This window comes from Sus scrofa, chromosome 13 (assembly GCF_054392235.1).
Source record: "Sus scrofa isolate SSC_HxYL_T2T_F1_AM1 chromosome 13, Sscrofa_HxYL_maternal_Yorkshire_Landrace_v2.0, whole genome shotgun sequence".
Classification (NCBI taxonomy): domain Eukaryota; kingdom Metazoa; phylum Chordata; class Mammalia; order Artiodactyla; family Suidae; genus Sus; species Sus scrofa.
Genome location: NC_139395.1, coordinates 218,754,153 through 219,907,585, shown reverse-complemented (window position 1 = coordinate 219,907,585; position 1,153,433 = coordinate 218,754,153). Strand labels below are relative to the sequence as shown.

Here is a 1,153,433-nt window from a genome sequence, read left to right as displayed (position 1 = left end):
AAACCAGGCTGGTTTCTGTCTTTGCTGGTTTGCAGCAGCAAAGCCAGACACGGAAAGGGGTTTTCTGGTCTTCACTTTTCCGGCTTCCAAATCATATGTAAATTATCTCCTATGCATTTCCAAAGAGTGGCAAGATTAGATTTTGTGATGGTTCCAGGGACCTTATGTCCCATAGATGTTATATATCTGTAGTAAATGTTGACCAGTTGACAATAGGCACATGAAAGGCACCCAACATTGCTAGTTCTTAAAGAAAGGCAAATCAAAGCTGCAGTGAGGTACCACTTCAAATGGGTCAGAATGGTCTTCATTTAAAAATTTACAAATAAGACATGATGGAGAGGGTGTGGAGGAAAGGGAACGCTCCTACGCTGCTGGTGAGAATGTAAATTGGCGCAGCAATTACGGAGAACAGTACGGAGGTCCCCCCCCCCAAAAAAAAAGGCCAGAGTTGCCATATGATCCGGCAATCCCACTCCGGGGCATATATCTGGACAAAACCATTCGAAAAGATACATGCACCTCAGTGTTCATACACCACCATTCACAATAGTCAAGACATGGAAACAACCTAAATACCCATGAACAGACTGATGGATAAAGAAGATGAGTTACATATATACCATGGAATATTACTCAGCCATAGAAAAGAGTGAAATAATGCCATTTGCAGCACCTAGAGATTATCATACTAAGTGAAGTAAGTTAGTTAAAGACAAATATCATGTACTATCACATGTGGTACCTAAAATATGGCATAAACGAACCTATCTACAGAACTGAAACAGACTCATAGACATGGAGAACAGTCTTGTGGCCACCGAGGGGGTGGATGGTGGGGGAGGGATGGATTGGGAGTTTAGGGTTAGCAGATGCAAACTAGTATAAACAGAATGGATAAACAGCAAAGCCCTGCCGTGTAGCACAGGGAACTATATTCAATATCTTGAGACAAACCATAATAGAAAAGAACATAAAAACGTGTATCTATATATGTATAACCAAATCACTTTGCTATTCAGCAGAAATTAGCACACCATTGTAAATCAACTAAACTTCAATAAAAATAAAGAAAAAACGTTGGCTAGTTAACAGCATTCACTGGCTCTGGTCATAAGAAACAGCATTTTAATGACGCGGAAGTCATTTAGTTATCTGGTGGCTGGTCTAGTTGATGACAGGAGTATTACTTTGTAAAAAGGCATACCTTTGAGTTCTTCCAAGTCATGATTTTTGTTGTCATACAGAATGTCTGGAAGTTTCATGTGAAGGCAAAACAATGGAACATCAGCAGAGAAAGAGAAAGACACCAGGGGATTTATCTGACAGTTAGTCTCAAGAGGTTTCCACCCCTTTCCATGCCACAAGCATGTCTTCTGGCTCCCACAGAGCTAACAGGGTCCTTGTCTATCACAGCGGGGGTGGCTGAGGGGTCCAGATGCTGTGTGTGTTGTGCCTGCAGATGTGGGTGCAGAAGGACCAGAAGTACCAGCCTCCTCCGAGGAGGTGGAGGTGGAGGTGATGGCGGAGGGCTGCCCTCCAGGTGAGGACAAGCAGCAGTCCTACAAAGCCAGGGGCTCGCCTACCACTCATGGGGCCCCTGCTGAGTCCCGACAGCGGCTGCAGCCTCCCTCGTCCCCCTCTGCTCCTCTGGCACGACACAGAACTGCATTGCCTCCTGCCTTCCATGGGCTGCAAAGCTTTTCTCCTGAAAATGAAGTAAGCGTTTTAACTAGAGGACCCCCCTGCCCCACGGAGGAGGCAGCTACCTGCCTGAGAGCATCTCTGCTGACCCCATACCACCCACCACTCTTGTCATCCTGTAGCAACTATGTGCCTTATGTCCTTGCTAGCAGCTCTGCTAGCCCTGCTCCAAGCAGTGCTTATCCGTTTCATTCTTGTAACCTTGTTTACTCAGCTTCCTAGGCAAGAACACTGTCTGCTGGGGAAGGGGGAGGGCGGGATCCTTGCTCGGGAAAAACAAGACCCGGAAGTCTGTGTTGTGTAAAAGCTACCCAGAACAAAGACCTGGTGCTCAGCCTCTGGGGGCAACTCCTCTGAGCCAGCACCAGTGCTGAATAAATCTGGCTATTCCGCATCTCTGAGTGCCACTGGTCTCTTGGCTGCCACGTTTTCTGCAGCAGAGACACCTTCCACACCTTGAACACTTGACCAGATCTGAGCTCCAGTTCATAAGATGTTCCAGGGTCACCTGTCCCCTTCGCCCAGCCTCCTGTGAGTTGCCACACATATATGTGGTCCCGAAGTGTCCTGCGCATACCCCCACCACAGCTTCTCATCCTGTCTAAGGCTTGATTTTCTCTACCCCAGGGTAGAGGCTTTTGTAGGCATTGCTATACTTTTAGCTGCCAGTGCAGTAATTCACACAGAGAAGGGAACTGATGTTTGTTTCAAGGATGGCTGGAGGAATGAATAGCCCCAGAGCCCCCACTGATACTCATCTCTTCTACCTTGACTTGGAGAATGAACACTGTAACAGAACTGCCAGGTGTCTGTGGCTGCTGGATGCAGGGATGCAACCAGAAGATTGCATTTGGAATACATATATTCAGGCATGTATATGTATATATGTATATATATATATATATATACACACACACACACATATACATATATATAGTATGGTAATATATTGACTATTGCAATATGCAGACTCTCTCTTAAGCCTCATAAATGGTACTCATTAAATAGAAGAATCCTTATACATTTGTCCTGATATTGGAGAGAGTCGGTGTGAACAGAGAACAGGGGCCCTTAAAGAAAACCTTTAGAAAAGTCTCCACTGCACTCCCTCCAGGGAAAGAAACTCAGCAAGACCTGCAGATGGGGAAAGATGGTGTGGACACATCTGGGACTACTTATTAAGAATCATGTCACAAAGACCCCTAAGTGAACAAAGGAGCTTTCTAGCCACAGGAGAAAAACCTGTGACAAAGTCACTGAGGGACCCTCCAGGTCAGAAAGTGGAAGAGAAGACACACTTCTGAGTCTTAGGGTATGAACTCTATTAATGTTGGGATTTTAGGGCAACGGAAGGGCCTTTCTCTGGAAGCTCCCAAGAGGAAAGCTTGAATTCTATGTTATTCTTGTTAGGATTTCACCACTCTTTCTGCAAGTTTTGGGTAGCCACCGGCCTTACTTGGGGAGGGCACTGGGCTAGCATTTGAAACAAGTGTCGGATTTCCTACTTGCGGCAGCAGAATGTGGGGAGCTGGGAGAAATGGGTGAATGAGGTGGGAAATCAGCGAGCAGGCTGAGTCCAACCATGCCTGTGAATGTCTGCCTAGCATCCCTGACTTGGAGAAAGTTTTTCCCCAATGATTAATTGTTATAGTTTATATCATATTATATAACATTATATTATACTATGCTGTATTAAACTATGCTCTATTATGTCATATTCTATTATACTATATTATATTGTATTATTTTTTTATGTGATATGATATGCACCTGCTGAGCTGTCATTCATGGTGCATCACACCCTTTGGCCACAAGAGGGCATCTTGCCCAAACCAAGTCAATCACCAGCTGCCATCTCCTGGATACAGGGATTATTTCAAGGGTGGAGGCTCTTTATCAAAGATAAGACAACTGGAGTCTTTCCTTGGAATTTTCTAGACTAGAGATTGAAGGTAGAGTAGGCTTGAATAACTTTTCCTCCTTTTGCTTCATGAGCTGGAAGGATATTGGTCTGGTGTTATGGCAACAACTTTCTTGCTGTGGGAAGAAAGTTCCATGGCAGACAGAGGAGAGCAGCAGATGTGACAAAGGAAAGAGCTTTCTGGCAGTGTTGAGTCCTGATTTAGCTCCTAGAAATGCAAGCTGAGTAACAAGAGTGTCTTCCTTACTCTGCTTTGGTCAAAGGTAGCCATGTAACCGTCGGACTTAGGATGCTCTGCAGACCGGTTGAGTGGAATTGGTGCACGTGCTCATGGAGGCTGAAAAGTCTGCAGATGGGCAGCTGGCAAGCTGGAGAGGCCGGAGGTTTGATGGTGTCGTTTCAGCCTGTAGACAGGCAGTTTGAGACTCAGAAAAAGCCAGTGTGAGTCTGAAGGCAGGAAAAAAAACCCATGTTCCAGACTGAGGATAGTCAGGCAGGAAGAGTTGGCTCTTCTTCAGCCTTGTTGTTCTATTTAGAGCTTCAGCAGACTGGATGAGGCCCGTGCATGTGGGCAGCAATGCAGGAGAATTCTCATTCAGGGCAAGGTCAAGCTTTGTGCTAGCCAGCCCTTCAACGGATTGGGCGAGGCCCACCCACACTGGGGTGGGCAGACTGCTTTACTCAGTCTCTCTGTTCAGATGTTCATCTCATCCAGGAACCCCTGCATAGACACACCCCGAATAATGTTTGAGCCAGTATCTAGGCACCCCATGGCTCAGCCAAACGGACATGTCAAATTAACCTTCAGACGTGCACTCTTTGTCACCCTGGCATCGTATACAGCTCCGCATGTCACACTTCATCTCCAAATAGATGAGGAAATACACACATACATGGCTTCACAGCCAAATACGGGGGACACAGTATGACAGTTACAGTTGTCACCCCGTAACTGGTGGCAGGGTATCTGTGACCACCTTCCTCCTCGGCCCAAACCATTACCCCCTTTGCCTTCCGCAAACACCTCATCTGATTGTGGTTCTCTGCTTTCACTCCTGATGGGTCTGGGACGTGAGTCGTCCTGCCTGGACGGGGTGTGGTAGCTTTCCACTGCCCTTCCTCTTAGGGCATGGGACTACTAAGATGCCCCAAGGGATCTTCTGTTTGGCGCCTACACTTCTCTCTCTCCACTGGGGAGCAGCGGACCGTGCTCACCTAGGTCAGGACCAGTGTCTCAGGAGCACAATAACTTCCTTCTTTGTCTGTTGATTCAGAGGCCCAAGAGGCCAGGGGACAGTCTTAATGTCCACTTTCATGGACTCATTGCTGCGTCTCCTGGTGGAAGGGATGAAAATTTGGATCAGGTTGGATTTACTAACATGGGTTCACCAAGCAGAGCATCTGCATTTTGGTTGCAGCTCATGGAGTTAGAAAGCTCCCTGTCTTTCAAGCCAAAACTTTGTTGCACTGGTTGGCAGAATCATGGGCCCAAAGAGGAGCCACAGTGGGTAAGTCAAGACTGCTTCATCTGCGTCAGTTTAACTTATAAGAAGGGATTCAAAGCTAGTCCAAGCCATTAATTTGCAAATGACCTTTGTGGACTTTTAATTTCTCTTTACTATTCCCAGTTTTTAAAGTTTATTCTTTTGATTGTTCTAGGTATAAAATTATATTTCATGATAATTATAATTATGCCCCCTCCTTTGCAAATGGGCCTTTTTTTTCCTCTCTAATTGCATTGATCAGCGTTTCTAGACCAAGCGTACATAACAGTTGTTATGGGGAGTATCACTGCATATCTCTGACTTTAAAGGAAGTACCCCCAGGGGTCCCCCGGCTTTCTCTAAATATATAATTGTGGTTGAAATACACATAACAAACCATCTTAACCATTTAAGGGTCCAGTTCAGAGGCATTGAGAATATTCACATTGTTGCACAGCCGTCAGCACATCCATCCCCAGAAGGTTTGTTATCTTGCAAACTGAAACTCTGTACCCATTAAACAATAACTCTCCCTGCCCTTCCCACCCTCCTGCTCCCAGCCCCTGGCAACCACCACACTACTTTCTGTCTCTCTGAGTTTGGCTCTTCCGAGGGGCCTCATGTAAGCAGAAGCATACAATACTTACCTTTCTGCGACTGGCTTATTTCATCATACCATAATGTCCTCAGGGTTCACCCATGTTACAGCAAGTGTTAGAATTTCCATATCTCTTTTTTTTTTTTCTTTCCTTTTAGGGCCATATCGAAGAGCCCTGGCTAGGGGTTGAATCAGAGCTTAGCTGCTGGCCACAGCCACAGCCACAGCCATGGCATCACTGGATCGGAGTTGCATCCGTCACCTATTCTGAAGCTTGTGGCAATGCTGGATCCTTGCCCCGCGGGTGAGGCCAGGAGTCGAACCCACATCCTCACAGACACTATGTTGGGTTCTTAACCTGCTATGCTGCAGTGGGAACTCCCTCCATCTTTTTTTAAAGACTGAACGCTCTCTCGCTCTGTACGTACTCAACGCTGTATTCATCCATCCCCTTGTTAACGGACACCGGGGCTCTTTCTGCTTTTTGGCTGCTGTGAATGGGGCTGCTCTGAACATGAGGGTGCAAAGGTTCCCCACTTTTAAATTTGTGATCTCCATGGTCGGGGGCGGGGCTGGGGCTGCACGGAATGAATCAAGACTTTGGGGTGGACCAGATTCAGGACTCGGTTTCCAAACTGGAGACGAAGGAAGCATCTGAGGCTGGAACTTAAGTGAAATATCCGCCTGGGGCCGAGGCCATCCTAGTGACGTGGCATAAAAACTCTTCGACAAGTTAAAACTCAGCAGAGTGGACACAGGGGACGCATAAGGGTAGTGGTGGGGACCGCCTGGATGACAGTCAGGAGCCTCGAGTGATGGAGACAAGCCAGATGCCGCATGGAGACCTAACACCAGCCAAGACTTAAACAGTAACTTCTCGGGACTTTGTAACGTGTCTCTTCCGCAGGAACAAGGCCGTGGGGAAGGGGGGGACAGCAAAGGTCCCGCAATGAAGATCAGGTAATTACTAGAGTTCCCTTTGTGGCCCAGCAGTTACAAACCCAACTGGTATCCGTGAGGATGTGAGTTTAATCCCTGGCCTCTCAAAGTGAGTTAAGGATCTGGTGTTGCTGTGGCTGTGGTGTAGGCCGGCAGCTGCAACTCCAATTCGACCCCTAGCCTGGGACCTCCCATGTGCCACAGGTGCAGTCCTAAAAGTAAAACCACAACAACAACAAAATCAAGTGATTACTATTTCGCAGCTATGGATGGTAATAGCTACCGTTTATTGAACCCCTCTGCTGCAGGAAGTGAGAAACGCTTTCCAGCCCTTGTCTCATTTAACGATCTGGGAGGTTCAGGCACAGAGAAGAGAGTTAAGAAAGTAGCTTTTGGTTGGGAGACGGCTCGATTCAAGCCCAGGCGTTTGACCCCTGAGCTGGACTCATTCTTTTTTTTTTTTTTTAATTTTATAGCCACACGCCCAGGGCATATAGAAATTCCGCAGGCCAGGGATTGCATCTGAGTGACGGCTGTGACCTAGGCCATAGCCGTGACAACACCTGGTTCTTTAACCTGCTGTGCCGGGCTGGGGATCAGTCCTGTTCCTCCACCGTCACATGAGCCACTGCAGTCCGATTCTTAACCCACTGAGCTTTGGTGGGAACTCTATGCAGGGCTTGTCCCTAACCACTGTGCTGTCCTGCCTCTCTTACTGACTTGTAGCCATAGATCGGTCATTGGACATAAGCTTAGTCACCTGGGGTCATTCAGACTGCAAATCAAGGGCCATAAGATACATGTGGCCATATATATACATATATATATATATATATATATATATGAAAGTAACATTGGATGAGACCACTGGTTTTTAAGCCTGGCTGCATATCAGTATTGCTTGGCTGCTCTTCAAAACTCCATAGGCCTGGGTTTCACCTTAAAACAATTTTGAGCCCCATGGGTTTGTAGCCTGTTCTTATGGACAGATGGGAACTATTTTTTAATAACGCATTGTCAGTTACAAAATGGAATCTGTTCTCCCACCGACAGATGTCATGGTTTTGTGCTGGGTCTTTGTGTACTTTAGAGGTAAACACAGGGTGACCATGAGTCAGCAGCAGCCAGTGTTGGGGACTGGGGCTGTGTCTGCTGGAAAGATGGTTCCTGAGAGGTACACACAGGACGACCGTGAGTCAGCAACAGCCAGTGTTGTGCAAGGGGGTTCACTTCAGATTAGTCAGAACCAGAACTTTAATTACACACACACACACACACACACACACACATACACGTTATATTATGTAATGTATAGGTAGTATATGTAATGTATATATAACCTAAAGCAGTTTTGTGATTACATGGAGCTTTTTTTTTTTTTTGGTCTTCTGTCTTTTTAGGGCCTCACTGGAGGCATATGGAGGTTCCCAGGCTAGGGGTCAAGTGGAGCTGCAGCTGCCAGCCTACACCACAGCCAGAGCAACTCGGGGTCTGAGCCGCATCTGTGACCTACACTATAGCTTACGGCAACGCCAGATCCTTAACCCATTGAGCAAGGCCAGGGATCAAATCCCTGTCCTCATGGATACTAGTTGGATTCATTAACCACTGAGCCACGATGGGAACTCCTACATGGAGCTTTAAAACCAGGAGATAAACACAGAGACCTCATCCATCTGCCTCAGTTTTGGGGAGGAAACTCCTCTCCTGGACTCTAGACTCAGCCACCTCCTGGAAACTATCACGAAGAGCCACAGAACACCAATAGGAAAGCCCCTTTCTATCGACTGCCTCTCGTCTTCTTCTCTTCCAAGGAAGGAGCCAACACATTAGGCCTTTGCTTTTTAAAATTCTGTGGAAGAAATGACTTATCTGTTGGTGCATCAGGAAAAAGAATAACATTGGCAATAGACTTTATCCCCCAAGACAAAAGTCAGAGTGGAATTCCCTGAGCTCAAAAGAGCCATGGGTATGTGCTGCGTGGATTCCAGCCTGTGCCTTTACCGACTCAGGTTGTGTCCAGCAGCGTGGAGACAGGGACCCTCCGTGGGGAAGAAAATGGCTAATGTTTCGTTTACCTCCATTTCCTCCGTGAAAAAGCGAAACATGCTTCCATCTTGTCCAATTTAAACGCTGCTCTGCCCTTCTGGCCAGAGTGCTCATTTGCTAAGACAGTGGCCAAGTGGGTAATTCCTGGCTTAGGGCTTTGAACATCTGGTGGCCTTTCAATCTGATGGTGTGTAATTACAGTGGGGGCGGCGGGACAATTGGGGATTAAAGGGATGGCATTCCATCTCCCACCATGTGTTTCCACTTACCTCTCTCCTCTGCCCGACACCCACGCACACAGGAAGCTGCTTATAGCTGCTCAAGAAGCCCGGCCGTGAAGGCTGCCTTCCTTGTAGCATCACGGGGCTTCCCCAATGACCTCTGTGAAAACAGGTCCTCTCCTGTCTCTCAGGACCCACCTGGTTCTTAGTTACCCTCTGACGACCCCCTGTATCTTCATGCCTTGCTCAGATGTGCGGTACTCTAATCAGTGTGATGGAGCCCCGGAAAGCAAAGAGTCTTACAATTCGCTAAGTTCCACTGAGAAAACACCAGGTCCTCTGTCCTTATCGTGACTGCAGCCAGACCTGGTTCCATTCTATGGACATGGAGAGGGTGGATGGGCTCTTGGAGGTTCTCAGAGCCAGACACAAGCCATATTTTCTTGGGCTGAAGCGGCTAGAGGTACCTTGTTGGAGACAGCAGTGTTCCTGCCAGGGGGAAAGCTGGGGAAACCTGTAAGCTATTAGGCACAAAATGCTCAGGATTTCCCAAGCATCCGAGTCATCTTCATAGTCATTTTGGCACATGGTGGGTGCTTAAAAATGGTGGCTCTTGTAGATGTATGAAGAGCATGAAATGGCCAAGATGTAAACAGCTGGTTAGGAGGTAAAAAAGGATTAGGGCATATTTGTCAGCAAAGCCAAGACTCAAACCCACGTCGTCTGATCTTTTTTTCCTATTTCACCATGTGCCCTTAGCACTGAATATTCTACTAACCAAAAGCTTGTCATATTTTCCCTCCAAAAGTACAGACTGATGATAGATAATTCTCATCTTTCTAAAATTTTATTTTATTGGAGTGTAGTTGCTTTATAATAGCTTGTTAGTTTCAGGTGTATAGCGCAGTGATTCTGTTACACATTTTTTTCATATTTTTCCATTATAGATTATTATAAAATATTGGATGTAATTCCCTGTGATATATTGTAAATTCTTGTTGTTTATCTATTTTATATATAGTTGTGCATATTTGTTAATCCCTAACTCCTAATTTATCCTTCCCCCCACTTTTCTCTTTGGTAACCACAAATTTGTTTTTGAGGTCTGTGAGTCTATTTCTCTTTTGTAAATAAGTTTATTTTTTCTAAGATTCCACATATAAGTGGTATCATATGATATCTGTCTTTCTCTGTTTGTGTTACTTCACTTAGTATAATAATCTCTAAGTCCATCTATGTTGCTGCAAATGGCATTATTTTGTTCTTTTTTACGGCTGAGTAATATTCCATAGTATATATGTACCATATCTTTTTAATGCATTCCTCTTTCGATGGACATTTAGGTTGCTTCCATATCTTGGCTACTGTGAGTAATTTCGCAATGAACATTGGGTTGCCTGTATCTTTTCGGAGTTATCTTTTCCAGATATATGCTCAGGAGCAGGATTGCTAGATTATATAGTAACTCCATTTTTAGTTTTTTAAGGAGCCTCCATACTGTTCTCCATAGGGCTGCACCAATTCACATTCCCCCCAACAGTGTAGGAGGATTCCCTTTTCTCCACACCCTCTCCAGCATTTGTTAATTGTGTGTTTATTAATGATGGCCGTTCTGACCAGTGTGAGGTGATTGGCACTTTGCAGAAGTGTTGAGTATCTTTTCCTGTGCCTATTCGTCATCTCTGTCTTTTTTGGAGAAATGTCTACTTAGGTTTGGAGCAGGTTACTTTTTTTAAAGTGGACACAGCAATTTTCTGATTTTGTCTGTTCTCTTTTAATATGACTTTGACACTCTTCCTGCCAAGGGTTGGGGTGTCTCTCCTCTTTTGAAGATGGGTGGACTGTGACTATGAGGAAATGACACCGCATGTCTTCCAAAGCTAGGTCATCAAGGGCAATGCACCTGCCACGTGGCTCTCTTAGACACTCACCTTTGGAGACCTCAGCCAACACGCCAGAAGTCTGAGGCTGCCTTGCTCTGAGGAAGCCCAAGCCACAAGGAGCAGCCACAGGTAGATTTTGTGGCCAGCATCTCCATGTGAAGTTCAGTTGGCCATCAGACATGTGAGTGAAGATGCCTCCAGAGAGTCATGCCCTCAGATGCCAACTCCCACCTGATCTCCAGGTCCCACCAGCTGAGACCCAGACATTCTGCACCATGAGCATCCCATCCATGCCACATCCCTTCTTACTTCCTGACCCAAGGCTCGATAAGCCTAACACAGTGGTTCCATTAAGATAGCTTGGGGAAAAAAAAAAAAAAAAAGGAGTTCCCGTCGTGGCGCAGTGGTTAACGAATCCGACTAGGAACCATGAGGTTGCGGGTTCGGTCCCTGCCCTTGCTCAGTGGGTTAACGATCCGGCGTTGCCGTGAGCTGTGGTGTAGGTTGCAGACGCGGCTTGGATCCCGCGTTGCTGTGGCTCTGGCGTAGGCCGGTGGCTCTAGCTCCGATTCGACCCCTAGCCTGGGAACCTCCATATGCTGCAGGAGTGGCCCAAGAAATAGCAACAACAACAACAACAAAAGACAAAAAAAAAAAAAAAAAAAAGATAGCTTGGGGATAATTTGTGATGCAGTGGTAGATAACCGGAGAGCTTGTTTTCTCCTCTGAAACAAGGAAGCACGTCCACCTCACTGTTTTATGTTCAATTAGAAGGGAGAAAGTGAGAACATAAACGTCCAGGAAAATCTTTTCTTTTTTTTCCCCAGGGCTGCAGGTGCAGCCTATGGAAGTTCCCCTGCTAGGGGTGAATCTGAGCTGCAGCTGCCGGCCTACTCCACAGCCATAGCAACATCGGATCCAAGCCATGCCAGTGACCTACACCACAGCAATGCAGGATCCTTAACCTGCTGAGTGAGGCCAGGGATTGAACCCGCATCCTCATGGATACTAGCCAGGTTCTTAACCCACGGAGCCACATTGGGAACTCCCAGGGGAATCTTGACCCACACTGTCTTGGTTTTCCTGTCTTTGGCATCAAAGATCTTACAGTGTAAGGAATGAGATCGAAGTGTGCACAGCTGTCCTAGGTGAGAGGCAGTGTGAGGTCATGGGAAAGCTGAGCAGCAGTGACTGAGATGTCCCCAAATACAGTGGATCCGGGAAGATGGAAGTTAACTCCTCTCTCCCGGAACCGCCCTAAGGGACAGAGGCGCTTCCTTCCACGTACTTCTTCCTGGGAGGGGCTGGGTTTCCGCCATCCTGTTTTCCATCCACTCCAAGGGCCTTGGGCTCATCTGCAAATTGGTCCATGTTCCAGCTCAAGTGGAGGGAGAGAGAAAGGAGTTTAGAATAGCCGATTCTTCTCAACTAACTGAGGCAGGAGTCACACACTGGGTCTGCTCGCGGATGCGTATAGCTACACTGAGGCAGCTTGGACCTGCACAGCCTCTGGCTTGGCCTCCGTGGCCTCCTTGCCCTATAACTCCAGTTCTGTGGACAAGGGGGAGGATAGATTCTGATGGACGGAGGCAGTTTTTGACGCAGATAAATAAAAGGGTCTGTCTTGAAATGCAAAGCAACTATGACAGGACAGGACTTGTCACAGTTTGGGCTGGAAATCATGGCTTAGGCTTGAAGGAATTTAAAGGAAGAGCAGGATTTCAGTGGCAGACGAACCTTTAGTATTGGCAGGATGGGTGAGGGCCACATGCCTCTGACTCTTTTGGCCTTGTTTTCATCATGATAATTTTTTTTTTTTATGGCTGCACCTGTAGCATATGGACGTTCCAGGCTAGGTGTCAAATCAGAGCCACAGCCACCAGCCTATGCCACAACCATAGCAATATTGTATCTGAGCTGCATCCGTGGCCTTTGCCACACCTCACAGCAATGCTGGATCCTTAACCCACTGAGCGAGGCCAGGGACAGAACCTGCATCCTCACAGAGGCTATGCAGGGTCCTTAACCCGCTGAGCCATGGCAGGAACTTCCATGATGGTTTTTAGGCAACAGATCAGTTACTGAAAGGCTCATCTGCTCTGGTTTGTGATTCTTCGAGGCTCAACGTTCATTTGACATCGCTCTGAAAGTGATCTCTGGAGGCAAAGGCACCACAATTCTGCCTCCTTCTGAGCCATACACATCCTGAGAGGTCGTGGTACCCTGGTGACTCAATGGCCGTGATGGCATTTGCCATCTTCCACAATTTCAGCGTCCAAATTTACAGTTTCACCATCCTTTCCAGAGAGGCTAACTGTGGTGCCAGAAGAGACCACCTCATGATCTAGATAGGGAGCAAATAAAGACATAACTATAATCTGCATGGCTCTGACAATAATACGCAAGGAAAACTCTTGAAGCTACAGGACATGTAAGAGACGTTTTCTCATAACATGTAACTTTCCACAAGGAGTTGGTTGTTTGCGAACATTTGAGCGGATAAAGAAGGTGTGGTCCATATACACAACGGAATATTACTCAGACATCAAACAGAATGAAAGCATGCCACTTGCAGCAACAGGGATGGACCTAGAAATTATCATAGTACGTGAAGTCAGTCCATGAAAGGCAAGCATCATATAATATCATCTATATGTGGAATCTAAAAAAAAAAGGGGTACAAATGAACTTATTTACAGAACAGAAACAGACTCAGAGACTTTGAAGACAAACTTGGGATTATCAAAGGGGACAGGTGGTAGGGGAGAGGGATGGACTGGGGGTCTGGGATTGGTGTATGCACCCTGCGATACGTGCAGTGAGTGGCCAAAGGAAACCTGCTGTCTAGCACAGAGAACTCTACCCAATATTCTGTGATCATCTATGTGAGAAAAGAATCTGAAAGAGAGTGGATGCCTGTACATGCATAACCGAGTCACTTTGTAACTCGGAAATTATCACAACATTGTAAATCAGCTATTCTTCAATACGATTTAAAAAAATAAAACAATGCACAGTAACATGAAGAGAACTGCTCTAGGAGGGGAGGTAAGCGTCCCTTTCTAGGGGAGACCTGTGTTTGTTGGGACAAGTCTGTGTGTGTCCCTCAGGTTGGAAGCTGACTCACCTGCAGTCTAGGATTAAGTAGCCAGAGCTGCTCCTCCGAGGAGGAGCATGGGGATGCTTGCTGGGACTCCTCCCTCTGCTGTTTCTTTGGCTGGTCTGCTTTGGTGAAAACTTTAGGATTGTGAGATAAATTGCTAAGGAAGACTCGTTTGGCAAACACTTCTGTGTTGCATTCAGCCTTAGAGGCATGGATCCTTAAATAAGGACTTCTGACATCCTAGATTGTTGCCATGGAGTGAAGAAAGCAAGTTATTTCCTAGGAATTATTTCCTAAGAATCACAATGCTGCTTTCTCTGACCGCATCACCTCTGCACCTGAGTCTCATAATTTCCACCTTACCTAGTGCTTGGCAAGCATGTGTGCGTTATTTCTTTTCAGTGGAGATGCTCAGGCTTGGTTTGATAGAATACTCTTCTCGTCTGGGTAGGCTGAAACGGACAACCCCCCAAATCCCAGTAGCTTAACCCACGCATATTTCTTGCTCACATGAGTTCGTTGGGGTTAGGTGGCTTCCCTGAGGGCTTCTCCTCCCGATGCTAATGGAAGAATCCAGGTTTCCATCAGGCAGCTATGCCATCTTAGATGCTTTTACATCTGGGGTCGAGGCTGGGAGAGAAGGAGCATGGACGTTCCCACGAGATGCTTCAGGGGCCAGAAGGAAGGGACATTGCACCTGCATTCACTGGCCAGAGACCAGTCAGATGGTCCCAACCAAACAGGAAAGGAGCTTGGAGATGGAGCTTGTCCACGTGCCAGAAAGGCACGCAGCTGCTAGACTCCGACACCAATAATCGAGGAAAGTTTTATGTCATTGGTGGTGATCGGTCATGCATATAAAACCCACAGGGAAACCTACCTGTTCTTTTGTTGCTCTAAGGTAGAGCTGGGGTCATGACGGCATGGGGTCACGGCGTGGGGTCAACACTGCTGTGTGAGAGGCTCGTCTCCACTTACCCCACCGCCTCCTAGTGGCTCCTCCCTCTCCCTCCCTCTCTCATCACGTGTTCTTGGATATTCATATACCTTGTGGAACAAGCCATGTAGGACAGGACGTTTCTCTCTCCCCACATCTTTTCCAATGATTGATACTATTTTTTTTTTGGTCTTTTTGTCTTTTTTGTCTTTTGTTGTTGTTGTTGTTGTTGCTATTTCTTGGGCCGCTCCCAAGGCATATGGAGGTTCCCAGGCTAGGGGTTGAATCGGAGCTGTAGCCACCGGCCTACGCTAGAGCCACAGCAACGTGGGATCCGAGCCGCGTCTGCAACCTACACCACAGCTCATGGCAACGCCGGATCCTTAACCCTCTGAGCAAGGGCAGGGACCGAACCCGCAACCTCATGGTTCCTAGTCGGATTCGTTAACCACTGTGCCACGACGGGAACTCCCGATGATTGATACTATTCACCATGTAGGTAAAGTGGTCTCTCACTGTGCTTTTATTCGTGCTATTTTTTTTTTTCTGCGCCCACTGAGAATTTGTGGAAGTTCCCCGGCGCCAGAGATCAAATCCCCATCACAGTACTGACTACGCCGGATCCTTAAGCTGCTCTTCCGCAAGAGAATGCCCGTTTGTGCTATTTTAATGCCCATTTGCACATATCCTTCTGTCTTTACTTAGTCACATTTTTTAAAAATAGAGTGTCGATTTTCTATAGGATTTTCTTTTTCAAGATTTGCAAGAGTCCTTGTATGTTCTAGATAGTAATATCCTGGTGATTTTGATGGGGCAAACATCTTCGCATTTCATCTTTTTGTACCTTTGTGGTGTTCCTTACTGAACAGAAAAGTGTAATTTTGATGTAGTTAAATTGGTCCCCTAACAAACTACTTCCTGGTTTATTCCTTCTTGGTTCTTGTTTTAAAAGCCTCGTGCTATTGTTTTGTTAATATGTATAATGATTTTTTTCCATCATAGCTGGTTTACAGTGTCCTGTCAATTTTCTGCTTGTATAGCGTGGTGACCCAATTAGACATGCCTTATGCTAATTTGGAGTCATGAAGATATAGTCCTATATCTTTGCAATTGTCTTTAATTTTTAGGGTTTTAAGCTGTCTGGAGTTCACATTTTTATATGGCATTAGCTTTATTTTCTCTATAGTAATTCAGCTTCTGGAGTTCCTATAGTGGCTCAGCAGAAACAAACCTAACTAGCATCTATGAGGTTGCAGGTTTGATCCCTGGCTTTGCTCAGTGCGTTAAGGATCTGGCATTGCCGTGAGCTGAGGTGTAGGTCACAGACACTGCTCGGATTCTGCATTGCTGTGGCCGTGGTGTAGACCAGCAGCTGCAGCTCCGATTTGACCCCTAGCCTGGGAACCTCCATATGCCGCAGGTGGGGCCCTAAAAAGACAAAAAAAGAAAAAAAAAGTAGTTTAGCTTCTTGCATGTCATTTACTAAACAATTCCTTCTTTCCCCGTTGCTTTGCGGTGCTGCTTTTATCACACAAAGAAATTTGGGCTGGAACTATCTCTAAGCTTCTTCAGGTGGTTCATTGGTCTATTTGTCTAAATCTGTACCAGAATCATATTGCTTCCATTACTAGAGTTTTTTCAAGTCAAGTCGTCCTGAACCTTATCTTTGTTTTTCATTTCCAAGATCAACTGAGTTCTTCAAGGATCTTTATTCCTTCATATAAGTTTTAGCATTAGTATATCGAGATCATAAAAAAAATCCCACTGGAATGTTGATTAGGATGGCATTGAATAAACAGATTAATTTAGGAACCATTGGCGTATCTACTATAATAAGCTAGTTAATTGGTACAGTTACTATATTAGGCTTACCGTGTTATATGAATTCATACCAGGAATGTGGCGTAAATCTCCATTTACTCAGATTATTAATATCTATTAATAATTGAAACATTTTCAGGTATCCTATAGTCAAGGAAGCTAATTTTTAAAAAGCATGGGTATTCATTGTAACAAAATTTAATTGGGCATGCATTCTTACGAGGGGCTTCTGTCACAGTCCATCACAAAGGTCTGTAGAAATGTGTTCCTCTCAGCCCCGGTGATCCTGCTCAACGTCCATCTCCAGCCTCCCTCTTAGATGGAGCCCTTCAGAAAAATTTAAAAGCCCCAATCAATTAAAATGAATTAACTGCCCCCTGGGGATATGATTTCAGGCATGCACTTTGCCTGAGGAGAAAAATTTCAGCATGTTTCTAGCCCAACAAGCCTTCCGCAGCCTTCGCACACCAGGGAGCTCTACAGCCTTTGTTTTGCTTATCAAAATAACATGCATTAGGAAATGAGGAAGCTGGTAATGAGGGCTTTTTCAGAGGAAGACTTAGGGCTCCACACGCTTGTCCACTAGCATGATTTTGCACCAGGGAAAGGAAAATTTATACCACTAGTGGGTCTAAGAATCTAGCACAGGCTGGTCTGAGGCCAATACAAATTTTGAAGCCTTGTGTTATTTATTTTTTTATTTCAAAAATTTTATTGGAGTATAGTTGATTTAAAATGTGTGAGTTTCAGGTGTACAGCAAAGTGACTCAATTGTATGTAAACACACATCCATTATTTTTCAGATTCTTTTCCCACACAGGTTTGTTTTTTTTTTTTTTTCAGGGCCCCACCTGCAGCATATGGAGATTCCCAGGCTAGAGGTCGAATCAGAGCTGCAGCTGCCAGCCTACACCACAGCCACAGCAACGCGGGATCTGAGCCGAGCCTACGACCTACACCACAGCTCACGGCAATGCCAGAATAACCCACTGAGTGAGGCCAGGGATCGAACCCGCGTCCTCATGGATGCTAGTCAGGTTCGTTTCCGCTGAGCCACAGTGGGAACTCCACCCATACAGGTTATTACAGAATAATGAGTATAGCTCCCCGTGCTGTGCAGTAGGTCCTTGTTGGTTATTTACTTGCGTTTAGCAGTGTGTGTCTGTTAATTCCAAACCCGCAATTTATCTTCCCCTGAATGTCTCCCCTGTGGCAGCCGAACGTTTGATCTCAAGATCTGTGAGTCTGTTTCTGTAAATAAGCCCCTTTGTATCATCTTTAATAAGATTCCCCACATAGGTGATATCGTCTGATATTTGTCTTTCTCCGTCTATGAAGTCCTGTGTTTTCGTAGTAAACTTTTATTTAAAATTTTAATTCTCCAAAAGGTACTATGTGTGTGTGTGTGTGTGTGTGTGTGTGTGTGTATATATATATATATATATTTTTTTTTTTTTTTTCCCCTAAGCATAACATAGTGTGAAGTAAGATGGATTCTGGGAAGTCGGGCTACATTGCATTTGTGACTTTGTCTGCTCCCAGTCTCACTGGCTGGGGGGCCCAGTGTGAAGAGAATGGGACTACAGATTTTCATTACAGTTTGCTTAGGAGCTGCTATGGGCTGAACTGACCCTCAGTTCCCTCAAATTCATATGTTGCCACTCTGACTCCCAGAATGTGATCTTATTAGGAGATGGAGCCTTCAAAGAGGTAATTCAGTGAACATGAGGTCATCGGAAGGGGCCCGAAGCCAAACTGACCAAGGTCCTTATGAGAAGAGACTGGGGAGTTCCTGGGGTGGCTCAGGGTTGGGAACCCAACACAGTATCCATGAGGATGAGGGTTTGTCCCTGGCCTCACTCGGTGAGTTAAGAACCCAGTGCTGCTGTGAGCTGCAGTGGAGGTCACAGGTGTGGCTTGAATCCCATGGTGCTGAGGCTGTGGCCAGCCCTTCAGCTCTGATTCGACCCCTCGCCCAGGACTTTCTATATGCTATAGGTATGGCCCTAAAAACAAACAAAAAAGCAAATGAAAAAGGAAGAAGAGAGTAGAACGCAAACGCTCACAGAAGGTTGGCTACGTAGAGACATGGGGAAAAGACAGCCATCTCTAAGCCAACGCGAGGGCCTCAGGAGAAACTAACCCTGCCGGCACCTTCCCCGTGGACTTCTAGCCTCTAGGACTGAGAAAAGGAGATTTGTTGTTGAAGCCCCCCAGCCCATGCTGTTTTGTCATGGCAGCCTGAGCAGACTGGTCGTCTAGACTCCTGGTCAGCTCTCTCCGTGTCGTCTAGACTCCTGGTCAGCTCTCTCCGTGTCGTCTAGACTCCTGGTCAGCTCTCTCCGTGTCGTCTAGACTCCTGGTCAGCTCTCTCTGCGATCTCGTCGTCCTCTCTCCTTCACTGGTCCTTCTACAAAGGAACGGGTTCTAAGTGGGAGGGAAGACCAGAGAGCAGGGAGCACTGGCCAGCGGGAAGAAGAGGGGGCCTGGGGGGCCTGGCTGGTTCAGGGTGCACTGCAGTTATGGGGGGCCAGGAACTCTGTCTAGAGGTGGAGTGGTGACTTTGAAGAGAATTCTGTGGAAAGAGGACATGCTGGCCACACACGGTCACAAGGCAGGGCTCAGACTCTTGTTCTGTAAATGTTTGCTCTGTCCTGGCAGGGGTCTGGGTGGTGGACAGGACTTGGAGGCAACATCAGTCCCAGGGGAGGGGCTGGGGAGGAGCAGAGTTTGGGTCATGGGTGAGCGCGTTTACTCCGAGGGCCCCTGGTGAGTCAGAAGGGCTGTCAGATAAGGAGGAAAGACGGATTGAATGAGCAAAGCAAGAACCCGAGAAGACTCTGCGTACAGATTACTGAGAGCTTGCCCAGGGCAGGGGCTGTGCTCTGGGGGTGGGAGACCCACCTGAGCCTGTGGCTGGGCTCCAAGGCCAAGGAAGCTGGGCTCAAGGTGGGCCTGGTTGCAGGAACCTGATAAGGCCCAGAGCAGAGCAAAGCAGGGGCTCACGGGCTGATGCTGATTCACCAAGAGGGAGGAGGCCCATTCTGACTCAGGCACTGGGGAAACTGCCGGGAGATGAGCTGGCTTGTTTCCAGTCACATCAGCCACGGAACGGAAACTCTTCCTTTCCCTGGACACAGAGCAGGCCTAGGAGCTGGGGCGAGGCCCGGCCTTCGGGGGGCAGGAAGAAGCTACAGCCTTTGGAAGTGGGAAGGTTAGGGAAAAAGCAATGGCAGATCATTCCAAAAACTTCGTGGTTTGGGGGCGATTCTGTGCTGAGAGCAAGGATTATGGGAATGTTCCATAAATGTGGACCCTGAGACCTAATGTGAAATCTGTTCACAAGTGGATGGGGTTGGATGGAGATACTGATATTGCAAACCCCAAAGCTCTGCGATTTGAAAACAAACAATTAGTCTAGCAGAAAATGAGAGATCAGCTTCAAGTTTTCCTGCTCAAGACTTGTTTCTAAACAGCTGAATAATTACTGTCGTCTATTTAAGATTTCCAGATGGTTTCTAAATTCTTCTGCTTTCTTCAAAATTTCTCAGTCTTTTTACACTTGTCTCAAAGATTGCTATAACATTTCTAATTGGATCATTGCATTTACAACAAACATTCCTGGAAGGCCCACTCAGCTAAACGCTGGGGAGTGAGATGCATAAAAACTTCCACTTGTATTTTATGATGGGATGGAGAGGGTGGTTGGATGATTCGATGTTCTTAGGACTTTTTTCAGTAAAGTGAATATTGACCAATCAACAGCTGATTTGACAAGTTGCCTCATTCTGGATAAAATAGCACGGTTCTTAAGGGTTTTTTTTTTTGTTTGTTTTTTGTTTTTTTTCACAAAAGGGGTATTTTAAGTTGTCTTTAAAACACAGAATGGTAACAATTTGTGCTTTATTATTCTGTATAAGTACTATGGCTTTCTCTATTCTTCTGCAGGACAATTAAAGTTTTTTGAGTTTTCTCTAGTTTTTCACTCAGGAAATTAAGCAAACACATCTCAAGTTCTCATAGTGGCCACTGTTGTTCTGATGTTGTCTGTACAATTATTTGTCATTAATGTTGTGTTTTGGGTTCAATGTAGGACAGAGGGGCCCAGGGCTGAAATCCCTACTCCTCCTCCCACCGCAGCCTCACCTCAGTCTGTTCTGGCATCTTACTCCCCAGGCCTGTGCTTGGGGCCACTGGAGCATCCTGCTTTTTCCGAGAAGTCTTCCCGTTCCCATATTTTTTAATTCCATTTTATTAACTCTTTCCTGAGAGTTTTCACTGAGTGTATACTTTCCTCCCTTGGGGTGCCTCTTGCATTTTTTTCTTCTCTCTTGGGGGGCTGTATTTCTGTTTTATTTATTTTTTCATTTTTAGCCATGCCCACAACATGTGGAAGTTCCCCGGGCCAGGGCTCGAACTCACGCCACAGCAGTGACCCCAGCCACTGCCATGACAACGCTGGATCCTTAACCTGATGCACCACCAGGGATTTCCTTCTGTTTTACAGTGCAGATATGCACTTGGATAGATATATTCCTACTCCTGCAAATAAATTATAATCCTTGAAGGCTATGGCTGTTCAGATAGATAAATAGATGGATAGATGAGGAGATGGGTAGATATGCAACTACTGAAACGGATACGGAAATAGATGTGGGTGTGGATACAGCTATTTCCTGTTTAGTAGAATGTGAGCCCCTTGAGGACAGGGGGTTTTTTGTCTGCTTTGATCACGGCAGCAGTTTCTGGTTAGACGCCCACCTGTGCTCACCTGGTACCCGGAGACGACTAGCAGGTAGCTGTACCCTCCTGTTGAGCTCCCATCTCCTATTTTCTGTCTCTCTTCTCTATGGCTCCTCAAGATCCTTGAAGGCAGGAGGGGACACCTCTGATTTTACAGCATCCTGATTCTTTCCTCCTGTGATAAATTATATGCACGTAAAACATAGATGTGTACGGAACATCGCCGAAGACCTGAAGTCTAGAAGCAAAGGAAGGTCAGCTGTACCTCTCGTGACTGTCTCTCCACATCTCATGTCCTTGCATAAATGTCACCTGAGAAGTGAGGCTTTTCTGGATGTGCCATTTAAAACGTCAGACTAGCCTTCTTCCCCACCCAGCATGCTTTCCTCCTTTATTTTTTTTCCAAAATATTTATGACTGAGCCACATACTTACTTGCTTACTTTTTTCTGCCCGTCCCCGTGAGGTCAGGGTCTCTGTACCTCTTATTCGTAACCTTTCTTTATGGCACCTGCAAGATGCAGAAAAATGGTTGTTGAATGAATGGCAGACTACAATATGGTAAACCAAGATACATCTGAGGAATCAAACTTTCATGATTTTTAAACAAATGTTTAAAAATATATAAATAGAAGTTCCCATTATGGCTCAGTGGTAACAAATCCGACTAGTACCAATGAGGATGTGAGTTTGATTCCTGGCCTCGTTCCGTGGGTTAAGGATCTGGCGTTGCCATGAGCCATGGTGTAGGTCGTAGACACAGCTCGCATCTGGCATTGCTGGGGCTGTGGCTGTGGCGTAGACTGGCAGCTGCAGCTCTGATTTGATCCCTAGCCTGGGAGCTTCCATATGCCATGGCTGTGGACCTTAAAAAAATAAGTAAAAATAAATTAAAATATTTAAAAATAATTTTAAAAAACAATTAAACAGTGAAAGTTTAATACTAGCTTTACATCAATGCTTTCTGTGTCCCTCTGTCTGTAGATGGCGCTGAGCTGGCGAAATGTGTTATTCCGCGAGGGGTCCCCGGCAGTGGACCTTCCCCTTACTCAGACGGAGATGCTGACAGTGGTCACCCCACCCTGAGAACCGTCTAGAACAAGGGCTGATGGGAAGCTGGATCAAGCTGGATCACGAAGACGGGCCTTTCTTTCCCAGGACTGACTTGCAATAATCGTTCCAGCACCATGGACAGGTGGCTACCTCAGCGTGTGGGCCTGGCCCAGGCTCAATAATATTGTCTGAATGAGGCAGTCTCAGTAAGAATATTGTCCTTCAATGCTCCCCAGAAGCATGGATCTTACGGATTAACTTTGAGGTTTATTTATATGGCGTGCATTCTTCTAAACTAAATGCAGACAGCATGGTGGTGAGCATGCTGTTGCAGGAGCAGCTTCTCTCTGTTACTGCAAAGTTTGCAAAGGTGTGGAGCTTGTGGGACTGGAGTTCCAGTGGAATATGAAGAAACAGCACTCATGTTTGAGGCAGCGTCTCTCTTAGCAAACCGGTTTGGTTGGATTTGCCAATGTCCACACGAAAGGCTCAGGGTACCCCCACTGTCTCCAGGAGGTGAGAGAAATCCAGTTTCCAGGCAGCCCACTCATAGGTGAGCCCAAAGCGGCTCTGCCTTCTGGAGGCACGTTCTGAACTCGTAGCTCATCCGCGTCCCGCAGGACCCAGAGCTGCTGGTTAATGCAAGCCTTTAGCCTAATTTTTAAGGATGCTCCCAGCTGGGGAGTTGAAAGATCACAAGCATGAGTTTCCATGTAAAAGGAGAATTCATCAAAGCCCTTCCAATTGTCTCAGGATCTTCTATTTTCTCTTGGTTTAACAAAAAGGATAACCCCTCTATCTTTAAAAAAAATAACAATACCATATGTGGAGTTACACGTTAAATTTGGAGTTTGTGATAAGGGCTGCAGTGAGTGAAGGAATAAACTCAAGGTTTGATAGTTTATTTTTTCCTTTGCTATGTAATATCCACTAAAACCCACAATGGCTGTGAGGTGCACATGCGCACACGTGTCTCACACGCACACACACATACATGTGCCCTTTCAACAGCCTAAGACCGGCGTCCTCGCTGACTCGGTAACCCAGCCTCACCTCCTGCATCAGCAAGGACAAGGTGGGCTGGGGGCCTCCACCTCACCTTGAGCCGCGCGGGGCGGCCTGGTTCAGTGCAGGGTTCCGGGTAGACCAGCAGTCTCTCTTGCCCGTTACCTGTTCGCGCCGGTGTTTCCTCCGCTCACAGCCCGCGGGGCCCGTTTCTCCCCGCCCCCGTTTGGAACGCGGCCTCTTGGGGTCTGAGATCTTCCCTGTCTGAACGATCTTCTTTGGGTGACTGTGCGGGTCATAGGCACCCTCCAGACCTCTCCCGTCCAGAGCGTCTCTGTCCTTCTTTCAGTCCTTTTTCGAATTCTTTCCGCCCCCGAACCTTTGAAATAATGTTTGGACACATGGGTTCTTCAAAATCTCTTGCAGCTCCATTTCCAGGGTCACCATGAGTCTCTGTTTTGCCCCCTGGGGAGAGTGAGGAGGCCAACCGGGAGGAGGGGGGCTTCCTGGTATGATCTTGACCAGCAAGGTCCCCTCCGAGGGCTGGCTCTTCTTTGCTCTGCCTCATCACCGTCCCCACACAGGGACCATCCCTGGGTACTGACTGGGACCCCTCAGTGGTCCTGGGCATGCGGCTCCCTCGCCAAACACTCAGTTCAAGGGCTACAAGCACGTTAGATTCGGAAGCATAATTCACCCTTCATTTTACCTGTTCTCAACAGCACCATTTTCCCCCCTCTGTGTATGACATTTTTTTTTATTGTGGTAAAATACAGATAACATAAAATGCACCTTTTTGTCTATTTTTAGTGGCCTTGAATAGATACGCATGGTGACGCCATCGCACCATCCCGTGTGAGTTATTTTTCACGGGTACACTATTTCCTGCTCCCTGTCAGTCACTGAGGACATTTCTGGGCAGTGATGGGCATTCAACATAAATGAGAAGTTTAAGTAAAACGATGCTACAGGAAAAAGCTGAAACTCAGGTTTCAAGTGGCTGATCCAACTGGACCGTTACTCTGTAAGGCCAGCAGAGGGAGCCAAGGCGCCAAGCCTTGCGGAACTGCTGACTCCAGGGAGGACCAGCCAGGCAGATGCAGGAGGCAAATTAGCATCCCCGAACAAGCACCGTGTTATAAAAGCAATGCTGGGGCCCAACCACAGTTGAGTTGGTTCATGATCATTTAAAAAATTATTTAAAATGATGTTCCATCATGTTCTATCACAAGCGATTGGTTATAGTTCCCTACGCTATGCAGCAGGACCTCATTCCTTATGAGTTAGAATGTGTTTTTATTGATTTATTTTTAAAGTTTTATTAAAGTATAGTTAATTTAGTATGTTGTGATGATTTATGCTGTACGACAAAGTGACTCAGTTATATGTAGACACACGTCCATTCTTTTTCAGAGTCTTTTCCTATAGAGGTCATCACAGAATAGTTTACGGGCATTTTTTCCACCCGTTTTCATTGGTGAGAGAAGTCATCAAGGAAGAGGGGTGTGGACAGATCTTGGGGTGACTCAAATCAGAGAGAGAGAGAAACACGTGGTGTGTTGCCAATGTTGGTGTGGAATTTGATTTGATTTAGAAAATATAAAGAAGTGGGCAGGGGTGAGTGGGGAGGTTTTCTTGTACTGGGAACAGTGTGGGGCCAATCTATGAGCCCTGGAATCGTCACTGCTAAATATTTCTCCATAGCACCTGCAGTTACGCATCACGTTTCCTGGAGAGAACACGGAAGTTGAGCTCGCAGCCAGGTTCCCAATGTGGGTCCAGCAGGCTATGAAGAAGACACCAGTCCATTTGTAGAGACAGTTATTTATTTTAAAAAATGTTTCTTACAGTTGATTTACCATGTTCTGTCAATTTCTGCTGTACAGCAAAGTGACTCGGTTTTATACACACACACATATACACATACACACATTCTTTTTCTCATATTATCTTCCATCATGTTCTATCACAAGAGATTGCATAGCGTTGCCTGTGCTGTACAGCAGGACCTCATTCCTTATCCATTCTACATGTAATAGTTTGTATCTACAACCCTAAACTCCCAGTCCCTCCCCCTCCCCCTTGGCAACCTCAAGTCTGTTCTCTATGTCCACGAGATGGTTTCTATTGTGTAGATAGGTTCATTTGTGCCATATTTTAGATTCCACATAGAAGCGATATCATATGGTATCTGTCTCTCTCTTTCTGACTTATTTCACTTCATATGAGAATCTCTGGTTCCAGCCATGTTGCTGCAAATGGCATTATTTTGTTCCTTTTTAATGGCTGAGTAGTATTCCGTTGTGCATATGTACCACATCTTCTTAATCCATTCATCTACTGATGGACATTTAGGGTTTTTTCCCCCCACATCCTGGCTATTGTGAAGAGTGTTGCAATGAATAAAGAGGTGCATGTATCTTTTTGAATGCAAGCTTCGTCTGGATATCTGCGCAGGATTGGGATTGCTGGATCATATGGTAGTTCTATATTTAGTTTTCTGAGGAACCTCCAAACTCTTCTCCATAGTGGTTGTACCGTTTACATTCCCACCAACAATGTAGGAGGGCTCCCTTTTCTCCACACCCTCTGCAGGGAGAGATTATATGGACCAGCCATGTTCGCTTGTCTACAGACAGCGAGAACATTTTTAGCAAATTACCCAGAGTACAGGGAGTGATGCTTTAGAAAATAAAACCCTGGCAATTAGAACCACAGATCGTCAGATCAGAACGGATGGGTATTGTCAACAAAGAAAGTAAAGAAGACAACTCAATTATTTTAAAACCTGATAACCTAGAATTAGCTGAGGAGAACACTCAAGTTAAACACAAAGAGACAAAAAAACAAAATATGAGCCAAGAAACCCCATGATCCTTTGCAAACCTTTACTAGAAAACAATTCCTTTTCTAACCAACGAAGGGCTTTTCGCCCTTGACCATTCATGACTCCTCGACTAAGGACAATTTCAGAAGCTAGAGACAGAAACGAAAGAAAACAAAAGAAAACAAGCAAAAACACCCCGCAAACACCAACACCCTTTTCTGGGCTGCTTTTTATCATCCTTTTGCTGAAGTGTGTTTTGTTCTCCAGATTTTCTCGCTTCAGGATTAGCCAAAAGGCACTGAACTTCAGAATTCTCTTTCTTTCCTGTATCTCTCTGGAAAATGAAGTTCTTTATGCAAATGATTGCCTGACGTCTGACTGTCTTGGGTCTATGTAATGGGGTTGCTGACATTTCTTTGACCTCCTAGTGGAATAATTAGGTGCTCTAGTTACCAAGCAACAGAAAGTCGGGCGACCCAGGAGCAGAGTCCTGGGCGGGCTCCGGGGAAGGATGGAGTTTGCATCTCAAGTGCCTCCACCACGTGGGGGAGGGGAGCTCCTGCCCCAGGGGCTGACCCTGCGAGGTGGCCAGTCCATTCCCACTGTCCCAGGACAGCACACCAACAGGACAGCAGCCCGCCCATCCCTGGGAGCCTATGTGCCGAATCCAGTAAAATGCTTTGTATTTTCAGTTATTTTTTTTTTTTTTTTTTTGTGGCTAAAAAAACCACACATCATATGACCTCTACCACCTAAAAATAGTTAAATGTCTGGTGCAGCTTTCTTTTTCTTTTTTCTTTTTATGGCTGAACCCGCGGAATATGGAAGTTCCCAGGCTAGGGGTTGAATCAGAGTCACAGCTGCCAGCCTACCCCACAGCCACAGCCAGAGCAACACAGGATCCAAGCCGCATCTGTGACCTACACCACAGCTCACAGCAATGCCGGATCTTTAATCCACTGAGTGAGGCCAGGGACTGAAACTACATCCTCACGGATACTAGTCTGATTCGCTGCCACTGAGCCAAGCCGGGAACTCTTATCTGGTGCAGTGTTGTTACTATAAGCTCATTGTTGTAGAGAGATCTCCAGAACTTTCTCATATTGTGCAACTGAAACTTTATACCCCCTGACCAGCAGCTCCCTCTCTCTCCACCCCAGCCCCCAGAAACCACCACTCTCCTCTCTGCTTCTGTGACCACCTAGTGACCTTCCAGAAGGGAGCTATGCTGTTTCTGTCCTTCTGGGACTGGCTTATTTCATGCAGCATTAGAGCTTCCAGGAGGGTGGGGTCCTGGGAGGAGACACCACCTGTTTACTTCCTTGTATTAAAACTTCAACACACGCACGCGCATGTTCATTGCAGCACTCTTGACAATAGCCAAGACATGGAAACAACCCAAATGTCCATCTATAGGTGTGTAGATGTGTATATATGTGTATGTATGTGTGTATAATGTCCAGAGCCTTGAAAAAGTGAGTTACTACCACATAAATCGACTTATTTTTCCAAGGAGAGAAAGAAAACAATTCACTTGTTTTTTTTTTTTTTGGTCTTTTTACCATTGCTTGGGCCACTCCCATGGCATATGGAGGTTCCCAAGCTAGGGGTCGAATCGGAGCTGTAGCCGCCAGCCTACACCACAGCCCCAGCAACACCAGATCCAAGCTGCATCTGCGACCTACACCACAGCTCATGGCAATGCCGGATCCTTAACCCACTGAGAAAGGCCAGGGATCAAACCCGCAACCTCATAATGGTTTCTAGTCAGATTCGTTAACCTCTGAGCCACGACGGGAACTCCAACAATTCACTTCTTTAATAAAATTATTGGAGTATAGTTGACTTGCAATGTTGTGTTAGTTTCAGGTGCACAGCAAAGTGAATCAGTTATACATATATGCATGCTCATTCCTTTTTCCCATGTAGTGTATTACAGAATATTGAGTAGACTGTCCTGTGCTATACAGTAGGTGCTTGTTAGTTACATACTTTATATACCGTAGTGTGTATCTGTTAATCCCTTCCTCCTAATTTACCCCTCCCTCCCATGGTTTCCCCTTTGGTGACCATAAATTAGATTGCAAAATCTGTGAGTTTGTTTCTATGGCTCTAGCTGGCCCGGCTGTGCCAGAGCTGAACACGAATAAGGCTTAAACTATGGGCAATTAGAAAATGCCCTTTTCCCTCTTGGTCTGGTTTTGCTGATCTCTAATCTCATTTCTTACTCTCCTGCCCATCATCTAGCCTGGCAGCAACTTAGCCGAACAGTGTCTGTAAAATTAAATTCACGAAGGCCTTGGCGGCTCATCCTGAATCCAGCCCCTGTGTCGTGCTGACCCTGGGCTGTGGCCATCTGGTAGACCTAAGTAGTGCGAGCAGGGGGCAGGTGAGCCTCTGCAGGCTGGCCTTTGGAACCCTGTCTGATGGGGGAGGGGGTGGCAGGGGGCCAGCTGATGGACAGAGAAACTCTGGGGTTGGTTGGAGACCTTCAACTTGCTGCTCCTGGAACCCTGATCCCAAGCCTTAGGTAAAGACGACGGGGCAAGAGAGCCTTGACCTTCTGAATAAAGGCGGGTCCGAAGCACAGTAAGTTGCTTCTAAACACCTGGTGCTAAGAACCCAGGATTCTAAGGACTTCATTTCTATGGTCTTTTCACTTTGCCAGTTTCCTTAGGGCTTCAAGACCCCATCATTCATCGACCCCCCCCCTTTTTCTTTCTCCAGCTGAATAATTTGGGTTGTGTAAAAGAGAGTTACAAAAGGGGATTGTTTTGAGCCTTTTGGTGGATTGGCTACATAACAGGCCATTTAATTCCCAAGAAAATTGCTTGTTCTGTGCAAAATATACTGTACCATTCACTTCTCGACATAGCCATTTCTGTTCTGACACAGCTTCCTTTCACAGGCAACACACAGTATGTAAATGGGAGCCAAGAGCCAAAAACTCCTTTCTAAAATTGAGACTGCTAATATTTTTCTTTGAAGAGCGTCACCTCTTTTCGACAGGAAATTACTGTCAACGTGCTTGCTGCCTGGCAGTAGTGAACGGAGCTATTCCTCCCATTTTTTGAAAGGAAAATATTGTGCCAGGGGCCATTTCTAGAAATACGTCTATATTTAAAAATCATTATCTTCAAAAATTGGCATCAAAAGTCATTGATGGTGCTGCATTCACAGCAAGGAGCTGGAGTGCAGGTTAAACATCTTTCCATTGTATGTGAACTTGGTAACTCTTGATCTATTTTAGAGCACTTTAGTTCAGTGTAATTACTATGGTTTCTAAAGGAGTTTCTGTGTAATTACCACGTAGTTTATTTCATGGTAACTGTGCAATTAACTTGTCCAACTTCTCTAAATGGAAAATACTATAATTCTAATACAAATGGTTTGGGTGCTAGTTTTCTCAACCACCCTTTAAAAATATCTGTATTTTAAGTGCTTTTTTTTTCATTTTCAAGCTTCTTCTTCAAATAACAGATTTGGTTTAGTTAATTATTTTTTGCTTTTTTAGATGACAGAAAAGCAGGATTGCTGAGGTTTTATTGGGCAGCACCCTATTATCAAGAAATCTTTGGGGACCTAAAAAAATAACAATGGGAGTAAAATTACCCACACACATGAATGAGGGGTGAGGGTCTTTAAAGAAACTGTTGAGAGTGGACAGAAATCAGGTCTTGAGCCTGGATGAGAACGGATACACTTGTCATTGCCTCTCGCTATCTTAGAGTTAGCTGTGGGGGCGGGGTTGCTCGATCTGGGCCCTTTGTGTTTTCTGCTGTGAAGGAGGTGAGACCAGGTTGGAAGATGGACCTCAGCAGTAAGATGCTTTAAAAAGCAGAAGCAACCCCCGTGCTAGTTACAACCTGGATGAAGACAGGAAGTGTTGAACCACAGATCTTTGGGAAAAATCACTTTGCTTGCACCTGTCTGTAGGACCAGCTTGGGTGGCATTTATTTGCCCTTTGAGATGACTTATGCATTAATGTCTAAAGGCAAGTCAACTTACCTGCCACACTGTGGACCCCTTGGAGAGCTCTGGGCATACGTCTTACTCATCTAATTTCGGAAATCCATCTGCCCATCCATCTCTCCCAAATCCAATGTGTATGGACTGCTCACACACTGGGAATAAAGAGTTATGGTCCCTGCCCTTGAGGACCTAGAAGGCAGAGGTAATTTTGATTAGGAGACAGCACCCTCTTGGCAGAAGCAGATATGCTATGAGAAGAACTCACTCATTCTATGAATATTCCACTAACATCCTGAGCATCTCCTATGGGCTGGGCATAGTCTTGGTCCTGGAGATGCAACAGAGAATGAGACCCATAAGCTCTCGGTCCTCATGGCGCTTCCATTCTACCAGGAAAACAGAAATTCTACCAGGAAGACAGAAATTCTACCGGGAAACAGGCTGTCCATAGACGTGTGCATCCGTTGCAGGCAGTGATGTTTTCTGCAAGGTGTAGGGGGAGGAACGAGGAAGGGAGGCCTGTGCTGGATAAGATGGGAGGGAAGACATCTCTGAGAAAGTGTCATGGGGACAGGGACATGACAGTCAGGGCATGAAACTTGGGACGGTCCAAAGGAAACACAGTCTCCAAGGTGGTATTGGCAAGAGCAAGAGTGTGGAGGAAGATTTTGGTTCAAGAATGAGGATCCTGGAGGGAAGTGAGCCAGGGTGAGAGCCAGTGGGAATGAGACTGGAGAGAGATTGAGTGGGTACATGTGTTGGGGCCACGTGAATATTGCAGGTAGCTTGGGTTTTACAATTTATTTGTTTGTTTTTGTGTGGGGCAGGGAGTCATGAGAACATGTGCAGGAGAAAAACAAGATCTGTTGTTTTTTTAAAGAAAAGTGTGACTCTTTGGTTCTTATGTCTGAAGGAGATGATGGGGCGGGGAGGTTGGGGCAAGAGAGGAATCCAGTGACAGCCTATCAGGATCCTGGGTGAGGGATGATGGAGGCTGATGTGGGCGTTCCTGGTGGAGGGACCACAAAGTACCAAGAGGCTCCTGGGTGTGTTTGGAATATGTGGGCAACAGGTCTTGCTTCTGAGTTGGAGGTATGGGGCAGAGAATGAGAGGAGGCCAAGGAGGATCGGAATTTGGCTTGAACACTCAAAAGAATAGATTTGCCACAGGAACGAAAACCCTGGGTGTAGCAGGGTTGGAGCTGAAGAGCCCAGGTTCATCCTTGGACATGCTGTGTTCCAGATGTACTTTGACATCTAAGTGGAAATACCAAACAGGCACTTGGATACGGGAATCCGAGAGCTGGGGAGAGAGACTGAGCTGGGAATATAAACTAGGGCATCGTTAGCATGCAGGATGCTTCAGAGCAGCGAGAGTGGATAAGCTCATTGAAAGAATAAGTGTGGACTAGAACAGGTCTGGGGACTGAGCCTGGGGCACCTGGCATCGACGCGCTGGCAGGAGAGGGAAGGCAAGGCTCAGCCAAGGAGGCTGAGAAGATGCAGATAGGGAGATGGAAGAAAGACTAGAAGGACTTGAAGTCGAGGAAGGAAGTGTTTAAGGGGGAAGAGATGATCCCTCATGGCCAATTCACAGAGCTCTCAAGGAGGGCGAGAGAACAGCCCACTAGGCTTGGCAAGGCGGATGCCACTGTCTTTCCTGACAATCGTGGACCTAAATAGAGTGGTTCAGTGGAGTGAGAGGTGAGGAGGTGGAGACGGCCAGGGTAGACCACTATCTGGGGATTTTGCTAGAAAGAGGTGGTAGAGGAAGTTGTGTGTGTGAGGCTAAAGGAGACGTTTGAAAGAAAGGAGATACCACAGCTCGTGCACAGGTGAAGGGGGTGATTCCATAGAGAGGAAGGGGCTTGGTGATGTCCAGGGGTGGGGAGATGGCTTTGACGCAGAGGTGAGAGGGAGGGGGCAGAGGCCAAAGACCCAGCTCTACCAGGAGGGAAGGCGGCGTTTGTGGGTGTAGATGCACAGAGGGTGGGGGCTGGGCTGGAGAAGAGTGAAGAAAGCTGGGAAAGGCAAGTGCCGGGAGCCTCAGGCGTCCGTGCCTGAGCTGTGCTATGACAGGGCTCTCCTGACTCCCCTCAAGTCCTAGCTGCAGTGCCCTCCACCTCCTCATCCGGCAACGTCTGCCTTTCTCCTTCTCCTGGCCCCGGGGCCTTCGCTGAACCTCCATCCCCAAGTGGCTGCTTTGGGGATGACAGGCAGTATTTCACTCTGGATTTGCCCTTGCCTTTTTGGTGGCAGACAGAACACTGGCTGCCCCCCGCGCCCCCCCACCCCCCAGTGTCTGCATCCTGGTTTCTAAAACCTGTAGATGGGTTATTGTCTATGACTGAAGGGCTTGGACAGATTCGATTAAGGATTTTAAGACGAGGGATTATCCTGGATTTCCTGGGTGAGCCGACACAGGGTCCTCATGAGAGGGAGGCAGGAGGGTCAGAGTCAGAAAAGGACACGTGACATGTGACCATGGAAATGAGGTTGGACTGTTGCACTTCGAAGACAGAGGGAGGTGGCTGCCCAAGCAAGAAATGGGGGCGGATTTTAGAAGCTGGAAAAGGCCAGGCCGTGGAGTCTCCCTTAGAGAATTCCAGAAGGATTGTTGCCTTGCTGAAAACTTGACTTTAGTCTTAGAAGGCTCCTTTCAGATTTCTCAGCTTCAGGACAACTTAGATAATTAGTTTTAAGCCACTACGTTTGTGGTCATTTGTTACAACAGCAACCTAACCGACACATCTTCTGTGAGAATTTGCCAGATCTGGGATCCATCTTTAGACGGATTCCCATTCACACAGCACACTGTGTGAAATCCTTGTCACATCTTTGTGAGCGTGCTGGCTGCACACTGTTAGTCCTTTTTCTGGAGCTGAGGACAGGCTGGTAAGAGCAGTGGTGAGCAGACAGTGCCTCGAAGGCTAGTCATCCCCCAGGCGTTGATACCCAAGCCCCAACTGTGGCTGTGGCTTTGCCGATGCTCAGTAAAATGAGTCATTTCAGCCAGCACTGTGGCCAAGGCCAGGGGGAGGAAAGCCTCAGCTCTGCTCTGACCTGTGCCCCAGCGGCCACGGCACCAACCCCCATGTTGCTGCCCCTTTTGCCAAATGGAAGGCCGGTGGGATCCATGGGGCTGCCCTCAGGCAGGACAAGTCAAAGGCCTTCCACGTCATCTCATTAGGATTCACAGCATTTTCTCCATTTATAAAGTTGGGGCTTGTCCAAGGGAATTCCAAGAAGGCTGCCATCGTGTGTCTTTGTCTCACGGCCATTGTTCTTAAGCTAGCTCAAGCCCTTAATTGCCAACCTTCCCAAATGCTTTCGGTTAGTAAAATTAGCATGTTAATTTTCTCCGTGTGCACCCTTGGATGGTTTCGTGATGGGTGAAATTTCAGAAATAAGAGATAGGTGTCTACTGCCATAATAATAGGACATTGACTGCCTGGACCGTGGAGGCAATGGAATATTTCCCATAATACTCCAGGAGTGGGGGTTTTCACCGTCTTCCCCGCGAAGTCTCAACTTCCGATGCTACTATTCTTTGTGGTTAGAAACGGAGGAAAACAATAGCATGTCATATTCTCTCACTGCTAATTCAAATGTGAGGCTATCGTCCTAGCATAAGAATTTTAGAATCCTAGCTCTGCAGTCGAAAGATCAGCCCACCACCAGGCTTCGGTAAATAGTCTGAGACGACGAATATGTGCCTCCTGCATCAGATCTCTAAAGCGAGTCCATACATTAAAAACAAACAAACAAAACACAAAACATGAATCCAATAGGCAGAACTTGCATAAAACCTCTGCAGTGAGGTCTATAGCCATAAAGGAACAAGGCAAAGGACTCGGATCAGTGAGATCCACGTCCTTCTGTTTGGTAGGGTGAGGGGGTCATGGCATCTGGTCCCAGCTGTTGAGCATGAGGCATTTCAGAACTACAGCTTGCTTCCTTCCTTCCTTCCTTCCTTCCTTCCTTCCTTCCTTCCTTCCTTCCTTCCTTCCTTTCTTTCTTTCTTTCTTTCTTTCTTTCTTTCTTTCTTTCTTTCTTTCTTTCCTTCCTTCTTCTTTCTTTCTTTCTATGGCCACACCTGGGGCATATGGAAGTCCCTGGGCCAGGGGTCAAATCGGAGCTACAGCTGCCAGCCTCTGCCACAGCCACAACAACACCAGATCTGAGCTGCCTCTGTGACCTACGCCGCAGCTTGTGGCAATGCAGGATCCTTAACCTGCTGAGCGAGGCCAGGGACCAAACCTGCATCCTCATGTCGGGTTCTTAACCCACTGAGCCGCAACAGGAGCTTCATAATCGCATCTTCTTTTGTCTACAAGCGCAGGGATGGGTAACCTCTGAATATGGCCATGACAGGAAGCCCCAGCTAGAGGGAGACAGACAGTTTCTTCCAGCACATGGGCGGGGCATAGACATCGGCGCTGCTGCAACAAACACTGTCTCTAACAGTGGGCCAGCAGCTCCTGGCACCTCTTTAGTGAAGCCACCACTCTCACTTCCGGTAGGGGGTTGCTCACCACCAGATGCCTCTCATCCTTTCCCGGACCTGTTGCTGGCAAAGCACTGTCCTCCTTGAGTTGCAAGCTTCTTAGGAGCTGGGACAGTGTATCATTTACCCTGTTTGCCCAGGGTGCCTCCCAGCGCCTGGCTCACAGAGTTGATGCTCTGTAAATGCTGACTGAATGAACAAGGGGCTCTTTTAAGTCAGAGCTTGACAGAGTATGGACTTCCGACCAAGTCTGGCCCCTAGCTTGCTTTTGTAAATACATTTTTGGGGTTCCCACTGGGGTTCAGTGGGCTAAGGACCCACGGCGTTGTCTCTCTGAGGATGTGTGTTCCATCCCTGGCCTCACACAGTGGGTTAAGGATCTGGCGATGCTGCAAGCTGCTGCGTGGGTCTCAGATGCAGCTCGGTTCTGGTGTTGCCATGGCTGTGGCCTCGGCCAGCTGCTCCAGCTCTGATAGGACCCCTAGCCTGGGAACTTCCATGTGCAGCTGGTGCGGCCGTTAAAAAAAATAAATAAATTGTTATAGGAACAAGGGCACTCATTCATTTGCCTTTGGTTTATGGCACTGTACAGAGCTGCTGGCTACTCTATCACCACAAAGCCTAAAATATTCCCACTCTGACCCTTTACGTGAAATATTTGGGCCACATGCACTATGGTGATTGCATCTGCTTTTGGTAATTGGAAAGCAAATTATAATGGTGCAATGAGAATCTTTCGGAAGTTGCCCGATTTTTCTCCAGAAATGATCATAGGCTGCCCAAGCCAAATACAGGCAGGGTTGAGAATTCATACCCGTTTTTCCCTTTGTTTAGGATGGGACTGTCCTTGGGAACTGAAGGATTTCTTGCCCCCCCAAGGTCTGGGGAGGGCTCGGGAGAGCTACACACAGGCAGGAAAACTGCTTTCCGAGCCTCAGTTATTACTGGTTCACTCGTGCCGAACACGTTGTCAAATACCCCTGTGTGTATGAAGATGCCTGTTTTTATATTTTATTTTTCTTTTTAAATTTTTTATGAAGATATAGTTGATTTACAATATTGTGCCAATTTCTGCTGTACAGCAAAGTGACCCACTCATACAGTTACACACTTTTTTTTTTCCTCTTTTTAGGGCTGCACCTGCGGCACATAGAGGTTCCGAAGCTATGGGTCAAATTGATCTGTAGCTGTCGGCCTGCACCACAGACATAGCAACGCGGGATCCTAGCCGATTCTGCCATCTACACTACAGCTCACAGCAATGCCAATCCTTAACCCCCTGAGACAGGCCAGGTATCAAACCCACATCTTCATGAATCCTAGTCAGGTTTGTTAACTGCTGAGCCACCAAGGGTGCTGAGATCAGCTTAGCAGGTGAGGCAGAGGAATGGGGGCTGTGAAACTTAAGGAAAAGGTGACATAAAATAAGACACAGAGACATTTATCTTAGTCAAAGGTGGGAACCGGGGGCCTCAAGGTCTCAGGGACCAAGACCGCTGCCTTAAGAAACCACACTGCTTTTATTGTACACTTTAGGATTATGTCAAGAGAGGAGGGGGCTGTAGGTGCAAAATTTTTTTAAAAAATCATGTAGCTGGTAGCTGGTTAAGCTTTTACTCTGACCTTTAGGCATTTAACAATCATTAGCATTGAGGAAGCCTGGTGTCAGCTGTCTGTGCCTTGCATCTAGAGAACCACCGCTGTGCTTCCCAGACGGCGTGCCTAGGTTTGCACCTCAATCTCCTTGCTGATGCATACCCTGCTAATGACCCCTCAAACCCCCCCTGGGGCCTTGAGGCTCATCTTCCTCTTATTCTTAAGAGGACATATCATGGTGTGCAAACGCGTGCCCATCTGCACAAGTCTGGCACGCCTAGACCAACGCATTATGTCCTCATTAGCTGACCCCATGACTAACTTATGCCTTTAGGTCTTTGTGCTTAAGCTTAAGTTACTTACCAGCACTGAGACTATTTTTCAAGCAGGAATATAGGGTAAAGGTAAAGCAGGACGAGATGGAGTTTTCAGCACAGAAAATAGAAACAGAGGCAGAGAAAAGATTGTAGACACAGGTCTCCCAACTGCAGGGAACTCCCATTCTTCTTCTTCTTTTTTTTAGTACTCTCTTCCCTCATGTTCTAAGCCAAGAGCCTGGACTTGTGGAAACAAGCTGGCAGGACCAGAGCATAGACAACCGCATCTGAGGTGTAAGCAGAGGAAGCCCGGGTCGGGCTCAGAGGCTGGGTGCTGCTGTTTGGGGGGCTGGAGAGAAGGGGCGGGCCCCACCGCTGCAGCCTCGTGCCCTGCGCGCTCTCTCAGGCTCAGGACGATCTATTTTTCAATCAGAATGCCTCCCTCCTCTCTCTGGTCTGAGAGCAGCGACAGTGATGCAGGGGGTGTTTTGAGAAGGCGCACGTGTGTGGTGCTGGAGGTGGTGAGGGGGGTGGGAGAAAACCGGGAAGGCAGCGGAGTTGGGACCCCGTGGAGGAGGGAGGAGGGCCTGGGTGGCCTCTTAGAGTTGGAACTTGAAGATTTGGGAGGGTGGCAGGAGCTGCACCCCTGGAGATGTGGGAAGAGGCACACAGGGAAGGTTAGTGTGTGTGTGTGTCTCGGTGGGGGGGGGGGGTCACAAGACTGATCTCCCCATTCCAGCATGCGCCCTGGGTCACCTGCTGTAAACAGGATCTTCACCCCAACTGGGCAAATACACCTCATCCTGTGGCTCCCCAAGGGGGGCAGTTTGCCTCCTAGGGCACATCTGGGTGGGCGTGGGTGCCGAGGTCAAGGGGGTATTGCTAAATGCCCTAGGAAGCCCAGGCTGGCCCCTCCCCCACAGCCCCGCCGCACACAACAGCCCAGCATCATCTGGCGCCGTAGGTAGGTCGGCGGAGCGGAGGGTGAGAAACCCAGATCCAACCCCTGGCATCCACATGCACTTCCTTTGACGTGATGAAGGATGTTGGGAGAGACGCTGTGTGCGGAAAGGTACCTGCTTGGCTGAGGCCCGGTGTACCGTTTAGCCTGGGAGACTGCGAAGTAATGAGATGGGGCATCTACATTCTGTTTGGGAAAAATAGGAAGAATTATCTTGTCATCACAGGCCAATTATCCGCTAGTATTTTGGCAGCACATTATGTTTTGCTCTGTAATTGCAATTAACACGTAAGTGATCTAGTGCTTCTGTGTGTGTGTGTGTGTGTGTGTGTGTGTGTGTGTGTGTGTGTGTGTGTGTGTGTGTGATTCCTTCTTGGAAAAATGGATGAGTCAGGCTAAGGTGACAGCCGCACACGTGTGACCTGTGCGTAAGAAGAGGCAGCACAGCCATCAGCCTCACCGGTGGCTCCTTACCTGGCTCCCAAGCCCTCAGTTAGTTATGTTTTTAGATGAATTTTAGGTAAAAATGTACAAGGGGGCTTAAAAAGCAATGGTAAGCTGTCCACGTAGAGAGCAGTTTTTTTTCCTCATAGACACACTTAAGGTCTGACCCTGGTTCTCCCCCCACCCCACCCCCGCCATGGCCACACCTGTGGAATATGGAGGTACCCCGGTCAAGGGTACCAGAGCTGCAGCTGAGGCCATGCCTCTGGATCCGAGTCAGATCTGTGACCTATGCTGAGCTTGTGGCAATGCCGGATCCTTAACCCACCGAGTGAGGCTGGGGATTGATCCTGTGTCCTCACGGAGACCCGCTGAGCCATGACGGGAAATCTCTCCAACACTGATTCTTTTGAAAGGCCAGCACCGTCTTGGCGGTAGGCAGTACAGAGAGAATACAATTTCTCTTCCCATACTTTTATTTTTATTTATTTAGAAAGATGAGTCTATTCTGTACTACACTGTAATGACGAATACACAACCTTCTGCATCGGTCAAACCAGTGGAACTTTGCAGCACAAAAAGCAAAGTCTTCCCATACCTTTAAATGTTCCAATCTAAAAAAACAAAAAAGTTCCAATCTGTGTTATTATTGCCATTATTTATTATTTTTTAATAAATGTAAATGTCATTTTTCCAGTACTTCTTAGGGATGTAGATTTTTCTGTAATGCTTAGCTCTGATAGAGTTCCCATCAGTGTCTGCATTTGAGTGCCTACCAAAACAATAATTTGTACTCTGAATTTTCTTTTTGTAAAATTTAATTTATTTTTTATAATTAACATATAGTATTATATGTTACAGGTGTACAATATAGTGAGTCATCATTTTTAAAGGTTATACTCCATTTGTAATGACTATAAAACATTGGCTTTTTTTTGGATTTTTTCATTTTCTTTTTTCTTTATTTTATTAAGTTATAGTTGATTTACAGCGTTGTGCCAATTTCTGCTGTACAGCCAGTTTATTCAGTTATACATAGATATCCCAAGAGAACACTCCTATACTGTTGACAGGGATATAAATTGGTAAAGCTATTATGGAAAACAGTATGGAGGTTCCTCAGAAAACCAAACACAGAATTATCATATGATCCAGAAATTTCACTCCTGGGCATGCATCCGGACAAAACTAAAATTCAAAAAGATTCATGCACCCCTGTGTGAATTCATGGCAGCACTATTCACAATGCCAAGACATGAAAACAACCTAAATGCCCATCAACACATAAATGGATCAAGAAGATGTGATACATATGTAAAAAGAGTCATATATATGTATATATATACATACACACACACACTTTTTTTTGTTTTTTATAAAACATTGGCTTTATTCCCCATGTTGTGCAATACACACAACATACACCTACAGCTTATTTTATATATTTTAGTTCATCCTTCTGAATCCCCTACGCTGCCTTGCCCCCCTCCCTTCCCCCCCACTGGTAACCACTAGTTTGTTCTCTATATCTGTGAGTCTACCTCTTTTTCATAATATTCACTCATTGGTTGTGTTTTTTATATTCCACATATAAATACCATGCAGGATTTGTTTTCCTCTGTCTGACTTATTATTTCATTTGGCAAAATATCTTCCAGGTTCATCCATGTTGCTGTAAATGGCAAAATTCCACTCTTTTTTATGGCCAAGTAGTATTCCTGTGTGTGTGTGTGTGTGTACACAAAAATATATGTGTGTATAATATACACGTGTGTATATATTAAAAAAACAGGAGTTTTCTATAATGATGTGCTAATTTTCCTCAATGAGTGGATTTTCTGAAACTGTCTTACTTTGAATTGCATTCCTTTTCTCCTCTGTACTCATTTGTAGGAGCAAAATAGGGAAGTTACAGAGTGTGTTTGAGTGTCAAAGGTGGCTTTGGCCCACCCCTGGCGTGCTGCGGAATCTAAGCAGATTGTCCTGGAGTGGTGGGCGCGCCCAGCTCCCTGGGGACAGCTGGCTGTAACTCACCTGGTTCCCTTACCTTGCACATAGTTGAAGATGCAGGCTGGTGGGAATATCCCAGCTCTGCTGTCCATCCTTCTGGATCTAGGACCTTGTTTCATCAGAGCCTGTGGGGATCCCCAGGCTTCAATTTTACTCACATTTGATAAACTTGCACAAGCTCACTGTGTAGACCCTTGGGTGAAGATGCTGGCTGCAGCCGTTCCAGCACTCGGCTGGTCCAAGGATGAATCAGTGAAGGTCCCCTGTCCTACCATCCGCATAGCCCACCCTGGTTTCCCCCACCCCACCCAGCAGCATCTCTGGTCGCTCAGGCTCTCTCAAGTGGGTTTCCGGTGCCACAGCTCTTTCCCAGTCGTAGGCCATCAGCCACCAGATTGTGTGATTGTTTTCATTATTTCTTTTTTTATCACTTTTTAAAGTTTTACTGAGATATAGTTGACTTACAGTCTTGTGGTAATTACTTCTGTACCACCAAGTGATGCAGTTATACCAATATACACAGGTCCATTCTTTTTCAGATCCTTTTCCCATACAGTTTATCTGGGAACATTGGGTAGAGTTCCCTGCGCCATATGGCAGGTCCCCGTTGGCCGTTCACTCCATATACAATAGTGTGCATATGCCCCTCCCAAACCCCAAATCCATCCCTCCCCACCACCTGTCTCCTTGGTACCTATAGGTTTGTTTTTGTAGCGTGTGAGTCTGTTTCTGTTTTGTAAATAAGTTTCATTTGTATCACGGCTTTTTTCGATCCCATGCAAGTGAGATCAGATGATTGTCTTTCTCTGACTCACTTCACTTAGTTTGATCATCTCTAGGTCCAACCATGTTGCTGCAAGGGGCATTATTTGGTTCTTTTTATAGCTGAGTAACATTGCATTGCATGTATGTACCACATCTTTTTTATGCATTCCTCTGTTGATGGACATTTAGGTTGCTTCCACATCTGAACAGTGCTGCTGTGAACTTTGGGGTGCATGTATCTTTTCAAATGATGGTTTTCTCCACATAGATGCCCAGAAGTGGGATTGCTGGATCATATGGTAGATAAAGAAATCTTTTCACAATTTCTTTATCATGCTTTCTGCATCTTTGCATTTTCAGCTGCTTCCCAGAGCCTCATAACCTAAGTTAGATCTGGGTCGCTGCAATAAACTCATTTCCAGGCCACCACATCCTGGCTATTAGCAGCCAGATTCATCTTCTAAAGCACGGACCCAACAAAACCCAAGGGAAAAGCATTGTTTTACATGGGGATTCTGTGTTTCCAAAAGAGATAATCATTATTTATTTACTGTCATTACAATTTTACATATTGAGTTTTTTAAATTTTATTTTTATGGAAATATAGTTGATTTACAGTGTTGTGTCAATACACTGAGTTTTAAAAGGCAAATCTAAACCATGGCCGTTCCCTCTGTGGCTCAGGGGCAACCAACCTGACTAGTATCCATGAAGATGCAGGTTTGATCCCTGGCCTTGCTCAGTGTGTTTAAGATCCCTAGTTGCTGTGAGCTGTGGTGTAGGTTGCAGACACGGGTTGGATATGGCTTTGCTGTGCTGTGGTGCAGGCCGGCAGCTGCAGCTCTGATTCATTCCCTATCCTGGGAACTTCTGTATGCCTCAGGTGCGGTCCTAAAAATACAAGAGACAAAAAAACAAACAAAAAAGCAAAGAAGGGGGGGGTGGTGGTCATGCAGATCATCTGTGCAGACTCCGCTGTTGCTAATCCCTGATCTTTTTGTGTTTTCAAACATTTCAAGACACCCATCTATGCATTCTCTGCCTTGGCACACTTAAAGGATAATTTGCTTGGCCCCAAAGAATTATTGGCACACACTTTTTCGACAATGTCCAGAAAATACATATAAAGGGATGTTTGTGCATTGCATGAGAATTTGAAAATACGGTCTTTGTTATACACCCACACATGGTCAAGCGCAGGACCAAAAATAAGGCCTCACTCTGAATCACACCCCTTCCCTAGAGCCACCTGTTGGTCTGCCACCCAGCAGGTTTTCTGTATCCTAATTAAGCTCCAATCCTGCAATGCCCCTTCTGTGCAATCATTTCATAACGCTTGCATCTAAGCTGCTAGTTTAATAATCTAGATAATAACACACTTTGTGCAGAATCGCTGAAAATAGCTGCATTTTTGTAATCCACGCTGTGAATATTTTCATCGTTAGACACACAATAATGTATTTCTCATACCAATTTTGAGTCCAGCACACGATAGCATTTTCTGCTCAAGGATGGATTTTTTTCTTCTTGCTGTTCTTGCTGTCATCATCTGTCAACATGTCGCTGGGGAAACGACTCTGGTTTACCGCCCACGTGTTTGGGATATTTTGCTTGTGTCCCCTGCCTATATCTCCTCAGGTCTCACTCACCCCATTCAGCACTGATTGCATCCGGAGACATAGCCAAATACCTCGGGGTTTATCTTGCACACTCTAATTCTCAGAATTGAAATACCACATTCGGCTTTCTGCTTATGAGTGCTTGCTTGTTTCCAGTTTTTGTAGGATGCCCTCTGCTTTTCCTTAGCTCTGAGGAGGGAACACTCCTGCTCATGGTAAGGGCTCTCTGGTGGTCCTGCTGGTTTAGGCTGATGTAGCCACACTCCGATTACCCTCGGCCCTGTCCAAGGGAGAAGTGGGGTCATGGCTGGCTGGCTGGCTCACAGGGGATGGAGCAGCTAGCCGTGCCCAACTCTCACAACTGGCTGATCTGACCAGTCACACCTTGAGTTATTTATAAGCAAACAAACAAACAAAACAAACAGCAACGGAAAAAAAACCAGAGTTCCCATTGTGGCTGAGTGGATTAACAACTTGACATAGTGTCCATGAGGATGTGGGTTCAATCCCTGGCCTCTCTCAGTAGGTTAAGGATCCAGCATTGTGCAAGTTTTGGCGAAGGTCATAGATGCAGCTCAGACCTGGCGTTGCTGTGCCTGTGGTGTAGGCTGGCAGCTGCAGCTCCGATTCGACCCTGGCCTGGGAACTTCCATATGCCACAGGTGCAGCTGTACAAAGAAAAAAAAATTACATCTGGTTAACTATATTGTTCCCCCAAAAGTTGGTGTAAAATGTTTATGACTCTAAAATTTTGGTACCCTTGAGAAAAGCACAGAAGATTTGATCAGGCTACTGTGAGCAGATAATAGATCAAAGATCTGGGTTGAGCTAAAACTACTTTTTTTGAAGCTAATTAGCCATTAATTGGTAAACTAAGAATTTATAGAAGAGATGGCTAACAGGTGGTTTGTAAATGCGTTGGAAAAGAGTATCCATCCCCAAGAGCCAATTGGAACTTGCTACAGACAAACGAGGTCAAGCAGACTAGATGCCTCCCCTGAAAGCCAGGCACTGCTACAAACTTTCTCTGAGCCCATGCCCATTTTGGTTAAACACACACACACACACACACACACACACACACACACACACACACACATATAAATCTACATACTATGTATCTATAATATCTCTTTATATATAGTCAAATGGTATTGTTTTTTGGAACTTTAATAGAAATACATCATAAAACCAGGTCAGTTTTACAGACCAAATCCTGCTCTGTGCTTCAGAACATATCAACTTAGCACATTCATCAGTGACATGGGTCTGGAGGGCGGCAAAGAGCCTGGGGGGCAGGATTGAAGCATCTGCTTTACATGTGCTTATCTTTTTGTTTCATAGAAAGGCACACTCACTGAAGAACATTGCAAGCGTGGAAAAAGTGTGACGGGGTAGAAGAAATCACCCAAAGCTCACCACCTTGGAACAACTTTGGTTGACATGTTGCCTACTTTCACCCAGACTTTTTTCTCACACATCTTTCCCCCCCTTTTTTTTAACATAGTTAAGAAGAAACACATGTAATCTTGATGGGAAAAAACAGTGGAAAATAAATTCAAATAAGGATGAATGGAAATGCTGATATTTTGTTCAATAAGCCTTTTTACAGACACAAGTTTAAAGAAGCCTGGCTTAACACACACATACATATGTATTTATCACATAAATATATTTTGGCTGCATCTGTGGCATATGGAAGTTCCCAAGCCAGGGGTCAAATCTGAACCACAGCTGTGACCTAAGCTACATCTGTGGCAATTCTGGATCCTTAACCTGCTGCTCCAATCAGCTCCAATCCTGCTGCTCTTGACCATATCCTTAAATGAAGAATGTCTTGCTTTTCCCTTGACTGAAAACTAAATGGGGAAATAGTGAAAACACAGTCTTAAAATTAATTGAGGCAAAATGCCGTGTCCGGAGGGAGGTGATCTGGAACAGTTTTGATTGTACACACCATTTGGAAAAAAGGTTTGAGTATGTGCTCAATTTACATTTATTTATGTATATATTTACTAATCATACAGTGTAAGTATAGTAATATATTTTACTTTTATGTATTATCATAACCATTATGTATACATATATATCTAATTATATACATGTAACTATTAGTAATACATTTTATATTTAAGTATATAAAATATACACGATAACGTATAAAATATATTACTGTAGTTACATGTACACATTAATAGATATATATATATCTATTAATATATATGTACGTATATATGCACACACACATATATTTTTGGGAGGATGAGAAGGATAATGCATACATGTTGTCATATGCATTTTTCCCATTCTGCTTAATCATCTGTCTCATGCCTGGGATGTTCGCGTTGGGAATCACTGATCTGAAATAGCGTGTTTGCTCCGGGCCACCCATGTAACCCCTAGAGACTATTGCCTAGGATGGGATAAGTCTGGGAAACAGTCACTCGGGTGTAGCTGGGAGTCTGTATCTGCTTAGCAACTCTGTCGGAGACCTGGGATCCCATGGTCAGTAAAAGCCCCTGTGTTCTGGTACCAAACAAAGAGTCGGATTTATCCCCCCCTCCCCCTTGGCTTTTTACCTCTTCTGGGACCATTCCCTGCTTGTGTCATGGGAAATTTATGACCGTATCCTAGCATCGCCAAAAGTGAGGAGGGCTGGTTACATATTCTTGATGCTGAAAAGACCGAGTGGGGACATTGTCTAATTGTGAAAGTGAAGCAGAGCCAGACCCTATGGTCTTTCCCTCCCATATCCTCCACATGCCTTTTGTCTGTAAGAAAACTTCAAAGAATCAGAAAAATGAGAAAAGGCAGAAACAAAGGAAAGCAGTCAAACGAGACCAAATAATAATAATAAAGTCATCAAGCAAAGTCAAGGATGTTTAGTTCCTCCTCAAGGGCTGTGGGTCATATTCTGAGCCGTGTCCTGTGCGCTGTCTTGTCAGCCCTGAAACCCCACCCGGTGGAAGACGTTAACGGCGTGATGACCAGACTATCATGCCCTGACCTCACTGCCACCATTCCAAGAACTGGCCTCAAGGACATGGGGACAGACTGACCCTGGAACTGAAGACAAACTGTGCTTGACACAGTCAGGCTGCTGCTGCTCAGCCCACCGGGACCAACTGCAAGATGACGTCAGAGCTGACGGTGCTGTTTCTGCACGAAGCCCCCTCTTCTGCCTATAAAAGCTCTTGCCCCTGATTGTCCGGGGTCAGCCTTTGGATAGGAGGTGCCAGGCTCCAAAATAAAGCAAAATTTCGTTTCCATCAACCTTGCCGCTTTATTGGCTTTAGAGAAATGAACAGGCGGACCCCACTTTCAATAACACGAGTGGTCCCAATTAGCCAACCAGCCATGTTACATGTTAACGCACTAGTCATATCATAGCCACATGTGATATTTCAAAAAAATCACATTCTCATTTCAGGCAATTTTAGGTCTAATAAAGATGGGGGAATTGCTGGTAAGGACCTTTGATATTCTTGAAAGTTATGTCTCGACAACTTAATACATACCCCAGTTCTCTAATGCAATGGTAGCACATAATTTCAGCCACAGAAGAGCGTATGGTGGGCTCGCTAGAGATCCACGCACGGCTGCACTATCACCCCACTCTTGAGAAAGAACTCCTGCGTCCTCTGCAGCTCTGTCACCAGCACTAGCCAGGGGCTTGCTTTTGTGGCCATTTATTTCTCCAGGAAGAGGAAGGGTTCAATCAGCTCCTGAGTGCTACTCACTCTGACAGGGAGCAGAGAACCACTGGGGTTTCTGCAAATGGAGATGCTGGGTGGTCAGCAGGCTCATTCCCCAGCCAAATGATCTGCTCCCACATGCCAGCTTCCTAGCTGGCCTCCAAACACAGGCCTCAGCAAAGTCACAGATTATCGTATGTCGTGGACACTGAGGACTGGGAAGAATGGTAAACTTCACTCTTTTTTTTTTTTTTTTTTTTTTTTTTTTTTTTGGTCTTTTTAGGGCTGAACCCTGGAGGTTCCCAGGCTAGGGGTCAAATTGGATCTACAGCTGCTGGCCTATACCACAGCCACAGCAATGTTGGGTCCTTAACCCACTGAGCAAGGCCAGGAATCGAACCCGTGTCCTCATGGATGCCGGTCAGATTTGGTTCTGCTGAGCCATGACGGGAACTCCTAAACTTCACTCTTGAATGTTGGAGAGCCCGCCTGATCCCTACTCCTCTTCCTTCATTATCTGGCATCCTGCGGATGTGCCCAGCCACCCTGAGAGGTAGTCATACAGTAGCAGAGACTTAAGGTATCTTAAATAGGATCTCATTACCCAGCTCCTTTGGCAGAAGAGGAGTTTGGGGCTGGAGGTTGTCATAGCTCATTGGTGGGGGAACCCAACCCCACCATTCTCTAATCCTCTTCTTCCTTTTCTGCACAATGGCGCCGTGGGGAGAAAATTAGAGGCAATCTGCATAACATGCCCAGATTAATAAAACAATCTATGGAGAGATGATCCTACTAAACCAGGACTATAATCCAAAATTCCAAAGTCATGGTCTGTCCAAGGCTCTAGGCTTGACCCATGGCCTGGGAAATGCTGCTCACAATTCGTAATGACGCAGGGCACTATCTTCCTAAAAATCACATTTTTCCATTTCATTTCTTTCTGCACAGTCATTTGTAAGATCCTGAATTCAGAGACAATAATGCCATGTGTGAGTTATATAAGTCAGTACAAAATTTCCCATCAGTGAGATATGAACGAACGGTCTCTCTGTAATAAACAAAAAGTATTGTGTATAATTTCCCACTGGTCTTTTTTGTTAATTGGGCTCTTACTGTTGAAGCCTTTAATGTAGAGAATAAATGAATAACTGACTTTTATGCACAGCCTCCTTTCATTATGTTCAAGGGCTCAAAATTGAAAATGAACTATTTTTAGATCTTACATGATGATATAAAAGATTGTTTATTGCTGGTAATGCAGGAAGCAAATTGCATTGCTACTTGCCTGATTTTTCTGTGGAGGCTTGAACAAGCTCCCATTCTTGCTGATTCATTAATTACAGCCCCAAGTGACTTGAGTAAAGTCTGATAATTTTTAAACATGGAATGCAGTTCTCCAGCATGTCTGGTACAATTCAAGTTCAAATCCTGCTTTGGTGGATCAGCATGGTGATCCTTGGATGAAGCAAATTAAAATGTTCTGAGCCCTCTCCGAGTAAACATAGGAAGTGGGATTAGGTACAAAGCAAAGAGCGAAAGCCTCATGATGGTTTTTGCCCCAAAGCTTGGTTCTCTGCACCCTCTTTGGCCTCCTCCCCCTCCTTCAAATCCCATCTCCCTCTTCAGCTTTTCTTTTCTCTTTTCTGTCTCCTTCTTCTGATTCATGTTCTAATGTTCCGACTCTTTTTTAAAAAAAGATTTTTTTTTTTTAAATTGAGGTCCAGTTGATCTACAATGTAAGGTTAGTTTCAGGGGTACAGCAAAATGATTCATGGACATAGAAAATGACTCTCTCTCTCTCTCTTTTTTTTTAATGTGACACAGTGTCATAGAACCTCACCCAGTGGTATTTGTGGTTCTAGTATCCCATGCGTAAGGAATAGAAACAGCACCCAGAAAACAACTATGAACTCCACAACCTCGTACAACAAATTTTATTTAATTGATCACAATGGCTTTACAAACAGTTTTAAAAAATTACACATGACCATGCGAAGGACTATTTTTTCCATTTATGGGTCAATACAGGCCCAAGGACATCTCACAGCACAGCTGCAGCTAGTTGCTCATTGGTTGGAAACCGATGAACTCACGATCTCTTAAGTTTTCATTTATTTATCCATTAACTGTTTGCTGGCTGCCACTGATGTACTGGAACCTTGTGGCTAAACAGATGGACAAGAGGCGATTCTTGCCTGGAGGTGGATACACGTGGACTGACGTGCGGGAGGTGCGGGGTCCGGGTTGGCGTCCTCTCCCAGCGCTCAGCAGCTTTGGGATAGCAACCTCTTTGTGTGCTGGTTTTCTCACCTATAAAATGGTGAAAACAGCCTCCTTCGTGGGATTGCAGCAAGAGTGAAGTGAGTGACAGCACATGAGCCTTTCGAAGTGCGGGTGCACGGACCGATGTCATCCCTTCAGCGGGGAGCAGGGAAGGGTGTGGCCACGGGGACCAGCCCACCGGCCTGCGCGTGCGCACTAGGACCTTACTGTGGATGCGAGTCTGCTCTCCACCCCCTCGCCTTGGCAGGGTGGCTTCTTTCCCGTGTTCCGGGGAGCGGTTGCAAAGGGGCAACCATAAGTGCAGAGATGTGGGGGGACGTGGAGGAGAAGCAGAGTGGGTGAGGACATCAGAATGTGATGCCGAGCGACACCTGTGAAGGCCGGGAGGCAGCAAGGAGGAAGGGTGGGAAGGACCTCGGAGTCCTTGGAGGCACCAAGGAGGAAGGGCTGTGGGGACCCCAGAGCAGAGATGGCCTGTGGGGGCGTCCTGGTCATCGGCGGCAAGGCCCGGCCCTGATGGTCCCTCAAAGCTCAGCGTTGCCAGGGCAGCGCAGAGAGCTTGGCACCAGGTGATGGCGGCGGTGGTCCTGAGGGTGGAGCCCCTGGAGGCCAGAGGCTCACGGGCTCCTCCTGGGTGGTCCTCCCAGCGGGGAGGCCTGAGCCGCACGTCTACAAGGTGTCTCCCGGGACCCTCAGCCTTTCCTGGAACCTCCAGGAACTTTCCTAGGAAGCTCGGGGTGTATGTCGGGAAGGAAAGTCAGCCCAGCGCTCCTGTCCCAGCCCCTAGCTTGCCTGGGGGCCCCAGGGGGCTGCCTCTGCCCGCTGCCCGCTTGCCTCTCACATGGTGCAGGATGCAGCTACCCATCCCTTCCTCTTCTCCATCCTCAGTACCGCCCCCCGCCCCCCCACCGCTGCAGGAAGCAAGCGAGCGGCCCTGCTGCTCTCTCCTTTTCCTCCTGACCCCTGCGCCGTGCACGCCAGCTCAGCAGGGCTGATGGGACACCGGCTCTGAGACAGCCACCCCATGGAGCTCAGCGAGGATGTCCCCACCATCGAGGGACTCCGGGCTCCTCAGGGGAGGCTCCCCCATGTAGGCAGCCCCTTCCGAAGGACCGGTGGGGGCAGCAGAGGGAGGCAGGTGCACTTCAGGAGATGGCCGGCAGGGGCCATGTAAGGAACTCCCTCCTAACCCTTTGCTGCCCCTCCTGTGGAGCACCTTGGCCAGCCCAGCCTGGGTTTCTAGGGAACAAGAAGGCGTGTCTACAGCTGGGATGAAGCCACTAGTTAGAATTTCTTCAGACAAAGGCTTACACCTCCAAGAACACAAAGGCGGTTTCTGCCGCACCCTCGCAGGCAGGTTTTGGTACCGCGCAGTGGCAACAGCAGGAAAGCCCAGCAGCTGTTCTTCTCCAAACTAGCAGTGGCTAGGAGGCCAGTGGTCAGACTTGAGGTCCCTCCCAGTCACCTGGCCTGCTTGTTGAGACACAGGTGGGCGGGCCCCATCCAGAACTTCTCCTTCAGGGAGTTACCATCGTGGCTCAGTGGTTAACGAATCCAACTAGGAACCATGAGGTTGTGGGTTTGATCCCTGGCCTTGCTCAGTGGGTTAAGGATCTGGCGTTGCTGTGAGCTGTGGTGTAGGTCGCAGAGTCGGCTTGAATCTGGCGTTGCTGTGGCTCTGGCATAGGCCAGGGGCTACAGCTCCGATTAGACTTCTAGCCTGGGAACCTCCATATGCAGCAGGAGTGGCTCCAGAAAAAGGCAAAAAGACCAAAAAAAAAAAAAAAAAAAAAAAAAAAGAACTTCTCCTTCAGTAGGTCTGGTGTGAGGACTAACCATTGCCTTCTTACCAGGTTCCCAGGTGAGGCTGCTGCTGGTCCAGGGACCACACTTTGAGAAGTACTGTGTACCCCATGCCTTGGGCCCCTGTGTGCAGGTTGGGTGTTCCCACATATGCCTCTCTGAGAATACTGCTTCCCTGATGACACCAACTGTCACTGCCTCTTTGACAAGGGCTGCCAGGCTCTGGATGTAGAAAGAGCCTCTGGCTGTTTGGTGAAGATACCACTTTCTAACCCAACTATTGTTTTCCTGGTCAGTGTAGGCAATTTAACTTTCTACTTGTTTGACTATCACAGGGAAGGTCTCTATTCTCTCTCTCTCTCTTTTTTTTAGGACCGCACGCGTGGCATATGGAGGTTCCCAGGCTAGGAGTCTAATCAGAACTACAGCTGCCGGCCTGCGTTACGGCCACAGCAACGCAGGATCTGAGCCGCATGGGAACTCCTCCATTCTCTTTTGACTTCCCATTTTGTCTTTGTTTGTTTGTTTGTTTGTTTGTTTGCTTGCTTGCTTTTAAAGGCAGCTCCTGTGGCATATGGAAGTTCCCAGGCTAGGAGTCAAACCAGAGCTGCAGCTGCCGGCCTACACCACAGCCACAGCAATGCCAGATCCAAGCCACATCTGTGACCTACACCACAGCTCATGGCAACACCTGATCCTTAACCCACTGAGCGAGGCCAGGGATGGAACCCACATCCTCATGGATAGTAGTCAGGTTTGTTACTGCTGAGCCACAACGGGAACTCCCATTCTGTCTAATGTTATTTGCCTCTTTAAGTAACCTGGATTTAAGGTGCTGACTGATGGATTCGAGTCAGTCAGTCCTTCCCAGTTCCCCCCTCTTTGGAGCCCCCACATGCCTTCCTCCTCCAAACAGCTACGTCCATCAAGGTGCTGGCCAAGACACAGGAAACCAGATCAGTCAAGTACGCGTTGGCCTGGATAAGATTCAAAGCCTCGTTTTTCTGGTCTGGGAGTCCACCCGTGTGTTTAAGAAAGTGCAGGCCACGTTCCCGTCTCTCCTTTTTGCATCTCCAGTCCTGGAGCCTGTTGCTAGAAGGCAGAGCAGCTCACCTGAAGGGCTAGAATTGTGATGAGAGGGCTATTCTTTGGCTAAAACCCTTCAAGCGAAAAGAACACCCTCCCAGTGTCTGACAACTGTGAGCTCTTCAGATATCCACACCCCACCCCCCAAAACAGCAATAGGACTCTTTCTGTCATTTCTAGGGAGAAAACGAGGTTATTTCCGGAACTGGGTGGAAGATATTCAAATTTCCTGCTGAGTTGACGTCATGAGATATTTACCATCCAGTCCATCGCTTTCTGTCCTTGTGTACAACTCAGAACTTCCCGGAGAGACGCGGGTCCATTTCGAGAGAGACGCATGTGCTGGGAATCACTGAGCCCGCCCGGGAGCCCTTTCTGTGCCAGGTTTTTGGTTTCCAGATGAGAGGAAGTAAAGTGGAATTTGGGCATCAAGGAAGCCCTGCTGATGGCCAGGTGCGCCCTGCATTTCAGGAAACTGCCAGCAGGTGGGAGAGGAGTCCTGTAGCTCCCTCCCTCCTCCAATTGGAAGACGGCAAACAGGACCTAGCAGAGCATCGGGCTGCCCCCCGCTGGAGCAAGCTGCTGTAGGATGCAGTGAATTATTGCAACACGTAAGAGCAGCGAGCAAGCTGAATTCACACGAGGCTCTTCCCCCGCAGGCCCCCACCGTGCCGGGCAGCTGGGTGCTTGAAGCCATCTTGGGGCACTGACTGCCAACCTCTGGCCATCAGCATCATAGGTACCGTCCATCTGTCCACAGGCAGGTCTAGCCTTATCCTCTCACTGTCTCCTGAGCCTCCCCTTCTTCCACTCAACTGTTTATTCCAGAACAAGTTCTCTTCTGCTCCTGTGTGCTTCTGTGCACATCCCATCCTTGTTCTGCCTTCATTAAAATGTAAATATCAAATATCTGGTATAATAATACAACTGCCTTTAGAAGAGAAGATGGAGTGGCTAGATTTTTATTTGTACCTGATTTGTGGTCACAAAGCATGGTTATAAAAAGGATGCTGAGCCAGACCAAAGACATCAAATAAATGCCAGCAGAAGCAATTAAAATGCACTGTGTAGCAGAGGCACCCGGCAGCGCTGCCCTAGTTAGGGGTCTGACCAGGGCTCAATTATAAGGGCCCCTTTCAAGAGGCTGAGACTGTCAGCTGGTTGTCACTCACTCTGGGCTGCAGCATAATTGGCCACAGTCTCCCATACGTGGAATTTATTTCATGCTGTAAATGCTGGTATTTGTCTTCTAGAAGCCTGTGGTTAAAGGTAGTTGTGTGTTCTGTTATAAGGGCACAAAATGATGAAAAAATTGCTGCAAAGAGCTGCGTCTCATTCCTCATGCTCACAACCCTTGCCTCTCCCTGCATCCCTGCCCCATCCTGCTCCCTCCACCTGCCCCTCCTCCCATGAGTCTTTGAAAGCAAACCATGAACTAGACATTGCACCATTAGGATTATGCAATTGCTTGACGATACCTGCAAAAATTTATTTTTAAAAAATTTTTTGTGTGAAGTTAAGTTTCATTACCATATTCCTTTATGTGGAGGACCCACGTTAGGGATTTGCAATATTCTTGACTGTTAAACAGAGGATCAGTAAGGCGATGTGGACAAATTTTCAGCCTGTGACAAGAACCACATACTCTGCAGATGTGAATGCTTCCTTCTCCCCACACGATTTCTGGAGAAATGCAGTAGGGAAGTCCTGGTCTGTGTGTGCCTCTGCTGCTGTCGCATGAGCGTGGGCTTTGTAGGCATCAGATTTCTGTGTGTCTCCATCTGCTGGGGCTCTGCCTTGTGCCTTCTCTATCTGATTTCCTAACCCCTGCACACCTGGTTGTGAAATTCTAGACCCCCGTGTTCATCTTCCGGCAGGCCTCTCTCTGCGCATTATTTTCACCTTTGTTTTCTGATTTTTTTCTGCTCCCCATCCATTCTCCAGGTCTTTTCTCTAACTCCTCCTGTTTCCTCTTCATTTTCTCCCTTTGATGAACTCCTACTTGAAGGTGTAGAGCAAAAGTCAGCTCCTCCGTGAAGCTTCCTCCTACCCCTACAGAGTGGAGCTAGTGGCAAATTCTCTATGGGGGCATTTACTTATTATAACTACCCATGTCTTCCTTTCTTGAGAAAGTGTGAGCTCCTTGGGCCAGTGAGATCTATGCCTCATGGAAATGCCATAGAGTACAGGTGGGATGATTTTAATTAAAAAGAAAAATTTTTTAAAGGAATGGGGTGAAAAAAGAAATTTCCACAGCTATGTGAAAGAAAAGAGAGTGGCCCCAAAGAAAACAGGTAATTAGGAGTTCCCGTCGTGGCGCAGTGGTTAACGAATCCGACTAGGAACCATGAGGTTGCGGGTTCGGTCCCTGCCCTTGCTCAGTGGGTTAACGATCCGGCGTTGCCGTGAGCTGTGGTGTAGGTTGCAGATGCGGCTCGGATCCCGCATTGCTGTGGCTCTGGCGTAAGCTGGTGGCTACAGCTCCGATTCAACCCCTAGCCTGGGAACCTCCATATGTCGCGGGAGTGGCCCAAGAAACAGCAACAACAACAACAACAACAAAAAGACAAAAGACAAAAAAAAAAAGAAAAGAAAAGAAAACAGGTAATTAACAAGTGTCATGATCTCTGCACATGGGTTGGAAAAAAGAACTTTCCAGCATAGGGAGGTGAAGGGAAAGAAGAGTATATTGAGATAAGAGACACTACTAGTGCAGTGGGATGACTTCTTGATACTTAGGAATAGCTGACCCCAGGCATATGGTCATGTCTTTTTTTATAGCCCAGGGAGAGGTGAGGTCTCCTGTTACACCTGCTGACCTGCTGATTTGTTGGGGGAAAGAGGGTTCTTATTATACACATGCTTGTTAGTTGGGGGCATATAAGGCCCTACCGGGGAGGGGTAAGGAGGGCTACATTCCTTTCCTAGTAGGAGGAAGGAAGGAATAGGTTAGGTTCCTCAAGGTGAGGGAAGGGGCATTACAATGAGACAGGCGGGGCAATGATGAGGGTCTGGTCATTCTTGTCTTTGCCAAAGGCTTTGCATTCTATCTCCTTGAAGGGGCCTTGAAGTCCCACAGCAAGGACTGAGGTCACAGAGCATGAAGGTGCCTTAGACATGTGGCAGTGAGGTCCCAGCTTCTCTTTTGCAGGTGAAAGGAGTGGATCAGCAGAGCTTCATGGGCACCATGGTCATTGGCGTACATCTCATCCAGACCCTGCAGCTGGGGGTTTTTGGCCATTTCTCTTTCCACTGAGCCCCTTTGGGGTGATTGTCATCATCTTGGAGGCCATGGTCTGTATCCTCAAGGATGTCACTACTGTGCTGTGAGGACAAGCCTGGCATGCATGGGGGCATGTGCTGACCCAGTAGGAGAAAGGAGAGGGCTGGGTTGCTGGTGTGCAGCCATCAGGGAGAGCAATCAGAAGGTGTATCTCAGATACCCAGACCCAAGTGGTTGGGAGAGGCACCACAGGCGCTAGTACTTCGGAAAAGCAGTACAGATGGGTCTTTTGTGCAGCCATGGTTGAAAAACACTGGATTGGGTAAATGAATGAAACTGAAGCTCAGGATGGATGTTGAGGATGATGATTTGGTTAAAACTCAGTGAGAGTGGGTGGAGGGAGAAAAGGAGTGCCTGCTGACTAAAGAGTGGGAAGAACTCACCCTCGAGGGTAGAAAGAGGAAGAGGGGCCATTTTTGGGGAAGAGCAAGAGGAAACAAACCCGTAGAGAGGGAGAGAACTGGGGGAGATGGCAGGATGGTGAGTGAGGGGTCTGGAAACCTAGGGCTTCCATGGTAGTTGGTGCTGTGGCATGTGTGCAAAAACCTATTGTGTCAAGTGAACACCTCCTGGTCCAAAAAAACCATCAACCTTTCCCCATATGACTCTGCTGCCCCCGTGCCAGGGGGAAACACAGTCCTGAGTTGTTTGCAAGGAATGACCAGTCTATCTGATTGATCATATGCCATTGATGAACCAAAGGACCCTCCTGCAAAATGATGAACTTCATTTGATGAAAAATGGATGTATCAAGTGAAGTGGCAAGCCAAATATTTAAATTCTGGGTGCTACAGTGAAGAAAAGAATGTGGCAGAAGACAATGTTTAGTAGAGAAAAATACTCTGCCTGTAGTTAGATAGGCTGGATAGTTACTATTTTTAAGACTATAAGAATGTTAGGTGGAATAGATTTCTTAATTGTACCATTTCTTTCATTCATTGTGATTCTAGAATCATGACTCCTTGGGTTTGGGAAGTCATAAGTTTGTCTTTCCCTACCTGCCTAGATGTGTAACTTTTAATTTGAATAAGACAAAATCCGTAAGAGAGGGCCTTCTTTCCTTTCACTGTCTGATGTGGTCTCATTACCCAAATCCCGTCCTTAGATGAAGTCTTGAACAGCTCAGTAACTCCTTAAATCCCTGTTGGATGATGAAAGGAGTTCCAGACAATTTTAGACCCACAAAAGTCCAATAGAGTTTGGTAGTCAAAATTCCAAACTGTAGCCAAAGTTGGAAGGTTCTCCTGCCATTGATGCCTTAAGAAGGGAAGACTTTAGGGGATGGAGGGGTTCTGAAATCTTTCCTATTCCCCTACCGCCCCCCCCCCAGCCTTGCTGTTGCCTTGCTGGTCCCACCTCAGTGGCCCCTCCAGGGCTAGAGCTGAGACAGTGGGGGAGGAGTTCTGGCAGGAGGGCCAATGGCTGCCATGGTTGAGATGTGGTTTTGTTGGCCCCCAGGATTCACACGTGGCCAAGGTTCACACCTTTCCTTGGAGGGCTCCTTGGACTTCCTACTGGGAACCTCTATGAGTGGATCCTACAATGTGGGTACTGCTTGTCACTCATTCTGCATCCCAAGGGGCCCTCCTCCCTCTTTCTGCTGAGCTTGTCGAACCCCTGACCAGAGGCCCTTTGGGGCGGGTCACTTAAAAAGATGCTGCAGCTGGTGCTCAGTGCCCTGACTCCACACCTGGACCCTCACCACCTTGTTAATACCTGTGACCCTGTCCCATGGGGACCAGATAATAAATACCCACCTTTATCCATCCTCAGCTGGGCAGTCTGTCTGAGATTCCCCAGCAGGTGTGAGCCCCGGATGCTTACAGAAGTAAGCTGTTTGGTACGCCCTGCTCATTGGCTGCCTTCCCTTTTCCTCACTAACTTCCTCGCTTTCTTATGGGAACCCCCTGCAATCATCTGTACAAATATCCCTGCTTTCAGATTTGGGCCCAGCCCTTCAGGGGAAACTACCTAAGCAGGGACCCGAGAGGAAGCAGCTCTCTACCCACTGTGATGGAATTATCCATGTAACTTTGTATCTATCTATGTAATTGGCTCCCACTGCTATTTGTTTGGCCACCACGCTTCCCACTTCCCAGACCCTGGGCCTTCTGATCCCTCAGTTCCAAGGACATCTGATACGATTTCTGAGAGGTCCACTGGGAACCCTCCGCTGGACTCTGAACTGCGTGGTGGCACGGTCCCCCACCCTTTCTTCATGGGGCTGAGGTAGAAAAAATGCCACAGTCTCACAAAACCTCTCCCCAAGAAGCTGTTGGAGCAGAGTTGTGCTAAAGGGAGCAAGATGCACTCGGCAGCCTCCTTCTCAAGGCCCCGTAGGTCCTGGCCCCTCACTTTAGAATAGTGAGGTGATGGCTTCCTCCAGTTTTAACCTGCTGCTACTGATGAAAGTGCTCAGGGCTGTAGAGGGGCTCTGGGATGCAGAAAGGGGCCTTGACCTGTTCACACGTGTCTCCTGGTGCCCCCGTCATAGCAGGTGCTCCATAAGTGACGTTGACAGAAAGTGCAAAGGTGTGCTCAGATTTCAGGGCTTAGCCCATCGGGGGTCTGCAGAAAAACAGACCAGCAGGTGATGTATCTCTCTATATCTGTAGTTCTGCATCTGTTTATCTACCTATGTATCTATATGTATGTATGTATCTGTTACTTATCTACCTACATATCCATCTATATCTGTGTATCTATGTATCTATATACCTATGTCTGTATCTATGTATTTGTCTATCTGACATATGCATTTATCTATGTATCTATACAGCTATGTATCTATGTATGCATGTACATATGTAAATATCTATGTTATCTATGTATCTATCTACTTATGTATCTATCATTCTGTCTATATGCCTATATCTATGTATCTGTGTATCTATGTATCTATCTATATATCCTTCATAGAGAAATTTGTTATAAGAAATTGGCTCATGCGATTGTGGAGTTCGGCAAGTCCAAAATCTGTAGAACCGATGTCGCTGTTTGAGACCGAAGGCCAGAAGCAGCTGTAGAACCAGGACGAGGCCAGGAGTCAGGCAGGAGGACTCCCTTGCTCAGGGGAGGGTCAGGCCTTATTGTAGTCATGCCTCCGACAGATGGGTAAGGCAGAGCCAAGCGCTGTCTGCTTTACTCTGTCTACTGATTTGAATGTTGGTCTCATCCAGAAATATCTTCACAGACACACTCAGTATATTGTTGTGTCAAACTCCTGGGCTCGCTATGATCCAGTCTCACTGACACATAGAATTAACCATCACACCCACCATGTTAAAAAAAAAAAACAAAAAAACAAAACAAAAAAAAACAACCCATCAAATTCTAGAATGACTGGCAAATATTTAAAATCCTGGAGTTCCCATCATGGCTCAGTGGTTAACAAACCCAACTAGCATCAATGAGGATGCAGGTTCAATCCCTGGCCTCGCTCAGTGGGTTAAGGGTCCGGCGTTGCTGTGAGCTGTGGTGTCGGTCACAGGCGTGTCTCAGACCTGGCATTGCTGTGGCTGGGCGTAGGCTGGCGGCTATAGCTCTGATTGGACCCCTGGCCTGGGAACCTCTGTGTGCTACAGGTGTGGCCATATAAAGAGAAAAAAAAAAAAATCCTGATGACAATTTTATGAAGGATTCAGGGATGAGGAGGAGACACAGTCTGCTACATCCAGAACTTTCTTCCATCTTCTCACTGAATGCTGCCAACCAACCTGTGCCATGAGGATTGTTATTTCCAGTGTATCGAGGGGGAAACCAAGACCCGGAGAGGCGTGGGCACTTGCCCGAGCCCATGTGGACAGTGATCGGGGAGAGGACAGGATGAGGTAGGTGGTGCTGCAGACTTACTACCAGACATTAAGACTTTGAGAAAAAGGAGTTCCCGTCGTGGTGCAGGGGAAACAAATCCAACTGGGAACCACGGGGTTGTGGGTTCAATCCTGGGAATAAGGCCTTGTCATCTTGACAGAATAAATGCCACTTGCCACTCTATTATGCTCTTTATATTTAGGTTCCTAGGGCTGGCATAACAATTTACCATGAACTGGACTCCGGGAAATAACAAGTATTTATTCTCTGATGGTTCAGACCAGAAGTCCAACATCCAGGTGTCAGCAGGGCTGTACTCTCTCTGGAGGCCCCAGGGGAAGCCTTCTGTACCTCTTCCTACCTCGAGGCCCATGGCAAGCTGGCATTGCAGGTGCATCACCTCTACCGCATGGCATTCCCCACGTCACATCATCCTCCCTCTGCATCTGTGTCCAAAGTTGTCTCTTCTTATAAGGACACCTGTCGCTGGATTTAGGACTCATCCTAAGCCAGAATGAGCTCCTACATCGGCAGAGACCCTCATTCCAAGTCACACTCACAGGTACGAGTGGCGGGGCAGGGGCTAGGACTTCAACTCTTTGGGGGAGATGCAATGCTACCCACTATACGCATTAATGGGCACTTTCTCCCTGAGCTTAGGATTTGCTGCTGGGGGAGATGGGGCAGAAGGAAAGGTGGGGGAGCAGGAAATGGTGAGGATGCCAGCGTGGCTAGAAGTCAAGGGGCCGGGGAGTCCCTGAACCAGATTTTGGGGAAAAGGCCTGGAGATGCAGGTACCTTTTCTGTTTCCCGGGACACTCCTGGGATTGCTTCTGCAGTCACACACTACTATATACACAGTGACAGCTTAGCAAAGCCTCACCTGCCATTTTGTCTTTGTTTTGCAGTTTTCTTCAGATGCAGCCCTGAACAAAATAGCACCCCACCCCACCCCTGCCCCGGGTGATACTGAAATTCATGCCTATACACCCACTATTGCAAAACCTGTTTCACCATGAGATCTGGGGCTGTTTAAAAAGGACAATTTAGTGGTTTAAGTGAGAATTCTCCAAAAGAGCAAGTCAGGATTTTCTGAATAGTCTGAGCATCAAGGAATGGGGCTTGTGTTTGGTGTGGATCCCATCAGGCCTGTCTTGACGTGGACTCTGTCCTTCCGTGTCAACCCATCCTAACAAGATAGGCTGTGTCTCGCAGGACCTGTTCGCTGTTCTCAAGTCGTTTCCTGTCCCTCAGCAGCTGCAGTGAACAAGCACATGCTGGAGAGAGAAGGAGGAATTATGAGGAATGAGAACCGAGCTCACCTCTTCGGCACAGAGACCCCCAGAGGTGTCCATGATCTGGGGGGACTGGGTGAAGAATCAGATGGGGTTGGAGCACCCTTCATCAACTATTTCTTATCTAAATTTTCTTGGGAAACGTTTTCTTGAGGATAAGTACCAGATTTTAAAAATTTATCATCTAAAGGTAAATGCGTTGGAAGGTTTTCAATAATTCAGAATGGGGGCTTATGATGGAATCGGGTCTGAAAACTGCACAACTTCCATTTGGCAGCACCTGCCGCATTCTGCATGCTGACGGCAGGTGTTCAGGATAAAAATAACCAGGATGACCAAGCTTCTCCGTGCTTCCAGGGGGAGAGACGTACAAAGTAGTTTACCTGTGACCCTGTAAGAGATTATTTTATTTTATTTCTTTTACAGAAAACAAAATAGTTATGTGGCCTTTATTTATTTTTCATTTTTAAAATTTAATTTTTATGGGCAAATAGTTGATTTACAACATTGTATTCGTTTCTGGTGTACAGTCAAGTGAATCAGCCATAACGTAGAAATATATCCATTCTTTTTTTCTCATGTAGGTTATTACAAACTATTGAGTAGATTTTCCTGCACTGTACAGTAGATTCTTGGCAATCATCTATTTCCGACAGTCGTGTGTGTATGTTATTCCCACTCCCCAAATTCTTCCCTTCCCCGCCACTGGTTTCCTCTAGGGTAACCGTAACATTTGAAATCTGTGAGTTTGTTTCTATTTTTAAATAAATCCTTTTGTACATTTTTAGGTGTTTTTTTTTTTTTTGAATAAGGGTAGTGCCTATGAATGTGATATTGCTTTTCTTCACTTTAGCAAAATATGAAAGCTGCTCTTATGACGCGAGTGTCCATGGTATCCCAGGAAGGATGTTTCTTCCTTCGTGGCCTGTGTTCCTTGTTTTACTTGTCAGTCCTCCTCCTCCCTTTTGTCATATCATTTTGACATGTTCAGTAAAGGTACATGGTCAGCCCTTCCTTCCTCTGTATCCCCGGCTGCGGCATCTGCAGATGGGACCAAACTCGGGTTGAAAATTATGGGGAGAAACTGTCCAAAAAGCAAAACTTGAACTTGCTGCTCCCTGGCAACTCTTTTCATGGCATTTGCATTGTATGTACAGTTATTTTCTCAGCATTGACATTGTATTAGGGATTAAAAGTGATCTAGGCTTCGTTTAAAGTGTACAGGAGGATTTGCATCAGTTATATGCAAATATGATACTATTTTAGGAAAGGGACTTGAGCATCTGTGGATCTTGGCCTCCCAAGGGTCCTGGAATCAAGTCCCTGTGGATACGAGAGATGACTATACAAACAGGAGACTCTCAGATGCTTAGAGCTCTTCTTTATCACGCAGTTTATTGAATTTCAACCTACGTGGGGGATTTTGGTTGGCTGTTGGTCACTCTGGGGACAGAATGAGGACCCAGATTATAATAGTTCCCAGGATGAAGTCACAGATCCTTTTTAGTACAAGGATGACCTTGGAAAGCACGCAGCTCTGTGCTTGAGAGGTTCCTCCTTACCTGTGATGGAGGTGGTTGGAAAAGAGAAATACTGGAGTTCCTGTCATGGCTCAGTGGTAAACAAATCTGACTAGCATCCATGAGGATGCAGGTTCAATACCTGGCCTTGCTCAGTGGGTTAAGGATCCTGCATTGCTGTGGCTGTGGTCCTGTGGCTGGCAACTGTAGCTCTGATTTGACCCCTAGCCTTGGAACCTAGGGTGCGGCCCTAAAAAAAAAAAGTAAAAAGAAAAGAGAAATACTGAAATGTGAGGCTCTTTACTTCAACTCGAGTCCTGAGACTTTCCAGAGAACAGGTCCAAGGCCCTCACACCAACCCGCATCCGCCCACCCGGTGCTGTCTTCAGGCTGTGGTGTGGACATTTCCTGCTGTATTTTCCCTCCTAGGTTTCATCCGCAGGTGTAGAAATTAGCTATGACCAGTCAGGAATGAAGAGGTGCAAGGATGTGGAGTGGGTCAGCCAGGGGCATTGTGGGCTTTTCCCCGGGGTGGGAAAGATGTGGAAAGGACTGCCCTCTCAGACGCCCTGTGGAGACTCAGGGGCGTGGGCAGAGGTCTCAGGTCTGTACTCCCTACGCTCTGAGGTGTAGCAGCAGTGCAATGTGGGGTGAATCACAGTTGTTCTCTGAGGCTCAGCTCTCTCATTTGCAAAATAAGGAATCTGGGGAGGGGAAAACCCATCCAACATGTCCTCACAGGAGCCACATGGAGGAGTTGAAAGAAGGTATAAATCCATGAGAAAGTGCAATCTCGTTCATCCAGAAAATTCCCTGGTAGGTAGGGGGTGCTTTAAAAAAGATTGTGGAATTAATTCACAATGAATAAATGAAAAGAATAAGTTTGTTCTGCCCAAGATTTGGTTCCAGGGAGGCGATTGGGGACCAGGTGGGGAGGAGGGTAGTTCCAGGTTCTAGGTTTGCTATTGAAGCAGAACAGGATACAGGATGTGATTTAGCAAGTGCTTATAAGGCACCTGCTATGTTTGGGGCCCTTTGCTGGACGGACTGGGAGAGAGGTGAGCTTTGTAAAACGTGGAAACTGCATTTCAGCTTAGCTCTCCTTGGGCACCGCCAAGAAAAGGACGTGAAAATAGCACAGGTCGACCTTGGATGGGTGTATGTGTGGGACTGTTTTCTTCTGGCCTATGTGTTTCTCTTTGAGCCAATACCAAAATGCCCCCATTAATGGGTTTTTTGCAGTAAGTCTTGAAATCTGGTACTGTAGGTCTTCCGTTTTGTTCTTCCATAGGGTCCTGTTTGAGGTCCTTCCCTTTCCCAGCTGCCTTTTGGAATCACCTCGTCAATTTCCACTAGGAAGAAAAAACAAAACAAAATACCTAGGGGTGTGTTCCTGTTGTGTCTCAGCAGGTTAAGAACCCAACATAGTATGAGGGTTCAATCCCTGGCCTCCATCAGTGGGTTAGGGATCTGGTCTTGCCCCAAGCTGCAGGGTACGTTGCAGACGTGGCTCTGATCTGGAGTTGCTATGGCTGTGGCGCCGTCCAGCAGCTGCAGCTCTACTCAGCTCCTAGCCTGGGAACCAAGAATAGGCAGACTTCTTCCAGCCACTTGGCAGGGTCTCTTGCAGTTTAAAGATCTGACACTTTGTTTCCGCTCAGCCTGGAGGGGAACTCCGAGTCTGCGTTCTTAGCTGAAGCCTGATACTTTGGAAGGGGAGAGTATGTTTCTTGATTTTGAATTTTTGCAATTCCTAGCAAGGGCAACGTACTAAGGGCTCAACAGAGTCCTTTGGCTGGAGCCTTCTGCCTCATGACCACCACTTAGGACATGTTTAGTGCCCAAATGAACTGAGCAGATGTTCTGCATGAGTTATTTTTCTAAAGAGACAGTTTCCTTTTGATCACAGTAATTGACAGTCCAACCCCCTTAAGGAGACTGGAAAGTGTTCGTTGGGTGGACAGTCGCTCATGGAGCAGGGAAATTATCTGAGAGGCTGTGATTTCTGGTGGATGGTTGATTTCGAAAACAGGCTTCCTGCAAATAGATTCGTCAGTGCAGCTGGCCACGTGGATCCCCCACTGCCTGTGTTTTTGTCCAAGTCCGGTGGAGTCTCTGCTTCTCCCTCCACTTTCTCTGCCGTGTCCTTTGGGCTTTGACTCCTCTATGTGCGATTTGGGCTACTCAGCCCATGAAGGGGCTCACGTACTAAAACCCACCTTTCCTTTTTCCAGAAAGGTCCTTATCCTGTCCATACTTAGACCTGTTTTGCAGCTGGGGAAACCCTACCCACAAATTTCTCACCCTTACAACCCGCCCTGCGGAGGCAGCCTGGCACATCAGGATCCGCGTTGCCATCGGGGGGCTTGGCCCCTGGTCCCCCCATTCCTTCTCTCCCATCCTCGTCTCTCTTCTCCACACCACTTAATGGCTCTCCAGCTCCTAAATGAAGAATCAGAATCTTCCCCCACCCATTTCTTTCATCCAAGCTCACACACACACCTTTTTATTAAAACCATTCTAGGAGCTCCCATTGTGTCTCAGCAGGTTAAGAACCCCACTAGGATCCATGAGGATGCAGGTTTGATCCCTGGCCTCGCTGTGGTATAGGTCACAGGTGCAGCTCGGATCCTTCGTTGCTGTGGCTGTGATGGAGGTTCCAATTTGACCCCTAGCCTGGGCACTTGCTCATGCAGCGAGCGGGTGCAGCCCTAAAAAGAAAGGAAAAGAAAAATTCTAGCTCTAAATACAGTCTTCCATGTCTAAATAGACAAAAACCAAGTTACTCAAATTTGAAGTTCAACAGCTAAGAACTACAACCATCCATCACATTATGGTGTACCTCCCTTAGAGAAGAGAAACGTTTAGGAAAGGCTCCTGATTGTTTTAAGGACCTGGCCCCGTCCAGGTTCCAGGGCTGCTCCTCACACCAGATGCCTGGGAATGTGGGGGCTGCTTAGGAGGGAGGAGGCTTCCCCAGGTGTTTCCAGCCTGGAACTTAAAGGCACTTCTCAACAGTGTTTTGGGAGTCCTTCCTGACAAAGGCGATCGTGACAGGCAGACAGGAGACCCACACGCAGGGACCCAGTATGTTGAGGACCACAGACGGAGGACAGGGGCCTGGATGTGTCCCACCCATAGATCCCAAGCAGATGTCACTTGTTTCCACTGCTGTGGATGCCATGGCCTATCTGCCTTGGCTGACAAGTAGCTCTGATTTTCCTCCCGAAGTAGGAATATTTGGTGGGAAGAGGAGGACGGCGCCTCTGGCCATAGAAAGCTCCACAGGAAAGCAAGGGATCTGCCTTCTTTCAAGGCACCTCTGAGCAGGAGCTCTGGGCCTGAGTCTTCAGTCTTAGGGTACCAGGGTGCCCTGAGAAACTTAGCCTTCTCTGGGCACAGAAAGACCTTATTTGTCTTAAATTCCCATCATGTGGTTGGCTTTCAGTAAATGATAGTGAAGTAAGTTCCCATACAGTGGAGCTGATTGGAGATCTTTGAAGAGAACTTTCTCACTCCCCTGAGTTTCTAAAGACCATGAGTCCCAGACGGGTTACCTGGTTGCCTAGCAACTCGATGGTGGCAGCTGGGCCCTGGCCTTCTGCCCGTGTTCCTCCTTTCCCAGGGGGCCACAGGGCCTCCTCGGGTTCTGGACAGAGGGGAGCCACTGGATGGAGTGACTAAACCTGAGCCTCAGCTCTTCCGTGCCTTTTGTGCTCACGCGCTTGGGTGAAGAGCAGGGAGTGTGGGCTGGCGCAAGCCCTGGGGTGGCGGGAACTCCACTGTCGGCAGAGAGTTAGGCCAAAGGGTTTGTAGCAACATCCACAGGATTGTGTGTGTCCAGGGGTGTCTTCTCTCTCTCTTGGTTTTTTCCCTTTTTTTTTCTTTTGCTTTTGAGGGCTGCACCTGTGACATATGGAAGTTCCCAGGCTAGGGGTGGAATCGGAGCTACAGCTGCCAGCCTACATCAGAGCCACAGCAACTCAGGATCTGAGTCGTGTCTGTGACCTACACCACAGCTCACAGCAACGCCAGATCCTCAACCCACTGAGTGAGGCCGGGGATGGAACTCAAGTCCTTATGGATAGTAGCCGGGTTCGTTTCGGCTGCTGCACCACAAAGGGAACCCCCCAGGGGCCTCTTCTCAGTCAATGCGGGTGTGGTAGCTCCCTGAGGAATATTTCCTCGTCTTACTCTAGCCTCTGCTTCTTCATCTGTGACGTGGGTGACAGTGACATCTTGCTCCCTGAGTTTTGTAAAGATGTTTGCACTGTCACCTGTGGCTGTATTTATTATCGTTATTATTATTATTGCTTTTTAGGGCTGCACCTGCGGCATATGGAGGTTCCCAGGCTAGGGGTGAGAACTAGAGCCTACGCCACAGCCACAGTAACTCAGGATCTGAGCCGTGCCTGTGACCTACACCACAACTCATGACAACACGGGATCCTTAACCCACTGAGTGAGCCCAGGGATCAAACCCAAATCCTCATGGATGCTATTCAAGTTTGTAACTTTTTAAGCAACAGCAGAAACTCCCTGTTTATTATTATTCTTTCTAGAACAACTTGGTCAGCAAATAGCAGGATGGTGGAAACAGGTTGGTCCTCGGATGATCAGAGAGTTGGGAGTTCTCTTTGTCAAGGTCACCTAGAGGACATTCCATACCTAAGTGCTTGCAGACAGACTGGGTCACCTCTCTGGGTACCTCTGGGTCTCTCTGTTTAAAATAATCTGTAAAACATTTTAAAGAAAGAGGGCTTATATTTCCAGGTTTTTTCCCTCTGTATTTTAACTAGATACTATGTGACAAATAAATGAGCTGTTCTCTTCTCTCTATTGGGGATGTGTTGAAAGCTAAAATAATTTCAACTTCTGCTTTCTTTCTTTTTTTTTTTTTTTTAAAAAAGCAAATGAAAAAAGCCTTCGTCTCAGTTTATCCTCTCCTCCTTTGCTAAATTTTAAACCATGGAGTCAGATTATCAACGTTCACCCAGAGGATTGGAGCAGAGTCATTAAATCTTATTACAAAGCCAAGTGCAGAAAGTAATTGCACATATTTGTAAGTAGCTTAGAATTGATTAAAAATGCATAAAGAAAAGCTGCAAAATTCTCCGCAGGCCCAAAGATGCTACCCCCTTGGGGAGACCATTACAGCTGCTCATTCTCTGAGTAACCTTCCCTGTTTCCCTGTGAACGGGCACGGGAGTGGGAGGCAGGGGGCCTGCTCCTGCCTCGCCAGCCCTTCAGAGCAGCGCCGGTGGCCTGGAGAGGTTGCTGTGGCTGGGCGGGCCCAGGAGGCGTGGAGTCATATTCATTTTCGGACACATGGAGGAAAGCTCATCATGGTACCGAACCGAGCAGGTCTCACCCAGCTCCTGTCCCTACTTCCGGATGCATCTCTGCAACGTAGCCCGTGTTACAGGGTGGGTTGGACGAAGAAAAAAGGAGTTTCTGGGAGCTTTCACCCATAGGGAGATGGCGAACACAGGCGAGCTGATCGCAGCAAATTTCCAGGAAAATCCACTGGGGTTCGTCTCCCTGTTTGCCTGCCTTCTCTTGGCCATCACTTCCAGTAGCTCGATCAACCAGTACGTGGGTTCAGGGTCAGCCATACACTATTGTGATTGGCACAGGAGGGGGAAAGGTAGATGCATTCAACATTTTTTTTTTCCTGAAAAAAATCTGTTTTTCTTTTTACGGCTGCAGCTGTGGCACACGGATGTTCCCAGGCTAGGGGTTGAATCAGAGCTGCAGCTGCCGGCCGACACCACAGCCACAGCAATGTGGGATCCAAGCCTCATCTGCAATCTACACAGCAGCTTGTGACAACACCAGATCCTTAACCCACTGAGCAAGGCTGGGGATCAAACTCATCCTCCTGGACACTATGTTGGGTTCTTAGCCCACTGAACCACAGCAGGAACTCCTCCTGAATTTTTTTTAGAATTAAAGGATAGTCGATTCATAATGTTGTGCCAATTTCTGCTGTCATTTTGCATATATATATACACACATACACACACCTATGTATACATATCTTTATATATATATACACACATACACACATATATATACATACACACATACACCCATGTATACATATCTTTATATATATACACACATACACACACCCATGTATACATATCTTTATATATATATATACACACACACATATTCACTTTTGTGTATGTGTTTTTATATATATATAATAATCTATATTATATATATTTGGGTCATTTTATATATATATGCATACATACACCCATGTGTGTCCCTTTCTTTCTTATCTTCCATCACGATCTATGCTAGGAGATTGGATAGATTTCCCTGTGCTGTACAGCAGGACCTCATGGCTTATCCACTCTGAATGGAATAGTTTGCATCTACTGACCCCGACTCTCCCCCTTGGCAACCACAAGTCTGCTCTGTGTCCGTCATTCAGCCTACTTTTGATGAACACCTATTACGGGTCAAGAACAGTTCAGAGTGTGAAGAAGCTCCCCTCCCTACGAAGCTCACAGTACAGAGGAGGGGGAGGTGTCGTCTATTAAAGACGTGAGCAGATAGTCCTGAGGAAGCTCCTGGGAAGAGTATTAGTGAGGTTAGTGCTATGGCGACGAAAAAAGCAAAACAAACAACAACCCGGAGCTCTGTGGCTGAGCACACAAAGGTTCCTTCCCTCCTTCGGCCCTCCCTTTCCCTCCCTTTCTTTCTTCCTCTCTCACTCTCATTGTTTTTCTTTTCTGCAAACACATATTTAGTGTCTAGCACCGGCAGGCATTATGCTAGGTGCTGGAAGGACAACGGTGGACAATGTCTGTTTCCAAGGGCTCCACGGCCTGGACTCTAGATTTCTCTCGTGGCATCTATCCTAAAGAGAAGGATATTGCTCAGTGGGTAAAGGATCCGGTATTGCCATGAACTGTGGTGTAGGTCACAGACGTGGCTTGGATCTCATATTGCTGTGGCTGTGGTGTAGGGCGGCAGCTGTAGCTCTGATTCGACCCCTAGCCTGGGAACTTCCATATGCTGCAGGTGCAGCCCTAAAAAGCAAAAGAAAAAAGAAAAGAGCCAGTCAAGTGAGAGTGACCAGGAAGTCAAGAGAGGGAGGTGCAGAGGGGACTCTAACTAGGAGAGACCCCAACTGCACAACCAACTGAGTCCCATGGAGCCTTTGAACTCAGAGACCCCTTCTTTTGCTTTTGTTTTTGTTTTCTTAGAGATGTACTGTGGCATATGGAGGTTCCCAGGCTAGGGGTCAAATGGAGCCATAGCTACTATCCTACACCACAGCTCACAGCAACGCCAGATCCTTAACCTGCTGAGCGAGGCCAGGGTTGAACCTGCATCCTCATGGATGCTGGTCGGGTTCGTGACTGCTGAGCCACAACGGGGACTCCCTCAGAAACAGGTCTGAGGGTGGGAATGACGTCAGAGGTAGATGGGCTCCAGGACAGGCATTTGCTACTAGCCTCTTGTTTTCACTTCCTGAGGCAGGAGACAGGTGGCCTCTGGGATAGACATTTCCAACCAGCCACCTATTTATACTTTAAGATAGAAATAACAACAGGCACAAGGCAAATAACTGGTACTTGTCTTCTGAGAACTAGTTACACAATGGTAACGACAGGATTGAAAGGGGGCTGAACCCTGCTTGGGCAGAAGAACAAAGAGGTCACATCCACCCCATCCTCAGATTCAGGCACACCCCAAATATGCATGTGCAGAGACCCTTCCGGGTCAGAAAGGGACGGGGTGCCAGGTTTATAGGAAGTCTGGACAACCTTCCCTCCATGCTCTGCTCTGGACTCCATCTTGGCTAAAAGATGTGCACGCAGATCAGGGGAGGGTCCTGGGTCTGGTCCGGTGTGAAAGATAAAACAAGATAATTGGCCAAAGGAAGAAAAAGACCCAGAAGAACTGTCCCACATGAGTGCTGTAAGTCACCTCCCTGGCAGGCTCCTCATTCAGGGGGATGCCCGCATCCTCACTCCTCCTTTGGGTGTGTATTGCTGCTTTGCTTCTGCCTTAGATAAACAGACTACTCCTCTGTGTGCTCCCCCACATGTTGTACTGTGTTTCTAACAATAAAATTTGTACTGTTTTCACAGTCTTTGTCTCCTAGAAACCATCTTGCTTTCAACAGGGGGCACCAATCAGGGCTATTCTGCTTTTAGCCTCTAGCTAGTCTAGTGGCCGGGAGTCCTGGTTTTCATCCAGGCTGCCCAGGTTCAATTCCTGAGCAGAGAATGAAGATCTCTTGCTTGAAGCCTTCGCCCACTGCTGCCTCTCCGAGATCAGAAAGACCAACCTATTGCTGAGCCCTGGCAAAACCCTTCCCACTCTCGGAGGACAGAATAGTCAGTAGGCAGATGTCTTCCCCTCAAGCAAAAAAGCAAAGGATTCTTCACTAAGGAAACAACAACAGAGAAAAGGCTGGGCAGCCAGTGAGTGCTGGTGCCCCAAAGTGGTACATCCTGGGCCCCAGCAGTATGACTTGTTCCCATCCTGCTCTAGCTGGAGTGAAACCTTCCAGAGGAGGGAACTCATTTACAGACCAGAGCTCAGAGCTCTGCCAGTACAGAATTTCAGAATATGAAGGGTCGTCTGGGGAGGGTCTGCAATGCAAGGAAGAAAAGCAAAGATAAGTGAGCTGAACAAAATGACCCAGAAGAAAACACATAATTCAGGAGTTCCTGCTGTGGCTCAGTGGGTTAAAAACCTGCATAGTGTCCATGAGGATGCGGGTTCAATCCATGGCCTCACTCAGTGGGTTAAGGATCTGGCATTGCCACAAGCTGTGGCTCAGGTTGCAGAGGCAGCTTGGATCTGGTGTGGCCATGGCTGTGTCATAGGCCTCAGCTGCAGCTCCAATTTGATCCCTGGCTTTGGAACTTCCATATGTTGCAGGCTCAGCCATAAAAAAAAAAAAAAAAAAATCCAAAGAATAAGGAGGAGTGCCATCTAACTTCTGAGATTAGTAATTTATTGCCTAGAATTCTACATGCAATAAAATTATCAATTTAGTGTGAAGATAGATTATGCAAGAACCTATAACTTATATTTCCAAGGCAATCTTTGTGAAAAAGCTCTTTGAGGATATGCTCCAGCAAAACAAACAAACAAAACAAAAAAAGAAGACTTACGGTCCAGGAAGGACAGATTTTATCCAGGATGATAGCTTTGCAGCAGAACTAGAGAGAGATTAGAACAAAAAGGTTCAATAATAATATATGGATGGAAGAGAAAGGATTTCATATACTTGAAAATTTCCTTGAAACGTGAAATGCTGGTAAAGATCTGATAAAAACAGCCATTACAAGATAAATAGATAGATGATAGATATAACTCAGTGCTATAGGAAAAATAAAGTGCATACAAAAGGAGAAATTACCTATAATATTATTTTGATATCATAGATTTGTATCTTTTAGAACTAATCTAGAGACTAATTACAATAACTTACATAACAAAATGTATATACTATTAACTTTGGCAATGAAAAAGCAAAAATTTAACCATCTGAAAAGGATTTAAACCCAGATTTAAAATCAACCTCCTGTTGTTTTGGCTTTCCTCCTTACTCTTGAAGATAAGTGTGTTCTGCCCACTGCATTTTCAGGCATGTTCCCACTGAGTACCAATAAATGTTCCACAGTAAGTGGATATGCACCTGCAGTTATAAAGCGTTCTAGACTGTCCCCATTTCTCCCCAGCAGCTGCAGTTCCTGCTGTGAATTAATGGCTAGTTTGACATATCTCCTTCCCTCTTACCGAAGGATCAAGTTCAAGATGACTGTCTTCAGGTGTCTGTCTGTCTAGGATTATCTCCTTCTTTCTCATTTTTTTTTTTTTTTTTTGTATTTTTAGGGCAACACCCAAGCCATAAGGAGACGCCCAGGCTAGAGACTGAATCGGAGCCACAGTCACTGGCCTATACCACAGCCATAGCAACTCCAGAACCAAGCTGTGTCCTCGACCTACACCACAGCTTACGGCAACACTGGATCCTTAACCTGCTGAATGAGGCTGGGGATTGAACCTGCGTCCTCTCGGATGCTAGTCAGATTCATTTCCACTGAGCCACAATGGGAACTCCACCTTCTTTCTTATTTTAGCCATTTTCTACCCATGCACCCTTCTTGCTTGTGGCTGTGCTTCTTATAAAGGCTGCATATTCCCCACACACCTGTCTGTGACAGTTGCAGATTCCAAAGTGCAGAGCTGCCCCCTCGCACAGAGGAGAGGTTGTGGGTGGAAAAAGTACCTAATCGCTACATTAAACCTCCACTTTAGCATTAGAGCATCATATTTTTTTCATTTTTTAGAGTTTTATTGACGTAGATTTGATTTACAGTATTAAGATAGTTTCTGCTGTACGGCAAAGTGACTCAGTTATACCTGTACGCACATCCATTCTCTTTCTGATTCTTCTCCCACATGGACCATCCCAGAATATTGGGTAGAGTTCCCTGTGCTATACAGCAGGTCCCCATTGGCCAGTCATGCCACAGACCTCAGTGTGCGTATGCCAGTCCCAACCCCCCAGTCTGTCCCTCCCCCGCCCTCACCAGGCCCCTTTGGCAACTATACGTTTTTCAAAGTCTGTGTGTCTGTTTGCATTAGGGTGTCATTCATGGCAACCTGCCTTTCTCTTCAGAAAATGTCACATTCAAAGTGGAAGACAGGAGTGCCTGTCGTGGCTCCGCAGAAACAGCTCTGACTAGCATTCAGGAAGACACAGTTTCGATCCCTGGCCTCGCTCTGTGGGTTAAGGCCTATCTGGCATTGCCGTGAGCTGTGGTGTAGTTTGCAGACGTAGCTCAGACCTGGTGTGGCTGTGGCTGTGATGTAGGCCAGCAGCTGTAGCTCAGATTTGACCCCTAGCCTGGGAACCTCCATATGCCTCAGGTGCTGCCCCAAAAAGACTAAAAAAAAAAAAAAAGAAGAAGAAGAAGATGGAAGCCAAAAGAGGTGATTATCCAGGTGTGTTTGCTCATGAGGATAACCATATTCCTGAGGTCAGGTCATGGAATGAGTGGAGGTTCCTGGACTCTACGGCCCCCCTGTTTTCCTCATCTGCCTTATTAAATACAGCTTCTTGGTTTGGAGACTGCCTTTTGCTAGGCTGAGCCAGTATCAATGCCCACAACATAAGGCACCATGCCAGCAGTTTCTGCGTTCCTGGGCATCTCTAAATTCACCCCCCAGGCCCCTTAGTGAGGACCTGGCTTAGCTTGTTCAGTCTCAGGCACTACAGGACATGGTAACAGTGAGACTGCGGGGGAGACGGAGGGTCAGAAATCTGATGGGAAGGGGCACGTTGATCTTTGGGAGGAAGCGCTGCCTCTGTACACCGATGCCAAACAGAAATGCGGAGACAGAGTTGGAAGCAACAGGAAAAGTAGCTTTAATTGCCAGGCAAAGAGGGAACACAGCAGTTTAATGCCTCAAGGACGGTGCCCCCCCCCCATGGGGGGGTACTGAATAGTTTTAAGAATGTTCAAGGGGCAGAGTGTGGTCAGCTCCTCGTGGACACTTTCCCGATTGGCAGGTGGCGAGGTCACTGGGAGTCAGCATCCCCAGCCGTCTGGTTCCAACCTGTCTGGGGTCTACATGTTTGTGTGCAGGATGCAGCTGACTTCTTCCTCCTGGTGGGACTTCAGCACCTGCCGAACAGCTCCAAGGTCGCAGCTCAGACTATTGTCTATACTACCTACGGTCCTTGGGGAAGAATGTCCATGACTTCGTTGTCTAAACTACGATTATTTTGTCTTGCTTGACTGTTTCCCTTTTTCTGTGCATTTTCTCCCTTCTCAGATTAAATTGATTCTTTGATTAAAGGTTTTCTGTGGACAAAAAGCCAGGTGGAGGACAAGAGGCGGGGGCACTCTGGGGGGGCCTCCTGTGGTTACAAAAGGGCTGTCTGCTGAGTGAAGCGGGCCTCTCCCAACCTTCCCCTCGTGCTGTGGCTGGGTCAGCCTGGCTAGTTCTCCAGAGAAGGGGGCCTCAGAAATGGGAGTAGCCCCCTCCCTTTCTCTCCCTGGCTTCTGGGCACAAGCACCAGCGTGGAGGTGGGGAAGGGTTGGGGATGCCAAGAAGAAGAGATGAGATGGAGGGGGAGGTGGCGCAGAGGGGGGCCTGTGCCCCAGAACATGCCCGCATAAAGCATTGCCTTCTATGTGGTTGTCCTTCTTTCAGGAAATATTTATTTTTTTATCTTAAAAGGTTAGGTTTTATTTTCCTTTTTTTTCCTTTTTATTTTTCAATGTTATTGAAGTCTAGCTGATTTACAGACTTCATTTCTGCTGCAGGGCACAATGATTCAGTTATACCTAAACACATATCTGTTCCCATATAGGTCATCAGAGGACATTGGGTGAAGTTCCCAGTGCCATACAGAAGCTCCCCCATTGACCATCCTTCTACAGACAATAATGTGCATGTGCCAATCCCAAACCCCCATCCATCCCTTTCCCCTGCACCTGTCCCCTTTGATAACCATGAGACATATTTATTGATCCATGAGAGATTCAAAGATGACTCAGACACAGGCCCTGCCCCCGGAGAGCCGACCGTCCAGCAGAGGAGATGGGGCTTCCGCATGGATCCTGGGTCAGAGCTGTATTTCCCACAGGTCCATCAATTGCTGGGTGTAAAGCAGCCCGGGTTTAGGGGGAGGCGAAGGAAGCTGAGAGGCCTCTGAAGTGGTCCGGATGAGGAGGGAGGAGATGCGAGACTGAGGCAAAACTGAGGGGACTCCCCTGGGGACAGGATGTAGGGTCAGGGCAAGTGGAGCAGGGGCGCAGGTGCATAATGGGCCATGATACAAACGGAAAGAACAGGGGAGGTTTGCAAAAAGAAAACAGGCACATGAAATTCTTCTGCATGTATTTTTTTTTTACAACTAATTTGCAAAATCTGCATGTTCATTGTAGAAAGAGCAAACCTCTCAGAAGTGCAGCCAAATGCCCTGCACACAGGCAGCTGTCCTTCTGAGCTGGGTGCGTGCCCTCCACCCCCCATCCCGGGGCGTCTTCCTCTTGCTCTGAACCTTCCTTTCTCCCTGCAGCCTTCCTGCCCTTGGCAGCATAACCGCATCTATGCTGATGCGTAGGGAGGCGGGGCTGCTCCTTGTGTTCTCTGTTGTGCTGGCTTACGATGCCTCTGCCCTCCTCTCAGACATCTTGGCCAGCAACCTGCTTGGATCCTTGGGGCTTGATCCCGAAGCTCTTGGGGTCTGGCTGGCATCCTGACAATTCACCAAGATCATTAGCCTGCAGGGTTACACCCAGAGGGGACATCTGGTCACCTTGCTCTGGGCACTACGGCTCCCTCATTGTCCTGTTGCCAGAAGTCAAAACACACTGAGTGATTTGCTTGCATCAGCTTTCTTTTCTTTTTCTTTTTTCTTTTATTTTGTCTTTTGTCTTTTTAGGGCGGCACCTGCAGCATATGGAGGTTCCCAGGCTAGGGGTCAAATCAGAGATGTAGCTGCAGGCCTATGCCACAGCTACAGCACTGCGGGATCCGAGCCACATCTGCGACCTACACCACAGCTCACAGCAACTTTGGATCCCTGACCCACTGAGCGAGACTGGGGATCGAACCTGCATCCTCATGGATACTAGTCAGACTCGTTAACCACTGAGCTACGACGGGAACTTCTGCATCAGCTTTCTCAAAGGAAGACAGCTGTGGTGCATATGTGTTTATGCCTGTGTGTGTGTGTGTGTGTGTGTGTTTATATGATGAGTTTGGAAACATTTAAAATAGTCTCAGAATCACACACACAGACACACATGCACACACACACAGGTCGACAAGCATCACACAAGTGCCCAAGGAAAGGCTTCAGCTCCTTAAGTGCTGAGATCTCAGATGAGGCTTTGGGGGGTGCAAATATTCTCCAACATACTCAAGCCAAATGCTTTGATTTCCTAAACACACTGCTCCTTCCTGGAATTCCTGTGTTCGATCCCTCGTCCTCACTTATTTTCAGTGGGCTGATGATGTCTGTCTCATGATCTATGTGGAGCTCTTATTTTTATACATTCTCCCGTTTCCCACAATAAACAGGAGAGAAATAAGGACAAATACATTGGGTTTCTCATCTTCTTGGCAGTAGAGCAGGGCTGGGCAAAACAACACGATCGATCGGATTGTTGTGATCATTATACAACTACAGAAGTGGTAAATTCATTTGAGTAATAAAAAAATAAAAATAAATAAAAAAATTTAAAAAAAACCATGATTTTGACCAGCTTCTGGGCAAAGCTTCTTTTCTCCAGCTCATGGGATTTGATCCTCGGGATGTCAGCTGCGGGCTTTTCTGGACACGGGGCGTACCCAGCAGAGTGTTGGCGCTCGGGGCGTGCCATTATGAAGAGGCTGGATTGTGGTGGGCTGGAGGTCACGTGGTGAGGACAGTGTGACGATAATGATGGCAATACCCAGCTGGCACTGGAAGAACGGAGTCAAGGACCCAGGCCTCTCTGAGTCTGTGGGGAACACTGTTCTCTCTCGATTCCGGCAGTGAGTATCTGCCACTTTTCTCTTGCCTGTTGTAGTTTACCAGGCTTGCTATTGTAAACAGGCTTATTAGAGTCAATACATTTTCTTGAACATTAAAGAACTGGAATTTTTCCTTTTCACAAAGGCAATGCTCTTTTTTTTTTAAGAAAAAAAATCAGAAAATAAATACAAAGAGAAAAACACCACAACTCATCACCTCCCCCAAATCTTAGACCCTCTTCTTTATGTAATTCTTGGCTTTTATTTGTTTGTTTGTTTATTTTAAATTTTAATTTTTTTTCCATGGCAAGTGGAAATTCCTGGGCTGGGGATCAAACCCACACCACAGCAGTGATCCGAGCCACAGCAGTGACAATGCTGGGTCCTTAATTGTCTTTGCCACCAGGGAACTCCCGGTTCTCTGCTTTTATACACACACACAAATCACTAAAACTTGCGTCATGTTGTATAATTTTGTCAAGCGCTTTTTTCCCCTATTTTAAACAATTTTATTGAAGTAGAGTTAATTTACAAGCAGTGATCATTTCTGCTGTACGCCAAAGGGATTCAGTCACACAGAGACACATCCATTCTTTTTCAGATTCTTTTCCCACACAGATGATCACAGAATATTGACTGGGTGGAGTTCCCTGTGCTGTACAGCAGGTCCCCACTGGCCAGTCATTCAATACACAGTGTGCATGTGCCAATCTCAAATCCTCACTTCATCCTTCCCCCCACCCCACCTGTTTCCTCTGGTGACTGTAGGTTTGTTTACAAAGTCCATGAGTCTGCCTCTGTTCTGCAATAAGTTCATTTGTATCTTTTTTTAAGATTCCACATATAAGTGATATCATAGGATGTTTGTTTTTCACTGCCTGACTTCACTTAGTATCTCTAGGTCTATTCATGTTACTGCAAATGGCATTATTTTATCCCTTTTTATGGCTGAGTAATATTCCAGTGTGTGTGTGTGTGTGTGCGTGTATGTGTGTGTGTGTGTGTGTGTGTGTACCACATCTTCTTTATACAGCATATATATGGGTCTTGTTTTTGTATCCATTCTGTCAGCTGCTTTTTCACTTAACATTGGAACACTGATGTCCCTGAATTGTTGGTGTCTGCCCTCATCCTAGGGATATTCTGTAATTTGTGTTCATCAGGTCCCTGGTTTGATATTTAGCTTTTCAATGTGAGAAAAGAATCTGATAAGTATTATTGCAAACAGCAATAAACCTATGAATGATCCAGCCCCACCTTCTGCTTTGACTTAATGAGACAAAAACAAGACACTTGGGGAGTTCCCGTCATGCCGCAGTGGTTAACGAATCCAACTAGGAACCATGAGGTTGCGGGTTCGGTCCCTGCCCTTGCTCAGTGGGTTAACGATCCGGCGTTGCCGTGAGCTGTGGTGTAGGTTGCAGACACAGCTCGGATCCCGCGTTGCTGTGGCTTTGGCATAGGCCGGTGGCTACAGCTCCGATTCGACTCCTAGCCTGGGAACCTCCATATGCTGCAAAAGCGGCCCAAGAAAATAGCAAAAGAGACAAAAAAATAAAATAAAATAAAATAAAAATAAGACACTTGGGTGCAGTGTGTGAGCAAGTTCTAGGGTGCAGTCTGCTTTTGCCGGTGAGTCATTTAGTTTCTCCTTTCTGTATCACCAGATCTAATTGCCAGTTCCCCGGCTGCCTGTGTTCTCTGGGACCTGGAGGGGGCACCACCCAGGGGGTACCTTTCAGACTGCATTGTGATGATCACAACCGAGAAACCTGTAATCAGGTTTTCCTCTACATGAGATGCTGTTAAATCCATGCTCTGCCCTTCAGCCAAAATCCCAGCGCATGCCTACTTAGAATGAAGCAAACATGCCTTCGTGAAAAATTAGGACCTCAGTGGAGACTCTGAGCTCTGGGTGCTGATGGACCACAGTTGTGCGGTGGAGCTCACTAAAACCCTAATGATATCCCTAGATGAGGCTGGAGGTTTCCATGGCAACTGAAGTGATACGCCAGCCCTCAGAACAGGGTGTCACGCAGGCCTGTGGACCGGAGAGAAGGATGGATGCGGTCAGGAGGTGAGTGGGAAACCCCTCCCCCTTTCCCTGCACTATGGGGGGAGGAGCTGGCCCTAGGCCATGGTTGTTCAGCACCTTCCTGCCTCTCCTTTCTCTTCCCTTCTCTTTATTTCCCAGCTCTGCCTTGTTGGGACGTCTCAGGAAATCCACCTGACCTCCCGAGCTAGGGAGCATCCATGGCTCGTGCCTGCACGTTCCTCTTTCCTGTTACAGGTGTTTTCTCTGCCCTCTTTAAGGATCAATGATGACCTGGAAGTACTACCATATCAAAGGTCATGGAGGGGAAATAACCATTGACGAAATATTCTTGACCATATTGTGCATTAGTAGGTGATTTCCATAGATAGGCTGCTTCATCCAGGATTAGCAAATGACTGAACGTCCTTGGGAGTTCTGACTGAGCCTTGATCCTTAGAGACTAGATTGGGAAAGATAAGCCTGCCTCCAGGCTGAGATGGATGGCACTGTGATCAACTAGTGATGTCTGCCAGGTGAGTGGGAAGGAAGCAGGTGATGGCCAGCCACAGCTTCTTTCCCACCCGCCTTTCAAGCTTCCTTTAAGCCAACTGTGAAACATCAGATAGTAGGAAGGCTGGGGAGAGAAATCTAAAAAAACAACCGAGACCTGTTTGCAGACCAGTTGGGATGGACTGGGGCTTTGGGTTTGGCATATGTACACTATTGTCTGTGGAATGGATGGTCAGTGGGGGACCCTCTGTACAACAGAGGGAACTCAGTCTTCTGTGATAGCCTGTCTATAAAAAATCTGAAAAAGAATGGTTATGTGTATGTGTATAATTGAATCACTTTGTTGTATAGCAGAAACTATCACATTTTATTTTATGTTATTTATTTATTTTGTCTTTCGTTTTTTTTTTTAGGTCCGCACCTACGGCATATGGAGGTTCCCAGGCTAGGGGTTGAATCGGAGCTGTTGCCGCCAGCCTACTCCGCAGCCACAGCAACACCAGGTCCAAGCCATGTCTGCGACCTACACCACAGCTCACGGCAACCCCAGATCTTTAACACGCTGAGCGAGGCCAGGGATCGAACCCGCAACCTCATGGTTCCTAGTCAGAGTTGTTTCCACTGCACCACCACAGGAACTCCTCCCTTATTACACATTTTTATGTCATCAAAGTCCTGGGGAAGATTGAAAAATCAGACAGTAAAGGAAAAAGATCAGGAGTTCCCATTGTGGCTCAGTGGGTTAAGAACCTGAGTAGTATCCATGAGGAGGCAGATTTGATTCCTGGCCTCGCTCAGCAGGTTAAAGGATCCGGTGTGGTCGTGAGCTGTGGTGTAGTTTGCAGAAGATGCTCAGATCCAGCATTGCTGTGGCTGGGGTGTAGGACGGCAGCTGCAGCTCTGATTCGACCCCTAGCCTGGGATCTTCCTTATGCCCCAGGTGTGGCTCTAAAAAGAAAACACATACCAAAAAAAAAAAAAAAAAAAAAGAAAAAAAGAAAAAAGAAAAAAGATCAAACAGCTTGGGTCTACATAGAAACTTGGGCTTGAAAAGATGGGTTCTTCCTATTTCTAGTCATCTTGATTATTCCCTGAAGTCTTACTTAAGAAAGTACCTTCTAACAGCAGGAATTGACAGAACATTGTAAATCAACTATAATAAAAAAAAAATCTTTAAAAATAAAGGAAGCTAAAATATTCGGGGGGGGGGAATATTCTAGAACTTGAGGAAAAAGAAGTCTCCTCTTGCTTTGGAGGAATGCTTGGCTTCACGAGCATGGTTTATTTTTTCTTCCAAGTTTGATTCTCATTTGCACAGACATTTGGAAGTTAGGCCACAGAGCTGCCCCCCATCAGACTCACCGGTGATTTCTAGAATACGGTCTGTGAGGAGCTGAAAACCATCCTCAAATTCAGTTTCTATTTAGTTACACTTCCGTCAAAAATGGAGCATGGGCCTGATGAGAACTAACTGCATTTCAAAATATTGTTTGGAGTTCCCATCTTGGCGCCGCAGAAATCCGACTAGGAACCCTGAGGTGCGGGTTTGATCCCTGGCCTTGCTCAGTGGGCTGAGGATCCAGTGTTGCCATGAGCTGTGGTGTAGGTCGCCGATGTGGCTCAGGTCCCACATTGCTGTGGCTGTGGTGTAGGACGGCAGCAACAGCTCCGATTAGACCCCTAGCCTGGGAACCTCCATATGCTGCAGGTGCCGCCCAAAAAAGACAAAAGACAAAAAAAAAAAAAAAAGTGATATTGCTTGGGATGAAAAACTCAAAGTCTGGGGAGTATGATGGGCCCTGAAGGTGGGCAGGGAAAGCTACTTTCTTCTGTCTCTAAGGGGGGTGGCCGTGAGCCCCTGTGAAGGAGGCAGCTGATGCGGTGCCCAGGGAAGGCTCTTCGTACCTCTCCGCTGGGATCCCCAGGTTGCTGGTTTCCTCTTGCCGTCGTGAAACAAACAATGACAATCCTAGAGGCTTCAAACAACATGCACTTGCTATCTTAGGGTTTTGGAGGTCAGAAGGCATGCTGGTAGGGCTGATTGTGTTACCGCAGGCAGTTAGGTGTGAGCAGGGAAGGGAGCATGCGGCCAGATGGCAGGAAATCATGCATCAGGCAAACAGCGGGCTCCATGGGCGAAGAAAAGCAGGAGCCTCCAGACAGGCAGGAAAGCACATTTTGGGGTGATAAGTGCCCTGGAGGCAGACAAAGAAAGGTAGAAAAAGGCCCGAATCTCAAGTGTCTGAATGTAAGCTGTTACTCATTATGCCCTCATTATAATAGAATTATAATAACTTTAGACATGCAGATGAGAAGTACCCACCATGCACCAACACCATGGCACTTCCAATAAAAGCTACATGAGGAAAAAAATCCCTCCTCCCTTCGGGAAGGTGGAGTTGGAATGAAAGTTGGAATGAGAATCAGGGAATATGATCCCCAAATCCTTCCTTTTTTTTTTTTTTTTTTTGCTTTTTAGGGCCAAATGCAAGGCATATGGAAGTTCCCAGGCTAGGAGTCAAATCGGAGCTGCAGCTGCCAGCCTATACCACAGCCACAGCAACATGGGCTGCCACCTACACTGCAGCTCACAGCAACACTGGATCCTTAACCCACTGATCGAGGCCAGGGATCAAACCTGCATCCTCATGGATATTCGTTGGGTTCGCTGCCACTGAGCCACAGCAGGAACTCTCCCCGATCCCTCCTTCCCAGTAAAGATTCCGCCCATGAAGTTGGATGTCCCTTATAACCTGCGTGCCAAAGAAGCGTAGCTCCCCTCTGCCTGCTTCTCTTTAAGAGGTGTATTTCTCACTTAAACAAATCTTCACTTTTTCTTCCCCATTTCCATCTCATTTCTGATTTTCTTCTGCCATGAGACAAACACCTGGCCTTTGGGAGCGGTTCCTTCTGAAGTCAATGAAGCAGACTTGGCTTCCTTGCCTTTTCCAGCTTCTGGAAGCCATCGGGGTTGCTGACCTCTTCTCAGCTTTCTCCATCCCTAAAGCCAGCAGTGCAGCATCTTTCAGGCTCTCTCCTTTCTCTGACTTGACCTCTGTGTCTACGGTCCCATCTCTTTGTGTCTCTGACACTCCTGCCTCCCCTCGTAACCATCCTTGTGATTAGATTGGACCCACTCAGGTGATCCAGAAGTTTCCCCGGCTCAAGATTCCTAGCACATCTGCAGATTCCCTTTGGCTTGTAAGGTTACACGTTCGCAAGTCCCAGAGACTAGGACTGGGCATCTTTTGGGGACCACTACTCTGCCACCACACTAAGGGCTGGGAGTTGTCCCCTGCCCTCTGTTCCCAGCAGGGTTGGCAACCCAGCCGAGAGGCTTCCAGTTCTGTGTCCTTAGGGACTGAGCTACTGGCTGAAATCCTGCTCCAATGACCCACCTTCACCTTGAAGCCAACAACAGCAAAACCCTTCCATGTTTTAAAAAGAGAAAAAGCATCAATCCTGCAATTAAACTGTACATGATTTCTAGCTGTACATGATTTCTGCAATTAAACTGTACATGATATTAGCTGTGGTTCTTCCCGAGTTAAGGCAGCTAGATCTTAGGAAACAAAATCAGCATTCTCAAGACAGCAGGTTCACACAGGTGGGTTTTCCAAAATTACAGTCCTAGGTAATATTTGCATGACCTGCTGGCTGTCCTGCTTCAAATGGAGCTGTGTGATGCTTTTTTTTTTTTTTTCTCTTCCAGAATTCCTCCTCCAATAGCAAGAGGTCTAATCTGAAAGTTCCGTGTGAACCGGTCAGAGCAGAGGGCAGGGCTGTTGATTGTGGGCTCTGTCTGCTGTTTCCTCTTTCAGCGCTTAAGTTCCTTACAACAAAACAGCGAGGGGGGTTTGATTACCTGGGGATCCGGAGGGCTCAGGGACGTAACCGGAGTTAATTGGAAATGCCCAGGGCGGAGTCTGGCCCTCAGATGTGTGCCCTCCCTCCAGGAGGAAGGGTGGGTGCAGGCTGCTTAGTGGGGCCTCTCGAATCCCCTCCATGCTAAGTCCTAGGAGCGGAAGCTTTTCTGCGTGAGCTTGTCCAGGTAATCAACACATCCGTTCCGGCTGCAGTACACAGTTTCAACCAACTCTCAGTGAATGCTCTTTAAAATGTACTGAGGGAGGAGTTCCTGTGGTGGCTCAGCGGTAATGAACCCAACTCGTGTCCATGAGGACGCAGGTTCAATCCCTGGCCATGCTTCATGGGTTAACGATCCAGTGTTGCCCTGATCTATGGCGTAGACCTCAGCTGCAGCCCTGATTCAACTCCTAGCCTGAGAATTTTCATATGCAGTGGGTGCGGCCCTAGAAAGACAAAAGAGAGAGAGAGAGAGCGATTTCCTTCTGAATCTCCTCCCCCAAGCTGTCAGCACGGGTATGTGAGCTGGAGATGGACCAACCCACCCGGCTGTGGGCCCAGAGGCCCAGCATAAGCCACAGACAGGTGTGCACGAGATGGCATATCCACGCTGCCTTCAGTTGGCACTACTTTTTTTCCTGGTGTCCCCCCTCCAGGGCTGGGTGGGGGCCTGGGGAGGCTCGTATTCAACCCCTAGCCTGGGATCTTCCATATGCCTCAGGTCTGGCCCTAAAAAGACCAAAAAAAAAAAAAAAAGAGAGAGAGAGACTGTTTTCCGACTGAGATGGAGAGAATATTCCGAGATTGGTCACCTTCCTGAACCAAGGGAAGGAGGAAGAGTCTACCTTCGCGCTGCAAGTGGTTCTGCTCCAACAGGAAGCAGACAGGCTGGTGGGTGTGTCAGAGGTAGCCTGTGACTTGTAGTGGCCCAGGAGGGCAGCCTCAGTCCTGGTGGATGGGGAGAACAGGGTGGGGTAGGGAGGAGAGAGAGAGGAGCCAGGACCAGCTGTCAGGACCAGGTGCTTGGTGACCACAGGGTAGAGGACTTGAGTTCCGAGGGGGTGGATTAGGAGGAGGTGGGACTCTGGTCCCAGGAAGTCAAGTCCAGCCATGACTGTGCTCGCTAAGACCTAGACTCTGGACCTGGGACACAGGAGGGGGACTTGCTCAGAAGGCCTTAGCCACCAGGATGGGAGTATGGAGTCTATGCAGAACAGCAGATGGCCAGCGGTGCGGAGAGACCTCTGTGAGCTCCTTAGATCCCCAGTGAGAAGGGCCTTGGCCCCAGAGCCAGGGGCAGGGCAGGGGCCCTTCACACATCTGCTGAAGGCTCCCTCTGATGCCCTGCCTGCCCAGGTTCCGGCAGGTTTTCCATCTCCAACCTCCTGGGCATCAGCTTGCTCAAGGGGGTCTCAGGGTGCTGGCACACTGAATCGGCAGCCCTCAGCCCTCTGCCTTCCTCCCACTTGCCTGGCCCAGCCGGGCAGGGAGCCCTTCCCCTCGGTCCAGCCCTTTTCCACCACTGGGCTGGCTCTGAACACGAACAGCCACATCCTGATGGATCCCGGGCTCATCCCTCAAATGTTCTGCTGAAATGCCACCCAACTTCGGAGGCCCAGACAGCATCAGTCCTTTCATAGTTCTCTCCATGGCTGTCTGCTGTATTCGTTTCCAAATTCCTAGCAGATATCCATCTTTGAGATTCAAGGAAGCAACATCTCAATTTCTGGGAATTCCCAGGGTGCCCACAGCACAGGTGATTCTTGAAACACTTCCCATGTTCTTTATCCTCTTTGCTCACTGTTATGCATACCTTAAAAAGTTCAGAAATAAGAAACATTAGGAGTTCCCGTCGTGGCGCAGTGGTTAATGAATCCGACTAGGAACCATGAGGTTGTGGGTTCGGTCCCTGCCCTTGCTCAGTGGGTTAAAGATCCGGCGTTGCCGTGAGCTGTGGTGTAGGTTGCAGACGCGCCTCGGATCCCACGTTGCTGTGGCCCTGGCGTAGGCTGGTGGCTACAGCTCCGATTCGACCCCTACCCTGGGAACCTCCATATGCCGCGGGAGCGGCCCAAGAAATAGCAAAAAGACAAAAAAAAAAAAAAAAAAAAAAAGAAACATTAAATTCAGCAGCGTTTTCAAAGTATGGCAACCCATAACAAATACTCAAACACTAGGTGATACTGGGTGATGGTGGGCAAAAATTAAAATTTCCACCTTCTATTCAGGTTGATGGCATGCTGCAAAATGGCCAACTGGGGGACTTATTTTGCATTCCCAGTGTATTGTCTCTTGGCACACCACTCATAATATTTATGGAAAGTAAATACGTGTTATCCTTATTCGTAGTGATTTTATTTTCAAGAATGCCTCTCTGTCAGCTGCCAGGAACACACGGAGCTTCAAAATGACCCCCGATGCGGGCACGAGGAACAATCAGAACTTGATGGTTTATCTCCTAAGGGTTCCCGCCCAGTAACTGGAAATCTTCAGCTTAGCCTCCGATTCCAGCGTCAGCATTTCCTGTTCCCGCCTTCGGCTGGAGGTCAAGGGCTTCCTCCAAAAGTCACACCTGTATGTGGACGGTGAAGCTGTTTTCAAAGGAGAATTCTTTTTTTTTTATTTTTATTTTTTTTAATTTTTTTTTTTTTATTTTCCCACTGTACAGCAAGGGGGTCAGGTTATCCTTACATGTATACATTGCAATTACAGTTTTTTCCCCCACCCTTTCTTCTGTTGCAACATGAGTATCTAGACATAGTTCTCAATGCTATTCAGCAGGATCTCCTTGTAAATCTATTCTAGGTTGTGTCTGATAAACCCAAGCTCCCGATCCCTCCCACTCCCTCCCCCTCCCATCAGGCAGCCACAAGTCTCTTCTCCAAGTCTGTGATTTTCTTTTCTGAGGAGATGTTCATTTGTGCTGGATTTTAGATTCCAGTTATAAGTGATATCATATGGTATTTGCCTTTGTCTTTCTGGCTCATTTCACTCAGTATGAGATTCTCTAGTTCCATCCATGTTGCTGCAAATGGCATTATGTCATCCTTTTTTATGGTTGAGTAGTATTCCATTGTGTATATATACCACATCTTCCGAATCCAATCATCTGTCGATGGACATTTGGCTTGTTTCCATGTCCTGGCTATTGTGAATAGTGCTGCAATGAACATGCAGGTGCATGTGTCTCTCAAAGGAGAATTCTAAGAGTGTTCTGTTTCCCTGATTTCTTGACCTTTTTTTTTTTTTCCCTCAAACTTGAAGGCCTGTGAAAATGTAAATGTCCAAAGAAGCCTCAGGAAAGAATCCCTGGTTTGCCCAACTCGTTACATGTATCTGTGTCATAATACGAGACACATCTTTCCTGCCACTGTTTGTGAAGTCCTTAAGGCAAACCAGTGTCTGAAGGGTAGAAACAGCAACTTTGCTATTATGTTACTCGGTTGGTCAGATTTTTGTTAAATAAATATTTGTTAAGGAAATTAAACAATAATGACTTCCTCTTTTTCTTCTCTCCTACGTTCCCTCCCCTCATCCTGCTCCTTATTCCTACACTGTCTTAAGCATTCGCTACATGGCAAACACAGGCTCAGTGCTTTACGTGTGTCTTAAAAATCAACTTTATTGAGGTATAATTTATATGCAATAAAAGACACCCTTTGAAACACCCATTTCAAGACTTTTGATGAAGTTACCACAATCATGTCATAGAACATTTTCATCACTCCAAAAATTTCCTATTTGCCTATGTGCAACACAGGCAGCCAATGATCTGGTTTTTGCCACTATATATTCGTTTTGCTTTGCTAGAACTTCATGTGTATGGAGTCACCAGTATGCATTCTTTTGCGTTTGACTCCTTTAGCTTAGAATGTTTCTGCGATTCATCCAAGAGTTGCATCGTCCATTCCTCTCCTCTCCTTTCTTCTTTTTCTTTTCTCTTTTTTCTTTCTTTTCTCCTTCCTTCCTTCCTCTTTCTTTTTCTTTCTTTCACTCTCTTTCTTTCTTTCTCTCTCTCTCTCTCTCTCTTTCTTTCTTTCTTTCTTTCTTCCTTCCTTCCTTCCTTCCTTCCTTCCTTCCTTCCTTCCTTCCTTCCTTTCTTTCTTTCTTTCTTTCTTTCTTTCTTTCTTTCTTTCTTTCTTTCTCTTTCTTTCTTCCTTTCTCTCCTCCCTCTCTTTCTTTCCTTCTTTCTGAGTTGTATCCATTATGTGAATATATTATAATTGGTCTATCTCTTCACCTATTTTGAACAGCTGGGTTGTTTCCAGGTTTTGACTATGATGAATAAACCTACTATGAACATCCATGTATAAGCTTTTATGTGGACATACATTCTCATTGGGATAAACAGAACTGGAAGTGCGGCTTGCATGATAAGTGTATGTCTAGCTTTGTAAGAAATAGCAAAACTGTTTCCCAAAGTGACAGAACAATTTTAATTTACCATTAGCAATACATGAGATTTTCAAATGCTCCACATCCTTGCCAACATTTTGGTATTATCTGATTTTTAGTTTTAGACATTCTGCTTGATTTGCAATGGTATTGCATTATGGCTTTAATTTGAATTTTCCTAATGACTAGTGATATTGAATATCTCTTAAAACGTTTGTTGAACTTTCGTATATCTTTTGTAACATATCGGCTAAAGTCCTGTGCTCATGTGTTAATTGGTTGTCTGTCTTATTATTGGTTTGGAAGAGTTCTTTATATATTCTGGATACAAGTGCTTTGTCAAATATATGTGTTATAAATATTTACTCCCAAACTATGCTGTACCTTTTCATTTTATGAATAATATCTTTACAAGAACAGAAGTTTTAAATTTTTATTAAGTCCAATTTATAATTTTTTTTCCTTTTGTTTGTGGTTTTTCTCCTTGGTTAAAAAATCATTGCCAGAAGATCCTGTTGTGCAGCAGAAACAAATCCGACTAGTATCCATGAGGATGCGAGTTCAATCCCTGGCCTTCTCAGGGGGTTAGGGATCTGGCATTGCCGTGAGCTATGCTGTAGGTTGCAGACGTGGCTTGGATCCTGCATTGCTGTAGCTGTGGTGCAGACTGGCAGCTGTAGCTCTGATTCAACCCCTAGCCTGGGAAACTCCATATGCCTCGGGTGTGACCCTAAAAAACTGAAGAAAAAAAAAACATTGCCTATTCCAAGAATACGAATATTGTATTTATACTCTTCAACAAGATTTTAAATTTTAGTTTATAGGTCAATTTCAAATACATTCTTGGAATGTTTTAGATAAAGGGTAAATATTCCACACACACCCCAATTTGGATACCAGTTGTTCTAATAGCAATTGTAGTTAGACTCTTCTTTTCTGCAATAATTGCTTTGATGCCTTTTGGAAAGGCAGTTGACCATATATATACTGAGGTTTATTTCTTAACTCTTCTCTATTTATATAGGTGTCTATTTTGTCAATATCACATTGTCTTTTGATTATTGCAGATTTACCACAAGTCTTAAAATCAGCTTAGAACCTTTAGAATCACTTAATCAGTTTCTACAGAATAGCCAGCTGCAATTTTGATTTGGATTGTGTTAGATCTACAGATTTATTTTGGGAGCACTGATATCCTAATAAAATTGTCTTCGTGTTCACAAACATATCTACATTTATTTAGGCTTTCTTTAATTCTCTCATCACTGTTTTGTAGCTTAATTGTGTAGAACTTGCTTGGTTTGCTAAATTATCTCTAATTATTGTACGCTTTGGGATGCTATTGAAAACAATGCAGTGGCTTTAATTTTTTCCCCCAATTCTTCTTTGTTAGTATAAAATCAAACTTAATTTTCAGTGTTGATATTACATTATACTATTCGAGTAAACTTATTCATTCATTAGTTCTAACAGTATTTTTGTAATTTCTTTAGGCTTTTATATGTATATGATTATGTTATCTGAAAGTAAAGGTATTTCGACCTCTTCCTCTTTATGCTTCCATATATATGTATAAAAGGAAGAAGTAAAAAATTTTTCTTTTCTTTCTTTCTTTCTTGCTTGCTTGCTTTTTCTTTCTTTCTGAGGTATTCTTATATTTGTTCCTCAATACATACTGTGTTTTTTTCCTCCAAATGCTTTTAAGATTTTCTCATTGTCATTGGTTTTCAGCAATTTATTTATGATATAACTTGATGTAGTTTTTTCATGTTTATCCTAATTTAGATCTTTTCCAGCTTCTTAGATATTTGAGTTTCTCGTTTTCTTCAAATTTTGGAGAAAAAAAATAGCCATTATTTCTTCAATATTGTACTGTCCCTTTTATTATTAATTATTATATTTCTGGTCTCTTATTTTTCTAGGACTCCAATTATCTCTGTGTTAGACTGTGTGATATTACTTCACACCTTACTGAAGCTTTTTCAATTTTTTTTTCCCTCTGTGGTTTGAGTGGATTGCATTGCTGTGCCTTCAAGTTCATGAGCCTTGTCTTCTACAGTGTCTAATCTTCTGTTGATCTCATCTAGTCAGTGAAATTTTAATTTCAGATACTCTATTTGTAAATTTCTGAACGTTCCACTTGGAGTTCCCATCGTGGCACAGTGGTTAACGAATCCGACTAGGAACCATGAGGTTGCAGGTTCGATTCCTGGCACCACTCAGTGGGTTAAGGATTCTGCGTTGCCGTTGCTGTGAGCTGTGATTCAGCTTGGATCCTGCGTTGCTGTGGCTGTGGCATAGGCTGGTGGCTACAGCTCCGATTAGACCCCTAGCCTGGGAACCTCAACATGCCGTGGATGTGGCCCTAGAAAAGGCAAAAAAATAAATAAAAAATAAAAGTTCCACTTGGTCTGTAATTTACATCTTTGTTTTCACTCCTAATATTCATGTCTTCCTTTAACTCCTTCAACATATTGAATTTTCATAATAAGTTTTTAATGTCTTTTTCTGTTCATTCTGTTATTTCTGGATCTGCTTCTATTGATAGATATTTTATCTTGGTTCTTGGTTGCATTTTTTAGCGTGTACATATATCTAGCAATTTTTTTTTTTTTTGTCTTTTGTCTTTTTGTCTTTTGTTGTTGTTGTTGTTGTTGTTGCTATTTCTTGGGCCGCTCCCGCGGCATATGGAGGTTCCCAGGCTAGGGGTCCAATCGGAGCTGCAGCCACTGGCCTACGCCAGAGCCACAGCAACACAGGATCCGAGGTGCGTCTGCAACCTACACCACAGCTCACGGCAACGCCGGATCTTTAACCCACTGAGCAAGGGCAGGGACCGAACCCGCAACCTCATGGTTCCTAGTCGGATTCGTTAACCACTGCGCCACGACGGGAACTCCAATCTAGCAATTTTTAAAATTGTGTGTTATGCTAGTGAGGGCTGGGTTTTACTGATTTTTAAAAAAAAATTTAAAGAGCATATTGGATTTTGTTCTAGTAAGCAGGTAAGTTACTTGTAAATCTGCTTGATCTTTTCCAGCTCTTTAAAACAAATTATGGCGTGAGTCTAACATAGCCTATTTTTAGGACTTTTTTCTTCCCTCTATTAAGATGCAGCCCTTTTCATGTCTGTAATGAATCCCCATGTGCTCAAGGAACAATTGCTGCCTGGCGGGTACTTGAAAATATTCCCAGTTCCCAGGGCTCTGGGAATATCTTAGCCCATGGTTAAAATGAGTTTTCTTTACTTAGTAACTATTCTTTGCCCAGCCTTGTGGATTTTCATCCTAGATAGGTGCAGATTCATATTCAAGGGACTCCTGATGCAGACTTTTGGAGCTCTTTCTCTGGGTAGCTTTCTCCTCCCTGGTGTCCTGCTCCGCACATTTTAGCTGCTGTATGCTTCACGAACTATCATCTTTCCCTCTGCTTAGCAGATGGACCTGATTGGGGTTATCCATTCTCTGTCTCATAGTCTGAAAATTGCCACCAGGCCCGAGAGCCTGGATAGCCACAGTGCTTAACTCATGTCTCTCCTTTTAATGAAGAATCACAGTTCTCCAGACTTGTGGTTGCCAAGACGAAGGGGGAGGGAGCGGGATGCACTGGGAAGCCGGGGTTAATAGATGCAAACTATTGCCTTTGAAATGGATAGGCAATGAAGTCCTGCTGTATAGCACTGGGGACTCTATCTAGTCACTTGTGATGGAGCCTGATAATGTGAGAAAAAGAATGTGTATGTGTGTGTATGTGTTTGTGTGTGTGACTGGGTCACGTTGCTGTACAGGAGAAAATTGACAAAACGTTGTAAACCAACCATAATAGAAAAAGTACAAATCATTATTTTAAACAAATCCCAGTTCTCTGCAGTGTGCTGTTCAGTGTCTGAAAATATTTCTTTCACACGTTTTGTCTGGTTTTTCTTTTTCTTTTTACAGCTGTAGCTGTGGCAGATTGAATTGGAGCTGCAGCTGGGGCCTATGCCACAGCCACAACCACACCGAATCTGAGCCGCATCTGCGATCTACACCACGGTGGCAGCAATGCTGGGTCCTTAACCCACTGGGCGAGGCCAGGGATGGAACCTGCATCCTCACAGAGACAACATCACAGTCTTAGCCCACTGAGCCACAGTGGGAACTCCTAGTTTTTTCTAGTTCTTTTTAAAGGCAGAAATTGCACACATTACCTTTGTTACTCTTCCGTGGGTTCAAAAAAAAAAAAAAAAGGCATTTATATTTATAAGTTCAACTCTTATACCCTGAGAGGTTAGTAGTATTATTCATCCCATTTTACAATTAGGGAAATTTGGGCATCGAGGGTTCAGCAAATTGATTACACCACTTAGCTAATAATTATTTAGCTTTGTACCAATCATTCAGTCATTCGACAAATACAGAACGTTTACTTTATTGCAAGCCATAAAGCATACGTGGTCTTTGTGCTTATTCACCATGAAATTTCATGGTTATACCCAACAGAGGACTTGCTATATTGTAGAAGATAAACAAAGACTGGCCAAATGGATATTAATGTATGCAATTGACGTCATAAGGGCCTTGTCTTATGTGTGGTTGGGGGACCTCAGCCTTGCATCCCCACTCAGCGTACTTCCTCCGTGTTCCTGGCTCATGGGGTGCAGTGGCTTGGTTGTTTCCCGTGACAGGAAGCCTGTTATCACACAAAGCCCATTTTGGAACGCTAACTGCAAACGTCCCCAGCCAGGAAATTACATAGGTACCAGGCTGATGACAAAATATAGAGATTTTTCTGCAAAGGAGAAAGGGCATTAAGCAGCTACTTGGGAGCCATGAAGATAGATTTCATTTATCATTTCCCCAGTGCTCAAGGGTTCTTTGTCTTCACGTTTTCGAGGTCCCTCCCTCTGTGTCCTTACTCAGCAGCTGGGTGGCCGCGTGTCAGAGATGCTGTGCAAAGAATTCACGTATATGCTGACTGAGTCGTGAGCTGGGCAGGGCTGGGCTGGGTGACCTCTCAGATTCTTCTGACTTCTGGAAGATTTTTTCCGCTTCTCTTTAGAAGCTTTATTTACAGCCACACCTAAAAAGTATAAAAGGCGTTGCCTGCAAAGATAGCTTCCTGTATATTTTTTGGCCAGAGTATATGAAGGGTTTATTTAAAGTCTCTTCAATATTGTCCTCTGCATTATAGGATCTAATTTCTTTTGGGTCTGTTGCTACAGTTCTCCTCTCATATTTCTGAATCTGTGCTTCCACCCCTGCACTCCATTGTATGCAGGTGATCTCAAATCTCAGAGGCAACAGACTATTTATTTTCTAGCGACATCCCTAGAAATCCATGTCTCTATGTCTCTACTCAGGACGTAGAGTAGCCAGGAATTCTAGGTCTACCTGTGTTTGTAGGCACCGTGTTTGTAAACGGAGACGTTTCTTAAGAAAGTTTTATTTATTTTGATAAAGCATTTTCATTTACTTTGGAAAAAATAAACAAACCAAAAAAGTCTAATTGAAAATTAAGGGATAAAATTACCCTATGTATACCATTCCTCTATCATAGCGATTTCGGGCTTTGAATAACCTCGTTAATTCAATTCAGCGATGTGCCTGGGCTGGCTGAGCTGATGCTTAATCCGAGGAGACAATGGAGTAAATTGGATTGCGAGGAGCTAAAGCACACTTCCTGTCCTGCTGGCCTGCTTCTCTCAAAGCACAGCAGATGAGGCAAGCCCTTCGGCTTTCGCCATGAATAGACCACCTGCTCCACGGATAGAGAAATATATTTTAACCGTGGCTAGCAACCTTCAGAATAAAAAAAAAAAAAATGATGGTAGATTATTTTTCAGGTACCTGTTTCAAATGAAACGTATGAGACAAAAATATTGATTGTCAAGATGATGAGTATTGAAAGTCAAATGAGTCTTTGCCTCACCTAATGGACAAGCTTAATTCGATCATCCGGCTGGACTCATCCCGGGGCCTGATTTGCAAGTCTCCAGTCAAGGATTTGCAGGTCTATCAGCAATTCTGGTAGAAAGTCCACATTTCTGACTTTGAAAATGGGCTGTGACCTGACACTTAAAATGCATGACCTCCAGAAAACACACACCGTCTCCCCACTCTTATTCTTTCTGCTTAATTGAACGACTTTGGCTGTTTGCACCTCTCATTAGCCATACATGCTTCCTAGCTCTCCAAATCAAGAAATTGATTCTGTAAGAAATTCTCTTGACATGGCCTTGCATGAATAGTACTAATTATTTTTGCTTTATATTCTTCCCCTCAAGCCACATCCTGACCTTTAATCTTTTCTTTCTTTCTTTTTTTTTTTTCCTGAGAGACTGCGCCCTGTACGTGCAAACACATTTACTTTTTGAGGGAAAAAAAGATGATTTTGAAGATCATCCAGTCTGTTGTTTTCTACTTTTTTTTTTCCAACTTAAAATCTTACTGCAAAATGTAGGAAATCCAGAAAACCACATAAAATGCATGCATTGATCCGTCACCATAATGTGGACACATTTGTAACCAACACTCCAGTCAAAAACGGCACCTGCCACCCACCCAGAAGCCTTTCCATGTGCCCCTTTCCATCACACTCAATCCCCCAAAAGTAACCACTATTCTGATTTTATAGTGATAACGCCCTTGTATCTTTTTTATGGATCGTCCTTCAGATTTATTATTACATGAGGAAAACATTAAGCCCCTAACTACACATTTATATGTCTACATCTATAGTTTTAGATTTTATTTTTTATTTATTTATTTTTAATGCTTATTTCCCCAATACAATTTTTTTTTCCCCTACGGTACAGCCTAGTGACCCAGTTACACATCCATGTACACATTCTATTTTGCACATCATCATGCTCCATTCTAAGTGACCAGACATAGCTCCCAGGGCTACCCAGAGGATCTCATGGCTCATCCATCCCAAAGGCAGTAGTCTGCATCTATAGATTTTATTTTTTAGAACAGCTGTTTGGGGTTCACTACGATTTCCCCTACATCCCCTCACTCTACACATGCAGAGCCTTCCCCCGGATCAACAAAGTGGTCCATTTGTTACAACGGAACTGACCCTGACACATTGAGTTGTACATTCTAGGAGGTATTAACACACACACACAGTGGTATGTATCCAAAAAAATTATAAGAAGAAGGAAGGAAGGGATTTAGGAATTGACCCCCCAAATCTGTGTAAGTAGAGAGGAAATAAGTGTGGGGGTTGATGGAAAGGAGGTTTAAGAAAAGAGTTCTGGGACTTGACGCGGAGATTTCAGAGAGAGAGATTATTGTCATGATGAGAATGATAACTCCTTCTATTTCTTTAAAGTTTAACCTCCAGCTCTGGATCCCTTAATGATATTGTTTAGCCTCATCTATTTTTTTCTTTCTTTTTTTTGGGGGGAGGGGTTGTCTTTTTGCCTGTTTAGAGCCGCACTCTTGGCATAGGGAGGTTCCCAGGCTAGGGGGCTGATGGGAGCTGTAGCCACCAGCCTACACCACAGCCACAGCAACATGGGATCTGAGCAGCGTCAGCGACCTACACTGCAGCCCTAGCAACACAGGATCCTTAACCCACTGAGCAATGCCAGGGATGGAACCTGCATCCTCATGGATGCTAGTGGGGTTTGCTAACCACTGAGCCACGACGGGAACGCCTACTTTTTTCTAATTGAACAGTTTAAATCTCTTTTAATTTACAGGATCCCCTTCCATCCCATCCATTTCCTTATTGTCCTTGCAGTTTACCTGCTGAGGCACCTGAGTGGTTTGAACTGCAAAGTTCTCCCATCTAGACTTTGCTGAATGCACCCTCACAGTCCAGTCCAGTGGGCTGTCCTTCCTTTACGTGCCCTGAAGACCGGGACTAGATCCTGAGGTTGCATCAGACTCAGATTTTCGGTCTGGTCCCTTTGGCCAGCCTGCAGGCAGCGGTGGAGTGCTTTTTCATCAGGAGTCATATAATATCTGGTTGTTTCTTTTTTTGTAATGTTTGTAGTCATTGGCACTCATTGCCTCAATCTGTTAATTCCTGTGTTTGTTTTGTTTGGGGGGGGTTGCATATTAGTGATTCCCCTTTTCATTGGTTAACTGGGATACTTTTACCAAGAGATGTTTCCTCACATCTGCTATCTGGTTATCAGTAGTTCCATGCATATATAAGCAGCAATAAATGCTGAATTTGTTTACCAGCTATCAAGATTTGCTGTAGTTTTCCTCCTTATGTTCCAGTTTTTGAAATAATTGGCTTCTTACCATTGTCCAAAGGTGACCAGTAGCTTTTTGAAAAATACATCATTATATGAAAAATGGACTTAGATATATTTGATAGGTTTCATCCAACATAATTGTTATCCACGTTGAAGCTCAAATTGTCCCATGTTTGGCTAGTGGGGGCTTCTTCAAGTCACCCTTCATTTGATACTGTTATTGTAATTTTTATAGACCCCCTCATTCTTTATGATATGAAAGATATTTCAGGCTCATCTTGTGCATTTCTTTGTCCTGAACTTGAAATTTTTCTTTAAGAGAGGTTTTATTTTAATGGAAAATAGAATTTATTTCTAATCACAGCACAATAATCTGGCCTGAAGGGTACTGATGTACTATGGTTGGCCCATCTTTCTAAGACTCCAAGCATTTTTAGTGGAAACATATACGCCATATGCATACACAGACACACATATAGATTCTCATGGGTGCATACCGATACTTCCAACGGAAAACAAAGCTACTGCACACTCTACCAGATGATCCAGTAATCACCTCCTTGGTATTGACCCAACAGAGGTGAGAACTTCCTCCATACAAAGACATGCACGTGGATGTTTATTGCAACTTAATTCCTAAGCACCAAAACCTGGAGTCAACCAAGTCGTCCTCCAGCAGGTGAATGGATAAACAAACCATGGGCCATAATACTATGGAATATTAGTCAGCACTAAAAAGAAATGAGCCGTCAAGCCATGAAAAGACATGGAGGAAACTTAAATCTTAAAAGCGAGAGAAGTCAATCTGAAAAGGCTACATCCTGTATGATTACAGCTAAATGAAACTCCGGAAGGGCAAATACTATGGAGACAGTAAAAAGATCCCTGGTGGCCAGGGGCTGGAGCAGAGAGGGGTGAAAAGGCAGAGCTCTGAGGATTTTTAGGGCAGCAAAACTTCTGTGTGTGGTACACATCATTACACACTTGTCAAAACCCACGGATTACACAACACCAAGCATTAACCATGATGGAAACCGGGGACTCTGCGCGATAACGATTCGAGTTCATTGACTGTAACAAACATCTCACGTGGTGAGGCGGGGGGATGATGATGGTGATCACTGTGTGGGGCAGGGCGGGTACTTTTTGCTCAATTATTCCATGAGCCCCAAACTGCGGTAAAAAAGTAAAATCTTAATAAACATATAAATAAACCATAAACAAAGTCTAGGGAGATGCCCTCACCTCTCCCATAATCTGTGTCTTGTTCCTTCCAAACTTAGAATCCTAGTTCTCCAGGACAGGGAGGATGGGAGCCTTGGGGCACCCATAGTTGCCTGTTTCTTGACCCCCCTTTTCACACCCCAAATTCTCGGCATAGCAATTCTAATACCATCACCACCGATATGACTACTGGACAATTGAAACGTCTTGTTTTCACAGTGCTTCCCCTGTTTTTCCTGCAATATTAGGTCTGTGTGGTCAGCCCATAGAGCCAATTCATTCCACACTCTCTCCTTTTCACCCACATTGAGAATTATGGTTACCAAAGGGGAAAGGGGGCAGGGGAGAGGGATGAATTAGGAGTTTGGGATTAACTTATGCACACCACCATATATAAACAGACACCCACCAGGACCTACTGCACAGCACAGGGAACTATACTCAGTGTTCTGCAGTAACCTATAAAGGAATAGAATCTGAAAAAGAATCCTTTTATAACTGAATCCCTGTGCTGTATGCCTGCACCCAACACACTATTGTAACTCAATTATGCTTAATAGAAAAAGATGGGAAAAAGTCTACTGATTAAGTCCGAGAAATACATATATGTGAAATTGAAATCTAATTAAATTTTCACATGAGAAAAAGACTTAGTTCTAGAAGTAACTGTATACCTAACGTGAGCGCCACCGGTGCTCATACCAACGTCTCACAATCATTTTGGTTTTCTGAGGCTGCTGCCTTCGCAAGTACCTCAAGATGGGACCATGCATGTTGGCCCCAGTTTTTCTGTACCTTTCCTGCATGAAAGTCAGTTTGTTAGAGAAAAGCCATTTTGTTTGACTATACACCTTTGGCTCACATTTTCTGTTTTTAAATGTTACTCAATTTCCTGGCAGTATAAGCCACTGCTGTCTAAAAGCCTGTTAATAATCTCGATTTTTTTAAATCCTTATCATGCACTGGCTCTTTTTGCTTCGATGCCCCTGTAATTTTTTTTTTTTTTTTATGTTCAGCAGTTTTACTAGTGTGTATCTTGGTCATTCTGGGTCAGTATTGTCAGGTACGTGGTGTCTTTTCCACTGTGTAGCTTCCAGGTGCAGTGTGTGTAACTGTTCACAGAGACAGTACTTTTATGTGCATAATTAACTATTAGCATTTCAGTGGGGCAGTAGAATGGATTCTGGAATTCCATAACTAAGTTTGAAGAAGGTTCTAGAGCAAGGCTCATCAAACCACAGCCCGTGGACCACATCCAGAAAGCTACCTGTTTCCTTGTGGCTCACAAGCTAAGGACGGTTTTGGCATTTTTTAAAAATAGTTAAACTCGAAATTGTTGCCTAAGATCCTCCGTGACATCCTCCATCCTGCTCCGTGTCCCTCAGAGGCTAAAGTGTTTACTGTCTGACCTTTTAAGGAAAAGTGTGTTGACTCCTGTTCTGAAAGAACCGTGGCAGTAACGGAGGAGACGTTTCTAGCCGAAAAGACGGGACCCACCAAATCGTGCCGTGCACCCAGCGGGCCCCGACACTACAGGCCTGGCCTGCTGGTCTTCGCGCCGTAGACATGCTCTTGCAGAACCGCCTGTAGGATCCCTGAGTCCTTGCTGCTTGTCTCTCTCTCCACCTAGGGTGCTCCTCTCACGGCGGGGGAGCGCGACTTCACTCATTTTAACAAGCCCCCCGGGAACTGGTACTCATTCAGGTAATTTGTCATCTTCATAGTCTGTAATAGCTTTAAGACTGAGGAAAGGGTATCTGATGTTTTCATTCCACGATTCAGCCTGTGTGTGTGTGTGTGTGTGTGTGTGTGTGTACACAGTGTGTGTGCACTTGTGTGTGTAAACAGCGTATGTGTGCATGAGTGAAAGAGAGAGAATGTATGTTTGCATGTGTGTGTACAGTGTGTATGTGTGTACACTGTATGTATGCTGTGTGTATGTGCCTACACTGTGTGTGTACAGTGTGTGCATGTGTGTGTGTAATAGAGAAAGAAAATGTGTGTGTACAGTGTGTGTGTGTGTACAGTGTGTGTGTAAGAGACAGAATGTGTGTACTGTGTGTGTGTGTAGTGGGTTTTCAGTGTGTGTGTATATGTGGTGTATGTGTGTACTTTGTGTGTGTGTGTGTGTGTGGTGTGTGTGTGTGTGTGGTGGTGATGGTGTGGCAGACTGGACTTTCCTGAGCCTCTCAAGTGCATGGTGGCTTCTCCTCGGACTCAGCACAGAATCTGGTCCATGGCCCTTGTGAGTGATTCCAGACCTTGTCCAAAGACCCCTTGAAAGACGGGCACTGGGTGGCAGGTATTCTGGAAGGAAGGGAAGGCACCAGCTCCCTCCCACTCCCACTTGTCACTCACTTCCATCTCCCAACCCAGGCTGGGGGCTGTCGGGCCCTAGGGTGCAGGGCTCAGGCTCTGTCAGGATTTTACTGAATAAGCCTTAAGTGAAAAGATGGATCATGTTTTTCGATAGAAAGACACAATCTTATAAAAATACTACTTCTCTTGAAACTGCAATCTCAAGAGGGTGAAGGCGGGGTGGAATTAAATAATTACATACAAAAAAAAAAAAGAAGCCTGAAAATTACCTGGAGAATAATTAGAACCCTAGGGAGAGGAATTTACATTTTACAGTCATCAAATCAGCATTGTTTTAGCACTGGAACAGAGGAATGATGTAATAGAACAGAGGGTCTGGAAGTCAATTCTAATACTATATAGGGAAATTCAACTGATGATAAGGGTGGAATTGACATTGATTTGGAAAAGCTGACTTCTTCAAAAAGTGATGCTGGCACAACATACGGATGGTTCACCTGGAAAAAAAATAATGTTGGGCTCCTATGTTAGCGCATATCCAAAACTAAAGTGCAGCTAGGTTAAGGAAATATGTTTTCAAAAACATTGTAAAAATCATGAAAACAATTCTAAGGATAAAGTGACTTTACTGACAAAGAAAATGGAAAAATCTATGGAGTAAGATATATATAAATTATTCAATGTGGTCACATAAATTATTCTATGTGGCAGGAAGATGCCACGGACAAAACAAAACAAAAAAAATGAGTCATGGTTTTGGAAAATATGTTGGTAATGGAGATGATAAATAAAATCAATAATATCATATAAAAATGATGAGAAAAAAGGGAGCAAAAGCAGGTGAAGGGTGAACAAGCAGACTGAAGATCCTGGAAGGTCCCCAAAGCCCCGCACCTCCCGCCTGCCCTCTGCATCCTCCATCCTCCACCCTTCCCTCGGCTGTTCCTGAGTTGCATCCTTTTACAACAAACCAGCGATCTTTGAAGTAAAACGTTTTCCGAGTTCTGTGAGCAGCTCTAATAAATTGATGGAACCCAAGGAGGGGTTGTGGGAAGCCCCCCATCTGTAGCCTGTCAGTCAGAAGCACAAGTGACAACCTGGACTTGTGACGGGCCTCAGAAGTAGGGGGTGGTCTCCTGGGACTGAACTGGGTAGATGGTTTCAGAACGGAGTTGAATTAAATTGTAGGGCACTCAGCTGGTGTCAGAAAATTGCTTCTTGCAGTGTGGGTTCCCCACTGGAATTGGTGTCAGAAGCTATTTTCTCTTCCTTCCTTCCTTTCCTTCTTTCTTTATTCCTTTCCTTCTTCCTTCCTTCCTTCCTTCCTTCCTTCCTTTCCTTCTTTCTTCCTTTCCTTTGTCTTTCCTTCCTTCCTTTCTTTCCTTCCTTCCTTCCTTTCCTCCCTTCCTTCCTTCCCTCCCTCCTCTCTCTCTTCCTTTCTTTTCTACCTCTCACCTATCTACCTGTCTATAATTGATCTATTTCCACACATACACATACACACGATACACATGGATTTGTCTATCTGCAAATGAATATGCATTTGTATACAAGTGCATACATATACACATGGGGCACATATATTTTTTCATGTAATGCCTATGTGCCCAGTCTCTCTCTCACATATTTATCTATGGATGTTTATGCCTCTAGCTGTATCATAGTTTGAGGTTGTTTCCCTCTCCAGAACTGAAACTGGGTTTTCCTGTGACCAGGTGGAAGGCAGGGATGATGGAGAGGGGGCCTCTCCTGTTGTTTATTTGGGAAGGCATTCAAACCTCCGCCAGGCCCTCTGTGACCTGGGGTCTGCCCTCCAGAGCAGTGGCCGGAAGCCCAGGTAGAAGCAGAGCTCTGGAGGCCCCACCTTCCAAGGGTCTCCAGGTTAACTGGCTCCTATGGAAAAAGCAAAAACAAAAAATGCACACTTGGGTTCATATCGAAACAAAAACCAAAAAACTTCTTTCCCTTATGATAAATCACCCCTCATGCTATACTTCATTTTCCTTATCTACAGAAAAAGAAAGAAAGAAAGAAAATCTTGTGAGGTAAAACATTTAAAATATACATTTTTTTTTTTGTCTTTTTAGGGCCACACCCACAGCATATGGAGGTTCCCAGGGTAGGGGTCCAATCAGAGCTGTAGCCTCTGGCCTACACCACAGCCACAGCAATGCCAGATCTGAGCCGCATCTGTGACCTCCACCAAAGCTCAGGGCAACGCTGGAGCCTTAACCCACTGAGCGAGGCCAGGGATCGAACCTGTGTCCTCATGAATGCTAGTCAGATTTGTTTCTACCGAGCCACGATGGGAACTCCTACGGATTTATTTTTTAATTAAAACGTTTTCATCAAGCTTCCGAGTCTCTTGTCTAGACGAGTGTGACTTGTCATGCTGGGCTTAAGATTTCATCAGAAATGAGCTGCTGGTAACACAGGCTCTGCATCGCGCCCCTCGGACCCGACATCTGGGTTCTAGCTGGCCTTTGGGTCCATCTCCCCCTGGCAGGGAAGGGAGGGGAGGCCTGACACCTTAGTTGCTAATCATTCTCTTTGGAGAGGGGGTTCAATGGGGCAATTTTCTATATTTTTAGCCAGCCTGATGACCTGCTCCCCTGAGTCTTTCTAGATTCTTCTGTCACTTGATTGGAGATGTCATTTCCAGCCTTGGATTGAGAAAGGGAGCTAGCTATTACCTCCAATTTGCTCTTTTTGAAAGGCTCCTAGAGACTGGTTTTAATCATCTCAAACCAGCTGCTGGGCTTGGTGGCTCCCTTTATCCCTCTTCGAAGAGTCTCATAGCAACGAGGCTCCTGATGGCAGGATTCCCGGGAAAGCCGGCCGATTCATCCCAGGCTGCAGGTGAACAGGAAGCCTTGGGGGCCCTCACCGCAGCATCCTAGCTCAGGAGGTGGAGGCTTCAGCTTCGGAGGTGGAGGCTTCGGCTGCGGAGAACCGCGCAGGTCGGCCCCGCCCAGGCAGAGGTGGTCCATCCAACACTTTCTTTGTTCCCGAAGTTTCATTGCTAGGCTCCGCCCCGGCAATTTGAGCCCCGCCTGTGTTGTTGCCACTGTTCTCCCAGAGAGTGGCCGTGAGGGTGAGGAAGGTACAGCTCAGAGTCTCACCTTGAGCGAGAACGACCGCTTTGACTCGGGTCACGATGCCCTTCTCACCACACGTGACAGCTGGGCACATGGAGTCTCTGAGCATTTCGAGTAACCAAGTAGGGCAGGGCCAAGCTTGTTCCCTCCACTGCCCACGGCCGAACCACGTGGCCTCTCCTTAGCAGGGAGCACCCCCGACTTCCCGGGGTGAAAACAGGGCTTTCCATTCCTGGCTGGGTGACTTACCTGCCAGCATCTGTTTCCTTTTCTATGGAACATGGATGGTGCGTGCCTCTGCATATGATTGGAGGGAGCAGTGATGAATTAAAACATCTCAGCTCTTGGAGTTCCCCTCATGGCACAGTGGAAAGGAATCCAACTAGGAATCCAACTAGGGACCATGAGGTTGCGGCTTCGATCCCTGGCCTCGCTCAGTGGGTTAAGGATCCGGCATTGCCATGAGCTGTGGTGTAGGTCCCAGACACGGTTGGGATCCCTTGTTGCTGTGGCTGTGGTGTAGGCCAGCAGCTGCAGCTTCGATTCGACCCCTCACCTGGGAACCTCCATGTGCCACCAGTGCAGCCATAAAAAGACAAAACAAAAACATCTCAGCTCTTAGGTGGGCATCCAACAAGTCAGTGCCATGTAAGAACTAGATGTGGCCATTGTTCTGACACCTCAGGCAGGAGGGAACATTTCTTAGGAAGAAATGGAGCTGATTTTTTTTTTCTTTCAATGGCCACACCTGTGGCAAATGGAAGTTCCCTGGCCAGGGGTCAAATGGGAGCTGCAATTGCTGGCTGGCACCACAGCCACAGCAACACTGGATCCCAGCCACATCTGTAACCTAGGCTGCAGCTTATGACAGTGTGGATTCTTAACCCACTGAGCGAGGCTTGAACCCTCTCCTCACAGACACAGTGTTGGATCCTTAACCCACTGAGCTGCAATGGGAATTCCATCCCTGATAAGTTTTTTAAGGGTTTGTCTCATGTGTTTATTGTATTCTATATTCCCCCCCCCTTTATTTTTTACTGCACTTTAGTATTCTTTTTCTTTTCTTTTCTTCCTTCCTTCCTTTCTTTTCTTTTCTTTTCTTTTCTTTTCTTTTCTTCTCTTCTCTTTTTTGGTCTTTTCAGGCATGGCATATGGAAGTTCCTGGGCTAGGGGTTGAATCAGAGCCGTAGCCACCAGGCTATGCCACAGCCACAGCAATGCGGGGATCACAGCCTCATCTTTGACCTAGTCCTCAGCTTGCAGCAACACCAACTCCTTAACCCACTGAGGCCAGGGATTGAACCCACATCCTCATGGAGACTAGTTGGGTTCCCAGAGTCACAACGGGGAGACTCCTCTTCTGCCTTTTATTCGCCTAAGCTCTTGGGAACGTTGGTCCTCCCAGGCCACCCCCTGGGGCAGTGTCAACACGCCTCCACTCTTACTGGGCATTGTTATGGGCTGAATTGTGTTTTTGGAGATGGGATCTTAAAAGAGGTAATTAAGGTAAATGGGGTCATTTAGGGTGGATCCTAATCTGAAATTATTAAAAATATCTACAGGCGTTCCAGTCATGGCTCAGTGGAAACAGATCTGACTAGTATCCATGAGGATGCACGTTTGATCCCTGGCCTCACTCAATGGGTTAAGGATCCAGCGTTACCTGCAGCTGTGGTGTAGGTCACAGACAAGGCTCAGATCCTGCACTGCTGTGGCTGTGGTGTGGGCTCTGATTTGACCCCTAGCCCGGGAACCTCCATATGCTGTGGGTGCAGCCCTAAAAAGAAGAAAAAAAATAATAATAATCTACAAAACAGAAACAGACTCACAGACATAGGGAACAGGCTTGTGGTTGCCAAAGGGGAGGAGGGAGGGAGTGGGATGGACCGGGAGTTGGGGGTTGGTAGATACAAACTATCACACTGAGAATGGATAAGCAAGGAGATCAGCATGGGGAAGCATATCCAGCCTCTTGGGATAGACCGTGATGGAAGACTGTACGAGAAAAAGAGTGTATGTATGTGTATGACTGGGTCACTATGCTGTGCAGCAGACATTGGCACAACATTGCAACTCAACTCTAATAAAAATATATCTTATAAGAAGATGTTAGGACACTGATGCACACAGAGGAAAGAATGTATGAAAACACAGGGAAAGGACAGCCCCCTGCAAAGGCAGAGGGCGGCTTCAGGAGAAACCCACCTGACAAGATACCTGGAGCTCAGACTTCTGGTTGCCAGGGGACGCAACACATTTCTGCTGTTTATGCAGCCCTTGCAAACCCACCTGGCCTGAAGTACAAGGTCCCGGAAGTCCGATCTGAGTCTCTGCTGCCCTGCAGGAGCAGATGGAGGCAGAGCAGTTAGCAAGCATCTTCTCTGCTCCCTGGTTGCATCGTGCACTTCGAGGGACAAAAGATACAGTCCGTTGTCTCAGAATATTTTTTCTGTGGAGTGCTTCCCCTCCATTTGCTCCAAATTAAATAACTGCCTTTACATTTACATGGATGATGTGTACCTTTACCTAAGAAAAAGAGTGTTTTGTTCTTAATTAGGCATTTTTGCTCTTTCATTTTGGAGAAACAGGAGGGTGATATTCAGGGTTCTGCCAATACATTGTAAGAATCCCCGTTGAATTAAAAAAGAATGGCTCTTTAGTTGACACCTTGGTGCCTTCTGTCCTGTCTTTTGAGAATGAATACAGCAGGGGAAGGATGTGTACAGAGAGTAATTGAAATAAGAAGAGACGTTTATTCTGACATCTCGTAGTTGTTTTAAGGAACCACGTAGCATCATATTAATTCATTTTATCTGAGAAAGAAAATAGCTTTCTGTAAAATATCACACTGGGTTCTCCTGAAACCTTAAATACTGTATCTTTATGCTGCATATATGTTCAAACATCACTCCATGACTTTACTTCTATGGCTTGGTGAGGACGGGCAGCAGACCACACCCCACTCTTGACCCTTTTGTAGTGACACTTCGGTCCTGCATGTGTGGTATGGGTCCTTAACACATGTCCTCACTTCTGGTTGGTGCACAGACACATTTAGGAGACGTTCATTTGCTTTCTGAATATGCCAGATGACAGGGAAACTGTAGCACAAAGAAACTAGTGGTTTAAGCCTTGTTGCATATATGATGAACCAGCACTGAATATAGTGGTCCTTAGAAACCCAGCTCCAGGACTGATGCCTGCCCTCTGCTTATCCTTCCTTAAACTATAAACCATAGCCCAATGCTGAAACCATGTACAAGCCCCTGCCTGTGTCCTTGTGTTTTGAAGGAAAAGGCTTTTCCTTTAGCCTCCCAGGCCTCCCCCAGTCTCAAAAGGCTGACTCAAGAATTAACGATTAGGAAACGGTGTTACAGCTAAAAACTAGTTAAAAGAGTCTCCATTATGTTATGCCCTGCCTTGGCCCACTGACATACTCTAACTGGCTTTTCACAAACGATTTCTTCTTTGCTTAATTGCTTTCTTTCACTAATGATTACTTTCTGGGTAGAGTTATGTTGTGTGCCTGGTGTTTTCTTTTCCCTCGAAACCCTCCCCAATACCCCTTGCTTTTGCGAGCCATCTTCACTGCAGAGAGAAAGTCAAGGCACAATAAACCCAAAGACCACCAGACACCATCCCCGGACCACCCGACTCTGGCCACAATGATTTTGAAATGATCTATGGAGGGAGAAGAGTAGAGGCACCCTAATCCTTATCAATAGCCCTGTTTTTTTCAAGCTAAACCTATCAGACCCCTTGCTGTCCCCTTTCGAGGGAGGACACAGTTTTGAGGCATTAGCCTGCTATAGTCCCCTTTGCCTGGAAAAGCAATAAATCTGTTCTTTCTGTTTTACCCAGAACTCTGTCTCCGAGACTTAATTATTGCCCGTGTACAGAGGCTGGGTTTCGGCTACATGTATGTGGTCCCAAAGATCATTGTTGTGTTTTAACAGTATTCCAAGCCCTTCCCAGCTTCAGATTTGTCCCATCAACAGAGAGGGCAGAGGGGTACCCCAACTCCCAGCCTGAACTGTGAGTCCTGTTCACCAGCCTCACAGCACCCTCCTCTACTCCTTTATGGCTCCTATCTAGTTATGAAAATACTCTCAACTAAAAAAAATATATGCAAACATAAAAGTTGAAGGTTAAGTTTTATCTGGGACAAAGTGAGGACTTAATCCTGTGAGGCAGCATCTCAAGTAACCCTGAGTAGGTGAGGGGGGAGCTAGGATATGTTAGATTTCAAGGCCCCTTCTAGGAGATTGAACTCAAAGCCTCTGGCCAAGACAAGAATTGCCAGACCCTTATCATGCCCCCACTCATTTCATTGTAATGCCCCCTCCCTCAGCTTGAGCAACCAGGCCTACTCCTTCCTGCCCCTGCTAGGAAAGTTATGTGGTCCACTCCTCACCCCTTCCCTATAGGACCTTATATGCCCCCAAAGAACCAACAAGTGCATCCTAAGACCCCCTCTTTCCCCAAACAATCAGCAGGTCAGCAGGGGTATCTTGAGCCCTCGCCTCTCCCTGGGCTATAAAAACAGAGACGACCATGAGTCCATGGTTGGCTCTCCCTGATTATCAGGAAGTTGTCCTGCTGCGCTAGCAGAGTCTCTTATCTCAATAAACTCTTCTTTCTCCTCACCTTGACATACCTGAAAATTCTTCTTTCTGACCCGCATACACAGACCACCACAAGATATATAGGATTTTGCAACACTAGGCAGGTAGTTGGAACGAAAGATTACCTCTAATAACAGAAAACTAGAAATCTCAAATTAAGGAATTTAGCTCTTTTTTATATATGGGAAGATGCAAGGTCTTAGCTCACTGGAATCCTTCTTTTGATACGCACCACATCGATTTGGGACCAATATCCTGCGTTTTGACACCCTGAGTTTGGGAGTGGTTGCAGTCTGATGGCTGCTGATGGCAGGTATTCTTTGTTTCCTTTCTGAGTTCCCTCCGGGCTCACCAGCTCACCCTTGGAGGTGGCTGCAATTGCTGAAGACTTACCATCTTTCGTTTATGATATGACAGGCAATACTTTATTTCTCAGTACTTTCATGCAATCAAGCAGTGTCTATCTCCCCATCTAAACTCGCAGTTCCGCGAGGTAGGGCTCTTGCCACTTTGGTTCACTGTTTTCCTTCTAACTAATATCCATCCTTACACACTCACTAGTTGTTGCAAAAAATGAGTTGACGAGGTGCAGAACTATTACCTGATACCTATTGCGGTTTTAATGCAAGTGTACACAGGTTTCCTGAGCTTTTCTCCTTTTGGAAGAGAATGCTATCTTTGGATAGCCCATATTTTGCCAGCTGATATTCATTAGCAGCTGGAAATGAATTTTGAAGCAGTTTGAACTAGAGGACATGTTCATCACCAGAGGAGAGGAAATTACTCCTTCTTAGTCTTAAATGAGGTCTCCTAAGAGTGATTGGGTCTTAGGCAGTTCCCTTGACCTTGGGCAACTGTGAATTTTCCTTATATGCAAATGAGGTAACTTAAATACCCTTTTCCTGGCCCGGATATTAACATTTGATAAGACCATAAACAACAGCAGTAGAAAGCCTTATGTTTGGGAGTATTTAATAGGTTACAAAGTGTCCATTTTTACTGGTGCATCTATTGGAGAGAAGAAAGCCTTCTCCTGCATATGCTTCCTTATATTTACCCCTCATCTTAGAGTCTTTCAGCCAGACTGCCCACTGCTGGCCATGAGCTCCTTCTTGGCTTACTTCAGGGTCTATATCTGGTCTGCTATCTGTAGCCTGTGGGCTAAAAATGTTTTTTACATTTTTAATTTAAAAAAATCATAAATGAACGTATTCGCACAACAGAAATAAACACACTGACATAACAAACTTATGATAACCAAGGGGGAAGGGAGAGGATAAATTAAGAATTTGAGATGAACAGATACACACTTCTATATACATAATAGATAACAAGGACCTACTGTATAGCACAGGGAAGTATATTCAATAGCTTGTAATGACCCATAATGAAAAAGAAGCTGAAAAAGAATTTATATGCGTATAACTGAATCACTTTGCTGTATACTTGAAACATGGAAATCAAAGATTTCATTCATTCATTCATTCAATTCATTCCTTCATTCTTCATTCTTGATGTTACCATCACCCCTCTTTTTATCCAAGATAATAGATGTCAATGGCGTCCAGTTACATACAACTTGCTCTTTTCTAGTCTGGGGTCTTAAGATCTATTCTTCAATTTAAAAAGCATCAAAAGAAGGCTATGTTGTGACACATGAAAATGATATGAAATTCAAATTTCAGTGTCTATAAATAAAGCTCCATTGGAACACGGCCACCATGTGTTTCCTTCTTGTTTGTGGCTTGTCTGTAATGGCAGAGTTGAGTGGTGATGACAGATGGGGTGTGCACGGCTGAAAATATTTTCGAGCTGGTCCTTTGCAGAAGAAGTTTGCCAACACCTTGCTTCCATCACAGCACCATCCATGTTTGCATCTTGCCTGGCGGTCAGCCAGGCTTCTCTCTCATCCCTCAGCATCTCAGGGTCAATGTAACTTCTGGGAAGCCTCCCTGACCCCCAGCTTATGGGGTCTTTATTCTCCGTGTTCTTTTTTTTTTATTTTTTGGCTTTTTACAGCCCCACCTGCAACATATGGAGGCACCCAGGCTAGGCGTAGAATCCAAGCTACAGCTGCTGGCCTACACCAAAGCCACAGCAATATCCGATCCCTAACCTACTGAGAAGATCTAGGGATCGAACACATGTCCTCATGGATAGTAAGTGGGTTCGTCACTGCTGAACCACAGTGGAAACTCCACGTTCCCCGTGTTCTTGCCATTCCTTGTCCCCCCCTGCCCATGCTGGGTTTTCCTCTCCTAACTCTTGCTCCAGTTAATACTGGTGGGATTAGGGGGTTAAAATGCATCCTCCTCTGTAGACCCTAAGCTTTGGGAGAGCAGGTCTCTGCCTGTTTTATTCACCATTATATCAGTAGCATTCAGTGTAGCACAGAACTATTGACTGAGGTTTTGAATGACATCTCATGCAGAGAAGAAAAACTTCATATAAAAGACAAGTGAAACTGACAGCGCTTAGGACTTGAACCCAGTCAGAACACAGATTGGGACTTGAACCCCTGGTTTTTAAATTAGAATCACTCACCTGGTGTCTGGACTTACTGAGGTTCAGGTTCTTTTTGCCTCCATGCAGAAGGAATTCAGCGAGAGACAAAGTGATAGGCAAGGAATAGATTTATTAAGATAGAACACTTGTGAGAGATGCAAGCAGGCAGACAAGGAGGCGCTGAGGATTAGGCGGGTTACAATTTTATAATCCAAGGGGAGTGGGGGTGGGAAAAAACCCACTTTTTTCTCTTTCTTCCAGTAAAAGTTCCTCCTTCATATCCAATAAGAGAGTATTTGACCCTGTGAGGTCAAACTAGGACTGTCACACTGCTTATTCAAATCAGCAGAAGGGTGGTCCTTAAACCCCTGCCCTTGGTCTGAACTTGATTGCAGGCCTCACCCCATCCCCCACCCAATGACCTGAGGCATATGCTGTGCATCCACTAGTCAAGCGAGCCTGCCTCATTCTGAGGGTTTTCTTGAGCAACTATTAACTTACAGTGATCTCCCAAAGTTCCCTCGGTTTCCCTCTCTATGTGTGGTCCTTTATTGGGACTTCCGCAACTACCTGTGCAATTATCCTACTCCACCCCTATCAGCATGAGGGTAAGAAACTCCTGTGAGCAGCAGTCTTTGGGGAATCCCACACATTTGTGGGTTTACTTCCAGGAACACCATTACCTTCTCACACTGAAGATCAGAGAAGGAGCTTCTTGTGTCTCTTGCAAGAGGACAAGCAAAGTAACAAATGTGAAATATGACCAGGACATTCTCCTCAACAAAGGTCTACCCATCAAGGGAAAAGGCTGTACCAGGGCCTTATCCAGGAAACATCCCACCTGGGCTCCTTTAGCCTTCTAGTCTTATATAACTGATTGAAAAGAAAAAAAAAAGAATCCTAAGAAACACTTGCGAAGATCACAGCCCAGGGGTCCAGCCCACAACAATACTAAGATTTAATCATAGTATTTTAGAATGCTTCTGCATTTTACCAGCACATCCACGGGATGCTTCTTATTAAGAACAGTTTAGAGCTGAAAAAATTGCAAGACACAGACTGTATTTAATGAAAAGCTCTTAGGGAAGCATGAACACAGCAGGAAAGACCCTGCAGGAATTTGAAGTCGCTGATCACAATAACATCCCCACCCTGAAGGAAGAGAAGAAGAAGAAGAAAGAAAAAAGAAATACTATGGTATAAATCTAACAAAAACACGTGCAGAATCTAAACGTGGAGAACTGCAAATCTCTGATGAAAAAAAATCAAAGCAACATTACATATTCTGGATTGGAAGAAAATGGTTAAGGCTTAATATTGTTAAGATGCCAATTCTTCCAATGTGATCTGTAGACTCTTACTAGAATGAAAAAAGACATACTCTGTGGGAAACTATTTGCAAAACTCCCTACCTGCCAAAGCACTTGAGTATAAAATATACAAAGAGCTCTTTAAATTCAACAATAAGAAAATAAACAATCTGATTTAAAAATTGGACAGGGCATTCCCAATGTGGCTTAGTGATTAACAAACCCAAGTAATATCCATGAGGACATGGGGTTCGATCCCGGCCTTGCTCAGTGGGTTAAGGATCCAGCATTGCCGAGAGCTGTGGGGTAGGTCACAGATGCAGCTCTGATCTGGCATTGCTATGACTGTGGCATAGGCTGGGAACTGTAGCTCTGATTTGACCCCTGGCTGGGAGGAGTGGCCCCCAAAAGACAAAAGACAAAATAAATAATAATAAAAAAAATTGGTCAGAAATCTGAACAGACAGCCCTTCAAAGATACAGGTGGATGGATATGGGTATAAAAGATGCTCATTGTCATTTGTCACTGGAGAAAAGCAAATTAAAACACGCACACGTGTGTGCATGTGTGTGTGTGCGTGTGTGTAAAATCTACCTTCTCTACTAGAATGCCCTCCCAAAATATAAGGCCCATTGGGTCAAGCATTTTGCCTTCATAACCCATGGAATCCCCATTACAATATGTAGGTATACTGCCTTCCATAAAGAGTTACAGAGGTCATTTTTCAGCATTCATTCAACAGCAGGGTATAGTATCACAGGTATAAAATTTTTATATTACATTGGCTTCAGAAAGAGAGCAGTGGGTAATGGCTTGAAGCGAGATCTTCTCTGCTTAGGAATTGAACCTGAGCAGCCTGGATGAAAACCAGGAGTCCTAGCCGCTAGACTAGCTAGATGCTGAAAGCAGAATTGCCTTGATTCTTGCCCCCTGTTGAAGGCAAGAAGGTTTCAAGGAGGCAAAGACTGTAAGGTCCAAAGTTTATGGTTAGAAACACAGTACAACATGTGGGCGAGCACAGACATACAGAGAAGTAGTCTACTTATCTAAGGCAGAAGCAAAGCAGTAACACACACCCAAAGGAGGAGTGAGGATGCGGGCATCCCCCTGAATGAGGAGCCTGCCAGGGAGGTGACTTACAGCACTCATATGGGACAGTTCTTCTGGGTCTTTTTCTTCCTTTGGCCAATTATCTTGTTTTATCTTTCACACCGGACCAGACCCAGGACCCTCCCCCGATCTGCGTGCACATCTTTTAGCCAAGATGGATTCCAGAGCAGAGCATGGAGGGAAGGTTGTCCAGACTTATTATGGCCTGGCACCCCGTCCCTTTCTGACCCGGAAGGGTCTCTGCACATGCATATTTGGGGTGTGCCTGAACCTGAGGATGGGGTGGATGTGACCTCTTTGTTCTTCTGCCCAAGCAGGGTTCGGCCCCCTTTCAATCCTGTCGTTACCATTGTGTAACTAGTTCTCAGAAGACAAGTACCAGTTATTTGCCTTGTGCCTGTTGTTATTTCTATCTTAAAGTATAAATAGGTGGCTGGTTGGAAATGTCTATCCCAGAGCCCACCTGTCTCCTGCCTCAAGAAGTGAAAACAAGAGGCTAGTTGCAAATGTCTATCTTGGAGACCATCTACCTCCTGCCTCAACATAGTGCATCCGGATCTATTTCTACCCCCTTTACGGGTCTTATAAATAATATGACGGTGATAGTCATAGGACTGTCACGAACGTTGGGTAACACAATATAATATGTGCCTGCCTTAGAGAAGCTTATCAGTAAATCTTAGTTTCTGCCTTTAAAAATTCTGTATTTGGCTGTTTGACTCATACTCGATTTTTGACATCACTTTTTAAAATAGTTAACTTTGTATTACTTTCCACTCAGCATTATTAGGTTTAACTGGATCCCTGAGAAGCTCTTCCATCTGGATCCTCTGCTTTCTATCTTGTGAAGATGTCTTTCTTGTTCTTTAGACTGTGACATCATCGACTAGGTGAGGCCACCAGGACGACATTTGTCAAAACAATGCAAAGAACACATGATGTGTCAGACGGTCAGCACTCCTAACAAAATGCACTCTTCTTTCCAGATCCTTTGTAGTAAACAACTGTGACCATAGTATTTCCTTTGAACTGTCAAGACAATATATTTCAGAACTTGGAGAAAGAGAAGAAAATAGCCACTCTTCCTCCACATTCATGAAACATTTAAAAAAAATTCTTCCTTCATCCATTTCAGTCAGTGCCTTGATGCATCCATGTAAAATAACACTATCATGCAGTAGAAAGGAAATGTTTTCATTTAATTCATATGTTCCCGTAAGCAGCCTCATTTTCTTTAGGCTGATGAGGCTCAGAAGGCAAAAAAGATGAGCAGCAGCGTGTATTTGACATTTTTTCCCCAAGGAAAGCAGAAATCCTAGGATTTTCCTAGTGTAACTCTTTTCAGAGAGAAAATTAATTTCTTCAAGGATATCTGGAAAAGCGAAACCTTCTGAGATGCACATGCATCTTGTAATATATTGCACAATTTGGAATAATTCTCTTGCAAACATATGTTTTTCTCACAAAAATGTCCCTAGGGGACACACAACATGAATATTTAGGAAATGCCTGAATGTGTGGTCCATGACAAACAGAGGAAGAAGCTCTTACCTAGAAAAGGGGGCCCTGGGGACTCTGACAGAGCTGGGATGCAATCACTGAAGTTCTTCCTAAAAAAGCAACGAAGGCTAAAAGAATCAGTTCTTGCCCCTTCCCACACACTCTCCCTCCTCTCCACTGCAGTAGACCTGGTGGTCTTGCGCAGACCCCGCTGGCTGGACCTCACGTGTGTGCTTGGGGCAGAAAGAAGAGGCTGATTTTATTTGCATTGATCTGCAGTTGATCTATCCTCAGAATATTCTGGCTCCCAAAAGGCCATGCAAACATTAAATTATTGGAGCTTGTTTTTAATAAATTCTTTGTCTTTTAATTGGATTATTTAGTCCATTTATAGGTAATGTAATCAATAATATATTAGAACTTAATTTTATTATCTTCTTATTTTCTACTTATTCAGCCTCTTTTTGGTTCTCTTATTCATCCTTTCCAGAATTCTTTTGAATTAGATATAGTTTCACCTTTTTCCCACTCTTAGATTTTTGTCTACATGTTCTTATTATTTTTATAGTGGTACTTTCAGAATTTAATGTTCATACTCATAAATATTTACTTTTCCCACTTCCAAAATTATGGAAGACTCTTACCTAAGTGTAACGATTCATTCTGAACATCTGTGCTATTATTGTCATGTGTTTTTACTTCTGCATTTATGATAAACCTCACTCACAAGGCTGGACAGGTCAAATGTTGTCAGGTGCATATATGTTTAAGATATGTTATTAGAGAATTGACCCTTTATCATAATGTCATGTTTCTCCTGATCTCTGAAAATTGTCTTCACTTGAGGAACAGTTTTTCCTGTCTAAAGTTAATATGGCAACGCCCAGCTTTATCATTGTTATTGTTTTGATTTTGATTTTTAGTGCCACACCTATGGTATATAGAAGTTCCTAGGCTAAGGGGTCAAATCGGAGCCACAGCTGCTGGCCTACAGCACAGCTCACAGCAATGCCTGATCCTTAACCCCCTGAGCAAGGCCAGGGATCGAACCTGCATCCTCCTGCATACTAGCGGATTTGTAACCTGCTGCACCACAATGGGAAATCCCCCAACTATCTTTTAATTAACGTTAGAGTGTTAAATCTACCTCCATCCCTTTACTTTTCATCTGTCAACCTAAAGTTGGACCTTTCTTGGTTCTCCACGTTGATAATTTTTCTTTAAATTGATGTATTTAGCTTATTCATATTTAAAATTAATATTGATATGATTGGATTAATATCTGTCATGTCTATAACTATTTTGTAAGCATTGTCAATTTTTTGCTTCTTTTTCCTCTTTTTCTGGCTTGAATTATTTTATTTCATATTTTCCCTTTTCTTACTGTATCAATATTATTTCTTCAAAAATTGTTTTAGGTGGTTGGTCTAGCGTTTACAGGGTATATTTATTACTAATTTACACCTGCTTTTAAACATCACATGTCATGGAAGAACCTTAAACTCAGACCTCAGTACTGTCCTTTGTTCTCTTGTATCATTACTGCCATTCACTTGACTTATCTGCATGTTAGGCTCACTCAACAAATTGTTCTAACATTGCTTTATTTATTTATTGTCTTTGTAAGGCCATGCCCAATCATATGGAGGTTCCCAGGCTAGGTAGGGGTCAAATTGGAGCTGTAGCTGCCAGCCTACACCACAGCCACAGCAAGGCGGGATCTGAGCCGCATCTGTAATCTAAACCACCACTCATGGCAAATGCCGGATCCTTAATCGGCGAGGCTAAGGTATGGAACCCAAGTTGGGTTTGTTGCTCCTGAGCCACAACAGGAACTCCTAATATTGCTTTAGACAAACAGGTATCTTCTAGAATCAAGAAAAACACGTGACTTTATTTTTCCTGTATTTTATTTTTTTTTTACAACATTTATTCTTTGTTTAAGTAGATTCCAGTTTTTGACTTGCATCATTTTTCTCCTTTCTGAAGAACTTATTTTACTATTTCTTATAGGGTAGATCTATGAATTCACTCAGTCATTGCTGATTTGAGAAATTTTTTGTTTATGCTTCACTTATAAAAAGGCCTAGAACTTTATGCAGTTCACTTTATTATTAACCGAATACATTCATTGGAAAAACTATTAATCAATAAAGACAATATCTTTAATCATCTAAAGGAATAATTCTATAGGCTACAGTTAAAAAAAAAAAAAAACAGTTTAAAAAACTGGAATCCAGGAGTTCCTGTCATGGCTCAGCGGAAATGAACCCATCTAGTATCCATGAGGATGCCGGCAGGTTCGATCCTTGGCCTCGCTCATTGGGTTAAAGATCCGGCGTTGCCGTGAGCTGTGGTGTAGGTCGCAGATGCAGCCTGGTCTGGCATTGCTGTGGCTGTCGCGTAGGCTGGTGGTGACAGCTCTAATTCGACTCCCAGCCTGGGAGCCTCCATATGCTGCAGGTGCGGCCCTAAAAAGACCAAACAAACAAAAAAACTGGAATCCAGTAAGACTGAAAAATATCAACATTGTAAAAAAATCTATTCAAACAGAAACATGGAAACATACATACACATGATACACACAATCTTAAATAATAAAAACAGCATTTAATAATGAGGCTAATGAATGTCAACATGTGATACAACCAAAGCTGCACTGGAGGAAAGCTTTCGTGATTAAATACAGAAGCATTAAGGCGAACTTATTTCACATGTAACTTGAGAAGTTAGAGAACACAAAAATAAACGTAAGAAAAACTGGTGAAATTAATTCAAATCATGAAAAGGAAAAAAATGCTTAGAAAAAAATTAGAAAAGCATATTAGCAAGGAAGCCTTTAGTCACACGTAAACTCTGATCTAATTGACTCAATGCAAGAGAATGTATATTATTTTACAGGGTTTGTCATCCAAATATAGGGCTATTCCTTCCCTGGAGTCAGGACTGCAGGGATCCCTTGGCTCTACCTTTCTTTACTTACGTATTTATTTATATTTTTTATTTGTTTATATTTTTTGTCTTTTTAGGGCCGCACACATGGCATATGGAAGTTCCCAGGCTAGGGGTCGAATAGAAACTGCAGTTGCCAGCCTACACGACAGCCCCAGCCACGTGGGATCCAAGTCACCTCTGCACCCTACACCACAGCTCCCCCCAACGCCAGATCTTTAACCCACTGAGCGAGGCCAGGGATCGAACCCGCATCCTCATGGATACTAGTCAGATTCGTTTCTGCTGCGCTGCCACAGGAAGTCTGGCTCTACCCTTCTTGATGTGTTGGAATTACTAAGGTCGTTTCTCCTTACGTGCAAAATAGCTGTCACTTTCTTTCCTAGGTGCCCCTTCCAGGCATGGCAACGTCTTCACATATTTTATCTTTCGTGTCTTTTTTTTAAGCGTATAAAATATCCTATCTTATCCATCTCTTTTAAAGAATAATTTGCTCATATAGATTCTAAGTTGATTCTTTTTATTTTTCAAAATATTTCCCTTCACGCTCTTTCGCTTGCATTGCTCCTGATGAGAAATCTGGGTAATTCTTGTAATTCTGCAATTCTTATCCTTGGCTGTAATTTTATCCTTTGGTTTAAAAATCGTACTCTTTGCTCCCGTAATAAATGCTGTAATTCCCATCCTCGTTCCTCAAAGGACAAGTGACGTTCCCCCCCTGGTGATTTTTCCCCCACTCTAACATTTCCGGAGATTTTTTCTTCATCTTTGGTTTTCTCTAGTTTGAACCCGGTATATCTTGGTATATTATCATCATCATCATTATTATTATTATTATTATTATTATTATTATTACTGGCGAGGGTGGGTATTTATCCCACTTGGTGTCCTCTGACTTTCCCAGATCTGTGGTTTAGTGTTTGTTTTTATTTTCAAAAATTCTTGCCTTTAGTATTCAAATGTTTCCTTTGCAGAGTTCTGTATTTCTTTTTCTGGTATATCAATGGAACATATGTTACACTTTTGAAATCGTCTCACAGCTTTGGGATATTCTGCTTCTAGTCTCTTTCTGTTTTCCCTTCCCTGTTCTTTTTCTCTCTGTATTTCAGTTTGGGAAGATTTTACTGACCTATCTTCCCTAGCAACTTGGCTCTCCTGCATCAGTGGATGAGCCCGTCAAAAGAACCTTAATTTCTCTTACAGAGTTCTTAATTTCCTACACGTTTCTCTTTATTCTTCTTAGAGTTTCCCACGCTCTGCTTACCGTACCCATCTTTTCTTGCATACTGTCTTTTTCTCATAGAGACATTAATGCAGAACTGTACTTATTTTAAATTCCTGGTCTGACAATTCCAACATCTCTGCCATACATACTTGTCCCTTGGTATCCACAGGAGATTGGTTCCAAGAGACCCCACAGATTCCAAAATCCATGGCTGCTCAGTCTCTTGTATAAAATGGGGCAAGTACAGCGATTACAGTTGGTTCTTGATGTCTGCAGGTTTGGCATCTGCAGATACCCAGGACTGACTATATACCTCTGGTTCCGATGCTTGTCTTTTTTTCAGAACTTGCTTTTCCTTGCCTTTTGTATGCCTCATAATCTGTCGTTGAAGGCTAGATGTTACTTTAACATGAACTAAAGTCAACAGGGCTATGCTGCTAGGTTTTGTGTTCATCCGGCCAGGAGTTAGGCTGTGTGTGATATTTGCTGTAGGTGTCGGAGCCAGAGACTTTCTCTTCCTTCAGCACCGTTGCTTTCCTCTCCTGTTGGCTCCGGGCTTCTCTGGGTACCCGCACCCCCACGACACACACACGTAAAGTCTGCCCTCTGCAGCTGCTTTGGCTGTAACCCATCGTTTGTACCAGAGCCCTGCTGGTGTGGTGGTCATGAGTCTGGGCTGTGGCCTTCACAAATGTTTTGCCATTCACTTGGCTTTTTAGTTTTCTCTTGCTTCCTGCTCCCTTCCTCGGATGTAGCATTTCCAGCCTATTTCCTTGAAGCTTTGACCACCTGATGAGTTTCTCTCCCCCACAGGTGAGACAGGAGGTGCACATGGGGGTGACCGGACGGAATGCCCTTCCCACCCTGGGGACAGGGTTCTGGCAAACTCTTTTCCACTGGAGAGTCGTCCCCTGCTGTGAAGAAGATGCTTACTGTATTTTACAATGATTACCTTTCCTCTCGCCAGAGCAAAGGGACCCCTTCCTCAAATCTTCACCACAAGCACCTGATGTGGCTCCTGAAAGCAGAGCCCACAGATGTGTGGGGGTCTCCTAGGGCTGTGGCCCCCCCAGGAGTTTCCCACTCTTGCACTAGATTCTACTCCCGCTTCTAGTAATTTATCAAAATTGCCATTTACACGTTCTTACCAGTTTAGGGTTCTGGAGGCATCGGACCCCGACAAGCGGATGTTGGCTAAGATTCTCTGTGGGTGCCTGTCTCTCCAAATTTTGCAGTGACGACCTACCCTGTGACCTCAGTTTTCTGAGGCGTTCCAGGAAAGCCATTAATTTTCAGTTTGTACAGATTTTTTTCTTGTTTTAAGTATAGGGTGATGACTTGCAAGCTCCTTACATGTCAGAGACGAAATCAAAGGTCAAATAACGTTCTTGGCAGGGTTGGGTAGGGAGGGAGTGGAAGGCCAGGAGGAAGAGGTGTTGACCCAGAACCCAGGGCTTCCAGGGGGTGAGAATCCTGGCCACTTCCTCCTCGACAAGGCCACTGTACAGAGAGACTGAGAATGTGACTCACTTTGGCTTTGGCGGCTGAGGACTTTTCCTCCCTCTATTTTTAGCCTTTGGCCCAGGCATGATTGGGCTTGCTAAGTGGCCGGCCTCTTAATTAAATTCACTGATGAAGAGGACATTCTGTGCTTCGTCGAACAGTGGATAAGGACAGGGTCTGGAAGCACACGGGCAAGACAGAGCAAACTTACTTTTCATGCGGTCAGAAAAGAATTCCAAGGAGAAGCGAGAAGAAATTAGAGTGGATGAGAGAAGGGTTGCCCAGAGGTCCTGGAACAAACACACACAAGTGTCAAGCAAAGGGCTTTGGGTCCTGCTCAGGGATGGAAAAGGAGGAAATCGGTGTGATCCTGGGTTTCCTGCCAGGAAACAGCCACCAAATTTTGTCAATTTACAACTCAGAGTTTTAATTCAGGGTTTCTGAAGTGGTTGGATTTTCTTCCCCCTTCCCCCGCCAATGAACTTGGGCTGGGGGGTAGATCAAAGTCATGATGCTGGGATCTCATGCTCTCCTGCCCAGAGAACTACTGCAGTGCCACATGCTGTGTGGAAAAGCGGAGAGCTGGCCTGCAGTGCACGTCTTTCCATAGCTTTTCCTCTCCGGTGAGGAACCGGAATGCTGCAAAGTGATGGTAATACCCTCCCTTGGGAACAGCTGCAGGGAAGCTGTGTGGGGGGAATGCTACACTTCCTTCCTATTTGATTCTCTCCTGTGGTGGACAGATTCTCAGGGGACCCTCAGGGATCCCTGCCCCGTGGGGTTCGTGAGATCCCCTCCTGCTGCGTTTGGTCGAGATCTAACGCGTCAGCTTGCTGTTCATCAAAAGAACATGGCCAAGGCGGTGGGATGTCTATCCTGGGATTGCGCTAATGTATCAGGCTACGTTTCACTAACGAATTGGCCCTTGCTTTTCCACAGGGCTTGGAGCAGCAATATACCACGTTGTGGACAGGTTATGTGGCGAGGAGATGGAGGGGCCATGTGGCAGAGGATTGAGGGCATGTGTAGAAGCTGTGGACCTTCAACAGCCAACAGCCATCAGGAATTCTGGACAAGCTCGGAAGCGAATTCCTCACCAGTCTAGTGTCCAGGCGAGAACACAGCCCAGCCAACTCCTTGGTGGCAGCCTTGTGAGACCTCTGAGCAGAGAACCCAAGTAAGTTGTACTGGAAATCCCGAGCCACAGAAACTGAGATAACAAATGGTGTTGTTTTGAGCTACTAAGGTTGTAGTAATTTGCATGCAACACAGAAAACTAACAGACGTCCCCAGACCATATTCCACATGCGGATTTTGATGCCTTTGGGACTGTGGGTGATGGCGTGATGGTACCCAGCTCTCCGTCTTGTTGGCTGCCCACAGTGGCGGGGGAGAGATGCTATCCATGATGATCGGATGACCTCCTTCTGAAATACATCTTTAATCTTTTTTTTTTTTTTTTTTTTTTTTTTGTCTTTTGTACTTTTAGGGCCGCATCCATGGCATATGGAGGTTCCCAGGCTAGGGGGTCAATCGGAGCTGTTGCTGCCAGCCTATGCCACAGCCACAGCAGTGCCAGATCCGAGCTGCGTCTGCAACCTACACCACAGCTCACGGCCACACCAGATCCTTAACCCACTGCGCGAGGCCAGGGATCAAACCCGCGACCTCATGGTTCCTAGTTGGATTCGTTTCTGCTGCACCATGACGGGAACTCCATGAAACACATCTTTAATCTTGAAGCACTGCTACAAACAGTGGCAATACTCTGATAAAGCTTAATGAACACAACGCTTCCTTGTGGCATGGATTCATCTCTGATCATTCTGGTGTGTCAGATCCTGCGCTAGGCACCCCAGCAGAAATATTAATGGTCAAGATGAGAAACTCCCCCACCAAACTCTAGAATCCAGTAGCAGAAAGGTGTATTTAGATAAAGGACCTCAAAAAAACTAAAGATAGAACTACCATATGACCCAGCAATCCCACTCCTGGGCATCTATTCAGAGAAAACCATAATTCTAAAATATATATGCACCTCAATGTTCATTGAAGCCCTATTTACAATAGTCAAGACATGAAAGCAACCTAAATGTGTATCAACAGATGCATGGATAAAGAAGATGTGGTATATATATATAAATGGAATATTACTCAGCAATAAAAAAGAATGAAATAATGCCATTTGCAGCAACATGGGTGGACTTAGAAACAATAATACTAAGTGGGGTTTAACAGTGAAAGACAAACATCATATGATGTCACTTATATGTGGAATCTAAAAAAAAAAATGAACTTATTTGCAGAACAGAGACAGACTCACAGACTTTGAAAAACTTATGGTTACCAAAGGGGACAGATTGGGGGGTGGGAAGGATGGACTGGGAGTTTAAGATTGGCATATGTACACTGAGGTATACAGAACGATTGGCCAATGGGGACCTGCTATATAGCACAGAAAACTCTACTCAGAATTCTGTGATAGTCTATGTGAGCAAAGAATATGAAAGAGAGTGGAATCACTGAATCACTTTGTTATGCAGCAGAAGTTATCACAAGCTTGTAAATCAACTGTACTTCAATAAAACTTAAAAACAATAAAAAGATAAAGGACCTCAATTTCAAGCACCTCTTTGGTCCAGAAATGAGGCAAACCTAGAAAACGATAAGCCAGGTAAATGTACTTCTGTATTTGTTCTTCTCTGGGTATCTTCTTCCCAGTTTTGACCCACTTTCTAGGGATCTGGATGTCCTGCCCTTCCGTATCGTCATGTCCTCACTGGAACCTGATATTCTAAAGCAGGGGTTGCAGGAGTTTTCTAGTGGCACGGCAGGTTAAGGATCTGGTATTGTCACTGCTGTGGCTTGGGTTGCAGCTGTGGCTTGGACTCCATCCCTGGCCTGGGAGCTTCCTCATGCCCTGGGTGTGGCCAAAAAACCAATAACAAAAAAATAAATCAGGGGGTGCAAAGGGGCCTTATTTCCCATGTCAGAACTGGCTGGCTTTTATGACATTCTCAAGTGCCATGCATTCTGTTTTCTAAACGTGGCAATACTGAACGGCGAACATTCTTTGTTACACTTTGTATTAAGCGAATCTGGTCTTTGACATCTCTGGTCCTTGATTTTTGAGGCAGAATAGTAACTCAGGTCATCAGTGTGGAGCAAGGGCTTGGATGCGTTCTTCGATGTGGCCATGGATGAACATTTGTGGCTTGAGGGCTCCAGGGAGTAACATCCCCACAGGCCTTGTTTACTGTAGGGAGTGGACCTACGCCCAGATGGACATTAATCCCTAATCCCCTGTGGCTCAGTTTAAGGGATGAAAAGGACAAAGAAACTATGAGATTTACGGGACATTTCCACCCCTAAGACCCTATTGGACAAGGACTGATATGGGTAATTGCACAAGGCCAATGGCAGAAAACCACATCTCTCTGGACCCCACGTTGGTACCCTCCCCCCAGCTTTAAGGAATAAAACCCCCTATAGAACAATAGAGAAAGGGGGGCTCTTCTCCCCACTCCCAGCAACCCTGGGCGCTATCTGCTTTCCTTTAATAAAAGCTTTGCTTGCTTGCTGCCTGTGTGTTCACGAGGTTCATTCTTTGAACCCAGATTCAGTATCATCTTTCTGGTATCAATTTCTGCAACCTCTTCCTATCGCATTAGTCTCCCTTGTCCCCTCGGGAATCAGATGCCTTCCGCTCTAGCAAATGCTGAGCTCAAGGAAAGCAATGGCATGTTAGCCGTCTAGTCTGATGTGCTCTTTCAGGTGGACTCTATGGCTAGGACACCTTTCCCAGGGGTATTTGCAGATGAAGGTTTGTCATGTAGGTTGAAAGGTTTGGTTACATCGAAATGGGTTAACATATGGGAGTGTCCAGGAAGACCTCTTCAGACAAGAAGAAAATGATCTGATTTGCCACTTGCACAAGACTAGCTCCTCCAATCTTACCCATGACTACTCCGTGAAATGCATAGATGTACATGCAACAGGTGCATGGAAGACAGTGGTTGTCAACTGGAAGGATCTGTGCCCCCTACTGGGCATTTGACAACGTTTTTGGTAGGGTGTTTCCGCTGGTATTTGTACTACCCTGCACAAGACCGTCCCCCAGGGAAGAATTACCCAGCCTCAACTGTTAGCAGGGCTGAGGTTGAGAATCTCCAATTTGAAAGACTCAAATTCAACCCCAAAGAAAACAGCAGCAACAACAAAAATAGATGAAGTAAGGATTCCCTCCACTTACCCCCTTCTTTTCCTTCCGGCTATGTCCCCCTACCCCCAACGCCCACTCCCCCGACTGGCCACTTGTGAATCACAAAGAGAAGTGAAATAGGCTGTTTTACTTTCCCCTTTGAATCGCTGTGAGGTTTTAGCATTCGCCTCGAATACTTTCATCCTGAGTGTTCACACAAGTAAGTGGATTACTGATGTGGCTAAAACCCGCCCTCTGTCCACCGGTGCTGAGTAGAAACTCAGAGGCAGAGTTCTGGGTGAAGGAGACAAAGAATAGCTTTATTGCTTTGCCAGGCAAAGGAGGCTACAGCAGGCTCATGCCTTCCAGACTGTGTCTTCCCTTGGGAGAGACTAGGAGATGGTCTTATCTTTTGGGGGTGGACAACACGGCTGCAGATGAGGATCAGGGTAGAGGCCAGCTTGCATTCCTCAAAGCTGGTGTTTAGTGGCCCTGGGACTGGTTCTGGTGGTCCTCCCTCTTTCTGGAATGAAGATGCTTCATCAAGTAATTAAAGTCTTTCCTTTGTTGGGGGTTTTTTTCTGCAGAAGAGATCAAAGATACTGTTGTGTATCACTTGAGGGCGAACCAGGACCCTGCCCCGAGGCTGCACTCTTGTCTCTGGACAGCTCCTCCCTGGTCTCTGCATCCCCTCCCTTCCCTGATGAGCAACTGTCTGAACCTGCCCTTTGGCACTCAGGGAAGGTTTTTGAGGCTGAAGCTTATTCCCTAAAAATTAGAAATGGGGGACACAAAGGTTTGTGTGTCCAGGAGCCCCACTGGGCCCTGCTCTGGCTCAAAGACCAAGAATCAGGTCATTATTCAGTAGCAAATAATGACCACACTCGTATTCTTAGACCCCCAACCCACCCTGGGCCAGGGGAGGGGGGGCGGCGGTGTGTGGTTGTGATGGGAACGAGGCTGAAAGTCCTACACAGACGCATCTCTAAGTCTGCATTTAAGTGAGGAGTGAATTTCCTCTTCTCACAGATGGGAGAAGAAGGAAGCCGCCTCCCCTTCCCTCCCAAAAGGAAGAAAGGAAAACCTTTGCTCCTCGAGACCTAAGGAAAAGGATCTTGGGTTCTGGTGTCAGCTTTTAGAATGTAAACACCTCCTCTCACGGGCCAGGTGAGCCCTCGTGGAGGTCCAGCTTTTACCACCCAGAGTGGTTTCCAAGTCCCCAGGCTTCATTTCCCCTTGAAATGCAAACATCCTTTCAGAGTTCCCAAATCTCTCCGAATTCTCTCACCCTCCTTCCAATTGTGAATTAACTTCCCAACAATTGCTCTGAGCCCAGGATCCCCAGTTTGCAGGCAAATTGGTACAGAAAGCCCCGATGCTGCTGAAACATACATATTTTCTTTACCCCCAACCGCTTCTGGGGGCTCCGGGCACTTAGGGATGATTCGAGGATCTCGAGCACCCACTCTCCTCCAGGGTCTACCCCACGTAAGGTGGTTTTCCGGCCACGTAGAAGACCAGCAAGGACACTAGTCTGGAAATCATCCTTGGGTCAGGTCCGAGGACACGTCTTCCCACAGATCTGATCAATTACAGCTATCAATTCCCATTGTTGGCTTAAAAATATGCACAACTTAAAGTTGAGAGTTAAGTTTTATTTGGGGCAAAATGAGGACTAGAGCCCAGGAGGCAGCATTTCAGAGAGCCCTGAAAAACCACTCCAAAGAGGCAGGGGGAAAGTCAGTATCTTAGATGGGAATCAGACAGGACTTGCTAGGCACCACCCAAACTCTACTCGGACTTACAATCTAGAAGGCTGACCCCTCCCCCAACCATGAGCTGCCATGGGTTAAATTTAAACGGTCATTGCCATGGGCTGTTCCTTTACAACCTCCCTCTACCCACTACCCCAACCATTACCCATATTCCAAGGGAGATTGCCTCCCCCAACCCTTGAATACTGACTTAGCCCAAGAACAAACCTGTGCTAACAATAGGAACTACCCCCTTTCCGATATAATTAACTGTTCCCTAAGCGGCAGCGGGAAGCCAGAGTTCTCCCTCCATGCTTCTGGCCAGTCTTTTGGTCAATAAAACCCGCTCGAAGTCTCAGCGCTCTAGCCACCTACCCCTTCTTTAATTTTCCTCGCAGACACAGTACAGATGTGATTTTGGCGAAGCACGCATTTTACAGAAGCTCGCTGAGGGCCTTGTGAAGGTTACTTCCAGTCACAAGGAGCAGCCATCACCACAAAGGAGTTTAGTGCTTTTCTACATATGAGGAGATGCAAGAATCAGGCTCATCAAAATGTTCTCCTCAAAATATCTGAGAGGAAGACCTGTTCTGCGGGTTTTCCCAGAGCACAGAGGGCCTCGCTCCTGGTCTCCACCTTGAGCTCTTTTAGGGGGTGTTAAGGGTTAGCAGGTGCAGCAGCTCATGAGTCAACCCATGTAGAGGCAGATGGCAGGTGCCAGGCTCCAGTCTAGGTGGAGCCTGGAGTCAGTACCCGTACCCAAAGGATCACGTCAGGGTGGGAATTTGGTCCAGAGATGGACGGGTGGTGGGTGCACTTCCAAGTTACCCTGAAATCATTCTCAAGGGAGTTGCCCCTTGTCCCCAAATGGCTGGCAGCTCTGTGTCCTCATGACGGCAGCCCCAACCAGGGAGGGCATCTTCCGTTTCTGGATTCTTTGTGCCACTGCTGAATGCACCACCCACACCGTCAGCTGTCCTGTTCTCCTTGTCAGTAAAGGACAGTCCTTCACATTTGGGGATTATTAAAAACAGTGCTCAAAATTAAGGGCAAATCTTTCTCTGAGTCCTTTAAATCTCACTCTTTGGGGGTCAGTGGGCTATGAATTATTTTGGAGGGAAAAAATAGTGCTGTGAGTTGCTGCTAAATCCCTAGGATAGAGGCGACATACTGGCAAATACTAGGAAGCAGGTGTTTGTAATTTATGAACTATACCTTGAAGGTGAAACATATTAAATCTATCACTCACACTCTGTTTTGGAGGCTTAGGGATTTGCTGGGGAGAATTGATGATGAGAAACCAGGAGCTGAGCTTGGTTTCTGCCATCCGTGCTGAATATCCCAACTGAGCAGGGCCCTTCCGTCCACGTCCATGTTTCAGGACGTTGGTGACAAAGCAGACTGTCACACTCTAACTGCAACGCCGAGCCCCGCAATGGCAGTAACCTTTATATGAGCTCTCAAGCACTGCTTCCTGTGATTTTGTCACCTGACAAGAAACTTGTTCTGGATTTTTTCAAGTTATAAGTAGATATTTTCAAAGAGGATCCAGTTTGCCCTGGAGCTCAGGGGAAGCAAACACCAGTTGTCACTCAAAGGTGTCCAATGAGCATTTTTAAAATTTTTATTTATCTTCTTATTTATTTTTTGTATTTTCTAGGGCTGCGCCCGTGGCATATAGAAGTTCCCAAGCTAGGGGTCTAACCGGGGCTGTAGCCGCCAGCCTTCACCACAGCCACAGCAACACGGGATCCGAGCCACGTCTGCAACCTACACCACAGCTCTCAGCAATGCTGGATCCTTAAGCCACTGACAGAACCCGCAACCTCATGGTTCCCAGTCGGATTCATTTCCGCTGCGCCACGACGGGAACTCCCTATTTCTTCTTTAGTCCTTCCTTCCTTCTTTCCTTTCTTCCTCACCCTATTTTCTATCTTTGTTTCTTTCTCTTGTAGAAAATATCAGCGTAACTCATTTCCACCCGTCAAGACGGATCCCTCTGGACTTTCAACACCTGTTCAGAACTGTTCGACCCCTGGACTTCCTGTGGGAGAACCAAGGTTGGGGAAGTAAAGAGACTGAGCGTTTGTCACTTAGGGAGGAAGCCTACACTGGAGTGAGGGATTGACAGCTACCACCAGAAACAAACTCCGGTTGTTCGTGTAGTCTATGGCATTTAGAAGCTCTTGGTCAACCATTTTAGTTATGACCCTTGATTTTCTTTCGGCTCTTTGCTAATGCGTCTGCTCTGTCTTTATAAAGCCTAATGACCCAGGCCTTTCCGGTTCATGAAGGACGAGATCTGGAACCATGCCGAGAGAGGAGCCGTTGGTCTGGCATCCAGGGAACCATAACAGCCCCTATTACAAAATGGACCCTCCGAGTCCACTTTGCTTCCCATTATGTGCTCCCGGCACTGGGAGGAGAGACTGGTTCATGAGACTGGAGCTTTGCCAGCCTGGGTGCTCCCCTGGACATAAAGGAGGAAGATCCTGCAGCCCCTGCAGTGACAGCAGGATGTCTCTGGAGGTGCTCACAGCACAGTGAGGGTCAGGTGAAGCTGGGCATGACCCATCATCCCATTTTACAGTGACTTGCCGCCAATTAAGGGGTGAAAAACAGGTCACATTGCCATTTCAAAATACAGTGACTTGGGAGTTCCTATTGTAGCTCAGTGGGTTAAAAACCTGACTAGGATCTATGACAGATGCAGGTTCGATCCCTGGCCTCACTCAGTGGGTTAAGGATCCAGCATTGTCGAGAGCTACCATGTAGTTTGCAGAGGTAGCTTGGATCCAGCCTTGCTGAGACTGTGGCATAGGCCAGCAGCTGCAGCTCTGATTCGACCCCTAGTCTGGGAACTTCCATATGACGCCGGTGTGGCACTTTAAAAAATGTATACATACATTTTTTATTTTATTTAAATACATAAATATATATAGTGACTTATAGAGATTCAATAACATACAAATCAGAATTTTGAGCTAGAAACAGTATCTTTTTATGTAAGTTTGGTGTGCTTATCTAGACAGCTGGTGTAACATCAATGCTATTAGTGAGCACAGCCTTTGAGCCCTGGGTATATCTTAATGGTCCCAGGAACCACAATTTCAATCAGTAATTTTGGAAGTCTTTTTTTTTTTTTTTTTTTTTTTTTTTTTTTTTGAGAAAGGTAAATGTGGACCCTTATTCCTGTGGCTCTGCATTAATGCTGGCATGCTTTGCAAGAAATCTCATTACATTATTTATTTCAGAGTCAAAGTGCTTACTTTATAGAGAAGGTAAAATTTCACCTGTAGGAAAATTGGCACCATTTCTTATTTTACCATCCTCAGGGCCAAGCATAAAAAAGGCATTTTTTGTTTGGGTAATTTTGCACAGCTGGAACTTTAAATTATTTACAGCTTTCCTTATCTGGAACCAGCGGAAACACACCATTTTCTATGCCACAATTTACACTGGGAAATGTCCTTAGAAAAAAAATGAGAGTAAATTACGGGTGTGTGCAAGAATCGGACAGAACAAAGGAAAAAGCAAGGGTGTCTTTCTCTTGCTGTAGCCAGGCTGTGTCTACGGGACCCTACCAGAGCAGCAAACATCAAGATGAGTAGAAATTGCCTTGATCTTGGGGGCTTCTGCAAAAATGGTTTCGAAACAAGCAGCAGCAAGTGACCAAAAGCTGGAATAAAATGAATAAAACCTGAGTGTGAAATTGGAAGCAGCTCCAGGCAGAGGCCAGAGCTGGTGGCTAAGGTGATGGAATAAGATTGGTCCATGTCTTGTGGGAAATGCCAGCCCAGGACAACGGGCAGAGCATTTTCCTGCCTGGAGAAGCCAAAGGCTTCTGTTCGCAGATGAGACAATTCCTTCAATATCAGGAAATTTTTGAGTAATAATTCATTATATTAATAGAGCAAAAGAGAAAGAAGTTTATAACCTTGGATGCTAAGACAGTTGATAATTTCCACATATAAATTATTAATAAGAAAAGAATAACTACATCGTTTCAATCTGAAATATATCCAACTCAAGATACAACAACCAAATGTAATTCCTGATCACTGATTTTTTTTTCTTGCCATAAATGCCATTTGGGGGATCAATTGGACATATTTGAAAATGAGGTAGATATTATAATAATTAATTTTTATGTTTGATAATGACATGTCTATATAAAGGAATCTTTATTTTGGGGGGAGCCATGATTTCTGTAATTTGCTTTTTTTTTATTTTATTTTTTTTTTACCATGCCTGTGGCACATATGGAAGTCCCCGGGCTGGGGATCGAACCTGTGCCAGTGCAGCTACCCAAACCACTGCAGTGACAATGCCAGATCCCCTGTGGCACAAGAAAGCCTCTCTATAATTTACTTTAAATAATTCAGGTATAGTGATACATATAGACAATGTGTGTGTGTGAAGCAGTTCAGATAAGGTGTTAACTGTTGAACTGAGATTATTTGGTTTATGATCTTTATTGTACTATACTTTCTAATTTTCTGCGTGTTTTAAAATGTTCCTGATAAAATCTCTTTAAACTATTTCAATCCAAAACCCACTCTAATGCTTCATCAGGAAACACTGAAAGCCCCACCATGGAGTCAGAAATGAGAAAGAAGAATGTCAAATATTACTGCTCTTACTTATTTTAATCTGGAGCTAATGGTCAATGCAATTAGAAGGGAGAAAGAAATAAGGGGTGGATGAAGTAACATTTTTATTGTGAAAAAAGTGGAAAACCAAGAGGAAATACTGGAAAAGCAAGTATACACAGTACGAGAAACTAGAAAGCGTCAGAATAGAACTGATAACATACAGGCATCAATTGTCGCCTTAAACACAGCAGAGGGAGTTTATAACGGAAGGAAAAAGCCATTTATGACATCAACAAACACATGACGTAAGTGGGGATAGACATACTAACAAATGGTGACGGTCACGGTGGAGAAAATGCTAAACAAGGAGCGACTGTGACGGCTCCTTAAACGGAAAAGACTGCTCTCTGCAGAGACAGAATGCAGCTTTACAGAGCTGTCAGCTGCCCCTTAGTCAACCTACACATTTAACATCATCAAAATAAAAACCTAACAGCACTTTCTTTGAAGGGAGGAATGAACAAGCTTTCTGAAGAAGAATTTTTAAATAAAATGATGATAATTCGATCAGTGTTATGCTGGTGTTAGAAAGTCAGAAAACTGGAAAAAGCCTCATATGTAGACCAAACTGATATAAGAATTTAAGGATGATATTTTAGATTAGAGAGGAAAATGTTAATTATTGAGTAAGGACCGTGGAAATCACTGCATGGTATTTGGAAAAAATAAGTTGCAGAACATTTTTTCAACAGCTCAAACTATATATACAAAAAGGAAACAATGAAAACACTAAAAGAAAATATAGTACAACCACTACAGAAAAACGGAAAAACGTATGGAGGTTCCTCTGAAAACTAAAAATGGAATTACCATATGATCCAGCAGTTGCACTCCTAGGCAAATATATATGAACACAACTATAATTCAAAAAGACACACGCACCCCTATGTTTATTGCACGCACCCCTATGTTTATCACAATAGCCAAGACATGGAAACAACCTAAATATCCATCAACAGATGAATGGATTAAGATGTGGTATATATACACAATGGAATGCTATGCAGGCACAAAAAAATAATGAAATAATGCCATTTGCAGCAACATGGATGCAACTAGAGATTCTCATACAAGTGAAGTAATTCAGAAAGAGAAAGACAAATACCATATGATATCACTTCTATGCGGAATCTAAAATATGGCACAAACAACCTATCTACAGAACAGAAGCAGACTCACAGACCTAGAGAACAGACTTGTGGTTGCCAAGGGGGATGGGGAGGGAGTGGGATGGACGGGGGGTTTGGGGTTAGTAGATGCAAACTATTCCATTTAGAATGGATAAGCAATGAGGTCCTGCTGTATAGCACGGGGAACTTTATCCAATCTCTTGGGATAGATAGAAAATAATGTAAAAAAGAATGTATATGTAGAGACTAATTCACTTTGCTATAAAGGAAAAATTGGCAAAACATTATAAGTCAACTATAATAAAAATAAAAAGAAAGAAAATACAAAAATGAGGAATTTCCCTATAAGTATTACCAAAAAACCTAGCTTGATAAATTGACTATATATATATAAAGCCCTGTATTGGGAACAAAAGCTTCATCAGAAACAAATTCAGGAGTTGCCGTCGTGGTGCAGTGGAAACAAATCCGACTAGGAACCATGAGGTTTCGGGTTTGATGCCTGGCGTTGATCAGTGGGTTAAGGATCTGGTGGTGCAGTGAGCTGTGGTGTAGGTTGCAGACAAGCCTAGGATCATTGCTGTGGCTGTAGCTGCGGCTGGCAGCTGGAGCTCCAGTTGGACCCCTTGTGCGGCCCTAAAAACACAAAACAAACAAACAAACAAAAAAACAAATTCAAAACACAAGTGAAAATCTTGCAAGAAATTTTGCGATTTCTATCATGATCAAAGGGTTAATTTTTCTACCGAACTCATGAAAAATACAATAAAATAGAAAATTGAGTAAAAAATATATTTAGAGACAGTTTCCCCATCCCTACCAACACAAATAAAAAGGCTAACTTCTAGACACATGGAAATGTGTTCTTTCTCACTCATTTAACAATTATGCAAATTGAGGCAGTTCCAGTTGTGGCTCAGAGGTAAAGAATCCAGCTAGTATCCATGAGGTTTCGGGTTCGGTCCCCGGCCTCGCTCAGGGGGCTAAGGATCTGGCGTTCCTGTTTCCAGGAGCTGTGGTGTAGGTTGCAGACACAGCTTGGGTCTGGCATGGCTGTGGCTGTGGCCCAGGCCCCCAGCCTGGGAATATGCTGCATGTGTGGCCCTAAAAAGCAAAAATAAAAAATAAAAAAGATTTATGCAAATCGAGACTATGTCCAGTTCTGTTGCTCACCAGTCCAGCTGACATGGATCAGAGACACCACGTGTTGGGGAAAAGAGGGGGGAAAAAAGACAGGGTCTTGTACTGAGGCTGAGACTGATCATCTGGTGATACAGCTTCTGAAGGCAATTTTGACAATATTTATTATATTTTTAAATTATGCTTAATTAAATTATATGTAGGTACGATCGTGTATTTACATACTTAATACACGGTATCAAAAATATTACTAATATGCTAATATTAGATATTTAGAATATTTAATTATAAATATTATAAAATTAAATGAATATTTAATTATAAAATGAAAATACAGATTTCCTTTGACTAGGAAATTCCTCTCCTGGTCATTTATCCGCAAACATATCCATATACAAACATACTCACATACACACAAATTCCCATCTGTATAGGGCCTTGCAGGATTTTGTTTTTAAATAATAGAAAGCCTAGAAAAAAAAGAAACACACCAACCCTGAATATGTTTTTCTTTCCTTTTAATGATTTTTATTTTTTCCATTAGAGTTGGTTTACCGAGGTCTGTCAATTTTCTCCTGCACAGCAAGGTGACCCAGTCACACATACACGTGTGTATTCTTTTTTCTCACATTATCTTCCATCGTGTTCCCTCACAAGTGACTAGATACAGTTCCCAGTGCTACACAGCAGGACCTCACTGCTTACCCACTCCAAAGGCAAGCCTGTGCATTTATTAACCCCAGACTCCCAGTCCATCCCGCTCCCTCTCCCTCGGCCCTCGGCAACCACAAGTGTGTTGTCTTTATCAGGAAGTGGGTAAACCAGTACAACACCTTCATTTAGTGGCATCACTTAAAAAGGATGAGGTACGTCTTTGGTTCCGACATTGAAACACCTCTAAACTGAAAGGCTGGCAACAGGGCGAGCCTCTGGGTTAAGGCTGTGAAAGTGATGGAGTGAAACTTCCATCCCACTGTGTAACATTTTTACCTTAAGCTTTGTATCATTTGCATATGTTACGCATTCAAATGGTAAACACAGCATTGAAGATGATACCTTTAGTAGCAAACACGAGACTTTCTGAGCACTTAGGGTACGCCCAGCTCTGCTCAGGGTGCTTTAGCTTCATCAGCTCACACCATTGCACCCCAGGTCGGGAAGTGGGGACGCGACAGGTGATGGAGCCAAGAGCAAGGTGCACAGCTCGCTAAGTAAGCAGTGCAACTAGAATTCTGCCAGCCCCCTGCCTCTGAGTGTCTGCTGTATGGAGTGTTTGTGCAGAAAGGGAATCTTTCTATGGTCGATGAGACTAGAACACACCCTCACACCATGCACAAATGAACATCTCAGAAAAGAAAATCATGGACTTGGAGAAGAGACTTGTGGCTGCCTGATGGGAGGGGGAGGGAGTGGGAGGGATCGGGAGCTTGGGCTTATCAGACACAACTTAGAATAGATGTACAAGGAGATCCTGCTGAGTAGCATTGAGAACTATGTCTAGATACTCATGTTGCAACAGAACAAAGGGTGAGGGAAAAATGTAATTGTAATGTATACATGTAAGGATAACCTGACCCCCTTGCTGTACAGTGGGAAAATTAAAAAATTAAAAAAAAAATAAGGAGTTCCCATCGTGGCGCAGTGGTTAACGAATCCGACTAGGAACCATGAGGTTGCGGGTTCGGTCCCTGCCCTTGCTCAGTGGGTTAACGATCCGGCGTTGCCGTGAGCTGTGGTGGAGGTTGCAGACGCGGCTCGGATCCCGCGTTGCTGTGGCTCTGGTGTAGGCCGGTGGCTACAGCTCCGATTGGACCCCTAGCCTGGGAACCTCCATATGCCGCGGGAGCGGCCCAAGAAATAGCAAAAAGACAAAAAAAAAAAAAAAAAAAAAAAAAAAAAAAAAAGATAAGGAAGAGGAAACGAAGGAGGAAGAGGAAGTGGCGAGAAGATGTGAGGAGGTGAGGTCTGGGACTCAAGGCTGGGAAGGACCTAGTTTAGGAGAAAGACTCCCCTCCGCTGCTTGTTTGAGAAGAGGAGGGTCTGGGAAAGACTGGTGCTGTCAGCCTGTGATTTGCATGGATGACATCAGATGTTTCAATGTCAGTACCGAAGACTTACCTCATCCTCTTTAACTGTCGCTGCTGAATAAATGTGTCTTAATGGATTTACTTTTTTTTTTGGTTTGGATTTTTAGGCCTGCACCCGCAGCATATGGAAGTTCCCAGGCTAGGGGTCAAATCAGAGGTGTAGCTGCCAGCCTACACCACAGCCACAGCGACAGAAACACCAGATCTGAGAAGTGTCTGAGACCTACACCACAACTCACAGCAGTGCCAGATCCTTAACCTGCTGAGCAAGTCCAGGGATCAAATCCTCGTCCTCATAAATACTAGTCAAGTTCGCTACCGCTGAGCCACGATGGGAACTCCTACCTGGTTTTTTTTGTTTTTTTTTTTTGGCTTTTTGGCTTTTTGCCATTTCTTGGGCCACTCCAGCTGCATATGGAGGTTCCCAGGCTAGGGGTCCAATTGGAGCTCTAGCCACCGGCCTACACCACAGCCACAGCAACACGGGATCTAAGCCATGTCTGCAACCCACACCACAGTTCACGGCAATGCCAATCGTTAACACACTGAGCAAGGCCAGGGAACGAACCTGCAACCTCATGGATCTTGGATTCATTAACCACTGTGCCACGACAGGAACTTCCTCCCTGTTTTTAATACAGACCAACAGCAGGTGTTGGTCCGGACATGGAGAAATGAGAACCCTCATCTACTGCAGGTGGGGATGGAAGGGGTGCAGCCACTCTGGAAAACAACCTGGGCAATTCATCAAGTGGGTAAGTGTACCATCACTGTATGACCCAGCTATTCCACTCCTAAGCGTCTACCCAAGATAAATCAAAACATATGTCCACACAAGGATGCTTATAGCAGCTTCCCCCACCCCATGATAGCCAAAAAGTAAAAACAAGGCAAATATTTGTCACCTGATAGATGGATAAATAAAATGTGGTCTATTCAGGAGTTCCTGTGGTGGCTCAGTGGTTTAGAACCCAACTAGTATCCATAAGGACGAAAGTTTTATCCCTGGCCTCGCTCCATGGGTTAAGGATCCAGCATTGTCACAAGCTGCAGTGCAGGTCACAGATGTGGCTCGGATCGGTTGTTGCTGTGGCTGTGGCACAGGCTGGCAGCTGTACCTCTGATTCGAGCCTTAACCTGGAAACTTCCATATGGCAAGGTGTGGTTCTAAAAAGAAAAAAAGAAAAAAGAAAAAGCAATGAAAATAAAATAAAATATGGTTTTTATACAGTGCAATATTTTTCTGCCATAGAAGAAAGTGCCGACACATGGGACAACATAGATGAGTCTTGAATACATTCTGCTGAGTGAAAAAGCCAGTCACAAAGGTAACGCTATTGCTGAAACTGCCTCTGTCCACAGATGCCAAATGTAAACGCAGAGACAGAATTTTGGGTGAAGGAGAAAGAAATAGCTTTCATTGCTTTGGCTGGCAAGGGAGGCCACAGCAGGCTAATGCCTTAATGAACCCGTGCCCCCTTTGGGAAAGTTAGGAGGTGGTTTTATAGTTCGGGCAGTGGAAAATAGGGCTGCAGATAAGGATCAGGATGGGGCAATCTTGTGTTGTTTTTCAAAGCCGGAGCTTCGTGGCGCCAGGATGGGTTCTGGTGGTCTTCTCTGTTTCTGCGAGGAGGAATGTGCCATCAAGTAGTTAACAGCTTCCAAATTTGTTGGGGGTTTCAGTTCTGCAGAAGGGCTCAAAGATACTGCTAGGTATGTTCCTTGAGGAGGCACCAGGACCTGCCCCAGGCTGCACTGTTGTCTCTGGGCTGCTCCTTCCTGGTCTCTGCATCCCCTCCCTTCCTTGATGAGTTGCTGTCTGAACCTGCTCTTTGGAACTTAGTGGAAGGTCACGGAGGCTGAAGCTTACTCCCTAAAAACAAGCAATGGGGGACAGAGAAAGGCCGTGTGTCCGGGAGCCCCATAGGGCCTGCTGGGTTACATGACCCCACTTTTATGAAGTGTCCAGAAGAGAAAAATATAGAAATACATCCAGTAGGTTAGTGGTGGCCTAGGCTGGGAATGGCATACAGGGTGGGGGGGGGGTGAGCGCTTCACAGGTATGAGGTTTCACCTCTGTGATTGAGGTGACGGGTACACAGTTCTAGAAATCTTCTAAAACCCCTGAATCGTACACTGCAAATGGACACGTTGTATACATACCTCCATGGGCAACTTCTGATTCCTCTGTGAAATAGACGGGGAGCTTGTCTCCTGAGAACTGAGGCTAGGCAATGGGGAGCAGCCGTAAAGAAGGAGACAAAGATTTGAAATGCTGTGGTGGGGATGCGAGGGGCCTCTCACCAGGGGCCTGAGAAGGACAGTGGGACCACTGGTTAAGGGCTCAGACCAAATGAGCATCCTAGACCTCGTAGCCTAAGCCATCCCCCAGCTATGTGATTTCTCCAACAGCCCTCAGCAGACAAGGTATGAGTGTATCCTCCTAATTTCAGACACGAGCTCCAACTTCCAGGTGGAGCCCTGCCTGAGGTCACCATGCCCTCAGAACACAGTCACTGCCACCCCAACGTGGCAGGGCACGCCCCCCAACTCTGCCCATCAGCCCAAATTCTTTCCCAGTTGTAATCACCATTGTTGAAAAAAAAACTTACTGTGCCCTGATTTTGTTCCTGGATCTGTGTAACCACCTGTGCACAAATAGCTTTTCATTTCCACGGGAGAAGAGTGTTGTTACTGGCACTTGATGGACGAGGGACCAAGACTCAGGGCACTGGGGGGTCTTGGAGCCCTGGGCCTGCCGTCTGAGATGGGGTCTGAGGCAGTTCTGGCCGCCAGTTGGTAGACCTTCCACCATGCCATGCCCCCTCCTCCTGCATTCAGTAGGTGCTTATTACCTGCTCACATGTGCCAGGCACTCAGCTTGGTGACAAGAACATAGATGTGGCCTCAAGGAACTTGCAGGCTAGGGCAGAAGACCCGGCCACCCCCCAAGGCAGCAATCATGGCTGGCCGTTGGCGCAGGAAGCAGGACCCGTTCATGTGGCTGTTTGACTTGGAGAACGTTTTGACACAGGCGTTTGGATGCCACTGTGTGACATGCGTTGGGTCACCATGACCCCGTCAACGTGTAAAATCACTGTTCTTCAAATTCTAAAAACGGCTTGCAACAGGCACTCCTAGACCTGACTTCGTCCTGACTCCCCAATTCGCCCCACCTTGCTAAAAGGCATTTCCATTTTCTACAATAATAATTTCTATAGCCTTTCTTTTTGCCCTGAGAGGGTATCACTTTTATGCTCAGAAAAGCAATAAGGGTTTTTAAAAAGTTTATTAGAACTAGACGCACTTCTGAGGCATGTCAGCCTAGTAGCCCCAAATCATACTTTTTAAAAGGGATTTTATGTTATTAAAGACATTACCTAGAGTATAGAAAGGACATTCAGTGATTGAATTGAGGATTTGCTGCCATATCTAAACTTAAAGAATAATTTTGTGGCCACAAATTTTCTTTCCTTCTTATTCTCCAGGCCCAGTGGCTAATGTCTATCTGTCAGTTAAAAAATGGTGAGCAAGGAGTTCCTGTCGTGGCTCAGTGGTTAATGAACCCAACTAGTATCCATGAGGATGCAGGTTCGATCCCTGGCTTTGCTCAGTGGACTAAGGATCCGGTGTTGCTGTGAGCTGTGGTGTAGGCCAGAGCTACAGCTCTGGTTCAGCTCCTAGCCTGGGAACCTCCCTATGCCACAGGCTCAGGCTAAAAAAAAGACAAAAGACGAAAGGCAAAGAGCAAAACAAAACAAAAATGTGAGCAAAATTGTAGAGCCAAGCCAAAGCCAGGTTTTCAGTATGGATGATGGATTTCTTTCTGTATTTTTTTTGTCTTTTTTTTGTCTTTCTAGGGCCACACCCACAGCATATGGAGGTTCCCAGGCTAGGGGTCATATTGGAGCTGCATCTGCCGGCCTGCACCACAGCCACAGCAACATGGGGTCTGAGCTGCGTCTGCAACCTACACCACAGCTCATGGCAAAGCCGGATCCCCAACCCACTGAGTGAAGCCAGGGATCAAACCCACATCCTCATGGATACTAGTCAGACTCATTTCTGCTGCGCCACAACAGGAAATCCCTTCATTCTCTCCTGAATCTTGTATCTTTCTGCCAGATTCTATCCATCGGCTTTTGGATTGAATAAGGTCTTCTATCTTCCATAAAATAAACCCTCTCTCAACTTTACATCAGCCTCCACTTGAGTCTATCCTATTCCACCTTTTTATCGCCAAGCTTCTAGAAAGAGAAAATACATACTTTTTGTCTCTATTTCCTGGCTTTTGGTTGACAACTCAGTTCTCTGCAACCTGGATCCCACCCAAAACTGCATTGAAACTGTTCTTATTAAAGTCATCAATAACCTCAAGATCTCATCTTACTTAAACCTTTTGGAAGCTTCGAAATCTCTTTTAAGGCTGTTGGCTTCATGCAACAGCCTCTGCTCTCAGCCTCTGGAGTATAACCTCTGGGTTTCCTCTAATCCCCTGGATGGGCCATTCTCCATTTGCAGGCTTAGCCTTATCCAGCCATTGAATGCAGTTTTTCAAGGCTTGGACCTGGTTCCACTCCTTTGACTTGTTACTCTCTCCCCAGGGAGCCTCTCCCATGGCCACAGCTTCGTTTCATCTGCAAAACGATGACTCACTCCTTTGTTTCTCCCTCCATCTTCCTCTGAGCTCTGGATGTGTGCCTCCAGTTGGTAACTAGGCTTCTCCACTTAGAAATGGCTGACATGTCAAACTTGACGTGTCTGCTTCTCATTGCATGACCCCAACCGCATACCCTGTCCACACTGGAGTGATTCACCACTCTGCTTCCTCTCGGAGGGAGTGACAGACCATCCATCTAGTTGTGCAAGCCAAGCTTCTAGCACCATCCCAGGAACCTCTCTTTCTGTGCTACTTGTGGGCTGGTGTTGGCTTGTACTGACTCGTGGCAGCTGATGGTTAAATTTTCCAGAATTTTGTGAGCTGGTTGGTCAACATCAAATTATAAAAAATTAAGTATTAACAATTAAATGATATTAACTTACAAGTAAATACATTACACTAAAGCCAAAGTCATAGATACACAAATCTATCATTTACTAACTATTTTACTACGCTTTACAATTACCTGTGCTCTTGAGATTATTTTCATCTGTGCCACCTGCATGGTGGGCATCCTATCTGGCTTATATCCCTTCCCAACCCTGCCCTCAGCGATGTCACATTGGCAGCTTGAAATCTCTCACGGTGAGGATATTTTCACCATGGAAACTGGCAAAAGTTACCAATTGGAGCTTGATTTATTGCTTCGCGAGTTGTCTCCAATTAAGAAAGAGTTGGAGAAAATGAATTAACATTTAAACTTGAAGTGCGTCATGCCTGTAGCCATTACAGTAAGAATAATTTAAAAATTGGGGGAAATAGTCTTTCAATGTTCAAAAATTATTAACCTATTCAGCAAGGAAATAGATCAAGTCATTGACCAATGAGGGGAGTTAGTTCTAACATACATCTCATCTCACTTTTACTTCTCCAATTAACAAAAATATTGGAGTTCCCATTGTGGCACTGCAGATTAAGAACCCGACATAGTCTCTGCGAAGATGCAGTTTCAATCCTTGGCCTCACTCAGTGGGTTAAGTATCCAGCATCGCCTCAAGCTCTGGTGTAGGTCATAGATGCAGCTCGGATCTGGTGTTGCCATGGCTGTGGGGTAGGCCTGCAGCAGCAGCTTCAATTTGACCCCTAGCCTGGAAACTTCCATATGCCACAGGTGTGGCCCTAAAAAGAAAAACAAAACAAAAACAAAAATATCAACCAGTATTCATGTCAGAAATTTCATCCATTGAAACACAATTTCTCTATAGATATAAGAGTTCTGCCAAACTTGCTAGGTGGGATTTAGAATCCCGTTGCTATATGGGATCAATAATAAAGACTACTATATATGTTATCATTATGTATAAATTCCATGAGAATAAAATTCACTACTTTAGCGATTACATCCCTCAAATGAGTTACTGTGTTAGATTAAGATCCACTGACACCCCCCCCCCCATCTTTCAAAAGTCCAAATGTGGGGAGTTCCTGTTGTGGCTCAGCGGAAATGAATCTGACTAGCATCCATGAGGACAGAGGTTTGAGCCCTGGCCTTAGCTCAGTGGGTTAAGGATCCAGCATTGCCATGAGCTGTGGTGTAGACGTGGCTTGGATCTGGTGTTGCTGTGACTTGTGGCATAGGCCAGGGGCTACAGCTCTGATTCGACCCCTAGCCTCCACATGCCATGGGTGCAGCCCTAAATAAAAGACAAAAATAAATAAATAAATAAGGTGCAAATGTGATAACTCACCTTTTTTAATTAATATTTTATTGAGGACCTACTATGTGTGCTACTCTAGCAGCAGTGGATAAAGCATAGAATTTATTCATGGAGTTTACACACCTGATAATTAGAAATTAGTAAGGTCTCTAAAGAAAAATAGAGCAGAGGTAGGGACTGGATAGGGCAGGTAGGTCTGCAGTGAAAATAATAAAAATCACAAAACAATACAGCTGTGAACCATTGCCCCAGGAAACAGCTCTCCCCTTGGTGTGACCTCTCAACCCAGTAGTTCCATCCTACTTGACCTTGGTTGCAGGTCTCTCCCAACCCTTATCGTATACTTCACATGGTTCAAGTCTCTCTGCCTTCCTTGTCTGTCTTTCTGAAGGGCTCGTGTGATTACACTGGACGCACAGGATAACCTTTCCGTCTTCAGGTTGCTTTATTAATAGCCTTAATTACATCTGAAAAGTCCCTGTTGCTACCTTATGTAACAGACAGTCATAACACCAGGGGTCAAAGTCATGGGGACCAGAATTCTGCCAACCACAGTCTTCCCTCTGGTCCCCAAGATCCACACCCATCTCTATATATTTCCTAACATTCTCAAAGACTTCACCCCGTCATAGCATCAACTCAAAGTTCCCAATCGCATTCATCTAAGTCTCATCAATTCTCATCTTCCAAAGCAGGCACAGATCTCATCTTCCAAAGCAGGGGCACAGACATATAATCCATTAGGTACACCTCCTGGGTACAATTCCTCCTAACTCCTGACCTGTTTCCTGTTCCCAAGATATAGGTGGGACAGGCATAGGTTAACAGCTATAGACATTTTGTTCCGATGGTGGGAAATGGGGGTTAGAAGACAGCAAAAATCCAAAGCAGTTTTACAATCTAGACAGGCGAACGCCCCCTAAATTTGAAAGCCTGGGAATAATCTTCCAGGGCCCTGAGCTCTGCCTCTGGGCTCTCAGATTTGTCCTGAGTCACCTCTTGTTTCCCATAAAAGGTAGCACCACTTTCGGCTGAACAGTTTTATTAATTTGCCTCCTGCCAATAGAATTTGGGTTGGGGGAGGGGGCAGGACAGTTGGGGCTGCCCCAAAGCCTTCTTTTATCTTATCTTTTGTCCCGTTTGGTCCACATCGATGTGAAATTCTTAAGAACCTTGTGGGTCTCCTGGGACTGTCACAAGGATTCACTCTTTGGGACAAAAGGCCAGATCACTGATCCCTCAGCCTAAAATGCTGTTACCATCCTAAAATTATTATCCTTGAAACCCCCACTTAGAATGTTTTCCTTTCTTTCGAAAAGTTTTAGTCCATGCATCAGGGAGTAAAATGGGAGCACAGGTGTTCATGTGTCCTGAGTGAACTTGATCTCTGGAACTCTGATGTAAGGAAAATCACAGGAAGGGAAGCCCCTTGCTTCTCTTTAGTCTCATGGTTACAGAATTTGCACACCACTGCAGCCACAAGCTCCTGCCATGGTTTTGCTATTTGTTTTCCATGACTGGGGATCATTTCATATGATGAATGAGAATACCACAAACTATGGCTCACAATTCCACTTTGAGAACCGCTGGTCAGAGATGAATGAAAACATAGCACAGACGTAAATTAGATTGAGAGGAAATAGATGTATTCATGATTGGCCCTTGAATGGATATTCTGAAATTTGAATTGAGTAACCACTGAGCCATTCTTTCAAACACAGAAGATCATAAACCACAAACAGTAAGTTGAGAACCACCTAGTCTCAAGAAAACGCATTGCTATCGTTAAGAATAAAGCCATAAAAATTTAATAGAGGAATTAATAGGAAAGCAAGAAGTTTAACAGGACAACAGGGAATAATTTTAGAAGCGTCTCGGAGGGAGATGAGCACAGGAGCATCATTGTTACAAGTGATATTTTAGAAATAGCCTAAATTCCTCTCTTTGATCTTTAATCGGAATTCTTTGAGAGTGAGGAAGATCAGAGAAGAAGATAATTGGAAGATTAATAAAATATAAGCCAAACATAGGAACATTGCAAGAATAAGTGTTAGGATTTTAACTGCATGTATATGTGAGTTCGTGTATCTTTGCACATGTATGTATGTGCATATACACACATGTACACACATATGTATACAAGCATGCACACAACCTCCATGTGTTTGATTCTGCTATTTTCCTAGTGTACTTGAACTAAAATTGGAACGTGGACACAAAATAATAGGAAAAGTCCATTGTTTATGAACTTGGATGTTTATCATTACATTTCAAGAACCAGCAAAGGCTTTCAAATTAAAGCCCTAGGACCATCCCAAAGATTATAATTCCTGAGATTCTGATATTTACATTTAGAGGGTCCTAGCCTTCATGAGAGGTGACCTTGGAAAGTACTGTGTCAACTAGGCTAGAGAGTGAATGTTTCTTGTCATCAGCATGAAGAAAAAAATACTCTTCTGAATTACTCATTATTGGTTTATGTGGGAAAAATGGCTGTCAACACAGTGAAATGAGTTTCCACCACCTTTTCTTTCCCAGCCCACTCAGGAGATCTTCTTCTTCCTCTTCCTATTCTCCTCCTTCTCCTTCTTCTTCTTCTTTTTTTTTTTTTTTTTTTTAACAGCTGCACCTGCAGCATACAGAAGTTCCCAGGCTGGGGGTCAAACTGGAGCTACAGCTTCCAGCCTACACCACAGGCACAGCCATGCAGGATCTGAGCCATGTCTGTGACCTACACCGCAGCTCACACGACACTGGATCCTTAACCCACTGAGCAAGGCCAGAGATTGAACCCACATCTTCATGGATACTAGCCAGGTTCTTAACCTGCTGAGCCACAGTGGGAACTCCAAGAGACTTCTTTTTCTGTCTGCTGGGGAGGTGGAGCCGTTGTCAGATGTTTCACATAGGACAGAGAAAGGAATTAGGTGGGGAAGAGGATGAGGAGAGAGAGAGCCAGTGTGGCCAGTGTCAGGAAGATCTGGGGGAGCTGATGGGGACAAATCAGAGATATGGGGCTGCTAAATATCTGAGAGGTACCAGATGTGGGGATGCACGGTGACCTCCCAAAAATATGTCCAACAGGAACCTGTGGATGTGAATGTATTTGGAAAAAGGGTCTTTGATGATGTAATTGAGAATCTCAGATGAGATCATGCTGGTCTAGGGTGAGTCCTTGATGAAAGACAAGTATCCTAATCAGAGAAGAGAAGGCGAGAAAACAGATGGGGAGAGGATGATGGCAAAGATGGTGGGAAGAAGGGGCAGCTCGTGGGGTGATTCAGCTACAAATCAAAGCTCACCAAAGCTACAATCATGAGCGGCAGCCACCAGGAACCAGGAGACGGGGAAGCAATGATGTCTCCATCAGAAGCCCCTGAAGGACCAGCTCTGAGACACCTTGATTTCAGACTTCTGACCTCCAGAGGATAAATGTCACCGGTTGTAAGCCACTGAGTTTGTGATGCACTGTTGGGGTGACCCCAGGGAAGAATACATCATGGAGTATGGGGGTGGGGGAGGGGAGGGTAAGAGAGAAGGAAAGACGAGGGGAGAAGAAACAGAGAATTGGGAAAGAGTCTTTCTCCTTTCAAAGGATTTTAGTAAATATGCTCACTGTCAATCATCTTTTTAATTCATTCAATACAAATTTAAGTTCCTACTCTACACCTGGGACTCTTCCAGGCTCTTGGGATTCAATCCTTGGGAGAACAGTTACAAAAACCCTTGGTCTCATTTTAGTTGAATGTCACATTGTCCTAAAATGAGGACCAAAATGTGCAACTTCATACAAGTTACATTTGGGAGGCGCACCTGTGATTTTGGCTTAGACACAGTCCTGCCCTGCCGTCTCTCTGAGTTATTATCAGCCTAGAGCCAGCTATGACCCTGCTTGTGGGCAATGCTCCAAGACTCCCTTAAAGATGCAAATTGCATATGGCGACTCCATTTTTAGTTTTTTAAGGAACCACCATATTCCTCTTCTTAAAAAACTAAAAGCAGAGTTAGCACATGATCCTGCAATCCCATGCTTAGGCATATATCCAGAAAAGAAGAAAATTCTAGTTCTAAAATGTACATGCACCTCAATGTTCACAGCAGCACTATTTACAGTCGCCAGGTCATGGAAGCAACTAGGTATCCATTAACAGAGGAATGGATAAAAAGGATGTGGTACGTGTATACAACAGAATACTACTCAGCCATAAAAAAGGATGAAATCATGCCATTTGCAGCAACATGGATAGACCTAGAGATTATCATACCAAGTGAACTAAGTCAGAAAGAGAAAGACAAATATCATATGAGATCACTAACATGTGAAATCTAATTTAAGAAATGGTATGAAAGAACTTATTCACAAAACTGAAATAGACTCAAAGATTGTGAAATCAAATTTGTGGTTATCAAAGGGGAAATATGGCAGGGAGGGAGAAATTAGGAGGTTGGGATTAACATGTACACACTACTATATGTAAAAGAGATAAACAATTAAGGGCCTACTGTATAGCACAGGGAACTACATTCAGTATCCTATAATAACCTATAATGGGAAAGAATCAGAAAAAGAAGTTATCATATATATGTGTGTGTATATATATATGATAACTTCTTCACATACACATATATATGAATCACTCTGCTGTAAACCTAAAATATTTTAAATAAACTATACTTAAAAAAAAATTTTTTTAGGAGTTCCCATTGCAGCTCAGTGGGTTAAAGATCTAAGCTGTGCCAGATGTTGCAGATGTTCCTGGGATCCTGTGTGGCTATGGCTGTGGTGTAGGCCAGCAGCTGCAGCTCCGATTTGACCCCTAGCCCCAGAACTTCCATATGCCACAGGTGTGGTCATAAAAAGAAAAGAAATTTTTTTAAAAAATGTAAACTGCATTCCAATAATTATCTGGTAGCCAGCCTAGAGATTCTTGGACATTGTCACCACATGGAGATGGTTCTTAAGTCAACAAGGAAAGTGCCCAGGATATATATATATTTTTTCCAATGGCCACACTTGTAGCATATGGCAGTTCCTGGGCCAGGGACTGAATCTGAGCCACAGCTGTGACCTACCCCACAGCTTCAGCAATGCTAGATCCTTTAACCCAGCTAGATCCTTGCTAGCCTGGGATCAAACCCATACCTCTCAGGCAACCCAAGCCACTGCAGTCAAATTCTATTTTTTCGGTTTATCTTTTAGGGCCACACCTACAGCATATGGAAGTTCCCAGGCTAGGGGCTGAATTAGAGCTTCAGCTGCCAACCTACACCATAGCCACAGCAACACCTGTTGCTTTTGAGCAACACCAGATCCTTAATCCCCTGAGTGAGGCCAGGGATTGAACCAGCAACCGCGTGGATACTAGTTGGGTTGATTACCACTGAGCCACAGTGGGAACTCTTACAGTCTAATTCTTTTTTTTTTTTTTTTTTTTTTTTTTGTCTTTTTGCCCTTTCTTCGGCCACTCTCACAGCATGTGGAGGTTCCCAGGCTAGGGGTCGAATCGGAGCCATAGCCGCCAGGCTATGCCAGAGCCACAACGCAGGATCCAAGCCGCATCTGCAACCTACACCACAGCTCATGGCAACACCGGATCCTTAACCCACTGAAGAAGGCCAGGGACCGAACCCTCAACCTCATGGTTCCTAGTCGGATTCGTTAACCACTGAGCCACGACAGGAACTCCCCTTACAGTCTGATTCTTAAACCCACTGGTCCACAGCTGGAATTCCCAGTTTTATGAGTGGTAGATCCAGCTATTGCAGACCTCAAGCCACTTGCCTTCCACACAGGCTAGTATTCAATAAACTTTGTGTTAATCTATGTGTATTTCCCCTACAGGTCAGAAAGAGTTCAAGAGACTCAAAAGGCATTGCCGCATCACCTGGAGAAGCTTAATCTTAACAACGGGGCTCTTAGGATAAGATGCTGATGCCATGTCCTTTATCCCTGCCTCTCAGCACTAGTTGCTGGGTATCCTACCTACTGGTCTCTCTTCATTCGTAGAAACAAAGTTTTGTAAGAACCAAGCTTGGAGTTCCCTTTGTGGCTCAGTGGGTTAAGGCCCCGACATAGTCTCTGTGAGGATGCGGGTTCAGGAAGGTAGGATGCATAGTCTCCCTCACTTCGCTCAGTGGCTTAAGGATCCGGGGTTGCACACTTTGTGGGTAGGTCATAGATGTGGCTCGGATCTGGTGTTACCCTGGCTGTGGCTCAGATCCAGTGTTACCCTGGTGTAGGCCTCAGTTGCCGTTCTGTTTCCATCCCTAGCCTGGGAACTTCCACGTGCCACAGGTGTTGCCGTAAAAACAATCATGCTTGTGGTTCTCTGCTTTCCTCTGACGGACACTTGTGTTTGGTGGACCCTGGTTCTCTTCTGGAAACTCTCTCCAGGAAACTTGGTTCGTTTCAGAGCAGAGAGACACCTGCCTGTCCCATGGAGCTGTGACTCGCCTGGCAGAGAGAAGAGCCACTTCTTAGAGGTATCAGCTACATCAAAGGTAGCATACTCCCGGTAGAGGCAGTGAACGCAACACTACACGTTGTATAGAGCTGGAATATGACCACAGTTTATTGGGGTACATTTGTTTTATATTTTTTCTCTGTAAAAGCAGATATTGATGGAAGGATATTAATTAAAATTTTATACCATGGGTAAGTGATCCCTTGTAGCTCCCAATTTTAATTGAGTTCATTTTCATTCATTCATTCGGCAAATATTTCATGAATTCCTATTCTGGGCCAGGCTTGGCTGAGCTGGTTGGCTGAGCGCTGCTTTGTGGGGCTTAGTTTGTGGGCCAGAACTACTTGGTTCTCTTTTTCTGTTTCTGTAAAACCTCAGTAGTTTTTCTGCTTATTGAGGAGGATATTGTTAAAATCTGAATTCACCTCTTCTCCTTTTCTAAAGCAATAGCAGTCATGACTACAAACCTAAGAGGTCGAGCTGATTTAATACATTAAAACAATGACTTGCTTGCCAATTTTAATGCCAGTGGATGGGAAGAGGGTTAAGTGTGACAAGGAAAATAGAAAACTCAGGCATATTGTACCATCAAGGACCTTAGGAACCTCTTATAACATCTAAATATTGAAAAGATGAAATAAATGATTGGAGAGAGACAGTTAAAAAACATCATATTCAGTTGTAACAATCCACTCAGCCAACTAATTGGGGCCTGTTTGCAGCAAGGATGCAACCTGACGTCTGTCCCCAGTGCATCCGTCGGCATTAGCAACGGCGACATTGTGTGCCCAGGGGACGTGCGAGGTTCTGATGGGAAAATTATCCTTCGTTCACCTCCTTCCACCTCGATTCCAAATTGAACCCTTAGAGAAATATTTGCTTTAAGCTGCGCTTTCAAAATATAGCAAATGGACTTTTTAAAAAGTTGAAATAGGTTGGAGACAGTGGCTTGATCTGGATCACGTTGATTAGGTAGCATTAGCTGTAATTTTAGACAAAGCAAGGTAAGTTTCAAGACAGTCTCCAATAGGAGTTTTTAAAAGTTCAGCAAAATGCACCAAGACAATGGAATTCCATGCTGGCTGGCCGGTGGAGACATGAAGGCATAGCCTCTGGGAGGACCAGCTCGGAGCACTAATAAATGGCTTATTAAGACCAAGGGAAATAAAAAGATCAGAGTACACCTACATCTTTTAAAGGAGGCTGACAGGTTTTGGCCAAAATTACCCAATCTCAGTAGAAAGAACTGAATTTGCATAAGGTCTTCTAGTGGAAAATGAAGTTCAAGTGCTGGACAAGGTAGGAGGAACCGCTCTCTGAAGTAAAAACAAAATAAATTTACCTACAGGAGAAATGCCTGTGTAGGCCTTTTACCCATTTTTGATTGGGTTATTTTTTGTTTGTTTGTTTGTGTTGATATTGAGCTGTAGGAGCTATTTGCATATTTTGGAGATTAAATCCCTTGCCAGTCTCATTGTTTGCAAAATATTTTCTCCCATTCTGTAGGTTGCTTTTTCACACTTTTTTTTATGGTTTCCTTTGCTGTGTGAAATTAATTTAAGTTTAATTAGGTAGGTTTGTTTGGTTTTGGTTTTATTTTCATTATTCTATCTGCCAAAAAGGTAATGCTGAGATTTATGTCAAAGACTGTCCTGCCTGTGTCTTCTAGGAGTTTTACAGTATCTGGTCTTACTTTTAGGAGTTTAATCCACTTGGAGTTTATTTTTGTATATGGTGTTAGGAAGTGTTCTGAGTTCATTCTTTTACCAGTTGCTGTCCAGTTTTCCCAGCACCACTTATTGAAGAGACTATCTTTCTCCAGTGTAGATTCTTGCCTCCTTTGTCTTAGGTTAATTGACCAAAGGTGTGTGGCTTTTCTCTTCTGGGCCATTGGTCTGTATTTTTGTTTTTGTGCCAGTGCCATCCTGTTTTGAATACTATAGCTTTGATAGGAAGCAAAAACGGGGGTCATTTTTCCCAAGGTATTGAGGATAACTAGATGTACCAGCATCCCCAGGTACGTCCTCATCCTACACAACAGCCCACTGGATGTTTACGACATGGCCAGATTGCTACCACAAGTGCAGGCTGATGATTTAAGATTTTCCTAACAGCCATGTAAAAGCCATGCTCTTTAGCCAGGGGTTCCGAGGCTCTCTGATCCAGCTTCACGTTACCCAAGATCTTTGATTCTTCCAGCACACGGGCTACTGGTAGGTGCTCCCTTCCTGTCTCTTTCCTTTCCTTCCTTTTCTCCTACTGTCTTTTCTCTCCACCCAGCACCCGCCGCAGTCATTAAGACCATGAGCTCCTGGCTTGTATTAAACCTGGAAGCCCCTCTTCTCTCTTTATGGGTCTGACCTCCCTTTTGTTAAGGGCCTCTGTTAGTTTCCTGTGGCTGCTGTGACAAAATTCATGGTTCGATAGCATAGGGAACTCTATCCAATCTCTTGGGATAGGAAATTATGGAAGATAATATGAGAAAAAAGAATATATATATATATATATATATATATATATATATATACATACATATGTCTGGGTCACTTTGCTGTACAGCAGAAATTGACACAACATTGTAAATCAACTATAGTTTAATTTTTTTAAGAAAAGGGCAAGAAGGCATTCTGAAATTCTGGAGCTCCGAAGTCCAAAATGGATGTCAAGGGCCTAAAATCAAGGTGTCACCAGGGCTGATTCCCTTTGGAGACTCCAGGGAAGAATCTACTTCTTTGCTTTATGGGCTGATTGTTGGTGTCTCCCCCAAAATCCATATATTGAAATAGTAAACCCCAGTGTGATGATGTTTGGAGGTGGGGCCTTTAGGGGTAATTAGGTTCCAAAGACGGAGCTCTCATGAATGGGATCCATTCCTAGCAGTTCTCTCTGCCACTCGAGGACCCAAGGGGGTCCCCTCTCTGCGGCTTGGACACAAGGAGGTCCACTATCTGTGGCTTGGATGCCAGGAAGTCTGCTATCTGCAGCTTGGACACAAGGAGGTCCACTATCTATGGTTTGGATGCAAGGAGGTCCCCTCCCTGCAGCTTGGACCCAAGGACATCCACTATCTATAGCTTGGACACAAGGATGTCCTCTATCAGTAGCTTGGATGCAAGGAGGTCCACTATCTGCAGCTTGGAAGAGGCCCCATCCCCCTGAACGAGACCAAGCTGGTACCCTGGTTTCAGACTTCAGAGCTGTGAGAAACAAATGTCTGCTGTTTCAGCCACAAGGTCTGTGCTGGCCTGTTATAGAAGCCCTGACTGACTAAGACCCTTGCCTTTCTCTAGAACTTGCTCACATTCTTTGGCTGGCAGCCCCTTCTCGGGAACACCCTGACCTCTGCTTCCACCATCACATCTTCTACGCTCCCCCCCCCCAGCCCTTGTGTCCTGCCTCCCCTTCCTAACAACCCTTGTGATTGCACTGGACTGGCCCTGATAGTTCAGGATAATCTCCCCATCAGGAGACCCTTAACGACAACTGCAAACTCTTGCACTGCGTAAGGAAACCGACTGACCAGTCCTGGGGATTGGGAGGTGCGTGTGTTGGGAGCCATTCTTCTGCCCACCACAGGGCTCACCAAATTCTCCATCACAAGGTGGGTGCTGTCTCCTGTCACCTGCCCCCTTCTCCTCACTGACCTGCTCCTCCAGCTGCTGTGATCTGATGCTTCCGGTCATTCACTCATTTGACATTCCCAGCCCTCGATATGGCTGCTGGACAGCTGTCTACTCGCAGGTCCCTACCTTGGGCTTTCTGAGCACTGCTCCTTAACAAGGCAGGGCTGACTCCATTACCAGGCTCCGCAGACCTGGTTTCAGGGTGGGTTTTCAGGAAAGAGGAAGGAGAAGCCACCCACTTCTCACCTCCTCCCGGGGTTGGGGGAGCTGAGGGCACCGTCTGTGGTTTCCCTCCCACTGGTGACCCCACCTCCTCCTTTGATCCCCCCCTGGTCCCTCAGACCCTGGGGGTTGTTGTGCTTCCTTGCGTTGCTAATTTCTGATTTGCCTCACTTCTCCTCCCTTCTTTCAATTTTCTAAACATCTTCATATTTAATTCAACAGGTTATATTCTCTCTGTTAATGATCTGAGAGGGACTGTGTTTTCCTGGGGAGACCGTTTCACCAGCGTGGGGGAGGTGGAGATGAACAGCAGCTGAATCTGTGCCCAGTGGCTGTTGTGGGGCTGAGGACCCAGGGGAACAAGAAGGTCCTGCCATCCAGGATGACGTACGGCCACCGTCCTGCATCCGCAAGGTGCCGGTGGACACAGGGATGGGATTCTGCTAGAAGCTTCAAGCTCACCATAGATTTGATTTTGAAGGATGGGGAGAATTCTCAAGTAATAGGAGGGAGAAAGGACATTTCAGCAGGGGGCGAGGAATGAGCAGGACCGGGCAGGGGCTTCTGGGGGCACACAGGAACCTGGTGTGGCTGTGAGCATGGCGCACGCCCTAGGAGGGAGGGGAGGGGATGGGGCAGTGGAAGGGAGGGGGGCTGGGCATCAGTTTCTACAAACCCAGCAACTTAAAAAACAGGAATGTATTGGGTCTCATTTCTGAAGCCAGAAGCCCACTGTGGAGGTATCTGCAGGGCTGGCTCTCTCTGCAAGTGCTTCCAGTTTCTGTGTTTGCTGACAATCCTGTCCCTTGGCTGGTCGGGGCGTTATTCCTGTCTCTGCTTCTGTTGCCACATGGCATTGTCCAGCCAGTGCATGCGTGTCTCTGTGTCTTTGCCCCAAGTGTCCTCTTCTTATAGGGACCCTGGTCTTTGGATTTAGGGCCTACCCTGATCCACTTTGACCTCATCTCGATGACATCTGCAGAGACCCCATTTCCAAATAATGTCGTGATCTCAGTAGAGGGGTTAGGGCTTCAATGTGCCTGTTGGGGGACTTGACTCAGCCCAGCACAGGCTGGTTTCTGGAGAGCCCCAAGGCCATGCTGAGAGCTGTGATAATGTGCTGGGGTTTCGGCAGGTGAGTGACACAAGGGGACTTTTGTTAATGGTACAGTTTCATGAGCATTTAAACCAAATGCACTCTCTCCCTTATCAACAAAACCAAAACAAAACAGCAACTTTCCCAACTCCGAGTTTCCACGTGTCTCGCTCTTCCTCTTAGGAGACAAGTGAGCCACGCATGCTGCCCCCATGTTCACGCCGCCATCTGCTCTGACCCATTGAAATCTAGGCTCTGTTCTCACGCCCCCGTCAGCTCCCTGTGCCACCCACCACCTTCCCATTGATTCGCTGATGGCACACACGCTGTAAATAGTGCCACTCACCTGTCCTACTCCACCTGCATCTCAGCATCTCCACGACGGAACTATTTGCATCTTCAGCCTGTTTCATGTCCAGAGTCCTCTCCACAAAGAATGGCCCCCTAATTCCCCAGCTTTCAAGCCAGCTCAGGAGTCACCCTCCCACCTTCCTCTCACTCATACACTATCCCCACATCCCCCAAATGCCACCATCCCTCCCGGGATGGCCACACCTGCCTTCTACCTGATTCCCAGACTCTCGAATGCTCAGAGCAGCCAACAGAGAACTTTCCTGAATGCGAATCTGTCAGGTGACTCTCCTGTCTAAACCTCTCCATGCCACCAAATTGCCTGCAAGATACACACCTTCTCCCAGCGCAGGTGACACTGTGTACCTGCCCCCAGGTCCTTGTGTTTTGAAGGAAAAGGCTTTTCCTTTAGCCTCCCAGGCCTCCTCTCAGTCTCAAAAGGCCGACTCAGAGTTAATGATTAGGCAATTTTGTTACAGCTGAAAAATGAAACTCGTTAAAACAGGCTCCATGATGTCATGTCCCGCCTTGGCCCACTAACGTATTACTAATGTTAACTTTCTAGTTGGAGTTCTATCACACCGGGTGGTTTTCTTTTGTAATTGAAACTCTCACCAACAGCCCTTCCCTGCAAGCAATCTTCATGCCAGAGAGAAGGTCAAGGACCGATAACCCTGAAGACACCCAGAAACCATCACGGGACCGACGGACCCCAGACTTGAGGACTCTGAAACGATCTATGGAGGGAGAATAATTCAGACACCTTCATCAGCAACCCCGTTTCTGAGCTAAGCCTATAAGGCCCCTTGCTGTCTCCTTGCAAGGCAGGACACAGTTTTGAGGCACCAGCCTGCTGTAGCCTCCTTTGCCTGGCAAAGCCGTAAAGCTGTTCTTTCTGCTTCTCCCAAATCTCTGTCTCTGAGACCTAATTGGTGCCGGTGTACAGAGGTCAGGTTTCAGCTCTGCAGGTGACCCAACCTGGCAGGGGCTGGGTCCCATTAATTCCCTTCTCACCAGGTAGGACATAAGCTCACTCAAGTATTACACTATGCATATTTCTACCCCCTAAATATGCTGCTTCCCTTCTCTTCCTGCAAGGTCTTTGTTGGACAGAAAACTCTCTCCGCCCCCCTTCACCCAGCCAATCGCTGCTCATTCCATTTCAATGAGGCACTGAGCAGAGACAGCGCGTGACACGCAGACGGTGGCAATTATCTTTCCATAACTGTCAATCCCCCTCCCTCCAGGTCCTTTCACTTAGGACCAAGCCCAGGTGGTCCCTCTCTCAGCATCATAGGACCGAGTCTCACCAGAATGCAGACCCAGCAGCCAGCCCGCCGCCGGCATCATGCACACCGAGAGGCAATTTCCACAATGATGGGAGCATTTCAAATACTTGTCAGATCCCAAATGGAGGGGGTAGAATTGGCAGTTCAAACAACTCTTTGATTTTTCAAGCCAAGAAGACATCATTTACATAAATGACAGAAAATGCGTTGCTCCTTTCCGTCAAAGCCCTGAGCTGTTCGGCATGGACCTGACCACCTGCGGAGGTTAACAGAGTCCACTCCTGAAACCACCCCCTGGTGGAATTCACCAGTGTACACTTTGGAGGAGGCCAACACTATCAGTGCTGAGAAGGGCCCTGGTCCTCACCTGGCCCAACCCTTCTGCTCTCTGTAGACAAGGACGGGCGGGAGCAGAGAGCAGATGGCTCACTCCAGGTGGTCCAGCTCCTTAAGGGATGACAGACACAACAGGACACCTTGAGCCCCATTCCAGTGTTTCTCCCACAGGCACCTGCTCTTTCGGATGGCACTTCCCACTCCTAGTCCAGCCTCGTGAAGAAAAAGTCAAAAGAGCTGTTGGCCAGCTCCGGGATCCTGGGAAAGTGGCTCATCTAAGAAGGTGGGTTCCCTGTCTGTACCTCCTTCCTGACACCCTCAAGGGCTCCGCTCATTCAGTCCTTCTTCCTCTATCCCAAAGTTTATTCATCATCTTGCTGTGCTGGGTACCATGCCGTGTGCTGAGATCCTCAGCCCAATAAAAATGAGGTCTCAACGTGAGTCCCCAGAAAGAGCTGCTCTGGCTTTGCCCCCGCCCCCCAGCTCTGTGAAACCTCCAGTTCCTCTTGACACTCGTAGGAAGCGCTGTCTCAGGTGCTCTTTGTGGGGAGAGTCCAGCTTGAGGCTTTGGCATCAGGCCGGGGCTGCACGGCTTTCCAGATGCCTCGAGCCCATGCTGCTGTGATGCCGGGGATCCTGGTCTGCTGGGGCTGCGTGTTGGAGTACCACGGACGGGCTTCAGCAGCGGGCACTGAGTTTATGAGCGAGCTGGAGGCTAGAAGTCCAAGATCAAGGTGCCGGCCAGCCGACTAGGTTTCTGGTTTGCCAGCAGCCACCCTCTCCCCATTTGCTCACCTGGCCTTCCCTCCATTCCCCTGAGCACCCGGGTGTCTCTCCTCAGGTGGACACTCATCCTGTCGCGCAGAGCTCACCCCACAACCCCATTTATCCTTAACTGCTTTCTTTGAGGCCCATCTCCAAATAGAGCCACCTTCGGGGTTAGGGCTTCAATGTATGCATTTGGGGCACAATCCATAAACCGGAGGCAGCTCCTCTATTTGCTGTTGTAAATCTTCGGCCGCCCAGTCTGTTCTGTGATGCACATCCTGTCCTTTCGGCATTCCCAGAAAAATAAATGGCTCTTCTGGCTCCATGCTTTATGTGTTCAGATGAGCAGGAAAGCAAACTTGAGGATTTTTTATTTCCAGGATGAAGTTATTGTTCTTCCATTAACTGAATCGACATGGTCGGGGTTGTGCCCACATTGCTGGTTGTCTCTTGATGTCTGCCTCTTCCTCTAAGCTGAAGGAACCTCAGGTTTAGGTGGGCCCATCATGCCCTGAAGAAAGACTGTACTTCTCAGTTTTCCTGGCAGAGTAAACATGCCATCTCCCACCGCAGATCCCTGCTGAAAGGCCAATTACAAAATATACTTCAGCAAATAGGAGTTCCCGCCGTGGCTTAGCAGTTAATGAATCTGACTAGTATCCATGAGGATGCAGGTTTGATCTCTGGCCTCACTCCGTAGGTTAAGGGTCCGGCGTTGCCGTGAGCTGTGGTGTAGGTCACAGACGTGGCTCAGATCCCGAGTTGCTGTGGCGGTGGTATAAGCCAGTAGCTGTAGCTCCCATTCGACCCCTGGCCTGGGAACCTCCATGTGCCGCAGGGGTGGCCCTAAAAAGCAAAAAAAAAAACAAGCAAACAAAACAAAATATACATTGGGAAAAAAATGGACTGGGATGCAAGGAAAAAAAAGATGATAAGCACAGATGGTGATCAAACGTCCTTATATCAATATCGCTGATTATTAGAGAAATGCAAATTAAAACCACAATGAGGTACCACATCACATCCATCAGAAGAGCCATCTTTAAAGAAGTCCGCAAACAATAAATGCTGGAGAGCGCGTGGAGAGAAGAGAACCCTCCCACGCAGTTGGTGGGAATGTACATTGGTGCAGCCACTGTGGAGAACAGTATGGAGGTTCCTCAAAAAACAAAACAGTAGAGTTGCCATGTGATCCAGCGGTCCCACTCCTGCGTGTAGAGCTGGAGAAAACTATAGTTTAAAATATACCTGCACCCCTATGTTTATAGCAGAAAGAGAAAGACAAATATCTCATGATACCACTCATACAAGGAATCTTTAAAAAACGGTACAAGTGAATTGATTTATAAAACAGAAAGAGACCTACGGACAGAGAGAAAAGATGTGTGGTTGCCGGGGGGCGGGGAAGGGGGAGGGAAAAATTGAGACTTTGGGATTAGCAGACGCAAATTAACACATAGAGAATGGAAAGACAATGAGGTCCTAGTTTACAGCACAGGGAACTGGAGTCAGTATCCTGTGATAGACCACGATGGAGACGAATCTGAAAAAGAATATATACATACACACATATATGTATATAAACACATGTATGTGTAGCCGAGTCACTTTGCTGTGCAGCAGAAGTTAGCACAACATTGTAAATCAACTATACTTTGATAAAATAAATTAAAAATAGCACACTTAAGGAGTTCCCATCGTGGCTCAGAGGAAATGAATCTGACTAGTATCCATGAGGATGCAGGTTTGGTCCCTGGCCTCGCTCCATGGGTTAAGGATCCCACTTTGCTGTGGCTGTGGCGTAGGTCAGCAGCTACCGCTCTGATTCCACCCCCTAGCCTGGGAACCTCCATATGCCCTGCGGCACAGCCCCTAAAACAAACAAACAGAAAACTTACTGTATAGAATATAGGCTTGATGGAACGGTGGCCCTGGAAGACCCTGGCAGGCAGGCTGTCCCAGAAGTGACGCAGTAGAAGGGAACGCAGACCACATTAAGATGTTTGTGGAGGGAGGGATGGACACGGGTGTGGGGGTGGCATGGGTACAGTGAGGTGAGTGGAGTGACTGGCCAATGGGGACCTGCTGTCCAGCAGGGAGAACTCTATCCAGGTTCTGTGATCATCTGTACAGGAAAAGAATCTTAGAGCGAGTGGATGCGTGTACACGTATAACTGAGTCACTCTGCTGTACAGCAGAAATGATCGCAGTCTTGTCAGTCGACTCCCCTTCAATAAAACTTACAAAAAAAAAGATGCTTGAACCCCCGCAGTTCATTACATCAGCCCGAGTCATGCAGAGGAAGCTAATGGAGAGAGGGTACCAGTGGGGAGCTCACTGCCGTCTGGGCTCCATGATGCTCCTGGGCCCCGTCTCTGTTCCCACCAGCTTGGCCTCCCCAAGGGTGTGCCAGGAAGGCTGGAATGGAGGTTTGAGCAAGGGCCCCCCGCTGCCAGATCTTCAGTAAGTACTATCTCTGAGGCATCTGGATTATCACCTTTAAAGCACTCAGGTTTGGGGCTGGATACGGATTCATGGGACAGAATCACCGCTTGTAGAAACACACACACACACAGACTCAATATACCAAAGGGGGAAAGAAAGTGACATTGGGAGGAGTTCCTGTCGTGGCTCAGTGGTTAACGAATCCGACAAAGAACCATGAGGTTGCGGGTTCGATCCCTGACCTTGCTCAGTGGGTTAAGAATCCGGCATTGCTGTGAGTTGTGGTGTAGGTCGAAGATACGGCTTGGATCCTGCATTGCTGTGGCCCTGGTGTAGGCCGGTGGCTATAGCTCTGATTAGACCCCTAGCCTGGGAACCTCCATATGCCATGGGAGCAGCCCCAGAAAAGAAAAAAAGACAAAAAAAAAGAAAGTGACATTGGGCAATTTAGATAGTCACTCTGCGCCATTACACATCACGATTTTTGCTCTGAGGAGGTAACCGGTAACCATCTGAGTATGGGGGAGACCTAGGCCAGTCCCATTCTGTTAAGAGTTGAGGTTTACTCACCAAGTGAGTCCCACTGGAGCAGTGATTGGAGTATGAAAATCAAGCATTGTATTTTAAAATCGTACTTCTATTTTTTATCAAGGTTTACATAACGTTAGTTTTACCATTTCATATCATCATATTGATTAAATATCACAAGTATCCTGGGCCTCTGTCTTGCTCTGATTTTAATGACAGAGGCCCAGGATACTGTCTTTATGTTTTAAATTTTTAAGTTTTTTGGAGTTCCCATCGCGGTTCAGCAGAGTCGAATCTGACTGGCATCCATGAGATTCGATCCCTGGCCTCACTCAGTGGGTTAAGGATGTGGCGTTGCTGTGAGCTGTGGTGTGGATCACAGGGGAAGCTCAGCTCCCACGCTGCTGTGGCTGTGGTGTAGGCCAGCAGCTGCAGCTCCAATTAGACCCCTAGCCTGGGAACTTCCATCTGCAGCAGGTGCGGCCCTATAAAAAGATGAAAAAAAAAAAAAAAAAAGAATAAAACCTGTTTAAATCAAGAACTCAGACCTTGAAATGGAGAGAGATTGAATCTTCATAGCCCTTTGCCCCCAAATCATATGGTCATCTTTTTATAGGTGGAGCATCTGGGATTTTCAATAATTAAAAGACAGCTTGAGAGTTCCCATCATGGCGCAGTGGAAACGAATCCGACTAGGAACCATGAGGTTGCGGGTTCGATCCCTGACCTTGCTTAGTGGATTAAGGATCCAGTGTTGCCGTGAGCTGTGGTGTAGGTCACAGATGCGGCTCAGATCCTGCATTGCTGTGGCCCTAGTGTAGGCCGGTGGCTACAGCTCTGATTAGACCCCTAGCCTGGGAACCTCCATATGCCACAAGTGCAACCCTAAAAAGACAAAAACAAACAAACAAGCAAAAAAAGACAGCTTGGAGCCAGACATTTCCTTGGGGAGACTGGTGAGATTTAGGCTCTGGGCTCTGTGTAACCCCGTGGCCCTGAGTAACACTTCCAACTTACTGATTTAAATTGGGTGGTTTAGATTTATTCATTGGTGATGAGTGGCAATGTTAGCGCTGCAGGAATAAATAAAGACAGAGGTGAGGGGGAGGGGCCGGCTGGTCTCAGGTACCCTCCAGGTGAGGGGACTCGAGGTTATGTACATAAACTCTGAGTGGTGGGGCAGGTCAAGCGTCCAACAGCACTTCCGCTGCTGCCCCTCTCCGGCTCCTGCTGTGTCCCTCTCATGAAAGCTTGTCCCACGCAGGACCACAGCCCTGAGCCTCGGCCGCCCCTCCTCCCTGCCTTCGGGACTGAACCGGCCCCGTGTCTCCCAGCCTTCCTGTTTCTCTCTCTGCTCCCCACTAGCAGCTGCAGCCAGGGTTCGTGATCCCTGCTGGGGTGCTCCTTGGATTCCTGTCATGCCGGGCCACTTAGGCAGAAAGGTTGGGGCAGGAGACAAGCAGCCCCCTCCAACGCATGGCAATTACACCTCTTCTCCCATGAAACCCACAAGGCCAGCCATCACCAAGCGCTGGTCAGAATTCACAGGTCGGATCAGACACAACTTAGAATAGATTTACAAGGAGATCCTGCTGAATAGCATTGAGAACTATGTCTAGATACTCATGTTGCAACAGAAGAAAGGGTGGGGGAAAAATGTAATTGTAATGTATACATGTAAGGATAACCTGACCCCCTTGCTGTACAGTGGGAAAATAAAAAAAAATATTAAAAAAACAAAAACAAACAAAAAAACCCAACAAAACAAACAACTCAATCGAAAAATAGGCAGAAAAAAAAAAAAAAAAGAATTCACAGGTCGGGAGCCCCTAGCAAGAGCAGCCGCAGACCCGCTGCTCAGGTCCCCCTGGCAGTTTAAACCTTTACTTCCCAGTGAAGGCAGGTCAGTCCCCTCCTCACAGCAAAACCAGGCGGTTGATCTCATTCATGCTTTGATGCAACGGATGCTAAGGGGAGATTAAGGCAAAGAGGGAAAAGCCTGGGGATGGGGAAGGCGCTTCAGGGCCCCGGAGCAAGAAGCGTATTTATTGTTTGCATTTTTTAGAGACATTCAAAACCGCGCCTCAAGGAGAAAAAAATGTGCACCCATTTGGAATAACTGAAACTGAGAATCAAGGGCCTCAGGTTTCACTCATCCAGTTGCAACGGTATTTATTGCTTCTCAGAGCCACCTGCCCGTTGGGCTGCCGGATTTAAGAACTTGAACAGTAAAGCTTCCCTGGGCAAGGAGACTATTTTGCCACCAACAGTGGAATTTTTTCCCGCTTTCCCTTTTTTTCCTGAGGTGGCCTTGGCTGCGGTCTAGACCCTCCCGAGATCTCAGCCGACCGGAGGAGCCCCTGCTCCGCCTCCTCCCGGAAGAGTCCGCGTCACCGAGTCTGGAGGAGACAAAGCGCCTCGAGGACTTGTCCAGCTTTGTTCCGGTGCCGCGAAGGCTCCATTTCTCACCATCCGTAGGAGTGATGCATGCGCAGCTGTTACCCCTGGTCGAGCAGGACCAGGAATCCTTCGATCTTGGTTCACGATGGGAATCATCGGGAAAAGCTCTGAACCCAGAGCCCCTCGGGGTGGGGTGGGGTGTGATGGGGGGGAATGGTGTCAGGAAAATGGGGGCGGGGAAGTGTGTCTAGACTGCTCCAGGCTGGGGGAGGAGTGCCGCCCCCAGGAGCCAAAGAACCTGGGGCCTCACAGCGGAGCCCTGCTGCCTTCCCAGCCTGGAGGCTTCTGCTGCCAACCAGGTTTAATGCATATCCATTTACCTGCCTGGTCTTGTAGGTTTGGGGTCCGTAGGATGTCAAGAGGAAAAGAGTTGGGACAGCTGTTGCAGGTGCAGGCAGTGGACCCCTGGGAATGTTGAGGTCCGAAGAGCTTTCACCAAACCATCCAAAGGATTTCCTTAGTAGCCTGTGAAGATGACCTTTGCCTTTTTCACTGAGTGGATGTTTGCACTGATGATGCGGAACCAATGGTGGGTATATTAGTCAGAGTTCTCAGAGGAAAGGAACCAGTAGGACGTGTGAGAGAGAGAGAGAGTGAGTGTGTACAGAGAGAGAAATGGTGCTGTTTAGGGGGAGAGCACATAGGTACGTAATGTAAGCATAGATTAGGTGGATAGATGATAGATAGAAAGATAGATAGATAGATAATAGAATACACATGTAAGGGAGATTAGATATTAAGGAGGAATTGGCTCATGTGATTGCAGGGACAGGCATGTTCAAAATCTGGGGGGCAGCCTGGCAGATTGGAGTGGAGACCCAGGGAGGAGTTGACGTTGCAGCTCAAGTTCAAAGGCCGCCTGGAGGCCGCCTCTTCTTCGAGGACCCTGTCTTTTCTCCTAAGGTCTTCAACTGACTGATTGGGGCCCAACGCTACTATTTCATGGGGCCTGCCTTACTCAAAGTCTACTGATTACATGTTAATCAAATCTAAAAATAACCCAGGTATCTCTCAATGGGTGTTTGATGGGCACGCTAGCCCAGCCACGCTGACACACAAAACCAACCCTCACAGTGGGTAAAACGGCTGTTGCCTTAGCCCGGGGGACGCCAGAGCATCAAACACTAATGGTAGATGCTGAACTCTTCACCGCCGTGCAGCACAGGGAAACAAACCAAAAAACAAACACAGCGTCACTTAAGAATATCCTTGAGCAGATAATAAACAATAATACATTGTACGGCTTGAGTTCATGTCTCATAGCACTCTGTGTGATGAGCAGTAAATATTTTTACTGGGTGCTGAAGTATGAGACACCGGGAAAAACTCTTGTGAGAATGTTCGAGTTTCGAGCTAAACTAACCACGTTTGTGTTTTCATGGAATAACCACTTTTACCTGGAAAGACAAACTCCGAATACTTACTTAGCCTTGGGCGGTTGGCAGACCTGGTCATGACAGTAAACGTATCAGGCCTCTCACTTCTAAGAAAACATTGGACAGTATTGTTCTCCTTGATAAATCTTGAACTTCTGAGTAAAAATTAGAATAAAAATTGAGTTTGATATTTTCCCAATACTTAAAGACTTTTCTGATGCTATATGAACAACTTTGATTTTTTTTTCTGGTATTGTATAATACATAATTTTATGAACTGATATCTCCCAAAGACCAGTGTATAATATTCCAAAAGCACATGTGAATAAGAGACCGTTTCTGAGTGACAGGAGCCCAGCGGATTTATTTTGATTTTTAGGGCTGAACCCGCAGCATATGGAAGTTCCCAGGCTAGGGGTCAAATCGGGGCCACCACTTCAGGCCTATGCCACAACCACGGCAACCCAGGATCGGAGATGCATCTGTGACCTACACCATAGCTCACAGCAACACTGAATCCTTAGCCCACTGAGTGAGGTCAGGGATTGAACCCACATCCTCATGGATACTAGCCAGGTTCTTAATCCACTGAGCCACAGTGGGAACTGGATTTAATGAAATTCCTGCCCACTGGATTTAATGAAATAGGGCACGGAAAGGCCATGGCTTCTGATCTCATCATGTCCCTTCAGGGCAGGGTCAGCACTCTGGGGGTGTAGGATTTCTAGTATGGGGCTCCAGGGTGAAGGGCTCATGACAAGGAGGAGCAAACTAGGGAGGAGTAATATTATCCAGAATTGCTGAAAGGACCAGAAAACTAACTAGACCGAGTTTGAGCAAGGCAGGACATTTTCTGAGATGATGCTGGGTTATCCTTTTCCCAAATCTCAGGAAAGGCAAGAGAGGATCCGAGTCCCCAAAAGAACTAGAAGTGCAGCTGAGATGCTCGTTGGTGTGTTTCCTCTGCATCTCCCTGAGTACAGCATCTTCCTACCCATCCTCCTTTCCTGCTGGCTTTTTCCACATGGTACCCACATGACTGACAACAGCTCATTCATCACCATACCAGAGAACACATCCATAGTTTCACTTTGAAAAGCTCTAGAGAAAAATCTCTTGTGCCCTGTTTGGGTCCGATGCCAGTCCCGGAATCCCTTAAAGGCAATGGTGTAAGGTGGACAGATGATGGGGTACAGACAGGGCCATTGATGGCACGTCTGTGTCTAAGCATCCTTTCCAGAGATCAGAGACAGAGGAAACTGGGTGCCACCTCTTTGCTGCAGGTACAGACAGGAGAGGGTCTCTGAGCCTGAGGGAACCGGTCTTTCTCATGAGACAGATTTGGCCTCACATTGCTCTCGGCCACGGCCCCTTTGTGTTATCTCTGGCTGTCAAGTTTCAGCTTGCAGTCAACTGAGCAACGTGGAAGCAAGAGGAAGACTCTTGGCACAGGGGTGGCGGTGGTGGCCAGAGAGACACCCCCTGAAAGATCAAGGACAAGAGCCCCCCACCCCTGGGGGCATCTGTCTCCACTGCCCATCTCATTTTCCTAAGAAAGACTGAGGAAAGAGGAAGAATTACTTCACCTGGGCTGGGGTGGGAGCAGGGAGGGAGACCCTTCAGGGTAGAAGCTGGGGCCTGACTGAAACTGGATGTCAGTGGGAAGTGTGTCTGAGATGAGGGTGAGATATCTGCACTGAGTCACTGGGCAATGGGAGGCTCTGGTCCATGGAAGGAAAATAGAGGAGAAGAAGTGTTTCAGGAGGAAAAAGAAGTCAAACCTAGATGGGCCTGGGTGCCGTCTAGGCAGGGATATGCCATATTCAGCTGGACTTTTTTTAAGATTCCTTTTTTTTACTATTAAAATATAGTTGATTTACAGTGTTGTGCCAATTTCCGCTATACAGCAAAGTGACCCAGTCATAATACATATACATTCTTTTTCTTATCTTCCATCATGGTCTATCCCAAGAGACTGGATTGAGTTCCCCGTGCTGTACAGCAGGACCTCATTGCTTATCCATCCTAAATGGAATAGTTTGCATCTACTAACCCCAAACTCCCCATCCATCCCACTCCCTTTCCTCTCCCCCCTTGGAAACCACAAGTCTGTGATCTAGGTCTGTGAGTCTATTTCTGTTCTGCAGATAGATTGTTTGTGCCATATTTTAGATTCCACGTAGAACTGATATCATACGGTATTTGTCTTTCTCTTTCTGAATTATTTCACTTCATATGAGAATCTCTAGTTTGCATCCATGTTGCTGCAAATGACATTAATTCATTCTTTTTTATGGCCAAGGAGTATTCCATTATGTATATGTACCTCATCTTCTAAATCCATTCATTTGTCGATGGACATTTAGGTTGTTTCCATGTCTTGACTATTGTGAATAGCGTTCAGCTGGAAATTTGATGGGCGTCTCAAGAGCAAACTCTTCCCTGGAGACAGGGTGGAGGCAGAAGCACCTGCTGGATGCTGAAGCTACTGAGGTGGAGAAAATATTTTCCATGGTTCTCGATAGTGCTCATCAACCCCAAAAGCTGATGGGAGAGCAGGCAGAGTCCAGAATCTTCTCTGCTCTTGCCATCGAGCCCCATCGGCCAGACAAAGCACTGTCACTTTTTTTTTTTAATGTCTTTTTAGGGCTGCCCCTGTGGCATATGGAAGTTCCCAGGCTAGGGGGAACATACATATACATATATACATACACATCCCTTTCTTATGTTATCTTCCGTCGTGTTCTGTCCCAAGATACTGGATCTAGCTCCCTGTGCTGTACAGCAGGACCTCCCTGCTTATCCTAAATATCGTTTAAAATACGACCTTGTGATTCTGCGGCACTTAGGTCTGTGGCTGTATCACAGCCGATTTGCCCAGCTCCGATTCCTGACAGTGAGCTTGCTCGTGATTTTCACCATCAGGCGAACCTCCATTCACGGCCCCCATGGGAAAGTCGCAATGACGGCTGATCCTCTTTAACCTCTACAGACACTTTGACCTCTGCTGCCCTGGTTCTGTAAGACTGTCGTGAGCTGAACGGGGCTCTGACTGGCATCTCTGATAGCCTCTGTGTAGTTCCTATTTCTGTGACATTATTACATCTGAGTCCACGTATGAACCTCCATCATCCTCCAGCAGCAGTGAGGTCGGAATAAGCCGCTCACTGGACATTCGTGAAAAAACCCTCAGGGCTTGTCCCCTCCATGCCTGACCATCCCCGCCAGTGGGGTGGGGAGGGGACAATCTTCACAGGAGGACAGGGATGTGGTTTCCAGCCCCTGCCCCACTCCCAACCTTTCTGTCTTCACATGCCAAGTGTCATCGCATTTGTGGAGCTTCTTTCAGGAAAGACGCTTAAGTGCATTTTCCTGGTAACGGAAGCTCACCACTGGGGTGCCATCCCCTGGAGCCCTCGAACCACTTTGGGGGGAAACACTGCTTCAATCAACTTCTCTAGAGCAGGGGTTTGGTTGTCACGACAACCCCAGGGTCTAGAAGAATACCTGCCGTGTGATCAGGCTCTACCAAGTAGCACTTGTTCTTTGTTCTTTTTTCTTTTTACGTCCGTAGTTGCCGTATATGGAGGTTCCCAGGCTAGGGGTCAAATCAGAGCTGCAGCTGCCAGCCTACACCACAGCCACAGCAACACCCGATCTGAGCCACGTCTGCAACCTATGCTATAGCTTGTGCCAATGCTGGATCCTTAACACACTGAGCAAGTCCAGGATCAAACCCGCATCTTCACAGAGACAACATTGGGTCCTTAACCAGCTGAGCTGCAATGGGAACTCCAGCACTTGTTAATTTAATGAGTACATGAAAAAGGAGGGATTCGCTCTAGTCTTCTGCCGCGTGAATTTGCCTGAAGCTTTTCTTGGTGACAGTGACCCAGGATGGGGCTTCTCTGCTCTTACTTTCCACCACCTCCTGGTCAGCACAAACTTCTGCTCCTGCAGGACGAAGCCTCCTGCTTCCTCAGCCCTGTGCTTGCTGTCTGTGACTCTCTCTCCGCCCCACAACTGCTGTCGGCTGTCTTGTCACGGCTGGTCACGTCTGGTCCCTGGTGCTGCTTCTGATCTGATGTGAGCTAAGAATGACCCATAAACTTTGGTGACTAGTAGAGTTGGCAAAGGGCTTCCTACCTATACAGTGTTTTTGTTTGTTTGTTTGTTTGTTAAAAAAAAAAAAAGACCAGGAAGCTTATTGGCATGTTAAGGTGTTTCCTATCATCTTGGGAGGGCTTTGGGCCATTGATGACAAACCTCAGACCTGCAGAGCAATCGTAAGGGGACGGCAAAGACACAGGGGCCACAAGGATTGTCCGAGGACCATGTGTTTGGCACCGTTTTCACTGCTGTGGTTCAGATATGCACAGATGTTTGCTGCAACTCCTAATCCAACGGTAACGTGAGTGAGGGTATTAGCACTTCTTCTTTTTTTTTTTTTCCATCTTTTAAAGTTTTAGTGGAGAACAGTTGATGACAATGTTGTGTTAATTTCTGCTGTACAGCAAAGTGATTCAGTTATACACATGCACACATCCATTCTTTTTCAGATTCTTTTCCCATTTAGGTTATTGCAGAATATTGGGTAGAGTTCCTGGTGCTAGACAGCAGGTCCCTGTTGACCCTCCATTCCGTAGATGGTAGTGAGCATATTAGCACTTGTAAAGAGAGTATTTATCAAAACTGGAGCGGGAGGGAGGAGAGAGGGTTTCAAAGAAGCCCACAAAGAAGAGGCTGGGGGAGGGGATGGTGTCTGGAAGCCTGATGCACAAACAGAGAGAAGGGACCCTCTTTATTTTGACGCGGGGTGGGGGGGTCCCTCCTGCTGGATACGTGGCCCAACTTGATGCCCCAAAGCTTCCAGCCCTCTTTGGTCTTCCTCCTCCAGGAAGCTATGCCGAGCAGGATTAGGCAGGGGTGAGCTTTCAAGGGGATGCCTGGGAAGGATACAGGCCAGGGTCTTCAGGATCCGATGCAGTTCTGACACCTGGGTGAGTAGAGCAGGAGGAGGGAGTGCTAGGTGTGAGGAGCCTCTAATTGAGATGTGGCTCCTGGAAAGCCTTGGCCAGGCTGATGGGGTGCCCCGAGCAGAGCCGGCCTTAGGGGTGCCCTGCGTTGTCAGAAATGGCCAGGTTCTTATACGACCCCCTATCCCAACCCTGCTCCAGAGCTGCCTTGGGGTCAAGACTGCAGAGTACCTTAAAGGCATAGCAGCCAGGCCAAGCACACCCCTCACTGAAGCTTCCCATGGACAGTGAGTGGAGCTCCCTTGTGGCTGAGGGGGTTAAGAACCCACATAGTGTCTGTGATGATGCAGGTTCAATCTCTGGCCTCACTCAGTGGGTTAAGGATCCGGTGTTGCCATGAGCTGTGGTGTAGGTCGCAGATGCGGCTCGGATGTGGTGTAGCTGTGGCTGTGGTGAAGGCTGGCAGCTGCAGCTCCAATTCCACCCCTAGCCTGGGAGCTTCCAAGTGCCGCAGGTGCGACCCTAAAAAGAAAAAGAAAAAAAATGTATTTATACAAAGTTAATGAAATAGATTCAAAATATGAAATAAAATACAGTCATGATATGTCATATACACGGCCAATCCTGTCAGCAAACTTTTCCCATATGTTTTGTTGGTATAATTTATTTATTATAATTTATTTATTATAATTTTTGTAAATAAATTGGTCAATCCGAATTGTTTTAAATTCTGGGTTTTTATTTGAATCTGTTAGTTAGTTCTATTGAGGTGATGGCTTCAAGTTCCCTTTATGCAAACCTTTTCAGTTTTTTCCCTTTTCAGTTTTGTTTTCACTGAACCTCAAATAGTGCATATCCAAAACCAAAACAAACACGAAGTGGAAACTCCCCAACGCCTTCTCTCAATGTGGCCTTGCTTTCGAATCCATCTGAACTGAAAGCTTATCAGCGCAAATATGTCACAGCACAGCAAGAAGTGAGACGCACTGTCCTTTGGCTTTTAGCCCTTGTGCTAAATAGAATTTATATAAGAAACCTTATTCTCTCAGTTATAACAACCTTTTAAAAACACTTTATTGCAGTAAAAGACACATAATAAAACATACCACTTTAACCATTTTTAGGTGAACAGTTCCGTGACCTTAAGAACTTTCCCCATCCATCTCCAGAACTTTTTTCAGTTCCCCAACTGAAACCACGTACCCCATGTAACAACATTTGTGAAGGCAGATTCTGCCCTTGGTGTGGCGTGGCCTTTAACAGCCAGGGTCCCATGAGCTGTTGATGGCATGTGGTCCTCAACCAACTTGTTGATAAAATATGAACACCAGAAACCAAGATCATGGCCCTTTAAGGTGTCCGTAGAGAAACCATTGCTCTCTGCAACAAACTGTCCATCCGCACTCTGGACAGGGTGGTCCTACCAGGGACAGTCCTTCTAATTATTCAAAACATCTCCTCCCAGCTCTCCGCTGAAGTCACAAGAGTGTCACATCGTGGTCAGAGGACTTGCTGGCATCACCCTAACATCCCCCTGTGATCTTGGTCCCTGACATCTAACAGATACTACCCTGATCTAACAGGTAGTAATCTTGCTTTTTAAAAAAAGGATGCTTTCGGCAGGACTTTGTCTGCATGATTCCAAGCTGACTCTCAATGATCATCTTTTGCTCATAAGCACCTGCAATACCTGTGTGTGTCTAGTGTGTTCTGCTGTTTCGGTCAAGAGAAAATCAGTTCAAAGGTCTACCTGTCCAGGTTGTAAAAACGGCAGGTGCATGTCATCCTCACCTCCAGAGAAAATGTCCTAGCAGGTGCCACCTCCTCCAGCACTGCCAACTGCCTGACATGGCCTACCCATGTAGTATCAGTACCCTGCACCATCTGCTCCAACCCCCCCACCACGGCTGCCCAACACCTCCCCCACACACTGGCACTGGCTGGCACCTCCTGGCTGCCTATCAGACCCTCGGTACCTCCAGACCCTCCCAGGTGCCACCATTCACTGCAAGTCCTCTGTGACAGCATTCCTTCTGAATTTTCCTATTAGCTCACATTCATCTTTTCTAAAGCAGATTTGCATGACTTCGTTTCATAAAACCAGCAAACTTGCCAGACATTGTTCTAAACTCTTAATCCTCACAACAGTCTTTTGTGTGAAGTACTATTTATTACCTCCATCTGCAGATGAGCAACTGAGTAGGAAAATGGGAAGGAACATACCCAAGAAGTGGGATCCGAGGAGGCTGTCCTGCTCCTAGTCTTGTGCGTTGCTGGGACTCCTGAACACACCCCTTCTTTCTTGGCCTTGGTATGAAACAGCCCTCGTCTTACGTCTTCTGAAATACAATCCTAACATCACGGCTAAGCCGGCAATGGGTTGGATGTTCTCATCTGGATGACTGAGAATCCCATCAGATGCGCACACAAGGGAACGCCCTACACTGGGGTTGCAACATGATGTGGCGGGTCCTCTCCTGCGGCCAGTTACGGGAGAGCCCCTTGTCTTTCTCACCCACGTGTCCTTTGCTGTAAAAATCACACTCATTTTACAGACGTTGAAAGTCTTCCTATCTTTCAAAGAAAGAGTATTCCTAAATTTGATCTAAAATTGTAAGTGTTCCTGATGTAACAGGCACAGTGTGGCACCTCCCTGCCTTGCGGTTCCATCTTTGAAACACGGTACTAGAGCAGCTGCGTCATGGGATTGTTGCATAAGTAATCGATACACATCAACTAATGTGCAAAGCGGTATTAAAGCTGAGGCGTAATTATAGCTCCCTATCGTCCTCACTGACATTTCCCCCCAGAAATTCTTCCAAAGACAGTTTCAACTAAATACATCAGGGATATCTTCTTAAGCATGTATTTGTCCCCTTAAATAAGATCATACAGCTCCTTGATTCCAATAAGCACTAGAATCCAGCTTCCATTTGAGAAGCCCCAATTGAAATTCCCATTGTGTCTCAGCATGTTAAGAACCCAGCATAGGGTCCATGAAGATGCGGGTTCCATCCCTGGCCTTGCTCAGTGGGTAAAGTCTTAAAAAAAAAAAAAAAAAAAAAAAAGCCTTAATCCCAGTTTTAAAAGGATGATGTCAGTACTTACTGTATAAATATTGTAATCCAGAGAAAATTTTCATTAAGTTCAAAAAAGTAATGAACTTTTAAAAATCTCTGAATCTTATAGTTTGGGCTCTCAGAAACCATGGACAAAACTCAAAGCTTCTGGTAACCACAAACACTTCTTTTTTCTTTTCTTTTCTTTTCTTTTTTTTTTTTGTCTTTTGAGGGCCCAACCCGCAGCATATGGAAGTTCCCAGGCTAGCGGTCTAATCGGAGCTGTAGCTGCCAGCCTATGTCAGAGCCACAGCAACGCCAGATCCGAGCCGCATCTGCAACCTACACCACAGCTCATGGCAACTCGGATCCTTAACCCACTGAGGGAGGCCAGGGATCGAACCCACAACCTCGTCGTTCCTAGTCGGATTTGTTTCTGCTGCACCACGATGGGAACTCTGTCAGACACCTCCTGATGATAAGGTATTTCCTATATTTGTAGCATCAATCGCTTAAAGCATTTTTTTTTTTTGGTATTTTTGTCTTTTTAGGGCCGCAGCCTCAGCATATGGAGGTTCCCAGGCTAGGGGTTCAATTGGAACTATAGCCTCCAGCCTACACCACAGGCACAGCAACCCTGGATCTGAGCCACGTCTGGACTTACACCACAGCTCACGGCAATTCCGAATCCTTAACCTGCTGGAGGCCAGGGATCGAACCTGAGTCCTCATGGATGCTAGTCGGGTTCACTAACCATTGAGCCATGACGGACACTCTGCTTAAAGCTTTTTATTCATCATGTTGGTGCACCCAGAAGTCCCCACTAGAAATGATGTCGCCCTTCTGATGTATTTTTTTCTGGCATTTGTAATAAATGGATGCTTCCTGAGGGATGATAATGTGCCAAGACTCTTCCCTCACCATCGAATTCCTGGGACAGAATAGGCTAGCTTTATGACTTGTGAAATTGCTACCTGCATGGCCTCACTGAATCGTCACAGCAGCCCCGAGAGGTAGTGGTATTATGCCCATTTCACAGACTCAGAAGCTGAGGCTGTAGATCCTCACCCACCTGCCGGGTTCATGCCAAAGCGGACTTTTTAGAAGGCTGGGGCCTTCACGGAGTGATGCGGATGGGATTCCACTTGAGGTAAATCATGTTGTCTCCAGCGGACTTGGTTTCTTTATGCTACGAATGGTTTTAATTCATCATCTATAAGCTGACTTCTTGGATCAATGGTCTGCGATTTTAAGCTGCCAGAATGAAAAACATCCATATGTATGATATGGATCAGCCTCTTTGTCATTTCTGGCTTAAGTGTGTTTAATTCAGGTTGTCCCTGAAAATTTAGGTTTGGTTTGAGGCTTTTCAGAAGCAAAGGGTCTCACAATTCCTTGGTGGTTTGATTCACAGCTGATACATTTCCCCCACCTCCCTTTTGAGTACTTTTGTACTCACAGCCAAATGGAGAAGTACAGAGTCCCATATGCCCCCTTTCCCTGCACAGACACAGCCTCCCCCATAATCAACATCACCCACCACCTGGGCAGATTTTTCACAATCTACAAAGTTCATAACGTCCATCGGGGTTCACGCTCCGTGTTGCACTGCCTATGGGTTTCGACAAATGTCCAAAGACAGGTCCCCACCCTCGTGATAGCCTACAGAGTGGTTCACGGCCCTAAAATCCTCTGTGCACCCCCTGTTCAGCCCTCCCTTCCCCCTTAGCCCCTGGCAACCACGGATTTTTTTTTTTTTTTTTGTATCCATAGTTTTTTTTTGTATCCAATTCTAGAAAAGAAATTTCCGGGTTGGAATTATGCAGTATACAGCCTTTTCAGATTGGCTTCTCTCACCTAATAACATGCATTTAAATTTCCTCCGTGTTTTCTTCGTGGCTTTATAGATCATTTCTTTTTAGTGCTGAATAATATTCTGTGGTCTGGATGTACCAGAGTGTATCTATCCTTACCTATGAAAGGGCGTCCCGGTTACTTCCAAGTTCTGAGGATTACAAATTAAGCTGCTGTAAACGCTGGCGTGCGGGTCTTTGTGTAGACATAGGTTTCAGCTCCTTTGAGTAAATACCAAGGAGCAGGTCATGCATTTTTTTTTTTCAACAGCTAGTGGCAAAGGAGCAATGGGCCATTGGTTTCTTCATTGGACAGAGCGTCCCTTGAGAAGCAGAGTTTGTCAGTATTTTACCTTCTTTACCATTATCTTATATCCCAGGCCAGGCTACAGGGCAGGTGGTTTCAAAATGAGCCTCTGCCAGGGGGTCATTGCTGTATTTGGTGCTGTGGGAGAAAGGAGAGATGCCACACAGAAGCACGGATGGACCTAGAGATTCTCCTACTAAGTGGAGTAAATCAGACAGAGAAAGACAAATACCACGTAATATCACTTATACGTGCAATAGAAAATATGACACACAGGAACTTAGCTATGAATCAGAGACAGACTCACAGATGTGGTAAACAGGCTTGTAGTTGCCAAGGCAGTGGGGAAGGGATGGGTTGGGAGTTTGGGATCAGCAGATGCGACCTAGTTATAAGGTCCTACTGTATCCCGAGATAAACCAGTATCCCGAGACAAACTATAATGGAAAAGAATATAAAAAAGGATATCCATATCACTGAATCGCTTTGTTGCACAGCAGAAATTAACCTAACATTGTAACCTACTATACTAAATTAAAAAGATAAAAGAGCTGTACACTTAAACATAAAAATAAAAAGATATTGCAGGAGTTCCTGCGGTGGCTCAGTGGTTAATGAATCTGACTAGGAACCATGAGATTTCGGGTTCGATCCCTGGTCTCACTCAGTAGATTAAGGATCCGGTGTTGTTGTGAGCTGTGGTGTAGGGTTGCAGATGCGGCTTGGATCCTGCGTTGCTGTGGCTCTGGTATAGGCTGGCGGCTATGGCTCTGATTCGACCCCTAGCCTGGGAACCTCCATAGGTGCGGCCCTAGAAAAGGCAAAAAGACAACAACAACAACAAAAAAGACATTGCATGTGGAGCTGCATTTAAGGACCTCAAAGTGTGGACGAGGAGACAAGGCATGAATTCATTCAGGTTGGAGGCATGGATTCCACACGAGGGGTAAGACCAAGAGGGCCCTGCAGCTGTGATGGGAGCTGTGGTCTAGGCTGGGGGTGGCTGCAGGGGCGCTGGGAATGGCTGCTGTGCCCCTGGGCCCTGGAGGGTGGGAGAAACAAGCCTTCCTCATGGATGTTGGGGCTCATAGCGGACATGTGTCAGGGCTGTGACCTTCAGCACAATAGGAACCTGACAAGGGGCTGCCAGCTTTTCTTTAGTAAAAAGCAAGGCTGCTTTCCTCCTGGGGAGAAGAGAGAAGGGAAACCCAGGGACCAGACCCTGTCAGGGTGGCGTTGTGCCAACCTGCTGCAAAGGGAGGCACGACGAGAGATGCCAGCAAGAGAGCGGTGGCCAGAGTGGGGAAAGTACTGGGGAAGGGAGCAAAATGATCAGGAATGAGGCAGAAGCCGAGGAGGTAAGACAGCTCTCAAAATCACGTGCACGGCTTAACACCAAGCACTCGGCCATCAATATGGATTAATCAGCAGCATCCTCCCGCACTCCTCCCTCACCATTTTGCCTTTTTTGGGTAATAAACATGTTCTTTCTTGTCCCACGCATGCACCAAAGCTAGTGTACAGTCCTACATGGCCCGGGTACCATGAACACGATTGGAAAACTCCATTTTGCCGTATCACTCACAACCCCGCACGGAGGCCACGACCTCCCTGTGGCACTTGGCAGGACTTAGGGCGGGGCTGACTTCGCCTTCTTGTTTCTCAACGTAGTGGATAAAGAAGGGTTTATTGCTACTGATCTTGGCAGTGCCCACGGGCCTTGGCGAGGTTCACCGCTAGCCCCATTGGCGGTAAGAGATCAATAAGCCACGTCCCTGGAGGGCAATGCACAAGGTAGGCGCCAACCTGTATCGCACCCTCGCTGTCTTCATAAGCATCCTTGGAAACACCATCTCCAATCCCTTTGGTAAATGTACCATGAAAGACTCATATTTGCATAAAACCACAAAGCCTCGAGGGGACCACCGCTCAGGCGATTTGACTGGAGGGATGGAGCTGTCAGGACAGCAGCCCTGGAACCACAGGGGCTCCCCCCTGCAGTGTGGACAAATCAGTGTCATCAGAGGCTAGTATTTGGCAGGTAGAACTTCTGGCAGTGGGGGAATTGGGGGCCAGCACAGTGTCAACATTTTTTTTTTATTTGAACCCTGCTTTTGGTCACGTAGTGACTTCAATGGTTGATCTCTGTCCCCCACCGCTCTGTCTGTCCTACCTCCTACCCTTCCCAAGGTCATGCTTCCTACCTGGTCTGCAGTGGCCAACTCCCTCCTGTCCCCATTACACAGGCTCCGCAGCCTGGAACCTTCCTCAGGGACCATATCACAGAGTTATATGAGTCATACTGGTCTGTTTCCTTGTGTCTTCTCCACTAGCAAGCAAAAGCCATCAAGGCAGAAACCAGTCTCTGGTTTTCTGTTGCCTGCCCGGGATCCAGTAAGGCTTCAGACGTATTTGTTGAAAGATGCTGAAATTGCAGCGAAACACTTGACGTCTCTGAAAGAACACAGGACTGGCTGTCACCCCATCAACATTTACGGGAAAATTCACAGACAAACCATTACAAGTCTTCATTCCTGGTGCGGGTCTGTCTTTGGTCCAGCCCTCAGACTTGAGAGGTCGGAGTTTGGATCTTTTACCTCTACTCTGGGCTTGTCTTTCTTCTTGGTTTCCATTCTTCTTCTAATGGCCACATCTGAGGCACATGGACACTCCTCGGCCAGGGATTGAATCAGCGGCAGTGTCGATCTACGCCACAGCTGCAGCCAGGCTGGGTCCTTTAACCCACTGCACCAGGCCTGGGATTGAACCCCTACTTCCTCAGTGACCCCGGTCACGGCAGTCCATTTCTTTAACCCACTGCACCAGCAGGAACTCCAGTTCCCCACACTTTGAATGCAGTTTGGTTACACAGCAGAATGGGAATCCCCTTCACATGTTTCTCTTACTTTTCTTAAGCATCCAAAGAATGAACCTGTTTCTTTTGTATCTTGCCACAAAAAAAACGAGCAATAGAGGGAGGGGGGAGTAGACTGCTACCAAAGATGTCATGACCCTCAGGGAGAATTTCAGGGGCTGCTGCTCCAGAGGTCAATGTCCAATGTCCAGGGTCCTGAGGTACTGCTATTACCTCTATGATCCAGAGAGGAAACTGAGGCAGAGCCAGGTCAACTCACTTGTGATTTGTGCGAAGTTGCTCAGTTAGTAAGCGGTAAGTTTGGACCCCAAACCCAGGTCATCACCTTTGTGGTTCAAGATGCTCAACCCCTTGGCTGAGCTGCCTTTCTGCTCAGTGCCCCGTGAGCCAGCTACCATGGCAAAGGCTTCAGAGGGCACCCAAATTCATCTTCGGGGTAGCTGATGAGGGAGACAGCAGGGGGAGAGGCTGTGACTGTCCCCCTCATGGAAGCCAGGAACAGTGATCAGAGTGACACAGAGGGAGGTGCTGGACCATGTCTGTCCTTCGTCTCTCTGGGCTGACTCTGCAGAAGGAGGCTGGGCCAAGGTTGTCAAGAAAGGGCATCTGCAGTCAGAAAGATGCGATGCCTGGATGAGCTGGCACAGCAGCTGAGGCGACCACTGCTGTGTCCATCAGGGAGATCGCGTGGCCGGTGGAAGTGGCAAATGGTGTGGGGTAAGTCCTTGAGAAACCCATGAAAGAAGCTGGAAGAGGGCTGGCATTGGGCATCTGCTGAGATGAAGGACCTCAGGCAGCACCTCATGTCTCCAGCTCATCCTCTTCCCTCCCTCTCAATCCTGGAGGCTTCAGCAAGGAAGCAGCAAGAAGATGATCAAAGAATGAAGGGATGTCCTGTCGTCCATGTAATTTTCAAACCTATGTCATGGCTGAACTGTGGGGAAATCAATGGATACGAAATTCAGGAGCTAGATAGAACCGACTTTTTGAGACCCAAAACTGAAGGCTTGCAAATACCTGAAGTTGATGAGCAAAGCTGTGGTTTTCCTGAAGACACTACCCAGCTTTGTAATGAAGAGTTGAAAGCAGGCTTGGTGATCATGGGGGGTTAAAAATAAAACCATCTCCTGAAGACACCCCCAGCCAAGTTCAGCCTCTTCCATCAGCTGACATCATCACACAGACATCATCAACCTTGATCCTCTCAAAACACTCTCAGGTGAGGCCATTAGGCCCATTTGACAGACAACAAAACTGTGGCTTAAAGCACTAGCTGATAAACCTAATGCAGGGACACAAAGCTCAGAAACAAAACTGGGCAAACACAATGGGTTAATAAAGTTGAGTTGGACGCAGAAAGGCTGCCTGAACTTGTATGTACGGTTGCTTTCTTCTTAGCCAGTTCATTTCTGTCTGAAGTTGGACTCTTGGCTCTGGTATTGTAATAAAATCTTATGGAAACAATTATATCTGTACTTAATGAGAAGTGAGCGTGTAGCTGATGAATCGTTAATAGTCTGGGGAAGCAGCTGCTAAGAGTGATATTTGGTAAAGAAGCCAAGTCTAAGGAGCTATGAATGTTTGAACCTGGCATTGATTTATTCAGAAGGGCGTTCAGGTGGTATTTTATTACTTGTCATGAGAAGGGACCAGGCTGAAGTGACAGAAATGGGAGATCAATAATCCCTTGGGATCCACGATCAGTCAGAAATAAAGAGAGATTGTGAAAATGACAATAGTGGAAAGACAGTTACTCCAGACTCAGTCCCACCCTGGAGGGTGGCAAAGTCAGAACCCACTGCACCTGCACCCTGATCCTTGGCGTCTGAGAAAGGAGACTGAGTTTCTTTGCAGCCACTGAGAGTGAAAACGTTTCCTTCGCTTCATAACATCTGAAGGTTGACCAACACTAGCGCCGTTGGAGAGCCAGACCCAGCAGCTGCAATGATTTGGTGCTGACACCATTGAGACGTTTGCCCCTAGCTCCTGGCTAGTCCATGCTTTTTGCTTTCACGGTCTTCAGGATTCGACCTATTTGCATATGTGTTGTCTTTAAACACCACTTACGTCATCATCATCACCTCACCTCCATAATTCTCATCTCCACCGCTGCCACCATCACCACCATCACGTCACCGTAAGCCCCCCCCGAAATATTTATCCTTCTTTTCTAATCAGATTAAATTAACTCTAGAAGTCATATAATTGTGTCCTGTGGAACACGCCTACAACCCATAAGTACAGCTGCTGCGAAAAAATTCTGAAAAGGCTACAAATGAAATGTATGAGAAAATACGATATGGTTTGCTAAAATTGCAAGGATTGGGACTTTTTCAAAATGAGCTATGGGGAAGATAGTATGGCATGGTAGAGCCGAAAACGGAATAATAGCTTCAAGACACTACCGTGTTCCTTTTTTATCTAGCCTTGCGTATTTCAATTTATCCGCCTGCTAACAAGACAAAACAAAAGGCTCCTCACTTTGGGCAAAACTTCCTAACTTGGAGTAAAATCTATCAAATTATTATGAAATCAAAAAAAGCATCCCAACAATTCATAATTCTGCACCTCAGGCCATTAGCGAAGTTTTAAGGCAACGACAAAACCGTGTCTCCTATGCTTCTGACCACAGCATCAGGGTGCGGTCATAAGGCATCAGTCACAGTCGGCCCAGGATGGGTGTGTGGTACCTCTTGGCCTGAGTCCCTGGAGAGTTCTGGCCAGTTATGCCGCTGGAAGGTGGCGCCTGATTAAATTTTCTTTACCCTTTGACATAAAATTCCAAGCAGAAATGGCCGCTTAGAAGTTATTTTCCAAGGTAAAACAGAAAGATTTGTTAGAAAACCAGGAGTGCAAGAGACGTATTTCAGAACAATAGCGACGTCGCTAGAAGAAGCGCAGAGAGTGGAATGGGATAGAAACCAGCCCACTCCACACTCGACATTTGCTGTTCGATAGAACCGTTGTTTTGCGGCTTATGGGTTTTCGTGCACTTTGCCTCCAAATCAAATAGAAGCTGTTTGCAATTCTTCACACAACCTTTTAGAGCTTTACAGAGACTAGACCTCCCGGAGATGGCGCGTCATGCGGAAGGTGTGTGATGATGATTCTGGAGTTTTAATCAGGACAGTAAAAGGCTAAAGCACACTATTTTCAGGGCATATTTAAGATGGTAATTACTTGGCAATATAAGTTATAAGATGATTTTCATGCTCGACGTAGATGGGGACAGGGTGAAAAACGTTGATGTTAGTATTACATCATCCAGGAGCCTAAAATATCTCGTTAAATTATTTAAAATAAAACTAAATAATCCTAATTATATGTTCACATGTTAATACTTGGAACTAAATGTTTTTCAGTGTGAAAATCATTTATAATGAATTCACCCCTTCAAATAATTTAGACAGGGTTTTAAATTTTAGTTATGACAAACCAAAATCTTCAACCTCGGCTTCATAAAGCATTGGTATTTGACTTATTTATTTTTTTTTTTTTTCAGGCCACACCCGCAGCATACAGAGGTTCCCAGGCTAGGGATCCAATCGGAGCTGTAGCCTCCGGCCTACGCCACAGCCACAGCAACACAGGATCCGAGCCTCGGCCTGTGACCTATACCACAGCTCACGGCAATGCTGGATCCTTAACTCACTGATGGAGGCTAGGGATTGAACCTGCGTCCTCATGGATACTAGTCGGGTTCGTTAACCACTGAGACACGTACAGGAACTCCAAGCATTGTTATTTTAATTTATTTTTTAAAATTTTTTATTAAAGTTTAGTTGATTTATAGTGTAGTGCCAATTTTTGCTGTAAAGTATGGTGACCTTTATATTATATCAGTGACCCTTTTTAATATTATTTTCCATCATAGTCTATCCCTAGAGACTGGATATAGTTCCCTGTGCTGTACAGTAGGACTTCATTGCTTATCCATTCTAAATGGAATAGTTTGCATCTACCAAACCCAAACTCCACATCCATCCCACTCCCTCTCCCCACCACCTTGGCAGCCATGATTCTCTTCTCTATGTCTGTGAGTCTGTTTCTGTGCTGTAGACAGGTCCATTCGTGCTATATTTTAGATTCCTATACATATAAGTGATATATAGTGTTTGTCTCTCACTTTCTGACTTACTTCACTTGGTGTGAGAGTTTCCAGTTCCATCTATGTTGCTGCAAATGGCATTGTTTTGTCTTTTTAATGGCTGAATAGTATTCCACTGTGTGTGTGTGTGTGTGTGTGTGTGTGTGTGTGTGTGTGTGTGTGTACCACATCTTCTTAATCCATTCATCTGTTGATGGACATTTATGTTGTTTTCATGTCTTGCTTATAGTGAATAGCATTGCAAAGAACATAGAGGTACATGTATCTTTTTGAATTGTATTTTGTCCAGACAGATGCCCATGAGTGGAATTGCTGGATCATGTGGTAGTTCTATACTGAGTTTTCTGAGGAGCCTCCATACTGTTTTCCATAGAGGTTGTACCAATGTACCTTCCCACCAACAGTGTGAGAGGGGTCGCTTTTCTCCACACCCTCGCCAGCATGTTATTTGTTGACCTGTTAATGATGGCCATCCTGACCAATGTGAGGTGGCACCTCATCATAGCTTTGATTTGCATTTCTCTAATAACTAGTTATGTTGAGCATCTTTTCATGTGCTTACTGGCTTTCCATATGTCTTCTTTGGAAAAATGTCTATTTAGGTCTTCTGCCCATTTTTCAATTGGGTTGACTTTTTTTTGTCATTGAGCTGTACGAGTTGCAAGCAGAAGTTCACATCCCACAGTGAAATAACAGTGAAGACATTCTAGCTACCACTGAATTGTTGAGAAAGTGTCTGGGGGGAGACAAGAATGGGATCTTGCATCCTGGAAGCCATGTGACAGAAACTGCTGTCCCATGCTGAAAATGCCCTAGGAATCATAAAGATTGACTTGCATTCAAATGGTTTGGATGTAGAGTGCGTTAGTGCTATCTCTTGCATTTAAAAAAATCACAGTCAACTATATCCAGTCTTTTGGGATAGCCCATGATGGAAGATAATATAAGAAGGAGAATGTATATATATATGTATGTATGTATGACTGAGTCACTTTGCTAAAATTGGCACAGCATTGTCAATCTACTATACTTTAATTTAAAGAAAACCCTAAAAAATGATCCAGTCATATAGGATAATAATGTTCTAAAATTCTGTGTGCCAAGCATTGTGCTAAATCTTTTCACATTTGTTGTCTCATTTAAGCAAACTCCTGAGCGTGCTCAGATGCTGCCGCCCTGCCCCCTGCCCGCAACTCTTTCTGAATCCACTCAAGTCCTTGCCTGTCAGTAACTCCTTCCAAAACCTCTCCTGCCCCAGTGATTCTCAACTTTTTTGTGTGTGCTTGTTTTCTGCTTTTTAGGGTGGCATATGGAAGTTCCCAGGCTAGGGGTCCAATCAGAGCTGTAGCTGCCAGCCTACACCACAGCCACAGCAATACCTGATCTGAGCCACATCTGCCACCTACACCACAAGTCATGGCAATGCCGGATCCTAAATCTACTGAGTAAGGCCAGGGGTCGAACCTGCGTCCTCATGGATGCTAGTCGGGTTCATTAACTGCTGAGCCATGACGGGTTCCTCAACCCTTTTAAATAGAATTAATTTTGCGGGTCAGCAAACCACGGCTGGTTTAACATTTTTAAGTGGTTGAAAAAAGCCAAAGAGGAGTATCTGTGACACGTGAGAATTATGTGAGATTGAGATTTGTGTCCATAAGTAAGGATTTTTTGGAACACTTACACCCAATCATTTCTGCGCCATCTGTGGATGCTTTTGTGTTAACTGAGGCAGGGTTGGGTGGTTGAGTCTGTGATCATAAAACCAAAAACATTTACCACCTGATCCTTTCAGACCCCCGCTCCAGGTCACCGCTCTTCTGCGGCCTCATCATCTCAGTTCACGCCTTGAATTATAATCATGGACACCTCACTTACTGCGAAGCGTCAAGAGAGTATGGGCTTTAGTCTGGGTTGCTGTGAAGCATGAGGAGTGATTCCCGAGGGAAAGGGATGGTTGATTCACAGAGTGGATAATCGAAGAGTTCGTCCAAGCAGTAAATAGAACCAATGTCATATATTTTGTGCTCCTTATGATATCAATCTGTACAAGTATCTCATTTAGTTGTCACTTCAGTCCTGTGTGGGAGGCGTTTTCACTCCCATTTTACAGATGAGAAAACTCAGGCACAAATTAGTTAGGGATTTCTGAAGTTCAGCTTGTCAGTGGAGGAAACAGATTTTTGAAAGAAACCGATCTGATGCCACAGACCACGGTCTTAGCCACTTGGGTCTGCTCTCTTAAGACTTTTGGTGGAAAGCTGGACTGGGTTCAAATCCTAGAGGCCCCAGTGATAAGCTGTGCAACCTTGGACAAGTCCTTAACCTCTCTGGGGGCCTGATAAATGTTTCCACACAGGCTTGTGAGGCCAAAAAGAGACATAGGAAAACATACTTATGGTTACCAAAGAGGGAAGGGGACAGGGAGATAAATTAGGAGTTTGGGATTAGCAGATACACACTATATAAAACAGATAACAAACAAAGAAGAAGCTACTGTATAACACAGGGAACTATACTCAATATCCTGTAATAACCTGTAATGGAAAAGAATCTGAAAAATAATATACAGTTTTTATAATAATAATAATAATAATATATATATGTATCTGAATCACTTTGCTATACACCCTGAAACTAACACAACTTTTAAGTATACTATATTTTAATTTTCAAAAAATTGTAAATAAATACATAAATAAAAGAAGGTAGTGTCAGTGGACATGCCTGGCAGATCTCATACAAAACATACTGGTCAAATCTCAATGTGTCACAGGCTTTATAAAATTCCCAAGTGTTCAACAAACCATGATTTTTGATTTAAAATGAACTATTTCCATTACTCACAGTATTTTGTGTATTGCATGCTTTTCAAAATTGTGTATCCAGTAGCTTTGATGTCACACTGCATTGTTGGGACCCCAAGGGTCCCAAGCCTTCCGTCTCCCACGGGCATCCATGAAACAGCACTGGCTGACTTGCTAGCCTGTCGGCAGGGTGGGATCTCATTCCACTCACAGTCGTTGATATGTACGTGGTGCTGATTGACCAGGATGTGGGCAGCATGAAGGTATGTGGCCCTTCCATGAACTGGTTGTACTCAGGAAACAGTTCTGGGGGGCACGATGTCAGGGTTGGGTGGATAATAACGACGGTGATAATGATGACATTTACTGAGTTGAGCACCGGTCAACGTGCATCAGCGGTTTCTCAGTTTTTACTAAAGGTCCCTCCAGGAGCTGGTGCATCCTTCTGTAGATGCGGAAACCGAGACACTGAGAAGTTGAGTCATGCGCCGGAGGTCATGGCTCTTGCATAGCAGAAGTGGGATTCCAACCCGATCTCCAGCCCCCATGCCCGGCTCCTGCTTCCTGAGCAGCACTGGTTATGTCAGGTAATAAGAACACTGGTTGGAGAGACATGGGCAGAAAGCTAGGAGGGGTGCGGCTGGCTTTGAGCTAAATGGGTCAGCCTCTGAGCAAGCTCTGGATATGCCGGTTTCCAATGACTTGAGGGTCCTCGAAGTCTGGCTCTGAGTCACATGGCTTCCAGAAAACTGGGACAAATAAAGTGCTTTACATATTGAATAAGAGCTTACAAAGAAATGGAAGAAGTGGTCTATAGCTATTGGGGAAAAAAAAAAAGGAAAAAAGCCTGAGATCAAAATATTGATTTTTCCCAACAATGAAACAAAACACTGGGCTACTGCTGTGTCTGCCTACATAAGAGGATTTGGTCCATTTCAATAAAAATAAATAAATAAAATAGACTTAAAGAGTGGGGGGGAGGCGTTCCTGCTGTGACCCAGTGGAATTCGCGTGGTCTCTGCAGCACCGGGACTCAGGTTCCATTCCCGGCCCAGCACAGTGGGTGAAAGGATACAGGGCACCGCCGCTGCGGTATAGGTCGTGTCTGTAGCTTGGATCTGATTCCCAGCCCCGGGGACTCCCTGTGCTGCAGGGGGGCCAAAGAGAAAACAGTAAAACCAAGCTGGTGGGGCAGGGGGGTGATTTGATGCACCTAAGGGAAAAATTAAATTTGGTAACGTGGTTTGACCCAGTTTGGTTACATTTTTATTTTTGCCGGTTGGGACTGTAGCGGCAACATGAGAAAGGGCCAAGCAGGAGAGGAGGCCCCTGACGATTGTCTGCCTGTGACCTTGCAAAGGGGCACTTTCTGCTCACAGGGAAGCCTGCAGGGTGCGCGTCCACTGCAAGGACATGCCTTCCTTCCCAACAGCGGGCAGACGTTTCCCAGGCCACGCTGGGGTTGACAGACCAAAAGGGCAAGAGGAGGCCTCGGAGAGAAGTCACACAAGTGCCTAAAATCTGAGAGGAAAGGCAGATGAACTGTATTACTCAAGATATGACTTTCAAACCATCCCCCAGATTCTCCGAGTTCCCACTGTGGCTCAGCGATTGCAAACCTGACTAGTATCCATAAGGAAGCAGGTTCCATCCCTGGCCTCGCTCAGCTCAGTGGGTTAAGGATCTGATGTTGCCATGAGCTGCAGTGTAGGTCACAGATGTGGCTTGGATCTGGCATTGCTGCGGCTGTGACGCAGGCCAGCTGCGATTCAACCCCTAGCTGGGGAACTTCCATATGCCGTGGGTGATGCCCTAAAAAAAAGAAAAGAAAAAAAAAACTATCTCTAAGATGCTCAAAGGCATTTTATGGACAAAGATGCCTAGTCTAGAATTCCACTGAATACAGGAATGCAAATTGTGACCACAATGAGCCAGGGGAAGAGGAAAGGACAAAACATTTTTTTGTTGTTGTTCTGTAAGAAAAGATTTGTGAAGGACTGAATTGATCGCCCATAAAGAAGGCATTCAATTTGCCTCGAGCCGGCGAAAAACTATATCATCAACTTAAAAAAATAAGAGAGAGAGAGAGTGAGACAATGTAGCTGAAATCTGCCAGAAAGTGTGAAAGGGAACCAGCAAATAATTCAGGGAAGGTGATGCTTGGGAGGTCTTATGTTTATTCTACCCTCGCATGTCAGCTTAATGGTTGGGTTGAGTGAGTTAGATTAGAGATTCTTCTTCTTCAGATAGTCATTGGTACTGGCTGAGACCATGCTTGCCCCTTAACTGTGTTATTATTTTTATTATTAAGAAAGTAATATGGGTACTAAGAGTACGTGAAAGTTCAAAACGGTAATCCGCCTATTATGTGTCAGCAGTAAAAAGTGATTTAGAAAATAGTAGTCAGCCCTGATTCTCCCCAGGCCAGGAACACCTCAGAAGGAAGGTTGAAACCAAAAGGACCAACGGCAGAGCTCAGTGCATTGAACGGGAGGATGAAGAATGACTTTCCTGTTCCCCGTACCTCTCTCGGTGCACCCTGCTCAGATCGCAAACGCCATCAATTGGTGTCCAGTCCCCAGGAGGATTCAGAAATTGCTGCCCCCTTCCTGGGGGTCCAAGGCAACCCCAGGTCCCAAACCATCCCTGTCAATAGTCATGTCTGTGCCGACTCTGGCCACCAGGTGGTGCCCAACAGCACAGAGGACCAATGTGGCAGGTGCCCAGGACAGGCAAGTGCACCCTCATCACCCATTAGCCTCCAAAGAAGGCCATGTTGCATTGACACGATTTATTTTAAACACTGCTTTTTTTTCAATGCCATTTTACTCTAGTATTTCTGGACTACTATAAATATACTAATATTTTACATATATATACACATGAACATATGTACCTATATGTATGTATGTGTTATTTTACCTCTCCCCACCCCAACTTGCACTCTCCAGAAGCTACTTACAATTTTAAAGGTTTTTTAAAAATGTTCTGGTATTTATCTCTGTGTTTTAGACACAATAAACCTAATGTTATTGCAATCTCTTCATGTTGTTTTGTTGAAAATGTTATCTATTGACTTCCTACATAGATGATGGAGTTTTAGTTCTGTTACCCCTCCTCCTCCTGGCACCTAAAAAGGCACTTCTCCTCCATACCCTCCCAATATACTTAGTAGTGTAGTGAGTTTGGGTTAATTCAGTTTTAGTATTTCCGTGATCACTGTGTAAATAGTCATCACAGTTGGCCAATGGAGTCATGCCATTTCATTTCCTTTCTTGTTCAAATGCTGTTATTCCTGAATAATATGTAATACACAATATGCGCTTCATTTCTTCCCCTTGCTTTGTTTTCTACCAAACTGTCATTTTTAGTCCTACTTAATGCAAAGAAAACTCTCAATCTCTACGTTCATTCAGAAACATCAAATAATCTGTTAGCATCTAATTTTTTTTTTCCCTCAGGAGCCTTATTCTTTTTTTTAAATTTTATTAAAGTATAGTTGATTTACAAAGTTCCTTCAAATTCTGCTGTACAGCAAATGACACAGCCACCCACCCACGCCCCTCACCCCTTTTCATTTTCCATCAGGATTTTACCCAAGAGACCAGATACAGTTCCCTGTGCTGCACAGCAAGACCCCATCACCCATCCATTCCAAATGTAACAGTCTCCAACCAACAACCCCACACTACCCCTCAGTACCCTTCTTTCCCCCCCGCCCCTGGCAAACACAAGTCTGCCCTCCATGTCCATGATCTGTTTGTTCTGTAGATAGATCATTTGTGCCATATTTTAGACTCCACATATAAGTGATATCAGTGGTGTTTGTCTTTCTCTTTCTGAATTACTTCACTTAGTATGAAAGTATCTAGTTCCATCCATATTGCTGCAAATGGCATTACTGTGTCCTTTTCGTGGCTGAATAGTATTCCATTGTATATATGTACCACATCTTTTTAATCTGTTCACCTGCGAATGGACATTTAGGTTGTTTCCATATCTTGGCTACGGAATAGTGCTGCTGTGAACATCAGGGGGCATGTATCTTTTTGAACTAGAGTTTTCTCTGGATAAATGCCTAGGATTGGGATTGCTAGATCATACAGTAGTTTTATTTAGTTTTCTGAGGAACCGCCATACTGTTTTCCATAGTGGTTGTACCAATGTACATTCCCACCAACAGTGAAGAAGGGCTCCCTTTTCTCCACTTCCTCTCCAGTACTTGTTTTTTGTTGACTTATTAATGATGGCCACTCTAATTGGTGTGAAGTGGGACCTCATTATAGTTTTGATTTGCTTTTCTCTAATAATTAGTGATGTTGAGTATTTTTTCATGTGTCTGCTGGCCATTTGTATGTCTTCTTTGGAGAAATGTCTAATTCACACTTCCGCAGAAGCCTCATTCTTGATGTTGTCTCTGCCTTGCTCCCAGGTGGACTGGCTGCACTGAAGAATGATTGACAGCTCTCATCTAGGGACCTCCCTTTTCAATCCCTCTGCCTCTCTCTCCTATGGATCCATGCATCCTGGGCTGGGGGGCGGGCATGGGGAATGTCCTTCTTTTTCATGCCTCACTCCCTTTTGGGGTGAAGTACGTCCCCTGGTAGCTTTGTGAGAAAGGATTTGTGGAAGGTACCATTTTGGAGATGCTTATCTTTATTCTGCTCTGAGTTGTAAGGGTGATAGATAGGCCAGGGTAGACGAGCCACCGTTGCCTTCTTCCTCTTGATTTTAGACATCACTCCTCTATGTCCTAGCATTGCTACTGAGAAGTATGATGCATTTATGGATATGCCCATTCACTGTGAAAGGTTTTAGGAAACTTTTAGGATAATCTCTTTATTCCTAGGGGGTCATAAATTTCATAATGAAGGGCTTTAGAATCCTTCCTTCCTTCATTATTTTTGTCCTGGGTACTCAATGTGCCTTTTCATTTCAAAAGGTCATATCCCTCAGCACTGGGAAAAGTTCTTGAGTCATTTTCTTGGTAATATTTTTCTCTCCATAATCTTTATTCTCTTTTTTTAAGGAGCTCTCCTAATTCAGATATTGGATCCCCTTGACTCATTTCCTAGTTATTTTTTTTCCTTCTCCATTCCATCCTTTTTCTTTTTGTTTCCCTTACTGGGGAACTTCCTGACATTCTATGGATTTTTAAAATTTATGCTCTCATATTTTCACTTTGCAAGAACTCATTTTTATGTAAGGAATCCTATTCATATCATGATATTCCTGTTTCCTGGTTGAAAATGTGTTGGTTATTTCTCAGGGGTCATTAATTACAAGATTTTTTTTTTTTTAGATCCCTTGGGTGGGGCTTTTCCTAACATGTCTATCAATCCCTGAAGGTATATTTGTATTTCATAAAGAACCAAAGTTGTTAATAGGAAGCCCTACATGCAATGCAAATGGGGTTGGGGATGAGGGATTGTTAATTGGTGGGCTTCTCTCCGGACTTTTCTACTGGGGAGTTCCCCAAATGCCAGTCTCTATGGGTCTTTTCTCCTGTGAAAATCACTTCCCCAAAGAGCAAGCTGTAATCTCACGGAGAGAGCAGAGAGTGCAGGAGGGGTGGGGTAAGTTTGGCCAACTGCATCCTGGAACCTGAGCAAGGGGAAGGGAGGCACTCAGCTTAGCGGTGTGGATTTCAACTGAATTCCTTTTATTTTTTTCTGACAATCTACGCCCATTCACAGGGTTCCCAGGGTACTGCTACCGAGTCCAGATGCTCTCTGGATGTTTGTCCAGGTCTCCTGCCAGGATCTTCTGGGAGACACCTATGGGGAAGGTACCTGGGATCAGGCACCACTGCTCCTTGAAGAGCACTTGGTTCCTCCAGGTCCCTCAGTCTTTCCAGGTTCCTAAAACCCAAGCCTCTCATCCCCTCCCCACAGACAAAGGTTCCAGCTTCTCTCCCTGTCAAGTCAGCACACAGACTCCCCTTCCATGGCTTTTCAAGTTATAACAGCATCTTCTGCCCATGGTCATCCTCTCCCCCTGCCCATTCTCTCTGCCCATTTTGGGCTCAATTATTTTCCTGTCATTAGCCAGCTTCTTGAGGAGCCTTGGGTCCAGTCCTCCATGGTTAACTGGAGACCCTTAGTATCTACAGACATTGTCTATTTTTAGGCCTTCGTGAATGAGCCACAAAGAATTTGCAAAGCGATTCCTCCAAAAGTTAGGGAATGCGAGGATAGTCAGTGCAGCCACAGAGTATAACAGCAGCCTCAGATTATCGACCTGCAGCTGGAAAGACTGCGCCTTGCTCCTCAAGCACTTGTTTATTAGTGGACAGGTCCCAGTTCTCCAAGCCTGTTTCCTCCTCTGGAAAAGGAACCTAATCTGCTTATTCCTTCATCATACAGTTATCACGAGGAAAAGGAGTAACGCTGTATGCTAAGGCTCTCTGAAAAGAGGAAAGTGTCATGGTCAAGACAGCCCATTTTGATCACCTGTCTTGAAATTGGCATGTTTATGAGTGAAATATACAATTTCTTTAGATTTAAACAACAACAACAACAAAACCCCAAATGCTATCAACAATGACATAAGGCTGGGGGTTCCTGCTGTGGCTCAGAGGTACAGAAGCCTACTAGTATCCATGAAAGTGAGGTTCCCTGGCCTTGCTCAGTGGGTTAAGGATCCTGCGCTGCCCTAAGCTGGGGTGTAGATAGCGGAGGTGACTGGGATCCCGCATTGTTGTGGCTGTGGTGTAGGCTGGCAGCTGTAGCTCCAATTCTAATCCCGAGCCTGGGAGCTTCCGTATTCCTTGGGTGTGGCTCCGAAAAAAAGGGAAGAAAATGACATAAGCCTGGATTTCGATAAAGAACTTGAAATCCAGGTAGGCAAACGAGTCTGCTGGTTCATTTTCAGGAATGAATGTACTCCATCTCCTGCTGTTCCTGCCTCCCTCGCTCTCCCGGATGCTCTGCTGCTGCTTTAAAACTGCAGAGCGTCCGCTTGCTCCTCGCCCGCCCGCTTCCCAGGGAGGGAAGGTTAGCGAGGGATCAATGTGATTCGGGCTACAGAAGAAAAAAGATGAGCCTATCCGCCTGCCTGCTGCCTGGATGTGGCGGCTGAGGGCCGCTTGCTGCGCAGTCTGGGCGCCCGGCGCCTGGGACGAGCTCAGACCCGCGTCTGTGTCGGCCACCTACCGACTGCCCCCGGAACTGACAGCGGAGCATCTGGGCTGCAGCCCTGCCGGCCCGCTCTGGCTGCAGCGTTGGGTGCGGCGCCCGAGGGCAGGTGTGCAGAAGCGCAGCGCCCGGCGAACGCAGCCCTCGCCCCGAACCCGGCCCCGCAGCGATGGGTGAGCAGCGGACCTCGGGCAGGCGGCAAGCAAATGAAGCTGGGCGGAGAGCCGGGGTCGAGGCCTCGGAGCAGCAGAGCTTCGCCCAGGTCAGTAGCTAGTGTACTGCTGCTGCTGCTCCTTTTAAATCTCTGCTGATTAAAAGTATCAAATGCAAACTGTTATACAGAGAATGGATAAACAGCAAGGTCCCACTGTACAGCAGAGGGAACTATATTCAATATCCTGTGATAAACCATAATGGAAATGAAGATTTTTTAAAATTTAATATAACACTGAATCACTTTGCAGTACAGCAGAAATTAACATACCGCTGTAAATCAATTACACTGGAAAAGTATACTAATTATTAGAGAATTGCAAATCAAAACTACAATGAGGTACCACCTCACACCAGTCAGAATGGCCATCCTTAATAAGTCTACAAATAGCAACTGCTGGAGGGTTTGGAAAAAAGGGAGCCCTCCTACACTGTTGGTGGGAGTGTAAACTGGTACAACCACTATGGAAAACAGTATGGAGGCTCCTCAGAAAACCAAATACAGAACTACCGTTTGATCCAGCAATCCCACTCCTGGGCATCTATCCAGAGAAAACTCCAATTCAAAGAAATACATGCACCCCTGTGTTTGCAGCACCATTCACAATAGCCAAGACATGGAAACAATCTAAATGTCCACTGACAGATGAATGGATTAAGAAGATGTGGTACATGTATACAATGGAATACTACTCAGCCATAAAAAAGAATGAAATAATGCCATTTGCAGCAACATGGATGCAAACCAGAGATTCTCATATAAAGTGAAGTCAGAAAGAGAAAGTCAAATACCACATGATTATATGTGGAATCTGAAATATGGCACAAACGAACCTATCTATAGAACAGAAACAGACTCACAGACATAGAGAACAGACTTGTGGTTGCCAAGGGGGAGATGAGAGGGAGTGGAATGGATGGGGAGTTTGGGGTTGGTAGATGCAAACTATTCCATTTAGGATGGATAATCAATGAGGTCCTGTTGTACAGCACGGGGAACTCTATCCAGTCTCTTGGGATAGACCGTGATGGGGGATGATATGAGAAAAAGAATGTATATATATATATATGTGTGTGTGTGTGTGTGTGTGTGTGTGTGTGTGTACACACACACATACACACATATGTATAGCAGAAATTGTCACATTGTAAAATCAACTATAATTTGAAAAATTTAAAAAGTATCAAAAAATAGATGTTGAGCATCTATACAGGATTTCAGTGATTAACCCTCTTCTGTGTTGCCAGTTGTTAAACTGCAAACAATTCTTGCCCTCATTCAAGACAGATTCACTCGGAAAGCAATAACTTAATCTAGCTTCTGCTAATTGGGTCTTCTACATTCTCAAGAGTCCCCACCCCTCAGCGCATCATTCACTCTTCCGGAACATTTCAGAAGAGTCGCGATTGTCCTCCTCAAGGTGGTTCATAGCGATGGATTCAGGGGCTGCGCTAAGCAGAGGTGCCCGATTGTATTTTGTTGAAAAAGCTTAGGGTAGAGTCTGTAAGGGGCCATATGGTGATGTCTATGCTCCACACTGGGCTTAAGTTAGGGCTAACACCCACCCTTGGCTGTTTTAACACACTTTCTGGTTTTACCCTTGCAGTTGGTTTGAAGAGCTCCAGGGTTGGGTTTCTGTCATTCTTGTCTAAGGTTGATCTTTCATGGAACAGGTGATGTCAGAGGCTTCAGCGCGTCTATTTTAATGTTGGGAAAAGTCATCGAGATGAACCTGTTATTTCAAGGTCGGGCAGGACACCACCAACCACGTCACTCTGCCCAACTGGCCTGCGTCTCCTCTGTGGACAGTCTTTTTTCATGCTCTTTCCCAGATAATATCTGGTTACAATCCTGCTCTTCCTACATGGCTCACACTGTTCCCTGCCTGTGCCTGGGGCAGAGAAGAGAGGCAGGGGTTCATTGCCATCCAAAAACTGATTCCTGCCTGAGCCCTGTCCTGCCCAACTTGTCCTCCTCCAGTGGACCTACTCTGTTTGGAGACAGATGATGAGGGTGGTTTTGTAATTCATATGCTTTTGTCGCTGTTGTTTTTCCTACTGACAAGCAGCCATGGCAGACCTCCAGCCCTGCCTGAGCACCTGCCCTAGGCAGCTACCCTGCAGCTTATTTGATCCATTCATGGGCCTTTAGAGGCAGATAATCGTCTCCCCAAGGGACAGGTCCACTGCTGTTATTGGTACCCAACATAGTCAGGGTCTTCCAGCAACAGATCTGAACACTCATCGTCTAAGAGAGAAAATAAACAGATTAAGCTTCAAAAATCATCCCTGACCCTTTTCCATTACTCATAGGAGGGTAAAATTGTGCAGTCACCTTGGAAAACAGTCTTGGAGTTCCTCAAAAAGTGAAAAATAGAGTTCCCATGTGACCTAGCAATTCTGTTCCTAGATATATGCCCAAGAGAATGTGCACATGAATATTCATTGCAGATGTACTCGCAGTGTAGAATAACGCTAAAAGGAAAAACAGCCCTGATGGCCGTCAATGACGATTAGATAAAGTGAATGTGGAATGTCGATACAATGGAATATTACTCATCCACAGGAAGGAATGATGGGCGTTCCCGTCATGGAGCAGCGGGAATGAACCCGTGAACCCGACTATCCATGAGGTTATAGGTTCAATCCCTGGTCTTGCTCAGTGCGTCAGGGATCTGGTGTTGCCGGGAGCTGTGGTGTAGGTCACAGATGCGGCTCAGATTGCCCGTTGATGCGACTGTGGCGTAGGCCTGCAGCTACAGCTCCGATTTGACCCCTAGCCTGGGAACTTGCCTGTGCCGTGGGTACTGCCCTAAAAAACAGGAAAAAAAAAAAAAAAGGAATGATGTACAACACACATTACAACGTGGATGGCTCTTGAAAGCACTGTGCTAAGTGAAAGAAGCCAATCACAAATGGCCACATACTGAATGATTCCATTTATATAAATGTCCGGAGCAGGCACATCCATGGAGAAAGCAGGCAGAGGGCTCTTGTTTAGGGCTGGGGGCAAGGACAGGGGTAGTGGAGGGAAATGTACATGAGGCTTCTTTCTGGGTTGACAAGTATCTTCTAAATTAGATTTGATGATGGTAGTTCAACTCCGTGAATATTACCAAACCATTGATCTGTGTACAGTGTAAATGGGTCAAATATAGGATATGTAAATTATCTCTTGATGATGCTATTCTAAAAAAATCACCTCTGTAGGTCACAGATTGAGAGCTGAGGAAAAAAATCCATCCTTAGAAAGGAGGAGCAGAAAGACTTGCCCTTTTGGAAGCTCAGAGCTGTTGTTATTTGTATAGATTTATTTTATTTTATTTTATTTTATTTTATTTTATTTTATTTTAATTTTTTATTTTATTTTAATTTTTAATTTTTTATTTTTTTTGCTTTACAGGGCCACACTTGCAGCATACAGAAGTTCCCAGGCTAGGGATGTAATCAGAGCTGTAGCTGCCAGCCTGCACCACAGCCACGGTAACGCCAGATCCAAGCCGCATCTGTGACCTACACCACAACTCACAGCAACACTGGATCCCTAACCCAGTGAGCAAGGCCAGGGATCGATCCTGTATCCTCATGGATACTAGTTGGGCTCGTTACCACTGAGCCACAACAGGAATTTCTTGTATAGAGTTACTGATACACAGGAATGTGGACTTCAAAAATTATAACCATTTTTTCCTGAGTAAAATATTCATTTGTACTTACAGAAACAGATGGGCAATATTCAATCCATACTATTTGTCTTTAATATGGGTCAATGAAGAAACAAATAAATAATTGCTTTCTGGAGAGGCATGGAATAAAAATCGTCATGATATGGAAAAATTTGGCGTTCAGAATTTAAACATGAACATGCAAAGCAGATTTCTTCCTTCCATTTCTTAATTCATAATAATAAAAGTAGAGAATAATAATCAGCTGATATTCTTATAGACTTTTATATTCTTTGAAATGTTCTATCTTTTCTACATATTTTTAATAATATGTTTTCAAGACTAGCACATGCAGTGTTATTCCCATTTCATACATACTCAATATCAAGAATTAGTGAGATTAAGTGATTTATGCCGGATTGTATAATTTGCTATGGTTAAGACTAAAATCTGGGTCCCACTTTATCATACTGGGATGCCCCATTTTATATTATTTTGTTTTATTTTATTCTTTTCAAGGCCATGTCTATGGCATATGGAAGTCTCTGAGCTAGGGGTCCAATTGGAGCTGCAGCTGGGGCCTACCCTGCAGTTTATGGCAACACCAGAAACTTAACCCACTGAGTGAGGTCAGGGATTGAACCTGCATCTTCTTGGATGATATGTTGGGTTCTTAACCCACTGAGCCACAAAGAGAACTCCAGGGCTGCTCCATTTTATTTATTTATTTAGCTTTTTAGGGCCACAGCCGCGGCATATGAAATTACCCAGGCTAGGGATCTAATCGGAGCTACAGCTGCCAGCCTACACCACAGCCACAGCAACACCGGATCCTTAACCCACTAAGTGAGGCCAGAGATTGAAACCACAACCTCATGCTTCCTAGTTGGATTTGTTTCCTCCTTGCCATGATGGGAACTCCCAGAGCTGTTCCATTTTAATTGCAAGAAATTATTTTGTTCCCTCATCTTCATGCCTAATGGAGACATGTATGAAGCTTATTTTATATTAAAACCCTCTCTCTAATCTTCATCCTCAATTTATATATGCTTTCATACTCTCAAAAATCTAGTGGAAGATTTTTTTGGGTTTTATTTTGTTTTGTTTTGTTTTTTGCTTAGTTTTTTAGGTATGTACCTGTGGCATATGGAAGTTCCCAGGCTAGAAAGGCTGAATCAGAGCTGCAGCTGCTGGCCTACGCCACAGCCACAGGAATGCAGTATTCAATCTGCAGCTGTGACCTACACCACAATTCACAGCAACACCCGATCCTTAACCCACTGAGAGAGGCCTGAGGTCGAACGTGCATCTTCATGGATACAAGTTGGATTCATTTCTGCTGTGCCGCAACAGGAACTACTAGTGGAAGAGTTTGAAGGAAAACTTTGACATTCGCTTGGACAAAATTTTCCCTATGGAATCCCCTCACTGTGGCCCAAGTCTGAGCCTGGAGAGCAGATGGGAGTGGAAGCACATGTCACCTCCTCCAGGAGACAAAGGCTCTCGGATGACAAAGCAGGGAGCTTTTCTTGGAGGCCCACCTTACAGCCTTTTACATTTCTTTACCTGGTTTTTGGACTGAGACGTGGAGCATAAAGGGGAAACAAGCAAATTCAGACCATGTCTCGTGCAAGTCATCCAGGTCTGGAGATGGAAAACACATCCAGCGGTGGTGTGTAGAGAGACGGAGATCAAGACTGGGGTCAAGAGACTCAGCATTGATCAGGGTTGATCTTCAACTCTGCGGTGCCCCTGGCTATCATCTCAAAGACTGAACCCTTTTGAGTTCTGCTTATCATCTATGAACAAGAGCTGGGGTATTGGGGATTTTATTTGAGACAGTGCAATCATGAAGGCACTTTGGTAATTCCAAAGCAAAATGCCATTGTGCACAGTGGACATTTTAAAAATAAATTTTTGTGTGAGGGGGGTGGCTGCAGCATGCAGCAGCTTGATATGGGATCTCAGTTCCTAGACCAGGGATTGAACCCTGGCCTCTGCAGTAAAAGCACCAAATTCCTAACCACTGGACCACCAGGGGACTCGCCCGAAGTGGACATTTGGTGAGTGATGTCAGAGCAGATACTTCCCTTGATTTTAACTGCATGCATAGGCTGGCACTGATGGAGGTGGTGGGATGGTGAGGAGTTAGCTGTGATGTCCTTGGCATCACTGAATCTGTGTCCTCTGGGGACACTCTGATGCTCTCCAACTTCACAGTCCAACCTCTGAGCTTCTTGCTTTAGCAGAAAGAAGGCATTTGCTGAGTCTACTGAGGAGTTTCAGGCACTGAATCAGCAATGTTTCTATGGGGTCCCCCTGCTCAGGTGTTGATAACAGAGGCTCTATCTGGTCATTTGTGAAGGGATTAAGATGGGGCAGGGCCCAGAAGTAATACTGTTTTAATAGCGAGATGTTAATAGGAACCAAAGGAACACAAACAGATCCTTTATTCGTTTAGCCATCATTTATTAAATATCCACCAAGTGGAATCCTTCCAGCTCCTGAGGTAACAAAGTTAAGAGGCTCACACTGGCAGCTCATAGTTCAGTGTCAGGCTCCAAGGTTAAGTGTGGACTTGGCACATTGGCTACACCAGTGCCACTAGCCATGTAACTTGTAACTTTTCCAAATTGGGAGGCTCCTGGTTGGTAAAATGGGGAAAGAACCTTCTCTACCTCCTAGGCAGTTGGGAAAATGCTTGTAAAGAGCTTCACGTGGGAGGGGCAAAAGGTGCTCAGTGAAGACCTGATATTCTTCTTTTTTTTTTTTAATCAAGTAAAAGTTTTATTTACTCCTTATGCATTTGTTTCTTTAAAATTTAATTTTATTGGCATATAGTTGATTTACAAGGCTGTGTTAGTTTCAGGGGTATAGCAAAGTGAATCAGATATTTGTCTTTGTCTGATTTACTTTACTCGGTCTGATAATCTACAGTTGCATGCATGTTGCTGCAAATGGCATTATTTCATTCCTTTTTATGGCTGAGTAATATTCTATTGTATACACCACATCTTCTTAATCCTTTCCCCTGTTGATGGACATTTAGGTTGCTTCCATGTTTTGGCTATGATAAATAGTGCTGGAAGATATTGCAGTGCAGGTATCTTTTCAAATTAGAGTTTTCTCTGGATATATGCCCAGAAGTGGGATTGCTGGATCATATGGTAGTTCTACATTTAGTTTTTTGAAGAACCTCTGTACTAATTTCCACAGTGGATGCACCAATTTACATTCCCACCAACAGTGTAGGAGGGTTCCTTTTCTTCTACACCCTCTCCAGCATTAATTGTGTGTAGACATTCTGATGAAGCCCATTCTGACTAGTGTAAGGTGACACCTCATCGTAGTTTTGACTTGCATTTCTCTAAGAATTAGTGAGGTTGAGCATCTTTCATGTGTTTTTTGGCCATCTGTATTTCTTCTTTGAAGAAATATCTGTTTAGATCTTCTGCCCGTTTTTTGATTGTTTTTTCTTTGCCTTTTTTTTTTTAAATATATAAAGCTCCATGAGCTGCTTGTATATATTGGAGATTAATCCCTTGTTAGTTGCCTTGTTTGCAAAAATTTTCTCACATTCTGTGTGTTGTCTTTTATGCTTAACTTTCTAAAGAAACTTACTAGCTATTTTCCAAAGTGACTCTACCGTTATACATTTCCAGCAACGGTGAATGAGGGTTTCAATTTCTTCAAATTCTTTTGGACATTTGTTATTATTTCTTTCTGATACTTAGTGAAGCAGTTTCTCATTGAGGTTTTAAGTCTTATTTCCCTGATGACTAATGATGTTGAGTTTTTTTCCTATATTATTTCCCATTTGCATATCTTATTTGGAAGAATGTCTAATTAGATCCCATTATTTTAATTGGAATATTTATTTTTTAAATCATTGTGCTGAAAGAGTTCTTTATATGTGCTGGATATAAGTGCCTTATCAGATATATGATTTGAAAACATTCTCTCATTCTGTGGGTTGTGATTTCACTTTGACTTTTTCGCATCATAAAAACTATAAATTTTGATGCCGTCTGATTTATGCACTTTTATTTTGTTACTTGTGCTTTTGATGATGAATCTAATAAGATTTTGCCTAATGCAAGTTTACAAGGATTTACCCATATCCTTTCTTCCAAGAGTTTTATAGTCGTGGTTCTTACATTTAGGTCTATGATTCTTTTTGAGTTAATATTATTATTATTTGTCTTTTTGCCATTTCTTGGGCCGCTTCCGCGGCATATGGAGGTTCCCAGGCTAGGGGTTGAATCAGAGCTGTAGCCGCCGGCCTATGCCAGAGCCACAGTAACACGGGATCCAAACCGCGTCTGCGACCTACACCACAGCTCATGGCAACGCCGGATCCTTAACCCACTGAGCAAGACCAGGGATCGAACCTGAAACCTCATGGTTCCTAGTTGGATTCGTTAACCACTGAGCCATGAAGGGAACTCCTTGTCTTAATTTTTGTGATTAATGTGAGGAAGAACTTCAATTTCAATCTTTTGCATGTGGACGTACAGTTGTCTCAGCACCACTTATTGATAATATTAGTCTTCTCCACTTGAATTATCTTAAGACACGTTGAAAATCAACTGACTCCAAATTAAAGGATTTATTTCTGGACTCTTAAGTCTGTTTCACTGATTTCCAGACCACACTATCTTGATAACTGTAGCATTGCAGTAAGACCCCCCTCTCAGTTTTATTGAGGTATAATTGGCATAGAATCTTATCTGAGTTTAAAGTGTACAACAGAACGAGTTCACATCTGTATGTATTGCAAAATGATTACCATACTAAGATAAGTTAAAATCTCTCAATCTTACATTGTTTAAATGTGTGTGTGTGTGTGTGTGTGTGTGTGTGTGTGTGTGGACATATGGATATATTCTTTTGATGAGAACTTTTAAAATCTATTCTTTTTTGTAGTAAGTTATGGAATTAAGAAGCATGAATCCTCCAACAACTTTATTCTTTCTTTTCAATAATGTTTTGACTATTTTTTTTGTATTTACTTATGAATTTAGGGTTAATCTCTCAATTTCTGCAAGAAAATCATCTAGTCTTTTGTTAGGGATGGCCCTGAATCTGTAGATCAGTTTGGGGAGTATTGTTGTCTTAATAACATACATTGAGGAAAAGACAGCCTCTTTGATAAGCAGTGTTGGGAAAACTGGACAGCTACATGAAAAAAACTCCATCTGGGAAGCTCCTGTCTGGGGTAGCGGGCTAAGGATCTGGCGTTGCTGCTACTGCAGCGCAGATTTGATCCTTGGCCAGGGAACTTCCACAGGCTGCAGGTGTGGCCCAAAAACCCCACCAAAAAACCAAACCAAAACAAAAAGACTCAGACTGGACTGCTTTCTCACATCATACAAAAATAAACTCAAAATAGATAAAAGACTTAAATGTAAGACCTGAAATCACAAAACTTCTAAGTGAAAACATAGGCAGTACACTTTTTGACATTAGTCTCAGCAGTATTCTTTTGGATCTATTTCCTTAGGCAATGGGGAAAAAAGCAGAAATGAACAAATGGGACTATACCAAATTAAATAGCTTTTGCACAGCAAAGGAAACTATCAAGAAGCTGAAGAGGTTACTTGCTGAATGGGAGAAGATATTTGCAGATGGTTAATATACAAAATATACAAAGAACTTATACAACTCAACATCAAAACACACACAAAACACTGATTGAAACACAAGCAGTGGATCTGAATCAACATTTTTCCAAAGACATGCAGATGGTCAATAGGCACATGAAAAGGTGCTCAGCATCACTAATCATCAGGGGAATGTAAATAAAAATCACAATGAGACATCACCTCACACTTGTCAGAATGGCTATTACCAAAGAGACAAGAAATAAAAAGTGTTGGCCAAGGAGTTCCCCTTGTGGCTCAGCGATAACAAACCTGTCTAGTAACCATGAGGATATGGGTTCCATCCCTGGCCCTGTTCAGTGGGTTAAGGATCTGACACTGCCTCAAGTTGTAGTGTAATTTGAAGACGTGGTTGGGATCTGGCAGTGCTGTGGCTGTGGCGTCGGTCAGCATCTGCAGCTCCAACCCAGTCCCTAGCCTGGGAAATTTCATATGCTGCAGGTGTGGCCTAAAAAATAAGGTGGAAATATAAACTGGTGCAGCCACTATGGAAAAGAGTATGGTGATTCCTCAGAAAATTAGAAATAGAACTAACTATGCAATCCAGCAATCCACTCCTGGTTATTTATATGAAGTAAACAAAAACACTAGTCTGAAAAAATATATACACCCCAGTGTTCACTGCAGCACTATTTACAATAGCCAAGACATGAAAGTAACCTAAGTATCCATAAATACATGAATGAATAAATAACATGTGGTATATCTGTACATTGGCATATTACTCAGCCATTAAAAAGAATGAAATCTTGCCATTTATGACAACAGTGATGGACCTAGAGGGTATTATGCTACGTGAAACAAATGAGACAGAGGAAGACAAATACTGTGTGATTTCACTTACATGTGACATCTTAAAAGCTAAACAAATGAACAAATATAATAAAACAGAAAAAGAGTTCGAGATACAGAAAACATACAGGTAGTTGTCAGAAAGAGAGGGGAGATGAGGAAAATAGGGGAGGAAGATGAAGGGGTCCAAACTTCCAGCTACAAAACGAGTCATGGGTATGAAATTACAGCATGGGGAATATAGTCAATGATAATTATTACCTTTATATGATGACAGGTGGTAACTAGACTCATCATAGAGACCTTTTAAAAATGTAAAGAAATATTGAGTCACTATGCTGTGCACCAGGAACTAATATGTGGTTGTAGGCGAACTATATGTCAAAAACAAACAAACATAGAAAAAGAGGTTAGATTTATAGTTACCAGAGAAGGGAGTCGGGAGAAGGGGAATTGGATGAATGTGGTTGAAAGGCACGAACTTCAGGTTATAAGATAAATAAGCATTAGAGAATATATAGTGTACAGCGTGCTTGATATAATTAATCCTGCTGTATGTCATGTATTAAAATTGTTCAGAGAGAAAATTCTTAAAGTTCTTACCACAAGGAAAATGTCTTCTTTTTCTTTTATTTTGTGTAACATCCACGATGATGGATAGTCACTAAATGTGTCGTAATCAATTCATGATGCAGGTCGAATCATGTGCTCGTACAAAGTTGTATGTCATTTACATTTGATCACCACTGGAAGGAAAACCACAAAACTATTGAGTAAAATTCATAAAAATTTCTTTAGCTCATGTGTCACTCATAAAAATGTGTCATTAAAGAAATATTCTGTAATTTTTCTCCCAAAAAAAAAAAGTCAATATTGTCTTCTGATTTATAAACTTGGGGTTTTTAAATTGACTTTTCTTCTTTACTTTTTCAAATGATGATTCATGGTTTCCCAAATGCACATTTTTCATTTCTTTGGTTAAATGTATTTACAATTTTATTCTTTTTGATGTTATTATAAATAGAATTGTTTTCTTAATTTCATGTCCAGGTTGTTTATGGAAATTGTGTAGAATTAAGATGGATTTTTGTACACTGATCCTGTGCCCTGCACCCTTGCTCAAATTATCCATTTGTCCTAATACTTTTGCGGTAAATGCCTCAGGATTTTATATGTATGAGAAATACATAGATTAAAAATTAGATACAAAATAGAAATACAATATACAAATGTATGAGAAATACATAGATACAAAATAGAAATACAAAATAGAAATCGTTCTGCTTCTTCCCTTCCAGGCTGGATGCCTTTCATTTCTTTCCTTGCCCAGTTGCCTGGATAGAAGAACTTGTGGTACAACATTGAATAGAAGTGTTGAGAGCAAGCATCCTTGCCACGTTCTCGATCTTGGGAGGAAGGTATTCAGCCCTTTGAACCATTAACTACAATGTTAGCTGTTGGTTTTCTGTAGATGCCCTTTATCAGACTGAGAAAGTTTCCTTCTGCTCCTAATTTGCTAAGTGCTTTTATTACAGAAGCATGCTGAATTCTGTCAAATGTTTTCTCTGCATTTATTGAGATGATCCTGTGGGGTTTTGTTCTTTATTCTATTGACATGTGTTACATTAATGGATTTTCAGATGTTAAACCAGTCTTGCATCCTGGCATAAGTGCTATTTGTTCATGATGTACAATCCTTTTTATGGGTCACTAGATTCATTTTCTAGCATGTTCATGAGGATTTTTCATCTATATCTTTGGTTGGTTTTAGTATCAGGTTAATATTGGCCTAATTAATGAACTGGGAGATGTTCTTTCCACTTCTATTTTTTGGAAGATCTTATTAAAAATTAGTATTAATTATTTTTTAGACATTTGGTAGAATTCACTAATGAAGCCATCTGGGCCTGAACGTGTGTGTGTGTGTGTGTGTGTGTGTGTGTGTGTGTGTGTGTGTTTTCTTTTTCTTTTCTTTTTAGGGACTCACTTGCCTATGGAAGTTCCCAGGCTAGGGGTCAAATCAGAGCCGCAGCTGCCAGCTTACATTACAGCCACAGCAACGCAGGATCCAAGTCACACCTTTGACTTACTCCACAGCTCATGGAAATGCCGGAATCCTTAACCCACTGAGTGAGTTCAGGGATAGAACCCAAATCTTCATGAATACTAGTCAGTTTCGTGACCCAGTGAGCCTCAATGGGAACTCCCCACACACTAATTTTTTAATTTTAGTCATTGGAATCTTCTTTTTTCCAGGTAAATCTAGATAAAAGATTGTTAACTCTGTTAATCTTCTCAAAGAAGTTATTTTATTGATTTTTTTCTATGGCTTTTCTATTTTTAATATGATTTTTATTTTTTATTACAGCTGACTTACAGTGTTCTGTCCATTTCTACTGTACAGCAAAGTGACCCAGCCATACATATACATATACATACACACATGCATATATATGTATATACACGCATATATATACACACATATATATATATGTTCTTTTTCTCACATCATCCTCAATCACGTTCCATCACAAGTGACTAGATATATTGTCTGGATCTCATTGCTCATCCACTCCAAATGCAATAGTTTGCATCTATTAACCCCAAACTCCTGGTTATCAATTTCTACTCTACTCTTTATTTTCTCCTTCCATATTCTGGCTTTAGGTTTACTTTGCTTTTTTTTTTTTTCTTCCCCAATGTCTTAATGTAGAAATCAACGCTAGGTCACTGATTTGAGATCTGTCTTGTTTTTTAATATAGGCATATGCAGCTATAAAATTTCCTCTAAGCCCCAATCACTTAATCTGCATTTCAAAAACTTTGTCTTTCATTTTCATTTGTCTTAAAATATTTTCTGATTTCCCTTTTGATTTCTTTTTTATCTAGTGATAATTCAGGATCATGGAATTTCCAATTATTTGTGAGTTTCCCAAATTTCTCGCTGTTATTGGTTATTAATTTTTTTTCATGGTGGTTAGAGAGAACACAATTTGCAGGATTTCAATCCTTTTAAATTTGTTTAGACTTGTTTTGTGGCCCAATATTTGGTCTATGCAAAGAATGTTCAACCTGCACTTTAAAAGAATATGTAATCTGTTCTTGATGGGTGAAGTGCCTTGTAGATGTCTATTAGGTCCAGCTGATTAGGGTGTTGTGCAAATCCTCTTCACTGGCCTTCAGCCTGGTTGCTATATATTATTGAAAATGAGGTGTAAATACTATTTCTGTATTATTTACTCCTTTTTTCCATTCTGTCATGTCTTTGGTCAGAACTGCCTGGCATAGAGTTATCACTCTGAGGTAGGGTGAGGTGAAGAAGGAGCATGTTATGGCTCAGATGTTATAAACACCCATTCTTTTTTTTCTTTTTTGTCTTTTTAGGGCTGCACCTGCAGCATATGGAGGTTCCCAGGCTAGGGATCGAATCCAAGGTGTAGCTTCTGGCCTAAGCCACAGCCACAGCAATGTAGGATCTGAGCCATGTCTGTGACCTACACCACAGCTCATGGCAACTCCGGATCCTTAACCCATTGAGTGAGGCCAAGAATCGAACCTGTGTCTTCATGGATGCCAGTCAAATTCGTTTCCACTGAGCCATGATGGGAACTCCTCAGACACCCATTTTTCTTACTAAGACTTAGTGTATTTTCCAGAATTAATGTTTCTCAATTCTCTGTATGCCTTTAGGACAATTTCCAGAGACTCAATTAAAAAGCAATAATTTTCAACAATTGTTTCACAGGAGAGCAGATCCTTGTAGCTTGACATGCTGCCCTTTCATAAGTGTTTCCTTATATGCTATTATGTGTTTGTTTTTGCTTAAATTTTAGATATTTCTGTTTGAAATTTTTTCTCTGATTTAGACACATACATAATGTGAAGAGTCATATAGTTTTTACCAGATTTGCTACAAAAACAGCATCACATCCTCTCTTTCCTTTGCCCTAGAGAAAATCACTTTCAACCTTTCTAACTAACTTAAAAGTGGTCACTTTATTTAGAAATAAGGTGCTTGCATAACAGCATGTTTTTAAGTTCCAGTTTTAGGCATAATCTATACCTTTCCCATGATAGTAGATGAACCTTGGTCACCGTTTCACTCTAACGTTCCCACTTACCTGTGTTCTTCCATCATGCCCCTTTCGAGATAGTTGTCATGTTGATTAGACCAATATCCCATGTTTTATTTGCCCCGCCTTGGCCTTCTTCTCCCCTCCTTGTGCAAGCAGGGCCAGGGCTGTGCCTGACTTATGCGCTAACATACCCCATGCGTGTAGCACCAGGCTTGGAACATGGAAACCTAGTACTGGCTGAAGGAATGAGTTTGTCTTGGTGCTTCTTCTCTGCCTCCCCTTGTGAGTGGGGTTGTCTGTGGATTTTTTAAGCAGTCTGTGACCTTGACTCTTTGACTGGACAGGAGGTCCTGAGCCTCCCTACCACTACCCTTATGGCAGCTTGGTCACTACTCTGCTTCCTGGACCATCACAGAGAATGAGGAAACTGACCTTGACCGCGAGGGTTACTGACCACCTGCCTGCGGGATCATTTAGGCAACATAAAAAATGTCAAAGGCTTGACCCCACTCCAGCTCAAACTCCCAAGGATTCTAACATGAGAATCACTAACTTTAGCCCATTTACACTTGTCTTTAGCAGACTAGTCACCAGTTTGGTCACCTGAATTCCTGGCTCTCAGCAGACTGACATCAATGAGTGAATATTGGAGGGAGAGATGGACCAGAAACTGGTCCCAGACACCAAACAATAGGGTTCTCCAAGTGCAACAAGACCCCTAAGTACAGGGACAAACAGGCCTCGGACCTACACCATGATGGTCGTAACTATGGGCTTTGGTCATCAGGAAAACTTCTTTTATGCTCCACATGTATCCCCTAAGAAGGTGGGATATAATAAATCATGGGCTTTGAGCAGTGCTGATGGACTTGGCCCAGTTCTGAGCAGAGATGCTGCTTTGTTAAGACCTCACCAGAACCTTACAAGCAATGATCTATTAATATTCCCATCTTGCAGATGAGGAAACAGACCTTGAGAGAGAGAGTGAGCTGCTCAAGATCTGATTGCTAGTAAGTGGAGGGATGGACTCTAGCCCTCATCTCTCCAACTCCCAAGTGAAAATCTTAATCTTTATTTAAGTTCCTCTTTGTTGGAAAAATTCATTTATGAAGAGCACACCATTACCTATCAGTGATATCATGTTAGGGAACCGTTTTTATGTCTACTTAAAAATTACCCTTAGGAATGGGTTGGATAGTGGTTAACAAATGTAAATTTTTCAATACTTATTTAATTTGTATTCAAAGCACTTTGGTGGATAAGGAGGAAAATAAAACTGATTCTATCATGTTTAACTATTTTCAGCTTCTGTTGTTTATTTCTTTTCTTTTCTTTCCTTTTTTTTTTTTGGTCTTTTTAGGGCTGCACCTGCAGCATATGGAAGTTCCCAGTCTAGGGATTGAATCGGGTCTGCAGCTGCCAGCCTATGGCACAGCCCCAGCAATGACGGATCCAATCTGCATCTGCGACCTACACCACAGCTCACGGCAACATTGGACCCTTTAACCCACTGAGTGAGGCCAGGGATCAAAGCCACGTCCTCATGGATACTAGTTGGGTTCATTACTGCTGAGCCACAACGGGTACTCCAGTGGATTTGCACCTTCTAAATTAAAGCAGATCCATACAAGATGGTATTTGCTGGTTTTTTTGAGTCTGAGGAAGAGTGAATAGCAGAAATTGGCTGTTTTACCTTCCTTCTCTTTTCTGGCCTGTTTTGAGGCTATCCCAGTACATGGCTGGCCTGAGACAGGATGTTCTTTGTGAGCTGGACTGGGCCCCATTTTTGCCTCGCTTTCCCACATGGTGCATTCAGATCAGGTTGCTATTATAAGCCAGCTCTCATAAGGTTCTGTGAATAAAAAAGGGAGAGCCTGCAGTGATGGGACATTTATTTATCCTCCTTTCCTGGAAGCAAGAAAGTCATTCTGAATATCCGCTTGCAGGTAAATACAAAGCTTTGTACTTTCCCTCTGTAGGTCCTAAGTTTTCTCCTCTAAGACGGGTCATTGCAATTTCTTCTGAAAAGTCCAAAGACAGAAAGAAGTGATCGAGGGAGAGAGCATTTTATATTCATTCAGCGTTCTTCCAGAGGTTGATGTTAGAAACCCCCACCTAACGGATGGCTCTGTGTCAAAGATACTATTATTAACAAAGTGTCCTCCACAGAGAGGTCTCAGGAGGACAAGTCTTCAGCCAGGTGATGCTCTGATATCCTATTAGCTGGTGCTAATATGGCTCCATGCATGGAGGAGAGAATTTTAGAATAAGCTGTTTTTCCTTTGAAGGGCAAGGGCAAGAACTAATTTTGCATTTACCTTTCACTCACTGGAAAAAGAAGACTCACTAATTCTTTTTTTTTTTTAATTTTTAGGGCTGTGCCTATGGCATATAGATGTTCCCAGACTAGGGATCAAATCAGAGCTGCAGCTGCCGGCCTACACCACAGCCACAGCAACACAGGATCTGAGCCGCATCTGTGATCTATACCACAGCTCACAGCAATGCTGGATCCTTAACCTACTGAGTGAGGCCAGGGATCGAGCCCCTGTCTTCATGGATACTAGTCAAGTTCGTTACCACTGCGCCATGACGGGAGCTGCCAGGACTCCATACATCTTAAAGCTGACTTCCTGGTCATGCGGCTGACCAGGACCCCAGCTGGAGTGCTGGAGAGGACTGTGAATGACGCTGGACTGACCAGTGGAAACGTCAGGGAACGGAGGATGGGGACTCCCTGACTGATTTGTTGGTTCATTGCAGTTTATTGAACTAAAAACTCTGCTCACAGCTCTTAGGGATCCATAGCTACCTAAGCTTCACTCTGCTGGGACGAATGCTGTGGCTTCTCAGAGCGGGGAGGGACCTCAGAAACCCAAACAAGCTAGACAAAGAGGGATCTGAACCTGTGAGGGGCAACCCATATTTACACAGTAATGAGAAGATCAGGTGACTTTGGCTCCTTACTTATTTTTAAAATTACTTTACACTTTCAAATAGCATCCTAATGGGGCAAAAGTACTGACATTGTAATACTTAAAATACATGCAAAATAACTTAGAGCCTAGAGCCATGACCCTGCAAAAGGTTGAAAGGACGAGTTTCTCCCTTTGCTTCCGGTTAGGGGTTAGGGAGGAATGAGAGAGGGAGAGACTTACATTAAATTTAAGGAAAGGGGAGTTCCCATTATGGTACAGCGGAAACAAATCCGACTAGTATCCATGAAGATGTGGGTTCAGTCCCTGGTGGTGCTCAGTGGGCTGAGGATCCAGTGTTACCATGAGTTGTGCTGTAGGTTGCAGACGAGGCAGCTCAGATCCTGTGTTGCTGTGGCAGTGGCCCCCATTCTACCCCTACCCTGGGAACTTCCACAGGCTGCGGGTACGGCCCTAAAAAGCAAATAACTAACTAAATAAATAAATAGGAATTCCCATCGTGGCACAGCGAAAACAAATCCAACTAGGAACCATGAAGTGGCGGGTTCGATCCCTGGCCTGGCTCAGTGGGTTAAGGATCTGGCATTGCGGTGAGCTGTGGTGTAGGTCACAGACGCGGCTTGGATCCCGAATTGCTGTGGCCATGGCATAGGCCAGCTGCTACAGCTCTGATTGGACCCCTAGCCTGGGAACCTCCATATGCAGTGGGTATGGTCCTGAAAAGCCAAAAAAAAAAGGCCAATAAATAAATAAATAAATAAATAAGTTTAAGGAAACACCTGTCTTGTGTGGTAATGCAAAATCTGTTCTGTGCTGGGTTTTGGCTTTTGTTTTGTTTTTGCATCAACTCTACTGTGCAGAGTGAAGGCTTAGATATTTCAAGAAAAATTCTCAGGTTCTAGGTTCATGAAGCGTATCCAACACTGTGCAAAGTAACTTCCGCCATGATGGAAATACTCCTTTCAACTCACCTCTGGGAGTTCCTGCCGTGGCGCAGTGGGTTAAGGATCTGACTGCAGCGGCTCTGGTCACTGTGGGGGTGCAGGTTTGATGCCTTACTGTTGCAGTGGGTGAAAGGATCTGGTGTTGCCACAACTGTGGCATAGGTCTCAGCTGTGGCTCAGAGTTGACCCCTGGTCTGGGAACTTCATATGCCATGGGTGCAGGCATATAATCAAAAATTTTAAAAAACTAAAAAAAAAAAAAAATCAACCCGCCTTTGAATATAAATAGCCACATGTGGCCAGTGGCAGAAATACTGGTTCTGACAAATTGGTTCATTGAGTCCTGACACATTGGGCCGAACTATAGACAATGATTTCTTAAAGCTCATTGGTATTTCTTAGTGATAATGAATTTTCATTGCAAAAGTACACCTATGCATAGTAAAATGAAATAAAGGTAATAAGAAAACACCTGTTTGATAAGAAAGACGATTTCATGAAATTCTATACCCTTCCCATGTCCTACTCTAATCCTCCTTCTGAGATGCAGGCTTGATAATGGCCTCTTATTGCTTCCACTAGTTGTCTATGCGGGTATTCACGTGTAAATGTATACACTTTTCATAATGTGAGTGGGCACATACAGTACCCATGAATTTCCCCCTCCCTACTTCTTCTATTTCAAACCATGCTGAGGATCTTGTCCTGTGAACGCTAAAACTCCACCATCTTTTTAAAGGCTGCATAGTACTCTACTATCTGGGAGCACAATTATTTATGTAATTGGCCCCCATAGCGGAGCGTTTGGTTTTTTACCCCCGGTTTGCTACTGCTAACATCACTTTGGTAATCGTCTATCCACTTGCATCTTTGCATCTGTGTTTGTGGCTGGTATTTTCCATGACACTAAACTGTATAAGCAGAGCCCTCTCAAAGGCAGAACCTGGGAAGAGATCAGTTAGGAGAGGATGACTTCTCTTCGTTGAGCTGGTCTCCGAAACAAACCGGCATGAGTAGTTTCCATCTGGTGGCTGTAACGCCGATTGCAAGCACAAAGGAGGAGCATTTCTACCTAATTTGTTCACCAAAGTATCTCATATGCCCACAGTCCTAGCCCTTAGCAAGAGCTCAATAAATATTTGCTAAATGAATGAGTAAATGTCCTAGTTTAGGTCACATTCTGGGGTTTTTTTCATCTACTTTGGAAAAAGTCTGCTGAAGACTGAATGGGTTACCTCTGTCGTGGATAGCAAAGGCTGTTGATAACTCTGGCAATCAAATACTATTTATTTTTTGAATCGCTTCATACTCTTTCCTAGAGTACTATCCATTACTGTACTTACAGAAGGGACAATGAAGAAGTGAAAATTTGATAAAATCGCACAGAGATTGGTATGGATAAAGATGGCAGAGTCCATGTTGTGGCCTGCGTTTTGCTAGATTGCACCCTTGGGCTTTGCTTGGCTGAGAGGACTCAGTCCTCAGCCGCCCTCGTGCGTGTGACGTTTCTGCAAGGCAGTGAGCTGAGCTGTGGCACAGAAGAGGAAGCCAAGTTTGCACGATTGATCTCGGGCAAGGTTTCCAAGTGGGCTTTGAGTCTGGCCTCCTCTTTCTTCTCATCCATCTTCTCCCACCCCCAGACCTTCAGGAACGCTCTCTGCCCGATCTCCTATAACCCCCCAATCTCCCTCCCCTTCCGTTAACCCTTCACCTTGCACCAGGTCAGCCTCGGGCACAGATCCCTTTTAGCGGTCACCACCTCTGGGGGTGACCTTTGACCTTTCCCCTAGCCTGAGGCTCACTCCTCCTCAGGAGAGTGCAGAATTAAACAAGGGGAGGCAGAATACTTCTTCAGGGATTTTTTTTTTTTTTTTTAATGTCTGCACCCACAGCGTATGGACATTCCCAGGCCAGGGATTGAATCTGAGCCACAGCTGAGACCTATGCCTCAGCTGAAGCAATGCTGGATCTTTTAACCCACTGCGCCAGGCTGCGGATCGACCCCTCGTCTCCACAGCGACAGGAGCCACTGCAGTCGGATACTTAACCCACGGCACCACAGCAAGAACTCCTTCTTTAGGGACTTTTGTGATGAGAAAAGGTCAAAATGGGCTCCTATCCAATACATTTTAGTGTAACGGGAGTCTCATGTCCACGGGGCTCTCAGAGAAATTGGACAGCAAGAAGGAGAAGTAACCAAACATATGGCAGAACAGGCTCTTGAGTCCACAGTTGCAGAGGAAAGTGGGTTCCCAACGAGGTTTCAGCGAGGCAGGACCAGGAAGGTCAGGCGAGGAGCCAGATGTTGTGGCCCCAGCATCAGCACCCGCACAGCCGGCTCTCCCTGGTCCCCTGGTGTATGGACCTTGTCAGGCTTCCTTGTGTCCTTTATTTCGCTATTCCTTTAAATTCCATTTTGGATATTCTTATCAAGAAAATAAAAAGATCAGGCAACCCAGAAAAGGATAATAAACAAGTAAAAAGCAGAAGCGTTCACTACCTGGATCACTGCCATTTTCATTTTGACATGACATGTATATTTTACGTACATGAGCTCATGTCACCTGTGCTATTGTATCCCCCCAATCAACACTTTCTGATTTTCTTTATGGTCTCCCTTCTTTCTCCCACTCTCCCCACCTCAGCACAATCAGTTAAACATATCTGCATTTGTGGCAACATTTTTTCACACTTAGGAGATTGCTCACACGTACATATTTGCAAAGCGCACGTGCACACGCACACACATACACACACACACAGAGGGTTTCTGTTATTGTTTGCTTTACAGAATGGGATATACTATACAGTCGTCTGCATCTTGCTTTTCTCATTTAATTAGATGCCGTGGAAATGTCCTCCCATCACTGATTTTTTTTGAACCTTAATGCTGCAATAGTTTCATGTCCCAAAATGTATTTAATATCTCTCATTGATGGGTATCCAGGTGATTTTCTTCCTTTTTCTTTTTTCTTTTTTTTTCTTTCTCTTGTTCTTTTATCTTTCTTTCGGCTCAGCAAACAATGCTGCCGTGGATGGCATTGTACAAATAGCTTTAAGGACTGGTTATTTTTTTTACCTCCATGGGATAGATTCCCAAGAGTAGATTGCTAAGGTGAAGGGTAAGTGTATTTTTCCGTTTTGTTTTTTTTTAAACATACAGTGCCAGAATCTGTTACAAATTAAAAAAAAAAAAAAAAAAAAAAAAAAGCTACAAAACATCACACTTCCACCAGCCATGTCTGAAAGTGCCTTTCTCCTTGCATCCTGCCCATGTTAGAATTTCCCCTTCTTTTCATTTCTTTAGATTTGGTGCTGAGAAGCAATGTCTAGTTGATATTGAACCTTGCATTCTGTTGTCTATTACGGTGGTCGAGCAAACTCTCGGGTTAACTGGCCGCCTTCTGTTCTTCTGTAACTGTTCAATTCAACTCCCGAGCCCATTTTCCTATTGGCTTGATTGTCTTTTTTGTTATCAATTGTAAGTTTTGTGTGTGCGTTTTGTTTTGCTGGGCTGTGCCAGTGGCCATGGGGAAGTTTCTGGGCCAGGGATCCAATCCACAGTACAGCTGTAACCAGAGCTACAGAAGGGACAACGCTGGATCGTCTACCCGCTGAGCCAGGGGGGAACTCTTTCCCTCTCTCTCTCTTCGCTTCAGCTGTGTTTATTGACATACAGGTAGGCTCTCTAACAACAGCCTTGTCTTGATATTAGGCCTTCACCTGACCTGCCTGTGTCCCCCACCTTGGGCCTCACGGGTCTTCCACATTGTTTTCTGATGTTTTGTTGCTCAGCGTGTGCACTGTTCCGGGCACTCTACAAGGTGTGGCTCATCTAAGGATCGCCATCACCCTGTGGCACAGGCAGGGTTCACACAGCTCAGTGGCTGTGCCAGGGCCTGATTCCACTGTCCCCGCCTTGACCACAGTGCTCTGGACCCACATCCACCCGGGAACCCAGACACGACCCCCTGGCCCTTCCCACGAGTGTTTTGGTTGCTGTTGCGGCCTGTCCATGATCCCCCGGGAATGATGGCTCCCCTCGGGAGTTTCATCTCCTTCCAGTGGTGTCTGATGTGCAGCCCATGAGGCCACAGGGTCACTCGAACGAACTGGGCTGCTCTCAGGGCCACACAGGGCCATGTCCCATGATGCCAAGGATCCTGCTAGACCCAGAAGGATTATTCTCCACGTTCAGAGCTGAGGCACCTCCTGTAACGAGGTCCAAAGTCACATCTCTGGGAATATTGTGTGAACACAAATCTTTCAAAAAGGAGTTCCCATCATGGCTCAGTGGTAATGAACCCAACTAGTATCCATGAGGACACAGGTTCGATCCCTGACCTTGCTCAGTGAGTTAAGGATCTGGCATTGCCGGGAGCTGTTGTGTAGGCTGCAGACGCAGCTTGGATCCTGAGTTGCTGTGGCTGAGGTGTAGACCTGCAGCTATAGCTCTGATTCGACCCCTAGCTTGGGAACTTCCATATGCCATGGGTGAGAGCCTAAAAAGACAAAAAAGAAGAAGAGGAGGAAGAAGAAGGAGAAGAAGAAGAAGGAGCCCTTTGCCCTCTCTGCTTTTAGGCCCCCTGGGCAGAATTCAGGGGGCAGGCCTGGATTCCATCCTGCTCGCCCTGCTCCCCTCTCCTGCCAGCCCCTCCCTGGCTGCCCCTCTTCCCAGCATTCTAGTCCCAATGGGCTGTGTGATCAGTGTTCTCCACACAGGCTTATGTTTCCCTTTGAAGTGTTCCCTGCTTCTAAAACGTATTTGATGCAGGCCCCGCCTCGACCTTCTCTTACAATGCAAATCCCTAGGCTCCCTAACTGTCTTCATTTGGAAAATAACTGGTTAGCATGCCTATTAGCAAGCTGCCTGCCCAGTGGGGAGTAAGGAAATATTTATTTTGATGAAATGTTTATGCACGTTGAGATTATTTGACAGGTAAGAAGGTTGCTTCCCTCTGTCTGGGTGTTTTTTTTTTTTGGCTCTTCCAGTTCTACGGTCTCCCAGGAAGTGGAATAGACCAGGTACACCTGAGCCCGAGGGTTGGTGAGGTTTTGCCTCATACGAAGTTTCTCTGGAAAACCTAGTCTTTCTATTTCTTCATTCGGTAGATATTCGTCGAGCACTTACTACGTGCTAGGCATTGTTGTGGATGTGGGGAGAGCAACAGTCCCTGCTTGCATAGAGCTGGAACAGCCAGTTAGGGAATACACATATTTATAGACAAATGTAAGAAGTAAAGCTCAGGGGACAAATAGTGACGGGGGTGGGGGGAGAGAAGAAATGCTTGTGTGTGGGGGGGCTTGTTGTCAGGAAAGTAGCAGGTGACCCACCCTACAGAGAGGTGGTGAGAGCACAGGTTGTGAAAGAGCAGAAGGCAATGGAGAGTGCTGAACAGGGCTTCCCGTGTGTGTGTGTGTGTGTGTGTGTGTGTGTGTGTGTGTGTGTGTGTGTGTAGCTGCTTCATACAGAACGGCCTGTGGGTGTGAGGGTAGAAGACGGCAGGAAAATGAAAAGCCTCTGAGAGGTGATGGTGCCCCTGTTTTTGGTCAGTGGCTCCTGTGTCCACACAAGGATCCCAGGTGGATCTTTCTACTGCTCACCACTTCCTGTCTCATTACTTCCTCTCTCTCTCCACTTCCTTTCTCTCACCATTCCTTATCACTCTCATCACCTCCTTTCTCCACTTCCTGCCTGTCTCTCACCACTTCCTACCACTCTCAGCACTTCCTATCTCTCATCGCCTCTTCCCCCCACCACGTCCTGTCTCCCTCCACTTCCTGTGTATCTCTCATCATCTCCCCACCACCACCACGCCCGGTCTGTCTCCCACCTTTTTCTATATCTTACCACTTCCTATCACTCCTGGCACTTCCGTCTCTCTCATCACTTCCCCCCCCACACTTCCTGCCTGTCTCCCTCCACTTCCTGTCTATCACTCTCAGCACTTCCTGTCCCTCTCTCATCATCTCCCCCTCTCCATGTCCTGCCTGTCTCCCTCCACTTCCTGTCTATCACTCTCAGCACTTCCTGTCCCTCTCTCATCATCTCCCCGTCTCCACGTCCTGCCTGTCTCCCTCCACTTCCTGGCTATCACTCTCAGCACTTCCTGTCCCTCTCTCATCATCTCCCCGTCTCCAGTCCTGCCTGTCTCCCTCCACTTCCTGTCTATCACTCTCAGCACTTCCTGTCCCTCTCTCATCATCTCCCCGTCTCCATGTCCTGCCTGTCTCCCTCCACTTCCTGTCTATCACTCTCAGCACTTCCTGTCCCTCTCTCATCATCTCCCCGTCTCCACGTCCTGCCTGTCTCCCTCCACTTCCTGTCTATCACTCTCAGCACTTCCTGTCCCTCTCTCATCATCTCCCCGTCTCCACGTCCTGCCTGTCTCCCTCCACTTCCTGTCTATCACTCTCAGCACTTCCTGTCCCTCTCTCATCATCTCCCCGTCTCCAGTCCTGCCTGTCTCCCTCCACTTCCTGTCTATCACTCTCAGCACTTCCTGTCCCTCTCTCATCATCTCCCCGTCTCCATGTCCTGCCTGTCTCCCTCCACTTCCTGTCTATCACTCTCAGCACTTCCTGTCCCTCTCTCATCATCTCCCCGTCTCCACCTCCTGCCTGTCTCCCTCCACGTCCTGTCGTCTCTCCCCTCCCTGCCCCACCTCACCCAGTTCAGAGGAGACACATCCTTCCCAGACCTACGTGTTGTGCTTGGGCCCAGGCCAAGCTCTGCCTCTAACCGGCTGGGCTGCAGGGAAGTTTCTGGGCCTTTCCGGGCTGAGGCCTCCCCACCTGAAGAAGGGGAAGGACAGTAACAGTGGATGCCTCAGTCAGCATGTACAGCACCTGGGGTGGAACTGGGCACACCAGCGCTGATGAGCTAAAGAACACAACCTTGATAGGGACAGCAACTGCCATGACTGCTCGTGGTGCTTCCGAGTCTGATTATCTCACCTCTTAAATATCTCCCCAAAGGACAAGACACAAGTGTCTTCATCCCAGAACCATGGTGTTCCCCAGGTCTAAATCATTTCCCCTCTGGACTCAGGCTAATTTTCTAACAGTCTCCCTGGGTCCTTCTTGAAACCCTTGAGTCACTCTCCACTGTGTCCCTAATCGGGGAATGTTTCTGATAAACATAAATCTGATAGTGTCGCTTTCTGCTTACCCACATCACCACTTCCTCTTGCCTTCAGGAAAAGTCCCAGGGCTTCACTGCAGCAGTCCTTACATTACCACCCCACTTCCTGACATGCCTGCTCCTCCACACACACACACTCGTCAGCTAGCTGAGTCACATGTGTCAATTATAACTTCCCAATCACAGAACTTATCAAATGATGTAACTATGATCTGAATCCCCCACTATGACAGGATCATAGTCATTTTTTTTTAACATGGTCAAGTGTGTAGAGTGTACTAATCTTAAGTGTACAGCTTGATAAATTTTTATGTTTATGTATTCTTTTAACTTCCATTCAGACAGAACCAGACAGAACATTTCAAGCAGCCCAGAGACTCCCTACTGCCCATCTCAGCCCATGCTTGCTCATCTTTAAGCTCCCAGGAATTATGAGAGCCACTTGGAGGTAGCAGGCATGCTCCAAATATTTGTCGAAGGTCTCCACCCATTCCCTGGAGGAAGAAATGGATGAGCCGATGCTGACACTTCCCAAGTATCTCTGTCCTTTGCAGTTCTGAGACCAGACGTGTAATAGTGCCTGATTTCAATTTAATCAAAGCACCGGTGGCCAGTGTGAGGCTTTATCAAGTGATAAATTTACTCAAAATGTTTCTGCAGGTCCAGCTATAGACAGTAATGGTTCCATGTCTGTGCGCCCTTATCTAAGCCAATTCCTATATCTCATCTGATCATCTCAACAAGCCTTTAAGATAAGAGGAGCAGGCCTGATTATTTCAGTTTCCAAGGGGAGAAACTTGACTCCAGGATGAAGTCTGAACTCCCTCTCCGGGCACATACGCCACAAATGGGCCTGGGGTGCACATGCTGAAAGTGAGAGGGGGAGCAAGACCCAGGGGGTCCCTCTAAATCTGTGTTCCTTTCTCTCAGGAAACCCTTCGCATGTCTCTTGTCTTTTGATTTCAGGTATCTTGGGTCCTGTTACAGGTTGAATTCTGTCTCCTCCAAGAGATATTGAAATCCTAACCCCCGGAATCTCAGAGGTGACCTTATTTGGCAGTAGGCTCACTGCAAGTTGCAGGTATAATCAGTTAAGGTGAGGTCACAGGGGATGAGATAAGTCCTATGATTACTGTCCTTTTAAGAAGAATGGAAGAGACATCGAAGTCCTGCCATCACCTTGATTTGGGGCTTCTGTCCTCCAGAACTGAGACAGGACTTTTCTGTTGATTTTGGTTATTATTTATTTATTTATTTTTGCCTTTTAGGGCTGCACCTACAGCCTTTGGAAGTTCCCCGGCTAGGAGTTGAATTGCAGCTATAACTGCCAGCCTACACCACAGCCACAGGAATGCCAGCTCTAAGCTGCACATGTGACCTACACCATGGCTCACAGCAAGGCCAGGGATTGAACCCACATTCTCATGGATGCTAGTTGGATTCTTAACCTGCTGAGCCACAACAGGAACGCCCCCTCCTGTTGTTTTAAGGCATCTGTTTGTGATACTCATTTCAGCAGCCTGAGAACACTAACACAGTTCCCATTTGGGCAACTACATATCCTCTTGATCAGAATGAACTCCATGCATCAGAAAGGAGTGAGCTTTTCCTGTTTGGCCACTGGAGACCTTTCCACCGGAAATGCCTTCCATCCTCATCCCCATTGAGGGGCAACCCAGAACTTTCCTCTAGGACATGGCTCAAAGCCTCCACTTGTAGGCTTTTCTAGATCCTCTAACAGAAAAGAGAGGGGTAACATACCATATAATTTGCATGATGACTCTCCCCAAACACGTGTTGGTTCTTTTCTGGTATCATTCGAGTGGTGCCAAAATAACCTCTTTGACCTCTATCTTTCTTCTGCCAGGAAGGCTGACCCAGAGAAGCAGTAGGACCAAGTGTGTGTGTGTGTGTGGGAGGGTGGAGGGCTGGGGTGAGGGGGTTAATTCCATGTGTCATAGTTTGAGGTCAAAAGTTGATCTTCAGGGAGTTCCTGTTGCGGCAGGTTTGACCCCTGGCCTTGCTCAGTGGGTTATGCTGCAGATCGATCCCGCATTGCTGTGGCTGTGGCCTAGCCTGGGAACCTCCGTATGCTGTGGGTTTGGCCCTAAAAAAAAGCAAAGAAAAAAAAAAAGGTTTACCTTTAGGAGGCCAGGAATTACATTAACTAGGGATGCCCAAAGAAGAGTCACATTGTTGGATGAGGTCATCAAGAGGATCCCACTGCTGGTTAACCCTCAGGCTGGACCCAGGCGATCAGAGGCTCCTTCCCTCCAGCCCTCCCATCTCATACCCTTTCCACTCTGGGAGCTGCTTCAAGGGTGCAGCTGTGAAAGAGCAAGGTGTTGAGACCATCAGGACTGGATACACGGCTGAACTTCTCCAGGGTCAGCCTTCCTGGCAGAAGGCCCTCTCTTGTTACAAACGTTTAAAATTCTAGGGGATGGATGCAAAGATCTACCCAAGACAAGCCTCGGAAAGGATGTAAGTTTCCTTATTTATTACGCTGGCCACTTACCTTCTGGTGTGGCTGCCTCTGTCTGCAGTCTCTCAGTGTGGAATTTCACCCAGGGAACTCCCACGGTTTCTGACCAACACACCTCAAACCTCAGTATATTTGATACAGTTGGATTTTCCTGATGTCTGCCTGATTAGGGTAGAATGCCCCCTTTCCTTGACTCAGTTTTTCATGTTGACATCTTAACTTCACTTGAAGGCTCAGCTAAATCACCATTTCTTCTGAAAGATCTCTCCGAGGGTGAGCATGAAGCGCTTATATGTATGTATCACAGAGGCGGCTTAGCCTTCTACCTGCATTCGAGCTCTGCATCCCATTCCACAGACACCCCCTGAGCGTGTGCATGTGCTGGGCACGGTGGACCGCCTTCGGGACAGCTTCTGGAACAGGAGAAAAGCCGTGTCTGAGCTCACGGAGTTCACAATTTCGTGGGCTAGGCATATGCTTTTATATTGAGGTATAGTCTAAAAATATTCACGAAAAGAAAGCTAGGCGCTCCGTTAGGCACTTTCTAGATTGCTAAGCAATTCAGTCTGTGGCAGATGCGGGAGATGGACAGCGGCATTGGGCTGGCTGGCTGCAGGGAGTTGAGACCAGTGTGTTATAGACCTGGGTCCCAACAAGGGGCCTTCTGCCTGGCGTCCTTCACAAGGGAATGAAGGGGAGGAACTGGGTTCAGGAGCAGAGGTATGTTTTCTCCTTCAATCAGAGAACGGAGGGGTTGGCGCGCGCTCTAGAACACACACCCTCCCCGCAGGCTGTGGGCGTGGGCGGGGCTCCGTTGCGGGGTCCTGGTCCGCGGGGGGCGGAGCCAGTGCGGCTGGGGGCGCATGCGTGTTGCGCAGGGGCCGGCGCCTCTGCGCAGGACCCCCGCCGCCATCTTGCATTGAGCTTCGGACCTGAGCTGCTCCACGCGGCCCTGAGGCGGGATGCGAGGGGCGCTTTGTGCCGGGAGCTGGAACCTGACCTATGAGGCACAAGGCCTCTCACTCGGCACCTTCTTCCAAGTGAACCTGGACTAAAAATAAAGGAAGGGGTGGGCCTTATCGCCTCAATTCCACCTTACTTCTCCCCTCCCCCTCCCGGAACGCCCGTGGGCCTTGCTGGTGACAAAGCCAGTTGCCCCGGGGTCCCACTTCCCTGAAAGGCCCGCCCTTGGGGTTAAGTGCGCTGTTGCTGCGGCCGTAAAATCCTTATTCATTTTTAAAATTAATTTCATTCCTGCACTTGCGGCTCCCACGCCATCCTGCTGCCTGTCACCTCCTGGCAGGGGCTCATGGCTGCCCACCCCGCAGGTCCATGGTGCCCCAGGCCTTGCCCGGCCTCCACCTCCCAACTCATCCTGCGGTCAGTCGCTCCTGCTTTCTGATAGGGGCCACCGGGTCATGGTGGCAGAGCAGGCTTGGCTTCTGCCATTGCCCTCAGTCGGCGGGTGGGGCTTGGTTCCAAGCAGGGGGTGTTGGAAGTTGGGCATTTGAATGGGATGGTGTTTTAGGGTCCAGCCTGGCAGCGACTGCCCTCCCCTGCGCCTGCTCTTGCCGTGGCATATTACACAAGAGACCCTACCTGGCCCACCTGGGATCCAGGTAAAAGTGCCACCCAGCATTACGGAGCTTGCTGTCTCTTGGGGATCTCCTGTCCACCACCCACGGGAGCGGCGGGAAAGGGAGATTGACTCCTCCTCCCAACTCTAGTGGGGGCACAGCCCTTGGTCCAGTGGAGGGTGGTGGATGTGGCCACTGTGCTTCCCCGAGAGTCGCATGCACTCACCCCGGACTATTCCAGTGTCCGAGGAGCCTGGCGTTAAATAGTGAATGCAAAAACACCATGCCGGGTTGGAAGAGACGGGGAAAGAAAGGGGAAAGCTTCATTTGAGCACCTTAAATGGTGCTTTCTTTCCTTTCTGCAAAATGAGAGCCTTCCCTCATTTTCATTCTGCACTGACCCCGAATATTATGTAATCAGCTCTGCTCCCAAACTCAGTAGTAACCATAGCCATCATTTACCCAGTGACCACGTGCCGGACTGTGTCATCAGATCTTCACAGCCCCATGAGTTAAGAACCTTGATGATTTCCATTCTGCAGATGAGGATGAGGCACACGTGACATGCACAGGCCACGCATCGGGTAAGTGGCCAAGCAGTGCCCTGTCCCTCCAGTGCGGGAGCGCCTAAGGATGAAGGCCAAGTGGGGCCTCACACATGGCTGGTATGCAGTTAAGAATTTGGGAATCGAATGAATGGGTGGAGGAGATGGATGCAGGAACAGAAATCACGCCATCACCTCCCTTCCTGGCCTGCATTTAGGAAAGATCAGAGCGTCAGCACCCCCAGGCATGCAAAGCCAGAGGACACTGGGGTGTGCGGTAGGGCAGGGCTGGGCTGTGGTCCTGAGTGGGCAGCAGCACGTGACCACCTGCAGCTGCAGAGCGATGGCGAGCTCGCAGCATCACTGGCTCAGCTGGCCCTTCCTCTTACACAGGGCCTGGCCATCTTGTGCCCAACTCTGGTAAAACACCATTTTGTTTCTGCCTCACCACTTGCTTTTCCTGGTATTTTGTGAGTTGTTGTAGGTGTGCTTGACTCCCCGTTTGTATTTGGAGGGGTACATGGAGCTTGAGCACAAGATACCCAGTGCGGGTGAAATCCACTCATTTCCCATGAGACCGCCCTCCCACTCAAAAGCTTCCCCTCAGCCTTTCCTGCCTTGTCCCTAAAATTCCACCTTGGGTCCTCGATTGGGGTGCATTCCAGCCCTGTGGGTTGTTATTTTGCAAAGTGATGTAATATGGATGCCTGACCTTTTTCAAGGTTTTAAATATTACTCTGACTTCAAGGACCATAGAGAACATTCAGGAAATGTTGTCACATTGGCTTTCACAGTTATGTGTAAAGAGCTGTATGTTTGGAATTTTGCAGATTACCTGCAATTTTAATCATTTTTTTTTGCACCATTCAGAGAGCAAAATTAGAATTGCCTGTGTTTGTAGTCTGTGATGTATTTGAGATAATTAAAAATTAGCCCGTGAAACCATAGGGATCTTTATAGGAGCAGCAGGATTTGGAAGCTGCGTTTCCCTCTGGGCAAATGAACCGGACTTTTATGACAGTAAATGCAAAACCTAAATCCAGCTGCACATTGTATGAAAACTGCTAACGTTTCATGGTCACCTCTGCTTCTCTGGCAGCCTTGTGGAATAGTCACCTCTGGCTGTATCTTATTAGAAACCGGCAAGAAAATAACTAAAAATAATCGGCTGTTGAAATGATTATTTAAGCCGCCAAGAAATGCATCCTGATGACTGTGCGTGACTGCGCGGTGGCTGCGCTCTCGCCGGTCCTGCCTCCAGTTCGGTTCCACTTCTCCGCTGCTGCTTTAAGACTGCAGAGCGCCCCAGCGGCCAGAGGCAGGGGAGGGGGTCCCCGCTCGCCTCCGCTCCTCTCGCTCCTCGCCCGCCCGCCCGCCCGCCTCCCAGGCAGGGAAGGTTAGCGAGGGATCAATGTGATTCGGGCCGCAGGAGAGGAAAGATGAGCCTGCCCGCCCGCCTGCTGCCTGGATGTGGAGGCTGAGGGCCGGCGCACCGGAGGCCGCTTGCTGCGCAGTCTGGGCGCCCGGCGCCCGGGATGAGCTCACGCCCGCGTCTGCGGCTCGGTCCACCTGCCGACCTGCCGGCGGCCCCCTGAGCTGACGGCGCACCTGGGCTGCAGCCCCGCCGGCCCGCTCTGGCCGCAGCGTTGGGCGCGGCGCCCGGGAGCAGGTGTGCAGGAGCGCAGCGCGCGGCGAGCGCAGCCCTCGCCCCGGAGCCCGGCCGCGCCGCGTGCCCGGGCGGCTCGGCAGCAGCGGCGGCGGCGGGCGGGCGGCGGCCCCCGGGCAGGTGGCGAGCGAGCGGAGCCGGGCGGAGCGCGGGGGGCGAGGCCGGCGCGGCGCTCGCGGGAGGCCGGGGGGCAGCAGGGGCATGTGGATACTGGCTCTCTCCTTGTTCCAGAGCTTCGCGAATGGTGAGCCTTTGGGTTTGTGATGAATTTCATTCCTTGCATTGACCGGAGTGTGGGGGGATTGGATGCATGGCTGAAGTCCTTCCCTTTTCCTCCCCAGTCTGTGTTGAAATTGTCATGCTTTTATTTTTTAAAATATGATTTCTCTTTCTTTGGGAAGGAGAGGAGGCAATGGAGAGAGGCCGGGGAAAATTGCTCTGTAATCATTTCAGGGCGCTTACCTAGCAAAGTGACAGCTCCGAGCTAACTCAGTACTAGATAGCTCCCTCATTCAGAATAAACCAGGTCTGGTGAGACCATCGCCACTTGGACATATCACAGCCTGCAGGGGACATGGCATTCCAAGTGCAGGCAGGCGGAGGGGTCAGCTTAAGAGCATCTACCTTCAGAGTCAAAGCTTTTTGAGCTTTTAAAAATATGTGCTTTAATTCTGCTGCAGTTCATCGCCAGCAACAAGAAAGCCTTTAAGAAAGATCTGTCCTTCTACCTGCCTCCCCCCCCACCCCCACCTTCTTGCTACTACAGAGTCCCCAGAGTCATTTCTGTAAAAATATGCACTGATAAGCATTACATCATCCGAAATGTTGACAAATTCTTTAAAGCACCTGTATAGTTGTAAAAATGAAATCAGGGAATATTGCAAATAGCATTCCTTTCCTCATGCCCATCCAGTATTCTAGCTTAAAATGCTTTCTTCTTAGGTATTTGAAAAGCTATTGCTCTTGACTGAGTCAGATCCAATTAGTAAGTGTGACTGCACCTTCGCTTGCCTGTCACCTCGTAAATATGAACTTGCATGTATGAATGGCTTCCCCTCATTTGGGAATGAGAGGAAATTGTCATCATTTGGCATTGCCTGGGAGTAGCTACAGCTTAAATTCCCATTTCAAATTTCCGAACACAGATCTGCATAAAATGTATGACTTGCTGACAGTCAAAATTAAACCATTAGGCAGAATCCCCTGGGGGGGGGGGGGGAGAAAGAGAGAGGGGGAGGGGAGAGAGAGGGAGAGAGAGGGAGAGAGAGGAAATCTCGCCCTTGTGAGAAAATACCAGAAGCCAAGGGGAGGCCATAAGATTTTCCTGGAAGATGTGCATGGGGAAGCTCTGAGTATAAGCTGCATAGAGGTGACTTCTCTTTGCCTACCAAGGTAGTCCTTAAAGAATCAACATACCCACAGCCCAGATGAAACACAGAAACTTTGTAAAAATTAAAAAAAAAATGACTAAGGAAAGGTCACATTGCAAGAAGGAACTCCTGAAATTAACATGAAAACGATACTTTGCTTTCTAATATAACCTAAAGCAAAGTGTTCAAAACTTTCATTTTGAGATTTCCTAGCAGGAAAGAACTGCAACAAGTTCTGACATGACACCCATCTTTCCCAGAGGGCACTCTGCCTCTTCTGCAGCCTCACGGGAATTACCTGGGGGGATAGAGCTGCTTTAGCTAATGTGTGGTGATGCATGGGGAAAGTCAGCCCTTTATGCTGCTCTGCTAATGTGACCTCAGAGACAGCGTGAAAATGCTCGCATCCCTGTTCCAGTGCCACAAGGCATTGCCGGCCTGGCTCACCTGTACAACATCTCCACACCTCCGGGCTCCTCAGAAAGGCCTGGGCTGCGGGGTGAAACAGTTTCCGCCCTGCCGGGAAGTAAGTGTTTCAGGATGAGGAAGGACATTGTGGATTGTCAGTCAGTCGGTATCTGTTTTACAGTTTCACATTTATGTCTGACAGAAATAGTATAGAATGGTATTTCTGGTTCAGCCTCTGAAACAGATGCTAAAATGTGTGACTTGTTTTTTTTTTGGAGTCAGTTTTACTAAAATAATCATTATAGAATCATATGTAGTGAGAAAATTATATAAACCCTCAAATCATCTACTCCATGGACACTATTGCAAAGGCCATGTATGTGCATTTATACCGAGTTTTATGAATATTATCTTGTTAACACCTTTTTCAGGACCCTTAGAATTGATTGATAATAACCGTTATTGATACTGTAATGAATGCAGGTAGATTTCACAATTTGAGATATAGAGTATACATTGCAAATGAGTATTTTACTTTGCTGTATTACATGTTCTAATCCTCTCTACCAGAAGGCTCTGGAACTCTCATATAAAAATGGCCCTCTCTTTATACGATCAAGCTTTAAAAAAAAAAAAAAAAGGTCGTACTGTATAGCTTTGGACGCTTTCATTTGTGGGGGAAACTAGCTTTAAAGAGTTATGAAGGAGTAATGTTTAGTGCATACTGTGGAAAGGAGCATAAAATATATAGTCATATCAAAATAAAATAAGAGTCCAGTTTGGAATGATGCCTGTTCATAGGACCATATTTCAAAAATGTGAAATTAAATGGTTCTTACCTATCTGAATAGAGAAGTTTTTTTTTTTTTTTCAATAGCTGTTATATTTTGGTCTACTTTGAATATGAAAAATTCCTGAATTTGTGTGATCAAATATCTATGAATCGTAATACCTAAATTGATTACTAAACTGATTACTGCTAAACTGATTACTGCTAGGCCTCAAACATCAAAATGTCTGACATGATAAAAAAAAATCTAATTGTAAAAGATTATGCAGTTTGATATTTTGGGGCACTAATAAAATAAGCCCACGATATATTTGCATTTAAACTGTAGACAACAGCGTTTTTCCTACTGATGTAATGGGAAGTACATTTATTTCTCAGTGAACGCCTGATTGCTGGACAGGCTGCAGACAGTATTTGGACTGAAAAATAGAAGCTGGAGAGCAGTCCCTTCATGGGTTAAAGCTTTGAATGAATTATCTCACCTGATCAGGTGCAGTCATCACGATTTGAAGCAGTCAACTTGTCCTGCAACGTTCTGAAAATACTCTCAGGAGAGCTTCAGCTCCACTGCCAGGGAAAGGGGGTCAGTCCATCTACGTGGGTCCACATACGTGCAGCTACCTCCCACAGCCTTTCCCTGGGATGGGAAAAACACTGCATTGTGTTTAATCATAATTTCTCCTGGCTTTCACCCCAAAGAGAACATTCTGGTTTACAGTTCTTATTAAAACTATAGTTGGGCCTTTAGACAAGCAGAATTATGACTAATGAGCAGATTTATTCTGTATAATAGGTTTTTGCTAATATCCTTGCATCTCTGTCGTTACATACACATATGTCCCTGACATCGTCTTTTCCTGAGCCATGCAATTCTGGGCTTTGCCGCTTTGCCATTTTTTTTCAGGGAGCTTGTGGAGCTTGGAGAGGGTGGGTGTTGGGAGAGAGAAGGGTGCCCGGCACCGAGAAAGTGGGCTGTGCCGCACCCTTTGACATCATCTGTCATCTCCACAGGAATTGCATACTGCAAACTTATATTTTATTTAAATTGAGGAGCAGGCGTTTGTGAGTGCAAATGCACCTTGGGAGCTGTAGGGTGGTTTTTATCTAACTCATGTAATATGTGGAAGTGAAAAAAAAAATGAAATCAGGTGAATAATTCCAGGGCTTCTTCCCCTTTTCTTCTTCTATTTTTATTGAACAGAGTAAAATTCTTTCCCAGAATTACAGGGTTCATCTAAAATTTCTAGGTCCCTTAAGCAGCGTGCCCTTACAAGATGCCCTCTGTAGGAAAGCAAAATGCCATGCAGACCTTTTAATAAATGCCAGCGGATCCTTCTGACCCTCCTCTGCTCCTGACTTTCTCCTGGATGCCCCTTTGGCGTGACCATAGTTTGCTTGCTGCCTTGGGAAAGCAGTGACTCACTGGGCAGAGCTGGTACAATAGAGCACACTGAGAGGGGAAATAATTTTGATCAAGAGAAAAAAAAAAGCCCATCTAAATCCCCAATTCCTGGACCTCCATGTAGCTCTCAGAGCGTTTTATCAAGGCTATGTCTGGGAGGAGGTGCAATGAGTGTTTTGTAGAAAGACTCAATGCCATGGTCAGGGAAACTCCATGTAAAGGGGAGAGAGAGGGAGTGAGAAAAACAGCAACAACAGGGAAGGTCATTTTATAAAGAGAAACCTAAGAGCCCTGCAGGAGACTGGAAATTTATATTTGAAAAATAAAACGATGTATTTCTCAGTGGGTGCATTTACAAAATCTGTGGCATCCAAATTCCACAAAATTAGCTGAATTCCACGGCTGAGATCACGGCTGTGCCTCATAAATAATTAATGGACGGTGAAAATCATAGCGTTGGCATTAGGCTGGGCACAGCAGTCAGTGGCAGTTTCGGGGGCGCGCACTGCCGGGGTCCGGGGTTCCCTGCGCGTCTGGCCGGGAGGCCCCCCGGGCGTTCGCAGGAGGACGCCGCGTCTGGGCATTTTCTTGGCTCTGCGCTGCCGCGCCCGCTGGCTCTCGATGACCGGCTCCATCGGCGGCCTGGGAGACAGCGAGGTGGTGCTACCTGCATGTCAATTGTGTCCCTGCCACAGGACACTAGTGGGCGGCAAACCGCGCAAGACTGGCGCAGCCAGCCTTCCGCCGAGCCGCAGGCAAGCGCCGCCGCCGAGGAGCGCTGCTCCGCGCTCTGCTCCCCGCGGCTCCTCAAGTTCGCCGGGCCCAGGCTCCTCGGGCCTGGAGGTCAGTCCCACGGGAGCAGCGGAGGCAAAGGCCAGGGCAGGCGAGACTGGGTCCGCCGTCTTTGTTTCCAGGTTTATCCCGGAGGCCCGCGTTCACAGCAGTATATGAAGCCTAGAAGGTGCGAGAAAGGAAAAGGCGGCGTCAGGGTGGTGGGCCGCGGAGGGCGCCTTTGCACCCCCCTTCCCACTGGCCGGGGAGCCAGCCCGGCGCGCGCCTCCTCTCGGCGGAGGTGGCAGCTCGGGAGCAGCCCCGCGCCTGATTGGCTGACCTTCCAATGTCATTCCAGAAGGCGCAGCTCGCTTATCCCGCGGCTGGGGACCGGGGTGAGGCTGACGCGCCCGCCCCTCTGCAGTCCGTCCCTCTCCGCCGCTGCCTGCCGAGCAGGGGCTCCGCGGCCCAGGACCCCTCCCCGCTCCCCCAAATTGGGCACCTTGGGCAGCACCTGTTTGCCTGAGCCAGGTGTTAACGCTTCACGTTCCAGAGAGCTGAGCAGAGACATTCTCATCCTAAATTCTCATCTTATCGCTCCTGCCCCTCCCCCATATTAGGTTCTTTAATGTCTTGAAAATATGAAAACATTAGAAGTTGCATTTCTCTTGCTGAATTTATGGGTTCAGATAAGACAGGGGAAATGGAAGATTCCAGCAAACCGACTTGTACCCATTCTGCAGTTCTGCATTCCTTCTGTCCCTGGCATGCCATCCACCCGGGGAGCAGGAGGGCAGTTGCCTGGCAGATGCACATAACCGGTTTTGTGTTCAGAGGTTAGACAGCTTCTGATCAGGATGTTCGGAAGGGCAGGATTCAGAGACCTGCTCTCCCTACACTCAATTCCTGCATTATCCTCTTTCGTAAAACCTTGGGCATTGCCTTAAGAGTGTCTAGAATAATCTGTAGCTCTATTTGGTGCTTGTGTAGTTACTGCCTCCCTCACTCAGTGGCAAAGTCCAACCTTGAGGCTTCTGCAATACCAGAGCGTGTCCTTAACACAGAGCAAAGCGCATGCAGAAGAGGTGTGCTACATGGAAAGAGATGTTCCCTGGCGGAAGAAGAAGGGACACGTGGATGGGCAGAGCCTTGCCCCCCACCCCAGTTGGTCCCCTCCTCTCTCCCATCTGCCTCCCTCTTTTGCCTCTGGCTTATCCTTACTCCCCAGGTTGCTTTTCCTCTGCTCCATCTCTGTTCTGCTGTGTAAACCATTGTGAGAAGTGCACCCGAGCAAGAGAGTGGTTTCTTGGCTTCTGCCATCTTGTCTGACACACTCACTGGATGGCTGTAGAAATGTTTATTTTCTAGAAGGGTTTCTGGGGGCATTTCCTTCTCTTTCCCAAAATGGATTCGTACCTGAAACATGTGATGAGACTTCATCACAGTGACATAATAATGATACGATGACCTCAGATGCTCTTTGTGACTTGGATTGGGTCAAATGTCACAGAAGATAAGTTAATAAATGCATTAGACCCCTTGCTGTCATGTGTAAGGTAAGTGGCACCACTCAAGGATCCTACATCAGGTTTAATGCCCTGTTTCATTCTGAAAGCCAGTCAAAAACATCAAACCGACACATAAGCTTCCCTAGGGGTTCCTGGGAATTCATTTCTTCATCAAAGAGCCACCCAGGACATTAAAACAAAGCTCAGTTTCGCAGGACTTAATCATCTTAAAAAATCCCATTACTAATTGCATAAGCATTCTATTTATGGGTGTCTGTGTCATCATTATCTTTTTTTCTTGTTTTTTGCAGCAGAACCTGGTCAAAGTAACATGAAAGGAATATGTTTTACTCGTACAAATTGTGATTGGTTTCAAATGCAAGAATCAAATTAGGTGTCTTGGCGCTTACACTATTTCTCATCGTTTAACTTTTGAAGATCTGTCTTTATTCTCTATTGATCAGTACTTATGATTTTCACAGATCATTCAGTTGGATTAATTTGTGGTCTTGAAGCCCCTGGGTTATGTAAATACAGATCATGGTGTAACAGAGGGATGAATGGAGTTGACAAGACAGATGATGAGATCAGAAGAAGGAAAGAGACTACTACCCAGAGAGACAGAATGACAGGGATTAATGAATCTCGCCTGCATCCCTATTTAAGTTATTTTTACGCAGAAGACAGTGAGTAAGATTTAAGAGTGAGCAAGCAGTCCTATTCATAGAAAGCTGTTCTTAAATGCAGTGGCTGAGAAAGTGAGAGAATTGAAAACGTGAGCTCACTTCCATACGAAATGCCGGCTTCCCCTACCTTCCCAGCATGGTAGAGATTTTTTTTTTGGAGGCGAGAAAAAGCATACCAGCCCTTGCTGAAATATTGAGAGATCACTTTGGACTCTGCAGAATATTCTTGAATGCTCTTCGGGTTTAAGTCTGTGTGGGACTTGGCAAGTGAGGTGGGAAGCCAGTGTATGTCTTATTTGGGAACCAGGCTTAGGTAGGTCTGAACAGAGGACTAAAAGTGAAGGGAGCATGTGGAACTTGCAGTTCTGCTACAGATACTTCCTTGGCAGTAAGCACTGTCTTTCCTGAAGGTGTGAAACAGCAGAGAGTAGGAGGGCGGATCTGCATGCATGCTTATAGCACAGCGATTACTAAGACAATGCTTTAAATTTAGGATCTTGTGATTAGCACAGGTTCCTCCATGTTAATCAGGTATTAAGTTCTGGAGATTTAAATTGCAGTATATCCTCTTCTAATTGCTCAGTCCAGGCGGGGTACGTGGTGTCACCACAGGCTTCTTGATTGACATAAATGTTCCTGGACAAAGAATAAAAAAGGCACTGCTCTTAGGCGTGGAGTAGTCTTCCTTTTTAGGACTGCATTTATTCCATGTGACATTTTGGTTTTACCAGCCCCAAGTGGACCTTTTTCAGGGTAGAGTTCTTGAATTTGTATGTAAATACTGCTGGTGTACAGGTTGGACATCTACACGAAAGCCCCATCTTTTGAAATGGCTGAAGGCATGGGGATGCTTATCATTAACTCCTTTCCCTAATGTTGAGTAAAATATCGATTGTTCTCAAGAGACTGGTGTTTTTCACTCATTGCATGGACTTCAGCGTGATGGGAAAATTTTTATAGTTACAAGAGAAAGGCAAAGTATGAAAATAATTAGAACCACTGCAATTCGATATGTTTTTGAATTGTCCTCTTTTTTTTCTTCACACATAAAGACCTGAACTCTATTGTGGAAGCCTTTGAATAAACATGTTTTCTCATTAGAGAAACAAGGTTCATTTCTTTTCTCCCCAGTAACCCCACTGTGGCATGATTTGATCTTGGGTTCCCATAGGATACGCCAAACCCCAAGTCCCAGTCTGCTTAATTACAGTGTTTATTTCTTAATATTGGCTGCAGAGCATTTTTAATAACTGATTTATAGCTGCCAGGGTAGAAATAACAATGCTTTGTAGTATTACATGCAAAACTTCAAGAATGAGCTGAAGACCCCAACAGCAATGACAGCAACCCCAGCTGACTTTACTCGGGAATCAGGCAACTTGACACCATAGAGAGGGCTCCATAGTGATTTTTATCACCTCTTCCGGACAGAGTCAGAGCTGATTGTTGCAAAGGGTAGCCATTCGTCTAGTTCCTTGGCCAGTGAAAAGGAAATGTAGGTGCCCCTGAAGGAAGAGAATTCTTTCGTAAGTTATTCAAGCTGCTGGGGCCCAAGTTCGCCGTGTCCATCTGGTACCTTGGTGTGATAGCGGCAAATGAGTAGACAATTAATTGCCAGATGTGTACGTACATATTATGACTCACCAGAATCAATAACCATTAAATCTTTGTTGGCTACTGTTTTACAGTAGGCTTGATGGATATTTATATATAGAAAAATTTTGACCTGGAGGTGATCTTGGTGTTTGTTTTGGGTAATTACTTTGATCACTGCTCGGTTCATCAGCATCTCATGGGACTTCACATCACCAGCCACAGTCCCCTCTGATTCTTAGTCACAGGAAACCCCTCATTGTTCCCCAGCCTCTATCACCCTGTTGCTCTAGACTCGTGTATCAGGTGCATGGAGGCCATGGAAGCTAAGGTTTATGGGAAAATTAAGCATGTGGCAGAAAGGGCTGCCTGGTGTCAGGACAGCAGGAGTATGGTGGGGGGGTGGGGGAGGAATGCTGTGAGATGCCTGGAGGCCACATTCTGTTGACGCCTTGAACCATGTTCCAGTCGGATGTGCTTCTGTCTGGACCTTCTAGGCAAAGATCAGGGCCACTGGGTCTCAAGGCTCAGGTGCGCCAGGTCATGGAGGAAGGAGGTTGGGCATTTCTTGGAAGGCTTCTCTTCTCATGAGCTTCCCGCTAGAGATTTCTGCGACAGTGCCATTTTGGGGATGGTCTGGAGGTCTAATTCTGATATGTACCTTTGCCATCTTTCCCCCTCATGGACAGGACCTTCGACTTGATTATGCCTAAGGCTCACGTGATCTTTTGTATCGTTGGTTCAGTAGTTTCTCAGCTCTGACCACCAGAGGGTCTGGTTCTGCAGCCCTGGGGTCTGCGCGGCTGAGGAAGTCTGTGTTATTGTTCTGATCCAGCTGGCACAATCCACCTCTGGAAAAACACACTCTTGGAAAGGGTCTCCTTAGCTCCTGATTGAGGTAGAGGGTCCTACAGTAGTTGGAATGTCCACCCAGTAGAATTTCCAGTCGACCCCAGTGCCCTGTTGGGGAATTCTGTGCTTGGGAGTGATTTGTTGGGGGAGGTTTTTGTGCATAGGGTTCGGTTAAGCCTTCATAGACTGCCAGAAGGATTTGGGCAGATCTGGGAGCGTTGGTGGTGGGAGCTGGTAGCAGGGAAGACCCTGAGTAGAGGGAGGTGGGATCCATACCAGGGAATTGTAATTTGGACGCCTCAGAATCATCTGTACGCAACCCAGTATCTGCACATTTGTATCCACGTGTACATATGTGGGTGTGTCTATACACATACATACATACACATGTTTTTTATTGTTTCAGCGTATTTGATATCCAGGTTTATTACTAGCATGTGCTTTGCTATTTGTCTTTTCTCAAATTGACCCCTTCTTGGCTAGCAAGCTGCAATCCTAGCAGAGAAAGCCTTTGAACTTCAGTGTAACCATGTTGTTCCAGCAAGAAACCGTTTGGGTTACTATATTGAAAACACTTAAGAGAAGCTCTGTGGTAGAATAAACAGGGCAGGAACACGGATCTGTTTGCAGCTTGGAAGCATTATCTGTGTCTTCCTTCCTATATCAGTGCACAAGCTCCTCCTCCCAAAGCCAGGGGTAAGTGGCCTGGGTTTGGGTTTTCTTGGCCTCAACTCCCTTCTTTAAGTAAATGACCGCCAGTTTGAAGTGTGTTTATCGTACGGAGTATTGTCAAATGCTAGGTTGTCATGAAAAGAGAAAATGGAGTATAAGGACATATATGCATTTAATTAATTTATTGATTGATTGCTTTTTAGGGCTGCACCTGTGGCATATGGAAGTTCCTAGCCTCGGGGTTGAATCAGAGTTGCAGCTGTGGGCCTATGCCACAGCTACAGCCATGCCAGATATGAGCTGTGTCTGTGACCTATACCACATTTCGTGGCAACGCTGGATCCTTAACCCACTGAGCAAGGCCAGGGATCGGACCCACATCCTCATGGATACTAGTTGTGTTCGCTACCTCTGAGCCACAATGAGAACTCCCATATATGCATTTTAGACCTTGTCGCATGTATGATGAAATTGAGGACAGTTATCAGTGGCAGAATAATCTTTTCAAAACACTGTGTCCTTGATTTTTAAACTAAAATAGATACGAACTGTGCTGGAGAGAGGCCTAAATTCAGAACCTTAAAAATAACTTTGCGTGTCCTGAGATCTTATTTTAGATAATATTAAAAATAACTTTCCCTCTTAGGCATCTTAAACAAGTTGGATATTATAATCCTTGGGCGATTTTATTGTGATTCACTATAGAAATTATCTTTCAGAGCGGCTGTTTTGATTTTTAGCGTTGGAAGAAGATGGTATGAAAGACATTGTGGTTGAAGAAATGTAATTTCTGCTTACTCATAAGTCCCCGAATTAGGGGAGATGCTCTTTCTGTGCAACAAAAGGCTCCTGTACCTTTGTTCCTTTAAAAAGCGGAGAGGGCATTGTGTTCAGAAGTCACAAGCTCTGCCAAGGGAGTTTGTAGAAGATGCCCATTTAAAATAGCTCAGTGCTCCTCTCCGATTTGGAGTTTTCACAGCCTGCACCACTGGGCTTGGATGGACTAACTCTCTCCTCAGTTTTGTAGCAGAGGAGGTCAACCTTTTCTCACCTCTCCTCCGTGTAGAGGTCACAGGTATTTCCACCATCCAGTTTAATATTCCTCCGAGAGACCTGCAAGTCCTTGTAAACGGTTAAATACCTTCCTTAGAACAAATGAAAACAAGAAACTGTGTGACTCGGAATTGTTGTTGGAGCAGATCACCTCAACCCACAGAAAATACTGCACTTTAATGGGAAGTGGGCGTCTCTCCCTCAGGTTTCTGACATCTCTCAATGAGAGTGAACGTTACTCGGTACCATCTGACCGACGGCCAAGGCCGTTTAAGGCAGTGCAGTGGATCTATTGTAGTGGAGATGCATTTGCAAGAATCAGAAGGGCTTTCTGTGTTTAGTCTCTCGTCATCATTTTCACCTTTCTCTCTCCCTCCTTGGAAACTAGGAGCAAATATCAGTGCTTACGTGCATGTGATGAGCATGTAGGGAAAAAGTGCTGTTTGCCTGGAGTCTGGAGACCTTCGCTGCCTCTGTTCAGTTCCTAAGTCACAGGTGGTCTGCCCGACATGGGCATGTGGAGGGGTCCGCTCTGACCCCTGAGTTGCTCAGGACACACCGGCGTCTGAAAGCTGGGGTGGTGTTCTTGCAGCCTGTAAGGGTTCAGTCCCTCAGGGCTTGCCCCTGGAAGTCTGCTATGTCTTTCTAGAAACCTCTGAATGGGGAGAGGCTGGTATTTGTAATTATTTTTTTATCAAGTGCACAAGCATAAGCATTATGGGTTATTATAAAGCTCTGAACAGGACCATCAGGAATAAATAAACTCCATGGAATCTCATGGAAGTATTATTTTAGGCTCATTATTTTTGGCAGATGGGGATAACGAACTCCTTCCCTCCTTTATGAGTTCATCGTTTTTAATGCACTTGACAAATTGTGTTCTTCAGCTAGACCAGGGCAGGTTCACCCCCTAAGGGATGTTGGGCAAAATGTCTGGAATCATTTTTAGCTGTCACAGTCCTGGGGAGAAGGGGGTGCTGCTGGTGTGTGGGGAGCGGAGGCCGGGGCTGCTGCTCAGCATCCTACAAGGTCGTCCCCCCGCCCATGACAAATAATGATCTGGTCCAAAGTATCAATAGTGCTGAGGTTGAGACACGCTAAGTAAGTAGTTTAGAGCCTCATTGCTACAGTATCAGAGCAGTTTTGTGCTTTCCTGTAGGTGTGGTGCTGGAGAGAACCTTGTGCTAGGAAGGTTCTGAATCTCAGTCCTAATTCCTCCTGCTGCAAAAACCAGAGCTGACAGTGCTTGTCATTGATTAAGCTTTATTTGCTCTTTTCTTTTGTTTTCATGAGCAAAAGGAAAAAAAAAAAAAAAATCCCAAATCCCTGTGTCCCCCTTTCCATCAATCCCCAAGAACCCAGGATGCTCCTGGGCTCCTCCAGCCGTTTCCCCTCAAGTGATTATGCTAATTAGTGCTTGATCAGATGATTAGATTGTAATTCGATTAATCCCCTGTGCTAACCGCGCGGAATACACGTTCTCTCGCCTGGTGAGCCTGGTCGCTGCATGCCGGAAGCACCCTCTTTTGCAGGCGGGCTGCCGGAGGCCTGCTCTTCCTGCGGATGAGCATTTCTGCTTTCAAAGCAGCGCAGATCCTCTCTGTTGCCTGGTAAAGGGAGAGGGGATATTTTGTCACTTGCTCTCCCAGGCAAAGGCCGGACCGCAGAGGCCTCTGGGAAATGGGAGTTCTGGTTAGAAAGCAGCCGCAGCCTTTATTCCGAGGTGTTCGGTGCAGAGAGAGGAAGGAGGAAGCTGTGCGGCTGCAAAGGCTGCCAGCCCTCTTCCCTGGGAGCGAGAGCGTCTCCCCTGTTTGTACTTCTCTCTCTTTCCTGCGTTTCCCCCTGAACACGAGCTTCTTGTGTGTGGTGGTCCGGGAGGGGCGTTCTCCGGGTTTATCTCAAGCGTGTATTTCCTGAAAAAAGGAGTCCACCATTTTGTTTTTGTTTGTTTTGCGTTTTAACAACACAGCTTAGGGTGTTGCTGTTCGGCACCGAGTTGACGGCGCGGGTTTGCTCTAGTTTGGGCGGCTTTGAGGTTTGTTAAGTGCTTAGGCAGTGCTTTCTGATGGAAGAACATTTTGCGTGTGTAGGAAGGAACGCGCGTGAAAAACACGGATGGCAGCGTCGTTGTTCATGGGTTCCTGCTCTGCAGCCGGAGGTTCCCGGGGCTCATTTTGTAGCTCAGTGAGTTTAGCAGTGCTTGGATTTTTCTTTATACCCCATTGCTTTTTTTACCCCTGACACTGGCATAAGGGGATCGTCTGGTCATCAGAAACGTGAACATTTAGACTATGTAGAGTTAGTTTTTTTCCTATCAAAATGTGCATGTGTTTTGATCTCGCTGGCATCTTTCATTTAAGAATGGGCCACCCGATGATAGCATCTATCAGTGGTTCCCCGTACCTCCTCCTAAGAAGTGCTAGGCCGTAAGAACTAATGACAATTTAGGGAGTAAATATCTGCTTCAGTTTTCACATGCCCCTGCTGCAAAACTTGTACAGTGTCATTTGAGAGATTAAAACCTCTTGGTTTTCTTGGAAGAAATTCTTCTTGTAGTTCTTGCCATTTAAAAAAAAAGGGGGTGAGCGTAAAAGGAAACTCACATTTATTGAGCATCTAAAGTGTGCAGGCACTTGGCTTATTCTATTCTGTGCACCTGTTTATTAGTGACAATAGTGACAATAACGTCAGCTGTAATAGCGATGTTATTGCTGGATGGATGGGAGGTACCACTTTTAAGGGTTCATGGTATTTCTTAGAACGCTCGAAGCTTTATAGGAATGTCGGTATTGTTGTTATCACCTTTGTAAAGAAGGGGGGATTCAGCGAGTGCTGGAGTCCTACAGCTGTTTAAAGGCAGATCGAGGCCTTTAGTCCACAGCTGTTTACAAACTCACACCACTGTGTGGCCTGTGTTCATCCCCAGTCGAATGAGTAAGTACATTTCATCTCAGTTTTGCAGAATTTGAGGCCAGGGTTTGGAGATATCAAGGGATCTGTGATGGAGGCAGTCCTTTGAGCCCACGTTGCCTGAAGTCAGAGCTTGTTGGCGCCACATCACGGGTCTCCCCAGATCTTCCCAGCAAAGCCACGTTCATTCCCTTGATTTTTTTTAAACTTTGAAAATGATGACATTACATTTGTTTTCAGCAATAAAGAGTTGTTTTGGTAAAGTGAAATATCAGCTTTTAGGCATCAGTGTATAAGTGGGGAAACTTCATTTACTTTTCCTTGTCAGCCCCTGTTCACTTATATGAGTTAAGTAAATAAGACACAGGTTAATTAACTTTTGTCCATTTCAGTGATGGGACTATTTTATGGTATTCTCTTCTATTGTTGGTGAGCTTGAGAGTGAAAAAGGAGGTGGGGAGACATTTCTATAACATTCGCCTACGTGGTAGGGCCTCCCCTCCGCCCCCAAGTTTAAATTCTGTGTCTGTCTTAAAGTCGTATTTCACTTGTCCTCAACCGACCATGCTTTTCTTGATGCAAAACATTAGAATAAATTTTTTTCCCTGAAATTGGTAATTGGCGACTGAAACGGAATGTGAGTTGTCTCAGCTGAGGCTCTTATGAACAAAGACACACACCAGTTTTGTGTACACACATTTAAATCTTATTACTGCAGTGAAACTATTTCACTAAAGCATCTGCTGGACATGTGTCTTGAAGAATTGAGGAAACACTTGGGTATTCTTACTGACTGAGCTTGAATGGAAGCTGTTATAAAATGTAAGAGTAATAAGTGTGTGTGCACACACATGTGCCATGAGGTGGTGACATTCTAATTGTCCGCTGAGAGTTCACGTGCAGACCAGTTATGCACACATGACACATGTAACGTCTCTGGGGTGTAGGAACCCTTTGTTGTCCAGAAGTGAGAATAGCCCTGCTCCGTCGGTGCTCAGACCTTGGATGGCCCAAGCCTCCCTCACGCGGGGGTTGCAAGGCAGTGGAGTCCTGATCATCGTCTGGGGGCTCCTTGCACAGCACACCCTGCCTGGGGTTCAGTAGCACGAGGCTCTAGCAGGGTCATGGCCTGGGTCCCCCAGTTAGATCCCGGTCTTGGTGTTTCCCTTCAGTCCTATCCAGTTAGCCGTGCCCTAAACCTTGGGTTGTAGTCCCCAGGAGGGCTGGCTGGAGACAGATGAGAAGATATTTGGCATCTCGTCTCGTGGCTAAGGAACCTGCAGTGTGTGCTCTGCTGAGGCCCACCGCGTCACTTTGGTATGGGGTGCTGAGTGAGCGTTTCCATGACCACTGCTAACGCCCACTGAGCTCTTTCCGTGTGCCAGGAACTGGGCTGAGCGCTTTAGTGTACCGTCTCCTTGTTTGCCAGGTGTGTCTTTGAGGTGCTTATTCACACGCTCTTCATTGTACACTTGGGGGACGTCAAGGCTCACGAAGGCGAAGTGCGTTGGGTCCAGTCAGTGATCCAGTGTGTGGTGAAGGCAGGATCTGGACCTGGACCATCGAATTCCAGATGCCCGCACTGGCCAACCATGCCGCACCCTCCATTGACAAGCTTCCGACATGGGAGCAGGCTCTTGAGCCCACACACTGTTTTAAGTGGCAGCGGTTGTGTGGGGAGCTAGAAACAGGAGTTATCCAGAAAGCAGACCGTGCTTTCCTGGCTGGTTTTGAAGGAAGATGCTGGGGAGTGTGGCGGTGCAGGCACAGCTTTGAAAGTCTCAGGTTGGTTTGTTTTAATCACAACATGTCGAGACAGGACACTTGGTCACCAAGGTATCACCAAGCCCACGCTGCCCACCTGTGTCCCCAAGCACTGATTGCCCCTTCTCCCAGTGTGTGTCCCGTTTCGCACGTCTACTGCTGTGGCGTCCGCGTTAGAAACCCAGCCTTGCATTTCAGTGGACAGTCACGGGGCTAGGACCTGCAGTGATGTCAGGACCCTGTCTGGGGCACCGCCGTGTGGGCCTTCTCTCCCTCTGACCCCCTTCACACATGGGGCATGTCTACCCCAAGTTCCCCTTGTGTCTGAGATGTTCAGCCAGATCCCCCTGAGTAAACCTGAGCCAGGCTGCCCCGAGCAGCTGAGCACACCTGCAGAAACTGCACACTGCCCTTCTGAGTGGCCTCCTTTTAAGGTGTGGCCACACACTTCAGGTGGCCCTTCACTCTGCCCTCCGTCCCGCCCGAGCACCCTGTTGCTTCCCGCTCCTGCGGGGTGAGGACGCCTCACCCTCCCCTTCCTCTGCAAACCTCAGCCTCCCCATCCCTGCCCTCATTTCTCTTTGCAGGGGGTCAGAGGACCCCAGCCAACTACTCGGGCTCTCCTTCTCCGCCCCGCACTGCATGTGTCTATACCATTGGGATCGCTCCCTTTTTACCCCCTTGGTGAGGGTCGGGTTCAGTTGTGGGAATGATTGAGCACAGACCCCTGGCCTGGACAGGTGGGAGTGACAGCCATGTTTTAGTGACATACATGCATAGCCCAGGTGGGGACATCCATGCCACATGTGGCTCCTGGGGGGCGGGGTGGTGTGCACCTGGGAACAGAGCAAACAACTTTGCAGCATCACAAGGGTTCTGCAGGAGGGCATGATTGGCCTGTTTGACTAGTTCTGCAGGCTGGCAGGGAACTAATACCTGCTCTGCAGGAAGAAGCAGACACTGTGCCTGGTCCCTTGATACGGAGGGTCACTTAGCAAGGGGACTTTGTGGGGGCAGGGGGTGAGAGAAGAGCTCCTGGTTGAGCCATTTGAGGCCTTTCCCATTTTGCAGGATGTCCAGACAGCACTTCGCGTTGCACCTTAATTGCAGGGAGCACTGATACCTGTATGCACTGCCTTCCTCCCTGACAGTGAAGCACTGGCCTCTCTCCGTAGACGGCTCCGACCTCCGCCCACGTGCAGAATCCCATCATCTCAGCCACTGAAGGAGTTTTTGCCCTCATGGTTACAAGCTGCTCTTCAAGTGTCTCCTGGTTCTCGTCTCTTCCGGGTGACCTGCCAGCACCAGGCTGTCTCTCCTGTGACCCCGCTGGCATGTAGCAAATACTAACATACAAACCCTGACTCTTGTCACCACTTCCTTCGCCTTCCTCAGTCTCTTACACCCTTTGTAGCAAAGTCCCTTGAAAGAGTTGCATAGAGTGTTTCTCCGATTAACTGAGGTGAGGGGTTGGCTCTTCAGCCTCCAGTCTGTTGTAGATGGACAGGAAGTCCTGCTGCATGGGCCTCGCACCCAGGTGTTCCACCTGCTGCTCGCCAGGGCCTTCGCCAGTAGGCGACGTTGTCTCTACCCAACTCGCTGTGAAGCGAGGGTGCAGACCACACCCTTGCAAGTTGCGGCAGCGTCTCAGTTTCTGCATTTGTCTGATTGCAGGCAGGAAACAGGCAGCTGGTCTGTGCGCCCGTGGACTGGGGCTGTCTGAATCCACTTCACCCCTTCATCTCTCAGTCTTCCTCACACACACGCTCATCAGCGTCCTCTGCACAGCGCCCCCAAAGCTGCTTCTGACAAGGTCACCTTTGACCTTCTGACAAGGTCACCTTTGACTAGAAGCGAGCTGTTTGTAGTCTTCAGCTCGTTGAGCTTCGCAGCAGCTTTTGACACACATTTTCCTTGAAACACCTTTCCTTGGGTCCTGGGTAGCTCCTGCCATAGGTGTCCCTTCTGCCTCGCCAGCTTCTCCTCCTTCTTTTTCTCCTCCTTGTCTTTGCTGTCTTTCCCCTCTAGTCCAAGGCTAAATGATGCGACGGCCCAGGGCTCCGTCCCCGGTCCTCTTCTCCCCTCCTTGCCCCATCTCGCCTCTCCCTTTGCTTTCCCAGCGACACTCACCTTCTCTGTGGCTTTATTTAGGCTGAGGCGTTTAAATGCCACGGACGTGTGGATGACAGCCACGCTCCTCCCTTTATCCGCAGTTTCCTCCCTGAACTCAAATCCAGGCCGTAAAATCCAGCTGTGTGCTCACCCTGTTCCCTTAGAGACTTGTAGGGCTCTCTGGCGCTCACCTGCTTGGACCAGAACTCGCAGATGCGTCTCCCCATGCCTGCTCCTGTCTCCTGAGGTTGTCATCCAAGTTGAGCATCGCTGGAGATCCTCGGCTCAGGATGAAAGCCTTGGAGCTGTCCTTGAGTCTTCGCTTTGTTTCTCACCTCTGATTCGCACCCGCAGTGCGTCCTGTTGACTCTGCTCTCAGACGATGACCATTTCCGCTTCAATTCAAACTAGTCTCCTCCTGGGCCAGTCTTTGCTGTGACCGGCCAGCTGGTCTCTCTGCTTCCACTCTTGCTCTCAACAGCTGGAGGTCCACCCAGCAGCCAGAGGGACCTCTTCAAATGATGAATCAGGTTATGTAACTCTTCTTCTCAAAGCCCATAGGGGTGTTCCGCCATCCCTAAAACAAACCAGGTATTCCTTCCTCTACTCTAAGAAGCCCTCTGTGACTGGCTCAGGCTGACCGCACCACACTTCCCCAACTTTAGCCACACTGGCCCTTCTGGGTGTTTCTCCAGCAGGCTGAGATTGTTCCTAGGTCAACAGTTTTCACTCACTTTTTTTTTTTTTTCTGGCATGCTCTACCCTAGGCCTTTTCATGCTCTGTTTTCTCCCTTCCAAATATTACCTCCTGAGAGAGACCTCCCACTTGATCTGAAATAGAGTGGCCTCCTTGCTGTGCTTTGTGTTTCGTCACAGTAGCTGTGAGTATTGGAATCATACAGTTATTTGTTTATCTTGTCTGTTGTGCTCACCTCTGCATTATGGACCCTGCGAGAGTTACGAAAGACTTCAGGGCCCCAGTGAGTGTTTACGGAATAAATTATTAAAAAGTGAATGCTGTTTAGAGGGGTTATAATTCTTATGGGCTGAAGTCACTGCTCTCTGTACGCCGTGATCTCTTCATGTAGAAGGTCTGAATGTACACAGTGATCGGAAGGTTAACAAGCCTGTGCCCTAGAGTGTTCACTCTGACCTATTCCTAGAGGCATCAACAATAAAAATACCTTCATTGGATAGCTATATAATTATAGAGATATCACATGTATTTTCAGAAATACAAAGATATTTAGTTCAACAACTTTCTAGCAAATGTTTACTAAGTACCTATTATGTGCACTAAATTGCAAGCTCCCAGAAGTCAGGGATTTTGTGTTGCACGTCAGACTATCTCCATATCCTAGAAAAGGGCTTGGCATGTATATTGCTCCATAAACATTTGCTGAGTGAGTACATGATGGAAAAGCATTATACCTAGGATTGTGCAAGAAATGAGTCCATTCCCTGTTTTAGAGGTCATGGCAAAGTCCAAGGAAGATAGGATAGACTCACCAGTATAAAAGGGCTGGACTTGATAATGGTTGCCATGCTGGCCATACAGAGAAAGTTCTGTAGTGTTTATGGAATTAGAAACAACTTCTGATTGTTTGTAAAGGGCCTCGAGGAGGAGGAAATTTCAAAACTGGACTTTTAAGGGTGGGTCGCAGAGAGATTGACCAGGTCAAGGTGAGGAGAGGCAGGAAGGAGAGGTGCAGAGTAGCTCCCGTAAGTTTCTGTGCCTGTCACTGTGGAAGATCCCTCTAAACTAGGGTAGCGGAGTTCTGTGGCTCAGCAGGTTAAGGATGTGGTGTTGTCACTGCTGTGGCTTGGGTCACTGTTGTAGAGTATTTTGATCCCTGGCCTGGGAACTTCCACATGCTTCAGGCACAGGCAATGATTTTTTAAAAAAATTAAAATGGGGTAGGAAGCAGAATATGAAGGCATTTAAATTCAAATACACATCATTTGAATGTAAGTGTTAAAATCAAAATCTTGATGTCATGTGAGCAATTGATGCTGTGCTTTTGGCTGTGATACACAGGAAGGTGTGCAGAGTAGAGAGACTTGGTGGACGTGTGGACAAACAAGGGCTACTCCAGTGGCGCAGGATGGTGGTAGGTGACTGGATACCAACCGAGGGGGAGGGATGGGCTAAGAGGGGGATGGGTGGGATTATCCAAGCTTGACTATGAATAAAGTCAGGTCCAGGTTAGCCCCATGGGTGGGTCGCACTACCTGAACTTACTGGAGAACTGAAGGCGTGAATAGGTTTATAGCCATGTGTGCTTAACTAGGTTTATAGCCACATATGCTTAACTAATGCCCATATTACTTCACGTCAGTCCTTTCTTCTTGAGACCCTATGAAATTTGCCTGACTGCAAACTGCCAGAATGGAATCACTGACAGGATTTTATGGCACCTGCTAAAAGCCTTTCTGTAGCTTAGTCATCACAGGCATAACCCGAGAGATGCTGAAAACTGGACCACAATCAGAGGGCACACTCTGAAAGATTAACTAATCAGCTTATTAAATCAACAAATAACTAACAGTTTCCCTTTCTTCTAGTTTTTTGTGTCTCTTTGGAATGCAAAGCATAGAAGAATTTAAAAGTAACAGTGAATTTGGGTTAAAGTTCCACTGTAACACTGTCTATTATTTTTATAGATAATTGAGCTAAGCTTGGGTTCTCTGTAGTGTGAACCTGTTTGGGATCTAAAGCCAGCAGAAAAGGAAGGGGTCACCACAGCAAGGAAGAGTCGTAATTTTTTTAGGCAATGTAATTAAATTAACCTTAGGATGCACCTGTTTAAAATGTTATCACTTGAATATCCATTTTCTCCTATTTACATACCTTGCTCCATAGAAATCTGCAGTAGAGTTAAGGAAAATGTAAGTTAAAATTTTTATTCCATGTTTTGAGTTTTCAGAATCTTTCTGTTTTTAAACTAGTCAAATTTAGATTTAGCAGAATCCACCTTAGCATAACTTAAACCTCAAAATAATCTACATTCAGTTCATATTACATATTCTCGGTCTCATTTTGTGTGTGTGTGTGTATGTGTGCGTGTTTGTGTGTGGGTGTGCGTGCGTACAAGTTACAGGGTTTGTTTTGTGATTTATCTCTTTTATCCTCTCCCTTTTCTTGCTTTCTCTCCTCACCATCCACACAGGTCATGCACACACTTGATCTGTGTGTCCTTGCATTCGGCATTCTTTTCATAGTAAGTTTATTAAAGCCTCCTTAGCTTTTGTACTTACTGATAAAAGAGTTGTGTTTTCAAAACTGAAAATTGAGGTGGAGGAGTAAGAAGTAAAGGGTTGTGATTGTTTGTCAAAGTCTGTATCCACATGGTGCAGATTATGGGCCGTTATCTACGGAGGCTGGTCATTAGAGACAGAAAGTTCCTAGTGTTACCAAGGCCTGAGCGTAAGCTTAGCGCAAACTCACAGTGGGCTTTTTTAGAGAGTTTCTTAATTAACCTGGAAATATTTGCTATGCTTTTTTGGTGTTCCCTTGAAAATATGGAAATAAGAAAAGTGTAAAGATTTCTGTCCTTAAAGAGTTGGCCATTTAATTAGGAAATCATGACATACACAAGGAAACAAGATCCTTTTAAATTCGAGGTATTATAGACTAATAAAGAGATAAAGTAGGTAATCTAGTTAAATTAAAAAACAGGTTGCTAATAGTTCAGAAAAGACATTTAATTTAAAAGTAGAAGAAGGAGGCGCTCCCATTGTGGTTCATTGGGTTAGGGACCCAGTGTTGCCTCTGTGAGGTCGGGGATTTGATCCCTGGCCTGGCTCAGTGGGTTAAGGATCCAGCATTGCCGCAAACTGTGGCGTAGGTCGAAGGTATGGCTCAGATCTGGTGTTGCTGTGGCTGTGGTGTAGAATGCAGCTGCAACTCCAATTCAGCCCCTGACCTGGGAACTTCCATATGCTGCAGGTGTGGCCCTAAAAAATTCAAGCTTTGTTAACTGAAACTAAAGACGGCTTTCTGAACGAGAAGTGGCTTCAGTAGTGGATCAGTGCTGGAGAGCACTTTTGAGGAATGGGAGTGGGTGTCCATGCAGCTTGCAGGTTTGGAATTACGGGTGAATACTGTAAATTTGGAGACTGATCCATGGGTCTGCAGGAGGCCGAGGAGCAAAATTCAGGCTGCAGCAAGAAGCTTTCAAAGACTTTCAGAGCAAGGTTGAGTGGGGAAAATTCAGTTTCACATTATAGTGAGGCATTTAGAAACAGAAGTGCTTCTCTGAGATTCACGCTTGTGGCAAACAGCTGTGGTCGGGAGGCAGCAGAATTGGCACTAAGTTTTTACAGCATGTAAAGTAAAGGGTTTTTGTTTAAGGTGGGACAGGAGACAGTGAGTTTCCTACCTGTTAGAAATGAGTGACATGAAGAGACGTACGAAAAGTAAAATTTATGGCCCCTGGGGTGCTGGCATCAGCTGTGTTTTGCGATTCCCATAGTCACCTCAAATGTGTGTCATAGACCTTGATTCGGAGGTTTGTTTTCACTGCAAATGCCATGAGTAACGGCAAAATCTGTGCTCAGTAGGAGCAGAGGAAGGCACTTATCAACCCACGTGAGCAGTTTTAGGAGAAAAATGATCTTTAATTATTAATCAAAGTTAGAACCTAGTCAAATTTAGTGTTACCTAAGCCTTCACAGTGACCCTTTTAGTGAAAAAATGAGATTCACATTTTCGTCCTGAATACACCTCTTCTGTTAGCCTTCCTAGCAACGCATCTGAATGTCCAAGCGATTTGCTGCCGTTTTCCCTTACAGGAGACTCATCTCCTAAAGACACACTGACGTTTCTTACTCCACATTGTCCCTTCTTAAAGAGAGTGATTCTGTTTTAAAAATTTCTACTGTGGTAACTTGCTGAATGGGGTTTTTGGCAAGATGGTCTGGCAGTGGCACGAAGGAACGATTGGGAGGTGGGAAGGCTGGAAGGTGGAAATGCAGCCAGGCTCCCGCTGTCATGACCAGTGGCCTGAGGAGATGAGGGCTTGCTCTGAGTTGGGATCATGCAAGGGAGAGAAAAGGATAAAACTGACCATGTCCTGACTGGTAGGATGTAAAGAGTCCAAAAATGACACCTTGACAAAATCTGAACAGTGAGGATGATGGAAGAAGTTGGAGGAAACACGTTTGTGATGTTGGGCTAAAGCCACTTGCCATCCTAGATTATTGATAGGAGAGTTCGAAGCCGTTTACTAAGGTAAAGGCATGATAAAGTGTGCTCTGTTATTGTGCTATAGAGAAGCTATTGCTTAACTGGGGTTAATGCCCGTTTTCACCCCCTTTCCTCTGAGGTCACCGGGTTTAAGCTGGCGGAAACCCTGGATGGACCTGGCTCTGCCATGGTTGTACCTTCCCAGAGCCCCCACTCCTGATTTTCCTTTCTCCTCTTTGCTCAGGCTTCTGTGGTTTAGCAGGATGTTTTGTTTTTTTCTCAGTATACATTATAACTGCCATCTTCTCTCCACGTTTCTGTTATATTTCTGTTGCAGGCAGCAGGCCTTCGTTTATCTGTCCCGGCCCCCGTTACCTTCCTCCACAGATTTTTTACCTTCACATCTCAGCGTATTCCTGACAGTGAGCCCCTACTTTGGTGGATCCAGGTCTCAGATCCTTGGGACGATGGGCAGATAGCAGCCAAAAGGACTCTGACACCACCTGTCAAACGATCGTGTGAAGAGAGGGTCAAAGATGTAAACGGACCTCTTTCACAGGACAGTAGGATTGGGCCAGTGCTAGGCTTCAGACCAGGCTGACCTGCCTGCAGGCTTCAAACAGTTTCCATCATGCCAGATGTGTGGATGGGGAGCAGAGGAGAAGACACTGAAAAGGAATCTGTAGGTCGAACAGATCAGTGTGCACGCGTGGTCTTGTGTGATCTATCCTGACAGCCTGGCCCACGCTGATCTCCTTGGTTGATTGCAGTGGGTTCGCTCCATTAGAAGTTTGTGAGAAATAGCAGTTACGTGGCATTAGCTCTGTGCTTTAAGATTCTTGGCTTAATGAATGCTAAATACGGCTGCAGCTGGAAATGCATACGAAGTTATTACCTTGTTGAGTCCTTGCGTATTTCTCCCAGGTCTTTTTGGAGGTTCAGGGAGATGTTCTACTGACCAGAATGTCCCTGTTGTTGGGAGGGATTAACAGAGCCAGAAAATATCCCTTCCTTGGTGCATCCCAGCACAGAGCCCTGGCTCCAGGCGATCTGTGTTCAATTATGGTTAAAATGTTAAATTAGCTGAAAGAGAGTTTTTCTGGTTACTTGAGTCTGCCTTTTGGACTCCATTAATTGTTTGCTCATTAAGTCATTTACAGTAACCCTTTCCAGCCAGTCCTGATAATCAGCTTTTAGGCACCTTTCTGCTCTGTGATATTCCTCATTCAGGCTTTCTCAGACGGGCAGCCCTGGTAAAGAATCCACACACATCAGGGGCTCAGTAGGGAATGAAGGGGGGATGGAAGGAGATGTTTGTGCCTTATTTGATGGCAAATCCTGTTTTCCTTTCCTGCCGCAACGGGGAACATTGCATTTGTACTTCAGATCTAAATTTTATTGTACACCCAGAAAAAGCTCTTTCTTTTAAAATAATTGTCGTTTTAAAATAGCAATGTCTCCTTCCAAAGAAGATCTATTTTTTTTTTTTTTGGTTCAGCAGGATTTTTGTTTTTATATAAATTTAGTGTTATCTTAGATTTTATATTTTCTAAAAGCGATGTTTTAGAACAAAGAATGTTTTGAATGCAGTGTCACCCTCAACCCAAGTCTTGGTGAACTGGAGAAATGCATGCGACGTTGGGAGTTTATTTCCACATCTTCAGTTAACTTTGGGCTATTCCAAGACTAAATCCTCTGCTCGTCCCTGTGAGCATGGGATGGACCCGTTACGTAGCCTTCTTGTGTTTTTAAAGGAGAAGCAGTGTGTGGCATGGGGAAGGATCTGTCTGCACGCACGGCATCGCACAGGGACAGTCTGCTGCTTTCTTGCAAGGCGAGCCTGGGAGCTTTCGTCACCAGGAGGTTGGTGAAGTGATGAACTGTGCGGCATTCTGTTCCTTTTACCTCCTTCCCTCTCATATAAATGATGACAAATTGCCTGGCTGTAAATTTGAAAGTCCCTAAATGGCATTTTTGTCAAAGCCTTTAGAACGAAATGCTTACTCGGAGAGATTTTTAAGTCTTGGGAGACGGGGTGGCGGGGAGCAGGCCTAATTATTATGCATCATGACACAATGCATTATGCATCACGCTTGCTTTTCTGCTTTTTAAACACTTGTTATGGATGATGAAACTAATTTGCATGGACAAACAGGGCACTCTCCTGCACATTTTCCCTGTGATGTCATATTCCTGCTTCCAGGGGGTTTCGTCGCCGCCTCCCATGGAAACCCCTCAAACACGCACATTTTCATATGACACTTTAATAATTAGCTTAGAGATAATTGTCAGTCAAGGGAAGATAACCTTTTATCAAAGGTGCCTTGAAAGTGGTGTGTTCACAGAAGAAACGAGCGATCTGATTTGCATTTGCGCTTGCTTCTCTTTCCTCCTGGCATTTACGGAATAAAATACTGCGTACGAGGGGGGAGGGTGTGAAAGAGGAAAAGTGTGGGTGTGGAGGGGAAGCCGGAGCTGTCAAATTGTTAAGACAAATGGGGCTTAGAGAATCCTAATTAAACCTGAAATTGCTTAGAAACAGGAAGTATGTATTCCTAATTGTTGGCACCAGGAAGAAAAAAAATCTAATTTACTGCATATCTTTAAATAAAGATAACCCATTATTTGGCCTACGAGATTTCAATCCTTACCTCTTACAGAAGTGAGTGTAGTGATTTTAAGTGCTGTGAAATTCACCTCCATGGTTGAGCAGAAGATATCATAAAGAAGAGAAAGGAAGCCGTGCCGGAAAGTATGTGTAGATTTTTGGTCTTTGTTTTCTTCTCTTGGAGGTATTCTAGTTACATTCTGGGAAATTTTTAGTGTGTTGGAGCCCTCAGAAATATTGAGTATCTGAAAACTAAAATGAATACAAGTGTATATTTTCCAGACTCAAGGTATATCTTCTCAAGAAGTATGTGTGTTCTGAAGACAGCCCCTGCCATGTTGCTTTCAGAATAACAAAGTACTGTCTGCTGGGCTAGGACTCTTGCTCCCAGGGAGATGCTGAGCGTGTCTGATGCAGGCCGTGGCCACGTTCTCTCCTCTCATTGCACCTCTTGATGTCGATGACAAGTGCCCCCTCCGTTAAAAAAAAATAGTTTTTATTTGGGAAGCAGAAAGAGCTTCCAGCATTGTGGCTTCTTGAATTCATCCTCACGTGGCTAGGGGCCAAGCTGAGGACAATCCTCTATCATTTTTTCCGCCTCTGCCCAAGCTTCAAACCACTGTGTCCCTCTCTCTGTTGGACTTTGGCTTCCACTCATTTAAAATGCACTTTTAACACAAGAGCCTTTAATAAAACTTCTTTTGGCTGTTTTTTTTTTTTTAAACATTGGTTCAACACTAGGTTGGAAGATGGGGTGGGCTGGGGGTCAGGGGCTGCACCCCGTATTTCTGGTTGGGTCTTAGGGCGTTTCCACCGGGTTGCTGCATTGGTGATGATAATAATGAGGGCAGATAGAATAATGACAGCTACAGTCTGTTGAGGGCTTTCGTTCTGTGGGCACTGTAGTTCCATCTTTGCTGATCACATTTAAGTCTCATAGAAATCCTTTATTTCACAGCTCGCTGCCCTTTGCCGATGAGAAAGTAGAGTCACAGGGAGCTGGGGAGATTGCCCGAGATCATTCGAGGTGGGCGTTCAGTTTGAACTGAGATCGCCTGACTCAGAGTCAGTATTATTAACCCAAATCCCTAAAATCTGGCTCCTCCTGCTTCGCATGTCCACCTCATGCAGTAACTGTAAACCTCAAATCCAGTGGTCTTAAAGCAAGCGAGAAAATACCTTGAAAAAGGAAGCCTAGCTCAGTGTCTGTCACACTGCCCTTTTTGCCGCTTTCTGAGGATTTCATTTGTGAAACAGACATCATCACAGCTGCCCTGGAAGACACTGGTGCTCATTAAGTGGAAGAGATTTGATTATCGTTGGAAAATTTTTCCTTTTAATTTTTCCAGCAGAGGTTGGTGCCAGCTTTATCCTGGAGATAAAGGGTCCTCCGTTTGTTCCTATTCATTGCATGGGTTCCTGTGTCTCCGTGAGGGAGCAGCCTGCCTCTGCAGCATTATCTGTGTCAGCCCAGGTTGTGGGCTCCAGGCGTGGAGCCTGCTGATTAAAACAAATGAGCTTGGTTGAGGGGGAAAATAGCCTTATCTGGTGATAGCCTGTCCATTCCTATTTGTCCTGAGAAAACTACTGTACCCCTCTTGGTATCCACACTCGGTTTAGATTGAACTTGCTTTAAGATTGCTGTTTTTTTTCCAACTAGAAATCAACCAAATGGCAACAGCCTGAAGGTTGAGGTTGGTGACGATAGGTTTCTTTTCTCTGCTCAGCCCCTAAACTGTCGGTTTGGACTGCCCGCCCCCATCGCAGGGCTGTGTAGCATTTGAGCATTTTCCTTCAGAAGCAGATCAAGTCATGTCTGGAAGATTTGAAATGTATCCTCTCAAGTACTTTATTTACGTTTATTTTGAACTTGTAAATTTTTAATCATTGCAATTGCCTTACACATTGCTGTTTTCCATTAATAAGAATATGAGATCAGTAGGCCTTCACCATATTTGCTGTTGCCATAAAATAGTTCAAGGTCATTATGCAAAGCCTGGACATTTCCGTTATCTGGTCTACCCTTGTTAGCTGGATTGCCTCAGTGCCTCTTGTGGAGGTCCTAGTGCTTTTGTTTCTGCTTGTGTGACTGCAAAGATGTGGTTCCAGGCCAGTCACATCTGCAGGTCAACATCTCACCTTATTCTTCCGTTATATCCTCCTCCCCCAAGATTAACTAAAATCTCTCAACATCAGTGAACTTTTATTTGCAAGTGTTGCTTCTGAGCCTTTAGAACCAACACAGTAAAGATAAACAGCTCATTTCTCATCAGTGCTCATCTTTATGTGAGCCTTTAAAATAGCTATTAGATGTAACTAAGAAAAAGCAGTCTTTCTTTATTCAAAGCACGTCTTCTCAGGAGCGATTTCAGCACTTGGTCCTTTCCCTCCTACACTGAGAGGTGGGCTCCCATACTGACTGTTCTTAGGATTTCACCTGTCCAGCTTGAAGCATTTTCGCTTGAAGCTGAACACTGAAAAGTTTTAAAAAGGGTTCTGAAGCGTGCAGCTGGAAGTGTACACAGCTGGAGAGGCTTCATGTTTCCATGGTTCTTCACATGTAGGAAAACCGCACGGCTGGAAAGCCCAGGCCCTAGTCTGAGGGCACAGATAAAGCTGTTTGTCAGTGCACTCTAGTTGCATTCTGTTCGCAGATGCTTCTTGGGGCTTTTCCTCTCTGCTTCCTCTTGGGTATTATGGTTGCTTGGTGGCAGCAGTGAGTCTCGCCTGTGTTCGTGTGACTCAGAAAATCTCGAATGTCCGAAATACTCGATGAATCATACTTGTCCCACACTCGTGTCTTCATGGGCCACAGTTGTTTAGGTCAATGACCTTATGTTTGGTCTCATGGACTTCTCACCTCTTGCCTACCCATGGTCTTTAGGTCAAAGAGATGTGGGCTCAACTTCAGTCCACTCATCCTCTAGCTGTTTATGGAACGAAATGGTTTCCTTTCTGCTGTTTCAAACATCGTCTCTGCCATACTCTTTAGTATATATTTGGCTGCATTTTCACGGAGATTTGCTCTTGTTGATCTCACTTTCTACCGTCCTCCTCTCTCTCTTTTACACTATGAAGTCGGACTTCTCTAAGGACATGTCTGCACTTTACTGACGCCGTGTTCTTACCTTGTACTCACTCAACGCCCAGTGTGTCTGCACCAGTCAGCCCTTTCCCTGCACTCAAACAGTTTACTCCAAGGTCACCGGAGACTTCCATATGCCAAATTCAGGGGCCAGTTTTCCATCTCACAGTCGTGGTCAGCACTGCTGACCGCTCCTTCCTCACTGAAACGCTGTCTTCCTTAGGTTCCCCATTTCTCTCACTTCTCTGGTTTCTCCTGTTTTTCAAGTGTCTATCTCAGTCTGCTTTGCCAGCTCATGCATGGCCTTTCAGTGTTAGAATTACAATCTCTCAAACCCGGTCTCTCGTTTGTTTTTATTCTCTACTCTTTTCCTGAATGGTAAAGTGCATGCCCATAGCTTACGGTTTCCGGTTCTAACTTGAGTTTCAATTGTCTAGACATATCCACTTGTCTAGAACTCAGAGTCACTTCTAAAGCTAATATTTCAAACCAGATTCCATCTGCTCCCTCTGTTCTCCACAAAAAGCCATGCCGGAAGGGTGTGGGTAAGGATCATTCAGACTTGAAATTTACCATAATTACACTAAATCAATTAATAAATAAATAAAAACTATGAAAGATTTAAAAAAGAGAGCGAGAGAGCATGGGAGATGGGAGGGAATCCAGGTGCTACAGGAACCCTGGGGGTGATTGTTTGTTGAGGGTTGTGACAGCGAGGGTGGTTGCCTGGGTGTTGGGGCATTCAGGGTGCAGCACGTAGGCACTTGATCTGAAGACATGAGCAGTGGGAAGTTATGTGGGAAGACTGGGTGGGTCATCACCATCTTCCACACGCTCTGGTATAATGGTTTTGGACCTGAGCACCTGCAGTGAAAGGGAAAAGATTCCCTTTTTGTTAAGAGTGGCTCTTTGGGGTAAGGCAGTTTGTGAGGTCAAATGCTAAGGATTTCTGGCTCTTATAACACTCTGGTATTGCTTCTTGCCTCTTGGTTATTTTTACCCATCTAAAGAAAACTTTAGATCCAATGGCGCCACTCCTGGGCATATATCCAGAAAAGAAAAAGTACTTGTCCCCCGTCCACCATGTTCATAACAGTGCTAGTCACACCAGCCAAGATATGTAATCAACCTAAATGTCCATCCACAAATGAATAGGTAGAGAAGATGTACATATATACAATGGAATATTACTCAGCCACGAAAAAATGAAATAATGCCATTTGTAGCAACATGGTTGGACCTAGAGATGATCATACTAAGTGAAGTGAGTCAGACAGAGAAAGACAAATAGTATATGGCATCACCTACATGTGACATCTAAAAAATTATTCAAATCGACTTATTTAGGACATAAAAGGAGACTTATAGGAAACAAACTTATGGTTAGCAAAGGGGGAAGGTGAGGAGGAGGGATAAATTAGGAGTATGAGTACACTATTGCATATGAAATAGACAAATGAGGATTTCCTATATAGCACAGGGAACTTTTTTTTTTTTTGTCTTTTCTTTTTTTAGGGCCGCACTCATGGCATATGGAGGCTCTCGGGCTAGGAGTCGAATCGGAGCTGTAGCTGCCAGCCTACGCCACAGCCACAGCAATGCAGGATCTGAGCTGTGTCTGTGACCTGCACCACAGCTCATGGCAATGTCGGATCCTTAACCCACTGAATGAGGCCAGGGATCAAACCTGTGTCCTCATGGATGCTAGTCAGACTCACTTCTGCTGAGCCACGATGGGAACTCCTAGCACGGGGAACTTGATTCAATTAACTTTTAATAGCCTGTAATGGAATAAAAGAAGCTGTGCACCTGAAATGAATACAGTATTGTAAATCAACTATAGTTAGAATAATTAAAAAACAAAACTTCTCTTCCCATTTAGTCAATGGTATTTTCCCTGTGGAGCCTTTTTCTGACCTATGGTCCTTCTTACAAGCCGGTTCCTCCCAGTACAAGGAATCTGGGAGATGGGGACGGAATACTCTTTTCACTGGAGCACCGATGCTTCAAATGGGGAACATAAGGATTGTGAATTACATCCAGGACTAGGTGGTCTGACAGTGGTCCCAGGTGCCTGACCTGTGTGCGATACCGTGGGAGTCATCAAGAAACCTACCATGTGGCTCAGTGTGAAGGGAGGCTATGTGGAAGATACAGATTTCTCAAGATGAGGAAGTGATGCCAGACCTGGGGAGTGCCCCCAGGCGGAGCTGGCTGCTCTATGGTCTGCAGGCTCAGTGTTTCACCCTGTTTCTCTCGAGGGCGCTGGCTGCATTCTCTCTTGGCTTCTCTAGCTTGAGCCACTGGCTCTACAGTTCTAAGGACCCCTTCCCAGTTCCTGGAGAAAACACTGTCCCTGTTTTAGCCCCTTGTGGGGTGAAATTTTAAGTCTTCTTATAATTTACATTTTTCTCATGATTCATTTTGGTGCACTTGTAGGAACAATTAAGTCAATTAAAATTCAGCAAGCATGATTAAACATTTGGTAGGTATCAGACACTTGACAGAGTCCAGTCAGGATTTATTCCTGAAGAGGAAAAGTTTTAAAAAAGAAGTGCTCACTTGAGGTGATGGCTGTCTGAAATGCAGAGCTGCAGATACTAAGTTTGGGATTCAGGCTGATGTATAAGGTTATGGAACGAAACTTAGGTCTGCTCACCCACTATGCACTGAAGCCAGTTTCCTGACATCCGGTTGTGGTGAAAGAGTTTACTGCAAGGCCGAGCAGGGAGAATGGGCCGTTCATGCTCAGAGGACCTGAGCGCCCTGACGGCTTTCACAGAGGGTTTTAAAGGCACCACTGGGGGGAGGGTTATAGGTACCCGGTCAGCTCACGGACATTCTTCTGATCAGTTGGTGGTGAGATAAGCAGGGTGGTATTTAGGGAGTCTCCCTTCTGGTTTCAGCTGGTCTCGGGTCTTTGTGCTTGTGGTCAGTATGCAGTTCACTTCTTCCACCTGTTGGAGGTTTCAGTATCTGCAAAACAACTCAAGGGTATGGCTCAGGAGGTTCCTTGGCTTTGTTTTATGGATAAAACTAATATTATTTTGTCTTGTTGGACTGTTTCCCTTTGGTTTTGTACTTAAGAAAAATTCTCTAATTAAATTTGCTCTTTGGAACTTGTGAAAGGCCTAGAGGGTAAAACTTTTTACAAACAAGAGGAGGGGAGTGTGTGTTGCGGGTCAGAGGTCTGTCCCGGGAAAACCCCACAGGGTCCTGATCAGTTTCAATAATACCTTCAAAAAGCCAGTCTAAAAACGTCACACGGGGGCCTTTTTCTTCCTCCTTGAGCCTGCATCTCGAAGGAAAGTAATGAAATCAGACCTCTTCCTCTTTGATGTTTACTGGAAAGGACTTTTGAACCCAGACCAAGGGCTTTCCAGTTTTATACGAGTCCCCCTTCCCTGGGACTCCATGGCACCTGAGTATTTCATACACAACAGTACGGTCAGGGGACAGCCTCTCATCTCAAACCTGCAAGAACCCTGAGGAGAAGATTTTATTATTTTTCTAGTTGCTCAGGTGAGAAAACTGGAGTCCAGAGAGATTAGAGCTGGGAAGATACTAACGGATGGGGCCAGGATTCAAATTCAAGTCTTCAGACTCTGAAGCCTAAACACTGCCCGTCCACCCACATTCCTGGTTCAAAAAGCTACCTGTCAGGAGAAGCCTGGACCTCCTGGGCTAGGGAGTTTCCAGGGAGTCCTTCTCTTTTGACCAACCTTCCAAGCCCTAGTTCAGTGGACCTCCAGAGGAAAAAACTTACACTCCTCCAAGAGACACCCCCCCATTACTGTGCCATCTCTCCTGGGTGCCGTCTTGGGGTGCAGCATCCTGATCGACCCAGCGACAAGTTTATCAGGATGGAGGCTGCGTTCATCACTGTCTCCCGAGGAGATGCACAGTAACATTGAGACCGAAGTGAAAAGCTGCTTCAGCTGTCGTCTTTGTCTGCGAGTTCAGCCATAATTTGACAGTTCCAGTGGAGGAGCCAGCAGCCTCTGGCATTGTGGAGTGGCGGACGGATGGCTGCCCTTCTGGAGGGCCACTGTCATTGGTCGGGAATCGGGAGACAACGCACACTCACTGCTGATGAATCTTTCCCCACAAAGACAGACTTGCCGGGTCTTTAACTAATGTCATATCTGCTGTTCACACCACGTCATCACCTTCCCTAGACGTGGTCCCCCCACGTCACTTACACGGGGATATTTGGGGGGAAGCGTTTTGTGAAACCTTTTTTATTTTAAGCGTTATTTGGGTGTCCATAAGAATGTGTCTTTCCCCTCCACTAGAGTTCGGTTCAACAGATAATTATTGAAAGGTCACGATCGTCAGGAGACCCTGCTGCGAATATGACAAAGATGCATGTGTCCATTGAGAGGAAGCATTGGTGTTTCTGGGGAGACAGACCCATATCAAGAAACTGCAGTCAAGGCAGGGTAGAGTCCTGCTGGGGGATCACAAGGCTCAGTTTATCAGCCTTGTATCCACCTTTTAATTGTGTTTTCCTATTTGTAACCTCTTTATTGAGGTATAATTTCCATAGCAGAGGATTCACTTGTGTTAAGTAAAACTAGTAAGTTTACAGAATGGTACAAAGATCACCGCAATCCAATGTTAGAACCACTCAAAAATATTTCTCAGGAAATAATTTAAAAAAATTAAATAAATAAAATAAAACGAAACAAAACAGAAAAATATTTCTCTGCTGCCCCCAAAACATTCCTCATGCTTGTTCGCAGTCACTCTCCATTCCCACCCCTGATCCGTAGTCTTGGGCAGCAACCTCTATTCCCCTTTATTTTTTACTAAAAAATTTAAAGATTGGGAGTTCCTGTCGTGGCGCAGTGGTTAACGAATCCGACTAGGAACCATGAGGTTGCGGGTTCGATCCCTGCCCTTGCTCAGTGGGTTAATGATCCGGCGTTGCCGTGAGCTGTGGTGTAGGTTGCAGACGCGGCTCGGATCCCGAGTTGCTGTGGCTCTGGCGTAGGCTGGTGGCTACAGCTCCGATTCAACCCCTAGCCTGGGAACCTCCATATGCTGCGGGAGCGGCCCAAGAAATAGCAACAACAACAACAACAAAAAAAAAAGAAACACAAAAAAAGACAAAAAAAAAAATTTAAAGATTGAAGTAGGGTTGATGTACAGTGCTATGTTGGTTTCACGTGTTCAGCACAGTTACACACACACACACACACACACGTGCGTTCTTTTTCAGAATCTTTTCCATTGCAAGAAAATGGATGCTTTCACGAGATCGACTGCTGTTCCCTGTGCTGCACAGCAGCCTCCTGTCGTTTATCTCTGGTGCATTTCGTAGCACACACCTGCTAAGCCCAGGCTCCTGGTTTATCCTCCCTCCCTCCCCGGGACGACCAGAAGGTGGAGGTCTGTGTCTGAGTTGTACGCTCCTTTATCTGCGGACCGTCCCTTTCTCGCGTTTAATGTAAATGGAGCCACGTGCCTGTGGTCTGGGTTAGGACTGGGTTATTTCACTTCCTGTGATGTTTCCGAGGTCCCCCATGCTGTGGCAGGTATCGGTTGCTGAATAACACCCCATCGTTTGGATGGACCCCGTTTTGTTCACCCATCCTCCAGGTGATAGCATTTGGCTGTCAGTAGTGCCGCTGTGAAATTTGTGTACACGTTTTTGTGTGGAAATACATTTTCATTTCTTTGGGGTTTATACCTGGGAGTAGAAATGCTAGGTCATGTGGTTTAACTTTTAACTTTTAAGAAACCAGCGGATGGTTTCCAAAATGGACGCACTGTTTTACATTTCCGCCAGCTGGGGGTGAGGATTCCAGTGTCACCACGTCTTTGTCAGCACTGGTGTTGTGGGTCTTTTTTATTACAGCCATTCTACTGGGTGTGGATGGTATCTCAGGCTGGTTTTAATTCTCATTTCTCTAAAGACACACTGGTGAGTATCTTTTCAGGTGCTTGCTTACTAGCTATTTTTATGTGTTTTTAGTGGAAATGTCCCTTCAAATCTTTTGTTTATTTTTCTCCTATTTTTTTAAAAAATTTTTTTATTTTATTTTATTTTTTATTGTATTTTCCCACTGTACAGGAAGGGGGTCAGGTTATCCTTAGATGTATACATTGCAATTACAGTTTTTTCCCCCACCCTTTCTTCTGTTGCAACATGAGTATCTAGACATAGTTCTCAATGCTATTCAGCAGGATCTCCTTGTAAATCTATTCTAGGTTGTGTCTGAGAAGCCCAAGCTCCCGATCCCTCCCACTCCCTCCCCCTCCCATCCTATTTTTTTTTTAATAAATCTAGAAAGGAGGTAGAACAACATGGAAATCTCCAGGTGTGGGTGATCAGATTAGAAATCAGCACCAACACAACCCACTTGTGTTCTGGCTTGTTCTCAACCTGGTTGTTGAAATCCATTATAGTAACTACATACCCAACAACCACAGTAAGGGGTGAGACTAAATCCATCTGTACAGCGGGAGAGGGGAGGCAGTGGGTGAGATGCGGGCATGTTGGCCATCTATGTGCTACCTGCCCCTAGCAGATACTGTTGGTGCCCATCCGGGTGCCCGGTCCTTCCTGTATCGGTGAGGCCTGAAGATTGCCAACTGCCGGCTTCTGGTCCCAGTACCTGTGAGCTTCCCCATGAGGCTGGTCTGTCCGTAGAGGGCAGACTGCAGTACCCGAGAATTAGCAGCCCCCAGAGCAGCCTTCAACTGCTGATTGATTGTCGTAGGTGTCTTAGTTTGAATTCCTGTAACAGATTACCATGGATTGGAGTTCCCATTGTGGCTCAGGGGGTTAAGAACCTGACATAGTCTCCGTGAGGATGTGGGTTTGACCCCTGGCTTCACTCAGTGGGTTTTGGATCTGGCATTGCTAAAGCTGTGGTGTACCTCGCAGGTGCTGCTCAGATCCTGTGTTGCTGTGGCTGTGACATAGGCTGGCAGCTGCAGCTCCAATTCGACCCCTAACCTGGAAACTTCCATATGCTGCAGGTGCAGCCGTAAAAAGAAAAAAAAAAATTATGGACATAGTGGTTATCAACAATACACACTTATTTCTCACACTCTGGAGACTAGAAGTCTCTAACCAGGATGGCAGCATGCTTGGGTTCTGGCGAGGTCCTCTTCTGGGTTGCAGACTGCTGTCTTCTTTTTTGGTCTTCTTGTGGCAGAAAAAGAGTGGGGGAGCTCTCTGGGATCCTTTTTAGAGGCACTAATCCCATTCATGGGGCTCCACCCTCATGACTTATTCACCCCAAATTCCCCACCTCCTACCACCTCACATTTGGAGGTTAGGATTTCAGCATACACGTTCTAGGGATGTGAACATTGAGGCCATTGCAGTGGTTGTGCAAATAACATGGGAAAGCCTACTGAGAGGTATGCTTGGCACTAGCTCCCAGAGTTTCCCAGGAGGAAGAAGCTTCTCTGGTAGCAGAGTTTATAACATACCATCTCCTGATGGCAGGGGCAGTAGATATCCTGCCCTTGAATTTGTGAATTTGGGTCTGTCTTTGAAGAGCCCACACCAAGACACTGGCCCTTGTCCGGACTTGCGGGTCCTGCCCTGGAACATTGTGACAGCCACCGCCCCTTGCTTCCACTGTGATGCAGTTTGTGGTGCCCTGGACATCTTGGTGTGGATCCCAGCAGACTAGAGCTGGGTATATGCCAGCTGACTCGGGGTGTGGCAAGGGTCCACAGAGCAGAGGTCGTCAAAGTCTCCTCAAGAGCGGCCCGGTCATGGGCGCTGGGGGTATAGTGGTGAGCAGAGCTGCCTCCCCAGAACGGTCAGGTTGACCCTGGTCGCTGGAGGGGTGCAGGACAGTCTCTGTGGTGCAAGTTAGGGGTAAGCGCAGGTTGAGAAGGCTGGACTTGCTGGCCTGGGGGTCACACTATGGCACAAGGCAGGGAGGGGTGCTGTCTGTGGATTACATGCACTCTGGGGATGATTCTGACCCACCCTGAGCAGCAGGTGGACGTGGGACCCTAAGGTGTTTTCACCTTGACGATTATAACAGTGCTTGTTTAAAGTCCAGGGCTGTCTGGATCTCAAGGTCAAAGGTCACCAGGGGGCATATTTGTACCTGCCGACATCCCTGAGACGTTGCCGATGGAAGGCCAGTGAGGAGGGAGCCTCTGTTGTTCCATATTTCCGTGGGGATGGTTGATGTCCTAGGTCAGTTCCTGGGCGGATTTGCTGGCAGGAGATTGGGGGGGGTGCCCCCAGGAATGACGCCCATGAGGGGGTGAAGCCCTGAGGACTGGGCTCAGAGGAGCTGCCCTGAGGTGTACACAGAGCCTCAGCTGACTGTTCTGGGGTTGGACTACCACTGAGTTGTCCCTGACGGAGCTGGGCCCCTGTCGTCCCCACTGACCTTGCTTTGGATAAGAGGAGGCTTCTGATCAGGGCGGATTCCTTGGAGGGCTCAGCTGTGAGTTCTCTGCGGGCTCTGCAACTGGGACGTGTGGGGCTGGGCACCTGAGTCCTAAGGTGGGGACCTGGGCAGCAGATTGCAGCATCCTCTACAGACAACAAACATGGAAGAGAGTTGCCCAGGAGAGTGCAGCCCGAGGGCACCGGTGGCTCGAGGTGTCCCGTAATGTAGATGTTCCCAGAGGATGATGGGAGGAGGTGGACAGGATTCCGGCTTTTGGGTGCCGGCTTTGGCAGCACATGTACTAGGAATTCAGGCTTTTGTGTCCTCCTCAGCACTGCCTCTGTCCTCCTCCTGCCCGACCTGGTGTCTTCACTTCTCTCCCTTCTGTCATCTCCTGCTAGAGGCGGTCACTCTGCTCTCTGGCTTTGCTGTCATGACTTCTCTGTCTGCTTGCAGGATGCCCCTCTTTTGTCTGGGCACTTCTGGGTCTCTGTGTGTTCAGGCGCTGTGGGCAAGCCAGGGTTTCCCCCTTTTTGGTGTGCTGGCAGAGAGCGAGGAGAGTGTGGCCACTTAGCAGGAAACTTCCTAAGGGGCGTGGACAGGGGACTGTCCCCCGGAGGGCTGTGAGGGCCGGAAGACCAGGAATCCGCAGTTTGGTTGGTCGCGCAACTGAGTCACAGCTGCGACTTATGCCACAGCTGGGGCAACACCGGATTGTTAACCCACTGTGTCACAGCAGGAACTCCACATTTACACACACACACACACACACACACACACACACACACACACACACAAACAGTGGGAACTCCAGGCATAAATGTATACACACACAAACACACATGTACCTGCACGCACGCACGCATGCAGCGGGAGCTCCAGATTTACATGTATGTCCATACAAATTTGGACACCATATGGTTAAGTGGTCAACCAGCAACGGAGTTCAGTAAGAATAAGCCACTATGAAATATTTATCACTGTATGTTACCTTGGGTCTGCCATGTAAAACGAATTTCTTACGAGGAGAAAACTGGTGAGAATCCCCTGTGCGTATTGTAGCGTTCATGAGTTTCGGACTTCGCGACTGTCGAAGTGAAGGGGGCGTTTTGAATACCTCTGGGATCTGGAAATAATGGTACCACTTTTCCCCCAAGGTTACCCGCATCTGCTCGTGCTGCAGCTCTGCATGTATAATACACAAGCAGTATACTTGTGCAGTATAATACACAAGCTAGACGGAACTCAAGCCATCCTGAGGCGGCCACCGGGCCAGCTCAGGAGAAATGGGTCTGTTGGTCAACATGTTTTTATGGAGAACCTGCTGGGCACCAAGCACGGAGGGACTGAGTGTCGCCAGCATGGTCCCTGCCTTCCTGGACCGGACGTTAAAGCCGTTCGTCAGTAAGGGCAGTGTTTCGGCCTGTGCCGGTGGCAAAGGAGACCGCGTGTTAGGAGCACAAACTGGGGCACTTAGTCCAGCTGGTGGGCCAGGCAGAGCAGAAGGACCCGCCTCCGTAGTAACAAGGCCTCTGTGGCTCCTCAGCTGTAGGAGCTGGGAGAAGGTCAGCAGGGCTGGAGCCCAGAGGATGAGATTATAGCAGGTAGGATCTTGGCAGCAAGAGGATGGCACTCTCAGATGCAGAAACCCCAGGGGTGTTGAATAACGGCGCCTTATGAAAGTGTGGGCTGGGCGTCAAGAGGGCACGAGGGACAGGAGGTGCCCTGAGCCCTGTGATGGCTGAGGTGTCACGTCCATCCGCCTGGCAGAGTCGGGAAGATACAGTGGGTCCCAGAACCTAGATGGAGAGGGCCACGTACAGGAGGAAAGACCTTTGGTTGACAAGTGTAGCAGGCCTCAGAGACCCACTGGGAAGAGAGCCGGGGGCTTGTGACTCTCCACCTCTGATCTCCTGTGGCTGCTCCCAGGGCCCTCTACCCACAGGAAGGCAGAGCACATAGGCAGCTCGTTGGTGTGGTCAGTATTGGTCAGCCTCATGGGCTAGAGGGCAGGCTGGAGAGGGGATGAGGGTGACCAAACAGGAGGGGTCTTCCTGGAGGAAGAAGAAGGACACAGAGAGGACCAGAGAAGTGGCCAGTGGCCAGATTGTAGAGATGGTTGGCTGGAATTAAGGGTTAAGTTTTATTTAAAAGCCATTGGGGCAGAACAGAAACAGCCTCACAGGCTTTACAAAGAAATTCACGGTTACCGAAGGGGACAGGTGAGGTGCAGCGGGATGGACGGGGGATCGGGGTTGGCCAGCGCGCACTGTGGTGTATGGCGTGACTGGCCAACGGGACCTGCGTAGAGCTCAGGGACTCCACCCCCTATTCCGTGATCATCTCTGTGGGAGAGACTCTGAAAGAGAGTGGGTGTGTGGCCATGGACAACTGAGTCAGGACTTTGTTGTTCGTCAGACCTTATAACAATTGTTGTGAATCTATTAAACTTCAATAAAACCTTAAACCATGAAAAATAACCTAATCACACACAGAAGAGATGGAAGAGAGGGAGAAGGAGACGCGAAAAAAGAAGAAAAAGAACTTGATCATGAAAAGGTCATGGTGTTCACAGGATTAGATTCATGGCCAATCCCCCTCCAAAATGAGTATGAGAAGTGGGGAAACAGAAAGCTGTGCTCTGTGGAAATGGTGTCCAGCTCTCTAAACCCTGTTATCCCGAAAGGCGAAAGAACATCCAAAAATAGAATGTCCGAGGGAAAAAAGCCGCCGGGCAGTTATTAGCGTCCTTAAACAGGGGAGTCATGTGATCATATTCTTATAGGCAGGTCACGAGGCAGCAGACTGGCAGGTGGGTGTGAGAGGAGCAAGCGTGGATTCTGGAAGACCACTCACAGCTCATTGGGGCAGGCAGTGGGAGCTTGGACTAGGGCCCAGCACGGCAGCTGGGGAAGAGCGAGCCAGCCAGAGATGTGTCGAGGAGAGTCCCAGCCTGGAAAGCTGGGTGGATGTGCTTTCCCTGACGCAAGGGACACTGGAGTTGGAGCAGTTTGGGGGTGACAAAGAAGAAAGTGTGAGCTCAGGCGTGGCCCTGGTCAGTTGGCCGTGCTCGGAATGCATTTGAGTGGAATATCAGCTAGCAGTTGCCATGTAGGTCTGGAGCTGAGGAGGCAGGCTTGGGGAGGACAGAGGGCTGGCTGATCGATGCTCATCTAGGCAGTAGTGTAGCTGCCATCTCTAAAGAGCAAGCTCAGGAGTTCCCGTCATGGATCAGCAGTAATGAACCCAACTAGTATCCATGAGGATGCGGGTTCGATCCCTGGCCTTGCTCAGTGGGTTAAGGACCCAGCATGGCCGTGAGCTGTGGGGTAGGTCGCAGATTCAGCTCAGATCCTGCATTGCTGTGGCTGTGGCGTAGGCTGGCAGCTACAGCTCCGATTCAACCCCTAGCCTGGGAATCTCCATATGCTGCGGGTGCAGCCCTAAAAAAACAAACAAACAAAAAAAAATTAAAAAAAAAATAAAAAAAGAGCAAGTGCAGAGTGAGATGAAAAGAGGCCTGGGTGAGAATCCCCCAAAACATCAAGACTGTGGAATTGAGCCTGGGATGTTTCACTGGGAATGGGGTGAAATAGATCAGGAATGGGAGATGACGGGGTCGAGGGAGAGCTACTCAGAGATGGGTCTGAGCTCAGGTAACTGACGAGAGTCGGTGGAGAATTGGTGGCGCTTAAGAGGACGGGGATCCAGGAGGAGCTGGGTATCAGGAGAAAGGCTGGAATGAGGACGGGGCCCTGCTCCCCTGCAGAGCATTCCTCCGAAGCTGCATCACCCTGTGGAAGAACCACCTCTGTGCAGAAGGTCTCAGACTTGGGGCTCTTCTGATTCTCAGCCAAACTCAGCATCAGCAAGGCCACCTGCACACTGAGAACTGCAGGAGGCCTGCCTCCCTGCCTGCCTGGGGACACACAGCTGGGGGAGTGCCTTGTAGAGAACAGGTCCTTGTCTCCACTGCAGCCCATGTGAGGGAGGAGGGGGCTGATCCTGCGTGTTTGTAGGTTGGTGGTGGCAGTGAGATGGGTAAAGGCATTAACACTGTTTCCGCCTTCTCTTTATGAAGAGGGGCAGGGGCAGACTGGCTCCCGAGAGTGAATCTGAGGCCTGGGAAGGTTGGGGAAGGAGAAAAGGGACCTTTCCCAGGAGACACGGAGGGACCTGTAGTTTAGTGACCCCGTGTTTGTGTGACACGAATCCTCCCAGTTGTGTGGAAGGTCCAGCCACCCCGAAGGGTCCAGATACGTGGGCATGCAGGTGGCTTCCCCCCACCTCCCCCTTTCTTCCAAATCCGTCCAAGTAAGAGCTGAGTATTTGTCTTATTTTTAGGTTTAGTTAGGAATCATTCTGGTGATTACTAACTCACCAGACGGCTCAGTGGTCAGTCATCATAGAAGCACAAATTCGTCACCGCGGCCAGTGATGAACTCAAAAGGAGAAGGAGGGTAAGGCTGGCGGCCTGGATGCCATATCGGCCGATCAGCGCTGTCTCGTGGGAGCACAGCCTCTCTATCTGTCTTTAGTGGATTTTCCGTCACCTTACTGACGGCTGCAGTCACCCTCTGCTGTTTTCTCAGGCTGGGGGTGGGTGACAGAGGTCACGCACGTGGCAGGGAGGGGTTCTCCTGCCTTCTTGGCAGAGAGGCCACGCCAAGACAGAGGCATCATTTGCGTTTGTCAGGCAAGAGCTGAGAATCACAGCTGTGTCTACCAGATGGCAGATGTTGCTGTCATTGTTTGAAAAACACGTGTGTTCTCAGCTGCGCAGCCCTCATCAGAGACTTGGGGAAAGAACAGGAAATTTAAGAACAAGTCTTCCTTTTCCTCTCAGAAACCCTCTTATCTGACTTACTTTCAATTTTGTTCCTCTAAAGAGAATCTTACTTTCAATTTAGTTCTTCTTAAGAGAATGTGAAATAACAATAAAAATGGCCCAAATGGCAGTGCTCAGAATAGGGATCGTGTGTCCTGGCTGAGTGGCAGGTGTGACGAATGCTGCCACCCCCACAAAGTCCACAGCCTTGCCCCCAGAGCTGGTGGATGTTTCCGATATGGCCAAAGAGATTTTGCAAATGTGTTTAAATTAAGACTCTGGACAGGGAGAGTGTCTTGGATTGTCTGTTAGGTTTGATGTTGTCAAGGGATCCTTCTCAGGGGCGGGGGGATCAGAGAGCCAGTAGGAGATGTGACGGTGGAACGAGAGAGGGAGTGATGTGAGCCGAGGAGCAGGGATGGCCTCACTGGAGAAGGCAAGGAAGCAGATTTCCCCCAGAGCCTCCGGAAGAAACAGGTCTGCTGAAACCTTGACATGAGTCCCCCGAAAGGGAACTTGGGCTTCTGGTCTCCAGAACTGTAAGAGAACCAATGCATTTGTGTTAAGTCACCTGCATTAGGTCAGGACAGCAATAACAAGAATCTCAACTTGTAGGATAATTTGTTTTGAGTAATTTTTCCCCTTGTGTTGCACTCATCAGTCACCCTGCTGAATTTATGTGGTTGGTGTTCATGTGACGGGAGAGGAGAGGGGATGCAGGCAATGACCTTGAGTTGACGTGTTAGCTCCTCCTTCCTCAGCCTGTTGACAGGGTAGAATCATAGTTAGTGGGGAGGTGCCACCCAACCTAATGCCTAGCAGTCCGGTCCCATCAACTCAGCTCACTCCAGAGCACGGCAGGTGTTCTGGCAACAGAGTCCCAGGCGTAGCCAACACAGACTCTGAGTTAAGCACAAAGAATTTTCTCTTTGGTCCAGGCTTTCTCCTTACATATGTGACTCAACATTGTCCTTTGCCTACAAACATAGTGGCTGATACCGGAAAATGTCAGCCTAGGATAATGACATTTATCTAAATACTACCTACGTTTACCCTTGAAAGTAAGATATTTCAATGGCTTAGGCTATAATTTTATAAGATTGTGGAGAATGTCTCTATCATTTATGCTGAAGTTTTTCCTCTAAATTGTTCTAAGCCCTTTTAAATTTTTTATGAGATTTATTACTTTTTTCAAATTAAGAAACAACATGTACTGAATATGTAAAATTTGTAAAATGTGTGTGCACAAGCCAAAAAGACAAGAAAACACTCATAGTTGAGCAGTGTAGAGATAGATACTGTCAACATTTTGGGGTATCTTTTGTCAAATGTTTGTACTTGTCTTTTTTTTAACTGCTTTAAGAACATTTCCCTTCTATCTGGGTATCTACCTCTCTCTCCATCCGTCTGTCCTTCTGCAATAAACTTTATGATGGCAGCGTTCTGTCTTAGTGTATGTGTCTTCTACACTGTACTCAGCCAGTCCTGTTGTTGTTGGGCACTTAGGTTGTCCGTGGAATTTTACTGTTGCCTATTCATGTGCTTTGCCCATTTCTCTTTTGGTATGTGATTTGAAAACTAGGTGTGTAAGCTTTTTGCTGTCCTTGTATGTTTGCGTTATTAATTTTTTTGGACAGATACATACATTGTTGAAGCTCATTGTTTACATTTTAATTTTGTTTATGGTAAGCTACTTTGACATATAAATATCATTAGATATTATGTACCCTAACCTAATTGGCTTTTCCTTTTTGGATGTGTCTTTTGTGACTTCTAGGCTCTATTATTACCCATTAATTCTGTTAGACTCTGATGGCATACCAAATTTTAACCAGCTTCTCCTTTTAACAAATATACCTTTTCTCCTTCGTGGGGCATCAGTGGTGTTTCTAATCCTTAATCAACCACTTAGCTCATTCTGCGTTAAGAATAGTTTTATTTTTCTTAGCATATGTATTTTATTTTATTTTATTTTATTTTATTTTTATTTATTTATTTATTTATTTTGTCTTTTTGCCGTTTCTTGGGCCGCTCCTGCGGCATATGGAGGTTCCCGGGCTAGAGGTCGAATCGGAGCTGTAGCTGCCAGCCTACGCCAGAGCCACAGCAACGCAGGATCCGAGCCGTGTCTGTGACCTACACCACAGCTCACGGCAACGCTGGAACCTTGACCCACTGAGCAAGGGCAGGGATCGAACCCGCAACCTCATGGTTCCTAGTCGGATTCGTTAACCACTGCGCCACGACGGGAACTCCTATTTTATTTTATTTTATTTTATTTTATTTATGTTTTATTACTCAGTGAGCCTATTACATTTATAGTTGCACAGTGATCATATTTTTGACCTAAATCTCCTGCGTTGGTTAACTTGATTGTTTGACTGAATAATTTCATCTTTTAGCAGCTCCAGGCTGAATCCGTAACACGTAAGGATCAGTGTAATGTTGGTCTCTGAAGTTGCACATACTTATATTGTGAATAAGATACCTGTGAAAAATCATTTGCCCTTAATAAAGGGTCTTTTTTATCAGCCCACATAACAGAAGAGGAAATCTCTAGGACATGGCTTCCCTTTCCCACATTAACGTGATGCCCATGCTCTTAACACTATAAAATAATACGTGAGAAAAATCAGATTCTTCCAACTGCATCAAAAGTTGAAGAAAAAGAGGTGATTTCTTTCTAACAAGGCAGGAGAAAAACAGGCTGAATAAGCTCCGGGCTTCTGGAATTTCCCATTCAGCTCTTTCCTTGCTCATGTTCCAAACAATTGCATAAAAGCAATCCTAAACAAATGTTTATAGAGGCTGCACTCGAGATACTGATAATGAATTCTACATGACAAGCTCACTCTTTCCCCCGGCTGCTTGAATTTAAAGTATACATATTGCAGTAATTTTGATGACTTCATTTTGAAACGGTTCTTAACAGACATGTTGGCAATGTGTCATGTCATGAATTTATTCATAAACCAGCCTGTCAAAACCTTTACCTTTCCTGGGCGGAAAGTATCTCAGGTGTATGGGTCATTGTTCCACCTGTGTTGTCCGCCATCTTGAGAGACCCTTACTCGTCTCTGTCATCTTTGGACGCTCCGCCTCGCTGCCCCTGGGCTTTAGGACCGTGTGGAGAAGAGGCCATGCCCTTGAGTTCTCAGCTGTGCAGCACTGGGTAAGGGCTCTGTTCCACTTCTGATTATGGGGATAGCTTGTGCTTGCTGTTGTGGTTAATGGTCACTGTCACTCATCAAAAGGGTGATAAACCAATAACAGGCTCTTAGAACAGGAGAGTAAAGAGAAGTGCAGTGTGTCATCTTTTTCCCATGCTAACAGCCCCTAATGAGGACTAATAGGCCCCGATACTTATTTGTTCAATAAACAGGCCCTTGGGTTGTGAACAAGAGGTCAGCATAGCCAGCAGTGAGGTGTGCGCTGCTCCATCAAAGGACGTTATTTGGCGGCTGGAGCAAGTCCTAGGAAGTCTTACAGCAGTGTCATGGTAGTGCAGCAAATGGGTTCTCCCCCTCCGATGTCTGAGAGGTGAGGAAAATAAGTGGATGCTTGTGTCTTTCCAGTTCTAGTTCATGTCCCTTTGATCTTACCCTTTTATGAATCAAGAGCTTCATGCAGATGTGTTAAACCAGCACTTCTCATACTCAGTGTGAAGATGCATCACTTGGGGATTTTGTTAAGATGCAGATTCTGGAGTCTCGGGCTGAGATTCTGCATATCTAACCAACTTCCAGGTGAGGCTCACACTGTTTTGGGTCTGTGGACCTGCCCTGAGTAGCATGCTGATTCCAGCCTGTCAGGAGGAGGGAAGAGAGCCCAAAGGAAGCGGACTTAGGGGCGTGTGCCTAAGGGGGCGTGGATGAACATGCAGACTCTGGCTGTGAATCCTTGCTGTGCCATTGCTAAGTTCGGGGTAGTAACCACCAACCCCCAAGTCTCTTTGGCCAACAACAACACAGATTTGTTTTTTGCTGGCATGATGTGTCAGGCTGAGTGTGGCTACCGCACTGCCCCTTTAAGACCCACCCGAAGGCAGCCCTGTTGGGGCATGCTGATTTCCCCAGATCTGCTGGGCGCCTGCCTTGGCTCCTGAAACTTCTGCATGGATTTGCATGCCTCATGTCTGCTCACTTGCTGTTGGCCAGATGTCAGCGGTCCAGGAAGCTGACTCCTCCCACAAGGTGGCAGGCAGGAGCGTACCGCCCCCTGCAGGACAGAAAGTGAAGCCATGGGGCAAGAACACAGTCTCTCAGAACCTCCTCAGCGCTGAGTACGTTGTTTCTTTCCCAGGGTTGATTTCAGGACTGAATGAGCTCAAGCGGATGGCACAGGGCACCTGACCCATAGGAGGAGCTTGGTCAATGGTTGTCATCATAACTGCTGTCGTTTTTGTCCCTATACCTCACCTTGACCTTTGCTTCAAGTCGCTGCCTCCTCCAGGCTGAGCAAAGTCCCTGTCCCTGCCTGCCGGGGTGCCAGAAGGTGGGGCCCACTATGGACTGAGCCATCGGATCTCTTGAGGCACTTGGTCAGCTAGGTGTTTGCCTGCAGTTCTGGGCTGGGTCATCACACAGTCAAGTTACTGCCCGTGTTTCGGCAGCGGCTTCACCTTCCGGCTCATCACATTTTCTGAGTTTGGCTTGAGTTTCTGATCACTTGGTTATTCTATTCTCAGTATTTTGGCTTATGACGCACTCTTTGGCCATTTATTCCACAGGTATTTATTGAATTACTGGGTGTGCCAGATGTTGTGTGAGCAGCAGAGTTACATAAAAAGTATGGTTACTGTTGAAAGAGAGCTTATGAGCATCTGTTACATGTAAACCCTCGATCATTACTGTCCGACTGCCAAGTGGCAGTGGGTGAGGCTGCAGAGATGGGATCCAGCCTGAATACATGGGAGTCTGGGAAGCTTGGGCCTATCCATTGAGCCAAAGGGTATCCTTATAGGTGTGTGATCAGAACAGGTACATACCTGGGCTTTAGGGGGAAAAAGTGGTAGTATGTAAGTGCATAGGCTGTAGGCGTGTCTGGTGATTGGGAACTTGGGGCAGGGAGAGATTCTAAGGGAGGATTATGTAGAGCAGAAGTGGAGTGAACAGGGCTGGGGTGTAGGTGTAGGTGGGAGAAGAGGGAACTCTGAAGGCGATCCTGATGCCGTGATCAGACGGAGGAACTGAGGGCAGGCAGGTGGTGCAGGTGAGGGAGGAAGTGATGCACTCGATTTGGTCATGAGTTTGTGTTGCAAATGGATAACCAGATAGAGACGTTGGAAAATATGGTTTCAGATACTCTTCACACCAGTTAACTAGATCAGCTAGTTGAGGACCCATTGTATAATACATGTCAAAGCTGTATCAGTTTTCATCTGACCATCCTTAACTCAGGGCGGTGTACAGACCAGAGCACATATAGTCCTTAAAAGCTGAGGACTGAGATCTTGGAGAATGCAATGGCTCCTCTCACCAGATGGGTAAATTTTTTTTTTTTTTTCCAATTTGACTAAGAATAGGCATGACCTATTTGTGAATTTCTGTTTTTGGAGCAGTGTGTTGTAAGACAAAGTTAATGTGTTCAATTTAACGGTGATTTAAATTGGTATTGCCCGAGTCCCCAGGGACCAGTGAAACACACGAAGTGGGGAAAAAAACAGCCACTTCTGTTGTTGCCTAGTGATAGAAAAGATTTGAAACTCAAACACATCGAGTTAGCCTCATTGTGCAGCAAGGAACAAAATGAAATTAATTATAAATAAGATGAATAAATAATTTAAACATATCACTTATTGCCTCTTTATTGCTCAACACTTGAAAAATTATTTCAATTAGAAACTTAAACTCGGTTTGATAGATGACGAAGAGTGTGCAGCCCAAGATAAATGGAAATCCCTTTGTGATATAAAAATTTGATTTTGCAGTATGAGGTCTATTAAAAAGAAATTAATAATCTCCAGAAAAAAGAGGCAGTGCCAAGAATGTTTGGCCTTTTCCCACAGAACATGGCTTATTTTAAGAAGAAAAAAATCAATATGCGTATTACAGAGATAATTAAGAAAAAGCAAAACCATAAAATACTAACTACCAACCTCCCAAACCAAAAAAAACCCAAAACCAGAAAACTGATAAACATTTGTTTCTTTGGATTTCATATTAAAATCATAGAATGAGTGTTACTTCAGTTTCATGCGATCTTAATTTTGTTCTGTGCCTGAAGAAATAATTCATTCTCTTTCTGTGCTTGTTGCCCCCTGAAACACAGCAGGGTACTCCCCGCTTTGTGGCACCTGCAAAGCGAGGGGTGGATCTGGCTAAAGCCACACGGGATTCCATCCAGGATGAGAGTGTCCTAGAAAGCTGGTTGGCTCCTGTGCATTCCCGCTCGGGTGCTGCCGTGCCCTCTCTCTGCCATGCCTGACGGATGCAGCAGATGGATGAGAGCAGCAGCTTTTGTCGGTTCAGTCTGAACCTCAGAATCCTTCTCATCACAGGACTCCGGTAGCCCCTGCTAGCTGATCAGAATAGGCAGGTGACATGAAGCATACTTGCCACTCGACGGAGCATCTGGGGAGCGAAGAATTTGGTAACATCTCTTTGGCATATTAACCATTCGCCTGACATGCGACCTCCCTGCAGACGTCTACCAGCTGATGTTTTTGTTTGTCTGTAGAAGCGGGTGCTCGCTACTCTGTGGAAATTAAAGGCCAGAGGTAGATGCTTAAGGAAGTCAAGTGACACATGTATCTTACCTTTCGTACCCACACATGCGTCTGAGGGAGCTAACTGTGTGTTATCAAGGAGCCTCCCTCCGCCCTCTGTCCCAAATGGAATTCTCATCACCCAGCAGAAGGCACACCTCCAACGAGTGAGAACCCGGGGCGGGGCGGGGTGTCTCTGGTACCAGTCCAAGCAGCTTGCAGTTGCTTTTGAAAGTTTCCAGAGAGTCAACAACAGAGACTGAAAACAGTGATTTTGTTTGACCTGCAGGGTGTCTGTTTAGTCTGCCCGTTTTGGGTCCCCTGCTCTCCGGATGTCCCAGGCTCCTCCAGGGACATCCTGGAGGCAGCTGATTTTGTGACACCAGCAGCAGGCTCCTGACCTTCCTCTCCTCACTCCCATAGTCCTTCTCCTGTCCTGCCATGGGCTGAGATGCACACTCCCCAAATTCACCATTTGACGTTCTAACCCCCCCATGTGGCCATGTCCAAGGTCAGGCATTTAGGGAGGTAAGGAAGGCTAAGTGAGGTCATAAGGGTGGGACCCAATCCCATAGACCCCGTGTCCTTGTAAGAGGAAGAGACACCGGGAATATGCTGCACGGAGAAGAGGCCATGTGAAGCTAAGGACAGCGGCCGTCCACAAGGCAAGCAGCCCTGCTGGCACCTTGACCTCGAACGCCCAGCCTCCAGAAACGTGAGAAGGAACCATCTGTCTGAGCCCCCTCATCTGTGGTGTTGGTTTAGGCTGCTGAGCAGACCAAGACACCTTTCCTCCTCCTAAAACTGTGGGTGCAGGGGCATCACCTCTGCCCAGAGCTGGGTGGGGGACCCACACCCGGCTTCTCTGCCCCAATACCCTCAGACTTCTCCCCATTTCTCATCTTTTCTGAGCATGTAAGGAAACAGCTTGATACCTGAACATGCAGGGTCACACCTGAGAGTCTCAAAGACCTGGGGGTTTCTGGCAGGATATCTGATTATTTTGAAAGGGTGGCAAGTATGCTTCATGTCACCTGCCTATTCTGATCAGCTAGCAGGGGCTGCCGGAGTCCTGTGATGAGAAGGATTCTGAGGTTCAGACTGAACCGACAAAAGCTGCTGCTCTCATCCATCTGAATGTTTGCTGAAGCAAAAGGAAAAGAGAGGGCATTGAAAGTAATTGCTGTCAGGAATTCTCATTATGGCTCAGTGGGTTAAGACCCTGGAGTTCCTGTCGTGGCTCAGTGGAAATGAATCTGACTAGTATCCGTGAGGATGAAGGTTTGATCCCTGGCCTTTCTCAGTGGGTTAAGGATCCGATGTTGCTGTGAGCTGTGGTGTAGGTGGCAGACGTGGCTTGGATCTCGTGTTGCTGTGGCTGTATTGGTCAGTGGCTCCAGCTCCAAATCAACCCCTAGCCTGGGAACCTCCATATGCTGTGGGCGTGGCCATAAAAAAGACAAAAAAGACAAAAAAAAAAAAAAAAAGAGAGAGAACCTGACTAGTATCCATGAGGATGTGGGTTCAATCTCTGGCCTTGATCAGAAAGTTAAGGATTTAGCATTGCCACAAGCTGCAGCGTAGGTCACAGATGCAGCTTGGATCTGGGGTTGCTGTAGCTGTGGTGTAGGTTGGCGGCTGCAGCCATGATTTGATGCCTAATCTGGGAACTTCCATATGTTGTCCAAGTGGCCCTAAAAAGAAAAAAAAAGTAATTGCTTTCTGGAGTTCCTCGATGGCTTAGCAGGATGAGGAACTGGCACTATCACTGCTGTGGCTAGGGTCATTGCTGCTGCACAGGTTCGATCCCTGGCCTGGGAACTTCTACATGCCACGGGTATGGCCAGGAAAAGAAAAAGTAATTCCCTTCTTTTCCAATGCTGCTGCTCACCTCCTCCATTCTCCCCCTGCTAAGGAGTCCCCTGTGTTAGGAGGGGGATCAGCGGCCCTGTGTGTGCATGTGCGTGAGTGTGCGTGTGCGTTGGGGGGCTGTGATGGAGAATGAGAAATCTACATTTTTCGGACTTTGTATGACAAGCAGGATCACCCTTTGGCAGGCTCCCAGAGACCTCCGTAAAGCCTTAGTTTTACTTAATTTATTTTTGCCTGTCATGCTCGGTTCTGCCTGATGTCATGGGCGAGAGCATCTTAGAGGCTCTGCACAAACACACAAGAGTGTGTATGTATTTGGATTAATGTATATACACACATACAGACATATGTATGCATTTTTGCGTCTGAATATAAGATACGAACCCTAACCCTTAGTACTAACCCTAACCCTTAGTTTAGAGTGGGCTTAATAATAAATAGGATTTGACCAATATTATATCAGCCAAGAACCAAAGAAGTGGCTTCCATATTTGTAATTTTAGATGCGTTCGTTCTTTCGTCAAGGTTCTCCTCCTCAAGGAGTTTGGACTCCAAGCAAATTTCGGTCTTGTGTCAGCAGACCACCATTTCTTTGCAGGAGGAGATGCTCGTCTTTGCAGGGTCCCTGTGCTACACCAACTTCACTGATGTAAAGAGCCTGTTTTATCCACCGCGACAATATCCTGTTGCTCCTAAACTTACCAGGAAGAGAGGGCAAGCCGGTTGAAGACGGTTGTTCTATTACAGTCAGGTCAACCGAGAGCACACGTGCTGTGTGTTTCCTAGGGCGTCCACAGCGGAGCACCGCAGACGGGACTGTAAGCCACAGAAACCTAGTCTCTCGCAGTCTGGAGGCCAGAGGTCAAGAGGAAGGTGTTGGCAGGGCTGGCTCCTTCCAAGCCTGCGAGGGAGCATCTGTCCCAGGCTCTCCCCAGGCTTTTGGGAATTTGCTGGCCATCTTAGTGACCCCTGGCTTACAGAGCTCTGCTTCCTCCTTACATGGTGTACTTCCTGTTTGCATGTTTCCATAGGCAAATTTCCACTTTTTACAAGGACACCAATCCTCTTGGTTTGGGGGCTCGCCCTACTCTAGTCTGACCTCCTCTCAACCAGTTACCTGTGCAACAATCTAGTTTCCAATCCAAGTCATGTGTGGAGTGCCGGGTTAGGACTTCCACACAGGAATGTTGGAGGACACAATTCAGCCCCAAACAGAGGCTAACCTGTGTACCTAACAGCTATTGAATAAGAATCCTCTATAAATCTCACAAGATCACCAAAATCAAATAGGCCTCAAATGAAATGGGTACTTATTTCCCCTTTCTGACGTGTGTCCTTGAAGGAGGCGCTGTTTAGTTCCTTTAGTGGCTGCTGTGAGGGTTGGGGCAGAGCAGCCCAGGGAGCCTGGATAAAGGTCAAGCCAGGCCACATCCAGAGCTGGGGACACGCCTGCGGTGCTGTGCTTCATGGCCCTGGTGCCTGGGGTTGCGATTAAGACTGTGAAGAGCAGCGCCTTTATTTATAGCTCAAACGATTACGTGGCCTCTTAGAACAGGGAACCATTTCACCATAACCTGACTCTAAGAACAAAAATGACATATTTAGATGTTTCTCTCTTCTGTTTATTGCGCAAATAGCTATTGATGCTGTAACTAAAAAGGATGCTGTCAGAGTATTGCAGGTTCTCTCTCTCCAGCTTCTGTTTATTAGAGTCTCTTGGAAGACAGGTACAAACGCAGCCCACTCTCCGTCCCTCAGGGTGTCATTCGCAAAGGCCTCCGCTTCCATCTGGCAGTAACTGCAGAGTGTGTTTCTGTAAGGACGTTCTCCCAGTTACGTGAGGCATAGAGTGTGAGTTCTGAGCGGGTAACAAATATGAAGAGAGTGTGTACTATTTATTTGTTATTTGATCCCTAGAAATTTTTATAAATTCTTAAGTTATGTTCTATCCTGTAGCATCCCAGACATCTTTAGTGTTTTATTGCAGAAGACAGAGCATTCTCACATGTGCACGTGTACACACACACACACACACCATCATTCTCTCTAAGAGTTAATGAACCCCAATTTCCTATTCAAGTGATTCTGCATAACAGGATGATGGGTATAGTGCATCAGAAAGCCTCAGTGGAAATCATTTACACAAATTTATTCCATACAGTGTTCTTTAAATGTCAGGCACATAGAAGGATGATGAATTCGGAAGGCAATTCCTTTGTAGAGAGCAAATAAGCCATCAGGACCAGTATGGGTTCTGTTGTGTGTAAGATAGATTGAGCTTTAATCAGAGTCTATAAGAAAAGTCACCTGCAGTAAGCTCAATAAAGGTCACATGTCCAACCTGGAGGCTTTTATCTAAGAGGGTTGAGGCTCCTATGAGTTCTGGTGAGTGGCTTGTGAACCTTTGCTGGTGGGAAGGAATAAGAACTGTCCATTCCTCTACTGGACATTCAAGGTGAAGGCTCAGCCTTGTTGGGAAGTAGGCACAAAACCTGCCTATGGGAAAGTGACCCAGGCACTGATCGGAGCCGTGTAGACAGTGTGTGCTTGGTGAGGCTTCCCCCACTGTGAGGCTGACAGTGAACATCTGACTTTAAGAAGTAGAGCAGAAAAATCAATCCTCTCTTCTGCATCATGTGTGATATTTTAATTACCTAGGAGCTTATCAGGACATAACGAAGCAGCTGCTATGATTATGGAATTTTGTCCCGATTATTTACAAAGCTGCACAGCTACTAAAATACTGTCCCTGTCACATCTAGCCTGCCTGGGTTCTAGAGCAGGTGCTAGGCCTAATTTATTGTCTAACTCAGTCACTCTGTCGCTGTTACTTTTTCTTTGGAGCCAAAGGATGAAGATTTGAGTTAGCCTCAATTGTGGTTCATTTTTATTTAAGTTGTCCTCTTCAGCCGTTAGTGTTCTTTCCTCATGTTGATCATTTCTCTGGTTTCATTTTGTCTTAAGGTATGATCAAACCCACCTGTTCTACCAGATTTCCTTCAACAGATGAATATGGAATATTCTCTAGGTATTTCAAAGTATAAGATGAAGTATTTTTAGTAAAAAAAAGTTTCCCTGGTCCTTAGTAATATGACAGTTTCAACTTTCATGACTGCCAACTGTGTATGAGGCAGTGACATTAAAACATGAATATTTTCTTCTAGTAGACATTCTAGACTTGGACTGATTGCAGTAGAAAACAATTCTTTTAATGGTTAAATTTAAAACCATGGCACTGTCAAATTGTTACATCATAAAGTAGTGTAAAAAAGATAAATTGCTAAATTAATCTTTTGATTATTACATGTCCTTCTAATAACATGGTTTAAATTAAAAGTTTGATTATGGCTTTAGATTTATTTATTTTTTTTTGGCTTTTTGCCTTTTCTAGGGTCGCTCCTGCGGCATATGGAGGTTCCCAGGCTAGGGGTCGAATCGGAGCTGTAGCCGCCGGCCTGCACCACAGCCACAGCAACGCGGGATCTGAGCTGAGTCTGCAACCTACACCACAGCTCATGGCAACGCCGGGTCCTTAACCCACTGAGCAAGGCCAGGGATCAAACCCGCAACCTCATGGTTCCTAGTCAGATTCGTTAGCCACTGAGCCATGACGGGAACTCCTGGCTTTAGATTTAAATCATTGTGGAATACCTTCTATATGTTTTTACAGTGAAGAGATCCTGCTATTAAAGCAAAATCTACGTATGATACTCTCCAAGGAGTTATAGATAGAGTGTGCCCAAATTACTGAATGTATAGGACCCTGGATTTTGGAAAAAGTGGTTAAAAATAGCTATCAATGCCAGAAGTTACTTAATGTTACTAGCTCTATGGCAGGGAAGTTGGAGACAAGAACCAGTGATTCCAGCTCAAAATGAGGTAGAAGAAACAGACCCATATGGTACAAGACGTTCTAGGTTCTAGATTCTAGGAGGCTGTGGTTATGCTTCCGTTTTGCTTGGATGGCCAAGGTCAGTATCTCCCCCAGTGAAGCTATAAGATGAAAGCTCCTTGTGTCACAAATCAGAGTTATACTTTAACCCAAAGGGGAACCAGATTTATTTGCAAACAAAACAAATTAGGATAAGCAGGGTCATGTCCCTATTGAGTTTTCCCAATGTCGTCCTTCTAGATGGAAAAGAAATACGTGCTGGTTAGACATTTATTTTCACTCAGGACATAGAAATACAGACTTAGCAAAACAAATTGAGGCGTGTTTGTGTAACAGTGTTTTCTTAGTGGATAGCATGTGTTTATTTCAGAACTAAACACATCGAGTTAATTGTGAATGTTTAAGGAATTCTTGGAAGAGAGGTGAGGGAAGTGAACGGCATTTTCGGTTCTGGTGTTAATTTGCTTGGGTGTCACACACAGAGATCATCAGAGCTTTTCGTAGAGCACAACAAATCCTTCACTCTGGGTCGCCTTTGCCAGCCAGCTGAGGGATCTTCAGCCTGCTTACGTACCATAATGATCATTTTTCTATGGCTTCTTTCCCAGCTACAAGTTTGCACTTAATGATTATTTTGAACTGATCTCCTCAGCATAAAATTGTGGAAGGAGTGGAGAAGATGAATATTATAGTGTAATTTTCTCCTGTAAATTCTGGGTCTGACCTTGAATTCTGACCCTTCCGTTCCTCCACATTTCTCCGTGGATATAATGTGTCAGAAGAGCTTGAATGGCTGCCACTCTTGCGTGTATAGCAGTTCGGGGCTGAGTAGATCCTAACTGTAAATGAGAAGAGCCTTGTGTCACACTGACCTGCTTCTCGACACGTAGTCGTAGGAGCTTAATAGGTTCGGGAGTTCCTCTTGTGGCTCAGCGTGTTAAGATCCCAACTGGTACCCATGAGGGTAGAGGCTTGATCCCTGGCTTTGCTCAGTGGGTTAAGGATCTGGCATTGCCACAGCTGTGGTGTAGGTTGCAGATGTGGCTTGGATTCCACATTGCTGGGGCTGTGGCATTGGCCAGCAGCTGCAGCTCTGATTTGACCTCTAGTCTGGGAACTTCTATATGCCACAGGTGCAGCTCTTAAAAAAAAAAAAAGATTCAGATGGATGGATAAGACTAAATGCATATGACTAAGCCAAGACTGAATGGATCCTCAGATGGGCTACCATTCAGTGTTAAACAATGTGAGATAACCTGAGCGCTTCAACGTTATAAAGGGCTTGAGTCTTTACTTGACAAATGGTGTAGGGTATAAGCCCCCAGCCTGATGGGAGCAAAATCAGGTCCAGTGTACCAGCTATTTAGCAATAATGGGAGAGGAGTCCAGAATCCACTGTGTCTGGACTAGGCCACATGTGATTATCATGTTTATATGATAGTGGCATGTCAATATAGACAAGGACAATTTGAAAGGGTGTAACTGATGTCCCAGGTCCGAAGGAAACCCTAAAATTGTCTTGTGACCTGATGAGTGGCTGGAATACAAGCCTCCCATTTAAAATTGACGTCCCATTTGACGGTACCCTGACCCCACCCCACCGGGTGTTTTCTGCACAGTCTGGGTCTGACACGCTGTGGCGAATCTGGGTTTCTATGAAAGACTTTCCCAGCCATTTGTGGACTGGTCCCATGTGATCGTCACCAAACAGAGGACGCTGTGTTCCTGTTGGGGCAGTTCGGTGACTGAACATGTTTAGAAAACTGCTGTAAGTTTTCAATTGAGCCCCTGGGCTTTGAATTCAGGCAGGGCTGGATTCTCATCCCAGCTGGTAAACTGTTAGCTGTGTCATGTTGGGAAAATCACTTAGCCTCTCTGAGCTTCATTTTCCCAATCTGAACAATGAGAGCAATGATACCTAATTTTAGGTTTGTCTGAGGAGTAGGTATGGTTCCTGATTATACATACATCTATCTGTCTGTCTATAAAACTCATAAGTAGCGGGTAGCCCACACATAGTAGTTGTTACTATCCTTACTACTACAGTTACCATTGATTTCTTCCTCTTGAGTATTTACAATGAACATCAAAGACTTGCAAACACGCCACGGTGAAGAAATCACTGACTTGCTTTAACCAATAGCTTGCCACACCATTTGAGCAAAGGTTTTGTGTTGTCATACGGCACCCAGGTGCAGTGTCCTTGGAGTGTGCTTTGGGACAAGCATCTGGAGCTGTACTGCTCAAAGTCTGATGTGCACAGAGGCCTCCCGGGGCTCTCCTTAAAGTGCAGATGCTGGTCTGGGGAGGCTCCAGGCTGTGTCTGCGGAGCTTCCACACGATGCTGCTGCGGCCAGCTCATGGGTCTCCTTGTAGGGAGCAAGGGCCCAGAGCCCGGGGATATTGTAACTTGATTTATGCAATTTTTATTTAGGGGATTTTCTTTTCTTTTCTTTTTTTTTTTTGCAGGGGAGGGGGCACACCTGCAGCAGATGGAAATTCCCAGGCTAGGGGTTGAATCAGAGCTGCAGCTGCCGGCCAGCACCACAGTCACAGCCACGTGGGATCCTTAACCCACTGAATGAGGCCAGGGATCGAATCTGCATCCTTATGAATACTAGTTGGACTTGTAACCTGTTGAGTCACAATGGCAACTCCTATCTAAGGGATTTTTGTAGATGAAACTCCCTTTTGTCATCTTCATGGAGACCCAGAGAGGAAAGTGTGGAGAGGAGAGACACACCCGGGACAGTTTTCTCTGAGGCTTTGATTATGTATTACTGTCTCCACCCCTCCCCTTGAGGCTCTGCTCTCTGAAAAGAGAGACGTGGTAGTTTTCTTGGCATTGTGGCCGGAAACCCAATGCTTTGCCTCACGTCACAGGGCAGATCAGTACATAGTTAATGACGGGATGCGCAAGTGAATGAATGAACGAGTGGAAGGACTCCAAGTGTTTGTTCCTGGGTGTCTCATCAAATGCCACACCGCAGAGGTTGGGGGAAAGCCAGACCATAGTAACCGAAATTGTATAAAATTAGGATTGAGGATTACTTCGATGTATCATTTACTGACAGTGTTTTCTGTTTTCTACCAGTTGAAAGTCTTTATTGGAGTTCCTGTTGTGGCTCAGTGGGTTAAGGACCTAACATCGTCTCTGTGAGGATGTGGGTTCGATCCCTGGCCTCACTCATTTGGTTAAGGATTTGGCATTGCTGCAGGCTGTGCTGTAGGTTGCAGGTGTGGCTTGGACCCCTCATTGCTGTGGCTGTGGTGTATGCCAATAGCTGCAGCTCCAGTTTGATTCCTAGCTGGGAACCTCCATGTGCCACAGGTGTGGCCCTAAAAAAAAAAAAAGTCTTTACTAATATTCTTCTAAAAGGGGTACTGGGCTGCAGAGGCCATTCCTGTGTTTTATTTTATTTACGCAGGAGCACCAGGAACAAGTGGGGACAGTGCAGGCAGTTCTCCATAAGAGTAATTGCACAGTGAGCTCATGGAAAGATGGGTCCAATTATTGCTTCCCTCACAGGGCCTCAGGATGTCTGCATGAGAGCATTTTTTATTCGTATGTTATCACAGCTGTCACAGCTCCTGAGGCACAGTACACAGTCACTCGGGGAGGTCCTTAAAGGGAGATTTCCTATAGACTTCTCCATAGGTGTGGGGTGCATTCCCATTTATACCTGTGAACTTGATCAAAAATAGTTAAAGTTTATGTCTCAACGGGTTGCTTTGCCCAAATGTAAGATTATTTCCACTGTAATTGTACCGACCTCTACTTCCAAAAAAAAATTTAGTGCAGAATCATTTTGTTTGTTTGGAAACTGTCTCTCTGTGCATTGAGACTTTATGAACCAGGGGACTAAATGCTGTATTTTAAGTAAGTAATCAAATCGTCCAGTTAATAAAATATGCCAGGAGTTCCCACTGTGGTGCAGTGGGTTAAGAATCTGACTGCAGTGGCCTGAGCTGCTGTGGAGGTGCAGGTTTGATCCCTGGCCTGGTGCATCTGGCATTGCTGCAGCTGTGGCATAGGTGACAACTGCAGCTGATTCGATCCGTGGCCTAGGGATTCGATCTTTGGCCAGGGAACTTCCAAATGCTGCAAGTGTGGCCATAAAAAATTAGTAAGTAAGTAAAATATGCCATAATATGGCCTTGTCTAGAATGAATATGATTATGCAAAAATTATTCCAATAAATGTTGACTTCTAGAAATTAATCCAAAGCATGTTTTATATGTCCTCTAATGAAATGAGGCACATGAATTTTTTTTTAAAGAGAAACTTTGTCATCCCTTCTCTTCTCTCTTTTCTCACCATAACTTGGTTGCACTGTTTTTCTGGAGGGTCGAGAACAGTCCCAATAACCACCACCGAGCTACCTCCCTAAGGGGTTCAGGCCATGATCTGAACTTTTTATGTGTGTTCCATGAAGGCAGGTGACTTTATGCCTGGCTCAGGGCAGTAACATTAGCACATGACCCATACTGACACATACCGTCTGAGCCTCTTCTGTTTATCAGTTGGCTAGGGTTGCCATAGCAAAGCACCACAGATCTGGTGACTTAAACAACAGGAATTTACTTACAGCTCTGGAGGCTGGAAGACTGAGATGAAAGTGTCAGCAGGGTTGGTTTCCCTGGGAGGCCTCTGTCCCCGGCTTACAGGTGGTCATTTTCTCCCTGTGTCCATGCTTGGTCATTCCTCTGTGTGTTTGTGTCCTTATCTCTTCTTGTAAGGACACCAGTCATATGAGATGAAGGCCTGGCCAGTGACCTCATTTCACCTGAATTATCTCTTTAAAAAGGTTTTATCTCCAAATACAGTTACATTCTAAGGTGCTGGGGAGTTAGGACTTCACACATTGGTCCATCACGTTATACGTAGTTGGGCTTTTAGTGCCCCAAAAGTTGCCTTTAAAAGACAGAAAAATGAATTGTTGCTATGAGACATGATGAGATTAGTGGATCTTAAGTGGTGTCCCTTTGGACTGTGACTGTCAAATTCAAAGCAGTCACTTTTGGGAAAAGTCTTATCTGAATATGGCCTCTGGAACTCATCCTTTTTTTAGTTTTTTAATTTTTAATTTTTTTCCTTTGTGCGGCTGCACCTGTGACATATGGGAGTTCCTGGGCTCGGGGTTGAAATGGAGCTTCGGCTTCAGGTCTACACCACAGCCATGGCCACACTACATCCAAGCCTCATTTGCCACCTATACTTGCCGCTTGTGGCAACATTAGATCCTTAATCCATTGAGTGAAGCCAGGGATCAAACCTGTATCCTCTTGGACACTATGTCAGGTTCTTAACCCACTGAGCTACAGTTGAAACTCCTGGAATGCATTCTTTAAGGAAACATATTTGCTCCGTCTTTGGGATCATGGAACTAATCCCTTTACTGGTTGACTGTTATTTCCTCCTCTGGGTGGAACTCTTAAAGGGCTCCGTGGTGCTTCAAATGGGTTACCTGGCTTGCTGTTCCAACCAGAGCTTCCAGGCCCTGATCCTCCCTCTCCACACTGCTTTGGACATAAAAGTTGGGTGATGCTTGACTGCTCTCCGCTCTCTCCCATGGTTCCCTCTGGGAAGGGGGTCCCATATTGAAGAGGTTTCTGTGAACACACAGGGAAGCCAAATTGTTGTAAACTCAAGTCAGGTGTTGGGATTTTTCTTCATTCTCCTTTTCTTCCCTCCCCTCAGCTCTTTAATCTCCCTTCAAAGAGAAAATGAGATCTACTGCGCTTCTCTTGTTTCAGCCTGTGACATTGACTTTTGAAGATGGAAGCCAGCATTTCATTTTTGCAAACCTAAAGCACATTTTCTAAGCAGTCTTTCCAAGTAAGGGAAGCTATCAACCCCAAAGAGTATAAAACAGACTCTTCTGTTCTTTGGTGCCTTTTTCCTCCAGACAGCCCACACGGTGGCTAAGGAAAGATGAATCGCTTGCCCACACCCACACAGGTGGTTGGTAGCCAATCTGTCCATTTGATGTTTTCCCACTCCGGTATTTCTGCAGCTCTTATCAGGTTAATGTGGGCATTTGGCATAAATCGAGCATGATGCAAATTTGAGCTGAGGCCTCTGACTTCTTACGTAAGAAAGGCAGATGGATGACAGAAAACAATGGGAAGTCCTCCCAGGCTGATTCTGGGGTAAAATAGACAATATTCCATAATTATGTAATGAATGGGCCCAAGTAAGACTTGTGGTGAGGACAAGTGGCAGCTTGATCTGAGATGCTTTAGGTGGTTTTGGGTACAAATGTCAGACCACCCGACTTACTGAGGACACATCGTGGAGTACTTAGAGAGCAGGGGCCCTGGAGTCAACATGCCTGGCTTCAAATCCTGGTTGTATCACTGAGAGGCAACTTGGGCAAGTTACTGAATCTCTCTGTGCCTCAGGCCCCCTCTCTGTCCAAGAAGGTTGATGATAATGTTATCTTAAAGGACCGCTTTGACAATTAAATGAGTACATGTGTAAAATACTTAGACTAGTACCTGGCACATAGGAAGGGCTAGATAAATGCTGGCCCTTTGACAGTTATCTGTTGGCATAATGCCTCACCTTGATGCTTCAGACTTTTCGGAACATTCTAGTGCTGTATAAGGAGTATGTGACACGTCCTGTGAGAAGGGGGGGTTCTTATCAATGTTTCTTGACTTGCTGGCATCACTTGTTAGGAGTTTACACCCTACAGCTAGTGAATCTTGGTCACCAGCTCCTCAGCTGAGTCTGTGCACTCAGGAGTTGACATTCCTATCCCTTCCCAGGATAAACATGACCGGGGATATTTTTTAAAAATCACACATTAAAATAATGCAACCAGGGGAGTTCCTGTTGTGGCTCAGCAGGTTATGAACCTGACTGATATCCATGAGGATGTGGGTTTGATCTCTGGCCTCAGTGGGTTAAGGATCTGGTGTTTCCATGAGCTGTGGTATAGGTCGCAGATGTGACTCAGATCTGGTGTTGCTGTGGCTCTGGTGCAGGCCTGCAGCTGCAGCTTCGATTCAACCCCTAGCCAGAACTTCCGTATGTCACATGTGTGGCCCTAAAAAGAAAAAAAAAAAAAGAAAGAAAAGAAACCAGAACTCAGCTCCAACTTTGAATGAATATGCATGCATTTCTTTCATTTCACCAACACTGCACAGAAATTGCATTGGAGAGTAGATCTGGGGTGAGATGGTGATGCAAGGCTGGGTCTGGAAGCTTGTGCCCCTGAGAATTCACGCACCAAGTACAGCCACGTTACAGGGAGAGAAACTAACACTGGGGAAGGAGAGGATGGATGCGTCCTCAAAAGTGGTTCCTCTTCAGGTACGGAGAGGCAGGCCATCTCAAGACATAACCTGACCTCACCCTTCACCCCTGCCCCAGGGACACTGAATGGGCAAAGTTTTGGAAAAGCTCGAGAACAGTCTTCCGCTCTATTTGGGGAGAAGGAGACTGATACAAGGTTGGGAGGCCTAATAAAGCTGATGAAAGTGCAGGATACCCAGGTAGATTTGGATTCCAGATGAACAGTGAGTAGTCTTTTCATGTAAGAATTTCCCAAATACTACATGGGACATGCTGTTACAGAGTACCACAGACTGTGTAGCTTAGATGTCAGAGATTAGCCTCTCTTGGTTCTGGAGGCTGGGAGTCAGAGACCAAAGTGTCATCAGGAGCTGTTCCTTCTGAGGGCTATGAGGGAGGGACCTGTTTCATGCTTCTTTCCTGGCTTTGGGAGCCCCAGATGATCCTTGTCTTGTAGGTGCATTCTTCCAGTCTTCCATACTGTGCTTCCTGTGTGTGTGTGTCTGTGTCCAAATTTCCTCTGTTATAAGGACACCAGTCATGTTGGGGTAGGAGTCCACCCTTCTCCAATATGGGCTCATCTTAATTAAAGATATCTACAGCAATCCTATTTTCCGGTAAGGCTACATTCTGAGGTACTGAGGGTTAGGATACAACATAGGAATTTGGGGTGACCCAAGTCAATGCATAATAGGCATATTTATATTTTATTTTATTTTTAAAATTTTATTTATTTATTTATTTTAGGGTTGCCCCTACAACATGTGGAAGTTCCCAGGCTAGGGGTTGAATTGGAGCTGCAGCTGCCAGCCTACACAACAGCCACAGCAGTGCCGGATCTGAGCTGCATATGTGAGCTACACCACAGCTCACAGCAGGCCGGATCCTTAACCCACTGAGTGAGGCCAGGGATCAAACCCGCATCCTCATCGATACTCGTTGGGTTATTAACATGCTGAACCACAACGGGAACTCTAGGCATACTTGTATTTTAAACATATGTGTTGTTTATCTGAAATTCACCATTTTATACAGATGAGTTGTTTGAAGTGATGGAAAATCCTACTGCTGAAGATGTCAAAGGAAATCATAGTCCTTGGCCAGAAAACAAAGTTTGGATAAATCATTTCTTTAAATATATTTAAAGAATCAAATATAATGGGGCCATGTATTTTCATTTGCTCATCCTGGCAGTCCTAGTGGGGGATTTGATTATTAGAGGACATTGGGAATCTGGAACCTTTCCACCACCTCAAAAATGCTGAGGGAAGAACTACTGGAGATTACCATCTTTATAGGCTTGTGGGAGAGAGAAAAGGGAGGTGGATAGATGGTAATTGTCCATAATTAATTCCATCCTGTGATAAATAAGCATTCAGCAGAAGGCACTGGCAGGAGGCCTATTGCTCAGGGGCAAAGGGCCACAGAAAATCCATCTGAAACCCTCTTCTCTCCACTGCAGGCTAACGGGGCTCAAATTTGTAACTTTCTCTTCTTTTTTCCCCATGCCTAGAAGTAAAGATGTGGTGGCAATAAGGGGCTTATCATTTCTGGCACAGAGTTTCCCAGACCCATGTTGGGGAGAATGGTCTGAATCTCATACTCACCCTTCTCCAACACAAACGAGTTATCCCTGACTAAATGGAGTGAATCTGGGGCCAGATTGCAAATAAAAAGCAGAGACTGGTACTTCCAATCCTAGGTTCTTATAGCCACATCTGGAGTCCAGCACCCAAAAGAGCCTCTCTCCCACAGGTACAAAATGTGATCCCTCAGCTACATGGAAATATCTGGAATGCAAACCATGTAGACGACAAATCAGATTTTCTGAAAGGAAGGGGGACATGTTTCACTTAGAGTGGGAAGAGAATCATGAAAAATTTACCTACATTGCATGAAGGGTGAATAGAGTTATAGCTTGAGCTGCCCAAGTTAAATGTGATTAGTGTACAAAGAGTTATACACAAATAGTGCATAGAAAGAAAAGCAAAGTAATATAACATGTATATGAGAAACAGATATATGAAAAATCCATTTGGGAAGAATGGTCTGAAAGTGAAGAAAAAACAATGTTTTGTTTGTAATGGGACTTTAATATGAAATAAACTGAAAGAGAAAGAAAAAAGTTGATAAAAAGCAGAAATTATTTTTTTAATAAAAAGGTATTTATAGTTACAGAAATAGGATGAGAACTAAATATCTTTCCAAACTAATAAATAAATTAGACCTAGGAAGAAAGAGGAAAATATATCCATGAAAACTGAGTTATTTGGGTGGCACATAATAGGTATATTATTTGTTGTATGAATAGAACAAATACCTAAGATAATCACAAAAATAAATCAATTAAAGATAAGTATAGAGACATAGGGGACATAAAACAATGCTATGAGGTTAACTGGGAAAGTAGCAAATGGCCACAGGAAGAGGACATAAAGGCATAAATGAAAAAAAGTTGTGAAATGAAGGAAGGTCTGAATGCAGCCTAGAATAGTGCTCGGCTATAGTATTTAGTCAATAAATATATGATGAATTAAGTAGTAAAGATATAGATCAGAAAGTCACTCTGGGAGTTCCCATAATGGCTCAGTGATTAACGAACCTGACCAGTATTCATGAGAATCAGATTCGATCCCTGGTCTTGCTCAGTGGGTTAAGGATCCAGTGTTGCCATGAGCTGTGGTGTAGTTCGCAGACATGGCTTGGATCCTGTCTTGCTGTGGCTGTGGCATAGGGCAGTAGCTACAGCTCCAATTCAGTCTCTAGCCTGGGAACCTCCATATGCTGTGGGTGTGCCCCCCCCAAAAAAAAGACAAAAAAAAAAAATCTCTCTGTGCCCTGCAGAAACTTGATACAGAAAAAGCAAACTGAGGTATTACAGTGAGTGAACTTAACCAAAATTCAGGGATCGGAAAGAGATACTTCAAATATCTAAGCCAAAGAGCAGCAAACCAAGGTGAAGTGTCAGCTTGTTCTAAGGCATCTCCATAAAAATACTGAAAGCCAGGAGACAGTTGAAGCAGTGTTTAAAGAAAATTTAGCTCAAGAATTTTATACCCAGCTCAGTTGTCACTCATACAAAAGCAGCATACATTTCAATTATGCAAGAAGTCAGAAAATATAGAACCCTTAGCTACTTGTTGGGAAAACAAAACAAAAAACAGTCTGACAGTGTATCAGATTCCTTAGGCTGCCACAACAGAGTCCCACAGGCTGGGCAGCTTAAACAACAGAAATTTATTTCCTTATAGTTTTGGAGGCTGGAAACCTGAGATCAAGGTGTCAGCAGAGTTTGTTTCTTATGAGGCCACTTTCTCGCCTATACTCCCATGGGCAGCCCACAGTCTGTATGTTAGCATTCCAGTCTCATTTTCTTATCAGGACACCAGTCAAATTAGATTAAGCCCCAGCCAGTTAACCTCATTTTGCTTTAATTGTTTTTTTAAAGACCAGTTCCCAAATGCACCCCCATTCTGAGGTCCTGGAGTTCAATATTGGAATTTGAAGGGACACAATTTAGCTTAGAACATGTGGTGAAATCCAGTCAAGCATGATAGAATCCCAAAGAATTCAGCAATGGAGGAGCTGGGGTAAAAGGGGTGCTCGTGAGCTTTTAACTTCAGAGTTAAGGTTATAGAATTTAAATGTGGCTAAATGTTACTAATATATATTATTTGTGGAATAATTTATATTTATATATATATAAATATTATGTTGGATAGTATAGATTAAACTGGGATAGCAGGGATGTGGGCCAGTAGATAAATGAAAACTATAGTGGTGCTCAAAATCACTAAAGAAAGTAATGACATTTTAATATTAAATGTAATTATAATCACTAGAAGGACTAAAACTAAAGTTTCAAAATTATTTTTGAAAAATGCACACAACAAAGCACCATCAATCTGCAGACAAAGGAATAATAATGACAACAGCGGTGAGCACTAATCAGGTGCTTGTCATGCCTGCTGTGTTCCAGTTGCCTTCAATGGTTCGCTCTTCAGAAGTATTTTACGTAGCCTGTTCTATTCGTATGAACATTTTATACATGAGAACACCAAGTAACGGAGGCTTACGTGGTGGCAGTGCAGCAAATGGAAGTGGTGGGATCTGAACCAGAGTCCAGTCCTTTTGGGGAAAGGCAGGAAGTTTTTGTGAAAGAAGAGTTATGAAGTGGTGACTAGCTGCTTTGGAGCTATTATTCAGCTTGTCTTAGATACAGAACCAGTTAAATGGAATAGAAATAAATTCTGAAATAGGTCCAAAGGTATGTGGGTGCCAATTATACAACAAATGCAGCTCAGATCAGCAGAGGAAAGATGAGTCTTCAGTGAATAAAACTGGAGTAATTACATAGTTATTATTCAGGAGAAAAATAAGATGGAATCCATACCTTACATCTTAGACCAAAATGACTTATAAGTGAAATAAGTATTTATTTTAAAAAATGTGAACCCAGAAGGTGCTAGAAGAATATGTTTCTGTCAAAAAAAATATATTATAGTTGGGAAAACTCTCTAGACATGGCAGAACACTCAAAGACTACCTGTAATGTAATAAATATTACAAATATACACATGGAATTCTGGTAAAGTATTTGTAGTAATAACATGGAAGACAGAGAACAAAGAACTGATTTTCTTCTTTTATAAAGAATGTTTACACATTAGTAAGACCAAGATGAATAACCCAGTAGAAAAGTGAGCAAAAGCATATGGGACAGATAGACCCTCAGAACACAATCGGAATGTCCAGTAAAGACATGAAAATGAGCTTGGCTCCTCTTAGAGTTAAAGAACAGAAATCAAAACAATAGTGCCATGCCCTGTTTTACCTACCTAATGGGCAAAAAATGGAAATTTACCAGCGCATCAACAAGGCTATGGGGACAGGCTCTCTAGCTGCCCACTTCTGCTGGGAGTGCTGATCGCAGCCACCTTGCAGGAGGCAGTATCTTCGAAAATCCAAAATGAGAGTACCCACTTGAGCTTATTTTTATGTAGGGTGTTAGGGGATGTTCTAATTTCATTATTTTACGTGTTACTGTCCAGTTTTCCCAGCATTACCTATTGAAGGGACTGCCTTTTCTCTCCTGTATATTTTTGCCTCCTTTTCCATAGATTAATTGAGCTTAAGTGTGTGGGTTTATTTCTGGGCTGTGTCCTGTTCATGAACTCAAAATGGATTAAAGACCTAAACGTAAGACTGGATACTATATAAAACTCCTAGAGGAAGACATTGACAGAACACTCTTTGACATAATTTGCAGCAGTGTTTTTTTTTTTTTTTAATCTGTCTCCAAACATAAGGAAATAAAAGCAAAAATAAATAAATAGGACTTATTAAACTTAAAAACTTTGCACATCAAAGGAAACCATTGACAGAACCAAAAGACTGAATGGGAGAAAATATTTGCAATTATATCACTGATAAGGGATTAATATTCAACATATATCAACAGCTTATACACCTCAACATTGAAAACAAAACAAAGAAAACCTTATTAAAACTGGGTAGAAGAACTGAATAGACATTTTTCTAAAGAGAAAATTCAGGTGGCCAATAGGCACATGAAAAGATGCCCAGCATTGCTAATCATCAGGGAAATGCAAATCAAACCCACAAGGAGACGTCACTTCACATCTATCAGAATGGCTGTCATCAAAAAGAACACAAATAACAAATGTTGGTGGGATGTGGAGGAAAGTAAACCCTTGTTCACTCTTGGTGGGAATGCAAATTAGTGCAGACACTGTGGAAAACAGTGTGGACACTTTCAAAAAACAAAACAAATACCATATGACCCAGCAATTCCGCTTCTGGATGCATATTTGAAAAAAACAAAAACACTAATTCAAAAAGATACATGCACCCCAGTGTTCATAGCAATATTATCTACAATAGCCCAGATATGAAAACAACCTAAATATCCATTGATGGATGAATGGATAAAGAAAATGTGATATGCACATGCGCACGCGCGCACACACACACACGAATACTATTCAGCCATAAAAAAGAGTGAAAATTTTTGCCATTTGCAGGAACATGGATGGACTTCGAGGGAGTTAACCTGAGTGAAATAAGTCAGACAGAGAAAGGCATGTACTGTATGATATCACTTATATGTGGAATCTAAAAAGTGCAACAAACTAGTGTTGTACTTCTTTTTTTTTTTTTGTCTTTTTGTCTTTTTTTTTGTTGTTGTTGTTGTTGTTGTTGTTGCTATTTCTTGGGCCGCTCCTGCGGCATATGGAGGTTCCCAGGCTAGGGGTTGAATCGGAGCTGTAGCCACCGGCCTGCGCCAGAGCCACAGCAACGCGGGATCCGAGCCGCGTCTGCAACCTACACCACAGCTCACAGCAATGCCGGATCGTTAACCCACTGAGCAAGGGCAGGGACCGAACCCGCAACCTCGTGGTTCCTAGTCGGATTCGTTAACCACCGCGCCACGACGGGAACTCCTAGTGTTGTACTTCTTAGTACAAACTAGTGACAACAAGGAGGCAGACTCCCAGATATAGAGAACAAAGCAGTGTTACCAGTGGGTGGGGGCCATATACAAGCGTGGGAGGGGGAGGTAAAAATTACTGGATGTAAGACAGGTCCAAGGCTGTATTGTACAACATGGGGAATATAGCCAATATTTTGTACTAACTGTAAATGGAATGTAACCTTTAAAAATTGTATTTTTAAAAATAAGCAGTTTTTGTTAAATGGAAGCACTTAACAGATTCTCTGTGTGGAGTTTAGTCTGTGATATTCTCACATAAGAAACATAAATACCAAGGTTCATGCAGCAATATTGGTAGCAAAGAAATAGGAAACAGCCAGATGATAAAATAAAATGTCATGCTGCCACTGAAATGAATGAGGTCGGTCTGTATGCATGGACATAAAACAATAGGTTATCAAATGACAGAAATGAGTTGCACACTGTCATGATGTTTTACTCTTATTTGTGTATTTCAAAAGGACATACTTACTTTGTCCTTTTACATTCTGTGTACTTTTGATCCAAAACAGTTCATGCGAAACTACTATCTACGGTTTCTTCCTTTTGTACTTGAGGTTGGGAGTGTGTAGGTGCATTTTTGCTCTTAATTTACATCTTTCTGTGCTTTAAAAATGTAAGCCACCAGTTGAAAAGGCTGAATAGATGAATTGTATTGGCTGCTTCTAAGAGGTGTTGAGTTCATTTGTGCAAGTTGAGGACGCACAAATACAGCCCCTGGGAATTTAATGTAATTTAATTAATTAATTAATTTTTTGCTTTTTAGGGCCACACCCAGGGCATATGGAGGTTTCCCAGGCAAGAGGTCCAATTGGAGCTACAGCTGCCAGCCTACACCACAGCCACAGCAAGGCCAGATCTGAGCCTCGTCTGCGACCTATACCACAGCTCACGGGAACCCCGGATCCTTAACCCGCTGAGCGAGACCAGGGGTGGAACCTGCAGCCTCATGGTTCCTCATCAGATTTGTTTCTGCTGTGCCCCAATGGCAACTCCACTCCTGGGAATTTTACCACGTGTATTTAAACTAGCAAAATTCTTCAGTTAAATAATAACCTCTCCACCTTTCCTTACGGGGAAGCAGGGAACCCGTAACAAAACAGGTGCTGTAGGTTTAATGCTTATGTCCACTTTAAACTCATATGCTGAAACCTCACACCCAGTGTGATGATATTAGGAAGCGGGGCCTTGGGGAGGTAATTACGTCAGGAGAGTGGAGCCCTCATGCATGGAATCGGTACCCCGATAGCATGGGCCCCAGAGAGCACCCTCACTCTTCCACGTGTGCAGACACACCTAGAAGTTACCTTCCGTGAGCCAGGAAGTGGGCCCTTGCCATGTGCTAAATCTGCTGGCGCCTTGATCTTGGACTTGCAGCCCCCAGCACTGTGAGAAATAAATTGCCAGTCTCAAGACGTACATGCCCTTGTTTGGTGAATTTTTGCGTCTTGTTTTTTAACCCAGAAGTGAGGCGTTGCTTTATTAGCACCTTACTCAGGTGCTGTTTGTTTGGATTGACCTAGAGTGTTGCCGTTTCATTTGTGCATTCCTGCCTGGATCTCAGACCATCCTTGTGGGATTATGTTCCTTTTTCTTTGCAGTGTCTTCTTTAGATTTTCCTTTATTTCTGGTCTCTTTGTAGAGTATCCTCTTAGTTTCTTTATCTCTATCTGTCCTTATTTCATCCTTTTCATGAAAGAGTGCATTGCTGAATACGTATTTCCACCATGACTCTTATTTTCTCTCTGTTCTTTGAAGGTATTGTGTCACCGTCTCTGAAGTTCATTGGTGTAGCTGGGCTGTCAGCTGTCATTTACATTGTCTTCCCTTCTGTAGATCCTGTGTCCTTTTTCTCTGGCTGCACTGGGAGATCTTCTCTTGTCTTTGAAGTCCTGTAATTTTCACCCAAGTGTACTTAGACATGGTTTATTTTTTATGTATTTAACTTGGTCTCTTGTGCTTTGGGGGTTTTTGGTCCGTGTTTTCTGTCAGTCCAGACAATTTTACCATTACTTCCTTTTGATTAGTTCTTCATATTCATTTCTGTGCTCCTGAGTTTCCAGTTACACGTGTATTTGGCCTTTTCATTAAGTTCTTCATTTCTGTTCACATCTCCCACATTCTCCATCACTGTTCGATTCCTGGCTTACAACTAAATTATCTTCTAGAATTCCTTGCTGGATGTTTATTAGAAATGATGCCAATGATGAAGATGTGTTTTCTCTCATTTTCTGAATTATGTCTCACCCAAGATTTGTGCGTTCAAATTTATTTATCTTGGTCTCGCTCTTATGGTGTGAGTGTTTCTCGAACATCTGATGGCCATTGGTTGTATATTTATATTCAAGGGTAAACACACACAAAGGGAAGCTGGAAGCATTGTGGAAGTGGTCAGGGCTTAGGGAGTAGCCACCTTTGCTTTGTGGCGAGAGGGGAATGCACTTCAGAATCTGCTGAAATCTCTTGATTGCTCATTGCTCCATTTCATTTGCCACAATGACACATTTTCCCTTTTCCTCAGCCTATAACTCTTATTTGAAGTAAGCTTTGGGAGAGAAGAGGGAACATAAATAGTCTTATTCTGACATCTTGGATTAGAAGCCTAGTGTGTGTGTGTTTTTTTTTAAGAATAATCTCATCATATTAATCTCTTGTTTAAAGTATATTAATTGCCCATAGAACAAAGACCGGGATCCTTACCTTGATTCCCCAGGGCTCTGAAAAGCTCTCTCCTCAGATGAATTTTCATGCTGCGTCTTGATTTCAGTGCTTATTTTTGCCTTCTTTAGTGTTTCTGAAAGACCTTATCCTCCTTCTGGTCCTTTTAATCCCTGACCCCAGAATAGATAAAATTACCATCATAAATAGCCTCATTTCATCATGTATCCTTTGTAGCACATATCAAGAGATGTGATTTTACTTTTTTTCTATGATCCTGTGATTAAATCTGTCTCATCCACAAATATAAGCACCGTGATAATTATATCAGACTTTGCTTACTATTTCATTGTCTGGTCTCCACTGAGGGAACAAATGCATAAATGAACGGTCAGTGAGTCGTAGCAGAAAAGGTCCTTGGATGGTCTATGTCAGCCTGCCTTTTTTTTTTTTTTGAGGCTATTTAAAAAATCTGCATTGAGCTTATTGAGCGATTATATAAGATGTTTCACTAAACTGAATCTCAAACTCATCTGAGACACAAGACTAAGTAATGATTAATGTGGCTTTCAGCATAAAGATGCTTTATAGTTCACGTTCTTAATGTAGTGTCGCACATATTTGGACTCGTTTTGTCCTCATAACTTTATGGGAAATTCTTTTGGCTTGTTTTAATGCACTAGAATAAGAGTGACTCATGTCACTGCAAGTAATGAGAACTTACTATAAGAATATCACCGTGGAGTGAGAATCCTGGGCTCCTCAGCTACGTGACTGGGTATCAAGGAAGAAAAGGGACTGCTCTCCAGGTGGACCTTCTGGAAACTCGACCTGGAGCTCTGCAATGGCTCTGGGGTCCGTGTCATCTTGCTGACCCCTCCTGTGCAGTTCACGGACCTTCTCTCTGGTTCCCATTGTTCAGTCACTTAGGCTCTGGGCATGGCTGCTTTTCCCCACACTCCTCTGATTTCTCTGCCCAGTATGAGCTATGCCTGTTCTTTCTCTTTATCACCGTGATGCTCTTTGACTCTGTGTTTTATATTGGAATCTAGAGAGAAAGGGAAGATGGACTCATGGCAGAGCTTGCACAGTCTCCAGGTCCCAGGCCGCCTGCTCTGCACGGTGTGGTGTAATGAGTACAGCTGTCTGAAGGCGCTCTGGGCGCTCTCTCCTGCCTGCTGGACAGTGTCTCAGCTGGCACTTCTCCCAGAGTGTGTATGAGGGGAGCCCAGTTTCAGCGTCCTGTGGGAACAATGGCTTCCTTCTTCCTGGGGATGCACCTGAACCCAGCTTCCAGTGGCTCCCTAGGGCTCCGAGGTGCTGGGCATCCAATTTCCCCAAGCAACTGCTGCAAACAGCTGCCATTCAAACCCCTACCCCCTTGGGCCCCAGTAGTCTGACCATTTCCTTTCCTGCAAGATTGCTCTTACACTTGCCTTATAAGAAGGGACTTCATAGCCACACTGCATGTCCATCATAGCATCCTGGCCCAGAGTGCCTTTCCATGGGGTCAGAGTGAAGGTTGAGGGGGCCTGTGCCTTCTCTTGCTAACCCTGGCATGTATGGATTTTGTTCAGTTGTCTTAACTTTATGCAGTGGGTTGAAGTGTCTCCCTAAATCTGTTTACCTGGAATCTCGGGATATTCGACCGTATTTGAAAATAGAGTCTCCAGATCTGGAAGGCTCTGGAGATGCAGTCGTCATGGATTTAAGGTGGGGTTTAAATCCAGTAACTGGAGTCCTTGTGAGAAAATAGAGGGGGCTTGGACCCGGAGACATAGAGAGAGGAAGCCATGTGAGATGGAGGCAGGTTTTGCCAAGAGGCATCTACATGCCGAGGTATGCCAAGCGTCGGGCAACTCCAGGGACCAGGAACGGCATGGATGCTTCCGTCCTTGGAGCCTCCAGGGAAAGCAGCCCTGCCTACAGCCTAATTTCTGACTTCCGGGCCCCAGACTGTGAGAGGATACATTCCTGTTGTTTTAAGCCCCTCAATTTGTGGTCGTTTGTCCTAGCAGCCCCCGGAACCCGCTAGAATTGTTCCCTAGAAGCAGAACCTGCGAAAGGGATTCCGGTGCCAGTGCTGGAAGGATTGGTTGGAGAAGGGCTGGGTGAGGAGCCGGTGAGCCAGCCAGTGGACTGCTCCGGCCCTCGCAGGAGAGCCGTGGGGCACGGTGTCCTGCAGGACTTGTGCCACTGGGGTGGGGGCGTGCCCCTTTGAACCCTGGGCCAGCCAGTTCCTGCCTGTGGGCTGCACAGGAGGAGTAGGGCGAGCTGGTTCTCATCTGGCAGAGAATTCTCTGGGGTGGGGGTGGGGGTGCCACTGAGCGGCTCGAGCTGCTGACACTCACTGTGGCTAGGAGACGGGTACCCCAGTGTGGAAAAGGGGTACCATGTTGGGTCTCCACAGCTTCCTCTGTGCCAGCAATCATTTCTCATCCAAATCCGGTGGAGCTGTGGAGCTTGTTGCAGGTCCTGATGTGCAATGAGTGGCAGCCACTTTACATGACGGGAGACACCCACAAATGCTGCCATGTTGCCTGACGCCCACTGTTCCTCCTGCTGTCTGGAGTTGGGGAGGGGAGCCTCCAGAGAGGCACAGGGAATCTACTGGGGAGGGCTCACAGACCGGTGCGGGCAGGACTAAGGTGGGTCCTGAGACTGGCTGAGCTCCAGACAAAACTGACCAGAGAAAGGAAGAGGAGGCAGATCTGAAATACTTTTAACTGAGAAGCAGGAGATCGGTGATAAGCACCAAATTGCCTTTTCATCCATTACTCACAAAGCATTTAATAATAAAAATGATGGATTGAATTTGCATTGACATGGCAGGACATAGTATCAGTCCTTATTACAAAAATTCTGTATCAGTTCCTGTCCATCTTATTTTGCGATTACCAGCATGTGTAGCAAAAAATAAATATTTTCCATGGCCTCTTTCCCATTAGCATGGTCACTTTTTATGAAATAATAAACAGTCACATAAAGATGACATCATGAACTCCAATCTCTGATATTTTTTTCCTCTCCATTGTATGCAACATAAGCATTTTCCTTGGAAATAAAACATGCACGTGAAATTCAATTACCTGGCTGTTTCGGGTTGCGTTCCCTGGTGTACCTACTTGGAATGCCTTTCCAAATCGAAACAGTTTTTGAGGCAAGTTAACAATAGCATCACAGATCAAACAAATTGGTTTCAGAATTTTACCCAAAGTAATTGAGAATAAAAAGATACTGTTCAGGGTCCCCCATTATATCTTCATACTTGGTTTAGCTTGTTTTTAACTTAGAAGCACAGTTCAGGTGTCAATGAGCCAGGCACTGAGGGGCAGAGACAGCAGATGCTGGTGTAGCATCCCTCCACCATAGGTGGAGGGCGCCTGGCAGAAACGGGGCAAGAGGGTGCCCTGTCTCCCCCTGTGTCCGTGCCAGGAGGGAACTTCTTTACGGTCCAAGAGAGCAGCATGGTACCTATCTTCAAGGAGTTCTGTTTTCAAAACTCCATCTTTCAGATGAACTGCAAAAGGCACGCGTTCTTGGAGATGACCTTCCCTCCTTCTCTCTCGGTACTACCCCTCCACTAGTTATCTCCATCTCAGTTCATGACCTTGTCATGACAACAGCTGAGCAAGCACTGAGGTCCCTGCAGGACACCCAGACCTGCACCTGCTCAAAGAACACCTGGACAAATGAGCATGTGGTCCTTGAGCTGAAGAAGGCTCCCGTCCTGACGTAGCCCCTCCGTACCCCGCACACCTCATTGGCCCATCACCAGCGCTAAATGTGCGCTGGCCTGAGTGTCTCCTGCCGCCCGCCCACCCTGTTACCTGGCAGACTCCGTGGCCACCCAGCCTGGGAGCTTTGTCACCTCCACCCCCACCCCCACCCCCATGCAGTCTTATGTTTAGTCTATTCCCTTGCCTTCAGTGGCTGATTTTTTCCCCCTAAATCTTTCTGGGAGTTTCCAGAAGGAAAGACTGTCCAGGTCCTCACGTGCGTCTCACCTTGGCAGCTTTTAACCTCTTTTTTTATTTTTTACACTGTAATTGTGCCTGCAACGTGCTTAGCATGCTTTGCCTGCTTCTTAATAAACGTGAAAAAGGCTTCCTGGTTAGGCCGTCCATGTTTCAGGGTTTGGAGCTCTGTTCTGTCCAGCTGCCGGGCTTGGGCAGCTTCCTAACTGTTCTGTGCCTCGGTTTTCTCATCTGGAGAGTGGGGATGATGATGAGTTCCGCCCCCTGTGGGCTGCTGTGAGAACTAAGTGACTTGCCAAAGAACAGGCAGTATTTCTCCTTCTCCATCTGCATCTCCACACCCCCAGGGTGCGTCCCGGCTGGGCGCCCCACTTCATTCCTGGTGACTGCTGGCTGCACTCGGATTAGAGCAACACGTTCCTTGGAAAGCCTGCATTTACCTTGAAACACTTCCTGTCTGGTGGTTGAAGGGCCTCAGTGGTCCTAGTGGCAGATGGATTTCTACACTGACTAGGAAGAGATCTTCCTGTGGTGTTGGCTGCACCTAGTAAACACTGGGAGATGGAAATTGTGCTTGATGAGAATAAACTCAGGTCAGGTTTGTTTATTAAGCCCAAGATGCTGGCTGAGCACGAGTCTCGCCCTCACTGGTTCTGCCTTGTGGCAAGTGCCAGGGGGGTTAGAGAATCACCATTTCTGTGGGGGGAAGACAAGATGGAGGTGATGGTGGCAGGCGTTTGACCAAACAGTGCCCATAAGGTCGCTTGGAAATTTGCATAAAAATACAGGACAAGTATATATTCAGATGTTATGCTCAGAATGGTCACCTTGCAGCCCCCACTGGAAGTGTCACCAGAAAGTAATGGGGCGGGTGGAGAGGTCCCCTTTAGAGGCCCCAGCTCTAATCTGGGTGCAGAGTGGCCCGAGGTGACCTCGTTTCATTTCGTGAAGTCACAGCCTCTGTGTTAAAAGCCCGGATGAATTTATAAAGTCACTTTTACATTATTAGTCAACATTGGAGTGTTTTATAATCACTTGTCCACTGAACCACACTCTATTCTTGATTTTTTTCTTTTTGTCCCTGCTACCAAACCTCTGCGTAGGTAGGCAAAATAAAATGTGATAGATCTCTCAGTGAAACCGCAGAAACTCACACGTCCACAAAGGGAGAGGGAGGGGAGAGAGAGAGAGTGGCAGGTGAGGTACCAAAGATTGTAATTGGCAAACCGGCAGCATCCAGTGACTGTGGGTTCTAGCGCTCAGAAGAGCCCAAATGTCACCTGGGCCGTCATTGGCGGAACTGGCAGTTCATCCTGCCAATTAGCTGTGATGCCCAGGATCAAATATTAGCAAGGCTGGAATTAGTACCAAGGGAACATTTGCATCTGAAATTCAGTCGGGGGCCTTTGTGAGATTTCCAGCCCTGAGCTCTGCTGTTCTGAATGTCAGGCCGATACTTTTAAAGCAGTGTTTATTTTCCCCAACATAAATAGGGCACCAGTCCTTCTTTGCATTTTCCTCCTGTGCTAGCTGCGGAAGCTTATTTATATATGTCATCCTAAAGGTCAGCCTTCTCAGGCTGAAAAAGAAAGCAGGCTGCAGGTGAAATAGACCGCCCCTGGGCGGGGCAGGGAGGGGGTTGGTCAGGCATGTGGTGGGTGGGAGCAGGGGGCAGTGATAACCCCAGTCCAGCAGCTGCTCATTGTCCAGTACCTGCTTTGTGCCTGACCGGGCGCTTGGCTCAAAGGGATTTGGACCCCGAGTTACTGGCAGGCTTGTCAGTGCCCTAGATTTTGCCCTGTTCCTATTCACATGTCCAATTCTATCCCCGGATTTCAGGCTGACTCGTTATTGTATGAGAAGCACCTGCAGGCTGAAGGCAGCCGCGATTACTCACTGGTGCTGCTTTTGCTTTGGAGTAAAATTCTTTAAAATTGTGTCTTTTATTTTTCTGAACTCACTCCTCCCGCCGGGTTGCTGACATGTTCTCTGGCTGCATCTCTGTGAATTAGGTTCCATTCTCTTTCCCCTCCAGCGTCCCGTCTGCCCATCATGCATGCACATCCCCACTTGAGTATCTTCCTCTTAAAACAGAGAGCACAAGAGTGGAGAGAGTTTGATTGTTGTTGTTACTTTTAAACAATCGGTGATCAAGACTTGGAAATTGTCATTTCAGGGAGGTTTTCGAGGCTGTGTCTTTCTCCATTGGATGTCTCACTAGCAGTAATTTTTCTTGCAATGAAAATCATAGAGGAAAAGAATTTGAAATGACCTATTTATAAATGATATCAAGTCTTAATGTTCATGTTTAGTGTTGGTACATAATCTCTCAGTATTTTACTTTATTACATGTCACCTTTGACCCAGCTTAAGAATGTCATATTCTGTTCTGATACATATTTAGTTCTTTGATATATGTCCATATACCCGATAGAGATGCAATTTGAAGAATATGTTTTGAATTTTTCTGTGGGGGAAATGGGGAGAGTTTCACCCTACTTTGTAAATTGGTCCTTACAGTTCATTATTTTTAACAGGAAGCAATCTTAGCCGTAGCACTTCCCCACTGTAGGTTTAATTAGTCTTTTTCCCCTCCCTTTCGCTAGTTGGCAGAGCTGAGTGAGAGGAGGGAAACGGCGGCAATTTGAAACCTTGTTAGAAATTTATGAAGTGCTAAAATGTTTTATTCCCAGAGGCTGGCTTGCCAGCTGTCACCGGAACGCACCCCCCTCTGCCTTCCCACGGATCTGGGAAGGCAGAGGGGAGGTGGGCGGCCGCGTGCCTGCACGAGCTTGCGTACGCGATGCTCTCCACAGTCAGCACTGGCCAGAGGGAAGCACCTTACTGCCCCCACCACTGACCAGTAAGCAGTTCCCCACAGACTGGTGGGGAAGATGAGAAATGAGGGGCCCTCCAGAGATGACCCTTCGCTGGCTTTCCTGCGCACACTGGCAGCCCAGTAAGAGGGGTCGGTTTCAGGCGTGGGCATTGAGACAAAGCAGCTCCCATCCCGTTGGTGGCCTCCAGCAGGTCCTTGGCCTATTTCTAGCACAGTGACACTGAACGAATTTCTTCTGGAGGAGACCCTTCCCAAACATCTCACACATCAAGGATGGTGTCACGAGGGGACACAGTGCACCTGCCAGGACTTGATGCCGCCACGTTCTTTACCCCACCACTCGTCCAGTGCTTCTGAGCTCCTGCTCAGGGGACACTTTTTCGGTCGTTGCCCTCCCTCCCTCCCTCCCTCTCTCCTTCCCTTTCTTCCTTTTTTTTTGCTTTTTAGGACCTCAGTTGAGGCATATGGAAGTTCCCAGGCTAGGGGTCCAGTTGGAGCTGCAGCTGCTGGCCACAGCCATGGCAGTGTGGCATCCAAGCCACGTTTGTGACCTACATCACAGCTCATGGCAACACCGGATCTCCAGCCCACTTGAGCGAGGCCAGGGATCAAACGCACATCCCCATGGATACAAGTCGGGTTTGTTACCACTGAGCCACAAGGGGAACTCCTTGGTTGTTGCTCTTGATTGGAGATGTTGCTGTGGCCACAGACACCCTGGAGGATAAAGCACGCATAGTTAGGGTGCGGATGCTCACGCAGGGCACTGGGCTTGTGGGGAGAGTTACACCTGACAGCAGACATGAGGTGTGGAGAGGCTGAGGGGATGGGTGAAGGGCGGGGGCTGAGGAGGTCCCGCAGAGGAAGCAGGGGCACCAGCAGGGCTGGAGGGGCCTGGCAGCTCCTTCCAAGTTTGCCTCCAGGCTGGCTTTGCTCTGTGCAGGGAGGAGCCCAGGGGTCCTTCAGTGGCACCTTTGCTGGTGCCAGATTGCCCCCTGGGAGAGGGGCAGAGCCCTGGCTGTCTTTGCTTTAATCTCCGTGCACCCAGAGACTGTAACAACACTGATGAGGAAATAAGGTCCTCAGCCCCGCCCCTCACCCGTTCCCTCTGCCTCTCCAAACTAACAACTGGTATGAAATATTTCTGGTGGCACAGAACTTTCCGACAAGTTTTTTGTTTTTTTTTTTTTTTTAATCTCAATGTACCGAGACACTCTCTAATCAGGAGCTTTACTGTCTGCGCTCATTTGCTAGGGCTGTTGTAACAAGCACCACAAGCCTGGTGAGTTAAACAGTAGACATTCCAGGTGTTGGATTCTTCTGAGGGCTGTGGATGGAGAGTAAGTTCCATGCCCCCTTCGTTTACAGCCTGGTGTCCTAACTTTTACCAAACTCAAGAAACAGAATCAGCCGTCCCTGTTGTGGCTCAGCAGTAACAAACCTGACAAGTATCCATGAAGTTGGGGGTTGGATCCCTGGCCTTGGTCAGTGGGTTAAGGCTCTGGCGTTGCCATGATCTGCAGTGTAGGCCGCAGTCACAGCTCGGATCCCAGGTTGCTATGGCTGTGGCGTAGATCTGCTGCTGCATCTCCAATTTGACCCCTATCCTGGGAACTTCCGTATGCTGCAGGTGCGGCCCTAAAAGAAGGGGGAAAAAAAAAAAAGAAAGAAAAGCAGAAATTCAGAGCTGGGTCATGACCCTTATTCTGGAAGGATCTGTCGTCTCTGACGCAGTGGCTGCCATCTACTCTGTGTGAGGGAGTCCCGGGACAGTTAATAGATGAAGATGCCAGTTTTGCAGCAGGTGCAGTGGGTGGCTGCCCTGAACCCCCCAGTCCTTAGCATTCCTGGCAGGCGGCTGCGGTGGCCACGCTGTCCCCGAGGGTTCTCTGTCCACAGCCTGCAGTGCCTGGGGACTGACTCAGTGGCTCCGGGGCTACTGATGCATACCCGGGCCTCCCAAGCAGGCTGGCTGAGGCGTGCCTCTGTGCTGGCACTCAGTGTACTGAAGATTAAGCTGTGGTTGCTCTTAGCGATGACTTGCCGGATAACAGCCTTCCACGGCCATCCTCCCACTCCTGTCTCTCTTGCCCCCGTTCCCTGCCTTTATTTCCTGAAAGTACTTCCCACCTAAACTACCTTCACTTGCATACCTGCCTCAGCGTCTTCCGAGCCAGTCTGGAGGGAGACCGATGGCCTCTATCGAAAGTGTCCTTCCCATTGCAAGTGTTTTGGGAAATGCCCTGGCACCGTGGAAGCTGGCTTGGAGAAGTGATGGGGAGGGAGGCCGCAGTGGTCCCGGTGGAGGGTCCCCTGCAGGCAGGCATGGCGATGCAGTCAGGAGGACAGGATTGTGGCCCAGCTGGCGGAAGGCTGGCGCCTCGGTCCAGGGCTACTGGGAAGATGCTGGAGCCTCCACCTGAGCTGAGTGTGGGAGGAGCTGATCTGCTGATGAGAAAGGCTCGGCCCCTCTTCCTTCGCATGTCTGTCACCGCCATGGGCATACGTCACCTGTAGACGTAAAGGAATGTTAAACACTGGCACAGCACTGTTCGGTGTGCAGATGGCAGTGTGACGGACAGGGAGGCTCGGTGGCAAGGTCAGGGCCACAGGGCTCACAGATGCAGGACCATGAATGCGAAGGGTGACCAGGCCCGCTCTGCTCCAAGGGCGGTGCAGTTGTCTGTTTTATGGCTCCGCCCATGGCATATGGAAGCTCCCGGGCCAGGGACAGAATCCAACTGCCCCTATGACCTATGCTGCAGCTGTGGCAATGCTGGATCATTTAACCCATTGAGCCGGCTCAGGGATCGAACCTGCACCTCCACAGAGACCTGAGCTGCTGCCGTCAGACTCTTAACCCACTGCACTACGGTGGGAATACCAGTTTTTGTTTGTTTTAATTTGTCCTCCAGGTGTCATTTTTTAATTTTTTACTTTTTGAGTCTTTAGTTGTCCTTGTATGCATGTTAGGTAGGCGTCCCATTAGGCTGATCTGTGGCATCATTTCTGCACAAGAAGAGGGAGTTAAATGGGACAGTTGAGGTGACTGCTCATCTTAAGGTTATTTAACAGCAATTACTGTCATTAGGTGGAAGTGCTACCTCAGGCTACTGATAGTAATGCGAACCTAACAATCCAATTAGTTTGTAAATGGATTAGTTTGTTTCCCGACCAATGCATTTGCTTTCGATCCCGGGTGACAGAGGCCTGAAGAGTGTCAGTTATATCCATTTACACTTGGTGCAAACGTGACCTTTCATTTTAAGTAGAGGTTTTCGTCATCTCCTTCCCCTACTGAATGTTACGTCATTTATGTTTTTGCTTCCTCAGCTATAATTCATGTCCTTTTTTGGGTCCCATAATCCTTACCCGATCATTTTAGCTCTCTGTAGTGTAAGGGTTTCCAGCTGGTTTATCCTGTGCTTCCACGAAGTGCAGCGGCAGGCCCAGGGGATGCCGTGACAACAGATCACACCCCAGCCCAGCCCTCGCTGATGCCACTGGCTGCGACGAAAAAATGATCTAGAACATCAAGGCAGCTAGTGGCTGGCAGCCACCGGGGTCACAGATGTGACTGTGGAACGCTTGACAAGTCGTTAGAGTGCCTCAGGAATGGGTTATTAGGGTTATTTAAATTTGATGAGCTGGTGGCTTCCGTGTTGGATGGCACGGTTCTGGAGGACAAATACTGACCTGTGGAAGGTTTTGTCCTGTCCAGGTCCAGAAATAGGGGTCTTCATGTCACCACAGTGGACTCACCAGGTACAACCAGGTTTTCCCTGGAGTAAGGTCATTTTCTGGTACCCAAGAGACCAAGGAAAACCTCGTGATAGACTAAATTGGACGGACTCGTATACTCTCCGCACATATCTGTGATTGAGTAAAAGTTTGTTCATCAAGCACCTGCCCCGTAGCAGGAACACAGGGACAGACGGGCTGGCTTCCAGAAGGCCTGGTTCTCAGGAGAAGGAAGCAAAATGTATCTTTACCTGAGCTTTGCCGCATAGCAGAGGCCAAAGGATTGATTGTGTGTGTTGAGGAGTAGGATGCCTGGCAAGGTGTTGGGAAATGTGTACCATGTTTTATCCTGTTGTCTGACATCCAGTGTGTCATTCATTCATTCAGTGGGTGTTCATCGAGTGTCTCATGTACTAATTGCTGGGGGTAACTAGTGAACCAAATAGGCTCCCTTCTCCTCCTCTGTTAACTTGTTGGCTTATCTATGTATAGTTACCCCTCTATCTATCTGTCTGTCTGTCTGTCTATCTCTCTATCTAATTTGTTCATTTCCTTGAGCTTTATTCTCTGGACTTCATTTGAACATGTGAATTTTTATCCAGGGTTACAACAGTATTTTGAAAATAACTGTGTGCTTTCTCACATATTGCCCCAAATATTCTTGGTGTTCATGCCAATTGTCAGATGTCCGTGGAGCCACAGGTCATTTTCCTGAGGAGGAACATCTCGTGGGGTCTCTGCCCCACGAAGCAGTTTCAGCTGTGACAGCCATGAGGACCTGTGGGGGGGGGCGCTTGCAGGCAGGAGGGAGCCCCGAGCTGGCTTTGGAGAAAAGGAGGGGGTGCAGCAGAAAGGAAGCACCCGCTTTTGACAAAGTCTTGGGAGGTCCATTCTCCTTTCTTGGTGTAGAGCCTCATGCTGGTGGGTAAAGTCCTGTGGTTTGTGTAAGTCATCAGTCGGTAATTGTTTTATCATTACTGTGTACAGAGTGCCGTCGGGGATCCACAGCAGAGATATAACCTTCACCCGCTTCTTGCCTTCACTGTTCTTAGCCGTCAGACGCGTGGAGGAGGTTTTGCCGTCTTGGGCTGCAGGGCTAAGAATACATAAACTGGTTTTGCAGCGCAGTGAGTTTGTGAGATGCCCGAGGAAGCAGAACAGAGCCTTTCATCAGTGCTGGGGCCACATTTGGAATCCAACACTGCGAATACTGGGTTCCAGGGAGGTGATGGGGCCCCGTGTGCTCTGAATGATTTTCCTTGTCTTTTTAGAAGACGCCTTAAAAATTCATCCCACCAGAGTTCCTGCTGCGGCACAGTAGGATTGGTGGTGTCTCTGCGGTGCTGGGACACAGGTTTGATCCCCGGCCCAGCACAGTGGGTTTAGGATGCAGTGTCACCCCAGCTGTGGCACAGGTATCAACTTTGGCTCGGAACGGATCCCTGGTCCAGGATCTCAGCATGCCATGAGGCAGCCAAAAAAGTAAAAAGAAATAAAGAAATAAATTCATTATACCAACAACACATACGCATGGGTAGAACTCTTGCCGAAGAAACAGAAACGTTTCTTTGAAAAGTCCCCTGTGCATGCCTCTCTGACCCCCTGCCCCCAACCGAGGGAACCTCTTTCCCGAATGTGATGTTAGTTAATCCTTGCTTTTCTTGGTCGTTGTGCCACCTGTGCTTGTAGCCCTAAGTAATATCTTGCCGAGATATGCATGCTCTTGAACTTCATGTAATTAGAATAACAGAGGACGTGTTCTTCTGGGACTGGCTTTGTTCTCAACATTATTGCTTTGAGATTTATCCATGGCGATGTGTGTAGTTCGTTCATCCATCCAACAAGTAATTATTTGTGCAATTGCTGTGCAAATTGGTTCTGGGTCTGGAGATAGCAAGCAAAACAGGTCACCCCATGTCTTAAGGGAGCTTCATTCTGGTGGGTGAAGGGGTGGCGGCAGTAAACAAGATACATAGAATATGTAGCCTATTAGATTGTACTTGATGTAAAGGGAAAAACGGATGCAGCGAAGAGTAATTTTAGAGGAGATTGAGGCTAGGGCTAAGGAGGGACATTTGAGTGAAAGCTTGGGGAAGGTGAGGAAGAGGGTCGTGAGATGTGGCGGGGGGACTTTCCGGGGAGGGCAGCGGGCAGAGCACCGAAGCCCAGCAGCAGCTCTGCGCCAGGTGTGCTTCAGGTAGTGTCACGAGGACACTGTGATGCGAGCAGGGGCGGCAAGGCCTGTGGGAGGGGAGCTGAGGCCAGAGAGGGGGGGAGATGGGAGCCCCGAGGCCTCTGAGCAGAATGACACTCCTTGCCTGACTAACGAGCCGCTTCTAACCAGCTCCCTCTGTGCATCGCGTGCAGCCTGCAGACCAGGCGGGGGTCACTGCACTGGTGTGAAGGAGACAGGGTGGACGTGGGAAAAGGGGGTTGAGCGTTAGCATTTCCTGACAAGTTGGATGTGCAGAGAGAGGAAGGACGGTTGCTGTCGGAGGCCAGCTCCGGCGGCCAGGGAGTGTACACTTTTTCCCGGTTGGAGAGGGACACGCGTCGGCGAATGTACACACGGAGACAGCCTCTGTCCCTTCTTTCAGGGCGCTGGACTGCTCACATTTTATTGGCATAAGTGGTTGATTATATAGACAGCTTTTCACTACAGATTACATCACAGTGTTAAAAGTACATTCGTTAACTGTTACATGGTATAGCAGCTATACATCATGTTTTAAGATCTTTGTTTTAACTAAACTTAGTGGGTACAATTTAAGGGCAATTAGGTACAATACATCGTGTGGAAAGGAGGAGACTCAGTACAAATCATCCCATGGCCAGCCAGTCTTTACAATTTGAAGAGGTCACAGACACAAGAATTTGGCATTCACAAATCTTGTTTTTAGGCTGGTGCTTATTTTTAAAGCATATGGCAGGGAGACAGTGTAAGAAAATATAAACCAACTTAACTAAACTAGCTATCACTTAAAAGCTTTTAAAATCAAGGACAAAACTCACAGCTAGGTTTCTTGGATAATATGTCTAACTTTTTTGAACCTCATTAAAATCCTAACTCTAAAGTTTACTCTATAACTAGTTCATAGATAAATACTATTTATTTTATTTTTTTTGTCTTTTTGCCTTTTCTAGGGCCGCTTCCACCCTAGATTCCCAGGCTAGGGGTCGAATTGGAGCTGTAGCTGCCGGCCTACGCCAGAGCCACAGCAACGCAGGATCCGAGCCGCGTCTGCAACCTACACCACAGCTCACGGCAACGCCAGATCCTTAACCCACTGAGCAAGCCCAGGGATCGAACCTGCAACTTCATGATTCCTAGTCGGATTCGTTAACCACTGCGCCACAACGGGAACTCCTAAACACTATGTTTTTAATTAAGTTGGATTTAAATAGGGGAAAGTCCTTTAGAATGAAATTCTTATTATATTATTGTTGTAATTTTGTTAAATCACAAATCACCACAGGAAAATAAGAATAATGAGCAAATAATCAGGAAAGACTGAGGAAAACTGAATAACAAATAAAACAACAGGAAACACTAGGTCACCTGAGAAACAATCCATGTTCTCTGACGCAAACATGGAAATTGTTTTTCCAGGAAAACCCCAGTTCTTCCCCATCAGCATCAACATGAGAGCCGGGTAACCTGAGGCCTGCCCTCGGCTTTTCACCGCACAGGCAGGCTTTCTTCCTGACCAGAAGCCCACCTTCAGGTGGGCTCCCTTCCTTGGTCAGGACCCTGCCTTCAGGTTTTTCTGCCGTCAGGCAAGGTCCTTTTCTTGAGTCCCCGCATCTTCTCGGCTCCCCGCAGGTTGCTTTCTAAATTTCATTCTCATTGCTGTAAGCAGAGCCACGGGGATGGCGGAGGTGCCGCTTGGGGCGTCGAGGCCCTGGAGAGAGGAGAGAACGGAGGGCTGCGGGGAGAGACAGGCCTCAGGCAGAGCCTGTTCAGGTTGTGGGGCAAATTCAGCATCCAGTGGAGATGGGAGGGCGTGGTTGGACATAGCCGGTTGTAGCCCCCGTACGACGTCTGGACTGGAAATAGACGGGAGATGCCAGCCTAGAGATGGTACCAAGAACCTTCGGAATGGGTGGTCATCCTGGAAGTGAGGTTAAACAGGGAAAAGGCCCCAGACTGAGTGAGGAGACGCCTTCAGCTGCAGGCAATGAGAGGGAGTCTGCAAAGCAGGCTGAGAAGGAGCAGCACCAAGCTCCAGATGGGAGGGAAACCAGGCATAATCAGTAGTGTCAGATGTCACCTGCGGAGGTGACATTCGAGCCACGGAGAGGGTGACGTCCATACGAGCTGTTTTGGTGGTGTGCTGGGGACAAAAACCTGCTTCGAATGCGAGAATAAGGGGCTGAAGGGAAAAATGGAGCCAAGGAAGGATTTGAGACTAGAGGGTAAGACGGGAAAAATAACCTTCGGGGATTTATATGCTCTTAAGAATGAAATAGTAGAGAAAGAATCTTCAATAATTTTTTTATAAAGGGAAATTTTTAGTTGTGTGAAATATCTGCTAATGCCTTTAGCCTGTTTGTTATTGGATTGATCATCTTCCTCTCTCCCTTTGGAGTTTATTAATTATTCTTTACACAAATTCTTTGTTAGTTATAGAATTATGGGTATTTTCCAGTAAATGCTTTGCAGTCTATGCTTTCTATTTGAACTTTTTTTTTTTTTGATAAATTGGTGAGCTTGGATTAATTTTACAATTTTCGATTAGTGTTCTGTGTCTTAAAAAATGTGTTCCTACTACACGTTTTCCTATTTTTTTTTCTAGAAGAGTTTGTATTGACTTTCATTAAGTTCATAATTCATCTGGAATTGATTTTTATATGGTGAGAGATAGGGATTAAATTTCATTTAGTTCCTTATGGATAACAAATAGTCCCAGAATCATTTGCTAAGTGTTTCATTTCTTTTCCATAACACATACCTCGGTTCTGCATCTCTGCAGGTCTCTGCTGGCCTCTTGCTGGTTCCAGAAATGCGCTGAGCCGTCCATCCTGTACCAGGTTCACAGCAGCTCAGTGGCCATGGTTATAATTAGTCTTGTTATCGGGTAGAGTGAATCCTTGCTGTTCTTGGCTGGTTAGACTTTTGTGTAAATTTCAAAGATATTCAAGCTTCTCTGAAAGTCCTTTTAGAACTTTGATGAGACATTAAAACAGTGTGTGTGAGAAGACTCTGGTGCCAGTATGCTTAGCATAGAATTCTGGCTTCGCCCTTTACCAGCTCTTCCCGTTTCCTCATCTGCCGAAGAGGGGTGATAGCAGTGTTTCCTCGTGATGGGAAGTTACTGGCTGTGAAGCTCAGGAACTCTTTCTGGTGCAGGAAGTCACTGAGGGAGTGTAAGTGTCATAATTCTGGTTACTTGTTTATTGGGCTTTGAAACTGTTGATTGATTTGCGAAATGTTGACCTCTGTGTATCGTGAAGACAACTTTTTTTTTTTTGCTTTTTAGGGCTGTATCTGCGGCATTTGGAGGTTCCCAAACTAGGAGTTGAATCGGAGCTGTAGCTGCCGGCCTACGCCACGGCCACAGCAATGCCAGATCTGAGCCGAGTCTGTGACCTACACCACAGCTCACGGCAACGCCGGATCCTTAACCCACTGAGCGAGGCCAGGGATGGAACCCGAAACCTAATGGATACTAGTCAGATTCGTTTCCCCTGTGCCATGGCGGGAACGCCCACAAATACAAGTTTTTGAGGGCTGTTAGGAAGAGTTCTTCGGACCCAGGACTTGTGAGAGACCCTGAGATGTTCTGACCACGTAGAACCATGGTGTCTGAGTGACTCTCTGTGCCGTGAAAAGATTTTACTGACAAAATGGTAGATGAGAAAATGAAATTTGTAAACTTTTATTTGTAATAAATAAAACTGGTTTATGTGTTGATTATTTTTATTTTAGAAGAGTTTTTCTTCATCTCAGATTTTACTTTTTCTTACAAACTGGATTTTTCCCTTCCAATGTGAACTGAAGAACTCATTTTCCTGCATTCTGGGGAAATGTGAATTAGACCTCTCTGGTAGGTTAACCCCTGGTATTATGTCAGGGTAGGGAGTAAGCAAAAAATTCTCTCATTTTCTGGGGCTTGTCAAGACCTTATTTGTTCCATGTGGCAGGGGTCGAAGTGGAGCTGTAGCTGCCAGCCTGCACCACAGCCATGGCAACAATGGATCTGAGCCACATCTGCGACCTACACCACAGCTCATGGCAATGCTAGGTCCTTAACCCACTGAGCAAGGCCTGGGATCGAACCTGCATCCTCATGGATACTATTTGGGTTCATTACCACTGAGCCACAATGGGAACTCCAGTTTGCTCATATTTAAAACTGACATGGGAGTTCCTGCTGTGGTGCAGTGGGTTGAGAATCTGAGTGAAGTGGCTTAGGTCTCTGCAGAGTTGTGGGTTCGATCCCAAGCCCAGTGCAGTGGGTTAAAGATCTGGCATTGCCACAGCTGTGGTGTAGGTTGCAGCTTTGGCTGGGATACAGTTCTTAGCCTGCGAACTTCCATATGCCACATGCGTGGCCATACAAAGTAAATAAATAAATACAAATAAATAAAATTTCCATATACCACAGGTGTGGTCACAAAAATGTAATAATAAAATAGTAAAAAATAAAATAACATAATAAAAAATAAAACTTGATGTGATGCTGGGACGATGAAACATTATTTGACGGTGACGACAGTGACGATGAGGACAGCTGTTATGATGACGGCCGTGGTGACAGTGACACCCTCTCTCTCACAGGATCACTGCGGGGTTGAGACCTAATCCATGCAGCGTACCCAGTGCAGAGCCTGGCCTGTTAAGTTTCAGATGCCCATACCTTCTCTCCCAGACCTTCTGCTCTTTTCTTTTGGATTGTCTTTATTTGGGTATTCATACATATATCAGTTTTATGTTTCTGCTGTGCCAAATAGTTACAACGCTGATGATTTAAAACAGTGCATCTTTATTCTCATATGGTCTGAAGGTGAGAGGTCTAAAATCAGGTTCATGGGCTGACATCGGTGTGTCGGAAGAAATGTGTTCCCTCCAGAGCCTGTGGGAGAGCGGCGGTGCCCTTGTCTGGACTTGCTTTGGAGCTCCCTCCTTGTTCCTAGGGTGGGCTCGTTTAGCTGTAAACATCCCTCTCACAGCTGCGTTTGCTGCATCCCGAAGGTTTTGGATTGTTGTGTTTTTGTTTACATTTGTCTCTAGGAATTTTTCGATTTCTTCAGTGAGCCATTGGTGGTCTAATAACATATTGTTTAACCTCCATGTGTTTGTGTTTTTTACCCCTTTTTTTTTTCTTGTAGTGGATTTCTAATCTCATAGCAACTTGGTCAGAAAACTTACTTAATATGATTTCAGTTTTCTTAAATAACTGAGACTTGGTTTGTGGCCCATCATGTAATCTGTCCTGGAGAAGTTTCCATGTGTGCTTTCGAAGAATGTGTATTCTGCTGCTTCTAGAGGAAATGCTATATAAGTATCAATTAAGTCCATCTGTTCTAATGTGTCATTTAAGACCTGCGTTTTCTTATTGATTTTCTGTCTCGATGATCTGTCCATTTATGTAAGTGGGGTGTTAAAGTCCCCCTGCTATTATTGTGTTACTGTCTATTTCCCCTTTTATGTCTGTTAGCATTTGTCTTATATGTTGAGGTGCTTCTGTGTTGGGTGCATACATATTTACAATTGTTACATTTTTTGGATTGATTCCTTGATCATTCTGTAATGTCCTTCTTTTTCTCTTACAATGGTCTTTATTTTAAAGTCTGTATCATTTGCTATGAGTATGCTATTCCAGATTTCTTTTGATTTCCATTTACCTGGAATACCTTTTTCCATCTCTTCACTTTCAGTCTGTATATGTCCCCAGATCTGAAGTGGGGAGACAGCATATCTATGGATCTTATTTTTGTATCCATTCATCCAGTCTCTGTCTTTTGGCTGGAGCATTTAATCCATATACATTTAAGCAGTTATTGATACGTACGTTTTTATTGCCATCTTGTTAATTGCTTTGGATGTGTTTTTATAGGACTTGTTTCTTCCCTTCCTCTTTTGTTCTCTTGTGATTTATTGACTATCTTTAGTGCTGAGTTTGGACTTTCTTTTTTGTGTGTGTATCTGTTGTAGACTTTTGGTTTGCACTTGCCACAGGGTTTTGACAGACTGTATACATAACCTTTGTTTTAAATTACTGGTCTCTTAGTTTCAGATCCATTTCCAATATCCCGTATTTGTACCCTCCTTTTCTCATGCTTGCTGGTTTTGATATTGGCTCCTAGCTCCTACCTCTACCTTTAAAGCCTGCAGGTAGCATCTTTTTTCATTGGTCTCCTTGTTTTCCTCTTCTATCTCAAATCTCCATCTGCCCCTCTCTCGTAAGGACATTTGTGATTGCATTTACGGCTGACCAAGGTAATCCAGGAGAGCTTCCCCATCTCAAGGTCTTTAACATCATCCCATCTGCACAGTTCTTGTGGCCGTGTGAGAAGATGTTCACTGGCTCCAGGGGTTAAGACCTATGTATCTTTGGGGGCCTGTTAAACAGCCTACCGCCATAAGAATAGAGTACGTTGAAAATGCAAACACTTTATAATGGCACCAGTTCAGTCCAAAATAAAACCATCATGCTCAGCAAAGTCGTATTTCACATAATGTCCCTCACTAACTTAAAAATGTAATGATTATACAGAATAGAGTGATGTGAAATCACTTCCCTGGGCTTGGTCTGCTGGAACTTCCTTGGAAGCCACTAGTAGTGCCAGTAGTAGAGGCTCAAGCTGGTTGGAAGTTATATATTCTACATCCTTAGATTACCTTGGGCTTCAACTCCAGATGCTGTGTGGGGTTTACAGGTGTATAGAAAGATGTGAAGAGCACACTGGAGTTACGCGGCGCACAGCATGCGTGGCCGTGAATGGTGGGCTCTTTGTGATGCCCACCAGACCATACACTCCAGAAACACGTGGCCCCATCTCGTATCCCCATTACCCACTGCAGTGCCAGGCACAGGACAGGCATTTTTATTTATGTAAACAAAGGAATGAAAAGATGGCTATTCAGTCAGTTACCACCAAGTAGCTTCCCATCTGTGGTACCCAGAAGGGTAGTTTTCTCAGCATTGGCTGCGCATTAGAATTACCTGAGAAATATATTTAAAAAGAAAGTTCTGGTCCTGGACTGTGTTCAGAGAGGTTCTTATTTATTTGGTCTGGGAGGGGCCATGTTACTATTTTTTTTTTTAATATCCGTGGTGACTTTATTATGCATGTAGGTAGCTAACCATCAGTCTAGAAAGTAGTTCTCAAACTTCAGTTTCCATTAGAATCACCTGGAGGGCTCATTAAAACACAGATTTTCTGCTTCCATAGGCTGGGATTGGGGGCTATGATATATATTCCTAAGAAGCTCCCAGGTCAGGCTGATGCTGTTGTTATGGGGACCATACTTTGAGAACCACTGCTCTGGAGGGTAGTAGGTAAGTCCCTTCAATGTACACTGGGCCAAATAGTTGGGGAGCACTTCTGGAAAAGGGGTGTGTGTGTGGGTGTGCGTGCGCGTGCGCACACGTGTGCGTGCAGATTCAGAGGATGTGAATCACCCACTCTGCATTTTAAATCTCTAATCTTATTCCTTCTATCCAGCAGCCTTTCAAGGTAGGCATGTTTCACTTTCAATGTTTTTAGGTGGCAAACTGGAAAATCAGGGATATGAGTTTTGCTTGAATCCTGCTTCATCTTTTCAGTCCGTCACAAAGTCACACTCTTGAGAAGGCTAGAGAAAGTTTCACTATTTTGTGTTCCTCTTCTTTCTCCATTTCTGGTCACGTCTCTGCCCTGAGCTTGGGCGAGTGCCGGGAGGGGCCCTTGGAGCTGACCCTCGTCCCCACTAAGTCTGTGTAAGGGGCAGAGCCCCTGTCCTCCCTGCAGGACACAGGGTGGCTGCTTGGCTAAGATGCCTCGAATTGAATCGATTTGACTAGAGATTGACACGCTGAGTAAACTAGACTTGGGAAAGGACAGAAATTTGAGATTGGCTAAGCTTATCATCATCCTCAACCTGTGATTTTGACTAGGACCTTGTAAATTACCGAAGATATTTTCAGGACCATACCACCCATCTCAAAGCCTCAAGGCAAAACTTCCCAGCAGTTACTCCCTGCTGGCTGCCCTCCCTATTCTTCCGAACCCTCCTCTCCCCACACCTCCCAGCGTCCCTGCCGCCCAGAAGTCTGTGGTTCCCATTCTGCCTTGTTTGGGTCTCAAACCTCGAGTCCATCCAGATGGATCCCAAGCCTCCCTTCCATCCACTTTACCCAAACTGAAACTGCAGCAGCATTCAGCTGGGGCAGGTGATTTGGTTAAAGTCATTTGCACTCTGATGTAAATGGGGCTTGATGCCGGTGGAAGTCTTGACTTTTAAAGAGGAGCTTGTAATGACTCGTCTCTCTGGGGCTCTTTTGCGTTAGGGGACACACCTGTGGAGAGCAAGTGCTGTGGAAAATTTCCTGACCTCCTGGCCTGGGCTGTCCTTTGTTTGGTGTCGGCTAAACACAGAGTTTTAAAAAGGCTTCTGACCAAAACCGTCCATCCTCTCTGCTCCTTTTAGCTTTGCAAGGAGGTGGCAGTGAGACTTGTGCTACGTGGGCCGGCGTGGCTCAGAGAAAACTGTGAATGTTTGAGACTTCACATCCCAAATCTGGAAGAGGCCTTCCGTGTCAGTTTTCTTCTCCTTGCAAGGACTTTACAGGGCAGAATTTCAGGTATTTGAAGCTGTCGTTTTAAAGGGTCGTTGGCTCCAGGGGTTTCCTCTGCTCACATCCCAGGATCCTCACCATTCTCGGGACAGAGACTAGTAAAGGATAAAGGTTTGCTGTGGCTCTTGATCGAAAGGTTGGTGGGAAGACGCCTTGCCGCCCCATCTCCCAGAGATGGTCTTTCCACCTGCGACAAGCGGCTGCCCACTGAAAATCATGTCTGAGGACCGTAGGTGAGAGTGAGCCCAGCAGTGGAGACTAAACTGCCTACCAGGTGCAGGAGGTTTTCTTTGCTGGAGGAAACTGTAACCTACACAGTTTAAGCGATGCCGTGACTGCGGGAAATAAAAGGGACCTTTTGTCCTCAGCATTTCAGACCCAGTTGAGTCTCCCAGCCCCCACCAGATTCTTACAAAGAGGCTCTAATCACCAGTATCTCAGGATGTGACTGGATTTGGAGATAGGCCTTTAAAGAGATAATTGGGTTAAAGTGACGTCATTACACTGGACCCAGATCCAGTGTGATGGGTGTCCTTATAGAATGAGGAGCCTGCGGGTTTGGGATTGGCATATGCGTGCTGAGGTACCTGGAATGATGGGCCAGTGGGTCCTGCTGTACAGCACAGAGAACTCTACCTAATACTATGTGATAATCTATGAGAGAAAAAGAATTTGAAAGAGAAGGATGCATGTGCATGTGTAACAGTCACTTAGTTGTCCAGCAGAAATGATCTCAACCTTGTTAATCAACTCTACTTCAGTAAAGCTTTGAATTAGTGAGCTGGACGGGGAGTTCGGGCTGGGAGAGGCAAACTATTGCATTCGGAGTGCAGAGTGCGTAAGCAGTGAGATCCTGCTGTGTGGCACAGGGAGCTATATCTAGTCACTTGTGGTGGAGCAGGATGGAGGATAATGGGAGAAAAAGAGTGGATATAAATGTGTAACTGGGTCACGTTGCACTGTAGCAGAAATTGACAGAACACTGTAAATCAATTATAGTAGAAATTATTTAGAGGGTAAAAATAAATACATAAGCATTTTAAAAAGGTAAAAAAATAAAGTGAGGAGGAAAGGACAGAGGCACACACAGACGGAAGACCACGTGAGGCCACAGGGAGGCGGTGCCCATCTGCAAGCCCAGGAGAGGGTCTCAGAAAGAATCTCCCAAGCTGATACCTTGACTTTGGCCATTTAGCCTCTAGGACTGTGAGAAAATAAATCTCCATTCTTTAAGCCCGGCCCGTGTACTGTGTTAGGGCTGCCCGAGCCAACCAGGTCATGCAGACTAAATTAACAAGGAATGGAGGCGCTGTTGGTGCACACACCCCTTTCCTGTCCGGAGGAGTCCCTCTCAGCCACTGCCCCCCACGAGGTCCCCCGACATAGGGAGCCCACTCCCCTTCCCGTGGTGCTGCAGACCTGCTCCTCCCTCTGCCCTCTTGTCACCTGTCTGGTTGGGTTGTACTCCTCTTTTACCTTCATCAACAGCTTAGATCAACAGCTTAGATCAAGAGAGGTGATGAGAGGGTGCAAGGGAGCCAGTTCCTCGTGGGGTGGATGCTGCAGGGCAGGCCACTCCCCACCAGGACGCCTGGCTCTTCTGTCCTGTAGAGTGGATGCTGGGAAACAGCGGCCCAGCCATAGACCACGTTTCCCACCTGCTCACCCCTGGGTGGATTTGGGAGGGTCCCTGTGACTGGCCCCTGCTGCAGGGCAGTGAACTGAAGTGATGCCTTTCCGGATCTTGAATGCAAAACAGCTGTCCTGCTTCTTTGCAGCTGGATGAGGGCAGTATCTCCATGCTGTCTCCCACCTTCAACATCAGCATCCCCCAGGGGCCCAGCACCCACTCCTGACCCACCGAGGCAGACACTCGGGGTGGGGCTCAGCAGTCTGTTTTTTTACCAAGTCCCTCCTGGGCATTCTGATCATCCTCCAGTTTGAGAGCCTCTGGGCTAAGGGACAAGGGGCCATGAGAAGGCTCTGGAGAGCCTGAAGAGAGTGAGACACTGCTTCTGCCCTCAAGGGGCTAATCTTCCAGGAAGTGTAGGAGGGGAAGCCTGCAAGCCCAGGAGTAAGCCTGCAGGATCCAACAAGAGCCCACCTGTTCTTTGTAAGGCGAGCTGGCTTTGAGTTTTTGTGTTAGTCAGGTTCATGTAAAGAAATAGAACCAACAGGGTGTGTGTGTGTGTGTGTGTGTGTGTGTGTAGATAGATAGATAGGGATTTGTTCTAAGGAATTGGTTTACGTGGGTGGGGAACCTTGATAAGTACGTCTGCAGAGTAGGTTGGCAGACTGGTGACCCAGGAAAAAGTTACAGTTCAAGTTCAAAGGTCATCTGCTGGCAGAATTTCTTCTTGCTTGAGGAGGATCAGCCTTTTTGTCCTTTAAGACCTTCACCTGATTGGATGAGGCCCACCTACATTACGGAGGGCAGCCTTCTTGAGTCCCTGTGCACTGGTTTAAATGTTACCCTCGTCCAAAAAACACATTAACAGTAGCATCCAGTATAATATTTAACTACATGTCTGAGTATTGTGGCCCAGCCAAGTTGACATATAAAATTAAGCATCACAGCCTTCTTAGATTCTTTTTATTTCTGTTTCTTTTTTGTTGTCAAAAGAGATTAAGTGAAACCTTTTTAATAGCTATAGGCTGCCTCTCTCTAGTAACAATCAGCATCTTTTTGTAAACCATTTTTTTTTTTCTTTTTAGGGCTGCCCTTATGGCATATGGAAGTTCCTGGGCTAGGACTCTAATCAGAGCCACAGCTGAGACCTACACCACAGCCACAGCAACATCAGATCTGAGCTACATATGTGATCTACACTGCAGCTTGTGGCAATGCCTGATCTTTAATCCACTGAGTGAGGCCAGGGATGGAACTGCATCCTGACAAAACTATGTCAGGTTCTTAACCTGCTGAGCCGTAATGAGAACTCCTAAACCGTTGTTTAAAATTGAAGTATAGTTAATTTACAATGTGATTGTAAAGTGCTCAGTTTTATATGTGTATATATATATATATATATATATATATATATATATATATATACACTTTTCCAGTGTAGGTTATTACAAGATTTTGGATATCCTTCCCTGTGCTATACAGTAGATCCTTGTTGTTTATATATTTTATTTATTTATTTATTTATTTATTTTGTCTTTTTTGCCATTTCTTTGGGCTGCTCCTGCGGCATATTGAGGTTCCCAGGCTAGGGGTCTAATCAGAGCTGTAGCCGCCGGCCTACACCAGAGCCACAGCAACGCAGGATCCGAGCCGCGTCTGTGGCCTACACCACAGCTCACGGCAACGCCAGATCATTAACCCACTGAGCAAGGGCAGGGATCGAACCTGCAACCTCATGGTTCCTAGTCAGATTCGTTAACCACTGCGCCACGACGGGAACTCCCTGTATATTTTATATATAGTTATATGTATGTTAATCCCACTCCTGATTTATCTCTCTCCCTTTTTGGCAATCCTGAATTTGTTTTCTGTGTCTGTGAGTCTCTCTTGGATTGTAAACAAGTTCATTTGTATCATTTTTTTTGGATTCCATGTGTAAGTGATATCTTATGATATTTGTCTCTGTCTGACTTACGCACTTAGTATGAGAATCTCCAGGTCCGTCCATGTTGCTGCAGACAGCACTATTGCATTCTTTTTTCTGGCTGAATAGCATGTTATTGTATGTATGTACCACATTATCCATTCCTCTGTCAGGGGACAGAGGTTTTACTTTCATGTCCTGGCTGTTGTTTGCTGTGGACATTAGGGCGCATGTGTCTTTAACAGTCACAATCTTGATGAAGCTACAGGAGCACGTGGACTGAGCATGTGTTCCATGCCCACCCTGCTCTGAAAGCTCCCCCATGCAGGCCCACTTCATGGTTATAACAACCTTGTGAAGCCAGTCCTGTCATTATCTTAATCTTCAAAATGTGGTGAGAAGCACCCAGAAGGTCGTTACCTTGTCCCCGGTCATGTGGTTGGCATGTGGTAGGGCCAAGATGCAGACTGCGCCGTCGGGTCTAGTTCTGGAGTGTTCGTACCCACCGTTGTCTGAGGGATGGAAGGAGGAACCAGGGTGTGTGTGTATTTGGGTGGCCAAAGATATGAGCAGATGGGTAGAAAGAGTCCCGGCGCTTCAAGTAGAGAGAGGGAGGGATGGAGGAAGAGCTAGAAATAGACTCCTGCTGGAAAAGGACGTCCCTCCATAGCACTGGGCCCACGAGAGTGTGCTGATTTGTAATCAGGTAGCTGTACTATGATGAACATTATTTTCTTTTATTATTGCTACTGTTTTAACCCTAATAATAGTAACTATCCTTCACTGAATATTTATTGGCCAGAAGTAACCCTAAATACGTACACACATATTTATATATCTCAGTTATTTTCCGTCCCATTTTAGTGATAAATACATTGAAATTTGGACAAGTTATTTTCCCTTAAGTCTTATTGCTTGTTAGGCTCAACAGAGATGCAGCAGAACAGCCCAGCAAATAGAACGGTCCCAAGAAATTTCAGCAAGAGGTTGGGGAGTCCAATAATGTCAGGGAAAGCAAACACACAATCAGGAAGAGGCTGCCCAGGCTCCTTCCTCCTGAGGCCCAGGCTTTAGGGTCCTCAGAAGAGGAGACTGAGGCGGGACACACCCACGACTACGCTCATCCCCATGACTTAGTGCCACCAGCCCTGTAACTAGTTGTTGACCCAAGAAGGAGAGGTTGCTGAGCTTGTAAATGCAGACTTCTCCTGCGCCTGGATAAAGTGTTCATTTTATAATAAACATCATTTCAGCCTTCAAGTGAAATCAAGCCTGCCTTTCTAACCAACAGTCAGAATTCAAGAAATCCATTAGTAAAACCCTCCGCTAGTAACAACGAGACATTAGCATAAGGGAAAAATATCTTTTATAGTCCTAACTCCCATAATGCTAGAAAACTCTTCTTAGCCTTTTTTTTTCTACATATAAACTTGTTTTTCTAGTTGAAACCATAGTGCAGTCACAATTGTATGTTCTGCTTAACAGTGTGTCTTAAACATTTTCTACAGTATTTCATAATATGATTTTTAAATGTAACTTTTCATCTGTAAACTCTGTATCTAGTAAACTAATGCTCCACCATGAGTTATTTTCTTTTTTTTGTTTTATTTAGATAATTTCCAACTTTGTAGGGTTTTAAATAAGATTGAGAAGAATAACGTGGTGTAGAAACATCTATGCTATTTAAGCTTATAACCTCAGAATACATCGTAGATGAAAACGCTCAGGCTTGGAAATTCTGCAGATCTGATTGGAATCACAGCTCTGCATCCACCTGGCCTTCATGGCCTCTTTATTTTAGCCAACATCCGGGAGGCATCATGGTGTTCAGGTCTGTTTCTCATTCTTAAAACGGAACCACTACCTACCCTGTAAGATTGCTGTTATTGTCTTTTGAGGATTAAAGGATAGAGTGACATTCAGAGCTTCTCAGGATGATGTGGTTAGCTACTTCACCAATAGCGCATGCACACGCACACACATGTATGTTTCAGTGTTAGAGTATGTTCAAGTAGGTTCCTTAGTGCGAAAGAGTTTAGCGTTGTCCGGCATCTTGGTACCTATAACCAAGTTGCTTTCTAAAATGTGCAAACACTTTGATTTCCAATGAATGCAAGTGCATTTGTATACACCGTGGCGTTTCTTTAATTGCTATAAATTCTACATATTCCTTAACTGGTTGTTTTTCTTCTTTGGTGGCTTGACTGCTCATATATCCTTTGAATTGAATTCAATTCAATAAACAACTATGGACTTTCTCGTTTGTGTCCTTACTGGGCGAGGTGTTCATATACCCTTTGTGTTGCATTAATGCTGGTAAACAATTAGGGAGTATTTCATTTGTCAGTACTGGGCGAGGTGTTAGGAACCCTTGGATAAATGGGTTATAGTCTTTGCCTCTGAAACTTCCAGGCCAGAGGGAGAGAAAAACCAGCCCAGAATCAATCTAACTCAGTGCTAGACATGCAATTACAGGCATGCAGACAAAGAAAGAGGAAAGAGTGATTAATTCCTTTGCCAGTTTATCTCAGGATGCCTTGGCAGTTTTCAAAATTGATTTGCGAATAGTGGACCCATTTAAATCTCAAACCAATGAGCATTTCTGTTTTGTGTCATGGATGCAAATGAAGGTAATGAGTCAGCTCCCCGATTTTCTTACTTTATCTACTCTCTTCTCTTCCACCAGCACGCTGCTTTTCCTCTGCGTGCATGTATGAGCTGGTGTCTCACCCTCGGGAATCCTAGAAGGTGGAGTTGGCAAAGCTCGAGGTGGGGGGTAGGGTTAGCGTGACTTAGGCAGGCGGAGAAACCACCTCTGTAGTCTGCCTTTTCATGTGGCATTCTTGAGGAGATAAGGTAGTGACTGAAGAGAGGGTCCTGGAAAATCACGTGGGAACCGACCATATTCAAGCTCTCACTGCCAAAGTGGGGTGGAGGGCTTCATTGAATTTTTAGAGACACTGCAGCGGCTGGTACACGACGTGCAGACTTTGCAAACAATTCTGTTTATATTCACAGAGGCAGACCAGGCTCACACTGCAATAAGGTGCAAAGAAAGGGCATCAATTTACAGATGTGCAGCCCCCGCTCCTCCATTCTCTCCCCCCTCCTCCCCTCCCTCCTCTATTCTGTTCTCCTCCTCCTCCCCCTCCTCAAAGCAGAGAAGGGGGAAGGGCTCTTTGTTATGTTGTGACTGTGGGCTCTGGCCATGGTCTCTTAAAGAGGCCTTTTCCAAGGTGGTGATTGATTATGTGAAAAATACCACTTTAAAATTAAAGTTCTCATTGAGATAGAATGTACATACAGCATGGTGTTAGTTTTATATGTATAACTTAATGATTTGGTATGTGTATCTATTTGGAAATGATCACCACAGTAAATCTAGTTCACAGCCATCACCACGCAGAGGTACACTGTTTTCTTTTTGCTTTCTTTTTTTTAGGGTCGCACTTGTGCCATATGGACGCTCTCAGGCTAGGGGTCGAACTGGAGCTGCAGCTGCCAGCCTGTAGCACAGCCAGGGCAACTCTGGATCCGAGCCTTGTCTGCGACCCACACCAGAGCTCACGGCAATGCTAGATCCTTAACCCACTGAGCAAGGCCAAGGATCGAACCTGTGTCCTCATGGATGCTAGCCGGGTTTGTTACCACTGAGCCACAACAGGAACGCCCCACTTTTTTTTTTTTTTTTAATTAAAAAGGTATTTTAAAGGCTCTTCTAGAATAGCCTTACAGTCTGATCTCTTTAGAGGCTATTAATAATGAGAGCCTCTAAATTGGGTTTCTTTGGATTTGAGGCCCTCAATTTGGTCTTCAGGCCACTTTCAGAATGGCTTAGGGCAATGGGGATCTCAAGATGACCCCAAGTCAATGGACGTCTAATTCAACACTCGTCCAGTTTAGTCTACTCATCCTTTATTAAGCTCCGACATTTGGAAAATTTAGTTAAGGCCTGTCATGTATTTTAGATTCGAGTGTGAGTGATGTTGGGATTTTAAAGAAGTTAATGAGACATCCTGGTTTTCCTTCCACACCTGGAACAAATGGGGGAGAGGGAGGGAGGGAGGGAGAGAGAGAGAGAGGAGGGAGAGGTCCTATGGAGATCACCATATCATCCTTTTATGACGACGTCAGTTCGAACCCCACAACCAGGCCAAGCTGCACCCTGCTCGGTTTACCGCGTGGACGGCAGCAGACCAAAGGGCATCCTTCCTGCAGGCAGGCAGGTGCCCTTAAGAGAAGGAAAAAAAGAGAGGCTGTGCCACTTTCTTCTTCCAGACTCCCTCTGGTCTGAGACGATGGCGGGAGGACAGAGTCTGTGAGGCACACTCCATTGAGGGTTTCTCAGCTGCGCGACTGCTGATGCTTGGGGCTGGAGAGCTCCTATTATGGGGCTTGTCCTGTGCAGTGCAGGCTGTTTCGCAGCACCCCTGGCTTCTGCTCCATAGATACCACTCCTCCATCCAACCCCCCAGTGGGGACTTTGGGTGACAATACCTCTAGGTACTGTCACATATTTCCTGGGAGAAAAATTTTCCCCAGGAGAGAACATTTCTCCTATATAAGGACCTTCCAAATGAAAGAGCTCGGGGGGGGGGGCAGTTAAAGCTACGAAATACTGCTTCAGGCAGCATCCTTACAACGCCCCCTCTGACTCCAGCAGGCGGGCCCACCGCCCTCCTCTGCTCCATCCCAGCTCCCTGTTTATGCTGCCTGCTCCCCTTCCCGGCCTTGCTCTCACCTGTGGATTGTTGGGAGGACAGCTGCCACCTGGCTTGGTGTTTCTTGAGCACATTCTTGTACCTTTTTACACCTCCCAGTATCTGACGCAGCCCCTGGCAGAGAAAGGCCGTGTGTGTGGTGATACTGGTTTTAAAGAATTTTTTCAGATATTGGGGAAAAAAATGGATGTGAACATTTTCTCAGAGAAATATTTAGCTGTCAGTGATGTCCCCTCAGTCACTCTGTGCATCATCTGACTTGCCCAAATGCGTAGATCTGACCCAGCACGAAAAGCAGGGCCTCTCGAAATAGAGGACAGACTAGCCAGGGATCATCCTCCCTGTGGAGCTGCCCCAAGCCCGTCCTAGTCCAGCGCGTCACTGGGTAGTGAGGAGAGTCGTACACCTTGCCTTCGTCCTTTTGATTCCTCTCAAAAGGTGTTTTGTACGTCATTCTTCCGCTTTTCACCTCAGATTCAAGCTGTGACCTTCCAGGTACATGATGTATGTAGTTAATTAGGACTAGTTTAGGAGCAAAACGTATTTTGCAGAGCATGAACACTTGAAATTGTATCCGTAATTCTGTAAGTTATTTTAGGAATTAGAGCTAGTAAGTAATTAATTATAAGACCCATATTCACATCACTTAGAAAATGAGCTTCCAAGCAGATGGAGTTGTAAAAATTAATGTGTCTGTTCCACGGCTGAGAACTACGCATCCCTGCTGTTATTCTGTGCTTCTTAGTAAAAAGGTATAAGAACCTAGACGTTGTCCAGTCGGTCCTCAAGGCCCTTGGCTGCTTCCATAAGTCATTCCTCCCTGAAACAGCCCAACACTGTCCTCAGTGTTAGGCAGGTTTTTTTTCCTTTTTTGGTTTTTGTTTTTGTCTTTTGTCCTTTTAGGGCCTCATCCGTGGCATATGGAGGTTCCCAGGCTAGGGGTCTAATCGGAACTGCAGCTGCCGGCCGGCATCACAGCCACAGCAATGCCAGATTCCACCTGCGTCTCCAACCTACACCACAGCTCACGGCAATGCCGGATTCTTAACCCACTGAGCAAGGCCAGGGATCGAACCTGCAGCCTCATCGTTCCTAGTTGGAACCATGACGGGAACTCTGAGTGTTCAGCAGTTCTAATTGTCAGGATATTCTACCCTATGTGGAGTCAAAATCTGCCTCCTTGAAATTCTTCTTGAGGGCCTGGGGCCTAGGGCATATTTCATCTTTTTCTCCCAGCAGTCATTGCAGAATCTTCAGAATTCTTTTATCAGCATTGTTTTAAGTTGTCTTTTTCTCATGCTTCCACCGTCTTTGCTTCCTTCTCCTGTGGGCTGAGTTGAGTCCTCCCAGAACTCATATGTCGAAGCCCTGACCTCTGGTTTCTCAGAATGTGACCGTGTCGGAGATGCAGGCTGGAAGGAAGTGGTTCAGTCAAAGGAGGCCCTTAGTGTGAGGCTCCACCCCAGTCCGGCTGGTGTCCTTATAAGAAGAGGAAAGCTGGCCACAAAGAGAGATGGCAGGGGCGTGCCCGCACAGAGGGACGACCCGTGAAGACACGATGAGAAGACGGTCCCCTGCCGGCTCAGGGGAAAACAACCCTGTGGAAACCTTGCTCTTGGGCTTCTAGCCCCCAGAGCGGTCAGAAAATGAAATTGTTGACGCCGCCCAAGTCTGTGGAATTTTGTGACAGCAGCCCGAGCGGACGAATCCATCCTCTCCTCACACCCCTGCCCCATGAGTGGAACTTGTCAGTGTCCTGCCTCCACCTCTCTCTGTGTAGACACAGCACCTGCCCCGTGGGCAGAGGGGGTCCCAGGAGGTAATGGATGGTCTCAGGCAAGGTCCTGAGTGAATGCTCCTCTTGTTAATAGGATTCTCATTCTCATTCCTACCACTGTGTTATCCTTGTTTAACTAGCAAATGAATTGTTAGATAAGACAAGGTTAGGGCCAGTCTAATGCTGCTTCAGCATCTTTGTAAGATTGGCTTTGATCCACTCCCAAACCTCTCTTCAGAGACTGGGCCTCCGTTATTGGGTCCCCACACTCCTGGTTGAAATTCAGATGTGTTCCCTCTGGCGTTCTTCTGGTTTACTGGCCTATTATATTTTATTTTATTTTATTTTTTGTCTTTTGTCTTTTTAGGGCCACACCTGCAGCATATGGAAGTTCCCAGGCTAGGGGTCCAATCAGAACTGTAGCTGCCAGCCTATACCACAGCCACAGCAACGCAGGATCTGAGCTGCATCTGCAACCTATACCACAGCTCACGGCAATGCTGGATCCTTAACCCACTGAGAAAGGCCAGGGATCAAACCCGCAACCTCATGGTTCCTAGTCGGATTCGTTCCCCCTGTGCCAAAACGGGACCTCTCTGGCTTATTATATTTTAAATAAATGACTCAAAAATAGTTAAATTACTTTGGATTTTAAGTGTGTTGAGTTGGCGGTGGTTACTTGGGATTGATTGTCCGTTTACTTCCTGTTGGCTAAAATTTGTCTAATTGTAATAGAATTGCTTGGTACTGTTTCCTCATGGTGTCTCTGTTGGGCTTCAGTAGTCGTGTGGGAGTTTCATGCCCCCTGTTGTCAGTATGATACTGTAGCCTTCCCAAAATAGGCAAACGAAGGCACCCCGGTTTAGCAGCTGGGGTTGAGTGTGGCGTTTGCCTCCTGTCCGGTCCTCACCTGCCTTCACTTGCTGGCATCTCACACCAGGTTCTTCTGCGTGTAGAGACGGTCATAAGGGGGTCAAGAGCTTGCGGTGTCCTTTGACGGGCTGCGAGGCCATCATTCCCTCCCTCCTTATGATCCATTTAAGGTTAGAACGATTTTGTCTTTACAAATAAGATTTGATTTTTTTGGTGGTGGTGTTGTTGCATATGTTGCTGTTTGACATTTTAAAATAGGCAAGTGAATTGCTATAGTGTGGCTGATTTTTTTTTTTTTTTTGTCTTTTTTCTTTTTTTTTCGTCTTCTTAGGGCCGCACCTATGGCATATGGAGGTTCCCAGGCTGGGGGTCTAATCAGAGTTGTAGCTGCCAGCCTACACCACAGCCACAGCAACACAGGATCCGAGCTGCATCTGCAACCTACACCACAGCTCACAGCAACGCTGGACCCTTAACCCACTGAGCAAGGCCAGGAATCGAACCCGCGTCCTCATGGATGGTAGTCGGGTTCATTAACCACTGAGCCATGATGGGAACTCCAAGATTTGATTTTTTTTTTTTTTGTCTTTTTTTTGTTGTTGTTGTTGTTGTTGTTGCTATTTCTTGGGCCGCTCTCGCGGCATATGGAGGTTCCCAGGCTAGGGGTTGAATCGGAGCTGTAGCCACCGGCCTATGCCAGAGCCACAGCAACGTGGGATCCAAGCCGTGTCTGCAACCTACACCACAGCTCACGGCAACGCCGGATCGTTAACCCACTGAGCAAGGGCAGGGATCGAACCCGCAACCTCATGGTTCCTAGTCGGATTCGTTAACCACTGCGCCACGACGGGAACTCCCAAGATTTGATTTTTTAAGTCAAGCACCGGGATACGCTCTGACTGGCACTGTCTTCACGCTCCGTCCTGGAAGTGAGCGATGCCACGCTGGTTTAATTTAAAACGTTTCAGTGATAACGTTCAGACTCTACAACTCAATTTGATTTTCATAAGTCGTCATGAAGGGAATATTTAAAAGGTCTTACTCCTTTAAGTTGAAAAGTATTTTGTGGAATTAATTTGGCCACAGCCAGCCATCCACTCCAACCTCAGCTTTCTAGAAGGGGTATGCCTCCAGGACATTTCTCCAAATGAAGTGTCAAATCCGAACCACGTCAAATTTCCAGCGTGGGATAATGGACTCTATTTTATGACCTTCTTTTGAGCCCCAGGGGGTGTGTGGGCCCATTACACAGCTGGCTGGGGTATATTAGGTTTATTATGAGAGGGACTGGCGTGGCGGTGGGGTTGCTGCTGGGTGAAGCCACAAGATATGTTTCATGGGTTCTGGGGTGATTAATGGTGTGTCTGGTTGCCTTGAGAATGTTCAAACTCCACTCTGTTATGAATCCCTAACAGCAAGGAGAATGTGATTCTTCCCTTTTTAGAGAAGTTCCTGTGACTCAGCAGATCCATTCTGTGATAGGCAAACTGTCAAAATTAATGAATTCCAACTGAGATTTGGTCCCTTAAGGGAAAAACCTCATGCAGTTGTAAATTAACATTAATGCAGCAACGTATTACATGCTATATTTTCACACCAGATTGGGCCTCGAGGAAGGAGGTCTTCAGAGGAAACCCTTCTGGTTTGGTTATTTCATTTCTTAATCACAGCTTTAATTTTTGGCTGAAGTGCTCTATGGACCTTCTATAACAGAAAAAAAAGAAAAGAAAAGAAAAGCAAGAGAAAATAAGAGCTATAATCAAAGGCATTTCAGTGGCAGAGTTTGGGTTTTTTTTTTCATACTTTGTGCAGTTCTAGTCTAAGAATATCATCTCTGAACCTCTATCTAAAGGCAAAAGATTACAAAGATGAAAGATGAAAAGACCCGAGAAACACAGTCTGTCTAGCCAAGCACATCTTATGACGAGTACCGCAAACGTTCTTCAGTGATGATGTGTAGATCAGAGGTGGCTAACTTGGGGATTTTGACCCTTAAGGAATAGAACTCAGGATTGTAGATGCCTTTGGCTCCCTTCAGAGGAGTGAGAGCCCAGGACAAGCCTCTCGTTCTCAGAGGAATCTGAGCCCAAACACAGTCCCTGCTTAAATGGCTCCTGAACCAAATCCCATGTCTCTTCCTCACTACAGAGTTCAGAGTTCATGTTGGTTCTCATCGAGGATGTGCCAGCAGTATTCATAACTGCCTGGGAGTTCCCGTCATGGCTCAGCAGGTTAAGAACCCGACTACTATCCATGAGGATGTGGGCTCCATCCCTGGCTTCATTCTGGAGGTTAAGGATCTGGCGTTGCCATGAGCTGTGGTGTAGGTCCCAGACACGGCTTGGATTCAGCACTGCTGTGGCTGTGGCATAGGCCAACAGCTACAGCTCTGATTTGGCCCCTAGGCCAGGAACTTTTTTTTAAGGTGTCCCCCCCCCCCAAAAAAAAAGCTGCCTGTAAGATTTAAGGATTTGTGAAAATCTTTTTTTTTTTTTTTAAAGTCAAGGCAATAGTTTGCATCTATTAACCCCAAGCTCCCATTCCATCCCACTCCCTCGATTTGTGAAATATTGTATTAAACTACTTAGTATAGTCCTAACACATAATACATATTCAGTAAGTGTTAGCTATTCAGTTGCACCCCAAATGAAAACAATAATAATAGCTCTAAAGGAAATTTAAAGTTTAAATGCACTTGGGGACACTGTCTTGCTAGAAATGAGGCTAGCACTTAAGGAGAGATTACAGTAATGTGTGTACATAGATGCACCCACCAGGTAGAGGGAACACACTCCTCTCTGTGCCCAGAGCATCTGGCGTGAGATGCTGGATAACCAGCTCCCTTCCCTCGCGGCCTCTGTCTTCTCCCCTCAGACAGGGAGTAAGAACAAACACTTGGGTGACTTCATAAGGCCGTGGTGGGAGAAAATGCTTCGGAGCAAAAGCACGTTGGATCAAGTGCTCTACACATGTGCAGGTGGAGTCCTAAATCATTTTCAGTGAAACATTTGTTTTAAGACATCACATTTCCCTGAGATTGATTTATTAATATTTAATTGAATTTAATGTATTCAAGAAATGTGTATTGAGATTATACTACATGCTAGAAAGTAGTATTTCTAGGCATTGGAAGTATATCGGGGAGTAAAACCAATCAACTACCCTTTAGGAACTAAAGTTTTAAAAGGAAGGAGAGACAAACAATAAAAAATAATATAAGTCAGTCAATGATGCAGGGTACTCAAAGGGGTAAGCGCACCTGAGGACAGCTGGGAGTGTGAACTGCGGTGGAGGCCCTGCAATGAAAGAGGGCAGTCAGAGCCTCACTGAGGGGGAGGTGGCCCAGCAAAGCCTGCAGAGGCGAGGGCATGAGCCAGGTGGTTTTGGTGGGAAGAGCATCCCAGGTAGAGGGAGAGGGATGTATAAAGGCCCAGAGATTGGAGCCTGTGGGGATGCTCTAGGGGTGACAAGAAGGCCATGTGACTGAAGTAGACGGGCAAGGGGTCCCATCAGAGAGGAACAGTGACCATGGATCATAGAGAACAGTTGGCTTTTTTAGTGAGAGAGTGGGGGCCTGGGAAGGTTTTTTTTTTTTTTTTTTTTTTTTTGCCTTTTGTCTTTTTAGGGCTGCACCCGTGGCATATGGAGGTTCCCAGGCTAGGGGTCTGATCGCAGCTGTTGCTGCCGGCCTACACCACAGCCACAGTAACGCAGGATCCGAGCTGTGGAGCTGTGTCTGCGACCTACACCACAGCTCACGGCAACGCCAGATCCAACCACTGAGCGAGGTGAGGGATCGAACCCGCAACCTCATGGTTCCCACTTGGATTCGTTTCCACTGAGCCACGGTGGGAACTTCCCGGGAAGGTTCTGAGCAGAGGAGAGAGACAGAGGACTGGATCACTCTGGCTGACGGATTAGAGTGGAGGGAGCGGTAGAGGGCGGAGGGAGAGCAGAGAGATCCCTGGGGCACCATCGTGATAATCCAGGGGCAAGAGGAAGGTGGCTTGGACCAGGGAGGTGGCTGAAGACGGCAAGTGGCTGACCTGAGTCTGTTTTGAGGGTGCAGCTAATGGGCTTCCTGATGCATAAGAAAAAGAGGGGTGAAGAGGAGCCCCCGGAACATTTGCTCTGAGCAGATGTAAGAATGGATGATCATTGGCTCTTTTATTGGAAAACTGGTATTTTATGGATAGAATATTTTTGTATGTACGTTGTGTGGTTCTAATGTATCACTTTCTGAGATCTTAACAAATGTGAAGAAGAATCCCATGGAAGAGGAAGGTAAGAGAACTTCTTGATACATTAAGAAAATGAATATGTACATTTATATATATACATTAAGAATGCTGGATTCCAGAATATGGTTGTAACTGAGTGGACCAGGAGATTAGGGCAAAACTTACCAGGGTCCCAACCTTCAGATTTTTCTTCTAAAGTCTTAGGTGTTTGAGACTTGCAAATAAAGCTGGGTAGGTGGGCTTTCTGCATCCTGCGTTCCATCAGTGGGAGCCTGTGGGGTGTCATGGGGCTCTGTGTTGGCTGATTTACGTAGATGTGTCGTGATCTGTGTACATGGAAGGCACTGTCGAATGCAGGGGTGGGTCAGGGCCGCCTCTGGGTGTGATCAGAGTGAAACCCTGTCTCTAGAAACATGTTCACCTACAGAGTTTGCTTGCCAAGGGTTTTTCCTTTCTGAGCTCTCCCCCCTAGTGTTCAGATCTGCATTTTCAAATTCTCTGTTGACATTGAAATATTTAATTTTTCAGGCTTAGCTATCTGTTTAACCTAATTGTTTGGACTAATTCTGCTATTTTTTTCAATATAATGATATTACCATTGCAGGGTTAAATCAATATTTGGGGTCTGCATTATTATAACTACGTAAATATTTATACATAGCTCAGCTACAGCTGAACCACATAGCATATTATAAACACTTTCCTTTCTCCTATAGCTTTGTGTGTTCCTTAGGATTCACCATTACTTACTGTTTTGTTTATTTAGTTTTCACTGCATGTGTACCCAATTCATCCCCCAAATTCTCCACTAGTACAAAGTACTCCCTTTAAAACATTTAGATACACCAGAGTCTTTGGATGCTTATTTTTTTCTTCAAAACATCTCTCTGGGAGCCTTCTTTCTGTACCAGTATGGACTAGTTTCCACTATGCAGTTATTATCTTGAAATCTTTCAGAGTCACTCTGAAAATTCCTTTTGTTTCTCATCACCTGTATTTGAGCCTCTGTTTCCTGTATGTCATATATTCCTCTTTCTTGGTTTGCTGCCTTTTTAATTCACCTTTCAGAAGCCATTTGAATAGGGTGCATGAGAGGTAACACTTTTAACTTCACAATATCTAAAAATGCCTTCGTTGATTTGCTTGATACTCTGGGCTTAGAATTCTAGGTCAGACCCACTTCTTTTTCTATATATGGCACACTGAGGTCCAGGGAGGTGAAAGAGCTGGCCCTTGGCCTCCATGCGGTCATAGATCAGAACATGACAGCAGGTTTCAACTATGGAGAATCCCCAGGAGGATGGCACTTTTTGTCCCAAAGAAATGCCCTTTCTACTTCAAGGGAGACCTGACTTGAGTTATATTTCAGCGTTCATTGCATTGTCTATGTACTCAGTGCTGTGTAAGCAGATGGTGTACAGGGATGATAATGTTCTCTTTGCTGCCTCCAAGGTACTAGTGTTTTAGCAAAGAACAATGCCACGTACATGAGCAACCTTTTGATGAAGGAAGAGCAGAAAGTGCAAGAATGGATTAGCTGGTTTTAAAGCACAGATAGTAATGAAGTCCATTGGGTTCTATGCAGTGCTCCCCAGTGTTATGGGGGAAGATAGAGGGGTCTGTTATTCCTGGAACCCAGACAAAGGCTTTTCCCATCTGTGCTTTGGAAAGAGTAGGCATTGCTGCTAAGGCAAAACAACTGAACATCCATCGCTGTTCACCCACCCTGCCCCTGAAATTCCGTGACAGTGATGGTGAAGGATTCACACATCGTCTGAGGACAAAGAGGAGGAGGGGTAAGATAATGACAGCCATGAGACGACAACAGTGGTAGATGAGTGATCCCTGACGTAACACACTGGAGAACACTCAAGGAGGTCACCCAAGGAGAAGGAGCCCGTGGCCGGCTCTCTGACTCAGCCAGGTGAGTTGGAGGGACCAGGCTAGACTAGAGCCAGTCCTCCATGAGTCCCTCTGATTCACAGGATTGCTGCCCCCTACCGCTTAGAGTGTGTTTGCTGTGATGAGAATAGCCATTCATTTTACTGCTGAAACATGAAGTAAAACTGTGCCCGCCCTGATAAAATTAATTACCCTAAAAATTAGACTGGTGTAAGTCCTTGGGCCGGAGCAAAATGGAACATTCCATCCCCTGAACATGGCGAAGTTCTAGCGAAAGGGTGTGATGCTGAACACTGTCGTGGTCAGTGAGGGAACGAAGAAGGCACGTGCCCTCACTCAGCACCACGCTAAGGGCCTCATTGCTGGACGTAGACGTCACATTCTTGTCTTGAGGTACCGTTGTGCTCTCTGGGTTTAATTCATTTTGTTCTTTAATCATAGGATAGGTGACTCAGTTGGCTTCAGTAAATCTCCATCTTTCCTTCCCGTTGATAGTCCGATTTATGTAGTTCCTGGTGTGGCACAATGGGTTAAAGATTTGGCACTGTCTCTGTGATGCCCTGGGTTCAATCCCGGGCCCAGTGCAGTGGGTTAAAGATCCGGCGTTGCTGCTGCTGTGTGAGGTCACAGCTGTGACTTGGATTCCATCACTGGCCGGGAAATTTCCATATGCTGTCCCCCCCCCCCCAAAAAAAAAACCCATAGTGTGGCTTTAATGCTGCCTTGCTATTTTGTTTCTAGTTCATATTGCTATGTTTTAGGACTCTTTTTTTTTTTTTTTTTTTTTTTTTTTTAATATCTGCCCCCTCTTTCTGAGCCTTTTAATCTGCAAAAAGCAATTCTGGCAACATCATTACAATGTCAGATCCAGTTCTCATTATCTTTTTCTGATAATTGTCCTAATTTATAATTCCTTGTGTGAATCTGCACTCATTCCTCATTCTTCATCAGTTTGCTTCATTTTTCTTCCCACATTTTTGTGTTCCTTGATCCTCAGGAGTCGTTTACATCATTTTGGTTTATTCATGTGCTTTGCTGCTTGTGATCATAATTCCCAGAGTGTCTTCTGCTTCTTCACTAGCCACTTTCATGCCTTTTGAAACTTTCGAGCTTTAAATGTAAATACTGAAATGTAGCAAGGTACATACATATTATTCATTACAGAGTCTGTATTCTTCTCTGAAACTGTGCGCTTAACCGCCAGCAGTGTTACTGAGGGTAACTTTCATCCATCCAAAGGGACAGAGAGATTTCAACTCTAAAATGAATTCCCTAGACACACTTGGAAATAATTTTCTAGAAAGATATTGCCAACAATATTTAGACATTTTATATATAAAATATTAACATTTTTCTTATTTTTTTCCTCCAGAGATTTGTAAAACACATAGCAAAATCGAGGGGTCTTTTCTTCCTTGTTGCAATATCAGCGCACATATTGCATATTGGATAAAAGAACATTCTTAAACAGAGTGGCTAAAGTCTTATAAATATTTATTTTTATGTAATAATTAGTTTTATTTTCTTTCTCATCACTAGGTAACTTTAATATTGCTGTAGGAATTAGTTTTTTTTTAATTTATTTTTTATTGTTATTTCCCCCAACACTCTTTTTTTTCCACTGTACAGCATGTGGACCCAGTTACACATACATGTATACGTAATTTTTCCTCCCATTGTCCTGATGTGTTGGTAAGTATCTAGACATAGTTCTCAGTGCTGCATAGCAGGATCTCATTGCTAATCCATTCCAAAAGCAATAGTTTGCATCCATTAACCTCAAGCTCCCAATCCCTCCCACTCCCTCCCCCTCCCCCTGGGCAACCACAAGTCTATTCTCCAAGTCCATGATTTTCTTTTCTGTGGAAAGGTTCATTTGTGCTGTATATTAGATACCAGATATGAATGATATCATGTAGTATTTGTCTTTCTCTTTCTGACTTAACTTTGCTCAGTGGGAGAGTCTCTAGTTCCATCCATGTTGCTGCAAATGGCATTATTTCGTTCTTTTTTATGGCTGAGTAGTATTCCATTGTGTATATATACCACATCTTCCTAATCCAATCATCTGTTAATGGACAATATTGGAGAAATTCTTTTTTCTTCAGCCACTTTTCTTGTCGTCCCTTGATGTCTGCGTGATGGAATTTAGATTATAGTAGGTGATGCATATGAAATAAAGATTAAATATTGTTCTTTAAAAGGAATCTTTTAGCTATATGTCATATGAAAGCCATAATATTTTTATGTGACACAAATGAACCTACCTACAAAACAGAAACAGACACACATGGAGAACAGACTTGTGGTTGCCACCAGAGAGGGGAGAAGGAGTGAGATGGACTGGGAGTCTGGGGTTAGTAGATGCAAACTATTACATTTAGAATGGATAAGCAGGAGTTCCTGTCGTGGCTCAGTAGTAACAAATCTGACTGGTATCTGTGAGGATGCAGGTTCGATCCCTGGCCTCCCTCAGTGGGTTAAGGATCTGGCATTGCCATGAGCTGTGATGTAGGTCTTGGGTGCAGCTCACATCTGGCGTTGCTGTGGCTGTGGTATAGGATGGCAGCTATAGCTCCAGTTTGACCCCTAGCCTGGGAACTTCCATATACCCCAAGTACAGCCCTAAAAAGACCAAAAGAAACAAACAAACAAAAAGATAAGCAATGAGGTCCTACTGTACAGCACAGGGAGCTATAGCCAGTCTCTTGGGATAGACCATGATGGAAGATAATATAAGAAAGTAACATGTATATATGACTGGGTCACTTTGCTCTACTGCAGAAATTGACACAACATTATAAATCAACTTTTATTGAAAAGAAAGAAAACCATTATATATATATATATATATATATATATATTTTTTTTTTTTTTTTTGGTCTTTGTTCCAGGGCCTCACCCATGGCACATGGAGATTCTTGGGCTAGGGGTCTAATTGGAGCTGTTGCTGCTGGCCTACGCCAGAGCCACGGCAATGCCAGATCCGAGCCACGTCTGCGACCTACACCACAGCTCATAGCAACGCTGGATCCTTAACCCACTGAGCAAGGCCAGGGAATGAACCCCCAACCTCATGGTTCCTAGTTGGATTCTTTAACCACTGAACCATGAAGGGAACTCCAGAAACCATAATATTTTTAAACATTTATTTATTCATTCAATAAAAATTTGAGGGCTTCTATAGGTACTAGTTGGTGCTCTAAGTACGAGGAATAAGGTTGCATCGTCTGTATACAGCCACCCTCTTGTCGATTTCAGTAGAGCTGGGGACACACAGCAAACAATGAGATGAGACTGATGGAACGAAACAGGCAGCTGAGAGGTAGAACCTGGGGTGCCGTCTGGGAGATGGAAGGCCGGGAACAAACCCCTGAGGGTAGATTGAGCTGAGAGTCGGAGAATGAGTAGCAGTGAATTGGGTGGAGGATGGTGAAGAAGTCCAGCGGGGTCTGGGGCCCGAGACCCTGAGGACTGGTGGGGCTGGACCCTGGTAAGCCATCAACATGAGGCCAGATTGCATGTTTTCTATGTGCAACTTATTAACGTCAAAGTACAAGGAGGCAGATAAAATCTCAACCGAAAACATTGATGTATCAACCCAGTGGCAGTCAGCGCTAAGAAAAGAAAGAAGCCCAGTTCTCAGTCCTCCTTTTGGATTTGATGCTCCTCCCTCTAATCCCAGCAGAATTGCTTTATGTGCTTTGAAGTTTTTATTAGCTAAATAGACATTTAGGAGTGGTATGTATTCTTGATGAATTGACCATTTTATCATTTGGAAATACCCATTTTAGTAATATTCCTTATCCGAAATCTGTTTTGATGTTAATATAGCCATTCCAGCTTTCTTTTCAGTAGTGTTAGCATGGTATATTTTTCTATTCCTTTAAAAAATTACTGGAATATGGTTGATTTATAATATTGTATTAGTTTCAGGTACAGCAGGAGTGAGTCAGTTATACATATATCCATTCTTTTTTCCCATATATTATACAAACTATTGAATAGATCTCTTTACTTTTATTTTTTTAAACTTATTATTTTACTCTTTTTATGGCAACGACACAGCATATGGAAGTTTCTGGGCCAGGGTTTGAATCCTAACTTAAGCTGCAACCTGAGCCTCAGCTGCAGCAATGCTGGATCCTTTAACCTGCTGCTCTGTGTCAGGAATTGAAGCTGAACTGCTGCAGCGACCTGATATGCAGCACTTGGTTCTTAGCCTACTGCACCACAGCAGGAACTCTGATCCCTTTACTTTTTTTTTTATCTTTTTAATGATTTTTATTTTTTCCGTTACAGTTCATGTACAGTGTTCTGTTGATTTCTGCTGTGTAGCAAAGTGACACAGTCATACATACACACACACATACACACACACACATATATGTGTGTATATATATATATATACCCGCACATTCTTTTTCTCACATTATCCTCCACCATGTTCCATCATAAGTGATCAGATATAGTTCCCTGTGCTGTACAGCAGGACCTCATTGCTTGTCCACTCCAAATGCAGTGGTTTGCGTCTGTTAACCCAAACTCCATGATCCCTTTACTTTTAATCTGCTTGTTTCTTTGTATTTAAAATGGGTTTCTCCTGGATTATATATAGTTAAATCTTGGCTTTTTTTCATCCAGCCTGACAATTTCTACCTTATAATTGGACTGTTTAAGCCACTTATATTTAATGTGAGCATCAGTTTGTCTAGGTTTAAATCTACTATCTTGGTAGTTGCTTCCTATTTGTTTCATCTACTCTGTTCTTTTTTTTCTTGTCTCCTTTTAGATCAATGAAATTTTTAAAAGATCAATTATATCCAAATAATGGTTTAATATGTACGTTTGGGGGGTTTTGCTTTTGTTTTTTATGTGTTTGCTTTAGGGTTTACAATATACATCTTTAAACTAACATGGTGTACTCTCAGATAATATTATAATACAATGTGCAGTAGAAGAAACTGACAGTGACATTCTGGTATTTCCCTCCCCCCACCTGCCTTTGTGCCAATACTGTCATTAATTTTATTCTGTTATTTTTTTCTTTTGTTAGGCCCACACCCACACCAAATGGAATTTCCCAGGCCAAGGGCTGAATTGGAGCTGTAGCTGCCGGCCTACACCACAGCCACAGCCACAGCAACACCAGATCTGAGCCGCGTCTGAGACCTAAACCATAGCTCACGGCAAAGCTGGATCCTTAACTTCCTGAGCAGGGCCAGGGATTGAATCTGCGTCCTCATGGATGCTAGTCAGGTTCATGACTGCTGAGCCACATCAGGAACTCCAGTTTTAACTCTCTGTATATGTTATAGCCCTCCCATACACTATTATCTATTTTGCTTTCAACTGTAAATTGTCCTCTGATGATTTTTTAAAATGAAGAAATATATTTTTTATATTCACCCACATATTTATCATTTTCACTGCATTGAAAGCTTTCCTTATTTTCTTTTGAGAAGTCAAAAATGTCTGTCTGGTATCATTTTCCTTTATCCTGAAAGACGTCCTTTAGCAGTTCTTGTACTGCTGGTCCACTCTAAGTGAATTCTCTTAACTTTCGAATGTCTGAAGAGTCGTTACTGTTTTGTTTGCATTTGGTTTTTTTCCTGAGTATAGAATTTTAGATTAGAAAGTTTGTTTTTCTTTTAAAATAATACCTTTTTTCCCCCTCCACTGCCTTCTGGCTTGCATTGTTTCTGATAAGCCTGACATCCTTCATACCTTTGTTTTTCTACATGCAGTGTAAGATTTTTTTTAATAGCTTCCTTTGATATTTTTTCTCTTTATTATTAGCTTTTGGCAATTTAATTGTGATGTGTCATGGTGTGATTTTCTTTGTGTTTCTTCCGTTTGGTATTCATTGAATTTGGGGGTTATTTGGGCTGTTAGCATTACTTACATTTTGAAAATGTTGCATATTAACATATTTTTAACATATGTTTGCACCTAAATATAACATTAGTGGATACATACTAGTTCTTTCCTCTCTGGCGGGAGCATGAATTAGCTCCTCCCCCATGTGAGCTTCAGGGATTTTCCACCTGCTCCTTTCTGAAGTTTCGTATCCTGCATCGGTAGTTTCCTTACACACGTGTGTATGTCAGTCCATAGCTGAAGACTTATCCCAGGGAAACCTCTTGAGATCTCTGGAGTTCCTTCCCCGTGCAGCTTCCTTCTCTTTGCTTTGTGAATCCAGTGGCTTTGGTCTCCCCAAGCCTCAATGCAGAGACTCCACTAAATTATATTTAGGTTTCCTCCTTCAGAGATTATTTGGGAACTTTCTCCAGGCACTTAGCTGGGCACTAGAGGGGCCAGTCTCATCTGTCTCCTTCTTTGACAGCTTTTGCTATTTTGTATTGCCTGAGTGTTTACTTCCAGAGGGTGAATCCAGGCTCTGTTTTGTTTTATCTCAGCAGCAGAATTTCATATTTTAAATTCTATGTCATTGTGAAGTTCTATCCAATTCTTATTCATGAGGACAGTTACACAGTGGCTTCAGGACTGGGAATAGATAGAATGATTGAAATATATTAGAGTTAAATATACAATTGCTAGAACATATGAGCATATTTTTATAACCTAACTTGGAATTATTTCATAGATGTTAGGCATGCTTTCCAAGTCATTGTGAGACCATCCATTTACCTGCTTTCAGATTGTCTGATCAAGATGACACTAAGTTTCAAAGCATTTGTTCTAATATGAAAATATTTTGGAGCCTCAGAATCAGCTGCTGGTTATGCTTTCTAGGTAATACTTATCTAAGGCTTAGGTATATTCCTTTTCATTTTGGAAGACTTTTATAGGAGCACTTCATTTTACTAAGCATATTCACTCTCCTATTTCTCTGAAATAAAAGCATTTTGGTCCCGAGTGGCATTGTCATTCAAAATAAATATACCCAATATTTTTGCCAATCTAAGAGTCTGTTTTAGTTTTCATGTTTTCTGATCTCTGTGAAGCAGTTGACACTGTTGAAAACTTTGACTTTTTAAAATGCTATCCTTTTGTTTCTAAGGCTGGGATTTGGGCTGCTGATCTCATGCTTTGTCTTCACGGTGGTTCTGTATTTTCCTGCTTCTTTAAAATATTTCTTGTTTTAACTGAAGCATAGAATACATACATAGTAGTGTGCATAACACAGAGCACAGCTTGATGGCATTTTCATCAGCTGAACACACTAATGTACCCAGTCCCCAGGTCAAGAAAATGAACGCAGCCTGAAGTCCCCTCATGCCCTTTCTATTGTCTGGGTCCACCTCCATCCTACGAATAACCGCCTGAACATCACAGATGAGTTTCTTCTGTTTTATGCTTGACATAAATGGAATCACAGGAGATGCTCTCTTGTTGTCTCTGTTTTCTCTCCTTCAACATGATGATTGTGAGAGTCCTACCACTTTCGTCTATCATTTTAGATTGTTCAGCATGTTTATATAGTGGTTCAGTGTGTAAATATATCACAATGTGTTTATCTGTTGTTTTACGATCGATGGATATTTGAGTGGTCTCCAGTTTGGGATTCACAAATAACACTGCTGTGAATATTCCAGTGTGTGTTTTTTATGAGCCTTTTCCTGCATTTCTGTTGGGTAAATACCCATGAATTGAATTGTTGAGTCAGAGAGCGTGCGTAGAGTTAGCTGTCGTAGATACCGATGAGCAGTTTTCCACTACGATGTTACTGGCTTACGTTCTCATCTGCAGTCTTTGTGTTTCATGTTCCTCCATATCCTTGAGACATTCAGCGTGGTCAGGCTTTTCCATTTTAGTCATTCAGATGGGGCGTAGTGATAGCTCTTTGTGCTTTTAGTTTGCATTTCCCTGTTGACTGGTGACAGTGCTTATTTTTTTTTTCATGTATTTATTGGCCATTTATATATTGAAGTAATCACCCAAGTCTTTTGCCCATTTTTTATTAGATTTTTTTTTCTTTTTATGGCTGCACTTGCAGCACATGGAAGTTCCCAGGCTGGGGGTTGAATTGGAGCTGCAGGTACAGACCTATACCCCAGTCACGGAAACACTGGGTTCAAGCTGCTTCTGTGAACTGCACCACAGCTTGCGGAAATGCCAAGTCCTTGACTCACTGATCGAGGCCAGGGATTGAACCCACATCCTCATGGATACTAGTCAGGTCCTTAACCCACCAAGCCAGAATGGGAACTCCTATTAGATTATTTTTTCTTATTGACTTGTAGGCGTTCCTTGTGTATTTTGAGTGCAAGTCCATGGTCAGATGTCTTTTACGCACCTTTCATTTGTTATGTACCCCTTGGGTATCTGTCTCCGGTTTGTGTCTCCTCTTGTTCTTCACTCTCTCCTTGGTCTGTCTCACCCATGGACTTCAGTTTCCCTGACTGTGGAATCTCTTTCTGAGTTCTTGCCTTCTAGTCCCAACTTCCTAGTGGGGGACCCAAGGACAGTGCCCCCTTAACCTCAGTAAAACTGACATTGCTGTTTCCTCTACCCAGCAGGCTCTCCTTTGTATGTTCTTTATCTGTGTTCACAGCCTAACTATGCAGCCAGGCATACAAACTGTTAAATTGGGATCATATCAACTTTTTTTTTTTTTTTTTGCTTTTTAAGGCCGCATCTGCGGCATATGGAGAGTCCCAGGCTAGGTGTCAAATCAGAGCTATAGCTGCTGGCCCAGCAACATAGGATCCAAGCCGTATCTGTAATCTACACCACAGCTCATGGCAGTGTTGGATCCTTAACCCACTGAGCGAGGCCCCTGCAACCTCATGGTTCCTGATCAAATCGTTTCTGCTGCGCCACGACCAGAACTCCCATCTTGAGTTCTTAACTTCTCATCCTCACGCATTACTTCCATGCCCTGCCCACAAGCTCTGGTGGGGTCATATCAGACACAGCTGCATAGTTAGGCTTTCTCTTCCCTTCCCACCACCAGTGCCCAGGAGGGTGAGGGCACCCTGATCAGACCTCCTGCCTCTAGTCTTCACTCCTTCTTTACTACCCCGTGTTCGTTTTATAAATTTGCAGTCTGCAAATGTGCTTGTTCAATGTCAAAGCTTTCATGGACTCTTTTTTGTGTGTCTTTTTTTTTTTTGTGGGGGGGGGGGCACGCCCACAGCATATGGAAGTTCCCAGGCTAGGGGTTGACTCAGAGCTACAGCTGGCAGCCTACACCACAGCCACAGCAACGCAGGATTCACACTGCGTCTGTGACGTACACCACAGCTCACCGCAATGCCAGACCCTTAACCCACTGAGCAGGGCCAGTGATCAAACCCGAATCCTCATGGATACTTCATTACACTGAGCCACAACTGGAACTCCTTGACTCATTTTTTAAGCATCTTTATTGAGATACAATTTACATGTAATAATAGTCACCCATTTGTACAATTTAGTGTGCTTTTTTTTTTTAGTGAATTCACAGATATGTAAAACCTTTGCCATAATCAACTTTAGACCATTGATCACCTTAACAAGACATTCTAGATCCCTTAGCTGCCACCCTCCTGCCCGACTGCACTCCACCCCTAAGTAAACCACCCCTCCACTTCCTGTCTCTGTGGAGTTCCCTGTTCTGGACATTTCGTGTGAATGTAATTACTTAGGATGTGCTCTTCCATGAGTCTTGCGTAACTCACTCTCGTCGTGAGCACACCGGCATTGAGTCCTCCATGTCTGTAACTTGCACCAGTGTTTCATTTGTCTTTATTGCTGAGAGCAGCTCCGCCGCATGGGTATACCAGGTTTTGTTTATCCATCCTGCCGTCGATGGACACTTGATTTGTTTCCATATTTGGCTGTTATAACACTGTTTTAAACATGTGTGTACGAGCTTTTGCTTGGACATATGTGTGCAGTTCTCTTGGCTACATGCCTGGGAAAGGGGCTCCCGCCCGCCAGCAGAATTGAGCACATATTTCTTAGCTTGAGATCTGGCCCTCCTTAGGATCTGACTTGATAATAAGCTTCCGAGATGAAAGCTCCTAGGCATCACCCTCCAAATCTTGGTCCTTTGCATGTCTTGAGGCCTTAACAAGCACCGGGTCCTTACTAGGTGCTGAGTGATTATGGGATAAGTGAATCTAAAGACCCTCAAGCTTCCGTGCCCAAATTCAGTGTCACTGTTGGTTCTGCCCTGAAGCTGCTGGTATCCAGTATCCCCCCACCTCTCTCCTGTCTCAGCGTCCTAACATGTTTGTGCCTGATGCCCGGAATCGGACTTCCCTTCTCCTTTGGGAAGCTTTCCTCATCTCCCCCAGCTCGGGTTAGTTTCTCTATCACATATGCGTCTGTAGCAGTCTGTACGTCGTCCTGTCACAGCACTCAGCAAAGCAGTCCTCACTGATCTCCTTCCATGACCGTGGCACTCTGTGGACCCCAAATTCCTTGAGAGCAGTAGCGTGATTCCTGCGAATTCGTGCAACTGGGACCTTGCATGGGGCCTGGTACCTAGCAGTTGCTCAGCAGATACTGTTGCTTGAATGAATGGTTGTGTCGTCACTTCCTGTTAAGTTTCTTCCACGTTTCTTCTTTTCTCTTTGCGCTGTTTGAATTTGAAAGAAAGCAGTATTGACTTATTTTTCTTTTTAGTGTAACAGTCTCCTTTATGTTTGTCACTGGAGCCTAGGTTATACCATCTGTTATAACAATATAAAATATGGAGAAATCTGCAAATGAAGAAACAATTCTCCAGAGCCCCTTCCTTGTGTGCTCTTAGTGTTCATACCCCCGGTTTTTATATCCTGAATCTTAGAACAAGATTCTGCCAGATGTTTTGTTTAGCTTTCTGTTAATAAACTGAAATTATTTTCAAGGAACTTGCACACACGCATAATTTACAGTAAGATTATCTCTGCCATTATAGGAGGGAGCAAAAGGTACTATATTTAAAGTGCATGCAGCCCTCCATAAAAAGAAATACTATTATTTAAGCAGATGGATGGTCCCTTTGATGGAAGAAATAAAAGCTGTTGGAATACAGTTTGTTTTCTTTTGCCTGTGGCCATATGATGTGTATCTTAGACAGTGAGTCTGTGTTACATTATTAAACCCAGTGGCGTGAAATAGAAAGACTCATGTTAAATACCTGGAAAATGTAAGGAGAAGTGGCAGTAATCCCCCATAGGTCACTTATCTCTTTAGTAGGATTAAACATTAATTTCGCATTTGTCTCATAGTCATTTGAATAATTTCATAAGCTGGCTCTTGGAATGTGGCAAACAGTAGAAGGCTATACATTTAATTAAGAAATATTTCTTGTGTACATTCACATTTTCAAAGACTGCTATTCTTAACAAGGCCACTTTTATGACACAAGGGAATAAATTCCAATTTGACTCAATTTTATTTGGCTTGAATTGCCCACCATTCAGTTGGCAGAAGAGGAATGTGGTGGTGGGGGAGAATCTGGGTGGAATTAATTAGCCTCAAGAGCGACAGTTCCTGTGTTCCTATTGATATGTTTGTGATGATGTAAGTTTCCTAGAAAGCTCAAAATCACTGTGCTACTCTTAACATTTTTATTGGAGTTGAAGGCTTCAGTGTTTAGCTCTTAACTGTGCTTCTGGTCTGAATCAGTTTCTTAGTTCACAGTAATTTTTATGTATTGATTATGGAGCATTGCTAAAGGCTTTAGTTACGGTCGGGAGGAGAAAACCATCGAATGGTTACTGCTTGAGGCCCACCGCTGGCTGCTTCTCTTTGCGAAGATAGCTTTTACAAAGTGAATTTGTCTCTGCCATCTTTCGACTAGTGGCATTCAGTCTGCTGCTGACTCAGAGGTAGCCACCTCTGGGCGTGGGCAAGTTCATGCTCACTGTTAGTGACAGAGACCAAGAGAGCAGGTGGACATTCAAGTAAGATTTCTGCAGGATGGCCAATCTCATGGACCCAGCTCCCCATATCTGGCTTGGAACGGCAGTCTTCTTCAGGGACACTGAATCCCGGTTCTGCCACCTCCTAGGCCTGACTCCTCGCTCAGCCGACAGCCTCCTGCGTCTCTACCTCTTCTGTGGCGCAGAGACTGGGCTCACCTGACAAGAGTGCTCTGTATGCAAAAGAGTAACTCAAGTAACACCTTGAGTCTGATAGCCTTGCCTGGTTCAGCACAGGCGCTCCATAAGATGTTATTTCTCCTCTGCCCAGTGAGATGAATCCCAGATATCTAGGGCTTTTTTTCTCTCTCTTGCGAATATGTGACTGGGTAAGCATTTGTTTTTAGAAAACCGTATATATGCACGGATGTCTGAGAAGTAGGTCTTCTTGGCATTTAAACATCTTTTGTTTAATTCGCAGATTCTAAAAGTTGAGTTTCTTTGGTTCACATAAAGGACACTCCACAGTCATAAATGAGTGCCATGCAGGCAGCTTAGTAAATGCATGAAAAAGCCAAATGTGTGTGAACAGGTTTGCAGACATTTTATTTGTAGTAATTACAACAGAAAGTAGCCCCCCATCCGGGAACTAGTTTAGCAAATCACATTATATAAAACGTTCATATGCCGATACCTTACAGTTGACCCTCTGTATCCACGGTTCCTCCGCATCTGAAGATTCACCCCCTGTGGCTGGTGTAATACTATTGAAAACAGCTTGTGTAATAGTGGACCCACGCACTTCAAACAGTGTTGTTTAGGGTCAGCTGTACTTGTGAAGTCTGTGAAACATGGCATTATGGATAGGAAATAATGTTCGGAGAATGAAGCAGAGTCTGTAACAACTGCATGTTTTATGTGTGCACATCACGACATAGTCAGACTCTGTAGGCACGTAGGCAGATGGACCAGAAAGAAAAATCCAAACAGGATCCATCATACACTGGTGGAACTGAGTGATATTTTTGTCAAAGTTCTCTTTATTATTGCTATGTATTTTCTACTAAAAAATGCATTGTTGCTTGGCTTTGATTTTTCAGAAGACCAATTGTTCTTTTTAAAATACCTCATATATGATCTTCAATTTTAATGTAAACTCTTTGTGACTAGTTGCTCTCAACATACCTTTCAAGCAGAGCAATTTGATCTCAGAGACTGGATCTAGTCATTCCATCACATGGCTTCTCCTTATTAAGCCCCCACTGAATGTTCTGCTGTGTGTCCTCGGTAGTAGCATGAGCAATGGATCTCACCTTCTACCACTGGACTTAGACCATAAATGAATAAAAACAGTATCAGTTCCAGCAGTGGTCAGTACCATGGGGACGGAAGAGAGCGTGGGACCCAGGGCTGAAGAGCAGTCTCTTCCAAGTTAAGATCCGGGGTCACTTAGTTTGTGGACTGAGTATGCGGTGCTGCCTTGCTTTCCAGTACCAGCCTCTCCGTCCACAGGAGGGTGAGCAACTTTGAATCATTCAGCTTTAGCTGAGCCTTGCGACCATTTCTTGAAAGTACCTCCCGAGGCCAGGCTGACCCGGGGGGGGGGAGGTGGGGGGGGGAAGGGGGGGGACACGGACGCCTCCCGGAGGGCCCTTGACTGACGCCTCCCTGTGTTGTCTTCTTCTAGTTTTCGGTGAGGACCTTCACTCCAGCCTCTACTTTGTCAATGCATCTCTGCAAGAGGTAGTGTTTGCGAGCACCACGGGGACCCTGGTGCCCTGCCCGGCTGCAGGCATCCCTCCTGTGTCTCTCAGATGGTACCTGGCGACGGGCGAGGAGATCTACGATGTCCCCGGGATCCGCCACGTCCACCCCAACGGCACTCTCCAGATTTTCCCCTTCCCTCCTTCGAGCTTTAGTACCTTAATCCATGACAATACTTACTATTGCACAGCTGAAAATCCTTCAGGGAAAATTAGAAGTCAGGATGTCCACATCAAGGCTGGTAAGTTCAGTTCCTCCGCCTGGTTCCTTCTGTGCCTGCGGGGCTGCGGGGCGAGGGCGAGCATGAAGAATGCCGTCAGCCGAGAGCCAGTGGCAGCTCTCCCCTTAGCTCACTCTTACTGGTTTTGTGTTTTTGTTCTTGTTTTTGCTCTTTAGGGCCGTACCCTCAGCACGCAGAAGCTCCCAGGCTAGGGGTCGAATTGGAGGTACAGCTGCCAGCCTGCACCACAGCCACGGCAATGCGGGATCCGAGCTGCGTCTGCCACCTACACCTACACCTTAATGCTGGGTCCTTAACCCACTGAGTGAGGCCGCATCCTCATGGGTACTAGTCGGGTTCATTACCGCTGAGCCACAAAAGGGACCCCCTCAGGTCACTCTTCTGATAGCTGCTTGGAAGTGTCAGAGCAGCTCCTGGCTGAATTTCAGAGTGCCGTATGTTGTTGGCACTAAACCTCAAAATCAGTCGTTCTCATCCTCAGTGAAACAAATCCATACATGCCTGTAAAAAGCACCTTTCATTTTTTTCCTTACTGAGGCAATTCTTTTTTTGTGCAAACTATTCCATTTAGAATGGATACACAGTGAGGTCCTGCTGTACAGCACAGGGAACTGTAGCCAATTTCTTGGGATAGACCAGGAGGGAAGATAATAGGAGAAAAAGAATGTGTATATATTCTGGGTCACTGTGCTGTATAGCAGAAATTTACAAAATGCTGTAAATCAACTATAATAAAAGTAAAAGAAAAAGGTATTTTATGTCAGTTTGCATTAATTGTTGAGAATATGGACTGGTTTTATTTGGATACAATTCTTACACTTACCAACTAGTCATTAAAATATAGAAGCGAAATATTAATAAAAAAGATCAAATACTTCAAAACATCATGCTCTGATAAAAGTAGGAAATACAAAATTTTATTATAGCTCAGTTTTTATTACTAGAAAGAATAATTAACATGTTCATTAATTTTATGTTAATTCAATTTTTTCTTTTTTAATAATTCATTGAATTTTATTATATTTATAGTTGCACAACCATCATCACAACCTAATTACGAAGGTATTTCTATTTCATTTCAACATGTTTGCTATTTGAATGAAGCCATCTCAAAAAAACATGCAGTACCTTGTAGACCCTTACAGCTCTGTTTCTGTAAATCACCGAGACTGCAAAAATGGGGAAAATCCTTCTGTGGAACTGACATTAGGTTTGCAGCACAATTCTTGGATCATTTTTAATATAGTCACTCAACAAATGTTCCTTGAGCTTGGTTCGGGCCCTGCCCCAGGTTCAGGGAGGAGGTGGCGTAGGAAGGTCCACGTGTGTCCTCTTAATCCTAACAGGGAGTCAGAAACGGACGGTGGAGAAAGCCGGGTCGGAGTTTGTTGTGGAAAGTTGACCTCTGTTCCAGGCAATAGGATATTTGCTGAGTACGTTGTAAAAAAAAAAAATGGGAAGAGTAAAAAAAAAAAAAAAAAAGCGTCAGCTAGGAGTCCATGAAAGCCCTCTTACCAGTTTAGTCTAATACCGACAGCCGCTTTGAGTTGTCAGAGCAACTTTCAGCTGGATTTTGGAGTGCCTTACATTGCTGCAACTGAAACTTGAAATTAGCAGTATCAGGTTGGTGAGGTCTAAGCTATATCCCAGACTTATTGTATTTTGACTAATTGATATAGGGACTGAAACTTTGTCTCAAACTCATCCTGTCTCCTCTCTTCTGTTCCTTGTCCCCACACTCTTGTCCCAGAGGCGGCAGTAGCATTAGGAGGACAAAGGGAGAACAGAGGGCAAGGAATTTAATTGGAATAATAAACTAGAGCATCAGTGTTCATGATCTGGAAAACAGTATTGGTTAACACTCTTGTATTCCTTGTGAGATAAGAAAGGCTCTTTTCACATTTTTGACTGTGTCACTTGTTTTTGGCATGTTGCCAATAAATAAGTCCTGATGGAGTTCCTGCTGTGGTGCAGAGGGATTGTAGGTGTCTTGGGAGTGTGGAGACACAGGTTCTATCCCCAGCCAGGCACAGTGGGTTAAGGATCTGGCGTCGCCACAGCTGCGGCTTAGGTTGAAACTGTGGCTCGGATGTGATCCTGGTCTGAGACCCCATATACTGTGGGACGGCCAAGAAAAAAAAAAAAAAGAAAAGAAAGAAAGGAAAACCCCGAATCTGTTATGGTCCTTTTAACATCATAGTGTGTGTTTTTTATTTGTCATTGCTACAAGCCAAACCCAGAATACAGTTTGAGTTTCACAGACATCAGATATTGTACACACGGGACACATCGTGTCCCTAAAACTACACCCAGCTAGACTCCAGTTAGCAAACCGTGTTTTCATTTTTTTTTTTAAGCCTAGCCTTTCAAGTACTATGGTGGACTGACATAATCTAATGACAGGTGGGGAGGATGTGACTTTGATTATTGTTTTCGGCACCAGGTAGCCGAGGGAGCTCTATAATAATTTCTGCAGCAAGTGTGGAGGTGCTCCCTTAATACATCGCAACAGGAGCAAAATCTGAAATGTTTCCGAATTCCCGCCTGTGATCTCTTTGATGTAAGCAGTCGAACACCAGACTGTGACTCATCCGCTAGCTCCTCGTCGCCCAGCTCTATTTTGATCTCTGTGACATGCTCGTGAATTCCACGACATGCACAAAAAATGCACCTAAGCAAGGAAGAAAAAGATAGGCTTTAATCAAGAGATATGAAAAGTTGATGCCCCAAATAATTAAAATTAAGCAAATGCAATTTGTAAGGAACTTCTAAACCTGACAAACAAGGAGACATAGTGAATGCCTTTTACCTGGCAGGCTGACAAGTTTAATGATGCCTTATAAAAACATATCTATAAACTACAAAGTACCCCTTCTCGTAAAACCCGCAGCTTCAAATAGCTGTACTTGTACGTGTTAATCGCTATTTTTGTCTTGGGTTTCCTGTCATATAAAAGAATTAATTACTGACTTCTATTTTAACTGCTATTTTCTAAATTTGTCATAGAATTGTTGTTTTTGCACAGCCACGTGAGTTGTAAAGAAATTCCATCATCTTGTCTGGCATCTCCCCTGCCCCCTTCCACAGAGTTCTCTGGGGGTCTCTGTGTGCCGGTGTCTTTGACAACCTCAGCCCATTCTACACCGGATGCTGTCTCAGTTTCAGCTTATAAGATGGAGAGTCATGTGGCTCTAATGAAATTTCTGTTCTCATTTAATGTCACTTCTTATGATGAACACATTATGGTTGTAAGAGTCTTTTAGATTAGTTACTGGGTGCTTGAAAGTCTGCTTTTATCATTTTTATGTAGATGCTGGTATAAAATGGGATGGCTGTTGCCAGGGGCAGGTGGGCCAGTGACGGCTGTAGTGCAGGTTTGAGAAGCACGAACACAAACTCAGGGCTATCCTCCTGTGTTTGAGGTCTTCTTAAGTGTCTACATGTCCCGCTAGATTGGCATTGGGGTTTCCTTGGAATAATCCATTAGGTAAAATAGCCTCATAATCTCCCCTTTGGAAGCACGGGGAATTCTTCCGAACAGTTTTCACTTTTGACTTAGGACTGGCTGTGAGCAAGACAGGGAAGTTTCATTCATCGTGCCTCCTTAATTAGCAATCCTAGTTCTCCTTCACACAAAATGCTTTCCTGCCGTTTTTGTTCTAAGGACAGAAATGCAGATGGACCACTTGAAACAGCACAGCCCTGCCCACGCTGTATATCCACCTAGAAAACGGTAATCAGCTCTGTGACCTGGGGCAGATCAAAGTATTTCTGGTGGTTGTTTGCTCCATGGTAAACTGTGGGTTATTGCGTTTGGCTGGGGCTTCTGCTTATGGCCAAGATTCAGTAGCAGAGACCAAATTTATCCTTTTACTCGAAACAACAGCTCACAGACAAAATATCAGATAATCAAATCATCAATCAAATCAATCTAAGTAAAAGAAGATATCAAAAGAAAGTTGGATTAAGTTTGTTAATATCAAAGCATATTTCAAAGTATATTTCAGAGCAAAGAATATTACCAGGGCTAAAGAAGGTCATTATGTTTTTAAAAAGGTCAATTAAGAGGGGATGACTATGATAAACTTTTTGCAAGAGAACTTTAAAATACGTGAAGTAAAAACTGATAGAACTGCAAGAAGAAACAGACAAATCAAAATTTATAGTTGGAGATTTCAGTAAGTCTTTCTTAATAACCAGCAGAAGTAGCCAGAAAATGAGCAAGAGTAAAGGATGCTTGAATGGCACTGTAAATCAACAGATTGACATTTATTTATTTAAAAAAAATTTTATTATAGTTGGTTTACAGTGTTCTGTCAGTTTCTGCTGTGTAGCAAAGTGACCCAGTCATACACATATATATCCATTCTTTTTTCACATCATCCTCCATCCTGCTCCATCACAAGTGACTAGGTATAGTTCCCTGTGCTACACAGCAGGATCTCACTGCTCATCCACTCCAAATGCAAGAGTTTGCATCTACTAGCCCCAAACTCCCCATCCATCCAACCCTCCCCCTGACCTCGGCAACCACAAGCCTGTTTTCCATGTCCATGAGTTTGTTTTTTTTTCTGTAGATAGGTTCATTTGTGCTATATATTAGATTCCAGAACACTCCCAAAGACATGCTGTGAAGCCACCATCACCCTAATCCCAAAACCAGAGAAAGATACTACTAAAAAAGAAAATATAGGCCAACATCTTTGATGAATGTAGATGCAAAATTTCTCAAAAAAATTTTAGCCAACCGAGTCCCACAACATATAAAAAAGATCATACACCATGACCAAGTGGGATTCATCCCATGTTCACAGGGATGGTTCAACATATGCAAATCAGTCAATGTCATACACCACATTAACTAAATAAGTCAAAAACCACGTGATCATCTCAATAGATGCAGAAAAAGCATTTGACGTTTACATACAAACACTTCAGTCAGTGAAAGCACAATACACACTCTCTTCAAGAACACAGTTGTTTACCATAATTAATCATATTATGAAGTCTCAGATGAAGTTTTAAAAAACTAAGTCATATAAAATATGTTCTTTTCTTTTTTTTTCCTTTTTACAGATGCACCTACAGCATATGGCAGTTCCTGGCCTCGAGGTCAGATTGGAGCTGTAGCTACCAGCCTATGCCACAGTCACAGCGACACCAGATCTGAGCCACATCTGTGACCTCTGCTGCAACTTCCGGCAGTGCTGGATCCTTAGCCACTACCTGAGGCCAGGGATCGAACCTGAATCCTTATGGACACTATGTCAGGTTCTTCACCTGCTGAGCCACAATAGGACCTCCTAAGGTATGTTTTTTGACCACAATAGAATTAAATTAGAAACACTAACAATAAGATATCTGTGAAATCCCCCAAAATTTGGATACTAAATAACACATTTCTAAATAATCTGTGTCAAAGAAAAAGCTGAAGATAAATGAGAAAGTATTTTGAAAAGAATACAACTACAATATCTGAGAATTTGGGGAATAGCACTAAAGTAGTGCTTAGGGGGAGAAATTTGTGGTTCTAAAAACTGACATTAGAAATGAAAAGTGGAGTTCCCATCGTGGCTCAGTGGTTAACGAACACGACTAGGATCCATGAGGATGCGGGTTCAATCCCTGGCCTTGCTCATTGGGTTAAGGATCTGGCGTTGCTGTGAGCTGTGGTGAAGGTCACAGACATGGCTCGGATCTGGTGTTGCTGTGGCTCTGGTGCAGGCTGGCGGCAACAGCTCCGATTTGACCCCTCGCCTGGGAACCTCCATGTGCTGTGCCCAAAAATGACCAAAAAAAAAAGGAAGAAGAAGAAAAAAAGACAAAAAAAAAAAAGAAATGAAAAATTGTCTCAAATAGTGATCTTAACTGCATAAAAAAAGAGCAAATTAAAATAAAAATAGCAAGAAGGAAATAATAAAAATCAGAGTGGAAATCATTATGTTATAAAACAGGAAGTTATAAAGTCAAAAATTGTTTCTTTGAAAAAACTCAATAAAATAAATAAAATTGATAAAATGGCCATACCTAAGAGGAAAATAAGAGAGAAGACAAAGTATAAATGTCAAGAATGAAAGAGGCTGCACTACTATCCTACAGCTATAATCAGTTACAACCATCAATATTCTACTGTAGTCATTCTACAGATACTTAAATTATAATAAGAGAATATTAAAAATATATGTATGTCAATAAATCCAACAATTTAGATGAAATGAGACATAAAATGCCAAAACTCATTGAGGAAGAAATAAACAGAATCGCCTCATATCTATTAAAAGAATTTGAATTAGCTCAGAAAGTTTTTTAAAAATGGGTATGATTTAGAGAGATATTGCAATAAAAACATATGCCATGGCTAGTTAGCACATAAAAAGATGCTTAGCATCATTAATCGCAAGGAAATGCAAATTAAAACCACCATGATGTAGACACCTCAACATGCTTAATTTAAAAGCAGTGACCAGAGCAGGTGTTTGTGAGAGTGTGCAACACCTGGGACTCTCGTAAACTGATGGGAATGGGAATGGGAAGCAGTGTGGCAGTTTCTTAAAAAGAGAAACACCTGCCATGGGTTCCATCCATTCTCTTCTTAGGTACTTATCCAAAGTGTGTGTCGCTACGGCGTTGTACAAGAATGCTCGTAGCAGCTTTCATTGTAATAGCCGAAAGGGGGTCAAAGCCCATCAGCAGATAAACGAGTAAACAAATTGTTAGTTATTCACACAAGTGGATGAAAAGGAATGGGTTATTGATAAAACAATAGCAGAGAGGAATCTCAAAATAGTCATGCTGGGTAGAAGAAGCCAGGTAAGAACATATGTGATCTAAGACCCCATTTACATAAACTCTAAGACATGCAAACTAATCCATAATGATGGAAAGCCCATGAGTGGGTGCCTGTGAAGGGAGTGGGAAGGATTACACAGGAGAATACGGAAACTTCTGGATGACGGATCTGCTTTTATCTTGACTATGGTGGTGGCTTCGTGGGTGTGGATATATGATAAAACATCAGTAAATGTGCAGAGTCTATTGAATGCCAATTTTATCTTATAAAGAAAAAGTAAGAGATAGCACATGTCTGACCTAAGGAGCAGTCTTGACGTCCATGTAATAACAGTAGCTAATGCTAGCTGCTCATATGCTGGGCTTCTCTGTACCTCTCTGGCCAGCCCACAACAGCCTCCTTAATTGTCTCCACAGTTTCATACACATCTTGCAAAATGGGCTTGAATTCCATTCACAGTGACAATGGTCTCAGGTGATTGTAGTAGGGATGGCAGTTAACCAAGCTAGTCTCTCCAGTCCTGTGCCCTCTGAATTTGAAACTGAAATCTGGAGAGAGAAATTTTGGAAACTCTGGGCCAGGCACCATCCATCCTCCAAGCAGCCCAGAAAAGCAGAGGAGGCTGTCTGGGAGAGAAGAGAAGGATGAATCCAGAATGAGAGAGACGGGCTGTGGTCCTCTTCCCCAGACCCCTTGCTCTTTCAGAGCCCCCCTGTCTTCAGAGGACGTCTCCTGTTTCAGCTTATGGTGACTCAGGGAGGCTCCTCTGGCCAAAGTCAGAGACACTCCGTGAATAAAGAGATCTCGTGCTAGATGCTGTGCCAGGTCCATAAAGATGTTCTCTCTTTTTTTAAATTTATTTTTTATTGTTATTTCCCCCAACACACACTTTTTTGTCCCACTGTACAGCATGGGGACCCAGTTATACATACATGTATACATAATTTTTTTCTTCCATTGTCGTGCTGCGTTGTAAGTATCTAGACATAGTTCTCAGTGCTACACAGCAGGATCTCCATGTTAGTCCATTCCAAAGGCAATAGTTTGCATCCATTAACCCCAAGCTCCCAGTCCCTCCCAGTCCCTCCCCCTCCCCCTGGGCAACCAGAAGCCTATTCTCCAAGTCCATGATTTTCCTTTCTGTGGAAAGGTTCATTTGTGCTGTATATTAGATACCAGATATGAGTGATACCATAGGGTGTTTGTCTCTCTTTCTGACTTACTTCACTCAGTGGGAGAGTCTCTAGTTCCATCCATGTTGCTGCAAATGGCGTTATTTCATTCTTTTTTATGGCTGAGTAGTATTCCATTGTGTATATATACCCCATCTTCTGAATCCAATCATCTGTCAATGGACATTTGGGTTGTTGTTTCCATGTCTTGGCTATTGTGAATAGAGTTGTAATGAACATGCGGGTGCATGTGTCTTTTCTATGATGTTCTCTGCTTGAACTGCATGGCTGTGTGAAGTAGTTATTATTCCCATTTTCAGATGAAGGAAGTAGAGGCCCTTTTGAGCCTGGTGTTGGCTGTTCACAGGAGTTGGGGTTGGGAGGCCCGTTGAGCTCAACAGTACTGGGCCTGTGTCTCATTGTTTTTGGAGTATTCTGTGCTCCTTTTCACCTTTGCTCTTTTCCCTTTTTCCTTTCTGCCTGCTGGGTCCCTCCTGTCCTTCAGGATGAGCTCAAATGCCTCCTTCCCTGAAAGGCACCCAAGTTCCATCCTTCCCCAAATGCCCATTACCTCCAGCTCCTTTCAGTCTTGGGCACTTTAGTCTTTGTTTTCTTCTAGTTGTTCTGCCATGTGAATTTCCTTTCCTTCTGCAGCTAATTATTTCATAAAGTGTGAGGATGTCTTTAGTCCCTGAGACAGGGCTTGGCATGAGGATATGGTCAAGATGTAACTGATTATTTAAGAAAATTCCCAATTTATTAAGTCATCAGTAACAAAATAAAAAAGCAAAAACCCCCCCAAAATGAGCAGATTTCTATACAAGTGACGCTGTGCGTGGGGTCACATTTTTCCTCAGATAACCATTTCTCCAACAGGAAAGGGATCAGGCATCAGCCTCCTACCTGCCCAGAGCCCCCTGGTGTTCCCGAGGAATCCAGCACATGGACGTTTGTTTACGCTTCATCACTTGGAACTTGGGGTCCAAGGGGATTAGGGACCATCTGAATCCAGCCTGTCAGAAGAGGACCTGCCTTCTTGGCAATGCCCCATCCTCCAGGCTTCTCCTTAACCCTCCCTCCCATCCCCCTCACCCTCTTACTGCTGCACAGACACAATTGGGATCAGGGCTGACTTCATGGAATGGCGCCCTGTGCCGAGGGCCCTGTGCTCAGACTTCAAGCTCCCACTGCCGTCTTGAAATGTGCTTTTATCTGTCATTTGTGTGAGTGAAGTGTAATGGGACATGCTCTCGGAGGCCCAGCGCTTCAGCTCCTGTAGGGTCCTGAGGCATGCCACCCCTGGCCGGTGGAAGGGGGTCCTCTGCTCCCCCTTCCCAGGCTCTAGGTGCCCCAAGTCTCATTTTTACCTCCAGCTTCCTAACCCTACCCAGTGACTACTAGCTGCCTCTGCCACCCAGGGCCCAGAGCCCTTCCCAATCCCCTCCTCCTTGACCGTCAGTGAATGCTGGCACTCTCTGCATCTGGATGGAGGCCTGGGCAGGGGCAGGGTGGAGTGGGTGCACACACTCTGAAATGGGCATGGTGGAGGCTGCCCCAAGCCAGCAGCAGCTCAGTGCATTAGCAAGAAACTTGGTATGGATAAGCTCCTTGCCCACCTCCCATCCAGAGACCATGGATGTCCAGGCATGGAGGTTACACCCCCCCTTTGGGGTCCCTTGTCCATCGTGGGTTGTGGCAACGTGCGTGTGGGAAGGGGAGACTGCTTTTCCCATCCCTGGTCAAGGGCGTGGCACACCAGCACAGCAACTGACAGGAAGCAGGCCAGGCAGCTGGGGGACTGTGTCACCAAGGCCTGAAGTGGGGTCCTGGGAACCTGGGAGGGTCTGCATTATCCCTATGTCTCAAGGAGTACAGTGTTAAGTGGAAAAAAAAAAGTGTTCAAAGGCCACAGAAGAAAGACATTTTATTTTCAATATGTTTTATTTTATTTTATTAATTAATTAATTTTTTTATGTATTGTCTTTTTGCCTTTTCTAGGGCCACTTTCGGTGGCATATAGAGATTCCCAGGCTAGGGGTTGAATTGGAGCTGTAGCTACTGGCCTACGCCAGAGCCACGGCAACGCCAGATCCAAGCCGCGTCTGCGACCTACACCACAGCTCATGGCAATGCCAGATCCTTAACCCTCTGAGCAAGGTCTGGGATTGAACCCACAACCTCATGGTTCCTAGTTGGATTCGTTAACCACTGCGCCACGACGGGAACTCCTATTTTCAGGATGTTTAGTGATACTTTTCCTCCTTTTCAAATAAGGGCCCTGGATTTTCATTTTGCTCTGGGCCCCACAAATTATGCAGTTGACCCTGTGTGGTTAAATTAATCTTCACAGCAAAATATGAAATAGACTATTCCTTATTTACTAATACTTACGTTGTAAAGGTTCTTCCACTTCAAAGGATGAAGTTTAAGGAGAGGGTGGGTATTGGCAGTGCAGATGGGCTGCACGGTCCCTTGCTCAGTATGTATGCCTGACTTTCCCCCAAAGTCCCGTCGCTGTAGTTCCCCTCTTCCGGTCCTCTTGGCACTTTCGATCTTAAGAAGGAGCTCTCGGCTTGTAGACTTGACGGAGGGCACTGACATGACTATGGTGGTCACTGTTGACAGCCCTTGAGTCAGGCTCCCCCAAGTCTGTGGGCTGGTGCTAAGAACTCAGATTTGCAGCCTTCAGAGGATTGCATGTCCCTGGAGCTGCTGCTTGCAGAGAGTTGGGGATGCCTGGGAATGCCGTGCCCCTGGGACCAGCCCCAGGCTAGTGACAAGCTATCAGAATACAGAATTCCAGAAATTCCCACTGTGGCACAGTAGGTTAAGAATCCCACCGCAGTGGCTTGGGTTGCTGCGGAGGGGCAGGTTCAGTCCCTGACCTGGTGCCGTGTTGTCCTGGGAATTTCCGTATGTCACCAGTGCGGCCATAAAAAAAGAATACAGAGTCCCAGTTCCTGGCATGGAGGGGGCGCCCTGTGGTTTAACATGTTCAGAGCCCCGTCGGGATCAGGCTGGGGCTTCCTCTGAAGTGCTCCCTGGCTCCCCTGCTTTTCCTGCCTGCCTTGCCTCCCCCAGCCTCTCACCGCCTCCCCTGGGAGCATGTCCTCAGCCCCTCCCTTTGCCCCTGCTCCTCATCTCAGTGTCTGCTCCTGGGCGGCCCCCAGCTTAGGGCACAGAGCGCAATGCCTCAGTAACACTGGCTTGTAAAGAAATGCCAAACACACTTCCAACAGTGATTCGTTCTGGCCTGATTTGGGTTTCTGTTCCATGCAGTCGGTCCTCAGTGTCCCCAGGCCCAGATCTGTGGATGAGGAGGGCTGAGTGTACTACCCCAGGCTCTGCAAGGGACCGGAGCATCCATCGAATTTGGTATCTGCGGAGGCTGGGGGAGCCTGCAGCCCATCTTCCATAGTCACTGAGGGAACGACCGTAATTAGTATTTGGATGTAGATCGAAGACTAAATCTACACAAGTCTCTTGCAAGGCTTACGATGACCCTAGAGATGTAGGTTATGCTGTGAAAGTCACATCCCAATAGTTAGAGGCGTCGACTTCTTAAATTATGGGCACCTCAGATATAACATATTAATTTCCCAGTAATAAGAAGGAAATCACTAATGGGGACCCAAATTGCTTTTTTGGAAAAATAGATAATGGCTGTAAATTCAAATGCTGATGAAACATTCACCTATAGTCAGGTTAGAAATACTTTCAAAATAGAAACTCTCCCAGAGTTCCCATTGTGGCTCAGCGGTTAGCGAACCCGACTAGCATCCACGAGGACACGGGTTCAACCCCTGGCCTTGCTCAGTGGGTTAAGGATCCAGCATCGCCATGAACTGTGGTGTAGGTCATAGACGTGGCTTGGATCCTGCGTTGCTGTGGCTGGTAGCTACAGCTCCAATTCGACCCCTAGCCTGGGAACCTCCATATGCCGAAAGTGCAACTCTAAAAAGACAAAAAAAGGTGGGGGGGAAGTTCTGTGTTTTCGCACATTCATTCATCAAATGGTGATTGAGTACCTTAATATGTGCCAAGCGTTGGGAGACGTTGTAAGGTAAGTTTTTCAAGGGCTGGGTGCATGGTCTCTCATTGCGGAGTGAAGGATCTAGGGAGCGGAGTGGAGAACCTCCATCCCCATCCCATCCTCTCTGAGCTGGATGGGGTTCAGGTGCCATGGTTGTAGCCCTGCTTGCACAAGGTCCGGCTGGGGCTGGCTTGGAGGATGGGGAGGAGGCAGAGTCACAGAGACGGTCACCTGCGATTGCTGCAGTGGTCCCCGTGCTGAAGAGGAGAGGACGTGCCGGAATGTTGCAGGTCCCCAGGCCTGATGGTTCTCAGGATGTGGGATTTGGGGTCTGAACAGGGAAGGTCCCCAAACCCAGGTTTGTGAGTCCAGTGACGAGTCCCGGTGCATGACGGCATCCTGGCGGGAAGGCCCTTCCTCCATCGCTCCTGGGCATTCTCGCTCTTCTCTGCCCTTTCCTGGCTGAGACAGAGAACTTGGCTCCTTTCCCTTTCCGTTAAAAATCCCCTGCCATCTGTGGCATTTGTTTACTGAAGGTTTGGGAAAACGGAGCGGTTTATAGCTTAGAAACAAACATCATGCAGACAAGCACACTTAAATTGGACGCGTACACCTGCTTAGGTGGCCCAGACCCCGGATATGGGCTCCTTGAGGCAGGCCTTCCCTGTGTGGTCCTGTCCCTGCTTTCTTCTCTTCTCTGCCCCCTTTCCTGTTGTCCGTCTTCCACTCTCCACTGGGACCAAATTCTCATTCATGGGTGAGTTTGATCAAATTCTCACTCATGGATGAGTTTGATCAGTTGCTCTGGTTCTTTGTTGCTTCTTTCCAACTTAGGACCACAGACCTCCTCTCCCCCCAAAGGGCTGTGTTTTCCTGTGCAATCAGTTTTCCCTTCTGTGCGTAATGATGATGCTTCTGGGGTCAGGCTCCCGAGTTCCCTGGGGACCTCGTGCAGATGGAATTGCCACCCGGACATCACATAGTACAGAGATGAGGGTCTCAGACGATTCCTAAGCTTCTGAGTCTCCCTGGCTTGAGATAGGAATGAAGACAATTCTCCAAATTGGGAAGTCGTTAAAGAACTAATATTAAGTATTGAGACAGTTCTCTTACTGATGCTCTTGCTAAATAACACATTCTGCTAGGAAAACGTTTAGCACAGAGCTTGCAACCTGTCTTGGAAGTGCTTCTTCTAGAGCATTATTTACTCTGGAAGAAGCCTGTTATAATGGAGATTTCCCTTTAGAAACTCACTCTTATCTCTGTTGGTATATTAATTCCTTTTGAAATTAATTTCATGGCCAGTTTTCTTGACACATATTTGTTCAAAAACTGACTGAAACGTTAAGAGAGCTGATTAGATGGGAAGATAATTTGTCTCTGTGGCTATCTTGGGAAATCGCAGACACACAGAATTCAGACTTCGAAGACCTTCCTGGAGTTCCCATCGTGGCTCATTGGTTAACAAATCCGACTAGGAACCATGAGGTTGCGGGTTCGGTCCCTGGCCTTGCTCAGTGGGTTAAGGATGCAGCTGTGAGCTGTGGTGTAGGTTGCAGACGTGGCTTGGATCCCGAGTTGTTGTGGCTGTGGTGTAGGCCAGCGGCTACAGCTCCAATTAGACCTCTAGCCTGGGAACCTCTATGTGCCTTGGGAGCAGCCCTAGAAAAGGCAAAAAAAAAAAAAAAAAAAAAAAAAAAAAAAAAAAACCACCAAAAACCTTCCTATCCCAACCATTTCATTTCAGATAAAACTGGAAAAATCAGGCTCACAGCCGTATTTATAGAGCAGTAGAGCTGGAGGGAAACATAAACTGGATGAGACAGCCCAAGGTCTCCTTATCCTGGAGGCAGGGGTCTTCCACACGCCGGGAGAAGGGCTCCACCATCTCCAAGTAGCTTTATCCAACTGGGCATGCAGGCATGGCTCTGGGTGCTCTGTCCTCATGAACTGATTAAGTCGGCACGGCCACTTGCTTGGTAGACACTTTAATTGAAATCTCCACGATACAGTAGCAAGAGCACTTGCTCACTGTCTAAGCAGTAGGGTCTGGATTTGCACCCCAGCAGCTGGGCTTGCTGGATGGGCCCTGGACCTCAGCACCCCCTGCCTCGAGCCCAGACATGGGTTTGTGGAAGTGCCCTCTGAGCACTTCCTGGGCCATGCCTGTTGGTGGGAGGGTTGGGCAGCCTTTCTTCTCAGCATCCTTTCCTCAGTGATGGGGAGCAAAGGATTGTTTTCAAAACAGCTTTACTACTGTTGTAAAAGAAAGTTCACTTTCTGGAGTTCCCATTGTGGCTCAGGGACTGGTATCCATGAGGATGTGAGTTTGATCCCTGGCCTCGCTCAGTGGCTTAAGGATCCAGTGTTGCTGTGAGCTGTGGTGTAGGTTGCGGACATGGCTCGGATCCCTTGTTGCTTGGCTGTGGTATAGGCTGGCAGCTGTGGCTCTGATTCGACCCCTAGCCTGGGAATTTCCATATGCAGGTGCAGCACTGAAAAAAAAAAAGACAAAACAAAATCACTTTCTTAGAGTTATTTTATTTTTATTTTATTTTTTTTTTGTCTTTTTTGCTATTTCTTGGGCCGCTCCCCCGGCATACGGAGGTTCCCAGGCTAGGGGTCGAATCGGAGCTGTAGCCACCGGCCTACGCCAGAGCCACAGCAACGTGGGATCCGAGCCACGTCTGCAACCTACACCACAGCTCACAGCAACGCCGGACCCTTAACCCACTGAGCAAGGCCAGGGACTGAACCCGCAACCTCATGGTTCCTAGTCGGATTCGTTAACCACTCCACCACGATGGGAACTCCCACTTTCTTAGAGTTATTTTAATTGTCACATCATTTCAGGGATTCCCAGGAGAGGTTGCCTTTCTCGATTTTTAAATTCCTTTTTTTTTTCCCCCCAGCCTTGGAGACATGTTTATTTTACCAACTTATAGGAGCACTTATATTCTGAGAATAGCTAAATGGTTTCAGAAAAAAGCCACTGAAAATGAATTCCCCTGAAGGGAGCCGGAATTCCAGAGTAAATGGTGGTGGTAGGGATTTGGGGTATTGAGAGCTTTGTTTGTATTTATTTATTTATTTTGATTTAATTTTATTTTTATTGTAGTTGGTCTACAGTGTTGTGTCAATTTCTGCTGTACAGCACAGTGACCCAGTCATGCATATCTATACACTTTTTCTCATACTACCTTCCACCATGGTCTGTCCCAAGAGACTGGACTGTGTTCCTGGTGCTGTACAGTAGGCCCTCATGGCTTATCCATTTTAAATGGATGGTTTGCATCTACTTGCCCCAAGGTCCCCATCATCCCACTCCCTTCTCCTCCCCCTTGGCAACCACACGTCTGCTCTCTATGTCTGTGAGTCCGTTTCTGTTCTTGTAGAGAGGTTCATGATTCCCATACCAAGTGAAGTAAATCCGAAAGAGAAAGACAAATGCCATACGTGGTCACTCGTGTGGAATCTAAAATATGGCACAGATGAATCTATTTAAATTCCTGTTCTTGATAGTCTGAAATATTCCCCTTGATCATCTGAGGACACAGAGGGACGATTCCCATTATTGTAGCTTCTGTTTGGGAAACTGCTTCCAGGTGCAGATGCATTTGGTGGTAGATGAGCTGGGTATCGGTGTACACGTGCCCTGTAGTTCTTGGTGTATTTATTGTTAACAGGATGAAAGTCTTCAAGACGTGAAATGGAGGCTTCATATTTTTTTCCAACATATATGCTGGGTGTCGTTACTCTGTGTCAGATACACTGTGTCTTTGGATGAACTGCTCTGAGAATGCGCCCAGGTGTGTCACCAGGGCCCTCTTCTCTGCCTTCCAGTTTTACGGGAGCCCTATACAGTCCGTGTGGAGGACCAGAAAACCATGAGAGGCAATGTCGCGGTCTTCAAGTGCATTATCCCCTCGTCGGTGGAGGCGTACGTCAGCGTCGTCTCGTGGGAGAAAGACACCGTCTCACTCATCTCAGGTAAGCGGCCTCGAGTCGGGTCTCCAGCTCCGCGCATCGCAGTGTGAATGAGTCTGCCTCAGTTGGTGCGGTTTTCTCATTGAACGTGGTATCAGCGTTTTCTGCTGGTTTGTGTGGCTCCGCTCACTCTTCCGTGAATCCAGCGATGGATAGCGATGGACAGTGGCACTGCGTGTGGAAGCATCGCGTTACTCTTTGAAGGAAGTTTTGGTTTTATTTCTGCTCCTGGAAATAGGGACGTAGGATTATTGCGTCTCTAGAAACCTCAGGACTGCTTTTCTGCTATTCTCTATAATCTGGAACCTGGAAACCCTGATTTCTTACTGTTCTCACCCTTTCAAATGTCTCTAGAGTCATGTGGTATCTCTAGTCTCTTTGCTTGAAGATTCTATTTGGGGTGTGTATTCAGCACTGAAATACATATATTTGTATATGTAAATATTCATACATAAAAATTTTCCTGGTTTCTTTTTGGTAGCTAGGAATGATACGACTTATCTTCCAGTTTCTAAGAAGCTGCGGTGGCTCTTCTCGTGGTTTTTAAGCTGGGTCCTTGCTCCTTACCTGGAAAGGCCCGCCGGCTTATTTTTCCCGCTTTGGATAGCGACCTTTGGATGCTGGAGGCAAAGAGTCGTGATGTGCAAGGAGGTGGCACAATGCGTTATAAACAACTGATTTCCTTTACATGTCCTTGTGCACTTCAATGTAGCTCTTGAATACACCAACCTGTGTCAGTTTAGAGAGATAAGAAATTGGAGCTGGAGTTCCCTGGTGGCTCAGTGGGTTAAGCGTCTGGCATTGTCAGTGCTGTGGCGTGGGTTCCATCCCTGGCTGGGGAACTTTGTAGGCTGAGGGCAAGGCTAAAAAGAAAAAAAAAGAAATTGGGGCATTCCCATTGTGGCTCAGCGGTTAACCAACCCTACTAGCATCCCTGAGAATGCGGGTTCAATCCCTGGCCTTGCTCAGTGGGTTAAGGATCTGGTGTTGCCATGAGCTGTGGTGTAGGTCGAAGACATGGCTCAGATCCCTTGTTGCTGTGGCTGTGATGTAGCCTGGCGGCTACAGCTCTGATTAGACCCCCTAGTCTGGAAACCTCCATATGCCGCCAGTGAGGCCCTAAAAAAACAAAAAGACAAAAAAAAAAAAAAAAAAAAAGGAAAGAAAAAGAAATTGGAACTAACTCTCATGGTGACAGAGCATTTTTGGCTTTTGGCTTATTGGTTTGCTAGACAGTAGGTTGTCTAGGTTACTATTGCAACAAGGACCATTAAAAAATCATTAAACCATTAAAAAGTTCAAGTCAAAGATTAAATCTTTGGTCCTTAAAGCACATTACAGTAAAGTAGGATGTGATAGATGTTTTCAGCTTTCCTTAATATCATCTTCACAGTGAATTTGAAGTTCCTCACACATCACTGAACAATAAATTCCTTGCTGTTACATTGATTAATCATAGTAATTTGTTAACTTAGAGTATTGGAAAAATACTAAGCTTAAGACCTGAAATGTGAGCGCAGTGATCAGAATAGAAATTCACCTGTGCCATTTTATTTGTCACTTTTGATTGTTTAGCAGCCTTAATTGCTTTCTTTAGAGGGTCATTTTAGTTTCCTGACAGCAGGTGGAGAGGTTGGATGACATGTCAGTCTGTCCGAACCCAGAATCAGAGTTGAGAGCATGTGAATATACAGGGCAAGGGCTTGTGGGTTCGGAGAAGGAGAGAAATTGGGGCGATGTTTGCAAATTTCCCACACGCAGGGGCCTGGGCTCATGGAGCCTCTACCCTCTTATCACAACATCCAAGATGCGACCTCCTCGTCTGCCCTGGAAGGGGAAGAGAGCCAGGGAAATGACAGACTGCCTCTAAGTGCGTCTGTGTGGAGGTGACACCTGTCACTTCTGTTCATATTTAATCAGCGAAGCAAGTCACATGGCCATGTCTGACTTTAGTGGAGCATGTGCCTGAAAGGAGAGATGGGACATCTGGGTGAGAAATAGAAATACCCACCAGAGGTTATCTATTTGTATACGTACCTCTATCCTTGTGTTTCCCAGGTATCTCTAAGGCGATGTGCTTCCATGCACGTTTTACCATTTTGTAATCTATGCGAATTTGTTTCTCCTTCTGACATGGACCTAATTAAAATGAGAGGCGTTTTATATCTGGTAAGTGGAGAAGATGCTGACGTGTAAATGGACAGTTGGTATCTTGCTGATAACTGCTGACCCCACGTTCTCTCATCAGTCGCGCCGTAGAGCTTTTACCCTTGGGCAAAATGTTTAAAGCAACGCAGCATGGATGGTGGCTAAGCACTGGGCTTTTCTTTTTTCACAGGAGTATCAGAAAACTAATATTGTGCATGCTTTCCCTCATTAAAGAATACGAATCTAGTAAGTTTCATTTGTTTGTAAGTAAGCCATTTAAACGAACACACGTTATTCCCAAGATGCTCCACAGGGGAGAGAGAGAGAGAGGGAGAAAGAGAAGGAGGGAGGGAGGGAGAGAAGAGAGAGGAAGAGAGAGAGGGAGAAAGAGGGAGAAAGACAGGGAGAGACGGAGGGGAAGAAAGGGAGGAGAGAGAGAAGGAAGCTGGGGTGGAGGGGGGGATTGAGCCATATGGTAGTGGCCGACTTGAGAAAGCGCTGAGCAGTTCCTGTCGTGGCTCAGCAGAAATGAATCCAAGTAGCATCCATGAGGTTTCGGGTTTGATCCCTGGCCTCACTCAGTGGGTTAAGGACCACAAGTTGCCGTGAGCTTCCGTGAAGGTCACAGATGCAGCTTGGATTCCGAATTCCTGTGGCCGTGATGGAGGCCAGCAGATGCAGCTCGGATTCGACCCCTAGCCTGGGAGCTTCCGTAAGGTCAGGAGAGGGCCCGGCTGGGGTCCCTGCTCCAGGGCTCGCGCAGGCAGTGGCCTGTGTAGATGAGGCCTGTCCCGGATGATGTCTGGGTGCTACTGCTCAGCCTCACGGGGCCAGAGCACACCTGGGGGTTCAGAGAAGCCAAAGCTTGCTTTTAACAGGTGAGTCTTGAGACTCAAGGCCAGGGCTCTTGCAAATCTTGGCTAAGATAAGTGAGTATCTGCTGTCTAGGCTTTCCTTTCCAGTGGAAAAAAAAGGCTGGCATGCTCCTGTAAAAAGAAGCAAGATTTCTATTGGCACAGTGTACTGATGTTGCCGCTTATCTGGGTTCAGAGAGTGAAGGGCTGGGTGGGTTCCTGCAGGGGTGAGCACCCCAGGCAGGGTCTGTCTTGTCCAGAGGAGCAGGTGGTGTCACTGGCTACCCGGACCAATGAGCACGCAGTAGCTTAGTGCATGAATTAGGCATTAGATCCAGCACTGATTTCTTCCCAGGGCGGTTTGAGTTGGCCTGATGTGGACTCGGGAATCAAGTTGTGCCTCTTTGTCCTATGAAGTCATTAGATCACTGATGTTAAGAAAGTGAATGAGTTCATTCATCTTGAACAATCTTTGGAAGGAACACTTGGCTGGTTTTGCCACAGGCTGAATGTCTGCTTCCCTTTAAAATTCATGCTGGGGAGCTCCCGTTGTGGCTCAGTGGATTAAGAACCTGACTCGTATCCATGAAGATGCAGGTTCAATCCCTGGCCTCACTCAGGTTAAGGATCCAGTGTTGCCGTGAGCTGCAGTGTAGGTCACAGATGTGGCTTGGCTCTCGCATTGCTGTGGCTGTGGTATAGGCTGGCAGCTGCAGCTCTGATTCCACCCTTAGCTCGGAACTTCCATATGCCGTGGGTGCGGCCATAAAAAGAAAAAACTTCACGTGAAACCCTAACCCCCAAGGGATGGTATTTGGAGGTGGTGCTTTGAGGGGTGATTTGGATTAGGTGAGGTCATGAGGGTGGGTCCCCCGTGATGGGATTAGTGTCCTGGTCAGAGGAGATGGGCGCTCTCTGTCCAGCAAGGGAGGACACAGTGAGCAGGTGGCAGAGTGCAACCCCAACTCCGAAAGCTCTCACCACCCCCACTGTGCGGCCACCCTGACCCTGGACTCCCGCCTCTGAACCATCAGATGCAAATGTCTGTTGTTTAAGCCATGGCTTCTGTGGTATGAAGCTAAGAGAGGCCTAAGGGAAGGCCTCTGTGATCCCCCAGGGGCAGGAAAGGCTCGTCGTGTGGGATGCCGCGCGGCCCTCCTGGGCTCCTCACCACCCCACCTGGGCTCCTCATCTGGGCTCCTCACCGGGGCCACAGGACACCTCGTGGTTGACCTTCACTCTCAGCCTCTGACACAGGGGATGGCTGATGGATAGGAGGCTCTTGAACGTGTGGGGAGAAGATGCCTCGGGCACAGTCGCACACCGTGCATGTAGTGTCCTCACTTTATAGGCTGGCTCCTGACTGCTGCTTCTTACTGACTGAAAGGAGCCGGGAAGAACAAGCAGAGGGGGTCTGAAAGCATTTTTAAAGCACCTTTATCATTCTCTTCCACTAAGCGAAAAAGGAGAGCCTTTTGCATATCAGATGTTAATGTGGCCCCTTAAACATGTCCTTGTTTGGGTCGGATGTGAGCTGGCATCGTAGGACCCCATTCTGGAAAAGAACAATATCAACAGCTTTGCATTCAGATCTCTCTCCGTGGCTCCTTGTGAATTTCTTCCCCATGGAGGGGCCAGCAAGGAGAGAGCCCCATGTTGGGTGTCTGTTTCCCCTGATAAAGTCCTGAGACCCTCCCTGGGGGTTCAGCTCCATTTACATCAAAGACTCAGCCCCAGGGTAACCGGATTTGGAAAATGGAAGAGGCAAACATTTTACATTCCCAGAGGATCTGCCTCCTCTCTAGCTAGCACTGGCCGTTTTCTGTGATAGTATTTCCCATCTGAACGCTTCTATTAGTGACTCCAGGAGAATTTATCTCTCAGGGTCCATGAGTTTGAGTCCAAGGATGATTTTCTTCTTCCTGCATTTTGAGTATAAGTGAACAATTTTCTGCCCACATTAAATATCACTTGATCTTAGCCAAAAGGCCGAGAAGCGATGCCCACATTAAATATCAAAGGAGACCAACTTGTCACTTCCCGGGAAACATTGGTTGTGGTTTGGGATACAGTCTTGGGGTCTGTCATCACAGATAAGGCGGGGCTGGTGCCCTAAGAAGCACCCCCTCCCCAGGCCCCTGGCAACGCTTCTGCCTTTAGGAAGAGATGGCTGTGCTGTGCGGGGCAGGAGTGCCATGCGCCTTGCAGTGGTTCTGCCCATGGAGGAAGGGAGCGTTTCACAAAAGACGTGATTGTTGAAGAAAGTTTTTGCATTTTAGGGTGGAGAAAATAATCACCTAGTAGGTATGAAGCAAGGTTTTCCTTAAGCACGTTTCAGCAGACTTAAAACTAGAAGCAGATTTGCTGAGATGTGTTGCCTTTGGAAGGACAGAGGAGCCCAGCTGTCGGGGGGCTGGGAGGGAGAAGCTGGGGGTGACACGGTATCTGCGGGCACACAGACTGCTGTGTGCCCATCTTCCCTCTTTTTCAGACCCTTCCATTTTAATTTTACTTTTAGTCACTGAACATTTGCCAGGCAATCTCCTACATAGCTGCTCAGGTTGCCGGGGCAGCAAGACCCCGTTCTGCCCTCAAGGTGCTTATGAGCAAAAGGAAAGAGATTTAAGGAGCTGACCTACTGTCTCACCTGAAAGCTCCACCTTTGATTTTTAAGGCACCGGAGAGTTGCAGAATTAAGGAAGCATCTCTTTAACAAATTCACTAAAAATAAATTTACGGGACCAAATGGAAACTGTAGGAGAAATTACCTGCCTATCTACCTATCTATCCATCCATCCATCCACCCATCCTTCCATCTCCCTATCTGTCAATCAATCTATACTGATTTTCAGCAAATGGAAGCCTCATTTCAAACACTGGAAATTATTCTTAGCACAGAAGGTGTGTGGCAGACTGGCATGCAGAAGGTGGAGAGGTGTAATATTGTCACTCTGCTACAGTTTGGGGAGTGGAATAACTGGAAAACACATTCCATGTGCAAGTTTATGGGAAGGGAGGGTCCTGCTCTCTTTCTTTATAAAAACCATTAATTGATTGTAATTTTGCCATTTAAGTGCATGCTCACTAAATAGGTTTTTACAGGTCACTCTACCGCCCCCTGAAAGTCATTAAAATTACAGCGTTGTTTGCGGATCTAGAGGAAGCTCACAGGACGGTGAGAAGGCTCCTGTGAGATGATGAGCCAAACCCAGAATTCCAGAAAGGACCACTCAAGACCTGGGAAGACTTAGAGCAAGCAGAAAGCTGACTCTCAGCCTTCAGGAAGAAGACAAAGTCCCACTCTCCGAATCAGAAACTGCATTGTAGATTCTAGCCTGAAACAGACAAAAGTAGGCTTCTGATTTCTGAACTCCTGAGCCAGGGAGATCAGCCCCCAGCGATTGACATGTTAACGCAGTAGTTAGGCAAGGAAGCAGCCAAGACAGTGTGGTGGCAAAGCTTAGCTTGGAGCCTCTCTAGAGTAGAATGGATGTGTGTCAGGAAGGTGCTGGATCCTTAGGTCAGCCTGAAATGGCCCTGTTTCCCACCCCAGGACAGCAGGACACACATTAGTGGGGTGATGTAGGGGAAAGTGTCTCCTTTTCATTTTGCCATGGCTTCCTCATGGGAAAAAGTTTGTTCCCCTCCCAATAAAATAGCAGGATATTAAAATCACAGATTGAATATTCCACTTGGCAAGCCAACTACTGTCCAAGTTATCATCTTTCTTCTTAATCTCATAGAATGCTTGATGGTGTGTGTGGGTGGGTGTGTGTGTGTGTGTGTGTGTGTGTGTGTGTGTGTGTGTGTTAGGGTCTGCCATGCACAGGACTTCCAGACCTCTGCACGCAGTTGTGCTGTACTCACCCCTGGGGGTATCACAGCATAAAAGGAGGCAGCGAGATCACCGCAGGGAGGCGCACATGGGGAGGAGTCTGGAGGAAGTCAGGAGCAAGCTCCAAGAGTGCTTTCTGCATCGAGTCCCGGGGATGCCCTTAATCCCCCAGCAAAGAAGCGACTGCAGATGGACACAAAACACCATCTACCAGGGAGCTCATTACAGACTGGGTGCTCAAAATTTGTCCTGAGGCTGATCATGTAGTCGTGTGCCTGTGGTGTTCTCAAAATCCCAGACTCCTGGAAGAAAGCAGGTGTTCAGCACACAGTGTTGCTCATAGAGTTCAGCATGGTGAGCTTCTTATCCATTGCAGGGGGGACATTCCCAGAATTCCAGTTCCCAGTCACCAGCCAAGGGTCATCTTCACACCAGGCCTTTCTAAGGGCAGCAATCTCAGACCTACGAGTCAGCTCGTTTCTGTACAATGTAACTTCTTCCATGCTGATTTTCCTGATTTTCACTCCTTTTTTCACTCACTTAACAATCAGTTTTTGACTATGCCCAGCACCGAATGTTGGAAAAATCAAGTGAATATGGCAGCCTGTGCTTGGAGGACCTCAGCATCTAATATCCGCATACCCACAGCCTCAGGCAGAGCTCACCTCAGCCTCTCTAGTGCCCCAAATACGCTGATCCAGATTCTTTCCTGGCTCCACTTGAATGTCAGGATGGTTTCATTTTATGGTCATTTTACATCCACCTCTTAGGGGTCTTCTGCCCATTCTCCTCTTTGTGTTCAGTTCCTTCTGGACGTTGAGAAACAGATGCTGAGCCGATCAGGTGTCATCTGGACCCAAGTGCATTTTCTGGGCTCTTGCTCGTCTGTGAGATTCATTTCAGGAAAGTTAAAAGAAATGAGAGGATCATTCACAAAATATTATCAGGCAGTGATGGCAGTCGTGCTGATAATATTATCATTATCATCAAGCCAGAATCAGATGTCATGGATAGAAATTTGCTCAGGCAACGTGCCCTGGTAAAGAAAGTTAGGATTCAAAATCTCCAAAGTGTAGTTTTTGACATGGAATCAGAGGTCAGCGTGAAATCAGGGTTAAGACCTGAGATAAACATGGATTCTGTGGGCTTCTTGGTCCTGCCTCCTAGGGACCAGGTGGGCAAGACCAGGTGGAAGAAAGTCCCTCACCGGGCAGGTGTGTGTCAGGAGCTCCAGGAACCTCCGGACAGAGGCACTGCAGTTGTCTGCCCTTTGTGGCGTCCCTTCCAGGCGGCGGGGAAGGACATGTAAACTTGTAGCGCCCTAGGCTTCCTCCTGGGAGAATCCTGGTCCATGTAGTTGCTGCCATTATCTTCTCCCTGCTGAGCCCACTCGAGTCCGTGTCCGCTGAGCATTCACGCTAACTCGTTTTGACTGCCCTTCATGGCTTCTCCAGATTGTTGGACGTTCCTGCCAACCTTTTTGTGTTGTTGAAACTGGCTTTCCCAAGCTTTTCCTTGACGTTCTGAAGCCCCCAATCCCAGCCCCTCGTGGGTCTGCCCTGTAATGTTCAAAAGATGACGTCTGTTTAGTTCATGGAGTCTGAGACCTGCTCTCTCCCAGGAGCCCTCCTTCCTCAAACATCACGTCCCCTGTCTTTCCTCTCGCGGGAAGAGATGCTCCTGTCTTCCTCTGGGTGGGATGAGGACTCTCGAGAGGACACCAGGCGAGTGAATTAAGGGCCCACCCTACTCCAGTATGATCTCATCTTGACTAAGTACAGTGACCTATTTCCCAGCGAGATGACATGCTGAGGTCCTGGGAAGGACACGGATTTGGGAGAGCACTCTTCAGCCCACTGCCTTAACAAATGTCTTCCGTTCCTTTTTGACCTTTCCTCACACATCTTTCACATCTTTCCATCTCCTGCTTGACGCATGGTAGACCGCCGATAGATGTGTATTAAAGGAGATCCTTACAGCCGTTTTTAACGGGAGGAAACAAAAATCTGCAAGCCTCAGGAGAGTGGCCAGAAGTGCCAGTGCCCGTCTGTTCCTGTGCTGTCCCCCAGCCCCGCCCCAGCGGTGTTAGAACGCCAGCTGGCAGCCACCCCATCAGCTGCTCCCCTTCAGCTGTGTGGCGCTCACACGTGTGTCACACTGGGCTGGGGGCCAGGATGGGACAGAATCAAGATGGTCTGGGGCCAAGACCCAGGGGCTGTAGGCACAGTGCTTGACTTGCATTTTCTGACCCTGCCAGGGACTGAATTGGGTGTCCCTTCCTCACGCTGCATAGGGTCTGACCCCCAATGTGGCTGTATCTGGAGATGGGTCTCACGTGGTAATTACGGTTAGGTGAGGTCATAAGGGGTGGGCCCTGGTCAGGAGGACTGCGGCCTTCTGAGAGGAAGACAGACATGTGAGCACACAGCAAGAAGGAAAGTGGTCTCACTGGACCCTGACCGTGCTGGCGCCCTAGACCCCGACGTCCGGCTTCCAGGGCTGTGGAAATAAATGCCTGCTGTTGAAGCCACTGAGTCTGTGGTATTCTGTAATGACAGCCCAAGCTGACTGACATGGGTAGCAGACATATTCAACTCACGTCTTCTTTTTTTTAAGGCTGTGCCTGTGGCATATGGAGGGTCCCAGGCCAGGGGTCAAATCCGAGCTGCAGCTGCTGGCCTACACCACAGCCACAGCAACACCAGATCTGAGCTGCATCTGCGACCTACGCTGCAGCTCACGGCAACTCCAGATCCTTAACCCACTGAGCGAGGCCAGGGATTGAACCCGCATCCTCATGGATACTAGTCTTGGTCTTAACCTACCAAGCCACAATGGGAACTCCATCAACTCACTTTCTGAATCTAGTTTTGCAGTTTCCGAACTCCGCATGTTAGAAACTTCCCCACTCAACTTTCTGGGTCGCATCATGTGCAGTGAAGCAATCTGATGACAACGAGCACTCGTGGTTTTGACAAATGATGCTGTTTTCAGGTGCAGTGGATTCTTTGGCATCTCAGGGTCCTGTGTTTCCCTTCTTCAAAGGGAGGGTGGTTATTTATTAATGGAGAAATGAATAATGCAGTGACCCCCCCTTATCCATGTAGGATACATTCCAAGACCTCCCGGGAGGCCTGAACCTGCAGAGGGCACCAAATCCTGTATATACTGTTTTCTCCTGTGCCTACATACCTATGGTAAGGGTTAATTGATAAACGAGACAGAGTCAGAGAATATGCGACTTGCCAGAATCACTACTCTTGCACTTTGGGGTTGTTATTAAGTAAAATAAGGATTACTAGAAGCAAGAGGACCCCTCAGTGACTGATGGGTGGGTAGCTTGTTTGGTGTAGATGCTCCAGACAGAGGGATAATTCACCTACCCTGTGGGGTGGACCGGGACGGCACAAAGTTTCATCATGCTACTCAGAACAGTGCACAATTTAAAAGTTACGAATTATTTATTTCTGGAATTGTCCATCTAATACTTTTGGATAGCAGTTAACGGTAGATAACTCAAACCTGGAAAGCAAACCTGCGGATATGGGGGAATTATTATAAATTTCCCAAATGACTAGCAGTCTAACAACTCACATGCAATAAAAATTTTCCCCCACACACCCCATATTCCAAAATCATTTCCAAGGTAACTGAGTTTTTATTGCATAAGCAGTCACTTAGTACGGAAACATCTACAACTAAGCCATATGTGGAAATCTGAATGTGCTGTGTCCATTTACAGAGTATTTCATTGTGTTTAGCTTCTGGAATAGTGTGGTGATGGCCAGTAGTAACTGTGCAGAATTGGGCCGTAAGAGGATTGAAAATCTCCAGCACACATCGCCATGCGGGTGGGGGGAGGGGGCAGCTGAGATGTTCTGCAGAGAAGCTGATGAGCAGATGCAGTGATTAAGGAAACATAGACTCACACGACTCTCCCATTGTGTCCTGTGCTCTTGCAGGGAAGGTTTTAGGTTTCTGCCCATCTTCCACTTTGCTGGGTCTGCATGAGGCCTTGAGTTTGAACGCCAAGAAACCTGACGTTGGGGCCCCAGTTCCACAGCTGTGAGAACAGCAAGTAACTGCCTCTCTGTGGAACTGGACAGAGTGTTTTTATAAAGGTTAGAGGGGCCTAGAAAAGTGCCCCACACGTCGCACGTCTTCATCCAGTGCTGGGCTCACACTCCGCTACATCATCAGAAGGCACGAGGATGGCGTCTGAAGCCATTGTCTGGGTCCCAATTCCACAGACCAAGCCGTGACCTTGGGATAACCACAGCATCTTTCCAGCCCTCAGTTTCCTCAGCCTAACATGCATGGAGCTTAATAAATATTTGTTGAATGAACATTGAATGAGCAAATTTACCATCAAAATGGTGGTGCTGTCTTCTTTCAAATTATTCTTAAGCCTTTATGGAGAGATTTTACTTTCTCATACATTTTTTTTTTTCCTACTCCCACCAAGTGCAATTTCCCATCAACCTCTCCTCCCAAGGCAAGAGGGTCTGAGCAGGCAAATCAGACGTAAAATGGGATTTCACAGCTGGTTTTCACTTGTAGATATCCAAATCCCTAATACTTAGTGGTCCCAAAGCAAAAGCTGTCCCCTTTTATTTTCATAAAATGTTTTTATTTTTGTAGCTGCCTTACTGTTTTATGCTGCGGTATCTGTTAAAATATAGTACTAAGTCAGTGAAAATCCCTATATACCAAGGCATTTAGAGACACTTTATAGATCCACAGTCAAGCCATTGTTCCTGAGACATTACTTTTCTTGTTTATCTAAAGGAAGATACACCTACAGGCACATGCATTGGGTAAACACAGTGTCAGCTGTGTGTGTGGCTGCTGTGTGTGGGTGTGTCTATTTCAGATATGGGTCAGTGTGCTGCAGCTGTTTATGATGTTGCATCTGAAGATTGTAGAATTTCTGTGGGGAAGAGCTTAGAGTATCCTTAGGACCTGCAGGGCGGAGCCCTGGCAAGGTCACAGGTTGAGCAGCAGGAAGGGCCGCTGCCCAGCAGGCGGGTTCACCCACGTGGGCCTGGATGAGGATGGGGGTGCTGCCTGGACCATCCTTCCTGCTCTAGCAAGAATCAGATTTTGCATTGGATCATTATTTCTTGGAGGAAGAAAGAGTCACTGGGGTAGTGAGTGGCAAAGTGGGGACTCAAACCTGGGATTTTGTGTCGCTGTTTTTGAACAAGTAATTTTTAGCGCCTTCATTACTCTCATTTAAATATTTCCTATATGCCTAAGGCATTGTTTTCAGAGGTGACATTTTTAAAATTACATGACCCACTTAAAAAGGCACAGGTGAGGAAAAGGCACACAGATGTAGCATTTAAATACAGGTTTACTGTATTGAAGGTTGGGCAGAGATTAATGGGGTACTTTTAATTATTGATTTAAAATAAGTTTGTTGAAAACTGTATGTCTCAAAATGAACCATTTTGAAATAGATTTAAAATTCTAAGTTTCTTAGTTTTATTTCAGTACTAAATAATTCAAATGCATTTGATGCAAACAACATGTTGTGTATCTGGGAATGTTAATTAATGGTTTCTGAGAAGAAAACTATGAAAGAATATATACATATTCCTTTATGGATATAAATGTCCTTAGGTCAGTGTTTTTGACTTTTTTTTAGATCAGGGTTGTGCTGAGGAAGGGATGAACACCATGGACCAGGCGATCCTCAGAAGAGCGCATAGCGCCCAAACCCACATTGATTCCAGGCTTTCCTCCTTCCCTTCACCCTCACCACCCATCTGCACTCTCCCAACCCCAATCTCTCTTCCCTAACTCAGCTTAACAGGCTAAGCCCTGTGACGGATGTTGGACAGCCCCATTCGCGCTCTCAGTTTTATATTGAAACTTGCAGCCTCTGTCTTTCTCTGGTCTCTTCTTTGACCTTGCTCCCTTTGTTCCATCTCTTTTACATGCATTTTTTCCTCCCTCTGGGCCCATTCCATTGTACTAGTAACTTTTACCCCAACTTTTCTTGTACTGGGAAAAGCAAAGAGTTTTTACAAAAAGTCCTTCATCAAGTCATTTCAAACTACAGATGATTTTAAGAAAGAAAAGCCATACTGAGATTCCCCCCTCCCTAATTAGATGGTGAAATTTTTTAGTTCTTGGCATTGTTAGCTGTTTGAATTGAAACCCTATCATTGAAAAACCCAAAGGAGCTCAAAACAGAGGGAGGCCATTTCCCAAAAGGGAGAGCAGCCAGGCCCAGCCCTCCACGGAAAGCCAAGGCACACACATTCTGGGTGCACGTGACGCATGTGCAGCAACAGCTCTGATGTCCAAGTTCAGGAATTTGTTCAAAAATTATTCTAGGACTCAGGATCTTTTAAAAAAATGTCTATACTACACGTCACTACCATGAATACCCAAATGTTGAAGAAAAGTATATTTTAGCCTTGCAGATCATTTTTAAGCGATCCACAGAATAGATTCAGGGCCCACAAACTTTGCATTGTTATTTTCTGTCCGTCTATGTCCCAATCTGTGTCCCGGTTTTTCCCTTTTCTGCTGAATTCTACTGCATCACTTGCCATTTAATAAGGGGAAAAACATGCCAATGTATGTTTTAATCATGTCGTCTTCTGCTGAATTATGCTGCATCTCTTGCCATTGAATAAGGAAAAGATATACCAATGTACGTTTCAATCATTTCCTCCCCTGTTGAGTTCTGCACTCTCCCATCACTAAATGAAGAAAATCTAAACGTCTTATTGCTGGCCTTGCCTTTAATGATTCTGCAGTGAAAGGTTTCCATGGAACTCTGAAGTCGATTTTAGATGTGAGACACACAGAACCTCTGGTTTCTTTGCTGTATTAATGTCGTGACCACATGACTTCAGGTTTATTTCTCTGAATCTCTCACTCTCGTTTAATGGGTTTGGATTGTTGAAAAAAAGACAAATACACACACACACACACATATAAGATCTTCCTTTATCAAAATTATCAGAATGTTTATTTTAAATACCTTTAACTTTACATTGAAATTTTAAAAAATATTGTGGATAGTAAGTTCTTACATAGTTATTAATCTTTAAAGAAAAATAATGAAGTTGGGAAACTAATTTCACATATTTTAAATATGTATCCATTGCACATTTATCACTGATAATCTCAAACCTTATACCTGTTTGCTGTGCATGGGAAAAATACACCCAAAGTTGCTTTTATTTTAGATTCAGTATCTAAGATTAAGCTACTTTTCACTAATGGTGGCTATTAATTTGTAGATATTTTATATGTACCTGTGTGAAATAGTTATTCAGGAGTAGAAGGGGAAGGCCTCTGGACGTGTGATTTAGGATATTTCTGTTTTGGAGGGTGTATTGAAGCAGAATGAATGTCAGACATTTTAAACCCCCTGTGTAGCAACAGCGGTGCTAAAGGGGATGAGATTCAGCGTACGTAAAGCCTCTGTAGAAGTCTTTGTATCAGGAGTTCCTGTCATGGTTCAGAGGAGATGAATTTGACTAGCATCCATGAGGACGCAGGTTCAATCCCCTGGCCTTGCTCAGTAGGTTAAGGATCTGGCATTGCATCATTGCCGTGAGTTGTGGTGTAGGTCAGAGATGTGGCTTGGATCTGGCGTTGCTTTAGCTGTGGTGTAGGCTGGCGGCTGTAGCTCCAATTTATCCCTAGTCTGGGAACCCCTGTATGCCTCAGGTGCAGCCCTAAAAAGACAGAAAAAAAAAATTCTTTGTATCAGGTTGTTACATAGTATGCAAATTCCAGTTTTACAGAGAAGTTTATTTGTTAATAACTATCTTTTGAGACCAAAATCTAAGACTGGTGGGGAAAAAAAGAGCAATTTAGAATGCTCTTTTTCCCTTAACTTAAATCTGGGGTATTTACCCTTAGCATGAAGTCCTTTTTTAAAAGGTTCAGGTGAGACAGAAACTGTAAATTAGGGAAGGTTATTTGAGGTCAGTTACAGAAGTGCAGCTACGGAAGTGGAGGTCCCGTAAGGGGCTGCACATCAGACGGAAATGAAAGCAAACCAGAGGAAGAAAGCAAGAGCAGGGGGTCACCTGGATACGCTTCACTCTGGGCACCCTGTGCTCTCTGACGGCTGCGTGGTTGATTTCCTTCCCCGCGCCAGCCTGCTGACCTGCTTTGCGGACGGGTTTGTGTGGATCTCACCCATCTGGCCGTCCTAAGCGTGCTGCCATTTCAGCCCCGTGGTCGGGAACAAGTATTCTCTTCCTCGTCCTTATCAACAGTAACTGGACACAGCAGAGGCCCATTTGCACACCTTCCTGCCATGCAGTGGAGTCAGAGATGCAGCCTGCTGGAATTATGCTTTAATGAATGCAGACGTGTGTGTGTGTCTTTATGCATGTATGAGTGTTGGCGTGGAAGTCATGACTTTTTTACTCTTCGTAGCAGACATTAACCAACATCTAGTTCTTTAAAAAGCCCTTATGGTATCTGTGATTTGCTTCAAATTCATCCGTTCCGTGGGGGTGGACTGCAGCACGATGTGCCCGTTGTTAAAATGGATGACGGATGCGTGGAGGTTCATTAGACCCATTTTTGTTTTCTGTGTGTGTTTAAAATATCCTATAATGAACGCCTGGGAAAGCATACCTGTGTAACCGTAATACTTTTATTTGAACCTTCCAAATACACAGTTAAACATGAGCAATTGGCACATCATCAAGCCAGGAATAGGCAGATTATGAATGTCATAGTTTAAAAATTAATGATACATTAAGTGAAGTGTTGTTTTCCCGCTGGTTATGAGCTCTGAAATTCTGGGACAAGACTAGAACCATAAAAATGTCCTTTAAATTAGTGGTGCTTTTCCAAGTTGAGAGTGTTCCCTCTCAGTTAATAAAATGAGATGTTTTCGGCCAGCATTTCTCAAGCTGTGTCCATGGTAAGGCTGAGAGGATGGGGAGAAGGTCACGTGGATTCTGGGTTCAAAGTTTCTTAGGAAATAATGTGTTATATCAACACAGTTCTTTCCTGTGGAATCCTGCACCATACATCCTAATCAATCATGGCATTAAACAATTTTTATTTACTTTTATTTTCTTAGATAACCCATGATCCCGCTTAGAATGCAATTTGGGAAACACTGCTTTAGAATCGAAGGCAGCTAAAGACGCTTTCTGTAACAGTAGTGTTATTTTAAGCCTTAGGATCCGTGATTAAAGATCAAGTATGAGGTGGACACTTTGATGGGAACAAACTTCACTCACGGGTGGAACAAATCTGAAAATTCTGCTTTTCTAGACTCCAGTTTATAGATGTTTCCGACATTGTATTGGAGTCAGACTCGGTTTTGCGTCTTTCTGGGCATCATTTTTACTCTTCCACTGTAAAGCAGACACCGCCCTGGCCACCTCCAGCATGGCCAGGTCTAGTGCAGAGCGAAGCATCGCTGATTATTGGGTGACAGCAAATGGGAACCGGCCATGCGTGGTCCTCATTGGGGGCAAGGACCCCTACGAGGGACAGGCCTGGAGAGGGAGGGCTGAGAAATGGGTGGGGCCAGTGAAACTGTTGAGATCTGGGCAGGGGGACAGTGGGACCCTGGCTACTCTGCTAGAGGCCTGAGGTGAGAGGGCAAGTGCACCACTGAGTGAATAATTACAAGCCACACAGGAGACTTGATTGGAGGAGTGGATATTTGGACAGAGGAAAAAGGACAGGTTTAGAAAATGTCTGTGGAAGATTTGATACACTGGCTGGTAGGCTGACTCTGAGCAGTGAGAGGAAGACCCTCATTGGGGATGATTTTTACTGTAGGGATTTTAGGGGATGGTGGTACTGTTAACTGGTGGCAAAACATTATTATTTAATTAAATATAAATTATTTAATTTCATTAATCAGAAATGGATCAGGGGAGTTCCTGTGGTGGCTCAGCAGTAACGAACCTAATATTCGTGAGGACGCAGGTTCGATCGGTGGTTAAGGATCTGGCACTGCAGTGAGCTGTGGTGCAGGTCACAGATGCGCCTTGGATCCTGTGTTGCTGTGGCTGTGGTGTAGGCTGGACGCTGAAGCTCCAATTCGATCCCTAGCCTGGGAACCTCCATATGCCACAGGTGCAGCCCTAAAAAGAAAAAAAAAAATGCTGAGAAATAGCTTTAATGATAGGCTGATAGGCAAAGCCCTTTAGGAAGTCTCTTCCCAGCGGGGGTGGGAGGAGTCCTTGAGCTCACGGAAAATGTCCCTCCAAAGCTGGCTTTGCGTGGGCTTTCACAGGACCCGTGACCCTGCCTCCCGCCTCCTTCGGCATTTCCTCTGTTCTGTTCGCCCTGGGCTTGCCCTGACTCCCTCTGGCTCTGCCTCGTCCCTGACCTCCGTACCTGCTCTTGATCATTTCAGGTTAGTCCAAACAAAGGAAAGCGATGGAGTTCCCCTTGCGGCTTAGCAGATGTGGGTTCAATCCCTGGCCTTGCTCTGTGGGTTAAGGATTCAGCTTTGCCGTGTAGGTGTAGGTCTTAGAGGCGGCTCGGATCCCATGTTGCTGTGGCTGTGGTGTATGTCGCAGACATGGCTCAGATCTGGTGTTGCTGTGGCTGTGGTGTAGGCTGGCAGCTGCAGCTCTGATTCGACCCCTAGCCTGGGAACCTCCATATGGTGTGGTTTAGGCATTTAGTTCAAAAAGGGAGGTGGTGGCCTCTCAGTCCCCCTACTCAGAAAACTCTGGATACGACAGTTTACAGCAGATGTTAATTCAATGTTTCATTGGCTTAATTTATTTAAGTGAAATGCAAAAACACTGAGAACTTTCTGCTTTTTTGTCTGGATATGGTTCCTTGAAAGGGCTGTCTTCCATTCTTCTCACTCTTCTGGGTTCAGTTTCCATGGAGCTTCCAAGTGGTCTAACGAATTCAGCTTTCTAAGTTTAAACTATTTTTCTACTTTGCCCATAGTCATCACGCTCCTTATTCTTGTTTAGTGTGTGGAGACTTCTTCTTTTTAATCCTCCAGGCTACTCTCTTAGCCTTTTCTTTAGAAGAAATTCTTTTAACTTCTTCTTATACGTTTCACAATTTCCAACCTTTGAGTCATATTCTAAGCTCACTTTGATCTTTCTCCAAATAGTCCTTCATTAAAAACAGTGCATAAATTTCCTTCTTCCATCATGCAGGGAGGAAAATAAATTTTATATCTCTTCAAGAAAGCAAATGTGGTCAAAGACTGCAATTGAGTTTCTTTGGGGACACTTTATGTGATCATGTTTCTAATTAGAACATGGATAGGGATCCTATCCTTTTCAACTTGTTTCACACCTCTGTACAGCCGAGTGACATGCTTAAGTTCCTCTTAGCTCTACCTGCAAATCAGGATGTGCCTTCTCATAATGGAAAGGCATGTTTGATGAAGACTGCCTAATCTTTTGTGCAAGTAACATGAGAAATATACATTTGACTTGTCTTCCCTTTGTGTTTTGAGAAGGAATGCTAAGTCACCTTTGTAAAAGGAACTGGAGACAGTTTTTGAAAATAAATTGTTGAGGTATCTATACACCCCATGTTCATAGATGCCTCCTTCAAAGGAGCCAAATGGTGGAAGCAACCCAGTAACAGAGAGCTGAATAAACAGAATGCGGCATATACATGCAAGAGAATATTATTCACGCTTAAAAGGAAAGAAAATTCTGACACATGCAACCTGAGTGAGCCAGTCACGAAAAGATAAATACTGTATGATTCCACTTACATGAGCTCGCTCATGTAGTCAGATACCTAGACACACAAGGTGGAATGGTGGGTGCTGGGGAATGGAGGAATTGGGATGCCAAATGGGGAATTGTTGCTTAATGGGTTGAGAGCTTCACTTTTTCAAGGTGAAACAGTTCTTGAGATTGGGCTGAACCATACTCTTAAACGTGGTTAAGACGGTTGAGTTTTATATTAAATGTTTTTAAGCACAAATAAACATTAAAAAATAAATTATTATACCTCTTCCCTTTAAATAACTGCATGGGAAAATTGATTTTGTTCATAGATAAGGGCCTGGATGAATTGACTTTAAGTAATATTGCATGTGTAACATCATATTTTACAAATAGCTTCAAAAATCACAGTAAGAATTACTTTTCCATAGTATTTTTAAAAATGAATGTGATTGGTGACAATGAAATTGGATTTTTAAAAAATTATAGCCATATATAGACTTGGAAATCATAATACTGCTTGGGGAACAGTATGATAGTAATTTTTTAGTCTTCGTTTTTTCTAAGCCTGTGGTCGGCTGCATGGTATATGACAGATACACAAACCACAAGAACGCAAGGATTTGGATCTGTTTTGTTAATGTCTAAAACAGCGGCTGCTCACAGAATAATCTCAGTGCGTATTTTCATCTTTTCTGTGTCACGGATGCCTAGTTGATTTACAAGGTTGTGTGAATTTCTTCTGGGCAGCTGAGTGATTCAGTTCCACGTGTACACATCTCTGTTCTTTCTCAAATGCGTTTCCCGTGTAGACCATTACGGAATATTGAGTAGAGGTCCCTGTGCTGTGCAGTAGGTCCTTGTTACCTGTCTGTACAGTCGTGCGTAGAAGTTAATCGCAAACTCCTAATTTGCCCTCCCCTCCCTGTCCCCCTTTGGTAATCATGTGTTTGATTTTGAAGTCTGTGAGTGTGTATTTGTTTTGTACGTATTCTTTTGTGTCATTTTATTAGATTCCACATCAAGAAACCATGCCGTTTGTAGCAACATGGGTGGACATAGAGATGATCCTGTTAGTGAGAGTTTGCTTAAGGCGCGCACACGGAAGGCTGCTTCTGTGTGCCCAGCACCACTCGCCTGTGGTCTGCAGAGAAGCGGACTCCTCAGCGGGGCACACGATGCTTCCAGACGTCAGGAACTTCCCTTTGGTTTGTTTATCACCTAAGTACTTACAGTGAGTTTTCAGCTGCAAAGTATTTTGCAACTAAGAGCAACTAATTCGAACAGATCATATAGATAAAAACGCTGAAAAATGGAGGGTTGGAGAAATTGGTCCCTTGTCTGAAAACAAATGAGTAGCAGAGCTGTCCTGTGTTTCAGATACTAAATTAGGCTCTACGCACACAGTGAGCACCTACTGTATGCAAATCTGTGTGCCACATGCCTCATCTCAGCCCCAGGTTTTGTACTTTTATTTTATTTTCCAATCACAGCCTTTTGGTGGGATTATCCTAAAAAAAGAAAGTAAGTCCTTTGGCATCTATGAGCGGTTAGAGGGATCTTACATTCAGGTTGTCCCACAGGTGTTAGTTTCTGAAACGGATGTGTCAGGCAGCCTGTCATACAGCCTATTAATTCAGCAAGTAAAGTTTTATCTTCACACCTCCTAGAACAGTGTTTCTCAAAGTGTGTGCACATGAATCACCCATTGCGGGGGAGGGGTCTTGTTAAAACTGATTCTGATTCCGCAGTTCAGGGCACGGCCTGAGACTCAGCTTTATTTATTTATTTACTTATTTTTAAAGGCCGCACATCTGTGGCATATGGAAGTTCCCAGGCTAGGGGTCAAATCGGAGCTGCGGTTGCCAGCCTACCCCACAGCCACAGCAATGCCGGATCCTTAACCCACAGAGCAGGGCCAGGGATTGAACCTTCATTTTCATGGATACTAGTTAGGTTCATGTCCATGAGACTCAGCTTTTCTGATGAGCACCCAGTGTTACTAAATCTGCCCCTCCAAGGCTGCACTGTGGGTGCAAGGCTGTAGGTTCTCAGCCCTGGTTGTACCTGGGAACACCTGGGTGGCTTTTTATAGACACCAATGCCCTGTTCTTAGAGGCTCACTCTAACCGGTCTGGGCACCCCTATTTTTAAAAGCTCTTAAACGAGTTTCATGTGCTTCAGGGGCTGAGGAGCACTGCTCTGGACAAGCATGACTGGCACTTGTTTGTCTCCATGTAACTGAATCCATTGATGGAATTTGGTGCATTCTGGTGTCTTTTAGGGGTTCAAGGAAGGCTAGAGAAATTACTCATTTTTTTTTTGTCTTTTTAGGGCCGCACCCATGGCATATGGAGGTTTCCAGGCCAGGGGTATAATCAGAGCTGTTGCAGCCAGCCTATGCCAGAACAACAGCAACATTAGATCTGAGTTGTGTCTCTGATGTACACTACAGCTCACAGCAACCTAGATCCTTAACCCACTGAGCAAGGCCAGGGATCGAATCTACAACCTCATGGTTCCTAGTTGGATTCATTTCCATTGCGCCACAACAAGAACTCCATGGAGAAATTATTCTAAGACAGCGCAGGGACTAGTGTTCAGAAGTACGTTGGCTGGGCAAGTGAATGATCATTTCCAGACATTGTGGATTATGGCCAGTGACTTGATCCCATGGCAGTGATCTAGTGCTTTACCTCAGTATCTTTAAATGTGCTGGCCATGGGGGGTGGTGGCAAAGGAGGGAGAAAGGGACCTTGCACTCCCAGATGAAAATTGGGAGAGGCACTGGAAAGAAAGTGGTGGGAAAATAAGTTTTATCTACAGTGGATGTATGGATGACGGATGTATGGATAATGGATGGATGGGTGATGGATGGATGGATGGATGGATGGATGATGGATGGATGATGGGTGAGTGGATGGATGGATGGATGGATGAGTGAATGGATGGATGATGGATGGATGGATGGATGAGTGGATGGATGAATGAGTGGATGGATGGATGAGTGGATGGATGGATGAGTGGATGTATGGATGATGGATGTATGGGTAATGGATGGATGGGTGATGGATGGATGAATGGATGGATGATGGATGGATGATGGGTGAGTGGATGGATGGATGATGGATGGATGAGTGAATGGATGGATGATGGATGGATGATGGATGGATGAATGAGTGGATGGATGGATGAGTGGATGGATGGATGGATGATGGATGGATGAATGAGTGGATGGATGGATGGATGATGGATGGATGGATGAGTGGTTGGATGGGTGGATGAGTGGATGGATGGATGATGGATGGATGAATGAGTGGATGGATGGATGAGTGGATGGATGGATGGATGATGGATGGATGAATGAGTGGATGGATGGATGGATGATGGATGGATGAGTGAATGGATGGATGATGGATGGATGATGGATGAGTGGATGGATGAATGAGTGGATGGATGAATGAGTGGATGGATGGGTGAGTGGATGGATGAATGAGTGAAAGGATGGATGGATGATGGATGGATGGATGAGTGGTTGGATGGGTGGATGAGTGGATGGATGGATGAGTGAATGGATGGATGAGTGGATGGATGGGTGGATGGATGATAGATGGATGGATGGAAAGATAGACAAATAGAGAGAAGACAGGAAAGAACTAAAAGAAGGATGTACAATTCAGAATGGAGAAGCATAAATCAGCAGTAGCCTTTGAGGGACCGAGGTTGGAAAGCCACAGGTAGGTGCTATGGGCAGCAAGTTTCAACACAAATGCTTAGCAAAACAAACCAGCATTTATTTTGTGGTAGTATGTTTAAAGAAAACTAGAAATGAAGGTTTAAAAATTGCTTCTGGATAGAAGTATCTTTATTTGGCTAAGGGCAGCTTTTCAGCCCCTGTCCATGCCCTCCTTGGCCAAGATGGACACTCAGAGAAGTGTGACCACACTGTCCAGGTGGGGACAGTTACATGCACTTTTCCATTTGAGCAGAAATGCTTTCTGGCTTTTTTCTTGTTACTGCACTGGAAGACCCACACAGGAGGCGCCTGTCACATGACTTTAACTTTCTGAGCACGTTCCTCGTGTCTGTGTTGAGAAGCACTTTCCTGGGTGGGCCTTCTTCAGGAGGCGCGGGGTCAGCAGGAGAATCCACTGCCCATGTGGCCGTGGGGGCGACCATGTGAAGTGGCCTCTGAAGCCATCAAGGCCACCCCAGGAGCTCTGCAGGGCTGTGTGGGGCCCCTCCTGCAAAGCACCCCCATTCATTCCTGGCCAACAAGGAAACCCACTCATAGGAAAAATTACATTAGGAAGAAGAGAATTGACCACAGTGGGCTTTGGCAACTCTGGTCCTGAGGCACATCACTGAGTAATAACCTGTGGGAGTTCCTGTTGTGGCTCAGTGGGTTAAGAACCCGACATAGTGTCCATGAGGACATGGGTTCGATCCCTGGCCTTGCTCAGTGGGTTAAGGATCTGGCGTTGTCGTGAGCTGTGGTGTAGGTCGCAGACATGTCTCGGGTCTGGTGTTGCTGTGGCTGCGACATTGGCTGGCAGCTGTAGCTCCAGTTTGACCCCTTGTCTGGGAAAATTTTCATGTGCCTCAGGATGAACCTAAAAAAAGAAAGAAGGAACCTGTGGAGACCTTGCTTTTGACTCTTGGAATGTTTGGTTAGTGTTGAGTCTCTGTGGTTTCATCTTGGTGACATCTGGCCCTGTGGAGTTGCAGTAGACTGTGTAGCAGAGGGACAGAGCAATGCCCTGGGCGTGAGTGCTGAGGGCCTCCATGCAGCGAGGACCAAGGGACAGGGAGACACTCACCAAGGACTGTCCTGTTCCCCTAAAAATGAACCATCCCACCTGGAGGTGTGGGGCCACCGAACCTGCAGGGAGGAGGGGGCGGCTGACCGTGGACCAGGGCAGGTCCAGGTCACCGCAAAGCAGGGTGGCACAGGCATAGAGAACAGCCCCATCTGCAGCGCCACTGCCTGGCATCAGGCAGTATCACGTCCTTGCTGTGTGGTCCTGGGCAGGTGACTTCATCCCCCCTGCCCTTCGGTGTTCTCTTTTGGAACGTGGTGATGGTACCACGCTTTGATAGGGTTGTTTTCAGGATGAAATGAGATCTCCCACAGGAAGTGCCCACCTCAAGGTGTGGTGCACGTGGCGTGCATGGCGTACAAGTATCTCCATCCTCAGATCCGGAAGCTTCCCTGTGGCCGTCCTCGGTCAGTGTGTGTGTGAAGGGACAAGACTTGCTCTCTTACCTGGCGTTTTCCAGGTGTACTTGGTCTCTTCAGGTCACTGTTAGAAGACTGAAGGTCTCCCCTGAGAAGACGTGGCCAGCTGCACAAGCGCCTGTGGTCCCAGGCTGGTCCTCAGGCAGGTGTGAGCAGAAGAGGAACTGGGCAGACACTGCACCTGCGTCATCTTTGGGCCAGAGTGCCAGGAGGCACGAGATGCTCAGGGAAGGTGGTGGCAGGTGTCTGTCTGACCACCACCCTGAAGTCTCCCACAAGCCTTCACAACCAGTGTCATGGCCACCAAGGTTCTCCATCTTTCTGAGAACGAGTGCAGGTATCTGTTGGTATTTGTGCGGCATTTTACTGAATGAGTGTTTATTGGGCAGCATCGGCACCAGTCCTGGAGTGGGTGGTCCGCGGGTGTGGAAGGGGGGCAGTGGTGGCGAGGCTCCTGTACTCACTGGCCTGTGGTCCTGGGGGGCCGCAGATAATCATGCAAAGTACCCTCTGGTCCTAATAGTGAGACGGGCTGGAGATGGAAGAGGTAGGGCTGGTGAGAGGGAGCGCGGGACCTGGCCTCAGGGAGTTCGGGATGCTTCCATGATGGGCAGTTCGTTGCGTCCCTTAGATCCACTGCTTAGAGGTGTGGTGAGAACACAGGTGAGGACCCCGAGTCGGGAGATGCGGAGGCCAAGAGCCGGCGCTGGCCTGTGTGAGGAGGGCCGGCCATTCTTGTTCTGAGTCAGTCCTGTCCCCTTGTTTCTGCTTTGGGGCTTTTTCTCAGGCAGTGTCCCACCGGGATATTCTGTCCCCAGGTATTTACAGGGCCTGGCTGGTCCCTTCTTGCCATCAAACCATGATCCAGAAGACACCTTCCCAGAGGGTGCCCCTGACGCCTCCCTGCGGATCTGCCCCTCGCCCCGCCCGTGGTGGCCTCCGCCGTCTGAGGTTCCAGAGCGGCCTCTGACATCTGGGGTTCCATGGCTCACCTTGAGCACGTGAGCTGGGTGGGTGAGCTTGCCCACCACCTGCTCCTCCTCCTTGCACTGAAAGCCCCTGAAAGCAGGTCCTTTGCTGAGCCTGGTGCCAGGCCCGTCTTGAGAGCAGTGCCTGGCCCGTGGCAGGCCTGGCTGCTAGTCATGGAGCATCAGAGAGCAGTTTCCGGTTCGGCCCAAGTTCGCTCAGACAGCATGAACGCCGCCTCCACTCACAGGTCAAACACAGGAAGAGTTTGCAGCTGGATTCTGAGCCCGGCTGACTTGCTGTGGCTGGTTTGCTGGTTTAGGTCCCCCGTTTGGGGTCCTCGAGCGTGCACAGCAGCGGGGACAGGTGGGCAAGGGTTGGGAGGCACGAGGAGCAATGTGCTGTGTCAGCTTGTTCGCAGTCTCCATGGTTTTCTCAAAGGACTGGTCACCCCTCGGAGCCTTTCATGGGCGTCCAGCCCTCCATGCCTGGGGGACCGCTACCCTAGTGACAGTGACAAGAGCCTCTCTCCAGAGGGCGTGTGTGGTCAGGGACACAGCCTCCTCTCCAGAAGGCCACTCCCCTGTCCCCTGCCAGGCTAAGAAGGCCGATTTCCACCATTTCTCTGGAAGCCGGACGACAGTGCCGGTAATCAGCACCTTCCTCTGCAGGGAAACAGGCAGTGCCCACTTCCTCAGTGCCCGCTTCCTCGGTGTCTACTTCCTCAGTGCCCGCTTCCTCAGTGCCTGCTTCCTCAGTGCCCGCTTCCTCGGTGCCCGCTTCCTCGGTGCCTGCTTCCTCAGTGCCTGCTTCCTCAGTGCCCGCTTCCTCAGTGCCTGCTTCCTCAGTGCCCACTTCCTCAGTATGCTCTACCTCAGTACCCAATTCCCCAGTGCCCTCTTCCTCAGTGCCCGCTTCCCCAGTGCCCGCTTCCTCAGTACCCTCTTCCTCAGTGCCCACTTCCCCAGTACCTGCTTCCTTGGTGCCTCTTCCTTGGTACCAGCTTTCTCAGTACCCTCTTTCTCAATACCCACTTCCTCAGTACCCTCTTCCTCAGTACCAGCTTCCTCAGTACCCTCTTTCTCAGTACCTGCTTCCTCAGTGCCCTCTTCTTCAGTACCCTCTACCTAAGTATCCACTTCCTCGGTGTCCTCTTCCTTAGTACCCTCTTTCTCAGTACCTGCTTCCTTAGTACCCTCTACCTCAGTACCCACTTCCTCAGTGCCCACTTCCTCAGTACCCTCTACCTCAGTACTTACTTCCTCAGTACCTGCTTCCTCCGTGCCCTCTCCCTCAGTGCCCGCTTCCTCAGTACCCTCTTCCTCAGTACCTGCTTCCTCAGTGCCCAGTACCTCAGTACCCACTTGCTCAGAGCCCTCTACCTCAGTACCCGCTTCCTTAGTGCCCTCTTCCTCAGTGCCCACTTCCTCAGGACCTGCTTCTCTCAGTGGCTCATGGTGCGAAGAAGCAGATGCATGTGGGAAACCCACCTTGATGGCCATGACCGCACACATGGAGAGTGATGAGAGCTTTACACATACGGCGAGCCATCCTGGGAGTCCTGGTGGGAGGACAGCCCTCCTTACCCCTCCTGAGAAAGCACAGGTTTCCTAGACCTCACAGCCCTTCTGTGTGAATGGGATGGGGTACAGAGAGGTTTCTCAGCCGGTGAGAAGGCTCCACTTCTGTTGTCTCAGGCTGTGGACAACAGGGCGTCTGCAGGTGGAGACAGACACTTAAAGGAGGGGATGCAGGCAGTGTGAGTATGAGTATGTGATTCGTGCATGCATCGAAGCCTGCCAGTATTTGGGCAGATTGACATCTGAATATGCATTTATAAGCATGTCATAAACTGGTCCTTCAGAAGTAGTGTATTTTGGAGTTCCTGTCATGGCTCAGTGGTTAGAGAATCCAAATAGGAACCATGAGGTTGCGGGTTCAATCCCTGGCCTCACTCAGTGGGTTAAGGATCCAGCATTGCCATGAATTTGTGGTGTGGGTTGCAGACGTGGCTCGGATCCCACATTGCTGTGGCTGTGGTGTAGGCTGGTGGCTACAGCTCTGATTAGACCCCTAGCCTGGGAACCTCCATATGCCACAGGTGAGGCCCTAGAAAAAGACAAAAAAAAAAAAGAACTAGTGAATTGTATTTTGCAGCAATAAGCTGAGTTTCAGATTGGGACAGTCATTTGTAGTAGTAAGGACTCTTTGATGACCAGTGATAAGCAAGAACCAAAAAAGATGCTTTTGGCTCACATCACTAAAAATTCCAGGAATAACATCTTCAGGCATGGCTGTATCAAGGTATTCAAACAATCTCTGGCAGGAGCACATCCCATTCTTGCTGTCAGCCTCACTGTACTGGGATTTCCTCCAGGTTAGACTGGCCCCTCTGCAGGCCAGGTGCAGCAGGCTGCTCACTGTCCCTAGCAGCTCAGCACCAGGGGAAGAGTTCTCTTTCTCCATAGTCATTGATGTGGGCTCATGTCACTTACTCATCTAAGACCTACTCTCGCTGTCTGTTGATGTAGTGATGGTGACCTTGGCATTACTTTAAAAATGAAGGTCTTCTCCAAGGAAAGCCCGGGTGCTCTTACCTTAAGAGGGGAAGTGGATGCTGTGAGACAAAATGACAAATGTCCATTAGCCAGTGTTTAAGGGACGCAAAGAGAGTGTCAGCCATGTGGGCTATTCCATGTTGTGTGGTACTGACCTGTGCTTGGCAGGGTAGCCTTAGGCACTCAGGCCAACAGGAGAGCGCGCGTGCGCACACGCACACACACACACACCCACACACATCATTGACAACTAAAGAAAGCCCCTGCAGATTTCCAGAGCGCCCTAAAGTTGGGCTTCTGATGAGCATCTCAGCACTCACCCTTTTCTATTTGTTTTCTGTTTACTTCCGTTTTCACTAAGTGCCTTGCAGGGGAGCTAACCAGTCCCAGTGGTATATTTTGAAGTAAAGCAGAGCCTGTAGAGGCCTATACCTGACGTCTGATTTCCAGACATGCACTGGGAGGTAAGGTTGGGAGCTGGAACTCACTTTGGGTCAAAGAGCGCCTCTCACATGTCTGCTTTCAAATTCAAATATACCACGTTCAAGATAAAGTATGGAACTCACTATTTTTTTAAAAAGCACATATTTAGATGGACATATCTCTTAAGATAATAATTTTGATAGCTTATAAATAGAAGAAAGAAAATCTGTAGAACTGAAGGCTAAAAGGTAGCCAGGATTATACTTTTCAAGGAAGAAATATTAACAGCAAACTTCCTTTAGACATTTGTTTCTTATACAATTGTGGATGCTCATATATTTAATGCTTTTTACTGTTACAAATATTTAACCATCTAATGCCCTCAGTCCTTTTGCTTTCAGGGTGTCTTTGTAACACTTACCATGTGCTAATCCCTGTGGTTATGTAGTTTTTATCCTGTAATCAACTCCATGAACAGAACAAGTCGTTTGGAAAACAAATTTTTTTTTTTTTTTTTTTTTTGTCTTTTTGCCATTTCTTGGGCTGCTCCAGCGGCATATGGAGGTTCCCAGGCTAGGGGTCTAATCAGAGCTGTAGCCACCGGCCTATGCCAGAGCCACAGCAACGCAGGATCCGAGCCACATCTGCAACCTACACCACAGCTCACGGCAACGCTGGATCCTTAACCCACTGAGCAAGGGCAGGGACCAAACCCATAACCTCATGCTTCCTGGTCGGTTTCGTTAACCCCTGTGCCACGACGGGAACTCTGAAAAACAAATATCTTGATAGGAATATTCTAAGTATGAAAAAACTCAATTTTATAGTTTTATTTCTTCAAATATTAATTTACTGTCTTGTTTACATTTATTTACCAAGGAAGGAACTTGTGCTCAGAGAAACAGGCCTAGTTTTGGAAAACGGAATTAAGCATCTCTCTGTTTTCATTGCCTTGGTCCCTTTGGACCTGAAACTGCCCTGATATTTTTGTGTAGTTTGAAAATAAATTCATTTTGTTAGGGAAATCTGTTATTATTAATTATTTTATCAGTCTAACATCCACTAAAAGCAAATAAATAAATCAACACAATTCTCATCTATACAAAGAAAAATCAGTTTATTTTCTAGTTCTAAAAAAGGCACAGCCCAAGAAATAGCAACAACAACAACAACAACAAAAAAAAAAAAAAGGCACAAAGATAATATATTTTAAAATACGACTTATGAAATCTTTCAAACAGGGATTCTTGTCTGTTTTCTCCCTCATCTTATTCTGTGTCTGGCACAGAGTAGATATTCAGTGAGGATTATTTTTGTCGAAGTGTATGTTGAATGAATACGTGCATTTTAAATAAACTGAAAAGGACAGAGAATAATAAAACGGGCACTGAAACCTAACACAGAAACAGATGTTTATACTTTTCCATATTTTATTGATTTTTTTCATAAATAATAATGTTAGGAAAAAACTAAAGTCCCACTCATATTTTCTGTGCACATTTTGATACCTTTGCAACCTATTTATGAATCCATAAAACAGAGAAGCTATTACTTGGTGGATTTTAAAATGTATATAGGTGATAGCATGCATGTTAAGGTTCGTCTTTAAAGAATTTCTCCAAATTCTCCCTGTATTTTACAGACAAGGTGCACCAAAATATTCTCCTTCCTGAAACCTCAGGTCAGGGGTTGATGAGCCCGGGGGTTGCGCATGTGATCAGGTCCTGCCGTGGGTGTCCTGGGCTCAGACTAAACTGGGTGATGCAATTAGCCTGGAGGGCGAGAGGATGATGTCAGATCTTAATGCCGTAACACTGCCGTAGGTTCTCCTTGCGACGGAGCAGGCTGCTTTTTTCCATCAGTTATTGAGACGCCCATTTCCTCTCTTAGTAAGGCCTGTCGTTGCTGGTTCAGCTTTGACCACGGGTTGTTTTCTGGTTGCTTTGATTGTCAAGGACTTCCATGGCAGAGGGTGCCCTGGGCCAGTGAACACTGCGCGCTTTCCGCCTTTATCCAGCCCTTGGGCCACGTGTTTCGAATTCCTCAGGCTTTACACAGGCAACACTGTGCACCTTCTGAATGTCCCCTACACCCTCCCTGGAGCCTGGGGCAGGAGTGCTTCAGTATTACTGCAGCAGACCTTGGAATTTTCATTCTGAGTGGGATAAACAAGGACTCAATAGCGTCCCCTGTCCATTTGGATCAGGTTTTTGCAGCAAGTGAATCATGAATACACTTTTTCAGTTTTCAAGTATTTTTCAGTTTTTGGAACTGCAGATCAGAGTTTCTGGATCATTATTATAAATCCACACGCTTTCCCGCCAGCTGACGGCATCACCCCCTGCTTTTCAGCGCTGACTCAGAGCCTTCCTCTCTTCCCTCCAGCCCTCCTCCCTTCCTTCTGTTCTTTCTCTCTTCCTCTCTGGGGGTTCATGAGGATTGGGAGAGAAGCAGCACTGGCTGCTCTTTAAGGACCCAGGTGTTCCAGTCAAGTCTGTGGTCGCATTCTGTTTCTGCTGCTCACTGCCTGCTTGGCCATTGTTCCGTGTCACTCGTAGGGCTTGTTTCCTGACACAGTCATCGCGTCTGCCTCCTGAGGTGTTGCGAAGACACACAGGTGGTGGGTGTAAACACCCTTGATGGGACTCCCGGCACATAACTAGGCCTCGGTGAACGACACCTGCTCTTAGCGCCGCTGTTGTTTTCATGTCATTTGGTATCACAATACACTTGCTATTCTCTTTTACATGGTGAGTGTATTCACGTGTGTGTGTGTGTGTGTGTGTGTGTGTGTGTGTGTGAGATACATTTGGTCTTTGCTTACACGTAAGTTGCTTGGCTGCACCTGCCGGAAAGTATCGTCCATTGCAGTCGTCCTCATCAGCCTTAAAGCTTTAAGTGTTATCTGAGGTTAGACTGCGTACTTGGGGTGCAAGACTGCTGTCTCCTGAGAGCTATGGATCAGTAGACGGATAGATAGATGAGCAGAGAGAGAGGGGTAATATATAGATTAGTGGATGGATGGTAGGTAGGTAGGTGGATGGGTAGATATTCCTCTGAACCTCACATTGTGGGCAGGATGATCAAGGACCACCGTGGGATTCTGAATTTACTGTGGCCCCGAGCACACCAGAGAATCTTTCCATTAGGGTGAAAAGAATTCAGTCAGAGGTTATTTCTTTGCTAGGAAACCCTAGCCCTGCCAGAGTTTACTTGCTCCCATTTTTATTAAACAGTTAGACACGTGTATCTCTGGTCCTGGAGGCCACGTTGGCCGATCTCTGTGGGCAGATTGATGCTTAGCACGGTTCCTCTCTTTCATCGCTGGAGCCCCTCAATCCTGGTTATTTCGAGATGCTTCTCCTCCTCTCCAGAGGCGCTCTAGGATTTCAAGTTGATTACCTCAGGGGCTTAAAGACAGAGCCTCATTTGGCCTTTTGTGCGACAGATGGGATGGGATATGCATGCAGCCCTTGCAACTTCCTATTCAACTGGGCAACTAAAATGCCAATTGTCTTTAGGACTGATAGCGTAAATTTGTGATTGTATTTGATTCTTTAGTCACCAGTTTGAATGTTATGGTTGATTACAAGTACATAATAAGACCCTTTCTGTGACTGGCGTTTTCATCTTTCTGGGTAAATAGAGTGCCTCTTGATCTGTTTTTTTTTTTTTTTTTTTCTTCTTCCTCTTCTTCTTTTTTCTTCCTAATTCCCTTTCACTTGTGTTTCTCTGCACATCCTGCAGGGGTGTCTCTAGGGGACTCTTGGTCTCCTCGTTCATGTTTCAGAGTTGAAAGTAGTATTCAAATGCAGCTGTATTTTACAGATTGGCCATTTTGATAAAATTAAGCCTCATGAATATGAAGATTTTCATAGAATTCCCACGGCAGCCCATGGTGAGGATTTGCAGTAAAATCCCTTCTCAACTTACGTGACCTGTGAGAGTGTCCCCCGGGCTCAACTGCAGCGTTGTTTACTCATATGAAGTGCACAGCACATATTAGTTCATTCTTAAGCCTCGGCAGCAGCAGTCTGAGAAGCACATTTGTCCAGAGGGCTCCCCACAGAAAACCCTAGAAGGTCATTGTCTTCACAGATCCTGGGACATGCGGGAATTAAATGCTCACACTGTGAACTCCAGAAAAGGTGGCACTGGTGGAATTGCTTTTGTTATGTTTTCTTGAGCTGTGAATGGCTTTGTCCCACAGAATCTTAGAAAAAGCCACCTTCTCTGTGACTGAACCAGGCTTCTGGTGTCTCGACAGGTCTTTGGTAATAGCTCTGGGAGGAAAGCTTTACCTGACCCATTTGTCCCCCGCACGAAGCCTCTTCTAAGTTGGAGACTACTGTTACTTATTCGCTGTATTTTATTGACTTTTGTAAACGGATAATACAGTCATGATTCGAAACTCAAAAAGTGTACAAGATGTGTGTAGAGAGGAAATTCTAATTGCACCCCAAGCCCCTCACCCTCTGTTTTCAGGTCTGCCTACCCTGCATACATCTCAAATAGGTACCTATTGCGATTTGCTTGTTATCCAGCCTTCCAGAAATGCTCTGTGCCTGAACAAAGCTGCAAAAATATATCACTTTGTGCCAGAGCGGACTTACCACATCTGCCTGGCATTGGTTCTCTAGCTAAGCTCTCCCTAATCTAACTGCCACATTCTAGAAGGTATGTTTCTGCCTGTCTATGTGGTTTTCAGGAAACTGGGGCCATGTTGCTTTAGGGTAAGTCCTCAGAGCATGCCATTACTCCTGCTCCTGTGCAGGTCTCTCTCTCATTCTCTTATTTATTTTTATTTTTATTAGAGTATAGTTGATTTACATTGTTGTGTCAATTTCTGCTATGTGGCATAGTGACCCAGTCGTACATCTCTCTACCTTCTTTTTCTCCTATTATCTTCCATCATGGTCTTTCCCAAGAGACTGGTTATATATAGTTCCCTGCTCTGTACAGCAGGACCTCTTGCTTATCCATTCTGCATGGAATAGTTTGCATCTCCCAACCCCAAACTGCCTGTCATCCATCCCACTTTTCTGGCTCTCTGGTTCCCTGGTGAAAATGAAACCTTGGATTTTGGTCCATTTCACTTTTTTTTTTTTTTTCCTGTTTGAAAGGCACTTTAAGTAGTCCCTTGATGTTGCTTTTAATTCCTTTTACATTTTAAAAAGAGTTCTACTCTCATCTCTTTACTTGTATTGCCTGTGAAAATGGCCTGAATAATGAGGCCAACAGAGAATCCCATCTTGAGGGCTAATTATTGATGTATTCCTCCTGTCAGCCAGCATGTAACCTCCAGGAATGGAAGGTTAGGCAAAGTATCCTGGCCCCAGAAGGAACCCTGCTCATGACACTAAGCTTCAGTCCCCCAAGGTCACGGGAAGGTGATTTTCTATGCTGTGTCATGGGCCAGAAAGAGATACCAGATCAGCCTGCTCCTGCACAACACGTTCTTATGAGAAAGATTTGGCTGAAATAGGCATTTGAAAATGTTTAGAAAGCTTTATTAAATGTATATTTTAATTAAAAATTTTTTTTCATTAATAAATCCATAAATAACAAGTGCTGGAGGGAGTGTGGAGAAAAGGGAACCCTCTTGCACTGCTGGTGGGAATGTAAACTGGTACAGCCACTATGGAGAACAGTTTGGAGATACCTTAGAAATCTATCCATAGAACTTCCATATGACCCCGCAATCCCACTCTTGGGCATCTATCTGGACAAAACTCTACTTAAAAGAGATGCATGCACCCATATGTTCACTGCAGCATTATTCACAATAGCCAGGATATGGAAACAACCCACATGTCCATCAACAGATGATTGGATTCGGAAGATGTGGTGTATATACACAATGGAATACTACTCAGCTGTAAAAAAGAATGACATAATGCCGTTTGCAGCAACATGGATGGAACTAGAGACTCTCTTACTGAGAGAATGAGTCAGAAAGACAAAGACAAATACCATAGGAATCTAATATGCAGCACAAATGAACCTTTCCACGGAAAAGACAGTCATGGACTTGGAGAATAGACTTGTGGCCGCCTGGGGGGAGAGGGAGGGAGTGGGAGGAATCGGGAGCTTGGGGTTGTCGGATACAACTTGGAATAGATTTACAAGGAGATCCTGCTGAGAACTATGTCTTGATACTTATATTGTAACAGAGCAAAGGGCGGGGGGGGAAATGTATACATGTAAGAGGAACTTGGTCCCCATGCTGTACAGCGGAAAAATATTAAATAATAAAACAAAAAAAATTTTTTCATGTAACTGTCTTTTTAAAAACTTTTTATTCGAGTATAGTTGATTTACAGTGTTGCATCGATTTCTGCTATACAGCGTGCTGACCCAGTCACATATATATAGATAGATACATATATATATATATATATATATATATGACTTTCTCGTGAAAGAGTTGCTTTTTATATGGCTAGATGTAAAAACGTTTGGGGTGCCCTACTTGTGTCAAGGGGTTCATGTAGGATAGTGCTTTGTGTGGCGTTGGCCTTAACATTCTTTGTCCAATGAACAAATTGGTCCGGTCTCCACTCTGGTCTGTTTCAGTTGAGAGAAGGTGAAACAGGAGACCTTCCACCATCACACCCTTAACTTAAGCCGCGCCGATGGGACTCTCCGGCCTTCTCTTTTCGGCGTTCCTCACTGTGGGCCTGAGATCAGTAGGCCTGGCCATCGCGCCCACACCTCATGTGTAGTTAAACTCCAGCCTCTACATTGCCGCCGTCCCGACAGCCAGGAAGAGAAGTTCTGGTATTGCCGCTCCTCGTCCTGAGGCGGCGGCCGCAGCGGATGTGATGCCGCAGCGTGATGTGGAACCGCCCCACCTGTTCTTCTCACGGAGAACAAGGTACGGGCTTGTGCCGGCAGACGCTTTTATATCGAAGCCGAAGCCTCTCCCCATGCACTGCAGCTTTTCCCTGTCGACTTGTGGCCCGAGTGAAGAACTGACTAGCTCCGCTGTGCCAGTGCAGTTCCTAACGGAGCCAGTGAGGATGGCACTGGCTCTTCACAGCAGGGCTGGGCTGCGAGGTTTACGAACAAAGATGAAAATTCTCCCTGTTAGGATTTCGAAGGGGTTCATGAGGAACCTAGAGGTCATTAGCCTTTGTGTGTGAAAATAAAATAGAATGATCTAGAAAAAATGTAGCCTTTAAATGGGGAAAATAGGGTGAGCTTTGGGAAGTGGGGACTAAGAGAGAGGCACGATCCTTAAACATCTGGTTTCTAGCAGGATGTCCGCATGTGTGCTGTGTGCCTGTGCACTGCAAGAGGCTGGAGCCAGGGGCTCTCGCCTCTTCTGGCTCCTTCAAAACCTGCTTCACCTGCAAGTTCCATTGTGGCGCAGCAGGTTAAGGATCAGGATCCGGCGTTGTCACTGCAGCTGCTCGGGTCGCTGCTGTGGCACAGGTTTAGCCCATGGCCCCAGGAACTTCCGCATGCCTTGGATGTGGCCCCCCAAGAAAACCTCTGCTTAAACCAAGGATCACATGGGATAGACAGGCATTTCCATGTTTCTCTCCCTGTCTAGACTCAGAGCCCCTTGATGGCAGGGAGAATGCTTTAATTCACATCTACCTCCTAACCTCTGGACCAGAGGCTGGTACTTACAAGTGTGATCAAAGGAATGACTGGTCCCAAGGATGCCCACATTGTCATTTCCAGGACCTGTGACCGTGGTAGCTTACAGAGCAAAATGGACTTTGCAGGTGTGATTAAGGCCCTTGAGATGGGGAAAGCACCCTGGATTATATGGATGGGCCTGATGGAATCCCAAGGATCCCTACAAGGAAAAGAGGGGACAGGAGGGTCGGGCTCTGGAGATGCAAGGTGAGAAGTGCTCAGCCCACCATGGCTGGCCTTGAAGATGGACAAAAAGCCTACAAGCCAAGGAAGGCAGGCCGCTTCTTAAAGCTGGAAAAGGCAGGGGGCTGACTTTCCCTTGGAGCCTCTGGCTGGAGCACAGCCCTGCTCACACCGTGTTTTAGTCCAGTGGCATTCTTTAGGATTCTGATTTCTAAATCCATAAAATGCTAAACTTGTGTTGTTTTAAGCCATGAGGTTGTGGCGATTTGCTCCAGTAGCAACAGGAAATAAATGCAGTAAGCAGTCCACATGGAATGGATGTCCTTGCTACGCAGAACCCGTGCCGAGATCACAGCAGCGCCAGGAACACTGCTGCAGCTCCTGCTCCAACACTGGGAAGTAGAAACACTTCTAGAAACTCAGCCTAGAGACCCCCTTTTAGTTTGGTTGCCAAGCGGGATGTGGGCTTGCGCAGCTGAAATTGTGTTCATCCGCTGATGGTCATTAGGTTTGTAACAAAAACAAAAAGGCTTTACCTTAGGTTTATTGCGTAGGTGATGGGGTTCAAAAGCGAACATCCGTTTGCGTGTGTAATAGGTGTGAATCTTAAGTCGCAGACACATCGTGTGTTAGACTTGCTTTTTTATTTGCGTATAGCTCGGCTTAATTTGTAATAGACACTGGATGACTTCGCTGGATGGTGGAATCTTCCTGTATGTGGTTCACGCTGACCACAGTCAAGTCAGGAACTGCTCAGTCAGTCGGGGGTCTCCTCCAGCCACCATCTGGGGGGCTTCCACTTGTTCAGAGTCTGACCTGAAACTGATGCATTAGTGCAGGGAGGCTGGAGGGGATGTGGCCCTCACTCCATCACTGATGGCAGTCCTGGTCAATGTCAGCAGCCACCGAAGCTCCCACGCTCCCATCAGTCTAAGCAGAGTGCCTGTGGCCCCCTGTGGTCTTAACCGTTCATTTAAAGCCTCCCAGAGGGGGTTCTCTCACAGCCTCTGTGGCCCTCTTGGGGTACCCTGAAAATGCTCGGTTGCTGACCACACCCCCTGGAGGTAGGCACTCTGAGCCTGTCCCGACTGGACACACCAAAGCTGTGTCTTTTCTCTACTGCTCCCAGGCCACGCTGTCAGCGGGGACCCACAGAGCAAAGGCAGGCTGTGTTAAGGGCCCTCGAAATCACTTCCAAGTGTGGCGATTCACTAGAAGGACCCCTCGAGCTCTGAAAAGGGATTTTTCTTGTGACTGTAGTTTTTGTTTTACAGCGAGGGGCTACAGACTGAAATAGCAGAGGACAAGACACACAACAGAACAGGAAGAATGGTACTTAGGAAAAGGGGAAGTGTTGCAGGAGGTGGTGGCCAGGTCAGGTGGTGAGGACAGCTCTCTCCTCTGTGCTCGTCCCTTTTTGAGGAGACCAGGCACCGTCTTCCAGCTGTCCTCCGTCAGCGGAGTCCTAGAAACAGGGTCTAATCCTACCAGCAGTGATGTGCATGACTACAAGGACACATCCCTGCCAACCCAGTGCTGCGGGGTTCCGGGGTATTCTGAGGGTCCATCCTGTGAGGTGGGAGTGCTCACAGCCCGACCTGAACCACACAGTCTCTGTCCCTACCCTGGGCTCAGCGTTCAAGCCGGTCCAGCGAGGCCCCGGGGCCAGAGCATTCTCCATACATTGCATCGTTCTCAAAAGCATCCCCAGGGACACAAGGTGCTTCGTCAGTCGGGATATTGCAAGAGCTTAGAGGTTATCTCCCAGGACCCAGGCCAAGGCCAGTCTTTATTTTGAGATGTGCAGATCCTGTGGTGTAACTCTTTACGGGGCTCTCAGCCAACCCTAAACCCGTGTGTGGTCGTTACTGTCCTCTCTTCACTCGCCACACGGGGCTCCTCTTCCCGGGATTCTCCATAGAGGCCCCTGCTCCCAGTCCATAGGCTTGTCACTCAGTTTGGGGGCAGAGAAGACTGGTTATGACTTGTCATACAGCCTTCAGCATCTGAGGCTCAGGCTCATGGCATCGACTTAATGTCCAGAAGGGTGCAGGACTTTAGTTTTTGAAGCTTAAAGCCTGATACTAATGACTAAAAGTAATTTGACCCTATCATTCCTCCATCATTTGCTGTAAGTGTCCCCCAGAGGAAAGAATGCCACCAGCCAAAAGGGGAAATGTGAGTCCAGAGGACAGTGACCAGATCAGGCCGGGAGGGGGCTCTGTCCCTGGTGCCTGTTCTTCCTAAGGAGGACCATTTTCCTGCAAAGCACCAGAAGATTTCCTCCTTCTATCTCATTGGCCAGAATTGGGTCACATGCCCAGCCCTAGGCCAACGACTAGCAGAGGGAATTAGTTTTACTGTGTTTGACTTAAACCTAATTCATCCCCTAAAACTGAGTATATTTCATTCAGAACAAAATCAAGAAACCATTAAAAAAAAAAGAAAAAAAAAAGGCAGCGAAAAGACAACCCACAGAGTGGAGAAAATATTTGCAAATGATGCAACTGAAAAAGGCCTAAGCTCCAAAATATACAAACAACTCAACAACAAAAAAATAAACAACCCAATCAAAAAAATGAGCAGAAGACCCAAACAGACATTTCTCCAAAGAAGATATATGGATGACTAGCTTTCACACGAAAAGATGCTCCACATCACTCATTGTTAGAGGAATTCAAATCAAAACTACAATGAGGTACCACCTCACACTGGTCAGAATGACCATCACTAACAAGTCCACAAAGAACAAATACTAGAGAGGGTGTGGAGAAAAGGGAACCCTTCTGCACTGTTTGTAGGAATGTAAATTGTACAAACACAGTGGAAAACAGTATGGAGGTTCCCCAGAAAACTAAAAATAGGACTACCATATGATCCAGCAATCCCCCTTTTGGGCATATATCTGGACAAGATTATAATTCAAAAAGATACATACACTACTATGTTCATTGCCACTATTCACAATAGCCAAGACATGGAAACAACCTAAATGTCCAGGAGCAGGTGAATGGATTAAGAAGATGTGGTACATACACCCAATGGAATATTACTCAGCCACAAAAAAGAACGAAATAATGCCATTTGCAGCAACATGGATGCAACGAGGAATTCTTATACTAAGTGAAGTATGGCAGAAAGAAAAAGACAAATACTGTATGATATTACTTATATGTGGAATCTAAAATATGGCACTAATGAATCTATCTACAAAACAGAAACAGACCCATTAACATAGGAAAAAAAAAAAGACTCATGGTTTCCAAGGGGCAGGGGGAGGGAGTGGGATGGACAGGGAGGTTGGGGTTTGTAGAAGCGAACTATTCCATTTAGAATGGATAAGCAGTGAGATGCTACTGTACAGCACGGGGAACTCTATCCAGTCTCTTGGGATAGACCATGAGGGAAGATAATAGGAGAAAAAGACTGTATGTGTATGTGTGACTGGGTCACTATGCTGTACAGCAGAAATAGGCACAACACTGTAAATCAACTGTACTTTAATAATTTTTTTGAAAAAAAACTTGTGAAGAAAAAGATACCTCTTGGGTCAGTCAACCAACAACTGCTGTAGAGGAGATGAGTGGCGTAGTACACAGTGGCCCTGGTCAGGCTGCAGTAAAAGAAAGTTTCAGTAGATACGCAGACTTAATACTTTAAATGACCAAGTAACTTTATTCCCACTTTACAGCATTCTTCAGATTGGAAGAAGCAAGGGGGATCCTTTTGCAAAAGTGCAAATCGGAGTGGGAAATTGTGATGGAATGATACAGGCAAGACATGAGCAAATATTCAGGATTGATCTGCTTTTCAGATGAGAGCCAAGACCTGTCGGTCCTGAGAACAGTTCATGGCCGGATGTCAAAGCCCAGGCAAGGATGTGTGAACTTAGGAACCGAATAGGAGGCTCAAAAGAAATGTATTCATAAACTTCTGCTGCTATTTTGTTTGTTTGTTTGTTTGTCTTTTTATAGCTGCACCGCAGCATATGGAAGTTCCTGGGCTAGGCGTCAAATCAGAGCTGCAGCTGAGGCCTACGCCACAGCCACAGCAACGCCGGATCCGAATTGCATCTGCCACCTACACCACAGCTTGTAGAATGCCAGATCCTTAACCCACTAAGTGAGGCCAGGGATGGAACCCGCATCCTCATGGATATTGGTTGTGTTCTTAACCCTCTGAGCAACAATAGGAACTCCATCTGTTACTGTTTTTAGAGGACCCACTGGTTCCTGCCATCCATTTTACTGAAGACCCCCAGCCGTGCACGTTTTGATTCAAAATTGAACTGAGCCAGGGCTGTCTGTGCAGGTGCTGCTTCTCCCAGGAGAGAGGCAGGAATGGGTCTCTGTGCCCAGAACTCAGGAGCCGGAGATCGGTGCTGCAGATCCTGGAGCTTGTGCAGCCGAGGCTGTCCCACCGTCTCAGCCATGATGTTCTAGGGGAGCTGGGCTCTTCCTCCAGGCAGGGGTTGTGCTCTGTCCCACTCCTGAGCTAGCCAGCTGGTCCACATGGAGACCCCTTCCCCAATATCCTGCCTCACTGGCTCCCCAGCCACCCACTTCCCTCTGTGTCCCCACGAGTGACATTCTGGCACAGCTGAGGCTTCCTCCTTGGGGCAAGGCATGATGACATAGGTAAAAATGGCCTAGGTACCTCTGCCCCTGACAAGCCGAGCACGTTGATAGTAAGTGGAAACGTTGTCTCAGGCGGTGTGCACAACGTGATGGGCACGTGATAAATGCTTAAGCAGCCTGGCTGAAAATGAATCCTTCCTCCAAAGGAAAAGGCTTGTGCTTTTGGTCTATGACCTCTGGAAGCAGTTAAATTCACAAGGTCACAAGGCAAGTCCCTGTCCACGATTCTGTGGCACCGAATACAGTGGTCTGTGATCGTCCCTCTTCACCCCTCCTCCGTCCCTCAGTGAGCTGGCTGCTATCCTGTTAGAGCCCTGTCATCCCCTGGGGCTTCTCACCTCTGCTGCTGGAGCTCGGAGCACCTCGGGAGCGGCAAGAACGGCCATCACAGCGGCTGCGCCTCCAGGCGTGCACCCAGAGCCACGCCACTCCCCTCTCCACCGCTCCTTCCGGAGGCCATGCCCACGGTAGAGCAGGGGAGGCACAGTGAGTGCAAAATGGACCTGGTACCAACCAACCCAGAGAGGGGCCAGCCTGGCCTGCGGGGCACGCAGGCTCAACCTTTCCTGCACAACTTCTTTCTCTGGCGACCTCATGGGGCACAGTCACCTCCCAAACATCTTCCTAGCCCATCTCTAACGTAGGACCGCCAGGTGACCCGGGGTCCTCCCGCTCTGTGCCGTTGTTCTCTTTGTCAGGTCATGATATGGAGGTTTCATTGCCAGGGCAGAAGAGGCCAGGTATTCAGAGCAGGTTTTCAGCTCATCTATGATGGTGTAACGTTGCCTGTGGTTAAATACTCTTCAAAACATTCTTCTGTGTCATTTGCTGAGCAGAATAGTCTACTTACTGAAACTACGAAGGGTCTAAGGACGCTGCCCTGTGGAGGCCATAGGGGTGGTGAGGACCTGGGGTGGTGGCCATAGGGGTGGGGACAGAGAGGCAGGTATGCAGGGCATGTGCGATGCCCCTGCCACCCTGGGGTGGTCCACAGGTGGCAGAGACAGCAGAACAGGTGAGTGTCCAAAGGTAAGACGGGGAATTGAGGTTAAGGCAAGACACCAGTTCCTTGAGTCCAGGTGACATGGAGAGGGCTGTCATCAGGGGCCCCCCAGCCCAAACCCCCCTCTGCAGCCAGGGCAGGGCCTAATGACGAGCACCTGAGGGGAGGTGATGAACGTGTGTGATGCCCAGTGTGGCTCGGGGCACTGTGGGCAAAGGAACCATCACACCAGCAGTTTCCAGAGGCAGAAGCAGAGTACTTTGGTGAACAATCAGTGCTGCTGTAGCTTCGGGCACCTGATGAAAAGTGTATGAGTGTGTGTGTGTGTGTGTGTGTGTGTGTGTGTGCGCGCGCACGTGCATGCATGTGTGTGTGCAGATATATATACACATGTACACACAGAGAAAGGAAAGGTTGGAGAAAATATTTTAATTACAGATTTAATTAATGATTTATATAATTGTACAAGTAGCCGAATATTTTAATATCATCCCTGGGGACAAGTGCAGTGTGGTAGGTACAGAACTGTTTATTCTACGTTTTCAGAATCCTAATTTGTCATTATTGCAGGAATGCAGGAAGTTCCCGTCGTAGCTCAGTGGTAGTGAGCCCAACTAGTATCCATGTGGATGCAGGTTTGACCCCTGGCCTTGCTCAGTGGATTAAGGATCCAGCGTTGTCCTGAGCTGTGGCGTAGGTCCCAGACTTGGCTCAGATCCCACGGTGCTGTGGCTGTGGTGTAGGGTGGCGGCTGCAGCTCCTATTCAACTCCTATTCTGGGAACTTCCATATGCTGCAGGTGCATCCCTAAAAAAAGCAAACAAAACAAAAACAAAAACAAAAACCCAAAGTATTCGGGTTTTGCCATCTTTGCTTGTCCATTTGTTTTCCTTATCACCCTGCACGTGTTCTCGTGCATGCACCAGAACCACTCACTTGATTCCTCTGGCAAACGTTAAACGCCTTTCCCTCCACCGCGTGGTGCCTTACCGCCCCTCCACCCTGTGCAGCGCTTCCAGTGTGCAGGGCACTCGGGAGCGTCGGTCTGGAGCATCTGGACATTGGCAAACAGCTGGGTGATGTCCAGTGTCTTAGTTTTCATGCAGGAGAGTGGGATCGTATAAACCATCCACATTTGCTTAGTGTTGAAAGTCTTATTTTCTGAGTCATGAAATGATAAATGGCTGTTGCTTACTATAATCTGATGAGTTTTGAAGGTGAACAGTTGCCAGAGAAATATTTTGAAAGGCATGATTTCTCAAGCGATGTGTAGTTTATATTCTAACTGTACCAAAGGTTCTGTCTTATAACTACACCGGCATCATTAAATCTTTGGTCGTGTCCGTAGAAATGTTGCCATGTTAGACAGAAGAACCAGGCCTTGGACTGTGGTTTAGGTGGTGGCATTTCTTGGACAAAGTCAGTCAAAATTTTATTTAGTAAAAATAAAAATTTACATAAAATTCACCATAATACATCAAATGTTGCTTTTTATCATCAATTGAAAACATGCTTAATCAGATTTTTGTAAGTATTAGATTTGATACATTTGATAGGCTATTTCTATAGTGTTCTGAAATATATCTAACAGAGAAACATTATAGAAGATGCCAAAACACTTTTTTTTTTTGTAGTTTTGTATTTTGTATTTTCTAGGGCCGCTTCCCGCAGCACATGGAGGTTCCCAGGCTAGGGGTCTAATTGGAGCTGTAGCCGCTGCCACAGCAATGCTGGATCCTTACCCCACTGAGCAAGGCCAGGGATCAAACCCACAACCTCATGGTTCCTAGTCAGATTTGTTAACCACTGCGCCATGACGGGAACTCCGTAGAAGATGCCAAAATACTTTGTAGAGATGAGGATATGAATATAATTACCAGAGAAACAGTACTTACACACATAGGAACTAAGCAAAAATAATTTCATTTATAATTTAGGAGCAAATTGATTGACATTTCTAAGCTGGAATTGCAGTATATTCTTTTTTTTTTTTTTCTTTTTAGGGCCACACCCACGGCATATGGAGGTTCCCAGAGTAGGGGTTGAATCAGAGCTACAGCTGCCAGAGTACACCACAGCCACAGCAACTCCAGATCCGAGACACGTCTGCGACCTACACCACAGTTTGTGGCAACACTGGATCCTTTAACCCACTGAGCGAGGCCAGGGATCAAACCTGCAACCTCATGGTTCCTAGTTGGATTCTTTTCTGCTGCGCCATGACGGGAACTCCCAGTATATACATCTTTATAGTCATATTTGGCTGACGTTAAGTTTCTTGTGAATTTTAACAACGCTTACCAGGTAGACACAGATAACCTGATGGTTAAAGGATCAGAAACATCCTCACAACAATTAATTAGCATAACCCAGAGAGTGTTCATAGCTCGAGTTTTTCCTCCTCTGAAAACCCAGAGCAAAGTTCAACCAACCTTGTATCTTTACGGTGTGACAGATTCTCAGCAGGAATGAAGGCACAGGGTCATGGCTAAGAGCCAAGAGGACTTTAGGGAAGACCTGGGGGCTGTAGCAGAGCCTGGCTTCCCACCCTGTGTGGGTGCTCAGGAACCTGGGGCACAGGCCGGCTCCTGGGGAGGCTGCAAGAGCCTGAAAAGAAGACTGCTGTGCTCCCCAGCCTCAGAGCTAGGGGTGTCAGCCCCGCTGAAATTCAGCCGCACGTTTTTATTTTGAGCTCCACTTCCTCCTGTAATCCTTTCTGCCTTTGAGTGTTCCTTTCGGTTTCTTTCTCCTGGAGGTTGATACTTCTGTTATCTCTAAGTATCTCATCCAAGGAAGAAAAACTAGGTAAACTCGGAGTCCCCGTTGTGGCTCAGCAGGTGAAGAACCTGACACAGTGTCCATGAGGCTGTGCTTTCGATCCCTGGCCTTGCTCAGTGGGCTCAGGATCTGGCCTTGTCACAAACTGTTACAGATGCGGCTCAGGTCCTGTGCTGCTGAGACTGTGTCGTAGGCTGGCAGCTGCAGCTCAATCCGACCCGAAGCCTGAGAACTTCCGTATGTTGCAGGTACAGCCACAAAAAGGAGGTGAAGAAAAGAAAAGGAAAAACTAAACTCAGAGAAGAGAAATTGTTGATGCAGTTTTCAGTGGGTGCAGTCCTGACTGGTCGGAGGCAAGCCTCAGTATGGCTCTTCAGAGCTCAGAGCAGGTGAACACCTGCTTCTTTCAGTGACTTTTGGGACGATTCAGTTCTGAGCCTTTTGGTCCACCTATAACGTCTCTTCCCAGCTGACTGCCTTCACTGAGCTGGGACGGTCCTGCGCCCCCTTCTCCCCAGCCTCCTCCCTAATAAGCATGTCTCTTTAGCCCGAAGCCCACAGGGTTGCGATGGATGTAGTTTCCATCATGCATTAACCCCTCCACACCCATTTACTTTACGGAGGAAAGGCCTTTAGTGCTATGGGTTCTTTAAATAATCCACTGACTGTGGGATGTTCCGTGAACAACAGAAAATATTTTTTAGTGTAAATGGCATCTTCTTCCCTCCATCCCCCCCTTCCCTTTCCCAGGAATTGCCTTTAGTTTACCAAGAAACCATGACAAATACGCTTGCATGTTAAAGGTTCCATTTCTCCCCTTTGCTAAATTGAGCTGGGTTTAAAAGTGAATGGGATTTAAAAAAAAAAAAAAAAAAAAAGCACCTGATAAAAAGCGTATGATATCCAGGCTCTCCACCCACCACCACCCAATGTGTCTTGCGTGTTGTGAGACGGTTTGCCCCGGCCGTGGGAAAGGCATGCTTGATTATCATGTCAAACAGGAAGGCAGGCACTTAGTGATCTTGGTGACTGGCCATGGGGTGTGGGGACTCTTCTTACGACTCGTTCGCCTGATACCAGTGCACTAAGTAGTGGAGGCCCTACAAAGAACAGGATGGCAGTGTCGTGGTCTGTGCACGCAGTGCGAGAGGAGGATTTTCCAGATTCCAAGCCAGGTGACGAGAAGACAAGTTTACTGAGGCAAGAGATGCTGTTGACACAGAGGGACGACTTCCTGATCATCAGGGGGAGTCGACCCTGGTGAGGGGTTGTGTCCCGTTTTACAGCTCAGGGAGAGGAGCGGTCTCGAGATACACCTGCCGGCCTGCTGATTGGTTGGGGAAAGAGGGGTCTTATGGTACACTTGCTGGTGGGTTGGGGGCGTCTAAGGCCTCTGTAGGGAAGGGGTGAGGAGTGGACCACATACCTTTCCTAGTAGGGGCAGAAAGGGGCAGGCCAGGTTGCTGAAGGTGGGGGAGGGGCACTGCAGTGAGACAGGTGGGGCCATGGTAAGGGTCTGGTCATTCTTGTCGTGGGCAGAGGCTTGGAGTTCTATCTCCTTGAAGTCCCACAGGCGCACCTCGTTATTCTCCAGCCGTGCTTCAGTTGGTAGCCTTCTACACGCCAGCTAAAGCCTCTGCTCCTGGTTTGTGATTTACATCACCCTCTATCAGCAGCTTTACATTTGGGGCTGGCATCTTGGAGGCTTCGAATGCCCATGTAGCCCGTTGCATCAACCACACCCTGGGAAAGGGCCCTGATTGCTGTTCCCGGGGCCAGGAACGTTTTCCTTAACTGCCGAATCTTCCAGGACATCAGACAGCCGCCGTGAAGGGAAGAAAGGGGGAAATGTGGGGAGAAAAGATGCAGAAGGGCGTATACAGTCTTCATGAAAGAGTCCATTACATTGTTATTCTGCGAAGGTGTCACTGATTTGACAGCCCCAGTGTGGGCACCTGTGGCCAAACCTGACACTGGAACGGAATGAAGCTTTTCTTTCTTTTGCTCACGTACCCTTATTTGTATAAGGAGTAAAAGAGGCTAAGCGTCTGGCTTCTACTTACTTCAAAAGTAATTTTTAAAATCTTGCTGCTTTATTTTTTAATCTATTTTTAAGAGAAAAAAATAACACAAATCCTCTTAGATGTTGAATTGTGCATCCCATTCTTTGATGTCCCAAGCTTTCCATGTTTGTATGTAGGCTAACGAGGGGCCTAACTGCAGGTAAATCGCCTCAATCTCTCCCAAAACACTGCTTACTAAAGTGAAAGCAGTGAGTTAGGCTTTACACTCTTATCAGAAAGGGTTTGTTCATGCATCCACTTCGAAAGTATGGGGAGCCCACAGCCTCTGCAGAGCAGACGTGGACGAAGTGGAGCAGAACAGGTGGTAGGTAGTCAGCTCAGGCTGTCACAGCAAAGCAGCACAGGCCAGCAGTCTACGCAGAAATGTATTGGGAGTTCCTGCTGTGGCGCCGCAGTAACGAATCCAACTAGTATCCATGGGGATGCAGATTTGATCCCTGGCCTTGCTCCGTGGGTTAAGAATCCAGTGATCTAGCATTGCTGTGGCTGTGGCATCGTAGGCTGACAGCTGTAGCTCCAGTCCGACCCCTAGCCTGGAGACTTCCATATGCTGGGGGTGTGCCCTAAAAAAAAAAGAAAAGAAAATATTACCTCTCAGTTCTGGAGGCTGGAAGCCCAAGATCAAGGTGTCCACAGGACCGGTTTCCTCCGGAGGCCTCTCTCCTTGACTTACAGATGGCCCCTTCCCTCTGCGTCACCGTCGCCATCGCCATCACCGTGTGGTCTTTCCCCTGCACACACCTCCCGTCTCTCCCTGTGTGCGTATGTCCCCTTCTAAGCACACCAGTCGGGCTGTATCCGGCCCGCCCTCACCGCCTCATTGTAACTTCATTGTCTTTTCTGTCTCCAGATACGGTCACGTTCTGAGCTGCTGGGTGGGGGACTATGAATTGGGGGTGGGCACAAGACAGCGCCCACGTTGGGAACCTGGATCCGTGAGGTTAAACTCTCCTTTCCAATGTACTTTGCAGCACATCCTTTATTGATGCCTCATGGTGTGTTGGCATCTTTGAAGCTGATATCATGACTTGCAGCTCTCAAGGATCGAAATAGTGATTCAACTAAACTAGGATCGTTTTTTGCTACTTAACATCTTGGAAGCACATATCAACCTGGCTTTTACCAACCTGTATGGGTCTCCTTTTCAGAGAACATAAATCCACTGAATGGGAACCAAATACGATCTCATCTTAGAATTAGGGTATTCTAGAACTTCCCTTCTAGATATTTCAGTTGCATCAAATCTTTTGTAGTACGCAGTTGACGGAAGGGGAAAGGAAAGCTTCTTTGAAAGCCGGTGGCCTCTAGTTACCAAAATGAGACAACCGAGGTGAGAAGCAAAGCCTTTGGTTGGTTTTCATGCAAATGACTGTCTGCTCTGCTGAAGTGTCATCTGTCAATTGGGTGAAGAGAGCAAACCGTGAGCCCCTGCGTGTCTAGAGGAAGAGGGAGCACATCCTGAGCACTTAATCAGGACACCTTTCCCTGCAGTCTGTTCCACGACTTTTCTCGCCCCTTTTCCACCGAGCACCCACGTGGTCTCAGTGACGTGATTTTAAATGTCCACCACGTAGGCCACACACTGATGCTGCCACCGAGGCAGTGACAGGGAGGGATGGATGCGTCTTTCTCACAAGCTCTGTTCATCTCAGGAAACCCCTTTCTCGCTGAATGAAGGCGGGGGAGAGTGCGCGCTGGCTGGCACACATGCAGGCCACGCACTGTTACCAGGATCTCAGGTGAGGCCTGGCCCCTCCTGTGCAGGATGTGGGCTTTAAAGCAGCTCTTCTCTCCTGACCTGAGCACAGGGGAGCGGGCAGTATGTCTGTTGGCCTTTCTTTCGGAAATGCTTTCCTAAGTTTCCTTTCATATGTTGTTAACAAACGTAGAAGTTGTTAGCAGTTTATCTAATATTTTCATCTCTCCTGGAGAGTGTATGTGTGTGTGTGTTTGTGTGTGTGCGTGTGCTTGTGTGTGGGTGGCGTGTATGGTGTGGTGTGTATGCTGTGTGTGTGGTGTGTGGGTTGTGTGTGTGGTGTGTATGGTGTGGTGTGTATATGGTATGTACATTGTATGTGCATGTGGTGTGTGCATGTGTGTATGCTGTGTGTGTGGGGCGTGTGTGGGGTGTGGGTTGTATGTGTGGTGTATGATTGTGTGTATGGTATGTGGGTTGTGTGTGTGTGGTGTGGGATGTGTGGTGTGGTGTGTGTGTGTGGATGTGTGTGTGTGGTATGGGATGTGTGGTGTGGTGTGGCATGTGTGTGGGGGGGTGTATATGGTGTATGATTGTGTGGGGGGTGTGTGTGTGTGTGGTGTGGGGTGTGTGTGTGGAGGGTGTGTGTGTGTGTGGTATATGGTGTGTGTGGGGGTGTGGTGTATGATTGTGTGTGTGTGGGGGGGGTGTGGCGTGTGGTATGTGATTGTGTGTGGGGGGAGTGTGTGGTGTGGGGGTCTTGTGTGTGTGTGGTGTGTGGTGTATGATTGTGTGTGTGTGGTGTGTGGTGTATGATTGTGTGTGGTGTATGGTGTGTGTGTGTGGTGTGTGTATGGTGTGTGGTGTATGGTGTGTGTGTGGTGTGTGTGTGTGGTGTGTGGTGTATGAGTGTGTGTGTGTGGTGTGTGGTATATGATTGTGTATATGTGGTGTGGGGTGTGTGTGTGTGGTGGGGTGTATGATTGTGTGTGTGTGGTGTGTGGTGTATGATTGTGTGTGTGTGATGTGTGTATGGTGTATGGTGTGTGTGTGTGTGTGTGTGGTGTGTGGTGTATGATTGTGTGTGTGTGTGTGTGTGTGTGTGGTGTATGATTGTGTGTGTGTGATGTATGATTGTGTGTGTGTGGTGTGTGATGTATGATTGTGTGTGTGTGGTGTGTGGTGTATGATTGTGTGTGTGTGGTGTGTGTGTGGTGTGTGTATGGTGTGTGGTGTATGGTGTGTGTGTGTGGTGTGTGTGTGTGTGGTGTATGATTGTGTGTGTGATGTATGATTGTGTGTGTGTGGTGTGTGGTGTATGATTGTGTGTGTGTATGTGTGGTGTATGATTGTGTGTGTGTGGTGTATGGTGTGTGTGGGGGGCGTGTGGGGTGTGTGTGTGTCGGGAAGGGGAGGGGAGGCCAGAGACAAGGGACGCCCTTTGGTTCTGCTCGTCCTTCTCCGGGACCCCGGGGCGCAGCGGGCTGAGGGCGGCTGGGCCCGGCCCCAGTGGCGCGTGTCCAGGGCGGCTCTGCCATCAGCCCGCGTCTCCTTCCTGCGCCCCCTTGGCCTTGGCAGCTGCCCCCCCCGCTCCCGTTCACACACTCATCACCCTGGCTGTCCAGGAGCTGGACTGACTCTCTTAATAGCGTTACAGGACCTGATTTCTCTGATCACTTCTGGCGAAAATGGTATGGCCTGGTTTACACACAGATGCAGGCAAGGCCGGCTGCATCCCCGCCTCTTTCCCTCGTTCCCAGGAAGCTGTGGACCAAGGAGGGGGTAGGGTTCCACAGGGGGAAGGCGGGAAGGGGCAGAGGCAGGGGTGCCCCTCTGACCTGCCGTCAGCCATCCTGGGAGCTGCCTGTGGTTACTGGTGCCCAGTGGGGTCTGAGCGTCACCCTGGCCCGGGGTGGGGCGTGAGGGGGAGAGCCCGGGATGCAGAAGCTGCCACAGCTCCACGAGAGAAAGGCCTCCTTGCCCCCAGGGCTCGCCCCGAGCGCCACCCCTCCTGCAATTTCTGCCCCTGGGCTGCCCTCTCCGTGGCCGCCGCCTCTGGAGGGGGCTCCCTCCAGCTGCACCCTCGGCCTGCTCTGCGTTCTGCGTCCTGGGAGCAGGCTCATTAAGGGAGCTAATCAATTGCATGCGTTGCGTGAGCGCAGCAGATCACCGCGCGGGCAGGGCCATTAGCGAGCCGGTGCAGTAACACACGGCGTTTCCATGAATCAATACGGAGCCTTGTAGAACAGAGCATGGGTTTTTTTCTTCCATTAAGAAAAACTGATGCCAAAAACAACTTTTCAGGGGTTTTCAGGTATGCCTTTTAGGAAGGGGGAAAGCTTTTTGTTTTTTTTAATCCCCCTGAAAAAGTATGCTTTGGTGTAGGCCAGTTGTAGGCCTCGATGGCTTTCATTTCTCCTGGGACCGCGTCATCCAAGGCGGGAATCTGGATGTGCATCCTCAGTCACCACGATGCACACTTTTTCTAAGGCATCGCAAAGGATCACAGGAAAGGAGAACATGTCCTTTTATATGCAGGGACCTACTCCGAAATAGCTTCCATGTTTAATATTAGCTGAGATCTAAGTTCAGTGAACGACAAGACTGTACGTGCCCTTTTGTCATAAACATTTTTTAAAAAATAGTGCAGTGTTCTAGCCCACATAAATTAAAAATGAGCAACACCAGCTAGGAACTCGGCTGCTGAAAATAAATTCAAGGGTATTTTCCCCACTCGTGTTATCAATGCTGCCTATACCTTATCTGCAACTAAAATGTAAATATAATGCGATCTTACAATTTTTGGCACTTATAGTACAGGGCTTCAGAGGGCAGTTTGAGTATGAAACTCTTATAGCCTTTGTTTCCTGGACAGTGTATATTAAATAATTTTTCCGAAGGTAGGAGGGAAATAGACTTCTCTTCCTAAATGCCAGGAAAACAGGAGCAACATATTCTTTCTTCATTAATTGTTTTATTCTGGATATAAGAAAATTTCTGCTTTACTCGATCACTGAGCAAAAAGAAATGTGTGAGGGGCAAGGAGGCTGTGCAAGAAACAGACGCATTAACAGGGCCTATGACGAGCCAAAGAAGCAGTAAACATGGCCCTTCCCTGCTGCAGAGCCATCGCAGAAACGAAGGCTGCCGCAAATACCTTGAGGACGCTGGTATCATTTCAACAGGATCTGAAATGAGAGCTCCTCCAACACGGGTGCAGAAGAAGGGCCTCCGTCTATTTTTGAAAAATACCCAGTGTTCATGTTTTTCATATTTTCCCAGCCTATAATTACTCTTAATCAAAGTACAACAAATAGTAAACAGTAAAAATGAAATAAATGTGGTGACAGTTTGCCAATAACGAGAAGAAAATGTTCCATCTGTCTAGCCGCGAGTAAAATGGGTGTAATTACTGCTCATTTTTCTCGTAATTGCTGAGTTATTAGTTTAAAGCTTACACCCAACTGGTGAACAGTAAGTACTGCCCATTCCCTAATTATAGCCCCGCTTTGCTGAGCTTGAAATCAGGGAAGACAGAGCTGAGAAAGCGATCCGAATTAACCCTGACTGCTTGCTCAGAACGGTGACGGGCTATTTAATTTGAATTTTATAAACTCCGGGTTCCCTTGCCACCCAAATATCAAACCACAGAGCTTGTCATTCTGTTTGTGAATTACAGTTTATTTTCAAACTAATTGTCTTGACTCCATTTCCCGTGATGAACTCAGGAGGCGCTTTTTGCTAGAAACAATCCAAGCCGACCACCACCCTTGAAATCGTGTTTGTTGACGTTCTGCCTAGTTTATTTCTGTCCAGGGCTCTTGGGGTAGTTATGCTCCCACCTCGGGATCAAGGCGATTGCATTTGGAAGTTCGGGATCACACATGGGTTCTTAGCACCCGACAGTACCGGAAAGACAGAGGGAAGGACACCCTCCTTGACCGTTTCTGTTCAGTACACGTCAACACATTCAGGCACGTGGAGCTGCGATTTTTTTGATTTCTCTACCCTGTCATCTTATTTCTGAGGTTTGCGTAAGAAAGACTACGTTCAGTGATGTTCTCAGAAGGATGGAGGCGGTGGGTACCTGGCTCTCGACTGTTTTAGCAAGGGAAGGTACTTCTGGGTTAATTCTGTTTGAATCCTTTTCTTTGGTCTAAGCAGGGAACTATAACTCTCTTCAGACAAAGACAGTGTGGACAAAGGTGGGCTCGGTTCTGTACCAAACCCGGTGCTGGGGGCGTTCCTAATGACCCTTGAACTTGCAGTGTGTGCCATCTGGGAGCCCTGGTAACAGGAATGCTTCTCAGAAAGGCATATTCTGATGGGGTATTTGTTGGGTGAGATGGGGTGAAAAGAAGTCATGGGAATCTCTGATTAAAACACCCTGGAGGGCGTTTTTTTCCCAAGTGAGTCACGTCACTGGAGTTGCAGAAGAGGAGGTAATGAAAATATCGCCTATCATGTACGTTTGATTCCTCCTAGCCTCAGTGATAGGAAGGCATGTTTATCTATTTTAGAGCCAGTATCCTTAAAAAATAATGATGAAAGTTTGGTGTGGAAGATTCACTGGCAAAAACCTTACACTTTCAGAAAGAAGGGAGAAGAGGCAGGTCTTAATGGCTTTGGCCAACCTAGAATCAAAGAAGCAAAGCCATTTCCATCCCTACCTGCAGAAGCAGCAAATTCCTCTCCCTCTCTCTCCCTTCTCTTTCTCTTCCCTCTCTCTCTCTCTCCTTCTCTTCCTCTCTCAGAAAGAGCAAGGTGCAGAAGAGAGAATATTTAACCTCCTGGTTGAGATAAGCTGGTGAAAATCATGGAACTGTATTTTAAAAATCTTCTCCTGAGCCCCCGAGAACTGCAGGATCCCCCGTTCTTTTGAGCTCCTCCGCATAAATGTCTCTGCTGCCGGGGGATCAGGCGCGCATTATGCATAATCCTTTGGTTGTGCTCACCAGCTGGGGAGCAGAGATAGGGAGCGCTGGGGTGTTCAGCTTTAAACATGGGGCCGAGACTTCACCCAAAAGCGAAGAAATGGAAGGAGCATTTGCATAATCTATCCAGAGTTACTCAGGTTTCTTTCCGTCTTCTTATCATGTTTTTAAAAAAATCTATTAAGGGAATATTAGAACAAAATGCATTTTCCTCTTCAGAGAATTCGTTTTGCCTCTGTCTTCAGGCCCTGCTGGGCTTTTTATTTGTTCTATTTATTTATTTATTTTTAATGCAGGGCTTGGGTTTTGTGTGTATATCTCTCTCTCCCACCTCGATTTTTTTTTTTTCTTTGTTCCATTTTCTGTTTGCATCAGCAATACACGTTTCAGGTCGGTTCTTTTGACTTGGAAACTGAGTTTTATTATATTTATTTTTTATATATTTATTTTTATTATAAAATTTTTATCTAAAACGATCTAAATAAATTGAGGTGTGAACACTGCAACTTCTTATGCCTTGGAATTGAAATAGAGAAAGTAGAAATCACAGGGTCCATGGTTTTTTAATTCTGTGTTAATTCTCCCCTTTACTTGTAAACAAAACTTGGTGAGGTGGGTTCTCGTGTACTTGAAAGGACTACTCTTGGGTCATCCAGCACCTCTGCAACCTCCACAAACACTCAGACACTCACAGAGACACACACTCAACCTCCCACACTCACACTGAGACACACACACTCACATATGCACTGGTGCACCGCCCCTAAAGAAATAAGCCTTCTTTTCGGAGGCTGTGCCACCGAGACCCACTGCCCAGTCCGCCTCCCTCAGCCCTCCTTTCTTTTGCAATTGGATGCTTTTCTTTAGGTCTATTTTCTAAACCTGTTTCTCTCCTTATCAGTTTTCCGACTGGACCATCTACTGCAACTGTTTTCTTGGGAGTCACCCACACCTGTTGAAAATGCCGTGGCTGTCGCCATCCTGGCCCTCCCCTGGCTTTGGCATTACTGTTTCCTCCTTCCAGCCCCCCTCGTGCATCTGTTTCTTTGTCTTCTCTGTTTCCCCCGATCTTTCCTGCTGAGGGGATTCCTCTTGCTTCTCCAGCCCTGACTGCTGCCTTTCTCTCTGCCCCTTCTTCCTTAAACTGTGACCTTACAAGCTGTCCGCAAATGCATCCATCCTGTCCACACATCCTAAGACCTTCCTAGGTGCTGGGTGCTGTTCTGGGGTTGGGGGGATTTGACAGAGAATAAAACAGATTAAAAACTCCCATCTTTGTGGCGACTTCACTCCAGTGGGGGAAGAAGACAGGCACCTCTGAAGATAAATACATGAAATACGGTATGTTTGCTGCCATGCGCCTTGGAGAAGAGGAGACCGGGGAAAGTGAGGGGTTGAGGCTGTTGATCACTTGAAGTTGGGTGGTCGGCGAAGGCGTCCTGAAGCATGGATACCAGAGCAGGGACCTGGGGGCAAAGATGTGAGCACAGTCAGAGGGCAGAACCCTGTGTGCCAATGTGGAAACGCAGCACTACTGCCTTTCAGGAGAAGAAGCCACACCACGCCCTGGGCTGGGCATGAGGACCCCGGAGCCCGAGTTCAAGCTGCCCCCAGGAAGTCCCACCATCCACGTGGCATCAGGCTCTGCCACACAAAGCGAACACCCCGGTCCTGGGCAGACCAAGCGGGATGGCCATTCTCCAGTGACCGCTGAAGAGAGACGCTTATAGCATCTTTGAGACCCTCCTTAAAAGAGTATGTCCTGATGTACTCAAACCAAAATCGCTGCTAAGGGTTTCTTTCCTTTTAAAAAAACAAATAGTGTGTGTTCCTGGGTCAAGAAAAAGAAAAGGCAGATCTGTCATGTTCTTCCTTTGAGGGATAGAAGCGTGTGTTTTCTGGATGCCACTCTCCCCGAGTCACCCACACCCAAACACCTTATACTGCTGAGCACGCTCGCCCACACGCATCCAGATCCTGTGGTCTTACTCTGTTTCTCAAATCGTCCCCAGATTACTCTCATGTGCTGGTCCTAACTGATGCCCTGTGAGAGTTGTGCTCTTACCCCCGATTTCTAGCCAGCTCCCTCCTTTCTTCCCAGTCAGTTCACTGCCTCAGTAGCAAAATCGACATGTGCATATGCTAAGGAAATAATGGAGAATGTACAGGCTTTCAACGAATACATGGAAATTAACCCGTTTCTGTAACCTGGTAGTTTTCCAAATAATTGCTTTCATTTTATTGATTGCTAATTTGATTCATTCGAATGCTCTTTGCTAAAAATAGGAGTTTCCAGGACATTGTGAGTGTGACGAGTGAGGCAAGATGTTGGGATCTGAGACTGCACTGTTGTGCCAGCTGTGGTGAGGGTGCGGGCAGCATTGACACCGAACACCTCGGACTGGAACTCGAACCCACGGGCCAGGACTCAGACCCAGCCAAAACCCAGACTGGGACCTGAACCCACTGTTTTTTGATTAAAATCACACACCTGGTCCAGGACTTACTGCAGTTCAGGCTCTTTATGTCTCAGCACAGAAGGAATTCGGCGAGAGGCAAAGAGATAGGTAAGAAATAGATTTCCTGAGAGAGAGACAGAGTGGGGGCCTTCTCAGAAGGTGAGAAAGCGGTCCTGGGAGAAACTCCACAGACAGAGTGTGGGCCATCTCAGAAGGTGAGAGGCCCCCAAAATATGGGGTGTGAGTTTTTATGGGCTGGGCGATTTCGTAAGCTAGTGAGTGGGAGGAATGCTGTAACCATTTCCAGGAAGGGGCAGGGATTTTCAGGAATTGGGCCACTGCTCACTTTTTGACCTTTTATGCTCGGCGTCAGAACTGCCATGTCACCTATGGGCATGTAAGTGAGATGCTAACGTGCTGCAGTGAGCACATGATGAAGCTCAAGGTCAGCCGGAGGTCAGATCATTTACCATCTTGGACCTATTTGGTTCTAACCAGTTTTTGTCATCTCCTCAAGGACTATGTCATTCTTTTAAGGGTTGTGTCTGGCCCCTAGCCCTCCAGTTTCAATATCCATGTGTCAACCACCACAAGACTGAAAGCCGGTCTTGCTGTCTGATTTTGCGGAGGCATTGTCTGCCTCCCAGGACCGCGCCCACTGGGTTCTGTGGGGTGTGGTTCCTCCATAATCATATAACAGATGCTACAGAAAAAAACCACTTCAGACTGTAGCTCCCCACTTGTGAAACTCAAGTACCACATCCAGAGTTGGAATCCATTAGCAGAGTTACTATTGGCCTTCCCAGTGTGGTGCTTCGGGTGAAGGATCTGGCGTTGTCTCTGTGGCAGGCACTCGGTCCCCTCCCCAGACCCCAAACCCTCTGCATCTCGCCCAGGTCAGGGCTTTGGGGATTTCTTCACCTCCCCAGAGAGCTCTGTGGCCTTTCCCTGGTTAGTAGTCGCAGTCTCAGACTGTCATTCATCATGTTTTTGTGATATAGTCAGTACGCTAGGTGGGACTTAGAAGAAATGATATTTAATGTGATTTTTCTGATTAATCCAAAAATAGCTCTGAGCTCTCCTGACCTTACTTACCGGGTCCCCTCCATTCATCTGGGCAAACATTCACTGAATGCCTAGTACGGCACAGGCTGTGCCAGTGCCCAGAGACAGGGTCCTCGTGGCTTTTACAGTCCAGGAGATACATAAATGGCTGCCAGCCACACAGTGATAGATGTCACAGTGCCGTGGACATGGCCATTTGTGGCTGGGAGCCCAGCTCTGACAGATGAAGAGGCACCCAGCAGGGAGGACAGAGAGGGAGGGACTTGGGAGTGTCAGAGCCATGCCTTCCACAGACTCATGGGATGGCAAGTGTGTGCAGTGTACGCAGAGTGACTTATTTATCCATGCTTGGTTTCAAAGTGAGTTTTGAGCATTCACGTTATACAGCAAGGCACTGTGTAAAGCTTCATTTGGCAACAAAGTTGAATACAGCTTATCCCCTGTTTTTAAGGAGATGGGAGTTAGGTGGGTGGGAAAACAGATGTGCTCACTAACTGTAAGATCAAGTACTAAGTCACATGCCAGCGGGGGGCAGCGGGTGGAGGGAATGAAACCACCCGGGAAGTTCAGGTGCTTCCACTGGGGGCGGCAGGGAAGATGTTGGAAGATGCTGCTTTGCCCCGGGGCCTTGCATCTCTGCCGCCGCCATCCTGCTCCCAGATGCGGGCATCTCAGCTCTTGCTACGTTTCCAACAGTCCTGGGCGCTCGTGCTCCCCTGCCCCCCGCCCCTTCCCCCCACCCCTCACTTTTTGGGCCCTAGTCTCATTGCTGAGTGAGTCTTTCCATATAAATTAATCCCATTGCCTCATACATTTTACAAATTGTTTCCAAGTTAGGGCTGGGGCATTTAGGAATCTCTAAAGTGTGCAAAGGGCACTCTTTGGGGAAAGAACGCTGGTTCAGACCGGCCTCAGCACGCCCTTGCATCCTTTCTTCCCTTTCCTTTCTTCGTGAAGTGCTGAGCGGAGGGTGGGGGTGGCATTTCGCAGAGACCTCACCCCTCTGGAGTGTTCAGAAGCAGGCCGTTGCCCTCGCTTCCTCACTGAGAGGTCAGGCAGCGGGAGGATGCTGCTGCGCCTGCGCTGGGTGTGAGGATGGGTGGAAGCTGGGTGGCCAGTATTCCTGGGACTTGCTTCCGAAAGAACGAGGCCACTGAGAAGCATCCTGCTTTTTTTTTTTTTTTTTTTTAAATTAGAGTATGGTTGACAAGATAGGGTGCTGAGTTCTGTTGTAGAGTGAAGTGATTTAGGTTATACGCATGTGGACATACTTTTTGAATATTCCCTCCATTATCCCCGGACATTCAGTCGAGCTCCCTGTGCTGGACATTAGGACCTTCTTGTCTATCCATTCTAAAGTAATAGCTTGCAAAAAAAAATTTTTAAAAATGGTTTGGACCTGCTATCCCCAAACTCCCAGTCCATCCTGCTTTTGAAGCTGAAACACCAAGTTTCAAAGCCAATGACGAGTGGAGGAGAGTGGAGTGCATGAAAGGGTCCCTGGTGTGTCCACAGCCATCAGTGCTCTCAGGCGGCCCAGAATGGCCACAAGTGGACGGGGCAGTACCCACCCATCCTACCTCCTCCTGTGGGCTTGTAGGCAGCTTTTGAGGTGAAAGGGTGCCCCCAGGGCACATCTGGATGGGCCTCCACTCAGTTGGTGGCAGAAAGTCCTTCCTGGCCAGTGGACACCTGCTGGGAGGGATGCTGCCAGGTGGAACCTCCCTGAGTGCTGGAGGCTCTGCTGGGCCCTGTGCTGGCCATGGGAGGAGCATCAGCGGGTCCCTAGGACGGGGAAACACAGGACACCTGGACATTGGGACCAAGGCCTTCCAGGGGTGGGCCATTTGCCAAGTCTGCCCATTCAGCTGCTCCTGGCTTGCACCCCTTCTTGGACGAGCCCCCTGGGGAGCTCAGCATCAGTGCCTCACTCCCTCTGATGATCTCTCTGCCTCCTTCCCTCTCTCCCTTTCTTTTCCTTCCCCTCCTTCCTCACTCTCTCTCCTGCTCTCACCTTCCTTTGAATCTTATGAACTGCTTTTTCTACATCTTCATTTATTTATAGAAGGATAAATATTAACATAGGCAGGCATAGGCAAATCCTATCAGGGGGCTCAGATAGCTGGAATGGTTTTGGGGGTGATTGTATCTATTATTTTTGCCCTCCTATGTCCACAGTGCGTGCAAAGCCTGGTTATTGCAGCCACAGTGTCTGGCCCAAGAGCGCTTCCATCAGCAGTGGTGTCAGCAGTTCTGGATGCTAGCACAGCTCCTTGGAGGCACTGTGCATGACCAGGGAGCTACCCTTGCAAACTCAAGCCTGTAAAGGGATGCCCATTTCCACTGCACTTATGCGTGCTTCTGAGCGCGTGCTCTTTCAGAACCTTCCAGAGCACAGAGTGATGGGCGTGGCCAGCATCCTTGGGTCATAAGAAAGCGCCAAGATACGGAGAGTCTGATGAACTTGCCCCTGGTTGCAGGGGTCATGTCAGAACCTGGTCTCCAGCCCAGGGGCTTCTGTCAAGTCACCCTTAGCCCTTTATTGTTCCTTCTGCACCATAAGCCAGCATCTCACATTCAACTGGGAAACCTCCTGGAGAGTGAGGTGCAGACAGAGGCTGGATGGTCACATGTTGCTGCATTAATTTCTAGTTTGGAACAGAGGTAATAATCACTGATGATTCCCTGAATCATCTGAAATTCCCTCCTGCCTCTGAAATTCTGTCTTCCAGACTAATCCTGCTAAACATGGAAAACCACCTAAATCACACCCAAGTAAACAGAGTAGTTCTCCATTTAAATGACCGATTCCTGTGTCGTAACTCTTGCTTACCAATCATGGGGCACAAGAGAGAGAACAAAGGAAGCAACAGTCCTGGGAAGTGATATTGGGGTCGCAAAGGTGCTTGAACAGTTGGAGGAAAACCACAAGTCACCCCCATGAGCCGTCTGCCTACCGCCTTGAGGCCCCATGCCACCCGCCAGCCGTGCCCTGGAAGATGACATGTTTTATTTGGAAGAAATCACAGATTTTGTGGATGAGTGCGATGTGGGGATACTTTACTTGAGCAAATCTGAAAGTCGGAGAAGGGAGCCGAGCTGGTTAGTAGGGAGGTTAAGTAACTGGTTTACTCATCGAGTGGGGTGATTTTCCAGGAAGAGTCACACAAGGACCCAGCAGACCGAGGACGTGGTGCGGGAGCTCAGAGGGCAGTGGAGCGAGTGACACCAAGGGGCGCAGCTATAAAATAATTAATCATAAAATGATTACACATTGGCAGAAATGTGTACGTCCAGAATGGTCGATACTGGCATGCACAGTTTCTGCTTAGTGACAGAAACAGGGTGTGTTTAGTGGCCAGAACTGCTGAAGGAAGTGGGGGAAAGTTCTTTTGTCTGATTTGGAGAAAGGACAGTACATTAACTCTCTAGATTTACTGCAGAGATGCCCCAACTCCAGGGTCTTTCTTTTGTCAGCCACTTGACCGGGGTTCTCTGTGGGGCTCCTCTCCCGGCGAGCCTCTAAAACCTTTTCTCCTTATCTGATTTCCCAGGCGTCCAGCCCCCCCCCCCCCAGGGTACCTTAGCTCTGGTCCCTCTTCTTCCTTCCCAGATGGTCAGACGCCAAAGACTGTGCCTTCCACGTTTCTCACCTGACTGTGCTCTAAGAGCCCTGGTTCAAAATCAAGTTCCGTTGCAATTATCTGCCCGCTTCCAGGTCACACTCCACCCCATCACTGGCTAACACAAGTCGCGGCTCCAAGCCTGACATCAGTAGACTTTGAGTGTGGAACCTTCCCCGGAGGAGTGTGACGGGGTAGCTGGATAGTTAGCGGGATATGCTGTCCACACGCCAAAGATACACGATTACCCATTTTCACAAGACTCAATCCTTCTGAAGAAAAGTCTATTAATTTTACTTCAGTTTAATTTTTACTTCCCCAGAATCAAGGACTCAAATAAATTTATACGGATAATCTCTTTTAATTCCAGGAATGTTTGACCCATGGTTCCCAACCTCTGGATGTTTGCATGGAGGTAGAGACTGAACTGTTTCAAACAGCAAGCAGTGCCATGCATATCCTAGGATCCCACAGACGAAGTAATGAGACACAAACACACACACAAAGGTAGAGAGGGAGGGGGGGAGATAGAGTACTTCCTGTGTGCCATGGACTGTTCTAGGTGTTCTCTGCATGTTTACTCAAGGGTCAGCACACAAGCATCGGTAAAGGGACAGATGCCACATACGTTGGGCTTTGTGGGCCATGAAATCTGTGTCGTAACTACTTGATTCTGCCATTCTAGTGCAAAGGCAGCTCCAGACAACCCGTAAGCAAATGAGTGTGGCTGGATGTGCTTTAATACAGATGAATTTACAAAAGCGAGCTGTCTTGACTCATGGGCTGCAGTCTGCCGACCCCCGTATTACCTTATTTTTTTTCCTTTTGAGAATGCTGGTTTTCCTCATTTTACAGATAAAGAAGCCAAGGCTCACAGAAGCACCATGACTAGTAACAGGTCACTCAGCTGCTGGGGGAGCCAGGATTGGAACAGAGCGGGCTGTCTTTAGAGTCCATGTCCCGAAAAGGATGCATGGCTTCTCTGGCGATGTGCTTCTGAAGAATGCAGATAGACTCTTGAAATGGGAATCAGAAAAAAGAGGGATGGGCTCCCCAGATGTGTCATAGCTTGGCCATTTTATGGGTGATCTCTTTTGCCATCTAAACTAAGACACACGTTTTTCCAGTTTCCGATGTGCTGGGGCCGTGTGCCCTGTTAAACCACACTAGATACATTCCGGGTGATATACAAAGGGCTAAAAATCACCTCATGGTTTCTAGCATCCACTTCCACACAGCGTGGGGAATGTTCAGGTTTCTTTCTGGTGCCTCCCTACCCAGGAAGAAGAAACGGCAAAAAACACAGCACAGGGACTGTCCCAGGGTGAGGCAGCGTCATCGCCTGCGGCGAGGGGAGCTGGAAGCAGCGCCGCTGGGTTAGCAGGTCGAGTCCCAGAGGTGTCCACTTCCCTCGCCCTGTGACAGGCACACAGCGCTGTTCTTCCTCCTCTACGTCGTCTGCTTTTTCTCCTCTGGAAAACAGAGATAAGAGGTCTGCTTCTAGATGCGCCGTGAATAACGGGGGTTTACGTGAATGCAAGTTGGGAGAGGTGTAAGGGGAGCCACCGCCACTGCTGTTGGCAGGCAGGGTGTTACTTCGGCTGCGCTGCTGAGTGACCGAAGTGTGGTTGATGGCCTGTGAAAAAAGAGGGCTCTCAACATGTGCTACCCACAACTGAGAGTCTTTTAATTACAAGGTGCTCATACTTATTTAAAGAAAGCAACCAGCTCTAAATCACAGGTGATTTTCTGGAAGACTCAGAATTGCTCAGGGTCTCCCCAGCATCCTGACTCATCAAGAAGAGCCATCAGCCTCGCTGCTGTAGCTCCTATAGCTCGTCTTGTGAGGACAACTTTCTTTACCTTTCTGCTTGTTGTAATGCTGCCAATTGTTAAGACTTGGCTCACTCAGTCATTGTAACGATCTCCCAAGCTGCCCTTGTCACCTGCTCCTCTGTCCTTCCCCGTCCTTTGTACTGACCTGTGTTTGCCAGAGGTTACTAGAGTTCGTTGGCTGGTTCATTCATTCAAGCAATACATAGCCGTCCACGACTGGACAGGCCGTGGACTAGCTGCGAGAAGCAGAGCTGGTGAAAAAGGCACAGACACGGCTCCCGTCCTTCCTTAGCGCATCTCTTCTCAGTTGCAAGGGAAACAATTTGGGGCCCCAAGACCTCTTCTTTCTTTCCTGCTTTGCTGAAGATCTGGAAACCAGATGTCCAGTCTGTTTGAGTTATGGTTTTTCCTGGGATCTAGAGAAAGAATCTTAAGAACTCCAGTTTTATGGCATTGGCTTTGTGCTGCCTGCTGTGACCTCACTGAGAACTTTTATTTCTTCGAGCCTGCTCATTCTGTGCCTTCCTAGCCACACGTATCTATTGAGCATCTACTGCGTGACGAGCTCTCTGGGGATACAACGGAAGACTCCATCACCATGCACCCCTGTCTTCAAGGAGCTTGCCGTCCAGCTAGGGAGACAGAAACAGAAATAAAAAGCAAGACATGAAACATATAATATATTGAAATAATTACAGTTTGTTATAAATGGTCCCCAAAAAGCAAGAGGAAGAGACTGCTGGGACAAGGTGAGACAGCACCTATTTCGATTCAGGGAAGCATAGAGGTTTCTCTGTGTCCTGCAGGGTGAGAGAGAATAAGAGCCGAGGGTGCCATCCATCCGTGAGGAATGCAGGAGGGCGGTGTGGGTGACCTGAAAGGGAGCAAAGTCACAGAGGAGTGGTTCAGATTCGACAGGCTGGGAGGCCATGGGAAGAGTTTTGATTTTGTTCTACGTCCAGTGGAAAGTCCATGAAGGATTTTAACCAGCAGCGTGACTTGATGTGATGTTGGGTAAAGTGGTCCCTCACACGACATGAAGGAACGGAGGATTGCGTTGGGCAGGGGACATGCGGATGCAGAGGGACCCGTTAAGGGGCTCTTTAAAGGGTCCGTCTAGGAGAGGGCGGTCACGTCGACTGGAGGTAGAGGTCAATGGACAGATGGGAGACAGAGTTTGGTGACAGGAGGACTGGGGCCTGCAGAAGGCTGTGTTGAGGTAGGATGAGGTGGGGGAGGAGCTGGGAGGCAGGAGGATGGTGAGATCAAGTCTGGTCCCTGGGTTGAGGAAGTGTGTGAATAGTGCTCCCAATTCCTGAGAGGAAGAAGGATTTCTAACCAGGTGAAGTTTTAAATTTAATAGACCTGCATGTTGAAGAGCCAAGTTGGCAGGTGGCTACATGGATTCATCTAGCTACTAAATCTGTGAGTTGTCAGCTGTGTAATTGTGTCTAAAGGAATCGGGTGAATGAGTTGCTCTGTGGAGAGAAGAAAAGAGTCTGGGGTGAATTCCTGAAAACACTGAGATCAGGCAAAGCAGGAGGAAGCATCAGTGGAGCGCCCAGTAGACTAGGAGGAAAGGTGGGATGTGGGAGGGGTGGACGTCAAGAGAAGAGTGGCCGTCACTGTCTCGCTGCTTCTGAGAGGGCAAGATGAGATCTGCGCAGGGTTCCCCGGGTTTGGCAGCATCGCAGTTGTCAGAGGGCGGGACCAGGCATTCGCCTGCAGAGTGGTGGGGCTGAAGCCACACGGAAGAGGTTGAATGGCCGATGAGGCTGCGAAGATGCGTATGTGATATACTGCTTTGACAAAAACGTGGTTGTGCGTGAGAAGCAAAATATGGGACAGCAGTCAAGGAGAATGTTTAGTAAAGGGAATTCGGGTTTATTACTGTTATTTGTTTTTGTGTTATTTGGGGGCTTTTGGGGTGAAGATGAGACGTAGCGAAGCACGTTTCATGGTGGGCACAGGGATCCAACCGAGAATAAGATGGTGAGAAGGATAGAAGGAAAGAGAAGAGGAAAGTCACAGGGTGGGGTCTCAGAGCTCCCGGGGAGTCGAGGGGGCAGGAGGGTGTCTCTGCCTAGGAGGTGACTGGGGAAGGGTGCCGAGCCGAGAGATTTTAAACCAGGAAGTGTAAGATGAAGTGTCTGCTTAGGCAAAGGGTGGGGAGGGCCTTGCGGAGCTTTGAGGAGAGAAGACAGAGATGAGAAACTTAGAAGGTCCCAGGAAGATGGGAAGAAGCCTGCAGGGCACGAGATGATGTCTCTTGGTTGGGTGGCTGTTCCGTGTGAGGAAGGCTCATGGGGAGCTGGTTTCTGGAGAATTTACGAATGGCAGTGCTCTGCATTGTGGTACATATTTCTGTAAGATGTTTCTCTTGTTCCCCAAGATTTTTTATTTTCCTTTGGGGGACCTGGACAAAGTCGGACTCTGTATATATCTCTGTGGTTTTTTATTCCTGTGTTAATTTTATTTGGGGGTTTGTATCTACTGGATTTCATAAACATCTCTCATTTTTCTGGGTTACTCATTCCTCCTTTAAAAATTGTTCATTTGTCAGTTTGGAACACCTGAAAAATAACGAGTTAAATTTTTAACCTCAGGATTTATATATTATTTGCATATTTCATAGCAACACTATACTTTTATAATATATATCAAAACAGCAACAAGTAATATAATGAACATAATCTTAGATTATAAAAGCTCACTTTAATATACAATCAACAATGCAAATATTAAATCACCTTAAGGAGTTCCCGTTGTGGCTTAGTGGTTAACGAACCTGACTAGCACTCGTTAGGATTCGAGTTCCAACCCTGGCCTTGCTTAGTGGGTTAAGGATCCTACGTTGCCGTGAGCTGTGGTGTAGGTCACAGATGCAGCTCTGATCCTGCGTTGCTGTGGCTGTGGTGTAGGTCACAGATGCAGCTCTGATCCTGCGTTGCTGTGGCTGTGGTGTAGGTCAGCAGCTGCAGCTCTGATTCAGCCCCTAGCCTGGGAACCTCCATGTGCTGTGAGTGTGGCCCTAAATAGACAAAAACAAACCAACAAAAAAACCACTTTAATATACAATCAATATCTTTTTCCTATGTTGCTTATAAAATGATTGGGGAAATTGTGTAAATAAGTTCTTGGGAAAATTATTTAATTAATTATGCCTTTTGATCTTTTTCAAAATATATTTGAGATATTTCTCAATTTGTACTTGCATAGAAGTTTGGCATGCATGAATGTGTGTGTGTGTCTTTGTGTGTACACAGGTTTCTTCTTTCCTAATCTGGCGTTTCCTTGGTATATCTCACTGTTAGCATCAGTAATGTTATTGAATCAAACTTGGGTCTGCTCCCACTGGCAGTAAAGCCAACCACTGGCACTGGCTTGAGGTGGAGGAAAATGCAGCGTTTGGAAGCGGGGAGGGAGTAGGAGGGATGGGGAATCCGGGGTTAATAGATGCAAACTCTTGCCTTTGGAGTGGATAGGCAATGAGATCCTGCTGGAGCACAGGGAACTATATCCAGTCACTTGTGATGGAACATGACAGAGGATAATGTGAGAAAAAGAATATATATATATATACATGTATATATATATATATGTATGTATGACTGGGTCACTTTGCTGTAGAGCAGAAATGGACAGAACACTGTAAATCAACTATAATGGAAAAAATAAAAATCGTAAAAAAGGAAAATGCAGTGTTGATTGGTAAAGGCACCAATATAAGGAGAACGGGTGGTTACTACTGGACAAAACCAGACTCCCAAGGGGCTTCAGAGACACATTTCCGAAGCCCAGGTGAGGGAGGGCATCCCAGGGCGTATGGTCCGCCCTCAGCTCAGACACGGGTCCCCGATGGTTCATGGTGATGTGACAGGGCCGTGTCCGGAGTCCTCAGGCACCCGTAGGTCCAGAGGCTCCTGATGATCAAGTCATTAATTTCTTCCACGTGGTGGTGGTTTCAGCATCTGAACCGCAACTCAGGAAGAATGCATGGGCTGCTATTGTCTGGGTGCCTCCTGAGAGGAGCCACAGCAGAGGATGTGGGGCGGGGTCTGTCCTGGGAAGGCCCCAGAGGGTCCTGCTCAGTTACAGTAAGAGCCAATAGGAGGTAAACTATAGCCAAGAGGAAAGCAAACTGAGGGCTTCCTCACCTACCCCTCCCCTCTGGGCCCCAGGCCCCTGCACAGCCACCTTAGCCCTCCTGGTGGGCCAGTGTTTAGGGACGCAAAAGCGCTGGTATTGACTTTCGTCTTTCTCCAGGCTTCCTCCTTTTCTTTGGAAGAATGTTCTGCCTTCCAAGAGGCCGTGATTCCAAGCATCTTCCGTGGGTCCTGTGCTCCAGGTGTCCACTACCCCATCTGGAGATGCGGCTGTTCTCTTTCCCTACTTTGTAATCCTTAGCCTCCTTCCTAAGGGCGTGGAAGGAAAAAGAAAAAAAAAGCATTTTTTTTTTCTCCTGTGTGGTTATCTTGCAGCATTGCTGGGGACATATCATTTGAGGTAGATGTTCAGAAAAGACAGGTCTGAAGAAGGATTCTCTCTCTCCGAGCCTTCTTCATCTATTTCCTCCTTGTGTTGTGTTGCCAGGAGCTAATGGAGAGTCAGTTCTGTTTTATTTCATTGTAGCCCAATGATAGGAGCAAGGACGATTTTCCCTGCTAGTGAAATGGAAGATGAGGTGTGGAGAGGCTGAGGGACCAGGCGGGGGCCCGGCAGGGAAGGGCGCAGCCCAGTGTCCTGTTAGGACGCCGCGTTGCTGTGCTGGGCGGGCCTGGGGGGATGGTAATGGGATGGGCGGGTGTGTTCAGAAAGCCAGAAAGCTCCATGGCACACGGGGAGACGAGAAAGCCTTCTGCGCGTGAACTCACTGGAAAAATCCTGTCCTTTATCAAGTTCTAAGAGAAGAGCACCCTTGGGCTGTGGGTTGAGTGGTGGGCGTCGTCCGATCAGATCCAGGCGAGCTTTGGGGGGGGACATGATTTCCAGTGTTTTTACCTTCAGCAACAAAACAAAACAAAAACACCCACTCTCCCGGCAAGTGTTTTCTCTTGACCACATATTTACATATTAAAGTCAGAATATTCTGGGGGAGGAGGAAGATGCGAAAAATGATTGCAAATCCCCAGCTGCTTTCAAGGGGCCTCTCCCCTGTTGCAAAGGTGAGTACTCTGCACCTTTCTGTTTGCAGAGCCTCACAGAGGTGCTGTATTTATTTAGTCTCTTGTTTGAAAAGAAGCTTTCCTCCTGCCTTAGAAGAAGCTCATTACAGATAGACTTCACCTTTCTGTTGCAAAAGATGTTTCCTTGAAATGAAAATGTAATGAATGTTAGATCCCTGGCATGTAGCTGCCAGGCTATCCCTTTGATCCAGTTCAGAATGCATTTGTTAGAAAGCCTCTTTCTTGATTTCTGTAGCTGCTTTTTGCTGTGTTTGGATCATTTGTACATATGCACATCACAATTTTTGCTACATCAAAGCTCTTAATAAGTTCACTGCACTCGCGGAATAGCATGCAAAACAAAGGGACTTTTCTCTATAAAGATTTCTGCCACTTAACCTCCGGTATGGAAGTTGTTTTTAATGTGTTCCCTCTAAATAGCTTCAAAATATTTTATGCAGTCTTCAGTGAAAAAGGCAGCCCAGGTCCACCTGCAGATCTCCTTCTCAGAAAATGGTGTGCTGGGGAAAGGGGACTTGACAGAGCCAGCACAGGCTCTGCTAGCCATTCGGTCGGGTGGAAGTCATTTTACTTCCATTATTTATTTAATTGGTTGTATTTGTGGGTGGTACTAGCTTCTGACAGGCTGTGTCGAAAGTGCCGACAATGTTTGATGTACATGAGGATAACTATTAATTTAGTAACGAATTGAAATTTACTTAGGGAACTAATGTGCTGTTTCTTCATTAGGTCCAATTACAGTACAAGGAGTAAGCACATTGTAACCCTTAATAGGGCTTTTTTGGGGGGGGCATTGGATACATAGAAATCAGTGCTACATGCTTTTTACTCTAGACAAATATTCCCTGAGGGTAGGCTCTGAGCCAGCTCAGTCAAAAGCGCTACCTGAAAGCTGGAGCTGGGCTTGGTCTAGTCCTGACCTCAAGCCACAAAGAGCCCAGAGGCATCCAGCGTGGGCTGCCCCAGAACCCTTCAAATCTTACCTCCAAACTGGACCCCTCCCCTTGGTGTTCGGGAGGGGCAGCTCTCACCGACCTTAAAAGACACTTCATGCAGATCAGAAAAATGAACGTGCATTGAACATTTATGTAACTTGTTTGGTTGGGGGAGCTGGGAAAATGTGAAGACCAATTCAGAAGAGAAACATTTGAAACAGAAACACATGTTCATCAGGAAGCGTGAGATACATATGCAAATGAAGGCAGCGCTGTTTTTTCCGAGGGGACGGATCGGGTGGGGCGGGGCGGAAAGAAATTAAATCCCTGCCAGATGGGGCGGAATGTGTGTGACTCTCAGTTAGGTCCAAGCTACAGAACCCTGGCAGAGATGAAGAAACCCAGGGTCGGAGACCCTCTGCTGGTCTTCTCGCTTTCCCCTGGAGCGCACCTTTTCCTGCACCTCCGCCAGCGAGGCTGACATGCAGATCTTTGTTTAGTTTTGTTTCGCTTCGGCTTTAGAGTTAGGAAAGTGTCTGACCGAGGGCGCCAGGCGAAGGTCGAGGGATGAGAAGAGAGAAGGACGATGATCACTATGGGTTCCCAGCAGTGTTCCAGGGGCCTGTCGACTGGGAAAAAAATACAACCAAAATGTAGAGAGCCATGTCTTATTTGGTGAGCAGAACTGAGGACCTGAACGTGGGGCATAGCCTGTCGGATGGCTCTGAGGGACAGCTCTGAGGAGGTCAGGGAGGAGCTTGAGAGAGAGGGGCTTTTGCAACAAAGGCTAGATAGTTGGAGCATCCAAAGAGGACAGACAGCTGACTGAAGAGAGCCGACTATGCATGGGAAGGTGCAAGAGCCTGGGCTCATTGCAGTCACGCCTTTCATGTTCCCTCAGCCCGCTGGGACCCGGACCCTATGCTTTCCCAGCCTGCGTCCCCTCAGGGCTCCTCACTGGGTCCCCTGTGCTGGGATGGCCTGATGCCTGCGACATCCTTTGTTTCCTGATTAGGCAGGAGGCGATTTTCACTCACGGAACATACACGAACTTGAGCCTCAACTAAGCCACGGGTCAACTGAGTATTTACAAATCTTTCGTCTGTTTTAGAGATGGTTCTCACGGTGGGGGTAATTGGTACAAAAAGGTGACTTTCCTCCTTTCTTAACCCGATGCCTTCCGTGTTCTATTTATGTGGCTGGTCCAGGGCTCCGTTCCGCACCAGCCCTCACTTCCTCCCTGATCACTCTCTCGGTGCAGCAGAGAGGAAAGCCAGGGGCTGCAGCATCTAGGTCACGTCTTACTTGACTGTGGCCATGCTTATCTCACGCCACGCTTTTGTCAAAATTTTGCAGAAGTACACGTTAAAAAGAGTGAATGCTATTGTATGTAAATTATACCTTCATCCAAAGAAGAAAATTAGAGTGAGTTATATTTTGTTGAAAAACATTACCCCTAAAATATTGATTTTTTTCTTTGAGTCTTTCAACCCGGAGGAATGTCGTTAACTTGATGTAATTTACTCACCTCCACTATTCAAATTAAGTCAGTCCGAATATATCAAGTGCTCTGCAGAGTGGACCTGCCAGGAAAACTTAGGCAGCAGAAACCCGGAGGTCCAGGATGTAGGTTTGTGGTCCTTCCGACACTGTTCCGGTGTGGAGGTGACAGTGACACAGGCTGTGAGGAGCAGCAGGATGGGACAGCCCCCCAGCCCGTCCTGCACCCGCCTCCCTCAGCCCGTGCCAAGGACGAGTTCCACAGGTCACAGGCCACAGAGAGCTCGCCTGTGGATTTCATCAGGGGACTCTTAAAAAAAACATTTATTCATAGATTTTATGAATAAGGGGGCCCCCATCTTGAGAGACACCCAGAAGCCTATTGATTTTCTCTGCACTAACCAGCAGTTGCCTTCTTCTCAGAGATGAATCACCAGGCTCTACCTTCTTAAGGCAATGCTGTATTTTAATCAGCCCCACACAGCCATTAATTCAGGAGCCGGAACACAGGTCAGGAAGACTCCCTGGGGAAGCAGACTCGGGCTTGCTCTTACCTTGACCCCTCCCTCAGCACAGGCAGCTGCAGGGATGGATGAAGGCCCCGCAGTGCTGCCCTGTGCCCGGTGCCTCGAGTCTGCTCGTCCTTCCTGTCTGGGGACTCATCCGCCACGTGAGTTTGGGCGGGAGGAGGACACAGGAGAAGTGGGGGCAGTAGAGTCTCCGTTTCCAGGTGTGACCAAAGCTAGCCAGGGTGGCTTTGCCCCCCCTCCAGCATCCTGTGGCTGTGTTGGCAGGCACGTCTGACGGTCATGATCAGAGGGCGCCGTCGACACCCATGTGTTGAGGACAGGGGTGCTGTTAGTAAACTTCCTGCAATGCACAGAATGTCCACAGCAAAGAATTATCTGGCCCAGAATATCGACCGCACCGGAGTCTAGAGACGTTCTACTCCGTTACAATACCTGGGAGCCCGCAAGATCAAGAAGCAGGGAATTGGAGCTCCTACAGTGGCTCAGCACGTGGAGAACCCATCATGGTGTCCATCAGGATGCAGGTTCCATCCCTGACCTCACTCTCTGGGGTGAGGAGCTGGCATGGCTGCAAGCCGCAGCCTAAGTCACAGACTCAGCTCAGATCCCGTGTTGCTGTGGCTGTGACATAGGCTGGCAGCTGCAGCTCCTATTCAGCCTCTAACCCGGGAACTTCCATATGCTGCAGGTGCGGCCTTAAAAAGAAAAGGAAAGAAGTGGGGGCCTTGTTTCCCTTCTGGTGGGAGGCCATTGGCTGTCCAGGGCAGTGATGGAATCAGGGCCAGTGGGTCTCCAGTGTCTGGTGCCAGTGTTACTAGGGGCTGGGAGTGGACAGGCAGTGGCCTCGTGTTCAGGGATCCGAGCAGCAGCATCCCCTCTGTGACTTGCTTTTGTCCTGATTTCTTTGTTTGTTTTTGGTATCCTGTGAGCACTCTCAAGTTCAGTGGCTCAGGACTCAGGGCTCCAAGGCAGTTTATTCCAGTGAAAGGATGTATAGCTGTGTCACCGCAGGGAGAAGATGCATCAGGCAAATCCTGGAGGGTCTTGGCACCGGCTGCCACAGTCTTCCCCATGAGATGACAGGACACACTTGTTCCTCTACCATGACCTGTGTGCCACGTGCCATGCGTCCCAGGCCAGTGCAGCCCACTCGAGTCTTGGAGTCCAGGACCTTTGGGCGTCTGGTCCCCCAGGCAGTACTACCAGAAGGAATTGGGTGACCACCAGGAGTCAGAATGGTGGTGCAAATGAACTGGTGGTGAGGTCAGGGGCTGGCCAGCCTTCTCTCACATGCCCTGTGAATTTCGGGGGACGCCAGTCGGTGGGGGAGCTTGTCTCCTTGGGCAGGACTCAGACTTCTTCATGTGCAGGAGAAGTAATTTGTCCCCCAATTCTGATGATGTCACGCTTATTCCTTTTCTAATTATCCCTTATTTGTTCAATAGAAGATAATAAATTCTGACAAACAGTCAGTGAAAGGGCATCAGACGGTGTGCTTCATTCTAATTGGTTTGCCTTTTTTTTTTCTCTCTCTGCTAAATTATAGCCCATCAGCATGAGGCTCCCTGTGGTGAGCAGCTAATAATATGCCCAGGTGCAGTCAATTTTACTTCCTAAATAAGAAATAATAGCTGCAGAACCCCTGAATGTGAAGTGGAAAATGGGCCGTAATGTCTCTTCTCAGCGGTACTGCGTGCTAGGGCAAGTCTTCTATCCTGATCTTCATTCTAATAATTTTCCTTTAAAATATGATTGCAATTAATTACACGAATGAATTAAAAACTGTGGCCTTCATTGATGCACAGAAGTTTTCTTAGAAACTTTGGAAAAATCTCTTGTTAATTTAGCATTACATTTCACAGACACACACTCAAAAATCTTCTTTAAGAATTAGGAATAGGAGTTTGCTTTGTGGCCCAGTGGAAATGAACCTGACTAGTATCCATGAGGACACAGGCTCAATCCCTGGCCTTGCTCAGTGGGTTAAGGATCCAGCATTGCCACAAGCTGCAGCATAGGTTGCAGATGTGGCTTGGATCTAGTGTGGCTGTGGCTGTGGCTGTGGCCAGTAGCTGTAGCTCCAATTCATCCCCTGTCCTGGAACCTTCATGTGCTGCATGTGTGGCCCTAAAAAGCAAAAAAAAAAAAAAAAAGAAGAAGAATTAATAATATAAAATCACTGTGGATAGGCGTTCCCACTGTGGTACAGTGCATTAAAAATTTGACTCTAGTGGTTTAGGTTGCTGCGGAGTTGTGGGTTTGATCCCTGGCCCAGCGCAGTGGGTTAAAGGATCTGGCATTGCCGAAGTAGGTCACAGCTCTGGCAGGGACTCAGTCCCTGTCTCGGGAACGTCCATACGCCATGGGTGTGGCCATTAAAAAACAAAAAGCATTATAGATAGACACAAACAAAAATATCACTGTTAAGTAACCCAATTAAACAAAATTCTGTTACATTGATTTTCCAAAATTGTGTTAGGAGTCGGCTTTGCCTTGGTGCATCCAGTGGAAAGTCAGTTGCTGGGAACTCTTTTTTCCTCTTACTGAAATGGGGTAGGACCCTATGGTCCTTCCTCCCCATGTCCCCTGTCTGCCTTTTGTCTGTAGAAAAACTTTAATCAGAAAAGTGAGAAAACGCAGAAACAAAGGAGAGCAGTCAAACGAGACCAGATAATAAGTGTTTAGTCATCACGTAAATCAAGAACCTTTAGTTCCTCCTCAGGGGCTGTGGGTCACATTCTGAGCCATGTCCTGTGAGCTGTCTTGTCGACACAGAAACCCCACCAGGGGGCCCCGACATCACCGCCGCAGTTCCCAGAAGTGGCCTCAAGGAAATGGGAACAGACTGACCCTGGAACTGAAGACGAAAACTGTGCTTGACACAGTCAAGGGGACGCCGGCCAGCCCACCAGCACCATCTTCAAGATGACGTCAGAGCTGACCCTGCTGCTTCTGCACGCAGCCCCTCCTCTGCCTGTAAAACCTGGAGCTGACCTCCCGTCAGCATCTGATTCCAGCAAAAGCTTCCATTTTAAGTTCTCTGTCCCCTCCAGTCAGCGTCTCTGATGTCGTTTTTGTCACCTTCTTCCACAAAGCTCTCCTCTTCTGAAATCTTCTCCCTCCCTCCCTAAGTGGTTAGAAAGGACACTGCATCGTGCCCTTCTCTAGAGAGCAGAGAGGCAAACCATTTCCTTTGAGCATAAATCTTAATTGGCGAGTTCTCATGGTGGCTTTGCAGTTAACGAATCTGACGAGCATCCATGAGGACGCAGGTTCCATCCCTGGCCTCGTTCAGTGGGTTAAGGATCCAGTGTTGCCATGAGCTGTGGTGTAGGCCAGCGGCTACAACTCCGATTCACCCTCTAGTGTGGGAACCTCCATATGCCGCAGGTGTGGCCCTAAATAAAAATAATAAATCTTAACTGCCATCCTTGGAATAAATCATAGACAACCCTAGCCCCAGTATCATCGCACATAAGAAGGAAGAAAGCCAGGCAGAACATAATAGAAAGGTATTAACTGATAACAAACCAGGTGTTCTAGCTTGCTGCAGTATAAATTTCACAATAGTCTTGCTTAATTTCTTCTTCTGGCATTGAAGAATTCCATATCATGTGTGTATTTTAACTCTTTCTAGGCCCATTTGGAAAGAAAACTCTGCCATAGAAATCTGAAATGATTCATTATATTCAAAATATTTTATACAGAAAGAATAGGAGAATTTCACTGTGAACCAGTGGTAGCTCTTAGAACTAATAACCTGAATTTAAGGAAGAAGAGAAAAAAAAAAGGTGGCCTGGTCCCCTTATAACCAAAAAATGCTGCATCATTTTAAAAAATTCCAAATTTAACTTCTTTTTTTAATTGAAGTATGGTCAATTTACAATCTTATGTTAGTTTCAAGTCTGTAGAAAAGTGATTCGGTTGTGTGTGTGTGTGTGTGTGTGTGTGTATGTGTGTGTATCTATATCTATATCTATTCTTTTCCATTATAGGTTATAAAAGCCATTGAATATGTCTCCCTGTGCTATATAGTAGAATCTTGTTGGTAACCAAATATAACTTCTTAATAGGTGAAGTTATTATTTGTTTGCCAACAAATGAAAAAAACGAGTATTTCCCAAATGAAGTTCCACTGAACACTTCTCTGGGAGAATTTGGAATTTGTGCATTTGAATAAGGGCTTTGATGGTCAATGGATTTGAAAATTACTTCAGAGCGGAGATCTCCTATTGAGAGTGCAGCATAAACACCAGGAAATTGCTGAGAAGTCTTCCAGTAAAAACACCCGTTTATTTGATCTAACTGGCGTTTCCAAAACCTGTTTGGGCGTTGACAACAATTTTTATTTTGAGCCACATTTTTTATTGTTCTTCAGAATACCCTTCTGGAAATGCTGAATTGTAGACGGATCCCCAGTGTGAGATGGGATGGCTCTTTGCTGTCACTCTGTGGGGAGACTCAGTCCTTTCTCCCTAATTTTATTAAATACAATTTAAGTGCAGAATTTTTTTTTTTTCTTTTTAGGGCCACACTCGTGGCATATGGAGGTTCCCAGGCTAGGGGTCCAATCAGAGCTGTAGCTGCCAGCCTACACCACAGCCACAGCAATGTGGGATCCAAGCCTCATCTGTGACCAGCACCACAGCTCACGGCAACACCTGATCCTTAACCCACTGAGCAAGGCCAGGGATTGAAGCTGCATCCTCATGGATGCTAGTCAGGTTTGTTTCTGCTGAGCCACAAGGGGAACTCCTAATTGCAGAATATTTATTGTCCATTCTAGCTTAAAAGACATATTTGAAATATCAGTCTTCATACCTAACTCCATCAGAATGTACTTCTGTGGAATTCTGAAATTATAGCAGTGATACGTAACGTGTCTTCACCAGGTTTTAGGATGACTCTTGTGCTGTCTGTGTGAACGTATTTCAGGTAAGTTCATTGCAGTGGGGTCTAGTTCATTGTCAGTATCTCACTACCGCCTGTGGTGCTTTGTAGAGCTGACACCTCTCTCTTTCGAAGGACTCTGAGTCAAAGGATCTACCCCACCCCCACTTTTCTCACTGTCCCTCCGCTACCAGCTCCATCACATCCTGCTGGTCCTCCCCTTTGCACCACTTCCTGCTACTCTGGGGTCGTGCTCAGGGAGAGACACCTGCCAGAGTTAGATTGTTATAACCATTCACTTGTTTTCATTTTGCCCTAAAAGACTGCATGTTGCTTTCTTGCGAGCTGAAGTCCCTGGAAAGATGAAATATTTTCTAGACGGAACTGAGAATTAGGCAGGATTACATTTGCCTAGGAAAGTCACATATGAATAACTCAAAATACATTTTTTTGGAATAAGATATTCTTTGCAGACTTCCCGTAATGGATTGAAACTGTTATTTTCCTGTGATTTTTGCAGCACAGGCGTAATTGTGATTGTTGTATTAGTTTTTTGATGATTAAGTGAAATATAATTGTGCTCTTAGGAAAAAAATTTTTTTTCAAATTATGAAGTTAGTTAAGCCACCTAGGAATATAAAGCTGAGCATTACCGATACCAGTGGAAGCATATGACACGGCATCAAGGACTAGCTTCAGAGCAAGGAGACTTTAATTCCATGGAGCGAAAGGTGCATTTGATGGGAGCTGTGAGCTGACCTAGAGAAGGGGTCTACTCAGTAGCCATAACACACATCACACTTGGCCACCCCTGGCTGAGTGGCCTTTGGCCAGCTCTTTACATCTCAGGCTTTTTTTTTTTTTTTCCTTCAGTAAAACTAGGGGTAGGCCTAGACTGGAGGACGAGTTCAGCCAAGAGCCAGGTGCAGCAGCTGGAATATTGGTGTTCTGATCTACACAGGGTTGGCTTGCATGATGCTTGCAAGATGAGTCACCATTACTTAAAACTGGAAGGGTACCGTACAGCCTAGACGTCCAGTTCCTTCTGAAAACCTGTACATCTGTGATACAGACGCTTTCTCCCCCGGCGGGTAGCCGGCCGGGCTCCAGGGGTCTCCTCTGCAGCTCATCCGGGTCCCCACCAGCCCTGGGTGCCCCTGACACTCAGCCAAAGGGGCAGTCACCTTTTACCATCCCAGCGTGGCGCCACTTCCCTCTGATAAGTTAGAGGCATTACATCTTCTGCAGTACCCACATTTCTATGCAAAGGGAAATATTTATTTCAAGAGAAATGAGATATAGCATATGCTTTGTGGACATAAAGAATACGTGTTTAATATATAACTCAGGAGTCTCTATTTTTTACTTAAAGCCCATCCAGTTTTGCTTCTGTTTGCTCTCATACGTCCTCTGCTGGCATTTCAGTTTGTGGCCTTTAATCTGGAGCAGGGGCTGGCAAACAGTGGCCCACAGGCCAAATTCAGTCCACCACCTGCTTTTATAAATACGTGTTTATTGGGATGCAGCCATGCCCCCCGCCCCCGCTTTTTTTTTTTTTGCATATTGTCTGTGGTTGTTTTCACATTCCAAATGCAGACTTTAGTAGCAGCAACAAAGCCTGTGTATCTTGCAAAGCCAAAATTCTTGATTATTTGACCCTTTATAGAAAAAGTTTGCTGATTCTCACACTCAGCTCTTGCATGTATAAAGCTGAAAGTTATCATTTCTGCCCTCACAATAAGAAAAAAGCTGACAAACTGAAAACCAATGACTTTTCTTCGCTCCGTCAGAGAAGTGGGGTCACAGGGCAAACCACCCCTCTGAAATCTGGAGAAATAGGCCGAGAGAACAGAACTAGCAGGAGCATTTAAATGTTATGTTTGACAAATTGCTAGCCTCGCAGTGCTGATGGCTTAAGAGCTAAAGTTTCCTAGGAGCCCCAAACTCTCCTGGGTTTTACCTCCAGCCGCTTAGTCATGTTCACACAGTAAGACCAGAGAAAAAACCCTTCCATTTTGTTTTGAGCAAATGCAAAGTCATCATTTGAAATAAGCCCGGTGAATTCTGCATCACAAAGCTCTATCTCCTGAGGGAAATTACTTTACCAGAGGCTTATCTGACCCGGGAAGCAGCAACTTCCAACTGCAGCCCTCTCTAGCTTTCCTGTTGTCTCACGTAAAAGGAGGTAAATGTTTAAACATTTAAAGAAAGAACTTCTGAAGTCATCTAGGGCCTCCGGGACATTAAAAAACAAGGCTTGGAGTTCCCGTCGTGGCGCAGCAGAAACGAATCCGTCGAGGAACCCCGAGGTTGAGGGTTCGATCCCTGACCTCACTCGGTGGGTTAAGGGCCTGGCGTTGCTGTGAGCTGTGGTGTAGGCCGGTGCTGTAGCTCTGATTAGACCCCTAGCCTTCATATGCCATGGGTGTGGCCCTTAAAGAAAAAAAAGAAAGAAAGAATCCGAGGTTTAACCATCAGATCAAAGAAAGCTTCCCCTTCCTTTATGCCTTCCCCCCATCAAGAGGGCTCCCCATCAACAGGGCTCTGAATAGTCACAGTATATTACAACTGAGAATGCTGTGGGACACAGATCCCATTTAAGAAGGAATTCTTAGGGAAACACAAGGGATAGGAGAAAGAGAGAGAAATACCAGAATGGAATTTAAAATAACTCTGATTAGTAGGAGGAGGGTGCTTGTGGAAAGAAGCAGATGACATTCCAGAACAGAGGGTAATGTAAGCTGGGCGAAGAAAACTCCAAGGAGGAGTCAGAAGGAGCTGTTGGAACTCAACACCAATGCCTCAGAAGTAAGGAGTGTGTTTGGTGAGCTCGCGCATAGATCGGAGAGAGACGAGAATGAATCAGTGAGTTAAAAGTTCCTCAGTGGAAACTCTACACACTAAAAACAGAAGAAGAGAACATCTAAGACATGTGAGAAACTTGCACAAGGTGTAACATAGGCATAACGTGAATACCAGAAGGAAAAGAAGGAGAAAAAGGAGCAGGAGACTTAAACCCGAAGAAATGATAGCTGAGAATTTGCCAAAATTAAGAGCAGACACCGAGTCACAGATCTAAGAGCCTCAGAGAACATCAGGCAGGATAAACACTTAAAAATTCTACACCTGAGCCTATCACACTTAAACTTCGGAAAACAAAAGAAAAGGGGAAAGTATTCAAAGAAGCCACAGAGGAACAGATCTAACCTTGGAAGGGGGACTGGGTAAGAACTGCCGTGGACTTTCCGTCACAGACTGTATAAGCAAGCGTGTGTGGTGAAATATGCAATGTACGGAAAGAAAAAGAAGAGAAAGAAACTACCAACATTGTATTCTATACCCACTGTAGGGATTTTCCAAAAATAAAGGAGAACTGTTTTCTTAGACAAAGAAAAGGTGAAGGACTTCGCCCTCAGGAAGCCCGTGTCTTCGAGAGAATACTAAAGTGAGTTGTTTGGCAAGAAGGAAAATGACATTGGTCAGAAACTTGGTTCTGCTTAGAGAATGGAGAAGCATCACGGAAGGGTAAATGAAGCCAAAATAGTGTTTTCAAGTAGGAATAGACAAATCCATTATCATAGGGGCTTCCAGTGACGGCCAGAGCCAGCAGGCAGCACATCGGTGAGGACATGGTGGATCTGAACAGTATCTTCAGTCACCTGAATCTAGTTGACGTGTGTAGACGTTTCATCACCAACAGCAAGGTGCATATTCTTTGCAAATGAATTATTCACCAAGACCACCGTCTGGCCATCAAACACACCACAGCAAATTTAAAATAATAGAAATCATACAAAACAGGACCTCACACTGCATAGAAGTAAACTATAATGGAACTAAATGTAATACAGTGAAAGAAAAACAGCTAGAAAATTGTTATTTCTAAACATCTGAGGAGTAAAGCTATACTTGTAAATAATACATGAATCACAGACAATATCTTAATTGAAATTTAGAAATATTTTAAACTAAATGAGAATGAGACAAACTTATCAAATGCATGGGATGAGATGAAAGCACTGCTTTGACATCAATTTGTAGCATTGAATGTGTATATTTGAAAAGAAAAAAATCTAAAATCAGTCATAAAAAATTTCACCTTATGAAAATAGAAAAGTGCAACGTAAACCTAAAGGAAGCAAAAGAAAAAACAAAAAGAAAGATGGAGTTCTCTCTGTGGCTCAGAGGGTTAAGAATCTGACTGCAGCTGCTCAGATTGCTGCAGAGGTGTGGGTTCCATCCCCAGCCTGGTGCAGTGGCTTAAAGGATCTGGTGTTGCCGTAGCTGCAGTGTAGGTGGAAGCTAAGGCTTGGATTCATTCCCTGGCCCAGGTACTTCAGTATGTCATTGGTGCAGCCATGAAAAAATAAAATAAAATAAAATAGGAGTTCCTATTGTGGCTTAGGGGGTTAAGAATCTGCTAGTGTCCATGAGGATGCAGGTTCAATCCCTGGCTTCACTCAGTGGGTTAAGGATCCAGCATTGCTGTGAGCTGAGACATGGGTCACCGATGAGGTGTTGCTGTGGCTGTGGTGTAGGCCTGCAGCTGCAGCTCTGATTCAACCCCTAGCCTGGGAACTTCCTTATGCCACAAGTGTGTTCCTAAAAAAACCTAAAATCTAGTTATTTGAAAAGATCAGTGAAATTGGTATACTTCTTCTTTTTTTGCTTTTTAGGGCTGCATCCAGGGCGTATGGAAGTTCCAGGCTAGGGGTCCAATCAGAGCTGTTGCTGACAGCCGACACCACAGCCACATCAATGCCAAATCCAAGCCACGTCTGCGACCTACACCACAGCTCACGGCAATGCCGGATCCTTAACCCACTGAGTCAGGCCCGGGATCGAATCCTCATCCTCATGAATGCTGGTCAGGTGCGTCACCACTGGGCCATGACGGGAACCCCTTAGTATACTTCTTACTAGGTTACCAAGGAAAAGAGCAGACACAAATTACTGTTATTAGGAATAAAAGAGGAATTGTCACTAATGATCCCATGAACATGAAAATGATAATAAAGGAATACTATGAAAAATTCAATGCCCACAAATTTGGTTAACTTAGAGTAAATCGTCTAATTCTTGGAGGAGACAAAATGCCAAAATTCATGCAAGGAGAAATAGGTCATCTGAATAGAGCTCTATCAAAGAAATAGAGTCAAAAATTAATAGCTTTCCAAAAAAGACAACAGTGGGTCCAAAGAGTTTCGCTGGTGAATTTTACTAACTATTTAAAAAAGAAATGATACCAGTTATCTGCACTCTCTTCCAAAAAAGCAAACCAGAGGATATGCTTCTTAATGCCTTCTATGAGAGTAGTATTACCCTGATACCATCACATTACAGGAAACTACAGAAGAAACTACAGATAAAAACATTATAGGAAAACTACAGAACAGCTGCTTGAAGAATGGATTCAAAAGTTCCCCAAGGAAATACGAGTATATCTGATGTAATAATGTAAAACTATGACCAAGGTGTTTATTCCAGGTGTGGAAGGCTGGCTCAGCATTTGAAAATCAATAGCTATAACCCATCACACTGATAAGCTAAAGAAAAAAAATCACATGCTCGTAACAGCAATGCAGAGAAAACATCTGATAAAACCAACATCCATTGATGATTAAAAAAAAAAATTAGGAATGCCAGAGAACTTTCTCATCATGGAAAATAATACAGATGTTTGTCCCAGACCTAACAGTGTTTCAGTTTACAATGTTTTGACTTTACGATGCTGTGAAAGAGATACACCCTCAGTAGAAACTGTCCTTTAAAGTTTGGAGTCTGAAAAGTCGGGCTAGTGATCTGTAGCACGATGCTCTCCTGTGGTGCTGGACAGTGGCAGTGAACTACAGATTCTGGTCAGCTGTGGGGTCAGGAGGGGAACAACTGATACAACTATTTTGTACCCATACAGCCATTCTGTTTTTCAGTTCAGGATTCAATAGATTACATAAGATGTTCAATACTTTATTTTAAAGTAGCCTTTGTGTTAGATAATTTTGGCCAACTATAGCTTAACAGAAGTGTTCTGAGCATGTTTAACGTCGGCCGGGCTAAGCTATATATGTTCAGTGGGTTAGGTGTATTACATACCTTTTTGACTGACGGTGTTTTCAACTTACCATGGATTCATTGGAACATAACCTCAATGTAATTCGAGGAAGATCTACACCTACACAATACCCACAGTAAACACCAGACTTCATGGTGAGAAACTACGTGCTTTCTCTCTAAGATTGGAACAAGGTAAGGGTGTCCTCTGTCATCACTCCTACTCACCATCGTACTGAAATCCAAGCCAATGCAGTGAGACAAGGCAAGGAACTGAAAGATACGGAGATTGGGAAGGAAGAGAGAAAACTGTCTTTGTTCACAGATGACATCTTTGTCAATTTAGAAAATCCCAAAGAATAAACAATTGAACTCCTGAAACTAATAATCCGTTCTAGCAAGTTTTTAGGACACCAGTCAATATATAAATTCAGTTGCTTTCTCATATACTGGCGATAAACTATTGGAATTTAAAATTAAAGACCCCATACAATTTCTATTAGCACCAAAAAAGAGAGAAATATTTAGATATTAATCCAACAAAATAGGTGCAGAATCTATAGGAGGAGAACTACAAAGTCAGAACAAAGAAAAAATCAACATAATTGAAGAGATATTCCATATTCATGAATAGGAAATTCAATCTTGCTAAGATATCAGTTCTTTTCAACTTGATCTATAGATTTAGTGCAATTCCAGTAAAAAAAAATCCCACCAAGTCAATTTTTGCATATCAATAAATTGATTCTAAAGTTTATGTAGAAATTCAAAAGGCCCAGAGTAGCCAGCTCAATATAATAGAAGAGCAAAGTTAGCATAGCACCAGTACCTGGCTTTAAGGTCTACCATGATTGTGAAAGTTTGGGATTGGCAAAAGAAGATTCAGATAGATGAATGGAACAGAATGGGGACCCCAGAAATAGCTCCACACAAATTTCAACTGGTTCTTGATAATGATGCCAAATTTGACATAAATTTTACATAATTTATTTTTACAAAAATTAACTCAAAATAGATTATAGGCTTAAACTGTAAGACTTTTAGAAGATATTATAGCAGTAAACCTAGGTGACCTTGGATTTGACTCAGTTTTGAGTTTTAGATGTAATCACAAGAGTATGATCCATGAAAGAAAAATTGATGTCTGGATTTCATTAAAAAGTTCTGCTCTGCAAGAAACATTGTTAGGACTATAAGAAGACGAACCACATCCTGGAAGACAATCTTTGCCAAATGATTTTCTTAAAAAGATTTGTATCAAAAATAAACTAAGAACTTGGAGTTCCCATCGTGACTCAGTGATTAATGAATCCGACTAGGAACCACGAGGTTGCGGGTTCGATCCCTGGCCTCACTCAGTGGGTTAAGGATCCAGCGTTGCCCTGAGCTGTGGTGTAGGTCGCAGACGCTGCTCAAATCCTGAGTTGCTGTGGCTCTGGCAGAGTCTGGTGGCTGCGGCTCTTATTGGACCCCTAGCCTGGGAACCTCCATATGCCGCGGGTGGGGCCCTAGAAAAGATAAAAAGACAAAGAAATAAAAATAAACTAAGAACTTGTGAAAACAATCCAATTTTAAAAAGGCAAAGGATAGGAAGAGTCACTACAACACCAAAGAAAAGGTACCTGTAGGTGGCAAATATGCGTATGAAAAGATGCTCACCATCTTATGTCATAAGGCAATTGCACTCTAACGTGGCAAGGAGGTCTGTCTACATTACCTATCAAAATGGCTAAAATCCAAGAAGCTGGCAGTGCAAGTGCTGATGAGGATGTGGAGCAAGAGGAAACTTCCATTGCTGGGAAGAATGCAAACTAGGAGGGCTGCTTTCCTGAAAAAGGTGGCAGTTTGAAGCTAAAGGAGGTCTCACCACACAGCCTGTCAGTCATGCCCGAGGTCATCATCCTAGGAATTTACACAAATGAGTTGAAAACTTAACGTTCACACAAAGGCATGCACACAAATCTGTGTAGACATTTTATTTATAACTGCTTCAAACTGGAAGCAACCCAGATATTCTTCAATAAATAAATGGATGCGCAAACTCGTGCATCCATACACTGGACTGTCACTCAGTGATAAAAAGAAGTGGGCTCTCAAACTACAAAAAGACATAAAAGCACCTTCCATGCGTAAAACCAAATGAAGGTGGCCAGTCTGCAAAAGTGACCTACTGTATGATTCCAACTCTGTGACAGTCTGGAAAGGCTGAACCTACAGACAGTAAAAAGATCGGAGGTTTGAGGTAGGAAACAGAGAAAATAAATATGCTAAACCTTGAGGATTTCTAGGACAGTAAAGCTATTCTCTATGCTACTGTAATGGTGAATACATAACTATGAATTTGTCAAAACCCATGGGTGTACAAGACAAAGAGCAAAGCTTAACATAAACCATGTGCTTTCTTTTCTTTTTTTGTCTTCTTAGGGCCTCACCCTTGGGTTTTGGAAGTTCCCAGGTCAAGGGTGGAATCAGAGCTGCAACCCACAGCCACAGCAATGCCAGATCCAAGCCTCGTCTGTGACCTACACTGCAGCTCAGGGCAATGCCAGATCCTTAACACACTGAGCAAGGCCGGGGATTGAACCCACATCTTCATGGTTACTAGTTGGGTTCATTCCCACTGAGCCACAACAGAAACTCCTAAACTATGTACTTTAGTTAATAATGTATCCATAGAGGTTTTATCAGTTGTAACAAGCACTTCATAGAGGTTTTGTTTTTGCAAAACAATTGGAAAACATTTATTATACTGAAATGTGTACATCATACTATTAAAAAAACAAAGTGGCAAATTTGCTGGTACCATGGAGTTTCCTCATCAGCATGGAGAAAAGTTCTTGGCCCCAGACCAGTGTTGGCAAATCTTTTTTTGACCTATCTTCTTCAAATTAATAGAATTTACAATAATAGATTTATAGGAAAAATGAGTGCGTAATCCAGATTCCCCATATACTGTTCCATATCTCTTCTTATAATTTCCCTATAAACAATCATTACTGATATGGTAAATTTTCATTTGTTTGAAGAGAATGTTTTTCCGAGAAATTAAGCTCCAAGGTAAAACATCCAAGGCCACTTGCCACCGAGAAAATAGATTATTTTGATTTGCCCTGTATACTGTTTACACCTGAGACCTAACAGTGACATCTAATCAGGCAGACGCTAGTCTCAGCCAACAAAAGCCAAACTAGCTTAGAAATGACTGCATAAATATATTCCATGTGTTGTCAGTGCTTACTGCTTATGAAAGGGGCACTGTGTGATGGGATTGCGAGTTCTTAAAATATGTCAGATTATTGGGATTGGTAAGAAAAGAAAACTAATCGATGGGTGTGTGTGTGTGTGTGTGTGTGTGTGTGTGTGTCTGGAAGAGCCTTGGTTATAATTATAAAGTGTTTTAAGGGCCAGGCAAATACAGAAGACAGTATGATTTACTTTAATGTAGAATCCCATTGACTGATCTGTTTTCTGGTGACGGGTTCTGGAACACTGAGGAACAGGAATAGCTATGTATGTGTTTGTATGGTATAGTCAAGAAACGAGGCACACATGAACTGCTTTATTTTTCCGGAAGAGTGACTTTCAGCTCTGAAACTAAAGTGAGCCAGACCTTCCATCACACTGTACTTCCTTTCAAATTGGCCTGAATAGAGCTCAGTAGTTTTTCTTAATGTGTAAGTTTAGTAACACCTGGATTGTTTTGGGGGATTAATGTTCAAGAATATTTTCTTGCTGCAAGAAATTACCACAATTATGTATTCTTTTTTCTTCTGTTACTATTGTTTTTTCCCTTCAGGTGTGTCCCTGTAAAGCATACAGCATATTTACTCTGTCCAACCTCTCCAATAAAGACCCTTGGTTCCTGGTGTCATAGAACTCTGAACAGACAAGGCGTTTCTTCTTGTCATCTGAATAGAGTAAATTTATGGCTGAAAAAAGCAAGAAACTCTTTGACTGAGAATTAGCATCCAGGGCCTGTGAGTGGCCTCAAATGCATTGACTTCCACCTGTCAGTTAAATCAAAATACTAGCCCTTATATACTTTAAAATCAGAACTTTCTTAAGAGGCCTACATGAACTGCTTTTCTTAAAAGGCTGCCATTCAGGGGAAGCAATCTTACATTTGAAAGTAAATATCAGGAAATTTGATCATTTAACCAATCCTGTGGCTGTAAAATGGTTGTCTAAAGCACCCACTTTTCTGGGTAGTAGCTGTATATGCTTGTGGAACCAGCAAGTTGGCGATGCTGATGTGTCCGTATTAGGGTATTTCTTTCTCACACTCAGGGGCCATGCCAAGCTGTGTCCCCAGTCCAGGGTTCAGGAAACTGCAGTGGGGACAGTGGGTGGCTCAGACGGCCCCAGGTCCTTAGTCTTTGTCCAAAGTAAAACCGGAGGCCAGCTGGAAATAAGGAAAAGGGCACCCCCCCCCCAACAACACACCGAAGAGGCCACGATTTGCTGCAGCACATACCTGTTAGCAGTAGCGATGACACCAGATACAGAACTCTCCATCTCACCCACATCATCCATTTTACTTTGCCTAAAGAATTTATCTTCAGAGATTCTTGTATCCTAGGACTATGCGATGCTGCAGCCTGCTTGCTTCCTTTGTTTTCTTGTTTTCTTCCTTTTAAAAATGTTGTGTGTCGTATGTACAGTGGAATGGTATTCATCCATGAAAGAGAATGAAATAATGCCGACTGCAGCAACATGAAGGGACCTAGAGGTGACCACACTAAATGAAGTAAGTCAGAGAAAGGCAAGTACCATGTGATATCACTTGGATGTGGAATCTAATAAAGAAGGACACAGAAGAGCTTATTTATAAAACAGAAGCCAGTGCACAGATTTCAAAACCAACTTTATGGTTCCCGTGGGTGAAACCAATGAGGGTGGGAGGAATTGGGAGGGTGGAATCACACACACACACACACACACACTACTGTATAATATAGATGATTAGTGAGAACCTGCTGTACAGCACAGGGAAGTCTACTCAATAGTTTGCAATAACCTACGTGGGCAAAAATAATGGATATCTCCGTATGTATGACTGATTCACTTTGACATACACTTGAAACTAATACAACATTGTAAGTCAACTCTACTCCATTAAAGTTAATTTTTAAAAATATCCATTAAAAATAAAATTTTCAGAACTGTCAGAACTTTCCCTTCAACATAGCATTAAACAGAACTTGGATCTGGTCCCCTTCTAAACCAGAATGTGTGGTTGATACTTGTTCTTTCCTTAAAGAGATGGCAGGAGAAGCAAGGCATTAAACAGGAGCTAAACTGATAAGCAAAAGATTGAAAGCTGTCCTCTCAAAGAAAGAAGCCATTTCCCTTCAGAAGTACCTATAAAATTTCCAGTTTGTATGGATTAAGTGGACGTAAACAAATCAAAGGTGAACCTTCTTCTGGGTCAAAAAAGTTTTTTAACTATTATTCCAAAACACACACACACACACACACACACACACACACACACACACACACACACACGAACGATAAGTGTAGCAACTCAATCAAACTTTCTAACAGCTCAATCTGTTTTGCACAAGCCTTGTTACAAATGTATCAGCACAACACCGTGCTCCTGTTTGGAAATGATGTTCAGTGGGAGTCAGGGGTCTTTCACAGCAAGGAGGAAACTTCCCACACGTTCATCCATGCATTCAGAGCACCTCCACCTGCCAGATTCCCACTCTAGTTGTGTGGAGTGAGAATAATTTATGAGGAGGGGTCATCTGTGTGTGTGTTTGTGAGGGGAGCGTGGTTCTGAAGAATTTATTGACGTCCAGATAGGAAGGCGCATTTATACCCCTGACCAAGCAGGACCTGCAGGCTCTGTGCTTCATGGGGAGCCTGGCGGTGCTCTCAGCAGCCGAGCCGACAGCAGGCCTTTAGATGGAGATGGTTCTTTAAAACCCCAGTATGTGCCTTTATTAATACAGAGAAGGCAAATATAATTATCCATCCCCTGTTCGCCCGTCGTGACATTCCTACCAGGGCCAGGTGTCTCAGGTGAAATTTTGAAAAGAGGCAACTTCCGGCACATCCAGGCAGATGGATGGGATGGGAAGAAATGAATAAGGGTGACAAGTAAAAAGTGAGCAAAAAGGAATCCACGAGTGATGCTGCCTAGGACTGGGGGGCTTTAGGAGGTGCTGAGGGGGCAGGGGCACCCGGTGAACATAGGTTCCCTCGTCTAATCTGGTTCCTGCTGCCCTTCCTTCAGAAAGAAGGAGTGCTTGAAACATTCTCGGTTCACCATCAGAAGTTCCCTCCGGAAGGACTGTGGCTGCCTCCTTGGCATCAGCCCCGTACACGGCACCCTCATCACAGTCATGTGCTCCCGCTCCGTGGTTTCCGTCACCGTGTCACCGTGTCCCGCTGAGAGGCTGCATCTCTGTGGTGCAGCCTGGTTATGACGTGCGTGATGCTCACAGAGTTAGCTTAAGGAAGAGGAGTCGGGGGCATGAGAGAACTAGAAAGGGGGATTTAGAGGTACAAACCTCCAGTTATCAAATAAATTAGTCGGCGGTATAAAATGTGCAGAGCAGGGAATCATCTCAACAGTAATGTTGTATCTTTGTGTGATGACAGCTGGAAACTAGACTTACCATGGTGGTCACTCTGGTTTTTTTGTTTTCTTTTTAGGGCCACACCCGCGGCATATGGAGGTTCCCAGGCTAGGGGTTGAATTGGAGCTGCAGCTGCCAGCCTCCACCACAGCCACAGCCACGCCAGGTCCAAGCCGCACCTGAGACCTGCACCGCAGCTCACAGCAACACTGGATCTTTAACCCACTGGGCGAGGCCAGGGATCGACCCTGCGTCCTCATGGACACTAGTCAGATTCCTTTTCCACTGAGCCACGACGGGAACTCCCACGGCGATCACCTGGAAGTGCACAGAAACGTCGGGTCACCGGGTCCCGCACAGGGACCAACGTAGGATCGTAGGTCAGCTGAACTCCAACAAACAAAGGAGCTCACAGAGAAAGAGATCAGATTCGTTGTTATCGTAGGCAGGGGAGTGGGGGGAGGTGGAATGGGACGAAAGTGGTCAAAAGGTATAAAGTTCCAGTTATAAAACAATAAGTGCTGGGGACGGCGTGTATGACACGATTACTGTAATTAATACCCTGTGCATTAGACATGAAAGTTGTTAGGAGAGTAAATCCTTAGAGTTCTTATCACAAGAGAAACTTTTAATTTGGATTTCTTGGTATTTATATGAAATTATGAACGTTCACTAAACTTATTGGGATTGTTTGTGATGTATTTAAGTGGAATCATTATGCTCTGCACTTTAAACTTAATAGAGTGCTGTGGGTCAAGTCTGTCTCAGGAAAATGGGAGGAAAATTCAAGTACTCTGAGAATTTAAGAAAGGGAAGACCCCAGGTTCGCTGTCTTGGTAGTTTCCCAGTAACTCCGCCTTGGAGGCATGTTGTTCGGAATAACGTCCTGCGGTATCATTGCTGCTCTGAGTCACCACGCGAGCTGTTGGCGGGGTATCGTCCCAGCATTATGCTGAGGGTTTAAATACTCCGTTATCTCAGTTCCTCTTCTCGGTGATTCTGTGAGGTCTGGGCTGTTATTCTCACCAGTTTGTGTAGGAGAAACCTGAGGGTGTAGGTAGCTCCGCCAGTGCTCGCTTAGTCAGCCGAGCGGTGGCCTCGGGATGGGCTCCTGACCTCAGTGTCCGGAGTGGAAGCCCTGCAGGGATGGGAGCGTCAGAAATGCGCCCACCTGGGAGGGAAGAGGCCCCAAGGTGCAGCATCACACAGGGGATGTCGGAGACTCACGTTCTCCAGAGCATCCTTGGCCAGCACTCTCTTGGGGTCTGTTGGTACATATGCCGAAGAAGGGTGGGAATCCAGGCCTTTGACTCCAGGCGTGGTCTTTCCTTTGGGAATGGGAACTGTTTCGTACTGGGTCCATTGCTTAGGAGCACTGAAGCTTCAGGTCAAGCCTGTGGGCTGCCTTACAGAATGCCAGCCCCCAGCAGTGCAGTTCTGGGAAGAGCAAGTTGCATGTTTAGATTTATTTTTGTGTCCTAAAAAAAAAAAACCCAAAACAAAATTGGTGGATAGAGGGAAAGAAACACTTCTTTTTATTTATATAAATGAATTTATAATGGATTTAAAAAATAGACCAGTCCATTTGTACAGAAATTTTGGTTACATTATCCAAATATAAGTCACCAGAGAACAAAAGAATATAATGTGCCAGTGCTTCTTTTTTAAAGTATTGGCGTAGAGTTGATTTACAGTATTGTATTCGTTTCATGTGTACAGCAAAATGAATCCATTCTACATACACATGCAACTATTCTTTTTTCCCACATAGGCTATTACAGAACCTTGAGTAGATCTCTGCTGTGCAGTAGGTCCCTGTCAGTTACCTAGTTTATATGTTTTAGTGTGCAAGTGTGAACGGTTCGGCGGGCTAAGCATTTGATGTTGCCCCTGCTGTGGCTCTGATCGTTGCTTGGCTTGGTTTCGATCCCTGGCCTGGAAACTGCCAAAACCAAACCAAACCAAACTCTGCTGGAGACTCTTGCTTTTAAAGTGGTTTGTATTGAGAAGTTCGTGATGAGAATGGTGCTGTGATGTGTCTAAGTGCTAGGTTGCAGGCTCTGTACTTCATCATTTGTATGCTTGATAACGTCGTATTCATTTTTGCAGATGACTTCCAAAATTACAAGCTTTTTTTTTTTTTTTTTACTTGTCTTGGGTGTGATACTTTATGTCTTAAAGAGATGGTGATTCATTATTTTTATTTTTTATTTTCATTTCCTTTGGTGAGGAAGCATGAATAAAACATTAATTGTACTGTATTGATTGCCAAAGTATAGAAATCAGATTTGGGAGGTGAGAGCTGCAGGGCAGATGGCTGTTTTTTTTCACTGATTATTCCCTTAGAAAAAGTGACTTGTTGATAGATTGCAATTCCATTGTGAATAATCTTTATTTTCATGGTCTTTGAAAAATGATGCAGAGAAGTGAGAAGGCTGCAGTGACAGGGCTGTGATGGGTCTCATGAAATAACTTGCTGGCTTCCTTCTTCCTTATAAATATAGTCTTGAGTTCCTAATTATTAAGATGGAAAATTTGGCTCTTGAAAATAAGGCTACAGAATAATGATACTTGTCTTCGATTTCTTTTTCTTCACATAAATGGTTTCATTTTCTTTCTTATGAGAATGAAGTTTTTCATCTTCACCCTTAGTCAAAATACTTTCCTTTGCTCTGATGCAGTTATTTTTCTTTTTAAACATTTTCCACATGCAGAATAGAATAAATTGAATCATTCGTCTGGAAAAAAGATCTATTTTTTTTTCTTTTGTCTGGGTCATGGGTGAATGAGAGACTAGACAGTTTATGCACATTCTATACTGTACATATACACATTAAACGACCATTTATTACTTTGCTGATCAACCATTTTTATCAATCATTTTAAATGAGTCTGTAGCAAAGCTGAAGTAGAGTCCCTGTGATTACAGCAAGGAGAGTCGGTTGCTCTAAAAATGGCCATTTTGCTACTGTTTTCCCCATCGCCACCTGCTGAAATGTGCGGCATCCATCAGTGCTGATAAAACCTTTTCTCATCCTGGTCCATGTTTGAGATTAATTACAAGCACATCCTTCCTGTTTAAAGATGTTCTGACCAATGTTGGTATCAGGCAGCGTTCAGGGAGGAAACTTTTCCGAACAGGTGTCCACATGTAACATCACGCGGCCACGAGAGGCAGTTGAAGGGAGTGGACTTTGAAGTCCGGAGGCCCCTGCCCTCCCTGCTGTAAACCTGGGGGGTTGGAGCCGGTGGGATGCAGGTCCTGGCCTGATAGGGCTGCCCCGTGTCACTCGTTCACTGGGCAGGAAGAGAGGGGAAAGGCTTTCCTTGATATTTCCCGCCGCCCAATTCTGAGCAGAAGTCTGCATTTTCCATTGTCCCTGTGTCCATCCCGCCAAACCTTCCGTCCCTGGAACCGTGCATCCCATTGAATGGAAGGAGGTGGAAACCCGCCCTGTGAAGTCACAGCTGTGCGAGCAGCACGGTGCCAGGCGTGGCTCTTTGTACTCTGGAATCAGATGATTGACGGCTGGCAGGGATGAGGACGTGCTCGCTGAGCCTGGGGGCTTTGATCTTCACCACGTCCACCGAGGCAGCGGAAATTTCCTGGGAAGGTGACAGGGATTTCCTAAACCAAATGCAAATAGATGTTTAACCTTTACCTCCAGCTCACTCCCAGAGGCTATGCAAGTGCATGCAAAGAAAACACTGGTTTGTAAATTAGAAAATGTTGATTTTTACAGAGTATTCCTATTTGAATAGGCTTACACTTACATTGCAGCATCTTACTTTTTTTTTTTTTTTAGTTATTACATAGCTGATGATTCTTCTGAATTTTCAATAACAGATATGTGTTATATAGAGATAATGTAACTTGAAGGCCTTGCTAGGATTGGGGAAGGACTTAGCAGATGGCAGGTTTTATCTTTTGTGACAAAAGATTCTCACTCTTTTGCCAATCCTGCCAGTTATGGGCTATATATACGTCATCCTTTTTCTTTAATTAACCGATGCTAATAAAATACTGTATAAAATTTAGTAAACATAGAAAACATTTTCCAACATGAATACATGCTATAATTAACCTGTACTTGTGAATGCCTCATGAAAAAATAAGTGTGTAGCTTAGCATTTATATGTTAGGAAAAATATGGAGTTATATGAGTTACAGTCCAGATTTTGTCATGAAAGTTATGTACTTTAGGCTCAGATATGACCCTAGTTTTCTGGTCAGGAAAAAAGGTGTTGATGAAATCAGATGATCTCAAGGTAATTTTCAGTTAAAAGCCTGTGATCTGCGATCTTTCCTGTATTCTCTCCACTGTTTCCTGTCTCATCGATGTGGTTATTACAGGTGTTTTTATTATTAATTTCCTCCCAAAGATATTATTCTCTTTGTGTGTGTGTGTGTGTGTGTGTTAGTTTTTTTAAGTAAAATGATTTTACTATATTTTTAATTTTTGGAAAATATTATGTCTTTGCATGGACATTTTGGACCACTTGTCTGCTCTTTAAAATTTCTTTGTAATGGAGTCAGTGCCTCGTTTCTCTCTGCCGATGCCCCAGATGTCACCTTTGCTTCCATTTGGAGCCCTTCCTTCCCCTATACGTTTGATTTTATGATTGGAAAATGGGATTATTCGCTACAGAACTTTGCTTCAGAAACAAATTGAGGACTGTGTGGATATTGAGAGAAGACCTTTCTTCAGGGGCAGTGGCAGTGGTTAGTGGGTTCCCATGAAGGGGCTTCCAAGCACAGATCTCTGTCCACACGCTCGGCCTTCCAGAAGACAGGTACCACTGTGTCGCCAGGACATCTCACCCCGGGGGGGGTGTGTGTGTCTTTCTGCAACACCTGAAAACTGATCAGCAGTGCAGCCTCTCAGGCCCTGCCCCAGATCTCCTGACTCAGAATCCGCATTTTAACATCCTCAGGTGGTTCTTAACACACACGCAGGTGTGGGAAGCTGCTCGAGAACCTCCTCATCCTTTGGATCAACTTTGGGCCGGGAGTTTGGGAACGTTTCCTCCTGGGGCAGCTCTGTCCTTCCCCTTAGCCAGCTCTGCCTCTGGGACAACAAGGAGCAGGCAGGACCCTCTGATTTCACGTGTCACTACTGATAAGAGGGGCATGGTAATTGTCACTTGAGCGTTAAACAGAGGAGAATCAACCCTCTTTGAATTCATTCATGTTTCCTTGCTGTTGCATTGGCATACTGGAAAAATGTGTAGACATATTAATTCTTTTAATAACAATAGTGTTTGAACCCAGGTCTTCGTAAGCATTTTTCTTTAATGTTTGATGGACTTTCCTCATGGATCTAATGGGCTCCAATACTTCCCGTCTCTGTCCGCTTGTGTCCCCTCATACCTGTTGGTTATCAGAGTCACCAAGGTGGGTTTTGATGGTTCTAGATTCCGCGTTCCCACCTCCCGAGCTTCCTGGGGACCACAGGGCCCCCAGACACTGGTGCTTGTGAAAACCTTCTCGGGGGTTTCTGGGGACGTGGCCTGTTGGGGGCCCGTTGACCTGACTTTGCAGAGCCCCCGTCTCATCTCTTCTTTGAGTGATGGAGGTGGAATGAGAGCAGTTACGCCGAGGGCCGAAAGCACTTCCCAGACGGCCCAAGGGTCCTCACCCTGCCACGAGCTCCCTTTGCTTTTTCCTTCCATTTGGTGCCTCTTGCCAATTTCTTAGCTCCACACACAGCCCTCCGGGGCCACTGCCAACACTTCTGAGACGGAGTTGATTTGGGTTCCTGTCATTGTAGCACTCCAGCTTCTGGGGTGTTATAATTGTCTTCCGTTTGACTTGCAGACATAGTCGCAAAATGTATGTCATTTGTTTATTCTCCAGGCCCCACCCATGACCTCCACCACCAGGTAGCTCCCTCTGAGGGCTTCGCGCTGGGCTCCTGGTCCTTCCGCCGTAAGCTCCGACCTCACATCCAGGAAGGCAACCGACTGGAAGGTTCACGGGATGATCCCTGGGCGCCTTTTCTTACAGACCTCGACTCGACACACTCTCTCCCCTCTGTGGGGGTGGCGGTGGGGGGCGGCGAGTGGCAGATCTTTCGCTGACTGACGCAGAACCGATTTTCCCTTCTGTTTTCTCAAGGCTCAGTTCCAGCGACACCAGTAATTTTGCCTTTCGAAACACAGAAACTCCCGCCACAAAATTCCTTCGATCCCTCGCTGCCCTTTTTGCCAAGCGCAGAATGATGCCTAATGGTCAAATGCTGAGATGCCGATCACTCAGTTTGAAGTGAATCCTCAAACTCGGTGACCTGGCCTTGGAGGTGAGCCCCGAATGCTGCTGCACTGCAGAGGGTCCCTTGGGCCTCCAGACCCCTTCGAGAATGGAATGGAGGGGAACAGTGAAGTGATAAGAACACTGGGGGGGTCTTCTGGTGTTGGGGTCGGTGGTTTGCCTTCACAAATGGAATGAGTTTCTTTGATTTAAAGAAGGCTTTTGCTTCATCTTCGACCATGTTCACGGGCTCGGCGACGTCACCCCAAGTACGCAGGTGGAGACCGCCTCCGCCCGCATTTCTGGAATTCAGCACCGTCGTCTGTAACTCAAGGTGACACATCCAGAATACTCTGAATTATGCCTTCCATGGCCTGTAGGAGAAGTCTTCGTTCAGGCCCAGGGGCGTAGTTCTTCCGCATTTTTCTGAGATGATCAATTATTATGTTAGTTTCATTGAAAATCTGAGAAAGACTCAAGGAATTCCCCTTATAAACCGGTTGGCCAACCAAAAGGAAATTCTCATTAAAGCAAAACAAAAAGAATATTCTCTCCCTCTTTGCACTTTCCTCTTTTCTCCTGCCTGTCCTCCTGGTTGGCCTGAGCACCCTCAGAGTTGCGGTGATGTTGGGAGAGGACCGCGGGCACACCTGTGGCAGGTATTCGATGTAGCAGAAGAAAGAAAGGCAGAGGGAGTGGCTGTTGCCTTCACTGCTCATGTCCAGAAGCATCTTTGGGGCTTCATTTGTGGCCTTCAGTTCCAAAAGCTGATGTGCCCCAGATGGGAGGCGAATGGCCAAGCATTGAATCAGTGGAAATCAAAGCCAGTCTTTGAATTGTTAGTGTGATCTGTTCTCAACCTAGAAACCAGCGAGCCCTTAGACAGTACAATGTATATTTGCCCCAATAGGCTTTTGTCTCACTGGCTGGCCCCATTACCTGCTTGGCTTCCCATTGCAGAGTGGGTCTCTTGGAAGAGACAGTACTGGTTTCACAGGCCTCCTTTTGTGATTCCATCTTGTACGTTCCGGAATTCTTAAGTGGATTTTCTTCAGTAGGTTGTATGTTGTCAGTTTTCCTTGGTCTTGTCTTGTCCTATTTTCTAGAATTTTGGGGTGCATTTGATGAAATGATCTCATCTCTTCCTGCCTCTCAGCGGCTGTGGCGTTGCTCGGATGTCGGTGAAAAGTTTATACGAGGTCATCCCTTTGTTTACTCGAGGACCATCCCACTGACACACCTGTTGTTCCCTCTGGCGCAGGGTTCTGCTCCCTTGTGTGTTTTTCCAAATCTGGGGTACTTTGTTCTAAACACCGACATTTTGCTTTCACCATCTCAGCTTCTAGCAAGTATTTCTGAGTAAGGCCTCATGTTATCTAACCAGAGTTTCATTTTCTCCGGATCTTATCTTTACGGGTGTGAGATATGTGCAGAATCCCAATGCCTGGAAATCCCTCAACTATTTATTATGTGTGTCCGTATCTGTTTCTCTGCATTCCTATCTCTCCTCCTGTGCTAAACGGTGCATTTTAAAAACACTTTCTGGGTATTGTTATCAAGGTTATATGTTTATGTTTTGTTCTTGCTCCTTCTTGCTGAGAATATTATCTTGGTTTCTGAATCTGGAGTGTATGTGAATGAAAGTATGTGATTTTTTGTGTGTTTTATCCCCTTTCAGTGCTAAAAAAAATACCTACAAACTGAAAGTCACGGTGAACACATTTGTTATAAATACATAGGTGCTTTTTGATGTGAGGCTTTTGAATAACATTCTCCTTATTTAATCACAACTGCCTGTGCTGCTGCTTCTCTTCTTGCTGGTATCTGACATAAAAATTTGGATTTAGACACGAACTCAGCCATGGGGATAGACACATCAGAACTGGCTTATGAATGAGTTATTTTGTGGGGTTTTATTACAGATAGTCCCCTATCGAGGCAAATCCGAAGAGGGCTTAATCAGGTGCCATTAAAGACTGGACTTAGGGCCGTAATCCTAAGCCACAGAGTGACACTTATCTAAAGTAATCATCTTGCCTCTCAAGCACATTTCAGTAGTGTTTGCTAATCTCGCAAGCATATGGGATCAGGGAGTTAAAAATAAGAAGCAGGTCAAATAAATGTGACTCTGGAAGGGAAAATCTATTTGACTGAGTTACTTGTTTATATTTTTAAAGGGAAACAAAGGAGTACGTTTTACTACTATGAAGAGATTATTGTTAACCTCTAGAAGAGAGCAAAACTAAATTAGTACTAGCGTTGAGTTACCAATCCGAATGCCTTTCCATCTGTGTCAGGGTGAGACGTCCGGCTCAGGTTCGTGTACCCTGGAAGGCCTCAGGCCAAGGGGGCCCTCCTAACAGTGGGAAAATATCCCTTGCCGGGCTGACAAGATTACAAAGTCAAAAAAAAAAAAAAAAAAGGTGTTCCCGTCGTGGCACAGTGGTTAACGAATCCAAGTAGGAACCATGAGGTTGCGGGTTCGATCCCTGCCCTTGCTCAGTGGGTTAAGGATCCTGCGTTGCTGTGGCTGTGGTGTAGGCTAGCGGCTACAGCTCCGATTAGACCCCTAGCCTGGGAACCGCCATATGCCGCAGGAGTGGCCCAAGAAATGGCAAAAAGACAAAGAAAAAAAAAAAGATTACAAAGTCACATTTTGCAAAGAGTGAAGGAAAGCTTAGAGGCCGGCCTGACCCTACGTTGTATTTCTTCCCCCATTCCAGCTCCCCTACACTCACACCTGGGAGGAACTGTGAAGGTTGCTGTGATTTTAGGATTGTACGTTTTGAATGGAGACAAACCAGAGTTGGAAACGCTGTTTCTCCACTAACTGGCTGAGCCCCCGGGGCGTGCTGTTCGACCCCCGGGGCTCTTTCCCCACCTGTAAACAAAGATGATGTCCTCAGCCCCGGTGCTGGCGGTGATGTGAACAGGACTGCGTGGGCTCGGCTCAGAGCGCGACACAAAGCCCCGCCACCCAGAATGCCTTTCAGGCAGTAGCTGTGCCCTTGTCTGGCAGAAGGTGGCCTCTGGGTGCTCCGACCAACACTAGGCTGCCTGCCACGCCCCGAGGTGCTGGGCACCCACTGAGCTGTGAGAGAAGACCGAAGTGCTGCCTGCTTCACCTAAGGGTCGCTTACACTTTAAAGGGCTTGGTTTGGCTGCAGTGCTGTCCCCTGCCTCCTTTTTATTTGCTGTCCGTGCTTGTTGAAATTTTTGTGTAGTATTAATCTTTCTAAAAATATAACTTTTGTTTTATTTTAATTGCTTGTTTTGTATGTTATATCTTCCTTCTTTAAGTTTACTTCATTCTTGTAGTTTATGGAATTGAAGTTTTGGCTGATTTGTGTCCTGTCTTTCTCTCTTTTAGAAGGAAATACATTGCAAGGTATAAATTTCTCCATCATGAACACTATACCTACACCGCACAACGTCCTTTTTTATTAGTACTTTATTTTACTTTAATGGCCGCACCCACACATGGAAATTCCCAGGCCAGGGGTCAAATCAGAGCTGCAGCTGCCGGCCTGCACCACAGCCACACCTACGCGGGATCTGAGCCGCGTCTGCAACCTACACCATGGCTCATGGCAACACCAAATCCTTAACCCATCGAGCAAAGCCAGGGATCAAACCCGCACCCTCATGAATACTGTGTTTGGTTCTTAACCTGCGAGCTCCAAAGGGAACTCCTGCCACAAGATATTTTTTAAAAATGCATTGTTGTTCATTTTTAGTTTAAGCCTGTTTATGTTTCCTTGAATTTCTGGTGAATTTGGTATTTTCCGTTTATCAATATTGTCGATTCTCCTGCTCCCCTATGGAATTTCCCTGGCAGTTGTTAGATTGCTAGAGTTCTCTTTTTCTCCTATTGATGTGGAAGTTACAAATGCTATTTCTGTTCTTTGTTGCCAACCTATGACTTTGACATGTACCCCCCACGTACAAAGCATGAAGTTAATGAGTTTGTCTGCCTTCTCCTGAATTAGACTTCTTTAATTCTGATCTCTTTCTCCTACTTACCAAGTTGTTTTATTGAGAATTTTAATTATACCCGTTTTTTTTAAATCCCTATTAGTCCTTTTTTTTTTTTTTTTTTAAAGTTAATATTCCTTTGGATTTACCAATGAAGGCACAGAGTTCTTTACTTATGGTTGTTTCTGGTGGGAAGGTCTGGGTAATTACCCCAGCCCATGACCAGAGGGCAAGGGCATGGCCAAGGATGCTGAGCACACTGGATGAAGACCCACCTGCTTCTGTAGGGCTCTTTTCCATCCTGATGGAGTATGATCTTCCGTAATTTCTTCAGTAAGGGTCTAGGAAGTAGTAAGTCCTCTCATTCTCTTTATGTCTCAAACTTCATCGTCCTGCTTCATGACTAGTATCATAGCTGGGTATAGGATTCTATACTGACATGTACTTCAGAATTTTTATAATATCTTCTTATGAGTTTCTTACATAATTTATTATTAGTGGTAGTCTGATATCAATTTATTTGTCCTACTTTGCTAGCAATCTTTTTTCTCTATTAGGTTTTAATATTTTTCTCTATCTTGGTGATGGTCTATAGTTTCATCTTTCTAAGATTTTTTTTAATATGTATTCTGCTTGGGTTATCTTTCTGGAATCTGAAGATTCGTGTTGTTCATCAATTCTGGAATTTCCTTTAGGTTTTATCTCCTCAAATATTGTCTCTCTCATTGTATTCTTCCATGATTCATATTAAAAATGCATTGGGATTTTTCTTTTTCCTATTTCTTTTTTTTTCCTTTATTTTTTATTTTCCCACTGTACAGCAAGGGGATCAAGTTATCCTTACATGTATACATTACAATTACATTTTTTCTCCCACCCTTTGTTCTGTTGCAACATGAGTATCTAGACAAAGTTCTCAATGCTACTCAGCAGGATCTCCTTGTAAATCTATTCTAAGTTGTGTCTGATAAGCCCAAGCTCCTGATCCCTCCCACTCCCTCCCCCTCCCATCAGGCAGCCACAAGTCTTTTCTCCAAGTCCATGATTTTCTTTTCTGAGGAGATGTTCATTTGTGCTGGATATTAGATTCCAGTTATAAGTGATAAACCAATCAGAATGGCCATCATTAATAAATCCACAAATAACAAGTGCTGGAGGGGCTGTGGAGGAAAGGGAACCCTCCTGCACTGCTGGTGGGAATGTAAACTGGTACAGCCACTATGGAGAACAGTTTGGAGATACCTTAGAACCCTATACATAGAACTTCCATATGACCCTGCAATCCCACTCTTGGGCATCTATCCGGACAAAACTCTACCTAAAAGAGACACATGCACCCATATGTTCATTGCAGCACTATTCACAATAGCCAGGACATGGAAACAACACACATGTCCATCAACAGATGATTGGATTCGGAAGATGGGGTATATATACACAATGGAATACTACTCAGCCATAAAAAAGAATGACGTAATGCCATTTGCAGCAACATGGTTGGAGCTAGAGAATCTCATACTGAGTGAAATGAGCCAGAAAGACAAAGACAAATACCATATGATATCACTTATAACTGGAATCTAATATTCCTATTTCTTTTAATGTCTCATCCACATTGTCTAACTCTTTACTTCTCTGCTGCACTTCTTTTTTTTTTTTTTTTTTTTTTTTGCTTTTTATAGGGCCACTCCCATGGCACATGGAAGTTCCCAGGCTAGCGGTTAGATTGGAGCTATAGCTGCTGGCCTATGCCACAGCCACAGCAAGGCAGGCTCCAAGCTGTGTCTTCTACCTACACCACAGCTTACAGTAACGCCAGATCCTTAACCCACTGAAAAAGGCTAGAAATGGAACCTCTGTCCTCATGGATGCTAGTCAGATTCCTAACCACTGAGCCACGGCGGGGACTCCCTCTGTTGCACTTTGGGTGGGTCATCATATCAACATTTCTCCTCACTTTTCCTTTTTCGTCTATGTCTGGCCTGAAGTTTGTTGACTTTTTGTTTGTTTGGGGTCTGATTTCAGAGGATTCTTGCACTCTGCTCTCCCTCTGTGACACACAGTGGTCACTGGCCTTACAGAGATTCTTTCCTTTTGTTCTGTATGTATTTTTTTATTCCTATTGTCTGCTCCGTCTAGGATGCCCCCATTTGAAATGTGGTAATGTGTTGAATGTGCATTTTTGAAGGTGTTTTCACACCCTGTGTATCTTGTTTTATGAAAATGTTGGTTTTAATTTACATGATCAAATGGCATAATACATCTTTTAATTTTCATGACCACCATTTGTCTGGAATTCTTCCACATTGCTGTGTGTAAATTGGATCCTTGTACTGATTCGTATACACCACGTTTTATTAAGCCACTTCCTCAGAGATGGACGTGCAGATTATCTTCAAGATCCTACCACCACAAAAATTACTGCAGTGAATATCCTTGTATTTGTGCCTTTCTGGACTGTGTTAGAGTTTCTTTGAGAGATGTATACAGAATGATTTGATTAGGTGTTATATTGCTCAGCACCAGTGCCGCATTAGCCTGCACTCTTTTTTATAATGCATAACGGTTCTTATATTACTGTATTCTTGCTAACTCTTGCACATGTCTGATTTTCTAATTTTTGATTTTCACTGCCCTAAAAATCATCAGTGCTCTGGTTATTCATCCCTCCCTCATCCCAACCTCTTGTATTTTTATTAGCTTCAGTTTTGCCTTTTCCAGAACCTCATGTGTTTTGTAATCATGCAGTTTGTTTCATTAAAATAATCTCATTATTTTAATTATTTTTTGATTACTACAGAAATTCAAGGATTATTTATATTTGATCCTTATCTCTTCTAAAAATTGCCCATTTATATCCTTTGTTATGTTACTGGTGAGCTTTCTACCCCCTCCCCCCATATTTTTTTCATTTTCAGGAGTTTTAGGTTTAGTCTAAATATTGTTTTGTTGATTTTAGACATTAAAAAATATCTTCTCCCATCTTATCACTATTTTAACTTTGTCCGTGGTCTCTTGCCTTAAACAGAAACCCATAGTTTTTCTTAGTTTATTTTTGGGTGTAATTTATTATAATAAAATGCCCCGATGACCGTCTTTCAGCTTGATGTGTTTTATCATTTGAATGCACTCATATTAACATCACCCAAAACAAGATGTAGAAGGTTTCAATCAAAAATCAGCAGAGAAAGTTCCCTTGTTCTCATTGCCAATTATGTCCCACCTTCTAAACCCCTTTCCTATTTCTGTCAACACAGAGTAGTTTTGTATAAACAGAATTCAGCTTTATTATTCTTTGGTATCTGGTTTCTTTTCCTCAATATAATACTTATGAAATTCATACATGTTGTTACCAACTTCAGAAGTTTGTACTTTTATTAAAAAAAACAGAAAGCAAAAAACTCCCATTCCCTTGATGTCAGATTTTTGGGCGATTTGCAGACTTTGACTAATGTAAAAAAGGTTCATGTGAATATTTTTGTAGAAGTCTCTTTGTCGACATATGTTAGCATTTCTCTTGGGTAAATACTAGGAGTGGAATTGTATATTTAACTTTATGAGAAACTTCCAAGAGGTAATATTTAAACTCTTGTCAGAAACGTCTGGTAGTTGTTAATGCTGCACATTCTAGCCAGCTTTTCCTATGATAGCATTGATAATGTCACCATTCCAGTGTGTATGAAATGGTGTTTTATTATGGCTTTAATCTGCATTTACGCAATTACTGATGACACTGTCGTACATGTTTATTGGCCAGAGTATATCGTATATCTTCTTTTGTGAAGTAACTAACCAGGTATTCTGCCTAATTTTTATCAGGCTGTTTGTCTTACTACTAACTTTTAAGAGTTCTGGATTTCTTTTGAGAAGAATCGTTTGTCAGATATATTTTTTTCTATATGTAACCTGACTAAATATGTACTTGGGGAGAGGGGGGTTTCAGGTGACCTGTGTATTTTATTAATTTGCTTTTCAGTTAGCAGATTTTAAAAAGTGACAAACTAATTCTTTGATTGCTTTTCTTATGATTAGTACCGTTTGGTCTGTCTCACAAAACCTCTTGCTTATCCCAAGATTGTAAGGCTGTTCTTCTAGGATTTGTTTTAGAAATGTATGGTTCCAGCTTTTACATTTAGGTCTTATTTAAATAATTTTTCATAAAAAAAGTAGAATTCAGGATTCATTTTCCTCTTGTCTATTTATTTGATTGTTAGAGACTTATTTGTGAAAAAGACTTTCCTCTCCCCCATCCATTTAAACAGCTTTACAGCCTGGTTAAAAAAATAATAATCAGGAGTTCCCACTGTGACTCAGTGGGTTAAGAACCAGACATAGTGTCCTTGAGGATTCTGGCTCAGTCGCTGGCCTTGCTCAGTGGGTTAAGGATTCAGCGTTGCCGCAAGCTGCGTTGTAGGTCACAGATGTGACTTGGATCTGGTATTGCTGTGAATGTGGCGTAGGCTCCTTCTGCAGCTCCAATTCAACCTCTAGCCCAGGAACTTCGATATGCGGCAGGTGCGGCCCCAAAAAGACAAAATTGTAATAATCCTGTATGCGTGGGCCCTTACTTGTTCCACTGATTTACTTGTCTCTCCTCATGTCACTTTCACAGTTTAAATTGTATGTGGTTGGTCTAAACATCAAATCATGTAATGTTGTTTTTGTGATGGTTTGCCTATATTGTCTTGATAGGTAAAGCTTAAATCTTAAAAATCCAATGCTATAAAGTGATTTTTTTTTTGAGATTGTTTTGACTTTTAAATTTTGTTTGCTTGTTTTATTACATTGGCTAGGACTTCTAGTACAATGTTGAATTTAATTCGAAGTAAATAAAACTGATGAATGAACAACTTTGCCTTGTTCCCAATCCTGAGGATAAAGTGCTCAATATTTCATCATTAGATATAAAATTATTTGCATGTTTTCTGTAGATGCCCTTTACCAGATCATGGAAGATTCCTTCTAGTCTTGGTTTTCTGAGAGTTTTATAATTGTGTTAAACCTTGTCACATACTGGTATATATTGAGCAATTATATACATCTTGTCTTTTATTCTGTTGATATAATTCTTTTGATTGTTTTTCAATATTAAGCTAATTTTATATTTCTGGGATAAACTATAATTGGTTTTGATGTATTTTCCTTTTTTTTTTTTTGTTTATAGCATTTAATTTCTAATATTTTAATGGGTTTTTGTGTATATGTTCATGGTGTATGTTATTCAATATTTTTATCTTATAATGTCTCTGTTATCTTTTCATATCAGGGTTATGACATAAGCCTCAGAAAACTACTTGGGACATATTTCTTCCTTTTATGGAAAGACTTCTGATGATAAAGACCTTCTTTAGTAGGTGTTAGGCTATTAATGTATTTTTCTTCTTGCAACAGTTGTAAAATTTGATTTTTAGGGAACCTGTCCCTCTTAAGTCATATTTGTTGCCATAAAGCTGTTTAGAATATCCTTTGATTATCTTTTAAATACTTGTAGGGTATGGAGAAATGTTATCTTCTTTATTCCTAATATCAATAATTTTCTTATTTCTCTTTTTTTCTTAAACAGTTTTGCTAGAGCCTTATCAAGTTTTATTAATCTTTTCAGAAAACCAACTTTTCACATTATTGATTTTCTGTATTTTTTCAGCAGTTTTTATTTTATTAACTTCTCTATTTTTCATTTCTTTTATTCTATTTTAGCTGGCTAAGCTAGAATACTTAATTTTTTATTTTACAACTTATTCTTTTCCCCTTTTTGAATAGGCAGTTAAAGCTATACACCACCTTCTACCAACTCCTTTCACTGAATTCCACACATTTTGATGTGGTGCGTTTCCATTATCATTCAATCCAAAATACTTAACATTTTTCTCATGGATTTTCTTTAGGCTGTCTGCTATTTAGAAATGTGTTATTTGATTTCCAACTAATTGAGTATTTATAAAGCTATCTTATTACTATTAATTTCAATGTTAATATTTTCAGAGCACATACTTTGAATTATTATAATTTGAGTAATTGAGGTCTTTAAAAAATGTCCCAGAATATGATTTATGTTGGTTAATGTATTACACAGTTGATGAGTGGGGTGTTCTTTAAATGTCAATTATGTTAAATTGGTTGATAGTGTTAATCAAATATTCTGGGTTTTTTTGTTTTTTTTTCAATTTTTAGCATACTTGTTTTATCAGTCCTAAGGAGAAGCATGTTAAAATCTCCCGTTGTGAATTTGAGCTTATTTTATATATAAAAAAATCTTTTGTCAGTGTCGGCATTGTATGTTTTGAAGCTGTTTTGTTAGGTGCATACAAAGTTAGCTTCGTTACTCATTCTTGATGGAGGGACTCTTAACATTATGAAATACTCCTCTTGTTCTTTGACATTACTCTTCTTCATGAATTATGCTAGGTCTAGTCCGAAAAGCCATCTAAATTTATGATACACAATGGTTAGATAGTGTGTTGTTTCTCAACATTTATTTTCAGCCATCTGTTTCTTTTTATTTTAAGTGTATTTTTTGTGAAATGCATACATTTAGATCTTGCTTTTTTATCTAGTCTTTAAGTGGTGTTTAGTCTATTCATATTTAATGTAATTATCAACATAATTTGTGTTTTGATTTTTCATCTTGGTATATATTTCTTTTCTAAAATTTCCTGCCTTATTTTGAATGATCAAATAATTTTTTAATTCTATTAACTTTTTATTTTTTTAATTTGTTTATTTTGGGGGGGGGATCTTTTTAGGGCTGTTCTTGGGGTATATGGAAGTTCCCAGGCTAGGGGTCAAATTGGAGCTTCAGCCGCCAGCCTGCGCCACAGCCACAGCAACGCCAGATCTCAGATGCATCTGTGACCTACATGTAGCTCACAGCAATGCCATATCCTTAACCCACTGAGCGAGGCCAAGGATTGAACCCTCGTCCTCAAGGATACTAGTTGGGTTTGTTACCGCTGAGCCACAATGGGAATTTCTTAACTTTTTAAATACACATTTTAAATTATTTTTAGGGTTTACTGAAAATTACAATATATACCTTTGACTTACTATAGTTCAATTTCCAATTCTATAGAACTCTACAAAATGTGGGAGCATCATGAGTATATAGAGCAGTACATTTATCCTCCTCCCATGCCTTGTGCCACTTTATTCCTCTTTATACGTGAGCCGCACAACACGTTATTACTGTTTTTGCTTTGAACACTTGTAACTTAAATCTTTGTGTGTTACATATATATTACACAGTCATAAATATGTATCTGTGCACACACATATTAAACACAGATAGAAAAAAACAGCTAGGCCATATGTAGAGAAAACATGAAAAAAGTGATAACTGAATTTCTCAGAGTGGAAAAAAGTTTTCAAAGGGTCAAAATTAAAAAAAAAAAAACAAAGGCTGCCCATATAAAACGCTACATCTAACCAAAGTTTACATCAAAAATGAAAGCTAAATTTCAGCCAGACAAATTCAGCCAGACAATTTCAGCCAGAGAAAAAATTAGATTTTTGTGGCCAGAAAACCTGTGCTACAAGCAACATTAAAATAACTTCTTCACAGTGAAGGATAATATGATCACAGGTAGAAGCTCAAGTCTACAGAAAGAAGGAAGAAAAGAAACCCATATAAAGTGCAAAATAGAAGTTAAAATCAGGGACCCAATTGCTATTTTTAAGATTTTCTTTCCACTTTCGGTTTTCAATCGTTTACCTCTGAAGTAATAGGTGTGATTTATAAATTATTTTTAACGGTGTAACATCTTCATGGTTTGCTGAACTTCTTGGATATGTATATTGATATATTTCATCAATTTCAAATTTAGTGATATTGTGTCTTAAAATATTTTTTTTTCTTCTGTATCTCTCTTCTCTCCTGAGACTCCAGTTATTCACATTGCTTGATAGTATAGTACATGTGTTGGCTTCTTTGTTTTATTTTATTTTGGGTTTTTTTACTTTTTATTTTCTTTACTTTTTAACTTTTTATTGTCTATCTATAGTCTAGATAGTGTCTATTGGCCTGCCTCTGATTTCACTGATTCTTTTCTCTGCTGCATCCAGTCTGCTGTGAGTGCATCAGCTGTGTTCTTCCTCTCTGGCGTCGCATAATTCCATTCAGATAGTTCCATTTGATTTTTTTGTTTGTTTGTTTTGCTGTGTGCAGAAATTCAGCTGCTCACACCTGTTGTCAGCATCTTGCTCTGGGCCCTTCATCAGAGGTCCTTTAGAATTCCTGCATGATATCCTAACATCCAAGTCGTTGCTGTTTGTTTCTATGAACTGTCTCCTCTTTTAATTGCAGGCCCATTTTTCTCACCTCTTTGGGTATCTTGTGGTGGGTTTTAATTTTTTTATTTTTTGCTGAACGTTGTGTGGGGGTAAAGCACAATCACCTCCTGAGAAGGACATGTCTCCTGTGAGGCCGAGTCCATCTGGTGTGGAGCTGAGCAGTCCCTGGACTGTTGCCGAGTTGGAATCTTAAGTTCGATTCAGTTCACCACAAACTACACATGGTGTGAAGGTGGGTTGAAAGCTTTGCCGTCAGAGGGCTTGGTATCTGAGCACCAGCCAGACTCTGGAGATCCCTTTGTGCTTTGCAAGGCCAGCCACCAGCTTTCCAAACCACGGGAAGGCTCTTGCTGCTCTGCAGTCGGCCTGCTAGCCTCTGGAGTTTCTGATGAGTTCTCTTTGCTCTCTAGACCCATTCCTGGCTGTCTGCACCTGGGGGTATCTCTTTCTGCCTTAGGGCCCCACCCTCAGCCTTTTTACTTGGTGACTGTCCAGGCATCTTTGTAGAGATTCATCTCCGTTCTCCTCGCTTTGGGCATTTATTTGGTTTTTGCTAAATACACTCTTGCCTCCTTACTTTCCTGTGAGAAACATCCTTTTGCTCTTGGTTCATTCTGCACTAACAAACGTTCTGTGTATTATTGTTGTATCTAAATGTATGCTCTCATGTCATAGTGAGCTCTTAAAGCCAATTTGAGGAAAATAAGGGAGGTGTAAAAAATGAAGATGCAGATGCAAGTGGGAAAAAGCCCCACGTTTCATAAACCTAAATAGGTCATTTCTCACTTATCCAGGCAGAGCTTAAGTTTATGAAGAAAGTTATAGCTCTGGTGCAAGATCAGTGTATCCGTCAGGGTCCAGTGAGAAACGGAGCCAGTAGGTGGTAGGTAGAAGATGGAGGTGTCTGTCCAGGAATTAGCTCCCATGATTATGCCGTTGGGGTGAGTGAGTCTGGAATTCGTAAGGCAGGCAGCAGAGCAGGCTGGAAACCCTGGTGGGAGCTGACCCTGCAGACCCCAGGCAGCATTTCTCAGGGAAAGCAGCCTTCTGCTTTAAGGTCTTTCAGCTGATGAGATGGTACTGACCCCAGTTATATACAGCAGGGGCATGGACCCACCCCTGTGCCCACCCTCCTTGTGTGCCATAAAGAGATGCCTTTAGAGGAGCAGGGAGGCCAAACTTGTCACTTTCCACAGTGCCCAGTGTTAGGTAGCACTGTGATGTGTCTCTCTTGTATGAGTGGATGCAGGAATAGACGCTTGAGTGGAGGAATGAACGGATGCCTTTCTTGTCATTGGTGGTGGTGGTATTCGCGCACGCCGCCTTGAGCTAGAAGAGTTAAAAATAATCCGATACTCGGTTAAGGAAAATTTGCTAAATCTAGTCCATGATAAATTCACATTACTTTGGAGCAGTGAGGAATGTGTTGTCTGGTGAGCAGCTAGGCTGGAAAGTCAGACCGTCATGAACTCAGGCCCTGACATCAGTGATTCCTAGAGAGCTTTAAACCACATGGGTGCGGCTGAGGGCCGCAGGTTCAGCCTTGGCTGTCTTTTTCTATAGAGCAGGGTCCGCGGGACTCCCTGGATGGTGTGAGGAAGGTTCCATCGCGTTACTCTTCACCGATTCCCTGCTCTGTGAGAGGAAGTGCTGAGCGTATGTTGGGCTGTGGCATCTTGCCACCATCTCAGGAAATTTTCCCAGACAGGACTGGCTCCTCCAGAGCAGCAGTTGCCTAAGCGACAACCGTGCCAAATGCTCCTGCGCTGTCTCCTGAAGCACGTGCTTACGGCAGGCTAATTGGAAACCCCTGAACCGTGAAATTTAGGACAATGATAACATATGTGAAAATGGGAAAATGAGGAAAAAGCTAAATGATCCATTTAGCGGGAAGAGAACTGGGTTGCACACGGGACTTTGGTGTCTGCCCTTTGGATCTGAGCTGGTGTGCAAGGTTTACACGGAAGGATGTTGTAAGTGTGTGTCGGGGTGGGGAATGTGTGTGTGTGAAAGTGGCAGGAGGTGTGATGGTTTTCTGGTGTGGGGTTGGAGCCTAGAGTTTGGAGGGAGACCTCGATGGGTCCCTAAATGGGACTGAAATTGATTCACGAGGGGGTGTGTCCCCTCTGTTAATGGTGAATCATGCCTGTTTATATAATGTGTAAGAAGAGTGTGGACTGGAACCATGAGCCTTCCACAGATGAGGGCATCTGGCTGCTGATTTTGTTTGTCTTGAAGGTTTCAGGACACTGATCGCAAACATACAGTAGTTGATGGTAATTCAGAAGCCGTTTACAAGGCAGGGACAGCGAGTAAGTTCAGCGGAAATAAATTCCAATTTAAATCTGATGTGGTATTTATGGCGGGCGTTCCTCCTGTGGGACTTATCTCTATGGCAACAGTGTCGTGAGGCTTCTCCATAACGCAGTAGCATCTGAGCCTTCTTTTGTTGGGATTGACATCAGTCAGAAGGCTGAAATCCTGGATAGTCTGGAGCCAGCTCAAAGACCAAGACACCGCTCTGACCACTGAGGGTTTATCGCATAGCTGCAGGCAGCTTCTTCGCCTCTTCATAGTTCTCCCTTTGGTCTGCTCTCCAAGTTACAGTGTCTTCTCATCCAACTGCCCCCGGATGCTGGGAAATTATCAGGTGATAATTCAGACATGGATGCCCAGCATCCCAGGGGCATGAGAACAGGTCTGGCCCAAGAGGAGAGGCTGGTACCCGGTACCTGGCAGAAGAAGGCATGCATACAAAGGCGACATTCCTTTGCACGTGTGTCTTCATTTGCAGTCTTAGCAGCATTATGATCTAAAGGATTCTTGAAGAGACCACCCCGGGCTAATGTGCCTGGGGGAAGCAGCCTCTTCCTGTGCTCTGCCCCTGCCTCCCTCCCCTCCAGCTTCCAGAGACCCCCCCCTTCCGAAGACACGGAAAGGAGCTTGGTCAGTATGGTGCCCCTTGCAGGCCCACCCGTTTCCCCAAAGCCAGGTAATTTCTCACGCTGATTCTCTATGAGAATAAGCTTGCATATGTAGTGGATAAAGTGTTGTTTCACACACTTTTAAGTCAGACACAAAACTTCCAGGAATGTGGTGCCCATGAGAGGACACTGGAGGCTCTGTTGGTCAGGTTCCCGCCCTGATTTCAGAGCTGCGCGTCTCTTCTGGGGCCTTAGCCTTTTTATGCCTCTCTCTCTCCTCTTCCTGCCACAGCCAACCCCTTTCTCCCCACGTCAGGGTTTCTAGGACTTCAGACCTCCGTCCGCTCGCCTTTCAGCTTCTGCCTGCCCCATGTCTGCTAGGAATATTTGTAGGTCAGCCACGGAGACGCCCCAGGGAGAGGGTCTGCTGCTCATAGTCCACACCGGGCGCAGTCCTCCCCCCCGGCCAGCCTCGGGCCCAGACAGCTGTGGCCGAGGAGGTCGGTCTTGTAGGACAAGGGAGAGACTGCTGGGGGTTGGGGGAGCACATGGCCTCTTTCTGAGTTTCTCAGAGGGGCAGAGGGGTTGGGGGGCTCTGGGCCCCACTGTGTAGTCTGGCCATTGCAGGCAGCTCTCCCTCTCCTCCTCGGGGCCTGTTCTCTCTCTCTGTTCTTTGCAGTTTCTCCTCTCAACCCTCCTTTCTGCTGCTGCCAGGGTGGGCCATGGATCCACCCTCAAACAGCCCTTGAGAGCCAGATGGTTTTGTTCAGCAGGAAAAGCAGCAGTCACATGCTTTAGGAGACAGGAGAGCTTCCTTGAGTGGGAGGCCAAGTGCAGCCTCGTGTTCAGGAGCCTGGCCTTGGCCTTGGGACACGATAAACCAGGATAAACCAGGAATGGGCTGGAGTCTGCTCTGCTCCACAGGCCTGAGCTTGGGTAATTTATTCAACCCCCTGAGGCTAATTCTAAAATAGAGACAAGAATGCCTGCAGTGATTAAAGAAATAAGACCAAGCGAGTCGCGGCGCTATCCAGTCCAGCTTCCCTTTTGATAACAAATACTTTGGAAAAACTCTTCATTTCCTGAGTGAAACGTATAAGCAATATCACACACCTGTCCCACACCTGGTCTGCGTTCCCTGGCATCCCATTTGCGTGATTCAACGCAGAGGCGCAAACCTGCAGCCTCTGTGCTGGGGCATGTGTGTCAAAACCACAAGGAGGTTTCACCTCACATGGTCAGCATGGTGGGAAGGTGAATTGGTACAACCACTATGGAGAACAGTAAGAAGCTTCCTTAAAAAAACTAAATATAGAACTACCATGTGATCTAGCAGTCCCAATCCCGGCACCTATCCAGAGAAAACCACAATTTCTAAAGATGCATGACCCCGGTGTTCATAGCAGCACTATACACAGTAGCCAAGACACGGAAACAACCTAGATGTCCACCGACAGAGGAGTGGATCCAGAAGGTGTGGACCGTATATTCAGTGGGATGTTACTCAGCCATAAAAAGCGTGAAATAAGGCCATTTGCAGCCACATGGATGGACCTAGAGATGATCATACTGAGTGAAGTCCATCAACAGAGAAAGACAAATGTCACGTGATAGCACTTATATGTGGAATCAAATAAAAATGATTCAAATGAACTTAGGAAAAAACACTATATTCTCCTTTATTGTTAAATAATATTCCTCTCTGTGGATATAGCTTATTTTGTTGAGTTATAAATGCTGATGCTGTGAATACCTGGATACAAGTCTTTTACACGTGCTTAAACATCATGTGTGTAGGAACGTGATATTATTTATTATTGTCAAGCATACCATTGGTGTCTTTAAAAGGGTGGAAGACTTTTAGTGAAATTTTGACCTAGAAACATACAATCTTCCTTTAGTTTACAGAGCTTTTGCCTTCTTGAAAAGTTCCAGTACTCGTTAGGACTGGATGCAAAATACTCATATTTATAAGCCAGATAGAATTTGTTTGGGTTCTGGTAATGATAAACAGGTTTCCCATCTATGTGAACGTGCAAAAGACCTGTGAAACCTGACGGGGTTACTCACTGTGTGGGCGTGGCCTGCACATTTAAGACATCAAGAATCTCTGCTTCTCTCTCGCCTCTGCAGCCCCAGAGGCTCCAGGCTTCACGGAAACACAGAGGCTCCGTGGGTTTTTCAGAGGGGTCCCAGGGTGGAACCTTCCCATTGAAACTGTGCAGACAAAACCCATGCAATCAGACATTGTTCATTCAATCTGTTCATTGACTGTTCCTGTGAGCAGGCACCTCCCTCACTTTGGCCTGCTCCCTCCATGTAGCCTTGACAGATGTCCCAGGAAGGCTTAGAACTGGGGAGCAAAGAGGCTCCGCCACCCCTCTGTACCCCACCTCCCTGTAGGGCTCGGGTCTGGTGCAATTCTAGGAAGGTACTCTGTCCTGTTCCCAAGGTGCCCCCAGACAGGACAAAGGGAAGCCAGAGATGCTGATAGGAAAGTCACAGGACGAAGTGGGTGGTGGGAGGTGCCCTGAATAAATAAAACAGCCCTGCCTGTTCACGCCAGCTTATTTCTGTGCAAAATCGGAACTGTTTTCCCAGATTTACTCCGAAGATTGATTACTCAGCCTTCGTGAGGAACTTGGAGGAGATAAGCTTACCATTATTTTCATTTCTGTTCCTTTTGGGGAAGTGCATGCTTGATTTCTTTTTTTTTTTTTTTTTTCCTTGCAGATGGTCTGTTTTTACTCTAAAGCCCTTTGTTTTCCATAGGGTATCTGTGTGGTTCCCTCCGACCCAAGGCTTCAAGAGGGAAAAACTGCCAAAAATATTTGATGGCAATTTCTTTTTTTGCATATTTGGGAAGCCTGACCAAATACATGTCTTGTGGTCCTCGTTACACATTTAAAACAGGGAAGACAGTGGGTGTTGCATTGACAGATGGGAGGGCTGAGGCTCAGGAAATTCTGATCCTGGTCTAAAACAGTGACCGAGCCTTAAAATCGTACCTTCGGCTTTGATTCCCATTAGATTCCCTATCTCTCCATCAGAACACGCTCTTTTACGGGAGGCTCTTTTTGGTTTGGTTTTCCTGTTTTCATGGCTTTACTTCTAAACAGGCACCTGAAAACTATGCGGGTGTTCATTCACTAAGACATTTTATAATACATGTATAGTATATATTTTTTCTTTCGAAAACGAGGTACTATCAATTGAGCTGGTAGAAGGGGCCAACTTCTGGATTGGGTTTTCTTTGCGTCTCTGTCCTGTGTTTGCAGATATCCTGGACTCAGGTGGCTCACCGTCCTGGTCACCAGCTACAGAGGAGGTAATCAAGACGCATGGCTTCCACTGTAAAGGCCTGGACAGTCCTGGGCAAACCAGGCTGCTTAGTCACCTCTGCGAGCTTCCAGGTGGCAGGAATACCCGGGCGGGCGGTGTTGCCCTTTTGAGATGCAGCAGCCCTCCCTGGCCATGGGCTCCCCCACTCTGTGGGAGCTTTGCTTGGGCAGAAGTCATCCTGCCTGGAGCCCCTCAGCCACTGCCTCCATCAGCCACACACCGGACACACTTTGTGCAGCATCCTCTCCTGTCTGGTGGTTTTCTGCGTGTGGACTGTAGATGGCCCACTGCCGTCACCTCCGTGGTCCTTTTTCTAGGTCAGGGTGCCGTCGAGACGAAGGTTCTGTGTGTGTGACAGTGAGGGGTCACTTCCCTTTACCCTTTCAGACTATCGAGGTGACCTCCAGCAGCACCAGGCAGTAAAAACACATGGCTTCGATTTCCCACACGCAGACACAGACTGGAGTGCGGGTTTTGGATCTGTGTAATTTTCTGTAATTATATTCAATTGCTCACTCAATCTCTGATGACTTTCTAATGAGCTGTTATTTTCAGAGGTGGTAGAAAAATCAGTTCAGGAAGAGATGATGATGGGAGGGAAATAAAGAGGGAAGTGACTGGTGAGGAGGAATGAGAGGTAAACAGGACAATCTGGGCAGGTGCCGTGTCTGGGGAGGGGTCTAGGGAAGCAAAAGATTATGTTACAGGACTCGAACACCTGCCTCATAAAGAGAGGCTAGTGCATGGGGCAGGTCAGTAAAGTGGAGGGATGGCTAGGTTCATTGGGTCTTTGAAGAAGTCTTTAAATTCTAGAGCAATTTTGGTTTCTCTCAAAAGGGAAGGCGCAGTGAATTTCCATATACTCTCTGCTCGTACGCATACACCCCCCCCCCAAAAAAAAAAACAGCAGTGTCAGCGTCCTCACCAGAGTGATCCATTCCTTGCATCAGTGATGCTACAGCAACTCATCATCGTCACTCGGAGTCCAGCGTTTACACTGGCGTTCACTCTCGGTGTCGTCCATTCTGTGTGTTACAGGAAAATTGTACAGTGACATGTCTCTGCCTTCGTAGTACCTTAAGGAGTAGTTTCAGTGCCCTGAAATGCTTTCTCTTCCCCATTTCATCCCTTACCCACCATCCCTGCTGCTGGCAACCACGAATCTTTTCACCCTCTCCAGAGTTTTGCCTGTTCCAGAATGTCACGGAGTTGGAAACACACAGTGCCTCATCTTTTCAGATTGGTTTCTTTCATGTCATAATAAGACGTCTCACCTATGTCTTTTCATGGCTTGATAGTTTCCTTTTTATCAGTAAATAAGAGTCCATTGCCTGGATGCACCAGGGTTTCTTTATCCCTTCCTCTGAAGCCTGGCTTGATTGCTTCCAAGTTTTGGCGATTATGATCGAAGTTACTTTTAAAATGAAAATAAATAAATAAATAAATAAATTGGACAGTGCAGGAAGTGAAGTATGCTGGGATGTGAGTTAAAAATAGGAAATACACACAAGCCCCAAATACAGGTTTCTTTACAACGTCTGCTACTAGTTCTCAGAATTCCTGGGGCAATTTCGGCAACTACCTGTGCATGTCTTCTCATTTCCAAAACCAGAAATGACTGCTTTGTTTGCTTTTGTCCTTAATGTTTCATGAAAGAGTGTCATTGTGAGATCTGGGACTGAACTAAGATAAGAAAAGAGAGAGAGAGAGAGGAAGAAGACAACCGTGTCTCTGAAAAACCTTCACAAATCCCATGTTTTTTAAAGGTATAAACCATCTGAAGACAAGCCAGAGGAAATAGAGGAAACGAGGTGTCAGTTTCACCAGGCAAAGGTTGAAGGGCGACCGTATGAATTGTCTCAAGCGGCAGCCCTGAGAGCAGGGACCTGTCACTGTGTTTGGAGCTCGCTAAGACAGACGTCAGTTAAAAACAAGGTGGTTTACGTTCCTTCTATGAGCCTTCGGCTGGTGAGAAAACAACGCAACGACACATATTCAGCAAACATGAACACATTTTTTGTCGGCTATATTTTCAAAGGACTTGTGTGCTCCTGGAAAGAACTGTTGTGTATGCGATGTGCTATCTCAAGGGGGCGCTGGGTGCTTCTGTGTTTAGTCTGGGCGACTGGGTTTTTGGTGTTGACTGGTTACCATCACCTTTAGCTTAGGTCATTAGACAGGTGCGGAAGTGAGGGGTCACACCACCTAGGCTGTAAGCCAGATCCTTCGTAATCCAAAACCTGCGTCTTTAACTGTTTGGCCAGCCCGTCCACTCTGCTCTTGGCCATGTCAGAGTTTTCTTTCTTCCGCACGGGAGTGCTGGTCATGTTTGCTAACCCACGACTCCTCGTGTAATGCCTGCAGACAACGGGGACTTAGTATAGTATTACCCACGCGCACTGACGGGTATGGGATGACTGGCCCGGGGCACCTGCTGCAGGCCCAGTGTTCTGTGATCATCTGTGTGGGAGAAGGATCTGAAAAAGAATGCATGTGTGCATATGTGTAACTGGATCACTTTGGTGTACAGCAGCAATGCTCACTGCATTCTAAGTCAGCTGTACTTGAACTAAACTTAAAAAAATGAAAACACGCACACACAGCAACAGCAGAAACCCCCCAAACAATGGATAGAGTGAAAACACCCCTGTCTTCGTCTGGTTCAGCTTGGGTTAGAGGCCAGCCTCAAGGCCTTGTGGATCTCCTCAGGGCTGAGGGAGCACGGCATCTGGAGCACTCTCGCCCCCTCCCCACCCAGCGCAGGATCTTCTGCACCACCGCCGCTTTGCCTACCTGACTGCTGCTCTTCCAGTTTTGCTCTGGGGTTTTCTAGGTTCCTTCTTCTTCACAGGCAATTCATTCCATCCATGGACACAAGATCCTTCCTGGTACCAAAGCAATGTGTGTGGACTCAGGGTGAATTCTGCAGCTTGAGTCGGATGTACTCTCTTCTTACTGTTCTAGGAGCAGTGATGGAGGAGCTGCAATGTGCTGAAGTATCTTCGGGCTGTTCCATTACAGTAGATAAAGGAATGAGACTTTTCTGTGACTGTGTGTCCTGAATCACTGGCATTTTATCCTTGCAAATTTTTGTCTGTTTGTAAATGAGACCACCCAGCTCCAGAACTACAGCGTGAACTCCTCAGCGTTCTGTTTCCGCACCCTCGCGGGGGCATTTTCACCATTTGCCTTTATGCTCACTTCGTACTGATAACCACAGAGAAAAAGGTATCCACTTACGGGGCCATCTCTGCTTTCCAGCAGAATGGAAGGGACAAAACCAGCAGTTTCAGGTGAATTCTGATATATACAGTGGCCCCTGGAACAACCCGGGTTTCAACTCTGTGGGCCCACTTGTTCGTGGATTTTTTTCAAGAGTAAATGCTGCAGTACTACACAATCCAAGGTCGGTTGAACCTGCTGACCCTGAACCGCAGATCCAGAGGGTTGACCATAAATTAGGCTCGCATTTTAGATTACACAGAGGGTCAAGGTCCCTCATCCCCACATTGGTCAAGGGTCAACGGTCCATTCTTCTCGTTCTCTTAGCAGTGATCTCAGTTGTCAGATGGGCCACGGGAGAAATAAATGAAAGTAGACGTCATTAAAAAGAATGTTTTAGTGTGGTTTTCAAAAGCTGCTAGTTCAGACAGTTCTAATTTGTTTTGGTGGTGTGAGGTAGCAGATAAATATCTTTCATTTTTTGACCATATACTGATGTTGAAGAGACAAGAGTAACAGATTGTCAGTTGGTGGCCTTTATTAAAAGGAAACAATGGATGGACCTAGAGATTATCACACGAAGTGAAGTAAGTCAGGGAAAGACCAATATGTAAGATCACTTATATCTGCAATCTAAAAATGATACAAATGAACTAATTTACAAACCAGGAACCGATTCACAGGCATAGTAACGACACGTGTAGTTTCCAAAGGGGGAGGGATAAGTTGAGAATATGGGATCAACAGATACACGTGATTATGTAGAAGATAGATCAATGACAAGGATTTACTGCATAGCGCAGCAAACTCCAGTCGATGTCTTGTAATAACTTATAATGGAAAATCATCTGAAAAAAAAGTATGTATCTATAACTGAGTTACTTTGTACATGAAACTAACACAATGTTGTAAATCAACTACAGTTCAATTAAAAAAAAAAGGGGGAAGGAGAAAGTGACACGGATGCCAACACTCACATTTGGGTTAGTTTAAGTGACAGAGAAGTAGGGAAGGGTGTTCCTTACAACGCGCTGTTTCGAATCCCACTGGGAAAAACGCCCACGGAGAAACAAGGCAATGGGAATCCTCAAAATTAGCCAGTGGGGAAGTCAGAAACCAGGTCATTCTGCAGACATGCTGGAGGGGAAATTGGGGAGGCCTGGGGGTGGAGCTAAGCCCTGAGCTCCACAGCCCCCCACCCCAACCACTGAGCGGACCGCTCTCAGCAGCCGAAATCCCCAGGCTCACGTCGGCCCAGAGGACAGCCTGTCTCACTCTCTCCATGTGGGTAACCCTCTCCAGCATCTCTCGCGGGGGTCGCCTTACCAGGAAGTCACGGTCGGGGAGGGCAGCAGTTGTCACTGGGAGGTAGGAGAAGGCCGTTGGAGGGGGTGTCTGGAGGAAAGCTTCCCCCACCACCGGGTGCCCTGGCCTGCCTTGAGGCTGGGGGGCTTTGTGCTTTCAAAGGGAAAGTGCTGGGGCATAAGTCTTAGCCAAAGTCAGATTGAACTTTGACATCTTTGAAATACTGGTTTTTCAGAGTGTTAATACTCACCCAGAGAAATCTGAAAATCCAAAGCCTAGATTCCCTCTCCTCCCAGCATGCACGCAGACACACACCCGCACACCCACACACATACACACACAGAGTCTTAGGAAAAGGACCAGGAATGTGAAGTCAGGCTCCACGGATGAAACTTTGAGACCCTCTGCTTTTGATACTGTCTGCTGGTTAGGACTTGATTTCTTTTTTAGGGATTATTTTATCTTACTAACCACTTAAAACACACACATGTATATGTGTTTTAAAAAATATAACTCCTACATCTTTTAAAAAAGATGTACTGTAGATGGGATTTTTTGGTATGGAAGTAGTGAGAGAGTAGTACTTTAAAAATGTTATTTTAGGAGTTTCCATTGTAGCTCACAGGTCAACAACCCCGACGAGTGTCCATGAAGACAAGGGTTCAATCCCTGGCCTTGCTCAGAGGATTAAGGATTCAGCATTGCCATGGGCTGCAGTGTAGGTCTCAGAGGAGGCTCGGATCTAGCCTTGCTGTGGTTGTGGTATGACCTACAGCTATAGCTCCAATTTGCCCTCTAGCCTGGGAACCCCCATATGCTGTGATGTCAGCCCTAAAAAGATAATAAATAAATAAATATTTTTTTAAACCTGCAATTAATATCCTCAATTTGTTGCTGTTACCATTTGAATAAATCACTTTTTCTCATCTTCTGCCATGTAGTCATTCAAAAACCAAGTTTTTTTTTTCTCTTTTTCTTGCTAATTGTTGGTTTTAAAATAGCTTCTTCTATTAATGTTTTCTTAATTCCTGTAAGAAATGAAACAGTGTAACATTTATCTCATTCTTCTTTTTTCTTTTCTCCTCCATCAGTAAAATAGACTGATCAGGCATCCATCTTGGCCATCTCCAGTGAAACAGGGTCTTATTTAGTTATCTGTTTATAATTATGACATGTCTCAAATTCTAAACATGACTTTGGAGTCCAGACCTACCCAGGTTCTTCTTCACTTAGGAAGGTATGAATTTGCTCTTAAAGGTTGACAAGACTGTGGATCCTGTGAGCTGCTCCAGATATAAGGACGTTTCTCTTAGCTTCTTATTCTGCTTATAGTCATTTTTGGTCACTTCTACTGTCTGTAACTAGCAGAGTTTATTCTCCAAATATTGCCAAAGAGTTGTGACTTCTTTTCTTTGCTTAATCACATATCTCACCTTTATGTTTTTAAGGGTTTCCATTTTAAACTTTACGTTTCTCATAGGGTTGCCTTGAAAAAGAAAGCCTGTTTTCTGGAGAGACGTAGACAGGTGATCAGGGAAGGCTGTGTCTCTCCTTTAATCGGGCACTGTTTTATGTACATCATAAAAATGATTTCTCCCTGCTCATCAGATCTATGTATGGGCTCATAAATTCCCTTTATCCTGTGCATCCCTAGTGAAGGACATTTCTCCATGTGCTGTCAAGAGCAATCCAGGCTTACATTTCCAAAGGTGACAAAAGAGCCAAGACAGGTTTTGAAACGGGATGAGAACGTGCTTAAAAATAGCATCAAAAGTGTCTCACAATTTAAGGACAGAAGGAGACCCATGCCTTTGAAAATAAGCGTAAAGAAGAAATCTTCCAGTGTTTGTTTTTATTGATTATTCCACTGTGAAGACAGCTGTCAGGGTTTCTCTCGTGCTCTCGATAAGATTTGTCTGGTTGGACCCCGATCCCATGGTCATCAATTTGTGGGCTAGCTTGTCTTTACTTGGGAGCAGATCTCATCCTTTGCTGCAAATTAACCCACTGGATAGAGCCAGCACACAATAAATGCAATTCCCTTAGATTATTTTAATGACAACTGATAAAGGAACAAGCAGATGCTGACATCTTTTTCTCGGTGAGAGAAATACATGATGGGAAGTTTCTGAGACTGAAGGAGAGGTGGGCGTTCATTTATCTACTGGTCCTTAGATACTGGTCATTTAGGTAGACTTGTGTCATCTAGACAAAGACACAAGATTTGTTTAAAATGTTGTCCTTGGGTATACACCCAAAAGCACACACGTAAAATGAAGCATGCACATTTTTACTGTTGAATCATGAAGCATGAATACATAATACTTAGAGCCAAATACTGTTGCACTCCTAAAACTAATACAAGGACATACGTCGATTATGCCTCAATAATATATACAGAGAGATATGTTATATTGTGTGTATATAGAGAGACGTAAAGATATGTGTGTGTATATATATCTATGTTAAGATATGAATATATATATATATATATATATATATATATATATATATATATATCTCCTTGCCATTGGTCTTGGTGATGACCTTTTTTGAAGAAAAAAAAAAAAAGATTTGCTTTCTCAAGTAATCTCACATCATGGCTGTAGAAACCTGAGCTCATCACTCAGCCTCCTCAAGTTATTCTGATAAGTGGGGATAGAAATGCCTGAGTATTGAATTTTAAAATGTACCCACTAATAATTTAAAAACTATAAAGTGTTTTGGAATATAAGATATTTCTTATTTTCATTCACTACCCCGATTGATGGATTCCATCACTTACCAAACATTTATCAGATGCTTTTCAAGTCATAGGATGTGGGCATGGTGCTGGGTACTGAAAGGTAAATCAGACACTGACTGTCCTTAGGGCGCTTATGGTGTAAATAGAGGAGACAGGAAAGTAAATACTTAATCCCAGCACAGTGTGTTAAGCTGTAAACTCCCGGACGGTATTTAATGGTCATGATGAAAAGCCATGAGGTCGCCGTTGGGGCTGAGAGGTCGCCCTTAGTACCTGAAGGAGGGCTACCAACACACACGTTTTATTTTCACATACAGTTTGGTCTACCGTCTTCCAGGTACACCTAGAAGAGAAGTAACCTCTGTAATTCCTAAACACGGAGTCCAGTGCAGTGTTTGGAGGAGAGCGTGTGTCTAGAATGGGAACGGGGTAAGCAACGCTGTGTGGTTTTCGAGGGAGGGTTGCTTGGATCTCCTCTACACCACACCACTTTCAGCACACAGTGGGATCCGAGTGTACTCTTGACCAGATGATGGTCCCAGTGGGCCTTAGTTCCCCAGCACTGTCCACACAGTGAGGGCTGGGGTTCACGCAGGGGGCTGGGTTCACACAGAACCGCCCCCACGGCACTGGCCAGGAGCAAAATTCCTGCAGTCAGTGACGGACTCACAGGTGCGCGTGGTCCTGTTGTTTCACTTGGGTGAGAATGATAGCTGCCCTTTCCAGTGGATCTTCTACCCTAATGAGGTTTCACCACAGAAGGAGCCAGTTGTGTGCAGCTCGAAATTATGTTCTAAAACTTTAAAACTTAGTTCACAGTGTGTAGTAGCATAAAAAAACAAGCTAGCGATCAAATTTTAAAAATTAAAAAATAAACTTCTGTAAATGACAAGAAGACAAGCATCCTGCTGAGGGATTCGGGGCGTCTTTGGCTTCCTCCTGGCTCGGCTCTGCTCCTGATCGTGGTCCAGATGCGTCCAGTGACCCCCTGGCCCTGTTTTGTCCTACGTTAAATGAGGACGTTGAACTAAGTGGTCTCTTAGAATTTTTCATTTCTTAATAGTCTTGTTTCAGTGATACTAAGCCTCTGCCTTAGAATGTTTAAAAAAAAAAATTCAGGAGTTGCTGTCGTGGTACAGCGGAAACAAATCTGACTAGGAAGGATGAGGTTTTGGGTTTGATCCTTGGCCTTGCTCAGTGGGTTGAGGATCCATTGTTGCCATGAGCTGTGGTGTAGGTCACAGACAAGGCTCAGATCTGGTGTGGCTGTGGCTGTGGTGGAGGCCAGCAGTGGTAGCTCTGATTAGACCCCTAGCCTGGGAACCTCTATATGCCGCAGGTGCGGCCCTAAAAAAGCAAAAAAAAAGCAATTCATAAGAAAAAAAAATGACAGGTTGAAGAGGATTTGAGAATTGAAAGAGACATTGCTGGCAAGTGTTTGCTGTATCCTCTTGGATGAAAATGGGTTCCTGGGGTCCCTGTCTTAAGAATGGGAGTGTTTCAATATCTTACCACAAGACTTGGTTAGAGAAGAGCTGAATATCCATCTGGTTTAATAATACGAAAATATATCTTACGTGTTTGCCAAGAGTTAAGAAAAGCACGTGTTTTCCTAGGTTACAATGCGGGGCCCTCCCTCCTCACACGGAGACCTCACAGAAGCCACAGCAGCTGTGTCACCATCAGCCCTTCCATGGGAAGCGCTGCCCTCAGTGAGATGCCGCTATTGGCTGGGTCTCTAGAATTAACTCGAAATTCTGAGAAGTGCAAAACTACCGATGTTCTCTGAGGTGTAAATGATAAGCCCTCCAGTCCTTTCATCAGCACCACTCGTGTTTATCAATAGACACTCTTGGTGGAGTTTTAAAATCTAGGAAGAAATGTTGGGATGCCTGCCGTTTCTTCTTTTATTTTTAAACGCCACCAATAGAGACTGTTCTAAGAGGCTTTGTTCTTTAATCCCAGCTGATTGTTGAAAGATTTGTTGTCTTACAATTAAGTGCAGATGGTTTTGAGCAGTAATCAGATAAACAACGGTGCAATTTAGGGACGGTTCAACGTCTGGGTTGGATTTGCATCCTAATCCTAGACTAAAAAAAAAAAAAGGAAAAATTAGAAAACTGTTTCCAGATGATCTGTAATGTTCTTTTATGACAATCACTGCGGTACTTTGGGAATCCTTAAGCACAGGCAATAATGCCGATTATTTGCTCGGGGAAGAGGAAGCTTTTTAAGAACATTGCATATCCTCGTAGCCTCCGGACTGGTTATGTGGTACAAATCATACTGAAATGAGTTGACAAAGGTAAAAAGATGAAAAGGCATAAAGACTGTATAAGTGCAATTTCCCTAAATAAAAAAGGAATGAAAGAATTTTCTCGCAGGTCAGCCCTATTCGATTTAGATACAATTTGAGGCCTGGTTCAGAAAGTAGACGGAGCAGCGTGCTTTGGCAGCAACAGGAGAGGAGGTGGCAGAGACAGAGGAGTCGGTCGGTGGAAGGAGAGGGACAGGTTTCTAACGCAGAGGACGGCAGGACAAGGGACACACCCTGGAGTCACCACACTAGGAGGGGTGGATGCCCGTGAGCTCCTCATGAAGCTCGGTTTCCTGGAGACGTGGGTTTTGGTTGCAGCAGAGCTGAGAAACGCCCTGCGCTGAAGCCCGCCTCTGCCCGCTCTCCCTGCAGATCTGAAGGATTCTTCTCCGCCGTGGGTGGGCCTGGGGGGTGGGGTGGGAAGGGCTGGTGTGATCCCTCTGGCTTTGTTGGAACCCCCCCTTTCCAGTTGTTTCTCGTTCTGCATTTGGAGCCCTGGTGCTTCCCTGGTGACAGGAGCTTCCTGGAGGGCGTAGCGCGGGTCCCATCTTTGCAGCCGTGCCTCTCTGTCCTGCAGAACAGCTAAATAGGAAGCCACATCCTTAGCTCCCTGACCCGAGGCCAGCTTGCAGCGTGCGGCTTTCACAGGCAGGGAAGACCGAGGCGTGGCAGGCTCAGCTCCCATCCATAGGTGACATCCTACTTGTGCATGGTGGCCTCTGGTGGGGTGACCGGGAGGCTGCGAGATATGGCTATGGGCCTCCCCTGGCCCCACAATTTAATTTCTTATTTAAAAGATTTGAAGTCGTTAGTTTTGATCTGAGTGTGTTTCTTCTGAGTATCTAGCTTTACCTTTTACCAGAACCTAACCTGGGCCTACCTGGCATGTCTTGTAAAATTCACTGTGAATTCTCAGTCTTTAAATTCAGAACACAAGGGGCTTCCTGCACGCTGGTTGCGCCTGGCAGAATGGAAGGTGACCTTGAAAGACCCTGGTGTGATCTCCTCCCGGGGGGAGGAGCCTCCGTGGATGGGGAGATGTGCCCTGTGATCAGATGGCGCTCTCTGGCAGCGGGGATTTTGCCCATGCGCTTAAGGCCCCCAGTGAGCCAACCTTAAGTCGGGAGATTATCAGGGTGAGCCTGACCTTTAAATTCGCACTAGAGGTCAGAGCCTGAGAAGAAGGGGAGGGGAGGGGCCCCGTGACCAGAGATGTGGGCCACCTCTGATGCTGAGAAGAGCCTTCAGCTGACAGCCAGCAAGAACTTAGAGGCCTCTGTCCCCAGATCTTAAGAGGCTATATAGTTCTGCCCACGGGAATGAGCTTGGGAATGGAGTTTTCCCCGGAGCCCTCCATGAGAAGCCAGCCTGGCTGTTCCCTTGATTTTAGCCTGTGACATCCAGAGCTGGGACCCGGGCCACGGCAGGGAAGACCCTGACGGCGGGACACTGAGCTCTTGGTGGGCGGGTGTGACTGTAAAGCTGCTAGGCTCGTGGAGATGTGTCCTCAGCGAGAGAAAAGCAATAGACACAGCAAGAGGCAGTTGGACTATTTTATGTCTCTGCTGAGGTGTTTCGTCTGCGTCCTCTCCGTGCTGCACTGGGCTGCCGAGGTTGGGGCTTTGCAGCCCCCCGCCCCCCACCAGATGCTCTGTGGGGCCCTGCAGTTCGGATCCACTTGGGTTGTCAGAAAGCCTGGCTGAGAGGCGAGGGGTGGAGCGCCCCCATTCGTTCCTGTTTGTGTCAGGAGAACCTGAACATTGCCCAGCAGTGCGGGCTTTTCCTGGAGCCACACCCAATTTCAGTCTGCAGCACATCCCTCAGCACCTGCAAAAGCACCCTCTTGGAGATGCAAATGCCAGCCCACAGCCTCTTGGTTTAGAGGTCTGATTTACCAGGATTCCCCTCAGAGCTTGCTGAGGTTTGGGATCTGCCAGCCACCAAGGTGTCACCTCGTAGGTCCAGCTCTGGGTTCCAGTTACCCAGCGTCTTTCCCTTCATGCTCTCCACCCTGCAGTGACCAACTCTCTGAGGCTGCAGGGTCTCCCTTGTGCCTTTTCTGTCCCCCAGTATCTGAGTAACAACTCTCTGTACAAAATCCTCTCTGTTAGGATAACAGAAGGAGCTTCTGCTGTCCTGAGCACCCTAATTGATGCAGTCTTCATTGGCTTATTGGGTCTCCTTTGGGGTGGACAGGAAGAGGAGGCCACACCGCTTCAGGGTACCCACACCAGCTTCCTTGTGGAGAGAGGGGCTTAGGTATTTCTGGATCTCACTCCTACAGCTGCTACCCTTGCACAGAATATTTCCTTAACCCTGTGGCAATTGTAGGGAGTTCCCTTTGTGGCTCAGCGGTTAATGAAACCACCTAGGATTCGTGAGGATGCGGGTTCGACCCCTGGCTTTGCTCAGTGGGTTAAGGATCCAGTGTTGCCATGCACTGTGGTGTAGGTTGCAGACTTGACTGGGATCCCGAGTTGCTGTGGCTGTGGTGTAGGCTGGTGGCTGCAGCTGCAATTCGACCCCTAGCCTGGGAACCTCCATGTGCCGTGGGTTCGGCCCTAAAAAGACCAAAAAAACAATGAACACAAAGGACCAGGCATAATGCTTGATAGTTCGTAGACATTCAGTAAAGCCAGGGTCTTTACCTACTTTTCATTTTGTTTCAGTTTATCATTTCATCCATTAACTTGCTCTGTCGATCAGCTGGGCTTTAATGTATGACTGAGCTGGTCCCCTTCGTGGCTGTGGGACCATCCCTGGCAGCAGTGTCCTGCATGGGATGCCTGCGTGGTTTGTTCTCTCTCCACTGCCCCCAGCCCTTCTCTCCAACAGCTCAGCTCAAGTTTCCAAACCCAGTGTCACAGATAGAGTCTTTTGTTTAAAAAGAGGGGACGTGAGGCTAGTGTAGGACAAATTTCACACCTTAGACATAGGAGATGCCGGACTGGAACCTGGGTCTTCCCGCCCCCAGGGTGAGCCCCTCACCCTGCCTCACCACCTAGCTTTAACAAATGGCTCATTTGACTCGGGGCCACAAATAGCAATTTCAGGGCGTTTGATTTAACTTGCTTGGTTACATGAATGTGGAGAGACAGTCACGTAAGACCACCACTTACCTGGCCTAGCCACTCTCTGCTCTCTTCATCAGCACAGCTAAGCAGCCTTGGGGGCAGTTTTAATCTCAGAGCGGGTGGCCATAGAATGTTCTGGGATGAAAATTTAATGCCTTGGCCTATATGGAGTGCAGTCAACACCTTGGGACTGTTCTGCCCAGCTCAGCCTAGTTAAAAATTGAATTGATGCCTTGGTTCCTCTTTGGGGTTTTTTGTTTGTTTGTTTTTGTTTGTTGTTTGTACTTTTGAAAAATAAGATACAAGGCATTCCTTATGTCTTACCCCATTTCAACACTTGAATGGCCTTTACTACCTTTTTAACTCTCTGGACCACTTTCAAATAAAATTTCACTGTGTATTATTCTTGACATGTCAGTTTGTCCTCTCAAAGACAGCTACTTATCCCAAACCCATGCCTACTTAACGGTGGTTTAGAAGAAAGGGCTAGTTTAGTGACTGCTAGGTAGGAAGCAAAGAAGCTGGGACCAAGCCGTTCAAATCTGCTTCCTTCAAGTCAGTGCATGAAGAGAGGATTTTAAGAGGAGAAGGCCCTCTTTTGGTGTTGGAGTTAAATGACCGCGTTAATAAAATGGGAAGTAGTTTCCCATCCTTGCTTCTACCACTGAATTCTTTCTCTGGTTAATTCAGGAGAGGAAATAAAAAATGAACATATACTTCAACATATATGTAATAATAGGTGCATCTGTTGTATAAAACATGTGCGCGACTCGTGTATCATGTGTGTATGTTCTGCTGGCCTTCCTTTTTTTCCAGCGGGAAATTAGTGACCCCCCCCCCCCCCGCCCCGATTCTGACTCGCGCGTGGCTCATTACCAGTCATCCTCAGCCTCCCAGCCGAGCAGGAAATCAGACGCGGGCACTTTAAGCACAGCCTGTTTGGCATTTCCTTACTTAGTTAAAGATCACCAGCCAGCAGAAGCCCCTTGGGAGGAGTCGCTGGCTCATTGGGCCCCATGGGGAGGGCGGTAATTAAACTCTGAAGGCAGCCCTGATGTTCGGCTAAAAGCTTGTCTTTAAATAGTAATACACTCCCGTTGTAAAGTGGTAGGCCCTCGGGTGGCTGTTGACACAGTGTGAGGAGCTGGCACTTTTTTATAGAAAAGCCAAATTGAAGAAACTGTTATGAGCTCATCTGCATAAAGCAATACGATTCCGCCTGAGGGTGCAGCAACGGGAGCCATTAGCCAACCGGCTCGCTCCGCGGCTCTGCTCACATGCCACTTGTCACTAAAAAATTGGAGACACCATATGCCAGGCTGCCTCTGCCGGGTGCCCCATGCTGATGACAGGCGAGGAATCCTCGCCCACTGGGGGTCGCCGGCGCCCAGCACGTCTGCAGGGGAGCGGGGTGGGCCTCCTCCTCCCGCTGCCTTTCCCGAGCTGCCCCTTGTTCCCAGGGACTGTGGCTCAGACACTGCGTCCGCTTACAGGGTTCGATGATGCTCTGTGAAGGACAGTGGAAGCTTTGCTCTGGACACGGGCCGGCCGGCCCTCTGCTGCCTAGCACCTTCCCTGGCCTGCTGCTGGGGCAGCCGCCTCCCGGAGGAGGTCCCTGGAGCTGGGCCACCGCGCTTTAGACGTGGACAGGCACTGCCAGCTGGTCCCCCGGAGTCGTTGTAGTTGTGCAGGACCGGTCAGGAGGGTATGCCTTCCTCCTTCGCAGCCTGATTTTTTTTTCTTTTTTCTTTTAAAACCTACTTTGTGTTGTGTCTCTCAATTTTCTGTGCTCTATTAATTATGCAAACCTCTTTTGCTTCAATGTGTAAACAGCGCATTAAACTTTTAACCTTGAGGAGAATGGTTTTCATGTGGCCTGACAGCTGAATCCCAGGGCTTGGCAAAGGAGATGGCTGCGCTGGGCTTTTGAGGAATTAGCTCTCAGGTGCCTCCAGGTGATGGGTTTGGGTACAGAGTGGCTTCTGGGCTGACTTGATTCCGTGTCTGCCTGAGTCACCGATTAAGACCTTTCTGACAGCAGGAGCTCGAGGAAGAAGGACGAAGGACGCCGTGGCGGGGCGGGGGCCGGGGCCGGGGGGCATGCAGCCGGGGGACTGCAGAGATGGCGAGGGCGAGGGCGTGGAGGCTGCTTCCTGCTGGGCTGGGCCCTCATCCAGGGACTAGGCCGTCACGTCCTCCTGGGAGGGGTGGGGTTGGGGACAGAGAGGATGGCCGAGATCCCTTCCTGACCAGGCGTCGGCTGCTCGTGGCACCACATTGGATGCTGCTCCTGGCACCACATTGGTTGCTTTGCTTGGTTTCACAGGGGAGTTTGGTCGGAGCTGACTTAGGTCTCAAGCAGAAATGCTCTCCAGTCACAACCCCCACCCCAACCGGATGCCATCCTCCGTGTCCTCCAGACTTACCCCCAGGACACAGCCGCCTCCTTACCAGTCCTCTCTGCAGAGAACTGAGGGAAGGTACCAGGCTGGACTTGCCTGGAAAGACCTGCACCTCTCTGTTTTCTAGATGGGGTTTGAGGCGAGGCTGACAGTGACTTGGTCACAATAATTTTTTTTTTTAATACCCACACCTGCAGCATATGGAAGTCCCCAGACGAGGGGTTGGATCCAAGGCGCAGATGCGGGCCGACGCCACAGCCGCGCTGGATCCGAGCCGCATCTGTGACCTACACTACAGCTCGTGGCAGCGCCAGATCCTTTAACCCTGAGCAAGGCCGGGGATTGAACCTGCATCCTCATGGATACTAGTCAGGTTCTTAACCCTCTGAGCCACAATGGGAACTCCCCAGTAAACATTAAAGGAGTCACAAATGCAACTTCAGGAAATGCCATCGGCAGACGGTAGGTTGTAGCAATGTCACTTACTTTTTGCTTCTTGAAAACATACATACACCTTTTCTTTCCGTAACATGTAGAAAACGCCCATGAACAAAAATCAAGGCCAGGGTAGCCTGTAAAGATGGTGGCGTTGACGGACACCTCGAGGCCCAGAGAGACCTGCCCGAGTGGAGATCACAGCACGTGCAGCTGCATTGCCTTCCCGCGCCGGCAGGGCCTCCCTGTTAGCCAGTCATCCTACGTGCATCGTTTCTTTTAATGAACTGTCTTCTCTCCGTAGTGAGGGGGTTGGCTCAATGTGACTCCTTGCTGGAGTGATGGGCCTGAAACCGGACCGGAGTACCTCCAGGAAGGAGCAGGAGCCCTTTTAGGGCCTTTTAACCTGAAACGAAGGAGCCCAAACAGGGCCCTAGATGGAAGGGTAGACCGTTTCTTTTTGCAACTCTTTATGATCCGTCCTTTTTGTGATTTCTTTTTTTTTTTCCTTTAAGCTTTTGTATCCTAGAAAGTTTTATTCGTTGTCTCCTTTACCAAGCTCGATACACTTTGGAAGGATTAAGGCCGACGTGGCGAGAGTAGACCCCACAAAGGAAGTGGGGCGAGCCCTGGGGGCGTGCTCTGCAGAAGGCCCCGGCCGGGGGTGGGGGGCGGGGGACGGGGATGGGGGGTGGGTCGTTTACAGGGAGGGGAGGAGGATCCTGCTCCTGCGGAAGAAGGAGCTCTCGGTCCTCCCGCGGGAGTGGGAGAGAGAAGCCACTTCTCTCTGGAAAATCGGTGGTGGCTCCTGAAGGGATTGTTGTCTGATCAGTGTTACACTCTTGAGAATCCAAAAGACCCTTCATTAACGTTTCGCGAATGAACCGGTGAATAGAGAGTGTTCTGTTTTCCTGTTTCGCGGTGGTGGTGCATGTGAAGGGGAGGTGAGCAGGCATCAGGTGTAAAAGGAACAGCCCGTCAGCTGGACAGCGGATGATTCGTCAATATTTGTTAAGAATTTGTAAATTCTAATGAGGATATTGAAGATGGGACCTGCATGAAAATGAAGCATCTTTAAATGTACAAGCCACTCAATATAAAAACCTCTATGCTAAAATTATAGCTACTCTGCCCATGAGGTCAGTATCTTTCTTATATTTTCCTCATAGTATCTAAGAAAAATGGAAACAAAACTACTTGTGAATATTTGTGAAAAACTGCACCAGGACTGCTCCAGATTATGTCCAAATACAGGGCATCTACCTTCATCTAAATGTAGATACGTGTGTGTGTGCGCCGTGTTTTCCTTTTTCAAAAAATTCAGGAATTTTTTAAATGACTTATCACAACCTTTCCCTCCATCCTGTGGGAAGCAGGGATACAAAGGAAAGAAAAGGCAGCTCTTGCTCCAGCTCTGAGACTCATGTTAGGTGATTTTTGCTGTATTCTGTCTTGCTGTGATTCTGTTTATTTCCCAGTGGTCGTAGGCTAGCAGACTTGTTTCAAACAATAAAACCCTTTCTCAAATGACATCTCGTTTGAAATCCCACTCCGTCTAAAATAATCTTGGAGACGCTCCAGTTGACCCTGTGGACATCTGCAGATGTCCCCGCCACGTCCCCACCAGAGATTCCCTAAGGCATCTCTGAAAGGTGTGGGGGGGTCCCGAGGGGGCTCCCTGAACAACCACGGGACTGTGATCCTGAGGTTCCCAAGTCCCTGATCCAGATCTTTAAAACATGTTTCTGGATTCCTTTCAATCCTGTAAAGCGCTAGTCTTTCTCTTTCGTATATAAACAAATTTACCCAAATACCATCTCCGTCCTCTACTACTTTACTTTGGGTTAGAAAAATGGAACCTAGAGACACAGAGCTCCACCTTTATAACCGGAGGAAGAGTTCATTAAAATGCAGAGTGCTGTTCAGGTTCTCGCTCTGCGCCTGTGCCCTGCTTCCCAGGCTCACTGAGCACGTCTGTCTGAGGGGCTGTTGGCTCTGATTTGAAAACAACATCCCTGATGATTTTAATAGCAGGTAGTCCAAAGAGAACACTTTGGAGGAAAAAAAAAACAGAAAAATAAAATAAAATGATTGCTCTAAAATTCCTAGGATGGCAGACACAGAAATTAAGCACAGCGTTAAAGCAAATTTTCATTGGCGACTTAGGAGTTGCTCGCTGTTAGGTCTGGGCCAAATTCTGCTTCGCAGCAAAATGGAGGCTTCTTTATTCGGATGGATTCTTTTCCAGGAATGATTTAAAACCTGGACAAGTTACAGTTTGGGGTTGTTACAATATGTAATGCGATCAGGGAAGCTGCACATGTAGGATTAGCCATCAGCTTGTGTTCCTTTAAGATAGCGCTGGACTGATGGAACTGACCCAGCCGTCTTTCATGCCCTACTGTTTTTGCCATTCTTTGGGATTTGTTTGGGATTAAATAAGATCTCATCATCTCTCTCAAATGGAGATGAAGGGGCACTAGACCTGGTCTCATTATTAACCCTAGAGCTGTTCAGTGGAGAAAACGGGGGGCCTCTGAGAGGTGCCTCCGAATTACTTGTCACGCAGACCCTTCTCTAACCAGAGGTGCAGCCCCCGCTCAGTCTCCGTGGTAGCCAAACCCTCCGTCTGCCCCTCTGTCATCCCCTTGCTCACCAGCTCCCTCCCTCATCTGCTATTTGGTGTTTATCCAGCACCCTCTCTGAGGTCCAAAGATGAGTGTTCCTGGGGCCCCACCTCAAGGCCCTCTAAAGCCAGGGGGAGGACAGGGCAGGAAGTTGTACAGGGCAGAGGGTGCTTGGGAAGTACTGTAGGTGCCTAAGGCCGCTGTCACCAGGCACCAGCAGCTGGACCGACGGCTTAAACCACAGAGACGCGTGCTGCCAAGATGCTGGATGTCCAAGACCAGGTGTCCCCAGGGCTGGGCCCTTCCGAGGGCTGGGAGGGAGAATCTGCCCCTGCTTTTCTGGAAGCCTCTGGGTTCCTTCGCTTGTGGAAACGTCACTCCATCTCTGCCTCCATCTTCACGTGGAGTAAGTAAGGTCCTCGCACCTCCAGTGGGACCTCATCTTACCGAATTGCATTTTCAACGATCTTATTTCTAAATAAGGCTCTGAAGTACTGGGGAGTAGAATACTGTATCTCCTGGGCAGGATTTGGTCCATATGTGGATAAAACAGAAGGGAGGTGGGGGCAGAGGGAGACGGAGAGGGATGGGAGGAAAGAAGGGAGACACGGAGAACCAGAGAGGGGGCGGGAGAGAGAGACAAGTCAACTTAGGCATAGATCACCACTGCTGCCATCCCTGCAGATACTTCCAGAAATGGTCAGTACTTTCAAATAACCGAGAAAACTTAAACTGTTCTTTCACTTGTGGCAAATCTAATGGCATAAGAACAAAGCGACTGCCGGAGGGAAATGCCACCTGTTGGGGACTGCATTGTGCACTCCTTCCACCCCCCCCCCCCCCCACTGAGAGTAATTCCTCTTTCTGTCCCCTCCTCCCTCTGGGCACTTTGTTCACTGATGGAGGGATGGATGGAGTGGTTTTATTTTTTTAGAAAATAGAAGTAAGAGACTTCCCATCGTGGCTCAGCAGTTAATGAACCCGACTAGCATCCATGAGGACGTGGGTTAAGGCTCATTGCTGTGGTGTAGGTCGCAGACGCAGCTCAGATCCCGTGGCTGTGGCTGTGGTGTAGGCCAGTGGCCATGTCTCTGATTCGACCCGAAGCCTGGGAACCTCCATATGCCATGGGTACAGACCTGATAAAGACAGAAAAAGACAAAAAAAAGGGAAAAAGAAAATATAAGTAAGATCATACTGTCTGCTTATAGCCCTCTGATGGCTTTCTCTCTCTTTAGAGGAAAAGAGAAAGTTCTCAGCAGTTCTTTCTTTAGTGCCCTGGGATAAATTGAAGCCTGCCTCCCTGCTTCTGACTTGGGGTAAACCTTTTTTTTTTTTTTTTGTCTTTTGTCTTTTCAGGGCCACACCCATGGCATATGGAGGTTCCCAGGCTACGGGTCGAATCTGGCCTATGCCAGAGCCACAGCAACGCCAGATCCAAGCTGTATCTGTGACTTACACCACAGCTCAGGGCAACACCGGATCCTTAACCCACTGAGCGAGGCCAGGGATCAAACCCGCAACCTCATGGTTCCTAGCTGGATCTGTTTCCGCTGCTCCAAGACGGGAATTTCGTGACTTCTGGTAAACCTTAATGCCATCTGGCACATCATGCATCTTTGTTTGTCACCTGCCTCCCAACCCTGGGCCGTCTGGTCGGCCGCTCTGCCTGCAGCGTGCGAGGCAGCTCCTGCACGGGGTCCTTTCTCCAAGGCAGCTGCACAAGTCAGTGGACAGAACAGAGGTGTTTGAATCGGGAAGAGTGTGTATCAGCAGATGGCCTGTAAGCCCCTGGGTCCCGGTGGTACCAGGAAGGTTTCACATGTGTCATTAGAATTGCAGTGCACACGTCTGGCCTGCGTGATGGGAACATGAATGAATTTCTCTGGGCTTCAGCGTCTTCATCTGAAAAATGGGGACAGTGACTGGACCAGCCTCCTGGGGTGATTGCGGTGTTCAGCCGTTCATGCGGAAAGCTCTGTGTCGGGGCCTGTGCTTCGTGAGAAGACCCAGCATCATGGATTTTACCATTTTTTTCCTGTTTCTTTTGAGGTTTTCTATCATGGGCATGAGTTATCTTTGTGATCAGAGTTGTAAAAAGCAACATTAAAAAAAACAAAGAAGGGAATAAGATCATATGGTAGCTCATTTAAAGGAGGATGCCTCAGAGATTTGTTCTGGGGTTGGTCTGCACCAGGGGACTTTGTCACCGAAGGTACAACACGCGGTGGACAAGGCAGAGCCCCTGAGACCACTCCGGCTTCCTCTGGGAGAGGGGGCGGGTGCCTCCCAGCAGCCGGCCACCATCATGTTCACGCGGCCTCCTTAGACGTCATTATAGCTCCCAGTGATACGTTTCCACACAGCATGTACCTTTTGGTCATCAAAGCAGCCCTGTAGGAATGCTGTACTTTTGGGGGGAGAGGTTAAGAATGTGAAATCTGAGCCTCATAATTTTGCCCCAAATCCTGTCACTGGAAGGTGGCTGAAATAAATGCCAAGGGATCCAAGTTCGAGTCTGGTATTCCTGCTCAAGGCTGCCTCCTTTTAACCACAATTCCTTTTTCTGATAAATCTCTCTAGACCCATGTCCAGGCCTGTCAAAGTGGGATTCTGTTCTAGACCAGTCTTGGAGGAGAGGAGAATTCGTTTTGTGCCCTGTCGAAGTTTCCTGTTCAGCCCATGTCTCTCCCCGCCTCTCCATCTGGCTCCCACCAGCCTTAGATGTATTGCGTGTTTATCGGCCTGTCAGTCCCACGAGACCTTGAGCTTCTCAAGGACGGGAACTGGCTTGTACACAACCCTGTATCCTGCGGACCCTGCCCAGCACCTTGTACAGAGTAGATGCTCAATGAAAGTGTGTTTTGAATTGAAATGTATGCATCTGTGAAAAGTGTATTCTCATACCTAAAGTTAATTGAATTCCCACAGTAATTATGATGCTAAGAATTTGGTCTTTGACCCCATCAGATGTCATATGATGGGCCTGATGAGCAAATGCAGAATGAGGGTAAGAAGGAAGCTAATGATTGCCGTGCTGCCATATCGGCAGGTACTCGCCGCCAGGAACTCGGCGCGTCACCACCGTCCACCCCCACCCTGACTCTGTCCTACTTGGCCTGACTTTGGGGTGACGACGTAAGTCTAGGAAAAGTCCCCGCCCAGGTTCCTGCATGTTGCTGTGAGAGGACTAAACGCTGTTCAGTGCTTACTCTTCGAGAAACACTGTTCTAAGCCTTGTGATACGGGTTCTCTCGTTTAGTTCTCCCGTGCGCCTTTAGGAGGGGGAATATCATTCTGTCCGTTGTACAAATAAGAGAAATTAGGCACAGAGAATGGAGGTAGGAATAAACGGCGGAACGAGATCAAGACCCAGTGAGTTGGTATGAGAGGCACACTCTTAACCCTGACCCCTCCTGGGGCCCGGCTCAAACCCGGGTGGATCTGTCACAAACGTCTGTCCTCTTCCCCCAACTGGAACTCCCTTTCTCCTGTCCTCTGTGAGGTGGCGTCGCATCAGTTCAGAGACTCAGCGGACCTGCTCTGATGTCTCCGGGGTAATACCGGGAAAGACCCGCCGCGTTCAGGCATTATGTGACACCACCCTATGCATTACCTCCACATCAGAAGATAATACATAGTAAACAAAGCAAGGCAGAAAGCGACATGAGTTACCTTGTACAGAACTATTGAGTAAAATGACGAATACATTTAAAACATACATATCGCTCCTAAATAATTGTCCTGGATAATAAACAAGATGAATGCTCTCGAATGCTGGTCAGGGCAGCCCGGCTTGAAATTCTTCCTAAAAACCAGCACCTGATGGTACGTGGCATCACCTGAGGACTGAAATGAGCAGGCTGGGGCAGGCCTGCCGGAGCCCAGGTTAGCATCTCCCAGCTGGGCCGCACACGGCATGTGACCCCCTTGGATCTTCCCACGCGCCCCAAGGGAGGCCCCTCAGCTGTATCTGAGATGCGTGCATTTTTTAGTGGATCTTCCTATTTTTTTCTTTTTTCGTATAAACTAGAGAAGGTAAAACCTTGACGTTCTTCTGAACTGTCACATATGACATTTACTTTTTTCCCTGTGGAAACTACTCGAAATAATTAATATCCAAGAATATAATCTTTATACAGCTACTTTGCTCCTAGAGAAATTTGAAGGTTAGGAAACGTCAAAAGGAGTCTGAATTGATTTTGCCACCTGGGGTCAAATTTTGTATTCTCGTCATAAAAGTCAATTTTCATGAAAACATTCATCTACCATAGCCTGGGAATATCCTAATTTCAGTGGATATAAAACACCTCTGGTTGCCTGTTTAAATTTTTATTTTAATACAGAGCATTGACATTAGGGGGTTATCCTCTATTTTATAAACTTTTGATCTTCCATAGGAATAAAGTAAAAGCAAAGTCACACAAGTACATTTTAACACATCGAGCCACTTGAAATTCAGACTCTACTTATAATGCACCAGGTACGGATAAGAGATTTATCAAAGACAACCAGAAGGACTCGTCTTAGGGAACCTGCTTCAAAAAGTTAACTTCTGAGCAGCCAGAGTATTGTAAATGATGTTAGAATCACCTAAATAGGTTTTAGGATCCAGTTTTTGAACTTTGGTGGAGGGAGTGAGAGATGGGCAGTCAGATGGACGGATGGGCGGGTGAATGGGTGGCTGGATGGGGTGGGTCCAGGGATGGGTGCATGGCCAGGTGGGTGAATGAACGGATAGGAAGATGGATGGATGGGTGGATTCATTTCTTTGAACAGTGCTTATATGTTGGGTAAGTTTCATGCTTCAAGTCTTTATTTAGGAAAATGAAAAAGTAATTAATTTTTTGTTTTTATTGAAGTAGAGTTATTCACAGTGTCCTGTTTGTTCTAGGTGTATAGTACAATGACTCACTTATATACACATATATGTAGTTATATATATATTATACATATATTCTTTTTCAGATTCTGTTTCCTTATAGGCTGTTACCACATATCGAGTGCAGTTACCTGTGCCATAGAGTAGGTCCTTGTTGGTTGTCTGTTTTATATACAGTAGTGTGTCTGTGTTAATCCAAACCTCCTCATTTATCCCTCTCTCCTCCAATTTTTTTTTTTTTTTTTTTTTTTTTTTTTTTTTGTCTTTTTAAGGCCGCTCCCATGGCCTATGGAGGTTCCCAGGCTACGGGTGGAATTGGAGCTGTAGCCAATGGCCTACACCACAGCCACAGCAATGCCCCTCCAATTTCTAAATAGGTGTAGAATACGTAAAATATGGTATGTCTGTGTATTATAGCACAACACAGAGAAGGTGGTTTTTCCATGGATCGAATCAGGCACCCAGGCACGAGGGCAATTTTGATCATCATGAAGGGCTAATGATTTACTGGGTTTACCTGTTCATTCACCCACCTCGCCATGCACTCATCTCCCATCCAGCCACTACCCATCCACCCACCCGCTCACCCACTCAGCAGGTTCCCTAAGACGAGCCCTCCTGATTGTCTTTGCTAAATCTCTTCTCCGCACCTTGTCCTGAAACAGCCTCGACATCCGCAGTGTCTCTGGTTCCTCAGCTCCCTTGCTTCCAGCCCTTGCTGTCCAGACAGCGCCCAGGAGGTGGGGAGCAGCCTGGGGACGGGGGCAGATTAGGGGCAGAGGGTGAGGCTGCCGAGGCAGGTGCTTAACCTGTGATGTTTCGGGAGCCACAACAATGGTCCTATTAGTACAGAAGAGACACAGAGAGAGCGCAGCTGGGGAGAGAGACAAGCACACCGGTAATGCGACCTTTCACTCTGCCCGGGGAGAGAGACAAGCACACCGGTAATGCGACCTTTCACTCTGCCCGAGGCGAGCAAACGGCGGGGGGGGGTCGGGCTGTCTTGCTCCAGAAGGAGGGTGATCAGATCATAATCGTGTGAAAGGTGTCCTGATCCGGGGAGAATGGGGGGAGCTTGAACTACTGGGCGGTGAGGATGAGCACGAGCGTGGAGCTGAGAGATGCGGTGGCAGAGCCCCACGTGCGTTTGGTGACAAGCTGGGTGGTGAGAGAGAAGGAAAAACAGGGAGGGTGACTTCCTTACCACTCCACGGGGTGGCCCACAAGGTGGGAACTGGTTAGAGGGAGTTCAAAGTGGAGATGGGGAGTTCCCGTTGTGGCTCCGCAGGTTAAGAACATGACTAGTATCCTTGAGGATGTGGGTTCGATCCCTGGCCTCGCTCAGTGGGTTAAGGATCCAGCATGGCTGCAAGCTTCTGCTGGGTCACAGACAAGGCTCGGGTCCCATGTTGCTATGGCTGTGGTCTAGGTCGGCAGCTGCAGCTCTGATTTAATGCCTCACCCAGGAGCGTCTATATGCCGCAAGTGTGGCCCTAGAAAGCAAAAATAATAAAAAACTAACTAAATACATTAAATAAAGTGCAGAAGGAAGAGTTCAGTGTTGAATGGGGTGCTCTCAGAGGGCCCCTGTGATTTCCTGGTGGAAGGGAGACTGTAGTTGCATGTGAGGAAACGCATCCCCTCTGGAACGCGTTTTTTCCTCGAACTTTATTCAGATGTATCCGGTACACAGCTCTGTACAAGTTCCAGGCGTGGAGCATACTGATCTGACTTTCAGACCTCATGAAATAACGCGCACAAGTCTAGTGGGCATCATCTCATAGTGATAAAAAAGGTTGTAAATAGACAACTTTTTATTTTGGGGAGGCAATTGCTTAGGTTTTGCTCTCAACAGCTTTTGTAAGTAACACACAGCCGGGTAACTGCAGCTGCCACGTCGTACGTCACATCCCTCGGACTTGTTTGTCTTCTCCCTGGGAGTCTGTACCTTCCAACCCCCTTCATCCAGGGCCCTCTCCTCTGGGAACCACAGTAGGATCTCTTAAATCTGTGAGCTCGAGTGTTTGTTTTTCAAGTATAATTGACCTACAAGACGATGCTAGTTCCTGTTACACAACCTGGCGATTCCGTTATTTCTGTGCATTTCACAATGGTCACCACAATAAGTCTAATTCTAATCTTTCACCAAAGATATTGTACAGGTCTTGACTCTGTTCCCCATACTGTGTGTTTCAATACCCACAACTCACTTATTTTGCAACTGGAAGTACGTCTTAATCGCCTGCACGCATTTCTCTCCTCCCCTAATGTTCTCTGGGAACATTTTAATGTCAAGAAGAAACTGTTTTGGGTTATTTGCAGGTTTAAATTAGTTCGGCACTTTCATAGGGAGGGATGGAATAATTCAGAATGTTCTTACCGTGACATAGAATGGGGCTGAGGAATTGCATTCACTGTAAAGCAACTACAGGGATCGCATGACATCAGAGCCGTCGGTAGATAAATTGCAGACACCTGGTCAGCGCAAGGGCTAAGGATCTTTTCTCTTCTGGACCCTAAAAATCATTCCTCATTGGCTCACAGAGGTCAGGTGAAGAAGAGAGAGCTTGTATGTGACCCCGAAAAGAAGGGCGGGGTGGGGGTCAATTCCAGCCTAAGGACAATCATTCTAGAAAGATACACGTGCCAGGAAGAGCCAGTGGGGGCGTGGGTTCTGTCTGCTCACGCCTCGCTGGGCGGCGTGTGGGCCGAACGGAGACACGGAGAGGCCGCCTGAGGAGACGGTGAAGGAAGGTCTGGTTCTTCGTATTTCATCCTCGTGTGAAGCATCTCGTGAAAATATCCAGCACCTTCAGAACAAACGCAGTATATCTGTAATACAGACATTGTTTCTTCAAGGTGTTGCTGGGCCACTGGGAAAAGAAAATGGGCAGCCTGCTTCCACAGCTGCTCTTGCCCCTGTCACTGTGTTTTCTAGGTAAGTCGAGGTTCTTAGCTTTGTTCTCTCGGCATAAAGGGAAGGAAGAGAGGGGAAGGAAGGTCCAGCGCCCAAGGGCCACCCTAACTCTGATATTTCAGAGTAAGAGAAGGCTTGTCTCGACGAAGAGAGGGAGGCTCTGAAGGCAGTGAGTTCTATCCCCACACAACGCTCTCAACGCCCTTTCATGTCGAAAGGCTACACAGCTCAGAGATGGACCTTAAACCGTTCCTGTTCAATCCGATTATGGCCCAGGTAGACACTGATGGCAGGGAGACAGTTGTGAAATATCCGTGGACAGAGAGAAGTGGCCACCAGTCTCCCAGGGGCAGAATGCAGACCTTTGCTCATACAAACATTTAGTAATAAGAAGGTCCCTGTGCCTTTGAAAGGTTCGGAAAGGATCCAAGACTTTTAAGATAAGGCTGTTCCTTATCTTAACACAAGCAAATGTTAGAACTTAAAGGGAAATCTTTGCCAGCGTAATTCATATTCCAGAGTAACAGCCTCCAAGAACCTCCACAATGCCCTGTAACAGCAACATGAGAAATCCCTGACTTGGTGTCTCTGAGGATCTGGGTTTGATTCCTGGCCTCGCTCAGTGGGTTAAGGATCTGGCGTTGCCACAAGCTGCGGTGTAGGTCACAGATGCGGCTCAGATCTGGCGATGCTGTGGCTGTGGTGTACGCTGGCAGCTGCATCTTGGATTCGACCCCTGGCCTGGGAACTTCCATATACTGCAGATGTAGCCTTAAAAAGAAAAAATAAAATAATTTAAGAAATTAAAGAAAAAAGAACCACGCAACACTCCTGACAGATGCACGTGAGGGCCTTGGCATGTTGGCAGGTCTGGGGCCAGCTTCCAGGTGGCTCCCTTGAGAGCCTTTCCCTCGCTGAGCATCATGAATGCTTTGAGAAAGAGACTAAAGATGGAAATGTCGTTGCCAAGGGCAAAATAGGTCTCCCGTCACACCGACGAAGAGTCTACGCCTGCTGCTTACCCAACTGCTTATGGCTACACCCTCCGTCTTCCAGGATTCCGAAACCAGAGCCCCTGATGAGAAAGGGGATTTGTTAAGGCCAACTCTGCAAAGGCAGACTCACCCTAATATCCTTCCACAAGGAGGGGGCACTACCAGGGCATCTCCCAAGCCCCGTGACCGTCAGGAATGGCCCCTTTGTTAGAAAAGCTGAAGCGGGAGCACACAGTCCCTCCCTTATACAAAACCACAGCACCCACGGCATCAGGACTTGAAGATTATAGAGGAGAAGACGCTTTGTTTTGGTTCAAGGAAGAACACCATCCAGTGTGCATGGGAGAAGATGTTTTAAATCAGGGATATCGTACAAAATCCAGGGCAAAAATGTATGCATATTCTACCTGTAAAACACCTCAATGTTTTTTTAATCGTGATCTATGTATAATAAAGTGGCAGGGGCCCGGAATTAATATAACAGAACAATTCCATGATATTCTTAGATGGGCTGCCTTAGTCCGTAAGTTAATGTGGAGTCTGGCTGTGTGTCTCTTGCATCTTTTTTGAGCCACAGGGAGGTAAGAGGAAACTTCCAACCTATAATGGATGGAATTCTGGAATTTTACCTTCAAGTATCGCCCAGGACTTGAGGCTGTGGCTGGGCTGATATTAGACCTTTGCGAAGTTAAGTCAATGGTTGATCAAATCGTCATCAGCCTGGGTGGGAATAATGCAGTGATCTTTGGGCGGAAAGAGCCCAGTGCTAAAGGGCTGCTTTGGAGCTTAGAAGTGTCAAATGGGGCGGGAGATTTTGGGACCCAGAGGTGGAGGCTGGCTGCTGTGTGTGTCACCTTACACGGTGGAAATCTCCAAAGTGACTGGGGAGGTCACTCTCCGGTGGCTGTGTCCCACCTGGAACCCTGGGACCTGGCTGCGCAACTCCAGGGTGCTGGGGCCTGCGGGACGAGGACCTGTCCTGTCTGGGTGGAGGGCTGCTTGTAGGGGCTCTGACCCCCAGCTCTCCTGCCCTGTTTGCTGGCTGCAGGAGGTGCTCAGGGGAGTCCCCAGGAGTTTGCCGTAGGAGGCCTCTTGGCTGGAACTGGAAAGGGGGTGCCTTGGAGCCTCAGAAACGGAATCCAGCTGACTCCAGAGTCCCCGTCCTTTATCCCTGGATGAAGCACCATTTTGGGCAGTGCCCCCCAAAGGGGAAAAAGAGCGCTGGGCAAGGGCAGAGAGCCTGCAAGGACTAGCTGGACACTGCAGACACGGATGGCAAGGCAGCAACAGGAAAAAGAGCCGGAGAGAAGGGGAAATGGTGATAAACCCACAGGTGGAATGTTCCGATCCAAGACGCTGAGCTTCCTCTGTGCACAGAAAGCCCAGCGAAGAAAACCACACTCACTCTGCAAAGTTATTGTTTTAATATCTTCGCGAACCGCTAATAGCATCCAGGGAAGCACTAGCAGCAATGGCTAATTGCTCTTCTTTCCCAAATATGGTTTGTTTCATGCTGGTTCGGGGCCTGTAGGACAAAGCCCCACATTCCAGGATGGACGGTGACAGTGCTGTGCCCATTGCCCTCCTCTGAGACCACTGGTCCCCAGTGGCATCTGTGTTGATCTGTTCTGACCGCACCGCTGCCCACTGCTGGACGGAGAAGCGGAGCTGTGCTCTGTCCCCCAAACACTGCAGGCATGGCCTCACACTGCAGTCTAATGCTTTGTTCCCAAGTATATCTGTTTGATGCTCAATTATATGTGTACGTTTGTGTGAGATAGTTACATCACAAATAAAGATCCACTGAAGCACAGCCGTTCCAAACCCAAGTAAAAGGAATATAATCGTGTGAAGAGTTACGATGGACTTTTCTGAGATCTCTCTAGCGTATTACTGGTATCGACGTCATGTGAATTAAACAGAATGTACTTGAATTTCACAGGTATCTATGATTTTTTTTTTTATAATGCATTTCTTTTTAAAGAGAGTGCCTTTCTGGAGTTCCCTGATGGCTCAGCAGGTTAAGGATCCAGCATAGTCATTGCTGTGGCTCAGCTCGATGCTTGTGGCTCGAGCTCGATCCCTGGCTCTGGAATTTCCTCCTACCTCAGGTGCGGCCAAAAAAAAAGCGTCTTTCCATTTTGCTGTCCAGTTTTATAAAAAGCTTTCCCTGAGCCTAAGTCAACTATTGCCAGAAAATTCAGCCCAAAAAAAAAAAAAATTAGTTTACCAGTTCAGATTCTGTGTTTAGCTGACATATTATATACCAAGAATCTGCACTGATTATCAGTCACAGACATAGACACACACAAACACACACAGTGATGAAAAATATTAACTCTAGGTAAAATGTTTCCACATGTATATAAACCCTTAAAACTACGTGTAATACTACTTTTTCCATCATGCAAACTTTGAAAAAATATCTAATGTTTTTTGAGTTCCTTTATTAATCAAAGCCAAAAAAAAAAAAGGAGACTGCATCACCCTATAAATTACTAGCTATGTTATTTTTGTGAATTAGTGAATCTTCATTAGTACAATCGGTGGAAATTTTTAGAAATAAAAACTCAGAAAAGGAAAGGAAAAAAGATCCTCATGTGTAGTATTTTCCTGTAACCATAGAAACAATAAAGTTTTTAAATAATTACTTCGTTAATTTTCCCATTTAAATTTTTTTGAGAAATAATATTGGAAAATAGAAAATAAAAAATAAAGCTTCATTTTGAAGAATTTGTTCATGAGAATTCTGACTTGAGGTTGCTCATGATCTAAATTTTCTTAGGGACCAGAACTTCCATTAGCAGTTTTTTTAAGGTGCATGCTAGCATTTTCTTATGAGCTAAATTTCTCTCATCAGATCAAGCTCTCAAACATTCATTCGAGTAGCTCTTGAGACACTTCATCCTAGATTAATTAGAAATACTGTATTTTTGAAAGTTGAAAATTATGTGTCTGCAAGTGTTAAATCATCAGGAAACTTGAAGAGAGGGCTGGAGTTACCTCTCCAAGGTCAATAAAATTCATAAATATAAATGCTTCATCAGGGTCTTGGTCCCTTGATGCCTGGTGGAAGGCTGTTTTGTGCTCTGCATAATCTAAACTTAAAACCACCTCACCCGCCAGGGTCCGTTGTTCCTCCCGTGTTATTGTGTTACTGATTTACTGATCTCACGATGAGGTGTCAGATGATGTGACAACGACATGTGGCCTCTGCCTCCCAACCCTGAATCCAGGCTGCCCTCAGGTCCAGCGGCCGAGGTGGCCGTGTTGGATGGAGGATGGACAGAGGCAGGAGAGGACGTTTCTTCACTGCCAGCTTCCGGCACCTGAGTCCTCAGAACTTTGGCCAAACACACCCCTCGGTATAGAGATTTAACAGCTTCCTGGATTGAAATGCGTTTTACTCCTGACCCACCGTAGACGGCAGCTGTCTCCTTTGTGAGGGGACATGTGCGTCCTGCACCAGCAAGGGTTCCTCCCGTTTGAAAAGACTTTCCAAGTGGAACTCCCCACTTTTAAAACTGACGAGCTGAAACCCAAAGCGATACTGTGGCTTAGATTTAGTTGTCGATATTTGTTGTTTTAAAGGGGAGAAATCAGATTCGCGACGGCATTGGAAACGACCTTGCATTCTTATTAACCATGCTCTGTAGCATCGGTGCACGTCAGATCGGACTTCCCTGTTGGGCAGAATGAACTGTAATCAGGTGGAGCAAACGGCATTGCCATCACCCCCTTCCTGTTGGTGTGAGTCAGCACATGGTACCAGGGCTGCGGGGGGCTTTGTTCGCCCAGCTCTCTCTGAGGACGGCAGGCCTCCCCGCACGTGGAGTGAACCAGCTTTCCATCTGCTCACTGCCTAGGATGGTCCTCGCTTTACTCCAGAGTCCCAGCTCCTCTCTACTTCCCTGCAACACCTCCTGGCGGAAAGAGCACACTTGAGGCCTAGTTTTGTTCTAGATCAACCTCAGCAGTGTCCATGTTTTGGGCCAGACATTCCCCTGTTCTGCAGAGAGGGGCTGTCCCGTGCATTTTCGGACACTGCACGACCCCTGGCCTCTTCCCAGTTGATGTCAGTATCCTCCACCCTCCCACTCCCAGCGGCGACCAGAGGTACCCCCACATATTTACCAAATATCCTCCGAAGGGAGTTGAAACCCCCTCTAGATACAGTGGGGGTTGTAGGATTCTTGTAAAACCACACGGAGAGGAAGTGCTTCCAGACTCTCTTGCAACCCAACTTGGTCAGAATCTCTCAGAAGCTGAGCAAGCAAAGCCGTTTTCAGCTCAGGGATCATGTGCAAACTCAAATGTCACGCTTTGTGATGCTGTATACACACATTATGTACTTTTTCACCCGTTCTCAGTTTAGTGTTTTGGTGTTTTTCCCCCCTTCACGAGCCTATAAAAGCCTAAACATACACAAGGCATTTAAACTCTTGACGGCAATCTTTGTGTTTGAAACACGTTCATAGAAAGCGTGTTTGCTGGAACAGAGCGCCGTCCACTTAGGCTTCCCCTCCTGGTTGACTTGCTGTGATGGTGATAATGGAGGACCGCTTTATCTTGGAGAAGAAAGGTGTTTCAAGTAAGGTGGCGCTGCTGTCACATGTGCCTTCTGCACGTGGGCACTGAAGCGACCCAGTGAGACTCAACTTGGAGTTGGAAGGTTTGCGGCTGACAGAATTCCTGCCAGAACTCAATCCCTGTGCTGCAAGCTAATCTGTGTCCTGCTTCTTGTAGGGCAGTGAGTAATGTCACTCCAGAAGCATTGGTTTAGGAGTTCACATTGTGGCTCAGTGGATTAAAACCTGACTAGTATCCATGAGACTGTGGGTTGGATCCCTGACCTCCCTCAGTGGGTTAAGGATCCAGCATTGTCACAAGCTGTATGCAGGTCACAGATGTGGCTCAGATCCAGCATTGCTGTGGCTGTGGCGTAGGCCTACAGCTGCAGCTCTGATCTGACCCCTAACCTGACAAATTCCCTCCACATGCCACAAGTGTGGCCCTAAAAAGTAAAAAAAAAAAAAAGAAAGAAAGAAGGAAATTGTTTCCGAGTAGTTACATGCTTTCCAATAGATGGAGCTTGGAAATAATGTAAATATGCGCTTACATTAGGCGGCAGGGGCCACATATGTTGGGGTCTAGGATGCTGCAAGGAGGATAGTCACGTGTTTTGTGACTTAGTTTCAAAGGGGCCTATTTTTTGTCTGTTTGCTTTCAAACACTCGGCAAAGATAGAGTATATGAGGGCTCTTCAGAGAAATAGAACCAATAGGACAAGTACCTACACGCATACATATGTTAGAGAGAGAGATTGATCATAAGAATTGGCTCACATGATGCTAAGATGACAATGCAGAAAGGATTTCTATGCTACGGTCTTAAGTAAGAATTTTTTCTCCAGGTAACCGTTTGCTCTTAAGGCCTCCAACACTCCAGAGGAGGCCCACCTGCATCATTAAGGATGATCTCCTTTCAATAAAGTCAGCCGATTGTGACTGTCAACCGTATCTACGCACTACCTTCAAGCAGCATCTAGATTAGTATTTGATGGCATAGCTGGGTTCTATAGTCTGGCCACGTTTACGTGAAACTAACCACCACTGGCACACGCATGTCTAGGAGGATGAAATAGAGGCTGCTTAAACATTGTCTTGAATCATCAGACTTGTAAATGTCGGTGATGCACGGATGTTCCTAAAAGTCAGTGTCGGGTAAGTCCATCGGTGCTTCAGGTGGTGGCGATATGGGCAAGGCTCATTGACAACACACGTGAGAGGGTCTGCAGGGCTGTTTACGACAGGCTGCCCCCGGTCAGCTGATGACTGGGTTTGTGCCTCATTCAAATAGTCAAGCAGGGCACGTGTTGGGCCTTTGGGGTCTCTTGCATATGATCAGACACCAGGGTGACATCCTCTATGCTGTGAGTCTGCTGGGATGCACACACAGACGCCTGCGAAATCGGGGTACTTTGCTGTTCACGTCATATCCAGCCACGTCGTATCCAGCAACACCACTGTCAAGGTTCTGGACCGCCCTCCTCAGATCCCTGCCTCTGCAGGAAGGGCCAGTGTCTCTACGAAGCACCAGTTTGTCAGTCCAGGGCTGGGCCAGCAGGCAGTGAAGTCCGGAGACTGGGCCGGGGGGCAGTGAGACCCAGCAGGTGATTCAGGGTGAGACCAGTGGACTGGATCCAGGCCAAAAGCAGGACCAGGCTGCAGCTACAGATTCCCAGCCACAGGGATTGCAGGCCTGGGCCCTGCCGCATGGAGAGTGTGCCTCTGCACTGCCTCCTGCTCTCAAGAGCTTGGCCTTGGGCTGGCACAACAGGCCAGGAGAGGCAACAGAATGCAAGCCACAGGCACACAGGAGTCACCTTGATGCCTCTCAAGCCTCCTATTTATTCGCTGTTCTTACATGCCGGGCCCTGTTTTCTTGTGCTTAAATTGTGACATTTTTGTTCAAGTTTTGGGCAGAACGGCCTAATTAAGGCCTGTTAAGACTGAAGACAGAGCATCATAGACCTGTCCTAGTTGGAGGGCTCATCTGGGTCACATGACAGCGGAGGAAATGGGAAGCTCATAGACGTTACTGCTGCAGCCTTGTGAAGGCTGGCTGGAGGCTGTAAGACAAAAGAAAGGCACTTCGATCAGCTCCTGTCTAATGAAAGGGAAAAGGGGCAGATTTGGATTCTAAGCACAGGGTGTGTGTGAATCTGTTAGTGGAGAAAGCCAAGTGGGCTTCTCCAACGCTGTGGGGCGCGGCCAAGCCCCTCCTGTCTCTGTTTCCTCCCTGGAGCTGGAGCTTCTTTCCTTTCTGACCCCTGCCTTGTCGCAGAGAGAGATGGATTCTGACAGAACCCGGAAGAGTTGTTGTATTTCCATGGCAACGTCAATTCACATTCTGCAGGTGTGTCGGCGGCCACTGACTAAATGAAGGCTCCTGAAGGTGGTGTGTGGTCTGGTGCCTGGCCGAGAATAGCTTGGCACACGGCGTTCCTCCCAGCCCCATGGAGAGAGGTATTATTACTCTGGCTGGGTGCCAGCTGTCAGCCTCATTCCTGTCTTCCTGCTAAAGCGGAGAGGCAGGAACTGCAAATGATGGGGGAGGGGTGCCCCCCGGGGTAGGGATGGGGGTGGGGGTGGGGGCGGGCCGACGTTGTTTCCTGGTCTCAGAAATCACCGGATACAATCTGAAATGTATTCTAACTTGTTCACCCCAGGGCCACCAGACAATTTGTATTTCAGCAGAAGTATTATAATTACATAGTTTAGAGTCAGAATTAATTAGCATTTGGGGAAGTAGTGATAAAATCCAGCAGTTATTAAAAAATTAATTTTAATGGAAGTCAGTTTGGAAAGTCTTTTCTTTTGGAAGTTTAAAAAAATTTTTTTTTAGATGGTGAGGGGAGATCAAAGGATAACAAAATTTGGTGTTCCTATTGCAGCTCAGCTGTAATGAACCCTACTGGTATCCGTGAGGATGTGGCCTTGCTTAGTGGGTTAGGATCCGGCATTGCCTTGAATTGTGTTATAGGTCCCAGATGTGGCTTGGATGTAGCGTTGCTGTGGCTGCAGTGTGGGCAAGCAGCTGCAGCTCCAATTCGACCCCTAGCCTGGGAACTTCCAAAAACAAAAAATAAAAAATAAAAAAAAATTTTTTTAAAAGATAACATAATTCAACCATTCCATAATCAACCTAAAGTAATAACCTCCCTCACCATTGGGTGTTTCCACCGGATGTTAAAAATCCGAATCAATGGCATAAATGCCAAGCGCTTTTCAAAATAAATCAAGAGTTAGGATCATGTTTGAGGGTTGTCTGTGGGGGGGAAATGTTCACGTTCAAATACACGTTTAAAAAAAATGACCATGCTGCTAAATACATAGGTCGTGTCGGCCTTAATCGCCGCTAAACATAGTTGAGAACCACTTCATATATTGCTGTAGACACGAGACACTTAACAGTCGTTAAATACAATTGGAAGAATAGTTTTTGAAGTCAGCAAACACTGTCTACGTGTCCTCATTGTGAGGCTCTCCTGGGAGCTCCTGGCATCTGGGAGTAAGAAAGACAAATCTTTGCCCTCCTGAAGCTTTTACTCTGTTTAATTAATATTTAACTTCTCGTTTCAAGAGTGACTCCTCTTTGGGGTGAGGTGTCAGAAAAGACTTCATGTAATTAAGGAAAAGTATTTGAACCTGCAATTGGAGTTGTATGACACTACCGTTTATAAGTTATTAAATTCAAAGGCATTCACGGTTGAGTCTTAATTTTCTAAAAATAGCCAGTATTCCAAAAGCCTGTCCTTATTCTTAGAAGGTAATGTTGACATATTTAGGGGCAAAGGAGGGTCACATATGCGATTTACTTTTAAACTGCGGAACAGCGGCAAGAACAATGGTTTTTGTTATTAGAAATAGAAAAAGAAAGTGATGGAGAGAAAGTGACAAATTGTTATCCAGTGGCTGTTGAGCCTCAGTGAAAGCTATGCTGCAGGTGAAACGGTCATGTTTGCATGTCTCAATTTGTATTTTTTCAAAATAAGGTGAAAATTAATGGAGTGTCTAGCTTTGCAAAATGATCATTTTCAAAGTTTCAGAAACAACGTTACATTCTTTCTTTAGGAATGGCCCTCCTTCCAAGCATTTGGCACATTCAGAAAAGGTTGTTTCCTATTTCCGAATAGCTGTAGAACAGCTTCGGCTCCATTCTGAGACTAGGGAAGTGATGCGCTTGTAAAAATTGAGGTGGTGTGCAGCATCTACTTTTATTTTCCCTTGAAGAATGCGTTCCCAGCCTTTGTTAAAATCTAGAACCTGGGTCCACTGTTGCATGCTCTTTTTGCACTTCCTTCCCAGACCTCACGGGTGCCGCTGTTCTGGGCTCAGGTGATTAGATGACCCTCTGGATGTCTTTCTATCCGATCATGGGAGAAGACGACCTGGGGTTTGATGAGCTCTGTCTTTAAACTCATATCAGGGATAGTCTGATAACCTCTACTTTTAGTACCTATCACACGTTGAGATCACCTTTACTAGTACAAGAACGTAAAGGAGGAACGGAAGCAAATCGCCTAAGTCCCTTGGTGCATGCTATAGACTGTGCCCTGAAAAGGAAAAAAAAATCTGTTTTCATATTTAAGTGAAGGTGTGTGTTTTTGTCATCTTCTTTACACTGTCAGACATTGCCACGGAGCATTGGAAACTATACGGATGCAACCTCAGTTGGCTGACGGTTGTTTATGGAAATCTCCACTGGTTTTAGGCAAAGTCAAGAAGTAAAACAAAGATCCAGAGGGGCTGGGCTGTATTTTGAGGAAGGAGATGAGCTCTGATTTTCTGATGTGTTAGGTTGGGGCCTCGGGCATTTTCTTACTAATCCAGAGTTCTCGCAGAGAGCTGTGTTTTAAGAGGCATGAGTGGGATGCAGTGCAATTGGTAAGACACCCTTGTCCATTCTCCCTGGCATGACAAAGCCTCGCACAGCTGCCTGGCTCCGTCACGTGGCCGGATGAGAGATGGGTGATTCGGGAGCCGTTTGTAGAGCATGTGGGCTGGGGGCCAAGGCTGCTCTGAGACAGCCCTTTGGGAACAAGGAGTGTGGTTTTTCCATATTGATTGGGTTTCTTTGTACCTGCCACTGTTTCTCCAGTTATTTCAGGAGGTTGCTTGTGTTTTTTCAAAGGTACACACATCTTTTTAAGAAAAACGTGTGCCTGCTGGTTCATGCCGGCCTGTCTCCGCTTGCACACATGGCCTCAGATTTCCATGTGGATTCTGTCCACCGTCTCTCATGTGTGTTTACCTACCAGTTTTGAGACCAACGCCTCCAAAATCTGTGGCGTGCCTCTCGGTTTCCTCGTCTAATCTGCGATCTGGAGAACAGCATGCATATTTTGGACTGCACTTAGGTTTCTTCATTATCCCGTACATTTTATGATTTTTAAATTCTACTTTTAAATATGTTATTTTTCTTATATTATCTCCATTTATTCAACACCCATATGCCTGTTTTTGTTCTTAGACTTTTGTTTGTTCTCAAGGCAGATTTTCTTCTCTGAGCCACCGTGGCGCCTGCACTCTGATGTAAATCGCACGTGCTGGGACTGGGGCAGTACTTCCACTCCTGTCTTGACCAGATGTCCTGAGGCACCCGCCTCTTTTTGTCCAGGGGCAAAGTACATCTTCTAGATGGTGAGCGATCTGAGTGAGAAGCCGTCGCTGGTTCCTGCTCTCCTGCAAGGGTTTGTTGTTGAGAAGGACACCTCTTGGCACCGGGTGAAACTGAGCAGTGCTAATGGCAGAGAGAAGAGAAAGTGAGCTGAGTAGAAAAGGATGCCAGGAAGACAGGCAGGAGTGAGTGATGAGGGAAAGAGGCGGTAAGATAAGGTAGACGGGGGTGGGGGGGCACGAGAGCCCCATTGCTGCTTCCTGATAGAAGGTTTGGAAGAAACGGTTAAGCACCGAGGAAGCTGGAAGTACCTGGTCCCTTCCCTGACGTCTGAGTGCTGCCACCCAGAAGCAGTGGAGCTGTGAATGGCTCTGGGGGCGAGATGCCGCCCAGGCGTGATCAGGGGGTTAAAGCACCATTACTCCTAAAACATGTCATTATAAAATGGCATAAATTTACCAGCCAAAGATGAAATATGCAGTGAGATTTAAAGATGATGCACAGCGATGCAAATTAACAAGTTGATAACTATTTCCGTTACTGATTAGCCAGGTAGGTAGAAGCCGATGCTTTTCTAAGAATGCCCAGTTAGGGGAAACCTGGCATCCACTTGCTCTTGGCAATAGACAGACATGGAAGAATGCAACTTGAAGAAAGTCCCCCCCCCCACCCCCCTCCCCCTTCTCCTACAGGCCTTGAAGATCACTAAATTTCACTGTCGCTCACAGTGTAGACTGCACAGTATCACGAGATGCCTGTATTTCCAACAGCACTGTGGATCTAAGACCTAGAGGGCCAGTGCCTATGCCTGTGTGCCTGCTTGTCTCCAGTGGGCAGCCAGCGGGTGACTGCACTGAGCAGGTGTTAAATTAACATCTGTGAGTGAGAGGGAGCAGGATTCATCCGAGGTAGAATAGACAAATGAATCCTTCTCATTGGCCATCACTGAATCAGGTTTAATTGGGAGGAGAATACGGTTGAGTCTCTTGTCCAAACACACACACACCCTCTTACTGCAGTACTCTGCCGCCTGCCTGCCTCCCTTCCATCCTCATTCCAGAGAACGCCTTTTCTGCAGAACCCAGACCTCAAGTGTGGTACCTTTCAGGTTGGTGAAGGTTGCTTTATGGTCGGAGGTGCGAGTGGCTTGTTTTGTGAAAATGCAGGATCATAATTTTATTCAGTGAAGAACCATAAAACACATAGATGTGTGTGGAACATTCATTAGCGATGTGATTCTGGTTCAATCTTTTCCATCTTTTTAGTTGAAGAACTCTTTTCTATGGTAAAGTTCCTCCACCAAAATCAAGTTCCTTTGGATTGTTTTTGTTAATAATTTAACATACGTTAAATTCATAATGGTTCTTTTTCAGCAGGAACTCTCATATGTTACTCTAACAAAGGAATTCATGGGATAATGTACATTAAACTTAATTCTTTGCATTTAATTGTATAGGTATGCGCATATGTTTTAAACATGACTTTCCTGGGGGATGTTAGGAGATTTCTCTTTGTTTCTTTATTTGTGAAATGGGTGTATGGTCAGATTGGTTCCTCTCTCTTCTCCTTACTCAGGAACATGTGGAAGCACTTTATGAACTGGAAAGCAATAGTCCACAAATCGATTTAAACACATTAATAGAATTGTGTTATTCTCCCCAAGAAATGTAACCTTTACTGTTAATACATACACGCACAGAGCAAAGAAATTCTGACATAATTTTTATTTATTTATTTGCTTTTTTTTTTTTTTTTAAGGGCTGCACCTGCGACATATGGACATTCCCAGGCTAGGGGTCCAGTGGAGCTGTAGCTGCCAGCCACCACAGCCACAGCAATGAGGGATCTGAGCCGAATCTGTGACCTACATCACAGCTTATGGCAACGCTGGATCCTTAACCCACTGAGCGAGGCCTGGGATTGAAGCTGCATCCTCATGGATACTAGTCAGATTCGTTTCCACTGAGCCACAAGGGGAACTCCCTGATACAATGTTTTTAATAGTTATTTCCCAACGCAATTTTTTTTTCTACTCTACAGCATGATGACCCAGTTATACATACATGTATACATTCTTTTTTCTCACATTATCATGCTCCATCATAAGTGACTAGACATAGTTTCCAGTGCTACACAGCAGGATCTCATTGCTCATCCATTCCAAAGGCAATAGTTTGCCTCTGTTAACCCCAAGCTCCCAATCCATCCCACTCCCTTCCCCTCTCCCTTGGCAACCACAAGTCTATTCTCCAAGTCCATGATTTTCCTTTCTGTGGAAAGATTCGTTTGTGCTGTATATTAGATACCAGATATGAGTGATATATATCATAGGGTGTTTGTCTTTTTCTGACTTACTTCGCTCAGTGGGAGAGTCTCTAGTTCCATCCATGTTGCTGCAAATGGCATTATTTCGTTCTTTTTTATGGCTGAGTAGTATTCCATTGTGTATATATACCCCATCTTCCTAATCCAATCATCTGTCAATGGACATTTGGGTTGTTGTTTCCATGTCTTGGCTATTGTGAATAGTGCTGCAATGAACATGTGGGTGCATGTGTCTTTTTTTAAGGAAAGTTTTATCCAGATAATATGCCCAAGAGTGGGATTGCTGGGTCATATGGTAGTTCTATGTATAGATTTCTAGGGTATCTCCATACTGATCTCCATAGTGGCTGTGCCAGCTTACATTCCCACCAACAGTGCGGGAAGGTTCCCTTTTCTCCACACCCCCTCCAGCATTTGTTATTTGTGGACTTTTTAATGATGGCCATTCTCACTGGTGTGAGGTGGTACCTCATGGTAGTTTTGATTTGCATTTCTCTAATAATCAGGGATATTGAGCATTTTTTCATGAGCTTGTTGGCCACCTGATACAACTTTTAAAGGCAAGAATTTCATGAACTTTTTGAACTGTAAACATGACATGATTTTCTTAAATTTCTTGCTTTTATTCTAATGTGTAAATAAGCACAATACTATTATCTTGAACAACTTATTTAAAAATAGCATATCCTGGAGTTTCCATCGTGTTGCAGTGGTTAACAAATCTGACTAGGAACCACAAGATTGCGTGTTCAATCCCTGGCCTTGCTCAGTGGGTTAAGGATCTGGCGTTGTTGTCAGCTATGGTGTAGGTCACAGACGAGGCTCAGATCCCGTGTTGCTGTGGCTCCGGTGTAGGCTGGCAGCTACAGCTCCAATTAGACCCCTAGGCCTGGGAACCTCCACATGCCGCAGGAAGCGGCCCTAGAAAAGGTAAAATAAATAAATAAATAAATAAATAAATACATAAATAAACAGCGTATCCTAATTCCTAAAAGAATTTACTAGAAAGCAATGGCTACTGTAATCTGATAATGCAACAATATATTAGTGATTAAATACTAGCTCTGACATTCATAGCTTCATTCCTAAATTTGATTGCCTTTTATTGAGGTATAACCAATGCAGAGTTTATTTCTATATTAAATTTAGCTATAATTATAACATTTTATAACTTTAATTTTTTTGCTATTTATTTTGGAATGTTTGGGGGGTGCAGTTGTGGGGTCTCTCAGAAAAAAGATTTCCAAGCATTTCTTATGAAATTTGCTTTGTAGTCTAGTTTTGTTTTGCTTCACAATATGCACATAGTGTGTTTTTAGAACTTCACCAAGTGTGGAGAAGTTGGACTTGGACCTTATTCTTGCTTTGTGATGTGATTCGAGTGATTCTGTCATGGACCTTCCTTCCTTCCTTCCTTTCTTTCTCTTTCTTCCTTCCTTCCTTCCTTCCTTTCTTTCTTTCTCTTTCTTTCTTATTTATTTATTTATTTTTTGCTTTCTAGGGCCGCACCTGTGGCAGATAGAGATTTCCAAGCCAGGGGTTGAATCGGAGCGACAGCTGCCACAGCCAGAGCCATGCAGGATCCGAGCCGCATCTTTGACCTACACCACAGCTCATGGCAACCCAGGATCCTTAACCCACTGATCTCGGACAGCCTGCATCCTCATGGCTACTAGTCAGATTTGTTTCTGCTGCACCACAATGGGAACGCCTCTCATGGAATTTTCACGATCTAGCCACTGTGTTTAAAGTGCCGCCTGTGGCCAGGCTCCACGTCTGTGTCTTGTGTTTCACATTAGGCTGAACCCGCTGCATTAGGGGCATTGGCCTTGGGGTGACCGAGCATAGGCCTCCTGGGAAATCAGGGACAGGCTCCTGCCTCTGAGTGAGATGCACAAAGGGAGCTCTCACCCCCCTGGAGCCCTCCCAGTGAGAAATAGAAACCAGATCTCCTTAGGCCGCTGCACATTGGCAAGGATCTGCCAGCAATTTTTCTACCCTTTGGTATTAAGGGGAAGCAGCCTTGATCAAAGACCCTTTGCTAATGAGGAGAGCACTAAGGATGGTGGAGGGGCCGAGCCCCTCTGGGGCCTTCGGGTTTCATGATCCACATCCTTTAAAGCTCTGCTTGCTGTTTTATCTCCTTGGAATCTATGGCTGCAAATGACTGTGCTTTAGGAAACTGGGAATCCAGTAAAAGCTTTTCTCTTTCCTCTTTGACACACCACTCTGCTAGAGTTACATCAGCATCCAAAAACAGGCAGCAGTGAGGGAACGGAAGTGAGAAGTTTCTCAATGAGGACGCTGCAATTCCAAGAGAAGTCCTGAGAACTTTGGGTTTCAGATGTTAGACAGCCTACCTGCATCAGCCATGGTTCTGTTTTTACCATATTCTTAATTCTCAATAACCACTCATGCAGCTCTATATCAACCCCCCCCCCCAAACGACCCAATCCAGAAATGGGCAGAAGATCTAAGTAGACATTTCTCCAAATAAGACATAGAGATGGCCAAAAACCATATGAAGAGTGGCCCTACATCACTAATTATTACAGGAATGCAAATCAAAACTACTGTGAGGTACCTACCACCTTACTCCAGCAAAATGGCCATCATCCAAAAAATCTAGAAATAATAAATGCTAGAGAGGGTATGGAGAAGAGGGGGCCCAGGCCCTCTTACACTGTTGGTGGGAATGTAAAGTGGTAGAACCACTATGGAAAACAGTATGGAGGCTTCTCAGAAAACTAAAAATACAACCACCGTATGATGGAGCAGTCCCACTCTTGGGCATCTGTCTGGAGAAAACCATAATTTGAAAAGTTAGATGCACCCCAGTGTTCACTGCTGAACTGTTTACAACAGTCAAGATGTGGCAGCAACCTACATGTCCACCAGCAAAGGAATGGATAAAGAAGATGTGATACATATATACACTGTAATATTACTCAGCGATAAAACATGAAATTATGCCATTTTCAGCAACATGGATGGACCTAGAGATTATTATACCAAATGAAGTAAGACAGAGAAAGACAAGTATCATATGATATCACTAATATACGGGATCTAATTTTTAAAATGATATGAGTGAACTTATTTACAAAACTGAAACAGACTCACAGATTTTGAAAACAAACTGAGCTTTATCAAAGGAGAAACGCTGGGAAGCGGGATAAATTAGGAGTTCGGAATTGACATGCACACACTACTATGTATATAAATAAGGTCTGTAACCAAGGAGGACATACTGCGTAGCTTGGGGACCTCGACTCAAGATTCTGTGGTAACTCACATGAGGAAATAATCTGAAAAAGAACGGATATACCGTATGTATAAATGAATGACCTTGCTGTACACCTAAAACTACCACAACATTGTAAAGCAACTGCGTACTTGAGTAAAGTTTAAAGAGTAAAAAGAACTCTGAAAAACAATCCTCCGTAACGAGGCTTTATTTCAGAAATGCACATTTTGCCATCATTCTTTCTATCAAAGTGATCTTCTGCACATTTAAGTGCCCAACTATTTGGTTAGCATGTTTTACTTTGATTTAAATTAACTTGTGCTTAGAATCTTCTTATCATCTACTTTTAACAATTTTTTTTTTTTTTTGTCTTTTTGTCTTTTTGCCTTTTCTAGGGCAGTTCCCGTGGCACATGGAGGTTCCCAGGCTAGGGGTCTAATCAGAGCTATAGCCGCTGGCCTACGCCAGAGCCACAGCAACGCCAGATCCGAACCACGTCTGCGACCTACACCGCAGTTTGTGGCAACGCCAGATCCTTAACCCACTGAGCAAGGCCAGGGATTGAACCCACAACCTCATGGTTCCTGGTCGGATTCGTTAAGCACTGAGCCATGACGGGAACTCCATAAAATTGAGTTTATCGTAATAATAAAAAATGGACTTTGGGGATACTTAACCTTCTTTTGAGTTATAAATAGCATGTTAATTTCTCATGTGAACGAAGTGTAAATCTCAACATGTTCCACTTGATCAACTTCATTATTGATTTATTTAATTTTTTTTCAAAAGTTACACCATCAATGCTTGTTTAGTTTCACCAGTTGAATGATTTGGTAAATGCCCAATGCTAACAATCTTTTCCCCCACTGGCTCCTGTGACGTGTGTCTTGTCACACCCTTCCTACACCCAGATTAAATTCAGTCTCTGGATTTAGAATTGTTCCACTTTAGCAAACAGAACAAAACATATGAGTCTACCCATTTTTTCACAACTGTGCTTACAAATACCTGTGGATTTTTGTCCATAAGGGTCCAGGGATTGGTGCTTTTGTAGATCAGCTACTGTTAAGGAGGCATCCATTGGAAAGTGTAGAAGTTCCTTGCTGTGTCAAAAACAGGATCGGCAGCGTCTCTGCAGCGCCAGGATGTAGGTTCGATCCCTGGCCCAGCACATTGGGTTAAAGGATCCAGTGTTGCTACAGGTGTGGTGTAGGTCGCAGCTGTGGCCAGGATCTGATCCTTGGCCAGGGAATGCCATACGGCGTGGGGAGGCCAAAAAAGGGGGAAAAAAAACTGAAGAAAGAAGCCAAGTGTCAGGAAGAGGTGGGGTGGAGGATACTGAGGCTGTGGCCATGTAACACTGTGCCGAAGACAGGTCTAACCAGCTCCTGTACGTGCAAGTTCTTCTTAAAAATGGGAAGGGACATCAGAAGCGCGAGCGCTAGTTGCGTTTGTCAGTGTGAGAATACTGTTTGTCAGTCATAGGCCCACAGAGGAGCTGCCTGTTTTAAAGACGTATGGGCCTATTTTCGGAAGTCAGTCCCTGTCTTTCGTAATGTTATTTTAGCAAAGAAAGTGTTTTCAAATCAAAGTATACCTTCTCTAATAATATGCTTATATTTGTAGTTAATGGTTTGGGGACAGGAGGGAAAATATTTTTTTTCCCTCCTTCCATTACCTCCAGATCAACATTTTCCATGTTGTATTTGGGGTTACTATTTTACTAACACAACAGGGCAAGAAATATCTTTTTTTTTCTCCTCGTGGACAACCCCCGTTTTCTTTAGCCACATCAACAAACGTCACATTTTGGTGAGCACCCGTGGCGTCAGGGTGTAAAAGGGCCGTGGACTCTTCCTAACCCACTGCTTTCAGTAGGTGTCTGCGTCTCAAAGACCCTTGGGCACGTCACTCGTGAATGAAGTGGCCTCTTTGTCTGAGCCACTTGGCTTCTCCGACTGCGTGCGGCAGAGCAAAGACATGGCCAGACCACCTTCGATCCTTTGTCCTTCCTCTGTCAGGTCAGTGAGGCAGCAGGTTTATCAGGGGAGCCCAGGCCACCAGTGGGCTTTTGACAGTGGCATTCCGCTTCGCACAGAGGATCTAATTCTTTGGACTATGCCTTCTCTAGCGCTGCTCTGAAAACCAGATGCGCTAGGTGTGGTCACCGTCCCAGCACGTGTGGCCTTGGCTGCTAAGACCAGCTGTGGGGGAGAGAGCTTTGACAGGGCTCCTTGGTTTTGCAGGGTAACAGAGAAGCTTAGCAGATGGGTTGCATATTTTAGAAATGCAGGCGGGCAGGGCATTCATTACAAAGTTTCCCAGTAAACCTTTGAAGAGTCTCAAAAGACGCACCAAGTAAAGTGTTATATTCAGTTTGTACATTACAGTGGATGATTTTGTATATTGTTGTTTTAATGGCTCTTTGCATCACAGTAAATATTCTCCTGAATGAAAAAGGGCCAACCAGAGCTACTTGGCTCATTTCACAGAGAGATGCTTCGATTAATAGAGTTATTGGCGACGTGTGAAGAGTCAAGAATGCTGTCGTCGCCACGCGCACGGGGACTGGATGTGGGAAGCACGTTGGGATTTTAAGCAAGTGGCCCCGCATGTCACAGTCATTAGCGACTCCCCCAGGGATGCCGCGTGCCGGGCTGAGATCCCCAAAGAGCAATTTAATGGGCAGGTTGGAAGCTAGAAGTTTCTGACAGCCACCTCATACCTTAGCAACAGCCTGTTCCCTTGGCAACGTAAGGGCTCCTGTAAACAGGTGGGGAAATTCAGGGATTCTGGGTTTTCATCCAGTAAGGGGAGCTTGTTACAGCATTTGCCGTTTAGAGGTGTTCTCTCGAATTCCGTGCGTCCGAATTGAGGGAAGCAACAGGCAATTGTGAATGGATTGAGAAAGGTCTGAGATACAGAATTTTTCTTAGAATGTACCAGACCTTTTCTCGGATTGTTGTGAGTGAATTGCAAGTATCGCTAGATTTTTCTCTTCTACTCCAATAGTCAATAAACCAGTTAAAAACGACTGGGAGGGAGTTTTAGCACGAGAGAATACTTCCCTCCATGGAAATGATCTCTCCCTCCACTTTGCTGGATGCAGCCACATTAGAACTTTAAAGCAGTGCTGCATTTCTGAGGTTCTGGACTCCACCGCCCTCAGTTTGGGCCTAGCGGTCATCTGTGACTGGTGGGCCACGTGGTTCCCACGGCTGCCGCCAGCTCTTGCCCGTCAGGGCTGTCCCCAAGCTCCCCTGTCCTGTCGACCACCTAGGAAATGCGGACGCTGGTGGCAGGAGGCGGTCGCAGCCACGGGACCGAATCACGAACAGTGCCTGACCTTCCAGCTGGCAGAAGCCTCCGTCTTAACGGGAATTTTCGGAGTCACAGGGCACCAGGGGACTGCATAACCACCCCGCGTGTCTCCTTCAGAGGACGACGTGGAAGCCAGTGTGAAATTCCATTTCCACTAGGTGCTGACTTTAAATGATGGGAATTCTTTTCCTGACAGTAAAATAAAACGTGTTTCATTTGGGTAGTTTAAAACTACAGAGGATTTCTGAGGAGAGAATGCAAAGCACTTCTAGTTTCACACCCACCCCAGACCAGAGATGATTCATCAGTGACTCCGCATTGCCCCTGTCCAAGGGCGGATCCAAATTCCTGTAGAACATGTGGAGGCTGGTCCTGAACGCGGGCAGCGCGGGTCTGGATCTCCACCCCACCCCTGACGGTGTGTGTTATCTGAGTCCTTTCTGTAGCCTCCCCAGGGCTTCTTTTTCTTTACAAAATTGGTGTCCAGCGGTATTGCCAGTTGAGAGCTTGCTTTTATTCTGTGTATCTTAATGCAGTACCTGCTGCCCAAGGCGTTCCCCAGCAAGACCTCTGTTGGCTCAGAGAGGTGGACTGTTCTCCTGCGGCAGAGCTGAGGCAGGAGCTGTGCTGGGAATCGGAGGGGAGCCATGAAGCCGAGAAGAAGGAGGCAGGGCTGGAGGCTTCGGTCCAGCGCTGCATCCTCGTGGCCATGGCCTTGGTCATGACCCAAGTCCTGGTGTTCACCTGGCCTAGGAGTCCGCCTCCGACCCTGGAGGTGCTGGGTGATGAGCCGTGCCTCTTTCCTATTCGCTCCCTCCGCCCCTTCCTCTCCTCTCTTCCTCTTCCAGGCCTGGGTCACCCGAGCTTCTAAGGCTGACGGGACAGGAGTGAGGGCGAGATGTCTGTGTCCTGTGGTTGCTCCCACCAGACACGGCGAAGAGCTGCTGAGGAGAAACGCTGGAGCTTCGACAAGATATGCAACAGCAGCACCTTCCCTTCGAAAGCTTAGGAGAGAAGTGCCCCTAGTCAGAGGCCCAGTAGCAGAGACAGCCTGCACTAACACGCAGTGATAAGCAGTCCTCGGTAGCGCAACCGCCCCCTTCAGTTCGGAGCTGTGCGCGTGTGTGTGTCCGAGAGGGCTCCGTTGCAGAGTGTAGATGCTCTCCCGATTTTACACACCAAAGAAGCAGAACTAGATCTGTCTTTGTGACCCGAAACAGCTGGAGGCAATAGAATCCTGATTAACAGTTCAATTAAAGAGACCTAAAGATTCAGAGTACAGCGCTTCAGTGTGCTTTCGTTTCAGTGAGTTCCTGTAGCTTCCTGGGGAAGGTAACAGACGGAAAAAGCAGCAGGTGTGCTTCGTAGTCGGTATCCGACAGCTACTGGAGAGTGTTGGCACCTGCTGGCTGGCTTACCCTGGCTGCAGCAAGAGAAGCATGCCGCTTTGCCATAAATGCCCATTAGTGAGGTCCTGGAGGATGCGAGGAAGCTGGCGACAGAGGTCACTGAAGTTTATTTTTCAAAAATGTTTTGGACTCTGATGAGACAAATTAGATTCATAAGAGGGAAAAACATTGTGAACACAGTAAGACTAATTTTTTCTTAGTCTGAGCCCATCAGGCAGTAGGTGGACACATTACGGTGTAAAATGCCCTGAAGCAGGGGGGTCCTCCCAGGTCAGGGGGCAGTGGGGTGCTCTTCGCATTCAGCTCTGCGATTCATCTCTGACCTTTGGCACGTCACTCTCCAGGCCGTAGTTTCCACATCTGTAAAAATAACCTCGTAGGTCCTATTGTTGGGGAAGGTGGTTGGGAAATAAAGAATTAAAGAGATGCCAGTGCCTCTGTGCTTGAGGCTTCATTCAAGGAAGCTCGGTGGCAGTAGTTAGTGACAGTAACAGTTAGTAACTGTTAGTAACAGTAGTTAGTAGTAGTAGCCGAAGTAGTTGGCAGCCTCACCGTCTGGAATCAGGGGCTGTTAACCTGTTGAGTGCCATGGAGCTCTTGGGCAATCTGATGAGGTTAGTGGAACCCTCCTCGAGACAGTGCTTCTCCGTGTGTAAAACAAAATACCTGGTGCTATAAAGCGAGTTGTTTATCGCATGTCTATTAGCATATGTGCTAGACAGTGTCGTGTCGGCCAGAGGTCCTATCCTGGTCCCCAGGGCCTGTGACTGTTTTACGTGGCATGGCAAGAGCGAGTGAGCTTGCTCGTCAGCTGCGCTTGACAGAAGGAGATTATCCTGGGTACCTATGAATATTGCAGTTTTGCTGAATCAAAGGATCGCTTTTACTGTGAGGGATGGTCACTGTCGAGTCTTTGTTAATTTAAATACTCCAGTGTGACATGAAAATGTATTTTAAGAGATGATTTTTCAAAGTCTCATTTGCTGGAACTACAGAAACATAACGGAGCTGCCGTCTGATGGGTATACGAAACTGCTTTGAAATTACAACCCTTATTTCTCGGTGGCATGTTTATTGAGTGAGCAAATGTGCTCAGATGCAGAAGTAGCATTTTTCACATTCTGCTCATTGTTGTAAACCTCTACTTTCACTAAAAGGAGAATCATTTCATGAAAGATTCAAAAGTTGCCATTGCTAGGTACCTCTCATGACTCTGGTGCCGGAGGCAGGCCATGGGGAGGCCAGTGCCATCAGCACACGTGCACATGGGCAGAGGCTGAAATATCACTGAGGCCAGAGCACAGCCCCGTCCCTAAATGCTTCTTCCAGACCAGGTCTTGAGTCTTCAGTTATGTGAATTCCCCGACTTTGTCAATAAAAATGCAGGAATACACCGTCAGTGACACTAAATCTAAGGCTTGACCCGAAAATAAAAAAGGGGTTAACTCAAGAGTAACGTAGATTTTTCTGCCTCTTGCTTATCACTTCATGAATACTCAGGCATCTCAAAAAAGCCTCCTTTGATAATGCAGTGCAAGCAAATGGATTTCTGTTCTCTTACGAGCAGCTAGCTCAAACTCCTGTTGCCTTTTTTCCTGTACATCTTAACCTAAGACCAACAAAATTCACCAATTACAGACTCTGTAGGATGGTACCGGCAAGATGTCAAGTTGAAAATCTTAGACTGTGCGGTTGCAGTGAATTTTGAAAACAAGGTCAGTTGTTCGTTTCGAACTTAAGGAAGCCTGATTGGTGGGCCAGGGAGACTTTGAGCCTGGCTACCGTTTCTCAGGACCACCTGGTTCATTGAGTCTGGGCCAAAATGGGCTCGACCTGCGTGAAGGGTCAACTTATGTCTGCTCACCTACTCAAATGTGAAGTCCTAAGCCCCAGGACCTCAGAATGTGAACTTTCTGGGAAGTAGGATTATTGCAAATGTAATTGGTTATATGAAGATGAGATCATCCTGGGGTGTGGTGGGACCTAATCCAGAGTGACGGGGAAATTGGGGTACACACACACGCACACAGAGAATGCAGTATCTCAACTGCAGTTATGCTGCTACCAGCCAAGGAACTGCCAGAACTTAGGAGAAAAGCCTGGCACAGGTCCTGTCCTAAAACCTTCAGAGGGAGCATGGCCTTTCTGACGCCTCGGTCTCTGACTTGCATCCGCTAAAACTGCTGTTTACGCCACTTAGTTTGCAGTGCATTTGTAGGGCATTTCTCGCAGACTAGCATCAGTCCTTCAGCGTGCTCCAGCCGAATTCAACCCGCACGTGCTCAGCCAGTGCAGACACTAGACGTGGCATCCTGTGAAAAGCAGGAGAGTCTTGACATCTTGTGCAATCGTGAACTCTAACCTCTTTATTCATCAGGTTGCTTGTCTGGATCTCAAGTTTTATTCGGCTTCTGTTTGACAAGGTTTAGTTCTTCTGAAATCTTTCCATTTGCCTACCCCTAAGGCAACATAACATAAAATCCCAGAGGGTTTGGAATTTGCCCAGAGCAGCCTGCTATTAGCTTAAACCATCTGTGAAGTCTGTATTAAGTCTTGAAAATTCATGTAGATTTTTATTCTTTGTCACATTGTATGGTTTGGTTCAGTATTAAATAATATTTGAAGTTGCTTTTTATTATGTGACATTGAAGCATGAGTGTTATGAATGTGCTTATAGCTTGGATTCATATTCCTGGACACATCTTCAAGGATCCTAATTACTGGGACTTCTGTTTGAGATTGGCGAGGCTGTGTTGCCTATGGTCCCTTCCAGCCCTGAAACCCTGGGCTCCAAGGAGGGCTGTTTGTAGATGTGCCCCATACAGCTTTGCCTCTGTTGATGTGCTCATGTACCCTTCCAGAAGGAGTTAAGGTAAACTTAAAACGCCTCTCATTGGAACTGTTACACTTGATTGTGTGAAAAAGTCATGTCATATGGTATATGTGTCTGCTGGCCCGCTCCCCACTAAGGTGCTTTGATCGTGGCCCATTGCTTAAGGGGCCCTTTTATTTTGTGCATAAGAACTGCTGATAGTCAGGAAAAATGCCTCAAGTTAGATTCTGTAATGGTAGGCCACTGCCTCTCCTCCCTCCCTGCCCGAAGTCACTTGTGACCGAGTCACTTAAGAGCAGAGTCATTCTGCCCAGCGCACGACTGCCGAGAGGGGAGAGCTCCTTGAGTGCGGAGCGTCGCCACTGGCTCTGCTTATCGCTTGGCCTTTACCTCTCAACCTGGCGAGCTCCCTACTCGGGGAAATCGGGGAAAGAGGCCCTCACGGATCTATTGTGAAGACTGAATGAGATAATACATGTCTAATATTTGTTACAAGGTCAAGAAGTCTGTAGGGGTGTGAGGAGTTACTACTGTTGCTTTTCTAAATAAAACCCAAGGACAGTGTTGGCACACAAGGAGGGCTGATGATGCGCCTTTTGCTCAGAGCCAGTGTAATGCATGTGGATCTTAAGCCAGGAGAATGGGACACGGAGGACAAGATTCTTGAGGCGTCAGTTCACGGAAGCATTTTCTGGGAAAACAGGAGTAACTGGACGCTAAGGCTGCAGCGGTGTCATGGCCTATAGCTAGAGGGGTCAGCCGGTGTCAAGTACATTTTTCAATGTAGGCGGGGTGACCAGTCATCTTCCAGAGACTACGGTGGGTTTGTGCTGTTGAGGAACCAGCCACATCATCAACATGACACAAAAGGGGTAAAATGATGTGTTAAAGGGCGGAATCAAGTGAACAACAACAAAACAGGTGGTCTGGTCATTGGTCAGTACAGTTAGATACTAGGCTTTGATGATGAGGCCACCCGGCTCCAACCCGATTAGATTTTAGCAATGGTTAAAAAGATTAGAAAGAAGGAAAAGGTCTAGTTTCTGTAGGTTCATGTCTTTCTTGGGAAGTTCCCACTGTGGCTCAGTGGAAATAAACCCGGCTAGTATCCACGAGGATGCAGGTTTGATCCCTGGCCTCGCTCGGTGGGTTAAGGATCCAGTGTTGCCTTGAGCTGTGGTGTAGGTCGCAGACGAGGCTCGGATCTGGCATGGCTGTGGCTGTGGCGGAGGCCAGCAGCTCTAGCTCCAGTTGGATCCCTAGCCTGGGACCCTCCGTATGCCATGGGTGTGGCCCTAAAAAGCCAAAAGAAAAAAAGATTCATATGTTTCTTATGTTTAGAAGTATACCGAAGATTCTTAAATGATGATTTCTCCTTAAAATCCTTCTTTCCCATTTGCGCATGGAAGAGAAGTATCCAAACTTCATTGCCTTGCAACAGAACACCAAGCTTAATGCCCTTCTAAAAAATGTATTCTCCTGAGAAAAGAGGCAATTCAGGAATGACCTCAATGAAAGTAGAATCAGTACATTCTCAATGGAGAGAGTCTTTATATATTACAATGAATAAAAATAGCATATTTTTTTTAAAAAAGGGAAGACTCAATAATTAAATTGGAAAGGAGAAGTAAAATTATGAGCCCAGGATTAATACGAAATATAATAACATACTTGTGGAAACATTGTTTGCCTTTATCCTCTGGGACAGAAGCAATAATATTGTACAATTGGAAAATTTTGTCAGGTTAAATATAGGACACCAAGTTAAATTTGAACTTCTGATAAACAGTAGATGTTAGCTTAAGTGTATCCCAACTATTGCATGGGATATACTTAGACTAAAAATTGCCCGTTGTTTATCAGAAGTTCAGATTTAGGAGTTTCTTCTGTGGTGGCAATAGGTGGCATATCTGCAGTGCCAGGATGCAGGTTTGATCCCCTGGACAGCACAGTGGGTTAAAGGACCCAGCATTGCTCTAGCTGCAGCTGAGGCGTCGGTCACAACTGTAGCTTGGATCTGATCCCTGGCCCGGGAACTCCATATGCCACAGAGTGGCCAAAAAAGAAAAAAAAGAAAAGGTTCAGATTTAACTGGCCTCCTGTATTTTTGTTAGCTAACGCTCCCCGAAAAGAGGGCACTCTTGACCGTTATCTCTAGGCTACGGGAAGGGAGTGATTTCTGCAGGAGCAGAGAGAGAGGTTGTGCTGGGTGGCCCTGCAGCCGCCACCGTCTTTGACCTTGCCCTGCTTATGAGGGGCAGCCTCGGTGGCATGCCTTCCGCATGCTTCCCCAGGTGCACTCTTTCACCTGTCCCCACCCTGCACTGGGCCCAGGAGGCAGGGTGCATCGGTGGGCTTCCCTAATGGGAGGCACCAGCAGGAGCCTGGAGGGCAGGAGAGGAGGGTACCCACCTTACTTCACCGGCCCCTCCCCTGCCACATGGTCGTGGAACCTGTCAGCCTCCCATTAACTTTGGTCCTGGAAAAAGTGATGGGTGGTGTCAACTGAAAAAAAGGGGGCACAACTTGAAGAAGGGGAGTTAGGTCTTACGTGGGGCAAAATGAGGAGTGTGGCCTGGAAGACAGTCTCTCCGAGAGCTCTGCGGAGCTGCTCCGAAGGCGGGCCGTGTGTCCACGAGATATTGCGAAGGGGGGACACGTGCAGTCAGACACACATTTTGCAGTGGTTGCTGCTAATAATCTTGTGCAGGCTGCTACTCGTCACCAAGAACAGATGCCGTGAATGATTTTAGTGCTTTTCTAGATACGAGGAAATGCAAGAATTGGCCTCATCCATCTTCTCCTGAAGATGCCAAACTGTCTGAAGGCCTATTCTGCCAGCTTTTCCAGAGCACAGAGGGCCTCGCTCCTGATCTCCCTCCTGAGCTCCTTTCAGGGGAGCTGAAGCTCAGCAGACGCAGTGGCTGGCGACATCCTCCTTGTCGAAGCAGGTGGCAGATGCCAAATTTTCGTCGGCAGCTTCGTTTAGCCCCTGGACACTGCACTCACTTTGTATATAGTCCTGTATTCATATTCTTCTCGAGGTTCTGGGCTTGAGGAGCTGTCTCTTGCCTGCTGGAAGCCTACCCCAGTTGTAAGGGTCTGGGGTGGATATCTGATATCAAGGGTATGAGCTGTGAGTATGAAAGTGTGAATTAGGAAAAGAAAAAAGATTTGAAAAGAAAATGGCAGAATTGCCATTCTGGCTGTGCCATTCAGATGGTGAGGTTTTGATGGGCATCGAATTTTCCTTGCAAGGTGGATGTCTACTCCTAAAGGGTTCCTGGGAGAATGAATAAAAATAGGAGTCTTAGCTGAATTTAAAAAAAAGAAAAAAAGAAAAAAAGAGAGAAAAAGAAAGTAGCCTCTGGGTAAGTAAATAGTTTATCACTAGAACACCAATGTGTCCCCCCCCCCCCCGCAAATAAGTATTTAAATAGGTATTTGCATAGGTATTTAAAGAGATGTCTTGAGAAACTTTTGAAATCACAGTATTTAGTGAGGAAAAAGGAAACGTGAACAAGTCACATCTCCTAACACGCTCTCCTGCCACCTCCGCTCCCTCCTCCGCAGGGCTGTTGGAGGCCTCTTCTCAAAGAATGGAGCTCTGCTTTACACCTCCAGCTCAGAAACGGGGGCAACTCCTTTTTGTGCATCTAGTAGGTTTTCAAGAAATACTTGCTAAATTTAACTGCATTTCTACTCCTTTGATGCAATCATGTGAAATGTGATTGGGATACAAGCAACAGAGAAGTAAAATTAAATTCTGTACTTATTTCCCTAAACTTTCCCAGAGATGTAGCAGGTACACTGACCATGGGCTGTCCCACACGATGAAGACAAACCCCTTGCCAGTGGGTGGATTCTTAATTAAGAGCTGGGATCTTTCCTTGAGAGTTGGCCCAGATGCAAAGGTTCTAGCGACTATCATCCTATAGGCAGCAGAGTTTAGGTTTTTTGCTTGTTTCGAGTATTGGAGCAAGGTGGTAGAAGGCAGGAGAGAAGAGGAAGACTCAGAGAAGAGATTGGCTATTTTGTCGAAGCTCTTCGACGCTGGTAAAGGTGGAGACTGGCGTTACTTGTCTGGCTGGGTTAGGATCCCTCAGCAATTCTTCCACGTTACATACTTGTTTCACGCCCTTACGCTGTGTGACCTCACTCAAACAGGTGTATTCATTTCTTCTCAGTCTTTTACAGCTTGTAAGTATCCATAGGTTTGTTTCAATGCAGTTTGTTTTCTAGCTTAGGCAAATTTAGGTGATTTTGTTTAATACTGAATGAGCGATCTGTTTATTCCCAGCTAATTTTCTCTAGGAGTTATTACCCATTCTACATGATGTTACGTAAAGCTCCAACTTTCTTACTTGTTAGGGAAGAGATGCTTAGGAGATTGTTAATAGTGAGAAATTCTCTGGTATTCTAATTAATCTCCCCTTTTAGATAGAAGCTTTGGACATTCTTTGGATTCTAAAAATTCTGTTTGAGAATTACAGAGATGTTTATTTTCTTTTTTAATATTTGCTACCTTTTCTCATATATATAACATATATATATTTTCTCATGTATATTGACTTATATAGAGAGGGGTATACTGAGATATATTTATTGGTGATGGGCACATGTATAAAATATGCATTATAATGTAAGTACACATAATTTTAAAGTGTAATTTCTTATAGATCTGCTTATAAATTCTGAACAGGAGTAGATACTTGTTTATTGGTAATCTCACTGATTTATGTACTATTTTTCATCCAATCTTACAGAAAATGTGTCTAAGACACCCTTCTGTAAAGAAAAGGGAAGTTAAGACCCTCTGTCTCTGGGCCCCATACTGTGGGCCAGTCACTGTGCTTAGTTCTTTACATGCATTATTTTGTTTAGTCTTCACAGCAGTCTTGCAGAGTAGGTGGTGTTATTGCCAATTTTCGATGAGCAAACTAGGCAAGGTTCACTGAAAGAGAGTGAGCTTTCCAAAGTCACTGCGCTGGATAGGGTTGGTTCAGAACAGGCATGTAAAAATGGTCATTGGGCCCCTTGTGATGCTATCAGCTGGTATTTCCTGAACATTCACTGTGAGGTAGGTGCTGTTCTGAGCCTTTAGGCAGCTGATAATGATTAAATGTTGTTGTTAATCCCATTTTATAAGTGAATAAACTGAGGCTAAGCAGGGTTAAGTCCCATCCAGGATTTAAACCCAGCTCTGATGCCAGAGCCCACGTTCTCAACCTTTATTGTGCGGCCTTCCCTGTGTTCAGCTTTTTATGAGTGCACTCATTGTGTGACACTATGGTCACTCTCCTTTGGAAATCTAGCACTTTGTATCTCACGACTGTGATGATTTGAAAGTTCATGGCACTTCGACGGATCAGTTGAGAGCCTTTCTCAGTGGTAGCTGGAAATACAAGTTAGAAATAAGCTTCTATTTGGTGACACAATTCTGTGCAAAGGCAATGGGGTATACCTAATTTTTATGGAAAGCAATTGTCCTAATTATCTTTAAATCCACGTTTCTTGGAGCATTGAGTGCAATGTTGAATTTTTGTCGTGAGAAGAGTGACACGTATAATAAAGGCTAATTGTAGCAAATTTTGAAAGCATGGTTTGGATGGTTTAAATGTATTCGGTCACGGAGAATAAATCAGCTGAATGCTTGCTGGAGAGTGGCCAGCTGGAAGGACAGGATGGAAAGCACGTCGGGGCTGCTCCATGCGAAGGGAAGGATCGCCTTCTAAGGAAAACGGGGTGCTGCCCAGTCTAGGTTTTGCTGTTGTGATGCTCTCATTTATGCGTCCTTGATGTTTTTTTGTGATGATTTCATAGCATTACGTTCTTATGAAAGCAGAGCTCTAGAGCCGAAAGCCCCATGGTTTTTGACTATCAGTTACACGTGAGTATAGCCTAGTGCGGTAGCTCTCATGTAATATTTTCTGCACGTAGCCGGTGGACCTCTGTGAACTTTGTTTCAAATCTGTGAACTCTCCTGAATGTGTCTTTGTTTCCTTTTGGTGGGCAAATATCTGGACTATAAATTGTGTCTGCTGAGGGTGATTCTGGAAATGCAACCAAGGGAGAATAAGCCATTTTATTAATCTGTGGATGAGCACAGGAGTTGGAGCAGAGAATACTAAAATGGAAGTTTTCCTTCACACTCTCCAGAACACACTCTTCTTTACAATCAGGATAATTCTTCCTTCCTGGTTAGAGGTGCCCAGCTGTCATCCTTGAAGAGGACTCCGATCAGATGGCCTCCAACTGGGATACGTGAACTTCCTTCCTTCTCCTTTGGGTGGGTGGTTTTCTCCTTCTCACGTGCTGATGTGCTTGTGTTGTTTGGTGTCCTCGAGGCCAGAAGAGGATAAAAAGCTTATTCCTCCCCTTCAGATGCAGAACAGAGTCAGACTTCAGACGGAGGCTTGCATTCAAACGATCAGACAGTCTGATGCTCAAAGAGAACCCTGGACATGCTGAATCTTCAAATGGAAGGCGGTGGAGACCAAAGCCCCAGGGTGGGAGGAGCCGACATCTCCATGGAGGCTTCTCAGACCCTTTGGCTCCCCTTCAGCCGCATCACCTCTCCTTGTGGAAGCAGGAGGAGGGCCGGGAGCGAGGGCAGGCTTTGCTGTGGGGGCTGGAACTGCCAAGGCGTCCGTGGGTACCCACCATGGCCAGTCAAGCCACTGCTGCTGTTCTAGGTGCAGACAATGGAGAGGTGCATGCTCCGGTGGGGTTTGTAATAAATTCGTGGAGGACTGAAGCACGAAGGAGAAAAGTTTTGGTGAATCTAGAAGCTTCATTCACAGTCTGGTCCCTGGACCAGCAGCAGCATCCCCTGGGAGCTTGCTGGAAAAGGTAGACCCCCTGCCGCAGCCCAGACCTCAGTGTGTTTCACGAGGTGCCCAGGGATGCCAGTGGAATCTGCGTTGGAGTTTGAGGAGCGTGGGTCCAGACCATATGTGAACAGGAACATACATGCTGTGTGCTGGCAGTGTAGCCTCTGCACTCACCGCTCTTCTGCCCACATCCCCGGCTCCTTACCCCAGTGCACAGGCAGCAAACCATCTATGCAGGGCCAGCACTGAAAGCCTAGCCGGCTCCCCGGAAACCCCTCACAGCTGCTCTGCAGTCTCCAGCAGAGAAGCTGGTTCTTCCTCTGAGATGACCAGCCTTCTCACCGCTCTCTGGCTTCCTTGCTTCCGCCAGGCTCCTGTCGGGTGGCTCTTACCCTGCAGTCCTGCTAATTTTGCTACAGTTCCAATCTGGTCCTGTCATCTCCCTGCTGAAAAGGCTTGAGTGGCTCCCCACTGCTCTGGGGCTGAGTGCCCACTGCAGGTGGGTGTGGCTTCCAAGCCCCAAGGCTGGTCCTCCCAGTTGACCCCTCCAGCCTTATCTGGACAACACCCAGCATGCTTTGCTGGGGAAGCGGGCCAACAGCTGGCACGCTCTCCTTCTGCCTGCAAATGGAGAGAGAAAGAGGGAAGGAAGGAGAGGGAGGGAGAGAGAGGTGGACAGAGGCCGTCCTCCCCAAGGATTACTCAGCTCAGCCCACGGACAGTTCAGAACCAGGAATTAATACAACCCATGGGAAAGCGTCTAAAGAGCCTGCACTTCCGGCTGGGGAGCTTCCTCAGGGTCTCATCCTCGTCTGTGCTTATGTGTCCTACCTCCTGCCTACCTGGTGCTCCCAGCCTGCAGGAGACAGAAGACAAGGATGAGCCCAGTTGCTAAAGGCCTGCACTCAGGCCACCACACCAGGGGCCAGGGGCCGGGGCTGAGGACGGAGAGAAACCCTGTAAGGAGCCAAATGGGAGCTCAAAGACGCTCACAAGGGAGCCGCTGCCCCACAGTCAGCCTGATGCTCGCTCACCTCCAGCGCGGTGTGCTGCTAGCGTGGGTCACGGCACTGCACGCTGTGTCCTTCAGGGGACATAGGAAGCCAGTGGGAGGCGCTGCCCGGCTTCCTGGACTAGCAGTGTACTCCACCGAAATGCAAAGTGTTAGATTTAATGCTAAAATGCTGCTATATTCTGGGCTAGAACGCGGGGTGTGTGTACATTTCAAGGCTACCACATCAAGTTTAAAACATCGCCTTGCACAATTGTGAGTCCCTTTGTGCTATACTCCTAGGCCGCAAAGTAAAGCCAGGGAAGCACAGCAACCTTGTATCAGTGGTGTTCCAGGGAATTTGCGTGTCACGCTTGGTATCACACTAGGTATCACACTGGGTGGAAAAAAGGGCAACAGCCACAAGAGGTGACACAGCCAGCAGGAAACCAGAGCCACGAGCAAAAAGCCACCAGCCAAAGCTATTAAAGGACCTTCTTTAAGGAAGTAAAATCATACTTCCCGTGCACATGTAAAATGAAGTCAAAGATTTTATGCACCTCTCCACTAATGAGGGAGCAGGTAAGAGGTGCAGCTGGTTCCGTTGAGCTCTTGACGTACAGGTTTTGTATTCGCTGCAGGCCCCAGTCTCTGTGCATCGCCACAGACAGGAATCCTTGGTGTTATCACAGTTGGGCAGCGCTTGTGTTGCTCTTTGTTTTCTCTAAGTTAATGTCCTTCTCCGTGGAGTCATGAGCAGCCTAGATAAAGACAAGCACAAGTGAAACCAGCCAGGACGGCAGGACTGGATACGGCCCCTCGAGCCCACTGAATCGTGTGCTGCCCGTCTCGGCCTCCATAATGTTTCCTGACAACACACTCGACGGGGTGAAATATTGGGCTTAACACAGCTCATGATCTTTCTTTAGATCTGGACGTTGCAGGCGGGAGACTGCTGAGGGTTAGAAGCACGGTTGTGGAGCTGGGACGTTCTTGAAAGCAAGAACTCTACCTAATTTTCATCTGTTAGGACCCCACCTACTCCTTGGAATTGACTCTTGTAACTGTTGGCCAATAGCAGGAATGTTGAGATTAAAATAGTTTAGCTCCTAAAAAAATTAAAAGCGCTCACTCTGTGCCTTCCTAGGGAACAAAATGGTCAAATACCTGATGCGAAACTTCCCATTTGCATTTTAAAAGAACCGCAGTCACGGAAGGAACTCCTTTTCCCAGAAAGCTTTACTGATTCTCAGGGGCGTCTGTGTACTGGGGCAATCACGGTGTGTTTTTGTTCTACTGTTATCATGATAAGGAAAACAAGGTCTCGTTTCTGCACAACCCAGAGGTGAGACTCTTTCAATGGAAAAATAGTGGTCGAGGTTTATTCGTAGGGATTCATAGTTGTTAAATGAATTATATAAAACATGTGTCTGATAAACAGCTTCCAGAGTTTTATTGTGTAGATTCGATTATAGTATGCCTCTGTTATATAGGAAAATAGCAAAGAGAAATTTGGGGGGAGTTCCGGTTGTGGTGCATCAGAAAGGAACCTGGCTCGTATCCATGAGGATGTGGGCACGATTCCTGCACTTGCTCAGTGGGTTAAGGATTAAGGATCTGGCGTTGCCGTGAACTGTGGTATAGGTCGCATATGTGGCTCAGATCCTGCGTTGCTGTGGCTGTGGCGTAGGCCAGCAGGTGCAGCTCCAATTTGACCCCTAGCCTGGGAACCTCCATATGCCACAGGTGTGGCCCTGAAAAGCAAAACAAACAAGCAAAATTAATAGTTATTTAACTGGACTAAGATGTCATGACTTGTCATTCCACACTCTAAAATTGCTAAGAAAAATACCTAATGAAGATAGAAATTACACTGTAATTTCTTTTTTTTTTTTTTTTTTTTGTCTTTGCATCTGTGACCTACACCACAGCTCACAGCAATGCTGGGTCCTTAACCCACTGAGCGAGGCCAGGGATCAAACCTGCAACCTCACAGTTCCCAGTTGGATTCGTTTCCGCTGCGCCACAACGGAAACTCCTGTAACTTCTTGTCAGAGTAGGCCAATAACACTAAAGTCAAGCCAACCTAACCCTTAATGATTTAATGATTCATTGTCCATTTAGCTTGATTGTCTCTTTAAATTAAAAAAAACTATAATGATATTTTAAGTGACCCAAACCACATTTATCCGTAACAGTTTCTCAATATATGTTTATGCTTCCCTGTTACTTTGCAAATAGAATCAAAATTACATCAAAATAAAACCTCAGATTGATAAAACGCTTTAGGAAATGTGTAGATATTTGCGATTTTCCAGGTAACACAACATCGTTAGGAATTTGTGCTTTGTGATTCTAGATATAGAGACAAATAGATTAAGACAGATGTCACATTTGCTTTTCCACAAACTGCATTTCATTGTGTGCTTCTCATCTTCCAGAAATTAGGAAGACTCATGTATGCTTTTAAAAAATGAGTCACAATAAATTTGTTGGTTCCTTGACGCAGTCGATCAACATATACCAAGCAGGTCAGATGTATTTTTGAAAATAATTAAGTCTGCCTTACAGCCACGCTGCCTTAAGTACATTTTCACAGTCAGAAAGGCTGCGTGTCACGAACCTCCCTGACAGCATTCTGCATGTTATCACCTCGTTTTCAAGCACACATCTGCTGGGAGTGAGCCACTCTGCATCTCCCTCGCCTTTATTTTACAGCTAGAAGAGTGCTGAGGCAGCGCGCTAAGAGCTACACAATTGTCTTGCCGAACTTCTTTGGGGGAAAATACATAGAAAACCAAAAAAGGGAATAAAACATTCTAGAATCAACGCCTTTATCACCCTCTCCTGATAGGGACCCACCTCTGGGAATATTTTTGCCTTTTGCATTGATGCTTTTTGCAATGGCTCTAGAAAATGAGAGGGGTACTGGTTTCTCTGGGCTTGATTCTCAAAACCAAAGAAATTTTCTTTCAGTTCAATTTCAATAACATGAAATTGGTTCAAAGGATGCCTGTATCACAGTGAGGGAAAAAAATCTGAGAAATTCTCTACTTTTAACTGTTCTTTTCTTTTTATCTATTTATTTATCTATCTATCTATTTATTTTTTTGCCACACCCACAGTATCTGGAAGGTCCCAGGTCAGGGATGGAATCCAAGCTGCAGCTGTGACCTACACCACAGCCGTGGCAGCAGTGGATCCTTCACCTGCTGCACCACCACGGGACCTCCTCTTCTTTTAAATTAAAAAAAAAAAAATTGAGCCCAGAGAAGACAAGAGAGAAAAGTGAGATTTGAAGTATCTACATGTGGCAAAAACAATCATTCGTTTTACATCTTTGCGGGCTAAGTGTGTGTTTTACTTGTGTTCAAAGAAGACATGTCCAATTTAGTTACGTTACTCCTTTGGCATAAGTATCTACTAGAGAAGCTGTTTCATGGCAGAGGTGAGTATATATGGTCATTAGCTTTGGAAGGCTGGTTAGCAGGACCACGTTACCTCATCATGAAATACAGGGAAGAAAGTCCTCTGGTGAAGAAAGAGGCCAGGAAGGGACTTCGTTTCTGTGCAGGAATGCCCCACAGAGGCACTGCTGGGTCCTCCCATGTATGAATGCGTGAGAGACCAGCTCCTTCTCCCCAGGGCCTGTGTCGCTCTCAGTCATCACGGTGACTGCAGCATCTTCTGGAATGTCTTGTTTGACGCTCTCCTGGGGACCGTCGGTGGACTTGGTGGGGTGAGGGGACGGTCGTGTATCAGTGGCGCTGTGGTGGCTTCCTGTCCTGCCTTTGCCAGGGGCCTCATGATGTTGTTCTGCCCTCCCTCGGCCTCCTCCTTCCTTCAAGGCGCCTGGTACCGACCCTGTGGGCCTCTTGGAGGGAATAGTTAATTATGGGGACCTAACATAGGTCCCCAGATTCTAACAAAGTGCCTGGGCTCCACTACATCTGAGGTAGGACAGGGCTTTTTTTTTGGGGGGGGGTCATAATTTACTGCATACACCATTGACTGTGGTTCTAGCTTTACTGTATGTTTTTTAAAAAATAGAAAAACATGATGCTTTTGTAGCTGTGTTGAATTATTTCTTGGCCTTTCCACCTGTACATTTCGAACTCCCAAGCAAGGCTTTCCTTCCCTCCCAAACTTTCTATAGTTAAGTGGCTTCTGCTGCAGAAGCTGCTGTGGGAGGAGCTAAAAATGAATTTAACAGCTCTACAATAGTTTTTTCTCCTAGATGAATAGACATTGTTCATTCTTTTCCAAAACAACACATTTGGTGGATGGACTACAAGGTTTTTGAATTGCATCAGAGAGAAAATAAGTAAATGTTAATATCTAGACTGTCTTTTGTCCTTGACCCAGTATTATCCCCAAGGGCCAGGCATGCAGGGTCTTAGTGGGGGTTAGAAACGGGCTCCCTAGGGTACACACTTGCATATGCTGTTGCTGGAACATTCTGCACTCCGTGTCGGCACATCATCCTGGAGTAGTAACGCTCTCCACCTCTGGGAACGTAGATTTTTAAAGGGGGGGATTCTGGGAGAGGAGGATCATTAACCTCCAAAAGCCTCTTGGAGATGCTTTGTCTCCTGCTGTAATATTATTTTTCCTTTATGAAGCTCTGTCTGGTTTAAGAGACCAATCCCTTCTTCTAAACACGAACCTGAGCCCAGGCACAAGAAAAGGCCTTGGGCCATGAGGCTGGCACAGCCCCTAAATATGGGCTCACAGTTCCCAGCCCTTCCTTTTGACCCACACCCCACCTTCTTCCTCCTCTGTAATCTGTGCAGCAGATTCTGCCTCAGCTGACTGAGTTTAGGAGGGGAGAATATTATTGCACAGCTTTCTGTTTTGGCCAGCTGAACAAACAGCCTGGTAAAGGGAGTCAGTTTTCTGTATTTTTGTTATGGCTCACACGGGTTGCTGTCGTTGTCCATTAGATCTGTGTCTGTGTGTGTGTGGGCATGGATATGAAGATAAAACATAAAATATTTGCAACCTACTTCTCTTCACTGCTAGAATACAAAGTTTTACCCTGAAAGGAAAATGTATTTATGAGAGCCCATGCAGAGAATCCCACGAGAGGTGTTTCTAAAAGGACTAAGGCATTAGCCGCATTGGGAAGCCCGGATGAGCGACCTAGCCCCCTGCCTCCCTCTGTATGCTGAGAGCACCCCTGTGTTTCCCGGAGCCTGAACGGGCGTGTGGGGTTCAGAGAGCAGGAAGAGCTGGAATTGGAATCCAGCAGACCTGGGTGTGCAGCTTTGTGACCTGGGTCAAATTGCTCATAGTGTGTGTGTCTCTCTGGCTTCCTCGCGGATAACTGAGGACAGTAATAGAATCTGCAGAGTTACCAAGAAGGTGAAATGTGTCGTTGGAGTAAAGCTCTTAGCACTGAGCACAGAGCAGGGGTTGGTGTTATTTCTTATGTTGTTAGATGCTGCATTAGTGCTCGTGGTAGCCAGGCTCATCATTATCCACAGATTTATCACTTTTTGTGCATCGGAAACTGCACATCTTCCTAGTTTCCCGCAGTTGATTTGGTAGGATGTTGCATAAGTTTCGAAGGTCATAGGTAACCAGGAAATGGCCATGATTTTGGTATAACATGCACTTTTATAATTTACTGCTTTATTTGGCAGATAGTAAGGGGCATGCAGCCACTGTAGAAGGCTATGACTATCTTACAAAGCTGATCACACACCTGCCCTGTGGCAAAACCATTCCACGCCCAGGTACGTCCTCAACAGAAACATTCCCCTTTGTTCACAATGCACAGGTACTAGAATGTTCTCAGCTGCAATTCAGAAGAGCCCCACACAGGAAGCTGCCCAAATACCCAAACAGCTAACTGGAGAGATAAGTTGAAGTATGTTCACCCAGTGTTTAACACTGCCGAGAAACGCAGAGACATGTCCGAGAGCCACACGCAGCAGGACGAACCACACAGCGGCCATGCTGGGCGAAGGGATCCAGGCAGGAAAGTATCTGTGCTGTGTGGTTCTATGTATAAAAAGTTCAGACACAAGCCAAACGAACCTTCACTGTTCGGGTCGTACGAGAGCGGAGGACTTTGGAGGTCAGGGCGCGGAGGACTTTGGAGGTCAGGGCGCGGGGGGCGCGGAGGGGCGCTTACGGTGCTCATCGTTTACTGTTTAGTGTTTCCTGTTGCTTCCACAAGTGGGGTGAAAGTTCAGTTGAACAGTTCACTTAAATGCACTCTTCTCTAAGTACATGACACTTATATAGTATATATAAGTATATTACACTTCAATATAATGTATATTATAAGCACCTTCTAAAAAAAGTAATGCTGGAAAAAAGTCCATGCTGAAATGCTTCACTTTTATCTTTCAAAATGCTGAACACAATTTCAACAATTTAAACGGAAATGGATGTTTGGATTTGAAATTGAATATGTAATTTTAATAACATTCTAAAATAATTATAAATGTGTGCTCAAAGGAAAAGCATGCCTACGTTTCCATGTCGATAGACACTACGTGTAACTGAGCACGTGAGGTTCTGTGGTTATCGCTGCCTTCCGAAACAGAAGACGTGAAATAGAGCGTTCAGAATGTTCTTTGTAATGGGTGGGTTCACTGGAGAGGATGTAAGTACATATGGTGGAAATAATTACAGGTGATTCATGAGCATCAGTGGAAATTAAATATTCCTTTGGAACTTCAGTGCTGAGCGCCAGAGAAATTACAAAATTCTGCTGTTAGGGAGGACTAGGCGGTAAATACCATATAAGCCATTATTCTTTCTATTAACTTACTTTTTAAGGATGGGATTTGTTTTTTTTCCCCATTCAATTTTTTTTGTTGTTGTTGTTCTTATCTTCATTAGGTCAAGGTTGAGTTTTCTATGGCAGACAGAGAACTGGTTTTCTATTTCTAGGCTATTCAGTGAAAAGGAATTATTCTCATATTCCTCTTAATTTGCATTGTGTGAATGAGGTTTGAACCAATATATTTTAGTCATTTATTTCTAAATTAAAATACATTTTGTACCTTTTTGCATTGAGACCATAAATGCAAATAGACTGGCTTCAGTCCTTATCAAAACACTTTTAAAGAAGCTTTAGATCTTTTATTCTCTTCTTTGACTTTTCCGCATATTCTGATTTTATGCAATGAAAATAGGATACTTTGCAGTTTAAACTTAAAGATAAATGCATTTACAAGTAAATCAGTATGATCTTTATGAGGTCTAGGGTTGTGAAGGTCGTGGTCACTGGACCAAGGCGAGGGAATAAACCCCACTGCTCTGTCTGAGCTTCCCCTCGAGTGTGCTTTCGGGTTTATGGTTAATCGCATTGGTCATATTGACTTGCCCTCCACAAACACACTCAAAACCTCTTTGGTTGGTTAGTTAAGACTACAAATACTTTAGCTGACGACGTTGTTGGCAAACTATTTTAAGTCTGTGTTTTGTAAATATTCGTGATCAGTGCTGTCATCAATATGATCACTGTAAATTCATTACAGTGTGCCAGGCACTGGGCTGTGCATTTTGCATGCATTAGCTAAATAGTTAAACCTCATAAAAAACCAGTGGATGATACTAGCCCCAACTAGCCGAGGAGGAAACGGAGCCTTGGGAAAGTTAAAGTTAAGAAACCATTCAAGTACACATCAGGGATGGTTGGCTAAGCTCAAGGTCAAAGTCAGAGCTGACCGGCCTTCCCCATGCAGTCTTGCGTCCATAAAACTATCAGTATTATCTTGACCAAGTGCCTTCAAATGGAGACACTTTGAGTGAAATACAAGGATGTTTCAGATAAAGTTCCTTCTCCTGGAGCTTTCCGGTCTAGCTGGTGAGTGAAGCAGCATTTACACATGGATGAAACACGAGATGGAATAAAGTAGCCTCGAGTACTGGACAATTCATAACGTACACAGTGGGAATCCCCTGCAAAATCAGCAAGGGGATGAAAAGCCAAGGAAACTTGAAGCTACCCAAACTGAACAGGCTGCCGCTTTTGCATGCAAAGGTAGGCACATTTATTAAGGAATGCATTGATTCCTTGATTCCGTGACTGAGGATAACACGATTCAAAAAATATCTAGACTAGGGTGAGGGCGACAGAAAGAGCCTGACTCTAATCTACCATCTCAAGAAGGGGGGCCAACCCCATTTCAGAAGCCTTGCTGCCATGTCTGATAATCGTCCTCCAGGAGAAGGCACCAGTTGGCCCCCAAAGATGGCATATGCCACCCTGTGTCCTTCTGCAGGGCCCTGATCTGAATGTTGAGACCTAAGTCAAAGAGTTTGAAGCTAAAACACGGAATAAATGCGGGAGCGCCCCGAATGGCAGACGGCAGTGCTGCTGGCCTAGGACATGAAAGCACGTCATTAACTGCGCATGGCCGCCCGGTGCAGCGTGGGCGCCTCGCTGCTGGAGAAGCTTCTGAGTTTCAGTTGCTCTTCAGAATCCAGGATTAAGGATAGGGGAGGGGACAGCAGCCTTGTTATTGTCCAGGAGGATGGGCTTTTGTTTTGTGCAGAGAGGCAGATCTTCAGATGCCCTCGAGAGCTTGCAGGACATGGAAGGTCGCTGGGCCAGACACTGTTGACTCACCTGCTCTGCGTGTTTCCAGGTGCTGGGCTTCCTGGGCAGGGACCTGAGAGGACGTGTCAAGAACAAGGCTTCCTTTTGTCTCTAATGGACTCAGACCCCACGTCTCATGTACACACATGCATGTATGCACACACACGCACACGCACACTCTGCCTGCACAAGCCTTAAGGTCATCATTATTTATTATGTCTGGGGAATGCTGCCATCCCCCCTGACAGCTGTGATTAATGATAATGTGCAAACCTGAGGTAATTTGCTGACATATTAGATCTTTGTGAGGCACCAGAATGGAAGCAGCATTTTTCAAACCCTGCTCGGCGGAGCCCCAGGGGCTGTGCCGGCTCCGCATGGGGGTGAGCGGCAGCTCCCATGGCTGCTGCTCCATTTTAGCTATTTTATGTGTTTGTGTATCATTCCTGTTAATATTGTGGACGAAGAAAAGTAAGTGTTGTCTATTTCGAAAAGTTAGAGAGCAGTGGGATGGAAGAGCAGGTGCTGAAAAGAGCAAGCCCAGAGGTTCTTGGACCATCTTCCGGAAACTTCTAGACCGTATTGTGTGTTTTATATGGAGGATCCTCTGTATTTCTTTCCTAGGGCTGCCATACTAACTAACTCAGGCAGCAGACACTTATTTTTTCGCTGTTCCGGAGACCAGAAGTCCAAGCTCAAGGCGTCGGCAGGAACGATCTCCTGCAGACGTTTCTCCTTGGCTTGCCCTTGGCCGTCTTCTCTTTGCATCCTCACATCGTCGTCCCTCCGTGTGTGTCTGTGTCCTGATCTCCTCTTATAAGGACACCTGCCAGTAGATGAGGGCCCTTGCCCATGGCTTTAAACTCTTTAAAGACCTTACATCCGAATTCAGTCACATTCTGAAGCGCTGGGGGTTCAGAATTCAGCGTATGATTTGGGAGGACGGAATTCAGTCCATCCTCTAGGAAGGTTGTGTGTGCGTGTCCTAGAGCACAGAGTCAGCACCATCTACACTGTTGGCGGCCGCAGCCCCGGTCATGTTTCACTTCCAGTGTGTCGGGAAGCCTGGCTGCCTTTAGACTGGCCCGTTTTACCGTCAGTGGCTTTGCACTCGCCCTCCTCTTTATTTATAGTTACAGCTTTTCCCAGGGATGGATCCTCAGTGGGCCTCATAAGGAATCCAGTATTTGTCTCCTTCATGTTGCCCATGTAGTACAACCTTAATTGTCTGTAGGTCCAAAAAGGATGTGTCCTGCATCCACGGATGCTTTCCGTCTTTCTATTTCGCTGTGGCTGATCAGTGCCCAGCCATAGCTGAGCCTCGCTGGCTCTTCGCCAGCCTGTAAACCGAGTTATGATGGCTGCTTTTTAGCAAAGTCTCTGCCAGGTTGGTGAACTGCCCCTTGACTTCCCCGAAACGACATTGACGCTTCTGCTCAAATAAATGTGTGCTCCACTCGGGCTGCCTTGTTTGCTGGGAAATAGGTCCACGGACCCACCAGGAGGGCCGACCCGAGTGGCCCTGGCATCATAAATATCAAGGGCACTCTGTGGTCCTGCTCATGAGCCTGGGAGCTGTGCTTTCTCCTCACTTCCCGCTTCAGGGCAATGCACGCTCTCCTGCTCCCCGTTTCTGCAGTGAGAGCACAGATCCGGGAGAGAGGCTATTTTAGGAGGGGTAGGAGAGCAGACACATCGTGAAATTGTTTTGAGAAATGAGTCCTAACGATTCTTGGCTAAAAAACACATTCACACAAAATTAAAAATAAACTGCCCCCTCCAAAACAACCCCACAAAGGAAACCAACCAAACCAGCTCTTCTTGTGCCTGATGCTGAACTTTCCACAATGTTGTCTCGAGTCTCCATGTCCCATATAGCTGTAATGAAAAAATCCAAGATAAAATTATTTCGAAATGAAGTTTTACCCCCTCTCTATTTTTTTTTTCCTTTTAGGGAACATTGTGGCCAATACAACACGATGCATATGTATCTTCAGTTCACTAAACAAATCTGTGAAAGCAGAACTGGCACATGGGTAGATTAAAAGATGACTATTTCCCCAAAGTTTTCTTTGGTTTAAAAAAATGAAATACTTCAGGATAACTCTAAATAGCTCTTCGTGAATTTAAAATATGATTTTATATATATATATATATATATATATATATATATAAAAAACACTTCACAGCCATCTCCTCAGGAACATATGTTTTGAGATGTGATGTAATCTTAGGTTCTAAATTTAAAAATTGAAGGGTAAAGTGTCCCAATTCCCCATATTTATGCACAGACATGCCATTTCTTTGACATGCCAAAATGACATAATAGACCTAAAAGCTGCCACCATGAGACAGGGGTCAGAAAAGTGAGTTCCAGCCAGCTTTATCGCTGGACAAGTGACGAGGTGTTTGGACAGTGTCTCTGCTCCTCTGAGCTTTCCCTCCTGGTACAAGGATGGGGCAGGACGCCTTCCTCCAGGTCCAGATCCCATGTGATCACAGCGTCATGGGCAGCGGAGCTGGGTCCGCTGGAGTGAGGCCCGGCTCCCCAACATCTCAGCCCCGTGCCCTTGGGCAGGTGGTACACATTCTCCATCAATAAAGCAAGGGGAAAATAGAGACCCCCTGTCAGGCTGCTGTGGAGGGTTCAGGGATTTCATCCCTGTGCACAAAGCCTTAGAGCAGAATCAGGGACCCTAGGCATTCCATGAGTGTTAGTGGATACTGTTGGTTTAAAAGCGCTGGGTTACAAATCACTGTAGGTCTGTTGCCTTCTCTGCCGCTACCTAGCCAGTAGCTGAAGGGATAGACTCTCGTCGGCTGTGAAACTCAGGGTCCAAAGTGAAACCGTGAAACTGAGGGAGGGTCCAAAAGGGCCCTGACCTCGTGGGTCAGCTGCTCGCTGCCGCTGTGAAGCGCTTGGGGTGAGTCATTTCCCTGGCTTGGGAACAGATGGATTTTTCCTGCCTGTGAGGTCAGAACTTTGGAGCAAGGAACGTCAATGGATGGGATAGTTTGCTGACTGGTCAGAGGTCATGTTGATTATGCTAAACGCCTGAAAAGAAAGTTGCAAGTATGGATCTTAGCCAGCTACGTTTCATTCCCTCTGATGCATTAACGGGCAAAAACATCAGGAAAGAAATGGCTAGATACAAATCAAATATGACACCTAGAGTCTAGGTGAGGAAAGCCATAAAATGTAAAGTTGCTAAACCATCGCAAACATAAAGTTGCTAAGAGTCAAACCAAAATAGCTCATAATACTTTTTCTTATGTATTTGGCATTTCCTGGCTGCCGACTTAAGAGCGTGACTTCTGTTAGCCTTGAATTAATCACATTAATTTAAAAAAACAGAGCACGCGAAGCTTCTTGACTGTGAGTGACATTAGTACTGGGTTCAAAATGTGAGAAGTCTGATAAGACGGAGGGATGGGAGGTTGAGCTGTGGGGTTGCTTTGTAGTTGATCCCATTGGAGCCAGTGTTGTATAAAGCTCTTGAGCCAACTTCAAGCCAGGCTCGCCCAGGCGAGTGAAGCACTGAACCACACAAGTGGCTTTGCTGGGGCACTATTATAAGCCTACCCCTGGCATAAATTGCAAGGTTCAAGGCACTTGGATATTCTGTTCCCATGATTTTTTCTGGAAGGCAGAAACAGGAAATTAAAGGCCTAATAGAATTCTTGCTTTTAGTCACATTTACTGGAAGTTCATTGGTTGAAAAACTGTCTGTACTATGTCAACTTACAAAATGTTTCCTTCTGCGGCCAAACCTGAAATAAATAAACGAAATATATAATTTCATCATTTTATATTAATGATCGCATTTATGTCATTTGCTGGTAAAAGACAAAAGGTAGGTGCACTGTAAAATATTCAGAAGACGGAACTGGATGTGAAAAAATGAGAGAGCCCTGCAAGCCTGTGCCTCAGAGATGGACGTTTTAAAGTCGTTCGTAGATTCATCTACATTTTCTGTGCTGACATACGCAGTTGCACCTTTTCCCCTACAGAGCCTGATAAGACCCTTCTGCACAGAGAACATTTGCTTCTTGGCATTTTTGATCAAACATTAGGTGTAAATAAGTTTAATGTCTTACCATTGTGAAGAATTTAGGACATTCGCCCATTTCCCTCCATAAAGTCAGTCCGTATTATTTTTCACCAGTCCTTTTGGTATTTCATTTTCCTAAATCCTACTCACGTGTCTGTTGACTTCAAGTCATGATAGGGGAGGAGTTTAGTCCCGTAGCCCGTATCCTCGTGCTCCTGCTGGCTCTTGGTTTTCAGTCGCATCCGCTAAACCATGTCAGTAGGACTAACTGCTGAGGCAGGTGCTGTACTAGGGTCGCGTTTCCCCTTTCTGCTTTAAACAGCCCAGCTGCTCGGCTTCCACAGCACAGAACAGTTTCCCCATGGTGGAGTGTGTCAGGCAATTTATCATTTCTAGTTTGTTTTCTCAGCAGAGGGAGCTCTCCTGTCCCCCCGTCGCCCATCGCCTGCCGCCACCCCCCGACACTGACTGCCAGTCTGAGTGGCTGCTCCCCCCAGGGCCTCAGCCCCCTTGTGTGACCCTCAGGAGTCCTTACACTTCCCTCAGGCGTGAGCTTGCCCAGGTTCTGTATCTTCCTCTGGGTTCTCTTTCTCTTTTTTAATTTTTAAAAATTAAAAAAAAAAAATTTTTATGGCCACATCCATGGAATCTGGAAGTTCCTGGACTGGGGATTGAACCCACGCCTCCACAGCAACCCGAGACACTGCAGTTAGATTCTTAACCCACTGCACTGCAGTAGGAACTCCTGTATTCTCTTTCTTTCTCCTCCATCCGGTCACTTCTGAGACAGGGTGCATGAGAAGTACATTTTTAAGTACATTTTAAATTTGAAAATAACTTTTCTCTTAGGAGCTTAAAATGATTTCGTAAGAAATCGTTTCTCCATTGGCTTTAGCCTCCAAGGTTGTTGCCGTTCTGATTCTTGATTTTGGGTGTACACATTTTATTTTTTCTCTTAACCTCTGACACCTCATCATGCTATGAGGGCGTGTCTGGCTATAGCTCTTGCTTCACTCGCTGCACTGGCCATTGAGTAGCTGTCACCATGCCCTCGTGGTACAACTTGTGGGACAGTTCTGTCCTGTCACACACTTTCCGTCCTCCTTCCACGCGGGGACTCCTGTTGTTTGGGTGTTGGACCTCCCCGATTGAGGTGACTTTTTTTTTTTTTTTTTTTGGTCTTTTTGCCTTTTTTTTCTAGGGCCGCTTCGCACGGCATATGGAGATTCCCAGGCTAGGGGTCTAATCGGAGCTGTAGATGCCAGCCTCATGCCACAGCCAAGCAACGAGGCATCCAAGCCGCGTCTGCAACCTACACCACAGCTCACGGCAATGCCGGATCCCCAGCCCCCTGAGCAAGGCCAGGGATCGAACCCGCAACCTCATGGTTCCTAGCCGGTTCATTAACCACTGTGCCGCAACGGGAACTCTGGGATGATGTTTTAAATCTCTATTCTTTTATTCTCCAAATCTTGGCTTTTTTGCTGACATTCCAGAAACTGTCTTCAGCTTTTTCTTCTTGTCATAGTAACTTTCTGAATATTCTAAAATATTAAAATAGTAAACTATTTTTATTTATTAAAATATCAAAATATTATTTATTACATATTTAAAAAATAATATTCTCTACTTACGTTCTAAACACCCCAAGCTCTGTTTCCATGCAGCCCTGAGAGGGTGCAAGGGGGCCGGTCGTGGGAATGTGCAGGGCAGCGCTGAGGACCTGGGGGTTTTCAGGAGCTTCTGCTTGTTCAGCGCCTCCTCCCCCCCAAACTTCACAAAGCTGCTCCAGGCCTCTGTGTGTGCGCGAGAAAAGACGTTATCCTCGCTTACCCATCCTCGCGTGTACGCACCTGCTATTGTCGCATCTGCTTCCTGGCTTCAGAGAGTGAAGCTTGGGTTTGTGGACATTTCACAGTCGCTCTGAAGTGCGATGAGTCCCCCAAAGGGTGTTTATTTCTTCTTCTTTACTGTCTGTATTCATTGTCTCTCACTCTCTCTCTCCTTTTCCTCTCCCCTCCCCTTCTCTCGCCCTCCCCCTCTGTCTCTCTGTCTCTGTCTGTCTCTCTCTCCCTCCTCTCTCTGTCTCTCTGCCTTGGAACTCTCTTTTAATCTAGTTTCTTACCAATCAAGCTTTAGTCTCCTCCCTTCATTTTCATTATCATAAACACCGCTGATCAAAAATCCAACATTCGTGCATATCTCTTGTATCAATTTCTAGGTGAGTTACTCCAATAAAAATGCCTGCACATATTACAAAATGCCAAAGATTCCAAATTACCCCCCAAAATACAGAAACTTCATTTCTAACTAGTTTGTGTAAGAGTGATGACTCTTCTCAAACCCTTCCCAACACAAAGCTTTATCTATTCTTTTATTATTTTCAATGTGATAGGCAAATTAATTTTGTGTCATCTTTCATAGTTTGGACTATATGCCTTTGGAAAGCTATTTATTTCAAAAAGTAGAGCATTCATTATTTCACATAAATAGTCATTTGACAGTTTCTACAGATATATACAAATGATAATTTAAACGAATTTGTGGATAAAGATCAATTAAATGCTTAAGTAATAACTTTATAGATTAAACGTGTGCGTAGGTATATGTGTGCAAAGAGATAGTGTGTTGAGGTGACGAAGCAAAGACAAATCAAGTAAAAAGCCTGTTGTATCTTTTTTCGGCAACAATTTATAGATAAACTTGATTTTGCTGTTTCGCCGTATCTCCTTCATTTTCTTTAATTGTTTAAAGGCAGGTAACGTACTAATGACCAAAATGTGGGAGCCCCCTGGTGGTGCAGGTTGGTGAAAATACCTTTCAATACAGACCAGTATATGCATCCTTCAGCGTAAATGCTACAATGATAAGGTCCAATTATTTTAAAGTTATGGAACGTATAGGAAAAATGACTGAAAATATTTAAAAGGTAACTGAAATGGTTGAAACTTTCACATGTAACTGCATGAGGGAGAATTATAATTTGGGGAGCTGATGAGCACTAAGTTTGATCAAGTTCGTGTGAGTGTCCCTGGAAACCGCAGAAATCAGGTCTCCACATTAGGTCACAGAGGAGTCTCAACACCCTCGGGGTCTTGCTGTCCGCTCTCGGCAGTTCCAAAGCTCTTTAAGACGGTTCCAGAAACATCGCTAGCATTTTGCCTTGGAGAAAGCCAAGGTGGGCAAGCTGGAGAAGAGACGGGGTGTGTTAGTTACCTGCAAGGGTGGGAAGAACCAGTTTGTGCTACGGGTTCCTCTCCTCACCTGGACAGTGAAGCCGGAACTGGGAGCAGGGGAAAAAGTAGCTTCCGGTCCATAGAAGGAAGACGTTCCCATTAAAAACAATGTTTCAAAAAAAATATGGAGTGGGTGCCTGGCAGATAGAGAGCTCCCCATCTCTTTGAACGTTCAAGCAGAGGTGGAGACCTGTTTGTCAGAATTGCTGCCAGGGGGACTCAGGCTCTCAAAAAATGGCCTGGACCACATGCCTTCTCAGCCTCCAAGCCTGGGGCCCTGTGGTTACGAATCGGCAGTCATGTAGGAGCTGCCAAGGGCATGGGATGCTGTGGGCTTAAGTCAGAGACTTTGAGAAATAGAAGGCGGTATGGGGGCGGAGGTGGGTCTGAGCAGGCTGACTGTGGTCTGGCTCCAGTCCCAGGAGGGTGGATGTGCCTAGGCTGCATGCTGCCTCATTTCCTTCTGAAAGGATGGGCGCGCAGACCGCTTCGGATCCCCAGCACATCTCTAGTCGTTCACGAGCAATGAATTTAGACTCACAGATGGACGGTGCATCTGTCTGTGGGCTGTTGGCATTTCTTTCTGAGCAACAGTTCCATTTATATCGCACCCTTGTGACCACATCTGCATATTTCACAGTCTTTTTGAGATTTTTGCAGGCATGATTCTGTCACCCAAAACAGCAAGGATGTGCTCCTCTTTTATTTTTATGCTTTAAAAAACAAACAGACCTGAGAATTTGACAATCTTGCAGAAAAAAAAATATATATGTATGTATTTTTACCAAACATGCTTATAATCAAACAAGTTGCAGAAGGAGGGGTCACTGTTCCTTCCTTAAATATCTGAGGGCTTAGTTGTGATGCCCTTTGAAGAGAGAACATACTTTTATTCTGTGAGTGAATGAGTCAATTCAGCTCCTTATTTTTAAACAGTTTTGAGTATTGATCTATACCAATTTGAACGGGTTATTTTTCTGAAACCCACGTCTCATTCTGGAACATTCTAATTTAATTGATCTGAAGTGCAGCCAGGGAACTGGATTTTTTTTTTAAAGCCCCAAGTGGAGTTCCCATCATGGCTCAGCGGTAGTAACCCCAACTAATATCCGTGAGGATGCGGATTCTATCCCTGGCCTCCCTCTGTGGGTTAAGGATCTGACATTGCTGTGAGCTGTGGTGTAGGTCACAGACATGGCTCGGACCCCAAGTTGCTGTGGCTGTGGTGTAGGCTGGCAGCTGTAACTCCCTAACCTGGGAACTTAAGGCCCTAAAAAGACAAAATAAAAAAAAAATAAAAATAAAAAAGCCCCAAGTGATCTCAGCATGTTGTAAGGTTTGGGACAGGCATCATTTCGGAATTTCTGCAAGGCTTGTTAAACCAGACTGGCCACCACTCCCAGAGGTTCTGATTCTAGATGCCTAAAGAGGAGTCCAAGAAGGTGCTTTTGCGTTCAGTTCTCAGGGGACACCTCCGCTGCTGGTGTGGGGACCACGTGTGAGAACCACTGTGCTCGGCGGAGAGAAGCATGTGGGTTGAGTTGCAGGACGACTGGCTGGAATGTCGTGAGCAATGGTCTTGCTCGGTGGTTAAGGATCCGGCGGTGTCATGACCTGTGGTGTAGATCACAGACACGGCTTGGATCTGGCGTGGCTGTGGTGAAGGATGGCAGCTGCAGCTCCTATTCGACCCCTAGCCTGGGAACTTTCATATGCCACAGGTGTGGCCATAAAAAAAAAAAAAATAGTACAAATTTAGTAGTTTCAGACAACACAAGGTTATTATCTTATAGCTGTAGATACCGGAAATCCAGCAGGATAACGAGTCTCACTGGGCCAAAATCGAGGACCTGGCAGGGCTGTGTTTCCTTCTGGAAGCTCCAGAGGCGGGTGGCGGGGGGAGATGTCTTGGCTTTTTCTGGGCCAGGGTGGAGCTCCACCACAGCAGCAACCCAGGCCTCTGCAGTGACACTGCCAGATCCTTCACTTGCTCTTTTGCAGCTGCTGTGGAAGGCTTGCTTGCCGTGGCTCAGCGCCCCTTCCGTCTTCAGAGCCCCCAGTGGCTGGCCAGGTCTTTCTGACATCACTCTGACTTTGGTTTCTCAGTCCCCCTCTAAGGACCCTCATCCTTGTATTGGGCCCACCTGAATAATCCAGGACAATTGTCCTACTTTAAGATCAGCTGATATATCCACAAATTCTGGACACTGGGATGTGAACGTCTTTGGGACAGTATTCTGCTTGTCACACTTGCCTTCTGGACTCCCAACTCCAGGGGCGGAATGCTCGAGTGTGAAGCCAGCTCTACAGCTCTAGAGTGGGGTGGGGTGACCTGGGTCACATTTCGATCTCCCCTAGATTGCTGGAAATCAAGGACTTAATAAACCTACCTCACACTGTAAAGACCGGAGTAAAAATGTGTGTATTTAATTAGATAGATGACAGGTAGATAGGTAGATAGATAGGTAGATAGATGGATGGATGGATGGATGGATGGATGGATGGAGAGATGGAGAGATAGAGAGATAGAGAGATATAGGTAGAGCCAGATTCTGGCCAAGAGGTCTTAGAAGATCTCAGCTGTCATTGTTGTGTACTTATTGTGTTCATTTTTATTAGGAGCCATATGTCTTTGCCTGTAGTCACCAAGTTTCCCACTTAATAGGCAAACACTCTTACCAGTTCTTTCAAAGAGGTTCTGTGCATTTACAAACATATGCAAATATATAATTTATTTGAACAGTGGTAGATGACAACTCATACTTTTCTAAATAATAATTTAATTCATGTCAGATTCCTCATTCTGCTAAATGGTTGTACAGTTTCTATTTCATGAATGAACTTGGCTTAGCCAGACTTTTATTGATGAACATTATGAGTTCAGTTCTTTCATAATTACAAGCAGGGCGACACTAATATTCTTATAAATTAATAAGTTTGCAGGGGCCCTCTGTATCTGTTATATCAATTCCAAGAAGTGAACCTTTTGAGTCAAAGGTTAGAATTTGATTATGTATTGCTAAATTATGTCTCTTGAGATATTTTATCCATTCTCATAGCCATCAATGCTGTATGTGTGCATCCACACATTCTCAGCTGGCTCGTGTCATCAGCAGTTTAATTTCTGTGGCTGTGATAGTGAAAGCACTTTTGCATATATTTCTTTAGCATCTCTCGTGAGTGAATCAAGTGTCTTTCATATATTCCTTTGCAATCATATTTGCTTTTCTTTTTTTTTTTTTTTGTACAACAGGAACTCCCATATTCACTTTTCAATTAATCATTAATTTATGTTCCTCATCTATGTTCCTTTTGAGTGGTTGAGTTTTTTCTTTAATGATTAATTTGTAGGAGTTCATTACACTTTAAAGAACTCTTTTCTGTGTAATGAATTACAAATCTTTTTTTACTTTATTTTTTATTTTACCTTACAGAAATAATTTATTTCTATGTGACTGAATTTATTAATTTGTTTTATGATGTCACAGTTTTGCATACTTAGAAAGACATTCCCTGGGAGTTCCCATTGTGGGTCAGCAGTAATGGACCCAACTAGTATCCATGAGGATGCAGGTTCGATTCTTAGCCTCACTCAATGGGTTCAAGATCTGGCATTGCCGTATGATGTAGGTTGAGATGCATCTCGGATCTGGCATTGTTGTGGCTGTGGTGTAGGCCAGCAGCTGCAGCTCCAGTTCAATCCCTAGCCTGGGAACCTCCATGTGCCGTGGGTGCGGCCCTGAGAAGAAAGAAAGAAAAAGAAGGTATTCCCCATCTTAGATTATATAATTCCATATTTTGTCTAATAACTACATTATTTTGTGTTTTTTAAACCCCTGGAACATATTTTAATTTGATGAGTTGAGTAGATAATGCAATTTCAGTTTTTTCCCTGGAAGTTCCAGTTACCATAACACCATTTATTGAAGAATTGGTTTTCTTTCTACTGATAATCAATACTGGTTTCATCATACACTAAACAAATTTATATTTCTTTGTCTTTCCTTCCTCTCCTTTCTATTCTATTCTTCTGTCTATTCATGCACCCTGCTACAGTCTTAAAATATATTTAAATATCTGGTAGATCGATTTCTGTCTTATTTACTCATTTTTGAAGTTTTTTTTTTCTGGTTGATTTTGTGTATTTGCTTTAAAATTAGATTATCTATTGGGAAAAAATCTGTTTGGTATTTCATTATTGTGTTCTGAAATGTATAGATTAATTCAAGAATTGCTCTTCTTAGAAGATTGTTTTTATCTTAACAAAGAGTGTGTCATTTCACCTATTCAGATCTCCTTTTGTATATCTGAGAGGCATCTCAACTGTTGTTCATATGATTTGTACACGTTAATTACATTTATTCCTCTGTTCCTATTGTGAATAGGACCTTGGTTTCAAAAGGGTGGTTGTGGGAGTTCCCCTGCGGCACAGTAGATTAAGCATCCAACTGTAATAGCTTCATTTTTGCAAAGGTGCATATTTGATCCCCAAGCCAGCTCAGTGGGTTAAAGGATCTCATGTTGCACCAGCTGTGGCTCAGATTCAATTCCTGGCCTGGGAACTTACATATGCTGTGAGTACAGCCAAAAAAAAAAAAAAAAAAAAGCTGGTTGTTTACGTACTCCTAGGCAAAGGATTTATTTTAACCTGTAATTTTTTTTTTACCTGTTATTTTTTTTTTACTTAGTCACCTCACAGAATTATCTTTGCCATTCGTAATAATTTTTCAGTTGATTCTCATGAACTTTTCAGTTTTGCAATTATACTGTGTGAAAATAATGATTTATCTCTTCTTTTTTTAGTGCGCATAGTTCTAATTTTCTTTTTTTCATCAAGTTGTATGTTATTGCATTTGATTTTATCACTATCTGTGATTTGTTCCCCATTTTCGTTTCTAATTTTGTGAGTTTTGTTCTTTTCTTGGTTAGTTTAATCAACCATTTATTATTTTGGTAATTATTTTTTATTTTTTTAAGAATATCTGATTTGTATTATTTGCTTTTTTATACAATGATTTTTATTTTTTTCCTTTATAGCTGGTTTACAGTGTTCTGTCAGTTTTCTACTGTGCAGCATGGTGACCCAGTCACACACACATGTATACATTCTTTTTTTCTCACATTCTCATGCTCCATCATAAGTGACCTGACATAGTTCCCAGGGCTACACAGCAGGATCTTATTGCTAATCCATTCCAAAGGCAATAGTCTGCATCTGTTAACCCCAAGCTCCCAGTCCATCCCACTTCCTCCCCTAATTATTTTAAAACTTTAGGTCTATTTAATAGTTGTATAGTTGGCTTCCTCATGCATTGATTCTTGCACTTATTTTTTTAAATGAATTTCCACCTTTTGTTTTACTTGTATATATTTTATTGATTTTTCTCTAAATATTTAAATTGGATACTTATTTGTTTTCATCCTTTCTTGTTACTTAATATGAGTGGGCAAGGCTGTAAACTTTCCTCCAAGTATTGCTTTTGGCATATTACTAAGTTCCGATATGAACTGTACTCATCAGCCTTATTTTCTAGATGTTCCCCAGTCTCTCTTATGGTTTCTTTTGTGACTCAAGGGGAAATTCCATGTGGGAAATCCTGTTGAATTGTAGCGTCATCACAATGAGTTCAGAGAAAGTTCTGTCTTGTATCATTTCTACTTGCAAAAATTTAATAAAATTTTCTTTGTGGGAGTTCTCGTCATGGCTCAGTGGTCAGCGAATCTGACTTAGGAACCATGAGGTTACGGGTTCCATCCCTGGCCTTGCTCAGTGGGTTAAGGATCCGGCATTGCCGTGAGTGGTGGTGTAGGTCGGCGGCTGTAGCTCCTATTCAACCCCCAGCCTGGGAACCTCCATATGTCGCGGGGTTGGCCGTAAAAAAAAAAAAAAAAAAGACCAAAAAAAAAAATTGCTTTGTGGCCCCCAGATTGGCAATGTCCTCTAGACTGGCCTTTTTTTTTTCCTTGGACACTGAAGTAAGTCAATTTTGTGTAGCTCTCACGGATTAACTGTGTGGTTTAAACCTTCATTTTCTTCACTGTTTCTGTGTTTGACCCGTCATGGGCTGAGAGAGGGAAAGTCTCCGGCTACTAACGTATTTTTTGCTACTTGTCTTTTATTTCTTGTGCGTTTTGCTTTGTGAATCTTGATGTGATTTTTTTTTTTTTTTTTTTTTTTTTTTTTTTTTTTTTTTGCTATTTTCTTTGGGCCGCTTCTGCGGCATATGGAGGTTCCCAGGCTAGGGGTCGAATCGGAGCTGTAGCCACCAGCCTACGCCAGAGCCACAGCAACGCGGGATCCGAGCTGCGTCTGCAACCTACTACACCACAGCTCACGGCAACGCCGGATCGTTAACCCACTGAGCAAGGGCAGGGACCGAACCCGCAACCTCATGGTTCCTAGTTGGATTCGTTAACCACTGCGCCACGACGGGAACTCCTTGACGTGATGTTTGCCTGATGTGTGGATATTGACACCTCTGAGATCTTTGCTGCAGATCATGCGCATTTGCCATCATACAGGGCCACTCCTTGTCATGCAGAGGCTGTCCAGCCGACTTTTAACCTTGTCTGCGATAGTAGCCAGTGCGCTCTCTCTGTTTGCATCTGCCTGATGTGCCCATCTACATTCTTAATATTCAGTCCCTTTGGTCACCTTAAAACGCAGCAGAGCAGCCTGTGGGCTGTGAGCCAGTCCGGGAGAGAGGTGAGCACACGGCGCTCTGCCAGGTCACATTCTATGTGGGCTTTCTCCTCACATGACTGCTCTTGTTCATCCTTCCCCTGCCTCCTCTTTTTGGCGCTTGTTTGTGTTACGGAATGTTGATGGGCTGTTTTTACTTCTTACAATGGCTAACCTGTACTTACAGATTTACATTTTCTAAGGAGAGAATCAAGCCTTCACAATGGCCTGGGACGGAATTATGCCAGTGTCCACCCTCAGCCTTACCTGATTGTATTATGTCAGTTCCTCTGGAATTTACATTTAGATCTCAATTAACTGATTTATCTCCATCAGAGGATCTGTATTTTATCCCTGGTTATAAACATTATCTGCTGTCTCCCTTCTCTTAGGAATTTTTGTTAGAGTAGTTCTAAATTGCCATCATGTAAAGCAACTGATTTCTGTTTGTAATTCCCACAGTTGTTTTACTTCTGATCCAACAGTAAAATAGAATTGATGCAGAGCGCCAGTCCTTTTGCTATGATTTCCTGATTCATTTGCCCATCGTTTTTTTAACACATTTTTAAGCACTTAGGAAAATGAAAATAAACTGTACCGTGAACACCGTTACGGTTACCTAGGTTCTACAGCTGACGCTTACTGTATTTGCTTTATCAACTATTGATTCATTTATTGATCCCTCTGACAGTCAGTCCGTCTTATTCCTTGATGCATTTCAAAATAATCTGCACTTCGGCATACACATCATTAAATTAGAGTTTAATATTAATAATCTTCGTTCCGTTTTTCCACTAGCTGTTTTTCTCTAATTGTCAGGATGATTTCACAGCAGCTGTAATTCCTGACTCTATTTCCACTTGAGCGTGTGCTCCGAAGTCTTCATAATTGAATGCTATTTTGCCTGAGTATAACATTTTATTTCCGTGAATATATTACATTGCCCCACTATCTTCAAATGTGGAATGGTATTGTGATAAAAAGATGAGTGTAATTACGATTTATTTTCTTCTCTTAAGTGACTTCATTTTTTTCTTTATCACCCCATAGATAAAATGTTTATCTTCGAAAGTCTTGTGAAATAAATCCTAGTGGAGATAGGCTCTTGTTGACTTTGCTATTTTAAAAATTCTTAGACCGTCATGACTACTTGAATGTGTTCAATTGTTCTTATCCTGATATTTCACGTTACTTCATAAATGACATTTTTAATCCTTTTTAGTTCATTCATATGCCTCTTAGCCAGGAACACCAGTGATAAAGCTTTTGGATCTCCTTCTACCCTTCCTGAGTGCTATCTATTATATGATACCCATGTATCATCCACCTAGGCTGTTTTGTCAATTAGTCCTACTATTTTGGACCCTGTCTGCTTTGGGCTGATCACAACATGGCAGTCAGTTTGTGAATTTGAAAAAGAATTCCCCCCCTTTCTTTCCTGTGCTCAGTTTATACCCTGTCTCTTTGTCTGCAATCCGCCTTTTACCTCTTCTTTGAACTCGCGGATTGTTCCGTCAATTTTGTCTTCACCCATGGCTATGTATTTTGTTTAAACAATTAATTGGCTCAGTAACTACCTTTTCTGGTTGAGTGTTTATAGTTCATTTGTTTTTCCAGTGCTTTTCCTACCTTTGTCCTATATTATATTTATACAAACTGCATGCTGGGAACATTTTGATTTATTTCATACCTTTTGATGAAATCCTTCTTAGATCAGGTTCTTGTAAAAGTCCCTGATTGGTTCAGCGATGGAACTGTAACAGATTAAGAAGAATTATTTCCGATTTATAATGAAGCGACCTCTGATACAGAGTTTACTAATGTGCGAGGTATTTTGCCTTCGTTTCTCTCTAGCCAACGGAAGTCAGCAGGTCCTGGGCTGCTCTTACTGAGTATCTTTTCACCCATTTCCTGTGGCGATGGGGACATCAACGATTCAGTCCCACTTATCCTGCTTTATATGGTAACAGACCAGCTCTGAAAAAATTCTCATCACCAGCCTGAATTCTGTTACCGAAGCCTGTGATTAATTAAGCCACAGGTAGCTATCCCTCTCAATATAATTCCCTCTTTTGAGAAGAATGCTTTGTTGGCTGTGCCTGAATGGTTACAGGGATCTTTTCATGGTCACTTTTAAGACAAATTACATATGGGATGAGACTTTTGATGAATTTCTTCCATTTGAAGGAACCTTTCTCCATGTGTCTTGTGTGTGTGTGTGGCATCCTTCTTCTTATTTCTAGAAGAGCCTCTCCTCCTCCCTCCTTCCCTTCCTCCCTTCCTTCCTTCCTTCTTTCCTCTCTCCCTCCCTCCCTTCCTTCTTTCTTTCTTTCCTTCTTAGGGCTGCACTTGCGGCAACATATGAAAGTTCCCAGGCTAGGGGTTAAACGGAACTGCAGCTGCCAGCCTATACGACAGCCACAACACCACCAAATCCGAGCCGCATCTGCAGCCTATACCACAACTCATGGCAATGCCAGATCTTTAACCCACTAAGTGGTCCAGGGATGGAACCTGCATCCTCATGGTTACTAGTTGGGTTTGTTTCTGCTGAGCTCCCTAGAAGAGCTTCTTTCTGTTCCATGCAGATGCTACATGGAACACAAGAGAACACAAGTTGTTTCTTGTTTCATTCCTACCTTTTTTTTTTTTTTTTTGTCTTCTGTCTTTTTAGTGCCATACCTGTGGCATGTGGAGGTTCCCAGGCTAGGGGTTGAATCGGAGCTGTTGCTGCCAGCCTACACCAGAGCCACAGCAACTTGGGATCTGGCCGCATCTGCGACCTACACCACAGCTTACAGCAACACCAGATCCTTAACCCACTGAGCAAGGCCAGGGATTGAACCCGAAACCTCATGGTTCCTAGTCGGATTCATTTCTGCTGCGCCATGACAGAAACTCCATTCCTACCTTTTTAAAGGTGAGAAATTTGGATGCTTGAACATTGGGCGTTTCGTTCAGAGTAGTCTTGACGGAAGACTTTCACATACAGAGTTGCATCTCATCCTCTTGACAGTTCTTCACGGTGAGCATAGGTATCTTCATTTTGTAGATGAGCAGAGATAGGTAAGTCCCATGCCATGGCCAAGGTCACCCGGCTGGTACATGGCAGAGCAGAGTCCTGGCACCATCTGCCACTTCAGTGAGCTCCTCTTAGAACTGGGAACGGAACCCGAACACAAGAAGAGGAACAGCCCTCAGAACATGGCGAGAGCTTTGACACGGGAAATGGATTAAACAGAGGACTTCCTTATTTATCATGAGCAGCCTCCCCATGGTCCCAGACGGTCTCATTAGCTCACATACCTCTCTTCGTTTCAGTGTTTGATTCTGCTCATTAATACCCACTGGTCTTCATCCCACCTGCACTGAGATTCGGGGCCACGTAGGGACCTGGGTGCCCCATCGGGGCCCTGCTGGAGAGTGGCTTTCCTGTGACATGAACAGTCCCGTCCCGCGACGCGTCCCTTCCCCGTGACTGTCCTTAGAGGCGATGAATGTCTTTGCTCCTTTGAACCAAGGCTTGTACCTCTTCTTCTGTCTTCTGGGCACGTAATCAGCTCGTCTCCTGATCTCCTCAGTTAGGGGGATTTTACACGGCTGCTTGCTCTTTGTACAGCCTCGGTGCCTCCGGCAGCTGAAGGTGCTGTATAAATGTTTCCTAATTGAATGTGATCCTCCTCCCAGAATTGTCACATTTTTGATATTCTCCTTCTCCGCGTCTCCCATCATCGTTGGCACCAGCAGCTATTTACTGACGTTGCATGAACCAATACTCAGATGGATCGTACATTTCACCTGCTAACGTACTGGATCAGGAGGCGAGCAGAGATCCCCAAGGACGGCTGAATGAAGGCGGGGGCAAATGCAGCTTTCTGAAGTAATGGTGAAAAGGCAAAGGAGAACATACATTTTGTTGTCTCAGGCAGTTTGTGCAGTAAGGACAGAAAGTCATTTGCCGTCACACTACAAAATGCACCAGAATTGCGGCCGTCAGCTTGTCAGCATGACCTTTTCTAGTGTCAGATGCCGTGGCATTTTATGTCACACGGAGACAATATGACAGAACTGTACACTGCTTTTCCAGGATATTGCCTCATCCTCCTCCTCTTTTCAAGAAAGGGTGTATCTGAAAGAGCGTGTGTATTTTTCACACATCAGTCCCATGGGCCCAGAAAATGGCTGGAAGGCTTACACATTAATTAAGATTTATTTTATGCAGTTATATACATGATTGTGTGATAAAACGTGCGTGAGTGTATGTACACTGTGTGTGCACACACGCCCACACTCTCCCACAGCCCTTAACATGCAGAACCAGGGGCAGCCATCTTTCTGTCTCCTAGTAGAAAAGGCTGGAAGTAGCAGAACTCATTATAAATATCATTCTGAATTCATCAGGAATTAGCTAATTATATCTAATTGAACAACTGAGACATAACTGCTAATTTCAGCCCCAGCCAGAATTTTGCAGATTTATTCTATTTTCCTGTATAGAGTATAACATTTGGCACAAATCCTAGATCAGATGTCTTTTGCAGCTGTATTATGAACTGTTAGCTTGGATAGAGAATTGTTTGCATCTTATATCAAAAAAAAAAAAATCCTGAATATTCATTTTCTTCTTTTCTGCTGGAGAACTCGCACATACATTGGTAGCCACATAACCTGCAAGCATCCTACCCTTTACCAGCATGAATGCCACATGGTGTGCTTTATGGAGACAAAATATAAAATTTTGCTCTATCTATATGGCCAGATAGGATAGTTCATACTTTGTATAATACTCAGAGACTATTAGAGTAACTATTGAAACTCATTTTTAATATAAAATATGTTTACACAGTAAAATAAGAACTGCAGGTAATATCACTAATTTCTAAACTCCATGAAAACATCTTAGACTTATTCATGTCTATGTGCATACATGTCCCAAACCAGCTTGTATAAGATAATAATTGTTCAGAAGTCTGGGGTTTTTTTTGTATTTTTGTTTGTGGTTCTTTTCGGTTTCTGTTTTGCTTTGTTTTATTAAAGTATAGTTGATTTACAGTGTTGTGTCAATTCTACTCTACAGCATAAAAGCCCAGATATGTGTGTGTGTGTGTGTGTGTGTGTGTGTGTAGTCTTTTTCTCCTATTATCTTCCATCCCAGTCTATCCCAAGAGACTGGATATAGTTCCCTGTGCCATACAGTAGGATCTCATTGCTTATCCATTCTAAAGAAATCTGTTTTGAATATTGAATTTTTATTTCACAAGTTATATTGATGCATTTCTAGCACATTTTCCTGGTTTACTCTCTTTCTTAGTATATATATATATTTAGTGCTCTGTATCTACATCTCTCGTGCATTTTTCTCCATATTTTCATCATCTTGATTTTGTGTAGATGGACAAAAAAATACATCTCATGTTGAAGTTCCTCTGGTTGAGGGGCCTCTCAGTACTGCATTCTTGGGGTAATATAGTTGGTATCTTTCAGCAGTAACAGTGGCCCTTGAGGGACCTGGCGGTCATAACCGGTATCCACGGTGATGCAGTGATTCCTCGTTAAGTGTTGCATCTGCATCATCCATCCACATGGCGTCAGAGGCCATGCGTCTTGTTGCTGTCCTTAAATTCTAACCATCCTGATCTGGTTTATTTCTGCGCCCAATGCAGTCAACACGTGTGTCCTCCTGGAAACAGTTGTGGCTCCATCATCCTTGTGCTTTACTACACTGAGGTTTGATGCCATCGAGAAAGTGATTTCAGTTTTTTCTGACAACTAGATATGTACTTGGCACTGACAGTATGATACAAGCTGAGCGTGTACGCGTGCGTGTGATTCTTAGGAATACGATACACAAACATGGAACCAAGAGATACTCAGTGGTCTCACGGTTTTCACATGGAAATTATCTCCCTCTTGGAGTTTCCGCCATGGTACAACAGGTTCAGTGGTGTTTCTGGAGCCCTAGAACACAGGTTCGGTTCCCAGGTGGGCACAGTGGGTTAAGGATCCCGCATGGCCGCAATGTGGTGTAGGTGCAACTGCAGCTCGGATCTGATCCTTGGCTGGGAACTGAAGAAAAAAAAAAAGAAATTCTCTCACTACCCCAAGTCTGCTGGCTTGCACAGGCCATTAAAGCAGCCCCACTAATCTTTTATAAAGATTTATGCTTCTTTCAAAGAGAAGCGATGATATAAGGAACCATAAGGGGTGCTAGACTGTAATAGTTAAATACTCTTTGATTAAAATTCCACATGCTTTCTTTGATAAGCCCTGGAGCCTGCCTTCCTCTTGCATTAAGGTCCTTTGGAGTCTGGACGATTTATCCTCAGCCTCGGTGGAGACCCGGATTCCAGCTGGGCAGAATCTCCAGATGATAAGGCTGAATGCCTGGAGCTGACTTGCTGAGCATCTCAGAAAGCATCCATCCCCCTACCCATACCCCCACTCCAGGGCACAGCATGAAAACTGGAGGGCTGTTTATAGATCTGGACTTGAAGAACAAGACTTTTATGTATGCTGGAATTGCTCAGCTTAGCCAAGTGGCCAGAATACCAACCACTGGGGCAGATTTTTGGGCAGCAGGCAGGTGAACCACAAGAGGCTCACACATTTATAGAATACACTTGGAATCCTAAGATGCAAAGGAAGAACTTTTCATATGAATTTTATATGAATTAAGCAGCTTCCTAAGCCTTTCCTTTCAGAACTAAAATGATGTCCTTAATTAAAACACAGCAGCAGCAACAAAATATACTGTCAGTAAAGTCTCAATGTGCTTTATAAAAGCCATACATAACCTGAATTTGTGAGCCCTGATAGCTTAGATAAACTTAATACATATGAAAGACAAAAATCTCAAATATTTGCAAACCAACTTCATTTCTAAATTAAAACTGAGGTAAAAACGTGGGCAGTAGAGTCAAATGTTTGGAAGTTACTGTCCATGAAAGCCACGTGGACTCTTAATGCCCAGAGCTTTATTCCTGTAAATTTTCTTTTCAAAGCCATCAAAACTGCATTTACGGGCGCAGGACATTTAGTGCGTTACCAAAAGCAAGGTACTGATATCATCCCTAGTTGGGAATGAATGAATAATAGTCTGGCTGGAGTTGGAAGCAGACAAGGGTATATCTTAGATGCTTGCTGTCCATTTTCAAGTGCTAGTCTGGGTCCAGGACATTGAAAATATCCAGACCTCACAGGCATTTCGGCAAACCAAGCTGAGTGTTCCTGCTGGTTTTCTCAGTATTCAAACCAAGGAGGAATCCTGACACATACTTTTTGTGAAGTTGTTTGCTCCAGTGTGGTTTATAAAGGTGCCCTAGTCCCATAGTGTACCCCTCTCCCCAAACAATACCAAAAAAGAATATCAGGGTGCCTAGATAACTGGTTCATGTCCAGCATTCTAGGACTATGCAGTGTGTATTGATGTCGTGTTGATGTACATTAGCCATTTTGTTGTTTCATTTGCTGCATTATTGACTTGTTATTCTAGCAACCCAGTCAGAACTTATTTAAAAAGAAAAACAAAAATCAAATAATGTATTTGATTTTATTTCTTCGTTAAGGGATGATTCTAATTGCTTTAGGTAGTGTAGATATAGCCATTTTATTTAATTATTTGTTTATTTTATTTTTTATAATGATTTTTATTTTTTTCATTATAGCTGGTTTACAGTGTTCTGTCAGTTTTCTTCTGTACAGCGTGGTGACCCAGTTACATATACATGTATAGATTCTTTTTTCTCACATTATCGTGTTCCATCATAAGTGACTAGATGTAGTTCCCAGGGCTACACAGCAGGACCTCATTGCTTATCCACTCCAAAGGCAATACTCTGCATATATTAACCCCAAGTTCCCAGTCCATCCCGCTCCGCCCCCTTCCCCCTTGGCAACCACAAGTCTCTTCTCCAAGTCCATGATTTTCTTTTTTTTTTTTTTTTTTTGTCTTTTGTCTTTTTGTTGTTGTTGTTGTTGTTATTGTTGCTATTTCTTGGGCCGCTCCCGCGGCATATGGAGGTTCCCAGGCTAGGGGTCGAATCGGAGCTGTAGCCACCGGCCTACGCCAGAGCCACAGCAACGCGGGATCCGAGCCGCGTCTGCAACCTACACCACAGCTCACGGCAACGCCGGATCGTTAACCCACTGAGCAAGGGCAGGGACCGAACCCGCAACCTCATGGTCCCTAGTCGGATTCGTTAACCACTGCGCCACGACGGGAACTCCATGATTTTCTTTTCTGTGGAAAGGTTCATTTGTGCCGTATACTAGATTCCAGATAAAAGTGACGTCATATGGTATTTATCTTTCTCTTTCTGACTTACTTCACTTAAATTATAGTCGATTTATAATGTTGTGCCAATTTATGCTCTGTAGCAAAATGATCTAGTCATATATACACACACACACACACACACACACATTCTTTTTCTCATATTATCTTCCATTAAGGTCTATCCTAAGAGATTGGATGTGGTTCCCTGTGCTGTACAGTGGGACCTCATTGCTTATCCATTCTAAATTTAATAGTTTGCATCTACTAACCCCAAACTCCCCATCCATCCCACTCCCCGTTACCTTGGCAACCATGAGTCTATTTTCTATGTCTGTGAAGTCTGTTTCTGTTTTGTAGATAGGTTCCTTTGTACCATGTTTTAGAGTCCACATGTAAGTGATATCATATGGTATTTATCTTTCTCTTACTTCACTTAGTATGATAATCTCTAGTTGCATCCATGTTGCTCTTTAAATGGCACTATTTCATTCTTTTTTATGCTGAGTAATATTCCATTGTATATATGTATCACATCTTCTTAATCCATTCATCTGTCAGTGGACATTAAAACTATGGTGATTTAGGGAGTTCCTGTTGTGGCTCAAAGAAAGTGAATCCCACTAGTATCCATGAGGATGCATGTTCGGTCCCTGGCCCTGCTCAGTGGGTCGGGGATCTGGTGTTGCCATGAGCTGTGGTATAGGTCTCAGACGCAGCTCAGATCTGGCATTGCTGTGGCTGTGGCGAAGGCTGGCAGTTGCAGCTCCGATTCACCCCTAGCCTGAAAACTTGCATATGCTGTGGGTGCAGCCCTAAAAAGCAAAACAAAACAAAACAAAACCACAGGAAAGACAGATACCATATGATATCCCTTATATCTGAAATCTAATATATAGCACCAAGGAAACTTTCCAAAGAAAAGAAAATCATGGACTTGGAGAACAGACTTGTGGTTGCCAAGAGGGAAGGGGAGGGACTGGGAGGGATTGGGAGCTTGGGGTAAATAGATGCAGAATGTCGCCTTCGGGATGGGTTCACAATGGGATCCTGCTGTGTAGCACTAGTCACTTATTATGGAACACTTAATGTGAGAAAAAAGAATGTGTATGTGTATGTGCAACTGGGCCACCATGCTGTACAGTAGATAAAAAATATATAAATAAATGATTTAAAAAAACCACCACCAACAAAAAAGAAAACTATTGTGATTTAGGGAGTTAATAAAATAGGCTTAAATCAAATATATAATTGTGAGAATTCCTATCAGAGAGGTAAGCGTAATCTTTACTTCAAAATTTCAAACCTTTTTTTTCAAAATCAAAGAACTTTAATCAAGGTTGGGTAGGAAGGAAGATAGGTTAGATTTTTAGCTCTTCTGACTACTTTAATTTAAAGGTTTTCTTGTCTTTGTGTCTTCAACAAAAAACTACTAACAGAAGAATATAGGCGTAAGCTTATGTATTTTGATAAAACCGTCTCTGAAAACAATCTGTTCAATTACTATTTAGTATCTAGCGTTAGAGAAGACATCCCTGCTAGGTTGTGAGATCACTTTTGGCCACACCTGAACATCAGCAGCAGAGGAGACTGTAGTTTGATTCCAAAAAAAGGGAACGTGATACTTGATGTTTTCTTCTTCCAGATGTTTTCACCTCTGATTTATGAGACTATGAGGGTACAAATTAGTGTCATGAGTCTATGTCTGCCCTTGTGGGATACATGATTTTCACAGGTGGGGCAGTGTTTTGGAAAGGCAATCACTTTCCAAAAATGTGTAAAGATACTGTGGTGGACCAGACAGTGGCCTCTCAGAGATACCCAAATCCTAATTCACAAATCCTGGGACTATGTTATAGCACTTGGCAAAGAGAAATTGAAGTTACATTAGATGCAGTTACGTGCTCTTGAGATGGGAGGTTATCCTAGATGATCCAGATGGGCCCATTTAATCACACACGTCCTTCCAAGCAGAAAGCCCTTCCCAGTTGTGGTCACAGAGAGATGGGGCCCCAGATTTGTCAGAAAGAAGTGTTGGTGCTGCATTCAAAGATGAAGGAAAGCCCACACACTATGAAAGCCAGGCGGCCTCTAGGAGCTAAAAAAGGCAGACAAGCAAACAAAATAGTCTGTGGTTAGTAGATGCAAACGATTCCATTTAGGCTGGATAAGCAATGAGGTCCTGCTGTACAGCACAGGGAGCTCCAGCCTGTCTCTTATGATGGAACATGAGGGAAGGTCCCATGATGGCACAGCAGAAGCGAATCCGACTAGCATCCATGAGGATGCGTGTTCAGTCCCTGGCCTTGCTCAGTGGGTCAGGGACCCGGTGTTGCTGTGGCTGTGGTGTAGGCCGGCAGCTGTAGCTCCAATTCAACCCCTAGCTTGGGTCCTTCCATGTGCCGTGGGTGTGGCCCTAAAAAGCAAAACAACAACAACAAATGTATATATGTACGTATAGCTGGGTCACGTTGCTGTGTGGCAGTAATTGACAGAACACTGTGAATCAACAGTAACAAACACATTTTAAAACTCCCCCATTTCTCCTTCGGAGACTTCAGAACGACACAGCCCTCCTCAGCTGGTTCCTAGCTTCCCAGGGAGACTCGTGTTCGACTCCTGACGTCCCTAAGACCATAAACTTGTGCAGCTTTAAGCTAGCCTGAGGTAAGGCCTCAGAGGAGCCATAGGAAGCCCAGGCAGAAGGGGCACAGAGACAGAACGGGGAGACCTGCACTTTAGAATCCTTGCCGGAGCACAGCCCTCCGAGGAGAGAAGCAGGCTTTATGTTTGCAGAATAAACAGACACCGTTGATGTCTGTGTGGATAGAATGAAGGCGCTTGGCCCTCGTACTCTGTTCTGCTTGAGATTTTCAAGAAACTTGCCAGTGTATGGTGCCAGTATTCCAGTAGCTGCAGGGCTGAATGTCTCTGGGATCGAAAATGCCCTTTGGTGAAGCAAATGAAATTTCAAGATGAAAGCAACCCCAGAAAAATATACACTTTTGACTTTTTTTTCCTCTCAAAAATTCCAAGTCTGTTTGTGGTGGGTTGAGACAAGCAGCACACATCTGCCTGAGAAGCAGCTCTGCTCCGTGGGAACGGACCTCTTCACAAGTAGGTTGTCTGATGGGGGCGGGGGGGACGTGAACACCAGCAAAAACGTGGGGACGCTTTCAAAGAGGATTATTTCTTCTGAAAGCACCAGCTATTGCGTTCAAGTGAGAAACGCAGTGACGAGATACGTTACATGACGGACTGTGGTTTTTACTAGAAAGACAAAGAAAGGGGAACCCGCCGTGGCCTTTGGGATGAACCTATGGGAGAACCAGTCTTCCCAGGTAGTTGCTCTGACATGTCTCAAATATGTTTCTCAGTTTGAGCAGCTTTTTTCCCCTCACAGGTTACTTTTTGTTTACTGCAGCCTTGGGGGGGGGGGGGGTCATGATCTTCTCTTCTTTTGCCTTGCTTTTTAGAGCTGCCCTGCAGCAGGTGGAAGCTCCCAGGCTAGGGGTCCAATCGGAGCTGTAGTTGCCGGCCTGCGCCACAGCCACGGCCACGCCAGATCCGAGCTGCATCTGTGACCTACAGCACAGCTCAAGGCAGTGCCGGATCCTTAACCCACTGAACGAGGCCGGGGATCAAAACCCGCGTCGGCATGGATAGTAGTCGGTTTGTTACTGCTGAGCCATGACGGGAACCCTGGTGGTTCGTGATCTTTACGTTTAAAATACGTGGAGCAGTGTTTGTGCCCAGCAAGTCAAGAACGGGGATCCCACAGGCTGTGGAACGTACTGTAAACATATCTTATATTGTTCTGGTCTTTACTTGTCCTAGACCATTAGAAACAAAAATAGGAAATAAGGATTTTGGAAAGAGACGGCAGGTCTTAGATTCGGCACTGGCAGTGCTAAGATCTCTTGTGCCATCCACAATGGGCCCCTCTCAGGTGTGAGACCCCCCTCATTGAGAGAGTGGGGCTTCATTTACCTACCTGTCCAGCCTTCACCAGATTCCTCCAGCCCAGGGAAGAAGGGTCACACCGGGTCTCTTAAGTGTCTGCCGAGACTGCTTTAGAATAGGATCCCATCAGCGTACTGCGCCCCTGCCTGAGCACAAAGGACTAAGTGTAACACTGGAGCACAAGGGCTGACAGAAAAGGAGGAGCCCCTGCCAGGCAGCTGTCCAGCTCACAGAGGAGGAGACACCGGGAGGTGCCTCTAACTGCCTAGGCACCGTGTCATCCCTGCTGCATGGGGAGCCAGCAACACTGGGCTCTGCTAAGGCCATGGCATGGGATCCGACAAAGAGGGTTTGCTCCTCAGGGCACCCAGGCCAAGGAATGCTGGCCAATCTCTGATGCTGTGGGTGGAAATCCTTAGCACACACAGGGCTTCCCTGGCTGTCACACCCAACTCCCGGATCCTCTCTTGAGCACCCTGGGCCCCTTGGCAATATAGTGGATGGTGGGTTGCAATAACCAGTAGCCATTCCCTTCAGTGCTGCCCTTGAGAAAAAGTACACCTGGCCCAAGAAAAGCAAATGAGTGCGGTGCATGGTTTACAATGGCCGGAATAAATTTTGACCACGTTACAAGTTGAATCTCATTTTTGACAAAGATGCAAAAGCAATTCAGTGGAGGAAAGATCGGCTTTTTTTTTTTTTTTTCTTTTCGGTCATTGGTACTAGAGCAATTGGACATCCATAGGGGGGAAAACATGGACCTTGACCTAAACCTTGTATCTCCCACAAAAATTAACTCAAAAGGGATCACAGCCTTAAATGTAAAATTGTAAAATTTGCTGTTTGGTTTGATGCATAGTCCCAATTAAAGCAAACAAAAACCATGCACTGTGAAAGCCTGAAAGGAGTTTATCATCTAGCAACTAGCTTGTGCTCCAAACCCAGCGTCTCTGAACAGGAAACAGCTGGTTCATGGGGCGTCCTTCCAGCCAGGGTTGTATGGCGAGACTCAGGACGCCTCTCACCGCATACCTCAGCCACTGTGTCTCAGAACTGGAAAAGGCCAATTCTATGGTTTTCTGCCCAAAGGAGATGACACTGCTGACTACCACAGAAGGAATACGTTTGGTTCCATCACGAGGTAGGCATCTGTACGATCCTTAAGAAACCTGGAAGTCTTACCTTGGATATTGTATTTAGGAGTGAAAATACAAATTCCTAAGACTTTCAAAGTCCTGTTGAAGAAACTGGGTGCTGAGAACTTCAGTATGGAGCATGCCAGTCAGGAAGAGCCTGCTCAGTTGAGGCTGGCATCTCAAGGAAGCTGCCTACGCTGCGTGCTTTCTAAGACAGTTCCAAAGTAGACAGGTGGGGAGATTGTGCCAGAAAGACACCATTCATAATGAGCAAATTCAAGAGCGTGTTGCATCCTGATCACTTTTTGAAAATATAGCACTATTCGAGGACACCCTATCTTGCATCCTGTTATCTCTAATAATTTTCAGATAGTGCCGTGACATTTGTGTGCCCATTTATTGGGAGGCACCCGATGTTCGAGAAATTTCCCAAGACTCCCTTGCTGTTACAGAAAAGGACTTTCCACCCTCTCCATTTGGCTCCTGAACTAATAATATTGTAAATCTGAAGGCTACTGATGGAAAACTAAACCTAGTCACGTCAATGTTTAGTGCGGTGTATGCTGTCTTTATTTGGGAGATGCTTCAAGTTGAAAGTGGGATTTGGGACACTCATCAAAAAATAGAAAGGAAAGAATCCATGCACAGAACAAAGAGATGGGCCGGAGGTGAGTGTGGAGTCCTGAGCCGATGAGATAGTGGGATGAACCTGCTGAGGGTCAGCGCACCTGGGTTGGTCAAAATCAGGAGCGGGAGCTGGTCCCAGGGAGCAGCGGACGCTGCGGCTTTGGTTCAGGCACAGGTCAGAAGAGCTCCCAGAAGGCATTTTAGGAGGTGGGACATCATGTGCAGAGTAAAACTTGAGCTGCACTGAGTATGTTTTTAAGAGAAGTGGCACTTATTTGGAGGAGCCTTGAGGAGATTCTTAAAGGTCCTGACCGTAAGCTCCAGCCCTACAGAGAGTAATGAATTGATCAGGGCGAATCTGGGCAGGAGATGGGAAAGTGTGCAAGGATGGCATTTTCAAAGCAGTGGGGAAAGAAGCGGCTGTGGTGTCGAGGACTTTCACTACCACTGTACGTAACAAAAGGAAAATCTGTTTGTGTTAGGCTTTTACCAACGTGGAGCCACTTTGCTTCAAGCTTCAGACGTATTGAGAACTCTCCCCCTCCTCTAGGGAGTTCCTGCTGTGGCTCAGTGGTAACAAAATCAACTAGAATCCACGAGGAGGTGGGTTCGATCCCTGGCCCCTCTCAGTGGGTTAAGGATCCAGTGTTGCCGTGAGCAGCAGTGTAGGTTGCAGATGTGGCTTGGGTCTCAAGTTGATGTGTCTGTGGTGTAGGCTGGCAGCCGCAGCTCCAATTTGATACCTAGCCTGGTGCAGCAGGTGTGGCCCTAAAAAGAAAGAAAGAAAGAATTCTCCTTCTCCTTTAAAATCCACTCAAGATAAACTGGGGTGAAGTAACCTCACGACCCCATAGAGCTATGAATGTCTGGGGTCCTAGGAATTAAGTGTGAGATTTGGAAAGTGATTTTGGGAATAACGAAACAAACCAGAATCCGACTTGCTAAAATCACCAATCTTAGAACAGACCTCCTCGTGTAACCCCAGAGTGAGCTGAGCTTCCTCACAAGGGCTGAAGGGGTTACTGAGTAGAAATCACAGCACACTCTGAGAACAAGTATAGAGGATGATGGAGAAGCAGGGAGGGAGGGCGGGAGGAGAGTGGACAGAGGGGCGTGCACTTAAATCGGGGAGCTGGACAGTACAACCCAGGGCTCGTAACGAAGACCCATGCTAATCCAGAATCTGCCTTTGCTCAGTCAGGAAAGGCACCGGGGATCAGGAGACCTGAGCCCATTCTCCTCTTGTGTACCTTGGAGCAAGTTAGAGATTTTGAGCTTCAATAGTGTCATCTACCAAATGAGAGCATCAGTGGCAGACGACTGCTTCAATTCCTGTTCAGTCTTTGAGCGTATGCTGCTATAACTCGGTATGTTTTAGTAAGATTGTGTAGTAGTCAGCTACATTTGTGATAATGCAGTGTAACAGATAGTTCCTGAAATTTAAAAACCATTTATCTCTCTTGCTCTTGAGTTTCCTGGCTGGCTGGATATTGGCTGACCTCAGCCATGTTGGGCTGGACCGGGTTTGTCTCTGGGTACCCGATTGGGCCAGGTGGGCTCCACTGATCCTCCTCCCCCTTGGACCAGCAGGTATGTGGGGTGGGTTTTCTGGGGTAGCTCACAGCTGCATCAGAAGCGTGCCAAGCCAGGCGAGCACAGTGAAAGCCTCTGCTCACATGTTCTTGGCTGAGGGTCACCTGCTGAAGTCCAGCATTGGTGGCACTGAGAAAAGTGTCCTTTAGTCAATGCAAGGCTGGTGAAGGGAGGGGACAGTGATCGGTTGACCACAATCTAGTATCCCGAGTCCCCACTTTAATTACTGGTCCTCCCAGTAATTAATGTTTTAGCATATTTTAAAGTTGAGGGGGAAAAAAGGGGTGGTCTCTGTTGATATTGCAAAGGCAAGATGGGAAAAAAAAGAAAAGAAGCAGCAGTAGTTTTTCTCTTGTAAAGCACATTATTTCTTATCTTAAGGAAATCCTCAATTGCCCAAATCAAGTTATTTAAGTGTTTTTCCTCCTCCTACTTCTTCTAAATTCTCAAGGCAAATGTTAGGCATAATACAAATGCCTGTTTGTCAACTTTGTAAAGGGAATAGGAATGTAAGTATGAGGTAGGGCCACTGTAAAGCCTATAGAATGATTAGACCTGGAACGTGTTCCATGCTGTCGTCACCTGTAAACCCTGCACTGGTAGGGCTGACGGAAGACCAGAGGAAGGCATACCCATCCTCCGTCCGTGAGGGTTTGTTATTGCGACAGTGCACTTATTTCCTTGTTCTTAAGTTTGCCAGTGGAAGTATATTGGCTCAAAGTCATAGATGGCTAATGGGATTTTACGTTTCAGAAATAATGGTGAATTCCATTTGGCCATCAGGCCATGACATAAAGCTGGGTTTTATGGTGGTCGTGGAAGCACTGAGCAGTGAGGAGTGGACCCCGGGCAGCTGGCTTCCCCAGCAGGACCCCGATGCAGACACAAGCCCCAGAGCGGAGCCTCGTGACCATCTGCAGTTCCACTCTCTCCCTTACACGAAGGCCGTGGGAACCTTCTCCTTAACCAGGAGATGCTACAGTGTCGCTGGATTTGAAATGTTGCTGGAATCAAGAAAGGATTTTCAGCAGCTTTACGGTGTACATCCGTAGACCAAGCAAGGAACAGTATATGGATTCATGCCCAGAGCAATACAAGTTTTCATTAAGACCCTGTTCAAAATTTTTGTTGGGGAATGAACTAGCATTTTATGCTGGTCTAGTACGTTGATTAAGTGAAGTACCTAAGTTGGCCAGTACTCAGAAGATCTGCAGTCTTCCTGTGGTTGACACGGATTCCTATAGTCAGCAGCACCGCACAGCCTGCGGGTGGTGAGCAGATGAAAAGAAAAGAGAAAAACTAAGAAATTGGCAGTGCTGATTCAGCTCAGCATTTCACTGTCTATGAGATTACAGGAGAAGGAATTATGCTCCGCCTGCTATTTTATGTGCGTTTGCTTCATACACACACACACACGCACACTCCCTCTCTCTCTCTCTCTCTTACACACAGATACACACACACACACACACAGAGTGGTGGGAAAAGTAAGGATTCATAGATCGTGTCTGGTTTCTTCCGTGAAAGAGTATGTATGTCACTGGGGGAGTCTAGGCCTTAATCAAAAATAACTCAGCTTCTAAATCACATTTTACTTGTTGACAGATATTTAATACATAAGTAGTACCTGCCCTGCTTGGAAAAACTAGCAGGTGCAAGATTAGTAAAGTACAAAGTGAAAGAAAATCCTTCTGATGCCCCCAGGCTGAGACGGCCATTTTGGTCTCTCTGTCTGGACCTGTTTTTTCACCTTCGCGTGTAAATGTGTGTAAAAGTTCTGCACGTGGACATCTTCATACATGTGCTTGGAGGAGTTACACAGTATCTACCATTTTACAGTCGACTTTTTAACCCAACAATGTGTTAGGAATCACCTTTCTCTATTTAAAGAGAAAGCAGTTCACTCCATAAAATCCTTTTGGTGCCTCTCAGTGTGTCCTTCCTGTGGCGATGAGATTATTCAGTTGTGTCCACAGCCTGTAGCCTCTGGACCTACCGTCTGGAGAAGACAGCAGTCACTGAGAAGTAAACTCTCTTAACAATAGGAATAGCTAATATCATATCTGCCAGGTGTTGTTCAAAACCGACTTCACCCGTCAACTCACTGTCTTCCTTCCAGGTTTATGTGGCAGTTCCTGTTTCATAGGGTGCCATTGAGGCTCAGAGAGGTTAAGTCGGTTGCTCAGTGTCACACAGCCAGGACTCAAACCCAGGTCTTTTGGACTCCAGAGCCTTTAACAGTTGCTGTAACCCCTGGCTTATACTCCATGGAGAGCTCCATGTGTGAGAACAGTCACTGGGCTGAACAATGAATCAGAGTTTCAAAAGACTGGGATTTGGGCTGCCAGTCACATCCTGGCCTCTCAGGTCATGGGTGTGGCAGCCACCTGCCCCAACAACTTAGCTTTTCAGACTTCCACCCTGCAGCCCAGTTACCTTAGAGTCAAACAGAGCTTCTTTTTTGATATTTAATATGGTTTTCCTTAAACTGGACATCCATTTTACCATCGCCATCTTAGCCGGCATTCCTAAGCTTTGAGCTTGTCAAGGAGGTGGCCTGCTGGGCACTCACATGGTCACAGGGAGCAAGTGTGTGTATCAAAGGCTGGTGCTGGGCGAGGGCCCTCCTGGATCACGGGTGTAAAGAGGGCAGGGGTCCTTGCTGACAACAGGGGTGGGGCCTCCCCCCTCTCACCTCCTCCTGCCTGTTCATCAGAGGAGACCTTGAAAGGCTGGGGTATTAAGACCCCTTCTCCCAGGACTCAGCAACAGCAGGACGCGAATTGCTCCAGCCTCTGGCCTGCCTGATGCCTGCGTGGGACAGGCTGCAGAAAGAGAGGCTGTGCTTGAGGAGGTCCAGGGGCTCCGGACTCAGCCAGCATGTGTCTGCGGTTCCCCACACCTGTGTATGAAGGACTCAGGACTGAACCCTTTCTGTCCAGACCCCTGAAGTTTCACTGGTCCTGCTTTCATCTCGACAGCCTCTGCTTAATGTGTCCTACTTTTTTTTTTGGCCTTTTAGGGCCACACCTGAAGCATATGAAAGTCCACATGCTAGGGGTCGAATCAGAGCTGCACCTGCCAGCCTACACCATAGCCATGGCAAAGCGGGATCCAAGCTGCATCTGCGACCTACACCTCAGCTCATGCCAGCACCAGATACTTAACCCACTGGGTGAGGTCAGGGATCGAATGTGTCCTCATGGATACCGGTCGGTTTCCTTACCTCTGAGCCATGACGGGAACTCCAGCGTGTGCCACCTCCAGCTGAACCTTTCTGACCGAGCACGCGTCCATCTGCGTGGTGAGCGCACAGTCTGATCCAGGCCTGGTCTGGACTGGCAGTCTCTTCTCACATGGCCCTTTGACAAGGAGTCTGCTGCGTTCTGACCCCACACTGCTGGTGTGTGTGCGGGTGAAGCTAATAATAACCTCATCACGAGTTACTGGGGCACTTGCTGTCTGCGTGGACCTGATGGGTGCTTTCGTGCCTGTGTTCTCACTTGATTTTCACAGCCTCTCCGTGATGCGGGTATAATATCCCAGCTCCATCTTTGAAATTTACAAATTGATGCCCAGGGAGTTTAAGCAATTTGCCTAAATACAGCTAATGCATGGGAAACAGGGCTGGTGCTTGTCCACATGGTGACTGTGAAAGAGAAAAGCTATTTCAGGATACCTCCCTTTCAGCTGGTAAAGCGTTATCAGAACATACTGGTTTTATTAGAGCATGCTGTTCTGTTGCCACCTTCTAGGAGAAAAAGTCACAGACATGTGTGAATTAGGGCGTCGGTTTCTGCCGTGTGCAGGGTTAAAGCCGTGAAGAGCCACTCCACCAGGCTGCCTTTCCACCGACATCTAGTGCCTCATGAAATGTCGTCTGCTTACTATCAAAAGGGGCCAGAAGATGCACATTTTTCCTAAGTTTGAATTTGATCATTTTCAGGAATTCTGAAAATAAATACCTAGATTTTTAGTCAAATGTAATTCATCTGTTATGTCTTTAGGTACTACCTGTTATAGGTACACAGTCTATCTGAAATGGTTGTAAGAGTATTTTGCAAAGTACAGTCACAACACACACACACACACACACACACACACACACACACAGAGTCAAATCCACTTGAAAAACAGTACAGCCCCTTCCTGGAAGCTTACATTTTACCATCGCTTGTGAAAATCTCTAGGAAGTACTGGCAGCTGCATTCCACAACTTACCTGAGCAAGAAGAGCACCCGGGGCCGCTTCCTGGCCACACGCACGGAAGGACCGAGTGTTTGGCTTAATGCTGTGCAGTTGCCGTCTCGGGAGTCTCAGTGACTTTCAAGCAAGGGGTTGTGAGTTCTTGCGTCCACTGCGTCCCGCAAGTTGTACCCCTCGTCCCGCCTCCCGGGCACAGCTCACAGAACCGGCCCCTCTCTTTGGGGCCCACCTGGTCCCCAGGTGTGCTCAGCTTCCTGTCGTCTGGGTGAATGAGAGCCAAGTTCAGCGTAGCGTCAGGAATCCATCTTTTTTTATTATTCTTCTATTTCCTTTTAGGATTTATTACGATTTTTAGCTTCTTTTGTATTTCTTTTTCTTCTAACACTGGAAATATTGGTCCTTAATGATATCAACATAATTAATAATTATATATTGCACAATATCTTGATAATTGAATTGAAATAACATTTATATTTATACTAAAAACAAAGGTCACAAATGTAGTTGAAGGTTTCCTTGCCGTTCCTAGATTATAACCCACCAGAATATATTGACACAATAGCATGGTTTAAATCACTTTAATTATATTCTATTCATTATGTAAACATCCTGTACAAACTTAGGATAATTTGTTTCATTTTATTTTAAAATGTAGTGTTTGCTTTTTTTCCTGATTCAATCATGATTTCAATCATATAGCATATTTACATGGTCCCGAAGAAAAATTACACAAGGTTTATTCACTTTGTTTTTTACTGTCTTATAAAAGCATCATTTTTATTATGTATGGTTTAACCATGCTATTCTTTCCTTTTTAATAAACAATGTTTCATTTCTTGTTTTTTTTGGTCACATAACCTAAATATCATTCTATAGCCATATATGGAGATCTATAAAAGGGCAAATAAAAGAAAATCTATTTTAATTGTTAAAAATATGCACCAAATTTCCAAATATAAAATGTATATATACACACCCCTACATGCCAGCAGGAAGCGAGGCTGCAGAATACCTGGCCAGATAGAATTCAGTGCAGCCTTGTTTTGAGAATCAGAGTTCTGGGTTCTTCCCCCAAAGGCCTATACCTGGGCACTTAGGCCAGAAAAATACACTTTAAGTGTAATTTGTGTAAGCTACACATTTCAAGGGGGGCATTTTCCCAATTCATCTTTATGGATTTCTGAATTGTAAGACTATTTTTAGATACATTGCCTATAATCGATGAGGCTTTGAATTGGCACAAAGATGAGTTTAAAAACTATAGTTTTTGTGGAGGGATAAGTACATAGATCAGTGGAGCATCGCAGAGAACCCAGAAATAGACCCACACGCTTCTGCCCAAAGGTGTTTTGACAAAGATGCAAAAGCAATTCAGTGGAACTCCGCCTCGTCTTCCGGCACTTGGGGAGGCCGTGATGCATGCAGGCATGGCATCTCCAACAGGAACCTGGCCCCATCTCCTCTCTGTTGGAGTTGGAGATGCTACCTCATTTCACGCCTTTGTCATGAATGCCCTGGGACTGCCCAGTCACGTGGTCGTTCCACTGTTCATTTAGTGGAAAAACCTGCCTCCCGTTTGCCCTTCGGGAACCTCCCTGCCCGGCCCAGCGCCGGCTCCTGATGCGTGCCCACTGGCAGGCATGCACCCACCCCTTCCCCACACCTCTCCCCCCCCCACCCTTTCTCTCTAGGGTTTTGAGGATGTTGTTTTTTGTTTTATGGGTTTTGTTTATTTCTTTGTTTGTTTAGTAAAAAAGAAAAGCAATTCAGTAGAAGAAAGATCAGATTTTTTTCCCCTTTCAGTAAATGGTATTAGACTATTGAACATCCATAGGCAAAAAAAAAAAAAAAAAAAAAAAAAAAAAAGGACCTTGACGTAAACCTCATGCAAAAACTAATTCAAAAAGGATCAAAGATGACAATGTAAAATACCAAAACTTGCTGTTTGGCTTGATGCATAATCCCAGAGAATGGGAAAGCCTTTAGGAGTTTACAGATCGTTTAGCAACGAGCTTGTGCTCCCAGCCCAGCAGCTCTGAAGAGGACACCGCGGACTCATGGGGCATCCTTCCAGCCAGGGTTGTACAGGCTCCAGGATGCATCTCACCTTATACCTCAGCCATTAAATCTAAGAACTGGAAAATGCCAGTTCTGGAGGAACCTTACCCAACCTCCTGCCTAATAAGCTCTCCTCTCTGTGCTTGGTAGTCCATTATTGCTGATCCGTCCCGTCATCAGAAAGCTCTCTAGAGCATTGGTGGGGAAACGTGACTCTCTGGAGACAGGTAACCCCAGGGTCAAACCCTTCGTCATCTTGTACGAGGCCCAGTCTACACGTGGGCATAACTGTGGCTAATTTTCAACATTATGAGAAAATCTAAGAATTGGTAGCTGGAATAGGTCTTGTAGATAATTTCGGTACTGGTACGCTCTCCAGACGGTCTTGGTGTGCTGTCTAATCAGGTATTTCGTGTGACATCCAGTGTACTGCTGAAAATCAATATAAGTTTATTGAGAATAATAAATAATTATGCAAATCCCAAAGTCCTCTCACTCCGCATACACAGGGCATGTTGGAATCGCTTTTTGTAATTACGGTTGAGATGCTGCCGAGTTATTTTGCTTAATTATTTCCACTCGATGGCCTGATTAGGAAAATTGCTCACATTGTTTTCCCTGCATAATGTGCCATTAGGAGGAGCAATTACTGAGGAGGCTGTGACCCCAGCCTCCAGCTGAGCTTTCATCCCAAAGGGAGCATGGCCTTGCCAGTGTCCGGCCTTGCCGGAAGGATGTTGAGTCCAGCCACTTGATTTCAAGCCTCTGAATTCAAACGACCTGTTCTCAAGACAGACATTTTGGTTAACCCCAAGGCACCGGAAGCCATTCTTGTTTTACTCCATTTAATTTCCTGCAGGAAGGGAATCGTGTGATGTGGGGTGTGTCTGTGTGTGCGCGAGTGTGCGTGTGTGCATATGTGCAGGAGTGTGCACATATGTGCGTGAATTGGGCCATTTCATGAAAGGGGAAGTGTTAGGCTATTCTGACGCTCAACAGCAATATTTGCCTTGGAGGGAATTTTATGTTTCCACATCCCATTTAGAGGTAGTTTTGTCTCCCTATTTAGTCCTGAGTTGTCTGAGATGCTATAAAAAGACCCACAACAGCAGTCTACGAATCAGTCATAAAGTAGACCCTGCCCTCGTTGTTCACACAGCTGAGGGCCAGCACCTCTGCAGAGAACGGAGAGCAACTGTATCTGCGGTCCGGTGTTTACTTGAGGGCAAGACAGAGGAGGAGCACGCCCAGCCCGCCTCACGACGGGGCCTCAGAGCTCAAGCGGATTTCAGGCATTGAGGAGGCAGATTTGCCTTTGTCGCGGATCAAATGGGACAGAACTCAGATGGCAGAGGAGGAAGATGGGCGAAGCATCTCCTCTGGATGGGCAAGGCAGTGCAGTTCGAAGCATAATTGGGAGGGAGCTAGAACTGCCCAGAAGCAAAATCCGCCTGACTCATCCATCACTGAGCGAGTTCCTTTGGGAAGTCGGGGCTGTCTGCCTAGAGCGCTACATCCTCCTGGAACTCAAGGCGCGACCCACCAAATTCAGTCGTGTCTCCCACCGCATCTCACAGAGGGAAGGACTAGCCCAGCAGGCAGCCCGGAGCCTGGGAGCTTTCTTTTTGTTTCATCTGAAAGGCTCCCTGGGGTGAGACGCTGGGACATCCTTGCAGGATGGAGCCGTTTTGGGGGAAAGTGGATCTTCCCCTGCCTGCTTTCCCTGCGTCTCCAGCACTGTGGAGATTTCAAATCCGAGGCTGCAAGCCGGCGGCCGTGGGGACCAGGAGCCGCAGTCCCCGGGCAGGGCTGCAGGATCCCGACGGTCACATCAAAGGGCCACCGTGTTTGGCACATCTCTTCACCTGAGACCTGACCTTGGCCTTCTAGGGACATGGAAGTGATCCTGATCCTGCCCCAGATGTGATGGGGTGTAGGAACTCTGGCTCCTGTTAACCCAGCCGGCAGGAGCCTCTGCGTGCTCCGGGAGCCGGCGCAGCCGTTGGTGGGAAGAGACGGGCCCTGTCCCCCGCTGCTCCTCTCACTGCAGGAATCCTTGAGCCTGGACTGAACACGAGGGCTGCTGGTTACCTCCAGTGACTTACAGCCTCAGGCCCCAGGGCTGACAGCCAGGGGGGCTCAGTGAGGCTTCCTGCCACTGGCACCTTCTTAATGAACAGCCCTGCAGTGGGGTCACGTGCCCTTCACAGTGGGTTCCTTCCAAAATGTTAGCCATATGCCAGTGAAGAAGGATCCGAGATGTGGGCTGAGATGGCCATCTGGGTCAGACGGAGGAGGATGGTGACATTTCCCTTTTGGGCGGCCTTGGGCCCCACAGCAGTGCCTTTCAGGTTGTCACATTTACTGTGGTGACACACTGCTGCTCCCAGGAGCAGAGAAGGCCTTCTTTTTGACTCCCTGTTGCCCCATCCCTTTGAGTGTATGCCTCGGGAACCACATGTGTGTGGGTCTTCTATGCTTGATCCTTATGCCGTGGTTTCTAGAACCATCCCCCTCAGTGACATCCGCAGTTAAAAGCAAAATTGTGAAACTCAACTTTAAGGACGCTGTTTCCATTGTTATCCTTGAAGTATTTATAAGGTATTAAAAATGCCACATTCCCTAAATATCTTAGAAAGTAGTAATAAGGACAGAAATAACCGGATCTGTTTCCCATCTGTGAAAGCACACACAGGGACCACTAGCCAGGTAGATGAATGGCCAGTGCAGGAGCCAATAGGTAGAGGAAAAAGAGGTGACAGAAGATCTAGAAAACTGTCTGTCAGTCTCATGAGGTTAGACCGCACGTGGCTGCTGTAGATGGACTTGTCCGTGCAACTTGAATTAACCGTGCGTGCAGCCGTGACCCTTGAGGAATCAGCCCCAGACAAGAGCCTGTCCTCTGTGGGGCTCTGCTGGACCTGCTTCTGGACACATCTTCCCTTCCAGGGTTGCCCCTGGAGTACACTTGGTCTTGCCCCACTCTAGCACCTGTGCCCACAGGTGTCCACAAAGGTAAAAACCAACCACAAGGGCTAGAGAAGCTGTTTTTGACCAGCAGGCAAAGTGATCTTTCTGAAGACCTTAAATTTATTTGAAAAGTTTGGCTTCCTTATCCTCCCCTTTATCAAAAGACATATAGGAGTGCTTGTTGGGGCTCAGTGAGTTAACCCATCGTAGTGTTGGTGAGGATGCGGGTTCAGTCCTTAGCCTCACTTATTGGGTTAAGGATCCCGTGTTGCCACATGCTGTGATGTAAGTTGCAGATGTGGCTTGGAGCCCACGTTGCTGTGGCTGTGGTGTAGGCCTTAGCTGCAGCTCCGTTTTGACCCCTAGGCTGGAAACTTTCATATGCTGCAGGTACATCCCTAAAAAGAAAAAAAAAAAAACAGACATGTATACACATGTACCAAAATATATACACCGATGTACATGCATACATAGTATAGCTGATACACATTCATAACACATACATTTAACATATATGCATACAACATATGTACACATATATTGTTCACGTATCTATATATATAGATTTGTGTACAAGATTTGAAGTACACAAATATTTTAGAATTTAGTAAAACAAAAAAAATTGCTGTAATCTGATTTTGAGTTTATGAAATTTAAGGACAAGAGAATTTTCATTCCAGTTTTTTCTTAGCTTTACCCTCGTGTTCATTGGAAGTGACCCACTGTCATCTACTACATGGTAGGAAGGCATCAACGTGGAGTCTTAACTGGCATTATATTCTGGAAATAGATGTGTTATCTTTAGTCAAAGGCCATTTGTACTAGTTTCCTGTGGCTGCCTAAACAAATTACCCGAAACTACAGGGTTTAAGACAACAGAAATGTATTCACTCACAGTCTAGAGTCTGGAAGTCTTAAACCACGGTGTTGGCAGGGCCATACCCTCCCTGATAACTGCAGGGGAGGGTCCTTCCCCGCCTCTTCCAGCGACCGGTGTCTGCCAGTGTCCTTGCGTCCTCAGGCCCGTCTGCCTTCTCCCCGTGTCTTCGCATCACGGCCCCTGCATGTCTGACCTCTGTGTCCGCATTTCCCCTTTTTGTGATGACACCGGACGTACTGGATCCAGGACCGACCTAGTGACCTCGTCCTAACTTTGCACCTCCGTAAAGACCCTGTCTCCAAATAGGGTCACATTCTGAGGTTCTGAGGCTAGGACTTCAACATACTTTTAGGGAGAAGGGACACAACTGAAACTACAACAATTTCTACGTGGAGAAATAAAAGAAATGCACTTTAAATGATGAATCATGTCATTCTGCACATGAACAATATTCCAAGTTTGGTTATCCATGTCTACAGATTTTTTTATAGGGAATAATTACATTTTAATGTCACATTTTTGGGAATATATTATTCATATCTTATTAATGTGGAAAACTGATGTTTGCTATTTATGAAAGCAATGGGAAACAAATGAAATAAAAGACTTTGCAATATTTCTCTACATTTTTATCCCAGTGTCACCCCAACCTGTTCCCACAACCCTTCACTCTCAGCTTGTTGCCAAATAATATTGCTAATAGAAACATTTATAAAGTAGCATTATTAATTTAACTTTGTCACTGATTGAGGCCCAAATGGAGGCCTTCAAAATGAGTGTATGTGTTTTCAGGTATGATTCTGTCTAGTAACTGAGGTCCAGCTGATTCTGAGGCTGAAGGGGGTTTTTCTGTAACACAGCAGCCCTGGGACCTTTGCACAGGCTGGGGTCTCCTAGTAAACCCTGCCATTGCAAGCTTAGCTGCAAATTCGCCACCATGGAGTACTCTGCTACACAGATGCTCTTATTTGAGACATGGGCTATAACCACCACATCATTAAAATTGCTTAACTTTCGTAGAACAAGTAGCATTTCTTAAGGCTATTTATTCTTGTACATTTCTGAAATGGAGAAATCTGTATTCTGTTTACATACGTTCTCTCTCTCTTTCCCTCTTGCCTTATGGCTAATGAATCAACTAAATATTAGTGTTTTTCCTTGTTCATAAAAAACTTGTGTACAATATTTCCATTTAAAATATTCATCCACAGAGTCAAAATGGGGAGCAGATACCCATCTGATATAAAATGCTTCCAGAATCTCACATGTGCCACTGCCTGACCAAGTCAGAAAAGGGTAAATAAATTACCCAGGCAGTACCTTCTATGCCCTCTGGACTTTTATGCCTTGTTAGTGTCTAAGGTTACAGAAAAAAGAAATGGAACACTGGGGTTGCCACGGAGACATCCAAGTCCTGTCAACACCTCTTGCTCTTATAGTGACAAATGGTACTTATTACAGCAGGACTAATTTGATCAGATTCTACTCAGATAAAGATACTTAACCTTTAATGATAAAATTGTGTCATTATAATTACTTAGTAAAAGACCTCTTAAACAGCAGTATCCTGTGTCTACAGATGCACATTTTTATCGAGGCTTCTTACATATTATATTGATGGGGTATCAAATGAAACTTTGCTTTTTCTGTAAGTTCTTTAGCTACTGGAAAAAATAATGCAGGGACATTTTGGGTTTTGTAGCTGTCTTGTTTAGAAAAAAAGTGTGATTTTTGCAAGTTGTTCCTTAAAATTCTAAATGACATATATCAAGTTTTAAAAATTAAGCTTTGCATTAAGCCTTTTAAAAGAAGGCTTTCTATCCATGAACATGAAATTAAAATAGCCAAATAGCTCATGTACCTTGTGGGTTTTTAGGCATGTACCCTCTAGGCCAGTCAGCTTGGACTACGGCTCACCTTAGTGACCTCATCTCAATGTAATTAATTATATCTGTAAAAACCTTCTGTCTAAATAAGGTCACATTCACAGGTACCCTGGGTTAGGGCTTCAACATAAGGAATTTTGAGGGAACAATTCAACCCCTGAACTAAGATTCAAGGCTTTGATTTTCTCTGTTCTTCCAACTCTGCAGATTTCTGATGTTCCTACCTGTTTCATAAAATTCAATTTCACTCCTTCAGTTCCTCAGGATTTAAGTTTTTTCTTGGAGTTCCCGTCGTGGCGCAGTGGTTAACGAATCCGACTAGGAACCATAAGGTTGCGGGTTCGGTCCCTGCCCTTGCTCAGTGGGTTAACGATCCGGCGTTGTCGTGAGCTGTGGTGTAGGTTGCAGACACAGCTCGGATCCCGCGTTGCTGTGGCTCTGGTGTAGGCCAGTGGCTACAGCTCCGATTCAACCCCTAGCCTGGGAACCTCCATAAGCCGCGGGAGCGGCCCAAGAAATAGCAACAATAACAACAACAACAACAACAAAAAAAAAAAGGATTTAAGTTTTTTCTATCTTTAAAAAAATTGAAGTATAGTTAACTTACAATATTATAATAGTTTATGTGTAGAGCATAGTGAATCAATATTTTTATAGATTATGCTGCATTTAAAGTTATTGTAAAATAATGCCTGTATTTCCCTTTGCTGCACAATATATCCTTGTTGCTTTCCATCTTTAAAAACATAACCTATTAATTTTCTCAATTATGAATATAATACATTCTCGCTTTAGCAAATTTAGAAGCATTTGAAAAGGACAAAGTAAACAAAATCACAGACCTTTAATCACAGATCTTGAGACACAATCAAGCCCATACGCATGGTTGCCTGTTTCTTTTTAGCTCTTCATATACATACAGACTTATTTTAAAATGAGAATGGGAATTTTTTACATATAATTTCTGACCCAACTTTTTCACTAATTACTGTATTGTGATTATTTCATCAAATTATTCGGTATTTTTGAAAACCTGAGTTTCATTGAGTGATGAAGTCATTACAGTTGGTCTCCTCTTGTTTTGTACTTAATGTTTTTGTTGTGTTCTCCTTTCATTCCTTCTGTCCTTTTTTTCTTAACTTTTTATATATGACTTTGTTTGCCCTCTTTTTAAACGATTTTAATTTTTTCCATTATAGCTGGTTTACAGTGTTCTGTCAATTTTCTACCGTACAGCAAGGAGACCCAGTCACACATACATGTATACATTCTTTTTTCTCACATTCTCATGTTCCATCATAAGTGACCAGACATAGTTCCCAGTGCTACACAGCAGGATCTTATTGCTAATCCATTCCAAAGGCAATAGTCTGCATCTATTAACCCCAAGCTCCCAGTCCCTCCCACTCCATCCCCCTCTCCCTCGGCAACCACAAGTCTGTTCTCCAAGTCCATGAGTTTTTTTCCTGTGGAAAGGTTCATTTGTGCCTTATATTAAATTCCAGATATAAATGATATCATTTGGTAATTGTCTTTCTCTTTCTGACTTCACTTAGTATGAGAGTCTCTAGTTCCATTCATGTTGCAGCAAATGGCATTATTTTGTTCTTTTTTATGGCTGAGTAGTATTCCATTGTGTATATATACACCACATCTTCTTAATCCATTCATCTGTCAATGGACACTTAGGCTGTTTCCATCTAGGACTTGGTTTTCTTACCCACTTTTTCTCTAGGGATTTGAAAGGCATGCGTTCAGTACTTATTCTACTAATGATTACTCCCAATCTATATAGCTATATATAAATGTATGTTTTTAGTTATAAATGCCAAGAATGGAAAGTATTTACATGTTTCTTAGGTGTAGAGTTAGTAACTTGTATGTTTTTAATGTTCTTCTCTTCCTGCTGGTTTCAGTAGCAACAATCTGGCACTTTACACAATGATGCTGATGATGACAGAATTATTTAATCATTTTATTGTCTTTGATTATATCAATAACACATATTTGACCTAATTTCTATTTAAATGAGCTTATTATAAGTCATGCAATGTGTTACTGCGTCTGCTGGGTATAGAAATGTTCTCTGAGAGCTGTATATTTTGCTGCATTTACAGATAACTTGTTTGTAATCAGCCTGTACAATTAGAAGACAGGTTAAAATGGCTTTAATGTATGTTTGAGAATTCTTCTGTTTTCAGTAAAATTGCCTGATACCTGATATCTGAAAGCACAGGCTTTGTGAGCTGCTTTTTGTTTGTTTTTATTCCCTCCCTTTTTAAAATTATTTTTTCATTTTTTGTTTTTTAGGGCTGCACCTGCAGCATATGGGAGTTCCCAGGCTAGGGGTCAAATTGGAGCTGCAGCTGCTAGCCTACGCCACAGTCAAAGCAACACCAGATCTGAGCCATGTCTGTGACCTACACCACAGCTCACGGCAGTGCTGGATCCTTAACCCACTAAGCAGGGCCAGGGATCGAACCCACATCTTCATAGGTACTAGTTAGGTTCGTAACCCACTGAGCCACAATGAGAACTCCCTTGCTTCCCTTTTTAATTCTTATTTACTGAGATTCATGGCTGCAGTAGTTAGATATCCATGCCCACCTCTCAGTGTTTAATTTGCCTCAGTATTTTAATTTTCACTCTTAAGGGTCAATGAAGTTTTTTCAAGTTTTTCTTTTGTCCTCATTTAGTTTTCTGCAATATTTTATCTTCTATTCACAAATTTTAGTTTTATAATTATATTTTCACCCCCACCCAATCAGTTCTGCCTCATCTCAGCTTGTCCCTTCATTTCAGCAGGTGGTTCTAGTTTTGTAAATACAATGCCGTCTCTATTTAGGTTGGAATACTTAATTAGACGTTATCTAAAACTACGTTTTGTCTCTTTTCTAAAACATCCACGTTCTTGCCCTCTGGGCCTGGAGGTCGTGAGCAAGAGAGGGTTTGTCTTCATTGGAAAGAAATTCCACGTTCTTGTGGCTGTGGTCACACTTTGCCGTCGCTAGGATGTTACAGAATTCTAGGCTGGCTGGAGAACTATGACAAGAACTGGATTCACAGACACCGTGGTTGATCTGAGCATCTTCATCTTTAATTTGAACTTCTTCACAACTGACTTTGCTGAAAACATGATCCCTTTAAAACATGATCCCTTTAAACAGGGTGTTTCACTCAGGTTGTATGGACAGCTTAGAGTCATTTCATTGAATCCTCTGCTGTAGCCAATCTTATTTTTCCTGTCTTCTAAACGGGACAGTTTGCCAGAATCCAAGATGCCTGGCATTGAAATCTGCCCAGGGAGTTCCCGTTGTGGCTCAGTGGTAACGAACCCGACTCGTATCCATGAGGATGCCGATTGGGTCCCTGGCCTTGCTCAGTAGATTAAGTATCCGGCGTTGCTGTGAGCTGTGGTGTAGGTGGCAGACCCGGCTCGGATCCCGCATTGCTGTGGCTGTGGTGAGGGCCGGCAGCTGTAGCTGCTTTGACCCCTAGCCTGCAAACTTCCACATGCTGCAGGTCCGGCCCCAAAAAGGAAAAAGAAAAAAAGAAAGGAAAAAAACCCCCGAAATCTGCTCAAGCGATTCCGTGGTCTCCTCGGACCCTTCCTTCTCACGGAGATCACTCACGCTCTTCTCTGCCCCTGCGTCCTGTGAGTGGTTTCTCCAAAGGGAGTTCTCCTACCTTCGCCAAGAAGCCTTTGTGTAGAAGAAAGAGCCGGAATAATTGAGCAGAAGGTCTCGGTTTGATGTGCACATCAGCCCTTGATTCGCTGAGTGATTCTGGGCAAAGCTGTAATCACTGGAAGCCTCCCTTTCTCCCTTTTCACACTTGGGGGTCAGGACAGACGGCAGGCGTTTTTCTTGAGAATGAATGAGACGACTTGGGATATAACAAAGCATGCTGCGTTTTATTATCGTGGCCATCCATGTGCATTACAGAGGGTGACTTCAGGTCTCGAGGGGATTTTTCTTCAGGACTCTGTGTGTTCTTTTGGGGATGATCATTTATTAAGCACAGTGATTACGGCTTTTGCCGAGTCAAACTGAACTACACATTCTTACATCAAAAACCATGCCAGAAACAGCTGGCCGGCTCCTGTAGCTAAGTTTCACCCTACGGTGGTAAGATAAAATTGTAGTGATGTATTGTCCCATACGGACATGTACATGGCTCTCTGTGTCTCTTCGCTTTACTTGTCCCCATCAAATATAAAACCCACTGTGGTGCTGACACGGTAATTAACTCGTGATCATGTTCCTGAAGTGAACTGTGCTGCGTTTTCTGTTGTGCTCAGGAGCTCACTGTTTCTTTGTAAAATCTTTACGATGATCAAAAACCATTTATTTCTTCTGTCTTCTGTCTCAGAAATTTTTTTTTTGTCTTTTTGTTCTTTTTAGGGCCGCACCCGCAGCATATGGACGTTCCCAGGCTTAGGGGTCTCATCAGAGCTGTTGCCACTGGCCTATGCCACAGCCACAGCAACGCAGGATCTGAGTCTGCAACCCCCACTACAGCTCACGGCAATGCCGGATCCTTAACCCACTGAGCGAAGCCAGGGATCGAACCCACAACCTCATGGTTCCTAGTCAGATTCGTTTCTGCTGCACCACGACGGGAACTCCAGAAATGGTTTTTGATCACAAGAAACTAAATCTACATGAACTATTTTATATTGGCAGTGAACAATAAAACAAAGATGGAAATTAGATATTCAATCAAGTCTTGCAACTTTGCAGTCCTTTTAAAAGAGTAATTTGAGGAAATTTCCTACTCAGTTGGGAGTGGTCAGCTAGGAAAGCATGTATTGGACAGCAGAGTTATGTGAGGTGACACACCTGACACAGGTGCCATATCACACCCATGTCACCCTTCCAGATGATAGAGTTTTAGGTTGAAAAATCCTGAAGGAGCATAATGCCTGCAGGGTCCTTTGATTAGCTAATTATGTCAGACGTTCCTGAATTTTTTAATAATACACATTTTCTCCACAAAACGCTCGTTAAATGATGACATCTTTTTTTTTTTTTTTTTAGTGCAACACATAGGCTTTATTTGGAGCATAATTCAAGCAAACCAAAATAAAACATGAATAAACAGAGGAAATTTAAAACCTAATAGATATTGTATATTAAGATATATTTACTATGTAGAGGTGGTGATGATATTCCTATTGTTTTTCTTTTTCTTTTTCAGCCTCTCCGAGGCATATGGAATTCCCAGGCCAGGGATCAGATCCGAGCTGCAGTTGAACTGCAACCTACGTTGCAGCTGCAACAATGCCGGATCCTTAACCCAGTGTGCAGGTAGGAGATTGAACCTGTGCCCCGGAGCTGGAGAGATGCCACTGGTCCCCTTGGGCCACAGCAGGAACTCCTACTCCTACTTTTTTTTAATTTATTTTTTATTGTTATTTCCCCCAGCACACTTTTTTTTTCCTACTGTACAGCATGGGGACCCAGTTACACATACATGTATACTTAATTTTTTCTCCCACTGTCCTGCTGCATTGTAAGTATCTAGACATAGTTCTCAGTGCTGCACAGCAGGATCTCTTTGTAATCCATTCCAAAAGCAATAGTTTGCATCCGATAACCCCAAGCTCCCAATCCCTCCCACTCCCTCGGCCTCCCCCCAGGCAACCACAAGTCTATTCTCCAAGTCCATGAATTTCTTTTCTGTGGAAAGGTTCATTTGTGCTGTAAATAATGACACCTTCAATGGTATATGCCTTACCCTTTCTAAAAATATCCTGAATTTAAGGTAAAAGCATCTTGCTCTATAATCCGGCCACTAGAGAGTACTGTAATACCATACTTAGACTTATTCAGTCTTGAAAAATTATTGTAATTTTTCAAGATAGTATCTTTAGTATTTTCTTTTATTTTACTAATTCAGTCAGCTCAATTGACCATAAGATAAACCCCTATAATTTTCTTTGACGATAACCAAATATGATTTTCCCTCCAAAACCTGAAAGAGGCTGCAAAACTATTCTTTTTCGTTTTAATCTTACCTTGTCTTGAAATAGGAAGCATACGTTTCAGTCCTATCTGCACACTGTAGGTCTGCTTAGTTTAGCAAAACAACTGCATTTAAGCAAGAAATGAACAGGGGCATGTGTTTTTGTGGATGAGATGTAAATTCAACAGGCAGCAGTGAAACACCAAGACCCTGCTAGGAATAGGGCAACACTTTGTGTCTCTATAAATAATTGCAAGGCTCTCATTGTTAATCCATTCCAAGAGCAATGGTTTGCATCCGTTAACCCCAAGCTCCCAGTGGATTAACAGTGAGATCCTGCTGTGTAGAGCTGAGATCTATGTCTAGATGCTTACAACGCAGCAGGAAAATGGGAGAAAAAAATTGATGTATGCATGTATGTGTAACTGGGTTCCCATGCTGTCCAGTGGGGGAAAAAAAAGTGTGTTGGGGGAAATGATAATAAAAAATAAATTAAAAAAATAATAATTGCAAGGCTGTTCCCTCCTTCTTGATAAAGCACACACAGACAGATGAAGACATAACCTTGGGCTCAGCGTGGCGTGGCGCGGAAGGCTCCAGGTAGGAACAGGAACGTGGAAGGAAACCCATCCTTAAGGACAGGTCGGAAGTGAAGGGTTATATCAAAGACGTAAGCACAGATATTACCAATGTTTAGCCAAGGCAGGACTTGTCAAGTTATATATGAAATAGGGTGTGTGGGTCACCTTGTTGCAAGAATATGTTTGCCTGCCAGAGAGATTGGTGGCGGTGTCTGGACTGTGAATGCCAGTTTCAGGAATTTGAATACAACCCTTTGTGCAAAAGGTCTCAAACTTTTTCCTACCTAAAAAAAAAAAAAAAAAATCTAAGTTATAAAACGCTTATATTTTATTCATAAAAGTGGGTAGTATCATATAACTTCAATACACATGTACACAATTTTTGTCAATTATACCTCAATAGGAGTTTGCTGGTGGCCTAGTGGATAAGGATTCAGCATTGTCACCACTGGGGTTGAGGTTTGACCCCTGGCCTGGGAACTTCCACATGCCGAGAGTGTGCCAGAAAAGTAAAGAAAATAATTATACCTCAGTAAAGGTGGGGGGAACATGGATAATATGTCGGGGTGTATGACATGGCCGTGGGGGTGGCGGTGGGGGCGTGTGTAGGATTCGTGGTGGGGTGTGCAGAGAGAGGAAGTGGCCTAGACGGTGTGAGAAGCCTCCTAAGCACCCCTCACTTGCCCACGGGGAGCATCCGTGAAGGGTGCCCCTGGGTGAGCTTCTCGCCGTGGGCTGTTCCGCAGATCAGAGCTCATTTTCTTCTCTGGGTCCTGGGCTATGTCCCTGTCCAGGCCTGGGCCAGTCCCTTCAGGCCTCTGGACCTCTGCTCCAGTCGCCACCACCTCCCAGTCCACACAGCCCACTACACCCCACTACATTGAGCTCCTTGCAAACTTCTGGTCTGTCTCCCCAGCACCTTGCACAGTGACCACCCAGCCCTGGACAGTTCTTTGGTTTCTCCACTACTTCTTCATTTCCTTGCCAATTATACCTAGAACTGAGTATATCCACCCCATTTGCAGTGTGAACAGTCTAATCACGGTGCTGCTATCCTTGGAGAGTTCTATTAAGACCATAGATGGCAACACCTTTGCACAGGCATGTTACACTGCTCTTTTGTACTAGAATCAAATACCATCTGTCTTTTTTATAGTAACTATTATGAAATCATGCCTACTTCATTAAATTTTAATTGCAAAGCCTTTGATTTAAAAATTAATTACTTTCAGGGAGTTCCCGTTGTGGCTCAGCGGTAACAAACCCGACCGGTGTTGATGAGGTTGTAGGTTTGCTCCCTGGCCTTGCTCAGTGGGTTAAGGATCCAGTGTTGCTGTGGCTGTGGTGTAGGCCAGCAGCTACAGCTGCAATTTGACCCCTAGCTTGGGAACTTCCATGTGCTGCGGGTGCAACCCTAAAAAGACACAGAAAAATTATTTTTTGAAGATAATCCTTAGTATTCATAGTAATAAATAAGTTTTATTGAGTGCCTAACATGTGCCGAACATGTCCCAGTCAGATTCTAGGTGATGGATTCTTTTTCTTCTGAGTAGTTTCTTCCTTTGCTTCCACTAATCATACGTCATGTCTCCAGATTTGTTTCCAGAAAAAGTTTCAAATGTATATCACAAATCCTGCTCTGTGGAACTGTGGATACATTTTCATTTTATTTTATTGTATTATTTTATTTTTTTATCTTTTTAGGGCCACACTTGTGGCATATGGAGGTTCCCAGGCTAGGGGTCCAATCAGAGCTGCAGCCACCCGCCTACACCAACAGCAATGAGGGATCTGAGCCACGTCTGCGACCTACACCACAGCTCACGGCCACGCCAGATCCTCAACCCACTGAGCGAGGCCAGGGATCAACCCGGCGTCCTCACAGATGCTAGTCAGGTTCGTTAACTGCTGAGCCACGATGGGAACTCCTGGTGGATACATTTTATTGAGGCTGAGAAACTGCCCCCTCAGCTACTCGTGATGACTTTGGTGCCAAGTCAAGCCAGAACCATTAAGTATCTCTTCCTTCTTTTCTCCTAGGCCCCAACACGTCTCTAGCTTTGAGGCCTGAGGATTTGCCCGGTGCTTTATCAGAACATTTTGTAAACTCTCTGTTAAAGGTTTCTTGGGGCTTCTCCATCTGTGTCTCCATTCTTCTTTGGAGAACCCGGATCATCCTACTGTGATTACTCTGAATTCTTTTTCAGGTCGATTGCCAAACTCCTCTATACACTCGACTGTATAAAATAGACGATTAACAAGAACCGATTGAATAGCGCAGGGAAGTCTACTCAGTGGTTTGTAATAACCTACCTGGGAAAAAATGAATGGATCTATTTATATGTATGACCGCTCCACTTGGCTGTACACCTGAAACCAATACAACATTGTAAATCAACTCTACTTCGATAAAATTAAATTGTTAAAAAGATTTAAAAATGCGTAAATAAAAAGGAGGAAATTGTGGAGAAATTAAAAAGGATACTTGCTGCCTTAGGCAGGTGTGTGCTGGCAGCTTGAGCCACTTCGAGATCTTCTCCACACTTTGATGGTAACAGTTTGTGATTCTCAAGGCATGTGTGTGTTGCTCACCGGATCACTCTGTTTCGAACGGCAGGTTGCAACCCGTTGTTGGGTATGAAATAAATTTAATATTTCAAAACAAGCATTAAAGGAGTTCCCGTCCTGATGCAGTGGTTAACATAGCCGACTAGGGACCATGAGGTTGTAGGTTCAATCCCTGGCCTTGCTCAGTGGGTTAAGGATCTGGCGTTGCCATGAGCTGTGGTGTAGGTCGCAGACGCGGCTCGGCTGGGATCCCTCATTGCTATGACTCTGGCGTAGGCCGGTGGTGACAGCTCTGATTAGACCGACCCCTAGCCTGGGCACCTCCATATGCCACGGGAATGGCCCTAGAAAAGGCAAAAAGACAAAAAAAAAAAAAACAAAAAAAACCAAAAAAACAAGCATTACATAATACAGAAAAGGGTGGGCTGGAAGTCCCAGGGTGTATTTCACGTAGAAAGAGTAAGTTATTTGTGAGAGTCTCCTTATGGGTAACAAACGAAAGGTCCAGCTTCCTCACTCCTCACTGACACATTTTAATTTTTTGCTATCGTAGAACCTCTGTAGCGATGTCTAATTATGACTCCTTTCGTGTTTCCCTGATAATGATATCAGTCACCTTTTACTATGCGCACTTCATATATCGTCTTTGATGAAGTGTCTTTAAATATTTTGGATATTTTCCTTGGGACATCTTTCTTCTTCCTAATGAATTCTAATAATTCTTTATATATTCTGGATGCAAGTCTTTTATCAGAAATGTGCTTTCTAAATATTTTTTCTTAATCTGCAGTTAAACTTTTTTATCTTTTAATGATGATTTTGGAAGAGCAAAGGTATTTACTTGTGAAGAACTTTGTTTTATCATTTTTTATTTATAGTTTATTTTGCGTCCTTTCTTAAACATCTTTGGAGTACCTTTTGTGGCTCAATAGTAACGAACCCGACGAGTATCCATGAGGATTCGGGTTTGATCCCTGGCCTTGCTCAGTGGGTAAAAGATCTGGTGTTGCCATGAGCTGTGGTGTAGGTCACAGACGCAGTGTAGATATGGTGTTGCTGTGGCTGTGGGGTAGGCCTGCAGCTGCAGCTCCGATTCCGTTTCTAGCCTGGAAACTTCCATATGCTGTACATGCGGCCCTAAAAACAAAAACAAAAAAAGCTTTGCCTAAGTCACTTTAATTATCTTCAGTGTTTTCTTTTTCAAGTTGTAAAGTTTCAGCTCTTCCATTTAGGTCTGTGATCCAGTTTGCTAAGTTCTGTGTATGATCTGAAGTAATAATTAGGGCCCATTTTTGACACACAGATCTAACTTACCTTGCATATGGATAGCCGCATCTCCCAGCACTCTTCTCTGAAAGAAACTTTTTCTTCCCCATTGACTTTCCCAGGCACATCAGTCAAAAGCCAACTGACCACACGTGTCAGTGACTCTGGACTCAGTTCACTTCCAATGACCTGTATGTTTTCTTACGCTGATAGTATAGTGTCTTGATCACATAGCTCTGTAATTAGTCTGAAACCAACAAGTAGGCTAACTCCTTCAGCTTTATTCTTATTAAAAGTCGTTTCAATTAGTCTCCATCTTTTGAATTTCTCTGCAAATTCTAAAATTTGTCCGCAGTCTTCAGGGGTTATAATTGGGATTATGTTGAATCTAAAGATAAATTTAAGAAGAATTGACACCTCACGGTACTGAGTCTTCTGTCTATGGTCGTGCTTTCTCCCTCCACTTATTCGAGTCTGCTTTCATTTCTCTCATCAGAATTTTATAGATCTTAGTGTATAGATCTTATGTATTTAAAATATTTTAGTTAAGAATGTCACATTATTTATTCTAAGTGGTCTTGTTTTTAATTTTTAACTTATAATCATTGCTGGTGTATAGAAATATAATTTTTATTTTTTTAGTATATTGATTTTGTAAACTTGTTAAACTCACTTTTTAGTTCTAGTATCTCCTCTGATAAATTACTTAAGATTTTTTTATGCAATCATGTTGCCTATGAACATAGTTTTGCTTCTTGTTTTCCAATCTGGGTGCATTTTGTTTGTTTGTCTTTATTTCATCTTCTTCTCTAGGATTTTTTTTAATATCAGGTAGAAAATTCTACACTGACATTTTTCTTTCAGAACTTTACAATGTCTCTCAGTTGTCTGTCTTGCATATTAGTAAGTCTGTAGTCATTCTCAGACTCATCTGTATGTTGTATTAACTCTGGCGCTTTTAAATGTTTTTTATTAATGCTCAACATGGCAAATTTCTCATGTTTTGTATATTTTAGTACAGTGCAGTGTGTGAACTTAGGATCCTGTCTTGAAAAATAAATTGTAAAGACATTTTATATATGTAAAATACAGACTGAATATTTACTTTAAAAATTGTATTGCTAAATTTCATCAATTAGGCAACCACGTGTCTTGGTATTATTTTCTTCTTGTGTCCTTGTCTTAAGGTTCATTTCACTTAAATCTATGGCTTTATCAGCTCATGAAATTTTGAGCTATTTAACATTTCCTTTGAATATTCTTTCTTCAGATATTTCCCTGTCTCATCTCTGTCTTTCTTCTCTTTCTAGGTCTCTAATTACACATATTCTATACTGCTTGATATTGTCCCAAAGATCATTGATGCTTTATTCATTTTTTTCAGTCTTTTTTAAAAATGTATTATTCAATTTGGATAGGGTCTATTTCAGTTTGAGTAGACTTCACTGATTTGTCGCAGGACTTACATACAGAGAGATGGGCTCATTTCCAGGAAGCAGTGTTTATTTGTGCTAGTGCTGGCTCAGCAGATTCCTATCCAGAGGCTAAGCCTCAGACGCCGTGGGGTGCTGTCTTATGTACCCTCCGTTATTTTTTTCTTTTACTCTTTGGTCCCTTTGTGCCCCTTATAAGGTAATATACATTCTGCAAATTCTGGTTGGATGGTCTGTGCTACAAAGGTGCACATTGCTGCGGATTATGTCATGATGCCCACAGATGCTGATTATGCATGTTCCCTTCCCTGTGTTCTGGGAGGGCCCCTACCACAGATTGATGGTTTATTCTGCATTGTCTGATGTGTTATTCATTCCCATCCAGCGAAACATTTTTTTTTTCTTTACTTTCTTTTTTTTTTTTTTTTGGTCTTTTTAGGACCGCACCTGCAGCATATGGATGTTCCCGGACTAGGGGTTGAATTGGAGCTGCAGCTGCCAGCCTACGCCACAGCCACAACAGTGCCAGTTCCTTAATCCACTGAGCGAGGCCAGGGATCAAACCCATGTCCTCATGGATACTAGTTGGATTCATTACCATTAACCACAATGGGAGCTCCAAAAACTTTTTCATTTCAGATATTCTATTTCTCACCCTCTGAAGTTTTGCTTACACCTTAATTATGTATTTTATTTCTTTCCTCATTTTTCCCCTCTACCTTCTTGAGCAAATGGCATGTATTGATAATTATTTTAATTTCCTTGGCTATCAATTCCATCATGGATAGCATTTCTTGGACTGTTAATATTCCTAATTTCGGCCTGTTTAGTAATTTTTTACTGGATGCCAGACATTTTGAGTTTTATGCTATTGGCTCTGGATTGTTTAGTTTTCTTTAATTATCATTGGACTTCTTTTCTGGTATGCATTTGAGTTCTTGTCATGGCTATGCTCTTGTTACACACTGGTTTTAAGACTTGGCTGCATCATTCCAGTCTAGAGCTGACTTATCTCCTTGACTAAGGCATGCAGGTGCACTCCTGCGGTTGCTACCTGACCCCCTGTGGAGGCAGGTATCAGCTCACTCTGGACAGTGGACACACATTATTCCCAGCCCTGTGTGATTTCCAGTGATTGGTCTGCCTACAGATTGATGGTTCTTCCCCAACCTCAGGTAATTTTCTCACCTAAGCAAGGAGATCCTGCTGCAGAGCACAGGGAACTATATTCGGTCACTTTTGATGGAACACGATGGAGGATAATGTGAGAAAAAGAATATATACATATTATACATATATGTGTAATTGGGTCACTGCTGTACAGTAGAAATTGACAGAACACTGTAAATCAACTGTAATAGAAACAAAAAAAATCATAAAATAAAAAAAGTGGTCAGCCAAAGACTTGGAGGGCTCCTCTGCAGAACTGGGCATCTGTCTCCTTCTCACCTGTTTTGTCTTGGTCTCGGCCTGTAGGTAGTGATGCTTTCACCTTGGAGTGGCCAGGGGCTCTCCCCAGGGTCTGTGTCACTTGAGGTGAGTCCCCACAGGCATAACCTTGACCAGAGTTGGTGCCATGGCCAGACCAGCCCCTGTGGCTCTTTCTATGATTTCAAGAAGTGCCTCAGCATCACCCGTCAGGGAACAATGAAGAAACAAGGTTTATTACCCATGGTTCTGAATGGGGCATGCTAGGTGCAGGGCCGTGCAGCAGGGTGACAGGTGGAGGGAGAGATGGAAAGAGAGGATGGACCTGGGATTCAGCCTTTATTGGGATCAAAGGTGGTGTGCCCAGAATTTTGTGGGTTCACTGTTTATTGACGAATTTAGAGCATAAGAGCAGGAATGAAATCACAGGAAGGGACACACCGATTCACCCCCATGTGACCAACCGAGAGAGGCAACTAACTCACTTAGGACTTTCTTTTTTGCTTTTTAGGGCTGTACCTGTGGCATATGGAGGTTCCCAGGCTAGGGGTCGAATCGGAGCTGCAGCTGCCAGCCTATACTACAGCCATAGCAACACCAGATCTGAGCCACGTCTGCAACATATATCACAGCTCACGGCAACGCTGGATCCTTAACCCACTGAGTGAGGCCAGGTATCAAACCCACAACCTCATGGTTCCTAGTCAGATTCATTTCTGCTGTGCCAAGGCAGGAACTCCTCACTTGGGACTTTCTTGAAGAGCAACTTCGTGGGGGAGCAGCCTGGCACTCTGTCCAGTTGTGTAGCTGGCACTGTGTTGAGATGAATATCTTTGAATTGGAGGCCTTGGCAATCAGAAGGTTAAAGACAGGCACTTCCATGACAATAAAAAGAAAACAACTCATCGTCAGGCACTTACTTAACACTGCCTCACTGCAGCATCCTCCTTTTGTAGATTCAGGCTGCCTTGGCCCCCTCAAACTGGGAAGGATGTGCTCTCAACTCGGAGGGGAGACCCTCAGGTTGCTGGTTCAATCTCTGTCCTCGCTCAGTGGGTTCAGGATCTGGCGTTGCCATGAGCTGTGGTGTAGGTCGCAGACATGGCTCAGATCTGGTGTTGCTGTGGCTGTGGTGTAGGCCGGCAGCTGCAGCTCTGATTCAACCTCTAGCCTGGGAACCTCCATATGCCGTGGGTGCAGCCCTAAAAAAAAAAAAAGAACAGAAACAAACTCACAGATTTCAAAACCAATCTCATGGTTACCCTAGAGGAAACTGTGTGTGTGTGTCAGGGGGTGGATTAGAAGGGTGTGAATAACATATATACTTTGCTGTATAAAATAGATAATCAGTAGGGACCTACGGTATAGTACAGGGAAATCTTTATAATAACCTATATGGGAGAAAAAGAATGGACCCACACACACACGTATATACAGATTTATTTTGCTGCACACCTGAAACTAATACAACATTGTAAGTCAGCTGTACTCTAATAACATAAAAAGCATTTAAAAAGTCCAAATAGGAGTTCCCATCGTGGCTCAGTGGTTATTGAACCTGGCTAGCATCCATGAGGATGTGGGTTCAATCTGTGGCCCCCTCAGTGTGTTAAGGATCCGGCATTGCCATGAGCTGTGGTGTAGGCCGGAGGCCGGAGGCTATAATTCCAATTGGACCCATAGCCTGGGAACCTCCATATGCCACAGGTACAGCCTTAAAAAGGCCAAAAAAAAAAAAAAGTCCAAATAACTCTCTAATGAGAAGTTTTAACACTAAAGCTCTCCCTATCCAGGGACTAAAAACTAAAAGTATTGCCAAAAATTACTGCAGAATCTTTATCTGAATGGACATTTGAAAGTACTATTTAAATATATGCTCAAGTATTTCAATTACTCTTTATGGTTATCATTTTCTTCCATACATATTCACAGTGGGCCATCACATTGTTATTTGAAGAAATACTAAGTGACTTTTCAGTGAAAAATAAAAAAATAACCATAAATCATCTAAAGACCTAGACAGGTCTGATGGTCATATTCCAGTCCCTTTCATAACTCAGCGAAAATGGGTTCTTTTAAGTGCCTACCTGATAAAGAACAAATGCCTCATTAATCAAAACCGCATCAGCCCAGCAGCTCTAGCTGTGTCATTTAAAACCGGGACTGGCGTCACAGGGAGCTAGGCAGGCTGCGCTGCGTGCATGAGCGGACACCTCTGTTAGCCGTCGTTCTGCTTGTGTGACAGCAGGATCCTGCACGCATCCTCCTGGATGAATCAACAGGCTCAGGGAAGGCAAAAGCAGAGCAGACTAATGGGCAAAGCCAAGCCTGCTCAGACCCATCTTCATACATGGCTTTACTGAGTCCTAGGAGAAAAGAAAGCTTCCAGAAGAACTAGAGGACAGACTTGTGGTTGCCGGGGGAGGAGGGAGGGAATGGGATGGATGGGGAGTCTGGGGTCAGTGGATGCAAACTATTCCATTTAGGATGGATAAGCAATGAGGTCCTGCTGTTCAGCACAGGAAACTCTATCCAGTCTCTTGGGATGGACCATGAAGGAAGATAACATAAGAAAGGGAATGTATATACGTATGTATATTCATAATTAAAACAATATATATATTGTTTTTAATTCTGAGTCCAATCCAGTTTGCTAAGTTTGCCATCCACACAGCCTGTCAAGCACCTCCAGACGTAATACCCTTTCTTTCTCTCTTACCATCCACCCCACTGATGAAGCTTGTCGGTGCTAGCCTGGAGTCTCATGTTATTTCTCTTATTTAATACATTCTTGATTAACATTTCTTTGTGTTTTCATTATTTAGTCTCATGTTGGGCAGTCAAATATCTCAGAGTTCAAACAGCCCTGGGTCCCTTAGTAACAGTGCGAGCCTACTCTTGGGCAAAGGTAGACAGCATTTTTTGTTGCTGCTGCTGTTGTTGCTGACACCCCGCCCCCTCCCCAGATAGCCAGAGAGCCTTGTAAAGACCTGGGTTCCTTTATTGGGATCCTTGAATGAGAGTGTGGTACCCGAGTGTGGTTCATTTGGATTTGCTTCACACCCAGACAGGCTGTGTCAGGTATTAGAAGATGCTAAGCACATGACCCTGAAACAGGGCCTAAGAGAAACATCACTTTGTAGCTCACGGTCCTTTGAGACAGGACACTGAGCAGGGCCAGGGAGGGCTGCTTGTCCGTGCTCTTCCCAGGGTCCACCAGACTCTGGTTGAAGCAGCAGAGCAGCCTTCCTACCTGTCTAGAGCCTCGGCTGAGATAACCCAGACATCCAGGTGCACTGATGTTTGGGACCTGCTTCTCCTTCATGTGATCTTTCTCTTTATATGGAGTGTCTCATGCTCCAGAGTCTCCCCTCCACGTGGCCCCTTTTCACCAGGGTGACCTCTTTGCACCTTCATATGATTGCCGGACTCTACCAGAGCCAGTGTGAAGGCTGCAAGACCTCTCAAGGGATGGCCTTGAACTCCCCTGATAGCACCTGCATGTCATTCTGTTGGTCACAGTAAGTCACGGGACCACCCCAGATTCATGGGGTTGGTGGAGGCATAGACTCTGGGACTCGAGGCAAAGTCGCATCTCTAAAGAGAGGTTGACACAGAGAACCCTCTGTGGGTTCACTGGGGACCCTTTCTAACACATATTGATAGTCCTTATCCCAAGACTGCACGAGGGATTATAATTCTAGGTCACGATAAATAGCACAGCTCCTAAATTTAAATGTAACCATTATACACGTGTGGTCTCAGAAGGTTAGCATGAGAGGCAGCTCCTCTGATCCCACTCAGATGGGCTAAGAGCCCCTGAACGCTTCCCAGAGCCACTGTGCTCAACGTCCTCCAAATACCAGTGTCACCCAGCGGAAAAGTTGCTCTTTATTATACAGGGTGTTCTATGTCACGTATATCTCAATAAAAATTTACATCTGACTAGAAAAAAAGTTAAATTAATTACATTTGTGAAGCCACATTTGGAGTTTCCCCTAGGAAACTGCCCTGTCTCTCAGAAATATTAACGCCCTCACCAGGGAAGTCTCCATCAGCTAAATAAAAAAGGAAATTTGCTCTCTACTTGGCTGTCTCCCCACTGGACTCTCAGTCCCGGGGGCTCTTCTCCTTCATGTCTCTCACACTTGACGTGACCCCTGTATCACAGGGACTGTATGTTCAGTGAATGAAAAACATAGCTTAAGAGTCCTCTTGTGGCTCGGCAGGTTAAGGATCCAGCATTGTCACTACAGCAGCTCGGGTCACTACTGTGGTGCTGGTTCAATCCCTGGCCCAGGAACTTCCACGTGCCACGGGTATGGCAAAAGACCCCAAACTCTAATAATACTCATTTTGTGTGAAACCAAATGAAAATTCTTACTGGCCCCAGATTAGACTTTTTTCATAGCTCCAAATTTTCTACGTTTAGTTGTCTAATGTGTGAATAAAAAATTAATGTTTGAAAGGCATTAAGATTTTGTTCTGTGTCCTCCATATCCCATACAAAGCTTCTTGTCCCCTCCTGTGACTCGGGTTTTTGCAAGGCTCCTCTTGATCTGAATGACATTCAGAGCTAAAATAGCATTCCATTCACCGATGTTATTCTGCCACATAGAGTAAGTGTGATGGTGTGCACTGGGTGTGCGGCACACCTCACAGGTGTCAGTCATTCTGGGAAAGAGGGCACAGTCACTGAATCACAGCAGAGATTAATCCGAAGGAAACAGTGTCAGGAGAACACACTAAGGAGCCTTTCTTTTTCTTTTTTTTATTAAAAAAATTTATTATAGTTGATTTACAGAGTTCTGTCTATTTCTGCTGTTCAGCAAAGTAACCCAGTTATGCACATGTGCACGCGCACGTACACACACACACACACACACGCTTTTTCTCATGTTATCTTCCATCACAAGAGATTGGATAGGGTTCCCTGTGCTGTACAGTAGGACCTCCTTGCTTGTCCATTCTGAATGGAATAGTTTGCATCCACTAACCCCAAACTCCCCGTCTATCCCATTCCCTTCTTCTCCCCCTTGGCAACCACACATCTGTTCCCTATGTCCATGAGTCTGTTTATGTTCTGTAGATAGGTTCATTTGTGCCATATTTTAGATTCCACATAGAAGTGATATCATGTGGTATTTGTCTTTGTCTGACTTACATAGTTTGAGAATCTCTAGTTCCATCCATGTTGCTGCAAATGACATTACTGTGTTCTTTTTATGGCTGAGTAGTATTCCATCACACATATGTACCACATCTTCTTGGTCCACTCATATGTCGATGAACATTTAGGTTGTTTCCATGTGCTGGTTATTGTGAATAGTGCTGCAATGAACATGTGGGTGCATGTGTCTTTTTGAGTTATAGTTTTACCCAGATATAAGCCAGAGCGGGATTGTGGGATCATATGGTGGCTCTGTGTTGCGTTTTCTGAGGAGCCTCCATACTGATCTCCATAGTGACTGTTTCAGTGTACATTGCCACCAACAGTGCAGGAGGGTTCCCTTTTCTCCACACCCTCTCCAGCCCTTGTTATTTGTAGACTTATTAATGATAGCCATTCATTTTTTTGATTTTTCATTTCTCTAATAATTAGCAATGTTGAGCGTTTTTTTTCATGTGCCTGTTGGCCATCCGTATGTCTTTTTTGGAGAAATGTCTGTTTAGGTCCTCTGTCCATTTTTCAGTTGGATTGTTTTTTTTTGCCATTGAGTCGTATGAGTTGTTTGTATATTTTAGAGACTGAGCCCTTGTTAGTTGCATCATTTACAACTATTTTCTTCCATTCCACATGTTGTCTTTTTTGTTTTGTTAATGGTTTCCTTCACTGTGCAAAAGCTTGTAAGTTTGATTAGGTCCCATTGGTTTATTTTTGTCTTTATGTCTGTTGGCCTTGGGAGACTGACTTAAGAAAAACATTTGTAAGGTTGATGTCAGAGAATGTTTTGCCTGTGTTCTCTTCTAGGAGTTTTACGGGGTCTTGTTTTATGTTTAAGTCTTTAAGACATTTTGAGTCCATTTTTGTGCATGGCATGAGGGTGTGTTTCAGTTTCATTGATTTACATGCAGCTGTCTGATTTTCCCAGTACCACATGCTGAAGAGACCGTCTTTTTCCCATTTTATATTCTTGCCTCCTTTGCCAAAGATGAATTGGCCAAAGGTGTCTGGGTTTATTTCTGGGCTCTCTTTTCTGTTCCATTGGTCTGTATGTTTGTCTTTGTACCAGTACCACATGTCTTGATACTGTAGCTTTGTAATATTGTCTGAAGTCTGGGAGAGTTATGACTCCTCCTTTTTTTTTTTTTTTTTTTTTTTTTCCCCGTCAGGATTGCTTTGGCAATTCTGTGTTGTTTATGGCTCCATATATGTTTTTGGATTGTTTGTTCTAGTTTTGTGAAAAATGTCATGGGTAATTTGATAGGGATTACATTGAATCTGTAGATTTCTTTGGGTAGTATGATCATTTTAACGATATTAATTCTTCCAATCCAGGAGCGTGGAGTATCTTTCCATTTCTTTGAATCCTCTTTAACTTCCTTGATTAATGTTTTATAGTTCTCAGCATATACATCTTTCACTTCCTTGCTCAGGTTTATTCTTAGGCATTTGATTCCTTTGGGTGCTATTGTAAGAAGTATTTTTTTTTTGCATTCCTTTTCTAATATTTTATTTCATTGTTAGTATATAGAAATTCAACTGATTTCTGATTGATGATCAGATTGAGTTGTTTTTGTGTGAGTCCTTAGGGTTTTCTGTATATCATATCATGTCATCGGCATATAGTGACAATTTTACCTCTTCTTGAAGAGCCTTTCTTAGGCAGTGACAAAATGATAAGCTCCCATCAAGGAGCGACCACATCTTTCTCCATCACCCTACTCCCAACCTCTGGCATAGAGCCTGGTGCATAAGAGACCCTATTTGTTGAACAGAGTTTAAGCATCATTAGAACTTTCTGAAGAAAATGCCTTAAAGTTGAGTTTTTCCTCACATTTATTGGTTTAAATAAGTAAAATTCATTGAGCAGACCTCTAGACACACAGCAGGCTCTTAGAAAACACATGCAGTCTGCAGGGACAGTTCCTATGTTAAAGAGGCACCTCGTTTCCAAGGAAACACTCTTAGCCTTGTGCTCAACCTTGCGTCTTGTCCTCGAGAGGCCACGTGAGCGCATAAGTGTCCCTACCTAGGCAAGAGGCCTGGTCGGAGGAGCTCATATGCAACATTTTATCCAATGTCACCAACTTCCGCTAAAATATTTGATTTAACAGATCTCCAACCTTCTCTTTATTCCCAGAATCCAAAAGATTGTGCTTAATGTGGTGTCTAAATTCTTTCCCTTTTGCTATTCCTATGTAATTCTGGAGCACTCTGCAAACATAAAGTGTTTTGCAGTGGCATTTTGTTTATGCCAGAGATGAATCCCTTTGAAATCCACCCTCAGTGAAACAGTCTTTAAGGGATGTGCTGTTAACCTGTAGTCACAGAAATCAGGGAAGGTATAAGAAGAGGGCTGAGATAATAGGAAAATCACAGCGAGAAACTGAAGTCTGTCTCAAAGCTTTCTCATAGACTGAAGGTTTGTGCTCCCGCCCCCCCCAAATTCAAACCCTAAACCCCAAACCCAAAGTGATGGAATTAGAGGTGGAGGCCTTGGGGAGGTGGTTAAGTCATGAGGGTGGGGTCCTTAGGAAAGGGATCCGTGCCCTCATACAAGAGATTCTGGAGAGCTCGCCATTCTTTCCACCCCACGAGGACACAGCGAGAAGACAAGTGTCTCAGAACCAAAAATCAGGCCCTCCCCAGACATCAGATCTGCAGGCACCTTAATCTTGGATGCCACACCCCTAGAATAGTGAGAAATAAGTTATGTTGTTGATAAGCTACCCAGTCTGTGACATTTTGTGACAGCAGCCTGAACGGGCAAGACATTAGGGAATTAAGTCAGATCATCTGTGCACTTGGCACAGGACGTATCAGATAGTTCAAAAAATGGAGTCCTGATAATGATTATAGTTAATATTATAAAAAGAGAAATGCCTGAATGTCATGTTACTTATTTCCTAAAATATTTTATTCGTCAAATTTTCTGAGTCCGTAAAACTGTCGCAGCTCTGCCCTTGAGAAGTGTTCGAGAGAACATCCAATACTCAGGCTTTATTAAACAGCACAGTGTTCTCAACAGCTTTGAAGTCTAGGGCACCCCGGTAACATTATAGATGCCAGTGACTTTGGCGTGATTTTGTGGTTGGTGTCCTTGGGACAAAATCTGGATGCATAGAGGTGTGTGTACGTGCATGCCTGTGTGTGTGTGTGTCTGTGTGTGCATGTGTGTACATTGATGACAGTGATGACCAGTGTCGTGGCATGTACATGTGTGTGTGCATGTGTGTGTGTGTGTGTGTGTACATTGATGACAGTGATGACCAGTGTCATGGCATGAAGCACATGTCCCCGGGGAGGCAGATACCGGCAGTGCTTCCGTGTTGTGTGGCAGGCAGTCCTCTCTTAGCTACAGCTGCCTGGGTACTAAGTACAGCAGACGGGCAAACCGGCCATGGGGGAACCAGGATGTAGAGGGCACAGGTGGGTAAATTACAGACCTGATTTTGAAGGAATTTACTTCGTGAAAACTGAAGTGAGCATAGTCTTTAATTTATGCTTTGGAAAATATGTAGATGTACTACTCACATAGAGAAGTCATTATTAGAAGTTGCTCTGACTTTATAAAGGTCCAGGTGCACATTCTCGGCTAGAGCATGCTGGTTGACTGGTGCCGTTTCCTTTTTGGTGTTTTAAAGGACCCCTGGGACTATCTAGTGGTAGCTTTATCGTTGCTTGCATTCTGATCTCTTTGGTGTTGACATGCATCGTGCATCAGGTGTGGGCTTGACGGAGATGACGCAGTGGTGGGCAAGTAGTTGGAAGTGCTGTTTTCAGAGGCTGTTGGGGGGCTGGACAGAAAATTAAATGGGACATGATAGGAAAGTACTATGGCGGGCAAGAGAGGCATACTGTATCTTCTGAATTTTCTCAAATTTGTTAACTCACTTTTTTCTAAACTCATCTCTCAGGGCTGTGAAAGATCATTTATTGCTGGCTGCTGTGTTGCTCTGAGTTTTAGCATGTCGTTAAAGTCAAGCCTTAAAATTTTGCGTTTCAAAGGCAAAAAGAAAGTTAATATAGTAAGTATCTGTGTTCCTAAAATTAAAATTCAGTTATAGATATTAGAGTCCATTGAACTTAGAACTTTCCCCTTAAGAAATAGTTATGAAAAATAAATGCATAGGGGTTCTCATCGTGGCTCAGCAGAAATGAATATGGCTAGTATACATGAGGACGCAAGTTCGATCCTTGGCCTTGCTCAGTAAGTTAAGGATCCGGCGTTGCCATGAGCTGTGGTGTAGGTTGCAGATGTGGCTCGTATCCCGCGTTGCTGTGGTTGTAGCCTAGGCTGGTGGCTGCAGCTCCTATTCTATCCCTAGCCTGAACCTTCATGTGCCACGGGTGGGGCACTAAAAAGACAAAAAACTAAAAATAAAAAAGAAAGAAATGCATAAAGACAGTGCTAATTGTGAGGCAGCTCCATTTCTTTTGTCTTGTTTACCTGCAGGAGCTGTAGTCTGCCTAACTTCAGGTAGAGAAAAACAATAGCACTTGGAAATCTACAGATATTTAACTCTCTTTGGAAGAATAGTCTTTCCTCCATTTAAAATTTTTTTCATACTCAAGTTCTTTAAAAGTTTTCCTCTTTTCAAAGCTCAGATACTTTTTATCATAATCCGAGATACTTAAAACCACTTCTCAGGAATCACATAGCATCTCTCCTATAAAGAAGAGAATTTACATGACCATTTAAAATGATAATGGTTCGCTGCCAACCACACTGGGAGTTTACAAAGATGGACAGTGTCTCTGTTCTGTGTAAGACACTGCCAGCAAGGCTTGATGGCTCTGTAGAAAGAACCAGGAGAACTAGCAAGGCTAGATCCTGGATCAGTCACCAGGTCAGCATCCTCCTGAGATGCTAAAGTCTGGGAGGCAGAGTCTAGGAGGGGCTTTACCTCACTCTCAGCCCATAACCCTGAGGGACCATGGCTAGGACAGTGCCATCATGGCTCCCCTTATATTTTACCTAAACATGATACAATCCCACAACAGGCTTCGGATCCTAATGCCAAAAAGCAGCAGTTCTCAGTCTGTGGCCATGGACCCCCAGGGGTCTCCAAGACACTTGTTGGGATCTGCAACAAGGATTTTGAAAATAATGCTCACTTGTTATTTTCCGTCTTCACTCTTTTGGTATTTGCTGTGATGACTTAGACTGCAAGACCTGGGATCCAGTTGCACCCAAATTGCACAAGTATTGTACTATCTTCGTCTCCGCATACACCCACAGGAAAAGAATTAAGAACATCCCTTAGCAGCCATAAAAGTATTCATTTTATTTTATCTCAACCCGGAAGTACATGCCCTTTAATATTCTGTGTGAAGAATTGGGAAGTTAGCATAAAGTGTTGCACCGGTAGGATGCTTCTGTCAAGGAGAAGCAAGCTGAGTTATCCGGGGTTTCTTTTTTTTTCGTGGAACACTACTTTTACTTAAAAGCACAATGGTGGAAAACTATGATTATTCAGACTGTAGATATTTAGAAGACATTTTCTTAAAAACGAACAAAGGTGAGCTTGTCACTTCAAGGGAAATAACTGACAGTATTGGTTCAATGGTAGAATTTGAAAATTCAATCAAAAATTAAAAGTTTGAAAAACGTTTATCCACCATTGTGTGCTTGACAGCTTCCTGTTATCAAAGCTCTTTCTGATGAGATCAGTTGTGATGATATTCATGATTATTATTTTCATATTGCATATTAAATGTGTCAACATTTAGAAGATCTGCATAATTCAGTGAACCAGTGCTCTGTAAATGACTAATGCGCGATGTTAGAGAAGTCAGGCATCTGTAACAGATCTTTTCAAAGCATAAGCAGCGCTTTGAGCAATGGCTTGCAATGTAACAGAGTAGGAAAAGACCATTGCAACTCGCCTTAAATAAACTACCAAAGAAGGAGTTCCTTCTGTGGCCCAACAGGATCAGCAGCTTCTCTGCAACGCTAGGACACACGTTTGACCCCTGGCCTGGCACAGTGGACAGAAGGATCTGGCATTGTGTGCGTAGGCATCGGTCATAACTGATCCCTGGGCTAGGAAGTCCATATGGCACCTGGCACCCCAAAATTTTTAAAAATAAATTTTAAAAAAGAAACTACCAGAGAAGAATATCCATAATTATCTGCCAAGGCTATTACAACACCCCTTCTTTTTGCCACTACGGATGTGTGAAGTTTGCCTTCATGTACTTGCACCCAAACAACATTTCACAGGAGCCGGCACAGGGCAGCAGGCAGAAGAATTTCACCGCCTTCTGTGTTAAGGTAGGGGTGACAGAGATGTGTGCAAATGGAAACACTGTCGCTCTTCTCACCACGTTTTTGGTTTTTAAAAAAACATTATTTTTCATCAAAAATGTTTATTTATATTAACATGTAATAGGTTACTATTTTGTCTTTAAAATAATAAATATTTCAAAATCTTTTAAAATTTCTGCCCTACTAAGTATCAGAAGTTAGAAATCACATAACCATTCACATAACTTTGAGTTCCTCAATAATCCATAAGAGTGTAAAAAGGGGTCCTGAGATTTAACATTTTGAGACCTGCTGCAGGAAGGCATTGGAGGAAGGTGGCTCTGAAATGGGGGGAGAAGACTGGGCGTGGGGGCCACTCAGCCCCCGTGCCTCTTCCATCCCAGCGGGTTTACTGGCGATGCTTTCGTCTGGGATTCTGTGTCGGATCCCGTTGGAAGAAAGTATTCAACATCAGTGTAAAATTGAGAGATATGTTCCTTGGAGCAGAGAAATTCAGAGCTAGGAAAAAAAATCAGTTTTTCATTTCACTTGCCATGTCAGACAAAAAACATGAGTGTAAATATTTTAAAACTCTTTGTTTCTTAAGCGTAGTATGAGGTTTTCATGAGTCAGTGTTTGTAATACACTTAAGAACATTCTTGTCGCTACTAAGTTTATATAAATGCTCGTTAAATAAAAATAAGTGAACCCACACCACAAGTGCTGACATATCTGCAGATCACATTTTTTGGCAGGTAGCGAGGTTGACATGACTCCTTTTTTTATTTATTTGAAGGGCCGCACCTGTGGCATATGGAAGTTCCCAAGCTAGGGGTTCAATCAGAGCTGCAGCTGCCGGTCTACACCACAGCCACAGCAACACTGGATCTGAGCCATGTCTGCTATGTACAGCACAGCTCATGGCAATACTGGATCCTTAACCCACTGAGCGAGGCCAAGGATGGAACCCGCACCCTCACGGATCTAGTGGGGTTTCTTACCACAGAGCCACAGCGGGAACTCTATGTGACTCTTGACCCTAGAGATTGAGGAACTTTGTCCAACTCAGGTTCAGGGAGGACGCCTTTAGATTTCTGAGTTACCATGGGCCTTCTCTCTAAATGTCCATTTCCCAGACACCGTGGAATGAAAAGACATGAAAGGCCAAGCTCATCAACTAGAGACACATGAAGCGGGTAGGCTGACTCTCCAGTTTAAGTGGGTGGATTCCCTCAAGAGCCCTCGCCTGTTGGAAATGAAAGTGACTCAGCTTCTGAGACAAAACCCCCATTCCATCCACACCTCCAAAAGCCGTGTGCAATACCTATTTGTCCGCTGGAGCTTTGACTGAGTCCTTCATTCCCTAAACAATGAGTGTTTAGTATGGAGACACAAAGACAACAACACTGCCTTTCCTTATAAGTAACTCCCAGTCTCGTGCTACAATCCCGGTCGGTGTGCGTAATTCCAAAATAAACGCGGGAGGCAGGCCGTGGGCGTTGGAGCCCTAGGGACTTACCGGAAATCCAGCTCTAACAGCCTCTCTAGCTGCGTGACCTTGACTGTGCTCTTTACCATTTCAACGTGGAGAAGTGGCGGTGTGCTGACGTTTCGGGAAGAAGGAAGGCAGAGTGAGAACAAAAGCTTAGGAGAGAAAAGAGCGTCGAGGAGCCATTCAGAGTCAACTGCAAAAGGGGTACAGGTTGTAGATTAGGAATTGGGATAAGGTCAAGTTTAAGGTAAGCTTGAACTTTGGGATAACTGTCTGTGCTTTGTTCAGAGGTACTGAGTGACCATAACAATAGAGTCATTTCTGGAGTTCCCATCATGGTTCAGAGGTAACGAACCAGACTAGGATTCCACGAGGATGCAGGTTTCAGCCTTGGCCTCACTCAGTGGGTTAAGGATCTGGCATTGCCATGAGCTGTGTTGTAGGTCACAGATGTGGCTCAGATCCTGCATGGCTGTGGCTGTGGCACAGGACGGCAGCTAAAGCACCTGTTAGACCCCTAGCCTGGAAACATCCATATGCTGCAGGTGTGGCCCTAAAAGGAAAAAAAAAGAAGTCACCTTTTAAAATGTCTGAATAAAAGGGACACAGGGAGCAAGAATAGTAGGCTGCTGATAGCCCCAGTGCCAGGGAGGCAGAGAGGTGTTTTTGGCAACAGCCACCTGAATACAAACATCCTCGTAAGCTGAACTTGTTATAAAAATATTAAGTTGCCAGTACTACTGCTGTTCTTACGGCAGCAGGCACATCGCTAGGCTAGTAGCGGTGGTACTGGGCCCTCACAGTGGCGTGGTGTGTGAAGAATCCAAATGCAGGAGTTCCCATCTTGGCTTAGCAGAAACAAATCTGACTAGTATCCATGAGGACGCAGGTTCGATCCCTGGCCTTGCTCAGTGGGTTAAGGATCCGGTGTTGCTATGAGCTGTGCTATAGGTTGCAGACTCAGCTTGGATCCCTTGCTGCTGTGGCTGTGGTGTAGGCCAGTGGCTGTGGCTCCAGTTAGACCCCTAGCCTGGGAACCTCCATGTGCTGTGGGTGCTGCCCTTAAAAATAAATAAAAATAAAAAGAATCCGACTGCACTCGGGTCACTGCAGGGGCTCAAGTTCGATTCCTGGTCTGGTGCAGTGGGTTAAAGTTGCCAGGCCTGGGAACTTCCATATACCAGTGTGGCCATAAAGAGAAAAAAATTAAATTAAATTAAAATAGGGGTCGTCGTTGACCCGTACACTGCTCACATGAACATCTGGGGCTCACAGGACTGGCGGACACAGGATCGAAGTCCCTCCTCACCAGCCCCTTCCACCTGACAGCCTCCTCCTCAATCCAAACCACCGCCACAAACCCACGCCATCCTTGTTTTTGGGAATCCCTCTTGCTTTAATGAATTAATGAGTGCTCCATCTGATCTCTCTAAAGTTAGCGAATTCCCAAGCGTGGAATTTGTTTGGAAAGTTGGCACAATTGCGAAGAATCCCTCTTTTCTGGTCCCTTGTTATATTCAGAGACAAATGGCATTCAGTTCTCTTGACATTCAGTGGAATTTTCCTACACGCTTGTTTGCCGTAAACATCCTTGTAACACATTTTTGGGAACTAAATATTTTAGGATTTGAATGAAAATCAGTTTGGGGTAAATATTTTAGAATTTGGATGAAAATTGGTTTGGGGTAGCAAGGAAGACCGAAATAAACAAAACCCCTCAGAGAAGCTGAAATTTAAAATTGTCAGTGTCCCCTTGATTTAGGAAGTTAGAGCTGTCAGTGCTGTTCCGAAGCAGGATGAGCTGAGCTGGAGTCGGAGGCCTTGCTGAGGCCATTTACATGCACACAGGCACCGAGACGCAGCCTCCTCTCTGCTAAGGGCCGAGAAGCGGCTTCAGAGAGAGTCCTGGGTAATCAGGTTTGACATTCTGAATTGATGGCTGATGGAGTGTGAGGGCCACGGTCCAGAGTGATTTCAGGGACTTTTAATGAGACTTGGCAAATGATCAGGATCCCCAGTCACGGGGTCAGTGCCACTGTCCCCTCCCCACCGCCCCCTCCAGCTAGTCCCCATGAGGGCCCCTGGGCAAAAAGTAAAACTAAACTGCGGACACAAAGCATCCTTGATAGAATGTTCTCTGTAGACTTTATCATCCATCTTCTTTGTGTTCATTTGTACAAAGTGAAAGTAAAACTGGTGGTGAGATCCTCATATTTCTGAGGCTTTTTTAAGTTTTGTGATTTCAAGAAAAGGAAAGCAGGAGTTCCCGTTGTGACGAAGGGAGTTAAGAACGCCAGCATCACGTCTGTGAGGACGCAGGTTCTATCCACGGTCTCAGCCAGTGGGTTAAGGATCCCGCATTCCCCACAAGCTGCAGTTTGTAGGTCACGGATGTAGCTCGGATGCTGCGTTGCTGAGGCTGTGGTGTAGGCCAGCAGCTGCAGCTCTGATTGAACCCCAGTCAGGTGCAGCCCTAAAAAGAAAAAGAAAGCAAGGAGAAACGCTTTTACAAGGCAACTTTGGAGTCTGCCCCGACATCTCTAAATTGTGTTCTTCTACCAATCTGACTGATTTCTGTGGTCCTAAAATATGAACTTATGAGTTGCTCTCAACCTTCCCCACTTAAAATAGAGGAAAATGTTCCTCAAGCTCTAGGTAGAAAAACTTGCTTTTTTTTAAAAAAAGATACCAGAGAGAGGCTAAGTTTTTGATCAAAATAAAGTTCTGAAATAAAAATAGGCCTGACCTTTGAAGAGAAAATTTTCTTATCTTCAAATATGACTTTCATTTTATTTCATTAAAATAAAAATAAAAATACGATAAAAAAAGACTCCCCCTGAATAGCTTTTTCTGAAGTTAAAAATACAGAGCCACAGCAAATTATTTCTGGAACCAGCCAAGAAAGGCAAAAGAGGATGAAGTTCAAATATAATATACTGTCATTTCTTGTTGGCGTTATTAGCATTTTCATGAAAAATCTTGTGAGTCTTTTGGCAAATAAAACTAACTGGACTCAGTAATACTTGCATCACTTATATTCATAAGCATCCCCCCCCCAATTCAACTGTGGAAAAATGATCTTATTCTACCTTTTCCTTTCTTTGAAATTTGTACCAGAGCCCCTTGGGGAAATAAGTAATATCTGCTAAGGATCCCGGGAGTCATCAGTTGTTTAAGCCCCCTCCCGTCTCAGACTGATGCCCTGTTCCTCAGCTCTGCTTGCTCCTGATGCCCCAGTCACACACACAGGTCTGGGTGTGGACTCGTGCACGCTTCTGTAGTGGAAAACACCCTCTCCCCCATCCTTGGGGTGAAATTCATCCGTTTTTCAGAAATGCATCGTAAGACAGAGGCTCTCCCATCCTCCCTCCTTTAGGGAAGAGATGGCTTTGCCCTCTTCTGGGCTCTCTCTTCCGGAGCTGTTTCCATGGGAACCAGGGGAGTGGGTTACTCAGCCTGCATCCCCACCTCCTTCTGGGTGGCCTGCTGGGCTGGCTCAGAAGCAAAGAGCTCAGACGGAGAAAGACAAATATCATATGATATCACTTAGATGCAGAATCTAATAGAAATGATACAAAAGAACGTATTTACAAAGCAGAAGCAGAGCCTTGGTGACCCAAGGGGAAACGTGGGATGGGGAGGAGGGATAAATTAGGAGTTTGGGATTAACACACACACACCACTATATATAAAATAGATAACTAACAAGGACCTACTGTAAGCACAGGGAAATCTACTCGAGACTCTGTAATAACCTATATGCGAAAAGACTCTGCAAAGGAATGGATCTATGTATATGCATAACTGATTCCTTTTCCTGTACACTTGAAACTAACACAACATTATAAGTCAACTGTACACCAAATACTCATTTTAAAAAACTCCCTTCTCAGAGACCTTTGTTCAGGGCTGGGACGTGGCCTGGATGCTGTCAGATGTATCAGTGTGGTGCAGGTCCATGTTTGACCATCTCTCCATCACCCCTGGCTAAAAGCCGGCTTGCCTGGCACAGGGGAAAGAGGGTGGCCTTGTGAGTCCAGCACACCTGGCTTGTGTGACCTTAGTGCTCAAGTCTGTGACGGCGCTGGCGCTCAGACTCCTCATTCAGCTCCAGAGAGCGTTGGGGGCGGGGGTGAATGAGGTGATGTGCAAAACGCATGGGATGCAGTGAATCGGTGATGAGCCCGGCTTTCTCTTTGTCCCTCACGGTCACACGCATGCGGAGGGAGGCAGATCCATAGATTTACCACCGTATTTAGAAGCTAAGCAGGTCACCGCTGTGTTAGACCACTCAACTATACTGATGTCTTCCCTATTCTAAAAACTCATCAACGCAATGTCTTTCTTGAAAAAGTCGAGGTTTGGCCCCAGAAACTTTACTTTAGGGAGCTAATTAAGGAAATAATTAGAAATACGGATAAAGATCTGTGAGAGTTTTACTTTATTTTATTTTAATTAAAATAGTGAAATATGAGAAGCACCCAGGAGTATATAATTTAACTAAATTATTGTATATATCCACTCAGTGGGTTATTGCACAGTATTAAAATGATGTATTGAAACATTTTAGTGACAGGAAATCATTCAAGATTTAGCAACATTCATATGATAGCCACTGAACCCACATAATAAAAATATCAAGTAAAATAAACTGAATGCAAAGCCAGTTGAATAACAATATAATCTCAATTACCTGAATCCACGTGTGTGTGTGTGTGTGTGTGTGTGTGTGTGTATAAAACATACAGAAATACATGCAAAAAATATTAACTGTGGTCATCTCTTGGTCAGCTAAGAGCAACCAGCTCTTCTACCTTGGTCATGGAATTATGAGGGATTTATATTTTATTCTTTTACAGTTTGTTTCTTTTAGAATTTTCACACTGGGCCAAATTATATTTGTAGTCAAAGTCATTTTAAAACACCTTATAAAAATGAAACTATGGGTTTCCACATACTGTGATTTTTAAATCTATGCTGAGAAACATACACATTTAGTAAATTTTTTCTCTCACTAGAGTTTTCTTTGTGTTTTTTCCTCCTATAAAATGTAAGCTCTCAAGGGCTTGGCGGATGTTTAAATTTCAGCTCGCTTCTTGGAAGAGATCATTCATTTTTCACTTTTCTTACAACTGGTATTTGCGGATGCAGCTCTGTGCCAGATGCTAGTGCTGGGGTCCGGCAGGATCCTCGGTTGGGGAGGAGTGTACGCCTGTCGGGTCTGGCTTTCAGCGGTAGGCAAGATTGGGAATCCGTGCATCTCTCAGCTGTATCTCTCCCACTTTGAACTCTTCGATTTGAGGGCGTTCTAAGCCTTCCATTCAAGAAGACTGATGGTCTCAGCCTGGAGTCAGCATAGAGAACCCCTTTCACACGTGTACGATGCAGGCTCTCGCACTGGACATCAGGAGCAGAGTTGGAGTGATGTTTAACCAAGGCACTAGGGTTCAGGTCTGCCCTATACAGTTATCATCCCGTGGTTCTTTTTCCTGCTTGTTTGGGTGTGGTAGATTTTACTAACTTTAGAATATTCGTGTTTTAAAAGTACTTTTTTCATTACTAAACATTGACCTGGTGGCTCACCTACAATTGACACTATCTCAATCACAGAAGCTTCTGGCAGAGCTTATTGTGTCTGTGGTGACTTTGTCTCTTTCCCTGGGTCACCTTTTAAGGACCCTTGCTGCGTCATAACCATGGCTTCTGAAGTTTTATTTGCTCTGAGGTTGCTGTGGAAAGCATCTCTTCCGTTGCGTTTCATAGGGCTTGACAGGAAGCAAGGAGAGCTGCCCAGGGAACAGGGCAGACCCAGAGATTCTGTCTCACACAGGCTCCCCCCTCCGCCAAGTCATAGAGGTATATTCTCCAGCCCCAGATTTAGGGTGTTACAAGAATTTGGGATATTATAAGAATTTGTGTTTTACCCTTCCTTATGACTCTGAGGGATACTGAAAACTTAGTGATTATTAAGTTTTATGGGGGTAATTTTTTAGAAAATAGTTGCAAGCTCATGCTGTGTAGGGTATTATTTTCTAATCCACTCTTTCTATAACTATTTAAAACTATATTTCATTTTAGGAGGGGCGTGGCCTATACATGGACCTCTGATCTGGTCATTTAAGGGTTGTTTTATAGGTGTTTGAATTTTCCAAATACTTTTCAAATCTTGTTCCTTTTTAACTCACACCAGGAGAGTTAATGATGTTTAGTCTTAATAAATGTTATAATTACTTATCCCTTACAGTTTTTTAAAATAGTAGTAATAGGAAGCACAGAAGACTAGCTGTTCAGGAACTCTTCTCCTTTCTTTGATGTCCGAGCATGAGATCTGAGAAAGGCATTGAATGTCTGATGACTAACCACGGGAGATAATGAGTGGAATAAAACACTGCTTTTCAAAAGCGTGATAAAGAAGACTCATCCTCAGGAGGAGGCTTCGTAAGCATTAGTTCCCACAGTCCAAACCCACTTCTCCTCTGCACACCTGCTACGCCCCCCGGAGGGAAGAACGTCAAAATTCCTCTCCTCTGAGAAGATCCCGGGTCACCCCCCATGTCTAGCATGTGAATTGTATTAACACACTGCCCTCAAAATGGCACCGCGGGGCTGATCGTTCTTCAGGTGTTTATGGTAAGGGAATTCCAGGAAGGACCCTGGAATGACATTCTTCTCCCGGTGTTGTCAGGAAGCAAGCACGTCTTGTCTGACGCTGTGCGGGCTGCAGTGGGGGACGCCCACAGGCCCCAGGTGATAAGGACCGTGCGGTCTGGTGATGTCCTGTCATGGGCATTGTACTTCAACCCTCACAATTGCCTAGAGGAAACTCCGTGGTGGCTGCCAACACTGCAAAGAAGGATAAATCTCAGAATGAGCTGACGAAATTAAAAGCGTTTTTCCCCAAAGGAAGAAAAATGAGAATGCTTTGTAGTTGTACTTTTGAACCACTTGCGGGCACATTATCTCGTTTGATTAGACCGAGTGGAGAGTTCTTTCATGTTCTCAGTGAGCTACACTCTTTGCTTGTAATTTGTATTAATAACTGTGACGCTCTTATCTCTGGGAGGAGGAAGGCACTTTGCATAAAGTCCAGCTTCTCTCAAGATTTCCGTGTTCTGTGTTTATGCACCCATGGACCTTTTTAAAAAGTTTTTAAATTTGTTGACGTATGGTTGATTTTATAATGTGGCATTCATTTCTGCTATATGGGAAGGTAACTCAGTTTTACATGTATATTCTTTTTCATAGTCTTTTCCATTGTGGTTGATCACAGGATATTGCATATAGTTCCCTGTGCTCTACAGCAGGGCCCTATTGTTTATCTGTTCTATGTATAATAGTTTCATCTGTGAATCCCAATTCCCAATCTTCCTCTCCCCCCTCCACCTCCCCCTTGGCAAACACAAGTCCGGTATCTATGTCTGTGAGCATGTTTCTGTTTTGTAGATATGTTGATTTGTGTTGCATTTTAGATTCCATACGTAAGTGATATGCTATGGTGTTTGCCTTTCTCTTTCTGACTTACTTCACTTAGTATGCTAATCTCGAGTTACATCCATGTTTCTGCAAATGGCATTATTTCATTCTTTTTAATGACTGAGTACTATTCCACTCTGTATGTATACCTCTCCTCTTTATCCGCGCAACTGTTCATGAACATTTAGGTTGCTTCCATGTCTTGGCTGTTGTAAATAGTGCTGCAGTGAACATCGGGGTGCATTTTTTTTTCAAATTAGAATTTTGTCCGAGTATATGCCCAGGAGTAGAATAAGGCAACTCTTAGTTTTCTGAGGACCCTCCTTGCAGTTCTCCACAGTGGCTGTACCCATTGACATTCCCACAGCAGTGCAGGAGGCTCCCTTCTCTCCACACCCTCTCGGCATTTATGATTTGTAGACATTTTAGTGATGGTTCTTACAACCAGTGTGAGGTGGTACCTCACTGTAGTCTGGATTTGGGTTTCTCTGAAAATTAGCAATGGTGACCTTCTTTTCACGTGCCTGTCGGCCATCTGTATGTCTTCTTAGGAGAAATGTCTATTTAGGTCTTCCACCCATTTTTAGATCAGGTTGCTTGCTTTTTATTGTTGTTGAATTGTTTGAGGTGTTTGTGTATTTTGGAAATTAAGCCCTTGGTTGCATCAGTTGTAAATATTTTCTCCCAGTCTGTAGATTGGTCTGTGGTTTCCTTTGCTGTGCAAAAGCTCATAGGTTTGATTAGGTCCCAGTTGTTTATTTTTGTGTTTATTTCCATTGTCGTGGGAGACTGATCTAAGAAAACATTGGTACAATTTATGTCATCAGAGAATGCTTCGCTTGTATTCTCTTCTAGGAGTTCCGTGGTGTCTTATATTTTAGCCTTTAAGCCATTTTGAGTTTATTTTTGTGTATGGTGAGAAGGGGTGTTCTGACTTCACTGATTTACATGGACCTATAGAATTTTAAATATGGAATTGGCTTCTTGTTCAAAGCTTGTCTGAATGGGCAAATGAACACTGATGCCCCTTCTGATAGCCACGAGGTCCACTCAGGGTAAGAGCTTCTACCTGTGAATGTGAATGCTGCTTACATCGCAGTGGCTGCTCAGGTGGCTGCGGCTCCATGGAGGGCGCCCCAGAGTACCTGATATCAGGCACCTACCTTATCTGGTATGAAATGCTGTATATCTTGAAATCTTTTTTTGTAATAAAACTATTCTTTCCCTCCTCTCCAACCTTGCAAAGAACTATAGGCACAGTTTGCTTACTCTTATTTTTTTTCTTTTTTCAGCCTTTTTTTTTTTTAGGGCCGCAACTGAGGCATGTGGAAGTTCCCAGGCTAGGGGTCAAATTGGAGCCGTAGTTGCCAGCCTATGCCACAGCCTCAGCGATGCCAGATCCGAGCCACATCTGCAACTCACTGGGTCCTTAACCCGCTGAGCAAGGCCAGGGATCGAACCTGCATCCTCATGAATACAAGGCAGATTCATTTCCACTGCGCCACGATGTGAACTCCCCGTTTGCTCTTATTTTAACCTTGTCCTGCATGTGATGGGCAGAGAACGGGCTGCCTTGAGATGCTGTCAGAGGTAAAACTGCGCCCTCCCAAATGATCGTTTAAAACCTCACTCCCAGTAACTCAGACTGTGCCCTCATTTGGAAGTAGATTTGTTAGAGATGTAATTAGTCCAATGAAGATGAAGTCAGACTAAAGTATGGTGGGCCCGGAATCCACTGTGACTGGTACCCTTGAAGCTGAGGGAAGTTTGGGCAGAGGCACAGAGGGGACACCGCCATGTGAGGACAGAGAGAGGCTGGAGTTTTGTGAACATAAGCCAAAGAATACCCAGGGTTACCTGAGGCCGAAAAGGTGAGAAAGGCTCCCTGCCTAGAAGCTTTCCAGAGAGCATGACCCTACCGACAACTCAGCCTCATACTTCTGGCCTCCACGAACGTGAGAGAAGACATGCCTTTGGTTTGAATCACCCAGTTTGGTCTTGAGGCACTTTTTAGGACTGCCCTAAGAAACTAATACAGGTGCCATATTGAAAGATGAAGCCAAAGGCAACGCGCAAAACAGGTCTCACTGGCAGTCAGCTCTTCAAAAGCCTTCCGTCTTCCTGCCATGAATTATTCAAGTTTTTTGTGTTTTTGTGGGGTTTTTTGTACCTGTCAGTTTGAAAACCTTTGAAAACCAGAAGGTTGTCATCTCTTGGTTGCTGATTACAGATCCTTCCAAAATTGTTCCTGTCTGACGGATGACTGACAGACCCCCGCCCAGTCTTTACCTCTGTGCAGTGGGGAAGAAGAGAACAAAAATCGAGCATCCCACTGAATCTTGAGATGAGGCAAACCCACCTGCTGAGAGGGTCTGGAATGAACCTGGGCAAGAGAGGTTCAAGGAAACTTGTGGAAGGAAACTAAAGTGGGACAGTGTCCCTCCCGTGTGCAGACAGCAGGGGGTTTCATGGGGACAAGAGGTTGAGGCTCACGATGAACAGGCGACATCTGAGGTTTAGTCTCAGTGACGTGTGATAATGACCCCCAAGACAATGACCACACCCTCTGCTCTCCTCCGAGGATGCTGTCAGCTTCATTGACTCGCCTCCTCTTCAGCTACACACCTGTTCTCTTCCTTCCACCTTCTCTCGCGAGCTCTGTCCTTGAGCTTTCTCTCCCACGACGAGTGAGCCCTGTGGTCATGCGTAAGGTGGCTGTGGAACAGGGAAGTCAGCCGGGGAAGCCATTTCAGGGGTGCTGATCTGCCCAGCGGTTATAATAGGTCATATTTTCTTTGTAGAACAAGAATTAGTATAGCACAGGGAACTATATCCAGTCTCTGTAATGGAACATGATGGAAGGTGATATGAGAAAGAGAATGTGTGTGAGTGTGCATGCGTGTGTGTGTGTGTGAGTGTGCGTGCGTGCATGTGTGTGTGTGTGTGTGTGCGTGTGTGTGTGTGAGTGACTGGGTCACTTTGCTGTACAGCAGAAACTGACCCAACATTGTAAATCACTATACCTTCATTAAACTAAAGAAGTGAGGGTAACTTTATGACTCCTCTCGTTAACCTCCGTCCTCTGGATCTGGATTCCTTTTGCGCTCTAGCTGTGATGTTAGCGGTTGGATCCTGGTCACCTTGGTTCATGTGGTTAAAATGATTTGAGAATTTAACAAAGACTTTGGTAAACACATCTGGAAAGTGTTAATGCTAAAAGGTCCGTGACTGAAATTCGGCATGGCTTTTGTGTAATCTTTTGTAGGATTTGTTATGTACAGCGAATATGTTGGGAGTGGGGCAGAAGAACTGGTGACTGCTAATCAGATGTCTTTTTTATGACATGAGTTTTTTCCTCATGGCCCTCATTTATGCTATTTCTTCTCATCAAATGTTGGTTATTTTAGAAGGATATCCTCTAATTAAAGTTTAATATCAAGAAATGAAAGAAAGATGGTTTCAATGCTAGACGTTTATAATGACTTTATTAGCTCTTGCTCAAACGACAAGTTGACGTTTTCTCGGCATGACATGAGACTAATTTATCAGAAGGTATCAAAACGAGTAAAACGTGTCAGAGAAAACCCTTTCTTTCTCTCTCTCACGAAGAGAACAAATTATCTTAACACATGAGGAATTTTTATTCATCCTTTATAAAGGAATATCCTACTTTTATTACATACATGTTGAATTAGATTGAAGGAGAGTAAATTTACTCTGTTGTGTGGGATTTCTGAATTATGCAGGATATTACACTGTAGCTACTGTGAAAGTTATATAAACTAATAGGAATCGAACGTGTTCTACAGAGAATTTGAAAACAATTACTGTGTAGGAAAATGTGGGAAGAAAATGTAGAGAATTCAGAGAAGAAGCAGGATTTGCTCACTCTGGTGCACAGAATTCATGCAACCATGCATCCCCGTATCCAGGACTTCAGTTGCATGGGAATACGTTCTAATAGGCTTTCATAGGAGTAGACACAGCCCTCCAAAGGTAAAACTGACAATGCTTGGAAGGTCACCAGGCATTTGCAGAGAACACCATCTGACTGACCAGTGGAAAATGGGAGGTCTTAGGGTAGTTTGCATTCCCCCACTTTTGCTCTGGTGACTCAATAAAGTAATGACCTTAAAACCCCCTTGTAAATTGCGAAGCTCCCAGTCGGCGGTCTCGGGTAGTAAGGAGGTCCCTGCAAGATGCAGATCTGGGGGAAATGGACGTTGTGCACCGGCTCCGTCGTTGCACTGAAGACAAGACCAAGGCCATTGCTTTCCTTTAGGTCCAGAGAGAATGTCCCTGACCCACCTCGTGCTGAGTAACACGGGGCTGTGGGTACCCTGCCTCTTGTGACACCCCCCCACCTAAAGACCACTGTTGTCCAGGGGTCTAGACACATCTTGTTTGTATATCTATCATGTTAGTCACTATTGCGGTCATTTTAGCCGTTTTATTTTATTTTAGCCGTTTATTTTATTTCGTTTTATTTTGGCCATCTATTGTGATCGTTTTAGCCAGTCATTTGCCTGGAATTATACCTTCCTCCCTCCTCCCAATGTCTTTGTTCATCATTCCTCCCTGTCTTTCCTGAAGCACATCCTTTGGTTCCAGCAGGGAATGCCTATTATTGGAAAACTCTTCCAGTTTTTATCAAGTTCTGGCAAATGTTCAGAATTTTTTTCCTCCACATATTGCTTGTCTGATTTTTTTTTTTCTATTCCATTTTTTTCCGGGATTTTTTTTCTTTTTAAAAAATGTTTTCTTATAGTTGATACACAGTGTTCCTTAAATTTATGCGGTACAGCCAAGTGACCCAGTCACATACATGCATATACATGCTTTTTTTTCGTAGTCTCTTTTATCGTGTTCTAACCCAAGCCACTGGACATAGTTGCCGGTTCTGCGCAGCAGGAGCTCCTTGCTCATCCATTCTAAAGGTAGCAGTTTGCGTGTGCCCACCCCAAAGGCCCTGTCCACCCACTCCTCCCCACTGCCCTCTGCCGACCACAAGTCTGTCCCCATGATCTCCTCTTTATTCTCTCCCCTCTTTGTTTCTTTTCCTCTTTAAGCCATAAATTAGGAAGGAATTTCTTTGCTTTATTTTACTCTGTACTGTATCTCCCCAGCGGTGTCTATCTACATATTTATTATAGCAAGGGTATGCTTTTCACCTGTGGACATTGCATTTCTTTTTTTAACTAATTGATCTGTCTTTGTTGACACCCGTCTCTTCCTCTATCTTATTCTTGATTCAGTTTTCTATTTCTGAAAATATTTCAAAACTACTTATGGCGTCATCTATATTCCGTTATTCCATTATCTGAGGTCTCAGTTGTTTTGTTCTGACTCTTTCTTATGGTAAAATGTCTCCTAATATGTCTCCTGGTTTGGGTTGGGAGCTCAGGATTGGAAGGAAGAAGTTGGCCTTCATCTGTAAATATCCCAGTGCTTCAGGTTGCTTGGGAAAGTTTACCGTTGCTTCCGCAAGATGCTCTTGGACAATGGGTCACTGTGTGTGTGTTCCTTCCCTGTCGCGAGGTTTCGTAGACCCTGCAGAGTGTACGTCCACATGCTGACCCTGAGCAAGTGCTGTGGTTAGACGTATTTTTCACAAAGCTCAGGAAGGAGCAGCAGGGTGTTGGCTAAGACTTTTTTTGGTCCCTCCCTTCAGTGAGTTTACGGTCTTTGCAGGGGTTTCCTCAACTCATGCAGCCCTGAAATCTTCTCTTTTCTTTCTTCATTTCTTCCTAGAAGAGAAGATGCCCCGCAACACTCGTGGTGCCACAAGCTCTTGGCTCAAAGGGTTCAGGTCCCTCTTCGTTTATAGAACCTCAGGGTTTTCCTCACCGGAGAACTCTGCTGTGGATTTAAATACGTGTTTATTATATTTATCCAGAATTAAAATTTTTATACCAGGAAGTATTTCCTAGTAATTAATCTTTTTTACTGTCAGAAGTGAAAGTTACTTCAACACAATTTGATATAATGACCATATTAAACTATGTGAAAAAAATGGGAAAATAAGATTCCAAATAGTAGACCATTAGATCATCTTTTCATGATAGAAATGCCCAAGAATCAATCAAAGGAGGAGTGTTATCTCACTGTTCTAAAAGAAAATTCATGGAGTTCCCTTGTGGTGCAGTGGGTTAAGGACCTGGCATTATCAGTACAGCAGCTTGGATCCCTGCTGTGGTATGGGTTCAAGCCCTGGGCATTGCCAAATAATAAATAATAAAAGAAAATTCATGGGATGGTTATATGGCAAAATGCAGTTAAAATATTAATGAATAAGAAATACACGTGGAACTGGAGCATTCCAGTTGTGGCTCAGTGGGTTAAGGACCTGACGTAGTCTCCGTGAGGATGCAGGTTCAATCCCTGGCCTTACTCAGTGAGTTACGGATCTGGCATTGCCACAGGCTGCGGCTTGGGTCACAGATGAGGCTCAGATTCAGTGTTGCTGTAGCTGTGGTAGAGGCTCCACTTGCAGCTCAGATTCAACCCCTGGCCGGGGAACTTCCATATGCTGCAGGTTCGGCCATAAAAAGAAAAAGGAAAGAAAGAAATACATGTGGAATTGAGAATCATAGCTGCTCACACTTTAAATTGAAAGGTAATTTGACAGTACCGTTGACATACAGAATTCTGCTGATCACTCTATCAGAGCCTCAGAAGGAGTAAACATAGAAATAGCTTATAGGTTAATTAAGCAGAAATCACATATCATTAATGAGGAAGTATTAGAGTGATGCAAGGTCCACAGGAATTCGCTGTTTCATTTCTGAGAGCATTTTTACACCAGGCGTGTGTGTTCAGTCCTGTTCTCCAGGCTGAGCCACTGAGCCTCAGAGCATCAGGGGTGCCTGCAGGGGCTGGGCGTGGGCAGCTGCTCAGCGCCTGGCCAAGGAGTCCTCAGTACCATGCCAGTCCTTCTGCAGCAAATAACACTCATTCATGTTCACAATAAATCTCAGAAATAGTCTTCAAAATTGCCTTCAACCAAAGTGTCAGAATTTGAAAATCTGCACAGAGACTTAGGGTACTGGATATGTTTTCCTTTTAATTTTCCCAAGGACTTACTTTGCGGTGAAAATATGTATGTTTTATTCAAGTAGTTATTCCTTCCAAAGGTCTTACTTCGTTTATATTTGCCTGGGTGGTGGCCCGAGGCAACTTGAAATAAAAGCACCACGGGGAGGTCTACAGGCCATTCCACTGCAGCAGGTGTGTTAATAGAGCGTGGTGTTGCTTTTACACCGCTGTGGGCGCTAACACTTACCCTGTGGGCCTTGCGGTGCAGTGGGAAGAAGGGCTAGAGCCACCCTGATCTTGATGTCACCGCTGACATCGTGGACGGAAAGGGATTCTGTGCTTTAAAGCTCTGAGGCTGACTTGATAGCAGTATCCCATCAACCCAGAGAAGCCCCCGTCCCTGCTGTGAATCATTTTACCCTGGTTTTTTTTGTTTGTTTGTTTTGTTTTTTTTGTTTTTGTTTTTGTTTTTGTTTTTTTTTTTGTCTTTTTGCTATTTCTTGGGCCGCCCCTGCGGCATATGGAGGTTCCCAGGCTAGGAGTCGAATCGGAGCTGTAACCACCAGCCTATGCCAGAGCCACAGCAACGCGGGATCCGAGCCGCGTCTGCAACCTACACCACAGCTCACGGCAATGCCGGATCGTTAACCCACTGAGCAAGGGCAGGGACCGAACCCGCAACCTCATGGTTCCTAGTCGGATTCGTTAACCACTGCGCCACAACGGGAACTCCTTACCCTGGTTTTTAATACTTAGAATTTTGTATTTCAGGAGTTCCCATTGTGGAGCACTGGAAACGAATCCAACTAGTATCCAATCCCTGGCTTCGCTCAATGGGTTGGGGATCCAGCTTTGCTGTGACCTGTAGTGTAGGTCGCAGATGTAGCTTGGATCTGGTGTTGCTGTGGCTGTGGTGTAGGCTGGCAGCTGTGGCTTCTATTTGACCCTTAGCCTGGGAACCTTCATATGCAGCAGATGTGGCCCTAAAAAAATAATGATTTCATTACGTGGAATAATTCCACTTTATTTTTCTGATGAAGGTATATCAATCTTTTAAACATGTATTATGCTTCTGAAAGCAAGACAAAGCTGCAGGTGAGGAGGAAAAGGCATTGCAAAGCCAGCAGCTGGTGCTCTGACCCTCTCTTCGGTGTCCTTCTGAGAACCAACCACCCAGCCAGAACAGTGACCCACAGGCCAAGCCAGGCTGTCAAGAAGTGCATACACTGCAGAGGATCTAGAAACACTGCAAACACAACAGCTCTTGGCCTAATGTTTACAAAACTAGGTAGACATGCTCGTGAGACTCTGGCGTGTGCGAGAGGAAAACTCGTTAGAGGTTGGGGACACTTCTCTGGTAATGGGGGACTTGACATCAGTCTTAAAGTCCATCCGTGGTGGATGGATGGATTCACTCACTCACTGGACAGACAGTTAATGAATAACTGCTGTGTATGCATCTTGTACTGTTCTGGGTGCTGAGGAGACAGCAGTGAAAAAAAAACAAAAAAAAAAAAACAGAAAAACTCATACCTCAGTTAATCTCCATTGCAATAGTTAGCATGAGTTATATTTATACCGTATGACACTATATTTCCATTAAAAAGAGTGGACTAGATTTCTGTATAGCAGCATGGAGAGAGCTGATGAACATAAAAGCAAGTTTTTCCATAAAAAATAGTAAGCTATTTATGCAAGTTTTTTTTTGTTTAAAATTGAAGTGTAGCTGATTTACAATGTTGTGTTTCAGGTGCACTGCAAAGTGATTTTATGTATGTATATATATTATTTTTCAGGTTCTTTTCCATTATAGGTTATTAAAATAGACTCGATACAGTTCCCTGTGCTGTACAGTAGGTCCTTGTAGTTTGTCTGTTTTATGTCCAGTACTGTGTATTTGCTCATCCCAAACTCCTAGTTTATCCTCCCCCGGTCTTTCCCTTTGGGAACCAAAAGTTTGTCTTCTATGCCTGTGTGTCTGTGTGTCTGTTTCTTTGTGATAGATAAGTTCATTTGTGTCATATTTTAGATTCCACATATGAGACATCATATGGTATTTGTCTTTGTCTGACTTGACTTCGCTTATTATGAGAATCTCTAGGTCCATCTGTGTTGCTGAAAGTGGCATTATTTCATTCCTTTTTTTTTTTTTAACACCTGAGCAACATTCCATTGGGTACCTGTCCCACATCTTCTTCATCCTTTCATCTGTTGACGGGCTTCCCTGCTCCGGCTGTTATGAGTAGTGCTGCAGTGAACATAGGGGGCCCTGTATCTTTAGCGATCCCCGTTACCAGCTCTACATATCGCGGGCAGTTGCTAGATGACTGTATTCATTGTTTTTCATTACAAAGATACTGTTAGGCATTGGGTTTCAGGATGAGTGAGATCCAGGGAAACCTTTTAGGACATTAAAATACTCTCACAGCAGAAAACTCTGGGTTGTGGTGTGGGGGGCGTCTGTCTAACCCATTGGATAAGAACATTTAGAACCACAAGGTAACGCCGGGAGCTGCGTGTGTTAGCATGGCTTCCACCATGGTGTGTTCTGCTGGTACGTGCTTCAATACACAGATGTGCTAATGACGCGGGAGACTCCGCGCCGTTCCCTTGAACGTCTTCGTGCATGGTCAGGAAACAGACAAAAATCCAAGACCTTCACACGATGTGTCTTGAAAAAGAAATCAGCTGCTTTGTCTGCCAGTGTTGCTGTAAATGCAGCCATGCCTGTGACCTTGCAGGCTTGTCAGTCTGCACGTGAAGGAAGCCTTTTAGGAATCCCAGGTCTGTACAGGGTATTAGACTGGCTCGGACATGGGAAACCGGTCAAAAAAAGAGCAGTTAAATCTTCAGGATGCTGAGCAGTGCTCTTCAAGTGTATTTTACTCTGACTCCCGGTAAAGAATACACAGTAAAAAATGCATCTTTCCTGAGACCCAGCATGCACATACACATGCAGGTGCATGCACAGTCCTGCAGAGGCACAGGTGAACGAAGACAAAGCCCCATAGAATACTCACCCTTACTCTTGTGAGACGCCCTGAATCGCTCTATTTTATTTTCTTTTTAAGTTACTGTCCATGAAATTGGTTTCACAACCCATTAATAGGTCACTACCAACTATATGCAAAAACATTACCCCCTAATATCAAGTGGCCATATCGTGGTGTCTATTTCATTCTTAACGGCTCCTGTTTTTCTGCAGCCTTTCCCATTACCGTATGTCGTCTGCATCGGGCAGACTAACTTTTCACAGTGTTTCACTGTTAAGTCCAGGGTCCTAATTCCATTTGGGTCTGTAACATAAACAGAAAAAGCACAGTCATCGGGGTGGAGGTACCCTGCTTTGCTCTTTCTTCTCTTCCTTTTCCGCTTGGAGCATGTTGCTTTTTGATCAGCACACAGCCAGGCCTGGAACGGATGATCAGCCTGAGATGAGCATTCCTTTCCAGCCTCAAAATCAGAAAACTCATCGGCCAGCACGTCTTGTCACCACACCTCCTCTAAATACTAGTTCACCTGATACGACAAGCAGACAGAAGGGCGTTCTTTATCTTTTCCTACAGTCTCTAAAGGGCCGCTTTTGATCCCTGGTAAAAGTCCAAAACGTGTCATCCACAACACCAGTGTCACATCCCAGCCAAGACTTTCTTCTCCAGCGACTCAGCGCCTCCCGGAAACGTGGGGGTCGCCTTGGCCCTCACCCCTCGCCTCATCCTCTGCTCGCATCGCATCCCCTGCACCTCGTCTGAAACCCCCTCCACAGAAGTCCCGCCTCTCAGACCCCCATAAACAGCAGCTCTCCATCTAGAGTCTACCTCTTGTCTTAAATCTCCTCAAAGCACTTTTCACATGTTGTAATTTTCTGGTCTGTTTACTCCTTTTGTCTCTCTCCCCGAAGAAAGCACCTGCTCCTGGAGCTCAGGGACCGGGACTGTTTGTTCTTCCTGTAAGTGAACAAGCAGAGCTCAAGTTTTATAAGTCTTTGGCTCTTAAAAAAAAATCCTTGATTTTTTTTCCCCAAGGATTTATTCTTTTTAAGAACTAGAAATCTAACTTTCCAAGGATTTGGTTTTTTTAAGAACTAAAAGTCTAACTAGAGGAAAGATTAATGACAGACTCGCATATCTGCTCAAGAGCGCAGATCTGATCATTAACAGCCTAGATGGGGTAATTAGGTATTCAGTCAGAATGCAGCACGCCGGCTTAAATTAGCAGCGTATAATTGAGCCTCGTTTAGCTGCAGGAGAACTTCACTGAGAGAATTTTATTTACAGGAGAGAAATGTCTTCTTGAGATTGCTGTGGGAGAATCTAGACGTATATCTGCCAAAGCACCCCTTGCTGACCAAGTCCAGCCCCAGGCTGCTGGCTCATCACTCACGCCCCGTGTGCAGAGGGAACATCACTACTTCTGGCCCAGTGAGCCTCCGGGCAGCTCAGCATCCATGTCGGAGCATCACGATTTTCAGTCTCCTGGGTCTCTTGATACTTTCGTAGACCTAGCAGCCCCAACAGTAAGATGCCTTCTTGTACTGAGCCACCATATTTGGGGGAAGAATTCAAAGCACATATGCCATCACACATTTAATTCGGCATCGTGCAAGGTGGGGGGACAGCAGGTGAGAAAGGCATGGGAACGCCTTGTCTCCGGAAGCTGCAGTGGTTTGTGGGGAGGCAGCGCCGACACGCACACAACCAACCAGACAGAATGCAATTAGGTGTCAGGTCACGTGTTCCAGAGACGTTCAGGAAGGGGAGGAGAGCCTGTAGATGGTGGAGTAGACCTTGGGGTTGGGCGTTTGGTGGGGAGGAGCACAACGACCGACCGGGTAGGGATTGAAAGCCTCCCCTTCTGCTTTCAGCACACGTGTGACCAGGTTGAAACCCCAGCAGAGCAGAAGGCCGTCTTGACACATCTGCGTCTCGGTATATATATTAAGCCACGTTCCTCTCTTTTCCTTTTGCCCCGCTGCTCACACAAGTTTGGTCTCCACCTGCTTGATCCTGTCCAAACACTCACCACCCACTGACACCTTCTTCAAAATACACTTCGGCTGCACAAGGAGAGCGTAAGAGAGTCTTCTTTTAAGATAGTCAAATACATGAGACTATGAAATAAAACACGTAAGCGCCCCCTGCCTTCGCCTGATCCACTCAGACCTCAGAAGTTAACATTTTGGTGGATATCTGATTGTTCACATGCACGAATTTATCTCCTCACGCCCACACTCATGTCCTTTGTGCACGACATTCTGTGATGCTCTGCAGTTACTTGGAGATTGCTCTGCATATGTCTTGGAGATGTTTCCACAGGTTTTATGTACATGTACCTGACCGTCTTTTAAGTGGCTCCACACGATGGACGTGCCCTACTGTGTTCCTCTGTCTGCCCTTGGTTATAGCATTTAGATTTGTCCTCAACTTTGCATGTTATAGACTGTGCTCCAGGGCACGTCTTGTGTGTCCATAGTTGTGTGCAGGTGTATGACTGTCCCTATAGGACAGAGTCTTTGAAGGGGATGCGCTCGATCTGAATACATGCAGTTCTTTACATTTTCAGGATGTTAGCAGATTGCCCAAAGAAAACGAGAAACTTCACCAATTTACACTCCTGCCAGTAGGTCTTCATTTCCCCATGCCCTTGTCAGGACTACATATTATCAACTATTTTAATTTTCTCTAATTTCCTGGGTGAAAAAAAATAGCATCTTTTTTTTTTTTTTTATCCTGCATTGATTTTGGAATGTTCTATCTAAATTCTGATCATGAGTCAATTGAAATCTAGTTTCATCTCTGGAAAATTGGCACATTTCCCATTTCAAGTTGTCTAATTCTGGAATTTGGTAAACCTCTACATTTATCCAGGTCTGCTCTTAACTCCTTTGGTAACGATTTGCAGAGTTCCTTCAACTCATTTAATAACGTAGTAGCTGTGTATAGCTAGATGTTTAATATTTTTATTGATTGAGGAAGTTAGATATTCTACCATTGGATTTTACTGCAGATCACTGCTGTTCTAGCGTGACTTTCTCTGGCAGGACCTTATATGGACGTTCTTACTTAATATCACAATGTTCCCAAGAAGGCACTGTTGCCCCATTGTTCTGATAAGGACACTGAGGCTCTGTCAGGCTCCACTTGTATTCTCCCTCATGCTGAACTGAGATGTTGGTGTTATCATTTCCGGGAGTCCTCTCCTCGCCCTGCCCGACCGGTTTTCACAACTCCCTGCCTTCCTGGGTCGTGGTCCTCCTCTCTCTCACTGAGTCTCTTGCTGGTCCTCTCCCCCTGCTCCTCTCCCCGCAGTGCCTGGGCGTCAGTTCTCCACCACCGTAGCTTGGTTCACAAAGCTCTGTTGCCAGCTCCACGGTGATCACAGACTCCGAGTGACCCAGCATGTTCAGGGCTGGACTCCTGCCTTCCCTAGAACAGACATCCTTGCCCTTGCCCCATCAGCGCCAGTGCGATCCCGTGGGTCCCTCCAGCTCAGTACTTGGCATGCTGCTCTCCCTACCTGAGTGCTGGTGGTCCTTTATTTCAGTGCTTTCCTCTGCCTGTCACTTCTGTCCCCCTCCAGTGTTCCTCCACCGGGCCCTGGTCTTCCTGCTCACACTCTGGCCATGACCCAGAGTAGGGTGCACCCACGAGGGCCTGAGCACCCCGCCCCGACGCCAGGGTACCACGCTGGCTGGGATGCTTCAGTTCTGTGAGCACATGCCGTCACTTAGGCTCTGGTGCTCACCTTCTTCTTCTGAGACGTGGGAGTGGTAAGAGTCCCTGCCTTGGGTCACTGTAAAAACCAAATGGGTCAAAACGGGAGACGATTCAAGCAGTGGTGGCTCACACTGCGTGCAGAGTATCTACTGACTCCATTTGGGATCAGGATCAATAGCCAGATGTGTGTCCCCATGACCCCTTTTTATAAGGACAGCGTTCCATTGGATTAAGGCACACCCTACACCAGGACGACCGCATCATAATTGATGACCTCTGCAGTGACCCTGTTTCCAATAAGGTCACATTCTCAGGCCCTAGGGGTTAGGACTCGACTCACGGATTTTGGAGGAACACAATTCAACCCGTAACAATTGGTTAGACATTTTACTATAGGAGCTTACTCCTTCCTCTCTCATATGTGAGGTTTTCAGCGTACATTTTTTAAACCCTAATTCTTCTCAGGCCACTCAGTTGCTCAAGAAATGTCTGTAGCTCCTTTGCGCCTGCTTTAAATCGTGGCTTGGCACCACCCATCACATCACAGGATAGACACAACTCAGAGCCACTGGGATGACTTAAATTCCGTTCCAATCTACATCTGAATTAGGGGAACTAGATAACTTTAAAGTTATCATGAAAAATAAAAATAAAGTTATCATAGACTATACATATACATGTATATCTTTTTCTATTTCCACTTCTGTTTTAGTTAATGCTAATTTAACTTTCAAAATAAAGAAATGTAAGATATCCATTCAGAGGCTCATCTCATTTCGAGTGCTGTATACTTAGAACTTGGATTTATATCGTGTGTCTAATTTTTCAGAAACTGTTATAGAAACTGCCCAGGAGAAAGCTCCCTGTCATTGCACAGCGAGGATGTCAACTGAGGGTGGCAGGCACAGCCGATAAAAGTTTCATTGTGTTTTGCTGCCATTTGGCATCTTATTAGAAGAGCCATCTGTTCTTTTAATTACTATTAACTCAGTTGAGATTGCAATAGCAAAAACCCCCCGAAGATATATTTCTGACTAAGTGAAAAATCAAATACGCTTTTAAAACCTTCCTGAAAATCATATTGTCCTTATTGAAGATCTAACAGCCTGGCTGTGCAGGAAAGAAGCCAGAGAGCGTGATGAAAGAATAATTAACATCAAAATCTTAAAATGTGCTCATTTTCATATAAGAATACATTACAGTCATTCCTGCGGGGAAACATACTCTTTTTATGTATTATACATGAGGCAGTCTCATGCTGAAATCCAAAAAGAGGAGTTTTAGCTTTCTTTTAACCCAGACTTGAGGAGAGACATTTAGTATACAAGTAATGATAGACTGTTTCATCCAGCCATCTCTTTAGCAAATATTTTCAGATACATAGCCAAGCACTGCTCTGTGTTTTTGAAATGAAACGTTGAGCAAGACAGTTCAAGTTCCTGCTGTTCTAGTTGGAGGAGAGAAAGGTTAAAGCAATTGAGGCAGCATCGCCTGGATAAACAGATCGCGAGCTCTGAGCATGTGTGACCACGGATGTGGGTAATGTGGGCTGACGTGACTGGGAAGCTGCTTTGGGAATTAAGGTCAGGATGCCAGGAAGGAGCCAGCCAGGTAGGGGCCTGGGCTCAGGGCCCGCCAGATGGACCAGTTAGGAGAAGGGCAGTGTGGCCAGGCAGAGTGGATGAATGAGACGGCCACATACAAGCCCCCTTGCCCGTGACTGGTCTTGCGGGACTCTGTCAAGACACTGAGCAGTCTGCATGGATGTTGGGTGGTGGGCTGAAGGGGACAGCGGTGGAGACAGTTGGTTAGAAGCCTTGGATCCTCAGGCCTCAGCGGTGCCCGGAGAAGGATGTAGACAATTTGGAATACATGCGAGAAGCAGGAACCGAGGGACCTTCTGGTGGGTGACTAGGAGGGGTGAGGAACGGTTAACTTGGAAACCTTCAGAATGTGTGTCTCACTTACATGCGGAATCTAATAAAAAATGATACAAAAGAACTTACTTATGAAACAGAGACAAACTCAGGGATTTCAAAACCAGTCTGTAGTTACCATAGGGGAAACCAGTGGGGGGAGGGAGGAATCGGGGGGTTGGGAATGACATATACACACGACTGTGTGAAACAGTTGATTAATGAAAACCTACTGTATAGCACAGGAGAGTCTACTCGACCTAAATGGGAAAAGAATGGAGATGTATATACTGTACCTGCAGTGTGTGGGTGTTCCCAGGCTAGGGGCGAATCAGAGCTGCAGCTGCCGGCCTGCGCCACAGCCACAGCAACACGGGATCTGAGCCACATTTGCAGCCTACACCCCAGCTCACGGCAACACCAGATTCTTAACCCACTGAGCGAGGCCAGGAATCGAACCCGCATCCACATGGCTACTAGTCGGGCTCATTATCTGCAGAGCCACGACGGGAATTCCCAAATGCGTATATTTATATGTATGACTGAATCACTTTGCTGTACACCTGAAACTAATACAGCATTGTGAGTCATTTATACTCCAATAAATTTAGAAATATTAACCAAACCGACAAACAACCTCCCAATGACGGCGGAGCAGGTCCCTGAGGCTCCCTCTGCTCCTGATCTCTGTCTGCTCTTTTTCTGTCTAGTTTCTGTCTAATCCCTTTCTCCTGCAGAAGGGACTTCTGAAGACAGTTGTCTGCAGGGCCTCCCCCACACCCTGCTCCATGGGCTGAGTGAAGACCCTTTCTGGGCCTTGTTTATATCCGTCTACACCCTGTTAGGACTCTATTGTGTGACCCTGGCTCAGAGAGGTTCGGGAAATATTTTGCCTGTGGTGACACAGCTCCAAGTGGCAGAATGCTGATGTCAAACCCACATCCTTTTCCCTTCAATGCTTTTGCTCACACGTGCGGGTGTTTCCTGTAAGTAAGCAAATCCGTGGGCAGTTAGACGTGAGCCCTGCTGTGTACCTGCTGATGGCTCTTCTCTGTCAGCTCAAGCAGGCCTGCTGGCCTTGGGCAGCACTGGGGACACCTGTGGACTGGCCTCTTCTAGCAGGTCGGCAGGTAACACACAAGGCATTTACTTCCATAGCTGCCATTTCTGTTGCGTGTTTGATGACGTCTGCGCCGTGGAGCAGAGAGGATGCCGTTGTGGTCTCTCACAGATGAGCCATCCAAAGCTAAAAGAGGCTGACTGTCTCACCTGTGTGACCTCAGCTACAAAGAGACATCAACAGGTTTGGAATTCAGATCCATTAGATTCCCAAAGTCAGGTATTTTTCTTCCACAATGAGGAATTTCTCAAGGTGGGCGAGCTTGTTACATTTGGTACCAGGGAGAGATAGTTTAACAGCAGGCTCCATAAGACCAGGAAAAGAAATTAGCTGAGCAGTTTGAACCATCAGGTTAATAGCGGGTACTCTAACACATGCAGTTAATTATTTATATCAGAGGGCTACACAAAGATAACTGCAGGTTGGTGATGTACACCAGCTTTCCTCCCTGGGTGCTCGTAGTTCCCTCCATCCAGGTGAGATGAGAAGTTCTCCCCAGATTGTAGTCCAGCCTCTCCCCTCCCATCCTGTTTTCTCACCTGATGCCATGTCTTTAGCCCTGAGATCGGATCTGTTTAGACTGTAGGCTTCCCAAGGACGGAGGATGTGTCTCATTCCTGTCTGGGCTCCTGGAGCCCAGGACAGTGCTGGCCCAGTGAATGTGTGGACCATCCTGCTCTGGTGTCCTGCTCCCCCAAATCCCGAGGTACCTCCTGGAATCAGCTCCAACATGCTCCCTTCAGGGGAACACTCATGCCTGCTTCCTGCAATTGACGGCTCACAGTTGGGCCAAATGCTTTCTAGAACTGTTGCTGTTTTCCTCTCTGCCTCTGATGCTGTGGGTCAGAAAACCCAAAAAGCACTGTGCCTGAGCCTCGGGACAGCTGTGCTCTTTGTGTTCCCCACTCAGCACCGTGACTGTGGAAGGAGCACAGCTGTAGGACTTCTCTCATGGGTGTTCCTACAAGATTCTCAATCGTGCACATGCGCCGTCTTCTTTGGCAGTTTTATGTCTCTGGATAGAAACATCCCACTAGCCCTTGTGCTGAGCTTAGCCAGGCTGGCTGAGCTGGTACCAAGCTGTGGGTTTACTTCATTGATATGAACATACGAGCTCATGTCAATGAGCATTGAAGAACCATGCCAGTACTCAGTCAAAACCCATTTCCTCTTAGTTTGTGGAATGTTCTAACAGCTTTGGTTTGTCTGGTTTCTACTTCTTGGCACACAGAAGGTATCACATCATGTGTCCACAGGGATGCTGACAGCAGAGAGAAGTAACAGCGAATAGCCAGGTAGGAAAGGAGGGAACAGATAAAGTGATAAAGACAGAACCAGGGGCTTGGACACCTGGGCCATTGGGCGCATGTTGAGCAGCCAAGACAGCTTCTGAGACACCCCTCTACTCACCGAGCAGCACGGCTCAATAATCAACATCCACGGTGATGACGCTGGATCCAAAGATCATTCACCGTTGTTCAGCTGACTGGTTTGCAATGTGTTCAATATGACAAAACCTGTGTGGTCTAGGGGTTCCCACTGTGGCTCAGTGGAAGCGAACCCAACTAGTATCCATGAGGGTGCAGGCTCAATCCCTGGCCTCGCTCAATGACTTAAGGATCCAGTGTTGCCATGAGCTGTGGTGTAGGTTGCAGATACGACTCGGATCCTGTATTACTATGGCTGTGGTGTAGGCCAGCAGCTGCAGCTCTGATTTAGCACCTAACCTGGGAGCTTCCATATGCTGTGGGTGCAGCCCTAAAAAGCAAAAAATGTGTGTGTGTGTGTGTGTGTGTGTGTGTGTGTATTAGCAATGCTTCCATCTGTCTACATACCACTATACTAATCATGTGTATTTCCAAGGGCAATAAAGTTCCCTATAAAATTTTGGCTTTGCGCAATTGCGTGTTACCAGATAGTTTTGAATAGTAAAGGGCTGTGTGTGTGAGAGAGAGCCAGAGACAGAGAGAGACAGTTTGTGTGTGCACAGTTTATTACTACTGATATTTTGTATTTTGATATTTGCCTATTTCAACAGAAGCACATTCTTCAGTCTCATTTAAGGCTGTGAACACACCTGTTTATTCCACATGCTACCAAGACCCTCGGGTGCTGTAGGGCAGGGAGTGAGGTGCAGTGACACTCGAGGGGGTGGGTAGGAAGACTCTGTCACCACGAAGCAAAGACCCCTGGTGTTCTGATGGCTTGCTGTGCCTTGTGTCTCAGGACTTCAAACTGAATCCAAGGACGCTAAGTCTTCGTGGCCTTCTCCTAATCAAAGGCTTCTATTCCTCACCCTTAGTTTAGGTTTTAGAATGTTGGTCGGTTTGGGGATGGGTTTCGCTGAGAAAGGAAGGGCTAGACAGAGCGTGCAAAGCAGCACAGGAGTCCAGCCAGCTCCGTCTCCCTCCTATAAACATCGCAGAAGATGTTTCAGGCCCTCAAGGTGCCCGTTTATCTGAAATGCGTCTTAAGAAAGCCTTATTTAGCATGCTAAGTGGGTGGAAAGAAGTCTGATACTACAGGAGCAAAGAGAGTGATTAAATTAAACGGGCCTGGAGACCAGAGCCTCTCAGGAATCAGCACCTGGGTGCAGGCTGCTACCGCAAGCCCGAGCGGCTCCCCAGGCTGCGGAGAGCCCAGCGCTGGCGCTCCCCGTACCTTTCACCGCAGCGCACGGCCTGTCCGTTCTGGTGAGGGTACCCCGTGTGGGAGAGGTGACAGGAGAAAAGCCCAAGACCTCTTCTGTCCCTCTTTTCTCTCCTTTAAAGGAAGTGGTTATTTTTTTTTTAATTTTTTTTATTTTCCCACTGTACAGCAAGGGGGTCAGGTTATCCTTACATGTATACATTACAATTGCATTTTTCCCCCACCCTTTCTTCTGTTGCGACATGAGTATCTAGACAAAGTTCTCAATGCTATTCAGCGGGATCTCCTTGTAAATCTATTCTAGGTTGTGTCTGATAAGCCCAAGCTCCCGATCCCTCCCACTCCCTCCCCCTCCCATCAGGCAGCCACAAGTCTCTTCTCCAAGTCCATGATTTTCTTTTCTGAGGAGATGTTCATTTGTGCTGGATATTAGATTCCAGTTATAAGTGATATCATATGGTATTTGTCTTTGTCTTTCTGGCTCATTTCACTCAGTATGAGATTCTCTAGTTTCATCCATATTGCTGCAAATGGCATTATGTCATTCTTTTTTATGGCTGAGTAGTATTCCATTGTGTATATATACCACCTCTTCCGAATCCAATCATCTGTTGATGGACATTTGGGTTGTTTCCATGTCCTGGCTATTGTGAATAGTGCTGCAATGAACATGCGGGTGCATGTGTCTCTTTTAAGTAGAGTTTTGTCCGGATAGATGCCCAAGAGTGGGATTGCGGGGTCATATGGAAGTTCTATGGATAGATTTCTAAGGTATCTCCAAACTGTTCTCCATAGTGGCTGTACCAGTTTACATTCCCACCAGCAGTGCAGGAGGGTTCCCTTTTCTCCACAGCCCCTCCAGCCCTTGTTATTTGTCGATTTATTAATGATGGCCATTCTGACTGGTGTGAGGTGATATCTCATGGTAGTTTTGATTTGCATTTCTCTTATAATCAGCGATGTTGAGCATTTTTTCATGTGTTTGTTGGCCATCTGTATATCTTCTTTGGAGAAATGTCTATTCAGGTCTTTTGCCCATTTTTCCATTGATTGATTGGTTTTTTTGCTGTTGGGTTGTATAAGTTGTTTATATATTCTAGAGATTAAGCCCTTGTCAGTTGCATCATTTGAAACTGTTTTCTCTCATTCTGTAAGTTGTCTTTTTGTTTTCTTTTTGGTTTCCTTTGCTGTGCAAAAGCTTTTCAGTTTGATGTGGTCCCGGGGAAGTGGTTATTTAAAGCATTATGTAAGTGTGCATAATATATGGAAAGAAAAAAAAATTTCAGTTGTACGTAATATATCCCGGTAAGAAATTCTTGGTTTGTGATGACATATGACAAGTGGTAAATAGGTGTCTCTTTTTTTGTTTGTTTTTTGCTTTTTAGAGCCATACCTGCAGCATATGGAGGTTCCCAGGCTAGGGGTTGAATGGGAGCTACAGCTGCCAGCCTACACCACAGCCGCAGCAACACCGGATCCGAGGCATGTCTGTGACCTTATGCCACAGCTCCTGGCAACGCCTGATCCTTAACCCACTAAGCGAGGCCAGGGATCGAATCTGCATCTTCGTGGACGCTAGTCAAGCTCGTTACCTCTGAGCCACAACAGGAACTTCCGTAAAAGCTATTTTAGTTGTGTTTTTTAGGGGGAGGATAAAGCAAAAGCACCTAGAATACACAACATTCACTCTCTCAGCTGTCCTTATACTCAGCAGATCTATAGCATATTTTATTTATTTATTTTTTAACAACATATCAAAAAGATCATACACCACGACCAAGTGGGATTCATCCCAGGTTCACAAGGATGGTTCAACATATGGAAATCAATCAACGTCATCCACCACATTAACAAAAGAAACATCAAAAACCACATGATCATCTCAATAGATGCAGAAAAAGCATTTGACAAAGTCCAACATCCCTTCATGATAAAAATTCTTACCAAAGTGAGTATAAAGGGAACATTCTATAGCATATTTTAAAATGTGTAACTGGAGTTCCCCTTGTGGCTCAGCAGGTTACAAACCAGACTAATTTCCACGAGGATGCGGGTTCGATCCCTGACCTTGCTTAGTGGGTTAAGGACCTGATGCTGCCAGGAGCTGTGGTGTAGGTCACAGATGCAGCTCAGATCTGGCATTGCTGTCACTGTGGTGTAGGTTGGCAGCTACAGCTCCAATTCCACATCTAGCCTGGGAACCTCCATATGCTGCAGGTGAGGCCCTAGGAAGCAAAATACATAAATAAATAAAAATAAATAAGTAACCAAATACAGTTGTTTAAAAAGTTAATCTGCTACTTAAAGATGTGTACACGGCCTCAGTAGTTAATTGGTATTCTTTTGAAAATCTAATGCCAGATCAGTGTTTTTTAATTATTTTTTTTCTTATTCCCATGTCTCTTGAATTGCTTTTATACTGCATAAGAAGTAACAAGCCATTGTTATTTTATCTATGAATAATGCAACTGATCTATGAATAAACTATAGTCTTTACAAGAAGCAATCAAAGGCGGGCTGTAAGAATTATGTTCACAACCTAAATATTTGAGATCTAAAATTAATGAAGACCCCTGGCAAATTCTGATTAAAGTAAACCTAAGGAAGTTCCAAATGAACCTAAGGGAAACAAACAGTTTTAAGCAGAAGGTGAATTTTTGGCACTTTAGTCTTTTTCCCAAAGAGACAAAATCATATTATCTATCAAGTAGCGCTGCATCAGAAGCAGAAATATTCCATAGGAAAGAGTTTAACAGCCTCAGAAAGTGTCTTAAGTCATCTGCCATGCAGGCGAGACAACTCACCTTGGGGTTCTTTTTGGTTTATCATCAAATTATAATTAAACAGTGAAAAATGATCCTTAGGTGTTCCCGTCGTGGCGCAGTGGTTAACGAATCCGACCAGGAACCATGAGGTTGCGGGTTCAATCCCTGGCCTTCCTCAGTGGGTTAAGGATCCGGCGTTGCCTTGAGCTGTGGTATAGGTCGCAGACGTGGCTCAGATCTGGCATTGCTGAGGCTGTGGTGTAGGCTGGCGTCTATAGCCCCAATTAGACCCCTAGCCTCGGAACTTCCATATGCCGTGGGAGCGGCCCTAGAAAAGACAAAAAGACCAAAAAAATTTTAAAAATTAGAAAAAGAAATGTATGTTTCTACAGGAAAAATCATCTTTATTCTCCATCAAGAAACACTGATATTTGATCTCTTAATGTTGCCCATTTCTGTACAACTAGAGTTGTTACAGACAAACAATCAGGCAAAAATCACAGGTCACGGAAAGCCCGCTGTGTCCTGTGCTGATGTGAAGGAGGAAAGGCTGGTATTACTTATTTCTCCCCTGCCTGAAAATTTTATAGTTAATTTTATTTTATTTTGTTTTGTTTTGTTTTATTTTTTTGTTGTTGCTTAGCAATACTAAATTTATTTTTTCTTTCTTTTTTCTTTTTTATCATTTATTTATATATTTTTTTCTACTGTACAGCACGGTGACCCAGTTACACGTACATGTGTACATTCTTATTTCTCACATTACGTGTTCCATCCTAAGTGACTAGACTGAGTTCCCAGTGCTTCACAGCAGGATCTCATTGCTAATCCATTCCAGAGGCAATAGTTTGCATCTATTAACCCCAAGCTCCCAATCCATCCCACTCCCTCCTCCTCTCCCTAGGCAACCACAAGTCTCTTCTCCAAGTCCATGATTTTCTTTTCTGTGGAAAGGTTCCTTTGTACCATATATTAGATTCCAGATGTAAGTCATATCATATGGTATTTGTCTTTCGCTGTATGACTTACTTCACTCAGGATGAGAGTCTTTAGTTTTATGGCCATATCTGTGGCACATGGAATTTCCCAGGCTAGGGGTCAAATTGGAGCTGCAGCTGCCGGCCTACCCCACAGCCAGGGCAACGGTAGATCCGAGCCACATCTATGACCTACACCACAGCTTGCAGCAATGCCAGATCCTTGACCCACGGAGAGAGGCCAGGGGTCGCAGTGCATCCTCACGGAGGGAACACTGGGTTCTTAACCTCCTGACCCACAATGAGAACTCCCAGGTCAGCTATTTCAGTCGTGGGTAGGAAATAGCGGAGTTGTCCGAAACGCTGAATCTAGGCGGAATTGATCTTTCTCTGAGGATACAGAGGTAAATGTTGGTTATTAGTGAGGAAATAAGTCTTCCCTTGGAAGCTTATGGACTATTTTATTGCTTTCGAGTCTGACTTTTTGTGTGTTTATTGAAATACTTCAAACTGAGGCAAAAGTTTGTAGTTACATGAAGTAGAAATGTGCAAAAGAAAGTTAATATTCCTTTAACTTGCCACATTCTGAGAGAAAAGTGAAGATCAAGGAGCATTTGCTAAAAAGGGCCGCAGACCGATTATGTGCCAGCTCAGTTGCTGTCCAGTAAATACACGACCGAAAAAGTTAATTCACGAGATTAGGCTACGTGTTCAATTGTGGATAGTTGAAAATTTAACACAGTTTGAACCTGTAAAGTCATGCGCGCGTGCGCACACACATGCCTATAATGTGCTTTCCCATGTATTTATTTCCTTCAGGTGAAGAAAAGCTATTTGAGGACTTTGTTGATGGGACCAAGTTGCCTTTGTTCTGTGTTAACAGGGCAACTGTTCTCTTCTGTTTCAGGATCTAGATTTCTCATCACATCCACGGGAGCCTTGTATATTAAAGATGTACAGAATGAAGATGGATTGTATAACTACCGCTGCATCACGCGGCACAGATACACCGGGGAGACAAGGCAGAGCAACAGCGCGAGACTTTTTGTATCAGGTAAAAACTCATCAACGCCGTGTTTTCTGTCTCGGCTTCCCTTTGTGGGTGCCCTGGGGTGACTCAGCCAAAACCGTGGAACTCGTGAACATGGCGCCTTCAATGTACCTTTTAAACCAGCACCGATCCAGCACCGTGCAGATATAGGTGTGCCAAGTGAAGTGATTTCACCTTTTGTAAAACTCCAGATTCCTTGGACCCCATAGGATTTCTGTTGTGTTGACGATGCCTCCTTGCCCTGTTGTCTGTTCTGACATCGGCACAACCACCCAGCATCACGATCACACCACGCGTAGCTCTGGGGGACCAGAGCCGGGTCGTGTGAAACACACCTCCTGTTCCTACAGTGTGTCTAACAACAGGATTATCCACATCCACAGTTAAAGAAATAGTCACACCTTCTTAACCCCTTCCCAGATTACTCGCAAGTGGAGGAAACTCAAAAGCAGTTTATTCCACTCTGATAAAGATGACTATTTTGTGTCTTTCCTAAAGGCGTGAAAATATAAAACTTATATATACTTTTTGCAATTGGCTTGCCTTTGGCCCATCTGTCAAACATATCAGCAATCCATTTGCATGGTGATACATTAATAATTATTACAGTTTAACTACAATAATAATTTAATTATTACTAAAGTTCGTGCAGCAGTTTACAAGGGTGAAATGGCCATCACAGTACTAGAAATTAAAAGCAAAGTACCTGACTTCTGCCTTTTTAGCTTTAGAATGTAAAATTGACCCATGTAGTGAGTATCTACCTTATTTGTCATGATATTTTGCACAGAAGTGAGGAGAAATTGCTAAACGTGGATAATTAAACAGTGTCACAATGATCAAATAAGATTTATTAGTACGTGGTGGTCTGGGTGGGGGCATGTTAGTAAGAGGGGTTCAGTGATTCCAAAGTGCTCCTAACGTTAAAACAGACTGAATAGGATGACAAAAAAGAAAAGAAAAAAAAAAGCACCTGAATGACATCTTCAAGGAAGCTGGGTGATAGGGAGATCCCAGAAACTCTTCATATGAATGGGTGCGGACAAACCATTGACAATGCAGGACCCACGTAGGAGGAGCAGCATTGTAGCAGGAGTGATGGCTGGTGAAAGGGAGAGAGCTTTGGGGCCACCGGATAGTCCCAGAGCTGCAAAACCATGTCCAAAAGGCAAAGGACCGTCTCTTGAGCGGAAACCTTGGGGGATGTATTTCACAGCACCCACAACAATTCGACGGACCTAACCGGAGCCCCGAGTTGACGCGTAAAAAAGCCACGAGACAACATGCTTCAGGGGTGGTCTAACTCCTCGCAGATCTTAGAAGTATTCGGTAAATAACGGAGATGCACCGTGAGGGACAGTGCTGGATGTAGAAGTCAGAAGGAAGCGAGGCTGATGCTCAACAGAAAGAGAAGGCTCAGATAGCGTGAGAGACCCTAGAGGAATTCCATCCTATAACAGAAGGGAACATTAACTATGCTTATGTTATTTTTGTTTGGAACCAGTATTTTCAGTGTCTGAGAAAAGATAAAAATATAACATCAATAATAAAATCCATGAACTAGCCCGTAGAAACTATATGTATACACTTGTTATTTTTTTTCATATATATGTGATTCCAAGGTCTTCCCATTGAAAAGGCTCAGAAGTGATGGGTAAACCAATAGCAGCAAGCACCTCTACCACTTAGATCCTAGTTTCCCTTAAATATTCTCCCCCACTAACAGGCACCGTGGTTCCTTGGAATAATGGTGGATTGTGGGTCTGAAAGAGGAAGCACATAAGATATGCCTGAAATAGAAATAGGGTCTGGTCAAAATGATACAGGAGCTAACTTCTTTTATTTTTATTTTTATTTTTATTTTTATTTTTATTTTTTTTTGTCTTTTTGCCATTTCTTGGGCCGTTCCCACAGCATATGGAGGTTCCCAGGCTAGGGGTCGAATCGGAGCTATAGCCACCAGCCTACGCCAGAGCCACAGCAACGCGGGATCCGAGCCGCGTCTGCGACCTACACCACAGCTCACGGCAACGCCGGATCGTTAACCCACTGAGCAAGGGCAGGGACGGAACCCGCAACCTCATGGTTCCTAGTTGGATTCGTTAACCACTGCACCACCACGGGAACGCCCCCTTTTTTTTTTAATTTATTTTTTTATTTTTTATTTTTTACTTTTATTTTTACTTTAGGAGCTAACTTCTGAAGGGACTTTCACTCTTTAAAGGTATGATGAGTTGAATATCAAAAATAATTACTGCATTTGATTGGTACCCATTAGATATGCTCACAAACCTGGAGTTGAGGATGTGTATATGTGTGTGTATATACCTATATATACTTACATAATTATTTACATTTATACTGCATATGTGTACTTCCTTATACATTGAATAACAACAAAAACAACAATAAGAATCTCAGTGGAATCTAGGGCAGGCACTAACTCGATTGTGGTAATGGTTGATTAAAAAACACAGCAAAAATTCTTCCTGCTTTTCCTGTAACTACTATATTTTAACATAACTGAATAACCTTAGTTCAGGAAGAACAGTTCTTATTTGCAGAATAATTATATCTATTGAATATGAAATAATAAGAAAAATTTAAAACCACCATTTTCATCCCTTAATAAAGTAACTAATTCAGGAGTTCCTTTCATGAGTCAGAAAAAATGAATCTGATGAGCATCCATGAGGATGCAGGTTTGATCCCTGGCCTTGCTCAATGGGTTAAGGATCTGGCATTGCCGTGAGCTAAGGTGTCGTTCCCAGACGCAGCTCAGATCTGGTGTTGCCGTGCCTGTGGCGTAGGCTGGCGGCTATAGCTCCAATTAGATCCCTAGCCTGGGAACCTCCATATGCCACAGGTGCAGTCCCAAAAACAAAAAACAAAAAATTTAAATTAAAAAAATTTAAAAATAAAGTAACTAATTCAGACAACCATCACCTGAACTTGCTGATCAATTTAGCCTCACTGAGTGTGGGAAAGCCACACCATATATAGATTTAAAGAAAATGAAAAAACATTGAGCTTGGTCTAATCAGTCCATTCGACCTAAATTCCAGTTATAAGAAAATTGGCAATAAAGGACTGTGTTAAATGACAGCACGAAAAAATTCAAAATGTGATATTTCCTATATAATAACTCAGCTGGTTTCTTCAACAAATCAAAGCTATGAGAGAAAATAGAAAGAGAGTCTGTTTCTTAATTAAAAGAGGATCAAGAAACATAATAACTAAGATCACTGGTAAGGAGTTATGGCCAAGAGTGCAGAGTAGGAAGACCCCGAGCTACCTCTTCTGATTGGCACATCAAAGTTAGAACTATTTCCAGAGCAACTATCAATGACTTTAAGGCTAGAGAAAGCTTCCCAAATTAAAGATATAAAGAAGGAAGCATAGGGAGATGGGTAGGAGGGGCAGAGACATGATATAGTCAAGATCCATGCCCCTGGGTAGGTGACCCGCAAATGGAAGGAGAGTCGCAATTGCAAGGCTTATTTCCAAGGAGCAAGGGGTCTGAGCCCCACGTCAGAGTGCCTACCCTTGAAGTCCTTTTCCCAGAAGAAAAACTCCCCCAGAATACATGGCTTTGAAGGCTGGGGGACAGGGGGCCTGTGTATGGGAGAGCCAGAGGACTGTAGGATATAGATGCTCCACTCTTAAAGGACTCACACACAAAAGCTCAAACCTCACCTGCTCCAAGACTTAGTGCAGAGATGGTAATTTGAAAGGAGTCCAGATCAGACCCACTTGCTTCTCTTGAGAGCCTCCTGGAGAGGCAGTAGGCAAGTGGGACTCCCCCACGTTCCTCTAAGGCTATGCACGCTGGTGGAAGCAATTTTGGAGAGCTCATTCTACTGTGAGGACATTAATGCTGGCAAGTGTCATTTTAATGTCCTCTTTCTTTTTTTTTTTTTTTTTATTTTCCCACTGTACAGCAAGGGGGTCAGGTTATCCTTACATGTATACATTACAATTACATTTTTCCCCCACCCTTTCTTCTTTTGCAACATGAGTATCTAGACATAGTTCTCAATGCTATTCAGCAGGATCTCCTTGTAAATCTATTCTAAGTTGTGACTGATAAGCCCAAGCTCCCGATCCCTCCCACTCCCTCCCCCTCCCATCAGGCAACCACAAGTCTCTTCTCCAAGTCCATGATTTTCTTTTCTGAGGAGATGTTCATTTGTGCTGGATATTAGATTCCAGTTATAAGTGATATCATATGGTATTTGTCTTTGTCTTTCTGGCTCATTTCACTCAGTATGAGATTCTCTAGCTCCATCCATGTTGCTGCAAATGGCATTATGTCATCCTTTTTTATGGCTGAGTAGTATTCCATTGTGTATATATACCACCTCTTCCGAATCCAATCATCCGTTGATGGACATTTGGATTGTTTCCATGTCCTGGCTATTGTGAATAGTGCTGCAATGAACATGCGGGTGCATGTGTCTCTTTTAAGTAGAGTTTTGTCCGGATAGATGCCCAAGAGTGGGATTGCAGGGTCATATGGAAGTTCTATGGATAGATTTCTAAGGTATCTCCAAACTGTTCTCCATAGTGGCTGTACCAGTTTACATTCCCACCAGCAGTGCAGGAGGGTTCCCTTTTCTCCGCAGCCCCTCCAGCACTTGTTATTTGTGGATTTATTAATGATGGCCATTAGGACAGGTGTGAGGTGGTATCTCATGGTAGTTTTGATTTGCATTTCTCGTATAATCAGCGATGTTGAGCATTTTTTCACGTGTTTGTTGGCCATCTGTATATCTTCTTTGGAGAAATGTCTATTCAGGTCTTTTGCCCATTTTTCCATTGATTGATTGGTTTTTTTGCTGTTGAGTTGTATAAGTTGCTTATATATTCTAGAGATTAAGCCCTTTTCAGTTGCATCATTTGAAACTGTTTTCTCTCATTCTGTAAGTTGTCTTTTTGTTTTCTTTTTGGTTTCCTTTGCTGTGCAAAAGCTTTTCAGTTTGATGAGGTCCCATCAACATTATGAATATTTTCTCAGGTCAGTCTCCCAAAGCAATAGAAATTAGAGCAAAAATAATGTCCTCTTTCTTACCTGTTACTGCTAGAGGTTTACCTGCCTATCATCCAATTGACAGCAGCCCCTGGACCAGCCCCTATAGGCTATAAGCCAGGCACATAGACAGCCAGCTCCACCAACCAATGAGGCAGCAGCCTCTACTGTGGCAGGGGCTGCCAGCCAACCAGGCTGGGGTCCAGCCCTGCCTACCAGTGCACTCACAGTAGTTGGCCCCACCCAACACAAGGGCCCATGAAGCCCACATAGGAGGCACCCCTAGAACATGTAGCTCCAATGACCAGAGGAAAGTGTGCTGCTGGGCCCCATAGGACATATCCTACATAAGACCATTTCTCCAAGATCAGGAAATATACCTGACCTACCTAGCATATAGGAATAAAAATAGAAAATTAGGCAAAATGAGGCATATGAGGAATATATTGCCAATGAAAGTACAAGATGAGATTTCAGAATAAGAACTAAGTGGAGATAACAACCTACCCAGTAAAGGGCTCAAGGTTACAATCATAAAGATGCTCAACTAATTAAGAGAAAACTGGATGAACATGGTGAGAAGTCCAAAAAAGAATTAGAAAACAGAAGAACCAAACAGAACTGATGAATACAATAACCGAAATAAACAATACACTAGAAGGAATCAGCAGTAGATTAGATTATATAGAGGAAGAGATAAGTGAACTAGAAGACAGAGTATTGGAAATCGCCCAAGTTGAACTGAAAAAAAAGGAAAAATAAGTTTAAAATGAAGACAGTTTAAGAGACCTCTGGGACAAAATCAAGCTTACTGACATTCACCTCATAGGGCTCCCAGAAGAAAGAGAGAGAGAGGAGCAGAAAAATTACTTGAAGAAATAATAGAAATAAAACTTGAAAATTTCTCTAACTTAGAAAAGTAAACAAATATCCAGATCTAGGAAGCAGAGAATTACAGAAGAAGAGGAACCAAAGGGGTTGACACCAAGACACAATTAAAATTTCATAGATTAAAGCTAAAGAGAGAATCTTAAACAGTTAAATAGGAACCAGTTAAATTCAAAGGAACTCCCATGAGACTATCATATGACTTTTCATCAGAAACTTTGCAGGCCGAAGGGAGTGGCATGATGTATTTAAAGTGATGAAAGTGAAAAAAAGAATATTCTACAAAGGAGAGATAAAGAGTTTCACAGACAAGCAAAAGTTAAAGATTTCACCACTAATCTGTTTTACAAAGAATGTTAAAGGGAATTCTCTGAGCCTCGAAGAAAAAACCACATCTAGAAATACAAAAATTACGAAGGAAAAATCTTCCTGGTAAAGGAGAACATATAGTAAAGGTAGTAAATCAGTTAATTATAACTCTAGTAACAAGTTTACAAAGACAAAAGCAGTAAAATCTTCCATATACACAATAAGAAATTAAGGGATACCCAACATGAGAAAATATAAAGTCAAGAGCTCCTATTGTGGCTCAGTGGGTTAAGATCCAACTAGTATCGATGAGGATGCAAGTTCGATCCTTGACCTTGCTCAGTGGGTTAAGGATCCAGCGTTTCTACAAGCTGCAGCGAAGGTTGCAGATGCGGCTCAGATCTGGCATTGCCATGGCTGTGGTGTAGGCCAGCAGCTGCAGCTTCAATTGGACCCCTAGACTGAGAACTTCCGTATGCTGCATGTGCAGTTGTAAAATAAATAAGTAAATAAATGAATAAATAAATAAAGTATAAAGTCAAAAATATTGAACACGGTGGCAAGTAAAAATGCAGGATTGTTAAGAGCTCATCAACTTAACCTGGTTATTTATGGTAACCACACACCAGAAACTGAGATCAGGTACAAAGGAAAAGAGAAGTTATCCACACATAACACTACAGACAGTCATCAACCCACCAGAGAAGAGAGAAAAGAACCACAAAAGCCATCAGAAAACAGTAGACAATGACAGTAAGTAGGTACCTATGGATAATTACTTAAATGTAAATGTACTAACGTTCCAATCAAAAGACACAGAGTGACTGACTGAATACAAAACCCCCAAACCCATATATACATGCATATATGTGTGTATATCCATCTGTACATACATGTATGTGTATATCCATATATGTGTGTGTCATATATGTATATATGTAAATATATGTATGTGTGTGTGTGTGTGTGTGTGTAGACATTGTGGTTATATAAGAAAACTCTTGTTTTCATTTGAGAAACATACTAATAATGCAATGATAGATAACAGAAGTTTATGACTTGACTCAGGTATGTTAGAACCAAAAGCAAAGACTAGAGAAATACACAGATGAAGGATAAACACATTGTGATGTCTGTTGCATTTAATGATGGATGTACAGGATGAGTTATATTATTTTCTCTTCTTTTATGTGAATTTGCAAATTTTGTGATGAAGTCTAATTTTTAAAATTATAGATGAAATGTTTGAAGACAAGGGGTTGGGAATTAAATCCAGTGTTGTGTGGTTGCTCTGATTCTGTACATGACCACACATCCCCCTGTGAGCAGATCTCCAGCACTGCTGAAGTTGTCTACTTAAGACATAAATAGTGCTTGTCTATTTAAAATATAAATAGTGCTTGGGTTGTGGGAGGGAAATCCTATAAAATTGGATTGTGATGATCCTCATAAAAAAAGAAATGAAAAAATAAAATAAAATAAATGCTCCATTCCTTCTTGATAAAATAGTTTGATTGAGATTTAATTTACTGACCATACACTTCACTAATTTTAAGTATACAAATCAATGATTTCAGTAAGTATGTAGAGTTCTAATCCAACTTTAGAACATTTTTTTTATCATCCGAAAAGATCCCTACTGCCCATTTGCAGTCAACTTCAGTCCCAGGTGCAGGCAGCTAGTAATCTAGTGTCTGTCTTTGTAGATTTGCCTCTTCTGTGTCTTTCCTATAAATCAAATGCTACAGTATGTGGCTTTGTATCAGGCTTCTTTCATTAGTATCATCTTTTGAGGCCCATCCTCACTGCATCCTATGGCAGCGGCTGACTATTGTGCATCGCTGGGCAGTGTGTGTGTTCGTCCACATTTTGTTCATCTCGTCACTGAAGAAGGGCCCTTGAGACTGTTTCCACTCCGGGCTGTTCTGAATGATGATGTTGTGGACATTCGTGAACAAATCTTTGAGAGAACGTAGGTTTTCTTTTGTCCAAAGTAGATACCTAGGAGTTGAGCTATGGCGCCTTATGGTAAATTGAATTTTAACAATTTGAAAAACTGCCAAACTGCTTTTCCAAGTGGCTGCATCATTTTACATTGGCGTCAACAGTGCATGGAGGTTCCAGTTTCTTCTCCACTTCTTCACAGGGGGCACTTCCTATTGTTTGCGGGTTTTTTTTTTTTTCATTTTTAAAAGTTTTATTGAGGTATAGTTGATTTGCAATGTTGTGGTGATTTTTGCTGTACAGCAAAGTGATTCAGTTGTACACATACCCCACCCATTCTTTTTCAGATTCGTTCCCCGCTTAGATGATCACAGAACATTGGGTAGAGTTCCCTGTGCTGGACAGCGGGTCCCGTTGGCCAGTCATTCCGTAGACCTCAGTGTACCTGTGTCAGTCCCAACACCCACCCCCGTCCATCCCTCCCCCACCCTAAAGAAAGAATGAAATAATGCCACTTGCAGTATCATGGATGCATCTAGAGATTATCATACTAAGTGAAGTTAGACGGTGAAAGACAAACATTATATGATACCACTTATATGTATGTGGAATCTAAAAATATATAAACGAACTTATTTACAGAAAAGGAACAGACTCACAGACTTTGAAAACAAACCTACGGTTACGGAGAACACAGGTGGGCGGAGAAGTGTTTGTGGTTTTATCATAGCCATCCTAGTGAGCGTGCTGTAGCAGCTCGCTGTGACTGTAATTGGCATTATGCTAATGGCTAATGGCACGTGCTTATCTGCCATTTGCACATCTTCTTTAGTTATCACCAAAGATATATCTGCTCCACCCTTTTGCAAATTCTCAGAAAAATAAATGTGGATAGGGCTTTTTATTTCTGTTCATGTGTGTAATCTTAAAGATCTGTACCAATCGTTGGAAAGAGACGTAGAATTTGAATTATATATGAGGCCCTATGATTCTAAAGGCTCACTTTAACTCATTAACCACATCAAAGAGTTTTTTCTTTTCTTCTGCAGACCCAGCGAACTCAGCCCCATCCATACTGGATGGGTTCGATCATCGCAAAGCCATGGCAGGGCAGCGTGTGGAGCTGCCTTGCAAAGCGCTTGGGCACCCTGAGCCCGATTACCGCTGGCTGAAGGACAACATGCCCCTGGAACTTTCTGGAAGGTTCCAGAAAACCGTGACGGGGCTGCTTATTGAGAACACTCGTCCATCGGACTCAGGCAGCTACGTGTGTGAAGTGTCCAACAGATACGGAACCGCTAAGGTGATAGGCCGCCTGTACGTGAAACGTAAGTCAGATGGTAACTTGCAGTGGTGACATTTGCTGCCGCCAGCGGAGCTCTTGTTTGGCGCTGACCTCTGTGCTTTTTCTCCAACCCCCGCTAAGGCACGCAGCAGGCCCGCCGAGACCCATATTAGCACCATCGTGCTGGTGAGGAAGTTATGGTTCAAATTGCTCAAGGTTATAGGACTGGAGAGTCGGGGGGCCCGGGATGCATTCCCAAGGCAACATGAGCTGTGGATTCAGAATGGCCATCCTGCCTGTAAACCCCGGGAGCAAGAGGAGCAGAATTTCGCTGTCAGCACAGGCAATGGGATCAAATCAAAGCAGTTGTCCTCGGCCTGTTTCCAGAACCTGCTTTAAATTCCCAAGTGGGGCTATTGTCAGCTATACAGGGGGCTGTAATTTTCCAGCTATTGGACTTGGACTCAGTACTATAGATTAGTCCGAGCATGGATGCTCCAAATGTGGACCTATCGCATCTTAATTGATTGGTAGGGCCGACTGGAGGAGGATGTTGAGAAGGATACTGAAGGCAGACTTGGGGGAAGGAGGGATGTGACCGTAGGGGAGGCAGTCTAATTTAGTTTAAAAACTCTAATTTCACTCGTGCAGAAACCAAATCAAATTGAGTTACTCAGGATCACGCAGCCAGAAATGAGCGGCAGGATTTTGGACAAAACACATGGCTCTTCGTTGCCAGTGTGATGTCCTCTTTGTCTAGATAGAAATGTGATGAACAGAACTGAACAAACAGAACACAAGAGTCTGGCGTTGAGAAGGGAGGCATTTTCTTACCCTGGCTTTTTTCCCCAGCCTTATGTCTGTTTATGGAACCGCCTCGTCCCTGTCGCCCTGGGTGCAGACTGCTTTAGCACAATACCAGACCAAGTGAACACATTTAACGTAAATATCCCAGTGGCTGCCTGGCATCAGCTGCCCAGGCCGAGTCCTACAAACGCCAGTCAGGTGTGCTCAGGATGAGATTAGGAAGAAATGGAGGATAACGTCCGCGTAGTTATGTTTCTGTGGCTGAGGAACCCTGTGGAGGAAGCAAGACACCATTGGAAATCACCTTTGGTGGCCCCAGTTTCTGTTGAGTAAAGTTCATATCCTGCTATAGTGTGGGAGTCATCTCAAACCCATGTGGTCATTATTTCCCATAGTTTTGCTTTAAAAAACGTCTACGAAAACTAACTTCTTCCTACTCCCTGTACAACCCATCCCTTCCCTACTTGCTGCTCCATCCACGTGGAAGATGGTTTTCAAATGCACATGCCTAAAATGCTCCATCTTTCTACGTCTAATGCAATGCCTTGTTTGCAAAACATTCTCTGTTCCCTCCTATTTTCTGCTTAACACTCAGAGTATTTTATTGCTTTCTCTGTAAAGGCATTTATCATTGTCTACATTTGAAAAGTTTTTTGTGGAAAAGTCTTAATTCTGACTATGCTTGATTTCATTTTGTACTTTTCTGCCACCTCTGGAAAAGTTCCAAGTGCTTCTGTCAAGCTCCCATCCGCCCTTCTGACTGCTCCTTTGTCTGGTCTCTCTTCTCCAGGAGGAAGAAGGCATGTTCTTGGGTTCCAAATTCAGAACCTCTTCTTCAATCTCTTTTTTTTCGGTGCTCTTTTTTGTTTTATAGCTTCAAATCCCCAGCTCCCTCTGAAAACAGCCATGAATATGCATGTGTGGCCTTAGCTTCCTTTGTTGAGGGTCAGATGAGCATGTTTCCCAGTCTTAAATTGGCTGTTCAGCGGGCCCTTCCAGAGAACAGCACCGCAAACTGCTCTCCTCCGGCTCTACCTTGTAAACAGCTCTTGTTATCCTAGACCTCTTCCACCCTTGAACGCTCCAAAGGCGTTGTCCTGGATCCTGCTAGATTTCCTTTCTAAGTCCAAGTCCTGCCAAGTCATAGAGAGTGTATCTCGTGGTGCTTCTCAGCTGTGCTCTTCGCCTCCACGCACTCCTAGGTCAAATTTTAATTGCTCCACAGCCAGACCTCTGCCGAGCCCCTTTGCTGACTGATACTCCCACTCTCATTTGTCCCACACAAGTTGATCAACCACGTCTCCCCACAGTGTGTTTGCCTGTAGCACTTACCTGCTAAAAACTCCAGAAAGCTTTCTTTAGTTCTCTCTGGTTGGAATCCAATCTCAAGGCCACTTACCATCTTGTCCCAGACTGCCTGTGTCATTTTGCTCCCCAGCTTCTCCTTCAGAGACCCCTCATTGCCTCCGGACTGATCCAAAGCACTTTCTGAGACCTGGCAGAGCTTCATGCCCTAAGCCTGGCAGTCCCCACTCTCCCAGGTGCCCCCTCTTCATCCGCTGGCCTCAGTTCCCTCCATCCCTGATGTCTGAGGGCTTTCTGGCCACCCTCTCCCATGCGGTGCGCCTCTCCGATGGAGCCTCCTGGTTACTACTCTCATCCTCGAGCGCGTCTTATCCACCCAGAAGCCTGAACTCCTTTAATCACTCACCAGGTGGCGGCAGGAGAAGTCGGTCAGTAATAACTGGGGCAAACAACTGGTTTTTGCCATTTACCTGTTGAGTGAATTCAGTTAAATTGATCTCTCAGAACAACCGTTTTTTTCCTTCTGTAAAATGGAGATGACGATAACACAAAACCAGCAGGACTGTGCGAAGACCGACTGAAGTGACGTCTACCTGCAATTTAGTAGCTGCACTGCACATGCTAGTGGCTCTGCCAGGGTTACACATCTTTCTCTCGCCTGTGAGTTTAACCCCATCCTTGGCACAGAGCAGGTGCTCAGTAAGTGCTTGGACATTGAATTGAGTTTGTTGAAACATGGGACGTCAAGGACGAACGTGACGACCCTGTCCAACGCAGTGAGCTTCCTTTCAAGGAAAAACCTGTTTCACGGCTGCAGATTCCAATATGTCGCTGCTTTCCTACAGTGTGTGTAACTGGCCCTTGTTCAGTCACCTAGGGAACGTGAGTGAGTGAATGTGTGTGAGAGTGGCCTGGAGCAACCCACTCATGCCCCCTGGGCAGAGACAAGTAGAATTTAAATATTCACAGACTCTGTCCTTGCTGGATGTAGCCTTCCTTACTGTCAGTGGGTCAGTACATGTACTCAGTAAGAAAGAAATGCGACCCCCATCTCTCTCCACAGAGAAAGAAGGTGTAAAAACAGATAGCGATGAGGGTGTTCCGAGACGGAAGGGTGCCCCTCGAATGAACACTGAAATCAGAGCACGTGCCGCGTGTGCCTGCGGTGATGCCTGTGTCTGTCAAAAGTCCAACACGCTGTTGAAATCCTCTCTCCCTGTGTGATGTTTTTACCTTCCTTTTTTTCTTTGATCGCCAACTCCAGAGCCGCTGAAAGCTACCATCAGCCCCAGGAAGGTTAAAAGCAGTGTGGGCAGCCAAGTCTCCTTGTCCTGCAGCGTGACAGGAAGTGAGGACCAGGAGCTCTCCTGGTACCGAAACGGTGAAATCCTCAACCCTGGGAAGAACGTGAGGATCACGGGGCTCAACCGTGAGAAGCTTATAATGGATCACATGGTCAGAAGCGACGGGGGCGCGTACCAGTGCTTCGTGCGCAAGGACAAGCTCTCCGCTCAAGACTACGTGCAGGTGGTCCTTGAAGGTCAGTGGGCCTCGTTACAGGGTTACTGAGAAAGAACCCCAACCCAGAGCACACAAAGCCAGAGTGAAGGGTGAAGCCATGCTCGTGGCTTGCACGTCTAAGATTTCTCTCCATCCAACCAGCTAGTAACACGACCCTAGTTTTCCAAGCCAACTTGGGCAAATAAAAGAATAACTTCCAGTGAAATGAGAATTGTCCATGGCTGGGAGTTCCCATGGTGGCTTAGTGGTAACGAACCTGACAAGCGTCCGTGAGGAGGCAAGTTCGCTCCCTGGTCTCGCTCAGTGGGTTAAGGATCCAGCATGGCTGTGAGCTGTGGTGTAGGTTGAAGACGTGGCTCAGGTCTGGCCTGGCTGTGGCTGTGGTGTAGACTGGAGGCTGCAGCTCCATTTCAACCCCTAGTCTGGGAACTTCCCTATGCCAGGGGTACAGCCCTAAAAAGCAAAAAAAAAAGAGAAGTCAGTAGAACATTGTCCATGGCAGAATTAACATATGTAACTCGATTTAACATGAAGTTAAGTAACATAAATGCTGCTTACTCACATGTTTACAGCTACTTATCTTTCTAGACCCAAGGTACAGACCTAAGAAACGTGAGACTTAGGGTTTGGTTGACAATCCACCAGGCTCTAGACCAGGGTTTCTCTGTGTGCGTGGTTTGGAGGCCCGCTTTAGGCACTGCAGGATGCTTAGCAGTATTTCTGGCCTCTACCTGCTGGATGCTGGCAGCACCTCCCTCTGCTTATGACAACCAAGGATGTCTCTAGACATTGCCAACGTCCCCCGGGGGGCCAGACAGCCCTCTGTTGAGAAGCACCACCTTACAGGCATCATTCAGAGCAGCCTTTCAGTATCGTGCTTGGTGGAGCCAACAGATGGCATCTGGGTTGTAGGGTTGTCCCTCTTTGGGTCCAGACTGTCACAGATTTAGGTGAATGGAAATTTTGAGGAATTACCTTGTGGTATCACAATAGGTTGTAGGTATGTCACATTGTTTTCTTTTCTTAACTGCCTACTTATATCTTCAAACGATTTATCCATCAGCCAGGGAAAGAGGCTATCAAAGCAACACACAAGGGAGAGAAATGTGTTTCTCAGCAGATAATTAAACTAGCCCTTATCTGTGTATTTGCATGTCTCGTTGGAAATTGTGCCTTTATATAAAATTTAAAATTCATCTGTTATCAACTGATTAAAATAAGTATGTGACTTTCAAATAGCCTAAAGGGGGAAAAAAGATAATCCATTTATATATGAAAATAAGTGTAAATGTGTCTTGGTGCTAAGAGAATATTTATCTCATTCCTTTTTAAAACTTAGCTAATTTTTAGGAAGAAACAGGTTTAAAATGATATTTTTATTTTGATTCAAGCATTTCCTTGTAGACAGTGAGTTTTTTCAAAGCAGAGGCAAAATTAGCTGAAGGCATGGTACTCATATTAAAAGCCTGACACTGCTCCACATAATAATTAAATGCAGAAAGTAATCAATTTACACAGAGCCAGTTTGTTGCTGGCGATGCCCTGCAGTCCTTACATAGTCATTATTTTTAGATTCTTTGTAGAAAAGGGAGAGATTACCTTTCCAGGCCTGGTTACCTTGGCAACCATCGCCTGTGACGAAGAAAACTGAAGCGCATATTGATAATCCATAATGATGTCTAAAGGGTTCAGGTTATCAGAGGGTGACAGCAAGAAAGATTTCAGAGTCACTCGGGTCTCACGGGGACAGTAATGTCTGCTTTCATCCCCCCAAGAAGCCTGTCGCTTGAGTAAAAAGAGGGGGCAAAGGAACACACCGAGCCTCCTCACAGATCTATTTTCGCGTGTCAGTTTGCATTCAGGACAAGAAGCTTCACTTTATTTTTTCTCTTCTGAGAGAGGACAGTGCTAATGTAGGCAGAAGAGAGCAGAAGCGGAATTACAAATAAATACGTACCTCGTTGCTGCCTTAAAGTGGTTTCTAACAAGTACCCTCCTTATGCTTTAACCTCCTGTAGTAGCTATGGACAAACGTAGATTATAAACCCCCCCCCAATACTAGGATCTAAGAATGGCCATTGACACGATGAAGAATCTGGGAGCAGTTCCTAGCGAGACAAAGAAACGGGAATGGAAGTCGAAAGCAACTGGAATCTAATAATTAGAGGCTCGCGGTCAGAGCAGCATCCAGGGAGAGTGGGAACAGTAAAAGAGAGTAAAAACAGGTCCTCCTTAGGGAAATGGCAGGATAGCATGTCACAGATTAACCTGCAAGAAGATGACAGTTATGAACTTTGGGAAAAGCGAAATTGTTTGCAGACGCTGGGAGATCCTTGAAAGGGGGCATAAAGAAGACTCTGACCCTTGAAACCAGGGGAAGAGGTCGGGTGCTTTCTCTGCCAATTCCACATTTCCACTGAGGACATTTCCCGCCACTGTTGGGACGAGGAGGTGGGGAAGCCAGAACACAAAAGAAAAGCAAAAACCTACCTTTTTTAAACAAAAAATTGTTATTTTCAACATTAAAAGCCCCCACCAATCTACACATCTATATCTGTTAAAAACAGTCTTTAAAATGCAAAATAAGGCAAAATAAAGATACTTCCAATAAACAAAGGCCCAAAGAATATGATGCTGCAAGACTTGCGTATTAAGGAACGGTAAGTGAAGTCATTCAGGGTAAAGAAAATGACCCGAAACGGAAACTCAGATCTGTAGGAGTAAAGAGCATGAGAAATGGCAAATAGGTTAGTAAACGTTGAGAAAAATTACTTTCTCTCTTTCAATTTCGTTAAACAGGAGTTGAGAAATTATAAAATTGCAAAGTTACAACGCTGTATCATAGTGTTATCATCACATAAACAGAATAACAGGAAGGACAGAATATAAATTAAATTATTTGAAATTGTTTGTTATGACGCTCCTCCATTTCACATGAAGAATTATAATTTTAACTATTTAGCTTTTAGATATGATTAAAATGATATGTACATATACATATGTAAATTTGAATATGTATTAATATTAATATGTATATAATTATATGTGCGAAAAGGCAAATATGGAATGGGAGAAAATCTTCAGCACGCATTTACGAATAATGTATGCTATACGTGAATACGTAGCATATGCCATTGTATATATGTGTGTATCCTCATCTTATCCAGTATATTACATAGGTACACCTGTATTTATAGACATAAAGAACTCCTACAAAGCAATAACAAAGCGAACAGTTTAATACAAAAATGGAAAAAAGATTCGAGCAGACATTTCACGAAAGGAAATAAGCAAATGTGCCAGTAACTACACAAAAACAATACCACTTCCATGGGGTTTGTCAAAAATGCCACAACCTGGAGTTCCCGCTGTGGCGCAGTGGTTAACAAATCCGACTAGGAACCATGAGGTTGCGGGTTCGATCCCTGCCCTTGCTCAGTGGGTTAAGGATCCAGCGTTGCCATGAGCCGTGGTGAAGGTTGCAGACGAGGCTCGGATCCTGCGTTGCTGTGGCTCTGGCGTAGGCCGGTGGCTACAGCTCCGATTTGACCCCTAGCCTGGGAACCTCCATATGCTGCAGGAGCGGCCCAAAGAAATAGCAAAAAGACAAAAAAAAAAAAAAAAAAAAATGCCACAACCTGCATGTAACCATAGAAGAAGTAGCAAGTGGAGTTTGAGCAACTGGCTACAAAGTAGCTCCTCAAAAATGTCAAAGTCAGAGTTCTCTTGTGGTGCAGTGGGTTAAGGATCTGACATTGTCACTGCAGCAGCTTGGGTTGCTGCTGTGGCAAGGGTTCCATCTCTGACCTGGGAACTTCCATATGCCGTGGGCAAGGCAAAAAAAAAAAAAAAGCAAAAGTCAAGAAACACAACAAAGACTGAACAACAATTTGGGAAGCTGCAGATTAAAAGCGACTAAAACACCACACATAAATGTAAGACGTGATGCTGGTGGAACTGGGAGAGAAATAGCTGTGAGGGACTTTACTGGGCAGTTGGCAGACTGTGCGTTAGAGAACAGTCGAGTTGCAAAGTTACATTTCTAACCTTGCTAAGTATGCTCCTTTTGCATAATGAGAACGTGATTGCCTGTGGTGGGTGGAAACTGATTGAAAGAACCCCAAGCGACGTTGTGGGGTGCCGGAAATGGGTTTTATCTTGATCATTTTGTGCATATTTAACAAAGTTCATGCTCTTTGTGTACTTAAGATCTAAACATTTAACTATAGGTAAACTTTATCTGCAAAAAAATAATTAAGTGTATTGGGAAAAAACCTTTCCAAAACATAAAAAAAAAAAAAACGAGATTTCGGTGCTTAGTGTAAAAAGTCATTGAAAAGAAATTTACAGTGTAACACACCGTGAAGAAAAAAAGAAACATTTAATTGTATGGTCAAATAAAATAGCCTCAACATTCCCAAGCATCAAGAGCTGTTATGTTTAAAGAGCAAGAGTCAGGATGACATCTGTCTTCTCCATAAATTAAACGCACAGCGTATCGAAGGCCGTGTCCGCCCTGATCTGAGGGTGAAAGCACAGGTTCTCCATTTAAACATTAGGAAGGGATTTTTATCATCCTCGAGAGTGAGGGAAAGACGTCTGTGGTCTAAGGACCCTGAGGGAAGCCGCTCGAGCCTGCACCTGGGGAGCAAACGTTCTTGAAGGGCTTCTCCAGCCCCCAAAATATGAGTCAGAAGGAGGAAGCTAAGATTCAGGAGTTTGCAAATGAGAAGATGGCAGAGGGCATTAGGGCCGCTTCCCAGCTCTGTGCCCCAGAAACAGGCTCAGCCTTTGGGTGATGGGTAACGCTTCCTACAGGGGTATTTGAAGGTAGAGACACATCTGTGATGCAATTGCAAGACATCTTCCGTGTTCTTTCCTGTTTTTATTCCGCTTTTTTTTTTTTCAAATTTTCCAACAATGAATACATATAACCTTTATAATTAAAATTGAAAACTAAGAAAAATCTGTTAATCATTATCTTTCACTATAGTTTTAAAATTATCACCAAAAATATTAATGTCTCTTCCAGCAAAGTTTATTACCAAACTCAGAAATTCTATTGCACGTCATCACAGTGGCGTCAGAATGACCTACTTAGGCCTAGAAAAAAGAAGTGTCACAATGCTGATTTAGAGGCCTGAGGCTGTTAGACCCGCTGGTTAATCTTTCCTTCTTTTGACCTTCATACACTCTTCTCCAGTATGTGTGCCTCTCGTTCTTTCTCTTTTAATGGATACATATATTTTAAAAAAGCAACATGCATTTGTGATTACTGCCAAATAATTTGAGGGAAATAGTCAATACCCATGATAGCAAAATAATGAAATATGAAAACTTGATCTTTGTCTAAAATATGAGAAATTCCTATGGAAAGTTTCCTAAGATTTAAGCTCCCCATTTCCCTGGTACAGTCTTGGGCTGTGTCTGCTCTAGCATCATGGTCCACGGTATCTGTTCCAGTCTAAAAGTATCCCAGGCTGGATGATAATCATATGGCCACCCTACTTTATATTTTTTTAATTTTCTTTATTTATTTTTGGCCATGTCTGTGCATGCAGAAGTTCCCAGGCCAGGGATCAAACATCAGCCACAGCAGCAACCCCAGCCACAGCAGTGACAACATAGGATCCTTACCTGCTAAGCCACCAGGGAACTCCTGCCACCCTACTTTAGATACTTACGGAGATATTTAATACACACTGGAATGGTCAAACTTTATTTAACTTCTACCCATTCTCAGACCCCTCATGGACATTCACATGTGCTTATCATTTGTCCTTAAAATAGAAAAGAGGAGTTCTTATGAAAAAAGGATAAAGATGAGATAATCCGTCTCTTCAGTCTTCCCATTATTCCTCCAAACAGTTCCTGGTGGGCAGTCCCTAATTAACTCGGGCAGAGTAGAAAGCTAAAGGGCCGGCTGGAGGTGTACGGATTTCCTTGATGTTTATAACTTTGGATGGGGACCTGCCAGTTTTGACTTAAAACTTGGGAGAGGACATTGTTTACCATGAACCTTTGAGCTGCATTGTCATTCTTCCTGTTCTGACGTCAGATCAGGAAATATGGAGAGAGTTATTAAAACTTGCTAATGTGGTGTTTACTTAATTCGAAATGAAATTTTGTCCTAATTGGGCCGTAGCGATAAAACCAGACCTTCGAGCGGCATTGGATGACGGCTACATCCGCCTCCTGATCGTTAAATAAATAGACTCAGGCCTTGTTGCTTAATTATTGGTATGCGCCACTTCCTTCCGTGATTTGTCTTCCTGCAGATGGAACTCCCAAAATTATTTCTGCCTTTAGTGAAAAAGTGGTGAGTCCAGCTGAGCCGGTTTCCCTCATGTGCAACGTGAAGGGGACGCCACTGCCCACCATCACCTGGACCCTGGACGACGACCCCATCCTCAAGGGCGGCAGCCACCGCATCAGCCAGATGATCACGTCCGAGGGCAACGTGGTCAGCTACCTGAACATCTCCAGCTCTCAGGTCCGGGACGGGGGCGTCTACCGCTGCACTGCCAACAACTCGGCGGGAGTCGTCCTGTACCAGGCTCGAATAAACGTAAGAGGTGCTTGTCAGATCAGCTCCTCAAAAAACACATAACTCATTGTAGTGGAGAAGAAGGTTTCTGCATGCACCGAGCCCAGTCTTGGAATGCCCAAGCGGATGAACCGGCGCCTCCCATTTCCTACCCTCTCCCTCCTCCTCGGGAATGGCAGCGGTCGGGCTCCTGTTGGAAATGGCCTTTTGGTTCCTGTAGTCAGCTTGTTCCTCCTTGTACTCCTAGGCTTGCCCACTGGAGCTTTCCTGTCCTGGTTGATGCTGTGCATGCTCTCGCCTTCCTCCTCCTCTTCCGTCCCTTGCATTCATGGTAAACCTTCGTGCCCATGGTATCTAACCTCGAGTCATAGTGCGACGTGGCATAACCTCCATCTTCATAATCTATCTGCTAGAGCGAGCCAAGCAATCCACTTGGTCCCGGTGTTTCACCGAGAGAGCATGAGTGTTCAGGGTAGCTAGTTCCTCTGAGTGGATGAAATCGCCTGTCGTCCTGTAATTCAAAACAGTTGGTAGAAATAGATGATAATGTGTTTAACACTCATTCCGTCCACCTGAAAATCACGACATTAAAAGGAGGAAAAACCCTTCCTGGTAGAAAATGCCAAATGCACAGAAACGTTGTTTGATTGAACAACAAATAATCTACATTTTTAACTCAAGGAAAAGGGTACCCATGCCCACACGTAAGTTGTACCCTTAAAATTATTTTCAAGAGTTTCTCTGTGTCTCTCCAGGGCCTGCAAGCATTCGACCAATGAAAAATATCACAGCAATAGCAGGGCGGGACACGTACATCCACTGTCGTGTGATTGGCTACCCGTATTACTCCATCAAATGGTACAAGAACTCTAACCTGCTTCCTTTCAACCACCGCCAAGTGGCTTTCGAGAACAATGGAACCCTGAAGCTCTCGGATGTGCAGAAGGAGGTTGATGAGGGGGAGTACACGTGCAACGTGCTGGTTCAACCCCAGCTCTCCACCAGCCAGAGTGTCCACGTGACAGTCAAAGGTGAGGCAGTTCTCTGACCCCCCTCAGCTCCCCGTTTCTTACCTAGCTCAGCTGTTGCCCGAGACCAGCCATGAGGCGTGGAGTCGCCTGAGAACCTGCATATTCAGATCAGGACAGTCTTGCTGACGAATGGCAAAGTGCATTCATGTCCCGTCCTCCTTGCAGCTGCATCGTCACCAGACATCTGGGTGATAGAGCTTTCTTGAATGAAGCTTTGGCTTGGTTTTCCGGAGTATGTGTGGTCTTGGTGTTTGTTTTTCATTTTATTTTATTGGAGTCGAGTTGATATACAATGTTGTATTAGTTTCAGGTGTACAGCAAAGTGAATTAGTCATACATATAAATATATCCATTCTTTTTTTCCCATATATTAGGTTATTATAAATGATTGAGTAGATTTTCCGGGGCTATACCGTGGGTTCTCATTCATCATCTATTTTGGACAGTAGTGTGATATGTGTTTTTAATAATACCACCGAAGAAAAGAAGCATAGCTTTGGCTTGGTTATCTGGTTGTCCACCAGATCATTTTAAAACGCACAGCTTTGTTTTCCTAAAACCTCTGAAAAGTGAGTTCTTTCAGAATCCAGCGGAAAGAGGTTTTCTGCCATGGATAAGCACTTTAAGCAAACTAGATGAGCAGGTCACAGCAGCAACATAGGACTGTTAGGATTAAAGGCGCCCACAGAAAATTTTCCTGACTTTTAAATTGCACTTTACGTCATGACGTGGACGGTCATGGAATCGAACCAACAGGATGAGTTTTGGCGACGATGCAACTCAACTCCGGTCTCCTTGTCAGTGAAGACCTGTAAAGTGACCAATCCACCCAGGGACCCACAGGTGTGTCGTGGTGGACACTTAGGGGAGCTCATGCCTACCATTCCCCGATTCAGTTTTCTCAACTGAACATAAAACAAAAATTTTCAATTATGTAAATAATTACATGAAGCAGTCATGGGAGTAGCGCTAATATGCTATGAAATAATATCAAACATGTAGGAGCAGCCTCCTGCCACACTAAGTTGCCTGCCTGAGCTGCCCAGTTATCTCCCCAAGTACCCAAAGTTAGCTTTCGGGGTCCTGGTTACCAAGCTGCATAGCTTTGCCGGGGTCTTCCCCAACCTCCTCTTCTCATCAATCCTGTCCGTTTACCTGTTTGGGGGCACCTATAAATACACCCCCTACACACACACACACACACACACACACACACACACACACACACACACTGTGTAAGGTATCATGTGGTATATGCTATATAACATGTTTTATATATTGCATATTAGATATGCCTGCACAAAAATTTTTTGAATCTTTTTCTTAACATGTATACATTCTTTTTTCTCACATTGTCCTGCTCCATCGTAAGTGACTAGACATAGACCCCAGCAGAATCTCATTGTTTATCCATTCCAAAGGCAATAGTTTGCCTCTGTTAACCCCAAATTCCCAGTCCACCCCACTGCATCCCCTTCCCCCTTGGCAACCACAAGTCTGTTCTCCAAGTCCATGGTTTTCTTTCCTGTGGAAAGGGTCATTTCTGCCGTATGTTAGATTCCAGATATAAGTGATCTCATATGGTATTTGTCTTTCTCTTTCTGACTTACCTTTTTTTTTTTAAACAAAAGAATTTTGTTGAAGAATTTTCTTAAATCATTAGAAATTCTTGGTAAGCTAGAGGGTCATAGTTGCATAAAACTTCATCCTGGTGGTTGTATTTCTCTCTTTAACCATGAAATATGGGACCGCTCCTCTCTGAGCCCAGCACTACTTTAGGCCTTAAGGAAAATAATAATGAAAAAGGTAGATAAGTCCTTTCCCTCATGGAGCACTCCTTCCAATCAGAAGAGACAAATAATAAACAGATAAAACAAGAATATCTTCTAGGATTCAGTACTGTGTAAAGAATTAAAGCACAGCAGTATCTTAACAGCCAGCTACAACCAAGAGTTAAAGCCACTATCAATGAACTTCTTCCACTCTGCTCTCCTAAGACCCATTGTCTAGCATGCCCTTTGAATATCTGTTTTACCCACGTCCTGTTTCGTAACATGATAAGTTGATAATTTTGAAATTTTTGGTCCAGTGAGTTTTGCATATCTTCCAAATATTGGCACAATTTTACTGTATCAAAATACCACCAGGATCTCATCCAAAAAAAGTCTTTACGTATTGGGAAGCTGTCGAGCTCATGGTGGCAGATACACATTTTTCCAAAAATTTATTTTCCTTTCTTGAAAGTTTGAATGTTATTATTTGCAGCAAACATGATCAGCTGTGATCAGTTGGAAGCATGACAATTTCATTCATATCTTTTCCAGAAAAAAAAAATTGTCTGCCAGTTATACAAACCTGAAGTAGTATAGTTTTTAGGTGGCGGTCCTTTGAGGAAAAAAATAAAATTCCATGAAAATAAAGTGGCTAGTTGAGCTTAGAACTCAAAATGTGCACAAGTACTTTGCTTCAAGACAACCCTCTGGTCCAGTTGGGCAGCAGAGTGCCTTGTGCATTCTTCCCGTCTTTTTGCACAGAGCATAGGATGTTACAGATGGACTCAAGGGTTGAGATTTATGAAATCATCCATTGTTCTTACATGAAACTAAAAAAAAAAAAGCCAGACTAGAAGTGTGTGGTGGTGAACAACACAAGGTCTAGTGGTACGTTTGGGGTCACTGCCGTGATCCGTGCTGAAACCTCAGCAGTCTTACCCACTTTTGCACATCTGTGCAAATGCCAACCCAATGAGAAAGACAAATAACATTAATATAATGAAAGTGATTTTCTTCTTGTAAACCCCCAAAATGGTCTTAGGGGCCCCCAGGGATCTGTAGTCTACCTTTCGAAAATATCTATTTCATGCTATTTAGTTTATTTCTAACGTTCAGTCGTGATGAATGATGCATCAAGTGAACTGCCTTATGCATCAGTCTTTATCTGGTTTTAACATCATTTCTTTCAGGAAAAATTTTCAGAAATGTGGCCATCGAATAAATGAATATAAATATTTTAACACCAATTTTTAGAAAGCCTAAATTCAAAGAAAGACCATTTGAATCTTTTATTCTTAAATTTTTCCAGACCATGGTAAATCAGTGTATTCATCTTGATACTTCTGATTTTAAGAAACAGAGACCAAATCAAACTAGCATATGCCCCAAAGGAGAGCTTCTTGGTTCTTATAAACAGTGCATCTGTGACTGAAGGAAACAACAACAATAAAATCAAATAGCTTTATTTTCAGGAGTTTCTTTTATTTTAGCATATATTACATACAGTAAATGTTTTCAGCTTCTTTGCGAGCACTGCCAAATAAAAGAAGGAGAGTATTATTTGTGCAGTATTTCATCATAATTGACGGATGAGAAATGACTGCCGCTGAATGAGGCGGCTGCTGGGGTTTGGAATCTGCAGCATTTCACAGAGCGGTCAGGAAGGCTGCTTGGAGAAGGTGAGATTTGAGCAGTGGCGTGGGGGAGGAATGTTCTTGGCAAAGAACAAAACAGTCGGGGGCGCGCCTGGCAGACTCTGGGAAGAGCAGAGAGGGCCCATGGCTTCAGTGGCATGAACAAGCGGGAAATGAGGAGGGGGCACTGGGGTCAGAATGGCAGGGCTGGTTCCTGCAGGGCCCTGGGGCATCGGGATTAGGAGGGCCTGAGCTGGTCCTCTGAGTGACATGAGGACATTTGTTGAAGGATTCTAAACAGAGGTATCATATGGCCTGACTTAGGTTTTAAAAAAATACTTCTGACTCTGTGCCGAGAATGGGCCAACGGGCAAGAAGGGACAAGCAGGGGAACCTGTGAGAGGCGGGGGTCCCAGAACCTGGGGGAGCAGGGCAGGCAGGGTGTGGAAGGCAGATTCTGGGTATTTTTAAGGTCTAATCAATAGGATTTCCCATTGGATTGGATGTGGACGCAGGAGGGATCAAGGCGGAAGGATAATTCCAAACTGCTCACCTGAGCAAGGCAAGAGTCCTGTCATCGGCTGAGATGGCAGAAGAGGTGACCAAAGGACTTTTACGGGAAGAAATTGGGAGTCTGATCTTTGATGTGTTGAAGTTAAAATAGACATTAGGCCAACAAGCGGGCTGATGCAGTGCGAAGTTGGTGTGTAGATGAGGGTGGAGTTTGGGAATCTGGGCTGTAGATTGGGAAACACCTGTGAGTTGATAATGTGTAAAGCCGGAGGCCAAGGTGTGACCCTCAAGGGATCTTGTGCCTCTCGGCAGATTTTAACTTCATTTAGATAGGCTTCTCGGTCTCTTAGATGCGCATTAAAACTTACTCACCAAATATCTGACGATAACGTCAGACACACCTTCAAACAGTGACTCCTTGAAATTTAAATGTGTCCTCATTAGATTTCCTGGATTAGGATGAATCGGTGTATTAACCACTTTCCTACAGATTTCAAAGTATAGGAACCCAAATCAAGCTCATTGAACAGCCATGACCACAGTACCTTTGGGGAGAGGGTGGCGACTCAAGGCTATGTTACAGCAGACTTTGGGAAGTCAGAGGTAGAGTGTGTGGGTCTCAGGAGGCCTGGTCCAGACTCCCAATTACCATCTGAACCGTCTTTGTGTGTCTCTGCTGCTTCCTTCTTCACATGGGCTCAGTTCCCTCTGAGAAGCTTCAGGTAGCAGGAAATCTGGCCCTCGATCCCTCTGGACTCAGATACCCACAACCTGCAACGGAAAAGAAAAGAGCCCTCCCTGACCTTCCCACGTGGGAACATCCTAGGGCAGAAGGGACTCTGATTGGCTCTCTGTAAGCCATCAGCCCACTCCTGGGCCAATCCCAGTAGCCAGAGCAATGGGCACCCGGCTAGGCTGCCTGCCTCCACCTATACCCAGGGAGAACACTTGAGTTATCAAAGAAGAAGGGAAATGAAGACAACAGACACTACAAGCTGTCCTTAAGGCAACTTGGAATTAAAGTATTAACAGAACCGACAGGGCCTCTGGAATGTGTATTTACTTACTGAAATAAGTAAAGAAAGCCGCTGAGCAGGCCAGTACCTCAGAAAATAAGTCCTATCCAATTTTTCCAGAAGGCTAAGGATTTTCCCCAAAACAAACCAACCCTGGGGATTAAAAGAACTGTATTAGGCAGTGGAAGCCAAGCAAGGACCATCGATAATGCCAACTAAAAATACACACACAACCTGAAAGTTGAGAGTTAAGTGTTATTGGGGGCAACGTGAGGACTTCAACCCAGGAGACAGCAACTCTGAGAAAACCACTCTGAGAAGGCGAGGCGGGTAGCTAGGCTATATAGGAGTTTTGCAACAAAAGATAAAACAAAAGGTTCTTGCCAATGATAGGAAACTGTTACCTCAAGTGAAGGAATATTGCGCTTAGTTCTCTGTGTGGGAAGATGCCAGGTCTGGGGCCGCTGACCTCCTTCCCTTGATGTGCATCTCAGCTCTCTGGGGCCAGCGTCCTGAGTGTTCCCGTCCTGACTTTCCCGTGGCTGCGACCGTGGATGACTGTGACATAAATTTTTGTTAACTGATTTGGCAGGCGATATTTTATTTTTCAAAGGGGAGGGTTGGGGAGGGGCCCGAAGGAGGCGCCAGGTGTGGCAATCAAATCAGAGAGACAGAAAACAGAATACCCTCCCGATGCAAGATGGCAGTAAAACCAAACGGATCCATGAAACTTAGAGCAGCCGACTCATCAAAGCAAGGGGCATCCTGCCTGTCTCTCATGGTAACCCTCTAGATGACAGGTTAGATGTCTCCATGGACCCCACCATATCCGAAACCAGACATAACAAACATTTGCTTGGAAAGACTTTAAACAGGGGATGTGCCAAGGAGCTGGGAATACAAAACTTGCTAAAGATACCCTTTGGGGTCATTCACTGTTCATCAGTGTTTGGTGCACATCTCTGGGAAGAGGAGAGTATACTTTTTGTTAATCGTTGCTTCAAAACATTCTTTCTTGGGAATTCCCATTGTAGCCCAGCAGAAATGAATCTGACTAGGAACCATGAGGTTGCAGGTTCGATCTCTGGCCTCGCTCACCAGGTTAAGGATCCGGCGTTGTTGCGAGCTGTGGGAGAGGTCACAGACACGGCTCGGATCCGGTGTTGCTGTGGCTGTGGCATAGGCCGGCAGCTATAGCTCTGGTTGACCCCTAGCCTGGGAACCTCTAGGTGCCTCAGGTGTGGCCCTAACAAACAAACAAAAATTCTCTCTTCTAATTTAAGGAGCATTTTCTAAACTAAATACAATTATTGGCCACTAATAGTACAGGATATCCCACCTTAATTTTATTGAGTTTCATCTTTTTGTGTAGACAAAAGAAATTATAGATACTGAAAGAGGAAGCTACAGACTGAATGGATAGGGTTAAGCCTGCTTCAGCTTGCGTAGAACTTCTTCCCAGGTGAAAAATAAGAAATTCCGGATTCCGATGTGTCAACCTAGGGCATACTTTTTTTGTTTTGTTTTTTGTCATACTCACATGCGTTGTACTCTTGCAAAGATACTTAGAGCAATTGGTTTTAAGATTCCTTTGCATTTCTTGCTTAAGATGACGTCTGACCTTCAACACATAGTAGCAGTTACACCTCATGAACAGTTTTCGCTTTTCCTCAGATGTCACTGGAAAGGTCATAACCAAATTAACTCCTGAACATTTGAATTTGAATTTTAAAGTGTTTTGAAATGAAATATGTAAATTAAATCACACTCCAGTGGTCAGGATTGTAGTCCATCACAGTTTTTAAAAAATTAATAACCTTTATTGGTTTCAATTATGATAAAGATTATGATACAGGAGCGAGAAGGCATCAACTGAATTATAGGAAAAGACAGATTTTTGACCCTCCCTGCGGATCAGGATTAGAAGACAGTCTTTTTTATTTTATTCATATAAATACAGCTCCATCACCTTTGCTCTTAGACTATACACTGAATATTGTATTCTCATGATTTTAGAAGAGCAAATATGATGCCTCAAAAGGTGGCTTCATTGGGCGTGGGCCCGCTTGTTTCCATGAGTCAGGCTGCAAACCATGGAAGCATCTCAAACCAGTCTTACCTTGTTTCCAGGAGGTTCTGTGTTACTGTGGAGTAGGGCAGTGTGTGTGTGCTCTGTGTGTGGGGTGTGTGCTGTGTGGGGAGTATGTGTGTGGGGGGGTGTGTGTGTGTGTGCTGTGTGTGTGTGTGCTGTGTGTGGGGAGTATGTGTGGGGTGTGTGTGTGTGTGTGTGTGTGTGTGCTGTGGGGGGAGTATGTATGGGGGTGTGGGTGTGTGTGTGTCTGCTGTGTATGTGTGCTGTGTATGTGTGTGCTATGTGTGGGGTGTGTGCTGTGTGGGGAGTATGTGGGGGGGGTGTGCTGTGGGGTGTGTGTGGGGGTGTGTGTGTGCTGTGTATGTGTGTGCTGTGTGTGGGGTGTGTGCTGTGTGTGTGCTGTGTGGGGAGTATGTGGGGTGTGTGTGTGTGCTGTGTGTGGGGTGTGTGCTGTGTATGTGCTGTGGGGGGAATATGTGGGGGGGGTGTGGGTATGTGTGTCTGTGTGCTGTGTGTGTGTGCTGTGTGTGGGTGTGTGTGGGGTGTGTGCTGTGTGTGTGGAGAGGGAGGTGTGTGGTGTGGGTGGGTGTGGGTGTGTGCTGTGTGTGTGTATCTTAGAAGACATTTGGAAACAATACTATTTTGCAATCATGTCTTTTTTGCCTTTTTCCCCTTCACTTATTTTGTAACATATGGTTTGGGAAATTGGGAGAAAAAAAATCTCAAAGATTGATATAAATAGTATGTTAAATCATTGATAATGCCTGACACTTAAGCATTTCTAAAATATATTAACCAGAAGCACAATTTTGCTGCCGTCAAACACGTAGGAAGAAATAAATGTCAAAATTCCCTTTTTTTTACTTCATTTCAATTCAACAAGCTGTGTTATAGTTAACACATTTCAAAGCTTCTCCTGCCTCATTTTAGGTGCCACATTGAACTTGAACAGTGCCTAATTGAGTGTTCTAATTGCTAGGGACCAACACTGCCAGGAAAGTTAATTGGCTGCTAGATAAAATTGTCACCTTCTATTTATATTTATATAAAACTTTGTCGTTTACAAAACACTTTCATATGTGTAACCTTAATTAATCCTCACAGTGACTCTGCAGTGTAGGTGAAACATCATCAGAGAGGCCGAATCAGAAGAAGCAGATGACTTGCTCGGAGTTATCCAGTAATGTTACTCAGGACTCAAATGCACATCTTTGCCTTCCAGTTCCACCCCAGAGTGTGATTTTGAAAAGTAATTCACACTGCGGTGGGAAGGCAGGATTGAAGTGAGGCGAAATTAAGGCAAAGGACCTAGGAAGAAAGCCGTTTAAAAAGTCAAGAAAGAAAATTATTTTAGAAGTAAGGACATGAGATACTGAGCCTCTAATTGAAGAATGAGGAGAATTAGTTAAATTGAGGAGGTGGAAAGAATGGATTTGGTGAGTGAGGAGGAGTAAGAAGCAAAGATGACTCCATAAGTTCCGGCTAGAGGATGGGAAGGCCAGGATAAGAGGAAGTCTTGGGAAGGACAAGGCTCAGCGTCAAGTGTCTGTGGACCACCATTCTGGATTCAGACCGGGGCATCTTTGAAATTTGGGGAGTGGGCCAAAATTAGTAGAGAGGGGTCAAGGTTGAAACTGTAAGTTGGCAAGAGTGTCTAAGAAGCATGAAGCTTTCAGAATTACGTTTTATGAGTTTTTAAAAGCAATGTTTGCCAGTTTGTTGTACTTTTTAGATTCTAGATATGCAATATCATACAGTATTTGTCTTTCTCTGTCTGACTTAACTTCACTTAGCATAATGCCGTCCAAGTTTATCCGTTGCTGTAAATGGCAGAATGACATTCTTTTGAATGGCTGAGTCGTATTCCATTGTGTATATGTATGTACCACATCTGCCATATCCACTCATCTGTTGATGGACTCTTAGGATGCTTCCAAGTCTTGGCTATGGCAAATTATGCTGCTATGAGCACTAGGGTGCATGTACCTTTTCCATTTTTTTTTTTTTTTTTTTAGCTGTACACCCAAGAGTAGAATTCCTGAGACATATGGTGGTTCTATTTTTAGTTTTGGGGTTTTTTTGAGAAAAAAATATGACAAACTAGTGAAGCCACCTTACAGACATAAAGAACGCAAGAGTGGTTACCAGGAAGGGGAGGAAGGGCAGTGCCAGGGGTGTTAAGAAAAGGGTTGTGTGGGGTAATATGAAACCATGTGCGTGAACTTTCTGAAAACCGTAAAACACTTTAACACTTAAAGAAATGTAATTCAATTTAAAGAAGTTATCAGTAAGTAATGTTTGCCAATCCTGACAGGAGATGGTGATGCTAAGAGCGCAGCAAAAGCAATCACAGAAGTCTCGCATTTCGTTTCATTTGCTGTCTGCAGCACTTTTCCAGTTCTAACTTGAGACGGATTTTTTACCACACCCTGTGACAAACTCTCGGAAGAATTAGGTGTCATTAACCACATTTCTGACTCACCTCACAGTAGCGACCCTTTGTGCTCTGTCACCCAACAGAGCCACTCATCTGCATGGTTGGCATAAGGCTCCTGCTCCCCCTGCAGTGTTTGATTGTAGCCCACGGCTCGTCTGGTCTGTCCCCACGGCATCTTTTGCAGCGTCGCCAGTGGTGCGGTTGGAAGTGAGGCCAGGTTGAAAATGGTGCTGAGAGTGGGGCTGCCCTCCTCCCTCCCTAAGCCAGCGGCCAGCAGCGCCGTCCTCTGACGACGTGGCTCTTCAGGGGCTCCTGGAGCTGCTGTCACCGCTCTGCGCGGAGAAGCAACCTTGGCAGTGCCACCCACTCCCACTTTCTGTCGGACGTTGGCTCATGTGCTGTTCCAGCCAGAGCCGCTGTTCCAAACCAAACCCTGTCGTCGATGAAGGGTCTTCTCTCAGTCTCACTTTCTTCTGCTTTCCCCTCTCTAGCTACTGGAGCCACTTGTCATGTTGTTTATAGAAAACATAACATTTCTTTGCGCCTCCTTAAAGTTGAGCAGTGTGTAATGTAAGGACCTATTTGCTAGAGTCTTGTGTTACCATAAATTTTAGTCTTTAGCAAAACTTTTATATTGATTTTCAACAATTACGTGGAGAGTGTCTAGTCTCTATTATGAATAACACGAGAGAAGTAGATCCGGTGGGGGACATAAAGGCAGCACATTCAGGGCATAACCATTTGTGGTGATTTATTATTTCAAATGGGAATTTAAGCTCTCTTTGCTAATTATATATCCTAATATGACAAGAGAAGGTGGATTTAGTGGAGTTTTCACCATCCGTCCCTTCTAAACCCCCAGAGCATCTCATGTTCAAATGTACTTAAATTTATTCGCCTAATCTGGGGATTCATGCTCTCAAGCTTCCACAGAAGAGATTTTTTTTTTTTGTCTTTTTAGGGCCGCACCCAAGGCATATGGAGGTTCCCAGGCTAGGGGTCCCATCAGAGCAGTAGTCATTGGCCTACACGACAGCCACAGCAACGCCAGATCCTTAACCCATTGAGCAAGGCCAGGGATCGAACCTGCCTCCTCCTGGATACTAGTCAGATTCATTTCCATTGAGCCACGATGGCAACTCTGCGGTGTTTTTTTGCTTTGGTCAGGATGTCATACTTGAGCTCCAAACTCAGTGGAGTGCTTTGCCTTCAGACAGCTTTGTCCTGGAAGTACTGCTTTGTAATTTTTCTTCCATTCTGGAAAATGAAGCTGATACCTTTCTTTAAGGAAATGCTTTATTAAAAATTATTTTACAAATTATATCTCAAATTACTTTCCTCTAACAGAGGAAAGGAAAGAGATTATGTATTTGATTTGTTATGAAGTCCAAGAATGTGAATTTCTACTCAGCTAACATTGAAATTGTAGGAGAAACAGGGTTTTGCAAATCGTGTTACACTTGTTAGACACAGGGACTCTGAGAAAGAGAGAATTAAGTAGAGCTGAGAAAAGGAGGCGAGAATGACAAGAGCACTCACACTTTCAGTAGCTAACCCAGCATCCGTCTCTGCAGTCGCACACATGTTTGTGCACACACATACACACACACAGGAAAAAAAAAAAAACTTTGGTAGTGCTTAAATAATGCTCTGATGATATTCTAAATCAGAAAAAAAAATCTCTCAATTATTCAAAATCATTTACTGTGGCCTAGTACAAACACAAGTGAATGGTCAGAATGTGTAAGTTCAGCAGTTTTGCTGTTTCTGCACATGCACTATATTCGTATGTCGATAGACACAGATAAGTAGGTATAATATACCCATATATGGCACCTATGTATAAATCAGTGATACAAGGATAGAACCTTAGGGATATAAGGCTCTATAAATATTCTTGGGATTCTTCTAGACCAGCCTCTCAGAGTATACTCAACCTGCCCGTCGACCGCCCTCACATTTCTCCAGACTGTCTGTCTCTGCAGTGCCCAGTAAGCTGTAAGCCCTTAGCCCTTTCTGATTCTGCTTGCCTGTGATTATCAACGTTTCTTCCTCCTGTTGGAAACAAATCTGTCTTTTCTCCAGCGCTTCCCTGTTTTTTGTTTTGTTTTGTTTTGTTTTTTGTCTTTTGCTTTTAGGGCTGCATATGTAGCATATGGACGTTCCCAGGCTAGGGATTGACTCCGAGCTTCAGCTACCATCCCACACTGCAGCCACAGCAACACAAGATCCAAGCTGTGTCTGTGATCTACACCCCAGCTCGCGGCAACACCAGATCCTATAACCCGCTGAGCGAGGCCAGGGGTCGAACCCGCATCCTCTTGGATCCTAGTTGGATTCCTAACCTGCTAAGCCACAGCGGGAACTCCCACGCTTCCCTTTCTTCCTCCTCTGGAACAGCTCAGAACTTTCCCCTTCCCCACAGAAGCTGCCAGATGGGGGCAGCAGTGAGCCGCTGCCTTACCCAACTCGCCTCTAACTTGCACCTGTGTGCTGTGTGCTGTGCAGCAGAGCTGTTTTCCTCTTAAGGAAGCAGGGATGTGTCCATCGCCTCTCAAAGAAACCCAGCCCCCAGGAGTTCTCTGATGTCTGAAGGGCAATGAGAGTGTCCCCTCCACCCCAAGACACGACTGCTTTGTCGTAACCAGGTCCCCTCTGCTGAGACGTTCCTGTGGGCCCAAGAGCCAAGATCCAGGTACTGACTGATCACTTGGGAACTTTGCTTTGGTTGGGAACCAAACCGTATTTGGTTTATCCTGCACCATTGTCATCGGTTTATACAAATTCACTGTTTTGTTTTATCTTATCTCTTTTTTTAAAACCATGCATCGATTCTGGTGTTATTATTCTCGGTTCTACAGGCACATATTTATGCTTACTTAATATATTTATCTTAAATACACTTTCTGTGCTTTTATGAAGATAAATATGTAAATATATAAAATAAAAGTAAATGCTTAGGTTGTCTCCTAGATCTTTGACTCTCTATAAAATGCTGCAATGAATATCCTTGTAGATGTGCCTATGTGTAATATTAGGTATAAGACAAGAAATAGAATTCTTAGATCATAGAATTTAATTAATTTCACTAATGACTACATAGCACTTGCTCACATTCCTGTGCTGGTTTATGCCACCATCCGCCATGTGTGAAAGGTCACGTTTCCTTCTATCTTTGCCAATAATTAGTATTATCTGCCCTTCTAATTTTTTCAATAGAATGTATTTTAGCAATATGGTTAGCTTTTTTCTACCATCAATACTGTTCTTTTTAGGTATTTGGATGAGTTTCCTTTACGCTCTTTGCCATCAGACTTCCTGCTGTTCCTTCCCACATTGCTATGGGTCTTTCATGTATCTATGAATCTCTTCTTGTTGCTTAACTTTATTTACTTATTTTTGATTTTTAGGCTTGCGCCCATGACATATGGAGGCTCCCAGGCTAGGGGTCGAATCAGAGCTGTTGCTGCCAGCCTACGCCACAGCCCCAACAAGGCAGGATCTGAGCTGTGTCTGCGACCTACACAGAAGTTCACAGCAACGCCGGATCCTTAACCCACTGAGCAGGACCAGGGATCAAACCTGCATCCTTATGGATACTAGTTGGTTTCATTACCCCTGAGCCACAACAGGCGCTCCTTAACTTTATCTTTGATTGTCTTCTTTGGGATCTCGTTTAAGAAGTTTCTGGGCTTGTTCTTACTTCTTTAAATGTGGCTTCGTGTTTCTGTTCTCCTGTCCCCGTGTAGGTCTTCAGTACAATTGAGGACTGTTGCTATAGTGGAGGGGGGTGTCCAGCTTCTCCATTGGTTGAGGCGGTTTTCCTAATATCACTTATTAAATGACTCATGCTCTCCACTCTTTTCTGTACATCAAGATAACATGGTGATGTGGCCAGAGGTCATTTTAGTTCTGTGAAATGGGTTGAAGTGTGTGACTTTTGATGCTTTTTTAAAACGCATATGTTTACTTGAATTGATTTTACATCAAAATTTTTTTTATTCAGGAGTTCTGGTTGTGGCTCGGTGGTCAACGAACCCAACTAGTATCCATGAGGACATGGGTTTGATTCCTGGCCTTGCTCAGTGGGTTAGGGACCAAGCGTTGCTGTGAGTTGTGGTGTAGGTCGAAGATGTGGCTTAGATCCTGTGTTGCTGTGGCTGTGGTGTAGGCTGGCAGCTGAAGCTCTGATTGGACCCCTAGCCTGGGAACCTCCATATGCCGCAGCTGCGGCCCTAAAAAGAAAAAAGCAAAAATATATATATATATATATATTTTATTCAGATTATTTTGTTTTTTCCATTTACTCTCTATTTTCTGTTCTCTTTACTTTGCACTAGATGGGATCATTGAAGTACAAATAATTTTTTTATTAAAGTATAGTTGATTTACAGTGTTGTGCCAATTTCTACATAGTGACCCAGTCATACATACATATCCAGTCTTTTTCTCCTATTATCTTCCATCTCGTTCTATCCCGAGATTGAAGATAGCTCCCTGTGCTGTATAGTAGGACCTCATTGCTTATCCACTTATTCTAGATGGAATAGTTTGCATCTCCGAATCCCAAACTTAGATTTATAATAAGATCTGTTGATACTAAGATATGCTGCAGTCATATCTTCAAGCCCATGAGTTTCCTTGTACTGACTATTCAATTCAGTGAGACATTTCATTAGGCTCTTTAAGAAAGAGCCAGCTGCTTGTGACGGGTATTAATCTAGGCTTAGCAGTAAAATACCTTGGTTTTGTGGATGTGAATTTTCCAAGATGTCTACAAGTGATAAAAATAATTGGAAGTTTTCACTTGTTACCTTTCACTCAAAAAATCAAAACATGTTGATGCCGAAAGCCATCTGGTCTGAGTCTCGTCAAGATGAAACGAACTCAGAACTGGAGACACTTGTGCAAGGCCACACAGCTGGCTGAAAGAGGAGAGAGCAAGTCTACATAATTCGTTTTTCAGAGACCTTTGCTGATGTGAATATTGTATGGAGGGAATAAAGAGGGACAAGTCTTCAACCGATCCATTTTTAGGCACTTGACAGTGTCCCCCCTTCATTATGTCACTCATCCAGTGCCCTGAAACCTGCCATAATAATTTCATTGACTCACAGCTGTGTGGCAATAGCATACACCCTTGTCTTCTCTGCGACATGTTTCATGAGAAAGAGAGCCAGTTGAAGTCAGTAATGCTTAGTAGCATCTAAAGAAGGATGACCTCTTCTAAGTCAAGGTGGTGGAGATACTGCTCAAGCAATACTTTGATGTTACTACCTCTTCCTACGCATGTGTTTTCATGAAATTGCTCCTACTTTCTCTAGTCGCATTAGCCCAGTATTTCAAATAGGAGCTGAAAATCCTCACAGGGTTTGCTAGTAATGTATCTAGACCAGATCTTTGTCATCAAAGCAAATTTTAACTCAGAGAATCTCGTTGGTTCTCACAATTGACTTGTTCGGGTAGTCTTTGTGTATCTTCTGTTGACGAGACAAGCAATACTAGGCTGGTTGCTGCCACCATGGAGTTGGGGTCAGTGAGAGGACCTGGAGACAAATAACGGTAATACATGGCAGGAGGTAGCCAGTGCTTGAGAAAAGTAGCTCAGGGGAGAAATGAGACATTTTGTGTACGGGAAAGCCGTGGGTAGGCAAATAAGAAAGTCGCTGATTTCAACCCAAGGCCATCCAAGAAGTATGTGTGAGGTGTTTTGAAAGCAGAGAAGATGGACATCCAGCTAGTTCTGGGTATAAAGTCTGGAGGCAAAAAAAAAAAAAAAAAAAGACTTCTCAAGAGAAGCAGAGTAGAGTCTCAAATGGATCTAGAGCCTGAAAAAAATCTCCAAAGCGAGTGACAGCTATGTTGAGTTTTCACCCTTTAAGCTGGAATGGGAGGCAGTGGGGCCAACTGGGCCGGAGACAGAAAGAGGGAGAGGGTGAAACCCCCCCATGCAGAGTCCTTGTGGCTGAGCCGTAGGGTGCTATTGTAGGCGAGTGATGAGGGCTGTCAGAGACCGGGCAGGTCTTGCGGCATTTGGTGCCCCTGCTTGATCCGGAGGGCAATGAAGTGATTAAAGCAGAGGGATATACTCTCAATAATGCGTTAGAAAAAAATAATCTGGTTGAGGTCTATGAGATGGATTATGGTGCAGAAAGAAAAAAAATAGGACTAATTAGGGCATGGTTGAGGTGTTTTAATAAAAGACGATGGTAGTGTGTTTGGGGGTAAAAAAGATCCTGAGAGGTTGGGTAGACAAGATGGTGCAGCCCACGGAGAGTGGTTGGAGACAGACCTGTATAGCAAGGGATGTGATGTTACATGTAGCACCTTTGTAATAACTTCTATTGTTCTGAACTTTTTGCACCTGGGAGATGCTGCTAGCACTAATAGGGATACAGAATTGAAGGAGAGGCTTAGATTAAGGGGCCCCACTTGGTTTGGGATTTGAGATGCTTCTGGAAGTTTAAGATGAAGGTCTTAACAGACAGCTGAACAGGTGGGCAGGGAGCTGGAGAAGGAGTTTTGGATGGAAATGTTGATGAGGCAGTCAACAGCATGGAGCCGACACCTGGGACGAGGGTGTAGGTGAAGCCAGCAGGGACACAGGGGATGCAAGGCCAGGACAGGGCACCACCGAGGAAACACATTTCCGTTAGTAAGGAGCACACAGTCTCCATTTGAAATGCTGAACAATTACTGAAGGCTTTTAATCTCCTTCATACTTTGTATGAATTTTTTAAGTGAACAGGGCACCTGCCTTCATCGTCCCATTGCTACAGCATCTGTGAACTCTTAGCTCTTCTAAAATGCTTGTCTAGGAGTTGCCATCATGGCTCAGCAGAAACGAATCTGACTAGGAACCATGAGGTTGTGGGTTTGATCCCTGGCCTCACTCAGTGGGTTAAGGATCTGGTGTTGCTGTGAGCTGTGGTGTAGGCCACAAACATGGCTCAGATCTGGCTTTGCTGTGGCTGTGGTGTAGGCCAGCGGCTACAGCTCCAATTTGACCCCTAGCCTGGGAACCTCCATGTGCCACAGGTGCAGCCATAAAAAATAAATGAATAAATAAATAAATAAAATGCTGGTCTAGGATTTATCTAGAGATGGTGACATCTGTTATTCCTGAGAATATATTGCTAGTCCATTTAATTAACTTGGATCGTTTCAAATCGTATTTATTATACAAACATTGTGTAATTCAGTGCTAATAATTGAAAAAAATCTAACACATCGTTAATCATATTGAGTTCTTCATTGAGTAAAATGAGGACCATGTTCGACCGAAAAACATCATGCATTAGGAAACAACACCAGGAAACAAAATAGCTCCAACTCATTGTAACAATTGCAGCGTAATCTGAGAAAAGATGTTTTATCACAGCAATAGCCACAGCAGACGATGTTTTAACAAAGGCAGTACGAAAGTGCAGACCGAGGACCATGGGCATTCAACTTGAGGGGGAATGGTGACGTTTGTGTGTATGATTTTGCATGTATGTTTGGTTTTGGTTTTTGTTTTATGGCCACACCCAGGCATGTGGAAGTTCCTGGGCCAGGGTTTGAGTCCAAGCTACAGAGGTAGCAACGCCGGATCCTTTAACGCGCTGTGCCAGGCTGAGGATTGAACCCCTGCCTCCACAGCAACCCAAGCTGTTGCTGTCAGATTCTTAACTTGCTGTGCCATAGTGGGAACTCTTGTTTGTTTTAATTATAAATAGTCTTTCAAATCATGGCAAGTTTCTTGAACCTGACTTTCTGAAATTGGGGTAAATGTATGTCACTTGGCCCCAACTATTGTTTTCTGTCCACAAAAGGGCACATTTCTTTACTGCGCAGAATGCAGCCAGAGCTGGGCGATCTCTGACACTCCAGCTTGCAGTGTTTGCTATGTCACTTGTCTTAAAGAGTTTCCTAAGTGCACCTAAGCCTCCTACCTCATCCAGCCAGGGAAGTTTAAATGTGGTGTTTTCAAGCTCCAGCCGAAGGAAAATGGGCACCTTTAACCTATTTAATTTTTTATATTGTGTATGGTTTGGGCTGTTGCAAGAAGGCCCAGGACACAGCTCCCTCAGGGCATTTCGGAGACAGACCCTGAAAGCCGTCCTCCCACACCAGAGGGACAGTGCCCCCTCCGTCTCTGTCCTTCCCAGCCAGCAGCAGTGCCAGAGGACACTCTGCCGCCACACGCCTGCCTTTTATTTCTAGGTCAGTGTTTGGGTGTCAGTTGATATCAGTTCATGTCGAACCCTGAGGGAGCTGAGAGAGCAAGGTCAAGAAGGGCTGGCAGAGGCGCCCATGTTCATGTGCACGTGCCTAAGCCTCTGTTTTAATACCTGCTGGCCCCAGCAGTGCCCTTCCTACTTCTGCATCGTGCCCTCCTGGGGCCTCCCCCAGGACCGCCCTGCTCCAGCAGGTGCAGGCCAAGGACTGGTGAGCAAGAGCATCCCTGGATGCTGCTGACCCAGAAGTAGCCCAGCTCAGGGGAACACGCTCACGTGGTGGTTCAGAGCTGGCACAAAGAACCATACCTGAGTAAGCAAGGCCAGGTCTTGACTTATCTCCCCAACTTGCCCTACCAGCAGGGGCAGAGATGGCTCTGTGGGTCCACTAGTAAGAAGTCCCGGGCCCTCGGCTAATGAGGCTGAAGAGGAACCTTGCTTTTGTCCCTCCCACCTTGTCCTTGTTACATTGGCTGCATCTCCCTTTGTGTCTTTAACTTCAGGAGTCTAATGTGCAAAGCGTAAGCAGATGTCCGTCGTCACCTTTTAAAGGCATTTTCAAGAGTTATTATGCAATCAAGATGGACAGGGCATTATTTATTCCACTAGTTCTGGGAAATGAAAAAGAGGAACTCAGTACACCTCCTGCCCCCTGGGTCCCTCTACTTAGGAGGCAGCCTTGTATACAGAGCACTTTATAGAGCACTTGACTCATGTGAGTCGTACGTTTCCTTATAGACTCTTGAACAACAGGCTCTTGGGGTAGATGAAGAAAGACCTTAATCGTGTTGTGTGAACCGGGTGCAGAGCTGGATCATGAAGGCTCCATCATGTCCAATTTTGGAATCTAAAGCACACTGCAGAGTAGAGAACTGGACCAGGAGCCAATCTTGTGGGTAGACTGTCCGTCAAGCCACGTGCTGGCCCCATGAGTCGCCCCTGTTCATCCGCCCCATGGGCTTAGAGCTCCAGCTGGCATGCGAATGGCCGGGACAGAGCTCTGAGCTTCCGCAGCTTCTAAGCACACCTGGTGGGCATCAGGGCACCAGAAATGGATGTGTCGTGGGGACCCAACTCCCAGAGACCAGCCATGGGATCTGTATTCCCAGAGTGGGCGGGATTAGGAGATGCGATTTTTGGAGACTTTATGCAACACAGAAAAAGACAGTTTTCTTCAAGGGTGGGAAGAAAGGGCTTGTTAAGCAGAATGGAGAGAAGGAGCTGGGAAGATTGAAATATCCACAGCCGGGACTCAGCAGACTTTGGCTTGAGGCAGGTTCTGTGAGCAGTCAGTTACCCAAAGCTGCCAACCTGAAGCTTTTGTGTGGAAACCCCTGGGGTTAAATTACCCCTGGAAATGAAGTGACAGAATGTGGAATTGATGAACATGTGTATGGCAGTGGAGCCTCTGAGTCTCAACATGCATGTAATGTACTTGATTTTCCCAGTGAATTATGAGGCTTAGGACAAAAAGAAAAAAGGTAAGAATTATGAAGAGAGAAAAGTAGAAGAATGCTAAACGGAGCTTCTTCTATGAACCACCTGGGCTCTGGGGCTGGCACGTGCCACACAAAGGCCTCCCTCGACACCACTATACCTGAAGAGATGGAATCAGAGAGTTGAAAAAAACAGGAGCAGGTATTCCCATTGTGGCTCGGTGGTAACGAAGCTGACTAGCATCCATGAGGACGAGGGTTCAATCCCTGGCCCCGCTCAGTGGGTTAAGGAGCCGGCATTGCTGTGAGCTGTGGTGTAGGTCACAGATGCTGCTTGGATCTGGCATGGCCGTGGCTGTGGTGTAGGCCGGCAGCTGTGGCTCTGGTTTGACCCCTCGCCTGGGAACTTCCGTATGCTGTGGGTACGGCCCTAAAAAAAGAGCAGGATCAAGATAACACCACTAATTGCCCAAGATTGACCAACACCCCCAACCATTTCTTTCAGTTTGTCATACTCTGCTCTGGGGGGGTAAGTAAGAACTGCTTTGTCCCCTATGAAAAAAAACTTACAGCCAATTACTGTAGGACAAGACACAGCCTGATTTCATATTCTTGTTAAGAGGTTAGAAAGAATAAGAATCTAAGTTAACACTGGCCAGCATTCAGTGGCTCTGAGCTGCCCCAAAGAAAGGAACCCCCACCATTATGCAGAATGAAATACACAAACCGGGTAAGAAGTGACAATTCAGCTACTATTTGCATATTTTATGTAGGAAGGTCATGTGACCGCCTGCTGCCGGTCACATTCAGAATTTCTGCTCCTGTTATGTTACAAGGTTTCCCTGTCAAAAAGATCCAGAGAATTTACCTTCAAAGATGATGTAATGAATCAGATAAAATAAGCAGTATGCCTCAAACGGGTGGTTTGGATTTACCAAAATCATTACAAGGGTTTTTGAATCTCTTGGTTTACTTTCCCCCCCAGTGTTGTATCTCATGAATGTAAACAGAAGATCTCGGACCCCTTACGGTATTTTTAAGGATGTTGTGGATCAGACTTGTGATTCATGGCCGAAGCAAGGGAGATGACATGTATAGTGAGGGAAGGAGTGATGTGCTGGACACCTTCGTCCTTTGATTTAATTGACATTTTAAAAAGGGCGCCCAACGTAATGTGCCCAGCAAAACAAGAAGTCACAAACCTGATTTTGACATTATTCCGGGAAAATGACTTTTCCCTCTCACTAAATTCTTCCTTTCATCGTGGAAAATTTGAACTCTCGGATAGTTTTTTATCAATATGTTTTTAAATATTTTATTTTTTTATTAAAGTATGGTTGATTTACAGTGTTGTGCCACTTTCTGCTGTGCAGCATAATGACCCAGTCATACATTCTTTCTCTCATATCATCTTCCATCATGTTCTATCGCAAGAGAGTGTATGCTATATAGCAAAAATTGACTGAACATTGTAAATCAACTATACTAAAAAATAAATTTAAAAAACAGAGATGGTATATAGTTCCCTGTGCTGTACAGTAGGATCTCATTGCTTTACACTCTAAATGTAATAGTTTGCATCTACCAACACCAAATATTTTAGATAGTATCTTTTTCCAATTTAATATTTTGCTATACCTTATGAGTCAGAATCTTAGTTGTGCACTATGATATTATATTAACTGCAAACCAAGCTGGCTCTGAAGGGCAGGGCCCCAACACAAACTTTCCCTCTCTTGCTGCGTGTGTTACATTGTATCTACTTTTTATAGTTTCTGTAGTTTATATGTAGCTTAGTTCCTCCCTGTTACCAACCCAAGTTTGGCTGCTCACAGCTCACAAGCCAAATGATCCAAGAGGCAAGTGTCAGTAGAAGGGAAAGGTGCTTTCACCGGAAGAGCTGGTGATCTGGGGAGAAGGTGGACTTGTGTTCAGAGACAAGCTCTGAAGATTTTGCTCATTGTGACAGTTTTTAAAGGGAAAAATTGGGGGGAGGGGAAGAATCTCAGGGAATCCTTGAGGCAGGAGGTTGGGCTCTGATTCATCTCCATTGAGCATATACTGGCTCACCCTTTCTTCAGATGTTATCTTGTATGCACCGTCTGCCTGCAGGATTGCTAAGGGGGCTGTTGGGTGGAGAGAGCTAGTCATTTTTAAACTGCTTACTGCTTCCGTCTTACTTCTTTTTATTTAGGAGATGAATCAACAGGTTAGACAAGGCATGGTGTGCACTCAGGAGAGCACAAGTCAGGAGCTAGTGTCAATTGCTTGGTGATCTCATTCCGATACTTAGGTTCTTTTAAGGTTAGAGGGGGACAGAAATGGGCAGACAGGGAAGGGGGCAAAAGAGCTGCTTTCATCCTCATCAAGTCCTCCTCAATATGCCTGAATTCTCGAAGTTGCCATGGTGGCTCAGCGGAAACGAATCTGACTAGCATCCGTGAGGATGCAGGTTCAATCCCTGGCCTCACTCAGTGGGTTAAGGATCTGGCGTTGCCATGAGCTGTGGTGTAGGTTACAGACACAGCTCAGATCTGGAGTTGCTGTGCCTGTGGTGTAGGCCAGCAGCTGCAGCTCTGGTTGGACCCCTAGCCTGGGAACTGCTATATGCCACAGGTGCAGCCCTAAAAAAAAAAAAAAAAAAAATCTGAATTCTCAACATCTGGTTTAGACGAAGGAATGAGATAAGAGTGCCACAAAAGTTTGTTTTTCTCTCTCTGTTTTTCTTTTTTTTGTGTGGCTGCACCTGCAGCATAAGAAAGTTCCTGGGCTAGGGGTTGAATCAGAGCCTCAGGTGCTGGCCTGCGCCACAGCCACAGCAACACTGGATTCTTAATGCACTGAGCCAGGCCAGAGATCGAACCTACATCCTCACAGACGCTCTATTGGGTTCTTAACCTGCCAAGCCACAACGGGAACCGCTGAATGTTCAGAGCAAGGGGCTACCCTTTGAGGGACACGAGTGAGGTGGGTGCCTGGGCTTTCTGACCTTTGTCTGCACTTCTTGGCAGGCGTCAGTCTTCATTTCCAGCAGTGCCACTTTTTGTCTCAGTGTTCTGAGATTTGCTTCTGTAACTATAATTACACTTCTTAAAGTTCTATACATCAGTGAATTTCAGGTATTTTAGAATTACAGAATGCGTGATTTTTTTTAGTTGTTCCCCTATAGCTGCTTCTTGTTTCTGTTCTTAAAAAATAATAGGCACCTGCCTTTTCTCTATCCTTAAACTTTCTTCCGCCATAAAGAAGACACAATTGTATGTAATAATTACTGACAGCCTGCACCCCATATTGGAATCTTACTAAATACACAGTTCAAAAGGTGCTATGGCGTTCCTGCTGTGGCATAGTGGTTCATGGTCTGGCTTGTCTCTGTGGAGGGCTGGCTTAATCTCCAGCCGGGCACAGTGGGTTAAGGATCTGGCATGCTGCAGCTGTGATATAGGTCACAGCTCCGGCTTGGACTGGATCCCTGGCCCTCGAACTTCCACATGCCACAAGTGTGGTCAAAAAAGGGGGAAAAAAGTGCTGTATCTTTCCCTTCTTTCTTGATCTGGGGAATAGAAAGTAAGGTCTATGTATTTACTTTTTCTCCCTGTTATAACCGATAAGAGCAAATGAGTCCTTTTTCTTGCCCACTCATGTTTCACTTAACTGTTCTGGGTTTTTCCTCATATGAAAGGTTATGAAATAGGATCACTGCTAAGCACCTCATTCAGGGGCCTGTGCAGGTCTCTGCACCCCTGTGTTAACTCGGTCACTGCCCACAGCAGCTCCTTGTTTTATAAATGAGGAAACTGAGGCACAGGGGGCTGCCCGTAACTTTGGTCTGTAGCAGAGCTGGTGTTAAAGCCAGGGAACTGGCTCCAAAGTTCTTGTCTTAGAAAAAAGATTTGCAATTCAGATAAGGAGCACCAAGCCGGGGTGCTCCTGCGTTTGTCTGAGTCAACTCAAGATTAGGTTTCTGTAAAAAACCGTAGAAGATGAAATGGAGTTGTTTAAAAACGGCAGTTTATTAAGTGTTAATATTTACATACGGAGTCAACATGTCTGACACTCCGGGCACTATGTATAGAAATACAGGCACTTTTGCTGCAACTGGGAACTTTCTTCACCTAACAATGATGGTGAACAAACACACTGTAATCCAGCTTGATCTATGCAGGGTATAGGCGGTCAATAATTATTAAATGTAAGAGTATCTTCTAATAGCAGAAGAAAGTTACAAGGTAGAGCGAGGTCTCTGTTTTTCAAGAACAGAGGCAAGAATTAGCTACAGAGGAATCAGAGTTGAAAAAGAAAGCAAGTCTGGATTAGTGGATGCAAACTGTTGCGTTTAGAACGGATAAGCAACGAGGTCCTGCTGTACAGCACAGGGAACTCTATCCAGTCTCTTAGGATAGAACATGATGGAAGATGGCATGAAAAAGATAATGTAAATGTATGTATGATGACTGGGCCACAATGCTGTACAGCAGAAATTCACACGACACTGTAAATCAACTCTACTGTAATTTAAACGAAGGAATATGAAAAATAATATGTATATATTCTGAATCACTTTGCTATACACCCAAAACTAACATAACATTGTAAAGCAACTATACCTCAATACAAAAGTAGTAAAAAAGAAAAAAGAAAACAAAACCAAAATTCATGTCATCCATGTTTCTAAAACATCACTAACTCACTAGTCTACAGGCACCATCTCGAACCCCTTCCTGAGTGATTTTTCTCTTAGCACCAGATCAACGTCTCAAAGACCCAAAGCTCTAACTTTATATTGAGAAGCTTTTGACATTGAACATATACCCTCGTCTATTTGTTTGTTTGCTTGTCTGGAAAAACCTAACTTGAGACACCTGCTTACAAACTCTGGCTGTGTTTGCAGTTCTGAGCCCTAGCTTCTTTGGAAAGTGTGTGGTAGTAGTGACGATAATATTAAATAAGAGAACAGGCGCTGCTAAACTTTGCTGAAATCCCTGCCTGTGACAAGCCAGGGAAGCTCCACTGTGTCGAGATGATATAATGTGTTCATTACTGTCTGTTGAGCACACGCAGTGTAGTCAAGCACATGTGAGGTGCTCAATAAGTCCTTCCAGCATGAATGAATGAATGAATGGATGGATGGATGGATGGATGAGTAGTTTCCGTTCAGATATTTCTCAGCTGGATCCCTGACATCTTCCCTGAGTCGATCATTGAAATAAGACCACAACTGATTGAACGAATAACTCTTGCAGACATCCTGCTGAACTTCATTTTGTAGACTCACCTAGCATCATAACTGGTTCATATTCAGTTATCACAGGTTTAATAATCTTAGTCATTTGTGAATTACTATCCCAAAAGGCTGATAGGAAGAGTGTATTGATATCTTGCCCAGGATCCCATGGCTAATAAGTAACTAACATAAGATTCAAAGTTGGCTCCTCTGGCTCCATTTTGAACCTCTTTATGATGCAGATATCCTCCAAGGCCATCTAGGAAGTGCCGAGGAGAATGGTCCTGAAGCAAGAAGGACAAACAGCAGTTTATTAGGGAAGTTAAATCAGAAGAGAACTTTCCAGGTTGAGCAGGTCTGTGTCCACGACTGACCGTGCTGAATGTTATAACCTTATCTGCAGTAGCAACACCTCTCTACAAATCAGAGTGCAGAGGTGCAGAGTAATGATGCAATTATCCTGACATAAATCTTTCAAATTATCATTTGCTACCACTCGAGATTTGGGCATAAAAAAATGGTTAACCACAAAACTGTAATCTCTGCTTCTTCGCTAGGCTTAAAGCATGCCTATTAACAAGATGTGGGATGGATTGAAGGGGGCACGGTAGTTGTGCTAATATTAGCAAAGCTGGAAAGAAATCTCCCCTTGCACACATCATTTTAAAAAGCTTCTGACAGAAAAAACCAAACCCAAATCCCTCTTTGACAGTATTTACACTGACAACTGCAGAATCTGAAATGTTTCCTTTAAAAATGGTTATTGAATGTAAAGCATTTATCAAAATAAATTAGATTACACGTATTTGCTGAAGTACAACGTCAGCCACACGTTTCATTCAGGACGATGAGAAAATTCAAATAACGGGAGAGCACGGTTTCAGATCTCCCACTTGGTCGCACACTTAGATGCGAAGGCAGTGATGGTGTTGCTCTTTCAAGGTCACGCGAAAGGGTTGAAGAAGAGAGTGTAGAGCGTGTACAGTTTGTCATCGTTCCTCCATCACTTTTTCTTGTCTCTCCTTGCAGTCCCACCTTTTATCCAACCCTTTGAGTTTCCGAGATTCTCCATCGGACAGCGGGTCTTCATCCCGTGTGTTGTGGTCTCAGGGGACTTGCCCATCACCATCACCTGGCAGAAGGACGGCCGGCCGATCCCCGCGAGCCTCGGGGTGACCATCGACAACATCGACTTCACGAGCTCCCTAAGGATTTCCAACCTCTCCCTGATGCACAACGGGAATTACACCTGCATAGCCCGGAACGAGGCCGCAGCGGTGGAGCACCAGAGCCAGCTAATCGTGAGAGGTAGGGAGAGACAGGATGCATGGCATCCACGCATCAAATCCAACAACACCCGCCAATGGTGTTTGCTTGAAATACGAAAATAACCAGAATTCATAGAATCCACCACCATCCCATCCAAACACGCATACTCACACACACACACACACACACACACACACACACACACACACGCACACACACACACACACACGCATCTGTAGAAACCAACAATGAACTACCCTAAACTCTAAGCCAAGGTTTTGTTTGCCTAAAGTAATGATATTTCAAAAAATTCACAAAGAAATGAATGAAAGGAGATATGAGGACTATAGAATTTAATTCTCGAAATCGGGCTTCCCTACGTTAGCGCAATTTTTTTTTTGTTTTTTTGTTTTGCTTTGTTTTGTTTGTTTTGTTTTGTTTTTTTGCCTTTTCTAGGGCGGCACTTGCGGCATATGGAGGTTCCCAGGCTAGGGGTCGAATTGGAGCTGTAGCCGCCAGCCTACGCCAGGGCCACAGCAACGAGGGATCTGAGCCATGTGTGCAACCTACACCACAGCTCACAGCGACACTGGATCCTTAACCCACTGAGCAAGGCCAGGGATTGAACCGCAACCTCATGGGTCCTAGTCGGGTTCATTAACCACTGAGCCATGACGGGAACTCCAGCTCAATGATTTTTGAGGACCAAAGTCCATGAGCTCTTACTGTGTTGTATTATTTTACACAGTACCTTTTATATTATCATTTTGATTGATGGTTTTTAAAAATAATATTTGTCAGAGTTCCCATTGCGGCTCAGAGGTAATGAACCTAGTTACTTAGCACTATCGGATTAGAATCCATGAGGATGCAGGTTCAATCCCTGACCCTGCTCAGTAAGTTGAGGATCCGGCATTACCATGAGCTGCAGTGTAGGCCACATATGCGACTTGGATCTGGTGTCGCTGTGGCTGTGGCATGGGCTGTCAGCTGCAGCTCTGATTGGACCCCTCATCTGGAAACTTCCATAAGCCACAGGTGTGAGCTTAAAAATAATAATAATAATAATACTTGTCAAAGCCATATATCACAGTTTTTCCAGTCACAAAATAATAGCTTTTTATAGTTACTTAGTTTTAGAATTGTGGTTTTCTTTGTTCCTCTCTTCTTTTGAGCATTAAACCTGTCATTATTTTGTGAGGGTATTGAAATATTTATTAAAGTAAGCAAAATGTAAAATTTATGGAAAAAATGGCATAAGATAGTTTACCTTGTAAAAACCGTTGGCAGGTCCCTCAATGCACCAAAAGTGTAAGCTACAGTCTTACTTCCAACCTCTCTCCAAGTCGCCACATTCCCATTAAGCTTCATACTCGTCGTCTGCAGAATGAGCAGCTAGAGTGCTCCAGAGTCTGTTGAGCGTGGGTGTTACGTGGTTTTATGATTCTCCACAAGCTGTATGGATTCATCAATCAGTACCACATTCATCCACATTGAGAAAGCGGTTATGAAACTGAAGATTTATGTTCTTGTTTATTATTTGCATTTTAAAGTTCTTGAACATTGGGCTCTCATTGTCACTGTCAGGGGGCATGGTTTCTGTGGCCTTCAGGACAATCAATGGGCGTAAGCTGACTCCTTCCTGAGCAGCAAATCCCACGTCCTCCCTCAGGGCTTACGCTTGTCCCCATGACACGTCTGCTTCCTTTCTGGCAGAAAAGGAATGCTCATTCTGTCTACTTGTCAACAGAATGAAGCGAAGCATATTTGTAATTCATACGAAGGAACCAGGTTTGTATTTCTAAAGAAGAAAAATGTTTCCTGAATAAGAACATATACATTTGGTTAGATACAAATCAAAGGTGCAAATGGCCTTATACTGATAAAATTCAGATCCATGATTTTTCCCATTTTTGGAAGATAAGTCAAAATAAGAACTATCCTGGTACCGCTTCCCAAGTGCTTTCATATAAGAAAAAGTGATTCCTACTGTCGTTTGTGAAGGACAAAGAAGTGAGTGCATCAGCCTGTTCCCTGTGCAGTCTGCTCTGAAGGATCTAGGTCAGAGAACAGAAATGCTAGATAAAAATGTACATGAATATTGTATGAATCACTTGCCTTTGCAAGAAAGGCAGCCAGGCTTTTCTGACCAAGGCAAAGGTCAGAGGGACTGAAACTAAGCCTTAGCCATTTGGGAAAGTGTAGCTGATCACAATCTGGTAAGTGGCAACGTATGTTTACCCTTCAGATATGTTAACTAAGTTTGTGTGACGTTAACATCAAATCCCTGGGTAGGTGATCGCAACCTGAGCAGCAGAATGTGCCTCACAAGCAGGTCAGTGGCTGGAGAGGGCGTCAAGGATGTGATAGTGGGGACGTGGTTCCCCATCTGGACTTCCCCATGTGTTCTGGTCCCGACTGAGCCCGATTAAGCCATAATCTTTGGGAGTCGACCCATCTCCCAGGTATCTGAGGGTGTTCTTCTTCTTTTTTTTTTAATTCAAAAATCACCTGTTAGTGGTTCTTGAATTTTGTCACACATTAGAATCATGTGGGAAGCTTTAAAAATTTCCTGATGTCCAGGTGGAAGTCCAGTGATGTTAAACATCATTGGAGGTGGGACCCTGTGCAGCCAAGTTTAATTCCAAGCACCCTGGGTAATATGAATATACAGCTATTTTATAAGTATTGATTTTTTAAATGCAAATAGAGGCCATTGGTGACTTTAACTAGGCCAGCAGCATGGCCTGATTATGTTCTTATTCATCCCACTAGCAGCTGCGTAAAGAACCGGCAGGCCCAGAAAGCAAGGATATTAAGTAAGAGGCTATTTCAGAAGTTAAAGCAAGATACAGCAGGGACATGCTTTACGGCACAGGGACCTCTGTCTAATGTTCTGTGGTCATCTACGTGGGGAGAGAATCTGAGAAGAATGGACGTGTGGACATGGCTCTCTCAACCACTCTGTCCTTCAGCGGAAACTGCCACAGCCTTGCACACCAGCAGCACTTCCATACAACTTTAAAAAATAAAAAAAAAAGAAGTGAAGGCAAGCGAAAATGTGCCTTGCGTGCCTTTTGGTCATGGCCAGAGTAATGAGAAGCAGTTGAATTTTCAATATGTTTTGGAGGCAAAGCAAGCAAAACATTGTGAACGTAGCAAGAGAGAGAAAGAGGAATCCTTAATTGAAGCACATATTTTTCCTAATAAGGTAAATGAAAGTGTCTTCAACAGAAGTGGAGAAGGTGCGGAGAGGAGCAGTTGTCACAAGGGAGAGAGACAAGAGGGTCCTGACGCGTGCTCAGCAAGGCAGGGTAGGAAATACGCCAAGAAAGACAGGCAATAGTATATCACATCCCACTGAAAGGAGGAAAAGAGGAAGACCAAAAATTGGCCGTCGGGTTTTCGGAAGATGGGTGTTGTTTGTGACCTTTCAGAATGGCATGGCTTCCGTGACGACCTGACTAGTGGACCTGAAAAATGAAAGGGAGGTAAATGAATGCATGCGAACTCAGGAAAATACAACTACTTTTATATTTTCAGAAATGTTGCTGTGACAGGAAGCAAAAAACTAAAGAGGAAATTAGAGATGGACATGGGACAAGGAGAGCTTACCTACGGATGGGAATGAGCAGTAGAGGGAAGCAAACACGTGGCAGGATAGAGAGAGAACTGCAGGATCCAAGTCCTCGAGTGAGTCAGCTAGGTTCCTTCCAACAGTGGAATAAGCCCAAACTCGTGTAATAGTAACCATGGTAGGGCTCAAGAAGGTAGAACCAACAAAAATGTTGGTAATTTCGGGGAGGCAGATTTTGGGTCAGATAACTTAAAAGATAAGTTTAAAATTAATTGACTGGGGTCATCAGAGAATACCATGTGATGGATTTATCCTCTTACCATAAACAATTATAATACTGGATAAACATTTATAAGGTAACTATTTTTAGGCAGTGAAACCGGCAGTACAGGGCTGCGATCCTTGAGCGGAGAGAAGTCTATGACTTAAGCACCAAATCAAACTCCAGATTTCTGCCTGGTACGCTTTTCAAAGCATGATAAAGGGATGCAGAGCTCAGGTAGATAATAGTGATTTTTCTGATCAACACAAACAAAGATAAACATTTAAAACTATTGAGGTGCTGCATATTGCAGGAAAGCATACTAGATATCAAAGACAGACTTCTAAAAACTCTGTTTCGTGGTTTCTTTGAGTCTTTAGCTGAATACTACACTTTGCATGCATAGGATGAGACAGTAGGAAATCCAGCAGAGAAACACTCCTAGGAATATGTGAGCTGAGTAAAGACTCTCGAATTTACACAGCGCTGAGAAATGCTGGTGTTCTGACTAGGCAGAGTAGAGAATTCATGGGGGATCCAGCTCTCTCAGAGGGTCCAAACACCGAGGCCTAACAGAGCTTTGGAATAGGGCCACTCTAGACCACCCTTAATTAAAAAGGCTAAAGGTGGCCTTCACAGGGTAAAACTTCTTCACCAGTAGGTTAACTGTATGCAAGAATAACAGTCAACACTCTTCAGAGGAAGATGACAAAATCCAGACTCTCAATATCGTGCATCTATACAATACCTTGCACATAATTACTGGATATGTGAAGAAACAGGGAAATGTGGGCCATACATTGAAGGAAAATAAAATAAAGTACATAGACCAATGGACACCAAGATGTTGGAATTAGCAGACAAAGTTTCAAAGCAGCTATCAAAAACATTTTCAAAAATTCAAACGAGGAGTTCCCATCGTGGCGCAGTGGTTAACAAATCCGACTAGGAACCATGAGGTTGCGGGTTCAGTCCCTGCCCTTGCTCAGTGGGTTAACAATCCGGCGTTGCCGTCAGCTGTGGTGTAGGTTGCAGACGCGGCTCGGACCCAGCGTTGCTGTGGCTCTGGTGTAGGCCGGTGGCTACAGCTCCGATTGGACCCCTAGCCTGGGAACCTCCATATGCCGCAGGAGCGGCCCAAGAAATAGCAAAAAGACAGGAAAAAAAAAAAAAAAAAAAAAGCAAAGATTGACAATCTACGTAAAAGAGCAAAATTCAAATACCTGCTACTACACTTTAAAGGTAAAAACTATTTAAAGTGGTACCAAACGCCAGTCATAAAAAGTGAGATTGGATGCATTGATATTAAATGAAACAGACTTCATGACAGGGAATATTACTAAAGGTAAACAAGGACTAGTTAGTTATAATGATAAAAAGACAGAAATCTAAATGTGGATGAACCTAATAACAGACGTTCGAACGCATGAATCACATTCTGATCGAAATGAAAATAGACTAACCACCAGTGACAACTGAGAATTGTAACACGCCTTTCTCAGTGTTGGGGAGAACATGTAGAGAGAAAATGAGTAAGAATGGAGAAAACTTAAAGAACACCATCAACTCTAGAACTCGGTATTTATAGACTATTATACCCCAAACTGTAGAGTACACATTTTAGATCTCTGACCATGTGAACAGCGAGATAAGAATTTGTGTTGTAAAGCCACTCTTGCAGCATGCGTAGAAAACTAATACAAAGGCAACTATTGTTATAGCTTCTATAAGTACCAATTAAAAGGATAATAAAGAATATTTGGGACAATTTTATGCCACATATTTCACAATTTGAATCAAATGGTAAATGATTTCAAAGAAATAGCTTATCAAAATAGACATAAGATTATAGGGAAATTGGAGTAGCTCTACATCTGTTATAAGAATTTAAATTGTAAACTTATTTTACATGAATATAGGTGCAGAAACTTTAACATAATATTAGCATATTGAATTACCACTTTAGACAAAGGATAGCATATCATCAGAAAGTGCACTTTATCATCAGGATGCAAGCTTAGTGAACTCTTTCAAAATCAATCCATAGAATTCACCATCCTAATAAAGTAGAAAACTCACAAATATTAATAAAGCAGATGAAAATAATTTTCCAGAAGTCAGCATTTGTTCTTGATTTAAAAAGAATATCTGAAAAAAAAAAAAAAAAACCTTTCAGCAAGCAAGTGGTAGCAGGTAACAGTCTCGATATAGTAAAGGACATCTATGAAGAAAAACCTAAGGTGTTTCCTACTCTCTGTGCTCGTGTTTGAGTACCAGACAGGCATGTCTGCTCTCAACATTTCTCTTCACCAGTGTGCTAGCGGTCATATAGCCTTTGCACTTAGGCAAGAAAAAGACACATGGAGGATAGCATTTTAAATGGTAGGCATGAGTGTACCTGCATGTGCTGATGGTATGGGTGTGTACAGAAACCTGTTAGGAAATCTACAAATACACAAAAGAAAAAAAGAAAGGCATCAACATAAATACAATTTTTCAATACAAAAAACAGCGAAGGAACACGAAGGAAGGCGGCAAGAGAGGAAAAGAGAGACAAAATCAAAAGAAAGTGAAAACAGTTTGGTGACAGCAGTGGTAAATTTTCCCCTGTCAGTGATTACTTTACAGGGAAATAGGACAGACTGCCAGCACACCCAGAATACAGACGAATGCTGAGTGAAGGAGCCAGAACAAAAAGAGTGACAGACCCTTAAGATTCCATTTGTAGGAAATTCTAGACTAGGAAGCTGATCCGTGAAGGTAAAAGTCAGAAGAGCAGTCGCCACTGGGAAGGAGGATTGGCAGTTGGCAGGGAATGGACCTGAGGAAACTTCCTGGGAGATTGGAAATACTCTTAAGTCTTGATAGAGGTGTGGACTTCATGAATTGTTGCATAACCTGTCAAACTGTACACTTAAACCCTGGGTACATTACCGTCTATAAATTTCACCTCAATTTTTAAAAAAAAATTACATATAAATGTTCTAATGTTCAACACACTTTGAAAATTAAATAATTAAAGAATTTGGCTTTACAAAACCTTCACTTTCCTGCCAGTGGAGGAGACATTATTTATCAAACGCTGAACGATGTTTTGAAAGGGATTGTATTGAAGGAACAGGTGCCGCAAGGCTGACCTCGAGAAATAGTAGCTTCCCTCCTGGTGTTACCACTGGGCGATTTTATTTTATTTTATTAAAAAAATTATTATAGTTGATTTGCAGTGTGCCATCAATTTCTGCTGTACAGCAAAGTGACACAGTTATACATATATATACTTATACTAATTAAGTCAGAAAGAGAAAAACAAATACCATATGTTATCACTTACATGTGGAATCTAAAATATGGCACAAGTGACCATCTACAGGAAAGAAACCAAGTCAGGGAAATGGAGAACAGACTTGGGGTTGCAGGGTGGGAGGCAGTGGGAAGGGCTGGCAGTTTGGAGTTGGTGGATGCAAACTATTGCATTTGGCGTGGAGAAGCAATGAGGTCCTGCTGTACAGGACATGGAACTGTATCCCCTCACTTGTGATGGAACATGGTGGAAGATAATATGGGAGCACTCAGTGAGTTTATATTTAAGTTTCTTATTTGCACTCCTTCCTCACGGGCTGTATCATATGTTATAATATATATGGAAAATATTCTATGATGTGGTTTTAAGTAAATATATCTCTTTGGTGATGCTATTTAATAGCATAAATAAGGCACATGAGGTATACGACTTCCCTTAACTCATCTTATTGGAGATGGGTTTATGACTCATTGAACTGAAATTTAAACCTGGACCAGTTCTTGAGTTCTTATTGTGCAGATAGCATATTAGATGATCATTCTAATTTCTTTTTTTTTTTCCTTTTGTCCTTTTAGGGCCTCACTTGTGGCATATGGAGGTTCTCAGGCTAGGGGTCTATTCGGAGCTGTTGCTGCCAGCCTACACCACAGCTACAGCAACATCGGATCCAAGTTGTGTCTGCAACCTACACCACAGCTCACGGCAATGCCAGATCCTTAACCCGCTGAGCAAGGCCAGGGATCGAGCCTGCAGCCTCATGGTTCCTAGTCAGGTTCGTTTCTGCTGTGCCAAGACAGGAACTCTTCCAGATCATTCTAATTTCTGAAAATCAGTCACCTTTAGATAAGCCTTAATAAAGTCGAGGTAGCTTTCTTTGAGCCTACTTTTCTTTAATTACAGCTGGCGTGGCAATGGGTAAAACGAATTCATTAGATAAGGCTACAAGACAGCCTTCATTTTTAAGTAAATCTTCTATTTTCAAGTCTTTGTCTGTAGCAGTCTTTATTTTGCTTGTTTTTTAAAGAATTTCCACTCCCACGAGTTCAGTATTTTCTTGTATTTTACTTGCCTAGAAAAGAAAAAACTACTAAGCTTTACTTCTTCAAGGACTCAATGGACAGATATACATTTATCTGCATTTATCTCCCAAATGATTGCACTTATCCTCTCCTCGGTTGCTTCATCTTTCCCTTATTCCATCACGGTGCCACAAGGTACTTAGCGCGTACTCCTCCCTGCCAGCCCTTGGGGTAGTCACTGGGGTGATGAAAGCTTGTTTCCTCCCACTGAAACTCCTGTTCTAGGGGGAGTGACGTGTAGTCCAGGCGTGGGGTAGGGATCTCAAAGGATTAGAAAATAGAGCAAGTAGTGAAAAAGAGAGAGAGGAAGACAGCAAAGGACTGTTACCTGCAGCAGCAGGAAGGCTTGCGAGAGCTGACGTGTTCATTTCCCCGTGTCTGGTGAAACGGTGTGGCTGGGCAGCGAGGTGAAGAAGGATGAGACTTAGGAGCTAGCTCTGGTCCATATCTTCAGGGCTTTCTATCCTGAGAAAGATCTGGAGGCCAGGGAAATTTATGAAGAGAATTAAAGCAGAAAAATCATATGGTCCCCGGGAGGGTGAGTCACACGTTGGAATAAATGGCACAAAAGCCCAGAGGGGACGCTTTTGTCATCCACAGGAGGCGTAGAGGTGGTCAGTGCTGGGGTGGTTGAGTAGGCAAGGACAGGCAGACTCCAGAGATAGCCAGCAGGACTTGGTGGCCAGCCCTGGAAGGGAAATGGGGAGAAGGCTTGGTGACAGCCGCCACACACCGCTGGCCAAGGACCGTGCTGGGTGTCGGGGTGGGACATCTCTCCATCTCATCCGATTTCCCTCTGCCCTTAGTCCACCACGACTGGGACAGGGACCTTTGTGCCTGCATGGCCAGTGCCGCTGTGTGTGACATCCTCCTTTCTTTGCTAGCTAGAGATCAGAGAGCCGCTCTCAGAACGCCAGATTTTCGTTTGAATTGGTCGAGAAGTTGAATTTTATCACCACTTCAGCTAGATCATATTCTGAATATGCTAAATAGGTCTTCGGGTAAAATGAAGAATCTTAGCAGGTACTATTGCCTCTTAGAATAAAGAGCGTTCCATGCTGCAAACCACAGACATAACTAAGTTTTGAACATACTCTGTCCTTCGATTCATGAAAAATATGGGAAGATACAGTGGAAGAAACAAGACCCACATGACAATAGCAAACAGTGTTTGAGAATAATTCTATGGGTTTTGTTTAAATCTTTAACTCGAGTTGGGAAATGCTTTCCTCTTAGAGGCTTGAATGTTTCTGGCCTGAGATGTAGCTTTGGGAAAAGTAGAAATAGAGTAAGGAGTTGAGAGCTGCCGACGTTGCCTGGTCACAGCGAGGGTGGGGAATGTGTCCAGGTGACAGATTGTCAGTTACAGGAACAAAACAAACAACGACGAAGGGAGCCCTGTGTCGTTTGATAGACTTCGTGAAAGGAGTGAGTGCCATCAGCCTTGGCATGTAAGGAGGGTTTAGAAAGAAAATAAAAAATACAACAACACTGGAACTTTGAGTAAGTAAGCCAAGGTCCACATTTCTGCTTGTTCATTTTCTGTATGACTTTGGAAACATGACCGCATTTCTCAGAGTCTCAGTTTCCTCATCTATGAAGTAGAAATAATAAGACTCACTTCTGTTGGAGAATTAAAATGACTCTGGCTCAGATCGTGTGTCGGAAAGTGAGACACATGCACACGGGAGATCTCGACAAGGCTCTTTCCTTCTGCAGAAGGACGCGGGTGCTCAAAAAGCCCCTGCAAAGAAGAAGAGACCCTCCCTATTGGTCCCTAGCACAGGCGATGGGCCTGTCCCCTTCCCGTGGGTCAGGCCAGGGCGCAAACTCTTCTCGGTTGGTTCATTTGAAACAGACTGTTGCTGGGAGAAGTGGGAAAGAGGAGAGGGTCGCAGGAGGGCGTCTCAGCCATGAGGGAGCAACATGGAGTCACCAAGGTTTCCTTCGATAGAAAAGACGTTATGTTCCTTTCCACTCCTCTTGGGTAGCTGAGAGAATAGAATTAGGTAGCAGTCGCTGTGTCCAAGCACCTGGCCAGTAGCAGGGCTCTCCCACTCCCCTTCATTTAATGAATGGACAGAGGCACTCAGGCAGGGTTTTTTTTTAATGTTAATTTATTTGTTTTATTACAGTATAGTTGATTTACAGGGTTGTGCCAGTTTCTGCTGTACAGGAACGTGACTCGGCCATACATATATATGTATATATACACACACACACATACACACATTCTTTTTTCTTTTTTTTAACATGTGTGTTATGGGATGTTCTATTTTTGCCACTCTGATGTGTGTGTGGTGGCATCTTGTAATTTCAACCTGCATTTACCTAATAGTCTCTTAGGTTAAACACCTTTCCATGTGATATTGACCATTTGAATTTCCTCTGCTGGGAGGTGCTTATTCAAGTGGTTCTCCTGTTTTTCCCTTGCGTTGCCTGTCTTTTTCTTTTTCATTTGCAAAAGGTTCTCTCTGTATAAATACAAAGGTTGATCTTCATCTTCTAATCTGCTCTCCCCAGGCACTGGAGGCACTAACGTGTACATTTTATCTGCGTGGCTTTATGGAATTAATTTCCTTGATGGTTCAGAGCGGGCTCCCTGTGGGTCTTGGAGGGTCTCCTGGGAAAGCAGGGCTTGACTGTGGCTCACTGTGGGGGCAGTTCCCAGGGAATAATCATTGGCATGCGCTCCCCTGGAGGTGGCCACCCTGGAAAACTCTGGCCCCACCCATCAGAGCTGAGAAGCCTGAAGCCAGACAATCTACATCCCTTTTCTTATCTTCCAGCAAGGTCTACCCCAGGCAGGTTTTCTGAGGTCAGTGAGGGAAAAGCAGCACCAGCTAAGACAAAGAGGCCGTGCCAAGGTCAGAGTCAGACCATCTGCTAGTGGCCATGGACACGTACGTGCTTGACGCGGGAAGTGACGGAGAACTACAGGCGTCCTTGAACTGATGTCCACGGTCAGGCGGAGCAGGGACCAGTCTGGCAGCCGTCCGCAGGCGGAGGCTCTGCAGACCCGGGAGCCCAGGCAAGGCCCACCGGCTGCCAGCTGACTCCCCAGGCCTCCTCCCTGCTTCCGGTCCTCTCCTTCCCGTTCCAGCCTTTCGTCCCTACCATAGTCTGAACACCTGTTAGCTGGGGGACCTGGAGTAAATTCCTTAACCTCATGTCACCTCCGCTTTCCCATTCCTAAAATGGGGTAATAGCTAATAGGAGTTTTCTGAGTTAAATAAGAGAATGTGTTTATCACAGCTCCTGGCACATAAGCCAGGGGGTGGGGACTCCCTTCCCGCGCTCTGTCCCTCCCTTCCCTCCGCTCACATCCACGTGACTTTGGACTGTGAGGGAGGACACATCACTACCAGAGGCCAGGGGGTACTTCAGGTATCAGGCGGTTGGGGCTAATAGATGCAGACTCTTGCATTTGGAGTGGGTAAGCCATGGGCTCCTGCTGTGTAGCACAGGGAGCTATAGCTGGTCACTTGTGATGGAGCAGGATGGAGGATGATGTGAGAAGAAGAATATGTGTGTGTGTGTGTGTGTGTGTGTGTGTGCGCGCGCGCGCGTGCCTGGGTCACTTCGCTGTACAGTAGAAGTTGTCAGAACACTGGGAATCAACTATAACGGAAAAAATAAAAATCATAGAAAGTGTCAGGCAGTTAATTAGAATGAAGGCCTTGGGAATTCAGTCAAAAAGGTAAGAGCACAATGTTTTGAAGAAACTACAGCAGTTGGGATAAATGGTGTGTGGGAGATGGAGGTGCTAACTAAGAAGTGAAAACTGAGGAATAGGCTACAAGGGTGTGATAGGAATGGAATTTGGGGAGTACCTGTTGTGGCTCAGTGGGTTAGGAACCTGACTAGCATCCATGTTGATGTGAGTTCGATCCCTGGCCTCGCTCAGTGGGTTAAGGATTTGGCATTGCTGCAGCCTGTTGACGTAGGTCGCAGATGTGGCTTGGCTGTGGTGTGGGCCCTTAGCCTGAGAACTTCCATATGTCACTGGAGTGGCCCTTAAAAAAACACACACACACACAAAAAAAGGAATTTTGGGGCCCCGTTCCTGGATATTCCATATACCAGAGTCATATGACATCGGGCCATTGTAGGGCTGAGCACAGCTTTGATAGGTCGGGTCCCTAAGAAGATTTATGAGGACTTCATGTAAAATAAATTACCTGTTATCATAAGGGAAATTAAAAGGAAAAAACCCCTTAACTCTTACGCATGTCCCCACGGGGTACACTGCCAGTGGACGGATGACCACCCTAATGTCATGCTCAGCTGGGTGGCCTTGGCCTTGATAAAGCCATTTTGAGGAAGAACGCTAGACTGAATGGCAAAACACTTCTGCCCTTTGGTTGCTATAATTGGCTCTGCACCACTGCGAGGAAAGCTGCCAGCATGTGATTGCCTATCTGTGATTCCGAAGGTCAGTTTTCTTACACTTCTTTATATCTCATGACGGGTCTGTTGTTTCTGGCCTTTAATGATGAGCTGCCACAGAGCGAAACAAAACACACTGTCTAAAAAGCCCCGACTTGACCTTTATCTGGCAGGGAAAATAAATTATGCAAAGCTACTCTCTTGTTGCTGTTTATTGATTCAACTTTTGATACCACATTCTTAGTGATCATTTTGCTTCACTCATCCATTCGTTTTTCCCACAAATACTTATTAAGCACCTATTTTATAACAGATGTTCTGAGCACTGGGGGTGCCATGGTGATCAGTGCAGAGAGATTAAGTCTCTGCCTCATAAAATGGTCATTCCAGTGGCGGAGGCAGATGATGAGCACAGGAATGACATCAGGTGTCTACCTGTGCCGAGACAAGGAAAGCTTGGGAAGGGGTGGACAGTGATGGGGGAGTGGCATTTTAGGATGGACAAGGCAAGCCTTTCTGAAGAGATTTTTTGAGAAGAGACTTGACCAAAGCAAGGGAGTGAGTCACAGTTGTCTCAGCAGGAAGTGAGTTATAGGCAGAGAGGCAAGAACAAAGACCCTGAGTCACGAGTGGCTTCGTGTTTTCAACAGAGTGCAAGAGACCAACGTGCTCACTGTCCAGTGGGGGAGGGAGGGGCATTGCTCACCATCCAGTGCGGGAGGGAGGGTGTTGAAGGCAGGGGCCAGGTCATGGATCCTGGGGGTGACGGGAAGCCATTAGCGCTTAGTTTCCACTGTCATAAATTAAACCCTACCCAGACTTTGATCAAGTACTCTTTTGACTAAATGCCATCCAGCAGAGAATGGCAATATTTGTCTACACAGCACCCCACCCTCCACTGCCACCACCAAATAGCTTCTAGTTTTACTTTCAGTTAAGACTGAATCCCTGTCCCTTTTGACAGCTAGAGAAATGTACATCCATTCTTGGGACATGTATGCTGCTGAGAGGCCGTGAATTCTAAACACAAAGCACTGCACTGAGCCTGAAAAATACCTGTCCTATTAATAACATACTCCTCCTCCCTTGAAAATGGCAAAAAATAATTCTTCCCTTTAATAAACAGACCAAAGCCAAATATTAGGTATTATTAAACAATCCTCATTTTAAGAATCATGAGCAGGAAACTCTCAAAAGAATCCCTTTGAGACTCGGATTCTGTCACAGTCTGGACCCCATAGTGGGATTTGGGTATTTTAGAACATATACATCTCAAATTACTCTTTTTTTTTTAGGGGGACAAGAGTAGTGTGCATGCAATTCTGATTCATAGACATGTATGACAATAATGACCTGCCTTGCCTTTGGGGATGTGACACAATTGTTTGGTTGAACCCAACCCTTTCACCTCCTTAATCATGCTTATCCCCACTGTCTCTCTATTGGAAAACTATTAATATTGGCAGATATGTTCACTTCAAATAAAGGTTTATGCAAAAAATGAAACCAATTTTTTATAAAGGAAACCAGCAACTTTGGAGAATTATAACCAAGACAACACAGAGTCTTCAATCTTTGGGTCTTATCCTAAGTTTTGGCCCAAATCATGATATTCCCATCAGGTCTGTATCCTTCCACCTCCGGTTCTGTGTCTCCTTGGCCAAAATCCTCCTACAGTGCCTTCCATGTCCTTCTGTTAGATGGTGCTTCTAGACTCATCCTTCTCAAAGACTTTGTGCATTGGGTAACTCTGATCGGAGTTATTAACTGAGCTCTCCTACTTTGGAAAAGGTCTATTCCTATTCTTTAAAACTGGAATAATAATATCCGTCCCTTCATGTGTCCATTTTACAAACATTTGCGGCATATGTTCTATGTCCAGTTCCATGCTGTTGCTGGGGTGCGATGGTCTGCAGGAAAGGGATGGTTCATGTTCTCCCAGATGTACAGCCAGATGTGGGAGATGGGCACAGAAGCCACAGTACCAAACACGTGTGGTAAAAGCTGTGACAGGGCAATGCAGGATTCTGCCCAAGCATTCAGTCTTGTCCGCAGCATCAGAAAAGGTGTCCCAGACTAAGTGAAACTTAAGCTGACATGTAAATAATAATTATTGGTAATTTGTTAAACCAAAAAATGCAGAAGCATCTGTGAAGACCCAGGGGGAACTGGGGAATAGATGGCTGGAGCAAAGCCTTCAAGAGGGAAATGTCAGGAGATGAAGCTGGAGATGAAGGGTCAAGTCTTAAAGAGCCTTCGCAATATCCCAAGAGTTAGGATTGTGCCAAGGGACATGGGAATTCACTGATGATTTTAAGCAGGGAAACCACATCATATGATTTGTGTCTTAGAAAGGTCTTTCATGTCTCTGTGTACAGAATGGATTCAAGTAAGGCAGTAGGTTGCGGAGTGGATTCAAGTGGGGCAGTAGGTAGCAGGTAGACCAGTTAGGAAGTCTGTTTCAGAAATCCAGATGAGAGCCTATTTCAGCCTTGTCCCAGGTTAAGTTTCCTTGAGTGTGAGGGATAGGATTGGCAGAAGATTGCTTATCTGAGATGTAATTCCTGGATCCGAGAATGAAAGAATGAAATGAAATTAGGAAAGGAGGAAAAAAATCAGTAGAGGTTGTTTTAAATGAACAAGTTGCTGCTGTGGACAACTGGGGCTCATTCCTACTGGGCACCCTCCAAAGAATCACATAGAACAGTGGTTCTCAAATGTGGCCCCTAGACCTTCAGCCTCAGCATCACCTGAGAGCTTACTAGGAAAGGCAGAATCTTGAATCCTGCCTCTGTCTTATTGAGTCAAAACTTATAGAGACAGGGTTCAGCTGTTGGGTTTTAATCAACTCTTCAGACGATTCTGATGCCTCTGATGTTTGAGAAGCACAGGCACAGAGCATGCCTCAGAAGAACTCCAACATTTGCTAGGTATCTAGTATATGATTGATGGATGTAGTCTGTGTCCTCTCACATAATCTTGTGACTCCCTCATTAGAAATCCATCCTATAATTAGCCACTCGTCCGCTGGAAAAGATTTCTGGATTCTTACAGCCTTAGATCCTACCTTTCCTAGAAGAATCTGTGTCTTCTCTTTAAGTGAAGACTTTAATACTCTTAAATTCACAATATACTTAAAGCATTTGCTTTTTTTTTTTTTTTTTTTTTGTCTTTTTGCTATTTCTTGGGCCGCTCCTGCGGCATATGGAGGTTCCCAGGCTAGGGGTCTAATCGGAGCTGTAGCCACTGACCTACGCCAGAGCCACAGCAACGCAGGATCCGAGCCGCGTCTGCAACCTACATCACAGCTCACGGCAACGCCGAATCGTTAACCCACTGAGCAAGGGCAGGGATCGAACCCGCAACCTCATGGTTCCTAGTCGGATTCGTTAACCACTGCGCCACGACAGGAACTTCCAGCATTTGCTTTCTTTTTGGCAGATATTTTTAAGCAGAGTGCATGTTTCTATTTTGGGTAGGGATGGAATTTTTTCCAGCATTTCACAAAACTCACCAAATAAATAGTTACTTAATCTTTTTTTTTTTTGAATAGGTACTCTATAATGCCATCATGACCCCTCACCTCAGCTGGCTTCCATAGTTCCCTTTGGGTCCAGAAGGGTAGTGATGTCTGGAAGGCTCTATGGGTCTTCATCAGATTTTCAGGAAAAGTTCAGTACCATGTCGCATTCTTTATTGCCTTTGGGAAGAGCCTATTAATCCTCCCTTCATCTCTTGCTAGAAGAAAACTAGCTATCAGATGCATTAAATATTTCACACCCAAGAATGGATCCATGAAGATCTTCCATAACAGGAGTCAAGGACAGAATGTCACTTCCCCTACTTCAAGAGTTGAGTGTTCCCTAGTGCAAAGCAGCTGCCATGTGCATAAGATCATTGACATAAGCAATGAATCTTAATTTATTAAAGTATAAAATTGATTACATATTATATGTAATTTATATAATTATTTAATAACTTTATACAAATTATTTATATATTTTTTAAATTATAAATTATACCTGCACTGAGTTTGCTTCCTTAGTTGGTCCTACATTACAAATGTCATGTTTTAATTTCTCCACTTATATAAAGCATTACTTGTGTTTTCATGTTTGTTAAAAGTCTTGGATTTCTTAAAATCACACCTTTAAGAAGTTGCAGTCTTGTCTGAATTGCTGGTGACATTTCTCTCTTTTCAGTTCCTCCCAAGTTTGTGGTTCAGCCACGGGACCAGGATGGGATTTACGGCAAGGCTGTCATCCTCAATTGCTCAGCCGAGGGTTATCCTGTACCTACCATCGTGTGGAAATTCTCCAAAGGTATGGAGTTCCTTGATTTGCTTGTTATCTACATCATTTTACATTTAAAGGATGAGATGAGCATTTCTTCCAGAGATGCATCTTGCCAGGGGATATGCCCCACCTTCACCTTCCCCCACATACACCCCTAATAGCCCATCTAAGTTTTCATTTGGTCCATGAAGTGTTCTTGTGCCGCATGCTCTTGGAAAGAGCGGGTAGGGGAGGCAGGTCATGCATGTCCATGATTTCAGCACCTGGGAGAGCTCCACCTTGACTACCGATGTTGTATGGCCATGATCCGATTGAAGACCCCTGCAAGCCCGTACATATGAAGATAAGAGTATAAATTGTCAGAATTATTCATTGTTGGAAAATTATTTCCCCAGTATTTAGACAAGTAAGCTAAGTGGTTTTAGGAGGTTACAATAAATTTACTGGTGTTTTATTTACCTAGGTACCTTACATGTAAAAAAATTACCTATCGTCTCCTTGGTATTCCCTTTTTAAAAACAAACTTGCACCCTTAATCCTGCATTCTCTTCAAAGGCAAGGCAACATTTCCCAGTTCTAAGGTAACACTGTAAACATTACATGAATAGAAATGGGTGATGTGGGAACTAAGCAGAGAAGCATTACATATACTGTAAAAATAATTTATGTCTGTCTTATCATCTTCTCTAGGAAGGGTTCCTTAACTATGTTTACAAATGTATTAGAAATTCTCTTTCCTTTCTCATTCACATTTCTTCTTTTTTTTTACTTTTTTTAAATTACTCAAATGAATTTATCACATCTGTAGTTGTATAATGATCATAACAATCTGATTTCACAGGATTTCCATCCCACAGCCCAAGCACATTCTCCCACCCCCCAAACTGTCTCCTCTGGAGACCATAAGTTTTTCAGTGTCTGTGAGTCAGCATCTGTTCTGCAAAGAAGTTCAGTCTGTCCTTTTTTCAGATTCCACATGTCAGTGAAAGCATTTGATGTTGGTGTCTCATTGTATGGCTGACTTCACTTAGCATGATAGTTTCTAGGTCCATCCATGTTGCTAAGAATGCTGGTATTTTGTTCTTTTTAATGGCTGAGTAATATTCCATTGTGTGTATGTTCTAATCTTCTTGATCTACTCCTCTGTCGATGGACATTTAGGTTGTTTCCATGTCTTGGCTATTGTAAATAGTGCTGCAATGAACATTGGAGTACATGTGTCTTTGTGAGTCGTGGTTTTCTCTGGATAGATGCCCAGGACTGGGATTGCTGGATCAAATGTTAGTTCTATTTTTAGTTTTCTGAGGAATCTCCATACTGTTTTCCACAGTGGTTGCACCAATTTACAATCCCACCAACAGTGTACTAGGGTTCCTTTTTCTCCACACCCTCTCCAGCACTTACTGTTTGTAGACTTTTTGATGATGGCCATTCTGGCTGGTGTAAGGTGGTACCTCATAGTGGCTTTAACCTGCACCTCTCCAATAATGAGTGACGCTGAACATCTTTTCATGTGTTTCTCGGCCATCTGTATGTCTTCTTTGGAGAACTGTCTCTTTGGATCTTCTGCCCATTTTTTGAAGGGGTTGTTTGTTTTTTTGGTATGGAGATGCAGAAGTTGTTTGTAAATTTTGGAGATCAATCCCTTGTCAGTTGATTCACTTGCAAAGATTTTCTCCCATTCTGTGGGTTGTCTTTTCGTTTTGTTTAGAGTTTCCTTTGCTGTGCAGAAACTTTGAAGTTTGATTAGGTCCCATGTGTTTATTTTTGTTTTTATTGTCAATACTCCAAGAAGTGGATCTGAGAAGATGTTGCTGTTGTTTATGTCAGAGAGTGTTTGGCCTATGTTTTCCTCTAAGAGTTTTATAGTGTCTGGTCTTATATGTAGGTCTTTAATCCATTTGGAGTTTCTTTTTGTGTATGGTGTTAGGGAGTGTTCTAATTTCATTCTTTTCTATTAGGCTGTCCAGTTTTCCCAGCACCACTTATTGAACAACTGTCCTTTCTCCATTGTATATCCTTGCCTCCTTTGTCATAGATTAGTTGGCTGTAGGTGCGTGGGTTTAATTCTGGGCTTTCTATCCTGTTCCACTGATCTATATTTCTGCCTTTGTGCCAGTACCATGTGGTTTTGATGAGTGTTGCTTTGTAGTATATAGTCTGAAGTCCGGGAGCCTGATTCCTCCAGCTCCATTTTTCTTTTTCAGGATGTCTTTGGCTATTCTGGGTCTGTTCTGCTTCCAAACAAACTTTAAAATATTTTGTTGGAGTTCTGTGAAAAATGTCCTCAGTAGTTTGATAGGGATTGCATTGAATCTGTAGATTGCCTTAGGTAGTATAGTCATTTTGATAATATTAACTCTTCCAATCCACGAACATGGTATATCTTTCCATCTATTTGTGTCATCTTTGATTTCTTTCATCAGTGGCTTATAGTTTTCAGAGTACAGGTCTTTTATCTCTTTAGGTAGGTTTATTCCTAGGTATTTTATTCTTTTGGATACAATGGTCAATGGGATTGCTTCCCTAATTTCTTTTTCTGCTCTTTCATTGTTAGTGTATAGAAATGCTGTCAATTTCTGTGTATTGATTTTGTATCCTGTGACTTTGCCAAATTTGTGATGAGCTCTAACAGTTTACTGGTAGAGTCTTTAGGATTCTCTAGGTATAGTATCATGTCATCTGCAAATAGGGATAGTTTTACTTCTTCCTTTCCAATTTGGATTCCTTTTATTTCTTTTACTTCTCTGATTGCTGTGGCTAGGACTTCCAGAACTATGTTGAAGACTAGTGTTAAGAGCGGACATCCTTGTCTTGTTCCTGATCTCAGCGGGAATTCTTTCAGCTTTTCACCATTGAGAATGATGTTCGCTGTGGGTTTGTCATATATGGCCTTTATGATGTTGAGGTAGGTTCCCGTTATGCCCACTTTCTGAAGGGTTTTTATCAGAAATTGGTGTTGGATCTTGTCAAAGGCTTTTTCCACGTCTATTGAGAGGATCATATGGTTTTTATTCTTCAGTTTGTTAATGTGGTGTATCACACTGATGGATTTGCGGATGTTGAAGAACCCTTGCATCCCTGGGATAAATCCCACTTGATCATGATGTACAATCCTTTTAATGTATTGTTGGATGTGGTTTGCTAGTATTTTGTTGAGGATTTTTGCATCGATGTTCATCAGTGAAATTGGCCTGTAGTTTTCTTTTTTTGTGGTGTCTTTGTCTGGTTTTGGTACCCAGGCGATGGTGGCCTCATAGAATGAGTTTGGGAGAATCCCTTCCTCTGCAATTTTTTGAAATAGTTTCAGAAGGAGAGGTGTTAGCTCTTCTCTAAATGTTTGATAGAATTTGCCTGTGAAGCCATCTGGTCCTGGACTTTTGTTTGTTGGAAGTTTTTTTGTTTTGTTTTTGTAAGGAAAAAAGTTTGCTTTAATTTTTTTTTAATATTTTTTTTCTTTTCCCACTGTACAGCAAGGGGGTCAGGTTATCCTTACATGTATACATTACAATTACAGTTTTTCCCCCACCCTTTCTTCTGTTGCAACATGAGTATCTAGACATAGTTTTCAATGCTATTCAGCAGGATCTCCTTGTAAATCTATTCTAAGTTGTGTCTGATAAGCCCAAGCTTTTGTTGGAAGTTTTTTAATCACAGTTTCAATTTCAGTTCTTGTGATGGGTCCATTCATCTTTTCTATTTCATCTTAGTTTAGTCTTGGAAGATTGTACTTTTCTAAGAATTTGTCCATTTCTTCTAGGTTTTCCATTTTATTGGTATATAGTTGCATATAGTAGTCTCTTATGATCCTTTGTATATCTGTGATGTCCGTTGTTACTTCTCCTTTTTCATTTCTAATTTTGTTGATTAGAGTCCTCTCTCTTTTTTGCTTGAGAAGGCTGGCTAGGGGTTTATCAATTTTGTTGATCTTTTCAAAGAACCAGCTTTTTGTGTCATAGATCTTTTCTATGGTTTTCTTTGTTTCTATTTCATTGATTTCTGCCCTGATCTTTATGATTTCTTTCCTTCTACTAACTTTAGGTCTTGTCTGTTCTCTCTCGAGCTGCTTGAGATGTAAAGTTAGCTTGTTTATCTGAGCTTTTTCTTGTTTCCTGAGGTGGGCTTGTATTGCTATAAACTTTCCTCTTAGAATGGCTTTTGGTGCATCCCATAGGTTTTGGAGTGTCGTATCTTCATTGTCATTTGCTGATAGGTATTTTTTAATTTCCTTTTTGATTTCTTCAATGATCCATTGGTTGTTTAGTAGCATGTTGTTTAGTCTCCACGTGTTCGTGTTTTTTGCAGTTTTTTTTCTTGTTGATGTCCAGTCCTATAGCGTTGTGGTCAGAAAAGATGCTTGATATGATTTCAATTTTCTTAAAGTTACCGAGGTTGGATTGTAGCCCAGGATGTGATCAATCTTAGAGAATGTTCCATGTGCACTTGAGAAGAATGTGTATTCTGTTGCTTTTGGATGGAATGTCCTATAAATATCTATTAAGTCCATCTGGTTTAATGCATCATTCAGGGCCTGTGTTTCCTTATTGATTTTCTGTCTGGTTAATCTGTCCATTGCTGTAAGTGGGGTGTTAAAGTCCCCCACTATGATTGTGTTATTGTCGATTTGTCCTTTTAAGGTTGTTAACAGTTGCCTTATATATTGTGGTGAACCTGTGTTGGGTGCGTAGATATTTAAAATTGTTGTGTCTTCTTCTTGGATTGATCCTTTGATCATTATGTAATGTCCTTCCTTGTCCCTTAAAATATTCTTCATTTTAAAGTCTATTTTGTCTGATATGAGTATTGCTACTCCAACTTTCTTTTGATTCCCGTTTGCATGAAATATTTTCTTCCTTCCTCTTACTTTCAACTTGTAGGTGTCCCTAGAAGTGAAGTGGGTCTCTTGAAGACTACATATATATGGGTCTTGTTTTTGTATCCATTCAGCCAGTCTGTGCCTTTTGGTTGGGGCGTTTAGTCCATTCACATTTAAGGTAATTATTGATATGTATGTTCTTATTGCCATTTTATTGATTGCTTTGGATTTGCTTTTGCTGCTCTTTTTCCTTTCCTTCTTCTCTTGTTCTTTTCTGCCTATAGAAGTTCCTTTAGTATTAGTTGTAAGTCTGGTTTAGTGTTGCTGAATTTTCTCAGCTTTTGCTTATCTGTGAAGGTTTTGATTTCTCTTTCAAATCTGAATGAGAGCCTTGCTGGGTAAAGTAATCTTGGTTGGAGGTTTTTTCCTTTCATCACGTTAAGTATATCATGCCACTCCCTTCTGGCCTGCAGAGTTTCTGCTGAAAAATCTGCCAATAACCTTATTGAGGTTCCCTTGTATGTTACTTGTTTCTTTTCCCTAGCTGCTTTCAAGATTTTCCTTTTGTCTTTAGTTTTGGTCAGTTTGATTAATATGTGTCTTGGGGTGTTCCTCCTTGGGTTTATTTTATATGGTACTCGTTGTGCTTCCTGGATTTGAGTGAGTGGTTCCTTTCCCATGTTAGGGAAGCTTTCGGCTATTATCTCTTGGAATATTTTTTGTATCTCCTTCTCTCTCTCTTCTCCCTCTGGCACCCCTATAATACAGATGTTGGTGTGTTTAACATTGTCCCAGAGTTCTCTGAGACTCTCTTCATTTGTTTTTAATCTTTTTTCTCTTTTCTGTTCTGCATCCATAATTTCCACTAATCTGTCCTCCACCTCGCTTATTTGTTCTTCTGCCTCCTGTATTCTGCTGTTAGCTGCTTCTAGTGAGTTTTTTTATTTCAGTTATTGTATTTTGCATCTCTTCTTGTTTAAGTTTGATATCTTGTATCTCTTTGGTCAGTGTTTCCTGTAAGTTATCCGTTTTTGCCTCCAGTTTATTTCCAATGTCTTGCATCATCTTCAGCATCAACAATCTAAAGTCTTTTTTCCTGGAGGTTGAGAATCTCCTCATCACTTAGCTGTTTTGGGGGGGGGTTTCCTTTCTCCCTCATCTGAGTTATAGTCCTCTGTCTTTTCATTTTTATAGGTTTTTGGTGTGGTGACTTTTTTATAGATAATAGAGTTGTAGCCTCTCTTACTTCTGGTGTCTGCCCCCCTTGTGGCTGAAGTTGGTATGGGGGCCTTGCTGTAGGCTTCCTGATGGGAGGGGCTGATGCTGCCCTCTGGTAGGTGGGGCTTAGTCTCTGGATGGGATTAGGGGTAGCTGTGTGCCTGAAGGGTCTTTAAGGAGCCTGTTTACTGAGGGGCGGGGCTGTGATCCCACTTGGATTGTTGTTTGCCCTGGGGCTTCTCAGCACTGACTGACTGACTGACAGGTTGGGCCAGATTTTCCCCAAATGGCCACCTCCAGAGAAAGGCACAGCTGCTGAATATTCCCGAGAGCTTTGCTTTCAATGTCCTTTCCTCACAACAAGCCACATTCACCCCAGTTTCCCCAGGATGTCCTCCAAGAACTGCGGTCAGGTTTGACCCAGATTCCCTTGGAGATTTTGCTTTGCCCTGGGACCCAGTGCACGTGAACGTCTGTCTGCGCCTTTTAAGAATGGGGCCTCCGTTTCCCCCAGTCCCGTGGAGCTCCTGCCCACAAGCCCCACTGGCCTCCAATGCCAGATGCTCTGGGGCTCTTTCTCTCAGTGCTGGATCCCCACACGTGAGAGTTTGATGTGGGGCTCAGAACTCTCACTCCTATAGGTGCGTCTGTGAACCAGTTAGTTTTCAGTCTGTGGAGCTTCCCACCCAGGAGGTATGGGGTTGTTTATATCGTGAAATGCCCCTCCTACCTCTTGATGTGGCCTCCTCTTTTTCTTCTAGAGTACGGTATCTTTTTTAAGGTTTCCAGTCCATTTGGGTGAAGAGTGCTCAGTCTTTAGTTGTGAATTTTGTTGTTTTTAGGAGAGAAGTTGAGCTCCAATACTTCTATTCTGCTGTCTTTCATTCATATTTCTTCATTAATTTATTTATTAAACATTGGGAGCCAAATAGACACTAATGGGATAAATAAATAACAAATACATAAATCATGTTTTTTTTCCCCAACAATCTAGGACCTATCATATATAGCCTGTTGCATTTTCCTATGATGAAGGTAACAGCAATCAGAGAAAATGGCACACTTGCCACAGCTGTTCTGCTCTGTTTCCTTGATGGAGAAGGATCAGAGGGAGAAAAGAGAGGGTGAGACACCATCTGGTTGGGGAGAGAACCAGTTAGGTTTGTTTTAAATCCCTAGGCTACTCCCCTGTAGCCATGGTCCATGTGAAAAGCACTATTTCCCAAAACAAAAGCCTGTCATTCAGAGGACCTGCCTTTGTGACTTTTTATTTGTCGTCTTAGGTTGCATCACATGGAAACAAAGAGCTTACAATTAATTTAGTTTATGAAGATGTGTATCTAGGATATTACAAACATTTTCCATGGCACTTCTTCAAACTTATTTCTAAAGTTTGCCATTGAGCCATCATTCCCTCTCTCCCTTGCATTGTTTGCCCTTTCTCACTAGTATAAATGCCGCAGAAGTGAACATCTCAGGTGTTAGTTCAGTGTGTGTGTGTGCAGCTGCTTTCTTCAGAGAAATTCCTAGAAGTGAAATTCCATGACCACATTGATAGCTGTTGGTCTGCACGGGACCAGGACAGATTAGAAAACACTAGGGAAGTTTACACACTGACCAGTGGTGTGGAGCTGTGTGTGTCTTACACCTATGCCAACTAGACAGTATCCTTTTTTCTTAATATTTACTATGTGATAGGTGGAGTGGCTTCCTGTTTTAATTTACAAATTTAGATTGCTAATGATGTTTAAAATGTTTTACCCTTTGTTTACAGTCAATTTCTGTTTCCCCTGTGGGAAATTTCTTATTCCTATTACTTACACACTTATTTCTATGTCTAATTCATTTGTAAGAGTGTTTTTCATAGATTAAATAACCTTTTGTCTGTTAGACATTTTACAGGTGTCTTATTCCTTCTCATCACCAATGTGCAACTTAAATTATAGAAGCCTTTTTATCTTTGAATTTCATATGCAATTTAAAATCATTAAAGGAAAACTAGAAATTGAAGCAAATTTTTTGAAAGTTAAAATCACCCTTGAGGAACAGTGCTCAAAGATAAAGATAAAATACTATAAATACTTTTATCTAGCTTTTCAGACCTGTCAGCTGACAGAGAGACAGATAGATAGACAGACAGAGAGATAGAGATAGACAGGTAGATAGACATATAATTTTTTGGGTTTTTTTTTTTAATTGTGAGCAGCATCTTATAGTTTTCAGAGTGAAGGTCTTTTGTCTCTTTAGTTAGGTTTATTCCTAGGTATTTTATTCTTTTTGAGCAATGGTAAATGTGATGGTTTCTCTGGTTTTTCTTCCAGATCTTTCACTGTTATATAGACGTGCAATTGATCTCTGTGTATTAATTATGGAGCTTAATGGATCTGTGTTCCACGATGAATCCGACTAGGAACCATGAGGTTGTGGCTTCGATCCCTGGCCTCTCTCAATGGGTTAAGGATCTGGTATTGCCATGAGCCGTGGTGTAGGTCACAGATGCAGCTTGGATCTGATGTTGCTGTGGCTGTCGTGTAGGCTGGTGGCTACAGCTCCATTTGGATCCCTAGCCTGGGAACCTCCATATGCCCTAAAAAGCAAGGGAAAAAAATGTGGCTTGCAACTTTGCCAAATCCATGGATGAGCTCAAACAGTTTTCTGGTGCTGTCTTTAGGATTTTATAGGTATAGGATCATGTCATCTGCAAACTGATAGTTTTACTTCTTTTCCAATTTGGATTCCTTTTATTTCTTTTTCTTCTCTGATTGCCATGGCTAGGACTTCCAAAACTATGTTGAATAAGAGTAGTGAAAGTGGACACCGTTGTCTTGCTCCTGATCTTAGTGGAAATGTTTTCAACTATTCACCATTGAGAATGATGTTAGCTGGAGGTTTTTCATGTACGGTTTTTATTATGTTGAGGTAGGTTCCCTCTATGCCTACTCTCTGGAGAGTTTTTATCAGAAACAGGTGTTGAATTTTGTCAAAAGCCTTTTCTGCATCTGTTGAGATAATCATATGGTTTTTATTTTTCAGTTTGTTGATATGGTGTATCACATTGAATGTGGTTCTTCTTGACCTATAATCTTTATTTTTTTTAATTTTTAGGGCCACACCTGTGGCATATGGAAGTTTCCAGGCCAGGGGTTGAATCAGAGCTACAGCCACCAGCCTACACCACAGCCACAGCAACGCTGGATCTGAGTCGAATCTTTGACCTACTCTGCAGCTTGCAGCAACACCAGATCCTTAACCTACTGAACAATGCCGGGGATCAAACCTGCATCCTCGTGGATACAAGTCAGGTTCTTAACCCCTGTGCCACAGTGGGAACTCTGTATAATCTTCTTTATTCAGTTAACAGTAGGCTATGAATGTCTTTCCATCACACTGAGTTTGGGTGTTCCATGCGATTTTTTAATGTCTCTGTCAAGTGTCTATTCATACATCGCTAAGTGCATCTCACTTCTCTTGCCTTTCTTAAGCCTTAGTTCACTGACTTAATGCCACCAGCGTTTACTCCTTGAAGGGTCACGAAAAGAGTCTGGTTGTAGGTAGAGCAGGATTCGTTTTTCTCCCCTGAGTCATCAGAGACACATGCTGCTTACGTTCTTCTCTCTGCCACTCTTCAGAAGCAGCTCCCAACAGTAGCCAATGGTCACGGAGGTCCCCTGGCCACTTCCGCATCTCCAAGAAGGAGAAGCAACTCAGAGAAAGGGCTGTTTACGCCCATTGAGTAAGTTCTCCACAACGTGTCATAAATCAGTTGTGCTCACATGTCACTGGCCAGGCCACCCCTTGCCACAGGTGGTCTGCAAGCTGTGCCGTGGCTAAGCACACGCCGTGGTGACTACAACCCAGGCTGGCTGCTTATAATCGTGTTCATTTAGTCCTCCCACGTTTATAACATTGCCTGTTTGTTACAATGAAAATACATAAATATTTTTCTATAGAATAGAGGGGAATTTTATGCAGGTAATAAAGGTATTTCTTCGGAAAGATTTAGTCTTGCTATTAGCACAAGTATGTGTGCACAACAAGGCGAGACAAAACACTGGAGTTTCTTTCAGGGCCATGAAAAGACACAGGTGGCTTGTGCCCCCCCCAAATATCCCAAACTCTCCCCCCCCCCAGCTAAAATTGCAAAGCATTTTTAAAAGCAAGGTAAGGGAGAGGCGTGGTTGGTTGTCACACACTTCTGGGTGAACAAATCCTTTGTCCGTGTAGCTGTGCACAGAGGTCAGGTCTCGATGTTCCTGTAAACCTCCAATAAGAAAGGAGCTAAAGCGGGGGGCGGGGGGGAGCCTGCCCAGGAAGGCCCCCTAGGGTCCTGCTCGGTTACCTTGCTTATGGAATAGGTTTTCCATAATCAAATAGTTATTGAGAGCATAAGTACAGTTCCACTGTGTGTGACATAAAAAAATGCAAGGAGTAAAGGAGGCAGACTCAGGCTGTTTCTCTGAGAGAGGCCACAATTTAATCCTGGGGCTGTAGAATTCCAGAGTAAATTGCAGTGGTTTAAGGGCAGCTATTGCAGAAATGAAACAATCTTTGCTGAAAAGTAATGTTATTACATTTTTGACCTTGGGTCTAGATACACAGTCTAAGACATTCAAGTCTGTATTCTGATTTTTTTTTTTTTATTTTACGTGAACAGACAAGGCCTCTTGTTTTAAAGAAATTTGAAAAAAAAAAAAAAAGTCAGGGTTTAATACCATGCTGGACCTCACCTGCACTCCCAGAAATCCATAACTAAGCAAATCTATGTCATTTTTAGTGGAGGAAATGGGTTTCAATTGCTGTCCTGGGGACCAAGGCCATCCCTTGTTGGCTGCTGAGGGGCAGTGAGGGGCTGCTGATGCAGGAGAGAACTGATGCACTGCCTGGACATCCTGTGATCTCTGGCTGCCCGCGGACAGGGCCACGTCTGACCGCCAGGAAGCTCTCTTATAGGACTGTCCAAGGACCAGAGTCAGGGCATGCCTGGGTTTAGGGGTGGGAGAACAGTGGGGTGCACTCTGTATTTAAAATAGAGTTGTCATGGAGTTCCCATTGTGGCTCAGAACCTGACATAGTGTCCGTGAGGATGCGGGTTCAATCCCTGGCCTTGCTCAGTGGGTTGAGGATCCAGCATTGCCACGAACTGTGGCATAGGTTGCAGATGCAGCTCTGATCTGACGTTGCTGTGGCTGTGGGGTAGGCCAACAGCTGCAGCTCTGATTCAACTCCTAGCCTGGGAACTTCCATATGCAGCCGTAAAAGGGAAAAAATAAAATAAAATAAGATAAAAATAAAATAAAACAAAAGAGTGTTGTCAGAGAAGGCTCCAGAAGAAGATAAGGTTTGAGCAAACACTTAAACAGGAAATGAGCCACGGGCACACCTGAGGGGAGCACTCACGATCAGGGGTCCAAGGACAGGGGCAGCAAGGGGTTTAGACCTAGGATGCTGCACACGCATCAAGGAGGACCCTGGAGCCGCGTCCTGCCCCCCCACTGCAGAGAGAGTAAGAGGAGGTCCTCTGAGTCCCAGCAGGGCCACATCAGGCGTTTTAAGGATGTGGCTTTACCTGGTGTGTAGGGGGGCAGTCCTGACGGTGGGTGCTGCTCTCCTTTCTCCTGCTGCCCTGCGGAAACAGAAGAACTTAGGAGGCTGCTAGAATAATTGAGGTGTTGTGAGTTGTGTGCTTCTATCTTCTTGTTTTAAATTTCTTTTATTGAGGCATAGTTGATTTACACTGTGGCATTAATTTCTGCTATACAGCAAAGTGCCCCAGTCATGCCGTCATACATATATAGATACATTCCTTTTCTTTTCTTTTCTTTTCTTTTTTTTAGGGCCACATATGGAGAGTCCCAGGTTAGGGGTCCAATCGGAGCTGTAGCCTCCGGCCTGTATCACAGCCACAGCAACATCAGATCTGAGCCGAGTCTACGACCTACGGCTCACAGCAACACCAGATCTTTAACCCGCAGAGCAAGGCCAGGGATCAAACCTGCATCCTCATGGTTCCTCATCGGATTCATTACCATTGCACCACGACAGGAACTCCCATTCCTTTTCTTATACTGTCTTCCATCGTGGTCTATCCCAGGAGACTGGACAGAGTTCCCTGTGCTGTAGAGCAGGACCCCATTATTTATCCATTCGAAACGTAATCCTTTGTGTCTACTCACCCCAAAGTCCCAGCCGAATCCATCTGGCTGATGGACTGGGTGTTGGAGAGAAGAGGAGGAGTGAGCCAGGATGCCAGTTCTCCGAGAAGAGTGTAGGTGCTGTTTACTGAGACGGAGCAAAGCCAGGAGAGCCAATCGGCCCGTAGACAGAACCCAGTTCCCAGTATAAGCGGTGGCACCCTTTCTGCATATCCTAATGTCAGCCTGATCCATGCTCAACTCCAGCCTCTTAGCTTTAGTTTTCCCAGCGAAGATTGTTCCAACTTCTCTGGTCACAAAGGCTCACCTCTTGCCTTTTTGCACCCAAAGCGCATCGAGGCGGTAGGGGATTGGTAGTTTGCATTATTTCCTGGGAGGGAACAGAGGCTGCTTGATTTCCCCTTAGAAACAGTTTCTCTCCTTCCTTCCTTTCTTCCTTCCTTCCGTTCTGTCTTTCCTTCCTTCCTTTTTTCTTTCTTCCTCTCTGTCTTCCTTTCTTCTTTCTTTCTTTTTTCTCCTTTCTTTCTTTCTTTTCCCTCTTTCTTTTCTTTTCTTTTCTTTCTTTCTTTCTTTCTTTCTTTCTTTCTTCCTTCCTTTCTTGCTTTCTTTCTTTCTTTCTTTCTTTCTTTCTTTCTTTCTTTCTTTTATTTCTTTCTTCTTCCTTCCTTCCTTCCTGTCCTTCCTTCCATCCTTCCTTCCTTCCTTTCCCTATATGTGCTAAAAAGCTCACTTTGAAGTCCAAAGATTTTTTTTTTTTTTTTTTTTTTTTGCTTTTTAGGGCTGTACTCAATGCACATGGAGGTTCCCAGGCTAGGGGTCCAATTAGAGCTATAGCTGCCAGCCTCCACCACAGCCACAGCAATATCATATCCAAGCCACATCTGTGACCTACACCATAGCTCATGGCCACACCAGATTGAGTGAGGCCAGGGATTGAACCCATAGCCTCATGGTTCCTAGTCGGATTTGTTTCCATTGCGCCATGACGGGAACTCCTGAAGTCCAATAACTTTATAGTCTATTTCTCATGGATACCAGTCAGGTTCATTTCTGCTGAGCCACAACAGGAACTTCCTGTAGCCTGTGCTTTGATGTTATTCATTTAGGGTCAGTTTTCCCATGGAGGTGGCACTCCTATTTAACATGTAGATTCAAATCATCTTTTATGTAAGAAAGTTTTTCTTGGAGTTCCCGTCATGGCTCAGTGGTTAACGATTCCGACTAGGAAACTAGGAACCATGAGGTTGCGGGTTCGATCCCTGGCCTTGCTCAGTGGGTTAAGGATCCAGCGCTGCCGTGGCTCTGGCGTAGGCCGGCAGCTACAGCTCCGATTAGACCCCTAGCCTGGGAATCTCCATATGCCACGGAAACAGCCCTAGAAAAGGCAAAAAAAAAGACAAAAAAAGAGAAAGTTTTTCTTGAATCATGTCTGTGTTTGTTCTGTTCCATGCTTTGCATTTTGGGGGTGTGTTCAAAGTTCAGGTCAAGTCACTAAAGACAAAGTAAGATGGCAGAATGAACTGATTTTGTTCTGGGAGGAGGTGATGTGGGCCCTCCGCTTGGCGCTAGGCGAGTCATTCAAGGGTCAGGCCTCAGAAGTCATCTTTTTGCAACATTTCGACAAAGTTATGCGATGAATTCCCAGATTCGTTGCCAGGTATTTTGAAATCCTTTTAAGGCGTTGAGTAGATGTTGCCTTGTGTTTGTTTAAGATCAGAACGCTCTGCCTCTACTCGGGGGGCAGCATGGCATGCCCTCGGTTACAAGAGCTCACATGCTCTTCACCTGCCCACCAGAGGGTGTCACTTTCTGATTTTTTGCCTTATTTACTCCCATTCTAATTCGTTTGATATTTTGCATGTTTATTCTCAATGTTTTTTCCCCCTGAATCTGTTGTCCTTTGTTCTCTTCCCAATTTTTCCTACATTTTTGTGATTTTATTTTTTCTTTTCCTTTCTCCAGTCCTGCCAGCTCACATTTCGCTCTTCATTGTGCTCACACTTCCTTGACAAGTGGTTATTTTATTCGCAGCTTTCATCTCAATCATGGCATTTTTCTGATGAGATTCCGTGATCTGGTTTCTTGTTGTGTCTTATCCTTCCGTTTTTCTTAGAGTGCCTCTGCTCAATCTTGGCTTCCTTCTCTCTCTCTTCCTTTTTAAGGGCCGCACCTGCAGCATATGGAAGCATATGAAAGTTCCCAGGCCAAGGGTCAAGTAGGGGCTGCAGCCGCCAGCCTACCCACAGCCACGGCAACGCCAGATCCCAGCCACATCTACGATCTGTGTGGCGGCTTGATCCTTAACCCACTGAGCAAGGCCAGGGATCAAACCTGGATCCTCACAGACACATGTCAGGTTCTTAGCCCATAGAGCCACAATGGGAATGCTGATCCTGGCTTCCTTTGAGTGCTCACATTTGAAGAAACTGCATATTATCACACAGAGATCGCTTTGTGCAAATATCCGGTTCCTCCCTGAACCCTCCTTCACCAATTCTAAGACCCACAGCAGGCGCAGGGAAGCTCTTGCCCCCCAGCCTGTGCACACTGTGGTCACCGATGTGCCCCCCTACTTTTCCAGTGCACCCTGCTGATGCCCACTCTGAGTCCCAGCTGTGGCCCATCTTTCCTTGTTTCTCTGCAGATACCCTCACGAAATTGCATGGTTGACTGCCTGGTCACCTATCGTATGGCTGAGATTTTAGCTCTTTCCTAATGTCATGCAAAAATGAGTTTGTACTTTCTATTCCTCTTTCTCCCATTTGCTTTTGTATTGTTTCCAGGAGGAACAAAAACACTGGCGTTATGCTCCCATCTTTCAACTCTTTAAACTGAAGTCGTATTGTTTATCTACTAAGGTTTATTAAATTTGAACTTTATTTCAGAAAAAGTAAAGGAGAATTAGTAGAAATCGTTGGTTAAGAGAATGGACTGAGTACAAACCCCAGACCTAAAGCCTCTGTGTCACTGCGGGAAAGTGACCACCTGCACAACCCACAGCATCCTCCTGTGGGAAGCAAGTACAATAAGGCAGGTAAAGCGATGATTTAAGCCGGGCGGTTCCTAGAAAGCGTTTGCTATGGTTCCAGCACAGAGAAATTAGTCAGCACACGTTACCTGTTAGCATCACAATCACTGCTGTCATCACATCAGCTCACCCAATTGTCCTAAAACCATTTATAGACTAGACCAGTCTTTTCCTACTAACTTAAATTCCTTTACAATCTATGGGAGGAAAAAATGTGTCTACTGAAATCTTTTTTTTTTTTTATCGTTCTCTTTGTTGCACTGATCTGTCTGGCTTCAGGACCTTGAATATTAGAGATTTATCCCTTCCTAATATATTTTAATATCTTATACAACAATCCTCTTCTTATTGTTTTTCTTTTTCAAAAACATCCTAGGTTTCTCACATGGACTTTTGCTTGTGCGTTTCTCCTAGATGAACATTCGGCTAATTTTACAAGTTCCAAATAAACTTTTCTGAAAAATTTGGGGGAATAATATATTTAAAGGTCAGCATGGAGAACCAACATCATTAAACTATTGAGGCTTCCCAGCCAATATCATGGGCAGTCTTTCCATTTAATCAGATCTTTTTTTACATCCGTTGTGATTCTGTGGCTTTCTTACTCTGGTTTCTGGTAGTGAGTATTTATAAGCCTCTGCCTACAGTTTTCTTTGCTCTCTTTGATTTTCTGGGTGGAAAGATGTTACATCTACAGCCAGAGCTTGTTGACTCTCTGCAGCTGTCCGTGTCTCTTACTTCTCTAGGCCAGGGAGAAGTGGTCCCTAATTTGGGCAGAGTTCCTATTCCCTTCCACTCTCTAGAACATGCAGAGGCTGCAGTGGGATGGGCCTTCTCCCCTCCTCCTTTCCCTGCTGCCTCCTCTCACCCCCCTCCGCGTGCCCTTCCTACTCTTAGCTGTAACACATTCCCATGAGACCAAAGTTTCCTCAACTCCGGTTTTCCCAGGAGACATCCAAGCCTCCACCCCTATTTGGTGCATAACAGTTTTGCTTTTGCTCAGGAATCTCCCTCCGTCTGCGAGAAACTATTGGAGGTTGTCCTTCTGTACCCACAAGCTGCATTCTACCTGAGGTCCTGGCTGTCCCTTACCCCCCAGGGTCTCAGAAGTGTCCTCTTCCGCTTGGTGTCAACCCACCTTCCAAAACCTTCCCATCCTGCCATAGAATCTTTTCTTTTCTTTTAGCAACTTAATAATATACATTTATTATGTCGTGGCTTCTGTGGGTTAGGAGCCTGGGCACATCTTAGCTCAGTGCTGGGTTTTAGAATCTCTCACAAAACTGCACTTGTTGGCCAGGGCTTGATCTCATTTGAAGGCTCAGCTGGGAAAGGATCCACTTTATGTTCACATGGTTTCTTAGCAGAAGCTATAGACTCTTTGTGGGGCCAACAGGGACCCGAGTCTTTGGATTAGAAATCTGTAAGGAAAAAAGTCTGAGATTTGCAGCAGTTTTCTGCAAATTTCCATGCAATTTGCTCAATTATAGACTGAGAAGCAATTGTGGGCTCAGTACATCTGGTGAGGCTGCTCAGGTGACACATCTGGAGCCTCCTCCTACCCCAAGGGTTTGCCTTGGAATGTGTCACCTTGGTCCTGCTCACACCTTCTCTCCCAAGGACAAGGTGATGTCCCAGGACCCTCTACAGTCCCCAAGGCCTATGTTTCCAAGTGCCATGAAGAACACGCAGCATGGGACCAGCCCAAGTCCTCGAGCATGTTAATTCTAGGACATATTTTTTTCCAACACCAATTTCAGACCTCCCTATTGAATTGACCGAGGCCAACTCTTCCCCGGCCATCAAGAGATGGCCCACACTGCAGATACCCCACTTTCCACTCAAAGGATAAGTCTGGATGGGGGCAGACAATCAAGAGACCAAGGGAACTCCCTGAAGTGAATTTGCTCCTGTTTCCCTCTAGCAAAGTGGGAAGTTTCATATTGAAATAACTCAGGAGTTAGGGAGGTACATGTGGCCCAGTCAGGAAGGTCCTTGGTTCTCTGGTCCCCCAGAGTTCCCTCCGTGGTCCCTTAATCCTCTTCACCATATCCTTGCCGGTTTCATCTGCTCCTGACATCAAGCCTGACCCTCCATCTTGGTCCAGTAGCCAAGGCATTTAGCTTCATTTCTTTACCCTCATGGCTACTTCCACTCTGATTTCAGAATTCTAGCTCACAGCCTTTGCTAAGATTGGGTGTTGCCTTAACACCCCTCTTCTGGAAACTGGATCTCTGCCTTGATCACCTGCTTGGGATCAGCCATCTAATCCTGGCCCTACCCACCCACTGTCCCACCTCCCCGCCTGCCTGTCTGTCTCATACCACCCAGAGCTCTAACCATGCCTGCTCCTGGACTCACCACTGTCACTCTCTGCATTTATTAAGATGCCCCCACCCTCTATCCCCACGTGTCCAACCTATTCCATCCACTGGTTTGCTGGACCTGCAGCCGACCTGCTGGGTCTCTCCAGCAACACCTGCTCCAAACTCGTGCACTGGGCTTATCCAGGCTATCAAGTCTCAGTTGTTGTCCCGTGTTCCTCATTCCCCACCAGTCCACAAATACATGACAAGCTGTGAATCTTGAATCAATACAGGGAAACAGCTCAAAGAATGTAAAAGGAGAAGAAAGCAACACCTCCCTGTGATATGAGAGGTGAAAGTAAACCCAACCTCAGGGTCAGATGTGGCTTGCTCAGGTACAGCAAAAGCCCCTCTGCCTATCTGTTCCCCAGGTAGGAACAGTGGGTCTCACTGAGCAATAATGAGTCCTTGGAAAAGGATAGTAAACAGAACAAGGATGAGTGTTCATCATATTGTTTTATTTATTTATTTTTTCTTTTTGGGTCCACATCCACGGCATATGGAAGTTTCAGGCTAGGGGTCCATTCAGAGCTGCAGCTGCCAGCCTGCACCATAGCCACAGCAATACAGGATCTATACTGCATCTGCAACCTACACCACAGTCACGGCAATGCCCGATCCTTAACCCACTGAGTGAAGCTGGGGATCAAACCAGCATCCTCACAGACACTGTGTTGCATTCTAACCTGCTGAGCCACAACGGGAACTCCTGTTTTATTTTCTTCCTTTATGATAGAACAAAACTCACTGGGGATGGAAAGCTGGCCTTTCTCTGGGCTAAAACAAGTGAAGTCTCTGGCTCTGGGAGCTGCATCAGGACCACTGTAGACCCCACCCCCCCTCCACTGAGGAAACTGCAGTTACCCCGAGCCTTCGTAGAGTCACCAGGGCAATGGACCCTGGGGTCCATCCTGCCCTCCCTTCTTTTTCCCCACTCTTCTGTCTTCCCTCTTTCTCATTGTCTTTCCCCAGGAACTTTCTAGCTGTCTTCTTGTGGATACAGACAGCCACACTGAGGACAAATGTTTGGGAACCTCTTACTCCAGGGAGGTGGAGCTGAAGGCCTAGTATGGTTGATTCAACTGCAGGGACACTGAGCAGCCCACAGTCCCAGTGTAAAGCTGTAGTGGCATCAGCATCCTCTAGCCACTTAAGCTACCTCCAGTGTTGCGTGTCACATCAGCAAGGGCCGAATCTTGTCAGTTCATGGTTCCATTTTCTGTTAAGTGAGTGAGGGGCTGGTGTTAAAAGGATCCTTGTGGATTCGGTACAGCGTTAAAGTCATGAAATCAGCGTGATAAACCAGTGGACCACCAAATTCTAACAACCCCTGGGCAGGCACAAATTTAGACCACCTAAGTTCAGTTGTTTCCATTGGGTGGGGTTCTTCAGGGCAGATGTAAAGACATTAAGAGAAGAAAGTGAATTGCCCAGTGGAAACATAATTATATACAAATTTACAAAAGAGGTAACTTTTCTGCTGCCAGTTACGACACCATCAAGAAGGAATTTAATACAGCGAATTAGGTGCTTGCAGATTTTTAGAAGAGTGGGAAGAGCTCAGCTACTTTTCAGGAACTTGAGACAAGCAGGAACCAGGCGCTCGAGCCCATCCGGGGTTACAGCTGCTGCAGAACCGAAGCAGTCATTCGCTCCCCGGGACTCGGATGTTTGACATCCGCCTTCTGGAAGCGAACGATGATTTCCCGTCCACCTTCCACAGCATGTTCAAGTGCCTCTCACTGGTGAAATATAAACCAGAACCTGGCCACAAATCAGCCTGGGAAATGTGTTCCATAGGCTTTTGGTCCCTGCAGTTTAGGGAAGCGTTTAGAAGTGCAACAGCAGTGCTGAGGGTTGACAGACAACATCCGATGCGGACAGATAGACAAAACGTGCTGTGCACATTTTGTACCATACGAAAGCTGCTTTCTTTGGCCTTGGGAATAGCCTGGAGCTGGACCCAAGTTTCTGTCCTCTTCAAGGTTCTTCTCTGGAACAGGACGCCCAGAACCCAGCCCTCTGTCACAGATCAGGAGTTCCCTTCCCAGCTGCTGTTGCTCTGGGTACTTGCTCCCTCCAGGTCCCACCCCTCCCCTGTCTTTGTCCCCACTCTCTCCCTTCAACCCCCCAACTATTCTCAATGAAGGAGCACCCTCTCCCTAAGCAAGGAAAACAAGCTCATTCCTCAGGAAAACACCACCCTCTCGAAAAGGACGGCGTCGATTCCTTGGTGAGAAGGAATCGCTTACAGCCTTAGCCTGTGGGAGCAGAAAGTGATCCCCTTTCTCCTTTTCTCTTCTCCAAATCCGTCTTCTTGCACCCCGCTGGGGGACGCTGCCCATACTCATTGAGCAGCTTCTTCTGGCCCCCGTACGTGGTCACTGACACCCACTCGCATTCACGCAATCTTGTCCCCTGGGTGTGAACAATCTCTATAGTACGTACATGGATTCTTCTTCCCATTTCACGGTGATGCAATCAAGGATGAAGAGAGAATTAGCTCCTTGCTCAAGGGCACAGTTCCTAAGTTTCAGAGACAACATTAGAACCCAAATCTGGGGACTCTCAGCCAAGGATTCTCACTGCAGACAAGCAAAGACTTCTGACCATATTTGCAGCTCCCTTCCAAGCGGGGTCCCGTGGTGACATTCAGCTATTCGTTTTCCACTACCCGCACTCCCTCAGTCCTTGAAAGTACTGCTAGACACGTCTTTTCAATAAATAACTGAGGTCACACAGTCGTTCAGTGGGTGCCTTACATAATGTTTGAACATCTTTTTTCATGTAATGGAGCATTAAAATTGTCCCCACTTGACCCAAACCATCCATAGAAAACTGACAGCTTTTTAATTAATGTCTTCTGGTTTCTAGAAGTGTATCTTCTAGCTAATTACCCAACGTGCTTACCTTTTGCTAAAAAGGTTGCAGAATTTTGAAACATTGTCTGCACCGTGTTAAATTTTATTCTCTGCAATAATGATAAATCTAAAGTAGATGCCCGGGAATTCTATCAAACCATGGCCCAGTCCACTCCCCTCAAATTAAACAGCACTAACTGTTGGGACTATTGTCCTTCTGGTGGATGAATTGGTTCACTGTTATTCTATTTAGCAAAAGCATGATCCCATTTATAAATGGTGTAACTTTCAAGTCAGGTTCATTTCCTGATTTAAAAAAAAGATTTAATGGGCTTCAACTGCACTCTCACTTTATCTCTGTCTCCAGTAGGTCCTTTCAGTAATGAAGAGACCTCTCTCAGTCTAGATATGAATTAATAAATAATCTCTGTCAGCTATTTAATTGAGGAAGCTTAGCAGTGGAGCTAAATTTCACATTGTAATTCTTTAGGATAAATGTGTCAAATATTTTTTTAGTATTTTTCTGGCAAAAATTCTTTTAAGAAAACATCTGTGTTTTGAGATGAACAGTTCTATAACTTTCTCACATTCTAAAAGCATTTCATTAGATTTTTAGAGTTTCATAACAGAGTGTTACATAATTTGTAAATCCCTTAGCATTGTGGTTTCCTGGTTTTCTGCCTGAGAGATAATATGTTTTAAGTCCTACATTTGCAGTTAACTTTGAGAAAGGCACCAGTGATCTTTACATATTTTCAAACTATGGACCAAATTTAAGCACTTAAACAAAAATTAAAGGCTTTTTCCTTGGTCTTTTAAGTTCCAGTAATATTCTTTATCTTTACCCAAAATAGTGTATTATCCATAAGGAGGAATTTTGAAATTTAGGAAACCAAGTCCTTAAAAGCTACAGAAAACTTTTATAGGAGAAAAAAAGTGTGATCATCTCAATAGACGATGAAAATCTAGCTCATAATATTCAACATATACTCCTGATTTAAACAAGAGCAACAACAAAAGATAGAGTTTTGTAAAGCAGAATATAGAAACACTTTTTAGGACCCAAAGGGCTTTGGCAGACGAAGAAGAAAAAGGCAGAATGTCCAGTAGATACATGAAAAAAGAATATAAGCAGAGTATTCACCAAAGAATAAGTACAGATTACCGATACAATCTTGAAAAGATGCTCCAACTAAGCAAATACAACCAAAAAGTGCAACACTTCGCAAAACCATGTAACTTAACATGACGAGTATATGCTGTATTGACGAAGATCAAGAAGATTGATGGTGTGCTTGTGTGAGGAAAGAGTTAACCCCAGCCAGCAGAGTGGAGCTCCAACTGCTCCGTCTTTTACGAAGCAATTTGGTGTTCTTCTCTAACACTTACATGTGCAGACTCCACTCCAAGGATTAGCCCAAGAGAGTAGCTCCCACTATGCCTTCCTTTCTCTCTACTGATGGACTGACTGATCAGCGCCGAGGTTCGTTGCAGCGGGGTCCTCAGTCTTGTGGAGTAAGGAGGACATAAAGTCCATTAACTGTAAAATGATCAAATAATTAGAAACAGACATTAGAAACAACAAACAGTAATGTTGTGCTGTTTGGTAGTACATGCCATACCATCGTTTAAGAATTTAAATGCTTCCTCTGCCCTATGAAGGGGTTCTTAATGATCTCCATTTTACAGGGGAGGAAGCAGAGGAACTGTAAGGTGACATAATTACCTCATTTCTCACAGTGTTTCAGGGATCTGTTGCTGTGTAACAAATTATCCCCAAACTCAGTGGCTTAATGATCATAGTAAGGCACATTTATTATGCCCCACTTCTGTGGGGCAGGAGTCTCTGTGTGGCGCAGCTGAGTCCTCTGGCTCAAGACTTTTCCCAGCACTGCAGGCAAGATGTTGGCCAGGGGTACGGTCATATCAAGGCTAATTCGGAAGGGTCTTCTCCCAAAGCCCACTCAGGTGGAGGCCGGCAGGATTCAGCTTCTCACAGATGGTTGGTTGTGAGATCCTAATGAAAGCCTCTCCCCAGGGCAGCTTACATTTCCCCAGAGTGAGAATTCTGAGCTCAGAGAGAGAGAGGGAGGGTGGAGGATTCTGTGAGAAAAAGAATATATATATATATATTTATGACTGTGTTACTTTGCTGTACATCAGAAATTGACGGAACATTGTAAATCAACCATAATAGAAAAAAACACAAATCTTAAAAAAAAAAGAAAGAAAAGATAAGGAGAGAGAGGGCAAGAAAGAGGCCACAATGTCTGTAACCCTGGCTATTTGCCCAGGATCCACCACATAGCAGGTGTGTGGTAATTAGACAATAAACACATTTGGTAGAGAAAAGGCACAATTTTATATGTGCTTATAAAAGATTAGGAAGTCTGTATTCCCCCAAGATGATGCAATCTTGAGGAGAAGAAAAAAGGCAGTTACTTTTTTTTTTTACTGTTTGCATTTTTGACCAAATTTCACAGATTCCTAATCCAAAATTCTCATATTTTAAACCCTAGTAGGTAAACTAGTAGATGGCTTTCATTAATTACTTTCCAAAATCAATTGTTCATTTCCTATGTTCATTATTCATTAAAGCATTTGCTTAAATCTTCTGTGAACTTTCATGAATTGCTTTAAATGATCTGTATTATACATGTTTCTGTTGTAATTTTACATTTTATACATTTTGATAATTTTTTATTATTCCCAAAGACCGAACAGATGTAGAGATTAGAAGGATTTTGTTCATTTTGTCTCACTTTATAAAATAGTCTGTAGCTGACACTGAGGAAAGCAAGTGAAATTATTTAAAAACTATTATGTTTTTAAATTTTTTATCCCTGGTTTTGAATTATTTGTGAATAAGATGAGTGAGAACAATTTTTCTATTTGGAATTATATCATACACTAGGTATGTGATAAAGAACTAATACAGATGTGTAAGTATTTTGAATATATGTCCCTTCCAACTTCACAATTATCTTACATCATAACTGAGATTTTATTGGTTGCTTTGAGGATCAATACACAGACATTTTAATTTGTACACAATTCTTAACGCATGTACCAAAAATCTAAAAAATCATATCATTGTATTTCTTTTCTAAACAGTTTTTCTAGTGACTTTACAGCTTAAAAGTTGGAGGCAAATTTTCCTTAACAGGATATCAAGTACCAGTATCTTCGAATGATGATATGCTGTTATATCATAAGTCCCACTAATTCACAATTTTAATATCATATATACTACGTACTCAAATGTTCAGTCTTTCACAGCACATTAACAAAATTACTAGGAAAACTGGACTACCACGACCAAAGGTGTTACAGAGTGCACACAATTCTGACAAGGAGAGCCAAGGTCAAGGTTGGTCTGCTTTAGAAACAATTCTACCAAAAACAACATGGGAAGAGAAGTAATTTCGAGTGTTCAAGACGTTAAATGCACAACTGACTCCAAATCACCATTTAGTACGCTTTGTATTACAGGATATAAAAGCTCCCCATCTATGGAATGTTAAGCTGACACCCAAGACATTCAAAGCCTCCCACATTCAATATCCCACTATTTTCTGGTTGTACCAAAAAATAACCAGCAAATGATTTTGTCTCTTAAAAAAAAGCATCTCCACTTAAAAAATGGGATGCGGTGGGATTCCCTCCTTCTTAAAAATGTTTCTAGAGCTGCTAAAAACCTTGCGTTTACAAAATAGTTGATAAAACGATTCCTCTGGATTGTTCAAGAGGGGACACAGGGACCACGGACAGGACTGGGCGTGTGCTGTTAATCAGACGTGGCTTCCTTCTCTCCTGCTTCATCAGAGGCTGGGCTCTCCTCGCTTTTAGTTTCTCTGTTTTCTGCAGGCGGATCTTCTTCCGTTTCTTGCTTGGTCCCTTAGGCCTGTTTCCCTTTGCTCCCCTTTTCCCTTCTGTTTGTATTTTTTTGTCTGAAGCATTATCCGTTCCTGCTGCCTATTTTTGGCTTCGTTTCCACTTTTTGCAGGAGCAGGTTTATCTGACAACCTCGCCAGTCTCCTCTTGGGCTCCTTCTTCGCTGCCCCCTCCGTGGAGCTGACTTTCCTCCTGGGCATCCTGGTGGCAGCGGGTGCATGCCTGGTGCCTACGTCTGGGGTACCTGCGGGCCATGGTGTGCCGAGAGCTTTCGCGAAGCTGGGCCGCCTGTCTCTTTTTAAATACCTTCAAATCAGCCAACTACAGGCCACAAGTCAAATTCTGCTCAGAACATGCTTTTGTAAATAAATATTATTGGAGTTCCCCTTGTGGCTCAGCAGGTTAAGGACCTGACGTTATCTCTGTGAGTGTGCAGGTTTGATCCCTGGCCGTGCTCAGTGGGTTAAGGATCCCACGTTGCCAGAAGCTGTGGTTTAGGTAGAAGATGTGAACTGGATCTGGTGTTTCTGTGGCTGTGGTGTAGGCCAGCAGCTACAGCTTCTATTTGACCCCTAGCCTGGGAGATTCCATTTGTCTCAGGTGTGGCTGTATGTAAGTGAAGATAAAATAATAAAATAAAATAAAATAGTAAAATAAAATAACAATAAATTTTAATGGAACACAGTCATGCTAATTTATGTATTGTCTATAGCTGCTGTCATGCTTCAATTGCAGAAAAAGTAATTATAACAGATTGTATGGTTTTCAAGCCACAAAATACTTTTCATTTGGCCTTTTATAGAAAAAGATTCCCTATCATTGTCTGAAAATACTGAGATTTTTTTTTCCATGAACATGATATAGTATTCCATCTGCATTTATCTGTTTTAATAGCTAGCAACAACTTTTGCAGTTTTCAGGTCAGTCTTGCACATATCTTGTTAAATTTATGTCTGAATATTTCATGCTTTAATGCAAGTTTACTGTTTTTTTTAAATTTCAAATTTTAGTTGCTTGTTACTAATACATAAAAATGAAATTACTTTAAATTTTGTATTTTGATGTATCCTATGATGTTGCTAAACTTACTTATTGTAGCAACTTTTTTGTAGGCTATTTGATTATGTAACGAATTATGTCATCATGAAGGAAGGCAGTTATGTTCTTATTTTCCAATACATATATATTTTATTTCATTTTCTTTTTTATTGCTCTTGCTAGAATCTTCAGAACAATACATATATATTTTATTTCATTTTCTTTTTTATTGCTCTTGCTAGAATCTTCAGAACAATGTTGACTAAAAAGGCAAGACCAGACATCCTGGTCTCTTTCTTGTTTTGCTAGAAAATAATTTGGTGTTTACAATCGATGTTAGCTGTAAGTCTTTTAAAACCTTTTATCAAGTTATTCCATTCTATGACTAGTTTACTATGAGATTTTTAATCAGGGTTTTATCAGGATGTTGAATTCAGTAGAAATTTTTTTTCTATCCAAGCAATCATATTGTGTTCCTTTTTTGGTCTGTGGATATGATTAATTTCATTGACTAATTTTTGAACATAAACCAACCTTGCATTCCTAGAGTAAAATTCACTTGGTCTTGATATATTATTGTTTATATGTGTTGAGAAATCTAATTTGGTAATGTTTAGTTAAGGATTTTTATGTTCATTATCAGTATTGATCTGTGGTTCAAAAGTTTTTGATTTTGGTGTCAAGATGATGCTGACCTCATACAGTGAGTGATAAAGCATGTCATCTTGTTGTAATTACTGAAAGACTGTGTATAATTTTTTTTCAATTGTTAGATAGTATTCACTAATGAGGCTGTCTGAGTATTGAGTATTCTTTGTGGAAAGGTTTTAACTACAAATTAAATTTATTTAAACAAACAGGACTATTCAGGTTATCTAATTTTTCTTGAGCGATCTTTTAGAGTTTTTGTATTTCCAGAAATTTATCTGTTTATTGTTAGTTTTCAAATTTATTGGCACAAAATTATTCCTAATATTTTCCTGTTATCCATTTAATTCAAGGAGGGGCTGCACCGATGCCTCTTATACTTATTTATAATGTACATCTTCTCTTTTCTTCATCATCCCAACTAGAGGTTTAGATATTGTATTTTTTTTTTCAAAGAACTAGCTTTAGGTTTTATCTGTTTTCTCTATAGTGTTTCTGTTTTTTACTTCAGCGATTTCAATTTCCCTCTTTATTCTTTCAACGTTTCTCCTCACTTTGGGTTGTATTTGCTCTTCTTGCAATAGCGTCTTAAGGTGGCTGCTTAGAGCATTGATTTGTGATCTTTTCCTTTTCCAAAAGGAACATTTAATGTTGCAAACGTCCATCTAAATGTTGCTTTTGGCTCCATCCCACACATTTTGCTATGTTGTTTTACACTCTTACTCAACCCAAGGTATTTTCTTCCTAATTACTCCGGCACGTTCTTCTTTGACTGTTGAGTTATTTAGCAGTTGCTTTAATTTCAAGCATGTGTGGTTTTCCTGTGTTTGTTTCTGTTATTGATTTCCATTTTAGGTTACCTGTGGGGCTACAACATAGTTTCTATCATTATATCTTATACCCGTCGGTTGAAATTTACATTATGGCCCATGATATTGTGGATGCTGTTCCATGTGCTTTCAAAACCAGCATGTATTCTGCTGTCATAGGGTGGACCGTTCTATAAATGCCAATTAAGTCAGATTGATTGATGGAGGTGTTAAAGGCCCCTACATTTCAAACATTGTCTATTCTGCCTTTATCTGTCTTTCTCTTCTTGAGACTCCACCTACCCAACATTAGAACATTGGGTATTGTTCTAGAGCTCTAAGACATCCTATTCTGTATTTTTCAATCTTTTGCACTTTTTGTTTTGATTTGGGGAGTTTCTCTTGACCTAGCTTCAGGTTCACCGATTACTTTCTCTGCTGTGTTCCGTCTGCTTAGTAGCTTAAGGAATTCTTTAGATCTAATATTGTGTTTGTTGTTTTCCAGTGTTTTGTGTATCTGTCTCCTCTGTATAGTTTTAATATTCTTTCTGAATCCCCCACCTGAGTGTGGGTATAACCATAGTTACTGTACAGTGCTTATCTGCTAGTTCCATACCCATGGTTTCAAAACTGTTGATTTCTTCTCTGATTCTTTTTTCTTGATTTTTATGTGTGTGTCTTATAATACTTTATTGACTTTTGGCCATGGTGCATAAAAGAAGAGAAGTTGAAGAAGATTTTGCTTATTTCCAGTTCTTTACATCCTGCCTGCTTGTAGACCCATGTTCTTCCACCCTGTACCAAAGCCAGAATTGCTGATATTTTCTGTATCTCCTTGCAGGGCTTTTAGTTCTTTGCAACTGAATTTACCCAGTTGCCTGTAATTTCCACTTTTTATTTTTTTTTAGGGTCGTACCCATGGCATATGGATGTTCCCAGGGTAGCTGCAGCTGCCAGCCTACACCACAGCCATAGCAATGCCAGATCCAAGCTGCCTCTGCAGCCTACATCACAGCTTGTGGCAACACCGGATCCTTAACCCACTGAGCCAGAGTAGGAATGGAACCCACATCTCATGGATACCGCTTGGGTCCTTAACCTGCTTAGCCATGGCAGGAGCTCCTCTTTTGTCTCTTTGGTGGGACTGAGATGCCTGGAGTAGAAATAAAGGAAAGGAAGCCACAGCTGAAGTTTTTGCCACTGTGAGCTGGGGATACCGAAAGGTAAATGGTCAGTTTGAAGGAGCCAAAGGGAAGAAGTGTCTCCCCCTCTCATTTCCCAGATGCGAAGTCTGACGTTTTCTGCAGGAACAGGTGACTGCCCATCTGTTGAGGTCCCATGTGGTTCCTGGGGAAAGAGACGAGCAGCTCTTCTCTCGTGCACACACGTGACCCACGCTTCCGGTTTTCTCTGGGAAGATGGAAGTGCCCTCACACGTGGGTGCTCTCCCCAAATCTTCACACTCAGGTCAGAGAATAGATAAGCCCTATCAGCTTTTCAAGGCTGGGGCCACAACCCCCTAGTCCTGGCAGAGGGGCAGGCATGTAGCAGTTTCATCCAACTACTGACCTCCCACAACTCTCCCAAGATCTTAATCCCATTTCTTCGTTTCTAATTTCTTTACAAAACAGTTCCATGCGGATCTTTCGTATGAGTCACAGCACCTCTGTGACCATAGCAAGCCCGTGGGCGCCACTGTCTCCTTGAAGGCAAGCAGTCTAAGGAGCATGTTTTAATTTTGTGTTGTCTTACTGAAATGACCTGAATAGTTTGTTTAAATAACATTAAATGGCACTAATAGGACATTGTGTTTTGGTGTTTGTTTGTTTGTTGCTTTTTAGGGCCGCACTTGCGGCACATGGCAATTCCAAGGCTAGGGGTCAAAATCAGAGCTGCAGCTGCCGGTCCACACCACAGCCACGGCCACACAGTATCTGAGCTGCATCCACAGTCACCTACACCACAGCCACAGCCACATGGTATCTGAGCTGCATCCAGAGTCACCTACACCACAGTCCCAGCAATGCTGGATCCTTAACCCATTGAGCGAGGCCAGGGATCACACCCACATCCTCATGGATACTAGTTGGGTTTGTTTCCATTGAGCCACAGTGGGAACTCCACATTGTGTTTCTAAACTGGGCTATAGCTGCACTTACAGGGAAAGCCATTGGGAGTTCCCTGGTGGCTCAGCAGGATAAGGATCTAGCTTTGCCACTGTTGTGGCTTGGGTCACTTCTGTGGCTCTCAGGGCACTGCTTTTGCTTGGGTTCGATCCCTGGTCTGGAAACTTCCGCACACCATGGGTACAGCCAGAAAAAAAAGAAAGAAAGGAGGGACGTGTGCAGTACGAGTGGCCGCCCTGTTGTCTTGGATGCGGGCGTCACTGAGGTCCTTAAATGCCATGTCCCGGAGGCTCTCCTCGTTCCCATTCATATCACGTCCCCAGGAACACAGATATTTATGTAGTTACACAGAGACGTCTGCCTCTGTCGTCATTCCACTGTTTTTTCCGTGAATTTGTCAACTACTTCCTACTCCTTACACTTGGCTTTTTATGTAAAAGCTGTCTGTAAAGTCTCGTACCCTTTTATCTCGAGTGTGAAATACGGTCATCTTAAATAAATGTATTTCTCTCTAGGCAGGAATCTCAGTGTTGGAGGAAAGGAAAAGAAAAACGTGGTGTCCCTGGCGCTGCGTGCTCAGTGTCCACGGCTTCCCTTTGTCAGTCTGGGCACCTGGGCCTCACTGTCTCCCCGTATGTACCGCTGTTGACATCACCTTTCCTCCTTCTGTTCTGTCCCAGGTGCTGGGGTTCCCCAGTTCCAACCCATTGCCCTGAATGGCCGAATTCAGGTCCTCAGCAACGGGTCTCTGTTGATCAAGCACGTGGTGGAAGAAGACAGCGGCTACTACCTGTGCAAGGTCAGCAACGATGTGGGCGCGGACGTCAGCAAGTCCATGTACCTCACGGTGAAAAGTAAGGAGACGCGTGCTTCGTTTTACCTATAACCAGGGCGTTGGGGGCGCACACGTGCCGTCACCTCCATGCACACGTTTAACACCAAAGCCTGGCTCGCCGTGGCGCGGGTGTCGACGTCTTGTTGTTACAAAAACACAGCTGAGGGGGACAGCACGAGTCCAGCCGATGGTCAGAGCCTGCCCGTCCCCTTGTCCCTGGGGCGGGGAGCCTCGGCGTCTCTCCCTTCCACTCCCCTGGCCGCTGGACCGGGCTCTGGGCCCCCTAGCGGATCGTGGGGTCCAGGCATCTCTGCCTTTAGCACCTGCATTCCTCTCCTGTGGACTTTAGCGTGGAAAAGCCCAGTGCACGGGCTCAGATGTGTTTTTTCAGGGGTGTATTCCTCTTTTTTTTTCTATCATTTGCAGGCTGGCTTGTCCATAGAGTTTGTTTTAAGATCCTTACGATTTCAAGAAAGCTGAAACCTCCTTATCAACACACCTAAGCAAGATAGAGCGTGTAGCACTATGCTTAGGGGCCACGTGCTGACCCATTTTAAAGGAAAGGGCACCTTATAGTGAAATTATTTTTATGCTTTGGTGACTAAACCAACAAAGAGAGGACGCACAGTGGACTGAGCGCTTCTCACTAGCGAATGGGTGTGCGTCTGGTTGACGGTGAATGGCTGGTGTCTTTCTCCATGGATATCTCTGTCTACTAGATAAACTGTGATTTCCTCCTGACGACAGGGCTTTGATTAGGCGTCCTCTTTTTCATTTTAATTATGCCATTGATAGGTTGTCAAGGGTCTCCCCCATATCATGTATTAGGGAGATTGGATTTAAAAGTGAATTTCAGTGGTGCCTGTGCATATGAGAGAGAGAGAGATGTTTAAAGGCTAGCCACACGAAGACTAGTATCCATCCTGTTTTACTAGGAATTTATTCCATTTTATCCATTTTTTTCTAATAGTACAGTAAAAATATCACGCTATCTATTTTCCATTCTTTTATACAGTGGACCCATTTCAGTTCTGAAATAGAGCTGCTCTCAGATATATCGTTGTCTTACTCAGTACGCACTTTTGACGTCTACATTTTATGCTCTAGAGGAACTGGCTTGCAAGAATCTGAAGACAAATAGTCATATCACACCCACTCAAAGTTGAAATGGAAATTTTTAAAAATAGTAAATTGATGAAATATTAACGAAACCCAAGATCCGAAGGCCCATATCGACCCATGTTGATCCATCTTTCCCCAGCAAAAGGAACATCTTTGGCCGTTGCTTTGACGTACTTTACATGTATAAAGCATTTTTTCTGTCTCACTCATATATACCTGGGCTCTAGTAGGTACAGGGCCTGGTGAAGGCTGTCAGTACAGTCAGCCATGGTCCTTACCTTCACGAAAGAAAGAGCTTATGTTTTGAGAAAGGATGCAGTGAGGTGTGTTGCGGCACCTGCTCATCGTAATGTGAGGTGAAGGTAAGGTCTGCCTTCCCAAGGGGGACGGCACTGCTGTTTGGGGGGGATTCAGGAAAGCGACAGGGAGGGGGAAATCTTTAAAATGGGTAGATTTTAAGAAAAAAGTTACTGGAGTAATAAAGTCGACTTAAAATGTTGTGTTAACATCAAGGGCACAGCAAAATGAATCCGTGATACGTATCCATCTGTCCTTTCTTTTCCTGGTTGTTGTCCTTTACAGGCCATCACAGAGAACTGAGTAGCATTCCCGGTGCTATACAGTAGGTCCTTGTTGCTTACGGACTTTGTATATCACGGTGTGTATAGGCCAGTCCCAACCTCCCCATTTATCCTTCCCCCAGCATTTCCCCTTTGATAGCTGTACGTGTGGTTTCCAAATCCTTGAGTCTGTTTCTGTTTTGCGAATAAGTTCTTTTGTATCATTTTGATTAGCTCCCACCAGTAAGTGATCTTATAGGATATTCGCCTTTCTCTGTCTGCCTTATTTCACTTAGTACGATAATCTCCAGGCCCATGCATGTTGCCGCAAAGGGCACTATTTTTCAATGGCCAGGTAATATTCAAAAATGGGTGGGACTTTAAAATGCAGAAATTGAAGGTCTTCTCCGCATCTCCTCTCTCTGTACCTTCGACAGTGATAGTGGCTGTGGGGTCATGGTTTACATTCCTTTGCAGAATCAGTGACTACAGAATGGTGTTTGTGTTCAGCCCTAGGAGATGCAGTGGCTTTCGAAAGACAGCGTTGTGGAGGGTATGCCTAGGCACTCAGGTGGAGGGAACAGAGAAAGCAGGTACCAAAAATCAAAAGACTCAAGGCAAGCGGTTACTGTGTCTGGACGTTGTACCCAGTACCTGAGAGGATTAGAGAAAGAAACACTCTAAGTGAGTGTTTGTCAAAGAAACATGATTCTTAGAGTTGGTCAGTCTTAGTTCCCTCTCTTAAGCCACGTAAACTACCAGTGGAGAGGTACGTTTATGGAACAATTAATGCTACCAGTTCTCGATAACCCTCGGCTGGCTTTACACCTTATTTCAGCTTCATGCACCTGGTGTATTTTTAACCCTTTTTTAAAATTGCAGCATTTAAGTCCTGAAAAGTAAAAATAGTAAGTAAGAGATACAGAAGCATGAAGACACAAGATATGTAGTGACTAAATTTTGGGTTCAAATGATACCATTTAAACAAAAGCAACAGCTAACAAACAGCGATGCCTGATGACTCTCGCTTGTTCACTGTGCGTTTGCTTGACAAGACTATTCAGTGCGTGAGCCGACACGTCTGCGCTCAGCACATTGCAGCGGGAGACCCGCCGCTCAGAGTAAGGCTGTTTTACGAAGAAAACGGGAGGGAGTGGGAGCAGAAGACCTTGACTCTGGTCTGAAGAGGGCAGAGCTGGGGCGTGGCTGCTGAGCAAACAGACTGTGTGTCTAGTGGTAACTGCAGCAGGGGAGTTCTGGGCTCTTCGTAGCTGATGTTAACCAGGGATATATCAGGCACCAATTCCTTACTGTCTCGTTGTCATCCCTAGAGACAATAGGAAAGGTGCATTAAAATTCAGACGTGCATGTCTACACACACCTGCACCCGCAGGGTGCACACCCCAAAACCAGAGGTGCTCAGGTAGCAGCAAGAAGAGAAGGGATTTCTCATCCTTTATTTTGATCTCTCCATGTGGTCCTAACAAGACATGTGCACAGACACACACGCGAGCACACACACACATAAACACGTGCACACACATTGCTTCATTCCACGTCAACACAGAAAAATCACTATAAATGAACAAGAGCTAACCAGTTCAGAATTAATATTTTTGTATTAAGACAGAGTTGATTTGCAATATTGTGCCAGTTAGAGCTGCCTATTCAAAAAGCAACCAGACAGGAATGACAGCAAAACAGGGTCACCCCTGGCTAACCACTGAGCAGACAAAACAAAACAAAACATTATATGGAATCACTAAAATAAGGGACAAAGACTTCTCCCCCTTTTTCCCCAAAGATTGGTTACAATCTTGTACACACTAAAAAAAGTTCTCAATATTGTTGAACCGTATTGCATAAAGATGGTAAGAAGCCTACTTTCAGGTGTCTGGTAACCTTGAAGCAATATCCTCCAAAGGAAAATCCTACTGAGGGGGCAGGGAGAAGCTCACCTTTCCAGGTCAGATCAGGGAAATGCTCAAAGACCACATGAGTTGGTCAAGGAGGACTGACGTGATCAGCGGGGGCCAGGGTGGCGTGAAAAGGTCTGGGACTGCTCCTCAGAGACCTGGACTCTCCTCCTGGTCCCACCACTTCTAATTAGGTCATTTTAGACAGACTGTTTTACCTCCCTGAGCCTGTAAAATAAGAAGAGTCGTGCCTTCCTCACAAGGTTATCATGAAAACCAAATGCACTGGCAGGTGAAGTAGAAAGTTCTGGACTTGTGGATTCCAACGCATATACATAGTGAGTGGTCCTGTTGGTTGGGGAGAAAGAGAAAACCCAGACCCTGATGTTGCTGTGCACAGGTGCGTTTTCAGGTGCTCTAAAGAAGAAAAAGAAAAGGTCAGCAGTGAGGAGGAAGAAAGAGGAAAAGTGACTTCCAAGCTCCAAAGAGAGGTACTTGCAGCCTCCATGCGATGCTGACCTGTCGGGGTGCTGCCTTTGCAAACTTGGACGGCCAGGGTCCTTTTCTGAATCTGCTTGTTTAAGAATAATCAATAGACTAAAACAAATTCTTTTGATAGGAAAGAAATTGCACTGCTTTCAGTAAAAATGTGAGGTATTCTGCATTTTCTCTGTCATTGTTTTAAAAAGCTAGGCTGCAAATATTTTTAAATGCAATGGGAGAGAATGTTCTACCTGGTCAGGCATGTCAAGAAATTAAGGCAGGCGTTCCCGTCGTGGCACAGTGGTTAACGAATCCGACTAGGAACCATGAGGTTGCAGGTTCGATCCCTGCCCTTGCTCAGTGGGTAAAGGATCCGGCGTTGCCGTGAGCTGTGGTGTAGGTCTCAGACTCGTCTCGGATCCCACGTTGCTATGGCTCTGACATAGGCTGGCAGCTACAGCTCCGATTTGACCCCTAGCCTGGGAACCTTCTTATGCCACAGGAGTGGCCCAAGAAATGGCAAAAAAGAAAAAAGAAAAAAGAAGAAAGAAAGAAATTAAGGCAGGATTTCCCGTCGTGGTGCAGCAGAAACGAATCCAGCTAGGAACCATGAGGTTGTGGGTTCGATCCCCGGTCTCACTCAGTGGCTTAAGGATCTGGCGTTGCCGTGAGCTGTGATGAGGGTCACAGACGCGACTCAGATCTGCTGTTGCCACGTCGCTGGCGTAGGCCCGAATCTGCAGCTCCTATTCAACCCCTAGCCTGGGAACTGTCATATGCCATGAGTGTGGCCCTAAAAAGCAATCAATCAATCAATCAGTGCCTTAAGAAATTAAGGCAGTGTCTCAGATGAGATCTCAGGATGTCCAGGAGGCCTGGTGCTGGGTTTTACATACATTTTAAAGACCCGAACTGTACTGATAGAGCCCAGTGTTGGGGACTCTCTGGGGACACTGGGAACCATGCACAGGCTGGGGCCCCATCTGGGAAGTTTCTCACCACTACTTTAATGCTTTCAAAACCCACCACTCTAATAATAAGGCAGTGTAACAGAGACCACCCTCTGCCTTTTCCGGAATCAGACCTAAGGAGGCTGTGGGAAGGAAAGACATCGGGCAGCCGCATTTGGAATGAGTGGTCCTGGAAAGCCACTCGTTTTTCTGATATCAGAAAAATCATCAATGCAGACCCTCCCAGCTTGGTCGGACCTCTTGCTTCTGGTTCAGCTTTCTCGTCTCGATGCTAATTGATCCAGGAAGAGGGACCCAAAACATCAGACAGTGTTGAGGACCTTTGGCAGATAGGACAGAAGGACTAGGCTCTACTTGAAAACAAACTTGACCTCTGGTGACAGCACTGTGCCCTCACCCCGGCGACTGCAGAAGCCTCTCCCCACATCACCAGGACTGCTTGGGCTCTGGGGAACATGAGAAAATAGTTCCAAAAACTAGCGAACCTTTCCAGTTGCCGAGGTCGCATCCCTCCCCACCCCCACCTTCTGCCCCTGGCCAGTTTGAGCCTGTGTGCGTCCAGGACACTGCTTTGTTTGGACTTCTGATCCACGAGGCCCAGGCGCCCCTCGGCATGGGTCCTCTCTGACCCTGCGTGCCACCTCGTGAAAGAGCATCCCTGGCACACAGGACCAGGTTCTTCCCTGGAGAGTCAGCTACCCCTGCAACCCTGGCTTCCGGAGCCAACCCACAGGCTCCAGTCCAGCCTTGGTCCTCAGCCCTGCCTGTGGGCAGGCCCCTGGGTCCCCTGCCCCTCTGATCGCTGTGCTGCCAGAAGGTGGGGACACAATCGAGTGCACTGTGTGTGTGTGTGCACCAGCTCTGGGCAGCCAGCCCTCAGGGCCTTGGCCGTTTCAGGACAGACCTCTGGATTTGACCTCAGGCAGTTGCCAGAGTCGGGGTTGGGCTGGGCACATACAACAACCCATTGCTCCCCACCTGCCCATAAAAAGAATCCACACCTACCCTTGACAGGCCATTCAACCTCCGTTCCTTCCCATCCTGTGCTGCTGTAGGCACCCAGGCATCTGCCCAGCACCTGCAGCCTTGCTCCGCATGATCCGAGGGGAGGGACAGTACCCAGGCTGCCCCACAGTGAGGCCGCGACGGCCTTGCCCACCCTCGGAACGCTCTCCAGGCCCCGCACTGTCACTCTGAGAGACCACTCTTCACGGTAACACAAGAGACGTGGGCTTGTGTTATTTCTTTGTTTTGTGCTCTCAGAAGCAGTGGGAGTAGCCTTTAAATACGTAACAAAACTAAGGTACATGGTTTTGTTCCTTAAACTGTCAAGATAGCTTGTGTGTGTCTGTTATTTTAACGGGGGGAGCTTCTCAATCAAGCCTTTGGAACCTTGGCTTCTGGACCCCAGAAGGCTGTGGATAACCCCATGGGGTTCATGTGACCTCTTGAGATCCTCTGTAAAAATGTGTCGTTCTGGGAAGAAATGCAGCTGTCATGATGTCCTCGGGGATAGCACTGCTGTTCCAGTAAATCACACCCCAGTTAGCCTGAAACAGAGACCACGTCATGCGTGGTCAGGTGACCAAACACATGACAACAGGGTCACAGGGCTGAGGAAGAATGAATGACTTTGAATCAGCGGCAGACTCAGTTTTATTGAAAACTAGGTTTTGCTATGTCGTTACCTTTGTTTTGGAACTTTTATTGGAACACAGCTGACTTAAAATGGTGTATTAGTTTCAGGGGTGCCGTAAAGTGAATCCTATGCATGTATCCATTTCCCCTGTGGGTTATCACGGAACACGGAGTAGATGTCCCTGTGCGGGGCAGCAGGTCCTCTTTAATTACCTCTTCTGCGTGCAGTGGTACGTGTATGTTACTGCTGTCCTCTTAACTCTCATCCCCCCGCCCACACACGGTTTCAGCTTTGGTAACCAGAAGTTTGATTTTGAAATCTCTGAGTTTGTTTCTGTTTTATAAATAAGATCTTCTGCCTCATTGTTATTAGATTCCACATATCAGTGATATCACATGATATTTGTCTTTTACTTCACTTAGGATGATTATCTCTTTAGGTCCATCCTTGTTGCTGCAAATGGCATTATTTCATCCTTTTAATGGCCAAATAATATTCCACTATGTATATGTACCACATCATCTTTATCTGTTCCTCTGCCAGTGGACATTTAGTTTGCTTACATGTCTTGACTGTCTTAAAATAGTGCTGCAGTGAATATTGGGGTGTGTGTATCTTTTTGAATTATGGCTTTCTTTGGATAAATGCCCAGGAGTGGGATTTCCGGATCATATTATAGTTCTATATGTAGCTTTTTAAGGAACCTCCATACTGTCTTCTATAGTTGTTGTACCAATTTACATTCCCACCAATAGTGTAGGAAGGTTCCCCTTTCTCCACACTCTCTCCAGCATTCGTTGTTTGTAGACTTTTAGATGAAGCTATTCTGACAGGTGTGAGGTGATACTTCATTGTAGTTTTGCTTCCCCTCTTACTGCAGCCTTGCAGCAGGTGTAACATAAATGACTTAGGAGACTCTAGATTCTGTTATGTTCCTCCAAAGGGTAGCTTTTGTGTTAGCAGAACCTTAGTTAGCTGGCCTTAAACTTCAAAATCACTCACCCTTGTGATGGGCAGCAGTTGGAATCTCTGATCTGTTCTTCCAGCCTCTGGCTGGTACTTTTTCCCTGAGCCCTGTGTAATCGCCTGCATTGTTTAGTAGAAATCTGAGGTTTGGACAGATGGTGTGTGCAAATATTGGCACTTACACTCTCTGGGACTCTCTTCTTTCTAAGACTTTTCCCTAATTTTCTGACCGCTTTGCCAGTCGTTAACTCTGTGCTCTGATAGATGAAGCTAATAGGCTTCTACTACTAATTCATACACAGATTTATATAGGCCCCCAGTAAATTCTCAGATCTCACCCACTGAGGTTCATCTTTTAAGAGGAGCATCTACTTTAGTTCAGTTAGTTTAGTTCTGCTTTGCCTTCAGTGCCTGAGTAGAAAGATAGAGAGATCGACAGTATACATGTACATATCCATACATAAATACATATACACACAATCCAAAATCCAAATTTTATTATTTTATTTTAATTTAAGAAATGTTTTTTGCTTTGTGGCCACCCCATGACAGATGTAGGTCTTGGGCCAGGAATCGGATCTGAGCCACAGTTGCAACCTGTGCCACTGCTGCGGCAACACCAGATCCTTCAGCCCAGAGTGCCATGCAGGGAATCAAGGCTGCATCCTGGCACTGTACAGATCCCATTGCACCAGAGCAGGAACCCCCAAAATCCAGATTTTAAAGTTAAGTGTGGAAAGGTTAGCCTATCCAAACTCTTCTGCCATTACTGCAAATCTGAAACATTTTGTTGTATTTTATAGTATTTTGATGTGCAGTTTAAAAAATGCATGTAGCTAAATCTAACAGCTTCCCTTTAAGGTTTTCCTTCATTTTGCTCATGCTTACTATGTGATTATCTGCCCCCAAGAATATTAGTATTCTCTATTTGTCATTTAACTTTTTAATACTTAAGGAATTTACTGTAATGCAAATTGTAAGTCAGACCGAATATATTTTTGACACATAGTCAGTTGTCCTGACATCACCTGTTGGGCATCTCATCCTGTCCTTAATTTTTGAAATAACAATTTCATTTTAGGGAAAGTTATTTAAGAAAATGAGGTCTCAAGTCAAACTTCCTGGTTTGATATGTCAACTACTATCTTTGTACGTTGGATGAGTTACATAAGCTCTTTGTGTTGCAATAATTTAATTCTTAAGTCATCTCAGGTGAATTAGTATAAACATATAAATTACCTAGAACATAGGAATAAAGTTGGATCCCCACTTCACACCATATAAAAAACTAGCACAAAAAAGATCGTAGATCTAAATGTAGGAGCTTAAACTAAAAAACTCTTTGAGTAAAATATTTGAATAAATTTTTCTGTCAGTAACATGAGGAAAAATGTATAAATTGAACTTTATAGAAATTAAAATATTTGTTCATCAAGAAAATGAAAAGACAGTTTGGAGAATGGAAAAAAATATTTGTAAATTATATATCTGATAGGGTACTTGTATCTAGAATTCTTACAACTCAACAACAAAACCACAGATAACCCAATTAAAAGTGGACAAAGAGGAGTTCCTGTTGTGGCTCCGCAGGTTAAGAACACAACATAATGTCCATAAGGATGTGGGTTCGATCCATGGCCTCGCTCAGCAGGTTAAGGATCCGGTGTTACCTCACGCTGCTGCAGAGGCCACCGATGCAGCTAGGACCCCACGTTGCTGTGGCTGTAGCGGAGGCCTATAGCTGCAGCTCCGATTCACCACCTAGGCTGGGAACTTCTACATGCCATGGGTGTGGCTGTAAAAAGGAAGAAAAAAAGATGGACAAAGGACTTGAAAAGGTTTTTACCTAAAGATGTGCAGAAGACCAGTAAGCACATGAAAAGATGCTCACCATCATTAGGCATAGAGAAAAGCAAAGCAAAGCCACGGTGGGGCACCACACCACTCCACACTCACTAGGATGGCAAAAAAAAAAGAAGACAAGTGTGAGCAAGGGTGAGGAGATACTGGAGCCCTGTACCTCACCAGTGGCCATGCAAAATGGTCCAGCTGCTTTGGACAGCATCTTAGCAATTCCTCAGTTAAATGCACAGCCACCATATAACAGACAACTCCTATGAATAATCCTAAGATAAACGAAAACACATGCTACGCAGAAACTTGTACGTGGAGGTCTCTGGCAGCACTCTCCATCATAGCTAGAAGGTGTGAACAATTCAAATGCCCATCGGCCAGTAAATGGAAAGACCAAAGGCAGCGTATCATGTAACAGAATGTCACTCAGTCGTACGGACAAAGAAGTAGTGATTCATGCTGCAGCACGGATGTCCCCGGAAAACACTCTCTGAGGCAGAGCGAGCTGGCGCAAAGGACCGTATGTCCTAAGATCACATCTACACGGAATGTCCACAACAGGCAAACCCATAGAAACGAAAACGTGAATGTCACCGAGGGCGGAGACGATGGGGCAACGGAGAGTGACTGTAGACGGAAGCAGAGTTTCCTTGCGGGATAAAAACATTCTGTGTTTAGAGAGTGGCAAAGCTTGCAGAACTCCACGAATACGCCACAAACCCCTGAGCTGTGCACTTGAAATGCGGGTTATGTGGTATGGGAACGATACCTCAATAGAGCGATTGCTTTAAAAAATCCCAGAATATCCAGCATCCTCTAGTGGACCCATGCAGCCACTGTTAGGAGTTTGGTTTTGAAGTTAGATGATCTGGTTTCACAACCCAGTTCCCAGGCTTCTGAACTGGGTAAACGTGGGCACCTTCTCCAGCCTCTCCAGGCCCGCGTTTCCTCTCCAGTGGAGGAGACTGTGGCGCCGAGAGGACCTCGTGATGGGGTGTTCTGACAGCGGAGTGTCTAAGAGGAGGAGGGAAGCTCCTCAGTCCTGGAAGTGGCTGCACCCAGACCCTGAATGCTCGTGGGTGCGTTGGCACTGAGTGTGTTCTTTTAAATGTCTGCGCTCTTGGCACGTGGTTAAGTAACCGCGTCTGCACAACCTGTCAGGTTCTGGAGGGCGAGACCGGCCTCTCCTCCGACGGCTTCACCGCCAGCCCTTCCCCTCGTCACTGTTAACATGATGCTTGCTTTGCTCTGCTCAGGTGCGGTGCTTGAGATCAGCTTTTGTCTCTTTCAAGGGCAGTCACTGGGGGTGATCAAAATTCGTATTTAATTTATAGAATGACTTGCGGTGGGGGGCCCACAGCTTTACCCTGCTGAGTCCTCGCGTCCAAAATATGAAACTGCCCCGCTATGTTCTCTCCCCTACTCTTTGCCCCTCCGTGGAGCAGGACGGATTTCTCCACTGGGAACACACATCTCTTTTACTACCTTTCCCACAGGACCGTGACTTCCGTTCGCTAAGTAGGTCGTTTGCCTTTCCTCTTTATTTGTGCCGTTGAACCCCCAGTTCTTAATCATTTTATATGATTATTGGACTCCAGATTATGTTTGAATGTTTTTGCAGGCTTAGCAGCTTCATGGTGAGATGGTCTATGATAAGATTTAAAGATACATGCATTTGTGTCCACAGTAGCTGACTCGTTCTCTCATTCATTCAACAAACGTTTGCTGTGTTCCTCTATGTGCCAGGCAGTCAGTCAAGTATCTGAGCTGGGATTCTCAGCCCCAGCCCTCCCACCTCGTATGTTCTCCAGCCATAGCCCACCAGCCACACACGGAACAAGTCGGGTTTATTCTTGTTTATTCTTGTCACGAGGGAGAACACACGGCTCTCGACTCTGGGATGGATGCTGTTGGCATCGGTGGCGGGGGAGGGGGAAGCAGTCTTTGACCTGGTATCTGAATGAGTGTCACCCTCAACTGGGGAGGAAGGGAGTCAGTGGCTGAAGATGCAGTGGTCCCTCATATTAGCCCGGACAGTGGGTGTGTTTGATCATTGGCTTCTGTATTTAGGCAGCGTTTGTGCTGTTGTCTGTGTTCAGGCATGAGGATGGAGTGGGCTCGTTTTATCTTGATCCATCTCAGCCACAGAGTGGCCTTGTCTGCTGCCGGTGTTCTGTGACATTGCTTGCATTCAGCAAGCAAACAGCAAGACCCAGCTGGGAGCCCCCGGCCAGCTCTTGGACACCGGGGGTGCCTTTCTCTTCCCCGTTTCTCTTAACCATTGCTGTCACATCATCGATGTTAACGTAATTCCTCTGGAAAAGGATGCAGAAGACAGTGAATAGGTTTGTTCAGGCTTAACTAAAGAAAAGCAGCTACAAGCAAGTGTCATCCTCAGAGGCCCCTGGACCAGTTTTATCATGAGCTCAGCCGAAATAAGCTGATGATTCATCCGAACTGTCATGGGCTTGGGAGCAGGTGCATGGAGATGAGCTGACAAAGGCGAGGCTTAGAGGCCTCCTCTGACAATTTACACCATGTAGAGTGGGGGGAGCTTTAGCTCACTTCTCTCTCGGGGCCTCCCAGGCCTGACCCTCTGCGGGGACCATCTGAACTACTGTGTCAGGAAGCAGCCGAAGTCGGCGGCCCCAGAGCAGTCATGGGCAAAATTTGTGATGCGACGTGGGTCACGGAGGGTGGCTGTGGCCACAGGGGCAGTGACTGGCCACCTGCTCTCTGCAGCTCCAGACATGGCTGCATCCAAAGGACAGAGAGGGGGTGGGCAGCGGCCTCTGAATATCGATTTTCCCACTTAGTCATTCAGAACCACACCCTCAGCCACTGCACCCCAGCATCCCAAGCTAGGGGTTCCGGGGCTGCTCTGTCCTTAGCTGCTACTGTAGGGCCCTCGTGGGGGAGCACACACACACGGGCAGCAAAGGTCCTCCTCCTTCCGAGGCTGTGTGAGCAGAACAGGCACCTGATTTGTAGCTCCTTCTGGCACCAGAACCAAGGTTTTAACTGTCAGTGTTGGATATGATACACAGAAGGACTACCCGAGATTTTCTAAGTGTGGCGGAAGCATTCCTGAGAATGGCTGGCTCCGTGCTCTCATCCTCTCTGAGGAGACCCATCAGAGACACAGCCTTCAGCGGATGCTAACTGTAGTCTTCTCTCTGAGGGACCTGGTCAGAACCCATAGCTTAGGGGCCCAGAGACCGCGCTTCCTGCTGGTGGCCCCATCCTCCTCCCTGGGGGATGCTCTGGGATCCGTCCACACCGAGAGGCCCTGCCTCGCTTCCGTGACCTCATTACTTCGTTTCTCTACTTGCTCAGAGTGGAGACTTTGCTGTCGATGGGACGGGAGCTGGTGCCAAGGCCTAAAACTGGGGAAAGCTCACTGAGTCTCTTTGGGGTGCTGCTAGGGTAAGAACATGGTTCCAGGACGAGGGGGTGCGGTCCTTCTAGCAACAAGGACTCTGCATTGGACTCTGCACGAGCGGCACGGCCCCTTCCTCTCTCCTTCCTCCTGATGGGTGTATCTGTCTGCGTCAGCTTTTGCTTTTAAAAAATGAGATCACATGAGACATATCAGTTTGCATCTGCTTTTTTGGATGACAGTACATCCTAGTTGTCTTCCTAGATGAAGGCACCTGCAGAGCGCCAGCTCACTCTGTTCAGCAGGTGTGTCCTATTTCACGCGATGGTTTGCATCACTTTGGGAGCCATTCTTTTCTGGATATTCAGCTGGGAGACAGTCTCATGTGTCCTTTGAGAAGAACCTGGGCCTTCTAAGAAGGGTCTCCCCTCCGTTTGCGACAGGAAGGAACCCAGGAAGGGCTGAGCAGGAAAGCTGAGGCCAGACCAGGGACGATCCTGAGGGGACATTTCAGAATAGGCGTTTTTAGGTTTTCATCATTCCTCCGTTTTCCATGCACTGCCAACTGCGGCCGGAGAAACATCTCCCCAGGATACAGGTCGCACCCCAATCTTCTGTGGAACATCTGTGGATGTGATGCTAGAAAGTGAAGGCAAGGAAAAATCAGACGTGCTTCACAGTCCTGAGACTCTAGCCGTTCGTTCTGGGTGTGAAAAGGGAGAGAAAAGGCGCTTCTGCTTAAAGCCTGCTGACAATGTGCCAAGCACGGGCAGAGCCTTATGTGAGAAGAATGGAGGGAGGGCATTCAGTGACCATCAGCTGCAGTAACAAGGATGGGAAACCGGACTGTGAGCTGGTACCGTGGCCGTGTGCTGCAGGCAGGAGAAAGGACAGAATAAGCCCAAGGCCACTGAAAAATTGCTGTCTCCTGAGTTGTTTCCAGGATCTCTTCCTGAAACCTCCGATAAGCCTCCTTTCTCAAGCACATGATTTCTGCAACTGAAAAAGTAGGGGTGTAAAAATTGCCTCACAGGTTATTGTGTTGATTCTAAATGAATGTCTTCTGCCCATGAATCCCTGGACCCGATGAGGGTCAGGTGTCAAGCAGCGGGTTTGGGGTTTCTGTATGTGTGAGCGTGTAACAGTTGCCTTCGGCATTTTCTCTCCCTTATCTCCTGATCATGTAAGATGCGTTGACCTTCCATCGTCGCATCTAAACTATAAGACCCAGGAGAAGAATGAACACCCCCTGGTCCTCTGCATCCTCGTCTAAGGGAAGGATTAGGGCTTTCAGTCGTACACAGGGTAGCTGAATCGCAGTAGGTTGAGGTGTGACCTTGCTGTTGTCTTTGTCTAGAGATGAATATGGTGTCAGGAAAGTGCAAGTTGACAAGGGGTGAGCTTGAGACGTTTAATGTTATGTGTCAGCTTGGCTGGGCCATGGCGCCCAATTGTATGGCCAAACCCCAGTCTAGATGATGCTGTGAAGGTTTTTGTTTTTTGTTTTTGTTTGAGGTTTTTTTTTTTTTGTTTTGTTTTGTTTTGTTTTGTTTTGTTTTGTTTTGTTTTGCTTTTAGGGCTGCACCTACGGCACATGGAGGTTCCCAGGCTAGGGGTCCAATCGGAGCTACAGCTGCCGGTCTACACCACAGTCACAGCAACCAGGATCCAAGCCACATCTGTGAGCTACACCACAGCTCACAGCAATGCCAGATCCTTAACCCACTGAGCAAGGCCAAGGATCAAACCCACAACCTCATTGTTCCTAGTCAGATTCTTTTCTGCTGTGCCACAACAGGAACTCCTGTCAAGGTGTTTTTTTTGGGGGGGAGGGAATGAGATTAGGCCTTTAAATCAATAGATTTTGAGAAAAGTAGATTCCCCTCTATAATGAGGGTGGGCCACATCTAATCAGTTGAAAGTACTTAGAGAAAATAGACCGAGTTGCTCAGAGGAAGCAGGGGTTCTGCTTCCAGGCTGCCTGCCTTCCCATAGAAGCTGCAAAGGTGACTCTTCCTTGGGTCTCCAGCCCCCACCCCCAACCTTCCCCCATCCCCCGTCCCCAGCTCTCACAACCACTTGTGTCTCTTCCTTAACACGAGTCTACCAGCACCTCCATCCTGTGGGATGCTGACAAATATTGACTTTGGTCTTTTGGCTGGCAGCTCAGGAAGGACCATGTGTCTACATCTGCCTTGCAGTAGCCACAACCTAAAGGTCTATCTCCACATTCTAACACGCGTGAAGTCCACGTTGTTCACAGCGTGGGAACTGAGAACGTTCTTGGCAGATGCTCAGGGCCCGCTGCCTTCTAACTGGGGAGCACCTCGCTGTGAAGTTGGAACTACGCACAGGCTACCTACCGTATTTGTGTGCAGGAAGCTGGTGGAGGAGCACTTGGAATTAGCACCTAGGAGAGCAGGCAGGAAGTAAGAAGGATAGACGGAGAGGTCGGGGTGCAGGTGTAAGCAGGGCCTCTGCTGATCCACAGAAAGTTCTGGAGCTGCTCTGGGGCCCTTCAGAGCTGTTCTTGTGCTGGAGCTGGAGACCTGGGCTTTCCCCATGTCCCCGTCAGCCAGTCACCTTGACTCTGTGTAAGTTGCAACAAGCCTCAGATCCCTCGGATGTGGGTATGATGTATGCACTTAGTGATTAGAAAAGCATGTGATTATAATAACCAAATACATTTAACGTCATCAGCTGTACCCTTCCGATGCTGAGAGTTGTGGAAAAGTCTGTCTTGATGAGGTGGGGCAGCATGAGGGATCGGTTCTTGTTTTCTCCCATGACTGCCCTCACCTGGGTTGCATCTGCTCGGCTGAATCCACCGTGACAACCTCTCAGGCAGGTCGCCTACCTCCTCCTGCCGTAATGGGCCGTCCGATCGAAACTGCACCCTCCCCCTGACTGAAGGGTCTTGTCTTTCATTCGGGGTCACTTTCTTGTCTGGATTAGGAGGAGGTGGTGAGGGACTTAGAAGCCCTTTTTTATCTTGACTCTTCTAAGTATTTCTCCCCTGCTTACCCATCAGTGTTCTCCGTACGGCACATGGCCTGCCCTCCAGCCCCACTCTCTGACACCTGCTGGTGTCCTTCAATTCAATTCCATTCTGACACGAACGACCCACCCCTAGTGTCTGATCCCACAAAGGACTCAGTTCCACAGAACTACCCTCACTTCAGACGCCAGCAGTAAGCAGGGTCCCCAGGCTTCTTACACCCCCTTGGGTTTGGTAATTTGCTAGAAGGACTCACAGCACTCAGGAAAGTGCTGTGCTTACAGTGCTTGTTCTGTTAAAAAGCACATACGTAAACAGGCAGAGGAGGCGGTGTGCGGATCTGGGGCAGTCCTGACCGCAGGAGTTTCTCTCCCCATGGAGGCGGGCCCGTCATCCTCCCAGGACTTCCATGCGTGCAAAGCCAGAAAGTTCTCAAGGCTTGCCGTTCAGTTGTTATCTTAGCTTTTTTACTGGGCCTGGATGCTTGGATCATGACGGGGCGCAATCTCCAGCCCCCTGCCCCCCTCCCTGGAGGTCAGGGGTGGGACTGGAAACCCCAGCCCTCTAATCACCAACTGGGTCCTTTGTTGTCTGTTTGTTTTGTTTTGTTGTTGGCACAACCACCCCTGCCCTGGGAACTGCCAGAGGGCATGTCTAGAATTACCTCATTAGCACCAACTCAGGTCAGGCAGATGGGAGGACACAGGACAGTCTCATCATTCCCTCTGGCATTCCCAAGGATTCTCAAGCTCTGTGCCAAGACTCCGAGCCAAAGACCAGACATGTGTATTCTTTGCTATATGTATCACAGAGCCAGTCCAACTCCGTTCTAAGAACGTGTGTGACGGACGTGGCAGGAGGTCCTCAGGGGATGACAGAGGAAAATAAGGCCCCCCCCTCCACCAACGTGCTCCCCACTCCCTTACAGAGGCTTCTGCTGTGGGTCGCCCTCACTGGGAACCAGCCTTCCCTGATAAGGTGCCCACCCAGCCCAGGGAGTTTAAGCAGTGCAGTGGGCACCCATCCCTCCTCGTCCCGACCGCCTCCCTCTCCATCTGACGCCTCTCCCCCAATCTCCTCTCCCTGGTCTCATGGGCATAAGGGACATGAACATGTCACTCCCAGGGAAAGTCTCAGTCAGGGCTCTGAGCCCCCTTCTCCCACTGTCCTGGCACCTCTGACCTCTGTGAGTGGTTGTCTTGCAGCCCGCCTTACGTGGGCTTGGAGGGGCAGGTGGCACAAGCCGTCGCACCCTCTCAGCACTCAGGACATTTCCTCCCTCTCCCAAGTTTGTTTTATGCAGTGGAGGGATGGGAGCTGGGGTGACAGTTGGGAGTGTTGCTGAAATCTGGCCTCTGTCCACTGCTGCTGAATAGAAACACAGAGACAGGGTTGGGGGTGAAGGGGTAAAAACTGGCTTTTACTGTTTTGCCAGGCAGAGGAGGCCATAGCAGGCTGATGCCCTAAAGACTGGGTCCTCCCTTGGGAAGAATTGCAGGGAGTTTTATAGGAAAAAGGAGAAAACCAGGCTTTCAGATGGGAATCACGACTGGGGCAAACATGCATGCTCCCTTCTTTGGGGGGAGCTCAGTCATCGAAGCTGGAATCAGGAGCTGCAGGATGGTCACAGCGGCAGTCTTCTGGGTTATTGCCTGGAGCAACAGCGCCTGTGAAAAGGGCCTACTGAGCAGAGACGAGAACAAACTGGAGGAGTTCCTGGAAAACCTCATGTGCTTGTAACCTTTACCGACAGGCAGCTGTGCTCAGGGTGCCTCATCTTTCGCTTGTGGGTGATTGTGTTTAGGGTGCAACTAAGCCAGGGAGAAGGACAAGGAAGGCCTCTAAGCGGTTCAGTTTTAAAATATTCATTTCCAAAAGAAGCATAAGGAATGTCACTTCTCTCTTAGGTGTCTAAGATGCCTATATTATTATGTGTATCCCTTGAACGGGAACCAGGACTTGCCCCAAGTCTGTGCTATTGTTTCTTGACTGTTCCCCCCTCTTGTCTCTACATCCCCTTCCTTCCCTGATCAGCAACTGTCTGAACCTGCCCCTTGGAACTCAGGGAAGGCCATGGAGGCTGAATGAGACCCCATTTCCTAAGAACAAGAAATGGGGGACACAGACAGGCTTTTGTGCCCAGGAGCCCCACAGGGCCCTGCCTGGTTACAGGAGTAACAGAGCCTAGGAGGCCCTGAGTGGGGCCTGGTCGCAGTGTGCTTTCCAGGTTTGAGGACTGTGGGTCCTAGAAAACAGATCAGCCGCAATAGTTAGTCCTTCTAACCACCTGCTTGCATTTTCTTGGCTGTTTACCTGGTCCTTTTTAGTAAAATCCTTTTTTCTGATTACAATAATTACACATGTTCTCAGGTCTTTTTCAATGAAATGAGGAGTGAAAAGGTAGAAAAATCTCTCCTGATCCTGACACTCAAAGATGGTGTTTTAAAGGAGACCTCATAGAAGTAACTCTTGTGCCTGCCCCAGAGCTGAAAAATGTGAACGAGGCAAAGGAGTGACACAATAGCATCTCTCCTCATAAAGTTAAGACAAGCAGTTCCATAGGAGTTAAGAGCAGAAAAGAGTAACCCCCAAAGACACCTCCACCGTCGTCATGTCCATAGTGGCATCATTTGCAATAGCCAAGACATGGAAACAACCTAAGGGCCCATCAGTGGATAAATGGATAAAGAAGATGTGGTATATATATACACAGTGGAATACTACTCAGCCTTAAAAAAGATAAAACCTTGCCATTTGCAACAGCATGGATGGACTTTGGGGGTATTATGCTAAGTAAAATAAGTCAGATGGAGAAGGGCAAATACCATGTGATTTCACTCATGTTTAATATAAACAAACAAACAAAAACAAAATAGATGAGCAAACCTGGAGTTCTCGTCCTGGCACAGTGGAAACAATCTGACTAGGAACCATGAGGTCGTGAGTTCTATCCCTGGCCTCACTCAATGGATTAAGGATTTAGCGTTGCTCTCAGCTGTGGTGTATGTCACAGATACAGCTTGGATCCCGCGTTGCTGTGGCTGTGCCATAGGCCAGTGGCTGTAGCTCCCGTTTGACTCTTGGCCTGGGAACCTCCATATGCTATGAGTGTGGCCCTAAAAAGCAAAATAAATAAATAAATAAAATTTTTAAAAATTAAAAAAATAAAAAATAAAACAAAACAACAAAAACCCCAAAGCATTTCATTTGTCGCTAACAAAGTGACATGAGGCAGTGCTGTTTACATCTATGGACAAATGGGCTTCTTCACTTGAGCCAGAAACAGATAGATGCACCCAGGCAGTCCTGAGCATCCTCGAATCCCAGTGGCCTTTGTGTGATGCTACAGCACAGACCCGCCGTGTATCCTTTATGGTGTGAAGGGTGCATTGGTTAACTGGGGCTTTGTAACAAATTACTGATGGCCTTTGTGTGATGCCACAGCACAGAGACTTCATGTATCCTTTACGGCGTGAAGGGTGCATTAGTTACCGAGGGCTTTGTCACAAATGACCCCACACTCAGCAGCTTAGAACAGCACCCATTTATCATGTCCTGGTGTCCACGGACCAGGAGTCCAGGTACAGCTCACTCGAGCCTTTTTCGGTGTGTCTCTCAAGGCTGCAATCAAGGTGTCAGCCACGGCCAAGGTCTCATCTGAAGGCTCCCCTGGGAAGGCTCTGCTTCCAGGGGCGTGTGGTTGGCGTCCGGATGGGGGTCCTCGCGGGCTCAAGTTCGCACTTGGCTGTTGACCAGGAGCTGCCCTCGGTGTCTCGCGAGGAGGGCGTCTCGGCCGCGGCGGCTTGCTTCACCAAAACGTGCGCGTCGAGGCGGCCGTGAGGAGTCTCGAGGTGGGAGTTCGAGTCTCTTGCAGCCTGGGCATGGAAGTGACATATGTCACGTTTGTCGGGCCACCTCCACTCCACAGGAAGGGATTCCCTGGGGTCGCAAGCATCAGAGTCAGGAGCATTGGGCACCATTGTAGAATCTGCCACCAGAAGGCGTATGTTTCTGCCAGCTCCCAACAAAACCCAGAGGAAGGGTAGAATGAGATATGCCTGATCCTCCCCCCAGCCCAGCCCCCTCCCCAGAATCATGGGGGGCTGTGAGGAGAGGTATGTGTGTCCCCCCCCCAGGGGGTCTGGCCCCACGTGGGAGGCACCTCAGGACGGGTGGGAAACATCCCCTTTCTTCAGAAACGGACACACATGCCATCTGCTTTTTCTCTCCGCTTACACATTTTTCTATAATTGGAAGCATCCGAACTTACTCTTGAATAACCTTCTCTGTGTTCTGATCCACACATTGTCTATGTGACATTCTTCTGTCACTCAGTGTTTCTGTGCCATGTGCTTTTTCGTGGTCTGCCTGCTCCATCACGTGGTCCTGTGTCCATTTAGCCTTGTCCTTGGTGGCTGGTTTCGCCTTCTTAGAATCTCCAGGCTGCACCTGCAGCCTAGCTGCCTACGCCGCCTTTCGCTGGGGCCATGCATGGGTGCAGGCAGCACGCTCCACAGCAAGCGTGGGGAACCCAGAAACCTGCAGAAAAGCCTGTGCCACACGGCCTGTGGTGTCACAGGATGGAGACTGAGCTCCTGCTTGGTGGCCTCTGCAGTCCCTGAAAATGACCTGATGACCAGGGCTGGATGCCAGGAAGGAGAGGGTCTTGGAGACGCCGGGGCCGGTGACGCAGGCTCACAACCCGGCTTCTCTCGCATTCATCGTTCAGGTCTCGAATGTTCCAGCCCAGCACTCCCTGGAAGCCGCGCTGAATTGCTCCAGCCAGCTCCATGGACGCAGCCCGTCAGCCGTCTTTCAAAGGTTCTCATTAGCAGCGAGGTTGGGAACATCAGGCTGGCCCAGCAGACGTCCTGCTGGCGCGTCAACGGGGTCTTAGTATGAGTGTGACCCTGACACTGATTCGCCACCGAGAGAAGAGGAGGCCACAGCCAGGCTGGACCGGGGAAGCATTACAAGACAAAGCACAGAAGATGCATCAAGATAACTGAATTTTTTTTTTTTTAATTTCCAGCTCCCCAGGCAGCGACACATACCCCCCTCCCCACCTCCCATTCCTGCACAGGTACATCCCTCACCGCAGGGGTCTTTTTCTCCCCTCCTCCACATCCCCACCCCACGCCCCTGGCTTTTCTGTAAAACATCAAAGCTTTTCCCTTCTGTAGGTCAGAGGTCACAGACAGGACAGCTGTGGATTTCCAGACACCACGTGGGTTAAGCTCAGAACAGAGCCTGTGAGTCGCCAGGCTTCCTTAGGTCGTGTCGACGGCTGTCCTGAGCCCTGCAAGTCCGTGGGCAGTCTCAGACATCAGTGCAGAGGTCATGAGGTCAAGGTCACTGTCAATAGAACCTGCCAAAGCAGGAGGCGACAGCGTCCTGGGGCTTAAAACTCAACAAGGAGACCACAGTGATCCCTCAAAACAGCTCTGCCCAGCATGAGATCCCCATCAGCACTCGGCCCCCGCCCCCGAGGACCGACCTTGCTGCAGCCTCTGGCGGGATTTGGATCCACCTCCAGGCGCTGTCACAGTAGACGGGCAATGTGCCCATTCCCACCCCAGGGCGCCCACCTGCCTCTCCCCAACACGGTGGCTTCAGGAGACCTCTGTGCTTCTGCATGAGGTCTAGGCTCCGGAAGCCGAAATGCCAGCATCCCCGCTGCTGCAGAGAGAGTTCCTGCCACACCCTGCCCCTGGAAACCCACCCACGCTTCACACACAGCCACTAGGAACCTCCGGAATGGTGGCTCCTTATACATCCTTGGTGGCAGCGCTGCTGACTCTCCAGGCCACCAGTCTGGACTCCTCAGTGGGAGGGGACCTCCCGTAGTCCCCTGCGCCTGCCGAGGCTTCAGCTTCCTCCAGGAAGCTGGCGAGAACCTCATCTCGTCTCAACTTGAATGATCCATGGATGGAGAACTCAGTTCGCCCACAGGCATCTTATTCTCACTGAAATACCATGAACGTTACTTTTTATAATATTATGATTGAATTGCTACATTGTCCTAGGAAACAGATTAGATAGTTTCAATATGTTTATATGCTAATTTCCAACAGCAATGAAGTTTGGATCACTCTGTTTGCCAAATTTCAGATGATAAAACTTCTGTGCATGCAAGTTTAGATGGATTCAAGCGGGAGATTAAGCAGCCCAGGTTCAGACCTTGCCCTTCCTGGCCTGTCCTTGCTGGCTGATTTAGCCCTCTTATAATCTCCAAGCTGCATCTGCGGCACAGCTGCCTGCACTGCCTTTCACTCTGACTTCTGCCTGTTTTTCTAGTTCCGCAGAGCCTGAATCTGCTCTGAGCTTCTCCGTGATCATTCTCACGGCCCCCAAGTCCCGGGCAGGGCACGCCCACCCACCCCAGAGTCCTGTTCTGCCGGGGCCTCTTGGGCCGACCCCTGCCCCAAGCTGGACATCAGCAGAGTAGGTGTGGGCCTCTTGCTGTGCTCACACAGACCCCTCCCCCACCCCCTGACAGGCCTCTTGATTGATCCTCAAAGGACAGGAACCTGGATCTCACCTGAAGGCAAGGACTGTTCTTTCTCCGCCACCCCCGTTCCTGGCAAGGTCAGCAGGAGAGCTGAAAGCATCACAAGCCCTCCCAGTTTCAGCATCACAGGGCCTGCAGCAAAGCAGAGGTGTATTCTGCCACTCAGAGAGGCCGAGCGCAGTGTCTTCCTTGCTCTGTGGCTCCTGGGACCAAGGGAAGGGCGGATGAATGAGCTCCGACTGCCCAGCCACCCTCCCTTGCCAGCCCCAACCTGCAGGGGGAGAAGCAGAGGCACCTGGCAAATTCCCCTGCCTGCTCCTCACCTCACAGGCCTCCCTGCACGGGGGGATGGGAAGGCGGCTGTCCACAGAAGCCACGCAGATGCCCAGGGAGCTGGAATGGAGAGGGCCACGCCCCAGGCCCCCCTTTTTTTCTCAGGCATCCACGAGCAGCACAGGTAGACCCTGCAGGCACGAGCAGGACCCCGGATGCAAGGCTCACTCTTGTTAGGATAACAGGCCCCTCTCCACCCCAATGAGATCCTCCCCTCCGAGGGCTGAGCCAGCTCCCAGGGCCGTCTGCTGCCTTTGCATCAGCACAGCTCTGACTTAAGAACGCGCTTTAATCCCCCATCATGTGTCATCACCCCAGCAAGCGGCAGCACCAGAAAATCTCTCTGGAAGTCACGGAGCTGGAGCAGCCTTTGTTGGTTTTCTCTCCCAGTTATCCCGGTGGCAGGCATCCTCGGGAGGCGGTAGGCTCAAGGGCGCTGGTGGCAGGGGAGAGCTCCCCCCCCTCACTTTCTTTCCTGTGGATCCCTAGAACCGTGTCCAGCTCTCGTGAGGTCGAGCCCTTGGCCATCCGTGGACCGGGCAGCGTCTTGTGAGGTAATTGCAGGACAGAATTTCAAGCACATCTGGATGCACTGAGCTTTCTTGTTTTAAAAACACTGCTTTCATCCACTCCGCCGCTGCCTGCTGGAGAAAAATGAGGCCTGTTAGAAAATGCACGGCTGCTTACTTCTGTGGCCTTTCTGCCAGCCTCGCCACTCCCCAGGTGACCCCTCTGGGGCGGCTCTGTCGCAGAGCAAGCTTCGGCGAGAGCACCTTCAGTGGCTGTCGTTCCTTCCACGCCCAGCTCCGGGAGCCCTGAGAACTGACTGCATCCTGAAAGAGGAAGCACCAAGCAGGCCCCGGGCTTAAGAAAGTGACAGAACAGGAGACGGCTGAGGTAGCACCCTTGCGAGTTTTCCCAGCTGCTCTGCTGGCGCTGTGTGATTAGAGGTATGGGTGTTAGGCCATTCGGAGAGAAGGGTCAGTGTCCACACGGCAGCCCACCCGCGGGGAAACGTCCTCCCCGTGTTGTCTGAAGGAGAGAAGAGCCCATCTGGCCACAGAGCTGTGCTCGTCTTCTGCTTTCCTTTGGCTGCGCGTTCTGGGGGGGCAAGGCTGAAATGAACACCCCGGAGGGGAAATGCCGGGTAGACCCTCCAGAGGCCCCTCCCTCTGCTCCAGGTGTGGGTCCCTGACATGGCCCTTCCTACGACACTGGGGGAGACCATGGGGTAACGGCAGCTGGACAGGGAGCTCTGGTCCTTCTGGGCACCACTCCTTCTCCTCCTGGCGTCTGGGCTAATTCAGCTGTCACCACCCTGTGCCCCCAAGCTCCTGGAATATAATGCAGGAACAGGGCGTGCAGGGACCAGACACATTCTAGAATCTTGAAAGGTACCGTGTGGCAGGTCCTAGCGCTCAGAAAGGCCCATGCTTCCTTGTCTGGAAATTCTTCATAGTTTTGGAACACGGGGCCCCACACGTTGGGTTCGCTTTGAGCCCTGCAAATTCAGATCGCCTGTGTACAGGTCACACACGTGAAACCCGCCCTGGTGACTCGTTTCCGCCTCCTCTGCCATTCGCTAGTTTAAAAGGAAAAAAAAGCACATGAAAGAACAGATTCTGTGCCCTTTTCAAGCTGAAGTGTAGTTGATTTTACACTGTTTTGGGTGTACATCGAAGTGATTCAGTTATACGTGTGTGTGTGTGTGTGTGTATAAACATACATATGTATGTGTGTATTTTTCATTATAGGTGATTGTAAGGTGTTGCGTAGAGTTCCCTGTGCTATGCAGGAGGTCCTTGTTGTCTCTTTGACACATAGTAGTGTGTATCTGTTCACCCCGAAGATTCTGTGCCTTTAAGTCCCAGGTTTCTTTACAAAAGCAAAACAAGTCAACCAAGCCAGTGCCCAACACCCTCAAATCTCCCCCTTCCACCCTGGCCCAGTGCATTCAAACTCGGGAGTGAGCCCAGGCTCAGGCAGATGGTGCAGCCGTGAGCTGTGGGCCCCAGGGGGCATTAGCTGTAAATAGAAAGCAGGAAGCAAAGCCTCAGCCCCGGGGGAGTCCTCTGAGGTTCCTAAACTCAGATGAGTGATCAGAGGTCACCGTCAAGGTCAGAGGTGGGGGAGAGAGGGGCACGGTTATGGCTAGAAGCTGAGCACGAAATGCAGATGCGCAGTGAGGAAGACATCCCAGGGGCTGTACCCGTTGGGACAGAGAAGTCATGCCCCAGGAACCAATCCCCACCAGTTCTCAGCAGCTTAAAACAAAGAGTTCTAATTTCTCACTCAGCCAACACGCCCACCGCCAGAAGAAGGGGGGTCTGTTCACAGCAGTGGGGGTGTCTCAGGCTCACAGACTGATGAAGCAGTACCTTCCTTCTCAAAGTCACTCGTCCCAGTGTCAGTGGGCACGTGGATTCTGGATGGTTTTATCCCAGCACGTGGACAGTCCAGCCTGGAAGCCACACAGGAACTTCTGCTCCCAGTTCGTTGGCTACAGCAAGGCTCATGGCCCCATCCAACCACAGGGGACCCGAAGGAGCCAGACTCCCAGGTGCTCAGAGGTAAAGAACTGGCAGCCGGTGGTGAGCAGCACGCATGACTACCACAGACCCTGGCACAGGACTTTCCATGTTGTTTAGACCATTCACCCATCCACCTGCTCGCGCATTCCTCCAGGAGTCCTTCCAAAAAGCGGCCATTTACTCTGTGCTAGATGTCGTGCTAAGTGATGCTGAATGCGTCAGGGCTTCTGCCCCAGAGAGCTCACGTCTGCTGCGGTAGCTGCAAATACCTTGTGAGAAGGGCCTCTGCGCATGTCACAGATGCCGTGCATGTCGTGCAGGCCATTGGCCGTGGATGTTTAGAGGACGCCGGTGTTTCGCATATGGGACAATCAATGGGTGCTCCATAGAGGAGGGGGCCTCGAGGCTGGATATTAGCAGCGTGTGCCGTTGCAGTAAAAGCAGAGACAGGAGGGGAAGGAGACGATGGGAACAGAGGCTGGAAAACGAGCTATTTTACCTGAAAAGGGAATGCATGTGATTTACTGTCGACTTGTGCAAGACAACGAAGGCTGCTGAAAGCCGGGAAACAGAATCAGAATCCACATTCATAAGGCAAAGTCATGCGCACGGATCTACACGCTAGATGAACGGGAGTAAGTGGACTGAGGGAAGAGGAGTGGAGGCAGAGGCAGTAAGGAGGCTGTGGCGGTGGTCCATCCCCAAGCTGATAAACACTGACCACAGGTCAAAGGGCAGCAGGGAGGAAAGGGCGGGTGAGAGCGGTCAGGAGGGAGCGTCAACGGGCCTGACAGTGACCAGACAGGAAGGGAAGCAGGGGAGCAGGTGGCACCCATGGAGGGCACTCCGTGTCCCACCTGGGGCCAGACCCTGAGCAGGCACTGCCCTCTGCTTCTTACAAACAAGGGACAGTTCCTGCTAATTGACCTTTCAAATCAGGTCGGTGGAGGTAAAGCCCTTTGTGGAGGTGGGGCTCCCCGTGCAGGCCACAGGCAGCGCAGGTGGAGAGCCATGACCTGCTCATCCTCATGCCCCCCAACCCCGGGCCACGGAGGTCAGAGCATCTCAAAGTGTGGTCTGCCTCACTGGGACCTGCAAGTTCTCCTGCAGCGAGGCCCAACAAGTGTGTGCCGTCAAGACCCCTAGATGCTCTGTGTGTCTGAGCAGCTGGGGTGTATCGGTCAGCTGCTCTAACGAGATACCACCGCCTGGGTGACTTAATCTCAGACATTTATGTCTTCTGAGTTCTGGAGGCTAGACGTCCAAGATCAAGGCGCCAAGCAATCCAGTTCCTGGGGAGGCCTCCCCTCCTGGTCTTTAGAGGGCTGTCCCCTGGCCTTTTCTCAGACGCACATGGCAGAGAGGGGACAGGGACGCAGACGTGGGAGGAGCACCTCTTCCTCTCCTTACAAGGCCGCCAGGCCTCGGGGTCTGGAACCCCACCTGTAGGAGCTCATCTAAGCTTCCTTACCTCCTAAAAGCCTTATCTCCAGCTACCGTCACCCTGAGGCTTAGGGATTTACCATAATTTCAGGGGGACAAAAATATTCATTCCGAAGCACCCATCGTGGGTGGTGGGCAGCAGCATTACCTTCTTGTCCAACGTTCCTGCAAAAGCCTGGGGGGCAGCTCACTGGGGCCCAGATGGAGGGACCCTGCAGGTGCGCTCCTGAAGCTGACAAGGATTGGGCCAATGCCAGAGGCGTCCAGAGGCAGCCAGCACGAGAGCGTGAAGATTGCCACAAGAATATCTCAGATGTCTGCGTTTCTCTCCATTTGCAGTTACCAGCTTGGGATATTTAGTGGATCTCTCAGAGGCTGGAGGAAGTTGTGACCCCTGTTCCCTGTGCCACCGTCTGAGGAAAGCTGGGATCGTGGCCCTCATCCATCCTTCAAAATCGAGCCCCTTTCCATGCGTCTTGTCGGGATCTGGGCACGTAGGCTCAGTGATGCAACTTCTTCCCAGGATAAAGCAGCAACCTCATCTAAACAGTTTAGCTCACCTGAGGCTAGAAAAGGCACGACGCTTTTCTTCCCACACATTTATTTCTATTGGGAATTTAAAAGGTGCCCTTCGCCCAGTATTGCTTTCTGATGATTTCCTCCTGCAGGCAAGGTGACTGACTCATGTTTAGGAAGGTGTGACTCATCACGGCACGTGTAAAGCACACCCACTTCCCCACCGTATGATTTAATGCGGCACCGTTGCAGGCTGGAATGTTCTTTACTGTTGTCTTCTCTTCCTGAGAAACTTGGGGTGTCAGAAATCTTATTGGCATCGCCACAGGCTTCGGCATAGGTCGCAGATGCGGCTTGGATCCGGGGTTGTCATGGCTGTGGCTTAGGTTGGCAGCTGTAGCTCCCGTTTGACCCCTGGGAACTTCCACATGCCACAGATGTGGCCAGAAAAAGAAAAAAAAAATCAATTTCTGATATTTCCTATCATTATTTCTTCTCTCTTGAAAAAAAAAAAGACAAAACTTAATTTCTTTTTCCTTTTCTAGGTCCAAAATTAGCTTTCAGTGTCTTTCAGTATCTTAGGTTTTGACCTCCTGAAATATTGCACATTCTTCTCTGCAGAAAAGACCTTTGACATGGATCTCCTAGAGATGGAAGTAGTCAGTGAAAACCCGCTGTAATTGCCTGATTCCACTCAGGGCACACAACGCTTCTCCACCTCTGAAGTCACTCACGGGGAGAGTTTAGGTTAGAAATTAGACAGTGAATAGCACACATGATGAACTTATTAGAATCCACTATTTTTCAGAGAGGTATTTCTGCTGTCTCTCATCTCAAGGGAAGTGGGAAAGTCACCCCCCACGGGGAGACACAGGTGAGCAGGGTACAGTCATTGTCTCACTTGAAAGCGGTGAGGTTCTGGAAAATCATGGAAGGGCTTTTAATTCCTCCTGGGTACTGCACTGTCACCTCTGGTGGCTGTCACTGAAAAGAATAGCAGCACTTATTGAAGGCCATGTGAAAGCCAGCGTAATTGTCCCTCGGTATCTGTGGACGGATTGGTTCCAGGACCCCCTGTGGGTACCAAAATCCATGGATGCGTGAGTCCGTCAGATAAAAGGATGGAGTGTTTACGTAAAACCTGCGCACATTCTCTTGTATACTGTAAATTCTCTCTGGATTACTCATAACACCTAATACAATGCAAATACTTTGTCTCTAGTTGTAAATACAGTGTTGATGCTAGTAAGTCATTACCAGCACATGGCAAATTCAGATTTTGCTTGTTGGAACTTTCCAGAATATTTTTTTTTCAAATATTTCTGATCCGGGTTTCATTGGATCCGTGGCTGTGGGAACTGTGGATGCAGAGGGCGCCCGTTAACTGCCGTCTAGGGATGAGAAAGGGACGCGTTGTCCATGTCCTTGTTCAGCTGGACAACACCCAGCCTAGTTAGTGTCCTTTCTTCCTGCTGCCCGGAAAGCATCACGTGGCGAGTGAGCGAAGATGCTCCCTGACCCCCTGGAGCACTGCGTTTCCATGGCCGTCATCCTTCTCCCTCCTGGAGGCCAGCAAGCCAACCCCACCTGCTTCGCGTTTACTCCAACTGCTGGGTGGCATTTGGGATAAATATCTCTGCCCTCTCCCCGACTCCCTTACTTGCTGTTGGGCCCAATGTCCGCAAAACTGCCCGGCTCTCCCACCAACCTGGCTCTAAAACCCAGAGGCGGGGGTGGGGGCTGTGGATGCCACATCAGCAGGAGGCTCTCATGACCCAAGGCCTGGCCCAGTTTGTTGGTCCTCCGTCTGGGCTGCCCCATCCCGGGTGTGTTTGTCCATGTTTTTCTGAGGACGCGAGAGCTGAGTAAGAATGCAGATTCCTGCTCTACCTGCCCGCCGTGTGGGCTCAGGCTCAGGGCTGGAGGATGTAGGGGGGCATGACTGCCTTGCAAAATCTAAAGTAGTAATGGACAAAAATATGATAAAATCTGGAATCTTTTCAGGCCTTGGAAGCTCTATCTACTTCAAAACAAAACAAAATATGGATTTAAAACAGTTAAATCTTTTTTTTTTTTTTTTTGCTTTTTAGGGCTGTACTCAATGCACATGGAGGTTCCCAGGCTAGGGGTCCAATTGGAGCTACAGCTGCCGACTTACACCACAGCAACGCCAGATCCGAGCCACATCTGCAACCTATACCACAGCTCACGGCAACACCAGATCCTTGACCCACTGAGTGAGGCCAGGGATTGAACCCGCAACGTCATGGTTTCTAGTTGGATTTGTTTCCACTGCACCACCACGGGAACTCCAGTTAAGTCTTTTTTAAGCAATTCTTATTCTTTGATTTACAGTGATGTGCCAGTTTCTGCTCTACAGCAAAGTGGCCCGGTCAGAGCTACCCATACATTCCCTTTCTCATAGTTTTTAATTATCCCACATCCCATTCCTCCAGGCCCCAGCACAGGGGTGTGAACAGGTGTACAGGTCAGGGTGGGTTCACACCATGCTCACGGTCATTGGTGCTGTCACAGTCATCAGGCAGGTGGCAGGCAGGGGTCCTGAGGAGGGCGGGTTGTTGGCCTTTGCAGAGAGGGGCTGTTTGGGCCGGAGGAAGAGACCACCCTCCAGGCTTGGCTTCTAGAAAACTCTGGCCTCAGATCCATCCTCGGAAGGTTCGGACCAGGAGAGGGTCAGGCTCTAGGGAGGGAGGTGTCTGGTGTCTTCTAGGCGTCTGGTTCTCCGTTGCGCCTGACCCTGAGATCCCTATCTGCTCTTACTAGTTTGACCTAGTTCCTTCATTACCTATAATTCTCCACTCCTCCTGTCCCTCGAGAAGAAACTCTAGACCTTGGCTCTCCATCGCCAGGTTAAACCATCTTGCTCTTCACCCAGAGCTACACTGATAACTGGTCTTCTCCCTGTTGGTACCCTCAGCTCTGAATCAGTCCTCTCCCTCCAGGACCACCTTCCCCTCCTTGACTCCCTCACAGCCCCGCATCTGAATTGATTTTCTTTTCAAACGTCGAGAGGCCCCTGTGGTGGACAGAGTGATGACCGCCCCCCGCCCCAGAGGTCAACATCCCACCCCGTGGAGCCTGTGAGCGGCAGCTGACGTCACGGCTGTGACTCAGCTGAGGATCTGGGTACGGCGAGCTTGTCTGGGGTTATCTGGGTCAGCCCAGCATAGTCAGTGTTGGTTACAAGACAGAGGTAAGAGGGTCAAAGTCAAAAAAAGAGATGTGACCGTGGGACCTGGGCTGGAGGGAAGGGGAGGGGAGGGCGGCCACGAGCCAAGGAACGCAGAGAACCTGGAAAGGCAAGGGGACAGTCCCTGCGAGAGCCGCCAAAAGGAACACAGCCCTGGCCACACTCTGATCTTAGACTTCTAACCTCTAGAACTGGAAGAGAATACATTTGCGTTAAGTCACTAAGTTTACGGTAACGTGTCGCTGCAGCAATAGGAAAGTAACATGTACACACATCCAGCATTTTTGCAGCATTTTTTCCAGCAAACCCTGGTAGAACAGTCTTTACACAACAGACAACATGCTACCTCTGGGGGTGAGTGATGGGTACTAGGGCACCTGTGCTCCAGGAGAGTGGATGGACAGCTGCTCCGTTGTTGTGAGAAGCCCCATGGCAGTGTGGTAATGAGGCGGGAATGTAATAAGCTGTCCATGGTTTCCCATCCGGTTCCCCCCATGCACCCAGCCCAGTGACACCGGCACCCACGGCCTCCTCTCCAATGTTGTTAAGGTGGAGCATCTGTGATTCAGTTATAAGATGGGGATTCAGTAGACACTTACTTAATGCTCACTGTGTACCGATCATTGTCCCAAGCTCTCTATCAGTATCAACTCGTTGAATCATTCTTCTAACACTGTGACGTGGGTGCCACTGTTAGCCCCATTTTAAGGACGAGGAAACCGAGACTCAGAGAACTTAAGACCACAGGGCTTGTGGAGCTCCCGTCGTGGCGCAGTGGTTAACGAATCCGACTAAGAACCATGGGGTTGCGGGTTCGATCCTTGGCCTTGCTCAGTGGGTTAAGGATCCGGCATTGCCGTGAGCTGTGGTGTGGGCTGCAGACATGGCTCAGATCCCGAGTTGCTGTGGCTCTGGTGTAGGCTTGGCAGCTACAGCTCCGATTAGACCCCTAGCCTGGGAACCTCCATTATGCCGCCAATGTGGCCCTAGAAAAGACAAAAAAAACCAAAAACAAAACAAAACAAAAAAACAGGGCTTGTAGGAAGCACAGCCAGGATGCTTGTCTGAGCAGCCTGCTCCCAGGTCCCCTCCAGACCTTCGCTGTGCTGTCATCTGGGTGGGGCATTCCCTTCGTTAGCCACAGGCAGCGGAGGCCTCGGTTCTTACGCCACAATGCTTGTCCCACCGAAATAAAACCCTAAGGACCTGGAACTTCTGTAAAAGTGTGAAATGATAAACTAGCACACACCTGTGTGACTCATCAGAATAGGAAAGGTCCAGAGAGCCATGGGCTAAGGGGACCTGATAACTTGGTGAAAAGATGCGGGAAGCTCAGATGCTCCCCCGAGTGGACACTTTGGGAAGTACATTTTGGCTTAATCAGATACTGAGTTTGCCCTTTGGGCCCCACCCTGGGCTCCACGCTTGGAACACCGCACAGAGCCTGGCTGCCTCCTGCCTGCCGTAGGGAAGCTGATTTTAGAATGTGGGCGTGAACCAGGGGCCCCCAAATACAAGGTTTAGAATCCTTTTGTAATATATGCGGCTGCATAGGCAGATGCCGGTTGTTTTAAATTTAGGTGTGCAGATGGAAGCAGATGTACAGAGGAAAGTCATTTCTAAGCAGTGTTTTCACTCCTGATAGAGTGCGTGATAATGGAGCCACACTGTATTTCATCATTTTGGCTTTGGTAATTTTTATTTTGGCAAAACAGTCTTCCTTTGGCATAATGGAAACCATTACCCATGCAGTAGTGAGCTCTTCCCTTCGTCTCGTTGACGAGACAGACGTGTGGTTACCATATCTGATGTGAGCGAGCTCTCGCTGAGATGATGGTCTCCGGTGGGGGTCGAGAAATCTGATTTTTTTTTTCTGAAAAGAAATGCAAGCCTGATGTGTCATCCTTACCTTTTTGGTGGTGGTGTCATCGAGAGAGCAAATGAACACATTTGAATTTACCTGCCAAGGAACACACTTGAAGATGTGACAAATGCAGGGGCTTCAGCAGGTGATGAGAAGATGAGACATGGATGGAAGGTGGTATTTAACCCCTATGGCTATGATACCATTTTCTTCCCCGCAATGGTCCCTCCCAATGGACTCAATTCTACTCCCATCTCATGATGGGCCTTTCTTGCAGCAGGTCAGAAAGTCCTCCTCGGACCCAAGTCCAAGCAGCAGCTCTTTTGTCGTCAATATTGGCCTTTACGTATCATCCTGCGCTTTAAATATGAGGGCACATAGGGGGCAATGTTTGCAAGCCTGACATTTTTCTCTCATGTTTTCCTGCTTCGTAAGTAAAAGGTGTTTCGTTGTAGCTGCTCTTGCAGATGGTTCTTGTGGAACATGGGCTAATGCGAGGCTGCAGACTCTGAGTTTCACCCCTCGGCCACCGTTGGCCCCTAACCACGCCGCCACAGTGGGCTGACAGTGGAGACGTCACTGATCGTGGCCTCTTGCATGTGGTCTGCAGTAGACGCTTCGGCTGCAAAGCCGGTCAATTATCCCTAACACCACTGCATTTCTGAAAGGGCTGATTTCACATAAAAACAAAGAGAGCTGACAGGGATTTTAGACTCAGGACTCAGGAGAGCACTAATGTGCATATAAAGGTTTGGAGGTGGAAGGAGACTAAGAGTTTGGTGAATTGAAGCCTCTTGTTTGAGAGGAGAGGAGTCTGACGTCCAGGCTGGACCAGCACCCGGGGCTCATGACCCCCCTCGGTCCTGGGCTCCGTGGGGACGGGCCTTCCACTGCACTGCAGGAAAGTCAGCCCAGGGACACAGCTCAGAGCATGTGAGGTAGAGTCGCCGAAACACAGAAACACGGCAGCACCCAGAGACCTGCCGACCCACCACTCCTCAGGGCTCTGGGTAGGAGTGGCAGGGAGCACGGGACTGCAGAGGAGCAAGAGCGGGGAGAGGGAGGCAGGGAACTGGATCAAGAAGAACATCAGGGAGGTCCCGTCGTGGCGCAGTGGAAACGAATCTGACTAGGAGCCACGAGGACATGGGTTCGATCCCTGGCCTTGCCCAGTGGGTTAACAATCCGGCGTTGCCGTGAGCTGTGGTGTGGGTCACAGACGCCGCTCGGATCCACCGTTGCTGTGGCTGTGGCTGTGGCTCTTGGCGCAGGCCGGCAGCTATAGCTCTGATTCGACGCCTAGCCTGGGAACCTCCATATGCCGCAAGTGCGGCCCTGAAAGCAAAAAAAAAAGGACATCACAAGGCAGCAAGGGACCAGGAGGGGAAGCAGGAGACAGATGGAAAGAGGGCAGAGGGTTGCAGGCGTCACAGATGTTTTCATCTGCCTTAGCTTGCTGAAGTTCAGAAATGAGCCACATCCTGTATCAGCATTACCAAGCGTGGAAGAACAACAGCTGGATTTGCTGCGGGCTTACTGAGAGCCGGGCCTGGCGGGGTCTGCCCCGCTCACACCGTCCCCTTGGCCCTTCCTCGGCTTCCGAGACGGACAGGACCTTGATCTCCATTTTGCCCACGCTGAAGCTCTGGCCCAGACCTGTGAAGCGACTTGCCCAAAGCCGCGGCGCTGCTCTGTGCCGTGGGCTAGATTCGCCATCAGGGCTGCACAGGTTCCAAGCCCACCCTGCTTACAACTCACCCGGCCTCAGCGGGAAACGGCATTTGCCTTGACTCGTAACATGGACTCAGCCACACGCCGCCTCCAGGCCCCAGAGGAAGAAATAAACCAGATAGAGATTCTAAGACAAAGGCAACGTTCTGAGGTCGGAGAAGTTCGGTGTCTGCTCTCTGCGTGGCGACGGCGCACAGCCTCTGCCCGCCGCTCTTTCTGGTGAAGGACCGCAGGAGGCTGGTGGGGTTTGAGGCGTGGAGAGCTCCACAGACCAGCCCGGGCGTGGCCGGTCACACAGCGGCCCAAGGGGAGGCCGAGAGAGGCGGGTGTGGCCCTGGCCCGAGGCTGTCCGGAGTTGACACAGCCTGGAGGCACCTCGATGGGCCAGGCCTATCCCCCAGCCCTGCGAGCGAGCACGGGGGTGGGGCTAGGCCGGGTTACCTGGGCTGCCGTGAGCATCGCTGCCCGAGAAGAGTGATGCAGAGGGATGGAGGTCACAACAGGTAACCCTAGAGCCCAAACCTGCGTGTGTGGACCGTTACGTGAGCACAGAGGAAGTGTGAAAGCTCAGACGCAGGTTGTAATGGGCTCGGCCTGGCGGGGCCCACGAGGAGGGAAGGACGCGAACATGAGGATGGGGCAGAAAGTCTGCAGTAAATAAACGGTGTCTGTGATGGGCTTCCGTTTACACGTGGTTACACAAGTGTGCGTGTGGGTGTAAAGCGTGCCCTTACAGAGCGAGCACACTTTTGACAGTAGTCACGTCAAATGGTTGAATTTTAGATAGACTTTTATTTTCTCCTTCACATGTAAATCCATTGGCCTAAGCTTCTTGGAGCCCGAAAGTTCTTTTGAGTGAAGAAAAACCTCCTTAAAATATTACTTTGTTTAAAAAATTAATATGGCCGTTGATGAAAGTTATAAATGAAGAAACTGTTATCTTCCTTTAACTTTTAGCTCAACTCACAAATCTTATCGTCCCAATAAGCAAATGTGAACAAGTGCCTTTAAGGGATTTTGGATCAACATTAATCCCACTTACAAACTAAGTTCATTTTTTCATTTTTTAGATTAATCTATTTTTATAAATTAAATATATTCGATTTCCTTTTTAATTACTCCAGTTGTCTGACTGACAAAAGCTTCCCAGAATCTGAATAATTTTTATAAATCAAATAAGGTAAACGTAACAGATAAATGTAGTTGTCCTTACAATTTCTTTTTATTTTTTTTTTTTTTTTTTTTGTGCTATTTCAGGGCTGCACCCTCGGCATATGGAGGTTCCCAGGCTAGGGGTCTAATCGGAGCTGTAGCTGCCAGCCTACACCACAGCCACAGCAACACGGGATCCAAGCCATGTTTTTGACCTACACCACAGCTCAGGGTGGTGGCAATGCTGGATCCTTAACCCACTGGGCAAGGCCAGGGGTCGAACCCTCATCCTCATGGATCCTAACTGGGTTTCTTAACCACTGGACCACGAAGGGAACTCCTGTTCGTATAATTTCTTAAATGCTATACTGTTGAGTCCAGCCTCAGGGAGAGTTTCACTACAACCACCTCTCTAGAGCCATTGCTAATTACACCTGAAAATCAGTAGGACAAATCTGATGTGAAACTAGCATATCTCATAAACATTTAAGCTGCACAAGCTTCTTTTCATAAACATAGTAATATTTGAGTTTTCTTCTCTAAACCATTTCTGTACTGAATTCTAGCTCTTTCTGGAGCTCGAAGGTGCTGCTCATGTGCTGAGGAAAGCTGACATGGGACGGTTTGGGGCCAGCTCCTCGGTGTCTTCAAGGATATTTTCATAGGGGACTGAGGGTTTTTCACAACCAGGGCAGCCCCTGGTAGGGACAGTGACTGGTTTCTTGTTTTTGAAACTCAGTCTCACCCTGTCCTACAGGAGCTGCATCACAACTCTGAAGGGGTCTGTCATGCCCCAGGCTCCCAGTCCCGTTCCTGGTTGTCCGATCCGATCCCACAGCCGCTCTGAGGTCTGCCCTGCCTTCTCAGGGCACTTGGCCACTCCGTCTCATCCCGCACATCCACTTCTGGCTCCGTTATATTTGAATTCTTTCCATATTCCTCTGGTCTTTAGGGTCATCATAGCATTCACTACCTCCGTGCGTCACGCCTGACTTAGTCTGACTCACGGTCAGGGTTGAGGCCTGCGGACGCAACGCGGTGGAATTCCACTCTGTAAACCTGGGCTTCTGCAGACTATTGGGGTTGGGGGGGAAGGAGGGGTGGTTAAGAGAAAAGGAAAAGGGGAAAAAGCGGTGATGGTGGTAGGTCGAAAGGACACAGGAGCCAACCGGACGAGTTCTCAGTGGCTACGTCTGAAGCAGATCTGAACAACGAAGCGACGTTGTCTCGGATTATGATCCAAAGTATAAAATGAATATTCATGAGTCCATAGGAATATAAAACAAATAATTGAATAAAGGAAAAAATAAGGGAAGTACATTTCCCTGGCACAAGAATTGCACGTCATTTCCGTAGACCCACCCCCCTCGAAGAGCTGCTGCCTGACTCTACCCCTCAAGGGCGTCCTGGTTGTGGGGCTACCTGCCAGGTGGACAACGTGGGGTGGGGAGCAAACCTCAGTGAGGGAACCTGCCGCGCAAGACCTCAGCCAGGTGATCAAGGTCACCGTCTGCAGAGTGCCAGTGCGGACCCTTGATGCCATGTGGTGCCCATGGCACCTTATCTCTGGGGTCCACTCCTCGGAAAAACTCATAGTCTCAGCCTAGTATTGAGAAAATATCAGACAGGTCCCAACTCAGGGCATCCGGGCACTCTAAAGCTGCCAGTCGTCAAAACCAAGGGAAACCTGAGCCCTGTCACAGCCCAGAGGAGCCCCGGGGACAGGATGACCGAAGGCAGCCGGGGTCCTAGATGAGCTCTCCGAACAGAAACGGTTCGTTGGGGGAGAACGGAGGAAGTCTGCATGAAGTGTGGACTTGGGTCAGTCACGGGTCCCTGTTTGCCGTCAGATGTGTGACAGAGAAAGACAGGTGAGCAGCACGTCAGAGAGCCTCTGAATTACCTTCCCAACTTGTCTGCAAGTCTAAGGACCTTCTAAAACGTAAAGCTTCTCTTTCGCGACACAGAAAAGAGGAGGCATCTTCAGGAGGAAGAGAGGGGAGGCTGTGGGGGAAGAGGTGCCGCTGGGTAGCCTGGACTTCAAGCTACCTGTGTGACCTCAAAGCAGGACCGAAGCATCTCCCCTTCTGGAAACTGGGATGGGACCAACTGCAGACAGCGACTGCGTGTTTCGAAAACAGTTTCCCCAACTGTTGTTCCGAATGTGTCAAGCTGCATTTCTCATAAACTTCGGTTTTGTGACAGGTCACAAAAACGGCCCTTTTCCAAAGACCTGGTTAAATGTGTATGGGCTGCCTTTCTGCCTTCAAGAAAGCAGGAGCCGGGGGCGGTGTGATTACGCCGAGGCTCTCGAGTGGCCGCTCAGCCTTCGCCGACAGCCCGGGGTCCTCCAGGCCATGAAGAGCTGCATCTTCAGGACCAGAGCCTCAGCCGGGCCCAGATTCATCACCGCACACACACCTCCTCTGAGCTCGACCCTTGAGTGATTTCTTCCTGCCCGGATGCCTACGAAGCTGCTTACGTAGGGAAAGCAAAGATGGCTCATTAACTTCTAAGCTGGATACCCCTGCGCTTCGGAGGCTGTTGGGCATTTGCATGTGATTCGGGTTCACGTTGCAACTTGGCAGGGTCGGGGCTGTGGGGGGGTCTGCCCCCTCAGGTCTCCTCACCCAGCTCTTATAAGTGTCTCTTTCATATTGTAACCAAATCTGTCTCTATCATTGGGGGTTTTGGGGGGTTCTTTTTGGTGTTTGTTTGTTTTGGCTGTGCCTGTGGCATACAGAAGGATTCTGAGCCAGGGATTGAACCCAAGCCACAACAGTGACAACATTGGATCCCTAACCTGCTATGCCACCAGGAAACTCCCAGAATCTGTATCATTTTAATGTAAGATCTTCTCTGCTGCTTGATTGCCCTCTCAGACATGAAATAGGGCCCCCTAAAGAACGCAAGACAGTGAACTGAGCCATTATAAAGTCAATGCGAGGGACAAATTTCTGTTCCAAACCAAGCAAACATTGACAACCCACTGAATGATGAAGAAATAGCCCCCCAGTAGTGTGTGAGATGCCGGGTCCCCATTGATGTCTATACTTTGTCCAGACATCCCTTGTGCACCTCGCCAGCCTCCCTCGTTTCCTGGGTAGCCACACTTTGGAGATGAGGTCTAAGGCACAGGTTCCAGGAGCCAGATCACCTGGTCTGTATCCCAGGTGACCGGTGTGGTACCTTCATCTCTCTCCGCCTGTTTCTTCAGCTGCGCACCAGAGGTCGTTGAAGAAGCCACCTCACTGGATTGACTGGCGGACGTCCCAAGAGGACGTGGGTGGGGCACTTCTCTAGTGGAGGCAGATCACCTCCGCCTCCATGTGAGACGTGACCTCAAGCCCACGTGAGAACACGTGTATCTGCTTCCAGGAAGGTGCTGGGGAGAAGAGGTCCCGTCCACTCCTTTCTTCTCTTCGCAGTTGGCAGCCGAGCCTCCCATCAATGACCGGGCTGCCGTCTTTGTCATCTGTCCATGGTCCCAGTGAAGACGAGGGGGACGCAAAGCGGGACATGAGTAGGGACGCGGGAGGGAGAAGCAGCTCACCTGCTGGGCTCCGCAGACCTTCACGGCCAAGGTCTGCACCATCTCGGCGCTGATGGGGCGTCCGCTCAACCAAGGGGTCCAGCAGGGCAGCTGTCAAGCCTACCCAAGACAGGGGTGGGAAACAGGCACCAGAGTTCCTCTGGCATCTGATAGATCTGGGGCATTTTAAAGATGCGAGGAGGAGGCTCGGGGTACAGGTTGTGAAAATGACAGTGTGTTGAGAGTGGGAGAAAGAGTGGCTGGGAGATTTTGAGAGACTGTGCTGAGGGAACTTTAGGGACGACTCTGGGATGGAGATGAGCTTCAAGACTCAAAGCAGATGTCTTGGGCTTGATCCAGAGGGCCCCCAGGTGAAGGCAAAGGTCAAGCAGCTAGGGCCGGGTTTGCATCAGGAACAAGGGCAGTGAAGAGGAGAGAAAGGCACACATGTCTAGGGAGGCACTTAGTTATTTACTTGCAGGCATTGTTGGAAGGAAGGGAGGTCTGAGTCTGAACATGAGCAGTGTCTGTCCTGCTTTTGATCTGATCCAACCTCCTTGGACTGGTGTGTGGTGTGTGTGATACCTGCCTACTTTAAAAAGGTCGTATTCAATTCAGTCCTATTTGTATTTATCAAGAACCCATGGACAACTGCACTTGAGATGGACTATTTTTTAGTATTTATTTATTTATTTTGGGCCTCTCCCATGGCCCAGTGGGTGGACGTTCCTGGGACAGAGATTTAACCTGCACTGCAGTTGCAGCAACACAGGATCTTAACCTGCTGCACCGCAAGGGAACTTCCAGGATTGACTATTTAAGTGACTGATAATCAGTGTAAGAAAATAAACATTGGGGAGTTCCCTGGTGGCTCTGCAGGTTAAGGATCCCGCATTGTCACTGTGTGGCTCAGGTCGCTGCTATGGCTTGGATTCAGTCCCTGGGAACTTCTGCATGCTTTAGGAGTGGCCAAAAAATAAAAATAAAAACATAGGAGAAGAAAAATTGACTTATCTTTTGGATGTGAGCAGCACTATCAGCTTGGAAATTTTTTGACGTGTCCGTGTGTGTGTCTGTGTGTGTTTATGTGTCTGTGTGTGTGCACGTGTGTCTAGCCTTCGAGACAACCCGAATTAGTGTCATTTGAAGTGATGTAAAATCTCAGATACTCATTTTAGAATATATGAAAGTCTCTTTTTAATTTTTTAATTTGTGACTCTCAAATCTTCCAATAAGCATTTGGGATTTCTTATTGCCAGTTATTGCGCCCTGCCTAGTTGAGCATCAATATGTATTTGTGGACTTCAGCTCATGTTTGCTGATGTGGATGAGCTCTGTGCACACAGCAGAAAGTCATCTTTTCCCACCAGATGGCTTGGCCTCCGACTTGACGGCCTACATTTCTGATGAAATGTGTGTGTAAGAGATAAACACACTACAAAACAGGTGTTATTGTTTTCAGAGAGAAGCAAATCTTTTTGTTACCTGTCTTCTTAACATTTACTTAAACTGCTGCCTAAGTCCAAAACGGCAAGGGATCCTTAAATATGTATTTCTGTGTCCCCAGATGTATTATCACATGTAACTTAACCAAATTTTGTTTGTAAGAGTGCTGGTATTAAAAAGGGCACCAGCAATCCATTAATGAAAGATTATATGCCTCAACTTCTTGGAGAAGAAAGTAGACTGGATTATAGGATATTTAAGGAGATTTTCTTTTGTGATTAAAAAGTATCCCTATCCTATTTGTATTGAGCCAAATGTTTTTCCATCACCTGGTACAGATGCTGTGGGTTATTTTGGGAAATCCACCTTGCCTCCTCCTGATGCTTTTATTCTTTATTCCTCTGACTGCTGGTACAGCCCCCAGGCCCCCCCATGTGTGAGGCATAGTGTCCTGGAGCTCCCGATCCTTCAGGCCTGGCCCGTCCGGGCAGGTGGGAGTGGGGATAAGACTGTCTGAGTATCGTCTTGCCGTGGAGAGGCTTTAAGGAGGTTCCCACAGCTGGTATCTTCCCATCCCAAACCTTTCTAATGAGACGTGAGAGTAACCTTTTCCTGATGGTTTTGTGACTTTTTAAAATTCAGCGTCGAAAAGTTACTTAGGCTTTTTGTTAAGTCACGCTGATAACTACTCTTGATGGCTTAGGCAATAAGAATAAAGTCCATTTTGATAGCTCTATGGATGTGTCTGTGCACATGTGTTTGTAGTTGCAGTTGGCCCTTGAATCACACAGGTTTGAGCTGCACGGGTCTAATTATATCCGGATTTTTTTTTCAATAGCAAATACTACAGTATTACATGATATGGAGTAGGTTGAGTCCCAAGTTTTGGAACCTCCAGTATGGAAAGCAGACTGCAAAGTTATACACAGATTTTTTTTTTTTTTTTTTACCGTGAGTGGGAGGGGCACCCCTAGCCCCCAAAGTTCAAGGGTCAACTGTGCAACAGCTTCCTGTGATGTAATTGCTATAAAGGTCATTTGGTTTCTGTTTAAGGATTTTTAAAAATACTTTTCTGGAGTTCCCATTGTGGCTCAGTGGGTTAAGAACCCGATGTATGATCCATGAGGATGCGGTTCAATCCCTGGCCTTGATGAGTGGGTTAACGAGCCGGCATTGTTGCAAGCTGCAGCAGAGATTGCAGATGTGGCTCAGATCCAGTGTTGCTGTGCTCTGTGGTACAGGTCAAAGATGGCTCAGATCCTGCATTGCTGTGGCTGTGGTGTAGGTTAGCAGCTGTAGCTCCAATTCAGCCCCTAGCCTGGGAACTTCCATATGCTTCAGATGTGACCCTAAAAAGAAAAAACAAAAATAGAAATATTTATCTGATTCTGAGATTGGCCATCCTTTCCTACTTGAGCTATTTTACCTATTTTTATGAAACCCACTTGGCATGTGGTAAGCTCGTTGGAAACGTTTCTAAGAGCTAAAAGAGGCATTTCTGTTAGGATGGAGCAGCTTGTATGAAGGTGGTGATGGTGACAGGTGTGGTGGGGCTGAACATGGGCTGTGTACTGGGTGCCAGGATGAAGACAGGTGTTGCCAGCATACAAGGAGGTGCACCCCTGGGCTCTCAGCAAGGCTGCCCAGCAGGGCTCCCATTGTGGGGAGGGGAGGTGGGACTCGGAGACCCCACTGGAGAGGTCACAGTTGACACACGTTAAGAAGGAGAATGTGATGACGAGGCAAGGCGGCTAGGGCACACGGGCACCCTGAGTGCTGGGGACATTCACAGAGGTTGGTTCCATGGAGGTTTGGCCCTCATTCGAAGAGATTTCCATCAGACTTTAGGCCTTGAAAGCATATCAAAACAGATTTTGAACTTTTAAACCATCTCAGTTGTTCAGAAAGGGCACGTTTCAACTTTTGGGTCCTGGGATGTCTTTACACTTTAAAAAATCTGACCATTCATGTTTGGCAGCAACATGGGTGGAGCTAGAAAGTATCCCAGAAGTCAGACTGAGAAAGACAGATATCATATGATGTCACTTGTATGTGCAATCTAATTTTAAAATGATAGAAATGCACTTATCTTTGTCTTTCTGACTCATTTCACTCAGTATAAGATTCTCTAGTTCCATCCATGTTGCTGCAAATGGCATGATGTCATCCTTTTTTATGGCTGAGTAGTATTCCATTGTGTATATATACCACCTCTTCTGAATCCAATCATCTGTCGATGGACAGTTGGGTTTTTCCATGTCCTGGCTATTGTGAATAGTGCTGCAATGAACATGCGGGTGCACGTGTCTCTTTTAAGTAGAGTTTTGTCCGGATAGATGCCCAAGAGTGGGATTGCAGGGTCATATGGAAGTTCTATGTGTAGATTTCTAAGGTATCTCCAAACTGTTCTCCATAGTGGCTGTACCAGTTTACATTCCCACCAACAGAGCAGGAGGGTTCCCTTTTCTCCACAGCCCCTCCAGCCCTTGTTATTTGTGGATTTATTAATGAGGGCCATTCTGACTGGTGTGAAGTGGTATCTCATGGTAGTTTTGATTTGCTTTCTCTTATAATCAGCGATGTTGAGCATTTTTTCATGTGTTTGTTGGCCATCTGTATATCTTCTTTGGAGAAATGTCTATTCAGGTCTTTTGCCCATTTTTCCATTGATTGATTGGCTTTTTTGCTGTTGGGTTGTATAAGTTGTTTATATATTCTAGAGATTAAGCCCTTGTCGGTTGCATCATTTGAGACTATTTTCTCCCATTCTGTAAGTTGTCTTTTTGTTTTCTTTTGGGTTTCCTTTGCTGTGAAAAAGCTTTTCAGTTTGATGAGGTCCCATGGGTTTATTTTTGCTTTAATTTCTATTGCTTTGGGAGACTGACCTGAGAAAATATTCATGATGTTGATGTCAGAGAGTGTTTTGCCTATGTTCTCTTCTAGTTTGATGGTGACAAATACCATATGATATCACTTATAACTGGAATCTAATATCCAGCACAAATGAACATCTCCACAGAAAAGAAAATCATGGACTTGGAGAAGAGACTTGTGGCTGCCTGATGGGAGAGGGAGGGAGTGGGAGGGATCGGGAGCTTGAGCTTATCAGACACAACTTGGAATAGATTTACAAGGAGATCCTGCTGAGTAGCATTGAGAACTATGTCTAGATACTCATGTTGCAACAGAACAAAGGGTGGGGGGAAAATGTATACCTGTAAGGATAACTTGATCCCCTTGCTGTACATTGGGAAAAAAAATAAATTATAAAAAAAATAAAAAAGAAAAAAAGAAAAAAAAGAAAATAAGTCAAAACAGAAGGATTCCAGAACTCAAAAAAAAAAAAAAAAAAAAGAAATGCACTTATTTACAAAACAAAAACAGACCCACAGATCTCAAAATCAAGCTTATGATTACCAAAGGGGAAAAGGTGCAGGGTGAGGATAAATTTGACATTTGGAATTAATAGATATGCACTATTATCTGTATACAAAATAGATCAACAACTAGGTCCTACTGTATAGCACGAGGAACTACTTTTAATATATTTTTATATTTGAGGAACTTTATTACATTTTTTATTGAAGTGTAGTTGATTTTCAAAGGTGAATTAATTTCTGCTGTCTAACTAAGTGATTCAGGTACACATATATATATATTTTATATTTTTTTCCGTTAGGAGTCATCTCAGGATATTGACTCTAGTGCCCTGTGCTATGCGGTAGGACCTTATTCCTGCCATATGCAATGGTCTGCAAATAGTAACCCCAAAATCCCAGTCTATCCCATTCTCTCCTCCCTCCCCCTTGGCAGCCACAGGTCTGTTGTCTATATCTGTGAGTCTGTTTCTGTTCTGTAGATAGGTTTATTTGAGTCACATTTTAGATTCCACATTTAAGTGATATCATATGGTTTGTCTTTCTCTTTCTGACTTGCTTCACTTAGGATGGCAATCTCTCTCAAGTCCATTCACGTTGCAACAAATGGCAAATTTCATTCTTTTTAAAGACTGAATAATATTCCATTATGACTGCATCTTCTTTATCCATTCCTCTGTTGATGGACATTTAGGTTGTTTCCATGTCTTGGCTATTGTGACTAGTGCTGCTATATGCACATAGGGGTATACATTCAGTATCTTATAATAACCTATAATGGAAGAGAATCTGGAAAAGAATAGATATACACATATATGTATATAACTGAATCACATTACTATACACTTGAAATACTGTGAATGAACTATACCTCAATGAAAAAATAAAATTGAAAAATTTAAAAACATTTTGAGAACCTGAAGAGTTTTTTGGTAATGTGGGTTAGACTTATCAGTAGTTATTGTATTAGAAAGTAACTGAGAACTTTTTAAAAAAGCTCAGTGACAATAACAAATCCACAACATGTTATCCTAAGTAGCACTTAAATGAAAACTGTATATTCCAAAGCAAGCAAACAAAAAAGAATTGAGAAGGGAGACATTATTTTGCATTTTAGAAACTCTCTCTAAATGTCTGGCTTATAGCTGGACAGAGTGGCTGGTTCTGCATTCAGGCCTTTGTGACGTTGTGGTTGGATTAAGTGAGGAAAATGCAGCCACACTAAGAGAAGTCGTTGGAAAAGGGGGGCCTGGTAGCCTTTTGAGATGAACGTGGCTGTTCCTCCTGATACGACACCAAAAGTCTACACGTGGGCGTTTTGAAAGGTTCGTTGCACAGAATCAGAAACCATATCAACAGACTTTTTCTGTGCTGTTACATTAAAACCTATCACTTTATCTTGCACTTTGAATGGGTCTTTTGCACAGGCATGAGTGTCTCATGCCTGGTATTGGCTTTTTTTTTTTTTTTGTCTTATAAATATTCCAAATATTGAAGCCTTTCATCGTACAATATTTTTTAAAAGGTTGGTTTTTGATGTCACCACTAACGTCATCCTAAACGTCGTTAAATATATTGGGAGGATATATCAAGTTTGTCATGGAAAATACACATTTTTGCAAAATCTAATTTTGGTTTGAAATATTTTGTCACGGACAACAAACATTATCCGCTGTTTTCCTTGACCTGGTAATGCTCACTTCATTCGTTTCCAGAGTTTGTCAAATAGCCAAACAGTTTAGAAACCGTCTGCTGGGTTGTCTTCCCGGGAAACTTGGTTTTCTACGACAAAGCAGCTGGCGAGCTCCCCCGCCCAGCCTCACCCCCGGGCTTCCTCTTGAGCCCAGCGCACCTGCTCTGGACACCCTTCCGCTTCTATCTCAGGGACTGTTGAAAAGACACGTCCTCAAGGGGCGCGATGGAACTGAAATGTGCTTTCCTGCTTTGTCAAGGACATGCTCAAGGGAAGCAGGCAGTTGATGCATTTGTTTTGCGGCGAGTGCGTGAAGGTGAAAAGCACAGGCACGGGGTGCCACAGGCCCCCAGAGCCTTGAGTCCCAGAACGCTCCAGCGGGTGGGCCCACCGCAGCTTCGGAAGTGTCAGGTCTAAAAGGCAAATGCTGCCTTAGTATTATTCTGAAAATAATCCCCTCCAAGATTCTCAGGGATCCCAGGTACCTACCAGTCATACCAGAGGTTATCCTAGAACAGCGGATAGAAAATAACTCCCATTACTTTATACGTGTGTGAATTTAGATAGATAGATAGGTATACATAATTTATATATTTACATATACATTTATAGATGTATAGATGCACATAGATACAATACATATAAATACAAATACATACATATTTATATTTTTTCAGGTTGCACAAACTTCACATCTGAGTAGTCCAACAGGCTGGATTTCAGTATTCTCTGCAGGCTGTCGAGCAGGAGGGATCTATTTCTTATTCTTGTGATATTAATGAGGCTTCCTACCTTTTGCACCATCATTAACTGAGATATTGAAGTCAGACAAAAATGGGTTGAAATCCTGCCTTTGCTTCTCATCATCTGTGTGATGTGCATCTAGCATGTGTCCGAGCATCTCTGAGCCTCAGATTCTGCACCTGTGCAGTGGGGATAGTGTAAAGCTACCTCTAGGATTGTTTGAAGATAGATGCAATGTTTAAAACTCATGATAGAGGGACCTTAGGGGATGAGTTGTGAAAATAACCTGTCCAGCCTCACAGTCCAACGACACAGAGACGAGTAGAGACAGGATAATGGCCATGTCTTGGTCGGGCGGTGAGTGAAGGCTGCTCCGTTTCCTCCAGCTTTCACTCGTTTACCAACACCCCTGTCCACGTCGGGTTTTCAGGCAAGAATTGGGTCCTCCATCTGTTTCCTTGGTCACAGAGCAACAGACTCTCCTGGGAAGAGTCCCATATAATTCTTAGAGCTATTCCAGTATTTTCCTGTCACTGTGTATCACCAAAATGATGGAGATTGTTAATCACATTATGAAGCATTAGAGTTTATTACAGCAGAGTTTTCATAGCATCGAACTCCTTTGCAATAAATGTGTGTATCGTGAAGAAAAATCATTTTAATTAAAAAGTAGAATTAGCTAGCCTTCCTCTTGAATACCAACTGCCTTAACCTCAAACTCAGGTTAAGATGGTGCTTTCTCATCTACAGTATTTTTGGAGAAGAGCAAGTTGTGAGTTCAGTTAATATTTGATTGTGCATTTAATCCAGCATCTTTCTTTAAGATTTGGCATATTAAATCCAATGTGTAGATTCACTTTATGTGAAGCTTTCCTGATTCTTGACTTGACTATGTTTAGAAAATAGGCCCCTGAGGTCAGTTCACAGAGAAAGGAGGCAGCTGGCCACACACGCCTCAGCTGCTGCTTGTCCGAGCACGTGGCACCCACATCTCCCGACACCAGCTCCAGGATTCCAGGAGGTGAGGAGGAAAGAAATGAGGCAGTGCTGAGAGGCAAATAAAGTGGCTCAGTCCCCCGTGTTGTAGTTTTAAACAATGATGAAATCTAAACCAGCCATTTGGAAACAGTTTACAGCTCTTTGTTAGAAAAAAGTCGTGACGTTAATTTTTTAGATTCCAACGATTCCAATTTCCTGTGTCCCGTTAGGAAGTGGGTCCAGCAGCAAACTACCTAGAGAGGCTGGAGCTCAGGAGCAGAAGGGAGGTCCAGTTCCAACCCCAGGAAGTGCTCACTGCCTGGCGTCTCTCCCGCATGCGTTTGTTGGTTTAACATGCATCTAGGAAAGGAAGCTGCGTGGGGACAGTGACTCTGACCATCTGGACCAGTGAGGTGGCCCCAGTGTGTGGTTCAGTGCCTGGCACAGTGGGGACACTAGAAGCAGTTGGAAAACCGATGGATGAATGAATGAATGAATGCAGGAGGATAAGGAGGCCAAGTCAACTGTCGGAATGAGCGATCACGCATGCGCAGTGGAAAGTCTTTGCTGACCCGAATGATTGGATGAGGCTAAGGAGGCCGAGTCAACCAGCTGAAAGCGCGACTGCGCATGCGCAGTGGAAAGGCTTTGCAGCCCTGCGCACGTCTACTGTTGGAGGCTCCTGGACTGTCTGGAGAAGACCTTGAACCAAAACCAATGTCAGAAAACCTGTCTGTCTGCAGGGGCAGTGCAAGAAAGGACAGGACTCTGAGAGGTCCCGAGAGCAAGACGGATGGGAGGAGGCTGGGGACCCACCAGGGCAGGGGCTGGTCGGAGGAGGAGAAACTTCCTCTGCGCCCATCTCTGAAAAATAACATCAACCAAGGCAAGACAGATAAGGGCAAAAAATTAGGCAGTAGGTTCAGAAGCTATTAAAAAAAAACTATTAAATGAGCAACAGCTTAATCAAGACAAGAGTATCTTTTTCACCGACCGCGATGGTACAATAGAAGACTTGTCTTCATAAGCACCTCCAGAGGGAAGAGGTGTTTGTTGAGGGGCTGGCCTGTACATTGTGGGGACACAGAGGAAGGCACGTCCCCCATCGGAACGTACATACAAACATTGCAGCTGACCATCGGGGACTCAGACCCAACCAGAAACAAGATTGGGACTTGAACTCACGTTTTTTGTTTGTTTGTTTTTTAGAATCACTCACCTAGTGTCTGGACTTACTGAAGTTCAGGTTCGTTGTGTTTCAGCGCAGAATGAATTCAGCGAGAAGCAAAGGGAGAGGCAAGAGATAGATTTCTTAAAATAAGAATCTCATGAGAGATACAGGCAGGCAGGTGAGAAGGCTCTACCCTGAGGATTAGGTGGGCTACAGTTTATCATTCAAGGGAAATGGGGGTGGGAAAAGACGCCCTCTTCCTCTTTCTTCCAGTAAACGTCAGGCTTACATCATTAGCACCTCCTTAGTATCCAGTAAGAGAGTATTTGACTCTATAAGGTCAAACTAGGACTGTCATGGTGCTTACTCAAACCAGCAGAAGGGCCATCCTTAAACCCCTCCCTGCCCTTGGTCCTAGGGGGCAACGTCTTGCTGAACTTGAATGCAGGTCTCATTTTATCTTTCACTTAGTGACCTGAGGCACATCTCATGCTTTTATTTGTGGTTTTGTAGTTAAGCAAGACCACTTCATTCTGATGGCTTTTTTGAGCGATTATTAACTTGCAGTGATCTCCCAAAGTTCCCTAGGTTTCCCTCTCTGTCTGTGGTCCCTACGGGACTTCTACAACTTCCTGTGTGGTTATCCTACCCCGTCCCTATCACCTGCATGGAGATCTAAGAAAATCTCCAAGGGCAAAAGCTGCCACTGCTTTTTCTCAGCCTATTGTTATAGAGAAGGAGCCTGTCCATCCAGACTTTGTTTAATCCATTCTGCCCTAGCCTTCTCCACCCCCCACCTCCAAGCTGGCAGCCCTAAAGTCTAAAACCAAGGTGTCAGCAAAGTTGGTTTTTCCAGAGCTTCTGAGGCAAGATCCCTTTCCTCCCTCCTTTCTCGTTTCTGGTGGCATCGGGCTGTCCGCCGTCCTCCTTGGCTTACAGATGCATCCCCGATATCTGTTTCTGTCTTCAGGTGACTTTCTTTCCTGTATCTTCTCCTTTTTTGTCTCTTACGAGGACACTCCTCATTGGATTTAGGGCTTACCTAACCCAGGATGATCCCATCTAGAGAGCCTTACCTTAACTACACCTGTAAGACCCTTGTTCCAACACAAGTCACATTCAGGGTACCTAGGGTTTAGGTTGTAGACATATCTTAGGGGCTCACCACTCAACCCACCACCAGGATGAAATTAACATGGAAAATGTCAAACCTCCCCCCAAAAATGGCTTTATTGCCAAGCATATAAATTCCTCAGTGTCATACTATACAACAGAGGCCTTTGCAATAGGTGTGCTCCTGTGTGAGAATGACGGGAAGCCAAGCAAACGGCCTGAATATGCAGAGGGCGGTGTCATCTCGTTTCTGTGATTGATGCATTCCCACGGCCCATGAAGAAGTGCGACAGTAGCTGTCTTGAAAACATTTCCCAGTAAGGATGGCATCTTAAAATTCACAAAATGCTAGAATGAGGGGCATTTTCGAGCTTTATTTCCTTCTTCGCTGTCTCTTCCCTTCTGGCACTGTGTTGATTGCCTGAGTGATTTACCTTCATTAGGCTCATTGGGGAAATGAATGGGATCGATTTGCCTTTAGGATATTGTTGGGAAGGAGTAACAGGAAGGCTTTTGGTACATGTAAAGTGGCATCTTCGTTTTGCACTCAAGAAAGTCCATCATTATTTAAGATCCATGTGAACGTCAAGTCTACAAACAGTAATAGATAAGCATCCCTACGTGTCACACCATTGTAGAAGTTTCTAGAAAAGGTGCCCAGTCCACAGTGACGCCAAGAGTGATAGATACCACCTCCTGCCATCATTCAGTGCCCTAGTGAGATTGCCACAGCCCACCCCCCTTGGTCCTGGATAGCTTCTGTGCATTGACATTGGATATGTCCTCAAATCAGCCAAATAAAGGAGAGGAATCCCCACATCAAAGCCAGAGCACCGCCAGAGAGGGCTGGCATGGCTGGAATCCAAACAGAGGCACTAGGAGCAGAGGCATAGTTTTTAATAGTGCTGGTCAACTTGGCTGCCCTGCATTGCCTTCCACTGTGGATGTTTTACCCATCCGCCCCTCATGCTTGGCGTCCTCTGTTCTGGAAGGAAGTGGACAGATTCTCCTTTGCATCCATTTGTGTTCTTTTCTTTGCTTCCTTGGCTGTCAGTTCCCTTCACATGGACACTTTCTTTCTTTAGACGCCTTGATAGAATGTCATGTCAGAGCCAAATCTTGCTTCTCTGAGCCAATCTGTGGCTTTAAAGCAAAAATTTGGAAACTTGGGTGTCATGGCTTCCTGTGAGCATGAAAGGATGACTTTGGCTTCTTGCTGTAGAAAATCACTCATGTACATGTGCCCCAAATCAAACACAGGCATGCCGTTTGTGGTTCTCTAGGGATCCTTGGAACCCTGGCTAAGAATTCCTAGTGTGGGTAAATATTTCTAATCCTGGCCAGCATGGACTGCTTCACAGAGACTTATCTCTCCAATTCCTGGGACCCCTAGTTTTTGTCTCTATATAATCTCTTTACCAGTAGACAAAGTCGAAAAAGTATAAAGCTTAGTTGCCCTTAGGTTGCTAGATATGCAAATCAAAATAAATACATTTAATAAATTTAATTAATTTGTGCACAGTTCACTTTTGAGTGTGGAAGTTAGAAAACACAAAAAGGATTAAACTCTGTTTTGAGAGTATAGTATAGGAGTTGAAGTACAGTTTAAGGAAAGAACGTTCTGGAAACATGAGCATTAAGGATGCCTTCCACAGGGTTCAAGTGCATACACTCCAACACTGTACTTGTCATCAGTGTGTGACACATGGTTACCGCAGGTCTGACTATGCCATGGAGTAGGACCAGCTCTCTTTGTTCCTACCCACTCTAATTTATCTTCGCCTGGGAAAGCCGGATGATATGGACCAATTCCTTGAAAGACACAATCTGCCAAAATTCTCACAAAAAGAAATAGATTATCTGAATAGGCACCTGAATCTATTAAAGAAATTGAATCAATAATTAAAAGCATTCCAAAACAGAAAGCACCAGGCCTAGAGTGGTTTACCAGTGAATTCTGTCAAACATTTAAAAATAGAAAAATCAGGATTTCCCGTCATAGCTCAGTGGTAACAAACCCAACAAATATCTATGAGGATGCAGTTTTGATCCCTGGCCTCACTCAGTAGGTTAAGGATCTGGTGTTGCCATGGGGTGTGTCGTAGGTCACAGACAGCTCTGATCTCGGTGTGGCTGCAGCTGTGGCTGTGGTGTAGGCCAGCAGCTACAGCTCCAATTTGACCCCTAGCCTGGGAACTTCCGTATGCCACGGGTGCAGCCCTAAAAAAAAAAAAAAAAGAAAGAAAGAAAGAAAAGAAAAGACTACAGGAACGAAGAAGTGATTAGAGCAGTGTTTCAGAATACAAGCTTAATATAGTAAAGCCATTTGCTTTCCTATATACATACAATTAAAAAGTAGGATTTGAAATAAAAACACAATACCATTTACATTAAGATCAAAAAATGAAATGCTTGGCAAAACTCACAAAATAAATATAAGATCTCTATGAGAAAAACCACAAAACTAAATCAAATAAGTAAATAAATGGAGATATATTCCATGTTCATGGATAGGAAAACACTATTTTGTCAAGATGTAAATTCTTTTAACTTGATCTACATATTCAATGAAATTCAACAAAATTCCAGTAACTTATTTTGTAGTTATTGACAAACTGATTCAGGAGTTATATGGAGAGGAAAAAGACCCAGAATAATGGAAATGCTGTAAAATTAGGTTGTGATGATCATTGTACAGCTATAAATGTAATAAAATTCATTGAGTTAAAAAAAGACCCAGGTTGGCCAACGCAATATTAAAGAAGAGTGAAGTTGGAGAACTGATGCTACCTGACCTAAGACTTACCACAGATCTACAATAACCAGGATGGTGTGGTGTTGGTGGAAGAGAAGACAAATGGATTGTTGAAGCAGAGTAGATAGTCCAGAAATAGACACAAATAAGTACCATCAACTGATCTTTGGTAAAGGAGCAAAGGCAATACAAAGGGACAAAGATGGGCTTCTCAATAAATGGTGCTGGAACAATTGGACGTTCACCTGTCAAAAAAAAAAAATGAATCTAGACACAGACTTTATTCTCGTCACAAAAATTAACTCAAAATAAACTATAGACCTTAATGTAAAGTGCAAACTATAAAATTCCTAGAAGATAACATAGGAGAAAATCTATATGACCTTCAACGTGGTGATGCCTTCTTAGATACAGCGTCAAAGACATGATTGATGATAATAATTAATTGAGATGATATCAAGAGAAGTAGGAGACAAACTGAAGCCTGGAAGAAAACATTTGCAAAAGTCACATCTGATAAAGAGCTATTATCCAAAACATATAAAGAAAATTTAAACATCAACAAGAAAACAAACAACCCAGTTTAAAAATGGGCCAAATATTTTAACCAATATTTTAACCAATCAAAGAAGATATACCTATGGCAAAAAGCCTGTGAAAAGATATCCCTCATCCCATGTCATCAGAGTAATGCAAATTAAAACAACAGTGAGCTACCACTACGCACCCATGAGGATGGACAAAATACAGCACACCGAGGACAGCACATGCCAGAGAAGACATGGGGCAACAGGGGTTCTCACGCATGCTAAGGGATGTTTGTACACAACTAAATTTACCTTTAAACACACTATCCAGCAGTTCTATGCCTTGGTTGTTGCCAAAAATTTGGAAAATATGTCCACACAAAAACCTGCACACAAATTTTTTAGCAATTTTATTCATAATTGCCAAAGTTTGGAAGCAACAAAGAAACCCTTCAGTAGGTAATTAGATAAGCCATGGTACATTCAGACACTCGAACGTTGTTCGGTGGTAAAAAGAAATTGATCTATCAAACCATGAAGAGACACGGAGGAACCTTGAGGGCACATTTCTGAGTGAAAGAAGGCAGCCTGAGAAGGGTAGATGCTGTCTGATTCTAACTATATGGCGTTCTGGAAAAGGCAAAACTATGAAGACAATAAAAAGATTAGTGGTTGCTAGGAGTGGATGGGGAGAGATGAACAGGCAGAGCTTGGGGTTTTTAGGGCAGCAAAAATACTCTGTATGGTATCGTGATGGTGGATACCTGTCATTAAATATTTGTCGAGACTCATGAATGTTCAACAAGAGTGAACCCTTAGGTGAACTGTGGACTTTGGGGGATAATGATGTGTCATTGGAGGGTCATCCTACACTAACCAATGTAGGTACATTTGGTTAAAAAAAATGTACCCTGCTTGTGGGTGATATTGATAATGGGGGAGGCTGCACGGCTGTGGGAATAGGAGGTAAATGGAAAATCTCTGTATCTTCCCCTCAGTTGTGCTGTAAACTTAAAAAAGAAGTCACATGAGAGATCGCATCAATCAATAAATTTGCTAGTTGCTTCTCACTGTGTGGCCCCCAGATCACATAGCCTTGATGCTCCAATGAAAACAGAAGGTCAAGAAAGTCAAGACACAAGCAGTCACCTAAGGTCACCTAATGGCCGTGTTTATTAGGAACTAGGGTGTGCACTTCTCAGTCTCTTTCTCTTCTTATAGGAATTAAATGTTTCCTAATAAATTCTAAGAGTACATAGAATAACATTCAATAGGGGAGTTCCCATCGTGGCTCAGTGGTTAGCAAATCCAACTAGGAACCATGAGGTTGCGGGTTGGATCCCTGGCCTTGCTCAGTAGGTTGAGGATCCGGCATTGCTGTGAGCTGTGGTGTAGGTCACAGGCACGGCTTGGATCTGGTGTTGCTGTGGCTGTGGTGTAGGCCAGCAGCTACAGTTCTGATTAGACCCCTGGCCTGGGAACCTCCATATGCCGTGGGTGCGGCCCTAAAAAAAAAGACAAAAAAAAAAAAAGAATAACATTCAATATAAAAATAGGACAATGAGTGTGCATTCATGTTGTTGCTGAGAAATGTGATCCACTGAATTCCCGCCATATTAATGGCCAAGGAGCCACAGCTGTTGTGCAGGAGAGCTGTTGACTCCTGCATGGACAGCTGGTATACCTGAGCACTCTGCCGATGTCGTTGACTGTCTGAGTCGCAGTTGGTTCAGCTTGACCTCCTCCACCAACTGCTGAGATTCAAATACGTGATAGATCCAGCCCATCAGGTGGTGGGGATCCCTTTATTATCAAAGAGAAGGAGGCAGTCTTCACCTTTTGTAAAGAACTCAGAAGAGCTTCAGTACCTGGAAAATTCCAAAGGACCGTGTCTCTTCTTTGTACCTCAGAGAATCTGCTACATCAGAAGCAAAAAGCCTTTGGGGAGAAAACAGTGCTTCTCAGAAATAACAGGCAATGACATGTCAGGAAAATGCACACACAAAAAGGCGGGCAGTGCAGTCTTTGTTTCAAACAAAACAAAATCCCGGGAAAAAAGCATTTATCCAGACAAATAAGATGGTCCTATACTGACCGAATGGGCAGATGATAATCCACAGAGAGCCATAGGGAGCCTTTGTACTGACCGTTGTATCCGAACATAAGAAGGCCTGTGAAAATACAATGGGAAGCAAAAGAAACAGAATGTTGAGGGATTTCAGCCTGTGCCTCTCAACCTTTAACAGATCAAATAAGCAGAAAATAGGGAAGGGGCCGGAGGTATATGGTAAATTTCTGTATGTTCCCCTTGAATTGTCTGTGAGCCTTAAACTGCTCTAAAAAAATAAATAAATAAATAAAGCCAAGAAGGAAAAAAGGAAGGGAGGGAGGGAGAAAAGTGTTAAAAAAAAAAATCAGTAAAGTTACTAGAAGAATATCAAAGACTAAGGAGAAATTACATTTCAAAAAAATCAAATAGAATACATTATGTGGGCTATATTTTTGACTCTCATGTATGTTAAATTGGATGTTCAATTCCTGTTTAGAATTCTTGAATAGATTGTCACTTCCTTCAGGTTAAATCTAGGCACCTTGGTCTGGCCCCCAAGGTTCCCTGGGGCCCACCCCAGGCCTCAGTCTTAACCCTTCTTGACATTTTCCCTGGAGTTCCACTGTAGGGTGTCACCATCAGTGGCTCACATGGGCCACACCTCACATCTCTGTGCCCTCAAATGCCCTGTTCTGTCTGCTTTGAACACACTTCCTCCCTTGGATAAAAGTTCCAGAATTTCAGTCTCACACAATAGTAACATGTATCTATCCATAGATTGTATCTATCAATAGATTGCTAGATTGATAGACAGGTATCAGTTATTACATGCCAGCAATCAAGGTCTGCACAATTGAGACATAAACTTTGACCTCAAGGAGTTTATGACCTGGAGGGGAGTGATGGAAGCAAAGAAGTAAGGCATGGATGAAAAGGTCTACCTGACAGAGTCTGAACTGGGAGGGGTGGCAGGAATTGCCAGTAAAATGCAGTTGATCCATAGGTGTTTGGTGAGTGCTGAGGGCTTCAAAGGGCATGTAACTGAGTTGGGAAATGTTCAACACCCCCCCCCCTTGATTTATGAGCAGATAGGTCTTCATGTTAAAAACGTAATGTCTTCCTACACACTTAAAAGAGCAGCAAAAACTTTTCTTTAAATAAGTTATGATGCCACATGCTGGCAAAGCTGTGGAGAAACTGGATCTTTCATACATCGCTAGTGAAGATATAAAATGGTGCCACCACTCCAACAGATCATTTAGCCATTTCTTATAAAATTAATATGCACTACTATTTATACTAACCAAGACTTGGAGACAATCTAAATGTCCATGAACAGATGAATGGATAAAGAGGATGTGGTACATATATACGATGGAATACTACTCAGCCACGAAAAAGAATGGAATAATGCCATTCACAGCAACATAGATGGACCTAGAGATGATCATCCTAAGTGAAATAAATCAGAGAAAGACAAATGTCATATGATATCATTTATATATGGAATCTAAAAAAAGATAGAGGTGAACTTATTTACAAAATAGAAATAGACTCACAGACATAGATAACAAGTTTATGGTCACCCCAGGGGAAAGGGGCGAGGGATTATTAAGGAATTTGAGACTAGCAAATACAAACTACTATCTATAAAGGTGATAAACAGCAACTAATATATAACACACAGAACTATACTCCATATCTTGTAATAATCTATAATGGAAAAGAATCTAAAAATGTAGATTCGCTGAATCACTTTGCTGTACACTTGAAATTAACACTACCTCATAAATCAACTATATTTCAATAAATTTTTAAATAAATAAAAGCAAAAAATAATAATGAAATGAACTGACAAAAAAAAAAAAGAAAATCAGACATGCCGACAAAGATTTATGTGCAAAATGTTTACAAAATAAAAGGAAAACAATCTATGCCCCACCCCCCCAAAAAAAGCCCAAAAAACTAAGCATGCACACACATACCACAGGATCCAAACAGCACACTCTTGGGCATTTATCCCAGAAATATGAAAACTTACTTTCCCCAAAAGGCCTGTACTTGCACGTTCATAACAGCTTCCTCTATCACGGCCAAATTCTGGGGAAAAGCCAGATGTCCTTCAACAAGTGAACGGCTGAAAAGTCTCTGGTTCATCCATACAATGAAATGCTGTTACTCAGCAATTAAAGGAAATGAACTATCGGGAGTTCCCACTGCAGTGCAGTGGGTTAAGAACCTGACACTAGCAGCTTGGGTCTCTGTGGAGGCTCAGGTTTGATCCCCAGCCTGGCACAGTGGGTTAAGGTTCTGAGGTTGCCACAGCTGTGGTGTAGGTCACAGCTGTGATTTGGATTCAGTCCATGGCCTGGGAACTTCCATATGCCATGGGTGCAGCAGTAAAGAAAATTAAAAACTAAAAAAAAAAGAAATGAAATATTGATATGTGTAACAACGTGGATGAACCTGAAAGGCATTATGCTTCCTGAAGACAGTTGATCTCATAAAGTTATATTTATTCTCAAAGTTACAAAGCGTTGAAGAATAATTTAGTGGTTAGGAGGAGCCCAGGAGTGCTTGGTGTGGGGCCGTGTGCCAACACAAAGACTTAGCAGCAGATACTTCTCTTATAGAGATGGAATGCTTCTGTGTATTGATTATGGTGGTGGGTTATTGCCAGATAAAGTCAGTTAAAACTACACACACACATGAATGCAGGTCAACAATGATGAAAACCAAACCCAGTGAGGTGACGAGTCCAGACGCCAGCCCTGCTCCGCTTTCACGCTGCACCACGGCGACATGAGATCTCATATTGGGAGAAGCTGGGTGAAGGGCGCAGGAACTGATCTGATTTTTCGCAACTCTCTGTGAGTCTCTATTTCTATATTTCAGACTCCCTGTGAATCTATAAAAATAGTTATTAATAAGTAATCCAGAAAATGTAAATCCAAAGGACCAAAGGAAAATAGGTCCACGTGTGAAATCTACGTGCTGGAGGCGCTACAGTCTTTCGGGGTTCAGAGGAGAGAGGTCCTCTTGGAGGAGCGAGGTCAGCGAAGGCTTCGTGGGGGCAAAGGGGGTGAGCTTAACGTGGAGGTTCACGTGGAAATCGGGTTGGAGAAATGGCGGTAACACAGTGCCCCCCAGCCGGCCTGGGGGAGGAAGAGCGTGTGCCCAGACCTTCCCTGCAGGATGGAAGCGGTGGAGCAACACACTCGGTGGCTTCCAGGGCAGTGGAGCATCTGGTTTCAGGAAGAGCCCGCTGGTACCCGGGAACATAGGCTGCAGCAAGACCAGAAAGCATCCGAGATTTTAGGCTGTGGAGATGCAGAGAGGCCATTGTCAGCTGCAAGTGAGAGAATGTCATCCTGCAAGTGGCATTTTCGAGAAAGCTGAGCCTGGCGGGGATTTTGAATAGGCTGGAACGGGAAAGGAAAGGAGGGGACAGACAGACTGGTGAGAACACCGTTGCAGCTGCCCAGCATGGACAGCCTGACGAAGGCTTGAACTAAGTTGCTAGCCGTGGGACAAGAAGGGACACGTCCCGGAGCTCCTGGTGTGGCTCAGCAGGTTAAGAACTGGACTAGTATCATAGAGGATAAAGGCTACATCCCTGGCCTGACTCAGTGGGTTACGGATCCGGTGTTGTGTGAGCTGTGGCGTAGGTCACAGATGCGGCTGGGGTTCCACCTTGCTGTGGCTGTGGTGTAGGCCGGCAGCTGCAGCTCTGATTCGACCCCTAGCCTGGGAACTTCCTTGTGCCTCAGGTGTCCCCCACCGCCCCAAAAAAGAAAGGACACATCTGATTTGAAAGATGCCATGAGCGTGGACCACGGAGAGCCAGGTCATTGACTGATGGGCCGTGGGGTCTGGACTCCATCCAAGGTTGAGCCTGGGTTGTGAGGATGGGGAGGGGGCATTTAGGAAAGAAGCTGCCACATTTTCATGTCGCCTGTGGTAAGGGTGTGCCACTCAGCCAGAAACACCCAGCTGCTTCCTGAGATGTGAGACTGTCTTAAAAATAGGGTGGGACAGGGCCTTCTCATAAATCGTCCCAACAGCCCAAGCAGGTGAGATTGGGCACGGGAAGGATGGGCAGGAGAGGATGGCAGGAGACGTGTGGAAGCCATTACCTGTGCAGACGCTCCCAATGCAGAGCCTACAAAGTAAGAAATGGTCCTTCCCTTAGCCCTTCTTCTCCTCATTTTGTTCAAAGCCTGACATCATCCTCGACAGGCCCAGGCTTGGCTGCTCACCCCGCAAGACCCTCTCACTGGTTCCTTAACAATCAGGCTGGTGTCAGGCTGGACGCAGCAGCCAGCTCCGAGCATCTCAGATGCAGGAAGATGAGGGGAAAATCATCCATCGTCCTAGTGGCTACAGGCAGCCTCTCTAGGCCCACGGACGCTGATCCCAACAATTAATCCTGATTGCAAGTTCCCAAAACCGTGCCCCCTCATTTAGCTGTCAGCTTCCTTGTACTCGGTGTTTCCAGAAAGAAGTCACAGAGGCTCAGCCCTTATCTTTGGGGCCGTTTGTTTTGAGGGCTTTTTCCTTAGCTGGAGGTGGAGGGCTGCGTTCCGGCAGATGGGCCGGGATCTCCCTAGAGAGCAGAGCAGCCTGTTTCATGTCTCTGTTTGCTTTTTAAAAAGAGAGCGAGACGAGGAGGGAGGGGTGGGCCTGACGGGATGCTTTCCAAGCAGGAGGCTGCAGCTGCCTCTCCCTACCGGTGCTGTGCGCCCACGGGAACTTGGTCGGGGTGGACCCTCCCGGAGAGAGCAGTGAACCCGGGGAGCTGTCGGTGGGTGTCCTCTTCCCCTGCCCAGATGTCCCTACACGTGTGAGGTGGCGAGAAAAGGTTGCTGCTTTTCCCGGATTCCCCAGCTGTTTGAGACTCTGGCCATTCAGCAAGATGAAGGCACGAGGCAGTGTGAGCTCCTGGAAAAAACAGTGCAACGTCTGTGAAGCACTAGCACAGCATAGACTCTGTGTCTGAGTGAAAACCTTTGAGATTTGCTGCCGTTCGCTGGGAGGATGGCTCTGTGGCCTGATTTAGCCCCGCAGCACAGCCTCTGGGCTATTAAAAGCAAGCCACTAAGCTCATATTGTGATGTCAAAACAAAATATTTTTTGTGTTTAGAAAGCAAATGTGTTTATTATAAGAGATGCAGACAAATCAGAAAGTAAAAAGGGAATATGCACCACTGTTAACGTATTTACCATCGTTTAGGACATTTTAACATTTATTCCCACATATCGATACATAGATTTGTTTATATACAAAGAGACAAGTCAGGGAGAGAGAAAAAGAGAGCTTCATAAATACCCCTCCTTTTTTTCGTCTGTTTAGGGCTGCACCTGCAGCATACGGAGGTTCCCATGCTAGGGGTCGAATCGGAGCTACAGCTTGGCCTACACCACAGCCACAGCAACTCCAGATCTGAGCCTCGTCTTTGACCTACACCACAGCTCACAGCAGTGCCGGATCCTTAACCCAATGAGTGAGGCCAGGGATCGAACCCATATCCTCATGGATACTAGTTATATTCATTACCTCTGCCACCATGGGAACTCCCATAAATACACTTTTTAAGAACAAAAAATGATTATGCCTTAGAGGCCTTTTCATTGGATTGGTAATCTGTTATTGGCATTGCTGTGGACTGAACCCCCCCCCTTTCGTATGTTGAAATCCTACCCCCTCCATGTTACTGTTTGTGTAGATAGGGCCTTTAATGAGGTAATTAATGTTAAATGAGGTCGTAAGGGTGGCTGCTCCAGTAGGGCTGGTGTCCTTATGAAAAGAGGAAGAGGCAGCAGAAATACACGTGCACAGAGACCAGACCGGTGAGGACCCAGGGAGAAGACGGCCATCTGCAAGCCAAGGGAGACCACGCTTGCAGCCAGCTGATCTCAAAAGTCCAGCCTCCAGGACTGAGAAAATAGATTTGTGGTTTAAGCCTCCTAGTCTCAGGTATATTGTTATGGTAGCCCCAGTGAACTAATCCAGATATTCTGGGACTTTAACTAGACTTCTCCATGTTCTAATGGTGAATAATATTCCATTCTGTGGCCATGCAATTACTAGTTTAAACAATCATGAACATTTATGTTGTGCCTGAAGGTTTCTGTTATAAGCAAGGTTACAAGGAGCACCCTTGCACATAAACTGTGCACACACATCAAATCCATTTTTAGGATAATGTACAAGAATGGAATTGCAGGGTCAGAAAACGTGCTTGTGCTGAATCGTGACACAGGAGCCGAACCGGCTTCCCAAGAGGCAGGGCCCGCTGGCATTCCCAGGCCCAGGACTTGAGAGCCAGTGTTCCCACCGCCCCCCGCCCCCCCAAAACTGGACATGTTCCGCCCTTAACCTGCTCCGCATGCCTAGGCCCAAATGATCATTGAATTTCATAACAGAAGTTGAATATCTTGATATACGATTATTGAAATTTCTATTTCTCCTTTTTAATGAACCTCTGTGCATCCTTTCTCCATTTTTTCCAAGAGGCTTTGTTTCCCTTACTGTTTAAAATTCCTGTTACCACGTGATAGTCCTTGCTCTGTTATAAGTTACAATCTCTTTTCTGATTTGCCATTTTCCTTTTCATTTCGTCTTGCTTAGCTGTTGGCTTGTTTATTGCCATACAGAATTCTTTTTTTTTTTAATTTTAATTTTTATTTTTTTAACAGAATAAAATACATTTAAACACAATTACATTCACACAGATTATTATATCATGGATCTTAAACAGATTAAGTGACTCCCTCTGGAGAAGTGGAATGGAAAATATGCTGAGACAAATAGGAAATTTATTCTATACTTTATCCCATTTTGTATGGCTTTCATCCTTACTATTTAGTATTATCTATTACATTTCAATTTTTCTTTAACAATTAGCATCATATTAAAATTGTTATATTATGCAACTAAAATTTATAAAGAAGAAAGCCTTATATACCATTAAATATTTTATATAGCATAATAAAAAGAATAACTGGTAAGAATAACAAAAATAATATACCCTCTGAAAATAAGTAAAATATAAAATGCATAAATTGGTTAAAAAACAGTGTAACTATATAAATATGTCTTCACAATTTGTTACATCTTATTGATTCTTCAATATAGGCATTACGCCATTCTAGGTGATGTGATAAACAAGACATTATAGACTTTATGGTTATTAATAATACAATTGTAGACCTATATTATTTAATCATACAGTTTCATTATTTAATTATAATTATCATAAACTCTTTGATGCAGAGGAAATCAGAATCAGATCTAAGAAGACTTCAGCATTCCAAGAATGATGTCAAATGACCCCCTTCATGGTGGATTATGCACTTATTTACTATGAGATATGTTTCTTCTTCAGAGATTCCTTGTTTGTGTATCAATTGTAGATTTTTGGTTTGCAGTTATTCTGAAGTTTTGATATAAGAGTCTATATGTATATGAGATTGTTTTAAGTTGTTGTTCTCTTAATTGCAAGTTCATCTCCACTGTCCTGCATTTGTACCCACCTCTTCTCATGATTTCTGATTTTGGTGGCATAATTGTGCATGGATGATTTCATATCTTTACTGTATAGACACCTTTACTGGTGAGACTTGTCATTTGTGGCATTTTTGTTTTCTGTTGCTGTATTTTCTTTTCTGCCTAGATAAGTTCCTTTAGTATTAGTTGTAAGGCTGGATTAGTGGTGCTGAATTCTCTCAGCTTTTGCTTATCTGTGAAGGTTTTGATTTCTCCTTCAAATCTGAATGAGAGCCTTGCTGGGTAAAGTAATCTTGGTTGGAGGTTTTTTCCTCTCATTATGTTAAGTATATCATGCCACTCCCTTCTGGCCTGCAGAGTTTCTGCTGAAAAATCTGCCAATAACCTTATTGAGGTTCCCTTGTATGTTACTTGTTTCTTTTCCCTAGCTGCTTTCAAGATTTTCTCTTTGTCTTTAGTTTTGGTCAGTTTGATTAATATGTCTCAGTGTATTCCTCCTTGGGTTTATTTTATATGGTACTCGTTGTGCTTCCTGGATTTGAGTGAGTGGTTCCTTTCCCATGTGAGGGAAGCTTTCGGCTATTATCTCTTGGAATATTTTTTGTATCTCTTTCTCTCTCTCTTCTCCTTCTGGCACCCCTATAATACGGATGTTGGTGCATTTAACATTGTCCCAGAGTTCTCTGAGACTCTCTTCATTTGTTTTCAATCTTTTTTCTCTTTTCTGTTCTGCATCCATAATTTCCACTAATCTGTCCTCCACCTCACTTATTTGTTCTTCTGCCTCCTGTATTCTGCTGTTAGCTGCTTCTAGTGAGTTTTTTATTTCAGTTATTGTATTTTGCATCTCTTCTTGTTTAAGTTTGATATCTTGTATCTCTTTGGTCAGTGTTTCCTGTAAGTTATCCGTTTTTGCCTCCAGTTTATTTCCAATGTCTTGCATCATCTTCAGCATCAACAATCTAAAGTCTTTTTTCCTGGAGGTTGAGAATCTCCTCATCACTTAGCTGTTTTGGGGGGGGGTTTTCCTTTCTCCCTCATCTGAGTTATAGTCCTCTGTCTTTTCATTTTTATAGGTTTTTGGTGTGGTGACCTTTTTATAGATAATAGGGTTGTAGCCTCTCTTACTTCTGGTGTCTGCCCCCCTTGTGGCTAAAGTCAGTATGGGGGCTTGCTGTAGGCTTCCTGATGGGGGGGTGCTGATGCCTGCCCACTGGTAGGTGGAGCTGATTCTACTCCCTCTGGTGGGTGGGGCTTAGTCTCTGGATGGGATTAGGGGCTGCTGTGTGCCTGAAGGGTCTTTAGGGAGCCTGTTTACTGAGGGGCGGGGCTGTGATCCCACTTGGATTGTTGTTTGCCCTGGGGCTTCTCAGCTGACTAATGGGTGGGGCCAGATTTTCCCCAAATGGCCACCTCCAGAGAAAGGCACAGCTGCTGAATATTCCCGAGAGCTTTGCTTTCAATGTCCTTCCCTCACAACAAGCCACATTCACCCCAGTTTCTCCAGGATGTCCTCCAAGAACTTTGGTCAGGTTTGACCCAGATTCCTATGGAGACCTCGCTTTGCCCTGGGACCCAGTGCACATGAAAGTCTGTGTGCGCCTTTTAAGAATGGGGCCTCTGTTTCCCCAGTCCCATGGAGCTCCTGCCCACAAGCCCCACTGGCCTTCAAGGCCAGATGTTCCAGGGGCTCTTTCTCCCAGTGCCAGATCCCCGCACGTGAGGGTTTGATGTGGAGCTCAGAACTCTCATTCCTGTAGGTGAGTCTCTGTGAACCAGTTAGTTTCCAGTCTGTGGAGCTTCCCACCCAGGAGGTATGGGGTTGTTTATATCGTGAAATCACCCCTCCTACCTCTTGATGTGGCCTCCTCCTTCTCTTCTGGAGTAAGGTAGCTTTTTTATCCAGTCCATTTGGGTGGAGATTGCTCAGTCTTTAGTTGTGAATTTTGTTGTTTTTCGGAGAGAAGTTGAGCTCCAGTCCTTCTATTCTGCCATCTTAATCCTGTCTCTGCCATACAGATTTCTTAAATTGCTATCTGATCAGATCTCTGAAGCTTTACCTCCTAGTTTCTGATTGCATACCTTGCATGATTTTTTTTTCTTTTTCCCCACAGTATTCCCCTACATTTCTTTTGTGAACTTTGTGATTATCAGGGGGAAGCAAGAGTGAAAGGTGTTTGCCACACACTATTTGGAATTAAAAGGAATGGTGTTGGTACTTTTTGATAACAACACATCCAAATCGCTGCATCAGAGCAGGTCAGACGATGTCATTTGGTGCTCGAGTCTCACATTCTTTTCCAGCCAGAGGGGTCGCCAGGTGATCACATCACTGTCTTATGGGCATTGTTAGCCCAGCAACCGCTCAGCCCTTCCCTCCGCCTGCTGGGTCAGATGCTCCGCTGAGCCCCGCCCCCTCTGCCGAGCCCCGCCCCCTCTGCCTCACGCCTGTGTCGGATGGGCCACTGCGCTGGGACAGAGCTGCCCCATCCTCAGGTGTTTCCTCTGAGCAGGTGCCAGAGGGTTGGTTAAAGTTCGCATTCTGTCCCTGTCATTAGGGACTCACCCTCTCAGACGAGGGCATTTCAGTTCTGGCTCATTTGCTGTTCACACACATGCACACAAACACAGGCGTGTTAAAGTCCCAGTTACATGCGGACATCCGCGTTGCTCACTCAGAACCCGATGGATTTTTAGAAAGGGCGACACCCATTGTTACAGCACAGGTTGAAGGTGGAGGCAGAAGTCACAAGCCCTCCCCTTTGGATCCCCAGGGATGTTGGAGAAGGAGACAGGTGCTTCTGCCAGAGCCAAGAAGCCTCTGCAGGGAGCAGCTTCCACGTTAAAGGCAAAAGGTCAGCTGAGGCAAAAGCTCCAGCTCCTGTGGCATGAATCCGCCTCACACGGGCTGCAGAGGGTCACGTGGCACTCCTTCTTCGGGGGAAGCTGCATGTGGTGCCACGAAGCATCGTGACGCCACCTGGCTATTCGAGACAGGCTTCAGTGTTCTCTGTATCTGCTTTGCGTCTGTGAAAGGGGAGGTGCATGGCATAAATATTCATCTATAAAGACCGTGAATTGGGGAGGTCATCAAGGAGATGTTTTTAATTCTGTAACATCGTTTTTGTGGCTGTTTCGCTCCAATCCTGTGCCCTAAGAGACCAAGTCAGGGTGCCTGAATGTGCACTGAATGGCATGAACAAGCAGTGGATAAGGCCGCTGACACACCCCTGCGTGCACTGCTTGGCAGCACTCGTTTCCACTGGAGCTGAGTCCTCCTGGAGGGTTTCTGCCTCATTTAGAGCCGTCAATACCTCAATTAGAGCCTGCTCACCTCCCCTGGGAGGGACAGTTACACATGTCGCTTCCGGAGCCTCTGAAACCTAACCCCCCCAGAGGGCCGCTGGTCGTAAAGTATCTTCTGATTAACGGTGCTATTTGCCAAGAATGCCTTGCTTCTTTCTGCATCTTCCTTTGTAAGATTTCTCAGTGCCACAAGCAGGAGACACAAGAGATGCCACCTGCCAGCCGTGGCAGTGAAAACATCCCTGTCTATGTGCCAGTGAGGATTCACGGACCTTCTGCCTGGATCTGAAGCTCCTAAGCCCATGGCACATAGCAGGGGGAAGCGCTGATTTGAGGCGCCCGTGGGGGTGGGGGTTCATGTGCGTGTGCACGTATGTGTGTGTGCACACGCCTCTGTGGGCATGTGTGTATGCGGGCACTGCCTTAGCCTGGCACTTGCTCTCGAGCTGGGACATGATCCCACCTCTTAGCATCATGAATCCCCTGATTCAGTGAGGAGAATCCCCTCCACTTTGAATTAAGAAAGAAAAGGCAGGGGATCCAGGCTCCCGCGAGGCTGGATTTGCCTGTGCTGATTATCTCTTTTTCTGTCTGCATCTCCACTACCACCCTCTGGACATTGCTTTAGCAAAACTATAAAATAGGCTGAGAGACACCTGAGCACTTTGAAGAGAAAGCTCTTTAAAAAGAAAGAAATAATATATATAATTGTTTATTTATTTACTTATTTATTTTCATATGGCTGCACCCATGGCACATGGAAGTTTCTGGGACAGGGATTGAATCCAGGCCACAGCTGCAGTAACACCAGATCCTTGAACCCACTGCTCAGGGCCCAGGATCCAACCCACGCCTCCACAGCCACCTGAGCCACTGCAGTTGGATTCTTTACCCACTGAAGCTTAGCGGAAACTCCATGTATTTTTTTTTTCTAATAAACATTAATAAAAATGTCCATCACCGTGGCTTTCATACAAAATTTTGGATAAAGAACTTAAGATAATTTAAGTGCTCCAGAGGCTCAGGAATTGTCCCCTGTGCCTCCAGCACACATGTGCGCACACACACACACGTGTGCTCACATACTCACATCTGTGCACCTGAGGGGTGACACATGCACATACATGCACATGCACGCTGGCACTTTGGGAGGAATGCTTCCACGTGCACACAATCACAGGCACCATACCCACACCTACACACACTTCTGTGGATCTGCGGCCATGATCCCTTTGAAAACACCACTCGAAACCCCTTCTTGAAGAGCAAACAGGCTGTCACCCCATTCTTTTCATACCAAGTTACCAGAATTTAGCTTTTTTTCTAAAAAAAAGACCTCTCATTTTCTTTGAACTATGCTGTCAGTTTTCAAGGTGATGCAATGGATATTATTTACCAAATTTATTAATATTTCACTTAGAATCTGCAAAAGTGAAATTTACTCTTAAACCTTTTTTTTTTAATTATTGCTCAGGCTTTATAAAAACCGGGCAAACATGTTTCAGTCTTTAAAATCTCTATGATCCCCTCATTTTAACAGTTTTTGTTTTTCCCTTCTGGTTCTTGCACATATATGTATGTATATGAAAAGCCCTTTGGACCCGGTGCGATGTAAGTCTAGTTGGGAAAACGAGTCATGGATGCAAATATTAGCTGGAGAAAAACCACTAACACTCTAAACCTTGAAGCGTCTACAAAGGGCTTTTCATGTATTTGATCTTTGCAGCTGCTCTTCTCTGAGGGAGGAGGCATCACCATGGTACCCAGGGAGGAGCGGGGCTCAGACCGTAAACACTCACCTAAGTGCACAGCTCGAGAATTGGCAGAGCCAAAAAACGCAGAGGCAGCTCTTCTGATTTCAAATCCTGTTTCCATGCACCCTGGCAGGATGCTAGAGTGAGGGAGAGACGGGAGGGATGATGCAAAGAAAGCTCTAACACAATGGTCCTGGCTCTCAGCATGCCCGAGAATCACCTGGAGCCCTGTTCAGACAGATCACCAGCCCCAGAATCGGCCTTTCTAGCAAGTTCCCAGGTTGCTTCTGCTGCTAGGTCAGGAACCATTCTTGAAGAGCCAGACATGAGCAAATTAATAACAAAAATTGCTGGTAAGACTACACATTCATACAACTATTTTTGAAAGCTGTTTGGCATTGTCTCATAAATTTAAGGATGTATATCCTACTGTTTGTTCCCTAGAGAAATTCAGGGGTAAATGACCATGGTTCATGCGCAGAAACACTGATAGTTGCATTGTTTGCGTTGCCCGCGTTCTGATATCTCCCAAATACATAAACTGTAGATATTCATACAAAAGGGATTCCATGCCAATGGGAACACCTGCAGGCACTATTTATATATAGCAGATAACAATTATAACGTAGAATGAAAGATAGAAGACACAAAATAATACGGCACGATCCTGCGATATATAGAGTTTAAAACAGGCAAGACTTAAACTCAGATTTTTTTATGGATGCACACTCCAGAGGTATGACCGTGTTAAAATTCAGTCTTCACCAACATACAGTTAACCAATAGGCATATGAAAAGATGCTCAGTATCACTAATAATTAGAGAAACACAAGTCAAAACTACAATGATGTACCTCCTCATACCAGTCAGAATATCCATTATTTAAAAAAAATCTATGGCATTCCTGTTGTGGCCCAGCAGAAATGAATCTGACTAGTATCCATGAGGATGCGGGTTTGATCCCTGGTCTTGCTCAGTGGGTAAAGGATCCGGCATTTCCATGCACTGTGGTGTAGGTCACAGATGCAGCTCAGATCTGGCGTTGCTGCAGTTGTGTCGTAGGCCGGCAGATACAGCTCTGATTCAACCTTTAGCCTGGGAATTTCCATATGCCATGGGCAAGTCCCTAAAAGGACAAAAAAATAAAATAAAAATAAAAATCTATAAATAAAAAATGCTGGAGAAAGTGTGACAAAAGAAAGCCCTCCTACACTGATAGTGGGAATGTATATTGTAGCCACTAGGCCAAACAGTATAGAGGCGCCTCAAAAAACTCAAAATAGAGTTACGATATGATCTAGCAATCCCACTGCTGGGCATATGTATGAAGAAAACTGTAATTTGAAAAGATGCATGCACCCCTATATGCATAGCAGCACTAGTCACAATAGCCAAGACATGAAACAACCTAAATGTCCATCAACAGAGGAATGGATAGAGAAGATGTGGCACATACACACAATGGAAAACCACTCAGCCATGAAAAAGAGTGAAATAATGCCACTTGCGGCAACATGGATGGACATGGAGATCACACTAAGTGAAGTGAGCCAAAGACAAATGCCATCATATGTCACTTACACGTGACACAAATGAACTTACCTGTGAGACAGAAATAGACTCACAGATAGAGAGAACAAATTGTCATTGCTAGGGGGGCGGGAGTGGGGGAGGGAAAGACTGGGAGACTTTGATTAGCAGGTACAAACTATTCTGTAGAGGATGAGTAAAGCACAGTGTCCTACTGTGCAGCACAGGGAACTACATGCAATGTCCTGGGATAAACCGTAGTGGAAAGCACTGTGGAAGAGAATGTATGTATATGGATAACTGAGTCACTCTGCTATACAGCAGAAATGAATACAACATTGTAAATCAACTATAGTTCAAAATTACATTTTAAAGAAATTCAGACTTCACGACTTACTGTGTAACCTGGAATGGATCATTCTGTCTGTGCCTCAACCTCGGTGGTCATAAAATCTGGATAATAATAGTGCCTACCTCGTAGAGTTGTAAAGATTAAAAGCTAACAAAATGATTGACATAGGAGTTAATACATGTTAGATCTCGCTATTGTCATCATTATCATGTCAGGTGTCTCTAAACGGACTTTCTGTGTCCTTGATACAAGCATAGACAAAAGATAAAGACAGGCAGTGAATGCTAACAACCTTAAAAGGAGAAATCAACAGTAACACAGTAATAGTGGGGGACTTTAACACCCCACTTACAGCAATGGACAGATCATCCAGACAGAAAATCAATAAGGAAACACAGCCCCTGAATGAAGCATTGGACCAGATGGACTTAACAGATATTTATAGGACATTCCATCCAAAAGCAATAGAATACACATTCTTCTCAAGTGCACATGGAACATTCTCTAAGATTGACCACATCCTGGGCTACAAATCAAGCCTCAGTAACTTTAAGAAAATTGAAATTATATCAAACATCTTTTCCAACTGCAACGCTATACAACTGGAAATCAACAACAAGAAAAAAAACTGCAAAAAACATGAACACATGGAGACTAAACAACGTGCTAGTAAACAACCAGTGGATCACTGAAGAAATCAGAGAAGAAATTAAATAATACCTGGAAGCAAATGACTATGAAGATATGACACTCCAAAACCTATGGGATGCAGCAAAAGCCGTTCTAAGAGGAAAGCTTATAGCAATACAAGCCACCTCATGAAACAAGGAAAATCTCAAACGAGCTAACTTTACATCTAAAGCTAAAGAGAGAAGAACAGTCAAGACCTAAAGTTCATAGAAGGAAATAAATCATAAAGATGGAGCAGAAATCAATGAGATAGAAATGAAAAAAACCACAGAAAAGATCAAAGACATGCTGTGAAAATAAATGATAATCCAGTTAAATAAGCCAAAGGTAACCACACCCAGCCTACCAGATTAACCAAAGCTCGTGCATACTCTCTGCAAGCATGGGGAACATCAGCGGCAAAAAGACAAGAGTTCTGGGGAATGAAGGCTGACACAGGATAAAGCCTGAGTGGTCAAAGTGGCATCGAAAATTTCAAAATGTGGTGGCTGGAATTCCTGTTGTGGCTCAGCAGGTTAAGAATCCAACGTCTTATCCTCGAGGATGTGATTCAATCCCTGGCCTCCTTCAGCGGGTTAAGGATCCAGCATTGCTGTGAGCTGTGGTGTGGGTCACAGACACAACTCGGATCTGATGTTGCTGTGGCTGTGGTGTAGACAGGCAGCTGCAGCTCTGATTCAACCCCTAGCCCAGGAACGTCTGTATGCTGCAGGTGCAGCCATAAAAAGAAAAACTAAAATACATAAAAATACAGTGGGGATTTCAGGGGCACAATGCAGGAGCCAAGGTGTGGCCCTCGGCCCTTCTTGGGTAAGAGTCTTCCCATGGGTGAAGACCCAGATGCCCTGAAGAAGGAGGTGGTAGGTCGTGAGCACTGCTGCCAGAAGACAGGGCCCTGAACCCGGGGAGCCCTGGCCGATACTCCATGCAACTGCTATCAACCCAGTGAGGCCCAGGCCACCACCCAGTATTAAGGGGATGACAGTTTGTCTTCCTTCTGTTTGCTTCTCCATGAAAAACCACTCTATGTAAAGTGCTTGCTTAAAAGTTAGGATGTGGCTTTGAACTCACCTTTCTGTGTAGTCATCTGTAAGCCCTTGAAACCACTGGTCCTGTTTCCATGGAAACCGCTTGCTTTGCAGGAACCATGTCCGAATACCTTAGAGGGGGAAGGCTTGACTGGGAAAGGATATGCTTCCTCAGGCCCTGGTGACACTTTGGCCGTGTTTCCTCTAGTAGGTGGTGAGAGAGAGAGAGTGAGCTCCAGTGTCCAGGATGGAAGCACAGCCTTTTATAACCTCATCTCAGCAGCGTGCCACCGTCTCTGCCCTGGTCTGTTGGCGGTGCAGACCAGCAACTCTGGTGCCCTGTGGGAGGGGCTGTAGGGGGGTTTCCACACCAGAATTTGAGGCTTGCTGGGGTCAGCTTGAGGCTGGCTGGCAAGTGGCCGACTATTATTTTTTTCTGATTAATATTCTGGACCTCACTTAACTTTTCATCATGACATGGTTTCCTTTCTTACAATTTTTCTTTCATTTTGACCATCACTGTTGGCAGAAAATCAAAGCCTGCTGAATTTTTTATTCTACCTAATGATCAGGAAGTTTCCTCATGGGGAAAACTGTAGCATCTATGCCCATGATCAGACAGGACCAAAAAAAAAAAAAAAAAAAGAAGAAGAAGAAGAAGGAAGAAATGACTGCCTCATCTCCATTCGAATTAGAGAGAAATAACCATTTCTAATATCTTTTGGTTAATATTTATACTTGCCATGCAAAAAAAAAAATCCGCTTTCTTCCAATGATGTGGCTTGACGCAAGTTCAGAGTGAATGTGGTCTGAACCCTGATGCCCTCTTATCTTCCTCCTGATGCATTTAATCACGTCGCCAGGTCCCGGCAGAGCCGCCGGGGAGTGGAGATGTGGTCGATCTTGTTACAGGCAAACATCAAACACAGTCCACGGTAGCCTGGAAACGCGGATTTGATGAATGGTTATAATCAAAGGAACTTCATTATGTAAGCATAATAACCCAGCCGAGGAGATATTTTAGTATGTGCTAAGAACTTATTAATTCCTGGCCGGAGAAATCATTTTCTTTATGGGGATTAGAGCTGCCCAGTAGGCAGCCTCCCTTGCTGAAACTTTTAGGAGCAGCATGTATTTGGACAGGAGGGATTTCTGACTCTGCCGCAGCGACAACAGCGCGCTGTGTTTCTGCGGGGCCTTTCTGGTGCCACCCTGTGGGTTCCTTGAACGTAACCTCATCCGCCCTCATCGCAGCCCCAAGAGGCTGGAGGTCCCATTGTTCTTCCAGATGAGGCACCAGAGAGGCAGCGGGGAGGCAGGGATGCCAGACCAGGAAAAAGCCACTCTGCCTTTGCAGGTTGAGAAGAAGCAGGCACAGAACTGCAAACCATTTTCTCTAGCAAAGGGCTGCAGGTATTTTCAAGAACAATGCTTTGTGCACCCGTGACCACAGCAGCCTTATCACTGTAGCCAAAAGGCGAAAGCAACCCAAGGTCTGTGAAGGATGGGTGGATAACCCAAACATTCTACCTACTCAGAGCCGAGTATTGTCCAGGCTTAAAAAGGAAGGAAGCTCTGTCATTTCTATTTGACAGCGTGAGTGAACCTTGTACACATTACGCTCAGTGAAACAAGCCTGTCACACATGGCAAATACTGTATGATTCCACTGAAAATGCATTTCTGAAACAGAAAGTAGGAGGGTGGGTGCCCAGGGCTGGGGAGCAGCGAAGGGGAGCTATTGCTTAACGGGGACGGAGATGCAGTTGAGACAGATGAGCAAGTTCTGGAGACGGACGGCGGAAAAGGCTTACAACGGTGTGAAGGCACGTAAGGCACCGAACTTGTGGTTAAATGATCCATTTTATCTTGTGCATATTTTACTACAATTTTTTGAGAAGGAGAAGAATGCTGAGGAGCACATGTGTTTGCTGTGACTGGGAAATGGGACAGTGGCTTCCTCAGTGGTCCCCAGGTGCCCTAAGGATAGGAACCACAGTGACAGGGAGAGATGGCCTTGGCGAGTTGCGCTGGATCTGAAAGGGACTGAACCAGGCTATCCTGACAGGCGTGTTGTCTAGTTGGGGTGTACCTAGGATGCTCGGCATTTCCTTCTGTCTCTTACTCAGTGATCTTTTCAGCAGAGCTAAGGAAAGAGAAAGGAAATAAAACTGTATCAGGATCAGTTATGTGTCATGGATAGTCATTACAACAGCAGTAAAGGAGTTCCCATTGCAGCTCAGAGGGTTAAGGACCCAATACAGTATCTGTGAATATGCAGGTTTGATCCCTGGCCTCCCTCAGTGGGTAAAGCATCCAGCAAACACGAGCTGCCACGTAGGTCATGGACACGGCTCAGATCCAGTGTTGCTGTGGCTGTGGGGCAGGCCGGCAGCTGCAACTCCAATTTGACCCCTCGCCTGGGAGCTTCCATATGCCGCAGGTGCGGCCACAAAAACAAACAAAAAACGGGGGAAAAAAGAGTTTGGAAATGATCATTAATATCAATTATTTATTAATACAATGTTTGACTTTTCTCCGCATCCGCGTGTTGAACCATCAATGTGTGCATCATTTGTGGCTGATTCCCTGTCCAAACATAGAGCGATGTGCTGTTCCTATTCGCAGGGTTCACGGTTACGAATAAGGTCGGTTGTTGCTCTTAGGTAAACTCACCACCTCTCAGTGCCTCTGGCATGATGGGAACACCCTTTAAAATCATTCAGGCAGTGACCTACCCTCCTACATAGTGTCCTGGTAAATTCTGGTACATGTTAAGCAGCTAGCTGTTAAGGGTGGAGGGAGGGAAGAAAGCCCTGATTCTTGGTGTTGGCCCATTTCAGTGGTGTAAATTCTCCCCCATCCCCCACTTCCAACTGCAGACTAAAGAGCTGACGTCACTGGACTGCAGAGTGATCTCCCTGGCAGGTGGCAGCAGCTCCGCTTCACCGCTGCATCTTTATGCTGCAAGAAAGTAGGTCAGATGAGCCTCCCTTATGTCGTGAGAATGCAGCTTTGCTGAACATTAAGGTGCTCTTAGGTGCTAGCCGGTTTGCGAAGGAAATTTATAAACCAATATACAACAAAGTAAAATCACACTCTCCGTAACGGGCACATTTGCAGGGGCACACAGTCTTTGAACAAAACCCTCCTGGTCTGAATTGCCTTAGCTCCCGCAGGCTGGGCTGCCGGCCTCCCCCAGATGCCAGTCCTGTTACATTGTCGCATCCATCCTTTCGTTATGCTTCAGAGATCCCTGCAGAAAGCACTGTTCCACTGACATGCTGTCATCTCTCAGCATCCGTGACCTTGACAAGTGAAAGGTCGTCCTTCAAACATTAGCGTTGCAAAGAGCCCCAATAATGATCCCTTTCAAAGAAATTCTTTTGACCATTTCTTTAAAGGGCTGAAAATACTTGGGTGGAACAGGCTGTGGGCTTGTCAGGCTATTTCTATTCACCAGAGCTAAAATACCCATTTGGTGAGACGCTCCTGCAAAGGACAAAGATGAGGAAAAAGAGAAGCCCTTTTTTTTTCAGAGTGAGATGGGCAGCGGTAAACCAGAAGTCCCTGGTTTAGTCGAGGCACTTCTCCCACATAGAGTGCAATAAAGCTTTGCGTTCCTAAGAAAAGGAAAGGGCAGATGACAAGCAAGCCCTCCAAGCCCAGCTGCATCCTTTTCAGAGCCCAACACTGTGTTCTAGTCGGATGTGATAGGAAATTACCTCCCAGGCAAGCACCGACCTCCTCAATGCATTTGCCCCCACATAGCGGCCCTTGAGGTAGGACAGAAACCCTTATTCCAGAATTGGTGCACTCTCATTAGCACATAAAGAACCGAGAAAAGTAACATAGCCCAGACTGGGGAAGCCATCACCCTTGCCAGGTCCCCACAGGAAATCTGTATCTTTTCCTACTCTGCCGCTTTACAGATTTATTTTCTTTTTGGCAAATGCTGCACAGCAAGGAAGCCTCTGTGTGGCCTGTAGACACCCATGGCCCCAGGAGGCCTTACATGGACTGGTTTCCAGAGCACAGCTTTGCCACCAGAGTTTAATCTCTGCTCAGCACAGGGGGCTGCAGGAATTGGCTTTTTATGAGGGCCCAGGGAACCCCGTTCCAAAGCTAAATTGTCTGTGGGTTTCATGCTCCCCCCTTTGAAAGGAAGAATGAGAAGTAAACATTTTCTTCTGTGTGGACCTACAACAGATTTATTCACAGTTTTGCGATTGAAATCACTTTGGGTGGCTTTGGGATCTTTAATTGTCACCACATAGCCCTCAGCCTTTTGGGAAAAAAAAAATCTTGGTTAATGGATTTGGGGCCAAACTGAAGATGACTTTAGTAAAGACACGTCATGAAGAAGATGTGCCCAAAGGCCTGAGGGGACCACGGCCCCCAATTCAAAGCCCGCATTCACGTCCATGCCTCATCTGCAGACTCCTCCTCTCCTGGGGCGCGAAGAAATCCCTGCCGTCAGACACACGGATTCGCTGTGGATCTGTGCTCATGTAACTACACTGAGGATTGGCTTCTTTTATCCTCTCAGCAATCCTCACCATTCTTTGACAAAGAAAAAAAAGCCTGAAGCACAGAGTGCTTAAGTGACTGTCTAGGGCTACACAGATTCCGATTCAGGCCACTACCGTGTTATACGACGGGCTGATGACAGTTCAGCCCAACAGCGAGTATGCAGCCGGGGGTTGCTTTGGAAACCATATACCTCGTCTGTCTTCTCTGCAGAGCCATCCAATAGAAATTGCTTTTTCAATATAGAACATATGTCGTGTTTTCTCATACAGTCTAGACCTATGATGACGGTCAGCTCAGAACTATTCTCTGTCTCCTCATATAGAAAAATCCAAAATACTAATGGATTAAAAAATAGTTTAATTCCCTGTTTCGTAAACTTTTTTCTGGAGTGAGGCAGACCAGATTCGGGATGACAGCTTCAGGGTGTTGTCGGAGACCCAAGTCCTCATGATCCAAGACGGCTGCAGGTGCTCCAGCTGTCAGGTCCTGATTCCAGACTCGACAGGAGGAGGTAGAGGGGGTCTAGAGGGATTCCAACCAGCTGAGCATGCCTTCCAGAAGTTTTAGATGTATCATTACCTTGAGTGTCATCGTATGGCAACCCCTGATTGTAAGAAAGCCACTTAAATATATGATTTTATTCATAGTGTCTTCTGTTAAAAAACGTGGAAAGAAAAAGGAAAAAAAATGGACTTGGGGAGGCAACTAGAACTCTCTGTTTAAGGTCAATTGTTCACACCTACGGTTACGAGTTTACGAGGGCCCCCAAAATAGTACCCTGTAGTTCAGAATCAAGCTAAGGGTAGATGTGGAGTAAGGTAGTTTGATATGAGCCTCTAGAGAATGTGGGCTTGCAAATCCCACAGCCTCGAATTAGGGAGACTTACCCGCCCAGCCCGTGACACGTTCAGAAGCATGCAGACCCCTCTCACTCAGACCAGTCTCCTCTCGTTATGGGAAGTGTGCAGATCAGACCCGAGCCCTCTGCCAGCAGATAACCCCAAGGGACTGAACCTCACTGGTGGGTTCCTCCCCCACTGCCCCGCCCCTCAGGAGAGAGGTCAGGAGTGCTGTTCGGGAGAAGGTCCCTCCACATGGAAGCACAAGAAGTGGGGGGCATGTCTCCCAACAATGACCTGCCTGTTTTGGCAGCTGGGATCTCCCTTCCCTTATGATATTCCTAGTACTTGTATTTCTAGTCGGCAAATTCTTCTGCATATGCCCAGTGGTGTGTTAGTAAACCTGTTAACATCCGGATCTCAGCAAAGTGTATCAATACTCATAGTATCTATCGTATTCAGTGTCATCGATTCCGTATGGCCTATTCATTCTCAACATACGTTCCTTGCTTTCCAATGTACTTTGGAGTCTGTGCCCGCCCCCCATTCCACCCTACAGCTGTACCTGGTGAACCAGTGTTGTTCCGGCATGAAGTGTGGTTGGTACATTTGTTTATGGCAACAAGATGGAAGTGAAACAGCAGAGACTGATGCAGGAATTTCCTTCCTTTGTCAGTGGTGAGTGACTCCTGTGCTGAATCAGATGCGTCATACTTCTTTGCCGAACCTTTCATACTGGAAGAATCTTTTCTCAATATTTAGGGCTATGTATGATGGAACAGCTTTGGACGTTCAGTCTTCATTATCAGTTTTTTTTCCTACCTCTTTCTTAAATCCAGGCAACCAATCAAACAATAAACCAAGCCCTGACATGTAGCATCTACAGACTTGAGTGTGCGCTGACTCATGAATTTCTAAGTTCCACCACGTCCTCGTATGTCCATTTCACTCAAATCCATCTGTCTTAGATCCCAGACAAGCCAGTCCAGGACCTCAAATTTTGTAGCCCTGGGCACTTCTGATGGGATCCCTCCTTCCATTGCATTTAGGAGACAGAAGCCAGCATCACACATCTCCCTACTTGTGCATCTTGGCTCCACCCACTCACCCCAGATGTGCCCACATCCCAGTGTGAGTTCACATGAGCCCCACAATCATCACAACCCCACGGAGGCAAAGCAGCGAGCATCCCCCTGATTTAAACTCAAAACTTGGAAAACAGTATGGAAATTTCTCAAAAAACTAAAAGGAGAACTACCATATGACCCAGCAATTCCACCCCTGGGACTAGAGCTGAAAAGACACAAAAACACTCCTTCAAAAAGGTACCTGCATCCCAGTGTTCAGAGCAGCAGTTTACAATAGCCAAGGTATGGAGGCAACCTAAGGGCCCACCAGCAGATGAATGGATAAAGAAGACCTGGTCCAGGGAGTTCCCGTCGTGGTGCAGTGGTTAACGAATCCGACTAGGAACCATGAGGTTGCGGGTTCGGTCCCTGCCCTTGCTCAGTGGTTAGTGAGCTGTGGTGTAGGTTGCAGACGCGGCTCGGATCCCGCGTTGCTGTGGCTCTGGCGTAGGCCGGTGGCTACAGCTCCGATTCAACCCCTAGCCTGGGAACCTCCATATGCCGCGGGAGCGGCCCAAGAAATAGCAACAACAACAATAACAACAACAACAACAACAAAAAAAGACAAAAAAAAAGAAGACCTGGTTCATATATACAATGAAATACTACTTAGTCATGAAAGGAGTGAAATTTTGCCATTTGCAACCACATGGATGGGCTTGGTGGGCACTATTCTAAAAAGAAGTAAGTCAGAGAAAGACAAATACTGTATGATATCACCTATATGTGGAGCCTGAAAAATACAACAAACTGGTGAACAAAACAAAAAAGAAACAGACTCCCCGATATGGAGAAGAAACTAGAGGTTACCAGTCGGGAGAGGGAAGTGGGAGGGAAGTGGGGAAAAGGTTATTATGGGATTATGTGAAATCATGCCTGTGAAGCTTTTGAAAATTGTAAGCACTATAGAATTGAAAGACTCTTTCATTCGATATAAACAAAACAAAGAAAACCTCCAACCTAAACATGGACATGCGTCCAAATGAAAATAAGTGTTTCTCACCTGGGTGTCGTCCTCAGCCACGGGTTGTCCATTATAGGCCAGACACAAGAGAAAGGCTCCTGTTTCTGCATATTTTTACTTCCTCATTTTCTTCCACGTTTTTGGCCCTCAGTTCTATCCAAGGAATCTTACTATAGAAAATCAGTTCCTATCTTTAAAAGACTAAGTGGTTGTTGAGCTCTATGTGTTGTCTGTATATTTTGGAGATTAGGCTCTTGTTGGTTGCATTGTATGCAAGGATTTGCTCCCATTCCATGGGTGTCTTTTCGTTTTTGTGATGGTTTCCTTTGCTGTACAAAAGCTTTTCAGTTTAATTAGGTCCCGTTGACTTATATTTGTTTTTATTGTCATTATTAAGAAGATACGAGACATATATTCAATGGACTACTACTCAGCTATAAAAAAATCATGCCATTTGTAGCAACATGGATGGATTTAGAGATTCTCATACTAAGTGAAGTAAACCAGAAAGCACCAAATGATACCACTTATATGTAGAATATAAACTATGGCACAAATGAATCTATCTGCAGAACAGAAACAGACTCACAGAGAATAGACTTGTGGGTGCTAAGAGGGAGGGAGAGGGAGGGAGATGGATGAGGAGTTTGGGGTTAGTAGATGCAAACCATCACATTTAGAATAGATAAGCAGTGAGGTCCTACTGTAGCACAGGGAACTCTATCCAGTCTCTTGGGATGGACCAGGATGGAAGATAATATGAAAAAACGAATGGTTATATATATGTGACTGGGTCACTTTGTCCTGCAGCAGAAATTGACACAACAGTATAAATCAACAATACTGTAATAAAAAAAAAAAGATTAAGTAGTTGTGGAGCAAAAGAAAGCATCCTGAAATATTCTCAAATAATTTGCCTCCTTACAACATAATTTTTTGAAAAAAAATTAAAAAGTCAACTCTATTTTAAATTTATAAATAATTGCACAGTATATACAAATATGAAGTTTGCCATTTTCATGGATAAGGACTTTCCCCCGACTCACATTACTGTGCGTTCCCATGTACATGCTGGGAGCTGGGGGCGCCCACTGCCAAGGACGTTCTAGCAAGGGCAGTGGACGCCCAGCACTGTCATTGTAAGAGCTGTCCCTCATCCTTTGTCCAAATCCCTGCCGAGGAAGTGACACCACCACCTTCCTTTCCAGGAAGACATCCAAGGATGCTTGTCGAGGGAAGCCGAGTTCATGGGCACATGAGTAAACCGTCCAGAGCACTGGCTTCTCCTGCCCTATTGACACGCAGAATGGTTTTTATTAGCCATTTTGGAACGAGACCTTCTCACCTAGTTTACATGGTTTTAGACGAACCACACGCCTAAAGCCAGCTTAACATTTTCTGACTGGTTGAGGAGCATCATTGAAAAATGCCCAGAGTGGCCCTGGTGCCCTCAGGGCTGAGATGTGTGTGGGGTGAGGGAGGCGGGACCCCGGGTTCCCTGGAGGAGCCGAGTGGCCCCGTATCACTGTCGGTCTGAGGTTCCTGCCAGCTCAGAGCTGGCCAGCGCCCCGCTGACATCAGCTCTTTGGTTGGTGGTCCCACCCCCTGCAGCCTGCCACTCTCTGCAAGAGTGGGCTTCAGTCTGCTGTAGACAGGAAAGTAATTTAACCACAGTCATGTTTTCTTCTTGTATAAACGTTAAACAGAGAGCGTGGAGCTTTCTTTTGCTGCTAAAATGCTTGCATTTTTACAGTTATTTTGGGGTTATTTGGGGATTCTTAGCCACCACTTATGATTGCCTCATCTTTCTCATAAATATATTCCCTGTGGTTGAGGTTTACTGAAATGATACCACTTATAGAAAAGTGTCTCTCCATGTTCAAAGAAAAACGGAGAAGGAGACATATCAGAAGAACCTCTCCCCATCACCATGTGGTCCCTGGCATCACGGTGCACTGAGCAGGCTGGGCTCACATCCAGGATGCCAGGCGACACGGCAGGTGTGCCCCACGGCCCAGACACAGGTATCCCATGCTCCTGTCCAAGTCCCTGCTTGGTCAAGGTGTGAGCTTTCTCTTTCAGCTCTCCATCCACCCTCGAGATGTCCAGGTCCCACGCGCCTTGTTCTAAAGGGTTGATAGCATCCAGAGCTGCTTGATGATGGCTGATGCAAAGTTAAATGCAGGAGGAGTAGCCACACTTGGGAGGGAGATGGGGCAGAGTGGTCCACTCCCCTCCCTGCTTCCCTTAGAGCTTCACCCTGGCCTCCTCTGCTGCAGAAGCCTCTCTTGGAGAGGGCACCATGCCTCCCTCGGGCCCTCCCAGTGGTGTGCTTACCAGCCTCCTCTCTGCTGGGGGCCCCACCGTTGGTGGCTACCTGGACCAGTCCATGGCACTTTTACCTGAGGCCATTGAATTCCTAGGGCTTTAGACCCTGCCCTCAGTGAGGAGGGGAGCGAGGAAAGGGACCAGTATCGCAGGGTCACAGCCCAGCAGACTCTAATCATGTTGCTGCACAGGAAACCTACCTTTAAGATCTCATAGGAGGAAAAGCTTGGGTCCCGTGTTTGCTTCCAACTAAGGTGGCACATGTCACCTCTTGTGGAACCTTCCTCACCCCCCTCAGCTCCCTGTAGTGGAAACACCATGGCAGACCCAGAGTTTCCACAGCCAGGAAGCATCAAACTGGAGCAAGATGCCAGCTGGTCTTCCTGCAGCTTTATCCCGTCCCTCCTCTTGGAGTCCCCCCATCATGTACTTGAAAGGGAACATTCCCTCTGTGCTCAACTTTCTTATGCAGAGATTGCAAATAGCGGTGCCACTTGGGAAAATGGCGTGGCTGTTTCCCAAAATGTTAAACATAGAATTGCCCTGTGACCCAGTAGTTACTCTCCTAGCAACCTACCTGGGAAAATAAAAATTTAAGTCTGCACAACAAACTGTACACAAAAGTTTGTGGTGGCCTTATTCATAATATCCACAAAGTGGAAACTCTTCCAAAGTATATCGACGGGTAAATGAATAAACAGTGTATCCATGTAATGGAATACTACTCAGCCATGAAAAGGGAAAGTACTGATATGCACTGTGGTACGGCCGAACCTTGAAAGCAGGCACAGTGAGAAAAATCCAGAAAACTAGACACAAAAATGTCTTTACTGTTGGATCCTATTTATAGGAAATGTCTCAGAAAGGTAACTCTGGAGGGATGGAACGTCCATTCATGGTTGCTTAGGACCGGGGTGGGAAAGGAAAGTGACCCTAAATGGACAGGAGGACTCTTTGGGGGTTAATGTAAATGCTCTAAAATTTGGTACGGCAATGGTTACACAACCCTATATGCTTTCATTGGGTTGTGTGTGTGAGTGTGTGTGTGTGATAATGTAAATGTATACTTGTTTGTGTTGAATAGTACCCCTCACAATTCATGTCCACTGGGAACCTCAGAATATTACCTCATGTGGAAATAGGGTCTTTGCAGATGCACTTAGTTAGGATGACGTCATCCTGAACAAAGACGGGTCTTTAATCCATGACCACTCTCGTCCTAAGAAATCCACGTGAAGACCCAGAGAAACACTGGAAGGAAGAGCCCCACGTGAAGACGAGGGCAGGGGTTGCAGGGATGCAGCCGGGAGGGCCAAGGAACGCCCAGGGCCCCCAGAAGCTGGGAGAGGCGAGGAAAGAGTCTTCTTGGGACCCTTTGGAGGGAGCGTGGTCCTCACGTCCCCTTCGCAGTGGACCAGCCTCCAGGACTATGAGAAAAGACATTCCTGTTGCAGGCCACCCAGCCCGGGGTTATGCGCTGCAGCCGCCCTGGGAAACGGAGAGCTACTAACCCCCACTCAGGTGTGCGCTCAACACAGGTGGACTTTCTGGTATGTTAAGGACACCTCTGCAAAGCTGTTAATAAAATTTAAACATTTTTGAAGAGGCAAGAAGAGGAGTTCCTGTTGTGGCTCAGTGGTAATGAACCCGACTAGTATCCATGAGGATGTGGGTTCGTTCTCTGGATTAAAGGATCCAGCGTTGCTGTGAGCTGCAGTGTCACAGATGCAGCTTGGATCCCGCACTGCTGCGGCTGTGGTGTAGGCCGGCAGATGCTGCTCTGATTCAACCCCTAGATGGGAACTTCCCCTAAAAACTAAAGAAAAAAGAAAAAGCAAGAGGAAAGGAGTGACGAGGACCAAAGTTGGGATTGGTGGAGCCGGTTCTGGGGTTTCTCAGCTACGCAGGAAGAGGGGTGCTCCATGGTCGTAGGCGACTCTTTGACACACGGAGCTCACAGGGCTTCTTTTCCATGGTTCTCAGTCTGTCTGCTGCACATCCTATTGTCACCGCCACGTGCCCACTGACGATGGAGAAACTTCAGGGTGCAGGGTCTTCCATGAGGCTCCAGGCTGCAAAACCAGTAGATCTCTGCTGGTGGTGGCCCATCTCAGGGCGCTCTGGGCAGCCGTGAGGAAGACCTGTCGTGGTGTGTGCCAGACCCTGTGACCATGTGCCCAGGGAGAGGGCATGGAGGGCTCTGAGGGGGCCACAAAGACACAGTGTGAGCACAACCTTGGAAATGAGGGAGGGTCTTTCTTCCTGTGATTGGGAAAGTGGGGCGAAAAAGCCGGTGGAAAATAGCGATGTTTTAGGTCTTTTTCAAATCTTCCTGGTTGTTTTTGAATCATCTTGTTCCTTTCTTGCATCTTAAAAATAGCTGTAAACATTTTGTGTGTAATTATTTTAGGGGCTGTGTCTAGCGATTCTAGCATCTGAAGTCCTTGGGGTGGGAGGCTGGTTTCTGGGGAGGGTGGATTGTTTCCCTTGGGTTTCAGACTTTGGTTTGGGGAGCTCGTGGTTAGCAGAGGTTCATCTGGGAGGATCCCAGGGGGCCCTGGACGGAGGGCACGTCCTTCTCGAGTGTGTTTGTGTTTGCTTTTGCTGGATTCCCCAGGCCCAGTGCCAAACTAGAACCACCACTGCATTATTCCTCTCATATGACTCGACTCCAAACCAAGGCAGAGTCAGACCTGCTACAGATTCTCAGGGGAGACCCTTTCTCCTTCATTCACGACACACAGCCAAGGCAGTGTGCGTCTCCCTTTGCTGTTGTGGGGTCTTATTGATGGATAGAGTTTTGGTGATAGGACTGGCTCTAAACCTAGAGGCCTTTGAGGACCTGGTTTGAAGGTTTCACTTTCAACTCCTGCCTTTCAGGTGGTCAGAGCCCCAGCATCCTCATACCTGAGGCCTTTCAGCGCCCACCTGTGTCCCTGGCTCCCAGGGCTCCCCTCACTTTCTTATAAGCTTAGCAACCATTTGAGAGGTGCTTGTTACACACTGTCCAGCCTTTTTAGGGGGTCGGGGGGATGGGACTGGGGCCTTGTGTCACCTGGCATGTGGCCCAGAGTGGGTGTCTAGAGATGAATTTGCAAGCAGAGAAGGAGAACTTGAGAAGTTTCACAGATAAGGGTTCCGGTTCCCTCAATGCGTTGGGAGATTTCCCTGCCAGAAGCTATGGGTCGGGGGTCTGCGGTCCGGTGCCAGCTGTGGGGAGGATCCCAGGGGGCCTGGAGTGTCTAGAGTAACTTCTCGGGTTGGTTACAGCCCCCAGGGCTCCCCCTCAGTGGGCCTGACAAGGTGTCCTTCCCAGGGTTGGAAACGTGGTTCGAAATGTAGGTGATTACAGGAGTTCCCGCTGCAGCTCAGTGGGTTAAGAACTGGACATAGCATCTGTGAGGATGGGAGTTTGATCCCTGGCCTCCCTCAGGGCGTTAAGGATCTGGCGTTGCTGTGGCTGTGGCGTAGGCCGGCAGCTGCAGCTCTGATGCAGCCGCTAGCCTGGGAACCTCCATATGCCACAGGCGCAGCCCTAAAAAGTAAAAGACATTTAAAAAAGAGGAAACGAAATGCAGGTGTTTACAGAAGGGGGTGTGTAAGTCTCAGTGGAAGCCCTGCTGGAGTCCAGTCAGCAGGGCAGAGCACGCTCCTGTGCGTCCCAGGGGACGGGTCTGAAAAGAGCCACACCCCAAGCAAGGCATCCCGCGGCATTCCTGCTCAGGGCTCATTCAGTCCAGTTTCGTTTTCCTGCCCCTTTCCACCCGAGTTGGTCCCGACTCTCGCGCAGCAGTTTCTGGACACTTTTTATGTCAAAGACCGTCTCCCCAAGCGCGACGGAGCCGCATGCGAGTTGCGGCCAGGAACGCGAGAGCCCTGCTTCGCCGAGTAAGTTGTGTCGCTTTGGGGTTTGCAGTTCCTGCGATGATCACGTCCTATCCGAACACCACCCTGGCCACTCAGGGTCAGAAGAAGGAAATGAGCTGCACGGCCCACGGCGAGAAGCCCATCATCGTCCGCTGGGAGAAGGAAGACCGCATCATTAACCCCGAGATGGCCCGTTACCTCGTGTCCACCAAGGAGGTGGGAGAGGAGGTGATCTCTACGCTGCAGGTAAAAGCAAAACCCCACAAAGCAGGACCAGACTCCCAGCCTCGGAGAACAGACCTGGGGTGGCCGGGGGGAGGGGGAGGGAGCGGGATGGACGGGAGTTTGGGGTTGGTAGACGCCACCTATTCCATTTAGAATGGATAAGCAGTGAGATCCTGCTGTACAGCACAGGGAATGCTATCTAGTCTCTTGGGATAGAATATGATGGACGATAATATGAGAAAAAGAATGTGTGTGTGTGTGTGTGTGTGTGTGTATTCTGTACAGCAGAAATTGGCACAACACTGTAACTATGGTAAGGAGTTCCCGCTGTGGATCAGTGGGTTATGAACCTGACTAGTATCCATGAGGATGAGGGTTCCATCCCTGGCCTCGCTCAGTGGGTTAAGGATCCAGTGTTGCCGTGAGCTGTGGAGTAGGTCACAGATGTGGCTCGGATCTGATGTTGCTGTGGCTGTGGTCCAGGCCGGCAGCTGCAGCTCCACTTCGCCCCCTAGCCTGGGAACCTCCATATGCCACAGGTACGGCCCTGAAAAGCAAAAAACAAAAACAAAAACAAAAAACTCCTCTACTCCAATAAAAATAAAATTTTAAAAAAGCATCGCAAACATGGCAGATGCCAGTCTGCCCTCAAGGGCAGACTAAGGCCGTCCTTTCACATAAGTGGCTGTGTGTGGTGATGAGCAGCAGATCCTCTGTCAGACGCGTTCGTGGAGCAGCGTCTCTCCCTCCCATCTAAAGGGAGGCTGAGTAGTCTGCAACACCCTTGCTTTATTGCAGGTGTTATTAAGAGGCAAGTGATTACAGACAGGACAGAGAAGCCAACTGTCATTAAGAAAAGGGAGAAGGAGTGTCTTTTAACGACAGTTAATCCTGGAGGAACGGCAGCCTGTGCTGTGCACACATAGGCTGTACGTGTGATTCCTATGAGCAAAAGTGTAGACAGGCTGTGGACACAGCATGTTAGAAGGAAACCGTTTTGCTTCTTTGGGAAAAAACCCAGTGTAAAAAAGGATTGCAGGATTTTACAAACTTTAGCCCTCTTGGTGTCAGCTGCGTGATCATTTCAATACAGAGGAGAAGGAAAAGCCCTGTGTTTGACATGCTGGGACCGATTCACTGCCGGGGTCCAGTCCCAGGCCCAGAGGTGCCCAGGAGACCAAAGCTTTACTGCAGTAACTGCAGTATTCATACATCTGTGTTGTTTTTTTGTTTTGTTTTGTTTTGAAGGCGGTGTTGCTTTGGATGCTTTAAAAATCCGCTATGAGAGAAAAAATGTATATAAGGAATATTTATCCGCCTGACCATGACATTCTCTATCAATTTTCACACCCAGTTTAACGAACTGGGAGCTGACACGGCTAATGTCCAGGGAACCTGTCCATCTGCACGTTCACAGTTGTGCTGAAGTAGTGCTCTCAGAGTTGTGCGTCCCCGTGCGTGCGTGCGTGCGTGCCTGGGGCTGGGAGGAGGGCGAATGTGGCGAGAAGAGGTCTAGAGCCCCAAGCCCTTTAATTGTCCCCTCACTGCTTTCTACTGGGTCCGACGGATCTCTCTGCTTTTTCCGTAGATTTTGCCAACGGTAAGAGAAGATTCTGGCTTCTTCTCCTGTCACGCTATCAATTCTTACGGGGAGGACCGTGGAATAATTCAGCTCACGGTGCAAGGTAGGGAGGACACAGCCGAGGGGGAGAAGTGCACGGCTGCTTTAGGGCAGTAAGTGTGTGCCCAGGCTCGGGCATCCATGCGGCCTCAGCCCGACACGTCCCACTTCCAAAGCCCCAGAAAATGTTGCATCAGTACAAAGTCGGCGCTAAAGCAGTTATTTCACAGATCTCATGACTAGGTCAAGGTGCAGCTCCAAAGCCCAGAATGAGGTCCGTAAAGAAATGGGCTTGGAACACTGGCAGCCCTGCTGAATGCACAGCGGGGCGACGGGGGCTTCCTTAAACTAGACGATCCGACCCGAATGAAAAGGAAAGTTTAACATTTGGGGCCCGAAGAGTTTTTGAGGTCATAGATCCCAAGCCAGAAGAATGACATCTAAATCCTACGGGTTTAGGAGTTTGCCTCGTGGCTCAGTGTAACTAGCCCGACTGGTATCCATGAGGATGCTGGCGTGATCCCTGGCCTCATTCAGGGGTTGAGGATGTGGCATTGCTGTGAGCTGTGGTGGAGGCTGCAGATGCAACTTGGATCCTGCATGACTGTAGCTGTGGCTGTGGTGGAGGCCGGCAGCTGCAGCTCCAATTCGACCCCTAGCCTGGGAACCTCCATAGGCCGTGGGTGTGGCCCTAAAAAGGCAGGAAAAAAAAAAGTCCTCCAGGTTTGGTCCAGGTTTATAAGTGCTAGGAAAACTGGCAGATTTTGGAAAAGTGACATTTTGCCATCCTAAAATGGGATTAGGGGGAAAAAATGACTTATGAGTAAAAAACGTCGGCCATCATCAAAAGCTAAGAAAGCTTTTGTGAGCCACAGTCTGCATTTCCCCTCGTTGTCTTGGGTCCGAAGGGCGTGTGAACTGATCCCCGGTTCCTGTGGACCCACAGAGCCCCCAGACCCTCCCGAGATTGAGATCAAAGACGTGAAAGCCCGCACCATCACGCTGCGCTGGACCATGGGTTTTGACGGGAATAGCCCCATCACCGGCTACGATATTGAATGCAAAAATAAATCAGGTAAGGCCTCGATTTCCCCCCGCTGTATTTCCTCTTCGAAAAGCCCTTTTGGGTTTTCTCCTTTTTAATGGCTTTTACCTATAAAACTAGCCCGGACTCTGGAAAACTCGGAGGGGGCTCTTGGGACGGGCCCATCTCTTCCCTTGCACAGAGCACACCGCTGCCTCCCTTGGTGGGGTGGTTCGGGTAGATGGCTCTCTTGCTTGGGTCAGCCCCGCCTCTTTTCTCTTAGAGCCGGAGGGGCCTCCATCCTGCTCCCTCCCCTGCTCCCGGGGCCCCCAGGGCACTCTGGCCTCAGTTGGCGGCCAGCCTGGCCTGGCCGCTGTCACGGTTTCCACCTCCGAGCTTCCCTTTGCTTCCCTCCCGTCCGAATCCCCGAGGGCCGGCTGTGCTCAGAGTCTGTGGGATGAGCTGAGTGGGGATGGCCCATGCCGAGAGAGGAGAGGTGTGTCTCGCTGAGATGGGGACCCTGCTGGGCCCTCCTGGACATGTGGGGACAGGAACTGCAGCCCAGGCCATCCTGCGCCTCCTCTGGGTGGGCAAGGGGTCGGCCCCCCGGGAGCCCGTAAATCAAACAGACCCGGCTGGCAGGACCATGAGGGGTGGGTCTGATTATCATCTTATAGGGGACAATGACAAGGCCACTTTGAATGTTATGACGCGGCAGGCTGAGGGTTGGACACGTCTGTGGCCCCTTGTCTGGACTTTGACACACAGGAGTCAAGGAATTAGGGCACCACTGGCACAAGAGGGATCGACACAATTCTCAGAGACCACAAGAGTGGCCTTGTTTTTCTCTTTCTGGGTACCACGTGTCACTGCAGAGTGCAGAGTCTTGACCCATTTTGAGCTGAAGCTGGAGTAAAAAATTAAGCGGGGAGTCCCCGTTGTGGCTCAGCAGGTTAAGAGCCCGACGTAGTGTCTGTGAGGGCACGGGTTCCACCCGCGGCCTCACTTAGTGGGTTAAGGACCTGGCATTGCTGTGAGCTGTGGTGTAGGTCACAGATGTGGATCAGATCCCGCGTGGCTTTAGCTGCGGTGTAGGCCGGCGGCTACAGCTCCCATTCGACCCCTCGTCTGGAACTTCCTTGTGCTGCAGGTGCAGCCCTAAAAAGAAAAAAATAAATTAAAAAAAAAAAAGAAAAAAGCTGGAGGCAGCTGAAAGGCAGGTGAGGGGTGAGGAAGTGCTTCGGCAGGAGCGGACGGGCTGCAGAGCCGAGAGTGTGAGACCAGGAGGCGGAAGGGACTCGGGAGACGCGTTGAGCGCTGGGTTAAAGGAAAGCCACAGGTGACCATGCAGATAACGTGCATCTGGAGTCCCCGTCGTGGCTCAGCAGTTAAGGAACCCGACTAGGATCCATGAGGACGCGGGTTCAATCCCTGGCCTCGCTCAGTGGGTTAAGGATCCGGCATTGCCGTGAGCTGTGGTGTAGTGGCAAATGTGGCTCGGCTCTGTCATGGCTGTGGCTGTGGCAAAGGCCGGTGGCCACAGCTCTGATTCGACCCCTAGCCTGGGAACTTCCATATGCCACGGGTGTAGCCCATAAAAGAGGGAAAAAAAAAAAAAAACTTGGATCAAACCAAGAACAGCAGGTGTAGCCATGGTACTTATGATTGGTGTGTGATATGTAGCGGATTAGAAATGTGGAAGAAAAGGTGTCAGAAGGGGTGGGATGGATCCGCTTGGTCTCCTGAGCCACAGCCAGAGCCCAGAAGTGAGGTGATGCTTCCACAGACCTGAGGAAGCCCTTGGAGGGGAGCTGTGTGGCTGCAGTCACGCTGTCCATGCAGTGGGCTGGGGAGGGGTGCAGGGGGCGGGGAGCGAGCCGAGGGCAGTGCCAACCCCCACGGGGATCTTTCAGGAACCAGGACCGACCGTCTTGCCCAGGGCAAAGGGAAGAGGGGAGGCCCTGCTGTCCTTCTGGAGAAGTTAAGGTCAGGCTGGAACCAAGCACTTCTTAGGGGCGGCAGACACATTCTTGCAGAGAAGGGCCTGGAAACCCGCAGCAGCAAGGAGAACTTGGCAGGAATACAGACGTGCATGATGGGGACGCTTGCAGCGTCCCCAGAGGGAGAGGCAGACCCCACCAGTCTCTCTCACCGGCCAGGGACCGAAGGCCTGGGGTCTTAGACCTGGTGGCCTCTCAGGGGAGCAGCCTCCCTCTCTTCGGGGGCTCGGTCATTTCCGGGTGTTGGCGACGATCCAGGCAGGGGTTGATCGAGGGGGTCTGGGGCCCAGCCTGTCTCCACTGTAGCCTTGTCTCTTAGCAGCTGTGCACCTTCACTGGCTGCCTGGCTCCCCATCCTCCTCTGTGAAACGGGCTGCCTCGGCATCCACCTGTGACAGTCGACCCTCGAAGGCCGCCCTCCCCTCCCTGGACCACAGTTGCTATGGTTACTTGCACCTGCTGCTTAGACCCCGCTGCTCATGTTACCTCCATAGGGACCCATCCCTGGTCCACACTGGAGGCCAGGCCTCCCCGTCTTGGGCTCCACAGGATCTCCCCCTGCTCCTCTGGCAGGTGCCGTCACGTGTGATCAAACCCCTCACTCCGCGACTGTGGGTTTTTTTTTTTTTTTAAATATATCATCATTTTCTTTTATTATATCTGGGTTTTGACTGCAGTTGGAAAAGCTGTCTTCTATGCTCGGGCCATGAAATAACTCATCCTGTTTTCTTCTCATACTTGTGTTGTCTCTCCCTCTTTTCGAAATTTAGATCTCAAATCGTTTTGGAGTTCATCTTTGTGTATGCTCGGAGAGATGGCTCTAGTTTTGTCTTTTCTAAAAAGGGTCTCCTTTTGCCCCAACATCATTTGTTAAAAAGTCCGTCTTTGGAAGTTCCTGGCATGGCTCAGTGGTTGCGAACCCAACTAGTATCTGTGAGGATGTGGGTTTGATCCCTGGCCCCGTTCAGTGCGGTGAGCATCCGGCGTTGCCGTGAGCTGTGGTGTAGGTCACAGACCTGGCTTGATCTGATGTTTCTGTGGCTGTGGTGTAGGCTGGCAGCTGTAGCTCTGATTTGACCCCTTACCTGGGAACTTCCATATGCCGCACCTGCAGCCCTAAAAAGACAAAAAATGAACATCCACTTTGCCCAGTGATTTCAGATGCCACCTTATTGCTTACTAACTTTCCATGTGTATGTCAGTCTACTTATGGTCTTTCTATGCTGTTCCATTGGCTCATCTATTAAAGCACCAGTACCAGACTATTTTAATCACGGAGGCTTTATGTTTTAATATCTAAGACTGGGCCACCCTAGGAACTTTTCCTTTCCTGTGTTTTATTAGTTTTCCATATATAACTTTAGGGTCAACAAGTTTAGCTACAGAAAAACATGTGTTTTTTGTTACCGTTAATTTGTTGATTAATGTAGGGAGAACTGACATTTTTTATGAATTTGTTGCGGGTTGAATTGGTCCATCAAAAATGTGTGCTGAAGTTCTAACTCCTGGTACCGCAGAATGTGTCTCTGTAGGGAACAGAGCCGTGGTGTTGTGATTGTCGATGTGTGCGTCCCCTTCACCAGCCTGGGGGATGCTTGGGGCTCCCTGTACTCAGGCCCCACACCCAGCACAGGCCTGACGTGTGGTCAGAGTTCAACAGATAGGCGGCAGATTCTCTCTAAGAAGGGAGTTCCTGTCGTGGCTCAGCGGTAATACACCCAACGAGTATCCATGAGGACTTGGGTTCGATCCCTGGCCTTGCTCAGTTAGTTAAGGATCCGGCTTTGCTGTGAGCTGTGGTATAGGTCGCAGACATGGCTCGGATCTTGCATTGCTGTGGCTGTGGCTGTGGTGTAGGCTGGCAGCTGCAGCTCTGATTCGACCCCTGGGAACCTCCATGTGCCGTGGGTGCGGCCCTAAAAAGACAAAAAAAAAAAAAAAAAAAAAAAAAAGGAACACGTTGGCCACCCCCCTGTCTGGCACATAGCAAATGTCTAATAAAGGGTAGCTTTAGTGTCACTCAAGCGTGCATGAAAACGCTTATTTTTACGTGGCCTCTAGGCCCAGCTATGTCTGTTAAACTACTTGCTGCCCGTTCAGAATCCTCAGTGTCTCCCCCTCTCCTGGAGGTTTCCCAGAGGCAGGAGCCCTGATTTTGTGCTTCCCCAGCACCCGGCACAATGCCTGCGGGTAAGAGATTCTCAGCGAATGTGCAGCATTTAATTCACAGGCGGTCCAAATCTAAGCATTATCTTTATCGCCAGCAGCATTTTCACAAGTGTCAATGGCTGGGACTCTGCATAATAAAGTAGGAAAAGGCGAGTATGAAGCCGGGCACAGTCCAAATCGAGGAATAGAGTCCCTTCCTCCCGCTCTACACCCGCACAGGGGCAGGCACGTAGCCAAGGTGCCTGCAGCCGTGGAGCCTGGCAGGAGGGTCACCGGGGAAGAGCCCATGGACAGGCAGGCCCAACACCACGTCCTGAGCTCTGCACCCAGGCCCCCCCGGCCTTCCATCACTTCTAGATTGAAAGGCCTGGGAGCGGGGAGGGAGGCCAGTCGCAAGAGGAGTCCTGGTCCCTGCTCTAGGGACAGTGTTCATTGGCATCTCTATGCGTTAGTGGCTTCCTTAAAAGGTGTGGGTGTGTAAACAGTACAACCATAATCTGAAGGAGTGAAATTTATAGGCAGAGTATATAGAAAACGGATGCTTCAAATCACAGCTTAACAGCCACCTCCTCCAGGAAGCCTTCCCTGACCACCCATCTTCGGGCACGCCCCTCCTCCACTCCTATAGCACCCTGTGTGCCTTGACAGTTGGTGGGCTTGTGACTGTTTATTTAATATCTGTCCCCTACTGGGTGGTTGTCCCAATGAGGATCTAGTGACCTCTTGGGGTGGGTCCTACATCTGAGGAACTCTGAGCCATGTCCCTGCATCCCCTGCAGTGACCAGGACACACACTAGACCCGTCATATGACCGGTTGACTCTCAACTCATGTTTTAAGCAATGAAATCATCCCCAAAGATGCTCTCTTCTGCTTTTGCAGTGATTTGCCGAGAACTCAATGCATGACCGTATGTTACTTGCCTAACACAGCGGGTCTCTGCCAGGGGTGGTTCAGGCCACGCTTGAACAAGCCCAGCAGTGGAAACTGCCTCCGTCCGTCCACCGCGACTGTTAAAAGTTCTTTTATTTCTTGCACCAAAACAGACCTTCCTGAATCTACGGCCCTCTTCCCACCTGAAACGCTTTGGTCAGATGGCATCCCTTCCAGGGTTTGAAAGCAGATGCCACTCTTGGTTTTCCTGTTTGCTGGGCAAAGAAAAGGTCTCGAGTTCTTCTGCTTGTCCTGCCATGACCACCTCCCGGTCCTGCCCTCTGGTCACCTCCGAGGGCCACCCCCCTGGTGTCATGTGCCCAGGCTCAGGCACGACGGAGCCGGTGCCCCCTCGTTCAGAATGTCTGACTTGCTCTATGTGGCCTGCAGCCCCGTGGTGGCCTTGGCTGCCACGTCCTTGGTTGCAAGTGACCACTGCCTCTCCTCCGGGTGGACCCTGGGGACCCCTCCTCACCCTTTCCAGCGTCAATGCCCCAGTGCACGGCCTGCCCATCAGCCTGCACGTCCGCTTCCTTCCCCCCCCCGGGCGCCCCCCTCCTTCTCACGGTGCCTCGCAGGTCCCTGAATGGGCTTCCGCACCCTGTCCCATGGCCCTTCTCTCTGAGGCCCCTTCCCCTTCCCACCCGAGGGACGACTGTTCTCCGTGGAGAAGACAGAGCAGGAGTGTTGTCCCCTGTGTCCCCAGCAGGTCTCCGCCTTTTCTGAGCTGCCTCTTCATTTTATACACTTTGTGTAATTTCGTCTCGCAAACCTCTGGTCGTCCTCACTCACTCTTGCTTCTAACAGCTCCTCTTCTTCGTTTTTCCTTTTTTTTTTCTTCTTTTTTCCGTTGTTGGCCGCCCCACAGCACATGGATGTTCCTGGGCCAGGGATTAGCTGCGACCTAACGCTGCAGCTGCGGCCATGCTGGATCCTTAACCCACTGTGCCAGGCTGGGATTGAACCTGGGTCCGGGCACTGCAGAAACGCTGCCGATCTCACTGTGCCGCAGTGGAAACTCCAACTAGCAGCTCTCCTTCAGCTTGAGTCTCCTCTATTTCATTTGTCCTTGAGAATCCGCCGCCCTCCTGACTCGAGTGTCTAACCCCTGGGCTGGGCTCAACTCAGGCACCCAGTACAACCACACGCCCCGTGAGCTTCCTGCGTCCCTTCCCACCGGGGGTACCTGAGCTTTTTCCGAGGCAGGGATGGGACTCTGCACGCCCCATCTCCTCTGCCACCGGGCTGTCTGCGGCGTGTCCTGGGATCGTACCTACATAACAACGGATGTGCTGACATCTCCCTCCTAAACCAAGGGACAGATGTGACCACACACAGCGCTCCCACCCTAAGTTCCCACAAACCCAGAGGAGTCACGGGAAATCTGGGCCAAGTTCCCTTCTTCTGCATGGGGCCAACTCTCTGCGTTGCTCCTCCTTGTCCGGAAGCCAGGTCAAAAACTTGTCCAGAGTCTTCGTCTGAGCACAGGGCTTCCAGCAGATGCTGGGAAAATCAAAATCCAGTCTCATTAGAAACTCCTGCAGAGACTCTGTGCGGGTCACGGGCTGCAGCAAGAGGGCTCTGGAGCTTGGGGACATCCCAGCCCCCTTTCTCACCAGCTCTCTGTAACTGGGACTGAGTTTCTGGACCTTCGCAATCAAAATAAAAATCCCCGCTTCACCAGGGTGTTGTAGGAACAGAATAGAGCAGTTGCTCCAAACCCAAGCTGTGCATCAGAGAGCCAGGCTTTACCAAAGCACAGATTTGGGGCACCATCCCCACAGATCGTGACGGCATGGGTCTGAAAGCGCAGTTGTCAACCAGCTCGGAGCCCTTTCCAAGGGGCCCACAGATTTGAGGACGGCAGCGCTCATGACAGGTGCCTTGACTTCTGCCGAAAACCCTGTCAGCTCTCCTCGCGGAGGCGGAGGCCGAGCTCCGTGCTCACACCCCTCCCGGCTTCCCTTCCTGCCCGTGGGGGTGGGTGGGATGGCACACCCAGAGGATGATTCGGACACGGGCCCTGCCAAGGCTGTGTTCTCTGTGTGCAGGTCCCATCAGGGGCCCCCATGCTGAGGCCCCACCCCTGTCTACACTCCAGAAACTGTTCCTCCCCTCTGGCCCTCCTGGACCCGGGAGGGAGAAGCTCCCACCCTTACTAGGAGTTGGGACCTTCAGTGTCCCCGCAGGTCCCTCGCGCCCAGCTCACACCTCGGTAAACAGACCTCTTACAAACCATCTTCCAGTGTGACCTTTCAACTCACTCTGAGGCCACATGCTCTCTCTGCGGCTAGAAACCACCACGCCGTCCCTCCGTCCAGACCTTCCCCACCCACGGCTGCACGGCCGGCGGCTCCACCTCCAAGCGCACCTTTTCCTTGGCGACTCACTTCCCCTGAGTTTCTTTATTTCATCTCCGCTGTCTATATTCCTGCTCCTTCCATTTGTTTCAGTTGGCAGTTTCATCTGCCCAAGAGCGCATCTCTCTGTGATTGTTTTGTGTTACATTTTCAAGCACACTTTGTTCGGAATCCAGGACCCGCCTGTTTGCACATCAGCACCTGAGGGCAGAGGTGGCATTTTTACTCTCCTCCTGGGCAGCCGCTGGCCTGTTTAAATTCTTCCTTTGAGGCCGTATCACTTGCTGGAGTGTGTTGGGATATTTAAGCAGACTTTTTCCTCTCCATTCCGTTACTCTCAGGTCCTCCAGGACGACACATTCCTGCTCGTTCTTGTCGTCTTGAGCTTTAGCGGAACATCCATTGCACAGGGTTTGGAACCACATTCTGACAGTCACGATGATCACAGCCGTCATCTTTTTCTTGCAAAATATAATCTTCGCAAGAAAGAAGCTGAAAGCCCAGCCCATTCTCCCAGGATCGCTCCCTTCCTGCCTGAGACCCCGAGACTGTCACTCCCGCATGGGCTGTACACACGATTCCTTGGCGGGAGGAGGGGGCGGGCAGGAGACAACAGTGTGCCCCTTCGGGCTCTCAGCTGCCCCCCAGACACACACCCTCAGGGAGCATGGCCCTGCCTCCATCAACCCAGTCAGTTCCAGAAACCTCCAAGGTGGCCTGGGCAGAACCACCAACCACCTCGGGCGTCGGCTGCTTAGCACCTGTCTGGGCATTTTGCAGCACCCAGGTTCCTCTCTGTTCCCCCAAGGTCTTCTCCAGAAGGCCGGGCTTCCTCCTGGCGGGACAGGGCTCCTGTCTCTTTCCTGGTTTTGCAGTCCCTTCCGTGCCCGTGCCCGTCCTTCACTGAGCGCCTTCCTGCGGCTCTCCCTTCCTTTGTTATCTGCAGCACCTTCTCTTTCTGTGTCACCTGCTTCCGCCTTCGGTCTTCTGGACTCAATGATACCTTTCCTCTTAGCTGGAATATCAGTCGTTGGTTTCTATTAGGCTCCATTCCCTGCACTCGAGGGCACTCAAAGGCAGCCCTGAAGCCACATCTTTTTCCTCCGAGTCTGGAAAATCTTGCTCCTTTGGTGACCACTGGGCAGAGCAGCACTGAACTTCCATGGTTAATGTGGAAAGGGGGGTGGAGGCCCCCCCAAGACCCAGAGTTCCGTATATTTGCCATTTATTTATTCATCTATTAAACATGCATGTATTGTTTGTCAGGCTCTGTGTGAGCACTGAGGATACAGCCCTGGACGTGGTCAGCACGGTCAGTGCCCTTGTGGGGCTGAGAATCCATCAGGGGACACAGACTCTCGCTGAAGTTCTTACAGATGTGATGAGCACAGGGCAGCAAGGCACAAGGACCCTGGGGCGGTGGGCATGGGTTTACAAGCATCCTCTCTGCTACCATCTCAGGGGGCCCTTGGCTCTTCCCCACCAGCATCATCTCTTGACCAGCTGCCCCCAGTCAGCACCTGCCCAAACTCCTTCTGAAATAAGAACCATTTACTGGTGTACTTACCCTCCAGTGGTCAAAGCTCTAAGACCAGCAAGCACGCAGGTCATGGATTCAGTGATAACTCTTCCTATGAGTCATGTGCCATCTTTAAGACTGGCTGTGGCTGAAAAATAACTCCTACCATAAAGGTTTGGACACAGAATGATTTCAAAAATTAAAATTGAGAAGTGCATTTGGTAAGCAGTGTTTATGCTAGAAACGAAGATTAGTTTTTTTGGGGGGAGGGGGAAGGGGTGATTTCATTCTCACCACGCTCCTTTTGGAGAAGGAGGGCTCTGACATGGCTAAAGGTTTTGCTGGCTCTCAAATACCTTTTAGGACCAGGGACTGTTTCCTTTTCAGTGGAGGGCTGTGCAAACCATAATTTCTTTTATCATCCTGTGCAATGAGTGCTTGTTGTTCACTCGACCAGCATGACTTCTGTTTTCCTCTGTGATTTCTGCCAGGAGGCCTGTTGTGTTGCCTCGGACAAACCTCCCCCAGCCCAGCCGCACCCGCGGCCTTTGCCCCCCACCCCCCACCCCCCACCCCCCACCCCCGCCTCCGCGTGGGTAAAATGCGTGTGCGATGCGGCGCCCCCTGGTGGCCAGACCCCCAGACCACGGGGAACGTTGCATTGAGAATTCACTTTGAGTTGTAACTTTTTTTTCTTTTCCTTCTTTCTTTTTTTTTTTGTTTATAATTCCTGCTTGTGAACTTTCCAAGGCAGAGGAAAAAAACTCACGTCTCTATCTCTTCTTTTTTGAAAAACAAAACCCAAAAGACTCCTGGGATTCTGCTCAGAGAACCAAAGATGTTTCCCCTCAGCTGAACTCGGCCACCATCATTGATATCCACCCTTCCTCCACCTACAGCATCCGCATGTACGCCAAGAACCGGATTGGCAAGAGCGAGCCCAGCAACGAGCTGTCCATCACCGCGGACGAGGCAGGTACGTGTGACCTTCCGACGGGGGGCAGGGGTGGGGAGGCCCGGGGGGAGCCGGTCGGGGCAGAGTCACACCTTGGATGAGAGCTCCCCAAAGCTGGACGCCCCGTCAGAAACAGACGGCGCCCTGCCGCCCACTTTGAAGGCACTGCCCTTCCAACAAGACTTAGGTCAAGGTTCTCACACCCGAGATGTAAAAGAAAGACGCGTGAATTTAAGAATCTGGTGAGATTTCAGGAACCTCCATCCGTAGAGCCCCTTTGTCTGGATGCATGAATCCAGGTCGACAGGAGAACCGTGAGCCTGTGTCTTGCCGGGGTGCCTGTGCAGCCCCGAGAGGGAGGGTGGTTGACTGGGAAACAGCAAGAATATTCTCGGGGTTGTGGAGACAGCCACACAGGTTGTTTTAGTGACCAGAAGTGGCGCTATTTCCCTAATCAACTGCCTTGCTCTTTTGGGGCTGACAACATAGAACATAGAGAGAAGCAGCTTGAAGACAAAACAGCTCACACGATCCTACCAACCTAGAGCTACCCACCAACACGTTGATATCACCCACTCAATTATTCATCACACACACACACACACACACACACACACACACACACACTAGGATGCACACCCTCCAGTGTGGTGGTTCATTCACTGTTACCAGGGAGTAGCAACCCCTGTTTGCAGAAGATTGAGCCGTGGCAGTGAACGCTGCCTGTCCATCTGCCTCCTGGCCTGAGAGGAGGAAACTGGCTGCTTTGGGGCTGCTCTGGGGAAGGAAAGGGAAGGAACCGAAGCCAGCTCACCTTTGGGGACAGAAGAGTGTCCAGCCCCAAACCTCGCTTTTCTCTTCCTGCCCCCAGTCAGAGCTCATCAGCCACTCCCTACTGCTGCGGCGAGGCTGAAAGCTTGGCCGCAGATGCCTGGTTCTGCATCAGCAGGATTAAGGGCTCATCCCCAATGACACAGCCTCCCCAAGAGGTTCGCCTCACCTTCCCACTGGGCTGGCACCTGACTGCCGTCCCCCACCTACTTCGCTGTGACCCCGTGGCGGCACTTGGAGTAGACAGCGTGCTTCCCTGTCTCTGAAGTACTTTCTGTCAATCTGTGGTTCTCCTCCCACCATTTCTGTAACTAATCCCGTAGTGTTAGGGATTGTTGTGTGTTTATTGTTTTGTTGAAGCATAGTTGATTTATACTGTTATATTAGTTTCATATTTAGAGCAAAGTGATTCAGCTACACCCACAGGTGTATTCTTTTTCAGATTCTTCCCATTGTAATTTATGACAAGATATTGAATATAGTTCTCTGTGCTGTACAGTAGGTCCTTATGGCTTTTCTCTTTGATATGTAGTAGGATGTGGCTGTTCATCCAAACTCCTCATTTATCCACACTGCCTCCGTTCCCTTTGGTAACCACAGGCTTGTTTTCTGTGAGTCTGTTTCTGTGTTGTCAATGAGTTCATCTGCGTCCTATTTTAGATTCCACACAAAAGTGATGTCATGTGGTATTTGTCTTTCTCTGTCTGACTTAACTTCATTTAGTATGGTACTCTTCAGGTCTGTCCATGCTGCTGCAAATGGCATTATTTCATTCCTTTTTATGGTTGAGTAATATTCCACTGTATATATGTGCAGCTTCTGAATCCTTTCATCTGCCTTGGCTGTTGTAAATAGTGCTGCAGTGAACATTGAGGTGGACATACCTTTTCTGATTAGAATTTTTATCTTTTCTGGGTATATGCCCAAGAGTGGGATTGCTGGATCATAAGGTAACTCTAGTTTTTTAAGGAACCTCCATACCATTCTCCATAGTGGCTACACCAGTTTACATTCCCACCAACAGTGTAAGTGGGTCCCTTTTTCTGCACACTCTCTCCAGCATTTATTATTATTTGTAGGCTTTTTGATGATGGCCATTCTATCTTATTGTATTTTGGTTTTTTTGGCCGTGCCCTGGGCATGCTGGGAATCGAACCAGCACAACAGCAGTCATCAGAGCCACAGTAGTGACAGTGCTGGATCCTTAACCCACTGAGCCATCAGGGAACTCTGACCTTATTGTAGTTTTGCTTTGCATTTCTTTTCAGTGGTTCATTATCATAAACACTATTGTGATGAACATCTTTGTGATATTTTTTTTACTGTTTCCGACATTGATTTTTATGTTAAATTCCAAGGACAAGAATTGCTGGATCAAAGCAAATGCTGCAGTGTAACTCTTTGGATATGCAAAACCAACATTGTCCCCAAGGAACTAGGTCACTGTCGACAGCTTCTCCTGAGCTGCACATGAGCGGTCCTTTCTGGACTCTGGACCATGTCAGCTCTTGAAAACTGTTTGCAAGGGCGGGTGACAGGCTGGCTTCATGCCTCAGTGTCTGTGAGGAACCACTTCGCACACGTGGAGATGCTCCGCGTGTTTTCTCTTCTGCAAAACGCACATCGTGAGGCCTTTCTCCTCCTCACAAATGATCCAGCAGCTTCGCTGGAAAATTGAAAAACATCCCAGCCTCTGAAAGGACTTTGCATGGCTCTGAAATAATTAGGCTTCTGCAAAAATAGACTCTTATTTAAATATTTCTGTAAACAAGGAACTAACTTCCTGGCATTTCGTCACGTCTGGCATCTAGGGAGAATAAGTCGCCTCTGAAGGGAACACCCTGGCTTGGGGCTGAGCTGTCTCCTTGCCGTTAGCCACCTTCGCAGCCCCGGCCCTGTCGCCAGCCTTCTCCTAAGGAAGCGGTGCTCTCTCCGGGAGGCACCCTCTCGCTGCTTCCGCATTGCCGGAACCCATGCTGCTGCTGCTGCTGCTGTTTCTGTCACTGTTTCCTCTGTGACCTCCCTGCAGCTGCCGTTACCAAGGCAACACTTCCCTCTCCAGCCAGGAGGCCAGGTGGATGGCCCATCCTGGTCCTGGTCACCAGCGTGCATCTCCGCAGACAGGCAGATGCCAGGCTCCTCCTGGTTCCTGGGCTGGCCTTCGGGGCCTTACGTGGGTGCTGGCTGCCGGCTGCCCCACAGCCCCTCCATTCACTGTCCAGACGAGCTGAGGGAATCTAGGGAAGGGAAGCTCTGGGCAGAGGAGAGCTGCAGAGCAGAATTTGCCCTCGTCTTGGAGTAGAGCTTAGTGTGCCTGAAACCAAAAAGCCGTTTTCTCACCCTGGGCAACGCTCTGACCCACGATGCCCTCTTAAGACCTGCCCTCGGTGGCCACAGATGGTCCCTGCCACCTGCTGGTGGGATCCCAAGGACATATCTTGAGGAGCTGTAGCCACCTGGAGAGAACCTTTTCCCACCTTTTCTTTCCCTTTTCCCTAAAGAAATGAGGTCACCTCGGAGGCAGTGAGAATCCTCAGGTGGAAGCTTCTGGAAGTTATAGCCCTGCTTATTTTTAGGGCAGTGGAGTGCCCCAGTCTCAGGCAGCTGAGCATGCCTCCCGGGCCCCAGCTGAGGAAGCAGGTGAGGTGTGGGCCTGGCCTCCCTGACCCTGTTGCTACTTTGAAGCCACCTGGACTCCCTGTGGTGTGGCCCGATCGGAGATGAGCTGTCCCTTCCTGCCCCTTCCTGCTTCGAGCAGCGTCCACCCCCTCGTGGAAGGCCCTGCAAGGTCTGCCCTCCTTTGCTGACCCTCCCTGGCAAGGCCGGCCAAGCCCGCCCCCGCACACTGCCTTTCCCAGTATTCCGCGACCTTCCTGTCCCTCCCCCAGCACCACGTAGAAACCTTTGGGGGGAGGTTGTTTCATTTTGTTTTTCCATCAAACAAAATAAACTTCTTTTCAGGTTTGGGGTTTTATTGAAGGATAGTTGATTTGCAGTGTTTGATCACTTCTGCTGTGCGACAAAGCGATTGGGTTCTACTAGAAATCTTTGCGACGCTCGCCGTGAGCCCTGCGGTCATTTCTCCACGGGACCATGTGCTGCCCGTGGGTCTGCTCCTCGCGTGTCTGGTTCGGGGATATGACTCGAAATGTCCCTAAACACGCCTTTCAGGATTGTCTTAGAACATACAATGAGCTCTCTGTGTGTGTGCGTGTGTTGACTATACAGAGGGTTAAAACCACATTGAAACTTTGCTTTTTTTTTTTCTTTTTTTCCTGTCTTTTGTCTTTTTAGGGCCACTCCCGGGGTATGTAGAGGTTCCCAGGCTAGGGGTCTAATCAGCACTGTAGCCACCGGCCTACGCCACAGCCACAGCAACGTCAGATCCGAGTCGTGTCTGCAACCCACACCACAGCTCACGGCAACGCCGGGTCCTTAACCCACCAAGCAAGGCCACCTCATGGTTCCTAGTCAGATCTGTTAACCACTGAGCCATGACGGGAACTGCAGCTTTTTATTTGTCCTCATCATTTGAAGTTTTATTGGCGTCTGGGTGATTTGCAGTTTTGTGATCGTTCCTGCTGTACAGCACGGTGACTCCGTTAGACACGTCCACACATCCCTTCTCCTGCAGATTCTTCGCCCACACAGACCATCACAGAGTGTTGGGGGAGCTCTCTGTGCTGTGCTGCAGGGCCCCGTCGGCCGGTCCTTCCGGAGACCCGCACGAAAGCTTCGAATGGCTGCGTGAGAGGGAAAGGCAGAGAAAGGCAGGAGAGTAGGTCTGGAAGGTGGACGGTGGACGGAGGCGGGGGGAAGAAGGCGGCGCACCCATCAGAGCTCCAGCAAGGACCACAGGAGCCATCGGAGCTGGTGGCTGGAGCCCAGTAGAGTGGTGGCACGTGCCACCGGTAACCATCATGCCACACCTTTCAGTTTCGCATCCGGCAAACCACTGCCCGTGGGCCAAACTCCACTGACAACTCTCAAGCTGAGAATAATTTTTACATTTTAAAAAGAAGAAAAAGATGCGGAATATGCACCTGAGACAGCATGTAGCTCGCAAAGCCTACGTCTTTACGATAGGGTGGGCCCTTTACCGAAGCTGATTCCAGCTCCCTAACGCAGGTCTCGCCGTGGCGGGGATCTGTGTTTTGGATTCTGTTGTGTCATCCGGTGCGAAGCTGGGGAAAAAGGAACCACGGCCATTCCTGCAGCAGCCCGGCCGAATGCTGGCAAAGAGCACTGTTCCGAGTGCACGAGAGCACGGTCATTTTCCTGCGAGAGTCACCGACGCATCGTGAGACCCTCTGATACGGTGACCTCAGGAAATAGCCCCGAAGCACAGATCACACTGTCTAGCGCAGGTCCTGACTCCCCGCAGCAACCCTCAGCCCCCAAGAGGAGAGAAGTGGTGGAGTCATTGTCAAGAGCAAAGGAGATGAGCTCCTAGGGCCGGAAGGGCGCCGGCTTGCCAGGCTTCTTTGACGCATGTTGCACGCGCAGCTGATCTTCACCCAAGACCAGCTTCCCCGCCCACAGCTGTGCCCTGAAGGCTGCGAGTCACTGAGGGCCTGTGACAGCGGGGGGTGGCTGATCCCTTCATCCTACTCTTTATGAATCTGCCCCTAGAGCTCACCTGTCCCATCAAGCGGGAGCTCGCCCAGCAACCACTGCATGTTTGGACTCATCCAAGAAGGGACAGCCAGGATCACGTCGCGGGAGGGTCACCGCAAGGAGCTGATGGGTTTCCATCGGATCTGGCGCGGAGTTGGCACCCTGGCTTCCTCACTGATGACACTGCAGAGTGGCAGCTGTGATCGGGAAGGGTCCCTGTGCGCTGAGCTGGAGGCGGGGGCGGGGGGATGAGGGTCTGAGGCATCACCATGTCACAAGAGACACACGATAAGCGGGGCAAAGGGGGCCCAGGGTGGCATCAACTGTCCCCTTCCCTGAGAGGGTCCCCTGTACCGGTCTGCCCGCTGAGAACCAGGGGTGCCCTGCTCCTGAGTCAGCCCTCCTTTCTGTAGCTGTCATTTTGTCCAGCGTCCATTGAGAAATGTTGGAAGTTAGGCCTAAGTACATCCCTGCCCTTCTTGCTGTTCCTCAGCCATGCCCAGTACATTCCCCCCGCTATCCCGGAACGTTCTGGAAGAGTCTGGAATTATTCTGGGATGGTTTGGAATGTCTTTCCCCCTCCTCCGACAATGCCTTCAGGTCTTTGCTCCAATAGCATCTTCTCAGTGGGTCCTGCCCTGACCTCCCTGGTTAAGTCCCAACCCACTGGCCACTCAGGACCCTGGGTGCCTCCCTCCTTTAGCATCCCCTTTAAAAAGGAAAAGAACCCATCGCCGTCAGATGCCACAGCAATGCGGATTTCTTTGCTTTACCATCTATTTTTGGTCCCTCCCAGGGAGGCAGGAAGAGTTGCCATTTTGTTCCCTGCTGTGTCCCAGACACCCAGTCCAGCATTTGGCACGGCATTTATTTAATAGGTGCTAAATAAATCATAGTTTACGTGAATAAGCTATTGATTCAATAAATAACTATTAAATGAATTCGTCCTCCCCATCTAGGGATCACCCCTTCCTGGTTCTGCGTTGGTTTTTATTAAGCCCTGCCCTGTCTTGGGCACCTCTGCCCAGCAAAGAACGTTCTGCTCACCCACGCTGCTTCTACCAGGGGTGACCATGTAGCTGGGGTCACGCGGTTGCCCCTCGGTCCTTGTTTTTCCCGTTTTTGCACCCAGTCTCTGCCCAGCTTTGGACCTGGCACACAGCATGCCTTCAGTAAATTCCCCAGTAAGGAACAAGAGATAGACTTTTCGGAGCACTTCCCTTGGGCGGCTCGATGCTGCCCCATCAGCTGTTAAGCCCCACGCCTCTGGGTGAAGCCGGAGACTGATCCATGGAGGAGGGACTGTTTTGAGGGCAGAAGAAAAAGGTGAGGTTTGAACCTTGGCAACGACGGCTTTGACAGCTAGGAAGTGTCTGCCGTTGCAGTATTTTCAGCCGAACAGAATTAGTGAACCTCGCCTTGCCTGGAAAAAACATTGGGAGCTGTAGATACAGTCTGCACGTGTCACTTCACTGATCACTTCTTACTCACAGATCGAAGAGTTTGGGCTTCTGTAGAAATGCGGAGGGTATGTATTTTGGAAAATCACATCCATCAGTCGTTAATTCTTCCCTTTAGCCTTCTCTTCCCACAGGAAAACATCCAGATGTTCTGGTATAAAAAGCGATGTTTTCTGTTTATAGTACAGCTTCAGTTCGAGCGCGTGTAAATAAATTCTTCAGTGTCCACGCGGGTTTCAAATTTAGTAAGTGCGTGGATGCCTGATGGTTGATCCTCTATCATGTCAGCATCGGGAATCCCATCTGCTACGGATTTTATGATGTTACAGAAATTGGCCTTTTGTGATGAGACGAGGCCCCACGGGGAAGCAAAAGCACAGCTCAGGAGTTGTAAGGAAACACGAACATTCCGGACGCAGACTCCCTTTTTGTATCATTTTTAAGTTTTGTTCTTATATGGCTTGAGAAACCTAGCGTGGAAAATTCAGCGCCCAGACAAACATTCTCCCTAATTCCATTGGCCACGGTTCTAATGTGTGTAAGGTTACATTCTTTTAGCTCGGTCTTCATACCGTTTCTATTGTGACTTTATTTTTAACAGCGGAAAGATCTAAATTCCTTCATTTCAGAGACCGGGCAGATGAATAGATGAATTAATTACTAACGAACCACTGGAGTCCTGATAGGCTAAGTAAAAACGGTTTTGTGTTCTTAACAACAGCCAGGTCTGGAGTTCCCGTCGTGGCTCAGTGGTTAACAAACCTGACTAGCATCTATGAGGACTCAGGTTCAATCCCTGGCCTCACTCGGTGGGTTAAGGATCTGGTGTTGCCATGAGCTGTGGTGTAGGTCACAGACTTGGCTTGGATCCTGTGATGCTGTGGCTGTGGTGTAGACCAACAGCTGGAGCTTCGATTCGACCCCTAGCCTGGGAACCTCCATATGCCTCAGATTCAGCCCTAAAAAGACAAACAAACAAACAATAGTCAGGTCTGTCCTGGAGGCAGGGACTGCCCACCCCCATACTTCATGGGGGGCCTTCATCAAACACCAGACTAGGTTGAAAAAAGCAAATTGCCCCCAATTCTCAATTGCATCATCAACTTAATGTTTTCTGATAGAATTGAGAGCATTTTAAAAAAACACTGTCCTGGTACCTCTGCTTTTGACTACGAATCTGTCTCAACAAGAAAATGAAGGCTGGCGTTCCCGTTGGGGCTCAGCAGGTTAAGAACGCCATATAGTGTTCTTGTGGGTGAAGGTTCGATCCCTGGCCTCATTCAGTGGGTTAAGGATCCGGCGCTGCCATGAGCTGTGGTGTGGGTTGCAGATGAGGCTCAGGTCTCACATTGCTGGCTGTGGTGTTGAATGGTGGCTACAGCTCTAATCCAACCCCTAGGCTGGGAACCTCCATATGCTGTGGGTGCGGCCCTAAAAAGCAAAGAAAATAAAGAAAAGAAAAGAAAGGTTGTGACTCTGCCCTCCCCAGAGAAAGTGGCGCAGAGGCCAAAGGGCCAAAGGGTACAGAGTGGGCTGTGCCCCAACACTGACTCAATTTCTAGCAGGCAGTCTCCTTGCTCGGTCTGATTTCGCACAATTACATTAAAATAATCAAGCGTCGGTCTTGTTGTCAGGCCTTGAAAGAAGCTTTCAAGGATTTTTATGGATGAAGCACAGAACTGCCCGTGTGGGAAGGGGATCTGTTCCGCGTGCTCTCTTGGACCTGAAATGTTCCCGCGTAAAGGGCTTGGCAGAAATTTGGTGCAGAGCCATAAAAATGGCCACGGTGCACTGGATGCCAGCCTCTCCCTTGGTGACTGTTCTAGACACTGGCCTCAGTGCTGGCACAGCCTTTTCATCTGAAGAATTAGTAAATCCAGGAGGCTGCTGGACCCCCAGAAAACTCAGGGTCCCCGTGACCTGCTGGGGAGGGAGAGGCGGGCTCCGAGCTCCAACCTCTGCACCCTGCTCCATCCTTCACAGCGAGAACCTGCTCTGGACACGGTTCCTGGGGCCACACAGCTTCCAGTCTGTTGGGGGAAGAGGGAAAGACTGACGTGCAGACAGACATCAGCCGCAGACGTACGCCTGACCCTGCTGTGACGGGTCCCCAAGCCAAGGAGGGCGGGAAAAGACGGGCTCCGACCTGCCCGAGGACAGGCATTTGGATTCCACTGTGCTGATGGCCGGGGCTGGGACCTGGGGGGCAGGAAGGCAGACACTGATGGGGCAGTCTGTGCTCCAGGTTCATGCCCCCTCTAAAGAGGTAAAATGAAGACCAAAATGAACGTTTAGGAGCAAAACTGCAGCCGGGGCCAGGCGTGGATGCTGGGCTGGAATAGGCTGTGGGGGCAGAGGCTCTGAGCCTGGTGGGGACAGAGGCCAGGAGAGCAGAGGGCAGGGATGTTTGAGCAGATTCCAGAGAGGGCACGGGCTGGACTGCAAGGGGAGCTGGCAGAAGGGAGCAGCCTGAGACCTGACTCTCCCTGGTTCTTGTAAACGCCTCCCGTGGCTGAGCAGACAAAACCTCCATAGCCCCACTTGCCTTCAAATTCATATTTCTAGGATGTAATGAATCGTCTTTTCTGGAAAATCGGCTCCCTCTCTTGGCATCCTTATGTTCCCACTCTCCCACCAGACTGTGGAGTTGTCCCCCTCCCTTCCTGTTGGGAGCAGCCTTCAGGTCGTCTTCCTCCACTTAGTGGCAATCGCAGCAGTCATTGCTTCCCTCCCCTTGGCACTGCTTAACCGCGCAAAAATGCCCAGCGACATTTCTCCTGCGCATGACAGTGGCCTCATAAAGTCTGGTGACCAGGCACCCTTCCTCCTTTACGTTATCCTCATCAGTGAAGTCGCCCATGGGTCCGTGTTCTCTTCAGCAGGGCATACTCTTTCCCACAGGCTACTGCAATAGTCCAACCTTCTACTGTGTTCCTGGTGCCCACTCTTCTCCCCTTCTAACTCCTTCTGATTCTGGTGAGAAGAAAGAGTCATTTGAACGAAGGAGCAAGTGTCCCTGGGGCCTCGCTCACCTTGCTCCCTCCTCCTCCCGTCCCAGTGACGTTTTTTGATGCCCCCGCCCCCCGCTTCCATCCTCTTGCTTCTTTCTCTACTGGGATGTTGTTCCTTCAAGAGCAACTTTTTTTTTTGCTCATCTGAGCTTCTCCTCTGACCGTCCCAACGCGCAGCGAGAACAGTCACCATCACTGCTGCTGTGTTCCGAGCGCACTGTTTTCGTTACAACCCTGACGTTAATGTTATGGTCCCATTATCTGAGGAAGGAAACTGAGGCACAGGAAAATTAAGTATCCTGCCCAAACCACTCAGCTCCTAAGTGAGGGAGCTGGACTTGGAACCCAGGCAGAAAGCGTCAAACGCCCATCACCTTAGCAACTCCACAGTCGTGGTATCCCTCGGGCTTCTCTCTCTGAAAAATGGAGCACGTGTTCCCCTCGCTCCCTCCGCACCCCCCAGTGTGGCCTTTCTCCCCTTCCTCCCACTTCCAAACGTTCAGGTGGGTTTGGTCACCATTCCCGTTTTCTTCTCTCCCAGTGCCCTCACCTTTCTGCAAACCGGCAAGTCCATGCCCAGAGAAATGGCCCTTTTGCAGCTCAGCAGTGATGGAAAAACTGTCTCTTGGACAGTATGTTGTCATCCAGTGGGGTGTCTTCCCGTCGAGCTCTGGGTTACCTTTGCTTCTGCTTCTCAGAAGATACTTGACTATGTGCTGTGTCATCTTTCTCTCGGGGTCCTGATTAGATGACAAGCTCTTGCAGGACAGGGGTGTCCCCTCTGAGTGCTACGCTACGCACATGGTACCCGGTCCACAGCCGTCGACCGTCCCCAGTGTAGTTGGCACCCCTACAGCCATGGGAAACACGCAGGTGTAAGTCACGTGCTTTGTTTTACTTTGCAGCTCTGTGCCTGCCCTCTGTGGCTACAGCCCCAGATTAAGAGTTTTTTTGTGGGAACGTATAGAGAACTAAAAAATTAAAGAGGCTCAGAGGCAGAGGCCCCCTTTTTTTTCCCTCCCCAAGTATTTCCGAGCATCCTGAGGGATGGACCCCAAACAAGACTTCCAGAAGAACGAGAGGAATCTTGAACCCGCCATGATAGAGTTTTATCAAAGAAATGCATTACAGTAGTTTGTTGCCTGGAAGTTGACCTATCAAGGTGTCAAAAATAAGATGAGGAAGAGTACAAAGACAGGGCCTCCGAATTGATTTCTTTCTAGGAGCAGGTGAGCACAAGGTAAATTTTGTACACAGTGACTCTGCAAAATGGGTTTTCCCACTAAAGCTGAAAACAGCGCTGTGTTGCCGGGGCTGTGTGTTGCTGTGTGGGCTCCAGCCCGCCCTGATCCAGTCTCTAACCTGTGCGTTTGGTCTTCCCAGCTCCCGATGGCCCACCGCAGGAAGTCCACCTGGAGCCCGTATCATCTCAGAGCATCAGGGTCACCTGGAAGGTAAATGGAGCAAACACCTGTCTGCCTGGCGCTTTTTCCTGGGGGGCCGGGGGAGGGCACTTCACTCACCTCAAGTCATAGGATGCCAGGACGTGAACGTTTTATGAAGCTGTTGTTTTGCACAGTTTGATTAAAAGCCCTCTCGTGAAAGTCCAATATTTATATCCCCATTTTGAATACTTTCACAGCAAATCCCGTATCTACAGAGGGTGAAGGTCCGGTGCCTTGTGTTGAGGGTTGGATCCTGACTGGGTGCCACGTGCCCTTCTCCATGCACATCCTGAGACAGGCGTGCATGAGTGCACGCATTAATTTCGTTCCAGGGGAAGCTTTTTCCCGATTGCTTTTCCTAAATGGTAACTCGCAGTATGGCAGAGAGCCCAGCAAGAGGCAGAGAGGAGAGGCTCATCGTGCCCCCAGCCCGCTGGGGCCTCGCGCAGCCCAGCTGCAGACAGTGGTGCCCCCAGCCAGGCCAGCAGGGACAGACTGGCTGCTGGTCAGCTGAGGGCTCGTCCCCAGCTGCTGGAAGAGAAACCTTGAGCCGCACTGCAAACAACCAGGGCGCTCAGCCTGCCGTCTGCTCCTGCCGAGTTTCTCCTGAGAAAACGTTCTCCCTGAAGGCAGCAGTGCTGAGTTATAGTCCGGCCCAGGCTCGGCACAAAGCAGCATGGGGGGCACCGCTGCCCCAGGGACCATGAAGTCACTTTCCTGGGGGCTGAGCCGCTTGGGAATTCGTCCCCTCCTCTATGTGCTCCTGGAGCTCGCTGCTTTCGCCCGCTTCCAGTTTGTCTGGAAGGCTGTTGCACCGTCTGCAAAGCGGCACTGGCTTTCCAGTCGGGGTCTCTCTCTCGTCGCGGGTCTTTTCCTCTTAGCTCTTCCCTCCCCCTTTTGTCTGTGTCCTCACTCAGAGGGGAAGGTGACAGCCACAGCGAGGTCTTCAAACCGCACACCTCGCTGCCCCTTGAAAACCTCATCCGGTGCACCTCTTGTTTTTTGTTTTGTTTTTTGTTTTTTGTTTTTCCTTCTAGCGTCAGCTCTTTCATACATTGACCAGCCTCTCTAACAAAAAAAAAGGGTTTTCCTGGTTGGGGTGGGCACCCCCTCGGGTCTTAACACAGGTTCATGCAAAAAGCCCCTTTGTGCGAATTTTTACGGCCCCGGCCATCAAGGTGTGACTCCAGCGGGCAGCAGGCCACGACTGTTCGGCTCTCAGACAGGGCAGGCCGAGCGAGCGGCGTGGGGAGGGGGCCGTTCACCTTTGTGGGCACATCTGCCAGCTGGGAGCATCACACACTGTGTCATGAAAGGCCCGCGGCAAGCCGCAGCCCCACACGCAGCCCCGCCGCTCTGCAAAGGGATTGCTGACTCACTCTGCCTTGACTTAAAACTAGGACGTTTCACCCGCAAGCCCTCCGCATTCTCTTGCCTTTTGCCACTGAAAAGACCAGCTATTACGGTGGCCCCTGGAGCTTTCTGTGTCCTGCATGAGAGAGGTGTCTGTCCACAGAGCTCTCATAACTAAAAATAGACACTTCAGAGGCTTTGCATGGTATTGCATCCTTTCTGTCGCCATAGAAAAGCAGCAGGAAAGGTCAGTAGATTGCAGTTAAATTTCTTCTTGATGTCGAAAGGATGAGCAAGTGGTGGACTCTTCAAAGGAGACCTTGCCTCTGTTAGTCTGGGAACCGATGGTAACGTCCTGTTCGCGGGACCGGAATTTATCCGGGGTAGCGGGCTGCTCTTGCCCAGCCTCTCGGCAGCAGGCAGGTATGTAGGTACCACGAAGGGGAGGGGGGCTGCCCACTGATCAGCTCTCACTCACGCTGGCCTGATTGTGTCCTGAAAGTGCATCACTGAGCCCACCAAACTGCGCGCAAGTCTAGGTCATCCAAAGGGGGGTCCTTACATCATCTTATGGTCTACACTTTGGGTGGAGAGGTTAATAGGAAGGAGGAGAAAGGAGGAAGTAAAGAGCGAGGGAGAAGCGTGTTAGCCCAAGGAGGGGCCCCACCTCCGCCAGGCAGGATGGAGGCATCGGGGGACGGAGGCCGAGACCTCCCCGGGGGTCACAAGGACTCGTCAGAAGTAAGGTGCACTGGATGGAAAGACAGAGGGAAGAGCAGCTCCGGGCATTGGGGGCGGGGGGAATACAGCCATTTTAGACACTGAACCTCTTCAAGGTCAGAGGCAGCTTGGCGGCCCCTTCATTAGGTCAGAGGCAGATGCTGGATTTGCGTAATCATCCCTGTTCAAGCAACACTTCTGGAACCACAGCTTCTCGTGAACAAAATTAATCAACCTCCTTTTTGTTTTAGTTATGTCTTTCACCAAAGAAAAGTTTCCACTTTCTAAATTTTCTGTTTCTTTTTCTTTTTTTTTTTTTTTTTTTTTGGCTTTTGTCCTTTTAGAGCCACACTGGCAGCATGCGGAGGGTCCCAGGCTAGGGGTCTAATCGGAGCTGTAGCTGCGGGCCTTCGCCACAGCCACAGCAATGCCAGATCCGAGCCGCATCTGCGACCTACGCCACAGCTCACGGCAACGCCAGATCTTCAACCCACTGAGCGAGGCCAGGGATCGAACCCGCAACCCTGTGGTTCCTAGTCAGATTCGTTTCCGCTGCGCCACGACGGGAACTCTATTCAACTTTTTAAACTTTTTAAATTTTCAAGTCCAGCGGAGGTTGCCCATGGCCCAGACTGTAGACTCCCGCCCCCTCAAAGGACAGCCTAGCGGTCAGCGTCGGGCTGCTGCACCACGTCTCAGGTTTGCCTCCTTCCCCCAGTTCTGAGGGACCGGGGGAGGGGGCACACTGTCCTCCGCTCTCCTCCCCCCTCATCACCGTCTGCATCCCACCCCCCACCCCCATCCAGCCCTGCTTGCTCGGCCCTGCGGTCCTGCCCGGCTCCCTCGTGAAGACGTGGGACTCTTCCAAGTGGACTTCACCCCACGCTTGTGGCCCCTGTGACTCTGGGTGACAACTCCAGGCGGTCCTCATCACGCGCTTTCCATGGTCCTTTTGGGTGCCTCTCTGCTGCTGCTGTGTGGGCTCCCGAGAAGCAGGGAGGGTCTTGTTTGGCTTTGATCCCAGTGGCTGGCAGGTCTGCGTGGACAGATGGCACCAATGAATGTGTGCGTATCTGAGTCGGGAATGACAGGGTGCCTGTGACGCCCGCCTCTGAAGCCCACGTCTCTCGGAAGCAGCAGTGCAGAAGGCACCCTGGCTTTCAGGATCTCCAAACACCAGGCTGTCGTCAAGGGCGAGGGTCTAATTCAGGCTACAGTAAAATCACTGGATCGTTTAGGGCTGGACACCTAATGGTGTGACCTGCGCTCCAGGTACCAGACCAACCAGCCTCGCTGCTGGAGTCTCTGTGACTCTTTACTGGAAGAAAAATGGCAGGAGTGACCCCAGAAATGTGGGACAGGACGCAGAGGAGACGGACATCTGCGTGCCGCTGAGGTGCCAGCTCAGGCCACTGAAATGTAGAGGCATCGTCCAGGTTCTATTTTATTTTATTTATTTATTTATTTATTTATTTATTTATTTATTTTATTTTTTATTTTTTTTTCCCCACTGTACAGCAAGGGGATCAAGTTATCCTTACATGTATACATTTTTTTTTCCCACCCTTTGTTCTGTTGCAATATGAGTATCTAGACATAGTTCTCAATGCTACTCAGCAGGATCTCCTTGTAAATCTATTCTAGGTTGTGTCTGATAAGCCCAAGCTCCCGATCCCTCCCACTCCCTCCCCCTCCCATCACGCAACCACAAGTCTCTTCTCCAAGTCCATGATTTTCTTTTCTGAGGAGATGTTCATTTGTGCTGGATATTAGATTCCAGTTATAAGTGATATCGTATGGTATTTGTCTTTTTCTGGCTCATTTCACTCAGTATGAGATTCTCTAGTTCCATCCATGTGGCTGCAAATGGCATTATGTCATTCTTTTTTATGGCTGAGTAGTATTCCATTGTGTATATATACCACCTCTTCCGAATCCAATCATCTGTCAATGGACATTTGGGTTGTTTCCATGTCCTGGCTATTGTGAATAGTGCTGCAATGAACATGCAGGTGCATGTGTCTCTTTTAAGTAGAGTTTTGTCCGGATAGATGCCCAAGAGTGGGATTGCGGGGTCGTATGGAAGTTCTATGGATAGATTTCTAAGGTATCTCCAAACTGTTCTCCATAGTGGCTGTACCAGTTTGCATTCCCGCCAACAGAGCAGGAGGGTTCCTTTTTCTCCACAGCCCCTCCAGTCCTTGTTATTTGTGGATTTATTAATGATGGCCATTCTGACTGGTGTGAGGTGGTATCTCATGGTAGTTTTGATTTGCATTTCTCATATAATCAGCGATGTTGAGCATTTTTTCATGTGTTTGTTGGCCATCTGTATATCTTCTTTGGAGAAATGTCTATTCAGGTCTTTTGCCCATTTTTCCATTGATTGATTGGTTTTTTTGCTGTTGGGTTGTATAAGTTGTTTCTATATTCTAGAGATTAAGCCCTTGTCCGTTGCATTGTTTGAAACTGTTTTCTCCCATTCTGTAAGTTGTCTTTTTGTTTTCTTTTGGGTTTCCTTTGCTGTGCAAAAGCTTTTCAGTTTGATGAGGTTCAATGGGTTTATTTTTGCTCTAATTTCTATTGCATTGGGAAACTGACCTGAGAAAATATTCATGATGTTGATGTCAGAGAGTGTTTTGCCTATGTTTTCTCCTAGGATTTTGATGGTGTCCTGTCGTATATTTAAGCCTTTCAGCCATTTGGAGTTTATTTTGGTGCATGGTGTGAGGGTGTGTTCTAGTTTCATTGCTTTGCATGTTGCTGTCCAGGTTTCCCAGCAATGCTTGCTGAATAGACTTTCTTTTTCCCATTTTATGTTCTTGCCTCCCTTGTCAAAGATTAATTGACCAGAGGTGTCAGGGTTTATTTCCGGATTCTCTATTCTGTTCCATTGGTCTGTCTGTCTGTTTTGGTACCAGTACCACACTGTTTTGATGACTGTGACTTTGTAGTATTTCTTGAAGTCTGGGAGAGTTATGCCTCCTGCTTGGTTTTTGTTTCTCAGGATTGCTTTGGTGATTCTGGGTCTTTTGTGGTTCCATATAAATGTTTGGATTGTTTGTTGTAGTTCTGTGAAAAATGTCGTGGGTAATTTGATAGGGATTGCATTGAATCTGTAGATTGCTTTGGGTAGTATGGCCGTTTTTACAATATTGATTTTTCCAATCCAGGAACATGGAATATCTTTCCATTTCTTTACATCTTCTTTGATTTCTTTGATTAAAGTTTTATAGTCCTCGGCATATAGGTCCTTTACCTCCTTGGTCAGGTGTATTCCGAGGTATTTGATTTTGTGAGGTGCAATTTTAAAAGGTATCGTATTTTTGTATTCCTTTTCTAATGTTTCATTGCTGGTATACAGAAATGCAACTGACTTCTGAATGTTAATCTTATATCCTGCTACTTTGCTGAATTTATTAATCAGTTCAAGGAGTTTTGGGGTTGAGTCCTTAGGGTTTTCTATGTATAGTATCATGTCATCTGCATACAGTGACAGTTTTATCTCTTCTCTTCCTATATGGATGCCTTTTATTTCTTTTGTTTGTCTAATTGCTGTGGCTAAAACTTCCAAAACTATGTTGAAGAGCAGTGGTGAGAGTAGGCATCCCTGTCTTGTTCCAGATTTGAGTGAGAAGGCTTTCAGTTTTTCCCCATTGAGTATTATATTTGCTGAGGGTTTATCATAAATGGCTTTGATGATATTCAGGAATGTTCCCTCTATACCCACTTTGGCGAGGGTCTTGATCATGAATGGATGTTGAACTTTGTCAAATGCTTTTTCTGCGTCTATTGAGATGATCATATGATTTTTGACTTTTTTTTTGTTAATGTGGTGTATGACGTTGAATGATTTGCGTATGTTGAACCATCCTTGTGAACCTGGGATGAACCCAACCTGGTCATGGTGTATAATTTTTTTGATATGTTGTTGGATTCGGTTGGCTAAGATTTTGTTGAGAATTTTTGCGTCTATATTCATCAATGATATTGGGCGATAGTTTTCTTTTTTGGTGGTATCTCTGTCTGGTTTTGGAATTAGGGTGATGGTGGCCTCATAGAATGTCTTTGGGAGTATTCCTTCTTCTTCAACCTTTTGAAAGAGTTTAAGGAGGATGGGCATCAGATCCTCTTTATATGTTTGATAGAATTCGCCTGTGAAGCCATCTGGTCCTGGACTTTTATTTGTAGGGAGTGTTTTTATGACCTCTTCAATTTCATTTCTAGTGATCGGTCTGTTCAGTTGGTCTGTTTCTTCTTGATTCAGTTTCAGCAAGCTGTAAGGTTCTAGAAAATTGTCCATTTCTTCCAGATTGTCAAACTTGTTGCCATATAGTTGTTCCAGGTTCTATTTTAAATTGTCTATTTTATGTCGGACGAAGGCTTAGAAGGACCTTCTCAATACTTTCATTATGTATTTTGAGGTAAATAAAGATGCTAAGATGGGTGTGGCCCTAAAAAATCAAAAAACAAAAAAATAAAACTTTCAGAGTTTAGAATATTTATTATAGGTATCTCAAAACATTTACCCAGAGAATGCAATTTAAGGCAGAGACCTTTTTTTTTTCTCGTTGACATAAATGTTTTGTTTTGAATGAGAAATCTTGTTTAGAGCCATAGGCTATGCTTAAAATGTGAAGTTTTCAACTGCTTAAACGTTGCATTACGGAAAACAGTGGTCTAACTGACTCAGGAGAAAATTCGTGAAGATAATTTTGTCACTTTCTTGCCCTTGTAGCCTACTCTCTGATTGAGATTTTATTTAGCATGAACAACACTGCCGAAGAAACACATGATATCTATGAAACATGAACATTGAGTATGTCGGGATTTAACTGAGCTTTAGTAAATCTGAAAAATCCCATTACCTCTGCTGAGCACCACATCTTCCCTGCAATGGGAAGGTGGCTGAGTTTGCCATTTAAATTCAAAACCATGTGGAGTTCCCACTGTGGCACAGCGGGTTAAGACCCCAGCATAGTCTCAGTAAGGTTTCGGGTTCCATCCCTGGCCATGCTCAGTGGGTTAAGGATCTGGCATTGCCGCAGGCTGTGGCGTATGTGGCAGATGTGGCTCGGATCCAGTGTTGCCATAGCTGTTTTAGCTGTTTCGTAGGCTGGCAGCTTCGGCCCTTTAGCCCCTAGCCCAGGAACGTCCACAGGTGCAGCCCTAAAAAGAAAAAGAAAAAAGAAAAAAATTAAATTCGCAACTGCCTTATTTCCAGAGACCTTCCTAGCAATGATTTAATCCACTGCAGACTCCACTTGACTCTGACCTCCAAATCCCTCTGCCTCCAGGAGAAGGGGCGCCTCACTGGAAAGAAGCATCTCCTAGCCCTGGTAGTTCCCGGCTGGGATTCCTGGGAAACCCAGGAGCATTTGTTATCTGCGTGCTGGGTCTACCCAGGTCTGCACAGCCTCCTGAGGGTGGACAGATTTGCCCAAGATCTGAGGGCTCGCGACCTTCAGATAGAGGTCCCTCCCTGCCCTGGCACCTGTCTCTACCTGCCTGCTAAGCAGTTGATGCCCTCATGTATGTGAATGCCAGGATTGCACAGCACATGGAAAGATTCACCAAATACCATTTCCTCTTCCTACTCCTTCCAACCTCATGATATGAATTTTACCAACCCTGATAAAGTTAAAAAAATAGGCAACATGTACATTTTTACCTGCTACCATTTTCTTTCTGAATCGTGGCCTTAATCTCAGCATAACTGGAGTACTGAGCTGATACCCTTCTTTCCTGTATCAGCTGAGATTCAAAAGAGCTGCCTTGAAATTAGTTTTTCTTAATTTTTTTAACTTTTGCTTTAATCCTTAGACTATGAAAAATTGCAAAATTTGCATTTCTTTTATGAACGAATCCATTGGTTCTGGAGTTGGATTTTCAGCAGTTGTATTAAAAATTCCGATGACCAATATGCCTGACAGGTATCTAAGGAATTATCTTCCCTTCCCTCTCTTTTTTAAAAAAGTTTTTAGAGAGTACAGTTGACTTACGGATTTGTGTCAGTTGCAGGTGTACAGCACAGTAAATCAGTTACACGTGTACATGTATCCCGTCTTTTTTAGGTTCATTTCCCATAGAGGTTATTACGTAGCATTGAGTAGCTGCCCTGTGCTGCACCCTAGATCCTTGCCAGCTAGCTATTTTATATATGTAGTAGTGTGTGTATGTCAGTCCCACCCCCTAATTTATCCCTCCCCCACCCAGCCTTTCTCTCCTAACAAGAAACATCCAAACTGATTTCAGAACCTCTTGGTCGCCCACATACAGTAGGAGTATTCTCCTGTAACTTCTCACAGTTGACTGGACCTACGCTCTGAGCGGGTGGAGGGCGTACTCTCTTTGTTCACTCTATTCCCAGTAGAAGCGCAGTAAATATTTGTTAAAGAGATGCATGAGGCACACATTGTTTCCTTTCCTGTTAAAATATGCATATCAAGAGGGGGGAGCCTTTCCTCTGGAAATCTCTGGACCCCTTCAAAAGCCCCGCGTGACTATCTTAGCATCTTATGTTTTTGCGCACATGTGAAATATTCAGATCCCTGTCATTAAACGATTCATTGCTTATTTGCTTCTTTTGGACTCTATTCTGCATCTCTCCCTACTTGTTCATTGGATTAGCCCTCTTGGCTTAACCAAGTGGTTGGCCTTTTCCTAGGGTCCTAGGAATTGGGACCCCAGTTCTCTGTCCCAGAGCAGAGCTGCCAGCCTGCCTGCTCAAAGGATCCTGGCTGGCCTCCCAACCTAAGCAGGCTGGCCTCTTGGTTCCCAGCCCCAAAGTGCAGCAAGATGCTGGCCACCTTTCCAAAGACTGCTGAGCCCCCAAGAGTTTGGGATGCAGGCCCGCACCTGGGCCTGCTGGGAGGACAGGCTGGCTGGGGCTCAGCCTGGGAGGCTTGTTCCATTCAGTCCCAGGGAAAAGGCGGGGCTTCTCAGCTGACTCAGCGGAGAGGATGTAGACGGAGCTTGGACTGAGGACTCAGACCAAGGCCAAGCCCATTCATCAGCTCACTGTCCTTTCAGATGGTTTCTTCTGAAAGCTTCACGCTGCGCCTGGATGAGCCTGGCATAGCACAGGCTCTGTGAGAACAGACACGCCGCTGCTCTGCTTTAGAACTGTCAGGTTACTCTCATTTAGCAGGTAAGGATGGTATTTTTGCCTTGACTGATGGAACATATTATAAGAAATGCAAATAAAAGTAGTGAGCAGGAACCGTTAGTTTGGAACCAAAAGAGCATTTTGGACATTTCGTGGTGACCGGCCATGAGTCTTTTATTTAGTACATCAATATCATGTTTTATAAGTACATTGGCTTATGGGTGGGGCCAAAACAAAACAAACAGAACAACAACAAAAATAATAATAAAGTTGTGACATTAGGATAAAAATTGTTTACGGTCAGGATAATATCAAAATATTTAATCGTCTATTGAGTACACAGCATATAGTACAGCCACAAAAACATACAGTGTCATATATTTATGAATGTAAAATTTTGCAGTGAAAATAGAAAATGTATGTAAACATATAACCTGATGGTATTTCATTACATTATGTATAAAGTAGGATTAGCACAAGTTAAATGCATCCACAGCAAGCGCATTACATATAATGAGGATACGCTGACACAGTATGAAAAGTGCTGGATTAGACTTCAGCATAATTAGATATCACTCCCCTATCTACATCTAATAAAAATGATCTTGAGCAAGTAACTTTGTCAGAGCGACAAGAGACTAGACTTCCCTTCAGGAGCAATCCTACGCTTCAGTCATCACTGAGGTATAGATAGCGGATACCAAATCCGTCACCGAAGGTCTGCTGCTGATTCGGGCAAACTTGACTTCCTATTTTTAATCTATGTTTTTAATTTTTTTGAAGAATAGTTGATTTAGAATATTCTATCCATTCCTGCTGTGCAGCAAAATGACCCAGTCCTACATATATATGCATCCTTTATCTCGTATCTTCTTCCATCATGGTCTAGAACACAGGCTAGGACTTTGCCACCGTGCAAGGAGGGTGACCGACCCTGGCCTTTCTCTGGCCCTCCCCTCTCCTTCCGCTGTTTCTCACCCCCAGCATCCCTCTTGCCTCCGCCCTTCAGCCCACCCATCAAACCCCGCCCTGCAGGTGCCGTCCACCCACGCTGCCATGGCCTCCAAGGGTCTGTAGGCAGTTTCTGTCGAGGGACGGAGATCCAATACTCTCTGCTTTGTGGCCCTAAGGTCTCTGTCACAACCACCCAACTCTGCCACAGTATCAAAGGCAGCCACAGCAGATACGCAGATGCGAGGGTGCCACTGGGCTCCAGTGAAACTTTACTTGGCCTAAAGCTCATACAGTTTTCATGTGTAGCAAACTATTTTTCCTCTTTTGACGTTTTTGCAAATATTTAAGTATGTAAAAAATATGAACATGCCCAGCTAGGGATCATATACAAGCAAGTGGCTAAATGACCAGCCCCAGGACCGTCGTTTGCCAATTGTGTTTGATGACTGGGAGTGATAACCGAACTGGGGGGGCCCCCGTGGCTGGAGCTCGTCACAGTAGCTTCCCGTTCAGCAGTGCTTCGGGCAGGAATTTAGAGCACCAAGGAGCTCCTCCCTGCCTTTGTGCTGGCTTAGCAGATCTGGGGCAACTGTGCCCCCCAGGTCTCCGTGGCCATGGCTCCGTCTGGCCCTCCATGGCCATTCTGCCATCCATGAAGGCCCCCTTCCCTGCCGAGGGGCTGATCGAGCTTGGACACCCCTGTCTGCGTGGGGGAGCCGAGTCCCTTGGGGTGACTCAGCTACCACTAAATAGTCGGGCCCCCAGCCTTAATGCTCGCAGACTAGTACCCATCAAAACCACACCTGTTTCCTCCAAATCCCTGTTGTCTGCAGGCTTAGAGACGCAGGCTGGACCGGTCTCCCAGAACCTCAGTCTCCACTAGGATTCTTTCCTGGCTGGGCCTTGGCCACGCAGCTTGTTGGCCCATGGAAACATCCATGGCCCCCCTCCTCACTCCCTTCCTGCTCCTGTCCATGGTCTGAACCCAGGATGCCTACGCTCTCCCAGACCGAGGCCCCCTCTCTCGGTCTGCCTCCATTCCCAGGCTCTGGGACACTGCGGCATCACCCTTCTGACAAAGTCTGTCTGTCAGAAGTCTTCTCTAGCTCAGCTGAGAGCTGCAGCAACCCCCACCCCCACCCCCACCAGCTACCTGAGTTGGAAATAGAACCTTAAGTAGGAGGCACAGCACCTAGAGCTCTTGACATCGGTGGGGGGTATTCCTGGAGACCTCAGAGCTGACGTGCTTCGAGCTCCTTTGTTAGGTCATTGGCAGAAACCCCTGGATAACCTTTATGGCTGGTGAGAAATGCATATATGTGGCTACCAGAGAGTGGGATTTGCAAAGGACAGCAAGTTTCACAAAGAAGGAAGGAGTGTAGCAAGAATAGCTACTCAACAAATGTTTGTTGGTGGGATGAATGAATGAATGAACGATGAATGAATGAACGAATGAGCGAATGAAATGGGAGCCACCTACAGTTTGGAAATTGAATAAACTGAGTCCTGTCGTGCAGGAGTTCACCTCACGTCCATGCATTCTCTGAACCTGTTCCTAAAACGCCGCCTTTGTGTTCCAAGCCCCTTGGCTGCCGCCACTTCCTCCTCGGCTGCCAGGTCTGACCGGACTAGCATGCCCAGCGTCTGCCAGGCCTGGTGCCCGGCTTCTCAGGACAGGGCAGGCTTCCAGCACCTTGTCCTTCAGCCTCGCTTCCGCAGCCCCTTTGTTCTAAGCACGTGTTCGCTTTCTATTTCCTGCCACGCAGCCCCCGCGTTCTCTCCTCTGTAAACCGTGACACGGAGGGAGGGAGGGAGGGAGTCACGTGGCCTCTCCCAGCGCTCGGAGAAGACCTACCGTGTAGATCATGAACTTGGTGCAGCGGGGCCCCAAGGCGAGAGGCCCCGACATAAGGCTTCTTCCCTCTCTGACTCCGCTCCCTCGAAACCCACTCTCCGTTCTTCCCGAGAGGCTGCTCTGTGGGTCCTCAGGGGTGGGGGGGCCCCGGGAGGGCTCTGCCCAACAAGCCCCCCCCCACCTCCCCCCCCCCAAGAAGCAGCCCCTTTGCTGCTGCATGACTCTGGGGATCACAAGGGGCTTACAGTCTTATTTGCATTCATTCCCTTCTGTTCTGCAGTGAAACCAGGAGACTGGGTTAGGGGTGACCTGAAAAACTGGGGAGTGGGCAGCCATTGCTTTTTAACTCAACAGTCCATCCCAAGGGAGGCCAACCCCAAACCTTTGAAATGACTTTCCTGCAACAATAGCAGCTCTCAGATGAGCGAGCGTTGCACAGAATCCGGGGGAGGGCTTGTTGAAAGCCAGACCAGCAGCTCCTATGCCTGCAGCCAGCATGAGTTTCTGAGTCAGCAGGTCTGGGTGGGGCCCCAGTGCTTCCCTGGCTTCCCCCCTCCCCTGTCCCCACCCCCATAATTACCGCAGATGCTCCCTGAGGGGGCGCCCCCTCCTGGGTCTCTTGTTCCCCCACCACCTGCGGCTGTGCACACTCTTGGCTTTGGTGCACCATTGCCCCCCTTCTCTGCGCATCCTTCTGCCCTCATTGGGAAAGGCCCCGCTCCCCTTTCCCTTCCGAGGCTGCCTGTGCCGACCTTCAGCAAGGCAGGCATCACACTCTGCTTTAATCACGGCTCCACCGCAGTCTCCCCCCATGCACAACACCTCGCATAGACTAGGCCCCAGGCTGCAGTTTTTAAATGCAACCCATCCATTCACTAACAAGGTACTGAGTACATACTGTTTATGTTGGGGAGTGGGCAGCAGAGCCGAGGGGGTATGCAGAGATGAAAAAGACAGCCCCCCGCGTCTGTAATAGAAAGGAAATGAGGACAGGCTACGTTTTGAATGTGGAGGGTCTGAAGGGAAAAGCTTCAGATCGTGACTCAACCGAATCACGCAACATGCCGGAGCAATGCCGTGTTCTTGGAAGGGGGAATTCTGCAGTGGAGGCATTGGACCCTCCAGGTCAGCAGATGGGTCTTGACATTGAGCAAAGTCCATCCCCCAGCAGTGGGAAGGGGGAGGGGAGCGTGCCGGAAACCAGACCCGGCTGGTGGTTTTCTGGAGAAGAGATGCCTGCTCTAATCACTCACATCCACGCTGGTGCTGTGAGCGTTTGCTCATCCCGTTTTTACCGTCTCTGTAAAGAGCCGAGAATCTGCCACGGGCGGCTCGCAGGCTGATGCGGGTGGACACATAAAATGCAGGCACTTGCAAACCACACAAATAAATGGACACGGGGCTCCTGTTGTCATGGAGATCAAAGGAGACAGTTTCTTAAAGGCAGTGGGGGTTGGGAGGGATTTGGAGGCTGGAGAAAGGGCTTGGGGAAGGATGAAAGAAGGCTGTTTGGCGAGGTGACAGGAGAACAAAATCAGGAGAAAAAACGTCAGGGCTAGAAGGGGAGAGAGGGTGCCACGGGGCCGATAAATGAGACGGAAGCAAAGGAATCAGGATGGTTCCTGGCTGCAAAGCTGAAGGAAAGGAAGGGGACGATTCAGCAGGGACGAATAATGAACCTCACATGCGAAATCCAACAGCCAGTGGGTGAGGCCTTCTCCTCCCCTTGCCGTGCTTTCAAAGGGATGTGAGGAAAAGTAAAACCGCATGCTCAGCTATCACTTATCAAGGCAGTCGGTAAATAACCAGGTCTCCCTGCAGTGACGGGCACTCAGGGTTGAATTCTCTACTGCGGAGTGAAGGGAGCCCTCCTGCACTGTAGTTGTTGTGGTTTGGTTTGGTTTTGCTTTGTTTTTTCCCAGTTACTCATTCTCCAAAGTCTTCTTTTAGTCCGTATTAAGAGGGCTGGGTTGTCAGGTGAATTTGCTATAACTCTCTGGGTCCCTCTTTAGTGCTACTTATTGTGAACTTGTGTTAACCCACAGACTGGCTAAACAGGGAACAGATTCTCTAGAAGCAAGAGACAAAGACGGACGGCATCGTCCAAAGAGATTGGCTCTTCAGAAGTCACTTTCTTCTCTGACAGGGCCTAGGAAGTGAGATGGGTCCCTCTAAAGCCTGCCTGGATCTGCCATCCTGATGGGTGGGCCACCATGCCGCATGACCACATGGAAGCCAGCTCTCAACGTGCCTCTGTGCATCCAGGCTGGCGCACACTGCCTGAGAGCCCCCTCTGAGCTGGCCGACCCAGGCCTCCGATGGACAGCTGCATCGTGGGTCTGGAGTCCAGGCATCCCTGCTGTCTTTACACCCTCTTATACCCCTGCCACCAGCCCTTTATTGAGTAAGATGATAAGCCTGCACCTGAGGTCCTTCTTACCTGTCTTTTGTGCATCTCCTATGTGCTCCAATCCGTTCCCCTCTTCGTCTACAATAATATTTTTGGAAACTGTCCACTGTGCTGAAGTCTCGATTTAGACAAGGGCGTGGGTCAGAGTTCAAACAAGTCTGTAGGGATCCTTGTGCTCGCGGCGCTTGCAATCAAGTTGTTGGAAAGCAGAAATCTGATATGTGAACGGGGGGCACAGGAGGAGCTGATGCTGGACGGGTGGGTATCACAGAGACCGAGGAAGGGGAAGGTTTCTTGGATGAAGGCGGTCAAAGGCAGCTCCCGTGAGTGCGAGGCTGAGCTGTTGATGGACTGAGTCAGGCCGTGATGGTGAAAAGGCGGAGGAGGCCATTCTCTGAGGGAGCTTTCCTGAGATGGGTCAGTGTAAGAGGGTGGATCCTCTGTGTGTCTTCAAGCACTGAAAGGGGATGGATCCCAGGTCGAGCAGCATCCAGGGGACCTGAGTCCAGAAGGACATCCGTAGGCTCAGCTCTTTCAACAGGCACTGCCGGGATGTGGGGAGGAGAGGACACGATCAGTGTGCTTTCGTGGGAAACCTGTCCTCTCCAATGTCTTGCAACCCAGGTTCAAAGTCGGTTTCAAGAAGCCTACCCGATTCCTTCTTCTGTCTTTCTTCCTACCCCACCATTAACTCCATTCGCTTAGTTTGATGAAAGCAAATAGTTATTTTTGGCCCATTTGCCCTCTTGTTCTTTGAGGTCACTTGTGAGCTGGAAGCAGGTTCTATGCTCCTTCCCACTTAGATGTCTTCTCTGCGTAAACAGCCCACCATCTCCCTGTTTCCAAGGAGAGACATGCTCCAAGCAGAACTGTTTAAATACCATCGAACAACTTTTAAAGAAAAGGGCATTATGCACTCATTTGTCTTAGGGTGGTATGAAGCAAACTACCAGACAAATGGATTCAAGTGCTTCCACTGGTCCACACTCCCTGCTCCCACTGGCCGGTTGTCCATACAACTCCGAGAGAACCTCCAAAGCCGCTTTCAAAAAATGTCGAAAATTTTATGACAGCCCCTAAAACTTCCTGCACTTAGTGTATACACTTCTTGCATTTATGGGTTTTTTGTTTGAGATCTGTCTTTTTTTAACACGTCCTCAATGATTTCTTTAATACTAGTACATCCCTAAATTAACTCTGTCTCAGCCTACAAATTAATAATAGAACTTACCCTTTACATGATATACTTAGAATTTTTACTTCCTTTTGTGCATGAAAATGTAATACTTTCTCTTCATGTGAGTTGTTCAGTTTTTCTTTGATTAAAAATGTCTTGTTCAGTGTAACTTTACCAACCTAAGTAGCAACCTTTGCAAAAAGGGGGAAGTTATTTGGGGCTCTGTGAGTGATGGAAACTAACTACAACGCTTGAGAAGGCCTGGGGAAGATGTTTTTTAACCTCTTTGACCTTCCTCATCTGTAAAGCAGCATAAGGAGACTTCTTGGGGCTGTTGTGACGATAAATGGGGATATATATCACCTATTACACTGATTGGAAAAAGCGAGACTTCCGTATGTGGAGCTGGAGGTGACGGCGTGCTGCTGGTGACTGGCGGCAGTGACGTTGCCCCCGACTTGGTGGTGGAGGCGGTGGCATCATGGCATTCGTGATGTTGGTGTCGGTCAGTGGCGATGGCGGTGGACACATCAAAGCCAAGGCGGTTATTTATTGGTGGAGGCGTGATGAGGGCAGAGGTGGTGGTAGCCTTGGGTGACGGTGGCGGCAGTGATGTTGGTACAGGTGGCAGAGAGCTTACTGGAGGTGACGTTGGCAGTGACGGTGGTGGAGGCGGTGTGATAATTCTGGTGATGGGTGTGGTGGTGATGGTGGCGGCACTGCTGCTGGTGTGGATGGTGGTGCGGACGATGGCGGCAGTGCTGATGTTTGTGACTGTCATGGAGGCACAGGGGTCCTGGAGGGAGTGGCAAGTGGGTGGTGGGGTGTGTGTCGGGCATGGTGGCGGTAAGGTCTCGGCTGAGGTGGTGAGTATTGATAGGTGGTTCATGGTGGTCGTGCTGAGGGGAAGATATTGTTGCAATTAAAAAACTATAGAGGGGCGTTCACCTCGTGGCTCAGCGCTAAAGAACCCAACCAGTATCCACGAGGATGCAGGTTCGATCCCTGGCCTTGCTCAGTGGGCTTAGGATCCGGTGTTGCTGTGGCTGTGGTGCAGGCCAGCCGCTTCAGTACCAATTCAACCCCTAGCCTGGGAGCCTCCATATGCTGAGGGTGTAGCCCTAAAAAGATTAAAAAAAAAATAATGAAGACACCTAAAGAGGACTTCAGCACACTAACTTTTATTAAAACAGCTTTACCGGGATGAAATTAACATGCAGTAACAGTCACTGTTTCAAGTGGTGTGTCACATTTACAGAGATGTGCAGCCATCACCAAACTCTAGTCTTAGAAAATTTTCATCACCCACGACAAAACCCACACCCATTTGTGGTCACTCTGTGTTCCCCCCACACAACCTTTATCAGATGGTTTTAAAAGCCATCGGGGACCTGCAAGCTGTGGAATTGAAAGGGCATCTTTCATTTGTAAGAAAAGCCATCGCTGCCTTCTCAGGTGCAGCAGTGTGTCTGCACAGAGATTGTACTAGAGCCCTGGGAAGGAAACACGCACAACCACTGCGGCCATGACATAACTCATCCCTCTGTTTAGTACACACCCCTGCAAAACGGGAATATTAAAAAACCAGAAGAGAGCTCTCCTCTTTGTTCCTGATGAAAACCACAGCCCCTTAAGGTACCATATTGGATTCATATCTAAAAGAACAATAACTGAAAACCCTATCCCATTAACAGTCAGTTGAAGCACAACCCTTTTGAAATAAGACACCCCTCCACTTCTGGGGCTTCAGTTCCAATAAATAAACGTAAAAACAAATGTACTGTAATGCAGAGGTGTTTCACTCAGCATTTGGGGTAGGACATAAACTACAAAACAACTGTATCCTTATCAAGGGGAAAATGATTGGATAAAATGTGAAATACGATTTTTAAAGGCTGTGAAGTAAACATGAGAACAGGATCACGCTATTCATATCATATCGAATTAAAAATTATCAGAGCCCAAATTGTACCGAGTATGAAGGCAACCATGTGAAAAACAAAAGCAGACATCAATTTCACTTAGATAAACAGAAATGTAGCAGAATTTGAGAAGTGATTGCATAGGAATGGTGGCTGTATACTTGTATTATTTAAAAAAAAAAAACTTAAGTAGTTTTCTACAACATATTTTGCAGAAGAACCTAATAAGCAGAAATAACCTGTGAGTCACTCTAAAGTTAGCAGACTAAAATTTAGTTCTAAGAAAAACATAAAGAATGTTTTGTTTATATTGCACTGAACAAGACAAAAACCCCTGTGTTGTCTGTCTGTCTTAAGCTTGTTAGAATGTGTTATCTCCCTTGGAAAGTGAAAAAAGGAAGGTTCTCCACCTGTAACCAGATCACGGGTGTTATTAGTCCCCCCAAACCCAAGGGGGTACATGTCAGCCAGCAGGTCCCTCCGCTTGTAGGGGTTCAGCTAAGCTGGGGGCTGTGTGTAAACATTTTCTCGTGGGCATTTGCCCCCAAACCTCCACCTCCTTCCTGACCAGACGCCAGACTCCCGTAGCCCCTGCCCCAGGATCCTGATTTGGTATCTTAGATATCGTCATAGGAAGCCCACTGAAAAATTAGAATTTTTTCCCTTTTTGTCTTTTTATGTCCGTACCCATGGCATATGGAGGTTCCCAGGCTGGGGGTCGAATTGGAGCTACAGCTGCCAGCCTACGCCACAGCCACAGCAACACCAGATCTGAGCCACATCTGTGACCTACACCACAGCTCATGGCAACACTGAATCCCTAACCCACTGAGCGAGGCCAGGGATTGAACCCGCGTCCTCATGGATACTAGTTGGGTTCGTTACCACTGAGCCACGACAGGAACTCCAAAAATTAGAGTAATTTTAAAATTTAAAAAATGTCTTTATATTTGAATGACCATATTTAATTAACATCCAAAAACCATGTGACCGAGGAGGAATATCTTTGTGTTATATTTGACTCATCCATGACTTTTGGAGGGAAATTAATTATGTTAATTACGTCAATGGTACAAATGCAATTTGGTGATTGAAGTAAATCAAATTCCAGGTAATGGAATTCTCAAAATCCGAACTCCTCAGATCGGATTTCAAAGCAAAGCGAAAAATTATAGCTGTCAGTGTGAAACCAGGATGCAGGGACATCTGCTTTTGGTGAGAAAGGCGTGCGCTCTCAGGTCCAGGTCTAGCTGTGCCAACTTGACTGCGGAAGTAGTGGTTTCCAGGACGGTTCTGTTGACATCTATTAGCACCATGAAGACGCATGAAAGCAGCTGAGTTGCTGCAAAAAGCAGTTGGGGGAGCTCCCCCTGTGGCTCAATGCTAACAAACCCGACCAATATCTGTGAGGTCGCAGGTTCGATCCCTGGCCTCACTCAGTGGGTTAAGGATCTGGCGTTGCTGTGAGCTGTGGTGTAGCTCGCAGATGCGGCTGGGATCTAGTGTTGCTGTGGCTGTGGTGTAGGCCGGAAGCTGTAGCTCCAATCAGACCCCTAGCCTGGGAACCTCTATGGGCCTCCGGTGCAGGCCTAAAATGACGAAAAAAGGGGGTGGGGTGGGGGTGAAGGATATTCCTGGACTCACCGCTACTACTGTGCCTCGTCGTCTGGGGCCTAGGAGAGCTAGCACCACACTCTGTTTCTGGAAACTTCCCTACACTCGGAGAAGCCGGCAGCTGGGCAGGATGGAGGAGGGGTTGGGGGAAGAGGCACAGGCTCTGCGGTGGATCCTCTCCTGTCCTCCCTGTTCGTGTGACCTCCCGGGTCCCTGAGGACCTTGGCTGTGCCCTGTCACGGGGCTGTGATGGGGGCCGGGCGCCTTCCCACAGATCAAGGAGGAGACGTGGCCCAGGGCAGCCTCCGGTGCGAGTCCGCTGCTTCTGCTGCCGTGACCACTGCCGCACCTGCTGGGGGTACGCCCTCGCGCGCCCCGTGTCATTTTCGTCTCCTCTAGAGGTGGCCAGGCGCGCTTTTCCTTCGGTCACACCTCCGGTGCTCTTTAGTGATTCTTTTCTTTCCCGTTTAGGCTCCCAAGAAGCACCTGCAAAACGGGATTATCCGCGGCTACCAAATAGGCTACCGGGAGTACAGCACCGGGGGCAACTTCCAGTTCAACATCATCAGCATCGACACCACGGGCGACAGCGAGATCTACACCCTGGACAACCTGAACAAGTTCACCCAGTACGGCCTGGTGGTGCAGGCCTGCAACCGCGCCGGGACGGGACCTTCTTCTCAGGAAATCATCACCACCACCCTCGAGGACGGTAGGTTCCGTGGTTCGGCCCGCCCTTGACGGATCGTGGTTACAAAGCCGAATCCATCCCCTTTGCAGCGTCTTTCTCCCGCGCTTCAAGCGCCAGAGTTGGGCTTTTCCCAACCAAGTCTTTCTCTGTGACTGCAGCAGTCTGGCCAGAATGTGGAAATTCCATGTGCTAAGAATTCCTCACAAATCAGTGTTAAGGAGGATTTTCTTCCTTTTTTTTTTTTTTTTTTTTTTAATGATTTTTTTTCCCCAAGCCTTTGGAGACCAGAGAGCAGGAAGGAGCAGGCTGATCGCGTGGTGACCGAGCGCCCCCTCGTGGCCATAAGGAATTAACGTCCCCTTTCACCGTGACGACCTGAAAGCAGGGCTTGAAAAGAGGGAGACCCCTGAGGTCCGGAAGCCCAGGGTTCTGGACCCTTAGGTGGGGAGTCTGCCCTAGGGTTGGCTGCAGCAGTAAGGGGCTGGTTTCCCGGCAGCACGTGGGCATGGCAGCTGCCTCCTGTGCACCTGGCCACTGGGTCCTAGATTGGAGGACACACTTAGATCTGTCCTGTCTGACCATTTAGACGGGAAGGGAGACCTGAGGCCCCTAGAGACTGAAGTCCAGGGTTCTCTTATCGTCATTGTCCTGGCGATCGTGGTTAAATACGCCTTTGGGTTTTCGTTTGGCTGCTCATTTGTCATTGATGTTTGCAGTTCTGTCCCCATTCGCCCCTTCCCCCAGTCCCAGCGTTTAAGGTTTGCATAAACTCGTGGAAAATAGTTCAAATATTCTTCTAGGCTGTATCCTGGTCCGTGGTCGCTCTTTCCTCCAGTGAACGTTACAGGATCAAAAGGGGCCCGGCCGGGGATGGGGCAGTGAATATACGATCACATGTCCGCTTTGGGGCACGTGCAATAGTGAGGCTTTCAGTTTATGTGCAGATATTGTTGAATGCGTGGATAAAGTGCATGGAACTTGCAACAATAACTTGCAAGAGTCACGGGAACATAAACCAGACGGGCAGCGGTCTTTTGCTCAGGCCCTGAGGTCAGAAGTGTTCTCAAGTCCCAGAGCCCAGGGCGACCTCTTGAAAAGTGAAGCAGTTATGCTGGAAAGAGGAACTGTGGGAGTCTGTTAGGACAAACGCATAAACTCATCGTATTTTTCTGAGTTGTCATATCTATATAGGGAAGGGGTACTCATTTTTCCCCTGCATTTGGGGGATTGAGTGCAAATTTGTTTTTGCTTCTCCATTGGAATACTAAGCTCATATTGCTTATTCGATGTCGCCTTGCTAACGGAACCACCCACAGTTATGACAGGTTCTACTTATCTAATTTCAGTGCCCAGTTCCCCTCCCGAAAATGTCCAAGCCATAGCAACATCACCAGAAAGCATCTCAATATCCTGGTCCACCCTTTCCAAGGAAGCCTTGAATGGAATTCTCCAGGGGTTCAGAGTCATTTACTGGGCCAACCTCATGGACGGAGGTAAGAGAACCGAGCCGGGCCTTTGAGTTTGCCCAGAAGGATGGGCGACGGGATGTGCCGACCCCCCTCCTACGGGGATTCAGCGCTTGGCAGGCATTTCTTTCTCTCTGGATACTCATCTCCTTTCCCCGGTCGTTCTGTTTCCATCTTGTCCCTGCCACTTTAACAGGTGTGTACAGCTCTTTAAAACCTCATGCACCTTCAAAGAGCAGTTTGAAGGAGGGGGGTGGCACCTGGGAAATCTAGGAATAGATGTGTTTTCCTAATTACGAGCGAGTATCTATGTCAAGCCTCTGCGGGCAGCACCAAAACCTGGATCGGTATCTAGAAAATTCTACCTGATGTGCATCGTAAAAGGCCGACCTCTTCCTTTTTCCCAATAGGACTCCGCAGGGAAACTTCGTAAGCTCCTGCAGTTGAACTGCAGGGGGTTCTGGAAGATGCTGGAACACCTTGAGGGGGATGGGATTGCTCCCCATGAGGAGCCTTTTTATTCCAAACCGTCCACTTTTGGCTGCTTCTCCTTTTTCGTTTTTTCCTCCTCCTCTTTCCTCCCTTCCTGTCGTCCTTCGGCATTTATTTATTTATTTATTTATTTATTTATTTATTCATTTTTTGGTCTTTTTGGGCCACACTCTCGGCGTATGGAAGTTCCCAAGCTTGGGGTTGAATATCAGAGCAGCAGCTTCAGGTCTACACCACAGCCACAGCCACGCCACATCTTCAACCCACACCGCAGCTCACGGCAACGCCAGATCCTTCACCCACTGAGCGAGGCCAGGGATTGGGATCAAACCTAGGTCCTCACGGATGCCAGTCGCTTTTACGACCTCTGAGCCACGACGGGAGCGCCCCCTTCATTCCTCTGGCTTGCGTTTGTTTTTGTCTTTCAAGTTGTGGGGCAGAATTCTGTTTGGGGGTAAGATGGGGCCTAAGAGAGTGTCAGCTCAGGGGCAGGGAGAGGGTGGGTGTCCCCGAGCCAGGCTGCCCCCCACTCCTGCGCCACAGCCCATAAGAGCCAAGGGCCTATCTAGCCCACACACTCCCCTCCGCGGCGCCCATTTCTGGCCTCTGCCCCCCCCACGCCCCGCCCCCTTGTCCGGGCTTTTTCCAGCCCTTCTGCTTGCACGCGGCCTTTCGGTGCACACTCACCTCAGTGTGGGCAGATGGATGCAGCCGAGGCCCCCAGGGCGCATCCGCCCTGCACCTGCTCTGCCAGCCAGGTCGCTGCCCCCACCCAGGTAGATGGAGCACCTTGGGCCTCAGAGGCTGCCCGGGCCCCACTCTTGGTGCCAGAATAAAGGAAGGAAGACACTTGGGCAAAGTGAGCTTCACTTACTAAGGAAATAGCCCGGTTCGAGTGAGGCTTCACTGTTTGCTCTGTAACGAGGCTTGCATCTCAGAGCCGAAAACCAGACTCGATTGCTCTTGATGTGGAGGGTAGCTTTGCACAGCACTGGAGGGGGTGGGGACATTCTGATGCAGCTGCTGGACCCGAGGTAGACAGGGCATCTGAGCAGCTGCTCTGTGCTAAGCTCCTGCTGGATGCTGAGGGTCCAGCATCCGCCCTGCTGGAGCATCTAGATGGGGGCGCGTGGAACGTGGTGATTATGCTAGAACCACAGCCCAGTGATGCAGAGCCAGCCCAGAGGGACAGACTTCCTGAGGCGACGCGCTTCACCTCCACCCCTAAAAACAGAGCTTTAAAAATCCCCACGGATGGAGAGCACAGGGCACGCAAAATTTGTGAATTATCTGTCTTACTGACACGGTACTGTAAGAAATCATTGCACGCGCTGGTTATGGCTTTTAACCCTCATCTTAAGAGGAAACTAAACGCTCTGCACTAGAAGGCAGTGTTCCCCTAAAATGGCCCCTTTTTTAGTTCTTGTTGGACGTATTCCCGTAACCCAGTGGTGAGTAGGCGTCGCGTTTTCACGTTTCATCACATACATGCTGGTAAGGCCTGTTTGCTCCCTGGTTCTTCGGGGCTGATATGGCTCCGTCACGTTTACACTTTTCAAGCTTTACGAACATAAAGGTCCTGAAATAAAGGATGCTGGGAAATGCACATAGTTCCCAGAGGTGCTTTCCCTCACAGTGTGAAGAGTAAGGTGCCAGGCTTGACGCCAAGTGTAGAAATTCCACATCTAAGCTCAAAAAGATAAGAAGGAAACCCTCAGAAACATAAACCCGCTTATGACCCATCACTCCTGACCCGCTGCCTCTGGGAGGTGATGTTTATGAATCAGCAGGTGGTTCCATGGAATTGCAGATGCTTTTACACACGCTCCTCCGCCTGTGTCCCCGCGGTTCCCCCCACACAGAGCACATGGTGCTTGTGTCAAGAACTATGCTGCTGGAGTTCCCGTTGCAGCACAGTGGTTAACGAATCTGACTAGGAGCCATGAGGTTGCAGGTTCGGTCCCTGCCCTTGCTCAGTGGGTTAACGATCCGGCGTTGCCGTGAGCTGTGGTGTAGGTTTCAGACGTGGCTTGGATCCAGCGTTGCTGTGGCTCTGGCGTAGGCCGGTGGCTACAGCTCCGATTCAACCCCTAGCCTGGGAACCTCCATATGCCACAGGAGCGGCCCAAGAAATGGCAAAAAAGACAAAAAGAAAAGAACTATGCTGCTAAGCTTGAGAAGACACACATCTCACATCTCACATCTCACACTCACACATTGCACACACACACCATACACACTCACACATCGCACACACGCACGCATCACACACACCAATCACACACACACACATCACACGCCAGGAGAGAGATGGTCACTGCCGCTGTGATTAGTAATTGCCCCAACCTTTCAAAAATATGCATAAAAAGGATTTTGTTGTTTTTACGATGACCAGGCAAAACAGAACTGGTCAATGTCGCTGATAGGAGCGGCTACATAGAGGATGTCAGTGAAATTCCTGGGTGTTTCGTCATAAACCGAAAGTTAAATAATTTTAAAAACCTGACAGAAGCAGTTCGTCTGAAATTGCTAGGAAAATGGCACATGTTAAAAATTCACTGTTTCCATCTGAATTTGAGCTACTTTCCTTCCCTTCTGTCTTCCTTCAAGACAGAAATGCCAGATTCTGAATCAAAGCAACATGTAGGTGCTGCCAGGGGGCTTTGCTTTGATGGCGGCAGGTGGGGGAGGAATAACTTTTGCTAACATTATTCTCCCTTTTTTTTTTATTTCTTCCTTAAAACCCTTAAAGAGTGGGGGGTATAAATAAATATACAGAAACCTATTTTGGTTTAAAATATAAAAGTTTTTTTTTTTTAAAAAAAGCCTTTTGTAATATAAATAGTATGATTTCTAAGTTTATTTTATATATCATAAAATATCATTTACATATTATTTCACTGGTGATTTCAACTGAACACGACGCTTTACTTTCCATATATATATATATATTTTAAGGACTCTATGGGGCCGTGGAAGGTGGATGGGAGAAATCCAGGTTTAAGCCATGGGAAAAGAGCAGGGGAGGCAGAGACCAGCAGAGGAAGCAGGCTGTTTTGCACTTGGCTGTTCTCCGTGTTCCTCTTTACTTTCTCTACTCGGGCTGGCCAAGGACATACCCTCCCACTGAAACTGACAGCACCCACAGCCTGAACCTAGCCAGACTTGAACCCGCGTGCCGGGACTCGAACCCAGCCGAAACCCAGGTTGGGACCTGAACCTGTGGTTTTAAATGAGACTCGCTCACCCGGTGTCTGGACTCACGAGGTTCAGTTCTTCCTGCCTCCACGCAGAAGGAATTCAGCGAGAGACAAGGTGATAGGCAAGCAACAGATTTATTAGGATAGGGCGCTTGTGAGAGACGCAAGCAGGCGGGCCCGGAGGCTGCGCTGAGGATCCAGCGGGCTACAGCTTCATCCTCCGAGGGGAGTGGGGGTGGGGGACCGCCTCTTCCTCTCTCCTTGCGCAGTAGCTCCTCCTTGGTATCCAGTAAGGGGTGCATTCAGACCCAAGGTCCTCACCTCCTGCCCCGGGTCTGAAGCTGAATGCAGGGCTCATCCCGTCCCCCACCCGACGTCTGGCGGCTCCACGTCCAGCAGCCTGCCCTGATCTGATGGCTTCCTTGGGCAATGATTAGCTCACAGCGATCTCCCAGCGTCCCCAGGTTTCCCTCTTTATCTAGAGTCCCTTACTGGGACTTCTCCAGCCACCTGTGCCTGCTCCATCCTCATCACCAGATCACCATCAGAGGGAACAAAATGCTTGCCTGGTGGATTCTGGAGCTCAGGTCATTTTAGAAATCCTTGGGGGTGGTTTCCATGGGGGTCTGGACGGCAGTGTTTTTCATGGTTCCAAACAACAGGAACCCCAAAGTGAGTCAACATCCCAGTGTTGATTCCAGTTCATATGGCAATTCAGTTCCCCAGCGAGGCTGCCAGGTGATGCTTTGTTTCCAGAGTGATGCTTTGTTTCCCTGTTGCTGTCTCTGGAAGATCGGGGCTTCCACCTCGCCCTCTGCCCTCCTCCCCTCCTTCCTGCCTCCCTCAAGCAGCCCCGGCCAGCGGCCCCTCCCTTCTCCCGCTCTGTCTCAGGTGGTGCTTTTCCCCTGGGAGGCGGAGAGACCCCGGGCCCTCCTTAAAGATAAAAAAACCTAAAACACTAAAAACATAAGACCAGAGGCCCCAAAAGGTCAGATGAGTCAGCCAGGTTCTCATAACTGGTCTGTAGGCACACAGCCCTGGGAACCCCACCCCCCAATGTGTGTTTCCCATTGCATGTTTCCCAATGTGTGTGTGTGTGTGTGTGTGTGTGTGTGTGTGTGTGTGTGTGTGTGAGAAACTTCCTAAATCTGAAAAGATCTTGACAAGATCTATACTTAAGCTTTTTCTGTGAGTATTTGCGTTTTTATCCTATTCCACTTGACCTGTATTATCTGTGTTGAGGAAAATGAATGTCATCAAGGAATAATACAATGGAGAGAGTCCTGAAACCCGCCCGTCACCCAGGGCGGACCCTCCCCTCTCAGGAAAGGCTTCCTAACTCGCCTGAGGCTAAGGATTGTCTGCTCTCTGAAGGCACAACCACCGCTCAAGAGCAAACGTTTTTCTCATTTTCACGAGCCACTGCTGCGGCTTCCAAAGCGTGGTCCCCAAGAGTCTGCCGCCCACTGGCCTCCCCCGGGAGACACGAGGCCAGGACAGCTCTTGGGGGCTGCCCCTTGCGTTCCTCTCCCCCCAGCAAGGCATCCTGCCCCCCGACCCCCGAACTTGCCCACAAGCTGTTCCAGATGAGAACAGGTCTTGGACTCATATTAGGGTCCAGGGCCCCGTCTGTGACCCGCTTGCCTCGCACAGCCCTTTTCTCCACTCCCCTCACCACCCTTGTCACGAGCAAGCATCCCTGGCATGTGTGCGACAGGCTGTGGCTACCCCTGCGTTACTTTAAACTCTGCTCCTCTGCTGTGTCCGGTCCAGCCCTGAAAAGGACATTCGTAGCCACATCACAGTCGCAAACGAGGTGGTCCCTCATCTCCAAACTTCTGTGCAGTTTGGTAGAAGGACAGGAGGAAAGAAAAGCCAAGAGCCGGAGGAGAAAACCAGGCGGGCAGAAACCCCTCTCATCCAGTCGAGGAGTGGCCGGGCTGGCGGCCGGCGGCCGGGGCTCTGTGCCCGCAGGCCAGGCTCCCTGGGCTCAGGCCACGACTGAGCCTCCTCCTGCCTCAGTTTCCTTGCCTGTAATGACTGCGTGGGGGAAAGCAGAGGGTGGCTGCACTGGGCAAATGCATTCACGTCGCACCCAGAACAGGGCTGGCACCTGCATACGCATGCATGGCATATCTTTAGTGAGGCCAGGGAGAGGCACCGCCAGGCAGCATCACTCTGTGCCACCGTGCCTGTCACTATAGCCAGCCCCCCAGGAGGACTCCCTCCAGGACCTTGTCCCCCATCCCAGTTCTCAGTACACCAGGCACGTGGGCCAGGCTGCACCAAACATCCCACCAAACATCCCACTTGCCCCAAAGTGGGCAGTTCCTGGGCTCCTCTCTCCTTCCCTGGCTGCTCTGTAGGCAGCTCATTTCGACTCCAGAGCCCCCGTGCGGTGCTTGTCTCATCCTTGCGAGTTTTCTCGTTTGCTTTATGATACGCCTCAGACGGGCGAGCATGACATGCCGTCTATGCACAGATTCGCTGATGCTCCCTCCAGAACACGAAGTGTTTTTAGCTGACGCCAAGTTCCTGACATACTAGCCTGTCAGGTCTGCGGAGGCCGGGGGCTTCACTCCAGGTGACAGGTGGGGTGTGCTGGGCCACCGCAGCTCAGCTCAGACGCCTGAGAACTTAGGTGCCAAAAAACACGTGTGCATGAAAGTAGAGTTTGCTTTTTAAAACCAGAAAAGGAACCCGGACTTTTAGAAGCTTCTTCTTTTTTTTTTTTCCTTTTTTTCTTTTTATGGCTGCGCCTGTGGCATATGGAGGTTCCCAGGCTAGGAGTCGAGTTGGAGTGGCAGCTGCCGGCCTAGAGCACAGCCACAGCAATGCAGGATCCAAGCCACGTCTGTGACCTACACCACAGCCTGTGGCAACACTGGATCCTTAACCCACTGAGCGGGGCCAGGGACCAAACCTGCGTCCTCATGGATACTAGTCGGGTTCTTAACCCGCTTAGCCACGATGGGAACTCTGTGTAGAAGCTTCTCCATGAGCTTAGAAGTGTCTGCAGAGCATCCCTGGTCCTCGCTCCCTGGGTCTGGGTTGGGGGACATCTGGGGTCAGCCCCTGCAGGCGGACAATCCAAGAGGGACAGCCATGGCGCTGGCGCTGGGTTTGGAACACGGAACTTGGAGCGAATTGCTGCTTTTCAGACCGATTATCCGCCCGGTGCTCTGTGGCAGTTTGGTGCGAGTGACTTTTTCTGAAGGGCCGCGGAGTGTCGGAGTCACGGGAAGGCTGTACGCAGTCCCCTTGACTTCAGAGAGGGACCGACGGAGGCACTGGCCAGTGCTGGGGAACGGCGCGTGCCCGTGGCCGTGGTAACGGGGGAAAGGCGCGTGCCCGTGGCCGTGGTAACGGGGTTGTGCTTTCTTCTCCCCCAGAGCTGGGCGAGATCAAAAACGTCACCACCACGCAGCCCTCCCTGGAGCTGGACGGGCTGGAGAAGTACACCAACTACAGCATCCAGGTGCTGGCCTTTACCCGGGCTGGAGACGGCGTGCGAAGCGAGCAGATCTTCACCCGGACCAAAGAGGATGGTGAGCTGGGGGTGGGCCGCGGGCCCCTGGGCCACACGCGGGAGGCGCCCGTCGGGCGCAGCCTTCCCAGGCTGGGCTCACGAGGAGGAGGAGGAGGACGGGTCAGGGGGCCTGCCTTTGGCTCCCCCACCTCTCGTCGGCTTTGCTCCACGCAGACAGCCCGCTGCCCTCCACACATACGCCAGCGCCACTCAGACCAGCACGTCTGGGTCCCATCTGCCTGATGTATCCACTGTTTCTCTCCTCCCCTAGAATATTCCTTTTCTTTTCTTTTTTTCTTTTTGGCCACATCTCATTTTAAGCAGAAGTGTCTTTTATCCCAGGGCTGTAACATGTATCATCTCCGTTTTTGTATCCCGTTACATTGAATTTAGGCTCTTTAGCTGTTAGTGTAGCTCTGATTATTGCCATTCCTCTGCTTAAAAATTATGTAAGGGGAGTTCCCATCATGGCACAGTGGGTTAAGAATCTGGCATTGCAGCAGCTGTGCTGTTGGCTGCAGCTGTGGATCAGATTTGATCCCTGGCCCAGGAACTCCCATATGGTGCAGGTGCAGCTGATAAAGAAAAAAGAATGTTCTGGTTTAGGTCATCTTTCTGTGCCAGCTTGAGAATAATGTTAGAATAAGCCCTCAATTTGAGAGCTTCATGTTAATTCTTTTTAATTTCTTACAAGATTTCATGACTTAGTAATATTTTAAATCATAGTACAATTTTCAGATCACTAATTCTTGCCATTCCACACAATTTGGACTTGGTTATATGACTATTTCCCAAACCAGCAAAAAACTGTATGGAAAATGGGGGGGGGTGTATTATTTTATCTTTATGTCTTTTTTTAGGGCCACACCTGCAGCATATGGAGGTTCCCATGCTAGGGGTCTAATTGGAGCTACAGCTTCCCGCATACCCTACAGCCACAGCAATACCAGATCCGAGCCTCGTCTGTGACCTACATCACAGCTCACGGCAACGCCGGATCCTTAATCCAGTGAGTGAGGCCAGGGATCGAACCCGCAACCTCATGGTTCCTAGTTGGATTCGTTTCTGCTGCCCCAAGATGGGAACTCCCAGGGGGTTGTATTATTTTAAGGGAAACCATGAAGGGCCTTATCCAAGACTTCTTGAAGAATAATTTAAGTTCTAATACATCTTCTAGCAATCGTAAGAAAAGTAGTTTCCAGCTTCATAACAGGAGCAATTGCTGTCAAATTGATGACCATGTGGAACTTTCCAGATCAGAGCTCAGAGTTATACCAGAGCTAGGGTCGAGATGGGAGCCACGCGCCCCGAATTCCGTGCTGATTGGGCTCTGCAGGTGGTTTCTGCCTTCTTACAGGACGCTGTCCCCCAGGAGGCCAGGCAGGGTGGCGGCGGAGGGCTGTTGTCCGCGACCCACGCCCGCCGTGGCAGGTTTGAGGTCCTCCCCTACAGAGACCACCCCCACGGTGTCACCTCACACCGTATCTGTCCTGTGGGAGCAAAGCTGGGGACCCGCACGCAGAGGCCTCGGTAGACACTTCCCATCAGCTTGTGCATCTGCTCATGACACTTCTCGACACTCAGAGCACCGCTCTCCGCTCCCCCCGCCTCTGCAGACCCCGCCCCGCCCCCACCGTGGTTCTGCCCGTCCACCTGCCACGTTCTGGTCACGGTCTCTCCAGCCCGTCCTGCGTTCTAGTTCCGGCATACAAATCAAACCTCATCACTTCTAGTTCTTCTAGAGCACCTGAGTAATTATTCCCAGGCAAGTGCAGGTGACAGCCGATTCTACTCAGAGAAATGGAATTATTTAAGGAAGTCTAAGGCCAAAACGCAGGGCCATGAGGAAGTCACACCTTCACGGACTCAGCTACAAAGCTGAGTGAAGACGGCCGTAATTTAATTTTTAAAATGTAACAGCCACATGTAGATATTAGCCCTGGGACTTTGGCCCCTGATCTCACCTTCTCTGAACTGTCTTCGTGTATAACCTCTCCACAACAGACTGCACAGAACGAAGATCTAAAAAGTGAAGTGATGTGTGCAGACACCTGGCTTGACACATAGTGGGTTGGATCCTGACACTAGATACTTGATCACTTGATCTCTGCTCCTTCGGAGCGAGGGTGGAACATTCTTTTGCATTGCTAAGCAATAACACTCATGTCCTGAGAATTATCATCTAAAGAGTAAGTTGATCAGCAGCATCCATTTTGACACCTGCATTTTTCAGGAGAAGGTACAGAAATCCGCTAAGAAGGGAGAGCTCTCCACTGCCCCTTAGTGACCAGTGGCTTTGGATCGATTTTTAATCACACCTCCAGTTTTAGAAATCATAGAGCTCTGTCTCAAAACTCGACCCTGAGACCCTAACTCTAATTTGTCAATCAGTTATTCTCTGCCGTCATACCCAGGGGAAGTAACAATAAAAAAGAAAGAAGGAAGGAAGGAAGGAAGGAAAGAGAGAGAGAGAGAAAGAAAGAAAGAAAGAAAAAGAAAGGAAAGAAAGAAAGAAAGAAAGAAAGAAAGAAAGAAAGAAAGAAAGAAAGCAAGAAAGAAAGAAAAAGAAAGAAAGAAGAGAAAAAAAATAGTACACGGAGATTTGATAGATTGAAGAAGGCCCTGCCTTGGGTATACCAGTTGTCCCAGGCAGGAGTCAAGGATTCCCCTTGTGCAGGAGGGTGGGGCCAAAAGATGCTGTGGAGCTGAATGTCAGTATTTACGTGGCTAAGTCATTGGCACTGTCAGAGAGGAGAGGAGCGGAGCAAAGATTAGCTGAAAGGAGGGAAAAGCTAGTGTAATAATGAGTCTCTCTCCCAGAGTCCCATGAAAAACTCACTAATCTAGAAATGGAGAATTGTGCCAGCCACCTGTAAATATGTAATAGCTAACATCTGTAGGCATTTGAGCAGCTTACAGGGCTGAATACAGCTTTGAGTCTGCTTGAAAGAATGCTTAGTCGAATTCAGAGCAAAGATCCTGTTGATGCGTCTATGAAGTCTTATGATTTTGGAGGCTGGATTACACCGCCAACTTCAATTACAGGTTGCAAAAATGTTAGCATTCCAGTAAAATGGTAATTGTCCACACTCAAGTTTTTCCTCGGGGAAGCACTCTTCTAGGCACGGGTCGAAGCCTCACTGTTCATTTGACATCCTTGCACGTAAAGAAACGTGAACACATTCACAGCGAACATTCAGTTAAATCTTCTATGCCCAACACGGCTCTTCAGTTAGTGTCCCTTACCCCTCAGTGTCGGGGGCCTGGAGTTTTACGTTGTGTCGTCAGGTCGCTGGTCACCTTGGAAAGGGGACACTGATCACTTGTTAGTGAAAGAGACAAAAATAGAATCAAAATATAAATAAATAAAAATAGATTAAAGACATGAAATTGAAAAATAAAAGACAAGAAGTTTACTTTTACAGGGGATAATCTTCCATTGAAATGTGTGTTTCGAGAACAAGTCATCTGTGCCGTCGGCTAAGTAGTTTCTTAGCTTCTCTGATGACTCTTAAGTCAGTGTGTCTTGGACACGTTCTTGGGACCCTAAACAGAGTCTCAGACCCATAAATACAGTCGTGGGTCCACAGATATATTTTCAGGGTCTGCAAAAACTACTCCTCTTTCCCAGGATGCGCCGCCCATGAGAACTTGAACTTGTTTTTATTGCTGAAGGCCGCCAAAGATGATGTGCTGATCTAGCTTTCTGTTTTTTGAACACCAGACAACTAATTCTGAATTCCATAACATTTGTGAAATCCTAAGATAGTTTTATTTGCTGAGAATATAATCTGAGCAGAGCCACGGGGAAATAGAGCACAAACACACACCATCTATTAATTTTCCAATGATTATTTTCATTCTGCCGGCAGCCCTGGATGGTTTTCTGCAAAAGTAAACACTCTATATGGATAAGTAGCAACCGTTGTGTTTAAGTGCAAATATTTGCATAATACATGAAGCTCTGTAAGGTAAGCTGTGAGAAGAAGGCCAGCAGGAGGTGTGCTATTTGATCTTTGATCCCTCTTTGCCACGATTAACCACCTCATTGGTGGGACATCTGAAAGTAGAGCCAAGGGTAGGTGAAAAACAGACATCAGTATATTTCTGAATCCCCGGGCCACTCATCTCTTGCGCTGTCCATTCTCTTGCAGGCATGGATGGTGTGCTTTTAGGTGATAATGTAACTGCACCTTGGTTCACCTTAAAAGTGATGGACTCGTGTGTGTGTGTGTGTGTGTGTGTGTGTGTGTTTGCTGACCACCAGCAGTGCAGCCTTTCAGGAGACATTGAAGGCTCTGTGTGTGCCATGGGAAAGCCTGCTGATCAAATTAATCAACATCAATACTGCTTGGGCTCCCAGGATGGCCCAGCATCCAGCAGGGCCATGACATGCTCTGGGCAGTAGCATCCACACCAGCGGCACAACAGACCAAGTTCTAGGCGCCTTCTACCATGTGGATTCAAAGCTCCCTTCCTGCAGTCCTTCTCCTAGGGTTCCGAGGGCTCCAGGGGCCTCCAGGTGCCCAGGGGTCATCAGGAGACCCCGGGCGGCTCCCCCTCCCCGCTCTGCTTTGGGAAGAGCCACTGCGCTTCCCCGGGGTTGCATGTGATAGCACACGTGACACTTGAAAGGGTTTGTCTGCCTCAAAGACTGTTTGGCCACCACGGCTCTGGTGAGAGCCAAGGACAGAAGGCCGGGGTCTCATGGAAACGGGAGAGGAAAGGAGCCTGCATGCAGTGCTTGGCCCAGTGACAGCTGCTGCTGTGAGTGCGTCTGTGCAGCTTCTTGGCCGCTCACGGCTCAGAGAAGCCACTGTGGCCACTGTGGAGTCTGCGCCCAGGCGCATCTGGCTCTTGTGGTGGGTCCCATGCACACACGTGGGTGTGCCCACACACAGCACACCACAGCACACACATCAGACACTATGCACACATTCACACAGCACATGCCTCACACACACCACACACACTACATGCACACCACAAAGCACGCATATCACACACGCCACACACATGCACACACACTGTACACACTCTCACACTGCACACACCACACAAGCACCTGCCTCTGACTGATCACCAAGACCAGAAAAATGATGACAGAATGAAGCCGACCCAAGAGTCTGTGCGGTGCTTCGTCAGACCTCTGCCGTCCTTCAGATGGAGGCGGTGTTTTCACAGAACCGTGCCGCTGATGTCACACGCGAAGATCCATTATTCGGTGGCCTGACTGTATATGGACCCATCTGTGTCATGTGACAAGTTATCACAAACTGCACATTCCAACCATGCAAATCCGAGATCTCACCCCTTCCCTGGGGCAGCAGCCAGGTGTGGGTTAGCAGGCTCCCGCCAGGGTCTCACAGGCTGAAATCACGGTGGCAGCTGGACCCGAGTCTCACCTGAGGCCGGGGCCTTGCCCGAGCTCGCTGGGGCCAGCAGGATCTGGTTCTGTGTGGCTGTAGGGCCGAGAGCCTGCCCTGAGCTCCTGGAGGCTGCCCACCAGTCACTGCCATGGGGCCAGCAGGTCACACAGTCACGGGGTCACAGCAGGGCGGTTTGCTCTTCAGCACCAACTCAAATCTCCCTCCGTCCCCGGCTTCTAGACCCTCTTGAAGAGGCTCCTCTGATTAGGTCAGGCCCACCCAAGTCACCCTCCTTTTGACGAACTTGAAGTCACAGATTAGGTCTTGAATTCTGTCTGCAAACTCCCTCCACCTTTGCCACACCACGTGGCCGGATTGTGAGAGCAATCCCTGCATCATGGTGGCAGGCACCACCCACACTCGAGGGCGAGTAATGACGCGGGGCTACATCAGAGAGTGGCGGTCACGGGCTCTATGCTAGAATCCTGCCTGCCACACTGGGCTCCTTTAGAACCGCTGTTCAGAGGACCCAGTATGTTCCAGGCACTGGCCAGGCCCTGGAGACGCTGGCAGGGCCTGCAGGCTGCTCAGGGAGACGGGTATGTGCCAGTCACCCTGAGTGAGTTATGACAGGTGTCACAGGAGGAGTCTAGAGAGGGAACTTGGGAGTCCTGACCCCTCGAGGCCAGTGACAAGGAAAGCTTCGTCTAGAAAGCACTGGTCGGTAGACGGTGAGAGATGAGTAACCGCCAGGGACAAGGCGGAGGGTGGGCACGGGTTCAGGCAGGAGGCGCCCAAGGCTCTTGGTCACCGCGTGTCAAGGTCCTGGCATGGGAGAGGCACGCCACATCCAGGGACCTCAAACAGGGTCTAGGCCACTGACCTGACACGTCCACCCGGAGGTCTGGAGGGCACGCCAGCCTCCACGCCCTCTCAGAGGGAGGGAGGCAGACAGAGGAGGTCCCCGCCCTTGCATCCGAGGAGGTGGCTGTGCTGTTTCCTGCCACAGGGGGTGGGAAGAGGGAGGCTGGGCAGAGGGGGGCCAAGCCCCCTTTGGAACAGGGTGGATCTAAGGTGCCGTGAGCTCGAGCGGCGATGCGGGGAGTCAGGTATCTGAGCATCTGTGTGCGGAGGGGGGTGCCTGGGCAAACTGGGGGCAAAGTAGAAGACGTGGTTCTTAGCAGCTGCCTTCTTCAATCCAGACATCAGATCTGGAGCCAGAAGTTCATTCCACAATGGCCAGAAATCCATGAAAGCCACCAGAGTCTGCCTAGATGGTCCTAAGATACATCGAACTGGGTCACTCTGCTGTAATTGAGCAGAAATTGGCAGAACATGGCAAATCGACCCCAGATTACCGAAATGTAACCTGATGACTCGAATGCCCCAGCTCACTGTCCTCTGTCGCCTCTGTCTCCTGAAGCTCGCCACCTGCAGTGTTGTTAATTCAACACCAAGCCCTTGTGGCTCCAAATGAGGTGGTGGGTGTCTTGGCCATGCCCTCGCCTTAGGAAACTAAGCATAAACACTCTCCATCTTCGGGACAACGGTGTCTTGTCCCCAAGGACCCATTCATCTAAACTCACGTGTGTCCCCTTTTCTAGACCTTCTGCTGATGGTGGGACTTGTCAAACTGATCCAGAGATTTTATGTTTTCAAATAACCATGCCCATCCTAAGTTAACTCTCACCAGAGCTGTTGGTTTTGTTGTTTTGACCTAGAAGAGTCAAGGTGACAATTATCAGACCCACTTTCAACTCCAAGAATATTTACTGTGAAGTCACGTGGTTATTGGAGCAGGAGGACATCCAAAGCTCCCTTCAGGGGCTCACAAGGGACTGGCATTGGTTTGAATTTCAAGGTCTCCAGCCAGCAGGGAAGCTCTTTTTACCTGCACGGCCAGAATAGTGAGGACCAAAGCTAGAGCCTCAGAGCTTCTCTCATGGCAGCTCTAACAGGCTCCTCCTTATCCGGTGGTCTCTCCACCAGCCCCCCCTCCTTCAACATGGAAAATAAAGGGATGGGGGGAAGGGCGCTTCTGTTCAATCTCACTTCCCAAATTGTGCTTCATAGGTGTCCACAGCATTTCTTCGGTGATTTGCAGATGGGGGTTTGTGGTCTATAATGAACCATGAATCAATCTTTGACCCAAAAATCCATACTCATGAAAAATGTCTCGGTGCCTCTCCTGAGCCAAAGAGAGCTGCCCTTACAGAGTGTCTGAGGCGCGGACGAGTGGTCTCTGGGGACGGAGGTAGTTCTCCCTGGTTCTTGTCAAACTCAAGAGGCAAAAGCTGTAACCCCAGCCTGTTCAAAGCCACCGTAGCAGACTCGAGAATGACCGAGAAGCTAAATTCCCTACTCTTCCGCGGCAGGAAATCACCGACTGAAAAGGTAGAGACGGTGCCCAGGAACACAGGGACTTGAACTCACTCACCGCGTTCGTCCCTTCGAGGAAGCAGTGATTGATGGCACCTGTTGCTGACTTCATTTAGGGACCAGGGAGGGCGCAGGCACGGCTGCCACAGGGTTTGCCGCAGAGGAGGGCGAGGGGGCTCTGCTCTGAATACGACAAGGCAAAGGGGGGGATTCACAGCCAGGGATGGAGGGCGGGGTGGGGTCCCGGGGTGAAAAATGCCTGAGAGGGTGAGGGGTGAGGAATAGTCTGGTTAAATCGACCTCAGGGCTTTTGCAGGAGGCAGGCTCCAATGAGCCGGTATTACCAGGAGGAGGAGAGAAAGGACCTTGGTGAGAGAGCATAGGTGACCCCATATTGTGGGGATTCGGGCTCGACTGATTTAGTAGGATTCTTGCTAAAATGGGCTCTTGGGGGACATGCCCCAGGAGGGGCTCAGAGGTCACATGGTCAGAGATACCCTGTGTCAGTTCCGGGGCAGCCGCCACAAAGCTCACAGATGGCGGGGGGAAGGGTCACCAACAAGCACATGTCCTCTCAGTTCTGGAGCCAAGAAGTCCGAGGTCAAGGTGTCAGCAGGGCCAGTCCCCCCGCCCCCAGGGTCAGGAGGGAGCGTTTGTCCCAGGCCTCTGTCCCAGCTGGTAGACACCGTCTGCTCCCCGTGTCGTCGCACCTTCTACAAGCATCTCTGTGCCCCCATCACCCCTTCCCCACAAGGACACCAGCCATGCCGGCCATGGCTCACCCGCGGACCCCAGTTCACCCCAGTTACCGCTGTTAAGAGTCCATCTCGGGTTAAGGTCACGTTCTGGGGTAGTCGGGCGAGGGCTTCAACGCCTGGGCATGGAGGGGGCACAACCCAGGCTGCAGTGGAGACTCCAAGGGCTGCACAGAGGCCCCGGGGTGGGGGGGGGGGGGCGCCCTCGCGGTGGCTGAATGCTGGGCTCTTCTAGTTCCAGGTCCTCCGGCCGGAGTCAAGGCGGCCGCGGCCTCAGCCTCCATGGTCTTCGTGTCCTGGCTGCCGCCCCTCAAGCTCAACGGCATCATCCGGAAGTACACTGTCTTCTGCTCCCACCCCTACCCCACAGTAAGTCGCTCCCTCCCCCAGCGCCCCGAGCATCCTCCGCAAGGGAGCGCCCGGGTGGGACCTCCTCCTCCTGCTTCCCGCCAACGCGGGCCTTCCAGGGCCTCCCTCTCCCCCTGCTTTCTCACAAGTGAGCAGCATCCTCCTGACACCTCCTGCGCACACCCACTTCTGCATCCGTCCAAGGGAGACAGCTGTCTGGAATCATCACTGAGAGGGAGCGTTCCCACAGAACTGCCGGCGGGCTTGTCCCAGTCAAAACGCAGAGGCCCCAGTGCATAGTCAGTGGGCAGTCCCCAGCGATGTTGCTGTTGGACTTGTCCTTAAATGCACGTCATGCTGCCTGCCTCCCGCCCCACCCTCCTTCCCTGCCCATCTCCCACTGGGGCAGCGCAGCAGGCAGACCCCTTGTGCTAGAATTGAAGGCCTTGAGCAAGAATCTAGGACCCTCGGCGTTCCCGTTGTGGCTCAACAGTGACAAACCTGACTAGCGTCCATGAGGACGTGAGTTCGGTCCCTAGCCCTGCTCCGTGGGTTAAGGATCAGGCATTTGCCATGAGCTGTGGTGTAGGTCACAGACGTGGCTCGGATCTGGTGTTGCTGTGGCTGTGGTGTAGGCCAGCAGTGGTAGCTCCAATTGGACCCCTAGCCTGGGAACATCCATATGCCTGGGGTGTGGCCCTAAAAAGCAAAAATAAAAAATAAAAAAAAAAGAATCTAGGACCCTCACAAGTATGATAGTCGTCTTAATCCAATTGCAAAGGAATTAAAAGTTGGAGTGCGCTGTACGTATTTCAAAGTACAGTGTTTGTTATCATTCATGTGATCACCAAGGAATACCACTGACAGAGTTAAACTGTTTCTAAACAAACAAAAGCATATCCAAAAGGGCAATTTTAAAGAAACAAAAATGATTCATCAGCATTATGACGTCTGGAGTTCCCATGTGGCTCAGTGGGTTAAGAACCTAGCATTTTCTCTGTGAGGGTGCGGGTTCTGTCCCTGGCCTCTCAGTGGGTTTCAGATCTGGCGTTGACGCAAGCGGCCACATAGCTCACAGAGGTGGCTTGGATCCCGTGTGTTGCTGTGATACTGGTGTAGCTCCAGTTTGACCCCTGGCTGAGGTGCAACCATAAAAAGAAAAAAAAAATGTATGATGTCTTCATAGAAATTTTTGTGGCATTTTCCCAGGTAGGCACTTTGTCCAGTTCCGTCTTTATCATCTCCCAGCTCCCGGCACAGAACCTGACAGGCATAACCACTCAATGAGTGTTTGTGGCGTGAAAACACAAATTAGCTATGGTGTTATTGCAGTGAAATGGCATGACATAAAGTGTACCATGGTTTAGTGTCCAGCTCAGTGGCACTGAGAACATTCATGAACATTCAGCCGTCAGCACATCCACCTCCAGAAGGCTTGTTATCTTGCAAAACTGCAGCTCTGAACCCACTGCACTCTGACTCCCGTTTCCTACCCTCCCACCCCAGCCCCTGGCAACCACCACCCTGCCTTCTCCCTCTGTGAATTTGGCTGGTCCAGCAACCTCATACCTAGCCGTGGAATTACGCTGTGTTGTCTTTCTGTGTCTGGCTTGTTCCACCAAGCATCACGTGTTCCAGGTTCATCCGTGTTGTCGCGTGAGTCCGAAGTCCCTTCCTTTGTGAGGCCGCATGACATTCCTAAACTCAGTTACAAATCCATCTTGTATTGAAAATGAAGTTTTCTCAAGTCTAGGGTCCGCAGGGGACCTGGCGCCCCGATGGCACCATGGACAGGAAGGAGGATGAAGGGCGGGGAGACTGGGGGGGCGAGCGTGACTCGGAGGCCCATCTTTCTGCTGAAAACGGCGTACGTTCTGCGTTGATACGTCCGCAGTGGCATCTCTGGAGTCGAAGGAAGGACTTAGATGCCATGTGCTCAGTTTGGGTTTCCGCACTTTGGTGTGACTTCCTTACTTGGTTTCAAACATGCCGTTCATTCTCACCCGCGGAAACGCACCGTCAGATGCCACCATCGAAATCCGGAGAGCCGTGTAGGGCCCTGAGATTACAGGCCGGGTGCCCGTGTTCCTCCCCTCAGGCCATTCGCGAGGCCCCTGTGCAGGGTTCGGTCCTCTGACACCAGCCCTCACGGATCATCGAACTCACCAGAGAGAGGCAAAATTATTGCTCAAAGTGTGCCCACCTTTCACTAGAATTTGAATTGCTCCTTTTTTATTTTTTAATTTTTTATTATGGTTGATTCATAAGGTTCTGTCCCTTGCCTCTTTATTTGGATTCATTCATTCATTCATTCATTCACCTATGCACTGGAGGACCCACAATTGCTCGTTAGACTCCACCCGGCTAGGGAGAGACCAGCCTGGCGCAGGGAACTGGTGCGAGCAGCTCGCTCCCGTTCTGTCTTCCCAATCGGCTGTTTATCTCCAAACTAAATCCCAACCTGGCTCACTGGGAATTGGTCTGAGTGACTGGGGCTGAGCCCAGCGAGCTGGCGTGGCTGGATCTCGGGCGCCCTTTAGTCTCCATCCTCCCAGCCTACAAATCACATCCTAGAAAAAAAGGAGTTACAGTCCTAAACCCGAGATCCAGCAGTCTGTAGGATGGAATATAAATATTTGGCCGGGGATTTCCAGTGTCTCCACGTGCAGAATAAAGGAATTCCACATCCAGAAGCTTTCCAACCAGAACCTTCCTGAAAATCCAGGAGCGAGACCAAGTCAGTCAGAAAAGTGGTCAGTAACTGAATTTCTCACCTCGTTGATGTCTTGCACTGATAGCACGGGTCTCTGTGCTGTCTCTGGACCACAGTTAGATCTAGAAATACCATTATTGCGAGGCGCCTGTGACCTCCCGGGAAGCACCACTTATTAAGCTGTGCAAGGAGCACTGGGGACCCCAGAGCGGTCCTCCGTAACGTGAAGCTTCTTTCCATCTCTAGAGCCACTTTGCTCTTCATCTATTTCAAACATCACTTCAGAGCATGAGGCCTATTTTTAATAGACTTCATTTTTTAGAGCAGTTGTAGGTTGACAGCAAAATTGAGTGTGAGGGGCAGAGATTTCTCCTGCGAAACCTGTTTTTAAAATAAAAAAATACCACCTACTACTCAGTTTTTTCCCATGGAGTGAATAAAAGAAACTATTAACTTACTGAAAAGGAGGATTCCCCCCATCTTTAGTTTCTGTAATCGATTTTTTAAAACTTTTATTTTGGGGAGTTCCCGTTGGGGCGCAGCAGAAATGAATCCGACTAGGAAGCATGAGGTTGCCGGTTCGATCCCTGGCCTTGCTCACTCAGTGCGTTAAGGATCCAGCGTTGCCGTGAGCTGTGGTGTCGGTCACAGACGCAGCTCGGATCCTGCATGGCTGTGGCTGTGGTGTTGGCCGGCAGCTGCAGCTCAGATTCGACCCCTAGCCTGGGAACCTCCATATGCCATGGGTGTGGCCCTAAAAAGACAAAAGACAAAAATAAATAAATGCATTTTCTTATTCTTGATAATTTTCTTAAAGTATAGTTGATTTACAGTGTTGTATCAATTTCTGCTGTACAGCAAAGTGACCCAGTCTCTCTCTCTCACACACACACACACACACACACACCCTTTTTCTCACACACACACACACACACACACACACACACACACACCCTTTTTCTCATAGCATCCCCACCATGGTCTGTCCCAAGAGACTGGATAGAGTTCCCTGTGCTGTATGGAAGGACCTCATTGCTTATCCATTCTAAGCGGAGTGGTTTGCATCCACTAAGCCCAAACTGTAATTTAATTTTAAGTCAGAAACCTGGAAGCCGTGACATTTTCTGAGGATTTTGCATTTCTGCCTGTGTGACTAAGGAGACACCAGAGGGCAGTGTGAGTTCTGTTTTTCTTGCTCCTGATTTTTTTTTTTTCCTCCTTTGAAATGACTTCATAGTCGAATGTAGAACATGAGAGGATAAATTAGGACACAGCATACTCTGTAATTTAATCTTCTTCATAAGCGTCCCTCAGCGACCTCCTTGCTGCTGCCGGTGTTCTCAGAGGATCCTGGATTCACCTCCCTTCCTCAGGAAAGGACCTCCTTCCAGACCCGGGGGCTCTTTCATATGTAAAACACGTTGTCGGCTGAGAGGCATTTGTTTCCTGGCAGCGCTCAGATCTGCCTGGTGAAAGGCATTAGAATAGGAAATGCTGCAGGTTCCCAGACCGGAAACTGTCAATGGGTCTCAGGACAGGTCATCTCCAAGTAGCACGTTTGCTGTGAGCAGCCCACCAATGCAATGAGGCATCCGCCTCCCCGAGCAGAGCGAAACCTCAAAATCCCCAAGGTTCAGGATCTCATCCACCCACGTTTTGGACCATGGCTATTCATTTTCACCCACAGTCGTCTGGATGGTCAGCTCATACACCAGGACAAGCAACAGGAATCCAAGGAAGTGGGTTTGCCTTGTAAGGTCCAGGCAGAAAGCGGCTAAGCTGGGTTTCCTCTCTAACAACCCTCCCTACGTAAAAGCAGACTGAGAAATGTTATAGCGTACATGAGTTTGAGGATGTAGAAGTGGTCTATTTTACGTAGCTAAGCTGGGATGGACATAGAAATGTGAAATTAGATAGCACAAACTTCTCGTGAATGAAGAATAAAAATTGGAAGGCCTGGAGTTCCCTGGTGGCCTAGCAGTTAAGGATCTCATGGGGTCACTGCTGTGGCATGGGTTCAGTCCCTGGCCCGGGAACTTCTGCATGTTATAATCATGGCCAGAAAAATAAAATAAAATATAAATCAGAAGCGCTAAAACATTATATCAAGGAGCTGTGATCCATATCCATCAGTCCAGTTTCAGAGGATAATGTTATCCAGTTCCTGCAGAGAGTATGGCCCCGTAGATGTTGCTGAATGAGCAAGTGAGACTCTTGCTCGTTCACTCGTCATTTCTAAGTTCTGCGAAGCACATAAAGTCACCTCGACCAGGTCCAGACGCGGTTCAAGCCAAGGTAGCAGATGTGTATTTGCCTCCAAACCCTCCCAAAAGGGCATCTCCTAGTACCATGGCGGGGCTGAGGGCAAGATAGAGTGGCTTCAGAGAACAAGAAATGCTCAGGAATCTCAAAGAATGGTGCCAGAACAGACTCAGACAAGGAGCGTCTAACGTGACCACCTGGATTTACGGTGATGCCCTTCCTAATGCTGACGTCAGCATGGACCTCCTGGTTGCAAAACTCCATGGCCTCTTTACAAGGGGTCATGCTCTTCCCATTTTAAGTCTTACCACCACATGCTATTACAGTTATTTGTTTTAAATTCTTTATTCTTAGCGTCCACTGTCCTTTTATTCTTTCTCTTTTGCGGCTCCCCCTCCCTCAACACCCCACCCTGAAAGGCAGGCATTTTTGACTTCTCTTCCTTTACCCTTTTTCATATTTTTTTCCTGTCTCTATGGTGATTGAATCCATCCTCAAAACTTCACTGTCATCTGAAGTGAAGAGATGCCAAATGTCTCTCTCTAACCCTGACAGAGAACAAATCCGTCCTAAATTGCCCCGTATGGCCAGCTGCCTACCATCCAAGTCTTCTTAGAGACCCCACCCCATCCACCACGTCCAGAAGCAAATTCGTTCTCACCCCGTCTCGTCCTGTCTCCCAGCTAAGCTGATGATCTATCAAGTGCCTTTGTCCTCTGACCAGATGCCTTAGGTTACCTCTGACTCTTCTTTGCCCTTTCCAGGCATTATCTGATTGGTTACCAAGTCATTTCTTCATCTACGCAGCAGATCTAGGTAGAGCACTGCTCTCCAACGAGGGCCGAGCCAGGTACTGATTGAGGTGTATCCATCAGGGGAAGCCGAGTTGTGCTGCGTCACAAACATTCCTACAACCTCAGTGATTTACACCAACAGACAGCTTGCCTTTTCTCTCACACTCATGTCCATTGCAAGTTGGTGGTAGGTCAGATCCATGTTCTCTCCCCTCCAGGAAGGGTGAGGTTTTATGGCAAAGGGAAAGGAAGGCAGAGCAGGGTCTGACATAGGTATTAAATGCTCCAGCACGTACCTTCGGCCAGAATCCATCACACAGCTTCCCTCAACCAGGAGGGAACTGGGAAGTACAATCCTAACACAAATCCAGACGACGGGCAAACGGGAACGTTTGGAGAACAGGTTTGATAACAGCCATGGGGCTGCGATGGCAAGAACAGAGTGTCTTCTCAGAGGAGCTCCGAGTTCTAAGGAGGTTAGAAAATACTAGAGATTGTCACTGCCCTGTGTGATGTGGCAAAGGATACAACGGACATGGGCAGCACTGATGACACAGGAGCCAGGTGAGGGGATGTTACTCAAACATTTGGGTCAGAGACTGTTACACAGGACACATATACAGCCCTGACTTGCAGGCGGGGAAGCATTTCATCTGATGAAAGGGTCTTATGACCAGAGGAAATAGCACCTGCAGAGTGACATTGTGCCATGAAGATCTTCCCTCTGCAGCACCCTTTTAGCCCTCTCCCTTCCTTTCATTCCCACCGTCATTGCCTTGGGTCAAGTCCTCGGCCGGGACCCAAACAAGGGCAGAAGCCTTTCCACTACGCATCGCAGCTCCCGTCACTCTCAGAGTTACTCTTCCAGGTCCTGGGCTTGACCGTGTGATTCCCTTGTGCACATTTCTTGGATGACTTCTCCCTTCTGAATCTCAAAAAAGCTCAGAATTCTCACGATAACCTGTACGGGTTTCCACAACCCAGTTCCAGCCACTGTCCAGTCTCCCATGCTACTAACTTTTCTCCATCCAGTAGCTCAGCCATGGCGTGTGCTCTGTGTGTGTGTGTGTGTGTGTGTGTGTGTGTGTGTGTGTGTGTTGGGTCCTCCAGGATTTCCAAGGGCCTAACAGTGACTAACTGTGGTTGGTTCTTGTACTTAAAAAACTGACATGCCACCGTGGGCATCCAGCTATGCTCCCATCTAACAGCAATGCAAGAGATCGTGGTTATGGCAAAGGGAAACTCAAGGTCAATGCTGAGGCTCTCACTCTCATCTGCCCATCTAAAAATGTTCCTTCTTAAGGTCCAGCTTATATGCCATATTATTTATTCGAACATTTTAGAGCATTTGCCGTATTGTAGACACTAGGTACTAAATGCTTTATGCCTGTGGTTTCCAAGCTTGTTACTCACAATAGGAAACGCATGTTATGATCACACTCCAGTACATACACACACACACACACACGCACATGCATGCACGCACACACACACACAAACCTGGTAAACAAAACTTACGTGTACTACGCGTGATGGACTTTGGATATTTCCTGTTCTATTGGATTTTTTCTCTCTTTTATTTTTTTAAAATGATTGTCAGGTCCACTAAGTTTCTTCCATGACCCACATTTTTAAAAACACTGCTTTTATCACCCATTCCGATGACGCCTTTATGCAGGGGGGTGGGGGCCATTATTATTCCCTTCCTGGTGCTGGTACTGGTACCGACACGGAGAGTTTGCAGTCTGGCCAGGACCACACAGCTTGGCAAGGTGAAGACAGGGTCTACAGCCCACAGGAGTCTGAGCTCAGCTCCGGGCTCTTCATGCTGACAACCTTCTGCCTCCCCAAGGAGGCCGGCTCCGTCTCCCTCGGGAGCCTCAGCATTGATCTTGAGTTTCCCTTTGCCGTAAGCACGATCTCTTGCATTGCTGTTAGATGGGAGCATAGCTGGGTGCCCACAGTGGCATGTCAGTTTTTTAAGTACAAGAACCAACCACAGTTAGTCACTGTTAGGCCCTTGGAAATCCTGGAATTGTGCTGAAACAGCGGATGTGCAGCAAATGTCATGTCGAATTAAATTTTAAGGATGACGGCTGTGAGTCACCCAGTAGCGGTTAAGTTGTATAATGAAGTTTCTGCTTAATAAGGCAGGGAAAGTGCATTGTACACTTTGGGATGCTTTCCATCCCAGGAGGATTTAGCTGAAACGCCTGTGCTTTGAACTGCTGACACGGAAATCATTCTCCCAGGCCCGAGCTAAACGACCTCTTGATGGATCTCCTCCTCCTGTAATGGCAAAGCTGAAAGTTACGGGGATGCTAAAAATCGCCCCCAAATACACAGACATGTACCACTTGCATCTGGGCAATTCATCACGCGTCAGTGAATCTTCGTTGGGTACCTCTGTGGCGGGCATATATGAGTTTCTCTATGTTCCTGTGATTAACCAAATTTTACTCTGGCGCTCAGCAGCTTTTTCTACAATCATATGATTGGGAAAAACCTTAAAAAGTTTCCTTGAGACAGGCCTGCATCTAGGCACATGAAAACCAACTCTGGTCCTGTAAAAATTCTGGGGACGTATACTCTTGAATCTTCCTTAGAAATATTCTTGAAGCTTCCCTATTTCAAGGCCAGATCTGATGAAATGTGTTCTCAATATGCTTTGATGTTTTATGCTGAAATGTGCAACATACTGCAATTTATTAGACTCTAATTCTTGGGGAGTGAGAGGAAGTATATGTTATCTTCGATAACCTAGTTCTTTAAAAAGATGAGGAACTCTAACCTAGTTCTTTATCTGTCCTCAGTGAACCAGCCAATAACTGCTCAGTATTTCTGCTCAGTTCCTCTCTTAATTTTTGGGAAGTCACCATCAGTGGTTATTCGCTTTCACTGAGCATTAAGTGAAGCTGTCCCATTGCTACACGTGGTCAAAATGCAGGTGACACATATGCTGAGGTTGGGAAAGAAGCTTAAAATCCTAAGCCCAATTTTGTACTTTACTGAACAAAGGGAAACAGGAGCATATATTCAAATGGAATTTCTGTACAGAAACAAGCCCTGAAAATCTCTTCAAGCCCAGTCTCACAAGATTGCCTAACCGATTTTGCAGCTAAACTGCCACTGCACAGTCTGGCTTTGGACCTAGTTTTTGGAGCATTTGGGAGATTCCAGCTTTGTCAACATCCAGTCTTTTGGCTTTGGGGTATTTAATACAGACACGGGGTGTTACCAAAGGGGAAAAATGGCATCAAAATCTTTTTCAAGTAAGACTTAATGGAGTGGCCATCCCCCCCAAAAAAAAAAAACTTATATTATGCCCAGATGACGTTTATTACTAAGAATAGCCTTTCTCACGAGTTCTTTCCTATATGTGAGAAATTATAGAAGGCTAATCCAGTTCTGCACAAAATTTGTTGAGTAGGTGATAGCAATCAAGTGAGATCAGTAAAGCGCTTCCACAGAGAGATGATGGGCATGGCAGATGGCATGACAACGGAGAAGGAATGGGCCAAAACTGTGGTGAAGGAGGGAGATTTGATTACAAAGAGACTGGGAAACGTAGGCTCCTGAAACGTCAGTCTGTCTCATTGGACGAGGTCCTGATTCTAAACAATAACATGGAGAAACTAGTTTCTTTCCTGCTTTTTCTGGATATCGCCTGTAATTCATTTTGTAAAACATTATAACAGTAATTTTTATATTGGGGAGGCCAAAAGATAAAATATGTTTGAAAGTCTTTTTTAGAAGTAGCCCACAGCCACTCATAGCAGAGGCACTACCTTGCTCTAGATAAAGCACAGAGAAAACCAGCAAAATTGATGAAACAAGTAGCGTTAATGTGCTGTTCTTTCTGTGGGAACTGGTTGTCTTAGTCTATCTGGTTCGGAAGATCTTTATGTTATATTATCTTCTTCTAGAGATGAAAATAGTGAAAGAAAATGGCAATCAGATCAAAACAGATTATACATAGATATTTTAGAAAGAGGCCGATCTTAAACTGAGTCAGCTAACTGCTTATTCTTCTTCATGTAACCCAGGCTATTTCTCTGCCACTAACCAGAAAGATCCTACAAGTGTCATTGCCCTATAATTAAAAGAGCTATCATTTTGTTTATTCCGCTTTAGGGGAGGATTTTTTTTAATCACTGCTGTGAACATTCCATCTACGAAATCAGAGCAGTCAAGTTTTTTTTTTAATGGGATGTTAATAATTAGACGTTAAAGCTTTGATAGAATTAGTTTTTCATTAAAAAGTTAATTGAAATTTTTTAAAGTGGAATTCTTTTAATATCCATGAGAAATGCTGAATAATTTGATCTGAGCAGCCTGCAGCTCCATAGTCACTCCCTCCACATTTTTTTTCTGTTGTATTCAAATAAATTCTAGGTCATTACTAAGCTCCCTAAGACAACAGGCATTTCCTCAGTCCACTCGGATGAGTGGTTCATAGGTCCCGGCCCTGCAATGGTCTGACCTAGGATCCCTGGGGGATAAGTCACACAAAGTGCAGTCAGGGTAAGGGCCATAAAGGGCACATAAACAATGAGCAAGTATGCACCTGCTGGAGGGGATTAAAGAAGGCTTCGCACGTTCATCCATTGAGCTCAGTATCGAAAGGGATCTGGAAATGGATTCGGCCACGACTGGGTAAATATCTCGTTTTATAGAAATTACTAAAGAACATTTCTAGTAGCTCATTGTGGCTAATTTTATCTTATTTACTGGTAAAAGTGTCTTAGACATGAAAGGAAGGATAGTACACCAGCACCCCAAGACAAGAATAATTCTAGAGTGAAAACTGGCCTAGAAGATGCTGTTCCCAGGCTTTCCACAAGGTAACATTGAAGCACTAGGATGAGACCAACCTTCCAAGCAAGCTTTACCTTCTCTGGGGGAAGATGCTGGCCAGTTCCTCAGAAATGCATGACTCCACCCGGCAGACCTAAAGCAATGACGCGGAAAGGCAGATGCTGGCAATCTGAGCTGTCTGGCTTGGGTGTTGAAAGGTGTGTATACTCTTAGTGGCATTTTCCATGCTGGTACAATTTTAGGGAGGCAAACATGTCAGAAGCCTTGTAAAAAAAACTTGCTAGACATATTTTTAAAAAAAAAACATATGCGTGAAGTTTCCATTTATTTTCCTAAGCATTTTACAAATAGGAATCTGTGCCCTTGACTATGGCAAGGACAATTTTAGGATGAGAACGCAAATGACTTTATTTCTAGATTTTAGTAGGAATTTGTCAGACAGCGTATTTTGATTAACCTGCCATTTGCCAAACCACGACCCTATTGTGTTCCTCGGGGAGGAAATTTACCTTATAATCTACACACTGGAATTGAATTCTATAAATGTCTGTGAATTCAAACTCGGCAACTGCTTAGGAGCTTTTGCTATTACCTGGCATGGTACTTAGAGCTTGTGCGTAAATCTGCTCACCACGGCCCGAAGGAGAGCGCTGTAGTCCAGCAGGCTTATGGGGCTGGCCCCAGGTGCCCTATACCTGCTGTCAAACCTCATCATATGCGGACTTCCATACACATCAGCCTCCACAGTGCCAATGTAGTGTTGCTGGCATAACAGCCCAACTGCCTCCCAACTGCCTCCCCCAGCAAACACCATCAACATTCCACTGGTGAGCACGATACTTGCAATAGCTCAGTAGGTAAACCACGTACATATTTTATAATTTAAATATCTGTCTCGAAGGAATACCAAAGTCTTCCCTCAAGAAAACTATGGTGTGTTAGGTGACACACCAGCTAAAGAGGAGTCCCGTTCCTCTTATTCAGGAAACTCTGATGGGCCAAGAAATAAATCACCTGGTTTCCACTTAGAGAATTTCAGTTGCGAATGATTACAAATCAACATAAAATTAACTGTGGATTCTAATAGAATCAGCATGTTTAAATTGTTCTATTTATTTTTTATGGCTGCACCCATGGCACATGGAAGTTCCTGGGCCAGGAATTGAATCGGAGCCATACCTGTGACCTGTGCTGCAGCTGCGGCAACACCGAATCCTTTAACCCACTGGGCCAGGCAGGGGATCAAACCCACATCTCTGCAGTGACCCAAGCCACTGCAGTAGGTTCTTAACTCCTAACTAATTTTTAGATGAGAAAGAACAGACTCTTTGCTCAACTGACTAACAGGAATTGAAGACAGGCATAGAATAATCGGCAACGCCAGTCCACAAATGGTCATGCTGGCACAGAGCAGAATTAAAAATGAACCATAGGATAGAATTTCCCATCAAGAACCGAGCTTCAGAGTTCTCACGTGGCACAGCAAGTTAAGGATCTGGCGTTGTCACTGCCGTGACTTGGGCTGCTGCTGTGGTGCAGGTTCAATCCCCAGGAACTCCCTCATGCTCTGGGTGAGACCAAAAAAGAAAAAACAACCGAGCCTACAGGATTCATATGCCTGGCATCAGAGCTTTCTTGTTGCTGATTGGTTTTGTATTTCCACAGGTCATGAAGTAACACTTAAGCCTTCCCCTAAAGCAAGTGTTTATCGCAACTATAGTAGTCCATTCAAGGTCAATTCATATTTTAGGCTTAATAAAATCTTCTAGAAGGGCTAATATCTCTGTCCTATCTCTGAAAAGGATGAGATTAGAGAGTTAAAGATCGACCGCAAGAAAATTAAATATTTAGATATTTAAATAAAGAGAAAAGTGTCTTTCTCCCCTCCCTACACATTGCTCCTGTTGCCATATTGACTCACTAAGAAACTGTATGGGGAGTTTGCTTTTCTTTATGCTACAGTTTCCTACCTTGTTGCCCTTAGAGAGAAGCTCCACTTTGTTATTTTCTATTCTATTTTGTAGTCTATCCTTCCTCGCTCATTTAATGCTTCAGAGTCTTTGAAGGATCAGCCTACCTGAAGTGTCAGGAAAATCTGGAAGTAAAATCAATCCCTCTCACTGAACATTCCCAATAGTTGGGATGTGGTACCACATAGTGGAGTGCAGGCAGATTAGGAGATCAGCTTCAACATGATGCAGACCTTGTGCTGGAAAATCTGATAGCCAATAAAAGGAAAATTGAGGAAATATAAATACAGTCAGTGCTATTATACATCATATAAAAACTTGAGGGAAATGTTTCATAAGGAGGCAGTATTCACCCCCCCCCCCCTTTTCTCAGGACAAGCATTTTTGGCTAAGCTTAATGCTCAGGAAGGATTTAAGAGAGTTCCCATTGCAGCACTGCAGGTTAAGGACCCAGCATTGTCTCTGAAGTGGTATGTGTTCAATCCCTGGCCCAGCACTGTGGGTTAAGGGTCCCGTCTTGCTAGGCTGGGGCTCAGGTCACAGCGGTGGCTCAGATTTGATCCCTGGCCCCAGAACATCCATATGCCACAGGTGCAGCCAAAATAGAAAAGAAAAGGGGTGGGGGGAGAAGGTTTTAAACACCATAGATTTGCTGCACTGCCCTGAATGAGCTTCTGATGAATCTTTTTTCCATCTGTTTCTCTTACCTGTTACCACCTCCTGAACTTGTCAGCAATGGACGCATGAAACACCACCTATAGATAAGCAATACTGTTCAGAACAAACATTCAGTACACCCCACCCCACAAGTGGAGGCATCTCACACGTATGGGCATCCGTCTGGAGACAGCCAGCCTTGCTCTCCCCTGCAGGATCCATGTGTGAGCATCCTTAACCAACCACCTGCAAGTGACAGCTGGTCCCAGCCTAACCTTCTCTCCTTTTGTGAGCAGAGCTAGCCTTGGCCACTAAGACTAGCTTTCAACCTTCTCAGGTGTGACTCACCCACCTCTCTGGTGAGCTCAAAGGCCCCTCCCACCCAGGGGTGGGAATGCAGGCAGACAGCTCTCCACAGAAATACCCTCTTCCTGGGGCCCAGATGGATGACAGTCAGCACATTAGCATCAGAAACCCCTGCAAAGGAGATCTCATATTTCAGGCAAGGCAAGAGATCCAGCATCTTTGGAACTATTGCCCCTCTTAAGGCCGTTGCTAAAGCTTCAAGATAACAGGAAATGTCACATTGAACATCCGGTTACAGAGAAACCGAACGAATCAACTCTTGAATGGTTTAAATTGTTCAATTTTCTGCCTGCTTTTCTACTGAGACAAGAAAGTGGTGCCCAATTATGGCAGTCATCAGGGGAACGTGTAGCATTAGAGGCAACGTCACCAGTGCAACTGACTCTCCCAAATAGCCAGTGGGAACCCCTAAAGAGCCTGACCCCTATTTCCCGTCCTAATCTGTACAGAAAGGTCATTCCAGTTGGGGGATCTCTATCAACAAACCTTTTTAACTTCAGCTTTTGGTTAATCTTCCATATAAATGGTGAGACAAATATGGTTGCTTAAGAAATCATATTTTTATCATTGATTTTAGCTATGCCTCATGTTTCAGGTAAAAATTAAGTAAATAAGGACCAATTGTACCTTACAGGCAGGATAGGGATTGAGTTTTAACTAAGAGCTGTGTACCCTTCTCCGAAAATCCTTATTTTTTAAATATATTTTAATGCTCTGTTGACACTGAATATTCCAATAAGAGCAGTTGTTATAATTTGCACATCATTAAGCTTTGTAAAATTAATTTGGCAGCACCACAGCCTTCGAGCTTTACAGCACACAAGTACACACAGACTTGGGATTATCTCCTCAGTTTTCCAGGAAACAAGCCAAATTTACTCTGAACTTTTAGAGGAATTAATTTTTCCTATGATTTTCTAAAAAGACATCAGGCTGGTGTTTGGGGGGGGCATTGGTGGACGCAGGGGCAGGTGGAATACAGAGGCCCACACTTGCACACACCCCCCCCCAAGGTATTGGCACATTTGAGCACTTCGTGTAAGAGTTCCGTAATCTCCCTGTAATCCTCTGTTACTAGGTACCTGTGCATTAAATAGTTGACAGTGAGAAATTCTCTGGCATTTTTTATTCCAGCAGCATCGGTCTTATGGCAGTCAGGAAGTAGAGTAACATTTGTGTCCTGTTTAATCGCAGAGCTGGTACTGCAGCTTATGCAGCCTCCTGACCTACATAAGGTTTACTTAACAGCTCACGAGGGTACAAATAAGTCCTTCATATGTTTGGTCCCTTGTAATTGGTAGCATGGAGTATGAGGAGGCAGCATTGGACTTGGATCAGAAGCATCCAGCTTGAGCCTCTGCTCACCCTTGTCTGGCACTTGTGACCTCAGTGAGTCCCTTACTCGGTCTGTACCTCTGTTTCCTTGCAACATGGATAGGCTGAGAATTTTCCAGTCTTTAAGTTCAAGTTCCTTTTTGCTTGAAAATTCTTTCTTCAATGCATGTCTCCCTTCTCAAATTTTACTACCACTGCCCATAGGAACCAAGCTTCTCCTTCAACACTTTGTTTAGAAACTTCCTTGCCTAAATGTCTGATTTCATCACTAGCAGCTACTACCTTCCACGGAATTCTAGAACAGGACCACAATTCTGCCAGGTTCTTTGCCTCTTTGGAACAAGGATTGTCTTTTCTCCATTGTCCATAACATGTTCCTGATTTTTTTTTTTATTTTTTATTTTATTTTATTTTACTTTTGCTTTTTTAGGGCCACACTCGCAGCATGTGAAGGTTCCCAGGCTATGGGTCGAATCGGAGCTGTAGCTGCACAGTGTAGCCTACACCACAGCCACAGCAACGCTGGATCCTTAACCCACTGAGCGAGGCCAGGGATCGAACCCGGAACCCACAACCTCATGGTTCCTAGTCGGATTCGTTAACCACTGAGCCGTGACGGGAACTCCACGCGTTCCTGATTTCCATCTGAGACCTCACTAAGATGGCCTTCCCACCCCCATTTCTACCAGCATTCTGTTCGGGATTATTCTTGAAGAAGACTGAGGCTTTCTCCCAGCTCCCCTCTCTTCTTTTTGAGCTCTTATCAGAATCACTGTGAGCAGCCCCTTCATGGCAGTCTAAGCTTTTTCTTGCGTCAGCCTCAAAACTCTTCCAGCCTCTACCCAGTTCAAAGCCAATCCACATTTTTAGGTGTTCGTTACAGCAGCATCCCATTTCTCAGCACTAATTTCTGTGTTTGCTTGGGATGCTGCTTTGCTATTGTGTTCATGGATGTTTAAGATTGCTATGTCCTCTTGATGGACTGGTCCCTTTATCATTATACAATTAGTTTATCCATCACTGATAATAGTCTCTGCTCGTAAATCTACTATGTCTGATGTTAATAGAGCCACACCAACTTTCTTTCAATGGGTATTTATGTGGAATTGCTTTTCTGTCCTTTTATTTTTAACCTTCTTGGGTTTTTATATTTGAAAAACATCACTTGTTGGCAGCATAAGTTAGGCATTCCTTTTATAGCCAGCCTCACAATCTCTGTCTTTAATTAGGATTTTAAATCATTTACACTTAATATAATTATAGCTATATCAATGTAGGTTTAAATCCATAATCTTGCTACATTTTTATTGTCTTATTTGTTTCCCTTTTACTCTTTTTGGCCTTCTTTGGATTGACTGAATTTTTTTTTCTAATTCCATTGTGTTGTTTCATTGGCTCATTAGTTTTATATTACTCTGACTTTGCAATTTTAGTGGTTTCTTTAGGATTAATAGCATACCTCTTTAACTTTTCACATTCTATCTTCAAGTGATATTGTAGACTCCATGTATATTTTAAGAGCTTTACAATAATAGCATGCTTCCATTTTCTGCCTTCTCAACATTTGTGTAATCGTTGCCATGCATTTAACTTTTACATATTTTATAAACCCCACACTACATAGTGATTATCTTTTAATTATCAATTATATTTTAATGATATTTAAATAAGAAAAATTATATATATATATATATATATATTTATGTAGTTGTCATTTCTGGTACTTTTTTGCATTCCTTTGTGTAAGTTCATATTTCTACCTGGTATTACTTTTCTTCTGCCTGAAGAACTTTCTTTAGCATTTCTTGCAGTGTGTATCTGCTAATGATTAATTCTCTGAGCTTTTCATATGTTTTAAAAAGACTTTTCATTGCTTTTATTTTGAAATATATGTTTGCTGAATATAGAATTCTAGGTTGACCTTTTTTTTTTATTTCAATACTTTAAAACTGTTCCACTGTGTTCTCACTTAATGTCTTAGTTCAGGCTATTGTAACAAAAATGGCATAGATTGGGTGACTTATAAACAACAGAAACTTATTTCTCACAGTTCTGGAGGCTAGAAATCTGGGATTATGGTGCCATCATGGTCAGGTGAGGTCCCTTGTCTGGACTACAGGCTTCTCAGTGTACCCTTACATGACAGTAGGGGGCAAGGGAGCTGCTTCGGCCTCTTTTGTAAGGGCACGGACCCCATGATATCATCCCCTCCTAAAGGTCCCACCTTGGAGGGGCAGTTTCAATGTATGAACTCAGGGGGGATGTTCAGACCACAGCACTTGGATCATCTTTGACAAGAAGTCTGCTGACAGCCTTATCTTTGTTCCTCCTTATCTTTATTCCTCCATTTATAACATGTCTGTTCCCTGGCTGCTTTAAGATTCTCTCCCTATCACTGGTTTTAGGTAATTTGTTCATGATATACCTTTGTGTGGTTTTCTTCTTCTTCTTCTCCTTTTTTTTTTTTTTTTTTTTTTTTTGTGACTGGGATTTATTGAGAGTTTTGCCTCTCTGGATTTATAGTTTTCATCAGATTTGGAAATAATTTAGCCACTATTTCTTCAAACAATCTTTATCTGTCCAGCTTTCTTCCCCGCCCTTAGTGGTTCCAATTACATGTATATTAGGCTGCTTAATGTTGTTTCATAGCTCACTAATACTGTGTTAAATTTTGCATCTTTTATCTCTGTGTTTCATCTATTAATGTATCTTTAAGTTCACTCTTTTTTTCTGCAAGATCTAATCTGCTATTAATCTAATCCAGTGTATTTTTCATCTCACATACTGTCATCTCATCTCAAATTTAGCTTGGGTCTTTTTATACTGTTCATGTACCTATTTAGATCTTTTAATATCTATGGTTATAATATAATCATAATGCAATTATAATAACATTTTCAATGCCCTTGTCTGATAAATCTAATATGTGTCCATTATGGGTCAATTTTGATTGAATGAATTATATTTTATGAGTCATTTGTTTGTTTCTTTCTTTGCATTTCCAGAATTTTTTATCATGGCTTTTTTGAGTTATAATTCATATACCATAAAATTCATGCTTTTAAAGTGTACAATTCAATGGCTTTTAGTATATTCAGATAGTTGTACAACCCCCAGCATTATGTAACTTTAGAACATTCATCATCCCCCAAAAAACTCCTGTCCCCAGTAGCAATCTCTCCCCCTTCTCTCCCTCTCCTACCCTGCTCCTGGCAACCATTGAACTACTTTTTCTCTCTGTGTATTTGCCTATTATGGACATTTCCTCTAAGATATTCACAAATATGCAACTTTTTATGATTGACTTCTTTCGCTTAGTATCCTGAAATGTTTTCAAGATGTATCCAAGTCAAGCATGTATCAGTACTGCCTTTCTTTCTGTTGTTGAATAATACTCCTTGTATGGATGCAACGCATTTCAATTATATGCTCATTGGTTGCTTGATATTTGGGTTACCCAGATCTAGAAAATTTTTATTGAAAGTCAAACATTGTGAATTTTACCTAGTTGGGTAATGGACATTTTTATTCCTATAAATATTTGTGACTCTTGTTGTTGGATGCATTTACTTGGTGGCAATTTGAATCTTGCTCTGTGTGTGTGTGTGTGTGTGTGTGTGTGTGTGTCTTTTTGTCTTTTTAGGGCTGCACCAATGGCACATGGAGGTTCCCAGGCTAGGGGGTCTAATCTGAGCTATAGCTGCCAGCCTAAGCCACAGCCACAGCAATACCAGATCCAAGCCACGTCTGTGACCTACACCACAGCTCACGACAACGTCGGATCCTTAACCCACTGAGCAAGGCCAGGGATCGAACCCGCAACCTCATGGATCCTAGTCAGATTGTTTCTGCTGCGCCACAACAGGAATTCCCTGAATCTTGCTTTTAATAGCAGTTAGGCAACACCAGTATGGCGTTCAGTCTGGGGCTAAATCTTCCCCACCCCCAAGATTAGACCCTTAAGTTCAATATCCAATGGCCTCTGCATCTTGAGGGCTTCCAATCTGGCCGTGGGGACAGGCACGGTTCTCAGCCTTGTGTGAACCTGGGCCCTGGGCCCTCCAGTCCTAGTGATGGTTCTTTCCCCGGCCTCGGGTGGTCTTCACATGCACAGCCCTGCTCAGCTGAAGACCCAAGGGGACCCTCTTCAGACCTCCAGCGTTATTTCTCTGTCCTGTGGACTCCAGCCACCCCCACCTCCCCTCAGTCTCTCAGCTCTGTCTCCTCGACGCAGGGCAGCTGCTGGACTCCTCCTGGGTTCCCTGAGAGCTCTCACCGAAATGTAAAAACCCTGAAGCTGTAGGCCTCGTCTCATTTATTTCCCACGTTTCAGGGAACCCACTCCTGTCCCCCGTTCCGTGGTGTGCAGTGCCTTTGAGACAGTGGTTTCAGATCTCCTGCACGTTCTTTGGTTGTTTGCAGCAGGATGATCCACCTGGCTCTTGTTACGCCATCCCAGCCCAAAACAGACATGCCAGGACCCGTCACTTAAAGGGTTAAATTGTTCGCGGTGTGACAGGGCGCTGCCCAGAGCAATGCAGACTCTGTAGGTATCGAAGCTCCAGCCTTTTAGAGAAGGGCTAGGGTGCCTTGTCTCTTGGAACAGAGGTGTTAATCACTGTTCCCTTAGGGAGTCCCGTTGTGCCATTTGCCTCCTTGAATGTGGGAATATTTATGTCTCCTCTCACAGGTGATCAGCGAGTTTGAAGCCTCTCCTGACTCATTTTCCTACAGAATTCCCAACCTGAGTCGGAATCGTCAGTACAGCGTCTGGGTGGTGGCCGTGACATCGGCTGGGAGAGGCAACAGCAGTGAAATCATCACGGTGGAACCGTTAGCCAAAGGTGGGGCACCCACGCTGGGAAGGACCTCACGTCCCGCTACAGTTTGACTGGTTTCAGGTCTCTCTTCTCTGAAATTCAGCTTACGATGCCCGAAAAACCAGAACACCACCTGTTGTCACATTTCAGCCCTAGAGACGGGGTCGCTGTTAACTGACAGCAGGCTTCTGTGCAAATCAGAAAAGCACCCTCTTAAGGATGAGTGGTTTTACAATGTCAGGTGCCTTGGGGAAAATCAGGAAAGGAAATAATAAGATGAAAATCGCTACATAACAGCTTCCCAAGCAAGTTCTACTAGCTTCAAAATCAGGTATCATGCTTCTTAAAGAGAAATGCCTTTTTTTTTTTTTTTTTTTTGGTCTATGGAATTTGAAACCTTACAAAATAAGAAAATCCTTAGCTCTTCTTCTATTGATAACATGCTATAAACAGAAACCTTCAGTGACAAAAGGAGGTTTGTTTCAGGAACAAAATGTCCCTAAAAGTGAAGATGATGTCTTCACGCTGAGATGTTGCACTGGCCCTAAAAAGCACGTATAGACACAGAACACTCCGCTCCTACTTCTGGTCAATTACTACCAGTGTTTCGGGTCCCCCTCAGTTGTCATGAGTAGATGTACTGACGTCACCATTCCAGGTCAACAGGAGAGACCCTGATTTTGGAACACATTCCATTGGCAATGTATTACTAATAAGGCTTCTAGGTGCCTAAAAGGGAAAATAAACGTTCCAAGATTCCAGTTTTCCCTCTAAGAGCTCCTGATAAATGTTGGGTAATGGGATAGCTCAGAAAGAGGTGGCATCTGGAGTCCCCAGTGCGGCTCAACAGGTTAAGAACCCGACATAGTGTCCATGAGGATGCAGGCTCGATCCCTGGCCTCGCTCAGTGGGTTAAGGATCCAGGGTTGCCGAAAGCTGTGGTGTAGGGCACAGATGCAGCATTTCCATATGCCATAGGTGGGGCCATGAAAAGAAAAAAAAGAACGAGCAAAAGAAAGAGGCAGAATCAAATAATGGGGGGGGGAGCAGTGTCACATTTCAAACATAAATACTGATAGAAAAGGAATATTTTGTTGGTGAGTGATATAAGTGGTGGATTTTTTGGTTCGTTGCACTCTTTGAACTTGATACCCAGCCAGCCCTAAGATGCACTAGCATTTAGAAAACGGTAATTATCAAAGGGCATCAGGGCTGTGGGAGAAAAGGAAAAGGAGCTGCAACAGAGGAGAGGAATTGGCCATAACCTTAGCTCTTCTCTCCTTCTGTGTGGTCAGTGTTCTGTCCCCAGACACATCCAGGGGTGGCCTGGCTAAGGTAGTAAGAGGTGACATCTCAGAGGACACACAGCTGGAAAGCGGCTGCTTCCACAGGGCTGGGACTTGTCTGGGGAGACTGAGTGTCATTTGGTCACTGAATAAATCATTTTGAGTGCTTATGGTGTGCCAGGCTAGGGACACAGGGGCAGTTTAGTCAAGGGAGGCTGATGGCTGCAGCAGACATCCTGTAAGGTTCAGTGGCTTCACCTGAGAACGCAGACCAACCCAGGTGTTCTGGATGGGTGGCTTTCCTGGGTGGTTCATTCCACGTGGTGACTCAGGGATCCAGGCTTCTTCCACCTTGTGATGTGAGGTCCTGGGGTCCTTTGTCTCCAGCCGGCTAGGTGGAGAGCACGCATGGAGGCTGGTGGAGAAGTCTTCACCGTCAGACAGGGAAGCGTTTATTTCATTCTCACCCACCTTCCACTATGTAGCATGAAGCGTGGGTCCTACCTACTTTCAGAGCAGAGCTTGGAGATGAAGCCAGGCTGAACGTCCAGAAGGGAAAGCAAACAGGGCTTGCTGAGCATCCAGGAGTCTCTTCCAAGAATTCTGTAAAACACATGTGTTTACTGTCTGCCTTCATGGAGCTCAAAATTGGGTGGGGAGACAGAAAACAACCTCACAAAAAGACATGTGTAATCAAGAACGTCAATAAATGCTTTAGGAGTTCCCATTGTGGCTCAGTGGTAGTGAACCTGACTAGTATCCATGAGGACGTGGGTTCAATCCCTGGCCTTGCTCAATGGGTTAAGGATCCGGCATTGCGGTGAGATGTGGTGCAGACGGGGCTTGGATCCTGCGTTACTGTGGCTGTGGTGTAGGCTGGCGGCTGCAGCTCTGATTCGACCTCTAACCTGGGAACCTCCATATGCCGTTGGTGCAGCCCTAAAAAGACAATAAGTAAATATATATGCTTTAGAATAGTCCTCAGAACCTCAGACGGGGTGGGTGGTCTCAGGCGCAGAAGGGCAGATAAATGCAGTCACGTGACAAAGGGAAAAAGTGTTCCGATATCGGAGGCCTCCCGCCTAGAAGAGTTCAGGGCCTTGGAGGTGGGGACGCTGGACCCAGCAGGTCTGGGGAGGGAGAGTGATCTCAGGAGAGCCTGGAGGGGAGGGGAGGGCAGGGCAGGGCTGGCCAGGCTGGGGCTTCCAGGCTGAGTTAGGAATTCCAGGTCCCGCTCTGAGCCAAGTGGAAAGACATGGAGTTTTAACCAGAGGAGGGGTGTGACCCTGTGTGTGTGTGTGTGTACACGCCTATGTGGATGTGTATGCATGTTGTTTGTACATGTGTGTGTGCGTGCGTGTGTGTGCACACATGTATGTACACTTTGTGTGTGTGCGTGTGCACTAAGCTTTATTTTTTTAGAACTGCTTTAGATTTACAGAGAAATCGTGGAGCTGGCAGGTGGAGTTGGCAGGCTCGGCACACGGGTTTCCCTACTGCCAGCCCACGTCAGAGGTGCACTTGTGCCAGCCGAGGGCAGGAGTTTGAGGACCACGCTGATGATCCGCCTCCGGAGTGGATGGCAGGGAGGCGCAGGTGGGAAACAGGACCAGACAGGAGGCCAAGCGGCCAGGCAGCGTGACCTGGGCCAGCAGGTAGCAGAGGGGCCTGAAAGGTGTGTCCTGGGCATAGACATTAGGGGACTCTCAGAGATGTGCAGGGGTGGCACGGAACCTCTGATGTGACAGAGCCATCGGCTGGGAGACGTCTGGGCAGCTGGGGCAGGTCCTGGCTCCTCAGAGACATCGGGCAGGGGCCAGAGATGGAGAGGGGTGAGCAGCCAGACAGCACTCACTCCTGGGCGGGGAAGCGCCCACTGGACCACAGAGGGAGGGGGAGCTGGAGGGATGGACTGGGGAGGGAGGGGCCGGGGAATTGGCAGAGCAAAGGGGGCAGGCCAGACAGAGAGGAGAGGGACCAGGAGGGCAAGGGCAGGAATTCAACACAGATGCTTTTAGAGGGAGGGCCTGCTCGGCTGTGCCAGCTGCCGCTGGGAGGCCCCGTGGAACAAGACTGGACATGCCCTTGGGTGTGGCCACACAGGGGACCTTCCAGAGAGCAGCTTCGGTGGGGAGGGGTCGGGGAGGGGGAGAAAGTGAATGGAAGCAGGCCATTCTCTAAACACATCACCTGGAGGAGGTGACGAGCAAGAGACGCTAGAACTGGGCGGGCGTTGGCCCAAGGAAAGGCTTCATGACGTTTAATAGATCAGCCAGCAGAGCGTGCAGTGCAGCTCTGGGAAGATGCTGAAGGGGGCGAGGCCGATGACACAGGATAAGGAGCCGGAGGCCGCAGGACAGAGGTCTGGAGAGGGAAAGGAAAGTGGCCTCGGGGACGCAGTGGCAGGAAGCACGGAGCCCCTGTGTGGCCCTCCCCAGTAGTCCGCAGGTGGTGAATGAGGGAAGGGCCAGAGGTTTGCTAAGAGAAGAGAAGGGATGATGGGAGGTCATTGCCGGGAAGTGGGAACTTACTGAGGGGCAGTGCCATGCGGGCAGAGTGGCTCCAGATTCTCTGGCACATGGATTGATCCAGAAAAGTTCAGTTTCTCATGCATCAGTAGGGTTCACCCAGAGTCAGGATTGATCCAGATGGGTTTTCCAGAAAGAAGCTGAGCTAGGGAATGCCTCCAGAGTGGAGTGGACGTCCAGCTGGCAGGGACCACCCAGGACCCCAGACCCAGCAAAGGCAGAAGGGTCCAAGCTGGACAGACGGGGCTGCGTGCAGGCTGAGGGGCTGGTGCAGCTTATTCTGTGGCTGTTAGGAGATCAGGGCAGGCCAGCAGCAGCAGCAAATCTGTCGAGAGGTAGCAGGGTCCCAAATCCCGGTTAGGTTTAGGATGAAGGCTGCCTCTTTGGTGGAGGGGGCGGCAGGACGAAACCATGGACCCGGTCCTGGAGGAGCATCGTCCTGGGAAGGAGCCCAGGGCGAGGGCAGACCCAGTGAGCCCAGTCACACGGCTGGGAAGAACTCAGGAGCCGGAAGGGGGGTCCAGGTTGCAGGTGGGCTACCGTTTCTCATGAGAATCGCCTGTTCAAAGGCAGACTCCTAGGGCCCACCTGAGACCGCTGAGTCAGAGTCAGAGCATGAACCTGCTTTTTTAACAAAGATTCTAGGTGATTCTCCTGCCTGCTCCAGTTTGCTTAGGGTTTCAGAATAGGATCCTATCTATTTCAGCTGCCACAAACGGGCTCTCATTCCAGAAACTGGGTGTGTTGGGCTTGAAGATGAAATGGTTTCTGCCAGAGTTTTTCAAAATGCTAATGGAAAATCACTCCTAAGTTCTAGAATTAATTTTAGGAGTTCTCGCCAGCATTTCAAAGACCTAAAATGGAATAGAATGGGATAGCATCACAGTCAAATAGTCTAGACTTTTTTAAAAAGCAGGAAAAACAGTTGAAAATATCAGAAGGCCTCATTCACAGGCAGCATTCATGTGTAAAGGCTTGTTCTCATTCATATACCCAGTATGTGTGTGCAGCTTCCAGGATTCGTTGTTTCTCACCTGCCCAAGATATTTTTGTTATTGATGGAACATCAGAAATATCAGTAATTGATAAAGCGGTCTCTGCCCTGGAATATTCCATTTCAAGCCACCTCTGAGGACCTGGCTCTAAGGAGGAGGGGCTTCAGGTCCCCCCTAGAGCAGGAACATTGCTTCAAACACACGGCTGGGTTTTGCTGTAATAGCTGCTGCACAAAACAGGCCCAGCCTCTGAGCCTGCTGGCACGTCCTCTTTCCCCCTTCTCTTGCCGCCAGTGCTCAGAACAACAAAACTAGGGTCTGTCTGGTAGCTCTTCGTTCGTTTTCTAGTCCAGGATGACTTCCTAAGGAGCTGGCTCTGGGATCCCCCCTTTCCTGGAATTCCTGAACTTTCCTGAAGGGTCTGCTCTCCAGATCCATGGGCCAGTCGAAGCCCCACAGGGTACAGGGGTCCCAACGCCGGTTGCATCCTTGTGGGTCCAGAATCGATTGGAGCTGCCGTCCACCTGCACGTCTAGATGGGCTGAGCTTCTAAAAGGACTGTCCCCAAAAAGCAGGATTTGAGTGAAGGCAAAGTCCGGGCAGACCATTTTGCCTCTGGAGACTGTGTCATGGTGTCTGTGTCAGCTTTTGTGTCCCACCCAAGAAGGTGGCCCTAGGAACCTGTCAGTACAGACCCCTTTGGCCCCAAGGAGGCCCCTGCTGACAGGGGGCCAGCCTGGGCTTTTTCCTCTCCACCTCCTGGGCCCCCCAGCTACTCTGGGACCGTGGCAGTCCCCAGGGGCGTCCCCAGCAGATGCTCCTGTTCAAGCATCTGAGTCATTGTCCTCAGCAACACGGTGGTTCTTCAACAGAGGCCACTCTGGAAATGCTTATTTTCCTTACTGTTTGTGCTGAAGATGAAGCTGATACAATAACATCAAAAAAGCCCCACAAAATTGATGAACAGACGCCATAACAGTTTCACCCCTTCCTGTCTTAGGGCTTTATGTTTTGTTTGATCTCCTCTCTCAGATATTAAAAGTATATTTTAATGTGCAGTTTGGAGTGTTAAGATAAATTGCTTAATAAAATGCTCTGAAAAATCATTGCGCTCATAGAAAGCACAGCTTGGAGCTGCTGGTTTATGGAGCCCCAGGTATTGCATTTGGGCTCCTCGTGTTTTGTCAATACGGGGGGGGGGGCTGGGGGGAGGCTTCAGTCGGGATGTTGAGCTACTTATACAATGAAAGTCCTTTCTATGCGTCTGACACCGAGACGAGCGCTGATGGGTGTAGCAGTAATCGGCAGGGCAGCAGTCGCCTTTGGGGTATGGCTTTGTGGGGGACGGTCACTGCAGCCTCTGTGTAGGCAGGTCTGGGGGTCACTGGGCTTCTGCTCTGTTTGGTGCTCCAGCTCCTGCACGAATCCTGACCTTCAGTGGCACGGTGACCACTCCCTGGATGAAAGACATCGCCTTGCCTTGCAAAGCCGTCGGGGACCCTTCTCCTGCGGTAAAATGGATGAAAGACAGGTAACCAGTAACCCAATGTATGCCTTCCGCGAATCTCTGGAGAGCATCAGACACACTGGGATGGGCCTCGCGGTGTCTTTTTTTTTTTTCTCATGATCACTAAAATGTTCTCTTTTTTAAAATGTTTTTTAGTAGCGTGTAGTCGATTTACAATGTTCTGTCAATTTCCGCTGTACAGCAAAGTGACCCAGGGACCCAGCCATATATACACACATTCTTTTTCTCCTGTTATCTTCCATTGTGTCCTATCCCAAGAGATTAGATATGGTTCCCTGCGCTATACAGCAGGACCTCCTTCCTTAATCCATTCTAAATGTAATAGTTTACATCCCCCAACCCCAGATTCCCAGTCCATCCCCCACCCCTTTCCCCTCCCCCTTGGCAAGTCTGTCCTCCACGTCTGTGAGTCTGTTTCTGTTCTGTAGATAGGTTCATTTGTGCCATATTTTAGATTCCGCATATATGATATCATATGGCATTTGTCTTTCTCTTTCTGACTTACTTCACTTGGTATGAGAATCTCTAGTTGCATCCATGTTGCTGAAAATGGCATTATTTCATTCTTTTTTATGGCTGAGTAGTATTCCATTATGTATATGTACCACGTCTTCTTAATCCATTCATCTGTCAGTGGACATTCAGGTTGTTTCCATGTCTTGGCTGTTGTGAATAGTGCTGCAATGAACATATGGGTGCGTGTACTTTTTGAATGAAAGCTTTGTCTGGTGTATTTACACCAGTGAAAGCTCCAGGAAATCTACCCCCTCTTCTGAGATAAAGAGGAAGGTGGTCGAGGGCAGAGCAGAAGGAATCTTGGCTTTAGCACTAAAAGGATCTGATCTCTTGTTTCAATTCTCTAACAATTCAGAGCCTTAAATTCATAAGACAAAGCTTCCAAGGCAAATGCTCTAACCAGCCCAATAATCCCTGGAAGTTCTCTGTATCTAATCATGAAACTCTCCAGTATAACTGGGATGAAGGCACCCAAGGTTACGGGAGACTTAGTGCTTCTCTCTCCTTCCAAGATTCATGGACCAACTAACCCTAGCACCAACACTCTGAGAAATAACTTCTAGAAATGGATTATGGCTTTGCTAACACAAAATTTGGTTTTCCCTGCTCAGTAGGAATTACTAAAATAATAGCCGCTGCGATGGAGGGGAGAAAGTGGGTGAGATGGATTCTGCTCATGTAACTTTTCCAAGTACTTTTTCTCTCTCCAGAGGAAGAAATTAGGATATAAATAAAGGGCTGAGGATTCACTGATGAGTCGAGAGGTTTGCTAGAAATTGGGTTCAGAAGACTTCCTATTTCCAAACAAAAGCACTTAAAAGACAAAGTACTGAAATAATGTTCCTGGCCCAGGGACACTTTATCATCTCTTTCACAGTCAGTTAACCCCAAGGAAGTGGATAAGGTCCCAAGACCCAGCGGCATTCCACCTACTGTGGGGGTGACCCCAGATGACCAGACAGCTGCCACCACTGCGGGGGCTACACTGTCACCAGGGGGACTCTCTTTATTCTAGGGGTCAGCTCATCCCCCTTGTGACATGCCATTCATTTCTTTTTCTTTTTTTTTTTTTTTTTGTCTTTTTGCTATTTCTTGGGCCGCTCCTGCGGCATATGGAGGTTCCCAGGCTACGGGTCGAATTGGAGCTGCAGCCACCGGCCTACGCCAGAGCCACAGCAACGCGGGATCCGAGCCGCTTCTGCAACCTACACCACAACTCACGGCAACGCCGGATCCTTAACCCACTGAGCAAGGGCAGGGACCGAACCCGCAACCTCATGGTTCCTAGTCGGATTCGTTAACCACTGCGCCACGACGGGAACTCCGCCATTCATTTCTTATGCCAAAACCATGACCAACTTCACCTGAAGTGAATCTACAAGCGACCTCCCAATTTTAGCTGTCCCTATATGATTGGGTCCAAATGGCACTTCCGCCCCCAGAAGCAATTCCAAAAGGGATATGACAGCCATCGGGCTGGGAAGGAGCCAGAACCCAGGCCCTCCACGCAGACCTCACCTCCGCGCAGCCTTTTTTTTTTTTTTTTTTTCTTTTCTTTTTTCACAAAGAATGAAACTATTTTCGTCCTGTGGTCCTAGCTTAGTTCTTACCGCATCTACTGCTCCAAAGGCGTGGTTTGCTTCGGGGAGGTGTCTCTGCTTTTCCCCAGCCTCGGCTAACTTGGGTTGTAATTTCTTTAATCTGCGCCTCTTTCTTCCTGTGAGGCAGTAACGGGACCCCCAGCCTCGTGATGATTGACGGGCGGAGGAGCATCCTCAGCAACGGCAGCTTCGTCATCCGCACGGTGAAGGCGGAGGACTCCGGCTACTACAGCTGCATCGCCAACAACAACTGGGGGTCGGACGAGATCATCTTAAATTTGCAAGTACAAGGTACGGCGTTTTGGGACTCTTCCTAATGACGCTTTTCGTGGGCGTTGCGCCCAAAGAGTGAACGTGAACAGATTTAAAAATCAACCTCCAGGAAGAGCTGATTGCTCCTTTTCCCGCTCTATGAAAACATATCTGTTCCTTTTGAAAAATACAGTTAAACAACTCAGAGGAAGTGAAGAGCCGTCATAATCGGAGAGAGAACACTGTTTACACTTTGTCGTATAGAAAGCCCAGTCTCATTCTTCCTTACGTGCGCATCGCTGAGAAAGACCTTTTTTTTTTTTTTTTTTGTCTTTTTGCTATTTCTTTGGGCCGCTCCCGCGGCATATGGAGGTTCCCAGGCTAGGGGTCCAATCGGAGCTGTAGCCACCTGTCTACACCAGAGCCACAGCAACGCGGGATCCGAGCCACGTCTGCAACCTACACCACAGCTCACGGCAACGCCAGATCCTTAACCCACTGAGCAAGGGCAGGGACGGAACCCACAACCTCATGGTTCCCCGTCGGATTCGTTAACCACTGCGCCACGACGGGAACTCCAGAAAGACCTTCTTAAGGAGGTCCACTAAGTGCACAATTTACTCCACACATGTATTAAGTGCAACCCAGAAGACCCCAACAAGAAATAAGGCTAAATCGAGGTGTTTTATGCCTGCTAATTAACTGAACCGTTCCGGGCAATGTATGTTAAAAGCACACTCACTCAGGCTCTGTGGCGCCTTAAAATTTAATCGTGTACTGAGTGCGGAGTGTGTACTTTTTCCCGACACTGTTCACCAAACGTACGTGACACATTCAAGGCTGTCAGGGTAAAATCGTGTGTAAGATCCCAGATGGCCATGAATTGGGTTCAGATTTGGATGCATGGTGATATTTTATTCGTAGGAAAATCAAAGTGCATAATTCTTTGGATTTAAGGATTAGCACACGAATAAATCACAGCAAGTAAAAAAAAATCAATATTGTCCTCAGTGGGAGGGGCAGGAAGGAGAAATATATAGTTTCTTAAATTATGCAGAATGGATCTGGAATTTCAAGTAACAGAAATTGGGAGAATTCCAGGGCACTTTAGAAAAAAGACACTATTTTATGATTCTCGAGAGACCCATTTTTTTTTTATGGCTTTGGGTTAATACATCAGGCTTCTCTCTGTGGAAAGGAGAAGGACATCTTATAAAAAGCTTTCTATATAATTTGGATAACCTTATTCTAAATTTCTTTAGTATTTCGGTCTGCCAAGCTCATCCAAAATAATACTGGGGCCCAGTGATTGAAAGTTTATCATTTTTAAACCTTGTGTAACAATTCAGGTTCATGTGCTGCCACTCAGCAGCACACCTTTGATTTCAGAGCTGAGAGAGAGAGAGAGAGAGAGAGAGAGTGTGTGTGTGTGTGTGTTGCACCTGGGGGGTAGCTAAAATAGTGGAAATTTTTACCGTTTCTTTCCTGCTAGCTATGCTTTTTCTCCACCTTTCATGTCACTGAGAACAGAACAGCTGAGTGGGTGCCATTTTCCTTTCTCACTTGACTCACAGCTGAAAATTCAGAGTAAAATAATGCTTGTAGCCTCAGTAAGTTCCCGGAAGATTTCAATTAGTGATGAGCCACTCTCTCAGAAATTCCAGGAATTGGTGAGGACATGAGGAACTAAATCCAAGGAGAAATGTGGGTGAATTTTCTTTTAAAGAGTAGATTCATTCTGTTCCCTCTCTTTAGCCCGGGATATCAACTCATTAGACATTTTGACAGACGTGAATTGCATATTTTGTCAACCTGAAACGCTTATCTAATGAATGGCTCTTAAGAGTCATTTGGTAAATGACTGTTAAAGAAGAAGAAAGATGTGGAAAACTAATAGTTGTTTTCTAAAAACTGCTTCCTCTCTAGTTCCGCCAGATCAGCCTCGGCTTACAGTTTCCAAAACCACTTCCTCTTCCATCACCCTCTCCTGGCTCCCTGGTGACAACGGAGGCAGTTCCATCAGAGGTAATAAGACACAGGTTGTCCGCAACAGCTGAGTCATTGTCACTGTCCACAGGCCAATAAGGGACACGTCTTTATCCAGTACATGTTGTGTGTTCATTTCTCTCTCCCCCAAACCCATCGTATAATTAATTCTCCCATCGCCTAAACAAACAAACAAACAAAACCCACTTCTATTTTTATGGTATTTGGTAAAACTCACCCAGTCATGCAAGGCATCCCGTTCACAAAGCGCGTACCCGGGCCTCCCATCTGAGTGGATTATTAACAAAGGCAAAAAAGAGAGAAAAACAAATTTGGCGACTCTCCCCCCAGCTTCCACATGGTGTTGTCAACACTGTATCCTGCACGCGAGTCCTCCGTCCTTCATTCCAACGACGGCCACTGCCCCTCGGACTCAGGAAGCCCTGACGATGGGAAAGAGTCTCTCTGCACCGAGTTTCTGCCCTTGGTGCAGAAGAGGCAGGAATAAACGGAGGAGATGAGTTAGCCCGACGGTCCCAGCCTAAGTGGAGCCGGGAGAACATTCTGAGCAAACTGTAGACCAGAGCGGGCGACCCAGAGCATCAGAGGATGCGCAGGATTAGGGAGCTGAGCCAGCAAAGTGGTCCTAGAGCAGGTGGGAGCGGGGGAGAGGTGGCGGCTCAGATTGCCACGGGCAGAGGACATCCTTTCTTCTGAGAGGGGAGGAAGGGGAGGCGACAACTGGAAATACAGGGCCTTTTAGGGTAAGGTCAGTGATGCCTGGAGCCGGCTCTCCCCAACCCATGAGACTCAATTGCTGCCTTCACCCCAGCTTTGCCCTCGGTGACCTCGGCCAGACTGGGGATATTTACATGCCACGGAAATCAGAAATGCTGCCCATTGTGGCTCCCCCCCCTCCCCAAGAACTAGTTGTTAAATATTTATTAGCACTCCACTGGGAAAAGGGAAGGATCTTTTCTTTTTTTAGGAAGAAAAATGTGAGATTCTTTTTTAAAATAGTTGGGTGATTGGGGTGAAGATGTGTTTGTGGGTTTGACGAGCCTGGGAAAGATCTGGAACGGCTGCCGTGGGAAACTGGGAAACGCACGGGGAGTCCGTCACAGAGGAGCAAAGTCATTGCCAAGCGGAGCCAGGGCCCAGCCGCAGATCAGCAGCACGCATTGTGGTGATCACGGGCGTTGTGGTGTGATGACTTTTTCAAGTGATGCTGGGCAGCTGGGCAGAAAGGTGGCTCACGGGAGGTCCCGTCGTGGCGCAGCGGTTAACGAATCCGACTAGGAACCGCGAGGTTGCGGGTTCGATCCCTGGCCTCGCTCAGTGGGTTAAGGATCCGGCACTGCCGTGAGCTGTGGTGTAGGTTGAAGACGCAGCTCAGACCCTGCGTTGCTGTGGCTGTGGCGTAGGCTGGCAGCCAAAGCTCCGATTGGACCCCTAGCCTGGGAGCCTCCATATGCCGTGGGTGTGGCCCTAGGAAAGACAAAAAGACAAAAAGAAAAAAGAGAGAGAGAGAAAGAAAGAAAAGTGGATCACAGGCCCCGAAGTGGGTGACTGGCGGCCGTGTGAGGCCAGAAGGCTCAAGAGTGAGAGAAAGCAGGCTCTTGATTGAAATGGTCCGCCTAAGTGTCTTGGCTGGTTGGAGAAGGTTTTTATGCACAAAACAGTAGGTACCAGAGCAGGAGTTCATGGGACCCTAGGACTCTGGGCTCAGAGGAATGAAGTGTTGGTTCTGAAAATGTAAGCTGATGGGAGAGGCAGAGCGGGACAGGTGTGGGGAGGAAGGCCTTAGAGATGAAGCCAGTGACGAGTTTCCGTCCAGAGGCAGCAGGTGTCCTTGAAACACAGTGGTGGCCAAAGCCACTGGCCTGGGGGTCCCCATCGCTAAGGGTTAGAAAAGCTTCCCACACCACCTAAACAGTGGTGTAGATGGAATTAGAGGAGGGGGTGAAGTCCGCTGACCGTGAGCTGGGCCCAGAGCCCTCATGCACCTGTCCCGCGTGGAAGGACCTGTCAGAGGTGCAGGTCAGGGACACGCCGAACAGGCTCAGGAAGGGGGAGGGACCCCAAGGCTGCAGAGGGCCAGCAGGGAGGGGAGGAGGCGGCCAATGGGGTAATACTGACTATGGCCACGGAAGGGGTTCGAGACGGTGAGCTCATGGCGCAGCCTTGGCAAACACACCCGGCTGCCCCCTGGGGCAGGAGCCCGTGTGGTGCGGAGGTGAGATGTGTTAAAGAGGACGTCCTCTGTGCGGGACAGGAGATGCCAGCCCCTCCTGTAAGGACCTGCATCAGGCAGGTGCGTCCTGGGCTGCTGGATGTAGACGTTTAGGGGACCAGGACAGAGCAGATGGAATATGTGTGCCCCCGGGAAGGTGGTTGGGGTAACAGAGAGGGGTGTCTCACTGGTCACACAGGCCAGAAGCTCAGGCTTCAGATTCTGGCAGCGGGGTATGTCTTGCAGCGACTCTAGAATGGTCACCTGACCGCTGTGAAGCTCAGGGTCCACACTGTGGAGCTGATACTGGCCATCTCCCAGGGTGGTGGGAGCTGACGTGATTCATGGGCCGTGGACAATGCCGGACTCAGTGATGGTGGCCTGGGTGCGGTGCTCGAGGTCGTCCTACCCTCGTAGATAACTTACCCCTTGGCCAGAAAGCCCAGGTTCTCTTAAAAGCAATGGCTTCAGACCATGCCCGTCCCAAGGTTTCTGGCACCTGTGCTCTGAAGGTCAGATATTTAGAGATCGATGTCCATTCCCAGTTCCCCAGTTACATCTTTAAAAGGGAATGGGCGGGAGATCCCTGGTGGCCTAGAGGTTGAGGATCCAGCACTGTCACTGTTGAGGCTCGAGTTCAGTCTTCGGCCCGCAGACTTTCACATGCTGCAGGCACGGCCACAAGTAAAATAAAATGGGAAATTAAGGGCGTTGGCAGGAAGTGGTTTTATCTTCATCATCCTGTCCAGCAATACCCCAGGGTACTGTCTGGTGTGGCCTCAATGCCTTCTAGTCAGTGCCATCACAGCACTTATGCCAGCCTGGGCTCAACTTCCTGAAATCAGAAAGAGCTCCAACCTCTTCCAAAGATGCAAAAATTCTGAGAACGCATCTTCGCATGGAGTGCAGGCTTCCAAGAGGAAACACCTGATGCTCTCTGCATGTCTTCTTGTTTTCCGAAGGCTACATCTTGCAGTACTCCGAGGATAACAGTGAGCAGTGGGGGAGTTTCCCCATCAGCCCAAGCGAGCGCTCTTACCGCCTTGAAAACCTGAAATGCGGTACCTGGTACAAGTTCACTCTGACTGCACAGAACGGCGTGGGGCCCGGGCGCATAAGTGAAATCATAGAGGCGAAAACCTTAGGAAAAGGTATGTGCCTTCTTTCGCGTCTGGGTTTCCTCTCTCTTCTAGATCGAAATCACCAGAGATGCGTCATGCATTTGCCTGTTTGCGAGTTGGAGCTCGTGTTCCCCAGGGGTTTGGCAGTGTTGCAGCCTCTCGAGGGAGCTGGCCGCTTGGCTGGTCCCCGCAGAATGTCCGGTTCTCTTCCTTCAGTGTTTCACTTGAGGTTGAAGAGTGTCCCCTGAGAACCAAGGGCTTTGTTGCCCACAGAAAGGTCCCAGGCTGAGTAGCCCTCAAGTGAGACCGTGGCCCTCTCACCTTCTTTTAGGGTGACCTCGTTTTGGTCACTGCATCCCCCACCCCATGACATTGACCTTGCCTCATAGGCCCCGCCTTCCAGGTGAGCGGTCTGTTTACCTTTCGCGTGTGCTGGTTTTCCTCTGAAGCGTGGACCTTGAGGGACATGGACGTGCGGGCTACAAGCTTCAGCCCAGAGACCCCAGCAGAGGGCGGCTATAGCTGCACATGGGTGCGAGGGAGACACCAAGAGAGGGTCTCTGCAGGTGTCCTCACCTCTCACGCGCCTCCCATGAAGTAGACCAGGTGGCTGGAGAGCCTGAGCTGACGGGCAAAGGGGCAATTGGCTCCAGTGCCTGAGTTTTCAATAACATGGAACAAGGCTCAGATGTGGCGGGTGGAGGGACAGAGTCCGGCAGAAATATACCCGTTAGGTCCCCAGGCTCCAGCCCGAGGTGCCTGGATAGCCCTGGACACCTGCGGGTTCTTCCCAAGTCCAGGTCTGTCTTCTCTTGAGTCAGGTCCATCCATGAACGGACGCGGGTCAGCCCAGCACACTGCAGTGCTTCCTTCAAAACCACTCAAGGATACAGCACAGGGAACTCTACCCATTCTCTTGGGATAGAACATGATGGACGATAGTAGGAGAAAAAGAATGTCTGTGGATGTATGACTGGTCGCTCTGCTGCACAGCAGAAATCAACACAACAATGTAAATCAACTATACTCTAATAAAAATAGAATAAAATAAAAAAGCACTCAAAGAAACACACTCGTGAGAATAGCACTGTTCTTCAGGAAACTCTAAGGTGCAGCAAAATCACCTCTACCCACCCCGTTCTCGCTTGCACACCTGGCTTACTATGGTGGACGGTCGCCTATTGGTCCATAAGATCCCTCTAAACAGTGGCCGGGGAGCAGGTGGCCCGGGACCCACGTGGACTGGGCTGCCGGCCTGGAGGAGAAAGCAGCAGAGGGACGTGGGGGATGCAGGGCCGGCCCCCACTCAGGCGCCTGCGGCTGACCCCCTGCGCCTCCCCCCGCAGAGCCCCAGTTCTCCAAAGAGCAGGAGCTCTTCGCCAGCATCAACACCACGCGCGTGCGGCTCAACCTCGTCGGCTGGAACGACGGCGGCTGCCCCATCACCTCCTTCACGCTGGAGTACAGGCCCTTCGGGACCACGGTCTGGACCACGGCCCAGCGGACCTCCCTCTCCAAGTCCTACATCCTGTACGACCTGCAGGAGGCCACGTGGTACGAGCTGCAGATGAGGGTGTGCAACAGCGCCGGCTGCGCCGAGAAGCAGGCCAACTTCGCCACGCTCAACTACGACGGCAGTAAGCTGGCCGCCCGCCCGCCTGCCCGCGGGCCCCCGGGGTCTGGGCTCTGTGTGCATGCTCGCTCTCCCTGCCCCTTGGCACCTGTCCTCGGCGCAGCCCGCGGATCCCTGTAGGCTTTGGGGCCCCTCAGTCTGCTCCCCGCCAGGGCGCCCTCCACCCGAGACCCGCAGGACCCTGGCTGTGATCTGGGACGGAGGGTCCGAAGGCCCACGGGAAGGTCATTGGTGAGGGAGCCTCGTGCAGGAGTGACTTCTCTTTGGGCTGAAGGCTTCTCTGCCACGTGGTTGTGTGCTTTGTCCTGACCTTGGGCTAACATTGCTTTTGTTGTCTCCCTCCCTCCCCCCACCCCATCCCAATCCGCATAACAACTTTCTTTTGGCTCTCATTTAGCCCTTAAACTGCATGTGCAAAACAGTTCTCCATGGTAAGGGGGCTTATGCTAGTCTCGGAGCAGAAACAGAGGGACTGACGGACATAGAAGAAAGTCACGAGATGTCAGTGCACACACACTCACACACACTCGCACACACGCCCACCACTCACACGGTCTGCATGGGCTTTCCGAAAACCAGGAGCGGGGTCTCTTGAGGAGAGGGGGTCTCTCGACGTTTAGTTGACTGGAATTAAGTGATACTGATTTGCATCCTTTTTTCCTGCCTCGGGTATTAAGGGCCATTCATTGCTGTTGAACAAATGCCAAGCCCAGTGAGGTGATGTGACACTGACTGCTCCATGGTTATAGGGCGCTTCAGAAAGTCCTGAGTAGCAGTGCACTGATGCTGATTTTTGCAGCCTTGCAGCTCCTGGTCCAGGGCCCGCCGATCAGGCCAGACCACAGTGCTGGATGACTTACCCAGAAAGTCTGTGTCTGAGCAGACACCCCAATACTCTGTTCACCCCTAGACCAGCTAAGGGGTGGGCCCCCTCTGCTTATATGCACTTGGGGTCTCACTTAATTCAAGCTCCGGCAGGAACTTCCCTGGGGTTCGGGTTATCCTGTCCCAAGAAAAGCGTGTCCGTGAACCCAAAGACCGGCACATACGACTGAAGAAAGCTTGCAGATGCAGCACCCCCCTTGGTCATTAGTTCCCGGGCTGTCCCAGCCGGCCTGGGGCTCCTTCCTCCGGCCCTGGACACAGTCAGCCCATCCCCGAATCTCCCGCCAAGACCGTCTTCCCGCCAGACCCTCCTCATTGTGAGCCCAGGCCCGCCTCCAGCCTTGCAGGTCTGGCCCCACGAATGTAGGAAGGTGCTGCAGGGGGGGTCCTCCTGGTGCTGGTCACACCTGCCTGGGCCCTGGCCCCTGAGGCACATCTGTCCTGTGGCCCCGGAGTGCCTGGCCCAGCTCCTGGACAGCGAGCCTTCTCCTTAAGAGCTTGGCTCCTGGTGGGCCACCTCTCTCTGGCCTTCTGGCCTCAGTCACCAGGGACCGAATCCCAAACTGTCCCATCAACAAAACATCACCCACCACGGCTTGCTCTCCCCTCGAACATGGTCTCATTCTTGGATCTGACAAAATAAAGGACGTTGACACTAACCAAGCATCTTTCCTCGAGTTTAAGGGCTCTCCAAAGTCCTTTGCTAGCAGGGTGCACGTTCAGGCCAGAAGTCTGTTTCTTACTTTAGATGACTGACTTCCACTAATTGCCTTCCAATCACCGCACTCTGGCTCGCTGCTTCTCTGTAATCTGTGTGGTCCAAAGCGCTCAGCCTCAAGGTGCACATTGGCGATAGGCTCACAGCTAATCATCTCATTAGAAACCACTCACATGTGACATTTGAAACTGCCATTCCAACTTGCAAAGTGCTCTGCAGATATGAAATATCTGTCTTTTTTAAAAAAAAATGTTCTCACTTTAGCCAAGGTCTGAAAACATCCTGGGAGCTACAATTAAAATTTTCTGAAACCCGAAATGATTTTTTATTGCAATAAAAATAAGAATCCTTACTTATATTTTCCCTGAAAAAGATGGCCATTTTCTTTGAACCAGTCTCATGGATATATAGCTTTCATATCTCTTTTGTCACTTCTGCCTGTAGAAGTTTTTCTCATTTTGGGAAAAACAAACATTGGCAATTCGCCTTATTTCTACCCCAATCAGATTTCCGATTCTACCACGTCTTGGCTTGACTTTGCCTGCTGCCGTTTCCTCAGCCAGATGCTTCCGCTCATCCTGTGTGGTCCCAGTTTTGCAGACCCCTTCTCACCTGCATCCCCTTACATGCCTCTGGCCTGGATTTTGAGCATTTTCCGATTTGGGTTTCTAGCTAAAAGCACTGGATATAAAGTTGGAAGAATGCTCTTCCCGGCCTTGTTAGAGAGCAAAGGGGCCTGGCATCCTGTGGTCCCCGCCCCACACACTAAGTTCGAGATAAAGACGCCCTTGGCTCAGAGAGAAAGTGCATTATTTTTGCATTATTTTTTTCTTAACTCACTGACTTCCTGGCCCTTGTTTTACCTGGAAAATACAGTGGGCTGGAGCATCTTACACAATGGCGGGTACCCATAAAACGTGGATGCCTCTGTCTGCATCTCTGCATCCATCAGGTCCAGCCCCTATGTAGAAGGCAACTTAAAACAGCTCAGAGTCAGTCTCCTTGGGTGCTGCCTTGTAATTCTGAACAATCTGAATTTCATAGCATTAATGGGTCAATAAACAGCTTACTTTAGAGACCTGGCTAGCTCCCCTTTGAGAAGTTAGTTTTGCTCTTAGACCCTGAAAGGAGTTTTAAAAGTAGGTTGGGTCTTACACCCGTGATGAAAAGCTGGCGAATAACCAAACAAAAGTGGATGTGAGCTCCTTTAAGCCGGCGTGCGTGGTCCAGCCTCCCGCAGACACCCTTCTGTCTGCTTGCCAAAGCTACTGTTCCTTCTCTGATGGGCCATTTTTCCAGCAGCCTCTCCCCATTGTATTGTGGGTGACACTCAACTCCCAGTACACGCAAGGGGCTTTTTTAAGCGCCCGGCCTGGACATGATGCTTTCAAGCGTCTGCACCCAGCAGCTGCAAAATGAAGTCCCTTTCAGAGAAACGTGCTTCTCCCTTTGTGCAGACTCCGATCCGGTGTTTCGCCGAGCAGTTGTGAGGTTGGGCGGGAGGCGGGTGAGCACGTAAAGAAATTAGCCAGGGCCTAGGTGAAGACTTGCTCTCATTCTCATCACTGCAGCCGCCCTCGGACCACGTGCGCGGTTCTCGTAACCCGTCATCCCTAAAACCTCCGCCATGCTGTCGTCATTAATTGCCACCTAACATCACGACCCTGCTTTCAGGTACAATCCCCCCACTCATTAAGTCAGTTGTCCAAAGCGATGAGGGGCTGACCACCAACGAGGGCCTTAAGATGCTGGTGACCATCTCCTGTATCCTGGTGGGCGTCCTGCTGCTGTTCGTGCTGCTGCTGGTGGTCCGGAGGAGGAGGAGGGAGCAGAGGCTGAAGAGGCTCAGAGGTGAGTGGAGGCTCGGCCGCCCACCCCCATCCCCAACAGGACAGCCCGCTGGGAGCGCGCTGAGCCCCCAGGATGACTCCCCCTCGCTGGGCCGGGCCCTGCCCCGCCTGGCTCTGTGACTGCGCTGTGCCTTCAGCAGGACCCCAGGGCCTCCTGGCCAAGTCCCCGTCATGGTTGTCCTCTGAAATTGACGGAGAGCCGGGCTGCTCTGAGCGCCCTCCGTCCTCGCTGTCGGCAGGGCAGGCGAAGAGAATTCCTTTCACGTGGGTTTGCCAGCCCCACTCTTTCCTTTTCAGTCGCTGCATCAGAGCCACCAATTACAGCCTCCTTTAAAAAGACCCATCAGAGTGGCTTTGGAAATGAGACCTCTTTTATTGCCGGGAAGTGGAAATGGAGGGCTTATGGTACTGGGAGAGCGTATTGTTGGGCAGAAATCACACGCTTTTCTGAAATAGGAATTTGAACGGAAGCCGGTGTAAGGGTTTCGCTTTAACAAAGAAAAAAAAATACTGGCGGATGAGGACAGAGGCCAGTGAGAACCCCTGTTAGAGCACCGGTATCACAACGTCCGGCTCTGGGGGTCTGTGTGACAGGGCTATTTCCAGCGTCTGGCCAGCAGCCCTGCTTGCCCTTGCTCTGCAATGTGAGGACAATGAGTTCTTTCAAATACAAAGCCAAAACTAAGACAGCGTTTCCGAGTCGCTCCTCTTTACCTGTCAGGGTTTTGGACCAAGCCTCTTTTTGGTAAAATGCACATCCAAGAGATTCGCATTTGAGCATCAGTGCAGCGTGGGGTGTGCAGCATTCTGTGTATTCTTCAAAAGTATGTTTCAGGAGCAAGTCTGGAATCACTCTCCCTAAAGCATACCTGGCACCTCCCAGAGCCCGGCTGATAGATTTGGAAAACATGGACTGCTTGTGTAAATACTTGATTTGACTGTAGTCCAGTTAGCGCAGCCGAGCATGGGGCTATTTCCACCGGCAGCCAGAACACACCTTTTGATATGATTCTGACACATTTGACTATCAATTTGCTTCCACTTTGCCAGCAAATCAAAATATTTGGAGGATACTGCACTCCATCTGCACACTATTAATCCTTTCATTTAAATCTTCTGCAGCCCAGTGATTCAAATGAACCATTCAGCGCCACTGAAGTATCCTTTCTCAATCATGTTCTCTACTTACCTTTTAATTTTGCAGATCCACTTAAGTGAATCCTTTATCCTAAGCACTATGCTTGGTGCTCTATGTATAAGATAAAAAGAAAGAGCCTTCTGAACTTTAGGTTTAGTGTGGGAGGCAGACACACCAGCATCTACCAGGAAAAGAGCCAAAGCTTCATGAATGCTAAAACAGGGCTCCAAAAAAATCCTATGGAAGCACATAAGAGGAATCAATGAGGTCCAGGGATTGAACCCACAACCTCATGGGATTCCTTAGCCACTGAGCCACAACGGGAACTCATGGGATTCATTAGCCACTGAGCCACGGTGGGAACTCCCAGATAACATTTTTTAAAACCAACAGGGAGTTCCCATTGTGACTCAGCAGGATAAGAATCTGGCACTGTCTCTGTGAGGTTGCAAGTTCGATCCCTGGCCTCCCTCAGTGGGTTAAGGATCTGGCATTGCCGCAAGCTGCAGCCTAGGTCACAGACGTGGCTTGGATCTAGTGTTGCCGTGGCTGTGGAGTAGCTGCAGCTCTGCTTCGACCCCTAGCCCCAGAACTTCCAAATACTGCAGGCGTGGCCATAAAAAGAAAGGGAAAATAAATAAAATGCAACAGTAACATTTTCTCACCCATGGTTTCTATTTGGTCATGAGTGTTTGGCAGCAAATGGGTAAACGCTGAGCAAGTCCCTCCCAGCCTCTCCCTCTCTCTGCCAGAAGCCCCTTTTCTTTTTACCCCGGGTCCCTGTTGCTTTTACCTTCCCTGCTGTTGTATTTTCCTAGTCTCCTTATGACGTAAGCACCTCGACTTTGCTCTTCTTTGCCGAGACCAAGGAGAAGCTGGTTGGGAGGGCTCTGACTCTTCCTGGCGCCCTTGGGTTGGCCTGATGGCAGGCTGTAAATCCTTCCTTTTGTTCTTCATCATCCTTTATAATTGAGTTATTGCTTTGCAAGGGCTCCATCCAGAGAGTAGCATTTCTATCGTCGGCACTCTTCTATCCGACACCAGTATTGCGTAGCTGGTCTTAGTAAAGAAAGCAGTAGATAACGTGAGAGAGCATAGCCTTTCACTCCCAGAAACTATTTGGTTTTCTTTGTGCCAGAGAACAGAGAGAGCCAACACGAAGGTTTCAGGGGGAGGAAAAGATGTGTCCCCACAAAGGAGATGTATTTGTGGGAGATGCTAGGGAGCACAGAATTCCAGAGAGGCCGCTTGCCTGGCACAAAGCTATCTGCAGTCTTGCATTTTGCCCGCCTAACAACAGCTTCCAAATCAAGAGTCTGACAAGAGAGGCAGCAAGAAGGCAAAGGGCTGGGCACCTAATTCCATCCTCTTCCTAACATGAGGTTTAAGTGTGGAGACCCCGAAATACTCAATTCGTCAAACCTTGTCGATTATCTGCCCTGTGCCAGATACAGCATTTTTTTAAACCCACTGTAATGTTTTCTTAGCAGCCGTTTCAATTTGATCGCAAGGGTCCGGCTAGGTCCTAGAGAAAGAAAGGCTTCTAAGATTCTGTCCCAGAATTATAGAAGCTGACACTCCAGCGGCAATCAGCGAAGGCTCCCGCATCTGTCTAGAATATAAGAGAGGAATCCGTAAAAGGCCAGGCCTGGCCCTCCAAAGATCTTTGCCTTTTAGGCCTACAGGCTCCTGGAAATATTATGTGAATTGATGACATAAACTGTTTTTCATTTGCTCGTAGAAGGGCCCTGCAGCCACAGAGTTTAAGGTAGCAGGTGTCTGTCTATTAAACAGAGTTCATTAGCAGAATGACTCGGTCACTGCTTGACCCCAAGAGGCACAAGAAGCCATCCCGGGGTTAGAATGCATTCAAATCTCTTGACAGATTCAACAGAAAGAATGGCTTCAGACAATACTGATAATGTGCAAAATAAGGACATTTCTAATAATGTGTCCATGTTGCCTGAGTGAGCGCTGACCAGGATCGAAACGCGATGAGAAACTTCAGGGGATGAGACACTGTCATGGGGGTTCCCAGGGAACACTGTCAGATCAGCCTCGTGTTGTTAACTCTGCTCAATTGCTGGAGCTGCTCCGTGTTGAGAAGCAGGGTGTGCTTCGTGGTATAGACAAGCCACCTAGTTAGGTGGATGCGTCGTAAATGTTCCTTTATGTAAAAATCAGAAGAAAAGAAAGAAAGAAAGAAAATGGGACTAGAGCAATTTAGCCAACCTACATTCCTCCTTCCTGAGCGCTTTTACTAATTTTAGAGCATGGCGACCTCCTAACGTCTAAATTGTCTTCAAGTGCTACATTTTTAAAAATCTGTAACCTTATGCAGGAGTTCAGAAGCCACATGTGGCTTTTAATGATGCCCTGATTTTTCCCCACTTCTAGATCCTTTGAAGTGCAAGGTTATAGAATGAATCACTGGTGGGGCCATGACCCCAACCTTCCCAATCTTATAAAAATATGATTCTCATGTCAAGTCATCAAGCCCAGGATCACTGAATGCTTCTCTTTGAGTATGCACTTACCCCAGGGTGCAAAGTTACGCTGGCACCACCCGCATGGGTCAGCTGGCAGTGCCAAGCCAAAAAAACAAATTCCAAGGCTTCAGATGAGCTATGGATAAAAATCAGTGGGTGACACATTTTAACTGTTTTTAAATGGATTGATATTATATAACTGATCTGTCCCCGAAGGCCATTCCCAGGGAGAACCTGGCCTCAGGGTCCCACCTGGGCACAGGTGAAGGGGTGCCCATGAGGGGCAGTCTCTATTTTCTGAGTTCTAATATTCCAGGTATCTTCTCTGCAGGTGAGCTAAATCTCTCCTCACCTGGAGGACCAGCCCCTAGCTTGAACTTTCATAATCCAAACGAAGAAGGGTGGGCATCCAGGAGCCGGAAGACACCTGGGTGGGAGGTAGGCGTAAGTCACAGTGGCTGCCCACGGATGCCTTGAGCTCTGTGGTGCAGGGGGTGCCTGGCGTCCTTTAGTGAAGAGATGGGGAGCAGGTTCATTGCCCCAAGTGTCCCTTAGATGCGATCTCAAGCCTCTCCTCTGAAACTTTAGTTCTTGGCTTTGTGTTCTCTTTCTTCCTTCCTTTTTTTTTTCCTTTGACCTTAATTTATTAATAAAATTGCCCTTTCAAAATTCCAAATGCACGATGGCAGAATTAAATTGAGAAGAGAGGTTTCTGTGTCTGAGAGTGGGGAAGCGTAGGAACCGTGGGGTGGCCTCCAGGGCAGCCGAGGAGCGGGACGGAGGCCAGGCAGGCAGCGGGGAGGGGGTGGGTGTCAGCCCTGGCGCTTTGCCCTGCCCGCGTGTTCTGTTTGGTCCGTGCTGGTACCTGCAGTTTTCTGAGGTGGCGGGTACACGTGGTTTTCTTTCTGGGGTATATGTTTTTCATGGTTTTGAAATCAGCCTTCACTTGAGCATGCTGATGATCGGAAGTCCTGTCTGTGATGCTGTCAAAGTGTAAATGCGGGGTTGGAGGGCACTTAGGACGGGGCTGGCACCCCTTGGGGAGGCCCTTTCCATTCCACAGCAGAGCTGGCATTGTGTGAGGGAGCGTGCCAAGAAGAGCTTTTGAGAGATGGCCAAGCAGGGTAAAACCTGCCACCTCCAAAGTGCTCTTCTATTTTGGGGGGCGGATGCATGGGACTGCCCACTAGCGGTGTGAACCTAGCAGATTTCCATTTTACTGAACTAGAACGTCAGAGGTGGACATGTGATGACCCGGCTGTGGACACGAGTCCTCTTTTTTAAAGAAACACCGGAGCCTATAAACTCCAAGGCCGTTCAGACCGTCGGGACTGGCACAGCTGTTGTGCTGGAGGCCTGCGCTGCCTCGGTGGTCAGACCCCATCCCACGTGCAGAACATGGAACTGGGGAGACCACGCGGGATAGTCTTCATCCAGCTCGGGTGCCTCTTCCCGGGAACTGACCGAGCCCTGTGTTAATGGACAGAGAGCTCGCATTTCCCATGCTCTCCCTCCTCTTCCTTTCCCATAACGCTTCACCGTTCCCTGCCTTGCTTGTCTCTCTTAATGGTTGTGCACATGGGTGCATATAAACTTGACCTTGTTGTGCACTGTTGTGCTAATGTGAAAATCCTACATCAGTTAGAGAAGAGCTAGCAGGAGCTCTGAGGTTGCTGTGGTCTACCCCAGTTCTCTTTCCAGAACTGGAACATTCGAGAAAGAAGTAGTCTGTCCCATCCCTAGGAAGCCAACTTAAGAAAGTCTACCAGAGTTCCTGCTGTGGCTCAGCAGGTTAAGATCCTAACTAGTATCTATGAGGATGCAGGTTCAATCCCTGCCCTCGCTCAGTGGGTTAATAAGGATCTGGCATTGTCACAAGCTGCAGCATAGGTCACAGATGCAGCTCAGATCGGGCTTTGCCATGGCTCTGGGGTAGGCCAGCAGTCCCAGCTCTGATTTGACCCCTAGCCTGGGAACTTCCATATGCCATGGGTGTGGCCCTAAAAAGAAAACAAAAAGAAAAAGAAGATCTATCAATGGAACATGGAATTAGAATTAACAGAATCGGTGGCTACTTTCTAATTTTACTCTTGCCCATCAAAAATACTTGGTTTATTTATTTTTTATCTCTATATTCACTACCGCCCAGGCTCTCCTATATTTAAAAAAAGAGGGAGTTCTTGCTGTGGCACAGTGGATTAAGGATCTGGCATTGCAACTATGGTATAGGTTGCAGCTGCAGCTCAGACTGGATCCCTGGCCCAGGAGCTTCCATATGCCACAGGCGCAGCCCCAAAAAAGGGGGAGAAGGTTCCTTCCAGTTGGCATATCTTTAACTTACTGCCCTTCACTCTACTTCTTCTCTCCACCAAATTCTTTTTTTAAGGATTTTTTAATTGCTCAGTGAATTTCACTACACTTATAGTTGTACAATGATTGTCACAACCAAATTTTACAGCATTTCCATCCCAAACCCTCCGTACGTCCCCCCACTCCCCCAACCTGTCTCATCTGGAAACCATAAGCTTTTTAAGGTCTGTGAGTTGGTATCTGTTCTGCAAAGAAGTTCGCTGTGTCCTTTTTTTAAGATTCCACGTGTAAGTGATAGCATTAGATGTTGGTGTCTCTCTGTCTGACTGACTTCACTTAGCATGATAACTTCTAGGTCCATCCATGTTGCTCTGGAACGCTTGGCTGGTGGGACCAAGCAAATGCCGTTATTTCTTTCCTTTTAATGGCTGAGTAAAATTCCCTTGTGTGTATGTACCACATCTTCTTGATCCATTCCTCTGTCGATGGACATTTAGGTTGTTTCCGTGTCTTGGCTATTGTGTACAGTGCTGCAAGGAACATGGGAGTACATGTATCTTTGCAGGTCATGGTTTTCTCTGGATAGATGCCCAGGAGTGGGATTGCTGGATCAAATGGTAGTTCCATTTTTAGTTTTCTAAGGAATCTCTATACTGTTTTCCACAGTGGTTGCACCAATTTACAATCCCACCAACAGTGTAAATAGGGTTCCCTCTTCTCCACACCCACCGAATTCTTGAAAGAGTCTTCTGCACTCAACTACATTGCATCTCACCAGCTCGCAAATCTGAAGCCTTACTGCTCTCTCCACCACTCAGATGAAACTGCTCTCTTAGAGGCGGGGGCCCATTACCTTCTGATCCCCAGTTCTCCTTTCAGTTGTCATCTTCTGGCCCTCTGTGCCCATTCAGGGTGTAAGCACTTGTTATTTTTTGAAACTGCTTTTGTCCATGTTTCTTTCTTTCTTTCTTTTTTTTTGGGGGGGGGTCTCTTTTGTCTTTTTAGGGCTGCACCTGAGGCATATGGAAGTTCCCAGGCTGGAGGTCAAATTGCAGCTGCAGCTGCCAGCCTACACCACCGCCACAGCAACTCAGAGTCCAAGCTGCGTCTGCAACCTATGCCACAGCTCACAGCCACCCCGGATCCTTAACCTACTGAGCGAAGCCTGGGATCAAACTGCGTCTTCATGGATGCTCGTCAGGTTTGTTACCGCTGAGCCACGACAGGAAGTCCCTGTTTCACTGTCACTAGACTGCCCTGGTCGTATTTCTCTGTCATCGCCCTGCCCACCAGAGGAAGGGCGAGCCCGAAGCCCAGGATGGAGGCAGAGACGTAGCAGGGGCTTTAGGAAGGTGTCACCGAGTCCCGGTCTCAGACCGAGCTGGAATTTGTGACAGACCACACAACTGTTGAACTGGGTTGGGCAAGAGGAAGAAGGAGCCTCGAGACGGTGTTCTCACGTTAACAGATGGTAGGTAGACGGGAACGACACAGCATCTGCTTTGCTTTGATGGGAACCAAGAGACACGCTCTTCAGAACAGAAAATGTGGAACAAGAATTATAAAAAAGGAAGGGAGGGGGAGGGGATCTAGAGAAAGAAAGGAAGGGAAGAAAGGAGGGAGGGAGGCAGGGAGGGAAAAGGAATAAGAAGAACTCAAGTTGCTAGAGAAAATGATCGGAGCCCCTGGATTATTTAAATGGATCTGTCTTTCTCGTCGTTATCGGGGGAGGGCAGCGGATGTGGCGTTATTCAGTAGTATTTCCAATCCCTTGCTAGCGGGGGAGCCAAGCCGTGTTCACCAGGAATCATTACAGAGATTCCAAGTGATAAGTAGAAACCGTGGGGACAGCAGTCAAGGCAGGAGCATCCAGGGACGGGGAGGGCTTTTGTCTCGTTGGGAAGATCAGGGAAGATGTCAGGTGGTTCCCATCCCTGGACCACAGAAGACAGCATCTTAAGATGCTAAGCAAGATGCGTCCGACAGAATCCCAGAGACCTTTGCCGATCCACTTTGCGCAGCGGGATGAGAGGTATTAGGAAGTAGTTATACTCCATACTCATTTTCAAAAACAGCAAATTCCAGAAATTATAGATTGAAAAATGTTGGTTGATTATAGAAAGGATAGTTTGTAAGCAAGGAATCAAGGAAATGACACGGACCACCAGAAGCCTGGACTGGTCCCATTTCTGCTTTGACAGGGCTGGTCGATAAGGGAGTACACCTGCCAGACCAGGTGTAGTACCAGCTGTAGTACCAGGCTGTCATAGCGGGCTGTACTGCCAGGCTGTAATACTAGCGGGCTGCCAGACCAGAAGGTAGCATCCTCAGGAAAAACTTAGTGTGGCTTTACTGAACCAGGGACTGGACCGAGCTTGGAGATAAAGGCAGAAGCGCCGATGAGAGCAGATATGAAAGCAGGAAGTCATGATGCAAGGTGGGAGCGCTGTCCCAGGCAGAGGCAGAGATGCTAGATGGGTGCAGAGGTCCCCGGAAGCCCAGGGAACCAGAACCTCCGCTTCCCCTGCTGGGCTTGGGAGGGTGTTCAGAGCACGTCGCGTGTATGTGGAGCAGTGGGGACAAAGCGAGGCCTCGGAGGAACAAAGTCACGGGAGTCTTGGCAGAAGACACAAGAGCAAGAAAGTCGAGAAGGGCTTGGAAGTCAGACGTGAGAGGCGACGACGGAGCTGGAAAGCAGCTCGGGCTCAGCATGGGGGCCTCACTCTGAGCCGAGGGGTCCTGCTGGCAGAAAGCTTCCTTTGAGATTTTCAGAGCACAGATGCCACACAGTAAGGGGTGTGTTCCATACTTCCTGCAGTGTGGCTGTTGCTTAGAGGGCTGAGAGTCTGGAGCTGGGGAGACCAGGAGGGGGCTGCTGGCCAGGAAAGGAGAGGTGAACTGAGGAGAGAGAAAAGCCAAAGTCGCAGAGAGAAGCGTTGAGTGGGGAACCTTAGGCAGACTTGGGGGGCAGTGGCGGGAGGAGGGCTCGGGTGCCTCACTGGGCCCCAGCCTCCTGGTTTGCAGAGGGCAGCACAGTCGTTCCCCGGCAGAAACCAACCTTAAGGGGACACAAGCCAGCAGTCCCAAAGTAGTGGGTGCACCCCGGATCCCCTGTAAGTGCTTAATCGCGACCCCAGGCCGCTCTGTCCCCACTACCTAGGAAACACCTGGTCCCTGATGCCAGCTGTGCCACCCAGACCCTGTCACTGTGCTTGAAACGCCACCTGCTCTCAGCTTTCTCAAAGGTGAACTCACAGAAGCGAGTTTCCCTGAATGTATCTCTCACGATGTCAGAGGAATCAAAAGGAGGCAGAAGGAGAAGGGACCCAGTGCAAGACGATGAGCAGAGGCAAGGGTACACCAAACTGGCTTTGGGTGCCAGGATGTGTGGGTGAAGATGCCTGCTCATTGAGACACGAAAAATTGACAGAGCATTGCAGTACCAGAGGGACCTCTGTTCTCACTCGCTGGATGCCGCCGTTCCTGAGAACACGGGGAGAAAAACATCACAGGACAGAAAGCCGCCACGACCAACTTCAGGAATGGAAAAAGAAGAGGGAGTTCCCCCTGTGGCTCAACAGGTTAAGAACCCGCCTAGTATCTATGAGGATTCAGACTCGATCCCTGACCCTGCTCAGTGGGTTAACAATCCAGCATTGCTGTGAGCCGTGGCGTAGGTCACAGATGAGGCTTGGATCCTGAGTGGCTGTGGCTGTGGCTGTGGCCGTGGTGTAGGCTGGCAGCTGTCGTTCTGATTCAACCCCTAGCCTGGGACCTTCCATAGGCTGTAGGTGCAACCCTAAATAGCCCCCCCCCCCAAAGAAAAAGAAGAAGAAGAAAGGAAGAAAAAGAATGATGATGACGGTAAAACAAGGAAAGCAGTTTCATTCTAAAGACGTCTGAGCTCCCTTCCAATTGTGAGCCAGAGCAGTGTCTCACTCTTTAGAACTGGTCCTTCTCTTTTAGAGAGTTGAGCTCACCAGTGCTTGATTGAGCTAAGAATTCCATGCTGTGGCATTGTGTGTGTGTGTGTGTGTGTTTCCTCTGCAGGGTTACACCATTCAGAAAGGGAAGAAGCTTGTCATACTTACTTTGTCTTTGCAGATGAGTATAAAGCCATGAGCTGGGAAATTAGATGCTGTTTTGCTTCCTTTGCTTTGCCATATGAGTGGGGTAAAGGGGAACCCACCTGCGCACAGTTCCGGCCTCACTGTGAGGGGGAACAGCCCTGACGGGCCTGAAGAACAGAGCCCGGGCCCGTGGGGTGCCTGCCTCCCTATTGCTGCCCCGCTGGCCCACACCCCGCAGTTGTAGCATGCTGCTCCCCAGCGTGAGAGTAACTGCGTTCACATGTCAGGCCCGAAGGTGAAAACACAGACACGTTTCCACTCGGAGTCACACAGTCAGTGGAACCCATTTCCAGAAAGTTCTGTTCCTAGAACACTGCATTTGATATCCAGACTTTTTAGAGAGCAGTGAAAAAAAAAAAAACAAACAAAGAAGGCCTTTGTGTTCTAAGAGAGAAAACATTCGTTCTTGTTTTTGTCTTTTGCCAGGACAAAATGTGTAAAGAGAACGAATTATATTTTAAGGGAAATTAGAATTTCAAAGCAATGCCATCAAAACCTTACAAAAGATTCTACATCAGGTGTAGGCAGGATTTCTTTTATCAAGAGTGGTGACCAGGTCTTGGTAAACAATGCCCTCAGAGGAAAAAAGAAAGAAAAGCTTGATTTCTGAGTTTGAAATAAACATCAAAGTTTCCAGACATATGTCCTTTATGATTCTTTGATCAATGAAAGGGACTCGTCGCTCTGGAATATGCCTCTTTCAAGCGATCATCATCTTTTAAATTTTGATAACAAGAAGAGTGGACCTTGAACTACATAATGAGTTACTCTGAAGAAGTTAATTTTCTGGAAGTAAAATTGGGCTTTTGAAAGTGGGCCGATGAATAGGTTGTCATAACACCTTGAACAGGTGTCTGAGAATTTTGGCGGCGACCTTTTTATGCTGCCCTATGTGTGTGCGTGTATCTCATCTAGAAGAAAGGAGGAATTCATAAAACCTCTGGTTATTAGTAATGCTTTGATATACAGTCACACTTAAAAATGGCTATTATCATCTCACTGTGTAGAACACGTGTCACAAATGCTGAAGCGCATGTCAGTGAGGTGTTTACCTTGTACTAATGCTAATTTTCTTTCCGCAGATGCGAAGAGTTTAGCTGAAATGCTCATGAGGTAAGAACAAGACCCAGCATCCCAGAGATCACGTCTAAAAGAACAATTTCCAGCCTGGTTTGAGGATTTCTTTTTTTTTTTAATGACGGTCTGAAATTGACAACCCATTCTCGATGTGACATAATTCTCACTCTTTGAACCTAAATATCCATGTCATGCCTCATTGCGGACACAGATACCAAGTAATATGCTTTTATGCGCACTGGAGGTAGCGTTCTCTTTGGCTGGATTCAGCCAACAGAATGTTTCCTATTAACCTGAGAATAAAGAGGCGCCTTATAAGGAAGTAGCTTGGGTTTTGCAGCCACCGAAATACACCACCTGGAGGTCAAACCTTCTTCCGAACAACCGGTGAGAAGAAATCCACACCGGGAAATGGGTTGTGTGCTTCAAAACCCGTGGGCTGATCAGGAAAGACTCGCATTGCCCTCAGCTCCCACTGCTCCTTCAGCACCCCTCCACCAGAGCCCCCTCCCACTCGGCTGCGGATACCCACTCAGTCTGGTCTTGGAGGTCACAGCCGATTTCACCCCCGTGGCAGGAGTGCCCAGCACTGTAGCTGCCCCATGCCTGACTGTTGAGAGGATGAACGGCCAAGGTGGTTGACTAAAGAGGTGCGAGTTCACGACTGTGCAGGACACCCCGGTATTTGCATTTTACATTGTAACAATTCAGCCAAGAGTAAGGCGAGGAGAATCAGAGTCTAGGAACCAGAGGAGAAAAATGCCGGGGACCCTAATGGTGGCCCTGACGTTGTCATTTGAGGATGGCTGATGTAGAAGATGAGAAGGAAGGGCTGTGGGGTCTCCCCTCCCTACCCGGCCACAGTTGGCTTTAACTTCCTCCCCCGCCTTTGTATATAAAATTAGTCCTTTTGTTATTCACAAAGAGCCACCTCCCGAATCACCAGTATCCTCCAAGACCTGCTGGGGGGAAGTCAGATGCCATTGACCATGGGTTACATTTCCCACAGACACCTTTGGCCCTACTGTGTTTTTAAACAGGATGAATTGCTGGTGACAGATACGAGGGAATCAGGAATAACTCCGAAATGCTTGGTGTAAGCAGTTAGATAAACATTGGTGCCATTTGCCAAAACTGGGAAGATAGATGCAGGCTGTGGACTTTATTTGTAGGGCAGAGGAGGGAGATGCTGATCAGAATGAAAAGACTCGTGTGGGCCACGTCGAATCGGGGATGCTTTTTAAGCCTCCAGTGAAGGCGTCAGATAGCCGGGAGCAGGAACCTGGAGCTCGGAGTCGAGCTCAGAGACGCCCAGGGTCTGTCGGATGTCTCCTTCGTGTGTCTCGTCGCATCTCACCAGATAAAACCTGGTGAGAAGACTGTGAGCGTCTCTGTGAAAGGCCTTTAGTCCATGCTCCGGTGCAGGTGCGTGCTTGCTAGTCGTTGCATAGGAGGCAGCCAGACACATGTGCGCTTGTGTTGAGCAAATCTGACAAAACATCTGGAAGACAAATAAGCCAGAGTCATTCAATTTATGGTAATTATCAACCTAATGAAATACCTTTTCTGATGTAGACCTGAATGATGAAATTATTGATGACATGTAAAAATCAGAACGTTTCGCATGAAATTGTGGCTTTCTGATTCCGCTTGGAATTACTGTGGCCACACTGGGTGCAGCCTCATTGATACCCAGCCAGCTGGACCCGCAGACGGCACCCCTCTTATACTGGGCATGACTTTTGCTTGGCACGGTGGCCAGTCCCCGTCTCTAGCCTAGTCCACCTCGCTGCTTTGTACCCAGTCTGATTCCTGCAACTGCCTGGCTTCCCAGATGGCTTCTGGCCACTTCCTGCATCCACTCTCAGACCATCAATCATGCCTCGGGCCCCAGCCCATGACTTCAGGGCCTGTGTGTCCTGACATGTTCCACATATGTTTTGTTAGAGAGATTTGGTATCAGCTTCTCTGCTGTGCTCTCCCCCTTCTGATTAGCCCCAGGTAAAATAACAGGAAGCATCTTCTTCCTTCTTTGTTAATAGGGCAATGACCATGGTAGAAAGCCCACCTATTGACAAGAGCAGGAATTAGTAATGACATTCGCAGTTGACAGTAGCCAACGTGAAATCAGGACTCCTAAAAGTAGTAATTACTCCCACTGGAGGTACTTGAGGTGGTTTTCTCCCAAAGGGTGAAAGTGATTGAAAACAGGGTCTCCAATCTCCTTAAATAGGTGGATTTTTATGGAATTGATTTAGAATGAAAAGCAATGCTTTTATTCATGAAGGACCAGTTCAATCCAAGTTTGCCAGGTGGTAAACTTGCCAAGCCAAGCAGCAAAATCCCCTGTCCCCTCCCTGGTCAGGTTAGGCCCCACCCCACTCCGATGTGGCTGGGGAGGTCTGAGCAAGTCAGACCCAGGCACAGAGAAGCCTCAGAACTGATGCTTCCTCTGGAAGGTGAGGACTTGCAGGCTGGGATGTTGAATCACAAACTTGTGTTCTAGGCTTATGTTCCTATGCTGCCACCAGCTGGTTTTGTGATCTTGGGTGCATCCTTATCCCTTCTGTGCCCTGTGTTCTTCATCTGAAAGCAACAACTGGAAACTGTCCAGGCTGCATCATCCCGTGAGTTAGGTGAACGTAACACTTATTGTCCAGCCACATCCTGCAAGGAGGGATCTGTGTATTTCAGCGGGATTAGCTGTCCCAGGGCCAGACGGGCAGATGCACCTGCAAGACAAACCCAGACTGCCTGGAGCCTCCGGGGGTCCTCCACATGGTGCCGTTGCCCATCGCTGGGCTTCATGGTCCTGGACGCTCATCCTTCTCACCCAAGCAAGTCACCTGGTAGAGGAGAGCAAAGAGAAATGTCACCCACCCTGCTCAGATAGAATTTTCCACCTAGATAATTAGGCAAGAATCATTTGTTTAAAACACACCAGCTTTTCCAGAGGTGAAACTGACCTGCCCTAAGGCACCGAGCAACACGTGGTTAATGCCCGTGGTTAATGCCCAAGGACCAGTATTAGTAAGAAAGCTAGTGAAAAGTAGCTGTAAAAGCCAGCAGTGAAAAGTTCAGCTCCAAAGTCTATATTAGTTTAGTTTCTTAAGGTTTATAATTTTATACACATAGCAAAAATGATACCCACCCAACTGTTGTAACAAGATATGAACGTGATGCTCTTAAATTATCTTCTGCTCATGGAATGTTCCCTATCATATTTCAAGGAGGAAAGGGGGTGCTATGCAGACATCATCGCTGGGGTTTTTTCCCCAGAACTTAGGATATTAAGACTTTAAAGAGTTGTAGCAGCTACATGTAATTTATTGGCTGAGCCCAGAATTTCCATCTTCTGTGAAGCAGCTTCATTTTAACCAGACAGCCAGATGGCAAATGGATGGTGGACAGATACATTTCAGTAATAAATAATATCTTTAGCATGACCCCCTATCATATAAAAGATGCAATTTTGCTTCCACAGTGAAACACGCAGGATCTTTTTCCAACTCACAAATGGGGTTTTTTTAGCCTTTTTTTTTAAAGATTTGCTGCTGTTCTCCTGACCAGTGGGGTTAAATTTCGGGGGGAACCAACCTTCCTATAACCATAGATTATAAATTATGGCAGCACAGGTTAAGATAAAAAGCCAGTTCTTTGAGACCTATTAATCCTTTTAGATTGGGAAGGATGTTATTGCCCCCAAAACAAAGGCTCTGGGGCATGTCACTCAGCTCCCATCTTGCCCCCAAACAATATGATTCATTCAACAACCTTTGATAAATATTTATTGGGCACCTACTTCAGTCACGTACTGTTCCAAGTTTCAAGGCTGTACAGGGGGTAGAAAAGATGAAACCATCCATTGAGGAGCTTATCGTCCATTGGGAGGGATGGATAATAAATAAAATAAATCAATTTAACAGAGGCTCAGGAGTATTAAGCGCTGAGGGAACAGGGGACAATGGGGCGTTCCCACCGCAGGGCCAGCCTGGCTCCGCTGAGGAGATGGAAGGAGCAAGCCAGCCACCCCCGGTGGGGGATGTGTCCTAAGGGCACAGCAAGTGCAAAGGGAGGAGGGACAATCAGCCCAAGTATCGAGGTGTATCGAGCCATTTTCTTGCCTTCCGGCTGCAGGGCTTGGCGGCTGAGCCCTTCGGGGAGGGGACATTTACCTCCAGCTTCTATTGTCCCCGTGAACAACGTTTAATCACGTTCTGAGTCTTTGTGCCCATCACAGCGGAGCCCAGCCGTGCCTTCGCTGGCTTCCTGAGTCCCTCGGACAGCAGCGCCCTGGTTGTTAAGTCTGGCTGCACGGGGTTCTTAGCTGTTCAGCAGAGCAGCCCGGGCTGCCTGGCTCATAACTATTCATGATGAGCAGAAGGAACTAGCCCACACGTCTATTTTTGGTGCAAGGACAAACTCTAGTCCCTGGTGAAGTTTCGAAACAGCTCTTTCGGCTATTCACAGAGGAGTAGTTCCCATATGTTTGTGTGGAAATAGAGCTGGTCTCAGCCTGACAGAACCGCAGCCCACTCATCACAGCCACTCTCCCTCCTTTTTTCTTTATAAGGATCAGAATCGTTGCTTTAAAACACACACACAAATAAAGTGAGAACGTGGTTAAGTAAATAATCTCCAAGAGTTTAGAGAATAGGCAAACAATTCAGGCCAACACGTTTGAATCTGGACTCTGGGTAATAAAATGATCTAGCTCCTAACCCAGTTATTCAGCTTCAGAGCAAGAAATCTGGTCCAAAGTCACGTCCTAGGTCAGGCTACTGTGCCTTTCCAAGGCTGTCATTTTCATGGGCTGGTTTGTTCACACTCAAGTGAGGAAAGAGTCGTTATAAAATATTCAGACAATTATCCACACGGCCCTCTGAATGCAAACATGTAAAGGGCTTCTCGAGTGAACTTGACCTGCAGGTTATTAACGTGCACCCATCACATGGTTCAAGAGTGAATGTGTCCTCACGGTCAGGGAAGGATCTGGGCCTCCTGGTGAATGCTTGGTTGGAGCAAAAGCCTTTGCGATGCAGTGTGAATACGCCTTTATCGTTCACCCTTCAGTGTAACCAACACGAAACCATCAGTGAGTGTACCAGGCTCCACAAATCTCCCTCAAAACAGATGGTGGCCGTTACTGAGCTGGATTTATGGATGCCATAGATTGTCACATTGATTAAGTGATCTGAATGTCTGCTGCTTCTTGGAAAGTATTTGAGAAAATATTTTTTAAATCTGCTCAGTTCTTAGACTTCTGTCAAGACTGAACAAACATTCTTGTGACATAGATTGCTAATTAAAGCCTTTATTGAGTTTTTCGTATTTTTGTCCAACATGCAGGATTTTTTTTTTTACGAGGAACTAGAACTGAATTTGATCATCCATGCAGTTTTACTGCATATTTTCATTTACTTTTAGAAGACAGCTCACTCTACGAGTAATTTTCTGCTACACAAATTTTGAGATAAATTCTTACAGTAATTGCTATTTTTCTAATCTAAAATGTAATTTGGGTTAGGAAAACTAAACTAATGTCAGGAAAGCTAACAAGCTTTATGATTTGTTACTAGAACAAAAATAAAACCGCTCCAGATATAAATAAAAATCTATTGGTAAAAACCCTCCACCAACAAAGAGCCAGTGTGCATGCTTTTCCCCTGTCATCATTGGAACATCGCATATCTGACAACTAAAAATCTTGTTGGTTTAAGAATGGCTTTGTGTGTGTGTGTGCTTCGTTTGGCTTTTACACATGAAATGGGAAATTCTAAAGTTTCTATTGATTGTAGAATCAATCTCAGTTGATAGTTTGTATTTTCTGAACATCACCACTGACTGCTAAAATTTAATATTCATAGATATCATTTGAATGATGGTTAAAAATCTATCATATGCTTCTTTCCTTCCTCTCTGCAGACATTCACATAGTTAGATAATAAGTCAAGTTGGTATTCAAGCACAGGTTGGCCTAATGTAGCACTGCCTTGACTGTATTAATGCCTCCCCCCTGTTTCATTCCCAGTAAGAATACCCGGACTTCGGATACCTTGAGCAAGCAACAGCAGACTCTGAGAATGCACATCGACATACCCAGAGCTCAGCTTTTGATTGAAGAGAGAGACACAATGGAGACCATTGGTAAGGTGCCCTGTTTGCTCCTTTGCACAATGTGGCTGCCACAGCCATGCCCTTTCAGCCCAGACCCCAGGCCGTGGGAAATATTAGCCATGGGAACATATTAATGCGACATGAGCAAAGAAGTAAGAAGGTGGACAACTGTTATTGAGGAGAATAAGAAGTACCAGCAAACATGGGAAAAATGAACTTACACACACTGCAGAGGTCACCTAAGAGAAGTGACCCAGCTCTGTCCAAGTTGAGCCCTTCCTGGAGAGGCTAGTGGTGCTGCTCCAAAGAACACCCATCTGCAGTCAAACAGACCGAGACAGGCTGCACACGAGGACCCCGTCTTGGACATCACCTTGTGTTCTCCAGCTCAGCTCCCATCAGGCCTTGATGAAGGAGACTATTTATATTCTACTTACACTTAAACACGTATCTTTGCACCAGGCACCTTTTCTCCACCCCTGGCACCCCACAAATATCCCACAGTGGTTTCCTCCATGGTGCTTTGGAAAGGACCCAGCTCCCCTGTTTTGTTTGTTTTATTTTTCTTTTTAGGGCCTCACCCACGGCATATGGAAATTCCCCGGCAAGGAATCGAATTGGAGCTTCAGCTGCTGGCCTACACCACAGCCACAGCAACACAGGATCCAAGCTGCATCGGTGACCTACACCACAGCTTGCAGCAACAGCAATTCCTTAACCCACTGAGTGAGACCAGGGATCGAACCTGCATCCTCAGAGACACTAGGTCGAGTTCTTAACCTGCTGAGCCAGAGTGGGAACTCGGAGGTCCCCTGTTTCATTCCTGCACAGCAGACACCTAGAGAGCTTTAGTTCCTGTCTGCCTGGAACTCAGGTGTCCTAACGCCCTCTGACCTCTTTAAAGTCCACTGTCCCACCCTGCCTGCCTAGATGGTTCTGTTTATTTCAGAATCAGAGGCTTTATATTTCCATGGCAGTATGATCAGAATAGCTAACCTTTATTAAAATCTCTGTAAATGCCACATATTTTTATAAGCATTTTATGTGCACATTATTTAACTTAATCCTCCCAACCAATGCAGGAAAAAGTCACCACTTAGGAACTGGGTGGAGAAGTTGCCTGACTTGCAGGTCACTTAAGACAGCTAGGAGCAGAAGCATGGCGGGGCTCCCTCCTGGCCACCTGCTTCACCTTTGGTGACAGGCTGTCACCACCTGCGTCTGTATCAACAGGCTTCTTCCCAGAACCCCTGGCCTTGGAAGTATGGCCGGGCTCGCCAGTAACCGTGGAAACAGCCTCTGAGGCAGGTTCCCTGGGCTGCCCTTTTCAAACGTCGCTCTGTGTTTGTTCTGGAAGATGTTTGCTGGCACTCGGTCCCGGGACAACCCTTTCCTATGGTTTGGCTTAACCCACCCAGCTCCTGGCACATCCCCTAGATAGCTCCTGCCAGGAAGAGAGTGATGAACGGCCAGGTTGGCAGAACGCCTCCGTTGTCTCTTGCCCCAACCTGCTTTTAGGATCTTCTAATAGAACAGCAGAGACGGCCGACCTAACAGCTCCTGAATTCTAGGGCCTGGGCTGTCCTTGCAGGACTCAAGTTTGGTTCAGTCACAGCAGCACTTAGAGCGGGTTGATCCGTCCCAAGGGGCCCCGATCAGCCAACTTCAGTTCAGTTCTCCCCTATCGTCTGAGGGGTCACTACTCCTCCAGAAACACGGAGCTAATTAGCTTGTTCCCATCAGGGCAAGGCACCCAGTTACCTTTTCTGTCCTGTATCTGGAATCTCTTTTATTGAACCCCAGTGGGTCGGGCATTAAAACTTAAGATTTCCTTTGAAACAGCAGTTCTAAAATCAAGTTGTAATGCCTTTGCCTTTAAAATACAATGAGAACATTTGCTAAATATTCCTCGCTAGACTTAATAATTCTACCTATAGCTATTAAAAAAAAAAAAATCCCAGAGTTCCAGCTGTGGGGTCTGCGGCCTCTCTGTGGCGCCAGGACACAGGCTCCATCCCTGGCCCGGCAAAGTGGGTTAAAGGATCCGGCATTGCCACAGCTGCAGTGTAGTTCCCAACTGTGGCTCAGATCTGATTCCCTGACCCGGAAACTCTACATGCCTCAGGATGGCCAAAAACAAAAATAAATTAATTAAACAAATAACCTCTATAAACAAAGATTCCTAGGTGGACGCTGGCAGTGGAGCCTCACCCTGCAGTGGTTCATCACTGCTGGTCTGACACCAGAGGGAGCTCTTCCCACCAGGCCTGTACCTAGTACGACCCTTAGCCAGAGATGCTTCACGTTCTTTGCAGGACCGTCCATCACCAAGAGTCACTTACCTCCCAGCCACACCTGACCGTTGGACAATGCCATTTTTCAATTATTGGGGAAGTAGAAACGTGATGCTTTTAACGGCTCGGGGCTCTGCCTGTAAGAATCCAATATGAAGCTGCCATTCATTTCCAGCCAGAATGAATGGTCAAGCTCACGAACGCACAGGCCCCTGACATGCCCTTGAAAGTCAGAAAGCCGGTGCTGCAGATGCTCTGCCCTGGTCTTTGCAGGGGCAGCAGGAAAGAAACCACAACACACGGTCAGGGATGAAAACGAATGCACATGGCGGCCCCTGGTACCAGGTCCAATCATGGGAACCTGTCGCCGTGGAAAGGCCACCCCTCTCAAGGAGCCGAGCTCTGGCTCTGGCCGAAGCCCTAACCTGGGCGGCACCACACACCGGCTGCCAGCCGACCTCCTGGCAGCACTTCCTCCAGTTCTCTGCCAAGAAATTTTATTCTGACTTGAAGACATTTTCCTTTCCTGCCAGAGCCTGAGTAATTGGATTTTGTCAGGTTCGTTCTGTTCAGAGCCTTTTTTGGGCACAGACCTAGCTGTGTTGCTTATGACTTTGCCATCACCGCTCTGTGTCAAGGCTGCTGCAGCGCGTCCCCGCTGACTGATAAACGCATGGGAACACCGCTCGAGGATGTATGACAAATCCACATGCCCCAACCACAGCTTCCCTTGGAGTCAGAAAGCTCTTAAGGAAGTGTGAAAAGAATCACAACAAAGTGAGGGAACTCTGAGACAGGCAAATAGTGACACCCAGCCCCAGCACCCTCTCCTCCACACGCCGAAAACTCTCTGAATTCATGCTCCTGCCCCTGCCCCTCAAGTGCCTGTGCCCGTAGGATCTGGGAGATCAGGTAACAAGTCATTGAATGGTGCTTCTAGAGTCAGTAAGATCAGGGGAGGTGGGAGGAAAAGCCACCTGCCTGGGGACAGTTGAAATCAAGGCATTCTGGGCGTTCCCATCGTGGCGAAGCAGATATGAGCCTGACCCGTATCCATGAGGATACAGGTTCAATCCCTGGCCTTGCTCAGTGGGTTAAGGATCCAGCATTGCTTTGAGCTGTGGTGTAGGTCACAGACATGGCTTGGATCCCTTGTTACTGTGGCTGTGGTGTAGGTGGGCAGCTACAGCTCTGATTCGACCCCTAGCCTGAGAACCTCCATATGCTGCAGGTGCAGCCCTAAAATACACACACACACACACACACACACATATAAAATAAATAAAATCAAGGCATCAGTAGGCTCTGGCCCTTCTCTTCCCCTCCCCCACCACATCCAGCGTGAGAGGAGATAGAGGGACAGACCACCTGGACCCCCGCAGGGCAGGTCTTTTAGTGCCACCAACAGAGTGTATTGGACGTGCAGCCCCATCCCTGGGCGGTGCTGCCATGGCTGGCGGTGTCTCAGGCGAGCTTTTCACAAACACCTGCCTCCCCACCTCTATTAACTAGAGGGCCCCCCAGCAGACCTCCCCAAATCCACAAAGCCGTGTTTGCCTAATGAGAAGAAACCAAGTCCCCGAGAGAGAGGAGGGACCTTCTCCAAGGCCATCCTCTTTCCTTCCTGCTCCAAAGCCAACCTCTAAGGGCGTGGTCTATCTTGAGCATCCTGGAGGCATCCTCACCCAGTGCTTGAGTGATCCGTTGGTTTTGCTCCTTGTGATGAGATTCTTGTGATTGTAGCTTTTAGCAGTAACGCAGTTACGTGGGAGAGAAGCCAGGGAGTCCCCGAGCCGGGGGTAACTGCGTGTGGCTTCCTCTTTCCTCGCCGCCCGTAGACGATCGCTCCACGGTGCTGTTGACGGATGCGGACTTCGGAGAAGCAGCGAAACAAAAGTCCCTGACGGTGACGCACACGGTCCATTACCAATCAGTGTCGCAGGCCACTGGGCCCTTGGTGGATGTTTCGGACGCCCGACCAGGAACAAGTAAGTGGCCAGACGTCACGTCAACCGCGCGGGTGTGATCAAAGCTAAGACCGCTTCACCTCCCACGCCTGGCCAGTGCAATGGGAGGCTTCTCACGTTTTAAGAAACAGATAGGTATGCTGACATCTTGGATGGGGACACTGAGTCTGGATTGTTGGATCTTAGCTGTGGTATTAAAACTGTGCCAGTTGAAGCCAGTAACTCCTGGTCTTGGTTTACTGGGGAAGTGTTAGAAATTTTAAGTTCCCATTTTTTTCCTGTGTCGACCACACAGGAGGAGAAAAAGGTGGTGAACCTTGGTGAGCATCTGTCTGCTCTGTCCCAGGGTCGGAGCAGAAAGAGGATGTCATTTCTATTATCTCTGCAACAACCCGCAAGGCACCTACTCATACCGTAGATGGTAGAGCCCCCGCTCCTTACAGAGGAGAAAACTGCATCTCAGAGAAGTTCAGGGAGTAGCTCAAAGTTGTGCACGGACTATGTCGTAAAGCCAAGAGTCAGCTGGGGATCCATCTGGCCTCCAAGCTTATGCTTTGCTCCCGAATCACTGTTGGAGCAAAACGTAGCTCTGGTTAGTTAATCTGAGGATTAGAGTTGGTTTCGTTGTTCATATTTGGATCCATATTATATGGAGATTAATTACTGCGATGAAATTAAATCCCCGAATATGTATCTAGAGCTTATTAATTAGATAGTCTTGTTCTTTCCTAATTGAAATTGTCCCTAAATCTCTTTATTGACTGAGAAATTGATGCCCCGATTAGTATCGTTTTAGAAGCTTTGATGTCTAGCTTTTAAATCATTAATCACTCTCTTAGCAAAAAGTTACATTCTGTGAGTCGAGTGATAGCTATCATTAGAAAAATAAATATTATAGTGTTAAAAGCGATTCTTTCGAATGCCCGACCGTGTAAGGCATTTGGGAAAAGCACTGAGCTTCACAAAACCCAGTTGATTCCTAAGTAACCTCACACTGGGCAGGAAAAACAGTGCCAGCAGTCACTGAGGCTCACTGGAACACCCGTTTTCAAGAACATTCGACAGGAGTCTTTCATGCCTCCGTTCTGTCTCACCTCCCTCCTCCTCTCCGAGGACGTCTTTACATCCCGAGCACTCAAACGGGGTGTGAGGGGAGGCCTCGCTTTGCGAGACACAGAGAGTCTTGCTCTGGAAAGCTGCCCCCAGATGCTGGACTTTCTCTCCAGCTACTGGCTTTTCCACCAGGACACACCTGCGCCTGCTTCTGGCAACTTACCAACTCTGCATGGTTGGGTTTCTGAGCCACTTACGGCTGTTAAGCTGGGGAAGAGATGGAAGACCCTGGGAGACTTAGATCGACCTTGACCCTGATCAGAGCGGAAGATAATGGACATCTTAGCAGGAGGGTAGGAAAGGGGCAGAGAGAAGAGGACAGCGGTGCCAGCTTATGGCTCCCAGTCTTTTGTGAGCATCAGAATTACCCAGGTGCCCGGTGAAAACGCCCATTCCTGGCCTCCACCCCCGGGGGTTCTGATCCCCTAGTTTTAGGGTGGGGCCTGGGAAGCTGCCTTATAACCGCCATCCTGGGGGATTCTGGGGCCGGCCATCTGAGCTCCCCCCCTTCCCACATCGAGAAACCCTCCCCCAGGTGTTAGACGTGGTCACGTGGCCCCCTGCCCTTGGCACGGTGGCCGTGCAGGAGCCCCCAAGCCTGCCATGCTCATGGCACAGCCTCCTTCCTGCCGGTGAAAGGAGCATGCGTGTCCACCTGCTGCCAGTGCTCAGCCGCAGAGAGATGCGCAAAGGCGGGTCAATAGTCCAGACCGGAGAGGAGGCCACGGAACTAAAGCACCGGGAGGCTTCCAGCCACAGAGTTGGCCCCAGAACAGTGGGAGGCTGGTGTGACGGCTTCCAGAATCTCAGCAGAAACAGGTCTCTGAGCCACAGGCAGAAGCTGTAGCCAGTGCAAGGTGAGGAGCCGAAGGGAGGCTGACAGAAGAGGCAGCTCAGCGGCTCCCTCGTGGCTGTGGCGCTGGGAGCGCAGTTGGGACGCCTTACGAACTGCTTCCTTCCCACTCTAAAGATTTCATTAAGGTGTCACTTTACATGTGGCTCCACATACACCTTCCACCGTAAAGTGGGAAAAGGCCTTCATTGCGTCCCAGTGGAGGGAGTCAAACACAAACCCAGAAACTTAAGCATTTTCATGTGTCCATCAGCAGGAGGGAAAAAACAGGACAGAACGATGTGGCAGTGAGTCAGCGGGACCGGGGGCTGTGGGAGGGGCTGCTTCAGTCTGAGGCTGGTGGAAACCCTCCAAGGAGGAGCCGTCTTGGACCACGGCGGAGCCGCAGGCAGGAGCTGGCCTGCAGGCAGGAGGGCGGGAGGGAGAAGCGCTAAGGCTTGTTGGAGACCGAAGTGGGACTGGGGTGGGACAGGGAAGGCAGGGAGGATGGGCCAGAGATGCACGGGGACCACTGTCCCGCATCTCTGCTCCATTCCAAGGGTGTTGGGATGCTCACCCTGGGGGCTCGCCTGGGGATCACACCCCAGGGAAGCAGCTACAGCTTCTAGAAGGATGCTGCTTCATTTGTGGGGAACTTCATTATAATGTTTATAAGCAAGCGTTGCCCATTCGTTATTGGGTCATTCTACTCGACGTCACGTCTCAGCCTCTAGTCTCCCCCGACCTCCACTGCCACCAAATAAGAGTTATTTCTTTCACATCTGCAGAACAATCTCCATTAGTAAAAGATCTTGGGGATCATTTTTTAAAATTAAATATTTCTCCAAAAGCCCATTGCGAGGGACTAAAGGCATGGCATCTTTTGTTTGGAAGTGGAAAGAGGGGGGTGGTCTCACCCCCAGCAGATTAGTGCGGGATCTGAAGCCATGGGCTTTCTGAAAACCCCAGTTCTGTGCTTCTGGTACCTCGGGGCTTGTCACCTGGCCCAGGTGTTTTACGCTTGCGTCCCCTTCCTGCCCTGGAGCTGGTTCCTCTTGCTGCAATCTGGCCTAGGTGTAGAGAACTGGTGTAGAGTCTCTTCCCTCACCTACCAAAGACATTCGTTCTTGTTCTATTCGAACTAGGTTGTTATTGCAGGAAATTTTTCATCTTTAGGAAGAGCATCTCAAATATGTCACCTGCCCGTAGCGCAGAAGTTATGTTTCTAAGCATTTCTTCAGTTTGCCAAAGAGTTGCAACGAATTCTTACTTGGAGGATGATTTGCTGTTGCTCTTGTTCAAGCCGTGGCAGCACCTGTCTTGGCTGTGTCTGTTGACTTCCCCGTGTCTCCTGTGGGTAGGACACTCTTGGAAGCTGGGACTCTCCTCAGGTCAGTGTCCGCAGCTCCTGCCCCCAGGTCCAACACACAGTAGACATTCCGTAAACACGTTCTAATACCGACTGTCAAGCTCTGAAATAAGAGCAAAGGGGATGGAAAAAAGCAAAGATAGGCAGTATTTTCGTTAGGAGTTAGGCAGTCCGTCTTCTCCGTCTCTGCTCTGCGTTTACTGAGACATCTCATCGGCTGACTCTGAATCTTGTCATCCAGTTAGAAGGGTCCCTTTTTGTATGTACATGGTCGCCCTTAGGGACACTTTGCAGACACCAATGAGATCCTTACTTCGGAAAACTTAAACCAACGTTTTTACTTACAAAACGTACAAAGGATGAAGACACGTGACGTGGTCAGTGTTAGAGCTGACCCAGGTTTGTTTTGTCATGTTTGCCTGGAAGTCATCCATCAACCCATCCCTCAGTCATTTGTGCAAAGGAGCTTCATCCTGCATCTGTGGTACCTGCAGGGCTGGATTGGAGGATCATAGGATATGGCTCCCATCCTTCCCCGTTACTGCCAGTTAGTGCCTTTCTGCATCCCAAGCACTCTCAACTCTTATGATTTTGAAGAGCTGTTTTACTGTCCAACTCTCTGACTTGTGTTTCTAGCCTTCCTGACCAGCCTATCAAATTTCCCGTCACCGTCTTCCCTTTGGGCAGGATGTGGTCGGTCCCTTGTCAGTTGTTCATCACTCAGGAATCATGGGATGAGCCCCAGGCTGGTTGATCCCATCAGGCTCACCCGCAACTCCCAACAGTGCCGACAGTGGGCCGTGTCATCACCCCGCTCAGAGATGAAGGGGACAGACACTTTGATGAGGTCACAGCCAGCGAGCTGGACACTGGATCAAGCTTGGGGAGGTTCACTCCAGACGCCCCCCCCAAACCCTTCCGCGTGGCCTCTAAGTGAAGGTGATGCTTCCGAAAGGACGTTGAGGGATGAAATAGACTTTGCAAGTATGTGCTAAAGAAGAAGGGCTTACAACGTGGATTGGATGTTTTCTGTTGAGACGTAGAAAAAAATGTTTCCACCCAAGACGGGAGCAGACAGACTGCAGGAAAGTACCGGATGGGGGTGGAGAGTGCCCAGGGTCTAACATGCCCTTGATAAATACGTGTTCATTAAGTGATAGGAATGTTCAGGCTACGAGCATCACCCTGTCTGTGAGACAGCTGGTAAATTCCTCACGCCAAGCCCAGGCCCCAGCATCTGTACGATCGGAACACCCATCACAGAGAATCAAAGCCGATTAATAAATACCACGATCACAGGACACATGGCATGTTTTATAACCCGATTATCCACAAAATCCTCTCCAATCCCAAGTTCAGGATAATGAAAATAATTTGCTTCGACAGGCAGTAGCTTAATTCAGGTTCAGCCCCAATGTTGAAAAGCCAAGAGTTATTTCTGTCCCTTACCCCCTAATTCGCAGGCTGTTCAGCAAGCACAGTGCCTCCTCGCTAAACGTTATTTTTATTAGAATGTTGGGGAACCCAATAAAATACTTTGCACGCAGGACGGTAAACCCCAACATTTATTTGGTGAACAGATTAACTCGGAATGGCTCCGGAAGAGGCCACCGCGTAGGATCCAAGTGAAAGTTTGATTTTAGATGCAACCTCAGAAACCGTGCTACGGAAGAGTTCAGTTCAGGTACAAGACAGCTCCGGAGACCTGATTATTTTTAAAAATGTGTCAATTCCTTGAGTATTCTACCTACGGAGACAGTTGTGCCTGTGGGGTGCTTGCTCAGAGCAGTGCAAACTGCACTTCAAGAAAAGTCACATCATGACCTATATTCCCAGCATTATCAGGCCACTGGTAAAGCTGTCCTCATCTGGGGGGGGGGGAAGGATCATGAACAAAATCAACTTGAAAAGATTTCTGACTTGAATAGAGGCTGACACGCCACCCTGATCATGGAACTTTCCAGATAGGGTGATCTCAGCGGGCAAGGGGGCCATGGGCGGAAGTCTGTGCACCACCGTTGGGGGGTGAGCTTGACAGACGGAAACGCAGGTGAGGGTTTGGGATTTTGAGGAAATTATGCCCCCGAAGCGGGACCATCTAACTGGCCCCTCCCCGCAAGCATCCGCACCGGAAGTCAACCTGATCCACAGCCGTAGTTACAAGAAACTTAACAATTAAAAAACCCAAGAACCCTCAAAACTTACATAAGGGACCGGGTAATTTTCTGGAAAAGATTCATTAGCATTTAAATAACAAGCTCCACTATTTAAGCTCCACTTATCAAGTCGACAGTGCCTGGAAGACATTTAGCCTCCTACCCGCGAGAATGTTTTTCTATCTCTTTGAGGGCTTCTCTCCTAGCATTGCAGCCGAGAAACACAATTATCATTCAGGTCTTGCTGTCCGGAGAGCTTGGCACTCCAGCATAACTCATTTACATTCTAATCGAGGCCAAAAAATAAGTCTTCCCATAAAGTCTTCCACGGAATTTTGCAAGTAACGGATGAAATGTGTCTTCAAAATCAATGCCCCCAAGAATTATGCAGCAAGACAGGGCATTTTGATGACCCAGGAAATCTTAAAATATATCGATTCGGCTGCCATCTTAATGCTTCTCTCCAGCAGTGTAGAATGATGGATTAGGTTCAAAGTCTGATAACTAGAAACTTGCAAAACAGGAAAATCCTCCATTTAAAAAGAAAAGAGTTGCCTGGTGGCCTAGCAAGTTAAGGATCCAGCATCATCAGTGCTGCGCCTCGGGCCACCGTTGTGGAGCAGTTTCCGTCCCTGGCCTGGAAACTTCCGCCTGCTGCAGGTGTGGCCAGTGCATACATACAGACAGACAGACAGACCGTACATACATACAGACATACATAAATACATACAGACAGACATACACACATGAAAAGAAAGGCTCTTCACCACTTTTAAGTGTCTGCCTCTGGTGACCCAATATGGAATTATAAACGGGCTAGTGTCCGGCAGACCCTGTACCAGGACTCTTAGGGGTCACAGGTGAGGACATGTGTGGCCTGGGAATGGACCATCTCTGAAAGGACAGGTGGGGTCTTGGGCTCCATTTTTGTCACTTCATAGCTCTGTCCTTCACTCTGAGGGTCCATTGCGTCATCCGTAAAGTGGCCCTGGGCAGCATGTATTCATCTGGGGGTGGTGGCGGGGCTGTGCTCCGGGGATGACAGTGGGGTCTGGGATGACAGTGGGCTCAGGGATGATGGACAGTGGGCTCTGGAATGACAGCGGGGACTGGGATGACAGCAGGGTCTGGGATGGTGGACAGTGGGGTCTGGGATGACGGGCAGTGGGTCTGGGATGACAGTGGGCTCAGGGATGGTGCGTGACCCACCTCTCGTCCCCATTCAGTCAGTGTTGTGACGCCAAGGGCTGGCCCTCTCGGCTCTCTCCTTTTACAGCTGCTCCATCCGGAGTCAGCAGTCAGTACCGTCTGCTGTGTTTAGACGTGACCAGCTCATTTTACAACATGACTGCATAGAACTCCTCTTGGAAAAACGGAGAATCCCACCATGGGAAGGGACCTTCTAGGCCCTTACGTTGCCTTCAGGCTGGAGCCGCAGAAAACTCATTCCAGCTCTCCCGTTTTCCATAGAATTCCGGAAAAGACAATCTCGCCCACTCCAGTGTCCCACTTTCTGTCCTGTTGGGATGTCTGAAGAGTTGGGCTCAGAGCCCAGTCTACCGCCTTGACCTCTGGCCTCTGGTTCAGATCTAGAGAGAGTGCAGCCCATCTGGCTCCAGCCTGTCCATAAACCTCTGCATTTGGGGGATGATGGAAAAAAATCTGTGACGTCCAGATATGCAGTCACCCTTTGTGCTCCACCTTGAATAACCTACATCTTCATCAGTCCCGTTGTTGAGATGCTGCCACAGGCGAAGGGATAAGATAGTGATGGGACAAAAGGGGGTCTTCCCTCTTCCGTCTGCTCTAGATGCTTGCAATCTAGGTGATACTTGGGACAAGAGTAAACACAAGACAGCAGTTGTTACAGAAACACCTGCTTACTTTCCTGCAGCTGCTGGGAAAACGTACCGCAAACCAGGTGGCTTAGAACAGAAATTTACTTTCTCATAGTTCTGCCAGCTAGAAGTCCATAGGACCGACCGCGCCCCGAAACCTGCAGGGGGGCCGTCCTCGCCTCCTCCCGGTTTCTGGTGGCGGCCAGCAGGCACCTGTGCTCTCGCCCAGCCACGGCGCCCCGTCTGCCTCCATCATCCCGTGGCACCCCCGCCCCCCCACCCGTGTCTGTCTCCTCTTCTTATAAGGACACTAGTCCTGTTGCGCCCAGGGCCCACCCTACTCCATTGCAACCTCATTTGAACTCATTACGTCTGTGGTGACCCTATTTCCAAATGAGGTCACAATGCGAGGTCCTGGGGGTAGGATACAGACATATCTTTGCAGGGGGGTGAGGTGGGGAGGGGAATAGTTCAACAACACCTCAAGGTAAAAGCAGAGAAAGGGAGTCTCCTGAGAACATCTTTGGCCCAACTCTCTCCCCTTACAGAAGGTGGTGATTCCTCTTACAGAAGGAGGCTTAAGTGATAGGAGTAAGGTCGTGAAACTTAAGAACAAAGAGCAAGACTCAGGTCCGTAATTCCCGAGTCCAGCTCTCACGTTCCTTCCCCTACAGGGCTCGTTAGGGGCTTAAGCATCCCGTGACTGTTGCACACGGTAGCAGAAGGGAAATCAGTACGCTGGACAGCGGCAGTCAGGGAGGGCTTCCTGCAGGTGGGCGCCCTGCTGAGTGGGTCTTGGGGCTGGGTCAGGACACCTTGATCACGGCCAGCCATCCTGCAAGAGACAAAGGCAGACCTGGTTTGGGCTCTTCCCAGATCCCACCACCAGGAGGAACGCCAAGGCCGGGCCCGCGGCGAGAAACCGGTACGCCAGCCAATGGACGCTCAACAGACCCCACCCCACCGTGTCAACTCACACCCTCACCACGGACTGGAGGCTGCCCACGCCCCGGGCCGCGGGGTCGATGGACAAAGAGAGCGACAGTTACAGCGTCAGCCCCTCACAAGACACAGGTAGGGTCTGCACGCCTTCTCCTCTACCCGGCCGAGCAGGGTGACACCCTGGGCTCCGGGGCCTTAGCTGTCCCCTCTCAAGGACACTTTCGCACTGTTAGAACGTTTGCCTCACAGGTCCCGGGACAGCTGTACTGCGTCAGTGCCGTCCAGGGCCCAACTCATTCTGCACGGCACCACCCAAGCGTCTCTTTTACGGGTGTCATTACACACGCATGCTGCTCCCTCTCCTTCTAGTTCCTGCCCTGCAACCTAGAGACCTTTCTAAGAGAGAACCGTAGGCATTTCTAAATGTCTCCCGCATGACTGCAGTCATTCTGCTTATACTCTGAGGGCGGCTGACCCACTGCCATCGCCAGGAATAAGACATTGCACTTGAAGTTGCATGGCAGGGTCAGCACCCTGAACCTGGCTGATCCATCTGACAGTAAAACAGGGGCTGATTGTAAGGTAAGTCGTCTTGACTCTGCCATCTGCCACCAAGGTTTCGCTCTGGAGAGAAGACGGAGCCTAAGAATAGTGCTAGGTCGCCCAACAGCCCCCCCCCATCTAAAATTTTGAAAAGAAATTACATCTAAACTTAATAGCTGTAGGAAATTTTCATAGTCATTTTCTTTTGTTCTGGATGATATACTTCAAAAATAGTCTTCCAAAGGTGGAGTGCCACCATGTACATTTATTTTTATGGCAGTAATTTCTCTCGCAAGACGCTCAGAGTTCCACAGAGGTGACTTCAGAACTTTCCAGGGCTTCAAATGCAGGGACTCCTCTACCCAAGAGGCACTTTTCTTCCTGGTGGTTTTGTGGTCCCCATAAAGGCTGGTAAACACGAGCATGAGGAGCTCCTGCTGTGGCTTGGCATTAACCAAGCCGACACAATGTCTGCGAAGATGCAGGTTCGATCCCTGGCCTCGCTCAGTGGGTTAAGGATCCGGCATTGTCGTGAGCTGTGGTGTAGGTCGCAGACACAGCTCGGATCCTGCGTGACTGTGGCTCTAGCGTAGGCCGGCAGCTGCAGCTCCAATTCGACCCCTAGCCTGGGAACCTCCATATGCTGCGGGTGCGGCCCTAAAAAGCAAAAAACAAAAGCAAAAGCCGCAAAGGCTGAGTCCCAGGGGTCGGAAGCCATTCCGCCTCGTGGCGTGTTTCCACGCAGTCACACCGTCATTTCTGACCTCCACCCCGACTTCCTGCCACACGGAGGCCTGAGGAGCTGAGCACAGAGCTCAGTCACCCCTGCCAGTGAGAGACTCCGAGGTGGTCCAGGGGGGCTTGCAAGGCAGGGCAGGGAGCGAGGATGCTGAATTCTGTTTACACCACATTCCCAGCTGCCTTAAAGCAGGAATGTTTTTTCTTTTTTGGCCACCCTGCGGCATATGGAGTTTCCAGACCAGGGATCAGATCCAAGCTGCAATTTCGACCTAAGCCGTGGGTGCAGCAACGCGGGTCCTGAACCCACTGTGCTGGGCCAGGGATCAAACCTGTGTCCCATCGCTTCCAAGATGCCGCTGATCCCGTTACGCCACAGCGGGAACTCCAAAAGCAGAATTTCTCTATGGGGCAGGATTACTGATCTATGGCCACGTCGCAGGCTGGGGACCTGACTCCAGCGACGCAGGTGAAACCCTGCGGCCACCTTGCTGAGGCTCCCGAAGCCAGCCTCATAGCAACAAAGGCAGCGAGTCCCCAGACAAAGACACAGGCCCCCTGCAGGGCTGCACAGGGGCCTGGGAGGAGCAGCCACGGCCCCGGCACGCCACGCGGCAGGTGCAGCCTGACGCTGACGGAGGGTCCCTGTGTTCTCTCTGGCCCAGATCGAGCGCGAAGCAGCATGGTGTCCACAGAAAGTGCCTCCTCCACGTACGAAGAACTGGCCAGGGCCTACGAGCACGCCAAGATGGAGGAGCAGCTGAGACACGCCAAGTTCACCATCACCGAGTGCTTCATATCCGACACATCCTCCGAACAGTTGACGGCAGGGACTAACGAGTACACAGACAGCCTGACCTCCAGCACCCCTTCTGAGTCGGGGATCTGCAGGTTCACCGCGTCTCCCCCCAAACCTCAGGATGGAGGCCGAGTGATGAACATGGCAGTGCCAAAGGCACATCGGCCAGGTGAGACCAGACACGCGGGGGCGGTTTTAGGGAGGTGGGTCTTGCTGAGTCTGCCCATCCGCTGTGAACGCACTTGTTGTATTTCGACGACGAGGTGGGGCTGCTTCTGGTGAGTAACCCCTGATAGCCACCCGCCCAAACCTGTGGGCTGACAACGACACTCATTTGTTTTGCTGATGAGTCTGAAATTCAGTCAGGGCTTCCTGGGGACGTTTTTTCTGCTCCAGAGGGTCAGCTGGGGGCTCAGTTAGGGATGGAGAATCACATTCAAAATAACTCACTCGCAGAGTTCCCTGGTGGCTCCATGGTTAAGGATCAGGCGTTGTCACTGCTGGGGCTCAGGTTCCTGCTGGGGCATGGGTTCAGTCCCCGGCTGGGGAACGTCTGCAAGCTACGGGCACAGAAAAAATAAATAAATAAAACAGCTCACTCAGCTGGAGGGTTGGGGCTGGCCACATCCCCGGCTTAGATGCTCCGCAGGTGGCTTGTGCTTCCTCACGTGTGTTAGGTTTGCAGAGGAGGAATGCACGAGGCCGAGTCAGTAAAGCAAGAGAGATTTAGTAAGACATCGGGCTGAGCTCAGGATGGTGCCAGCAGTGGCTGCTAGGAGATGCTAGGCTAGGAGATGCCAGGCTTATGAAGACTTCTGGCGGGAATCCGTGGCAGCAACAATGAAGAGAAGGAGGGGAGGTTACACAATGCAGGGGAGGGTAGGGGGTCGAGTCCCAGGACAGAGGGCCGTTCGTCGTTGTAGGTGGTTCATCTCTGCAGGCAGGTGTTTTCTGCAGGTCCCTGTTTCTCACTGCCCAACTCGAACAGCCACATTCTGGGGGTAGGGCTGGGGGGCTCTGTCACCATCCCCCTGGGAAACTACCGACACGATGGCAGCTCGGTTCTAAGAGCCAGTGCCAGTCATGGATGGTGAAAACAGCCCGTTTCTTAAGGCGGGGCCTAGAAGCAGAGCCATCGCTTCTGCCGTCTTCAGGGGCCAGGGAGCCCCGATTCTAGAAAGCGGGGGATTCTCCATCACCTGATGAGAGAAGTATCAAAAGTACGGAGCCATTTGAAAACGGCCTGCCGCGCCGAGGGTTTCAGAAGGAGGAAGTCTTTCAGGGAGCTGGCCTTTGGGACTTGGCTTCACGGAGTTACGCAGAGTGACAGCAAATGGTCCATGGTGGGGTCGGCCAGGACTTTGGTGTCTGCCTTGAGCACACGAGAGGGTCCTGGGCATGTGAATGCGAGCTGCAGACTCCAAGTCCTACAGGGCCTGGCACGTCACGTGACTGAGTGCGCAGGCCGCTTACAGGGTAAAGGGAGGGAGAGTGACAAGGGCAGTTCGAGATCCACCGACTGTCTGGAGGAAGAGGGCTCCGGCCAGCCCCCCGCAGCTGATGCCATGCAGAGAAGGAGGGGCAGTATGAGCGGGCTTCTCAAGAGAACCCAGAAATTCTGGTTCTATGTGGAGATGCACAGTTATTAAGTGTGTACTCCGATATTTGCCAGCCATCGTGCAGGGCAAGTAAAACCCATCTTTAGACTGGATCCGAACCAGGCAGCGGTTGCTGTGCATATCTGGAGAGTCATGTGTGCTTTTTCACGCTGAAGAACCTGCCTGTAGGAGTTCCCGTTGTAGCAGAGCGGAAACGAATCCAGCTAGGAATCATGAGGTTGCAGGTTCGATCCCTGGCCTCTCTCAGTGGGTTAAGGATCTGGCATTGGCGTGAGCTGTGGTGTAGGTCTCAGATGCAGCTCGGATCCCGTGTTGCTGTGGCTGTGGTGTAGACCAGCGGCTACAGCTCTGATTAGACCCCTAGCCTGAGAACCTCCATATGCCATGGGTGCGGCCCTTAAAGAAAAAAAGAACCTGCCTGTAGACTTTACCCTGATCACGGGCGCTCTGCTCCTGTGCACTGCAGTTTAATTTCTCTCTCCCATTTTCTGAACAACTTACTGGTTCTATATCAAAAATGCCTCCTCGTTTTAAATCACTAAGATTCCTTTGGGTTTTAGGGCCTAAGGCTGAGCTGAAATGAGCTCTATAAATGCATAAAAATATATAAAATAAGAATTGCGAATCCAGCAACTCGTCTTCTAAACCGAGTCGAGATCCACACCAGCGTACAGTAAAGAATGATGGCTTCATTTATTTCTGGGCCGTCTGCCTCCTCGGGGAAAAGACGAGCTGTTATTTGCGGGTGTTTCATTCAAGTACTGCTTGTCGTTGGCACATATTTGCAAGGCAGGTGCAGCAAATGAGGATAAATGCCGTGGCTTTTTGTGGGTGTACAGCTTGAAGGCGAGGAAGACGGGGGAGGAGGAAATGCACCTGGGGCGTGGTGTTTAGTCCTGTTGGGCTGCAGTTGCCCCGTCTGTAAAGTGGGCACAGTGTTGGCATCCACCCTCTGGGGTTTGTGTAAGCCGGAAGTCACCGAAAGCAGGGGTCAGCAGCAGTGGCTGCCGATTCGCCGTCGCCTTGGTGACTGGTTAGCGCTCCCACAGGGGCTCCAGTGCTGGTCTCCAGAGGTGCAGCTGCCCCCGCCCCATTCCTTCTTTCTTTGGCTTATTTTCCTTCTGAGGCCCTTGGTTCCCAGAGGGCACCCGCTTCACTGTGAATCACCCGGTGAAGTACCTTGAGCTGCCATCCAAGATACACGGCGTCCCGTTCCCCGCATAGAACAAGCTTCTGGGTCAAACATCCACTCCATGCAGCTCTTGAAATCATTAAAGGCTTGTTTCTTTTTGATGGTTTATCGTTCATATTGTTGGATTCCTATTGAAAAAAAAAATGTTTGACCTGCTATCATGACGTTGGTGCCTAGACCCATTCAAACCATTGAAAGATCACAACTAAATTAGGTACTATTGCCTTGATATGTTATTCAGACTAGAATGGTTTTAGAACCTTAAATGTGAATAGGTTTTCAAACCCCTGTGTATTCTCATGTCCGCAAACTTTGTTTTGGCCACTCTAGATCTATTATTATTGGACATTTGATGTCCTTTTAGAAAAATTGTTGATTCATCCTTCCGAACAGAAGCCTTTCTTGATGCTATTTTGTTTTCTTTGTTTTCTCTTAAAGGGCCACACCCGGGGCATATGGAAGTTCCCAGGTAGGAGTCGAATCAGAGCTGCAGCTGCCGGCTTACACCACAGCCACAGAAACACCAGATCCAAGCCATGTCTGCAACCTACATCACAGCTCACAGCAACGCCACATCCTTAACCCACTGAGCAAGGCCAGGAATCAAACCTGCATCCTCATGGATACTAGTCAGGTTCATTACTGCTGAGCCACAACAGGAACTTCTCTTGCTCCTTTGTAAGGCAACTAAATTCAACGTTAGGCACAAAGTCCAAAGTTACAATTGATTACCCTGCTGACTGGGGGCTGTGTGAAAATTAGCAGTTCCTTGGGAGTTCCCCAGTGGTCTCGTGGCTGGGACTCGGTGCAGCTTGAGTTCCGTCTCAAGTCTGGGAACTGAGATCCCGCATCAAGCCCTCAGCAGTTCCTTGAGCAAGGCTTCCAAACTAAATTCTCTGCCTGTGTCCCTTGTGTTTCCAGATGCTCTGTCATGCACATGCCTGGATATCTTTCTCTCTGCTAGCATCTCTTCTTCTTTTATGATGAGCTATTTTTGTTTGTTTCCTTCGGCAATCCCAAGCTTTTAAATCCCCTACAAATCAGGATTAAGTAGATGAACTTGGTCAGATTGTGGCTGTAGGAAAACAGGAAACATGTATTAGTTACCTTCTGATTTTTCTCCCAGTGTCTTCAGATATCTGACAGTGTGGTGAGTGTTCCAGAAATATTTTTCTGACTTAATGGTACTGAATATGTACCCCTAACCCGGCCTGACATAGAGCAGGTGCTTAATAAATGCTGTTGATGGATGAATAGAGCGTGACTGTGATGCTGACGAGGTTGGTCAGTTGGTTCAACTATTAGAGTTGTTAGAAATTATTAGTAAAATGCGAGAGTACCTGTAAGTCTACCCCGTCTTCCAGTTTAACTTGAAACCAAGTGGTTTGCTCTCCATGCTTGCTCTCAAGTCAAAAGGAAACCTCTTCCACCGGTAGGTGGACATCCCCCATGCCGTGTGCGCAGCTCAGACCAAGTCAGCCATCAGAATCTAGCGTCCGGTGTTGAATAATACCCAAATTTTGAATTTTCTGCCTTTTTGGAGCTTGCATGTTTTAAACAAATGCTGGCTGTGCAACTGTCTTGTTTTCTTCAATAAGGCCTGGCTGTTTCCATCTTTAACAACAAAAAACCAAGCAAAACAAATAGAACTCTCTACTCCTCTGAGAAATAGCTGGAAAGTTGAACGCCTTCCTTTTCCTCCTGGTCAAGGTGGCTTCTTATACTTCAATTACGGCACCTACTTTGGGTTTCAGGTAGCATCTGGAGCCAGTTTCTGACGTTCTAGGGTTACCGCTGCTTCTTGATTCATGACGTTTATCCTGTGCCATCAAGAGATGCCACTGCTGGAAGCTACTCAAATCAATTTAAAGTTTCAGATGTGCAACCAAATACAGCCTGGCCCCACCAGCAGCAAGGAAAGTGTCCACCCCCCTCCCAACCGCCACTTAGACTCTGGGGCTGCAGCTTTAAATGTACCCACCCAGTGACCCAGTGACCCCCTTGCCCCGCCATGACTAACGCCGTGGACTCTTCCAGTTGGAAATGGCCACCACCTGCTGCTTTTTGTGGGTCCTCTGAACAGTTACAGAAGCAATTTGGGGGTATTCACTTTAGGACGCATTCATTCCACTCCTCGTGCTCTCCTGGGTGTGTGGGTTTAACCCAAGAGCAGGGAGTGGAGTGGTGGGTGCAGCAGTTGGCAAGACCTCCAAAGACCCCGCTTGGCGGGACCTTATCTTCCGGGGCGGGGGGGAAACAGACGCTCATCAAGTGAAGAAATGACCTTTCAGAGCGTGGTCAGTTCTGGGAAGAGAATAAACCAGGAAGGGGATAAGTGTGGCTGGAGGTCTTTGGAGAGGATGGTCAGGGGATCCTCTCGGCAATGAGATGTGAGCTGAGACGTAAACGAGGGGCAGGTGGGAGAGCCAGGCAGAGACCTGGGGGACGCTGGTCCAGGTGGAGGGGAGAGCAGAGATGAAGGCAGGCCGGCGGGCAGGAGCTTGGCATCCACACCACTCCCTCTGAGCTGCCAAACGTGCTGCTAGTGTTTGAAGGACCCCAGGGCCATAAAGCCGCATCCTCATGTATTCCTATTCATGCTGCTGCTGCAGAGAGACCTAAACACTTGAACAGGCTCATTCTGGCTCCCTGCTGGAGAACGGAACCTCCCTGCTGTTGCAAAATTGCATTCGAAGTTTTGTCTTCTCAAGGACCTGCCTGTAATTTTAGTCTGTTCTTTGTCGATGTCTCAAGACACATAAAATGATGGCAGGACTTATTCTGAGGGTCCCAAGCTTGGAGCTCCAAGCCCGGTTGCCTTTTGCATCCCTTCCCTGGCGCACCGCAGCCTTGCCATGGTGGCCCGGCTGTTCCATAGCGGCCCGGCTGCACAGAGATTGGCTCTTCCCTTCTGGCTACACTTTCTCCCACTTCTGAGCCTGTAGTTGGCTCACTGTCCAGCTCAGTTGACACAGCTCTAGTGGTTGGGGAGCCCGCAGGTGGTGGAAGGTGAGTCGGAGGCCCAGGCCTGTGAAGTAGGAGCAGGACGGCCGCCTGTGTCCAGAAAGCAGTGTGTGTCCAGTGACTGGAAAGCAGCTCTGGATTCCAGCGCTGCAGACAACAAGCAAAGAGGCTCCACATGGTGACGAAGAGTCCCCATCACACACTTTCTCGTTCACCCTGTCCCTGTGGAGTGTCTTCCCTGCAGAAGATACGGTGCCAGGGTGACCCTCAGACGGCAGAGTTAGTATGAAACCGACTCTTCCCATGTCCCCTTGTTTTATCGGAATAGCGTGCAGTATCAGACAGCAGACAAAGGGTCCCAAAGTCGCAAGAGGGGTAGCTGAGGAGGTTCAAGAAACAAGGCAGGAGTTCCCATTGTGGCTTCATGGGTTAAGAACCTGACTAGTATCCATGAGGATGCGAGTTTAATCCCTGGCCTCGCTCAGTGGGTTAAGGATCTGGCGTTGCCTTGAGCATGGTGTAGGTCACAAATGTGGCTCGGAAATGGTGTTTCTGTGGCTGTGGGGTAGACCGGCAACTGTAGCTCCAAATCAAGCCCTGGCCTAGGAGCTTCCATACGCTGTGGGTTGTGACCCTAAAAAGACAGACAGACAGAAAGGGGAAGGAGGGAAGGAAGGAAGGAAGGAAGGAAGAGAAAGAAAGAAAGAGAAAGAGAAAGAAAGAAAGAAAGAAAGAAAGAAAGAAAGAAAGAAAGAAAGAAAGAAAGAAAGAAAGAAAGAGAAAGAAAGAAAGAAAGAAAGAGAAAGAAAGAAAGAAAGAAAGAAAAAGAGAAAGAAAGAGAAAGGGGGAGGGAGGAAGGAAGGAAGAAAGAAACAAGGCAAACCCAGGTTACGGAAGTCAGGCAACCCCTCCCCACCACAGACAGACAGACACACACACACACCCACACACATGCACATATGCCACCCACAGCCCAGTGGAATGTCACAAGCCAGGAGCAACCTGAAGGTCCTGGGAATATATAAGAACTAAGAAGAAGCCAGCGAAGCCGGGCATCTCTCGGTGGGGTCCTGTGTGGATACGGCCCCAGGTTCTAACACATCTCCATCCCAGGCTCGGGCTCAGCAAACCAGAACGAAGCAATGTGGTCCAGCGCTCGTGCTAAAGTCCCTCCTGTGCCTTCCCACCGCTTTCAGGGGAAAGCCCCCAGGCTCTGAGAGGCCAGCCCCCCACAACCAGTCACGGCCCTCCTCTTGGGGCCCCAGCTCTCTGGCCTCCCAAACTCCACCAGCCTCGACCTCCTCGGCCCGAATCCTCTCCATCCAGCTTAACTCGGTCCTTCTGTGGGATGACCCACGGGTCTGCCAGCCTCATGGCTGAGCAGGTGCAAGCCCCCCGCCCGGGGTCCTCCTCCCCCAAGTGTGCGTCCCCAGCGGTCTCTCGTGGGGGCCGGAGCCGCCTTTGACTCGTGGACCCTCCTGCACTGGGGGCTCTGAAATCCCCGCCCACGGTTTTGCAGCAGCTGGTCTCCTTCCGGAGCAGATGTCCCACTCCCGCTTTTGATTCCAAACGCCTCTATTCCAGAAGAATCCTGAGCACAGCAAAGCCCAAGCCCCACTTCATACTCCAGTGTAGTTTTCAAAGGTCACCAGCCAGTAGGAGCATCGCAATACCGACGCGCTCTTAAAAATGCATGAGGCCTCCAAGTGCAAGCCCAGAAGGGCCACAGGATCCGCGGACGCGGGGCTTTGGTATCAATCTCACATTACTTATTTAGACTGTCGCCCCATTGCCTTTTGGGAGTGAAGATTCATTTACCAACAGGGGTTCGTTTACAAGTCTTCATTACTGCGGCGACATTAATATTAACCTGGAAAAGTGTTAGATCTGGCCGGCCTCCCGTGGGGGCCGATTGCACGCTCCCCTTTGTAACCAGCTCTTTGATGGCTGTAGCCCCGTTGCAAGTCCGTGGTTTTATTGAAATTGCCAGAAGTCAAAGTGAGCATCTTTGGCTTCTTCCTTTTGCATCAGTAGCCAGCTCCACGCAGACACAGACATCAAGCCTTGTTAGAAGCTGATGCGAGTTCCTCCCTGCATGTCCCCAGAGGGGACTGAGGCCCACAGGGATCCTTCTTCATCTTTCTGGGACAGCGGGCGCGTGTTCTCGCCTCGCCGTTGCCGGCGAATGGAGAATGGTACAGCAGAGGGAGGAGGCTATTGCCATGCGCCTTGGAATTTCAGGGTCCCCAAAGTACATTCGTCCATCCTCCACTTAGCCCCACATTCCTAAGTCAGAGGGGCTTGACTCGTTTTCACCGGTGCAATAGTTCAGAGCAGAAGACTTAGGATTCAGGTTTGGGGGTTTGTGGGGGGGGGTTGATTTCGTTTTGTTTTGTGACACCCCTGGCACATGGAGATTCCTGGGCCAGGGACTGAACCCAAGCCACAGTAGTAACCCAAGGCGCTGCAGTGACAATGCCGCATCCTTAACCCACTGTGCCACAGGAGAACTCCTGTAGGGTTAAAGCTTTCTGTGGGAGTTCCTTGGTGGTCTAGTGGTGAGGCTTGGCACTCTCACTGCTGCGGCCCAGGTTCGACCCCTGGGAACTGAGATCCCACTTCAAGCTGCTGTGGATATAAAATTAAAAATATGAAACTTTAAACGAATGAAAATTAAAAAAGGTTTTCACGAGAAATTATGGAGCCCATTCCTCTTGACCAAAGACAAGAGCTGAAACTCGAAGTGGTCACAGAACCACTTGAAGCAGGATTTCCAGGTGCAGCCGAGCTCCCTCTCATTCCTGCTTGGTGAGGTCAGGTCAGACCCAGCCCTTCCAGCCTCCTAACTGCTGTCTCACTGAGGCCACCCTGACTTTGCTCCCCGAAGAACTGGGGCTGTACTGGCTTGTGGACTGGTAGTGGCAGAGGAATGCCATTCCTTATTCTGATTGGATTTGGTGTTTTTCCAGTAAAAGTAAAGGGAAACCAGTGGGGTGGTTTCCCTAATTTCTCTTTCTGGTCTTTCGCTGTTAGTATTTAGAAATGCAGTCAATTTCTGTGTATTAATTTTGTACCCTGCAGCTTTACCAAGTTCATTGATGAGCTCTAACAGTTTTCTGGTGCTGTCGTTAGGATTTTCTAGGTATCGTATCATGTCACCAGAAAACAGTGATCGTTTGACGTCTTCTTTTCCAATTTAGATTCCTTTGATTTCTTTTTCTTTTCTGATCGCTGTGGCTGGAACTTCCAAAATTATGTGAATAACATTGGCAAAAGTGGACATCCTTGTCTGGTTCCCGATCTTAGCAGAAATGCTTTGGTTTTCACCATTGAGAAGGATGTTAGCTGTGGGTTTGTCCTAAGCTGCTTTGATTGTATTGAGCACCAGTGATCCATCTACAAAACAGAAAAGACCATGGACGTGGAGAGCAGACTCGTGTTTGACAGGGGAGGAGGGGAGCGGGGAGGAGGAGGGAAAGACCGGGAATGTGGGGTTGGTGGATGGAGACTGTTATATTTAGAACGGATGGGTCACAGGGGCCTGCTGTGCAACACTGGGAACTGTGTCCAGTCTTTTGGGTTAGAACCTGATGGAAAATGGAAAAAAAAAAAGTGTGTGTGGGTGGCGGATCACTTTGCTGTACAGCAGAAATTAAGGAACATTGTAAATCAGCTATGCTTTATTATTATTATTATTATTATTATTATTTTGGCTTTTTAGGGCCACACCTGCGGCATATGGAGGTTCCCAGGCTAGGGGTCGAATTGGAGCTGCAGCCACCTGCCTACACCACAGCCACAGTAACACAAGATCTGAGCCCGCGAATCTGCAACCTACACCACAGCTCACAGCAACACCTGATCCTTAACCCGCTGAGCAGGGCCAGAGATGGAACCTGCGTCCTCATGGATGCTGGTCAGATTCATTTCTGCTGAGCCACAACGGGAACTCCTAAATCAACTGTACTTTAATAAAAAACTTTAAAAATAAAGTGAAGTTAGGATCCACGTGGAATTAGGAACATGGACTATCCCAACCTGAGTTTCTCAACAGCATCGTCGTTCACATGTGGGGCTGGATGGCAGAGGCAAGGGATGGCTGGGGCGTTGTAGGGTCTCGAGCAATAGCCCTAGCTTCTGTCTAGAAGCCAGTAGCCACTGCCCCACCAACTGTGACCCCAGAAAAGTCTTCCGACATTGCCATGCACCCCCAGAGGGCAAAATCACCCTCAGCTGAAAACTCCGTGCTAGACCTCAGACTCCCTCCCGTGTGCGCGTGCCAAGTGGCAGGAACCGTGGTCTGATGGAGACCCTTGGAAGGCACGGCCACTGCAGAGCTTCTGAATTGGGCCGTCCGTTCTTGCTCTGTTTCAGTACTGAATTTGCCATTCTTCTTCCAAAACGCAAATGCATTCAGACTTTGCATGTGAGTCTGAATAGATTGGGAAGGTTCGGCAAGTTGTGCTTTCCTGATGGGAAGGGAGAGCCTCCTCTTTTCAGCTAAGAAGAGGCAGGGTTAACACCGCGGTTTCTCACGGCCAGTCAGGCCAAGCAGGGCTCGAAGGCCCCCTCCGGGGAGCATGCGAAGCGCTGAGCTCCTACCTGCTGATGGATGTGGGATCGCCAGGGGAACCCCTGCTGGTTCGGGAGTTGGTTGTCATGGCACCAGCAAGCGGCGTGGTTAGGGACTGAGAAGGAAATCAATGCTGACTTATTTAGCCTGGACTTCCAAGGATCTTGGTGGCACTGAAGCTCCCCAGAGGGCAGTGACAGGAGGATGAGAAATGGACCGTTATGTCAAACAATAAGACGTAACATGGAAATAATGGCTAAATTGCCTCTCATCCTTGGAGACGTGAGTCAAAGCCATGCCCGGGCTCCAGCAGGCTGGGAAGGGAAGGTGCAGCTTGAGAGCTGATGAGGCGGAGGCGGGAGCTCTCAGGGTAGCATGGAGGCCCTGTGGAGGGTGGACTCTCATGGCCAGCAAGGGGAGGGGCTGGGGCATCATCTGCAGTCGACGTCTGTCCCCGCAGCAGTAGAGTCCCCCACCCCAGTCCCTCTGCCATCATCCTGAGACTTGGCAACCTTTGCCTTGTCTGCGTGTGAGCCTCTCTCACATGCATCACTCCTGCTCCTGCGTCTCCATGCTGCTTCCCTCTGCTTCCCTCTGGGAGTGTGTTTCTACCTCTCCAACCCCCTCTGTCTTTCTCCCCCCTCTCTATTTTCCCTGTCTTCCCAGCTCTCTGTTTCTGTCTCTCTGTCTCTGTCTGTCCCCCCACCCCAGCCCTCCTCCCTCTCACCTCACCCCTGCCCTGCTCCCTCCAGCTCAGCACCATCTGACCCCAACCTGGCCCCGCAGCTCAGTCCCTCGAGCTGGTTTATCAGAGCCCTTTCTTTCCAAGGGTCTCTGCCTTTTTCACCCCTCACCCTCCCTCCACATCTCTGACACAGGGGCCATTGTCAGCCTCGGGATCAGAGCACAGTGGGGCAATGGTTCCTCCTGCACAATGTGCAGTTAAAACCCACCGGCGTCAGAGGGTGGAGTGAGCCTGCAAGGTCCAGGCGGCACTCAGCCCCGTGACTGTGTCGTATTCCTGCTGGGTTGGAGAAGTGGCTAACAGGGTTTAGTTGGCTGAGAAAGTGCTAGAAGGGCTAGAAGAACAGGCAGGTGCATGAGCAGAGAAGAGGAGGATGTGGAGGGGAGCATGGGGTCCCCAGGTCCCTTTCCTCGTGGCCTTCAGAAGCTGAGCCCAGGGGCTCCCTGCCAGCCCCTGTCTTTCAGGAGATCTCATCTCTGTATCCTTTACTGAAGTCCATCGACAAAGACCCTTTCTCCAAATAAGGTCACGTTCACAGATTCTGAGGGTTAGGAGATGCCCTCTCTTTGAGGGTGACACTAGTCAACCCACAAAAGACAGAAAGTAAGGTAGAAGAGTCCCCATCTCATTCCCCTGGCAGATCTCCAGCCCCATCACGTCAGAGCCTCGAGAAGGGAGATGTCTGAAGTAGAAACTTCGACCTGCCTTATCTATGCCCTCTATGGTGGAGTCTGCCCTTCTTCCCATTTTATGGATAATGAAACTGAGCCCAGATTTATACCTATTAAATGCAGGCATTCTGATCCAGACTTCTGCTCTTAATCACCTCTGTTAGAAGTATTGTTTTGTTTCTCCGTGAAAAGGGGGACGGAGGGCAGGGAGGGTGAGAAAAGCAGCCGAGCCCATGTCTGGATTGCCACCACATCCCCCACCACTGCTCTCGAGGCCTGAGCACGTGGTTGCTTCGATATCGACAGATGTTTGAGGAACACAAAAGATGGCCAGACCGTTAGAGAATCCAGTCTCCTGACGGGTACTGGGCCTGGCATAAGGGGTGGGATTTTAATGGCCATAAAATACCTCTAATAATCAACACTCCCCACCATTTACTCTGGTGCTTTCTTCCACGTCAGCCCATGAATTATTAAGAGCTCGTTTGTAGCATTCACACTGTTGAAAGGGCCACTTTGGGTGCTAATCAGAAAACACACACTGTCGATAGGCGCTAATTAGAGCACCATACAGCTTAATAAAGCTTTGCCTGCAAAACTGGACCTCTCGGAGATAGTGAATATTCAGAGATGCTTGGCAGACCTGCAATAAGCAAACACAGAAGCCCTTGTGTATAAAGATATGGTGCTGAGCTGCTTCCATTAGGAAGGATTTCCAGTTCTCACCACTTTTCTAGCTACCTTGATCACTGAATCTGAGGTGGGAACTCCTGTAGGCAGGGGGCAGGTACCATGGGCTTTATCTTTTGATTTCAGACACATTTGTTCCATCCAACTGAGCATCCAAGCATCCTGCAATCCAGCTGGGACTGAGATGCTATTGCTTTTTAGAGGTTTAATAATCCCTATTCATTCAATGGAGAGTTGCTGGAATGGACACTCATTCCTAAATCTGCGACAACGCATTACAAATATGTCAGATGCTCAAGATTGAGTTGGGTCTTAGAAAGAGCATAAGGCACTCTTGACCTACATTTGAAAATAACCCTGGAGGTAAATGCCTTCCATGTTTTCTCAAGTTTTTGAACAGAATGATTTTGAAAATGATCAAAGTTATGTAAATAAATAAAAGAGAAAATTAATCTAATTTGTTTATTAGACTCTTGGAACAAAACCAGAGAATCACTTTTAGGAAATGGACTCTATAAAAATCCACAAATTTCAAAATTGGTTGATTAGGGCATGTTGAATCATAGACAAAAAAAATTCTTCACACTACAAAAGAATTGTTCCAACCTATTGTTTAATGACAGCTCTCTTAATGCTTTCATGATATTTGTTTGCAAATAATTATTATTTATCTTCTCCTCAATAGAGAAGACTGAAGAATCTATCCGCTACCATAAATGAAGACAGGTAATTTTCAAGGCCATCATAAAAGGCATTGGGGATGCAAAGTTTCATTTTTAAGATTAAATAGTTTTATTTTTTAGGACCAAAGCTAATACGCATAGCGAGGTATACCTGGACCTTCCACATTGGCGCCTATGGTGATAAACTTTATGGCACCATTTGTTCTAAGCCAAAGTCCTGACACATCGAGTCACCAAAATCCATTTCCCAAGAATGCTAAATTACATCATTTCTTTCTCTAAGAGTGTTATGGCCCATTTATTCTCTGGGTATTTATTATTGGCCTTGCCTTGATCCAGCTCACTGTATGAAGCCAACTTTGAATCCAAGTACCTTTGATTTCAGAGAGCCAAATCCAAAGTGTTACTGGGCTATTTTAGTGAAATATGTTGCTAAAAACAAAACAAAACAAAACAAAAAACAAATGAAGTCATAAAATTACTCATCATTGCTTCATGAGATAGACATCCTGAGGCAGCTTATAGGAAAATGCTACATGGATTCTTGCATCATAAACACCAAGTGACATGAGGATGTAACCCAAAGACTCAGAAATAAACTTTTGGTAGCAAAATAAAGTCATCATTACTGTTATAATAGGGAAAAAACCTTAAGAAAAGGCAGAACATTTTGAAAATTTTTAAGCTCCTTGCACCTATGCAAATGTATTTTTCAGTAATTTTTCAGCTTACCTTGCTTTTGTTTCTAGTTCTCTTATGCCATCCAGCCACCTCTCCCTTCTATTTAAATGCTTATTCCTTTTCATTGAGTAAATTCGAATTTTTGAAGGGTTTAAGTCACAGTGTAAATGCACACAGCTTCACTACTTGGTTCACTCAATGACCAGCCAGCGACAGCACTGCTGGGCATAGGAGGGTACAAGACCCTGCAAAGGGGCTGGCTGAGGAAGGCATGATTGACCATAAGGAAAGCAGAGAATATTTTGAAGCAAAAGAAATAGGAACTATTTTACATTCAGAAAGTCAAGGAATGAGTTATGCCTTAGGTACATTATTGAGACTAAAGTACCCACTAGATACCCAGGGTGTCCCCAACTGCATCAAACTCAGCATGTTTGAAACCAAACCACCAAAGCATGTTCTTCTCCAAGACAGTTTTCCTCAATGAATGAAGGGTCCCACTGTCCACCCAGTTTCCTAAGCGTGAAAACTGGAAGGGAGTCATCCCTGACCCCTCTTGCCTTCTCACCCATTCATGTGTTGTCTTTTCTGGAGCCATCCCCTTGGGTCCCATCCATATCTCACAATTTCATTCCCTCTCACTTCCTGTTGATGCTCAGACTACGGTCAGGGCACCCTCGCCTGCACATCCTCTCACCTGGTCTCTCGGCTCCAGGACTGCATGCCCCAGCCCATTTTCTAGCCAGAGCTGCTCACCAGGTGTGCCATGAGGGTGAGGCAAGATGATGAGCCTCTCCGTCCCCAGCACAGCCAGAAAGAGCCCCATGTGCTCATCCCAGTCTGTTATACAAATACTCCTTGTTCGCCTGCATCTCAAAGTGAGAACAGTGGGGGCTACACAGTGAGCACTGTCAGGAGGTCAGATCCAGCCTTCAGTCCAGCTCAAACCTGGGGGATGTTGTCTGCAAAGTGTATCTAGTGACTAGACTCTCATCATGCTCAGGCGTTGTGGGGGACCTACAGGATGTATTAAAGGCTTCAACCAGGCTCATAGACATGAAAACCAAAAGGACGCAAGAGATATTTTGCAAGTAGCATTCACCTGGAGAAGGGGGTGCCAAGGAGGGATCTGGGGTTTCAAGCATCAATTTCTGGCAAGATGAAGATGACATTTTAAAAAGGTTGGGCGCAAAGGAGAAAATGGCATTTGAGGATGCATTTGGGAGTAGGAGCTGGCCTTCATAAACTGGGTCTCTAGACTGTGGTATTTAAAATTTGTGATGGGCATTCATGTGGAAATATCTAGCAAAGCATCTGAAATTCAAGTCTAGGGCTCAGGAGAGAGAGCAAAATGGAAAAGATGGATGTGAGAGCTATTTGGAATGAGATGATGCAAGCACTGAGCCTTCCCAAGAGAGAGCTGAGCAGAGGCCACTGGGAATATTTTGGCATAGAGGATGGATGGAGGACAGGATCCAGGAAAGGAGAGTAATAAGTAGCCATCAGAGATGTAGGACGAGATCTGGAAGAGTGCCGTGGAAGCTGAGAGTTCCAAGAACAAAAAGAGTAACAGCACAGAATGTTATAGGTGCTGCAAGTAAGGTGAAGACCAAGAAGAAACCATGGAATGTAGCAATTGAACTTCAAAGAGTAACTGCAACAGGTGATGGTGATGGCAGCTGCACCAGTTCAGAATTTCCAAGAAGCAGATGCCAAGACAGAATAGATACACAAGGGATTTGAGTGGCAGGGGAAGGGGGGATTCTTGTGAAGAATAAGGAGAGAAAGGAGGAGTGGTGTTACTGAACTCGGGTTCAGCCACCTGTTGCTCAAGAATTCAACCCTGAGAGATAAAGTATTGGGTAAAGGAAAGAAAGCTTTATTGAGGAAACCAGCAATCCTAGGGAGAAGTGGACTCATGTCCCAAAGAACCAATCCTCATGTTTTGCTCAGAGATAATACAGGGAAAAGAGGAAGGGGCTGTGTGCTGAGGGGAAGGTTTGGGGTGTGTGATCAGCTCATGGGCAGTCCTCTGACAGGTTGGTGGTGAGGTAACTGGGAGTCAACATCATCCATTTTCTGGTTCCAGTTGATCTGGGGTCTACATGCTTATGGGCAGCATACAGTTAACTTCTTCCACCTGCTTTGAGGTGGGGGGAGGGTCAGTATCTGCAAAACAGCTCAAAGAACTCCCGTGGCTCACAACATTATCTGTAGCCCTCCAGGAGAAACAAAATGTCCTTGACTTTGTTTTGTTTTGTTTTTTTGTTTTTTTGTTTTTTTTGCTATTTCTTTGGGCCGCTCCTGCGGCATATGGAGGTTCCCAGGCTAGGGGTCAAATCGGAGCTGTAGCCACTGGCCTACGCCAGAGCCATAGCAATGCGGGATCCAAACCGCGCCTGCAACCTACACCACAGCTCACGGCAACGCTGGATCGTTAACCCACTGAGCAAGGGCAGGGACCGCAACCTCATGGTTCCTAGTCGGATTCGTTAACCACTGCGCCACGACGGGAACTCCCACCTTGACTTTGTTGAATGGCTAAACTATTACTATTTTTTCTTGCTTGACTATTTTACAGCACTCCCTGAAACAGGAGACAGAGCAGTTTAGCAGGCAGGCAAACCTGGCCAGGAAGCCATGTGCTCTGGGATTGAAATATAGAAACAAACCAGCATAGAATCCAAGAAAGAGTAACGAAGTGGCAGCTAAACTCGCACCACTGGAGATGGGAGCCTGAGACTAGAGCAGCCTCCATCACTCTTTGCTCAGCATCCCTGCCCCCTCCTGGCCCCCTGGCTCCTCTGGGCCCTGCCCACCCCATCCAGGGTTCCACCCCTTCACGGTTTATCACCAGTGTGTGCTGTTGCCTTTGGTGTATGTTTTCCTTTCCGTTGTGGGCTTTCCAAGAATCTTGTACCTCTGTTTCTCTGGTTCAAGTACGAGATTTTAGAGCTTAAGGGAACGTGTAACCGGCTCTTCCTGTGTCCACTGGGGCAGGGCTGGGGAATAATCACTCCTGGCCTGGAGCTCTGACAGGGGGTCTTGGGAAATGTGCCTCCAAACCCCGAGTGGCCCATCGCATGTGCACAGGGACACCGGGCATCTGGTTACTGAGCAAGGAGCCCAGCTGACCCTCTGTCTTTCCTTCCAGGCGACCTCATACACTTGCCTCCATACCTTCGAATGGACTTCTTGTTAAACCGAAGCGGTCCAGCCACCAGCAGGGACCTGAGTTTAGGGCAGGCGTGCTTGGAGCCTCAGAAAAGTCGGACCCTGAAACGCCCCACGGTCCTCGAGCCCATCCCCATGGAGGCCGCCTCCTCCACGTCCTCCACGAGGGAGGGACAGCAGTGGCAGCAGGGGGCCGTGGCCACATTACCTCAGCGAGAAGGGGCGGAGCTGGGCCAGGCGGCCAAAATGAGCAGCTCCCAGGAATCCCTGCTGGACTCTCGGGGCCATTTGAAAGGCAACAATCCCTACGCAAAATCCTACACCCTGGTATAACAAACAGCATGACTGGACAGCAGTTGTAAATACAATTTAAAAATTCAATCAAAGCTACCTTTTTTTTACGGAATTCCAATATTTATAATGAAAGAAAATTGCCAAAATATATTAAAAAAAAAAAAAAGAAAATACTGAAAAAACCACAGACAGTGCAAAGACTCTCCTGCTTTTTTTCTGTCTGAGTGTAAGCTCCATCTGCCTGGGCATCTGATTTTTTGGGAAAGAAGTCCAGTTTTATGATCTTCACAGGCTATTGCATTTTTACTGATTTTCTACGAAGTGCATGGGGAAACTCATTCAGCCTTCCGACTGGAAGTTCTGTCACACGAGATTCAAGAAAGAAAACAGGAAAAAAAAAAAAAAGAAAAAAAAGAAATGACCCTCTTTGTGAATTGAAAAGGAACCTTGATTTGGGGACCGGGGGAACCTTTCGTCATGTTTGCACACCTTTCTTTCCCATTAGAAACGGGCTCCTCGATTTGTCCTTCTTCTGTTGTTACTTAGGATGAGTGCCGTCAGTGAAGGGGTGGGGGGGACTCCATTTGGTTTTCTTTTTCGTTTATTTTTTAATTTAACGAGACACTCTTTGCATTTTGTCTAAGCGAAATAAAAAAGATAAGGTGGTCTGCCTTTATTTCGATGTCTATGTCTGTTGTCGGCTCCTGATCGCTGGTACCCCTCCTTAAGGGATGCCTGTGTTTGCAAACACCAGGGCTGAACCCAGAACTCAGTTTCCTAAACCAAAGGCTCTGACCTCCCCCACCACCACCACCCGGCCTCCGGGGTCGGGGCAGGGGAGGCCTCAGAAACTGCAGTGGGTCTCAGTCTTAACGAGGGGCTGGCCAGGTATGAGCCCCCCCAACATGCTCTGCTCCTCGCCTCCCCGCCACCCCCTGGCCCTCTGGCTGGGCCAGGGGCCAGCAAACTATGGCCTGCCGGACACATCTGGCTCACTGCTGTTTTTATAAATAAAGTTTTATTAGAAGACAGCCACGCACACCACTCACATCTTGTCCATGGCTGTTTCTGGCTGTGATGGCAGAGCTGAGTCATTACAACAGAGATGGCCTGCAAAGCTGGAACTACTCGCCCCCTGGCCCTTTCCAGGGAAAGTTGGCAGGACACCCCCCGCCGCCCCCCGCTGGAGAGCCCCACAGTCAGCCCCAGCTTGCTGCAGGCAGGGAGATGGGACCAGGAGAAGCCCAGGTGTCTGCCCTCAGGGACCTGTCCTGTCCCTGCTGTCACAGGTACCTAAATGTGCAGCAAACCAGATGTGCGTTCCTCTGACTCACTTCTCTGCACTCAGAGAAAACGAGTCAAGAGTGGTATTCCTCTGAAATCAGACTTTATGACCCTTCCTCTGAGTTTCAAGAATGTACCGTCGCAGAGACCTTACTCTTAAGTCGTGTGAACTGCGTTCTTCCTCCCGCAACCCGGACACGGACACGGCAGGCTTTAGAAAGAGCGCGGGACCCTCCCCATCGCCCCTCCCTCCAATTCCAGACTCTCTTAGGTCTCAGGCCAAGGGTTTGGCATTGACCTGAAAACCCACTGCTATCAAATGCTGTGGCTGCTCAGTTGCCCAGGTAGCAGACTGTACAATCCCCCTCCCCAAATACTCTCTACAGCTCTACAGGCTCCTCTTTAAGCCACCAGCGAAGGCTGCTGCCAGTTATTGTCATCTGGGGACACGTTCAGAAATTTCTTTTCTCTTCTCCCTCCCTCCTTCCTTCCCTCTATCTTTTCCGTCATATCTTCCTTCCACTTATTTTTCGGGCAGGCCCATTTGCTACATAGATGCTGTGAGTGACCCGGAGCACCTGCAAAGCAAGTCTGGGACCGAGTGAGGACCCCTGGTGGGCACCAGGTGACTCCCTGATTGTGAAATGTTTTTTTCTTGCCGCGGCTTCAGAATTTAATCCACGCTGACAGCTTATTGCTACATCCTCACAGACTGCTTTTTGTTTGTTTGTTTTTTTAACACAAAGAAATGAAATGCTACAAAATTAAAGTTCTCTCTTTCATCAACCTAAGATTTACAGTATTCCTCAAACTTAGAAGTTTGCCTTTTTCAAAAAGTTTTGTCTCCAGCTGTGCCAAAATAAAAAATTCCACATCATGTCTGCCTCTGGAATGGCTTGCTTTCAGTAATACTGCCTTGAAAATACTCCTTAAAATGAGTTCGAGTCAGAAGCACTGTATCATAGAATTCACACCGCATCACCAGCTCCCCCGGCCTCAGGGAGGGGCCTAGCATTCATATATCTACAGAGAGACCCAGATCTGGAGATTACAGGGGCGCTGTGGATTAAAAAAACTATTATTGGGAGTAAGAATAATTTTCCTCTTGCCCTGTCCCTGATCTGATTTTTAATGCCTTTCAGAGGTCATCTTAGTAGCCTACGTCTGCAGCCAGACTGCCGGATCTTGCAGGGGTGAAACTCCAATAAATTCTTTATCCTCTGGGCAAAACCTCTAGGGTCAGTGGACAACTGCTTTGGGGTCGAAGAACTGGGTTTGCTCTGAGGCAACCATCTGGCTGGCCGAAAGATGTCCCTCTTTCTGAGGCCAGCGAGGCCTTCTGTCCCCCCAGCCAGGGGACCACACTGAGCACTTGAACGCCCACAGGAACCGTGGTGGTGCTCCCACGTCCACATTGTCTGCCTGCCCCCTGCCTGGTACCCACCTCTGCTGCGCCACCCACGAGCAATGAGGATGGAGAAGGGAGGTGGGGTAGGTGGAAGAGCGGGATGATACCCAGCTGGGCACAGGCTCAGCCGGAGAAGCTCTTGTCCCGCCCTCTTCGTGCCCTGGCTCCAGAGACTCTCAGGAAACCTGTACACACAGAAAAGCACAATGTGACTCGCGTTGCTTTTAAGACAAGTGCCAGATCACCTCTCTAACTGAGTTCCTCAGATCGGAGACCTTGACTCCTCGTGGGCTGAAAGCTTCGTGCAATCCTTTAAGGAACCGGCTGTGCAATTTTTCACGGAAGTGGCTGAGCCCTTCCAGAGAAGCTGTGAACTCTGCCAGTCTGTTTCCACTGACGGGGGACAGTGTGGGCTGCCTCTGGGGACTGGGCCAGGATCAGGACTTCAAGGACTAGTCCGTAGTGAAAGCCATCTTTTTCCTTAAATTGAAGTTTAAGTTACAATGCTGTGTTAGTTACAAAAGTACAACAAGCTGATTTGGTTATGCGTATATATGTTTGTTATATATTAAATATATATGTATATTCTTTTTCAGATTCTTTTCCATTATAGGCTATTACAAGATACAGAGTGAAGCTCCCCGTGCTTTACAGTAGGTCCTTGTTGTTTATCCATTTTATATACAGTAGCGTGTATATACAGAAGGTGTCATCGGCTTTCGGAAGGTCACTTGAGAAGGCTAGGTGTCAACTTTTAATATCCAAGGGTCCTGGATAACAAACAAGGTTCTACTCTATGGCGCAAGGAACGATACTCAATATCCTGTGAAAAACCGTAATAGAAAAGAATATTTTTAAAAAAGAATACATATATATATACACACACACACACACACACGTATGTATATATAGAGAGAGAGAACCACTTTTCTGTGTAGCAGAAATTAACACAATACCATAAATCAACTACACTTCAACAACAACAAAAAATAATAACGGTAATATCCAAGTGTCCCGAGCCCATTCTTTTGCCACCCACTGGACAAAAATGACCTGTCAAACAGCAGAGCCAGAAGCATGAGGCTGGAGCGAAGGATTTCTTTAGCTCCCGGGAACCAAACTACTGGACGCCCAGCAATGGTATAAATCAAGGAGTCTTTAGTCCACGTACAGCTGTGTTTGCTCCTGTGCATTTGTTTGAGGAGAAGCCCGGGGATGGCCAAGCTCTGGTGCAGCATCAGGAATCTCTGAGCCTGATGAGGTGGGATGGACACCGTGCCCTCGGAGCACCAGCTCCTGGCTGAGCCCTCGCCTGGGCGAGCTGGGGCTGAGCTGATGCACTCAGCGTTTCTCGGTCCCGCGAGCGCCCTCAAGTGGGAAGAGGAATGAGCCTGGAGAGGCCTTCCTTCGTGAGGCCCTGGCCTCGTGTGCATTTTCTGAGCAGCACATGATGGGTTTTGTTCTGTCCTATCTTGTCAAGCGTGTCTGCATAACAAATAGTCTTGGGCGGCAGAGGTGGGTTTCCCGGTGGGGCAAGAGCCAGCCTTGTTTGCTGACAAGGACAGTAAAAGCAGCCTCTCCCTCAAGGGCATACAGTTCAATAGACAGGTTTACCATCAACCACTTCCAAAAGTTTAGGGTTTGGAGTTCCCATTGTAGCTCAGGGGTAACAACGCAACTAGTATCCATGAAGATGTGGGTTCGATCCCTGGCTTTGCTCCCTGGGTTAAGGATCTGCCATTGCCATGAGCTGTGGTGTAGGTCACAGATTTGGCTAAGATCCTGCATCTCTGTGGCTGTGGTGTAGGCCGGCAACTATAGCTCCAATTCGACCCCTAGCCTGGGAACCTCTATATGCCACGGATGTGGCCCTAAAAAGACAAAAAAAAAAAAAAAAAAGGTGTGGGGTCTGACACAGGCAATCAAACCCCACTCTTCCCCATCTTGCTGGTGTGTCTCAGGCAGGGCCCCCCACCTCCTCCATCTCCACTCCAGTGTCATCTCCCCAACGAAGCCCACCCTGAACGCCCTACATAACCAGCTTCCGCGCCCCTCAGCCTTCCTGCACCCCCCCGCCACAGCTTCGCTAGTGCCCTGACCATACCCTTACCAGCCTCTCACTGCCTACTTAATTTCCTTAGATGTTTATCGTTCCTGAGCTGACTTCTGCCACTGGCATGTCAGCCCCACGAGGGAAGAACTCTGTCTTGCTCATTGCGTTCCCCAGGTCTCAGAACAGATCTGAGCCCGTGCCTCATCATACAAACACTTGTTGAATTGGAAAACAAAGGTTTGGGATTTCGTAAGCTCAGAGGCCTGTGCACACACCCCTGTATGCACAGGGTCCACCTGGCTGCTCTGAAGCACCCTGGGGCCCGGGGGACGCAGGAGAGGCTGATGGGAGCAGAGCACTTGTGCCAGCTGCTGGGCTGTGACCCCACACTGTGTCTTTGCCAGCATCCATGGAACCTCAGTGGTCAACCCGCTACCTTTCAAGAATGGGAAAAATCTGAGCCCTTGACAACAAGCGGACAGGAGCAGCATGCCCCTCTTCCACTCTCTCGCAAGTCTAGTTACAGCTTAGATCTGGGCGTGCCCCATCCACCCACAAAGTGTTTGTGGTTTGGTGGGAAGAGTTTTTATTCCTCTTCTCAATCTCTCACTTTGAGAAAGAAAGAGAAAAAACAAACTTGGGGAAAGTAACTTTCAAGCACATGGCAAAGGGTGTCTGTTTTATCTCCCCAGACAAGCTTGGCAAAACCAGAAAGCCCTTTGTGTCCCAGAAACGTCACACTGACGGTAGGAGGACAGGCGATGTTTAGCATCTCTGGCCTCGTTCCTCCCGAGAGAGGGCCGTGCTCTGCTCAGAGCGACGCCCTTCCAAGGAGGAAAAACAACCTGTAGGTACAGCATCCCTGGAGATGCACAGAAGGATCCTTGGGGATAGCAGAGCTGGGGCCAGACCCCACCTGGTGGTTACCTGCACCTTCACGCATCACACCCAGAGTGAAACAGCATCTCCAGCCACGCCGTGTGTGGGCACAGGGGTAAGGCTCACAAAAAGTTAATTCAGCTTTTGCCTCTGTCTCTCATCCTCCAGGGTCCCCTAAGGGCCGAGGGCCTCCCTAAAAAGAGGGGACCTCCTCCTGCCACCCTATGGAGAAATACTTTAGCCATCTATTTAAAAGATGCTTCCTGAGTCTAGATCTGAAATTACAGGTGTCCTCTAAGGTGGTGACTTCTGAGACGGAGACGGGATGGTGCTGTGGGCTGATGCGGCATCGCGCCCCAGGCAGGTGGAAAATGAGGGTCTTTGCCTTGAGCAAGTCACTGTGCCCTCACTCAGTGTCACACAAATCAGACACACCCCGCACTGCCAACAACCACCAGCATCTATCGCCCCATCCACAGGGAGAGTTTGCTCCGCCACTGCCCAGGAAGGGAAACCACAGTCCTGAGAGATGGACTCTGCACCTGCAAAGCCAAAGGCAAGCCAGGAACAAATGCATACTTCAGAACTGACTGTATTTTTTTTATTATTTTAATGTTAATTTTTTTAGGGCCGCACCTGTAGCATGGAAGTTCCTGGGCTAAGGGTTGAATCAGAGCTGCAGCTGCCGGCCTATGCCACAGCCACAGCAATGCCAGATCTGAGATCTACACCACCTCTGTGATCTACACCACAGCTTGCAGCAATGCCAGATCCTTAACCCGCTGAGCAAGGCCAGGGATCGAACCCACAACCTCATGGTTCCTGGTTGGGTTTGTTTCTGCTGTGCCACGACAGGAACTCCCTGTACTGCATTTTAGGCACCAGGCAAAACAGGTAAATGTGTTTCAATGGTGCTTTAATGAAGCAAATGTAGGTGTGCAGATGTGTCATGGATGCTGTAAAAAGATGCTCTAAACGGCTGTGATCCCAGGATACAAGACCGATTTTAACCTTTTTAATAAATCCCTCCATTCAGCTGATGGTGTATTTGCTCTTTAACTTGGGGGGAGGGAAAGTGAAGAAACAACCTGATTATTTGAAGGCCTCAGGTGACAGAGATTCACCGTGTGCAGCATAAAGCTTCACGCACCTGTATTGAAACGACCAACCTTCCCTCGGGCCCTTCTCAATAAAAAACCCTCTCTTTAGGAGGTTTCTTTCCAAGTACCACATTCAGCAGATTTCTAAGTTTGTGCTGATAATCCTCATGAGAGTCGGCAGAAAAGTGATTTTTGCTGTTGTTGCCATTATGGGGGAAAGGTTAGTGTGGTCTGTCCTTGGTGGGCATGGCCCCAGCTCCTCCATCCCTCGGGCCACTGGTCCTCCGTGGAGGTATCTGTATCATGGTAACCGTGCCTGTAGCATGGACAGGTACATCACAGCATCTCCTGGAGATGGGAGCCAGGGTAGAACAGCAAGGCTCCTGGGAGGCCGGCGCCTCTGTGCTCCCCCAGCTCCTCAGGACCCCCTCCAGACCCCACCCCATCTCCTCTTGGACAGACAACCAAGGAAACAGAAGCCACAGGAGAGGGATGCCTTCCTTTCCCACATGTACCCCTGAACTCTTCCTTACTGTCCCCCTCCGGGGGCCGTGGAAGTGCTCCCTGCAACCCGCAGGGCATTCCTCCAGCTATATTCTGGCTCTCAACCTCTCCAGCTTAACGCCACCCTCACCCTCACTCACGTTTCCTGTCGTATTTATATGTAAAGACATCCAAGCTTTTCCCATCGAGAAAAAAGAAACCTCTCCTTCTCCACTCGCTGTTGACACTGCCCCATTCCCCTTCCCTCCCAACGCGACATCTTGAAGATGTGTGCCTGTGGTTACACGCCCCACTGCCTGTTTTTCTCCCCCCTACCCTTTTCCCCTGAAGCCACTCTCCTGTAGACCACAGGTGACTTCCTTGTGACCAGATGCCATGGCTCCTTGGCCACCCTCATGCCATCAACCTGTTCTGAAGCCTTGGAGACATGGTCTTTTCCTGGTGTCGGGTTCTTCGGATCTTTGGGCTAATTCTTCTCAATGTCATTGGTAAGGTCCTCAGTCTCCAAAGTTTCCATCAAATGTCTACGTTCCAGACTTCCATACCCACTCTTGCACATTTACTTTTCATCCCGGGCAATTTTAGCATCTCGCCTGCCATCTCCGCATCAGTTACCACCTGTGGGCTGCTGATTCCTAAATGTGTGTCCCCAGCCTGAACGTCGTCCCTGAGCTCCAGTCCACACCCGACAGCCTCCTGGGGTCCCAGTGGTACACGCGTTCCACCTCACTCTCTCCACCAGCGTCACGTGAGTCCTTCTACCATGAATCTTCCATTGAGTTACTTACTGCTTTACTATCTTTCAATGATTTCCCATTCCCTTAAGTGAATAATCTACCCTCTTCAGTTTGCCATGTAAGACCATTCATGTTCTCGTTCTTATCTGGTCTACTGTGTAGACTAGACCACTCTTTCGTCGCTATCAATACCCTATCATCCTCTCTCTCCCTCTCTCTGGTTCTGTCTCCTCTCTGCCTCTGTATCTCTCCCTCCCTCTCTCTCTCACACACACACACACTCACACACACACATACACACGTGCGCGCACACTCTCAGTGTTTCTGCCAGTCTTCAATACTCGCAGTTACTCTTTGCCCTTGTGACTTTGTACAGGTCTGCTCTTCCTCCTGGACCATCAACCTCTCCCCACAACCCACTGGTCTGTGTAATCCTTGCCAGCTCTCTAAACTCAGCTCAGAGGTCACTTCCTATGGGGTAGATTGTCCCTTCTCTTTCTCACACCCTTAAGCCTGGGAAAGAGACTCAGGCTCAGTGACCTGGAGTTGCCTGCCTTTGCCCGTCATGGCACTGGTCACTCTGAATTAGAAGGATTTGCTCAGGATCTGCCTCTCCCCTGGGCTGTGAGCTGTCTGAGCACAGGCACTGGGGCTGCCGTGCAGACACTGTCCACATTCCACCCAGATGCTCTCGGACTCTTCTACTCAGGTCCCCTGCTCCCAGCCCCTGGCTTCAAGTGTCCGTCGCTACGACCCTTGAGTTCCCTTTGGCTGTTGGAGCTACGCCCACCATGTAGAGAGTAGGAGGCGCCTGGGAGTTTGCATCCCTTGGGTGAAGGGGTCCTTGCCAGCCCCCCACTGTGCAGGAGAATGGCATCCAAACCCCCTTGCCCAATAGCAGGGCAACCACTCTGCTGGGCTGGACCTCATCCTTCACTTCTCCCTGAGAGAGAAACCTGAGCCTGGAATTTGCCTGAAGTTAAGTCCCATTTGGCCTCTGCCTTCTTTTCCCTGGTCTGGAAAATGCAGCAGTTGTGATCTGAATTCACATGTATCACTCTGCCTTTCCTGTCCCAGTGCCAAGGTCCATGCGACATCGCAGAGCTCATGGTGTGACAAATGTACCAACATGGGGTCTCACATAACAAGATACTACCTGGAACCCAGATACCCACATGTGGCAAAGGAATGTGACTTTGGGCACACGGTGGAGGGACCTAATGGTCTTGCTACATCCAGAAGCCACCAGAGAGGAAGATAACGGCATCAGAAAGATGTAGCTAAGATGCTGGGTTGGAGGAGACACCCCAAGGGGCTGCAGTCCTGTGTTCCATGAAGCAGCATGCATCTCAAATCAACAGCCATTAGTTACACTGTGCCAAGTCCAGGATCTTACATGGACCTGGAAACAAAAAGTTGGAAGCGGAAGTGACGTCACTCACCATCACCCCCAGTGACTCTCAAGGCAGCCTGTGGTTTCATTCCCACAAGTGCAGGTTGTGCAGGTGTAGAGGCCTCGGGGACCAGGGAGGTGATTTTCCACCGAGAGACACAGTAGAAGGCACGCTGGGGTTCTTTCTATCAGCAGACCAGTGGGTACATAAAGGCGCCACCAGGCTGGCAGGAGTCATTGACCTTTGTCATCACAAGGAAATAGGTTTCTGCATGACAGATGCAGAAGGGGACACGTGACTCACTGGGGTATCTCTGGTGCCCCAGGCCCATTTTCACCAGTGCCTGGACCTTGAACGAGATAGTAACCGGGGACTCCATCAGTGCCAGGGTGAGGTTCTTGATGACCTCGCGGGACAAGCAGCCTCGACCAGCAGGAGGGCTTGCCGTTGAGGAGAGGAATCTGGAAAAGGAGCTGGAAGAAAGAGATGCTGCATATCAGATGTGGCCTTAGACCAGCCGGAGCAGAAGAAGTGCTACTTTGTCCTATTCGCTTTCCCCTTAGAGGGTTGCCCAAAGCAACTAAAATCAACCTCGATCTTAAAAAAGCCAGGAGAGGACAGAGTGAAGTCAGTGTGAGAAGGTGAGGTGTGAGTCTAAGCAGAATCAAGGGTTGGACCGTGGTGGGTCCTGCTGGTGCTCCTCCCAAGCCCCCAGACCCTGAATTCCTCCTCCGTGTGCCCATCCCCCAGCTTCTGTGTGCTTTTCTTCTAACGGTAGCACCTGTAACTTTCTTGTGGACATCTTTTGAACTACTGGGATTGCATGTCCTACAAGCACGGAGATCTCAAATGCTCATGGACGGAGCTTCGCCAAGGGCTACAAGTGCAGGAACTCCATTGCCTCAATAGGAGCAAAATCTGAGTGGCTGTTCTTGCTCCAGAGCTCCAGGCAGGATGGCCTAGAGCTGGCACTTTGCCAGATAGCACATTCCTGCTTCTTCCCTTTTCCACTCTTTCCTCTTACACATCCTTTCTGCCTTCTTCTGGTAGCCCTTTAATAAGTCATCTGCATATAAATTCACATCTCAAGTTCAATTTTTTGGAAGCCCTACCTAATGGAAGGTCTTATTCTTTGTTCCACTTCCGTCCTTGTCCTCCTGCCTACTATGGATCTGATGTTCAATAAATGGCAATAAATAATTTAAAGTACATATCATGGCAAATGTTAATATCCCCTTTCTTATTCTCTTTATTAAGGAATATTATTATTCTCCTTATTAATCATATTACAGTGTCCTTGGAGAGATGCTAATTGAAAGGACTCTGAATTCCTCAATGCATGATGCAAGTACACCTGGGCCAAAAGTAAATGAGAAAGTGTAAGATGAAAACCTCTTGAGATGCAGAGTGCTTTTCTGCGCTCTCAAGGGGACATGAGCCAGCCCTGGGAGGGTCTACTTGGCAGCTGCTCATGAGACAAAGGGAAGGAACTTAGGAACCAGCATGAAAGCTCACTGACATGGCGCCCAACATGCAGCACTTATGCTGGGTCAAGCCTTCCCTCCAAGCCCTTCTCCCAGAGGAAGAACTGCCAGGATGCTGCTGGAGCAGACCTTCAGCAAAGGATATTTTCATCTGGATTGACAGGCTTGAGGGAGAAGTAAATCAGTCCAGGCTTTGAAGCCAAGGAGAAGAAAGTCATTTGGTTTCTTTAGCAAGTTGGACCCAGACAGGAAGCACCTAAATTTAGCACTATCTTTGATGACAAAATCCTTTCCCGCTTTCTAACCTAATGAGGATTAAACATTTGGACCAGCAGCAAGGGTTTTCAAAGAGAGAAGACGAGGTATTTATAGGTCATACAATCCGTGTGGAACCTTTAACACCACTTCCCAAAATCTGAGCTTGGCTTCCTTTCAAGGCTCCTCTGTGACACTCCATTCTGTGACTGATTCATCCTCCCAGCTCCCTGCTAAGAAGAGCCCCGTGTTTTTAACACCTGGGGCTAGAGATTGTTGACTTGAGCTGGGCTCAGTATTTCAAAAGAGGCTCAGAAAAAGATGGCATTCCACACAAAGATAACATGAACTGATCTTTGGACCAAAAATAATAAACATGGGAGACTGTGCTTTATTAGAACCCGCCTCACTACAGAGACAGAAACCCCTCTGCTATCTGAATACACCACACCCATTCTTTCCATCAAGCAGTTAATCCTGAGAGCTAACGACTTACTTGCTTTTTCTTCAGTCATTCTGAAGACCCACCAGGCCCCTCATCCTTCAGGAAACTTAAAACATAGTGGTTAAGAGCATGAGATTGGAGTCAGAATCCTGGGTTCAGATCTAGGCTGTACCTGGAACCAGCTTGTAATCGTGGGCAAGTTACTTCCCACGTCTCAGTTTCCTTATCTGTAAAGCATGGGAAAGGACAGTAACTCCTTTTAGGGGCGTTGTGAATATCAAATGAGTTAACGCATCTAAAAGCCTTCAAACAGCGCTTGGCACAGAATAGGTTCTCCAGCAATGGTATTCCTTTTGAAGCACTTGGGACCTTGTGTGCAGAGCAACACCTGCTGATGGAGAATGTCCCAACAAACATCCCATCCAACCATCCCAAGCACTGTTTCAACGTTGGGGCTGAACAGGGTCATTTTATTATATTTGTATCTGGGCACAAAGCAGCACCCCTGGGGGGCTTTTGATTGGATGCATGTCCATGGCACTGAAATCAATGTCCAGCCCAAGAGCACTGTGTGAGTGCAATTAATCATGCTTAAACGTTTAACTGTGCAGTTCCTTTTTAATGCTGATATCATGTCTTCTGCTTCATTGAACTAGTATGGTTCAAAAAATTAATTATATTAACATATGTTATGGAAGTTCCTGGTGCAGCTCAGGGGAAATGAACGTGACTAGTACCTGTGAGGACGCAGGTTCGATCCCTGGCCTTGCTCAGTGGGTTAAGGATCCGGTGTTGTCATGAGCTGTGGTGTTGGGTGCAGACGCAGCTCAGATCCTGCATTGCTGTGGCTGTGGTGTAGGCTGGCAGCTGCAGCTCCAATTCAACCCCTAGCCTGGGAACTTCCATATGCCACTGGTGCAGCCCTAAAAAGACAAAAAAGAAAAAAAAATATATATATATATATATATATATTCATTATGTAGGGAAGGGAGCAGAGGCTCTAATTAAAACCACTTCCTAAAGGATGTCTACCAAAAATGTATAAATGACAGCATTTCTAGCTTAAGTTTTGAAAAAAAAGTTCCATTATCACTCTGAAAAGAAAAATGATTAAAATTTGTAAATAGTCATTAATGCCATGTAACTCCACATTCTCATTTGTTTCTTATTTATTACATTTAATAAAAAGCCCTACAAGCAAGTGACTGTTTCTCAAAAGTTATAGCTTTTTTAAGAGCCAAGTTATACCGAGTAACATCTGAGTAAATAAGGAAACAGTCCGCTTGGACCCGGGTGAGGTGGGACCTGGGACACGCGGTACTCTCGCGCTTGCAAACACCCCTCGGTGGGCTCTGGAGAGCTGGCTTCTCCAAGTTTCCCCATCAGCCGTTAGAGGGTTTACCCAGCTTCTATATAAATTCCTTAGAGAGTTTAACTGATATAATCTTCCCTTTTTTTCTTTTATGGCCGCACCTGCAGCATCTAGAAGGTCCCAGGGCCAGGGATGGAAGCTGAGCCGTAGCTTCTGCATTACCAGATTCCTTAACCCACTGAGCTGGGCTGGGGATTGACAGCAGAAATTGACACAGCCCTGTGGAATCAACTATATGCTAATGAAATAAAATAATAAAATAAAATGATAAGCATTTCCTCCATGAAAAGAAAATAAAAAACAAATGGAGGATTCCCTCCTGTCCCTTCTCTTCCCCCTGTCTTGGTGACAGTCGAGGTGCTGGCAGGGGGTGTGTTCCAAGGGACATGCATGTGGCTCACGACAAGCTGTCAGGGGTGAGGCCTGCCTCCAGCCCTGGCTGACGCTTCAGCCTCAGTGCAGCCACCCTCACCCCTCAGGGCCGAGGTCCCTGCCATGGTGGCTCCATCCCTCTGTTCTGACCTTATGGATTCTGGTCCACCTGGAGGCCTGCGCCTCACTGGGACATGTGGGATTTTGAGACCGCCTAAGACCTGTCTGGCTAAACACCTCTGTCACCTGGGCTATGCCAAGACCATATGCTCTGGCCCCACCCTAAGTGGCGAGCAGTGTATCCAGACTGTGCTTAGGGGTTTCTCAAACGTCTTTTTTTCCAGGGCTGCACCTGTGGCACGCGGAGGTTCCCAGGCCAGGGGCTGAATCGGACCCACAGCTGCTGGCCTGCACCACAGCCACAGCAACACAGGTCTGACCTACACCACAGCTCAAGGCATCACCAGATCTGAAGTTCCCATTGTGGCTCAGCAGTTAATGAACTCGGCTAGCATCCATGAGGACTTGGGTTCAATCCCTGGCCTTCCTCAGTGGGTTGAGGATCCGGCACTGCCATAAGCTGTGGTGTAGGTCGCAGACCCAGCTTGGATCATGCGTTGCGTGGCTGCAGTGCAGGCCAGAGGCTGCAGCTCCGATTCAACGCCTAGCCTGGGAACCTCCATATGCCGCAGGTGCGGCCCTAAAGAGACAAAAAAAAAAAACAAAAACAAAACAAAAAAGACATCACCAGACCCCCAACCATTGACCAGGGCCAGGGATCAAGCCCGCGTCCTCCTGGACACCAGTTGCAACCGTTACCACTGAGACCCAACAGGAACTCTGGTTCTTCAAACTTCTACATGACTGTTGCTGCTTTAGAGTTTTAACCCCCGAAGGACACAGAACGTGGGATGGGGGGCTTCCCAGACGCCTACCAATAGCTCTGTTCTCGCCTCATTCCTTCAAGCAGCGTGCGTGTTTATTCCTCTGTCCCTTTGTGAGTAGGTGAAAAGGTGCCCTTGCATCATATTCTGCAGCTTCTCCAGACCTCTGGTTTGTTTTACACTCTTTGTACTCAGCCCTCCAGGCTTTCTCGCCGAAACTCACACCTCCTCTTGTCCCACAACAAAGCCCTGCTCTTGTAAATCAAAACCCTCCTGGTTTTTAGACTGTTATCTTGCCAGGGGCTTTCAAGAGCCAGGTTGGGAGCTCCAAGCCTAGAACATGGCCTGTGCTCTTGACCTTGGCACCCCTTCCCTGGAGATCTGGGAGACAAAACTGCCTGGGAAGACAGGGAAAAATGAAGGGAAGCTATGAAGACAATCATTTGCAGAGTTCCCATTGTGGCTCAGTGGAAAGGAACCCAACTGGTACCCAAGAGGATGCTGGTTCCATCCCTGGCCCCGCTTGGTGGGTCAAGGTTCCTGTATTGATGTGAGCGGTGGTGTAGGTTGCAGATGCCACTTGGATCTAGTGTGGCTGTGGCTGTGGTGTAGGCCGGAGGCTGCAGCTCCAATTCAATCCCTAGCCTGGGAACTTGCACATGCTGCAATGGTGGCCTTGAAATGAATGAATGAATGAATAGAAGATGACCATTCGCCACAATGGCCACGCATAACACACCACGAGGATGTAGTGAGTAGATTCTGTTCCTCCCAAGATAATGCTGAAGGTCCAAGCCTGGTACCAATCCATGTGACCGTATTCCAAAACAGAATTTTTGTGGCTGCCATCAAATTAAGATGACTCAATTAGGGTGGCCCCTGCTCCAACATGACTGGCATCCTTATAAGAGAAAAGACCTATGTACACACACAGGACAAACAGCCACGTGTGCAGGAGACAGAGATGGAGGTGATGCATCGACAAGCCAAGGAACACCAAGGATCACGGGCATCCTCAGAAACGAGGAAGGACAAGGAACAGATGCTCTCCCAGAGCCTTCAGAGAGAGCACGGCCCTGCCAACACCTTGATTTCAAATTTCAGGCCTCCAGAGCTATGAGAATAAACGTTGTTTTGAGCCACTCAATTAGTGTAACTCATTGCACTAGCCCTAGGACACTCATGCGGACAGCTATTTTACTGCCACGAAATGACAGCTCACTCCACCTTTCTTCCAAAACCCATGAGCGAAGAGCGTCTCAGTTATCATCCTTCAGATGGAAGTGGGTGCACACCCAGCTTGTCTTGATTTAAGCAAAAAAGAGATTTCATTAACTTAAGCCGAAATTCAGGGAAAAGCAGTGATCGGCTTCAGGAATGGCTGGATCCAGGGGCTCTGTGTTACTATCACCCTACAGCTTCCTCTCTCCTCCTCTTGTCCTTCATCCTTCCGAAGTCAACCTATTGATCCCATCCTTTTGTTCCTTCTTTACTGTTGTTCCCCCAAATTATCCTTCTTCTTTCTCTGTTCAGCTATTCAACCACGTCATCAGTTTTTATACTGAAAGTTCACTCAGATAGGCAGTGTTGCACTGTGGTTAGCGGCACAGATTATTGGCAGTTCTACCTCATTAGCTCTGTGTTCTTGAGCAACTTATCAACCTCTCTGTGCCTCATTTGTAAAACCAGGATAATAAAAAGAATTTTTAGAAAAGACCTCATAGTGTTGCTTTGAGAATTAAGTGAATTGAAAGAAAGTAAACGCAAGTCCATGGGTTTCTATACATTAAGTGTTGGGAGCAGGGCCAGACATAAGTTCCATATTTGTGCCCTGATTTATAGAAGTAGTGGCATATTATGTGAAGTCCTTTTAAATTAATAGTAAAATATTTCAAAGCAAGCCTGTGACTAGAATTGCCATCCCCAGAAATTAAGCAAACCAAGTGGAGCTCAGAGAGGTTGAGTATCCTATCCAAGATCACCAAGTTAGCAAGGAGTGTGGCCAGGACTCCAAAATAGGTTTTCCATTTCCGAGTATGGAGATTTGCCACCACGCCTCTGATCTCTCCCTTTACTTTGGCTTTTTCTCCTCTCTCAACTAAAATACAAGCCTCCCTTGTTCTAAAAATATTCTCCCCTCTACCCTGCTGGGACCTGATTGTCCTGTGCTGGCCATAAAGCTGCCATCGTGTGTCTTCACTTTTTTTTTCTTCACTTTTTAGGATCTCATCCACACACATATGGAAGTTTCCAGGCTAGGGGTTGAATCAGAGCTACAGCTGCCAGCCTACACCACAGCCACAGCAACTCAGGATCCGAGCCACATCTGAGACCTACACCACAGCTCACAGCAACGCCGACTCCTTAACCCACTGAGCAGGGCCAGGGGTTGAATAAACATTCCCTTGGATACGAGTCGGGTTCATTACCGCTGAGCCACAACAGAACTGCTGTCCTCACTTTTATATACTTGGGTCTCATAGAAGTAAGAGGCTGCCATTCAGCACGCCCATATTTCCAGCCCCTGCCTACTTCAAACCCTTTACAGTCCTGTCTTCTTCCTGGCCTTCTCCCAAAAATGCTCCCTTGAAGGCCAGCAAACAGCTCTTGAGTGTCAGATGGAATGGCCTCCCTAAGGCCCAGCCTTCCTGGTGATTCCGAAGAAGTGGGCCTGTGACTCGTCAACTCTCCCTTGAATCCATCCCCCACCTTGGCTCCCGCGGTCCTGGTCTGAGCAGGCTGCCATGAAGAAATAGCACAGATGAGGAGGCTTAAACAACAGCCATTTCTTTCTCACAGCTCAGGAGGCTGGGCCGTTCCAGATCAAGGCGCCCGCAAGTTGAATGCTGGGTGAAGCCTGTCGTCCTTCTTGCTGTGTCCTCATTTGGCCTTTCCTGGAGGTGATCACAGGCAGGGGTCTGGTTTTCCTCCTTCTCCTCCTCCCCTCCCCTCCCCCTCCTCCCCTCCCCTCCCTCCCCCTCCTCCCCTCCCCTCCCTCCCCCTCCTCCCCTCCCCTCCCTCCCCCTCCTCCCCTCCCCCTCCCCTCCCCCTCCTTCTTCAAGCAGGCTAACCCATCATGGGGCTCCTCCCTCGTGACCTCATCTAAACCGAATTCCCTCCCAAAGGCCCCACCTCCAAACACCGTCCTACTGGGCGTAAGGGCTTCAGCAGAGGAACTCGAGGAGGGGAGCGGCGTAAGGACATCGGGTCCCTAGAACTAGGCTCCACGCCTCTCCTGCTCACCACTGGGGGTCTTGAAGTGTCTTGCCATGTGTGTGCCCTCTGGTCCCCCATGAGCCTCTCGGCCTCTGCAGCTGGAACCAGAGGCTGCTGTTTCTCCAGAGTCATCAGGTCAGTTGGAAAGAAATAAGAAAGATGTCAAAAAAGCTCTTAATATCTGAAGGTTTTCTTTTTCCGTTTTTAAGCTCTGGCCCAAGGAAGAGATAATATTTTTTAAAAGACCTGCTTCTCCTGAGAGGGAAAAATACTCTCTTTAGACCAGAAGAGAAGAGAGGAAAGGAAAAGAATTAAATGCAGGCTGGGTCTCTGAGGACAACCCTCGAACCCAGCCCAGCACAAGCACCAAGGGGAGGAGGGGAGGAAACCCCCGAGACATTTGAGGACCTAAGTGGGGCGGGGGGGGGCCTGGGAGCCCCTGGGCACCAAGCCGGGTGAGAACAGGCATCTGAGGGGTGCTAAAGCCAAGGGCACGACGTAGGTTCACGGGAAGCTGACCCCTGATAGAGTGCAGAGTGACCCATGGAGCAGCGGGCAGTGGGGGAGGAGGGGCTGCCGTCCTGGGGGCAGGCCGGCAGGGGGCGGGAGTGGGGAGGCCTCCAGAAGCGGAAGTGCCACCTGACTCCTGCCGAATTGCCACCTCCCCAGCCTCTACAGTGAATGTGCCCCCTTCTGGAGAGAAGGGGAGTGGGAAAGGAACCTGGATCCTCCTTGTGTCTAGGAGACCATGCCTGCCCCTTGCAGAAAGGGGCCTCCAGGGGAAGATAAATTCCACGACCCAGGCACTGACCTGCACCGTTCTGGAAGCCGGAGAGGCAGTCCCCGCCGGGCTTGGCCTTGGTGTCTCCTGCTGGGGCTTGAGATCCAGAGGAAGCAGTGGGGAAGGAGGGGTGGGTATCAGAGGCGGGGGAGCAAGGGCGGTGTTTCCAGGAGCTGAGCAGGGGTCCCCCGCACTGTTCCAACACGACCCTCACCTCGCTGTGAGGGAGCATCCGTACCGCAGGGCTCGGGCGTGGCCCAGCGCCCAGCACCCGGCACTGGTCACACTGGTCGGATGGCACGGGGAGGAGGGCACACGTGCCAGGTAGGGCGACATGGGATTGACACTTGGGAACAAAGTGAACATCAGGGCTACGGGAGGAGGTTTTGGGGTATCAGGAGGGGGAGTCCCTGCTGGAGACTATGGGGAGGCCTGTGTGAATAATTCCGCAGGTTAGGGCAGCTGATACCTGCCGCCTGCTGTGGGCAGCTCCTGCTCTTGGTCCCTGTGATGGACCCTTCTGCCCCGTCCTGCTCCTTCACGGCCCGGCAGTAGCCCAGCACCTGCACGAATGAGAGATGCTCATTCTCCCAACAGTGATGCGCCGTGGACCCCAGTCTTGCTCCCTCCAGTCTCTCCTTCCCATTCCCGAAAAACCCATCCTCTTGAAACAGAAATATGATCAAATACCTCCCCCACTTACGTTCTTGGTGACTTCCCGCTGCCCCTGGACATGATTCTGGAGGCCCTCGGATGGTCTGGCCCCCCCCCCCCCCCCCCCCCCGTCCCCAGGCTTCGCTCCCCACCCCCACCCGGTGCCAGCGACGCCAGAGTGCGCCACGCTCATCCATGCTCCCGAGCCTCAGCTCACACTCATCCCTTCAGGGGACCACTTTACTATGTCCACCTCTTATGTAGCCTTCGGAATTCCCTTCAGGTGTCACCCCTAAGCCTACATCTGAGAGGAAGCTCCCAAACACCAAAGACTCCATCAAGGCCAAGATCAAGCTGAACGCTCATGAAACATCCACTTGTCTGCTCCCCCCACCCCACTCCCCACCCCCCACCCCCAGACTGTGAGCTTCTAGGACCAAGGGGCTCATCCTTTCATGAGGCACCCCAATCAGCCCCTTCGAGTGCCTCGTGCATAGTCGGATCTCAGCAAAGTCTTGTGGGATAAACATGACAATAAAACAGTTGTTGCATATTGTCTTTATCATGCCAGCCCTAGAAAGCCCTTCCCGGGCATGAATTCATGGGACCCTCCCTCTAGCCCAATGAGACAGTACTCTGTATTTTACAGATGTGGCTATGGAGTTCAGAGAGCTGTTGTCGCTTCCCCAGCACTCTGATAAGTGGCTGAAGTAGGAGCTGTGTCCCCGTGATCTGGATCCCTAATGACCATGCTGTTCCCTGAGTGGTGCCTGCAAGGTCTGGCAGCCAGCCGGGACCTACAGCAGATGGGGAGCTGTGCTCTAGGAGCCAGGGCGAAACAAGGGTTAATGGACCCAAACCAAGCTGCCCTACGGGTTCTTTGAAGACAGCAGGATGCCACCTAATGAGAGCTTTTTTAGGATCTGAACTACAGAAACTAACCAGATGGGTTTGGGTCCCATTATGAATTCTTAGGGATCTCTTCAGCCTCAATGAAAATCAACAGTTTAATGAACAAGAAAAAAACGGTGCATATTTAACAGAGTCTAAGGTTAATAGAAAGGGTAGTCACACCAGTTTTCTCCAGGAAGGAATATATGATCAAAGGTTTCACGGAAGCAGGGCTGATGCGTTCTGGAAAGGCTGCCTCTCTCCTCACTTTGGGAAGGTGCATGGCTTCTTGGGGTGACCAGCTCCCTGCTGCAAAAGAGGCTGCTCGCAGACACATCCCTGAGAGTCGGCCAAGTCCTTTTTGTGGTTCTCTTCCTGAAAGTTTGATTACTAGAAGGATGCTGATGCTGTAAAGAGTTTAAAGACACTCCTGTGAAGAGGGAAGTTCTCTTGAAGTACTAAGAAATGGCTATTTTTTTCATTAAAGTTCACTGCTAATGTCTCACGACTTTCAAGTAACTATTCAAGGTGATGTTTTCAATTGAAAGATGCTATTGGGTTGAGGCCCAAATGAGAAATTTGTGAAAAACTTAGACTTGTTTTATCCAAATGCTTCCAGTTTAGTGAGGATTTTTTTCCTTTTAGTGTGGATCTTCAGTTTATTTGTGTAGAGTTGAATGGAATAGACAATTATAATTTCTTTCATTTCTTTCATGTGTGGTGGTTTCTCATATTTCTGTATGCATATCAGTGCTTTATCTTTTTCTTAACTAGGTGAGCTGGTAGTTTATTCATTTTTAAGGTACACTTTTGCATTTCCTTATTAGTTCTATTTTCCAGTTCATTAATTTTTGAGATTTTTTTGGTTTGTTTGTTTGTTTGTTTTATCTTTTTAGGGCCCCACCTGTGGCATGTGGAAGTTCCCAGGCTAGGAGTTGCCAGCCTACAGCTGCCAGCCTACACCACAGCCACAGCAACGTGGGATCTAAGCCTTGTCTGCAACCTACAACACAGCTCACTCGGTCAATATTTCAGGGAAGCAGGAAGAATATGAGGGCGGGACTTCTGGCAGTGAGGGCTAAGGAGATAGAGAGCTCTCTAGATTCCTTCAGAGAACCACCTGCGTGTCCACCCCAGGAAGGGCCAAGCATTCGGAGTCTCAGAATTACATAATCTGTGACTCTTCTTCAATTATCTTCTAGAATAAATCCATTTTTAGCTGAACTGTAGGAATAGTTGGAACCCTATTACGGTTTGCCTTGTCAATCATTGTATTAACCATATAACTCACTAATTATCAGCATCTGATTCTACTTAATCGGCTGCAGTCAAGAAGGACCTCAAAAGTCAGTGAGCATCAGCCAGAGAAGCAACGATAACCAGCAGAGCAGATTGTAATCTCACCCAGTCGACCCAGAAAACATTTGCCCTTTTTTGAGAACCTCCCGACTCCAACCTCAGAGGATCCAGTGCCTAGAAGAGAAGGCACGGGGAGGAGGAAGAGGAGGAGGAGGAGGAGGTGTGGCCTGCTCTGTGGGGAGAAGGGAAGATTGAACCCAACTTGATAGGGATGTTTCGGGTACCACAGTGAGGCCATGCTGAGAATCAGAGGGACTGAGGAAGAAGAGATTTGGACCAGGGCTGATTCAGGGAGAGCTCATCCTAGCAGAGTTTGGAAGGGCAGAAACGGGGGGAAAGAACCAGAGGGCTCCTGCTCTTCATTCTAATGAGCCGACTCTTCACAAGAAGCCAGTTCTACTTGCATCTGTGAGTAAATAAGCTCAAATTCCCAAAAGTTAGAATTTTCAACTTGTACACTTTCAAGCTTCATGGCTTGAGCTCAGTCAATCCTTTTACAAGTGTTTCTTATCAAGGAATAGGAACAAATAAGTCGCAAATCATTAGATTGATAACAGGAGCCGAAGACACATAATTCATGAAGCCATTTTTCTTTTTTCCCCTGCTGTGGCCCTAAGTTCTAAGGTGGCAGCAAAAGCCATTTTCTCTCATTCACAGCAGCCTCAATTTTAGTTGAGTGAAAATTCTTCCACAATGGTTGTTTTGACCAACACTGCTTTTACCTAACAAAGACGTGTGAAATGTATATGCAATAAGCCATCTTTACCTAAAGAAGCATCCTTTAATCCACTACTTGTTACAAAGCAGGTTTCAGGACCTACCATTTCAATTAATTCCATTTTGGAAGAATGAATCAAATGAAGAATCATTATAGCCCAAGTTTTTGGAAAGCCCCAATTACCTATAAAATAAAGTTCACACAAAATCATCAGAATCTTTAGAATTATTTTTCAGTTATATTTTATTTTTATGCCTAAAGTTGCAATTTACTCAATAATGCCCTGGCACCCTGAAACTATTAATGAGTGTGTTCAAAGCTTCACTCTGAGTACCATTCACACTAGACCCAAAAAACATCTCTAAGGGTCCTGCTATTTCATTGTGGTGTACAGCAAAGGGGGCCCTTCTCTTGTGTGAGCTTCTTTCCCAGGATCTTCCCTCAAAATGAGAGAAGCAAAGGAAGAGGAAGCAAATTACTTTGCCCAAGGTCATGAAGCAAGTGAATCCAAAGGTGGAATGGACATTCTCTTTGTCTTCTTGCTGGTCCAATGTCCACACAGATGGCGTCTTCACATGGTGGGATGCAGAAGGGTCCATCACCTTTACCCCTCTGATGTCAAGGGCATGGAGAAACCACACACACGGGGTCTCTCCTTTTCAGGCTCTGTCTCTGGTCAGAAAACATCGCTTCCTGAAAGTGAATTAACTGCCCAGGTTGTTCAGTGTTTTCTTTATGAAACTTTCCACCTCCCAGTGTGAGCCAAAGAACATTCTTAACAAAACATCAGTGCTTTTTTCAAACTTATGGCTACCAAAGGGGACGTGCAGCAGGGAGGGATGGACTGGGGGTTAGGGATTGGCATATGCACGTGTAGTATATGGAATGACTGGCCAATGGGGACCTGCTGTAGAGCACAGGGAACTCCACGCACTATTTTGTGGTAATCTATACGGAAAAAGAATCCAGAAAAGAATGGATGTATGTACATGGATAACTGAATCACGTTGTTGTACAGCAGAAATTATCACAACATTGTAAATCAACTATACTTCAATAAAACTTGAAAATGAAAACTTAAGTGCTTTTTGATTCACTGTTTAATTTCAGGGTTGACCCTATCCATCCTCTCTCACCACACAGAGAAGCACAGGAAAAGCATTTATAAGACCACCGTGAAACACATCTGTGGGTCTGAGTGGGTCTGGAGTGGAGGAAACTGGCCTTTACTGATGGCAAGTCTCTGGGGATCAACCAGCTTGGTAGCTGTCTTTTGGGCATCTAACCTGGTCCCAAGCTAAAACCCATTACAAATATTATTTCTTTATCACTATCAGCAAAGATACATGACCACTGAAAACCCAACCTCAAAATCCCCGTTCAGATAATTTTCAATTTTTCCAAGGACTTTACATTCTTGTAATAAAGATTCTGGAAGCCAAGAATACAAGCGAGTGCCTGTGAGGGTGACAGAGTGTGTCCTGGGTTGAACTATGTCCTCCAAAAAGATGCGCTGATGTCCCAACCCCGGAGCACCCAAACAGGGTCTTGGCGGATGTCATCAAGTTGGAATACGGTCCCAGTGAATAAGAGTGGGTTTTAAATCGAATGGCTGGTATTCTTATAAGAAAAGCGATGTTTGGACACAGAGACACATGAGAGAACACTGTGTAATGGCAGAGGCAGAGACTGGAGTGACAGGGCTGCAAACCGAAGAATGCCAAAAGTCAACAGCCGCCACCAGCAGCTGGGAAGAGGCAATGCAGGCTCACCCCAGAATCTCAGAGGGAGTATCACTCTCTCAGTACCCTGAAGTCAGACCTCTAGCCTCCAGAGCTGTGGGAAAATACATTTCTGTGGTTTAAACCACCCAGTGTGTGACAGCAGCCCTAGGAAATGAACGCAAAGTCCTGTAGGTTATTGTTTGTTGGCTGGTTTAATTTTTGTGTTTTTTTTTTGAGGGGGCTCATTTAATTTTGCTCATTATTGCTCATTACAGAATACAGAGCTTGCAAACCTCGCTAATATCTCCATTCTCCCCGGCTGAAGCTCCTCAAGAAGGAAAAATACCATCCTATTAACCCCATCCCAGCAGCTCAGGGCTGGGATGTCATCTTCAGCTCAGGGCTGCAGAGGGTCTCACCTAGAAAAACTAAGGGCACCTGGACCCACTGAGCCCACCCCATGTCCAGGTCCTGGCTGCAAGGCATCCCTGGCATCTGCTTAGCCAAGAGAAGAACCGCCCCCCAAAAGGTTAGGATTTTGAAAAGCCAGTATGTACTTCAGGGCATCAGCGGCTAATAAAAAAAAGCACATCAAGCAAAACTCCTGGAAGCCTTTGCAGAAGACACGCATCGGTGCACAGACACTGAAATTGCCATGACAGATGTCTCCAAATTTGGTCAACCTAGATAGAGTATGGTTAGAAGTTGAAACACAGGGCCAAGAGTCAGAAATCCTGGCATTCCTATTTCTGTCTCCTTGCTGCTTCGCAGAGCATCTATCCGTGAGTCATCCTAGCCTATCTGGATGCCAGTAACCCCAATATAACTATATCTGACTCCCCAGTACATTAAGTTGCCACATCATCCTGAAGTGTCTATGAAAAGCAGAAGCCTCGCTAGACTAAAGTGATCTGAGTCCCTCGGAAGTGGAGGAGATGAAAGGCATATTCTGAATATTTGGTTCTTTAAAAATCCCACGCCTGTATTTCAAGGGAGCAGATGCTGAGGAGAATAATGATTCTGAATATGACATTGACTCTGAGCAGTCACCCTGGGATAATTGTTATTAATAGTCATGCTTGATCTCCAGTCCTGTAGCCTCCTTCACGTGGGCCAGATTCCAGCTTGCTGCATATCTCTGAGCATCCCCAAACCTCATCCACAAAGCCACGCATTTGTAGCAATCAGGTTAGACAAGAAAACAAATAAATCAATTAAAGCAAAACCAGCCTGAGACAATCTCAAAACTGGAAGTGAGGCTTTCCAGTTAAAAATCTGGGAGGAAAAGCTGACTTCATTTAGGATTCCAAATTGCCAGGGATCGAAGGAGTCCAGGCACAGATGCGAATGCAAATGATCTGTGTTGGAGAAAGAAGAGCTAGTGGAAAGGAAGGCTCTTCTGGGGCTAACTTGTGACAGCCTGAGATGATTACAGGAAACCAAAACAATGGCCGAATGTTATTATGGGTTGAATAGTGGGTCCCCCAAAAATGATATGTTGGTGTCGCATCTCCCAGGACCTCGCAAGGAACCTTATCTGAAGGTAGAGTCTTTACAGAGGTAATCAAGATGAAATGAAGTCATTAGGGTGACTCTAATCCAATATGACTGATGTCCTTATAAGAAGGGGAAATTTAGACTCAGACAGACACACAGGAAGACAGTGAAGACCCAGGGAGCAGTTGGGCCCCTGATAGCCAAGGAGAATAGCCTGGGACCAGTCCTCCTCCCACAGTCTTAAAGGAACCAGCCCTCCTGCCCACATCTTGATCTTGAACTTTCCACCTCCAGAACTGAGAGATGATGCATATCACAGAAATGATACATTTCTGTTGTTTAAACCACTTTGCTACCACAATTTTTTGCTTTGTTAGTGAACTAATGCAAATAGCATCTCCAAAACCTTCAATTAATTCCACTAACCAGAGTGGTTTTTCTGTCTTATGTTGTCAGGAGGATGCAGATGGAGTTTGAGCTTCAACAGCCTGTAGACCACATTTGAAGACATAGGAATGGATGTGCTCACCCAGAAGTATATAAAGTGAAACTAGAAGAGGGGATGCTTTCATAGGATGACTGGAAAAGAAGGATCAGAGAGCAAAAGAGAGAAAGAATGTAAATAAAATAGTAAGAGAGCCGATTATCCGAATAGCTACGGGAGAGAGTATCCAGAGAATGCAGCAAGAAGAGGGTGAAAGCCAACAAATGGGCTGAGAGGGGAATTGGAGGAAGGGTGTCCACTGGACACAATAGCTGTGGACCACAGGGAAACCTGTCTCCAGACAAGTGGAGATTCAGCAGCCAGAGGGTGATGGGTTGAGACCAGGTACAGCCTGACTACAAAATTTGGAGGGTCCCAAATATCATGGGAGCTCTAGGCATTTGTTTCCGATCTAAATTAAAAGTGTGCCATTTTTTAAAAAAGATAACCTCAGCTTGGAAATCTCCATAGATGATTTGAAGAGCTTGTAGTTCTACCAAGTTTCCAACTATGACTTGTCTGTTCATTGAAGAAAGAGGCACTGCTCACCCCCAATCCTTTTTTTTTCTGTGGCTTTTCTTTTTGTTAAGGGGAGGGCTAAATGTCAAACTGAGGTCAAGAAACACGTGGTACTCTTGAAGAAAATTGTGACGAGGAGGGAGGGACAGAAACTGGATACAGAGGGATGGACAGCCAGGAAGCAGGTGTTTTAAGGCGCAGGAGTCTTGATCTTGCCAACAGACCCTTGGAACTCAGGAGTGGGAGAAAGATTAAGGGTAGGCTAGGCTGAGAGGAGAGGCAGCACTAGATGTCCACAGGATGGGCTGTACCGTGACCGTCAACAATGCCAGGAATATCAGTCTTTTGTCTGATGGCTGCTGGATCCACAGTGGGTCGATCTGTCATGTCTAGATAAATTAACAAATCACTGAAGCAGAAGATACTGTGTGCACCAGCCATCCCTGCAAGACCAAAGCTGTGACCCCTCCAGGACCAGCCCCTCCCAAGATTATGCTCCCTTCCTTGGTCAACTGGCCTCTAAGAAAGCCTCCTGCCCTTCATCTTGCCGTGAGACCTGCTGGCTGGGGGATTCCTTAGATGTGACAACATGATATTCCCAATGGGAGGAGAGCAGATTGGGGAACTGGGATAGAATGAGATCATGATACTCATTTTAGAGCACTTTTTACGTTCAGATACAGGTAAGAAGGGAGAAGATAATGCAAATTTCTGAGGGAGTTTTGAAGAAGGAAAGCCTGTGTTAGCAGTTTGGATGAGCAAGTTCTCAGCTACAGAGTGCTTTATTAACTTGGGAAGCCTTCGGTGTGCCCCACCACTGGCCAGCTCTATGCTAGGTGCTGGGTGGAGTGGGTACACCATGACTGGGACAGGGGTCTTGTTCTCCAGGAATCTGCAGGCCATTTGGGCATCCTTGTCAGAGATGTTTGGAGGTATAAGTTCAAAAATCGTAATGCCTTCTGCTTACACTACAGACACTTCCTGCCTGTCTTGATGCTTCTGTGGAGGATACCCTGTCGTTATCCCTCTGACTTCCTTTGCAGGACTTAGCAAGGGACTTAACGAACTGGCCACCCATGGTTCTGTTATCAGCCTGGGGTTCTTGGACTCTTAATCAATAGAAATTGATTAAAAGGCCAGAAATTCAGGCAAGTTATAGAGACTTGCAGTGCAGCAGGAGGGAGTGGAAAAAACAAGGGAGTCCCTTGCTTGCTCCCCGAAGTGGGGTGATCTGGTCCCTTGAATGGGGTGAGGGTGGGGGTGGATCCCTGAATCATGGTACTTGCTGGAAGGATGGCTTAGGTGGTCTTGTTGCGAAAACCCCAAAAACCGTGGCAGTGGAAGGAGACAAACAGCCCTCGGAGATATGGAAAAGCAAGGTTTATTCAGCTCCGGTGTGGGCTCAGAGGAGTCACCTCCAGAGTCTGAGCACCAGGTCTTTGTTCTCAGTAACTTTTATGCACTACAAGGGCTTGATTTTCCCATGTAAGCATCTCAGACCTCCCCCCATCCCCAAGCAGTGTTCCTCCCTAAGAAACTGAGCCAGCAAGGTTATGGAAGCAGAACTGAGAAGCAATGTTGGATGCATGATTAGCAGGGCTGCTGGCTTGGACGTAGGGCACACAGTTGTTACATTATTACAAGAAGGGTGGTATAGTGACACATAGATGGAAAGGCTTGCAGCTGCCTTCTTAGCCAAGGGGGGGGTTGTTCTTTAGTTAAAACTCTATTTGTCTGCCTACCTTCCTGACCATATTGTGTGCAGGGATCACGTGGAAGACCCTGCTTTTGTTCCTGAAACCCTCAGTGGGGTTTTTGGTCTTTTTGTATCTTGTTGTCTGTAATTTATCTCGACTGGGAATGCACGCATTTGTTTTTAGCCCCTTGTAGTTTCTTTGTATTTTGTTGCTCGAGGAGACATTTGTCCAGGTGTAAACCCTGCAGCAAAGGGTCCCAGGTCGCAGCCTGTCTCAGATTGTCAACAAGGGAAGACTGTCCATCCACCAGAAGCAACATAAGTGAACATTCTGGGTGGAGGGCAGGGCTATTCATTGTGCATGTGGTAAAGGTGATGGAGCTAGAAGAGGGTGAGGTTCCTTCTAGTCTTGGCTCAGCCACTGAGGAGCTGGGTCTCCACTGGCTGGGACAGACATTTGACTGACCTTGGACCTCACTTTTCTGACTTAGAAAGTGAGGTTTTGGACTAGCAGTCTCTACTTTCCTTACTAGTTCTACATGATTCTTTTTTTCTTTCTTTTTTTTTTTTTTTTGTCTTTTTTGGACTGCAGGCATATGGAGGTTCCCAGGCTCGGGGTCAAACTGGAGTTACAGCTGCGGGCCTGCACCACAGCCACAGCAACACCAGATCTGAGCCATGCCTGTGACCTATACCACAGCTCACAGCAACACTGGATCCTTAACCCACTGAGCAAGGCCAGGGATCGAACCTGCCTCTTCATGGTTACTAGTCAGATTCATTTCCACTGAGCCACAAAGGGAACTCATTTTTTTTTTTTAAGATTCTTATATTTAGAGTTTTAACTCTAAATGTACGATGGGTGCCCCAGTGAGACCTATGCAGACCTCCTCCTTCCCCCATCTCCTAGGGGTGTTGGTGGCGGAAGGATCTCACAGGTGTCCAGCTGACAAAGGTCCCATCCTGAAAGGTCCCACCCCTTCCTGAGGCATCTCAGGCCCAGTGACAGGTCAGTACAGGGTGGTGTAAACATAATCCCCATTCCAGCATTCCCTGTCATCTAGAGACTCGCCTTCTCCCTCTGCCCACCCATGGAAAATGCTTCTCCAAACAACAATGCTGCAGAGTATTGGATAAAGAAGATGTAGTACGTATATGGAACAGAATATAACTCAGCCATAAAAAATAATGAAATGATGCCATTTGTAGCAACATGGATAGACCTGGAGATGATCATACCAAGTGAAAACATCATCTCATTTGTCTGTGGAATCTAAAAAAAGAGAATACAAATTAACTTATTTGTAGAACAGAAACAGACTCACGGAGTTTGAAAATAAACTTATGGTTCAAAGGGACTGGTTAGGGAGAGGGATAGACTGGGGATTTGGGGTTGGCATATGCACACTGTGGTATACGGAATGACTGGCCACTGGGGACCTGCTGCACAGCACAGGGAACTCTATCCAATATTCTGTTGTTGCAGAAACCATGGCAACGGAAAGAGACAAGTGGCACTTGGAGATGCGGAATAGCCAGGTTTATTCAGCACCAGTGTGGGCCCAGAGGAGTTGCCCCCAGAGGCTGAGCACCAGGTCTTTGTTCTGGGTAGCTTTTACACAACACAGACTTCCGGGTCTTGTTTTTCCCGAGTAAGGAGCCCGCCCTCTCCCTTCCCTAGCAGACAGTGTTCTTGCCTAGGAAGCTGAGTAAACAAGGTAACAAGAATGAAAGGGATAAGCACTGCTTGGAGCAGGGCTAGCAGAGCTGCTAGCAAGGACATAAGGCACATAGTTGCTACAGGATGACAAGAGTGGTGGTATGGGGTCAGCAGAGATGCTCTCAGGCAGGTAGCTGCCTCCTCCGTGGGGCAGGGGTGTCCTCTAGTTAAAACTGTACTTCCCTGTGATCATCTACTTGGGAAAAGAATCTGGAAAAGATTGATGTAACTGAATCACTTTATTGTACAGCTGAAATTTTCACAACATTGTAAATTAACTATACTTCAATAAAACTTTACAAAAGAAAAAGAAAGAAAGAAAAGAAGAGAAACAGCAGTACTACAGAGGCTGGAGTTCAAGGAAAGCCCTGAGCAAGCTCACCGCCTGAACCGGAGAGCAAGGAAGACGGGGCAGCCACTTTCAAGGGGGTACAGTCTGCCCATCGGGTGCCCAGCCCCTGCCCACCCCTTTATGCTCCTTGCTTTTCCTCCCCGGCAATCATTTCCTCTCTCGGTGTGTTCTGAGGTCGAGAGCTCAGTGTCGTGGAGCATTTCAGCTCTCAGACAGGAGTCCCCCCACTTTCCAAGGGCACAGATCTTCCTTAGTATTTCTTTCCCACCACCACCCACCTACCTGACCACGTGGTCGCCACTAAAAGATGTAGCAGCCGAAAAAGAGGTCACATCCAAACAGAGATGCCATCAAACATCCCTGGTCAGACACTTGCGGAAATGCCCGAGACGGCCTCGGAGACTGGAGGGAGCAGCACCTCTCCCATCCTGAGTGCCAGAGGAAAAACTGGGTGGCCCAGGCCTGTGTGTGACAAAGACAAAATTATACACCCCTCCTTACAATGCGAGAGACAGGCACCTGCTGCGAGGCCCCGGAGACAGATGGAGGAGAACGTTCTGAGTGGGGAGATTCGCGAGGCTTCCTTTGCGGGGGACGGGATTGAGTCAACAGAGATTCCAGAAAGAGGAGCAAGATGGGATGACTCAGATGAGGCATCGGTGTGGACAAGTCTCAGAGGGAGAAAATGCCATGAGTGTCTGTGTATGGTGTGCGTGTGTCTGTATGTGGTATGGGGCGTGTGTGTGTGTGTGTGTATTGATGTGTGATGTGATGTACGTGGCCTGTGTGTGCTGTGTGTGTAGGAACCAGTCAGAGGTTCAGCTGGAAAGGTCAGAGTGACCTTGATCCTGAAGTAACAGGGCTTCTTGCTAAAAGGCAGGATTGTATCTGGGGCCACTGATGTGTCTGAGCAGAGGAATCCAATGAATGGGATTGATGCTTCTGAGAGACAGGGTGAGAGCAGGTGGCAGGTGGACAGCAGGGTTGGGGTGGGAGGCCGGTGTGGTGATAACTAGTCTTAGATGGGGAGACCCTGACTTGAACATGATATTTGGGGTTTGATTGGAGGAGAGGCTACAAGAGATGTGGACACAGGGAACACCAAATCCAGAAAACAAAGCCAAAGACTGGGAGGAGGAGAGCAGAGCTGGGTCTGGAGGATTGGCTGGTTGGAGCCATATGGTACCAGTGTCAGTGGAGAACATAGGATTAGAGCAAGAATCTTAACCTGGAGAGCAAAGGAGACAGGCAGAAGATCCCTGGGATGAAGAGCCTGCATTTTGGCATCCCAAAGCCAGGAGTCAAACCTGACCTCTATATCCATTGGCTCTACCCTTGGCTACTGACAGTCTCACTCTTCCTCCTGCTCTTCATATTGCGCAGTCATCAGGAGAATCACTCAGGCCAAGCCCTGGGAGCAAGGCCTTGACCCAGGTGTGCAATCATCCAGGGCATACCCTGCAGAGGGAAGAGGCCCCAGGAGTCCCTTTACAAAGCTGATAAAATCTATCTATCTTCTCCCCAGAACACTGCATGTGGACCTCCTGTAGCCATTCCTGGACTCCAAAAGTGCCCCATGTCCATGGAAGTGTCCTGCAGGCCTTTGGAAATAAGGCTCCGGGACTCCTGGGGTGAGTCAGGGCCAAATACCTGGCAGTTGGCACCCACTGTGAGCACAGGGAGGACCCAAGGAACAGAGAATAGGAAGTGCCCTGGGCTGGACAGGAGCTCAGAGGAAGCATTTACTCCGCGGGCTGGAGAAGGGCCAAGGATGGGTCAGCAAAGTGAAGAAGATGAAGTCCCTGGTAGCAGAGAACTGCACACAGCCCCGGACCCCTTAAACTTGAACCACAGCTGGGTCATGTCAGGAAGGCAAAGCAACACCATGAAACTTCACAGGCAATCGTTTCCAGTTTCCCTGAACTGCGCTGCACTGTCAAAGCCTTCTGTCCTATTTATTTATTTATTTATTTTGATTTTTAGGGTGGCACCCTCAGCACATGGAAGTTCCCAGGCTAGGGGATGAATCTGAGCTGTAGCTTCCAGCCTACACCACAGCCACAGCAACGCAGGATCCGAATCGAGTCTTCAACCTACATCACGGCTCAGGGCAACACCAGATCCTTAATCCACTGAGTGAGGCCAGGGATTGAATCTGCATCTGCATGGATACAAGTTGGATTCATTTCTGCTGCACCATGAGGAACTCCCCCTTCTGTCTTATTTAGAGGCTGAATTTTTTTTCTAGCTCGTTTCTCCAGCTGTTCCATTTAAATTTGTCCCTTTGTGTCCTCTCTAAAAGTTGTATTTCCCAAACGATAGTCATGGTACACATTTAGAAGTAAGATTATTTTTATGATTTGTGAATTTATTTATGAGTTTTACAAGCATACAAAAATAGCATTGTTATGTACTTTTAGCAAATTAACTTTATTGAAAAGAACAAAGTTACATGAAACCGTGGAGATTCTGGAAAATCCCTTGCATGGGGCCCTCCACTTGGGGATTCCAGTGGGTGCTACTGGTGGGTAGACAGCAATGGCCCAACTTTAATTTCTCTGCCCACATTTTGGCCTCGATTTCAGAGGACGAAGTGGGAGGAAGGAGGGAAGGACAGAGGGAGGGAGGGAGGAAGGGAGGGAAACCACACAACTCAGATTGAGACTTGAACCCACAGTTTTTAAATTAAAAATCACACACCTGGTCTCAGGACTTTCTAAAGTTTGGACTCTTTATGTCTTAGCTCAGAAGGAATCTAGGCAGAGACAAGTGATAGGTAAGAAGTAGATTTATTGAGAGAGACAGAGTGTGGGCCTTCTCAGAGGCAAGAGGTCCTGAAATATGGGGTGGTGTGTTTCTATGGGCTGAGTAGTTTCATAAACTAATGAGCGGGAGGATTATTCCAACTATTTTAGGGAAGGGGCAAGGATTTTTCGGGAAATGGGCCACTGCCCACTCTTTGGCCTTTTACAATTTCCTTCAAAATCATGGCGCCTGTAGAGGTATCACTTAGCTAACAATATACAATGAGAGCATAATAAGGTTCAAGGTCCATTGGAAGTCTAATCTTCTGCCATCTTGGACCTAGCTGGTTCTAAGCAATTTCTGTCATATCCACAACGGCTATGTCATTCTTTAAGAGTTGTGCACTGCCCCCCTCCCCCCTGTTTCAGAAGGAAGGTGAAGGAAAGAAGGAAGGAAGGAAGTGGGGGGAGGGAGAAAGGAAGGAAGAGGGGAGGGAGGGAAAGACGGTGAGGACAGAAGAAGAAGAGAATGTGGATGGGGTAGGATGAAGCATCTGTTGGCATCAGCTTTTGACTCACTTAGATGTTGGCATTTGTGGGGTTACCTTGCCACCAAATTTCAACTTGGTGTCCATGAGTTTTTGATTTTGTTATCCTAGTTGTTCTGTGTGCTCTTAAAGGCATTTAGGGAGTTTCCAAAACCATGCTATTTCCCCTTCTTTTTCTTTGATGTTTTATTCAGCAACCTTGATCATTTGGTGATGGAAGCAAATACACTGTTAATTAGAAATCTTCCCTTGAACCATCCTGGTAGGCATCTCATTAAAACCTGCAGGAAATGTAGGGACTGTTGCTGATCCCTCTCTGCAGGTCTGCTGCATCACCAGCGGCACAGAAGAGGATATGTTGTTGAAAATCAAAGACATTGATGACTGAGTAAAACATAATTTCAACCTTAAGTTTAGGATCCACTCCCACAGTACAGCTTGTACCTTTGTGTCTTGACACTTTAAACAAGAGTGAGTAATGAGCATCCTCCCTCCTATCTTGAGAACAGGAACCCTGTCTTAATCACATTTTCATCCCCAGCGTACAACATAGTCCCTGACAAAAAGACATTGTTTTTTAATCTATTGTTGAAGTGGAAGTTAAGTTCTGAATCTCATCAACTGTATCCTATGAAATGCTTTTCTTGGTGGCACGAAACCCAGGCAGCCTATGTTACAAGGCTGATTTCCATCATCAGTGGCCAATGCTGTAATCAATCATGCCTAGGTAATGAAACCTCCATAAAAAACCACTATGCACTGGGGTTCAGAGGAACTTCTGGGTTGAAGGACGCATCGAGATGTTGGAAATGGAACGTGCGCAGAGGACACGGAAGCTCCAGGCACCCATCCGCACACCTTGCTCAGTGCAGTTCTTCTCCTGGGCTGTTTCTGAATGCCACTCTTCACAATAAAACAGGAATGGTAAGTAAAGTGCTTTCCTAAGTTCTGTGAGTCATGCCAGCAAATTATTGAAATTGAAAGGGAAAGGGTTTTGTGGGAACCCCAACTTCAACGTCATGGACAAAAAAGGAGGTGTGTGTGGAATAATAAGAAATATATCTGGTCTCTGTCCCCATCCTTAGCATAGGGCTCTAAAACCCTTGGAATTTCCAGTGAGAAGAGCGTCTTTGGTTATTCTTAAGGCGCCCCCTCTGATCACACCTAGGTTGATGCTAATGAAGTGACATAGGGTGGGCCCCTAAATGGCCTCTGATGGGGCTGGTCACCAGAAGGACCAAGGGATTAGAGGTTGGAACTCAACTACCCCCACCCCCACCCTCCACAGACTTCCAGGAAAGGGGAAGTGGGGCTGGTGGTTGAGCTCTATTAAAAACTCTTGAACAACATGATTTGATGAGCTTCTGGGTGGGAGATCACATTAACATTGAGATGCTGGGAAAGTAGCCAAACCAGACAGGGGATGGAAGCCCAGCACAAACCTCCAGTACCTGGCCTCTTACATCTTTTCCATTCGGCTTTTCTGAGTTGCATCCTTTGTAATAAGCCAATAAACAAAAGTAAATTGATTCCCTGAGTTCTGTGAGCCTTCTAGCAAATTACAAACCTAAGGAAGGAGTTGTAGGAGCCCTCAATTTAGAGCTGGTAGTTTAAGGACAGGTGGCCAGGACTTGGGATTTGTGTCTGAACTGGGGACAGCCTTGTGGGCTGAGTCCTCAACTTAGGCGGTAGGGAGGCAGGTCTCACTAATTCCCAGTAGTCAGTGTCATGATTGAATTGAATTCTAGGAAACCCAGCTGGTTTCCTCAGAAAAGTGAGGAACTACTTGGTGTGGAAACCCCCACATTTGGTATCAGAAGTGTTGTAAGAATTTCCCTTGTGGTGCAATGGTTTAAGGATTCAGCTTTGTTGCTGCAGCAGCAACAAAGTCACTGCTACGGCACAGGTTCGATCCCTGGCTCAGGAAATTCCATGTGCCACACACATGGCCAAATAAATAAATAAATAAATATTGCAAAAACACTTCAAGAATTTTGGAGAAATTTGTGTCTCCTGATCCCCAAGTTGTGTATTTACAGGCAAAGTATGAAGGGGTTAATCTCCATATGACCACATTTTCTATAGTGAAAACTCCTGGGGGAAACTGCATTAACACAGGTAAAATATATTTCCATGTCTAGGATATTCCAGCTCCCCATTAAGATTCTCAGAATGCTTCTCTTTTTATTTTTTGTTAGGGTTCTTAAAGTATTTTTTCGCAGAAAACAAAAAGTATTTTTTTGAGCATGCACACTACCATGATGAACTTTTACTAATGGAGAGTACCACTGTCTAAGTGAGAATTAAGGAGTTCCCTGGTGGCTCGGTGGGTTAAGGACCTGGCGTCAGTTCTGTGGCTCAGGTCACTGCTATGGCACGGGTTCTAATCCTGGCCTGGGAACTTCCACATACCGTGGTTGCAGGGAGGAAAAAAGTGAGAATTAAACAGAAATAGATGCCAAAGGTGATCTGGTCCAAAGTCTATACTTCAGATAAGAGGATATGTGATTAATAATTACAGAATTTCAGCAGTTTGTTGCAGGAAGGGGGACCCCTTCCAGGACCCAAGAATGGGCTCCTGTGTGACACTCAGAAATAACCTGTCCAAGGAGACACACCTGCTGACAAAGCAAAAGACTTTATTGGGAAGTGGCCCCTGGGAGGAGATCAGCAGGGTGAAGGAGCCCAGGCGCACTGTTCTGCCAAGTGGCTCGCAATCTCCAGTTCGATGGGAATGGGGTCAGTTTCCGGGTTGTCTCTGGCCGATTGTCTTGTCCAGTCCATACTTGGTCTGGCCCAGGGTCCTTCCTGGTGGCTCTCACACCTCTCAGCCAAGATGGATCCCAGAGCCAAGGATCCTGGGATGTAGGTCATCTCGTCCCTCCTCTCGGCGCCCCCCAAGTCCTCCTGGGCATTCCTCAGGGCAGCACCCTGTTCCTTACCAGGCCCTCCTGCTGAGACAACTCATGAGAGCAGCTGTTATCCTGCCTGGCCGAGGTGGGTGGTTTCCGTCAGTGGTCCCCTAACAAGTTCACCAAACTAGGTTGTGACAGAACTGGACTTAAGACTTAGGTATCCTGACTCTCAGGCCAGATAATTTTGTTTTAGATCATCACTCTTGGCTAAAAAGAGAAACACAAAATAGGATAACCCTCGAGGAATGGCTGTGAGTTTCCAATCCCTTTTCAGACAAGCTCTGTTAGCACCACTATGATGTCTAACACATTGATTTTCAGAGAAGGCTGGTAAGGCGAGACCTGGTTTCTATGGTCTTGACTGAAGGCTGGAAAATTAACAGGTCATCATTCGTTTGTTTGTTTGTTTTTCTCAAGAATCCTTACTTCTGCCCTGTCCAATTATGCAAAAAAAAAAAAAAAAAAAAAAAAAAATCTGTCCCCCCACCCACTGAATTCTAGACATTTTGAAATCTATGTACTTATCAGGCTCAGTGACAATCGTTCTGACCTACTCAATAGTGACCTCCAAGAGTTCCCGTGCCATCTGCAGGGCCTCACTCTCATTTGAAAGGCCTCATTAATGTATTATAAGTACTGGACCCTTTATATTTAAGTTTTCCACATTGGGTCCTTTATTGTTAACTAGATAATGTTGAATGGGCAAGAGTTCCCTTAACGGTTGGAAGGACCTTTAGAAGACATTCGGAGACTCAGCAGATGTGGGGAGGGGGTGCAGGTAAGGGAGAAAAGATGGCTGATTGTCTTTAATTTCCTTAATGGATGTGGCAATTATCTTCTTCTGGTCAAGAACTGGCATAAATTCGTTGCCTATAACAAAGGCCAGCCTTTGGAATTCATTCTTGGCTACCTCATACTTCCTAAATGGAAAATACCTATTAGCATGAATATTCAAATGGCACTGCAGGCCATTCAAACTCCATTTGTTCTACAAACAGAGCACTTGACGGTTTTGGAACTAGCCTCTTTTAAGTAGCAGCAACAACAGAACCATCCAGGGTTTCAAAGTCAGCCTTTTGTGTTCACGAAAAAAGACAGGATTCTATCCATTTGCTGAAAGGGTTATGCTGTAGAGATGGGAATTTAATCTCTATTTCTTCCTCATTTCCCAGGATCATTAGTCTCTGAACTGTGTCATAAATTCCAACTTCATATGAGTCAGTGGAGCCTGGACCAAATTGGTTGTTTCCTGGGATTGAGTAGAGTGGTCCCTTGGCAATGGTCTGGGACCACCAGTGTGTTTCTTGAACTCTGCCCAAATTTTTATAGCTCCAAAACATTACTTCCGTGAACAGAGCTTTGTGCTACAACAGTTTTGAAGGAAATTCATTGCCTGTCACAGAGTTTAGAATGTAAAAAATTGCACCCCTGGAGAAAGGGCACAGATTTCCCATGTGGGCCATAAAACCATAACCACTGATTGCCTTTCATCGTCCCTCTGACTAATGCGATCTGGCCACCATTTTCTAGGAGGAGTCTGCCTAGGAAAATTGGGGGAAAGGGGGGAAAAAAAGGGTCTCTGAGGCAGCAGGACAATAAGCATGGGTTGAACCACAATGGGCCTTCTCCCCTGGGACTCAGGAGGAATAGGTACCTCATCCTTTATGGCCGATATGTGAATTAATAAGATGTGTGGGACGTAAGTCTTTATCCTCAAGCAAGCATGGTTATGAAAGAGGGAATAATACTTAGAACTTTGTCAAAGGAATATGCTGTTAAAATTTGGAATATGGCCATGACTTCTGCACTCATACCCTGTCTTTTTCATCTTCTAAAATGCATGCAAGTAAATGGGTGTTTTCACAAGACTAGCTATAGATGTTTTAGGCTAAGACATCTCTCTCAAAAGAATTAGCCACATAATGACCATGATGACAGCCACGACTATGGACTGCCTTGTACACCCTAGCACTGTGCTACTACCTTACACTTAATCCAGGTGAAAGATGGCCCCACTCAGTGGGCTCAGGATCTGGTGTTGCTAAGAGCTGTGGTGTCAGGTGTGGATGCATCTCAGATCCCGTGTTGCTATGGCTGTGGTGTAGCCCGGCAGCGTCAGCTCCAATTTGACCCCTAGCCTGGGAACTTCCCTATGCTGCAGATGTGGCCCTAAACAGCAAAACACACACACACACACACACACACAAACGTTACTCTCCATACTTAGATGAAGAACAGAGGCTAAGCAAAGTCACATGACTTCTCCCGGGTCAAGCACAGCCAGAAAATGACTCAGCTGGTATTTGGACTTCCCTCCATCTCACACCAAAGACAGAGTCTCTTTTCTTGGCAAATATATTATACTGTCCTGAAAAACATGAGAATAATAGTGATATTATTGTATTATTATTTGGTTGCTTCTCACTGGGGAAGATGGCACCCATGTCAGCGTCTAACACGTGCGTGCCCTGCATAAGATCCAAGGATAATTTGAGCAGGAAGTGATTTGGGGGCGAGCTCCACCTGCCTGCTACACTTCTTAGCCCCAGGGGGAAGTCCATCCTTCACTGATGGGGTGAAAAGGAGGTAATTAAAACCCTTGGAAGACTAGGTAGTAAAAGTCAAAGAAAGACCAGAGATCAAGTCTGAACAAAATACAGACCAAGCCCGATGGTCACCATTCATTTCTTCACTTATCACGTGTTGATTGAATGCTGCGCCCTATCAGAGACTGAGAAGAGGAACTGGGTTTCCATCCTACCCCCCAACAGTGAGCGCAACCGGCAAGGACCCCCTCCCCATGGAGATGTCACTCTCATGAGGAAGATGGAAGCAAGAAAACGAATAGACACCCCGATTTCAGGGCAGGACCCATCTCTGTGGCTTTATGTGGGCTCGGCTCTGAGCCAAGTCCAGGCTCTAAGTGAAGATTCCCAGGGCCAGAGTCATAAACCCTGGGAGGCCACTAGGGCTTCCGGTTGGGCCAGCCATGTGCATTGACCTTCTAGAACAGAAGAGCTCTGGGATGCAGCACATCCTGGGAGAGCACCTCCGTCCTCACAGTGGTCGTCTCCACCCCCATTTGTTCCTGTGCTCCCATGTCACCCCTTGCTTGGGCTCGTTCCTTCTGAGCTACTGCGGTTCCTACGCGTTTCCCTCTGCTTCTCCCAAACTCTCCTTGCTCTTCCTGCCCACAGCCCCCGCCCCCATCTTCTCACCGGTTCCCGCCAACTGTGACCATGACCCCCTTATTGCCAGCCCCTTCCCTCCCACCAGCAAGAACAACAATAGCAGGTCCATGCGCTGTGGTGTTCGGGGCAACAAGAAGTCACCTCTGACCCTGACAATCCCCCTCATTCATGCCCGAGGGAGCGAAAGAGCCATTACTTGAGACTAATGCTCCTCAAAACTCTTTTTTAAAGTGAGAAATTGTCTAAGAAGTACCACCTATTTCAAGGATTTAGCCCCAAATCCCAATGTTTATGTACAAATACTAAAAGTTCTGGAGCTGTGCCAAGTGTCACCCTCCAGGAATTAGGCAGGGGGGTTTCCAAATAACAGCTTGGGAAGAAAAAGAGAGTTGGCACCCACACAGAGGTGCTCCTGCTGGTGCTGGCCTTGACTTTCCAGCAGATATGTTCTGGAAATTGAGTTAGAGCAGCGTCGTGGCCTTTTTCTCTATCGTGTCCTATGGTTTGAGAGAGGTGGTGGGTTGATTAGTGTTCCTCCCAAAAGATATGCCCACTTGGAACCATGCACGTGACCTTACTTGGAAAAAAGATTTATTTTTTGTACAGATAATTAAGAATCACACAGAATTTCCACTGTGGCACAGTGGGGTAAGGATCAGACATTGCTGCAGCTATGGCATAGGTCACAGCTGTGGCTCAGATTCTACCCCTCACCTGGGAACTTCCATATGCTGTGGGTGTGGCCAAAAGAAAAAAAAGAATCTCAAGCCAAAATCATCTTAGATTATCCAGGTGAATCCTAAATCCAGTGATAGGGGCCCTCATAAGAGAGGAGAAGAGAGGGAGTTCCCTGGTGGCTCAGAGGGTTAAGGATCCAGCATTGTCACTGATGGGCGTAGGTTGGATCCCTGGCCCAGGAACTTTCACATGCAGTGGACGTGACCGGGGAAAAGAGAGAGAGAGAGGAGCAGAAGGCGAGGGAGGTGATAGGCACAGAGGAGAAGGCTGTGTGGCTGCAGAGGCAGAGGCAGAGGTTGGAGCAAAGCAGCCACAAGTCCAGGGAAGCCATCGGAAGATGAAGAGGCAGGAAGGACCTGTCCCTCAGAGGGAGGTTGGCTCTGCTGATTCTGGACTTCTTCTCCAGAGCTGAGACAGTACATTTCTGTCAACGTAACCCAGGCAGTTTGGGATCATCCACTGCGGTGGCCCTAGGACACTAAGAGACTGGGTGAGGCCAAGACACCCCTGACCACAGCCGTCTTTCTGTCAGCCCTTCAGGAGGCCCACCTGCCATGTTTGACATGACTCTTGTGGGTCTGGAAAGTTTTCCAGTTTTCAGAAGCTCTATACTCAAATGTGTTTGCTGAAAAGTTTTCTTTTTTTTTCAAGGTCGCACCTGCAGCATATGGAGGTTCCCAGGCTAGGGGTCTAATCGGCCTACACCACGGCTCCTTAACCCACTGAGCAAGGCCAGGGATCGAACCCGCAACCTCGTGGTTCCTAGTCGGATTCGTTTCCACTGCACCACGATGGGAACTCCCTTTTTTAAAAAATTTTATTTTAATTTTATTTTTTTAGCTTAAAATATTTTAAAACTTAGTGGATATTAATTTTCCAAACCTAACAGCTAGCAAAATAAGAACCTATGGGGACGAAATTCCCAAGTAGGAGACGCCGACTCTAGAGGAGGCGCCAAGGGATGGAGGCATGTGAAACAAAGATTCCCCCATGGACACTGTTGTGTCACACACACACACCCCAAATGATTTCAAACCCCAAACTGTACCTTCCATTTTCCCCAAGAGCTGGATGTGCCTTAAGATTGTTACATAGTTTTTAATGACTCATAAAACCTATGAATCTTTAATATACCACTGATGCATGGAGCCCAGAAGCAAGCTCCCTGGGAGGTATTTACCGAGGCCGTTGTTCAGTTTTCCTAATTAGACGGTCTCAGTACAGTTCTCCAGTTTACGCCCTGCCTCTGTTATGTGAAATCGCCCCCCCAAGTTCAGTTCAGCTGGCACTTCTGTTTATCCACAGACCATCAACGGAAGTTAGCTGAAATAATTTAAAGAGGCAGCTAGGGGCTCCTGGCAAAAAGAAGAAATCAGCAATTTCATGGCTTTCAGCTAACTTGAGCCAAAAATACGAGGGGATGCAGCAATATTTCCTCCTGTTTGAAATTGACTCTGCACGCTTTGGAGTGGCTGAAGAAATATGTCCTCCTGTTTGAAGTTGACTGTGCACGCTTTGGAGTGGCTGAAGAAGTCTGGGGACTGGCCTCCCGGGTCAGGAGTGCTTTGGGTGGAGGCACGGGGTCACAAAGGGCAGTTGTGTCCCTGCCTCAAGGTCGGTCACTCGGGAGGGAGGGCGATACAGGGTGGAAGGAAAACTGACCCTCTCCTGGGAGAGGTAGCACGGGCATTCAGGGCTTAACAAAGGCATAGCTTCAGGCTAGAGGTAGCCCCCAAGGGCAAACATTCTGCGTTCATGCCTTTGGAGCGAGCCAGGATGCTGGCCAAGCCTCAGGCCATCTGTCCTCAGGGTCTCAGAGTAGTTGAGACACACCAGGACCCCCAGAAAGTGGAACTAGAGTAACAAACGCATTGGTAAATGAAACATTCTAGAAACCCACACAGCCAAGCATTCTGTTGGACTAAAAAAAAAAAAAGAACACACACTCAATAACAAAACAGATCTGAATATTTGCACAGATAATGGTGCCCGAAAGGATAGAAAATTCCTCCATCGAATGAGCTCCTTGGCATTAAGATCATGGGCGGGCTGCAGAAGAGCTGTCTGTGGTCCTAGGGCAGTCTGGCACAGAAAGGGCGGTTGTAAAAAGGAAGAACGTCAAATCACGATGGGTGGCTTGACCAAGTAATAGGAGGAAGTTAAAGTCTCTTTCAAGTAATGAAATGCCTTTAGACACAAATGGTTATTCCATTCGCTTTGCAAAGACCAAGGGGCCAGCCTTCCCGACACAGCCACAATTTACCGTGGACTCAGCCAGGGGAATTCAGCAGGAAGGCTCCATAGCACCCTAAGTAACTCCAAAATGGATTTTCGGTGACCTGCAACAGCAGACCCCAGCAGTTGTCCTTCTGCTTCTTTGAGAACCCTTTGTAAGTCCTTGTGAGTCTCAGAGGCTAATCTGTTCCTCTGAGTTATCTCTGCAGAGGTCCTGACCCACAGAGAATTGAGGATGTCAACTGATGCTTGGGGGGTGCGGAGGGGTCCTAAAGAGGGAGCAAATACTTTGCAAAAAAAAAAAAGGAAAGGAAAGCCATATATTGTTATTAGGAAGGAAGAAACCATGGCTTCCAACCTGTACCCAAAGGAACGTCACGTGACCAGTTAACTTTCAACTTGATTTTTGTGAGCCGAGTGCAACGTCCGGTAAAAGGCCATCCACCCTGGCTCTGCCAGTCAGTCTTCACTTAAAAGGCTTTCTCAGTGTTTCAAAAATTTTGTTTGCACAGATAAAAGCTGCTTTAGAACACAAAGGTCATATTTTCAGTGATTTATCTTTAAAAAGGAGGCATGCTGGGTATCTTTTCAATGAAGCCATCCAGAATAGATGGTGAGAAAAATCTTGAAATGGCCAGTGGATGGACGGCGCCTTTACTCTCCCTAAACTGCTTTGGTGCACGTGAAAACCTGCCGGCTTTGATCATTGCCCCTTTAATCATTCCTCCTTTCCGTTTCCTCTTCTCTTAGGCAGAATGGCACCCACTTACAGTGGCCTTACTGTGTGCCCGGCACTGTCCCCTGCCTCCTCTCTAACCTTCACAGCAACCCTGGGAAATAGACCCTCCCCCTCCCACAGGGAAAACAATGAGGCTGGGGGTGTAGCCTCATTCAATGGATGGCAGACCCAAGACTTGAAGCCAGACTTCTGGCTCCTGCACCCTGAGCTCAGGCTTCCCCACCAGAGCCACTGGGATCATTGCTGTGCAGGAACTGAGTCTGGGGTGGATGCATTCAACTCAGCTCACTCAGGGCCGAATATTAACATACAACAAAAAATTTCGAAAGAGTCAAAATTAGCCCTAGGCCTCAAGACACTCCAAACACTTTAGAAAATCAGTTCTTTTTGTTTGTTTGTTCTTTTTTCTCTTCTTTTTAGGGCTGCACCTACAGCATATGGAAATTCCTGGGCTAGGGGTCACATCAGAGCTACAGCTGCCGACCTACCCCACAGCCACGGCAACACTGCATCCGAGCTGTGTCTGCAACCTACACTGCAGCTCACGGCAAAGCCACATCCTTAATCCACTAAGCAAGGACAGGGATTAAACCTGTATCCTCATGGATACTAATTGGGTTCATAACCTATTGAACCACAATGGGAACTCCCAAAATTAGGATTTGTGATGGTGAATTTTATGTGTCAACTTTGGGTTGATCTGAGAGTGCCCAGAACTATATTTGGTCCAATATAGTTTTGGGTGTGTCTGTGGGGTGTTTTGGGGTGTGACGAATATTTGAATTGCAGATTGCCCTCCCCCCCATGTGGGTGGGTCTTGTCCAATCAGTTGAAGGCCTCAGTAGAGTCAGCAGGCTGGGTAGGAAGGTGCTGCTCTCTGCCCAGCTCCTGGAGCTGGGGCCTTGGTCTTCTGTCTTCAGACTCAGACTTGGACTTGAACCATGCCCTTGACACTCTGGTGTCTCCAGCTTAGTAGCTGCCCACCTTGGGACTTCCCAGCTTCCAGAATGACAGGAGCCAACTTTTTTTCCAATCTCTGGTGACCCCTGACCAATAGGAGACCCCTCAATATGCCTCAAGTCATTTTCTTTATCTCTTGACTGTATTATAGTGTCAAGAAGCAGCCCTGGGGGTATGTGAAATTCAGCTGATGGTGAAGTAGTCTGATCTCTAGCCCCCAGGATGTGCTGCAAATCCGTCAAAACTGGGTTCAAGCCTTAACGCTAAGCCTCAATTTTCCCATCTGGAAATCAGGGTGATAGTAAATAACGGTAACTAAATCAAAGGGTTTAATTGTGAGAATTAAAAGCACTTAGCTTACATGCCAACATGTCAGTGCTTCTTTAATGAGTGCTAGTTATTCCTCCAGCAGCAAGTGTCACCATTAAAGATCCATACACTTGAACTGGCAAGCTTTAACATTTTTGCAAGCTCATGGTATAAATACAAATACCTCCGCAGAGCTGGCATGGAAGCCAGTCCCAGAATTTTCTATGTTGACAAACCTTTGTTGACCATCCACAAAAAATAAGACCCAAGGGCACTAGGAAAGAGGACCAGACAAGGAGGAAAAGAAAGTGGGGTTGGGAAGGAGGCGGAGTGTTGGAAAGGCAGGGAGTGGAGGCCTGAAACTAACCCTCTTTCCACTTGTACCAAGGACCAGCCCACAAACTATTTCCTCTTTTCTAAATCTGGATAATTCCATATAGTTAGTATGACAATCATAAAACACAAGAATAGACAGTGTTTGTCCAGTGTTTATTATAAGCCTTCCTCAGGGCTAAGTGGCTCCATACAAATTATAATGTTGCTTTCCTAGGTGTTAATGCTGATGCTTTTTTTTTTCAGCTCACTCCCCAGGCAAGCCGAAGTTCCCCGGCCAGGGATCAAACCCACGCCACAGCAGGACAACATCAGATCGTTACCCACTGAGCCACCGGGGAACGCCTGATTTCATTATTAGAAAATTAGATTTGTTCACGACTCGGTTGCAACGCAGCAGGGCACATCGCTGGGGGTTTCGCTTCCTGGGAGTCTCAACACAGTTGGGTGGTCTTGGTGGATGCCAAGGCCAGCATGCTCCCGGGACAGCTACAGACTGGACATGTGACCCCCACTGGCCAGCAAGGAGCTCCTATCCCAGCCTCTGCATTGGGAACGGGTGACCCAAAGATGCTGGGGTGGTGAGTGTGAACTGGGTTTGGCACCTGCCATCTCCTGCCACCATGGATTTAATGGTGAGCCACTGCAGCTGCTGATCAACACACCGAGTAGAGCTCAGGTGGAGATCACGAAGGAAGCCCCCTGTGCTCTGGGAAAACTGGAAGAACAGGTCTTCAGATAGAGATTTGTAGGAGATATGATGAGCCCAATTCTTATATCTCCTCACATCTAGAAAAGCACTAAAATCCTTCACGGGGACGTCTGCTCCTCGTGACCAGCAGTGACCTTCAGGAGACCAGCAACACACTTGTCAAGTGTGTTCAGGGCTGCATGGTCTTCTCTGATCTTCTTTCCTCCTGCCTCTTTGGGGTGGTATTTCAGAGCTCTCTCTGTCGTTCGGTGGACAAAACAAAGACTGTCAGGGTCATCTGTGAATGCGGCCACCTCCCAGGGTAAGAGCCGTGAGTCCTGCAGGCTGTGAAAACTCAGGATCCTGGCCCTGAGAGCGGAGGTGGGGGGTGCGTATCAAAGGAATGACTTCAGTGAGCCCAGACTTCTTTTGTTCCTGCTTCCATCCCTTTGTTGCAAAACTTCAATATATCCCAGCTCCCCCCTTGCCTCCTCCATGGAGCAAGTTCTCAGGGCTACCTGAGATGCTGCCTCCCCAGCTTAAGTCCTAATTTTGCCCCCAAAATTAAACTTAACTCTCAACTTTCAGGTTGAGCAATTTTTTAAAGTCAACTGTGGTGCTCACAGTGGCCACCACACAGAGAGAGGCATCCAGGGTGGCCTCTGTCCCCAGGCATGTCAGCTTTGGCATTAGCTGTCCAGGGAGGGCACGGTGGCAGCCCTTCAGTGATCAGACAGGAGGGCCCTCGGCTCCAACCAGGCTGCTGAGGCTACTTTGGACCTCGCCCTGTCTCTGAGTCAGATTTTTCAGCCTTCCCTTCAGTTCTGGAAGCTTCCAGGGAATTCCTCTCCACTTCACCCTAGAGGTTTTGCCAATGCCCTCACTGAGGAAACGGCCCTGGAGACCAGGAAATGGATAAGGTCGCATCTGGGCCAATGATGCCTAGAGATTTAAGCCACATTCAAGGGAATGCGTGCCCCACCCCCCAACCCATGGCTCCCTGACTTGTTTACACTTTATATGAGCATCTATACTCTTAACTTGTATACATGTGGTCCTTCATTCAATGCATAATACTGAGTGCCGCCTCTATGCTCGTTCTGTAAGGTGGTGTGTCTTTGAACAAAGAAATAGAGCCCTAGATTTATGTAGGTCTTCGTCAGCAATGAAAAGACAGGCCATATTTCACAGAGCCAGCTCTTTCTGAGACAGATTAGAAACTCATGCAAGGACATGGAGAACGCACTCTAAGTGAGGCGGTTAATTCTCCATTCTGGGTCTGTGCCTCCAAAGTCTTGGTTTTCAAAACATAATTATCATAATTGATCCGAGTGGCAAAATAGATGGGTTTCAGCTTTACAATTGAACCCCCAGCGAGGGCTTTATGAAGAGCGGGGTGCAAATTCATTCAGCCCTTGGTCTCCGAGGCCGTGAACACATTCAGCTCCTTTCGAGAACAGAGCTGGCCAGAGAGGAGGAAGAATCCCAGTGTTTCAAATTCCCTAGCTTGACTCAGTCAGCAGAGGTGAAGATAAATTGGAAGCTTCCTTCTGTTCCATTTGATTTCTTTTCAGGGAACTCTAACTGCGGTCAAGGCAGATGAATAAGATGCACCATGGAGATTCTGGGCCAGGTGCTCTTAACACACCAGCAATCAGACTTATGTCCTTGGAACAGAGCCTCGGACATGGGGGTGGACCGACCTTGGTGTTCTCTCTCCCAGGGACCCTTCTTGTGCCCTCTGCTGCTTCCCCTGGGGCAGGAGGCAGCGTGGACGTCACAGGATCCTTCCCTGAGTGACCCATCCCTACTTCAATGACACAGCAGAAGCAGGGCATCAACCCTCAGAGGATTTGGGGTTCAAAAACAACCATTGCAACTCACTGGGGAAACCATGGCTTAAAGAAAAGCCATCTAAGTCACAGAAACTACAACCCCTAAGGACACAGGACAATAGATTTGAGAGTTCCCAGTGTGGCTCAATGGGTGAAGAACCCAAGATAGTGTCTATGAGGATGCAGGTTCAATCCCTGGACTTGCTCAGTGGGTTAGGATCTGGTGTTGCTGCAAGCTGCGGAATAGGTCACAGATGTGACTAGGATCCTGAGATGCTGTGGCTGTGGTGTAAGCCAGAAGCTGCAGCCCCATTCGACCCCTGGCCTGGGAACTTCCATATGCTGCAGAACAACAACAACAAAAAAGAACAAAACCGAAACAAAAATATAAACAACAGATATGGAAGAACATAAGATAAAGTGACAGCCAGTTTTTCCTGCCCCAGGGGACAGTTTTTAATCACCCTCAGGCTGGAATGAAGAAGCCTTGGAACTGATGCCTGACAGCTCAGGGTCAGTGGGTGACCTGAGAAGGGGCCCAGGCAGGTCTGTCCTCTGGAGCCAAATCATGCAGGGAAGAGTGTGATGGTCAATGTGTGTCAACTTGCCGAGGCCACGGTGCCCAGCTGGGTGGCCAAACACCAGCCTAGATGTTGCTGTGCAGGTATTTTGTAGATATGACTAAGATTCAAATTAGTAGACTTTGGAGTTACCATTGTGGCTTAGCACCAATGAACCCGACTAGTATCCATAAGGATGCAGGTTCGATCCCTGGCCTTGCTCAGTGGGTTAAGGATCTGGTGTTGCTGTGAGCTGTGGTGTAGGTCACAGATATGGCTCAGATCTGGCATTGCTGTGGCTGTGGTATAGGCCAGCAGCTGTAGCTCCAATTCAACCCCTAGCTTGGGCACTTCCATATGCTGCCAGTGTGGCTGGTCCTAAAAAAAAAATTTAGTAGACTTTGAGTAAAGCAGATTATCCTCCAGAATTCAGGTGGGTCTCATTTAATCAGTGGAAGGCCTTACGAACCCAAACTGAATTTTCCTAGAGAGGAAGGGATTCAGCTGGCGACTACAACACAGAAATCCTTCCTGAGCTTCCAGGCTGCTGCCCTGTGCAACTTGAACTCAGAACTGTAACAGTACCTCTCACAGGATTTTCCAGCCTGTGGGTCTGACCTACACATTTCCCATGGGCCTGTCCTCACAAACACAGGATCACATGAGACAATTACTTAAATCTCTCTGGCTCTCTCCTCTCTCAATGGATAGGTAGACAGATGAGTGAGAGCAAAGAGAGAAAAGGAAGAGAAAAATCCTATTGGTTCTATTTCTTTGACGAACTCTAATACAAGGCAGGGGTTGAAACCAAGTAGGATCCCCATGGGGCCCCTGGGCATGGAAGCCTTTCTGTGTCCCCCATTTCCTGTCTGTAGGAAACAGGCCTCCTTCAGCTTCCATGACCTTCCCTGAATTCCAAAGGGCAGGTTCAAAGAGTTGCTGATCAGGCAAGGGAGGGGATGCACTGATACGGGGGAAAAGGCAAGAGACAATAGTGCAGCCTTGGGGCAGGTGCCTGGTTCCCCCTCAAGAGCTACACGTGACAGTTTCTTTGAGATCTTCTGCAGAACTAAAACCCCCAGCAAATGAAAGAAGTTAACTACTTGATGAAGCATTCTTCATTCCAAAAAGAAGGTCAAGGACTACGGGAACCTGTCCTAGACCCCCTGAGGCCAGCTTAGGAGAAGAATGCCAGCTTGCATCTACCCTGATCCTTATCTATGGCCCTGTCTTCCACTCCCCCAAACTATAAGACCCCTTCCTGTTCTCTCCCAAAGGGGCCACAGTCTTTAGGGCACCAGCCTGCAGTGGCCTCCTCTGCCTGGCAAAGCAATAAAGCTCTTTTCTTCTTTGCCCAAAACTCTGTTTTTGCATTTTTAATTCAGCACCAGTAGACAGAAGCCAAGTTTCGCTAACAGGGTGACAGGTGCCCCTCCCCACCTGGAGAAGTTTGGGGGCCCAAGAGGAAAGGAGATTTGTAGATTTGTGCCTTGCTTCTTCTTCTTCTTCTTTTTTTTTTTTTTTTTTTTTGGTATTTTTAGGGCCACACCCAGCCATATAGTTCCCAGGCCAGAAGCCAAATAGGAGCTACAGCTTCTGGCTTCACAGCCACAGCAACCCGGGATCCTAGATGCATCTGCAAACTACAGCACAGCTCACAACACAGTGGGATCCTTAACCCACTGAGTGAGGCCAGGGATGGAACCTCTGTCCTCAGGGATGCTAGTCATATTTGTTTCTGCTGAGCCATGATGGAAACACCTGTGCCTTTGCTTCTTAACTGAGGCCCAATATCTGCAGTTTTTCACCCACCCCAGTGGTTTAATGCAAAGAAGTGATGGCTGGGATAGCCCCACACAGTGCCACACAAGATCTTTGATACTGGAAAGATGATACCAGAATCCGGGTTCTTGTTTTCAGGGCAGTCGAAGAATGAACTCGGGAACACACAGGCAGCAAGCAAGCAAAGTCTTTATTAAAGGAAAGCAAATAGCTCCCAGGATTGCTGGGAGTGGGAGAAGAGCCCCCTTCTCTATTGTCCTATAGGAATTTTTTTTCCATAAAGATGGGAAAGGCACCTGGGGTCCAGAAAGATGTAGTTTTCTCCCACTGGCCTTGCCCAGTTACCTCTATCAGTCCTTGTCCAATAGGGTCCTAGGGGTGGACATGTCCCGTAAGTCTCATGGTTCCTTTGCCCTTTTCTTCCCATAAACTGAGTCACAGGGGGTTAGGGATTAATGTCCATCTGGGCATAGGTCCACTCCCTACAGTAAACAAGGCCTGTGGGGATGTTACTCCCTGGAGCCCTTAAGCCACAAATGTTCATCAATGGCCACATCAAAGAAAGCATCCAAGCTCATGCTCCACACTGACGACCTGAGTTATTATTCTGCCTCACCTTCTGTAACAGACAGGGCTCCCTAGAGAAACAGGACCCATAGACCAATAGGAGGTAGATACATAGATAGACAGGGATGTATTATCGTAATTGGCTCAAGCAGTTGTGGAGGAAGAACCCAGCTATCTGCTGTCTCTAAGCCGGGAAAGCCGGAAATCTGTTGGTATAATAGAGTCACAGGCTGAATCAGACAGAATGGGGGCCACTGGTGTAAGTTCTGGAGTCCAAAAGCCAAAGGGTCGGGCGGGGCGGGGGGTTTGATGTCATGGGCAGAAGATGTTTGTCTCGGCTCAAGAAGAGAGCGAATTTGCCCCTCTTGCACCTCCTCGCTCAGTTTGGGTCCTCAACGGAGTGGGAGATGCCTGCCCACACTGGGAGGGGGTGGCGGTGGGGGTAGAAGAGTCTGCTGATTCAAATGCTAATCTCTTTCTGAAACACCCTCACAGACACACCCAGAAATAGCCCCTTTAGCTATCTGGGCATCCCTTAGTCCCGTGGAGTTGAGACGTAGATTAATCATCACATCTTCCCTGCTGAAAATTGCTCAGTGGATGCTGAAAGGGAGATCAGGGACACCTGTCAAGGGAAGGGCTCCAGGTAGAAAGATCTGGGGGGACCAGCGGCCTCTGATCAAATGGGAACACGGAGGTCTCAAAAGGTCGCAAGGGCAGACAATGACATCCAAGGACGGGAGGCCCCTCCCACTCAGGCTGCAGCACTTTCTAAACTCACAGCCCCTGAGTGGACTCACTGCTATTTGGGGAAGAGGAAGAAGCCCTAAATTGCCAGGACCCCTGAACTGGCTGTGCTTGTGTTTAATGAACTAGGACTTGTTCACTCCCATGGTTTAGTGGGAGCTTAGGGTTTACACACACATGAAACATTTTTGATGCTTGGGTTTGAGAATTGAGACTCACGCTTTCTGCAGAAGCTTCAATAAAACATGGCAAATTCTACATCTTCACTCAGGAAAGTTCAAAGACATTCTTTGTCATAAGTCGCAGTGTTTTTTAGACTGGAATCCACCAACTCACAGAGAGCACTGCGCCCTCTAACGGCAGGGGTCTTTTCTATTGCGTTTTCCCACTTGGATGCTAACCTTTAAAAGTGTGAACAAAATCTGAGAGCCTGGATGTTTGAATTTGCCTCTGGCTTAGTGATGTCATTAGACAAGGTTGCAACCAGGTAGGGTCGGGGGTCCCTAGAGAAGGAGAGCCAGGCTTGACTTTCTTGACATAAGAGAAGCCATTTCTGGCCTCAGCCATGTTGTGATCTAAGCCAAGTCACAATGCCTGTCCTTGAACAAGTGTCCGGAATGAATGATCACGAGGGAACAAAAGAAGGCAAGAAAAAAACAACTGTTATAGGGCAAAGATACAATAGCAAAGATAATATATCAGTTGCAAAGATATATTACAGTTCTGTTTCAATAGTGAGGATGAGCCTGAAGTTTGACCATCGGGTCAAGTGGAGCCTGAGAGATGCTGCTGCTGACCTTTTCCAACCCTCATGACTTTCATCAATCAAAGCTTGGACACTGTGGACCACCCAAGCCTCTTCCTGAACATGCATGTGCCCTTAACTTAAAACATCCCTACTTGTGTTTTTCTGGGCAGCTCTGCTCTAGGAAAGATATCCAGTAATAATAAATCATTCCTTCTCCCAATGTTGGGCTCAGTTGTGTCTTTTGGCTCAGTGTCCACCAAGAGGTGAACTCAGTTTTGGGGTAACAGTGTAGTCACCAAATGGGCAACATTTCACTTTTGTGTTTCTCTCAGGGTACCCTATGAAGGCTTGTTTCCCTTCCAAAGGGGTCCATACAGTCCTTGAGTTTGAGAAACACTCTTGTAAAGAAGAAGATGGACGAACAGGGTCAGAAGACTTGTTCTCTCGTCCTGGGTCCTTCCCTTTCATCTCTGGTTGGTTTCCTCGCCTCCAGTGGTCGTTTTGGGGAATTAAATAAACTAAAGCACAAAATGTGTGTTGTAAATTACGAGGCCTTATAGAACCACAATGTCCAGTGCAATCCAATCCCCACACAGTAGAATTAGATGTTCTGGAAGGTATCAATGCAATTTGCCGTGATGTGAATGAGTAAGTGAGGGTGTGTCTGTGTGTGCCTGTGTATTTTGAAAAGGAAAATGGAACTTAGTGTCTAACATTAAAACTATAACTGTAGAAGTCCCTTCCTTTCCAATTGCAATACAAACGAACACGTATTTTGGTCATTTAGGGCCCATTGGTTTGTATAAACTGGTATTGCTACTTTGGGGAAAAAAAAAAAAACAATTGATTCATGTTGGAGTCCAAGTGGAAATGAGTTCAAAATTCTTTCTTTTCTCCTTTAAAGAGCTTGATGACTTTCTTTACAGGATCTTGATTCTGGCTCATGGCCTAGGGCACTGAGCCTGTCACAGCCATTCTGAGAGCAAGATGATCACTCTATTAATTTGAGTGCAAAGTCAATCAGCAGTCTCTCATCAAAACAGAAATATAGCTTCCAAATGCAATTTGGCTCCCCAATGACATGCTCGTGGTGGAAGCGCATAAAACCTCATCTAAAATGCCTGGGAGTTTCCTAGCCAGAGGCAGAAAAGAGGCGCCATGGCGTAAAGCAGTAACAATACGTTAGGGGATCATTCACGAGGAGGATGTTAAAGCTTCTTCTCCCATCTTTGGAATGTTCCAGTCTTTCCCGGTGGAATAGGAGTCATTGCAGCATCACAAGGTATTTGCAAACACTTTCAAAACAAGTAAGAACAAAAGACGTCGGACAGAATTTATACACGAACATGAGTCTGACCTCCTCAAGGTCATACACCTTGAGTCTCCAGGAGCTCTTTCGGTGATGCTGAAACATATAAAGCCATGTTGGAATGGCTTTCTGAACTTGTTTATTAAGTGATTTAAGAAATACTGGCTTACATTTTTTATTTATACCAGGTTTTTAACTTGCAGAGAAAGCCTAGGGCTAATGTCCTTTATTCACTATTCTCAACTCTGAAAGATTTTAGACAGTTTCAGAAATTCAAATCCACCATCAAAGAGTATGGATTTCCCAACAGTGAGAAGAATGGGTCTGTCTTTGAAAGAATTTATTGTTTATCACCAGATGCCCAGTGCCAGCCCACAGAACTTGTTAAATCAACAGCCCTACTTCTGAACTTGTCCAAAAGTTTTCAGATGTGTGCTATAGGGGGAGGGGGGAGCTTTTTTCCCCCTACCGTCTTAATTCTATTGCCTGAAATCCTGTAAATCAGACTGACAACAGACAACCAGAGGAAAACAGAAGTTTATTGAATGTATGCAGCTTACATAACACAGAGAGTAACCCGAGGGGGTGGTTAGAACTCTCGTGTGCAGAGCATCTTAAAAGAAAAAAATATTTTTAGAGAGGTGATAAGACAAAGAAAAAGGCCTTTGAGCTTCTAAGGAGGGCAAAAATCTGAGAAGGGACTATCTGGGGGATCTAACGGAAATTAAGGTCTAGTTAGTGCTGCGGATTCCTCTGGGGCCACCTCTGGGCTGAAAGTTCAGCGTTGTCTCCTAGGATTAACTTCTGTCCTTCCTGACAGCGAGTGAAGGGGGGACAACTTTGCAAATTAATGTCCTGTCTTTAGGCAAATAGGGGAAGGCAGAGAACTTTTTCTACACCTTTGGCTCCAAGTACTCCTTCTGCCAAAGTGGCCTATTTGGAGCTGGCATATTCTGCTCCCCTTCAATGCTATAAGCCAAGTGGGGCTACTTTGTGATAGGCTTGATTTCTTTTTGATTTCAATGTATTAAACCATACTCATATTTGTACATTGAAATAAAAATTATTTATCTTTATGGAAAAATATGTATTAATTCCATCGATGCTCTTATTAAGATGTTTCTGGAAGTCTTCTTTTGATTTTTGTTTGGTTTTTTTTGCGGGGGTTGGCAGCAATCTTGGCATGTGAAAGTTCCCAGGCCAGCGGTTCCACATGCCCTGCAGTTGTGACCTGCACTGGGGCTGTGACAACACTGGATCCTTAACCTGCTGCACCACAAGGGAAACTCCTGGAAGTTTTTTGGATTGGAATTTCTTTAACAAATGCTGTGGTGCATCACCAGCCCACCGGAAGTCCTCAGTTAGGCTTTATCATCCGATCGCAAATGACACCAAACAGGATGTTCAAATAATCCATTGGTTCCTGCATCCTTCTGGGGTGCCACAGCCTGGTACACAGAAAGTGCTCTGGATTAAGAAAGACTGAGAAGCCAATTCATTAGCCATGAAAACCATCCCTGCTATCCCGAGGCACATTCCTGAGGCCCTGAGAGGTGTTCCAAAAAGAGCAGCTCACCCACAGTGCTGCTGGGGGACGTCGGAGTTACCGAGGGAGGTTACCAGGGAAGCAAATAGCATCCTTCTCCAGAAAAAGGGATAAACGCGGAAAACAATTATTACGTAGGAGCACAGAGGAGAGAGGGACTCAGCAGGAATCACGAGAATACTTCTAGTATTTGAGCTGAATCATAAGGAATGCATAAGATTGTAACAAAGATGAAATAAGATATCACAGAGTCTAGAAAAGAAGGTAAGGCAGGAGAGTGTATTTAATGCGTTCCTTTTCTTTCAGACATGTCATAGAATTTTTAAAAGCCTGAATTGATGTTATTTCTTTTTTTTCCTCCTTTATTTTTAATTGAAGTATAGTTGTTTTACAATGTTGTATTAGTTTCAGGTGTACAGCAAAATGATTCACTTACACACACACACACATTCTTTTTCCAGATTCTTATTTTTTGGGCTGCACCCGAGGCATGTGGAAGTTCCTGGGCCAGAGATAGAATCCAAGCCACAGCTGCAACCTATGCCACAGCTGCAGCAATGCCGGATCCTTAACCCACTGTGCCGGGCTGGGGATCAAACCCTTGCCACCACAGAGGCAACACTAGATCCTTAACCTGCTGCACTGTATCTTCTTTTTTCAGATTCTTTTCCTTTACATATTATTACAAGATATTGAATATAGTTCGTTGTGCTATACAGTAGGCCCTTGTTGGTTATTAATAGATGTTTATGGAGTATATATATTGGATCAATCATCGCAGATTCACAGATGAGAAAACATGCTACCTACATGTTCTGAAAGGCTTGTGGTCTAGAGCAATTTTTCTCAGCACTGGAAACTGGGTCAGGGTCTGCATGATTCTTTGCTGTTGGGGCCAGGGCATTATAAAATATTTAGCAGCATCCCTGGCCTCTACTCACTACATATGATCTCAGAAAGACAGCCGTGAGTGATGGCTTGAAACAAGACCTTAATTCCCTGCTCAGGAATTGAAATGGCAGCCTGGATGAAAATGAGGAATCCTAGCCCCTAAAGCAGCTAGAGGTTAAAAGAAGAGTTTCCCTGATTCTTGCCTTGATTGAAAACAAGAATGTTTCAAGGAGGCAAAGACTGTGAAAACAGTACAAAGGTTATTGTTAGAAACACAGTACAACATGTGGGGGAGCACACAGAGGAGTAGTCTATTTATCTAAGGCAGAGGCAAAGCAGCAATACACACCCAAAGGAGGAGTGAGGGTGAGGGCGTCCCCCTGAATGAGGAGCGCACCAGAGAGGGGATTTAAATCACTTGTATGGGACAGTTCTTCTGGGTCTTTGTTTTCCTTTGGCCAATTATCTTGCTTTATTTCTCTCACCTGACTGGACCCAGACCCCTCCCCAATCTGCGAGAGCATCTTTTGGCCAAGATGGCTTCCAGAGCCAAGGGTCATGGACAGTTACCAGGATTTATTACGTCCTGGGGCCCCTCCCTTTCTAATCCCTAGGAGTCTTTCTGCACATGTGTACTTGGGGAGAGCTCCTTGACTCCAGGGGTGATGGCTGTGGTCATCTTATATATTTTTTTAACTCCAGCAGAGCTCAGCTCCTGCCATTAACATTCCCCTTACGGTGCCAAAGAGAAGCAAGGGCCAGTTTACTCAGCCTAACATGTCCCAGCTGTTCACAGCCCAGGGGCTCAACTGCCTCCTACCTCAGATGCCATTATCCATCCCCCAAAGTCACCACATAAAATGTCTCCAGACATTGTCAAATTCCCTTGGGTGGAGATAGTGGTGCAAGCTCCCCCAGTTGAGAACTACTGTTCTAGAAGAGCCAGAGAGACAGCAGATGAAGCAATGCCAAGAGGTGAGTGCATGATGGAAGCACACAGAGAAACCCCGTCCCCATCCTGCCCCTTGCAGCCTGGGGGGCCGGAGCAACATGACTTGAGTCTTGAAGAATAAATGGAGATTATGAAAATAACATTTCAGGGAAGAATATCATTTTAGGGTGATAATGTCTCAATCATATGAAGATGTCTGATAAGCCCTTGATAATTCCGGGGTCACACAAATAGAAGTAGAGGTCGACACCCTGGGTTTTATCAAAATTAGGAGACGACATCCAGAAACAGGAGAAAAGAGCACAGCAAATGGCAAAAGATGTGCTATAAATAATCCCTCCAGAGTTCCTATTGTGGCTCCGTGGGTTAAAGACCTGACAGCGTATCTGTGAGGATGTAGGTTCAATCCCTGGCCTCTTTCAGTGGGTTAAGGATTCCATGTTGCTGTGAGCTGCAGTGTAGGTCACAAACGCAGCTCCAATTGGACCCCTAGTCCAGGAATTTCCATATGCTGCAGGGGTGGCCCTAAAAAGAAAAAAAGGACCCTCAAGGGAAACATCTAAGAAAAGAACCTGGGGAGAGTTTTTAACAGTAAACACAGCAGGATGTCTGGGTGTGGAGAAAACTAAAAAGAAGCCACTGGATTTTGTCAAGAGGTCACTTGAGGGCCTCACAGGGAGCTTTCAGAAACCAGAGTGTAAAGGACACAGCGGGGGACAGGCAAAGCGTGCCAAGGGAGAGGGAGGATGGTTTTAAAGGGTTTGTCAGTGTTGACAGAAATAATGGATTTGTGTAGAAGGGGAAAGACCAAGGGAGCAGAATAGGAGCAAAGAGAGATTCCAGGGAATGTGTACATGCTTCATGGAGAACCAGTGAGATATCTCCTTTAAAAGGCAAAGGATACAAATGAACTTTTTTACAAAACAGAAACAGACTCACAGACTTCAAAAACAAGCTTACAGTTACGAAAGGGGACAGGTCCAGGGGAGAAGGAGGGATGGATGGTGGGTTTGGGATTGGCATATGCACACTACTGTGTTAGGAGTGGATGGTCAGTGGGGACCTGCTGTCCAGCACAGCGAACTCTATATCCCTATGTGGAAAAAGAATCTGAAAAACAGTGGAGGCGTGTATATGTATAATCACTTGGCTGTAGACCAGAAATTAACACAACATTGTGAATCAATGATACGTCAATAAAATTTTTAAACATAAAACAATAAAAAATAAATGAATAAACAAAAGTAAATAAAAATAAAAGGAAAAGAGTCTGCATTTGCCTTGGGGTAGCATGTAGTCTGGCCAATACTCCTAATGCAACACTCCCAAGAAGGTGGACAAATTATAGAATTATGTTTTCAAGGCATCAGAGAGCTGTGGAAGCTGCAAGCGCCAGATGAACTAAGATTCCAACTCGGGGGAAACTCATTTTCCCCCAGTTGGAATCTTAGTGAAATGGTGGTGATGGCCGTCCATGTTTCCCTGGGGGGGCTTTCTGTTCCTGGTGGGGCTGGGGATCAGGACAAGCAGAGGGCTTCTGTTGGAACAAAGAGAGACAGCAAAACTTCTAAGAGCAAAGGAGGCGGCTGTGACAAACTGGAAATGAAAGGAACTTTAAGATACTCTCTGGGTTCTGGAACCATGTGGGAAACAGGGACGCAGGCCAAGGTCTCTGAACAACAGGGTGACTTTTTCCGCATCCTCTGGGTGCTTAAAAGATAAGGCCTTTCAGAGGGTCCCCCTCCAACAAATGACAGATCTTCCCTGAAGATGTTTGCCAGATTTTGAAACATACATGTGGGGGTGTGGCAGTGTAACATACGTTCATAGATACCTTGATGCTTTTCCCTTCAATGGAGCCGATCCCTCTTAAGGACTCAGTTGTGGGGAATAGAAGGTGGCAGACGTGATGGGATGTGACTTTTGATCCTCACTCCTAAATCCTATGACTTCCACCTTGCTCTCTCTCTCTTGAATCACTCCTTCTGGGGAAAACTACCTGCCATGACAGAAGGATGCTCAAGTGCCCTCTAGAGAGGCTGTGTGATGGGGAAATGAGGCCTCTGGCCAACAGTTAGAGAGAAAAAGAAGACATGGGTCAACAGCCAAGCAACTAAACGTACAAGGCGATGGTCCACCTCCAGTCTGGTTTTCACTGTGATGGTGGCCCCGGTAAACATCCTGACCGCAACTTTGTGAGAGACCCTAAGCCAAGTCACCCGGCCAAGCCGCTCCCAAATTCATGACCCCCAGACACTGAGATCATAATGTTGGTTGTTTGAAGCCTCTAAGTTTGGGGTGATTAGTTATGTAGAAGACAACAGATATATATGTAAAAAAGAGCAAAACTGAAAACTTGTGAAGGGCTGAACTGAACTTTCTGGTCTTTCAAGGCTGAGATGAAGACTTTCCGGGCTCTCAACCAAAAGCCTGACATAGTGGTGAACCAGAGATAAGCTGAGTCTTACTGTAATCGCAGCTCAGCACCTAACTCAGCTCAATCTCGATCACACTAAGGTGGTCAGCCTCTTCTCTGCCTAACAAAGGAAAAAATAAGTCTTTTTGGTGAAAGATAACATTGCCTGGAGCCTCTACTCTTCTTTTATATATAACTTGAATTTGAAAAATTAGATCTGCAAAGAAGGAAGAACATATGACTAATAATAAATAGAAAAAGCATTCAAAAGAAGCATAAAGACAGATAAGCTTGATACTGGAGACAGTAAACAAGGATTTTACCTAGGTTAGTATGTTTCTTTAAATGAAGGGAAAGAATCATAATATAGACAAAAGGACAAAGAATTTTTTCAAAGAACTTAAGTTCATAAACAAGCAAATGCAAGTCTAAAATTGAAAAATGTATAGGATCTCAAGTTGATGTGATAGTGGATAGGTTTAACAGCAGGCTGGACATGCAGAACACTAAGTTGGAAGAAACGCAAGAAGAAACCACACAGACCAGGGAGGGAAAAAAATAGTGGGAGAAACAAGTCCAAGTGCATATGACATTTTGGATATTTTCATGAAGGGCCAACATACGTATGTTTGGTGTACCAAAGAGGAGAAAAAGAGGGAAAATTGAGCAGTAGTAATAGATAATGGCTGAGAATTTTCCAGCAATGAAAAAGGAAGAGAGATACTTTATCTTCTGAAATATTAATGAGCAGAAGAGAAGAGAAGATGAAGAGGAATTCTGACCTTGAGTTGTAAGATGTCACATCTTCTCAGGAAAGCGGAATACAGGTTTACCTTCAGAGAATGAAGCAGTTTGAGAAAGTAAGTGTGAATCTTGAAGAGAACAGAGAAGTAGTAGATCAGCCACTGTGGGCAATTCCCTAGGGAATTAACTAGATTAAATGAAAAGACAAGACAAGTAGCAAGGAGGCCTCGGATGAGGCTATAAAAAATAGTCTTGTGATGAGGGTAATGAACATGATGGGCTTTTTCTAATAACACCTAAGAGCTCAACATCAGAGTTCCCCCTGTGGCACAGGGGGTTAAGAATCCAACTGCAGTGGCTGGGGTCACCGTGAAAGAGCAGGTTTGATCCCCAACTCGGTGCAGTGGGTTAAAAGATCCTGTGTTGCTGCAGCTGAAGGGTAGGTCACAATTGTGGCTTGGATTCAATCCCTGGCCTGGGAACTTCCATATGCTGCAGGTGCAGCCGTAACAGAATAATAAATAAATAAATAAATAAATAAATAAATGTTAAAGCTCAACATCGAGACCACACTCAGAGGCACACAGGCATGTGCACACACACACACACATTTAATCAATATTAGGCAAAAACAAAGCACGTGGTGAAGAAATCGCACAGACTTTGTATCTTAGGACACTAGTGAGACCACAGTTAAAGTGGAAAATTATCATCTAAGCCAGACAAGTGGTGGAAGTAAGACTTAAAAAAAAAGATTGAGGAGTTCCTGTTGTGTCTCAGTGGAAATGAACATGACTAGTATCCATGAGGATGGCAGGTTCAATCTCTAGCCCTGCTCAGTGGGTTAAGGACCTGGCATTGCCATGAACTGTGGTAGAGGTCTCAGACATGGCTTGGATCCCACGTTGCTGGCTGTGGTGTAGGCCAGCAGCTGCAGCTCTGATTCAACACCTAGCCTGAGAATTTCCATACACTGCAGGTGCGAGCCTCCCTCCCCCCTCCCCCCCGCCCCAGAAAAGACTGATAGACTGAGAGAACTGGGGGAAGGTTGCAAGACTGCTGGTTTGATGGAGAAGAAAAGGACATTCATGGAGAGACAGTGGAAGAAATCAAATGGTGTAGCCAGAGTGAGGAATTTTCCCTCCTTTAGGATGGAGTAACTCTGGGTGGCTATAAGACCCCAAAAAGGGCCATGAATCTCAGTTTCTGAGATGCAATGGAAGTGAAGATTGTTGTGCCAAACAGCTCAAAAACTATATAGTTGCTTCATCTTCCCAGATCTGAGGAAAGAACCCAGGTCAGACCCACACACTCTGCCCTGCACTGATCTCCTCTGCACAATTTCCTACTGTAAAAGCTAAAATGTCATGTTTTACTGGGATTTTTAGTTAAGTTCTAATTTTTTAAGGAAAGTTTCATCCTGCAAACTACCTTGCTGACATGAAGCAGTCTTTTTAAATGTCTGCTCTGTTAAAAATCAAATACAGAAGTAGCATTCTTTGAGAAGTCACCTTTTTATACACACTCACCTATGTCTTTTTGGGGCCCAGCTAAAGATAACAATACAAACTTACAGAATTTGAACTTCTGAAAAAACCCACCTGGCTCTTAAAATTCGAGGTGGAAAATATCAGGCCAGCCCGTTTCCAAAAAAGAAACAAGTAAGAACGTCCAGCTCAACCTGACAGCTCAGCTTATCCATGAAAGGTCAGCATGGATAGAAACAAAATGTTGTGACAACTTAGAGAAAAGGTGACTTGGAAAATGTCACAATGGTATCTGTGCCCACGGTCCCAGGGTCTCCCCTCTACCCTATCTTAACATTTAATGCTGCCCGCACTGTGGAAAACAGCATGGAGGTGACTCAAAATGCTAAAATAGGACTACCACATGACCCAGCAATTCCACTCCTGGATATATATCTGAAAAAAACAAGAACACTAATTTGAAAAGACATATACACGCCAATGTTCATAGCAGCATTGTTTGCAATAGCCAAGCTATGGAAGTAGCAACCTGAGTGTCCATCAAGAGATGAATGGATATGGCAGATGTGGTACATATATACAATGGAATAATACTCAGTCATAAAAAGGAACGAAATTTTGCCATTTGAAGCAACACGGATTGACTTGGAGGGCATTTTGCTAAGTGAAATAAGCTAGAGAAAGATCATCACTGTATGATATCACTTATATGTCAAATCTAAAAACTACACCAAACTAATTAATATAACAAAAAAAAGGCAAACTCACAGATATAGAGAACAAACCAATGTTTACCAGTAGGGAGGGGAGAGGGCAATATAGGAATAGGGGATTGAGAGGTAGGTACAAACTATTGGGAATAAAATAAGCTATAAGGATATATTATATAACAATATTTTACAATAACTGAAAGTGGAGTATAAACTTTAAAAATTGTGAATCATTATTTTGGACACCTGTAACTTATATAAAAGCATACATCAACTCTACTTCAATTTTTAATTTGTAATTTATTTTTATTATAGTTGATTTACAGTTGTATCAATTTCTACTGTCCCCAAAGTGACCCAGTCATATATATATGTTTTTTTTTTCCTCATAATATCATCCATCCCATTCTGTAACAATAGACTGGATAGAGGTCCCTGTGCTGTACAGCAGGACCTCATTGCTTATCCATTCTAAATGGAAGAGTTTGCATCTACCAATGCAAACTCCCCATCCATCCCACTCCCTCCCCCTCCCCCTTGGCCACCACAAGTCCATTCTCTGTGTCTGTGAGTCTGTTTCTGTTTTGTAGATAGATTCATTAGTACCATATTTTATGTTCCACATATAAGTCATATCGTACGGTATTTGTCTTTCTCTTTATGACTTCATGTAGCATAAGAATCTCTAGTTGCATCCATGTTGCTGCAAATGGCATTATTTCATTCTTTTATTAAGGCTGATGATATACTTCCATTTAAAAAAATAAGAAAGGAAAAAAAAAGAGCTAATGCTTGCTGTTTGCTTGATGGTATAATATACTCTATGGAGCTTCAGGTAATAATTTGCGCAACGTTAGTTTTGACGCATTCTGCGGATTCATGGTTGTAGGTCACTTAGAGCCATTAACTCTCCAAGACATCTTAGGTTCCTCATAAAATGAAGGTTCATGACTTAGTCACATTCATGGAAATGTCTTCATCCTCAGATGAACTTAACTCTGAAAAACTCAGATGTGTCACTTCTTTTCATGAAACTTCCTTTCCTACTGTGGTCCCTTTAAATTGAGTGCTTATGGGTCAAATTCACCTTTAAAGCCAAGGACAGAGTTAGTGGAGGCACATAATTTTTTAAAACACTATTTCTTTTTGTTTTACTCTCCCAAGGTCAGAACTTTTTTAAAAAAAATCTATTTTGCAGTGTTTATTGAGAGTGCTAAAACTAGAAAGAAACTAATTTTTCATAAGTTTAATTTCATTTCCATGACATTGGCCTGCAATTCTGAGTTTTAAGGACATTAGTAAGCTTCTAGAAATAGTTCCTAGAACAATAGCTGAGAGAACATGGCCAGTTTTTATCAACAGGAAGCTTGACTATCCTTGGATACACTTTTTCTTTTTTAGCATGATAAATTAATTTTACAAAATTCCCTTTGGATTTCAGACTTAGCAACAAAGTGCCACAGCAGATACAATGGACATTTACAAAGACTAACATAGGTTCTCCTAACTTGGCACCAAAATGACTGATTCAAGATTTTTAGTTTCTGAAATTATTATCTCCACGTTGATAGAGAGCTTGTTGTGGGGTCTCTTTAAGCTTTTCTTTCTCCAATTTAGAGACTTTGTGTGGCGTAACTTCAACAATATTCAAAAACTGTCACTATGGCATTCCTGTCGTGGCTCAGCAGTAATGAACCTGACTAATATCCATGAGGACTCAGGTTCGATCCCTGGCCTTGCTCAGTGGGTTAAGAATCCGGTGTTGCTGTGAGCTGCGGTGTAAGTCACAGACACAGCTTGGATCCCACCTTGCTGTGGCTGTGATATAGGCTGGCACCTGCAGCTCCAACTCGACCCCTAGCCTGGGATCTTCCATATGCCACAGGTGTGGCCCTGAAAAAACAGAAAGATGAAGACAGAAAAACAAAAAAAGTCACTCTTTCTTACACGCATTGCAAAGTCTCAATAAAATCAGTGACTATGTCCCAAAGAAACCATCCCTTACATTATTTATAGCTTTGCAAGCAAAGCATTTTTTGTTGGCCTTCCTAAATTCAAAGTCTCAACAGTAAACCTGTGAGTTAAAATCCCAATGCATTTTTGCTTACCAACAATTCTGCTTTTTTGAGAAAGGGTTTCGGAGCCTGTTACACTAGCGCATTGCATCTTGAGAGGTTGCTTCTATTTTTAGCAATGAGCACTTTCAGTTTTCTCTAAGATCATTCCCAGTGGAGGAAGCTGGGAGAACTAAGTATTGGATCTAACATCTCTATGTTTTATAAACTCCGTTCATCCCTTCCTCTTTAACATCAACACACTTCCTTAGAGGTGGAGCTGAAGCCAGGCATGTTTGAGGGGCATGCATGAGAACCCTGAGCACGGGGTTCAGAAGGAGTGGGAAATAAAGTAAAACACGAGATGCTTCTTCACTGAAGATTGATTTTACTCCCTGATGCCAACACTGGAGAAGAGAATAAACATTCATGCGAATTTTTAGGCCAGGACATCAGCTTTCAAACACATTTGGGCCTTTGAGGGGTCATGTCTTGGGCTGGACTTGACTTTACAATTAACTTTGTGTTTTCCCCTCTATGGTCTCCAAAACGGAGTCCAAGAGGAATAGCCTTTGAAGAATGTGGATTTCAAAATAAATTTTCTCTATGATGCGAAACACCCCAAGATAAAATACATATGAAAACTCCAAAAACGGCAGGTTACTGTGCAATGGATTTTGAATTCTATGCCGTGGGCCGATGCCGCTCTATTACAAGATATTAGACACAGCTGATTCCCTTGGTCGGTGCTCATTCAGCAAACATCCACTGAATGTTTGCAAAGATGCCAGGCACTGCGCTGTGCCCCGGCCCCAGCACCCTCTCCCAGCTCTGCTATGTTGATCTTCTGTCCTCACATTCTGGAACATTAGCCCTTTTTGAGGCTCATCCAAGGGGACTCCATTCAATTCACAGCTGAACCAGGGTTTTATTAATATATAGATCAAAGAATAATAAAAATAATAGTGGGAAATGCTGAATACACCTGTACCAGATAAGATCCTACTGGGTGCCTGTGCCAGACCTTAAAAAGTTTTGTCTTAAAAGTAAGAAAAGGCATGAAGTTCCCTGGCGGCTCAGCAGGTTAAGGATCCTGCATTGTTATTGCTGTGGCTGGGGTTGCTCCTGTGTCGTAGGTTTGATCTCTGTCCCAGGAACTTCTGCATGTCACAGAAGTGGCCAAAAAAAAAAAAAAAAAGTAAGAAAAAGCAGAGAGTCTTGCTGATGCTTGTCTTTAAATACTTAGGCATCTCAGTGTACCAAAGACCATTGATGAGCAATTTTAAACAAAAGAAAAAGTATAGCATGTCAGAGTATATGCTGGACATCTAAGAACAGGTAGCCTGGACAAGGGAATCCACCTAGTGTTATGTTCAGAATAGTCCAGACTTAGAATCTTGAGAGAAAACCGTGACCCAGACCTCAGCCGGGATGTGGAAGCAGACATTGCTGAGGAGCAGCCAGGAGAAAACTCACAGGAACTGAAGAACACAGAGGACGCTGGTCAGGCGGCCCCAGGTAGATCCACACCTGGTTTTCCAGGGCGGAACCAGCCCATGGCTAGAATTCAGATTTTTACAGGGCAACCTCCCATTTCTGGAGCTGTTCCTGTGGATTTTAACCTTCCTTTTCCAAGCATATGGCCTCAGGAGTGACCTAGAGTTGGCAAGGTGTGCCCGCCCTTAAGGTCACCCAGCCCCTTCACCAGGGCCCTGCCTCTGTGTGGCCCAGTGATGGGAAGTTGCCAGCACCTGCTCACAACACAGGAAACCCTTCAACACCCGACTCTGGGGCTGAAGTGTCTTCCCAGGGGTTGGGAGGGCTACCCAGCCCCCAGATATTCTTCTCTGCTTTGTACCCAAAGCACAAGGGCTCCAGTACATATGAGAGGATGCCCACTACTGTTGGGCTGCTGGATCCTGCATAACAAAGTGGCACATTTCATATGAATAGCTTTTCTCGTTACCTCATTTGCTGCTTAATGACCTGCTATAGATAATCTTCAGAACTTTTAATATATCAGATTAGTTGTACTCCACTGGTTTCTAGCCTATTCTTTCTGGGAAGCATTTTTACAGACTCATTAGTCAATCAGCCAGTCTTTGTGGAGGCAATGTGTTTTCAGAATTGCTCCCTTTTTATGTGTTAACTGAAGTATAGTTGAAGTATACAATGCTGTGTTAGTGTCTCGTGTCAGCAGTGATTCCGTTTTACACACACACAGGTATATACATGTACGTATGTACACACACATATATTCTTTTTTTCTTTTTCCCATATATTCTTTTTTATATTCTTTTCCATTGTGGTTTATGATCGGAGAACATCTCCCCCCCTTTTTACATTGAAGTATAGTCGATTCACAATATTGCGTTAGTTTCTGGTGTCAGCAAAGGGACTCAGTTATACACACACACAAATGTATATGCATAGGATATAAATGTGTATATATATCCATATATATGTTCATATATATATTCTTCATATTCTTTTCCTTGCAGTTATGACTGCAGAAAAACTCCATTTTGATGTGTACAAGAGACAAGAAACGCCCCCAGGAGAAGAGCAGTGGTTCAGCAAACTATGAACTTCCTATGGCGGCTGTGATAAATTTCTGGAGAAGTCCAAGTCCAAGATTGAATGTCGACATGGCCACACTCCCTGTGCAGGCTTCAGGGGTGAGTCCTCTCCTCGCCTCTTCCAACTTCTGGTGGCTCCCGGAGCAACTTGGCTTGTTTGGGGTCCGTCCCTCCTCTGCCTCTGGGACCACACAGCCTTCTCCTCTTCTGTCTATATAATCCCCCCTCTGCCTCATTCTCTTAAAGACCCTGGTCATTGGCTTTGGGGCCCATGGAGATCATCCACTATGACTGTCTCTTCTCGAGATCTTTAACTTAATTACATGTGCAAAGACCCCTTTTCAATACGAGAGCTCATTCACAAGCTCGAGGGGCTAGGGCCTGGATGTACCTTTATGGTGACCAGTGGTCTCATTTTTCCTGAAGCCGAGGAGTTTCCCAAGATGTAGGACTTTTAGCGCTAACATGGAAACTAGCTGGTTACCTCAACTCAGAGAAGCAGGTGTCAGAAAACTCATCCCCTTAGGCAGAATCAGGTAGTGGTTCTCAAAGTGTGGTTCCCCAGACAAGCAGCATCAGCAGCCCTGGGAATCTGTTAGAAATGCAAATTCTTGCTCCCCCCCCAACCTATTAAATCAGAAATTTTGAGGATAAGGCTCAGAAACCTGTCTTAATAAGCACATGAGAGGATTCTAAAATACTCTAAAGTTGGAGAATTACTACAGTAAGACTGGAGTCTTGGCCAAAAGCGAACAAAGCTTGGGCGAAGGAAAAATACCAACTGGAATGGCGGCTCTCAGAGCTGGCAGCACATTTGAACCACACGAAAAATACTGAGGTAAAGTATTGATGCCCAGGCCCCATAATTGGTCTAGGGTGGAGCCTGAACAATGGTGCTTTTCAGAAGTGCCCCAGGTGATTACAGCTTGAGCTGAGGCCAAGAACCTTAGCCACAAGACTTAACCCAAGGGCAGCATAATGAGTACATGAGTGAATGTGGGTTTCAGAGGACGTCTGTCCAACCCCTTTGTGCACCAGGTCACAGAATAAATAAAACTATGCTTCCATGTTGAGCTTATAAAGAATCAAAGACCGTATTTCTTTGATCTAGCTATAGATGAACTACAAAAATGTAATTTTAGGGTAAATTCGAGAAACAGAAGTATGTGAAGCATTTAGGTATGTAAAAGTTCCCAGATTAAAACAGGGTAAGGTAAGGGTTCAGTGTGGAAGAAGGGTAGAAATACTGATTTTTTTTCTGGGGTGGAAGGCTATTTTTCTCACTTGATGATGTGAGCTTGTTAAGGACCAGTGTTCTTGGCCTCCTTAATCAATAGAAATAGGTAAGATGCCAGACTAGAAAATTCAGGGAAGGCTTTATTGGGGCCCCTGATGCAGCAGGGTGGGTAGAGAGATGAAAACAAGTAAGGGATTCCCTTGCTCGCTCACTGTGAAGGGGCTGTGAGCTGGTTCCTTATGTGGGGTGATGGTAGGAATGGGTTTAGGGTTCAGATCAGAGGGGTGGCTTAGGTGGTTTGCCCACCTTTTTGGGTGTTGTGTGAAGGGGGCATGTAGAGTACCCCTGCTTTTGCTTCTGGCTCTTCAGAAGTGGCAGTTGGGTGTTTGGTATTTTTTTAATCTGTTGTCTGTGATTTACCTCAACTGTGAATGCGTGCAGTTATTTTTAGTCCATTATAGCTTGTTTTTTGTTTTTGTTTTTGTTTTTATTTTTGCTTTTATATTTTCTTGCTTCAAGAGATATTTGTCCAGGCTCAAGCACTGCAGCAAAAGGTCCCATGTCCCAGGTCCCATTAATGTCACAAGCTCATTAATGAATGATAGCAGATAGATGGGACATGATGAAGGATAATGTGAAAAAAAATGTATAAAATGTATAATCAGGTCACTTTGCTGTACAGCAGAAATTGACAGAACATTGTAAAGCAACTGTAATTTAAAAAAAAATAGGTGGGGGAAAAACTGTAATTGTGATGTATACATGTAAGGATAACCTGACCCCCTTGCTGTACAGTGGGAAAATAAAAAAAAAAAAACAATAGCAGGTAGACAGCATGCTGTCTTCTGCCCATGGGTCTCCAACCATCATTGCAGTATTTTGACTACCATCTCCCCCGACCACATAATCTAAAATCAAAGGGTTATTTCCCCAGGTGTGCCTTATATGGAACTTGAGCCAGCGAGTAAGACAAAAATAATAGAGAAATGAAAAAATAGAAGAGAAAAAGAATTTTAAATGAAAGGATCGTTCTAGAAAGCCAACATCCAAACAATAGATATTTTAGAAAATGAACTCAAAGAAAATAGGGTAGAATAAATTACAAAATAAGTAATATAAGAACACTTCCAGGAACTGAAGGACATGAGACTCCACTTGGAAAGTTGGCCTTAAACATTCAGCGCAGGAAGATGAAAGACACTTACCTCAAAGCACATCACTGTAAACTTTCAGAAAACTGGGATAAAGAGAGCTCTAGAATAAAAATTGGGGCACAGACAAAAGTTTGGAAATAATAATGGTATTTGATATATTTTCAGCAACAATAGAGCTTATAAAATAATAGGGAACACCTTAAAATGCCTTAAAAAACAATACGGAGTGTTGATAAGGATCTGAAATTAGTAGAGCTCCCGTACATTGCCAGTGGGAATGCAAAATGTCAGAGCCACTTTAAAAAACATTTGGCCATTCCTTATAAACCGAAACATAAAATTACCATATGACCCAGAAATACTACCCAATTATAGAGAAAGAAACAAAATAAAAATACATGTTCATATAAAGACATGTATTCAAATATTTGTTGAATATGATTAGTAAAATCATAAAACTAACACAAAAGACCCAGAACTGCCAAAGCAATCCTGAGGAACACAAACCAAGCAGGAGGCATAACTCTCCCAGTCTTCAGGCAATACTATAAAGCTACAGCAATCAAGATAGTATGGTACTGGTACCAAAAGAGACATACAGACCAATGGAACAGAATAGAGAACCCAGAAATAAATCCAGACACCTTCTGTCAGTTAATCTTTAACAAAGGAGGCAAGCAAGTAAAATGGGGAAAAGACAGTCTTTTCAGCAAGTGGTGCTGGGAAGCCTGCACTGTGCTTGTAAATCAGTGAAACTGGAACATACCCTCACATCATGCACAAAAATAAACTCAAAATGTCATAAAGACTTAAGTGTAAGACAAGATACCATCAAACTCCTAGAAGAGAACATAGGCAAAACACTCTCTGACATCAACATCATGAATATTTTCTCAGGTCAGTCTCCCAAAGCAACAGAAATAAAAGCAAAAATAAACCCATGGGACCTCATCAAACTGACAAGCTTTTGCACAGCAAAGGAAACCAAAAAAAAAAAAAAAAGACAATTTACAGAATGGGAGAAAATAGTTTCAAACGATGCAACGGACAAGGGCTTAATCTCTAAAATACATGAACAACGTATACAACTCAACAGCAAAAAACTCAACAACCCAATGGAAAAATGGTCACAAGACCTGAATAGACATTTCTCCAAAGAGGATATACAGATGGCCAAGAAGCACATGAAAAAATGCTCAACATCACTGATTATACGAGAAATGCAAATCAAAACTACCATGAGGTACCACCTCACACCAGTCAGAATGGCCGTCATTAATAAGTCCACAAATAACAAATGCTGGAGGGGGTGTGGAGAAAAGGGAACCCTCCTGCACTGTTGGTGGGAATGTAAATTGGTACAACCACTATGGAAAACAGTATGGAGGTACCTTAGAAAACTATACATAGAAACTACCATATGACTCAGCAATCCCACTCTTGGGCATGTATCCAGACAAAATTTTCCTGGAAAAAGAAACATGCACCCGCATGTTCATTGCAGCACTATTCACAATAGCCAGGACATGGTATCAACCCAAATGTCCATTGACAGATGACTGGATTAGGAAGATGCGGTGTATATATACACAATGGAATACTACTCAGCCATAAAAAAATGAAATAATGCCATTTGCAGCAACATGGATGGAACTATAGACTCTCATACTAAGTGAAGTAAGTCATAAATAGAAAGACAAATACCATATAATATTACTTATATCTGGAATCCAATATAAGGCACAAATGAACGTTTCCACAGAAAAGAAAATCATGGATATGGAGAACAGACTTGTGGTTGCCAAGGGGGAGGGAGTTGGATGAATTGGGAATTTGGGATTAATAGATGCAAATTATTGCCTTTGGAATGGATAAGCAATGAGATCCTGTATAGCACTGGGAACTATAACTAGTCACTTCTGACGGAGCATGATAATGTGAGAAAAAAGAATGTATACATGTATGTGTGACTGGGTCACCTTTCTGTACAGTAGAAAATTGACAGAACACTGTAAACCAGCTAAAATGGAAAAATTAAAAATCATTATAAATAAAATAAAATAAAATAAATCCCTAAAGCTAATACAATCACGGTGTCCACCAGTTAGTGAAGGGACAAACTGCAGTATATTCATACTGGGGGATACTTATCAACTGCAAAAGGGAAAAATTATTAATGCATATAGCAAAATGGATGAATCTCAAAAACATTATGCTAGATGAAAAATATAAACACGAAAGTCTACAAACTGTATGATTCCATTAATATTAAATTTTGGAAAAAGTAAAACTATAATGACACAAAGTAAGGCAATGGTTTCCTGAGAATCGACTATAGAGAGGCAAATTTTCAGAGTGATAGAACTGTTCTATATCTCAGTCATGGGGGTAGTTACCCTATTATACATAATTATCACAATTATAAAACTATATGTCTTTAATGAATAAATTTTTTTTGTCTGTAAATTATGTATCAGTAAAGGTGAGGCTAAAAAAACAATAAGAATGTGAAAATAATTATTCACAGCCAAGAATGTTATAGCTAGCCAAACTATCATTCAGTTGTCAGAGGTAAGACAAGTGTATCTTCAAAAAGTCATGGGCTCAAAAACTATACCTCTGATACTCTTTCTTGGTAGGAACTCATGTTCAGGTCCATGAACATGAAAAAGTTAACCAAGAAAGAGTAACATATGAGAACCAGGAGACAAGATCTCCAACGCAGGAGAAAGGTTAAGTGAGTGCCTTAGAGGTAGAAAAACAGACTCTCCAGCATGAAAGCTGTGCTACAGTTCTATTGGACTAGAGGATGGAGACAATGTTACAAAAAAAATAATGAAGGAAACTACAGATTACTTGAAAAATTTGAATATAATAAGGATAGATACACTTTTGGTAGAAAGTTTGGGACTAAAGTAGTGGTAAGTACATAAAACCTAAGCAAAGAAAATATTAGACAATTATTAACTCCAGAGAAAGAAAATGCAATGATAGTACATTAAAGGACTTGGCTCTGGATTATATTAACAGAGACATAATCATGGAAATACCAAAACTGATTGGAACAATGCTTATATAACTCCTAGTGTTTCAGTTTCACATATTACATGTGGACTTTCTAAATGGAATATGAGAACTTACCTCCTTCTCAAACTTCCCTTTCTCCTATTCTCTGCAGGTAAATGTGCTTAGTTTTGAATACCCTGGTCTATGATTCAAGATTAAGTGAAAGACTCATGATGAGTGTGATTAGGAAAACAAAGCTCAAACTATTACCTGAATACTAATATTACAAAATCGACCATAAAGAACTTCAAAAGCACAGATAGGTTAAAATCCCTGGGGTCTAGAACACAAACAAAGATTTTAAATATATCTTCAGAATGGAGCTGATCGCAGTTCCCACCTCATAAGATCAATATCCGGATAAAAGGTGAGTATACATAGAATACCTGGGACAGTGTGTGTGTGCTTGATACTTCTGTGAACAGTAATGGCAGTAGTTGTGGTGGTGGTGGTGGTGATGACAGTGATGGTAGTGGATATGGTGGTGGTGGTGGTGATGACAGTGATGGTAGTGGATATGGTGGTGGTGGTGGTGATGACAGTGATGGTAGTGGATATGGTGGTGGTGGTGGTGGTGGTAATGATAATGATGGTAGTGGATATGGTGATGGTGGTGGTGATGACAGTGATGGTCGTGGATATGGTGGTGGTGGTGGTGGTGGTGATGATAATGATGGTAGTGGATATGGTGGTGGTGGTGGTGATGATAATGATGGTAGTGGATATGGTGGTGGTGGTGGTGATGACAGTGATGGTAGTGGATATGGTGGTGGTGGTGGTGATGGTGATGATAGTGATGGTGGTGGATATGGTGATGGTGGTGGTGATGACAGTGATGGTCGTGGATATGGTGGTGGTGGTGGTGGTGGTAATGATAATGATGGTAGTGGATATGGTGATGGTGGTGGTGATGACAGTGATGGTCGTGGATATGGTGGTGGTGGTGGTGGTGGTGATGACAGTGATGGTAGTGGATATGGTGGTGGTGGTGGTGATGATAATGATGGTAGTGGATATGGTGGTGGTGGTGGTGATGACAGTGATGGTAGTGGATATGGTGGTGGTGGTGGTGATGGTGATGATAGTGATGGTGGTGGATATGGTGATGGTGGTGGTGATGACAGTGATGGTCGTGGATATGGTGGTGGTGGTGGTGGTGGTGATGACAGTGATGGTAGTGGATATGGTGATGGTGGTGGTGGTGGTGATGACAGTGATGGTAGTGGATATGGTGATGGTGGTGGTGATGGTGACAGTGATGGTCATGGATATGGTTATGGTGGTGGTGATGACAGTGATGGTCGTGGATATGGTGATGGTGGTGGTGGTGGTTTTGAAGGCGGTGATGGTGGTGGTAGTATTGATGGTGGTGGTAGTATTAATGGTGGTGGCGGAGTTGGTGATGACTGGTGGTGTTGATGGTGATGGTGGTTTTGAAGGTGGTGGTGGTGGTGATGGTGGAGGCATTGATGGTGTTTATGGTGGTGATGATAGTGGTGAAGGTTGTGGCATGGTAAGAGGGGGCAATGCAGTTGCACAGACTCACCTTCCATCTTTCCTCGGCCTCTGCTCCTCTTCTCTGGCAGATGTCTCCTGCTCATTTTGTTGGTTGGGATTCAGTCTCATGACCACATCTAACTGTGAGAAGGCTGGGAAGAGTACCCTGGATTTGTGCCCAAGACAAGGAGAAGACAGGCTGGTGAACTACCAGCCATCTCTACCCCAGTGTAATCCAGCCTGGCCTTCACCTACCTCTTCAGGCTTTGACCCCACACACTACTCCAAGCTCCCTATGCATTTCCCAAATTGGAATCACTGCTATGATCCCAAAAAGTGTTTTCCTTCTTCTGTGGCTGCCCTTTTGGAACGTCCCTTTCCCTATCTCCACATGTTCAATTTCTGTGCTTTCTTCAAGACATGTACTTGATTCTGTGGGTTGAAATGTATCTCACTCCCTTCCCATTCTTCATCTATCTGTCTGCCAATGAACATGTCCCACTTTTACCTTATTTGTGGGCATGTCTATCATCTCCATTCAAAATCAAGCTCCTTGCAGACAACTGTCATGTCTTAACAGTGTGCTTAATCAAAGCAGACCTGAAGGAACTGTTTGAACCTAAACACATCATTCTCTTTCTGCCCCCATAGAATTGATACGATGCCTCCTTAAATAGCAGTTACAGAGTAGAGTGGTGCCTCCTCTTGCCCACATGCGCCCCTTCCCCCATCCTTGGACTGACCATGGCACTCCAGCTCCCAGGACGAAATCTACTGCATCTGCAGACACTGAGAGCAGATATGCCAGAACTTTCAGCAGGCAGATCCTCTATGTGCTAGTCAAGGGCATGGTGACAATTATTTTCTCTTACCTCAAAACAAAGCTAGAGGGAAATTATTTTATTTCCTCCTATTTATTTTTTTTCTCATTTTTTTCTCTTCCCTTCCTGTCTTTCTCCCTTGTTAAAACAATTATTTTCTTCCTTCTTCTTACCCTTCCTCCAACCTCACTCTTCTCCTAAACTTTATTTCCTTAAAGAAAAACATCTATTTATTTGTCTCTATGTGGACAAGACAGATCTGGATCAATAATCGTAATGAAGTACAAAATTACACAAGCGTGTTTTTCCCTCTTTGGACTTCTGCAAGCCAGCAGAAAATTTTCCATACAGAAGGGGCAGCAGAAAGAGAGAAAATAACCCTGGTCCCCTCTTCCCCACAACACCATGAATTCAAAGCCATCTTGCTTATAAATATGCTACATTGCTCTATCCAGACATGGTAGTTTGGATCCCCTTCAAACAAGCTGCCAGTTGATGTTTTGTAGCTTGATGTAGATTACGCTAGAGCTGCTGAAATGCAGTTCCATGAGCAGCCAAAATGGAAATAAATTTGCAGTATCCACTCAAAAGTCAATCCTTATGCTTGGGCTATGTGTATCAGGGTCCACTAGCCAGCTTTTCTTCTCTGGCAGATGAACTTGCCAACATATACTCTGCTCAACTTAGGACACCTGCATCGTCATCCCTGTTGCAGATCCCAGTTACAGATCTAGAAGGTAAGGATTTGTTTGTTTCATTATTGTCCATTGAGATGTCCTTGAGCAAATCGTTGTGAGAAGAAAGATGAGAACTTTCCAGAGGGAAGGAAAAAGCATTTCAACGCATAAGCACCTCTCTCCAGCCAGGTCAGTGCCCAGTGATGAGTAAAGGGAGTTCTGAGAACAGATGGGGACATGTGGTGAAGGGTAACAATGGTGCCCCCCAAAGACCAACAGCCTGGAGTCAGGACAGTTAGAGACCGCATCATGCAGAAGCTAAAGGCACAGGCCCTGAAAACAGCCTGCTCAGTTGAAAATAGAAATTCCCCATTTACAAAGGACAAGGGAAATTTTCCTGAGGATCCTGTGTTTTTGTTTACTTATGTGAAACTTGGGTAACTAAGAGCATCTATTTCAGAAGTTTCTTGTCAGGATTGAAACAATTAAAATGAGATCGTCCTTGCAAAGTCCTTATCAGGGCACCCGGCACAGAGTGTGAGCTAATGTCAGAGACTGGCCGGATGCCCGTCCCCTCCACTTCCTCCCTCTATATTTCCCATGCTCCCTTGCAACTAAGACTGTGCTGCATGATGAATTCTGGCCAGGGGAATGTGGGGAACTTGTGTGCCTGACAAGAAAACAAACCATGTGCACTGGGTTGAATGGTAGCACAAAAAGGTAGATCAAGTCCCAACCCCCAGAACCTGTGAAGATGACCTCATCTGGAAAAAGGGGTCTTTGCAGATGGAATTAAGTCAAAGATTTTGACATGAGAGCATCTCAGATAGACCCTAAATCCAATGACATGTATCCTTGTAAGAGAAGAGAGACAGAAACCAGAGAAGAGGTCCAAGTCCAAGGGAACTCAAGAGTTGCCAGAAGCACAAGACCGTAAGAGGCATGGAATGGATTCTCCCTCGTGCTTCCAGAAGAAACCAATGCTGTCAACACCTTAACTTTGGACTCTGGCCTCCAGAATTGAGAGACGATGCATTTATGTTGTTTTATGCCCCCATGTTGCATCAACTTGTTATGAGAGCCCTAGGAAACTAAGACCATGTGGTCCCTCAAGCACTTTCTCTTGGAAGCAAATGACCCAAAGGGAGTGAGACCCCAGAGATGGAGCCTGAATCTCGGAGTCACCGCCTGGGTGGGAGCTGCCCCAGAGAGCTAACCATGCGCGTCAAACGGTAGAGGGGTGAGAAACACGCTTCTGTGTACCGAACCACTGATATTCGGGGTTGTTTGTTACAGCAGCTAGCACTAATTACCCTGAGCAACAGAACTATTATTACGAAGGGATCTAAAGTAGGAATCCAGCTGAGACCTACACCGCAGACACAGCAATGCTGGATCATTAACCCACTGCACCATAACAGGAACTCCCTTTTGTAATTCTTAAGAGGCTGATTTCTTAATAAAAGGAGGTTGTGGAAAATGTGATATAAACAAAACATATCATCCATATGGTCCAGCATTCTTAGAACCTGGAGTTTTGGCTAAAAATGCCCACACGTCTCCCTTGCCATATGTCTTGGGTTGGATTCCCTCAGAAGCAAACTTTGAGGCAAGGATTTGGATGCAAGTAGTTTGTCTGGGAGGTTATCTGAGGGAGCACGAGCAGGGAAGCAGGGGTGTGAGGCAGAAAGCCAGCATAGCCAGTAGTGGGGGTCTCGGTTTGGGACCCACCTTGTCTGGCAGGCGGGACGGAACAACCTCTGAGTGATCCCACCTGAGAGCAAGGGAGCCAGAATGCGTACCTTCCAGACCTCCTTGGGCATCAGCTGAGGACCACTTTGAGCAGCAGGGACGCCCTATCACACCCAGTCTGCGTGCAGGCTGGGAGGAACCCCTGGGGAGTCGCAGATGCCTGCAGTGGGAGGCCATGGGCATCAGTGGAGCGACCAGAGGTGGGAGGTATAGGCAGGCAGGGCGTGCTTCTGTCTCTCCACGTCAATCACACCTCTCCAGGCCACACAGGCCGAGAGAGTGGACAGATGCCACGTGTCAGGGAACTTGAGACGTCTACCTGCCCTGCTCCATAGTCGGGCCACGAAAGATGACCCTCATGGCAGAGGCCATGCCCTCCCTCCATCTCCATCCCTCCCCCCAGAGATCTGTCCCCATGTCCCTTTCCTGGAACTGGAACGTGGACACCGCAGGGATCCATCTTCAACCAGAAGGGAAAGGGCAGGACCTAAGGATGAAGGAAAAAAGAGCATGTTTCTGATGCCAGGAGCTGCTCTTCCAGCCCTGGAAGCCTTCATCTGGACTCTCAGGGTGAGAAGAAGCTCTTGCTGGAGCCACTGTTATTGGAGATGTTGGTTAGAGCAGCTGAGCTTAAATCCTGATCGCCACTCCCTCCCATCCCCTTCTGAGATTTGGACAAGAACAGCAATGGAGTGGCCCCAGCTCTGTTTGCTTCTGACCTTTCTTCCACTTCCATTCCCAGGGAATTTTAGCAAAAGCTTGTGCAACCTGGCCAGCGAGGGGCCTCTTGGAGCCCGGCTGGCAAAAAGCACAGCCTCATGTCTCTGATGGAGAGGCAGGGATGGGTGGCACCAGCCCTGTTTGTGGGTTGAGCTTCTTCAGGAGACACACTGGCCCTGAAAATCTCCGGGTTGAGTCCTGGCCAGGCGGCCATGGACCAGCCCCTCCACCTCTCTGAGCCTCTGCTTTATTTGTTTATGAAATGCAGGGGCGGATGAGCTCCCTGTGGCGGCTTGCAGCTCTGACCGCTCTTTGATTTATGAACAGGCAGACACAGAAGGAAAGCTGTGGATGGGGGTGAGAGTACCAGGTGAGGGAGTATTGGACGGAGGCCCTGGTAGTTCGTTTCAACCCAGACAGTCGCAAAAGCCACTCCACAAACGGCTCCCTGGAGTCACCATCACAACCCACGTCAGAGGTTATCAAATTAATAAAGTCTCCCGATTCCTGCTTCCCCACCCACCGTTCACCTCTGCCAGGAGATGTGCTTGGAGCTGTCTGCCTCGGGAGGTGATACAGGAGGAGCATTACAGCTGCCCAGCGCCTGCTCTGCCTCCTCCCCACCCGCAGCTCTGCAGCTCCTGCCTTCCGTGGCTTGGCTCAGTGCCCTGGTGCTGCGGAGGCTGCTGGCTGGCTGTGCTGCAAGCAAATCACACGCAGAAGAGCCTGAGCTACACTTGAACCATGAGAAGATCTGCAGTGACAGCCAGTGCTGGCCCCCGGCCAGCCTCTGCAGCAGAAGCCCTCTGTGTGTGGCGTTCACCCAGCCATGGTGTGGTCACGGCAGCTGCAGATGCCATAAGGCTGCCGGCTCATGTCAGACATCAACACCTCCATCTGGGGAGGTCCCAACGGATGTGATGATGGTTTTTAGCTTCTATCTCCAGCGACTGAGCCTGTTCTGCCAGTTATCGTAACAGCCTCACCATGGGGCCACGGCCTTGGACCTCAACGGATGCCTCCTCAGCCATCATCCGTGTCTGCACTGTCCTAATGGAGCCCAGTAAACTGTGCTTGCCCCTTGCCAAGGGATTCTTCACTAGCTAGGGTGGTGATAATCAACCCACACACATGGCAGTAGGTTACCAGACCAAGGGCGAAGGTGTAAGAGACATGGCACAGAAAACGTGACTGTGTGAATCTCCCATTGCGGCTGCAACAAATCGCCACAAACTCGTACCTTGAAACAACACAGATTTATTATTGTGCAGGTCAGGAGTCTGCAGTGAGTTGGTGGCACATATATACAATGGAATACTGCTCAGACATAAAAAAGAACAAAATAATGCCATTTGCAACAACACAGATGCAACTAGAGATACTCATACTAAGGGAACTAAGTCAGAAAGAGAAAGACAAATACCAGATGATATCACTTGTATGTGGAATCTATAATACGGCACAAATGAACTTATCTACAGAACAGAAACAGACTCACAGACTTGTAGTTGCAAAGGGGGAGGGAGTGGGATGGATGTGGAATTCAGGGTTAGTAGATGCAAACTATTACATTTAAGTGGATAAGCAATGAGGTCCTGCTGTACAGCTCAGGGACCTCTATCCAGTCTCTTGGGATAGACCATGATGGGAGAGAATATGAGAAAAAGAATGTATATGTATGTATGACTGGGTCACGTTGCTGTACAGCAGAAATCGACACAACACTGTAAATCAACTATACTCTAACAGAAATAAAATTAAAAAAAAAAGAAAATCAAGTTCCCATTGAGGTTCTGCAGGCTCAGCCAAAGACAACACCCATGGAAGTGACTGAGTCGGGGCCAAAGCCTGGCTCTACTGCCCCCAGGTACTGGGCGATCTTCTCCCCGCCCCAGGGAGGGTAGGTTGAAAGAAGGGGCTCCATTCCACATGGAAGGAATGACAAAAATGTGTGCTAAGGGGGATCCTGGATTTGCAGTGTTCAGACACCTGCTGTCCTTGCAGCCACCACAGCCTCGGGGATAAGTTGGCTTTCCCCCCCACCCCCCCACCCCCCACAAAGGAGGTGGCCTAGAAATGCACATGCCTTGGTGCTCATCTGTGCTGATTCACTGACTGTCAAGCCATCATCAACTGGGATGACGAGAAAAATCCACAACAGGGCTGCCTTTCTAAGACCCTCCTAAGAAAGGAAAGCAAAGAGCACAGGCTGACTTTAAACTCTGACCACATCAGGGGCTTGCTTGGCTGTTTACCAAATGAACATCACGGGGTTACTTTGTCTTTCAAATACGGGGCTCCATGCCCTCAAGTATGTTGGGGGCTGATTGCTGCAAAGTGCATGTAGAACGTAGACCTGTGTTTATTCATTCATTCTCCCTGCAAATATTTACGCAGCAACCAACCTGCCATAAAGCGGTTGCCCCTGGCCTCACGGAGCTGCGGGTGAAATTGAAGCTGTAATAAGAGGACGTTCGGTTCCTGTCTCGGCTCAGCAAGTTAGGAACCTGACACAGTGTTTCTGAGGATGCATGTTGGATTCCTGGCCTCACTCACTGGGGTAAGGATCCGGTGTGACTGCAGCATAGGTCACAGATGAGGCTCCGATCCTGTATTGCTGTGGTTGTGGTGGAGGCCGGCAGATGCAGGTCAGACTCAACCCCTAGCCCAGAACTTGCATATGTCATGGGTGCAGCTGTAAAAAAAAAATAAATAAATATGTAAATAAGTACTGGTCAGCTTAATCATGGGGGGCTTCAAGGAGGTGGTTGTCTCCATCTGAGAAGGAGGAAAGAGGGAGAGTGCTGGGGGAGGACGTGTGAAGGGGAAGAGTTAGATGAGAGGGGACCATGGGGCGTGGAACGTTTTCTCGTCTTTAAAATGCATGCAGGCCAGTGGAACTGCTCTCTTGGTCACTCCAGGCCTGACCCATACAAACCTGTCCAGCCATCCTCCCCCGTGGAGAACAGCCGTGACTCAGAACGTGTGTATCAGGCTCTGCTCTAAGCGACAAAGAAGCTTCTATTGGGTGCAGCCTATGGGAATGGAGGGCTGAACACTTCCAGCCCTAAGTTTTATCTCAGCCACTTCAGAAGGTAATGTGTCAGCTTGGATCTGAAGCGTGGTAGGAGATGACCAGATGCAAATGAGGGGCAGACCCGACCGCCCTGATGTGGGAGGGAGGCAAGGACAGGTGAAGAACCAAGACATCCAGAAAGGGTGGAGAGAGGACGGGTCTTCTCAGGACACATCAAGGCCACTGGTTTTCTCCTAAGAGCACAGGGAAGCCAGGGCAAGGTTTTCAGTGTGGAGGCGGGAAGGCAAGGAGAAGTTGACACAATCAGATTCAAGTTCTGTTTTTTTCTTTACTCTTTTTTAGGGCTGCCCTGGACAGAGACCTGTGCTGACATATAGAAATAGAGAATGCCGAGGGGGGCAGGGGTTCAAAATCTCCACATTCAAATGGGCTTTACAGGGCAAGGGGCAGAGATGGAACAAGTTCAGTGGTTGTACTTTTGACAATCCTCTGGCTGTTTTGTCCATAAAGCCTGACCAAACCCATCATTATCCCTGCCCTGCAAACCCCTGATGCCCAGGGAAGTCTCATACAGCATAGCAGCATTCATTCTTATTCAATGAAGCATCTGTTAGCAAAGGAACAAATTATTTCAAGAAGGGCAACGTGGCACTTAACGGAGTCCACTGTCACAGCAGTGAGGAAAACGGAGCCAACATCAAAGCAGTCATTGAGAGGAAACAAGGGCGGTGACAACACCTCAGAGCCAGGTGTGTGGTAAGCTGGAGGTGCCGGGGAGCAAGTCCGGGGTGTTCTTCAGTCTGCTCACGTTATAGTAAGTGACTTCCAGAGAACTTGTAGCCCTGCTCCTGAGAAGGTGGATATTGTGAACTGAATACTTGTGTCCCCCAAAAATTTGTAGGGTAAAACCTGAACTCCCAACATGATGGTATTGGGAGATGGGGCCTTTGAGGGGTAACCAGGCTTAGAGGAGGTCCTAAAAGTGGACCCCCACAATGGGACTGGTGCTCCTATAGGAAGAAGAGACAGCAGAGCCCTCTCCTCACCATGCAAGGACAAAGCAGGAGGGAGGCCATCTGCAAACCAGAAAGAGTGCCCTCAATGAGGAACCGAATCTGCCAGCACCTTGATTTTGGACTTCCAGCCTCCAGAACTGTGAGAAGTAAATATCTATCCTTAAGCCCCCAGCTGGTGGTATCATGTTTTAGCAGCCCAAGCTAAGATGGTGGACATTGCCCAGGGACCAAAGACCCCACCTGGATCATCCATGATTTGAAGCAGAGTCAGAGTCAAGTGAAAACATGCCATAAATGTGAATCCTCACCCGAAGCACAATCCCTGGATAAGTTCTAATCCTACAGTCTTTCTCCCTCTCTGGTCTCCCTTTGCAGTTACAGTACTTCATCAAGGTTCAACTTGGGGTATATAAAACATGTGCATTCAAAGGTACCAGAAGAGCTTGCAAGACTTGAGGAACAATGGCCCTGTGACGTTGATATCAAGAAACCCATGCCAAGGGGGAGGGTGTGGGGGAGGGAAGGATAGGGAGTTTGGGATTAGAAGATGCAAACTAGTGTACGCAGAATGGATAAACAGCAAGGTCCTACTGTACAGCACAGGAGACTCTATTCAACACCCTGTGATAAGCCACAGTGGAAAAGAATCTGAAAAAGAATATATAAATGCATAATTGAGTCACTTTGCTGTACAGCGGAAATTAACACAACTGTGTAAATCAACTATACTTTAATAAATTTCATAAAAAATAAAATAACAAATAGCTCTTCATGCCCCAAGAAAAGAGTCAAGCCACCCAAAATAGGTGAATTCTGGAAATGGCTGCTTCGTGCATGAGATAGTCTCTCACTGTCATTTGAGATGAAACAATCCTTATGGCTCCTTCAAATCCCAAGGATGGAGTGTAAGAAAGACAAGGCAAGAACACAACAACAATGAAAGGAGCTAAAAACAGGAGGAACATAGAGACAAAATTATTGTTCTTTATCAATGATAGAACCACTACCTGGAAATCTTAAAGAACCCACTGAACCAGATATTATGCTGTTCAGTAAGATGAGTAGTTAGCAAGTTAAATATACAGATATCAGTTGTTTTCTTAGCAAAGAGGGAAAAGAAGGAGTGTGTGTTTTGGGAGCCTATTTGGAAGGACAATAAAAACTACGTAATACCTAGAAATAGAACCAAAAGAAATGTCCAAGACCTATACAAAGAAAACTATCAAACTTGACTGAAAGTCATAAAATGCCATAAAGATAATGCTATAAAGATATCAAGTATTCCTTGGAGTTCCCGTCGTGGTGCAGTGGTTAACGAATTCAACTAGGAACCATGAGGTTGCGGGTTCGATCCCTGGCTTTGCTCAGTGGGTTAAGGACCTGGTGTTGCTGTGAGCTGTGGTGTAGGTCACAGAGGCGGCTTGGATCCCGCGTTGCTGGGGCTGTGGTGTATGCTGGCGGCTGCAGCTCCGATTAGATCCCTAGCCTGGGAACCTCCATATGCCGCAGGAGCAGCCCTAGAAAAGGCAAAAAGACCAAAAAAAAAAAATTCTTCCCTCAATGTACCCAAGTTTAGCTATAAATTTAACATATTCTGCCTACCTGTGGAGTTCTATCTTTTCTGGAATATCTTGGATGTTTTCTTCCTGGATAGGTCCATGAGACCTGAATTATTTTCTGTTTTTAGTTCATGTGCATGGGTTTCAGCTCATTGTAACCAAATGACCAGCTCAACCTGGGCTGCCATTCTGTCTCTCATGGGCCCATGCATCTCAGGCTTGGATCCTCTCATGCTTCTCCTGCATCTCTCTCCAAGTGAAATTTTGCAGCTTCTTGAAAAAAGAAATTGTTTGGAGAATTCCTGTCATAGCACAGCAGAAATGAATCCAACTAGGATCCATGAGGATGCGGGTTTGATCCCTGGCCTTGCTCAGTGAGTCGGGGATCCAGCATTGCCAGTGAGCTGTGTGGCTCGGATCCCGAGTTGCTGTGGCTGTGGTGTAGGCCAGCATCTGCAGCTCCAACTCAACCCCTAGCCTGGGAACTTCCATATTCCATGGGTGTGGCCCCCAAAAGCAAAAATAAATAAATAAATAAGCAAGCAAACAAAACCCAAGACGTTTCTTTCTCTGTTTTAAGCTTTTTTATAGCTTTATCCAGCCTCAATACCAGCTTTAGCATCTATCAACAACTCCCTCCCACCAACTGCCTCAGTTCCAATGGCTACTGGTTCAGACTCACAAGGAAAAGCTTCTTCTTTTTTTTTTTTTTTTTGTCTTTTTTGCCATTTCTTGGGCCGCTCCCGCGGCATATGGAGGTTCCCAGGCTAGGGGTCGAATTGGAGCTGCAGCCACCGGCCTACACCACAGCTCACTGCAACACCGGATCCTTAACCCACTGAGCAAGGGCAGGGACCGAACCCGCAACCTCATGGTTCCTAGTCAGATTCGTTAACCACTGCGCCACGACGGGAACTCCAGGAAAAGCTTCTGATTGGCAGAACGCTCCTCTTGGGTCAGGTGTCCACCACTGGCCAGGGTGGCTGCAACCAAGAGAAGCAGAGTCCTGGGGGTTGGGTGGAGTCAAGGAAAAGGGTGTTGGGGAGGGAGGCAAGGATTGGCGCTTTACCTCGGGGGTCTACCATTAATAATCTTCCATTTATCAGACATCCACCTTGAGCCGTTTTAAACCCCTAACATTTTCCCATCCACCGTGCCAGGTAGATTTTGTCATCACCTCGATGATAAGGAAACCAGCTGCTCAAGGTAGATAACCTCTTTCTGATCACTTGGGTGACCTGTAGGTCAAACACAAAACCAGTTCCAAGTTTCAAGTGCTGAGGTCCTGTCCCCTGGCCTGCCCAAGTTTGGGGTAGCAGGGTCTTGCCCCCAGGCTAGAATGTGCTGATATATTGTTCCTCTGGGTCTGCAGAGCTAAGCATGTCCTTCTTCTGGGCCTTTCCCAGACTCTCCTGGGCCAACCATTCATGCTCATTACTGATAACTCTCACCAACTTTCAGATTGTTGCTGAGGGTGGCCATTCCTCTGAAAGACTTGAGTGATTTTCTAAGCCTGGATGAGCTGCCTCTCGCGCTGTTCCACCACAGCACGAATCTCCCCCTTTTACTGTCTGTTTATTGGTGCCTCTTCTGCATCAACCTGCCAGCACCATACACCAGGTTCATTGACCTAATAGTTTAGTAAATATGCATGAAGTGAAATTGATGCCATGTGCAGCCCAGCTTGTGTACACCTTGGGGAGAGAAGTCCCCTCCTTCCCTCTTCGATGAACCCTGAAGCCCAGCGGAACAGAAAGGCCCTCCAAAGGCTGGAGCTGTGAGCCACTGCTCCTTCTTTAGGCTGATGAGACCATAGACTCAACACACCCAGTTCCCATGCAGAGGGGGGGCACATTTGGAGTTTCTCTGTTGCTGTTGGCTGGAGAGTCTAAAACTCTCATGAACCCAGCTGGGAAGTTAAAAATTAAACCCATCCCTGTGGCTCATAGGAAGTCAGATGCTTTGTCTTGTGATTGGAACCAGGAAGGTGTATCAGAGTTGCTAAGAGGAAAAGAGAAAGAAGGAAGGAAGGAAGAAAGAAAGGAAGGAAGGAAGAAAGAAAGAGAGAAAGAGAGAAAGAAAGAAAGAGAAAGAAAGGAAGGAAGGAAGGAAGAAAGAAAGAAAAAGAAAGAAAGAAAAAGAAAGGAAGGAAGAAAGAAAGGAAGGAAGGAAGGAAGGAAGGAAGAAAGAAAGAAAGAAAGAAAGAAAGAAAGAAAGAAAGAAAGAAAGAAAGAGAAAGAAAGAGAGAGAGAAAGGGAGTTCCCTTGTGGTGCAGCAGGTTAAGGATCTGGCATTGTCACGGCAGTGGCTTTGGTTGCAGTTGGGGTGTGGGTTCAGTCCCTGGCCTGGAACTTCCACGTCCCACAGGAGTGGCCAGAAAGAGAAAACGAAAAAGAATGGCTGAGGAGCATCTCCAAACGTCTCAGTCCTCACCTCACTCCCCTCCTTTGCCCCCCTAGGGTTTGTCAGTGAGGGAGGATGTCCTGTCTCTTAGAGCACTGGGGAGAACCCCTCCCTGGGACTCCCCGATTTGCAGAGAGATTCCTTTGTAGGAAGCATCCTCAGGACAAAACCAGATTTGTTTCCAGATTTGTCCGAGCCAGAAGAGACCCGTGCTGGCCATCAGGTCCAGACACATCCAGTAAGGGGGAAGCCCACTTCCTCTATGTGAAATATTCTGAGAATCAGGGAGCAGCGGGTTGCTGGGAGCAGGGGGTGGGGCTTGGAAGGAATTCTTCTGAATTACATAACCGTTTGCTCTCTTCTCAGCTTTCTTTACATGGCTGCTCCAGGGAACTGCAAAGACTACATCACATTCACACCCCGCTGTCCCATGACACTTTCTATGGAGGGTCCCCTTAACCTAATGTCCTCCTTTCAAGAGCCCCGAGGAGCCCCAGCTGGTTGCTAGTGCCATCACCCTCCTATCAAGTGCTTTTCTGATTGGACACTCATCAGGAGAGTCAGAGTTTCCCCTGTTCCTAGCAGCCCCAGAGAATCGTCTCATAAAAGGGATTTTCTCACTCAAGTCAATGAACACATTTTCAGGTGGACGTTTTGACAGTTAATCCTCCCAAGGCTCCCAGTCCTCAGTCTGTACCCTCGGGACAGTGAACGAGGCCCCACCAGAAGAGCAGCAAGTCATGGCCTTACCTGCTGCTTGCTTCCCCCAGGGTTTACAACCCCATCCTTAGGCAGGTGTGAGCACACACACACACACACACACACAGCAGGTCCCTCCTCTTTCCACTATTCTTCATGTTCTGCCTTGGTTGCTGATGAATTGCTGGCAAAGGAAAGAAACCAGTTTCCCCACAGCGGTACCCAGAGCATCTCAGGATGAAGGCGAGATGCAGCTTCCTCATCAGGCTTTCATGCAGAAAAGCTCAGATCACAGCCAAACTTGGGAGCTGGTGGCTCCTGCCATGTGGGTCCCCAAGGCAGGCAAGTACTCAGCCCTGCAGGTCTTGGAAGAGCATCCTCGATGTGACAGAACTCACCTCACTGCCTAATTTTTGAGGTGTGGAAAGCAATTTACCTGTGAGGTTTGCAGGGAAAGAGATGGGGTGGGAGAAACCTGCAGATTCTCCAAATTGCAAGATGTGCTAAATAATCCTAACAGGTGACAAATCACTGCCTGCGGAGTGTGAGGAGCTGGGGCAGGGGAAGGGGGGAACAGAGAACCACCTGGCCCTGGAGCCCCACAGGTGTGGAAAGCTGCAGGTGAGCGGTGGAGGCCCTCAATAGTGAGACATCCTCCACGGAGCTCTGAAACGCACCTGCTGCTGGCTGAAGCCCTCCACACAGATGCATCACCCTTCCTTTTCTTGTTCTCCTGGGTAAGAGAGTCTTTGGCACCCCAGGATCCCAGATCTAATCCCATCATTAGAAGAAAATGTACCACCATCTCCAGTCAGTAGTTAGTACTCTCCAAATGAGCTGGGCACAGGGAGCACGCAGCTCCTATTCTCAGCAGGAAGGTTCCTCACAGAAGGTACCAGGTTCCCGCTCTAACGCTTAGAGGGAGAAGAAAATAGACATCTGGCCTGCAGTCACTTCCAACAGTGGTAACTTCCCAAGTTCACATACAGGGAGAGATGGAGGCGGACACTTTAATCACACGTCTTAACCACATTTTATTCCAACGTCAAGGAAAATAATTCGTTGCAGGGGGAATGACAGTGGAGGTAAACAGAGATGAAGCCACTCACGGTTGCATCGTCTACACCTTCCTACCAGGGTATAAATAGCACGGTCTCTGTACATGCATTGCGGGACGGCTGTGCGTGTGGGAATAGTGTGCAGGTCATTTCTCTCAAGGGTGTTGCTTTTTTTAATTTTTTGACAGATGATGGTTGGACATGGTGTCTCCCGGCAGACTAGGAAGGGGCTCTCCCGCTAGGACTGGGACCCAGCCTTTTTCTTCTGGAATTTTCTGAATTGAGACTGAATGGCCACCGCCGCGCGTTCTGTCTCGGGCGCATCCATGTCGATGTCAAATTCCTCCTGAACCTTCTTCTGCCCATCTGGAGCAAGAAAACACAGACACAAGGCAATCACTGAGCTGCGTGCAGGCAGACAGACAGCAGCTCTGGATCGACCAAGCCGCCGGGGCACCACGTGGTACCACCCCCAGCCCAAGACCTAGTTTGCAAAGTACAAGCCAGTGGAGCATGTCCTGAGCCTCATCAGAGCTCAGAAGCAGATGTCTTTTGAATGCCTAGGCTCTCCACCTGCCGAGAGAGACAGTGAAACTCAAAGACCCAGTCTCAACCTCAGATATTTTCTGTGCATGATTTTCTGTTTCTCATGGCTCCGTTTAATATTAGGATGAATGGATACACACTACTAGATATAAAGGAGATAAACAACAAGGACCTACTTGTATAGAACAGGGAACTACATTCGATATCTTGTAATAACCTATAATGGAATAGAATCTGAAAGAATATATATGTATATACTGAATCACTTTGCTATACACTTGAAACTAACACGACATTGTGAATTAACTATACTTCAATTAAAAAAAATTAATGCTAGCAGTGCTATTAACTTCCCCTAGTTTCTTACGTCAGTGTAATTTAAATAGTGCTCCAGACAGGGACCCAATGGTACCTGATGCTCAGAACAGCTCGAGTTCACGGAATCATTGAGTTTCGATGTGTACACACTTCTGTTCCCAAGGAGAGCTTCTTATCGAATGAGGGCTTCTGTTTTTGTCATTGTCATAAACGGGTGACACCATTTGACCTTCACAATTAGGCTGGACTTTCACGAGTCTTAAATGTTTTGTTCTAATGAGGTAGGCTTAGCATTTGTTTGCTAAGATAGAGGATTGAACTCATTCGGTTCAGATCATTGAAAATAGGATACAAGCCAAAGTGAAGTGGCCACATGGACGGATTGTCCCTTTGTGCTGTGTACCTTTGCAGCCAAGCCCTAGAAACAAATCAACAAAGCCCTCTTGTCACAGAAGGGAAGAATCTTTAAAACTCCTTCAGTCCAGTGAAGCTGATCATCAGAATCATTAAAGGTTTCTATTTAATGCAGACTCAGGGCTGCGTCTTGGCATGGCCACAGCGGGAAGGGTCCTGAGAGCGAGACCAAGCTGGACTAATCAGCGTCACTGGGGGTAGGCTGGACAGCCCTGCTTTTTCAGAAAGACTCTCAGGTGATTCCAAGATGCAGCTGGAGTGGAGATCTAGCGACTTGGCTTTGGATGGAGTAGCAAACAAGGTCCTGGGGTAAATTCCTGGGGGAACTGGGGGCAGAAGGCGCCACTTAGCACCAGGGTCATGAGCATTCCTGCCAGCTTGGGCTTGCGCCTGGAGCAGAGGGGCCGGACAGGGTGAGGAGCGTGTCCAGCTGGGGGATGGGAGAATCTGGGGCATTGGGGACAGGAGAAGCCCCAGCCAGGGAGCAAAGACAGGGCTCTACCCCTGACCTTGTGACCAAGCAGCTGAGTTCATCCCTTAACCCATCTGTGCTCCATTCGGAGGGTTGTGGACCTTGGGGTCACCTGCAAGTAGGCAGGTCCCGTCTCTCCTGCTTACTCTGTCCTGTTCTCTCGCTCCCTCTCTCTCTAGATGCATCTGGTTGCATGACATTGCCTTTGCACATCCTTTGGCAGGCTTCCCGCAGTTTTCCCAGAGACTAAGCAGGTTCTGCCTGGGGCCCTCTGATCCCACCTCCAGCTGGGTGGAGAGGACGCTGGTTTTGTAAGCCTTGCCCGACTGATTGGTCCGTGACCTAAATTGGTAGAATTATTTCCCTCTATCCCAGGTGGACTGTCACAGCCCATAAACATAGAGATTTTGAAGGCACTGAGGTCCAGAGACAATTTGGGGGCGATCTTTTTTAACCCATGAGAGCCCAGATGACTTGGAGAGTGGGCTTGTCTCTTGCTGCATCGGATTCCTGTTCACACTGTAATCCACCCAGCAGGGCCCTTTCTTCAGAGAGTCTCTAAGAGGCAAGGCCGGAGTTCTCGTTGTGGCTCAGCGGTAAAGAACCCGACTAGTATCCATGAGGACGCAGGTTTAACCCCTGGCCTGGTGAAGTGTGTTAAGAATCCAGCATTGCCGTGAGCTGTGGCGTAGGTTAAAGATGTGGTTTGGAGCCCAAGTTGCTATAGCTGTGGTGTAGGCTGGCAGCTACAGCTCCAATTCAACCCATAGCCTGGGAACTTACATATGCCTCAGGTGTGGCCCTAAAAAGACAAAAAAGAAAAGAAAGAAAAGGGGAAAAAAGAGGCAAGGCCATCAGGAGGGCTGGGAGTTTCCTAAGGCTCAAGTTCATCCTTTGAAAATGTTTCACTAAGGTTATCCCGTGAGCCCGGGACTAGAGCATGAGGATCTGGCAAACCCGAAATGCAGATGACTCCAGCTCACCGGCCCACGACAGGAGGAAGAGCAGCAGCTTCTGCACCAAGAACTACCCTAAGAGAGTTTGGAGTCCCATGTCCTTTTCCTGTCAGAGGAACCCTTGCATCTACTGGACCGTGAATGCAAAGGGAGAAACGAGCCCTGATTCAAAAGAAGATGGGAGATCTCGCTTTCAGATTTAAATGTTGCTGCAGTCTGAAGTTTTTGAACAGCCTGGCTCCTCTTTCTCCTTTTCCAATAATGGAAGAAAACAGCAATATTATTTCTCGACACTTGATGAATGAAGATGCAGAAAATTATGTATATTTCGGGAATATATAATGAGACTGTAAGGACAGGTCATAAAAATGAATTTCACAATTAGGTCTTAAACTCCTATCTTCAGCCTAAGGTGATTTATAGATTCCTCCCTCGTTTGGAAAATATTCCAGTGTTTAAAAAAGAAACCACTAATCATTCAGGAATCGTTACTTTCCTTTTACTTTGTGGAGTCAAGCATTTCTTGGGGAAGGTCTGCCATGGTTACCTCTTCTGCTGAGCTGACCAGGGATGTGCAAAGCAGGAGGGGACCTGGATTGCAGTAGAGACAACGAATTAAATTCAGTGGCACAGGGTTCAATGCAAACGATGTGAGTCCTGGAGACGGCTCCATGTGGTCCTGCCCTGAGCACCCCAGACTCAGCAGGAGCGAAGGGGCGGTGGAGGAGAGCAGGCAGAGGATGATAGCTGGTGTCCGGAGCCCTGGACCCTGCAGGAATCCCAGACACCCAGCTGCCTGCCAAGGCTCCCTTCCCATCACCTGCGTGGTGGTGACAACGGAGGGGTGCAGGGTGGCCGTATGAAAGCTGAGCCTCCAGGGCAGAGGCGGGATGCTCACTGGCAGCAGCAGCTAAAACCAAGAGAGGGGACCTCAGCCGTGCCGCTGGGGACAGAACGGGTCCTGGGAGGGTGTGCTCCCTGTGGGGGGAGTGTGCCCCCCCCCCCATCACGGCTCTCCATGGGGCGATGGCTGTCTTATTCCGTGTCCTGCTCTCCTCCTGGTGTGTGGTCCATCACCCACTGCTCTGTAAGGGTGAGGACTTCTCTGTCTTGTTCCAGCAGCTCACGCAGGGCACATAGTAGGTGTTCAGTGAGTGAACATGGGTTGCAAATGAGCCCGTGCATTAGTAACACAGGCAGCTGTGCAGTGCGGGCCTTTATCCAGAGGACCACAAAAAATCGGTCACTCTGGGTGGTACCCAGCTCATTTCCGTGTATAGGGGACACGCAGCCCCTCTTCCACCACCAGGCCTCTAAAGGATCAGGCCAGGAGGCACCAGGGCTAAGCCTCCATGGGTCACCGGTGAAGAAGATGGGAGATTTCTTCCCCAGATGGAAACGTGGCCACTTAGAATGACGTCAGGCCGTGTCGTCTAAAGAAATGCAGGGAGCGGTCAGGGCCCTGGTGGGGAGAAGGGTGACCCAGGCACGCAGAGGTGGGCACCTTCAGACAGTGGCACTGATGGTGGCTACTGGTGGTGGCTTCTCCCACCAGGGAGGTCCGGGTGGGCTTTTAAGCCTCTTCAAGCCTAGAGGAGCACCTGCCGCCAGCACCAGGCCATGGAATAAACCGGCCTCATGTCAGGCAGACAGCGCCCTCCCGCCTCCTGGGGAGAGGGCTGACTCCCTCCCAACCCTCAGACCCTCCCGCCCCAGGTGAGGGTCAGCATGTGGGTCCAGGTGAGGGCGGACCGGGGGTCTCCGCCTGCTCTGTGGCTCTTGGGGAGGTTCCGGCGAGCTTCTCTGAGTCTCAATCTGCTCATCTCAAAAGTGAAAAGGGAAACCGTTCTTTTTGTTTGGTTGGTGGTTTTTTTTTTTAATGAAGTAGTGGGGTTTTTTTGTTTTGTTTTGTTTGTTTTTGTTTTTTGGAAACTGTTTTTAAAAGCCTGCTCCACTTAGCCATGAGCATCGTGGGCAGCTCAAGGCTACTGCTTAAGTTAAACCCAGGTGGGTGGGGTGTGGGAGAAGGATATGGGCAGTCATGTGGTTCTCCGGCCCAGCCCGGGCCCTGCACCTGCTCAGAGGTGAGACTCACTGATGCTTGGGCCCATGGGAAGGGAATGCTTTCCTGTAGGGCTGGCCATGCAGCCATCAAACCCAGCCTCACACACCTCTTGCGTGGCAGGTGGCATTTGCTAGGCTGGCATCAGCGTGGCCCCCACTCAGCAGCACCAGGCACAGAGGTGCCTACACCTAAAGACGGGCACAGCCCACGGCTCCCAGAGCCTGGGAACATCTACCGGGGCAGCACAAGGGAAGGGGAGTGCCCGCCTCCACAGCTGCAAGGCCCCGAGGGTGCCAGGCTCTGCACAGCTTCTCTGGCTGAAGGGACAGAAGATCTAAGTGAGCTGTGCAGGGGCACAAGCTGTCCTCACTTGCAGGTCCTCCTGCAGCCAAGCCTGTGTCCTCTGCCACCACTTCATGAAGATACCGGCCGGCTCCTATCAGCCCTGAGAGGGGGCTGCACCTGACATTTTTATTCAGGATCCTGCTGTCTGAAGCAGACAAAGTGTATTGGCATGTGCTTCTCTGCAGTGGCTTTTGAGCCTGCATGGGCAGCATTTCACCAGAGCACGTTGTAAACTGGCCAGGGTTGCTCGGTTGATATCGTTTGTAACTGTCTGGGGTCCTGGAATTTTCTCATTTCTGCATGTTCCCCCATGAAGGAGGAGCTGACCAGGCAGATGGTCAAGAGATTATTCAACCCCACCAGCTGGTTTAATATAAAAAATGGGAGTTCCCGTCGTGGCGCAGTGGTTAACGAATCTGACTAGGAACCATGAGGTTGCGGGTTCGATCCCTGCCCTTGCTCAGTGGGTTAACGATCCGGCGTTGCCGTGAGCTGTGGTGTAGGTTGCAGACGCGGCTCGGATCCCGAGTTGCTGTGCCTCTGGCGTAGGCCGGTGGCTACAGCTCTGATTCAACCCCTAGCCTGGGAACCTCCATATGCTGCGGGAGCGGCCCAAGAAATAGCAACAACAACAACAACAAACAACAACAACAAAAGACAAAAGACAAAAAAAAAAGAAAAATGGTGATTACGGGAGTTCCCACTGTGGCTCAGCAGTAACGAACCCAGCTAGGATACCTGAGGATGCGGGTTCGATACCTGGCCTTGCTCAGTGGGTTAAGGGTCTGGAGTTGCTGTCAACTGTGGTGTAGGTTGTTGCTTGGCTCAGATCCCACCTTGTTGTGGCTATAGTGTAGGCCAGCAGCTGCAGCTCCTTCTCACCGTCTAGCCTGGGAACTTCCATATGCTGCAGGTGCAGCCCTTAAAAAAAAAAGTGACTACCAGCTCCCCCAGAGAATGAGAGGAAAACCAACTTGCTGAATCTATACCTCTAGAGGTGTGAGCAGGACCCTGTAACTGCAAAACAGACGGGCCAGGCGCCCTGCATAAGCCCTTCAGATTCACCCGAAGCTGGCGAGTCCATGCACAGGAGCACCTGGCAGTCTGAGGAGGTGAGAATGGAAATCTGCCAGGCGGGGCAGCTGGCACCACGTACCACCTTATCTGGCTACCTCTCTGTTACCCAGCTGCCCACGTCTCCAGCCATCTTCTCTCTCAGAACCAAGGGCGCAACTGCAAAACGGTCCCAAGCAATTAGACTTTTCTCCTGGGCAGATATTCCATCAACCCACCAGGGCGCAGCTCAGCGCACTGCCGATGGCCCCAGCCTGGCGAAGAAACGGTCCTCCCTGGGGATCTGTGCTGCAGGGACCGCCCCCCAGGAAGGAACCCGTTCCTACGCAGATCTACTCTGTGCTCGGCTCCAGCTATTTCGTAGGCTGTTTCCCTGAAACACTGCCTTTCCCTTGCAGAAACTGGGACGGGAAAGGGCTTGCTATTCTGCATTTGATGATGTCATAGGAGAAAGCCCTTCTCAAAGACGTCGTTGTGATCAGAACCAGTCTCCGCTGAGCATTAAACCGATCCTCCCTGGATTTTCTTTTACAGGTCATTTGAAGGCAAATGGGAAATAGAACAGCATAAATATAGAAGGAACACACCATTACTAGGTGAAAGCAATCCCAAATGGATATTACAAGGGCCTGATAGTGTCATGGAAATCCATCGAATGGGAAAAGGCTTGGATAGACTAAAGCCCCATTGCACGAATCTGTGCCAAGAAAACACAAAGTCTATCTGGAGAAGGAGGAGGTATCAGATCAGCCCTATAGCCCATACAGGTTCTTACTGAGCACCTGCATTAACCTGTATAACCTGTAGGGTGGCCGTCACAAAATGCCACTGACCAGGTGCCTTAAACAGAAGATATTTATCTTCTCACAGTTTTGGAGAAGACCAGGCATCAGAGGGTGTGGTTTCTCCTGAGGCCTCCCCTCTTTGGCTTGCAGACAGCCGCCTTCTTGCTAAGTCCTCACAAAGTCTGCTGTCTCTTCCTCATGTCTAACGACACCAGTCAGACTGGATTACAACCCAGCCTAATGACCTAATTCATTTCTTTGCCTTTTTTTTTTTTTTTTTTTTTTTTTTTTTGCTTTTTAGGGCCACGCTGGCAGCATAGGGAGGTTCCCAGGCCAGGAGTGGAATCAGAGCTACAGCTGCCAGCCTACAGCACAGCCACAGCAATGCCAAATCCGAGCCGCATCTTCGACCTACACCACAGCTCACAGCAACGCCGGATCCTTAACCCACTGAGCAAGGCCAGGGATCGAACCCGCAACCTCATGGTTCCTAGTCGGATTCGTTTCCACAGCACCAGGACGGGAACTCCCATGACCTAATTCATTTTAACTGTATCACCTCTTTAAAGTCCCTAGAGCCCAATCCAGTCAGCATTCTGAGGGACTGGGGTTCAGGGCTTCAGCATGTAAATCTGGAGGAAGGGCCTTCAGCCCATCGTAAAGCGGCTAGGGGGTGTCGGGAAGAGGGAGACACCAACAGGGGAGGTAAAGCAAGCACACCACCTAGATCCCACCCAGGCTCTGGACACAATTTCAGCTGACCAGACAAAGAGGCCGAACAGACTCCAGCATGGGTCAAGGCCCCAGGACCAAGAAAATCTAAGGAGCTGTTAAACCTCAAAATAAACAGAGCCAAAAGGATGGTTCAGATTCACACTCAAGGACCTCAACCCTCCTTCGCTGTGTCCCAAGCCCGCGTCCCCTTTCTCCTTGAGGCCACGTGACCTATCACATGAAACCCTAACTATAAAAAAGCCCTTGCCCCCATTAGCGGGGAGCCTGAGTTCTCTCTGCTCAGGGCTCCCGGCCCCTCTGCCGGGCAGTCAACCTGCTTGCGATCCCACTGCTCCAGGCTTGGTTTCTCTCAACGCCACCATCCTAACAAAACCTCGCCTAACTTTGAGGCTTTTTAGGTTTTAACGTAGCTTTGCCTTGTCTGGCTTCCGAGACTGTTTCTGAGAGCGGCAGGAAACGCCCGCTCTTCCCATCTTACGAAGTCCCAGAGACCGAAACGGGCCTTGCCCGTGAGCACCCAGTGGGTGCTGGCCAAGGGCTGGTTCAGAATCCACATCTCGCTCCAAACATTTGCTTTAATTCCCTGGTATGTCTTTACTTTCACGTCCTTAGACAGAGGCCAAGTGACAGCCTTCTGCATGGACCAGTTAACATTGCTCAGTGGGGAAGGGGGCGGAATCTTCAATAGTCTGAGTCTAAACATGGGACTCGGTCCTCCAGGTCGGAAACTCTGCTTGCTTCCCAGGCGGTCCCGGAGAGTTTAGAGCACGTTCTGTTAGTTGGCAAGTGGTCTCGAAGGCCTCGCAGGGGCCCGTCACTGTTCTAGGAGCCCAAAGAAAGCAGAGGACAAGCAGAGGACACTGCTCTCTGGGGAAAGAGCACATAAAAAGGCAGATGCTTGAAGAAGTCCTAGAATTCCAGAAATTGCAAAAATAAAGCCAGGTTCTGGGCAGGGGAGAGAGAGTGCAGGCTTTAAGGTGGTCAGGTGAGGCCTCTGGGAAGGGGACAGGGTGGCCCGGAGACCCTGCCCCAAGGCAAGCCTCAGACCCATTCTGCCTGGACAAGAGGGGCGGCAGGGGCCCTTCGTAGAGGAGAAACCACACTTTCTGAAAAATTATTCCTCACTTGTTGAAAAAGCTGTCTTCATCCACGCAGTCACAATCGAAGCAGCAGGCTTGGAAGAATGAGCGTAAATTCTTTAGAAATGCACAGACATGTAGTCACCTAGGGTATCACAGAGCTATGCGTGGCTCTGGCAACCAGCTCAGAATATGATTTTAAAAGCTTGGCGCTCCTGTCGTGGCTCAGTGGTAACGTACCCACTAGCATCCATGAGGACGCAGGTTTGATCCATAGACTCGCTCTGTAGGTTAAGGATCCAGCATTGCCATGAGCTGTGGTGCAGGTCACAGACGCAGCTTGGATCTGGCATGGCTGTGGCTGTGGTGTAGGCTGGCAGCTGTAGCTCTGTTTCAACACCTAGCCTGGGAACTTCCATGTACCATAAGTTCAGCTCTAAAAAGACTGAAATAAATAAAGAGTTTGAAATTTAGCATCATTCCAAAAGATAGCATAGTAACCCCCATGCTTGGTCAAAGGAACTCTTAAATCTATTTTTCGCTGAGTTTAACAATGATGCGAAGTCACTGCCTAGAGATTCTGGCAATAATTTGTGAACACAGGGGTCTGTGCGTGCACACACACACACATGCACGCGCGCACACACACACACACACACAGAGGTAAAGGCTTTTGTTTACACATTTACAATGCTCCATATTTTAAGGTTTATTTTATAGAAACAAATTACCTCCTCAGGCCTGCTCCCATGGATCCGAAATTTGCACATAAGCAGTAAACTGGGATTTAATTGTCTGAGTAGGAGTTTGCCTGGATGAGGAGGCGAAACCCAGGCATGCTATGAAAGGACCTAAATGCTAGCACGCCATCAAGAAATAACAGTCATTTAACTTAAGTATGCCTTGCCAACAGGGCGTTTGAATGCCGTGTTTCTTAGCATGTCCTACTGTCTTTCAAAGGACAGTGTTAACTGGGAAAGAATTAATATCTGTCCGTTGATCCGCCCTTGATAATGAAAGCTAGCTGACACAGAGCACTGGGGCTCCCCAGCCCTCTCGGGCACCAGGGCCACTGAACGGCCAACAACAGCCAGGCTTCCCTCCAAAGGACCCAAACCCAGCCCTCCAGGCAGGGAAAGCGAAGGGACAAATAAGAAAAGCTAGAATTGGAATTTTTATCCCTTAAGCCTCACGTTGGATCAAAACACACCCAGAGAACAAGGCATCTAGTGTTAGGAAAAGGTCAGTTCCTCTTGAGAAAAAAAATAATAAAAATAAATTGGTACCCCCGGTTCATAACGGATGCTGGCACAAAGCATCCCTCTAATGAAACGCCAGTAAAAACAAAGGCAGCACGTCCTTGAAAAAGCTGGAAATGAACACGCAGAGGCCACAGCACCCTCAGCCAGTTGTTCCCTTGTTAAAACCGCCTCCTTTGCCGGGCGGGAGTGTGGATCCCAGCAAGTCAGCTCTGAGCTCTGAGCTCCGGGCCGTTTCTTGCTCCTGCCTGCTGGCTGGGGATTTATTGAACGGAGGCTACTGGTGCGGAGAATTGCAATTTTCCAGTCTCTGCTAAGCGGCAGAGATTAATGAGCAAGGGTCAGGCATTAGCGGCCGCAGGCAAGGGGGCTTTCTGCCTCCACCACGTTCTCTCTGGCCACAAATGAAAACGTATTTCCCATTTCTCCCATTTACCACGTTAGCACCCTTTTCACAGTTAGAGGGTTTTTTTTCCCCTAAGAGAGAGAAATTCTCTTTTGTCCTAAAATAGAGGCGCCCTAAAACCCACACTCTCTGCTGGTCACCTTGGGTTATGGTGGATGCAAATCCTTGTCTCCTATTATCCCATCTCTCTGGTCCCTACGTGGATACACCTTGCTCAGAGAAGGTGACTACCCAGCTGTGGCATTTAGGTAATCAAATGAATCAACTTGACCATGAGATCAAAATCTTCCCCAAACTCATTAGGTCTAGGAAGAGGACCAAAAAAAAAAAATAAAATAAAAAGATAGATGTAAATAACTGAAAAAAAAAAAAAAGTGGGTTTTCCATTGGAAAAGCAAAACTGGTTCCTGTTGTATTCGCCTGTGAGGCTGCTTTAACGAACCACCAGAAGCTGTGGGGCTTCAACAGAAGATGTTTATTTGCTCACAGTGCTGGGGGCTGGAAGTCCAAAGTCAAGGTGGCGGCAGGCTTGGTTCCTTCGAGGCCTTGCTCCCTGGTGTGCCAACAGGCATCTGCCTTCTTCCTGTGTCTTCAGCCACTCTTCCTTCTGTGTGTGCATCCTGATTGCTTCTTATCAGGACACCAGGCACCTTGGATTAAGGCCCACCCTAATGACCTCATTTTGTGGAAGTTCCCAGGCCAGGGATCAAACCCATGCCACAGCAGCAACCCAAGCCACAGCCACAATGCCAGATCCTTAACCTGCTGAGCCACGAGGGAACTCCTAAAGGCCATATTTCTAAATACAGTCACAGTCCAAAGCGCTATGGGTTAGGGCTTCAACAGATGAATTTTAGAGGACACCATTCAGTCCACCACGCTAGCCAAAATGCTTACTTTTTTTTTTTTCTTTTCAGGGCCACACCTAAGACATATGGAGGCTCCCAGGCTAGGGGGTCGCATTGTAGCTACAGCTGCCAGCCTGCATCACAGCCACAGCAATGCCAGATCTGAGGAGCCCCATCTGTGACCTACACCACAACTCACAGCAATGCCGGATCCTGAACCCACTGAGCGAGGCTAGGGATCGAGCCTGCAACCTTATGGTTCCTAGTTGGATTTGTTTCTGCTGCGCCACAACAGGAACTGCCAAAATTCTTACATTTTTGAGGTAAAAAAAAAAAAATAGGCTAATGAAGTTTGATGAGAAACAGCTTCACTAGAGAAGGCTCAGATTGGAGTCCTGGGGTGAGATCTGCCTCTCTGAGGTTCATGGTCCTCCCCTGTGTTTGAGATGTGGGTGGTAACGAATGGAGCCTTGCTCCTGTCTTTAGAGACGCTGGGAGAGAGTGGACATTGGCTGTAAAGAGAAATTACAGAGGCAGGGCTAGTCCCTGGGGGGAATCGATGGGGCTGACAGACTGGCTGGCCGGGAACCCACTCACAACACCGTCTTCCTCCACCTGGGAGTAGGATGCGGTTGCCCAGGTATAAGGCCAGCCAAACAGGTGCACCATGACAGCATCTGAGAAGAAGAAAGTGAGCGCTAGGGGAAGCAACCGAACAGGAAGAGCCCACGTCTGGCAGGCACAGAGGCAGAGGCATGGATAGGGTTTCTCCAGGGCGGCCAGTGGATGTCCATTGTCCTATGCCTGGGGCCACGGGCCAGGCAGCAGCAACAGCACTGGGGCTTCTGCTGGAACAACATGCCATGGGATAAATGTTAATTTCTATCTTATTTTCTTTTTGTCTTTTTAGGCTGCACCCTCAGCATGTGGTAGTTCCCAGGCTATGGGTCAAATTGGAGCTGTAGCCACCTGCCTGCATCACAGCCACAGCAACGCCAGATCTGAGCCGCATCTACAAACTACACCACAGCTCATGGCAACACGGGATCCTTAACCTACTGAGTGAGGCCAGGGATCGAATCTGTGTCCTCTTGGTTACTAGTCAGATTCATTTCCGCTGAGCCACGATGGGAACTCCTTGAGAATTTCCAGCTCCATTGTTCCTGGCTGTGCACAGCCCAGGCTGGGTTCTCTGCCTCCAAGAAAGGCTATAAGGCTTGGATAGGCTGCAATAAACCCCTTTCAGCTGAATCCGGCAGGGGTGGCTTCTGTTGTCTCTGCCACTATCACCTGTAGGCACACCTAGCTTACAGGGGACAGTGGGGGAGAGGGACCCTATGTAAGAAAGCGATGACCCCATGTGCCTGGGGATCAGATAACAGTCTTTTATTTTCTTTGCATATAAAATTCTTTGATACTTGCTGGAGAATAACTTGAGCGAAATCAGGTAAATAAGAACCCTTTCCGATGTGAGGGTAACGCATCGGATGTCTCTTTCCCCTTTGGAGCACATGGAAAGAATGAAAATGCCTTCCCAGGAATCAGCAGCTAACTTCCTTAACAGTAAACCACTCATAAAAACCACAGTTTGCCCTCCTTCATAGTCTGACGACTTCAAGCTAGTTGGCGGGATGATGAATAAATAAGTTATCTGACAACTGAGACCTGCTCTCCTTGCAAGCCAGCCAGGGATGTAAGTACTTGAGAAACTTCATTAGCAGAAATGTGTTGCTGCTGAGTCAATTTCTTACTTCAGTTTATCTTCTTTTTCTTTGTTACGAAACCCCTCATTTGGAGCTGAGCACAAGATTACCCAAAATAAGGTTTCCATCCTCTTTGCTTTTGAGTTACCTAGGATCTGATCGGTACAATGTGGGTAGAAAGAAAGAAAGTGAACCCTTTGCAGATGCAGATGCAATGGCTGGTGCTTGGGCAGCCATGTTGGACAATAGTCTTATTCTAAGTCTTATTGATTCTCCTTGAAATTATCCTGACTGCTCTCAACTACCTACCTCCAGACATCTTTTATATCAGAGAGGAATAAACATTATGGCTTAAGCAGTACAATTTAACAGTGTCAACTTCTTATAGATAAACCTTATCTACTTAGGCATATGTGTATAGTTCACTTGAAACCATTTTGTTTCAAGCTGATAATTGAAATTCAAATATACATCCCTGCGCATAGTGTGTCTTCATTGTCCTCACTTAACTATGTGCTTTTTCTCCTGATATATACATCTGACCAATTCCTGTTATGGATGGCCATTTCTTTTATAGCACTTGATCCTTTAAAAACTTCAGTGGTTTTTCTTTTTTTACAGATATATTGCTTGCATATGTGGTAACTTTTGCTAACCATCTCTCTCAGGCTTCACTGCTTCATTATTTATCCTTTTTCTCCTGGGCAGGGGGGATCTTCTCTGCCACACCCTTCTACTTCCAGCTTTTGAAAATATGTAGCTTTTTTTTTTTTCCCCTGTCTTTTTAGCGCTGCACCCATGGCATATGGAGGTTCCCAGCTAGGGGTCAAATCAGAGCTACAGCTGCCAGGCTACATCACAGCCACAGCAACGCAGGATCCAAGCTGTGTCTGCAACCTACACCCCAGCTCACGGCAGTGCCGGATCCTAAACCCACTGATCGAGGCCAGCGATCGAACCCACAACCTCATGGTTCCCAGTCTGATTCGTTTCCACTGCGCCACGATGGGAACTCTCAAGCTGTCTTTTAATTATTGAAAATTCCAGATGCTGCACCTATAAAAAGATGACCATATGATTTGGGGGCAAAGGGCTATGAAGATTCAATCTCTCTCCATTTCAAGGTCTGAGTTCTTGATTTAAACAGGTTTTATTCTTTTTTTTTTCATCTTTTTATAGGGCCGCACCTGCTGCAGATGGAAGTTCCCAGGCTAGGGATCAAATCAGAGCTACAGCTACTGGCCTCCACCACAGCCACAGTAGTGGGAATCAGAGTTGTATCTGCAATCTATACCATGGCAACGCCAGATCCTTAACCCACTGAGCAAGGCCAGGGATGGAACCCGTGGATACTAGTATCATGGATACTAGTCAGGTTCGTTAACCACTGAGCCATGATGGGAACGCCATATATAGCTTTTCAAGTGCTTGAAAATTTAGAAAGTAAATGTGAACTGGGTGAGGCTCCTGGGAAGGTATTTTTCCCAATTGTGTTTAGCCCACTCCTCCTGGGTCCCTGCCCCAGGTCCATTTTTTCCTTCCTTTCAAAGCTTTGGAATAATTTGAATGTTTCCCTTTTTTTACGTTATTTGGTTTTACCAGAAGGTTTGAGTGAAACCTTCTCAAACTCATTTTTGCTCCCGCTTCTAAACTTCAAAATACCAGTTTGAAAGGATTCAACACTGAAAATTCCACCACCACAGAGGATTTTCTAAAGTTCCCTATTTGAAAGAGAAAAGTCAAATGCAATCGTAATCACAGGACAGGTTCAAGCAGCCTCAAAGGAGCATTAGTTCACCTTATTAATATAAAAAAATTGACTTGAGGTGTTCCCCCGGCGGCACAGTGGTTTAAAGGACCCCGGGGTTCTTGCAGCTGTGGCTCGGATTCGACCCCTGGCCCTGGAACTTCCGTATGCCTTGGGTGTGGCATATATATAGAAACCTAACCTGAGCCCATTGAGTTTTGAACCCCCCTCATGGTATCATTCTAGACAATTTGACTTTAAGGGGAAGGTAGGAGCCAAGGCAGATGGAATGTCTTCCAGGACTCAGTGCAGGAGGAGAAAGGCTGAGAAGAAGGAAGGCCAGACAAGCCTTAAGGCTCTCGTGGAATTAGTCAAGCTCTGTGAGTTATGCATAAAGCAAAGAGTGACATGGGGTGAAAAACCATCACACAGATGCCAGAAAGAGACCAAAGCTGTTTGGCGACTCCAGGGGCCACGGGCCCCCTCTCCTCCTCTCTGCTCTCTGCAGCAGGCACCGCATTAGAGATGCCTTTCTCCAGCAGCGTGGCAGGCTCTTGTGCATCCTTCCCAGCCCCCCACCAGCAGCTGAGCCGAGGGGCTGCACCATCTCACCAGACACATCCTGCTCCGCTCTTCAGCCCTGCGCCTCTAATCTAGGCAGACAGGTGTCTGCCTTTGCGGATTTTCAGGGATTATAAGCTTTCTTAGACACCCAAGACTATAGGGCAAATGTGCTCATTGTGTAGATAGAATTTGACTTTGGGTGCAAAGCTCTGACGTTTTGAAAGGGGGTCTGCAAAGCAAAGCCAAAACCAGACTCCACTGCCACTGGGCTGGTGGAAGCCTGCTACTGCCCAGCATCTCAAACCCGAGGCGGCCGTCTGGTCAGCCTCGATTCCCCATCTGGTCTCGCATCCTATGCTTCATGAGTGTCCCAAAGCCAGGGATGGGCTCTTCATGGAGGTGGGTGCCTCTGCTCGTAAATGTCTTTACATGTCAACAAAGACATGCACTTGGCTCCAGGAACTGCCGGCCCGGGGGCTTCAACTCCACGCCCTCTGGTCCCTTGCCCCTCTGCCTCGGTCTTCCCTCTACATTCCTTTTTGTAGGTTTCAGGCAAAAACACATCTCTTCTGTTGCTTTTTTTATTATTATTATTTTTTAATGGCTGCACCTGCAGTACATGGAAGTTCCCGGGCCAGGGGTTAAATCGGATCTGCAGCTGTGGCCTACACTGAAGCTTGCAGCAAACCAGACCCTTAACCCCCTAAGTGAATCCAGGGATCAAACCCAAATCCTCACAGGGACAACATCAGGTCCTTAACCCACTAAGCCACAACAGGAACTTCTCCATTGCTTTTTTTTTCCTACTGCTTTTTAAAGTGACACTACCTGGAGTTCCCACTGTGGCTCATTGGGTTAGGAAACTGACATCGTCTCTGTAAGGATGCAGGTTCAATCCCTGGCCTTGCTCAGTGGGTTAAGGATCCAGTGTTGCTACAAGCTTCAGCGTGGGTTGCAGATGCAGCTTGGATCCAGCATTACCATGGCTGTGGCATAGGCCAGCAGCTACAGCTTGACCCCTAGCCCAGGAACTTCTATAAACTGCAGGTACAGCCATGAAAAAAAATAATAATAAGAAGAAGAAGAACCCAGGGCCAAGGACACACTGGTTTGTTGGCAAAAGCTTTTTAGAGAGGAGTCATTTTAAGCTTTGGGTTTTATTACTCTACCTACCAGGAAAATGGCTTCACATGTTTATAAAAAGAGAATAAAATACATTCCTAAGAAAGAATAAAATTATGTGGTTTCTGGGCCAGGTAGCTCAACCACAGAGGGCACCTCAGATTCGGGAGGACTAGCTCCCAGTAGAGTTGGGGCTTTGGTTTTAAGCATCATTTAATAAAAATATTCTGACAACTAATCCAAAAAGAAACAGAATAAGCAGTGCTTTTCCAGGTAAGCACTGAAGAAGCACTGGAGCTCCAGACTCCTGTTGGTTCAGGTGAAAAACACCTGGGAAGGATCTGGATGTGGGCTGTGCGTGGTCCCACGAGCCATCAGGACTGTTTAACCAGAGCCTTTATGTGACACTGTGACAAGAGAACGAAGCCCTATACTTTGTACAGGCCATCAAGCCCCCTATCCAGATGCTCTCACAGACCAAAAATAAAGCAGAGTATTTCGAGAATTCCCCCAAGTAATTTCCAGTGTCAGGCCACAGGATCAACAAGTATTATTCCATTGTGAAATAATTTTTTAATAAAACATAATTTAAAGGACCAGCATTGAAATAGCATCCCCCCACCCCCGGCCCTTTATTTTTGGCAGCACCCACAGCATGTGCAAGTTCCCAGGCCAGGGATCGAACCTGAACCAGAGAAGCCCCCTTGCACCGCTGCCGTGACAAACAACGCTGGATCCTTAATCGGCGGAGCCACACCACAACTCCTGAAAGAGCGTCCCTTGAAGGATTCTGATTATCAACAGAGGTCGTAGAAGCATTACTGTCTAGAGCAAAAATTGAAGCAGTGATAAAATATCCATTTTGGGTTGCGGCAGCTCAAGGGAGCATTAAATAGAGGCTGATGACAAGAGTGATGAGGAAAACCAATTTAGATAGAGTGTTAGGGGAAAAAACCGTAGAACACCAGTCCGTCAGAGAACGGAAGGGCTCCCCAGAGCCGGAGCATCTGACCTTTTGCTAAAGTCATTTTAAGCTGAGCTGAGGAACCACACAGCAGGAGTTTCTCTGTTTTTCCAGCTGTGAATGGCCAGAGCCACCTAACAGGCTGCTTCCAGCCCAGCTAGGTAATTGGCAGGATATGTTTTTGTTTTGTTCACATTTGAGGTGTGTGAACAGAAAAAGACTGAACATCTTAAGGTCATTCACCATGTCTTCGGAGACCTTCTCTAGCCTTCCCGACACTAATCTGGCTCATAATTTCAAAATTACAGTGTCGCTCCTACATGCCTGGCTGTCATTTAGGATGTCAGTGGGCTGGATTTATAGAAAACGCAATGAGACATTTTCTAGAAGTAGCTGCCGGGCTGGAGAGGGTACCCGCTGGCAAGCTCACGGTTGACCCCAATGATGCACCTGGTGGTGTTGCCTGGACCCTCAAGGGACGTGGTTATAAAGTTTCAAAAGAAGATTGGAATCCCTTCTGGCTGCGAAATCACAGTAATAGTTTAATTGGCGGGGTACAGGGAGCGCCGAGAGCAGCCTCTTTATGGGCACACATGTGCCCACTCCGGCCCTAGGAGGCCACCCACCTCTTTTGTCCCTGACACATGCATGGATGGTTTTCTACACCTTGCCGGGCAGTCTCATTGTCAGCCTGAATGCACACCATGGAAACATCCAGTGAAATGAGCTTTCCTTCCACGTTGAGCAGTCAGCTAGCTGGAAAGGCACTTTGTCCAGATAAAAACCCATATTTTTCCACTTTCACCCATTTTGTCCAAATAGTTACAACATTTGCTATCACATGTGTACAGCAGATTCGGTCCATGGCACCTTCTTTCCTCTCCATGGCCTCCTCCAAGAAAAAGCATCTGTCTCATTTCTCCTTTGACCATTCCTTTGATGTGTAAGGAAAGTCAAATCAGAGGAAGTCCACGGAGTTGCCCTCGTAGCTCAGTGGGTTACGAGTATCCGTGAGGATACTGATGAGTATCCATGAGGATGCGAGTTCGACCCCTGGCCTCGATCAGGGGTTAAGGATTTGGCTTTGCTGTGAGCTATGGTGCAGGTGGCAGATGTGAATCGGATCCCATGTTGCTGTGGCTGTGGTGTAGGACAGCAGCTGCAGCTCTGATTTGACCCCTAGCCTGGGGACTTCCAGATATTGCAAATCCTGCCCTAAAAAGCAAAAACAAACCAAAAAGCAAGAGCAAAAACAAGTCCAACATCCTATAGTGTCCCAGGAGAGAAACAGAATCCGACAATGTCTCAATCAGACAAGAATTGAAAGACAGCAACGTCCCACAAAGAGGACATAAGAATCAAAATAGTGAAATGATTCTCCGTGAGTGAATTGCCAGCCAATGGCCAAACCACAGAGTGGAAGGGACCAGAAAATTGGGGGTCACCTTTTCCCCACCCCTTCACAAGGAAACCCAGCATCAGGAGGGGTTTTCTGGACAGATCACGCAGCCAAGCCAGGCTCAGAGGCGCTGCCGCCAGGGGGTGGGGGGAAGGTGGCTAAAACGTAGAGAACCTTAAAACAATCCACCAAAACGAAAAAAAAGCACTGCGGTGGAAGCCGTGTGGTTTCAGCTATTCCGTGGACAGACCCAGAAAAAATCTGGTGCTAAAACATGTCTCTATTTCCTTTTGAAATTTCTAGGAAACAAGTATTGGATGCAACTAACTAGGAGGAATATTTTGTGCTCTTTTCTTGGCCAGAAAACACATTATGCCCCACAGCAGGCACCTTCAGGGGCTGTTTCTGCTGTCCCAGCCCCTTTGGAAAATGCACTATTAGGAGAAAAAAAAAAAGTCTTTATGGACTGGTGGGAAATGGACTTTTGGAGCATCCATGTCAATTCAAACAGCCAAGAGGTTTGTGTTTGCCCTGAAACTCCAAAACCGTGAAGGCCAAAAAAGGTTGGAGGCAGGACCAGGCGCCTTCTCACTGGGATGAGCACAATTAGCTATCCCTGTGCCCTGGGAAAGGGGTTTGGCCCTGCAGGATGCTGTGCCTGCTGGGCTCGGGTCTGTGAGCCAATCGTGCCTGGACTGGATGCGTCTAAGGGGAATGTCGCCACTCACTTCAGCCCAGAACCACTAAAGCATCTCTCTGACGTGAGGGGAAATTCGGCTTTCTTTTTTGCTTTCTTTTTTGTTTTCATGTTTTTAATTCCTTTGTTTATGCATCCTCTGTAGTCTAGATTTTTTAAAAAGACAATTTTGAGTGTTTCTCAATCAATGTCTCCATGATCTATTTTTAAAAAATTTTTTATTAACGTATAGTTGATTTACAATGTTCACTGAGACGTGGCTTTCTTTTTTTTTTTTTTTTTTTTTTTTTAATTTTCCCACTGTACAGCAAGGGGGTCAGGTAGACGTAGCTTTCTAAATGAATGCTAGGGCACAGTTCAGTTTTCGGTTCTCTTCAGGGTCTGGGATGGGGGATGGGGAGAGAGAGAAGAAGGTGTTTTGGAAATACTGAAGAAGCCCCTTGCCAAGCACAAAAACAGCAGCAAGCTTCCGTTTCACATAATCGTCTCTTTCTGGAAGGTGTGTCCTCAGAGACACTGTGAAGGAGGCCATCTCGTTGCCCATTTTCTGTTCTTCTCCTGCACGCCTACCCATCTGCGTCTATCGAGTTAAGACGTATTTCAGCGGATTCTTGGTCCATGCCATTCCAGATGCCAACAGGAAGAAGGCAAGTGGCAGCTGGAACAGGATGGCTGTGCAAGAACCCAAAAGATGCCTAGAGGTTTGGTAAGAAAAGTACCTACACTTTAGTTAGCTTTTTGAGAGAAAGGGGCTAATCATCAAAAGCATATATTTTTTTAAATGTCTCATTAAATTAAATCTAGTAATATACAAATAATCAGCCTTTTCATGCAGGACAAGTGGCAATTTCTATAAAATAATGCTGATGATACTATTGGTAATAATAATAAATACTCCACATTAATGCTGGGAAAAGCAAAGTTCATAATTACATTTGAATGGCCCCACAGTCCTGGTTAATCTTCTTTTCTCTTGAACTTGCAAGAGGATGGCTTATGTTAAAGGGACTCAAATCCTCATTTCTTTGGGAAGTATCTTCATCATGGTGCCAGAAAGAACAGTTCCCCTGGTGGTGGGGGAAGGAGACGGTTAAAGACTTGAGTTCTGCTTTGCACTTAGCTAAAAAAAAAGAGGTGGTCATGGCTCATCTTTTTTTTTAAAGCAGTTGATCTCGAAGTCACAGTCTGAAGTTTAATTAAAAGTTCGGAGACCCAGGAATCCAAGAGGGTCCCAAATAAAAGCAAAATAAAAGCATCTGCTCCCTGATGCCCTCACCCCCACGACAGAGAAAGCCAAGGGTGGCATCTCTTATCTGCGACCTTGGCTGGAAGAGCACTGAACAGTTCATCCCTGACCGGCAGCTCCGTCTGGCGCCAGGCAGCCGCTGGTCCAGGCTGCCCCAGGGGACTCCTGACATCCTGGTGAATCCCCTTCTCCCCACCTTTCCTGTGATGGAGGGTGGCTGGAGGAGAGTCCCCAGACACGGTGCCCCCCCCCAAAGCATTTTTGCTGGAAGCCCACAACGTGGGGGGCTGGCTCCAGCTCCCAGCTCACTAGAGTGGACAATGATGACCGTGTTTGGTCCCGGGTAGTCCCAATCTCAGGGGGCTAGAAGCTGCCATTGTCACCCTCCTGCTCCAATAAACCTGACTTCGGGGGGAACCAGCCTGCTCTGCCCTCTACCCCCTTTCCCGGCTGGTCTGTCCCCCTCAGGGTTTCCCTTCATCCCGGGCAGAGATGTACACAGCCTGGCATCCACCCTCACCTGCATCCCGTCTATCAAGTACCCCCCCATCTCTGGCCACCTCCCCTGGCTCCTGAATGTCATCTGAGTTGGACTGGGGCAGGTGAGGGGGGGACTAAAACTGACTGCAGGAACACACATTAACCTTTACAGGGACAGCCTAATTGCTCTGAGAATGTCAAATATGTCATCTTTCCCAAAAGGTCTGACAGTTTGCCTTCCTTGAAAAATATTAGGCCAACCAATGACACTACAATAAAAATTAAAGGATGATATTGATGGACTGCTTTCCTGTCTTCCTTTTTTTTTTTTTTCTGAGACCAATCCAGAACCGGGGTACAAAAATCATGCCTGCTCTGTCTTTGCAAAGCTGCCATCACTTACAGTATAATGGGCTACATTTTTAATTAAGGAGGACCATGAGAGGGAGGGGTGACCTGGCCCAGAGCCCAGGGAGAGAAGAGCAGGGGCCAGATGCAAGGCAGTTCCTCACCTCTTGGCCCTCCTGAGTCGCTCTCCACCCTTTCCCCAACCGCTGTGCTGTGTATTTGGTGGGATTCTTCCCATGGGTGGTACGAGAAACAATCGGAAGGCAAAATGAAAGAGATCAGGCTATTTATTCCTTTGCCTCCCTCTCCGCTAAGGTTGTCAGATAAAATACAGATTGTTCAGTTAAATCTGATTTCCAGATAAACCGCAAAAGTTTAGTATAAGTATAGCCCAAATACTCCATGGGATATACTTATACTAATTTTTGTTTATTTGTTTGTTTATCTGACACTGTAATTTAACTGGTCATTCTGAATTTTTATTTGCTATATATGTCAATCCTTAAAGTTGACAAATTGCCCAAAGGTCAGCAATGTCCTCCAATGGAAAACAGTACCCCCATTAGGCTGCCCCTCCACCCAGCACCCTCTCTGGACCCTGGCGCCTCCCTACAGGCCCTGCCATTGCTAGTTTGAGGCACTACGGTGTTCTTTGCGGGTCCCCTAAACCCTGCACACACCTTTGCAAATGGTCCCTTTGTCCTTAATTCTCCTTGAATAACCCTGGGAAGATGCCCTCCAGCTCCTCCCAGGACCATGGCTAATACGTTGGCCACTAAAGACCTTCACTCTCCCAGCGGTGCTCGTCTAGAGTAGTCCATCCTCAGCTCTGAGAGCCAGCTCCAGCACATGTTAGGTGTTTAGCACGTATTTTCTGAATGAATGAACAAGGAAACAAAACCAAGCTAGAGCCCAGAGCATTTTGCAGCATCCCTTTCCTGATTATTAAGGACCCAAAGCTCTGCATCCTGAAGGGATTCCATTCTTACCAGCAAAGACTAGAAAACAACCCAGGAGGCTCTTGAAGGAGGGTGGAGAGAACGAATGAAAAACAACCAACGGCTAACCAACTGGTTAGCCAAGACAATGGTTTCTCTGTGTCCCAGTTAACTATTCCTGCAGAACGAACCACCCCAAATGAGCAGTGTCAACACCAGAACTGAGTATGCCCTCCCCTAGTTTTGCAGGTTGGTGGGCTCAGCTGGGCACCACTTGGGTGGAATCTCCCTCTCAGACGCAGCAAGATGGCCCAAGCGCCGGACGCACCCTAGGACCTTCACCCACATGTCTGCCAGCCAGGCTGGGGGAGCTGGCACAGCCACTGGCTGGGTGGGCACCTCTGCAAATGGGGGCCCCCCTGCGGGATGGCCGGGCTTCCTCACAGCATGGCAGCTCAAGGTATTGGGACGTCTTAATGGCAACTGACTTCTCCCATGGCGAGCATTCCCAGAGGGGAAAAGCTTCTTAAGGTCCAAGCCCAGAAATCCACAGGGGTCCCCTCTGCTGTGTGCTGTTGGCCTGACAGTCCCAGCTGCCCTGAATAAGAAGAGGACACTTAGAACTCCCTGTCCAGCCAAAGACTCTGCAGCCACCTTTAATCCTCTTCGACATCCGGCCCCAAACCAGAAATCATATAAAATCACCACTAGTATACAAAGTGATCCAGGAGTATTTGCCGCGGTCCTTTAAAAGTAAGGAAAGAGATAAAGAGAAAGGAAGTTTCATGGGCCTGACTTGGAAAATTAATCATATGCAAATTAATTTTCATACCAAAAAGTTCCAGATTAAGAGAAGCAGATTAGAAAGTGCTAGGGGGCAGGGAGCACTGTGAAAGGAGTTGATACATTTTGAATTTTTTTTTTTTTTGGTTCATTGGGTTTTTTTTGGTTTGTTTTTTGTTTTGCTTTTTAGGGCCGCAGCCGTGACATATGGAAGTTCCCAGGCTAGGGGGTGAATTGCAGCTACAGCTGCCAGCCTACACCACAGCCACAGGGGATCCGAGCCACATCTACGAACTAGACCTCAGCTCACGGCAACAGCAGACTGATGACCCACTGATGGAGGCCAGGGATGGAACCTGCATCCTCACGGATACTAGTTGGATTCATTTCTGCTGCACCATGACAGGAACTCCCTGAATTGTTTTTTAAAAAGGCGTTTGTATGTGTCACCCTCAAGCCGGCTGCATGTGTGAGGAAGGGCCTGGGCTTGATTGAATGCTCTCCTTCACAATTTTTAACAGGAGGGAGTTCCCGTCGTGGCTCAGCGGTTAACAAGTCTGACTAGGAACGATGAGGCTGCGGGTTTGATCCCTGGCCTTGCTCAGTGGGTTAAGGATCTGGTGTTGCCGTGAGCTGTGGTGTAGGTCGCAGACACAGCTCGGATCCCGCGTTGCTGTGGCTGTGGTTTAGGCCAGCAGCTGTAGCTCTGATTAGACCCCTAGCCTGGGAACCTCCATGTGCCACAGGTGCGGCCCTAGGAAAAAAAAACAAAAAACAAACAAACAAACAAAAAAGACAAAACAAATTTTTAATAGGAGCTCATGTTTTCCATTTTCCCTGGACCCTACGACCAATACAGCCAACCTCGTCCTCCATAGAGGAGGAAAGAGGTGAGGGGAAAATCAAAGAACAGCTCAGGATAAGCTTATAGGGGCTAGTCTTCAAGAACCTATGGCTGGGTGACGCTGTGCCAACCTCAAGACAAATTCTGCTGTGTGGCAACCCACAGCCTTTGTTCTCCTGACTCCTCCCCCAAAAGGAAGCACCTGCTTCCATGAGTCAAAGCTGCACTGCACTGATGCAGCCAGCCCACTAGACTAGATTTCAGTGCAGGGCCTACAAAACTCCCTATTGCATTTCGAAGTCACTCTTTGTGTGTGTGTGTGTGTGTGTGTGTGTGTGTGTATGCTTTTTTAGGGCCACCCCCATGGCATATGGAGGTTCCCAGGCTAGGGGATGAATCAGAGCTACAGCTGCTGGCCCACAGCAACACAGGATTCAAGCCATGTTTGAGACCTACACCACATTTCATGGCAACACCGGATCCTTAACCCATGGAGCGAGGCCAGGGATCGAACCCACAACCTCATGGTTCCTAGCTGGATTTGTTTCTGCTGCACCACGATGCGAAGTCACTCTTAAAAAGAGGGTTCTGGATAAAGAAGATGTGAGATTGATGATAGATAGATAGATAGATGGTTAGGTAGATAGAGATACACACACAATGGAATACTACTCAGCCATAAAAAAGAATGAAATTTTGCCATTTGCAGAAACATGGATGGACTTGGAGGGCATTATGCAAAATGAAATAAGTCAGAGAAGGACAAATACTATATAATGTCACTTATAAGTGGAATCTAAAAAATAGAACAAACTAGTGAATATAACAAGAAAGAAGCAGACTCAGTGATATAGAGAACAAACCAGTGTTTACCAGCAGGGAGAAGCAAGCGGGGAGGGGCAAGACAGGGGTACAGAATTAAGAGGTGAAAACTGTTAAGTATAAATGAAGCTATAAGGATATATTGTAGGAATATAGCCATTAGTTTACAACGATAAATGGAGTCAAACCCTTAAAAATGTGAATTGCTATAATGTACACCTGTAGCTTATCTAATATTATACTCCAGGTATACTTCAATAAAAATATTCTTTAAAAAAAAAAAAAGGATTCAGAGCCCGTCTGTTCTCAATTTGTCCAAGTTTAGGAAAAGGGGTCACAAGGAGCTCAATAGAGGGAATAAAAACTTGTACCTGGAATGAAATAGTGCCATTTCTTGACTGAATTGTGCAAATTGAACCAAATCTTCACCTTTAATTAGTATGGGAAAGTCCAGCTGCTTACTGACTAAGAATTTTGGCAGAAACCAATCCACAGTGTTGTGTGGCATTTGCCTAAGCTCACAACCATCCCCGCGTGCTCTCCCCAAAGCTGTGTTCTAGAAGCCCTGGCAGGGAGCTTCTCCAAGGCCCTCGGGTTTGTGCCAGGTCTGCGGTTGCGCCAAGGATGCCTGGAAGCCCTCACAGGGTCTTGGAGGCTTCCGTTTCCTGCTCAACCCAGATACGAAAGCAGAGTCCAGTCTAAGAGAAAGTCCAGCTTCTGAAGACAATTCAGCCCACTCTGTTGCTTGAAAACATCCTTTCCCAAAAAGGAAAAGGGGATTTCTCTGTACCAGTATAACCACAGATGCACCCCACTAATAAGAACCCTACACATGTAAGCCATCTTACTATGCAGCTCAGGCTGAAATTCAAGTCGATTCTCTCTTCTGAAAGGCTGCCTGCAGTGAAATTAACTTATTTATAGCATTATGCATTATCACCTATTTAAAAGAATGAAGTTTTGGAGTTCCCATTGTGGTGCAGTGGAAAAGAATCTGATTAGTATCCATGAGGATATGGGTTTGATCCCTGGCCTCACTCAGTGGGTCGGGGACACAGCGTTGCCATGAGCTATGGCATAGGTTGCAGACGTGGCTCAGATCCCACGTTGCTGTGGCCATGGTGTAGGCCGGCAGCTGTAACTCTGATTTGACCCCTAGCCTGGGAACTTCTATATGTTGTGGGTGTGGCCCTAAAAAGAAAAAAAAAAAGAATGAAATTTTTTTCAAGCACTTGAGAGGTATTACCTCCATGCAAATAAGTGATAATTATAATAGGAAACATTCCTATCTATTGATTGGGGCAAAGTCTAGAAGGATCACCACTTTCCTGGAACAAGCCACTGCATAGGCTTAAAAAGATCTTAAGTGGCAATTCTTTGGTGGGGGGGGCATGTATAAATTTCTGGGCCAGGGCTGGAACTCCAGCCACAGCACCAACCCGAGCCACAGCAGTAACAACGCCAGATCCTTAAACCACGGAGCCCCCAGGGAACTCCAAGTGGCAATTCTTTTAGCATAACTTCGTTTTTCCACTAAAGCACACGGGCCTTCTCCATGTGATGCGGAGGAAAATTCCACGTCAGTTGGTTTAAAGCCACCTACTGTTTAACCTCAAAAACAAAGAAGCAAAGGAAGCAAGGAGGGAAGGACAGAGAAAACACTGCTAAGCCCACAAATCAGAATAGTGCTTCAATATTAGAGTTTGGAAAATGAACAGGGCTGTGGCTGCGGTGGGTCTGAGAGCACACCCACCTGCCAGAGGCTGGTTCACCATGAGAGGATGGTGATGTGGGCATTATGGTTTCCTGTTACCTCTTCAGTTCTATGAGCTCAGACCACAGCCCGCCCTGACTGCCAGTTTCCAACGGAGACCCCCGGTCAGGGGACAAGCCGCTGTGTCTGGACCGAAAGCCAGAAGACCCCATCTTTCCTCCGATGTATGTCAAGCCTATCACCTGACTTCCCAAGGAGCGTGGCCTGACACGGCCCCAGCCACCCAAGGCTGCCGCAGAATCGGTTGTGCGTGAGAACGTTTTGAACTTTGCAAACGCATACAGATGTAGAGAATTAAAACCAGCATCAGGCGAAAAGCTCCACTTCTTTGCACAACGCTTCAACCGTGTTGAGTTAAAGACAGATCCAATTAGAATCCTTGATTAACCCCAAGGTATTATCAGCACACTGACGTTATGGCCCTGCTCGACCTAAATCTTACAACTGAGATTGGCAGTAATAAATACCCTGTTAGCAATCACCCCTAAAATACCCATCCCAAGAAGCCGTCCACTTGTTGAAAAATATTACCCATTGGCCAGGTTTGTGTGGAGACCCTGATGGCTTAAAGGCCTGGTTCCATAAGCAGTTCCAAGCCTCCCCACCCCTTCCCCACCTGGATCAATATCAGAAGCAGCCTTGTGTGTATCCACTGCTTCCTTCTGGAATAGAGATTCTTTAGTGCCTTTCAAAGGGCGCATCCAGCTAATAAAGCTGGGTTAGTATGTTACCCATTCTTGTTTCCAATTTTGTTTTTTTCCTGGCTACATCAGACCCAGAAAAAGAGGGAGAGGAGGGCCAAGCGGCCCCCAATGGACACCAGAGCCTTTTGATTTTTCAGCTTGAAAGCTCCGTGTGTCTGTGGCATTCAGGGCAGCGCACGCAATAGAGCAGCACGGGCGAAATCGCGGCTTGGCGCAGGCTTTATGGCTCGAAGCGTGAAAGAGACTGAGAGCTTTCCAGCCTGGGAATCGTTGCATGACTTACAAATTGATAACTTGAGGAAGATGCTTTTCCCACCAGCCAGGTGCAGTCTCTGCACGTCTATACAGCGCGTTTCTGAGTCGCATGGCAGCTCAACATTCGAAGTTCCCGTTTTCCCCGATGGAAGAGGCTTAGAGACCCAGCGTGGCGTTTCCACCCGGACTCCTATTGAGAGTCACGCAGGATGCGTGTATGACAGCCCCCGTGTGGAGCGCAGCTTCCCCGCTGCTCCACCCGGCCCCCGGCTTCCAGGCCCCTGCACACACCAGCCTACAGAAAGGGCACAAATGCTCTCCACGCTGATCCACCGCCTCCCATATATGAAGGGACACGGAGTCGCATCTCCACCTGCTCTGTATGCAGTTACAGAGCGTGATCTCCCCGCGGACGTTCTGGAAATTGCTTTTCCTCCTCGTTCCATCCCAACCTCCCTGTAAGCAGGAGCTAGATCAGCCCCACCGCACCTCCTGCCAGAACCGACCCTCTCTTTTGGGTGCGGTTGAAAATGCACAGCCCCCTTTTGCACCTGGCCCCAAAGGCGGTCCCTTTTTACTCCAGGCTGCTCTCCACCCCTGCACGCAAGACCTCACCCCACGCGCCTTCCCAAACCAAGGACAGGTGATAGATGAAATGCATCCCAGGCAAAAGTGCCGGAGGCGATGTGTGGGCGTGGAGAGATTAAGGAGAGCACTTAATCTTTGGGTACATGCTGGGTGATCTGGGGGGGGAGGCGGTGGTAAAGCGCTTTGGGAGTACATACTTGAAATTTATTTTTTATTTGAGAAGCCAGGCTCAGATCAATGGTAAGTGTATCTATTTGTCTATGAATGCAGGTCTTTATCCCTGTCTCCACCTACTTGACAGAAAAATGAGTAAAATTACTGTGTTTGTGTGTTCCCTCAAATCCGAAGGTGAGATAAACTTAAATGTTAATGATTTTGGGTGCTTTTTTTACAAAACAAGGGGAGTACCCAATGCAATATTTGATCTTATTCATTGTTAGTAATTGCATAATCCTACCAAAGCAAGCTAAATCTTAGGTGCTTCTAGCATATTCCCACACCTTCCAGAAACTTCTCAAGACACGACCCCTTTTCCAAAGAAGAGGCACCTGTTCAAGGATGGTGCCTGAGTAGCTACTTACACCTCAAAGAAACTACAATTTCTCAGTCTTGTAATGTGTGTGGTGGCGGTGGGGGGAGCAAAGCAGTAGTAGCTCCTGTGACCCCTCCTGCTACCAAGCAGCTCACAGGACCATTCTCTATAGCTGACCATGTCAACAGCTGCTCCTGCAGTCCCTCCCTTTGCCAGGAGGCTCTTTGTAGCCGCCATGGGGGGCAGGAGCCTTCCCCCGAGCCCCATTACTCCCTTTGTTTGGCAGCTCTAGGGCGCACTCTCTGTAACCCTAAGGGCAGGGGGCTGCTCCATGGAATATTATTCAGCCACTAAAAAGAGCAAGATAATGCCATTTGCAGCAACATGGATGGGCCTAGAGATTATCCTACCAAGTGAAGTAAGTCAGACAGAGAAAGACAAATATGAAATGAGATCACTAATATGTGAAAGCTAATAAAAAATTATACAAAAGAACTTATCCACAAAACAGAAACAGAGGCAAAAATTTCAAAACCAAGTTTGAGGGGAAACATGGGGGGGAACAAATTGGGAGGCTGGGATTGGCACATACATGCTGCTATATACAAATTCGATCTGTAATAAACACCTACTACCTAGCTCGGGGAAAACTATTCAACTCTCTGAGATGGCCTAGATGGGGAAAGAATCTGAAAAAGAATGGATATATATATGTATATGTTGGGTGATTCACTTTGCTGTACACCTGGGACTGATACAGCCTTGAATGTCCTATACTCCAATGAAATGTATTTAAAATTAAAAAAAAAAAAAAAGAAAGAAAACTGTGGCGAGCCCTGCAGGTAGTTCAGAATGATACCCTCCTTCTGGGCATCTACCTACATCCTGGATTGGCTGGTGGGGAGTCTCTTATCAAACTCAGGTGTGTCCACAGGTCTTTCACCTCCAAAGACACTTTTGGAAACAAATATATCACAGCTCACTAAGTCAAGAGAAATCCATTCCAGTTTGAGAAGTTCAGTTTAGCTGGGATAAGCGTCCAAGCTCTGAAAGAAAACTCCATCAGAGATGTATTACTCATAAACCTTTCCTTTGGATGGGAAGTCTCCCAGCAGGCAATCTCTTTCCAATATTTTCCTACTTTTGTATGAAAATAAAGAAATCTAACTCTTGGAGTCTCTCTGGACGATAGATATCAACAGACAGATCAAAATAGCCCAAATGATTTTCTCCCCGCTCCCCAAAAAAAATCTTTAGGTTGTGTCCAAACTGGTAATCAGTGATAAATAATCTAGATTCAGATGGTTGTGTCTGTGTTTATAAGCATGGTTGAATTTAATGCGGCAGATGAATTGTAGCAGGAGCTATGAAGTGTTGTTTCACTCAGGTGTATTATATCTAAAAATAGGGAGTTCCCACTCTGGCACAGTGGGCTAAGAATCCAACTGCAGCCGCTTGGGTGGGTGCAGGGGTGTGGGTTCAATCCCCGGCCCGGTGCAGTGGTTAAAGGATCCAGCACTGCTGCGGGGTCACAGCTGTGGCTCAGATTCAATCCCTGGCCCAGGAACTTCCACATGCATCCGATTCAGCCATAAAAAAATTAATTAAAGTTTAAATAAAAAAATAGAAACAAATGAAGTCCTCGGCCTAAACTAATCAAAGCATAAATGTACTGTGTTCTTTTTTTTTTCTTTTAGGGCATATGGAGGTTCCCAGGCTAGGGGTCTAATCGGAGCTGCATCTGCCAGCCTACACCACAGCCACAGCAACACAGGATCCGAGCCATGTCTGCAACCTACACCACAGCTCACGGCAATGCCGGATCCTTAACCCACTGAGCAAGGCCAGGGAGCAAACCCACAACCTCATGGTTCCTAGTCAGATTCATTTCCGCTGCACCATGACAGGACCTCCTATACTGTGTTCTTATAGGGATGAAAAACTCTGAAACAGCAAGCTTCTAATGAATTTGTCTTTTTAATTTAAAAAATAAGTATAACCCTAGTATTTCGGGGTGGGGAGGGGGCTATCTTCACACTGCAGATGAGAAACATCTGGATTTGCTGGGTGGTGAATCCAGAGGTTGGTGCTCTGGAGAGTAAGACCATTTTAAGGTTGTTCTGGATACGGTGGGGTGGATATAGGTCAAATTTCAAATTGCACATCAATAAATGCCGCGGCAACAACAAGGCTGCAAAAATAAATCGTAGAAGAATCTACACGCCCAGCCGATGGCCGTCTTGAGAAAATACTTAATATGACAACAATTTAGCAGATCCCCGGAATTTAGATCCCTCTGGTGTTTTAATGTATCTGACTTATGTCCTCTGAGATCCAAGTTAGAATCTCAAGGCACCTGTAATTCACTCCCATTGTCTTCCTTGCTTCGTGTTACAGAGAGGCCTCAACTAAATTTACAATATTTAAAATAAAAACACTTAGACTTGTGGTGAACTCATGAAGTCTGGGGATGTTCATTTTATGATTAATAGATGACTATCCAAGCCTCCTAACATTTTGATAGTCTGTGCCTCAGAGCTCTATTATCATGAGGCCCTGTTCCTTATATGCAGGCAGCTTAATTTGTATTAATAGGAAATAGACCTGAAGATAAAAGATCTCTCAGGATACCCATGATGACCCATCGAAATTTAATAACCTAAATTTCGATGGAATGTAATTTTATGTTGAAATAGACACTCTAAGATGATCTTCTCATATTATGAATTTAAGAACAAGGAGTGAAGCCACTTAGATGTTTAGAGAAGCATCTGTTAGACCACTTCTAGAAATCTTTACCCCAATCTTTCTTGGGTTGTTATCAACTTTTGGCTTCGTCCACGATTAGAGGCAAAAGCACAAACTTAATATTATAATAAAACGCTATGTATGTATATCACATATGAGCACTTTTATCTAAAATTAAGATGGAACATGTCAACAATTTGAATTTACACAACACCATGAGTCTATATCAAACAATCTCTACCTTTTTCTACTCAAAAGTGAAAGCCTTCTAATATCTAGAATTAAAGAAAAGCTTTATCCATGGCACCGTGAATTGTTTCCTTTCTGTTAATTTTTATACCTCCCCAAAAGACACAAGCAATTTTCAATAGAGTGGATCGGTTTTTATGTAAAAGATAGCGGTGTCTCGTGTAACAGCTGACAATTCCCTCTGGTGCAAAGCACAGAGCGTGTAGACGTGCTTTGAAAGACCTGTGACTTCCAGGGTGAAGCCGGGCGGACAGGCTGGAAACACAAGGGACCTGGTCCTGCCATGGCCACCATCCTGCCTGACCCCAGACTCCCGGCTCCTCCTGCACGGTCCTGGAGTTACCTGGATCAGCGGCTCTCAAAGTGTAGACCAGGTATCCTGGGAGCACGTCCTTCCTTCGAGGGAGCCCACAAAGGTCAAAATTATTTTTTTATAGTGCTAAGGTACTATTTGCAATTTTAAGTCTCACCCTCTCAGAGGGGCTGAGTAGAATTTTCCAGAGGCTACACAGCACGTGATTTTATTTCAGACTGAATGTAGAAGGAGCTGTCATCTCTGCAGCCAGACATGAAAGTGATTTGCAGAAACATAAAACTCTTTCTCTGGGGGTGGTAGATGCAAATGGTTCCATTTAGAATGGATAAGCCATGAGGTCCTGCTGTACAGCACAGGGAACTCTATCCAATCTCTTGGAATAGAACATGATGGCAGATAGTATGAGAAAAAAGAATGCTTATATATAATATATATATATATATATATGTATGACTGGGTCATTATGCTGCATAGCAGAAACAAGCACAACACTCCAAATCAACTATACTTTAATAAAAATAAAACTTAAAAAAAAAATTTTTTACAAAACTCACTAAATATTATTTTCTGTCTCAGAAACTATCATTACTTTTTATTCTGAAAATGCTATTTATGTTAATATGCCATAGGTATGTTATTTTTATTTTATTTTTAGGTACTTATTTATTTTTATTTGATTGACCTTCTTTTTTAATGAAGGGACAAGAAAACCTTTCAAAAGTTTCTCCACTTTAATTTCTAACACGAGCATCATAGATCGAGGAAAACAAAATTCCCTTGGGGTCTTTGAGAATTTTTAAGAATGAAGTTGCGAGGGCAGAAGAAATTGAGAACTGCTTCAGGAGGGGATCTCTGAGAAGCTTCTCAGAGATTCCAAAGTTGGCAGGTTCCGTGACACGAACTCCAATGCCAAGAGGGATGTGAATCTGTGAACCCAGAAGATCTGGAAGCCTGGCCAAGAGGAGCGTTTGAGGAGCTCTCCTTTTGTTCCTCCTCTGCTCTCTGACCTCCTGGCTAATAGCCCACGCCACCCCCTGCCCCCAAACACACAGAGAAGATGGGAAAGGCTTACGACAGCTTATTTCCTCCCTACCTCCCCAACCCCCCAGGTCTGATCAGGACTTTCTCAGGCACCAAGACCTCTGCTTATTGACACAATGACCCTTGCACCCCAGGGGTCACCAACCAGACCCTGCCCAGCAGGCTGGCTCCAAAGGGGTGGGTGAGTGAGCAGACCCGGCTGAAGGCACCAGCTGGTGGATGGGTCTTGCCCAGGCCCCACTCAGTCACAGCCATGGATTCTAAGTGGTCTTCAGCCCCCTGAGGAATTTTCCCAGCTGATGTTTGAGACTGGCCTCACTCGCAGTTGGATGAGTGGGCATCAGCCTGAATTTCATCCAGGAGGAAGCAAGAGTAGCTTTCCACAAAAAGTGAGTTCATTTTGCAATTAACCAAAAATAAGGATGCCCGGAACCTCGCCTCATCAGAACCATGACTGGAACCCTTGGCACTTACTGGGGATTTTTTTATCATTACCAGACATCCTCCATCACAACCTCTAAAACGGGGCAGCTGGGCTTCCTCCCAGCTCTGTCTCCTTCAGAGTCCATGCCCTTCCCGTTCCTGGCCTCATCCCAGCAACCCCCACTTCCAGGCTGTTTCCCCATCCATAAAATCTGATGCTTGTCCCTGCAGTGGAAGGCTGCGGGGGAGACTGGGCTCAGGGACGCAAGTGCTCTGGTCTCCGCTAGTAGGTTTATCTGCTGGCGACTCTCGCAGGGGCACTGATCCAGGACCTCCCTTGGGACCAGCCCTGGGCTCTGTGGATGGGGGCTGGGAGTTTGGGGAGGGGGGCGGCTCACAGCAGGTGTTAAGCCCTCCTTTCCCGTGAAGCTCGGAGCTTCACAGTTTTCAAAGCACTTTGCTCATTTGATCTCATGTTATCCTCACCACAACTCAGAGGATTCTCACCAGCCCTAATGAAGAAAGCAGAGAACTATATTTGCACTGTAATTATCATCTTGCCCAAAACGGGTGTCCTCCTCTGGGAGAGGAACTGTTCTTATCACTGCATTTAGCTCAGTTGCCTTTGTCAAACCAGACCACAGTGATGCTTGGAATTGCTAAAATCCACTCTCAGGCTGAGTGCAGGCATAGAGAGTAGCCGATGTGGATGGAAGCCACACAAGGCACATGCCCAAGGCTGCAGATGAGGAAAAAGTACGTAATGGGACTATTCATGGGGGTCTTACCATTTTCGCCAGATGTCTTGTCTTTTCCATTGGTGGCCCCAGCTCCTTGTCGCTAAAGGCATGGGGGGGAGAAAGAAATTGTTATCAGACCGTTTCAGGATTTATTTTTATCGCCCTTACTGTTTCAGATACCTCTTGGCATAGTATCAAGTTCCATGTCACTTTGGCTCAACTGGGGAAAGCATGATGACCAAGAAAAGATCAACCCATGAAAGGACCTGCTGAAATTCCCCAGACCACCCTCCTGGACTCAGTTCACGGGTCACAAGAGAAACCAGACAGAAGACTGTTGATAGAGCCTAATGTCACCGAAAATAGAGGGGAATCAGCCAAGAGTTTGTGCCAACCGCGAGATCAGAACTGTCACTTTTGTCAATGATTACGCTGCTCTATTTTTATCCCTTTCCTATGCTCAATGTCTTATCTTCAAATACGTTTTAATCAACTAAAAATATCTTAGGTCAATAGTCGAGTTTCTCCTATCGCTGAGTTATTTTTCTGTTTTAGTGCCTATCCTCTGTATTTTCATTTTACCAGGTTGACCGAAAGTATAAATTGTTTATGGTTAGTTTTGAATCTTGGGGCAGGCGTCTCTGGCTATGTGTCAGGGGACCTGTGTGCAGTACATTATGTGGGCAAACATAGAAGCACGTTGCCTCAAAGCTTATCCAGCTACTGTCCTTAAATAACACGATGTTCAGAATTGCTCTAGTCCATGGAGAGACATACTTTGTCAATCCAATTTTCTGGTCATTATCAGAAAATATGCTTCAAGTTGAGGAAAAAAATGAAGCCATTGTCAAGTTTCTAACACTCAGGGAAAGAAATGAAGTTGAGCAGGAAGCCCGCTTGTCCAATGTCACATAGCTAGATGGTGGCGGAGTCTAGACGGATGACTGGATCTCCCTGCCAAGCTGGTCTTGCAAAAATTATCTTTGTCACAAAACCATCTGAGCAGGATCCTGGAAAGAGAAGCGAGGCACTGAAGAAGGAGAAAATCAATACAGGTGACACCCACCAGGGTTCAGAGTGCCCTTAAAATTTATATTTGAGTTCAAGGATTCAACCTAAAAATGATAATCAGGAGTTCCCCCTGTGGAGGGAGCAGATTTCTCAGGACTACCTGAGATACTGTCTCCCAGGCTTAAGTCCTAATTTTGCCCCAAATAAAACTTAACTCTCAACTTTCAAAAAAGAAAAGGAGTTCCCACTGTGGCTCAGTGGGATCAGTGGTGTCTCTGAAGTGCCAGGATGCAAGTTCCATCCCTGGTCCAGCACAGTGGGTTAAAGGATCCAGCACTGCGGCAGGTGTGGTGTAGGTTGCAACTATGGCTCGGATTCGACCCCTGGCCTGGGAACTTCCATAGGCCACAGGGTGGCCAGAAAAGAAAAACAATAATAATAACCATCAGTCCCCATTATTGCTCAAAGTTGTCGTGAGACATCCCCAGGTCCTCCGTCAACCCTTGATTAAGCAGCTGGATCATCTGGGGAAAATCTTGCTTTTGAGATCTGATTAGTGTAAATAAGTAAGTGAATACATGATATAGACTTAAGTGAACACAGTTAATCTTGCCTGTGCCCGCTTACTGCCTGGTGCAGATGGTCACTCGAAAAAGAGGCAAACGCAAGTTTTCCGTTTATTACCAACCCCACTACACACAGACACACACAGACACAGACACACACACACACACACACACACACACACACACACACCCCATCCCAGTCAGTATGAAGTGCAAACGCCCACCCAGGTCAGGGGGTGTGTTGCTTCATTCAGAGAAGAAAAAGCACTTCTCTCTGGCAAGAGGGGAAAGGGAAAGTGACAGATTGGAAAGAGTCGATAAATGTGAGTGGCTCCTTCCTATTTAATTTGAAAGGTCTTGTGTTTTCAGGATCCAGACCTGCCCGCCTCCCCACAGAGGCTGCAGCCCTAGCCAACCATCGACTCTTCTTTGATAAACTCCACCTAGCTCCCCAGATCGTGGCCCCGCCATCAAAAGCCCTCAACCTGTAACCTGCATCCTCTTCTCTTGATGAAAACCAAATTACACATTTCCTAAATGCAGTCAATTTGCAAGCAAAAAAAAAAAAAAGGCTACTTTCTTCTTGCCTGGGCTTATTGTGTTCCCTCATTTCAAACACAAAACTGGTAAGTTCACTGCCTGTGATGGAAACCGGATCATTCAACCAGCAGCACGCAGCCACCGCTGGAGGCTGAGCCCCGTCCTGGATCTAAACCCCCCATCCTTCCCCACATAATTCACGGATGACTCAGAGAGCAAAGCAAATTCCATGGAATGGAATGATAGGGTTTTAGACTTGAATGAAGTCAAATTAAGCAGGATACAAGTGCAAAACAGGCACTCAGCCCCATTATCTTTAAATTCCTTAAACACTGACACCTTTCAAATGTCTTCTATACTTCGTGGCGTGAAAGATCGCCTCCTAGAAACCTTTAGAAAATCAAAATGAAATGTGCACAGGGGAAAAGGAGGCTCGTTTTTGCAGGATTCCTAAGACAGGGGTTTTGTGTCAGGTCTTATTTGCCGGAGGCAAAATGAAGCTGCTAGATGTCATAAAGAGATGGTTTCTCAGATGGAAGATGATCCCGACCAAAAAGAGCTAGTCACTGAAAGCATCTAACTTCAGAAATCTTTGAGAGCTGGTGACTTTTTTTTTTTTTTTTTTTTTTTGCTTTTTAGGGCCCAAGGCATATATGGAAGTTCCCAAGCTAGGGGCCGAATCAGAGCTACAGCTGCCAGCCTACACCACAGCCACAACAATGCAGGATCTGAGCCGAATCCGGGACCTACACCACAGCTCATGGCAACACCAGATCCCCGACCCACTGACCAAGGCCAGGGTTTGAACCCACATCCTCAAGGATACTAGTCAGGTTCGTTTCTGCTGTGCCGCAATCAGACCTCCCCGGCGACATTTTTAAGGCAAGGCTGAGAGCAGTGGGAGAACCATCCAAGAGCTTTCCTGTTCCTGGGGTCTATGGCAGTCCTCATCTGTGCTTGTTTTATGACCAGGTGAGGTGGCCAGAATGCCCAGGAACTGGTACCTGGAGGGGGTCTGGGTCAGGCTGGGTGTTGGGATGCTGAGGCCAGACAGGTGGTCCTGGGCATCACCAGTTCATTGAATTCTGGCTGCATCCCTGACTGGCTAGATACCATCAGTGTCCTCATCAGCATCACTCTGCAGACAGCATCCTAAGGCACAAGGGACTGGCTCAAGGTCACACAGCTGGGAGGGGGCAGAGCCAGAGCTCCAACCCCAAGGCGCTGGCTCTGGCGTTTCCCTTTGAACCACCACAGTTTCACATCTCCCAGTATCCTTCTGAGGCCCCCACAGGTGGGGAGGTGCCTGCGTGGAGGTCAGGGTGACTATGTGAGCACCCCAAGCAAGAGTTTTAAGGACACTTGACTTAGGGAAGAAGCTGAGGCAGACCAACAGTCCAGGGCTTGATTGTGGAAGTGCTGTTAGAGCTTTGCTAGCGTTTAAATGACACAAGGACTTGGGGCTAGGCTATGCTGAAATAAGCCACTGGATGGATGTTGTTCTCCAAAAGACCAGTAAGGAGAAGGTTCTTTTCACGGTGGACATCAGGGCCCTGAGAGGAGAAGCTGCCCTTTCTCCACACCAACTCTTGTTCGAAAGCAAGAGAAGACAACCTCCCCATCCTTAGCCCCTGCCATGAGTTCGTCACCCTGAGAAACGGTGTTACCCAAAGAACAGAAGTGGCCACATCAAGAGACCAGAATCTATTCTAATCAGACGAACAATAAGATCCAGTGTTCAAGGAATAGAACATGGAATTCCTGTCATGGCTGGGCAGCTTAAGAACCTGACGTAGTGTCCACGAGGATGCGGGTTCCATCCCTGGTGTCACTCAGTGGGTTAAGGATTCAGTGTTGCGGCAAGCTGCAGTGTAGGTCATAGATGCAGCTCAGATCCCACGTTGCAGTGGCTGTGGTGCAGACCAACAGCTGCACCTCCAATTTGACCCCCTAGCGCAGGAACTTCAGTACGCTACAGGTGTGGTGAAAGAAAGGAAGGAAGGAAGGAAGGAAGAAGGAGGAAAGGAAAACATAAGCAAATTGTCTTCAGAGCAAACCCTGATGTGAAATCCTGGAATTCCCAGGTCTTCCCTAGGAATTGCAGAAGTAAATCCATGATGTCATCAACACCACCACTACGTCACTTAGTTTACCTTTCAATACAACCTGGTTGATTAGTGTATGCAGAAGGCAGAAAAAGGTCTCTCTGACCGATGATATACACCAGTACCAGGTAGACACAGATGTGTCAAACACACCATGGAAATTATCTGGAAGCCCAAACATGGTGTCTTTGAAGAGCTTCCTGCAAGGGGCCCGCAGTGCCTCTGTAGTAGCTGAAATTGGCTTCCACGTTTTCTGACCCACTGGGACAGTCAATCGTCCATGGCCACCAAGAACAGTAGTGGTGGGTACAGACGGGCTTTTGCTTATTTTTTCCTCAGCGGGGCAGAAAGTTGAGGCAAAAAAAAAAAAATCAGCATCCATGTTAATCACAGCAAAACCGGACCAGAGCCCCTCACGATTTGGCTCCCAGGGGAACATGGCTGTGGTTCTTGACCCTCGTCCTGGCCCTTGGCACAGAAGTTCTCCTTCAGGTCCACTCCCAGTCAAGTTCAGCCCCACCCCTGCCCTAACGATGTCACACGTTCTTCAACAGTCCTGGGCGGGGACCCTGCTCTACTCCTTGTCCCACCACGGACCCTCCTGTCTCGGAAGCTTCTAGAACCGTCTTCCTCCTTTGCTAAGTGTCAAGAGGAACAGCCGACTGCTCAAGCCAACCCCGGGCCTGTGATCCTCGGGACACTGGCGTTTCCTCTCCACACGTGTAAGACAGCACCCCTGCCACCGTCCCCAGGACCGCTTTAAAGGACAGGGGGTCCTGTGAGGGAGTGTACGCCACTCAACCTACGTTTGCCCTCACAGATGAGAGGACCACCGGTCTCCTTAGAACACAGATGCCCGTCCTCCAAAGCCCCTCCTTCTAACTTCCCGCTTCACCCTCAGAAAGTGCTAGGTCCCCAGCTAAGGACATGGCGCACAAAGTTAAAATCACAGCCTTGGGGTCGCTGTCTTCTGATGCACAAGCCGGAGGCTTCGTGATGCTGAGGAGACTGCCGAGGAGCAGGAAGGAGATCAGAGGGGACAAGACCGAGCCCGCTGGGGGTGGCCTCCTCTGGGCCCTCAGATCCTCAACCCTTGCCTGGCGACTCCCACGGGTCTCAGAACAGAGTTTTCCTTCTCAGTGATATGGACTGATAAAAAGACAGCATTTCAGCATTTGATAAACCCCAACTCAAAGGAGCCTAAATGAAGAGTGAGCATACAGAGTTCCTTCTGATCATCCAGCAGGGGCCAACTATTTGTGAGAAGGCAGACTTGGTACTTAAAGATACGATTTTTTAAAATTTCTTTTTGGGCCACATCCATAGCACATAGATGTTCCTGGGCCAGGGATTGAATCCAAGCTACAGCTGCGACCTATACCTCAGCTGCAGCAGTGCCAGATCCTTAACTCACTGAGCCACAGTGGGAACTTCATAAAGGTATGATTTTTGAAGTAATTTACCCCGACAGTCCCATTGCATCAAGGGCTACTGGAAAGTAACCAGGAATACGCCTTCGTTTGGTTTTCCAGAAAGCAGAGCCCTCTGTGCTACAGCTTTGTTGGAGTGGGAGGGGCCAAGAATGAGGGGCCAGGGTGGGAGTGGGGCCGAGACAGCCCACACAACAACTCCCACTGGCACTGACAGGTGCACCCAGAACCCCATTTTGGCACCGCCCCCAGGGATGTGCAAACGTGTCCAAGGACAGACCCAGGGTCAAGGAGGGGATCCACCAGCTCCCGCCTCTTGCTGGCCCAAGACGTTCACCAGAGAGCATAATTCCCGAAGCTTCTAGATAGGACCACATCTCCTACCCGGCCCCTGCAGGGGGAAAAGGAGGAAGCCCCAGGGCAAGAGGCGGAGATACATGGCTTAGGCAGGAGGCAATGTGCTGTCCCTTCAGACCTGCCTGAAGGCTGCGGAGCCCATGCCAGCTAGCCACCCACAGAGGCCTCCCTGGTAGGGTCTGATGGGACACCAGAGAGGGGTCTGACTCAGCACATAGGTTTGGCTGGGTGCCTCTTTTCAACCAAGGTGCAAAGGCACGGACAATCCTTTCATATTAGATGCGTCACTACTGGAATAGGCCACACCAGTCTTCTGGTAAACAACTGGCTTTGGAGCCACTTCCTGTGTGTTGAGCTCTGAGCAGGCATTATGATGTGTCCAACCACTTCTCGGCTGTCTCTAGGGCCATATAGACCATCATAATAGCTCTCTTAACACTGTCAGCTTGAATAGAAGGCTTGCTGGTGTCCTGACCATTGCAAACAGACACAAACAATCCTACTGCACGTTCACCACAAGTCTCCACGTCCTGTGAAAACGAGTGACTACATTGCCTCCCAGTCTGCTCTTCTTCCCTGTGAAATCTATCACAAAAGCTGTGAGTGTTCTTGGAGTATTCTCTTGGGCACAGCGAGTGAGGCATTCACCTCGGCACAGAACTAAAGAGGGCAGCAAGAAACTCATTCATCAAGACCAATGCAAAAAAACAAAAATAGAACTACCATATGATCCAGCCCACTCCTGAGCATCTATCTGGACAAAACCATCATTCAAAAAGACACTTGCACCCCGATGTGCATTGCAGCACTATTGACAACAGCCAAGACATGGAAACAACCTTAATGTCCATTGACGGAAGAGTGGATAAAGAAGATGTGGTACACGTACATGACAGAACGTTACTCAGCCATAAAATAGAACAAAATAATACCATTTGAAGCAACATGGTTGGACCTAGAAATTATCATACTAAGTGAAGTTAGACAGTGAAAGACAAACATCACATGATATCACCTATATGTGGAATCTTTAAAAAAAAAAAAAAAAAAAAGAAAAGGATACAGAAATTCCTGCTGTGGCTCAGCGGTAATGAACACAGCTAGTATCCATGAGGATGTGGGTTCGATCCCTGGTCTCGCTCATTAGGTTAAGGATCCAGTGTTGCCATGAGCTGTGGAGTATGACACAGATGCAGCTGGAGTTGCTATGGCTGTGGCGTAGGCTGGCAGCTGTAGCTCCGATTTGATCGCTGGCCTGGGAACTTCCATATGCCGGGGGTGTGGCTCTACAAAGAGAAAAAAAAAAGGATACAAATAAACTTATGTGCAGAACAGAAACACTAGAAACACTCGCAGGCTTCGAAAACACACTATGGTTACCAAAGGGGAACAGGGAGGGGGAGGGTTTGGGATTGGCCTACACACCCTAAGGTACATGGAAGGACTGGCCAGTGGGGACCTGCTGTGCAGCACAGAGAGCTCTAGCCGGTATTCTGTCATCATCTATGTGGGGGAAGAATCTGGGAGAATGGATGTGGACATGGATAACGGAATCACTTTGTTGTACAGCAGAAGTTATCCCAACACTATAAATCAACCAGACTTCAATAAAACCTAAAAAAAAAAAAAAAAAAAAGACAAAGGCTGCTTGGGAGCACGTATATGTGGAATCTTAAGAAGAAAAAGAAAGTGAGACTCACAGGTGCAGAGGGTAGAACGGTGGCTGCGGGAAACGGAAGGGGCTGGGGAGTGTCGAAACGTGTGGTTGTGAGGAAGGCCTGAGGCTCGGCTGTGAACCTGATGGCCGTGTGGACAATACCGTGGTATATTTGAGATTTGCACGACAGTGAAACTTAAGGGCTTTCACCACCGAGAAGGTAAATACGGGAGGTGATGCTTCTGGTCATGAACCTGGCGGTGGGAATCTTTTCACAACGTATGTATAGGTCAGCTCATCCGGCTCTACAATTTACATATGTTTCACGTTTATTTGTCAATTAGACCTCAGTAAGGTTGGAAAAAAGATAAATCATATTTTAATGCAATGCTTTAGAAAATCAAGAGTACTACAAGAAGCCACGAGGACAAAATACCAACATTTTCACCAAGACAGATGAGAGAGCTATTGTGTCACCGCTATTTCCTTCCCCCTTGGGCTCCTGGGGACTCTCCCGGGCACTGGTCACATGTTTTCCTAAAGCAAGTAAAAGATTCAAGAAGTCGGGTCGTGTCAAGGATCTGGAAAATTATTCTAATACGGTCTTTGAAGCCTTTCCTCTGCTGCTTTCTCATGGGCCATGACTGTCGGCTATGAATCTGCGCTGTCATTGTGAGGGCTTTTATTACACGATTTTGAGAACACTGCAGTGGAGGGACCTACCGTCCATACTTTGCCACGGACACCATAAAATTGGGCATGTCAATCATGCATCATAATGGAAATGGAATCACAAAAGCCCGCTTCCTCGTGAAAGCAGACTCAGAGCTCTGGACAGATCATAACCACTTGAAAAATCAGTCAGACAGGACATACTGTTTCATCTTTAGGACAAACCACAGGTTCCCATGAAAAGATATTTCCTTTTCATTCCAAAAGGATGGAGAGAATGAAACGTGACATGAATTCCAGAAGGTGAAATCTGGGGCACAAAGGACAGTCCAAGAATTTTTTCCGGGCATTCCTGTTGTGGCTCAGCGGGTTGAGAACCTGACATGGTGTTCGAGAGGATGCAGGTTCGACCCCTGGCCTTGCTCAGTGGGTTAAGGATCCGGCATTGCCATGAACAGCAGTGTAGGTCACAGATGTAGCTCAGATCTGGTGTTGTTGTGGCTGCAGTGTAGACCATAGTGGCAGCTCCAATTTGGCCCCTAGCCCTGGAACTTGCACATGCTACACGTGTGGCCATTAAAAAAAAAAGAAAAAAAAAAAAAGAAAGAAAAAAAATTTTTTTCTGAATCTTTACTTGTACTAGTTAAGGGGCTCAACCAGCCTTCCCTACAAGAACTTGGCCTGGTCCTTCACTTTCTGAGCTAGGACTTGACAAGAGGGTCACTGCTTCCAAAGGCCCCCAGGTCTGGGGAACAAAGAGCCTTTGAAGCAGTAAGCATCTCCCCAGAGCCCCCAACTCTCCACACCTTCTCCCTGCATCTCCCCAGGCAACTCGCCCCCTGTGCCACACAACTGCGGAAAGACCTCTCTGTATGTGTTTGCTGCTGTCACACTGGAGAAAAGATGACAGCCCTCACGGAGCCGGGTCCACAGGGGACAAAGGACAGGGGGTCTCACAGAAGCCCAGGCTCAGAGAGACATTTCTTCTCGGCCCTGTTACTAAGCCAGCAGGGGAGGACGAGAACAAGCTTCTTCCAGTCCCAGGCCCAGCCTGTCCCTACGGCTGCACAAGAAAAATTCCCCACTTAGAGGGCTTAGGTATCCCGCAGGCTGAGAACTTTCAGACTCTTTTCCAGAGCAGATTAGCAAAATGAGGTGCGTTTGTCTTTGTGCAAACCCATCCATGGTGAAGGTCACGGATTCAGTGTCAGACCAAGGCTGAGTGTCAGGCTCAACCTGGGGTGTGACTCGCTCCTGGACTAATGGATGCGTCAGGGACTGGGCGGGGGGCTGAGGGTCCCCAGGAGAAGGACACATCGTCTGACTTTGGTTGGCTCACAGCCTGCAGGGTCAGACACTGGGTGGCTAAGAGCTGGACCCAAGATGGCCCAGATCAGGTGCATCAACAAGAACCCCCAAGTCGCACGGGGGAGGCCGGGGCTCAAGCAAGTTTTCTGCGTCTTGAGGGAGGAGCGTGAGTCACAGCGCCCCCACCAGCTGTGCCCCGCTGGGGAAATCTCCCCTTGAGTCTCTGCTCCCTCCTGAGAAGGAAAGGTGGTACCTCTGGCTTCTCCTGATCACATAGAGGGACCTGACACACAGCAAGTGTGCGCCCCCCTACCCATCAATGACAACCTTGTCCAGAAGAGGCATCATTTAGCAATATCAAGCTCATGGCACAAAGGAAAGGAGAGTTCTTGTTTTAAGGCTTTTTTTTAGCCTTGTCCCCTCTGCCCCTGACTTCTGGCCTCTGCTGGCCTCTGTCTTCAAAGCATTGCAGGGATCTGGCAAAAGAAAGAAAAATGCCTGTGGTTGGGGGAGCCTTGGGGGGGGTGCTGGGAAGATCTTGTCAGCAAGCACGACTCCTCGCCGTCTCTCCCCTAGAGATGCGTTTTTCTCTAAGTTATTTTTCTCCGTGGCTCTATCTTCCGTTCCTGCTGTTACATCCTGATATTCAGATTGCTAATGGGTTTGGGGATCCTGGTGCCACTGCAACGGTAACATCGTGATAAGCGCTTCCTCAGACGGGTTATAAATAAAAGGAAACATACCAATCTGCCTTTGGTGTAGACAGCACTCAGGAACCGTGCAGGTTCAGATATGGCATATTCTTCACGAAATCAACATCCTGCACAGGAGAGACGTCATGATGGACAAGCAGAGATCTCAGCCCATCCTTCTAAGGGTTTTTTTTCCCACCTGTGCTTTTGATCACCGTGTTTATAAAGAAGCAAAAAGGCGTGTTTCTATGGTATTCTCTTAAGGCGTGTTTCTATGGCATTATCTTTAATGTTTTATTGACGAAAGACCGTGAGTCTCTTAGATGAAATGGCAGGCTTTAAATGAACCGAGATGGGAAACCACAGCGGTCGCCCCGTGAAGCAGGATAAGCAGCTGTGTCAGCCAGCAGGTAGCTGAGGGCTGCTGGGGGCTACCTCAATCATGAGACTAGTGGCTTCTCAGTGACATCAAAGGCACACCTTTAAAGCCCTCCTCCAAATCAAAGGCCCTGAATTTGTCTGAAGAGCAGAAGAGACTTTTCTGCCAACATTTTGTGATAAGGACAGACTAGGTTTAATTTCTTGCCACTGATATTATTAAATCGTCGATAATTCTCCTAGTAAGATTACGAAAGCTGGGCATTTAAAAAAGTCCACTAATTTAACTCCTAAAGGTGGAGAAACCACTGTCAGAAGAGAACTTCAGCTGGAAAGAAGCTGGTTTAAAAGAAAATGATGGGACCTTCACTGATGAATGCATTAACCGTTGCGATTCTTCCTAAGCCTTCTGCCTCCCGCCCTCACCTCTGAAAGACCCAAATAATTCTGCCTCAAATACTATATTCAACTCCTAGCATTTTTATCCTGCTTTATGGTAACAGAAGTAATTAGCACGGCTGTAGTGGGGCAGGCCACCGATAAGAGAGCCCTCATTTTTCGAGCCGTGTGGTTTGTCTTACTGAAATTCACTTTCCATTTTATCCCATAGCCACATATTTGAAATTACTATTTTCTACCCTTAAAAAAGTTATCTATGCCACTTTTATTTTTCTCTTTTCTTTGTCTTTTTTATGGCCACACCCACGGCTAATGGAGGTTCCCGGGCCAGAGATGGACTCTGCAGTGGTGGCAACTCTGGATCCTTTAACCCACTGTGCCAGGCCAGGGATGGAACCCACTCCTCTGCAGTGATCCCAGCCACTGCAGTCGGATTCGCAACCCATGTGCCGCAGCAGGGACTCCCAGTTTTCTTTTTAAATAATACTGCTTTCTATTTATAAAAGTGGGATGTGGTCATGGTGAAAATTTGGGAAAATAAACACAAGGAGGAAAGCAAAAAACACGACTAGTCAGAATTAATCCAGGTTAATATTCCATGAACTATTCAGAAATACTTTCATCTTATTTTTTCCTGCGTGGACACACATAATCACAGCTCTTTGATAAATGTGGTCTATGCCACCCACACAGTTTCACCACAGGTACATGTCACAGTTCAAAAAATAGTTTCTCTTTAATGGCTTCGTGTGGGACCCTCTAATTTTACAGATGTGACGAGTGTCCCTGGAGTTCATTGTAGGATGAGTTCAAGTCCTAAAAAGTTCACGTACAATAAATACCTCTAAAGTTTCAAATCCACCGATCTCAAATATGCCAATAAAATCACTTAGCTCAACCAAGAGGCACAATGACACACATGTGGCTGTCAATTGTCTTAGAAAATGAATAGCACAGAAGCCTCTAAACAGTCCTTGAAATGAGCTGAGAGCCGACACTACATTTACAGCGGTACTTGTTGAACTGTGAGTCCTGCAGTCCTAACCCCAGGACCTCAGAAAGCAGGCTTCCTAGGAGACGGGGTCCTTACAGAGGTCATAGAGATAGAGCAAGGTCATCAGGATCAGACCTCCTCCAGGACTCGGGGGTCCTTATACGGAGGGGAAATTCAGACACAGACATGCATGGAGGAAAGCCACAGGGGGACAGTCCTCTAAGCCAAGGACAGAGACCCACAGCACCGGCCTCAGTAAAAACCAACTGCGGACACCTGGATCTCAGACTTGGGGCCTCCAGAATCGGGAAAGAGTATAGTTCTATGTTTGATGCCCCTGCTCCTCGGTGTTAGTTATGGCGGCCCCTGCACAAATGATGCAGAGAGCACCGTGGGAAAGGACCCAGCCCTCCGCTTGGGTTGAGCACCGGATGCACGCAAGAGAAAGCTCTGCACTGCCCTGCGGGTCCTGGATCCCGGTCCCCCGGCTTTCCCAGCTGCGGCAGGCACGCCCCTCTCTCTGCAGCTACCCGAGGGCAGAGCTTGGTGCAGGGCAGAGCGGCTGCAGAGGAACCTTGCTGGTGGAGCTCGGCACTGGTTACTGTCAGGCCACTGGAGCCTGGCGGGAGCCCTCGGTCTCCCGGATGCAGCTGAGTAGCCCCATGAGCCAGATCGGGTGATCTCGCTAAATGTCAGTTTGAGGATGAGAAACACTCGCGTGGAGACTGGGCTGGGGCTGCCGTGCAGAAACGGAGGCCCCTTACTTTACAGCCCAGCTGTCTGCTCTGGGAGACCCCAGGTGACTGATGCTGCCCCGGACGGTCACCGCCCCCTGGGTCATTTTCCTACCTTCTACACTTCAGCTCTCCAGAGCGCCGTTTGGAAACTGTCACCATCAAGGACTTAACTTATTTGCAACCCTGTGGGATCATGCGATTCTCTAGACGATTCTCTAAACTGCTTTGCATCACCAATCAGATTTACTTTCATTTAAAGTGTTATGTGGACCATATGGGTTCTGGCGCAAAGGGTCAGAAGACTGACCCCAAAGAACTTGGGAGGGGGGGTGATAGAATCGACTCTATCTCAAGGATTTTTTTAAAACTTTTATTAACTGTGTTTTCTGCATGTATTGTATGGATCATATTATTATTCTCCAGTATTCCATTAATGTGTTGAATTGCATGAACTCGTTTTAAAATATTCAGCTAACCTTGCCTTCTTTTGTTTTCTATGCTTTAGTCTGAATATCTTACTGAACGACCCTAAAGCTCATTTCTGTCTCAGTTATAAGTCTTGAAAGTCATCAACAGTGCACCCAAAAAGGGTCATTTTTACTATGTATAAATTACACCATAGTAAACCTGACTTAAAAAAATAAGAAAGAAAGGAAAGAAAGAGTGTCCTGGGATGAGACTGTCCAGGGTCTCCAGCTCTGTCACTCAGCAGCTGTGTGACTTTGTGCAGGACACTTAACCTCTCTGAGCCTCAGTTTCCACTTGTGAAAAATGAGGATACAAGCCACCTACCTCATCAGGATGAGAGAATTAAAGGAGCTAAAGAAACAATCACATTGCCTGGATGTGGTCCCTTGAAAAATTCAGGCTGCAAAGTAAAGGTAAGAGAGGCTTGAAAAGATGAATGTCTCTTTCTTTTCCATCGTATTCAACTTGCAGTCAGTTAAGGTAAAGGAGGAACCTAGGCTCTGTGGTTTTGCGGAAAGAGGAAGCCCAGCCCTCGCCTGTGACTGAAGGACCCGTAAGAAGGGCTTTCGCTTGGCTTCTTCGTCACCTGCTCACTTTCTTCTTCGTAGAGAATTGAAATGAACACACTCATATTAAGCGTGATCTCCCGTGCTTTTGATGAGACTCACGAATATTAGTATTCGTGACCCACGTATGCAGCCCCTACTGTTCGTGGTTAAGTTGTTAATTTCAGTCGAAATTTTCTGGGCTTCTCTTTCTGCTGTGGATGCATTTGTGTGTTTGGTATAAATCCCTGCTTTTTTTTTTTTTTTTTCCTAGAAAGAAGATGCAGGATGAGGGTAGATCCAGGAGGAAGGTGGGAGGAAGCAGAAGGACCTGGTGGACCCCCTTACCACCTGTGTGCCTCTAACCCAATCCGCACACTGTCCCTGAGTCGGAAATTGAGTCAAGGAGGAGTGGGTCAGCATCCAGCCACAGCTGACTCAACGGGTCTCAGTCGACTTGGGCATCCCTGCGGACCTGGAAGATGCCAGAACAGGGCTCTGGGACCCTGCCATTCACGCTCTCTGTGTACTTCCCTCTGTCTGGGTGTCCTGATTTATCTTCCCAGGTTTAACCAGCTTCATGAGCTCCCGTGGGAACACACTGCCTACAAAAGCCAAAGCTCGGCCGGCCCCCGAACGTTGACTTCTCGTGATGAAGTACAGATGGTAACTTGGCCCCAGGCACCGCTCCACGTGCTTCTCTGGGGGAGGGGGGTTCCAGGCTTCAGAAGCCAGGGACTTTCTTTTTTGGTCATAAAGAAGCAGCCAGGTTTTTTCCCCCACTCAACGAAAACAAAAATAGCTTCTGAACACAGTGCAAGTCTGAGGTTGTGTACTTTCAGAAGAGAGGGAAGGCTTTGTCCTGACTGTCACGGCTCAAGAAGGGAATTGAGAAAAATTAGAAGACGGGAGAAGAGCTAGAGGGGCCATCTGATCAGCTATCCCTAGAAGTGGAAATTCTAGCATTCTCTTTGTTTAAAACAAAATACACAAGGCGTTCCCGCTGCAGCGCAGTGGGTTAAGGATCTGGTGTTGCAGCTGTGGCGTAGATCGAAGCTGCGGCTCGGATTTGATCCTTGGCCTGGCAAGTTCTCTATGCTGTGGGTGTGGTCAATAAAGAAAAACTAAAAACAAATTAAAAAAATACACACAGCCCTGCACCATCCAGCATCCCTGACCAACTCAGTCTAAAGCCTCTGCCTCTTTCCCGAGCGATATTGCTCCAAATTTTATGTTCGAATCCCTCTGAAATCCAGAACGACTTAATTTGCTAGAAGACAAAGTCAGTGGTAATTTAAAGGTTGCCTTTTAGGGACAGGGTTGCTACAAATAACAGAAGCTCACGCCACCAAACTGTTTCATATCTGCACATGCAGAACCTGCTTGTTACTAGGGGAAGAACCTTTTATTTCCCAAGAGCAGAAATGTTTCTTGAATTGAACAAGCCTAACACATCTGTCTTGTGTCCCCTGATGTCACACACACAAGGGAGAAAAGGGTGAGAACAGAAAGAAGGTTTACGTGTAGAAAAATGATCGGGATGAGGTGGGTGGCTTAAAATGTTCTTCCACTAAACATCCACACTCAGTAGAGATGCTTGGGATCCGAATTGGGAGAATTTTTCACCTCGAGATTATGGTGCTGCCTTTGCATGGCCTTTAAAGAATATAGGCTTTCCAGGTGTTTTTGGAACCCATTTTCTTATGCCACCCTCAGCACCATCCTGCAGGGTCAGCCAGCATCATTGATGCCTTGTCAAGCATGTGTTACTGGGTGGCCTTCCTCCCAGCCGGCCTGAAAGCACCATGTAATTGGTGAGTTAAGACCTTCGAGCCACCTGCCGCTGCCGTCAGGCCTGGGCTATTCCAGAACCCTCCGATTGGAGAGGGAAAAACATACGTGAGTGAAAAATGTTGCTGCCATATCAGTAAACCAAGGAGGTGACAGCCATCCAGCCATCCAGCCATCACAGTACAGCTGCCGGACAGTGAGCTTGGAGGTGACTCAGGATGGGAAGAGAAACAGAATGCTGCAGCCCACCCCCAACAGAGCATCTTGAGGGGACTCAGGACGAAAAAGCACAGGATACTGGCCCCAGACAGCTGACATCAAAGACATGCTTTCAATGAGCCCAGACTGCATCTTCCCAAACACAGAAAAGCCCTCGATTCATTCACTTTGGGATGTCTGGTTTTCTTAGATTAACAGTAACCTTTTGATGTTCTGACTACCTGATGCTTTGTTGCAAAAATTCCCATGTAGGCGTTCCCGTCGTGGCGCAGTGGTTAATGAATCCGACTGGGAACCATGAGGTTGCGAGTTCGATCCCTGCCCTTGCTCAGTGGGTTAAGGATCTGGCATTGCCGTGAGCTGTGGTGTAGGTTGCAGACGCTGCTTGGATCCTGCGTTGCTGTGGCTCTGGTATAGGCTGGCAGCTACAGCTCCAATTAGACCCCTTGCCTGGGAACCTCCATATGCCTTGGGAGTGGCCCAAGAAATGGCAAAAAGACAAAAAAAAAAAAAAAAATTTCCTACGTAGCCCGGATTCCTTCCCACTCTCCCTTGCTTCTTTGAAAGAGTTTCTCTGCATTATCTGAGATGCTGTGTCCCGGGCTTGATGTCCTGAGAATGTCCACCAAATAAAACAAACCTCCTGACTTTTAGGCTGTACATTTTTTTCAGTGGACGCGTATATAAAAGGCTCCAGGCGTTGAAGGGGGCATGGAAATATGTGTCATCAGCTCTGTCTCTCTCTGTGTTTGTTTTTGTTTGTTTTTCACTAAAAAGCCATCAGGCAGCCCCCACCTCAGCATCTCCCTGCCCCCACCTGACCCGGGCCAGCCTCGCAGTCGTGGGACCCACACAGTCCTACAAGGTCCTTCGCTCAGAAGGGCCCACACTTGGTTTCATGCTCTCGAAATTTTTAGTCATGTTCAACATGGAACGTCACACTTCTATTTTTCACTGTCCCCCCCACATTGTGTCACGGGTCTTGACCCCACCACCCAACTGTGGACTCACTGAGATTTCCCAACTCTGAGTGAGTGTCACCTCAAAAGGAGGTTTATGGCAGAGGTGGGTGGGAGCCAAAGATTACAGAGCTGTTGTCTGGGGGCTTTGGGAGGTTTTGTTTTTTTGTTATCTTTTTATAGCCAAGTCTGCAGCATATGCAGGTTCCCAGGCTAGGGGTCGAATCAGAGCTGCAGCTGCCAGCCTACGCCACAGCTCACGGCAATGTTGGATCCTTAACCCACTGAGCGAGGCCAGGGATCAAACCCGCATCCTCACGGAGACAACATCATGTCCTCAACCCGCTGAGCCAGGACAGGAGCTCCCTGTGGCTTGTTTCTAAATTGCCTCATTTCTGATGGAGACCAGCCTGACTCTTCAGCTCCTGTTTGCTTCCTGGTTGTAATACTGAAGCAACACGGGGCAGAGTAGGTCCCCTGGGGGCACTGCTTGTAGCCCTGTAGTTATATGAATCACCACTTATATTTTTGTCATCTGAGAATTCCAAATCCTCATCCAAAATTCAACTGCGGAGCTCTCCCAGGTAGTTCAGCCCAATCTGGCCCCCAGCAAGAACTCAGCAAAAAAGAAAAAAAGATGATGACACGGAAATTCACATGATAGTACCCCAAAATGATACGAATCTGCTTTGAAGGCAGGAAAGATTAAATCTAGATGAAAAAATAACAGAGCACTTTCAGGAGGTATTTGGTGGAGGCATAAATTGACAAATCGTTACATCTATTTTAAGAAATTATATCTTTAAGAAGAAGTAAAATAACCCACGTTTCTGAGATATAGAATATTGCCAGAAATAATATTTGCAATGTGGCACTGGATTATCTCGATATTTTGACAGCCTTGATGCCCATAGGTGGGAATTGAGCTATAAATACAGGAATGAGCCCTTGCCTTGAACAAACTCCAAAAATGAGAAAATAATAAGATTGGCTAAGAAGCCACCAGGGGCTCTGAGACACAGAGTGTGCAACGATATTCTGCCAGGGACAAATGCTAATAGCCTCACAGAAGGCAGGCTATAGGCATCTCTAAATTCACTTAGGCATCTCTTACAATTAGAATGTAGAACTTTTATTTTTATTTATTTATTTATTTATTTATTTATTTATTTACTTCATCTTTTGTCCTTTCAGGGCCGCACCAGAGGAATATGGAGGTTCCCAGGCTAAGGGTTGAGTCAGAGCTGTAGCCAACGGGCTACGTCAGAGCCATTGCAACGCCAAATCCGAGCCACGTCTGTGACCTACACCACAGCTCACACAGCAACGCTAGATCCTTAACACATTGAGCAAGGCCAGGGATCAAACCCACAACCTCATGGTTCCTAGTACTACATTTTTGCTCTGCCATGACGGAAACTCACGAATGTAGAAATTTTAAAATAACACAATGCACGGTTCTAAAAATCTTATTGTCTATCGTCATGTAATCTGTTTCCAAAGTACTGAACAGATTTATTTTCACTTAGCACTTCCAAAGGAAGATATGACAAGTCAATGGAACCCAGCTATTCATTGATAAGGACGGAGAAATTTTTGACATGTTTAAAGCAATTTATGTCACTAGGCAGGATTTAGAACTCAACTGTGGTCAACCCTCCATATCCCACTATTCCAAATCCGGGATTCAACCAACAGCAGATTAAAAATATTAAGAGAAAAAAAATTCCAGGTGGTTCCCCTGTGGCACAGTTGGTTAAGGATCCAATGTTGCCACAGATATGGCTCTGGTCACAGCTGTGGTGTGGGTTTTATCCCTAGCCGGGGAACTTCCACATGCCGCAGGTGTGGCCAAAAAATTTCTAAAAATAGGAGGTCCCATTGTGGTTCAGCAGGTTAAGGACCCCACGTTGTCTCTGTGAGGATATGGGTTCAATCCCTGGCCTCACGCAGCAGGTTAAGGATCCAGCATTGTTGCAGCTGCAGCATAGGTCACAGATGCAGCTTGCATCTGGTGTTGCCATGGCTATAGCATAGGCCTGCAGCTGCAGTTCCAATTTGATCCCTGACCTGGGAACTTCCATATACCACAGATGCGGTCATAAAAAAGTAAATACATACATAAACAATTTTTAGAATTCCAGAAATTTTCAAAAAGCAAAATCTGAATTTGCTGCATGCCAGCAAATATTTACATAACATTTACATTCTATTTACAGCTATTTACATAGCATTTACATTGTATTAGGCATTACAAGTAATCTAGGGATGATTTAAAGTATATGGGAGGATATGTTTAGGTTAAATGCAAATATTATCCCCCGTTTTTCTGTCTTTTTGCCTTTTCTAGGGCCACTCCCGCGGCATATGGAGATTCCCAGGCTAGGAGTCTAATCGGAGCTGTAGCCACCAGCCTACGCCAGAGCCACAGCAACTCGGGATCCGAGCTGTGTCTGCAACCTACACCACAGCTCACGGCAATGCCAGATCCTTAACCCACAGGGCAGGGATCGAACCCGCAACCTCATGGTTCTTAGTTGGATTCGTTAACCACTGTGCCACGACGGGAACTCCTATCCCCTTTTATACAAGGCATTCTAGCATCTTTGGATTGGTACCCATCCATGGGCAGGGCGGTCCTGGAACCCAACCCCTTGGATCCCAAGAGATGACTGAATAGTGTCCCAATTGATATGTATCCACTCACTGGACTTGAAGATTGCTAAATTTGCATGTGGTTAGAAAATATATGACTTTTGGGAGTTCCCATTGTGGCTCAGCAGTAACAAACCCGACTAGTATCCATGAGGGCATGGATTCGATCCCTGGCCTTACCCAGTGGGTTAAGGATGCAGAGTTGCCATGAGCTGTGGTGTAGCTCACAGACAATGCCTGGATCCCACATCGATGTGGCTGTGGCATAGGCTGGCAGCTGCAGCTCCAATTTGACCCCTAGCCTGGGAACTTCCTTATGCTGCAGGTGTGGCTCTAAAAAGCCAAAAAAAATTTTTTTTAAATAAGTAAATAAATAAAATATATGACTTTTAAGGTTAACCATTAGTTACAGTGGTGATTCTTCAACCAGTATGTCCTGAGCCCCTGCTTTCATAAGCACTGACTCTGGGAAGGTTTTCCTGATGGCTTCCTTCTTCCCCTTGCCACGCCTGCACAAAGACATTAACCAATGACTCCCTGGCACTTGGCCTATACAGTGAGTAGCCCTGTATGCTGTGTAGACTCTGTCCTCCAGTTCATTTGATATGACTCTGTCTCCCGCACTAGCCTATGGGCTCTTTGAGGGTAGGGATGGTTCACCCAGTACAATGTCCAGCATGTAATGGGTTCTCCATCACTGAGGGCTGAAGGGTATGTGCCGGGGGGTGAAAAGGTGTGGAAGACCGTCTTTGTCTTGAAAGTTTTGAACTGTCACTGACAAGATGACCGATTGCAGGCATACTTCATTCTATTGTTTTTTGCAAATATTGAATTTCTCACAAATTCAAGTTTTGTAGCAGCCCTGAATCAAACAAGTCCACTGGTTCCTCTTTTCCAGCAGTGTTTGCTCACTTTGCATCTCTGTGTCACATTTTGGTAATTCCACAATGCTTCCAACTTTTTCACTATTATTATTTTTGTCACGGAGATCTGTGATATTATTATGGCAAAAATTTTGTTTGGCCATGCCCAAGGCATGATCCTTGCTGTTTATCTCTTTTATAAATAGTAGTGTGTATCTGCTAATCCCAAACTCTTAATTTACCTCCCCTGCTTTCCCTTTGGTAACCATAATTTTGTTTTCTATAATACTCACTCTTAATTTGTTCTCAGAATATCGCTATGTGTTGCTCTGCAGCTCCTCGTGCTCTTTTAAGAGGAGTTATAGATCATACAATCTACCTTTAACCAACCTAACTCCCCACCGTAGCTAAGTGGCTCTAAAACATTCCTGCATAGTCACAGGTTACCATATGGATAAACCTGGAGGATATTATCCTATGTAAAACAAAACCATCATCAAAAAGAGAAATACTGTACAATTCGACCTACATGAGGTACCTAAGTAGTCAAATTCATCCAGACAGAAAGCAGAAAGGTGGCTGGCAGGGGACAGGAGCAAAGGAAAAGAGAACTGTTGTTTAATGGATAGAACTTCAGTTTTGCAAGATTAAAAAGCTCTGGAGATCTGTTTCACATCAAAGTAAACAAACAACACTACTGAGTGACACATTTTAAAATGAGTAAGATGGTAGATTTTGATATGCTTTTTATAAGAATAAAAAAAATTGCTGCATAAAATTTTCATGGATTGAAAATAGTACTAATACTGCCAGCAAAACAACAAGAAAACAGTGGAATTCCTCTTAACACTTCTTCCCTTAAACTGCCTTCAGGAGCACTGATAAAGCTTAAAAACCACAATCAACAAATTTGGCTCAAAAAGAAGTGCAAGAGCACCGGCCAGAGCACAATGGGTTAAGAATCCCACTGCAGCAGCTCAGGTTGCTGCAGAGATGCAGGTTTGATCCTCTGTCCAGAAGAGCGGGTTAAAGGACCTGGTGTTGCCACAGCTGTAGCCTAGGTCAATGCTGTGGTTTTGATTTAGTCTCTGGCCCGGAAACTTCTAAAGGCTGTGGGTGTAGCCATAAATTTGGTTTTTTTTAAGCCAAGTTACAAAAACAATTGGAGTTATAGATTTCTGTGCTCTTCCATCGACAACTACCTCTCAAAAGTATATACAGTGCCTTGAAATTTTGACTAGGGTTAATAACGCCATACCAATTAGCAAGATATCTAAAGCATAGTTTATTTCATCATTCTTTTGTTATTTTCAATGTTTATTTTTTGTATGTTTTATAACTGCACTTAGTATATGAGCACATTAGCATGTATACACAATTTTTAAATAAGAAAATAAAAAATATTGTGCATGCATGCTGCAATTTTTCTCCTGAGAAGGTGCACTATAAAAAACCTTGAAGACTGGAGTTCCTGTTGTGGCACAGTGGAACCTAAACTGACTAGTATCCATGAGGATGTGAGTTCGATCCCTGGCTTCACTCAGTGGGTTAAGGATCTGGTGTTGCCTTAAGCTGTGGTGTAGGATGCAGACTTGGTTGAATCTGACATTGCTGTGGCTGTGGCATAGGCTGGCAATGGCAGCTCTAATTTGACCCCTAGCCTGAAAACTTGGAAACTTCCATATGCCACAGGGCAGCCCTAAAAAGCAAAAAAAAACCCAAACACCTTTGAAGACCACTTTTCTTGAGGATCAATGTCCACGGTCACTGTGAACACAATTCCATTGCTCTTCATGGATTTGCAGGACAACTGAGGAGACGCTTCCCCCAAAGTTGATAGGCTTTGAATGTCAGTTTTTAAAATTCTCGTGGATGGTTATTAGTAGAATAATGACAGCTATACCAATTAGCAAGATAGTGAAAAAGTCCAAGAAAGCAAGGGTCAAGACAGAGATAGTTTCACTAGAGAGGGAACAGAATCTTTTCAAACCACTTTGAACTGTTGCAGGGAGGTGTTCCTACAGCATAATGGTTTGACATTTTGCCTATTGTATCTCCATTTACAACTCTTTGAGACTCACAAAGAGACAGGATTTTCAAAGAGGGCTCCACCTGCTCTGTCATCTTAGATATGGGCAGGTTTGTGTCAACACTCCAGCGTCCTGATGAGCCCTCACCTCTCCCAAATGAGGAGAGCATCACAGTGGGTGCTCTCAGGCTCACCATTTGACCACTTCATGGCTTCAGGGATCTTTTTGCACACCAAACAAGCATGGGAAATGTGAAACAGCAAAGCCTAGGTACAACTAGCAATGTGGGCAGACTCAAGAAAATTAAGCAATATTTTTCTAACGACCGTGATGAAACAATGGATACTACTTAATGAGGAAACGATATACACGAGTCTTAAACTTTAAAACAGTGTAATTTCTTAATTAATTGTTAAATATTGGAACTTAGCCCACATAATGGACAGAAAAACGTATTGGCTAAAAAAAAGAAAAGAAAAGAAAGAAAAAAAAAGACCTGGAGGGAAAAAGAGAGAACTTATTTCCTTATTACGTTTTTACTCTCTTCTTTGATTAAGACCCGTGTCAAGGGATTTCGTCAGTTGCCAGGACCCTCTTTTCAGTCATTGCATAAAATTAAAATCGTCATTTTGTTAGATCCTCGGCCACAGCACAGGGGTGGTGTTGTGGGGACGGATGACTACTTCTTTTGCCCTGTACCTCCACAATAGCTTTGGGTTATAATTGTAGGAAAAGCATAATCTCAAGCCAATCTAGACAGGAACTCCATTATCAAAATGTCATAAAACAGTATTTGAAAACTAATTTTTAAGACAAACCAGGCCATTGGGTGAAGGGTTGAAGTATGGGTGACTTGAGCTATTTGAGTCCACCAATGTCCTCAAACTGGAGGCAGAAACCTGTGGAGCAAAGCCCCACCCCCACCCCATTCTCTGTGGTAGCTCCATCACGATATGAAAATTGTCTCATTTGAATAGTTCTGCCAGCTCACACTTTTTGGCTTCTTCACCTTAGATGTCCTGCAGGGGCATTTTCAATTGGTGGGTGATTGCCTTTCTATTTTATGGTTCTCATTTGTCTTCCTTTTATTTATAAGATGGCAGTTTAAGAGTAAAATATAAAATAATAGCATTTAGTGAGTGATTGATTTTTCCCCTGGCAATGTTATAAACGGGGCCAAGCGTTTCCCTTTCAGAAATGAAAGGAGAAGTCATTCAGTGAGATTCTGAAGCATAAATTTAGGGCTCTTTGCAAGGCACAAACAATATTCAAGCAGATTGATGCCTGGAACGTGTCACTGATGCAAATTGCTCATGTAAGACGGCCCAGAAATGGAAGCTGGATTTATAGGTTTGGGCCACGGACGGGTGTGGCAAGCTTGCTTGGCTTATGACACAAAACGACGAGCTATAGAACATTCTCATGTCCAAGTACCCAAAAGGCACCTGTACCACATGGAATGGAAAATGTTTTCCCATTCATTATTTATCCCTCTCTTTGTTCCAAAGATTGGAAGAATGGTAAATAGTTTGTGTCTGGGGATAGCAGGAAGGCAGAAGATCGCATTAGACTTCACAGCAGCCTGCATGTGCCAATCAATGTCCAATTTCCCAGGAGAACAAATATGAATCCATGCCCTTTTGCATATGAATTGTCCTATAATCCTATGTCAAATATAAATTAACTTGAACTATTCCAATAAGGAACTCTAATATAAATATTTGTTTTACTTAATATTCTAACTATTAATTATAATATTTTAATATGAGACTATAATTAAAATATTTGTTTTAATTAATATTAACTTGGGTGCTTCATTTTTAAGTGGTTTATTTTTTTTTCTTTTTAGGGCTGTCCCTGGGGCCTATGGATGTTCCCAGGGTAGGGGTTGTATCTGAGGTGCAGCTGCAGGCCTACACCACAGCCACAGTAATACCGCCCAAGTGGCATCTTCGACCTACACTGCAGTTTGCGGCAACGCTGGCTCCTTAACCTCAGGCCAGGGATCAAACCCGCATCCTCACGGATACTAGTCGGATTCCTAACCCACTGTGCCATAACAGGAACGCCTTTAAGTGTTAGTTATAACATTTAAATATGCAACTTGGGGAGTTCCCATTGTGGTGCTGCAGAAACGAATGTGACTAGTGACCATGAGGTTGCAGGTTCAATCCCTGGCCTTGCTCGGTGGGTTGAGGATCCAGCATTGCCGTGAGCTGTGGTGTAGGTCGCAGACTTGGCTCAGATCTGGTGTTGCTGTGGCTGTGGTGTCGGCCGGCAGCTGTAGCTCCAATTTTGAGCCCTAGCTTGGGAACCTCCATATGCCACGGGGCAGCCCTACAAAGAAAAAAAAAAAATGCAACTAGCTTTCTGCCTGCCAAATATATTGGGCCTTTAATAATACTCCAAAATTTGCAGTTTGGCTGACTATGATTGGGCCCGTGGAGCTGACCTTCTAAAGCTCAGTTTGGACTCTCTCCCACTCGCCTCTAACCCTGGTCAAATTGGATTTCGACTTCAAATGTTTACCAAGGTCATCATGGACTCTGCCCCGAGGGTTACTGTCCCTGTGGTTGGATTTTCACAGAACTTACCTGACACAAAAGTGTCTCAATGGAGAACAGCCCCAAACTAAAGCATGCGAGAATTCTCCACCCCCCATCAGCTCCCTATTTTCCTCGACATTTTCCCAAACGTCAAGAGCTCTTTCTATTGAGATTCTTCTGAGTTTTTCTCCTTTTCTTTGCCTGTCGTGAAAGCATTTATTCTGTGCGTATCACGAGGCATCCCTTTCCAATTTAAAAGGATTTAGGAGTTCCCATTGTGGCTCAGTAGTAACAAACCTGACTAGTATCCATGAGGACGCAGGTTTGATCCATGGCCTCGCTCAGTGGGTTAAGGATCCGGCATGGCAGTGAGCTGTGGTGTAGGCCACAGACACGGCTCAGGTCTCCTGTTGCTGTGACTATGGTGTAGGCTGGCAGCTGCAGCTCTGATTAGAGCCCTGGGCCCGGGAACTTCCATATGCCACACATGAGGCCCCCAAAAGACTAAAAACTAAACTAAACTAAACTAAAATAAAAGGTTTTAAATGGCAAACACAGCTTTCAAACCTGGGGTAAAGAACAAAAGAGAGACCTTTGCCTCTCATTTCTACCCAGACCCAGATCTCAACGTTTAGAGGAAAGGTGCCGGTCTGCTGGCCACTGATGTGTCAACTGATAAATCCAGTATGGAAATCTCTTGATCCATCTGGTACCTGAACGTTATTACTGATAACGTTACTGTCAAACCAAGAGCCAGGGCTGTGGACAATGTCAACAAGTTCGCAGTCTAGGTAGGATAATTCTAAGAACTACACGGCAATCCATAATACTTGCTGTGGTCTAGATGTTTGCCCCCCCCCGCCCCATCCCCCCAACGCACATGCTGAAATCTCACACCCAAAGCAGGTGCCATTAGGAAGTGGGGCCTTTGGGAGGTGATGAGGTTGTGGGAGTGGAGCCCTCGTGAACAGGACGAGTGCCCTTATCAAGGGACCCCAGCGAGCTCCCTCACCCCTGCCACAAGGTCAGAATACAGCAGGACGTTGGCAACCCAGAAGCAAGCCATCACCTGACCAGGCTGTACCCTGATCTCAGACTGCCAACTTCCAGAACTATGAGCAACATGTTCCTATTGTTTGTAAGCCACCCCGTCTCTGGTACTTTGTTATTGCAGCTCAGACAGAGTAAGATGATGTGTTAACATCATGATCTTGAATGCCGTGATTTATAAAAATATCAGTCAAATAGAAACCTAAAATTCTTCTTTTCCCTGCACTATGAAGTCCTTTCTAGAAATTCATTCTAAATTAAAGAAAGTCCCTGGCTTGAGCTCATGACATTATTCAGGTGTTCAAACAGTACCATGTGCCCCAGTGGACCAAGAACAGGAAGACCCCAAATTGTGAACGCCTGCCACCTAAGACAACACCTCTGATAAAGCGCTGAGAGCAGAATTAGAATTTAAAAAAATAAGGCAGGAGTTCCCACTACCATTAAAAAAAAAAAAAAAAAAATGCAGGCACAACGGGATCAGCGGCATCCTGCAGTGCCAGGTCAAAGGTTTCGATCCCAGTAGGTTAAAGGGTCTGGCACTGCCAAAGCTGTGGGACGTAGATCACAGCTGTGACTTGGATCTGATCCCTGGCCTGGGAACCCCATACGCTGCAGGGTGGCCAAGGAAGAAAAATCATAATAGTAAAGCAGATATGCACAGTGTTGTATTTGGAATGAATGGTCAGTGGGGACCTGCTGTATAGCCCAGGGGACTCTATTCAATATTCCGTGATAACTTACATGGGAAGAGACTCTGAAAAAGAATGGATATGTGCACATGTAAAACTGGATCGCTTTGTTGCACAGCAGAAATGAACACAACACTGTAAACCAACTACACCTCAATAAAATTGCTAAAGACCAAAAAAAGTTACTTTCTATTGCAGAACTTTTTAAAAAGAAGCTTAAAGTTGCTCGAGATGCACCTAACTTGTTTTTTCCAAAAGCAACTGTCAAAATTTTGTGACACATATTCTATTCAACATGTAATAATGGATGGCAATTTTTATTAAGAAGAAAATCCCGCTTGATGTTTTAACTGAGGAGTAGGTAGCTACACGGTACATTTTAAGAACAGAGATTGTTTTTTCAGTTCTCTCTTTTTTTTTTTTAATTAAGATTTCCTGCATCATGTAGGGTCAGGTTTGATGAACAACATTCTTTACAAATAGAATTCATTCTAAAAACGTATTAGAGATTTGTAAGCATTTTAGTATAACCACGTGTTGATTTTTTTGTCTTCATATCTCTATCAATCCCTACTGTTATTCATGATTCTATAATGATGTCATCTTTTCAATGTCTTGACTTTATTTACCGATTTAGTTTCACAGAAAGGGCAGGGGCAGAGAGGACTGGATAAAAACTACTTTCTTACTTCCTTAAAAAAAAAACAAGAAAACGAGGAGTTCCCATTGTGGCTTAGTGGTTAAAGAATCCGACTAGGAACCATGAGGTTTCGGGTTCGATCCCTTGCCTTGCTCAGTGGGTTATGGATCCAGCATTGCCGTGAGATGTGGTGTAGGTCGCAGATGCAACTCGGATTCCGCATTGCTGTGGCTGTGGTGTAAGCCAGTGGCTACAGCTCCGATTAGACCCCTAGCCTGGGAACCTCCACATGCTGCAGGAGCGGCCCAAGAAATGGCAAAAAAAAAGCAAAGAATTTGTTCATTTCCCGTTACAAAAACCCCGGCTTCCTCTCCATCTTGGTCATGCTATTCCACTAAACCTCAAACGAAATCAATTGTGAGCCATTTACTCAATTTTCCTCTCCAAAAAATAGAATACATTTTGCATTCTGTCATTCTTAGCATTCAAAAGAGAAAAACAGTGAGACTGCTTAAACCCATAGCATTCGTTAATGAAAACAGGAGTGTGAAAAGACATCTTACTGCCCTCATCAGCCTAGCAACGCATTTTCTTGCTTCAAGGGGCCTCTTGCCTCTTCGGCAGTGTTGAACTTCGAACCCAAGCTGTAACCGGTGTCTTTCTAGAACTAAAGTCCCTGGGAGCGTAGAGACCACAGCTATCATCGTGTGATCCAGGAAACCACACGCATCTTGCTGGATCTTTCTGTATCTCCACTGCAAGCTCATGCCAAAGGAGGTTTAAATTACATAAGAAATTGAATTTCCATTTGAACTTCTCTTGCTCAGCCCGTGGGGCCAGTTGCAAAATCTGCATTTTACACAGTTACCCTCAAAATCTGTGCTTAACTGGTCTAAATTATGGTTCCTTGCAAGCCTATTATCCCCCCGATAGCATTTGTTTCAGCTCACTCTTAATTATAGGAAGCACACAGCTATAATGACTCTCATTTTAGGTCTGTTTCATCTTCCTATTTGTCTCACCAAAGGGTTACCCTGAGAGCTGACTAGGTAAGCCCTAAACCAGTGTAATATGTGATTTTTAAACCATTGGCTACTTTTAGAGAAAAAAAAATCATGTCTTTTCTATGCCCCACTCCAAGATATAAGCAAGGCATAGCCTCTCCTTGAGATCTCTGTCTAGAGCAATTCTGTTCACTGCTTTCTTCTTGCTTTAGGGATGGACTGTATCAGGTAAGCAGCTTCTGATTCCCTGCTAAGGTCTAAAGATCTGCCCCTAAATAGCCTCAGTGTGTTCAAACCATGCCTCTTGACAGGTGTGGTCCCTTTGTGGTGGCCAGCGTCTGGATGAGAGAAAGACCCAGAACCATGGCACCGACTTGCAACAAGCCATCCAAGCAGGTGCAAGAAGAGAGGCTGTGACAGCAACATAGAAGCATCAGAAGAACGCGTCCCCAGAGGTGTCTGCAGTCTAATGAACAGCTGTCAACGGGTGCGTTGTGCAAGTGGGAACCCTGCACCCCCTCACAAACAGGGTGATGGTGTTGCCCATCAGACTCAAATAAATCCTGAGGTCAGAGGAAAGGTGTCAGTTTTGAAATCCGCTCTCCAAATGTGTGCCTTTGTGCACGAAAATCTGGTAGCCGGCTTTCCTAAACAAAGTTCTTTTGAAAAGCAACTCGAAAACAGACACCTGAGTGAGCAAACAGGACTGGTGATCATTGCTGGTGGGACTTTTTTCCAAATGGTATTAGGTTGCTCAACAAAAGGAGTCTTTTTCTTCTTGAGTAGGGAGTCCAGTGGGACGAGATGAGGATGCATTTTGTAAACTTTGACCTGGGTGGTGAGGATTTTGGATCCAGCAAAGGCACCAAAGCCTGCGTCTGGATCCCTGCTAAATCATCTTTCAGCTCATCTCATAAATGGCTCCAGGCACATCTGACATACTTTAATACTGAAATGCAAATGAGACACCCCCACAAACCACCTCCACTCTCTCCCGTCACCCTAAATTTGGACTTTACTTTCCTCGCTACTTGTGAGCTGCTCTTTTCAATCACACATGCCATCCCCTCCTGCGAAAAGCATTGTCAAAGGGTTTAGAAGGCGTTGTGTTGTCATAAAGTCACCCGGTTTAAAGCCACCTCCAGGCTCAGTCCCCCCACCAAAGGCTCCAAGAACTCCAAGAGAGAGATCCCACCCTAAGCAGCATGGGGGCCCTGGGAGCCTGGGAATTTCTGCTGCTGTCACTAAACCCTAACAGCTGGAGCAGCAGCCACTTGCCCATCAGACTCAAATAAATCCTGAGGTCAGAGGAAAGTCTGACAAAAAGCCATTGCTTTGGCCCTCGGGGGTAATTAGTTAGATGCCTAAGGAAATGATCATTTGAAATCCTTCCCTGCCTGAGAGTTATTAAACAAGAAGCCACAGGGAATTCATCCAACGGGAAAAAAAGATTACGGAAAAGTGTGTGCGTGGCGGGGGGGGGGGGGGGGGGCAGTTCTCTACCCAGAAAGGAGCCTCTGTTCAACTTTATTAAATGTTTTAAGCAGATTTAAGTTCGAGTCAAAAGGACAAATGCCCGCTCTCCAAGGAACCCACTCTCAGAAACCTAGAGACAGCCAAAGAGCTGGTCACCCAGCTGGTGGCCAGAGCACGGGCTTGCAGGTGACATGAGGGGGCAACGAGGGCAGAGGGACAGGAGAGGAAGGGTGGAGGGAGCCGAAGGGAGGTCGGGGCGAGGCGGGGCAGGGGGGGGCGGGGGGAAGCAAAAGGAGGCAAAGGTGTGAGATGCTCGTGTTGCGGGGCTTTAGCAACGTGGAAAGAACGGCGAGCCGAGTTCCCAGAAGGGCCGGCGAAGGCATCTGGGTGCTGGGGGCGGGGCCGGGGCGGCAGAGCTGCCCTAATTAACGCGTGCAGCAGAAATGAGGTTGGGATCCTAATGCGGGGTGGGCTCTGGGAGGCTTGCTCTCTCCCTGGGGACCCACAGTGACGTGAACCCTGCCAAGCCGAGGCCTTCGGGACAGCTCCTGAGATGGCACTGGGCAGGACGTGTGCTGGAGATGGGGCGACAGCCGGAGCGGAGAGCCAGCGGGAGGCCCCCGCCCCCCCAAAGAGCCCCCTTTGGCGAACTCGGCTGAATAAAGGGGGCCTCTGGGCCACCCTAGTTTTAAGTCCTTCCTCTCTCTGAAACTGTTAAGTTGTATAAAGACAAAAACCTGCTGCACGCAGCCTTCCCTCCTGGTTGCAAGCAAGGTGAGTTGCCACTAACAGAGAAGCTTCTGAAATCTTTTCCGTGGAGCCTGCAGAAAGCCCCTCCTCTGAGCATCCTGGCCCTCATCGACCCACCTCTGCTCTAGGGCCCCAGGTTCCTGCCCTTGCCTCCCGCCCTCGGCCTGGCATCCACTGTTGACACTGATCGGAGAATGTATAGGCGATTCGGACATCAAGACCCACCCAAGTCCTGGCTCTGCCCTTCGCTAGCTGGCGGCTTTGAGCCAGCTCACCTTGAACGTCTCTGTGCCTCGGTTTCCTCATCTGTCACCTGGAGAATCAGATCGCTACCTCCCAGGGGTTGTGGGGAAGGTCAGCTAAGGTAACTAGACACCCTGCTGGGCAGGGGTGCCTACCCTGGTTGCTGCTGGAAGGTTTCAGCCTTCGAATTTCCTCCCCAACTCATCACCCTCTTCCTTGCCTGAGCCCTTGGCTCCATCCCAGACTCTGTCTCTAAATTTCATAAGTCTTTGCCTGCTCTGTCATGTGTACATCAGAAGTAACCCAGCAGAGAGATGAAAGCAGGGAAGAGGCATTTTATTTCTGAAAGTGTTCATTTTACTATAGATTTCCAAAAAAAAAGAAAATCCCTGTGTGTCAAAAAAAAAAAAAAAAAAAAAGAAGGCAGAGAAGATAAACGATCTTAAAAAGTCATTATTTAAATGCCAACCAACAGGAAATGAATGCAGGTTTGCCTTGGTTACCAGGTAGAACTAGAGGGTGACGTGGTACAACCTAAATCTGCCTTTTTGAGAAGAAAGACAGAGAATATGATCTTTTAAAAAATAACAGTGAGCTATCACCTCGCCCCAACAAACTATCTCCTGGATAAACAGATACAGACGTGACTCTTCACTGAAAAGTGTCTTCTGCCAGAGTCTCTCCCATCTTCAAGACACACACACACACACACACACACACACACACACACACACACACACACACACACACAGAGATATTTTGGGGTTTACCCGATGTACACGTCTCTCACTGGCTTTACTCTGATTAACTGCAATTGCAGTTTTACAGGCAAGGCTTTCTCGCGGCCCCGCAATGCAACCCTTTCCTCCCCTTCCCTTCCAAGGCTGACTTTGGCCAGATGGCCTGCCTGTCCCCATCCTGAAAGGTCCCCACGGAGAAGAACCCCTGAAGGCACGCTGCAAATGGCCCAGATCTTCCCAAGTGACTAAAAACACCCAGCTCCCTCTTCTGAGCTCTCAATCCCAACGCACTTTCCAAAGTCACAATTCAATCAGAAGCAAATGATGAATTCCTCTCTCTGTTGAAGGTGAATTTTTTTCAAAGTTGCCAACTTGACCAGTTTCTGCACTTTGCCACACAAACCTGGGTAGGAACAGGGTCCATCCTCCAAGCAGACCAATCCAGGCTTTACATGCTCTCCCTACCGGGAAACCCTTTGCATTTTCTGAGCCTAACGATGGGGCTGGGCCCCTTCTCATCCCCAAGTTTCCCTCCCGGAGCGGAAGCCCCACTCACCTCACTCATGATGTTGTAACGGCAGCTCCCGGGATCCCCACCGGCCACACGGAGAGCACTACTTGGGATTGCTGCGCCCCGTCCTGGCTTTTCTCTTAAAAAGGGCTGCCCGGTGGCATCATGCCTCCTGTGAGCCAATGAGATGCATTCACCTGTCTGCGCGCCTGGCAGGCATCTGAGAGCGCCCAGGGCCACCTAGTGGAGCATCGGAGGAAGGCGGGCTCTGAGCCTGCCAGGGAGAGAAGGAAACCACAGATGCCATGATGAAGGCAGGCACACAGATCATCTCAGATTGCCCACAGGTCATGATGCCAAGGGGCACAGGGTTTAGATATGTGGGAAATGCATTTTCAATGTCAGTGGACATTGAAAGCCGAAGGTTTGTTTTTCAAAGGAAAGCAGTTCTGCAAACACGGGCACCTGCGTCTCGCTGGCCTCCTTTTTTGCTCAGGAGCTGCTGTTCCCCACCGCCCCTTTGTAGCACAAAGCTTCCACCTTCAGAGTTGGCCATTTCCAGTCCTTCTCCTCCAACCCCGACTCTGCCAGCCTGTTGGCACCCTGGGGACTCCTCTGCTGGCAGGACGATGTAAGAGGTCGGAGTCATGGACTTGGAGGGTCACGCTGTGATCTCAGAGGAGCACGCCCCCCCCCACACACACCCCACTTTGCCCGTGGGTGTCGCAGCCTCACCAGCGCAGGGAGGAAGACCCAGCTTGGATCCTGGAATCTGCCTGTCCAACCTGGCCATGGAGATCCTCTGGATCCCCTCGGATTCGTGGATCTTGAAGAGCCCTTGACCTTCACGAGGCAGACGTCACACATCAGAATGGGGCCGGTGCACAGAATCAAGATGCGTGTGGCTGCCTGTCTCCTTGGCCTGTCGCTGCTCAGGGTGTAACTTGTCAGCTTCGAGATTCAAGCGGAAGCCTCGGCATGACGACAATGATGTCCTCTGGTGGCAAATACTCCAAAGGATGAGAGTCACTCCTCAGGGGCCAAAGACCAACTGGAGATGCCAACGCATCCAAGTGGTGGCTCCTGGATAGCTGGTGTGGACAAGTGACTGAGGGACTGGGTGCATATGATCCTCAGATGCTCTCACCTGTCACGCCGACACTGGATCAATGGCTGCTTGTGGAATTGATGGTGAGCACAGCCCTGGGAGTTCCCTGGTGGCCCAGCGGGTTAAGGATCTGGAGTTGTCACTGCAGCGGCTCGGGGCACCTGGTGCTGTGCATTCCGTCCCTGGCCCAGAAGCATCCCCATGCTGTGGGAGCAGCCAAGGAAATAACAGTAATTACAATCATGGTCCTGTCTCTGACCTCCTCCTTCTCCTCGGCTTCTACCCAGGCATCACTTTGGCAGCCTCTCCTGTCAGTTTCCTCCTCACGGCCCCACCCTCTCTCCCCCACACCCCATGGGCTCTCCTGCCACCTCCACACCCTCCTTCTCCAGGCTTCTATCCCCAGCGCCACCCACACCTCCCCCACCCCAACAGTCCCGGCAACTCCAAATGCCTCCCTGTTCCCTGTCCTTTCCTGATTGTCTGCCCACTGCCCAGGAGTGGCCCATAGTCACTGCTCCAGAATGGGGTCCCACCATCACTGCCTCGCAGCTGCCAAGAGATGGAGATGCCCTGGGGGACCTGGGACTGTCGGGGGAACCTGCTATTTGAAACCCTGACCCCTCAGATCCTCAGAAGTGACTTCCCTGAGTTGGGAAGAGGAGGAGTGGTGACTGCAGAACAGGGGCAAGATTTAGGAAGGGACTCATTCTTGGGTTCATGCAAATGCCAAAGCTGCACTTGCTCAAACCTGAGAGTTGGTGCCTCCTTAAATTGTAGGCCCTAGGGGCCAGGATTGTGCCACCTTGGTACTGGCCTTGCTGGCAGCTCCTGAGTTCCCAGGAGAGGGCTGGTGAGCTTCATCCCAGAGGACAAAAGCCTGCTAAGGGAAAGAACAGAAGCCCCTTCTGGGTGCCATCAAAGAAGAGGCTGGAACATGGCTCTTGCAGCATGTTGTAGCCAAAATGCACAGTTAAAGATGGAACCAGGACAGGTCAGTGCAATCAACGATGGTGTGACCCCTGTATGGAAACTTCAAAACCAAAGGGAACCACAGAGTCCCTCCTATGGTACAGTGGGTTAAGGAGCCAGCATTGCTACAGCTGAGGCATAGGCTACAGCTGTAGCTGGGGCTCAGACTCAATCTCTGGCCCAGGAATTTCCATATATGGCAGGTTCAGTGCCCAAAAAAGAAAAAATGAAAACCAACAAGCATAGGCTGACTGAGGAGGCGGAAGCAGAGGCAAGCTCTGGGTCTGAGCCCTCATCTGGGCATCAGTGAGCAGGACCACAAAGCACTGAGAGTCTCCTACGACTTGTGGGAACCCATCTTCTTAATTTATAGCCACTTTACGTAGGAATTTTGTCTACAGAAAGGCCTCTTTCAGCATATGGAAGTTCCCAGGCTAGGGGTCGAATCAGAACCGCAGCTGCCAGCCTACACCACAGCCACAGCAACGCTAGATCCGAACCACGTCTGCAACCTGCATCACAGCTCACAGTGATGCTGGATCCTTGCCCAGTGAGCAAGGCCATGGATCGAACCTGCATCCTCATGGATGCTAGTCAGATTCTTTTCCACTGAGCCACGATGGGAACTCCAGAAAGGCCCCGTTCGATGGGAAGATTGGTGCATTCATTATAGTAATTTATATTTCACAGAGCAACAGAAATGGACTTAGTGTATAAATTATGCAACTGCGTACATAGCCTAACCACACAAAGCATTTGCAAACTCTCAAAGCCTCTGCCCACTGGCACATCCAGACAGCACGCTCCTTAAATTCTCACTCCCCTCCCAGGGGCCCCTGTCCCCAACTTCACCCATGGGAGAGCAGGCAGGATGCTCTTAGGATGCTCCAGGTGGTTAGAAAGGGGAGTTAGGAAGAGGAAGGTCAAAGTCAAGAACTGGGGCTGCAGCCCGGACCAGGGGAGGGCCAGCAGGTCTCCGTCCTCCCCGTAAGCTGCAAAACCTCACCTCTGCAGGGGAGTCTGTGTGGGTGGGAATTCTGAGCACCCAGTGCCTGGAGGTAGAGCCTCAGAGCTCCCAGCAGCAATGCTGACGGAGTCCTGTGGTTTTGCAGACTGTTCAGGCAGAGGACAGGAGAAAGGACACTGAGAACCAGCCTCTATGCTCTGCTGCCCTGGATCCGATGCAGACAGGAATATTCTCTAACCACAGACACACAAATAGCATCACAACAGCTTGGGGTTTGGGGAACAGTAAGAACAGTGGTGCTGGAATTTCCAAGAAGAGGAGCTGGGATTGTTGGCTGGGCTTTTGCCGAGTAGATCATGCAATCATTCAGGACAAATCAGGGGGCATAAAGCTTATGGAAAAGAGGATGGATGTGCTGTGTGGGAAAGCAGCTCATGCACTTGTTTGGAAACAAGCGATTTCGGGAGAATACACGAATCTTTCTGTCCGTGGACCTGCTCTAATACAGATCCTGGACCTGCAACAGGCTCCATCCAGCTAAACTGGCTTGCTTCAGACAGGCCCCCACAATCTGAACTGGCTCTGGCCAGTCTATCCTGTTACTGTGTGTCCTGAAGTCCGCGGTTTTGGTCAACTGACCGACTCCTTGGTTTGTCTCAAGTCTGAAGTTGGGGGAGGTTCTGCCTGCAACCAGGGACCTCTCTGTTCAGTCTCAGGCCTTTCCAATTGCAGGGCTTGTCCCTAAACTTGTGGACTAAGGTACAGTCATACCACCCCTTAGACTGTGTCAGCATAGGATGCTGTGTTTAATGCTGCATCCTGAAAGCCCTGTCCGTATGTCTTCTTTTCAAGAATCTGAACAGGAGGTATGGCCCTCATTGTTTTTGCAATTTAAGTGTTAATAAAGTAGTATTATACCCATAAAAAAAAGAGGATGAACGATGATATAAACTGAATTGTATCAGACATTCCCATTGTGGTTCAGTGGTAATGAACCCGACCAGTGTCCATGAGGACACAGGTTCAATCCCTGGCCTTGCTCAGTGGGTTAAGGATCCGGGGTTGCCCTAAGCTATAGGTCGCAAACTACTCAGATCTAGCATTGCTGTGGCTGTGGTGGAGGCCGGCAGCTATAGCTCTGATTCCACCCCTAGCCTGGGAACCTCCATATCCCGCAGGTGTGGCCCTAAAAAACAAAAAACAAATAAATAAATGAACTGAATTTTATCCCCTCCCCCCTAAAGAACTCATGTATTAAAGATCTAGCCCATCGAACCTCCAAATGTGACTGTATTTGGACATAGAGTCTTAACAGAGGTAATTCAGATAAAATGAGGTCACAGGGGTAGGCCCACATCCAGAACTGGGGTCGTGTAAGAGGAAATTTGGTCCTGGTCCCATCACAGAGGGAAGAAGATGCGGGGACACAGGAAGAAGACGTCCAGAAATGAAAGAAAATAAGTTTCAGTCGGTTAAGCCCCCGGACCTCTGGTACTTCGTTATGGGGGCTCCAGGAAAATTATAAATGACCTAGAAAGCACTTGGAGCTGACTTTGGGGGAAAGACTCAATGCATCTCAAGAGGAATTTCATTGGTGTTTGCCATGTGGCACACAACCGAACCCTATCCCTTTCCCAGGGCATCTTCATTCAAACAGTCACCTCTTGTTCACGAGTTGTGGGGTGGTGCCTGTTTTAGAAAATACAAGGCCAATGCTGAGGATGGCCACAGAGGGAGGACCAAGCTGCCCATGAGAAATCAGTGCCCACGGGCTACACACATCTGAGTGTGCACCCCAGATGCTCGCTGGCCACCACCATGGGTCCCTGCCACCTTCACCCGTAAGATAGGCTCTTGGACCACAGTTCCCAGCCAGCCCCATCCTCGCTCTTGGGGCACTGGCATTCCAACATAACCAGCCATCAGACCAAGGACGGCAAAGACTCCATGGCTCCCTGGTCTTGAAGAATCCCCAGGAACAAGGGTAATAAATGGATGGTCTTTAAACCTGGCCAGGTGGTTCTGACAAGCAGACAATTTAGAGAATCACTGCTTTTTTTTTTTTTTTTTTATCTTTTTGCCATTTCTTGGGCCGCTTCCACGGCATATGGGAGGTTCACAGGCTAGGGGTCGAATCGGAGCTGTAGCTGCCAAGCCTACGCCAGGGCCACAGCAACACGGGATCCGAGCTGCGTCCTCGACCTACACCACAGCTTATGGCAATGCCAGATCGTTAACCCACTGAGCAAGGGCAGGGATTGAACCTGCAACCTTATGGTTCCTAGTCGGATTCATTAATCACTGTGCCACGACGGGAACTCCCGAGAATCACTGCTTAGAGTGATGGTAGGACACACATAGACACAGACACAGACACACACACACACACACACACACAGACAGACACACACACAGACACACACACACACACAGTCCACTCACTCCTTCCAAACTTTCCAGGCTCTCTCTTGCCCCCTGCCCCACTCCCCCTACCTCCTGCTAAGATCTGCATGGTCATGGCCAGCTCTGCCATGTCCAATCCTACTTAAACAGCCTCAACACTCTTCTCCAATCAGCCAAATACCGTATTACATGGCAGACAGAGTCACCAACCAGAAGCTTAGAACTTGAATCCTTGACGTGAGCAATTGTTTTCCCTCAGATTTTGGCCAAGCCTCTCCATTCCTCAGCGTCTCATTTTCTCCTCTGGTAATCCAGAAATATTAAAACCCTGCATCTGCCAACCTACGCAAAAATATATACACCAAATATATTGAGCTGGGAAATAAATTCTGAGGGAACTTCAGGAGAATTAGATCTACAGCTTCATATATTAGATTTGGGGGAATTCTTCAGCCTTGCCATATTAAAATACAGGCATGTGGTTCTATAATTTATGAAAAAATATATAATATGGATAGATTATTTTCATCTTCTGGGAAGCATGAGCCTGCCTGAAGGTGCAGAATTAGACGAGGTAATCTTTCAAACTCTATCTTTGGCCTTATTTACAGGACACTCTATCTGGATGACCTAAAGCCTTTCATCAGACTTTCATACCCAATGCATCATTTGTGTCCAATGGCGGGACATAAAAAAACCCCACCTGTTCTTTCATTTCTCCATCTTTGCTTATTTACTTCTTTGTCCTTTGTGGCTCTTGGTAGCCACCACTTGCAGCCACAGCGCTGTCCTAACCCCTGATCATGGAAGATGCTTCTGGACAGAGACTGTGGTTGCTGCTCCCCCCGCCCCCGCAACAGAGGGTTCATGATCCAGCATCAGTGGCTGGTATGCCCCTCCCTTCTGCCTTCACTGCTCCCAACCAGAAGCCCACTCTCGTCCCTTTGTGATGGTACCGTCCCTCCCCTGGGTCTCAGCACTGCCCACCCCACAGGCGGGCAGTAGGTTCCTGTCTTTATCCCCCACCTCGTTTCCTGCTACCTTGAATTTCAATCCCTCCTAAGATGCCATCCCTCTGCCAACCCCTGGACATCACAGGGCCCAAAGCCAGAAGGCTACCCTGGTGTATCCATAAATGTCCAAATACACCCTAATTCTACAAACCTCTCCTGGAAGCATTTATTTATTGTGATGTGTCCTTCTTGTGTGTGTTTTTACACAGCGCTAGTCCCTCCTGGACTTTACGCCTCTTGAAAGAGGCTGAAACCACACCACTCCATTTACGCTTCTGCTGCCCACGCCCAGTAGAGTTCGCTCCCCAGACTGCCCTCGAACAAATAAGCATTCTATCAGTCACCAAGTGGGAACACTGCCATAGAAAGTCTTCTCGTCTATAAAATTAGATTCACTTTCCAAAGCTAACAGAAGAATTTTCCCTTGCAAAAATGGAAAAAAAAAAAAAGGATATTTCAAAAGTCTCTCTGCTGCCAGATTTTAAGCCAACTTTTTAAAATATTTAAAAAAACAATTGCTGGCAAGACTGACCTGTTTGAAACCTCCATGGCTGCCTTTTTAAAGAAAAATAAATTAAAGAAACATTCAATTGTGGCTTTGCAGCTGCCTTGCTGCTCCTGGTCCTTCACCCCACGTTGTTCCTTCCTTCTGCTCTCGGGAGGGCACCCCTACCCGGCTGCCTGGACAAGGGATGTGTACGTTGGATTATTTCTGGAAGGTATTATCTTTGACCTCTCTCTTCTCTCTCCGCCCCCATGTCTCTCTCTCACCTGAAATAACTTGTGTTCCCTTATCCAAACCTTCACCCACCTGACCTTGGGTGAGGTCACACTGTCTTTATAAAAGGCACCATCAGTAGGAGAGAAAGGAGGGTTACACAGGCCCTGGACCCACGGAGGTCAAGTCCCCCTGCCCACAGTCCTGTGGGCCTGTCTTGTCCTCTATTCAATTTTTTTTTCTCTCTACAGCCACACCCACAGCATATGGAAGTACCCAGGCTAGGGGTTGAGTAAGAGCTGCCACTGCTGGCCTATGCTACAGCCACAGCAATGCCAGATCCTTAACCCACTGATCAGGGCCAGGCATTGAACCTGCATCCTCATGGATACTAGTTGGGTTTGTAACCCACTGAGCCACACTGGGTTCTCCCTAAAGTCTGGTTTTTAGAAACAATCAGCCTGACTCCAAAATCTGTGTGCTTGACTGTCTAGTGGCCCATGTGGTAACAATCCCGGACTCGCTGGTATCAGGGCAAATGCCCACCAGGGGCCACAGAGGGTCAGTAGGATTTGTGGTCAGGGCGTGATCACAGGGGCACCCAGGAGAAGCCACACGGGTCACACAGGATGAAACGAGCAATGCATTTCAGACAGCATCTGTGTGAGAAATCCCAAGTGACCCAGAAATGAAAATACCTGGGCAGCAGGTGATTTAGGTGTTTCTCATCCACCACATAAGTTTCAATTCCCTGAATTCAGACAATCAACTGTTTACCCTCAAGAAAAAATAATAGAGGACAAGATGGCGGAGGAGTAGGGGGACACGCTCGCCCTCTCCCACAAACACAACAAAAAAAGCACATCTACAGAAGAAATGACTCGCACAGAACAGCAACCAATCGCTGGCAGAGGAACCTAAACTCCAATAATGGCAAGAAGTTCGTGACATTATTGGGCAGAACGGGAGAAAAGAGGAGAGTGAGAGAAGGTGAATCCGAGCGGGACGGGCGCTCCCGAAAGGGAACTGCGGAGGAGAAAGGGATCCTGCACCCTGGAAAGTCTCCTACCGGGCGAAAGATCAAATGAACCGGAGGAATCTCCAGATGCAGAGAAGAGTGTAGCAGTAAGTCGGAGTACGGAAAAGCCGATCAAGAACCCAACAGACCATCTGAACTACGGGCACAGTCACCAAAAATTGAGATGCCTGGGTGGGGGCTGGGCACCGAATCCTCGGCTCCAGAGGTTAGTCCCCGGGAAAGGGCCGGGGGACGCCTGGGTGGGGGCTGGGCACCGAGACCTCGCCTCTGAAGGTTGGTCCCCCCGAGAGGGGGCCGGGGGACGCCTGGGTGGGGGCTGGGCACCGAGACCTCGGCTCCAGAGATTAGTCCCCTGGCTAGGGGGGCGGGGCAGAGCGGAAACTGCTTGGGAGGTCTCTAAACCATTTGACGGGGCAGAGACTGCCTGGGAGACTAGAAAACAAAGCTGTCGCAGAGGAAGGGAGCAATACTCTAGGGGCGGGGAAGTGGAAAGCCGCATCAGAGGGAACCTGGGAGAAGAGCCTGGTCTGCGCCCGTGCTGGGGAGCGGAGAGAAGAAGGGGTGGGTTCCCATAGAATACCCCCCACGCCACAGCAAGCTTACAGGCCCGCTAGCTAGCAGAAAGCTGTGCTTCCCAGTGCATTCCCTCCCCCCACCCCCGCCACCCCCTACGCTCTCGCGGAACCTGGGGCTGCCTGCCATCCAGGAGGGCTGGCCTCAACAATTGCCTGAAGCCTACCACCGCAGGGGCTCTCCCTGCACAGGCCTGCTTGCCCTTTGGAGGGGCTACACTTCCACAGAGCAGCACCAAACACCAGCAGCCCCCTAGAAAAGGCCTGCAGCCCAGAAAAGCTAGAACAAGCCTAGCCAGGCCGTGAATAGATCGACCTAATTCTCCGACGGTTTTTCTGAGACGGGCTCCCCCGGGGAGGAGCCTCTTGGGTCTCCAAGGGCCTTGCTACCCGCCCAAGACCCCAGGGGGTGCTAAGACCTAGTGGACCAGCTGCATAGGACTGCCAGCTCCAGGCAGGACCCCCTGCAGCCCAGAAAAGCTGCAACAAGCCTGGCCGACTTGGGAAAAGATCTCCGACGGTCTTTCTGAGTCGGGCTGCCCTGGGGAGGAGCCTCTTGAGTCTCCAAGGGCCCTGCTACCCACCCAAGCCCCCAGGGAATGCTGAGACCTAGTGGACCAGCTGCATAGGACTGCCAGCTCCAGGCAGGACCCCCTGCAGCCCAGAAAAGCTGCAACAAGCCTGGCCGAATCGGGAAAAGATCTCAGACGGTCTTTCTGAATCGGGCTGCCCTGGGGAGGAGCCTCTTGAGTCTCCAAGGGCCCTGCTACCCGCCCAAGACCCCAGGGGGTGCTGAGAACCAAGTGAAATCTGCTACCATCGTGGGGTGGACCTCCCAATCCTGTCTGCCCTCAGGAAGTCCTCCTTTGCTTCAAAGAAACACTGTTAGTTCCATCAACACTCCAGAAAAGCCACACTGCCTCAAAAAAGATTGACCAACAACGACAGCCCTCAGGAAATATTCCACGGCAGTGACAAGGCAAACACTACCCGATAACGGAGAGTACAACTCCCTCAGGAGAAAGAAGACAACAAGCAAGATGAAGAAGCTGAGAAACCACCCCCAGTCAAACCAACAGGAGAACTCACCTAAAACAGTCAACAATGAAACAGATCTCTGCAGTCAGACAGACCTAGAATTCAAAAGAGAAATACTGAAAATACTGAAGGAATTAAGAGAAGATATGAACAGTAATGCAGATACCCTCAGAAAGGAGCTAGAAAATATAAGGAGGAGCCAAGAAAAACTAGAACATTCATTTGCAGAGATGCAAACTGAACTAGGGGCAGTAAAAACCAGAATGAATAATGCAGAAGAACGAATCAGTGATGTGGAAGATAGAATAATGGAAATCACTCAATCTGGTCAACAGACAGAAAACCGAATCAAAAAACTGGAAAGCAATATAAGAGACCTATGGGATAATATAAAGCGGGCCAATCTACGCATAATAGGAATTCCAGAAGGAGTAGAAAAAGATAAGGGAATGGAAAATATATTTGAAGAAATTATCGCTGGAAACTTCCCAAATCTAAAGGATACTGGATTCAAGATACAAGAAGCACAGAGGGCCCCAAACAAACTGAACCCAAACAGACCCACACCAAGACACATCATAATAAAAATGGCAAAAGTTAGTGATAAAGAGAGGATCCTAAAGGCAGCAAGAGAAAAACAGAATGTTACCTACAAGGGAACCCCCATAAGAATATCAGCTGATTTCTCTACAGAAACACTACAGGCCAGGAGGGAATGGCAAGAGATATTTAAAGTGCTCAAAGGAAAAAATATGCAACCTAGAATACTTTATCCAGCAAGAATATCATTTAAAATAGAAGGGGAAATAAAATTTTTTTCCAACAAACAAAAACTTAAAGAATACAGCAACACAAAACCCAGGTTAAAGGAAATATTGAAAGGGCTTCTCTAAACCAAAAAGAAAGGAAGGAAAGGGAAGAAAAAAGAAAAGAAAAAAAAAAAAAAGAAGAAGAAGAAGAGGAAGAACTAGGACTGAGGAAACCGTAATCAGAGAGCAGTCACTCAAATAAGCCAGCATACAGATTTAATCATGAACATGCTTCAAACAAAATAAAATTAAAAAGAAAAAAATAAAAGAGTCATCAAAACCATAAAATGTGGGCAAGGGATGTTAGGAGGTAAATAATCCTTTTTGTTTGTATGTATGTCTCTCTTCTTAATTTTAATATAATAATGAAGTGTTTGAACTTACAGGACCATCAGGCTAAAACACACAATTATGGGAAGGGGTTAGCATACTTAAAAAAAGGGCAACCACAAGCCAAAACCAAATATTGCATTTGCAAAAAATGAAAAAAAAAATACACTCAAGCAGATAATAACAGGAGACCATCCAACCAAAAAAAAAAAAAAAAAAAAGAAGAATGGAGAACCATAGAATCAACTGGAACACGAGGATCAAATGGCAATAAATAATCATCTATCAATTATCACCTTAAATGTCAATGGACTGAATGCCCCAATCAAAAGACACAGAATGGCTGAGTGGATAAAAAGGCAAAAACCTTCAATATGCTGCCTACAAGAAACTCACCTTAGGACAAAAGATACATATAGATTGAAAGTGAAAGGCTGGGGAAAAGTATTTCATGCCAATAGACATGACAGAAAAGCAGGAGTTGCAACGCTCATATCAGACAAAATAGACTTTAAAACAAAAGACATAAAGAAAGACAAAGAAGGACACTATTTAATGATTAAGGGATCCATCCAAGGAGAGGATGTTACTATCGTCAACATATATGCCCCAAATATAGGAGCACCCAGATACATACAACAAATATTAACAGACATAAAGGGAGATATTGATGAGAATACAATCATAGTAGGAGACCTAAATACCCCCCTCACATCAATGGACAGATCCTCCAGACAGAAAACCAATAAAGCAACAGAGATCCTAAAGGAAACAATAGAAAAGTTAGACTTAATTGATATCTTCAGGACACTACATCCAAAAAAAGCAGAATACACATTCTTCTCAAATGCTCATGGAACATTCTCAAGAATCGACCACATATTGGGACACAAAGCGAATCTCAATAAATTTAGGAGCATAGAAATTATCTCAAGTATCTTCTCTGACCACAATGCCATGAAATTAGAAATCAACCATGGGAAAAGCAAAGAGAAAAAACCTACTCCATGGAGACTAAACAACATGCTACTAAAAAACCAATGGGTCAATGAGGAAATCAAGAAGGAAATTAAAAACTACCTTGAAACAAATGATAATGAAGACACAACCTCTCAAAATCTATGGGATGCTGCGAAAACAGTGCTCAGAGGGAAATTTATAGCAATCCAGGGCTTTCTCAAAAAAGAAGAAAGATCCCAAATTGACAATTTAACCCTCCACCTAAATGAATTAGAAAAAGAAGAACAAAAAAGTCCTAAAGTCAGCAGAAGGAAGGAAATTATAAAGATCAAAGAAGAAATCAATAAAATAGAGACTCAAAAAACAATAGAGAAAATTAATAAAACCAAGAGCTGGTTCTTTGAAAAGGTGAACAAAATTGATAAACCCCTGGCCAGACTCACTAAAAAGAGGAGAGAAAGAACCCAAATCACCAAAATTATAAATGAAAAAGGAGAAATCACAACGGATACAGCAGAAATACAAAAAACCATAAGAGAATACTATGAACAACTATATGGCAATAAGTTTGACAATCTGGAAGAAATGGACAATTTTCTAGAATCTTACAGCCTGCCAAAACTGAATCAAGCAGAAACAGACCAACTGAACAGACCGATCACTAGAAATGAAATTGAAGAGGTCATAAAATCACTCCCTACAAATAAAAGTCCAGGACCAGATGGCTTCACAGGTGAATTCTATCAAACATATAAAGAGGAATTGGTGCCCATCCTCCTTAAACTCTTTCAAAAGGTTGAAGAAGAAGGAATACTCCCAAAGACATTCTATGAGGCCACCATCACCCTCATTCCAAAACCAGGCAGAGATACCACCAAAAAAGAAAACTATCGCCCAATATCATTGATGAATATAGATGCAAAAATTCTCAACAAAATCTTAGCCAACCGAATCCAACAACATATCAAAAAAATTATACACCATGACCAGGTTGGGTTCATCCCAGGTTCACAAGGATGGTTCAACATACGCAAATCAATCAACATCATACACCACATTAACAAAAAAAAAGTCAAAAATCATATGATCATCTCAATAGATGCAGAAAAAGCATTTGACAAAGTTCAACATCCATTCATGATCAAGACCCTCGCCAAAGTGGGTATAGAGGGAACATTCCTGAATATAATCAAAGCCATTTATGATAAACCCACAGCAAATATAATCCTCAATGGGGAAAAACTGAAAGCCTTCTCACTCAAATCTGGAACAAGACAGGGATGCCCACTCTCACCACTGCTCTTCAACATAGTTTTGGAAGTCCTAGCCACAGCAATTAGACAAACAAAAGAAATCAAAGGCATCCATATAGGAAGAGAAGAGATCAAACTGTCACTGTATGCAGATGACATGATTCTATACCTAGAAAACCCTAAGGACTCAACCCCAAAACTCCTTGAACTGATTAATAAATTCAGCAAAGTAGCAGGATATAAGATTAACATTCAGAAGTCAGTTGCATTTCTGTATACCAGCAATGAAACATTAGAAAAGGAATACAAAAATACAATACCTTTTAAAATTGTACCACACAAAATCAAATACCTCGGAATACACCTGACCAAGGAGGTAAAGGACCTATATGCCGAGAACTATAAAACCTTAATCAAAGAAATCAAAGAAGATGTAAAGAAATGGAAAGATATTCCATGTTCCTGGATTGGAAAAATCAATATTGTGAAAATGGCCATCCTACCCAAAGCAATCTACAGATTCAATGCAATCCCTATCAAATTACCCAGGACATTTTTCACAGAACTAGAACAAACAATCCAAACATTTATATGGAACCACAAAAGACCCAGAATCGCCAAAGCAATCCTGAGAAACAAAAACCAAGCAGGAGGCATAACTCTCCCAGACTTCAAGAAATACTACAAAGCCACAGTCATCAAAACAGTGTGGTACTGGTATCAAAACAGACAGACAGACCAATGGAACAGAATAGAGAATCCGGAAATTAACCCTGACACCTATGGTCAATTAATCTTTGACAAGGGAGGCAAGAACATAAAATGGGAAAAAGAAAGTCTATTCAGCAAGCATTGCTGGGAAACCTGGACAGCCGCATGCAAAGCAATGAAACTAGAACACACCCTCACACCATGCACAAAAACAAACTCCAAATGGCTGAAAGACTTAAATATACGACAGGACACCATCAAACTCCTAGAAGAGAACACAGGCAAAACACTCTCTGACATCAACATCATGAATATTTTCTCAGGTCAGTCTCCCAAAGCAATAGAAATTAGAGCAAAAATAAACCCATGGGACCTCATCAAACTGAAAAGCTTTTGCACACCAAAGGAAACCAAAAAGAAAACAAAAAGACAACTTACAGAATGGGAGAAAATAGTTTCAAATGATGCAACTGACAAGGGCTTAATCTCTAGAATATATAAGCAACTTATACAACTCAACAGCAAAAAAACCAATCAATCAATGGAAAAATGGGCAAAAGACCTGAATAGACATTTCTCCAAAGAAGATATACAGATGGCCAACAAACACATGAAAAAATGCTCAACATCGCTGATTATAAGAGAAATGCAAATCAAAACTACCATGAGATACCACCTCACACCAGTCAGAATGGCCATCATTAATAAATTCACAAATAACAAGTGCTGGAGGGGCTGTGGAGAAAAGGGAACCCTCCTGCACTGTTGGTGGGAATGTAAACTGGTACAGCCACTATGGAGAACAGTTTGGAGATACCTTAGAAATCTATACATAGAACTTCCATATGACCCCGCAATCCCACTCTTGGGCATCTATCCGGACAAAGCTCTACTTAAAAGAGACACATGCACCCGCATGTTCATTGCAGCACTGTTCACAATAGCCAGGACATGGAAACAATCCAAATGTCCATCGACAGAGGATTGGATTCGGAAGATGTGGTATATATACACGATGGAATACTACTCAGCCATAAAAAAGGATGACATCATGCCATTTGCAGCAACATGGATGGAACTAGAGAATCTCATCCTGAGTGAAATGAGCCAGAAAGACAAAGACAAATACCATATGATATCACTTATAACTGGAATCTAATATCCAGCACAAATGAACATCTCCTCAGAAAAGAAAATCATGGACCTGGAGAAGAGACTTGTGGTTGCCTGATGGGAGGGGGAGGGAGTGGGAGGGATCGGGAGCTTGGGCTTATCAGTCACAACCTAGAATAGATTTACAAGGAGATCCCGCTGAATAGCATTGAGAACTATGTCTAGATACTCATGTTGCAACAGAAGAAATGGTGGGGGAAAAACTGTAATTGTAATGTATACATGTAAGGATAACCTGACCCCCTTGCTGTACAGTGGGAAAATAAAATTTAAAAAAATAATAATAATAAAAAAAATAAAAAACCAAACTGATAAAAAAAAAAAGAAAAAATAATAATTTCTATGGTAGTACATTTTTTAAGTTGACTATGGTTTTTCCTCTTGGATATATAACACGGTGGACACCACTGCCTTGTTCGCTGGAACTTAGTAGAGTCCCGTCCATATACTCGGGCTTCTGTTGATCCAACCCACGGGAATAAGATTTGGGGTGTGGGTGTGTGTGTATCTGTGTCTGCATGTCTCACGGGTGGGGGCTGGAGAAAGGAGAAGACAGAAAGTAAACAACCATAACACGTTCCCAGGGGCACTTTCTATAATGAACAGCGTTTAAATGGATCCTGAAAGAATTATATATGGTTCCCATTTATCTGGGCTTAATGCCCATGTCCACAGATGCTGGGAAATTGTGCTGGAATCTTGCAAAATGAAAGCGAACGTGATGTCCAAATATGATCTCCTGCAAAATCTTTATGTCACATTAGTCATTCTAGATTGCAAGGCATTAGCCTAAAAAGTAATAAGTTCATTCGATGTAATAGGAATACTTTAAATAACTCCAAATACTAAATCGTGCTGCAGAACGTATTAGTGCTACAGTAAAATTAGAAAAAAAATTTAGTCAAATTCAGTGAAATAAAGTCTTTAGAAAAATTTTAATTCCCTGACTGAATTCCCACCTGGAAGGAGGGGGAGAGGACAGTGCTCCCCAGAGTGACCACGGAGTCACTAGCCTCATAAATGAGAGGTTTGACCAGGTATAATTATGGGGAAGCAAGCTTGAAAATGCATAAATGCCATCATATACTTGGATCCCCAAAGGCAAGGCCATTTTCATCATGGAGAAAAATTAACCAGAAAAAAAAAAAAAAAAAAAAGCTTTTATTCATCTTCTGAAAAAGAGCTTTTGCAAATAAGTACCTACAAGTCAAAAATATTCTGCGTGATAACATTCTATTCTGTGGCCCTCTCTTGGCCTGAAGCGTCTAAGGGCCAGAATGTCAGCAAAGGCGACATTTTTCCCCAAAATATTAAAATGTGGAATGGAGTTCCTATCGTGGCGCAGTGGGTAATGAACCCGACTAGGAACTATGAGGTTGCGGGTTCGATCCCTGGCCTCGCTCAGGGGGTTAAGGATCTGGTGTTGCCATGAGCTGTGGTGTAGGTAGCAGATGCGGCTCGGATCTGGCTGTTGCTGTGGCTGTGGTATAGGCCGGTGGCTACAGCTCCGATTGGACCCCTAACCTGGGAACCTCCATATGCCGAGGGAGCGGCCCTAGAAAAGGCAAAAAGACAAAAAAAAAAAAATGTGGAAGACCTCGCCGCTCAGCTCCCCCTCATAAACACACCCTCTTTCATATAATGACAATTCCTTTAGTAAGATCCCCAGGAAAACCTTCAGGTACCTGCCTGTGCATCCTTGGACCTCTACGGCCATGGAAAAAATACTTAAAATTTCACGAGGTACTGGAACCACTGCAAGAGCAGCCAGAAACCTGTGAGATACAAGCCCAGGTGGGTAGAGCTACGCGGACCAGCTGAAGGGCTATAGGAAGGGGCTTTACCCTTGGGAGAGGGGAGGGGCTCAGCGTGGGAGGGGGCGTGGCTCTGAGGCATACATCACCTGTAAAGTTCATCCTGGAGAACCAAAGATGGGGAGATGGAGGGGGAGGAGTCAGGACACAGGAAGGGAGGAGCCAGCGGAAGTTCCCCCAGGGGTCTCCCAGAGAATCGCTGACTGGGGCGGAGAGAAAGGGGGCGCAGAGCCAAGGAATGGGAATTGTCCGGGTTATGTGTAAGCGCATCGTGCTTCAGACGAGAGGAGTTAGGCAGGGCCAGTGAGGGCTGCCCCGTGGAGTCAGGCGGCCAGGTTGCAATGCCAGGCAGAGAAGGGAGACAATTCTGGAGCTGAGGTTTTAGGAGCTCTTGGGTTGTCCTCTGCTGCGTGAAGAAAGCTTGCAGATAAAAACTGGGCTGATCTAAGGGGTTGCCCGGAAGGGAATTCATGGGTCCTAAATACTGGTTGCCTTAGCGCTGACCCAGTAGACACCCATTGGGAAGGCATTTCTGTTACCAGCCCTTGTGTCTTTCCACTTGAAAGCATGGACGGTTATCGGATTGGGCCAGGACAGGGCTGGGGTCGCGCACCTCCAGAAGTCAGGAACAGCAGAGTACAGTTTGCAGCGCAGACGAAAGGAATCTCCCACCCAAACAGTCCCCCCCTCGAACCCCCACCCACCCCCGAGGTAATCTGGGCCAGGGTGGGAGTGGCAGTTTGTTCCAGGGAGCGGGAGTTAGGCAGGGTGGGTATTGATGGCAAGCTCCCATGCTGGACCCCTGCACTGCATTTGCTAGACTCCCATTTACTCTCCGCACACCCTAATGATGGGGGTGGCACCATAGGGTAGAAAGACGAGGCTCGCCACCGCAGAGCACAGCCCGTGGCCCCAGAGCCAGCAGGTGTTGGTTTCAAGCAGTCTGTTCCAAAGCCTTAAGTCACCGCCGTGTGACTTTGCCTAAGCCCAGGGGCCTTGGCAGCCAGCCAGTTTCATGTCCATAGTCTGTGGGCCTGTGCTAGCCCTTGTCCTCACCTGCTTGGCTTCTGAAAGTAGGGTGAGCCCCACAAAACCAAAGGGATGGCATCTGTGTGGGAACCAGAAGTCGAGCAAGGGACAGCCCCTGCGTTAACTCCATGGTCACTCCCCGACAGCCCCTTCGCGTCACAGACAGATTGCATTGCCAAGGTTTGAGCTGCCAAATGGCTGATGAGTTATTTTAGCTTCTAAAGCATATTCACCTGCCTTACGACATTGAATGCCACCCTGACTAGGCAGAAATAGCCCATTATAAATATGAGTACAACTGAGGCTCAGGGAATTGAAGTGACTGTCTGTGTTGGTTTCCTGGTGTTTCCTATAGCTGCTGCCATCATGAGGTGACAAGTGACAAGTTCAGACTCGAACTCCCTCCACCCCTCAAGGATTCAGGAGAAATAAACGAATGATGTGGACTCAGACGTGAATGACCCTGACCGAGGCCTGGAGTAGAGCCGGGGTCTCTGTGGGAGCTGAGTGTGGTTCCCAAACTCTAGATGTTATCTGGAATGCTGATGCTTGGGCTTGAAGTCACCTCTGGGAAAAAAGTTCCAGAAAATTCTCACAACTCAAAGAATTTCCCGAAGTGTCTGATGCCTGAGAATCTGATTCCCATTGTGTAACAGGTTCAATGCATTTTTTAAAAAATGCACCAAGTACATGATTTTTCATAATGATGGGCTCTTATAATTATGAAAATAAAAGAAGTGTGGTGTGGCTGCCTGCTGCTGTCATCATACCTCTCAGCAGCTCAGGAGGGAATTTTTTCACATGCAATTGTATTCATTGACGTTGAAACGATTGTTTCCAAGTAGTACAGTGACTTTTATGAAGATAAAACCTTGATGATAATTAAGCTGGAAAACTTAGGCAGTCGTAATCTGAATACAAGGAAATAACTGCTCCAGGAGCCCACGAGAAATTGACAGGATGGTGGAATTCCCTGGTGGCGCAGCAGGTTGAAGATGTGGCATTGTCACTGCAGGGGCTTGGGTCACTGCTGGGACGCAGGTTCAATCCCTGGCCCAGGAATGTCCACATGCTGTGAGCGTGGCCAAAAAAATCAACAGATGAAAAGCATTCACAGGTTAGAGTTCCCATTGTGGCTCAGCAGGGTAAGTACCCAATATTGTCTGTGCGGGGACAGGTTGGATCCCCGGCCTGGCTCAGTGTGTTAAGGATCCCGGTATCCACATAAGTTGTGTAGCTTGGAGATGCGGCTGGGATCCCATGTTGCTATGGCTGTGCTGTAGGCTGGCAGCTGCAGCTCTGATTCGATCCCTGGCCTGGGAAGTTGCATATGCCGCAGTGCAGTCGTAAAAAGAAAAAAAGCAAGCATCCCTTCACAGGTAATAGTTATTTGATGTGGAAATAAGCACGTATTCTTACTTCGAACTGTAGTTAAACTATAATAATGCTTGTCCATTTTATTAAAATTAGCTCCACAATAAAGAGATGAATATTGAATCCATTTCCAGACAAATAAAAAGACCGACGTCAAAGAAGGATTTCAAGGGGAAAAACACGGGCTTAAGTTAGGAAATCAGAATTGTCCCTTTATAAATTGTTTTCATGAATAACAGCTTTCCGTTTCACAGGTAATTTGCCTTTTTAATAAGGGAAAATTCACCTCAGTCCGTGAAAGCTACGTTTTTCTACTCTAAAAATATTAACCTCCTATAGAGTCAAATTAAGATCAGCATCTTCACATTTGCATAAAGTTTAACTTTATTTTCTCATCTTTCTCACACACACACACACACCATGTGTGCAAAGGTAGACCACAGAGGGCTCTTGCTTAGGCTTATTTTGGTTTTGAAAAACAGTACCCATATCCAACTGGCTGAAGCCAAAGAGGATTGATTGTAGGGAAGCAAGCTGCCCCCTAGAAGCCAAGGACAAGAAGGCAGGTGATGGACAGGGAAGGCTGGATGCGAGGGCTGGCGGTTGCTAGGGAACCAGGAAGCACGCATGCTTGCTTCTTTCACTGCAAATGGGCTTCTCGATGCTCAAGGCCCATGTGGATGGAAGAAGACCTCAACAAGCCCAAGTTCACATGCAGTGACTAGCCACATGGGGTCTGCGTGTGTACTTGTGATCAGGTTTCCCAGACATCAGTCCAGCGTGGTGTCCACTCCGGAATGAATGGACTATGCCTGGGAGGTGGTCACATACCAGAACCAGGCTCCCCTGGAGCCTCTGCCCTGAGCCTGGCAGGACCAGCACATCCTCATAAAAGGGCAGCCGTCAGCTATTCCCAGAAAGAAACGCTCTGTCTGACGCCTCAGAATGATTGAATTCTATTGCCAAAGAAACCTGGGGTTCACCCAAGCCTGTATTCCTAAAGAGGAGGCTGCTGGCCCTTGGAACAAAATGCCTGGTGGCTGGTCAGGATGTCCCCACACTTTGCCGGACTCCTAGCACCTCTGGCCCACCCAGCAGGTGCCAAAGGGGTCCCCTCCCTAGTCACTGTGACTCTGAACCTTCGCACTTTAAGTGCCCCCTCAGAGCACAGCACCACCCCCTGATGAATAGCACTGAGGTTTAGTCCAGACTTCTTGAAACACAGAGATAAGGCTCCCAAGCCCCGAGTAAGGCGCCAAGTAGCAAAAGCTGTTTAGCCTAAGACAGCTGTCTCTGCCTGCCTGCCGGCTCTGCAAGATTAAGCAAATACCCTAACATCCCTGAATTCCGGGGCCTCATCATCCAAAAAATTAATTAAATGATGCTCCCCCCATAGGCCGAGTGTGAGGATTAAGCACAATTAGGTATTAGGTGAAGCCATGGGCAATGTCGGGTTGGGGAGGGCAAATTGCGATTGAATGTCTAAATTTCATAGCCTTCAGACCAACACCTCCAAACTCAGGCACAGTGCCTGGCACATAATAGTATTTCAATAAATGGGCACTATGTATCCTACAAGGATGGACGTTAAACTGGGATTGTGCAAAATACAATTAAAAAAATTTCTTGGTAAAACTATTTTTACCTGCCCCCCTCCGCCCCCTGCAACTTGGACAAAACCTAACACAGGCCATGGACTGAGGTACGAACCATGTTGGGAAGAAAGGTTCCTTTGGGGAAATTTTAGTTAAACGCCATCTGTGACAGCGCATGCCAATCGGAAGAGCGGAAAGGAGGCGCCCATCCCAGCGGAGCCTTTAAAGCCTGGTGGCCAGCTGTCCTCCGTTTATGGAAGGACCTGGGAAAAAGCTATTATCTGCGATGACTCACCAGCCTTCCCCAGAAAGACAAAACAAAGCCTTCCTCTCCTCTCCAGAAGCAAAGTGGAGCTGGGGTTGGCAGCTGACGGGGTAGTGGCTTCGGAGATGATTTCTGTTCTTAATCATTTCAGCCTTACCTAGGGCATGAGTTTGCACAATAGAAGTAACTTCTCTTTCAAGGTCCCCGAGTCCCTAATCACTTGCCCACCCAAGCCACCTGCTGGCCAGCCCTCCGACTGGATGGCAGGTCAGCAACGCCCATGGAGCCTGAATTGCGCTGCGTGCAGGCCGAGAATTTTCCTTGGCACTTTCCACTGGCAGTTAACTTTTAATTAAAAGGTAAACAAGACATTAATTATCAGTTAACAAATTTCAATCTCTATTCAGACAAGGGAATTAATATGTTGCAAAAAGTTCTCGATAATTATTTCTTGCCGCTTAGAAAAGGGGTGATGATTAAAGGACGCCTCTGCCCCCGCTCCTCCCTTTCGATTTCAGGACACTTGAATGTCAGGGCGGCCAAACCAAGCCCCGTGGGAGGGCTGGAGAGCCACACAGGCCTCGTGACAGGTGACGTCAGGGGGAAGGACACTGCCCCAGCAGAGAGGGAAGCGGTTGGTGCGCTGGTCACCTTTGGAAGTTGGTCCTGCCCTAGACCCCGCTCCAGACCAAGCTCAAGTTTATTCCTGCTTCACCCCCTGCAGAGCTTGGCTTTCTAAATGCAGGAAGGAACGCCACACATCAAGATGGATTTTCTCCCCCTTCAGAAACTGCTAGAGCCCAAAGAAAAACATCCCCAGGGAGGCAAATGAGATTTCTCCTCTCATCACCTTCCAGATTTCACGTCACAGAAAAACATAGTGCTTTTCTACTGCTCTTCCTTTTTTTTCCTTTTTAGGGCCGTACCTGCAGCATATGGAAGTGCCCAGGCTAGGGGGCGAATAAAAGCTGCAGCTGCCACCCTACACTGCCACAGGTATACCCGATCTGAGCCGCATCTGCAACCTACACCTCAGCTCTGCAGCAACTATGCCAGATCCTTAACTCACTGAGCGAGGCCAGGGATTGAACCTGCATCCTCATGGATACTAGTGTTGTTCTTAACCCATTAAGCCACAACGGAAACGCCTTCACTGTTCTTCCTGAGTTATTTATAACATGATTTTTTTTTTCTCTCTCCAAAATTTCCTTCTGAAGTGGTCTTTCGTTCCCCCCTCCCCGAACTGGCCTTTTCTTTTCTCTCTTTCTTTCCTTGGGAGGAAAATTGAACTGCTAAATTTTACTCCACAAGAGGAAGTCACTGCGAATGGAAAGCAGAAGGGGCTCAAAGGCTTTCAGCTCCTGCCAGGAGGCGATATCCGATGGGCAGCATGCTGGGGGGCCGGCCACCCTGTGCATCAGTTAAAACCTGGGTCAATAGAGCAAAAACATTTTTTGTTTCATTTGAGAGACTCCAATGCAGGTCACTTTTTTTTAGCTCCTCACGCTGGACCCCCAGCACATTTTGAGGTCACAGAACTGAGCCCCCCTCCGCCCCCAGCAGGGCTTGAGCCTTGCAGAACAAAGGGCGGAGGAGGAAGCGTTGCGAAGCTGAAGCCAAAGAGCGTCCCTCGACCACGGTCAAAGGCACTTGTTCCTCAGAAAAACGCACGTCCAAACAGACCCTCACCCAGGCCCATGAGTGGGTCCCTCAGCCTGCGGCCGGCCCCCAGCCTGGTCCAGCTGTCCTCAAGCCCCGCCCGGGGGTCCCCCCACCTCCTCCACTGCTGCCTCCTCCGAGGATCTGCCTTGCAACCTGCTGCTAACATCCTCACCTCTCCACGGAGCCACCGCCAGACTGAGGGCTTCTTCCTGATTGTAGAGCTTCTCACTCTGAACCCCAAGCCCCTGGTGAGCCCACTGCCCTCCTCAGGAAGACAGAGGGTCCTAAGTCAGGCAAATGACAGGGCTTCCTGGCTTTGGGGACTGCGTTAGTCCCTGGGGTCACTATAACACATTACCACAGACTCGTGGGCTTAAACCACAGACATTCATTCCTCACGGTTCTGGGGGCTGGAAGTTCAAGGTCAAGGAGGTGGCAAATTCTGTTCTGGTGAGAACTTCTTCCTGGCGTGCAGACCCACCTCCTTCTCACATCCTCTTGTGGCCTCCGCTCCATGCGTGCCTGTGGAGAGTGAGCTCAAATGTCTTCCTCTTCTTCCAAGGGCACTGATCTCATCACAGGGCCCCATCCTCATGACCTCACCTAACCCTGATCAGCTCCCAAAGGCCCCACCTCCAAAGACCATCCCAGTGGGGTTTGGGCTTCAACATAGGAATTGGGGATGAGGGCAGACACATTCCGTCCCTAGCAGGGCCCTGTGTGCCACAAGTCTGCTGTGTGGCTTTGAGAATTGAGCCCTGTTCTCGCTCCCTTTAGTCCAGGTGGGTCTGACTCAAGGTGTTGGTCCACTCAGGTGGGTTTAAGAGAAAAGGATTTAATGTAGAGACGACGTGCCCACGTGGAGACAGGATGAAGGAAGCAGCAGAGGAAGTTAATCACCCAGGACCAGCAATTTCAGGAAGCTCCATCAGCTTCTCTGTCTGGCAAAATGGAGCCAAGAAGCCTGGTCATTTGCTCCATGGGGCAGCTTCCAGGCTGAGCAGGTGGAAGAGGGTGGGTGGAGAGTGGCCACTGAGGCAAGTGGAAGGCATGGAACGGGAGGGTGGAAAAATCTCAACATACCCCTTCGCTATTGCTTTGACATTCAAGTTACACAAATGCATTTCCTGTTCAAATTTACTGACATGAAGTAAAATTTAAATATTCAAGTAAGTCAATCATTGAGACACAACAGGACTCAGAATAAAAGAGACGGGAGTATCATATGTGGAATCACACTCCCCTGCGCCTTTCCCGCTATTGGTTCTCAAAAGGGGTGGGGAAGGGAGGAAGATTTCTGGGGCCCGGAGTAGAATCAAAACATCCAAATGGGACCAGAATGGAAAACCAAAAGCAAAGAGTGGTACATAGTGTGGGGTTAGGGTCTCCCTTTATTATATCCCCTCCCACCGCCCCTGCACAATCCCTGGGGAAGATACGAATGTCAAACAATCTCTTTGGAACAGTGTCTTCTTCCCTCTGGGCAAAGACAGACCGGTTCACGGCCAGTGAGGAGGCACCTGTTACAGGAGCTGGTCCTGGGAAGAAGCCAAACAATCCTGGGCACAATGATGCCAGGGCTTATTGTTTTGCAAGGGGTGATGACAAGGTCATGCAATAGGAGAGACAGGTTTTCACTGGGTGAGACCAGCTGTGTGATCTTCCAGGAAGCGACACACTCACCTTGGCAAGGTGCTGGCTTTGCGGCGAGCTGGGAAGGAGGTCAACTGGCCGGCTGGCTGGTGGTCAGACCGAACCAGCAGAAATAGTCTCCACCAGCATCCAGACCAACCCCGAGGCTCTCAGCATCCAAGCCTCATGAAGGGACCACACTGAAGAAAACCAGCCTCTAAAGGAGAGGGTTCAGTCCCTGGAAATTGCCCAGACCCTTCAGTGCCTCCGTCTCCATCCAGGATGGGTTCAGTAAAACACAGTAAACTCCAAGTGAAGGCCTGGACGCCTCTGGAAGACAAAACAGGGCTTCCCTCATCAACTGAACATGAGAAAAATTCACAGCGTTCCCAAACCTTGGATAAATACATAATTCTGGGAAGTGTGTTTGCTCGAACTTAAATATGCATTCCCTCTCTTTTGTTCATGCCCTAAATCCTTAAAACATCACTTCATGAAAACTTTATCATCTGAAACTTTGTGACCATCCTCTTTGATTATAAAAGCATTATTGCTGCATAGCTCTCAACTTATTTGGGCAGTTCCCTAACCCAACACACACACACACACACACACACACACACACACACGAGTCCCATCATCTGTACAGATGAAGGCCAGGCTTTCAAGGCCAATAAATCCAGCATCCTAAAGGTGGGGCTTGCACCCTGGAAGCACTCACAACCTCCTCGTGACCCATGAAGATTAAAATTCCTTACCTTCTGTGGAAAAATGCGAACTCTCCTATACTGTCAGTAGGAATGTAAATTGGTACAACCACTATGGAAAACAGTATGGTGGTTTTTCAGAAAACTAAATATAGAACCACCAGATGATCCAGCAATCCCACTCCTGGGCATACATCCAGGCAAAAAACTTTCATTCAAAAAGACACATGCACCTGTATGTTCACTACAGCACTATTCACAACAACCAAGACATGGAAACAACCTAAATGTCCACAGACAGATGAATGGATTGAAATGTGGTACATGTACACAATGGAATACTACTCAGCCATAAAAAAGAACACAATAATGCCATCTGCGGCAACAATGGATAGAACTAGAGAGTCTCATACTAAGTGAAGTAAGTCAGAAAGAAAAAGATAAATACCATATGATATCACTTATATGTGGAATCTAAAATATGGCACAGGAGTTCCGAACCTGACTAGTATCCATAAGGATGTGGGTTTGATCCCTGGCATTGCTCCGTGGGTTAAGGATCCTGCATTTCTGTGAGCTGCAGTGAAGGTCACAGACATGGCTCAGATCTGGCATTGCTATGGCTGTGGTGTAGGCCGGCAGCTGCAGCTCCGATTCGAGCCCTAGCCTGGGAACTTCCATATGCCATATGTATGGCCCTAAAAAAATAAAATAAATAAATAAATAAATAAATAATAAAAATACGGCACAGAGGAACCTATCTACAGAACAGAAACAAACTCATGAACATAGAGAAGAGACTTGGGGTTGCCAAAGGGGAGGGGGAGGGAGTGGGAAGGGCGGGGAGTTTGGGGTTAGAAGGTGCAAACTATTCCATTTGGAATGGATAGGCAATGAGGTCCTGCTTTAGAGCACAGAGAGCCATATCCAATCACTGGTGATAGAACATGGTAGAAGATAATACGAGTAAATACTTATTAATATTAGTAAGTACTATGAGTATATGAAACTGGGTCACTTTTCTGTACAGCAGAAATTGACAGAACATTGTTAATCAGCTATAACAAAAATTTTAAAAATAAATAAAATAAAACTCCTTCCCTCTGCTGCAAAGACGGAACCATTTTAGTGCCCTAGGGTGGGTGGCAGAGAGGTTCATTCATTCATTCAGTGCACAAGGAATCAGTACTCTGCTCTCTCATGGTGATGCTTATGCTGAACACGTATTGCGTGGAAAGCCAGGTGTTAGCCTCTGTCAGGGCCCATAGAATGTACGAGATGGGACTTCATCCTAGGAAAGGCAACACCTCACAGTTGAAAGGAACCTCTATTCTACAACACAGTTAGGTGGCTTCTTATGTGAAATAATTTAAGTTGACTGGAAGTGTTCAAATCTTCTAGAACCTTCCATTCTATTGCTTGTTTTATAAATTACTTAGAATGAGCTAAAAGATTTTTTTTATTAAAACCACCCCCAAAAAAGTCAACATCTCATCACCTCATTAGGGACAGTGGAACCCCCACAAACAAGGAGCGCACACTGTTAAGATTGCCAAATTGAGAGTTGTAGGTGGATGTGTTGCTATATGGATTTCTTTTCTGCAGAAGCTTGCAAAACTTCAAATCTACAGAGAAAAAAAGTCAAAGATTACAACCGACAACTATATACACACTTTTGCCACCACTGACCAATTCGATGTTCCTAACATTTGAGTCCTCTCTCTCCTTCTCTCTCCCCATTTATCTATTGTTTGTGAGTAAGTTGAAGTCATTATAATGCCTCATTCCCAGATGTTTTATTCCCAAATATTTCATCTGAGCAAAATGATATCATCCTACATAACTTGAATCTTATGGTCACATCCAAGAAATTTAACACTGAAAAATAATATTATCAAATAAATAGTCCCCACTCAAATGTCTCAGTCATCCAAGACCCCATCAAAGATCAGGCAATATGTTTAAACATCAGACCCCTCTAGCCCTGACTTACCTAGAACAGATCCTTTGCCTATTTTTTTTTTTTTTTTGCTTTGCTTTTTAGGGCTACACCGGCATTATATGGAAGTTCCCAGGCTAGGAGTTAAATTAGAGCTGCAGCTGCTGGCCTATACCCACAGCCACAGCAACGCGGGATCCAAGCTGCGTCTGCGACCTACACCACAGCTCATGGCAATGCCAGATCCTTAACCCACTGAGCAAAGCCAGGGATTGAACACACATCCTCATGGATACTAATCAGATACATTTCTACTGCACCACAATGGGAACCCCCTTGCCTATGTTTTTATTAGTTTTGATGCCAACACATTTTTGGAATCCAGGCCAGTTTTCTCATAGACGGTCCTAGGGTCAGATTTGGTCTGACCGTGTCCTCGGCGTTAGAGTCAGGTTAAAACGATTTGGGCCGGATGCTAAATATTTGATGTGGTGCCTTTCCTCTTGCATCAGAGCAAGAGCTCATGATGTCAGCTTCTCCCGTAACCCTGGTGCTGACAGACCGCGGGGCAGGCACGGGAAGTTTCCTCTCGTATTAATGAATAATCCAGGGCGTGTAACTCTGAGGCATGTGGCTCTCCTGTTCCCCAGCACCTTCCGCCCCATGACTTTCACCCGACTCGTTACAGTGATAATGGCAAAATAAGGATTTTTCTCCTGCCATCATTTTCCATCACATTCTGCCTCCTCCTTTTGTTCTGTCTGCTTTCACCACATGAATTTAAAGGGGGAGGGGGAGATTCTGCCCCAGCTAGGATCATAAAGGAGGCCTCAGGAAGGACGTGGCATTTGGAGATGCAAAAGGAGATTGAAAAAGCTCTCAGGACAACCAGTTGCTGGCGTCTTGGGACCACGAGTGAAGGTCTGGCTCTGGTCTTCACCCAGCTATGTGGAAAGCTCAATACACCTGCAGTCAGCTGTGCATTCTGCTGGCCCACCACCCGGTCCCTCAGTCGCACTGCTGTAGGGCAGGCGTGCTGGACACAGCATCCCCAAGCAGCCATATGACTCGAGGGTTTGGAAAAATAGACACTTTTATATTAAAACAAGTGGGGATATGCCAAGAGTGTAAACTGCAGAGGTCAAGGGGAAACTAAAACAGGAGATCACACAGAAATTCTGTCCTTGCGGGAAGTCATTCTGGGTTATCCTCCAGAACCACGGGGATGCACAACTCTCTCTGCTGCAAAGAGCAAACTGTGGGGAACATTCAGGAAACACTGTCTGAAGACAGTGAAGCAAAGAGGGGCTGCAAAGGTCAGAGACCAGGGGGGAAAAATAGATGCTGGGCAAACCCCACAACAGCGATGGAAAACTGATGACACTGGCGTCCTTGAAATCATTGTTACGGTCACGTGAAGGGAGCCTTACTGACAATTAAATCTTGAAACCTTCTTTGTCTTTATAATATCCTTATTGCTTGGGAGGGCTTTAAATGATCCCCTTTGTCTAACCCACCAAAGAGTTTATGGAATGTGCTAGTAAAGAGAATTCAGGTTCTGATTTTTTTTTTTTTTTTAGGGTTTAATTTTAGGGGTTTTATTTTAGGCTTCCAATTTTATATTTTGCAGAGAGAGAACATTCGGAAAAGGAAGCCCAATAGAACAGAATAAGCATCCCACAGTCTTATGAGAATTTGGAAACTGGCCATCGTTTCATAAAAAGGAGAGAAGAAATTAGAGCTTTAAAAAGAAGAGAATGAAGTCACTATTTTCATGAAATTTTGAAAAATCCAAACTCCAAGGGCTCAGATTTAGCTCCGCCACCATAAAATGAAAACCAAGAAAGTCTGTAAGTGTACGTTTTTATGAAGGGGCGAGTATGCTAATTTTTATAATTACAAAGTAGGAGACTTCTTTGGGTCTGTCAATTTTAATTCGGCACTCTCTTAAATATTTAGTTCATTGCCTCTCCAGAACAGAAGTCTCAGCAGATAAAATTTTAATGGTGTTGGAAAACCCCGTTGTCACCACGAGCCGAGCCCGTGGACTGTGTTAGATAACAGACCTCTCACTGGCAGAAAGCAGTTTGTGCTAAGAACCCGGGGCCTCTAATGCACTGCGGTCAGCTGGCCACTGTGCCCCTTAGTCCTTCCCTTTGGGGACCTGTGTCAGCAAGGTGAGTGGCTGAGTACAGAGGCTGCCCCACCTCTGCACCAGCCAATTCTGGAACCACCTCCTCTGTGTCCTTCCTGCATTCTCTTTCCTGGCATTGATCGGTTTATTACAGCTCTGTGTTTATTTATCTAAGGTATGCCTCCGGCGCTGGACTGGAGGATCCACAGGGCTGGGTCCTTTAGCCTCAGTCTAGAGGGTAAACATTTGTGGAATGAATGCACGCTTGCTCCCCAAGAGCTGTTGCTGTGTCTCAGGGGTTTCCTCTTGCGCAGACGTTGGAATGGGGAGGCTCCACACTCCCCATAAATTCAGCCATTCATGCAGCTGATGTTCTGCGAGCCCCTGTCTTGTCCCAGGTGCTGAGCAGGAACTAGGGATAGAAAGATAAACAAGATGCAAACCAACATGTAAATTCATTGGTCAAATCAAAGCCTGCCTACCAATGACTTCTTTCGGGGAGTAAAGCCATGGCATTTTTCACTCTTAACATACAACATGAAAACAGAGGAATTATAAACTTAGGAAGAAAAGCAAAATAGGTGGCTGCCTTGACGCACGAATATCTCGGCTCAGAGAGAACAGGATCTCTGATTTTCACTCTCTATGACTCCCAATTTTTCTGCCATCCAAGCAGCATATATATCCCCCCCACCCCAATTTCCTATATAAAGAGACCCTCAACAACCAAATAGCATATGGGTTTAGTTTAGAGTGTCAACTTCCAATGGCTGGCAGGGTCTTGCCTGGAAACATGGAGGCCACATGCCAAGCAGAAAAAGGCCACCATTAATTAGTGATGCAGTGGGTACCATGGCTGCCCTTTGCCATCTTTTTGTCAGTCCTGTCTTAGGATGGGAACATGGAGAGGATCAGAGGAGCATTTTTCTGACCCTACCTGAGCACAGTTTGGGGCATACGGTAAGTGCTCAAGGAAAATTTAATTCAACTGATAAGTCTCTACTCTAGGAGCTCACTCGGTTAGGTTCATACCACACTTTCTGTGCCATTTTGTAGCAGAAGCGTCTATAGGAAGGTGAGAACTTTGGGATGGAGACATTGCAAATGGCCTTGGTTCCAACAGCTCCATGGCAATCCCAGATCCTTAACACACTGTGTGAGTCCAGGGATCGAACCTGCAACCTCATGGTTCCTAGAGGGATTCATTTCTGCTGCACCGAGTAATTTTTTTCTACTGGACTCGTGGAGTAAACCCCAAGACATTCCTGATTTAATTTATACCCAAGAAAATTCCTTGTGTTCCCCCATGACGGACAGCCCTTAACAAACACTGTTAGAATCACTCGTTTATTTACCTGGAAGTTCTCCAAAGACAGTGATGATTTTGAATTCATTTTTCTTTCATCAACCCCAAGAATAGTGCCTGCTCCATACCAGGTTCTTATGAAATGTTATTGAATAAATGAACTGAAAAGTGGTTATGTTATTGAATAAATGAACTGAAAAGTGGTTATGTTGTAACTACTGTCTGTTATGCTTTTTTTTTTTTGTCAAAAAGAGCACAATAATATTGCAAAGTTTAAATATATAAATGCAATTACAGGGAAATGGACAAAAAAAAATTAAAAACCCAATTAAAGAGTGGGCAAAGAACTTGAAAATATGTTTCTTCAAAGAAGATGCACGAACTGCCAATAAGCACATAGAAAGATGCTTAATATCACTAATCATCCCTAAGATGGTTATTATAAAAAAAAAAAATCAGAAAATAATTAGGTGCTGGCGAGGATGTGGAGAAACTGGAACTCTTGTGCAGTGTTGCTGGGAATGCAAATGGAGCCACTGGGCGTTCTCACTGGGATGCAGTGGATTAAGCTTCCAGCATTGCCACAGCTGTAGCATAGGTCACAGCTGCAGCTCGGATTTGATCCCTGGCCTGGGAGCTTCATAGGCCATGGGGGCAGCCAAAAATGAAAAAAGAAATTGGTGCAGCTTCTCTGGAAACAATATATCATTTCCTCAAAAAATTAAACATAGGGAGTTCCCGTCGTGGCGCAGTGGTTAACGAATCCGACTAGGAACCATGACGTTGCGGGTTCGGTCCCTGCCCTTGCTCAGTGGGTTAACGATCCGGCGTTGCCGTGAGCTGTGGTGTAGGTTGCAGACGCGGCTCGGATCCTGCGTTGCTGTGGCTCTGGCGTAGGCTGGCGGCTACAGCTCCGATTGGACCCCTAGCCTGGGAACCTCCATATGCCGCAGGAGCGGCCCAAGAAATAGCAAAAAGACCAAAAAAAAAAAAAATTAAATTAATCCTACTTCTGAGTGTACACCCAAAATAATTGAAAACAGAGATGGGGCGCATGTATATAAACACATATTTGTGTGCCGATGCTCACAGCAGCAGCATCTCCAATAACCAGAGGTGAAAACAACCCAAACATCCATTCATGGATGAATGAATACACAAAATGTGATATGTACAATGCAATATCTTTTCAGCCTTAAAAAGAAAGGAAATTCTGACACATGCTCTAACAATGAAAAAACCTTGAGGACATCATGTTACATGAATTACGCTAGACTCGAAAGGACAATTTTTTTTCCTTTTTTGTTTGTGGATGCACCTATGGCATATGGAAGTTCCCAGGCCAGGGATTGAACCTGAGCCTCTGCAGCGACCAGAGATGTTGCAGCCAGATTCTTAACCCACTGTGCCACAGCAGGAACTCCAAAGGGACAATATTATATGACTCCCCTTGTACAAGGTATCTAGAGAGGTCAAATTCATAGAGAAAGGAGGATGGTGGTTGCCAGGAGCTAGGAGAAGGGGGGTAAGTTGAAACCGGTAATGTTTAATGAAAAATAGTACCTTTTATGTCATGTACATTTTACCACAGTAAAATAAATAATTTTGAAAACCAATAAGTACACAGGCCCTCAGGATCATGCTCTTTTACTTTAGTGGCCTTTATCCTGCATATATGGTCAAAAATGCATGAAACAGTTGTCTAAAGCTATTTTTTTGCAGCATTATTCCTAACAGCAAAATGCTGAAAGACATCAAAAAAATGGCCATCATGACAGGACCAGCTGAATACATCATCTTCCCAAGCATGCAATGGAAAATTTTGCAACTGTAAAAATGAATAAGATGCTCTTTACATACTCGTATGGAAAGCTTTCCAAGATAAATAATTGAGTGGGGAAAAAAAGTGCCGAGCGGAGTGTGTAATATACTATAGTTTGCTTTTAAAACAGGAGGGAGGCTATGCCCTTGAATTGGTTGTAGATGCTCCAAAACTCCTCCTGGAAGATTACACGAGAAACTAACTGTAAAAATTGTTGCCAGTAGAGAAGGAAAGGGGGGCAGGGGGAGGAGGGGGGCTTTTCATGCCTTCCTGTTTCAGTTTTTATTGACAACGATGCAAATGCATTGTCTCATTACTTTGATTTCTAGAAGCCACTTTTTCAAATAAAAATAAGCTATTTCAACAACCGCTCCCCCCAAAAAAGTAATTATGAGATATTTTTTACTTCTTTGAGCATCAGATGATGTCCAGTTATTTAGATGCTCTGTATTAGTTTCCTGGGGCTCCTGTCACAGATTACCAAAACCTGGATGTTTACAAAAACAGAAATTAGCTGTTCTAGAGCCCAGATGTCCGAAATGAAAATATTGGCAGAGCCATGCACTCTCTGAAGACCCTGGGGGGAGGGTTTTTCTGACTCCTCTGGCTTCTGGGGGTCCCCTGCAGTCGTTGATGTTTCTTGACTTTTAGATGCATCGCCCCAATCCCTTCGTCTGTCTTTACAAGGCTTTCTCCCCATGTGTGTGTTTCTCCGTGTCTGAATGTTCCCTTTGGTGAGGACACTTAGTCATATTGGGTTTAGACTGCATTCTAATGACCTCATTTTAACTCTACAATATCTGTGACTTCCAGACAAGGTCACATTCACAGGTTCTAAAGGGACATGACCTTGGGGAGGACACCCCGAAACTCAGAACATGCTCTGAAGGTCATGCTCGTGTCTCAATGTGTTTCTGTAATTACCATCTTTCTAAGCCTCTTGTTCCTAGTATGAAAGAATAAAGACAGAAAAGACAGGACTTCCTGTTGTGGCGCAGTGGAAAAGAATCCAACTGCGATCCATGAGAAGGCAGGTTTGATCCCTGGCCTCGCTCAGTGGGTCAAGGATCCAGCATTGCTGTGAGCTGAGGAATAGGTCTCAGAGGTAGCTCGGGCCCCACGAGCTCTGATTCAACCCTCGGCCTGGGAATTTCCATATGCTGTAGGTTCAGCCCTAAAAAACAAAAGCAAAAGACAAGAGAAGACAGTGGGCAAGACACAGGGTGTGGAGTTCCACCACCAGCGCTCAGATCTCACATGTGTTCATCCCCAGAGAAGCAACCTCACACGAGTGCTGGGACCTCTCTGGGCCCCAGCTTCCCCACCCGGCAAGGAAGGCCCGGCGGAAGAGGTGACATAAATCTGAGACTTGAATGATGGGAAGATGCATGGGAACCATGTTTAAGGCAGAGGACCAGCAAGTACAAAGGCTCTGAGATGGAAACAAAGTTGACCAATGAAAACAAGTATGCCAAGCAGTCAGCAGCGTGATGTGCCCGTTGGTAGGTACGTCAACACGTGGCATAGGGGTAGGCGTGCCTACTGAAGTCAAAAAAATAAGGTAGCAAGTTCCTACTGTGGCACAGTGGGTTAAGAACATGACTGCAGGAGTTCCCGTCATGGCTCAGCACAAACGAATCTGACTGGTATCCATGAGGACACAGGTTCAATCCCTGGCCTCGCTCAGTGGGTTAAGGATCTGGTGTTGCAGTGGGCTATGGTGTAGGTTGCAGATGTGGCTCGGATCCCACACTGCTGTGGCTGTGGTGTAGGCCAGCAGCGTCAGCTCCGATTGGACCCCCTAGCCTGGGAACCTCCACAGGCCATGGGAGAGGCCCTAAAAAGACAAAAAAATAAAACAAAAACTAAAAAAACCAAAAACACCTTCCTGAGAAGATCCTCGGTAACCCAGCTCCCATGAATCACCGCAGACCCAGCCCAAAGGCAGGTCCTTTGTAATGTTTCCTGATTTCTCGTTCTGGGTTCCTTCCTGCTCCTCAGTGGCAGTCGCTCCTCCCTGGACCACCTGTCGGTGGCTAGAGCATCTCTTGGCTGCACCCTGACCCACTGGTACATTTCTTCCTCTCCCGGCTCTTTCTCCCCTGCAGCCCTCCATCCGTGAATCACTGCAGACCCCACTGCCTCACTGTCTTTGTCAATGGGCTTCCCCACGTCACACACCAGCTCTCCACTCATCCACTGGGCATGATTAACGGCCTCCCCTCTGACATCAACTCTTTCTAAATTGCCTAAAGGATACGTTCTTCTCGGGAAATCATGTATAGTGGACCACTGGTCACAGTTCCATCTCCGGATGCCTTTTAGGGGCCCAATCCAGCTACCCTTGACCCCCTCTCTTCTCATTATCTTTTTCTAAATGTGAGAAGTCCCTGAGGTAAGATTTTAAGAAGGTGTAAATCACATCTTTATGTCATGCAGTGTCACATTCAGACAGATGTTAAGTATTTTTATCTTAATGACAAATAAAAAGTCAAGTTCATTGGGGCTCTCCTACCACATGGCTCACTGTAGCCAAGACTCTCTTGCCGCAATCTGCCATTGGTCATTGAAGCCCAGAGGTGTGCATTTTGGGAGTTCCTGTTGTGACTCAGTGGGTTGGGGACCCCATGCTATCTCTGTGAGATGGCAGTTTCCATCCCCAGCCTTGCTCCGTGGGTTAGGGATCCGGCGTTGCCTAAGCTGCAGCGTAGGTCGCAGAGGCAGCTCAGATTCAGTGTTGCCATGGCGGTGGTGTGGACCTCAGCTGCAGCTCCAATTCAACTTCTGGCTCAGGAATTTCCAGATGCCGCAGGTGTGGCTGTAAAATGAAAAAAAAATATATAGTCGAGCATTTTCCAAGGAGCGGATCCAAATTGCGCATTTTGCAGATGGCTCTTGCACCTATCCACATTGAAACGATAGATGAGTTTAAAGCCTGTTACATTCATTAATTGTTAAATCTAGTAACTCCCACAGGCCTTTGAGAAAACACATCACATGGGTGACAAGGGACGCATACTCGTCAATACCCCCGACGTCTTCTTTAATTTGTTTCCTTGTAATTATCATAATCAAAGAGCAGCTGCAAGCTCTGCACAATTTCTCCACGGTTTGCCAATAAAGCCGAAAGAGTTAGTGTTCAGCCCTGGGTATCAGAGTTGTAGTCATCAAAGCTGAGATTTTTTTTCAGTCCTCCTCTTTGCTTTTTGAGCATGGCTTGTTTGATTGTACAGTCAATGGATGGACAGGAAAAGGTAAAGGAAGATGAGGCTCCTTGAAGCAGATGCCTTGCAGTGCCTGGACCCACTGTGCACGGGTGTGAGGGTTCAGGGGGCCCCTTAGACTCATCTTGCACTTTGCACCCCCATCCCCAGCACAGGCAGCCACCTTGAGTCTCTTCCTGTTTCTGCTCCAGGGTCTTCTCAGTAGCTGCAAGGAAAGGAGGAGGAAATTGATGTCCTCATCATGGGGCTGGAGCAGGTAAAGGAGAGATGCAGCCTCCCATGCTTCAGGGGACCCTTTCTGGATGCTCCATGGTCCACAAAGGAGCTCCCAGGCTGGAGCCCCGCCTGGAGTAGCCAGCATCCTAGCTGATTTTATAAATGAGATTGGTGACATCCGTGCCCACACGTTGGCTTTTCCCCTTCCCTGCCTCCCTCTCCCTGATCCCTGATCCCTGATACCCCTAATTCCTGGCCCCTGGAATCACCTTCCTGTGGCGGGGGGTAGGGGTGGGGGTGGCAGAGAGACTCAGACTTAAACTCGCCTCCCCCCTCAATTTTACTATGTGTGCAGTCGGGAAATTGGGTGAGGAGGTAACCGAATTTATGAGCCTTTTTTCCCCATCTGCTAATAGTGACCTTTAATGAAATTGTACATCTTTCATATTAAAGACATCTTTTCACATAGATACTGCAAATGCTTGTATCGAGCCACACATATAATTTTAAGTGAGCATATTCATGTCTTTGAAGACATTTATAGAACTATAATAGATTCTTCTCTTGATATTTATGAGCCTATTTTGTTCAGTGACAAAATTTTGGGTCATCTGAAAATTTCCCTAATGCCTCAAAAAGCCCTGGCTATGATAGAGCCAGTCTTTGAAGAAATACATAGTAGACAGACCCAAGAAGCAAAGATGTTTTTCCCTCTCAGGCAGTGTTAGCTCACGCTAGAACACAAAGACAGGCCACAGGGAGACTATTGCACTTGGCCATCAACCTTAAAACAAGACTTTGACAAACCAATGACTTGAAAACTCGATATGGACTGTATCTTATTCTCCGCGTCCTAAGGAACCTTGGAAAGTCAGTAAGTGTTTATTGACCGACTCCTCGGCTTTGATCGAAGATCACAACATAAAGGTTTGGAAGCAAATGTGGCCCTCCATCCATAAAGGTTTGGGAGCAAATGTGGCTCCATCCGCAGGATTCTTCTGTGGTCCCAGAGAAGCTGTGTCCCCAAGCAACTCAAGGGCTTAACTTAGAGGTCAGATCGTCCATCTGATGATGATAAATCTCTCCTCAGCTGTTCATTTATAATCTTTAAATCTCGCTCACGTTTGCTGACTC

At 46.2% G+C, this 1,153,433-nt stretch overlaps 4 protein-coding genes, 5 long non-coding RNA genes, 1 other non-coding gene and 1 pseudogene across 16 annotated transcripts; 5 read left to right on the top strand and 6 right to left on the bottom strand.

Annotated features, from left to right (window-relative positions):
* The first annotated feature begins 218,543 nt into the window (after positions 1-218,543).
* DSCAM (DS cell adhesion molecule) lies at positions 218,544-963,531 on the top strand. 7 transcript variants are annotated; one of them, XM_084992176.1, is made up of 34 exons: positions 218,958-219,265; positions 219,365-219,461; positions 342,038-342,355; positions 358,194-358,340; positions 636,325-636,471; positions 645,688-645,966; positions 649,300-649,575; positions 655,835-656,131; positions 656,859-657,134; positions 682,507-682,785; positions 699,557-699,676; positions 729,286-729,459; positions 813,883-814,079; positions 815,647-815,743; positions 816,626-816,754; positions 826,492-826,659; positions 837,941-838,011; positions 857,587-857,827; positions 859,153-859,299; positions 866,357-866,512; positions 875,232-875,365; positions 894,950-895,103; positions 901,302-901,419; positions 903,661-903,824; positions 905,712-905,810; positions 908,967-909,155; positions 910,472-910,762; positions 914,036-914,212; positions 925,361-925,391; positions 931,387-931,502; positions 935,605-935,754; positions 943,918-944,115; positions 945,930-946,232; positions 963,036-963,531. In XM_084992176.1, exons 2-34 carry the CDS (start codon positions 219,419-219,421, stop codon positions 963,386-963,388), a joined length of 6,039 nt encoding a protein of 2,012 aa, XP_084848302.1. In that variant the 5' UTR covers positions 218,958-219,265; positions 219,365-219,418; the 3' UTR covers positions 963,389-963,531. The 7 variants fall into 7 exon arrangements, with proteins under 7 accessions (XP_084848301.1, XP_084848302.1, XP_084848303.1 ...); XM_084992175.1 differs by lacking the exons at positions 218,958-219,265; positions 219,365-219,461 and adding an exon at positions 218,544-218,947; XM_084992177.1 differs by lacking the exon at positions 219,365-219,461 and having other exon boundaries at positions 218,958-219,220.
* Positions 381,358-385,178, top strand: LOC146397907 (uncharacterized). The gene is made up of 2 exons (XM_084992184.1): positions 381,358-383,877; positions 383,969-385,178. The coding sequence occupies exons 1-2, from the start codon at positions 383,442-383,444 to the stop codon at positions 384,205-384,207; spliced, it is 675 nt and encodes a 224-aa protein (XP_084848310.1). The 5' UTR covers positions 381,358-383,441; the 3' UTR covers positions 384,208-385,178.
* On the top strand, positions 416,334-423,655 carry LOC146397906 (uncharacterized). The gene is made up of 2 exons (XR_014825217.1): positions 416,334-422,895; positions 422,942-423,655. It is a non-coding gene; the product is annotated as an uncharacterized LOC146397906 (long non-coding RNA).
* Positions 563,893-570,040, bottom strand: LOC110256552 (uncharacterized). Its single transcript, XR_002338182.2, has 2 exons — positions 569,844-570,040; positions 563,893-567,879 (listed from the first exon to the last, which is right to left on the bottom strand). It is a non-coding gene; the product is annotated as an uncharacterized LOC110256552 (long non-coding RNA).
* LOC146397905 (non-histone chromosomal protein HMG-14 pseudogene) lies at positions 723,865-724,184 on the bottom strand (annotated as a pseudogene).
* Positions 748,158-753,231, bottom strand: LOC146397904 (uncharacterized). The gene is made up of 6 exons (XR_014825216.1): positions 752,946-753,231; positions 752,486-752,813; positions 752,163-752,303; positions 751,870-752,042; positions 749,599-750,282; positions 748,158-749,203 (listed from the first exon to the last, which is right to left on the bottom strand). It is a non-coding gene; the product is annotated as an uncharacterized LOC146397904 (long non-coding RNA).
* On the bottom strand, positions 794,408-800,357 carry LOC146397903 (uncharacterized). Its single transcript, XR_014825218.1, has 3 exons — positions 800,220-800,357; positions 796,622-796,713; positions 794,408-794,543 (listed from the first exon to the last, which is right to left on the bottom strand). It is a non-coding gene; the product is annotated as an uncharacterized LOC146397903 (long non-coding RNA).
* LOC146397902 (uncharacterized) lies at positions 846,754-855,530 on the top strand. The gene is made up of 2 exons (XM_084992185.1): positions 846,754-846,863; positions 849,975-855,530. Exon 2 carries the CDS (start codon positions 854,095-854,097, stop codon positions 854,503-854,505), a length of 411 nt encoding a protein of 136 aa, XP_084848311.1. The 5' UTR covers positions 846,754-846,863; positions 849,975-854,094; the 3' UTR covers positions 854,506-855,530.
* Positions 926,603-926,696, top strand: MIR9805 (microRNA mir-9805). Its single transcript, NR_128487.1, has one exon. It is a non-coding gene; the product is annotated as a microRNA mir-9805 (primary transcript).
* Positions 926,730-929,667, bottom strand: LOC110256553 (uncharacterized). The gene is made up of 3 exons (XR_002338183.2): positions 929,531-929,667; positions 928,088-928,201; positions 926,730-926,856 (listed from the first exon to the last, which is right to left on the bottom strand). It is a non-coding gene; the product is annotated as an uncharacterized LOC110256553 (long non-coding RNA).
* Positions 963,532-1,050,113: 86,582 nt separating the features above from the next.
* PCP4 (Purkinje cell protein 4) lies at positions 1,050,114-1,116,632 on the bottom strand. Its single transcript, XM_021071000.2, has 3 exons — positions 1,116,560-1,116,632; positions 1,084,535-1,084,586; positions 1,050,114-1,050,523 (listed from the first exon to the last, which is right to left on the bottom strand). Exons 1-3 carry the CDS (start codon positions 1,116,566-1,116,568, stop codon positions 1,050,396-1,050,398), a joined length of 189 nt encoding a protein of 62 aa, XP_020926659.1. The 5' UTR covers positions 1,116,569-1,116,632; the 3' UTR covers positions 1,050,114-1,050,395.
* Between the last annotated feature and the right edge of the window lie 36,801 nt (positions 1,116,633-1,153,433).

Bases quoted from the DNA above. Each gene is read 5' to 3' on its own strand.
- DSCAM (XM_084992175.1), top strand. From the start codon at position 218,761: ATGACTGTGCGTGACTGCGCGGTGGCTGCGCTCTCGCCGGTCCTGCCT. The intron at 645,967-649,299 runs GTAAGTCAGATG...CGCCAACTCCAG, and splicing joins AGGCCGCCTGTACGTGAAAC to AGCCGCTGAAAGCTACCATC. The intron at 931,503-935,604 runs GTAAGGTGCCCT...CGCCGCCCGTAG, and splicing joins AGACACAATGGAGACCATTG to ACGATCGCTCCACGGTGCTG.
- LOC146397907 (XM_084992184.1), top strand. From the start codon at position 383,442: ATGTGCTGTGTCAGCTTGTTCGCAGTCTCCATGGTTTTCTCAAAGGAC. The intron at 383,878-383,968 runs GTGCCTGCTTCC...CCGCTTCCCCAG, and splicing joins CCTCAGTGCCCGCTTCCTCA to TGCCCGCTTCCTCAGTACCC.
- PCP4 (XM_021071000.2), bottom strand. The intron at 1,050,524-1,084,534 runs GTAAGACCCCCA...TTCTTGCTCCAG, and splicing joins CAAGACATCTGGCGAAAATG to ATGGGCAGAAGAAGGTTCAG.
- LOC146397902 (XM_084992185.1), top strand. From the start codon at position 854,095: ATGGCGGTGGACACATCAAAGCCAAGGCGGTTATTTATTGGTGGAGGC.